This window comes from Nyctereutes procyonoides, unplaced genomic scaffold (assembly GCF_905146905.1).
Source record: "Nyctereutes procyonoides isolate TBG_1078 unplaced genomic scaffold, NYPRO_anot_genome, whole genome shotgun sequence".
Lineage (NCBI taxonomy): Eukaryota > Metazoa > Chordata > Mammalia > Carnivora > Canidae > Nyctereutes > Nyctereutes procyonoides.
In genome coordinates this window covers 59,874,602-60,875,233 of record NW_026575052.1, presented here as the reverse complement: position 1 = coordinate 60,875,233, position 1,000,632 = coordinate 59,874,602, and the positions used below count along the sequence as shown (strand labels likewise).

General features: G+C 42.5%; 1 protein-coding gene, 1 long non-coding RNA gene and 1 pseudogene across 13 annotated transcripts; 2 read left to right on the top strand and 1 right to left on the bottom strand.

The window, feature by feature from the left end:
- The first annotated feature begins 57,462 nt into the window (after positions 1–57,462).
- Positions 57,463–124,032, top strand: LOC129513510 (uncharacterized). Of its 2 annotated transcripts, XR_008665260.1 has the most exons (4): positions 57,463–57,810; positions 114,756–114,897; positions 119,488–119,569; positions 123,527–124,032. It is a non-coding gene; the product is annotated as an uncharacterized LOC129513510 (long non-coding RNA). The 2 variants fall into 2 exon arrangements; XR_008665259.1 differs by lacking the exon at positions 123,527–124,032 and having other exon boundaries at positions 119,488–121,111.
- Positions 107,824–920,366, bottom strand: CELF2 (CUGBP Elav-like family member 2). Of its 11 annotated transcripts, XM_055331578.1 has the most exons (15): positions 920,301–920,366; positions 726,936–726,974; positions 508,060–508,095; positions 268,504–268,700; positions 219,530–219,612; positions 189,013–189,061; positions 180,544–180,678; positions 172,070–172,149; positions 167,670–167,828; positions 163,912–163,975; positions 152,812–152,946; positions 127,374–127,493; positions 121,124–121,321; positions 116,638–116,781; positions 107,824–113,433 (listed from the first exon to the last, which is right to left on the bottom strand). In XM_055331578.1, exons 4-15 carry the CDS (start codon positions 268,679–268,681, stop codon positions 113,306–113,308), a joined length of 1,473 nt encoding a protein of 490 aa, XP_055187553.1. In that variant the 5' UTR covers positions 268,682–268,700; positions 508,060–508,095; positions 726,936–726,974; positions 920,301–920,366; the 3' UTR covers positions 107,824–113,305. The 11 variants fall into 11 exon arrangements, with proteins under 11 accessions (XP_055187553.1, XP_055187545.1, XP_055187544.1 ...); XM_055331570.1 differs by lacking the exons at positions 726,936–726,974; positions 920,301–920,366 and adding an exon at positions 622,682–622,807 and having other exon boundaries at positions 121,124–121,303; positions 127,362–127,493; XM_055331569.1 differs by lacking the exons at positions 726,936–726,974; positions 920,301–920,366 and adding an exon at positions 622,682–622,807.
- LOC129513559 (60S ribosomal protein L9-like) lies at positions 452,194–452,745 on the top strand (annotated as a pseudogene).
- Positions 920,367–1,000,632: the final 80,266 nt, after the last annotated feature.

Below are 1,000,632 nucleotides of genomic sequence, written 5' to 3'. Positions count from 1 at the left end.
TGCCATTATTAATAGCAATAAGGTATTTCCAGTCTCCCCCACTATAAACGTTGCTCCCTCTGTTAGTTTTGCAAGTAGGAAAATTTAATTTGAACTTATTTTGCCACCGTACAATTTTTAGACTTTTAAATTTATCTTTTAATAAAAGATAAATAATGGAATGATGATAAAAGATGAAATAATATTAGTAAAGTGAGTTAAATATAATCGTGAAACTGTATTTGGTGAGGAATCTCATGGAGCAGAGGCTGATGTGATTCTACTACACAGCTGTGCATGCTGTAAATAGTATTCACTCTCTTCTTTATAGCAGTCTTGCTTCATGCAATAAGCTCTTTGGTGTGGTTTTTGTTGTTTTAATATTTAGTTTGAAATGTTAAAAGAGACTATACCCAGGGTCTCCAAGGGAGATTTTTTTTTAAATCGAATTTAAAAAAAAAATGCTTTTGAAAGCTGAGAGAGATGTATATACATAAATATAAAGTCAGATACCAAAGTACCGTAGAAAAAAATTATTTTTCCTTCCACCCTGCTGAATTTTCCAGCCAGGCCCTGTAAACTGGTCTGACAAAAGTAGGTCAACAAGAAAAAAGCAGAAGTTTATTAACAGGTGCATCCTACATTCACATGGTACCCAGTCCTGAGCAACTCAAAGGAGGATTAGATTTAGGGTCCAAAAAAAAACAAAAACAAAAAATTAATTAATTAATTAATTAATTAATTAATTAATTAAAGATTTGGGGTCCAGATTTTGCACCTGACTTAGCAGGGAGAAGGAGGAGGAGAAAGGCACTTATGGGAGAGCAAGGGACTATTTGGAAAGATAAGCAGGGCCTTAGGAGAAGTGATGGACGGTGTCATGGTGTGTGGCAGTGTCTGGGTGTGGTGCCTGGAAAAAGTGGAGTTGCCTGGGGAGGGGATTTGTGACAGTTTTTTTTGGGGGGAAGCTCTGCTTTCAGGCAGATAAGCAATATCAGGAACTCCGATGCCTCTGGCTCAAAATCGTTCTTATGCCAAAGTGGTGTATTTTGGGGTGGCATGCCCTGATCCCCCTCAGTGGCAACGATAGAATGTTTCCTGAAAGAATTGAAAAAAGATTGAATAGGACATTTCTGGAGAAGAAAAATAGATGTTTACAGGATGTGGTGTGATTGCTTTAACTTTTTTCATTTTAAGGAGATTCTAATACTAAATTTTATGTCATGCTCAGTGTAATTTTTCAGTGAAGTTTCATATTTGTCATTTCAGATCTCTCCCTCAGGACCCATTGAAATGCAAGCACAGAAACAGTACCTCTTCAACACTTTGCTGAGATCTCTTTTCATGATTAGAGAAAAACATGCCGTGCCCACAAATAGGGATTTATTCACAGAGGACCTACAGCTCAATCTTCTGGAAATATTATTACTCTCAGTTATCTTTCAGACTCACACCTTTATTTTTAGTGTGCCTTTGATTGTGGGTTAATTAAGATACGGTTTGGGGATCTTTTTTTGTTTAAATGTTCTATAATGGATTTTAAATGTCCCTCTGTAATAAGGGATATTAAGACTTATCGATCAGGTGGTTTTAGTAAGCCAGACTTTATTTTTTCAGTGACCCAAGGTAGAATGAAAAGAAAGGACTCCACTTAACAGTTATGAATTGTACTTTCAGGAGGATTGTCAATTATCCATAAATCTAAGCATAATTGCCACCGTTTTATACATAAGAACACTGAGGCATAAAGGAACAAATTTTAGATTCCATGGGGGTGTATCTTGACCTTCACTACTCTTTAGAATTATTGGAGGAACTTAACAAAAAATTGTTCTCCTTGATTTCTGCCTTAGGCTACTTAAATCAGAATCTCTGGGGTGAAACCCAGGCATCAGTTAATTGTATTTTTTCCCCCATTCAGTCAGCAAAACTCTTAAAAAAAAAAAAAAAGCCTTCTAAATTTGATTTTTATTTGTTTTATATATCCCACTGTGAACTGTCTCAAAAATTCTTTTTTTTTTCTTTATTTATGATAGTCACAGAGAGAGAGAGAGAGAGAGAGAGAGAGGCAGAGAGAGAAGCAAGCTCCATGCACCGGGAGCCCGACGTGGGATTTGATCCCGGGTCTCCAGGATCGCTCCCTGGGCCAAAGGCAGGCGCCAAACCGCTGCGCCACCCAAGGATCCCTGTCTCAAAAATTCTTAACAGATCAGTTTCAGAGTTTAGAAACTCTGATTTTAGGTGAGTTAGGAAAAATTCCACTGGAAGAATTAATATTACCAGCTGTCTCTGTAAATTTTGATGAACCTACTGACAGTTGTGGAAGGTACAAATGGCTTCAAATGGAAGGTGGCATGACCCTGTACCTTCTCTCATTACTGCTTAGAGTAGTGCCTCAGAGTAGGTTTCCATTTTCCTGGACAACCTCTGTCATTTTCCTTAAGTGACATGCTAAAAATAGTCCTAAGCTATTTGCAAACCTAAGTGCATTTTTCCTATGTGAGGAGCAGAGAAAATGTGCATCATCTGGTTATTCACTTGGCCAGTCAACATTTTGTTGAGCACCTACAATATACTGGTTGTCCTAGGGACTGTGCTAGGCCCATGCTTGAAGGTGGGAGACATAGTTTTTAAGCTGTGTGCCTCAATCCAATACTGGGGACATGGCACAGGTGATTATTACAGGCATAGAAAGGTCATGCTCAGGAGGGTCAGTGGAGGCTGGTGGGGGAGACTCCATTGCTGAGTCTGGGGACTGGAGTAGACAGTTGAAGGGAAGGAGGTGAGGGACATTGCTGTAGGGGGGATATGGTGTGAGCACCTGCGCGGTACCTATGGGGACATTTGCCAGTGTGATGTGTGTGGGGGTGGGGATAAGTTGGAGTGTTCCGCAGAGAGATCAGATGATGGAGGCCTTCTATGCCATTGAAGAAGATCCCAGAAGCTGGTTTTCCCAAGGGGTATATTCCCATTTCCTATGTGGTCTCTAGAGGCTACTTGGGAGGAGCCAGCCTAGGAGGAAGTTAGACTACAGCAAATGTTCTACCTAAAAGGTGGTACAGAGTGTAAGGCCAGGGAAGCAGTTTCAGAAAAGGGGTGATTAATTTGAGAACTAATAACTAAGAAAAGTTGGCCCGACTAGATAATTGTTTGACTATAATCATAATAATCATAATACAAATAGTGAACATTACTGAGTGCTGCTGTGTGTCTCGCCCTATGCTGAAACATTTAACCTGCATTAACTCACTTAATTCTCACCATAACTCTGTGAAGGGTATACTGTCTAAGTCCCTGTACACACGGGGAAACGGGTGGCTGAGGTAACTTATACCCCAAACGACACAGCCAGCCCAAGTCACAGAGCCGGGACCTGAATCCATGCAGTCTGAATCAGAGCCTGTGCTTCCCCCAGCCCAACGGTTTTAAGAAGCTATAACTCACCTGCCATAAAATTCACCCCTATTAGTGAACATGTCAAGGACTTTTTAGTAAGTTTACACAGTTGTGCAACCATTACAGCAAACCAGTTGTAGAACGTTTCTATCACCTCCAAAAGATCTCTCGTATCCATTTGCAATCAGCCTCCATTCCTGCCCCCAGCCTCAGGCAACCACGAATCTACTTTCTCTGGTTTGCCTTTTCTGGGCGTTTCATATAAATGGAATCGGTCCTTGGCTTTTTGCATCTGACTTCTTTCACACATAGCATCATGATTTTGAGGTCCCTCCGTGTTGTAGCATGTGTTAGTAATTCCTTCTTACTGTTGATAGTATTCATTGCATGATATATCACAGTTTGTTCATTCACTCACCAGTTGTAGACATTTGGATCGTGTTCACATGCCGCTAGGACCATTTGTGTACAAGTCTTTGTGTGGACACATTTTCATTTCCCTAGGGCTATTGCTGCTGGCTTTTATGGTAAGTTTGACTTTTTAAGAAAGTTCCAGACTCTTTTTCCAAAGTGCACCATTTTAGATCAGTCTTGTATGAGGGTTTGAATGTCTCCACATACTTACCCACATTTGTTACTTTGTATTTTTTATTGTAGCCATTCTTGGGCTTTCATTTGCATTTCTCTAATGGCCAGTGATGGTGAACACCTCTTCATGTACTTATGGGCCATTTGTGCATCTTGTTTGGTGAAATGTCTGTTCAGATCCTTTGCTCACTTTTAAACTGGGTTATTTTCTCAGTATTGAATAGTAAGAGGTCTTAATATGTTGTGGATACAAGTCCTTTATATGACATGATTTGCAAATATTTTCTCCCAGTCTTATGGTATAAATGTTTTTAATTTTAATGAAGTTTAGTTTTTTTTTCAGTTTTCTTCCTTTATGAATCATGCTTTTAGTATTGTATCTGTGTGTCTAACCCCATGCCACAAAGGATTTTCTTCTATGTTTTATTCTTCTAAGAAGTTTTATAGTTTTAGCTCTCACATATGGGTTCCTGAGCCATTTTGAATTAATTTTTGTGTACAGTGTGAGGTAAGGACTTAAATTCATGTGGATATCGTGTGTTACAAAAAGACTATGCATTCTCCAGTTGAATTAGGGACCTTGGTACTTCTGTCAAAACTCAGTTGACCATATATATAAGTGTTTAAGTTTTGAAATCAGAAAATGTACATCCTTCACCTTTGTTCTTTTTTCAAATGGTTTTGGCTATCCTGAGCCCTTTGCTTTTCTCTACATAAGATCAACTGGTCATTGGGAAAAAAAAGAAGAAGAAAAAGAAAAAAAACTGGGATTTTTCATAGCTGTTACTTTGAATCCATGGATCCATTTGGGAAGAAATGGCATCTTATCAGTGTTGACTCTTCCAATCCATAAACATAGGTTATCTCTACATTTATTTTAACCTTCTTTAATTGCTCTCAGCAATATTTTGTATCTTTAGTATGTCTTGCATTTCTTTTGTTAAAGTTAATCCTCAGTGTTTTATTTTTCTTGCTCTTATGAATAGATTGTTTGCTTCAGGGCCTGCGTGCTTCACTGTCGTTCTCTCCTACTGATGGGAGAGCAAGTGAGAAGGTTAGTTCAGCTGTGCCCAGGCTGGATGGTGGAGTAGATTGTGGGGCCACCATCTGATAGGCAGAACTCAGAAGATGGAGCAGGCTTAGTTTTAGTGAGAAAATGACATGTTTTGATAGGAAGAATTTGAGGAATAGGGCATTGACAGATGGTGTTGTCTGACAGACAGCTGACCATTCCAGAGAGATTTGGGACTTACTTGCCAGCGCGTAGGAGGTAAAGCTGTGAGAGAGTACTTGTCTAGGGAGAAGATGAGAAAGCTAAGGATGGGGAAACGGGGAGGTGGGGTGTCGCTGACATGTAAGAGGTGCCAGCGAGAAGGGAGTGTGTGAAGGACTCGGAGGGAGCGGTCCCGGGCTGGCTCTGAAATAGGTGATTGCCTGGGGACTGACCGCTGAGCTGAGCTTTGGAGCCAGACTGGGTTTGAACTTGGCATCAGTGGTGAAATTGTGATGCAACAAAACCCCTGTCCCCCTAGAGCTGGTGTCCTGGTTCATTTCCTCATCTGTAAATGAAGACTGGGTTTTATTTCATGGAGCTGTGAGTTGGATGAGTTGCTTTGTGTAAAGTGCTCAGCACAGCATCATCACACAGTAATAATTTCGAATGTCGTCTTTGATCCTGTACCATCACCTTGCAAGGTTTAGTGACGAGAGAGCATGTGCTTTGAGGTTCTGGAGCGGAGAGTCTAGTGAGGAACACAGAGGTAGACGTGACCCAGGTGAAGACGGTCGTGGCTGGAGGAGCAAGAGTGCCCAGAAGGAGACGATCAGCACCTGCTCACAAGGCAGGAGGATGGCCCGGTGACCGGGGCTGAAGAGAATTTGGATCTGACACCTGCTGTCATTCCTTGAGTCTTAGATCACAGTGTTTGCAGGCACAAGTGGGAGGCCATGCGGCTCTCCCCAGAGGTGTCCATGACAAGGGAAGGGCAGCTGCTGGGTAGGAGCTGGAGGGACTGATGGGTAAAGGTAGGGCTGGGGTGGGGGTGGGGAGGGATATATTTACAGGGAAAAAATCATGCTAGTTGGAGATGAGTTTTGACCATTCAAACACACTCAGGTACTTCTACAAGGCAGCCCTTGGTTTTATTCCAATTTGCTACTTTATGTATTCATGAGTATTAATGTACCAATTATTAAACTTTCTGTAATTCAGAGTTTTCGCTTTAATTTGGAAGAAAATCAACACAGTCAGTATAAAGCAGGCTGTATCAAGAGAGCCCCTAAGTGCTGCCCATGAATATCTGTGACATTGTAGAGCACTTATTTATATTCTGCTGTCTCCTCATAAGAGATGTGATGCCAAAGTAGCAAATGTGCAAAAGGTGGAGAGGTTTGCTTCTCTGTAAGCTAAATATGAATCTGCAGTGAGCTGTGGCTCACCAAGAAGCTAAATCTCTTGAATGGGTTAATACACTCTGCCACAAATTCATGGTGTGACTTTGGGCAGATCACAGGGCCCTCTGGGACTCAGTTCTCTGCTCTGTGAACTCTGGAGGTGGGGAATGGGAGTTTGCAAAGGGTTCTGCCCTGAACACTAAGGGGAGCGCTCCTGAGGCCTGTTTGTCTGCTTGACGTGGGTACCATGTTAAGTGCTAGGAAAGCAGGGACCTCATGGGTCAGATAGCCTGGTGGGGAGGGAGGCCCCCATGAACTATGCGGTCACCAACACAACTGACCACCCGCATGCGTGGCAAGGACCAGGGAGGAGGAGTAGCCAGCGCACGAACTCCCGTGATTGTGGCAAGCACAAAGATGATGTACTTGAGGAGCCATGTGGCCCCAGATGGACACGTGGGGAGGCATCCCCGACGATGGGCAGAGGACGCTGGCACACTGCCCTGGACGATGCCACAGGCCTCCCAGCACACCCTGGGAGTAAGGAAAACAGAGTAACAAATACACCAACAGCTCCTAAAGTGAAGACCAGTTACTAATGTGCAGACGCTTTGAAGTTGCCAGCCACGTCTGCGCCCATGAATAATACCCTTAGCGGAGTTAGCTTTGTGAAGGAAGGACAGCCATGGCCCTGTACACTCGCAGTCTGGTAGAACTAAAGTTCCTCAAATCTGCACAGCTGGTTTGAGTTTGCCACTTAGCAGCAGTGTCATCTTGGGCAAGTCCTATTCCCCTTCTGGGCCTCACTTTCTTGAGCTGTACGGCTTGGGCATTAGCGCTAGAAAGGTTGGTGGAGGTGCTCTAGGACGGTGGATCCCATGACTGAGAGAATCCCCTGGGAGCTGCCAAAAATATTCATGCCCAGGCCCACCCACCCCTAATCAGTTAAGTCTCAACCTCCCAGGGTAGGGCCCAGGAATTAGGGTTGAGCACACCTATAGCCCAACAACGCAGTTGTGTAGGCTACACCGCAACAAAACGTGAAGTGTGGACCACAGAGCAAAAAAAAGGAGATGCCACTCTCTCCACCTGATATTTCTTTATCCCATATCATTCTACTACTATGAGGAGACTACTTGAAAATCACATTAAGGCATTTTTATTTAGAGCTTTTGAGAGGTGTGATGGAAACAAAACAAAACAAATACCTGGGGTTGAAAACAAACTTGGAGACGTCTTAGCATTTTCACTAGCCTTGCTGGACCTGTCTCATGAACAAAATAGGAAAAATGAGGCGTTCCCTACAAGGTTGTTCTGAAGATTAATTCAGATAATACATATGGCACACAGTGCCTGGAACATAGATGCTTTCTAAGTGTTCAGTGATGAATGTGTTTGTACAGGGAAAGGGCTGATGCTGCTATTTTAAGAACTATTTTTTTTCCTTTTAGACTTGTAAAGTACCCCCAAATGGAATATGAACAAAGCATATGAAAAGAACATGTCCAGATAAAGAAGTTCAAAGCTATTCTATGTCCTCAATTAAGGAAATTGAAATTGAAACAGTGATTGGCAAAGGTAGAAAAAAAGATGCCCATGTCCTGCTAGTGAGAGGAAAATTGCATCCCAAAATTGTACCGCTTTCCAGTACCCACATTTATATATGTTGTATCCTTTGGTCCAGCAGTTTCTGCTTCTGTGAACAAAAATTCAGGCGGAAAAAACACGTGTCAAAGGATATTTCTTGCACCAGTATTTGTAATTGAGAAAAATTGGAAAGAACTTGAATGTCCATCAATAAAGGATAGGTTAAATTATGGTATAGCCATATAAAAAACTACTCTTCACCCTTTAAAAATATGTACTGATATGGAGAGAGATCTCTGACGTATTGCTCGGTGAAGGAAGCTACCACCAGTATTCACGTAGCCCTTGGTTGGCTTTCCAGCTTCTGGCTTCACCTCCGACCAGCCTTGTGGTGGTGAAGGCCATGGGGGCTGCTCACTATTGTTTTAGGAACTGTGGGCTGTCTGGGAGGGCCACGGAAGTTCGGGTTACACGAAGGCTTTGGAACGTTTGAGGACAGCCAGGGAAGAAGGGTTTAGAAGCTGGGCTGTAAGAATCCGTCAAAGCAAAACAGGGAGGTGGGGAGGGACTTGTCCCAGGTAGGCAGGGGCAGGAGGCCGGAGCAAAGCAGAACATAGGGTCAACATTTAGGCTGGGCTTCGGTGGAAATGCTGGTCCTTAATGGAAAGGCGCTCGGATGGCTGTTCTTTCCCCCTTGAACTGTGTCCTTTGCTGCTGGTCTTTCAGTTGGGGGAAGAAAGAGGATCAAGAAAATCTGAGCAATTCCTGGGGGCAGCCCTGGCGGGCAGCAAGTGGTCACTGGCCAGGAGCCCTGAGACTGGAGCCGTGTCCTGACTCCCTGAGGCCGGGATGGCCTGGGGACCAAAGGGCACTCTCGGTTCCACCGCTAGAGCTGAAGGTCAATGAAGCCCAGTGGGTGAACATTAGAAAAGCAATAATAATAAATTTTTCAAAAAGCAGGAATCTCAGAAATATGAAGACCTGGAAATATGGGGAGGGGGAGTCAGGTGCCTCACACAGTCTTCCTGCTGCACGAGTCAATGCTGGATTTAAAGGCTTCCGATTAAAAGCCCGCCTGGGAAGTGAATCTTTCCATCCCTAGCCAGCCCTGATGAGAAACCACGGCAGGTGTTTGTTGATACCAGAAAGGGGTGGAGGAGGATTTAAGACCAGGCTGTCCCATATTTTAAATATCACTGGATGCTCCATTAGACCAAGGTAGCCCACTCCTTTGAATTTCATGAATCAGTAAAATATTCCCCAAGATTTGAGACACTGTCAGAGCTGCCCATTTTTATTTTTCAAATAGGTCTATTAAAAATATATTAAACAATATTGTAGCATGCAAAGGAAGCATAAGCTCAGAAAAAAAAATAGTTCTTTACCTCAAATATAGTTACCCTTTTAATGTATTGACTTTTTTTTTAACACCTCATTGCAGGCGGGTGAAAACTGTGTGCCTCAGCTCTGGTGCACACATCAGCATTTAAAGGCCACTGAATTACTGTTCGTTTCAATCCCAGATGATATGATTAGATTGTGTGGTTTGTAGAAAATTAAATTCTTTAGCCAAACCAGATGCTAAGCTTCTGCCCAGAATCAATATGCTATTAGAAGTCCCGGAAACTAATAAACATACCATAACTATTAATTTATGGATAGGTTGTTGGCGAATAACCGCAGCGAAGGAATCCAGGCTTGAAACAGCTTTTGGAACACCAGATGGAGTGTGCAAGTTTAATCAGAGTCCCGCGAAGGGATCTGTGCAATGTGTTTTAAAAATCCACTGTGATCAATGAGTTAAATCTGAGATATGCTGAGAGAAGCATAGAAAGTAGAACCTAACTGAGGCTGACACAGGAAATTATAACTCGTGCAAAGAAAAGCAGGTGTTCTTTTACAGTGTTGTATGTCGGTGAGGAGCAGGAACAGTGTACCTATCTGGAATCGGGTCACCTGGCAGCTTCACCTGAACACAAGAGGCCGAAAGGAACCTGGCCTAAGCAAGCCTATGTCCCCTGTTTCGAGCGGCAGAGCTGAAACCCTGCACCTGTCACCCTGCACCTGTCGGGGCATCTCTCGGGATGACGGACCACACCCAAGCCCAGGAGGCCTGCTTGTCTCCAGCGGGCTCAACCCCTAAAGCTCTCCCTGATTTGTGATGAGCAGTTTACAGACGAAGACACGAGCCCAGAACTGCCCAGGGACTTGACCTTGGGCAAAGCACCAGAACTCACCTTTCCCCGCTGTGGCTCCGTCCCGCGGCAGATGGAAGACCGCACATTCCAAGGTGGAAGGTAGACAGGCATGCCCTGCCTGCAGCCGGGAGCCCTCAGCCTGGTGGAGACGAGGACAGAAACCCAGTCACGTGGAGAACCAACCAACCAAACAACCAACCAACCAACCAACCAGCAAACCCAGGTGCAAATAGTCAAGAAACGGTATTTTGGCCCAGTTAGTATGGGTGAAAAGAGCTTAATGTCATTTAAGGTCTAACTGCATCACTGTGTAGATTGGTCTGGGTAATGACGTCCCTAAGTCACTCTACATGCATCCATTCAGCACAGCATTATTGAATGTCTGCTATGCGTCCCTCAGAATAAATGAGTGTCCATCAGAATAAAGTGACATTTTGTTTACTACACTCCCAATTTAAAAAAAAAAAACAAAAACAAAAACCCTGTTTGATGTCTTGAGTACACTTGACTGTATTATTGCAATGACTTTCTGCTCAACCACACGATCTCTAATTGTACCTTGGATTATGGTACATAATCCAAAGCCCCCTTGGATTATGTCCTTCAGCTTTACAAACCTTCAGAAACCCGCCTAAGACCAGCAAATCGAATGTCCTCACTCACCCTGGCTTCTGAAGTGGTCCATGACATGCCGTCAGCTTCCTTTCAGCAGGGCTTTCCTGTCTGTACCGTCTGGAACCCCAGCCACCACCCCCCCCCCCCCCGCCAAGGAAATGACTCAGACAGTGGTGGGTTTGGGAGTAGCAAAGTTGGGTGTTTGTGTGAGAAGTAAGGGGCTTCGCTGGCCTACGAAATCAGCAGAGGGCTGGACTCTTAGCCTCGTGGGTTGCTGGTTTCAATACCTTGGTCAGTGCTCCAAACTCCACGGCACCCCCCAGTGTGGGAAGAACGCCTTCCACGGTGCCCATGAGGTACATCACCCACCAGGCTCTGTAATTTGGCCAGTAGCTGTTAGTGTCCCTCACACCTTCCTGGCTAGTCTGTGAAGTTTTGCACCCCCCTCCCATATCTGAGATTCTCACCACTCGTGGCATCACTTCTCTTGCAAACTTTAACATATATTCGAACATGGATGTCAAGTCTCAGTTATGGGTATCTATCTAGTGGCTTAGATTTTTTTGAAGACCTCGCTTTTCTTACAGATTCATGTTAGAAACTTTAGGAAAGAGTCACTTTTAAGTTGGAAACCTGGACTGTATCATCTATTGTCCAAGTCTCTGATTCTCTCTCTTTTTTTTTTAAGATTTTATTTATTTGAGAGAGAGCACACGTGAGGAGAGAGGCAGAAGCAGACTCCCCCGCTGAGTGGGCAGCCAGATGCGGTGGCTCCATCCCAGGACCCAAAAATCATGACCCAAGCTGACGTCAGATGCTCAACCGACTGAGCCACCCAGGTGGCTTAAATTTTTAATTTTAATATGCATAGAAATCACTTAGGGATCTTGCTAAAATGCAGTTAGTTCTGAGGTTCTCTAGCCCTTATGAGCCCCAGGTGATGGGGAGGCAGCTAGGCGGGGGACCACACTGTGACTAGTGAGGAAGAGCCTGGTCCCAGCCCCACCAGAGGGCCAAGTGTTTTCCTGGAGCCGGGGGTGGCTGGCGTGTCCGGCTCGTGGACGCACAATAGTTTGCCTCTGCAGAGCTCGCGGACAGCAGTGAGATGGCTGATGTCTTCTCTGTGTCTCCACAGACTTCACTCATTTCACAGGCCTGCGCCCTTGGGACGCTCTAGGCTGACTGTCGGAGATGGAGCTTCTCATCTCTAGAAGCAACTCTGCAAGTTCTTGAGGAGAAAGGATAAGCCATTGCCCTTTGGGGGCACATGGAGCAGCTTCTGGCAAGTGGAGGAAGCACCTGTTGACATTTCCTCCCTATCACATAATTTTTCTCCCTTTCATACCCACAGACAGGCCAAACCATGTGAGCAACAGTTTCTGGGTGTTTGACACCCAGCCGTCATTTACTTCTATCTGTGTTTCTATGGAAAAGGAAGATGATGAAATTTAGCTGAACCAAGCTGTAGTTGGAAGTTCTAACCTACCTAATTCCTTAATTAAGCGATCAATTAAAGCTATGTCTGTGCCACCTGCTATGCCTGGGCCCCGTGCCACGTGGTAGATGCCAACTCTGACAAACCCATCCCTGCAAACCCAGAGCTCCTGACACATTTGTTTCCAGTAAATCTTTACTCATTGCTCTCCTGCATTCCCCTGTTGCTTTTTTTTTCCTAAAGTGTTTTTTTGAAGTTCACATGCAGATAGGTTCCCCAACCCCATTTGTCACGCATGTGGGATTATAGGATATCAACCTCTGCCAGCAGATTTCAGCTGGGCCTTTGAGGGCTATAACTTCTGCAACCTCTCTGTTGACCATCTGGCAAGGAACCAATCACCTTTCTTGGCATAGAGGCCCTGAGCTTCACCCCAGAGAGAGGCATGGAGTATACAGCTCTGAAAGAGAAAATGGAGACAAGGACACAGAAAATGAAGGTCCTCTGAAGGTAAGTTCCATTGCACACTTCCGTTACTAGGTGGATGTTAATAGGCATTTGTTGAAAGAACAAATGAGTGACAATAAGGAAAGCAAGAAGAAAAAAGCTGTTGTATGGGAAGCAGGGTTGTCACCACCAGATGCCTTATTTGTTCTCCTGTTTTCCCACCAGTTACATGTATGTCTTGTCTTATGCAGCTGGGGGCCTCCGAGACATCTGTGATGTCACCTCCCCACCCCCCCACCCCTGAGAAGGTGAATAACAGCTCAGTTCACAGGGTCGTGGCAGGTTCCTCAGCTGGAGGGTGGTCTCCTTGTGGATCTGGTCCATGTCAGAGTTCACGGGACCAAAACTCATAAACTGCAACCCCCTCCCCCGCCCCCCGGCTCAACACAGTTTCCTATTCCTCAGGCTGTCGACACATCCAGGAAATGTTGACTGCACTGTGAGCGAATAGGAGTAGTCCCTTAACCCAGACACCTGCCACTGACTGTGTCAAAGGGCCTCCCTAAGAACTCGCATCCCAGAAGTAAGACTTGATCCCTAGCTGCTCTATTCTTCACCTTAGGTGAGCATCTTTATCCAAAGAGTTAACTCTGTCCCCATAGGCGAATGAGGATGATGCCTAAGACCAGCAGAAGGGGGAGCCACATCACTAACGATGACTCCACTGTACCTGCACCAAGTGAAAAATGAAGGGAAAGTTACCCGAGGGGCCCCCAACTTTCCCTTCCCTACTGAAGAAGTACAAACGTTTTCTGCATTTTGGTTTAGGAACCAAGCAAGGATCCACACCTGATTAGCTTGGGTTTTTGAGCACGTGCCCTGTATTAGGCAGTGTTTCTAGGTAGTGGGGATGCAGCAGTGTACAACAGACCCCACACCCTCCTGGAGCTTACGTCCCATCCCAGGAGGGGAAACAAGCCAAGGTCAATACATAGTACGGTAGACAGTGAGGAGGACCGTGGCAAACAGGAAGGCATAGGGAGGGATAGACAGGGTGGCGAGGGGTTGCAATTGTAATTAGGCTGTTGGCAAAGACCTCCCAGAGAAGTCGACTGGAAGCTGAGGAAGCACCATTTAGATATTTGTTAAAATTCTTTTGGGCAGAAGGGATAATAAGTGCAGATGTTCTGAAGCAGGAGCAGGCCTGGTGTCCTTGAGGAGCCAAAGGAAGGCCAGTGAGGCTGAATCCAACAACGTGCCAGGGTTTGGGGGTGAGAGAAAGATGGGAGAGAGTAGTTTGGAATAGGGGCCAGATCATTAGATCCTGAGGACAGACTGAGCTTTTCTTTCCTTTTTTTTTTTTTTTTTAAGATTTTATTTATTTATTCATGAGAGACACAGAGAGGCGGAGAAGCAGGCTCCCTGCGGGGAGCCCGATGCAGGACTCAATCCCAGGACCCTGGGATCACGCCCTGAACCAAAGGCAGACACTCAACCTCTGAGCCACCCAGGCGTCCCAGGACTGAGCTTTTCATCTGAGAATGGTTAGATTTTGAGATAACACTTGATGTGACTTCTGCTTCAACATAGTTCTCCTGGCAGCTGGTCAAAAAGCCGGTCAGGGCGGAGCCGAGGGGAGATGGCAGTGGGCGGGGGAGTCCGCACATCCCGATCGTGAGCTAGGGGGAGGTGATGAGAACTTGGACGAGGTAAGAGCAGACAGTGGGGAGAAGTGGTCAGTTCTGAATCTATTTCAAACGAAGAATCAAAAACCACTGCCATTTGGCTGCATGTGGAATGTGAGAGAAGGAAAGAAGACAAGATAACTCCAGGTGTTTGAGGGTTTTTTTGGCTGAGGAAGTGGAAGGATAACATGCCATTTACCAGGATGGGGAAAGTGTGGGAGGTGTGGAGGGAATGCGAAGAGCTCAGTACGGGGCATATTAAACTTGATAATATATAACAAGAGTAAGAAAAGCCTAAGTTTATTGAGCTCTTCCGCATGTCGGGTGCGGGCTGAAGTATCTCACGTATCCAGTCCAGTGTAATCCTTGCGACAGCATTGTTACCATCTCTATTTTAGAGACGAGACAACTGGTAGTCATGCCCCTATACAGCCTTGCAAGACCTCATGCAACTACAAGAACAAAAAGATCTTTTCTGCTCAAATCTTCTGTCCCAACTGCACAACTTCCTGGTTGATAATCACTTGTCCCCCTGTTAGTGAAAATCAAAGTTCTCTTTCCTTGCTTCTACTGAACAGTGAGAAATGGTCAGCTTTGTTCAGCTCGTGGAGGCTTGTGGATGCTCCATGAACACTAGAGGCACTACAGGGAGTGAGCAAGGAAGGGTGTGGAAGTTGTAGGCACCCACCAGCCGTGCCGGGGCCTGACGGTGCTCCTCACTTGTGCGCGGGGAAGCCCAGCTCACCAGGTGCATGGGGGGTGCATGAGAGCTAAGCTTGGCAACTCAAGAGAACAGAGAGCTGGCAAAGTTAGCAACCGAGCGACCAGCTGGGCTTCCTAACTAGAAGCGTCTCAAATAGGAAGTAGGAGTCGGCACCAGGGAGGCAAGTAGCATGAAGCAAATCGTGAGCAATAGGGGTGTGGAGGGGGGCAGCTCAAGAAGTCGGTGAGCCCCAGGGTGCCTGGGGGTTCCTTCGTGTGGGAGCTCCTCTCTCTGGAGGAGTTTTCAAGAGACCGACAGTGTGTGCTGAGGAAAAGAGAAGTAGAAATGGCTCCAGCCGTGGCCTGCTCTAGGAGTGTATTGGTCATCTATGGCCGAGGAACAAATCGTCCCAAACTTCATGGCTGGAAACAACCACGAACGTTTATTATCGCACACAAACCAGGAGCAGCTGAGAGCATCTCAGAGGCTTCTTTGCTCCCATGCGTGGTACCGGGGTGGGAAGCTGGGGCTCCTTATCCTCAGGCATCTCTCTATGTGGTCTCCACTCACGGTCTTTCCAGACTGGTGCCTTCCAGGCGGTGACAGTTCCAAAACTGTATGTCCCCAGGGAGAAAGAGAGACAGCCAGGAGGAAGCTGTACCCCTTTTCTGACCTGGCCTTGGGAGACAGGCAGCCGTCTCTCCTGCTGTAGTCTGTAGGGAGCAAGTGCTCCCCCTGCCACCCCCCACTGGCCCTTAATGATAAGGAGGGAACTCAGACTCCACCTTTTCCTGGGAGGCGTATTTAAGAATTTTCTGGCATATTTCATAACCACACAGAAGCCTGTGACGTGGCCTGGGGTCCTCCTAATGACGCCTGTGTCGTTGGAAAGTCTCTTCGTGTCCTAAGTGGCTGGTGATTCACGTCAGAGGTGTGGAGGGATGATGTGACACGCGGACAAGTGGCTCAATTTTCTGGGACTAAACACTATGCCTCGGTGAGTACCAGGGAAAGTCGAGGCCTAGAAATACTGTTTTCTGTGACTCAGGATGGCTTATATCACAGTAGATCGCAAAGTAGTGATCCCACAGGGGTACAAGATAGTGTTAGGGAAGCAGGGAAGTGTGAAGAGATTGAGAGGAAACGAGAGAGGGGCCATGACTTTGGCGTGTCTTTGCTTTGTGATACGACAGCAGAGGAGAAGTCCTGTCCTTGGAGGACAGTGGTATCCTAGGTCCGCTGCAGCTGCCGCCTGTCTCCGTGACTGTTAACACCATTGGCAGTCGAGTTCTCAGCACCCCCAGACCCTCATTCTACCGACCCCAGTGTGGATGGCACTTGGGGTTCCATGTGTGAAAACTGGACCGTAGATAATTGTTGTGTTAGAGGGGAGTTGGGAGGCTTAGCACGTTCAAATCTATTTCCAAGCAGTATTCGGGAGCCTCCTGTAAGGACACTGGTGGCACCGCGCACTGTTTGCCCGATGCCAGCTAATTAGGAAAAGCCATCCTGGGTCTAGCTCGAGTGAGCCCAGGGAAGGATGAACAGTGTCGCTAGAGCTGGGGCGTCAGCACTCCGCAGTCTCCTGACACCCCATCAAGTTTACGCCATGCACGGACTTTTGCTAAAGGCCACTGTGTCCCAAGATGCCAGGCCATTGCCATGGTGTAGTGGCGCTAACAGTGCTAACAGCCGGAGTTCTTACCTGCTGCTGCCGAGCGGTGCAAGAGGAACCTGACTTTCCCCAGGAGCAATTCCTTGGGCCGTTTGGCATAGTTCACAAATGGGTCCAGACATCACCGCTGTGGGATCGATGTGGGCTGGCGAAGACCGGCTGACCCCGGGACTTTCCACTTTGGGGTCCAGCATGACACCGACTTGTCCGAGGCCGGGCTGAGGCCCATGAGGCCAGACCCCAGGCAAGCATTTCTCAGTGTGCGATTGGTGGGAGGTGGTTGGGCAAATCCTGCAAGTGTTACGCAAAAAGACGTTAATCAGTAAACAAATAAAATAGGAGAGAGAAAGAGCAAGGCAGCAAATACATTTGGAAACATGGGTTCGATGAAGGTAGGTTTTTTGCTGCTTTTGAAACAGGACCTGTCAGAGCCTTTAACATGCCACTGGGCATTGTGACTGTCCACCAGGAGGTGCGGCATTTTCCAAACCTTATTTGACCACTGGAACCACCGGCCTGTGACCACCTTGGGTGACTTAGACTTTGGGACACGCTGTCCTACACCAGAGCTGCTTGAAGGGTGGCCCCTGGCCTGGTGGTCTGCAGCGGGCTAAGTACAGAGGTTGAGAGTAGGCTTTTCGAATCTTTCGTAGCCATCGCGCAGGGTAATTTGTATTTGCTGTTGAGCCTGATAACAGTGCTATGGGGCTTATATTTTGTGTTTCTTTGTTTTATTAAATTTATGTCCCTAGTAGTTAATTTTCAGGGTACTTTGGAGAAAATACCCACCTGCAACACTTTGAAAATTTGAAAAAACAGTCATTCCCCTCCTAATCTGAGGGCATCCCCGCCAACACGTCGATCTTTCTAGCACCACGTCAAGAGCACGAAGGTTATCCCAGGTGGACTCTGGACTACCTTGTAGCATCCTTCGCCCCGAAGGGTGGCCGTCCCTGCCCGGTGTCGTTTCTTCACGCCCCCGCCCCCAACCTTGGAGTCAGAGCGCAGAGCCTCAGTGGCTGGTGCCCGGAGGGACCCTCCACCCCGTGGCCCAGAACGGGGAGCCACAGGCAGAGTTCAGGAGGAGACAGGAGACAGATGTCACCCCGCGCGACCTGCTGCGTGCAGCTCCGCTCACGTGCCTGTCGCCCTCCCACTCTGGGAATATTGCTGACAGCTCTTTGAAAACTTAAGAAAGTATGACAGGCTTTCAGGAATGGTGACTTCCCACCACGGAACGGAGGCATAGGAGGATTTAAGCAGCTCGCTTCGAACAATGCTTGGCTTTTGTTCTCACTAATCGTGCTGGTCATGTGGGTTTTTTTCCACAGCCTTCTGAAGTGTTCTCCAATAGAGGACTTCAGTCTTTTAAAAACAGTAATTTTGGTAACAATGGTAATTACTTTAATTGGAGTTCTTTAAAGGTAGATCCTTGTCGCCCACCTCCTCTTAAGACGTGAAGCATGCTGTCACCCATTGCGTCACTCCAAATCAACATGGTATTATTTCCTCTTTATAGCTATTAATGGGCCTGGTAGGAGGGAAGTCAGAAAACTTCCAGAACTCGCCATTTTTTAGTCTAGAATAATTACAAGTAATTTTTACTTGTTTCCAGGTAGCAGTAGATAATCAGCTTTGTGTGTAGGAAAACACACACCCTGTATATGACTGGGCTCCCCAGTTTGGCCTTTCATGGAGGATTAGAACTCCCACTGCCCCACTGGGCTCCATTTCATCACAAAAACCTTTGGCACAATCCGTTTGGCTGTCATGTTCCTGGGGGCCTTGTGTCGTTATTAAGTGACATTAGGTGGCCCTGCGTAGGGTCCTTTATCCCTAAATAGCCACATTCTTTAGAAGGGTTGTTTGAGCTGCTTGACATCCCCTAGGGAAGTAGGCAAAGTATCATAACCTTCCCTTTCTGTAGGAGGTTGATGAAAGGCAGCAGAGCCTTCCTAAAGGCTGTGTTAGTCTTGGGAATTGTTAACCTTGGGTCCCCTCCATTCCCAGCCAGGATCTCAGTCTTCCTGAGATCTCTCAAAGGTCCGATTAGGGGGTTGTGGTATTACATACATAGTCTGTCATTGGGCCAGGCCACCATCCTTCTCCCTTAGGCTGCTGTCCTTACCAGCGTGCTTGCTTTGGCACTTGGCACAGAGTTGTTTCAGGCACAGAACAGGATTTTCCCTTAAATTCCTATCCCAGAAACCAGACTGGGTTGATAAGCCAGGGAGAGAGAAGGGGAAAGAGGTAGAGCATAGGTAAGTGATAAGCCTACTGGATGTGGCCACCCTCAGGGGTCTCTAGGTGGGTCCGTCCTAGCATCCTTTACAGGGCTTCCCCATCTGGCTTCCAGGTGGCCTTCATGGGAAGGAGAGGGCACCTCCCTCCACTGGGAGGCTTTGTGTATGTCCCTGATTCAGGGTCCAGCCCAGTTGCTGGGAGGCCCAGAAAGAATGGCTGACTCTCCCTTCAGAGGTGGATGTCTCTGATCCTTGTTCCCTGTCTCAAGACCAGCCTGTTCCCGGGATGACTGACAACAGAAATGGCCCCTATGTCTGAGGGATACCCCTTTCGTCTCTGGAGCACTCCCTTGCCTTCTGGTCCTTGACAAAACTGGTCCATCAGAACATGACGGTCTAACACGAGCCCTCACTGGGCCTTAAAACTAAGCTTAGGGCCACAGCTTCCCCAAAGGCTAAGTGACAGGTTCCCTGCCATGGACTTTCTTCGTTCCCATGTGGGGGGAGTTCTCCAGCCCAGTCTGGCCTCCTGCAGACACATCACCCCACAGGCTGCAGGTGCAGTGCCTGCAAACCGATTCTTCAATCCCTTGCCGACCAATTAATTTTTTCTTTTCAGGTGATATTCTGGTTTTGCCATTGACTCTCCTCAGGATATGGAGCTTCTTAGCCTCAGACATCCACGTTGAGGCCAATAGACTCAACAAGCATGGTGTATATTTGCTTTATATTGAGTAATCAAAATAATGGTTTTTTGTGGGATTGTGGGGCATTGTGGAATGCAACAGTCAAAGAATTCTTGACGTGTTGTAAGGTGCCATTGAGTAAGTTTATTTAAATAGCACAGGGACAGGGCCCGTGGGCAGACAGGGCAGTACTTTTGCTGTGTGAAGCTGGTGGTTACACACTTGGTGCTCCAGCGGGAGGGGACACGCAGGGAGTGTTAGATCATCATAAATATCTTCTTCAAATTTCTACTTGTAGAATTGCTTTTGCAGGATTTCTCTGGTGCTTATCATTCAGCTGGACGTTAACTGTTGGTGAGATTTACAAGCAGTCATGAGACCCTTTAAGAACATAGCAACCAGCACATATGTGATCCTTATCGGAACTATGCAGGGTATAGGTCAGCCTTCTGGCTAAGGGTGAGCATTTTTCTGCTTTATCCCTTATCAGTTTAAGGGGGAATTCATTTAATGGTTCCTTTCAAAACAAAGAACCAATCTGCCCCAAAGCTGAATGCAAATTTCTGGTTTTTATTAGGTAAATGATGCTTGCAGGTAGCAAACAAAACCCCAAAAACCTTAGTTAGGGCCTGGGGTTCTCTTTGGGCATCCTGTTCCTTCCTTACGTTTCTATCAGCTAACAACTGATCGATCTTCTTGCCAGAGCTGCTTTGAGACAAGTCTCTACGTGGCGCCACAGGGCTTACCCATGGGAGCTCTCGGACCCCAGGTCCCCCTCCGACTGTATTTGCCCTCCTCACTCGATCATTCCTGTCATTCATTCCTGTCCCCTGTGGGCGGAGGCGAAGGAGACTGCATTGCACGTCCAGACTTCACCGGGGCAGCAGCACGGGGCCCGAACCCCCTTTCTTTGGAAGCCATCAGTTAAGTGGGAGGGAACTTCCTTTCTCAGGTCCTGGCTCACAGAACTTTGTTAAAAAGAAGTATTTCAAACTTGGAAATGAGGCCCAAAAGTGGATGGTATGTCACTTCAGTGTCAAAATGAGCATCACTGGGTAGATCTGCCCAAGGATCATTCCATTGTGTGAGACGGGGGTTCTCAACCCTGGGTCCCTCGGGGGACACTGGCAGTGTCTAGAGACAGGTTTGGTTGTCATGACCGGGGGGGGGGGAGGTGGCGTGGGAGTGGTAGTGAGAAGGAGCAGACGAAGGCCTGGATCCTGCTGAATGCGCCACAGGGTGCAAAGCGGCCTCTGACAACAAAGAATCACTCCACTCCCTGCTTTCTGTTGATTAAAGGTCTCAAAAGTTCTGATTGAACCTTAGATATTTGACTGACGGGGACGTAAAAAATTTCTGTCTGGTAGAAAAGATAACCCAAAGGTGGAGGTTCATGACTCCATAACACAGGAACCAGTTTCATACCCTGCTGAATTAACCTAGCACTCAGATTCTAACAGCACTTCATTCACTTGCCCATGAGTATCAAGTTCCTCAAATGCTCTGAGAACTATATTACTATTTTCATCATCAATTAATGAATGGAATGAAATATTCGACATTTCCAATCCTGTAATAGTTATCTGTTGCTGGGTAACAAATTATCCCACACCATAGCAGCTTAAACCAATAATAAACATTTATTATTTTTTTACATAGTAAAAACTGAGCATTCTGGTAGAGTCATGGGACCTGGGTTCTCTTCCAAGGCTGCAATAAAAAAGCTGGCCAGGGCTGCGGCCACCGAGGGAGGCCAGGGGATCTGCTCACTGGGATAGCTCACATGCACGGTTGGCAAGTCCACACTCGCTGTGGGCAGAGGCTTCATTTCTCACCAGGCAGGCCTCGGCGGGGGTCTGCTCGCGTGTCGTCATGACGTGACCACTGGCTTCTCCCAGGGCAAGTGACCCCAGAGAGAATAAGGGGGAAGCCACAGTGTTAGTGCTTCCTTGGAAGTTGCGTGCTTCTGTTCTGAAGCATGCTGTTGTTTCCAAGGGAAGGACGCCACCAGCCTGAGAATAGCAGAGGGAGGGATCACTGGGGGCCGTCTTGGAGGCTGGCTGCCACCATCACCTTGTCCCACAGCGGTTCATGGCCTTCCCACATGCACCATGTACTCAGGCTCTCCCAAGGCTCCCAGAGTCTCATCCCAGTAGAGTATCAGTTGACCCAAACTGGTCCATACTGACAAGGCTCCTTGAGCCCTCAAATCCAGTTCTCTTCAATCTGAAATGTGTGAACTAGAGACACAAGCCATCAGCCCCTTCCCACACTCAACAGCAGACAACGATGGGACAAGCAGAGAATAGTGCTGTGGACCGTCCTGCTCAGCCAGCTTATCTGGAACTTCTGTACCAAGAGATGAGGGGTCCTTCTTGGAAAACCTGCTCCCATGTGTCCCTGTAACCCCCTTCTCCTCCAACCCCTTCTTTTTATTATTTCTTTCTCTCCTTCTCCTCCTCCTCCTCCTCCTGCTCCTCCTCCTCCTCCTCCTTCTCCTCTCTCTCCCCCGCTCCGTCATGGGGTGGAGTGTGATTCGCTGGTCAGATACACTTTAGTCTTCCTGTCTTACCCAGAGATCACAGCTCTGAAACTTTCAGCTGAACACTGAAGCCATGGCGGGTCCCTGTCTGACGTGGGGGAGGTGGGGGTCCCTGACCAGGGCGGGTGCAGGAGCATTCTCGCCAGCGCACATGTCACACTGTCATTTAGAGCCCGGCCTGTGCTGTGTACCACTCCAGGTACGATTCCATTTCATTGCTTCACGGCCATCCGAAGCAGGTTTGCTGATGAGAATACAGAAAGGTCATGTAATTATCTCAAGGTCACACGGCTTGTGGCAGAGCCAAGATTTGAAAACAAGTCTTTCTCGCACACGCCCGTGACATTTCTATCACATCAAACAGCATGCTGTCTAAGGGGCACCTCGGCGTTTGATGAGTGGGTGGATGGGTTTCTCTAAGTCAGCTCCCCAGGTCCCGTGATGGAAACACCAGGTGGAGTGGGGGAGGGGGTTCAGCTAGACAGGTGTAAAGGCACACTGCTGTCCTCCGCAGGTGCTTACGATGGGGACGTTCAGCTTAACGCCAGTGACTTACTAGACCCATCTGTTGATCAGGTGTATCCTCGGAGAGGCACACAGGGGTCAAGCCAGGTGTCCTGTCTCTGTTGCCATCAGAACACGAGTCCAGGCATTTGTAAGGAACAGGTGACACCCCAAATGCAATGGCTGCTGCCACCACAGCCACCATCCCTCTGCTCCATCACATGGCCCCCTTGGAGTCCCACCAGTGGGGCCCGAGCCACCTTCATGTGTGGCAGCCAGAGGGCCCAGGTGCCGCCCATCATGGCCCTTGCTAGGAACACCTTCCTGCCCACCCTGTTGGAGGCAGGGAGCAGCACCTGCTCTCTGTCCCTGTCCCTGAGCGCAGCATCAGCCAGACAAGGGCCGACAGGGTGCTCATTCACGCCCTCTGCTCCTGCCCCCCCGTGGAAGGAGGCACGACAGCCCACTCGTGTGTGTGTGTGTGTGTTGCTAATATTCGAAGAGGCATACGTGGGCCTTGGAGTCAGCTAGACCACAGCTAGCTATGTGACTTTGGGCGGGTGACTTAACCTCTCTGAGCCTCCACGACCTCGTCCGCCAAATGGGATGCCAACCTCTTAGGAGTGTTGTAAGGGTTAAATGTCAGGCATTTGGTGCTGTGTGGGGCAAATTAAAGATGTTAAAAAATGTGTTTCTTCACTTAGGAATAATAAAAGAGGTTTTTATTTGAGAACAAATGGGGTTTATGAGTGTGAAAAAAATTAGCTTGTCTCAGCTCAATATAGAAAAAGATATTGGAGGAGCATGAACTTCTGTGCCTCCCCGCTGAAGAGCGACGGGGGTCCCTCCTGTGTAGTATCAGGTGGTCTGCAGGTCATGTCCTTGCTGGCTCCGTGGTTTACTCCCAGTGCTGTGTCCTCCCCTGGTTCGCACGTCGATGTCACTAATCCCAAGGCGGAGGCGATAGGAGGTGGGCTTTTGGGAGTCACGATGGGGTTTGTGCCCTTGTAAAGAGACCCCAGAGAGCCCCCTGGCCCCTCCAGTCACGCGAGGACAAGCATGAAGGCTGGAGCCAGGAAGCCAGGAAGAGAATCTGCCTGTGCCACCGTCTTGAACTTCCAGGTCCCGGACCTGCAAGGACTGAATGTTTTTGTTTAACTGCCAGCCCCCTCCCCAGCCTGTGGTATTTTGTTAACAGCAGCCCCAACAGACTAAGACAGTCCATGTGGCTGATTTGAACTCATAAAATCAGAGGTTTCCTGACATGATATTCCTGTGACTTAGAAGCAGTCACAGACTTCTTTTTAATTAATTAATTATTATTATTATTATTATTATTATTTGTAAAGGCTACATTTAACTTGTTCTCCCTGCGTCTTGGTTTCTTTGCCTGGAAGGTGGAGGACTGGATCTGTCTTCAAGCCGGGCCCTCTGAGGATGATGGTCCGTCCTCCCCAGGGCGAAACGGCCTTCCAGTGGCCTCTGAGTGTTCTATCCCTTGGCCCCGAATTGCTTATGTCTGTGTGGCCCACGTGGCGCAGGCATGTAATAAATGCTCCGGAAGCCTGCAGTGACTGTGATAGGTTCATTTCCTGAAAGATCTTCTCTTTTTCCACCTGCTTCCGCCACCCAACGCCACTGAGACCAAGGCACGGGTTCCTAATGTGTCAAACTCGGCCTCCTTCCTGGGGCTTTAATGTCACCTCTCTCCATCCGGCCACGTCCAAGCCCTGCTTTCCACGCACTGTTGCAGCCCTGATTAAGTGTGTATCTGGGCATGTGATAGGAAAGGTGTGCTTGCAGCTGAAACGAAGAACCCCACCGCTTTACACATGTACACACATCCCAAACCCCAACTCTAACTCAATTGCAAATCGCCCCCAAAGCTTCACCAAGTTCGCAGCCTTGACGTGCAGTCCTGGGAAAGAGCTAAGTGGATGCGCTCGGGGTTTCAAGCGGGGTTTCAAGCGTCCCTATCTGTCCCTATCTATGGAGACCCAGCCGGGGGAGTGAGTCATATGAATTCCATCCGACTGCAAGGGCCTCGTTGCAATTCTTTACCATCCTGCTCAGAGGCCCTCGCGGGGGGGGGGGGGGGGGAGGATGTTTTTAAATCGAGGACAAAACCTCGGTGCAAGCAGCTTCGGGGCCTTTGTAGCTGGCTCTCGGGGGAGGGATCCAGCATTCAGTGTCAGCCCGCGTGGGGATGCCCCTGAACGCAGAGCCCGGGCGGGTGGCCCCTGTGCCCTGAAGCACGCTATTTGGGGCCTGAGCGGGAACTTGGTAGTTCCGACCCCTGTCCCCTCTCCCCCTCCTCAGAGGACGGTGCCTGTGGGCCTCGGCGACCTGGTTATGGGGCTGGCCGACAGACGGCAGTGGTTTTGCGTTGCAGTGTGTGCACCTGTCACACTCCCCTGCCCCCCCCCCCCCGAGGGAGGGAGGCCGCACAGGGGCTGGGGCTCGGTGCGGTGCCGTGGGCCGGAGCGGCCTGCGAGTCTCCCCTCCGAGGGCCTGCTGCTCTGCGCGGCAGCTCCGGGGTTGACTTTCGCACGAGTGTTCTCAGGGCCCTGCGCCGCGGCCAGAGGCTTTACGGCCTCTTCAAGTTGCCGAGGCTCTGCTTTTATGGCCACTGTTTGTTGAAGAGAAGTGCTGTTTGGGGAAATGATCACTTTGCCTTCTGACTGGATGACGATGAAAGGTTAGCTTCTCCTGTTTTATTTAGCGCTCTAACACAGCCTGGACAGGTGCTGCCCAGTGCCACCAGCCCTCTGGGATATTCACAGATCGTGCCTTGGTGCCGCTGGCTCTCCCGCAGGATCTGCTCTCTGCCAAATTCCCTGCGAGGCATGTGCTACAGTCATGCGGTTTATCTCCCTGAATCCAGTGGGTCGGAATCCCTCAGAGAGCCCCAGAAGCCCCGACGCAGTGTGGATGCAAACACATGCGCTCTCCTTGAGGGATGGATGAGACAGGCCGTAGCCGGGCCTTCTCAAAGAAGGGTTGGACTCCACATCGGGTCTTTTTTTTTTTTTTTTAAAGATTTTATTTATTTATTCATGAGAGACACAGAGAGAGAGGCAGAGACACAGACAGAGGGAGAAGCAGGCTCCATGCAGGGAGCCCGATGTGGGACTCGATCCCGGGACTCCAGGATCATGCCCTGAGCCAAAGGTAGATGCTCAACCGCTGCGCCACCTGGATGCCCCAAGATCGAGTCCTTTGACAGCAGGTGGACTTGAGTAGCAGTGGTGAGGAATCAGGGCGACTGTCACGAGTGTTCTTAGCTGCAGGGAGCCCAGGAACGTGTGGCTCCGTCTTGGCCCGTCTCCAGGAGCCGCAGTCACAGGGAGCAGGAGCGAATGGGGACACAGGTAGCTCTTCAGCAGCAGCGGGAGTGAGTATGGGTCACAAAGCTGGGTGGATTCTGCAGGAACCCACAGCCACTGTCTTGGAAAGTAGCATTTTATCACCTTCTCCCCTGGGGCCTCAGGCAGGAGACCAAAGCACAGCTCGTACATCAGCAAGAAGGAGGAAAGGGCACAGCGGCTGGGCCGGGCCATCAGCCCTGCCCCACCAGAGTCTGACAGAGGGGCTCCTGGGCACACGTGACCGGTGACCCCAGCCACCAGCAGAGCCAGGCCCGGTCTGGGGCTGCCTGAGGCCGGCATGAATTCCTGTCCCTTCTCCCCAGCAGGAGGTGCAGAGGGCAGCCCTGTCTCCTCCTCATGCCCCTGCAATCCCTCTGGCCTTCCAGAACTAGAGCAGTGAGAACGGCCAGCTCTGGTCCCCCGAAACAGGTCAGAGGGGACATTAACCCTAGCCACAGACGCACTTCACGTCGGGCCCCCGGTCCCATGCCAGGCTGCGTGCGGAACCAGCCTTACCAGAGGGACACCGTCGTCCCTTGGTGGTATCGCCAGACACGGTGCCCCAAACAGCAGAAACCCTCCCATTTTCATCAGCCCCAAATCTGTCCTTGGCTCAGCCTGGAGCCAGGAGCTGGGCCCTGTGAGCGTTTCTCCTCCGCAGGCTGGGGTGTTGCTGCCTCCCCCCCGCCCCAGCAGCTCCTCCACCCCATGGCCCGGATTCCCCGCCGGCCCCGTGTCTCTGACCGGGTCAGGGTCCCAGCCTCAAGATGGGGGGCCTCGGTCCCGGTCCCGGTCCACGTTCCCTCTTGGACGTTCTCCCTCTGCCACGACGTAGTCCCGCTCCTGCTGCTGCCTCCTTCTGGACCCTTCCGGTCCTCGTCCGGCCTTTCCCTGCTTTCCGCTGACGGATCTTTCTGTTGGGGCATCGGGCGGCTCAAGGGGTGAGCGTCTGCCTTCGGCTCAGGTCGTGATCTCAGGTGGGGGCAGAACGGGCGGCGCCGCAGGCTGGGCTCTGAGCCCGGAGCCCTCGTGGGTCGGGGTGAAGGCCAGCCTCCCCGCCGGCCCGGTGGAGGCTGAGGCCGAGTGCGGCCGTCGCAGACACGCCTGTCACTCGGCTGGGCCCAGCTCTTCAACTTCACCGTTAGTTGCGGGAGCCAGTAAGTTCCTTCCCCCTTCCCTCCCTCCCTCCCTCCCTCCCTTCCTTCCTTCCTTCCTTCCTTCCTTCCTTCCTTCCTTCCTTCCTTCCTTCCTTCTTCCTCTTCTTTCAGTTTTTGGGATGAAATACACAGAACATAAAATTAGCGATTTTAGCGAACAACCCAGGGCACTTAGTACATTCACAGTGTTGGACCACCACAACATTGAGTGTTGAGTATTGCCATTCCAGAATGTTCTGGACCTTTTGTCTCCTCAAAAGGAAACCTCACACCCACGGAGCAGTCGCTCATTCTCCCCTGGCCCCAGCCCCTCACAACCACCAGCCCACCTCCCATGTCTGTGGATTCGCCAGTTCTGGGTACCTCGTGTGAGTGGAACTGTTCAGCACAGGATCTTTTGAGTCTCTCGATGCTTTTCACTTCAAAAGTTGATGTTTTCAGGGCTTACCTCCATTGTATCAATACTTCTTTTTTCTTTTCTGTGGCTGAATAAGATCCGCTTTTCTGGATGCCTCACACTTGGACAGACAGCTGGGTTGTTTCTACCATTTGGCGATTGTGAATAGCGCTGCCGTGAACATCTGTACACGTGTATTTACTTGAACTCCTGTTTTTAATTCTCTTGGGTATATGCCCAGGAGCAGAATTCTTGGGTCATATGGAATCTCCATGTTTAAGTTTTTGAGGAATCACCAAACTGTTTTCCATGGTGAAATTGGGTTTTCATAAGTTTAAATCAAGTCTTGACAAAACAAACAAACAAAAAAAAAACAACCAAAAAAACCCCAAACAACAACAACAACAAAAAAAAACAACGTATCAGTCTTTGGCCTTAATCTGTAAATTAGTCTGTTTGGGATCCTAAAACAAAATCCCCTAGACTGGGTGGCTTTCAAACAACAGGAATGTGTTTCTCCCGGTTGCAGAGACTGGGAGTCAGAGGTCAAGGTGCTGGCATGGTTGGGTTGGGGGGGGGCCCTCTTCTGGGTCGCAGCTTCTTGCTGTGTCCTCCCTGACAGAAGGGAATAGGGGGCTGTCTGGTGTCTCTTTTATAAGGACACGGATCCCCTCCCAAAGATCTCAGCTTGTCATTCCACCGCACTGGGCATTAGGATTTCAGATATACACTCAGACCATGGCAATCACAGCCACAGGGACATTAAAGGACTTTGAGTGTAGAAGTGACGAGGTCAGGTCTGTGCTTTCAACCCTGGCTCTGGCTACACTGTGGTGGGCAGAGAAGCAGAGCCGCAGGGAGTGGGGTACCAAGGTGGCTGTGCTGTTTAGGAGAGGGGTTCAGATCCCACAGACTTGGGGAGAACTGGTGGGTAAGAGAGGAGCCTGGCCATCCACCCCATTTCTGTGCCAGGGGGAGACGGCCCTCAGATGCCAGGACCCAAGCTGCCCTATTGCTGCGGGCACTATCGGGCGGCAGGCAGAACGGGCAGGCCCTGTACTGGGGCGGTGGGTGGGTGAGCCACAGGCTCCACCGTTTACCAGCTCTGCAGCTTTGGGTCATTCGTAATTGCTTCATGTCTCAGTTTCTGCAGCTAGGAATTGGGGACAATGGGATAACCTACCCACATACAAACGAGAAAATGAATGTCAAGTCCTTGGTACAGTGTGGAAGGAGAAGACCCTCCTCAACAAAGATGTCCATGTCCTACAACCCTGGGAAGCTGTAACTGCATTATGTTATGTGGCAAGAGAGACTTTGCAGGTATAATTAAGGTTATAGACCGTAAGGTAGGGAGATTATTCTGGGTTATTTGGGTGGGGCCAGTGCAATGACGTGAATCCCATTTGGGCTACATTGTGTCCTCCCCAAATTCGTATGTTGAAGTCCTAACCCCCTTGGACTGCAGAATGTGACTGTATTTGGAAATAGGGACTTTACAGAGGTAATTAAGGTTAAATTCAGTTATTAGGGTGGGTCCTAATCCTATGTGACTGATGTCTTTCTCTGATACCTGCTGGGATGAGAAGATAGTGAGGATTTCATCAAAACAATCCACTTTGGCCCTATTCAAATGTATTCTGCTTACACAGAGCATCTTCTGACGTGTGGCACCGCCAGGGGGATGATCCCATTTCTGGATCCTAAGCAGATGGCTCCCACCCAGGATGCAAATGTCCTGGCCTTGAATGAGCCAGTCCTTAGGCATCTTCTTTGACATAAAGTCTAAAGACTTTCTTTGGGTTTTAGTTTCACCCATTTAACCCATCAAGGACCCAAATCCCTGGATCAGATTGGAACATTGCACAATCTCCTCTACCCAGCTTGAGTTTTTATGAATTTGTCCTACAAAGGGAGGTGGTGGAGAGTGGAGGAGGGTGCATATTCCGCTCCTTCTGCTTTAGATTCCTTCAGAGGGCAGGATTAATGGAAGAATGCCAAGCATGATGTGTCTCCTTTAGAACACATTAAGCTGTAAGTAACAGAAAGCCAACTTTTTTTTTTAAGATTTTTAAAAAGATTTATTTATTCATGAGACACACACACACACACACACACAGAGAGAGAGAGAGAGAGGCAGAGACACAAGCAGAGGGAGAAGCAGGATCCACACAGGGAGCCCGACGTGGGACTCGATCCCAGGTCTCCAGGATCACACCCTGGGCTGAAGGCAGCGCTAAACCACTGAGCCCCCTGCACTGCTCCAAAAAGCCAACTTAAGTGGCTTCAACACACATGGGTTTATGGTCTCACATAACCAGAGGTTCAGAGGTAGGCATTGGCTGCCACTGGTTCTGCTAATCCGTGGTGCTTGCCCAAGGTCTTTCTTTGCCTCATGGTTGCAAGATGGATGCTGCAGCCCCGGACATCATGTCTGCGTTCAAAGCAGAAAGAGGGGAGGTAAAAAGTAGAACTAGTCATGTCTGTCCCTTTAACAGGAAAAGTAAAAGTTTTCCCAGACATGTTCTCAACCTCACTGGCTACAACGGGGTTAGAGGCCACTCTAGTTGCAAGAGAAGCTGGCGAATCGAGGACCAGGATTGTCATGATTTATTATCTGTGCCAGGCACGTGCCACGGTGGATACAGAGAAAGAGAGATGGTGTCGGCCACCGGCAGGGGGCTTTGTCTGAGCTTATTTTGGGGAGCCACGTCTCCACGCCGAGTATTTCAGAGTGGACGCGTTTACAATGCCGTCTTCACACCAGCTGTCTTATGTAGACGGAGTCGTTTCTACAAGTGACATTATTAACACCCCGGCTGGGCCGCCCGGCGATCTGACCTCAACGCTTGTGGGTTTAGAGGAAAGTGCTGAATCCTCTGTATTTACCAGCTGTTCCGCTCAAAATGTGTGAGTATTTCGAAAGGAAATAAAACAGATCGGCCTGAGGCTCGGGGAGGAGGCTGAAGGTCCGAAGGAGGAAAGTCCTTCCTGAACAGAGGAAATCTCTTCCATCCCAGCCTGGCGTCGGTTAGAGAGCAGGCGGCTGCCCGTGGTAACCAGGTGCGCTTCCTTCCCGCTGGGCGGCGGCGGCCGGAGAGGGTGCCAGGCCTCCGCGGGGACGTCTTCCTTAATGACACGGGGGAGCAAGCAAAGGAGAGAGGCGAGAGGGGACCCCTGGGTGGCTCAACAGTTTGGCGCCAGCCTTTGGCCCAGGGCGCGATCCTGGAGTCCTGGGATCGAATCCCACGTCGGGCTCCCGGTGCATGGAGCCTGCTTCTCCCTCTGCCTGTGTCTCTGCCTCTCTCTCTCTCTCTCTCTCTCTCTCTCACTCTCTCTCTATCATGAATAAATAAATAAAATCTTAAAAAAAAAAACATAGAGGCAGGAGTGCATTGCAGGGGGGCTGGTGCCAGCAGGAGCCTCCAGCTAAGTTCTGCCGAGTGTTTCTCGGGAAGGCGAGGGCGGCTTCCTCCCCTGGAGGCCCCTGGAGCGCGATCTAGAACTAGCCACTGCTGCTGCTATTTCTAATTCTTAAAAAAAAAAAATACAGAAAGATTTTTCCACCCAAGATGGTATTAGGTGGTGGCTTATGAGAGGTAGAGTTTTTATTAATCGGAGGACAAACATTATATGGTCTCATTCATTTGGGGAATATAAAAAATAGTGAAAGGGAATAAAGGGGAAAGGAGAGAAAATGTGTGGGAAATATCAGAAAGGGAGACAGAGCATGGGAGACCCCTAACTCTGGGAAATGAACTAGGGGTGGTGGAGGGGGAGGAGGGCGGGGGGGTGGGGGTGACTGGGTGACGGGCACTGAGGGGGGCACTTCACGGGATGAGCACTGGGTGTTATTCTGTATGTTGGCAAATTGAACACCAATAAAAAATAAATCTATAAAATTTTAAAAAAAAGACACTGAAAATGTGAAAGGTGATACAACTAGGAAAGTCTACATTTGTAGATAATTCAGGTTGAACTTTTTTTCATTAAGCCAATAATTATTAATCATCAACTATGCTTCAGACGTCGTGCTACGCCCTGCGAATGAACCAAAGACTAAGGTAAAGACTGTATCACCTGATGCTTAAGTAAAATCTTGAGGGCTTTGGAAAAAAAAAAAAGAAATAAAACCGACGGTAGTCTAAAGGAGCTTTTCGCCGGCTCGCAGGCTTTCGAACCTCTCAGCCTCCCTGGAGGCAGGGGGCTTTCCCTGGGCCCCCTAGGCCACCGAGCGGCCAGTACGGGCACAGCAGGGTCCACGGAGCTGCTTTGTCCCCCGGGGGTGGCTCTGTGAACTGTGTCACTTAGTGCTACGGGAGGCACCCCGAGATGACTGGCCCCTAGGATTCTGAGTTTTGTTTTCCAACGTCGTCCTCCTAACTCGACCAGATGCCGACTCGCAGCCTCGTGATTATTGCGCGGAGGCTGCAGCCTCCGTCCCTGGCAGCCGCGGAGAGGGTCCCGCAGTAGGGAACTGGCAACTCATAGCCGGTGAAGCAGGGTCCTTCCTCACCTGGGGGCTGGGGGGCTGGGGAGCTGGGGGGCTGGGGCTCAGGAAGGTAGAACACATCCCCAGGAAAAACCCCAGGAACCCCCCGGAGCTGCAGGCAGCGGTCTGTAAAATAGCCAGGGGGTTAAGGAGTCTGGTCCCCCCAGCTGGGGCGGGTGGGGGGCTAACTTCCCACTCCCTGTAAGGCCCAGGGGCAAAACCCACATTTAGGCATTTGTGAAGTCGACAGAAGCGGGTCCTGGTCCTGCCAGCAGGTCAGCTCCAGGTCGTGGTGCTGTTGTTTCAGGGACCTAATTGGATCTTTTTCTGCTACGTTCAATTCTGTACATCTTTTGGGTACACCCAGAAGGCTGTATTTCCTACCGGTTGATGTGAACCAAGGCACATTTCCTTCCTCCGACGGGGCGACCCCGGAGCGCTGGCCAGCCGGTCCCCGGGGTCCCCGTCTGCCGGTGGGTTCAGGGCTGGTGCCTCCGCACAGCTCAGCCGCAGGAGGCCGCTTAGGTAACTGTGCTTCCTGTTGCCTGCCGCCCGCCCGCCCACTGGGCAGGAAGTCTGCACGCGAGTGTGTGTGCGGAAGTACGAACCTGGGTGCCTATCTGTGGACAGATGTGGAAGTATGTGTGCGTGTGGGATTTGCTTATATTTATAAAAAAAAAATCACCATCAACTGCAAACTGTAGAGGAGCAGGGGACAGGGAGAGAAGTTGGGTTGCTCCATCAGGGCTGCCCGGTGGGGAGGGGGGGTCTGGATGAGAGTGTCCTGCTCTGGTCTGCCCCCAGCCACCTGTCCCACCCCCTCCAGGTGAGGGGTCCGCAGGGCCAGGTGCAGTGGAGCTAGCACCCTCCCTTCTAGGTCACAGGACTCAAATATCCACCCGCTTCGAGGGCCCATCCCAGGACCCTGGTCTCTATCGGCAAACAACAACTGGGAAATGCACACCCTGAGGGCTGCCCAGGGGCTGGCACACCTGCGAGCATGTGTGTGCAAGGCGGAAACACGGGGCAGGCTCTCCCCAGGCCACCCTGCTCCAGCGCAGAACTCTGAGGAGCCAAGGATTCTGAATGGGAAATTGGTCTTGGTGTCCATGGGAAGAAGCTCTTGTCTAGGTAGGTTGGGAGCACATATTCTATGTAAGAATCTGGTGGCTTGATTTATAACCCGAAATACCTGTGGGACGTGGACCTCCATCTATTACCTTGTCCCCGGGCCCGCAAATATTAAGGACAGTCTGCTAAATTCACCTTGCTCTGTGCATCTGACTTTGGAGCCGTGCAGATATTTTACATGACTATGAAGTGAAATTTTATTTATGAAATTAATTTTATTAAGAAGAAGGCAAAAGGAGAGAAGTGAGCTGAACTGAGTTTTGAACCAGTTGGCATTACCGCCCGGAGAGGAACTATTTCAAGGGACCATAAAACACAGTGATTTAACGCTACGTCCCGAGCTGGGCTGTATTCTGAGAACAAAAGAACTGCAAAACATTTTTTAAAACTCTAGTCACTGATTCTATTGCTCGTGGTAGTGCCAGGCATTTTTATCCTGAGACTGTTGTGCGCACATCATGGAGCAGAGCACACGGGTTCTTCAGTGGGTGTCACTGCGGACCGCACTCTTGGTGCGGAAGGATGGAAGGATGCGTGTACACGTAAGGAGGTAAATAAAGACCCCATAGTCCTGAATCTGAATTTGGAAGCTTTCACATGAATTCACATTCTTTATCTTTAAAAAGGGAGGTGTTTCATGGTGTTGTCCTATCACGAGGCTTGGGGACAGTGGACGCCACCACAACCCAAACGGAGTGTCGAACTATCTGAAGTGATTTCCTGCTGGCAGGAACCCGGGCTCTTCCAAGTTGGGGTGGGGTGGGTTCAAGGTGATCTCAGGTATCTCATCATTCCCAAGAGCCAGGATGTGGTCAAAGACGCTGACGTGCCCAAGCGGGCGAGAGTCACGAGCCAGATTGACGAGGCTCCCACGGCCGCTGCAGGTGGAGGATCTCTGGGTGACTTTAGGAAATGAGTGATTACACCATTGCCACCCCCCCCAAACTTACTGCCCCAAGTAGGCTTCTAGTCTCTTTGCTTCTGGTTCATTCCATGGGCACACAGTCTGCTGAAAAGTCTCCCTTGGACACAGCCTGGGAGCTCGCCCCTGGGTCCTCCTTTATGTCACGGCTTACACCCCCTCTTGCTCCCTTTAACCTGCCTTCTGAAGCCTTCGGAAACAAGAAGCCTGAGCGGAAAGCAGCACCTTTCATCTGACTGTTGCTTCCAGAGGGATCCTGGGGTCTGGCTGAGAAGGCTCCATAAGAGGCCTTTGTGGAAGGTTCTGGGCTTGCGGCAGGACACCCTGCTGTGGGGTAGGGAAGCAGCTGGCCTTTCCGGTCACTTTGGATTGCAGGCCCCAGGCAGAGTGGCCTTCGTTTGGCAGAGCTGTCCCCTTCCATCTTTGCTTGCAAACGTACCCAACACGATGTCTCTCTTGCGCCCTGCTGAATGCAGCGAGTGTGAAGACTTACTTTTCCTGGAACTGCAGGCTCCGTGGGGACCCGGGCCTACCTGCCGAGGTATTGAAGGCAACTGATTTGCCAAGCGCAGCTCTCCGGCCTGCACGGTGGCTTCCTCTCTGGCTGCTCCCAGGTGCTAACACTTCCTCCGATGGTGGGGTCGCATGGACTCAGTCCATCACATCTGGTTCCAGCCCAGACCTAGGCAGGGTAGGAAGATGGGGCGCACAGAGAATTTCCTTATGAAAATAATCTATAACCTGCACACATCATTTCTGCCCACGGTCCATCAGCCAAAATATAGCCATACAGCCACACCTGCACGCACGTGAGCCCGGGAGCTGTAACTTCTAGCTGAGATGCCATGTGCCAGCCAAACTAAGGGACTCTGTTATTAAAAGGACAAAGGGTAAAATAGATACTGGGGTGCAATGAGCTTTTTCTGCTGCACCCAGTCTGTCCTTGGGCTTAGAGCTCACCCCAGGGTATTTTTCCTTAAATCTCTGCTGTCCAGGACATAGGCCTTCTCTGTCCCTCAGAATCTCATCCCACAGCTCATAGTGTAAGTCAGATCAAGGGGAGGGAGGGGCCCGTGCTGGGGTGATGTCCTTTCTCCTGGGTGCCCGTTGCAATCCAGGTTCCCCGCTGCCCTGAGCGTGGTCATGATAGCAGAGGTAGTGGACCGCTGCCATTTATTGAACATCCATTTTGACAGGGGATATATTTTTTAAGTGGTTCACGTGCATGTTTCAATCTTCACAAACCCCACAAGGCGGGGGTTCAAAAGGTCACACTCTACACCAGGAGACTGTGCCCAAGACTGTAATGGAGGGTGCTTTCTCACCAACATTCTCAACCCAGGGCCCACCATCCCCGAGGCCTAACACAGTCTCCTAAAAGGAAATGAGCAGCTGGCCGGTCCTGACATGACAGAAACAGCTGTGAGTGTAGTAAGTCACTTGCCTTAACTTGGATTTGCTGCAGGATCAGTACATCTTAGAAACTAGTGATTTCCCATGTGGGGGTCTCTGATCTCGGGTTGGGGGTCCGGATGGCTCATTGGAATGAAGGAAGGACAAAGCCAGAAGGTTCATCTGCATTATTTTAGCCTCGTCCTCGAACCATTTCTCCGATGTGCATGCTTTCTGCCGTGCACACCATAGTCAGCACAGTAGTAAATACATTTAATTTGTGAGTAAATATACAATGTGGAAGTGCCTACTAGGCATTTGAAAAGGGTAGGGTGTTTGATCTAAAAAGCTGGGAGACCACTGCTCACCCCAGCAGCACCCAGGTGCTCCCATGCCCAGGGCGGGTGGGTGGCAGGAGGAGTGGAGGGTGGAGGGATGAGCGTTCTGTGGCAGCAATGCTTCGTACACGGGCCAGGGCACGTGGCTGTGCCCGACAGCCTGAAGAGCTGGGAAGGCGCACGGTATGGACCCATCCCAGGCAGCGCTCACTTCCCACGGCCACAAACCCATGCAGAGCCCAGAGAAGGTGCAAACCATTCCTCAGGGCTCTCCTGGGCACGTGTTGCACCTCCCCAGGGGCTCCTTTTCACTCCTTCCGTCTGTGTCCCAGAGTTTTTAGCCCCGACCTCACACTCTCCTGTGTAGACAGTGGGCAAGTCCCATTTACAGACCCCAAATTTTCCAATGAGAGCACCTGCAAGGCCAGCATACCCCCTTCTTACTGATACCGATCCCCTCATAGCATAAGTCCCTGTGTTCTGGGTAACTGGGGTGATAGGCCCACTGCTTCCCTTTTTAGGGGCTAACCTGTGTTCCCCACAGATCCATATGCAGAAGTCCTAACCCCCTAGGACCTCAGAAAGTGGTCCTATTTGGAGATAAGTTCTTATCAAGAGTTAAGGAGTCAAGGTGGTCAAGTTAAAGTGGATCATTCGGGTGGGCCCCAATCCTACGTGACCCGTGTCCTCATGAGAAAGGCGAGATTTGGAGACAGACACGCACATGGGGGGAGGCCATGTGGCCGTGCAGGTGGGGCCTACGAGCCGGGGAAGGCCAAGCATTGCCAGCAACCACCGGGGGCTGTTGGACAGCCTGGGACGGGCTTCCCTCGCTGCTCTCGGAAGGAGCCAGCCCTTGATCCTGGCCTTTGCCTTCCGGAACCGTAAGACGGTAGGTTCCATCGTGAAGCCCCTTGGTTCAGCCTTAGCCAACAAGTGCTGCTCCCCGAGGCCTCCCGCCTGTTCTGTTCAGAGCCATCGGTGAGGGAGCAAGGGCTGCCTGGTGCCCATCTGCGGGGGGCACCCCGGGGCCCGCCTGCCGCTCCGTGAGGCTTGCGAGGGTCCCGGAGCGGGTCCGTGGAGGCCGGTGCTTCCGGTCGCTGGTCTGGCCCTCGTCCCCGAGCCTCCTGCACGCCGGTCCTGTCCTGCTTCACTGCCGTGAGGGTTTTCTCTGTCCCTCCTGCAGGCCCAGCCTCAGTTTCTCCGCCGCAGCTGGGGCTGCTCTCTTGTCTGCCAGCCACTGGCCTAGTCACAGAAAACCGGACCTGCCCCCCGGGGAGACAGCAGACCGTCGTCGCTCCCAAATCCACAATGAGGACCGTACTGTGCCTGAGTCACAGGAAAGTACAAATACTAAACCATATCAACGTCATTCACTGAAAAGGGTAGAAAAAATATAAAATCGAGACAACTTCAGGAAATGAGCGTGCAGGATCCCTGTCCCGCACAGCTTGGGCTGCCCTCGGCCTCTCTCTCTGCGTCTCTTCAGGGACAGCTGCCACTCCTTCTCTGGGTAGAATCAACGCACATGGCCACAGAACTTTCCAGACTCACTGTCCTCTCATCCTTCCTCCTGGGCTCTGTTTTTAAGTTCTCTGAGATTCTCATTTTCTCTGCTCAGAATCCTCTCTTTTCTCCAATACTAGAGAACTGGAGCCCTGGAAGGCCAGTGGCTCATGGATGAAGAGTCCAAATGATCACATTTGTCCCATCTTAGAGACGCAGTGGGAGCCGTGGGCAGGGTGTGCGGCCCGGCATGATTTCCACGGGCACCGCCTCCTACCGACTGTGGGCCGCGTGTGTGCCGAGGTGCTCCCCTGCCACCTCGGGGGGCTGCTTTGACAATTAATGAGTTAGCTCTCATAACGTGGGATTAGCAAATGTCACTATTCTCTGACAGCCCATCTCGGGGCCCCGGCTGCCAGCGTAGATCTGCTCAGTAAACATTTGCTGTTTGAATAAATGCGTCCTTCGTGCCATCCTTTCCTTGTGCCCAACTTCCAAAGAAGATGCTTCAGAAATAGTGCTTACAGCAGGGTCCTTGCCAGACGCTTCAGCCTGGGTCCAACCAGGAGATGGAAAACCCACAGTGATTGCAACAAGGGAAGTTAAATATGAGGAATTACGAAGCAGTGATAGAAGAGTAGAGATGGAGTAAAGGTGGAACGAGAACTCTCGAGGGTGCCCCAGGGCAGGAGGAGGCACCCAAAGCAGGGCAGGCTTGGAAGGGGGCTCACCCTTCATTGAACAGGGTGTGGTGGGGGATCAGTGAGTACTACAGGGGGCCACTGGTAGCCTCAGTCAGAGCTGGCCCATGTCCCCATGTTGTCATCCAGGACCCTGCGGGGGGGCCTGTGGAAAGGTGATCCCTGAGCTTCACACCAGGGAATGAGGAAGAGAAGCTGACCTCTCGCCATGTCCCTCACTCACCCCCCACTGGCAACGCTTAACCTCGTGGTCACCCTGGAGGAGAAATGCTGGCATCCCACCCATGATCCCCATTATCACTGAGCAGGTATTGAGGGGTGAATCCAGAGCCGCGAGGCAATAAATCAACAACTGGCACATAGGGTCAAGACTGCGGTATTTATCCCCAAGATGAAATCATATGAAGTAATTTAAAATCATGTTTTAGAAGATTGTGTAATTCCTCGAAGAAATCTCCGTGATACACGAAGTGAAAAAAGCAAATTATGAAAGCAAATAGCGCGATGTAACCCTGATTTTGTAAAACAGAGAAAGACAAGAAGCAAAGCTCTTTGTTTCACAGAAAAAGATTCCTGGACCTCTTCTTCCTCCCACCGCCCATCAATCCCCCTTTCAGCCTCCTTGTTTTTTGGTTTAGAATGAGAAAGTGAGAAACAGGTTGGTCAGGGAGAGTCACCTAACATACAAGGGATGGAGCAGGTTTGTTTGTTTTTTTTTTAAGATTTAATTTATTTATTCATGAGAGACAGAGGGTGGGGGCAGAGACACAGGCAGAGGGAGAAGCAGGCTCCATGCGGGAAGCCCGATGCAGGACTCGATCCCAGGTCCCCAGGATCAGGCCCTGGGCCCAAGGCGGCGCTAAACCGCTGAACCACCAGGGCTGCCCAGGACGGAGCGTTTTCATTCCTTCCCTGCCAACTGCTCCATCCCTCACCCAGGAAGAGCTGGGAAGAAGGAAATTACTACCGACCCGTGTCGAATCACAACCAACAAATACGTGCCACTTTCCCCGTCCCTCTGCTTTCAGAAGTCACCCGATGGTGCCGGACTGGCCTCTCCTCCGACCCCAAAAGGGCCAGAAGGGATTCGTACGCTGGCCGCAGGAAGGCCGGAGAAGATGCGATTCTCCTGATTCCGCAGGTCAGTGGGCATCGCTGTTCTTGTGACAAAGGGCGGCCGGTGGGTGATGGCGCTGCTTAGACCCCGTTTCACGGGCTCCCCTGCCGCTGCTTCTCAGGGTCTCTGTGCTCTGGAATTCTCTCTGGGGCAGCACGTCCCAGCTTTTATTTCAATTCATGTGTTTGTTTTGTAGGACACAATTGGGAACATGCTGCAGCAGAAAAAATATGAAAAATGTCTACATTTTAAAAACTTTAAATGTCAAATTGAACACCAATAAAAATAAATTTATTATTTAAAAAATAAATAAATAAAATAAAAACTTTAAATGTTAAAGTGCATTTGATCTCATAGCCTCTTTTCTTATACTAATGATTGACTTCTGTTACGAAGCGTGCGTGAAAATCTCACTACATATACCCACATGTGTATGCATACACACATACACATCTGTACACATGTTTGTACATGTGCGTGTACACACATGCATACTTGTGCACACACACATGGACACACATGCACACACACAAAGACACAAACATCCATATACACAACATATCCATACACACATACATATGCAACACATATGCACATGCATATACACACAATATACATCTACACACATATGCACACACTTTTGTATATATGCATGTATACATATGCACACACAGGCATACATGCACACACATACACACACATGCAACATATATGCCCACATCTATACACGTGCACACACATTTGTATATATGCATATACACACATGCATGCACATGCACACAAATGGACTTACATGCACACACAAACATGCTGTGCAACATATACGCACATATATACACATATAAACATCTATACACATGTGCACACATTTGTATATATGCATGTACATACACATGCACACACACGAACACACATGCACTCCTACAAAGAGACATCCATATACACAACACATCCATGTACACATCCATGTGCAACACATACGCACACACATATATGCACAACACACATCTATACACGTATGCAAACACATTTGTATATATGTGTGTATACACATGCACACACGACATACACACATGTATACAACACATGCATAAGTCCATGCTTGTACACACATGCACACACAGATACACGTATGCACTCACATGCATGGCTGCATTTACACAGATGTAATTCATGCACATAAATACACAAGCGTTGATAAATCTTGGAGGATTCTCTGCTACGGTGGCAGCAGCTCTCCCCTTTGGGGTGAAATTCTGGATGATTAAACCCATCTGTGTGGCTTTCTCCACCATTCCTACGGCTTTCGGCTCCTTTTGTATTAAGGCAAGAATAACCGTGCGATGCCTTCTATTGTTTTCTATCGTGGCATCTGCAGCCATCCGCCGGTGCCACTCGCAAGGAGCGCTCGCGTGTGCCCCCCACCAAGGTGACTGCACAGACGATGTCCCCCAAGTCAAATTTCTTGATGAGGCAGCGTCAGCGCAAATGTCAGTGGGGAAGGTCCTCTGACCCACTAATGGGCTGTGTCCTGATTCGGCAGGACCCGCTTTCCTTTCAAGGGTCACTCTGCTGTTTTCTCAGCTGCCGCAGCCCTGACCCTCTCTGACAATTATTACTTCATGTCAAAAGGGCGCCATGCTGAGCTGTCTAAATCTGACAGGAAAAGATAGAGCAGCCCCCATCAAACTCTGGGCCATGAGGCTCCAGTGGAGGGTTAAAGGTTCTGGAATTTTCTGTGGAAAGACATAACAGCCTTTCTTGTGCTCTCCTGCTGGCCTCCTAAATAGGATCCCGCCAGCCGGCAGCGTCCCTCTGTGTTGGAGCAGAGGCCAGCAGGCCATGGCACCATCTTGGGGTCTGGGTCTGCGCTCCGGAAATGGGACAAGAAAGACGGCCCGGGGCTGCCCGCCGACCACTTTCAGGGCAAATAACCTGAGTCTTCTGGAATTTGTTCTTTTTTTTTTTTTTTTGGATCTGTTCAAAGAGAAAGTGGAGAGGGCGCTCTCTGTGGAATGACAAATGACCTGTTGAAAGCCCCAGGTGGGCTGCAGATTTCGCACAGGGGGGCCCCAACACCGTCATTTGCCACCTCCCACCATTTCATTGGCTGTTGCTTATGCAGTGCTGACCATGTGCTCTGGTGCTCAAGCAGGCCTGGGCCTGCGTGGAAGGAGTCCTGTGTCCCCGAGAAAGACGGACAGTGACACAGGGCCGCTGATGGCTGGGCTCCCACCCTGAGGGACTCCCAGAAAAGCCACCGAGGTTCAAGGGCCTGGTTCCAGGTAGCGCCTCCTCAGGCAGAAGGTGGCCAAAGTTCAGGCCATAACTTCCGAGCTCAAGAGCACCAGCGACATTCAGCTCTGTGACCTCTCTCGCTTGCTCCGACAGTGCGCCTGGGGTGGCCGTGAGGAAATACACCTGCTTCCTGGTGGCATTCAGACCTGCTCGCTTGTGTGCCGTGTGTTTACACGGATGAGATTAGAGTGCAGGTGGCTGGTCGCAACCCTGGCTTGTGCTCTTAGACGGCTTGAGACGCGCCTGAAAGAAGCGCTCTCAACGGAAAATTTGTTTAAGCCACTGTTTAAAGACTTATTCGCACCCCCCACCCCATGTGCCAGCGAGGTTCTAGATGCTGTGATATAGCAGTAGACAACAAAGGCAAGGCCCTACAGAGAAACGAAGTGTGATTTGTACACACGGTGGAATATTATTCAGCCTTAAAGAAGGAGACCCTGTCACCTGCCATGACATGGATGGATGCTGGGGACAGTACACTGAGTGAAATAAGCTGGGCACAAAGGGACAAGCGCTGTGTGATCCCACCACTCACAGTTCTGGAGATGGACGGTGGTGATGGTGGCCCAACAATGGAAATGCAGTTAATGCTACTGAGCTTCAAAATGGGTTAAAATGGCAAATTTTATGTTGTATGGTGTTTTTTTTTTTTTTAAATTTATTCCTGAGAGACACAGAGAGATTGAGAAAGAGAAAGGCAGAGACCCAGGCAGAGGGAGAAGCAGGCTTCCTGCGGGACTGGTTCCCGGGTCTCCAGGATCACGCCCTGGGCTGAAGGCGGCGCTAAACTGCTGAGCCACCCAGGCTGCCCTGTTGTATGTATTTTTAAAAAAGATTTTTATTCATTTATTTGACAGAGAGAGAGAGAGAGAGAGAGCACAAGCATGGGGAATGACAGGCAGAGGGAGCGGGAGAAGCAGACATCCACTGAGCGGGGAGCCAGACGTGGGGCTCGATCCCAGGACCTCGAGATCATGACTGAGCCGAAGGCAGAGGCTCGACAGACTGAGCCACCAGGTGCCCTTAATTTTCATTTCTTTTAACATCAGAAGAAACAAAAGAACTTTTAGGTTGAAAACAAATGTTGTCATATACACTATCAATGTATTCATCTTTGTACCAACACAGCTGTAAAATGGAATTTTCGATCTGAATTGTTGGAGGAAGCGCCCACGAGGGTCATGACGAGGCCCCGCAGACTGCTCGGCTCAGTGCAGATCCCCAGGGCCCTGACCAGGCTTCGCACCCAGTGGACACCGAGTGAAAAGGTAAGGGACCGCCACAAGGAAAATGAAATGCGTCGTGACAGTGATGTTCGTGGGAGGTTTCGTGGAACTGACTCTCTAACAGAGCCTGAAACACGTGGCGGAGATCAGCCTTAAAGACAGGAGCCGAGTGAGGGTGAAGGGAGAGCTGCCTGAGAGCCAAGGGGCGCCTGGCTCCTACTGGGGCTGAGCGAGCCTGCCCTGGGTGGAGCGGGCTGAGGGCGCCGGGAGCGCGCCGTCGGGGGGCTGAGCGCAAAGCAAGCGATGGAGGGTCCTGGCCGCGGCTCATTTAGAGACCATTGGACTCACAAAGCAAGCTGACAGAGTTTCCTGGCGCCCCGCAGGAGCGCCCCATACTGCTTGCAGTGGGCAGAGGGGCCCTGGGTCCCGCCTGCACAGCCCCCGGGAGGCCTGGCCCCGGGCACCCTGCCTCTCCTAAGTGACTCCCTTGGGGGAGCAGCCAAGGGGGGCGAGCCTGAGAGGAGAGGGCCTGCACCCACGACCTGCTCCAGAAAGATGCACAGAAGCGCATTCTGTTTATAGGTTGGGAGCAGAGAGCAGTCACGGGATCTTTAAAAGGCCCCCCGGGGGTGGGCACCTGGGGACCCCTCCCCTGCAGGGCTCGGTGCAGGAACTGGGGGGGGTGGCAGCCAGGGGACCCCTCCCCTGAGTGGTGCCCGGGGCACAGGGCCTGGTGCAGGACCTGGGGGGTGGGGAGGTGCAGCCGGGGCAGGGCCTGGCCCTCATGCCCCCAGATGCTGCTCCCCGGCGAGCCCGGAAAGAAAAGGGCGCCACGATGTCAAGCCGGTGCTGGGGTTCGAGTGCAGCCTGGTGCTCTGTGCGCCGCTATTACACGTTATTAAGCGACGGCACGTGGTGATCAGCTGCACTGTGCCCCCCGCCGGAGACTCCTCCTGCTCGAAGCCCCCACAAAGCCCTGCAAGCGCAGCTTCTGTTAGTCGATGAACACCTGTGAGCCAAGCGGTCTGCTGCCGCCGAGCCGTCCTCACGCACCCCACCAAAGTGGGGGGGATGGGGGCAACACCACTTCTGTAACACCCATGAGACCACCTGACACCCCACTGACACTCTGTTGCGGAAAGCGCACACCCCATGCCCACTCGTTCCAAAGGCCACTTTCTTCTAGAATAATTGGGGGCTCTCACTTTCTGCTCCAGCAACGGCCACGCTGCAGCCTGCTCTTCTGATGCCCCCGGGCACAGAGCTACCAGCCCAGGGACTTTGCCCACGTCCTTGGTCCCCTGGGGCATGTCACCCTGGGGGTCTTCCTGACAGCTTGGGACAGCAAGAGGTGGACTCAGAGCAGAGTCGGCAGGCGGCCACTTAAGGGGCCCCTGCCAGCCCTTGCAGAGGCCATCTCCCTATTGGGGTGCCACCCAGCCCCTCTGCATTCCAGGGCTCCCCATCTCTTCAGTCATCTGGGGAAATTCCACTTTTCTAAAAAAAAGATTTATTTATTTATTCATGGTAGACAGAGAGAGAGAGAGAGAGAGAGAGAGAGAGAGAGAGAGAGAGAGAGGAGAGGGAGAAGCAGTCTCCATGCCAGGAGCCCAACGCGGGACTCCAGGATCGCGCCCTGAGCCAAAGGCAGGCGCTAAACCACTGAGCCACCCAGGGATCCCCAGGAAATTCCACTTTTATTGCTTGCATGGCTCTCGCCATGCTGAGATTTGAGTCCTGCTTTGGCTAGATCCCCTTAATCTAGGTGATGCCTTTGGAGGGAAGGAGCAGGACTTTTAGACCCTAAAGACCCAAGAAAGCCCAAGTGGGGTTTTTCTGCCTCTCTACACAGCAGGGATTGAGATCTGCCCGTGGGCACCATCCTGAGACTGATGCCGGGGTCCAGGGAGGGAGGCGCACATCACGTCCCAGGAGCCTCCCTGAGTTTGTGGCACATTGGGGCTGTTTGTCATCACCAGCGGTGAAGGGCGGGGTGGTGGTCCTGCCTGGGGAGCAAAGCCATCTTGGGAAGTGTCCTTACTCATCACTGCCCTGTAGGATGGTTCTTCCGTGGAGAAGTTCTGTGCTGAGATCATCTTTGGTTTTGGGTCCAGCCGTCAGGTCTGGACAGGGAAGCTTTCCTTAGTCACTTGTGGCTCTTCTCCACGTTCCAGATGGGGTCACATCTGGTTTGGAAAACTGAGACCCCCGCCCCCCAAGGAGATCATCACCTGATTTCTGTGAAGATCTGGGTCCAGTTGTCCTCCCACGTCCTGGCTGAAGTCGGAGGGCGGGGCACAGCCTCAGGGGCTCTGAGTGATTCTGAGTCAGAGAGGACAGGCCAGGGCACTGGCTTCCTACTCACACGCACACACACACACACACACACACATGCATACAAACACACGCACACCCACGTACACATGTGTAAGCACACTCTCAGTGGCTTTGCTGTGGTCACGGTCAGTCACACACACAGATAATGTGCCCAGGGATCTGTGTGCAGACCACGTTGGCTTCAGAAAGAACATTTCTTGAAGTATATTCTTCCCGAGTCTGTAGGTGGTGGGTAACAATGGTTACAATAGATGTAGCCCCCCCGTCAGGCTCCTGGGGACAGGCAGGCTTTCATGGGGTGGGAAGAGTAGGAGGCTTGGAAGGGGTTAGGGAAACAGAATGATCTGAGTTGGGTCTTCACAGTTGAATAAATGGAAGGACATGGGGCATTTAAGATAAAGGAGACGGTGTCAGTGAAGGTTGAGGGTGTTAGCGTGTCTGATGAGAGCAGGCCAGTGGGATCAGAATGGCAGGTGGATGGGAAGAACAGTCATGGAAACGAGACTGGGTAGGTGGAGTAGGTCAGCCGAAGGGATCTTGAAGGTCTGCACAGTGGGGCGGACATTAGGAGCCATCGGCGTGTCTTGAAAAGAACACGAAGAAAATGAATAGATGTGGACACGCTCTTCCTGGTCACCAGATTGGATGCCAGGTGCTTCACGTTTATCAAACCTCCACCATAACCCCGTAAGGCAAGGTGTTATTACTCTTAGTTTTGCAAATGAGGCGGCTGGAGCTCAGGGAGACGGTATAACCAGCTCGGGGTGCTGCAGCCTGTCCCTGATATGGCCGATTCCCAACTTGCATCTCCCCAGTTCCAAAGCTCGTGTTTGTTTCTGGCATCACACTGCCCCCCAAGAAGAGCAACGGCGCTAAAGTTAATTTAAGGAAGGATTCATCTAGCTGCGGTGAAGACACAGACAGATTGGAGGCCGGGGCCAGGGGACTTTCTATTGAAATAGATGAGGGTGAGGTGAATGTACAGGATGAGCCTCAAGCAGCTTGTCACACCACAAAGCGAAGAAACTCTCAAAGTGGATGCGGGAGCCAAGGTGGTACCTAGTGGCCAAAGATCAGGCCATTCAAACATCAGTTAGGGTGATGACTACGAGGGCTTGACTACATCGGATTAAAGTACATCAAAGATGTCGAATGCCTTTTTTTTTTTTTTAATAAAAAAAGGCCACTCTTGGAGGACGCTAAGGAAGCAGCTCGTTCTTTGGAAAACGTGTATAAGAAGGGGAAGTCTCAAGCATTCCTTCTGTTTTTCCCTATGAAGTTCCCCCTCTTTGGAGCATATGGCTAATGAATGAATGAATGGGTCTAACGAATGAATGGATCGGGCCCCCATGCCTGCTAATATCACAACAAGAGCTAACCAGGTGGATACTGTTGCCTCTTCATGGAAAGAACACCAGCCCTTTGGATGTTTCCTGCCACAAACAAGCATACCTGAATTGGCTTAGGTCTCTCGATCTGCCTATGACCTCGTAGGAAACCCGAAGGACAGAGGAACATAGCCAGTGACACCGTCGGGGATGCAATCAGCACAATCACAATCTGTGGGATCGCTGACTGGATGTTTGACAACAATCAGAAAGTGGTATCATTTCTCAAAGGAATGATAATGGTTTTGTGGATTTGTGCTAAAAAAAACTCTGATCTTTTCAAGAAACCTTGTGGAGTATGTGCAGGTGAGATGGGGCAGAAGTTGGGGAGGTAGGGGGAGTTATGGATGAAACAAGGAGTTGGAAATCATTGAATTTAGGTGACTGCAGCGCCCGGGATTATCTTCTCTACTTTGGCATATATTTAAAATGTGCTTCAGGTGGATGATGCTGGTGCTGCAGTGACAACGGGAAAGTGGTGCAGAGCGAGGTAGTTTTAGAAGGGACAGGAGGGTGAACCAGGGCTGGATCCGGAGCCCCAGTGGGAGGGAGAGGTGTGATTATGTCTAAGCCTCTCCCCACCCCCCGCTCCCTCCCATGAGTGTGCCCCCGGTAGCACGGCCTGGCACCACCCAGGCTCCTGACTGCACACAGCTCCTCTGCCTTGGAGGAGCAGAGGACTCCTTCCAGCCCAGCTGGGAGGACTGTCTGCCAATTGCTAATGACCTCCTGCTCTCCTAGCTCTGAGGTCACCTCCCTCGTCCGGGCTCCCTGGCTCCTCATTCACACTTGCCTGGATGACAGCTCACTTGCATTTTGGTAGGTTGTGTTATGAAACGGACGGAGCCCTCGGTGCCCTGGCAGGCGAGGATAGTCAGGCGTTGACCTGAAACTGAAAGCAGAGGGTGGAGGCTGGACAAGAAGGGGCAGCCTTGCCCTTCGTGGGGTCTGACATTGGCCGGGAGATGCTCAGCTGGAAACCAGACCCTCAGCTGTTTCCCGTGGCCCCATGAGCAGCTGCCTCTGAATTCCCTCCTCAAAGTCAAGTGCGTCGGGGGTGCCTAGGACCATAATGATCCCTGAATCATGATGATCATGATGATCCATGACCATCAGGTCATGCTCTGGGCCCAGGTGCCCCACATGCCCCACACTCTGCTCTGGGAGTTCAGGAGGTGCTTTGACAGGCAGCCTGGCCCTGGGAACGTGGGGAGAGAGTCCAGTTGAGGAGGTCCTGGGGAGAGGGTCCAGTTGAGGATTAAGGGTCCAATCTGAGTGGAGAGGACTCATGTTGACCGAGAGGACCCTGGAGGGGAGCAGGAGGGAGAAGGCCTGGGACCCACGTCCCAGTCTCCACTCAGATTTCCGGGAGCCAGGCTGCCAGGGGCACCACTTCTGCTAGTGCTGCTGAGACCCCGTGGGTTCCCGGGGAGCGCTGAGCTCTTGGACCCCTTCCAGGCCCAGGAATCCCATTCTGCCTGTTAAACACCCTCCGCAGTCTCAACCGGGTGCTGTTGTCATTGCGTTTGCTTTTTCACGTCAGTTTGTGGAGTGCCGTCCGCGGACCATGCTACTAGGAGCTCCAGTCCCTGTGCCCACCGCAGGGGTGGGCCCCCTGGGGGACGGATGTTGGTGGCTGGGGTGAGGAGGTGCCGGGGCAGGCTTCCTGTCTGCTTGTCCTGTTCAGCTCACAAAGGGGCAGAGCAAGGGGGCTGGCTCTGCGGGGTGCGCCCTCTGAATGGGATATAACCCTGACACGTCTCCTGATGTTAACGTGAGCCACTCTGGAGTCTTGGAATTGTCTTAGTCTGTGCAATCAGGTCGCCTGCCTCCAGGCCAACCGTTTGGCCCACCCAGGTTCCCTTGGCTCTGTGGCAGCCAAGTGGGGGCAGAATGAGCAGAGCAGGGCCCTCCTGCAGGCACAGCACCCTGACTCCCTGGGTCAGAAGGACCAAGAGTATCCAGCCCAGTAATGGTCAGACATTCCATAGCCAAAGAACCTTCCTGAAGCCCTCGTGTAGCAGAGAGCCAAGTGGGGCGGTTTGATTCATTCCCCCTCCTGCATGCCCTCCCTCCCGCCCTTCAGGGCCTGGATCCCATGCCTGGTGCAGCTCACGGGGCCTTCTGGGCAGTGGTGCGACGAGGCTCATCCTCCTCACTGTGCATGTGGGAGCCCGCAGCTTGAGGGCGCACCCCCGCCATGGGCAGAAGCGGGGAACAGAAGGGCCTCAGCTCCTTCTGACCTGCCCCCGGTCCTCCTGCAGCAAGCCACAGCCCCTTCTGTCTCGTCTGGCCCCTCTGACTCTGTGCGCAGGGCCGTAGCGGTGCCTGTCACCCTGGGCAGTGCCCGGTGTCTCAGGCTGGGCACCCCTTGTGTGGCTCTGGAGCCGTGGGCATGAGGACCTGGAGACCAGGAGAGCTCGGGCCTCGTCTGGCTGTGTCCCATATGGCAAGAGAAAGACAGGATCCAAATGCACACACTCGATAGTGAAACAGGAGGAGCCTGCTCGGCTGGAGCAGTTCTTCAGGATGTCCCTGGCTCCCGGTGGGCGGTGGGGTCAGCATCTGGAAGTAGAACGGCTGCCTCCTGCTGACCCAGCGAGGCCTGTGGGCAGGAGGCCCGGCCGTTCATCCTCCTGGAAGGCATCCTGACGGTCCTCCCCCCCATTCTCACTGTGCAAAGGCCCCTCAGTCTCAAAGAAGATGGGAGCACCAGTCCCCAAAGGGGTAATAATGGCAAGTACTTCCTAGCACCCAGGGCCCTGGGAAAGGAGTGCGTGCAAACCACAAGAATGAAGTGGGAGGTGAGGAGTGTACCCCGCACCCTGGCCCCCCGGTGCGGGAGGTTTTGAGCAGGCGCCCACGGTCTCTTCCCATCCGGGAGCCCTGTGCAGGGTCGTCAGAGGGGTTGGGGTGGCGGGCTAAGCATTGCCTCCTCCCGGGACGTGAGATGAACGAGGCACGAGCCAAAGCTCGGGAGCTGACCGGTGGGGTTTAACATACTGGGTGGCAGCGGGCTTGGACTGCTTCACTTCTCCGAGCCTCAGTCTCCCCATCTGTAGGATGGGATGGCAGCCGTGCCTGCGTCACCGGGCTTGCTGTAGCGCAAAGTGAAGTCCTCCATGGAGGAAAGCTGAGTGCCCGGCACAGAGACGGTGCCCACCAAACGCTAGCCCTCTCCTGTGGTCTCAGGTGTGACTTACCCATCAGTGGTGTCCTCTACGATGAGCGACGGGGCCCAGGCCTGAGGAGGATGGGGCAGGAGGCCACACAGGACACCGAGAGTGGACTTGGCAGGAGAGAGCACAGGGCAGGCCATAGCTGCAGGGTTTCCCCTTTCCCTGAGCAGGGGGCTGCGGGAAGCCTGCTGGGGTGCCTCAGCAGGAGAGCTCTCGGGGTCACAGGGGCCTCCTGAATGCTAGTCGTGTTCCATCTGGCTGTCCTGGTGATGGCTCTCTCCGGCTCCCCCAACATGGGATAGAATATGGGCCAAGGCCATAGGCGGTGAAACTTTCGTGTCCCGCTTGGAACCCCGCACCCCACACATCCTCTTTCCTCAAACGGCAGGCTGTGGGATGCCCCCCTCTGCAGGTTTTATCATGTAGGGGGGATGTGGGAGGGATGAGACTTAGGTGGGTCGTTGCATTGCTCATGCCCCAAACAGGCGCCTCCAACTCAGACTGACCAGTAGCATTGCTCAGGGACTCAAGGGAAGTTTGCTCAGGGGTCCTGAGTCACCTGCAGGAGATGGGGAGATGGTCCTGGCCTAGTGGGCCAGGAAGGCCCAAAACCAGGAGTCTCTTTGCTTCCATTCATTTTAGCATGAGTGATGTTCATGGGACCAGTTAGAAACTGTCCACCATACGCGTGCAAGACCCTTGACGACACTTCTTGTTTGTGGCTCTTGTCCCGTAAGGGAAGTCTTGCTGGTCGGGCATGCAGAGAGGGACTGCTCAGAGCTTTCTTGTGCCTGGAACCCCTAGGCCGGATTCTTTTGCTTTCTGCACTTTCTTAAAGTCAGCCGATTTCTAAGAAAGTAATCATGCTTGGAGGGGGGCTCAGGGTGAGACAAGTGGACAATAAGGGACATCCCAGTTTCTTATGGCCCCTGGAAGAGGTAACAGTAGAGTCCTGGCCAGAAAATACTCCAACCCCAATGCTTCCTGCTTTTTAGCAGCTGTAGACACGTAGGAGCCAGGTTGGCACACGTGGTTGGATGCTCGGAGCATCTTGGTCAACTTTGTCTATCTGGTCCCTGTCAAATCCTTCCCTGGAGAAGGGGTCCTTGCGCAGAGGCTGTGATTCATGTGGGACTAATCAACACAAACGAGGCTGTGCCTAGCTGTCTTCCCTTATTCCTGGCAAGCAGCCCCCACAGCTTCTAAAAGCCTCTTCTGGCTCCAGTGAACTCACATGCCCCCTGCCTACCAGTGAAATTGTCCATGGAACCTTCTGGAATGATAAATTCCAGAACTCTGGCTTAGTCACTGGGCTGCACAAATGAATGTCTCTTCTGTTTATAACCACCACATCCTGGTAAACCCATTCTTCATGCTCCAGATCTCTCATGGTCAGGAGAAAGTTCTTCCCAAACACTAAAAACTTTGGGGCTATAGTCAGTCACCTTTAACTCCCCGCTTCTCCTTAGTGACGTTGTAGAGGGGTTGGTTTCTCTCCTTCGCTTCTCCTGGGCCATTAGTGGGAGGAGATGTTCCATTATCTGAGCTCTAATGAGCCCGATAACTGGAGAAGAAGTGCCTGTGGGGGTGATTTAATTTGAAACTCAATGGTCCAGCTATTCTGGTAGGTTTTATTCTGGACCCCAGAGCCCACAGAGTGGGAGTGTCCTGTCGCAATCAGATCCCGCACCTGCAGTGGTTTTGAGGGGGGCCCGAGGCAGGGAAGAGGGAAGAGGAAAGGAGGAAGGAGGAGAGAAGGGGGGAGGAAGGAGGAGGAGGAGGAGGGAGGGAGGGAGGAGAGAAGCCAAGCTCAAAGGAAGTACTTCCTGCTGTTTTTGTGAATAACAATGGCCCTTAGAATCATCCGGGCCCAGGCACCAGTCCCCGCGTGCTCTGTGGTTTGCAGTTTTCGGGGCCTAATCACACTCCTCCAGCTTTTATAGTTGATTCAAAATGTTCCAGAGAAAAAATTTGGCTTGCCCGTGGGCTGCTTGATGGCCTACTTCCATGTGGTAATGGGATGGTTCCTGTCTGCTAGTCTAGAGACCAAATGGCCATGGGTATCGGTGGCAATCTTAAGGACAAACCTTCTAAAAAAGAAAGAGTGGGCCTGATTTTTGCGTCTATCACCAAACATGTTGGGTATTCACGCGTCAAGATGGACATCCTTCGTTCATTCATGCATTCAACTTACATTCATGGTCTACCTCAAATACCCCTCTGCCACAAGCACTCCCCCTGCCTACAGGGCTTTCTGGGATTCCACCTTTGATCATACGTTACGCTTGCTCTTCTTTTCCTCCTTCATTGGTGTTAAAAATGGGAGAGTTGGACCTTCCCTTTCCCAAGGACTGTGTTCCCTCTGGCGTCCTTAGGATCCAACACCTCTTTGCTGGTTCTTTTCCAATGTTATTTAAGTGTTTGGGTGAAAAGGATTAAGGACGGTCCTTGCTATGATGAGCACGGGGTGTTGCGTGTAAGCGGTGAGGCACTGCATTCTACTCCACAAACCACTATTGCACTGCATGGTATAACTACCTACAATTTACATAAAAAAAATCCCCAACCATCTCTCTCTTCCTATACCCAGCCCAAAGTGCCAGCGTTGTCCCCTGACCTCCTCCTCCCGTGGACACTGAGCTTTCAGGCCTACACTCCCTGCAGTGCTCTCCCCCTGGGCACCGTGGCCTCAGGATAGACAAGCCCCACAGCTGCCCTCTGTCCCTGCCGGTCTGGCCATCCTGCCCTGCTGACCACTCCCTTCTAGGAGCACGCTGGTCCCCTGGCTCTGGTTGCTGTCGCCTCTCTGGGTGGTCCTTACTAACTTCTCTTCATAGTCTCTAAGTATCAGTGCTTGCCGGGACTCTGCTCTCTCCCATCTTGCTGTTTCATTTACGTTCACATCCTCACAGCTCCCCAGGCCTGGGACTGTCCTCTGCCGCCTGGACCACCAGCAGCACCCGCCCTCGTTCCTCCCCCCATCCTGAATCCAGAATGGCCTTTCTTTCTTTCTTTCTTTCTTTCTTTCTTTCTTTCTTTCTTTCTTTCTTTCTTTCTTTCCTTTCTTTTTTCCTTCTTTCTTTCTATTTCTTCTTTCTTTCTTTCTTTTTTTAATTTACTTTTTTATTGGTATTCAATTTGCTAGAATGGTCTTTCTAATGTCCACTTTGTCACACCACTTCTCTGCTTGAAACTCTTCTATGATCTCAAGGTCACCTTTAAGCTATGGTCTAAAATATTTACCCTGACCTAACTGGGTCCTTCATGATCACGCTTGCTCTCCTGCAGGTGTTTTCTTTCTGGAACACTCTTTCCAGGATTGGGTACCTGCCTAGCAAGTGGTAGAGACTGGATTGAGTGGCCTAATCTCCAGAATGTGACTGTATTTGGAGATGGGGTCTTTAAAGAGGCAATTAAATTAAAATGAGGTCATGAGGTGGCCCCCAATGCAATGTGACAGATGTTCTTATAAGAAGAGGAGAGGGCAGCCCGGGTGGCTCAGCGGTTTAGCGCCACCTCCAGCCCAGGGTGTGATCCTGGAGACCCAGAATCGAGTCCCACGTCAGGCTCCCTGCATGGAGCCTGCTTCTACCTCTGCCTGTGTCTCTGCCTCTCTCTCTCTCTCTCTGTGTCTATCATAAAAAAAAAAAAATAAGAAGAGGAGATTAGGAGACAGACACGCAGAGGGAAGACCCCGTGAAGACGTAGTGAGAAGGTGGTCATCTTTGAGCCCGGGAGAGGGGCCTCAAAAGAAAGCAACCCTGCCAACCTCCGGCCTTCAGAACCTTAGAAAAATAAATGTGTAAGCCTCCCAGGCTGTGGCACTTTGTTACTGCAGCCCTAGCGGATGGCGACATAGGCTTTAAATGTGCGCAAGTGTCACCTGGTCAGGGCGAGGCCTTCCTTGACTCACCATCATCAGTTCTTCCCCTACCCTTCATTTCCCTTTGTGACACTCATGTGTGGAGTTATTGTGCAGCGGCTGTGTTCCTGGCAAGTCCTTAGGGTTCCATGAGAGCGGAAACTTGTGTTTGTCCGGCCTATGGCTGTATCCAGTGTCTAGTGCATTATCTGGTGCCTGGAAGAGGTACCAGAAAGCGTTGGTTGCATGACTGACTGAATAAGCAAGTGGACAGATTTTTGGGTCTTGATGGAGGAGGATCCTCCGAGCCGGAAGGGCACCTGCTCCACGCAGGCCGATCTCACAGGGTGTGAGGAAGGCAGCGTGGGGCCCTGATTCCTTGGTCTCGTCTGTATCCTTTGGACTCCTTGTTTAGGAGTCAGCTAAACACCCATGACTCGTTCTCTGGTGGGGTCTCCCTGGAATAAAGAGGGGTCCCACAGGCTGCTCCTGTCTGGCAGCTGTTGAGTGAGACCGATGTGGAGGGAGGGATTCCAGAAGGCTCCATGATACACACCTTGGCATATACCTGCTTTGATCCCATTTCTCCTTGCAGTAGTTTGTCTTTTCAAACTGAGGATGGGAAAGGGACCAGGGTTCCCCAGAACAGAAGGATACAGAGGTAGCTTTGGTCTTCTTTTCTCATTTTGCACATTTGCCCTTTCTGGAGCATCTGCTCGCCCGGCCTTTCAGGTGCCTCCTCCGTCCCTGAGGAAGCCCTCGCCTCCCTGAGGTCGGTCCCCTCTCAGGTGGGCTCTGGCCCCTGTGTGCAATCGCATGAGCCCTTCCTGCTGGGGCTGGACCGAGATGGGCCACGGGCTGATGGGATTCTCACCCTGGGGGTGCAGAGGTGGCCAGTGGGGCTTCTGCACACAGCTGGGGGTGCTGGGGTGTGGGGTATTGGCCAGCCTGGCTCCTCCCTCCCTCTCCCCCTCCCCTTCCCATCACTGAGCCTAGGGGAGGGGAAGTGTTGGGGACAGAACTGGCCTGATGGGGTTATTCCCGTCAGCCTCAGCCATTTGGAGGGGGGCTTCCAGGCTCCCTTTGCTGGCCTCTCTTAACTCACCTCCCCAAATCTACATCTTGGAGCTAATAAGTATATTTCTCTTGGGCCCCCAAGTTCAGAGCCGCTACCCTAGCAATGGAAAGCAGCACTTGTTTTTATATAGTCGTATTTGGGGCCATTTTCATTTGTAGTTTTATATGCGTTGCTTTTCCCCAACAGATCCTAAAGAAGATATGAGTTCCCGGGGAGGGTCCTATTGTCCCTGTTGGGTAGGAGCGCCACAGCGTGAATGTATCTATGTTATATATAGAATAGAATCACAGCAGTGCGATTTTAATGAAAGGGGGAGGAAATAAAAACCTTTAAAACATGTCGCTTGATCAAAATTTCTCAGCCCTCTACTTTATATTTGCTTATTTTATATTTGCTCATCTTACTGGAAGAAAAGTACCACAGTAATGACCAAGGTGTGCTCGGCTTGGCCTCTCTTTATTGAAAATATTGTGGTTTTTTTTAAAGGAGTTTAATTGGAGCAGCAGCGTGGGCCAGGCAGCCTTCCCCCAGTGCAGGGAGCAGCGCGGGGCTGCAGGGAGCCACCAAGGGGGTCAGGTGTGAGCAGGGGAGGCCTGCCCCCCCGGAGGATTCCAATGCCTTTAATCAACTTAAGTTGTCCTTTTTTCAGTGAACGTACACTTAAAATATAGGGTGAACAGGTGGATTTCCAGAGTGCCGCTGGGTGTGAAAGCCTACCCTTATTTATTTTTGCCCACCACAAAACGTCCTTTGGAGCCTTTGTCCTGCTCCCCCCACCATGTCCCTGCTGGGTTGTGGGACTCAAGGACGGCCACCTGGATGGAGGGAACAGGGGGGAGGCAAACAGTGCTGGCATTGGTGTTTTCCGGGTCAGCGAGCCTTTGGATTCTACCGTGCCCCCGAGAGGGTCCACCCCTCTTTCACACCCATCACCCTTGTCCTCCGGAGGAACATCTCCAGGATCCCTTAGGCCACGTCCTGTATGCGCGAGTCCATGGTCCATCTGCTGGTGCCACACGTCAGCTGTCCCTGGTCCTCCGTTCCCAGCACATGTGGGAACAGCCTCTATTTCTATCCTGCACCAGCTTGGGGGCAGAACTCGAAAAGTATACATTCCTGCGTGCGCTCGCTGCAGCGTCTCCCCAGGCTTTACAGACGCTTTTGCAGGGGAGACGGAGAGAGGGGCTTCCATCACAGCAAGCTACTTCAAGATCCATTTAGATGTTTTGTTGCTCTAAATCTTTTCTCTGAGTGTTTTTTTAATAAAGATTTTATTTATTCATTCATGAGAGGCAGAGACACAGGCGGAGGGAGAAGCAGGCTCCCTGCGGGGAGCCCAGTGCAGGACTCGATCCCGGGACCCCCGGGGTCATGCCCTGAGTCGGAGCCCGATGCTCAATCACCGAGCCACCTGGGTGCCCCTCTTTGAGTGTTTTTATATCTCCTGTCCTCAGGAGGTACGTGACCCAGGGGGCGGCCCTCTGTTCGTTCATGCAGAGCTTGGCAGCCTTGCCCCAGCTTCTACTCCGAAACCCACACATAAACCCTGTTCCTGGATTGCAGAGTTAACTAGACCCACTTTCCATAAAAGGCATTGCACACAATCATCTGATAATTATGTCACTCTCCACAAGTGACTTACCAAAATATTCATTTCAGTGAGATTTCTCTGGTTAAGAGAAATAATTGGAAAAAAATTTCTTTTTTCATCATTGACTTTTTATTTGGTGGTTGTAAATGTTGTGTCATATTTAACACTCATTAGACGCCAACCCTTTGGATTCCCAGAAATATCACGCTGTCCATGGATGCATTCAGGAAATTCTTTTTAATAACCCTCTCTGCATTAAACACTGGTGTGGAAAGCCGGCCGGGGAAAGCTTGGGCCATAAAGGGAGAAAGGAAGAGAAACCATTTGGAGCAGTAGAGGCGGCCACCAGCACACACTGGTGCTCTAACCAGTCGGCCAGCCTCCAGCCGTGTTTCAGAGTCTTCCCACTGGTTGGCCTGGTGCGCAAGGCCCGTGGCAGTCGAGTCCCTCCCACCTCTTCTATACTTCAGCCAACCTGGGTTTTCCCACACAGTGCCATTAACTGGGTGTTCTTCATGTGGTTCCTTAAATTATCGGTCTTCTAAGTGCTTTAGGGTCTTGCAGTGAGGGGAGACGATGCCCTGCTCCCATAGCCCACAGCCCATCCATGCAGGGCAATCCCCTGGACACTGTGGGAGTCTCCACTCCCGGGCGCTGCTGCCAGAGGCCTTCCCCGCCAGTGGGGTTGAGTTGGAAACGGTGTAGCCCTGCCTCCCAAGCTCTCCGCAGGTACGCACAAGTAGCCAAGGTCAGAAGCCACAGTGTCTCTGGATAGGGATTCAGCTCTATTCTCAGGAATCATGGCTAACACCTGGGAGGGACGAGGATTTGTCCCAATGACCTGGGCCGCTTTGCCAGGCCTGAGTGTGGCACAATCTCTCTTACCCTCGGGCCACCTCTGGAATTCCTGGCTCAGCACGGTGTCCTTCACTGGGTCCCCCAGTGGAGGCTTGGACAGGACACTGCTTGGGGAGGGCTGGAAAGGAGGGGCAGCTTGGGACCTGACATCTGACATGTCCAGGCACGTCTCCCCGTCTAATTTGTACCTGCCACCCCCCCCCCCCCGTCCAGCCCCACCAGCTGGGGAACTGGGCACACGAGCTGTGGGGAAGTGTTGAGCCTCACTGATGCCTGGTCCAGCTTGTCTAACCTGTAACCCTAAATTATTTTGTGACTGACTCACATCTTCCCCCACCCAAGCCTATGTCACAGGCCGTATGCACCCTGCATATACCACCATAATACCACCCTATTCGCACTGTAGGAACCCAGGGTGGGAGGGTGATGTCCTGAGCTGGGCCTGGCTCCCTCGCTAAGGGGGGTTTGGAGCTTCCCCACCCTGTTTGCGGCAGCTGCCGTCCTCTCTCCATGTGCGACACTCCTCTTTTAGTCTCTAAGACCTGAGCTTGTAACTTTTCTCTTTCTTTTCCCATGGCCTCTACTCTCTTCCTCTGCCCAGGCTGATCATGAAGGCTTGGGAAGACCCTCAGGCAGTTCATGAAGCCCAAAGCTTTTTGTTAACACTGTGACTGTCTCCAGCAAAGTGGAGGCCGGACCCTGCTAAGACTCTCTGCCTCCACTTCACTGCGTTGTTCAGGAACCTCCCCAGTCTCACCTCGGACTCCGGGCCTCTTACCCCCTTTCTGCCAGCAGGTAAGAAATTTAGCTTGGGTTTTCCCTGAGCTCTTTTCTCCAATAGACCTGTCTCCCCTTTCTGGAAGTTATCTTTGCTTGAAAATTTTGGATCAGAAGAAGAGGCTCATGCCTACCTCCCAAGTCCATTTAGAATCAAGGTTCTAGGACCTTCTCACTCTGGGGGGCTCTTCCAATCTCCTTTCCCATACCTCTGGCCACTGTAACAGCTCTGCAGCAGGGCACGTCCTGCCTCTGGCTCTGTGGGTCCCTCGGTATGATCCAAACACAGCGGGACCTTGCATCAAAGTTCGGAGAGCCAAGATGGTGGCCTCTCCCACTTTTCTCATGTCACTCAAGATCCCTATCTCTTTCCTAGGATATAAAGTAGAGAGAGGGTAAGAAACAACCCAAAGGCTCTGTCTTGATATTTTTTCAGCCATTAACAATGGCTCATAGCCCACACTCAAGACGAGTCTCTTGCTTGGGTTGATTGGAGCTGGGACTTACTCTAGCTGTGACCCATGTGGCCACCATCCCACTAAAGCAAACATGCATGAGGACGAGAGATAACAAGCATGTTCTGATAGATCTTAAGGTCTTTGGTGAGAAATCTAAACTTCAGAGGTAGGGATAGAAGAAAAATCAGGGGTTAGATATATCCCTTCCACCTGCCTCTCCCCTACCCCTACCCTAAATCCTCCATCCTGGTCTAGAAGTCTTGTGCCCTGTACTGTCAAAGAATGAGGCCATCTTGGCTCAGACCTTTGGGATAACTCCTTATAGGCATCCCCTAGGCCACCTTTTCTGCTTTATTGGCTACTTCTTTCCTCTCCATATAATTTTTCTGCTCTTTTAACTCCTTCCTCTTTCCCCCAGACTGTTTATTCTCCTTCTCCCCTCTCTACCACCAGCCTCTAGCAGAATTTGAGGAATCTCAAATCTCTTCTGCTGTCTTGTGAGCTTTCATCATCTATGGATACAGCTGAGAGCCAGGTCCTCCATCCATTCTGCTGCTTGGTGGAACGAGGGGGGCGGGGGTGATGGTGGTCTGCTCTTGGTGACAGCTGTCTTTTCCTTTAATTTCCTTTGAGTTCCTAAAGCCAATCAGATACATCCCATACTGGATAGGGGTGGTTTCTGCCACAAGTTCCGTCACTTTCACATGTGAGATCCAGAAGCGCTGTGCCGGTGTAACACCTTATGCTGTAAAACATCCTGCCTGACACCCCCACCCCCACCCCCGTTGTGCTTCCTGACTTTGGGTTACCTCTGGGAAGGCTTCTTCCATTAATTTGGCTCTGATGGGTCGCATGCCCAGCCCCTCTCTGGCCACAGGACAGGGTGAGCTTTGGGATGGGGAGGCTCTGCCACACTTAAGATTGGAAATGACTTTGAGGTGGTCTTCTCCGAGACCTGCCATCCTACAGGCAAGAAGCCTGAGGCTCGGAGGAGGTAAGTGACCTGCCAAATCCCGCCGTCAACAGATTGTGGCAGAACTGGGAGGGGAAGCTATCCCGCCTGACTCTCCAGCCAGTGTCCTCCCCACCCCCTCACCTTGCACACGGGCACACTTTCTGGGCTGGGGCAGCCCCAGTAACTTCTAATGAGGTGGAGTCCGGCCTTCCAATGCCTCCGGCATGGGACCCGGCTTCTTGGGGGAACATGCCATCCCGCACACCTCCGATGAACATGTCTCTCCTTTACCGAATTGAAGTTTGTCTTTTTGTTGCTTCCATGGAGGCCCTGGATCTACCTGTCGGGGTCAGTAGTGAGTCACTCTGGTCCCTCCTGCAGTGGCGATGGTTTTCACAGGAAGCCTGCAACCTGTCCCCTTGTTTTCTCTTCTCCAGGTGAAACCACTCTGGTGGTTTCTACCACTCTGACGCTGATGTCAATGGGTGTGTGTGTTTCCCGAACACCCAACAGTTAGCTCAGTCCCGACACTGTCTACTTGCTTGTCACCTCCGTTCGTGCAGGTGGAGGCCTGGGTCCTACAAAACTGTCCCTGCTACATTTCAGATGCAACTGCAAGTCCTGGTGGTCACCTGTGCTTCTGACTGGCTATGGACTGGAGGTCCAGCCACCCCTGCTTTGGGCTCAATTAACTCGCTCACAGAACTCAGAGAAACATTTTCCTGACTAGGTTCTGGGCTTACAGGAAAGGATATTAATGGGTCAGCCAGATGGGAGTGGTGCTCAGGGCAAAGAATGGAGAAAAGGCGCTGAGCTTCCAGGCCCTGGCAGGGGCACCACCTCTCAGCACCTCCATGTGATCACCAACCTGAGAGCTCCCTGGACCTGTCCTTTTGAGTTTTTATGGAGGCTTCATTACATAGGTACGATTGATGAAACCGTTGGCCGTGGGTGATTGACTCAGTCTCCAGCCCGTCTCCCCAACTCTGAGATCAGTGGAGGAACTGAAAGTTCCAGCCATCCAATCCCACCCTTGGCTCTCCAGGTGACCAGCCCTGGTCCTTAGGTGACCTTGATGCTTTCCGAAAGTCACCTCATTCACATGACAACAACACCTTTATCGATTGCCACCTAGGAATTTCCAAGGGTTTTAGAAGCTCTGTGCCAGGAACGAGGACAGAGACCAAATTTCTATTTACTATAGATCACTGTATCACAGTCCTCCGTCGTGGAAAGTCTCATTCCCAGGTGGCCCCTTCCCTGCCCACGTGGGGCTGAGGGCCAGATGTTGTGTGTGGCGAGGCCCAGAGTCCTGAGGATCACCCTCTGCCTTCAGACCACCCCTCGCAGGCTGAGCAGGACAGGAGGCCACCACGTTTGGGGGGCCAGCTCTGGGAGCTTCCCAAGCTGTTCCTCTGCTCTGCATGGCCAGGAGCGGGGCCAGCGGAGGAGCAAGACATCCAGAAGCTGTGCTAGACGCAGAAGAGGAGCTGCAGCCAGGGCTTGGCATTAGGGAGGGCAGCCCGGCCAGCCTGGCTCACGGGAGGAGCGCCGGAGAGGGGCCTGCTTCTGAAGCCCACAGATAAAGAGGTCAGGCGAGGCACTCTCCACACACAATTAATGGGAGAAGGTGGCACCGAGTGGCTATTTCAGTCGCGTGGCTGGGGCACTTTGCCATCGAGGCTTGGGCTCCAGAGGGGGCAAGCAGCACGTTCCCACAAAGATGTTGAACAGTTGGCATTCCTGGTGGAAAAGCCAGTTTTTGAAGGGTGATTTCTTGGCTCCTCTAATTAATGAGAAGCAGAGATTTCAGGATGGCAAATACAACTCACTCTGGCCGGATGCACAATTTTTTGCTCTTCTGCTTCTTTGCTTTTCATGCCTTTAGGTCTTTTCAGAAGACTAAATAATAATAATAAGAAAAAAAATAATATGCCCTTAGATAGTCTCCAATGTTCAAATATAATGGGAACACACGGCTGAACAGAGGGGCTCCAAGAGGCTCCCAGGCGCCCTGCCTCGCCTTGGAAAGCACCGGGCCCCAGCTCTCTCTCTCCCCTGGTCTCCCTTGCTATGGTCATCCTTAAACACAGGCTGGATGGTTTCTGTGCGCTCAGAAATCCTGAAGAGCCCCCAGTTCCCTGTAAGGAAGGATCGAGATGCTCCACACCGGCATCCAAAGTCCTCTGTGGTTTGCCACTCTTCCAGGACAATGAACCCAGTTTCTTTCTTTTTTTGTTTTCAAAAAAGATTTTATTTATTTATTCACGAGAGCGCAAAACAGAGCATGAGCAGAGTGGGTGGGGGGCGAACACAAAAGGGTGTAGAGGGAGAGGGAGAAGCAGACTCCCTGCTGAGCAGAGAGCCCAATGTGGGGCTCGATCCCAGGACCCTGAGATCACAACCCGAGCTGAAGGGAGATGCTTAACCGACCGAGCCACTCAAGAGCCCCCGAATAAGTCCAGCTTCCAAAGGAAAATTTCCCGGGGAGGGGGATGTGCTGTTCTCATGCTAAAACCCTTTGTGGGCCGGATGAGGGGCCCTGGGTGCCCAGCTCCTTCTTGGAGGGCCCACCCCAGCAGCCGACAGCTTTGCTCTGGAGCTCCTGGCTCTCCTGCCAGGGGCCTCAGAGTCACAGAGTGTCAGGGCTTGGTTTCACCCGGTCACTTTGTAAGGGAGGTAGGCCCGGGGGGGGGGGGCCGGGGGGACGCCCCCCATCACCCAACCAGTTACTGGCCGCGCCTCCCACGGCCATGCTGGGAGCATGGAGGTCACTCTCCTAAGTGCTGCTTGGTGGAATAGTCTCCCTCTGGCTCCTTTCCACGGTCTCCGGAGGTTGCTTGTAGGGGGAAGTGAATTCAGCACGAACAAATCTTATTGGAAGAGAGACCCATGGGGAATGGGAGGCCTTTTTTGTTGTTGCTTTCCATTTCCTTGATGGCCTTTGTCCCTTTTGTTCTCACTGATTCCAGAGGCCGTCCCGTCACCACGGCTGTCCCCGGGGCTGTCCCCATGGTGGCCCAGACTGCTGGTGATCCTAGGTGATTATCCCCCGTAAGTGTGATGGACGGTCTCTTCCCAGACTGCAAATCCCAAGCTAAGCAGTGTGCTCTCGTCTGCCAATCAGCTCTCCCCTGTCCTGACTCCCAGATGGTGTGACTGTGTGATGCGCCACTGTCCCTGGGGTTCATGGCTTTAATTACACTTCTTCCGGGGGCCGAGTTTATTGTGGGGGCTGTGGGGCCAGTGGAATCCTCCTTCCCTCTCATGTGCTCACCCCACAGGAGCTCTAACAAAGAGCTGATTTTCTGGCCTCATTAGAAGCAGCACATCAGAGTGAATGGGGCCTGGGGAGAGTTGTGGAAAGCCCCAGGGCCAGGTGGGAGCCTCTAGGACTGCGCCCTGGGCCCAGACCCGTCCCCCTGCCAGCTGCGTGATCTTAGGCAAGTCCTTCGACTTCCAGTCTCAGCTCTCTCCTTTGTAAATAGTCCGCTGCCCTAGTTGGCTGTTGGGGAACTGACAAAGCTATAGGGGAGCACTTGGTCCTAACAGCCCAGCAGGCCCCTTCAGGCTCGCGGAACTCATTATTTCCCACTTAACATGTGACAATTCCAAGGCTCAGAGGGGTTCAGTGATTTCCCCAAGTTCACACGGCTGGAGAGGACAGAACCAGCAGGGAAGCCAGGTCTGTCAGTGTCCACGGCACCCTTTACCTTTGGGCTTTGCTGCCTCGTGGAGCCTAGAATGTCAGCTCCTCAGTTTCCCAGATCAGTAAAATGGGGCAATGATGTCGGTCTCTACCCTCCCTCACATGGATAGTCTGAGGCCCAGGGGACTTTAAGGATGTTAGGAGGAAAATCCCAAAGATGCTCAATTATACCAGCCCCTTGCAATGATTATTTCTGCACCAGCGGATTGCCTGGCCAGGGCGGAGCGTGCACGGAGCAAAGGTCAGTGGCCGGGGAGGCCGGCCTGGGTCGCTGGGTCATCCCTGCACGCTCTGCGCTAACGGAGGAATAGCCCTTGAAATCTCTAGCGTCGGGTCCTCATGTATGAAATCAGAAGCTTTTAGAAGGTCTCTATCCTCAGGCTCACCCCGGACCAACGCCCTCGGCCTGTGAGTGAATCAAATGTGCCCACAGCTGAGAACCACCGGCCCCAGAGCCTCCAGGGGCCCAGCCAGCTCCCGATTGCTGTGTTTCTATGATGTATTGAGTGTCTACTATCATTCCAGAGTCAGACTGATTTAACGTATGATCTACCCTGGAGCTGAATTAAAATCAGCGCGGGGAGTGGATTAGCGGGCATGGAGTAGCCGTATTATGAGGGCTGGGGCTTGGAACTGGGTGTCCCTCATTTTATTTTTATTTACTTATTCATTCTTAAAGATTTATTTATTTATTTAGAGAGAGAGAGAGAGAGAGAGAGAGAGAGCAGGGGACGGGCCCTGCATGGAGCCCGACAGGGGGGTGGACCTCACGACCCTGAGATCAGGACCTGAGCCAATCAAGAGTCGGACGCTTAACCAACTGAGTCACCCAGGGGCCCCTAGATGTCCCGAGTTTTAATCCTGGCCCTGTGCCAGCCCACTTTCTGTGAAAACAGAGACACCCGTTCCCCTTTCTCACTCCGCCCCCTCTTCTGGCAAAAGCGGGTGTCCTCTGGTCAGCAAAATTTCCGTGAATTTTGTGAATTTTGTGAATTTTCCGTGAATTCCATAAGACCCAGGTGGATCGTCTAGCTGTGCAGCCAGGACAGATTTACAAAGCCAGCTGTCTCTGCACCGAGAAACTTCCTCCACCCGCAGTTTTGCGGGCACCTTCTGGGGCTATTACTTCAGGTTGAAATGAATTTCAACTTGGCATCAGTTGCATTTTAAAAGAATTCATGACACCCCGTGAAGAAATTGAAGTCCCCCTGGAGTGTCACTGAGCCCGTCCCTTTATTTCCAGCCGAGAAGGCTGAGCCCTTGGTCACACGGCCCCCGTGGAGGCAAATATGTCCCGAGCTGGTGGAAGCAGGACACACTCAGATGCCACCCATTAGCCCTGTGACTTTGAGGGTGTGGCTTGAACTTCGGATGCTCTGTGTACTCTCTGTCAAGTGGGGATTGAGCTAATGGGAGGACTGCTGGGCCAAGCAGGATGAGAGCAGAAGTGTCCGCAGTGACGTTTGTGTGCGACGTTCATGCACCGGGCATCCCGCAGCCGTTTGCTGAGAAGCTACTTTGTGCCAGGCGCCCTCCTAAGTAGGGGTTTCTCTGTGGGGGCCACATGGCGTTTACGCGCTCTTGACCACTTTGCCACGTAACTGGGAAGCAGCCATAGCCAATGTGGGATCCAACGAACAAAGTTCAACGAAATTATGTTTATAAGAACAGACCGTGGGTGGGCCAGATTTCACTTGGGCCATCCTTTGCCTGGCTCCTGCTCTAGGGGCCTGGGCTTATCGGGGGGGAATGAGAGGGACCCGGCAACCAGACAGAAGCCCTGCCTCCCTGACGTGTACACTGGGGGCGGGGGGACAAAGAATAAACAATAAACATATCAAGAGCATTTCCCCAGTTTGCTAGAAGGAGGGGAGGCGGAGCGGGGTTGGGGCAGCATGTGCCACTGACGTGCGCATCTCCGGCCAGCTGTGCACCCGTCCTCGGGGGTGGCTGGGAACTGGCCCCGACAGGCGCATTTACACCGTGGGAATGAGCCAGTTGAGCATTTGCCGGGCGCCACTGTTGTGAGGAATGGGGAGGGCTGCGGTTCAGGGTCGCCGTGGGGCCCCGGTGAGAAAACGACGTTTGAGCCGAGGCTGGAAAGCCGTCTGGGGGGCGAGGTTTGCCACGTCGAGGGAGCAGCACTGGTGGGAACAAGGGTGGCAGGCCCAGGGCGCATGGGGCAAGCCTTTCCCTCCCTCCCTGGGCCTCCCTTTGTCCCTCGGGAAATGCAAGCAGCCACGTGTGACTCCCTCTGGAGCCCGAGGGGGGTGCCGCGCAGCACGTGGGGCTGCCAGGGGCTCCCAGTGGGGCTCCCTCGCTCCCTCATGGGGTTCCCAGACCCGTGGCCCCCGTCGAGCTCGCCCTCAAGACGAGCCCTTCACAGAAGCCTTCACGGGCCGCATCACCACAAGCGGCCTTTGGTTCTTCCAGGAACATGCGACTCAACCTCGACGTGGACCTGGACATACAGACCAGGAGCCTCAGTGCCTCATAAGTGGTGCCACCTGCTACGTGGCTTTCTTCGCTGGCCGGCCACACCGTTCCCTTTTGTCCCCAGTGGTCATTCACATGGAAAGCTCTGGCCTAGTCCCACTCTTCTGCATGGTCACTGCAGCCAAGAGGCCACCGTGCCGTGTTCCCGGTGCACTTTCGTGTCAGCCTCCCTGCCTCTTCCCCTCAAATCTCTGCATGGGTTCTTGAGGGGCAGGGTCGGTGTCTTCTACATCTTTAAACCTGTGTGCTCGGCGTGGCAACTGGGTGACGGACCTCTGTCTAAAGCTCGGAGGACCAGGTGCTTGAAACTTTCCCTGGAAACCAGGCCTGCAAAGGGTGCCTGTGTACGGCTGAACACGGCTGTGATGGGAATAAGAGCAGCTCTGAGAATGCCCTCTCCTCCCCGCAGGCCCCTACAGACCAGCAGACCTGGCCGCGCGGCCCCAGAGGAGGCCCACCCCGGGAGCCAGCTTCCCCGCCGTCGCTCCTCTCTGTTGTCGGGGTGCATGTGATCCTCGGCACTTGGGGCCACCTGCCACCCCCCCAACACAACTGGGTAGCAGATGCCAGGAAGGTCGTGGCTGCGAGTGCTCCGCAGGGCCCGGCCGTGTCCCTCCCTGTGGACCCCACGGCACAGCCGGACAAGCAAGGTCCCCCGTGGGTCCCCGGGGCGGCCTGTGCCCCCAGCCTCAGTTTCTCACTGAAAGTGGGAATAAGAACCGTGGCCCATGAGGTCGGCTGGGTAATGTGGTGACCACCCGGCACGATGCCGGCCCACGGCAGCTGTAGTGGGTTGCACAGTGGGCCCCCCAGCTTTGCATCCATCCGGAACCTCAGATCGTGACCTTTTTGGGAAGCTGGGTCTCTGCAGATGTGATTAAGGTAGGAACGGACATGAGTTCACTCTGGGTCAGGGTGGATCCTGACTCCAACGAGGGTGTCCTTAGAAGAGCCGGAATAGGACACACGGATGCAGGAGAAGGCCCTGTGAAGCCGAAGCCAAGGAATGTCAGGGGCCTCCAGATGCTGGGAGAGGCCGGAAAGGACTTTGCTCCGGAGCCTCCAGAGGGAGCATGGCCCTGGCCTCCGGAATGTGGGAGAGAAATTTCTTCTGTTTTAGGCCACTAAGCCTGTGGCAGTTTTTCTGACTGCCCTGGGAACCGAATCCAGTGTGTTCCTCATAAGGTACAGTTAGCTATGACCTTCTTCCTTTTATTTTTAAAATTTTATTTACTTATTTAAAGATTTTATTTATTCATGAGAGACACACACACACACACACAGAGAGAGAGAGAGAGAGAGAGAGAGAGAGGCAGAGACACAGGCAGAGGGAGAAGCGGGCTCCATGCAGGGAGCACGATGCAGGACTCGATCCCGGGACCCCAGGGTCACACCCTGAGCTGAAGGCAGGCGCCCAACCACTGAGCCACCCAGGCGCCCTACCTTCTTCCTTTTAAAGATAAGGCTGGATTGTGTCGGTAGGCTGCTTAGGGAGAGGAGCAGGGGTGCCCTGGAGGGAGACCCCCAGAAAGCTGGCGGGTGATTGGTGGAGGCTCCTTTGGGTGTGGGGTGGGGCATGGCGGGGATGGGGGGCGGGGATCCCGTAGACAGAGCCGACGTCTCCCAGAGACCCCAGGCCCTCCTGAGCTGGGACTGGGAGCATCTGCAGAGGTAGCTTCACCAAGCCTGGACCCGAGTGTCCCCAGGAACAGGAGAAACACGTGCAGACTAGGAGGGTGAGGCTGCGAAGGTCAAACCCCACCGCCCCAGTTACCAGGGGCAGGCGAAGTGTGCTGGGACCTCTGTCACCGTGTGCTCTGTCCTACCTGCGCCCCAGGATAGCCAGGGGATAGGGTCAGCTGGGCCCCCCGCCCTACCCCCCACCCGCCCCACCCCCGCTGCTTGGCCCTCATCCGCCACAGGCCCTCCTTGGCCCTGCCCAGCCATGCTTCCCGGGACTACAGCCCTGCTGCCCTACAGGCTGAGACATCAGGCCCACCCCCTCCTATTCGTACCCTGTCTTCCTGCCTCATTGTCTGAAGCACCACCTTTAACCCGGAGGCCCAATGAGAGGCAAGAGGCAATGAACGAGATAACCCCTGAGTCTCGGAGTGTTGCCCTGACTGTGGGCACAGTCATGACCAACCCTGCGTGGCACCAGTGCAGGGGCCCCGCAGTAGGTCACTCAGCGACTCCTTACTGAGACCCCGGGACATGATGTCCCAGGAAGAAAGCAGTGAAGAGTCCCTTGCCCATGGAGCTTCCTTCTGGTGCATGGATGGTGAGAAAGGTCCCGGTGGGGGGAGCAGGGAAAGCAAGGGGGGTGCAGAGAGGGAGGAGTCCGTCCAGGTGAGGGGAGCCGCAGAAGCTCGGAGCAGAGGGGACCGCTCAGGGCCACACAGGTGATGGCCACGCAGGGTGAGAGGGGTCAGAAGCGGGTCCTTTGAGGGCAGTGCTGAGCTCCGATGGACGGCCTGCAGAGGTGAGGTGGAGGGGGCGGCAGTGGATCCAGGGTCAGGGCTACCAGGAGCCCTGGGGGGTGCGGAGCCCCCCACTGCCTGACCCTGTCTCCCCATCCCCTCTGTGGCCATGGGGCTCTGGCCAGGCCTGCGGGGTGCTCACAGAGCAGAGCCAGGCCGTGGGCTCAGCCAGGCAGCTGGCCTGCTGGGGGGAGGGGGGTGCCTTCCAGCCCCCGCAGGCCCCACAAGGCAGCCCGGCCTTCCTAGGCTGGGTGCTGCGGGGTGTGGCCAGCCCAGCGGGTGGGTGGCCAGAGCCCCCCCATGAAGGCTGGGCAGCGGGTAGTTGCACTAAAGTGGCCTTTTTTGAAGACTGTCTGGCGGTTGTGCAGGGCACAGGTGGATGGCCTGGGCCATGGGGCGAGGCAGGAGTTGGATGAGGGCCGGGGAAGTGTGGGGAGCAGCCGAGAGCCGTCCTCAGGCCAGCCAGGCCCTTGGGTCCTCGAGGTGCCCCAGGGGAGAGGGGCGCCCACAGGCCTTGCTCACTGTGCATATGGGGCTGCATGCACCCACCTGGGGCCCTGTATCCTCCTCCAGCCCCTCGGTACCCCCCGCAGCCTCCTGCCCTGCAATCCCACCCCCCAACCCCACCCCCGGGTCTGGGGCCCACATCAGCTAGGCCCCCTCTCGGGCTTTCTCCCCCTTTGAGAACAGATGTCGCTGATGGGCCACACAAGCACTGTGACTCTCTAACTCCACCGAGTGTGTAATTATAGCAACACGAGCATCAAATTACCAAGGACAAGTAGCTGCAAAGTAATTATATGATTCTTTGTTACTCGAGGGTTGGGATTTTCCCCCCCTTTCAGAGCTGATTCCTTTAAAAGCTCCGGTTGGGTGGGTGGGCGGAGCAGGTGGTGGATGGGCAGGACCAGAGACTGCTGAGGGGGTTCAGCATCCCTGGGGCTGCAGGTTGGGGGGTGGCCAGGGTTGGGGTGAGGGAGGTCTGTGCCCCCCTCACAGGTGGTATCATGGCCCCCCTCCTCCTGGAGAGGAGAGGAGAGCAGGGTGGGGGGCAGGCCCTGGGGTGCAGAAGGGTCAGGGAGACTAGGGAGGAGTCGGAAGGAGGTGGGGGGGAGGTTATTCCTGGGGTCTCTGGAACCACCATGAAGGGGTGCAATGCATGGCGCTCACAGTGTCCTCACCCCTCGGTCTCACCCCATCATGTGCTTCCCAAGGACCCTCAGCCTCTGCAAAAGCCCCAGAGGCAGACACCAGCAGGGAACCTCGGTCACCCAGCCTCAGTGTTGGCTGCCAGGATGTGCAGTCGGGGCCCTGAGCAACCTCCCCGAGCGGACCTGCACCGCAGCCGCTGCCCGGCCTTCCCGACCCAGCTCCCGCCAGCCGCGGGTGTGCATTGCTATTTGGGGCACTGTTGTCCCTCCCCTGTTCCCCGACCTGCTGGTGACAGCCCGGTGGCCCCTGCTGGGCTCGGGGAGGCCCCCAGAAGGTGCCCAGTGGTTGGAGTGCAACTTGGCCTAAGAGGCAGGAGACGGGGTGGGAGAGGCCACGGGGAGCACCACCAGTGACATGTGCCCCTTCCACCCTCCCACAGGCTCCTGGGGATCCTAGGGATCCTAGGTGAGAACCCCTCTGCCCCCCCCCCCCGCTTCATCTGCACTCTTACTAATTTGGCTCACTTGACACCAAGCCTCGGGGGGATGGGGGGCTCCCTGCATGGGTGTGCTTGGGGCTCCAGCCATGGACCAGCTCAGGGAACTGTGTCCTGCGGATGTCCTCGGGCAGGCAGGCCAGCCACGGGCGAACATTCTCTCCATCACGCCCATTACGGTTTAGATTACAGAGCAATTATCCTTCTGAGCAGCTGTGTAATTCACAGGTCACATCCATTCAGCTGCCTGATGGCGTTCGGGGGACCCTCACTTGGGAGAGCCCGGGGAAGTCAGGAACGGGCCAAGGCCCAGCCCCAGGACACTGGCTGCTGTGGAGAAGCGTTCGAGCGTCTCCATCCGGGCTCCCAGGCCCGTGGGGAGGGTGTGGGGCTGGGGTCCAGGGGGAGGCCTCCCAGCCTCGTGGGTGCCACACTGCCTGGGCCCCGAGCTCTCAGGCTGTGGAGAGCCCCCGCCTGCAGTGGGCAGGGGCACTGGGGCTGCACTCAGGTGTCAGAAAATCAGCTCTTTGACCCAAATGCTTATCCGATTGGGGTATGTGTGTGTGTGAGTTTTTAAGATTTTATTTACTTATTCATGAGATATACAGAGAGGGAGGCAGAGGGAGAAGCAGGCTCCCTGCAGGGAGCCCGGTGCAGGACTCGATCCCAGGACCCTGGGATCACCCCCTGAGCCAAAGGCAGATGCTCAACCTCTGAGCCACCAGGCGCCCCTCGATTGGGGTGTTTCAGAACTCCATTCTCGGTCTCTAGAGGGCAGAAGCCCAGAGGTCATGCCCTCAGCATGGTAGTCCCGTAGGCTCCCTGTCCTTGTAGCCATCTGTCTCTCTCTCTCTGGTGGGGCTGACCGGGATATGTGGATTTCCAGAGCCCTCGACATCCAGAGGATGGTCTCCCAAGGCATTTAACTCTCCGTTCAGTTTAGGGAGAATTTGAATTTAATCACCCAAAGGGAAGGAAGCAAACCAGCATTACTTTTCAACTACTTTACCCCAGGAGCATGGAGTGAAGAGTGAAAGCCCCTTTCACTCCCCGGCCCAGCTCTGCTCTCTCACAACCTTAGGAGTAATCCTTGTTGGCAGTTGGTATGTGCACTTATTTATTTATACATTCACAGATAAATAATAGAAGTACACAAGCACATGTAAAAATGTTAAAAATCACATAAACAGATCGGTGGTACATATTGTTCTGTTGATTTATCTGGCAATATACTGTAAGATCCTCCCACGTCCTTACGTTCGTGTGTGTTTACACCACCCTTGTTAACCACTACGTAATATTCCGCAGTGTGGCTGGCTAATAATCTGCGTTACTACTCTCATACCAACTGTTCCCATTTTATGATAGAGTGGGTGATCCTGTAGTGCCCGGGAATGCATTTTCCTGCAAGTAATAGATTAAATATAAATATAAATATGTTTATAATGGCTTAAACAAGATCCTTCATTCCTTCTCCTTTTTTTTTTTCTTAAGTAGGTCTAAGCTGAGCCCAATGTGGGGCTTGAACTCATGACCATGAGATCAAAACCTGGACTGAGATCAAGAGCCAGACGCTTAACTGACTGGGCCACCCAGGTGTTCCTCTTCCTTTTCTTAAATGTAATGAGAAGTCCTGAGGCAGGCAGCCCAGGAGTGCTTAAGGATGTCCTTCTGTCTTCCTGTCCTGCCACCCTCGTGTATGGCTTTGGTCCTCCTGGTGGAAAAGTGGCTGCTGCAGCTCCAGGGTCGCTCCAGTATTTCAGCTAGGGTGGAAGAAAGTGAAGGTGAAACCCTAAAGCTTTCTGCTTTTGAGAATTTGTTGTGTGTGTGCATGTGTGTGTGGGTGACCCCACCCTCCTCCATGGCTCAGTTACCGCTGACCCCTCCCCTGGCCAGCTCAGTGGGCGAGTCTTCTTTTTCCCAAAAGGAGAGTCTATGCGTTTTTGTTCTCAAACCTGCTCCCCTTCCCCATCTCTCCCAGGATTCTTCCCAGGGGTCTGTTGGCCAGAGGAACTAAGCAGGAAAAAAATCAGCAGAGAAGAGAGGGTCATGCCCCCCAAGCTCCATTCTGAGTCAGGGCCTGCCAACTGGAGACAGGTGGGATCTATTTTCAAATACGGCCTTGTAGATTTGGACCCAAATTCTAGAGGATGAGGGCGTCAAGGAGAAGGTGGGGAAGCAGTTTCACCGGGTATCTGAGGGGCACCAGGAGCCCCGGTGGCCCCCGAGGTGATCCGCGACCTGTTCCTTGTGGATCGCTGCAGGAGGGCTGCACTCCTGCTCGGGCCCCGTACTTTGCATCTTTTGAGAGACGTACCTCCAACTTTTTTTTCTCGACTAACAGGACTACACGCTTGCTCTCTGGAGTGGAATTTTGGAGAGGTTTTTTTTTTTTTTTTTTTTTTTTTGCAATATATCAGATTCCAAATTATCTTCTAGGGAGAGTTGGCCTTCCTTTCCTTTTTTTTCTCTCCCTGTTAATTTTTCTTCCCTTGGCCATGCCATTGTCCTTCCACAGATGTTTATTGAGCGCACAGTCATTGAGAGGGGAGGTGTCAGACTGGAGTCACATCCTGGCTTCACCACTCAGGAAGTGGCAATGTTGCACGAATTAATTGCCCTCTGTGTCCCTCGGTTGTCTCAGCTATGAAACGGGGGGTAATGGTGGGCCGTTGCCAGGCTTAAATGGCTTGCTATGTATAAAATGCTTGGCATTAGTGGCTGGCGTATAGCAAGTGGTAAATGAGAATAGCATTAGCTACGCTTATTCAGTGCGGCAGTTGTGGGGATCGTGTTAAGTAGGCATGGTTGGCATGATCCCCACCTCCATGGAGTCCACAGTTAGCGCTACCAGGTGAGCCTTCCATTCCCCAACTCAGCAGATCGTCATTACACAACGTCCCTGTCGCACTGGCTGGTCAAATGGCTGAATCCTAGGAAATGCGACCCTAGATTGACTATCGCTCAACACCTCTCACGTGTGGCTGAGAGCCACGTCACGTTTTTAAATCAATTTTTATTTTATCTGAGTACAGCCTGCACATAGTCAAACAGGTGAAATGGTCATTAAAAATTTAAATCAGAAAAAAAGACTCCTCTGGCTCCTATTATCATCCTACCTTCTTCCTTAAAGAATACTTTTCATTCCCTTTATTGTTTCTTGTGGTATTTAATGCCACACTCCCCAATAATATACGTATCCTGTATTGTGATTCATCAGGTTTGTGGATGATGAAAAATTTTACTTCCTCACACCTGTCTCTCTTCCTACCTCCCACTCTGGTTAAATCACATTCTTTATTAGCTCTTTATTCCATATTTTCTATGGTGACTCTGTGAGCATTGTTCATTGCCGAGTCAAGTAATGTACCATGACAATACCTTATTTCTCATTCAACTTTTATTTTTCTTGGAGTTAATAATTGCATTATTCTGTCCTCTGTTTAGGTTTTTTCTTATCCAGTTGCAAATTGTATTTATAGGCAGTTTTTCCCCTAGGTTTCATTCTACTCCTTGAGATTGCTATTTCCCCCAGGTTCTGCTGTTCTCTTTGTTTTGCTACCTCTCCTTCATGATGAAGACATCCTTTCAATGCCTTGTGACCCTTTACAGTCCATTGGTATTTAAGAGTGACCTACAAGCAATTGACTGGAGCTCTGATTGCGCTTGTAGGGCCGCCTGCCTTGGGTGTCCTGGGGGTAGGGTGGGTGTGGGTGGTCAGCAGGCTCTGTCCTTGGAGATGCCCATGTGTCATTATCTGTAGGTCTTTATTTTCTTAAGGGTGTATCAGTTTCTTAAGAAAAGGTGCCTCTATTCCCTGCCTTGGAATTTCCCCCTATTTCCTAGAGTTCTGGAACCAGGAAGGAGCAAAGGGTGAATGTTCTCACCTGTCATGTGCAAACCTTCATTCAATTCCCTTACATAGGGTCTGGGTACCCTCCACTATCACCTCCTCAATACCTGGCAACCACGAGTCCCCTCTCTGGTCCAAGGTTCTAGCATTCCTGGGGGGGCAGAGGTGCATCGGTTACCAGAATGGGTGGTCTTGGGGCCTGGGAGTCTAAGTTCTCCTCCTACAAACTTCCCACTTCCACTTTTTCACTTTTTCCTGCCTTTCACTGCACCTGTGCCTCTTGTCCTTGGGGTTTTCTGGGCTTCACGGTAAATCTGCTTTCTTCTTAATCCAACTCTTTACCATGGGCTCTTAGGTATGACCTTCCTGCTCCCAGCTTGGTCATTTCCATCTGCTTTTTTTTTTTGCCTTCACTTTCACTTTGTGCCATTCTGTTACAAAAGTCCTTTCATTTCATTGAAGATGAAGTTCATATTTCTGGGTTTCTTTTTTCTTTCTTTACTATCTGGGATGAATGTAAAAAGAAAAGTTGACAGAAAAGTCTTGATGTGGTATCTTGAAGCCTGCTGGAAGCAATATTCGATAAAGAGCACTGGAAGATACAAGCCCTTCCATATATCTAAATAATCTAAAATAGTGCTTTGCATTTAGCCAGAGCCACTGAAAACTGCGCGCCTGAGGCCTAGAGCATTGTAGTTCCTGAGCAGCCGACTTTCATGTTGGTGTGAAGCTACCAGCCTATAATAAGTCCCAAGGAACTCATTACTGTGTGTCCTAGAAGGAAGCTTTTGAGGACATTGATCAGTACGTTAAATGTTCTTCTCTTGCAAGGATCCTCAGGAGAATTTCTTCATCTTCTCCTCAAATAGTCTCTAATTGTTTTTTACTGAGTGGCTGGCTTGCTTCTATTTCTTGGTCTAAGTCAGCTTCCCTTTTCCCCGCTAGCTTCTCCGTAACTGAGAGCGTGTAGAACTGAAGGTTGTGCTCTCATCTCATTTTTGCTGACGTTTTATCTCTACTCATTCGTCTTTGCCTTTGTGTCTTCTTCCTCATCCACTCCTAGTTCTTATTCTCTTGTTCTATTCATTATGACAGTTGTCATAAACTAGGACATTTGGAGGAGCAAAAAATCACCCAAGCTTCTTTGACCCACACCTAAAACCCTGATCTCTGATCTCCTAGTTTGGGAGTCAACCACTTGGAGAGAGAGAGAGAGCCCAGACTTTTCAAAGCTCTGTGATCTATGGATTTATCATATTCTAAATGTTGGCTTCCCACTTCTGACCTCCTTCCCTGGACATCAACTATTTCTAGATCCAGTCAGAGAATAAGTAGGGGATGTATACCATGGGGGGGTCCTGAGGAGGTGTGAAGAGATAGGAAGTTGGAATTCTCTCCCTATAAGACAAGCACACCTCTATCTATCCAACCTGCAGGTGTTCACGGGATGCTACTTTGTGCAGGCAACGCTAAAATACATGGTGATACCCAATGCTATTTTTGTTATGAAAGAAATAGCTTGGAATTCCATTTTCAGGGAATTCTTGGGATGGTCAGATCTCTTCTTCCCAAAGTGAGGCCCTATTCATAATCTGGAAGGCAGCCCACAAAGATGCAGGACCTTGGGCCTATCTGTCTTGGGCCGTGGGTGGAGCAGTTCATTCTGTGAGGCCAGAAAAGACAATAGTTTGCCTAATATTCCTGTGTCCAGTTGCTATTTTTCCCTCGAAGGGATGTTGCTACTGCTTCCTGTCCTCTGATGTTGATAGTGGGGCTGGGGATGGGCTTAGTCTCTGATATGTCACTCAGTTACAATTTTTAGTTCTCTTTAATTTACTTCTCATCTATCTGGCCTTCTCTTCCCCACTCAGGGATGTGGGACCCAACAGAGACTTCTAGCTCCTTCCCAAACTAGTGGTCCTACTCCCCATTGAGGATTTGTACGTTTCCTATTGCTGCTGTGATAAATAACCACAAATTTCATGGTTTAAACAACACGAATTTATTATCATGAAGCTTTGAGGTAAAAAGTCCAAAATAGGGGCACTTGGGTGGCTCGGTGGTTGAGTGTCTGCCTTTGTCTCAGGTCGTGATCCCGGGGTCCTGGAATCGAGTCTCACATCAGGCTCCTCTCAGGGAGCCTGCTTCTCCCTCTGCCTGTGTCTCTGCCTCTCTGTGTCTCTCATGAATAAATAAATAAAATCTTTTATAAAAAAAGAAGTCCAAAATAGGGCTCACTGGGCTAAAATCAAAGTGTTGGCAGAGTCGTATTCCTTTGTGAAGGCTCTAGGGGAGGATCTTTTTCTTGCCCTCTCTAATTTCTAGAAGTTGCACATTCCCTGGCATGTGGCTTCCTCCCATTCTCAAAACCAGCCATGGCAGGAATTGTCACATTGCGCTGCACTGCCACTGACTCCTCTGCCTTCCTCTTCCACGTTAAAGGACCCTTGTAATTACGTTGGGCCCATCCAGATAATCCAAGGTAATCTCCTTGTTTTAAATCAGTTGATAATCAAATTTAATTCCATCTGCAACCTTAATTCCCCTTTGCCATGTGATGTAACATATTTGCAGGTTCCAGGAATCCACGGGGCCATCCGCACAGGGATCAAGTATTCAGTGAACACTAAGTGCCAGGTGATGAGCTGACAATGCATAATCTGGAAGGCAGCTCAAAGTCCGTTTGTCCCAATTGATCTATTCACCCCCACTCACCCATATTCCCCAACTTATTCTTCTTGTTGGATTATTCTTCTAAACTGTGCAAAATAATAGTACAAGGTCATACCCAGAATACTGACACTGATAAAGTCCAGATGAAGAAGAGTCCCAGCACCCCAAGGATCCCTGCGTTGTCCTTTTAATTGATTTACCTTAATAAATTGTGGTCAGATACTTGCAGCATCGCATCTATCTACTCATAATCTATCTTTCCTCTTGTTGATGGAAAATTAGATTTCTTCGAATTTTTTTCTGCTACATACAATATTGGAATGAACAGTCTCAGACATATTTCGTTGGAGACACAAGTAAAGGTTCTATCTGCAAGGAGGGAATGCCTGGGTCACAGATCATGAGAATATTCAACTTTGCTGGATCTTGTTGAGTTCCTATCCACAGAGGTTTCTACTGGCTTCTCCTACCAGCAGTCTGACAGTTCCCTTTTCTCCACAGGGAAGACCGATTTTTAGGACTCTGGATGTAAAGTAAAGAAGCGGGTTGGGTGGGGACTGGGGTGGGGTGCCCCAGGAGCCCAGGCACATGGGAACTAAGAAAAAGCCAGGTCAGCCAAGTTTCCTTAGCTAAAAAAACAAAAACAAAAAACCAGAAAAAACCCTGTAGTGGACAACTTTCTGCAGAAGATGCTCGGCTGCCTGTTCCCATTCTCCCTTGCATCATCGGGCTGGCAAGAACAGGATGACGTGCTGCTCAAGTGTTATCCATCAGACGGCAAATTGTGTGGGCAACTAAACTTCTAATCTTTGTAGAAAATTATTATTTATTTCTTACTGAACAAAACTCAAGGCCAAGAGGGTGCCCTTCTGTGGTGTGTGTGTTTTCTCTGCTTTGGCTCGGCCCGAGCTGTTTGTTATGCATGTGTTGTATTGCAAATGTGGAACAAATGAAGCCAAGATATGAAATTAATACTGTGATGTGTTTTTCTGTTTTGTTGCCATAACAATCTGAGGCTCTTGAAGCAAAGAGAAAATTAGAATTGTATTAAAGGTGTTTACACCATGTACACTCCATCCTGCATTATTATTTATTGCTATAATAAGTGTATTTAACATTTGCTTAAGGAGGGTTAACTGCTACTGGTTTTTGCCTGGTGGTTTTCCTGCTTGCTCTTCCCACCTGGTTTTTGCTTTTGACCTTGACCTTTCCTATAGTTCTGAGCAGGAAGGAGGAGGGAGTTTGGGTGAGATGCCTAACAACATCATGACTCCTAATGCTTATGCCTCTGCTGTTCTTCCCAATCCCTAGAACAATGTTAAGTCGGGTGTCTTGGTTAGAAACAAAGCAGGACCTGGAGTATATCTTCCTTCTTTCTTTGCCCCATTCCCGCCCTCTACCTGAATAGGAGGCCTGTGTCTCTGGGAGGAGAGATGAAGAGTAATTGAAGAAAGGAGCACGAGAGGAATTTATGCCTTAGCAGAAGTGGTGTGGAAATGGGTATGACAAGTGGAGAATCAGGGGGTGCTGGTCCCCTCAGATCATCCCTCATCTTAATCTATTCCCAAAGATAAATACTCAACTGCTGAGAGCCTCCTCTGCCAGAGGTCCTTACTGGCCCAATCGGCACAGTCCACAGTCTGCTGCTCACAAGATGGTTGACATGGTGAAGCTGCCATGGTGTAAGCCCCACTCTCCCACTAACTAAATAACTCACCCACTTGGAGGCCCACTTGGGACTGTCTGGGGTTGTAAGCTCTTCAAAGGCAGGTGCTGTCTTGCTCCTTTTATCAGCCTACGATTCCTAGAAAGATGTAGGACATGCATGAGAAACCCGGGAGCCTCATTCGTTGCTTGTTTGGGTCATTGTAACGTGTCTAAAGGATATCCTGGTAGTGCAGGAAGAGTGTTTAAAAACGTACAGCTTTTGGTGAGTGGTACCCATCATCGAGCGTCTGTGGCTCCAGAGACAATAGAATGGAAAGGAATATTTCTGACCCTTCTTGGAAGGCAGTCCTCCAGATAATTTTGTTCTGTTTTTTTTTTTCTTTTTCTTTTTTAGGGTAGAATGTAGGCAGAGGGGACCACGTAGGAACCCCCCCACCTAGGGACTATATAAGAAGATCAGAGCTATAGAGGCCTGAGTTGATGACAGATCTAAAAATGTCCTCTTGTTGTCCTTCACTGTCCAGGGGACCTTGAGTCAGGCCTAAAACCCAGGGCAGAATGAAAGCCCCTTCTTGTGTGAATCTCTTTTTTGAGCACAATAGATGCAAGCCTAGAATGGGCCTTGGTTATGTCAGCAATATCGGCAAAAAAGAGCCCATTAGTTCTAAGAGAAATCAACCTCTTTCTCAAGGCTAAAGTTATCTTCCGTCTCAGATTCTTGTACCCGGGTGTCTGGACGGACACACACACACACACACACACACACTCTTAAAAAGAAAGGATAAAGAGGACGAGAATGGGTTTGGAGGTCCAGGTTAGCGCGTGAGTGGTCACAGTATTATCACACAGGAGGCAGCTGCTTGTGACTATGGCAACTTCGATCCCGAGGGAGAAGTGTGAAATGGAAGGAATATTATTAATCGGGTCGAGGGGAGGGAAGATACTAAGGGAAGGGATGGGAGTGGCAGGGGGTCCCAGACGGTGGGGTAAGGCTGACTCTGGTGCACGTTGGGGAAGAGCGGTCCTGCACTTCAGCTGTCCCTTGTCTTGCTGGGGCCCTGCTTTCTGCTGGATGCCATCCCAGGTGTGGGGCACAGGCCCCTTCAGAATGGGGGCTACTGACAAACATGAGGTGAGAAGGTGCAATCATTCCCAGGCACGGCCTCTTTGCTTTTAGGAATAACCTGTCTGAAATGTTCCATCTTTGTCACTTTGTCTCTCACTCAGGCATCTCTCACTCAGAAGGGTGAGTAACCAATTCCTTTGTCTCAGTGGAGCTCGTGTGTACGTGCTGCCAAAGTGAGCACTGTCTCAATGGATCGAAATTGCTTAGAAGTGGTCACATCCGCCAATTGTGACTACCAGCGTTCATGTCATGGGGTGGTTATTTTTGTGCCAAATCCTTCGCCGAGGTGTGGAGATGCGAAGTAATGTGGGCAGGCTCACACAAAGAGTGAATACCTCACCTCACAGCACTTTGCCATTCTGCTTGCTTAAACAAGCGCCAGCGTGTGACGAGGGACCGCTGGAGCTCTGCTGAATTTTCTTTGGTTGAATTCCCTTGTGTCTACATGGTCTGAATGTCAGTGGCTAAAACACTGTTCCAGGAGAGCAGCTTGTGGTAACTGTTCTCCCAGAAATGTGATGTGTGCTTCTTACCTTGCACGATATATGACAGTTTCATTTGTTCCAAATAAATTCCTGACAGTATCCAACTCCATAGATTGTGCAGATAAAATTCCCCTATTATGCCTCCTTTAAAAAATACTTAGGAAATGTGTACATTTTTATTTGTGTGGGAAGATGATATTGTGAAATATTAACATAATCTCCCATCTTGCAAGGACACTCAGAGTTTCGCCCTTGGCACCACCCTGCTTGAGGGAAACAGGCCTCTGCTTTCCCAGAGCAGGGCTGCCGGGACTTTGCAAATAAATATACAGGATGCTCGGTTCAATCTGAATCACAGAAATGACCTAGAATTTTTAGCATCATTAAAAAATCTTCTGCAGGGCAGCCTGGGTGGCTCAGTGGCTTAGCGCCACCTTCGGTCCAGGGTGTGATCCTGGAGACCCAGGATCGAGTCCCATGTCAGGCTCCCTGCATGGAGCCTGTTTCTCCCTCTCTGTGTCTCTGCCTCTCTCTCTCTGTGTCTCTCATGGATAAATAAATGAAATCTTAAAAAAAAAAAAATTTGCAATTTTGGGGGACCATATACTAAAATTTGTCTTTTACCTGAAATTCAAAGGTGGCTGAGTGACTCGTATTTTCTCTGGCAATCCTACCCCAAAGGAGGGTAAAATCAAAGAACAGAAGCAACAGAGGCTTGGCTTTTAAGTTCAAAAACTGTGGTTGAGCCTAAAATAAAAAAGCCAGGGAGACGACTTGCCGAGTGATTTTATTTTCTTGCATGAGAAGAAAAGAGCTCTGGCGTGGGGAAGGGGCAGAGGCTGGAGCCAGAAAAGAAAGAGGAGGGGGTGAGTGTAGGGGCTCCCCAGAGTTCTCTGTGCACGCCCGGGGGAGGGGGGGTGGGGAGCCTGGAGCAGCCTGGCCTGGGAGCAGGGGTGTGGGCGTGGCTTGTGGTGGCCCCGCCCAGTCTCCGCCCCCCGTCCCAGAGTACAGTGCGCGGGAGTTTCCCAGGGTTCCTCGCGGCTGCTCAGGTCCGCCACGTTTCAGGATGGCGTCGGCAGGTGAGTCCTTCTGCTCCTTCCTGTCCTCCCGCCCCGCAGTGTATCCACGGCCTGTTGGTTGCATTCGGCAGCCGCCTGTGCCCTGGTGGGTGCCGTGGCCGCGGGCATGAGCCAGCCTTGCGCACCTGCGTGCCAGGATGTTGTCAGGGGAGCCACGGAACGACGCATGCGCAGTTTTCCTGGCCGCGGGGTCTCCGGCGGACACCTGGGTCGCCTGTAGTACGGAAACAGTGACGCCCGCTCCCTGGGTGGCTCGGGATGCTGTGAGCTCGTGTATACAGACGGTGCTAGCAGAGTGCAGCGCCTGGCACGCAGCAGCCCGCCCTCCCGCCTCCCTGCAGGCTCCCCGGGCCGGGAAGGGCCCCCTTGGAGCTTCCAGGTGAGAACCCACTGGGGGCTCTAAGTCTTGGGGATCATTGCCTCTTGGCCTGCCCTCCAGCTGCCGAGTGCAGGGCGTCAGTGTCTGAGTCAGGCTGGCCAGCGAGGGATCTGCGGAGCCGGGAGCCCTTGCCTGCCGCGGAGACCTTAAGACGGCAGGTGCAGCCCGGCAGGTGCAGCCCCAGAGGAGGAGCAGGTCCCGGTGCCCCGCCCCGGGCTGGGCCCAGGTCCTGGCAATCGGCGACGCTCGCACGTGTCCAGCAGGCAGCCCGGCCCGCACAGCCGCTCGCTGTGACCCCGTGGACTTTCAGGGTCACACTGCAGCAGATGCCTGTCCTTGGCCGGGGCAGTTAGCCCGCAAGTGGAAAGTCGGCAGGAAGCCAACGAAGCCTTCACGTAAGGAGGGGCGTGATTGGTGCACCTGGGTGGCTCGGTTTTTCAGCCGCACGGGAGGGCAGGCAGCTTGATTGGAGGAGGAAAGACCACCTGGGGGCTTTAGCTGGGCCAGGTGGGAATAGAAGACGTCCTCGCCCCAGGTAGGAGATTGGTGGTGGTGGTTTTGCGGCAGTTACTTTGACATGGGCAGAAAGGAAAAATAATAAATAAATAAACAATAAATAAGTAAGTAAGTTAAGTAAGTTAAGTAAGTTAGTTCTTTCTTACCAAGAAGTGTGCATGTTCAGACATTCTGGCCCCGAACGCATCCTGGACCCCACTCCCGAGTGGAGCTCAGGGGTGTACTTCAGAAGGAATGGGATAAGGATGTGAAGGGCATCCGGGTTAGGGTGAGGATTTCTGAGTATAATAAGGACTGAGAATGCAAATGCACAGGCTTGTGAATTTAGCGGTGGAGGATTTTCCTGAGGCAGGTAGCCGTTTCCGACGTAGTTTCACGGGTGAGCGTGCAGCTTGGCAACCCTCCGGCCAGCGTTCGGGGAGGGAGAAGCAACTAAAAGCTTCCCACCTGGTGGAAGTCCCAGGCCTTCTGTCATCAAGTGGGGAGAGGAGGAAGGCTGAAGGAGCAAACGGGATTTTGGACGGGATGGAGCCTTGAGGTGGCACAGCCTGGCTTTCCCGGAGTCCCCACACGGATCTCCTCTTGGGAAGGGGAGAGAGAAAACCCCATCCGACATCTTTGTCAGTACAGGCCCTTCTCCCTCCTGTTGACGCTCTCAGAGCATGAGCCCAGTCATTCCTGTAACTAACCCTGACGGCTACGCATTACATCTCCCAGAGCTGTTTCTGTCCCCCGCCTCCTGAGGTCAAGTCCAGGAGAGATTTGAACCTGACACGAACCCATTTAATTACCCACATCCCCTCCCAGAATGTGCTTCTACTCTTCCTGTATCTCAAGGATACCTGCTACTGCCTTTGACCTTCTCGTCCCACATGCCTAATGTCGTCCTTTCTTCCCGTGCCTAGACTTTCTGTAAATGTCACACCTGATAGTTTGCTATATTTGAAGTATCTTTAAACCCGTTTTCCTTTTCTTTAGTGTGACTGCTCCTTTCTTCTCTGTTTAGCCAAACTATTACAATATCCTTGAGCCTAGGTGGTTTTGTTTTGTTTTGTTTCTAGGACTGATTTGTTTGTGAGGGAGGGTACGTGCTTGAGTGGAGGGAGGGGAGAGGGAGAGAACCCCAAGTGGACCCCATGCTGAGCATAGAGCCCGATGTGGGGCTTGATCCCACGACTCCGAGATCATGACCTGAGCTGAAACCAAGAGTTGAACCGTACCTGACTATGTCACCCAGGTGCCCCTAACTGTGTCATAATTACATACATCCCATCCAACTAGTCTGTAATCTTTCCTTAGAGAGACAGGAGCCCCAGAACACTGACGGGTTAGTTTCTCTACCAGTGTTTCCCAAAGTGTGTCTTAGAACATTGGCTCTGGATGTTAATCAACATTTATAAAGTGCTCATGGTGTTATAAATACTTTGCACGTAGGTAGGCATAGTTTATTACCGTGTCCATTTTGTCGATGAAGAAAATACTAGCTGCTAAATGGCAGAGCCATCCAGGGTTCAAACACAGGTGGTATTGTCTTCTCCATCAGGCTGCAGGTATATTGCCTCTAGGTTAATAGGAATTATGTGATATAAAGTTTCAAGAATGAATGCCCAATTTAATAAACACTGGGTTGAACCAAGGTAAATAGGTGGATCTTTGCTGCAGAGTACAGAGACTTCTAAGGGTTCTTTGTATGTTCATGGACATTGTGCATTGGAAATGGGAGCATAGAATTAACTGCATTCCTTACACCTTCTTGGCTACCAAACCTTATTTTTTCCCCATAGGTTATTTTGCAGGTCAATGTGGAAAATAATTTGGAAAACATTGCTTTAAGATCTGTGTTTTCAAGTTCATACCTCGTTGTAAATAAATTTGGATAATAAATTATCCAAATTTTAAACTGGTCACTTGTATATGTGTGTGTTATGTATTTATCATATTCTCTGTTCCCCCACCCTCAGTTTCATTGAGATATAATTGACATAGATCACTTACAAGTGAATAGCATCCTATTATATGTTGCAAAATAATGACCAGAGTCAGTTTAGTTAGCATCCGTCATTTCATTTATATATAATAAAAAGTTAAAAAAAATCTTTTCTTTGTAATGAGAACTCAGGATTTACTCTCTTAAGTTTCCTGTATATTATACAGCAGTGCTAGCTCTAGTCATCATTTTGTACATTACATCCTTAATATTTATTTACCTTATAAATGGAAGTTTGTATCTTTTGAGCACCTTCCTCCAATTCCCCCAGTCCCTACCCCCAACCCTCCCACCTCTGCTAACCACAAATCTAGTCTCTTTTTCTATCACTTTTTGTTTTTTTTTGATTCTACACATAAATGAGATCATGCAGTATTTGACTGACTGACTTCACTTAGCATAATGTCCTCTAGGTCACAAAGGGCAGGATTTCATAGTTTCTAAAAAATTATATATGCATACCACAACTTGCTTATCCATTCCTCTATCGATGGATGCTTGGGTTATTTCCATGTCTTACCCCTTATAAATAATGCTGCTGTGAACATAAGGATACAGCTATCTTTTTGAGTTAGTGTTTTCCTTTTCTTTGTATCTACAATTGACCTTTGAACAATGTAGGAGTTAGGGGTGCCAGTCCCCACCACAGTAAAAAGCCTGTATAAGTTTTGACTCCCCCCTGCCCCAGACTTAATTACTACTAACCTGCTTACCAGAAGCCTTGCTGATAACTGAAACAGTTGATTAACATATATTTTGCATGTTTTTTGTATTGTATACTATATTTTTATAATACAGTAAGCTAGAGAACAAATGTTAAGGAAATCATAAGAGAAAATATATTTACAATACTGTACATATACCTACTGAAAAAATTCAGATATAAGTGGACTCATGTTGTTCAAGAGGCAACTGTATTCCCAGAGGTGGAATTACTAGATCAAAGAGTAGTTTGGCTCTGGGAAATGAACAAAGGGTAGTGGAAAGGGAGGTGGACGGGGGGTTGGGGTGACCGGCCCTGAGGGGGGCACTTGACGGGATGAGCACTGGGTGATATGCTATATGTTGGCAAATTGAACTCCAATAAAAAATAAAATAAAAACATAACATAACAAAACAAAATCTCTAATGCCAGTATAAAATCTTAAAAAAAAAAAACCCACAAAAAACAAAAAACAAGAGTAGTTCGGTTTTTAATTTTTTTTTTTTTTGGATTCTCCATGCTGTTTTCTATAGTGGCTGTACTAGTTTTCAGACTCAAGTGCTCCCAAGTGCTCTGCACAAGAGTTCCCTTTGTTCCACATCCTCATTATCTGTTGTCTTTTTGATGATGGACATTCAAACAGATGTGAGGTGATATCGTAGTTTTGATTTGCGTTTCCCTAATGGTGGTGATGTTGAGCATCTTTTCATGTACTTCTTGGCCATTTGTATATCACCTTTGGGAAACCGTCTATTCTGTTGCCCATTTTTTTTTCTTTTTAAGTAATTGAAGGATAGTTGACATATAATACTAGTTCCAGGTGTACAATGTAATGATCCAGCAATTACAAACATTATGAAATGCTTGCCACTGTCACCATATGAAGTTATTATATTATTGAATATACACACTACATCTTACGCTATACTTTTAATCTCCATGATATATTTATTTTATTAGTGGAAGTTTGTACCTCTTAATCCCCTTTGTCCATTTTGCCTGTCCTCCCACCCTCTTCTCTGTGGTAACCACCAAATTGTTCGATATGTTTATGGCTCTCTATCTATATTTTTGTGGTTTGTTTTATAGATTCCACATAAAAAAGTGAAATCATATGGTATTTGCCAGTCTGACTGCCTTCACTTAGCTCAGTACCCTCTAGATCCATCTGTGTTGTTGTAAATGGCAAGATTTCATTCTTTTTTATGGCTGGGTAATATTCCTTTCATATGTATACACCACATCTTCTTTATCCATTCATTTATTCATGATCACTCGGGTTCCTTCCGTATCTTGGCAGCTAAAGAATGCTGCAGTAAACATAGGGGTGCATCTGTCTTTTCGAATTAGTTTTTACATTTTCTTTGGGTAAATACACAGAAGTGGAGTTATTGGATCCTGTGGTATTTTTAATTTTTTGAGGAACTTCTATCCTGTTTTCCATAGTGATTGCACTAGTTTATATTCCCACCAACAGTACACGAAGGTTTTCTTTGCTCCACGAACCCACCAACAATTTATTTCTTGTCGTTTTGATACTACTCATTCTTTCCTACTCATTCTTACTGGTGTCAGGAGGTATCTCATTGTTTTATATTTGCATTTCAGTTACGATGAATGATGTTGAGCATCTTTTCATGTATCTGCTGGCGATCTATGTTTTCTTTGGGAAAATGTCTGCTCAGGTCTTCTGCCCATTTTGCAGATGTTTTTTGTTTGTTTGGCCTTGAGTTGTATAAGTTCTTTTGTATATTTTGAATATTAACCCACTGTTGGACATATATCATTTACAAATACCTTCTTCCATTCAGTAGGCTACCTTTTTATTTATGGTTTCCTACACTGTGCAAAACCTTTTTATTTTGTGATAGTCCTAATAGTTTATTTTTACTTTCATTGACCTTTTCCTTAGGAGACACATATCCATAAATATGTTGCTTAGGCTGATGTCCAAGAGATGACTGGCTGTGTCTTCTTTTAGAAGTTTTATGGTTTCAGATCTCACATTTATGTCTTTAATACATTTTCAGTTTATTTTTGTGAATGGTATAAGAAAGTGGTCCATTGTTTTACATGTAGCCATCCCGTTTTCTTAACACCATTTATCAAAAAGGTGGTCTTTTGTTCTGTTGATGTATCTGCCTGTTTTCATGCCAATACTATACTGTTTGGCTTACTGCTGCTTTGTAGTATAACTTGAAACGTGGGATTGTCCTGTCTCCAGCTTTATTCTTCTTTCGCAAGATTGCTTTGGCTATTTGATGTCTTTTGTGGTTCTAAGTGAATTTTAGGATTATTTGTCCTACTTCTGTAAAAAATGCTATTGCTATTTTGATAGGGATTGCATTGAATCTGTTGATTGCTTTGGGTAGTATGGACATTTTAATGATATTAATTCCTCCAAGCCACAAACATTGTATGTCTTTCGGTTTGAGTCATCTTCAGTTTCTTTCATTAATGTCTTAAGTTTTCAGAGTATAGGTGTTTCACCTCCATGGTTAAGTTTATTCCTAGGTATTTAATTTTATTGGTGCAATTTTTTTTTTTAAGATTTAAAAAAATTATTCATGAGAGAGAGATAGAGAGAGAGGCAGAGACAGAGACACAGGCAGAGGGAGAAGCAGGCTCCATGCAGGGAGCCTAACATGGGACTCGATCTTGGGACTCCAGGATCATGCCCTTGGCCAAAGGCAGGCACTAAACCGCTGAGCCACCCAGGGATCCCCCTTATTGGTGCAATTGTAAATGGGATTGTTTTCTTAATTTCTCTTTCTGCTATTTCATTAGTAGCGTATAGGAATGCAACAATTTCTGTATATTTGGTATCCTGCAAATTTACTAAATTCATTTATTCTAATTTTTTGGTGGAGTCTTTAATGGTCTATCTAGTATGTTATCTGCAAGTAGTGACAGTTTTACTTTTTCCTCACCAATTTGGTTGCCTTTTATTTCTTGTCTGAATGCTGCAGCCAGGACTTCTAGCACTGTGTTGGATAAAAGTGGTGCGAGTGGGCATCCGTCTTGTTCCTGATCTTAGAGGAAGCACTTTTAGGGTTTCACCAATGAGTATATGCTATTAGCTGTGGGTTTATATTTAAAGATTTTATTTATTTATTCCAGAGAGACAGAGAGAGAAAGAGAGAGAGAGGCTCAGTGCAGGGAGCCTGATATGGGACTCAATCCCAGGACTCCAGGATCACGCCCTGGGCCGAAGGCAGGTGCTAAACTGCTGAGCCACCCAGGGATCCCTACTGTGGGTTTTTATATAGTGCCTTTTATTACATTGAGATATGTTCTCTCTAAACCCACTGTTGAGAGTTTTTATCAAGAATGGATATTGTAGTTTTCCAAAGGCTTTTTCTATGATTTTTATCCTTTCTCTTGTTAATGTGATATATCACATTGATTTGCAAATATTGAACCACCCTTGCATCCCTGGAATAAATCTCACTTGGTGGTGAGTGATCCTTTTAATGTACATTGTTGAATACCTCACTGTGCATCTATGTTCATCAGGGATATTGGGTTGTGGTTTTCTTTTTTTGTCATGTCTTTGTCTGGTTTTGGTATTCAGAGTAATGCTGGCCTCATAGAATAAATTTGGAAGTTTTCCTTTCCCTTTTATTTTATTTTTTGTTGTAATAGTTTGAGAAGAGTAGGTATTAATTTTCTTTCAGCATTTGGTAGAATTCACCTCTGAAGCTATCTGGTCCTGGACTTTGGTTTGTTGGAAGGTTTTTCTTTTTTTTTTAAAGATTTTATTTATTTATTCATGAGAGACACAGAGGCAGAGACACAGGCAGAGGGAGGAGCAGGCTCCTTGACGGGAGCCCATGTGGGACTTGATCCTGGATCCTAGGATCACGCCCTGAGCCAAAGACAGCTCAATCGCTGAGCCACCCAGATGTCCCTGTTGGGAGTTTTTTGATTACCTATTCAGTGTTGTTAACTAATAATTGGTCTGTTCAGATTTTGTATTTCTTCTTGATTCAGTCTTGGAAGATTGTATGTTTGTAGGAATTTAACCATTTCTTGTAGATTGTCCAATTTGTTGGCATATCCTATTTTTTTTTAGCATTATAACTCTTTCCTTTTTTGTGGTCAGTTATTTATCTTCCTTCATTTCTGATTTGAGAAATATTTGAGTACTGTCTCATTTTTTTCTTGGTAAGTCTGGGTAAAGGTTAGGTAAAAAAAAAAGTTATTTTTCAAAGAAGCAGCTCTTGGTTTCACTTATCTTTTCCATTGTCTTCTCAGTCTCTATTTCATTAATTCCTGCTCTGATCTTTATTATTTCCTTCCTTCTACTGACTTTGGGCCTTGTTTGTTCTTTTTTTAGTTCCTTTGTAAGGTTAGATTCTTTGATATTTTTCTCATTTCCTGGGGTGGGCCTGTATCACTATAAACTTCCCTCTTAGAACTATTTTCACTGTGTCTCAAAGATTGTGGATTGTTGGTGTTTTCATGTATTTTTTTTTAATTTTCTCTTGATTTTTTTTTTGTTGTTGACTCATTGGTTGTTAGTAGCATGTTGTTTAGCCTTGATGTGTTTGTGTTTCTTTCCATTTTTTTCTTGTAATTTATTTCTAGTTTCATACCTTTATGGTCAGAAAGATGCCTAATTTGGTTTCAGTCTTTTTTTTTAAGATTTTATTTATTTGAGAGAGAAAGAATACATGCAAGCAGCAGGAAGGGGCAGAGAGAGAGGGAGAGGGAGAATCCCAAGTATACACCAAAATCATGACCTGAGCCAAAACCAAGAGTTGGACACTCAACTGACTGAGCCACCCAGGTGTCTTCTTAACTGCGTTGAAACTTGTTTTGTGGCCTAACATGTGATCTGCCATGGAGAATGTTCTATGTATACTTGGAAACAATATGTGTTCTGCTGTTTTTGGATGGAATGTTTGTTTGTATCTGTTAGTACCAGCTGGTCTAATGTGTTGTTCAAAAACATTGTCTCCTTGCTGATTTTCTGTTTGAATGATCTAGCCATTGATGTAAAGTGGGGTATTAAGTCCTCTACTATTCCTATATTACTGTCAGTTTCTTTTTATGCCTTTTAATATTTGCTTTATGTATTTAGATGCTATGTTGGATGCATATTTACAATTATTATATCCTCTTCTTGGGTTGATACTTTAATCATTATTTAATACTCCTTTTTGTCTCTTGCTAGTCTTTCATCAGAGTCTATTTTGTCTAAGTGTTGCTACTCTGGCTTTTTCCTGCTTCCATTTGCATGGAATAATTTTTTTTTCCCTTTCTTTCACTTTCAATCTGCATGTGTCTTTAGGTCTGAAGTGAATCTCCTTGTAGGCAGCATACAGATGCATCTTGTTTTTTATCCATTCAGTCACCCTTTTTGGAGCATTTAGTCCATTTACATTTAAAGTAACTATTGATAGGTATACACTTATTTGCCATTCTTTAAATTGTTTTCTGGTTCTTTTTGTGGTTTTTCTCTGTTCTTCTCTTTCTCTCTTCCCTTGTCATTTGATGGCTTGCTTTAGTATTATGTGTGGATTCCTTTCTCTTTATTTTTTGTGTATCTACTGCAGGTTTTTGATTTTTGGTTGCCATTGCGTTCATATATAACATCCTATGTATATAGCAGTCTATATTAAGTTGATGGTCACTTAAGTTCAGATCCATTCTAAAAGCACTAAATTTTGCTCTCTGCTCATGTCATATTTTACATCTTTTTATTTTGTGTATCCCTCCACCAATTTTTATATATAAAATTGAGTTTACTGTTTTTGTGTTTTAATCTACATACTGGTTTTATAAGTAAATAATTCACTATGTTTACAGAATGTTTGCTTTTAGCTGTGAATTTTTTTCCTTCCTTAATCTTCTTCTAATTATGACTTTTCTACTTGAAAAAATTCCTAAATATGTCTTGTAAGTCTGGTTTGTCACTTTTATTAAATTTTATTTATCTAGAAAAACTCTGTCTTTCCAATTCGTAATGATAGTCTTTCTGGGTAGATTTTTCTTGGTTGTAGTTTTTTGTTTTTGATTTTTTTCTCTCAGCACTTTGAATGTATCATGTCATTCCCTTTTGGCTTATAAAGTTTCTGCTGAAAAAATGAGCGGATAATCTTATGGGTTTTCCTCATATGTAACTGTTTTATTTTTTCTTGCTGCTTTTAAAATTCTCTCTTTATAATTACCTTTTGCGATTTTAATTATGTGTCTTGGTATGGAACTCCTTGGGTTCATCTTGTTTGGAGCCTTTTGTGCTTCCTGGAGATGAACGTCTGTTTCCTACTCCAGGTTAGGGAAGTTTTCAGGTATTATTTCTTCAAATGAATTTTCTGCCCCCTTCTTTTTTCTTCTGGGACCCTTTTAATGTGATTGTTATTAGCTTGATATTGTCACAGAGGTCCCTTAACCTATCCTAATCTTTAAAATTCCTTTTTCTTTTTGCTGTTCAGCTTGGGTGCTTTCCACTACCCTGTCTTGCAGGTTGTTGATCTCTACTTCTGTCTCCTCTGATCTGTTGATTCTCTCTAGTATGTTTTTCATTTCAGTAATTGTATTCTTCAGCTCTGACTGGTTCTTTTTTTATATTATTTATGTCTTTGTTGAAATTTTCACAGAGTTCATCCACTCTTCTCTCAAGTATCTTTATGAACATTATTTTCAACCCTTTATCAGGTATTTTGCATATCTGCATTCTGTTCAGCCTCCCCCCCACCCCCACCCCATGGTTTTTGTCTTGTTCTTTGGTTTGGAACATATTTGTCTGTCTCCTCATTTTGTCTGACCCTATGTTTTTTCCTATTTATAGGTAGGTCAGCTCCATCTTCTGGTCTTGACAGCAGTGGCCTTATGTGGGAGGTTTCAGAGTCTTCCCAAACCGCTAAAACCAGGTGCTCCTGGGGTGTCCCCTGTGTGAGCTGCGTGTGCCCTCCTGTTGTGGCTTAGCTATGACTGCTGTGGGCCCACTGGTGGGTAGGATTTTTCCCCCTGTGTGGCTAGCTTACAAGCCCTGTCACACTTTCTGCAGGCTTGCTAGTGGGCAAGGCTGCCCCTCTGCCTGGCTGTCTGCAGTGATCTGCCCCTATTGCTGTGGGTGTGCTGTGCCTCCTCCCAGCATAGTTGTGTGAGGGATCTTGTAGCTACAGTGGGGGTGCTGATGGGCAGCATTTATTTCTGGTGCACCTGGCTGAGAGTCCTGGCTGCAGCTAATGCTGGTGTGCTTGTGTGTGGGTGAGCTACCCCACTCCTCAAGGCAGAAATGAATCAGGAGTGGCTTTGGAGGCAACATATTTATCTGGGTCTGCCCACTAGGTGTTGTAGAGTGCTTTGGGTGGAGGGTATCAGTCCTGACTGAGGCTGTCTGGTGTGCGTGGTGGTGTGGGAACCACTTTGGAGGGGCACCTGACTGGGTGATTGTGTGGCAGTCCACAGGGGAATGCTGGGGCCTGGCAAGTGGTGTTAGCAAGGTACCTGGAGAGCATGAGAACTGGCTCCTGTAAATGTCCAGCTATCTAGGATGAAGGAGGGTAAGAAAAATGGTACCTGCCAAAACTTCTGTTCTTAAAGTTTTTGCAGTTCCCTTCTCCTCTGGCATGTCCTAAAATTAGTCAGTAAATCTCCTTTATGTATATAACCTATGCACTTTCCAAATTGCTACTTCTGTGCTGGGTGTCCTGCTGAGTGAGACTATATACTTGTTCCTTAAGAGCAGAGACTTGGTTTCCTGTAGCCTTCCAGCTCTCCTGGAGTTAAGCACTATTGATTTTTAAAACTCCTGCAGTTTAAACCTACTGATTTTCAAAGTCAAATGGGGATTCAGCTTTTCAGTGTACCTCCCCAGGGTTGGGGGTGTCTGAAGGGGGGCTTGATCCCCTTGCTCTTCCATGCTTGTGATAACCCTTCCACTTGTGGGTAGCATGGCTGGTGTTTTGGTTCCCGACCATGTTTCGACTTCTCCTGTTCTATTCAAGGTGTATTTCTCTTTATGACCTTAGCTATGGAAGATCTGTTTTGCTGGTCTTCAGGTTGTTTTCAAAGTGAGTGGTAATGCATGTAGTTTTTGCCTCAGTGTGTCTGGGGAGCGACAAGCTGAGGGATCCTCCTATTCTGCAATCTTCCTTCTCTCTTGTCTTTTGCCCTCTTTTAAATTGGATTATTATTATTTTGTTACCGGATTGTATAAGTTATATATTTTGAATATTAAACCCTTATCAGATACATTGTTTGCAAGTATTTTTTCCTATTTTGTAGATTGTCTTTTTACTTTGTTGGTTATTTGTTTTTCTGTGCAGAAACTAAATTTAGAATTTGATGTAGTCTCATTTGTTTATTTTTTATTTTATGTTTGGTGTTTTGGGTGTCATATTCACAATATTACCAAGATCCATATCAGGGAGCTTTTTCCTTATGTTTTTATGTAGGAATTCTATGGTTTCAGGTTTTACATTTCAGTCTTTAATCCATTTTGAGTTAATTTTTGTGAGTGGTCTAGTTTCATTCTTTTAGACCTAAATATTCAATTTTCCCAGTACCATTTATCTATCATCTATCTATCTATCTATCTATCTATCTACTTATTTATTTTTAAATATTTTATTTATTTATTCCTGAGAAACAGAGATGTAGGCAGAGGGAGAAGCTGATGTGGGACTGAATCCCAGGACCCCAGGATCATGATCTGACACAAAGGCAGACACTCAGCCACTGAGTCACCCAGGTGGCCCAGTGAGGACTTTTAATGCTATCTTGAATAGGAGTGGTAGGATGAGCCCCCTTCTCTTGTTCCTATATTAGAGGAAATGCTTTCAACCGCTTCACCATTGAGTATGATGTTAACTGTGGGCTTATTATGTATGATGTTTATTATGTTGAATTATGTTCCTTCTGTACCTAGTTTGTTAACAGTTTTTATCATGAACAGCTGTTGAATTTTGTCAGATGCTTTTTCTGCATGTATTGAAATGATCATCTAATTTTTTTCTTTCACTCTCTTAATGTGATAAACCACATCAGTTGATTTACATATGCTGAATCATCCTCACATCTCAGGTGAAAATCCCAGTTGATCATGGTGAGTGATCCTTTTAGTGTGCTTCTGAATTCTGTTTGCTAGTATTTTATAGAGAATTTTTATATCTATATTTATCAGGGATATTGGTCTGTTGCTTTCTCTTCTGGTAGTGTCCTTTACTGGCTTTGGTATAAGAGTAATGCTGGCCTTGTAATATGCGTTTGGGAGTGTTCCCTCCTCTTATTTTTTGGAAGAGTTTGAGAAGGATTGACATCAATTCTTTACGTGTATGGGAAAATTTACCATCTGGTCCTGGACTTTCCTTTTTTTTTTTTTGGAGGGGACAGATTTTTGATTATTGATACAATCTCTTTACCTAGTACTTAATCTGTTCAGGCTCCATATTTCTTCCTGATTCTGTCTTGATACTTTGTATATTTCTCAGAATATTCAGTTTCTTGTAAATTGTCCAGCTTGTTGGTCTATAGTTATTCATAGTAGCCTCTTATGATTCTTTGTATTTCTGTGTTGTCACTTGTAATGTCTTCTTTTTCATTTCTAGTTTTGTTAATTTGGGTCCTTTCTCTTTTTTTCTTGGATAGTCTACCTGAGATATTGTCCATTTTGCTCATCTTTTCAAAGAACCAACTTTTACTTTTATTAATCTTTTCTTTTGTTTTCCTGGTGTAGAGTTAGGTTGTTTATTTGGGATCATTCTTGCTTCTTGAGGTAGGTGTTCTTAGGTATACCTTGGAGATATTACAGGTTTGATCCTAGGCTACCACAATAAAGTGTGTATCTCCATAAAGTATTCAGATTCATATTTTGATTTCCCAGAGCATATAAAAATTATGTTTACACTATGCTATAGTATATTAAGTGTGCACCAGCATTATGTTTAAAAATGCAACTAGAATTTTATCTTATTTTAATTAAAACATACTTTATTGATGACAATGCTACCCACCATCTCAGCTTTCAGCAAGTCATAATCTTTTTGCTGTTGGAGAGTTTTGCCTTGACATTGATGGTTGCTGACTGATCAGGGTGGTGGCTGCTAAAGGTTGGGTTGTCTGTGTCTTTCTTTTTTTTTTAAAGACTTTATTCATGAGACAGAGAGAGAGAGAGGCAGAGACACAGGCAGAGGGAGAAGCAGGCCTCCCACAAGGATCCTGATGTGGGACTTGATCCCAGATCCCAGGATCATGCCCTGAGCTGAAGGTAGGTGCTTAACCACTGAACCACCCAGGTGTCCCTGTATCTCTTTTTTATTTAATTTTTAAATTTTATTAAAAATTTTAATTCCAGTGTAGTTAACATACAGTGTTATATTAGCTTCAGGTGTACAATATGGTGATTGTACAATTCCATATATTACTCAGTGCTCATGAGGTAAGTGTACTATTAATCCATTTCACCTATCCTACCATCTACCTCCCTGCCAGTAACCATCTGTTTGTTTTCTGTAGTTAGGCAGTTTTCTTAAAATAAGACAACAATGAAGTCTGCTGCATTGATGGACTTTTCCTTTCACAAATGATTTCTCCATAGTGTGCACTACTGTTTGATAGTAGTTTTCCCCAGTGGAATTTCTTTCAAAACTGGAGTCAGTCCTTTCAAACCCTGCCACTGCTTTGTCAACTAAATTAATGTTATATTCTAAATTCTTTGTTGTCATTTCAACATTTTCATAGCATCTGTGCCAGGAGTAGATTCTATCTCAAAAAACTACTTTCTTTGCTCATTCATAAGAAGCCACTCCTCATCTGTTAAAATTTTTACCATGAGATTATAGCAATTCAGTCATGCCCTCAGGCTTCTAATTTTAGTTCTTCTGCTCTTTGTACCACATCTGCAGTTACTTGCTTCACTGACATCTTGGTCCCCTCAAAGTCATCCATGTGGATTAGAATCGACTGCTTCCATATTCCTGTGAATGTTGATATTTTGAACTCTTCTTATGAATCATGAATGTTCTTAATGGCATCTAGAATGGTGAACCCTTTCTAGGAGGTTTTCAACCTCCTAGATCCATCAGAGGAATAACTATAGTACATATTGCCTTATGAAATGTATTTCTCAAATGATAAGACTTGAAAGTTGAAGTGACTCCTTTGATCCATAGGCTGCAGAATGGCTGTTGTGTTAGCAGGCATGAAAACAACACTAATCTCATTGAACATCTCTATCAGAGCTCTTGGGTGACCAGGTGCATTTTCAATGAGCAGTCATGTTTTGAAAAAAAATTTTTTTTTCCCTGAGCAGTAGGTCTCAACAATGGGCTTAGAATATTCAGTAAACCATATTGTAAACAGATGTACTGTCATGCAGACTTTCTTGTTCCATTTATAGAATTTAGGCAGAGTAGATTTAACATAATTCATGAGAGCCCTATGGTTTTTGGAATGGTCAATGACCATTGGCTTCAATTTAAAGTCACAGCTGCATTAGCCTTTAATAAGAGTCAGCCTGTCCTTTAAAGCTTTCAAGCCAGACATTGACTTCTCCTCTCCAGCTATGACACTCCTAATGGCATCTTCTTCTAATAGAAACCTGTCTCATCTACACTTACAATCTATTATTTAGTGCAGCCACTTTCATTAATCATCTCAAGTAGATTTCCTGGATAACTTGCTGCAGCTTCTATATCTGCACTTGCTGCTTCACCTTGCACTTAGATTTTATGGAGATAGTGTCTTCTTTAAACTTCATGAACAAGCCTCTGGTAGCTTCATGCTTTTCTTCTGCAGCTTCCTGACCTCTCTCAGACTTCATGGAATTGAATAGAATTTGGACCTTGCTCTGGATGAGGCTTTGTCTTGAGGGAATGTTGTGTCTTATTTGATTTTCAATCCAGACCACTAAAATTTTATATCAATGATAAGAGTGTTTTGCTTTCTTATCATTTATGTGTTCATTGGAGTAGCACTTTCAATTTTCTTCAAGAACTCTTACTTTGCATTTATAACTTGGTTAACTGTTTGGCACAAGAGACCCACATTTCAATTTATCTCTACTTTTTACATGCCTTCCTCAGCAAGTAATCATTTCTAGCTTTTGTTTAAAGTGAGAGATACATGATACTTCTTTTCACTTAAACACTTAGAGGGTAGTGTAGGATTATCAGTGAGCTTTATTTCAATATTGTGCCTCAGAATAGGGAGGCCTGAGACTCAACAGGTTGGTTGAGCCTTGTTGGTGGAACCCCAGAACTCACATAACTTGTATCAGTTAAGTGTGCCACCTTGTCTGGCTGTTGTTTGTGGTGCCCCAGATCAATTACAGTAGTAACACCAAAGATTACTGATGAGCACAGCAAATATAATAATAAAGAGTTAGAGACTTTGTGAGAATTACCAAAATGCGACACAGAAACATGAAGTGAACAAATGATGTTGGAAAAATGGCACCGACAGACTTGCTTGATGCAGTGTTGCCATAACCCGTCAATTTGTAGAATACCCAGGGCAGCCCCAGTGGCTCAGTGGTTTAGCACTGCCTTCAGCCCTGGCATGATCCTGGAGATCTGGGATTGAGTCCCATGTCAGGCTCCCTGCATAGAACCTTCCTCCCTCTGCCTGTCTCTGTCTCTGTCTCTGTCTCTGTCTCTCTCTCTCTCTCTCTCTGTGTGTGTCTCTCATGAATAAAGTAAAAAGTCTTTAAAAAAAATTGTAGAATACCCAGTATCTGTGAAGCACAATAAAATGAAGTACAATAAGATGAGGTATGCCTGTATTGCTTTGAACTTCTTTGCTCCATCCAACAATTTCTGTTATGCTGTTGTTCATTTTGTTTCTCAAAATAGTTTTTTATTTCTCCTTAATTTCTTCTTTAATCCATAGTTTGTTCAGGAGAGTGTGGTTTAGTTTTTATATATTTGCGAATTTTCCAGTTTTACTCTAATTATTGAATTCCAGTTCATCTCACTGTGGTCAGAGAAGATGCTTGGTATGATCTCAGTCTTCTTGAATTTGCTTAGACTTGTATTGTAGCTAATATATGGTCTATCCTAGAAATTGGTCCAAGTGTAGTTGAGAAGAATGTGTGTTCTGCTGTTGTTGGATTGAATGTTCTGTTATGTCTGTATGACCATTTGATCTATATCATTGTTTGAATTCACAGTTTATTTATTCTCTGCCTAGGTTATCAATCCATTGTTGAGAATCCAAGTCTTATTGTAGTGCTGTTTATTTCTCCTTTAGCTCTATTAGTTTTTGCTTTATGTATATAGAAACTGATATTGGGTGCATAGATATTGAAAATTGTTATGGTTTCTTGGTGTATTGATCCCTTTATCATTATATAATGACCTTCTTTTCTCTTTTTATGCCATTTTTAGTTTAAAGTCTATGTTATCTGATATAAGTATAGCTACCCCAGTTTTTGCTTTTGTTTTTGGTTACCATTTGCTTGAAATATTTTTTTCCATGCCTTCACTCTCAGACTGTGTTTGTCTTTAAGGTGAAAATGAGTCTCTTGTAGGCAGCATATTGTTGGATCTTGTCTTTTTATCCATTCAGCCATTCTGTATCTTTTGATTGGAGAGTTTAATCCATTTACATATAGTAATTATTGATAAGTAAAGACTTACTGTTAGCATTTTGCTAATTGCTTTTTTTAAAATTGTTTTGTGCATCTATTGCTCCTTATTTCTAACTCTCCTGCCTTTTTTTGTGTGTGTTTTGATGTCTTCTGGTTATGCTTTGACTTCTCTATCATGTTCTTTGGCATAATTTCTACAGGTTTTTCCCTTGTTACCATGAGGCTTACGTAAAATATCATAGAATTCTGACACCCTATTTTAAACTACCAACAACTTCAACTTCCATATAATTCCTGTATGTTACACTTTTGTTTCTTTTCCCTTTTACATTTTAGATAATTGGTGTTACACTTTACATATTTTTTTATATTGTGTAACATAATTTTTGGGCTTATGGTTATTTTTACTACATTTAATTTTTAAACTAGAGTTGAAAGTGAATTGCATACTACCATTGTATTACAGAATCTAACTTTCATTGTATACTTACCATTACCAGTGAGTTTTACACTGCCTTGTTATGTTCTCATGATGTTATCTAACATATTTTTGTTTCCACTCGAACAACTTCCTTGGGCATTTCTTATAAGGCAAGTCTAGTGGTGATGAATTTCCTCAGCTTTTGTTTATTTAGGAAAGGCTTTATCCCACCTTAATTTCTGAAGGACAGCTTCACTAGGTTTGACATTCTTAGTTGACAGTTTTTTTTATTTTAATATTTTGAATATATATCATCCCACTTCTTTTGGCCTAAAAAGTTTCTATCTAGAAATATGTGGATAGCCTTATGGGCATTCACCAGTATGTATCTTCTCTTTTCTCTTGCTGTTTTAAAAATTCTTTCTTCCTTCTTTGTCTTTTGACCATTTAATCGTAATGTGTTTTCTTTGTAGCCCTATAGTAGTTTGCTGTATTGTGATTCACGCTTTTTGGAGTCCTTTGGGCTCCTTGGATCTGGAGGTCTTTTTCTGCCAGGTTTGGGAGGTTTTCAGTCATTATTGCTTATATTGTTTCTTTTCATTATGTACCATAAATCTCATAGGCTTTTATCACTGTTTTCATTCTTTTTAAGTTTTTGTTCCTTTGACTGAATACTTTCAAATGTCCTATTTTTCAGGTCACTGATTGTTTCTTCTGCATAGTCAAATCTCTTTTTAAAGCTTTGTATCGAATTCTTCAGTGCAGTTACTGTACTAGTTTTAGCTCTTATAGTATGGTTTCTCTTTCTTTGTGGAGTCATTTGTTCATGCATTGCTTTCCTAATATTTAGTTTTCTGTGTGTTTTTGTTGTTCATTAAGCTTCTTTAAGGTGATTATTCTGAATTTTTGACAGTTCATAGATGTCCATTTTTTTAGGGTCAATTATTAGAACTTTTCTAGTTTCTTTTGGTGGTGTCAAATTTACCAAATATATATATATATATGTGTGTGTGTGTGTGTGTGTGTGTGTGTGTGTGTGTGTGTGTGTGTATATATATATATATATATATTTTCCCCTTGTGTGATCCTTGATTCCTTCCATTGGTATCTGCACATTTGAGTAACTGGTCTCCTATAAGTGTTTTCAAGTTTGCTTTGGCAGAGGTAGTTTTCACACATTAGCTCAGTTTGGGTTTCTGGACATGTCTGCTGGTGGGATCTGCTCTTAGGATCTATTTTAGGGGGAAAGAGCTGTTTGAGTTCTGAGGTTAGAGTAGGGGTTGGACCATTTGCTAAGAATAGCTGGATAGGACTTTTGGCTTGGTTTCCTGCTGAAGTGAGGATGTAGAATGGGTTCCTTGGTTGCCTAGATTCCTTGGTCAGGTTTACTAGATGGTCTGGACTGGGTACTATACTCAGCAGAAGGTGGGACTGTGAATTAGCTTTTTGCTGTTTGGGTACCAAGAACGTGCACTGAATATCTTGGTTAGGTAAGCCTACTAGTTTTGCTCTGCAGATGGGGAAAGCCATATGCTGTGTTCTGCTCCAGAGCCACTGTAACCAGGACTTTTAGATGGGCTACATACTTCCTGGTAAGGTTCTCTTGTCAGGCAGATTGAAGGCTGTATTTGGCAATAAGCGGAACTATAAATTAGTTTTCCAGCCCAGGAGAAGCAGCTCCAAGGCCACTCAGGCTCTTTGTGGTCTTGACTCAAGCTGACCTGTGCCCCCGGTTCCTTGGCCAGATAAGACCGCTGGCTTTGTTCTGGAGGTAATTAGCTCTGCCCACCTGCCTCCTGGCTTGAGCATTGCTGAGTTATGCAGTAGCTTCAAGATGTTCTTGTGGGCTCTTTCTGTCAGGTGGGGCTGGGGGCCATACTCTGCAGCATATGATTCAGCTCTCCTGCTTGGGTGGGACTGGGAGGGCAACTCCCAAATTTTCCCTAATAGGCTTTCTGATTGGGAGGCTGCTGGGAGGCATCCTTTACAGTGTGTGAGGCTGACTCACCTCTTCTGCCTGGGCCTAGGTAGACCAGGCTCCAGGGCCAGCAGAACTCATTATTTGAGGACCTGAGTCAGGCAGACCCATACCCTGTTGAGTTCTCTGGTCAGACTGTGCCACTTAGTTCTGCAGATGCACAGATCCCCTGCTTAGGAATATTACTTGGGCTTTACAGGTAGGAACTTCATCTCCCAAGACCTGAGAACTGGTGGTTGCACATCCTTCCCTGCCTCTCTCTCACAATCAAATTCCCCATGATTGATCCCCTACAGAATCCCCTGTGTACCTCCTGGGGTAAAAACAGAGTAGGGGCTCCCATGAAAGCCCAGCGGTGTGGTTGAGATCTGTTTTCCCTGGACTCTGGTTTTCCCCCTGGAGGAACCATATACTCCGAGTAGATTTCTTGGCATGCTGCTGTGCTGGCCTGGGGGGTGTGGCAGTGTCGTCAGCATACTTCTCCAACATGGTCTCTCTTGGTGTCTGTCATGCTGGGGTCTGCTTTATCCTTGCCTCTGTGTTCTAGGATTCTCTCTGTGGTGTCTTGTCTATGAATAGCTATTAGTGGTTCTTCTTGGGAGGAGAAGTGAAGTCTAGAACAAGCTAAACAACTTGTGGCCATCTTAGAGATATTCCTGTCTTATTCTTGAACAACAGAGTCCCCAGTATTTCCTTTTTGGTTGTTCTAGCCAACTCAAGGGGGCTGCCTTTCACATCTTTCATCCCAGGAACATGGAAGTTGAATTGGAAATCCCTTTTGCTCTGAAGCCTGCTCTGCAGAGGGTGGGACACCAGGGAAGCCTGGCAGATGTCAACAATAGCTTTCTATGTCTGGGCTGAAGTTGCTACTAGGAATAGGGATAGATCTAGCCCTGTAGGAGAGCTGAATGAGGCTCTTGGATGGTGGAGCATACATTTACAGTGGGATGGGAAGGTGCACAGAGTAACAGCTTGGTGGAGAGCAAGCTCATGTGCCCTGGAACTACATGTAGATGGATGATGACTGCACTGTTGGCTCCGCGGGATGTCTTCTCATGCTGTAGCCGCCATCCCTCATTCTGGCCAAGGCTTTCTCTCCCCTACCAGTCCCCTCCCAGTCTCATTGTACTCTTTAAGGGGAAGGTTCTCATTTGTTCCAGGTCTCAGTCTTTAGAGATGAAATTAGTGGATGGAACATGTTCTGTAGACTGGTAAGGATGTGCCATAGTTGGCCAGTTTGGACCATGACTCTGGCACATAGAGCTATTTCACTCAGCTCTGCCATTGTAGAGACTTTGGTTTATTGAAGACTTTAGGGCTAGCTCCTCTGCTTCAATCACCTGTTTTATTTCATTGTCCCCCCAGAACACACCTTTAAGCTCTAGTCAGGGAGACTGTGTCTGATAGCGCTGTGCTCTACCAAGGACTAAACTGTCTGAAAGAGCTGCCATCTCTTTGTAGAATTTCAGTACATAATTTCATGTGGGCACCGTGTGTTATACTTTCTTGTTGTGCAGAGACAGGTGTTTTGTCTGGACCGTCTATTCTTTCTCACTTGAAGGGTTTCTCCTTACTTGGCACATATGCAAATGATGGCAATTTCCTGGAGGCTGGATCACCCATTACTTCTCTTTGCAGTCCCTCTCCCTCCTAGAGGGCCTCACATATGGTAGCTGCTTAATATATATCTTTTGCATACATGAATGGTTAACTGATTGTGCACTATTTCTGTGATAGCTATTGACAAGTTGGGATACGTCACTGTTACATTTCCTGGATGTCAGGAGCTAAGTGGCATCCCAGTAGCGGCATCAACTTTTTGCCTTTTCAAGGCTGTTGTAATGACTTAGTTGTATTGGCTGTGGGCCGGTCCAGGCCCCATCCTGCTCAAGGTACTAACCTGGCAGATTGAACAGTAGGTGCAAATGGGAGTTGACCTGCTACTCAGGAATGTCTTAGGATCATATACTTTTATTCATAATTTTTTGAAATCGATTTTCTCCATTCTGTAGCTTTTCTTGTCTCTTAGATGTTAAAAATCTATCTAGGAACAGTCCCTAAATATAAAATGTTTTGGAGAGTGTGCAAAATTTAGTCTAAAAAAAGATGACAGTGTACGAAGGTGGCTTGATCTCATGGTAGGAATGTCCTTTCCATTCAGGACCCAGGGGATGATTAGCCCTGTGGCAACAAGAGAGAACCTGCATATTTGGGACTCACAGGCAGAAAAGTGTTCTTCTTTCTTCTACCTATGTCCCAGACCTCCCATAGTGGCTCCTGACTTTTGCCAAGAGGCCTCTAGTTTCCACCATCCTCAACCCATACCATAATCTCTCTCTACAGTTATTTCCTGAGTTGTCTATTTAATATGGAATGTTCTTCTCTGGCCCCATTGAGGCCACCTGTTATATTGATACATCCATCTGTCTATTCACCCACCTACTCTTCTACCCTCCCTCCTCTCTTCCCTCTCTCCTTCCTTCCCACCTTCCATGCATTCATCCACAGATCCATCCATCCAACCACCCATCTCCCTCTCCATCCTTCTATCCCCCCAGCACTTTTGAGCACTATTTGCAGGTACTATGTGAGGCACTGGGAGTACAGTGATGGATGAGAGACAGGCTGCTCCATCTAGGAGCTCATGTTCTAGGTTCAGGAGACAGACATAAGCAACATGTAAACAGTGCACGAGAAATAGTGAATGTTATGATGCATCGTGGACAGAGAACTATGAGAATAGAGAAGAGAAATGAGGAAAGAAGAAAGAAGAAGAGAATGAATCCAAAGGCAGTTAATAATTGTCACAAGGCTTAGGTACAGATAAGCCTCTTATCTTAGGTACAGAGTTACCCTCTTCCAAAGCAGTGTTTTAAAAAATCTTTTGTGCATTTAGTAGAAAAATGTTTTTTTTTCTAAATAAAATTTTGTATGAAACAACCAATAAATAAAACAAGCAAAAGCAGAATGTCTTTGGTTATATTGGGGGTGGGGTGAAGATGGGGGTGGTGATCTGGAAAGATTTCTGCTTGGCTGCATCCAGACTTCTGAGCCCTGACCTCTGCTCTTCCCTAGGTGGTCAAAGTTGTTTGGATTCTGGTTGTTGTTGAGGACACAGCTTTGCCTTGGAAGTGCATAAAACCTACAGGCCTTTACAGGCAAACCTCTAGGTGATTTTGGCACCCACTTAAGACCCAAACTTGATAGCTGGGCTTTTCTTTTGGGGAAGAGAAATTTATATATAATACTTAGAGTTAGGAAGGGGTGGGTTATAGCGAGGAATCAGTTGCCACTTTTGAGAATGGAGTTAGTTCTTGGTCCTCATGGCCTAGGGTAGGACTGTGGGTACATTAGCCTATAAGGTATGGTGGGCAAGCTTCTAATGTATAGTTTCTCACAAGGAGAAAAGCCTGTTCTGGGACTTGTTAGTATAGAGGTCTCTACTTGAAAAGTTGTGTATCTGATTATGCCTTGTCCATATTTGTCCCAAGAACCCAGGGATAGCTCCGAGGCTCTCTGGGGTTGGCTGAGCCGACCATGGTAGGAGACAGTAACATACCAGGCCAGCAGAGAGGAGCTGAGCTGACTGTGTCCGTAGGTACTACCACTGCTACTAACTGGTTGACCTTACCGAGTATTTGCAAGTGTGATAGACCCTGCTCTGAGTGTTTTCTGTGTGTTGGCTTAATTAATCCTCATAATAACCCCACGTAGAAGATACTGTTTTTACCCCTATTTTGCTGATTGATATTAAGGCACAGAGAGGTTACATGGATAATTAGTGGTGGAGCTCAGCCTCAAACTGAGACAGTATGGCTCACCAGAGAAAGCTCTTAAGTGTTTTTTGTAGCTTTAACACCAGCTTCATGTTGGAAAGTTGATGCAGTCTCAAAATAGGGGATTTTAAAATGGAGCTTTAACTATAGTTGACCTAGTCTTTTAGATTTACATATTTAATATCTCTATATTTGTGTATTTGTTTATTTTTAAAAACATCCTCCAGATGTAGGCAGGTATAAGTTGGTACCAGGCTGCTTTGCTGTCCTATAGAAAAAGGTAAAAAGAAACATAGCCTTCCCTTAAAGCAGTTCCCACCTGACCATCAAGCCTCACTGTGAGCCAGGTCTCCCAGTGTGGAGCCCCTGGGTGGTGAATCAACAGCAATGGGCAACGAAGGTGGAGAACACTGAATTGGGACTGAGATGGAGAGGGCATTATACTGTTGTCCACTCTTCCTTGACTGAGCCTCAGAGCTCTCCTACCCATTATTGCCTTGGATGTGTTCTCTTAAAAAAAGGAAGATGCTTTCTAGCTATGTGACTGATGCTCAAGGCAAGACTATGAAAAAAGTACTGCCTAGGGCACCTCCCTGTAGCTGGCTTTTTAGCACTTAAGCCCAGGTCATTTAGAGCAATGGCTCTCAAAATATTATTATTTTTACTTTTGAAGCAGAACCTCTTTGTCCTAACCCCAAAGTACATGGCTCCAGCAAGCATAGACATCTAGACCCTTTGATTTAACTACTCTTGGCTATTTCTCTGATCCTTCACTTTCACTAGAAGTTGTTTTGTTTTTGTGCCAAATTGAGGAGTAGAATGTTTGGGGTGAGAGGAGGCAGAGACTGGAAGAAGAATTTCAGATTGTGGATTTTCATTAGCCATGCTCTCTCCGTTCCTCATTATCAGGGATTACTAAGATTTGTTTTATAAAGGATTAGGATGTCTGTGCCATTTTGCAAGTCGAAGTTTAGGAGTTTTTCTTAGAATCAAACATTAATCAAGAAAAACAAATCTAACATAAAACCCCAAAGCAAAAAAAAAAAAAAAAAAAAAAAAAAACCAAGAGAAAGCTCCATTCTGTTCAGACTTAGGCCTGTAGGAAAATTTTCAAAAGTATTTCTTCAAGGGGCCAAGCAGCAGGACTCCCATTTAAGCTTTGCAGCTGTTGTAGGATGTCTCCCTCACATATCGCTTTGAAATTTTACCCCTCTCATCCTGAATGATCAAAAACCCTCTCTGCTCGCTCTCATTTTGCAGGCCTGAATAGAGCCGCCATTGCGCTCCAGCAGGGTATATAGTTTTTAGTGTCACATCACTTTGGAAAACCATTGACGCAAACCAGCATTATTCTTGGATCTGCCTTTCTTTTTTGTCCCCTTTCTTCTGAACCTGAGGAGATCACATTCAGAAAGGCAGTTGGGTTTTCTAGTTCAGGGCAGATTCTAGATACTTTCCAGGGGTCTCTGGCAGTGAAGGGATTGTTTTCTTCTGCCACCCATCGTGCCCTAGGTAGAGATTTGCCATGGTCACCAGTAAGGGGATGGTTTTCCAGGTGTCTTTTGCTAAAATGTACTCGGAAGAACTTCCCCCCACTCCATTTTGTTTCCAAAGAAAATTTATTGAATATTAAATCATAAAGCCAGTGATATAATTATAATGAAAAATATCCTGTATCACTCAAGACTTAAAAGAACAGAAATACCCCTTAGAAACACTGCCTTGAAAAATAATCACATTAACTTTACACACAACAGAATCCTTTCTTAAGCTTTATTTAAGAAATCGAGTACTATATAGTTCAATATATATAAGACACATCCAGTATTGTGTTCCTGATAGCAAGTGCATAGATTTTGTTAAGATATCATTTCACTCGATATAAACGTTTTATGGTCACATGAAGATAATATTCCCAGTGATTTTGCCCAAGCATGAGAGGAGAAAACAGAACACAGCAAAAATAGTGAGCTACAACAGAGATGAGAAACAAAAACAGCGAATTAGCAGAACAGTCGATTCCTGATAAGTGAATAAGCTGATTGTTTGGTCACAATGTTTTATTCACTTATCAGGAACGATTCACAGTACATTGATGGTCACTGTGTTTCCTAGCCTGCCAGCTAAGAGGCCTGACCTGTGGACTGTTGGTAAGTGTAATGGGCTGGGCAGGCATAGCTGCCGCCAGCATAGTAAATGTTGACAGTCCTGTAATTTCCCAAGGTGTCTGTGTGTGGCAGACAGATACACCTTGCTAACTAACACTGCAGTGGTGTTTTACAGAATCAAAATGAGAAGTATGAATTTAAGCAGGGACCAACTTTACAGTCATGAGTACTTAAGGGAACTAGCATTTTGTCCCCTTCTTTGGAGAATTACTAGTTTTGTTGTTTTTCTAAAAAAAACAACAAAAAAGTGGCTTTGTCTTTCCCTTTTACTGAGCATGAGTATTTTGCCTTGTGCCAAATGGTGGAGATATATATATATATATATATATATATATATACACACACACACATATATATATATATTCACACACACACATATACTTGTATTACTTACAGATTTTAAAAATAAACACTTGCATCTTGGAAAGAATTGATCACTCTCTTTACCCCCTTCTCCCTCCCTCACACACCCCATCAAAAAAAGGAAAAGAAGAAAGAAATCACACCTTTAGCCGTCTTTCCCCACTAAGATAAGCAGTGGGTTTTCAGAGGCAATCTGATGAAGGCTATGAGATTTAAAGCAGAAGTATTGGCAGGAAGTCAGCTCCCATCTGTGCAGGTTTGGAGCTGGTGGAAGTCACTTCACTGAGGTGTTCGGCCTTTGGGGGAAAGAGCCTCCTTTCCTCCACCTCACCAGGTCCCTCTGTTGTTGAGCCGACTAGCAAAGACAATCTAGGGGGCAGAGGGGCCTCCAACACCAGAGGGTGAAGGGCTTGAGCACCTGCGGGGAAGATCTCATTGGCAGCGGGAGGAAGGCTGCCCGGTGCTGGGTGGCCTGAGTCAGACAGTTTGTACGTCTGAAAAGTCAGAAAGAGAGAAGACGGAGGGAGCAAACATCAATGGAATCTTTTAAGAGCACTTGGAGAGCAATCAGATTCCTGAGCATAAGAGATGGGCAGAGAAGGGAGGGGTGCCTGGAGCTTAGGTTTCAGAGGGCGTACAAGGAGTAGTTAGTTGTTCCTTCAGTTGTCTTTTGGTTAACTGGGGTTGGGGTGATAGTGGGGGACAAGGTGTTCATTTGGGGGGGAGTGTGTGGATGCATATGGCATTCTTGGCTTTCGTTTGGAAATGGATGATGGATACATCCTAGAGATGTGAACATAAGAACCTTTACCTCCTTCCTTCCCCTCCCACCTCACTGAGTGGAGCTTCCTTTTGAGCACTCTTGGAACTAGTTCCTTTATTTTCTGTTATTTTCAATAATTAACTGCTCCTGGGTTCAATCAGCTCTTAAAAAGAAATAATTTAAATTACTTTTCTTTAGGTAGGTCGTGATTGATAGGAATGTGTAAACTGAAGTTTAACCCTTTGACATCTTCTATTCACCAGGTCAGTGTATCATTTCTTCCCTTAGAGCTCACCTCTTTCAAAAAATGTGGTTAGTTCCTAGGAAGAGTTGGTAATGATATATGCCTTTAGACTTGTGGGGAGGTAGAAGGAACCGCAGCTCTGCTGCTGCTCCTCTTGCTTTTACATCTCAAAATGATTCAGCAAAGCAGCAGCAGTTGTGAGTGAGCCTAGGAACTGCATCCGTGCACCCATGAGAGGGAAAGAGGAGGGAAGGTGACAGGTACCAGTAGGGTCAGAAGACCGGAAGAGGTCTTGGCAAATCCAACTCTGTAGGCAGTGATTTAGGTGACCATAGAAATAAATAGCAGTCTTGGAAGCAGTGCTTAAAATGGGCTGTTGTATATAAATCAGAGGTGGCTGGTGTTTCCCCCTTTCCCCAAATCAGATATTCACTTAGGTGGAATCGACTGTATATTTTTACACAACATATAGAAAAAAAACATACGTGAAACAGTGAGGTGTGTAGATGTATCACCAACACAGAATGACTACCAACAATACAACACGCAGAGAGAGAAACAAGTATTAGGAAAATGGTTTAATATTGGAGACAGAAGCAAAAAACTGCATCACACAATAACATACGTTACAAAAATAAGTTTGACTGTTTCAACTACACGGTTATGTTCACAATGAGGACAGAAGAATCAGAAAAAACTTTGATCTAAACAGCAAAAAAGCAAACCCCTAAAGTTGTAACTAATACATTTATCCACTTAAAGTGACTGAGTACTTCTAAATCTAATTACCTTATTGTGTAACTGCACAATACAGAATAAAAAGTGAAACTTACCGCTGTATTTTAAGACAAAATTCTAATGCTAGATATAAGCAAAGGGAAAAAAGAAATCAAGCCAAAGTTTTTAATTCTCAAAAGAAAAGCAACTTTCTTTCTATCAACCAGAAATCAAACTTGAAACCAGTCATTGTCAGGGGGCCACTAGAGTAAGCCACAAAAATTTCCATTTTTTTTTAATCTCCAGTATAAAAAGTTCCACTGGTACAAAATGCGTAAGTACAATCAGTTGTAGAAATAGGAAAGCCTGCGTATTTTTTTTTTTTTTGGCTCAAATTCCATCAAACAACAAAATCCAAATGCATCAATAAAACAAACAATACTCAAATGGTCTTACAGTTTCCACTAGGTTGCATTAACTTTGGCTTTTCTCAGACAATATTTAAAAACTATTTTGTAATTCTAAACAAAATGATATTATTAATCTACAAACAACAATTCTCACAGCACAAAAAAACACAAATACATTTTTTGTATGACATTATTCAAAAAGGTAATGAAACTACAGGTTTTTTTAAAATTTTATTTCTTCTTGTTAATTAGCACTTAAGATAATAAAAACAAACAGTAAAATGAGTCCAGAGTAGCACAAGCCAAAGAACTATAACCCCTATGGTGAAAGAAAGATGAACTTGTTACGCCTTTGAGGACTGCCATTTTATCACAATTCTCTAATTTAGTGTAAAAATGACTATTCTCTACACTTGATTTTAAAAAAAGCAGTTTCCCTGTGTGTTTTTCCTTCTGGCATAGGCCCTTTGCACCCTTGCAGCTTTTTTTCCTTTTGATATTAAAAGATAAAGTGAATAAAAGGACAATTTGTCTCTGAGGAGGGTCAGCTTTTAAACAATGCAAACATGCAAAAAAAAAAAAAAAAAAAAAACAAAAACAAAAAACAAAAAAACCCAAAAAAACCAAAAACTTTCTTCCAAAATGTACTGTTTTGGTTGCCTGCAAAATAAGAAACACCCAATGTGAAGTGCCCATCCTGAGCCTCTTGTCACCAGCACTCAGGCTCCTCTTGGGGAGATGCAGGTGGGTGAAAGGAGAGGAGGACATTTTGAAATTCAGATGGTGTTCTCTTGTGTTCTTTGCGTCCGCAAACCACCCTAAGCTGTATGTGAGAGAGATGTGCGATGACTCCTGGTATTAAGCTGATTGCTGCAGGAAGTACAAAATAGCCCTCAAAGGATGAAGGAAGGCCCCAGCAGTAGTAAACACGTGTGAGGATAATACAAATCATTTCATTGTTAAGTGCATGTGCTATAAGAAGGAAACTTGTTTTGTGTTTAGTTTTTGTTTTTGTTTTTTTTGTTTTTTGTTTTTGTTTTTTTTGTTTTTTTTTTTTTGTTTTTTTTTTTTTTTTTGCATCATTAGAGGCTAGTCCTTTCCATCCCAGGGCTATCACGTCCACACACACACATTAAACCAAACAGAGTGGTGAGTGGGAAAAGGAGCAAGGAAAGGGAGCCAGCAGTTTCTGAACTCCTTTAGAGACAAAGAAGCTTCCAGGGCCTGCTTTCAAGAAGGCAGGAGTTTGTGTTGGGGTTTTCAGGGATGACACTGGGGTTTGTCAAGACAGCAAGAGATCTGTTCAACATGAAGTCAAAGTAATATGGCACTTTACAAAGTGGCAGCAGGATCTGGTGCTAGGTATTTGGTCAGTGATAAAGAACAGAGTTATATGGTCAGACCCCTTTCAATGATTTCAATTTATAAAATTAACAAAAAAGGGAAAGAAAGGACTATCAGCTTCTAACCCCAGACACCTTGCTTAAATCCGAGGTATCTACTGGGATCAGCGAATGCCCAGCACAATGGCTGATTAGAAACTAAGAAACAAAAATCCCTCAAAATACTACCCCATCACAAAGTCGCTTAACTGGAAGCTATATGAAAATATTCTGAACTAGAACATACCCCTACACCTGATCTCAAAAGCATATAGAATTTAAGGTTAATGTAGGTGCTGAATGTAACATCCCCCACAGAAGAAGGCTTACCCAATAACTGTTTTAAATGAATACCAGAGAAGGAATTTCAGCAGTACATTATTAAAAAAAAATGACCAGAAATAATCAAAAGTAAAAGAAAAAAAAATGTAGGGGAAAAAAACCCAGAGAGGATGAAAATATGTTTTTTTCTCTTCAGATTTGACTTGTGGAGGTTTTTTTTTTTTTTGGATCTCCACCAATGGGTAAAAAAGTAGGACAGACAGAAAAAAAACTCAGAAGATGTATGAGTGGGGGGGGGGAAGGAGATCCAAATTAGAAACACCCCAGAACAAACAAAAATGACAATGGTATAAAAAGTTACCAACGCTCCAGACAGCTCTGGGTAGAAAGGGTTAGAAGTTCAAAACTTTCTCACCTTAGAGGTTTCCATATATTATGAAGGAAATACATCGTGAGGTTGCCGTCACAGCATTGATGTGCAGAGCGGTTAAAAAAGTGAGACATGGGCACTTATACAATGTCTTACAAAAAACATCATAGAGAAATAACAAACAATAACAATTTCAGGCAACAAGACCACAGGATAGCAAGTTAACAAACTTTTTAACCTCTTTTTTTTTTTGTTTTTTGTTTTTTAAATATTAGGGATTTATACAAAACACATAATAAAATACCCATGTTATCAAATTACTTCTCACAAGAAACACACTGAAGCTCTAGGAAGGAAGTACCTTTGGAATTTGGCACTATATATTTTCACTTTTTTTCTTTAAAAGAAAAAAAAATCACATTTTGCTGAACACAAACACATCTAAATAGTCCACAATAATAAAAAAAAATGACATCAATGCTTTACAAGCCAACACAAAACTTATTCTGGAATAGGGTCTTTTTTTTTTTTTTTTTCCCCTCACATGAAATTTTTTTTTTAAGCAAACTTTTTTTTTTTGAAATTCTTTAAGTAAACCAATTCTAAACTTGTCTTATCAACAGAGAACATTAAGACCGTAAGACTCATGATTGAAACCACAACTTAATTCACAGAAGCACCAACATAACACAGTTTACAGTAACCTTTCTCCTGTACATTGAAACAGTATAAAATATAGGTAATTTCATGTGCATTAAACCATGGATTGTCTAACTGTGAGTCAGTTCAGCAAAAGGTGACACAAATAGGTAGCATTTGCCCCAAAACAGGGTAAATATTTTTTCTTATACTAATCTACAAAAAGTGGTTCTATATATATATCTTAATGAGAAAGTGAGCCACCTAAAATGGCCTTATCAAAAAACTTTACACTGCCTGAAAAATGTAAAAACTATTACAGACCTCTAGAGACTTAAAATCAGACAGTTTTTTTTCTCAAACTGTTTTTGGAAGTAGTCTGTTAGAAACCAACATTCTGTGTCCCTGGACACATATTGCTATTGTTACCAGTGACCGGGAAGAATGCCAATCCCTGTATAATACTTTCAAGTCTGTTTTATGAAAAGAAAAAAAAAATAAGAAAGAAACGTTTTTGCCACAGGTTTTTTTTTTTGTTTTTTTTTTTCCTATGATTAATTTGTCTAATAATAAATTTCAGTCTTGCATGAATGCAGCAATGTTTTTCACATTGACTTCCCAGAATTCATAGCTAGATGAGGTCACATGCAAATTTCAAAGGTCAAACTAGATCAAAGGTCAGTAGGAGAACCAAATGTGATGTGAGGTCAGAAAGACATCAGAAACAATGACGGGACGATGAAACTTTTTTTTTTTTTTTTTGAGACGCCACAGGGACATGCTAGGCAAACGGTGAACTAACGGGCATGAAGATGTCTAGGGAGAAAACAAGGGAGAGTAAAAAGTTACACAGAATCTACGCAGCAGCAACAAAATCACTCTTAAGGGTGCAGGAGAAAAACTAATGCAAATCTTAGGTCATCGGGGAGTCTACAGAGCCATTCCCGTAATTTGCATTTCTTACAATCTTTATCCACAGCACAATGGAACCCCAAGAGAATCCATCCAGAGGAGGAGAGGGGATGGATTCCGGGAGTTTTGGGGTGGGGCTGGCGAGGGGAGGGGGGAGGATCCAGTTTCAACGGATGTAACATATGGGGGAGAGTCAGACGGCCGAACTATAAACTAGATAGATCATGGAAGCTACGCACAAAGTCGTCAGACAGATACGAACAACAAGAGGGAAAAGCATGAACTGTAGGCCTAGGGTTCAACGGTGAAAAAAAGCCCATTCCTAGAACGATTCCTCTAGAGACTACTTCAAAAGGATCTAGCTAGCACAGAGAACTGCTCTTTAGGTACCCAATAAGTTAACAATAGGCAATAAATAACTTCCATTATTTCTGAGGCAGTAAAAATTTTGTACAAAAATAGAAATGCTTTTTTTACAAATAAAATTTACAGGCCTGTGGCTTTCTTTTTTATTTATGTATTTATGTATTATTTATTTATTATTAAATTTATCTTTCAAGAAACATCAAGTATTTTCACTCATTTTTATTTTATTTTTAAACCCTGTAGCTTTAAGAAACAGATCTCTAAATCTTTTTTTTACATTAATCCTTTCTAAAAACTAAAATAAAACAATAACAAAATAGACAACCAGTGTAATAATCTGACCGATAAATGTCATGTTTCTTTGAACCCTAAAATAAAATCCTACTTGTTAAAACAAACCAAATGTAGTGGAAAGACGTTTGTATTGTTTTTAAGTGCTTCTCCTGGCTTCTCTCTCGCGCTAGGTCACCACCTTAGCCTCTAAACGGTTGGCGCCCTCCTAGGGGCTGGGCGCCGACAGGAGGGGTGAGTTCTCCAGGCAGTGCTCTGGGGCACCAGGGGTCTCAGAGTTAGAATTGCACGTTAGCCTTTTGTTTGCCTTTTAAATTCTCAAGATGTCATTTATTTATGTGTGTTTTTCTTTAAAAAAAAAAAAAGGCAAAAAAACGAGAACAAAACAAAAAAAAAAGGTCAAAGGAGATTCAAACTGCAAAACAAAGGAGAATACAGTGGCACAAGTGGAAGAGGAGTTTTACTCGATAGAAACAAGGTAGCCCAAGTTTTAATTATGGCGAACTGGGTGGGGGGAGGGGGAGGGGACATGGAGGCCTTATTGTAAAAATAACCGTCTCTCTTGGTAAAAGTTGGCAATGTGGTCCTCCTCTGCCTTTCCTGTTGAGAACAGGCTGGCTTGTGGGACTTACCCTAAGAAAGCTAAAATAAGAGCAGGGAGCCTCTGGGGTTAGGATCAGTAAGGTTTGCTGTCGTTTTTGGAGCGCTTCAGCTGGACCTTCAAGCGTTTCATGCCAATCTGAAAGCCATTCATAGCCTGGATAGCAGCTTGTGCAGACACCGGATTGTCGTAGCTAACAAAGCCTGCAAGACACAAGGGGAAGCAGGGTGGGAATCAACATGGGAGAGGCCACAGAGGCGAGAGGAGGGGGCAGGACGTCACGGGGTGGCTGGAGAGTGTAACTGTACGTGGTGGGTAGCGTGTGCGCCTCCCGTGGGCACAGTGCAGCTCTGCGCGGCTGTGCACCTGCTGTGGGCCCACCGGGCATATCCACTGACAGGCAGTGAAGAAGGCTGGTGGGCCTGGGAATCTGCTATCCTGACCACAAGACCCGTCCTCCGTGAGAAGCTCAATCTCAGACTCCTGGCCTGTTTGCTGATTTCAGCCAAGTCTGTTTGTGTTTAAGGCCCCTTCGAACCAATCCTAAGAGAACCCCTGGTGCCAAAGTAGGCGGTGCTCATGGGCAGAGGTATAAATACTCTGGGGTCAAAGGGCCCCCAGAGGCTCACCTATCCCAACCAAGTGAGGTTTAAAGGTAGGGCTGGGAATGGTACACTGCAAAGACTGTGGCTTTCCTTCCAATGCTCCATCTGTAGCCACATAGCGCACCCTGTTCAACTGTTGGATGGGGTCAGTTAGTGAATTACCTCTAGAATACTCTGTACTTGGTTTTTTACCATTTTGGAGTTATTTCTAGTCTAGGGACCCAAGGGAAATACTGGCCCCTTCTCCTTAATATCTCAACTTCCACCTCCCAAGCTCCATTGCATTCAACAGACTGGAAATTGCTACTGTATACCCCCTAAGAAGAAAGAGTCTGCATAGCTTAGGCCTTAAGAGTCATCCTAGTGGACTTCCCAGGATCTTTCTCTGTACTAACTCTCACAACCAAAATGGCACGGAGGGCATGCTGTTGAAAGAGCCAGTGGTGCTCTGCAAAGTCCGATCACATAGTTTGTTCTAATGCTGGTGGAGGTGGGAGAGTACATGCAAAGCCTTCTTTAGGTAATGCTGATGTAAAGGTGTTGAGTTTGTACCGTCCCTACTTCTGGTGTAGAAAGGAAGCTATTATACAGGGTGAATTTTAGTTCTCAAAATCAGCTGTTCAGAAGGTGCTATATATACTAAGCTCCTTCAACTATCTACTTGCTATTGAAGTCTAAAGCTAAAGAGAAAATTCCTCTACAAGCTATAGAGGAGGAAGAAAAGGACATAAATATACCATTAGCAGAGTTCTCAGCTGATAAAAATGAGCATATGGTATAAGGCAGAAAAGCTTTTCCTAGGCAGGCTGTATTGTGAAATGGTCGTACAGATTTTTACTAAATCTAATTCCCAGTCTATGTGCTCTTGAATCCGAGACTTAGGCTCTGATTTTCTCCTTTCCTTCTGGGTCTTTATCTAGAAGCAGCAAGATGATTAAAGAATGGAAATGGCTCGAGGGTGAAATGGATCACGAAACCTGGCCAAGAAGTTAGCATGAAAGAATGGGCTACCTATGTCGAGCAAGTCTAGGACTCCCCCAAATGAGGCCAGCTGAAAAACAGGTATGTATGGGATGCTGCGGCTTTTGATAAAAATTGGAAACAGTACACAGTGCTAAATAGAATTGTCTGCTGACATTCACAGGTACAGCCTGCATTATCACACCTTGGTTAAATAGTCTATGTGGGCCAATATAGAATCTCTTTTCAAGGCAATAAGTATTTTCTCAAAATCAGACCTTGAAGCACAATTCCTTTCCAATCTCCAAATAAGCCCAGGGCATTGTTTAGTGATGAGGAGTATAAAAGCCTGGCTTAAAACCTGGGGCAGGGAAGCTCCCAGCTCTAAGTGCCTATTGAAGCACACACACCCTATATAGAACAACTCACTTTCCATTTCACCCGTTGGTGAACCATCACGAGGGGGTTTATGTACTTGTCATAGCAGCAGCGATTGTGTAATGGGTTCGGGCTGACAGCCTTTCCACTTGGGTAAAAACAGTGACTTTCAATGGTTGACATACTAATTCCCCTACCAACAGAGGCTTTAGATCTTCCTGGGTGATAGCACAGAGATTAGAGAGACGTTACGATAATGGGGTTTTGGAAGCCAAAACACTCTCTTTAGACCAGCTGCGCATGACCAGTGGGCCAAATACTACGTTTGAGTACCACTCCTACTGCCTCTGATGTTTTTCTTCATACCATATAGTTCTCTTTGCCTTTCCTCTGGTCCGGGTCTTTGTCTTGTGCTTATTACTACTGCCTACTGCCTCTGTGAATAGTAGACTGCAGGAATGGTGAAGGCAGAGGTTCAGTCTCAAACTGGGCCAGAACTTGCCAAGCAAGTAACACATATGGTGAACATTCTAGCTTCTAAACCACTTGGAGGACCAACAGGGCTTGAAAAGTAATGGATGCTATGCTCCCGTTTATAAAACATTAGGGCAAGTAGCACGCCTTACTCCCTCAGGGAGACAAGCTGCTCCCAGAACAGAGTCAGGGCTGCCTGAGGAAGGAGGGCATGACTGCACAGCCGCCGAGGACCTGGGTTTTCCAGCGTTCTCTCTGAATAGCTGCATCTCCTGGGCTCGACAGCCATCCAGGCAGGCCCTGCAGAGTCTATCATCCCCAATTCTGGCTTCTGAACATCAGCATAATGCAGCATTTCATGCATTATGTTGAAATAATGTTCTGACATCCCAGGTACCCATCCCTGCGCTTGCGGAGCTGCAGAGTGGTGGGCCGCCTGGCCACATCCCTAACTGTGAAGCCGCGTGTCTGTGGGGATGTATGAGGCCTCCCCGTACAACGTGCTACTCATATCCACAACGCCCAAATCCCACCGAACCTAGAAGGCTATGGAATTTGTGGCAAAGTGGCTGCGATGCCATTTTGTACCACGACAGCCTAAACTACGCTATAGTCTGTTAATCATATTTCCATCTGCTCAAGCTTGTGGTTCCAACTTACGGGGCTTAGAGAAACTGCTGCTGCTCTGTCGTGAAAGATTATTTAGATATATGTAGTAAGACACCGCAGCAGCACAGTATACGACACTACCTAACGTGTAAGCATTTAGTTTAATTTCCCAGGTCCTTCCTTTTTATATAGCTCCTTCTTCTGTGTTTGATTAAATGACTCTGCGCAGTCTGCTTACATGGATTCAGAATACCAGGGAACAGCACCACCCAGGGAAGGCCCTATCTGGACTTCTCAGATATTTGCCATTCACATTTTCCTTCCCATGACTCCTCCCTTGGGAATGTACTGTAAGATTCTGGCTTGGTTTCTTTTGCATACCAAAGCACTTGCTCAGATTGGTCTGTTTGTCAATGAAGACTTTAGCAGAGATAACATTTCCAAAAGGCATGAACATCTGCAGAATGTCCTGGTCTCCAAACTCCTGTGGAAGGTGGTAAATAAAGAGGTTTGCACCCTCTGGACCTAAAGAGGAAAAAAAAATCAGAGTAAGGTATTCTTCGCCTCTTAGTTCTCCAGGCCTCTTCTTAGGAAAGCTTTAACAACAGATAGGCTACGCATTGGCCTGCCTCTTTCATACCAGAAGGGAATGGAATAGATGGATAAATGTCAAGTTCTCGTAGGTCTTTCAAGACAGGAATTGTCCTTCAGATGTTCCTGATTTCCAAAGAGACACTGGTCAGGAATAGCTTTCTTTTCACTGATCGTCTTCTGTGGCTCACATTTGCTAACTGTAACATATTTTCAGTTTCCTCTTCATGGGGACGAGGGAGGCCCCCATGGGGTGGAGGTGGGGAGGAGAGTGCAGGTGTGGGATTTTCCTGGGGGGCTGTGTTTTGTTGTACGTATATACGATCTCTTGGAGTCGAGAGTGTCCTGAGTATTCTAAGCAAATTGCAGCAATTTAGAATAATGGATATAGCAGTAATGTTGCTTGGATTTCTCAATCATTTACCTAATTATCCATCCAGTTTTGATTTGCCAAATCTCTTAACACACAGTCTAATAATCATTTTTATTTAGAGATGACTGGCAGTGAGTCAAGGCAGGGAAAAATAGGTAGCTAGAGTTTCCCAGCTGTGCTAGGGACTGTCTCACTGGGGACTAGCCTCAAAAATGAATGCACGAGGTGCAGGAGCTAGTGATAGATCAAGCCTGGCCACGCTCTGTACTCTCAGCTGTCACGTTCCAGAGAAACAAGTGGCAAGGGGAGAGCAGGGGAGGTCCTCTAGCTACACTCGTGAGAGAAGTAAGCTCTCCTCTATGGCTTCCCATTTCATTCTCCCTGTCTCTCTAGCCACCTGCCTAAGAGCCATCTGAAGGTGAAAAGGAAGAGATCTGAATGACCTGATGGGAGGTAATCACCCAATTTATAACAGGCAAGGATGCTTTCCAGGTCCAGGTCTGTCTGGGTAATTACAGAACTTCCCCCAGCTGGTTCCAGAGAGGCTTGAGGGCTGGATGCCTCAGGGATGTTCTAAGTTCTGGGCCTGCTGTCTGGGAGGGGGCACATGTGTATCCTCACAAAACTGGTGAAGCAACCTTAGCAGCTGCCCCCTGGAACTGGCATCCAGTGGAAGCACCTGCCTCACTGGGATGCCCCAGGGGAGCCGTTGCAGTGGGTTCCTGCGCAGGTCGGGGGAGGATAGGGAGGGTGGTGACTATTTGGGTCTAAGAAAAGTAAAACTGGGGTAAAAATCACTTTGTAATAAAAGAGTATTTCTTTACAAACATCTTTGTAAAGAAGAGTCAAACCGAATAGTGTTCTAACGTGTGGGACTTTTCACAAGGAAGTCTTCTGGAGGCAAATTTCTGAAGCCACAGAGACGAAGCATTTCTTTGTCACCATGACCACTTTAACTTTCTATGTTGCTCACCATTCCCATGGACATATCCACATTCCAGTGCAAAGGAGGCAGTCTGTGATTCAAGGAATACAGATGCAGGGCTTAGGTCCCCAAATGTTTCCCGGTTAAAAAAAATTCTTAAAAAAATCAAAACTTAACACAAATAGGTGCAAAACCAAGACACTGGGCATGGATGTTCTGAGTGCTGCTATGCCATGCATGGCTCTGCCATGTGTGTACTGGGTAGATCTGGCACCACCCAGCTTTCATAAATGGTCCAGATGTACACAGGAGGATTTATGGGGCCCACTTTGAACTGTGAAGTCATCTCAACTCCTGAGGCCTGGGGAGGAAATGGAATTTAACGCACACTGTCAGATTACGGGCTGTGCCTGGACAGCCCTGGCATTCTAGAACCCTGTGCATTCCGACTGCATCTGTGCCACCCTTGCGGACCCAGGAAATATGAAAAAGGTAAATCTGAGGTGGCTTTGTCCTTTATTCACTATTTTCTCAGGTAGAAGTGCCACCAGCATCTCCTAGTGTAGATGTCACCCCCCCAAGTTTTTTCATTACCCAGAAATAGTTTGAGTTTGCAAAGTATGAATGCTAAAATGAGAAAAAGGTGACTCAATGTGGAAAACCTCCCCGTGAGGGTGGCTGCTGCCATAGATACCGAGGGTAGAGACATAAAAACACGTTTCTGAGGGTCCCACCTATGTGTTCACCTCACTCTTTCCTCTAGTAAAAACCTGCTGACGTATCATTCGTTCCTCACATTTCTCCCAGGACATGTTAATGTAACTTACTAGAGTTCTCTGTTGTAGTGTTGGTCCCAGTTGGCTGGGTGTTCACAATTGGTATTTCTCATAGGGCACTGGGTCTGACATAGAGCACCGGGGTATCGGTGCTAGCTGCCAGCACCTACCAGCTTCTTGTTAGGCTTCCCAAGGCTCTACCTACTTGTGTGTGCATGACGGCCCCCTGCAAATAAATCAAGGAGGCTGGGAAGGGATGACAGGGGTCAGAAGGTATTTAGGAGTGACAGGAAAGGTGGTCAGCTTTCCTGGATTTAGGTCGAGGGGGATGCCATAACCCTTCAGAAGATTTAGCTGGGGAAAACATCAAAGCCACTTTAAAAAACAACAACGAAAAACAAAGCTAGCCCTGCTTGTTTTCCTGTGGGAAAATATGTACGAGGGTACATGACTAAATGCATCAACTTGACTTTTCAGCTCTTAACTAAAGGACAAAACCGTAGAGCAGAAAAATCTAAAAATGTACTTGGTAGTGAAAGTCATCAGGTTTTTTTTTTCCTTCCCAGTATAACCGGCTTTGAAAATTAAATTTCTTGAGCACACATCAGCTGGGCGAAAAGAAGGTGAGCAGAAGAAAGGTATGAGAAGGTAAGGTGGGAGATGATTAAAAATGCTAAACGAACCAAAAATACCGCCACCAACACAAAAAGAATCCGACACTAAGCCATTCTACTGGTAGCCCCAATACCTAAAGACCAATGGCCTGGGGTTGGCAGCCATTTTTCACGTTAATCCCAGAGGGTTAGCTACCATACCGGCGATCCCGAAAAGTCAAGGCATGGAATTGGGGACAGTGGGCTGCGGTAAAGCAACAGAGAAAAATTGTTGCAGGGCCCGCACTTCATCCTTGCATCACTGCATGCTGAGTCCACTGGTGACTGGTGTTTCTCAGCGACACAGGTCACGTCGCTCGCTCCGAGGCCCTGCTGGACAACGGAGAAGTAGCCAACATTCTTTAAAAATCGTGCAGGGAACTGGCTTTCATGTTCTCTCCTGAGAACACCATTATCTCCCAGACGCCGCCTCCCACGGTCACCACGGTAGTCAGACCCCCGACAAAGGGACCTCAATGCAGGTTTTTCTTTGGGAAATCATGGTATTTATGACGTCGGCTCTCCACATGCCTAGGGAAGCACGGTTGCCCAAACAGCTGTGCAGGTTTTTTAAAAATCTATACTATCAGTCACAGCTGAGAATGAAATAATGAAAAAAAAAAAGTTTTTTTTCATATAGCTCTCATGTTTAATGATCTTTTTTCTATAAATGGAAAAAAGTATTTTCCTGTACAAGAGTATCTTCAAAGCTCTATCCTCTGTAAAGTAGAAACTTTGCAAAGTAAAAATACTCTATTATACAACATCGTATTTAAAGTCAAAGGATGCCGACAAGAACAGTTTGGAAATGTAGGGTGAGGATAAAGGAGGAGGGAAAGAGATTTTTAAAAAACGTCTCCAGCAGTACTTCCCTGGTCGAGCCTCTGGCCCCCCCTACTCTGACCAGTCAGGAAGAGAATAAATATGTTGCAGGGTTTGCTTTCAAGCGATTCCTACTAAGGAGGAATAGGGCAGAAGGAAGAAAGGAAAGGACAAACTCTCCCTCTTTGGACTAGTTCGTTAACTGTTTTCTAATTAGCTTGGATTTAGTCTCAGCAGTAGCTTCCTGATACTCATTTTGCCTCCCTGGCAGAGCCAGTCACGTACCCCGATTCACTGTGGGGTGGGTGTCATCCGGACCCTGGAGCCCGGGCCCCGGGAGGCCAGCTAACCAGCCTCAGGGCGGGGGACGTAGCCCCAAGAGCACCGGCCGAGCCCTTGGGCTCCCTCGGGGAGCTGGTGCTAGGGGGAGGGACAGGTGGTCCCCGCCCACTCAGGAGAGGGTGTCCCGCCAGGCTTTTGAGGACAGGAGCTACCGGTCACTGCGGCTGGGCTCGTGGTGGCCGAGAACTGCGGGTGAGGACCTAAGGTAGCAGGACAGGAGTCTGAAGAGGACAGGATTCAGACTCCTGTTGGGTTTCTTAAAAGGGAAAAAAAGAATAAAAAAAATCCCCCCGGAGAGCCGAGAGCGAAGAGCCGCGTCCCCCCGGGCGCCGGCCGCGCCTAGTTTCCGGAAGCCGCGCCCTGGCGGCCGGCCGGGCCCACGTACCTTCCTTCTGGCTGCCTGCGGCGCTCTGCTGCTGCAGCAGGCTCTGGCTGTACAGAGTGGGCAGGGCGGCCGCCGCGTACTGCTGGATCCCTGAGTAGGCCTGGGTGAGGGCGTCCATGGTGCCCGCCGTGCCATTCGTCAAGCCCGTGGCGCCAAGTCCTCCATTCAGAGCCGCCATACCTGAGAGCATTTGAGCAACTTTACAAAAAACCCAACAATAGAGAAGAGAAATAGCACTTTTCATTAGTGCTTTCCGAAGGAAGTTAGAGAATCATTTGACACAAGTACAACAGCAAGTGCATGCAGCCAGCACACCGATCAAACCAACGGGAAATTCACAACAGAACGATGAAGTGACACGTCATCGTAATGGTGAACGTACGACAACGCCCCCCCCCCCCCCGGCCCCCTGCGCGATGGCACCGTCGCTCCCTCAGGCTGGTGAGCAGACTTCACACAGGCACTACAGTCAGACCGGACACCTTGACGCCATGCACGGTGCTACTGGCAAGTACGGCTGTCTCTGAAACGAGGGCCGTCAGCCACACAGGCCCGTGACCTTGGTGCACTTGAGTCCCCTTCCTGGGCTGAGGAGCCGGGGGATGGCTCCGGCAGCCAGCTCTGTCCCCAGGCAGCTGGAGAGTCGTCGGGCTGCTTAGGCACGAGGGCGCAGGGGAGTGGGAGGTCCTTCCCCTCACAGCCAAGAACCCAGAGGCGCCACGCAGGACCGGGCCAGCCTCAGCGGCACGCGGACACGTGTGCACACACTCAGCAGAGCCCGTTTCGTGGGGGTCTCCGCCCACGGAAGAGTGTTTTCCAGCTGCCTGACGTGAGGGCCGTGTCTCTAAGCTGGAGCTTGGCTATTAAGGGATGTGAACTGGACGTGGGCCAGCACGCTTTGATATTTTTTTCCCTTGTATCCTGGCTGCTCTTTCGCTCTGTTATGATTGCTGACCGTGCCACATTTTCCCTGAGTACGGAGTCAAAACAAGCAACACTTTTATAGAGTGTTAACTCTCACATGAACTCAGGAAATGGAAGAGGTGACATCATAATTGCCTTTATGATTAAAACATTTAAAAAAGATCTGTTTCTGGGAAGAACTCACTGAAAACATTAATGAAACTCTTGAATGGATTACAGCTATTGATGAGGGCCATTAAAATAGCGGAAGATGACTAAAACCCCAAACTGGCAAGAAGTATAATGGGGATGGAGGTCCAGATAAAGATGCTTAGGAATCATACCGAGGAACCCAGTGCCAGAAGCGCCCCCACCCCCCCAGTGTTCTCGCGTGCCATCCAGAGGAGACGGCACAGGGGGAGGCTTCTATTTACTCTCAGCACGCTTGTTACTCTCATAACTTCAGCTCTTAGGCTAAAGGGACTGGAGAGGAGATGTGAATTGGAAGAGTGGCACAAGGTGCCAGGGCCGGCCCTCTGAGTACAAATGCCGCGTCAGGCGGCAAGGAGCAGCCGGAGGACAGAGCTCCTGCGGGCTGATCTAGCAAATACCAACCTGGCTAACAAGGGGCCGGCCGGCAGAGATCCTGTGGACTCGGCTTTGAGTTCCTTACTGTGAGGGAGTCTATTCTCTAATTTTTTTTTTTTTTTTTGGTCATTCAAATCAATGCTGTTAAAGAGCCTGGAGCCAGTGTGTCGTCCTAATTAGACAACCCCGCAGACACCAGCTAATCCCATTCACTCCACTCAGGCCTGTCTCCTCCTCTGTCCCTGGTGCTCTGAGGGCTGCTCAAGGGTGGGGAGTAACTCTGCTTTTCTCCGTTTGGGCCAATTTTATCCTCACCTCCTGATATTTGAGTGAATACACAGGAATGGCAGTGGTTCTGGTCTAGAAAGGTGAGAGGAGGGTGTGAGATGACTAGGAAGAGCTGGGCACAGTCAGGTGTTGTGTCTGTCAGGGCTGTCAGTACGTGCTGGGGACCATCACGCCCCGGGGCTCGGCCCTCTAGACAGCAGGCCTGTGAGTGGCGACCTGCCACTCTACTTAGACCCCAAGGCGTGAGGTTCTAGATGTGCAGGGCGGGCGGTCGACAGGGCTACTTGGAGCACAGCTGCAGACAGAAGCGCCCCGCTGTCTTCGGAACGCCAAAGCCCTGCATCTCCGTGGTCCTGTCGGCTACAGGCCTGGAAGTCTGCAGTCCTTGCCACATTAGGGCCATAGGAGTGTGCCTTCCCGTGGCTTGCAGCTGCCACGGCCCAGCTGCTCCGGGGGCTAGCCACACAGCTGGTGTCTCACTGTGGCAGTCACTGGGGCCCCTGACTCCCTTCCTCTCTGGTATGTGACGTTTTTTTTTTTCTTTTAATCATCCAGGTTAGGTGAATTTTCTTCTCTTTCCCCCTTTTGGCCAATTTTTTGTTGTTGTTTTCTCTTTAAACACAGAAGCAGAATGAACTTCGGTGCTCCTGAAAGACTGGGTGGGGCTTCAGGACGAGAGTTGTTGTGAGGCTTGCAGCCCTGCTGGGTCACCTTCCAGCACATCGTCACTCTGGGCCTGCCTACACTTCACAGTGGTTGACTGTATTTTTGGACTATGTCTCAGGGCAAATCTTCCTTCAAGTGATGCCAGACATGCGGGAGGCAGCTGTGACTGGCTTTACCTGCCTTCCCTTCAGTGGGGGGAAGCAAATGGTGTTGGAGGCACCAAGGGGGTGGGGGTGTTGATGCCAAAGAGCAGACTAGGGAGGGCTCTCCAGCATGGGCCTTTCCTCCTCTGTGGCATAACCGTCCTTTTGAGCAAAAAATAAGGGTGAAAATTCTGACAAGTGCACTGAGAATATTAAAAACCAAAAACTATCCTGGAGGTTCCGGGGCATGCATCTGCCAGAGCCAATGTAGAATAGGTAACTGATTACCTGGTGGAATTTGAAAGACCATCAAAGGAAGACTTCTAGTAAATAATTATTACATCAACGATAACACTTGTCAACTCAGCTGCTGGTATCTGATTACATGTACAAACTCTGGACAGTTTTTACAGGGGTTTGAAGAAAGTTAGATTGAATAAATGCCTCCTCTTAAAAGAATGGGGATTTTTTTTCCTCTAAGAAAGCCAAATGGATCAATCATTTCATCCCATTAAATCTAAATTCCCACACATGCCATTTGGAGGAGGAACAAAATGACAGCTGTGGCAACCTCGACAAGGGGAGGTCTTTGCACGCGGTCTGTCGACAGCGTCACTACATACCCCGACCACTAAATCATAAGGAAAATACACTTGTAGAACCCTACTGTATTGTTGAGGAAAAAATCCGCACATAAGTGGACCCACACTGTTCAAGCCTGTTGTTGTTCAAGGGTCGACTGCACTCCTATAAACACTTCACCAGGCACTTGCACCTGGCTCTATCCTGGCAATCCTAATTTTAAGCAGTATATGGTAAGCCATTTGCAAGAGTGATGTGATCTGAACAAGGAAACAAGTGTGTCACTTGATCTACATTTAAACACATAAAATCAGATATAGACCCTCTTGGGTAGATATACTGCAAAAAGTATTTTCTTTCTCTTAGTTCAGATCTTATGTGCAAAACATGTCTGTAGAGCCCTGAATCCAGAGGTCAAGGTTCCTCACTTCTGATCTTGGCAACTTCTGCCTTTAGCTTTAGGGTTTTTCTCTACTTTTTTTAGCCCCTCCATTCACAAATGTATAAAGGAAGAAGAGGGCTATCAAATTTGAACAGTTTAACCTAGCTACTTGTCTTCTAACTAAAACTTTATTTTCGGAGGAGGAGAGGGGCCCTCTGGCAGTGAAGGGGGTAAAACACGGAAACGAGTATGGGAATTAACTGGATTCCATCTACCTACATTCTTCCTGGCTCCTCTGTCCACGGGAAGGAGATGGCTCTCTATTCGGACAACCAGAGAATTCGTTCATTAGCAAGTCCCTGTTCCTGGGATGCAGTGAGGTAGGAAATAGCTGTGATATGGAAGCTGTGGCCAATTATTTTAGAAGATGCTTCTGCGTGGGTAACCACCTCTTGAATACCTTCTTTTGAGAACTGTCCAGTAGGACAGGTAGCACCATCATGTCTGTTTAGGCAGAGTGGTCTGAAAGAGGACACTCCACATGTTTCAGTTTCCTCTTGGTATTTGAGAAATGAAACCGATACCAGCTCCGAGCCAACGTTGGGATTGTTAATAGCTCTGTGCTAGTAACATTGACCAAATCAGTAGGAATGTAGTTTTGTTTGTTCATGATTTTTTTTTTTTTTTTTTTTTTGTCAATGAGCAATTAAACATTTTCCTGGTTCACATGGTCTGGTGGTGCCTGTTTGGAACTAGACTCCTTCTCAATTCCCTATTAACTACACACGGCTTGTATTGCTCCAAGTGCAGCAACAAATTTTAAAAACACAACAATTTAAGCCTGTTGTCCTTGCCAGAAGCAAAATTTGTGTGACGCAGACCCCCACACAAGAACTAGTCCTAGTTTCCCTGCCTTTCAACAGAGCCCCTCCACCATCCCTCATGGTACCGATGGGAAAAAACCAGCAAAGCACAAGAGACTGGGATGGAGAGAAGACAGGACCACACAGACAGGAGGACAACACACAGCAGTCATGAGCACGTGCTGAGGAGGACAGCCATTCCCACTGGCCTGTGACTTTGCAGACCAAGGACAGGACAGGCAGGCGATCAAATCATAGTCCTTGTTTTAGGGGAACTAGGTCCTGGGGCAAGAGAAGCAGCATGAAGGGATGTGTGCAAACACTTGTCTGCAACCGAGGGGAAGGAAGTGGGTTGGAGCGTCTGCAGAACAAGGTCAGAAACAGGAGTCAAGGCAATGAGGGCTTCTCCTGGGCTGCTGGAGAGTGGGGAGCTGGAGGCAGTTTTACTGGAATAAAACACTCTGTTGTCACATGATTACCACTTCATATACTGTTTGCAAATCAAGAGCTATCAGATCCGATAGGAATAATCTCTTTCTCTCTTTTTTGGGGGGGGGGGGCGAGGCTATGGTCAGTAAAACTCAAATCCCAATTTTTGTTGTTCCCAGAGCATCTGAATAAAAGCATTTAAGATAACTTGAAAATTTGCTAAGTTCTAGATTCTTTAAATATATATATATATATATACACCAAATAAGCTGCAAGGCGTTCTTTAAAGTATAGAATCATCAGGATATTTTTGCTTTAAAAAAAACAACTGTCCCGTCTGATTACCCCTTAGAGACCGTTCACTTCTTGACTCATGGCTGAAACCGACTTGCCAAGGAGCCCTTTCTCCAAGTTGAAAGTGGGCGGCGCTGGCTTGCCTGGCTGCATGGTGGGTCACGGGGCCCCCTAATCGGAGTCTCTTCGGGCTCTCCCAGGCTGGGCTACCCCCGACTCAGGACTGAACCGAGGGAACAGCAAACGAGGTGTCCCCTCAGTGAGCGGGGCATCCCCCTCCCCAGTATAGGAGCCAGTGCCAAGTACAAGGCAAAAATAGGACTTACTCTGTGTCTGGGGACCATGCCCGCCCCCCCCTTCTCCCCAGATCCAAACTGGTGGAAATGGGCGAGCTGGTGCAGAGCAGAACCTGGAGTTCTTCAGTGAGTCCCTGGGCTTTGGGCTGAACGATGCTTTCAGCCAGCTGCCTGCCTCTGCCTGCCATGGTCACGGGCGCCTCTTCACAGACGAAGATGCCGTCGAGGGACCCCGTGGGCACCTCCAGACTCCGGGCAGCACCGCGGCAAGCACGGCTCTTCACTCTGCTTTATTTCCCTTCTTTCCAAAGCCTCGTTTTTCCTTCTCTGTATAGGTCACGGACCTTTAGAGCTAGAGGGCCCCTCCCTAGAAGATCATCTCGTCCAGAACTTCTGATTTTTCAAACGGGACTCCGGAGCCTGGGGTGGGCAGGCTGGGATCTGCTTAGGAGTTTTGCAGGTTTGGAGCTGGCCCCGTGTGTCCTGATTTCTAGTCCATTTTTCTGTTAAAACACACTGCCTCTCAGAAGGAGAGACAGAAACCAAGCCCAAAGCACCCCCTGTGAAACCTGCCACTGTCCGCCAACCACAGAAACCCACGGACGGCTACACATTCTGCACATCAAGAAGAGACCGGGGGCGAGGAGGGTTGGGTATGTTTTTCAGGCGAAATGAACACAGCATGTGCTCCTCCATCCCAAGTTTTAGTTCTCCCTGTTACATCTCCTTTCAGGCCGTTACTGGCTGACCATTTTCTGGGGAGAATTTGGGGGAAGGCTGTCCACCAGAGCAGCAGATACTCACTGTTTATGGTACCTGCGAGTGCATTAATATTATTCAGTCCAACAGTGGCTCCCGCCAGTCCTTGCAGAGTCCCAAGAGAGGTCAAAGAATTCATGGCTGCACCAGCAGTGGAGTTGGGGGTTGAAGCAGCCACTGAAAAACACAACGAGACAGGAAAACAGGGAGAGAAAGCACAAGATGAGTGAAAGCCAACTGGCCCGGAAAGTCATCGTCCTCACCGCCGCAGATGGAGCCGGGGGCCGTTCCATCACCGGAGGTCTGGAGCCGCGCTGATGCTGTTGGAATGAAAGACGTATGGGACCGCACTGGTGGCAATTTGGACAATTAGGTTTCGTGATTAGAAAAAGCCATCACAGCCCTGTTTTGCCAGGCGGAGGATATGCTCACTGCTCGTTAGTAGGGGCGAATCTGTGAACAGGAGGCTGCCTTCTGGGGAGGCTCCCCCTCGCCCCCCAGTCCTCCAGGCCATGGACTTTTATCCTGGTTTATCAATGACCTGCACGCGAGGGGGTGCGGGGGGAGTAAGTGGCAGTTTGGCTTTCTCATTGTTTCTACTTCGGGCTGCTCATTTTCTTTTCTCAACAAAATAAAATAAAAAAAAAATCCTACATCTTCCTGAATTTGACAGAAGTCTTCAGGACCTGGGGTGGTGGTGGTTACAGAGTGAGGAGGGGTAGGAGATGAAACCATTTTGCTCCAAAGTCTCTCTTAACTACCCTCTCCTGCTCCCTTTTAGGTAACGGCTTTATTGGGATGTCATTCACATACCATAAGATTCATCCCTTTCAGATGTACCATTCAGTGGGTTTTAGTGTATCTACAGCAGAGTTATACAGCTAGCACCAGCATCTAACAGGATATTCTTCTCCCCCCAACGCCGCCACCCCGAAGAAACCCATCCCCATTAGCACGCATTCCCTGCTCCTCCCTCCCCCTGACACTGGCATCCACTCCCCTCCTCCTGTCTCTATGGATTTGCTTCGCCTGGATGTTGCATGTAACTGGAATCCTACAACTTGTGATCTTCTGTGACTGCCTCCTTCACTTAGCAAAGTGTTCTCAAGATCCATCCATGCGGCATGAGGAGGAGGCAGTACTTCATCCCTTTCCAATTGCTGAGTAATACTCCGCTGTATGGAAACACTGTATTCTGTTTATCCATTCATGAGTTGGGGACATTTTGACTGTGTCGACTTTTGGGCTAGTATGAATAATGATGCTGTGAACATCTCTATACAAGCCTTTGTCTAGCCATATGCTTTCATTTCTCTTGAGTGTATACACACACACACACACACACACACACACACACCCAGGAGAGGAGGATTGCAGGGTCGTATGATAAATTATGCCTAACATTTTGAGGAACTGCCAGACTGTTCTTCAGAGCAGCTGCACTCCCTGTCCCTTTTACACTTACAGTGGCTTCTGTGAATAATATTTCAAGTATCTTACATTTGTATACAGTTGTATAGTTTTACACTCTGCTGAATTTTTCCATGCACATCACTTCACTTTATCCTGGTGATGGAGGTAAAAGCTCAACCTAGGTGGTCCCTGGGTGGCTCAGAGGTTTGGCGCCTGCCTTGGGCCCAGGGTGTGATCCTGGAGACCCGGGATTGAGTCCCACATCAGGCTCCCTGCATGGAGCCTGCTTTTCCCTCCTCCTGTGTCTCTGCCTCTCTCTGTGTCTCTCATGAGTAAATAAATAAAATGTTTTTTTTTTATAAAACAAAAAAAAGCTCAACTCTAACCAGTGCTACAGGAAGCACCTGGCCCATTTTGAGTTGTAAAATGCAGGATGGCCAGGAACTTTATCCATCCTTCTAGAATGTTCATGTTCAGCTGCAGCTCATCCTTGTTCTGCCTTCAGAAATCACATATAGAGCATTGGTTGAAATGTACCCTGTCTGGGATCCCTTCTGCATGGGGCCAGATCAAATGTCTAAAAAAATGAATTCCCTCCCTTGTCATATTTCTGTTCACACATGGCATTAGCTTCTGATACCTCATAATGTGTAGATATTTTCTTTGTCTTTTCAAAAGAAAATTATACAGAATCCAATGTTTTTAGTCCTTTTGTATTAGGAAACTTTTCAAATACATACACAAGAGACAATAACATGACAGATTCCCGTAAAATTGGATCCATATTCTAGAATATATACTCTATTTTAAAGCAGATTTCACACTTTATGTCGTCTCACCCCTATATACTTCAGTGTGCAACTGAACACAACTCTAAAAATTGTGGACATTGTCTTTAAAATCTCAAAACCATTATTACACCTCACAAAAAGAACAGTGGTTCCATGGCTTTATTATGAGATAATATCTTATTTAGGATTTTTTCATTTGTGTGCATGAATAAGAGGGGCATTTGTTTTCCCTTCTTGTACTGTCTTTAGTTTTCTTTTTTTAAGATTTTATTTATTTATTCACGAGAGACACAGGGTGGGGGGCGGGGAGAGGCGCAGAGACACAGGCAGAGAGAGAAGCAGGCTCCATGCAGGGAGCCCGACATGGGACTTGATCCCGGGTCTCCAGGATCACGCCCAGGGCTAAAGGCGGCGCTAAACTGCTGAGCCACCCAGGGATCCCCTGTCTTTAGTTTTCTAATAAATTTTGCTAACCTCATAAAATGACTCAGAGGGTGCCCTTATTTTTGCATTTTCTGGAATAAATTGTATAAGTTTGAAATTACTTGTAAGTTAAAATATTTGGGAGAGTATGCCAATAAAAATGTGGATTTGATATGTCTTCATGGGATCATTTTAAAATACAGATTATATTTCTTTAATAAGTAGGATTGTTCAACTTTTTCTTTTCTAATCTGCTTTACTAAGTTAAAGCTTTTAAGTAATCTGCACATTTAAATTATCAAATTTATAGTGGCACGAAATTATTCATAATATGCTCAATAAATTTTTGAAATCAGGATTTACATTTAAGCCCCTCCCCCCTTTTTTGGCTGGCTAAGCTGTCTGTTACTGAGAGAAGTATTTGAAAAATCCTCCACTATGGTAATGTCAGTTTCTCCAGGTAAATATGGAAATTTTTTGGAATATACCTTGAAGCTATATTGCTACTTGCAGAGATGTTTGTAAATTATTCTATCTTCTGGTGCAGTAAACGTTTTGTGGTGGTCTTATTTCTACTTTTACCTTGAAATCTGTTTTTTTTTAATATTAAAAAAAAGAAAGCAACAGATTTTTTGGTTATTTGAATGGTTTCTCTTTTGCTGTTGTTCTGCTTTTTTGTATTTCAGCTGTGTCCCTTTATGATCAATTTATAAACAAGTTTTAAAAAGTACAGTCCAAAATTTAAGTCTCTTTGTAGAAACTTTTTGTGCTATATGTCCTGCCTGTATTTTTTTCCTCTTCTTGCCTTCCTTTAGGACTATTATTACTCTTTTCAATAAATTTTTGAAATCAGGATTTACATTTAAGCTCCTCCCCCCTTTTTTGGCTGGCTAAGCTGTCTGTTACTGAGAGAAGTATTTGAAAAATCCTCCACTATGGTAATGTCAGTTTCTCCAGGTAAATATGGAAATTTTTTGGAATACACCTTGAAGCTATATTGCTACTTGCAGAGATGTTTGTAAATTATTCTATCTTCTGGTGCAGTAAACGTTTTGTGGTGGTCTTATTTCTACTTTTACCTTGAAATCTGTTTTTTTTTTAATATTAAAAAAAAGAAAGCAACAGATTTTTTGGTTATTTGAATGGTTTCTCTTTTGCTGTTGTTCTGCTTTTTTGTATTTCAGCTGTGTCCCTTTATGATCAATTTATAAACAAGTTTTAAAAAGTACAGTCCAAAATTTAAGTCTCTTTGTAGAAACTTTTTGTGCTATATGTCCTGCCTGTATTTTTTTCCTCTTCTTGCCTTCCTTTAGGACTATTATTACTCTTTTCAATAAATTTTTGAAATCAGGATTTACATTTAAGCTCCTCCCCCCTTTTTTGGCTGGCTAAGCTGTCTGTTACTGAGAGAAAGTATTTGAAAAATCCTCCACTATGGTAATGTCAGTTTCTCCAGGTAAATATGGAAATTTTTTGGAATACACCTTGAAGCTATATTGCTACTTGCAGAGATGTTTGTAAATTATTCTATCTTCTGGTGCAGTAAACGTTTTGTGGTGGTCTTATTTCTACTTTTACCTTGAAATCTGTTTTTTTTTTTAATATTAAAAAAAAGAAAGCAACAGATTTTTTGGTTATTTGAATGGTTTCTCTTTTGCTGTTGTTCTGCTTTTTTGTATTTCAGCTGTGGCCCTTTATGATCAATTTATAAACAAGTTTTAAAAAGTACAGTCCAAAATTTAAGTCTCTTTGTAGAAACTTTTGTGCTATATGTCCTGCCTGTATTTTTTTCCTCTTCTTGCCTTCCTTTAGGACTATTATTACTCTTTTCACATTCCATTTTCCCCTCTACTACTTTGAAGGTAATGTATACTATTTCTTTTACATATTACCATAACAATTTTAACAGTCAAAGGTAACTTACGAAAATCAAAGGTAATCATTCCCTTTATTCCTTTGCCAGACGGCTCTCCATTTGTGTATATTTTTAGGACAGCATCTAGAGATTTTAAGTGGTTGACTTTTATAATTTTCACCACTTATGGTGGTTTTACTGGGGAAACATTTCACAGATATCCTATTACTGTTCTAGAAGTACTTCCCAGGTATCGCCGAAAATTGTGTGAAAGTTCTTCAGGCGTTTATTACTGGTTTGCAATAAGAACACACGTTAGGGATGGTTTTTACGCTTTACTCACTGGCACAGCAGTCTGGGGAGGGCGATCACATGTAGACTGACCCAGATTTTAATGTATTTGTCTAAGGGAAAGAGCCCATATAGGGGGACTTCTTTTTCCGATAGTTAGGTGGTCTAGGTTACCAGAGAGACTGTCAGGAGAAAAAACAAAAAAACAAAACCACCACCCCCAAAATCCTAAAGTGCTTAAGAAGATATTTTTAAAAATACTGTTAAGTACATCAGTAACTGGAAACTTAGTATGGAACACTTAGAAATCAAGGACTTAAGTAAAACAGGGAACCCGGAGAAGTAATAGTACATTGAAGGCAGCTTTCTCCTTAAAGGCATTTGGTGAACCAGATAAATTCTGGCTTTAGTCAAAGCATCCCAGTGCCAAAGAAATACCAGGAAGTCTAGGGCTCATCTGAACTATAGTGTCTGACAGGAAGCCACTCTCACATAAGTCTGGAGCCCCAAAGGTCTAAACAATCTAAGGATGAAAAAGGAGTACCAACCCCACCCACCCTTTGCAAACTATAGGGAAAACTGCTTGTTTCAAAACTGAGTGCTGAGTAGGACAGCGGTGGTTTCTCTGATAATGTTTAACAATAAACAAGCCCTCATGTGATTTTGTAACCCAACTTTATTTTATCTGAGTAGTCAAAAACCTACATGGCTAGAACACTTAGAGTGATTCCAGGCTTGTACTCCTAGCATCTTCACAATCAAATATAAGTCATTCTTGAGAAGGCCTATTTTCATCCCAAAGAGTTCCCAGAAATAAAGTCCAAGACAGTTAAGCTGACAGAAGAAAAAAAAAAAAGCCCACAAAATACACAAGTAAACCAAGTACCAAGAATAAAAAGCAGCAGAGACAGAGTTAGACACTATATTTAGACCTAGTAAGATTTCAGACAATTGAAGTGCATTTAATATGTCTGCAGAAATTTAAAAGGCTTTGAAAAGTGAAAAAAGCACATGATTATAAAAAATGACCAAGCATACTGATAACTGATGAAAATCCTAGAGAGGTCCCTGGGTGGCTCAGTCAAATGCATACAACTCTTGGTTTTGATCTTAGGTCATGATCTCAGGGTTGTAAGATCAAGCCCCACACTAGGCTCCATGCTCAGTGCAGAGTCTGCTTGAGATTCTCTTCCACTCCCTCTTCCTCTCCCCCTCTGCCCCTTCCTTGGCTGATACTTTCTAAAATAAATACAATCTTAAAAAAAAGAGAAAATCCTAGAAATGAAAAAATAATCAAAATCTAAAGTTCATTGGACACATAGGTTTAACAGCATATTAGATACAGTAGAAGAGAGAATTTAGGGAGCTGGAAGACAGATATGAGGAGTTATACATAACTGAGAAACTGAAGAAATATGAGATGTTAAAGTGCTGCAGAATAGATCTAGCATGGCTAGGTGAAGTTCAGGAAGAAAAGAGAATGGGAGAAGGCAATATGGGAATAGTTAATGATTAAGAATTTTCCAAAACTGCTAAGATGCTCTGCCCCCCTTCAAAACCCATATATTCAGGGATTCGAGTGAATTCCAATAAAGAAAAATAAAAATACATAAGTAATGCACCACAGCAAAAAACCAAAACAAACAAATACCGCTCCCCATACACAGAACACCGAAGACAAGGAAAAGATCTTAAAAACCACCAGAGAGAAAAAAAAAAATGCCTTTAATCACTGAGGTGACAATTAGACTTTTCAATATCTGGCATCTCAACAGTAATAATATAAGACAGATTAGTAAAAGCTACTGAGATAAACTGTCCACTTATAATATCCAACAAAAATATATTTCACAACTGACAAAATAAGTCAATGACACATAAAAGCTCAGACTTCTTTTAATCAACTAAATGAACCCTCACTAAATGAAGTTTTGTTGGATAGACTTCAATCTAAGGGAGAAACATTTGAGATGAACAAAAAAACTAAAAGAATTTGCCAGCAGTCACTGTGTTATAAGAAATACTAAAGCAGGGATCCCTGGGTGGCGCAGCGATTTAGCGCCTGCCTTTGGCCCAGGGCGCGATCCTGGAGACCCGGGATCGAATCTCACATTGGGCTCCTGGTCCATGGAGCCTGCTTCTCCCTCTGCCTATGTCTCTGCGTCTCTCTCTCTCTCTCTCTCTCTCTCTCTCTCTCTCTCTGTGACTATCATAAATAAATAAAAATTAAAAAAAAAAGAAATACTAAAGCAAGTTGTTCAGGCTGAAAGCAATACTCCAGATGATAATATGAATACCTACACATACAAAACACCACCAATAAAGGTAATTATGGAGGTTCTTATAAAAGTATAATTCCATTTTTCTTTTCTTCTCTTAATAGTTTGAAAAACCAACTGCCTTAAGCAATGCTATATAATTGTGTTGTTGGGCCTCTAACATACAGAAATATATATTTAAAAAAAAGAAATATATTTGACAATAAAAGCACAAAGGGAGTGGGTGGCAGAAGACAAAGCTGGCATCACAGCAAGGAAATTAAACCAGATCATAACCACAAAAAGAGGTGAGGAGAACCAGAAATGGTAAATAAAGAGGTTACAAACTCTCTAATTACATCCATATCTGCTTTCTTCTTTCTTTAAAATGTATAAAGTAACAAGCATATATTAGGTTTGTAATATATACAGACTAGTATGTATATAAATAGCACAAAAAGGGGAGGAGGGGATGGAGGTATAGATAGGAGGAATGTTTCTGTATCTCACTGGCATTACTTAAATTCTAAGAAGACAGGGCACATGTTGTCAACTGTAGAGCAACCACTCAGAAAATAAATTTTTATTTTTATTTATTTATTTTTTTATTTTTTAATGTATTAGTTTTTTTATTTTTATTTATTTATGATAGTCAGAGAGAGAGAGAGAGAGAGAGAGAGAGAGAGAGACAGAGACAGAGACACAGGGAGAGGGAGAAGCAGGCCCCATGCACCGCGAGCCCGACGTGGGACTCAATCCCGGGTCTCCAGGATCGCGCCGTGGGCCAAAGGCAGGCGCTAAACCGCTGCGCCACCCAGGGATCCCCAGAAAATAAATTTTTAAAACTTGGAGGAAAATCACTGAAGAAATTCAAACGTTATACCAGAAAATATTCACTTAATGCCAAATAAAGCCATAAAGGAGAAGTAAAAACAAAACAACTTGAGACACGCAGAAAATGGAAAACGAGAAGTAAAACATCACACACACAAATGCAACCTGATAAGCACGTTGAATGTGAATGAACTAAACAATCCAGTCAAGAGGCAGGGATTGTTAGACTGGATTACAAAAAGCAAAAAAAAACAAAACCTAGATCTGCTTTCGCTGTCTATAGGAGACACACTTTAGAGTCAAAGACACAAACACGTTGAAAGTAAAAGGGCGGAAAACTATATACCATGCAAACAGCAACCACAGGAGCTGGACCGGCTCTACTAAAGTGACACAGAACAGTTTTGCAGCAGTTTGAGAGAGAATGAAAATTGGGTCAATGGCTTGCATTGCGAACGACCTTGATATACTTCCATGAAAATCTGTGCCTGTCCTGATGAAATGCAGCAGAGAACAGCTCTCTGGCACCAGTGTGTATTGACCGGCAGAAACCCCTGATTCAGCACTCTGTTTTTCTTTAAGGCCTCAGATTCCTCATTCAGATCTAAGAGAAGGGGACGGGATAGCACAGGAAATGAACATGAAGCTGACCGGGATGAGGCTTGGAGGGGAGTAAACTGAGTAACTGGATCAGAATATTCTCTGAGAAACACAAGCTGTTATTGGAAAGGCCCCCAGGCTCAGGTGCCATTCACACCAGTGACGACGATGAACAGGTGCCAAAGCACTGAGGTCAGCAACCTGGAGAAGGCTGCCTATCATCTATCAGTAAGGGACACCAGCATGTTCCCAGAAAGACTTAGGACACACGTCGTCGTGCTGCTGTGGAATATTCACCGTAAGTGGGGGAGAGAAAACATAGGGCAGGGCCTTCACACCTCAATCTCTGCAATATATAGTTTTCAGCCCTTGTCTATAGCACAGACCCCATTAGTCTCGAATCCTTTCTGCCAAGGGTGACCCCCTGGGCAGTCACCCTGCATCTCCTCTGTGGTGGCAGGAGAGGGTCGTGGCAGTTGGTTAGCTTGGGCATCCCTGAGAAGGACCAGAAGGCCTTCCCAGCTTGGCCCCACAGGTACTGAAAGGTGAGGCTGTCCCTCTCAGTTGCACATCATTACAATCTCTGTACCCCCTTTTACGGACAGGAAACCAGAGGCAAAATGGGGTTGTAGCTGAGACTTAGTGATTCCTCATCTCCACAAGCTTCTGTTTCACCATTTTTAAGTGGAAAAAAAAAAACACCCAGCATAAAAGGTTGTGAAGATTGAGTGAGGTGATCTACGTAATGAACTGGGCACAGTGTCTGGTACTGTTTGGAGATTTTTAGATCATCGTCAACTACTGGGTACAGACAGCTGCGGGGACACACCTTTCAGAGGATACACGTCTCCTACAACAATGAGAAGGGAGGTCAGCTCTTCTCCACTCTCAGCTGACCCAGCTTCAGTTCCAGATGACTGGACAGCCACAGGACGACCGTCGTCTTCCTCACAGCGAGTCATGGAAGAGCTTGTGCGCAGGGCCCAAGCCCCCTCCCTCTATGGGAGCCATGCTGGGGGCTTCAGGCCATACGTGCTGCCTGCTTGCGCTCACCCATAGACACCCAGAGCAGCAGTGAGCGCGTCAGTCACCTTCTAGCTGAAGCTACACAGGGTGGAAAGTGGGGAAGGAGCAAGGCAACAGAACCGGCTCACCTCCTGCTTTGTGGGTGATGTGTCACACCCTTCACGTCTAGAAGGGCTTGAGGAAGAGGTGGGTTGGCCATTCTCTGCTTTGTGTGGATAATTCTCATTTATGATGACGAGCGGCAAGCTGGAGAGAGTGAACTGTAGACACGTGCGCGCGCGTGCGCGCGCACACACACACACACAATGCTTGTGCCCAGCGGAGGTATGGGTTGGGTGTAATGGCCAGGAGCCAGGATGGGAGCTGGGAAATTCAGCAGGCCCATTTGGTCACCGATAATACAAACAATATGCAAATTAGAGGTCTCTTTAGGTCTTGGGTTGCTATTAATTTAAAACCCCAGGAAGACAGTTGAAGTGGACCTCTTGTTATGCGTTTTGGAGCTGGTCTGAGTAGAGGGGTAGGAGAGAATGAGAGGCGTGTGGAGAGGGGACCAAGCAGGACAGTAAGACAGTGAACAAAGTAACGTGCCTTCGGATGAGAAGAGCTTTGGGCAATACTCTAAAAATTCACCCTGACAATCTCAGTTGGAAAAGAACCCTCAACTGCATACCTAGCCACCTGTAAGAATCTTTTGAACTCTAGCAAATAATCTGTTTAAAGCAAAACATCTCAACTTTGTCACATAACCAATCTCAATCATGTGCTTTAAAGCCAAATATTCAAAAAAATAAATAAAGCCAAATATTCAGCAGACACACAACAAAGGAAGAGATACCAGACATGAAAGACAGAGACACATTAAATGCCCCCCCACCCCACACCTATTTTCCTATTTCTGTGTTGGCCCACTGGCAAGGCGCTGCCTTGGCTACCTGCATGCTGCCCACCTAAAATTCCCTTTGGTCTCCACCGAGAACTCCATCCTTCAGCTTCTCAATTAAAAGGTCTATGGCCCACCAAAGAAACATTCTGGGAGAAGAGCAGTAAATACCCGTGGGCTCTTCATCATCCACAGCACCTCTTATAGGAGAAGGCTGTTCCATGTGTGACCAAGCCAAGAGGAAGGCAAGCCAGGGAAGCAAAGCCTGTCTTCCCTTGCTCACGCAGTACAGGTGTCACTTGTCACAGGTCACCTCTTCAGCCTGTTTTACTACTGGTTAGAAACTACAGATGAACCCAAAGAGGTTATGACTGGCCAGCTGGCCGGGATGTAAAATGGCCATGTGACCAAAGTCCTGTGTTTATCACCTCTCATGGCAGCACAGTTCTATGTCTTCTTATGAAAAAATGTGAGGGGGGAGAGGGGGGCGGTGAGAGGGCTAGAGGCTGGGGTTGGGGGGGATGGGGTGGGAAAGGGAGGGTGGTGAGCACGCGCCCACTTTGACCTGGTCACGGGACGGCTTTGCTCTTCTGACCAGTTAATTCATCATTGGGAAGGCGCCAGGCTCAGTAACTTCCAGACACCTGTCCCAATTGAAGGGGGAAGATGGGCTCTTCCTCCTTGGAACCGTGCTAGATCTTGGATCAAAAATATATTGGAAGAGCTTCTCTGCCCAGGGCAAACTTCAGGTCACAGAAGGAGGGCCTAGATCATTAGGTCCCTTGCTACGCCAGGGTGAAAGAAGGCAGGAGGGAAGTAGAGAAAACAATCCTAGGTGAGCTAGAATAACCACGGTCTAGGACCTCAGGGAACGCCAAACGCTGGCTTGCCCACCCAGCCCGGGGATTTCTCTTCCTTAATCCCCATCGACAGGGCTGACCGCCACACACATTCCTTCAATCCTGGCTGGATCTTCCAAGGCAACCCATGAACTAGACTGGGAGTCTCCTCTCCACTTTGCAGATATGAAGCAGAGGGTCGGGCTGAGTGGGTCTGCCCCATGCACACAGCGACAGGTGGTGCAGGATGGGCGTCTCATTTGTTTTCTTTTTATGCTTATTTGTTCCAGAGATAAATGCTTATTCTTATTTTCCTGAGCTTTCTAGAGAGAAAAGGCCTTTTGCTTCACTTCCCAGGAAGAAGTCCCCCCCCCTCTGCTATATGGATAAACTGGACCCCCACCCTTCCAGCCTCCAGCAGCCTTGATCTTCCTATTGGGAGGCAGGGTGCCCAATGTAGCTGGAGCGACGGGAGAGGAGCTGACATCCACGGGACCACGGGATTAAAACACAAGACATCAGCGGGTGCTTGATGAAGGCCTTCCTGTTCTCTGATCTCTTTCTGTTCAAATTCCTACATTACTGGAGAGGCCAGGTAAGTGTATTTGGGTCCCAGGGCTATGTCTGGAGAGAGAGACAAGAATTACTACTCTATGCTCTATGGTTCCCCTGAGAGATGTCTGTGTTCTAATTTCTGGCACTTGTGACTATGTTAGGTGACATGAGCGAGAGGGATGACAGGCTGCTACTCAGCAGACCTTGAGATGGGGAGATTGTCCTGGATTACCTGCCTGGGTTCCTGTCAGGGGGAAGAGGGGTTTGAAAGAGCCAGAGAGGCAGCAGCGTGAGATGTACTTGCTCTGGAGACACAGGAAGGGGCCATTTGTCTGCGGGACTTTCCAGAAGCTGGGAAAGCAGGGAAATGGACTCTTCCCTAGAGCTTCCAGAAAGGACTGGAACCCTGTGGTCCCCTGACCTCAGCCCAGTGAGCATGCTGAGCTTCTAGACCTACACAGGGTCAAAGATTATACATTTGTGTTGTCTTGAGCCAGTGTTTGTGGCGATTTGTCACAACAGCGATAGGAAGGAAACTCATACATTCTCTGATTCGGCTTCACCAGGAATAAAGCGAATCGTGGTGGGAGCTGGCATCTATGGAGGGCTTACACCGTGCCAGCCTTTGTTCTAAGCACTTCACGTGTAGTAGCTCCTTGAATTGTTTGCAGTTATCCTACAAGGCAAAGTCACTGGTGGAAGGTCACACACAGCTATGGGTTGGAAAGCCAGGATTTAACCCAGCTCCCTGGTTCCAGAAAGTTAACATTCTGCTGATATAACTTAAATGCCTATTTTGCATCTTGCATCTCTGTGTGGCTGCAACTGAGATCTATTTACAGAAGCAATGAACTCGCAGTCATTCAGACTCCCCGTTGGTCCTAGGGCTCCGGCCCTGCCATCTCTAAGACCTCGGGCAATCCCTAAACTTAGCTGAGCTTCAGGATGATCCTTAACACGGGAATACCATGACCCACCCTGAGAAGTGACGTGACCATCAAATGGTCAAATAAGGTGGCCCTGATGTCTGGCACACAGCAGGTGACTGAGAAACACTGATGATGATCTACACTCTGAGGCTGAGAACCTGGTCATCCTGTACTCTGATTCACGCAGATTCGACACTTCCCCATACAGAGGCAAGAGAGTACTCAGGGGACAGCTGGCCTCCTAGCCTGGAAGGCTGGTCTTGTCGTCAGGCACCTCAGCCCATGTGTACGCTCCTGAGAGCGAGGAAGAGGGTGATCAGGCCTGCCAGGCACGCTGATGAGAAAAACAGTGGACGCAGAGGTCAAACTCAGCCCAGGGAGGAGAAGACTACGGGAAGAGCTGGTGTTGGGGGCTGACATCAGAAAGATAGCCTCTGTAGCTCAGGAGACCAAAATGAGGACCCCTGGGTGAAGGCCTCAAGGGGGCGGGTACAGCCAAGGAGAAGAGTCTGCGATCGCAAGTGGCCTCAGAAGCACGTCCTCCCCGCTGTGGAACCATGAACGCCAAGGCCACCAGGCGGCCCCTGAGCCTACGCTTGATGGCTCTGGAGGTCCAGTCGTCCAACTTTGGAAAAGTCCTTACGGTTTCTACTAGTGCCAAACCCATGCTGGCTGCATCTCCTGGCAGAGAAAACCCCCAGGCCTCCAAGCAGGAAGAAGTCGGAGGCAGCACTTTGGCGAAGGTTCCCACTGGCACTGCCCACAGCGTAACTGGACGTGAAGACCCCAGGCCGGGATCCACACCCACAGGAGCCCGAGCCTGGTCAAGCCTAAGACACAACGCACCTTGTACTTCCCCACGGAGCACGGCTGGCCCGAGTCCTAAACGGCTCCACCACAGAGAAAACGACACGGGGAGAAGCCCAGACTTGGGGTGGCAAGTGTCCGCCCCGTGGCCCCGGGGCTGCTGAGCTGCTCTGCCGGCCACTTGAGGGGAGCTCAGCTGTCTGCTGGAGGCTGAGACCACACTGCTCTTTGAGGACCTGTGCCCATGCACACATTTAAAGGAGAAATTCACTTTTTAAAGATTACAGTCTAGGACCCCCTGAACCACAGTCGCCTGGACGTTACCTCAGGGCCCCTGCACCAGAATTTCTGGGTGCAGGGCCTGGGACTTGATTTAGTACACCCTCCTGGTGTGTCTCCTATTCACTAACGTGTGAGAGCCACTGGTCTCAGAGGCGCCCCAAGTGCCGTGGCACCCGACTCCACCAGGCGGGGTGTGGAAAGTCTGGGGCCGGAGAAGGTGGGAGGTTCTAGGGGAGGTAAGGTTGGGCTTGTGATAGGAAGGGAGCAGGTGCTGGGAGGCATGAAACCTGGAGTAAAAAAACAAAAACACACACAAAAAAAACCTCAGGCTACTGAGTTACGGTTCTATCTTCCATATGAAAAAAAAAAAAAAATCCCACCAGCAGGTACACTTGTTAATGAGGAGCTGTGCCTAATTTCCTAGAGCCTGACACATACCAGGCATCAAATATTTGCTGAATGAATACATGAAAGGGATCCTGAAGCCTGAGACGGGCACACTGGAGGCCGTGTCCACTTTCCCATGGGACAAGGCCAAAGGGAGCCCGTTGCACCCTACACTGTGCCTCACAGGGGGCCCCTAAGGCCACAGCAGAGCGGGGGGCTATGGATCTCCCCAAACTCCTCCTGGTTGCTCACAGACCACAGTGTGGCTATTTTAAAAAAAGAGAATGGACAAAGCCGTTGCCGCCTCATCACCAACGTAACTCCCATGTCGGAGGCGGCAGCCAAGCTGGCACCCTGGGGGCCTCCTCAGCGGCGGCAGGGCGGGCTCAGGGCCCAGGCCAAGAGCAGCCTGGCACCTCCCCTCCCCTGCAGGGACACAGGTAAACACTGCTGGAAGGTGGGAGGAAGACCGAGAGTCCCAGTCTGGGGTGACGTGGCTACTCCTCTGCCCTTTTAGATTCCAGACCCAGAGGGAGCGGTAGGAAGTGGGGCGAGGGACGAGGGGGTCTCTCCCACTTACCGCTTCCCCTCTTACAACGTCCCCCCCACCCGATTGCTGCCCCTTCCTCCTTGTCTGCTGTCCGTGTCTAGCTCACACCTACCCCAGAAACAAGCAAGCTAACTAGGATCCCGGTGCCTCAGTTTCCCCACGTTATCCACCCTCCCTCTGCCCCTGGACGGTGAGAGATTTCTCTTTGAGCCACAGCAGAACAACGTTAATGGCAGATGAACACTCGGATGGTGAAAGCACAGTGGCTTTGTGCTTTAGAAAATACCTGCGAACAGCAAACCGTCTACACTGACCAAATGTACTGAGGACCCAGAGCCCGTGGTTGCCTTTCTGTCCCAAACAAGCTCTGACTCTGTCGCAGGCACAGGGGAGGCCGCGAGGAGGCACAGTAATGGGGCCAGGATGCCAGCCCTATCATTATCAGCTGCTCACAAGCCTGGGGTGTTCCCATAACACCAGGTGTCTTGGGGGGGCAGTGACTCCATGGGAACTGGGCCTCCAATTTTAGTTGATTTCCTGCAAGGTTTTTTGGGGCGGGGGTGGGGAGAGAGGGACGACAGGGTAGGAGGAGGCTGATTATGTCAGAAGCTGGGGTTAGAGGGGTGCCTGGGTGGCTCAGCAGTTGGGCAGCTGCCTTTGGCTCAGGCCTTGACCCCAGGGTCCTGGGATTGAGTCCCGCATCAGGCTCCCCGCAGGGAGCCTGCTTCTCCCTCTGCCTTTACTTTAGTGTTCTCTTTTTTTGGTTTGTTTTTAAAAGTGACAGTGTGCATTCTATGTACATATTAACCTCAATATTTCAGTAAAAGTGAATAATTCCACTTCACAACTGAGAAAACTATTAAATAAAGATGAAATGACTTGCTCCAAAACAACTCTTGGTCAAGATGTCCACATGCCCTAGGAAAGAAAATGAAACTGTAACTTCTCTAGAACATTCTCCAGATTGCCTCCTTTTTAAACCTCTGCCCTGGGTGTGGTGTGACCTTTTTTGTTTCTAGCACTACACACTTAAATTATTATTATTATTATTATTATTATTTTAGGATTTTATTTATTCATGAGAGACAGAGAGAGAGAGAGGCAGAGACACAGGCAGAGGGAGAAGCAGCTCCCTGTGGGGAGCCTGATGCGGGACTCGATCCTGGGACCCCGGGGTGATGCCCCGAGCCGAAGGCAGACGCTCCACCGCTGAGCCACCCAGATGCCCCCATATTGAAATTCTGAACCTGCATGTGCTGTGACTACCCTTCTGCTCGCAGTTCCCTGCATGCTCGCTGATCCTGGCCTGTGCCTGCTAGTGTCTCATGGGGGAAGACAGAGTTCCCTCTTCCAAGGGTCCCCCGTCCCTGCATGCTGCGCCCCGTCACACACGCCCGTATGCACATGGCAGGGGTCCCCCTCCCAGCTGGTGACAGAGCCGCCACAGGCCACCCACTGGGAGGGTCGATTCCGGCCCTCCAACCACCTTGTGCCCAGCCCATCCGTTTCGCTTCCCGTTGGCCTCCTCTCTCTTTCATTTTGGCTCCTATTTAGCTGAGAAATACGTTTAGGTTTTCTCCGTCTTCACGCCTCCTGACCCTGGTACTTTATAGACGTCTCCTCAATCATGGAGTTGCACGAACATAGCACACCTACGTGTGGGATTCTCACCTCCGGTCCCACACTCCTCCCCTCGCACGGCCTCCAGGGCTGTGGCATCTACTCCACAGCAGGGGCCAGGCCATGCAAGGTGGGGACCCGCCTGCCCAGCTGCTAACTTCAAACAGAAGGCTCTGTGCTCTCACTGCCATCCCCTTCCCGCCTGAAACTCCTGTGGCCTGGTTCCATGCTCCCCGCGGCCACCACATGGCTCCTCCGGCCTGCCCGCACATGCCGTCCTCGGCCAGCACGCTGCACGCAGCCTCCTCCTCGGCTCTGTCTGGCGGTGGTCACTTGATGCTCTCACCCACCCCCACGCTTCAATCCGTCCCCCCACCTCTGTCGCCGACTCCCCAGCTGCCCTTCTAGCTCTGAGCTCCACGACAAACTTGGTGGCCATATGGCGGACGCTCGGTGGACATGATCACACGTGTGCCTCGGCTCAGCACGTGCAAAATCGACCCATCACCTGCCACGAGCTTTGCCTGCTCCTTCCTGCCTCCCTTCTCTATGGATCGAAATGCTGGGCCCCACATGCAACACGTGTCTTCCACCTCCAGCTCCTCGTTCCCGTCCTCACGCACATCCGCTCAGCAAGGCAAGTCCCATGGTGGACTTTCTTGTGCTCAAAGTCCTGCCTTCAAGAGAAAGTTCTGGCTCCTTACCTTCGGCGTTCAGGGCCCCTCCCTGGCCCTGATTTCCCATCCGTCTAATGCTTGCGAACAAGGAGATGAGTTTCCAGTGGCTGGCTAAATCATTTTCCAGCATTTTCTCACATTTGGGCACATTTGCCAGACCTTCGATTCTTTTTCGGCATCTCAAAATTCTATCTCGTCTTAAAGTTTGGGCTCAAACGTCAGCTGTTCTATCACAGATTTCCCCCACCCCCTCAGGACAGAACGTCTCCTGTCCCTGACACCTCGTACCTGCTTTAACTGACTTTGCGCTTCTCAACCAGATGGATCTGATGGGTGCATTCTGCTTACTTTTTGCACGTTGCCCCTACATCTAGTCCATAGCAGCTCATGGGATCCAAGCACCTAGGAACCAAATGTTCCTACATTGTTGCTTTCAAGTCTTAAAAGATACACCTTCGATCCTAAACCTCTGGGAAGCGTGACTAGCAACATTCGTTGGCAACAGTTGGCCGGAAAGGTTTTCTCACCTGTAACGTAAAAAGCAATTAAGCGACCCATGCATGCTTCTTACCAGTGTTGGCAGCGGTAACACGGCGGCAGCCCAGGTAGTCTCCCCCAGGTAGTTGGGGGAGAGGAGACTCTCCTTGTGTTGTGCAGAAAACACACCTCTGAGCTGGTACGCATATCACGAAGGCATCTGATGCCACACGACGTTGGAGGCCGTGCCACTAACACTTGGCACAGCACAGACTCCAGAGCCACTGCAAGCCAACATACAAAGAACAGGGGCCCACATCTGAAAAATCTTAAAAAGTGGCCCCAAAACAAGGCACGAACACAACACAGAGTGGCAAGTGGGTGACGGCCCTGGGAAGGCACATGGGGCCTGTCCACCCTAGGACGATGGGCACAGGAAAAGTGGGCTGGCGTCTCTGCGGAGAGGGGGTGACCCATAAATGCCTCTGCCCCCCGGCTGGGCAGCTTTATGAGGCTTTAGATGGGCTCAGGGCTGTCAAGAGACTGTAGTGTGCTCCAGGCCAGGGGCTCCCCGTCAGCCGTGTGGCTGCCCATCTGCCTCGCCATGTGTTCCAATGGCAGGAGTGGCTCTCTGGCAGATTAGGACACGGGGATGACTTAGGGAAGCGGCCATCGGTCCGCCTCTGTGGCCCAACAGGCTTCCCATTTCCTGGATGGTAAGCGAGATGTAAGGTAAAATTCCACATCAAGACGCCGGCACACGCGTGGAGCCCAGCGACACTCTCCTGGGTTGGGACATATCTGCGTGGTGGTGGTGGTTGTTGTTGTTATTTGTTTTTAAACCCTAGAAGTAGGATGATCAATGCCAAGCAAATCAAGAATCACGTACTAGAAAGACCACTAACTAATCCCCCCACCCCACACACAAGAGTAGGTCTTGAATGCCTAAGAACTTTGGAAATAACTTGGTTCTCCTGAAATGTTTCCGTTGAGAGGCCACGGAGCAGACGTGCAGGTACACCTCTCACTGTGACTCGCTTCACTCCCGTTCTCAGAACTTCGTGCTAAATGTGCAAACAGTGGCAAAGCTTACAGAAGAGGGAGAGAGCAGAGGAAGAAGATCCCTGCCCCCCCTTCCCCACTTTGGCCTCATTCACGAAATTTTGATAGAACGGAAACAAAAGCATTGGTTTGGGTTTTTTTTAAAAAGGGTGTCAAAGTTACAGTTCATAGTCCAGGGCTCACCAGATCATTTGACTTTGGTGGAGATGTGGCTTTTTGAAAAGCTACGGCTAGGATAGAAACGACACGAGGGGGGTCCTTGGGTGGCTCAGCGGTTTAGCGCCCACCTTCAGTCCAGGGTGTGATCCTGGAGACCCGGGATCGAGTCCTGTATCGGGTTTCCTGCGTGGAGCCTGCTTCTCCCTCTGCTTCTGTCTCTGCCTCTCTCTCTCTCTCTCATCAATAAATAAAAGAAAATTAAAATAAAATCTTTAAAACAAACAAAAGCAAAACAAAACAAAACAAAACTCCACGAGGGTGCGGATTTTTGTCCGCTTTGTCCACTGATGGGTTTCAAGCGCCTAGCCCAGTCCCGGGCACACAGGAGATGCTCAGCAAATACGTGCAGACTGAATGAAAAAAATACGTCCCGAAATCATAGTCACTAACTATGGTGACATTTTATTTATGGAGCTTTTACATCATGTTCAATTCCATTCACGTCAATGAAAATAAGGCGAGCCCGGTAATGTCAAGAACAAGTTAACACACGGAACCCTTCTCAAAGGAAAAAAAAATGTTGAGACTTGCAGGAAGTGAGCAAAGAATGGAACTGCCAGTTCTTTCTGTAGCAATAGGGTGTGAAGCTGTTTGATCCAACCCCACAGATAAATAGCTAATTTTAATGACCTTCCCGTTGAAACGCTTAAAAAGTGTAGCTAATGACGGGGAAAAACTGAGTGTTTTGAGACTTTTCTCTGGTAATAAGCAGTGGAAAAAGAGGAGCGTCCAGAGAAAGACGGGGGCGGGGGTGGGGGGGTCAGAGACGCAGATCAAGGCTGAGTACAGCGGAGGTGAGAGCATCCAGGCAGCAGACGGGGCCCTTGCCTTAGCTGACCGGCGCCGGCATGCGGAGGGCGCTGTGCTCCCCATGAGGCACCCAGGCTTCAGGGGTGCTCGCTGGGGAGGATCTTTCTAGAGCCCACACTGGAGTAGATGGTTCCTTTCAAAATGAAATTCCTTCATTTGACTCCAGACTCTCACATCTGTATCGTGACATCAGAATATTTTGAAAGCCAATCTTGGTAAAATGATTAAACACCTGCTTTATAGGGTTTTGTACTAACCTAAACTAGCATGACTCATCCTTCAGGAACCTGTCAGACTGGAATATGCATCCGTAAGGTGTGGCTGGTTTTTGGATTGCTGGAGCCCAGGATCCCGGGTGGAAGGTGGCTGTGAGGACCCTGTCACTCATCACCAGGGTGGAGCCAGGTCCCTTCTCGGAGATGTGCGCACTGTCCCAGGCCCAACAGAAGCTTCTAAAACACCTGTCCTAAAACACTGACACGTGGCTACTCGAGTGAATTAGAAACCATCTGAGGGCCTGTGATGTACTGTTCCAAAAGCAAGGGGCATGACTGGTAAATAAACTGTTCCTACTTCGAGCGAACTATTGAGACAGTGAGAGACAAGGCAGGTGCTCAAACCACCATCCTACAGAAGAAAAATACGTGTTCTAGTAGAAGTATGACGACTGTACCTGGGTAGCCCATCAGGGTAGATGGCATTTCTAGAAGCCTCTTCCCAGCTGGACGCTGCAGCTTGCCCTCCATTTCCACCCACAAGGAGCATCTAAGGGAGCTCAGGCTTCGAACCTGTCAAGTATTTATGCTACAACTGTAATGCGGAAGGACTTAATTCTTCCTGGGAAGCTTCCTGGTGGAGGGGGCATTTGCCATGATTCTTAAAAGTATTAGAGTATTAAAAGCAATTTTTATCAATTACTGTGAAACTTTTTTTTTTTACTGCAGCTTAATTCACATAGTATACAAACTGCACCTTTTACCATGTGCATTAAGAACGCCAGACTTAAACCCACACACATATTAATCTCCCCAAGCGCTGACGCCACAGTAAATTAGCGACACAGGAGTTTCAGAGGAGGAAACAGGCGAAGGCCCTTCAGGCCGAGAAGCCAACAGGAACAAAGGCCCACAGCCTGTTTGGAGAGGATGGAGAAGTGCCTGATGCAGCTAGAGGGGAGCTGGAGGGGGGGTGGGGTGGGGTGACGGCCAGAAGTGTAGAGGGAGCCTGGGGAGCACCCGGAACGCAGTGCCAAGCGGCCTCTTGGACTGTAGGTGGTGCCGAACTGCATGGCAAGTCTGGCCAACCTGTCTTGTTTTGCCATCAGTGTGCAAAGTGGACAGAGGGCGAGAGTGGATGTGGAGGCTGTTGTGACAGCACGGGGGAGTGTCAACTGCGAGGGCAAAGCAGGATGCTCCAGAGAAGGCACCAGAACTGCCTGGATGTGTGGTGGAGAAACACAAGCTACCTAGACCTGGTATAAAGTGGCTGAGGGAAGGTGACATGAGCCACGTGGTGGGGACAGAGGGCAGGAGGGAAGCACTGCTTTGGGGACGAAGCTGCTTTTCAGGCTTCCCTAGTTGTGGGACCAGAGGGGCAGCCTCGGGGGGTGGGGGGGTGGCCTCTCCCAGCACCTGCTGTCCATCTGTCCCTCTCCTGGCTCTATCACACTCCACCCTGGTGCTCCTGTCCCGCATGTGATGGCTTGGGTGGGGGGACTGTGGGGCCCACTCACACCTCTGCACATGACATGGGTCCCTGGAGGGCACACGTGCAGATACACATACAGGCACATGATAGCCTCTGGGGTGACCCTGAGGATGACTCCCGGCCTCCCCCTCTGCTTTTCCCCACCACTGGCTGGCTGCCCTGGTGACAGGAGCACGTGACGCTGAAGGTAACCCCTCAATGGTCCTTCCTACCTAGCGACCCCACATGAAAACAGCCCCAGGCTCCGTGAACCTCCAACAGCTCCCTAAGGAGGGGCCACCGTTTCCCTGGGACTGCACCTGTCACAGCCTTCAAGGACGCAAGCAACCTCTCCAACATGGGCAGGAAAAAATACCACTAGGATTTGAAGGGAGAAGGCTTCGAAAAGCCAACAGTGGGAATGGAAAAAATCCTCCCCAACATTTGGAAATTCCTTATGCTATCAAAAGAAATTATCTATTATCCTGAAGTGTGTACTTGATTGAGTGCACTTACAGAAGCATTTGGAGAATTTTAAAACATCTTAAAAAACAAAAACAAAAACAAAAACAGAAGGTGGTCAGTGGAATAATGTGGTACATGAACGTGGTATGGCGTTCGAGGGAGAAAATGCCGAAGACGTGCGCCCGTGCGGTGATAATCATGCTCCCCCTCCCAAGCTCTCAGGATCACGGGGAATAAACAACAAATCCACGAGCTGGGGAGAAGACAAATATTGTCATCTTTCTTTAAGACCTCACTGCACACCTTGTGGACAATTTCCTTTTTATACCAACACAGAGACACATTCCTTAAACACAGGTTCAGAATTTGGAGAAGAAATGACCCAAGAATTAATTAACTAAATAGTAGAATGAGGTAAACAAAGGAAAAATTATCATATCAAAATAAAAGACAAGAAACACGATTAAATTAGTCTTCAAAAGACCTGTGAGAAACCCATAAAAGGCATAATATGCATTTACCTGGTTTTTATTCTTTCATGATTTAATTTCTAATTTTATTCACTACCATCTGATAATTGCACGAAACACTTATTCTAACCGTGGGCAATTTAAAACTATTTTAATTTTTATTTCAAGGCCATGAGACAAAGGAACCTATTTATTGCCTAAGGGGATTTTTTTAACAAAAATTAAAGCTTAATCTTTCATGTTTTAAAGCATAGACTGTTTAAAATCGTTTCTAATAATGCTTTAGGGAGACTACGCCTGCGTATGCAAAATTGAAATGATAAATTTACAATTATTAAAAAAAATTAATGGTTTGGGGGATTGAATTGTCCCTTTCCTTTCAAGACGGACTGTTCTGAAGTGTAGGGGGCATCTTTAAAAACGGGGTAAAGCCAGGGCTTGTGGGGAGCCACGTGATGGTTCATCAGCGCATCTCACAGGTGGGCTGGACTCGCTACCGGGACCACGATGGCAGGTCCCTCTTTTTATTATTTTAAAAACAAATAATGGCATTGGCCTTGGGAACCCCTTCATAGGAAATCGCTCTGATGAAGTGAAGGGGCACAAATTCCACCAACCACATCTCCCGTGAACTTTGAACAAGTCCCCGATGGAAATTAGACAAATAATTTACTTTCACTTAAATGCCACATATATATATATATATTTTTAAGTTAATGCTTAAGAAAAATAATTGCAACGTGGATTTAGAATCGTTGCTGCACTTCAGGATTCTAATGAAATACGTTCAGCTCTTATGCAAAAGCTCAACAGAGGGGAGCAAAGCCACTTTCAGTGGTTCCTCCGCAGAATTCCTCTTTGAGAGCAGAGGTTAAGGACCTTTGCTATGGGGGCGGGGGGGAGGAAAGTAGGTCTCGGACACATTTCCCCTTCTAGGAAGAGCTCAGGAAAAACCTGGGAGTGGTTAAATGTGTCTGAAGTTCTTTCAACATGCAGGCCATCGTCATCAGCTGAGAAGCCCCTCCCCCCACCTCGGGGAAGAAGCTCACAACATATTTGAGCCGCTGACCCTACTGGACGGGATGCTCAGGGATCCAGGCCTGCAGCAGGGGCCTCCCCCGGCCATCCATGTGGCCTCCGTGTCCCTTTCCTCGCCGCCATATGGTGTCTAGTGTGTCCTCACAGCACTGCCGGGCCCATATGGGCTCTGACTCACTTACTATCTGAGACCCCCCAACCCGGTGGGAGGTGTGGGGCAGCAGGGGCATGTCTGTGCTGCCCGGGGTCCTCCCTGCTCCCCACCCCGACACGCAGGCCAGCACCTGACCCCACCTTCTCTACCAACCCCTCTGTCTACACTAACTGGCTCGCGTCCCATTTGCACTTGGCTGCTTAAACCACCAAGTCTTCTTTTAAAGAATGAGACATCCAAATATTAGTTCTGAGTCCCCAGAGCCAAGGCACATTCCAGCCCAAATATCACATATTCTAACAAAATCACACGAGCTCTCACACGCAAGCCACAGGCCACATATCATTAGCCCAAATGCCCACTTAGGATAATGGCCCGTCTCTGGAATGACAGGACAATTTTTTTATGTCGCTATGGCACTAAATATATCAAAGGCAAAGTCTTTAAGGGCTGGTGGTCCAAACTGGGCTAAATGGCCCCTTGGCCCTTAAGGAAAAGTTTTCTTTTTTGCCTCCACTTTATTGCCCATGACGTGATCAGTTTCTTCTGGTTCCTCTTAATAAAAGGAAGAGAAGGTGAAGGCCAAGGTTGGAAAAATTATAATAACTCACTTTCGCCAAATAAAGCTAACATTGTTTTTTGTTTGTTTTTTTAAACAGCTAATCCTCTTTATTTTTACGTAAGCAAATAGAAAGCATCCAGACTGTCCATGACTCACAGCTTTTTTTCTCTCCAGGTAAAAGAGAGTAAAAAATATCAGCTTCTGACGAAAGATACAGTAAAATGTGCACACGATACTTTGTGCTCCTTTAATGGAATTTCTCCATAGACCTCACAGGGGAGAGAAACATCCTTATTTAAGGAAAGACTTTCAACCTGGTTTATAAAACAGGTAAATCAGCGAGGTCAAATGTTTAATTTGCTTTTAAGAAAAGTCACTACTATTTTCGTGGGGGGGGGCGGGAGTCGATGTCAAAGATGTCTTTTTATTAAACAGGGTCACCGAAGGATTTATTTAAATAACGAGTGTATATTGTGTTAGTGTTATGACCTAATATGCTGGAAAAAAAAGAAAGGCTGAAAGTTGATTTTTTTGGAAATACCACGTAGGGCACCAAATGAGGCCCACAGATAGCGACGGTACATTTTGGAAGGTATTTTAGAGAACGAAGTTACCGCGCCTCTGTGCCGCTGCTGGGCCGGGGCGGGGGGTGCGAAGGGGGGGACGGCGCGTGGACGACGGTCCCCTGCAGCCTCCCCTGCATGTCCCTGAGGTGTGTCCCTGCAGACCGGCCTCCAAGACCGTGTGCGACACCCAGCGTGTCATCTACGAGCCATGGGCCATGGCCCTCATGAGCTCTAGGAGAGCGGCCTGCCCTGTGCCCTGCTTCCTATGGGGTTTCCTGAAAGTGAGCCCCGAGCTAACCCTCCCGAGTTTTGTGGACACCGACCACGTTCGGGGCAGAGCCTGCGGAGGCCCGGGAGCACTGGCCGTCCTCCTCCGCGCACCTGGGGTGGGCAGGGGCGCTCATCTCTCAAGGTCTAGAAAATTCAGGGAGGAAGGAAAGCCAGCAAAACAGTTTTTAAGACCCAGATCGTGGTATCCAAGCAACTACATTATGTCTGGCTGGGATGAAAAGAAAAATGGCATCTGCTTTTGAATAAGGCGGCAACATTTCTGAGGAGAAAGACTTTAAACGGCGTCGCCCAGAAGGCGACCCAGAGCCACCACGAGGACGGGCCTCCCTAGACAGTGGCTTCTGAAAGCACGCGGGCGCGCAGGCCGGGGGTGCCGTGGAGCAGGCCCGCTGCATCCCCGGGGCCCCGGGGGGTCGGCAGGGGTTCCCGAATGGCCACGACGGAGACAGCAGAACAAACGGGGCACTGGCGCCCACCGGACAGGGCGGCTGGGACGGGGTGAGCGGGGACGGCCACCAGCACGGTGGACCCCGTCTTCCTCGGAAAATCAGACACAGGCACTCAGGCCTGGTGTCCTCAAGGACCTTTACACGGACCCAGCGCCCCCCGGCCCCGACGACACCCGCTGTCCCCCCCCCCAATGTGTCCCCAGAGGGAGGACAGCAGCCCCCTTACCGGGACTGGTGAGGGCTCCCAGGGCGCTGCTCGTGGTGGACAGAGGGTTTGCATTGGTGGTGGTGGCTGAGGTCTGGGCCGCGGCTGCGGCCGCCGCCAGCGTCGCCAGGTTCTGCAGCTGCAGAGCATTCATGCCTGTGGAGGGAAGAGAGTCGCCACGTTACCAAGGGGCTGGCGCAGCCCCGCTCTAGATCCCGGGCGGGCCCGGTGCCCCCCATCTGTCCTCCCCCCGGAAGCGGCAGACAGGGAGACCGTGAGTGTGCACTGGCCACGGCAGGGCTCGGCGGGCCCCCGGCGGCCACGACCCTTACGAGCTCCTGCTCCCAACCCCAAGTGCATGGCGCCCCGGCTCGGCCCCTCACAGCTGTGCGATCGGGGCCGCTGCTCCCCGCCTTCGTTTCCTGCACGGCCGCATCCCGCCAAGGGCAGATGACACCTGAGGAAGGACGCGAGCCGCGCAGCACAACGACGGGCGCAGGGTCGAGCCCGGGGAGTCCTCGGGACACTGCCACCGCGACGGCCACCGCTGTCCTCTCCCCAGGCCTGCTGTAAATGGGAACTCTAAAACGGGCCCACGGGGGGCCCACGTAACATCCGATGAATGCAAAAAATACAAAAAAAAAAAAAAGAATGAATAAAAATGGCAATGCTGTCATATTTTTATTTGTGAAGTGCTTGTGTTTGCATTTTTGTGTTCTGGAGAAGGGCCGCGTTTAGCTGGCACGGATCTGGCTACTGAAGACTGAGAAAGGAGGCAGAAGGAAGGGAAACTGCGAGAAGGCGAGGGTGGGAGCAGCGGAGACGTGGGGGTGGCACCTGTCCAGGGGAGGGCTCGGGGGGGGGCGGCATCGCCTCCCCACCTCGGTTTCTCAACCCGAGGGGCTCTGAACACTCAGTCTTTCTCCATCATTCACCTCACACTAAAGTACATCCCAGAAGCAGGAAACCATGGTTCTCTCCCTCGACGGATAAACTTTACGCACAAAGACACTAGACTTAAGTGATCCGCTTAATTTTACCTTCTTCTCATGTCTCAAATCCAGGTACTTAAAAAATGCCTACTGAGCAAATTTAATCTGCTTTGGAGAGACTGGCGGGATCACGGCTTCCTTCTAGGCCGGGGCGGTGGGCGGAGGGGTAGAGAACGTTCTGGCTCCGCGCAGGCTATTGGGTGCCCCGGCCTGTCCCTCCGGCCAGCTGCCACGGTCACGACTTGCTCCGACTCGGAGCTCCTGATGTCTCTGCTGCAAAACGGCTCCTCATTTAGCTCCAAAAGACAACTCTGCCTTCTTCCGGAGACCCCCAGCCTTCTCGGCTCGGGATGAAACCAAACACCTGTTTCTCCAAATCCACCTGGGAAGCAAGTATTTGTGGGGTCCCGCTCACTTCTGCAAGGAAAGCGCAGACGTCAGCAGCCTCCTTTGCTCCCCTTGGTGCAAACCGGGAACCAACTCTCTCTGCCCTTCCCCATGATTGAGGGTCACACAGGGTCACGTGTGCAAGAACATGGGACTTGAGGAAACTTGGTCTTGGGTTTCTGGGGGGTCCTTGAGGCAAAGGGGCCGCCTGGGCTCAGCGTGGGCCCAACACACTTCACGTCACACCTGTGTGGGCGACAGGACCAGGCTCTGAGTGATGCTGGGGGGACTGAGGCACATTCCCTTGGACCCACATGCCCCCAATTGGCTCTCTTGTGACTAATGTCCCTCGAATTCGTTGGTGGCATGAACCACATAAGCAGACCACGTTGCCCACGCTCAGCTGTGCTGACGAGGGGGTGGCTTTGCACTGAGAGGCAGGCCCCCAGTGTGTGCCTGGCACCCGTTAGCGGGCAGTAGGGCCACCCTCCTGGTTGGGGGCCCGGGGTCCTCCAGGACATCTCCCCCAAGCTGCCCGCAGTGGGGGGGGAACCCCAGAGCTGGAAGGAACTCAGCCCACTCGCCAGGGTCGGAGACTCAGGTCCTGGGCGGAGGCCTGAGACCCTCACGTCTGGGGCAGCGCTCCTGCCACACATCACAGCTGTGCTCTGAGGAGGCTGAGTTTGCGTCCAACATGCACCCCGGTGCAGCGTCATCTGTAGGCTCACTAGCCTCGCAGTTCGGGGCCACGGTGGTCACCACGTCTTCCCTTGACTTTACGGTGTGTGTATCTCTTACCCTCAGAGCTAGACACCAAGCTCTCTGGGGACTAAGACTTTGTCTGACCTTCCTGTCCACCTACACGGACAGACACACGCACCAGAGCCGCACACGGCAGGCGATGGGTGACCTACGCAGGACGGATGGACAGGGCGTCAAACAGTAAGAAGCCTTCACGAGCTGCACTAAAGAAAACCACCCGCTGCTTGTCCTTCAGTGTTTGTGGCAGCTTTACGTACGGCCTGTTTCCCTCGATGCTCGTTAATCTGTCCTACAAATGTTTATTAGAACCGCGCGTGGTCCTCATCTCACCGCTGGCACGGCGGGAGCCCAGCTGGCAGCGCGCGGGTTTTCTCCTCCGCTGTCCTCTGCCTGTAATCCTGGAGCTGCGGCCGGCTGTGTCGCCCTCAGTGTCCCCTCTAGCCCTTCTTCCCACGCGTCTCCCCCCAAGGGGATCTGCTGTCCTCTTCCTCCTTTCCCTGCCTCCAGCCAGGAGGGCCAGGCGGTGGGACCGTGGCTCTGGGGTGCCACAGTGGGTGGGGGGCCAACTGTGTTTGATGACCACACGGCAAGGAGAGCAACAGTACGGGCCCAAGGAATCAGAGAGCAGGAGCGGAAAGGAGAGGCCGCTGTGATGGCCAGCCCCGGAGGGCCTTGGGGGGAAAGGGGGAGGGAGGTGAAGAGATGCAGTGGGCAGGAGGGCCCACGCGGGTCTGCCTTGCTCATCCATCTGTCCACCCACCCACCCACCCATCCATCTCTCCATTCATTTGGCCATCCATCCATCCGTCCGTCCGTCCATCCATCTCTCCATTTATTCATTCAGTCGGCCATCCATCCATCCATCCATCCTTCCATCTTTCCATTCATTCATTCAGCCATCCATCTATCCATCCATCATCCATCATCCATCCATCCTTCCATCTCTGCATGCATGCATGCATCCATCCATCCATCCATCTCTCCATTCATTTATTCGGTCGGTCGGCCATCCATCCATCCATCCATCCATCCATCTCTTCATTCATTCATCCATCCATCCATCCATCCATCCATCCATCCATCCATCTCTCCATTCATTCATTCAGCCATCCATCCATCTTTCCATCCATTCATTCAGCCATCCATCCATCTTTCCATTCATTCATTCAGCAATCCATCCATCCTTCCATCTCTCCATTCATTCATCCATCCATCCATCCATCTCTCCATCCATCCATCCATCCATCCATCCATCCATCTCTCCATTCATTCATTCAGCCATCCATCCATCCATCCCTCATTCGTTCATTCGGCAATCCATCCACCCACCCACCCAACCACGTGTCCATCTGTTCAGCAGCTACCGAGGGCCGCTGAAGGCCAGCCCCGGGACACCCGATTAAGGATTAAGTGGAAAACAAGACTCCATCCGCTCCAAGAAAGTTGCTGTATATGGGAGCACAGAGAAGCCAGGGACAGGAGGGTAATCCTGCTTCATCTGTTTCTGGAAATAGGCCCAGACTCCGAAGATCATTCTCACTCGTGGGGGGTGGTGGAGACACGCACAGGAAAGCATGTAGAGGAGGCAGGGGCTCCCCAGCAGAGGATCTCGCTCTCCATTCTAGAACTCTCAGGCTGCATGCGGCTCCTGGGAGGATCCCTTCTCCACCCCCCCTCCACCCCCCCCAAGCCAGTGCTCAGCGCTCCCAGGCGGTGGGGAGATGGGCAGTGGGGAGCAGCTACCAGCCTGCCCCGTCCGCGCTCCCCTCTTCTGGGGGCACAGGCATCCCTCACTGTCCTGGGCTGTGTGCAGGCCCCCCGCCCCCGCCTGCAGCAAGAGCCCCTATTTCCCAGAGGCGGGGGCGGGCTGGTGGAGGGCAGGCCATGGCCTGAGTCCCAGCTCCACCCCACCTCCCGAGCACCAGTCCCTGCCCATGTGCTTCGGATTCCTGGGATGCACAGTGGCAGCAAGACACACGGTCCTCTTGACGCCTTGGGACACGCAAAGCTCAAGGAAGACCACGGGGTGCCAAGGTAGCCAAAACAGGGTGACAGGCAGTCCCCCTCCGGTGACGCGGCCTCCCCGGTGATGACAGGCGCCAGGCACGGTTCTCGGGCTCTACAGGGGCTCTAGCTCAGTGTGCGTAAAACCCCGCGTGACCAAGTCATTGCTGACACCCACACAATACCGGCGGGGAGAGCCAAGGCCCCGAGAGGGTCAAGCCCAGGGAAGGGGGGCCCCGACTTCTCCCAGTGAGTCCGGTGTCCCCTGCGGCCTCGATCTCCCCACCTGCTCCTTCCGTCCTGCTTGTACCTGCAGTTCTTGCCTCCCTCTCCTCGTGCTGCTTGCTCTCAGCTGGCCCCACTGCACTCTGCCCCTTGAGGTTTAGGGGGAAGGGGGGGTCGGCAAGGGAGAAGGGGGTGGGTCTCAGGGTTTCCAAAGGAGACATTTGCCTGCAGGGCGGGGGCGCTTCCAGCAACAGGCTTGCGTGCAGGGAGGCTGCACAGGGTGACGGCTGGGCTGGCGTGACCGAGGGACACCCTGGGTCCGACGGGCAGCCTCCTCCGCACTCCCCGCTGGGCCTGGGGAGCAAGGCCCTGCGCACAGTCCCCGCTGGGAGTCACCCAGGAACCGTGTCGCACCCGTGCACTGCCTCTTATTCCCTAATCCACACCATCGATCTTTGACTCGCCTAACATGATTGCCTCTTCCAGTCATTACTGGGACCCCCCGGCAGCTCAGATCGCTGGTCTCGGTGTCTTTGGGGAGCACGTGGGCTGTGACCTCTTTCTAGTTAGTCCTGAGCATGTTGCACGGCAGGGTCCCTCCTGCATGTTCCTCACCTCAACTCAGGTCGCCCACCGATGGGATGCGGGGGCGGGGGAGCTGGGAATGCCCCGAAACTGCATAAAAGTGCATGTGTGGCATGTGCACCTCATTTCTGCGGACAGAACCTGGAGGTGACGAACCCCTGACCCACTGAGAGGTGAGAGGCCTGTGCTCGGGCAGCAGCTGGGATCGGGGGGTCGTGGGGGGTCAGAGGAAACTGGGGCTTGGATCCGACTGTGCAGAGGAGGGAAACCAAGGACAGACCAGCTCTAGTTCCTGTTCTGAACCCCAGGGGCACTTGCACCGAGGTGGCACCGAGCAGCCCCCTCTGCGGGGCTCGAGCTGTGGCCTGGCTGCAGGGCAACAGGCACCTGCTCCCCGCTGTGTAGCCTCCCGTCCAGCCCGAGGGGGGCCCAAGCCTCGTCCGTCCCGCAGTGTCCCTCAGGGAAGACAGCCTCCCATGAGTGGCGAGGGCCTGCTGGGTGCTGCTGGCACAGCCCCGGGTCACAGGGCCTGTCCTGGGGTACACTGGGTGCCTGAGCACTTCCCCCAGGGCCCGGGATTTGGAGCCTTCCCTGCCACCAGCCCACCAGCCCGGGGTGGCTCCTGGGCCCCCACCCGGACTCCCGCCTCCTCGGGGCCCAGCCTGCCCTGGCCGCCCTGGGTCTCCCGGGCTCTGCGCCTTCCCATTTCTGTTCTCTCCTGTTGTTTCTTGTGTTTTGGGGTGCACGAGCCACCCTGTTCCCTCCATGGAGCCACCCAGAGAGGGCCCCGGATGGGGCGGTCTCACCAGGGAGCGGCCGCGAGCTCTGTGGTCTCCAGAGAAAAGTGACCCCTTTTAACCTCGGCCCCCACTCTGCTCCCAAGGGGCACCACACAAACCAGGGGCAACAATCCGGGTGACTAGAAATCCAAAACAGTCAATACATTTTATGAAATCCCACAGCTTGCCAAGACCAAGATAGTTAAAAAAAAAAAAAAAAAAAAAGAAAAAAGAAAAATTGGGGAATATGGGCATTCAAGTTTTCATTCATGACTTGGGAAAAGAAGAATCCTTCTCCAAACGAAGAAATGATACACAAAACAGATGTGCAATATGCCTACTTGAAATTTAAGATTTAAAAAAATTATTTATAAGGAGAAGGGCATGAAAATTTAATTTAATGTTCACCTTAGGTAATTTTGTGTCTTATTGTTCATAGCAATTACCATAAATCTGCATATCAATAAGCGAGAACAGATGTCAGTTGTTACAAGTGCTTGCCAATCAGGTCTGTTAAAAAGTGACAGATGGGTGGTTATGGAATGTTCTCATAAGGCCTATTAGCACATTCTCAGGAAGCGTCTGCAGCGAGAGGGTGGGAGGCTCCGCTTGCTCCAGGAAGGCCCGTGATCTTCGAGGATCCTGGGCGCACCTCACCACTCAGGTGCCTCCAGCGCGGAGACCATCCACCCTCCCGTGCACTGGCTTCCGCAACCCCCCGGCCCTCCTGAGCACTGGCTTCTGCAAACGTCTCCTGTCTTTTCCACTTGTCGCCAACATTCCAGGACAACCTTCTCTGAGACAGGATCACAAACTGATGGGAGGGGAGCGGTTTTGTTGTTTTAAGCAAATATTTGTGCTGTATGGTTTCACTGTTACTCTTAAAACCCAGGCCAGATATTCTGGAAGAGAATTACCACCAGCTTCGCTGAATATGCAAAGCGCAGCAGTTTTGTCTCATCTGTCAACTGATAAACTCTTTTTTTGGTCACAGCTCCGTAAATCAACAGATAAACCCTTCTTCCTTGCAGCTCCAGAAAGTCTTTAACATCTTTCATGACACTTCCCAGTGCTGGGGGCGGTGGGGGGGGGGGACAATACCAAAACAACTGCCCCCACAAAACTCAGCCCACTCTTAAATACAGGTGACGTGCCTTCCAGAATGAAGGGAGGCAGCTTTTCTGTCTCCGAATTGCCTCTTTCTGCCCAGTTCTGGAGTGCTCTCTGCATAACTGATGTATGGCTCGGATTGGTTACTTGGCCCGTGAAGCCTTTGCAAAAGGAAGCCCCTGCAGCCCGTGTTTAGGGGAACATATCTGCATTTGCTGAGACACAGGGCACCGTTTTACAGGCTTCGGGGCAGCCGGAGCTCAGGGGTCGGATGTGTCTGAAATTTGGACCTGCCGCTTACTGGAGCAGGGACTTGGAGCAAGTCTGCAAACGAGCCTCCAGTCCTGGGCTGCTGCACCTGTTAAGGGGGTGCTAGAGCCTGCGCCGTCTGGGAACGCCACATCTCAGACCAACTGTGCATCTTCGGCCTGTCTGCTGCTGTGGCCTCCACAGTCATCATTTAACATGTTTCTCCCTCAGTTTCTCAACAGCAAGGGAGTAACGAAGTGCAGGTTTTGTCCCTGGCAACGCTGGGAGGATAAACTGCATGATTATTTCAAAGAGCTGCTGTGAAAAACAAAATTGTGAAACACGACCGACCCCGGTTTATCTAACCGATACTCTTTTGAGAGGATCTCTGTTATAAAGAAATTAATGACCGACAAGTCACTTTTCCCGATTCCTTCTTCTTCAGGGGGGGAAAAAACATCCAGGCTCTTAGCCCGAGTTTCGGAGATTTCAGAAATTCATGGGACAAATCTCACAGTTGAGTGAGAAATGGACACGTTTTTCTTCGAGGGTTTAAGAGGGAAAATAAAATCAATCAGCTTTAAGGATGCACAGAATGTATCCGTGAAAGCACTGAGCTGCTACAGATTTGACCCCGATCTATAGCTTCTGCTCTTAAATTCCATATTCAGTAGAGGTTTCCTTCCACAAGATCACGAAACACATGTGAAGCTATTTTTAGTTCCAAAGGAAAATGGTGAATTATTTTGGGGAAACAAGGATAGTTGACATTTCATTCCATTCTATTGAGACGAATACTTAGTGACATGTCATCGAAAATTTCTTTCTCTTTTTTGGCTTTATTTGCTACTCACACGGAACGTGTTTTACTCATTCAAATGAGACCTTTTAGACATTAGTGATGAACTTCAATCTCCTGAAGGATGGACTATTACGCCTGGAGAGTTGTTCACAAGAAATTATGGCTGGTTTCTGAAATGATGATTCTCTCTCTTTGGTGATTGTGTTCCAAGCCGGACTGCTTGAACCTTACAAGCGGAGTTTTAGTATATGGCGCCGTAAAACATACAGACTGCATTGAAATCGCGTAGGTGCCCACTGGAACTGTGCCACCCTCTCAACCGCTTGGCAAGCATTTTAGCCTCAGGCGGGATTTGGGATAAGTGGCCTCTTGGATTTCTTCGTATCGCTCCTACTGGATGTTGTGTGCCTTGCACTTGGTCATGTGTTTGATATTGTACCAACTGTTGCCAAATCCTTGACAACTCGACCGTGAAGACACTGTCATTATTTGCTTGGCTCAGATGTAAGGCTAACGTCGAATTTCTCCATTGAAAAAAAACAGGGCGTTTAACTTAAAGTCCCCTGGAAGTGTATCCAAAATATCAATCTGTGTTTGCTGACTTATAAATGCATTCACCCATCCACTCAAAAGGAGTCAGTAGCCCCGCTCACCGGAGCCAGGCTGAGTTCCTCAGCCCAGGCCATGCCCTCTTGGGGCCTTGATGGCTTAGGAGTGTTTGGGGAGGTGGGGGAGGAAAGAAAGGAAGGAAGGGCTTCAGGGTACCGCGCCTATATGTGGGGAGTCAGGGAAACCTCCTTTATTTATTATTTATTTTAAGAGAGAAAGAAAGAGAGGTGGGGGGTGGGGTGGGTAGGCAGAGGGTGAGAGAGAACCTCAAGCAGACTCTGTACTGAGCACAGAGCCCAGCACGGGGCTTGATCTCACGACCCTGAGGTCATGACTTGAGCTGAAATCAAGAAGAGTGAGACACTCAACCGACCGAGCCACCCAGATGCCCCCAGGGAAACCTCCTTTAGACAGGCAATTCTATTACCAGTCCACCAGTAGTTCACTTTAGAATACTGGTCCAGATAACTGGCAAAGGCAAGAGTCAGTCCTACTTCGGGAGAAGACAAAAGAGCAAGAGGCCACATAACTTGATTTGACGGGGGGAAAAATACACTGCAAACCACGGTGCTTCAAGTGCTCAGGAAGATGCAACCTGATTATCCCTATGAGTGAAGAAGCCACCTTTCTGGAAACTGCCAAGCAGACGGAACCCTGACATCTGCATCCTTGATACTCTCAACGTGCAAGGTGATAGTGGATAATGAACCACTCAGCATTTGATTTCACAGCCTGTGCCGACTTAGCATGCTGAATTTTATATGTTGAAGGTTCCAGAAAGGGGTATTTTGGAAGGCCCAGGGCACTTACAGAATGCCTTTAAATTAGCCATCTGCTCCGCGCACCTTCTAAGGTGACTCCTGGATACACTTAGTTTTTAAATGAGCGCGCAGAGCGTGTAAGTGCTAGCATCCTGACCTGCAGCTGGCGGGGCACAGCACACACCGTCTAATGGAAAATGACAGGGCGCTCTGTCCACCCGGGAAGACGCGCTTGGCAGTAGCCTCAGGACCCAGTGACCTTCTCTGCATAATTCAACTGCAGGAGTGGGAGAGCCGGGGGCTTCCTCTAAGGAAAGACCCTAATTTTGGATCCGGGTGGGTCCAGGCCATTAGAAGGAAAAATACATCTTGCATTGGCTGAAGGTATGACAAATCTTGGCATTTATTTTAGAGCTTGCAATCTGGAGGTTTTTCTCTTGAAGACACAGAAAACTCCCTGCATATTTTACTTAGGTCTCTCCCACTCCCTTCACAGACCTCAAAATTAACCCTTCAGTGTGATTCTCAGCTCCTAGGCTGGCTTCTCAAACTGTATTCATAGAGATATTCCTGAAAGATTTAACCACTTAACCATTTGAACATAAGTATCTTTCCCCCCCTTGTAAACCAAAAGCAGTATTTTGGTAAAACAAGCTGGCAGTGCCAGGAGTTTTGAGATAAAGCCCAATGAATAATCCTGCAGGTTTTTTTTTTTTTTTTTTTGGTTTATACTGTAGGCCAATACATCCCATCAGACAACAGGTTCCCATTAGCCTGTGGGGCCGCAGGAGAAGGCTGGGCTGAGGATCCCAGAACACACGGGAGAAGAAAGTCCTTCTAGAGCCATTCAAAGGGACACAAACGAACAAAACCAAGGATAGTTATTTGGGGGGGGGGGGGAGAAAGAAAGAGACATGAAAAAAAAAGAGTTTTCGTAGTAACAGAAAACGAAAGCTGGCTTTTACTCTGTACATTCCGGTTTCATTTCATGGAGTCCGGGTGTCCTTCATTAAAAACAAATGGTGCTTGATTCTCACGCGCCAAAAATCTGTTCCCCTTGCCCTGTCTCCCTCATCTTTCTGGAATCGAACAAGGGAAGAGCTTTCTCACCATTCCTCACGGCAGGTTAGTGGCACCTGTGTTCTGATTTATTGCGTGGGCCGCCTTCCCTGGCCCGTGTAAGTTAGGGTACGAGCCTGGAAGGTGACACAGCAGGAGTGACCTCTCACTAATCACTGCACCTCAGTTAGTCCTGACACAGCTCATTATAAAAAGAAATCCTTTATGAGCCAGCTTTCAAATCCAGCCCCACTTTGATTTTCGCGAGAACAAAGATTATACTTCCACATAAAAGCTTCTGATGCACAATTCCGTGAACCGGGGTACGAAAGTAAAAAAAAAAAAAAAGTGCACCCTGTTAATTGTCTGTGGTTGTCAAGGGACCGCAAACTGTATCAAAGATGGGCCTGCAATCTTGGCTTTCATTATGGAGGTCAGAATATTTATTGACTGCTTCTTATTAAAATTTGAGAAGGCCGTCAATCATTTTGGCTGGCCCAGATAGAGGAATCTGGTTGGAAATTCCCCAGCAATCAATCCCATTAAAAAAACAAAAACAGAAACAGCCAACAACTCTGGAGCACACTCCGGAGGGCTCCTCAGCCCCTCTGGCTCCCACCGCTGGGGGCCCCGGCGCCCAGCAGCGGGCTCCAGATGGGACCCCCGAGTCCGAAAGCAAGCAGGCCAGCTAACTGCCCTCTGCTCTTGCCCCTGCTTGTGCTCTTGGCCCTCCGAGCCACCCCGTCCACATTCAGACGACAGCATGGTCCAAAGCAAAGGCATGTGTCGGGACTTACCGGCCATCTGCTGAATGCCACTGAACGCACCCAGGTTGCTGGAGGAGGTGGCCTGCTGCAGAAGCTGTAAGGGAGGGAGAAGCAGACGGTCAGAGCTGAGCCGAGAGGGGACGCAGCAGCCTCCGGAGCAGAGGGGGCCCGGCCCTGTACATTTATGGGGTTGCTTGCTGCCTCCTACTCATGGCCTGAAGGGTCCCCGAGACGGGGCTATAAACCCATACGTATGTCTCATCTCTGTTAATAAACCCAGATGCCGGGGAAACTCGGTAAGGCTGCTGCCTTCAAACCATCAACTCAGTCCCCTGAACGACCAGGTGTTGCATCGGCTGAAACCAACGCGCGCCCGGTGGCCTAGTGGTTACAGCTCGGCTCTGTCCAGCCAGGCCCAGCCCCGGGGTCCCGGCTCGGCCGCCCTCGTCCTCCATGGGAAGCAGGGATTCACGGGCTCCTGGGCCACAGGACGTCATCACGACAGCTACGCTCGGAAACGCGCCTATGCACCGCCGCCCAGGGCCACCTGTGACCACAGGCCCCAGACAGCGGTCGCCCATCTGACGCTGGTCTTCACCTACTATTTGTCAAAACCGAGAAGTAGCCGGTGTGACGTCCCATGACACCGTGCGTTACAGACGCAGTCGGCATCTTTCCAAAAGCAAGTTAACACCCCTGTCTCTGCATTTTTCCCTGGTGCTCTCGAGGACACAGCTCGCCCCCCCCACCAAATCAGTGGGTGCCCCAGAAGGTAAAAAGGCATGTGGCTCCTGTCCTAACATGCGCCTTGGTTTGGACAGTTCAGCGGAATTAGAGGTTAACCCAGATTCACTGAAATTCTCTTCCTGATGATGTAGAGCAGTATGGACACGGTTTGTATGTAGCAGGCAGCACCCAGCTGTCTCCTGCACACGGATGTACACGGATACCAGAGAGCACACACTCCCCAAATTTATTGAGAAGTGTCAGGCTACTGTGTGCTCAGGAGGGACGAGACAAATTCGTGATTTTAAAAATAGCTTTCTGAATTTATTTGGAGCGCTGCAGAACCACATAAAGCTCCTCTGTTCCTTGGGTAAGGGTAGGTTTTTTGTTTTTGTTTTTTTTTGTCCCCCCCCCCAGTTCAATACCAAGAAAAGCCTACAAGTGGAGAAGACTCAAAAATGGGCCTCTAGCCACTGACTTAAAAGCGCCAAGTGGAATGGACTATTAGTGGCTGAGTCTCCCTTACAAGGCTATTTTGGGGATTAACAGTGACAGGTACCAGAAGGATGTCTGTGATGTTTGCTCACCCGTCCCAACTCGCTGGAATGTACTGCCTAGGGATGACCCACAGACTGACTCACACACACACACACACACACACACACACACACAAGAGTGAGGAGGAGGGAGGGGCTGGGGATTAACCATGTTGATCGAGAGAAATCCCTTATTTTGGTTTGATTTCTTGGGTGTCCCATTCTCTCAGGGTTGTAAGCCCTGACCTCCCTTTCCTATTAGGTATGTTTAGAAATGAAAGGAAGTAAAATTAAAGGAGTTTTGAAGCGATCGTGAGGAGCTAGTAATACCTACTGGGGCAGGTGGGAACACCTGGGGTAACCAGAGTCAGAATCCACCCCTCGACACACAAGTAGGGGAAGCCCTAAAGCCCAAGGGCTCTTCAAAGAAATGCACTTCCCACTGAAAGAGGCAGAACGAATGTGGCTGAGAAAGAACGGAACCCAACGGGAGGCGCAAACGTAGCTAAGATCGTACAAAATACGTTTCTATAAAGGAGGTGGAAGTTAATTCTTTTTCAGGGTCCAGAAATAATTTGCAGATGTGGTCAAAGAAGCGTGTGCCAGAGATTTTCTAGCGCCGTGGGGCCCGAGAGGTGGGCCAGAAGACTGGGGACAGGCACAGGTGTCTTGGTTTTTAGAAACGATGGAGCAGGAAGCTGGATTCTTAGAAATTATGAGAAGGCGAGCGTGACATCCGTCTCTGATCCCAGTTCTGGTTCCATAAGGAAACAGATGGGCTGTGAACCGCCGAAAGGGACAAGTTTGGGGCAAGACGAACTACTTTTACGCTCGACTCCCTGCTTGTTTCATCACGTTTTAGCCTGGGAGACCAGGACAGCGCTACGGCAAGGCACATGGAGATTTTCAGCAAGACAGCTGATGACATCTCTCAGGGCGTCTTTGTGGATGTGACCGAGGAAGGGCCAGCAGGCGGCGGGAAAGCCACTCAGGGCTTCTAATGGCTCAGAAGGCGGGAGCTGCGGGGGCCTCCCTCGTCAGGCAAACAGGTATCGCTGCTCTTCCCGCCGGGCCCCCCGGAGCCACAGCCGCACCCAGCACCCTCAGAGCTGCGGGCCCAGGACGGGCCCCCCAGGGGTGGGGATCCCACCCAACTGCCGGCAGCACCGCCCCAGTGAAGCTGGGGGACCTCCCTGGGCCTCCTTCCTCGCTGTCAAAACCAGAGGGAGGCGGTCGTGCAGAACTGCGCAGGCGCCCCACAGAGTGAGGCTAATGGATCCTGCGGTCCCGAGAGGCGCAGTTCAATACAAGGTCAGTGACAGAATTAGGACGGAACACGCAGGCGTGCATGCATGCGCACCCGCACGTGCGCACCCACACATGCACACCTACATGTGCACACCTACATGTGTGCACCCGCAAGGCACACCTACATGTGCACACTCACACATGCACACCTGCATGTGCACAGCCACACATGCACACCTACATGTGCATACCTGCTCAAGCACACCCGCATGTACACATCTGCATGTGCACAGCCGCACATGCACACCTACAAGTGCACACCTGCATGTGCACAGCTACACATGCACACCTGCGTGCGTACAGCCGCACATGCACACCTACACGTGCACACCTGCGTGTGTACAGCCGCACATGCACACTCACATGTGCACACCTGTGTACAGCCACACACGCACACCTACACGTGCACACTCATATGTGCACACCTGCATGTGCACAGGCACACACGCACACCTACACGTGCACGCTCACACATGCACACCTGCACGCACATGCACACCTGCACGCACATGCACGCCTGGAGAGGCTCCCAATATTAAACTGTATTAATCGATGTGAAGTCCGGCCTGTAAGTGGCAGGGCGGAAAGACAGAGGCAGAGCATCACGGTTCCCAGTGGTTCCCGGAAAAATCAGTAAGAACCAGCCCAGCGTGGTGGGTACAGAGGCCCCCCACAGGCTACGTGAGGTCCTGGGAGGGGTCCCCGCTCTGTGCCCTCTTTACAGGTTCCTTGGGGAACTGTTTTAAATCCCCACGTGGACGGAGAGGGCACTGCACAAGGAAGATTGAAGCTTAAGACAAGGAAACGGAAGGGACGGCTTGCCCGAACCGGGTTCTCTGCCCTGACGGAGGCTCTAACGTCCTGGCTCCGAAGAGATGGAGAAACGTGTGATCTCGTCATCGCAGGTGCACGGGGAAGGCCACGGTCACCGAATGGGGTGCCCCCGGGGTAGCGCTGGGGCCCAACAGGCCCGTGCCCCTCTACCACGGGCAGGATCTCTGGATGCCTCCAGAGCAAGGCCTAGGAGCCCAGCCTACACCAGCGCAAGCAAAGGGAGCCGTGCCCCGGGGCCGCCACGGAAGCTCGAGGAACAGGTGCATGGGCGCTCATCTCCCTCAGGTCCCGAGGTCATCTCCCTAAGGTCCTGAGGTGCAGCCTGCCCCACGGGGATGCCCTCCCCCCAGCACCGCCGCGTCCCCAGGAGGGCCCCCCACTCACCGCCAGGTACTGTGGGGTGAGGCCGCCCAGACCCGTCAGGTTCCCCCAGGTGGCAGTGTTGAGCTGTTGCATCTGCTGTGCCAGCTGCTGCTGGAGGCGCCTTTGCTCCTTGTCCTTCTGGGTGTCCGCAAACTTGACTACGATGGGCGAGGAGCAGCCCTGTGGTCAGACACAGCGGAAAGTGAAGAGGGGGTTACCGCCTGGCTGAATGGGCGCATGACACCCCGCACTGGCTCTAGCTCGCTCCACTAGCTCGGAGCACAAGGAACCATCTGGATTTTTTTTTTTTAATCAATGGTTTGATACTGCTTCTTCTTCTCTCATCAGTACCATCAACAGAAAACTCCAGACACTGCCAACTGGTTTCTCTGGGGCTCTGGTGGTGGGCGAAGCCATTTGCTTTCTTGCTCTGAGCATTAAAACTGCCTCTCCTCCTCTCTTCGCGGGTCTTCCTCCGACCTTGCCAGGACCTCCTCAGAGACAAGAGACCTTACGCACATTCTTTAATTAAGCTTCACGGTTCGCTTGTCTGCGAGACAGACTTGTCTGTGTGTCTGCCTGTTTCCGCGGGAGCAGGGGCCCCAGGAGGAGAGGCGCTGCAAGGGGAAGGAGAACAGCCCTCATTCGTGTATTTTATCTTTTCCGATAAACTCTTTCCGATTTTCCGTGATGCATTTTTTTTTTTTTTTGGTGCCCTGGAAGGCAGGAGGCCTCCCGACCCAGCACCAGCAACAACAGGGAGCAGTGGGCTGGCTTGTGGGGTGAGGATGCTGCGGGCAGGGCAGGGGCGGGGGTCCCAGGCTCAGCCCAAGGGGACTGCCCACGTTTGCAGAGAGGACCCTCGCACTCTTCCTTCTTCTCTAACGCACCTACTCTATCCCCACCCTGGGGCCCTGGGCTCGGGGCTCCTGTGCACCACCAGTCTTGGAAGCCTATTCCACGGAAACGAGGCCTGCATCTGCAACAGCTGGAGGCATCTACTTGGCTTCCTTTGTCAACGGGGCTCACCATTCGGGGGGTTCCTTTGCAGTTTTCGTTTCCATGAGAAGGCAACGAGTAGGGGCAGTGAGTGGGTGCATGGCCAAGGGTCATGTGATAGGGCGGATTCATGTCTGAGATGGATAAAATCATTGGGAGAAGAATAAGGGCCTGTGCCACCTCCAGCAGGAAGACTGCCTTCCTTCCTAGAGCCCCTCTGGAACATTCCATACTTGGTAAACCCTCAGCAGAGACACCAGCTCCTCCCTCCCTCCACCCCTCCCTCCCCCTCTCACTAAGGCTTGCCTACCCATCTCATCACCATTAAAGCTGCTAAATTTTGCTGAGGTACAAGGAAGTCCTTCTACCCATGTGATTAAAAAAAAAAAAACCCAAAAACTTTTAAGAAAGCTTAGCATGATAATAGACCCCCCTCTCTCTCTCCTCTCAGAAATTTTATATTCCTACTTAAAGGAGCTCTCTCTTTCTCTTCCCTTTGGGTCATCTTGCTTTCTCTTAAAAACAAACCTGTGTGTATTTTGTTTCTTATCACCTCGGGTAGTTACTGGGGATGTAGCTGTGAATATGTGAGGCTATGGTGTATGTTATGACCAAAAAAAAAAAAAAAGTGAGAAAAATGAGGTAGATGTTTCAGTTTGAACTTCCAGCATATCAGTCTTCAGCTCTGGTAGCCACGGCCACGGGACACAACGTTAAATGTCAGTCAACCGCATGAAAATAATATTTCCACCATTTAAAAAAAATTCTATACTTCATTTTTCTTCTTCTGCTCCAGAGTTCAGCCCTTCGTTGCTTTAAAGAGAGCAAAATACTCCGAAGATGGAAATGATACAGAGGGAAGGTTGCGTATGCAAAGGGTTGTTATCGTTGTATCAAATTTGTTCCATAACAAATCATAGCATCTCCTCCTAACAGTACGTTTACTGTTTGTTTTCTTCCTTAAATACCAAAAAAACATAAAACAATGACCAAAAAAAGATACCGAAGCAAAAAATTAGGCCCCAAAATAACTTGTTCAAACCATAAAAAAGGAAAAACAGAGTGGGCACAGATTAGAAGGAAAATGGAAAAATAGAAGGTATTATATAAAAATTCATTATTTTTAAGGAAATGTTCTTTTAAACTTTAACGTTCAAGTCATTTGGAATTCAAATTCTTTAGATAATACATCTTGGTTAAAGATGTGAGCCAGAGTCCTGAAAATAACAAAATTAGTTAAAAAAAAAAAAAAAAACAACCCAGCAAACTTTAGTTGTACAACTGTAATGTGACGGGCATGATATACAGTCTTCCATTTAAATGTCAGTATTTTTAAAAATCTAACAAGAAATTTAAGTGTCTGAGGGCCCCTCTGTCCTCATGAGCATGGGTGTCCAGATTTCAAAACAAGTGCACCAGATTTGACTTTTTAATAATAGAGATATCAATACCAAAGGATCAAGGATTTCTTAAGAATGAATATGCCTCATTCTCTATAGCGGATTCTTTTTCATCCTGAGCCTATTCTTCTTTGGTTCTGGTTCATACCCAGGTCTGCGCTATGTTCCCGAGCTCTCTCCCCGTAGGAACACAGGAGAACACAGACCAGCATCCTCTGCGGCTTTACTCAGGGGGTCCCTGATGAAGGAATGGGAGTTAGAGCTGAAAGAATTTAGGTTAAAAAAAATCATCTAAGGTACAAATCACTAAATCACAGGAAATAAAAAATGATTAAGAATGAAACACGTGTATGGAGGATAATAAATACAGGTGAAAACTTGTTTTCTTCCCTAACAGTACTTTCATTTTTTTTTTAAATCTCCACACTGAAAGGCAGCTGGGAATCAGACTGATCCCCAATAGTGGAGCAGCCGGAGAGAAGGCAGGGGACACACAGAGCATCAACGTGTGACTGCATGTTGTACAAGACTGGATCCCTAGGTATTTCAATTCCTGCTAATTATCTCCTATCGTGGCCGCTTTCCACCTGAGCTTGCCTTCAGGTAGGGGGGTGTGAGTGTCTTAAAAATGCATTGCACTGAAAGGAAAACACAGTGATTATATAAGATATGTTAGGAATATCAAAGTCAAAATGAAGCTCGAAAAAGACAATTAGGCTTTGCAATGCTGGTATCAAAACTCAGAAAAGTACAGTAAACACTTAATGACAAGGCCATGCACACTCCTTGCCCCCTTGTCCGCCCACCTTCCGGCTCACTGTAAAAAAAAAAAAAAGTCGCCCACAGAACATGACGCGGAATGATCACTTAGCTCCCAGCGTGCTTTGGGAGATGCAGCATTGCAAAAAAACAAACAAACAAATGAAAAAAAAAAAAAATCACCCTCCACCTCCCACCTCGCTCAAAAAAAAAAAAAAAAAGGAGGTAAAAAAGCGCAAACAATCCATAAAGAAATTTTTGCACATTAAATAAAATTGAGAATATTTTGCTTTTCGGAAGATGAAAACGTAACTTCAGGTAACACCACAGGGCCACTTTCCAGAAAAGATCACCCATACACAGAGGTACAGTATACAGAGTACAGCAGAACATGCACTCCCAAATGGATCTATCAGACAATACAGAGTAAGTAACAGCATATCACTCTTGGAATGCTTTTGTGCAAAATTCTGAAAGGCCAGACCCAAATCACAGACTAGAAGTACAGAGCCATCTATCTACACATGTGGGCGAACACCCACCAGTGTATAGATCTTCCCCCAAAGCCACTATCTCTCATTTAGGAGACCAAATTTGAGCCTTTATGTTTCTTTTATTGGGAGGTTTTTTTTTTTTAATGCAAAAAGATGAATCTGGTTTTTCCAGGGATTTTCATGCGTTGTAACGTTTTCACGGGTTAAACAATGTAGGAGAAGTATTAATTTTCTCCCGACATTCTTGATGCAAAAGCACAATTTTGTTTGGACTAAAGAGAACTTGACCCCACATTTAAGAAAAAAAAAAAAAAGGAAAAGGAAAAAGGGGGGGAAAAAAGAACCCTGTGATTGGCACAGGGCAGGCCGCAATTTGGAGCGAGGGCTGTGAAGGCTGACTCCATACCAACCCTGGACCAGGAACGGACTGGATCCTTTAGAGGTCGAGAATGGGTCTTGGTTTAAATTGCACCGTGACGCTACGTTGCAGGGCCTGGGCCACTACAATAAAAGGCTCAAAAAATAATGTACAGCAAGTGGAAGGTTTTACTAAATGCATTTCAAGTCATTAGGGGAAAAATTCAGAGAGAGAGAGAGAGAGAGAGTGAGAGAGTGAGAGAGAGAGAGAAGATGAATATGAATGAATGGAAGAGATGGTGAAAGTGTCAATCTGTGATTGTCATGTAAACAATCCGCACAGGAGAGAGCGGCTTTACCATTCCCCATCATTTGCACAAAGAAAACAAAGAAAGGGCAGATGATACAGTACCTCCATGGTCTGAGACTGATGCATGGCTTTGATTGCATTCTGTGCCATTGCCCTTGTAGAAAATGTGACAAACGCACAGCCTGTGGGAAACAAGGGGACAGGGAGCAGGAAAGACAAAAAACAACAAGACAAAAGGGTTGGACGCTTGTTAAACCAACACAGTCTACGAGAACTGCCACAGGACGACACCGTTCTCAGTAGTACATAAAAATCAACAACTTCTCTCTCGGTTTTTATCTTAGTTTGCTTTTTATTCACAGTGCTGACTTGCTAATCTGACCAAAGCAGAAAGATTTATTTATTGACTGGTTTATTTATTTATTTATTTTTTTTAAATGGAGACGAGGGGAAAGTAGTTGGGCACTTTTTTTTTTTTTTAAGCCACAGGGAAGGGGAGGGTGCTTTGAAATTAGCAAGATCCTTTTTTTGCATTTTCTAAAATAAAAAGTTGTAATTTTACATTTTCTCCTTGGCTGATTATCTTGACTTGTAGGGCATCCACACATTCGAGGCTTTGGATTTCAAATTTTCGAGTTGATTTCTAAGCAGCAGATAATGCAATCCTCACGCCGGAGGGCGAATTAGCAAATAAATTCCAAAGGCTCGAAATGTCAGCAAATAAATATCTCTGGTCTCTTCTGGGCCGTTAAAACATATATATGCATACGTATACACTGATGCGACTCCAATGCAAAGAAATATACCACATCCTGCAGGAACTATTTGGTTGTTATTAATCACGCACAAGAACAAATGCTCTATCACTCTGAGAATATTCAATAGTGCTTATCAGGTAAAACTTTAGAAAATCTGCATTAGATTTCTTAGCCGTCTGAAATCTCTATGACTTTTCAGAGTTGTGATTTCAGATATGCATCAGAGATCTGACCTAAAGTCTAACATACACAAGACAATGTACAGTTCTCTGAATGTTTCCTGTGAGACCCATTGAACTTTCCACGGCTCTTTATTTCTCGTGCGGTAAAATAAGCAGCGTCTACAGTGCCTGCTTCTGTTCCTTGAGGCAGTACTGGCCACCGTACAGGTCACTGCTCCAACTACATGGCTCATTGCCCTTTTCACTAATAAAAACACTGCCTTCAGAAATTTACATTTTATTCATCATGCACCCTTGGGCTTCGTAGAGAAAAAGACTGTGAAATTAATACAGATTCAGGCTGATTTTATAATAATACCACGGCACACTAAAAGCTAAAGCAATGCAGACTTATTTCACTTATGATCTCTAATGACTTTAAAAGTGCATTGATTTTCAGCTTCTTTAGCTTTGCACAGTTTGAACTTAGGTAACAGAGAATAATTTAGTGTTCCACTCAATTTCTTCAAAACATTATTATTATTACTACTTAAAAGATTTCCAAATGAAGCAGATCTAAACACTGAGAGGCAGAAGCCTGTTGTCCTCTCAGAGTGAACGCATGGAAGTGGAATTCTGGTATCCACAGTGCGAGATTATTGCCCCTGTGGCCAGTAAGCCAAATAGAATGTTCTACATCCGGGGGGGGGAAAAAAAGAAAGAAAGAAAAAGAAAGAAAGAAAAAAAAAAAAACCCAGCAGATTGTTTGGTTTCTGTAAATCAATTTGTGAGTCATAAAGTATATTTTCTTCGTTTGCTCTGCATGTGTACCTGGTGAGATTATCAAGTCAATACTGTATTAGCACCTTTTAATCAAACAGCAATAAGAGAAAGTAGCACCTGCCCATTATCCCCAAAGCACAAAAACATCCAGTCATGAAAATAAGTCAATGCATTTTTTTTTTGCATCATGCTGTAATTTTTAATACAACAAAACTCTCAGTAGGTGGGAGAGTCATCCCTCATTCACCTCCCGGGTGAGCTGGCCTTACAAAGCCTGAAGTCTAGCTTGCTATGAATGCCGAGATGTTTCATATACTTCTCTGACATTATAGCAGCTAGCGGAGCTTACTATTTAAACACACTTGTCTGTACCTCCACTGGCTGTAGCTTCTGTCATCAGTGAAAGCGATCTGGAGCCTTCTCTGAGGCATCTAGAAGATGTGTGTAATAGTGTGAAACAGATGACAGTACATCTACTGGCTTCCATATTGCGACTCAGTGCTACAATTAGAGAGCCCCAAAGTCACCATCCGTCTCAAAATGGTGCCCCTTCAAAAACACTGTGGTTATCACCGACATGATCAGCGGAGGAAGTAGCACTAAGATTTCTCTTCTTGCATTTCTTGAGACTGCAATGGAATTATCTGCTTTTGCAAATAATCTGATGGAGATCTATTTGACATCATGTGAAGCCTGGCCTAACTCTGCTTTTAATACCCGAAACTGTTTCATTCACTTTATTTGCTCTAATTATCCAGGAACATGTGCCAAACAGTTTTCCAAATGGAGGTTAAGAATGCATTAAAAAAAAAAAACACATGTAAAATGTCAACAGAAATCAATAAGGCACAGTTTATGCATTTATCACAATTTCAGAACAAGCAGAACTTTTTGAGTAACTTAGTGAGAAAGATACAGCAATTAGCAGGTCTCAGAAGTATTAGCAACAGAACAATAAAATTTCATCTCTATAAACTCGAACCATTGCTCTTTCCTCTCTGAAACCTGCAATTAAAAGCTCGACTGATGCTTCTAATTATACAACCGTTACTGCATCCAAAAAAAAAAAATGATCTGACAAATCTGATGACTCCTTTAACCTTTTTACTCTATTGGCAGTGGTGCAGTAAGAGGGAACCTGTCTCCTTAGGGGCTCTGTCAAGTTCGGGGCTATGCGCTGTGTTCAATTACCTAAGAACGAAAATTACTGCCATTTGTAAAGGGAGAGCACACGTTGAAGACCTCCCTCTCTACACCAGAACTTCTGGATGAAGTTCTGCAACTTCAGAACCAAATGGAAGCTTGTTAACCTTTGTAATTTCTGCTCTAGTCCTATGGCTAGGTTTTAAATTTCTTTCCCACGGCACTGAAAACATGGTGGTGGCTTCAGGATTAGGCCTCAAAATGCTTTTCACTAATAGAGGGTCACATAAGCTTCTTCCACCAAGACTGGCTTCCAGCTTCTTCTATAAGCCAAGGAACTGACTTTCCATTGGGCAAAAATAACTTAGGTCAATTGGCCCTTCCTACTAAAAATGAGCTTCTGGGTGCAGTGGGGTCCACTGGGTCTTGACAGGGTAACTGCTCTGACGGCCTTGTAGGTCCAGCCCTCCTCTATTCTAGATTATTGGATGTACTGTCTCAGGAGTCAGTTCTCTGACTACTGATTAAAACATAGGAGAAACCAGAATGGGGGGAAAAAGATGACATGTACCAAGAAATGAAGCTTTTCTTCTTCTTCTTCTTCTTTTTTTTTTTTTTTTTTTGGTTAGTTAAGATAGCCTGTATCTTATTGTCTTGAAACCTCTCTAAATACATAATAGCTGAAAAAAAAATAAGAAAAAATTCATCCTTGACTGTGGCCACCCTGTATTTTACCTTACAATTACTTATTGTCTCTACTTTCAGAATGTCAGAGATGGCTCACAGAAATGAAAGGGGCTGCACTCCTCCCGGTTTGGTGGGGCTGCCTTCTTGCTGCTAAAACAGATAAATGATTGACTGGGGAAAGGTTTCTCCAAGTAATTTCCTCCTACAGACGGGATCTAAGGAACGCACGTGGCCCTGTCACAGAGAAGATTCTGGAACACATCTATTACGCTTGTCATCTCAACTGAAAAGCTATCTTCACTCAGGTGTTCTACTTATTTTCTCAGTTGCAAGAGAATTTTGAGAGAACTAGATGAATTCTTGGTCTGCACCAGAGAGAGAGAGAGAGAGAGAGAGAGAGAGAGAGAGAGAAGGAAGAAAGGAAGGAGCACAGGCACTTTCAAAAGGTACAATGTCAGGGCCTCTTGCTTTTATGCTTCTTCTTTGAAAGAGAAGCAGCAGTCTGCTATATTTCAACTGAGGGAAGCGTACTTAAAATAACTTGTGTGGCACGAAGCAGCTTTTGGCCTATGGAAAACTTGTTTATAAATTCCCATTCGGCCAAAGAGAGTTCTTAATGCAGCCGATTTTCCTCCCTGTATCTTTTTAGTGGAGGCAGAGTGTATTAAACATATGCTCTCCGTAGAACACGAGAGCGTCACAACTAGTACTGGGGTGCACCACGCCCAGGGGTGGCTTCGTTTCTCTAGAACTGGTGTGGAGGGATTGCTCCTTAATGGCACCTCAGGCTGAGTGCAGAGCAGGACTTACTAGTTTGCCAAATCTCAGCCCCGAGGGGAGGTTCAGGGACTGTACGGAGAACCAGATAACAAAATGCAGTACCTGACCCAGGGGTATTTGATACGAGTTTCCGCACATGCTTAGATATCACGTGCGCGAGCCTAAGCTGTCGTGATCCAAACTGAGTCCACCGTGCGTACCTGTTTTAAAAGTCAAAAGCCCTATCCTAATATTCTGATCAGATATAATGGAAACAAATGAGGATTTAGTGGCTAAGTCCAGTCTGTGCTCGCCAACATCCCTGAGAATATTGCCAATTTCATTTGTCAAGGGTTTTGGCAGGAGAATGTTGGAACACCATAAACACAGCTGGAATATTCTTAAACAAGCAGAAAGTTACCTTACATGGCAGTAAAGATCTGACTACACTTTGTGGGAAAGAAAAATGAGATAAACTCTTTCATTGTCTCCGAGTCACAGATATTCGTTGCCATGGTGCAGAAAACCCTGTGGACTGTACCCAAACAGTCCATTCTGACGGTGGGATTATGGGTAAGTGAGAACATGTGTATTTTAGGAAATCAACAGGCTAAAGGGACACTGACGAATGCACTGGCTTGGAGGACTCCAGCTTTGATTTTGAGAGCAAACATCTCATTTGACTTCCTGTGCGTGGACGTGTGGTATGCCGCTTACTTTCTCAAAACAGGTCGGCAGGCCTGGGAGGCTGACCTGCTACTGCAGAAGATCTGAGTATTAGGGAGGGGCTTGAAAATATCTCAAACCAGGTTTTCCAAGTTAGAAAAGATGGTTACTGCCCCCCCCCCCCAAGGGAAAATGCACGTTGGGATGCGGGCATATGGTGAAAAGAGAGAGTCAGACTCCTGATATTTGCTGAGTGCTGGTTTCAACGTGCTTAGTAGATGCTAGGTGCTGTCCATGTACAGTTGTGACAACTCCTGGGCGGGGCGGGGGCAGGGGGGCGAGGTCCTGATCTGGAACCTGGCATGGATCTGGGTGCTGGGGAGTAACTGTCGGGGCTTCTTTGCAAATAGTCTTTCTTGTCAATATGGAGATGAGGATTTCTGTTTTCAAGATTCTAACCCAAAGTACAGAGCTGTGGGTCCTGGCAGCCCACTCCCCCGAATCAGTGCGGGGACCCTGATTCTAGAAGCCCGGAGAGACCTCAGCTTCGCACCTGGCAGGGAGGAAAGTGAAGCTACCGAGGTGGTCAGAGAAGAAATGACCCGAGACACCTGTGGGGGAGCCAGCGCCCCTGCCTGCCTCTTCGGTCTTCATTCTTGTAGCTGAACCGGGCAAAGGCAAAGCCAGAAAAGCGAACCACTTTTCTGTCCCTCTGCCTCATGATCACATGGTTTGGTTCAAAAACTTTTTTATTTAGACTAGTTTAGACTCGGTTTAGTAGGACAAGGGGCTTTTCATTCTCAGGGCGACCAACCTTTCCTTTCACTCGGTTTTTATGTATTTGTTTACGTCTTAAACGGCTGAGCCAGCAAGAGGCATCGGAGACCAGAAATGCTGAGCACCCTTTATCTGCACAGCCACTAATGGGAGACACTTATTAATATTTGATTGAAAACTGCAATTCTTTAATGGAAGCAAAATAGTAGCATGGGGGAGAATTGTTCTTTTAACAAATACACTGATTCAGGAGCAGTCCCCTGTACCCAGGCGTCCCTGGGTCTCACTAATTGAAAAACCTACCAGCGTCTGGCTTTATATTTCAGAACAAATGGTTATAAATGAGTATTTTTCTTTTTTTGCCATGGGGAATTCTCATCAGTTCACCAGAAATTACTTTTCTGTTAAGAAGAAAGAAGAAGAAGGAGGCAAAAAAAAAAGGGGGGGGGCAGGGAGGAGTGCAGTGTACTCCTCTTTACTGCACGTGCAGGAAGCAGGGAGGAGCGGGCTGCCCTAACTGGCGTCCTAACTGGCGTCCTAACCGGCGTCCGCGTGGAGCTCTGTGGCCCAGGCCCTGCGGCAGCGCAGGCAGGTCAGGTCGAGGCCTCTCGGCCACTACCGCATCCTGCTCTGTCCTGCGAGAAGCTGGGGGAGAAGCTGGGGCTGCTTTAAGGTCTTCTCTGTGGGAGTAACTTAGGGGCGCTCGGGGAGCACTAGGCACCGTGGGCCCCGAGGCCGCCAGAGGAAGGGCACGGAGCACCGGCCGGGTGGATGGAGAGCACGGGTGGGGGTCCCCCCAGCCGCGGGATGCTCACCCAGGAGACCTCCCACGGCAGGCGCCCCAGTAAGGGAGCGGGGCAGGCACTGTGACTGCTGCTCTTGGGGGGGGGGCGAGATGGGACAGGGATGGGACAGTGGGCTGGCGGTGGTCACAGCTCATGTCTGGAGTTCTGGGCCGGGATCTCAGGCCCACGGGGCTCTCACCACTAGAAAATCCCCCTGTGGCTAGTCGGGGGCCCTCCTCTCTGCTGGTTCTCCACGTCCTGGGCCTTGGCGACTGGGAACCTGCGAGCTTGGGGCTGTGGCTGGGAGGAAGAGGGGAGCCCGCGGGCGCTGGTCGCTGCGCTGGCAGGGACAGGGACCGCAACAGTCCCGCTCGAGGGTCCCGCACCTTTTTCTCTTCATCCAGCCACGCTGCCTCTTCCCACGGGGATCTTGCTCCCACCCCCCCCCCCACGGCTGCCCCGGGCAAGCAGAGTCAGATGACCCAGCGTGACTGGCAGTCCTCAGGGAGTGAACGAGCCGGGGTGGCACTGGGTGGGGGGGAGTGGGCGCCAGGACGGAGGTCCCAGCATCATCCTGCCCCTGGGGCCATGTGGCCTCCAGCCTGGGGGGCTGCTGTGGTTGACGCTGGTAACGGCGTGGGCCGTAAGCTACGGGTCTGCCCGAGGCCCTGGGCCTGCAGATGGGGGCCACACTCAGAGCGATCTTGGTCAGCTTTCGGGGAGGCCTGCCTGTCGGGGACCCCTCGAGCTGTCACGCCCATTCCATGCCTCCCTCCTTTTAAAACCACCTTTGGAAGAAAACACGGGGACTGCAGGCAGGAAGCTTTTTCCACCTCCTTCTACTGTTCCCCTCGATTGCCTCTGTTTCGGGGGCCCCGGAGGTGGCTGTAGGCGGAAAACCTTTGTTCTCCACGCCTTCGATTCTAGCAGCTGACAGCGTCAAGTTTCGCGTCTCAAAGTGGAAAGAACAAATGCTCTTCCTCACGTGGCACTGAGTTTAGCTAAAATGAGGGACACGGGTGTGAAGGAGTGCTTTGAGACGTAAGGCCCAACTTTTTCTTTCAGCAGGTGGTTCGAGACGGCAGTGCTGTCCCAGAACCAGAGACTGGGAATGAAGAGAAGTTTCTAATTAGCCCCGTGGAAACTGCATCGAGAAGTATCCTTGATAGAATGAGAGCCTCTCTGTGGTGCAAACATATGGGTTGCTTAGGAGAAGTGAACAGTGACGTTTTATATGTACACCCTGACTCCAGCCTGCTGGGCGGTCTCAGGAAACATGGTCTGATGAGGGGGGACACTCTGCGACAGCGCTTAGGAGTGGGTTAGCCAAGGATCTGCTGTGCAAGGAGGGCCAGACGTGGAAAGGGACGTTATTTCCAGCTGCCTTGGGTAGCTGCTTGCAGACACACTGGTCTTCCTCAGGGCTCGAAGCCCCCATCTCTGCTTCCATCACGGCGACAAAGAGGAGCCTACTATCTCCTGGACCAAGTCATCTGTCTGCCACATAATGGAATTTCCTGTGCTCAGGCCTCCCAGGAGTTTTGCTCTTGGAAATAAAACCCTCACATCCCAGGACAGGTCCAGCTACCCTGAGTCCCTAAGCTGTTCTGAGCTACGTGGGGACACTGACGTTCTTCCTTGGTTTATGTCACTGTCAAGGGGCCCATCCCCTTCCCATGGCTCTCGGGCAGAGGCAGGAAGCCAGAGACTAAGATGAAAACAACAAATATTCTCTTTCCTCCTCCACATCTCTCCTTCACCCCCAGAATGTACTTCAATTTGAGATCGAAAGGGATGTATAACGACAGGGCGGCCTGTCGGCGTTCCCGCTGGCCGGGAGAGCCTGAGCTAATATGTTGGCTCTAAGACCTTCTCGACCTGAGAAATTCAAGGTGATCACTTCAGCTACGGTGAAAAGTTCACGCTGAAAAACGTGATCACACAAGACGCATTACAGGGTGACCTCTTGCTGCGTGCGGTGGCTACATCTACCTTGATTGTGACACACAGTTCCAATTAGCACTTAAGGAAAGAGACTTTATAGACAGTACACTCACCTCGACTCAGCCCGTCGGGTCCCCGGAGGATCCGACATTCTTCTATCTGGCCAAATGGAGAAAACATCACCCTGATATCATTCTCATTACATTTCTTCGAAACCATTCCTATGAATAATTTTCGGTCTTCCACAGCTAGGAGATAAAAATAATGAATGAGCAAAGGCCATTCCCCCCCCCCCTTTTTTTTCTTGTAATTAATGCTTCATTACCACATCAAACCGGGTTCCCGGTCATGTGAGATGAAGCATGGGACTTCCCAAGGCCAGCTCTTGGGACTTCCAGGCCGCCTTCCCTGGTGCCCTTCGTCCTGCCTCCCTCCGTGAGCTGCCTCTTACCCACATAACATCTTCAGAGGACCCGAGACACCACCAAGTCCTCCCCTCCCACCCCGTCTGGAAACTCACGGTGCTCACTAACATGTTAGAGCTCTGTGTAGTCACCAAATGCTACCATTACATAGAGATCGTTTTGAACGTGCATTTTTTTTCTCCCATAGGTGTTCTTTGGACTTGAATGACAAGAGAAAGAAAAAGGTTGGGGAGAGAAAAATAGGATGAACAGATAAAGCACCACGGGAAATGAAACTCTGAATAAGGCATTCACTGGGGGGAACCTCCTCTCTCAATTTCAAATAGCTTGGCCGCGTGGATCCAGACAGTAAGGAGAGAGAAGAGAGATGCTCATCTCTCTGGAGGAACATAGATGACCTTCCGTCCATCTGTCCGTCCGTCGGTCCGTCCACTCTAACCAGGACAACATGTGGTCTGCATCTGTGGCTGAAGATCAAGGCAACTCTAGGGGCAGAGCGGGGCCGTGTCTACTTGAGAATCCCGTCGGGACGGCCCCGCGCTCGGGGTAGAACCCGAAACGGGAAAGAGCATGAAGGGAACGATGACCATTCTTTGCACCTGGATGCAGGACACTTGACAGACAGAAATGCATTTTGGGTGTCATGCCCCCCGGCCCCCCCACACCAGTGCCAACCCTGGAAACTGCTGGGAGGGTAAAAAGACTGAGGAAGGTTTGCCTCTGATGACCTGGGAGATTTTCCTCAAAATCTACAAGCCTGCGCTCAGGATAAGTGGCCTACGTTTGGCCTCAAAGGCACAATTATCACTGATTTCGGGACAGTGTTTGCAGCCTTTTTTAAGGAAAGAGCAAAAAAAAATAAAAAATAAAATTAAAAAATAAAATAAACACAAAAAAAGGAAAGGGGGAAAAAAAACCCAACTCTGTTCTAGACGTCCATGGGGAGAAGTCTTGCTTACATCCTGTGTTGCATTTTAATCCACGTCTTAGGATTTAAAGGACGGGCAGGCGGCTGTACCAGCATTTTAGACAGGCTGGCTTAGGGAAGGGCCCTGCCGTCCACGCTGTGTAGAAACCTTCGTGTCCTATCTGTGTCATAATCTCACCGCTGCTCTTTAACTGGCTCTTATCTCTGTCTCCTGGATTCGTGCCCTGGATAGCCAGTGTCTCGGTTTCATTTAACCGGCAAGAATGGATTTTGGACTTTCTAGGGCCAGGTGCTCTTGATGCCTGAGTCAAACTGGCCTGGGCCCCCCGGGGGCTGGGAGAGAGATCTGTCAGTGAAGGAGTGATGGGACACAGCGAGGCCTGCTCTGGGGGGCCGCCGCCCAGGGGGGGATCCCATCTGTCCGTGATGTCTGCTAAAGCCCCGTGTGGCTCCTGAGCACTTGAACCCTGGCTAGTGTGACTGAGAAACTGAACTGCTATTGTGATTTAATTGTAACTAATTAAAAAAAATTATAATTTAAGAAGCCCCGTGTGACATTATGGTGGACTCTGCAGCTCTGCGAGGCCTGGGTGAGGCAGGTAAGGGCTCCTGCCCCATGGAGCCCCGCACTGGAAGCAGGAGACTTGGAAGATGTTCTGTGTCAGTCTCAAAGACCCCTGGTGGGGCAGGGAAGGAACCTGCCTAGCCTGGGCCATAGCTGCTGCCCCTCTTCCGGCTCCAGCCCTGGCCCCCGTGTGAGGGCAGAGGAGGGAGAGGAGGCCTCCAGGGGAAGGCAGGGCTGGGTCAGAGACTTGCCGGGTCCCGGCACTGCCCATTGAGTTGACGGCCACCCCAAGGAGCGAGCTGACTTGCGTGGCCCTCGGCCTCGTCATCCATAAAACGAGGTTTAAACTCCTCTCTTTCCTGGCTGTCTTTCTTAAGTGACAGAGAGAGGACGGCCCAGCTATGTGCCTGGCATGACCCAAGTACCTGGGGTGGGGATGCAGAAGCCCAGGATCCCACCTGCCAGCCGTGCTCTGCACCGACACAGCTCCTGCGACGGTGCAGAGACTCTAGGGCTCTGAGCCACACGGGTGGGAACCAAACACCATGGGGCTATGAGCTATGGACTGTGCACCAAGAGCTGCAGAAAGGCTTGGTGGGCAGAGGGGGTGGCATTTCAGCTGGCCCTGGAGGGGCACGGGGAGAGGCTGCTAGAAGCGTGGGGACAACACGCGGTGGGGAAATGGAGGAAAGCAGCCAGGCTTCAGCCCCTGCTGCTTCTGTAGAGAGGGGCTCAAGGCAACACAGTCCTGTGTTGAGCCTCATCAAAGTGGCCATGGGCAATGGTGTCACTGGTTCTGAGTCACAGGGGGAAGCTGGGGAGGACCCAACTTCCCTCCAGTAGATGAACAATCTCACTTGTAAGAAGCTCTTCTCTCTCCCATCAGAGCAAGTGAGCTACCTGTGATCCACAGGGAAGTGGTGGACGTCAGTCAAGCAACTCTGCCCACCTACACTGATGACACGGTGGCCCCGAGGGGACACGACATCCCTGATGGGAAGGGACGGATCGCAGCATGGAAGAGCAGGGGCCAGCAAACTTCTAGGTGCAGTTGCAACCTCCCCACTCCCACTGCCTCCATGACTTCCACCCACAGAGGCTATGGCTGGTATCTTCTTGAGTGTAAAAAAAAAAAAAAAAAAGTCCTATTGAATGTCTTCTTATCCTGAAGAATTCGGTTTTAGTTCTTTCAAACAAAAGTGAATGATAACCCGAGTCCTCAGTTTCACCGGGAAACCGATCACTACGGCACGGAGCTAAAAGGCTTTGCAGGTTTGGAGCTTTATGGTGATGCTGGAATAAACTACATGTGCTGTTCCTGCATAAGCTGAAAAAATGATTTTCCCCCCGTAAGATGAACAGTGAGAGCAGAAAATCACCTGTTGACAAGCCCTGGCGTCCCAGGCATCAGGCCAGCCACACCTGAGGCAGGGAGATGGACGAGAACTCTCTTTCAGTAGCAGCAGCAGCTCAGGACATATAAGGGAAGCCGACACCACCCATAGGGTGTCCACCCATAGGGACGAAGTGCCCACCTCGTCCTCCGCATGTGGGTCCCAGAGGGGAAGCTGGGTGCTGGCAAGGTGGCGAGCCCTGCTCCCTCTCTGGTTCCAACAGCTGGGCCCCCTATGGGCTTCAGGGGCAAATGGGGAGACCTACTCACTCCCCCCTTTCTTCTCCCTTGAGTTTTCCTGGTGGAAATTCATTCGTCAAACTTGTTCCTGGGATTCCCAGTCCGAGGGTCCCTGAGCAGCTTTGTCAACATTCTAAATAAATACAATTATCTTGCATTCGCTTAACTTTTCCATCAACTTTTGATGCATTTCTTGGTGTTTCTTCCCCCCTCCATGTTCATGGGCGTCTTACTCGTGTTTTCAATCCACAGGAAGGCAGACTTGCTTAAACAAACCTACTGTGTTTATAGTATTATGCTAAGTGCTGAAGGGAATTAAAAAAATTAAAAAAAAGAAAAGAAAAGAAGGAAGGAAAATAAAAAAAAGAAGAAGAAGGAAAAGAAAAGGTCCTGGCCCTGCAGGGGAAAAGTCTACTTTCCTTCATGATAACTGATGAATGAGCAAGGGGCGACACCTTTTATACAGAGCGCCGTACAGGTGGGGTGACCGTCACTGCTAACTACGGAGGGACGGGAAGGCAGTCCGTGACCAGAGACCACTTTAGGTTCTCCTGTGCTACGAGAATGGGTTAATATTTTAAGTTTTTAAGTGGGGACTTTTTTTTAAGTTCGGGGGAATACAAACTTTGTTTTTGAAAAATCCCTAATTGTAAGTCTGTGCTAACACCCTGGTGTACAATCTGTCAAAGTCACACCTGGATGCAGGGCGGCCTGAATTAATTAACAACTTTTCAATGTGTTAGTGCTAACATATGGCATTTAATTACTGCCTCCAAATCCGTGAGTCTCTCCACTTTGAATTTCAAAATTATTTCTTCCTCTTCCGGGGAAGCGGAAAGTGACCGGAAGGGGACGCCCTATGAATCACTTCTTTACTAGACAACATTTGGTCACCTTGACCCCGTGAGCTCTAGACTCGATGTGTGGACACCAGGGGTGCTGGAGGTCTTGAGAAAAAGAGAAAGGGCTCCCTTGGCATGTCTCGATGTGAGGCTTTAAGGGCCCCCGACAAGTTGTGAGGTTGGAGGGTTAAAGCAGGATGAATGAATTTATGCTCTGTGTACAGAAGGGACCAAAAAAAACCCAAAACAATCCTCTCAACCAGGAGCATGACCTAAGAGTGAACACTGGCTGGTCGCTGAGACTCCAAGCACAGAACCAAAGGCAACCTCGATGCTTTTCTTATCAGTTTCTGCTACACAAACTTCAGATCCAGCAACTACTTTCCAATCTTGCACAGTGGGTACCTTTTTCTGTACCGCAAACAAAGCTAGGAAAGAGGTCCCCCCCCCCAGGGTATAGGGAATGAAAGGTAGTAAAAATGTCTGTGCTGGGGTATGCTGCGCTCTGGATTCCACACCTCCTCAAGCCTCGTCCCCTGCCATTACTCAACTGTACCCAGTGGAAGAATAAGAAGACAACGTGGATTCTGTGAGAGATCTGAGTACTTATTCACTATGTTCTTCCCAAAGATCCCAGTATTTTATTGCTGATCCAGAATGGGATTTTTTTTTTTTTGTGGGGGGGGAACACCTGGCACAGTTAGAAGCACCAGGGCAGAAGTAAGATGCTGTGAGTTTGCAGAAATATGCTAGAGGCTGCAGCTTAAATCAGAGCCAATTAAGAGGGCAGGCTCTAGGAAGCCTGGAGATCTGGAAAGCCCGTTCAGTAAAATACCAAAGGGCAGGGCAGATCCAAGAGCAGCCTAGCGGGTCTGGGCTTACCAGGACGGCTGGCTCCCTTTGTCAGAATCTCTAGATAGACAAAGGCTTCAAAGAGTGATGGCTTTCTGGAATTCATTTGTCCATCACTAATTAACCAGTGATTAGCAGCCCTTTCTTGCTCAGCAAACACAAAGTTTCTGAGAGCCGAACATCCTGATAATGAAGATGGTAACTGTCTAACCGTGATGAGTCCTTTGTGCTATCCATAAATGTCAGCAAACTCAATAAAGGTACAATTAGAGCTCGTTATCCCTCTTTCACAACTATAGGAGCTATTGAGAGCATCTGAGCCAAAGAAATCTTGGTGCACTATGAGCTTTGGAAACTGCTTACCTGTCAAAACTGCCACGTGAAATCACAAAGGGCTTGCACCTTTTATCGTTTGCTTTTAAAAACGGTACATTTCTCCTGATTCTGCAGCCAGGTCCAAGGAGAACCCTGAAGCCTGGTCAGCCCATGCAAAGTGAGGCATGGGTTTTACACCTCTATGAGGAAAAATGCTTTAAGGAGCTTTCAGCCCACTTACACTTCTTGACTTTTTTCCCTTTTTTCCTGGAAACTCAGAAAATGAAGGTCAATCTACAAAGCAAGGGAAGCGCTGGCCCAACGAGAAGGTATATGGAGGTGGCTTTTCCTTCGTGTGTCCAGAGCTATCTATGCGAAGCTGGAAGTGCCAGCTTCGGCCGCTCAGAATGCACCAAGCAGCTGCCTCGGCTAGCCACGAGTGTGCTGATGACTTAGCAGAGCGAATATTTACTATGTGCCAGGTATTATGCTAAGTTCTTTGTAGATGTAAACTTGTGTTCTCTTAGGACAACGCTGTAAGGTGGGTGTTCGAAGAAGAATTGAGACCATAGACCACTGTAGCCCCCTCTCGCAGCTGGGGATATAGGGGGTGCTGGGTGAGGTTACAGAACCTGCCCAAGGACACAGCTAACAGGTGCAGGGTCAGTGGTCAAGTCTGGGCTTCTGGAAATTGCTTCTACCTGAGTGACCCTGAGTTGCTTCCTGAACAACGGCATTCTGAAGTTATCTTCTCCTCTTAGTAAAACAGTGTCTAATCCCACGTGGCTTCTGAGATCGTGCAAAAACTGGGTTTGCTGATGGCAGTTCTGCTCTGGTGCTGTGGTTCTAGAACCAGAGCAAACAGCACTCTCAGTGTCCAGAGCTGACACCGGAAGCAAGGGCGACCAACCACCGGAGACCTCCAGGCTGCTAGCCCAAGGAACGGGGTCTCCGAGTCAGGTTTTGTGTCCGCACAGCAGCAAATACTAGGGAAGAAACCCTTTCATGGTCCAACTCCTTGGGTATTTCAGGTCAAACATTTCCGGCTGAGTTCCCTAATTCATCATGTTTTTGTAGCGCTGACCCAAAGTTCAGAAATAAACTGTCCTTCACGGCCCTTGTCCTGACACAGTTTAGAGATTCAAGAGTCTAAAGGATAGGGACCATCTCCTAGTGGCCAGAAGCTCCCACATGACCTTCACAGGCAGGGTTCATCCCTCAAATACAGCATTTCTCTCTCCTCTGGGAAACAGAACAGACCCTAAACGTGTACTTCTGGAGCAGAGAGGCTCCGGAAACAGCACGGGCACCTGGCCTTCTGTGTTAGACACTCTCTGCGCAGATTCAGAGCCGTAGGAGGCCAGAGGAACATCTGGGAGGTGACACTACCCCACATATCATAGAAGTGGTGCTCTCTTGTTCACAAAGCATTGTTGGGAGTATTTTTAAAAATTTTTTTTTATTGGAGTTCAATTTGCTAACATTTAGCATAACACCCAGTGCTCATCCCGCCAAGTGCCCCCCTCAGTGCCCATCACCCAGTCACCCCAATCCCCCGCCCACCTCCCTTTTCACTACCCCTTGTTTGTTTCCCAGAGTTAGGTGTCTCTCATGTTGTGTCTCCCTCTCTGATATTTTCACTCATTTTCTCTCCTTTCCCCTTTGTTCCCTTTCACTAATTTTTATATTCTGTTGGGAGCATCTTAACATGTGTCTAAAGAAGAAAAAAAAGCCAGCCTATGCGAGGTAGTGACCGTCATTCCCATTTCATGAACAAGGAGATCCAAGTTTGGGGTTTAAGTGACGATTAGACTGAACATCGGTAAATTCTGGGGGGTCAGGGCACTTCCTGTAGTCCTTTTCCTTGTTCTGCTTCAGATTCAGTGCTGATGACGCTAAGTCATCATGGAGTAGCTGCTTTTAGAATAAAGGGGTGGAAGTGACCTGAGGTCCTGCGGGAAAAGCTGGGTGCCAGGTGTGCAGCAGGTAGTGTGGGACGAAGGGGACAGATTCTCAGGCTGGGCCGGGGGTCGGGGGGTGACCAAGCACCCAAGTCTACTCCCTGACAGGACACATCGGGTGCTGGTGACACCACGCTACGACTTGGAACCGTACTCAAACCTTCCTCGTCCGTGAAAAAGCCAGAAAGTGGGATGCACCACAATTAGCAAAAAATACCTTGCGGAGAGATTGAGACCCCAATCATAATTTACATTTGCAGATACTCAGATCTCCGAGTGCATGGCTTCTGCCCTGATTACTAATTAATGATGTGCAGACCTGCCTGTGGGAGCAAACACTGTTGATTATGTCAGTCTTGGGGGACGGAGACGCGCCGAGGTCTGGGAAGGTAGCGGATCCCCTTTAACATACATTTTGGTGAATTCAAAGAACAAAAAGGGGACAGAAGGTGGGCGTAGATGGAGGCAGAAACTTAGGAGAGAAACGTGGCTGTCAGCCCTGCCGGGGTGGGAGAGGTAAATCTCAATTATTTCACAGACCTCATCACATGCATATTTTAGTACCGAGCGTCCCTTTATTTAATCGGTCCACTGAATTCTGAATGAATTTGGATGCAAATGCACGGGTAGGACTCCAAGAAGGGGTCCGCAGAGGAACCCACCAAAGGAGGAGGGAAGACAGCAGGATTCCAAGCAGGCGAGCCCTTTCCCGCTCTGCACCCCGCGAGGACCTTCCTCCCCATCAGGGGCCCTGGGCTGCTCTGCGTGAGGAGACCCACAAGAGACAAAGGCCACAGAGTCACCGCACAGAGCAGGCCCCGAACAGAGGGCCATGGAGAACCATCTCTTGTCTTCCCAGATCTTTACAGCAGAGGCGTACGAGGCGGGAGAGCGAATTCCATGTTTCTCCAGCTGAGCCAGCTGCGGGGCGAGATCCCTGGAGCAGCTCCCCCCGCTTTCCCAGGGAGGAGCATGGTGGGGGAGGGCTCCTCCCTCCCTCATCTGACCTCTTCATCGAAAGAAACAGACAGTATGACACGAGACAGTTGGTCACCACCTACCGTTTGACTTTTCACTATCTGCAGGTTTCATCTGAATGGGATGATGCATCTAAAAATACAAAAGTGAGAAAGTAAAGGCAGATTGAACAACTGAACGGTCTCAGAAACCCACGCGGTTACACTTGAGTACTCATACTCTTGTGAGGACACATCAAAAACAACAGGACCCCTCCCCGTGAAAATGCCAGCCTGCAGTGACATCCAGGAATAGGATCCTTTTGAGTTGCTGGGCCTTGAGGCCCAGGACGGGGCTTTGCAGTCAGACCCGCGTTTGAACCTGCTTCTGCCGCTCGGGACGGTCTGCGCCCGTATCTCATAGGCAATTCTGGCTCCGCTGTTCATCATCGCCATGTGATCCTGAGTGTCCTAACTTCTCTGAGCCTCAGTTTCTTTATCTGTGCAACCGAGGTAACACCTGCCCAGCAGGAACGAAAGGAGTCGAGGATGCAAAGGGTCGGGGGTGGGGGGCACGGGGCAGTGCTGAGAAAGATGAGCTACTGTGCTTGTGCAGTGTTGCAAATTTAAATGCAGATTGTCTTTGGGTTTTCTCCTGGCCATGCTGTCTGCTGCAGGGATTTTTTCTTAGATCTCATGGTTATGAGTAATTTGAAGGTCTAGCAGTTGATTGATTTAGGCGCGCTTATGTAATTTTTCTTAAATACAAAGTACGGCATGGGAACGCGGAGCTTAAGGAACAGACGAGCAAGGGTGGGAGGCACGGATCTCACGATCATGCTCGCTCGGCAGCTGTGCAGGCACAGCAGGAACCTGAGACACAGTGGTGCCAGGGTCCCGGACCTCCGTGCACCTGGGTGCCCTGTGGCTCTTCACACTGTGCCCATCTCACCGCTGTGCGCCATCCAGAGTTTACTCCGAGTGCAGACCGCCACCACCATTTCCAATTAAAATAAATTCCTCCAACCACTTTCAAAGGTCCTCTTGCTTCATATTTCATCCTACCCCAAGGAACCTCAGAGCCACAGTGTAGATGGAATCACTGGCCGTGCAAATGCTTTTTATTAAAATGGGTCCCGTTCTCTCTGAACCCTTAATTCCCCCAGTGGACTGCCATCACTTGCAAGCCACAGCTCTGGGTTTTATCCAATTTAAAGGGAAGGGGAATGGTACTTGGCTCTGGCACTTAAATGATGGGAAATTATCATCGGGCCGTAGGGGCCATGTGTAGCTAATGCCTGCCAGGGTCTTCAAAACACAAGGGGAACAGGAAAGAGGGAGGACTATCAGGGGACGAGAGGCTAAATAATTCAGGGCTGCTTCGTTGATTCCGAAAGGCAAGATGCTCTTATGCATAGAACATAGGCCTTGACATGTGGGGGTCTAATCGGAGTCCCACTCCATTAACATATTCAATTTGTGGAGGAGAGACTAGAAAGAGAATTGAATGTTCAGGGGTCAGTTAAGTAGACCAGTCTTTTCAAAAAAAGACTGGAATTTATTCCTAAAAAGACAGAAGCAAAGTGTCGAAAGGCCTGGTTTGGGCTAAGCAATGTGGGCTCTATCCTACAGCCAATCCTTGGGGAAGACAGGCTGGGGCCTTGCGTGGCCATCCTTCTAGCATGCCTTTATCTACCCGTTCAGCAAAGATGTGTCAAGTATCCATTGTGTCCCAGGCTCAAGGCCAAAGGAAGAAGTTCGGACCCTTTGGGTGCTCACTGTGGATGGGGTGGAGACCGACTGGTAGACAGCCCCTGGAGCAACATGGTAAGTAAGGGCTGTGGTAGACGGAAGAGCAAGGCAATGCTGGAGCACATGGGGGCAGGCACTTCATCCTGCTTGGGGAGGACAGGGAAGGCTTCTTAGCAGAGGGGATGTGTGACTTGAGTCCTAAAGGCCAAGTTTGGACTTGTTGGCAGAAGAGGGGGCGGGGAATGGCATCCGAAACCAGCAGGATATCCCACATGAGGCACAGTGGTGAGAAAAAGCATACTTCTTCCTAGCAAGGAGGCCAATATGCGTGTGGGGAAAGGCAGGAGAAGGAGGTGCAAAGGCAGTCGGCACCCTGGGCTCAGAGGATCCTGCGTCCTAAGGAACTGAAATTGTGTCTCAAAGTCAAGTGAGGCATAGAAGATTCAAGTAGCCAGGGCCACAAGATCAAATCTGGAAATCTAGAAAAGTCCTTTCTGGCTATGATGTGATGGACAGATTACAGAAGAGAGATATCGGTGGGGAGACAGCTAAGAGGCTGCCGTAAACACCCGAGTGAAACTGATGAAGGTCTAAACCTCAGAGGCCACTGGCTGGTTGTGGGGATGAGGGGGAGAGAGAAGCATCATGGGAGCCTGGCCCAAATAGGGGAAACACAAGAAGATGGTTTTGTGGGAGACTGATTAATGCAGATCTGGACACGCCACACTTGATGTGACTGCGGCTGGAGAGAAGTTGAGGGTGTGCATGTCAGGCTGTAGCGATGCCCTCAGGGTGGGGGGTCAGTGGGAGCCTCAGGCACGCACACAACTGTCCAGGAGGGAACGTAAAGTGAAAAGAGCCAAGAGCCAAGGCATGTCAAGAGAACCACAGAGAATATCAGGAAAGAGGAACCTAAGCGGGATGGGGCACGGGGCAGTCAGAGGAGCAGGAGCAGAACAAATGGTCCCATGGGAGCCTGTGGGAGAGCTTTCAGAAGAAGGTGGTGGTGAGAGCAAGCGCTGCTAGCTGCTACAATGAAAACGCCCAAGGATCCTTTGGTGATAATAAGATATTTTCCTGGGAATTGATCGAAACCAGTTTCTGTAGGGGTGGCAGGGCCAGAATGCCCAATGGTAGGAAGTGGGGAATAACAGGAAGAAAGCAGCAGGAGACATGAGAGATGGACATGATTATCTCAAGAAGATTCGCTGCCAAAGGTGGGGCTGGGAATGCAAAAAGCTCAGTGGAGTCTTGGGCAGAGGATGAGGAGGGGGAGTCTTTCTTTGCCAGAAAGCAAAGACGTACAGGTGAAACTGCTGAAAAGACTCCGATGAGAGTCACAGGTTAAGGCAAGGAGAGAGGAGGGGAGTGTGCTTACACTAAGTCCAGGGCACAAAAATGAACGAAGAGGACTCCTGCCCTCAGTGAGCCTACGATCCATCATGGTGATTGACGTGCACAAATACACAGAAGGAATGGTGGCCAACATCAGAAAAGGGGCCCAGGCAGAATGCTGTGGGCATTCAGATGGCCCTCTGACGTGCTCGGAGGTCTGAGGCAGGAGCTCTGGGAGCTGTAATTCTGCAAGAACAGAAGTCATTCTACTCTAAAGCTGTAAAGGGCCCAGGGAGCATTGGGGCCAATGCTCTTTATAGGTCTGAAGGGAACAGTGACTTCACTAAGGACACACACAGCTGGCTAATGACAGAGCTGGGATTAAAAAAAAACTAAGCTATTCTCTTAATTCAGGGCTGATTCCACCCCCAGATCACAGTGCTTCTCTACTAAATGCCCACTATGGGACTTGGACACACGAGCCTACGATGAAGGACTGCAGGCCTCACCCACTGAAGGCGCTGCTACACCCCATCAGGCAGAAGCCACCTCTCTCCTCTGACCTCCTCCAGCACTTCATCTACTCTAAGACTTGACTCCTGGTTTTCTTGCAGCTGCCGAGAGACTCAGCTCCACCGAGAGAGAGAGAGAGAGAGAAAGTCAGCTTCATGTAGTTGGATGGTCAGAGCATGGTGAATTCTGAACGGACGGTCACCTTCCTTCAGGAATGTTCGGAAGACTACTTAGATCATGTGTGTGACCTTCCTGCAGAGAGGTGTTCTGTTATTACTGGATGAAGAATGGTTCATTATCATGAACAGTTCATTTCAGGTACAAATTTACAGAATATAGGCATCAAGGAAGACAAACCAAAAAAAAAAAAATGGTTTGGAGGAGTTGTTCTTGCGATGTTGTTTCACTTCCTCAAAATCTCACGATTCCGAAGAAGCTTGGGGGATTTGTTGAGGGGAGCAGGAAAGTGACGGGAAAGGAAGTGGCATTCTAGTGGAAGGTTTCAAGGTGTAAGAAAGGGATTCCTTCCCTCGACCAGGAAGTGGTTTCAAAGACTTGGCCCAGGATGACTAGCACGACACATTCATTCACTTATTGCTTGGTTTACCAGACACCTTGTCAGTCAGATGCTGGGAACACACGGATGGAGGAGTCTGGTCCCGATGGAGCTTGTAATGTAGCGAGGGCAGCGGACACACGAGTGGCACGTGTGCGATGAGACATGCAGCGTGGGAACCCAGAGATGATAGGTTGCAGACAAAGGGAGGGCAAGTCAGAGGTGGTGTCTGAGCCCGAGTGGTGTTGGAGGTCAATCTGGAAGGGGTCCTAACAACCCCCAGGACCTGACGGAAGGATGTTTCAAAGTAGACAACACTTTCGAAGGCACGGAATAAGAGAAAATTGGCCGCAGTGCTACAAAAGAATGACATGACAACCTTCTAACTCAAACTAGGAAGCAACAGAAGTCACTAGAGAGGGTCATTCACTGAATACGAAATACCTAAAAAGCACAACGAGGCTACTAGGGAGGGATACGCTCGGGGAGTGGAGAGTTTCAAGTAAGATGAAATCAATGCAAGTCAACTGAAGCTTCAATTAAAGCTTAGAACCAGACTGGCAGCCAGCAGCCACGTCCTCACCTCGTGCTCAAGAACCAAAGGTGAAACCCAGGGTGTCCAAGCTGCTGCTTCTCTGGACCGAGGGGTCTCCTAAGGGACACACGCCACTTAAGCGGAATCTGCATCTCTAGAAGCATGCAAGGTGGGCCGTGTCTGGAAAAATCTTCAGGGGTCTGTACCGTCATGATCTGTCTATGCTGCTGGAGGAGTCTAGGGATTTTTATCAACACCAGTCTGTGACATCCACGGGGCGGTCTGCCCGAGGCTGGATGGAACAGGAGTAGCGAGTCTATGACTCGTGGTCGAGTCAGCTGCCCTCGGAGCAAACCTACACAACGGGGCTCCCTGTTGGCAGAGTGCTTGTCCTGGGGAAATGCTAAGATCAATCGTTTTGGAAAATGGATCCTGTTCGTGGCAGTAAATTTGACTTAACATATTTCATCAAGTTTGCATTCCTATGAAGAAAAGCCTTCTACGTCTATTTCCTTGAAGATCTCTTTGCACATGAATTTTTCATTCTATTGTAGAACAACATTTTGCCTCAAGTTACGCATTAAGGTACTATTTAACTTCTTGGTCTCTAGCCCTGTTTAAAAACAGATGAAAAAAAAAAAAACAAAAAAACCAGATGAAATCTAACAAAAGGGGAAATTTTAAGAGCTCCTTCCCTCCTGGTAGGGGAAGGCTGGGGGGAGTGGGCGGGGGGAACCGACTGGAGCCAAGCACGTTCCCTTAGAAATTGGTTAATTTTGGTCATATCTGCGTATTAAGCATTCCATCCCATGGACAGAAGGTGGGAACTCCCAGGAGAAGGGGACAGTTACTGTGGTTCGCTGAGGTCATCTCTTGGGGGGACCCGATCACACTTGCAGTGAGCCGGAGCTTTTTGAGGTTAAGGGCTGAGTCTTGCACCAGACCTGTGTGTGGCATCCACGAGGACATGTAGACTGCCCCCTGTGGCATGGGCACAGCTGCCACCACACACCTCCACTCTCGGGGGAGGCTGTAGGTTGGCACCGGGCCACGCCAGCCTTCCAGGACAAAGCTCCTCCCACTTTATCCCATCTCCTAATGTGTCAGGGGCACCTGGCTCTCCCTCCTCTTGTCCTTCCATATATAGATGGGGCCCCAGAACTGGGCTTTGCAACCCCTGCTCTCCAGATGGCAGATCTCTTGACAGGATCAGATGCTTCTCACTCCTGAACGCGGTGACCCTGGATTTGTCACAGCAGCACCCAGCTGTGGCTCGGGAAGAGGGAACATGGGGGCAAAGCCCAGGGAGCTGTTCTAACCCTGGCAGCAGCCGTCACCACCTGCACCTGGGTCCCATCACGTCCCGGTGACAGGTGGGCTGGGCCACCTGCCCCAGCACTCACAGGCCGCACTCCCTCGAGTGCCCACTATAGCTGGAGTCGGTCGTGACCCTGCAGACCCCGGGGCCTGCAACAGGTAAGGGGAGCCTCTGAGTTCCAGCAGCCGGTTAACACAGGCTGGGGCTTGGGGGAGGCCCGGGGCCGCCGCCCAGAGGACAAACCCATGGTGAAACTCGTTGAACCCCAGCCGGCTCCGATTGAGGAGTCAACCACCTTTAACACGAGATTCAATAAAACATGCCATTTTTAACCTGAAGTGGGTTTTTACAGAGTCACTCTTCTGCATCTCATTACTAAACCTGTCCTGACCCCTGAGGGAGCAGCCGTGATGGTACATATTATAAGCTCAGGGCCCATAAAATATTTAAAGGATGGAAGAGAGGGGGCGGGGGGAGGCGGGGGAGACGTGACTTCCCACCACACGAGAGCCGGGCCCCGAGTGAGAGAATGACAGGGCTCTGGCCCTCTGAGACAAATGACAACTTTTCCTCCCCCCCCCCATGGCGGTGCAATTGGGCTCGTGCAGAACCCCTCTTGCCTGGCTGCACCGGCCACCGCGGACACCCCAGGCACCAGCACGTCCTGCCCTTTTTCTCACCAAGGTTTTATATATGGCAAAAATAAGTTTTTTTAAAAGATTTTACTTATTCATGAGAGAGAGAGAGAGGCAGAGACACAGGCAGAGGGAGAAGCAGGCTCCATGCAGGGAGCCCAATGCCGGACTCGATCCCAGGACTCCAGGATCACCCCCTGAGCCAAAGGCAGGTACTCAACCGCTGAGCCACCCAAGTGCCTGCAGAAAGAAGTCTCAAAAGATTTCCCTCCCACTGGAGGCGTGCCCTCCCCGCAGCTGAAAGGCTGTGTGAATGGTCATGGGGTCCTCTGTTCCAGGAAGGCACCCCGAAGCCATGTAGGCTGGCCTGTCTCTCCATGTAGGTACATGGGGCGTTTTTGGTCACAGTTCTACTATGCTCCATGCAAGGGAGGGTACAGAGAAACAAAGGTAGCTTCTGGAAAGTTGACCTACCCTTACTAAGGACTTCAGTATGGTCAACTTGCTAAGATACCTTTAGCAGAATGGCACCTCTGCAAGAAACTGGAGGATGCAAATCATGTGTTGCATCAGCCACAATCAGCCCATAGCTACCCCTGGTCAGTGAAGTGGAGGATTCAGACAATTTTTGTGAGGGGTGTGTGTGTGTGTGTGTGTGTGTGTGTGTGTGTGTGTGTGTGTGTGTAAAACAGAGGAAGCCTTTCCTTCTCATTTTTTTCTGTGCCAAACATTGCTGTAGGCTCTTTGTGTGTCTTAACTGTTCCAACAAGCCCAAGCCCTTGGTGAGCCAAGGAGGGTTGGAGAGGGAGGGGGGGATACACAACCTGGTCAAGCCAGACAGCAGGTCAGTAGTGGAGCAGGGATTGACTTAGGTCTGTCCCGGCCTGGAGCTTACGTCCCCGACCACTCCTCCACCCTGCCCCTAAGCATATGTCCACATAGTTGTGCTGCAAGTGAATTTGGGGTTTCTAAGAACCAATAAAATTGCCATGATTTTCCCCTTCCATAGTAAACCCAGAGATTGTCTAATTTTCTTCCCTTTTAGAATCATATACGAGTGTACACAGATGTATATCAGTGTGTATTACACATGCACGTAAAAAACATTTTAAGTTAGTCTCAGAACAAGATTACTGTATTTTCTACAAAAAAAAAAAAAGGCAAAAGGAAAGAAAACTCAAAAGGTTGCAATGATGGAAAGGAAAAAACCCATGGCCTTATTGCCATGTCGGGAAAGTACTGCCTCAGCGAATGTGCCATTTGGTGGTGAAGGAGCTGTTCTGTCCTAATCCAGAGGTTCAGGGCTGATTCTTCCAAAATCCCTTCATCAGGTCCTTCTACACAAGACACACACAGTGGAATCGGACTCTGAGGTTTGTTTCGTGGGCCAAGCTCTCTGAAATGTTCTCCACCTAGATCGATGAGAAGTGGACTGATGAAGAGCAAGACTGGCTCTCTCTTATTCTCAGAGAGGAAAATAATTTTGAGTCCCTGACATTACCTGGTCCTACGTTTTGTGGTTTCCTCCCAAAGTGGGAGAACAAGGAAGGACACTAGAATCCATAAAAATCCATCAGTGTGGACCACTTATTGCTGGCTGAGCATCGTTCACACTAGAAAGCTGGTGCTGGAAATTGGAGAAAACCGAGCGCACAGCTGCCCTCCGAAGAGGAATTCGTTGGCGGAAGCAGAGTGCACAGGATTCATCTATACTTTGGACCCCCGTGCGACTCCAAATTGCTTTTGTGCCATGCCACGAACGGAGTCAACACAGTAGGTGCGGTTAACGTTCCACCAACATTTGCTAACCTAAATTTTTGCAAGAGTGCTCCAAGCCCAGGAAATCACCATGGCTTTGAACAGGATGACAATAAAGAAACAGAAGTCACCTTTTCTCTTCCCACGGCAAATCACAACTGGGGGAGAAGACTCCGAGTGGAAAGAATTATTTCTTCCTAGTAGTCACTGACTGATACACATGAAGCGCCACCAGCCCTGAGAGCGTCAGCGCTGACTGAAGTCATCTGAACTATCATTAGGATTTTACCCAGCATCAAAATCTGGAGTGTGGCGGGGAGCGGAAAAGAAAGGTCCCCTCAAAACCCAAGATAGCGTTAACTGGAAGGAACGGCTTTTCTGGCTCACCTGGCAGGAATGCAGCTAGTTTCATTCCACCCCCAAATCCAGGAGAAAAAACCTAGAAAACCCAAATGGTATCTCTGCTTTTGGCCTATCGGGCTACAGAGCAGCCTATTCAGCTATAATGATACGATCTATTTATTACATCTCTATTATAATCATGTGCGATAACAAGGGTGGGAGTGAGGGGGGGGGTAAAATAAACAGCACAACCGTTCAGTCCAGGGGGGAAATTTTTTTTTTAAATAAAATAAGTAAAATAAAATAAGGCAGGAAAATTAGATTACTCTGGGTGGAATTCTGTGAGGGAATTTGGAGTCTGTTATGGTGATTAAGTCATCATTTCTGACAGATTACTCTAATTGGCTGTCAAGTAACATTCCACAGCCCCATCTGTAACTCGGGTGTCCTCGTCACTCCGCCTGTGTTACCTTCTGTACGCGCAACACAGACACACAAGAGGAGGTACGGCCCGGCATTTATTACACTCATTAGCTGTGATTAGGCTCCGTGTTTTCATATCAAATAGTCACACAAGCTTCCATTTCGCTTTACTGACTCTTAAAATTACAAGAAAGAAAAATGAGTAGGCTCCAAGTAGGAGGCATGTGAATGAAACACCACTGTTACGACGAAGTGGGCGCCTATCTCTTTCAAGAGCCCGCTATTCAAGGAGAACGTCACTCCGGGCTTAGTTTGATGTTTCTGGGAACTATTAGAGTATATTACTTAGAAAGGTTAATCTATGTCTCTCTGTCACCCTCCAGTCAAATGTGGTACCTCATTAGCTGTTATTTCTGTAGAAGGGCACTGCTATTGTGTTTAGTAACATTATTGTGAGCAGAAAACCCTTTCTTTGATAACATTTCAGGCCTCCCCTCTCATCGCTGCGTCTTTGGGATATAATAAGCAATTCATCCGAGCGGTCGAGCTCCCAAATAAATCTGGAGCAAAGTAAGGCGTCACTAGTTAAAACTGTGACACTGCATCTTGCTTTGTCTCGAATCTTGAGATGTTTTAATGACATGACAAAACAAAACAAAACAAAACAAAAACCCTGGAAGGCATAAAAGCGTTCTGGAAACGAAGACAAACGGGCAGGCTCACTGTACGAGAAGGCTTGTAGGATCCCAGTGCTGCTGGGACAGGCCCCAAGTCCCGCAGAAGACCCTGCGAGGATTTGGTGTGACAGCTGGGAGACCACAATCACTCCTGATTAATGAGCCCGAATTAAGAGAAAGGTAATAATTTGCCCTTATTGCTACATGGGAAACATACAGATACCCTTTCTAATCGTGATTTCTCTTTTGATTGTGGAATTGTCTTCCAAAACCAATGATGGATGCTCCAAGAGTCATCCTTCCAGATGTTACCCAGATGCTAAATTAGACATGCTGCCTAATTGAGCCACGCAACACACACACGGAAATAATAATGCCTGGCCTGGCCATTAAGGAGTGGTTTAATGACCTGGGGAGTTCATTTATATTTCCAGCACTACGGCTCCACATGCCACAGACTTAGCATAACCTCCTGTGTGAAGACAAATGAGTCCGGTTTAAAAAGAAATTGTCCCCCCGACAGTAGGCTCCGCCTGTAATGGCCATCTTCAGGCTCCGCTCTCCCTCCGCCTTGGGCATAAGGAGACCCGGGCTTGCCAGGGCTCATGGTGGCTCCTTCCCCAACACCAGCCGTTTTCAGACTCCGGTGAAGTGGGGTGAAGTGAGCTCCGTGTGCTGGTGTGTGGATCACGGGTGCCTCCCTCGCTGGCCTTCACCCTGTGTGGGGACACCTGCCTGTGACCTGGCCCTTCGGTGCCAGGAGTCCTGGCCAGGCTGGGAGCTCGCCTCCTCCCCGGGGCTCGACCTGGTTCCTGGCCATCCCTGGTACCGTTTACTGGAATCCTCTCACCCCCCCCACCCGCAGCTGCACCCCTGCAGGAAACACCCTTTGGATGGTGCAACCCGCTGGCCTGCGTTGGGGCTTGGGTCACCTGCTGGCGCCCGCGTGCTGGATGAGACGAGACGGCTACTGGGTCCGCTTCCCTGGGTCCTACCCGGGCTGCTGCTCTGGCTTGGCCCCTCCATTTGCTGACTTTTCTTCCCTTTGGAATTCTCCATTTAGAACTCATTTCCCTTCAGTTTGTTTTCCTTCTTTTACTCCTCGTGATTGCCGTTGCTGCCACCTTGTTGTTCGCTCCCTCAGATTCCTGAAATGGCCCCCTCTCCACTTCGGGCCCTTGCCTTCCAAGCATCTCATACACCACTGCCTTTTTAATCTGCCTAAAACTCTGGTCTAGTAGTTTCTGTCTCTTGCCCAAAAACTTTCCATGATCTGCCAAATTAAATTCCAGCTCCTTGGCCTTCCAAGCAACTCCATGCTTTGACCCCAAATTACCTTTTCAGGCTTGTTTCTCGCAATTGCTCAACATTTCTCTTCAACTCTCCTCAAAGTGGACAACTCCCTCTTACTGGAACCTTATCCATAGGCTCATCCCCAGAAAGGCATGGCAACCCTGCTCCGCCATAGAAAGAGCGTGTTCCCTTTGCCAACGTAACCGCTGTGTGTTTGTCACCTAGGAATACCTACCCATCTTGTGCAATTGCCATTTTGTAGATCATAGAGTGTTGAAAGGTGACAATTTCCTAGGCCGCAACTTTGTATATCGCCTAGCAACGAGATTGCATTAGGTTCTTGTCAAGCCCCCAAAGTTTAATTCATGTAGGTGCCCTCCTTTGTAAGGTTCAGAGAAGCTTTCCAGTAATTCTTCTGCAATATTTACAAGCTGTGTGAGCTCAATTGAGTGTGAACTGGGTGACACAATGCAAAACCACTCCCTGCACCAACCGTGGGGTCTACGGGTGTTCTGCGTGCAGTGCCGAGCTCCGTTCGCCCACTCTCTGCGGCTTGAGCGCTGTTAAGATTAGCGATGCTTTATCCAGTAATCTCAGGCTCCCTTTCAACTTCAAGGCAAACTAAAGCCACCACAAGGATACCCTTCTATCAAGCAAATCTTTAAAACCTCGGGTTCAAAACTAACTTGGAATACTTAAGCCAATTGTATCTTCTCTTGAACCTTCTGACAGGGTACCGGCGTCTCATCAAATCCACAGAAAAGCCCCACTGAATTTCACATTCTACTGATCCTTCCCTAGCTTAATGTCAGAGTCCCGAGTTGTTTGAGTTGCTCCGCCAGCCACGTTTATTAATTAGTGTCTAACATTTCCATCTCTGCAAGTTGCAACCTCTCATAAAAAATGCATGGTTTGATTGGCTTAGGAATGACAACTCCATTTGCATCAGACAAATAAATGCCATACCTCACTCAGCGGCCTTTCTCCATCAGTTTATTTAGCTACCTCCCTGGCCTTTTGGATTCATACTAAGTGAATGGAAGCAGACAACTGGTGTAATATTCCTCTCTTAATCACGCTTAGGCAAAAATGATTAAGTTTTTTTTTTTAAACAAATGAGGCTGGTTTTTAAAGAATTATTCCCTACTAAAAATAGATGGCAAGTTTGAAAAAAAATGCCTTAAGGGCTATTTCATATTAGCCATGTTTAAAATGCAAATCCAATAAACATCTGAGCAAGACATCTGATATTGTTTTTAACAACTCTATTTATTCATCTCATCTTCTGCAGTAGGACTAAACTTTGGCTGGTATTTTGCCAAATGAAGATCTCCCCTCCAGTGTTGCTAATTCTTTATGAGTTCGAGTTTAATTCTACTGTCTCATTTTGATTTCTACCTTCTACTCTCATGTGTGAGATCATTTACCAACTTTGGAAATTACTTGTTGGCAGCGCTCAGGGAAATTATGACGGTTCAATTGTTCTATAAATACCCTCACCCTGGAGCTCAGTCTTCTAAAGATCAGATTCTGGTTTAGGCCTTCAAGTACACGGCACTGTAACCAAAATTCAAATGGTAGGGGAAAGCTCAGAAAGGGGATCCGTTAAGAATATGGGAGACATTTTATATGAAGGAAGCGAGGCAAGAAGCCTTTGTTGACAGCACTTGATCTCCAGTGGCTCATCTATTTTGATGGTTTCTTCTCTGAATGAGTTCTTGGAAAACTTGGGCTGCTTTATTCTGTGGTGGAAAGAATATCACAATTACAATCACAAGGTCTGGGTTGGAGTCTTGGCTTCGCCAACTCCAAGGACATACAGTCAGGCCACTTGACCTCCTGAAGCCTTGGTGAACTCCTATTTGGAGCAAGGATCATAATGGAAATCTCAATTCATTCCTACGATTGTGAGGATTGAATGAGATTATATAATCAGCTGTAGAGAAACCTAGGATTATAAAGAACTCTTGGGATTTTTTTGATGTTGAGTGAGTGTCAATGAATAAAAGCTATTCCTGAGAGTTTATTCAAGGCACTTTTTTTTTTAAAGGTTTTATTTACTCATGAGAGACGCAGAGACAGAGAGAGGCAGAGACACAGGCAGAGGGAGAAGCAGGCTCCATGCAGGGAGCCCGACGTGGGACTCGATCCCGGTTCTCCAGGATCAGGCCCTGAGCTGAAGGCGGTGCTAAACCGCTGAGGCGCCCGGGCTGCCCTCAAGGTACATTTGTTGAGTAGCATCTATGGTGTGAGGCTGGGCTCTGAGAATGTACTCTCTCCTTGAGGCATTTGGAGCTTAATACAGGAGAGATGGAGAGGTGAACAATGGGGCAGTGGGGGGGATAACATTCAGCAGTGATGCTAAGGGATGAATCACAGTATCTGCTACAGTGGATTACAAGGAAGGAATATTCGGTTCTACCTTTGTAGAAGTGAAACGACACTTGTGTGGGATCCTGTGGCTGGAGTACAGTGCATGAACAAAAGTGTCACAGAAGCTGGAGAAAAAGTAAGGGACATAGTATGGAGGTCAGATCTCTCCCTTAAGGCTCAGTAGGCGTATCCATTTTTTTCTGCCATAGACACAACACAACCATGTTCACACACTCCTGCAGCATGCTGGGGGCAATGTGCAACCCCAGTGTCCTAATTCCACCCCATTCCTCTCCCTCTCAAGGGAGCAGCTGGAAGATGAATGAGTATGGTCATTATAGGATAACTTTGCAAATCTCTTAATCCCCTCTGTGCTTCTACTAGCTGTGGTGACAACTATAGTCCCACCCGATGAAGAGGCCAGAATTCCAAAGACACTGCCAAGGGAAAACACAGGATTTCCTTGCTGATCAGAAATGGGGTACGGAGATGGGGCAGTATGGGAAGAGGAGGGGTTGAGGAGGACTTCCGGCTTCTTGCTTCAGGAGGCGTATCCATCCACTTGGATGGGTACTATGTGAAGAGGGCCTGGGTGCTGGTGGGAAGATGACTTTAGTATTGCAACAGCCTGTGGACCAATTGCATGGGACTTTCCAGTAGCAGCTACCAGATACTAGGTTTGGGGCTTGGCAGAGACATCTGATTTTCAGATCAAGATGTGGGAGGCAGCAGGGCACAGGAGGCAGAGGCAGAGGGAGCCATGTGGATGAATGATGGAAACTGGAGATTGTGCAGAGAGGGAATGAATGGGTGAAAACAGAACTCTGGGGCATAGTTCTCTCCTTGCCATCCTATGAGAAACAGCACATTTCTGTTTTTGGGGAGAAAGGTAGGTTGTCACTGACTTCTCTTCGCTGTGTCATGAAGGCACCTGGAAGGCTCACGGCTTGAGAAGTCTTTACAGGTTCTCTTTTGCACTCAGCTCTGCTCGGACCTGGTTCTTCAGTTTCAAGCGTTAGGCCAGATCCAACCCTTTCCCTTCCAATACCTAGCCTAGTCAGCCAGTGTGTTCATTCGTTATTTAGAATTTTGTTAAAGTCTAAGCTCAGGGCAGCCCGGGTGGCTTAGCGGTTTAGCGCCGCCTTCAGCCCAGGGCCTGATCCTGGAGACCCAGGATCAAGTCCCACGTCGACGTTGGGCTCCCTGCATGGAGCTTGCTTCTCCCTCTGCCTGTGTCTCTGCCTCCCTCTCTCTCTCTGTCTCTCGTGAATAAATAAATAAAATCTTAAAAAAAAAAGTCTAAGCTCAATTCTCATTTTCCCACTAAGGCCTTTCCACGTTACCACGGGAGATACGTAATATCGGAATTATCATAAAACTTGAAGGGCGTTTCATGTTTAGAGAAAAGAGTCAAAGTAAAATGCTTCTGAGCACATCTGAAGACCTCCAACTGCAACATCTGTCCAACCACATGCTGTCAAAGATATTGAAGGTCACGGTCCCTGGGATGCCATTTTGGGACCCAGGCACTGTGTACGGTTGCCTTCGAGAGAGACCTGCCTCACCAGAGGTCCGGGCCTTGTGTGCAAAGTGTTCTCCCATTTGTCTTTTCCCATCCCTGACTATGAGTGGCTAACTCCTGTGAGGCGAGTTACAGAACACAGGTGTGTCCTTCCAAACTGGCAGCTCAGCCAATGTCGTCAAAGCGCCTTGAGGAGGCCTTAGCAAACATCGCCACAAAGATCAGAATGTCCTCCCCCTTGCTCACCCCGTCCCTTTCATGCTAAGGAGATTTCATGGTTAGTTAACTGGGGGTTGAGAGTCTGGAGCTCAAGTTCACTAACGAGCTGGTGTGCTGACTGGGGCTGCTGTGTCCTGCTGCCGTGAGGGGCACCGACTCACGCTTCCTCCCAAGGCCAAGGGTGAGGGGGCTCAGCACGTGTGACTCTGAGGCACGGTGAAGACCGACGGCACAACATGGCTTGCCAATCCCCAAAAGTGCGGGGTTAGGAAGGAGAAGCTCCTCGGCAGCTCCAACCAATCAATTCAGCTCTCCTGAGAAGCCCAGAGTGGGGAGAGCAAAGCAAGAACGACGCACAGCGTGTCATGCACAGGCCTCCCTTGTATTTCAGTGTCTCCCTTACCAAGAGGTAGAGTCTCGTTCCCCTCACGGGTTGGGATGGGCCTGTCTTGGACCGGAAACCGGCAGAGGCAGCACCAGTGCTGGGGCCTGACCTCCAAGGTGACATCAGAAGGCAACGGTGATGCCAATGATGCTTCTGTCCTTGGGGTCAGAAACTCAGCTGAGGGCTCTTCTCACAAGCTGGCTGTTTGGTTGTGATAAGCAAAATAAACACAAGATGTTTGCTGGTCTGACTCTCCCCTTCTGTGTGCCTTGCCTGGGTCCCCTTTTCCGTGCGGGTCTAACACACGCCAGTAGGTATGTCACCCTGGAAGCATCCTCCTCTCGGGGTGCACTCATCTCTGGGCCCAGCCCCTCTTGGGCTTCCTTCCCTGCCTGGCTCCTGCTTCTTCTTTCGGCCGCCATTCACGCTTTGACGCTGGTCTGATGAGCAACATTGGGACTTAGGCAAATGCTGGCTGTGTTGGTTTGAGTTTTTCGGTGGCAACAAATGACTCTGTGCCTACAGACCACCACCCAGGATACCTGCTGTATTTCAAGGGCCTGTGAACCACCCGACATGTGAACCATGTCTCCAGGCCTACAAAAAGGGATGGAACACTGGCACCCACTCCAGGGAAATCCCACAACAACTACCTACAACAGGTGGATTTCCTTTGAGGCCCCCAGATACACACCCACATATATGGTTATAAAGTGCCTCTTCTCAGAAGCCAGTATGTCCCACCCCTGGCACTAACATGTAGCTGAACTGCTTTGTCAGCACAGGTCTCTCATGCTGAGGCCATCGAGAGAGATGGGACAGTGTGCTTTGCTCCCCTGGCGAGGAGTGCAGGTCCACGGATGACGAGACAGCAAGGACTTCACACGCCTGTGGTTTCTGCAAGGTGGGACCGCGCTGCCAGAGTGTTAGGGATGAACTCTGTGCGGCAGACAATTGCTCCTCTTGGCTTCTGCATTAAGCTTATTCTGGCCAGAAAACCTGTGCTTAAAATAGCACCACATCCGTTCACCCCCTTATAGATTGGGACACATGACTTCTACGTAAGTCTCACTCCAGTGAGATTTTTTTTTCCGGCAGGTCTTTGAGAGTTGATGGGAAGGAAAACACACAGTCTTCCAGCATGCGAAGATGCTGCTGGTCAACAAAAGACCTCCTCCCATGCCAGTGACCTCTTTGCCTCCTTCCTGACATGTCTCCACATGGTCAGGTCACCCAGATCACTTTGGGGACATTTGCCGGGGCGGGGGGGCGGGGAGGAGGGGAGGTGGTGTGATCTCTAGCCACAAAGGAGCTCTGCCCTCTTGTGCAGATGCATCCATGCTGCTGCACGAGGTGTGTGTGCACACACGGCAGAGCCGTCTTAGAGTGACTCGTGACACATTCCTGGGACAGCAGCCCTGGTGCGGCCTGGTCCTACGAGTGCCTGCGCGTCAAGCTTTGTGATGCATGCACAGCACCCAGGATCTAGTGCCCATGCAGGTCCAGGGTGAGGCCCGGGAGTCGGCCTACGTGACACATTCCTTGATGACTGCAGCGCTGCTGGCCCACGGAGCCCACTCTGAGGAGCAAGACTACCTGCGATTGTGGGACGGTCAGCAGCAGGTGGGAGCACTCCCACGCACCCAGATGTGCAGGAGGAAGACACAGGTTAATCACCACCATGCTCCCCCCGGGGCTGATGGTGCTCATTCTCCAACAGTGGTTCTCAAACTTGGCTGGAGGCTGGAATCACGTGGAGAGCTTCAGCAACACCAATACCAGGCTCCTCCCCCCCCCCGACCCCCCCGGGAGATTCTTACTGAATTTACCCAAGGCCCAGGCCCGGGCATCCATAATTTCAAAAACTCCCTGGTGAGTCTGTTGCACTGCCTGAGTCACTCATCACCGCCCTCGCTGTAGATGCAAGTGGACTTAACCTCAGGGCCACACTTTCCCTTTTCTTTGTCCCTTCTGTAAAAGTTCATCGCGTTCACCTGTCAGTTTAGGTGAATGGCCGGGAGGCTCATTCCTACTATCTGAGTCTTCCTCAGAGGGTGGAAGGAGAAAAGGGATCACCGTGTCCCCCTACCGCACATCGTATGGTGTAATGGCAGGGACGGATGGGTCGTCTGGGTCCTGAATTCCCGATTCTCTAAGTGACGCGTTTAGTATAACCTGGCACAGAAATTGCGTGGGGAACAGGCTCGGGGGCCGGAGACACACGATGCTCTTGCCCTCCGCCTCGCCGCCTACCTGTGTTGAGCTTTTGCGTCCTCATGTAACGTACTGGAGGACAGTACTGTCTCCAGAAAACGCTTTTAGCTTCCATAGCCCATGACCCACGATGAGATAGGGTCTACTTTCCTCCCTGAGCCCTCTCGTCCTCGGCTGACCCAGAGAACCACACTCAAGTAAACAGAAATCTACAGAAATCAGCCCCAGGGGTTCCTAGGTTTGGGCCTCTTGGCTTTCCTTACTGATGAGATTTAGTTTTGGTTAGTGACCTCCAGGGGTTGAACACCTGGGCAACACCAACTCAGGAGTGATTTGGGTGACTCGGTGATTAGGATTCTCTAATTGATGCCCCAGGGGCATCTGTGAGTTTTGGTAGGCCTTGTGATGCTAGTTAATGCCTCCATGGGCTGCAGAAATCTGAGATACGACCTGGCCAAATGTAGGCTGAAGCACCTCTATTTAAGTGCTCGTTTCCAAATATTAGTGAATCATCATCAGCTATTAGTAATGGATTAGGAATACAGGTGAAGTGAAGCTGAATTAGAGGACACTTGTCTTTCCCATCATCCTTGTATCTAGGTGGAGGTCAGCTAGCAGCCAGCAGAGACATTCACTGATTTGTTAGGAACTCTCCTCTACTAGTCAAAACTATCTTAACGCTTTTAAGTTTGGAATGACAGGCTTCTCGTGGAAAGGGCATCCAGGGGGAGAAAACAAATTATTTAATCACTGTTCTATCATCTGCCTGGTATATTATTATTTTTAAGAGCTCAGGTGCATATAAAGTCCTTGGCTTTATACAGTGCTCAAGGCATAGTAAGCGCTCAATAAATGGTAGCTATGACTATTATTTTTATTAATCAGACATTTATTCCTATTTGGTTAAAATCATCTGAATTCTGAAGGTCACTGAAAAATATCAGCCAGGGATGCTTGGGTGGCTCCGTGGTTGAGCATCTGCCTTTGGCCCAGGCCGTGATACCTAGGTCCTGGGATCGAGTCCCATGTCGGGCTCCCTGCAGGGAGCCTGCTTCTCCCTCTGCCTGTGTCTCTGCCTCTCTCTGTGTCTCTCTCATGAATAAATGAATAGGATCTTTAAAAAACACATCAGCCATGTAGACAAAACATCTATAAAACCAAAATTTGCTAAAAACGTACTTCTGGAGTTCTAGAACTACTGTTCTGAATTTATTTTTATTTTTTTTTAATTTTTTATTTTATTTTATTTTATTTATTTACGATAGTCATAGAGAGAGAGAGAGGCAGAGACACAGGCAGAGGGAGAAGCAGGCTCCATGCACCGGGAGCCTGACGTGGGATTCGATCCCAGGATTCCAGGATTGCACCCTGGGCCAAAGGCAGGCGCCAAACCGCTGTGCCACCCAGGGATCCCTACTGTTCTGAATTTACCCCCAGCTTACAGTACATATGCAATGACAACAATTAACTTTCTATTTCCTGATCCACGTGACCTGCTGACAGTCGATCCTCAGTACGCTGGACCTCATGTGCAACTTAATACAAAACATGTGGCAAGTTTCCCAGTATGTGTTTAAATATATGCTTTTCTGAAGAAATTAAATATAGCATACGTGTGGGTAGGCGCACAAAGCACAAGATCCGACCTGCAGTCACCCTGTTTAATTTTCAGGGCGGGGGTAAATTTCTAGGGAACCCATTCTTCACGTTGACTTGGTCCTTCTGGTCCCTGATAAAGGACAGATGCACAGATGTGGGGGCTCAGAGAGCCCAGAACACCCGGTCTAACCACACGTGATGTCACATGGCATCAGGCCAGCAGCAGGGAGGACACAGGCCCGAGTCTCCACGACACATCCCCGTATCTGCATGCATCTCAACAGCAATCACGGCCTGATGACCAGATGGAATTAACCATAGAACTTGCCCTGATGCCTTAGTCAGCACCCAGCCTCTGGTCCTGACTCGCCTCCTGACAACAAAGGGGGAGAACAGAGCAGGTGGCTGGATGGGCAGAGAGAGAGGAGGACACCAAGCTCTCTGGACTCGAGGGAAAGCATCCTGCTGACCATCTCCTGGCCCCTGCCTCTGTCGTGGCAGAGGGGGCGGCTACTGTCCCATGGGGCTGCATACAATCCCATCTGTGGTGCTTGCTGCTTCTTTCTTTTTTTCTTTTTTTTTTAAGATTTTATTTATTTATTCATAAGAGAGACAGAGAGAGAGGCAGAGACATAGGCAGAGGGAGAAGCAGGCTCCCCCTGGGGAGTCTGATGCAGAACTCGATCCCAGGACCTTGGGATCATGACCTGAACCAAAGGCAGATGCTCAACCGCTGAGCCACCCAGGTGCCCCTGCTGCTTATTCCTTACTGCCCTCCTCTGCAGTGGAGGGGCTGGTCCCCTGTTTTCAGAAGCAGAGGATTCCAACGCTTCGGTGGCCATGCAGACTCATGCATCAGTAAAACAGGGGTGTAGGCCCGGCTGTTCTCTAAAGGCAGCAGGTCTCCTTGGGGCAGCAAGGCGGGATGAGGCAGGGAGGCTGAACTACTTGTATGCCAGCCCTCGTGCACAGCCACGGCCTGCTAGCTGTCCTGCTGCCCCACGCTCTGGGGGGTGACGGGGTTTGTGCCGGACCCTCAGAGATGAGCCCAGCCCCCACTCGGCCCTTCCCCTATGGATGGACACAGAGCCAAGAGATGGAGGGGAGGCCAGCTGGACGGAGCAGGGCATTAGAATGCAGATTGGGGACTGGGACCCAAAGCCTGTGGATGCAGATAAAGGAAAGGACCCTAATAACATGAATGTTAATGAGATGGTGTTGGTAAAGCTACATTCCTCTGAAGAAAGGTGCTGCATTTATAATCATTTTTGCAAAGCAGCTCCTCTTACGGGAGTGACTGCCTTTGATCTGTAGCTCCCTCCTGGAGAGCCCGGTGTGAGGAACCTCATACCCAAGTCACAGCAAATGCCTCGTCGCACCCACCCGTGAGGTCGGTGGTCCCAGCCTGTGCAAGAGAGCGTGGCTTCGCATCACTGGCAGAGCTGCGCAGCTCAGTGCCCGTGCCCAGGTGGCATCAGGACCGGCTCCTGGGGGAGGGAACCAGCTGCCTTCCGGGGAGGCCTACTCAGCGAAGCACCAGGACCCGGATGCTCTGCCCCTCGGGTGAGCTCCCTGGGTGACATGGCCAGCATAGTAGTAAAGGAGCTGAGGATTTAGATTCATTTCAGGACAGCTCCAAAGGGGGCAAACGTGGGCATTCTGAGCTTATCAGTGAAGCAAGGGCACTACCAAGGGAGCATACTTTCTGCTGGAAGTCTCCAGAAATGGAGGGACCTGGAGATCTCGAGAGTGCAAGCCTCCACTCCCTGACCGGGGGCGCAAGGCCCCTTGGCCTCTAAGGTCAGAGACTCACAGTTACCAGCTGTCTCACCCTGGAAAGTCACTCTTGAGTTTTGGCTCCTCACCAGCCAACGGGGTCATATGATCCACGCCTTGTGGAGGTGCTGTGACAATTCAAAGGAATACAGTCACAGAGCCTCCGCATGGTGCCTGATATGTGGGCAACCAATAAAGAGTCACTTTTGCAGGGATTTTTGTTGTTGTGCTGTGCTGGCCTCCTGAGTCATGCTCCCTACCCCCTAAGATGTGGAGAACATCATGCCGAACCCACTACCACGCCGAACCCACTACCAGGAGACCATGCGACGGGCGAGTTTCAGCAACTGTGGCTTCTAATTCTAGTGCTGTCACTGCTTCGCTAGGGGAGGTCAGAGAAGTTAATTTAATCTCCCAGTGCCTCAGTGTCCTCAGTATAACAAGGTGAATGCTATCAATACATCACCTGAAATATTTTTAGAAGGGATAACAAACAACACCATAAAGCCATCTACAAACACAGATGACTCACTTGCCCATGTTAACTGGGGACAGGAATCAAACAGATAAGAGAAATCCACCAATAATCCTGAGGCCTCATTCGGTTAAGCGCCCCTACTTGCCAAACCAACGCTATAAGCAAGGAATCCGACTGTCTTGTTAGCTTTCATCACCTCCCCTTCCTCTATTCCTTGGTGGAAAAATTATGAGTGGTAAGCTCCCTGTTGGTTCAAAACCAGAGGGGAGTGGGCAGCAGATGTCCAGAGAACCTCAAAGTGGAAAGCCAAGCCCCGAAGGGTCCAGACGAGTCCATATAAAGTACAATTGGCCCTTGATCAATGCGAGGGTTACGGGCGCCAACCTTCAATATAGTAAAAAATCTGTGTATAACTTTCGACTCTCCAAAACCTGAACTCCTAATGAGCCTACTGTTGACCAGAAGCCTCAAGAATCACATAAACAGCCAATTCATCCATATTTTGTATGTTGTATGTATTACATATTGTGTTCTTATGGTCAAGCAAGCTGGAGGGAAAAAAAAATGCCATTGAGAAAATCGTAAGAGAAAACACATTTTACGGAACTGTATTTATATAAAGAAAAATCCACCTGCACGTGGACCCACACAGCTCACACCGGTGTTGTTCAAGGGTCAACTGTCCTCTAAAGTTACTAACCCACCACGGAAGCAAGTCAAGTCATGTCTACCTGCCTGGCTACCTCTTGAGGTGAACAGGAAGACAGTCAGGTGTCCACACAGACGTTCTTCCTTAAATAGGACATCGCTGTAGACAACGCCTGGGAGGAAAGACAGTCCTGCAACATTACAAAGGACTCCAAGAGCCACTGAGCCCGAGCACTTCATTTTGCAGATGAAGGAACGAAGCACTCTCCAGAGCTCTTCAGAGCTGCTGGGGGCGGGGCTGGCAGGACAAGGATGCACTCTGAGTACTGGTGGGAAGTGATGACAGTCAGGAACAATAACGGGTACAAAAGAGAACGTTTGTCACCTTGTCCCTTTTCTGCGATCTCCTGAAGGCAACTGTTTATTGTTGATGCTTTCATCTTGGTGACTTGTGGGCAGTGAGAGCAGTAATGATATGGTCCTGAGATACTGCTTTATTATCAAAACAACTTTAATAGCTTATGTCCCAATACTAATGAGACTTCCAGAGCACCTGTGCATGGGGACGGTCTCCAGCTCAAATGAGCGAAGGGAACGCGGAGCTTCTTTCCTCCCAACCTTCCAGAGTGCTTGCCCGGCACTCAGCACACTAGATCTGGCCCAGTTGGAGTCCAAGACTCCCTTTGATCCTGGCCTCCCGCCATGCTCCCCGATTGGGTGGGTGGGAAAGAACCCTGGGGCTCCTGGGAGACCTCTCTCCACACCCACCCCTGTCACATACTTTTTCATGGCCTGGATCTGGAGGCTGAGTACTGGCCAGCCCACGTGTACTGGACACAGTCTCCCGAGCTGTGCCCACTTCACACCTGACACATTCACGGTCTGCCCGGCATGCCGGTGACATATTCAAGGTGATGAATCCTGCTGGTGACTGCGTACTCTGGAGGCAGAACTTGAACTCTTTTCCAATTGTTTTTTTTTTTTTAACAATTCCCTTGGGGCTGTAAGTTCGAGCCCCATGCTGGGTGTAGAGCTCACCTAAAACTAAAATCTTAAAAAAAAAAAAAAAAAAGATTAAAAAAAGAATTTCTCCTTTTGTTTGGCTGTCCTAACTCCTTCCTCTGCAATTCCATCCAGACCTTTAATCAAATTGGTGGATCCTCCCCACAATCTTCTTTTGAAATCTTATTAACCTCTAATGGAACTGGGATCTAGTGGGTGAACATAGTATCCCCAGGGTAGTCTTGCGGTTGCAAAGGGAAACGAGTACCTCTGAAATCTAACTATTACTTCTTTTTTTGCCACTGTGCCATCTTACTGTGCCCTCAGGTGTTACCAAAGAGATGGCAGTCTTGCTCAACGACTTTGGGCAATTTTGCACCCCGGGCCGGGCCCCTGAGCTAGGTCCTTTGCACAGATGCTCTTGTAAGTCCTCACAGCAACAGTCCTGGTAATTAAGTATGTAGTTGAGGGACTCTGGGTGACTCAGTGGTTGAGCATCTGCCTTTGACTCAGGTCATGATCCCAGGGTCCTGGGATCGAGTCCCACATCGGGCTCCCTGCATGGAGCCTGCTTCTCCCTCTGCCCGTGTCTCTGCCTCTCTCGGTGGGCCTCTCATGAATGAATAAATAAAATCTTAAGAAACAAAATTAGCTATGTAGTTGAGATTATGCTGTTTGCAAAACCAAATAAACAAGGCCTTCCACCGAAGTTCTATTATCAAGGGTGGTGTCGCTGCTCCCTGTTTTAGCCCTGGGCTGGCTGGGCTGCTCGCTTAGTCACTTTCAACTTTTCACCACCAGTGACTCCTCATTCATTAATTTTCTCCCACAGAAAATGTGGGTCCTTGTATGGAATAGGTCCTATTTTAAGAGTGCCTAGTTTTTCATTTTAGTTCATCAAAGCCATACATCGCTAACTGCCAGTCAAAGCAATTGAACTGAATGCCTGCCAGCCTAAGGCAGAAGAAGCCTCTGCTCAAGTGGGCACGTGGTAAAACTTTATGGTGGGGGAAAGAGACTATTTCCAATGGCTTTTTGGTGGAGTATTAAAATGTGTGCTTTCCCAGATCCATTGGGATTGGCCTGCAGACTGGGAACCACTGGGCCCGGGGATTTTTGTCCTCCTCTTTCGGTCCCAGGCCTAAACCATCGGGCTGGCCAGCACCCTGCTGCACCTGAATCCCACTTGGGGTGCTGCTTCCTGCAGCTTGAGCCCATCTCCTCCCCGCTGGCTTGGCTCCAGGTGGGCAGGTGGACCCCTGAGGTGCTGCTCCCTAGGCACACCCTGACCCTGACGCTCGTTCCCCATCCCAGGCCCTTCCAAGGTCATCCTAGAAACAAAAAAGCAAACCCTACATTGTGTTTAGTTTTCATGTCTGCAGAACCCAGCATTATGCTGAAACAACACAGGCAGCAGGAGAATAGAGGCTTTGGGCAAGTCCTCTAGGCCGCCTGGTTCAGCCCAATTCAGCAGATGAAATCTGAAGAACGGACGGACACCCAACCCATGTCTCACTGTACACACTCCACGGCACACACATTCTGTATGTTGGGTTGTTACCCGAGGAGAGTTCACACCTACAGAACCTGTCAAGTAGACACTATGTCTTCTGAGCACATTTCTTCAGGGGCTCAGGAAGCTTTACATACATTATCTCATTCAGCGCCTACTCTTCTGTGAAGGAGGTAGAAGGCAGGGATTACCGCCACTAAATGGCAGCTCTGGAGTACTCTTGCGCGGGCACTGTGCGTCAGCCGTGATCCTGACTCAAAGCAAAAACCAACAAACAGACAAACCAACATAAGAATTATACAGTTCACGAAGCCTACTGTAAGGAAGGTGACTAGGAAGTGATTAACAGTATGTTGGCAGGCCAACTACAAAATGGGATTTTTAAGCTCTCTCTTCCTGGTTTTATTTATTTGGCCAAATTAATACACCGCACACGGATGGCGTGTGAGTATCTATGCAGCCATCAGCGTGTGTAGGATATAAATTACACCTCGCGCACACACACTCATAACAGCAAGTCTACGTTCATCTTCTTCTATTTTGGAGCACTTGGGAGTACTTGTGGGCACAACTGCCATTTTTTTGGGAACAGAACTTGACGCCTCTGGAAATATCTTATGAAACTAACTCATTTGGGCATTAGATGTCCAAGAGCTATTTATGAAGCGCCAAGCATGTACAGGTGTGGTGGACTTGCTTTGTTTTTGGGTGATTTGGTTATAAATAGCGTGGCTGCTACTGTGTTTCCCTAGCACCCAGAACAGTTCCAGGCAAACAATAAAAATTTGGTAAGTACTTGTTGAACAAGTGCATGAACACCCTGTGTGTTCTACATGATACACGATTCTTAGGGCTGAAACTTGCTTGGGTAGCTGTTTTGGCTGTTTCTTCCTGTTTTAAATAAATGGCATCTGAGAAGAAACTTTATCTAGCCTGGCCTAGTTAGGCTTGGATTTAAATGAGATGAGTTGGGGGGGGGAGGGCACGGAGTGGGGAGTTTCCATATGATGAGATGGAGTTTGAGGGACTTTATGACAGAAATGATGACGATGATGATGGTAATGATAAAATAATCATCATGGCTCTGAGAACAAAGGCATTAAATACATATTAATAATTAGAAGAGGTGGTTCAAAGAAAATGAGTACCTCAAAATGCATTACAATGGGCAAATTGAATTTGGTCCCAGTGAGAGCCAAGCTGTTCTGCTGAAGGAATATTAAACCCCAGCATTCTGCTCTTAAAGGACACAGGGGGACAATTCTATGGAGAGTTGTGTGGAGGGCCGCCTGGGAGGAAGCGAGCGCCTACCCGCGTAGGTAAATGATCTCTTCCAGGGCAAGCCAAGAAGGGGCTCATTCACTTCATGTGGGTGAACACACTTGTCCCAGGAGGCAGTTTTATTTACAGCCTCTTCCTACCAGATCAGACTCATTTGTTTTTATATCTTCAATCTATGTGCAGTCCTTGTTCACACTGCACGCGTTATTATAAAACACCTTTCCGTAAGCCACCACTAAAATGGAGTGCTCTAAACAAATGTTCTCTTAGGGCAGTAACTCCTTAATATAAACTGCATTTAATAAAACTGGTAGTGATTCTAAAAAAGAAAGGAAGGGGTAAGGCATAGGCAGAGGAAATGTCTGGAAGAAATTCGCAATTAATATTTTACAAGACATTTAGATTCTGATTCCTCCTTGCTGTTAAAATTTAAGAGCTTTTTCAAAACTATATTCTTCCCTGTTATTACATCCTTAATTAAATTAATTTATACAGTGAATGCTCTAATGATACTGCTGTAGATTTTCAATCAGAAAGCCTTACTGCCAGAGACAGTATGTGTTAAGACCTTGAAAAAAGAATGATATAAGGGCACAGCACGGTCACTGGTACAGGGATATGTGGCCCTGGACATCTGATTATTGAAAAGATGGTGGTGGCTTTCCTGTGCCTCAATTAAGGTCTTTAATTTTTTTTTAATTAAGCTAAATAGGGTCGGTGAAAACAAAACGAATCTCACAAGTTGCCTTTATAAAGATTTCCCTCTGGGAAATACAATGGTGGGTGATGACATTTCTATTGACTCATTCTACCAGTTAGGTTGAGTCTTCCTGAACAAAAGAAGGAGCCACCTCTTAGCCCGATCTGCTGTATTGTCAAGGCAAAGGCAACCAAATTCTGTCCAGGAACACGAATGGCTCAGCTATGGAAAAAGCCAGGCTAATAATTTTGTGGCCAACCCAATGGCTCATCAAATAGCCTGGCCTGTGCAGACATACCAAGAGTGTTCTCTTCGGGTGACGGGAGTCCTATTCACTACGCATCTCAAGGTCAGGCATGTGTGCACGCAAGAACTGCTGTAGCGTAGTGCCTGGCACACAGTGTGCACTCAGGAATCATTAGTGTTTTGTCAACCTAACAAGATGCCAGGAATAAGTGAGGCATAGTGCTGCCCCAGATGTGATCTGCTACTTAAGTGTCAAGCCTCCATTTCCAGAGGACAGCGTGGTCAAATCAGGGAAATGACCTCTAGATGCTCATTCTTTGCTCTGCCCTGTGTTGAGCTGTTGAATTGGCTCCTTTGGTTTCCAATATTGTATTTCTAGGATTTATGGTGAGCATTTCAGACGATGAAAGACCTAGTGTCTTCTCCAGTCACATGGTGTGAAAAATGCATCCTTAATGGCTGCCCTGATCCCTTACCCTATCTCCCGTCCACTATGGAAAGGGTCTCTATGACCCATGCATGGCATGAAGGAAAGGTGCCTTTAAAGAAAATTTCACTCAGTGGAATAAGACAGTGCCACCAGCACTTTTTCCCCTCTGCCATACTGAGTTCTTTGTTTCTCTCAAGATGGAAAGATGGTCCCTAAACATCAATCAAGTTTGGTTGCATGATAAAAGTTCCCTATGATACAAAACATCAGCTGCAAAAGAAAATTAAACAGGGGGGGAAAAAAACCCAGCACTATTTGATCTTGTTTTAAATGGAAAGTTTTGGACACTTTAGAAAAAAAAAAAAAAGCAGCAAGTGCCTTTTTAATGGATTTTATCCGCAGGAAAAATGATTACAACCCAGAAAAGCTTTAAAGTGTCAGCTGCTGATGCGTTTTTCTTTATCCCTTTTATTTTTATTCAGAAAGAAATTGAAGGCATATGGCAAAGTGCATCATTAATTTCTTATTAATTTCATAATATGAAGGCAACCAGTTAAAATAGTAGTGCTACAACTTTAAATTACCGAACTCACTTGGTAGTTAATGAGAGATTTAGCACAGCAGGGCTTCTGTTAAATTAAGTTGTGCCTTCACATCACAGTGGGAAAACAGGTGTATATTGGTTTAGAATTATGGAAATGTTGACTAATTCCAAGGCTTGTAATCAAACAGCACGGCACCCTGTAATATTTTTCCCCCCAAAATATGCATTAATCTTTTATGTCTGGTCCCATTTCTTCCTGTCCACCAAAAGCTCACAGCTAAAAGGAGACCGCCTTTCATGTGTTTCCTATAGCTGTTCAGGGGGGCATTTATCAGATAGGACTATCCATAAATGCAAGATGTGGAACCCTGTCACCATTTACCTAATTTGAAGTGGAAAATGCAGCAACAGTGTGTGCACTGTGTAGGCTGGGAGCCTACAAATCAGACCCGACTTCTCAAAATTTCCCTTTAAGCCACCACAGGTAAAGTTGAACTGGATAAAAAGAAAAGCAAAAATAATCCCCAAGCCATCTTTTTCCAGTCCCTGAATTCTTGCACTTACTAACGGGTCTCCAAGATCACCATTCCTGACTTCTGCATGCAGAATTTTTAAGAAGAGAAAAACAGAACATACGCAACATTATAAAAACAACAACAACAAAACACCAAACTTAAGATGCTATTTGTTTCCTAGGAAAGGGTCAGAGTAATATGTCCCAAACAGAAGCAGACTTGTCAGCCCCTTGTAGGGTTTTCAATATGGCCCACTCATCATATTGACTCTGGGCTTCTTGAGAGTGTCTTCACCTACAAGGATGACATACTGGGGAGTTGTGTGCAGGTTTTAGTGGAATGGATGAATTCAAATTACCCAAGCTTTGCATTAATTTAAAACAGAATGTGATTTGGCATTAATAAACCCTACATGCTACATAAATTCATCATCTCAGGAATTTTTTTTAAAAAATATACCTGGAAGGGATTTTGTGTGCTGATTACTATAAAGTGTTTCTTTTTAAAAGAAGGAATACCAAGTGGTCTTTGGGTTTGATTAGGAGACTGAGAAGTAAGAAAATTTTTTCCTATTGTAGGTTGAGCTTTGATTGTTTCACTTGGTAATGTGACCTAACACCGCAACCTTCTAGAATTTACATTGAAAAAATAATCCATTTATAAGGAAAACAAATACTTACATAATACTTAAAAAAAAAAGTCATTGAGCAAAAGCACTTAGATGTACCAAAAGCTGCCTTACTAAAACCACCTTAAAATTTAGAGAGAAGTAGTGAAACGGGGAGGGAGATTTCTGCTATCACACACTTGCTTTCCTGAATCTTCTGCTCTTTGATTTGCTCTAAGGAAAAGGGAGAGGCTGCAGTGGTGTGACAGAAAGACCATAGTTCATAATTTATTACTTTTGGAGGGCGAAGGAGCTAATGTTTTGAATTTTTTTTTGAGTATCTTGTCACTACAAGAAATTATGAAATTTTCAATGGATTTAAGGTGAATTAAATATCAATGGATCTAAGGTGAATTAAAAATTAAACAAATGCTTTCTTTGGGGGTGATGGGGTATAAAATGCTTATATGTGCATATGTTAACATGAACACACACACACACAACACGGGTGACCGTGTATGTCTATAGCACTAAGAGAGCAAAACGACAGCTAGAATTACACCCTGAAAGCATTAGGGACACTGCATTATCTTCCTTATATTTTGATCGACCCAGGCTTCAGTGAAATTATTATTGCACAGCTTACTACAAATTCTTCACGATAACCAATGCACATCATTAGATTATTAAATGAACTCATGGAAATTTGGGTCAGTGGGGAAAATATGCAAACGGCACAGGACACTTTATACCAGCATGCAGTATATAAAATTGCCACAAACCCCCAGAAATAACGTATTCTGATGCAGCAGTTACATACAATATCAGTTCACTTCTAGCGAATTGTACTAATCATCAAATATTACCAGGAAGGAAATGGAAAAAAAAATTGCGAGTTTTGTATTTTCTGTTCTCTATCAACATGAAGCCACAAATTAGGCATTAAAACATTGACTTTGTTAACCGCCATTGACTGTTGAGAAACCATTAGGAGGCTTAATATTATGGCTGTACAGGGTACATTTTGTCCTTTCAAAAGAAAATCTAAGACTAAATTTCAAAAGGGGCTCCTGGTGAGTAAAAGCTTTTACTTTTCCATCCGCTTTTCTTGTGTGTGTTGGGTTTTTTTCCCCCCTTTTAAAGTCTTAGCCCACCCAAAACTCTTTGGCAGCTGCTGCTGCCCAGTGGGGTCACTCTGATTTTCTAACCAGGGGACATACTATTTGAGAGCTCTGCCCATCAGCATTAATGCCAGTGCTTCTTTAGGGGCTGGCCAGCTGGTCTGGCTGCCCCAGGGGAACAGAGGGGTCAGCACATACTCCTCAAAAGACCAAAGTCATTTTTGCCACTAAGAGCCCATAACTAGAACCTTCAGTTGAAAGGACCATTTTCAAGCAATAAAGTCATTTTTGTACAAAAGTAAACCGACTCACCCCAGGTAAAGTTTTAATATTGTGCAGGGCGTTCTGGGCCTCAAGTGCAGCTTTTCTTGTATAAAATGTTACGAAACAACAACCTACAGAGAGAAATGAAAAGGTTTTAGAAATTTCTGTGAATGCTTTGCTTAGATATAATGGAGACTACGGCGAACAAACAATCTACTTAAAAGGATGCACAATTTAAAAATAATAACGTGCATGAGAACAGTAATAACATCGCAAGCTTTTACCAGTGCCTTTCAACCAGACCGTATTTATTAGCTTTGCCCACGTTGGAGATCAATTTATAACTCTATGCACCAACTACCTGGAACACAGCTCTTCAGGAATTGGGGGGGGGGGGAACGACGAGGTGGGTGACATGTTAATGGCACTTGTGTAGCGACTGCATTCCGAGAAGTGTCTAATCACAGTGACAATGGCAAAAACTTTCAGTAACTATAATTTCCTTAAAGGATATTCTAGAACATCACATCTTAAAAACACTCTCTAAACTCAATGGTTTAGACCACTGATTATAAGGTTCTGAAAAGGTGGGACACTGCTTTCTTCTTCTTCTTCTTCTTTTTTTTACCTGTACCATAGTATATAACCCAAAGTTCTGTCTATGAGATGCTCAGTATTTCTTGGCCAAATGAAGGATAATTTTAACCACTTTGGAAATTTAGTTATGGTACAGGTGGGCACACGCCCAAGCAGATGTTCGCACACACGGTCCCATGTCTTATTAGATAACGGCTACAGCACATCAACCGGCAACTCTTTGATTCCTTATTTCTAAGAGCTGATGGGAGTCCAGGTTGAATGCTCCCACCCCAGGAGAGGCCAGCAAAACCCCTCTTCCCAACCAACTTTCTCCACAAAAGAAAATGGTGTCGAAGCCTTATACCATTACTTCTGCATTCTGAAGGATGGCTGACCCCTTCTTCAGTTTGTAGCTAAAGATACTGGTTGACACAGCTGTTTAAATCCGATGGTGATACCAGCTAATGATCTCTTCATTAACATACAGCTTCTCAGCACAGCCAAGCTTGGGAAAAGGGGGTGGACAAAATCTTTAGAAATTTAAAGAAGAAAGAGGATGCCTCTGAGTTGAGTTTGTAAGTTGTGCTGAGGGAAAAAGAGGAGAGATACACTATGAAGATCATAAATATTTTACCCTGATTGTACTAGGGGATCCTAAAGCACGGAGCCAGAGAGTTGGAGGGGGGACTTTGAGAAGTACTCATATACCAGACAGAGAACACACACCAAGTAGCATGAAAAAAATGTGCAGCACTCAGGCATCAGCCTTGGTTCCATTTAGGGGAATTAAGCAAAAAAAAAAAAAACCCAGAGGAGGGGAAAAAAATGGCAGAGTTGACAAGAGGGAGTTGACATCACTAGCCATCAACGGTTGGCTAAGGCATTCTATTTTTCAAAATAAAGACTCATTGAAAAGAGTAGAGATGGGTGCCCCGGTGGCTCAGTCAGTTGAACGTCTGACTCCTGATTTTGGTTCAGGTCATGATATCAGGACTGTGGGATTGAACCCTGCACTCGGCTCTGCACTCAGCTCCAGAGTCTGCTGGAAGATTCTCTCCCTTTCTCCCTGCCCCTCCCCCCATGCAAGTGCTCACATGTGCTCTCTCTCTCTCTAAACAAATAAAATCTTTAAAGAGTAGGGGAAATTAAAGTACAATTCCATTCATCCAGCATTCCTAAATACACCTATGATGCTTCCTCATTTAGAAATTTAGAAACTTGTCATATGTCGTTCGATTTTGTTTTAGACTACCGAGATTAAATATACAAAATACACAAAACCTTTACCTTCTGGACAAAGTAGAGCACAATCATTGCTTCTTGGCACTCAAACTACAGGCATTGAAGAATTAGAAACTCCTAAAATATAGGAGTTCATTGACACAATGGAAGAAACTGAGAATCATTAAGTTTCTTGAAAGAATTACAGATGGACAGACTGACCATTTTAATTTATTTTATTTATTTTTGAGAGAGAGAAAGACTGAGAATGAAGAGGGGAGGGACAGATGTGTGTGTGTGTGGGAGAGAGAATGAATGAATCTTAGGCAGGCTCCACACCCAGTGCAGAGCCCAATGTGGGGCTCAATCTCAGGACCCTGAGATCATGACCTAAGCTGAAATCTAGATTCAGACGCCTGACTGAGCCACCCAGATACCCTAGATTGACAATGTTCAGATGAGTTTTTCACTTCAGCTATTTTGAACTCTGTGACCACAGTCCATTTGGCCTAATGGTAGATTGTTTTTACTGAACTGTTCAATTTAATGAGTGACTTCAGCTGCAGCGGCATGATGTGATCCTAAGACTAGCTAGAGGAATTGCTTCAGATCTAGGAATAAGTTTAAATAGGGAAGTCAAGTCCCAGCTTCCAGCAACTCATTGGAATCACTCTACGAAGAAGAAAAAACCACCAACTGTGTTTCACTGGGCTTCCTACAGTAAGAAGAGCAGAGAGAGATGTAACCTCTGCCTCCTGAAAGCTCCTAATGGAATCTCAGTAACTTCTCTCCCTCTCCTGGGCTTATGGTGTTGGCTGCTGGAGAAGGTAGCAGGGTGGGAGCTCCCAACTGCAACCACGATGACCAGAGCTTCTAAACAGAGGCAGAGTCTGGTACTCTCCAACAGAGAGATTTGGGGAGTGGGATACTTAGAAAAAAGAAGACTTAGGGGTGGAGCGGAAGTTACAAGGCATGTGCTTGCCTGGAAAGAAGGCAATGCTGAAGATGAAGAACAAAGGCCAGCATGGCCAGCCTCAGAGCTGAAAACAAAGCCCAGACTGGCCCATGGGAATGGTGGGAAGGCAGGTAGGGGTGCCAAAAAAGGAGAAGTCAAGACAATGATAAGATAAAAGCACCAAGGAGCAAAGATGATGCTACTGAGCGAATCCTGTGTGTGAGGCCAACGGGAAGAGCTCAGGCCAATATGCAATGGTCTCCAGAAGACAGCAAGTGCTCTTGCCTTCAACATCTAGACAAAATCCCTACCACTTCTCACTGCCTGAAATCCACCAGAAAGGTACGGTTCATTTCCTATTTAAGTATTAAGATGCTCCCTCTGGGGATGGAAACATCTAATTGTTCTTAGCTATTTACATCTTACTATAAATTTGGCTGGAGCGCTTTCCTCTTGAACAAAGTTGTTAGTGGATAGAAGGTGGCGTGTGTGTGTGTGTGTGTGAGTCTGTCTGTCTTTAGAGACAGGGCAAGTGAGCAGTGTGGGGGTGGGGAGGCAGAGAGGAAAGGAATGAGGAAAGGAGTCTCATGTCCAAAATGGCAGATGGGAAGATACCCCAAATCCCAACCTCCTTCCAGTTTTACCCGGTGTCCACTGTGCCTTTACAACTGATACAGTGAAATCAGAGTTATCTCGACAGACCCTCTTCAAATGGTGCAGAGCTCTCGTGTCCTTTACTTCATACCCATTTAAGACAAAGGCTTTTCAAGATTATGTCCCGATAAGCTCTAGGTGTATATCCCGGTGGTCCGCTTCCCAACTCTGAACCCAAGAGCTCAGCCCCTCACTGCTGTGCTTGGCAAACAGACTTTGGAAAAGGTGGGCACGGGCTCCTCACTGTGGCCTAAGGCTTGGATTTTTGCCTCTACTTGTAGCCTCGGTTGGATACCCTCAAGCACTGAACAACCTACACAAACGTGGGGTTTCTGGGGAAGACAACAGGATTGGGAATATCCCCCCAGGACTCTACTTTTGGTTTCATACATTTGGTTCCTGAGTGACTTAGACAGAAATATCTTACTTCCTCTGTACCTCAGTTACTTTGGTTTCATTACCTCTCAATCAGTGAATAAAAACCAGGGCTGCCCGAGATCCTTCTCAAACGACACGGGTAGAGACAGCCGAAGTGTTGCATTTAGAACAAACTGTTAAAACGTCAAAATTATTCTTTACTTTTCTTGGGCTATAAATAGCTTGCACTTCATTTCAGCGTGCATACTAACTCACTTAACAAAGACAGTGTTTGATTAAGCTTATCTTAAAATTTGCAGTGTAAATACAGAACTACAAATGTAAGTAGCCACCTTACATACAGAAATTTGTGGTTTTCCCCTAAAGAGGCACTGGTCTACATACAACCAGTAATCGATGGACTCTTGTTTCTGAGAGCACCCTCCCACCTAACAACCATGGTCTTTTTTTATCCATCCATCACCTGATATGCTCACTTAAAATCTTAGCTTCAGTGACCTACAGAGATGATATTTCAACAAAAGGAAGGGAGAAATATTATTTTCCCTGATGTGGTCTTTATCATGGCAAAAGGTCAGGGAGCTACTACAGATCCCAGAAAACCCATGAAGGCTTGGCTAAGTTGGGATTCTCTTTCTTGCCTACCCTAACTGGATGCACAGCTGTTAAGGGAACCACCTGTTTCTTAGATTTCCCCACGCCAGCTATAACTCAGGTCTGAAATTTACTGGATTCATTTTTCAGGTCAGCTGCAACACCAGATGGCTCAGCAATACGATTCAGGGGACAGACCTTCCCTCTCCAGCAGGTTCTTTTACAAACATCCTTGTAAGGTGGGTAGTTAAACATCTATAAGGTCCACAGGTGCTCTTTCATGGCCAATGGCTGCAGTAAACACTGGGGAGAGACACCCTCCAGTGTCAGCATCGCCCTGGAATCCCCCTCTCCCAGCTGCCCGTGCAACACCTGAAGAAGGTTCTGCTCCATGGAAGTGACCTGGAAGGGGACCCCTGGGGGCTCTGTGGAGGCTAATGCAGTCTGACCAGCCATGTGCTTTGGCAGGTCTCCACCCTCCAATTTCTGCTCCATGCGGCTGAGTTGTGCTCACAGGTTTCTAACTTGTCCATCTCACACGGCCTCACACGCAGGTGCACTGTACGGGACTTGCCACCTTTATCCACCCATTCAGGAGTCTCTTCCTATTGCAGAAACTTTGACAGGATAAACGTGATGTCCCAGCCACAGGTTATTTTATGACGTCTCACTTTTCAACAGTTTTGACAATTCATTGCATCCATAAGAGCTTTGGGTTTCAGAGCTCCTCTGCCCTAAAAATCCATCTTCCATGGGTCTATGTATCAATAACTCCCCAATACTCCTCATCAGGTCTTTTTAAATTAGTGGGTGTAACAGGTTTGGGGGCAAAACTTGGGAGGTAATTCCAGAACCAAATACCAGTGCGTTAGGCCCACATGGAGCCTAACATATCCACAGGTGAGGACTCCTCTACCGATCACCAAGAGTTGCTGGTGAGTGTGTACACACCTTGGGGAGGGGTAACACATGAAAGCTTACTGGCCATTCATATCTCCCTTGGGAATTCACTTTGCTCCTTAAGTTGGAACATCTAGCAGAGCTCCCAGGAAGGCAACGTGAGATAGGTCAACTTGGATGCTAAAGAAGGCCTAGAGAGATCTTGGGGTACAGAGCACTGTCTATGAAGGCTGGCCAGTGCAAGCCTCACAGTGAGCATCTCTGGGTGGTCGGCAAACAGCAGTGGACACTGGGCCCCGAGAGTGTGAGTCAGGGGACTGGGAACCTTTGGTCACTCCAATTCCCACAAGTTGACAAGTTTAGCAATCTGGTTGCGTTTGTTCAGCATGTGAAGTGGCGTGCAATCAACATTATAATTAACTGTGCAATATGATCAGACCATCTTGTCTCAGAAGTTGAGAATGGCAGTTCCCACAGAGGCTAAGTGCTACATACTCCAAACAGGGTAGTTGGTGTCTGACTCCCATCTCTTCACAAATAGTTTTCTGCTGTCATGAAGAGTTCCCTCAGGTATTTTGCGGGCTTAATTGCAGAATAATTTGAGACACTGTTAGGAGGTTTTTGCTGTTTCCAGAGACAAAGCCCCAAGCAAGACAGGCCAATGGTATCTATACACACACACACACACACACACACACACACACACACATCAGTAGTGTATTTAAAATCATAAAGACACTCAACTTTAGTGAAAGACTTTAATTTTAAATGATCAAGTAGATTTATCCTCAAAGAAACCATCTGGATTATCACAAATCTTTTCAAACCACAGCTGTTTCTCTTGAAAATCTTTCCTTGGAAATTTTTGGTAATAATACTCACACGGGAAAAAAAAATGCACTGCTTATGTAGAGATCACCAGTTTGTATCATGGCTTGTCTTGAGTCAAATAGCACTCTGTTTATATTCTTCAGTTGGAGGGCAGTGTAGACACAGCCCTAGAGAATGACACCAAAACCCAGATTTTAAAACTAGTTCTGCCCTTAGGAAAGTCGACACCATACTCATTAATGAAATTTCCTCCGAGGTTTCTGATCCTTACTGCCTTGGGGAGGAATGAAACTTAAGGATTAATGCTGTGGAGACATCATTTTAAAAAAACAGCTTTAAGTCTTTTACTCTAAAATATGGATGACAAGGCAGTTTTTACCATAGAACCCAGGCTTAAAGACAAGAGGTCAGTGACTTGAATGGTTTTCAATCATTGCAACAGTCACTTGTCAGCTATGGGATGGAGGTTTCAGATCCCATGCTAACAATGTGCACTCCCAATGGTACAGGAACCAGCCCTCTGCATAGCTACTCTATTTGAAGCTCTTCAGGACTCTCCTGGGGCCACCAGCTGCACTGAGGTAAATGTCCCTTAAAAGGCACTCTCATTAATAGGAGAAAGGGCCTTTCTGGAATGTTCTAGTTCTAACTTGATTTTTTTTCTTTCTTTTCTTTTTTTTTTTTTTTTTTGATGCTACTCTTTGGTAATATCTTCATATGGAGAATTGGGGAGAATTTTCTAAAATACACAATTTTCCATTATTAAGTTATCATTACCGAAGAGTAGCATCAGGATGGAGGAAAGAAGGCAAAAAAAAAAAAAAAAAAAAAAAATCTCACATTTGGAGCTCCTGGTGTTGTGCACCGGACACCTATCTCCCCATGTGACCTCTGACCATGGGGTAAAGAGTGGGAGTTGTCCACATCTTCAAGGCCATTCCACATATCAAATGTATCAGATTTACATTCCTTTCTAAATCTCGGCAAATAAACACTTGAAAACAGCCATAAAATGATCATCTGATGACTGAACACTATACTTAACTTATTTCCTTTAGAAACAAAGTAATGGTCCTGGCAGATATATTTAGCTCAAGATACATTTGAATTCAGGACATCAACGAAGCCATCATGTCGTGAATTGAGAATTCCTTTAAAGGCTGCCTTTGAATTCTGAGGGGCCGACAGATCAAGGGACGAAGGCCCTGGAAGGCTAAATTAGCGAACTCGCTATGTTTTTATTCTTTCTGTGAATGAAGCTCTCTTTTGTATGCACATTTGCAAGCAAAGCAGGTGCCTGCTTTACACAAGTCGAACTGCAATTGGGAGCTTGGCTTCTTGTCAAGTCAGTAGCACACAAACCAGTTTAAGTCAACGGAGGACATACTCCCCATACTTGATTCCCCTCGTAATCTATTTTTCTCCCTCAATCTTCACCACTATATGGAGAATTTAATACTTTTTCAGAGTCCAAAGGTTGTTGATCTAAGTGGTACATTTTGTGCTCAAGTGAATCCTTCACACACTACAGGTTTCGACTATCAATCACTGACCTCACCCTTGCCAAGACCCCCCGACTTTCAGTTTCTACAAAGCAGTTAAAGGTTCAAAAAACCCCATCAAAAATCCCCTGAATTAAATTTTTAAAGACAAGTCGGCAATGACCTTAAAAGAATGAAAACAGGAAGCAGCTTTCCCGTGGTTCTGGAAGGTGACCCCTTAGCATCTCGAGGAAAAAGACAGTGATGAGATGCCATTCTCAAACAGACGCAGACCTCTCGGGTACAGTGGAGAGGGATGGATGCACCCCTTTCTGCAGGCTGAAGCCCACCCTCCAGGAAGTGGCACTGCCAGTGAAGACCCCTAACCAGATGCCCTGTTGTCCACTCATGGCCTCCACGGTCCTAGGTGTTTATTCCTTCTCCACTGTTCCCACGACTTGCTTTAGAGGAGCGCAAGATGGGATAGAACAATTAAAGCTCTGATTTCACAAGCTGCATTTAAAACCCAGTCCCCTCGCTGAGCACGTTTATGTGGCCCTGTGTACAATTTCCTCAGTGCAGCTCCTCTGAACTAGGATGCCCCACCAGGATGGCCACGACAACAAAATGAGAGAGACGAAGGAAAGGGATTAAAAAAAAAAAAAAAAAAAAGCAGCAATCAGGCCAAACATTATTAGTTAGCTATAGGGAGGACCTGCAAGAGGATGAAAGGGTTTTTGTTCTGCACCCCACTCCTTTTTTTTTTTTTTTGCATTAAACTCAAAATTGAAGGGAAAAAAATTAGAGGAAGTTAACAGGGCATAGTTTTCCCTCAGCTTCTGTACCTCTTCCATGGAATCCTGGGATTTTCCAATGAGTTAATGCTGGTAGCCTAACTCTCCATCACCCACAGAGGGGGTCAGCGGACTACCCACAATCACACCGGTAGCTAAGAGCAAAGGCATAGCCATCCCAGTAAGCACTGATTGACAGCACCCTTCAACGTCTGTGCCTCTCACAGGAGAATATGCCATGAACCACCCAAGAGGTTTTGTCTTTCTCTCAAAGATCCCTAGAACTGCCTGCGATCTTCTTTCAAGGCACCCAAAATGCCTTTTTATAACCTATAAGCCCCTTGTTTTAAACAGTCTCGTGGGACAAACTGTTTTTTCTCCCTCTAAGAGGGAGACTTCCTGAGCTCGAATAACAGCTACCCACCACAAATGCCACATCCTGTAGAAATCAACTTTTAATGAAACCGTATCCAATTAGCTTAGTTTTATAGAGTTTGATATAATTGGCACCCTGATGTAAAAAGTATTACCATCTGGCCACTACCTAGGAAGCAGAGAAACAATGCTGCCATTCTGCTGGCAGTGCTTGAATTATGGGGACAGCACCGTGTGGATTACCAGCCGTGGTCCCAAGGGAATCCCCTGGGCATCTCGATAACAAAACAGGAGCTGTACTTCTCGTTTCTGGGCACCTGGGGCAGGGACCTAGGTTCCTCCAGGAACCCTGACTCACCTCCCCAGAAGGATTACTGCTCCACAGCAAACCTGAGGGCAACTTTTCAACCAAAGGAGAGAATATGGATCTCACCCATTCCGTGCAACCCCGCCTGTCCTCCTCACACTCTGCACCTGACCCACTGTGACCACATTCTGTTAATTGGCCCCCGGATCTAGGCTACTACCAACCTCCTGCTGCCCCTGGGGACTTCTCCTGGAGGAACCATCTCCTGATACTCCCATGGCCCTGTGAACACAGGCACACTTTCTACATCTTCTGCCAAGAAAATGGAAGTTTCTTTCTTTCTTTCTTTCTTTCTTTCTTTCTTTCTTTCTTTCTTTCTTTCTTTCTTTCTTTCTTTCTTCTTTCTTTCTTTCTTTCTTTCTTTCTTTCTTTCTTTCTTTCTTTCTTTCTCTTCTTTCTTTCTTTCTTTCTTTCTTTCTTTCTTTCTTTCTTTTTGACCTAGATTAAATCTACTGCATTTTCAAGCCTTTTTGGGAAAGCAATGAGGACGAATGTGCATAGCTTTGTGTGCACTGCAACACTTCCTCACCATTATTATGTAAATTCCAACAAGAGCACAGCACAGAGAGAAAAGACGTCAAGGGCAAAGTTGCTGGAATCTGCTCTCTCCCTGTCCCTGGGCTTCTGAAAAAACCCACTTCTGTTAAACCACTTCAAACATCTAATAGCTGTAAAGGTATCTGAGGAATTTTAATGTCACCTTTTCCCCAGATAGGACAATCACTGCCTTTAGCTGTTTCTTAACATTCCAACTCTGCTCTAAGCATGGGAAGGCAAGAGGCCTTAGGACGTGTGTTTGTCAGTGAGGCATGGGGGGTGGGGGTGGCAGGATGAAGCAAGCAAGCAGGCTCCTCTGTGGGGAACATCATTAGATCTTTGGAATGCAAGGTAATAAGCAAACCGTGGATTTGGATATGTTTTCATTTTGAAAAGACTAATTCTAGAGTTGAACGGAGGACCGTAGTTTTTCTCTGAAGGTAAGAGAACAATAACTTTAGATTGAACCTGATGAGCCAGCTGGAGGCCGAAACGAGTAGTCTCCCTAAAACCTGTGTGGCTGGCCCGGTCGGTCTCCTCAGAGTCTTGGTGGTGAGGCGGTGATGTGTACCCGTGGTACCAGCAGGACCTGCACCTTCTCCAAGGGCCCGGCCACCTGAGCAGGGCTTTGGTTCAGTTCACCGAGATAATTTCACAGAAACGAAGGAAGGCATCCCAGGGTTAAATGTGGTAGAAGGTAGTTCTACCTTGAATCCAATTAAAAAGGATTTAGGTTCTCAAGTACTGAGGGACCTCATTAAAAGGAAGTTCCTAATATAAGTTTATTTCGTAGTATGCATTCTCTTGAGGACAGGATGGCATTATAATTAGGAGCCTAGTGGCAATGAGAGTAAGTTAAAATCATATCTGTTTTCCGAGGATTCTCAAGTCAGCACACTGGGCTATGTGACGCTTTCTTGGCCAGACCAGTCTCATAAGTCTCAACTTTGTGATGCAGCTTCAATGGTGGGGCAACTTATATTCACGGGCACCTCGAATATGGGCCATGCATTGTTAGCCTGAGAAAATAAAGCTTGGCTCAGTTACTTTGGCACTGATCCATGGCATCACTGTATTCTCATGTTTTAAGGGCCTGTTCTGGCGGGCGCTGCACCGTTCTAAGGGGGTTATTTCAACCTGAAGTAGAACCAAGGTGTTTTTTGTTTTTGTTTTTGTTTTTTTTTTCTGGAATCAGAATGTGGGAAGTCATATCTAGTTCCTAACTCTGGCCTCTATGGTTACCCTAAAGTGGAGAGGCATGAAACTGCGTGCTGGCTGAGGTCAAGATTTGTACTGATTCTGGTCTTTTTCCTGTGGTGGAGGACTCTGGAGAGCTGATATTTATGGCCACGATAACGGTCTCACCCACTCCCATGATAACTGAGTCATCTTTCATGTGCATGGAGATCAGGGAAAAAGATATTTTTACAAATTGCCTGGAAGAGCGGAACTCATAGGAGAAACGCGCTTTTGTGGCCAACTATAAATTGATGTTCCGGGGATAAAAGGCAAGAATCCTCGGGCCTGGAGTTCTCATGGCAGAGACCATGACAGTTTTCAAAGCGACACTGGATATTTCTGTCCTGCTTCATTCATAAAGCTTCCCTTATCAGCATTTCAGACTGACTGGGTGTTTGACAAATTTCTTAACCTCCTGAAACCTCTTGTTTATTTATAAAACGGGGTTAGTAACAGCAATTACACCACAGGGCTATTCTATTAGATGACATAATTTATGAAAATAGATGACACAGCTCTTGACATTTACATCAAAGTGCTTGATAAATGTTCCCGATTATTGTCCACCTTAAATGGGTTATGTTCCTCCACAAAGCGCCACGCCCCAAGAGACAGGTGAGGGACAAGACAGCATCACCCCAATGTTGTACCACAGGAAACTGAGGTATGGAAAGGCCGCATGGACGAGCCTGCCACCATGTCGCATGGCTCCCCGCTGGTCTCTCGATGGAGGGAGTACCGAGGGAGCCTCTTTTGTAAGTGATGACCACTCACCCTTTAATAGGGTTTGGAATTGATTTTGTTGTCCTGCTTTCTGAAGTAATTACTTGGAACTAGCCAAGTTCACCCATTTGCATCGCCTTCGAGGACTCTGAACATCCATTTACATGGCCTCTGAAATGTCAATCAATTTTAATGGAATCATTTCGATGACTTACCTGTTCAGGGGCCAAGAAAATTTCGGCCAACTGTACACTTGGACGGCACTCCCCCAGGAGGCAAAAGTCCCTAAAACAGTTTGTGATTTTGAAATAAAACCTGTCGCCATCTAATGGGCACACCCGGGTTTCATTATTATAAAAGGAGTTTAACCACAGACTTGTCACTTCTCTTCATGCCAGCAACAACAGAGGAAGGGAAACAGGGACACTGGGCTGTGCACAAGGAGGTGGCACTCTAAGTGTCTCGGATCAGGGGAGGAAAATGTCAGAGAGAGAACTGGGGTACGTGTGCCCAAAGTGTATTTAGGCACCTCCTGAACAGAGGGGTGGTTAAGGGCTGGACTTTGAGAGTTCTCATCACCATGGAAAAGACACAAGAAGAAAATCACTGATGGTCTGATAAACTGCTGTCTTATCACAGTTTGGGTGTTGCCTAGTATCATGTCCACTTAAGGACCCCTGAAGCTCTGTATGGGCAGGGGGGCCATGTTGAAGGGCTCCTCAGTCCCCTGCACAAGACACAGCACAGTGCTGGGCATTTACTTCTTGAATGATTATCTGGGGGCCATTATCTCATCTGATGGCCTCACAGCAACATGGCTTCCTTTAGGCTTTCTGTTCCACAAGCCTTCCTCATTGGAGCGACCAGAGATAAAAACTGTCCATGCAACACTCCATTCACTTCCTGAGAAAGGACTCTGGTTTAGTTGACCAATTTCTGAGCTAAGATAGGTGCGGTCTACTGGTTGAGTGAGACAGATTTTGTTCCATCCATTTAGTAAGATCACGTACCCAGAGCACCAAACTCAGAATCTGGCACATACAACCCATGGGGAAAAGATTAACTGCCTTTCTTCCTTCTACTGTAGGATATCATTTTAGGGGTACCATGAAGCCTTCTTCTACATTTAGGGTGATTAAAGAATTCATGCCAGTGGAGACACTTTGGCAAGTAGAAGGGGGCAATGTTAGTGACTATTCTGGAACAACAGAGACGAACCAGGACTACTGCAGACAAAGCTCCACACACCCTCTCCGTCACTCTCCTGGTCCCCACTTTCCATGCTGGGGCCTGAATCCAATGATGCAGACTGTGTGTTGAAGACCACCATGCCTCATTGTTCTAAGTCTCCACCCTCATATCTACTGAGCTCGGCCTTCCATCTCTCAGGAAGCTAAGTAAGTATAACAGATTACGGACACAAGAAAAATATAATACATGGTCCATGCACTTGATGTATTTAATATTTAGCTTAGACTTAACTGCTCATTCTTTAGCAGGTAGAGGGAAGATTCATCTTCTTTGCCTACTCTCTCCCTAGAAAACCTCAGAGGAAAAAGTGAAATATTTCCTTGATTTCAAGATTACAGAAAACTCTACATGCCACACACTGATTAGCAGCCATTTGGTTTCACTCAAGAAGAACGTAGCATCATCCATCAGCCAGCCTTTCTCACGCTGCACACACGCAGAAGCGGGATTTGATCTAAAAACTTTCATTTCTCTCAATCATTGCCAATGACACTTATTCTTCTGCGAAACCTTTAGAGAGAAGAGAAAAAGGAATATCCCGCAGCCTCCCAGTCCATCCTGAGATGACTGGATGAAGATGGATTTCCAGGCTTGAAGCTCTTTTGGACTTAAGAGCTACTGCTTGTTTGGATTTTGCACACACGATTATTAAGTCGGGTGTGGGAGGCAGGGCATGTTGAAAAATCCTCTGCAGCAAACTAACGGGCTCTGGGTGCCAAAGATCAGTCCTACGGCCAAGCCTCTGCCATACTCTGGTGCTTCCTAATTGTGCAGATAATAAATGATAATGACACTCTTTGCAGCTAGCAGATATCTTCCCCCACCACGAAGGGTCTCCTGGCTAGTTCTACATTTTATTCAGTCTCAGGAAGATCAAGAACTCAGGCAATCTGTAACAACGGAGGCGACCAGTGTCTTTTTGGTTTGCCCTGGGGCATGTTTTCTGTGAGGAGGAAGGGTCATCACCTTCTTGAGTGTAATGGTCTTGGGTGAATATGAAAGTTGATGGGAATCCCCTGAGCACACTTCGATCTGCGCAGAGGGACATGGGCCGTGTGAGTGCTGGGCAGCCGAGAAAGCAGTCTGGGATTCCAACATGCTGTGAGGAGCAACAAACAGAATTCCTCCCATCTCATGTCATGCTTCTGGCATGTTTAGGAGACTGGGTGGAGAGCTTTCCGTCCTTCATGTTTGGACTGAGGTCATTGATAAATAATTCAAACACTCTTCGTCTAATATAGTTATGCTTTTAGTTCCCATGATGGTAGAGGTTTCTAAAGGATTCAACGTTATGACAGGAGGCAAAGTAAACTCCTAAGATTTCATTCCTAGTCAATCTTCCACACTGGCCTACGTGTTAAGAGCTGTCATAAGCTGATATATTCCAAGTACCTGACATAAACCATAAAATAACTCTACGTCTCAAATAAACCTTAAGAGAACTGTATGCACAGATGTACTAGTGTTTACCCGGTGGAGTCAGAGCATAACCTTGTCTATACAGCGAGGCCTCCAGCCAAATTCTAAGGCTAAAGATAGTTAAACAAGGCTGCCAGGAGTGAGATTCTGTTCATCTGGCCTGCCCCTATTCCTTACAACATATATTCCCAGCCTAAGACTGCAAAAATGCACAAAATACTGTTCTATAATCGAATGGCATCCTCTTATAATGTTGCATCTCAAACATCCCTGAAGATAATCATCACCTGGAGTGTGTGTAATAAAACAGTTCCTGGAACCAACCTAGGGTCCTACCGGATGTGGATGTCCTGGGCAAAGGCCTGGAAAATCTGTGCAAGTGTCCCCCGTGATGTTTATCCTCTAAGAAGTCTGGGAAGCACTGCAGGAAAAGACCCCCATGAGACATGGCCAGCTGCTACCCCACACCCATCCTCTCCTCCCACAGGGCCAGGACTGTCCCAGAGAACACGGTGGAAGCCAGGTGGCTCACGGCAGTCAAAGGGAATGTGAGTGCAAGTGGTATTTGCTGCTTCAGAGCCAGGGCTTTTAATAGACGAGACCAAACTCTTTCGTATTTTCCTTCCCTTTCTTCTGGATGGATCAGATAGGAGAAAGAAAGGCCTCGGGTGAAGGCAGGGCCAGCAGATGAAGAAGGCTGGATCCTTGTACCTGCAGGTGGAGGAAAGCTGTCCCCCACCAAGAACAGCCAGAAAGGATTACTGACATGAGCCAAAAAGAGACTTCTGCTGTGTCTGAAACCCCGACACATTTTTGGGTCTATCACAGGATGTTAGTCTACCCTAGTTACTGCAACACCGAGTGGTTAAAAAAAAAAAACCCAAAAAAAACAAAAACACAGCTGAAACAATGACAAACATGTCAAGATGTTCCGCCCACACCTTTGGCACATCTGCCCAACATGGCTATGATACAAACACGCTAGAAGGTCGAAGTGAATATGTCTCAGAAAGTCAGAAGGTGGTGTGGATGGCTCTCGAGAACCAAGTAGATGAAGCCTGTGTTGCATTTAAATCAGTTTCACAGTAAGAATACTCTCCTTCTCTTCTTCCTCCTCCTCTGTTTTTGAACCACTTGGAAAAATGAGCTAGACTGAGAGGCAGATGTAATACTTCTTGATAGGCAGGTCTACCATTTAAATCCTCAGTGATGAGCATATCTTAATTTCATTGGCTTATATGGTGAGATTTAGTCCACAAGCAAAAAAAATTTTTTTTGTCTTCTCCCTCACTTTTTCCTTTCTTATACTTTCCAGTAGCACTTTTTCAAAGCAAAAAAACAGGAACTTAGGCTTACTTTTGACTCCCTTCCTCTATTGCCTCACTATCCCATTAGCTTTCCCAAATGAGTGTGGGCATCAGGCATTGGGTGCCGTGCAGGTGGGCACAGAATTCTGATCTGGAGGGGTTTTGGGGGTCTGGGTGTGGCAAAGGGGAGGGGCATTCTCCTGGACAATTTTCCTGAGGTGAGATCCGAGCTAGCAAGTGGTATCTTCAGGCCCTTTCGGTACCTAGGCAGCTCTGTAATTGTCTTAAATCTCAAGAATTCATGAAAATAAGCACACACTCAAATGCAACAGAGTGTATGCTATGAATATCCAGGTAACGAGTATTTTAGAAAATTTAATAAATTTAACTCTTTTTTTTTTTATCCTCCTTGGTTGCGGTTTTGTGTAAATCTAAATGGTTGTACAGAAATGCTAAGTCGCTTTGGTCTAAGAAGAGGCTTTCAGTATTCTGAGATAGGAACAAAGAAAAATGAGTATTTCAAAAGGAGTCAAGGGTGGGGTTGAACGTGAGAGAGACACCTATATGTATAAACGTGTCCCCTGAACAAGTTTGTAGGCAACTGGAAATCTTATGGGCTCACTGGTTCTTACAAACCATTTATAAAGCTTCTTTAGTGCCTCAAAGAGTTAATATTCTCCCCCAAACCCCTCCGAGGCGGACTTCCTTAATGCCGGGAAATTGAGGTGGATGTCAACCCCATTCATTCTCTCCGACCACAATGAGAAATCTGGAAGGACCGTCCAAATCTGTCCCTGGAATATCTGACCTCAAATATATCCTCTGGAACACACCATAACTCCCATGACCCAGTTTTGTGACATCGATGCTGGGGCATCTCTGGGTGCTGGCTGCTGCCAAAAGCTCCCAGGTGAGAAATTCAGGTCATAACAATCAGGACACATCTAGGTTATCTGACGCCTCTGGACTCCGATTGGTTTTATCTCATTAGTCTTCATCGTGTCCCTTGTTCTAAGTTAAGCCTTCCTTAGTTCTGCAGTAGAGACTCAATGAATAGATTTCACAGAGAGTTAAAAAAAAAAAAATTCTAAGGTTCCAGGCAGCAAGGCTAACTTCTTGCCCGTCAGCAGCTTTTAAAATATTGATGGCTTTTTCCTCGTAACAGACAAGCTGAGTGGAGTCTGGAGGGCCAGCTCTAAACTGTGACTAGAAATGGACTCCACGTAATGAAATGTATTTTTCAAGAGAAGGCAGACTCAGAACGGAGGGGGTGCACAGCCATCAATCCCCCTCTCTAGGCCCGATGTGTCTGATCCAGACTCTAGACAGGGCAATAACGTATGGGCCTGCTCTGTTCCCAAGCCTGACACCTTCCGACACTTCTAGTCGGCAGCAGGGGCAAGTGGGGCCCGTGTTCAAGGAGTGACAGAAGCAGCACTTGGCTGGAGACAGAGGTCTGTTCGAGGGAGCCTCTTGTATATTCAAGAGGGAAAGAAAGGGGCAAAGAGGCAACTAACAACAGAATCAGAAATCCCAGCAACAAACAGAAAGCATCTCATATGTGTCCTTAACCAAATGGCTTCATGCTCACCTCCAGTGAAAGATGTTGGTGCCAGAGATAATATTCCTGGGTTCTTTTTCTTTTTGTAAAGATTTTATTTATTTATTCATGAGACACACACACACACAGAGGCAGACACACAGGCAGAGGGAGAGCATGATTCGAGACTCGATCCCAGGACCCTGGGATCATGCCTTGAGCCAAAGGCAGATGCTCAACCACTGAGCCACCCAGGCACCCCAATATTCCTGGGTTCTCATAAAACTATCATCTCTTCCTTGAGAATCTCTCATCTGTAAAAAGTAATCATGTTGCTGTGCATCAGACTCATCCCTGCTCTATAAACCCCCATCCATAAGGTATCCTTGGTTACGCACCAGACAAATGACTCTTGGTCTTTAAGATGATAAGTGGCCCCCAGAACACAATTCATTGTATTCTTTTTGCCTATAAAGAGGAAAACTTACATTCTACTTTTGCTTCAAAGACATGCCATGGGGGGATTCCTGGGTGGCTCAGCAGTTTAGCACATGCCTTCAGTCCAGGCCATGATCCTGGAGTCCTGGGATCGAGTCCCACATTAGTCTCCCTGCATGGAGCCTGCTTCTCTCTCTCTCTCTCTCTCTCTCTCTCTCTCTCTCTCATAAATAAATAAAATCTTAAAAAAAAAAGACATGTCATGTGATCTAATCAACAGATCTTTCTATAATATTTTGTGCCAACTCTTAGGTCTTTCTTGAAACCTAAGTTGTCTATGGAGTACCACTAACATCTTGGTGAAGAGGAATAAATATCCCCTGAGACTTCATAGTTTATGGGGGGGAAAAAAAGCAGCCCCAAAATGCTATGGTGCTTTTCCTTCAGATGAGCTCTGTAGAAGATGCTAGATTGCTAGATCTGAAGCAGACCAAATGACCTCTCTCTTTCAGGTCTTCTTCAATAGCTGGCTAAGAAAGTAGAATGTGAGAAAGTAGCTACTGCTCTAGAATCTTTTTTTTTTTTTTTTTTGGACTCACATAACTTCAGATGTCTTTTGACTGCTTTCAGAACAAAAGAAAGCTCTGAGCATCAGCATCCTTTTTTTCCAAGGGGCCTACCTGGGTCTAGAGGAGGGAATGAAAAGTCTAGTCTAATCAAGGGTACCTAAAAACAAAACATCAAAGGTAGAAAAAGACACATTGGCAACGGAGTACGTGTTCTGTCCCCCGGGCCTTGCCCTAAGCTTTCAGGCTCCTGGGAGGTCTGACCATGCCAACCTGTGTGTCCCCTCTAGGAAGATAAGAGAACACAACAACCCGATTCAGAAAAGGACTCGCTGGATGCCCGTTGCTTTATCAGCTTCCGCCTTCGGCTCCCATGCTTTAACTGCAGCAGAATAATTATTTCTGAGATCGTCCGCTGCCATACGGAATAAGCTGTAACCCGGAGAGATACCTGACTGATTACACAGCCATCTTTTGCACATTTCATCAGTCTCAAACAGCAGATAAAACAACTATTTCGTGTGAACCAGCAGGCTCCAGATTAACCCTGCGGAGTTAAAGACGGTGGAACCCGAGTATCAGCTGATTCCAATTTAAAGCAATAAATCACTGGCAATGTTGACATAGTTGGATGGGGTCTGCTTACCAGGTGACAGTTACTGTACATCTGAACCCAACTTTTGTATTACGGAGGAGTCTCCTGCGACCGCCTCGAAGCTGCCGCCACAACACATTTTTAAGATAGAAAGAAATATCCTTAATAAAACTGTCAACGGCATCAGGAGAGATACAGGAGGGCCCTCGTCCACACGTGACTGAACAGCAGCAGGAAAGCGGGCCCAGGAGGGAAGCCTGCAGGAACCGGGGCAGATTTTTGTCTCTGTGCGCCCTAACTATCTGGGACACCAGGTGGGAAGGAAGATTTCAGAGGTGCCTCCCCGTCCTCCTGCCCCTGACTCTGCAGCCCAGACAAGTGGGATGGGAGCCCGGCAGCCCCGAGGCCGGTCCGTGTCACCGCCACCTGTATTGTTTAACAGCAAGTGGCTCATCGAGAGTCGGTCAAGAAATGTCACTGCTGCTTTCCTTGGAGAAACGTGGACAATGGACTGTATTCTGGAGAGCACACAAGATGACTCTGGTTTTTCTTCTCTCCCCGGTGACATCTGATAAGGAACCCTTTGCTCCCCTAGCATCTGTTTATTTTATGGAAACTGAAACTGGAGATGCAAATGGTTGCTCCTGGAGCCACACAGCCTTTTTTTTTTTTTTTTTAAAGATTTTATTTATTCATGAGAGAGACACACACACACACACAGAGGCAGAGACACAGGCCAAGGGAGAAGCAGGCTCCATGCAGGAAGCCCAATGTGGGACTCGATCCCACGACCTCAGGATCACACCCTGAACCAAATACAGAAGCTCAACCACTGAGCCACGCAGGTGCCCCTATAAAGACTTTCTTATGGGTGACAATAGGTAGGAAAGGAGGTGCTGCTTCACCCTGCAAGGGAAGGACCCTGGATTTTGCAGCACCGCCTGGTGTGACAGTGAGAGCACTGGCCCAGGTCCCACAGGGGTGGCTTGAGTCCCAAGTGTCCTGATGTGGGCAGGTGGCTGACCTCCCTCATCCACAGACCCATGTGCTGTGTCAAATGCAGATGCCAACCCCACCCTGCCTACTCTCAGGGCCGCGATGGGGGGAATAAATGAGAGGATGACTGGACAGTGTTCTATGGGCAGGTGGAATCTACGCAGACAGAAGTCCTTATCCAACAGGCCAACCAAGTGCTCAAGTTTATATAAACCTGGATCGGTGGTGGCAGGGGCTGAGCGGCCTGGGGCACATAACTCTCCATCTCTTCCCTCCCTTTACAAAGAGGCTAAGGACGCCCGGTGCTCGTGTGCTGCCCCGGGTTACCGTGGAGTGACTGGTCTAAATGACTCTAAATTACATATTCACGGATTTATACGATAAAACAGCCGCTAGCCAATAAAAATAGCTCCATTATGAATCTGAGCTATATGAACATGCAAAGAAGAAAGTCATTTTCAAGGGGCTAATTTTTTCCCACGAGGTGCTCGGGCACCGCAGACAGGGACAAAAGAGGTTTAAATGAAGACTCTGTTGTGCCATGTTTAAGAAAGAGCATTAATATCTTGTGTGACTGCATCTGTGAATGAAGACATTCAAAAAGCCATTATGTTTTCAACATAGGTTAATAATAAGGCTATTTTTCCACCCACTCTTTGGCACAGCTGTAATGTTCTTGGCCTCAAGTGGGAGGCAATGTTGAACAAGGAATCAGAAGACAAATGATCTACAGCATAGCAGTGCCAGTTCCTATAAAATATTATCAGGTTGGAAATGGCTGTTCATTGTCTTCACGACTGTGACTCCTTTCCCCCTTTTCGGGGCGAGCGTAGGGTTGTGGCGACAAGGCCTGCCAACAGAGCCCGGTTTACAGTACCCGGGTCATGGCAGATTAACTTTTGTCCTAGTCCCAATCAGATGTCAGCCAAAACTTGGACATAAACTGTGTTTTATGAAACATGGTTTATCTCCTGTCTTGTTTTCTCTGGCGGGGCTGTGTTCTATAAAAGCACGGATGTCGGTTTGGAGGAGCATGGCAGGTGCATGACCCAGTCTGATGGTCGGGGAAGAGCAAGAGATAAGAAATGATTCTCCAGCATGGCTCTCAGACCCGGTGACCCAGCACAGACAAAGCATAAACACAGGCAGGGCCAGGGAGTGACGGGTCAGACCCCCGGCTGGTGGGGACCACCTACTTCGCGTGCGCTCAACCTCCTCTGGGTGCCTGGTGGGTTTCTGTTTTCTCCACTGCAGAACAATGAGCCAAATAGCAGTTAACACTCTCAGAAAGCACTCTGGGGGATATTCGAGGAGGACAGTCGAAGTGCCAATGTGACATTACTTGGTTGTAAGAGGAGGAGAAATATGATCGCTCCTAGAAGTGTGACGGGAGGTGAACGTTAAGCTCAGAGTGGAACACCGACAGTAAGTATCATATATTTCTATCGTTTCCAAAAGGGCACTTCAGAAGCTCCTTCTCAACTATGGGAGGGAAAGACATCGTCGTCTCCCCACGACACTGAGAAGGGACCTAGGACCACAGGATGCCTAAAAGGAGCCTGTCGGAAATGATCATTCAGAGCAGAGGCCACTGAGCTCAAATCTCACCTCCATTCCTTCCTGAGATTATGGCTTATCCAGCATAGAGCCACTGGTATTTATTTTTTATAACCCGTATGGTGCTATAAAATATGACAGTGTATTGTTTTCTATGAAATAGGCTGCAAATAAAAATGGAGTTGAACTCCTCCATGGCAAATAATACCTACGGGTATTCACAACCATGTTACTTTCTTCCAGATTCAGGAACTGCTACCTGACTCTGTATCTATTGAAAACTAAATGTTATATTTCTAGTAAAATAGCATAATAGGTTAACCTGTCACTCAGCTTTGCTAACAGGAACCAAAGGCGCTAAGTCACATGGTAGGGAGAGTTTACTGCAGGGATCCAGGCGGTTTCCCCTAAACCAGCCTCCTGTTATTTCTCCTCCTATGCTTCTGTGATCAGGATTATTTGGACTCGGAATGTTTCAGGGTGCCCTCTGCAGAAAACTTCATGATTCTAAAGGGGCTGGAAGGATGTCAAGGTGGGCTTACTTGAGTTAACTCTGGAGAAACCGATTGCCTCACTTTGAAATTTTCGATTTTCTCACGTTTTCATTTCAAAAGTGGAAATAGAAAAATCTTTACTTTTTAAAGGTCAAAGTAAAAAAAAAATTAATCAACAAGATCATAAGTCTGGTCTCCAGGTGACCAAATTCCCAGCCTTGTTACTGTTATTTAAACTATAAATCGCCCTCTGTTCCTCCACAAAATGGGGATGAACATACTCTTCAGCCTCCTTCCCAGGATTCTACTGAGAATGAACACTATAAGTCTGTCAACGTGAAGCACCACCCAAGCACATGTGTTCTAGCTTTTCTTAGGAAAGCTATCCCATTAACGAAGTAATACAAACATGCATAAAATGAAATAGCGCTTTATAAAGATTGGGCTCTATTAGTTAAGTCGGCACTATTTTTTTCTTTTCTCGTAGCAAAAACAATTGGACCCACAGAAGGTGTCCTGTCTTCTGTGTGTGTGTGTGAAGGTCTGACTGACCTTCCCGGTCCTCGCCCCACCTTGGGGGGCCTTAGCGGGAGCACAGATCTCAATGTTAATTCAATTACTCCCCGTGGTAGAAACCCTTCCTTCGTTAATGCAGTCTGTGGTGAAAATTTCTCTACTCTTTTAAGCATAATTGCTGTACTTATCTTGTCAAGGTGAGACTTCTGAGTGGTTTTCTTCATTCACATAAACCTGGGATTGCTTGTGGGACTGCCTTATCCATTCAAAGCACTTCCCTACCCTTGCACCATGGCCTGGTGTCACTGAAGGAGCCCATCGCTGCTGTGGCGGGGGGGGGGGGGGCTAGCCTGGCTTCTCACAGTCCATGGTGGTAACACGTCCCACCCCAGGGAAAGGCTAGTGTGACCTTCCATGGAACAGTCGCTGCAAGCTTGGCGAGAGGCTCACAAGGGGGGTGCATTTGTGTTCAGGGTAGTGAACTACCAGGCCTAATTCTCACTAAAAATGGTTTGCAGAGGGTGTTGGAAGCAATGTTGAGAAAAACAAGACCAGAAAAACAGAGCCAGGTCATGATCACGTCATCTTTACATTAGCTGAGTTGAAATCTTAGAGATCGTCAAAGTGAGCAGAAAAACATGATGACCTGGATTTATTTAGCGCCCTGCCCTTCCTCCATGCGTCCCTCTCTGTCCATCCAGGTCTTTCTCGAGTCTGATTGCACACACCTGAATCACCTGAACTTTTTTAGATGCTGCTTGGGCCTTTTTGCAGAGGAGTTAAATCAGAATTCCTGAGGGTGGCGTCCAGGCCCTGATACTTCTGTTGTTTTAGTTCTCTAGGTGATTCTAACACTGACATTCTTGCAAACCCCTGCCTCTCACTGGCATCTCTCCCCATCCTCGTGGAAAGCACCCTCAGAAGGTATAGAACTTACTCCAGGTCGCTCAGGAGGCCATTCTCAGTCTGAACCAGATAAGTTCCCAATTAACACACTTGCCTTAAACGTTATAACAGACTATCATAGGGGTGTGGTTGGGATGGGGTTGGGGAGCAGGGGTCCAAGGAACACCAGCTCTCTCTAAATCTAGTCCATTGATATGAGCAGCTGCCACAGCCTCCCTCCACTGGTCAGTCTCAGGGTGGCGGGCAGGGCAGGACTGTGGGGGCACGTTCTCCCTCCAGGCTATGAGCAGGTGAGAAATGGGAGTGCTGGTAATCAAGATGGCAGGTGCCGTCCAATGCTACCAGAATCAAGGGGGCAGCCTGGTTGGTGCTTCTAAAGAAATGTATCATTTTCTCTCACTTTAAATATTGCTGAGATGAGCGTGTGTGTGTGTGTGTCCTACCTCTGGGGGTAGGGGCATTGTGGGCACGTGCCAGAGGAGCCCCATGTGAACCACGACCAGGCTCCCACACTCTGCTCAGTGCGAGTGGGTTTGATGAGATCACAGCCCAAGGGACCACACAGCTGTGCACGTGGGACAGCTGGCTCCTTAAAACTGATGGATGGGCTTCCACGGAGGCAGGCGAGGCCAGAGAGATGAACAGATGACGATTCCTCACCACTAACTGGCTCTTCCGGGCGAACAGCAGTAGCTCAAACAATGCTGCCTCCACAGGAAAAATTTCCCTGGGTGGTCAAGTTTCCAAGAGGTGAAAGTGACACAGTGACACAGGGACTGGGAATGTGCATGTGGGGTGGGGGTGGGGACGCAGTAGAAACCGGAGAAGCAGCATGTGTGTGCACACATATCTCCTCCCTCCTCTTTTTGTTTGAGATTTTTCTACATTCAGACTATGGATAATCACTTTGCCCGGAAATCTAAACACTAATGAAATAACCATTAACTATTTTGTTATTTACAAAAGAAGTCTGGTGATTTGGAAAAGATCTAAGCTTTGAAAATGAGGATGCTTGAGGGTATCTACGCTGAGGAGTCTGCACTTAATGAAAACCCAGGGCAGGCAGAGGGTTATCTTAAACTCTTATTTCCTCCAGCCATCAGGGACTTTAGGTTTGGAGGTGGTGTCCCCATTTCGTGCCCCCTGATGAGTCACTTTCTGGAGGCTACTATAGAGGGAGCTGGTCCTATGGTGAGTCCTGGTCCAGAGGTGTCGCCCCTCTGATGATACAAGACACTGGTAGACCTGAGACAGCCTTCCTTCCCAGGGATACCGCCTGAGACTATGGTCCCAGGGTTCTTGTGGCTCAACCTCTTGTCAACACGAACACAGGCTGAGCTCAACTAAACCCTGTGCCTTCCCAAGCCACTGATCTTGCCTCATTTACTTTGTAAGTTGGAAGTACCCGGGATGGATTTTCAAAGTAAGACATTCCCTATAAAGCTGCACAGGGAAGCACACAATGAACATTTGTGAGTGCCCACTATGTTTCAGGCATTGGACCAGGCACTTCTAACTCAGGCCCACTTATAGATGAGAACACAGAGCACATAAGCAGCTTTCCCAGCCCTCATACAGCTAGCGAGGACTGGAATGGACTCTACACACAGATTTACCCATCACCTGTCCATAAACACGACCAGGATTTCAATGATTTTTCTTTTCCATTGCGGTAAAATATATATAACGTACACTTCATCTTTGTAACCATTTTTAAATGTATTGTCTCAGTGGCATCAGGCACCTTCACTTTGCTATGCAACCATCATCACCATCCATCTCCAGAACTTTTTCATCTTCTGAAACTGAAACTCTGTGCCCACTGAACAACTTTCCCTCCTCCCCTCTCCCAGCACCCATCCTTCTACTTTCCCTCTCTCAGAATTGGCCTACCCTGGGGTCCTCAAAATAAGTGGAATCATTTCAATGGATTTTTAAAAAGACACAGAAATCCCAAAGAGTCAGAGTTCAGTTTTGTGCTTTCTCCTTTCTTGAATGCTTTCAGTGTTTCAGACAGATCGAGGAAGAAAAAAAAGCTGTCCTTACCACATCCGTTGATCCAGCCTACTTTGTGTAATTTTTTTTTTTATTTTAAAGAACAATTCTATTGAGAGGACCTCCCACTGAGAGTCACCACTGTGATTAGAGGGCTATTTCTTGAACCAGGTACAGCACTGGATTGTGGGAAGACAAAGATAGCAATATAAAAATCCCCATCTTTAGACTCATTCTTTAAAGGGACAATGTCAACTCTCATTTTCAAACTGAGACCTAGAGAAGAAAGAAGGAGATACAGTAGCTCAGTCAGGAGTAGGACTAAAGCATCCTGCAGACAATCAAATCTCTCCACTTGCTTTTTAGCCTAGAATATTCTTCATCAATGGGCTAAAATTTCATCAATACATTTTAAAGGCTTATTCTAAAAGTGTGTTGAATAGACATGTAAGGTTTGCTTTACACTGTACATATCATATATTTTTCCAAAAGCATCCAAGTGAGACATGAATAAATCCTCAAAGGATTTATAGATACTTAGAGGAGCAAAGATCTGTGCATAAATAAGTTAATACACGGTGGAAGGTGATAGGGTGAAAGCAAGAGGCACATATAAGTCTTTCAAGGAGCTGGAGAAAGGAGATTATTTTCAATCTGGAGATTTAATAAAAATTTGTTGGCAAAAACAGATCCTGAAAAAAGACAGGCTATAGACATAAAGAGATGGGGTCCAGGAATTCTATTTTATAAAGAATCAATCTGTAGGAATGGAGATTCTGAGGCAAATAGGAAAAATGGGAGTGGGAGGGATTATGGAAGATCTGGAAAACATGGTCAAAGACTCTGGGCTTTACTGACTAGGCAATATGGTGCCACTAACTGCTCACGTATTCTTACAAGTACTGTGACTCCTCTAGATAAAAAGGCACTTGAGAAAAGAATCAGGAGTAAGAAAAATAATCCAGAAGAACAGACCGCTGCCTCTGGTCTAGATAGATAACCTTCCAGCCTGAGAATAGCTGACTGCTCTAAAGGGTTTCCAGGTCACAGAACAGGGAGAGGAAGCCAGGTAGAACTTGGCAGACATCCTGAGTTGAGAATTTGGAGCTGAGAGTCTGGAGAGGAGAAAAAAAACTTCAAGAATGAGAACTAGAGAGGAGAAAGCAACATAGACAGAACCCCAGGGACCTGAGGAGGGTCCCCCTGAAGGATTTAGTAGAGTACCAGTCAGTGGATGTGAGTAAAGAGACTATCAAATATGGTGGGTGTGTGTGGGGGCACCCCAAACAATTAAAAATTAAGAATAGTGCCACTCCTACCAGCCAGACTAGAAAACGACTTCATGGCCCATTGGGTAGAGAACTCAGAAAGGCCTGGCCTTAGAAGTAGGAAATAAGTGGCCCTAGGATGGGTACCTACCTAATTCATCCCATAAGCAAGATTCAAAAGAACTGAATTGCTTGCAAGTATCTTAACTGTATGCAGAACAGAGCTCAAAAATTTTCAGAAGAATACAAAAATATCCAGAACTCAGTAAGAAGAAATTCATAATGTCTGGTATCTTGGTAAAGATTTCTAGGCATGGGGCAGCCTGGGTGGCTCAGCGGTTTAGCATCGCCTTCAGCCCAGGGTGTGTGATCCTGCAGACCCAGGATCGAGTCCCATGTCGGGCTCCCTGCATGGAGCCTGCTTCTCCCTCTGCCTGTGTCTCTGCCTCTCTGTCTGTGTCTCTCATGAATAAATAAATAAAATATTAAAAAAAAGGTTTCTAGGCATGTACAAGGAGGAGGAAAACATGGTCCATGGTGAGAAAAATCAACGAACTGAAACTACCCAAAACTGATACAGATGTTAGATTAGCAGACAAGGACATTAAAATGACTTTTATCCCTGTATTTCTGCATTTCATAAGGTAAGTAGAAATTTGGAAAATATCAAAAGGACTCAAAATGGATTTCTAGAGATTAAAAACTATAATGTCTGAGATAAATGCAACAGTGGATGGGATGAAAGGCCAATTCAACATTAAAGAGAAAATTAGTGAACTGTGTTTCAAAATGAAATCTAGAGAGAAGAATGAAGAGGAGGAAGAGATTATGATGATTTCGAGTGGCCAACTATGTGAGTAATTGGAATCCCTGAAGGAATGGGGAAATGGAACAGAAAAAAAAAAGCTGAACAAAGTGAGGAATGAAAATTTCTACTTATGATAAAAATTGTAAGCACACAGATCCAAGCAGCTCAGTGAAGCCCAAGAGATCTGAAGAAAACTAAATCAAGACACTTTATAATGAAAATTTTTAAGACCAGTAATAAAGAAAAAAAATCTTAAAAGAAGACTGAGGAACAAAGTCATTAGTGGAGAAACAAAGACAAGGATGACACCAAATCTCCTATCAGAGACAATACAATAGAGAAGACTATGAATCTTTAAAAACTGAAAGAAAAACTCACAGATGCAGAGAATAGACTGTGGTTGCCAGAGGTGAGGAATGAAGGCAGGGGAATTAGGCAAAGATGATCAAAGATGCAAACTTCTGGCTGTTAGATGAGTAAGTCCTAGGGACCTAACATACAGCATGGCGATGTAAGTTAACGATACTATACCATATATCTGAAAGTTGTTAAGAAAATAAATCTTAAATATTCTCCTCACAAGAAAAAAATTTGTAACAATGTGAAGTGATGGATGGTAACTAAGGTTACTGTGGTGATCATTTTGCAATATACACAAAACTCACATCATTACATTTTACACCTAAAACTAATACAAAGGTGTATGTCAGTTCTCAATAGAACTGGAAAGAATAAAAAATAAAATACTGAAGGAAAAAACCTGTCAACCAAGAATTCTATACCCAGTGAAAATATATTTCAAAGACAAAGGTGAAATAAATGCTTTTAGACATAAAAAGTAAAAGAACTTAACCAACCAGATGATCCACTCTATCAGGAAGGTTAATTGAAGTCTTTTCATCAAAAGGAAAATGATACCAGAAGGAAATAGGAATCCACACAAAGGAATGGAAAGTATCAGAAATACTAACAGCATTGGTAAATATGTAAAATACCCTTCTTACTACTTAAATATCTTTAAAAGAAATCTGACCACCTCAACAAAAATAACTATGTACTGTGGGGTTTATAACATACATCAAAGTTGAATGTATGACAATAATAGTGTAAAGTCTGGCAGGGAGAAAATGGAGGTATATTACTCTAAGATTCTTAAACCTATATGTGAAGTTGTATACTATCATTTGAAGGTACACTGCATTGAGGTAAAGATCTATCCTACAAACTCTGAGGCAACTCCTAAAATAACAAAGTGAAGAGTTTTATAGCTAATAAAGAAGATAAAATGTAATAAAACATAATTTCAAGAGGAGGCAGAAAAAGAGGAAAGAGAATAAAGAACAGAGAGAAATACCATGAAATGGTAGACCTAGAGCCAACTTTATCAACAATCACATCAAATGTTCATGAAATAAATACTTCAATTAAAAGGCAAAAATTGTTACAAAGATTTACAAAGAAGTAAGATCCAGGTGTTGGCTGTTCACAAGAAATTCATGGTGAATATGAACGTACAAATAGGTTAAAAATGAAAGAATGGAGGAAAACCATTACAACACTTGTTAAAAGAAAACTTGAGTGGCTATATTGATACCTATTCAAAGTAGATTTCAAAGCGAAGAGTAATCAAGATTATTTCAAAATAATAAAGGAGTCAATTCATCAAGAGGACATTAAAAATGCTAAACATTTATGCGCTGAGTAAGATAATTGCCAAATACATAAAGCAAAAAAATGATAGAACTGAAAGGATAAACAGAAAAATCCACAATAATATTTAGAGATTTCAACAGCCTTTTTTTTGAATAATTGATGGAATGAGGATATAGAAAATCAGTAAGGATACAGAATATTTTTACAACACTATCAACCAAACCGACATTTGTAGAACATTCAGTCTAATAACAACATCATATCGATTTTCAATCACACATGGAACATTTACCGAGACAGACTATATCATGGGGCATCCAATAATTCTCAATAACTTTCAAAGTCTTCAAGCCATTCAAGTGATGTTATGTTCCCTGGCCACGATGAAACAGAATCAGAAATCAATAAAAAAAAACAGCCTCTGAAAACTCTTCAAATGTTTAGAAACCAAATGACATATTTGAATACCTATAGGTCAAAGAAGATATCAAAAAGGAACTTAGAAAGTATTTAGAACTGGATGAAAATGAAACCATGGCACATAAAATTTGTGAGATGTAGGTAAAGCAGTACTTAGGAGAAAAGTATTAAAAGTGGTCATCAAGAAAGGACAAAGATTTCAAATCAATGACCTCAGTTCCACCTTAAACAACCAGAAAAATGAGAGCAAATTAAACCCAAGGCAAACAAGGAATAAAAATCTAAGTGGAAATCAATAAACAAAAGCAAACAAAAAGAACCAAGAAAACCAAAGGCTAGTTCCATGAGCAGACAAGTAAAATCAAGACATTTTTAGCCAGCTGAAGGAAAAAAAGAGAGAAAGCATAATTAATCAATATCAGAAATTATAGAGGGGACATCACTATAGATTCTACAGATATTAAAGGGATAAAAGAATACTTTATGCCAATAAATTCGGCAATTTAGATGAAACAGACATATTCTCTGAAGGAGAGAAACTCAACAAGAAACATATAACCTAAACAGACTTATTGGTACATACAGGCACATATATACATACATTTAGTACAGATATGTGTACTATACTAAAGAAATTGAATATGTGCTTAAAAACCTTCTCACAAAGAAAACTTGAACCCCAGATGACCTCTGCATGAATTCTTCCAAACATTTAAGAAGATAATAACAGAACTCAACACAAACATTTCCAGGAAATTGAAAAGGAGGGAATACTTCCCAAGTCACTCATGAGGCCAGGATTACATCAAACCAAAATCAGCTGAAGAAATTAGAAGAAAATCACTTAATAATATTCCTCCTGAACACAGAAGCAAAGATTCTGAGTAAAATTGGAACAAACGTATCCCTTAAGGGCTGCACCTCATGATAAAATGGGGTTATTTCCCAGCAACGCACGGCTACTTTGACATCAAAAATCAATCTGTGTGATTCACCAAATTTATGAACTAAAAAAGAAAACCATAGGATCATCTCAACAGATGTAGTAGAAGCAACTGACAAAACTCAACATCCATTCCTGATGATAATTCTCAGTGAAACAGGAACAGAAGGAAATGTCCTCAACTTGATAAAGGGCATATATGAAATACCTACAGCTTATATCATACCAAATGGTAATAGAATGATTTTCTTCTAGGAACAAAAACATGATAATTATGTCCATTCTTAACCGCTTCTACTCAACTCTGCCCTTGAGTGTTTAGCCAGAGCAAGCAGGCAAGAAAAAAAAAAAAAGACACCTATACTGCAAAGGAAGTAAAACTGCCTTTTATGTGTGCGTATGTGACTGTGAGTTAGGTTTTCTTTGATAAAAAACCAAAAGTATCATCGGTAAGAGAACACAGTAATAAAACTTCATCAAAATTAAAATCTGCTTTTTAAAATAAGTGTTAAGAGACTGGAAAGACAAGAGGATGGGCAGTAAGCATTTACAAAACATGGGTCTGATGAGGGTCTTGTATACAGAGTAGGTAATTCTCAAAATTCAACAGTAAGGAAACCCAATTAGAAAACTGGCAAAATATCTGAACTGGCACTTCACCAGGAAGAAATGTGAGTGTCAAATAAGCACATAAAAAGATGAGTGTCTTCAGTCATATGGAAATTAAAACCACAATGACGTATACCAATAAACACCTATTTAGAATGTTTTAAATTAGAAACGCGGATTATACCAAGTGTTGGCGAAGCCACGACAAAGGGACTGGGACTTCTACGCTGCTGGTGAGAACGCAAAATGGTACTATCGTCTGAGAAAATAGTTTGGTAGTTTCTTATAAAGTCAAATATACACCTACCATACGATTCAGCCGTTCCGCCCCTAGATGTTTCCAAGAGAAACAGAAGCACACAAATATTTGTACATGAAGGGTCAAAGCCTCATTTGTGAGCAGTAAAAAAAACAAAACAAAACAAAAAACCCGGGAAACCACCCAAAGGTCCATGTACAGGAGAACTGAAAGACAGTGGTAAATCCATCTGACACAGTACTGATGGGCTTGAAGTGCTGATACTGAATCTTGAAATACTTATGCGAGTGAAAGACCTCAGGCCAGAAAATGGCATGTGCTGGAGGACTGTAGTCACACGAATTCCAGGAACTAGAAACAGTGACAGAAATCATCTCTGGCTGCCTGTCGGTGGGGGTCAGGGTAAGGAAGGGATCAAGAGAGAAAAAGAGGAAGTTGCTAGGGGTGAAGAAGATGTCACTGTCCTTGTGGCGAGGGCTCCAGAGGTGCACCCACATTAACACTTAACCAAATTTTACACTTGTAGTAGAGTCAATAGGATTTTCCATCAATGATGCTTCTGGAAGGCTGTTGGGCTACACACAAGACTCTAAGAAGGTGGTACAGATGGCAGTAGGCGGGGGGAGGAATGGAAAAAAATGGCTGGAAGAACACAACAGCCTCGAGTGCCCAAGATCTGGAGCTTGGATGACAGAAAGCGAGGTGTTCTGTTGACAGAAACCGTCAACAGAAACGGGGACAAGCAGCAGAAGAGCAGGTGCAATCAAGTTGTGGGCATGATGTGGGCCGGCGGGACAGCTCATCCCAAGGGGCAGTTTATTATTTTTATTTTTTAAAGGTTTTTTTTAATATTTATTTATTTATTTATTTATTTATTTATTTATTTATTTATATTTTTTTAAATTTTTATTTATTTATGATAGTCACACACACACACACACACAGAGAGAGAGAGAGAGAGAGAGAGAGGCAGAGACATAGGCAGAGGGAGAAGCAGGCTCCATGCACCGGGAGCCCGACATGGGATTCGATCCCGGGTCTCCAGGATCGCGCCCTGGGCCAAAGGCAGGTGCCAAACCGCTGCGCCACCCAAGGATCCCCTATTTTTTAAAGGTTTTATTTATGCATGAGAGAGGCAGAGATACAGGCAGAAGGAGAAGCAGGCTCCCTGCAGGGAGCCCAATGCAGGACTCGATACTAGGACCCTAGGATCATGCCCTGAGCCAAAGGCAGATGAGATGCTCAACCGCTGAGCCACCCAGGTGCTCCTCAAGGGTCAGTTGAAAACCTCAGGCTAGAAGTCAGGGAGGCAAGAGCCCCTGCCTTGGGATGCTCCCTCCTCTTCTTCGACTTCACACCCCTCCCTCATCCCTCTTGGGTGGGTACGTTTTCTTCTGTGTTATACTCTGGGCCCCAGAGGGAAGAAAAAAAACACCCCACCCTGGAAGAAGTCCATTCACCTAACATGTGACCTTCAGGGAATTTCTAGGCCCACAACCAGAGGCAAAACCCACCAGGTCCTCATCTCACCGAGTTCCAAAACTGCACTCAGCGACATGGAGCTTTCACAGCCTCGTACAAAGGCGCCGTGTGTGTTGGCGCTCCGTGACTCAAGGGCTGTACGAACACACGGAGGGGACAGGCCCTGTGCACCCCAGGACCGAAGAACGGGTAAGACCTATGAAGTCATTTCTCCATTTGTGGCCCCACTCCCTGTTTCGCCGGTCCCTGCCAGGATGGAATTGTTCCTGAGAACTGCAATGTGGCTCTTCGCAAAGGAGCCAAAGGAAACATCTGGAAGTCTGGCGGGGATTCAGGTGAGCGCGCGCTGCGCAGAGGGCTCGGAGCCGGTGCCGGCAGGAGACTCGAGCTACAGAGTGAACTGCTTTCCTCCTTCCTTATTGTATTTTAAATGTCAAAGCTTTTCACACTACAGTGACACCCTAAAATGATTCTCTTACTTCCGTTGCTTCGGTTGAAACAATATTTTTTCATGCTCCATAGAGTGCCCACCAGCTGATTCAAAACCAGGAGTGCAACGGGGCACTCTATTTCAACATGCCACGAAAAGGAAAAGGAGAGGGGGGCGGAAAGGTGGACTAAGCTGGTAGGAAAAAGGATCCCTTTCTCTTGAATGTTCTGCAATCACTCACTCAACCCATGTCTAGGACAGTTCTAAGGGCCTGTATTAAAGAAGTTCTACAAGGTTCTGTGAAGTGTACCAATGGACTAAAATAGCCCCCAGTTGCCAGAAGCTTCCAGTTCAGTAAGACCAGCACACAGCCAACTACAGCATGAAACAGGGAGCCTTGTGCATGGGGGGTGGGGGGGGGGAGACAGGGTGCCACAGGGATTTTCCAGAGTGGAGAGGACATTACTCCAACGGGGTGTCCAGAAGGAGCTTTTATGAATGAAATGGCATTTGCGCTAACCTTTGAAAGGCCAGCATAGACACAATCGGAATTGGGAAGAAGAAATAACACGTCTACGCAGAGGAAACGGACAGGAGTCGAAATTCCAAGGAGTGCTCAGGGATGAATTCAGTATGGGCCAACAAACATTATTAAGCACCTGTTGGTTACCTGCTGGGTCAAGTGGCAGGCATACAGAGCCGTCAAAGGCAGCTCCCACTCCAGAGGGGCATTCAAAAACGCAGCGCCTTCTGAAGTGAAATAGGTGACTTCAGTATAATAAGAAATACCAAGAATAGAGACGCACCCAGAGGGCTGTAAGGAGCCCCTGACGCGGGGCAGTCAGGAGCACGGGTTCTCAGGACAAACTACTAAGGTCCGAATTCCCCCACCTGCCACCTGACTTTTCTTGGCTGTATCACGGGCTCGCTACATGCCATCTGCGCCCCAGGACTGCTGTGAGCACGCATGGGGTCACGCTGTACTACTGTAACCCTTCGTACAGCCAGCTACTCAGCATAAATACCAAGGCGTTGTTCGGTTAGTACTACTGAGGACTGATCCTGCTTTTACTGAGAGGCCAGCTTGTTTGGGGCTGCAGGCTGTCTGCAGAGGGGTCGCTGGCGGGAGACCCAAGGGCCCACCCAACCTCTCTGAACATCAGGGCTCTAGGAGAGAGCAGGTGGGGCCTAGGAACGGCTCACTATGGGCAGGTGCTCAGCAAACCCGAGGAACCATCAGAGCCATTCTGCAGGCGAGGAAACCGAGGCACGGAGGTGCCAAAGAACCTGCTCTTAGTTACAAACCAAGTGGCCTGGAGATGTGGGTCAGAAATGAGCACTTTGTATTATATAAGACTGATGAATCGCTCAGCTCTACCTCTGAAAGTCATAATACACTGTGTTGATTAATTGAATTAAAAAAAAAAACACCACGATGGATCATGGGTTGATGGTTACAGAAGTAATTGGCCAGTGGAGGTCCTTAGACTATTCAGGCTGCTTTTGCATATGCTCAAAATTCTTCACAATAAAGTTCTTTTTAAAATATGTACAATGCATTTATGTACGGACATGGAAAATGGGGGAAAAATGATACACGCTGCCTTTCTGACTCTACCACTGTCCAATTCCAGCAGCGCTTTCTTCGAAGCTGGCATTTTATTTGGTGGGAAGCGGTGAGCAAAAGCAAAACATGGCATGGAGACGAGGTTACAGCAGGAAAAGCACACACCTAGACATCGCATCTCACACCTGTACAGTTTTACAATTTACGGTACTCTTTCACTAGCTTGTCTTTTTTTTTTTTTCCTTTTGACACCACATTACTGAGAGTCCTAAGCAGGCTAATAATGAATAGGGTCACCTCAGCCCGGTATACGTGGGGGTGCTGACAGAGGTGACTTGGGGGCAGTCATCCCCAGGGATGGAGTGAAAGGTTTCTGTTTCAGAAGAGCACACCTCCTGGACACCCCCCCTCCCCGCCGTGCCTCCCACCAGACTCTGAGCTCCCAGTAGACGTGGGCCACACCTTCCATCTCCGCATCCCCAGGACACCACATTGCACCCTGCCCGGCACATGAGGCTCTTAAAACACTTTCTAAGAATGAATAAAAGCCTCTCTGCTTCTCAGCAGTAACTCTGGGAAAAAAAAAAAAAGGTAAGTCGGTGTTGGATCGGAGAGATGGAGTATTTCCCTCACCCATTCAATCTGCAGCTAATTCTGAGTGCCCCTCTCATGCCAAGTGCTGAGCTAGACCCAGCAGTTTTAGGGATTAGAAAAGAAACAGACTTCTACCAAGTAAATGTGTGCTAGTTGCATGAAAGATACTTATGAAAATAAGCATTATAAATTCTCCAAGATTTTCAAAGTGTGCCTGGGGCTTTAATTTTTACGGTGCGGCATTATGTGCCTATTTTTATTTGAATGAATGCCAGGGAAGCAAATGGGAGACTAAATTGTCTTTTGAACTCCACATTCAATATTAAGGCTTAGATGTAAGGTCATATGGAACCCACATGGTCTAGGTGAAAGAAGTAAAAGCATTATAAAAATTATTCTGAAGGATGTGTTAGATTTTAAGGCCAGATCGGCAATCTTCCCTGGCATTATCAGCCTTGCTCAAAATATCACTTAATCTTTGTCTCAGGTTCCTCTTTTATAAAATAGGGGTGGGATCTGCTTGGGGCAGCGGTGGAAGTGGCTGGTGGTGGTGGGGGCGGTGGGCAAGAGAGGATGCGACAGGGCTTAACGGTTTCCTCCCTTTGAAGTGCTCTAAAAATAGAGCGTTTTCATCGCGAACATGTAATGGAATATGTGTCAACATGGCATTTCATGTTGCTGGGGCAGTCCGACCACCAGTTTTACAAATCCGCGCGCAGCTCTTCAGCTAAGGCAGGCAAGGAGCAAGGCACGGAGAGCAGGCCTCTCTCACGTCTTCTGGGGGCCCTGGAGAGAGGAGGCCGGCCTCCCCGACTACCCACCAGTCGGGGCTCAGCGATCAAGCTCTGCCGTCTGATGCACACTCTTCCTGAGGCCTCCTAAGCTGTCACAGTTGTATTTGCCTTGGAGTTTAATCTGTGGCGCCAAAGCCTGACATGTCCCACTTAAAAACTGTTCCTCCTAAGTACAGATTAGCCAACAATTAGGGGGTGAGGAAACCCCCCCCAAAGACCTGATTTTCAAAATGTGCCTTGAATTTATTCATTACCTTCCCTTAAGTCTTCCTTCAGGGAGATTAGAGCAAAGCCTGGGCTCTTGGAGGCACTGTCTCTGTGGGGACGCAGGCTTGGTGGCGGGACTCCCCCCCCACCCCCGGCCCCCCGATCTTCCGCCTCCGGGGTGGCACATCACCCATATTGGACTTGCAAAATAGCTAAGCCCCGCCACCATCTGGCAGCTGTACGGTGGCCTGCGTAAAATGAACCGGTGGTCACAATCCAGTTCCCATTAGACAGATGTCCACTTCACAAAGGGAGCACCACGCTCAGCAGCGTGCTTGGCAAAGAGGACGGAGGCCTGAGCCTGGAAATCGCATTCCCTGGTTCTGCCGAGCCAGGTTGCGTGTTCGGTGGCGTGGGAAGCGGGCCAGGGAGAGATGGCAGGTAGCATGAGCAGTTCCAAGAGGGCTACTTTATGTTTACCGATCCGTCTAACCCCCTTAAGGAAGCATCTCGAAATGCTTCTTAGAGGTCTTCTCACTTATCCTGCTGGGATGCAAGGCTTTCCAAAAGCAGCTTTTGGCTTATGGAGCCACTTCGAGGACCACCCCCAGGGACACAGGGAGCTCACTTGGGAATTGAGGGTGAATGCACCTGCCTGCAACCCCCTCTCTGGCTGCTGGCCCGGCCCCAGCCCCGGGGAGAATGTGAGGGGCAGGGCCAGTGGCGAAAGGGCCCTCTTCCACCTTTCCTGGCTAATGATTCGCCGTCTTGCCCCAAATGCACTAGTTATCATTCAATCCCAAAGAGAAAGGGCAAACACAGTGGTCCTTTACCTCAAAGTCAAAGTGTCCTATCTGCCCGGACAACTCATGAACCTCTTACAGGCCACTTATGAAACGAAAACGCTGCTTGTTGTCTTGTCGTTGACGTTTTTGATTTAATCTAGGGAGTGAAACTAAGTTGATCTGTCTCCCCCCAGCCTTAAGGAAGTGGGAGGTGCAAAGGAGAGGTACGTTTCCTGCATGGCAAGGGATGTATAAATTAGGCAAGGCTTCCCACTGATTTTTTTTTTTTTAACCCATACAAACAGTTGGGTTCAGGTCCCCTTTTGAGCAACTGAAAATTCTTTACCAACAATTCATGCACACAAACGTGAACAAACAAAAACCAGACACTCAGCTATACAAACACCAACTAACTTGACTTAAAGGGGAATCTAAGCGGCAGCCCAGAAAGTGAAAAAATAGGAACGTCACCACTTTATTGGGTTGCAGACTCTGTACTATGCTGGTGTCAATTACTACAATGTGTCTCAATATTAAACACAGTCCAATGTGCCGAGCAATATGACGTAAGGCCTACAGTTATTATCCAGAGTCCATGGAAATTTGGGCCAAAGCAAGATAATCAGACACAATTATTCTGAAAGAGCCCGTTGTCCTCGAGGCCAGGACATGAGGATCAAGAATTCTGAATAATTACTTAGGCTTGGAATCTATAGGAGGCCCTCTATAGAGTTCCAAATATTTGTTTTGCCAACATTCATACTCTTTCCCCAGAGATCCTGGGTTTTTACTGAAGACCCCTCCCCTTGCCCCCTCTACCATGCCCTTTTCTTTCCCCATAAAATGTTGATTTAAATCATGTATGATATTTCCTAGCAAACTAGCTGAGGAAGAAGCTTTAGAAGGTTTCTAGCACAATTTTTTTTTTTTAAGATTTTATTTTTCATGAGAGACACACAGAGAAAGGCAGAGATACAGGCAGAGGGAGAAGCAGGTTTCCTGCGGGGAGCCTGATGGAGGACTCGATCCCAGGACCCCAGGATCATGCCCTGAGCCGAAGGCAGATGCTCAACCACTGAGCCACCCAGGTGCCCCCGTTCACAAAACATTTTGAAAAGCCTTCCTAAAGCACATAGTTTACAAAGTCTGGATGCCATGACCATCTTTTCATCCCTGTCTTCTTGTACTCTAGCTACTATATGCTACTCACTCTTCTTTATCCACTTGCCACCATATGCCAGGCACTGCACGAGGCCCTTTACATTCAATATTCTATGAATAATTTATTCCTCAGTGGCCTACCACGTAGGCAGTAACACATCCACCTGAAGAAATGGGGTTTGAAGAAATTAGCTTTGTGTCACCATGAAGTTCAAAACAAATGTAGGTGTGTCGTCCAAGTGTACAAACACAAGTATACACACACACATACCTCCTACAAAGAATAAGACTATTTGTGACTCGTTAGCATCAACTAGATGCAGATCCATCAGGTAGGGGCCAGACATCCTTCCAAAGGACCCTGTGTCGAAGACGTTACGCGGAAAGAGGGTACTGAGGGCCAGCTGACACATCATCCGTGTCTGGGCTCTGCTACAGGAAGGCAGAAAACTGCTTATCTTTGCATTTTATGTAGAACCACCCAGAAGGATCATTTAGTGGCAACTTTAGCCTCTTCTTGTCCTCAACTGCCAACAGGGAAAAGAAAGGAGGAGGAGAATGAAAGATGAAGAAAAAGGGAAAGAGGACATAGGCGTACGCTGTTGAGAAGATAAACGTTGGACTCCTTCTAGCACATGACCTTGGGTTCCCCTAACTCTCTCTCTCTCTTCATCTTTATCATACAAACAGCACAGGATTTTCTGCACATGGAGCCACCTGAGTGTACTTCCCGTGAGAGACAATGCTCCCACGCACAAAATGGACACTGCTGAATCCAAAGTTGAGTCTACACTTCCAAAGAACTTATGGCCATCTTGCCTTTAATACTATTCATTTCCTTCTCTCCTTCTGGGGCAAAGAACATGCCCTACTCGTCTTTCTATTCCCGGCATTGAGTACAATGTCTCGCACACGGTAGGCGCCAATAAATAATGGTGCTTTGGTAAACACTTTGTTAGCTCTCTGGGCCACATCGTTCATCTCTTCTGGTCTACATGAAATGGGATCCAGGGATTTTGAGGCCCCGGATCCCTGCTACAAAAGGGCCAGGCGCGAGGCCTCATGACAGCGCCGGCCAGAGGTCCACTCCTGGGGCTGTGAGTTAGCGGGCTCGCCATCTCTGTAACTTTCATCATGTTCTAAGTTCACCACCTCTTCTGTGTCCAAGTTTGGCTCAAACTCTACACTTTGCTGCCGTGCCAACATTTTAAGTCTGAGCAGCAGAATCCAGGGGTTTAGCATTAATTGAAAGAGCTTATCTATATATAGCCTCACTCTGCACTTCAGCATCTTCAAAACTTCAATCATATTCTCTTTCTCTCTTTTTTGAGAGCACAATCCCTCTCTTTTTATGTTTTGCTACAGCCTTCCTCCCTTTTCATTCTTGTGACTCAATGCTCTCAGGCCTTTTAAGTTAACCTCCTGGACCTTTCCATATGGGTTCACCTTCTTAGACCTCCGCGATTCACGCTGCTCTCCTCTGGAAGGCCTCCATCTCCTTGATGCATCTTCAATACCATTTCCTGCTATTGGGCACAGTGGTCTATAGAGGAGCGAAAAAGTTCTTTGTGCCAGGTGGTGGATTACCTGTTCCTTATCACTTGGTAAGGTTTAGCATTCGGGGGCCATTTTGACGTTGAACTTGCCAGAGGCATTGTTTTTTGTGCCCTCCACCCTATGATTATGTCCCGCTAGTGTTTGTGATGCAGTTCCCCTTAAACTATAGGAGTTTAAAAAAAAATTTTTTTTTCCCTACCCGAAACTAGAAAGGCAGCAACAAAAGAATAGCAATTCACAGGCTGAGCTGGCAAGAGACTCTGTACACTGCAGATGACCCTCAAGGATCACTATGGTGTCCAGCCACATATGTGTTTGGTTGCAGGACTCACCCTCCCTAGACTTAAGGCCTAACATACCCCAAAATACTTTATAATGATCAGATTCTGGGTTAATCAAGGAGTGTGATAAGTGGATACTCCCTTTTCAATCCTTTAATTCATCTCTGATTCCAATTTATGATCCTCCTAATGGAAATAGAGAAATTACATTTCTTTATTCTTCCAACTGATCACTGTCCAAAGTATATTTCTCCGATCGGGTTTCTCCAATTTGAATTAATGCCCAAATGTGGAAACTGGATTAGGGGCATCTTTCTCAGTAATTTACATAGAGAGTGAAAAAATATTGATCCTAATACCTATTCCTGTGGTGTCTCAATTGCTGTCCCCAGTCTCCCAGACCCATTAGTTTTTACCATTACAACCTGGCCCTGTTCAGCTAACTAGCTCTTTTCCATCTGCAGCGAAATCTGCTTCTGTGCTGCTACCTATGTGTCTGCCGACCTGCCTTGAGAAATCCATGTTCTCATAATTCATCATGCCACGGATGCCTTTATTCTGTGTTCCCTTCCCCATCACATGTGCTCGCCAAAGTAGATTGGAAAATACCCTCACACACTGGAAGGCCCTAATTCTTTAATACATATAATTGGTCTAGTTCACTGCAAGTTTCTCTAGTGTGACACCTAATGTATCGCTGAGATACCTAATGTCCAATTTTCCACTGAATTTCACAGTAGGGGTCAGAACATTTCCAATTCTCTTGACCAAGTGTCCTAAAAGCCAACATACTATCATCTGTCATTTTTGTTACCACACTATGAAAACCCACATCAGTCTGTTGCTAAATCATATTATCTTAGCCCACCTTCTATGTTTTCCCATTTGGCCAATTCTCTTTTCATCTTTTTTTTAGTTTCCAATGGTTGGAAGGTCATATGATTGTTGTACATTTATTCATAGTGGCACATCCTGGGACATTTATGTCTGGAGGGAGAGCGGGTCTCATAAGGGGTTTGGGCAAGCCAATATTTGAAGAGAAAGCATGTGAACGGATGATCTCAGGATCAGTGAAGTTTGGACTAGGAACAAAGAATCGGGGACCTCGTTCCTAAATCTTGTTAGCATCTGGGGCCATATGTCCAAGAAGAAGATTCAGTCCTTAAAAGAATCCACGGACACAGGAAAAAGGGTTGTAGCTCTACTACCAGCATTGTACATTTCACCATGGTTGGAATTATGAAAGACAATACATTTTTTCACATGGCATGTAATGACTTTATATTTTTCATGCCAGCATTCTAAACACTTCTAAACAATAGCCTAACTATGGTTAACGATAAATTCTGATTAGAAGCAAAGCTTGAAGAAGAAAGCAAGCCAATCTTTCAACCCGATTGCCTGATCATCTGGGGTCTTTGGAGTGGAAGCGAGTAAGGGAGGGTAGGTCATGCGACACCAACTCTCAGGCCCACGCACATGTGTTTCAGAGAAACTCACAGCACCACCCTAAGAAAGTACTCTCTTTCTGGCTGGGAAACTGGACCTCTCATTTCCAAAGACCGGTTTCATAATGACCCACAGTATGGTAAGCCAGGGTGGTTCACTTGTGTAACTGATGAGAGAGCACGTCTAATGTGGAGAAATCTCATTGGGGGCACATAAAAAGGCAGATAAGACCTCTATGCAGGCAAACTGCACATGCACTCACTGGGAAATGCAAATTGTGAGATCATCTAGATTTAGCTGTTTTAGTCAACCTGTGACACGAGTTGGAGGGATCCCAACAGATGTAAGCCATGGAGCTCTGGGCTGACTTTTCATGCAAATTTCTACCAAAAAAAAATGCATTCCCCTTTCATCCAGAGCCTGTTTTCTTTATTCTTTGGCTACGTTAATTCCAGAAAGGCAAATCTCCTAGGGACAAGATGACTGGGGACCAGCTGATTCCCAAACAGAGGAGAAGAAAACAAAACGATTAGAAGCCACCTTAAGTAATTTCTTTTCTTCTTTGATATTGGCTGTGTGTGTCCCCTGTGTCTCCCCCCTTCCTTTTCTTCCTCTTTTTCTCTCCAGGGATGTAAGGATCAAAATATGCCCAGGACAGACATTATCTGTCCTTTGATATAAGTGACAGAACTTCAGAGCTGGGCTAGGACAGGCATGGTCCAGTCTCAGCATCAGAGTAGGGGGTATTGAAAGGGATTCCTTCTCACTATAACTCAAAGGAGGCTAATTTAACATTTAAAAAAATTCATCTCAATTAGTGCTGTGGGTGTAGTCAGAATTATTTACAACTCCATGTAAAAAAAAATGAATTGTTAAGTCCTTCATACAGCCATATGATAAAACTACTGACCCCCCCTCTCACAGGGAGGTGATAAGGATCCCTGCCTGCATGAATATAAAAATTCTGACTGCATTTTACATTTATCCTGTAGGATCTCAGTCAGCCAACAATGGAAAGATGTCACAGGAAGTTACACAGTGATTTCTGTTAACGTAAAATTAATTCAGGATGAAAGATCCTTCCTGTGGGCCGTTGAGACAGCACTACCAAAACTGGGGCTGGCCCAGAAAATCTAGGGCAGCAACCCTAGTTTCCGAGAGATTTAGGGCAGAAATCCTATCCTGACTTGTATGTGCTGAAATGTAAAATTGATTCTTCGTCTTCCTGCATTTCGAATTCTTTCTCAATTACGGATTTTGAGATGACCTCGCTTAAATATTGCAGGTGCCAAGTCCATTTCCGGTACTTATAGGAAGTTTCTGACATGAGTAAGGAGAAAGGAGAGGGATGCAACATGGTAATGCTCCCACTGCAGCTCTCCCATGGGATTCCTTCCATTAAAAAGGTCAAAGGTGTTCTCTGCAAGCCTTTCACATTTTAAAGGTTAAAGTTCAGTAAGAGAGCACCTCTCTTCAGACTACACCACCAGCATGCCCACCTGTCCTCTGACTGAATATGCGATCTGTAGGCAGGTGTAACACTGCCCCGTGAGGATGAAGGAAAGTGAGACGCATTCTCTGAACGAGCTTGAGACAATAAATAGTTCTAAGTCTCTTACAGGTTCTGGGGCTGGGTCTCATGCTACCCTAACACAGGAGAACCTTCTGGACTGGGGGCGGTCCTCCTGTCAAATTCTGAAATGAAGAAAACGAGAGCAAACTTCGATTTTATTAAGGAAGGCCTGCAGGCTGAAGTAGAGACTTTTGGAAGGGAAGTAGTGACTCCCAGTCTGTCCTGGTGGACGGGCAGTGAGGAAGGGGCTCAGGGTCCAGGTTCCAGGGGACCGGGGTGAGCTGCTGTCTACCTGGCCAACTGCAGTCTGACCAGCAAGAAGATGCAATGGCACCTGCCCCACCACCACCACGACGCTGCTCTTGTGAAACTGCAGAACTCTTCCCAGAGGAGCCCTGAGTTTCATTTTTGTTCCACCCAGAACACTCTGGGCTCTAGGCACTGCAAGAACCACAGCTGCACAGCTCTTATGCCATGACCTCCGAGCACATTTCAAGAAAAAAGGAAGTTTTGTTCTTCAGGCCTGTGGCACGTAGTGATAGTCGACACAAACCACTTCCCGTTTCTAGCTCTCTTTTGGGTGAGAAGCTGCAGAGAGAGAGGGAAGGAAGGAGGGGGAGAGAGAGTGAGAGAAAGAGGGAGAGAGAAACAGGGAGGGAGGAAGGCAGGGAGGGAGGAGGAGAGGTGATCAATGAAGCCTTAAGTCAGGACCCAGGACCTGAGGCCATCCTCCAATTTCAAATGTTAAGTGATTTCATTCTATTACTGAGCACAGAGCCCTCAGTTTTCCTTCCTGTAAAATCCAAATAACAGTGAACTCAATGATGCTAAATGATAATATTTAACATTTGAGCTTAGCAGAATGGAACTAGCGTTCATTACAGAACATGCTTTCTCAGGGTGCTGTGATCCTGGGTTATAGTTATGATTAGAAGAGAGATATCAAGAGAGCCATGATCCAAGGAACACCACGTACCAACACGTAGAGGCCCAGAGTCTGGGCTCAATGAACACAACCTTCTGTACCTGCCACCTCCTGGCCTGGACCTCGTTCGTGATTGCCAACCCTAGACCAAGAGTCACCCCTCCTGTGCCTTGATCAGCTTCCCTACCTAAGGTCGCAGAGAACATTCCAACACACTGACCACCCTTCCTGACCTCCCCCCCACACCTGTCCAGGTCCTCTCCGGCAACAGGTGATCCCGTTTCTGTGCTCACTCACAGAACCACAACCACCAGGGAGGGCCCTCCCGGCTCTCAACCCATGCCATCCAAGGTAATGGGGCCTCTGATGGGAGAAGTACTGGGTTTTCCAGAACAGTTGTTTTAAGTCTTTTCCATTCTCCTTATGTCTTCCGTTCCACCAGCCTTCTCAGGAGTGAGCTGTCTACTGAGAAGACAAGGGCATCTGTATTGTCTACTTCCCTCCATTAGACTGAAATTTGCTTGTCGTTACTTCCTTCTAAGTGTTCTGCTGGATTAAATGGGGCCTCCTTTTATCCTTTCCCATGGTTCTTCAGCCACTCTTTTTATCTCCTCAAAGACCCTGATTCCTGTCTTCTTGGTGCTTTGAGTAGACAAAGCTTCACCTTATTATTTGCATAAAAAAATAAATAAAAAGGCCAGACCATTAGAAAGGGCCATCTCTACTCACAGACCCGTATGTAAACCTGCACGATGGCAACTTCCACCCTTCTGAAATGCTCTCAACGTCCTCCCAACCACAAAAGTCAGTGCCTTTCCGTGACCCACATCCTTCCTGACTCTACTGTGGCACCTCAGACTCAATGGGATCAAAGCTGAATTTAATACTCTTCTCCCTGTCGTCCCCTCCACTGCTGACTGCTCTCCTACCCCTCCCAGGGAAGGCAAAGGATGACATCCTGCTCATCCCCGCCTCAACTTAGTTACCAAGTCCCCCTTCTTTCCACCACCATCATGTCTGTGTTGCTCAGGACACCCCTTTCTCCACGGCCACAGCCACAGCCACCAGGATCTCTGTTCAGGCCCCATGTGGTTCAGCCAATACACCACACTGGTCTCCCTCCCAGAGCCTCCACCGTCTAGCCAATACAATTCTAATATTTTAGCCTGAGAACGAAGGTCTTCTTAGAAGTGGCTCTAGCCTCTATTTCCAGATGCCATGACCTTCCCCCTTCCATGTCGTTTCATGGATTTCACATTTCCTTCGAACTCTGGCAGGATTCATAGTTCCCAGAACCTGCCCTGCACTTCCTCACCTCCCTGCCTGCAATCAGGCCAGTCCACCCACTTGTAAGGTTCAACACTGTCTTTCCTTATCAAAATCCTATTTTTCTCTTTGAGACTCGGTAAAGATGCCACATCTTCCTGTCTCCACAGCTGCTAAATCTTCATTCTGTCCCTGAACTTCCAGAGTTCAGATATGCTCTTCTCTCTCTTATCCTTATCCCACGGTCTTCAATAGTGTTGTTACCCGTAGCACTGGCCTCATTGTCCCTATTAGATTTCAAGTTCTTGGGGACAGTGATAATAATAGCAACTACAATAGTAACCATCACCACACAAGCTCCTATCACCTTCCAGGTCTGGGCAAAGCATATAACTTCATCTCTGCGACCCTATGAGGATGGTCTCCATCCTTAGATGAGATTAAGTAGCAGGCCCAAGGCAGGCACCCAAGAAGTGGAAAAGCCAGAAATTGAATTTAGTCTTGTCTGACTTCAAAACCAATGCTCTTAACTACTAGGTCGTATTCCTCACCACCCATAGACTCGACCAATAACCACTCAATAAAACATCCTCTCCATGAGTCCCAGTGGATGGGACAGTTCACTGAGCGGGGTTCCCCAGAGCTGCAGAATCTGCCCTTGTCAACACGTATGTGAATAGGGAAAAGGCATGAACTTTTACAGGATGCTCTAAAAATACAGAACAAAGTTTTTTTATGCCTCAAGACTTAACATCAACTGCAAAACTAGAGAAAAACCTAATTCACCTGGATTAGGTAATAACCTGATTTTGTCCTTTTCCTTGGAACCACTGATGTCAGTGAGGCAATGAATCAAGGCCACTCCAAAAGCCCGACTTAGATCATTTAGACCGTGTTTAGCTGGAACCTCCAAATTCTGCTTTCTGAGACTTTGCCATCAGCCCTGGGAAAACACGATGACTGTATTCTGTGTAAATGTGGGGTCCTACTGCACGTGTGCACGAGAAAAGACCACATGGCACACTCAGGTAGAGGGTAAAGACAAGCTGTGGCTGTTGCTCTCTCTATACAAGTGGCTAAGGGCTATAATCCTCTGAAGGGAATGTCATTATACAGCTCAAATCCCATCACAACAAATACCAGTTACAACAGAGATATCTGTATAACAAAAATCCTTTCAAGCTTTGGCTGACAGCCCACGTACTTCCAAGCAATATTTGATGTGAGATTTGGAGTTCACAGTAATGGGAATTGACCTATATTTCCAAAGGTAAGATTTGAATGATTTCATCTGTAACTTCTATCCCATGATACCATGAGTTGGAATGATGTACAATCTAAACCCATGAGCATCAAAACCAAACACAAAGGCAGGTAGCAAAGCAACCTTGCTCGTGAAGGACAGAACTCCTTCCTTTCGTTTGGGGAGCCCTTGGGTAAAGGAGAAAGCCTCTTACCCCCACCCTGAAATGGAGCAGAACAAAGGTGGTTTGTGGCCTCATCGCACTGGTGAGGTGAGCACATGTTGGCAGAGCGCATGAAGGCAGAAGGAATGTGTTCAAATTCCCACTGTGGTACTTACTAGCTGGGTCCCCTGGGCTGTTTCTTAACTTATGCACAGCCTCCATTTCCTTCCTCATCTGCAAAATGGGACAACCAGCACCCACTTTCAGGGTTTCAGCAAGAACTAAAGGAACGGACCCCTAAAAGTGGGCCTGGTGCATGGCATGCGTGCTCCAAGAAGTTCATTCCCCTGTTGGGCCTCCTCGTCCCTCCAAGACTCTGGGCTTATTAGTGAATGAGGCTAACACAATGTAGAGTCTCGAACACAGTGTGGTAAGGACAGTGCTCTGAGGAACACTGGGGAAAAGAGAAAATGGTAGAACCAGACTGTGCACAGCCTCTCAGATAAGGCAAGGTACGTGTAAAATAAAATACAAGTCATCGGGCCAAAAAAATAAATGAGTTTTGAGCCACTATGTCAGAGGACATCCTGAATGAACTGAGATCAGGACGCATGTTTTCCTAGGCTGGGGTGAACTATGGCTGCTGCCCCCAAACACCAGTTTACTGCCCCTGGCCTAGTTCTCTGTGGGTGTCATCCTAGACGGCGGGATGGCCTTTATTACATGACTCTTTAGCTCCGGTTGAGCTCATGGTAGTGTCTTTCCTCAGTGAAAGACATCCTATACCACAAAAATTAAGTATTAAAACAAATTCTAGTCTTCTCCATTGGAGACACGTGTAGGTAAATGATTTAGGGACACCATCAACACACATCTCAACGTCGCCCCCAATTTGTGACATTTTAAGTCCTACTGAATTTTAGATAGGTGATTTTTTTTTTTTCAAATTACGGGACAATCAATTTTTTGGTGACAAAATTCTAGCCAGCTATTTTGAAAACACTCTCGGTGTTACACATTTTGAGACAGAGAATGGGAGTCCTCACCTTTATAAAGTGAGCCCTGGCTTAAAAATCTCCAAAGGTCCCCCCACTAAGTACTATCAGACCGCAGCAACTCTAGAGGGCACGAGGTGGCCCACCATTTCTCAGAGTCAAGGAGCATCGGTCTCAAAGATGCTTTACTCCTCTCCCCTCACCTTGACAGTGAGAAAGAGGCTCAGAGAAAAGTATGTGCTGATGCTCATGTGCTCAACTACCGTATATGTGCAAACCAAACAATGAGTTTGCAGGACCCCTCGTGAGAGGCAACAGAGAAATAAAATATCGGGGCAACCCAAATGCCAAGGTGCAGAGAAAAAGAAAGTGTGAGATCCACTGAAAGACAGGATAGCTCCCCACATCCCCCCATCCCCAGGGCGACAGCCCAAGAAATCAAGAACAGAGAAAGAACAAAAATACTCAAGCAAGGTTGAAACAGTGACAGAGACCAAATGGTAGGCAGCCGAGAGGATATTTTAAATTTAGTTCGCACAAAGGCCGGTTCCAATACACAGAAGCTTCCACCCGGTAAAGAGGTTTCCGGTCTCTATTTTAATAACTGAAACCCCCTCTCCCCATCACCCTTGCCGTAAAATGGAGGCAGCAAAAACCACCAGATTGTACACTTGAATCTCCCCACTGCTAAGGGCGTAAACCACAAGCATTTCTGAAGGTGCGCTAACTACCTCGGGCCACTAGGGTGCTTGCTGCTTCCCGCCCGAAGAGGCACATTTCACTTAACAATCCCCATCGAAACCCCCAAGAATTAACGTCCCTCTTCAAAGTGTCCCCTTTATTCCTTACCCCGGGGATATCACACCACGCATTGGGGAGGCATCTCAGGGGCCCCCCCCAGGCCCCCGCGGGCTACAGAAGAGTGAGATGCCCGTTGTAATCGCACAGCGATGATGGGGAGGCAGGGGTAGGAAGAGTTGGCTTCGAACCGCCAGGCTGAGCAGCTGGGGTGCTCGGAGAGGCACCCACTGCACCTGCGGGGCGCCGAGTTAGTGACCTGGGGGCGCGGCCTCCGCTGCTCCCCCCTCCCCACTGTGTCCCGGCCGGCGCCGTCCACCTGTCCGTCCACCTGTCCCCGGGCGGGTGGGCGGGCGGGCAAGTGCGCGGGGAGGAGCCGGGCAGCTGGGCTGCTCAGGGCTGGGCTCCCCGGGCGGTCCTCCCTCCCGCGGGCACGGGGCAGCCCCCCCTACACCCCCCCGCTGGCGCCCCCGACCCGACCCGGCCGCTCGCCCCCTCCACTGCTTCCGAGCATCCATCCACGCCGCTGCCGCCGAGCATCCATCCCCACCGCCGCTGAGCATCCCTCGGCCCGCGGTCCCTACCTTTACTCTGGGGAGGGTTCTGACTCCGGTCCCGGAGGACGTTGATCTGATAGACGGCTCCGTAAGGCTCAAAAAGTTCTTTCAGCTCCTTTTCCGACCAGGACCGGGGGATCTGTCCGACAAACATCTTAATGGCATCTGGGTCTGGTTGGTCTGAGTGATCCAAAGCGCCGTTCATCTTGTTGGCTGTGCCGTTACTGTCAAAAAGGGAACCGGGAGCCAGAGTTAGGGCTGCACGGTGGAGGGACAGGAAGGAAAGAAAAGGAGGGTGGGGGTGGGGGCGGGGAGGCGGAAGGAGGAGGAAGAGGAGCACGGGGCAAAGTGCCTAATGAGTCGGAGAAATTTGATGAACTAAAACAAAGCGCAGGCACCATGAGGTTGCTCGGCGGCAGCGGCGGCTGCGGGCTCTCACTGCAGGCTGCGGTTCAGCATCGCCGCCCGAGCCCAGGGCAGCGCCCCGCCGGCTGTCACCTGGGGCGTGGACATCTTGAAGCCCCGCTCGGGAGGCAGCTGCAAGTTAAGTGCAGGTCTCGCTCTGCAAGGCGGCCACCAACGCATCCGCAGCGTTATCAGCCCCACACTGGCTCTCGTGTGCAAAGCAGGGCAGGGCTGGATTTCTGCTGGGTTCTCCCCTGCTGCCGCTGCTGCCGCCACCCCCCCACCCACCCCACCCTACCCTACACCCCCACCCACCCCACCCACCCCCGCCTTTTGGAGGTTTTTTGGAAGAGAGGAGAGAGGTGGTAATAATAAAGTCACATGAAAAGAAAATGAAACACTTGGCAGTCCGTCAGATGACTAATGCAAGATGCTGGTGATGAATTTGCAGAGTGCGCGAGGCATCCATGTGTGCATCAAATTAGTACGTTGTTGCTGCTCAGAATGGAAAGTGCTCCAGCAATGCGGCTCGGCGCAGCCGATTGGCTGCCCACGCTGGAGAAAAGGGCCAGGGCGGGGAGGGGGCTCCCGTTTAAAAAGCGCATTGTTTATGGGATCCAGGCACAAAGGGTTTAATTCAGGGAGGCAAAGGCGATCTCAGAAATGCCTGCTTTGTGCCGGGGGGAAAAAAATGCAGCCCCAGAAAGTTGAGTTCCCACTAAAGGACACTGAATATTTCAAATCTTTCACACTCCATAAATTGCTCTCTGTATATCTGACTTCCAGATGTTGTACTTGAGTTCTAAACAATCACACGTTTGGGAGAGAAAAGAGGAAAGTCTGTCTTTTCTTCTCCTAGCTTCAGTAAATATTTGGGGCTGATACAGAGAGCAAGACCATAAGCTTTTACATATCAATCTTCTTTAATGCTGTTTCCCAAAAACCCTCATTTGGAAGAGAGAACGCTCTCGTTTACAATTCTGCAATTCTTGTCAACATCATGCACTATGATGGTGAAGGCATTTTTTTTTTAATTTGGATCCCTCTTATTTGAGCTGCAGTCAACATTAAAGCAAAATCCCCAACCTCTTCATCTCCCCTCCCACACCCAAACGCACTCCTTAAGGCCCCCAAACCCACCCACTCTGCCAAGCCACAAGGCTGAATGCCCTGAGCAGCGTTCATTTGCAGTATGGTGCTTTGGGTTTAGCATCTCGTCCAGCGACAATAAAATGCACCTAAGCAAGTGCAAACCCGACACAGGACTTGCAGAGCCCACTCCCGTGACCATCGGCCAGCCCCCAGCTCAGGAGGCGGAAAGGTCAAACAGGGGGCCACGTGCACTAAAACTTCTCTGCAAATGGCAGGTGTTATGTCACGGCAGCCTGGGGATAATAATTAGAAGATGCTCAAAGATCTTAAGGAGGGCTCCTTATTATGTGAAAACAAACCATCAAGGACCACCAGAGCACCTGCAGTCTGCTGTGGACCTAGGGTCATCCTGAGCCCCAGATTAAAAAAAAAAAAAAAAGACCCTGCCTGATGGCTAAAAGACAAACGAAATGCCTGTGGGAAGGAGAAATCCTGAATTCACTTTAATCCTGAGAGGAAAATGATGGCAAATACTCTTCACTAGTTCCCTGCTCCAATTTCCACTTTTTTCTTATTTCCCCCTATTTTACCACTTAATATATTTTTTTTAGCCTTGAGATAAACAATCAGACTGTCTAACTTGAAGCACTTTCAGAGCTTTCTCTAATCAACCTTATTGTTATAAAAAAATGTTCTGCTGAATAAAATATTGAGTGCAAGATCTACTTTCAACAATTTAGGTGCCATGTAATGCTTGTTTATATCAGAGGTTGATCGTTTATCGTGTTCCTGTGCACCTGTACTTTACACGTCCCCCTCCAAGGAGTGGGTGAGCACTGGAACCCCTTGGAGCGGACTCCGGGGGTGGGGCTGCGGGCCGAACAGAATGCAGGGCTCACAGCTCCCTGAGAGCAGAGAGTGTGGCAAGATGTATTTCTGGGGCAGGAAGGACTGTGGTTACTGCTGCTGACAATCAGCTAGGACGAAACGAGGAAGGCATTGCCACAGGTCTCAGCTAACAGGGAACGGAAGTTCCAAAAATGGGGTGTTGCATCTTGTCTGTGCAGAGCCCAGTTAATACAATGGAGGAGTCAGGGACGGGACACTAGTCCTAATGTCTGAGCTCAGAATACAGCAAGCATCCCATCATTGTCTTGCCCACCCCTCCTGGGGGTCGGGGGAGGGCTTTTTCGTTTCCTCAAAAAGTACTCATGGAGGCACCCAAAGGAAGGGAAGCTGACAACAGGGTTTGTGCCTCTAGCCTGTGCTCTTTATGTTGGGAAGTGCATATTCATAACCCTTCCCCATCAGCCATCCTGCAGGGATGCCTGCAGACCTCCGATCATCCTGAGGCGGTGGGCTGTCACGGCTGGGGGCATGGGCTCTCAATTCCGGCACCACCACTTCCCAACCGTGCCACCCTGAGCCTTAAACTCTTCATCTGGTAAGTGGGAGCAACAGTTGCCATGTCACAGAGTCGGGTGCTTATTCCAGAGCACAGCCCAGAATAAGTGTCTAAGGAGTGTTAGCTTTTTCCGCTGTTAAATCTCTCCGTTGTACTTGTGATGTCCTCGACATGAGTGACCATTACAAATCTTCCTTTCAATCCAAAATTTTTCATAGTGGAGACTCAAACACAGTTCATATACTAAATAATCATGCCTATCTTTCAGCGAGGGCTTACATGCCAGATACCGGGTGTGGTGCTTTTACACTCATTATTTCTAATCCTTGTAACAACGCTATGAGAAAGTATTATTTTCCAGATGCAAACATCTAAGAATTAAGCTCCTCTCTTAAGATCACTGGCTTACACATTGTAGAAGTAGAATCCAAACCCTAGGCCCAATGGTCTCCAAAGCACAAAATATTCCTAATCCGTCACGTGGTCGAACAAAACACTGTGTCAGGCCTCCCTTGGGCTGAGAGTGAGCAAGTGCATCTAAGAAAAGAGAGGTGAAGAGCAAATCCTACTGGATCCCTAGAATCACGCTGCCAAAGAAAAGGAGCACTAAAACACACACACACGTGCGCACGCTCGCACACACACGCACCCTTCTACTATCTAAAGAAAGGAGAGGGCCAAGGGCTGAACTTGAAACTCCATTAAGACTATGTTAAAATGCACATTTTTCTCCCTAATCACACAACAGCATCTCCATCTCCACAGATCCCCTTCCTCCCTCTCCCACAGGGTGACATCAACGAGCACCTCTCATCCACATCTACGCATCATTTCCCATCTACTTGCCATTCTGCAAACAACTGTTCCAAAGATTATCATCAAATGCTAAGGGCATGACAATCCCTTACGTAAATCCAACAATGTCTGGTTGACACAAACTCCCACAGCAGCACATCTCAATCAAAAGCTGCTGTGCAGGACAGGTGGCCCTAACCCCACCGACCGACCCCACAGGGCTGAATCCCACGCCTAGATCCTAACAGTACCGTGGCAGACTGGTTAACTTCGCTCTAATGCAGGCAAGCCCCTCCTCCTTTGGCCTCCCAGCTTTCTTCCTGGCTGATGCCTGTTTTTAGCAGAGACTTACTGACTTCTTTTGTCCTCATGAGGCTGTACGCGCTGACACTTCTAAGGAAGCCAGAAATTATGGGTCCAACAGTTAAACCTTCGGGGGTACTTGCCAGAGGCCACAGAGAGCCAATGTGCTCTTCACAGAGGGTAATTATGGGAACAGATAACCCGAATCTCAGTAAGATCATCTATTTACTAGAATCTGACCTCAGGCTTAGAAAATTAGACTAGCTCACTTCTCTGTATTCCCTAGCCACCTTTAGCACCCAGTGCAGTGCAGGAATTAGATTCAAATTCAGATATTTATTGAGAGCCTACACTTTGCCAGAAAATGTTGCCAGCTACTTGACATACAATAATGCAAGAGCCCCACAAAGTTGACACTACCGTTCCCGTGTTGGAAACGACGCCACTGCGAGTCTTGGAGGTGAAGTGATGTTTCCAACATCACACCCCTAAGAAGAGGCGTCTGCGGAGTCTGGACCCATTAAGATGTAAAGGCCAATTGTCAGGGCTTAGAATCCCATACACTGGGTTTCTCGAGGGTGAGGTTTCCTGGAGACTCAGTGGCCACTTGCAGGCACCCGACAAAAGCACATACGTCTCTGCTGGCACCTCACCTACAAACTACAAGATGCTGAGCGCCAATTCTGCTTTTGCTCTTGGCGGGGAGCCAAATGTAAGGCTCCTCTAGGACAGATGCCATATGGAATCGGACCACAAGTTAGAGAGCACCAAGCCAGCGGGCAATGGTGGTATCAGCCTCAGAGCCAAGACGAAAATATAATGATGTTTGGGGAAAAAAAATGAGTGCACTTACTTTTTGCTTTTAGCACAGGCACTGACCTACTTCCCTACTCTATTTTTGTGTAAAGAAAACTAGATCAACAGAGGATATGCAAAATCTTCTGCGCTTCCTCTAAGCAGTCAAATATTACAAAAATTGCAATAATTGATTCAACATATTATTGTTATTAATTCCACGACAATAAGCTTTTCTAAGGCCCAGTGAATTGCAGGTTTCTCTTTTGGGGAGTGATGAGGAAAGAACTGAGAGTTCTCTTCTTTCATACTGTTGCTCGGAAAACAACTTTCTGCATTCCATGTCCATTCATCTAGAGGAAAAGAGGAATAACAAACTACAAAATGGGTATAAGAAATATGTGGCCATAAGTAACTGTACTAATGTTAAAAAAAAAAAGACCTAAAATGCCCCTTCAGAAGATATGACAAAACAACACAAAAGGATGGCTTGTCTTAGAAAAATTTTGTATAAAGATAGCTAATCTCCCTGATGGTTTATCAACAATCGTACTGTTCCTATCCCTTTCATCCACCTTATCTTTGTTTTCTAGAATATCTTGTATCCATGTTGCCCAACCCTGGCCAGTAATAGAAATGTTCTGTAACTGCATAACCCAACACGGTAGCCAATAGTTACAAGTGGCTACTAAACACTTGAAACAGGCTTAGTGCAACTGAAAAACAATTTTTAATTTTAACTTGAATTAAAATCCTCTAGCTGCAAATATACTTTTTAAGAAACAAAACTAGTGGGAGTTGAGATTCACTAGAATATTATTTCATCAGGGATTTTTGGGAAAACAAGAATAATGACACCAAATGCTGGAGGCACTTGACAGCAAGTCTGTGAGATAATGGGCTGGATGACCTGGGTTCTCATCTTGGCACAGCGATAAATTAGCCGTGGGGTCCCAGGTAAACCAGGAAACCACTCTGTACCTCGATTTCCTTGCAGAACAAAAAGATACAACAGTTCTCATCTGACTCTTCCGTAAGCCTGCGACTCTGCTTTGGGTCCAGATGATGATGTATGGATAAGATAATTTAGGTAATATGACCAGCTGCCTGCAGCCTGGGGGTGATTCCCTGTCTGTGCCTGATGCAGTCCCCTGGGGCTCACAGGTGACTAAGGCAGAGGCTAGGGAGCTGACAAGGTGTCACCTACACCGAGCAGCACAGCCTGCAGGCTCAGACCGAGCTGCTGGATGGCTGATGACTCGGTGCTGCTACCAGAGCATCATCTCTCTCAATTTGTGCCAATTCTTCCTAATATCCCAAATGCAGTCCCATCATTTCAGTCAGAGGACAGGACACTCTTTCAAAGGGCCTGGGAATCATTTTTTTTTTAAATATCACTCGTACTTAAGTAATAGCACATGGAGAAACAGGCTTTGTTTGGTGATTGCAGGAAATTGTCCAAGACTGAGCCGCATCGAGCAAAGGCAGAGGGAAGCTGGCGATGAGCCTGGTACCTTCCGGCGGGCATGGGCAACACCGGGAAGGCCAGGAAGCTCAGTAGTGTTACAATCACCTACATTGTCCAGGTTGCTGTTGCTTATTATTTTAAAACAGAATTCGCTCCTCCACCGACTGGCAATGGGGCACCCAGGGTCCAGCACCAGCTACTTCCTGCCCTGCTACACGGACAACCCGGCAGAGACGTGGACAGAAGTCACAAGCCTCTACTTCTAAACCTTCCATGGCCTCTCACTTGGGAGAAAAGAATCACTTGTCATCTAACCTCAAGCTCTGGGAATTGCACATCATTTGGAAAATGTACTGTTTCGGGGTCATCACAAGGGAAATGTCCATCTTCTGTGGCCGCCTTTCCAGAGAGCACCTTTGCCACTGGACTGACATGGCTACATCTTAATTGCAGTGGGATGATTCTGAGCTGCTGAATGGTCTTGGGAAATGTGAAAAAAACTCTCTGGAGGTCTGCTGTCTCGCCAACAAGATGACAAAACCACTGGCATTTCCTCTATTTACCTGGAAGGTACTGTTACCGCTGGTCACCAAAGCTTTGGGAGCCCAGGCCACACCGGTTCCCAAATCCCTGGGGGTGAGACATCTGGAGGTCAGCTGGTGAACTCACAGAAGATTAACTGGAACAAATCATACCCTAAGTCACTGAAGGAGACAAAGCCTTTCTCCAAATGGCCCAATTGCAAATAAATTTGTGCTCCACTGAAGCCAAGTTCAAGCTTCCTATAAGTACACAAACATGGAATAGGTTCATCTCTGTGCTTTGACAAAGTGGGAGGAAAAAAACAGATAATTTATTAGGAATGCACGGGACGTATCGATTTCATTCACAGATGACTAGGAAAGAGCACACTTGTGATGGGCATCCCGCTGGATCGCCGGAGTTGGTGTTGGATTGTATTTGGAGGGAGGTCTAAAAGCTCCATGTTTGTTTACCAGGGCGAAATGTAACCCTGACTCGTAGGAAGTGACTCCCGCAGAAAAGGCCACACAACACACGCGTGTGGACTCACCAAGGGAAAGGGAAACCTTATTACCGTATCTCTACTTGACTGCTAGTAAAAAGCAGATAGCTGGAAAACCCCCACAAAGAAGCAAATGTGGAGGCATCCAGGGGGGTACCTGGAGTCTGAACATGTAATAACCCTCGCTGGGAAGGCAGTGAGGCGTCGGCTGCGGATGGCCCCTGCCCAGGGAACTCATTTCGCTCAGTGATTTATCAGAAATAGTTCAGTGGACTTCAGAGCAGAGCAGAGCAGAAGGCATTTGCATAGGGAGAGGGTTTTTCAGATGAACTTTTAGAAATGGCAACAGGGAAATAATAGTCACAGGTAAGATTTATATCGGGCTTCACATTCACAAAGTCCTCCAGGAGCTCACATTGATTAATCCTCACCCCCCAAAGGCTGAGGTCAGTACCACTGCCCCCACTTTGTGGATGGGAAGATGGATCGGGGCGAGGGGGGGTTTGGGCACACGGCCCTTCCAGGTCCCTCTCTGTCCCATCTACCTGCCCACAGCCCGGTGCTGCAGAATTCACCTGTCTGCTTGGGCAAGTAACTGTAAATGGTCCTCCTGGACGACGGGGGAGATACTGCTTTGGTCCCATCAAGGAAGTGAAATGTGAATCAGTATGAAACAGAAATAAGAGTGGGGGGCTCTCCCCATACTGAAGGGGGATCTTCACCTAAAAGGTCTCCTGTATTCACCTGCTGGCAGCAAATGGTGCAAATAAGAGACACCCACCTTGAGGGGAGCAAACAGCACTGACACTCTGTCCCGTGCCCCGTCCCTAGGTTCCAGCCACCGTGCTGCTGGAGGTGCGTGACTCCTGCTTCCACCTCTGGCTACACTGTTTGGCCAGGAGTTATTTATGCAAGACGAAGCCATCGGGGTGGCTGACAACAGTCTCTACTCCCCAAAGACACACTGCTGGTGAAAGCGGACGCCTCTCCTTTGCTGGTTTCTGTTAAACCCCCTTGAAGCTTATTCTTGTGCAGAACCTCTCATTTTTCCTTGCCTTCCGATTACCCAGTTATGGGAGACTTGCTTTATGTCAGGCACGGTGCTAGATTTGAAGGAAGGGTTGCAAAATAGGTCACTGATGCCCCGAAGCCACTCGCAGCCAAGGAAAAGAGGGTGCACAACGTGAAACCAAAACACAAAGCGACGAGGCCCAGAATAGAGTGATGCACAAGGGGCCGCAGGAAGCCGGCAGCAAGGGGCTGACTTGGCCACGGGGACCCACACGCGACGTCCCACACACGCTTCATCCGGGTTGTCAAAGCTTTACATGGGATATGAGAAAATCAGAGGCAAAGGAGGAGGAGGAGCTGTACCGTTGCAGTGGGTTTCAAAGAAAAAAGCTCACCCTGTGGGGCTAAAACTTGATAGAGAGCAGCCCCAGCGCCCCTCCCGCCCACAAGCTTGCACTTGACACGGGGGAACATCCCCGCTGGAGCGACCCAAGAGGGGCTGGCCGTCATTGCACTGCCCCCTGCCTCGGGCTGGGAGGCACAGCCCTGTCTGCCCATCTACACTCGCAATGCCCTAAAGTGGGGGCTTACTGGTATACACAGAAGCCCTTTTTTTAAAAAAAAAGATTTTTTAAAAATTTATTTATTCATGAGAGACACAGAGAGAAAGAGAGGCCAAGACACAGGCAGAGGGAGAAGCAGGCCCCATGCAGGGAGCCTGACACAGGACTTGATCCCAGGTCTCCAGGATCACACCCTGGGCCGAAGGCAGTGCTAAACCACTGAGCCACCAGGGCAGCCCTCCTTTTTATTTTAATTTTAATTTTAATTTATTTATTTTTTTACTCTAAGAATTTTGTTTTATTAGAGTCATGAGCTGGACTGATGGGAAGGGGTAGGTGTATGGGCAACCACTGCCCGGATTACCATCGGATGCCCATTCTGTACTCGGGCCTGCAGCACTCAGCACCAAGCCCGCTCTCATCGTTCACTACGCCATGTGGGGCAATCCCTTCCCTCCTGGTCCCATCGACCGTCCAAATCTGCTCTCCGCCACCTGCAGCCAACAGAAGGCTCTGGCCCCACCTCGAACTCCACACACCAAACAGTGATCCCTTCCTGTCTTCCTTTCCTCCGGTTTGGTCTCACGTGTGGCTTCCCTGTTTTTCTTACAGGCTCCAACTGCCTCCTCCCCTGCCCCAAATCTGAGACCAGGAGCAGTGGCTTATGCAAAGACACACATCATGCAGATTTCCTGCCAGCGCAGCCCTCTCCCCTTCTCTGACAGCTGAACCCACGGAGGCAGTAACTCACTGAGCCCCCCAGTCAGGTGCATGGTGAGATCATGAAATTCTCAATGACAGGGATGTCTTGCTCAATCATTAATTCCATGGGTATTTATAAAATGACCCCCACGACCCAGGCATTCTTCAAGGTGCGGAGAGACAGTAAAGAATAAAATGAGGTAAAACAACCTTTATGGAGCTTATTTCTATGGTGGGGCAGTGGGGGGGGGGGTGGAGCATAATATGGCCAAATGGCCAAAGAAGTGAGCTTCCCAGAGATTAGACAGAGGTCAGTCATCTCAATGGAGAAAAATGAAGCCCGGGATAGAGATGGGGAGCGTTGGGTGGGTGGAAGGGTGCGATTCTAAATAAGATGGGGAGAGAAGGCCTCATATGGAAGGTGAGCACGGTGCCTGGGGAGTCTCACTGTGTCCATAACACATATTTTCTGAATAAAGAGATTTAATATAGCAAGAAGGCTCTAAAGTTGTAAAATTTAAGTCACATGTTATGCAATTATAAAGAAGCATGATTATAAAGAACCGTGTTATCCCATCTGGCACTGTTCTATTGAATCTGAGGGTCGATACACCTATTACCAATGAGTTACTGAGTCATGCCTATTTTTCTCGAAATGCCCGCTGGGTCCACTTGCCCCAGCACTGCCACTGTCCTCATTCTGGCTATTCTGGTGATAAAACCATGGCAAAAACCATTCACTAGGAGAGTAGGGGCTCTCCTACTGCGGACGAGAGGACAAAGACTTCACTGACCTTTGCGCTTGCCCCGAATTCAGAACTCTATCTACCCTTCCGTTAAATATTGATTATGTGTCCATTCATTATTCAGTTTACCATTTATCAATGGCAAAATTGAATCTCAGGCTGGTCTCTCCTCAACCTGCAGTTGGCCTTCCCTTCCTCGGTCATAAATGGTGTGTAATCAAGGAGTACTAGTGAAAATGAATGCCAGCCGAAGGGATGCAGCCAGCAGAAGGCTAGATATAAATGTGCTGGCGATTAGCGATGCCACTGTTTCCTTCCAGTGATCTGGAAAATCTGAAGCTGACAGTAGTATCTAGAGGAACTAATTGCATCATATTAGTGACAGTTTCAGATCACAAAGCAGCATCCACTTTTGGGGGGAGGTATGTATTTCTCCGGACTCACACTTTGTTAGGTTCAGATGTATTTCTTTTTTGGGGGGTAATGCCTTCAAACTCCCACGTCTTGTGAAATGCCAGCAAGAGGATTCAGGAAGAAAAAGGATCTCAGAGCAGTCAAAACGTTTGTTGAAAAGTTCCTGCCCTGATATTTATGTTCTTCAAATTCATTGGGGGAGCTTCTCAATCCATTCCTCAAAAGATTTCTTAGGCTTTACGCTGGTTCTTCACAGGCCTTGATCATCTGCCTTTCAAACCCACAGGAGACTGCAAGTAGCAAATGAGAGGGATTGCGATAGGTGGCCCATGGAGTGACAGCCGCCAGACGCATCTGAAGGGGCACAGCAGTGGAAAGCCCACTCAGAGCCGGGGCTGACTTCTGTTCTCTGGAGTTCCCAAGGACAGCTGCACAGCGGAATAATTAATGTGTAAAATGGCAATCTTGTCTCATCGAAAGGGTCACATTATGCTCAGTAACGCTGTGTAAGAAGGCAGGGAAATATATAATTCATTGTTAAGAAGGATTCCTTCAAAATGAGACAATAAAGAACCAGTGCCTTAAAGGATAGGCTTTCAACTCTAGTGCAAACTTAGCTAATAAGGCTGACTCATCCCCCAAGGGGCTCCAGGTACCTGAGACTTTACTCTCTCATCCTAACACACCGTGTGCATCAAAATTCACGATCTAGGTACCATCTCATTTGCGGTCATGAAATGCAGCAACTGCAACCAATTCTGCTAAGACGCTTCAGCTTTGGGGGGGGGCAGGGTTTAATTTCTCTACGTTGTCTGTTCTATTTTTACCAGCTTGTTATCACGGCTCTTGTTGCATTTGGCTGGGACAAGTGAGGGAGGTGGGTGGGAATCTGGGGAGAGAGAAGTTGCTCCCTTTGGGGATTTTGTTTTTCTAAAGTAAATTATGTTTGTTCACTGATCAAGAAGTAAACTTTTAATTCTTTCTCTTTAGGACATCACAATTGGGGTCTGAAAATTGGAAATAAAGGGCCCATACTAGATGCCTGTGAAACCATTCAAGGAACTAATCATGAATTTTCTAGAAGGTTTCTGTCTCAGCATAAGAAAAGGCAACAAGAGGCTCTATCTATAGAGATTGCAGTGAGTTCCTAGATAGCAATCCAAGACGTTCGCCCCGCTGATAGTCTGCTTAAAGAAATTTGCAAAAGTAATGGAAAAACACTGCCAAGTCTGTATCATTACTCAAGGACGACTTCCAGAATTCCATGCACGTCAGCTCCTTGGGTATGTTTCCCTATGATATGAACACGCCAGTTGGTCATGCTACAAAATTACGTATCAAAAGGCAAAGTCCAGATGACATTCTACTTTGCTAGTTTTCAAATCCCGACATCATATCTTAAGATGAAATCAATACCGAATACCACATTTTGACTCAGAAATCTATAAGTCCCCTCCCCCAGCATGTCACAGATTCCATGGAGCATCTTCAATCACCAATTAAAACAGGCTTTGACGTTTAATTTGCTTATTTCTTTAAAAACACACCATCGGATCTAACCCCCTAAACAAATAAGAATAAAAATAGGATTTTGTGCTAAATTATAATAGCTGTTATTCAAGAGGCTGAATATCATTATATCAAAATTCCCCATAGTTGACTTTTTTTAAAGCCATTTCTTCATTTTTTGACACTACATCTGGCACAATGAATACAGATGATCATTTGTTTATGTATCTGTCTAACTGCCTTTCCCAAACACAGCCAGATGGAGTCTTTCAGAATCAAATTAATTTCAGATTAATTCACTCTGGACCCACTCCAGTTTCATGACTCTTTGCTTTGAGGCATCAACCAAATTGATGTGAAGTCATGATCTTAAAAGAGCACAGGTTCCTTGATATCAAGGCTGGAGAAGACAGTTCAAGTCAGGGGGCGCCCCCTGTGCCCAGAAAGGAATCCATCCTAAGGCCGGACCAACACTTCACCGTGTCAGAGTCATCCCTGAAGAATTTCCTTATGGATCCACATAGGATCATGGTTAATTTCACATCCAATATTCACAATGCCTTGGGATGATTCCAATAAGAATGAGTGACCTAATTACTAACATCAGGACCCACGACATTAATGGTAAACTTGCCACATACACAGAGTCAGGTATGACACACGTGAAGCGACAGAGTTAATTCTAAACACCCAAAGTGCACATTCCCCCTCTCCAGCTGTAGCCACTGAAGGAACCAGACACAAATGTAACCAGGCTTTGCATGCTGTCAATCTCGGTGGATGCCTTTATTACCGTACTTGTTTCAATTGCAATTTGGGTTTCCATGGAGACACAACAGTCAGCTCTAGAAAATTATAAGATAAATGTCAGGTGGTGATAACGGTGTTAATGAAGCTTCGGTGACAAGCAGCTCTGTGCTTCAAATAATAAGCTTATTTCTATTAGCATATGCATAACCTGTCAAAAAACCTGGAAGAGAGCATTAAAAATGAAATATCTATCTATCTATATTTAAGAGGAGAGGGGATAGACCCCTCTGGAGTGGCTTAAATTTGGTGGGTCAACCTGAACAAGAAAAAAAAAAAGTAATTGCAGGTTTCGAGAGAAAATTAGGCACCAGTGATGGCTCCCAATGATGCTTGCAGTGACATGAAGAAACACCTTCCTTGGCCCAGCAATGGGTGGAATTCTTTTCTTAAATGGTGGTTAATCTCTTTTGTTTCTGGAAGCTAGGAGCTCAAACACACTACGTCTGATCATGGCAGATTGCAAGCTCCAGAGAAATAAATGCCAAAGCCAGCCTCATGGTAACAGGGTTGACGTAGCTGATCTCCTGCCCTTCTCTGTAGGTTGTTGGCTAACTATAATTGGATTGCTAGAATCCGGGATCTGAAACCACCTTTGAATAGCCTATAGCCCAATGTGTGCCACTGAGATTTTCCCAGGAAGGACCTGTCAGGACCAAAAAATCTGCCAAGTGTGGATTTCTGTAAGTTTGATGCATTCGGAACACACGGGCTCATGCTGTGGACCTGTGGATGGCAGCGCGGTGCAAGGCCAGATTTCAGAAAAAGTAACTGCAGGAAAAATAAGTTTCCTTTTGTTTGGAAAAGATGATTCAGACACGGAACACATTTTTTTTATGTTCTCTTCATTAACATCCTTAAAGACCTCAAAGTATGAAACGGGTGATAATCCTGCCAGCCAAAGACAAAAGGAAGACCTGCCCACGATAACCTCTTCACAAGTACGTGCTCTCTGACCTTGCCATAGCGCCTGCTTTTCTTTCTTTGATTCCACTGTATTTTTCCTTCATTTATTTAACAACCCTATCGAGTGCCAGGCAATGTGTTTCAAAACACAATGATGAGTAAGACACAGTCACTGCCCTTATGCTTCTCACTGCTTAGTGTCTTGTGCAACCAAATATCCAAGAGTTGTTTTTTTTTTTTTTTAAGATTTTATTTATTTGAGGGAGAGACAGAGCATGAGCGGGGGGGAAGGGGACGGGCAGAGAGAGAGGGAGATGTGAACTCCTTGTTCAGCAGGGAGCTCAACCCGCGGCTCGATCCCAGGACCCTGGTATCATGACCTGAGTCGAAGGCAGACACTTAACCAGCTGAACCTCCCAGGTGCCCTCAACATCCAAGGTTTTGAACCAAGTATCACAATTTTTTTTTCCTGTCCAATGTTTGGTTTCTTTTGAAGCGACTACATGACTCTGTTTTCCTGAGGCAAAGCAGCTCTTTTTGCTACAACTCTACACTGGGAGGCAGCTGGCTGCTCAAGCCCTCCCCTCCCCACCCTATCTCTGTCTGGATTGCTCTAACAAAAATACCATCAGCTGGGTGGCTTGTAGACAACAAGCATCTATTTTTCGCAGTTCTGTTCTGGAGGCTTTAAGTCCAGGATCCATACGCTGGCAGATTTGGTGTCTGATGAGAGCTTCCTGGGTCATGGGCGGCCGTCTTCTCACCATGTCCTCATGTGACAAAAGGGGTGAAGGAATTCTCTTTTATAAGGGCACCACCATAGTAGGGTTCCACCTCCCAAAGGCCCTCCTGATACAATCACCCTGGGCATTAGATCTCAACATATGAATTTGGGGGAAACAAGGACATCCAGTCCAAAGCATGCTCACTGGTACTCTTGACTCCTTACCTCCCACTCCACCTTCCAGGAAGAAGATGGATGGGGTCAAACCCAAGTTTCATGTGCTAGGGCAAAAACTTGTGATGAAAATTTTGAAGAAGTTACAAGTTCTTGTTTCCCCATGGAGCATTTTTCTCTTGAGAAAACTCCCTTGCAACTCGGTATGGCTGGTAGACCAGGTACCAAGGCCACCCAGCCCAAGGAGTGGGTGCCTCTCCCAGCTTTGCAAGATCCAGCACGACAGAGGAGATCCAGGGGGGAGTGGAAACAGATTGAGTGGCTCAAGCCTAATGCTCTGGTTTTGAGAAGAAAGGCTACATTATTTTTCCTAACAGCCCGTCCCTACAATCTCTCCTCCTTGACTGAGATCACCATGAGGATGTGAAGACCCAAGGATCTCAAGCTAGGGTTTGGTCCACAAGAAACAGCCTCAGGCTTCCTTTTAGCATCACACAGGCTCACTTAACACATGTAGATCTTGTGGCTCTCCTGTGGCCAAGCTGGCTCTCCAGAGACCGGGGTCCCATCCACGCCACGGCTCCCCTGTGCACAAATTTGGTACATGTGCCGGTATTGTAAAATTGACAGAAGACTCCAGAGTTCAAAATCCTCTCCAACTCACTCCAGAGTAAGGAATTAATATATCCTTCCCTCAAAGCCAAATAAAACAACATAGAACAAACCAGAGACTATCAAGAACAACAAAAGCCTCTAATATCATCACACACTCCCATGCTCCTGGGTTTCTCTGCCCATTATCCCACCCATGGAAAGGGGATGGGAGAAAAAAATAGCTCGAGAGGACATATAAATCCCAAGACCCTAGCAATGGGATTCTTCAATAGGGCCAAAGTGGCCATCTGAATCCGGGGACTTCTAGAAAGGGAAAGTCATGAGGTTTACATTTAATAACTCAACTTGAACTATGGCGCTTGCTGAAAACTTTTCAGTTTGTAAGTCGAGCATCATGGTACTATGCTACTCAAAACTGGATGAAGCGGCATCAGTGTTCATGGAAGCAAATAGATCATAAACAGTGTACCTTTGACCAATCACGTATATAGTCTCAACCTTTCAAGAGCCTTTTTTTTTTTCTATTTATCACTACTCATTTTATTTTGCTCCTGTTAGGACTTTTTCACCATTTCACGTCAATCCTAAAAGGCTTTGGAGAGTCAAATCTTGAGACCGAAAAGTCACCTGCCATGATTATTGTTGGTGAAGTTACTGGAATAATTACTGTTATCTTTAATAACACCACCACAAAGCATATTACAATAGTTCTTCAATTTTAAAATGACAGCTCTGAACTGGGGCAACCAAAATTACGATCATAATTTTCCAGAACTGACAATATTTGCTAAATAGACTCCTCGAAGAGAAGGAGGTTATACGCGTGGGAAATAAATAGGAGATTACAATTTAAGTGTGGCAAGAGCTTTAACAGTGAGTTCAAAAGTGAAAGCAGAGAACAAATCGCTGCCTGAGTTTTTGGGGGTTTGTTTGTTTTTTTTCCTTCTCGCTGTTGCTCAATGGTGAGAGGTTTGATGATATGGTGACAGGTGCCCACTGTGACCAGCATTGCCCCGCCCTCCCTTCGAAAGGGTATTACAATCAGCTTTCCAATTCTTTGTGCTTGTTGTTATAGACAATGTTATGAGGACAATCTGATCAAACACATTGGAGAGGTATTCCCATAATCATCCACGTCAGTAGAAACTATCAGGAAAGAAGCCTTTCTAAGATACTGTGGAAGAGATCATAAGCTCCTCCGGGACTTGGGGTGACAGGGGTCATGGTTCTATGAGAACAGGACATACTAGGGAAACAGCATCACAGTCGGTAATGCTTAAATGCTTAAAACGTCCACGATGTTAAGCCATGGACAGTGTGATACCTATGATCTTGCCTTTTGCTGCAGGTCTACTTTGCAAATAGTCATGATCTGTTTTTCTAGAAGATGGACGGAGGGAAAGCAAAACCCTCTGCAAAGAGTTGTGTCTTCTGTTACTGAAAACAACAGTGAAACAGAAACAGGACTGATGCTGAAACCCAAAAACCTGTCAAGGACAGGATGATACCAAAATTTTAAAAACAACAACCCGAGTCACTATGAAAACGATTTTAATTCCCCTCCCAAGGTCATATGGCATCAATTTTGGAAACCACATTTCCCCTGGGAAATATAACTGTGTGAGGTTTTCTGTGAGGTTTTCCACGGTATCATGAATATATTTAACAGCACAAAGGCACTGGGATTTGGGGGATCAGCTGACTAGAGAGAGGACACCTGAACGCATGAATCCCTGAGGACAGAGTGCATTCCCATGGAGGGAGAATCTGAGATGATAATTACGTACGTGTAACTACACATATGCTTTGCGATCAATTTATTTTTCAGGCTTGCATAGAGGTTTCATTAGCGACCCAAAGCATTGTGACCTCTGTGGACACCTTGGCAACCTTCCACCTCAGCACAGAGGGATCACAGTGCAAAGCACAGAAAGATCTAGAAGTAAGAGGAACACCAGATGTGTCCTGAAGCTATGCTCAGAGAGAGCAAACCCTCCATGTTTACTTCAGACACTGCTTCTGGAAATCCCGCAACCCACCCCCCGCCCCTAGGCCATGAGGCTTATAGTCATGTGTACTGCATTTATATAAAAAAGGATTTGTTCCTTTAGGGATTTTCACCTAGAGGACATAAAACCCAAAGATCTGTGGCTTCAGCTGTGTGGGAAAGTCAAAACGCGTTGGCTGATGAAGGCAGGGGATCTCCTTAATATGCACATTAATAATTCAGGTGTGGGAGGGAGGCATTGGGCGTAAATCAGTAGAAGGTTCCCCTGGTAAATGGGTTACTCGTGATAAATGGGTTCTAGCTAGGAGGCAGTTCACCTGTGAACCTGGGATGATGAGATTTACTGAGGCAATTTTTAATTCACTAACTGGACATTATTGACAGGCTACCAGGGTTGTTTGGGGTTTGTTTTTAAGACAACAATTGATAACGAGGGCAACTTGCCTGGCTGACTGGAGGGAGATACTGGTCTTTTTTTTTTTTTCCCCTCCCTTAATTAACAATAACATTCAAGACCCTGACAGAGAATAATGGTGAAATAAATTATGGAACCACTTATGTATGAAACCATACATTATTAAAACTACTCTAAATGGGTCCTTAATCTAAATAAAGATGGTCATTTTAGGAAGCCAAGCATCTCAGGAATTAGAAAGGACACAATGTTATTCTGACCCAAAATATAAAAGGTGTGTCACTTTGCCAGGCAGCCAAAGTATCAACCGTCCTTGACTTGTATTATGAATCACGTATGTCTCTGCCGCTGAGTCTCAGCTTCAATTAGTTACAGCCCCGTCTTTTTGTTGGCTAAAGACAGGGGAAAGAAGCAATCAGGCAAAATTCACTTCCAATATTTACACTTGGCGTATCCCAACCAGTCAGCAAAAGCAATTCCATCCATTCTCTACAGTGTGAGTGAATGCAAGGACCGCCTGTGGCAAAGCATGAACGATGATGCACGATGGGTCACGGCATAGGATTCTCTTCATTGCTAAAAATACCAATTTTAGGATGGTTAGGATGCCTTTCACTCTGTTAGTTTTAAGACCAGGCATCTTAATGAACACAGTAAGAAAAAGCACAGGAACCCCTATTAAACCAAGTCCTTGCCATACAGGTTCCACTTTTATGGCTGCTTATTAACTTCACGCAAATAACGCAAATAAACAAGAAAGTGGGGACTCTGGGGGCAGCTCCGGTGGTGCAAAGCTCTGGAACTCCTTTAATGTCAATTTTATGTCAACCAAACGTATGTGGAGTATCTCCAACACCATCAGGGCAACCGTCATTCTGATGTGTGGCTCTCTATGCAGGAGGGGGGGGGACCTTCTTTGCGGCCACCGTGATCCCTGCTCCTGCTGGGAGGCAGCAAGTCTCCCCACGTGGGGAGCCTGGGCATGGCTCTGCTTGGCCATTTTACACACTTGTTGTCAGGTGTTCATAAAAATGAATTTTCAAGTGACACAGTAGCTTGCCATTTTGCCATCTCCAGTCCACACCATGGAGATAATTATGATCAGAGCCATTTCCTCCCCAATGAAAGCAACCAACAGTGATGATATACACTCCTGTCACTTACAGGCCACGTTCAATGCAAGAGAGATCCACTCGCCTCACATCTCTTGCCATGTGATTATGAAACACTGAGCTCAATCGTTTTAACAGGCTTACCCTACTTAACAAAGACATCCTGGTTTGTATGCATGGGGGCCACGCTCAAAAAGGCTTATGGGGACAAGCTTTGCACAAGCATTTTATTTTTTAATGACTACAGAAGCTCTGGGGGCTCATCATATTAAAAGAAACAAAAAGGGAGGGAAATAGCATTGGTTTTTAATTACTGCTACCTCTGAAGCTAACAGTGTTAAAGCAAGAATTCTTTAAACATTCAGAAACCAACCCAAGTGCAGACTCGTGGACCTGGCCAGCCATCACCATCTGCCCCATACCACCGCGGCAGGCATGAGGATTTCTCATGGATGGGACGAGGTAGAAACTATCAAAAGTTGAAATTCCTCTCTCCAGGGAATCACGTTTGCAAAAACAAAATCCTGAAAATCTCAGGGAGTAGTGTCCCTTCAGTGCATCGCCTCTTGCACTTCTGTGTCGTCATTCTAAAGCATCTGTGCGTCTTTAGGCAGAGAGCATGGCACGTACGAGGAATGGGTGGGTGGATGGATGGATAGATAAGATAAAGAATCCACCTCAGGTCCCGATCTAAAATTCTAATGACCCCTTGCAACGTTTATTAAGGCAACATCCAATCTAAATCCAAATTTGTAAAAACATATTTGCCATTTTGCCTCTATCCTTTTCTTTTCAATAAACATCCAATCTGATGTAGTTCTGGCTTCATGAGCTACGGCCTTGGGCCGATTGCTAAACTGCCTGATTTTCTCACCTAGGAGACATGGGAGAGATCAGGCCAAGATAAGACTACTCGGATAAACGTGTTTAGGCAGGTGGCTGCGGGTTGTAAATGGAAGAGAGCTGTCCAGTGACGTGGAGAGTCAAGGTGCCTCTGGACTCAGAGAAAAGAACCCTGAAAAGACTTCCCAGATCATAGGAAAGATTCCACATTTAATCGTGACTGGCAACGATTCATATATGGAGCACACCTAAGCAAGGGGCCATCAGGGCATGTGGTTCAGTGACCCAACAATACACTTCTCCTATCCACTTTGTGCGTAATCTTCCTTAGCCAGACCACCGTGAGCAGACACACAGGACACACAAGGGATAATAGCTATAAAGCGAAAAGGGAAAACAAAGTTTCTTGTTTGCATTGTAACAAGTGTTTCCTCCCTTTATGATAAAAGTTGTATGCCTTAAACTTTTTTTTTTTTAAAGATTTTATTTATTCATGAGAGACACACAGAGAGAGGTAGAGACACAGGCAGAGGGAGAAGCAGGCTCCATGCACAGAGCCCGATGTGAGTCTCGATCCCGGGACTCCAGGATCACGCCCTGGGCCGAAGGCAGATAGATGCTCAACCACCGAGCCACCTAGGCATCCCTGTGTGCTTTTAAACGTACACAATGTTGTAAGCCCAGTATATGCTAATAAAGCCAGAAAAAATAAAATTCAAATAAGTCTGATTATTGAGGTTGAAACATAGCTACATTTATTATTATTATTATTATTATTATTTTACAATATGTGTAGAGATAGACACATTTGTTACATTAAAAAAAAGATACCCTGGGATCCCTGGGTGGCTCAGTGGTTGAGCGCCTTCCTTTGGCCCAGGTCATGATCGTGGAGTCCCGGGATCGAGTCCCACATAGGGCTCCCGGCATGGAGCCTGCTTCTCTCTCTGCCAGTGTGTCTGCCTCCCTCTCTCTCTATGTCTATCATGAATAAATAAATAAAATCTTAAAAAAAAAAAGATACCCTAATGAGAAGCTTGATCATGTTGAGCCCTTCTGGAAAAATTCATATGATTGCATGTAAAATACTAATAAGATATCATTATTTGAATCACTCATTCATTCAGTATTTACTGAGTACTACAAATTGTTTCTAGAAGTGCGATGAATGGAAAAGAGGGAGGGTGTTGATGCCAGCCAGACCCTAGTTGAAATCCCAGCTCTGCAGCATTCTTGCTACATAACCATGAGCTAGTTACCCTGAGTCCCAAAACCTTGTTCTAGAGAATGGGTTTGCGAGGACACCTAACTCTGTGCTGTGGTGGGGATTAAATATGGTATGGCACTTGCCTAAGGGCCTTGGAAAGAGTAAAGGAGCTCTCACAGTTTTTTTTTTCTTAGTAAACTAAACTCGAATATGGAAAAAATGCACAAATGAGTAAGGACTAATTGTTTCTGATGCAGGGTAAAGAGCAGAACATAAAAGCCGCATTTTATTTTAAGATTTTATTTATTTATTCATAAGAGACACAGAGAGACAGAGGCAGAGACACAGGCAGGAGGAGAAGCAGGCTCCCTGCAGGGAGCCCAATGTGGGACTTGATCTTGGGACTCCAGGAGCACACGCTGGGCAGAAGGCAGGCACTAAACCATGGAGCCACCCAGGGATCCCCTAAAAGCCACATTTTAAATGGAAGTCACATGGCCTAACATGATCCTAAGCACCCAAGATACTAAATGAAGCCTAGCCCATGCGAAGATGACGCTACAGCAAGAAGCATGAAGGCCCTTTGTCTCTAGGAGAGAGGCCTGGCTGGATCCTCTGCACACTACTTGGTTCACACTCGGGTGGAAGGGAGCTCACCACCCCTGCTCTCTCCGAGCAGTCACCCTGCATCTACCCCGGTGCTCACTTCCCCTCTGCTTCCCCCCCTCAACATCGCCCCCCTTCTGGGGCGGCTGATTTGAGAATATAAATTTCCCAAGAGCAATTCCACCCTTTAGTATCTCCACCCCACCAAACGGTTCTGTGTGAACACTCTTACCTGCTTCTCACATTAAATGTAATCACTCACCAGGCAATCGGGTTTCCGAACGTGGGAGTCCCACACACAACCTGCTGTAATTTGCTTGGTCAGCACAAACCGCATCTCAGAGCTGCTTCTGAATCCCGATGCCCCTGGAAACCTATCTGAAGCACAGCCAGCTCTTTCGGTGACACATAAAAGTATCTCTGCCACACAGATGCCTGAGACTCATTTGTAGACCAATTACAGGGCTGGAGCGGCAGCAATGTTTTACATTCGTTCTGTTTTGTATTTTTAGCCCTGGCTTTTTCCTTTCGTGGATTATGGTAAATACAACATTTGCTTCCAGAATGTGGGACTTGCTAGGATCATAAAGGAAAGTGCCTAACAAGCAGATTACCTTTGGCTATTGCATTATAGGGATGCAGACAGTTACACTAAGTGGCTGGCTATAGTCATATTCCAATTCTATTAAGCTGCCTTGCTTAGAAACCCAGAAATAAACAAGGGAGCCTCGGTACATAGTTGTGTTTTCAACTTCTGGCCCCCAATCAGCACGTCCCTGGGAGGGCTTCACTGTGGAGGCTCCAGGAGGGGGAAGGCTCTTAAAAAAAAAAAAAAAAGAAAAAAAGTCTAAGTTTCTGTAACTTTGTTCCTGAAATTTCTTTCTTCCTTTACCATCATGTCATCTGCTCTCTCAACATCCAGCTAACAAAGGAGTCTGGAGAACAAAGTAAAATAAGCACCGTAATTCTATTGGCGGCCACGCGCTGCCCATCTAGTAGAGCCAAATGCTAACCACTGCGCGTGCAGCACTGTGCTTTGTCCTGAGCGGATGACATTCCCTGTGACTTCAACTCCCGTGGCTAAATCTGTTAATTCCACATCAAATTACAATTTGTGTGTTTTGCCTAATCGCCCAACTACACAAATCCTGGCGAGGGGAGCGGGACAGATTTTCTTCTCCTCTTCCCCACCAGCCTGCTGCCATCCTGACCTTGCCATACATGAGCAAGACACCAAGTTGTCAACGTAGAATGCCTTTCAGAGGCAATTACAGTGAAACTTGGTTCCAAACATCATGACGTGTGGCATTTTCACTAGATAATGTCCATATTAGACACACCAACCGGTGGCCTAGAGGGCGAACCTGGAGATGAGAGGCAAACGTGCTGTGTGGCCAAGCATGGACCGTGGAAATGCGGCAAGGAGCTGGTGGTCCGGGCCGTGATGTCAAGGACACCTGGCGGTACTGTATGTTACTCTTGGACAGCTGTCACCTGCGAGTCTGTGCATTTCACAGTCCCCCCCCGCCCCCCCCCTTTTTTTTGAGGAATAAGGTAAAGACAATTCAGCGATCTGGAAACAAAAGTCAGGGGTAAGCCTTTGAAGAGCAATGTACTTTAATAAAAGATGACAATAAATGCAAAGAGGGTTCCAATTGTAAAGAGATGCTCCAAAGAGCACTGAAAAGGTTGACGTGGGGTCTGGAGAAGACTGATGTCTTGGGTAAGGATTTGGAACTGGGGGATACATGGTGTAACATATTACAGGGCACACTGAACTGTGTGTGGCGTAGAGGCCACGGATGTCAGGTGTGCAAGATTAGAGATTAGAAAAATGGGATGAGGAGGGGACAAAATGACATGCATGTTAGAAGACAATCCACCTGCAGTGAAAACCGCTCCAAACGTAGGCATCCTAAATGCTGACGAAGGGAAGTAGATAGTAACAGCAAGAAATATGTGGTGTGAAGGCAAGCCAGCTAGGCCAAAGGGTTGCATCATCTGAATGGGAAAGCAAGCATGAAACCTCGAGCTGTGCTGAGAGAGTCCCCGGGACCTGGAAAGAGGTACATGTGGGGTTTTCTGAACCTCTCCAGCATTTCAAGAGGTTGAAGATTTTTTTTTTTCAAATACAGCAGAATCATGATTGTTAAACACCGAGCAAAGTATTTGATTGACCTGGGTGTCAGGATCAAGAGAAAGGAACAGGAGAAAGACCCTTAGGAACTGGTGGACTGAGGACACCATTGACCTCTCAAGTATCTAAGTGACATGGAATCTAGAATCTAAGAGTGACAGGTGGTGACACTCCAAAGACAACAGGAAGAAGTGCAGGAGGCAGCATGGAGGAAGTCCTCCTGGGGAGGAGGGCACACCTTGGCTTCCCTGTAATCTGACCTAGCTGACCTGACCTTAAATCCCTCGCCCGTTCATGCTGCACACGATCACGGAGTTCTTTTTTCTGAGCGTGTACTTCTAAGCTCCTGTCATCACCAGTCTCTTCAGGATAAGCCTCTACATACGCTTAATCTTGACATACAAATTATTCACCCTTGGATCCGACTGGCAATTCCCATTCTTTCCCGATTTCCCCTCCCAGAACCCTCGGGCACAAGCTTTCATATCCTGTTGTCTGCCTCTGCACATTTCTTCCTTCCATTTCTGTACCCTAGAATTAGCTTCCTACTCCATCAAGAAGCAAATTACCATTCAAGGTACAGAGAGTGATTAATTCTTCTCCAAACCAACCATACAGTTCTTGTCCATATAAGCCGTCTGATGAATAATCACATTTTATGTAATCCCGTATATTTTCATCTTATACATTTACCCGATTATTATATTATTCAACAAATGGGGACCATGTGGTATGTTAAGATCTCTAGCCTCCTTGGAGTCCAAAGACCTTGGTTGGAGCTGCAACCCCCCTGTTCATAAACAGAGCTATGGAACATGGATACATATCTGGGGGATGGTCTTTCATTAGTAAAATGTTGCCTGTAATAATCTGATACATCACAGCTGCTTAAAGGATTGTAAAAGATACTGTATGTGAAAGTCCTCTGGAAACTACAACAATATTATGCAGCTGACCCTTGAACAACATAGGTTTGAATTTGCGTGGGTCATTTTATCCACACATTTTTTTCCCCACGAATACAATACAGTACTGTCTATGTCAGGATTTTTCTTGGTAACATTTTCTTTTCCCTAACTTGCTTTATTGTAAGAATACGGAAAATAAAACACAGAACACATACAAAGTATGCATTAATCAATGGTATGTTATTGGCAAGGCTTCCAGTCAATAGTAGATTATTAGTAGTAAAGTTTTGGGGGAAGTCTATTAAAGTTGTATGTAGGATTTCTGAGTGTATGTAGGGTTGGTGCTCCAAATCTGCATATTGTTCCAGGACAAACTGTATACTACAACCTGTCTTCATCTGTCTCTCTACGTAGACTCTCAGTGTCTCGAGGGCAGGGACCAGGTCTAACAGTCCTTGGGATTCCCAGCTTCATCTATCGAGGCATATCAAGATCTAAGCAAATGCATCAGGAATTAAATAAATATGCAGTGGCTCATTATTTTGCACTTCAAAGTCAACAACAAAGGGCCTGAGGAACCAAAGCCTGTATTTCTTGTATCCCCTGCATTCCCGGGCTGCCTGGTTTACACCACGCTAACTCATTTTCTTCTTGGCTCCCAGAGGGATCTTTTGACGATGCAAACCTGTCTCTGTTGCTCTAGCTCCTTTAGATAATTTTCAAACTCTTCAGAAGGCTCAAAACTTTTTAGGAGTGGGTCAGTGGCTAATTCCACAGCCTCTCTTTTATTACCACTTCACCTGCCTCTCAAAGTCTGCTTGGGATCCACTGGTTTCCAACAGACAGAATTCACTCTTCCACTGTCCTACAGTGTGGGGCTGCCTCAGCTCCATTCCCTTGGCCAAATCCTATTTGACCTTGAAATGTTCTTTAGGGAACTCTTCTCTATCACTCCAGTCCCTGACTCCAGAGTAGGTTAGGGGGCACTGCACTTAGTATATACAAGATATAGGACGTAGGTGGTAGGCTCCCTGACAGAGGGGGCATGCCTTCAGATATTCATTCTCAGAGCTCTGGCCAGTGCCTGGCACAGGGTGAGTGGTTAAAATTTATACTGAATGAATGGCTCTATGCCTGAATCTTAAAAAATTAAGACTGTGACTCTATTTTTAATGCAAACAAGTGATGGGCATGGTTTCAGAGAATTATAATCTGACAAATAGGAAGACATTACATCTCAAAGAGATGCAAATTTACATGAAAAGCAGAATTCAGTACTTTTTACATTTCTTCAACATGTCAAAATATTTTTTTCATGATTAAAGATACGTTCCTTTAAGATGTGGTATATATAGAAAATGGAATATTAGTCAAGAAAGAATGCAATCTTGCTGTTGGCCACGACGTGGATGGATCTAGAGAGAATTATGCTAAGTGAAATAAGTCAGTCAGAGAAAGACAAATACCATATGATTTCACTCATATGTGGAATTTAGGAAACAATACAGATGAACATATGGGAGGGGGTAAAAAGAGAGAAAGAGAGTGAGCGAGCCAAACCATATGAGACTCTTAATGATGGAGAACAAATGGAGGGTTGATGGAGCAGAGGTGGGTGGGGGATGGGTGAGATGCATGGGGATTAGGGCGGGTACTTGTGATGAGCAATGGGTGTTGTATGCAAATGATGAATCACGGAATTCTACTCCTGAAACCAATATTGTACTGTATGTTAACTAATTAGACTTTAAACAAAAATTTGAAGAAAAAAAAAAACAAACATGTTCTCATAAGAAGAAATCAGTCTTGTCAAAGCAAACACAACCACTGAAGAAGAGAGTTGCTTGAGGCTAAAAGGTAGACCAAGGAAGAGTGGAAAATGATTCTAATATCCACAGGGTTTCACCAAAAAGCACACTAGATAGATAAAATGGGCCACTTAAATATACACCAAAGGATGAAGTCTAAAATATAATTCCTGTTCTTTTGGATACTTAGAAATGGAGAAACATAAAAAATCTACCAACCAGATTTCTTTTAAGGCAAGCTTAATTATGGCTCAGTGTTTCTGATTATCTGATTAAGTGGTGAGGCTGTTTTCCAAGACAGAATGTTGAGCTCACCATCCCATAAAAATTAGAAGCGGGCATTTTTACTTTAAGTGAAATCCCAGGGATCCCTGGGTGGCGCAGCGGTTTGGCACCTGCCTTTGGCCCAGGGCGCGATCCTGGAGACCCAGGATCGAATCCCACATCGGGCTCCCGGTGCATGGAGCCTGCTTCTCCCTCTGCCTGTGTCTCTGCCTCTCTCTATCATAAATAAAAATTAAAAAAAATTTAAAAAAAAAGATAAGTGAAATCCCAAGGAACGATTTCTGGCTTAAACTCCTAGAAAATAATACTGATGTGAAACTGAAGATGGTTTAGTCTAGAGGTGTAATAGCGGGGGTAAAGAGAAGGGGGTCTAATTTAGGGTGCTGGGAATGGAAAGAGGTGGGGGTAAAGGATAGGTATGTATACAACTAGAATTTACAGGATAAGGCAAGTAACCAGATGTGGGGGGTGGAAGGGAGAGAGAAGAGGAAAGTAATCAAGATTTGACAGGTTTGTTTGTTTGTTTATTTATTTATTTATTTATTTATTTATTTATTTAATTCATGAGAGACACAGAGAGAGAGGCAGAGACACAGGCTGAGGGAGAAGGAGGCACCCTGTGGGGAGCCCAATGCGGGACTCGATCCCAGAACCCCAGGGTCATGCCCTGAACCAAAGGCGTCCCAATAGGGTTTATAGCCTAGAAGACTCGAGAGGATTCTTTTTGGCTGACAGTCATATCCCCTTAGAGGAGGGACCAGAATAATAATGGAAAAACGTATACACTAACTGCACTGAAATAACTCACAAAAATTGTTGATAGTAACTTTTCCCCTGTAGGTCTCGCTTTAACATGAAAATTACGTAATCTGCATGAAAGTTTCATCCCGAAAAGTAACTGAAATATTTATAAGGAAACACTAATATGGCCTCTTTTAGCACATAATACCATTAATATTCATGTGAGGTTTTTTTTTAGTTATTTAAAAATGGTTCAAAAAATAATCCTGAATTTAACAGGACTTCCTCTCTCATTCTTTTAAAACTATTTTCAACTCTATTTTGCAAAGATAAGCCTTCCTGAAATGCAATTTTTATAACTTAAAAATTTACAGTTACAACTGAAGTCTGAAGATTCATAAAACATATGAAAGGATTTAAAGGTACTGGCAAGCTCCAAAATCCCGGTAATTTTTTCCCATTGTTTAAAATTGTACTGATTTCCATATAAACGCAGCATTTGCTCGTTCTGGTTTCTTTACAAGTAATATTCTCAGAAGCAGTATCGTTTCTGTAGATACTCTCTATACGAGCTGGTTGCGAAATTCTCAACGTGATGATGGTAATTCATTTTCATGACTTAAGTAATTGAGCCTATCTTTAGAGTTATTAATTATAATTACATTATACTGTATTTCCAAAGGAAAATAGAATAAATAAAATGTAATCACTCCAACCATACTGTAAAAAAACAGTAATTACATATTAACTCCCATCAGTTCAGACACAAACCACTGCACTGATTTCCTCCCATGCATTCGAGGCTCAAGTTACAAGATAAGTGTGGACTTTCTCTCCCTTTCGATGGATAATTTACAGACTTTCCCAATCACCAGGGTTCCATCTGAAATCATGAGCAGTTGCTGAGAAGGGAACATGGCTCTGTTCAACACACACAAGAGATGGTTTCCTACCGCACACATGCCCTTCACTTTACCATCCCAGCTCCCTGCAAAAGAATGGGGTTTGACATACGTTCAACAACAGCAGTTGGTGACACCTGCCCAAATCCTTTTACAATAGAAATCTGGCAGCGTCTACCCGGGCTAATCTCTTCTCTGTTAGATTATACATTCTTGGAGGGTTAGCTTCAGTTTTGGTAACCGCCATGGCCCTTGGCACCATCCTGCACATTCTGCACCCTTGGACTGTGTGTCTGCAGAGTGAATAAAAGAAAATCGCCAAAGGAACAGATATAGGGAGGCACGTAAGCATTGTGTTGCTTTGGACACCCCTGGTGCTTGCAAGTTTCCTGTGCTTCGGCTGGAAGCTGGGCCTAGTGGTTGAGAGCTGTGGGTGGGATACCTCACAAGTGTCACCCAGCCTGGGCCCCCTGGGGCCTTATGCCTCAGTCTCAGGGCAAAGGCAATTCTATTTTGTATCTCCGTTCATTTTTTAAGAAACATGCTAATATTTAATAGGTACACAGCTTCAAGAAACAACTGCTGCTGGGAAGTGAAAAATCTCACAATTATTACTGTCAATATTTCAATGCCTCTTTTATGGGAATTGCCACATTCTGCTGCAGCACAGCTTCATAAAGTGCTAACTTTGTTCAGATTATTGTTACTGTCCTACAATGAGCATTTACTGGTAGGTAGATCCACTGGTAAATAATGCATTTGTAAATTCCTATCATCCTTCGGGTGTACAGTACAAAGGGGCACATTTGAAGGTTCCAAGGTTACAGATCAATGAAAGAATATGGATAATTCTATTAAGAAAAGTTTATATGTTTGTTGAAATGCAGGTAGCAATGGTTGTTGAAAAAGGTTGATAAATTATTTTGTGGAACTTCATTTGCCTTACTTTTTTGGGGAAAGCCAAATAAATACATATATCCTGGGTGCTTCTAACTAACAATAAGTAATGATGATGCTAATCAGAGCTAATCCTTACCGAGAGCTTATTTATGCCAGGCCTCTGGGCAAGCATTTAACATCTATTAACTTGTTTAATATAGTCTATATCCCTATTAAGTTAAGTACTATTATCGAGGTCATTTTATACAGGAGAAAATGAGTCTAAAATGAAGTCCCACAGCCACAGAATGAAGTGAGAGAGTTGTGATGTGAACACAGAACTGTGCAACCCTAAAAACAAGGCACTGCACTGTACTTAACACACAGCGCTGTGCGGATGTGGTGGCCTCTACCCTCTGGGGTTTATAAGCATCCAGCTCCTGAAGAATGTACCTTACATTCAGAGTCCCGGAATCACAGAAGGGCAATCCCAGGAGACCTACTGAGGAAGATCACATAGGACATTTCTAACTCACTCTAATCTACTGACTTCTTTAAAATTCCCAAGGGAGGATATTCCGGCATTGTCAGCAACAGGAACCTGTAGCAGTCTCTAATATCTCAAATGATAAAAGAAAAAGTTCCTGTATCATAACTTTTATTTGAATTAATGTACTCTGGAATCATGTATTTTCCAAGTGTACCTTCCATTTCCTTGGGTTTTTCTTATGTGCATCCGTATAATACATGTGTACATGTGCGTAATACACGCATTCATTCCAATTAGGTAGCATTTTGAGAACAAAACTGCTAATTTTATCTGAATACACCTCTACATAATTAGGTAATTAACCCTTACTTTATGGCTGGTTGACAGCAAAGCAGCAGAATGATATGCTATCTGAAGCAGAGGGGGCTTTTGCTTCAAAAATTCCAAATATTCTGTAGCGTAATAGGGGATATTTTAAGTGCTATTTAATACTACCCATTAAATTTTTTTTTAATTCATGAAGTCGGATGGGCTCAGCATGGGGAAAAATCCAGGTGGAAGGAGAAGTATAGAATAACACCCGAAGTACTGATAATTACTGTTAGTACCACTCAGCAATTAACCACGTACCTGACTGTGGTCTCTTTGTTATAGGACTGAATTATTTTATTATTAACTTTCATACATGCTGTTTTCCCAACCAGACTGTAAAGTTCTTAGAGCCCAAAACCATATTATACTTGTCTATCAGCTCGAGAACTTGGCACAGCGCCTTACTCTTAGGAACAGAATAAACATTGGTGAACTGGCTGATAAGTTGAAAAAATGTCAGCTCCAGGTTTTCAGGCATCTCCCTGAACCTTACCATCCAAAGCTGAGTCACATTTCTAAACAAGTGTAGAACATGCTCCACATCTGCTTCTGTACATTTCTCTATTCCCAGCATCTAGTGAAGTGCCTGGTACATTAGAGACCATGATAAATATTTACTCAGTGGATGCAACTATTCTCAAAGAGCTGAGAATTGCCTGGAAGCTCAGAAGTCCAAGATCACAGGCTTTAGCCCCAGAGAGTCTGATTCTGGGGGTTTAGGGAGAAATCTTAGAACCTGCACCAATGCCCCCAGTGATGCTGGTATTTACAGACCTCAGACAAGCACCGACCTTATCCATCTGCTGCCAAGACTCCCATGAAAAGTCGGGTCAGGGCAGCCCATGCTATTTGGGCAAAATGCAGGGGAGCGGTATTGGCCAATTTTATAAAGGGAAGACCAATATTGGAAATGCACAGCAGCTGAGAGCACCCCTTGCTCTGTGACCTCATTTTGTTCTCTCTTGAGAACAAAAAAGCAAAAAAAAAAAAGACAGAAAGAAGAAAAATAACTATAGATATTTAGAATACTTCTTAGAAAGGCAAGAGTCTTCCTAATAATGTAAATCATAGGCATTGGTACAATTATTTTAATTTTCAGGAAATGTTTGATAAGTCATGAACTACAGTGGAGACAAGTTCGAAGAAATGCATTTTTCATCGGTGAAAGCTCAAAGCTCATTTTTTTTTTTTGACAAACCAAAAGAAACGTAATGTACAAGCCATGTAGTTGGTCCGGGGTTCTCACTTTCGCCATGTCATACACACAAAGCCACAAAAAGACAAGTCAGGGAAAGGAGAAATTGCTAAAAAGAGGTGTGCAGGTTAATAGAGAAACTGCGTATAAATTCTTTTAAGACAAGCACCGAGATATTGATGGTACTGTGGGGGGGAAATTAGGTGGTACTTTTAGGTAATCTGGCATAAAATGTCACAGCACATTGTACTAGAACTGGGGGGTGCAGGTCATGTGACTTCTTGGAATAAGAGTCAGGACCAGGGACCCAGTCTTCCTCTAGGGGTCACTGGCCTCAAAACATCAGTCAATATGAAAGCCTACCCTTCAAGAACTCTGGGGAGCTGCAGAAATTGCATTTGAGGATCACAAGAGAACCTCAGATCTCCAACAGCACTGATGGTGGGCACTGTGATTTGGGTCATTTATCCTCTCAAGCCAGTGGCCAGAGTGCTTTCAAATTTTTAAAAGGAAAGTATTTTGGGGCATGTGGGTGGTTCAGTAGTTGAGCATCTGCCTTCAGCTCAGGTCGTGATCACAGGGTCCCAGGATTGAGTCCCATGTCAGGCTCCCCACAGGGAGCCTGCTTCTTCCTTTGCCTGTGTCTCTGCCTCTCTCTCTGTCTCATGAATAAATAAATAAAATCTTGAAAAGATAAGTAAAAGGAAAGTGTTTCAATTCAAATTTATAGACACACGCACGTCCCCCCTCCCCCCCCCGTTCTCTGTGCATGGTGGAGGTTGTAGGCAAGGCACCCAAGGGTTCTCGGTTCTCTCCGCTTGCCCTACTTTTTTTGGCTCCCACTGCCAATGGAAGCACTAACGCTTACAAACAAGCTTTCACACCAAAGGTCTGTGACACAGCAGGCACCCTCCTGAGGGTGCCAGGATGGTGGTGACATGGAGGCACATGGTCCCTGCCTTCACAGCACATGCTTCGCATGGAGGACCGGCTCACCCACAGGTAACCACAAGAGAGGGGAGGGCAGAAAGGAATAGCCCATGATGCTAGACACTAACAGGGATGCCTGAACGAACCCAAGTCCCACGCCTTTGACCAGGTGAGAGCTGGTTCTATTTGGATCCTTCCCTGTGGCTCTCTCAAGCTCCCAAGGGCAAGCATCTTCTCAGGTGACATGTGATGACCCGCTCTGTCATCACGGGGGCTTTCAGAGCACCCACGAGCAAGTCCACTGTACCATTTTACTATGAATAAGCAGAAGCATGAGATGTAAACACGAGTCTCTGAACAGTTAACTGTAGACTCACAGGGGAGTGGGATTGGGGCAAGTTCTCCTTCCTTGGGAACAATGTTCAGCTTTACTGTAACGTGTCCTTCCTTCAGGCAGGAGATGGGGAGGGGAGAGATAGTCAGCTCCTTAAGGGGATGTGATGACATCCTTAGGAAACCACACGCAAATACCATTACGCCTGCAACTGTAAACAGCCAATCACATAAAATACTAACAACAAAAAAAAAATACACAAGAACCTACGTGTGATGGAAGAAAGCCAACCGTGAAACTGTGACAAACTTTGCTGTGCAAGTACGATGCCTTTCGGCCTCCGCTGAGCTCGTGCTAACATCTGTAAGGATCTCGAACTGCTTTGTAGGTTTGGTCCTAAAGAGTGACTCCTCCTTTTCTGTGAGGCAGCGGTGTCTTCCCTTAGGAGGAGGCCGGGTCAGGGAAGGCCAGAGAGGTAGGCAGGAAGCTCCAGGATGGGGAGGGCTGTGCATCACGGGGTGTGCTGAGGTTCAGATCTCCTCTACAAAGCACGGACTGCTCCACTGAGCATCATCTCCAATAAGGACACTCATGAGATTAAATACGGTGATAGAAATGCGTCTTGGAAGTAGCCTAATATACATTATTTTCCTCTTGTTTTTAAGAAACATGAGGTTTCTCTTAAGAAATATTGGCTCTTCTGTCCAGGGGCGGGCACATTCCTATCTTCACGTGTACGTATGAGACCTCCCTCCCTTTCACAATGATCATTATCGTGGTCACCATAAATTGCATAATCACCGTGCAAGCCTCTAAGCTGTGACCTGTGAAGAGCTCTGTGCTTTGACCGTTGTTCTTGGTACAGCCCGAGAGCAGATGCTGTTGGAGCAAAGAACCAGAATTTCGATGGAGATAAAGGTCAACATTTGGAGAAAGGAATCAACATGTCATCGGGGGAAGAATTAGTATTTGAATAAGGGGATCAATATTTAAACGGGGTACACTTGATAGCTCTAGCTTTCTAGATTCTAACTGTTTAAAGAATTCTGATGATCTAAGGTAAGAAATCCAAGTTATTGACATCTGTTGATTCAGGGCTCTAAAATACTATTATTTTACTGGCTGCTCTCTCTCTTAAAGATTTTCTTTCTTTATTCATGAGAGACACAGAGAGGTAGAGACACAGGCAGAGGGAGAAGCAAGCTCCCTGTGGGGAGCCTGATGTGGGACTCGATCCCAGGACCCCCAGGATCATGCCCTGAGCCAAAGGCAGACACTCAACCACTCTACTGGCTGCTCTCTTCCTGAATGGTTCCTTATGCACCCAACAATCTCTTGAGGAGAAATAAGATGTATCTTCTTTCCTTTCTAGACTTTCCTATTCAACGACAGAAAGTTCGCTGGAATTCTAGGGTAGAGCACACATGTAGCTTCGCTGTGTTCTTCTAGCTCCTTACAGTTTTATGGCTTCCAATACAACAGCACTAATTTAATGGCCTTTCCATCCCTCACATGTGGCCCAACATTTCTGCCATTCCTTTCAGTAATACTGTAGGGTGTATAGCCAACCCCCAGTCCCCGAATCCTTAGGTTTTCAGAATCCATATTTGTCCTGTTCTGAGGCGGAGAAACTTAGCCGGTGCCTGAACAAAGCAAATTTCCCTGCACAAATGACCATCTTTTGGAGGCATGCTTCGCAGAGGCCCCCAGGTCCACTTGGTGGCCCTGTTCTTCTGTGTTCTAGGACACCTTTTGGACATGGGATTAGTTAACACTGGGTCCATTTTTTTTTTTCTCCTAGGCAGGCATTTAGCATTGCTTTTCATTTAAGTCTTTTGCCGCTGGAGTGATTTTGCTGCCGTCAGACTGTATTATGGATATTAGGTCTTGAATGAGCTGTAACTTTCTGCAATTGAAAATTTATAACACAGAGACAATTTCATTGGGCTCTGTCGCTGTTTAACACACAGTCCCCCGAGTACTCAGGATCCTGTGGGTTTCTAGGACATTGCCTCTACTGCCCACATTTGCTGAATTACGAAGGGGTTTTATTTTCATTCCTTGGCTGTTCTCTTGAGCCAATCTGGCTTCGCTGTGATAAAAATATGTCTGTATTTCCTTTCCTTGATATTCTACTCCCAGGCATACCAGGCTTTTGCCCTCGTGAAACTATAATCTACTTGCAGAGACTGGCCCAAATGGACAAATAAGATAATGATTAAGATTGGCCTAGAAGCTTGTTTTGGATATTAGATCTTTAGTAAGAAGCCAATCTTTTGCAAGAATATGGATGATTTTCCTCTTCCTTGCTATGGACTACATCCTGGTGGACATGTGAATTGGCAGTGAGATTCGTAAAAACAAAGCAGGAGGGAATGAAGCAGGATATAGCAGGACAACCTGAGGAAAACTCAATGGAACCACACATTTACACACAGATATAAATCGTACTTTCTGTTTAAAAAGGAAGTCTGGGGGCAGAATGGGTGGCTCAGCGGTTTAGCACCACCTCCAGCCCAGGGCCTGATCCTGGAGACCCGGGATCGAGTCCCACGTTGGGCTCCCTGCATGAAGCCTGCTTCTCCCTCTGTCTGTGTCTCTGCCCGTCTCTCTGTGTGTCTCTCATGAATTTAAAAAAAAAAAAATCTTAAAAAAAAGGAAGTCTGAGTAATCATATTTTCTGCTTTTTTAAAAAATAGAGTTTTTCATTAACACAAGATTTAAAAGTCAATATCCATCCAAATTATTATTCAAAATCTGTCATGATTTTTTTTTCTGTGAATTAGTGTTAGAAAACCATTTCTTTCATTAAGAGCTGTAATTCAGGAGTGCTGGCTTTTATGTCTCACCAGCTGCAAAACTAGATTCTTGAGCCAACCGTTTAAATGGTTGCTCTTTTTCACCATACAATCTTCTCTTTCCCTGAAGAAATCACCAAGGCCTACTGGCTCCTGAGCTGCAACTAGCTGCAGCTAGTCTAACATTTTGCTTTTCCCAGTCATTACAAGGTAGCAACCACAACATAGCTGAGAACACCTTATGGTGGTTCATGGTTCCATCTTCACAAAGTACACAGACAATGCTGGGAAAGTAGTGGGCGATTGAAGAACAGTAGAAGATGCTTTAATCCACAAAATTCGTGGTGGTTATTTGTTGTCTTGGAACTTTATGAACAGTTACAAAGACTGGTATCCAAGTCAGCTTTCATTTTTTTTTTCATTTTTTTAAATTTATTTTTTATTGGAGTTCAATTTGCCAACATATAGCATAACACCCCGTGCTCATCCCATTCAAGTGCCCCTCTCAGTGCCCGTCACCCAGTCACCTCCACCCCCACCCACCTCCCTTTCCACCACCCTTTGTTCGTTTCCTAGAATTAGGAATCTCCCATGTTCTGTCTCCCTCTCTGATATTTCCCATTCATTTTCTCTCCTTTCCCCTTTATTCCCTTTCACTATTTTTTTTATATTCCTCAAATGAATGAGACCATATAATGTTTGTCCTTCTTATTTCACTCAGCATCATACCCTCCAGTTCCATCCACATCAAAGCAAATGGTGGGTATTTGTCATTTCTAATGGCTGAGGAATATTCCATTGTATACCAAGTCAGCTTTCAGAAGAGATCTATAAAGTCCAAGATAACCACTGGCAGCTAACTGGAACCTTTTCTCAGATAGGAGGATGAATTTCAGGGCTTAATTTTTTTTTTTGGGGGATTAAAATTTAGCAACCTAATTAAAAAATAAAATTTAGCAACCTAAGCCCTGTAAATATGTCATGGCAGTTTTTGCTTAGTGATCAAGCCTACAATGCCCATAATGAACCCCAGAGGTTTCATGCCTCTTGGTATAGTGCATGCTCCATGAGACCAAACATATGAGGGCTGGCTTCCTTTAGGACATATCTACAAGCTCTGAGATCTTTGAAATTGTCTTCTTGTCCTCAGGCTTCTAAGGCATCATGACTCCAACTCCATCCTCATTAGCCTGCCAAATTTTTGAAGAAGTCAAATAGTGAAACTCTCAAGCTGTTTTACTGTGAACTATTTTCGATGGAATTGCAATTTGATTCAAGTTATTTTGTTTTACAGTACTTTTTCGTTAAAAAACCCACAACTCACATGTAACAATGGCTGAGCTTGTCTTGGACGTTCAGTGAGTATCTCTTTGTTAGAAGTCAGTGCACTAAACTGCTACCTTAGGGGTTTCTCATTTCTAACACTGGATGGATCACCTTTCTCTGAGTTTCAACATCTAGTTGTAAAAGAAGCCAATAGTGAAAAGGTGCAGGAGAAAAGAGAAAGAAACTGCCCTAGTAACAGACTAGGCTTCATTAATACTTATTCCCCCAACAATTATTTTAGTTTTTAGCATTTATAAATACAAATATACATACACAAGCACGTATACAAGTACACAAATACGCACAGACATACACAAGTACCTGCATATAAAGACGCATATACAGGTGCACATCCATATACAAATTTACACGTACAATGCATCTACGCATACAAATGTTAAAGATTATGCTAGTGGGCCTATGGGGAATAAAAAAAATACACTGTACTCTCAAAAATATGTAATCTGGTTGGAAATATGAAAAGCAGTTACACTTCAGAACTCAGGGCCGTTAATAAAAATATATATTACCTGTACGTATATACGTATACACACCTATACAGAAGAATATATGCACATGCATGCACACTTCAGATCTCAGTACTTTTAACACAAAGTAGCGATAAATGTCTAAGAAGAAAATGCTATGAGGTATCAGAGAAAACAAAACTACATCATGGCAAGTAAGGAGGGAAGAGCAGATAGTCTGTGAAGACAAAAACCGTAGACATGGCTCCTACCTCCTCTTTAGGGATCTCATGAGATAGCTCGTAGCCCAAATGGTTTCATATTAGGGACACTGTGAGCTGTGGCAATGCTGGCATAGAGTACGTGTTTGCTGAGTGAATGGCTGAATGTATGAGCACAGATGACTGCAGAGTGAGAATGTTCCCTGGGGTCTGCGATGAACTATGAGGGCAAACACTCAGAGTATTACAAGGCTGTGGGAAATATAAAATGCCAGCCACTAATAATGTGTACATCATAAAACTGGCCAGACCTCTAAGACTCACTTGGCATCCACAGATGCGACGGTTTCCTTCTACTCTCTTGCTATTATGCTGCATTTTGTGACTCAACATTGATTTAGACACAGCTCCCTGAACCGTATTAATGAGCTGCAACCAGAGGTAACCAAGGGAAAGGCGATTTTTTTTAAATGCACATCATCAGTGTTTCAACGTTTTCTTTTTTCAGAAAATAGTTGAAAAGATGATCCCTGTCCTCTGTTCTGACTACAAATGCGCGCGCGCACACACACACACACACGTACATGTATCTACTTGTACGTATAATACTATCCTGGAAATTTCTGGAGATAGGTCAGACTCCTCGCTCACTCCTAGTTTGCTTAATATTAGAATCTACTCTGCAAGGGCTATATTGATCTTCGTGTAAGTGTACTGGTCCCTTGTTGGCATCTTGAAACATCAGAGCAGTCACGTGTGAGCAAGTGCTTCACAGATGCAGGGGTGACATGGGAATTCAAGATTCCTTGGTTATTATACAAGAAGCTGTGAAAGGTGATGGAAATAAATACAGGACACAGAATTACAAACTCAGGTATTGGTTCAGCTGTCTTCTAAGACACTGGTCATCATCAATGAATTCTTGTGACCAGTCATGGTTTTCTAGACAGCGCACTCTGGTTACTCAAAGGAGGTGTAACATGGCTCTAGCTGCTAGAGTCATACCTGAAATATTTAATATATATATATATATATATATATATATATATATATATTTGTCAAGTGGAGAGAAAGATCTTACTCTGAGAGTGATGGCAAGAAGATTTGAGGAAATGTACTGAAAATTATAAGCGGGTGTTGACAGAAGAATGAGATGAACGGCTTAAGGTGGCAAAAGCCACACAAACCCAAAGGCTGCGATTTAAAAAAACAAAACAGGAAATTCAAGTAAGCACAGAGCATTACTCTGTTTGAAAGATAGCAGACGTATAAATTAAGTTGCCAAGGAAGACATCAAAAACAAACAGTATAAATGAGTTTTAGGAGACAAGTAGACACTTTAATGGGGGCAGCAGGGATTTAAGGCTATAGTGACAAAGGAAGGAGGTGGGATAGAGACACTGAGAGGTGACAGGCAGTGTGACAAAACGCCACCATCACTATTTTAATAGCATCAACTCTGGACCACTGTGCCATTTCAGAGTAACTGAAAATGAAGAAGCCACGTTATTAGATAATAGATCATCGGTTTATTAAAAACAGGAGTGAAAGGAGGAACTCCATCCCTCACAGGAGGAGTATTTTCAGAATTTAGTTGTGAAGGGTGAGTTATCCTTTCTGAGTGATTTGGCTGCCGGTGTGAAACTCTCATTTTTTACCGAATTACCCGTCCCACACCTGCCTCTCCGTATCAATGCATCACACCCAGAGGCTCTTTCCCTGTGGCCACATCACAAATAATACAAGTCTCTGAATAATCTCAATTCCTGGTTGACAAAAGTTTAGATTTAGGCCCAAGCAAGTTAATTTTACAGCCCACAAGAGAAACGATTCTTCTTCCCAAGCCAAGGGTATGACGCTCAGGAGTCCGATGTACACAGCATCTGTGGTCTAATGATCTGCGCCCGACAGGGCACAGAGGTCCCCATGCCGCATCTGCCCAGCGCCTGGCCATTTTCACCACTCATCAGGTCAGTTTCAAGAGATCCTGTGGACCCTGAAACCATCACCCTTAAAATGGTCCATCCAAGTGGGTCCCATTAGAAAGGGAGTCATTTAGATCAAAGTAACTTATAAAACAATGTCCTGTGGTCAGCAGGCATATTCTATCGCACGGCACCTGTTTGTGAAAATTGGAATCTGTGGTTCCAAGAGAGAATTTCAGTTCAAGGTTTCCTCCTCCATCCTGGTCTACAAGAAACCACCTTGCGTTTTTCTTTAAAATGAGCACATGTGAATCAGAGGGAAGTATTATGTTGTCCACAAGCTACAGAAAGTAATTGTTAGAATTATGAATATGTATCAAAGGGATTTCTGAATCCGTGGAACATCTTTTGCGGTTTCATGTGTGATGACGGGCTGCAAGCTCCACGAGAGGAACCAAAAATGTTGCACAAACTTCTCGCAGTGCTGGGCACAGAACAGGCATCACCTAATAGGTGTTGAATCAATGAATACATTGGGCGATAACACTTTACTAAATCCCCTCTTTGCCTGAAATAAATGGTCACTGAGTTTTAGAAAATTTTCAGGAGTCACTCAATATTACATTTTAAAATGCTGAATCAGTTTCTGTTTTAGATATGAAAACATCAAGTGAATTACATGCATATTTGTGTTGCAATTTATTTTCAACTGAGCAACATTTATCCCAACCTGTTTCCATCTTTATTAGGTATAAAGAAGCTAAGTGATATTATCCTCTCCCAAACAGGCACGAAGACAGTTGGAGCCAATCTCATTTCACAGGGAAGTCATTAAGAATAACAAGCAGGGCCAGATTAAGTGTGTGTAGGTATGGATATACAGATAAATCTAATCTTTCGGTGTTGAGAGACAAGGTGGGGCAGGGAGGGGAGGTGTGAGAAAGAGAGAGGAGGGGAGGGAGAGAGAAAGAGAAAGAAGAAGGGAGGTGAGAGAAATGGAGAGAAGGGGGCTGGGGGAGGAAGGGAGGGAGGGAGAGAGAGGAGGAGAGAGAGGAGGAACATACACATCCTCACATTCCTGCTTCTATTAGCTTTAAATGACCCCATGTCTCGCAGCTTCATTAGAGGCCCTCCACCAGAGGTCATGGTTTGGCGAAGTACTTCCAAGACTGGGACCTGTCAATATCCTCATCACTGCACAAGGCTGGCATGTCCGCATGACAAGAATTGCCAGTCCTTCTCCAGGAAGAGCAAGTCTTGCACAACACTAAGGAACTGCCCCAGTGAAGTTCTCAGCAGCAGAAGCCTTGCTAACATTACAGAGTATCATCACCTAATGCTTCTCCCTGTCCCTCCGCCTCCCATGATGTCTCAGCCTCGGGTTTCCCCCGCCCCCACACTCCAAGGCAGTTTCTAGGGTGGTGCCTGACAGTTCTTGGGCCTGTTATTTGCAAACTCCTTTTTCGATTTGTTTGTTTCTGTCTTCTCTAGTGGCTAGGTGACAGGAATAGGAAGAGGGTCAGAAATGGTAACCATGAAGGGCTCATCAGAAGATAGAAACCATGGTTCCCAAGCCTTGGCAACACATACAGTGGTGTGTGGCTTCAGAAATTGCCCTGTCATGGCCCTGATGGTGGCCTTTCAGAAGGTCCCCGAGGATAAGAACACGTTAGCGACGACGGATCTCCTTCGTTGTGGAAGACACCTCCTCCTTCACATCTGTGGTTTTCACCCCACAAATCCTCAACTGGAGACTAAGAGACTGGAAATTGTGGGCAACTCTGAAGGTCAAGTTTATCTTCCCTTACTTTTCTTCTTTTTCTCAGCTGCCTGAGAAAGACTGATACCTAAATTTGCACATTTTGGCACCAGACATTCCAACTCTATTCCAAGGACACACAGGTGCTTTCTTTCCTCCTCCTCCTCCTCCTCCTCCTCCTCCTCTGGGGACCTTCCCCCCGCCCTTCCAATCTCCCCTGGGTCAGGACCCCTGCTCTGGCTCCCATGCACAAATTATTTCAGAGCAGTTCCACACTCTACACCAGCTTCATGTATTTGTATCCAAGACCGTAAGTTTCCTGAGGCGAAGAGTCCTATCTTGCTAGGCAATGAGCTTGGCTATCATCAACACCTGATATGCATACATAAAGCTTGAATAGATCTGCCTAAGTCCATTTTTCTCATGACTTATTGGTTTGAAGATACCCATTCCTGCTGGTTTTAAATGACCAAATGTAAGAGAAGGGGGAAAAGCTCCACTCCCTAATGATCAAATTAGGAAGGTTTGGGAATACTACCTATGAAGGGATTACATTCTGAGGACTTTTCTTTTTTTAAAGATTTATTTACTCTAGAGAGAGCACAAGCAAACAAGCGAGCACAAGCGGGGAGAGAAGCAGAGAAAGGGAGAGAGAATCCTCAAGCAGACTCCCTGCTGAGCACGGAGCCCAATGCAAGGCTCTATCCCAAGACCCTGAGGTCATGACTTGAGCCAAAATCAAGAGCTGGATGGATGCTAAACTGACTGAGGCCCCCAGATGCCCCGGTAGACATTCTGAATGAGCACTCATTGGTGACTTTCTGCAGTCACAGTTTGAAGGGTACAGCTGGTTGGAAACAGGCACAAAAAGTCAATTGATTTTATCATTAGGTTTTTTGACTTTGTCTAACAGGCAATTTCTGAACATCATAAAAGCCTTCTTAATTTGGCTCTGTATTGTGTAAAGCAGATGTCCTTGGTTACTAAACTGATTAGTAAGTGGTTTATATTATTCTAATGGTTACCATCGTTATTGCAAAAGAAAAAAAAAACAGTTGAGCAAGGCTGCGAAGCAAGAATGTTCTGCACAGTAATGGGGCTGACAGGATGTCATATTCAGAAAGGATCCAGGTATGCAGCCAAGGCCTGGCTATAGAGATCCATTTTCAGGAAAACACTGCCTCAAATGCTGAACAGTGCTATGCACTTTAAAAAAAAAAAAAAAAAAAAAAAAAAAAAAAGAATGTTCCATTCAGTGGCTGCTTAAAAACTATGACGGAAGGCAGGATAGAAACCAAAGGTAGCTCCCAGAGATGTCTTAGCCACCTGGAGCATCTCACCTGGATCTGAAGCACACCAGACCTTTTAAAATGGGTTCACGTCCTGCCATGAATTCTAGGCTATATGGTTATCTGGCAAATGCAGATAAAATCATGTCCGCATGACACCTGCCCCCGTCCCCATCATCTGTATGAGCCTCTCCTTGAGAAGCCAATCTCCTCAGAAGGCATAATGATTTCCATGAAAGACATAAAAATCTCTATTCTCTCCTGTTTCAGACCATTTCTCTCAGCACAAGAGGCTCTATGGACCCAGAACAAGACCTCCCAAAAGACTATGTCTGCAAAAAGCCCTGTGTGGGGGAGCCCTGCATTCAGAAACAAAGAGCTGATTTACATCCTTTGCTCCAGGTCAAAGACAGGAAGGAAAGACTTGAACCTCTCAGCAGTGGGCATGATTTTTTCATTCTAATCAGAGCTTGTAATTTATGCTTATTTTTGTGATTGTTTGGCTAACACCTGTCTCCTCTGACCATTAGCTCCATGAGAGCACAGACCAGCTTTGTTTCTGTTGGTTACAGTTTCCCCAGCAAAACATGGGAGTCTGGCACTTAGTAGGGTCTCAAATATTTGTCAGGGAAAGGAGGAGAGAGGGAGAACAAGAGAGAGGAAGGAGAAAGGGGTATTGCAGAAGAGAAAATGCTGCTTAGTTGGTGTGGTGTGAGAAAAATCTGCCTGCTTGATTTCATGCAAAGAGTCCAGACCTACAAATTCTCAAATATCTCACATGCGCTGTATCTTCTTCACAAGCCCACAGAGAGTGGCTAGTCTCAGCAAACACTAAGACAGGTCTTAAAATTTTATACCAACCATGTAATTGGATGCATCGAAGGAGAAATTGGTTGGCTATGCCTGGAAATTGGTGGGAATTTCATTATTTCTGAATTTGCAAAACAGCATTTGGTTGAAAGGTCCAATTGTGTAGACTTCTCAACTTCGAGGGCCAGACCTGGGTCTAAGTTGGTGATGCCTGTACCTGACAGGAACACGCCTTGGGGTCTATGTCACAGAAACCGTAGACACTGAGCTCATTTACAGGCTGCACATCTACCTGCAAGCTCTCAGTGCCTCCGTAAATGGACACGCTAAAAGCTGTCGGTTTGAGAGCACCGATTGGCTAATACATGCTCTGTTTGATCCGCACCTGCAGTCTCTTTGCACCTCACGGACTGCAGGATTCAGATAGGAGTGCTGGTGAAGTATCCGTAAGAGCCTGAGTGCTTTCTCTAGTGCTACTCCTGCAGGTCTCGCTATGACCCTTCTCCAGACAGTAATCGAGGAAATCAAGAGCCCATACCACCAGAGCAGATGGAGGGGATAGAAGGGTTGGAGGCTGGGATGGGGCTGGTGAATGAATCAAGAGGCCCCAGATGCAGGAAAGGTAGAAGCACAGGCTCTTCTGGAGTCTCACGGCTGGATGGAGTGTTCCCATTTTCCTTGGGTTTTTGAAGAGCAAGAGTGCTCCCCGAGTGGAAGCTGGCACTTGGAGGTAGGTCTTTGGAGATGCTTGAATATTTACAGGAATCTCAGCTTCAAAGATGGTGGGGGTTAGTATGTCTTCAAATAATAGAAGGTAAGCTTAAAGTCTGATTTCTCTCTTCATAAATTTCCTCTTTTTCAACAATAGAAATGGAATTCCATTAGAACATTAGGAACCTAGGAACCATTAAAAACCGGCAAAATTCTTCTTTTTGCTTCTTGAAGGCAGGAGGCACAGGGTATGTGGACAGCTTTGCCATTTGATACATCAACTACGGAAATACTTGCTCCCCAGCACTAGAAGTGAGCAACCTGTTTTTTCTTCAGTGTGTAAATTAGCAGCTAAATGTGCATCCTTTCTGTCTGCGACTGTCTGCCCTTCCTCATACAGAAATGCACTGAACTCAGTATTCCCTGGACCTACTGAAGGTTCTGGACACAGGGCAGGGGCTCCAGGAACGTTCGCTGGCTTGGAGGAACTCCTTCCTTCCCCTGTAGAATTGGCGCTGTACCTGCCTCCAATCAAATTCTGCTTATGTCTGGAAAATTAACTGTTGGGACATTCAAGGATGGAGAAGAGACAAAGTGGACCCTGGTAGTGCTACAGCATCATATACAATTACCAGAACGTATCAGCTATACACTCTAAGAGTGAATTCCACTGTATGTAACTAATACTTTAGCAAACAAAAGGCTAAGGGAGATCCAACATCCACATACGTGGCGCAGGATGATGGGGATGGGGATGCAACCAACCTCTTGACCACGAAGTGTTCCAGCCCCTTTAATCAATTACAGAGCAAGGCTGGAGGTACTTGCCTGTGCCTGTGAGCAATTGGTATGTCTTCTCTGAAAAGCCTATCTGTATCCCTGACCTATTTCTTTATTGGGGTTTTGAATTCTAAAATATAATTTAGAAAAGATGTTTAAATATTAAAATATTAACTTTGGCAACAAAAAGAAACTGAAGATCTATAGTGCAAACATGACATTTCTGAGGATGGTATTTCCTCCCGAAATTGATAGAATAATTAATAGACTATGTTAGAGGGAACCATAAATTTGATTTATGTTACAATAGAAAATTTTTCTATTATTGTTAATGCTAGGGAAAGGTCCCTGAGAGTGCTTGTCGCATGCTTTCACAAGAAGTTATGTCTGCTATCCTGAGTCACAAGAATTTTCCTAGCTTTTGCCGAGGTAGGTGGTTGACATTGACGGTTCCTCGAGAAGGATGGATGACAGGAAGGTAAAATCTGAATTTTAGGAAGCACATTGACTGAATTTCACCAACCCAATTTATTGCTCTATTTTATCAAATCCTCTTAAATTGATCTGTTCCGGTTTACTCAAGAAATCTAAAGTTTTAGTGGGAAAAAAATCATGCCTCTGGACCATCACACGTTTGTTGTTAATACAGGGCGACAGAGGTGTCAAGGTTATACCGTCTTTCTGGTACATCTTCTTATTGAAAAATCATTAGTCCCCAGCTAGCTTTGGCTCTGTTTATGTATCTGGTCAACCGGATGGTGGCTCGAGAACGTGCCTTCAGCAGCCCGCTCTGCCCCGAGACTCCACTCACCTTTCTTTATGGAGTCACCCTCTGAGATGGGCAGGAGACCAGAGCGCCTCCATCCTCATTTCACAGACAGTGACAGAGGAGTTAAGTGACTTGAGAAAGGTCAAACCACCAGTCACTGGTCAGGACCAAAATAGAATCAGGGTTTGCTGACCTCCTTGTCTCCTGCTCAAATGTTTCAAGGACAAGAGAAGTGACTTCTGAGCTGTAAAATAACACTACAGGCTTTTGATTTTTCTCTCCCTTCAAGAGGATGAGCTGAGGCGCTTCCTTAACTTTTCTCTTGGATGTCTAAATGAGAGGTTGTTGAATTAGCGGGGAAACCAAAGGCCAAGAATCCAAAAATTGGTGACTTCGGCTTCTCCACTAGGAGACTAGCTATAACCTCAGGCAAAAATGAGAGGCTGCTGTGCCTTGATTTTTCTCCCTATGAAATGGGGACAGTCTGGACCACGTACTGAATACATAAACCTTTTAGCCTAAGTAACATATCTTTGAGTACTGCTACTCGAAGCTGTGGAAGTGCAAAATTTCTGAGCAGGCCACTTACGATGGAAATAAGAGCCAAGACGAGCAGACATCCCGAAAGCACTGCATTGCACATTGTCTTAGGACAACTGAGAACAGGGGTGAAGAATAAACACACTTAACTAGGGTTTACTTAATGTGCAGTTGGGCGAGGAGCCCTGAATTCTGGGACTACTAAAATAGATCACCTTTGCTGTGTAAATCAGGCCTGACACAGGGCCTTATTTAATTCACAGACATGCTTATACTTCTGCGAAACTGGAAAAAAAATAGCTTTTAATTACTATTTGTAGAGCATCTAAGACAATTAAATGCTTCTGATTATCCTTTTGTTTTTTAAAAACATAGACTCAGAGAGTAAACATTTCTACACAGCCATTAGAGCAAAATGCGTTTTGAGGGAGGATGCTTTGAATACATTCTGCCTTATATATATATATATATATATATATATATATATATATATATATATATATATATATATATAAAAACACCACCATAGAAAAGGACAGCACAGAAAAAAAGGCTGTGAGGCATGACATGGCCTATCATGTTGTGCATGCATGAGTTAGCTCGTACAAGATCAGAACCAGGAGCTCAGATGAATGCTATTCATCCTAAGCCTGATGCTTTGGAAGTTCAGTGTCACATCACCTGGGGTCAGTGACAGGACCACTCAAAGGTGGATCTTCTCTGGAGAGTCAGGTATTTTTAAAAATATCTGCACAAATGTGTTATTTATCACCTAGAGTGGAGACTGTTGTTCTAAGAATCATGCTCAGGCCTTGGTTTCATATTTGTTGTCTTTGTTTCTGTCATAAATGTTGAACAAACATGAATAAACATAAACCCCCCAATAGGTTGTCCAGCATGACCTCAAGTGAGACCCAGGTCTAGAGGGGAATTCCAGAGCACCTACAGAGGGTAACCCACACAGGATAACCAAAGGAAGACAGCAAGGCCCCTTTGGGCATTTTCAACATCGGAGGAACGCTGGTCCTTCTGAATGATGCCCAACCCATTCCTATAGTGTTTACATTTTACAGAATACGGACTCTGTGATAGTGATAGAGTTTATATCATTCTAAGCATCTGACAATGAAAGCGACTCGGGATGGTGATTCTCCTAAATCCACACAGGTAATAAATGTCTGAATTCAAACACAGGACTTCTAAACCAGCACACCCATTCCCCAATATCTCTTAATGGTCTTTGTAAAAGATGCAAGAGATATGATATAAAGGAGTAAACTACATTATGTTAGAGAAAATATCACAGATTGTCAGTGTGATACACAAATCATGTCTTAAATTGCTGGGAGGAAGACACTGCATGTCTTCAATTGCAGTGGTTTGAGCATGGAGTCACCAGTCACACTACCAGATTCAAATCCAAGTTCTGCTGTTACTAGCTATGTGATCCTGGATAGATTATTCAACTCTCTGTGGCTGAGTTGCCTTATTGTTTTTCTGTGTTTTTTTTTTTTTGGTACAAAATAGTGATTCAACATTCTATACATGACTCAATGCTCACCATGATTAAGTGTAGTTCTCATTGGTCACCATACCTTATTTCAATATTATTGACTATATTCTCCACGCTGCACTTTTCATCTCTTTGTCTTACTTTAAAACTGGAGGTTTGTTTCTCTTAATCCCCTATTTCACCCATTCCTCTCCCCTTTCCCCCTCTGGCAACCATGAGTTTCTTCTCTGCACTTAAGAGTTTATTATTTCAGAAATGCATCCATTTCTTCTGAAATAATAAACTTATTTCATTTTGGTTTTTTTTTTTGGATTCCCCATATAAGTGAAATCATATGGTATTTGTCTTTCTCTGTCTGACTTCTTTCACTTATCTAGGCCCATCCATGTTGTCACAAATGGCAAAATATCTCATTCTTTTTTATGGCTGAGTAATGTTCCAGTACATATATAGCATTTCTATTTTTAATTTTTTGAGGAGCCTCCATACTGTTTTCCATAGTGGTTCCACCAACTTACATTCTTAACAACAGTGCATAAGGGTTCCCTATTCTCCACATCCCCATCAACACCTATTTCTTATCTTTTTGATACCATCCATTCTGACTGGTGGGAGACGGTATCTCAACTGTGGTTTTGATTTATATTTCCCCAATGATTAGTGATGCTGAGCATCTTTTCATGTGTCTGTTGGCCATCTGGATGTCTTCCTTATAAAGACGTCTATTCACAGTACCGTACTGGCACAAAAACAGACACATAGGTCAATGGAACACAGGTGAAGATGGTGAAAATTAACAAGACAGGAAACAACAAATGTTGGAGAGGATGTGGAGAAAGGGGAACCCTCTTGCACTGTTGGTGGGAATGTGAACTGGTGCAGTCACTCTGGAAAACTGTGTGGAGGTTCTGCAAAGAGTTAAATATAGAGCTACCCTATGACCCAGCAATTGCACTGCTGGGGATTTACCCCAAAGATACAGATGCAGTGAAATGCTGGGACACCTGCACCCCAATGTTTATAGCAGCAGTGTTCACAATAGCCAAACTGTGGAAGGAACCTCAGCATCCATCGAAAGATGAATGGATAAAGAGGCTGTGGTCTATGTATACAATGGAATATTACTCAGCCATCAGAAATGATGAATACCCACCATTTGCTTCAACATGGATGGAACTGGAGGGTATTATGTTGAGTGAAGTAAGTCAATCGGAGAAGGTCAAACATTATATGGGTCTCAATCATTTGGGGAATATAAAAAATAGTGAAAGGGAATAAAGGGGAAAGGAGAGAAAATGAGTGGGAAATATCAGAGAGGGAGACAGAACATGGGAGATTCCTAACTCTGGGAAACAAACAAGGGGTAGTGAAGGGAGGTGGGCGGGGGGATGGGATGACTGGGTGATGGGCATTGAGGGGGGCACTTGATGGGATGAGCACTGGGTGTTATATGTTGGCAAATCGAACTCCAATAAAAAAAATATACAAAAAAAGAGAAAGATGTCTATTCAGGTATTCTGTTCTTTAATTGGATTATTGGGATTTTTTGGTGTTGAGTTGTATAAGGTCTTTATATATTTGGGATATTAACACCCCTGCCTGATATACCATCTACCCCTATTTTCTCCCATTTAGTAGGTTGCCTTGTCATTTTGTTGTCATTTCCTTCACTGTGTGCAAGCTTTTTATTTTTGTCTAGTCCCAATAGTTTATTTTTGCTTTTGTTTTCCTTGCCTGAGGAAACTTATCTAAGCCTGACATCCAAGAGATTATGGCCTATGTTTTCTTTTAGGAGTTTTATTGTTTCAGGTTTCATATTTAGGTCTTTAATCCATTTTGAGTTTATTTTTCTATCTAGTGTAAGAAAGTAGGTCCGGTTTTCCCAGCACCATTTACTGAATAGATGATTCTCCCCCTGCCCAATTGTATATTCTTGCTTCCTTTGTCATAAATTAATTGACCATGTAAGTGTGGGTTTTTTTTCTGGACTCTCTATTCTGTTCCACTGATCTGTGTATCAATTTTTGTGCCAGTAATGTACTATTTTTGATTACTATGGCTTTGTAGTATTTCTCGAAATCTGGGATTTGATACCTCCAGTTTTGTTCTTTCTTGAGATTGCACTGGCTGTTTGGGGTCTTTGTGGCACCATACAAATTTTAAGATTTGCTGTTTTAGTTTTTTAGTTCTTTGAAAAATGCCATTGGTATTTTGATGGCAATTGCACTGGGTGTGTGGATTGCTCTGGGTGGTGTGGATATTTTATAACAATATTGATTCTACCAATCCATGAGCATGGTGTATTTTTCCACTTGTTTGTGTCACCCTCAATTTCTTTCATCAATGTCTTATAATTTTCAGAGTACATATCTTTCACTTCCTTGGTTAAATTTATTCCTAGGCATTTATTCTTTTTGGTATAAATGGGATTGTTCTCTTAATTTCTCTTCTGGCTACTTCATTATTAGTGTACAGAAGCACAACAGATTTCTGTATATTAATTTTGTAATCTGCGAGTTTACTGAATTCATTACTAGTTCAAATAGTAGGGTTTTCTATATGTAGTATCATGTCATCTGTAAATAGTGACAATTTTACTTCCTCCTTACGAATCTGGATGCCTTTTGTCTCTTTTTCTTATCTGACTGCTGCAGGCAGGACTTCTAATACTATGTTGAAAAAAATGGTGAATGTGAACATTTTTGTGTTGTTTCTGATCTTACAGGACAGCTTTTAGTTTTTCACCATCAAGTATGTGAGTTTGTTTTTAAAAGGAGAATGATAATAGAACCTATACTATAGGAACAGAGGGGCTCTTTCCTCACTGACTTTTTAAATTTTTTTATAGGTAGAACTTTATTTTTTAAGAGCAGTGCTTATTTTTTTAAGTTTTTATTTAAATTCCAGTTAGTTGGGCAGCCTGGGAGGCTCAGCGGTTTAGCACCACCTTCAGCCCAGGACCTGATCCTGGAGACCCAGGATCAGGTCCTGCATCGGGCTCCCTGCATGGAGCCTGTGTCTCTGCCTCTCTCTCTCTCTCTCTCATGGATAAATAAATAAAATCTTAAATTTTTTTTAAAATTTCAGTTAGTTAACATACAGTGTAATATTAGTTTCAGAATATAGTGATTCAACACTTCCATACCTAATCTGCTGCTCATCACAAGTGCACTCCTTCATCCCCATCACTTATTTCACCCATCCTCCTACCCACCTCCCCTCTGGTGACCAGGAGTTTGTCCTCACTACTTGAGATCCCACCTATTCCCTAGGCTCATAAGGATCACTCTTCTCTCAAGAGCTGAAAAACTATGGACTGATTTTACCAAATAATGACATGGGTTGATCCAAGCAAGAAACCTATTCAGCCAAAGTGATGACCACTGCTACCTCGAGCACTAGTACATCATGGCCTCGGGCCTGCAGTCCTGCCCTGTCAGTATGGTTAAGCCCCCGAGGCCTTACGTGTACAGCATATATATTAATAAACAGACTTCGCATGGAATAAGCCTATCAGACCCATCAGAGAAATCTCTGCATCTTAAAAATCATTCAGTCTCAAAAACTATGTCTAAAGGATAGAGTGCTGAAAATGATTTATTTGGATAAGACCTGGCCATGTACTGCTAGTTAAAACTACATGTGGCTTGGTCTTTTGATCTTCTAAAGGATTACCTATAACTTTCTGTGGTCTAGAGTTCCTGCAGAGAAGCAATTCAAATGCATTAATTTACAGTATTGAAAGGATTTTATCTTAGAAATGACTAATACCATCCCCCCAGGATTATGGCTTTTTTAAAAAAAATCATTTACTTTTCTCCTGCCTTTATCATTTGAAAACCAGGATATCCTAGCACCATGCTGGCTGCTATAAGGAGAATGGTCCTTCATGCTTTGTCTTCGCATAACACTTGTCAAAGCATAAATGTCAGGTTTTGAAGGAGAATGGTAGAAGATGTGAAGTATCAACCGATTTTTCACTCCATGATAGGGTCAAGAGACCTTCATGAAATCAATTCCTATGAAAATTCTATTTTTCATACCACTGACAACTAGCAGCACCAAACCTGCTTATCAATGGTGATAAGTAACTTGCATCTACGTATATTTTCATCACACATTTCAGTATTTTGTTTCTTAGGGCTATTGTTTTTCCTCTGAAGCTCAGTCAAGTGTCAGCAATGACTCTTTGAGTAGCTTTGAGTAATGGGATCAGCTAATGTTCTGTACATGAAGAAATTCCATATCATTTGCTTCTCTAAAAATACTGCTGCCTGCCATCGGAGCCAATCAACAGTGATGAATAGCTAAAGGGACAAGTAGGTCTCTAAATTTACTTCATATCTGACAGCCCTTCAGCAGATATGGATAATGGGTCCCTATGACTCACAAATGCAATTCCCTCCTACTACAAGCAAGCCCTTTCTTTTCCAGATGAGAAAGGGCAAGGATTCTCAATGACCCGATACGTTCTTCCCTTCCCCTTTTCAACAACCCAACAAAAATTTGTTAAGCGCCTGTAGTATTAGGTTCTATGCAGCTTCTGGGCTAGATATAAAAAGCTGAAAAAGATACACATCCTTTTAACCATTAAAAGCCTATTAGTATATGGCTTATGACTCTATCTGAATTAATGTTACTAATCAAAATTCAGCTGAGAAAGAATAAATTTGTGTGCATACACATCTCCCTGTTGTAACCCACTGACCTCCAGATACTAATTTGTGTGGCTAATCTATATGTTGGAAAATCTGCAATATGCTTATCTCTACACATTTATGTAGGGCCACTTTGATTCTCTTGGTATTTAATTTGGACTCATCCATTCAAAAACGTGTATTAAGCCCCTAATATGTGCCAGACACCATGCGCTGGTGTCTCACTGGGGATACGAAACAGAGACACATAGTTATTTACCCACTGGACTGATGAACTTACAAAAACATGTAATTTTGAGGTGTTGGTTGTATGTTTTGGCTGAGCAGAGCTTATAATTATATGCTTCTTACTAAGATTATTGCATTTTCTGCTATGGGTGCTTAGACAAGGTAACATTCTTTCCGGAGTATAAACATTTTTGTGAGGTCCAAGATGTTAGGATACATTTAAATTTCTCAGGTCAAAAGAATGCAAGGGCCTTTGCCAGCCCATTACAACTAGACAATCACTTAGTAAGAACCTTTTCTCTTCAAAATCCACCACCACCATCCACTCACTTAAGCTCTCGCACAGAGAGCAGTGTACAATTGCAATGAAATTCCACTCCTGTGTTTTAACCTCAAGTCCTCCCTGGATTAGGAGTCTATGAGAGTGGAGCTAAGAGACAGTGTTAGCTAGTTTTAAATAGCCACGAGTGACTTATGATGATTCCAAATTTGGCCTTATCAAAAGTTTTGACATTTATTTACAATGGTCAAGTTTTCTTCAACATGCTATATATTTATGGATAGTGTCAGTTCTTCCCATCAACAGCCCCCTTCATATCTGTTTTATCCTGGTATTTTATATAAATACTATTGGCTTCTAATGCTGTGGATATTAAGGAATTATTATTTTTGTGCTCAAAACCTTTTTTAGGGGTCTTTCTGGTCATTACTTACCCTCATTTGATGTATTGTTTTTACTCTCGGTATGTTCTGTGCAACAGGCCCTTTGCTAGGCACCAGGACTAGGAAGACAAATGAGACACGGAGAATCCTTAATTGAGCTATTATATCATGCTAAAAAAAATTAAGCAGGAGAAATAGGGAGGAACATAATAATCAAAGCGTAGAAGCATTTCCCAGAATTGGATTTGTTATGAGCTGTTTTTGCCCAATTACTACTTTAATTGAACCATCTATAATTCCTTTCACTTATATTTTTAGTCTAGAAGAAGCCAGACACAAGATGTTACACATGAAGCCAGAAGCCAGCACGTTTTTTTGACAGCAGAAACTCCCTCAAGTCTATTAAAATCACCGAAGAAAGAAGAAATCAACAAGTGAGGGTCCTAGAAAATGACATCTGCTAAGTCCAGAACCGTGATTGTGTTTCTTATGTTCCTGGGCTGGCTGCATGGGAAGGGGGGAACTGGGGCCAAGGCACAGCCCTAACTCAGGTGTTTCTGCACACAGGGACCTAGGTCAAGACAGATTGCTACGTGTCATAAGGATTCTCAAGAATCCAGCCCTCCCAGGACACCAGAGGCCCTTCCCAACTTGGATTTAAACAACACTTGCTTCTGATCCAGGACATTTACGACACATAAACATCGTCTCCCTACTTGAGTATGCTGTGTGTATGCACAGGTGCACATATGGAAGACCGCCTCTCCTGCCACTGCCTATCCCCACTACTCTGTCTTTAGCATAATTTTAATTAATGAGAAAAGTCCATCGAATGCTATCATCCCCCTCTTCTACCTTTGGATACATTGCTCTATTCCCTTACCAGCCAATTAGTGATAGCATGCAGGAGAATGAATCCTATAATATTCAGTGCCCCCAATTCCCCATGCACCATCTAGTGGTGATGATAATTATATTAACGGTAATGATGATGCTGATGATGATACTGGATGATGATAGTCAATGAATTTCAAATACCTAAAAAGGCCATTTTATCAGTGAGTGGAAGAGAATCTTGATTTTCCTTTGGAAACACTTCCTAAGAAATGAAGCACTCGTATTACCTTGACAAGACTCGCCAAGGTCTCCGGGTTAGAATGCAAGGTAAAGCCATCTATATTTTACAATAAGAAGGTATTGATTCTCCGAGCAATTGAAAATTGCATTTCCCTGTTCACTGGCTTTCCAAATACTGGTAGTAAGACAATAAGGTGCTTTTGAAGTTGGGGCACAAGCTTCAGGTATGGGCTACATGTGTGAAAACGCAATGCTTTTACTAAGTCTCAGTTCCAAAACTACCCTCCATCATTATTTCCTTTCACTTGCCACGTCTTAGTAAATCATTTTTGCTGACCAAACCTCTCTTGCCTCCCAGATGCCTATGTTAGAATTGATGATTATAAGTGCTTTCCCCTAAATAAGTCTTGTTGTCCAGCTTATTGGCACTTCTTTTCCTCCTCCTTATAAACATAAAGGTGTTTCTCTGGCTATCTACCACGTCCCCTTCTTCCTTTGTTATTAAAAATGTAAAAAGCAGCAACAACAAAAAGCCATGCGTACAGTCCACTTTGAACACACTTCTATCACCAGTCGGAAAATCGATGAACCAGTTGGAACTCAACCAACAGCTCTAGTCCTTCCAATTAAATGTGTGTGTGTGTGTGTGTGTGTGTGTGTGTACAAAATCAGAGTTAGAGATACACATGTGCACCTATGTAATACACACACACGCCAATAGAAATACCAATCCGGCCTCATCTTTCCTCAACTTCTGTAGTTTCTGATTCTCTTTCTAAAACTAAATAACTCATAACCTCAAGTTTCATATGTGTCCCAAGTTGCTGATCTCTGGAGAAATGCTTTCCACTTCCCATATTAGACCTTGAAGAAACTAAAAGGCTTACGATCCCCATGGCTGAGACGAACAGCAGCATGGAGGAGCCAAGAAATCAAGATTCTCTTGAAAAGACATTAATGTCTAATCAAAACATGCTGTGCGGAGGAGTGTCAGCTCAGAACCTGCACTGATGCAGGACATTTCCAAAATTCTGTTGTATTTTGCATATATTTGAAGGTGCAAATATGGAAAGTCCCCTTGAAAGCCAAGAATGCATATAAGAAATACATAAAAGATCTAAAAAAAAAAAAAACCCTATCCTGAGGTGTCCTCCAAATATTTCATGTGTTTGCTTTACAAAAACCAAGTCTACCACACAGGTTGCACTGACTCTTGTTGGAGAACTGGCCTCTCCTCCTCAAAATATTTGATTATTATACATCAACCAAATTCATAGATGCGACTTCTGCTTTATGTGATAAAAGTCTCTTTCTAAAATGCATTACTGTCTGAGGTATTGATTTGTTCTCAAATTGCTTGTGGAAACACACTGAGTTTCAATGTATCCACCATAAACTCAGGGCATTTTGCCTGTACTACAGACACAGCAGAGGAAGATTCATTCATATGATTTCAATCATTTTTCATCTATAACCTCTATGACATAAGGGCAAGTTGCTTAGTGAAAGAAGAGAATGCTTTCCCATCAGACAGACGAGCATTTACAATCCTCTGCAATCCAGAAACCAAGAACAGTTTCCCATTTAAAGAAAAAGAAAAATAAATCCTCTTTCTAATTGAAAATAGCCGTCCTCTACAACTCTGTTAGGCTTTGCTGGGAAAAGAAACATTTCTTAGTTTATGAGGCAGACTGAATGCGGATCACAGGAAAACTCAGCTCATTCTTCTTATGAGTCAATCTTTTTTTTTTAAAGATTTTATTTATTTATTTATGAGACATGGGGGTTGGGGGGGGGCAGAGACACAGGCAGAGGGAGAAGCAGGGAGCCCGATGTGAGACTTCATCCCGGGACTCCAGGATCACGCCCTGGGCCGAGGGCAGGTGCTAAACCGCTGAGCCACCCAGGGATCCCCTGAATCAATCTTAACTACACTGACAAATGTTCATCATTTACAAAAGCATCAAAACGTGCCTCTCATCTCTGTGGCGACCTTCTTTCTAGATTATCACTAGAAGACCTACCTGGCAGATAGGTGAGTGCTTCAATATCATGCCCATCTTTAACAGAGAAAGTTAAGAAATAAAAATGTCCAACAGCAAGATGAAGAGTACCACTAGGAGCCCCAGAATAAAAAAAATACCGGGGATCCCTGGGTTGCTCAGCAGTTTAGCACCTGCCTTTGGCCCAGGGTGCGATCCTGGAGTCCCGGGATCGAGTCCCACATCAGGCTCCCGGCATGGAGCCTGCTTCTTCCTCCTCCTGTGTCTCTGCTTCTCTCTCTCTCTCTCTCTCTCTCTCTCTCTCATAAATCAATCAATCAACTAATCAATCTTTAAAAAAAATACCATTCCACTAATGCCACATACTAGTATCTCATCAAAGGATTTCAAATCACTTCCAAATGTCAGATCCCACCGTAGAGACAGACAAGAGTGGAAACCGGAGAACTCATACTAAAGGTTCCACGGTGTGGTTATCTTCTGATCCGCCTGGCCCTCTCCCAACACGCTTGCTACAAATCCATGTCGTTGTGCCATTTTGAACAGGGAGATATGCTCCCCAAGGTGCTTGGGCCTTATTACTCTTGGCCATGGGGCCAAACTCAGGGCTACAGGATGAGGTGCTGTCGGTCAGGCTGGCACACCAGATAAGACTCTTCCTTTGGCCTGTTTGACTCTGCTATTCTACAAGTGGCCTTTGTGGGGGCACTGTTGAGGATGGAGAATGACCTTGGAGAACACCATAAAGATCACACACACTGGCTGCTGCTTTACGGCCTTCCTCCCTTGGCAAAGAGCAGACTCAAGAGACCAAGCCTCCCTCCTTCTCTCTGGTCTCTGATGCTCCGCCTCAGGATGCCACCTCCAATGGAAGTTCTTCTACTTCTACTTCATGAATTAACATATTTACAAACCCAGCAGTGTCCAGACAGACCAAGGAAAGCCATCACAACGTAGGTGCCTGGACAGGGTCTGGATCACGTTTAGGCAAAAGATGGGGCAAAGCACAAGGGAAAGAGTGGCTGAAAACATAATTCTTTCTGTTCCACAACATTTTTTTTCTGTTCCATTCAGAGACAGAAAGCGCCTCTCACACAGAGAAATATATTTTTGTAACGTCTCTAAAAACAATGCATCAGCAAAGAAATAACATTAATTTTTCTTTTTTTTTTAAGATTTCATTTATTTGAGAGAGAGTGCAAGGCACACAAACAGGGGGTGGGGCAGAGGGAGAAGCAGACTCCCCACTGAGCAGGGAGCCAGACGCAGGGCTGGATCCCAGGACCCTGAGATCATGACCTGAGCTAAAGGCAGACGTTTAACCGACTGAGCCACCCAGGGGCCCTGATTTTTCTGAGACATATATCAAAATACAAAAGCATCAAGATGACAATCTAAGTAGTTTTAGATTGGCTGGATTTCCATGTACTTCCTAGACTCATACCAATAATTCACCTTTGCCAGGAAGGAAGGGAGGGAGGGAGGGAGGGGCAGTGAGGAAGGAGGAAGAGAGAGAGGGGGGAAAAAGAACAGCAGAAAAATACAAAACATCTGCACCCAGTAGTTATGAAAAATAGCAAGCCTGAAGAGCAAAAATTTTGATCACTAAATGAAATCACTAGAAACTCATAAAACTGACAAACCAAAGGAGAAAGTGAGTCTGAAAACCAACCTCCTCTAACCCCAAAGAGGGAGGCAGCCGGTGGTAATGTTGAGAACATGGGCTGCTCTGGAGCACACCTGGGTCACAGCCCTGCGGCTGCCACGTGCCCGCAGGGGACTCTGATCACACTAAATTTCAGACTCTTCATGTAAAAATGAGAGTAGGAAGCAAGTTATATTTAAAGGTGCCTTCAGCTTTAAAGTTCTAGATAGAAACTCGAGCCCATATGCTAGGTGTGTGAGGGCTTAGGGGTTCCTGGTACCTCGGACGCCCAGGTGTGTCAGCTGTTCAAGAAACTTCGGAATCAGGGTCCTATCAACAGATCCATGTGTATGTGGCAATTCGTCATACGACTGAGCAACACCAATTAGTGGGAAATAGATGGATTATTTAGGAGACGGTGTTGGAAAAACTAGCTTTCTATAGAGAAAAGATGTTGGATCGATATGTCCCCGCCATAAAAACAAAACAAATACCCACAAAGCTCCCCTCCAAATGCCGTCAAGGTGTAGAGGTGAAGTACAACCATAAACCCAACACGAAGAGCAACGGGAAAGTATTCTTGATAACTGGAGATGAAGGAGGATTTCTTAAGCATGATGTTTTTCTAAGTCACAAAGGAATATTGTGATGGGCCTGACCTCAACCAAAAATCCCAGACAACACTGATAGAAGATAGCTGACACTTCTAAAAATGGACCAAAGATGAACATCTAGACTATAGAGGAGATCCACAAGAAAAAAAAGAGAAAAATTTGCATAAAATATGAACAAGTGGTGAAGTGTATAAAGAGAAGTTCGAGCTCACGAGCATTCAGAGAAATGCTCATTTAAACGGACAAGGATGCAGCCAGTGTCGGCTGTGCAAGGGCAAATCCAAGGGAGCCGCGTGATGGGAGGACGGGCTGGCTCGGGCACTCCCGTGAGCAGTCCTCTGTGTTTGCGGAGGTGAAGGGTGCTCGTGGCCCATGGTCCCGAGAGCACGACCCCCACAGGCCCGCCCGCAAAGCCAGACGAGGACACGCATGTGCATGCCAGCACCACGGCAGGGTTTCTGTGGACGGCACAGCACGCGGTAGCCACGAGGAAGGAAGAAGATGCACACTCAGTAACATGAGCAGCCCTAAAACCGGAGCTGACTGGAAGGAAATAAAAAAAGGAACCAGAATCTAGATCATCGCTTGTGTAGATTGCAAAATTCACCCGTGCAAGTGTGTGTTTCCCAAGGACACACATGCATCCAGAGCCACATTCACTGTGGGAAGCCGGTGACCTCTGAAGGGCATGGGAATGGGGCCAGGAGCTGGGTGGGGAGAGAGATGCAGGGCCTGATGGTGGTGACATGCCCTGCCCCGGCTCTGGACACCTGACCGGGTAGGGGGCGGGGGAGCCGGCTGGAGGCCCATGCACTCGGCTCGCCCCAAGACTGGAGTGTGGATAGGATTAGGGACTGGGAAGCCAAAGCGCTGGACTGCAAGACGTTAGAAGAGAGTTCATCAGAGGGCTTGAGATACTTGAACTTCTAGAAACACACACGTTTGCTAAAAATCACAGCCTGGTGTCCCATCAGTAAGGTCGGGGGGTGGGGGTGAATGGGTGACGGGAACTGAGGGGGGGCACTTGACGGGATGAGCACTGGGTGTTATTCTGTATGTTGGCAAATTGAACACCAATAAAAAATAAGTTTATTATTAAAAAATAAAATAAACTTATTGGCAATCTCATAAAAAAAAAAGTACGGATCAAACATTGATACATATTCATCAGGGACTTGGGATTGTCGTAGGCGCAGATTCAAACTTGCTCCCGACGGGCCGCAACTCCCACCGTCCTGACAGCCCCACTCCCTAAGCTCCCAAATCTGTAGGATTTACTGTAGGAGTCACATGAGGACCTAGAACACTTCCCTTGGGGGTGAAACAGGGATAAAGAGGAAAGGCTTATTTTCAAGAACAAAGGTCACCGGCCGGTGGACCGTGGGTCAAATCCTGCTTAGATGATGCTACCGAATTAGCTACCAACATTTACATTTTGCATTAAGAACAGATTCCTGGTTTGTGCAGAGAACTGGAGAAATCCAGGACAATGGGCCCACGAGCAGGTGTGCGCCCCCAGGTGTGCAACAGCCCCCCCCACCTGCCTGCAGTGCCCTCAGGGCTGCACGGGTGGCGGTGCTGGTGATGCTGCTGCTGCCAGTTACTCAGCACTGGACATGACAGGTGGCCACGCAGCCTGGAGCCACAGAGGAAGCTGGTTGTTGGAGCGGAGCGGGTCACTAATGAAAACGATGTAAGTCTTAGCTTCAAACAAGCGCAGGCCCGTTTCAAGTGGGACATCTGGAAGGGCTTTACTCCCTCCGGAATGCACCAGAATTAGCAGAGGAAATGGGGCAGGGAAAGGAAAGCAGTCTGGTTCTCCTGTGTTTGGAAGATATTCAAGCAGATGGGGTTCCATAAAGACCTCTTGGCAGGGAGGTGAGAGCAAGCCTGGACGGAGCAGATGCCTGCGTGCCAGCTATCCTGGTCCCCAGAGGGCCAGTACCCCCTTCACTGTAAATGTCACTACAAACCCTGGTTCCCTGCTTGGCTATTAGCACTGTCCATCAAGAGGACGAAAGCACCAGCAGTGACTGCTTTGCCCCATGTACAGCGCTCATGGCTTAATTTATATATTAATTTTCTCACTCTTGCTTAACACACCTCCTTCAGACATCCTGTGGATGCTGGATCCTCGTCCCTGTTACAGAAGTTGTATGGAAATGAAGGGTGGGGGGAAAAAAAAAGAAATGAAGGGTGGGTTACGTTCTAAGATTAATAATACAAGTGTCGAGATGAATTTAAATGTCCTTTTTTTTGCTTCATTCTGTCTTTAAAGTGGCTAGTAACTGCCTCAAATGACCAGGGCATACGTGGTATGGTGCACATAGGCATGGACAAGGACGTAATGTCAATTCTTTGCAATGGAAAGCCCTGGTACCAGTAGCAAATGTTCTATCAGAAGACTGGAAGCACTACTCATATATGTTTTGTTCTGATTTGTGTTCCATCAGAGACCATGGTTAAGTGAACACACTTTAGTCAGGGAATAGTGAGAGCTGTGAAGAAATCTTAAAGGTAGAAGCTAGCATGTCACTGGAGTGTGATGCTACCCTGAGTAGTCTACGGGTAAGTGGAGGCAGGCAGGTGCTCCAACCTGGGTGGCAACTGGGCAGGGGTAGGTACTTGGCCTCAGGGCAGAGGTGTTCACAAGGCGCTTGAAGAGGAGGCCAGTGCGAGGAGTAGGAGTGGGAAACAGACGTCCTGACACAGGTAATGAGAGAGGAAGAGGAGGTTTAGTGGGAGCTGGGACAATGAACAGAACATCAATGAGGTTATGGACTCATCCAGGTACGCGGGTGTCCCGAAAGGAAACAAAGAGTTGACCCGTAGCAGGTAGCTGAAAAACACAACTGGATGCCAGAAAAGGCCAGGGGCTGAGGAGGCATTCAGGGGTCACCGGTGTTCTGGAAATCAATGGAGTCATGGCTGACTCACCCCAGCAGCAGCTCACACTTGTTCTCTGCGCCAGCAACTGCTGCAGATGTACCATCACACAACCTCCGTGACACCCCCTTGGAGAAGGGACCTCATCATTCCACTCCACTGACGAGGACGGCAGACTTCAAGAAGCAAAACAGCTGATGCAAGGTCATGCCTAGGAAGCTGCAAAGCCAGATACCAACCCAGAGAGCCGGGCTCTGGAATCCCTGCCCTTAATCGCTAAAGAGGACCATAAAAAAGATGACTTAATTTTTCACCCAGTGAAACTGTGGAAGATGTCTTGATCTATTTGCCATCACATAACCCAGCTGGATGTGTGTTTGGATCACTGTTTTAATTCTGCCAATTATGAAATCAGAAGATTGGAAAGAAGATACGGGGCCCACTGCTTTTAGGCGACCAGGGTGTTCATTCTTTCACTGTGGATCTTCAGAAAAGGTGATCACGCACCTGTAAGGAGCAGTCTGCCCCAGGGTCTCATGTCCCACATTCCTCACCAGGTCTCCTGTGTCTGCCACATGTCACGGCTCCAGGCTACACACCAAGTGCATACGCTGGCGTGAAAGCTCGGAACATCCCATGGTTGCCCCTGATTCCTGTACCTACCAACTCCACAGAGCATTATGAGAAAATGAACTATAGCTTGTTCCTAATGATTTTTTCTCCTTATTGCATTTAGTGGACTCTCTTTCTTTCTTAGTTCAAGGGTGCTTTGGTTTTTTGTTCCAGAGTATTTCTTCTCTCTCACTATTCCTGGGAAATACATTCAGTTCACAAAATAAACCTCACCAGAACATTCTGTATGTGTTTCTTGAAAGTTGAAGCTCAGGTCTGTTTATTTATTTATTTATTTATTTATTTATTTATTTATATTTTATTTATTTATTTATTTATTTATTTATTTATTTATTTATTATGTGAAGGTTATAGAACTTGTGGAGTATAATAGTTTATAGCACATGGCAAAATACAAGCATGTAAGTTAGAAACAGTAGTAGAAAAAGACTCTAAAAATCCCTTTCCTCCAAGTGCATGGAATTAATTGTTTATCATGATGCAACTTATGGTACATTAATTGTAGCATGATGGGAAAACAGTCAACACTAGTGACAATCAGATTAGTGCTGGAGATAAAAGGTGAAGAGCAACGTCCCGGTGTCAGTTCATATTTCCTTGTCTAAGTATTTCTTGTGCTTTGCTGAGTGAAAACAGAAAGACCCACCATAAACAGCATTACTAGGACTTCTCACATTTCAGAATAGGATAAACGTAGGAGTTATTCAATTTTGCTTCATCTAATTTTAAAATATCCAATAATTTATCCTTCTGATCTTAATAGCACTGTATCTTGGTATGGTTTTTACATTGATCTCTGCAACTGTCAAACTACATGCATGTGTGAATTTACCCACTGGTTATCCATTTATTGGATGTTTATTGGGTTTCTACTAAGGACCAGTTACTGGAACCTACAATTTTGAATACAAATAAATACATACCAGGACAAGGTTTACTTTAATGAGTCAAGTGCTTTGCAAAGTTTATAGAGGTAATTATGAAGGCCCTCTGAGAGTTACATGCTATGATCCCCATTTTACAGACAAGAAAAATGAGGTTCAGGGAGGTCAAATAAACTGTCACTGTTTCTGTTGAAATTAGGGTTTCAAGCTCAGGTTTTGGTAGTTTAAAATCCTGTGCCCTAAAAAAAAGCACTAGGCTCTATTGTCTCTTGTCAAAGACTAAAATGAATAAAAAATGTATTCAACTATATACTTATGGAAAATAGATAAGAGGAAAAAAACGTAGCCCTGAATGTATAGGAAGCCATCACACAAATGTTACACCTGAGTTGAGTCTTAAAAGACGAGAAACTCAAAGATGGAAGCACACTGTGGGCTTGGCTGCCAGAGGGCAGACCATTCCTCAAATACCAGTAAGTGGTCTTGGGCAGTTGGGCGATGAGCGTATACAAGCTGCTAACTAAAAAGCTGGAACAAAGCAAGTTGGAACCAAATGGTCTGGAAATGCTAAGCAGTTGAGATTTCAGCCAGGGGCCAAGGGAGGTGCTAAAGAAATTCAAATAGGGAATGATGTGCCTGGGTTCTAGAAAAATCAGTGACTTGAATATCGAGGCAGGGAGGGTGACCCCAAAGAGAATAATCTTCCAGGGGGTGGGGTGAGGGTCTGTTCATGCATAGTGAAGAAAAGGTGACTAGGTTTTAAAAATGCATTTAGTAAGAAAACCCAGGATTGAGAGTTCTGTGAGCTGTGGTCGAGGAAGGGAGAAGATGTTAAGCAGGATTTTGATGCGCTGTTTGGGTGAGTTTTTTAAGGCTTCTGCAGACAAATTAGAGGAGGAGTTAGGGATTCCATTTTACATGGAATGAGGCTGCCTGTGGGACATACGGAGGTTTCCAGCAGAAAATTTTGCAAAATTCAAGAAAAAAAAAAGTGGGGCTTGAGATAAGGATTTGGAAGTCGGTGTAGTATGGGCGATGTTTAAAGCCACAAGCATGGCTGAACTTGGCACTTGTAGGACAGCTGGGCTCAGAGTTTCAGGGACAAACACCACATCCCCACCCTCCAAGTTAGAGCCACATCTGCTTCTGATGCCAGAACAGAAGCCCATGTCTTTTAAAATCTGAAAACTCTTTCATGTAATTAAGCCTCAGTAAGACAGAGTTTAACTTCCAAAAGAATCGATAGCACGGACGTTTGTTCCATATTTAGCTAGGGCAGAAACTGTTTACATAGGGAAAGTAAAGTTACTTTGTGAACTGAGAATTGCTTAGATATTTTAATTTTCTTTCTTACCTCATGCCCCAAAAAACAACCAGTTAATGCCTTTTTCTTTCAATCGATGATTTTAAAACCGGCATATTAGGGAAAGTATCTTGCCATCTATTGAAGATCTATTTTTACCATGGACTGAGAAGCTTAAGTAAACAACAATGGCTATTTTTGTAAAATTATTTCTGCTTATGCAATGGATTCACTGGATTATAGTCTAATGACGAGTGTCAAACTCTGCAACTTTGCAACCTCAGTGTGGTAAAGAAAAGGGAGAGGGGATGTTCTCGCCCTACACCGTCGCTCAATCAAGAGCTCTGCCATTATAATTAGTTTAATAAAGGGCCCCACTGCTTCTATATGGAGGAAAATACACTTTTAAAAATACATTTATTATATCTGGACTATAACTTTATTATGGGAGTTCAATGTGTTCTCCCAGGAAACAGTTTTAAACCAGGATACGTCAGCAAATAATGATATTTTCCCGTCATTACCCAAATTGTCAACAAAAGGAAAGATCATTATGATCCCATATAAAAGAGAAAGAATGGAGCAATAAACTAGATACATTTCCCACAGGATGATATTAAAGCAGAATCATTCCAGGCAAGGGACAGACGATGCTGGGTAGGTAGAGGTTGGAAGTTTTTCTGTTGTCAGAGAGGTGAAAATATATGCCCGTCAGCCAGTCAGAAAGGGCAAATCCTTGCTGCTTAGAAAGCACAGATGATTTTCTGTGAGGAAATTTAGGCTATGCTCCAGTTCAGAGAGAAAGCCACATGTGTGATTGTCTAGTTTTTCAGCTTCTCTGACTTTGAAATGCCCTCCTGCCTTGGGTTCTAGGACGTACACCGTCCTGAGACTTTCCCTTCTCAGGCTGCTCCTCCTCTGTCTCCGGTGCTGGCTTATCTTCTAGCAGCTGAGAAGTTAAGCTGTTAAGTTCCATCAGTCACACACGTGGCTGAAATCGTTCCTGTCTACACAACCACACTTTGTATCTCCACCTTGGCTCGTCCCTTGTAGTCCAGAGCTGTGCATCCAATTCCCTATTGGACATGTCCACTTGGGTGTCTCAAAGTCCTGCGGCTCATTCCACAAAGCTAACATGCAGCACTCCTGAGCATTCTCTCTCAACCCTGGCTCCCTCCCAGGGACTAGCTTTCCACTCGACCACCACAGTGTCTCCTCTAGGACTTGAGAAGCACTGGGCCATCACTTATGCCTCTCTCCCTCTCTCACCCTCCAAATATAATCCATCACAATGTCCCATTGATTTCCCCTCTCCATATCTCCCAAGGTTCAGAAACAAAGTGCTTTAGAAACAATCAAGGTCTCAAAATCTAGATGGCACCAAAGGTATTTATTTAGTGGAAAAAGTAACTTCTTGGCAAGCTCTTTTGACATTTTGTCATCTGCATTTTAATGTAGGTTTTGTTTCACCGCATCAAATCTTTCATTCCATAAATGAGAAGAAAACCAGGCAGCTGGTATATGAGATCTCTCAGTATTATAAACACAGAAGGAGAGGTAGCTTTTCCTGCCTCTTCCGACCTATCTGTTCACTGAGTTTGAACATACCTGAATGCTAGCCACTTCTCTGCTTTGAAAATGTCTCATAATACAAAAAATGCTATGAATCCTCTTTCTGGACAGGAACACGTACATTATTATATTCATGAACTTAGATGTAATAATGTTCAGCTGGTGGTTGGGGGAGGTGAAGAACGGAAGATGGGGTGTCATTTTTTGTTTCAGGTGCAAGAATGAATTTCATGAACTTCCAAGGGTTCCTTTTCCATTTCCTAGAGAATACAATCCACCTATATTTATTAGGAATGCTTAGAAGGCCCTGCACAAAGAAGGCCCCGTGTCACTTGTAAAGAATGTGTTCACTTTCTAGGACTGGAAAAGGAGAGAGAAGCATTTTGACAATTAATGGCATCCTCAGCTGATAATCCCCAGCACCACCCTGTTGGCCCTGAGTGATTACTCATGATAAGTATAAATTGCGTTTCTGATCATCAGGGATGGTTATGTAATACATACTGAAATCAGAATTCTATCATTTAAAATGGTAGCAACCTCCCACTTTATAAGAAAGACGGTAATTTACACAGCAGTGAACAGAAATAAGATATTCCATGAAGAAAAGCCAAATACATGGGGGTAATAACATAGGAATGTGTTGAGCTGAGAAATAATTTTACGTGATCATGAGTCACAGTGACCATAAAACTTTAGTCAAATTTAACGGATTACATTGGTGTTAATGCCATCACTACTCAACCAAAAGCAGAAATAGAAGAAAGACCTAGAACTCCATGTGCAGGCGCTAGTCTTTTTAATCCGGCTCTGAAATGTGTTTGTCTTAGGCAGAAACCTAGTAAAACGCCAATGAAGAGGAAAAAAAAAAAATCGACCCCAAGATAATTTTAAATGAGAAATAAAATCTGGAAGGAAGCCATGCCAGAATTTATTGAAAAACAGATTTTTCTCCTTCAAAAATGTTATTAAAAAAATACGAATGTTTTTGTGACTTATTGCCAAGTTTATTTTATAGGCTCTCTGCTACTCCGATGTACCATACTGTACAATGTGATGGATGGGGGCTATTAATCATTTTTACTGAAGAGCAGAACAGCCCATGCTACGCACTACTATTAAAAAGGTGAGGTATTCTGAGAGTACATTCATTTCCTCATAAAGTCACACGTCACATATCCCCTGGATTTTCAAATAGTTCCTTCCGACGGACTCGCATACTCCGCCGGTCCTGAAAGATGGGCTGGCTGGTGGGAAAGAGCTGTCGGGTTGCCCCAGGAGGACAGTCCTAATTCTCTGGCCAAATCTCTACCTGAAGGTCTCCCTGTGCTTTGGGCAGTACAACCTTATTTGTATTTCTGTCTGTTATCTGCATTTTAAGCCAAACACGGTTTTACATATTTTCTTACATTGCTTCCCAGCTTGGGGAAGGCCTGGAGTGTGCGTGGGCGCCTGTCCACTCTCAGCCCTGGCCGGTTGCCCAGGGGGTGTTACCCCTGCATGCAGAGTCCAGGGTTGGTCCAAGCAGCTTCCCCACTGTGGTCAGCCCCGCAGCTAGTCACACTGAAGAAGGACTGGGAGAGGCCCGTCCACAGATAGGAGATCGGAGACACTACTGAGTGGGGTCTTAATTATTGTTGCAGAGAAAAATAATACACTCATTACACATATCTGTACATATCACAGGTTCTCTGTCTTAGAGTTTCAAAAAATGAGAGCAAGCCCATGATAACTGCTTCCTCTCTCCGGGGACAGTCTACGATTTCACGGGCTACCATCTCTTTTCCCACAATTGCTTACTTCCCCCCCCCCTCCCCTTCCCACTAAGTCCTCCTTTTTTGAAGCTAGCATCTTCATCTCTCTCCAGCACACCAGGGTCTGAGCTGACATCCAGGTTCTGCTGCCCTGGGGGGTGAATGTGCAGAGCAAAAGGGAGAAGCAAGCACCTCTCTCCACCTGCTAAGGCTTGTACACCTGAGTCTACTGCTCTGGGCTGAACCAGAGCCAAAGGCACACTGGATCCTGACCCTTCACTTCCAGAAAGAAGAAGAAATGGCTCCTGAGGGCCTGTCTCTGTCCACAGCAAAGAGCATTCTATTGACCAGTATCTTTATCCCAGTCCTGCCTGGTCCATTCAATACAACATGTCTGGGTACATAAAAACCACCACCACCAACAACAACAACAAAAACAACAAAAACCAGTTCACTATTCAAAAAAACAAAACTCTCAATCTTTAAATCTTTACTCACTGTCTGGCTTTCTTTGAATAATCATCCTGAATCTGCTTTTCTGGTTAGTGTCAGGGAACAACATGTCATTTACTGGTGAGGCCTCATCACCTCTGATGAGTGGTCACTGCCTGTCAGATTTTAACACCTGAAGCACAATCACAGAAGTGCAACACCCAGCCTTACGTGACTTATCATGTTAGAATTTCATGTGGTTGGGGGCATTCCAGAAGGCCAGCACTTGGAGACGATACCGACCTAGGACCAATCCGGGAAGGCCCTGATTACATTATAGGGGACCGTAATGGCAGAGTTTATCAGTTGATGAGAGAGACCCAGCAGTTGGGGGTGTTCCTAGCAGGTTAGCATAGAATTAGAAATAGAAAACCCCAGAGAAACTCAGGTCCCAGCAGGATCCTAAAAACAGGAATGGAAGAACAGGTCATGGTACGTGCAGGCGTTGGTCACAAGGAAACGATGCAAAGATTCAGATTCTAGGACCAAGGCAGAAGATCTAAAGCATATAGTAAAGGTGGCTTGCGACTGATCTCCTGAATGCTGGACTCCTTCAAATCCCCTGGTCCTAGAGTTTAGGGTAGAGTGCAAGCCTATTATATTGGGAGGCAAGTGTTTTTCGGTTAAAGAATAGAACCAAGCAGGCCATTTTATTGGGTATTTTAATCTTCCCAGGCCAGATTTCCATCTCCCAGCCATCTCTCTTACCCTACACTCCCCTATTCATAAATTGACTTTAAAACCTTTCTGATCTTTCTTCACATAGATCAAGAGTAGGCAAAGGGCTTTGAAAAGCAAATGGAATGACTTTATGGATACATAGCCAAAGGGAAGAGCTATAAGCATTTTTAAAGGTAAGTTTCTTGTATTAACAGTTCAATGAAATAATTCTATCTTTGCTCTCGTGATTTTTATTATAATACCCGCAGACCGCAAAAAAAAAAAAAAAAAAAAAAAAAAAGAATGGGAAGGTCAGCCCAACCTTTTGTTGGGATACTAATGGGAAATGTTATAAAATCACTAAATGGCACGAAGATACAAAAATATGGAAATCGTCAAGATAAAACACGGTCAGGAGAATTTTGTGAGGAACAATAGTATTCCTCAGACCACATTTTTTGAACCAGTGATTAAAAACTTCATTTCCTTGTTGGCTTTAACATCTAGCAGATTGGCATGCATTTGAAAGCATAAGGAACTAGTACTAAAGAAATGCAAGAAGGAGAAGGATTTGGTTAGTAATAAGCTTATTTCAGACCTCTTCAGATTAAGGTCAAGTATAAAATTCTCATTAGTTTCCAGTTTATTTAAATCAGGGCTGCTGTGATTTGAAAGTCACCTCCATCATCCCGAGCTGAGAAGTGCCTGAGTAGGTCCACAGGGCCCAAGTGGAAAAGTTACCTGTGGTTTCCTCTTTTACAAAAGATACTTAGAATCCTGGGACCTAAGATTTTTTTCAGATTTATTTTGAGAGAGAGCGAGAGCACAAGGAGGACCAGCAGGGCAAAGGGCACAGGGAGAGAATCTCAAGCAGACTCCACTCTGAGTGCTATGCACAGAGCCTGGATCATGACCCTGAGACCAGGACCTAAGCCAAGATCAAGAGTCAGATGTTTAACCTACTGAGTCGCCCAGGTGCCCTGATTTTTTTTTTCTTTTAAATCATTTTGGTTGAATTCTCTGAAAAGGGGTTCGGTGGAGAAAAGCTTTGCCAAGCCCCCCACTCTGGCCAGCTCTCCAAACCTGGGCTGCCTTCAATTAGTGCAGGAAACAGACTGGAGAGACAGCCGCCTTCTCCCTCTTTGATTGTTAACTGCTTTCATATTCCATTTTATTTAAGATACTTAATTTGTTTTTAGTGATTTACTCTTCTTTGTAATTAGATGTAGCGATTAGCAAGCATCTTTTCTTTGGCAATGCAGTTTCCCTGCAACGGAAATGAGCTTAAGTCAACATTACACTTACCGCTACTCAGTGTAAGGATTTGTAAAGGCGAAAACCACCAACTAGACTCCCTCTCTTACGATTAAGTAAATGCAAATGAGAGGTAAGACAAAGAAAGAAGTAATTAGTAGGAGGGAGGAACAAAATGGAGATTTTTAAATGCAGAATCCATTCATAACACTTCTCGAGAGAGCTGTTCTAATAGATTACCTTGCTGAAATGCATTATTTAAGTCTTGGCTGTTTGGAGCGGGAGGTAAATGCATCCTCTCCGCACCGGGGCGCATAATGCCTTTCGAATAAATGCAGGTCAACGTGAGGCTACTTACTTGTCTTTGCAAAATCAGATCTGATGTCAGCACAAAGGCAGGAGGAGATAAAAGGGGTTATTAATACCTAAGAATGTGACACAGATGCCCAAGCATATTGCGTGACAATATAGAATAAGTAAGGCAAAATGTTAAATTGTCAAGATCAGGGGCTCTGGCTCTTTCTCTCTTTCTCTCTCTCTCTCTCTTTCTCTCAATAGTTTTACTGTAAAAATCAGCTAAAAAGAAATGGATTCTCTTTCACAAAAGAGTCTCACAAACTGTTTCATCCCTTTTGTCCTAAGTGCTGGTCTTATATTTTGTAAGAATTTCATCTCAATGTCTCCTGTCATCATGATGAATGCTGGAGCCTGGCTTCTCCTACTGGGGAGAGTATCGCATGTCTGCCTCTGTCACTCTTTTTTTTAATTTTTTTCTGGTCTCCAAACAAAAATTCCACCACCGCCTTTTTCAAGTTGAAAGGCAATAGGGCCTTTTCCCAAGCTGAGAGGCCGTTTCCAAGTGACAACTCCTTGTCACAGTTAAAATGTGAGCAGAGGACCCTGAGATTTACATGCCTCCGGTAAATGGGAGCTGTCCTGGCCCTCTGTGGGTCACGGATTAAAACGTCCCTTGTCCCTCGGCTGCATCCTGGCTACAGGTAAACCATCACAAGTGAATGGAGAAAATAAGCCAACCCTGGAGAGCTGAAGCAGGAGCAACATGCAATCACAGACGGCACTCGACATTTCAGTCCAAGTGACATATTCTGGAATTAGGCAGCAGACAACCAGTTTGCTGCTAAAAAAAAAAAAAAAAAAAAAGCAAGGATTCTCCTTTTAATTAAATCACAAATTCCGGTGCATACTTGGGCATGTGTGAGTTTACCTGTGTGCATGCGCATGCCTCTTCCACAGTGGGGAATCTCAAAATATTTTGCTCACAAGCAGAGGAAGAAACTCCATTTTGTAAATCCCCTGCACAAAGTATCACAGGGCAATGTGTCAGGGCCTCTGCTGACGGCGGTGCGTAATTAAAAATATCCACGCACACACACACAAATGAACATAGATACAGCTAAAAAGGATGGATGATTGGTAAGAATCATAAATAACTTCCGAGATCAAAAGCAAATCGAATCCAGTTATTACTCTACCAAAAATATCAAAATGTAATTATACTGTTTTCACACATCATTATTTGCCATTCTGGGGAATTAGAACGGACACATTAATTAATGGACAAAATGATATTCAATTAAAACAAGTGCAGTGCATCCTTCAAGGGTTTGCACTAGAATTCTCGCCCACGTCCCCCACTCTAGGAGTTTCCACCAAGAAATCTTGCACATGTTTGTGAGATGCTTAAGGTTTATCGCCAGGGACGTATTCTTGTGGAGATTCAGAAACCAAATGACAGACACTCTGGCAGGGACACATAGCAGGCAGGCCTTTCCCACAGCTCTTGTAAACACTCCTTTTTTTTTTTACCTTCAAAAATAAATCAGCAAATGTATTTAACATGGAGGCATCGCTCTTGCTTCCATTTGCTTTTTTTTTTTCCCCCTTCCAGAGAAAATGTTTTCAGGAAAAGGCTGGTTGCTATGGAAGCTTTATTGTGGGCCACTTCAGTATTAGAAGGTTGGAAAACATTCAACCATTTCAAGTCACCTGATCTACTAAACATTCCCAAGTTCATTATAATAAGAATGAGGAAGAGGCGGACAAGGTGATTTAAAAAAAAAAAAAAAAACAACAATGCAGCGCTTTGCCCATAAATGGACAATGCAGAGCCTAGTAACTAGGATCTCTGTAATCACTACTGCTTCCTTCCGACACACTTTTCTTTCCAAAGCTACTCTTCTAAATGATGGTATTTTAGGAAAATAACACAGATTCTGAGATTTCTAAGACAGCACGCTGTCCCTGTCACTGTTATGTACTTAGTATAAAGTTAATGCCCCACAGTTCAATTCATTCAGGCAACTCGGTCTCCAGCAAGTTAATTTGCCATAGAGACACGTTTTCATAAACATGAGTACAAATAAAGCTCTGGAATCCACCAAAAGTAGTTTTCCAAACTGGCGTGAAAAATGGAATGGCTTCCAACCTACCATTTGGACGTCTGGTCTCTGAGAACTCATGTGGGCTGTCATGTGGTCGATAGGATCTCATCCCAATACCATTAGCAGAAATGAACTGTAACCAATTGTAAGTGGCTACTAATTGCCCATGACAATGATGGAAAATACCGGCTCAACCTCAGAAGAGTTCATTTAGTCTGTGTGGTAGAGGTACAGTCTGAAGCTATCATGATTCTATCACAAGCTGACCTTATTAATTAGCCATTCTGGAGTTCTAGCTGTAAAACAGAGATCAAGAAAGCAGTGGTAGGCTGGGATCGCATTGACAACTTGGGTTGAGTTCATGAAACTCATTGGCTGATTGAGCTGGAAAAAAAGGGGGGGGGGCGGCTGGATAAACAGAAGTAAAAAAGAAGTTGTTCCTTGGTGAATTCAAAATTGCTCAAATTGTTCTATGTGTGCAGATTATCATGAGCATCAAGTTTGCTGGGCCCATCAGAACAATTTCACCGAGAAGCCCCATTTTACGGCTTATCTCTCATACTCTTCCTAGTTTATATGGTGCAGATTTTCTTAAATACCAAAATAAATTAAAACTGATCCTAGTTTGAATTTCACAGTACCCTTTGTGAGGGCAGAGATACCCTGAGGTGAAAACAATGTTGCCTGTCAGGACTTTTAAGGCTCAACTCCAACCTTGGGAATAGTCAGTTGGAATTTGCACATTAACGAATCCCCAAACACCAAACTGTTGCCATATGATAAGCACCCTCTGAAAAGGGAATAGGCCAAGTGTCCCACAAGATGATTGACAGCAGCATTAACTCCTTCTTCTGTCAAGAAAATCAACAGACTACAGATGAAAAAAAAAAAAAAGGCTGGAGGAGACCATTATAAGTGACCACATCATTCTGCAGCTATTGGCATGCTAATTCCCCAATAGAATGGGAAATTAAGACTGATGCCAATCACGATGCACAGCCTCCTGTCACACCCTGGAAGGGACTGCAGTGGGCAGCATCCAAAATGCCAGGAAGCGCATCTCCTCTTTAATTGAGAAGTGTGCAAAGGAAAGTGAAGCTGCAAATTCAAACATGGCTCAAATTAAGCTCTCTGGATCCCGTGTGTGGACGGCTCTTCACGCAACTGTGCGGGTGGGTATGCATTTATCAGTCTGTGATGCCATGGCTCGAAATCAAGGAGCAAGAGGATGGAGTGGTCTTCACAAGACCCTCTGGCAGGAGCCTGGCTCTGTCTTGGTCACGACCATTCCAATGAAGGGCACTGGAATTTGTATTAAACTTCTCCAGACGTTTTGAAAAGTAGAGAGGAAGAAGCCTTGACCATTGTGTGGTGATAAGAAAAATGACCTGACATGTGCAGGTTAAGACGGGTGGGGGTGGTGTATTGGGGCACTGTTACTTCTGTCCTTCGATTATTCTAATTCTCTGGAATGTACCTGTGTCAGATTTTGCAAGATAGGTAATTCATCTGATAGTCCAAATGAACTTCTGGGTACACGTCTGGTTCAAAAGAGAACCCCCAAAATGTGGTTTATTACTTTCTAGGACATCAATCAGTTCTATGTTCAATCAAGAAATTTTATTCTAATATCCGTTTCTAAATGTCCATAAATACCCGGTTACTCAAATGCTCTGCAAATCTGTGTTAACCACCTTCCTGGCTTCCTCACTGATGAGTCCAATAAGTCTCTGGCACTTGTTCATTCTTTCCTTGACTGAGAGCTATTTGACAGTTTTCGAGACAATTCTGACAGGAAGGTCACTTTTAGTCATTGGGGAGAATGCTTACCTTTCTCCTCCATTTTTCTATGGGTTAAATTCTTCCACAGGTTAAATTTTACAAAATGAGTTCAGAAACTACTATATATATAAAGAAAACCAACCACTTTTCCCCCTCCATCTTTGATTTAACTTTTCCTTGTATTGCTCTCCTATCAGCAGAGAACATGCTCATTTAACTGCAGGAACCTACATTTTAATATTTCCTCACAAGTAGAGTTTAGCTACTTAAAAAAAGCTAGGAAAGGCATTAAAAGAGAAGTCAGAGCACATTAATTTTCTCTGAGGGGCTGTCTCACGTGTTCATGGCCTCTTTTCTTGTAGGTCCTGGCCATGTGGGTCAGTATTCTCTCCAGGCCGAAAGAGGTTGATTAACTTCTATAAAAGAGGCCATGTTTCTCACAAAAGTCTCCATTCTTTTGCTGCAGGGCCCCCAGGGGCCTCACCCACATCTCCTGAGAGACCCACAATTTCACATTGTGACCTCAAATGCAGCGACACCACAGTGGTTTGCTACCATTGTGAGGGGACCTGTGTCTGTGGGGTGGGGGAGGCCAGCTGTCCTCCAGCATGAGCCCATTACCTCAGGAAGCTAGTAGGACAAGAGTTGCATCAAACATACTGCTCTATACCTTTTCCTTGAAATTGTCCTTTTCGGTAGGAATTTCAGAAGGTAACTCAGTTAATTGATACTTAAAAGTCTACACATGACTGTATGTGAATTAAAGGTGATAAAGGAACGATGGCGAATGTAACAGTTCCATGTCTTTTTAGAAAATAGGACCACATAACGGAAGCTTTCGGCAACAGAAGAAAACATCCAGTCTAAGATAACCACCGTTAGCGTCCGGATATATTTCAATCCTGTATTTTTAAGTTTTTTGTATACACACACGTACAATTTTTCATTTAAACGACATCCATTTCACCTATAAATTGGTGAGGGGAAAGTCTAGCCATCATAGAAATGCTTGTGAAATTCTACTGGATTACTTATGTCCATCCTAGTCGAGTTCTGACAAATAGAAAAAGTAGATATTAGCCATTTTTCCTGATTACTCTAATTATAAATGGCTGCAAGGTATTCCATTAAGTGGAAATGGCATAATTTTTTTTTTAGGTATTCCCTTATTGCTGGATATTTAAATTGCTCCTAATTTCTCATTGGCATAAATAATGCTCTGACTTCATTACCTATGTTCCCAAATTACAAATCTATCTTCTGGTGATTTCTAGGTGAGTCTGTTAAAACATCTGAACATTGTATAGAAACCTACGTTTCTTTTTTTTTTTTTTTTTTTAACTATGAGGTAGAAGAAACACGCAAATTCTTTAGATTTCTAATTGGGAAGAGGGAAGGGAAGTTTCTTAAAAAGAGAAATATCCAGGATTGGACATGATTTACTCTGTAGTCTCCAATTCGCTCTGGAAGGAAAATGCTACTTATGTTCTTATAAACATACACATATATAGAAATCTTCCCTTCAACTTGCCAGGTCTCTGACCTGCCTTTTGCTCCTGACTCCATCAGAGTTAAAATGCTCCAACCGACCCCTGACTGCTCCTCCTTTTTTTGCTAACTGCTTACTCCATAAACCTTTTGCTGTCTGGCTTATGCCTCCACCAGCCACTGAAGGGACTCTTCTCAACATCACATGGTCCCACTCCTCTTTAAAACTCGTGCTTCCTTCACCTTCCATGACCGTGTTCCTGAGTCTGCTGTCCCCTCCGCAGGGGGCCCCTCAGCCTGCCCTTCTCAAGGTTGGGCCGTAGGAGCTCTGACTATCCTTGACCTCCTTCTAGCACATACCCTCTCCTTGCCATGTTGCACTATCTCTAGACTGGAGCCTAACTCCAATGCTTTCGGTTACCATACCCTTTGCACCTCCCGAGTCCTACAGGTACCTTGAGCTAAGTGAGTGTAAAACTGAATCTGTCATCTCTGCAGAGGTGGTGCTGTTTGACTCGTGAGGCTAGGTCAGAGAAGGCCATGCGGCTCTTGCCTGGTGCCACTGGAACCCTCCCCCCACAGAAGCGTCCTCTCTGCAAACCCAGGAGCCATGCTGCAAGAAGCCAAACAAGCATGGCAAGGCACAGATGTGCACGAGCCACCAGTTCCAGCTGAGCCCGGCTTTTTGGTGAACCAATCCTACACATCAGAGGGCAAAGATTCTCTCCTCTGAGTCCTTTGTCCGCTAGGCCTTACCCTGGCTGTAAAGATTTACCACAAACAGGAACATAGTTTCTAACAGCTTCATCCCTGAGATGACTCTAGCTCTCCCTTAAAGTATCTGCTAAGAAAAACTCAAAGCTGCCAAAACCATTTACCATTTGTTCCAGTATCTGTAGATGGATTTTGTCTCCTAGCCTCCGTGGAAGGCAGGAGCCTAACTTCCATTAAGCACCAGTTAACAAACCCAGGTGGGTGTCACATGAACCAATCCCCTCCTCCTTCTAGCTTTCTCGACATTTTTTGCTTGCCTGACTCTGAGCCCCAACCACCCACTCCCCGTTCTGTCATTCGCCCTTTAAAAACTCCAGTGACCTCCGTACAAATCAAAGTTGAGCTCAGCTCATGCTGGACTCTCCCACTGCAGTACTATACTACTGATTAAAATCTGTGCCGACCACTTTAACTGGTGTGGGCACTGGTTATCTTTGACACACACGTGTAAGTGAAGAAGATGCCAATGATTCCAGTCCTCAGCCCACTGAGACCCTCGCAGTCATCTGAACCTTGCCGACTGAGGCCCCAGACGTGATCTCTGACCCGTCCACATTCCTGACCCACAGATTGCACAGTGATAGGGTCACTGTTTTACGCCACAAAGTTCGGGATTATCTGTTACACAGCAAAGGTACCTGCTACGCCCAACAATCCCACCAGTTTGCCTGGCTCCCCCTGCCACCTGAGGCCTAGGTCTTAGCAGGTTCATTCACACTCTTGCAGAGTCTAGGTGAGCAGCAGTATCTCACACTGACTCTGCTCCTGTGTTTGGTCTCCTCTGCATCCTGGTCTCCTATCCATTCTGCATATTACTGAATTAATCTTTTTAAACCATAGGCCTAACCCTGTCACTCCCCTGTTACAAAGCCTTTAGAAGACCTCCAACGTCTACATGGAAAAGTCCAAACTCTTTAGCGCAGCATACCGTCCTCTGAAATGTGGCCCAAATTTGCACTCCCTGCCTCAGTTCCCATTTTACACTGCCCGTTTCAACCCAACTGGATTAGTCACTCTTCTCCAGAGATGTCCAAAACTCTTCCATGGCTTCGCCTTGCTTTGCCTCCAATGTCTCTTCTCACGGCCACGAGGCTACGTTCACGCTTCCTTTCATGCCCACCTCTCCCTCACCGAACGTCCTCAGCACTTAATCGCCTTCATTCTGCTCTGTCCGCCTTTCATCTTGTAAGGATATTCGGTTTTGCATTTCTCTATCCCCTGTGCCTAATACACTTCCTTGCACCTCAAGGACATTCAGTATTTCTGTCATTGCTCAGAACGTGTCATTGGAAGGAGAAAAAAAAAAGTGTCATCGTCTGGTCTGGAAATTGTTTCACCTTAACATTTAACAAACATGAATAAAGTGCAAGGCCATCGGAATGTTCACTTTCAGTTCGTCCTTTGGAAGCTCTAGGCCACCTAACTCTAGGTTAAAAAAAGAATAAAGGATAAAGAAGCTTCGAGCGCGGTTTGGGTTTTTAGGTGCCTAGAGAAGAGGTCTGTAAAGGGACGTACTTTTGCTAGTGCTGTGTGGTGACACAGATGGTTTAAAATGCATGCGTCATGAACCCATTTCTGGGGAGTATGTATTGTTGCGATAGGCCAGTTACTCCTACTGATCGGATAATAGGGAGTCGGATCCAATCATAAATGGGATGCATCTCATTCCAGGCCCTGCTGGGAGGCGCTGGCATTTGATAATGAAATGATGGACAGGTGTGACTTGTTGTGCAATAACAAGGCCATTTCCCATGTCACTTGCAAATGCCTTCGGACAGGTGTAATTTCGGAGGGGAAGCCAGGTGCTAATTTCCTTCACCTGCGCAACTCTGGCTCACTCCTTCCAGTGTGCGATGACATACGTGTTCCCGCCTCTTGCATCAAAACTGGGAGTTTTGAGGTTTAAAATTAAAGTGTTTTTCTTCACAGGGGATGCTAGATTATCCTCCAGACACTATCTAAATATGTAAGAAACACATCTCTCATCACCTACGAACACTTTTTTTTTGTTGTTCGTTCTGTTTGGGAGCTGGGATCCCGGGTAACCCATATGCTGCATGAAGATGAACAATTTCACCAAACTTAGCAAAAATTCTGAAATCCAAGGACTAACTTTAAAGATACAAGACAGCCCTGACATTCTTGTGATTTCTATTTGTTCTTGGGGTATTCTGATTCAGTTCCTTTTAGAGACTGGAATTGTACAGTTCTGTTGTCTCTTATGGCCCAAAGTCTCTCAAAACCACCTCACTGCAGCACAGTGCCACACAAGTCAGCCAACACCTCCGAGAAAATCAAACGTCTAATCCTTTTTAAAAACCCAATCCTTGTGGATCAATTTCTCTTCCGCTGGTTGCTCCCTCACATCCTCCTGCCCCTTCAAGAAGGCCTGAGAACACTTTTCCCTGGAATTTGAAGAAATATATTTTTAAATGAAATTTTATTTTGGTCTCACCATGCAGGAAGCTATTACCCGTCCGTTATCTTTATGTGCGTGATTAGGAATAATAGCTGATTTGTGAAGTTATCTATTACGGGAAATAATCAAGATTAATGAGCCCTGTGGCACTTGCTGAATGCCTCGGGAGATTTATTGCTCAGGCTGTGCATTTCTCTTGTTGTGTTGTTGGTGCTGTCAGGAGTTGGGTTTTTTTTTTTTTACAAATGCAAATGGAGACATGGATTAATTGTGGAGAGGAAAAGTGTGGAGATACTCAGGGCCATCTCTCTCAATGACATGGTTTTATTTTATATGATGATGTTGGAGTCTAGTCCCCATCCAGCTTTACACTCAGGTCGGGAATGTTTAGCTCACACTCTCCATGGCTCAGGGACTGTCTGTCCACATGGGGAGAGAAAAATATGTGGCCACTGCTGACAGTGCCCAGGCAGTTTCAATCACTTGCTCAAATAGGCAGTGGTCATCTCCCCTACCCTCCCATGGGACTGCCCCATAGCTCTGGGCCGCCGTAGATGGCAAAACCAGTGCCATGGTGCAGCCGCACCTTTGTTCTGAATGTTCTATGCATCTCTGGAAATGGAACAGGGATCCTGGATTCAAATGAAACGTCAGCAGGATTGCCTCTGAACTGTACCAACTGTGTAGTTAACATAAAATTGCAAAGACTGTTTGTGACACAAGGCAGATGGGAGGTAGAAACAAAAAGCTCCAGTGACCAGATCCCATTTGGGAGATGCCAAGTAAGGGCAAAGGTGTCTTTGCTTGCCTGTGTTTGAACTGCTCTCAGAACACGTACCCTCGCCATATGTAAAGTCTTTGAGCCACAGTGGCTCGTCTGTAAACTGGGGGAAAAAACAGTACTGGTATCACAAGGTTGCTGGGATGGCTCAAACGAATTAATACATGTAGCAGTACTCAGAAGAACTTCATAAATGTTAGCCAGTGTCATTGTTTTAAATAAGTTTGTCAAAATGTACTTGGAATTCCCTAGACCTCCCATCCATGGTGTTCTAAAATACTGGTTCAAATCCATAAGTACCCAGTTCCCCCACCCACGCCCCCAACAGTGGACAGAATGAGGGTAATAAGGGATGAACTCCAAAAAGGAGTTAAAAGGTCTAGCTTCTAAAGCCAGCTCAGTCACTAACCAGCAGTATGATGTTGGTCAAGGCACTTCCTGTCTTTGGGTCTAGTTTTCCTATAAAATACAGAATTGGAAAATGATCTCAAGTATCCTCAGTGATGGTATCACATAAACCCATAGGTTGTACTTGTTCTTTTTGTTAGGGGGAGGAACAGCACCGGGAGCGAATGTAAAATCAGTGCAACACACCTGAAATTTTATATGAATGGAAGGCAACCCTATCAAAGGTGTATCTGAGTATTTAGAAGATCACTACGCTTACCAACTAATAAAGCCACAGGGTGTTTATCTGCAGACATTTTAGTAAGTCAAAGCCTCTAAAAACTTACTTTGCAAAATACAGGAATAGCAAAGTCAAGTCTCCCTATAGGATACATTTAATGTGCTCGAGCTTGCATTTCCATAATGATATTAAAAGGGCCATTGGATTTATTTAAAAGCATATATACTGATGACCTTAGCAGTTAGACAATAATGCCCTTTGTGTTGAAGGGGTTTATAATCTAGACCATAATTTTCACGTTCTCTTGGCAGAACTTAGAATATTGGTTTTTTTTCCATGTTTTTCCCAGACACTGGTTAATTACCAGGTACAGCCTGAGGTTTCAACACCAATAGAAAATTGGCTAGTTTGTTCGGCAATATATTTATTTTCAATTTGAAAGCTGAAATTGCTGCTTGTGGATTATACCACTTATAAAGTCAAGAGTATGATTTCTTCATTTCTGTCTCCCATCCCTACCCTTGAGGATGCCTGCTAACCTACTATCTTTTTAAGGCCCTAATCAAATGCCAAGATGTCATCATCAGCCTTTCCAAATGATACTCATTTCTCCCTTCACAGAGCAACCCCCACCAAACCTTCACACCTCGAGTGTAATATTCTGCACGCCACACTTAATTGTGTGCTACTATGTGCTGTCATTCGGCCCAAGGATACTCTAAGCATAGGGACCATTTCTAGCCCATATTTACTCAAAGATACAGTCAACTCTGAGTCTGCATATTCCTCTATCTGTCCAATTCGATTTAAAAAAAAATACAAGGACTAAGTCTTCATTGCTCTTTCCATGGTACCTAACACATCCCATCCCTAAAGGTGCTGCTCAGTATAAATTGTAGGATTATGTAATTTCACTTGTTGGGGTAATCCCCAACTAGAGAAGAAGACAGTAGATTCTTCTGGAAGGAAACAGATTATCCAAGTGGTAGTTTTTGTCTTTGCTGAAAAGTTATTTGCTCAGATCACTGACAATCAGCATGCACTGGCTCTTCACAGTGGGCTGTTAAGTTCTCTGAACTCCATTGCGGGGTGCATCCCTACTGGATTAAGAGAGTGATAAAGCCTAAAACTGAGTGGCTCAGTGGTTGACTGTCTGTCTGCCTTCTGCTCAGGTCATGATCCCAAGGTCCTGGGATCGAGTCCCATATCAGGCTCCCCGCAGGGAGCCTGCTTCTCCCTCTGCCTATGTCTCTGCCTCTCTGTGTCTCTCATGAATAAATAAATAAAATCTTTTTTAAAAAACAAAGCTAAAAAAGCCCATATTTTGGTTGTTGTGATTGGTAGCAATTGGCAACAGGAAGCACGAAGACGTGGTTATCACTCATCAGGCTCCGTTTCAAAGCCCTCTCCATGCCTTCCCTAATTTTCTCCTCCCTATCACCAAATGGGAAAAGCATAATTCACTCCCCCACCTTTTAAAGACAAAGGAACTGAGGTATAAAGAAGCTAAGTGGCTTGCCCAACTAAGCCACTAGAACCAAGACTCCAACTGGAGCAGAAAGCAGAGTCCTTGCTCTTAACTGCTCAACTTTGCTGAAACAGTCCAAGACAAATGCATTTCTCACCTGCTGCAGGTAAAGAGGAACTGGGATTATGGAAAAGACAAAAAAGCAGAGGGTTGAGTTGAGGTTTTAGAGGGAGGGTACATGACACCACCTCAGTGAAAGCTTTCAGGTAAAACCCAAGGAGCTTTTTACCATCCACAGGCTGGTTGTTGGGCACATTCCCACTCGTGTCGACGTCAGAATCACATACATAGCACAGACCCTGAACTGCCCTAAAGCACCAGTTCCCACTGGCTTCTCCACCTCTCTGTTATTTAAATTCAATTACATTTAAGTTCAGGGGCTCCTATAAGCCATTCACAGAGTGAGCCAAGAAACCGAAGTACACATTTGCTTCCTATTATTAGGAATCTGCCAGTTGGCATAGCCCCCAATAATGGGCATCTGTCAAAATGATAACAGTGCTTTCACCAGCTCGTTTTTATTCTCCCAACAGAGGTGTCAGCTGTCAACAGATTCTGGGATATGAACAGAAGGGTCATTATGACCTTTGACCTCACTGCCAGTCAGGATAGAATAAAAAGCACAGCCAAAGGAAATGATACATATTGGGATGGGACCTAGGGTTAGGATCCATCCTCATAGGTGACAAGTTACTGTGAGGGGAGAAGAGGAACATTTTTTTTTTCTGGAATAAATGGAATTCTTTCTTTTTTCTTCTTTTTTTTTTTAATAAATGGAATTCTTTATCTGGCATCTATTTGGAGACATCAGGATAAAGTGAACTGCATCCCATTCTAAGTATTAGGACACTAGTGATTTCGTAAGGGTTAGTTTCTAGATGCAAAGGAGCTATCTGAAGGACAGCCAAGCTCTGGTGTATGTGCTTGGAGGTCTGGCTTCTTTTGTCAGTTACAATAAGCATCTTAGAGTTGGCAGGCTGATTCTACCATGGAGGAGAAAACCCTATCACAAACTATGGGATTACCCAAAGATCGCCATGTGCTTCATACCAAGAGTAGAAAGAATTTATGTTTCAGTTTCCATTTGGAAACGTGAAAACCTGGCCATAGAGATTTGTAACCAGGAAATCACAGCATTTTAGGTGTAGAAGGGGCCTCAGAGCTCATTTCAGTAACCCCTTCGTTTTACAGATTGAGAGTGGAGAAAGCCAGGTGGGAGGAGTGAATTCCTACACAGTCACTCAGCTGCTCACAGCAGCTGAAGTGAAGGCTGGAACCCAAGTTCTAGGATTCCCAGGCCACCACGTTTTTCTGCCCTGCAGGAACACTGAGCACACTGCCTTGCATGTGTATCAGCCACCAGTACTGTGTCGCTCAATAAATAGCTGGGTGATCAGGAAATCTAGAAAGCCTGGACAAAAGAGGGTTTGGAGAGACGTATCACCACCTGGGGCCTCTGGGGCTCATTTCTCCCAATATTTCAATGAAAGATATGAGCTTGCCCACTGGCTGCAACTGGACAGATTTTGGTAAGAGTCCCACTATAGTAAAGACTTATAGGTTGCTTATCATTTCAGGGGTGTGGTTTTTGGGAAGTAATTAGAGTTCTCAACTCAGAGATCCCTTGGGGGTTAAATAGGGGTGGCAGTGGGTAAGGGAACAGGGAGGGCTGGATCTAAAAATTGTTTAACTTCCCTTCCTTCTCTCTTCCACGGGACCCCCCCCCCCCCGCTTCAACCAGAAGGAATCCTGAGCCCCACCCCCAGTCCATTAGAATATTGACCATTCTCTGATAAACTAGCCAAAGTTGCAGGAAAATTCTAAAAGTTCCAGGGGAAAAAAAGCAGGCCTGGATAGTGGGATACTGACCTCAGTTTAAAAAAATAAAAATTATGAGTTACAAATTATGGAAGAAAGCACCAATATAATGGAGGAATCAGAGTTCAATGACCATGCATCCATTCAAAGTCCAATAGACCCTGAACATCTTTATTTCCCAAGAAAGGATATCGAAAATTCCCAGGTGATAGCCCACAAGAAACCCGATAGCAATACTTATTTACAAGATTGGTCCAAGAGACTGTGAGAAGTATACTTCAGAGAAAAATAAACCAATCAAAATACCCAAGTCCCAACTACCATCTATTTTTACATGGATCCCTCATGAGAACCTTTACATAGAGGCTCCAGTGTGTCTGTTTAATGAATTCTCTTTCTCTTTTCCCTAGATCAACCCTTCCAGATTCTGGCTGGCATGTGAATCCAGAATTTGCCATCACGGCAAAAAGAGTGAAGGAAGGTTCTGATGCAGGGTCCTTCCCAGGAACAAAGCCTATTGTGAATGTCAATGCTCTTGTCCTCGCACTCGCTAGCCAGTTTTCAAAACTCAGATCATCCCAGGTATAACTTAGCTTGATGTAAATCCGAACAGTGAACTTGAATTTTCCAGAGATATTCTTTCAATTGTGACGCTGAGATTGAGACATCTATCAACATCAAAATTTCTTCATCCTTTCACTGCCAGTCTTTTTGCCAGCTTAGTAAACAGGAAATCACTTGGTAAAGCTAGCTTCTTCAAACCAGCTTCCTTTCTAACTGATGCTATTACCATGAGCCCAGACGCTGCTATATGAAAAACCTTACTCTGATACGAAAAGGTAAATTGATAATTCTTCACTTGACTACAGATTTTATGAAAAGGTTCAGGTGGCCCTCTCCCCCTAAATAAGCACTTTTTAATTTAAAAAAACATTTTTGCTCACTTGATTGCGACAAAACAGATGCTCAAGCAACATTTCAGAAACTCCAGTTTTTTTCACATCAATACCAAACTAACTCATCTAACAAAGCCAACTTGGAAGCAGAAAAGAGAGGCACACATGCCTCTAAAAACTGGCAGCTGGTTAGACCTAATTCAAATGACAACAGACGTGGGTCAAATCACAATTCATACGATTTCTTTTCTGTAGAGTATAAAGGCTTTCAAATCCAACACTGTCCCAGCAAAGGTTGTCCACCATTCTCCTTCACCTCAGCGCAGTGCCTTCTCCTTACCATGTAAGCTGTAAAAGCACATAGTGAGGATCTCTTGACAGTATGCGTTGAAAAGGCCCTTCAGTGTCTGACTCAGTGTCACGCACAAAGTATATGCTCACGGTGTCTGAGAGGAAGGTAATGATCAACACATACAGAAACTTCCTAGTCTAATACTGCTGCTGCCTGAAATTTATGAGGTCACCCACTTCTCTAGATGCCCCGGTGGGCCAAGAACCCTCCTCCTGGGTGATCTTGGGCAAACTTTAAACTCTATGTTCCTTGTCTAGTAGAGGAAATAGAATAGTCACATCCCAGTAAATACAATAATAATTTGCTCATTCATTCTATGAATATTTACTAAGCCATCCAAATGGGCTAGGAACTGGGCACTTACCCAGAAATAATTCATTAAAGATGGTAAAAGACTAACAAGTAGACACATTTATTTAAACAAAGATCCAGAAAGGAAAGGCAACATTAACGGAGTCTCTACTTGGAGCTTTTGTACATTACTTAATTCTCATGATGCGTCTGTATCATTTCCATTTTTTAGGTGAAAGCATTAGAGTCTGTGAAAAGTTAAATGACCTGCTCACGGTGACTGTGGCATAGCCAGCGTTTGAACTATTATTATCTGCCCAGTGCAAAACTCTTTCCATTCTGTTGCTTGTGCTCCCCAATATGGAGAAAACGTTTCCAAACCAGGGAGCAAATGAATGACTTTTACAATTGTGATTATTCAGCCAGATTCTTTTTTTTTTTTTTAGTGCTATGAGTCACACAAATGGCTAGCAACTAACAGATTCCCAAAGTAGTATTTTTTATTACTAAATGGTATTGCTGTTTGCACTGTACTGTGGTCATTCTGATCACACACAAGGATACAGCCAGGTGATAGCAAAAGCCAACCCAGGAGATAAGGCTGAGTGACAGCTTCTCTTTCTATTTTGAATAGCTAAATTCCACTGATCTGCATTTTCCCGTATTTTTGTTGAGGTGATAGCTGTACATCAACCCAAAAGCTAAGATATATGCTAAAGCCAAGGTGTAGTGATAAAGCATGAAGAAATTATAGAACAAGAAGTCCTTTAGGTCATAGGACTTTATTTCAAGTAGATTCTAAACAAAAAACTTATGAAATTTACATTTTTCTAATGCCCTCCTCCTCCCCTCTACCCCGGCCCCTCTGAACAAACTTAAGAATGTTTTCGTTTTTGCTTCAAGGCCAATCAATCGGAGAGGATCCTTAAAATCACAGAGAGGGCAGGGAGGTTAAAAAGAGAGAAAGGGTAGTTTTATACATTCAGGGCATGAGGGGCATACACTGCTATCACACCTCAGCTGTACTCGCGGAATACAAACAACAGTTGAAAGGAGGAGGTAATCTGCCCAAGTGAATTAATCAATTGTAAAACAAATCTCTTTTGGTCCAAAGCGTTTGCTTACCTAATTCTTTAACTATATCACATTTCTACTAAAGATGGGAGCAGTAGGATTCCCTGAAAGAAAGAAATGAACATGGCCAAGAGCACCATCACTCCCAGATCAGGCCGTGGAGCATCCAAAGCTTTAGAATCTTTCCTCCCTAGGTCAGGGTCACAATATGGGGGAGAAAATACAGAACTGCTGCCTGGGATTCTTTTTATGATTTCTGTAGGCAGCGCATGAAGACACAAGAGCTGTCCACACTTCTGTGATCTGATACAATTACCCATTCATCAAGCTTTTAATGGGTGTTATGTTTCTACTTAGCCTTTCTGAGTAGTAAGTTCGTAGGGGGTATAGACAGATTATGGAAGATGGAGGAATCTGAGAAAAGATCTGAGATAAACTGCCAACTCTAGAAATGGGTCCAGCACGAATGTGAAGCCAGAGAAAAATACAGTTAGGAAATCTGTCTCTTCCAGGACTTAGTGTATCTACACTTTTAATATGGGCAGAACTTGTTCGGCTCTGGGAAAGCAATGAATTCATTCCCATTGCAATCATTTTCTCTGAGCAGAGCATACATTTATGAAAGGTGAAATCTGTAGCACCCACGGGAGGAAATGTTGTTGAACTCGGTTTCCCACTGCATACATTCCCCCATAAACTGCTTTTAGGGTAATACAAGAAAGACCAATTACACAGCAACTAGAAGAGGAAATTAGAAGAAAATTTAGGCTGAACCTCTTCAAGAAACTCTCGATACTTTTATCAGTTTGTGGACTGCCCTCCAAGGGAATGCATCCAAAACTTAGATGGATGAGACATAAACTCTTGTAAACACGACCCTGAACTTGCAGCAAATGGTCTGTTCTAGTCTACCTACACTGGTCACTTCCCAACGCTTATCTGTAACTTTCATTCCCTGCCGTGTGCTTTTCTTAAGTATTATTTTGGGCTTTAGCTGCAAGGCTCCTGACATGTTTCCTTGTTTTTTTTGTTTTGTTTTGTTTTTTGTTTTGTTTTTTAAGCATTATTTATGTCTACATCCTGATGTAACAGTTTGAAAATCAGGCTCCTACAAATTTTGCTTCTACTCGCACGACAATTTCTATGGGAACTGGAATCCATAAAAGTGAAATTAATTTTATGTTTATGTGTACTGTACAGTTAAGATTATGGGCGAGTCGTTCATAATTCATCTGTCAGGAGGCTCACCCTATACTTCAATATATCTCAGAGGGCATGAGAATGTTTAACATGCTTGGCCATAAATAACTAACTTTGGAAGTAATGAATTTCCAGTTTCAACTTTAAATTTTACTCAGAACTAACAACGCATAGTTTTATATGGCTCAGAAGACTTGCATCACTTTCTGGGATACAGAAGACTACAAATACAAGACTGCTTATTTGGAAGATAGAAGTTTCTAATGCCAACAAATTGACCTAATTACTTTTGATATTTTGCTCATTTCTGGTGTCAAGTCCCTAGTTAGAAAAGCATTATAGAACACCTAAAAAGCTGGACAAATCAGGATGAGCCCACTAGGAATTATTCTAGAATTTTTTTCCAGTGTAATATTCTCTACTTCACCTGATTTGCCTTTAAGAGAGGGGAAAAAAAAGAAAATATGAGCAATTATAGTCACAATAAAAACTTCTATCAAAATAAAAGAAGCCAGGCACCCAGTTACCCCATGATGGGCATTGAGGAGGGCACTTGATGGAATGAGCACTGGGTGTTATATTCAACTGATGACTCACTACATTCTACCCCTGAAACTTAAGTGTATGAAATTCAATTTAAACTAAACAAAAAAAAAAAGAGGAAGCAAATGAGAAGTCTTCTGCTCTGGCATTGTTCTGGTATTGGCACATATTCCCCGTCTTTTCACACACTGTTCCTACGACCATTCTTTACACTGAAAATCTGGTATCTATAAACGGGCACTGTATGAACCATAACCACCACAGAGACATTAACCTGCCTAGAGTTATTGGTTTTTAAAACTGCAAAGAACCCATGCAATTGCCACTTTATAGGTGAAGAAATTGAGGCCCAGAAACATGAAGTCGTTTGCCTAAGGTCCCTGAGCATTAAGTGACAGAGCAAGAATTCCAAGCCAGATCTTACCTACAAGCCCAACCGTGCTCCCATACCTTTCTCCTTTACTCTCACCTGTTTTCTGCAAAGCCACAGGCTATCGATAACTCCGTTAAATTTACAAGGCAAGTTCCCCTTACGCTTGAAATTCTGCCATTGACTACCAATGCCTTGATTTGTGGAGCTCAACCGGGTCATTTAAGTTTTCCTCAGGCTTAGGAAGCTGAAAATAGATAATGTCCACAATCCAAGCGATGCCTGTCATCCCATCAGGTTTCACTTAATGAATGCACATCATCTAAGAGTCCACGCGAGAGGCTCCATGCACCATTTCAGCTAGAGCTGGCGCGCGTGCCAGTGAATGCGAGGTGCGACGCGCTCCACTGCTAGCTCTGGCTTCCCTTGTTATCAGTCACTGCTTAATTCCTGATTGTAAAACATCCTTAGAAGGTCCACTTACGAAACACCCAAGCAGGGAAAGGCAGCCGTGGTTCCAGATCTTTCCACGGATATTAAAACAAGCACACACACTAAAGCCCTCGGGCCATGTTTACCCACCTCCTGCTGTGCATGCATCAAGCAGAGCTCCTGGCAGTGCAGATGCACCCTCACGGTGGCTGCCCTGCCTTTACACTGTCCTAAGGACACCGTCCGTCCCCTTGTGCTGCTCCTTGCTAAATCCAGTCTCCCTGTCCATCACTTAGGAGTCCCAGCACCCTTCCTCCATCAGCACACAGGTGTACTTTAAGTTCACCGTGGCCTTGTCCACCTGGCAATATTGTTAACAAGCTTCCTCGAAACTGTGACGATAAACATCCCATCTACTCTTTAAAAAACCTAAAAAGCTTTTTTTTTATGTCGACTAGAAACCTAACTGGACTTTAAAATTTAAAAAAAAAAAAAGAAATCATAACTTTTATTTCTGAATAATTCAAAATTAAAAAAAATCACAGCCTTAGTCTTCTGAAATAATCAGGTTTTTCCCCCCACACTAAAAAAAAAAAATGATGCAGCATTCTGAAGCTTTTGGGCAAAAACAGGAAGGAAAGTTTTCTTGATTTGCTCATTTGGAGACTGTTAATGTTAGCAGTAAATTAAAGACTGCAGTTAATTGAGATGGTGCTCTAATATTAGTCTTTTTTTTTTTAATTTTTGCTGTTGTTGCATAGAGAATTTCCAACCATTATTTCCTAGTATCTGCTTGGAGGCGGGGCAAGATGGCAAAAGAGTAGGGTCCCCAAGTCACTTGTCCCCACCAAATTACCTAGATAATCCTATATCTGCTTGCCTGGCTCCTTGGTCATTACTGCTCTTTGCTCCTAAGAATTCTTAGAGTTTCTCACTCCCCATTTCATCCTTGCTTGATGGATGAATGTCAAGGGCTTTGCTGTATGTAGTTTATTCCCCCAAGACAGGTCTCTAGTAAAATGCTAACCCAAACGGAAGCAAAGGAGACACAACATACATTCTGTTTTAGACTCTGGACACCTGAATTCACCTACTCTATTTACCCAGCAGCCTCCCTTTAAACTGAGAGTGGGTGTTTCTAGAGCAGAACCCCTCCCACGGGCTGGTGTTGAGGCTCACACACATGACAGTCTCTCACAAACTTTCCTGATCACATCTGTCAGGTGTCTATACGCTGAGGCTCCACACACTCACTGAATCTGTGATGCTTTATGAAGGGTTGTGTCAAAGATCATCATCTTCTTATTGGGCAGTTCTCACACTAACCTCCACTCTTTTCTGTTTTAAATTTGTACGTGTGTGTGCGCGTGCACGTGTTCGATGAGCCGGGGGATGCTGGAAGGTGGGCATGGAGCGGGCCCTATGCTTTCTCTATTTTATAAAATATAACCATGTCTTCAGATGACTTATGAATGCCCCTTACAAATGGAGAGCCACACAGGGGGCTTGTTCGCATCTCTGCCACCCAGAAGTAGTCGCAAAGGAAGAAGGGGACACTCAGGGGGGACCTAGCAAAGGGAAAGATCACTCACTCATGGGGCCAAAACATGAGGACAGAGGAGCACCCCCACTCCTTACAGCAGCATACTAGAAGAGTACCGTTAAAAACATCTTTCACAGGAGCCTGGGTCAGTTGGTTAAGGGGACCGACTCCTGATTTCAGCTCAGGTCATGATCTCAGGGTCATGGGATCCAGTCCCGCTGAGGATCGGCGCTGGGTGAAGCCTGCTTGGAATTCTCGCTCTCCCTCTGACCCTCCCTGACCTTCTATCTAAGAACAAAACAAAACAAGGGACCATAAGGGAAAGGAAGGAAACTAAGTGGGGAATAGCTGGAGAGGAAGACAAACCATGAGAGACTCCTGACTCTGGGAAACACACAAAGGGCTGCAGAAGGGGAGCTGGGTGGGAGCAGGGGGTAAGTGGGTGGCAGGCATTAAGGAGGGCACTTGATGAGATGAGCACTGGGTGTTACACTATACACTATAAACTGAACTTAAATGAAAAAAATAAAAACAAAAACTAAACTAAAACAGTTTCCTTCGGAGACAAGAAGGGTTTTTTTTTTATTATTTTTTATTTTTGGAAACCTACATGTAAACCACTTTTGGGAGAAAATAAATTCCAAAATTCAAATACGTGACTTAAAGTGAACTTTCGACTAACCTGCCACTTAGAGGCCATCCAATTGTCTCGCTTTAGATAACCGAACATATAACAACGCACAGCTCCTCTGTCTGGGCAAGGTAACCAGTGAGTATTCACTGAAGAAACAGAGGTTCTCCTAGGCAGAGGTTCAAACAGAACTTTGCCCATTTGATCACTCAGATTTGTAATGCATGATTTATACCCTTTGTGGCATCCGAACTGCCACTGCTCCCTCCACCGCATTTGATGTGTTTCTGTACCACATGCTTTGTCTCTGCTTGCACAAATGTTGCCAGTAACACCGGCTCACAGAGTGACCGCAGGGAACGAAGGGCATCTTTTAGTACGTTTCAAAGAATAGCATGTTATTTATTTCACGCTGAATATTAATTAGGGAAGCCACAGAACAGCAACCAGGCTTGGGCTAGAAATCTTTCCCTTTGATTCCAAGTGGCTTCTGAGGCAGTGCTAGAGATTTTGAAAATGAAGGTATCCAGTGATGAAATTTTACTTTAGGATAAGTGGACATACTCTGCCAGAATGCAGAACTAGGCTGAAAGCCAAAATCACTAAGTAATTTCCAGTGTTTGGCTGTTTTTTAAAAACTTCCTTGAACAGTAATACCCACTCCTTTTGAGCCTGCTTTGAAAAAGTTTTAGACTGTTTGGGTGATAATAGTTGAACTTTTGGTATTTGATGACTGAGAATATACAAGAAGATAGAAAGCTATGTTGAGGCTAGTGACACATCAATGTTTTACTGATCAAAATAGCAATTATCCTGGACAAACGTAAGAATACTGACACACTCACATATACTTCACATGGGAGGCTACAGCCAATGCCTGATGTGTTCAGAGATTTCAGAACATTTGATTATATTTGCAGTCCCCTCAGGGGCCTGGGGCATAGAGACTAGAAATAATTTCTCTAAAATGGGTCTTTTTAAGTCCCAAGACTCCCAAGTTCTAGGACTTTTCGGAAAATATCCCCACTTTCTTTACATTTAGTTATGTTGTGAAAATGTTTATTTTAAAATTAATTGCTTAAAAAATGAATGTAAAGAAATTCTGAACTAAATTTTAACTCTGCTTCACAAAACTATGTCAAGTGCAAAAGTGCATTTGTGGGCTTTCATGCCAGCATTCTGGGACCATCACCTTCTCTTACCTGCACCCAGGGGAGATTCCCTCCTCTTCTGCAAGGTGGGTGTTAGTAAGATTAAGATGCTGCAAGGCTCAAGGCTATTGTCATGCCATGCTAACCCCTAACCACTGAACCACAGCTGACTCAAATATAAAAACCACTCAGCTCAAAACCACACAGTCAGCGTATCCAGTGTTGAGGCACAGTGCCCGATATACAGAAGGCGTCAGCAAATATGGCTAGTCCTGTAATTGTCCCAAGCTAGTAACTCATGAAACTTAAACACTATTGAAAAAGACAAGGGGGGATCCCTGGTTGGCTTAGCGGTTTGGCGCCTGCCTTTGGCCCAGGGTGTGATCCTGAAGTCCCGGGATCGAGTCCCGCGTCAGGCTCCGAGCGTGGAGCCTGCTTCTCCCTCTGCCGGTGTCTCTGCCTCTGTCTATCATGAATGAATGAATGAATGAATGAGTGAATGAATGAATGAATGAATGAATAAATCTTCAAAAAAAAAAAAAAAGAAAAGAAAAGAAAAAGAAGACAAGTCCAAAATGGAGTTGCTTATGCTAAGCCCCATGTCACCAAACCAAGGCCCAACTTAGTTTCGACCCTTCCAAAAAATGTAATCTTAAACCAGCCCATCAGGAACTGCTTGATCAGCCCAAGCTAGGTCATCTGCCCTACAGACACCTGCTATCCCCTAAAGGCAAGTGACTGCGCAATAACCAACCTGCTTCCTTGCCTAGAATAACTTCCTTGTTTCTGCTCCCCTCTGCCTATAGAAATCTTTCATTTTCCATGGTTCCATAGAATGACTTTCTCTTTGCTAGATGAGATGCTGCCCAATTCATGCATCTTTGAATAAATCCAGGAAGCTCTTAAAAATTTACTCAGTTGAATTTTGTTTTTATCAATATATACTAAATGCTAGGAAACTTCTTGCCATTGTTGTATATTGCAGGGACTTCTACAAGTTCACCACACTATTTCAAGTTCCTTGCTGCTAGTGCCATCCTTTTATTTTAAAATAAATGGATCAATATTCCTAGAAAAAGTTATCTGGAAAGACAAAATCATGAGAATGAGGTGAGGGGAAAGTTCCCGCCCCCCCCACCCCCCGCCCCGAGAAAGCCTCCCTTACAGGAAAATGCTGCAGTACGTTGAGATCAAATGGTCAAAGCTTCAGAGAGTTCCATTCACAGTAAGAGCAATCTTTGAGGCCAACGGAGTCTCACTGAGGGTGAGCATTATACTTCTAGCTTTCGAGATGTTCTGATGATTTATGATTAAAGTATTATGGCTATGATTTGGTGTATTTTAGTTTATGCATGTTAATATTCACTATGTTATAGAATATATTTATAGAACTTGTATAATATTTTGTATAACACAAAATTTATAATTCATACTATTATATATGTGTGCAATATATTCCTACAAGAGCATAATTTGTAAAATACATAACACAATTATATTAAGATATGAAGTAGTATAGCACTTTAATAGTTATTCAAAATATGCTCTTTTCATTTTTTTCCTCCGTTTTAAATTACACCCTGTATTTCAGGGACATTTGCTTTCACCTCCAGTTAATGCATCTCTGATTTACAATGAGAAAACAGAATTCACCTAAAAGGGCAGCACCCAGATGGATATTTCAAAATGACAGTAATACTTGCTCAGCCTTGTGTCTTTTTTTTTTTTAGTGGACAATGTTACATTAGTCATTTTTTTAAGTATAGTGGACACACAATGTTACATAGTTACAGCAGTGATTCCACAGGTTCATAAATTATGCTGTGTTCACAAGTGTAGTTACCATTTTTCCTGATACATGGCTATTACAGTGTTATTGATAATACTCCTTACACTGTGTCTTTTATTCCCATGATTCACTTACTCATTCCATCACTGGAAGCCTGTATCTCCCACTCCCCTTCACCCATTTTGCTCATCCCCCTACACCACCTCCCGTCTGGCAACCACTCATTTGTTTTCTGTATGTACAGGTATGATGTGCCTTTTGTTTTTTCATTTGTTATTGTTTTGTTTTTATTTTTAAAGACTTTATTTGACAGAGATCATGATAGAGAGAGAGATATCACAAATAGGGAGGAAGGGCAGAGGTAGAGGGAGAAGCAGACTCCCCGTTAAGCAGAGGGCCCAATGTGGGGCTCCATCCCATGACCTGAGCTGAAGACAGGTGCTTAAACCTACTGAGCCACCCAGGTACCCTTATTGTTAAGATTCTGCTTATGAGTGAAATCACATGGTGTTTGTCTTTCTCAGTCTGATTTATATCACTTAGCATAATCCTCTCTAGGTCCATCTATGTTGTCCCAAACTGCAGGATCTCATCCCTGTTTGTGGGTGTGTAATGTTCCACCTTATACACACACACACACACATGCACACACACACACAACCACATGTCTTCCTTATCCATTCATCCACTGATGGACACTTAGGTTGTTTCCATATCTTGACTATTGTAAATAATGCTGCAATAAACATAGGAGTTCATGTATCTTTTCAAATTAGTGTTTTTGTTCTTCTTTGGGTAAAATGGATCATATAGTATTTCTATTTTTAATTTTTTGAGGACCCTCCATATTTTTTTCCACAGGGGCTGCACCAATGTGCATTCCCACCAACAGTGCAGGAGTTTCCATTTTGACCACATCCTCACCAACACTTGTTATTTCCCGTCCTTTTTATTTTGGCCGTTTGAACCCAAAATGTCTTTCAAACTTAATGATCATATTCTGCTAATAACTTCAAGTGGGTAGTAAACTACTCTTGTGTATCTATCTGTGGCAGGGGCTACCTCTTTATAGATGTTTAAGACCCAGAGGGAGGGAAGATCAGGCTCAGGAAATGACATCAGCATCATTTTTCCCCCAGCCCCTAATGTGAAATGCCACCCAGAGTTGGAGTGGTCAATGCTCAGATGTGAGGCTGCCGTAGCTTTGCAGAGGCCAGTGGTCATCTAGCCTCACAGGCTGAGCACAGACATTAGCTTACATGCAGAAAACAGATGCTCAAGTCCTTAACACCATTTACTGTGATCGTGGCACCAAAATCTTCCCCTCAAGGCAAAGAAACACCTTGTCATGTGCACTTAAAAGAGGTTCTATAAGTTTCCCTTAGGGGCACCTGGGTGGCTCAGTGGTTGAGTGTCTGCCTTCTACTCAGGTCAGGATCCTGGGGTCCTGGGATCGAGTCCCACATTGGGCTCCTCGCAGGGAGCCTGCTTCTCCCTCTGCCTACATCTCTGCCTTTCTCCATGTGTCTCTCATGAAAAAATAAAATCTTAAAAAAAAATTTTCCCTTAGATGCAGAAAATGAATAGAACTCTAGGAAAGCAAAATGGGCACTTCTTGCAAGTGCATGTTAAACAGACACTTTGATCCTGAAGAAAAGTGGCCGAAAGAAGATATGAACATGCTTTACTCTACTTTGTCCCCATCAATTCTTTCTTCTCTTTTACTTGGAAGTGTGCAAGCCAGCTCTACATGCTTGGTCAGCTTGATCCTCTGTGGAATCAGACCAATATGACATGCGGGGCCATCGCTGAGCCATGGCTGTCACCAGACCCTCTATCTGGCTGTCACTGATGGTTTTCTTTGTACAGATGTCAAAACCTGTTACTAACATGACCCCACTTACTCAGGACTTAACAGGAACAGGGATGCAGGGATTTCAGATCAGATTTCTTCCTGCCTCGGGCTCCTGGATAAAGTGCTGAGGGGATAGTGTCTGGGGTGTGAGGGAGTGGAAACAAATCCCATGCCTTTCCATGTTCCCAGAGCCTCTGGGAAGCAAACTCCTGTTACTTTTGTCATTCTGCAGAAGGGCTCATTTCAGCACGAAGGCAGTTGAAAGAAAAATCACATGAGGCTACAGTGGAAGGAAGGAAGGACAGCTGCCTGGTCTTCAGTGGGTCTCGTACCGACAGACTGTATGAAAAGATGATGAAGAACAGCAATGAACCCCAAGAATCTGGGTTTTGATTTGAAAAATCTCTCGGGAGAAATAGCCTGTTATTTTAATTGAGATGTTATTGTGAGTAGGAGACAAATCAGGGACTGGCTGGGCTGCTCTGCATCCTCCCAGATGTTTGACTGGTGGGGAAGTCACCACTGAGCCCTAGGTTTGTCATTGGCAAAATGCAGGTAATGAACTTGCCTGCGGGGCTGTGCAGATGATCAAAACTAACACCCAGGAAGCCGGCTGGGCACCTTGAGGATGAGAATCGGTGTCTGACCTAGCTTGGGGCACGATCGTAAACAAAACCCTCCAAATCCAGATGGAACTTGAGAAAATTCTTGATGGTTTGGGTGAAAGGAAAACGTTTTGATTTAAATTAAAGCAGAATGAGTTTCAATAAATAAAAACATAAACGAGATTAAAGAAATTCTCTGTTGAATTTATGTGGCTTCGTGACATTACCAGGTTTTCTCCTCACAGCCATATTTCTCAACTTATCTACACACCTTTCCTCACCTCCTGTCCCAGAGATAACCAGAAACTGGCCTGTAACCTCATCATCGCCATACTGCTTGGTGAATTTGAAAGCAGTTTTTTGAAAAGTGTCACTTTTCTGAATGGTCAGCAACAATGCTGTGGACCCCTCGCTTAGGGGACATCCATCCCTCCATCCTCCTTCACACAACACCCCCATGTCTTCCATGGTATGAGTCCCCTTCCTCTGTCTCCTTCAGGCCCCGATCTTCCACTTAAGAACCAAAATTATTGGTCATCCCAGAGGCCGGGGAGCAGATTTCCTCTCACTTTCTACTTTCCCCTGGCTGATTTCCCACTCGTGTGAGATTTTAATAGCTAGAGATCTTACACCCAACTAAATGTAAATGAATTGCAATGTTAAATTTCCAGCCCAGAAATCTCTTTGAGGTCCAGTCCCACATTCCTGACGGCCTACTTGAGACCTCATCTTGGACACTTAAAAAATCACCTCCAATGCAGCAATCTTCCTTTGAAATGCAAGTGTGATAAGGTCAGTCCTGCATTTAAACCTTGTATTGGCTTCCCTTGCTCTTCAGATCAAGACAAAAATCCTCAACGGGCCCACAAACCACATGTCAGGTGCTCTGACTACTGTCTCCAGGCTCATTTCAATTTGCTCCTCCTGCCCTCTGTACTGCGGTCCTACAAGCCTGCATTTAGTTCCCGAAATAAAACACACTTCCCCTGCCTCAGGGCTTTGGTATGTGCTGTTCCCTCTTAATTTCCCTTCCCTCGCATTTTGCCTGCTGAACCCTCTATATTCCAAGAAAGTGGTCATCACCATTTACCATCTGTTTGCAATAAGCCCTTTAATTTTTTAAAAACTTTTTTTGGAGTGAACTTATTGAATAACTTGCAAACGAATAAAGGGAGAGCGGGAAAGCTTTATTAGAAATGTTAGTAAGAATTTAGGGGCACCTGGGTGGCTCAGTCAGTTAAGCATCTGATTCTTGATTTTGGCTCAGATCGTAATCTCAGGGTGCTGAGATTGAGCCCTGTATTGGGCTCTTTGCTGAGCATGGAGCCTGCTTGAGATTCTCTCCCTCTCTACCACTCTGTGCTCTCTTTCTCTCTAAATAAATAAATAAATAAATAAATAAATAAATAAATAAATAAATAAATAAATAAATAAATAATAAAAATATTTTATTTTTTAAAAAAATTTTAAAAGATTTTATTTATTCATGAGAGACACACAGAGAGAAGCAGAGACATAGACAGAGGGAGAAGCAGGCTCCACACAGGAAGCCCTATGTGGGACTCGATGAAGGGACCCCGGGATCACGCCCTGAGCCAAAGTCCGACGCTCAACTGCTGAGCCACCCAGATGCCCCAAAATAAAACTATTTTAAAAAAGGAAATGTAAGAATTTAAAAAGCAAACTCAAAGTTCTATTCTCTTTTCCTGACTGTGAAGGTCCAGACATCCTAATTGCCTAAAGGCAGCTTCCTTTGAATGCAACTGGCTTCCCATCCATAGTCTTCAGTGAGCCTGGAACATTGCAATGTTAAATTTCCAGCCCACAAACATTGATTGCAGTTTCTAGTATGCATCTCTAGTGAGTTCTACTTTGTTATTACTTCTGATTCTTCTTACACTTGGCTTCAAACACAGTATCGCTGAACATTTTGAAGGCTCATAATTCTGCTGATAAGAGCACATTTTCTTGACTTAACTACACGACATTTTCCTTTTTAGATTTAGTCACACCACCACTACTGAGAATGACAGGCTAATGGTCTCATTTTCCATTTCTACACCATCTGTTTCTTCTAACCACCTTTGCGTACATGCCACATTTATCTACTCATGAAGCATATGAAGAAAATTTTTGGTGCATAAATATCTTCAAAGCTGAAAGAAGAATATGGTCACACAACATTTTAGCAAAGCGGGATGGTCTAGGTTTTTGTTGCAAAATGCAGGACAAAGTACTGCCTATTGGATGATTAACGTGATAAGAAAACCGTATTTCCTATTTGTCCTTTGAAATGTGTCATTGGCTCACTGATTCCTGAGTTGGGGAAAATTCCCCTAGGACAGATATCTCTGTCTGAAGAATCAGTCTGAGATTTCATCAACATAGTCGAGAGAGCTTCTATAGGTCTTTTACATTTACCTCTGAATCATGTAATCATCATGAGACGACTTCCCCCCAGCAATTTTCTTTGCCATCATTGGGTAAAACATAAAATTCTGAAAATTCATTTATGTTCAATTAAATACATATTTTAAAAAATAGGTACAAAGATGAAGTCTCTCAACTTCTTTTATACTTTCTTGAAAGATGATGCAAAACTGCAGTAATGCAGTAAGAAACTCAAGAACAATAATGAACATTTATTTCATTCAAAGAATCCCATCATTTTTTGCATTTCCTACTATGTCAGTGTGGGTTTTTTGTTTTTGTTTTGCATGGTTGGGAACTGACGAGTAAGGATGCACTCAGATGCAAAATGCTTCAAGATATACGAAAGAGAAGATCACTATGATCCTACAACGTATCTGAGATTTGTAAGAGTCCAGAAGAATCATAGAGTAAGACAGAATCCTGTTTTCTGCTTTGGAAGAAATAAGTAGATTTTTCTCTTAGTTCCTTGAAAGACCTCTACGGAGAGCTAAAACTTTATAAAACATCAATCTGTAAAAACAGTTAAGAATCCTGGAAAAAGAAATTCCAAAACCAATTATGGGATGAAATGGACTGAGGGTAAACTGACGGTTAAAGGCCCTACTCATATTTAAAATCAGTATTGGTGCTGTTATCTGCAGGGAAGGTTTTCTGGATCTCCCTAACTACGTCAACCTTCCGTGCTGAGTATTTCCCTATCAGTTTCCTCTTTCAGAGCACTAAGCGCAGCTCCGATTTGACATTTATTGGTCAGACCAGTGTATTTATTCAGTGCTTGCTCTTTCACAAAACCGCCAAGATTAGGAAGGCAGAGACTCTGTGATCTTGCTCTCCGGTGTGATCTCAGCACCTGCCGCCAAGCACGGCACATAGTAGGTTCTCAATAGGTATCTTAGGGAAGAGAGTCCAAACTCAGTTCTGTTTTTACCTTTTACCCTTGTGAAATAACTGTAATTGCCCATTATTGTTTCAAAATTCCTCTCTTTAAGATTATTTTCTTTCTCCCTTCATTCCACCCCCAACTGCATGATCATTGACAACAAGAAAGGAAATGAGCCCTAAGTCCCTACTGGGGTCAAGTGATTTACATTTATTGGTTTTTAAAGTCTCAAGATCTTGCAGAGTGAACATCATGCTATTCTCATTGTTCGGATGGGAAACTGGTGTCCAGAAGGTTAAGTCACTTGCCCAGGGTCCCAGAACCAATGGACAGGAAAAGAGAGATTCAAATTCCTGCCTGATGGGACTCCAATCTGTGTTCTCTCCATTCCATCCACTGAAACATACACTCGGAAAGTGTGTTCCATCTCTTCCATGGGGATCCACGTCATGGAGTTTCTGGCTTGGGAGACAACTGGTACTAGGAGGTATTGTCTTGAGAGCTAGGACTCAATTTAAATCAGTATTTGGATTCAGTTTAGCCGCGTGGGTTGTTTTAAAATTTTCTGCAAGGCTCGTCCTCTCCTTGTCTTCTGTGTGGGATCTTATTTAAAAGTGGAATACATGCCACACAAGCACTGAGCATCTTTATCCTTCTTGGAAAACAGAAAGTCAGCTCCAATGTATTCGGAATGGCAATGCACTATGGAGACATTACATATCTGTGTGAGTTTTCCCCAGCAAATTTAGGAAGTTCCCCAATGAGGGATTTGCTTTTTACCGGCACCTCAAAAAATATATTTCCACTGGCTATCATAATACTTGTTTCCATAAACATAATGGCTTAAAGTAAGCCCCATGTTTTTAAATCTGTCAAGAGACGTGCACATTTACGCACCTGTGTAAGAGGTTCTAATAGCTCCCTCCTTAGAACTGACTTCACCCCATACATTTCTATTAGATGCTTAGGTTCCTCCTTTCAAAACGAAAAGGCAAATTCATGAGATGACATCCTTAATAGCCATAAAAAGGTTAGAGTGACATTAAGTGACTAATAACTGGATGTAGAAGGGAATTGGGAATGAAGTGAAGTCGCAAATTCCACTCCCTTGCTATAATCTCTACCTGTGGGCAGGAGTATCTATCACACCATATGACGGGTACTGCACACCCCAGGGGATTGTCACCCTGACTGTGCTATTTATTACCCAGCAACACACACACCTGTGGTCTCGATGGGGAGAGGTCCTAGCATTAGCTCGAGTTCTTTGTTCACTACACATATGCATATCCCCCCCACCTTGGGCACACAGGACACTAGGTTATAATTGGGAGATTACAATCTGATATGACCCCACAGATGACTCTAAACTGTGCCCCTTCCTCACCCCTGGAAGACACATGTTGATTCATAAGGTATAGCCCAGGTACACCTCCTCCCCAGGCTGACCTTCAATCTTGCTCGAGTCAGCCAGGTCCGGGGAAGGTAAGGGCGAGGTGAAAACACCAGTTGCTCCTCAAGAGGTCTGTGGATGACCTAGGGCAGGGAGGGCATGAGTGTTTTTACCCCTGGGGTCAAGTGCCAGGAATCTACAGACACACTTCCTGGGGGCAAATAGTCCATCTGCCACTCATGCGGCCCAAGGTCCTTGGGTAAGTCCTTTGTACCCACCAGGTCTCAGTTTCCTTACCTGTGATATGGAAATGACCATATCTGTTGCTTACACTTGTAAGGATCATCGGGCTTCATCCACATATGGTGGAACAGCAGCCCGCGCAATGCAGCAAGCATTAGCTGTCATTGTTATACTTGTCATGGACATGAAAATGAAGATGGAGCCCATGTTCCCAGAAAAGAAATGAAATTTAAGATAAAAAAAAAAGTAGTTCCCAAACATCTGATGGGTGTGGAGACACAGAGTGAGGCCAGATTGGTCATCCTCTGCTCAAACACTTCAGGCTTTCTGCGTCACTTGGAGTAAAGCTGGAGTCCTTCCAAGGCCATCCAGGCCCTCTGGAGTCTCGACTATCTTCACCTCTGGGACCTCATCTATTACTAGCTCTCCCCCACCCCTTACTCTCCCTCCAACCTTCCAGGCACAGTCCCAGCATTTCCGCTCCATTGCTTGCCCCACCTGACCACCTGGTGAAAACCCCTCATCCCTTTCCTGTTTGAGTCCCCTTACCTCCCCTCTGATGAGGCCCACCCTGACATCTGTTTGAGACCGTGAGCCTTCCCCCAGCATAACTGGCACCCCCAATTTCCCCTACTCTGCTCTATGTTCCCCTATAGCACCTGCCACTTCCTCATTCAAGTTACTGGTTGTATCTATTGCTGCCTGTCTGCTATCTCCCCACTGGACTGCAAGCTCCAAAAGGGACAGGGCCTTTGTTTGTTTTGCTCACTGAGGCTCCATAAATATTTGGGGAACTTGATATTTTAGATGGCCTTTGAAGTTTTTCTCTACTGATTTGAAGAAGAAAACCTCACCCCTGTCCTCTTCCCATCTTGGATCAAATGATCCAGGAGATCCCTAACCATCACAACAGATCCTGTGCTGGGAAGGAAAGGAACTAGCATCAAATTTATTTCTACCCATCTCTTCCCAAAAGAAATCTGAGGTAGCTTCAGTAAGGAAGCGCCCTTCGGCAATAAAGGAATTTACAGTCAGATTTCCCGGAAGACACCTGAAGGGAACACAATGATAATTGTGTGTGTGTGTGTGTGTCCTGCAAAAGCAATCACTGATGAAGAAATACACAGTAGAGTATCCACTTCCAAGACAGGTACAGATGCTCTGGTAATAGGAATGGCTGTCAAATTCATGACTCCCCCCATATCCCAGCACACGCTGGCTGTCTCCAAAGAGCCTTCTTGAACAGAAGGTGTGGTTTCTAAGGGAGGAACAGAAAACCAACCTGAAACTATAGAAACTGTTCAAACTTGTCCATTTTTTTTTTTTACTACCAACGTGCTTCGTGCTAATAAAGATGAGCTTGAAAGGATTACCAGGGATATTCCGGGTGACAAATTACACACACATCTTGAGGGAGAAATATTCCTGGAACTGACACCAGGACTGCAAAGCTTTTGCAGTATTTTCCTGCCTGGTCTAAGTTTAGATGATCCTCTGGCCACCGGAGGGACAGTTTGCACCGCGCCAGGTTCAGCCCAGCTCACGCGACAGATTTTCATCTCTATGACTTCAGGTCACATTATCACACGAATGAACTGCTATTTAGGTCAGCTAAGAGTCTCTGCCTAATTGAATGTGCATTTTATCCTTGGTGTTCATGCTCTATATATCAGGATTTTAGATATTTATTGGGGAATGGGGAAGCGAGAAAACACTGGCTCCAAGATGCAGAAGGGACTGTGATAATCACACTCAGTTTGACACAGAACAACTCCAAATGCCTGAAGAGTTTAAAGTCTTTCATTCTTGAATGTTGCGTTTACTTTTAAACTGGATCGCTACCATTTAAATTGATATTAGTTGTTTATGTACAGTCCTTCTTCCACAGTGTCAAACATATTTTTTAAATTAAGAAGCATTGCTTCACTTTAACTCAGAAGTTTAGGGCTCTGGGAAGAAAGACGACAGTGTATTATTTGCTCCATTCTAACAGGCAAACAGAAAGGACTCTGGCTAAATGACCACAGAGGACCATGAGGGGTGCACGGTAGAGATAAACTTTGATAAAATTAGCGAATTAATCCACATCTGACATGTGGTTGAAGAGAAACGAAATCCCAGAGTCAGAAAAAAACATCAAGTACCATGAAGGGATTGACCACCTAACCCGGACTCAAGAGTTATATCAAATCTATCCGTGCAAGGAGATGGTCTTGTTAGTGGTACGTTCAGACTTTGAGAAGGTTCAAGAAATAATCTTTTATCAAAACCAAGATATATAAATTCCAGGAGGAGAGAATCAAGACTCTCCCCAGCAGGTGCTGGAATAGGGCCTGATACACAGTAGACCCTTAAAATATTTGTGAAACAGACTCCTGAATGAGGTTTCCTGTAGTGCAGTTGAGTGAATACAACTCCACTGGATGAACACTTCTTCAGGAGCGACATTAAATACCTATATAAAATGTAAAAGGCACAAATCTCCCCTCCTGCCTGCAAAGTACACAAAATGAAGATATTCAGACTCTACCTTTTAGTAAGACAGAAAACTAGTTGAGATGGGACCGAAACATCAGTGTTTTTAAAGAATTACCCAGTTGATTCTAATGCATAGCCCAAAATAAAAACCACTGATCTATACAACACTGACTTCTTAAACCTAAACATTTTTTATATAATAATGTTTTATCTATATTGACAAGCAACAAGCACATTCCAAGGACATTTCACATCAAAGTCAAGAAATAAACTTCCTGCCTAGGATGCTTTACCTTAAAACGTGATTCCCAAATTACTCCAAAATAGAAATGCCATGCACAGTGCCTCATGCAGTGGTGCTTTCAAATAAAAATTGGTAAATAAAATCCTACAGTTTTAACTGTTGATGTGTACGGGTTTCTGGGCCTACATTTTACAGATAAATCACAAGGGCTTCCTTGCCCATCTCAAACCAACATTTCTCGTCTAATGATTTCAAATCACTTCATCTATCTCTGGGGTGGGGAGGGAGATGTAGCCCCCTCTTTCCACATAGTGTGTCCCTACCCAGTCGGTCTCAAAACCCATCAGACAAGGATGGTACTTAGAGCACCCGAGGAGAAAAGTTAAAGGGGGCAGATTTGGGGCCCTGAAATGCAGAGAACACTGTAACATTAGGAAACTCCATGGTACAAAATACTTCAAATTATACACTTGTAATTATTTGACTGTACGGACCAGATCTGGTGTGGGGATATGTCATGCCACAGGAGGTGTGAATCGTGGTGGGGAAGTGGCTCCAAGGCCACCCTATCCTGGGAGAGCTGTGCTTGAGAGTCACTCAGGCAGAAGCCAGGACCCGGATCCCATTACAAGGTGCACCCATGTTCTCTGAGGTATTGGAAGAAAGTGACACTCCCTTGGCACCTGCGAGACCCCAGGACAATTCAGGGACCCTATGAGACAAATGGCAATCTGACTACCCTGCTCTCTGGGCACAGACGGTCCACGGCCTCCACTCCCCCCCTTGGCTGGACGGCTCTTCTCTTCCATTTGGAGCACAAGCTTCTAATTAATCACAAAGATGAGTGTTTCTGATTGGAGGAAGAGAACCCGACACAGAGAACTGTGGCCAAGTTAGCTGCTGTCCCTGCAAAGCACCTGAAGCCTGAAGCCTGTGGTTCATCACATCAAGTCAGATCGGTGAAAGGGAAGGGGTCTCAGTCCTCACGGAGGCCCAGTGGCAGCATGCAGAAACCCTGCACGTTTGAGGGATTCCAGACATTCAGCAAGACGGGTTTGGGAGGCCTTAGGGGTCCTTAGGTAAAAGCACCACTTTCCTGAGCACTTGCTTACCCGGCGCCCTGAATCTGCCTTCCACTTTGTACCTGCATCCCACCCCCACCAATCCCACGGGGCAGGCCAAGCTGATCTAGCCCACTGTAAAGACAAACGGAAGCCCAGGATCACCATCCCAAGAGGGCCCTTTAGATTCAAATCAAATCAAAAAGTCAGGGATGGGGGATCTGAACAAAGATTATTTTGGCTGACTCATTAAAGCCACTTCATCACATGGAGAAGCCATGTGATTCAGCAGCCAGAGCGGGGGGGGGGGGGTCAGAGCACCTGTATTGTAGGGGTGGTTGCTTCCATTCACAGGTGTCAGACTCCAAAGGAGGTCCTCAGGTGTCTGCAGCACCACCCTCACGGCCCTCTCATGGGGGTGGCCGAAAAATAACACTTTATGCTTTACTGCAATGCATTTTCACTGAGCTACTAAAGCCAGCAGGAGTGAGGTGGAAAGCAAAGATGGTGCAATTCATTGCAAGGAATCCTTTAAAAGTTTTTGTCAAGGAAGCCTATGGGAGAACAGTGGTAGCTGGATGCAGTCCATTCACGGGACAACGTGCAGCCGCTACTTACACGTTATCCTGGGCCTCAGCTCAGGCCAACAGGGTCTGTCTTATTTACCCTCTTTTTCTCTTTTGCACTGCATTGAAACCCTGCAATCTAAGTGGGGAAAGCCGGGGTCGGGGGCGGGGGGGAGACTGACTTCTCCCCAGGCTCCAGGGGAGGGCGTTTTAATATTAGATTTAGATGAGGTTTTTCTTCCTTCATATAACATATTCCCATTTGGTTGGGAAGGTTTTTGTTTTTGTTTTGTTTTTTTTCATTTTGCGTAGGTTCCTCTTTATATCTGTCCAGCTAACAGTAAGAAGTAGAATTAGTCTTACTGAGTTGTTTTTTGTTGTTGTTGTTGTTGTTTTTTTTGTTTGTTTGTTTTTTGGTCTTGCTTCTTGCAATTGTTCTTTGTGGTGGACTGCTAGCATATGCCAGAATCTTGCTGGATGAAAATGCATCACTCTGATAAGACAGAGGAAAAGGTTTGGGGAAACAGGCCCAGCAGAAACATATTGTGGCTCTTGTAGCCCCCGAGCCAATACCCCAACAGTTGTCATCCCTTGTTGGGTCCTCAGAAAAAAAAAAAAAAAAAAAGAATGTTTCAATGGCTTTGCGTGTATAATTAGTGTTCGTATCCAAAAAGGCCAGACATTCTTGGATTAACACTTATTCAAATGAAGTCCTCCCCTATGAGACCTTGTCTGGGGCTTCTTTTTAAGAGTTCCATGGTGAGTTGTTGTTTATCATGCCATTAACTTGTTTTTCTTTTTTTCCCTTGTTCTCTCTATAGATTAGCATTTACCAAAATGAAAATTTGCTCCAGGTAATTACCTGGCTGCATTTCAAGGCATTCATAAAAACTACTGTTCCCTCCCAGGGGGGAATCTACTCACAGGGGCACAAGAATTAGGGCAGTGGGTTTGGGAGCTCGCTGTGCTTCGCCAGACTGGGCGGCGGCGCCCTCCCCAATCCCGGCCTGAGATGCCCTCAAGGTCCAGGGCTCATTAGCTCTGGTGGTGGCTCGCTAAAAGTCTGGTCTGGGGCTGTATCTGCTGCCTCTCCCGAGATGGATTTTTCATCAGGGCAGACAGCTTCCCTATTACCCAGATGGTACCAGAGTCTCTGGCTCAGCTGCCTGCTGATCCTCCTTGCACAGCCTCCCCTGGGCTGGCTGCTTCACCTCGGTTGAGAGCAGGTGACTGGATATGCCCTTTCAGCTGCTCCTGACACTCTTCTTTTCCTGGGGCGGTGGGTGTTTGACCTACTGGAGAGTTGGGGGTGGGGTGGAGGGAGGCCCCTCCTCAGTGCCTGGTTAGGAGCCTGGCCTTGGCTCTAGATTTTCCTCCTAGGAGCCTCGCCTTTTACTGTATATAAAAGTCCCCTAGTCCTAGGACCTCCAGGTTTGGGGATTTTTGGGGGGTGGGGGGTGGGGCTTAAGTTTCTAGAATCACTTCCAATGTGTGTGCCCTTTCAGAATTCAGATTTAATTCTTTGAAGGGAATGTCCTGATTGATCACAAGGATTTATGTCTAGCACTAGCTCTTACTTAGCACCTTTGTCACCTCTTCTGAGAGTCATGGTCCTCTATTTTAATGAAAATCCTCCAACTTTGATTCCTCTTACGTGTTCTCTGAGTTGTCTATCAAAATCCCACATTCTTGGTAAACATTTCATTCTTATTCGTAAAAGTTATAATCCTTATAATCCCTTCCTTTCCAAGTCAGATGCATTCCCTTCCTGCATCAGGGCTTCTTAGGAACCAACTACATCCCTCCCTCCCTTCTTTCTTCGCTCCCTTCCTCTCTCATTTTTGCATCATGAGTGTGTTTTATGGAATGTGTGCTTACAATTGCATTTTACACTTGTGTTTATCTTGTACACAGATGGTCACAGTATTGACAATCATGTATGAGAGTTACCTGATGGAGTACAAACTACAGAGCATGCTGGGAGCCATGTATTCCAAGCTATGCATTTTAGAAAAGGAAGAAGATCTAACCACTCATTCTAAACATTCCTATCCTAGAGGGATGACAAGGCCCCATTTATGGAATAACCCTAAAAATACCATGGAGTGTGAAAGGGCATATCTATACACAATGAATTATTACAATAATGTTTTATAATAATATAAAACATAGCAATGATTATAAACTACATCTTAAATAGTTTTATAGAGTAATGGAACTTAAAAGACGATGGTGCACATCCACTTCTACCTGTAACAAAAAATCTCCAATTTCCCTCAGAGATTTTTTTTATCTACATGGGAGCTCAGTATTCTCCATTTTCAATGGACAAACACACTGAAAGCAATTCTGCTGAAAACAAACAAAAACTCTTTCTAAATGCATTTCTTGGATTTAGGCCATTGTCACAAAATCACTACTCTTCTGTGTGGCTCCCTTGGCTGCTTTTAAAGCTTTGTTTTCAAATACAAAAGCAGATTTGAGCATTGCTTGTAGTGAGTGCTGTAGATGGGATTTAAATAATACAGCAGTCGGGACTGAAAAGGAACCTTTAGAAATGGCTAGACAGGGGATAGACCAGATGGGGAGAGGAAGGCCAGAAGACCTTCACTTGTAAGTCTTTTCAAGATGGTGGCTAGCATTGGCACTGGGTTTATAGACTATGCCATGTCTTCTCAATGCTGTCAAGAGTTTGAGTGAACAATTGGGATTAAAATCAGGTGTTTAGCAATAAATAAATAAATAAATAAATGAAGAAGTTTTGTTTTTCCTCTTTGGAACCCATTCTACAGAGTACCAGGGTTAGAATAGTTCCTAAGGACCATCTAGGACCAGCATATCTACTCATAAGCTCAGAAGGCATGAGGGCATGTGGATAAGAAGGAAATTGCTCAAAGGAGGAAATGCACTTACGTGAGCTTAAATTATCTGTACACTCTGTTAAAACTATCCTATATAAAATGATTGTATTTTGTCAGGACAACAATTCACTTTATCGTTCTTTCAGTTATTTCAATTCAGAAACCTGGCAGAAACAGGAATTTGCCCTACTTATAAAGTGCTCTGATTATGATGAAATTGTAGTACTAACTGCAGAGTAAGAATGGATCTCAATCGGACTTTAAAAGGCATCCTATAGATGGATAGTCCTACTTGTTTTGTGTGAATGCGTGTATATAAGTCACCTGTTCTTACTCTGTGCTACTGAAGGATGTAGAGAGGATAGACAGATGAAGCATGAGTTAACAGCTTTCCCATCAACATTTTTTTCCCACGGTTTTTCTGGGCAACTAGAAATTTGTATAAATGATACATATGATACATGGAGTAAAGATTATGACCATTATGGCAGTATCCACATTTCAATCCATTTTTTCACCATCTCCTGTTCAGACCTTTATTTGTTTGACCATCACATTTCACCTAAGCAGTGTCTATGCAGAGTCTTCTCTGGTCCATTTTGAAATAAGGTCAATAAGGACAATGTAGTTGATGTTTCATAAACTGAAATTATTTAAAAGATAGTCCTATTAATATTCACTGAGATTATCTCCATATTTTTTTAAAATGACGAAAGCTGATGTTAGATTGTTTAAAATGCCTTTCCTTGTCGAAATAGAAGCTTAGCACCTTATGCATATCCCTCCCTGTGTAAGAGCCTCAGCCCTAAATATCAACCACATCTTCCTAATGATACTGCAGTAACTACAGGATGGTAAGATAACCCAAAGATGAAAGATCAAATCACTGGTGCACGAGAGGCACATGGAATGAGAGGCATGGATGGATCCCATGATCACTGCCATATAAGTATGCACCAGCTTTATAGGCATCATCAAGACACTTACTACGCACAACCCCTGTGCAGGCTTGTTAAGCACATTATCTCATTAGTTCTCAACCTGAGGATTTGAGTTCAGAATCTGTTGCTTTCTAAACATATTAGCCATTGTACATCAAAATTAACTGTGGCTCTGGGCAGTACCAAAATGGGCTATTTGTTTTTCTATATTTTCCAAATGATCCAAATGTAGTTACTACTTACAATAGTATCATCAATAACTATAAACAAACTGCCAAAAGAACATTCAAGATGAGCTAATAGAAAAATCAGCATACATCTATGAATGTTCAAACAAACTGGTTCAGTCTCTTTTAAACATGTGTTTCTTGGGACACAAAAAAAGGAAATTTACTGATACAAAAGAAGAAAATCTTTAGCCTACAAATGGGAGAAAAAAAGAAAGAAACGATAATACAAGGTATCTCCTACTGATCCAGCCACAGCACATAGCTGAAATTCATTGTGAATGTATTTGAATAGTTTTATTTTCTTGGAAATCTCTTAGGTGGAAGAGCAGACCAACTGCCATTTTCAGGGATGGATCCATGTACTAGGAAGCCCTGAACTAGACAGAGCATCCATCCACTTAACCAAAGAGAGACTCTGTTGAGGAAAAACTAATTAATAGTTGATTTAAGGAACAAAAGAATGCTCTTGTGTGACATTTTGTTAACAAATTGGCTGTAATAATAATAATAATAAATGTCCAGAGAATATGTCACATAATTATAGTGTTTATGGCTGATAATTTAAAGGTATAAATGAATTGGATTCTTCTAAAGGACTCCTCCAACCTATGAGAATACAACTTCCTATGTTTTGACCTTGATTTTCCATTAAAAAAAAATCTTTGAAATAACGGACCCTCTACTACAAAATTATATTGAAGGGGGCTTTTTTTTATCTTTTTTTTTTCTTAATAACTCAGGCTTCAGGCAAGAGGAAAGTAGGATAACATGGGATTTCATTCTCAGGACAGCAATAAGCTCTGAGGCATTCATATGGAAGTCTGTTACTGAGACTAAATAAATAAATAAATAAATGATTTTGACACTGGAAGATCTCTACTGTCTGACAGGCTGGCTGTTGCACACCTGAGTCCACCCACTTCATCTTCTTGAGCTGTACTCTCCTTCTGCATTCCACTGGAATAACAGGTCCTTCTAATTCACGGACTTATTGTTTGGATCAGACAGAAATACAGGTTGTGCAACAGCTTTGGTTTTAAAGGATCCTACCCTGTATCAGAGAAATTTATAAGGACCCAGAGAAGTGCAACTAACAAGACCATTACATTATAAAAACCAAAGTCTATTTTATCTATTTGCAGTTAGTTTTTCACTTTTAAATATGGCACTGCTTGGTTCTGAACAGGGCAAAAGTCCATTTGCTAAAGCCACAGGACAGCACCCCATGCTCCTGTGACAATGATCATCTCCTAAGGAAACGTGTACCAGCACATTCCAGCCTGGTGGTTTCTAAGGCCGAACAACGCAGATTAGTAGTCATATCAAGAAACATCTATCTCAGGTGTCTGCGTCAACCAAGGTCGGATCACAGCAACTATGAACTAGATTTTCTCAACTACGTTTGGCAATGTCTTTGAAAAAAAGGTTATGATCTCCAATGGTTTAAGTCTTCTCAGAGTTCCCCTGAATGGTCCACAGACCCAATTTCGCAAAGCAGGGAGTAGGAACAACAAATGCAGACAACAGACATGAGAATAGAAATCTTGAAAGCCTAGGAAGTAGTTTGGGTCATTAAATTGTATGGCAATCCTACACAGTAGACAACAGGAAGACCTTGGACATAAAGCTTGACCATTCCATCCTCAGTGAAGCCATGACCAGCTCCATCCCGAATTAAATCAAATCTCTTGCTTATACATCTTAAACTAGCTTATAATTGTGTATCTGTGTGATTACTTGATGGATCTCTCTCTTCCTCTGAAATACAAGCTCCATGAAGGCAGTCATCATATCTGTTCTGAAACTCTACCTAGCCCACAGCGTGATGCCTGTCACTTAGCAGGTGTTCAATGTGCACTGAACAAATAAATCAAATGCGGTATTTTCTTAGGGGAGGCACTGGGTTGGGTTTCATAAACATGCACTGCTTAGTTAGGTTATCATGTTTTACCTAAGCCTGCTGAGCTGGAGAACCAAGCCCCAAAGAATACAGGCTGGGCTACTGACCCTGCTGGATTTAAAGATTTTCCATAAATAATGAATGGATAATTGAAAGAATACTATGTGTCCATTGTTTTCAATATCCAAAATGTAAGTTAGCATCCCTAGTGGAGGGTGGCAGAAAGGATATTTTCAGTAGAGCAGCCATATCATCATTATATGGCCCCCATTCAATGTAATACAAGCTCTTTTTCAAGAAGGATCTAAAAGGCTAACCCTTTCTTTTTTTTATTTTTTTTAATTTTTTTAAATTTTTTAAGATTTTTTATTTATTTATTCATGATAGTCACACACAGAGAGAGAGAGAGAGAGAGAGAGAGAGAGAGGCAGAGACACAGGCAGAGGGATAAGCAGGCTCCATGCACCAGGAGCCCGACGTGGGATTCGATCCCAGGTCTCCAGGATCGTGCCCTGGGCCAAAGGCAGGCGCCAAACCGCTGTGCCACCCAGGGATCCCCAAAGGCTAACCTTTTCAAGCAGAGTTGCCTTTTTAAGAAAAACTAGAGACCAAAAACTATGGAGATATAGCTTGAAGTCCTTACCTCTCGCAGACCTGGGCATCTTCCACCTTTAAGGATGTCCCTGAACTTGAAGAAGATACGCTGATCACACAACACACCTATCCAGCTTTCATGTGCTGAGAACAGACCTGCTCCCGGGCAGCAGGTGGATTCTGTTGGGTGTGGGTTTGGTGCACTCTCCTTCCCTCACAAATGGGAGTTTTATGCAGAGGGAGGCAGGACACAGATAAGGAGGCTGGCAAGTGAGGGATGTGATCACCAGGCTAGGGGATGAAGGGTATGGATGAAGAGGGGGAACAGGTAAGACACATCTGACAATCTGCAGAGTTCTGAGGGCCAGAGTGGTAAAGGGGACCACAGGTGTCCTGAGAAGAGGCGAGGTGCCACTGGATGGCTGTAGCACCATGACTAGGCCATGTGGGGTGGGAGGGATTAGACAGGGGCACAACAGTTGGGGGACAGAGTAACCATGTAGGGTGGGAGAGAAGATTACCACCAAATACAGGCTCTAAGAACCAACTGCTCACCCAACACAAGAGAAAACTTGAACAATGGAGGAGAATGCATATGGTGCCTGCACAGAGCTGTGGGTCAGGGTCAACAGCCTCACGGCAGTGGACCCAGCCCAGCAGAACCAAGGGAGACCCACACCCCACCTTGTGAAAGGCCATGCTCTGACAATAATACAACGTCCCCTCCTCACCCCTCTCCAGCCCTCTGTAGTGTCGAGCATCTCCCACATGTCCCAGAAGTATGTGAAACCCCAAGCTATCAAGATGCCCCAACAACGAGCCATCATGATCGTTAAACACTGCACTTTCTTTGACCATTCAAAAGACATCAACATGAACCGGATGTTTTCAAGCCTCTTACACGGGATTTCTCTCTCGGAACCGCAGGGCCAGAGTCTGGGACACATGATGCTCTGTTCTCAAAGAGGCACACTTTCTGTGGCTCATTAATTGGTCCTGTTGCCACAGGGTTCCTCGCCCTTAGCAGGAGGCCAGTGGGTCAGGAAACCCAGAGGGAGCTGAGAGCCCCAGGAGCCCAAATGGGCCACAGACCCTCCTGCCTGTCTCTGCAGACCCCCAGCCTCCCCAACCCGTGGCGGCATGTGGGACCAGAAACCTGTATCACCCCACCACGGGTGGCACATCTCCAAGGCATGACCTGTGCTCCATGTTGCTCTCATTCCCCCGAGTTCCATTCATAAAATATTCTATTCTTCCCCCAACTGTGGCAAGAGAGTTGGTGAAGGCTGTCACACAGAGCATTTTCCTCCCTGGGACACCTGGAGTGCAAACACAACCTGTTCCAAGAGAAACACCCAACCACCTGAAGGAGGTGGGCAAGACCTTCCAGTCAACAGTTTCTCGGTGGACCTCCCTACCCTCAGCTCTCTGCGTCCAAGACCACTCTGGAAGCAGGGCATGGTGCTTAAAAGGAGAAGGACACGCACAAAATGATAAAGCAAGTTTGACTCTTTGGGACAAGAAAAAAGAACAAAGAGACCTGAACCCAAGCAAAGGACAGGAGAGACAAAAAAAAAAAAAAAAAAAAAGAAAAGAAAAGAAAGAAATTATCAAGTTGGAAGGAGAAAGGGAATGGAAAGTACCAAATAAAGGCAGTTTTTGAGTGGCTCGGGCTAAGGTAAAAATCAAAAAAATCAAAGGCCCAGGCCTGCAGCATTGTTATTGTTTTTCTGTAGACCGTGTCCTTAACCTCCCCCCATGTTGTACTTCTGCCATAAAACAAGCAGGGCATTCACACTCACATAATCCTGTTGACATCAGAAGGCAGCAGCAGAGCCATGATGCGATCCAGCCCACTTGAACACACTGTTATCTTCCAAATAATTAAAATATTGCTAAAAGTCAAGTTGTCTGGACTCTCACAGTCCAGGCTCACATCTGCAATCCAACACTTGGGAAGTTTGGGGGTGGGGGGTGGGGAGGTGGGATGTGGTTTCAAAAAAATAAAAAAGGCACACAAACGAGTACAGCTATCAAAAACAAGGCTGAAGTTTGTTGTTTTTTCTTTCCCTCCCCCAGCAAGAAAAAAGTAAAAAGACAGAACAGTTTGTTCAAGGTTACATAAGAACATGCAGAAAACAAGAAATGATTTCCTTCTTGCCAATGTTTCAGGGTAATAGGTTACACCCCAGATCCCACTCAATTCTGTACACATTTTGCAGCTCCTCCAGCTTCTGATACATGAAGGCAGTGTGAAGGGACAAAGAGGTGGCTGCAAAAATACCTAATTTCTATTTTCCCTGTCAACTTCAATGCTGTTCTGCTCCCTGCCACTCATTTAAATGAAGTATTTTGTGCTCAGAACATTTACATGCGACACCTTGATGTGGGTGCACGTTGTGGAGTTTCTAACCAACTAATTCATATACCTGCACCGATAATTAGAGCTGGTGAATGAGAACCAGATTGGCTGAAAGGGAAAATGACAGTGCTCTGTAATTTATCACGTTAAAAAGTTTGTATTGCCCCTCGAGAAGAGGGAAGAAGACGACTGTGTTCTTAAATTCTACCTTCTATGTTTTATGGATGTGTTTTCACAGCTCGGTGGATCTTAACGAGCATAATATTGCTGTCAAGTGGGGGTGATCTAACCCTTTCCAGACGCCAATATTCCTCACGTGGTGGTGCCACAGAAGACAAGGATTGGTGGTGCAGGGACACATCCCGAACGGACACCCTGCCACGAGGAGTGAAGTTGTGCAGAGACTGAGAATGCACTGCGTCCAGAGAGCTAACCATTGCTTTCTAAAGGGCACATCTGGTTTCATCTTTCACCATATTCACGCAGGTACTACGAAACACCTAGAAATGCATACCCTGCTCATGGCCAATTTTTTAAAAAGCAGCAATCGCTCCAATGCAAAGTATAAAAAGAAAGTCCACTTTTCTACTGTCAGTAGTGTTAATAGCCTGCAGCTATAAAACTCCACTCTTTCCTCTGATGGTGCCTCGGAGATTAACAGCCTCCCCAGCTCAAACTATACTTCCTGGCACTTTCTAGTGACTCAGAAAAGCAACAGGACACACAGAATATTGCTAACTGGGATATGGCCTTGTGGGGGAGGAGTGTTGGGGGGGGAGGGACCAGGGGGCGAATAATGAATAGAAAGAATACAAACTGGCAAGCCGTAATTCTGACATCTGGAGATGTGGCTTCATGGGCTTGCTTAAATTATGAATGACTGAGTACAAATGAGTATGAGCTTGAATTTTCCCTCAATTTGAAAATTGACATCTCAGAGGAAAAAAACAAAACGAAAACAACAAACCCAAACCCATGACCTTCCTGCAGGATTTCAACCCTGTAGCCACAGGATGCCAGGTGGATTAGGCAGTGAAATTTTGTCTAAATATGAACAGCGGAGAATGGGAATTTCTGTGTTCCAGAAAAATTTAAGCAGAAACCAGCATTCAGTCCAGGCAGCCACTGAAGGCTTAAGTAGTAATGGAATCACTGAGGAACAGGGTTTCCCGGTTTGGAAAGGAAACCAAAATTATGCCTCTCTCATCTGACTACATAGGAAAGGGGAGCTTCCTACACCCTTTGTCTCTGAGGCTTCTTGAGGAATCACAGATGATGGTACCACCAAGGGTTTTCCCACAGTTTCCCAAGGTCTGCTCTGGGGAGATACCACCGGATGCTCCACCAAAAGTTTCCATGGCCACTGAGAGCCTAGAAATGCTCCTGTTCTGACAGTCCCTGAATTAAAGAATTAGACACTTTTAGCCTGCATTTGAAAGCTTGCTGGATTTCTGCTCCAGAGTCCTTTTGATCCAGCAAACACCCTCCTAGTGTTCCATGGAACCCTCTTTGGAAAACACTAATGTAAGAACAACTTAGGTGCTGGCTGAGAGCAAAGAGTGAATATCGGGGTGAGAAAACTCAGTGAAAGATATACTTAAAAGTCTTCAATGTCTTCACAGAGAAGGCTCCCTTGCCAGCAGCCACAGGTCAGTGGAAACTGAAACTCAGTTTTTTTTTTCTATTTTAATGAAGAAAAATTTCACTATCCTCTATAATCTGTTGATGCTCAAATAGGAAGTTGAAAGGATGTACAAAACAACCCACACAAGCCCCCCCCCCCCCCCCGCCCCGCAGAATTCTTTTCTGGTGAAGATACAGCCAAGGGCTCACAACCCAGAAAAACAGAAGGGAAATAAACAATGAGTTTGGCAACGCCATAATTCCAAACAATCCTTCCCCGGCAAGTCCAATTTGTTTTGTATCATTTCTCTATAAATCTATTCTGCTCCCCCAGTGACTTAATCAAGTGTTAGCTTTAGCAGAGGCAATTTCCATCAAATTTCAAATTTTTAGAAAAGGAAGCAACAAGCCAAAAGCTCTGGCTGTCAATGGGGGTGGAGACACCAAGCGAAATGAGATTAACGATCAGGGACTTTTAAAAAACTCTTGGGGAGGTGTAAGGATTCTCACGCACGTATTAGTCCTGAGGGTTCTGTTGGCTGTTATTAGCAATCTCTCTAAAACGAGTCAAGAAAAGAAAGGGTAAAGGAGGAGGACCTTGGAGGAGATGAAAATGACAGCACGTGAGGGACACAAAAGCCATGAAAATTAGCACGGAGCCCACATGCCCAAGACATAAAAGAAATCAGGACAGTCTTAATGAGAATCAGGCAGTGCACTTAATGAGAACCTTAATATACTTTATCTTCCCTTTATGTTTCATTTCGGTGTCATTAGACAAGTATTTATTGAGTGCATACTCTGTGCCCGACCCCAGGGCCCAGCACTCTGGGGAGGCCTCAAAACGCGAGCAGCAGTGGCGTGGGAGGTCGGGGGACAGGGAGGGGGGTTGGTGTCCCAACCGATGGCAGCAGAACCACCTGGGAGCTCATCAGAAATGCCAACTGTCAGCCCCACCTCGGGGGCCCAGTGCATCAGAGAGTCCGGCCACCGCCTGCCCCGCGTTCAGGGCTCTCCGCGCCCCGTGGCCCACGGGTGCCGATGTGCAGTGATGTTTGGGAACCGCTGGCCTACAGGCTGGTGGGGAGGCACAGTAGCAGGTGACAAGATGGAGCTGACAAGTTCAGAGAGCTCAGTGTCCCCGAATGCACACTCTTCAGGGGCAAACTGTTGCCTCGTTGCCTTTAAGAACCAACCCTGGGCATCCTTCCTTTCTCTTCCCTCCAGCTTTGTGCAAAACGCAGGAAGAGTGTGGGCTCCCAGGAGCACAGCTAGATGAGCACGCCTGCTAATGGGTATGCTGAGCATCTCGGCCAGACTCAGTGCTACAGAAAGATCAATTCTTATTCTTTAAATAGGCTATAAACATATATGGTACCTTAAGGGGGTCTCTATCTGGGTTATATTTGTTATTTTCAATGAGTTGGATGAGATACAGTACGGCATTCCGGGGGAAATACATTTGCATTTTATTGCCCTTTTTTAAAGCCCTTTTACTACGCTTTACCTGACAGCCATCCCGGCATCGCTTTGCTAAAGAATAGGTCTTCAGAGCACGCAAATATTTTAAAATGATAATAGTAATAATAATTGCAGTTAACGTTTATTGAGCATTTTATTACGTGCCATGGGCTACATATAAATCAGCTCTCAGAATGCTCAAACTCACGGGGTAGCTTTTATTCATCCCATTGTACAGGTGAGGAAATTGAAGATTGCAGAGATCAAGCCTCTCCGGTACACAGGGCGCTCAAGAGTGAAGGTAAGGTTCAAAGTCAGGTGAACCGGACTATAGGGAGTGAGTCTTTAACCATTGCATCATATTCTCCTGAATTATTTAGTGTACTGGAAGGCACGGGTACATTATCTTCACCAAAGTTAATATTAGCCTCACTTATTTTTGGCAATCGCATGGAATGGAATAAACAGACAAGGGGAAGGCTGGAAGGTGCTTGAACAATCTGGAATCTTGGGCCATCATGTGAGACACCACAAGAAGAAACAAATTAAAATACAGCAATATATGGATACGCTTTGTCAACATCCCTTTTGGTACCGTGGTATATGACATGTTTTAGATAAGATTCTCCACGGCAGATTCTCTCCTCGGATATTTATTACTAAACTCTAAGAGCTGAGCTCTGTGTGTAAGTGAGGTCCTTATTAGTGGAACCGCAGAAATAAGATATTTCTACAATATTACATCCTAGGGTATTGTAATACAAGGCTATTATCACGTACTTGGCTAATAGGGTCCATACTGCTACAATGTATTAAGGCCAGATTGAATAATAAAAATGACAATAACATAATCATCATCTTTGGTACTTGGGGGAAAAAAATAGTTTTCAGATGAGGCCTCCAAAGCACCTGCCTGGCATTACGGCAAATTTATATGTGAAGAAACCGTGCTATAGAGAGGCTTCACAAAATTTATGCATAAATGCTTGGAACTCTTTTGCAAAATGCAGGAAAGATTAAAAGCTTGCCCGATATAGGCTGGCAGCAAAAAGATTCTGAGTGATGTCAAGAAGAATGAAATAACCTGCTCGCTCAACAGTAATTTATTGAGTGCCCGGCACAGGCTCAGTACTATTCCAGGCGAAAGGATGGAGCAGCAGACCAAAGACAAGGGCCTTACATCCCCCAGAAGATGAGGTGGAAAACGAGCGAGTTAAGTATATACCGTAAGGTCAGTGGGAAACGTCATTCGGGGAGATGAAAGTAGGGGGGAGAGCAGAGAAAGGGATGGGGCTGCTGGTTTTGGCAAGGGGGCCTCAGGGACAGTCTTCTGATGAGGCAACCTTTCAAGCAGGCACTTAAGAGAAGTGCGAGCCTATGCACAACATCTGGGGACAGAGGGCTTGAGACCCAGAGGGGATGGCAGGAGCAGGGCAGCTCGTCTCAGTGGGGAGTGGGAGCAGGGGCTTCGGGGCACTGGCAGGACACTGGGCCTTCCGGCAGGTGTGAAAGGAAGCCACTGGGCGGGGGACCCGTGTGATCCACAGCCCAGGGCCCGGGGAGGACGCAGGAGCCCAAAGGTAAGGGACGCCGTGATGCGCACAGGGCCCACGGGCTTGTCCATGAGCCGCCCACAGACACTGACAGAGACCGCAGAGCTGAGGCCTCGGGCCAGGGTGGCTGGGCACCCGCTAGGGAGATGGGGACCGGAGGCGGGAGGGGATCAAGAGTTTGGTCTGGGACACGCCTGGGGTGCCGGGGACACACCGTCGCTGGGACCGGTGAGGAGGCAGCTGGCCATTCGAGCTGCTGCTGGGAGAGAAGGCTGAGGGGGTGACACGACGGATGTGATCACGGGGGAGGGACACAAACCATCTCTTCTGACACGGGGCAAATGAAAACAGGTGACTCCAGTACAATGAAATCTCAGGTGCTTCGCCGAGATGGTGCGGCAGAGAGGATGGAGCGTGTTACCGGAGACGCGCGTTCCATCCGGGCCCTGCCTGTGACCCTGGGCTTTACGTCCCGCCTCCTACCCTCCTTAGCCACAAAGTAAGTATCACTAGAAATGTCACTGCGACAGATGGTGACAGGTGTCGGTGAGGATGTGGAGAAACGGGAAACTCCTACCATGCTTCTGGGGGGAACGTAAAATGGTGCGATTGCTCTGGAGAGAGCTCAGCACTTCCTCCAAAGGCTGAACACCAAAACACCCCGTGACCCGGCCACGCAGTCCTAAGCAGACACCCCACTGGAACATCCTCGAACCAGCATCTGCGCGTGGACGGTCAGGGCAGCGTTATTCCTAAGAGCCCAGGCCACCCAGGAATGCCCATCAGCTGATGACTCGGGCGGGCCCACCCAGACCCTGGAACAAGGCTCTGCCCTAAACCGAGGGATGGAGTACGGACACCCCTCCACCCCCTCCACCCCCGTAGCAGGTGCACTTGAAAACATTGGCCAGGGATTCCCGGGTGGCTCAGTGGTTCAGCACCTGCCCTCAGCCCAGGGTGTGATCCTGGAGTCCTGGGATCGAGTCCGACATCAGGCTCCCTGCAGGGAGCCTGCTTCTCTCTCTCTCTCTCTCTCTCTCTCATAAATAAAATCTTAAAATAAAATAAGATAAACATCGGCCACGTGAAAGCAGCCAGACACAAAGGTCCACAAAGTGCAATGACTGCATTTATGTGAAATGTCCAGAACAGGCCACCCGCAGATGCACAGTGTAGACAGTGCTTGCCTAGGGGGCCAGGAGGTGGGCTGCAAGGGGACAAAAGGGGGGGTACGTGGGGCTTCTTTGCAGTGGGGGAGTCATGAAAATACTCTGAAAATATACTTTTGGGGCAATGATGGTCGCTCCGCTTTGTGAATACACTCAGGCCACTGTACACTTCAGAGGGGTGACTATTATGGTATGTGAATAATATTTCATATAAAAACAAACTAGACTAACACTGGGGAAGGCTGCCAGTTTCTCAGAGCGAAGGCAAAGGAAATCAGGCGGAAATCTGCTGTAGGAGAACCATCGAGGTGACCCTTTCAAGTCGAGAGGGAGTGGTGAAGTCACTTGGGAGCTGGGATGGCCATGACACCTGCCAATCCTGTGCTCACGTCCACCTCAATCACCAGCCCAGCCTTCAAACAACTTGAGCCTTTGAGTGCCCCACGTAAAGTCATTTAACGTACAGCAATGTTGTCGGGCCCTAAAAAGCTCTGAATTAAACCGAGGGCTTCCGATGGAATACTAACAGAAACACAAACAGAAAGGCAGTAAATATAAAACGCCCTTTCTTTTCCCCCAAAGAGAAAACCAACTTCTTGGTAATTTCCTGATGTTTCAACCCAATGCTAATAAGCCCCCAACTTTCCTGTTCTTCTTATTGAGATTCTAATCATGCAAAAAAAAAAAAAAAGTTCTCCAGAAACATTCCAGGCTATTCTGTTCTAACCATTGCTGACCATGTACCTACAACTGTATCTTGATGATTAGATCGTAATATAATTTTCGTGAAATCCAGATACAGGATGATGAGACGGAGCGCAGGACGCTGGAGCTAGGTAAGCGCCAAAGACATAAAAATCAAAATAATCCTGACAGGACTCTTTTTACATATGCTAACCAGAGTGGGAACGTCCAAGCAGATCAGCTTACACACTTTAAAACCTCCAGGATCCATTCAACTCCAAGGGGATTCCTGTTAACGTCCGGATGGAGGCTTACAGAGATCCTACTGCGTAAACATCGGGGAACAGGATCCAGAGAGATCTCTTTACACAGAGCCAACTTTCTTAAGAAAATGGTCTGGAAAAACCAGATGTGAAAAGTTTGTGTAACTTGATGGCACAGAAGAGACTGGACATGTGTTGAACTAAGAAATAGGAGTTACATTTTTCATATGAAGTCCTGGAATCTCGACAGCGTCTCTATGTGCGATTTTCACGTTCCTTCCTAATCAGCCTCGTGAAGTGAGAGGGCTTGGGGACTTTCTCCGGGATGGCTCCAAGCTTTAAGGGGAAATCCCAGGGAATGTGTGTTTATAATAAACCACTCTTCACAGTTGGTGGGTCTTGAGGTCACATGGTCACCTTCCTACCCCGTGCGCCCTGCTTAGGAGTGGAGACTATGGTTCCTCTCCTCTCTCTTGGGATCTGCTTCTAGGTCTTTGTAGTATCACTCCCCGTTATGGGTGGCGTACCTGTGTCTCCCTCTCTCCAAACCCATATGTTGAAGCCCTAACTCCCCCAGAATGATGCTAATTTGAAGATGGGCTTTGGGGGGCGGGTAATTAGGTTGAGATGAGCTCATGAGGGTGGGGCCCCTCTGATGGAATTCGTGCCCTTCTAAAAAGAGGAAGCGACCACAGCCCTCACTCTGTCTCTGTGACGGAAAGACACAGCAAGAAGGTGGCCAACCACAAGTGGGAAGAGGAGCTTCCGCAGACACCAGATCTGCTGGCACCTTGGTGTCCGACTTCCCAGTCTCCCTAGTGTCAGAAGTAAAGGCTGTGTGGGCCGCCCAGCCTGTGGGCCGTTGTCACAGCCTCCTGAATGGAGTGAAGGCCCCGCTAGTGCCAGGAGGCCAGAAGAAGAGCCACTAATGCAACCTAGCACAGAGATGGCGTGAAACAGCAGGTGTAACACAGCTGATCATGGAAGAGAGACTGAAAAGTAGAAGATGAGGTGGTGGCAGATGAGCTCACCAAACAGGAGGCTAGTAAAGAATTACCCATTCTGTGAACGGGGATACAATGCTGAGGACGCCAGGGGAGGGGGGGGCAGCAGTAAAGCAGTGACCGGCACAGGAGCAGGTGTTTAATAAATATTTGTTGAGCCACAAAGTAACAACTAAAAATCATTATACAGGGGGATCCCTGAGTGGCGCAGCGGTTTGGCGCCTGCCTTTGGCCCAGGGCGCGATCGTGGAGACCCGGGATTGAGTCCCATATCGGGCTCCTGGTGCATGGAGCCTGCTTCTCCCTCTGCCTGTGTCTCTGCCTCTCTCTCTCTCTATCGTAAATAAATAAATTGGAAAAAAAATTTTAAAAATCATTATACAGGGAACGGGGAGAAGACCAGCCAGGCGAGAGTGACAAAAAGCAGAAACCAAATAAATGACTACATAGGAAATACAGCATAAAACAGGGCTTTCCTGGGGGCTCGGAGTTCTACGGTGCCATAATTAAAATTCCTTAGAAATTATACCTTTAAAGTTTCTATAAACGATCGTTACTTTCGTCCTATGATGCAATTTATTAGATGTGAAAAATGTTATTATGGCAGATTAAGATTTTATCAAGTACTCAACACAGGTCGGTGTGTTTACACGACAGAGAACCTATTTTATCTCTTCTCCAAAGCGGTGTCTCCGTCTTGTGAACACTTGTTCTGGATTATCTCCGTGTCGTTGGAGGAGATTCACACAGAGAACAGCCAGTGGAGACACGGCCAGATGCACAAATACCACTCTCTCCTTCCCGCCTTGCCTGGCCTTGGACTTCCTCCTGTCCCGCGTTCCCATAGAATCACCCGGGCCCGTTGTCCATGAGACAGAAATCATGTTATTTTTCTAGATCTGCCACTTTTTTCTAAGAGACATGGAAGTCTGAAAATGGGAGATCTTCAGTTAAAAACCCGCCACAGCCCCAAGACAGGCCACCCACCCATCCCGTTCTTCTTGATCCCTGGAGTGTTTCTGAAATCCTCTTGGTAGAATGACGTGAGCTTGATGGAAGCGGAACAGAGGAGACATCACTTCTGTCCTCCCCACCCCAGCCACTCAACATAGATGACACATCCCAAAGTCACTAGGAATTTTTTTTTAATCTGCATATTTGAACTTCCTTGGCTTCTGGTCTCCTTCAGGAGCACGGGCATAAAAGTGTAAAACATAACAGATACACAATCATTCCTCATCTTGCAATGAAACTAGCCTGAAAAACTGATATAGAAGTTCGCACTTCAATGACGAAAGTTATGAGGCACATTTAACACTGATCATCCATTGAGTGGCTTTAAATAAAGTTTCAAAAATAAACTCGTGACTCAAAATGTTTTGTTTTTTTTTTTTTCTTCCACGCTGTGTATCGAGAAGCTTACGAAGCTGATGCAAGGACTAAAACGTGCATGTGGGCAAATACGGAATAAACAAAGTCGTGGCTCTTGGGGCAAACAATTAAGCCCACAATGGAGGCTCTTGAGTCATGGTTTGGGGGCCCTGGCAGCGCTCCCCATGACGACAGGGCTCCTGCCTCCAGAGGCGGGATGCAAAGATCTCAGGAAGTACTGGCAGGAGCGCCGATGACATGCTTCCTTGCCTTCCCGGCCCACATCCTGGCAGATGGTGGGAGCTCCGTGAGCATTTGCTCAGTTCAATTCCATACTCAAAATAGGCACGCGCGACTTTTCTTCCGTTTTCCTTGGATTTGATGTGCTTGCACCTACTCGGCACCATATGGAGTGGGAGGTGGTAGGTGCTGCGGTCGGGAAGCTCACTGCAGCTTGCTGTCTGCGCTCAGAGCCCCACAGCCTAATGGCTCAAGGTGCTGCAGGACCCCGGAGAATGCCACAGGTGAGCGCAGGACCCGGGGGCAGCAGGGGCGCACTCAGCTTGGCATGGGGGGAAGGGGAGGGTGAGGAATGACACCGTGATGCAGTCAGCTTCCCAGACAAAGGCCCACCCCCTCCCTCCTCCGGCGCGAAGACTTTGTAAAGCCTTCCATTTTTAATCCCAAAAATCACATTTAATAAATGAGTTTCATCACTGCCAGAAACGTTTTAATAAAAACGAACCCAACATCATTTAAAATAATTGTCGTGATTTCAAGTTCATGGATGGGGTTCCAAATGCTAAAATGGTTTCATGTATCTATACAAAGGCTACGGCACATTTTTAAACCAGAATCCTCAAGAAATAGCGTTTCATCCCCCCTCCATCTGTAATTTACACATGATACATAAGTGTATATAGGTGCAATATGTACAAAATCAGTGCTACAAATGGATAGCCTAAGTTTCACTCTAGAATTCCTTTTTGGGCCCGTGTAGTGCCTAATATTTGCTTGATCACAGAAGTCCCGTCAGAATTCCTACTGTCCCTGCACCATAACCACCGCTCTCCCTAATGCGTTTCGGTAGAGGAGTAATCATCTCCTAATAGGATTTTCTTCACACCTTGCCTAAGTCGACAACCATCCCGTATCAATAACTTAATAAGCACTACTGTCGGAAAGACCATTCAATTTCACACACCACGTACCTCTACCGGCACAACTTGGCGACGTAACACAGTGCAAACCACCTCTGATGCAGTCTTTCCAAGAGGAGAAGCATTCTCCTCTTTAAAATGTAGGTCAGAGGCTTTGCCAGAGGACTCCTCGAATACAGGCCCAGGCACGGGTGGGGAGGACAGAAGGGAGAAGTCATGTCTCCAATGAGGCTGAAGTGTACCCCCGGAACACTGACCTATGACATCCTTGTAGGTAAGGCTCGGTCCCCCCAGGGGCAGCCACCTCCAAGGACAGAGGGACACAGACCTGCCTGTACCTGCTGTGGCTCCTCTGTGTATCATGACTGTTATAATTTAACGTGGCTACCTACCTGTAGGTACAGCACTCTTCGTGCTGTAGGGTTTTTACAACATCCAATAAAAACCACAAACTAAAATCACTTTGGTTTTGTCATAAGCCTAATAAGGAGGAATCTAAAGATTTTTTTTTTCACCTCACCACGCCCATGAATTCAACTTGTATCTTGGTTCTTTCTCACCCTCTACCTTCATGATTTTTTTTTTTTAAACTCAAAGTTCTAGGGCTGTGGACCAGAGCACATGATGACACGAAAGCCAAGTATTACAGCCGATCCATTTCAAAGAGAGGACTAAAATGTCATAAGAGAAGAAAGAGCCCAAGCTGGGTTGGGAAGGAATTTCATCTCGTGGAGCACTGAGTCGAATAAACGAAGAAACAACTCTTGATGTCCTTTCAGCAAATGACAAAACCCTTTCTGGGATTCATAATGCTCTTAATAAATTGTGGAAATGGGATCGTGGCCAACCCGAGAACACCCAGGAAGCAGCCACTGCCGAGCTCACAGGCGCCGTCCACCCCCTCCTGGACTGACACCAAGCACAGGCTATTGAGGCAGAAACACAGCTCACCAAACACCCCCACATAAAATTAACAGATCAAACCGTGAGACTCAGTTCCCCCACCCCCACCCCGACGCCCCAACCTCCATCGGTCTGGGCAGTGTGATTGTGGAGACAAGCTTTCTAAGAAAGAGAAGGTTGAAATAACAGGCAGAGGGCCAAGGAGCGAGTGAGGCAAGATGCCCACGGTCAGGAGGCAAGAAGAACTGGGTGTGGGGAGTTGGGAGGTGAGAGACAGGAAGAATCAGAAAAGCAAAAAGAACCACCATGTGCCACGGAGGTCGAGAGAGGAATTTTAGGAGGATGGTCATTTGGCCGAAAAAGCTAGAAGATAGGCCACGAGCACTTGGTGGCATACAAGAAACACCGAGCTAGACTGATGCCTCCCGCAGCCACCGGTTGAGGAATGACGTTCATTTTAACCCCCCAGAGAGGATGCGGGGTCCAACTAGCAAAGGAACAGACCCAAGGGGGGCCACCTTCCCATCAGGAATTGGCCGTGGGGCTAAGAGAGATCGAGACACCACCAGATGGCAGCACAGAGCCAAATACGATGCCCATTTATTCCTCCAGGATATATAACAACACTGCATCACAGGAATGGCTAATCTGTCACTAGACTGTCTACTTTTATGTTTAATAAAAGATAAGATTAGAGAACTAAAACTCGCTCCCCATAGAAAGGTAAATATTGAGGCTGAGAAGCCTCTTGTCATTGCACAGGACAGACCCTCAATTAGTAAATGTACCTTCGCTGTGTAAATGGCAGGGGAGAGTAATTAACAATTAATAGAAGCTGCCCTCAATTTAAAGCCTCGAAGGGAAGTAATTAAATTTAGTAGAACCGGTAGCCTCTAAACAAAGATACGTAACACGAACACAAAAGGCAACACGGATCTCAATAATAAATGCAAATTGGAAACAAGGTTTGACGCTAAGACTGGAGAGAAATGATCCTAAAATCCAAAGTCCCTCCGTTCAAAAGACTAGTTTATGAACCTGTTTTGATCCAGGCCAAGGTGTGACTTGAATCCTTGCTGATGTTTCTTAAGCACAACCTCGTTTCCCGGGTATTTATGCATGCGCGTCAGACAGCTCCCCGCCGTTGGAATTAGCCGTACAAGTACCTTTCATATCGACGCAGAGATACTTGATATATACCGTGTCAACATCACTACCAGGCATGGAGATCGCAAACACTGCGCTGCTTGTTGGTCATGAAACAAAATTGCCAGGCAGAGTTTGTGTAGCTCCAGAGGGTAAATTAATGCAGGCAACGGGGTTATCAGCAGTCTTTAGCCTGCCTCTCGAAGCTTCTAACAGAAACAGTTAGGGAGCAGAAGCATTACATCTGGCTACAGCTGCACATTACATGGTCCATTGAGACTCGGATGCTGATGGCTGCCCTGAATAACAAACAGCTGGGTATAAATGTAAAAATCGGGAAATCGATCTTAAACACACATGTTCCACGAATCCTCTGAAATCCCCAGCACTGAATGAGAAAGAGCAATTAGCACTGAAGAGTGCCCAAGTGTCTCGGAGATTAGAATTCGAAAAATGTACCTGGGCACCCCGGTGTCATTGTACTGGGGCCGCGCTCTCCGGTTCCTCTGTCACAGAGGACAGTGGGGATGCAAAGGCGGTGCGGTCAGGTCATTTTCTCCCCCTGGTCGTGCTCCGGTTGAAAGCAGAAGCACCCAAGCTTCTGATACGAGCTTCCAGAATGAGGTGCCCTTGTCTCAGGAGCTGAAGCTGGAGGGAAGGGAAAGGTCGCCCTGCTGGAGGCTGGTCCCCGGGGTCCTCCGGCGCCAAGCCCAGGTGCGGCAGGAGGGGCGCATCCACCAGATTCAGGCCGGGAAGAAGCCCGAGCTACTGAGACAGCACATCCCGAAGTGCCCAGCAGGGTGCAGACACGTTAGGGACGCAGAAGGAGCTCTTGCTACATTGGTTAAATTTTCTATTATGGAAGATTCATGAGAATGGGTCAGAGAAAGAGAGCGAGGCTAGAAATGGCTTTTTCTGAATGTTTAAAAGCACGGAAAACCCCTTCCATGGGAGGGTTTGGGTTAGTCCTCTGTGCAGCCTTACAAAAGCTGGCAACCACGCTTGTGCTGTCTTTAAGGAAGCTAGCGCCACGGGATCAGATGCGAGAATTTATCATCCAAACTTGGACACTTTTCAGGTTGACAGAGGGACACTGATAATGATAGTGCCAGGCCAGCTGGCATAAACTGGGAGGATCCCAGCTAACCAGGACACCCACTCCCTGTACCCTGAGCGCCGGGGGCATGAAAAGGAGCTTGAAGTCCTGTCCCGAGTGCCAGGGAAGTGGCTGCTATCCCATTGGTTTCTTTTCACTCTCCATGCCCACTTGTCCTCAAGATTCCAGCTCTAGTGTAAATTAAAGAGCATGTCTAAAGGAGGTTCAGGCGGCTAAAGGGCAGACGGGAGGGAATCCAGATTTCTTTGCTTGCACGATTAATCCTGTGGATCACTCCAGATCCAATCTGACCTAACGGACTAGGACACTAGGACATTCTGGCTGCTGTTTCAGATGAGAAAAAACTGCAATATTAGAGGTTTTAAGAATTAATGCTGATCCCAACACCCCCCACACACACATACACACCCACCCCCACGATCTCTCAAACTGCCTGGATTCTGCAACCTAAGCAGCCAACATCATAAAAGTGCTAATGTACATGAGCATTTCCACCGAGGCACTGTTTTTTCTACTGGGTTCTTAAAGAACACATGAAATGTGATTTTTAAGAACTCTAGGAAGGGTCCAGATAAAGGGCGGGGGGGAGTGATGAGGCAGTATTATTTACCCAATGAGATTCTGCAAGATGAAGAACAAAGGTCTTCAGAAAGCTAGAAAACAGTTCTATTCTCAGGTCCCAACAAGGAAATCCTTTAGGAGCCCCAAACAACACAACAGTGCAGATCCTTCTCCTTTTAAACCAGCGTTTCTCCAAAGAAGAAACCAAGTCAACAGAAGAAGAAACCAAGTCAACCGTAGTGACTAAAGCTCAGAGTAACCAAATGTTTCACTTAGAGTAGAAATTACGATTAACATTTTGTAAAATTTGTAACACCTGCAACAGGCAGCTAACCAGTACATCATGAGACTTTTTTTTTTTTTTGAGAATGATGATTAAGAAAAGTTACAACTCTTGTTCACAGGGAGGCAGTTTAGAGTAAAAAAAAAAAAAAACCACAATGGAATTTTCAGTACAGAAAATGTTTAGGTGGTTTCCACAGGACAACAAATGAACTGATCGATTCAGCCAAATAACAGGTCAGCTGTGACTCATAAATCCTAAACTCCTCAGCTGTCCGACTTAATTTTAACTATTGAATCTGTGGTTTAAACTGAAAAACTACCATGTACTTTTGGACTTGAGTTGAATTTACCAGGCCGCCGTGGAGTCAATCTGCTACTGTAGGGGCAAACAGGAAACCTCGAGAATCAGACAACTTTATTTTTTTTTTTAATTTTTATTTATTTATGATAGTCACAGAGAGAGAGAGAGGCAGAGACACAGGCAGAGGGAGAAGCAGGCTCCATGCACCGGGAGCCCGATGTGGGATTCGATCCCGGGTCTCCAGGATCGCGCCCTGGGCCAAAGGCAGGCGCCAAACCGCTGCGCCACCCAGGGATCCCAATCAGACAACTTTAAAAGCTAATTTACTTTGGTTCTGGGCTAATTACATTTCTTCAAGGAAGTTTTGCTGATTGATTGGTTAGCAATGCAAGCTACCAAAAGCCCAGGCACTTAGAGACATAAACACATAACCAGTGTAAAAAAAACAAAAACAAAAAACAAAAAACAAAAAACAAGGGCCCTGAACAAGAGAAGGGTATTTGTTAACTCACAAAAGGAGTTTATGGAGTACACAAATTGAGTTGCTCTCATTTATACCTTGAAACTGGCCAATTATATTATGGAGACCATATCTTGTTTTCATGGCAGAGGCCCTGCCTCAAAAGCTATAGCAATCCATTTACATTAAAATATATATATATATATATATACAATAAATAAAAATGTGCAACTTGTTGACGTGTTTTATTACACAGAAGGCGTTTTACCTGGACACCAGTTAATTTCCATTCCAGGAACGTTAAAAATCCTGAATACGGTTGATTATTTTTATGGTCTGTGTAAAGTAGTCTGTCCCAAACCCAACATACCTGAGAGGCTGTAATTTATTTATTTTTTTAAAAGATTTTTAAAATTTATTCGTGAGAGACACAGAATGAGAGACAGAGAGAAAGAGGCAGAGACATGGGCAGAGGGAGAAGCAGGCTCCCTGCGGAGAGCCCGATGTAGGACTTGACCCCAGGACCCCAAGATCATGACCTGAGCCAAAGGCAGACACTCAACCACTGAGCCACTCAAGTGCCTCTGTAATTTATGTTAGAAGGTATAACCCATTAGGTATATATGGAGAAACATCCAATTCACCGGGTATACAGAGGACCTAAACAGATTTCAACAGTTTGCAATTTAATTATCACCTAATAAACACCTGTGTGAATGCATGTCTGTCCTCCCTGTCAGGGCAGGGCTCCACAGAATCAGGAACAGTCTGTGGGTTTTCTGAACCACCTGTCAAATGTTTGCTCCTATTTTGGATTCGAGCATCAACCATGATTTTTCTTCAGTTGCCCGAGAATTTAAACTCTACTAGGGTCTGGAGAGTGAGCTGTGACATTCTGAACCACCACATAAATGATAAATCAGGTACCTGAAAAACAGCAACGATAGAATAACAATGTTATTGTAACCTCTTCCTCCTGTTTACCTCCAACACCAAGGAACATTTTTCTATTTCATTGCTTATTTTCATCCTAAAGCCAGGGAACCGATGAGTGAACTACTAAGGTATAACTTGTCACATTCTTTTTTTTTATTTTTTTTAATTCCAAGTGGTGTAAGTTCTCACTAAAATTAGAAAGAGGATCTCATCCTGTGTCTAAAAAAAGCTAAATTTGGGGCGCCTGGGTGGCTTAGTGGTTGAGTGTCTGCCTTTGGTACAGGTCATGATCCCGGGATCCTGGAGTAGAGTTCCCCTTCGGGTTTCCCACAGGGAGCCTGCTTCTCCCTCTGCCTATGTCTCTGCCTCTCGTCTCTCTCACATGAATAAATAAAATCTTTAAAAAAAAGATTGAGAGAGAGAGGCAGAGACACAGGCAGAGGGAGAAGCAGGCTCCATGCAGTGAGCCTGACGTGGGATTTGATCCTGGGTCTCCAGGATCACGCCCTGGGCTGAAGGCAGGCACTTAACCGCTGAGCCACCCAGGAATCCCTTGTTTTATTTTTAAATCACATCCTAGGTAGGAGGGGGTGCAGCAGGAAAACACCCCATATCGTAGAGATATAATTGGATCTGCCCCAGGAAGGCAATAGTGTCTGTATCTCAACAACTCTCTCAAACTGGCCCATCACACTTGGATCTAAATCCAATCATGGTTTCTCGTTTTCCATCCTGGAAAGAGGATTCGTGAGAGGACATGCCACAGTGACTGAGACTATGGAGGGAACCAAGTGCTAAAACAGTAATAGCATTTTCTTCCCATTGTATGATCGTCATTGGGAACCCAGCATTTTGACAAAGTGTTCAAACATCAGAGAAGGGAGCTGGTGTCATGTAGTTGAGAGCCATGGTCTTGGGCCCTCTAGGCTGATTTCTGAAAGCCTTATAATGAGGGTGGAGTGGGTATACATTCCATTCTTTGGCTGCATTTTTGTTCAACAAAGCCTACAATTTTCAGTCACTTGAAAATGTAATTATAGATAATGTTTGCATCAGTAGCAAGAATACAATAAGCACACGGGGCATGGAAACTCCACTCAAATCACATCCTCTTCGGTCGCGACGCTTCTCTCCTGCCAAAAGTGGAGGCATTTCGACAAGCTAATACTCCATATGAAATGGTTGGAGGGTTAGACCAACCCATGCGTGGATTCTACTCCAACTTGTCCATGATCCCTTCCTCTACGTTGGGTATCTAGCCATGAAAGAGAAATCTATGGTTTGCTGAAGATTCAGAATCCCATCAAATGTTTACGCACTTGAGCCAAAAGCTATGGGGGGACGTGCCAAGTTTGTAGAAATGGATGGGATACCATACCCAAGTTGACACAACTGTCAATCATCTAAAATCCACTGGTTTGGAGACTTGCTTATGCTATTGTCTCCTTAGCTGGTCCACGTATGAAGGAAGTGGTGAAACTGCATGTAACAGGATGCTGCATGAAGTCACTGAGGCAGATGGTGGAGACAGAACGTCACCCGAAAGCCTTTTTCTAATTCACAAGGTGGCGTGCTCTGGCTCAAGGTGCCCCTGAGAAGGGCCAAGGGTTCATTTAAATCAGATGTAGAAATTAAGAAGTTGGAAAAAAAAAAAAAGAAGTTGGAAGTAAATGAGGGGGAAGGCCAGGTGCCTAGTGAAGTCCTCACAAGAAGCCTCTTCATGAAAATATAAGGTTATAATTATATATTATAACCAGATGAAGAATAAGGATCCACCTTAACATTCAATGTTAACCGTTACTTTATCTGTGCAATAAGGGAACACAGGCATTAAGAGATCTTGACGCTGCTATGGCGCCCCTTTCTACTGACATTGGTCACAACACTCTTGCCTTCTAGACTCAGAAATTGGTCTGCCTATGAAATAAAAAAGAACAAGCAATTTACATGAAAGAACATGTAAAAAGTAGATTTTCAGGTCACAGCTAAGAAACCGTATTTCATACTCAGAATCCACATCGTCAGCTGCCAACTCACCAACATATGCAGAAATTTAATCTGCTCATGGTCACAGAAGGGTCTAAGAGTCCCTCAAAAGACCAAAGCAGCCTCTTGGACCAGAATGTGAAGTAGCACAAGAGGAAGACCTTGGGCTTTGGAAATGGGCACTGGGGTACTTCCATCTTCTAGAACCTTCTTTTCACTTGCAAAATAGGAATGAAACAAATTACCTCGTAAAGTTGTTCTGAAGATTATCGATAATTTATATGAATTCCTTAGCCTGATGGCTAGCCCCTATCCCCAGCTAATACCATAAAATACTTTGGAAGGTATACCCCACAGGAAGGTGGCATCCTTTAAAGCATCAATAATCAGGAGAAAAATGTTTAACAAGGAGTATTTAGTTGTCAGAGAATTATAGCTTTGTTGACATGAGAAAACATTGTTTTTGGCTTCTGGGTAGACATCATTATTTTATTGAACAGACGACTAGAAATCAATTTGAATAAAAGGATCACGTTCTGAGAAGACCTGAAAAACAAGACACAGTTAGGGGCAAGATAAAGCCCACCACGCGGCTTCCCTCGCTGACATTAGTCCAATTCTGGTCACTTTTTATAACAACTGGATACAAAATCTTGGTCCGACTGCAAGGCTGCCTATAAAGTTAATTAGACTTCTTTGACCCTGAGAAGATAGAATGTGCTCACTGCAAAGTACCAATCAATTTGCCCAGGAACATTTGGAGTATCTGGGCGGCAGGGCCCTTCTCCAAGGGTTTGGCCAGCTTTGGGCCGCAGATTGAGTTTTTCCTTCCCACCAAGCTTGGGATCCGCCGTCATCTCTGATGGCGACGACGCTCCCACTGCCTGCTTCACCCTCATGCAAAGTGGTCTATTCCCAGGAGGCAGGGCTCACTTAGCTTGGGCGGTCACACGAGTGACCCGGTGATTCGCAGTCAACATCACGCTCTTAGCCAGAGCAAGTGCTAACTGTTCCCCTGGCCCATCACCCTGAGAACATCTTTCAACCAATGGACTCAGGCTGCTGGGTTCCCCACTGAATCTGAACAGGTGTGATCTTATTAATCAGTTGAATGACTTATCAACATTAGGAGCGAATCTCCACACTAGTTAAGGCAGCTCTGGTGTCTTAGGACCTCAAGGACCCTAGCAGCTCCGTTGGGAGAAGTGCCTGTTTATTAAAGCAGAGACCAGAGCAACTATGATGTATCCTGCAGCTGGGACCACCAGGATACACCCCATACCCACTGTGCCGCCCTAAACATCACTGACTCCTTATCCAGGTCATTTTCCCCTTTGGAGACTCTCCTTCTCTGATCTCTAGGCATTCTGTGGCCTGAGCACCTCATGAGCGGGTTAGGTGCCAAGATCGACAATAGTCCTTTTCCATATTCACCTCCCACATTCCCGATGGCTGGGTTTTGGCGAGCGTTGGGAGTCCCATTATTGGGAACCAGCCTGCACATTGTGTGGCTGATTCTCTCCCCATAAGAAAATCAAAATCTATTTCAGCTGGTGTAGAGATGGGCTTTTTTTTTTCCTTCAGAACACGCAGATGGGGATATTGGATAAAGATATTGCTTTTTGCCTCAACCCTATCCCAGAATGGAAGGTCTGACCACAAGTTCACAATTGGAAGATGAACCGCATTTTATTTCTCAATCATCATGCAGAAAAGGGAGAGAGAGAGAGAAAAAAAAATCAGTCTTTACAATGTTGTCCTGGGGACTGAGCATTTTCTGGAAGTTTATATGGGAGCAATACTGCTTTATGGGTCTTTGGCTGAGACTTTAAAGCACAAATGTTCTGAGGGAGAACACATTAACTGGTCAGCTGTAATGAGGTTTCACCGTACTTGACTCTCCCAGGAAATGCAGGTGAACTTGTGGTCAGTTTTAAGTACCGTGAAGCTATAAAATATTTAGGCTATCATTCTTTTCCCAGCATTAGCCTCACAACAATTCCGTGGCACAGGTAAGGAGTGTATCTTAATAGCCTTATTTTCTAGATGAGGAATCTTGACAAGTCACCTGAGACCAGAAATGGCCACAGAACGAACCAGAAGACAAGCCCAGGAACACCTGAGACTGTTGCTGAGTGAGTGATGGGGGTCTCGTCTTGAAGGACCTGCACGTCGCTGCTGGAGACACCCTAGAGCAACATCCCTAGTGATTTCAGCCGACTTCACCCAAGCAGACCCCAACACAGGGCAAGGGACCCCGATGAGCAGAAACAATCCAAGAGGAAGTGATTTCTAACTAAAACTATAACCCCCCCCCCCAACGGCTAGTGGAATTAAAACATTTCTGAAGCAATTCCTTGGAGAAAAGGGAATTCTGTGGCCGGTGTTTACTGAAAAGAGGGGAGCGCTTGGCCTCAGTGTCCACGCCAACACAGGGTTTTGTAAAGCACCTCTCAGGACCAGAAGTGAACCAACGCCAGCAGGTGTGCTCTAGTGAGTACAGGTAAAGGCAGGCATGAAGCACCTGTTGGATGCGACCCTCTGACATCTCAGGGTAAAAGGAAGAAGAAAAAGAGAAAGAGGAGACAGAGAGACCAGAAAATATGGCTTTTGATGAAAAGGAAGAAGAATCCCAACAGGTAACAGCATCACGCAAGACGGACATGACTCGGTATTAAGGGACTGCGTTGGGATGGAGGCGCCAGGCGTGTCAACCAGCGCCCAGGCTTTTCGGGGACTGCTGGGTCGCCTTTCAATCCTGACACCAAGGAGAGATGGGCTGCGTGGACGACGGGAGTCACGAGGAAGGATGTCACCGGCGTGGACCGAAGGGACTGATTGCAATTGGAGGACTCCTGGTGACAATTTTGAGAAAGCAAACACAGCTGCAGTGGAGCCAAATATAGCCGCCCGAGACAATGGCCTCCATAAAGTTAATCATTCTGAAATATGCTCCCCCTCTGCTCAAGCAGAAAACTCAACACCCCTTCCCTAATGCAGGAAGGCAAAATACAGTTTTGTGCAGAGAAACACGCAGCTGCTCCGTGGAACTGGCCGCGCGGCGGTGGCCGAGGGGTTTCCACGCTGCCCTCCCGGCTCCGAGGGCACAGGTGCAGGTGCACGCCCCTCGGCGAGCAGGGCTGGAGGAGACGGGCTTAGAGAAGGGTAAAACAAGAGGAGGAAAGATAGCATCAGGAAAGCCCGAGCAAGGCGGAAAGCAAATTCCAGAAGCCGCTGCGCCTGCAGGACGGAGAGCAAGCCCGTGCACGGAATCAGAAGCGCAGAGTCCATGGAGCAGCCTGGCTCCCTAAATATGCATTAGTTCCTCTCCCAGAGCCCGCCTCCCTCATGCTCCTCCACGACGTCTGGGTCTTTATTATTCCCCGAAGGTTTCTCACGGAGCAAATGAAATGTCATGTTTCAACCTTTGTTTGCTTCACCTGCGCGACACCCAACGTCTTACCCCGGAGATGCACGAGGAAAATCGCCGGGTGGGTGGGGAGTGTTGATGCACCTGTAGGATGGTTTCCACCACTTCTCTCTACCCCCACTCCACACACACACACGTCCCGACATCTCCTGTAATGTTAGCCTTTTCCAGATGCTCTGTTAGTCTGCTGAACTCTCATTGGCCACAATCAGAATTTCAGGGGCTCTTTGCAACAGGGACGGGGAAGCCATGGGATCATGATATGCATCCAGAAGAGGGTGGCAGCGGTCAAGAGGCACAAAGTGAGGAGTGTGGTCCAGCCACAGCAGCTCCAGCTACCCAAGAAAATATCCATTTAGGGTCAACTGTCCAGGTGGCTCTGCAAAGAGTCTTTCCTCCTGCTCCAAACCTAAAAGATCCTGATGGTAGCAACAGAAGCCCCTGCTCCGGGTCTGAGGACTTTGCGGCAAGTCTAGAAAAGGCCCTCAACTCTCAGCTATTTCCCCTATAAGGTGTGACAACTCTATCAGAGGGGACTTTTGTCCTCACCTTTGACAGAAGCTACTCAGAGGCTCTGGGCCAAAGAGAGCATCATCCTGAGACCTATTTCTAGTGGGATCACTGATCTGAATACACTTTTGGTCAAGATGCTAAACCTTTCTAAACCCTAAAATGATCAGTTATGAAGATAGTAATCTGTAAACACAGGCCATGTTGTAGCAATTTCATAGCTTCTATAGCCAAAGATCACTAAGGGGAAGGTATTTTAAGGAAGAATTATGCCCAATAAAATAGCTTCTGTATATATATTTCCATACATATATACATGCAAATATATGTATACATATGTGTACACACACACAGCCACATGAAGAGCACTGTTTGGCTTTTTTTCAAAGATGTTATTTATTTATTCATGAGAGAGACAGAGAGAGAAAGACAGAGGCAAAGGGATAAGCAGAGACAGAGAAAGAGGCAGAGACACAGGCAGAGGGGGAAGCAGGCTCCCTGCAGAGAGCCCGATGTGGGACTCGATCCCAGGACCCCAGGATCATGACCTGAGCCAAAGGCAGATGCTCAACCGCTGAGCCACCCAGGCATCCCTGGTTTGGCTCTTTTAACTCATCAAAGGACCAGCTGTTTTTATTTTTGGCAGATAAATGTGGTTCAAGTTTCCTGCGACAGGGGGAGACCAGGAGAAGCAGAAGACAGACTTTATGATAAAGGATATAAAATACCACCTCGCAATTTAATGAGCTTGAGTCAAACTATGAACTTTCTTTACAAAAAAGCATGCAAGTTAAGCATTTCAGCATCAAATCACAGAACTTGAGATCCTAGTATGAAAGCTGAAGAACTAGTCACTCTCCCATGAACTCAAAAAAAAAAAACTGTTATACTGTCCAAAAGTTATGTCAAAATGTCAGATCAATCAGCTGAAGTTAATTGCCTTCTAAGGAGTGAGTCACCACCATCATCTGTGCAACTAGGGGATCTTCAGGCCCTACTGGAGCCTATAAATGTCAGACAAAACAGCTGATGGGCTGGTGGGTACTGATGTCTGTGGTTATGACAGAGGCATAGAATCAAAACATCCCCAAAACCCAGTTTTTAAGGCAATGTTACTATTAAAGGAATCTCGTGACCCGGTCATCTCTCTGTAGGACTGACTCTTAACCATTCTGCTGACCAAACGGGAGCACAGATCATTTAAACAGAGACCTCCTCAGAATAGATTTATTTAAAATCTGACCTTAAGTAAAAGGCCATCGGAGTCTGGTAGAGAAGTTCGGAATAACAAACCCAAATGATATTTTAGTCTAAATACAGCCTAAACTTAATTTACATAAATCTTCAGGAGGAAAAAAAATGGGTCTAATAATTTGCTGGCAAGTTGGCTCTGAGGCATTCATTCAAATGGAGTAATTAAAATTTAACCAAAAACGGAATTTGTACTCATCTGTCATTTTGAGAGCCGTAGGATTACATATTTATTAGCATTCCATTTTAAAGGATCAGCTGATTTTAAAGTATCACTCTCCGTATCTGAACATAATATACAATCTGCAGTTCATAAAACAGGCCGTTCATAAAACTCCGAGTGTAGCTCTGTGAACGTGTAAATCTCAAATATGCTCACCACGCATTTCCACCACATAACTGGAATTGTATTTCTATAAAACCAGTTGGAGTAATCACTTTCTGTCGTGATTTAGGACAAATGGGAAGGGCGAACCGGTTCAAAATCTCCCTGTTGCCCCTTTCTTTAAGAGTCCTTTTTAGGAGGAGTCTAACACTCACAGTAAAATGAAAAAGAAATCCCCAGGAGGAGGAGGAGGAGGAGGGGGTGGTGGTGGTTTCCATCCCTTCAGATCTAGATTCAGAGCATGAGACTATTGGATGACACAATTAAACAGTGATGATGCTAAAGGGGAATAATTATTTTACAATTACCTGAGAGCATCACATTTGTGGCGCTAATTAGTTTTTGTTTCCCGCAAAGGTTTTTCCAGGAATGTGCAGCTCCATTTCTCTTAGCTTTAGCAAGAGCTCTCTTAAGAAAAAATAAAAATGCATTTTCTGCACTGCTACACAAGTGGCACACCAGTGACGCCGGCCCGGTTGTATTAGAGGTCCCTCCCTGGTGGGGGAAACAGACACGGGGGCAGGGGAACTTATTGGTGCTAATGAACTGGAAACCATTAGTACTTTCCAGACCCTCCCTTCTGCGGTGCTGTGGCACACATATTGCACGGACAAATAGCTGACTCTTGGTGGTGTCCTAATCTGCAAACCAAAAGCAAAACTGTGAGCCTCCCCTGGAAAAAAAAAAAAAAGAAAGAAAGAAAAAGAAAAACCACCGAACCACAATCCTCCAGAATGAACAGTCTAAATTGGAAATAAAGACTTAGAGTTTGGACGAAGTTCAGCACAGGAAGTGCCACAACATCGGTGCCTTATATGTGTGGCTCCCTGAAACATGTTGAAAATACCAGATTTTCCAGTGGAATGCCAATCAGATAAAAGGATGCTGACAGCATGGTTTAGCAGTTGCGGGGTGCGTTTTTAAAATGTGTTACGATGACATCAGTGACCATGCAGAAGTCTCCATGTAAGCCTTAACAAACAAGTGTTACCCCAAATTCTGGCACAGTAGCTAGATCACGTCATGTGCTGGTTGGAGGACACTCAAGTTTATCCGATGATTTTGCATGCCAAAGTCATACCTGTCATTAATTGGAAGCTCAGCATTTAATCTGTAAGCAACGAAACCACAAGGAAGGGGTAAGGAGAAATGAAAAATTTGTAAATTTCTGTGGAAAAAAAAAGAGAGAGGCAGGGGAAGTAGTTTTCAGTCTTTTATCAAAGACCACATATACTGTTGTTACAGCTGTCGCAGTTTGGGAGGGGGAGACTGCTCGGAGGTAGAAAACATTCTAAATGATCCCATGAAATCTTAATTACCAGCTTTGTATCTGAAAATCTTATCTCCTTTTTTATCTTGTCTTGCAAGGTTCCTATTGCCCCCGTTTCACAGCATCTGATCAACAGAATCCTCGAGTAATCTCAATCCAGGAAATCCCAATTAAACAGCAACACCCGACAATTCACAACACACCTCTAACCCAGATCAAAGATAACATCAGTGTTTCAAAACGCCAACATGGGATGAGTTTTTGGTTTCGGGAAGCAGCTAATGCTAAAATACGTGTTGCTTACTGAGAAATCCTACCTGAAAGCACATGTTTAAAATTTTTCCTTAAAAACCCATATCCTAACTCTTCGAGTGTCTCTCTTTAATCCCTCATGCGGTCATCAAAGAATCAGGTGACAAGTCTCAGTTATCACTCTGTTTTATTACTGGCATTTTCCAAATATAGTTCAAATGCCATCTGGGGGGAAAGAAAAGCAAAAGGGACCCTCATGCTTTGGACCTTCATTTTGCTGGTACCTTGTAAGCCAGAAAATCTTTTTCATCAAAATACATTCTCTTTAATTAACATATGGAATAAGAGTATGGGCTTGAAGCAAATTAGAAAGGCAATTCTGAACAAGTGATGTGTATTTCCTATAATGCTCAACCACTCTCGTGTGGCACAATTTGGGTTTCCTGATAAAACTCTACGTCGAATATTTAATTCACAGTTCTCTCCTGTCTCCCCAACATGTGAACTGGCATTTATATAACACACACACAAGCCAACCAGAGCTTTGCTGTTGACTGCCTATGCGGCATGGGGGAGCACAGAACCTCTTTAACCATGAGCTGTAAAATGGGTATAATATGCCACCTGCACATCTATCGTCAAGGTCAGAGACAGGTAAGTCAAGTGCCCTGGCACACAGTAGGCGTTCAATGAACGACTCATGTTTTTGTCCATTTAAGGAGGGAAGGGGAGAAAGCTAGTAATTGCACTGCCTCCTGGAGGGGTCACATTGCCCCTACAATAGCTTCTCAATCTATAAAATGAGGAAGTTCGACCAGATGGTCTCTAAAGCCCCTTTCAACTTGAACAGTGAAAGTCCCTAGAACCACCTTTCAGTTTAACTGGACACTGACAGACATTTTTCCAGTTTTCCTCACTTGGGAGGACCTAATGAACAAAGATGATGAATTCGCCAAGTTGATAAATTTATATTCAGGACAACTTTTCTTGTTTCCAACAAGGTTAACTTACTGAAGGTGAAAAAAAAAAAAAAAGAAAAAGATTTCATGTTAATTTATTGCTAGCTTCTGGGTGTCTTACTCTAACATCACAAATCTGAATAATTTTAAAGCTGCATCTGTAGATATTTTTCCACCTGAGATTTCTCATTTCCAAGACATCATTTCTTAGATTTTTAAAAATTCTAAAGCAGCTAAAACCCCTAAATACATATGTGATCATTAAAAAGGTTAAACAAAGGGGATCCCTGGGTGGCGCAGCGGTTTGGCGCCTGCCTTTGGCCCAGGGCGCGATCCTGGAGACCCGGGATCGAATCCCACGTCGGGCTCCCGGTGCATGGAGCTTGCTTCTCCCTCTGCCTGTGTCTCTACCTCTCTCTCTCTCTCTGTATGACTATCGTAAATAAATAAATAAAAAAAAATTAAAAAAAAAAAAGGTTAAACAAAGGAAACCCACATCCCCACCCCCACCCCAGACTGTCCCAGTTTAAAATTTCTGAAATCAGTTCCTATTTCTGTTTTCATTATGCTTTGTAGCAAGCGATATTCTATAGCAACACAAGGACAACAAAACATTAGTAGTTAAGGTTATTTAAAAGGTCTATTTCCATTTATAGTTTCAACACTGAACGCTTAAAACGCCAAGACTTTGAAGCATATGTCCTAACAATTCAGACCCATTGCAAAGCCTTATATGATCTGGGCTCTTTAAACACAGGATGGCTCGTGGGGCCATCAAGCATAATAATTCATCTCAAAAGCTATTTGTTCATCTGCCTTGAGGACTCAAACATATTACATCTTGCAAACTTATGTAATATATTCTTGTGGGAAAACGCCATTGAAACTATGTCCTACTGCTTTAGAAAAATCAACACCAGAAAAGCCCCTTTGCTTTATTTAAGTTCCTTTTAGGAATAGGCCAACATCTAGGCGACTGCAATTTAGTCCAAATGGAAATATACCATATGTGACAACCAGTCCCCAAAACAATAAATCTGCACAGCTATCTTCCCAACTGCATGCATATGGCAATAAGATACACTGCTAGGTGGGTTTCAAGCATTTGCAGCTTGTCATATGCCCTCCCACACACCTCTGCTCCCCAAAGATAGTCTGCAATGTGAGTTAATTGCAAACTATTTTGGAAAGCATGCTACAGTACTTTCAGGGCTAAGAAGACGGAATAGCTATCTGGAAACAGATTATTTACAAATCCTCTATTTTTCGGTTTTTTTTGTTTGTTTTGTTTTTTAAAGTTCAATCAAGCAATAGTTGACAAGCACTGAAAAACAATGGGAGTTTGATTCCAAAGGATATCATTTGGAAAGAACTAGCATCTGGGAAGAGAAGTAGGGTAGAAGTTACATATTAGGGTTTGTACAGAAGACGTCGGGGCAGAGATACAAAGGCTCTATTCAGAGCAAACAGTTTGAAAAAGCCACATTCAGCCACCAAAGGAAAAGGACACATTAAACTTTCATAATTCATAATTTGACTGACAAGAGACAGCATCTTTCGGAGACCATTAACACATTAAATTCACAGAGCATTCATTAGCCATATCATGGTCACCTAAGTAGCAAGGTGACCATAAATTCACTATCACGATCAAGCCAATTCTCTCTCCCAACACTCCTCTAGAGAGCAGAAAGCACAAAACTTTCCAGAGCAAAGGTGCAAACGAGCATTATGTATCTATACAGATACTTATTTCAAGGGGGACAGGACAGAGATCTTGTAAAACAAGTATCATGGGAACGTTACTAATCAAGATTAATTTCCCGGAGAAACTGCCAAAAGGAAATTCAATATTTTAAGTTACGTTATCTGATTATCTTAGTTGGGACAACGAACCCGATCGTGTGTACAGGCAAGTTAACATTCTTCATATCGACTGGAAGGACAACTGCACTTAACTGATTCTATCCTCTCCCTCCCCCCTCCCACCTTTTTATTATTATTATTATTATTATTATTATTATTATTATTATTTGAAAACCTAGGGACTCAAATAGTTGGCCACTGAGAGTTTCTCAAAAATCTCTCAAACTCGTAACATTTAACATGCTAGAAAATGAATCCAGCACCGTAGGGGAAAGTTGCCAGAGAGATGGATCATAAAGCTCTGAATGGCCTACAAATTGCAAAGTGTAGGGTAAGGTGCCGGAAAGAATATGGATGTGAAGTCCCATAGCGGGTGGAATCAGGAAACATTTTATAGGAACTCTTACCAAGGATAACAGTCTTTTTTTTTTTTTCCTTTTTCCACTAGATTAACTGCAGCCCAGATTCACTGGCAGTTTTCGTGCCTGGTAAGAGAGAATTTTCTGCATTCCAAGTCTAAAATGGACACAGACCTTTCAGACTCGCCCTGGCAAGCCTTCTAGGTTTCTTTTTCACAACACGACTGAATACAAGTGGGTGCCACGGACTCCACAGCGCCTGAGCTGAGGGGAGAAACTTCCCTGTCGACACTAACGAGCCAGAGAAAAATCAGATAGACTTTCCCTTTCTCAAGATCCCAGCTCTCTACTTCTCCCGATAAACTTTCCACCCTAGTTTGGCGACACGTAAAACAACCAGAATCACATTAATTATTAAATTAGAGACCGCATCTCAGACCAACCACCATGATTACGTAAAAATTACCTCTAATTTCTGCAACAGAGTACACCGGGGGCTATTTTAATGCTTTATAATTATCCATCCTCCTCCTCCCGCCCCCCCCCCACCTTCCCCCCCACCCCCCACCCCTTCTCTCCCTGCACTCTTCCACCACCGGAAAGGGATCTTTGCAAATGCAAGTCGGAGGAGCGGGGGATTCGGTAAGAAGGGATCTTTAAATGGGCCACCAGGGCTCCGTCAGACCCGCATTTCAAATGACACGAGCGTGCACGCGCGCACCCCGCCCCGGGACGCCGCGCCCCGCTCGCCGGTCCCCGCCGGTCCCCGCGCCCCTTGCACCCCGGCGCCCCGCTCGCCGGTCCTCGCACCCCCCCCCTGCACCCCTGCGCCCCGCTCGCCGGTCCCCACACCTCCTGCACCCCTGCGCCCCGCTCGCCGGTCCCCGCGCCCCTTGCACCCCCGCGCCCCGCTCGCGGGTCCTCACCTGGTCCCCCCTCCCTGGCACCCGCACCTGCGCCCTCTGCACCCTGCGCCCCCCTCACCAGTCCCCGCACCCGCTGCACCCCCGCGCCCCGCTCACGGGTCCTCACCCGGTCCCCCCGCTCCCTGGCACCCGCACCCCCTTCACCTTGCGCCCCGCTCGCCAGCACCCGCACCCCCTGCACCCTCTGCACCTTGCACCCCGCCCGCCGGTTCCCGCACCCCCTGCACCTTGCACCCCGCCCGCCGGCACCCGTACCCCCTGCACCTTGCACCCCGCCCGCCGGCACCCGCACCCCCTGCACCCCCGCACCCCGCGCCCCGCTCGCCGGTCCTGACCTGGTCCCCCCGCTCGCGCGTGTCCGCCTGGAGCCCACGCCCAGCCTGCCGGCCCCCGCCCCGCCCGGCCCCGGCCCCCGCGCCCCGCGCCCCGCCGCGGCCCAGGACCCCAGGGAGGCGCCCGCCCGGGGCCCGCCGCCCGCTCCCGCCGTCCTCGGGGCTCCGGGGAGGCGCCCCGGCGGCAGCCGCCCGGCCACGCGTGCCCGGGCCCCCACTCACATTCTGTCGGGAACTAGCAGGCGGCCCTCGACCATCATGTCCGGGAGGAAATCCAGCTTGAAGGCAGAAGTCATGGTCTCGGCGCGCGGAGGCTCCGCGCCGGGGGCGGCGGGGCGGGGCGGGGCGGGGGGCGCGCGTCCGAGCGGCCGCGGCGGCGAGACGGGCAGGGGCAGGTGCGCGCGGCCTCCCGGCGGCCGCCCGAGCGGCACTTGTCACATTCTCTCGCTCCCGCCCTCCGCCAATCCCCGCCGGAGCCCCGCGGCCGGCGCCGGGGCTGCGGAGCGCCAGGTGCGGCGAGCGGAGGCGGAGGCGGAGCTCCGCGCCCGCCGCGCCGCCGCTTAACCCCTGCGGGCCCGCGCGGCCCCCGGAGGGGGGGGAGGGGGAGGGGGAGGGGAGCGGAGGGGAGGGGACGGGGGGGAGGGGGAGGGCGGCCGGCTGGGCTCACCAGCTGCAAAACTAGCCCGACTTTCCTGGGGTCCCCAGCCTCGGGCCGGTTGCGCTCAGTTCCCCGTTCGCACGGCGCCCGGCGCGAGGCCCGAACCGCCGCCCTAGCGGATCCGGTGCCACCGTAGCGCCCGAGCCCGGGTCACCCGGCGGCCGAACCCCAGCAGCTGCCGGGCCGGCCGGCCAGAAGCGGGCCCCTCCCGAGGGCTTGCTGGGCCCGGGCCTCCCGCCTGTGCGATGTGCTTGCCACCGGCAGGAACAATGATAACTGATAACAGCATCCGTGGGTTAGCCCAGGGAAAGACCCGATAAACGGCCCAGGTGACACTTGGGGACTTAGCTCAAGGCTTTCAGGACAAAGAGGACTCGCGTCTGCACGCGATTGCATTTCCCTTGTATCCTCTATGCAAACGGAGAAGTTCGGAGAAGGCTCTGAATATGGGAGTCACGGGAATCACGTTTTCTTAAAAAAAAAAAAAAAAAAAGAAAGAAAGAAAAAGAAATCAGATCTGTCATTTTCCAGTATTGAAGGAAATGACCGAGAACCAGCGGCGACTCTGCTAGAAGGAAGGCTGGGAGATCTCTAATGTGGTGGCCATGAAGCTTAAACACCCACTCGAGATTTGGATTTGTGGCTATTTACTAACAGGGATGCAGACGAGGGGCCAAGAGCTCACACGTGAAGAGAAAGAAGCAGGGAGTTTAATTTTCCCAAGTGATTTGCAACCTTCTGGAAGGGTAAAGTACATGGTGGCGGTCTGTCATTGTTTTGTCCTTTGGGCATAAGGATGCAACCGGACTTTTCACCAACCATGTCACAAGTACGGGAAACTTCTTTGTATCTCTGGCGCTGGAGCAGCAATCATAAATTGCACGCCAGAAGTTCACAGCCGGCGCCTTTGGGTAATCACTTTTATTTTGCAATGACATCACACCTGGTGATGTAATCACAGTAGCCCGGAGGGTTAAGCAAGTCGGTCACGTGTGGTTAAAATACATCAGGTGTGAGATGTATCAGACACCATAATCTGGAGAAAGGATCTTTTCTCCCCAACTTCTTGTGTGATAGGAAAACTGACCATCTCTTTGAGATTATGAAGGAGAAGAAGTATTTACATACCAATTTTAAGCCCACATTTCAATTTTAAAACCAGGTTTGATGGACTGAGCAGTATAAAGTAACAGGCCTGGAGTATGCAGTTAAGCCTATACATACCGAATGGACTTGAGTACCTTCTTCTTCAGCTGCACAATATATCTGGCTTTGACCAACACAGTTCCAATTCCAAGACAAAGGTAGGGCTAGGACCACCCTTCCTTTGAAAATACTGCCTTTCTGAGGAACGAGGTCTAGGTTCATAAGGAATCGAAAAACAGAGGCAGGAAAATGAATTCTTAGCTCCAAAATACCCAAAACTTTTCCTGATAGGACTGAGTCCCATTTATTCCCCATCCCTGCTACTACAGGCTGCCTTTGAAATTATAAGAATTTTGTTGGTCTTTCAATAATCTTAATAAAGTAATTAACTGGATAAATGAGACCAACCTTGTCAGTTCTTGGTTTTTCATATATCATTTATATAAATCCCAAATGTACGTAATGAGCTGACTGTGTAACAAATTTATTTTAAGAATGAACAGAGCTGGCCTCCAGAACAGAAGCAGAACACAGCCGCATTAATCAAAAAAGAGAAATATTTTCAGATCAGCTGTGGAATAAAGCTACATATCTACATTCTATAAGTTAGAAAAAAAGCTTCATTAACATGTACACTTCTGAAATATTTATTTTCTCCTTAATTGCATGTGAATTAGTTGGGAGAAGCTGTAGGGAAGCCCTCTTACTGACTTAAGCCTTCTCAGCAGTTTGTTAAATTCTAGCCTCAAATCCCTTGAGGCAATAGTGGATTCAAAGCAGCTTTTAATCATACTATAAGGAGGGTGAAGTAGTATGTAAGTAGGTCATAGAGAAAGAATTACAAGTGCATAGGTTATTGCCTTCTTCAGCAACTACCGTGTACCCGAGTTTTCAAAGCACGTTTGCTTTTGGCATGTAAAGTTAGAAGCAAAACCAGAGTCAAATGCAAGAAGAAAACTTGCTCTTACATGGGATATCGGGACAATGTGAATCCAAGGAACGCTTATGGAGTGAAGCCGTGTTTAAATAGTTTGGCTGCCAAATACATAAATAACACGATGATTGTACAGGTATTGATGTAGGTGCCAAAGAGAAACAAAATACACACATACACACACCCCATAGGGTGTTGTTTCCATGATCATAGCACACGCACAATAGCCCTTTTAAAAAATACAAATTTCAAAAGCTCTCTAGTCTAAAAACGAAAACAAAACAAAAACACCCAACCAAATACCACCTGATGAAAAGCGTAAATCTCTCGTTTTCACTGCTTTGGCAGAAGGAAAAAACAAAATCTAAAAACAACTCAATGGGGCCCCTTTTTTAATTTTCATGCAGTAATGAGCCATCAGGTATCATGTTTTGGCAGTTGGTGTTATTTGGCAGACAGCTCCACTGGGCCGCTGTTGAACACTTGGGTTCAATGGAGCTATTTTCTAGCCAAGGATCTTATCAACAGCACTGAAAAGGGATGAGGCCATCAGCGGGCCCCTCTCGTGGACATGACCTGGTTGGTGACACCACTGCGTGCTGACATAACTGGGGACGGGCCTCTTGTGGACAATGAAGGTTCCTCATAGTTTTAGCTTCATTGTGGAAAAACCTTAAGCTCTTCCCTAGGCCCATCCCCCTACCTTCCCTAATTGTCTATTTTTTTTTTTTTAATCAACTTGCTATTCATTTCCCAAACAAAAGGCAATTCAAGAATTGGAAGCACTTCAAGGGAAAGTTTCTGAATGACCTCATTTTATATGAGGCCTTCCAAGGCGATCGGGTGCACTGTGCTGTTTCAGCAAGCCGCTTCCCCCCTCATGCCTCATCTCAAACGGAGTTTTCTGCAATGGTCATTGTTTGAGCGCTGAATTATCACTGGCATTAAAAAAAGCCCACAAACCTCTCAATAGAAACGGCGTGCTAATAAAATGCATTTGTGCACAGAGTACACACTGAGGGAACACTGAGGACTCTATCCCTGCCACCCCATTCCATCAATGAGCCAGAATATAGTCCCTTGGTTATACAGCTTTCAACATGTTTGCACCAAGTTTATACCATAACTTAGAGACTGAGTGCCTGATACATGGTGATTTGTGTTCATAAGCAAACAATTTTTCTTCCGTGCAGACCTTGTATATTTAATGACAAATTTCCATTTTTTAATTGTTTCTATACACGTCACACATGGCAATCTGCTTAAAAGCAGACTATCAGCTATGTTATTGCAGATGTATCACTACTGTTCCATCTACTCAAAAAGCCTCCTTCACAAAAGGGTCGTTCCCCACCTTACCCCCCCCCCCCCCCCACACACACACCTCACTTCTGGCTCACCATTACGAACTGGAATCCAAAACATCTTTCCCCTATCACATTTTCAAATTCAAATTTTATTAACATAGCTGTTCCGGCTTTTTAAAAAAAAAATAATGTGTTCAGAGCCATTTGGAGCAAGAAATACAGGCCCTATAAGGGGATTTCCCATCATTTCTAGCCAATAAATTTGAAATCCACATGAATTTTAAGTACCTGAGAGAGTATCTGACTTTGTGGCCATGTGTTTGCTCTTGGCTTCCTCTAGTTTCATTAGCAACTTGCAAAAATAAACAATGGTGTTCTGTATGTGCTTGAAAAAAGCCAGACAGATCCTTAAATGATACATTTAAATTATATCTTTTCTTCATTCCATAAAGGTATCCCTTAAAAAATACTTATGTCGCTAATCAGAAATTTAAAATGATCACTTTATCATCCACCAACGCCCTCTGCCACCAGCCCCACCCCACCCCACCCCGCCCCTATTTTCAATTGAAAGCTTCTGGAACGGTGACTTTGTCACATTCCTAAAATGACTTAAGTAAAATTAAATGCCAATAAAGATGAAGTAGTTATTAAAGTCTTATTTTACATTTTTACGGGAATTTTAAGTAGTCACTCTCCCTTGAGAACAGCTGCTACTGGCTTTTTGCAATCTTGTGTTTTTCTGAATCTGTTTTTAATAGAGCTAAAAGACATAATGGTGAATTTATCTTCCTTCTGAAGAGGCCCTCACCAATGAAGATGGTTCTTTGTGTACATACCTTCGTGCTCCGAAATGAGATGCCCCTCTAGAGTTTCCAGAAGCTTCCATTCCCAGGGGATGAAATGCTAACACTGCGGGTCGGTCAGACCCAGAGCCCAACCAGCTCATCACTTCCCTCTCTAACTTGCCCTTGCCCTTGCCTTTCTCCATGGTACCGCTGCCACCTTCTTCGCTTCCCCCTCTTTAGCTTTCTCAGATGGCAGCCAGACAATGCCAGAAGCTTCCCTCTACAGCTGCGTGTCTGAGGAGGCAGGTGACTACCAAAGTGAAGAGAGTTGTGGTTGGTTGCTTATGTGCAAGAGAAATCAAGTTTGCCTCGCCTTGACCAGAGCTGGTTTCTGAACTAGGAACAGCTGTCTGTGGAGTGAGCCATGGGATTCCTTTCCAGACGTTACCAGAGGGCGGGAGGGGGGAGGATGCAAGTCTGTGTCCCATGAAGGAAGGTCGCAGGAGATGAACCCGGGGAAAGTGGCAAAAACGGAAAACAGAGCCAAAAGGGCTGGTGTGGTGATTTGCACCCCAAGGCACCCTGTGAAGACCTCTGAAGGAATGTTCCATTGGCCTCTTGATGATCCCGAGATGGGTCAGGCGACACCAGGTACCCTTATCTGGTGCCAGCCTGGCGGCAGGAAAAGAATTCATACTGATCAGAAGGAGGCGGTTAATTCCCTGGCAGTCTGCCCTCCGGCACCCCCCCCTCCCCCAGGCCCACAAAAGGTTTTCCCGGATTGGCCACAAGTTCTCATCTTACTGTCACGTGTGGTTGGATTAAAAAAAGGAGACACTTCTGCTTGATGAAATTCACCAGCTGAGCAGCAACAGCTGGGTGGGTACAGCGTGGGGTGGACATGAGGTCGGGGGGGGGCAACAGGTGGGGGGGTGTGGAGAAGGAAACGGGGGGCCGGGAGCTTCAAGCCTTGGGGTGGGGCTGTCGGGGACAGATCTGGGCAACTATCAGAACCTCAACTGGGGAGGCAATCTCAGTGTGTTTGTTTTTTTCTAAAATCTTGGAGTGAAGATTCAGAGAGCAAAATCTGGGAGTTCCGTAAAACCAAGCACACGAACCCACTCTACCCGCGATGCTGGAGGATCGCCCGCAGAGGGCTGGGGTCCCCAGGTCAGGGCCCACCTGACAGCGCGCACACAGGCCAGACTCTTCCAGGCAAATGCTACCTTCAAGCTGAGTGGAAAAGACCAGATGATCTAAGAACCAAACCTGTTTGATTCTGCATCTGATTCCGTCAAAGACGGACTGACACCGGCCACGGGACATTTACTTTACCGCTTGGTCAGCCAGACCTTTGTCACACGTGTGGCCATCATTTCCTCGTAGGGACAAATGGCTGAAAGATCAAAATCTACCGTGATCCTCAAGTAAGGAAGTGCGATGTGTTAACCTAATTATTACTACAGCCATTACATAACACAGCTATTAAAACGACATGTAGGTTGAAGATACATTAAGGTTTTGAGTACAGGAAATTTATTTTTTCCCCTATAATATGGTTCAAATCTCTAAGCCATTTTTAGCTCCTGGTAGAGGTTTTTGAAAATCCCAAATGGCTTTTTATTTAAATTTGCTTTTGATTCTAATTCCCCTGAAGTCCATGAGGGCCAAAAAAATAAAAAATAAATAATAGTGTTTTTTTTCTTCCTCTTTAAAAGAACTACCCAAGATCTTCGCGGAAACGTGGCGTAGCTATCTTCCCAAGCTAAGTGGATGTGTTCTATGTTATCTCCACTGCTGAGTGTGAGCCTTGATGTCAACCCGTAGCTCAGTCTCAATACTCTCTGGAGGCTAATAGGTACGTTTGCCCTGTTTCCCAGGAATATAGCGAGAGAGGTGTGAAAGACTTTGGGTCTGGGGTAGAAAGGAGAAGCAGCTAGGGATTTTGTTGTGCTTCATTTTAATAACAGAGATCACTCCAGGGTGTCCTTAGGACACCCACTTTCTCCTCCTCACTCACCCTGCTTTAGGTTCCCCATCCTCTGCACCCCGTTCAACTCCCCATCCTGCATCACACCCCTGATACCTTTCTACCTGCTGTTCTCTCTCCATTTCCTGACTGTTGCGAGTTTCTGGACTGCTGAGACTATGTCTCGTATCCTGCACAAGATATATTTGTGCCTTGATTGGTTACGGTTGCAATAGGACATCTTTTGGCCCCTCTTACAGAAAGTTACCTTTCAACGTCATAGTGCTTTAAAATTCCCTCTTTTGTCTGCCCACTCCTATTCCCATTGTGCAGCTTAAAGCCTGAGAAAAGTGAGGCACAGGATGCTTTAGCTCAAAGACCTCATGAACTGGAAGGCGGATGAGTGAGGATGGAGGCGGAGGTGTTACAAGTCAGAAGCAAATGCCACTGTGATTTTTCCTTTCATATTCATTATTTTTCTTTTCTTACTGTACAGCTTCCTTAGTGGCAAAATTCTGAGGTGTCTACAAATCAAAGACCGTGGTGGAAATGCAGCACCGAGGAAGAGATGGCTTTTAAAGTGTCAGGTATTCATTAGTTATGCTTTCAGGTAGGCAGGGAAGGCATCTGGCCGAGTCCTGAGTTTGAATCCCTCCCACCATATGAGCTGTGTGTCCCCAGGCCTATTACTTAACTTTTCTCTGTCTCAGTTATCCACCTTTAAAATGGTGATAACATAACTACCTCCAACTCTTGGATGCCAGTGAGGATTAAATTATACAAAATTTTAAAAACCCGCCTAATGTAGTGCCAGGCATAGACTGTTCATAAATTTTGGTTTTATTCCTTACTTCCAATCATAATCCACTCTCCCCATACACCCCCAGTGCCCCCCACCCAAATCTCTGTTTAAACCTGGAACTGGCAGGTGGAAAGGAAAAGAGAAAGCCAGTTCTAATCCTATTGTTCTTGTAGCGTTAAAGTTTCACGGACACTTCCACTTCTAAGGCCACCAGCCTGACCCAGAGGGAAGAAGAAGGCTGCGGTTTACAGAGAGAAGCCACTGAGCAGCCTGGGGATTGGGGTGAGGTCTCCATCCCTTTTCATCAGGTCAGTTTCCAAAGAGAGGGTCCAAACAAGTCCTATTTGCTGCCACCAGGAACTTAGGCCTCTTACCGCCAACCCCGAGAGTTCCCATTTTCAGAGATGCTTCCTGAGTCATCTCTGAATGAATGGGTAAGCCATCCACTTCACAGAGCCCGAAAGAGAGCAGGGGTTCCCGACCAAGCTATACAGGAAGCAAGAAATGATAAAGATCAGGATATAGTGGGGCCTGCAGCCCTGGTGATACCGAGATCAGCTTTACAAGAGGGTGAGCAGCATCGGAGCCATGTCTACAGAAGGTACAACTGTGCCCATTCTAGTTAGTTCCCACACCAGCCAGCAGTGCCATCCAGAAGTTCAACATGGACTTTTTTTTTTTTTTTAACCAATTGCAGTCACAGCCTTTCTCAAGACAGGGATGAAAAAAGCCACCATGTCGTAGATGTACGTGTCATCGTTATGACTATAAACCTCAAGCTCTCCTTGACCAAGACAACAAAGTTTGTTGAGCTGAATACTTTCACGGGGAAAATTCTAGTTTTCCTTTTTTTCTCTGAGGGCATGCTGGCAAGCTCTGCTTTATAAACTCCAGTGATTCATCAGGTTCCCAAGCAGCCAATCATGGGCGGGTCAACTTGGAATGGGCTGAGGTGGCAGCTTTGAGCCGCCCTGGTAATACATGTCACTCTGGGCTGGTGTCATCTCCCCACGGACGCCATTTCCTGTTAACCGTGATGGTCTTGACATAGGAGAAAATGTGCTGAGATCAGTCACGGTCAGAAAAAAAGCTACAGAGCTGATGAGCATACCTGTGCATGATAATCCCTAATGACACTGCATGAAGCAAAAGGCTGTGCTGGGGAGGGAAAGGGTATCTCATCCCAAATCAGGGTTTCCCAGCACATTTCTGAGTTGAGTGGAGGTGCACGTGTGTGTGCACTCTCTCTCTCTCTCCTCCCCCCTCCCCCCATGTACATCTAGCTTCTGTGTCACTCCCATCTCTGTAGACTGCGACCATGTGATTGGAAAGGTGCTTCAGCTCCAGGACACTTCATTTCAGTCCCTAATGGGCGACAACATTAAAGCCTCACATATGCTCTCCTTCCTCTGACACCGTCTTCCCAGTGTCAGTTAAGTAAAATGCCACAAATTTCAGTTCTCTCCAAACCACTGCCTTGTCTTTCCTACACAAGGGAAGTCACTGTGAGTTCAGAAAAGCTCCCAACGCCAAGAACCATCAGGGAGGCAATAGGCTTGGGAAGGGGGGCACCCGTCCCTCTCAACCACCCCTCCAGGAATGACCGGAGTGTAGAAAGAAATTCAGTGAAGGCTGAGAGAGGTGAACCGAGGCATTGCTGCAACTGAATGGACCCTCCTGTCCTTGCTCTTACTCCTTCTGGAAGAGCGTGCAGATGAATGCTATGGAGCTGGGGAGATGCCGATGAACGAAGCACGTTCTGTTAATGACTCTACAGAAATCTCCATACGGGAAATGAAGGGTATGCTTTGCATCTATAAATTCTGGCCCCTTAAATTCAGAACCACCATTCCCACCCACATCACCCTCCTCCCTCTGCATGTTACCTATCCAGGGTGTTTCCAGGGCTGAGCGGCAATGAACTTTCCATCAGCCACCTTTTCACCTAATTAACCACCACCCCCCCATGACAATAATTGGTATTGAGTCACCCTTTGAATGACTTCCTAGGAATTCAAGCACAATCTGCACTTGCCATAAAGTTCTAGATCTGAATATTAATCAAATGCTCTCCTTTGTTTTTCAGCCCCAAAGGGGTATTTTGCAACTGCACACACTCCTATTTTAAGAAAGAAAAAAATGTGAGGTTTCATTTTTGACAAATAAAAGAGTACTAATACACTGAGCTTATAGATCTCAGTCTGTGGTCTGCTGAACACATCTATGTGAGTCTTTCCAAGGCTCGGGTGCGAAGGGACTCTGGATGCAATCGTTACTCTATTAAAAGAAGCCATTTTCCCCATTTGAATCTTTTGCTGTTCCTTTTCTGCAAGTCTCGGCTTCGAATTAAAATTTACTTTGACATTTGTTTAGGTCACTATGGAGGGGCATCATCGCACATGGAGGCTAATGGCAGGGTGCAGATTACATTTCTTCTATACTGCTGCGGAATTAGATGCAGACAAGTTTGCCAACTTCAGGCAACCTCACACCATCCCCATCAGGCTAAAGGAAAGGATATCTTCGTGCTGGACCCTGGAGTAGGGGGTCCCCAAGTTCAGAAAGCTGATGGTGGATCAAACCACAGGAGAAGCAAAATAAGAAAGGATTTCCCTTGTTCTTGGACCTAATTATGACCACCCAGGGATTAAAGTGAATGGATCACAAGTAAATAATTGCAATATAGTCAAAAATTCAACATGGAGGCTTCCAAGTTACTTCTTTATTTCAGCGTGCTACTGACAAGCAGCTAGGGAGCACAGAGGACCACTTTTCTCCCAAACTGCAAAAAAAAAAAAAAAAAATTGCTTTGCAGCCTTTGTTTGGAATAAAAATTTCCCATGAAAGCAGAATCTAGGTGTGCTGGTAACAGTGGGCTTCAGATATAAAGCTTCGTCAATTACCTTTTATGAGCTCATCCTAAAAGCAATTATTGGCATACCCGATGGAATGAGCAGTTCAGATCCCATTGGAAATAAGAGAACATAATAAGTATGCATTTAAAATCCACTCTATTCACAATGGATAACTTTTGAAATATTATTATACTACAGATACATTTTGGGTCCACCCAGGCTCTGAATACAGTCAACAGAAAATTGATACTTGAGAATGCAATTTATTTACCCCAAAACATTAATTTGAATGGTTTGGAATTAGATATTTCATAACACTTCACCTTGAGTTAAAAAAAAAATAAAATGCATTGTCCAAACTCTAAAAAATGGTTAATGTTCCATAACTGTGTTTTTGTAAGGAATGCATTTTGTTCCTCATGTACTGAGAGCATCACTAATTTGAACCACAATACAATCCAAGAGGAAATATATGTAACTAAATATCTAAAAAAAAAAAAATTTTTTTTTGTCCTTTCAAATGATCTCCCTTTTGTGTTTAAAAATTAGGTCCTTAATCTTCCTTTATAAATTTACTAGTATTTTTTTTAATATATTGCTGTGGCAGGAACAACTAATTAAACCAAACACTAAAGTGTTAGATAAGATAAATTCTTTAAAGAAACCAACCTTAGTAAGATGATTTTCATGTAAATCAATGACCACCGAATATTCGAGGACCCTTTCTTTCACATTAAGCATGAGAATAAGAATGGTTTCAATATTTGAGAAGTTTGAAACAGATTTTCTCTTTTTTTTCTTTTTGAACTCTGTTTTCACCTTAGAAACCAATGCTTATGCTACAAAATGAAAGATTTTCGAAGACATGAGAAACGTTTGCCCTGCATAAAAATGCATTTTATGAGCACATAACCATATATCAAAAATCAATATATTCCATGGAGACCTTTAACTTGATAACTTAAATAGGCTATGGAACAATAGTTTGTGACCAAAATTCTCAGGGCAAAAGTTCTCACGTGTCCTTGAATTTCGAAACTGTTTATCTACCTGGATGCCAAAAGAAGAAGTAGAGGCTAGAAATAACAATTTACTTAAATATTAGAAATATTCCCCTTAACTTCTATTTCATCCTTATGTTCCGTGAGTCCACCAAAATAGGCAAATTTAACCGCCCCCCCCAGCATTAAACACTGTAGAGGCATGTCTGATAACAAGGTATTTGCCAGAATGATAATGGTATTACAAGCAGTCTCACTCAATACATTTCTTTCTGTAGTTAACAGAGAGGTAAGCAATAAATCTCTAACTTAATCCAACCAACATAGCTGCAAAATGCAAAAAGCTTTATGAATGATAGATATTAAATTTTTTTAAAAGCACAAAACCACAAACAAGCAGTTCTAAAAGCCCTTCATTCTGTAGTCTATACAAACAAGATTGAAGCAGATAAAAAGGGTGTTGAGAAAGAAAAAAAAAAAAAGCCCCAGACATGCATTAAGCTAGTTTGACAGCTCCATTGTTCAACCGGTCCCATTGTCAGACCCAAAGATGTATTCAGTGCTACAATGTCTGCTAGCAAATAAACAAAAGACTACATTTTTCAAAGCAGGATGCCAATTCTATCATAATTCTTTCTCTGCTTCCCGAAAGGTCAGTGGTGGCTCATTCTTGGTATGTGATCGAACCCTAACACAGATGCAAGAAACAAATATTTGCTTTCAATACAGAGGGACCCAGGACCCCATGCATGAACAGAGGTCTTTAAACAGGTACACATTTTGGCAAACAGGATAAAGTGATCCAAACCTGGTAACACAGAAGGACTATTTAGGTAGGCTAAGTCCAGATTAGAGCGGTATTTGGAACGCAAGTCTAATATGGAGTCTCCTTAGCTCCTTTTTCGGTGATTATTCCATGCAGAGTGCATGATAATGAGAGGCTGAGACATTGCAAAGGAAAAGACAAACCAAGAGCCAGATTCCGAGCCTTTAAAATTATCCACTGGCCACTCACAAATAGCAGGGAACAAATACATGATATGCTTTCAAAAGGCAACGGGTGCAAATATAACTCGCGCTGGGCAGTCCTTTCCTTTCTCTCGCTGGCTCCCTTTCTCCCAGTCCCTGGTCTTGATTTTGTTTCTCTCTCTCTCTCTCTCCCTCTCTCTGTCTTGATTCTTTTTCCCCCCCCTCTAAGATAAGGAAGCTACTTGATGCTGAGCATGATTATTGTCTCCGGCAGCTCTAGAAACTAGAAAAAGCACACATTAAAAACAAAGGACACAACAACATACCTTAAAAGCAGCTCCTCATTTCTCATAGTAACAGCGGATTTGGGACAGCGCATGCTTTCTACACTGATACACTGGTAGTCTCCACAAAAGCCAGTTCAGAAGTGCGCTCAAACATCAATGCCACAGTAGCTGTTCACTAATGCGCTCTCTCTCTCTCTCTCTTTCACTCTCTCTCTTCCTCTCTCCCTCTCTCTCTCTCTCTCTTTCCCCACTCTCTTCTCTAGTCAAATTCTGAATGGTGGAGCAAAGAGGTTCCTGCAGATTCACTAAGTAGAAATAATCCTCTCTGACAAGTTATGTTGTCTGGGCATATTTTTACATTAATACACTGTGCTGCCTATAGGGGTCTTGTTTGCATTCACTCAAGCCTGCCTGGTGTGAGTTCTCCTAATTACCATCTTAAAAAATTGGAAAGAAAAAGAAGGAACTCATTTACCTTTTTCTTAGACATAGAATAGCCAAGCCAATGCCACATTTTCTTTTTTGCTATATCAACTATCAGCAGGCATCGCAGATGACTACCAGAGGATTTGGATAGGTCAGTGTGCTAAAAAGGATTTTTGCTTCTCTTTTCTGGGACACTGAATTCACAGTTGGATTCATCTATTCCTTTCCTCTTGTCCTCGGGAAGAGTGACAAGGTCAAGACCCTTAGCCCCACCCTGGGTCATGGATGCAGAAGATAGAGATTGGGGGACTTGGAAATATTTTAACTCTGTGCACACCAGAGCTCTTGCAATCAGAGCAGGATTCACCTGAAGCAGGACATCCAAAGGAGGCAGGCAATGCAAAGATTGTTTGGTCATATTGAAGTCCTAGTTGACACCGGAGCATCATCCTCAAAAGACCAATTAGATATTCTTTTCCAAAATCGGAAAAATCAGCTGCCCCTACTTCATTATACTCAACGGGCTTATTAGATACAGTCAGCCAGGGAAATACGCATTCTACTTCTGTTTATCAGAACTAGAAGAATTCCATACAGATTAGCCAAGTAGAACAGCAGGTTAAACACACAGAGAAAAGACGAGATGCTACGGACGGAACAGTCAGTTGTCCAAAAGTGCAAACTAAGGCATCATTCTGTGTGCTCGCAGGAAGCCAAGAATGCTCGCGGTGGGTATGGAACAATGCAGGGCAGAGCCCGAAAAAGAGCTGGATCACTGAATCCTGGATTCTTCACCCCCGGCTCAAAGCATGTCCTTGTCCTTCACTAGCACCCGCCATGAACCTCAGTAATAATCTGGGGTTACAACAGCTGTGGGAATAATAGTGGGGTGGGGAAAATCACGGTGAGCTCTGTATCTCTCTTATTTGAGGAGCTGGAATATAACCCAATATCTTGCTAAGACCTCTGACCTCTGAGCCTAGTCTTGGCCCAGAGCTAGGCAAGTGGAGATGGTCTGGAGGGTGCTGAGGGTTCTTCAATCTACTGCACAGAAATCTCACTTAGTTTTTCAATGGCGCTGAGGACAATAAAAAGCGGCGATTGAGAGCAGTCACCATCCCTATTTCTGGATGACAGGGAGGCAATATGATGGATAACTCGACAAAGGTCAAACGATGAAATAATGCTTGTCCCTAAAACAATCACATTTTTACATTCCCCTCCTTCCTTAGGATTAGGACACATGGAAGTTATAGAGTGAGTATATAAAAATGATTTACCTTGCCAAAGAATGATAGTACTTAAAACCTAAGATGTTCTTTAGAAGCAAGATAAACATCACATACATGAACATGAGACCAGAGAGATCTTGGAGGGAGGGAAAGAGTTGGAGCCATTCCGCTAGTGACCTAGCCTCTCCGTGGCTCTCTTTGACTCCCATTCTTCAATGGGGGGAGAGGGCAACAAATGCTAATTTGTTTAAAGCACCTGAAGATCCTATAATGAAACTGGGGGGGTCCTGTTATTTTAATTTTTATTATTATTTTTTTTGAGGGGAGAGAGAGAGAGAGCGTGAGTGGCAGAAAGAGCAGAGGGAGGAGAGAGAGAATCTCAAGCAGGTTCTACGCCCAGTGCGGAGCCCAAATCTGGATGGATCTCAGGATCCCGAGATCATGATCTGAGCCAAAGTCAAGAGCCTGATACTTAACCCACTGAGCCACCCAGGCACCCCCTATTGATACAAATATTTATAAAAAGTGAAATAAGTGGCCTGACATAGGCCACAGTTGTGTCTCTTAGAGAACGGTAAAACTGTGCTGCTCAGACAAAAAGCTCTTTCCTTAATATTTTCATAAAATTCCTTAAAAATTTTTTAAAATGATTTTTATTGGGATAAAACTGACATACGGTATTAGTTACAGGTATACAACATAATGATTTAATATTTATCTCTACCGCAAAAGGATCATCACAGTGAGTCTCGCTAACATCCATCACCACGCACAATTTCTTTTCAGTGATGAGAATTTTTAAGATTTGTTCTCTTAGCAACTTTTAAATACGCAATGCAGTATCATTAACTGCATTCACCATGCTGTACATTAAATCGACATGGTTTATTTGATAACTGGAAGTTTATTTTGGCCACCTTTCCCACTGTTCTCTGTACTTATGAGTTGAGATTATTTAAATTCCACGCATGACTGAAATCATATGGTATTAGTCTTTTCCACACGTAGCATAATGCCCCTAAGGTCCATCCACGCTGCTGCAAATGGCAAAATTTCATTCTTTTTAATGGCTGAATAATATTCCAATGTGTGCACGTGCACATGGTTGTGTATGTGTACATGTTCCTTACCCTTCATCCACTGATGGACACTAAGGTCATTTCCTTATCTTGGATATTGTACATAATGCTGCAATGAACAGGGGGATACATACATCTTTTTGAGTTCATGTTTTCATTTTCTTCAGATAAATACGCCGAAGTGGAATTGCTGGATCGTATGGTAGTTCTTTTTTTTTTTCTTTATTTTTTTGAGAAACCTCTATACTGTTTCCCTCAGTGGCTGTACCAATTTACTTCCCCACCAACAGCGCACAAGGGCTCCCTTTTCTCTACATCATCTCCAACACTTATTTATTATCTTTTGGATAATAGCCAATCTGACAGGTATGAAATGATATTTCATTATGGTTTTGATTTGCATTTCTCTGGTGATTTGTGATACTGAGCATCCTTTCACGTACCTGCTTCCCTTCTGTGTACCTTCTTTGGAAAAATGTCTATTCAGATTGTTTGTTTGCTATTGAGTTGTAAGAGTTCTATTTGTATTTTGAATATTGACGCCTTATCAGATAGATGATTTGCAAATATTTCCTCCTATTTGGTACTCTGCTTTTTCATTTTGTTGATGGTTCCTTTGCTGTAGAGAAACTTTTTAGTTTGATGAAGTTCTACTTACTGACTTTTGCTTTTCTTTGGCTTTGCTTTTGGTATCAGATCCAAAAAAAAATCATCACCAAGACTAATGTCAAGGAACCTACTGCCTATGTTTTTTTCTTCTAGGAGTTTTATGGTTTCAGGTCTTATATTCAAATCGTTAGTCCATTTAGAGTTAGTTTTTGGGTATGGTATAAAGTAGGGGTCCAGTTTCATTCTTTTGCATGTTGCAGTCCAGTTTTCCCAGCACTATATATTGAAGAGACTCTTCCTCCTTGTATATGCTTGGTTCCTTTGTCATCAGTTAATGAACTCTGTATGTGTGGGTTTATTTCTGGACTCTCTATCCTGTTCCATTTATCTATGTGCCTGTTTTGAGGACACTATCATATTGTTTTCATTGCTATAGTGTTGTAATATAGTTTGAAATCAGGAAGTATGATGGCACCAGCTATGTTCTTCTTTCTCAAAATTGCTTTGTTTATTTGGTGTCTTCTGTGGTTCCATGTAAATTTTAGGACTGTTTGTTCTGCTCCTGTGAAAAATGCCACTGAACTTTTTGGTAGGGATTTCATTGAATCTGTAAATTGTTTAGGGTAGTTTGGGCATTTTACATAATAATTCTCCCAATCCATGATTGTGTCATATCTTTCCATTTATTCGTGTCTTCTTCAACTTCTTTCATCATTGTCTTACATATAGCTCTTTCACTTCCTTGGTTAAATTTATTCCTGGTATTTTATTCTTTTTGATGCAATTTCAAAGAAAATTATTTTCTTAATTTCTCTTCCAGATAGTTCATTATCAGTGTATAAAAACAACAGATTCCTGTATATTGATTTTGTATCCCACGACTTTACTGAATTCATTCGTTAGTTCTAAGAGAACTTTTTTTTAAAGATAGATTTATTTATTTATTTATTTACTTACTTACTTACTTACTTATTTATGAGAGAGAGAGAGAGAGAGAGAGAGAGAGAGAGAGAGAGAGAGAGAAAGAGAGAGGCAGAGACACAGGCAGAGGGAGAAGCAGGCTCCGTGCTGGGAGGCCGATGTGGTACTCGATCCCGGGACTCCAGGATCGCGCCCTGGGCCAAAGGCAGGCACCAAACCGCTGAGCCACCCAGGGATCCCCAAGTTCTTAGAGGAACTTTTGGTGGACTTTTGTGCTTTCTTTATATGAGATCATGTCCTTTACAAATAGTGACAGTCCTACTTCCTTTCCATTTTGGATGCCTTTTATTTTTCTTGCCTAATTGCTCTGGCTAGGACTTCCCATACTATGTTGAACGGAAGTGGTGAGAGTGGATATCCTTGTCTTGTTCTTGATCTTAGTGGAAAAGCTTTTAGCTTTTCAGGATCGAGTATGATGTTAGCTATGGGCTTGTCCTGTATGGTCTTTCTGCTGCTGGAGTATGTTCCTTCTATACCCACCTTGTTGAATACTTGTATACAATTTCTAATCAGGGCTAAACTATGAGGCAAGTACTAATGTATAACTATAATGCATTTGCTTATCCATAAATAGATTCTTAGCATCAGAAGCCAGTGCTGCAGTACATGCAGCTACTCCTATAGGGAAATGAATTACAGATCCACAGATGTAAGGAATGGAAGTGAATCAAACCATTAAATATTTCTATTTTCCCCACTCCCTTTTTAGTCTAGGGACCTAAATAATGAGAAAGCTATTGAGGTAAGACCTTAGAACTTGTCCAAACTCCACTAAGATTAACAGATTGAGGGTCTTACACTTGCTTGTTGTGTGTGCTGAAGTTGGGTTATAAAGGTGAGTGACTAGAAAGAAGATGTCTTATTTCTAACACTTACATATTGTGTGATAAATCTTTGACTCTAAATCCATGGGGATTAATCTCTGCACTTCTTAATCCACCCAAAAGAATAACTTCCCCATAGCTAGTACTTAATAAATGTTAAGTAAAGGAATAAATTTATTTTTCAACTATTGGAACTTTGGGGGAAAGGACCAGTTCATTCTCACAATTCCTTTACGTAGTTTCCTTAACAAATATATGGAAAAGAGCCCACAACAACTCACTTTTAATTCTAATTCACACATTCAGTTGGTATAGCTGACATCACTGATAATTCCTTACATGTTGCTTGCATTCTAAATTTCAGGACCTTTTCACATTTAGCAGTTCATGCAATCCCCATAACAACACTGTGGGGCAGGAGGAACTGGTGCCATTGCCTTCTCAGTTGAAAAAGTTCACACGCAGAAAGTCCGAGCAGCTTGCCCACAGAAAGTGCAATAATGACCGATGTGGGGATTCAGTCTACACCAACCCCTGGGCCCACATTCTTTCCACTGCTCCACAGTGTGATCCAGTGCTTTCACTGTGGCCAGTGGTTCACAGCACACCCAGGCAAGGCATGAGTTGTAAGGAGTATTTAGTGCAATGAACCTTATGCTTTTCTTTTTCTTTTTTTTAAGATTTTATTGATTGATTAATTGATTGATTGAGCATGAACTAGAGGAGGGGCAGAGGGAGAGAGAATCTCAAGCAGAATCTGTGCTGAGTGCAGAGCCCAACATGGGGCTTGATCCCATGACTCTTAGATCATGACCTGAGCCAAAATCAAGAGTTGGATGCTTAACCAACCTAGCCACCCCAGTGCCCTAAACCTTACCTCTTTCTCATGCAATAATAATAAACATAGAAAATAGAGAGCAAATTAATGAAAAACTGACTAAAAGGTTATATTTTGGCAACCAGTATTTACTAATTCCTTTCAAAACTTTATTTCAAATGAAGATTGAGCTGAAACTAGACAGTCTAAGCATTTTGGGGAATGATTTTTTTTGAGGTAATCTACAACAAGAGTTGATTTTTAGCAACCCTGATTATTACTGAATTTGGTTTGCAGGGAAATTTTCTTCAAAAAGATTGTAGCAGTAATTGGCAAAGATTGGCAACAAAAACTTAGTTTACCTCAATATCCTTATATTCCTCCATATATGTTTTTAACTATTTAAATTGAATTTTTAGCTAATTATGAAAACTTGGGGAGAGAAAGCTGAAAAATTCCTGCAATGTGGGAATACAGGAGTGAGCTGAGACTGAGCCAGGTATCTTGACCTTTCTAGATATGAGCCTCCCAAAAATGTTTTCAAGGGTAAATTATGTGTGCCCTTACTTATGTTTCAGGTAATTTCTAGAATTAAAAGCTGAATTTCTATAAATTTTATTTATTTATTTATTTATTTATTTATTTATTTATTTATTTATTTATTTATTGAGACAGAGAGAGAGAGGCAGAGACACAGGCAGAGGGAGAAGCAGGCTCCATGCAGGGAGCCTGATGTGGGATTCGATCCCAGATCTCCGGGATCACGCCCTGGACCGGAGATGGTGCTAAACCGCTGAGCCACCTGGGCTACCCTAAAAGCTGAATTTCTAAATGCAACATTAAAAATGCCAACTTTTTTTTCTGACTTCTATACCTTATCTTTGCACTTTGACATTTATGTTGCAAAGGTAAGTAGAAGAGAGTGTTTCAATGGAAGTGTACAATATGAAGTGTGCTAGAGATGTAGGGCCAGGCAATACAGATTCCTTCTATGATGAAGGATGGGATACTACCAAATTCTATCCTGCTTCTTAGAGTCCCATCCAAAAAGAACAATCTTGGAATATAGAGGCCGCGAGGACATTAAATCTCTTTAGCTGATAGTTTTAGATATTGTCTTAATCCACTTGGGCTGCTAAAACAGAATACTACAGACTGGGCGATTTATAAATAATGGAAATTGATTTCTCACAGTTCTAGACGCTGGCAAGTCAAGGTGCCAGCATGGCCCTTATAGTGAGACCCCTCTTTCTGTTTCATAGCTGGCACCTTCTTGCTATATCCTTAGATGGTGAAAGGAGCAGAGGATCTCTTGGGGGAGGGGGTGTATTTTATAAGAACACTAACCTTATGCCTGAAGGCTCTAGTCTCATGACCTCATCACTTTCCAAAGACCCCATCCCCTAATACTATCACATTGGGCATTAGGATTTCAATAAATGAATTTTGGGGGACACAAACATTCAAGCCATAGCAGATACAAAGAACTGCCAGGTTTAAATAAGAAATCACATTGTAGGGCACCTGGGTGGCTCAGTGGTTGAGTGTCTGCCTTTGGCTCAATTCATGATCCTAGGGTCCTGGGATTGAGTTCCACATCGGGCTCCCTTAGGAAGCCTGCTTCTCCCCCTGCCTGTGTCTCTGCCTCTCTCTCTGTGTGTCTCTCATAGATAAAGAAAATCTAAAAAAAAAAAAAAAAATCACATTGCTACAAAAGACAAAAAGAACATAGAACACATGAATGAGGTAAATATAAAGCAATGGCCGAGATCTATAAGAGATGGATTCCTAGTATACTCAGTGAGTGGCACACAGTAAGTGCTCAATAAAGTTGGCACATCTGTGTGCAAATGGATACATTTCTCTCCAGAGCTGATATCAAGCTGAAGGCACAGAGTTTCTCTGAGCAGCCTCATCAGCCTCCCAGGAAAGGTCTCTATGGGCAAAATGGAGGCAAAGTAGTGAAGTAGGCCCACAGGGGTGAGCCCAGAGCAGCATTCCAGAAAGGAGCCTGGATGAGTGGACTATGGAACAATCCTCTTCTCTCAGACTCCAGGGCTCTCTTTTGCCTCGAGGGGAAAACCCTCCAAAGCCAAAAGGACATAGGTATCACAAATCACTACCTGAAACATAAAACTGACAGTTGGTTTAAATTAAAACCTGGCAGCGTTAGTCAAGGAAGGGTTTGATGGTGATCCGAGGATCCACGTAACATGAGTTCTTGTCACTGGAGCACTCAAATGTTACCTCTAAGTCAGACTTGAGAAGCAGGAGGCCACTATCCCTAGCAAGCCCGAGGCCCCTAAGTTCTAAACAAACATTCCTTCTATCAGCTATGGGACTCCTTATTCGCTTCAAAATGGAGACGTTTACTGGGATGAGTGGGGCATGGGGATGAGTAATTAGAGAGAAAATTGGAAAGCCCCTTAAAATTATAAAGTGTGATATTTATCAATAAGTAGATATAAATAATAAACCATAAAGTACTTAGGGCTCCAAGAAGCCACTTGAAAATATGCACTAGATAAATTTAAGAGGTATTATAAAGAGTAATAATGACTGCTTGTTATAAAGGAAAGAGGCTATAAAGACAGACACCAGGAAGCAGGTCTCAAGAACTATCTCTGTGTAGGTAGCAAAAGGTCTGTTGAAGACAAGCCTGAGAAAATAAAGGAATTCCCATGGAAAACATGGGCTACTTAGTTGATAAAATAACTAACTTTGGTTCATGAACTCTTATGACTTAGCAAACAACATGTTTACAACTGAGCAGTGATTTTCAGCTGAATGTTTTGTCAAGGACCACTCTTGGGCAGATGGGAAATCTTGAGAAGGCCACAGGTGACTACACATAAGTTAGGCATTAACATTTGCATGGAAAACGGGCCCAGTTTATTGCTATTTTTAAGACACACAGCACACACAGCTGCCTTTCTGCTTGTTCAAACGGCCGTGTCGGAGAGGTTGTGTAACTTGACCCTTGTCGATGAGCCCTCAATGGACATGTAGAATCTGGTGCATTTGGGGATCCCTCCTGCTTGGTAGTTTTGATCCTAGAGAAACCGAAGGAAAAAAATGGCACAAGTATATGGAAGGCTGTTGGGGGAGCAGACAAGGCCTCCTCACAGGAAGGTGAGGCCAAGGTGGGGATTCACGTGGCCCTACCACACAGTTGAAAGAGAAACTCAGATGGTCCAGGAAAGTGGTCCTGAAACCCCCACAACACATTCACAGCTCTTACAGAATATGCAGGTGCTTTAAATGTTACATTTCTTTATATATAACTCTGAAATTAAACCATATGCTTGTTTACTTGTTTATTATCTGTTTCCTGCATGTGCACCTAAGTCACATGAAAGAGGAACTTACCCCATTTTTATCACCACTTCAGAACAATGTGTGGCATATGGTAGACACTTAATAAACATTTGTTCAATGGCTGGATTTCTCTGTGAGGCACATTCTTCTTGTTAAGTGACCTGATCTCAGTAGCTCACAGCTACGTGACACAATTTGTGAAGCACTTTCCGTGCTCAACTATGGAAACTGTGGCTCGAATCTCTGAGGACACAAAGATTAGGAAGGTCGGTTCCTGGCTTTAAGTATGGTGTAGACTCACTGAGATGGAATGATAAGCTTGCTGTTTTAATCATTTTTTTTGAACTTAATCATCTATATGGGTTCATAGAAAATAAAGTGATAAACAGGGACACCTGCGGGGCTCAGTGGTTGAGCGTCTGCCTTCGGCTCAGGGAATGATCCTGGAGTCCCGGGATTGAGTCCAACATCGGGCTCCCCTCAGGAAGCCTGCCCCTCTCTCTGCCTATGTCTCTGCCTCTCTCTGTGTCTTTCATGAATAAATATATAAAATCTTTAAAAAAATAAAATGAAGTGATAAACAGATATATTTTCCCCTTTACTTTCCATAATGCTGAAGTTTGGGAGTTGGTAAGCTGCAAGCAGGTAGGACTGGGCATTGACGATGAGATGCATGGACAAAACTTACAGAATTGAGAGCAATGAGAATTACAGAATTTTTTTTTTTTTTTTTGTGATGCCCTGGAAAGAGTAAGGAATAAGAATCAGAGGCCAGCCAACCTTTGGTTTCATTCAGTTTCAGGAGGAGATCTACAGCGTGTACTTAACTCTCTAGTTAACTGCGCCATAGCGCCAGGAGTTGGCGAATGCTCCTTTGTGCCAGAGAAGTCCTGCACCACATGGCTGTCAGTCACTGGGGTCCCCGAGGTCTACAGCAACTTACCCTCCTATCACTTCCACCCTCCACCTGCTATTAGAAACAAAACAAAACACACATTTCCTTAAGTCAGTTCCTCAGGAGATGTATCCTCACTTTTAAAAGTGCATTAATTTGATTTTGATTTATGTGGCAGGGCCTGACATGAAACATTACTTTGACTTTCCTGTACATATATATTCCTGTGTACACATATCACATTATATATATGCACATCACATTAAATATAGTTACCTATTTTAATCATATTAATATTATATATAACTTGTATATATCATGTATATTAATGTTGTTATGCTACCTATAGTAAATGTTCTAAGAACATGACTGAGTCATGGTCTTCAAAGGGAAGTTGTTCTTTTTTTTTTTTTTTTAGAGATTTTATTTATTTATTCATGAGAGACACAGAAAGGGAGAAGTAGAGACACAGGCAGAGGGAGAAGCAGGCTCCCTGAGGGGAGCCCGACGCAGGACTCTATCCTGGGACTCCTGGATCATGCCCTGGGCTGAAGGTAGATGCGCCTAACCACTGAACCACCCAGGCGTCCCCAGAGGGAAGTTTCTAGAGGCCAAAGGGATGATAGGGCTGAGAGAGAAGTAGCCTGCAGCTGAGGAAAGAAGGAAGGACACTGCATTCCCTATTGGAAACTGGCAGTAGGAAGCCACGAAAGATTTTACAGCATCTCTGGCCCTAGACGGTGACTGTTGGGGAATGGAGACTAAAGCAGGAATGCAGACAAGCCTGAAGTCGGGGAGCGCAGTAGGGAAGCCACCGTACAGGTAAGCAACAAGGTAGGCCTGGGTGCGGGCATCGGGGACCCCAAGTCAGAGTAGCTCACTCCCCTAGTAGGGGCTGCAGCTCATGGGCCTCAGCAGCCGCACACACCACCTGGGGTAGGGGAAGGGGGCAGGGGGCCGACAGATGGGGGCCCGGCAGGTCCCCCCGCCACGGTGTCTAGAAGGGGCTGAAAGATAGTCTATGGGTAGAACCACTACCTGGACAACTGTAGGGGCGCGAGGGAAAAAACGGAGGGGGGGAGAGAGTCCTGAGGGTGCTAACCCGTGGGTTTGGCAGGTGATCACTCTGCTGGCCTGGGGGGATCCCCGGAAAGGCGGGGGCCAGTGGGGTTGCCAGGAAGGCTGGGGGGCCACGGAGGAAGCCGCTGAGCTTGAGATGCCTGCAACGGGGTTAGAACTACCTGCGGCCGAGGGTGATATCAGCCAGGAGGGGCACTCTGGGGCCAAAACAAGGAGGGGGACACCCAAAGCCCGGGGCCAGTGAAAGACAAAGGAGGAGGAGGCACAGCCCGAGGCCCCAGCGAAAGAGAAGAGCGGCCACGGGGCTCAAGGCCTCCAGCTTCACTGGGGGGGCACAGGTGCTCTGGGCTCTGCAGGCACCTTGCTGCCCCTGAGGTCACGAGTTTTGTGTGGGTACCACAGGAAAGGGCTGGACAGTCCACATGAGGGGCGGAACGTGTTGGAAGCTTCGAGAATCAGCTGGGAATTCTGGTGAGAGGTCTAGTTTGAAAAGGAGGGCAGCCTGGGTGGCTCAGTGGTTTAGCACCGGCTTCGGCCCAGGGCCTGATCCTGGGGTCCCGGGGTCGAGTCCCATGTCTGGCTCCCACAGGTGGGAGCCTGCTTCTCCCTCTGCCTGTGTCTCTGCCTCTCTGTGTCTCTCATGAATAAATAAATAAAATCTTAAAAAAAAAAAAAAAGAAAAGAAAAGGAGGCAGGCCACGTCCACGCCCATGTGAGACAGGGAGCCAAGGCCAAGCTGTCTGAGATCCCAGGAAAGCCCTGCTCACTCGGGCCTGACTCTGGACCTTCAGCTGTGCCCCTGATGCCTGGGCCAGAATCAAGGGGTGCCCCCGTGCTATTCTTCACCACCTGCTTTAAGGCCCCAACTGCCCAAACAGGGAGGCTGGGGGCCCGGGGCTGCATCCGGCTTACGGAACAGGACAGCACCAGGGGCAGATCGCGGTCGTCCCCTTCCAATGGGCCAGCTGGGACCAGTAGCTGGAAAAGACCAACAGCAGAAGTCGTTCTTGGAAGGTGTCTATGAAACTTCGCCAGGTAAGGATGCCAAAAGTTAGAAGGAACTATAAAACTAGACTTGGATGACATATCTGAGGTCAATCATTTGACACTTTTTTTTTAAGATTTTATTTATTCATGAGAGAGAGAGAGAGAGAGAGAGAGAGAGAGAGAGAGAGAGAGAGAGGCAGAGACACAGGCAGAGGGAGAAGCAGGCTCCATGCAGGGAGCCTGACGTGGGACTCGATCCTGGGTCTCCAGGATCCCGCCCCGGGCTGAAGGTGGTGCTAAACCGCTGGGCTGCCTCATTTTGAGCGAAGCATCATATTCTTAGAGAAACGTCGCCCTGAGCATTCAGCTCCCTGATGTTGACAGAGTGAGGACAGCCGTATAACCGGCACCCGGGGCAACCAGTAAACACCTCTCCAACCCCCCCCCTTTTTTTTTAATCTAGAACTTGCTTTTAATTCCATAACCAAAGTAGGGTTTGGTGAATATAAATACCTAGGAACTGGTAATGGTTGAAAGTAAAAATTGCCTGAGACAGTGACAGTCCGTTGAACAGAACTTTCTCAAGAACTCACCTACTTTTCACCATCTGCATGACCCGAATTCAGAATTCAGGCTACCAGTTTCTTTTCTTTCCTTTTTTTTTTTTTTGAAAGGTTTTATGTATTTATTCATGAGCGATACAGCGAGAGAGGCAGAGACACAGGCAGAGGGAGAAGCAGGCTCCCTGCTGGAAGCCTGATGTGGGACTCGATCCCAGGACCCCGGGATCTGACTTGAGCCAAAGGTGGATGCTCAGCCACTGAGCCACCGGGTGCCCCAGGCTACCAGTTTCTAGGGAGCCTCTCTCCCTCCAGTCTCACTGGCTCTGAACCACACCACACGTATCAGCTGTTATGTCTCTGCTCCTGCAAAGTGGTCCCTGTTGCCCCCCACCCCCCCCCAGCACTCATCAGAGGCTCCCTGCTTTCTCCACCCTGACAATGAAGTCCAGGCCACGCGACACGAGAGTCACAAGACCCACCCCCATCTCCAGGCTCACGTCGAGGTCTTCTGGGCTGGGGCATCACACCCTTCACACTGGCCACTTGTTTTAGGCCATCACACACAGGTTTCGTGGCCTCCGCGCTAGGCTTCGTGGCTGCCCACATGCACAAAACTCTCCAGGGCTCCCACCCCCTCACCAGGTTTATTTCTGCGTATCCTTCAGGACTTGGCTTAAACATCATGTGCTGGGCACAAAAATAGTCCCTCAAAAATACTTGCCGGCTGGCTGGCTGGCGGACGACAGGAGTTAAGTCAAGGACACCATCCCGGCAGCAAAGGAGATGTGACGATGTCATAATATGGTCCCAGTTTACAAAGGAAACAAAACTATCATGTAATAAGCCAACCACACCTCTTGGTATCTGGAGGACTATGATGTAATTACCTACAACTGAATTCAAAAGAGCTTCTAGAAAGGGCCCCTGCCCTCGGGGATTGGACAGTGCTGTTAGAGACACAGGGGAGCAAAGCACAATACAGGGCCTACTGCTGTGATGTCTCCTAGGCGTTCGAAGGAAGGAGACATGGCAAGACGTGGCTAGAGTAATGGGAGAGTCCTTCCTGGAGGATCTGGGGAGGTATGTTGGCTCTGGGGGAGGATGTGCTGGGGAAAGTGTGGGGACACCCGCAGCAGGGGAGACCAGTGTGAGGACAGTCTGTGGGTGCAGGCGAAGGGAAAGTCTGGGGAGAACAGCACAAGTGTTGGGGAACGTGAGGGAAGAACAGAAACTCGGAAGCGCGAGGCCAGGCTGGGAATCTGGGGAAACCAAGCAAAGGCATCTGGATTCAACAAAATAAGCACTGGAGGCTCCGTGTAATTTCTGGATCAGTGAGTGAGACCGCTCTCCGCATATGCCAATGGGAAGGCGGAGATCGGCTCCGGCAGCTGGTAGCTGACAGGTAGGCCGTGATGTTCCCAACTAAACACAAACAACTCTCACAGGATATAAAAATATCCAGACTTGGAGACCACGTGGAACAAGAGAAAGACAAAGACATTGCAACTGCAAAAAATAATGACATACCCCTTCTTCCAACTGCTTTACTAGCTCTGCTCTCATGTTCCTGTTTTCTAGATGAAAGCTCCCGGGGTAGCTGTATTAGTCTGTGGGAGCTGCTGTAACAAAATACCACAGACTGGGGGGGGCTTTCACAGCACAAATCTGTTTTCTTCCAGTTCTTCCAGATGTTGGAAGTCCAAGACCAAGGTGTTGGTAGGCTTGGTTTCTCCAGACACCCATCTCCTTAGCTTGTAGCCACCTTCCCTCAGTGCCCTCAAGTGGCTTTCCATCCCTGGTGTTGCTTTCTCTTCTTCTGACACCAGTTCTACTGGATCTAACCCTTAGGACCTTGTTAACCTCTGTCACCTACTCTAAAGCCCTATCTTCAAATGCAGTCACGTTCTGACGTCCTGGGTGTTAGGACTTCAGCATGTGGATGGGGGGTGGGGGTGCGTGCAGAATGATTCAGTCTGTAACAATGCTAACATGTCTCAAAAACAGCCAATGAGAACTGACTCCTTCGTCCCTAAACCTCCTTGGCATGTGCACAACTTCTATTTTTTTTTTATAACCAGCCACTTTCAGCTCTTTCCCTGAGACGTGCCATCACACCCCTGGTGTGCATTCTCCTTTGCTGCTGCAAGGGAAACCCAACTTTGGCTACGACGTGTTCTTGCAGGAATTGGCTACCGTGCTTTCATGCCAGGACCTTCCATATTCTTGAGTCTCAGCCTCTCTCATGCACTGTACCTGCCTAAATGGTCATTCCTCCTTCCTGGTTAACGCCGGCTCAACCCTTAAAGATTTGGTTCAAATATCACCTTCCCAGGAAGCATTTTCTAATTTACTCTTTCTAGTAGTTGGATTAGATTTCCCTTGTGTTGGCTGTGTAATGTATCGACTAGGCTATGCTCAGCTACATGTCCCAGGTTTTCAATTTTCCTCCTCCTCCTCCACCTCCTTTTATTTCTTATTCTTTTAATGTTTCTGGTTAGGGTGAGCCATAGGAAGATTCTTGGGAGATGTGAAGGACAGAAGGGAAGCAAGAGTCATTCTGTAGCTCGCACACATTGTTGCTGATATGCTGACCTGCCTCCTTGGTGTGAAGTGGCAGCTGAGCCCGCACCTGCTCTGCCTTCTCCAGATCCTCCCTGAGCTCTGGGCCAGGTGTACGTTTACCTCTATCATCAAGGTCCCCAATGCAAATGGGACGAGAACTGACACACGTCTCAGTCCATCTTTGCACACAAACATTCAGTGTCTGTGGCTTCTAATCTGCTCTTGATCTCCCTTACTTTGCATCCATTTTTCCTTCTTGACTATTTGGTCTTTGAAGGTCAAGTTCCATCATCAGATGCAGAAAAATCCTAGAGAGTGCTTCCCCATGCTGTGTAAAGTCAACCCCCCTTCCCCCCGTAACAACTATGTATGCATCTACCTTTTATCTATCTATCTATCTATCTATCTATCTATCTATCTATCTATCATCTATCATCTACTACCATTTATCTATCATCAATCTATCCATCCATTATCTGTCTGTATATCTGCTATTTTTCATCTATCCATCAATCATTTATCTACTACTGATCTTTTTTCTATCCATTATCATCCATCCATCCATCCATCCCTCCATTTATCACCTACCTATCCATCCTATTGGCTTTGCTTGCCTGGTCAATTCTTGATTCATATATCCCTCCTTTAAGATATTTTTCTGTGCTTCCTTGAAACCTTGGATATACTTATCTTATACCATTTATCATACTTGATTGTGGGAGATTATTTTGCCAAGTCTTCCTGCCCTCCCTCTACCATGTTGCCTTGTGACACACTAGAGTAGATGGGATCTATTTCCCTACTCCGTTGACATTGGGCTTAACAATGTGACTTGCTTCAGTTGTCAAGATGTTAGCAGACCTATATTAAATGTCCTTATGTGGTTTAGTTTGGGTCTTTATACTGTGACCTGTCATGAGAAAAGCATGCCTGGGAGAATCTGCTGCCCCTTCCAACTGGGCCTCAGAACAAACACAAATGAAGAAGATCTGAGCCCCACCCACAGCCTGGAGCCAAACACAGCTGACTCACAACCTGAAAGGGAGCTACCCAACCTAGACCTGCTAGACTGCCGTTGACTTGCAGACCCTTAAGTATGAGAAGAAATGTGTATTGTTGAAGCCACCATACTGTGTAATCATTTATATGCAGCTTTTTGTAGCAACTGACTAGTGATTTAGTTTTCTTTTCTGTGCCTCAATTAGAGAGTGTTGGCTCCTTGAGACTAGAGGCCATGATGATAATTTCTGTATCTCTGATGCCTACTAAAATGCCTGATACATGGTGGATGTTCAATACATGCTTATTGCATACTAAAATAAATTTAAAAAATGACCAAATGTTCAAAGAACTATAATGGAGAGAGGCATGGAGGAGGGGTGTTAGGAAGTAGAAACTAGCAGAGGTGGAAACGGGGAGAGGAGTCTAGAAGCAAGTGGAAGCATAATATGGTCCATGAACAATTATATGATCAAAAGTTATCTGCCTTTTATTTTCAGATGATCAAAGGCTCAAAAGGCCACAGAGGTTCCATGTGACTCAAGTCATCTTTAAAAAGCATTTTCTTTTCTTTTTCTTTCTTTCTTTTTTTTTTTTCCTACTGTAAGCCCTCATAAATCTTTGGGGGCAGGTTGCAACCAAAGCTGCTGTGCCCATCTGTAGCCACTAGCCACCGTAGTACTACTGGGGAAATCGACAATGATAAAAAGCCCGAACCTCCTCCAAAAACAATCAGAAAACAAAATTACTAGAAAGAACAACTTTCCTACTTCTCCTTCAGGTAACCTTGTCTCTGTGTAATGATCTAATCCGATGTGGGCAGTGTATGGTCACCTTGATCCATGGATCATTTTTGTTGTTATTGGAAGGCCTGTGTGATGCCATCTCTGAAGCTCTCAGCCTGGTCACCAGAGGCCTATTCAGCCTCCTCTCCCCAGGGCAGAGCTTGGGAGCTGAAAGCAGGTCTCCGTAGCAGCAGTCCTCTCAATTGGGACTGTTGTCACATTCCCTTAGAGCATGTGTCACAGGCCTGTCATTAGAATTGCTCCTTACGAGACACATCTTGAAGGATGCCAAATTCATTAGTGTCTGCAGTTGAACTTTTCAAACCTTTTTCCTACATTAAACAACACACACACACACACGCACGCACACTTGCACAGCCACCATCACCGATACACACACGCATTCCTCTGTGTTTTGGAGAACAAAGGGAGTCTGCATTTTGCTTGGTGTCAATCATAACTTGAGATTAAAGTTGCTGTTTTAAGCATTTGAAAGTTATACCCGCCAAACTCAGGCTTTCTCTGCCTAAGCTCTGAACTTCAAAAGGAATACTGCATAGGAAAACACACACACACTACACCAAACCAACACATACACACACACACTCACACACACTCACATCAAAAAATGGTGTAAGGACCTGAATGTGTTTCACTCCCATTTCTATAAATGAAGCCTTGATCCAGAACTTCTGCAAAGCCATTACGGTTGTACAAAGCTATGGATAATACAAACTCTTGGTACCCAAGTCATGTTGACATACACAGAAAAACAGGTGGGTCGATGTGATGCAAGCACTGTACTGAATCCTGCTTCCAGGTTGTTTCAGGCTGAAATAAAACTTGTAACAATTACTTATCCTGAAATCTCTGGAAAATAATTTCCTTTTTGTAGTCTATATTTAGCATCTTGCTATAAATGAAACTTATCAATATAATATACTGAATTCCCACTGAGCATATAAAATTATACTATTAAAACTTTATCATTAAAATGTTCTTAATTTAGATGCCATTAACTCAGATTTAGTGATAATTTGGACATACAATGTAATTCTTGTAAAAAATAGCATTTATTATTTTTAATGATTATAAGAGCAATTCGTGTTCACAATGTTGCTCAGAAACATATATAAGCATAAAGAGGAAAATTATCATCACCTAAATCTGACAAGAAAAAAGAATTGTTTGACTTTTGGGACATTTCTTTTTAGTAATTTTCAATGCATATACTTCATCGTTCCACATAAAATTTGGGTTGTATTGATCATATTATTTTTCATCCTTTTTTTTTCACAATATGAGCAGCTTTTCTCCTCTAAGTAATGATTTTTGAAAATATGTTCCAGGACTGCACATCATTTCATTTTACTGATTTCCTATAATTTAACTATTTTCCTAAGGTTAGATATTTATAAAATCTAATAATTTCTCAATGTTTACTTTCACATATAACATTGAAATGAGAATTCTTTTTTGTTTTGTTTTTGTTTTTTTTCAAGAATTCTTAATATAAATGTTTATGAGCATCTCTGATTTTCTTTTGAGGGAAGGGAAATGGGTATTCTTAACATATATTATCAAATTGCTTTGCAGATTTGCAAGTTGACACTCCCTCACAGGACAAGAGTACACGATTCAGCATTCTCCCAAACACACTAATATTTATTTTTAAATTTGCAAATATGAGTGAAATGTGTTACTTCACTGTTTTACTTGCATTTCTTTCTACTGATGATAAATACTTTTCCTAATATTGTCATTTGTCTTCTTTTATGCTCGGTCAGTTCATGTGCCTCTGTCATAAACTAGTGATTTTTCAATGAGTTGTACCATTTCTACATATATTTCTGTACTTCAATTCTCTTTTAAAAAAGAATTTTTTTCCTGGTACTAAGTTTTAATATTTTTATATAACTGAATATTTCAATAATTTCCTTATAATTTTATTTTTTACATCAAAAGTCTTGCTCACCCTAAAAGTAGATTAATCTTTGCCTTTTGTTCATTTTTATTTTTACTATTTGGTTCATCTGGAATCATTTTAGAGAGTAAGTTTCAACCTGAATTTTCTGTCTTTCACAAACAGGCAATGAGGCAGTTTTGCCCTCATTGATTATGTGATCCCTTCTTTTCCCAATGGTTTTTAGGGTATGATGAGTGTGTTTATGTGTTAGATTCAGGGCTACTGAGTTTCTCTGTCATTTCTTATGTTGGTACCTCATTCCTTTAAGCGGAAAACTTGGTAGCTGTGTTTTATATCATCCAGCATCGCAAATACCCTCATTATTACTCTTTCTGTGCAAAGGAAACTTTAAGTTGAAGTTTGGAACAAACATGTCCATTTGAAAAATTTCCACTGAGATTTTAATTGTTATTTAATTGGTATTTGAAAACTTAGATATATTTGGGAAAGTTGAACATCTTTATAATATTTGCTCTCTTCACCTGGAAATATGGGTTAATTCTTAAATTTACTAAAATCTTCATTTATTTCTCTCTCAGGGAGGACTTGATATTTTCTTCAAAAAGTTTCCTCATCTGTTACTACTGATTTTTAGTGAAGTTGCTGATTTAAAACATTTTTTATTACACTCCTTAAATTCTTAGAGGTTTTCACTGACCACCTTGTTTTTTCATGTTTATATTCAAGCCATGTGCAAAATGATACATTTTTCATCTTTGTTTCTAATTAGCATATCAGTATTTCAGTTCCATAGGTTATTGCTATGACCGGAACTTCCAGAACGTCATTTAATGAATGATGATAATTTGCAAACTTGCTCATTTCTCACCCAATAATTGGCTTAAAATACTTGCCTTTTATTACGTTTTAAAAGTTCCTAGTTTTCTGAGAGGCCCCACCCCCTTATGAATTAGGGTTTAATTTTATTGTGTGTCTTCTTAAATTTTTTTTTAAGATTTTATTTATTCATGAGAGACAGAAAGGGAGAGAGAGGCAGAGGCACAGGCAGAGGGAGAAGCAGGCTCCACGCAGGGAGCCCGATATGGGACACGATCCCAGGACCCCAGGATCACGCCCTGGGCCGAAGGCAGGCGCTAAACCGCTGAGCCACCCAGGGATCCCCTTAAAATATTTTTTAATTTAAATTCAATTACTGTGTAAGATTATTTTCTTTCTTATTGACCTGCTGAGGTGATGTATTATATTAATGGATTTTCTAAAACAAAAACATCTCTTTATTCTTGGCACAAACACAATCGGTTGTGGAAGATTATTCTTTTAATGTAGTCTACCTTTGAATTATGTCAGGGGGCATATGTCAAAGCACCACTGTAACGAGAAATCCCACCAAATATGTAATTCTTTTTGGGTGAAATTTTTAAAGTAATTCTTTAAAAGATATTATTTATTTATTTGTGAGAGACACAGAGAGGCAGAGACACAGGCAGAGGGAGAAGCAGCCACTGAGCCACCCAGGTGCCCCAAATTTAAAATATTTTAATGACATAACTTACCATTTTAAAGTTTAGAAAGTACATTTAATATAGCCCTGTTGTGACATATTTATTTTCATTTAACATACTTCATTTAGCTAAGTAGTATATGTGTGCCTTAGTTTAGTACAATATTTATTTATTTAAAGATTTTATTTATTTATTCATGAGAGAAACAGAGAGAGAGGCAGAGACACAGGCAGAGGGAGAAGCAGGCTCCATGCAGGGAGCTCGATGGGGGACTCAATCCTGGGACCCTGGGATCACACCCTGGGCCAAGGCAGATGCTCAACCACGGAGCCACCCAGGCCTCCCTAGTACAATATTTATAATTATAGTTTACATTTGGGAAATTCTCCAATTTTCGGAGACTGTTTTGAATTAGTGAGGTTTCAGGGCGCCTGGGTGGCTCAGTGGTTGAGTGTCCTGTATTGGGCTGCCTGCAGGGAGCCTGCTTCTCCCTCTGCCTGTGTCTCTGCCTGTCTCCCCGTGTCTCTCATGAACACACAAATAAAATCTTAAAAAAAAAATTAGTGAGGTTTGAGGCACTACTAGGTGTGTTAGCATCTTTTCACTGCCGACTGACCAGATGCATTAAAGTTACCGGCCACCCTGCTGCCTGGTTTCTGCAGTCAGGAGTCTCCATAGTCTTGTCAATCTTAATTTCTTTCATTAATACCATGAAATGTGTTTCAAGTAGTAGAATAAAATTGAGATGGCGGGATTGGAAAATTAAAGATCACCTTTGCCAAGAAGTCTGTCCATGGCCGACGTTCAGAAAATCAGTGACTTTCAGCTTCTTCCCATAAAATAAGCAATTTATACAGTTCCACAGCATTCTCTTGACATATTCATCAGTTATCCCTTGGATTTGTGCCTTCCTACTACTGCTGAAAGTCCTCAGGGCAGGGGCCCTTCTGTGAGGACAGTGCCTCTCTTTAATAATCTCATATGGACCCTTCATATATGGCACCAGGAATGCATGGCCCCTGGGGTTCTGGCTGCGAACCTATCTCACACGTTCCTTCCAGCCAGACTGGCCAGGCTGCAGTGAGGTAGGAATGGAGAGTTCAGCTGAATCGCCCAGTACAGCTGTGCCCTAGTCACGTTAAGTGTGGTTTAAACTCCTTGAATTCATTAATTCAACTTAATTTTTAAAAAATCACCCAGAAGTTGTCATGTGCATAGAACTATACTACAGCATAAAGAAACTCACTCTGATTATAGGAGACTCCTTTCTCCTTCCTAGGTAAATTAAAATATTAATTTCTGCTAATTGGGTATCAATATGTAACTAATCTCAATATTTTTAAAACTACTTAAAAATCACCCATCATGCTTTTTCACTTTTAATGTGATACATTTATTTCACATAAAATCCCATAAAACCCATAAATTAAATAATAGTAGGAATATGTAGTAAAGCAGATAAATCTTTCCAAGATTAATCAGACTCACATTAAACTTGACTATGTCCAGATTATGAAATACCTAAATAAGATAGTGGGGGGGAGGGGTGTGTGGAACTGTATCGGTACGTTAACCTATCTCAGAGTCTGGCAAATTAGATGGAAATTAATCTTTTGAATTTGTTCCCTTCTTCATAGCTTGAAATACAGAGAATGTATTCTATATTTTTTCAAGTTGACACTAAATTAATTCCATTGTTGCTATAGGTATAAGGAAATGAAGAAAAGTGGGACTTAATCAATTAAAGTTTTTAGAAGGCTCACCTGGGGAAAAATATGGGAATGATTAGAATTCCCTCTCGAATGCAGTTATGTGTTTATATTTCGATCTCAGTGTAGAAACTGTGTTAACCAGAATTTCTGGATGGTACGTCCACATATTTCCTGGGGGTGGTGTGGGTGGTAGAGTCCTAATTTCCCAAACATGGCCCACATGCTTCTTCTATGGCTTGATAGGATAAGGTCAATGTCCGTTGGCTGCCCAGAAAGAGGGGCACACATCATCAGTGTGGCCATCATTTAGTAGCACCGGGACCCAGCCTCATGACCACACATTTATGCCTTCAGAGGGGTGAAGGAATGTTGAAGGAAAGAGAATGGGGATGCTGGGCTTTCAGAGTGGAAAGAAAGCTCCAACTATTTTACATATTATGATAACAAAAGAGTCAGGGTTAGAGGTGGCTGCTGCTAATTCCAAATCTTGCCAAGAACACTATTTCTAGCATGAACCCAGCTCCCACACACTGCATCAAAATCCTCACAAAAGCAAACTTGTATAAAGATGATTACCGAGCACATACATACATGTACCAAGAACACAATGTATTCTTTGTGATCAGTTAAAGAGCAAGAATAGTCTGTAGTGGGGTGTCTTACAAAGGGCCCTTTCTTCTAGGTACTTTAGAAAAGGCAGATCTATCAAACTTATGATAATGCATTGCCATGCTGATTTAATTGTCAATTACATATTACTTAAGTGTACTTTAATGATCTATATAAAGCCTTATTTTTTTTTTACCTCTAATAGCTATTAATGGTTGTTAAAGAAAATGAAACCACTTTACTGAAATGTAATGTGGGGGTCTATTAAGAATAAGTCTTCAAAATGATAAAATACTATCACAAAAATGTGAACCCCTGTACATTTTAATATTCCTGAGTAGGTCAATCTTCGTTCCGCTGGAAGAACATTTCCTTCAAATCGCAATTACAGTTTAAACATCTTCATATGTGTTATATATAGAATAAATTTTACCTAATTCCAAAATGCTTCTTTGGGAGATGGGGAAGGAGTGGGGGCAACATATTACTACATTTCCTCCCAAAGTTTCATAAGGTTTGCAATGTTGGTCGTTGGAATAAACTTGGGTGAAGACACTCACACCCCTGGCTCTCTTCATCTCTGCATTTGTCCCTGTTTGCCGTGAAAATTATTACAAGAATGAATGAGATCACATGAAAAGAGTATCTTGTGCTCTACCTTAGGACAAACATTTGATCAATTCTAGGGACAGACGTGCCCCACTTAACACAACAGAAATATTTCTTAAAAGAAGTATCATCGACATTCATTTATTAAAATACTATATTAAATATACTAGAGAGTCTGACTGATTAAACAAAATTTGTGGTGAATCCCTTTAAGAGAGAAGAGTTGTTTTGTGAGCAAATCATTTCCTAATGTATCTGTAAGCCTGACTTTTCTGAATGGAGTGTCTTTAGAGGAGGACACATGTCCTGTTCTAAGGATTACTGAACATACACAACCGAGGACAAGCTGAAAATATACCTTTCCCTATCCTCTAGGACACCCGTTAGACAAGAGCTATTAGGAATATGAAATTAAATATAATTAGAGTCAGAATAAAACAGCATCAGGCTTATGTCCACATAACCTAAAGTAATTTAGAGACTTTACAATTATCCCTTTAACTTGTAACTGTAAGACGGTTAAATAAGCCAAATTAGTCAAAGCAAAATACCTATTTTAGATTCTAGTTTATTTTATTTGGCCACCTACATTGATCATATTAAGCAGTTATCCAAACTTTATTTAATTTTATATTTTATGGTCAGATGTCAAGTGTGCTTTAAAGAAGATGGATTTTAGAGTAAGACAGAGCCAAGAGTCCAATTCCGACTCAATGACTCTCTGTGGTTCCTTGAGCAAGCTTCCCACCTCCCCATCTGTAAGGCAGGGTTGATGCAAACCTTACTTGCACATTGCAAAGATAAAATAATTGAAGAGATGTCAAGGGCCCGTCATGTAATAGACACTTCATAAGTGTTATTATTCCTTATCATGATCTCTCGATCCCTGAGGTCTTAAAAAAAATCAGTCAACTCCCATAGAGGAGACTTCCATGCTCCACTCTCAGTAACTGAACACAGAGGTTACATGCAAATTGAAAGCCTGGTTTTTAAATCACTGAGGGCAAGGTTCAAAGCCTACATTAAAAAATATGTATCTTCAATAGCACCTAGCAGAGCACTGGGCATTTCTAGACAATAAAAATTGTAGATTGGGTTTCCGAGTGCAGGGGAACGGTTGTGCTATATATGTGTTCGCTCCTCAAGTTCGCTGTTAGGTCAGGGAGGAAGTGTCAACTTAGGTACATATCACTTATGAAGACCCTCCCCCCCAAACACCCTTAGTTGATTTCACTATGACGTGTGCATATGTGGGAATGGGTGGTAGTAAAGTAAAAAATGTGTAAAGTACATCATTCAAGTGTATCGCTAATTTTATTGAATATTCTCATCTTGTATGAGCCTGTATGTCTGAATTTATCTTCTGAAAACCTGGAGATAATCAGTACCTCAGCCAACCTGTCGGGTTAAGATGCAGCCTTCGGGTCAGTGAGGGGTTAATAACCCTGTTCCTACAGCAGAACTGCTGGGGTAAGGGACTTCTTCAGCCTATAACTCCGGCAACATACTTTTTGACCATTTAAATGCGTAAATGGAGAAGCACAGTATTCCCATAAAATTTCCACCATGGAAAAAAAAATTGAGGAAAGCTCTGGTAGGCCCAAAGAAATGAAAGTAACTTCAAAAGCAAAACCGTTTTAGAAATTGAAGATTTGGGGGTAGTTACGAACAAGAATGGGAAAACTGGAAAGTGCTTGATACATTAATTAGCTTTAAAATAGCTGCGGGGAAAATGTAATACTCCAGCTGCCTGAATGAATATGCCTCAGGTCATAAAATGAATCTGGTCTGGAGACGGAACCAACTTCTTCCCTTCAGATCAAAGCTGAAAGTACAAGGTAATAAGAAGGTGTTAGGTATACTTTCTTAACATCCTCTGATCCGAGGAGGAGCACTTTCCTGGACCTCACTGCTACATACTCTGGCCTCCCTCCCTTTCTTTGAGGCTGTCAGCCTGGCAGGACTGGGTTCTATTTTGCCATTTCTTCCAGCAACCCAGATGTTGCTAGATTAACCTCAAGTCTGCACCCTCCCTCCCCCCCGAGACAGTCAGGTTCATATATTTCCTATTAGTTTGGGAGCTGGTTTTGTCACTTGAGAAATTTAACATTAGGGGCATGCATTTGGAGGGTTCTGGGTCATCCTACCCCTCTTTCGATGATTTCTGTGTGATCCAAGTGCATAAAATTTTGAGGGCCAGCATGCCAGTAAGTGGAAGAGATGGTCCACAAAGCAGTCAGGAGCAGGGGCTTGGAAATGTGACAGGCCAAGGTTTAAATCCTGAGGAACTGTGTGGCTGCTGTTAAGTCTCAGTTTTCTCAGTCCTAAAATGAGAATAATATAATTTTACCTGCTTAATAGAGTAGAGAGGATTAAATGAGGAAATGCATGAGTAGGGCTTGGCGCAATGCCTCGCACATAGAAAGTGCACAAAAACGTTAGCTATTATTATTTCTATGCTATCTCAGCAGGAAAAGGTGAGTGCAAAATGCAATAAAATCAGTGAAGCCTTAAAAAGGGGGAGTAGCTGTGGCCAGCGCTGTTCAAAATACTTATACGTTTTCTAAGAGTCTCAGTGAAAATAATGCACCCATGGACAATAGACTATGATGCATATATATTTTTTTTTGTTTATAAAGCAGGAGTAGAAACTCAGTGTTCTAAAAATAGAGATGCCAACCTATGGAGTACTTACTAACTTGTGCAAATTACTGTAGACACTGACTGCCCAACTATCAGACTACACGTATCCTTCTTCTTCTGGCTATTATTTTTTAGTACTCTCAAAATGCAGCAAGAGAGTACTGCTAAGTGGATGGTAAAAGCCAATAAATGCTTTGACAGGTGAGCCCAGTGTAGTGAGTTCATACCCCATTCAGCTTTTCAACAAATCAGATCATTCTAATATCTGCACTGACTAAAGAGAAAGTATCATTTATTACAGATTTTTATAGAAGTCTATATAATGAAGTGGAAACCAAATGAGAAGAAAGGTTTGAGAGAATTAGGAAACATTCATTCATTTATTTATTTAATAATATTTATTGAGCAGCTGATATACACCAGCTCTGGGAATTCAGTTGACTTGTCAGGAAGCATGAGGACCCTGATGGGCCACTAACCCATAGCCCCCATGGGCTAGTAGTTCAGGATTTTGTGACAATCTTCATTATAAAAACCTATGTGTAGATATGCACAAAGTAACATGTGATCCCAAGACAAGTAGTGAGTAGTGGAATTAAAATTTTAAAAAAAGAAAAAAGAGGGATCCCTGGGTGGTGCAGCGGTTTAGCGCCTGCCTTTGGCCCAGGGCGCGATCCTGGAGTCCCGGGATCGAATCCCACGTTGGGTTCCCGGTGCATGGAGCCTGCTTCTCCCTCTGCCTATGTCTCTGCCTCTCTCTCCTCTGTGTGTGTGTGACTATCATAAATAAATAAAAAAAATAAAGAAAAAAGAAGTGCAAAGGTGATGAGAGGGGATTGGGTGAATTAAGGGATACTTTATATATGTTGATAAAGAAGGCCTTTCTGCTTTTTGCCGTATCTACTGCAAGAAGGAGGATGATTCTCAGCAATCAGACCATCAACATTCCAGAAAATTTCAACATCACTCTGAAGGGATGCATTGTTATTGTGAAAGGCCCCCGGGAAACCCTGCAGAGTGACTTCAATCACATCAGTGTAGAACTCAGTATCCTTGGAAAGAAAAAGAAGAGGCTCTGAGTTGAGAAATGGTGGAGAGACAGTGCAAACAGTAGCCAGTTCTTTTCTATCTGTAGTCCCGTACAGAACATAGTCAAGGGCATTACCCTGGGCTTCCATTACGGGATGAGGTCTGTGTATGCTCACTTTCCCATCAACGTTGTTATTAGGGAGAATGGTTCTCTTGTTGAAACCCAGGATTTCTTGCTTGAAAAATACATCCGCAGGGTTCGGATCAGGCCAGGTGTTGCTTCCTCAGTATCTCAAGCCCAGAAAGAGGAGTTAATTCTTGAAGGAAATGACATTGAACTTGTATCAAGCTCAGCTGCTTTGACTCAGCAAGCCACAAGAGTTAAAAACAAGGGTATCAGAAAAATTGGGGGTGGTATCTATGTTTCTGAACAGGAATAGTTCAGCAGGGCTGATGAATAAGATCTAACTTGTCCAGCTACAGAAACAGCAAGATGCCAGATGATTTTTCAGATTTATTTGTGACATCTTAAAGATGCAATAAATGCTGTGTTGACTGGGGGGAGGAGGGGAAAGAAGGCCTTTTTGAGCAGGTGATATCAGACCAGACTTGAATAACAAGTGTCTAAGAGAGAGAGGGAGAAGGGAGAGCACATGAGCCATCAGAAAAGCATCCCAGTCACGGAAAGAGCAAGCGCTGGCTCCTGAGGCAGGATCCAGTTGGTGGTGTTGAGAACCAGCAAGACGGCCAGCACAACTGAGCAGATTTGCTGAGTACGGCGTGGTAAACGAGAGGGCTAGGCTGCAGAGAATGCGGGCTTTGTAACACACAGCGAAAATAGAGATGTACCAGTGTCTCAGATCCAAGAAGGTCTTTGAAGATAATATTCTCTGTAAAATAAGATGGATACCATTTGGGGAGAGAAGAGAGAAAAAGACACAGCTTCTTTTAAATAAACAGGCCCATCTGTAAAGATAAAACTCTATGATTTGGGAAGAGAAACCTAATGCACAACAAAACAGAGCACCAGCACAAACATTGGGAATGGTAGAAAATAAAACCGAACCAAAACTTGACATCGTCTCACATGTCTGTTCTTGTGTTTGTTGCCTGTACTTTTGGTGTCAAATCTGTGAAATCATTGCTAAGGCTGATGTCACACAACCCCCCCACCCATTTTCTTCTAGGAGTTTCACCATTTAAGGTCCTAAGTTTGTCTTTAATTCATTTTGAATTATTGACTCGTGTGTGGTGTAAGACAAAAGTCCAAAAATTTCTGCGTAGCCAAGGAAACCACAGAGTGAAAAAGCAACCTATGGAATGGGAGGAGATATTTGCAAATCATATATCTGATAAGGAGCTAATTTCCAAAATACAAAAAAAACCTTCTACAACTCAGGGTGCCTGAGTGGCTCAGTTGGTTAAATGTCCGACCCTTGTTTTGGGCTCAGGTCACGATCTCAGGGCCGTGAAATCGAGCCCCATGCCAGATTCCTCATTAGGTGATAAGTTATCACCTCACACTTTTTCGGGTGGCTGTTACATATTTTAAAAAGACAGCAAATGATGGCAAGGATGTGGAAAAACTGGAAGCCTTCTATACAACAGGTGAGAAGACAAAAAGGCATGGCTGCTATGGAAAGCAGTAAGGAGGTTCCTCAAAAGATGAAAAATAAAACTAGCATACGATCCAGCAATCCCCCTCCTGTGTACTCATTCTGAATCTTAAAACATGTGCCCCTTCATATTCACTGCAGCATTATTCACAACAGCCAAGATGTGGAAATAACCAAATTGTCCACTGACAGATGAGTGGAAAAAGAAAATGTGTATACACACACACACACATACACACACACACAAACACACACGGTGGGACATTATTCACCCTCAAAAGAAGAACCCTGCAGTATTCGACAACATAGATGAACTTTGAGGCCGCTATGCTAAGGGAGATAAACCAGCCACAGAAGGATGGATACTGCGTAACTCCATTTACACGAGGTCTCTAAAATAGTTAAACACATACAAGGAGAGTGAAATGGTGGTTGCCAGGGATGAGGGGAGGAGGAAATGGCTAATTGCTAATCAAAGGGCATAAAGTTTCAGTGATGCAAGAAGAGAAACTTCTAGAGATCTGCTGTACAACACTGTGCCCGCAGTTAACAATCCTGCATTGTACTCTTAGACCTCGGTCAGCTGTAATCTGTGATTGCCCCTCTGTTGCTACTGTTCTCTGACATTTGAGGCTACCGCTATTTCTCTTTCTTACTCTCCTTGCATTTTGCTCTCTTTCTTCTGTTTTTGAGCAATTTATCAGGAAAAATAAGAGTCCGGTATCTTTTCACTGCATTATGGGGCCTAGAATCCCGGTTTACCTCATGTTGACCGACCACTGCCTTCTTTACCACCTTTCATTTTGCCTCTACAAGTGCTGTCAACATTCCCTCTAAAAACAAGGTGCATTGGCTTTCCTAAAACCACCATGGTAACAACAACAAAATCTCTTTTTATCAAAAAGGACCTGGAGACAGTTACTAAAACCCTTGCAATTATAGAATGTGCCTCCTTCACTTTATCATTGTCGATTCTCTATTTCCCCCCGATTCCCAAGTTTCGCCAAATATGTTCCCATGTCGCGCTGCTCTTACAAGCATCATAAAGTTTGATTTGCTCTTTAGCGGCAGCACTCTGCAAATTGTAAAGTTATAATCTGATGTGATTTTTATTATAATTGTCATTATCATTACTGATTATTTACGCGATGCCCACAATGCCCTGCCATCATGCTTTCTTGGATTTACAATCTGAAGTCTGCTGATCAGTGACTTTCTGGGCCTCACCTTATCTGGCCAGTTGGGAGGCTCGTGCCTGGAACCGAGAGAATAAAGGAGGGTACGTGGGAGGGACCCCCGGCACATCCCACCTCAGACTTCCCTTGCTCTCAGGCTTCTGTGTCTCAATCGTGTTTTCTCCTGGAAAACGCTGGCCACACCTGGGGCCAGAGAGTGAATAGAAGAACTTCAAGTGCAGAGAACTGACTAGACCTTGAAAGTTGGAATACAGTTTCTAGGGTTTTTGTAACAAGAAGCCTGGAATCCTAGAAATGGGCTATGAGGTCCTGCCAAGGAGCCAAAACTGGTTCCCAACTTCTCAAAAGGCACACGATATGCTTATATAAGATCCTCCTTGCTCATGAATATTTTTGTTAATTTTCTCATACGCATTAGTATGACTGATATTGCTTGGACACCAGGCTTTACAACTGTCTCTTCCTATTTTAATAACTTGTTCTCCTCTCTTCATATTCCGTTTGCAGGCTCAGGGTAATAGCCTACAACATAAACAGTAGCTGTTGAGTCTGGCCAATTGCTTCCTGCCCCCTGCTTCCTAGACAATTGGTAGATGTGGCTCTGATACCCCATTCATAAGCTACTATAATATTCCAAATTGTTGCTATTGCATTCTTGGCACGTATGGTACAATTTTGAGTTCTAATTCAGTCAATTATTCTGGACGCTGGTCAACTTGTAGCTGCCATTCTCCTATGCCTTTATGTCTTGAAAACACACAAACCACATCAGAGACCCAAGGGTTACACGGAACGCTTCCGGTCTTGCCTTCTTAATTTGCCCACTGATCGAGGTCATTGACAAAAACATAAATATAAACAGGAAAATCTTGAGCGAACATACTTTTTAACACAGCTTTTTAAAAAGAAGCAGATCATGTCTGATTAACATTTGATTGTTTTTCCCCAGAGACTCAAATGATCAGAACCGCGAGGCGGTAGTGAAATCGTTAAAGGACGACAGAGAAGGGTTTTTGCCAAGCATTAGGCTAAAATTAGATATTCGGTTTCTGAATAACTGAACAGTGGTGTAAAACCAGTGTCTTGGGAAGTCTGGAAATGTTTTGAGAGCAGTTGTTTTGTTTTGATTTTTGAGTCATGTAATTTCGATATGAGTCAAGTATGGTGATTTCACAGAAACGTTTTTGTAAATCTATGATCAACTTCAAGAAAAGAATCTTCTAATGTACCACCTTTCTCTGAAAGAACCCTTCCACCTTCTTTAGTACTTTCACTTCCATGTAATAGCAAAAATAGCAGCTAAAATAGCAACATTTATTGAGTGCATTCTCCGTACTGGGCACTGGCTTTAACTCTTTGTAGGGAAGACACTTATTCTTGACAATAATCCTGGGAGTCAGGGACCACCGACAGCCCCGTTTTATGGAGCAAGAACCCAAGCCCTGAGGAGTCAGCCGCTGTGCTCACGGCCATGTAGCTATGAAGTGGTGGAGGTGGGATTTGAGCTGAGTCCAATTCCAGGGAACACAGCAGTGAACTGCCAAGTAGACAACGATGTACCTGAATAATAAGCCCAGTGAAGACAATACAATGTACAAAATTCTTCTGTTTCCCTTTAAAAAAAAAAACCTGCAAAATCTCCCCCCACCCCATAATTTCGCAAGGGGATGACATTCAGAAAAATGCTTTCTTTCCATTTCTGTGCTTCAGAGTCTCTAAAGCGACTCACTCCTAATCTTTAAAATTTGTACATTTCACACCAGGAAAGACAGTCGGAGAAGGGAACATTTTATTCCCAAGTGACATTCTGGGTTTAACTATCCTTTGCAACAGTTTTGTTTTGAAAGATCTCCGTGGCTGCATATGAACCAGCCAGATGTCAACGATGAGTCTACCATGTACAATATTCCCCAGAGACTAAAAATACTCCTTGCTGATAGAGTATCTGGAAATACCACGCGAACACCATCGGACCTGATGCATCACTAAGTGTCTGTGTAAACGCCTCTGAAACAACAGATGTTCTGGGCTCCTGCTGTTCCCTCTGAATAACAAAATGACTTGTGGGGAGCTGAAGCTCCCCTCACTTCTCCACAACAGTTTGGGGAAGAACCAATGAGTTTCTGTCCTCACTTCGACTTCGGAAAGGAGCGTCAGACACTGCGCAGGGCCCAGAATCCACCTGTGGCTACCGGCAGGTTTCTGCAGGTGTTTGCCCGTGGGAGGCTGTCAAGAGTTGGCCCAAATCAGGGCAATGCTCCTGACAGAAGAAAATTAACCAGCAGGAACTTTCTAGGTGCCGGAATATCTTTCCGGGACACAGATATGTAGGTGGAATCTGCACTTAAAAATAACTCAGTGATGGGAACAGCAGAGAAGACTACGGCTGAGCAGTGCAGATAGAGGAACAGTTACCTGGAAGATGCGCAGTGAATGATGAGGCCTGACATACAGGATGGGGCCCAGAGAGGGACCCAGGGTTGTAAACGAGAAGCATTTTGAGTTCCCTCAAGGGAAGATAGGGAAAATCTCAAACATTCAGATCATAAAAGGCAGGAGGGAATGTGACAGTCAATGGAAATGGATATGCAACTGTGGTTGGAACTGAAAGGTTAGCCATCATGCTGATGATCACCAATCCTCGTAGCCACAGGTGCTCTGCAATCTCCAAAGCCCTGCCAGGGGCGCCGTGTCATCTGACCAATCAGGAACCTGACACTAGAAAGTGGAACCAGGTCCTGAGCCCAGAAAAGGAGATAAAAGTCAAAGGGAACTAAATTAAAGGTGATTTCAAGTTCTCCTCCCTGAAACTAAAGACGTGAGAAGGGTGCAGGGTAAAACAGCTCCAAGCAAGAAGACTCACCAAGCCTGACGTGAGCTAAGACACTAAGTTCACTTCACAAAGATAAACGCAGATACAAACTGAGTCTGCAGCACAGCCTGTGATGCTCAGAAGAGTCAGAAGACCCATGTCCCAGACTGGGCTCAGTGACTTACCAGCTGTGTCACCGGACGGCAATACCCAAGCCCACTCTTTTTTATCTGCAAAACAACAGTGAAAGGGCCTGCTTCCCATGATCTATGCAAAATGTACGTTTGGTATTGTTGAGTGTTTAGGAGGCCTGCGAAAATGTCACTTTATTTATTTTTATAATAAATTTATTTTTATTGGTGTTCAATTTACCAACATACAGAATAACACCCAGTGCTCATCCCATCAAGTGCCCCCCTCAGTGTCCATCACCCAGTCACCCCCACCCCCCACCCTCCTCCCCTTCCACCACCCCTAGTTCATTTCCCAGAGTTAGGAGTCTTCATGTTCTCCCTTTCTGATATTTCCTACCCATTTCTTCTCCCTTCCCTTCTATTCCCTTTCACTATTATTTATATTCCCCAAATGAATGAGACCATATAATGTTTGTCCTCCAATTGACTCATTTCATTCAGCGTAATACCCTCCAGTTCCATCCACGTTGAAGCAAATGGTGGGTATTTGTCGTTTCTAATGGCTGAGGAATATTCCATTGTATACATAAACCACATCTTCTTTATTCATTCATCTTTCGATGGACAACGAGGCTCCTTCCACAGTTTGGCTATTGTGGACATGGCTACTAGAAACATCGGGGTGCAGGTGTCCCGGAGTTTCATTGCATCTGTATCTTTGGGATAAATCTCCAGCAATGAAATTGCTGAAAATGTCACTTTAAAATGATAATCAGATTGGTCTTTGTCAATCACTTACAAACGTTTCTCAGGAAAACAGAGTCACATCTAAGATCTCTATCGTCTAAGATCTCTCATCTAAGATGTTGTTCCCATCCTACAACTAAGTAACACTGGAACTGAATGGTCAATTTGTGGACCCGGCTTTAGAAACTAAGGACCTCTGGATCTTTTCATTGGGGAAAATAAACCATTTAAATAAAAAGTACCCCAAGTCACACAGGGAGAAGAGAGGAGAGCGTCAACTTAGTGCTCCATGTTTTACTACTCGTGAGCACTAGAAACTGCTGGCTTTCTTCTCTACCCTCCACCCACTGTTAATTGCATCAAGTGGCCAACCCTCATTTTCAGATAAAGATCTGAACGGTGTGTTGCCAATATGGGAAGATATATTTTTGAGGCGGAAACTGAAGAATCACTCTGTGCTTTGCCTTTGAGGTAAAAACAGAAGCTCAACTCTACATCGTGAACTGAAAATTAATTTCAGTCTCGGTCCATGAGAATTTGACCAGGTGGGACCAAGGTTTCTTTAAGATGGTCTACTCAACTTACGTACACCATAGTCGAGAGGTGGGACCAGGGAAAAGAGAAATACAGCAGGCAGTTCTTCTCCTTTCACTAATAGTAAATTGCTGTATATAATCCCATAGCCAGCGGGCATAGCTTAATGCACTAAGCTTCAGGTTTGCTATGCGTAGGCTGTTTAAAACCTTAAGTTCAAATCCCAGAAGGGTCTGTATGACTCCTCATCTCCTTGAGTTTGATCAATTATATTTCATAGATTTTTATTATGTGAGAGACTCAAATAAGGCTTTATAACCCAAATCCGGTTTATCTTATGGAGACTCTAAATACCTTGTACTTTTTATTTATCTAAATATTGAGTTTCAGGCTTTACTGTCTCTTAACACCTTCCTAGCACTTAGGGAGGAAATTGTGTGAAAACTTTTAATTGGGATGAAAATCCTCTGGCAGAATTGTGAGCTACATAATTTATATATGTAGGCTTCCAGTATTGGTGAAAGGATGGATGTAGGAGACCCAGTCCATGAGGCAAAGATGAATCCAACGTGGTATGTGATAGTAACTGCCATTTATTGAATGGCCACCATGTGCTTGGCACTTGATGTGAATTATCTCATTCAATCCTCATGGCTCCTCTGTGAGGTAGATATTTTTATACCCAGTTTACAGAGACTTCCAACAGCTCTGTCCAAAGCCATAGGAGCCGAAAAAGGAGAATAGGATTTAAACACAGGTGTAGCTGATCCTACGTCCACGATGTTCCATTTACGGACACTGCCCTACAATCACTGCATGTCTAAATAGAAGGTAATAACAACAACGTATATGGAAGGCACCAAGAATGCAGTTGTCCAGTGAAAGCCCAAACGAGAAAGGGAATGGGATCCAGGGACTCAAGAAGGGAACCTGGGTCAATCTGCCATAAATTTTCTATCAAGATTGTCTTTAAAGAGCCAGTGACTGATCTTCCCACTCAAGCCATGCCTCATCCACATGGTGAGTGGGCAGGCTTACGGGCAAGGTCTCTAGAAGAGCCCAGCGTGGGTGGGTGCCAGGGTGTAATGCCCTTTCAAAATGTCACAGGCGAAAGTTCTTAGACTCAGTGGAATGTGGACTCTGCTGAGATGGCGTGGTACGGAGACCTGGGGCCCCCAGAAGTCATACCCCATCTGGGAGCATATTCTGTTATCTTTTGCTTTGTCTAGTCATCTCCCTAGGTTCCGGTTCCTGTATTCCTTGCTACTAAAGAAACTCTCCATCCTCCGTTCATAGCCTTCCATCACATGACCATCCTGTTGTGACTGAATCTGGAGTGAAGCCACAGGCAAAATCAACTGTGCTCCATGTTAAGGGTGATTCAATGGGTGCCACTAGTTTTTACGTGTAGTCAGAAACAAAAACAGGGCAAAACGAGGGGTGGGTGGGAGTGGAAATAATCACATCAATTGGAGACATGTTAGATCGGAATTGCTTGAGGATCATCCAGGGGAGATGTATGGTAGAAAACTGGATATAGAGTCTCAAGTAAATGGGAAGTTCAGAAGTGGAGACCTAGGCAGGGAATCGTGGATAGTCAGGAGATACGCTGAACCACAGAGGATGAGCTCGCCCAAAGAGAGAATATATAAAAAGAAGATTAGTGGGTTAAAGCAGAACCCTGGGAAATACAAAAGAGAGAAAGAGACAGAGAGAGACAGAAAGAGAGGAGAATTAGGAGAACAGCCAGAGAAATCAGAGAATCAGGAGAGAACAGTGATGGGGAATATGGTTTAAAGGGCAGCATTTCTCAGAGGATATTCCTAGTTTTATCTAAGATAAGCTTTACAGATTAAAGTAAAAATGCCTTGCTAATTTGTAGCATGAATCTTTAAAGAGGATTATATAGAGAGAGGCTTCTGAAAATATCTGACCACAGAACTCTTCATTTTACATAAAACCTATTCACATATCTCATAACCAAGTTTCCTCAGAACACATTTTGGGAAAACCTAGAGTCCGTTTCCCTAAACAAGAAACTGTTTTTTGTTGTTGTTGTTGTTGTTGTTGGTTTTTAAAGATTTTATTTATTTATTCATGAGAGACACAGAGAGAGGCAGAGATATAGACAGAGGGAGAAGCAGGCTCCCTGTGGGGAGCCTGATGCGGGACTTGATCCAAGGACCCCGGGATCACGCCTTGAGCCAAAGGCAGACGCTCAACCACTGAGCCACCCAGGGGCTCCCCTAAACAAGAAATCGTGATCTCAGTACACAGAGAGAGCCAATATATAAGTATTCAATAGGGGGCCCATTTTGACAATTAGTAAGTCATTGATTACCTTTACCAGAGCAGTTTTAGGGGAGCACGAAGGGCAGAGGCAAGGCAGCAGAGGACCGAGTAATAGGAAGGTAGGATGTGAAAACAGTGCATATTCATTTCTCTTTCAAGAGACCTGGGTTTGGAAGGCCATACACACAGGCTAGGAACCAGAGGGGAGGTAGCTCCAATAGGACATTTCAGGATGGAAGAGCTCTGTGCAAATTTAGGGTGGAGGAAAAACCAGAGATAGAGAGGAGCCGAAAATATGTGGGTGGGTTGAGAGAGTGGGTTGAAGGGGTAGGTGCGGGGACAAGGCACCGGAGATGCAGATAGGAACCAGATGGATGAGGGATTACGGAGTGTGCACATGCAAATAAAGTAGCCAGCCACGAGAATACAGAGAAAGAGGAGCTCAGGGCTGATGGAAAGGACTGGGCAGGTCTCCTCACAAGAGGTGGCCCTTGACCTGGGCCTGGAATGAGCAGGAGAGAAGCAGAGAAGATAGGCATGCCAGAAATGCAAGCCATTCCAAAGGGACAGGAGCCAGAAGACAAGGTGTGGAGGTGCTTGAGAACATAGTGTGCCCAAGAAAGGACGTCTGGGATTGGAATCCCAGGCCTCTTCATTCTTAGCTAGTTCCCTTTGCATCCGATGTCACTGATTCCATGGAATAGGATGTCTGATTGACTCCAGGATCCTTCACAGTGACACGCTCATCCATCTGTTGATTTGTACTTTGGGGCCCTATTTTATTATCTGCTTCCCCATACCTAAAGTTGCACAACCCAACTTTTCTACTGAAAGGAAAAGGAGGGTAAAGAAACACGCAGTCTCCTCTTGGTGGACTGAAGAGTATCAACAAACAAACCTGGCCAAAACAACCCAAAATCTTGGGAGTAAAAAAATTACACATCCAATCTGGAACTTAGAGTTCAGGCAAGAGATTTATGCAAGACCAGAACCTGGAAAGAGAGGTGTATAATAGATCTATACGAGACGGTATTTTCCACCTTCCTGGAACTACATCTTTTTCTAGACAACAAGATGGGAGTTGGTTTTCGATGATCACTGTTTACCACTTACAGGGATGAAATAATCAGTATTTTTGGTAATCGTTTTTAAAAACAATTATTTTAAAAGGTTTTCTTGCCTGGGCAATTCAAAGCAAGGACTCCGTAAGTTATCTCTTGCTTTCAGAGGAAGTGTGAGTACGGGGGCTCAGGCGTATTCAGGAGACATTTCTCCAAAACATGTTTGCTCTGCGCAGACTGCAGAAGCAGAAGCTTCTCAGCTGTTTTCCTCTAGAACATTTCCACTCTCTAGCTAACGTCATGTTAAAAAATAATAACAGAAATGGAAATTATTCCGTTCTAAAGATGTCATTCTAATCAGAAGGCTGTCCCACTCAGTTCCTTGATGAGGCCTCTTTGTTAGTCCACGCAGCAGCTGGGGGAGGTTGCTCTCCACCCCAAACAAATATTTAAGCAACAATTATTAAGTGGCAAATTGGTAACCTCAGACACCAGCATCACCAACAGCCTGTTGAAAACAGGACCATTAGACGTACATATCTTTAATTGCCACAGACCATTGAGCTTTGCTGAGGACAAATATCTCCACTCCTGTGGGGAGGCTTATATAAACAGACCTCAAGTAGCTGCCCGTTACTTCAGATGTGTAGGGGATGCATCTGTATTCAATATGTATTCCGAGGCAAGGAACTATGGAGACCATTTCTTCCTTTTTGTGTAATGGGTTAGTGAATACATGAATGTGCCTATGAGTGTGTATGTGTGTGCACGTGTGTAAGGGACAGAGAGGGAGACAAGGAGCCCATGCGATATTGAATGTGCTTCTGTATGTGCAGCAAAATAGGAATGTTTGTAGTTTGCTTATTATTATGTAAACCAAGGGGACAGACTGGTTGATCCACAGGCAATTATTTGCTGTACTTAATGGCTAAGTCTCCATTTCGATTAAGAAAACGCACCTTCAAATCCTGGAAGCCCCCGTGAGTCACAGTCCTTAGAGACACCTCATTGTTTCTGCTTCCCCATTAGGCCCACCCTCGCCTGCAACTTGGTGGAATTCAATCCACACCTTTTGGGGTTTGCGCAAATCCCGCATTTTGAAACAGTCCCTGGATACTTTTGTTAGAATCATACTCCCAACCTCAGCTGTTCTTCCTCCCAGAAGAAAATCAAAGTCTTTGTTAATCCCATTTCTGTATTATTAGAGTCAGTTAAAAGTATTCTCATTCCTAACAAGAAAAAAAAAAGGTCTTTCAGACCTTGGAGTCATTTCCTTATTATTCATTTTAACTCCAATCATTAGAAGTGTATCTCTTTAACTATCACAAAAAAGAAATTTTATCAGTAATCATAATGGTCGGACCTTCAGAGTGGATTCTTTACCAAGAAAATATTGCACTTTAGGAAACTGTCCCACTCTGATGACTGAAAGTCTTTTACTACTAGTATCTTAAGCAAAATGCGCTGATATGGTGTCATTTTTGTTACACATTATTTTCAGCCTAAAAGAACAGAGTGAAGAATGATACAATCAGAACACAATGCACAGGCAGCAGCAAGTTATCTAAAAGAATCCTGCCCCCACCCCGCACACCCCCACCTCCTACAAACAGCATAAAGTATACAGTACTCCTTGAGTTTTGGAAACCGTAACTCCTCATTTCTCCATTTCGACATCAGAAGAGACACAAAGCAAACTATTTACATAGTTTAAAATACAGCATGATATATGTATAGATGTATATTTAACTTTGGGAACATCGCTAGGTGGCAGCTGGTATTCTAAACATCATTATGCATTCCACCCCGTGCAATGGAATACAGATTATTTATAAAATGAAAAATTAGGTGCTCCACATTTAAAGGCCAAGATTTTTTTTTTCTAGGTCAAAAGAATGAAAGTTTTAGCGATCTTAAAAAAAAAAAAAGATGCACTGCCAGTTCTTGCTTATTAAGCAGCAATGATTAAGTTGGTGCTCTCCCCAGTACCTCCCGCTCCGCCCTCCCTGAGGCTGACGGCTCTGAGAGAAGACGGAGGCCGAGGCAGTTCATTTTGCTCCTCTTACCACCTCTGAATATCAGTCTGGAGGGACAGAGAGGCTGAACCCGTAGGCTTAAGGCAAAATTTTCAGATCATGGTAGATTTTAATGACTGATGCTCTCTACTTTCTTTCTTTTTTTTTTCTTTTTTTTTTTTTTTTTAAAGATTTTTCTTTATCTGAGACGGAGAAGGAGAGCATGCATGAACAGTGCGGAGGGGCAGAGGCAGAGGGAGAAGCAGACTCCTCGCTGAGCAGGGAGCCTAACCAACCATGGGACTCGACCCCAGGACCCTGCGATGATGACCTGAGCCGAAGGCAGACGCTTAACTGACTGAGCCACCCAGGCACCTCTGCTCTCCACTTTCTAAGGACTAAAGATAATGAAGCATTTTTCTTTTTCTTTTATTTTCTCTTCTTGACTTTAATAGCCAATATCATCATGCCATGCCCCCTGCAAAGCACAATTTTTAGATTTTCCTGAGATGCTTTGCCTATTGGTCTATGTGGAAGCACACCCACCTTCCAGAACATTCCAATTACATGAGGCATAACTGACCAAGGACCACAGCTGCTGTGTTCTGAATCCACCAGCACACTGGCTCCGGGTCACGCTTCCAAAGAGCTGCTCCCAGCCACTGATTGGGCACAGAAGGGATAGTAAGACAAGCCCGTTCCTGGAAGACCCAGGATAGCTCTCACTCAAGGACCCCCAAGCCTTGTGGAATCTTTGTCGGATTTGGGTTTGGTAACTTCTACCCAGCCTTCCTCTCCCTCAGGGTCAGCCGTGCACTGCAGTCTGGCCACTCTCCCAGCCTCTTCCAGCTCCTTCTCCATTTTCTCTCACAGATACTTCTAATAAAATCCTTTCATGGGTATTTCCTTCTTGGTGGCACCTCCTTCTCAAAGTACCCAAACTCGAACAGACTAAAATTCTATGTGCAATCAGGTGTAGGAAAGAATGAATCAATAATCAATGAAGTCAGCATCACAGAGTGTCTGTGTATGTGTGTGTGTGTACTTGGGAATTTCCTGGCCACAAATGGCCAGCTCGGAACAGCTGCTCTGGTTCACCCCAAACAATACCCATCAGATAGCTGGAGGAATTTCTTTTTCTTTCTGATTTGCCAATGGTGATGACTTTCTTCTATTCCTTTAGCCCCAAATGATACAGAACTTGCTGGTACCTGGGATCTGGGGTGGGTTCTGAGGCAGTCCATGCAGTGAGTGATACAGGGCTACAGGGGCTGATGGCAACTCATGATGCCTTGCAGCTATCCTGGTCCTGACTCTGGCCACCCGGTCCTGTCTACCGATTTCCTTAATTCCCTATTCCCAGACATGCTTCCCTTCCTCAATGGAGAAGACCTGCTCAGCATCAAGTACTTTGGGATTTCTCCTGAAAAGTAAGTGAATGGATGTTCCAAAAAACACCTCCATCAGCTGTTAGTTCTTTGTAAATCTGAAGAAGGAAAGGGAAGGGTTGTGGGCATAGTAGGAAGCCTATGGGAGTAAAGCTACAGTGATGGTGCCTGAAATATCTAAGTAGGCTTGTCCACTGCTGGCCCTTGAGAAGAAAGATGGGAATTATGAAAAAGAAGACCAGGAGTATCCCCAGTGGTTTATGCCACGTAAACCACATAAATATGGGGAGTACGTGCAGTTCTCCCCGAACTGTGCTTTGTCATGACCCAGCCATGGAAGGAAGACACATCCTTCTCCCTCATCACTGTCTGGCTGACAAAAAGGGAAGGGCAAATGGAATCTGAGTGAACTTCAGTGGAGGTGGGCATAGCCCCATAATACTGCATGGTGGATAGCTCCCCAGTGTGCCAAAGAAACTCAATGTGTCCAAAACAGAACTTCCATCTCCTTCCTCTCTGTCCCTCTATCTGGCAACCCTGTTGGTTGGTGGTGATTTGTATCACCGTAAATCCCAAGGGTTTCCCTTAGCAACCCAGTATTAGGATCCGCAGTATTATTAGAACTATCTTTGGGTGAATTATGAGTTAGAGAGACATTTGCTATGATTGCTTATTGCAGTTCTTCTGTGGCAAAAAACATTTTGAGTTTTCAAACAACAGATACTAAATAAACTAGAATATGATCCATTCATAAGTTGGGTAGTAGCTGTGCTAATGATGTGGAATACATCCTCACTTAGAAAATGATTATTATCATTAATCAGTTAGAGCTATTCATTCATAGTCTGATATATTTGGAGCTCAGCTTGATCTCTTTTAAGTCTTTTAACTTCTGCGTTTAGCAGCTAGTTACTTGACAACATTTGTTTCTATGAGTAATGTTGCTTTGTGCTCCTAAACTCCAATTAAAAACTGGTAGAGATCTGATATATCAGCAAATAAAATTTGAAGGAGACTTTAAATATTAATCGGATGCAATGATTCTCAGGATATGGCCTCAGGATCAGTAGTATCAGCATGACCTGGGCATCATCAGAAATGCAAATTATCAGCCCCACTCCACACCTCCTAAATCAGAATCTCAGGGGGTGGGGCCCAGAGTTGCATTTTAACAAGCTCCCCAGTTGATTCTGATCCATACTCAAGTTTGGGAACCACTGGCCTCATGAATCTACCATCTTTAGGCTAGGATTATATAAATCATGGGTCGTGTAAATGGTTTTAAGTGTGCTATAGGTAATAATCCCTGTAGAAAGCATGAAAATAGCTCCAAGAATGAATCTTACCTTTTATTTTAAAAGATTTTATTTATTTGAGAGAGAAAGCATGAGCAGGGGGAGGAGCAGAGGGAGAGGGACATGTAGATTCTGCACTCAGTGTGGAGCCCAGGGTTGGGCTCCATCTCACAACCCTAGGATCATGACCTGAGCCGAAATCAAGAGTCAGATGCTCAATGGACTGAACCACCCAGGCGCCCTGTCTTGACTTTTAAAAGAGTTTTCAAGCCAGCTGGGGAATCTCAGACACATGAAATTATAACAGAAAGCTGATAGGACAATAAATCATTAAATTTGTGTAAAATCGAACTGTAACTACAGGATATTCAAGAGAGGATACTATATTATTATAATATAGCCCAATATTATATTATTGGGCTATATCTCTTTGGATATGATTCAACATTTGCCTCACAAATATATAATTAATTTTGATGGCAAGATATTCTTCTAGTAAATGAGGAAAAAAGAGGCTAAAGCCTTATTTTCTGGACCCCAAGAATTGGGTTAGGGTTAAATTTCATCTTGTTTCTAAATGCACTTTGTTTTCATCTTCAAAGACAGTGACTCCGCAGCCTTTCTGAGCAAATCATGGCAGTATTTTACCACTGTGAGAGCTGAGAGAGGTTTTCATGCCCAGCTGAGAGCTTTTCTTGTTGACCAGAAAAAAGCTCTTCATAGCTAATTCATAATTGCCACTGTGAGACAGTGGGATGTGAAAACATTCTGTAAAGTTTAAAAGTTATGCACAAGTTAGATATGTGCTACCGTCATTATTACTATTGTTTGATTTAAACAGTGGCACTGCTTCTGCATGAGAGGGCTTAATGATGTTGTTGACTCTAAAATGATGACATGAGAAAGGAAGGGTCACGTGCGGTTTAAAATTAAAAAAAAAAAAAACAAAACAACACAACCTATTTCCTCATTCCTTCTGTAGATGTGTCTGAAAACGTACAGCAGACAAAAGCCCCAGGCTTTCTGTTGCTCTCAAGATATTTTTTTTAAGTTGCTGCAATGACATAAAATCAAATCCCTTTGAAAGGTGGATGGTCTCAGATATAATTCTATAAACCTGATCCTAAAACTAAAAAAGGCAATAATTTGCTCACTTTTGGTGGTCATTAATTCTTTGAAGTTACAAAAGTACTTATTTAGGAAATTACCTTTTCCAGGGCACTAAATGACATCTTAAAAGTCTGAAAGTGTTAAATCGCCTTCCAAGAGTGGTCAGTTTACTCCTTAATCACTGATCACATCCATCTAAATAGCTTCAATTTCCTTAGTGCTAGATTCTGATAAATATAAAGCACCTTTATAGGCATTATCAAATCATCCTTTCCCATAAAGTTAGGGTGGGGGAAAGGGAGCCCCTGAAAATGATTTTAGAGCTTCCCCAGTAAAGGAATACCATGGCTTTCAGAGATTTTAACTATAAATTTGTCCAGTAGTTGCGAAATAATATCCAAATGTTGTGCTTTCTTTTTTATTGGTCATGCTCTGTGATACCAAGGAAGACATCTAGTCTAATATCTTCTTGATTCCAATTTATCCTTTCAGGCTGAACGGGAGCATATAATATTAGAATTTAGGTTTTGGCTAGGAGTAAAGCTTTCTGAAGTTTTTTTCAATAACTGTGAATATGGTGGGAACTCAACAGCCTTGTTCATGAGGAATCGCCACGGGCAGGTAGGCATTTCCGGGCTAGAGTGGAAATGGCTGAAGACTCATTGCTGCCTTTGCACTGAAATCAACACAGTCAAATGACAAGTTCAGGAGGGGACCCCTTCCTTCACCTAAATGGACACATTTACCTATTCATGTGACTTGCACTCTGACTTAAGTTTGCTACCCTTACCCACAAGTCATAAATTAAGTCTAGTTCATGGGCTACCTCATTATTTTCCAATAAACCCAGGGACTAAAAAGAGCTTCCTTCAAAGTAGAAATTCATTATGACAAACATATTGGGCGGGGGTGGTCAGTGGACCTGTCATTAGATGTGAACACACACAGGAACTATGGAGGGATTTCAATCCGTCAGGCAAGGTAACCCAGTATGTTCTTATCCCATTTTTCACCTAAGTCTCTCTAGGTTTTAGCTTCATGGGTTGCTTGTGTGCATACTTCTAAGAAATTTTGAGGGAAAGCTCTAACCCTCGATGCTGAGGAGTGTGAAAGACCCCATTAAGTAGCCAAGGTTAAAGACGGCAACCTTAAGTGTGGAATAGAAGAGCAATAATTTTTCAGTGTTGACTAAAAAGAATTTATTTAGAGAGAAGGTTAATCCATTTGACTTACCAAGATGGTATTTAACATTAAAATATGACACTTGGAATGCAGGGAACCAAAGGCCATGCAACAGAGCAGAACCTACCTCAGCACTAGCCCATGGTTTGGATGACCTTAGGAGATCTTTTAAGAAATATTAAATTTTTCTCCTACTTTTTTCCTATCATCTCACCTCTTCCCTCTATTTCCTCACTAGAGTTGTTGAGAGACTTCTTGTTATACTATATTTTCTCTGTTACTTCAAGCACAAAAACCTCTTATGGTAGAATGATGGTCTTATCCTAGAACAAGTGGGGGTTCCAAGGGCTCTTCGAGGTCTGTGGGTTGCTGTAGAAAAAGCCAAAGGAGACAGGGCAGGGCTCCCGGACTAGCACTTGGAGCCCCATTTCATTTCTTCTGAAATCTCCACCAGGTGCTCCCGTGGGACTTGTGGGTTAGAAGTGGGAGAGAAGATACAGCCTTTTCTAACTTTAGATTCGATTTTTGCCTTTCATCTATACTTGGATTAGGAAAAAAAAAATCAGAGGAAGAAAAAAAGAGGAAAAAGTATACCCAGGAAGACAATAAAAGATTAATTTAAAAATTAAATAATGTGGAAAAAATTTCAAACATCTTTTCTTTTTTTTAAAAACTAAATCTTCAGTGCCACTGGCACTACTGTTTAATTAGTCAAATGAAGAAATTTACCTGGATGAGAATGTCACGCACTCCTTCTTCAACACGGTAATATTTCACGATATACTTTTGGTTTTTATCCTCAGGAAGTCAATATCCCAAACTATAAATACACAGTTTAATCTTCTGCCAATAAAATGAGGTCAGCTTTCCTTTGGGTCTCCTTTAGAACTTGAGATCATTATCCCCTACTCCAAATCCCCTCACCTACTTAAAGACCTTACCTCTTCTCTCTTTTTTTTTTTTTTTTTTTTTTTTTTTAGGGAAAAGAACAGAAGCCTTTTAATTCCCAATTAACTCTTTGGCCTTCCTTAGGCCTCAAAAAAAAAAAAAAAAGTCTTGTAAAAGGATCATATTGGAATTCAAAGTCCATCGAGCAGCTGGAGGCTGTGCTAAAGAAATAGGTAGAGATATCAGAGCAATGAAAGAGATTGCCATCGTTGTTATGTTCTCTTTAATCCCATTAGCCAAAGAGAATGCTGTACTTTGAGAAATTTAGGAGCAGCGAGTTGTCTGGCTAGAGGCACAACTAGTTACAATACCTCCCTCTAAAATGTGCCTAGCGAATTTAAATCTATAAAGCTAATGCCCAATTAAGAAGAAAAAGGAGGCAGATTCTCATACCTATTAGGTTCGCTGTAAAAAATAAGAATGACCTAACTCTGCCTTGAGCAGAACAACCAGCCAGATGTAACACGGAGTCTCTGCTACCCTGCTCTGGTAGGAAATGGGATGTTGTGTCAAATCAAACACTGTTTAATTGACTATTATCAAAAATACTAGGTATGCATTACCAATCTGCTAGATATGGAATACAGTAAAATACCTCACACTAAAAAAACATGGAACATATTTTAGTCTTTCTCTGATGATTCAAGACATTTCAGAACATTCCACTGCCTCTAGGTCACCAAGACGAACCTCAATTTTCACTATGCCCAGTGAAGCATGGTTATATCAATTAATAGAGGTTTCCATTTGACAGAATGTTCTAACAACTAGCTTTAACAGTATATTGTTTCTACGGGGTGGGTACTAGACACAACATGAATACCAATTAGTTGGATTTTTTGCACAGGAAGGCAGGCCATTGGCTCAGCACCTATGTGAGTACTGGCTTTGTGTGCTTTGAATAGCCAAGATTTTGGGGAAAGAAGAGTCTCTGCCATTAACAATGGGTAGGGATGAGGAGAGAAGTACAAGTTGCTTCAATTCCTCCCCCGTTATCCTTAGAGCACACGTAACAGAAAGCTTTCCAGTTGTAAAAATCTCAGGCTTCTAAGGGCCCCTGGGTGGCTCAGTGGTTGAGTGTCTGCCTTTGGCTCAGGTTGTGATCCCGGGGTCCTGGGATCGAGTCCTGTATTGGGCTCCCCGCAGGGAGCCTGCTTCTCCCTCTGCCTGTGTCTCTGCCTCTCTCTCATGAATAAATAAATAAAATCTTTTAAAAAATAAAATAAAATAAAATCTCAAGCTTCTAGAGCTCCAGTGTCCTCAAGGAAGAGTGCACCATGGGCTGGAAGGTCTGGTAGGAAGTATACTCTCTGGCCATAAAATCCAAACCGCAGTTCAAAGCCATCCTGAGTGGTGGGAGAGTTTCAGAGCCTGAAGCAGGAATCCTGACAGCTTCATGTGTATGCTGATAACCACTGTGCTGGAATAAAAGTATGCTGGTGCTAATCTTTTTTTCAGTCTGGGTCACACAAGGTGACAGCTACTGGTGCTAATTGAAAAGGAAAACGATAATTCAATGCTATAACACTTTTCACCTGCTTCATGCTTTTTCATCCAGAAGACTAAAAATACACTGGGTTTTTTTGTTGTTGTTTTTTCTTACAAAGGAAAGTCAGGTAACTTCCCCTAGTATGGGTCATTCCCTGTCTTTGAAAAGTCCAGACAATACTTATGTGATGACAGCGCCTTCTGCAGATGGGCCAGGAAGACCTGAGGAGGAAAAATGTAATATTCAATCTTCAAACTGCTCTGAATAGCACAGGCTGGAGATTCAAAAACATTCTTGCAAACCCATGTCGGTCAAAGCACCCAACAGGAGCCTTATCAGCCTCTCTTGTAAAATGCATGTAACAATGTTCTTTTTAAGCATTTTTTTTTCTGAGCAGAACTCAAAGTGTTTTAAATGCTCAGTAAATATTTATGGATGATAATCACGGTCTCCCATCTCCCATTAAGAGTACAATGCCTCAAAGAAACAATGATGGGCCATAATGAAAATGTACCTCTGTTGATGACTGATATGCAGAAGGTCATAATTGTAAAGTGCCACAAAAAGACATTTGGCTTAGTCTGTTCCGGCTGCTGTAACAAAACTACTGGAGACCAGGTGGCGTAAACAACAAATGTTTATTTCTCCTGGTTCCGGAGACAGAAAGTCTGAGATTAAGGTGCCCGCAGGTTCAGGACCCTCTTCCTGGTTTGCAGACGGCCGCCTTCTTGCTCAATCTTCACATGGCTGAGAGGCATGATCTCTCTTATATCTCCTCTGCTAAGGACACCAATCCTGTTCGTGGGGGCTTTACTCTCATGATGTAATTACCTCCAAAAGTCCCCAACGCCTAATACCATCCCACTGCGAAATAGGACTTCAACATACGAATTTGGGCCAGACACAGACATGCAGCCCATGGCAGTATTAAACTGGTTCTGGAACTTCTTCGGATTGCAAAAATGAGTTGGCCTAGTCTGTGACATGCCAACCGAGCACAGTACATGCATACACAGGTGGTGATTCGTGGCCCTTTTCTCTGTGTGTTTTCTAACATATCGGGAAGGCAGAGCCATGAGAACACACTTCAGAATGGAGGGCAGGGCAGCCAGCTTTCCCAACCAGAGGGCTTCAATCACAGCTTTGCCAGGACGCTCTGTGTTCCATGCACGTACCCTGTGGAACCTCAGGCTGGGGCAAAATATCTCAGGCAGATGGCTGGGTTTCTCACTTCCGTCTCCCTGGCTCCGCAGTTTGTTCTATCTTCCCCTTTTAAAATGTGGTTCATTCTAGAGACAGATGAATTGGTACACATAGTACTTCTGAGGATAGATCCACGGGAAGTCAGCCGCGAAGCTTGGGAGAAGCACTATCTCTGGGAAGAAGCCAAGCACAGATTTCAGTGGAACACCTCCCTCAAGCTCAAACAAGTTTTTCTTTCTTCGTTGAAACCTGTTCAATTCCCTCCATACACCCCACTCTCTAGACAGATGGACAAAGAGACAGATACACACTTATTTTGGTCTAAACATTTCTTTGACGAAGTTTAGCGTTCAGTCAAGCTCGGTTACCTACTGCTCAAGAATCATTCACATGCAATCTGTCGACCTCACCCCAGTCGGGGAACACTTCATAAACATTCCCCAAGTCCCAACAGTCCTCAGGGAGAGACCACAGAAACAGCACCACTCACAGTACTGCTCAGAACGATCTCCTCCCGAACAACGGGAAGCGTTTCTAACGTCATCTCATGTAATGTCACCATGGCCTGGCGCGAAGATGTAGTAGACTGTGTGGTCCCACTGAGGGAAATGGGGACACTAAGGAAATCTCGGTCAGTCTGAGAGTAAAGGACTTGTGGGTCTGCTCTGGGCTTCAGACTGGTTCCTACCCACCAGCTAGCAGCTCTTTTGAAGACTCATAATGCTGAGACCGGTGGAAAGATGGAGAGCTCTATTAGCGATGGGTCATTTTACTAGGAGGCAGGGAGAACAGAAGTTGTCATGTAAAGTCTTCTCACTGACCTTAACCTGTCTGCTTTATTTCTAGGAAGAGACACACACACACACACACACAGAGAGAGAGAGAGAGAGAGAGAGAGAGAGAGAGAGAGAGAGAAGGAGGGAGGAAGGGAGGATCTACTCAACAGTCCACCAGGCAAACTCTGGAACAGCTGTTTAAAGCAGAACCTGGTTAATTCCAGTGCTTTCCTTTGGCCTTAACTCACACTGTCTCACAGGTGAATCAATTCATCCTTTTACATTCAAACAAAAGGCGTTCTGGGATAATCTTTCAGAGAGGGAATGACTCCCTCAGGATGCATACACACAAAAAGAACGCTAATTCTATCATAGCGCTAATGTACCATGACTAGTAATATACTGCTCTCAATAAATTAACCAGTACCTTCGGTCATAGCTAAATGCATTAAATCAGTTTGAGTGAATTGGTGGGAAAACTGGTTTTACAGGATAAAGAGATAATGAATTATCACAGGTGGGAAAGTCAGGAGCTCCAGAGTGCCGCAGCAAAGAAAGGACTTGGGAGGGAAGATGGCGGCTGCTTTGACTTAGTCTGAGGGTTGTCCTGTGGAAGATTCTACGTATGTTCCCGAGTGCCTGGAACACAGAGCTGGGACCGGCCAGTGATGATACAGGGAGGCAGAGTTTGTTATATTATAAAAGGATCTAAGATGTAAGGGGCACCTACTAGGCATGAGTCACTTTGGGGGGTGGTTTTACAAATGGCGGCTCAGAGAACTGCCTGCCCCCTATGCTGTACAGTAGATATTACTTAACACCACGGTATTGGGCACCTGGTTGGCTCAGTCGGTTAAGCTTCTGCCTTTGGCTCAGGTCATGATCCCAGGGTCCTGGTGTGGAGCCCCATGTAGGCCTCCCTGCTCAGAAAGGAGTCTGCTCCCCCCCTCCCCAACCCCCAGCTCGGGCTCACTCTTTCTCTGTCAAACAAATAAATACAATCTTAAAAAAAATAATAATAATAACACCGTGGTAGAGAAGTTAGCACCTGAGGATCAGAGAAGTTGAGACACTTGCTTGAGGTCAAAGTGCTTATAAGAGACAGAGACAGGATTCGATCCAAGTCTAGGCCACTCCCAAGATAATGCCCATTCAACGGCTGCCTCCCCCAGGAAAATGCTACTGGAAAGGGTCAGGAACATGCAAGTGAACACGGCCCTGGGAACAGCTTCCATTCGTGACAGGAAAGCAGTTTCTCTAAACCGAATCTTAAAATCCTAAAACGTTGATTACGGGCTTCTCTGGAAGAAATAGAGTGGAGAGACCGTAAGCTTTCATTCGTCTTTCCTTCACTTCTTATTAAGGGCAGTTTTGTGGCAGCAATAAAGTAAAATAACTCAGTATCGATGTTCGGTAAACTCCCCATCCAACACAGAGGAAAAAGGGAAGAAGGATGTTGCTATAAAAATATCCGTAAACTGATCCATCCACGTAAGACCACTTTAAAAGCCAGGGCAGATGGATTCTCAGTTGCCCTTTCCTTCCCATTTCTGTCTAACAAGTGCAATCTTTCCTAACGTCTGTCTGAACCATTCCAAATGACGCCTTGATTTGCAGTGATGGGCCTAGGAGGAAGCCCCGAGCTCTGCTAAGCGTTTCACGGCTCGTCCTCCTTTGCCTCTCTGAGCTTCGGATTCCTTGTGAGTAGCATGAAGGGACCCCTGTGGTCTCTTTCTCCTCCGCCTACACAAACACCAGCACATCCCTATGACAACATCCCCTCGTCTTGGCTTATGACTGAAATTACTGTGTGTGAGCACAGTAGGTGGCTAAGAATATCGCACAATGGATGACAGCCGGGAGCCAGAGGACTCGGCCTGAAATCTCAGCCCCCACCCCATGGCTGGCTGTGAGACCTGGCAAAGCATTTACCCTCTCTCTTCCTCTGACCCTGAGTGAGTTTCCACATCCGTGAAATGGGGCTATGGACAGCACCTGCATCACGTGGTTGTCTGACCATTCAATGAGTGAATGAGTGTGCGCTGTCACTACTATTACGTGGTGGCAGTGGCCTCTGGGTCTCAGGCTCATCCGTGGGGCTTTGAGAAAACCCCATGTAAAGGCTCTACTCTAGATGGTGGGAGCAGCAGATTTGGGGGTGCAGTCTAGGAAGCTGCCAAGTCCTGATGCACATTAGAGGCAAGAGCGTGTGGCCCTCAAAGCTGCCTTGCTCAGTATGGTCGAGTGAGAGGCACCCACGCTTTACACCCAGGCAGCCTTGGGTTCGAACACTGGTTTGGCCATTTCTCAGCCATGTAGCCTGGAGCTGGTCACTGATTTCCTGTGAGTCACAGTTTTCTCATCTGTAAAATGGAGATGGTACTACCTTTCTGAGATTGTGGTGTTGAGGTTGAAAGATCTGTGAAAGCTGCAGCAGGCAATCAACTGGTGATGCTTTTAAAAATGTATACTTCTCTTTACACAGATTGCTCAAACAGAAGGAAAGACAACAGAAATGGGAGAAGTGCTGGCTACTTGGGGCCTGTGGAAGGCAGTTAATCTTCTAAGAACTATGAATTATCACTTGTCTTTTTTTAAGATAACAGATACACCTGTATGTTACTTTTTTTCCCCTTCTGAACAAAACAAATTTATGTATTCCTTGCTACCTATCTTTTTTTTTTCTTTTTACTTAACAATATATCTTGGGGATTTTCCCAAATCAGTATATACAGAAGATCCTCATTTTTATTCTACAGAAACATGGTATTCTGCTCAAGTGAGGTCTCATAATTTAACTGGTCTCTCATTGAAGAGCAGTTGGGTGGTTTTCTAGCATTTTCTTGTACAAACAATGCAGAAATGAAGAACTCTTAGATAAATCTTTTCACACAAATACATCTGTAGGATAAATTCCTAGTGAAGTCGTTGGATCAGAAGGTTTGTACATCTGTCATCTTGTTAGAAATCACCGACTCACCCTCTACAGACTTTGCACCAATCTGTACCCCCATCAGCAATGAGAGGGGGCCTGTTTCTCACACCCCCATCAACACACTCTCCTGTCAAACGTTCTCATCTGTGCCGATCCAAAGGTCAAAAGGCAAATCTCTAATTTGCCTTTCGAGTACACTTGGGCCTACTTTAGTATGTTTTAGGACACTCCGAATACTCTTTTCTGGGCAATGATTATTCCTATCCTTTGCCTATTTCTCTGTTGATTCGTTGGGCTTTGTCATTTTGATTTATAGCAGCTCTTTACATATTTGAGTTGGCAGGCCTTGGTCTGTGATATGAATTGCAAATATTTTTTTCTAGCTTGTCATTTATTTTTTGACTTTGCCTATTGCTATTCACCCCCAGTCCCGTATTTGTTACGTTGCCATGCAGTTTTTGTTGTTGTTGTTGCTTTTTAGGGAGTTAAATTTATCTACTATTTCTCTTATGGATTTTAGGGTTTGTATTGAGGTTTCAAAAAAGGCTTCCCCACTGTGATGTTATCAGAGAATTCTCTCATGGTTTCTTCTGATACATGTATTGTTTTGCATTCTGAACTGAAATCTTTGATCCATTTGAAATGCATGCTGGTGGAAGGTACATATATAATATTTTTTTAATTGACTGAATTCCATTACTTGTATTTAAAGAAGAACTATTTTTAAAAAATATTTTATTTATGTATTCATGAGAGACCCAGAGAAAGGGGCAGAGACACAGGCAGAGGGAGAAGCAGGCTCCATGCAGGGAGCCTGACGTGGGACTCGATTCCAGAACCCCAGATCACGCCTGGAGCTGAAGGTAGAAGCTCAACCACTGAGCCACCCCGGTGTCCCCAGAGAAGAATAATTTATAAGAAATTATATGTATGGTAAGAAAAAAAAAAGCAGCCTTGAAGATTTCAAGCAAAGAGAAAATGAACAGTTAATTTTTCGTGTTAGGTAACTCCAACAGCTGACTTTCTTTCCGTTTTCCTGGTGTGAAAGCGCATTTGATATTCTTCTTTTCAACAGTTGTCACTCATTTACTAAAAATATTAATCTTCACAGTGAATCAAATTAAAAGTTACAGATGGTAACAGTGAGTGAAAATTTCTGAAGATGGCATCATTGCCCCCTTTCAAATGATCCTTTCTTTCGTGTGGGCAATCCTATCTCCTTTATCTCCAATGCTTTAAATGCCTCAGTGCAATAACAATATAATCATAAAAGCTAATTAGTAAAGATTTTGTGTCTTGTTAATGATGCACAATTGATTATGGCTTGAGGACAGAATGAGACTAACCATTCATCCGTGAGGAGCATTGCATTTTATCTTCCTACAATATGTAGGTGATGGCATTTTTATTACTGTTTTTTCTATTATGTAGACATCGGAACCAACTCGCCAGTCTGCTTTTCTCTAGCATCATCTTTTACTACCACCAAACCTGAACCCCTTAAAATGTACAGATCATTCTGGACGCCTGATTACAGGAAGAACGAGGAAAATTAATTACACATGGACCAAATGGTGAACGACAATCCAGGCATCACTACCCCACTCTATCTTTGCTTGATTTTTTTAAACTATGCTTCTTCCCATAGAGCCATAGGTCATAATTATGTTACACAAGTGCCTGAATAAAAATCACTTTAAAGTAGTCACTTAAGTAGCTGTAATCTTTTTTTCTGGACCATCTCAGAGTCACTAATTCTTTATTAATAAATAGATGTAACTAGACACGGATAGAGATAAATGTTAAAATATTTATGTAGAGAAAGGGACACTATAATAGAGACTCTGGGACTCCCCAGCAATTGTCACTCCCCCAGGGTTTATGATCCACCACGTTTCTCCCCTGAGTCCAATGCCTGTCTTCCTTCTTCCCTGTCTTCCTTCTCTGTGAAAGGTTTTCTTCTCCACCTGAAGAGTCTCCAGCTCCAAAGCTCTGTGCAACTGTAGCTGCTCTCCTTGGGGGTATGTTGCAGTATGCAGCTTTTCTTCTTTCTTTTTTAAAGATTTTATTTATTTATTCATAAGAGACAGAGAGAGGCAGAGACACAGGTAGAGGGAGGAGTGGGCTCCCTGCAGGGAGCCCAATGTGGGACTCGATCCCAGGACCCTGGAATCACGCCTTGAACCGAAGGTAGATGCTCAACCATGGAGCCATCCAGGTGCCCCAGTACCCAGCTTTTCAAAGGGATCAGAGTTTGGCTCTCGGCTGAGCTGGTATGGCTCGCACAACCATGATGAGGAAAGTACATAAGAGGCGCAGAATTTCCACACATAGAGATTAAGAGTTTGTTATGACATGGATCTTCCCTCAGAATGTGCAACTAAGACAGTAATTCTAGCATAGTGATACCCTGTTACTATTACCTGACATTTGAAACTGTCCAAAGATATCCTCCTTGGATGCCTGCAGGGAAGCTCTGGGGCCTTCACTCTCATGACTGAGGGCAGCCCCCCATTCCCTGCCTGTCCCCGAGGCATTGCTCTGGCTCGATGCCATCCTGTTTCAATTTGTCCTCCATTCCCTTTCCTCACCCCGGATGTTGGGGCTGAAGCTGCCCCATGGGTGGTGGGCCAGCTTCAGAAGTTCAACATATGGAAGACTTAGAGACAATCTCTCATTGGAAGAAGCATTTGGCTCTTCGGAGAAGAGACCTAGACATCTCTTGGTGGAGAATGCCTTTCCTCTCTTGTGTCCATCTGTTTGCTCCACCATGGCTTTATCGCATCTGGGCTGCTGGGCCAAAACAGGAAGAGGCAGCATTGCAGGGGGCGGGTGGGGGGGGGAACCAGAGTGTGATTTCTTTTCTTTTCTTTTTTTCTTTAAATTCATGAGACACAGAGACAGAGACAGAGACAGAGAGAGAGGCAGAGACACAGGCAGAGGGAGAAGCAGGCTCCCTGTGGGGACCCCAATGCGAGACTCAATCCCAGGACCCCGGGATCACAACCTGAGCCAAAGGCAGACGCTTAACCATTGAGCCACCCAGGTGCCAGAATGGCATGTCAATGGAAAAGTGTGAGCCGCCTTCCTTCCTCTTTGTCCAAGAGTAAACGAGCTGACTTTAGAGGGGAGATGCTTCCTCAAGACACTTGAGGAAGACAATGCTTCCTCAACTAGCATTGAGGAAGGACTCCAATTTTCACCCTCAAAACTAATGTCTTTGTTGGAGTGAAACAACCTGGAGCCATGCCTACCCACCAGTCACCCTTCCACTAGCTGGTGGCCTTTCACTCACCAAAATCAGGGCTTAAATACTTGGAACCACCAAAGCAGAAAGAGGTGCTGAAGATGAGTTCCTGGGAGGCTTGAAGAATACGTCCTGATGGCTCTGGGAAGTGACTTTGATAGACACGCACAGAATACGGAGGGTCACACCCATGGGACACAAGCCATGTTCCCTTGTTACCGCAAGGCTATCTCCAGAGAATTCCTGCTGCCATGTACCATCCCACAGAGTTCAAGCCTGACTGTTCTGAAACTTGACTCACAAGGGTGTGTCTCATGGAAATTCTACTTTGGTTTGGTGCATGACCGGCCTTCGTAGCAGCCATTTAACAGAAGACATCTTCATACGTGATGGCTGCTGCTGTTCTGTGTCCTATACTTTAACTGAACTTTTCTGTTTTATACCTGTGGCCTGAGGCAACTTCATCACAAAAGTTGCAGTTTGATATGCTAAAAATGATAAGTAAGTAAATGGTGTTCCGTTTCCAAAAGAGGGTGGCAGCGGTGGGAAATCGAAGAAATAGTCACAGTTCCCACCTCCCTAATGCAATCCTTGTTCTTCCTCCATCCTTCCCTGAAAAGGGCAGTTCCTGGGAACGGAGGGGAAGAGCATACCCCCTCTCCCCACCCCCACAATAAAATCAACAGGCTATTAAAGACCATACCCATCTCCCCCTGTGGTTGCTATATGTACAAGAACATGGCACACTTCCTTTGCCCTTTGTCCAGACCTCCATCTGAAGCCCTGACTGGTTGAAGCCTTTTGCCCTCCTGGCTCAGACCCAGTGTTTGCTGGGGCCACAGACAGAAGCAGAGGGTTCTAAAGAGCTGTGAAGCACGTACTCTCAATTGCAACATCCTTCCTCTGCATTCCCTCTAGGTAATTTTGTCTGGCTCTCCAGCAACCCAAGGCTATGGAACACTCTCAGAAATACCCTACAGATCATGGTCCTTCCCCACTCAAGCTTTCTGCTCTGTTCAAGAGCACACAGCAAAGGGAGAGGCGCATGGGACCTGCAAACCTGTTAGGATGCACAAGCAAGGCCAGCTCCCCACCCAAACTTCCCCCAGGGGATAAACTTGAATGAAGATCAGCCTGATGAGGGATGGCTCCCTGTCCCCACAATCATCCGAAAAGACCCCTCAGGCAACCCAGGATCTGAAAGGGCACAAATAGTCCACATATGAGTGAAACCATATAATGTTTGTCCTTCTCCGATTGACTTACTTCACACAGCATCATACCCTCCAGCTCCATCCACATCGAAGCAATTGGTGGGTATTTGTCCTTTCTGAGGGCTGAGTAATATTCCCTAGTGTATATATACCACCTCTTCTTTATCCATTCATCTGTTGAAGGACATCAAGGCTCTTTCCACAGCTTGGCTATTGTGGACATTGCCGCTAGGCACATTGGGGTACAAGTAAGGCCCATCCCCAGTTTAATTGAGAAAAGTGAGCATCACAGTGGTAGTGGGCCAGGATCCTGGATCCAGACCAACCCTAATCCCTTCTGAGCATTAGCGTCTGTGAATCAGTAACCGGCATCTGTAATTTCTACTGCATATCCTGTGTGCCTTCATGTTGAGTCAGATGAAGACTGGGACCAAAGAGAAGCTTCTTCTGGCTCACCTGAGCTGGTGAGGCCCAGAGCATTGCACAGTTAGTTTGTGTTAGATGGCTTCGTGCAAGGTCAGGGGTCTGCAGCCTTACCCTAAGGGGTGGCCAAAGAAGAATAAGGAGAGGCTAGTGCTCTGCACAGGGAATCCTTCTAGTTGGAGAGGATGCCTCACTGTACCCTCAGTTTTGTGCCACCTCTCAGCATCTCATGGAGAAGGTAGTTGGCTAAAACAAATGGGAGGGGCTGGTGTTCTCTGCAAAATATTACGTTTAGAGGGGCTTTAGAGGGTAAAGGTTTAGGAGTAATGGTAATGGTTGAGGAGTAATGATTCTGTAACCAGGCTGGATTGTCCCACAGGGGTGTCCTTGAAACTACCCTTTGATATGTGTTGGCTGTATGGCACTTCAGTCAATGATGTAGGACAAGTATGTACCAACCAAGGGAAGCACAGACCTAAGTTCTACTTCTGCCCTGAACACAGGCCTGTCCCCCCTAACCATGGAGAGCTAATCGAGGTATGAGGGCTCAGTAGTATTGTAAGGATGGTTGCTGGCCCACTCAGTGGCTTGACCTACGGCCTGAGGCAGCCCACAAATGGATGAATGAACTATTTCCCTGAAACACTGGGGAGCATTGGGAAGTCAGTGGACCAGATCATCAAAGTGCCGGAACGGACCTAGACCAAAGGGCTGTTTGTATCACACATAGAAACATGCTGTGCGAAGTGGGAGGCAGGTCAATGTTCAGAGGACCCTCAGAGAAGGAACCGCATTGCCATGGCTAGAGTCGGAAAACAAAATCCAATGCCTTACTAGTCTAAACTACTGTTCTCGTGGCAAAGGATAAGGATTACATGTGTGGAGATCTTTCCAAGGTTGCATGGATACTAATGTTCTTACCTAGGTACTGGCTGGGGTGAAACTGGATGTGGCCTTGGGATGTGTTGGGAGGGGACAATTTCAGCCTCCAGTGTTTGCATGGGCTCAGAAGTAGAGGTGCTGACACCATGGCAGACGCCCAGGCTGGGGCCATCATCCCATTGAGAGACAAGTCCTATGGGGTGGCTCTCTACCACGGGACCCTGCGGGTCCCTCTGGGGCTCTCCCTTTGCAGTCCTCTTATGGGACTAGAACAGAGGATGGAGGGAAGGAGATCCAGAGCTGTGGGGATGGCTGAGGGGAAGGGCTGGTACAGCAGATGAAGGTTTCTTCCACAGGGAACTCTGGGAACTCTGACACTGGCAGTAATAGCCACACCCAGGATTGCAGAGTCCTGACTCAGAAGCAACTGATATTGTCAACTTCTGAATTCTGCTCTTCTTAATGCCTGAAGCAAACCAGACACACAAAAGTAGGAAGAACCAGGAACAGCAGCCAAGTTTATTTGTCTGATAAATATTTATGGAGCAGTTACTCGATGTCAGGTCCCATTCTAGGCCCTGGGGATATGGTAGTGAACAGGAGACACACACACAAATCCCTGCCTCAGTGGCACTAACTAGACTAGTGGGAAGAGACAGACCAAGACATAAATAAACCAGTAAATACACAGTATGCCCAGGGGTGGTCAATGCTGTGGAATAACGATTGCTAACTCTCACAGAGAACTTCTCTTGGTCAGTGTTCTAAGTCCTTTACATCTGTGAACCTACTCAGCTCTCAACCTTGTTTTACCTCCATTTGATGGATGAGAAAACTGAGGCCTCACGAGGTTGACAAAACCACCCAAGGTCATGCAGGCGGGGGTAGGGTTGGGCTGGGAGTGGAGATTTTGAATAGGGACATCCTGGGAAGCTTCATAGGGAAGATGACAACTGAGCAAAACCCCACCCAGAGGTGAGGACGGGAGACTATCCCAGGGAAGATCATTCAGTTGCAAAGCCCTCCAGGCCCGAGGGCGAGGAATAAGGCCAGAGGCCTGTGGCTTTCCATCCCGTGAATCTGAGGGGAGGTGGGGCATGGCCTGCTTTTCCTATTCAAGTTCTTATTGCTGGGCTGGGAATACACAAAGGATTTTGGGGACAGAGCCCGGGAAACCAGTCAGAGGTTGTTGACCTCCAACAACCCAACAAAGGCCCCTGTGGTCAGGAGGCAGGAGGGGGCAGCAGGCCTGAGGCCCCACCGGGCTTGTTCTGAGGTCTGTGTGGACGTGCCCCTGGGCTGTGCACCATCCACACCAATCCACCGACTTGCAGAGCAGGGTCGGGATACTGTGGACACCAGAGAAAATACGAGTTTCCATTCTTGGCTGCCTCATGCTCCCCCAAATATTACCGACTGACATTCTTGTCGACTTGCCTACAAGCCAGTCTCGCTTACCCCACCTCACTGTACCCCGGGGCCCTGATTCCTCCACCTTCCTTCAGCTGGTCCTTCTGCGGGGATACGCTTGACCTCCACACCGCAGCCCTCATGTCTCTAACTTGAACGAGCGCATCTACGATTCCCTATTTCCTCTCCCGCAGCCCCCACTGGTCCCTAGGGTGGGATTTGTAGTTGCACCTCAATCCTCCTTTGTTTTTCCCTTTTTTCCCAAAGACTTCAATCCCTAAAAATTATTCTGAGACGTCTTCTCTTTCTGTTCCAGCTGCCATGCCCACCATCCCTCCTGCTTCCCTCTCTCTGGATGATTTTCATAGTCTCACAACTAGTTGCTCTTCTCGCAGACCCAGCCCTCACTACGGACACTTGGGACCTCAACCTGGCCAACGATGAGCTGTGACCCTTGCTTCAAAACCCTCAGCTGCTGCTTGCTGCCTGGTGTCTAGGCACACGTGCCCCAGCGGGCAGTCAACAACCCCCAAATACATCACAATCTGTCTCCGGTGTCATCGTCCCCTGTGTAACCTCTGCACACCTACTCCTGTGCAGGATGGGGCTTGTGAGTCTTCTGCACGTTCCTGCCACGGGTTCTTGGAGTCCCTCCCTGTCGTCTACAAGCTTTCTCTGATACCCTCCTCATGAGGACCTTCTTATTCCCCCGAAGCAAAAGCATTTGCTCTCTCTTCTAGAATGACACTTCTCTCATGCATTTGTGGTACCAATGAGGACTTTGTGTCCTATTACACTATTTGTGACCTTGGACGCAGAGATTTGAAGGCATCATTGAACGTCTGCAAGTGTCTAGCAGGGAGGACTCTAGATGCTAGAGACCTAGGTGCTAATAAGTACCTGGGCATAGATCTTAGGCACCTAGGTGCCAGGTACTCACTGGGCATAGATCTTAGGCACCTAGGTGCCAGGTACTCACTTATTCATTGATCTCTTTATTCCACCAATACCGAAAGCTAAGCATCAAGGACACAGAGGTAGTAAGATACTGTTCCCCTCTTCAATATGCTTGTTAGGTATTTAACATAACATGAAATAATTTACAAATTATGGGAGCGGTAATCCGACCATCCTCACTTCACAATTATGTTTCATGCTACCTTCTACTCCTGCCCTCATAAATCAAGGTAATTACCTGGCAATCTGGCTGGGCCTTGTAAGGCAAAAGAGCCGTTCATGTCTTGTGTCAACTGGTGAACAGAGAGGAGACAAAAAGGGTAAATTACCCTGCTTCCCATCTGTGCCCAATTCGCTCTAAATCTCCAGGAAAACTGTGCCCAGGATCGCCCAAGACCGATCCTTCCAACTGTGCGTGGAAAAGCAGGGTTTTGTGCAGTAGGTAAGGGGCGGCCTACAGTAGGTGTGTAAGCATCTCTGAAACTTCGTGTCGATCTTTTGTTTGAGGGCGAGCCTGTGCACTTCTGAGGGACTTAAATGGTTACCTTCTCTCCCCCCACTGTACACACAGCGCGTGGAGTGGGGCTCTGAAGGTCTGGCTGTGACATGAGCCGCGCATTTTAGAGATGCTCCGTGAAATGGAAAACACTACTGTTCACTCAAGCTCGAGCGTGATTCTGGTACCTTCCCGACCTGTTATACAACCACATTTAACATGCTGAGATTTGGGACGCCCGGGTGGCTCAGTGGTGGAGCGTCTGCCTTCAGCACAGGTCATGATTCTGGGGTCCTGGGATCGAGTCCTGCATCGGGCTCCCTGCAGGGACCCAGCTTCTCCCTCTGCCTGTGTCTCTGTATCTCTCTGTGTGTCTCTCATGAAGAAATAAAATCTTTAAAAAAAATAACAACATGCTGGGATTTAAAAAAAAAATGTGTTCTCATTGGACAGGAGACTCCACAATGAGGCACGAATAGTTGAAATGTCCCCCTAAAACTGAAAACAAAGACCATGTGTATGGTCAGTGTACTGTGCCGACTAGGAGCCTCTGCCGTGACTCTGCTTGGGGTGAAACCCCAACTCCAACGCTTACAAGCTGTGTGACCTCAGATGAGTCACCTAACTTCTATGTGCTCCCTCCCTAAGTGGAGATAGTAATAGTCCCTAGAAGTGTTGCTGTATTAAATGGGTTAATATTCAAAAGATGCTTAGAACAGTGCCTGGCAAGCATTAGCACCATATAAGTGTTCATTAAAAAAAAAAAATTGGTGGGGAGTGTCCGGGTGGCTCAGTCGGTTAAGCATCTGCCTTTGGCTCAGGTTGTGACCCCAGGGTGCTGTGATCGAGCCCCACATCAGGCTCTGCTCAGCGGGGAGTCTGCTTCTCGCTCTCCCTCTACCACCCCCTCTGTTTATTCTATCTCAGATAAATAAATAAAATCTTAAAAAAAATTTTTTTAGACTTTACCTTTTTTTTTTTTTAAACTTCATCCTTTTTAAGAAAAGCAGCATAGGACCCCTGTGCCCCTCAGTAACGCCACAGAGCACAGGGACCCCCTCACAACCTCAACATTATTGGTAGAATGACTCTCCATTCTCGATGGTCCAGGGGGGCAGCCAACATTATTTATAGGAAAAGGAGAGGAATGAGTTCTGTTGTACACAGTACATTTTTATGCTTACTACTCTCTTAAATGGAAGGAAGACATCCAAAGAGGGAGAAAAAAAAAAAGAATCTCTTCCAAACGATACTTGAATAAACCTGAACAAATGAAAGCTCGGTAGGTGCTGCAACCCTGTGCATGGGTGACACACACGCTACAGCATTAATGAGTGTCACGTGCAGCCCTGTGGGGCCAGACATTCCCCAAATTGGCCCTCTTTATGCCTTGTTTCCTCCTTTATGTGCAATTTCATCTTTCTGGGGCCTGCATAAATCTCTCTCAGCCAGTATTATCTTCCCATTAGGAGTGAGCGGCCATAATGACAGCCACCTGTTTTAATGACAGAGCCAGGATGTCATCCTTTTCAGCAGAGTGTTGTTAATCTAAGTAACCTTTCCCTTCAGGAATGCCATCCCCACCCTCACGCAGTGACAAGCCATTTCCAGAGCACCTGTTCCCCCTGTAGTTTTAAAAGGTAAACTCCTCCCCAAGGGGCCCCCTGCCGCTCCCCCCAGCCCAGCCCTGCTGCGCTGCTTGTGTGAGCCTTGGCTGTGCCAGCTATGGGGCGGGGAGTGGGGGTGAGGAGGAGAGCGGGACAGGGAGACTGCGGCCCAGCCAGCATGTTGACATGCCCTAGTGGCCCAGGCAGGAATTTGTCCCCAGAGTTAACCACCACCCTCCCTGGCTTCTGTCCCCGATCGGCTGCGATCACCGCCGGGCCCTCGGGCCCCCCGCCCTCCTGGAGGTCAGGTGTGAGGCAGCAGCGGCCCCCTGGGGTCTAGCACCAGGGACCCCACGATCAGCCCTTGCCACTCATCCCCGTGGGGCCCCTGAGAACTCTCAGCACCCGCAGCCACTCCCGGGTCACCACCGCTGGTTTGGCACCAGGCACAGACGCTGCCACCATCAGAACTGTCCCGGCCGCCCAGCTACTGCAGGTGCACGTGCCCTCCACTTGCCCATGGCCTCGACCCGCAGCACGTATGACACTGGCCCCTCGTCCCGCCAGCCCAGGAATGCAGGTAAGCTTTGGCACCGCTCTGCCCAAAGGCCATGGTGACACTGGGGAGCGTGTGCCAGGGCCTGGCAGGGAGCGGGTTCGGATCCTGCCTTACCTGCTCTCCTCGCTCCCTTGAACGCCTAGGTCCTGACCCTCCTCCCAGGCCCAGGCTGAGTCGCACCTCCTCCATGAAGCCTTCCCAGACTGCTTGCCCTGCTCCCTTCCCTGCCATGCTGGGAACACTTCCCCTCTTCCCATTCCTCTTCTCTTGTCTGGACGGCTGAGCACGCCTCCTCCTCCCACTGCCCAGAGGCAGGTGGCAAGGCAGGAAGGAAGGCGAATGCAGTGAGTTGTCTCTACCCGCCATCTCTAACCTCCTCCTTCCTGCCCTGCGTCAAGCTCGTCAACAGCACCCCTGCTCCTGGGCCACTGGCCTCCCGACCCAGGCTACTCTTGGGTGGAATGTCTAGGAGACGCACCGATGCCACCAGTCACACACTGCGCTGAATCCACAGGTACCGTTGCTGTCTTCCATCCTGCTTAGATGGAAGTGTTGGCTCTTTTCTCTCAGGCTGACCCCTCTACCTGCGCTCTGGGTGCCGCACCCTCCTGCCTTCCCAAGGACTACTCCCCTTTCGCCCACCATCTCTGCTGATTCCTTCTATGCATTTAGACATGTGTACACCTCTCCTGACTTTAACAACCCTCCAACCTCAAAGACCCTCATGTCCCACCAGCCTCTCTCTTGGCCCCTTTGATGCTGAGCTTCTTGAATGAATTTTCTAGACTTGCTCATTTTCGACTCCCTTTTAAATCCACTCCAATGGGGCTACCTTCTTGGCTCTTGGTCAAAACTTGTGCTGGAAACCCCAACACCCCTGTTCCCGAGTGCAGGTAATTACCGAGGGGCTAGCCCAGGCTCTCTGCCCTTCACGTGCAAAATACCTACCCTGGGTCAAATATGCTCCCAAGCTTCAAAGGTCATCAATTTGCTCATGACTTCTGAAATTATATTTATATCCACACTGAGGGAAGAAGTATTTCAAGAAGAAGGAAATGGCCCACGATATCAAATACTGCCAAGAGGCTCAACAATATGCATGCTGAAGTGTCACTGCACAGGATTGGATTGAGCTACACACGAGTCACTGGCAAACTCTGTAAGGTTCCGTTGGTGGGAACAGGAGCAGAGCTCTCACTTTGCAGATCGACTACCTAAACCCAGTGAGGTGACGTGGCTGAGGAGGCTCGAGGTCAGACATCTAGACAGATCCAGGACTAGGACAGACTCTTGACCCTCAGTTCAATATGTGCCCAAGACATACTGGCTGAATCATTTCATTGGGAATATAGTCTGGGCTTTATTACTCTAGTGTCAGCAGAACCCTCCCCTTTGGGCCATGGCCAGGCCACCCTGAGATGGTCAAGTTACAGAGTCAACCCATTCAGGAACCGTCTGGGGTAGGTGACAGAACTAGTTTTTTGAGAACAGTGTTTTGCCTAAAGCTCTAGAGTTCAAGAGCATCCCTCCCTATTTCCCCCTAAAATCCGTCCTATATTAGGTACCCTATTGTTACCTACTGGAATCTGCTCATTCTAGTAAGAAGAATATACTTCTCTCTCTCTCTCTCTCTCTCTCTCTCTCTCTCTCTCTCTCTCTCTCTCTCCCTCCCTCTATCTCTTTTTTTTAAAGATTTTACTTATTTACTCATGAGAGATATACAGAGAGAGGCAGAGACATAGGCAGAGATGTGGAACTTGATCTCAGGACCCTGGGATGATGATCTGAGCTGAAGGCAGAAGCTCAATCACTAAGGCACTCAATCACTGAGGCAGGGGCCCCAAGAAGTTCATACTTATGTTCCTGTTATCTATCTAGATCCCAAATCTACAGGTCTTTTTCCTTTCAGAGCTCAACCAACTCTTTCTTCAGTGCCATGTGGGAGTTCTGTCTCTCGCAAGGGAATCCTTCCTAGCGATACATAACTCATCATTCCCTAGAGCAGACACAGAGTCCTGTCCTGAGCCTATACTTGCCTTCAACTTTGGTTCCTCCTTAGCCCTGGTGGGACAATTTTCAACTATTAGAGAAATAATTGACAGTCATATTTTTCTTGGACCTATGATTTCTTTCTTCTTCAGCACCAAGGTATTATGAATTTGTCTTAGAAAACAACATTTATTTTTTTTATTTTTTTAGAGAACATTTAAACTACAGCAAAAATAAATAAATAAATAAATAAATAAATAAATAAATAAATAGCCCACTCTCCATCAGATTGCAATTTGGTATCATATTTGTGTAGGCAGCTTCTATAATGGCCCCCAGTGATCCTTACCTCCTCATATTTGTGTCCTTATACAATCCCTCTTTTTAGTATAAGCTAGATCTTGTAATTCATTTATAATGAGAAGAATACGGTAACAGCGATAGGATGTCACTGATGAGATTAGGTCACAAGACTGTGACTTCCATACTGCTGGCCATATCTCATATCCGACTACAGTGGAAGCCACCTTACCTATGGAGAGGCCCACATAGCCAGGAAGTGGTGGAGGCCCCAGTCAACAGAAAACTGGGCAGTGGAGCCTCATTGTAATTGCCCATAAGGTACTGAATCCTTCCGACAGCCACGTGAACTACCTTAAAAGTCTTTCCCCAGTTGAGTTTTCAGATGAGATCATGACCCCAGCAAAAAACCTCACTTGCAGCTTTGTGAGAGATCTTGAAACACATGCCCTCAGCTAAGCCATGCCCAGATTCCTGACCAGAGAAACTGAGATAACACATGTATGTTGCTTGAAGCTGCTAAGTTTTGGGGTAATTTGTTACACAAAAACAGGTTTGAGCATAAGGAAGACACACATCCAAGACATTTCCCGCCACCTCTAAATCCTAAGTCAAAATGGAGATAGAGAAATGCATTGCTGAAATTTGAACAGGATGACAAGTGTGGTGTTAGTGAAGGTCATTTGACTTTTGATTTCCAAGGTTAAAACTATTAAGAAGAAAATATCGTTCAGTTCCCACCATCCCAACAGAATAAATGGAGGAGATAATTAGTTGTCACTTGCCTGGTGTCACTTGCTTGTTTTATGTAGCTGTTCTGGGCAGATGGAAAGTGAGTCTAGCATCCAAGTGCAGCGTTAGCATTAATGAATTCCCAAAATATTCTTTTTTTTTTTTTCTGGGGTAAATTTACTTTCTAACTACCACCATTGCCAACCAAAAAATTAAATCAATAAATCAGTATGAGGAAATTGTCAGGGGCTAGGAGTCCTGCTAGAAGAAAGCAAGTGTTTATGGGTTGAATTCCCGGAGCACTCTGTAACCGGCCTGCCACCCAATTCTCAGAGGCCCAGAGAGAGAGGGAGCCGCAGGCCCGGCGGCACGAAAACAATTCAGTACTCTAGGTTCATGTGGGCCTTAGGGTCTTTGTGGCACATTTCTCCGCTACTCAGGGAAAACAAAAAACAAAAAACCAAAAATAATCACTGCCAAACTCTTTTTGCTTGTGTTTCTGTTTCTGGCAAGGAGTAAGTATTTCTAACTTATTAACTCTTTGTGAACACAAACTCTGCCCGTTTGATACTGCTTTCTGGCGTGCCCCTTTGTCTTCTGATGTGGTCTGTCTACAGCAACATCACTCATGCCCCAGAAAAAGAGACAAAAGAGCATGCATGCGTGGACTCGAAGTTACGAAGTTAACACAGTCATCATAGTGAGAGAGGGTTGTATGGTAGACAAATGGCCCTTTGAGGTTTTTTACACATTCACTGAGTCAAGGAATAATCATGAGTGCTTCAAGAGTTACACATGATCAAAACCAGCAAATAAGCCAAAAAAATAAAAAATAAAAACCCACACAAAACAGAAAACAACAACAAAACCACTTATTTTGGGAAGGAGGTCCTCCCTCCAACCCTCCTCCCAGCATACATAGATACCCCCCCCACACACACACACACTTATATCCATGCTTGGTTAAAGAGAAACACTCTCAGGTGGTAACTACCCACATAATGAGAACTATCAAAATAATAATTGCAAGCAATAAATGCTATTTCTAGATATTCCTATGCTTAGCGCCATGTATTTGAAACATCTGTGTGATTTACTGAATACTGCACTCTTTAAATACGTCAGCAGGATGGAAAACAAGCCGTTGGTGTTGTACTGAACATCCTGCTATCTGCAAACATCCAGGTAACCAAAGCAATGTCTCCATTGTTGTCTAGATGCTAGACATTTGCTGTCCCCGCCCCTCTTCCCGCCTCCAAGAAGTCTGTCATTTCCCATTTCCCTGTTTTCTAGTCCAGAACTTAGCACGGATGAGCCACACAGTGAGCTCCTCAATGATTCACTAATCACTAGAAATTGACTGGAATGTTCGAAATTCGTATATACTAAATGATCAAAGACAAACAGACTGTCCACCTTTTTAAAAATTAAGGGATAGAATGTAATGGTTGATGTTCTAAGTGGAAGCCCCCAGCGCACCCGCCTTTAGAGTTGAGGTAGTTGATACACGGAGCTATTGGCTCTGGTGCTTACCCTGTCTTTCCTTTGTGCATCTCCACATGTATAATAAATCCGGCTAGCCTAAAATTTAGGTATTAGCTTGGGTACCTAAATTAGAAGTAAAGCACCATGTGAAAAAATCTCTTTGGGGTGCCTGGGTGGCTCAATCAGTTAAGCATCTGACTCTTGGTTTCTGCTCAGCTCATGATCTCAGGGTCGTGGGATGGAGCCCCATATCAGGGTCTGCTCAGCATGGAGTCTGCTTGGGATTATCTCCCTCTGCCCTTCCCCACTACACTCACTCACTCACTCACTCTAAATAAATAAATAAATAAATAAATAAATAAATAAATAAAATAAATAAATAAATAAATAAAATCTTTAAAAAAATCCTTCTCTCTAATCTTTGATGTATGGATGTTGTAGTTGATAACCTATAGCCTATGCTGGCTTTTCCAAACCTATGTGAGTCAAGTATTTTTCTCCCTCCCCTTCTTTCCTTCCTTCTTTTACTCACTGAATAAATATTTATTAAACATCTGCTAGGTTCCAAGCATTATAACAAGTGCTGGGAATATAAGAGTGATGAGCTGATAAGGTACTGTCCATGCTCTGCTTTAATGCCCTCAGTTTGTCCCCAGGGTCACCTGCAGATGCTTCCCTAGAAGCCTGTGAATTTCTGCCTCATTCTGTCTTTCAGGGAGTGAAAGAGCTATTTTTCTGGCCTTTTGGAGAGCTTGGCCTGAGCATGGGGAAGATGAAGTACCCAAGAATAATGCTCGCAGAGTAACATAAACCATGGAAGGATAAGGCATTATGGACAACAGCCCAGCTGGCTCACCTCTCACTGGGACAGTGTCCCACAGGTGCCCGGTGTGCATGGGTCACTGCCAGGCAGTAACCCACCTATGAGCATATGCTTACTGGCTGTCCTCCTTCCCTGCATCACTTCCCCTCTCCCTCATGTCCTTGGATTCCTCTCTTTGGATTATTAGCTTTGGGGGAAACTCATTGAACGTACAAACTCCCTGGGGAGACACAGAAAAGTTACCAAATTGTCGCAAAACTCCATTTTTTTTTTTCCAAGTAGGAAAACAGCCGAATGCTAAACTCATTCAGATCGAAGATCATCTAAACCTAAGCTGCCTGGTATGTCTGCAATGGTATTTTTAACACATCCCTAAGTGTCACGAAAATCCATAAAGTATTCATTCTAGTGAAATTTGAAGGACGTAGAAAACACAGGATATTCTCTGAAAGAATTATCGTGTGATGCCTCAAATAGAATGCACTTGCATTTTTCATTCTCTAAATTTAAAGATAATCCTTTGGCATTTGGGTCTTTGGACTGGCTGTGCTGCTCTGCTTTTTGTGAAAGCTAAATAATATTTCCTATTCTGCAAAACAATATGAGACCCTGAATCAAACCAATTCTACTTCGTAAACTTTACTTGAATGCTATTTTTTTTATCAACATCACAAGTCTATTAGAAATCAAAGAACAGCTGGCTTTTCACTAAAGTGATTATTTTTTCATTATTGAATTCTGAATATTCAGTGTTACCTGTCTCTCTCTCGCTCCCTCTCTCCCTCTTGAGTCTTTGCAAATTAGATTGCTATATCCAAGACACCTCACTTTTCTTCAGTAAAGGGGACAGGATGAATAGGAATAGAAGTAGAAAGAGAGAGACAATATTACTTCTATAATACTTTTCAGCTTCACACGGAATGAATAAAACAAAGACAATTTTAACATCTGCGCAGTCAATAAATGTCAGTTTCCAGAAATCAGTTCCATGGCCCGTGAATTGACTGTAGTGCTGAAGCTGATTCCTGAATATGAATATGAATATACATATATTCATACTGTCATACTACCTAGACTTACACGGTCTACAGTCACTGTGCAGAATGGGAATATCTGGAAACTCAATTACTTGACATAAATAAGACTTCATATTTGCGAAATAAAAACTTTCTAATAGCCAAACTTCTGGTCTCTCCTTCGATGATAGCTACTCGTCATAAACTCAGAATTGAAAGTCAGATCTTGATTGATATTATATCCTAAACTCGTACAGGCTTGATAATAGAACACTGCCTTTATTTAGTTCTTTTCAATCTGCAGGCTTCTACAGTGGTTTTATAGTTACTCAGAGTTTGAAAAGAAATTACTCCTGCAGTGACAGTTTCCAAAATGCTTTTGTGGCGTCTTCTCAAAAAAGTAAATAGTGACAAGCCAACCAGAGATAAGGTGGGACAGTAGGAATAAAAGCATCAACTTCTGAAGGCATGGATTAGAATTTGGTAAGTGACTGTTACTTCTTCCAAACAAGATGTGGCTGGTGGTTCTGTGGTCCGAGGACTGGAAGCCTTAGGACTCCTCTGGGAACTCATTAGAAATGCAGAAGGTCAGGTCTCACCATGAGCCAACTGAATCAGAATATGCATTTCAACAAAACCCTCCGATGATTTACATGTACCCGAAGACTGGAGGAGCTCTACCATACAACATGACATCATGTGGTATAAATGGAAACACTGAAAATGACGTTTTTGTTCTCAAGGCCAGGTAGGGGAATGGGAAAGAAGTTACCAGAGAGGTGCTGGAGAGGGGGGATGTACAGACAACCAGAAAGTAAAGGGGTTTCTAGGCCTATGCCTCTCCCCCACTCTCAAACAAGCCCTGAAATGATAACTGGACTCCATCCACACCAAGCAAATACCAGCTTGCCCAGCAAGCCCAAATTGTGAGGTCATGAGGACTCTCTAACGCTCAGTCTATTATTCATCTGATAAACAAGGAGATGACACAAAATAAACTCCATCTAGCTCTAAAGTCCTCTCATTCAACATACAAAAAAGTAACAAGCTGGGGTACATAGTGGGGGCGAGAACATTCACATAGCACAAGGCGATTTTCACAATTTGGGTGCACATTACTTTGTGATCCTGGGAGATTTTTACATTAAAATGGGATTATTGTTTCACTGAGTAACTTTTTTTTAAGGCTTAAAAAAAAACCCATTTATTTGTAGAAAATTTATTTTTGTAGTGAGTGAGAGTAACCATGTCTTTATCCTTGCTCCTTCTAAAGGTCTTATTGCTTCTTTCTACTTTCTGAGAGTCAACCACACTGTACCCATGGACCAAAGAAGGGAGAGAATCCAGCCAGAGGTGGAGAAGAAAAGAAAAGAAAGAAGTATGCAAGCACTTGCTGCATCACTGGGCGGAGAAGTCATGGTGCCCGCTCTGACTTCCTCTTGCACTCCAGACCTCGGTTCTTTCACGGGGTGTCACTTCTCCATTCTAAAGTAATGCAGTCATCCCCCCCTTATCCACCAGAGGCACATTCCAAGATCCCCAGAGGATGTTTGAATACTGGATAATACTGATACTTGATACTTGGATAATACTGAACCCTATATACACTGTGCTTTTTCTACATGAACTCACCTGTGATGAAATTTAATTCATAAATCAGGCACAGTGGGCACCTGGGTGGCTCACTGGTTGAATGTCTTCCTTTGTGACTCAGGGTGTGATCCCAGGATCCTGGGATCGAGCCTCACATTGGGCTCCACGCAGGGAGCCTGCTTCTCCCTCTGCCTATGTCTCTGCCTCTCTCTCTCTTTGTCTCTCATGAATAAATAAATAAAATCTTTAACAAATCAATCAATCAATCAGGCACAGTAAGAGATGAACAACACTAATGAACAATAAGATAGAAGAGTTAAAACAAGATACCGTAATACAAGTTACATGACTGTGGTCTCTGAAAATATTGTATTGTACTGTACTCACCCTCTTTTTGTGAGGATGTTGAGATGATAAAATACCTGTGTGATGAGCTGAAGCGAGCTGAATGATGTGGACATTATGACAGTGTGAGGCCACGGCTGCCCTTCTGACCATATGTCAGAAGGAAGATCATCTGCTTCTGGATGTGGTTGCCTGCGAGTATCTGAAACCATGGGGAGTGAAACCACAGATAAGGGGAACTACTGTCCCATCCTTTACTGTGGCTAGAATGGGAACAGAATGCTTTAATCGACACAAGCATCTCTGTATGATGTTTGAATGGCCACACACATTGATAGAGAAAATCTAAAATCCACGTGGTTCCACAAGCCCTGGGCTGTGAGCTACTAGGGACCTCCTCTGGGACCGATTTTCCCTTAACTGTTAGACCTAAAGTGACCCCGTAGCCTCCCCAAACGAATCTCTGCTCTTCCATAGGAAATTTTACTTTATAATATCTAGGCAATGCCCACAGTCAGGTTACAAAATAAACAGCTAAAATGTTGCACCAGTGTTGGGTTTCAATTCACCATGATAGTAAAGAGAAACTCTTGCATCATGGAAGTTGAACTCAGATCGAACTTTCTCAACTGAGCACTGTCGGCTGCCAGGGGCTCCAGGCGAGCACCCAGAAAAGATAAAACTCCAGTCCTGATGGAATTAGCCAAGCAGCACCAGGCCAAGGCCAGATGAGAGCAGGCGGTTTACACAACTCTGTTGCCAACAGAACCCGTACCAAATTTTCACACTGAATGTTGGGACAAGATGGCCATTGAGGTGGGTGTTTAAAAGGAAAGTGTGGTCGAATATGTGAAACACCCTAGAGAACTCTACTTTATTTCCCTGAGACATTGCCAGGATGACTTAGAAACTATTTAAATATTACGCTTATCTCTGCTTCAACATTCCTCATCTTCGAGGCCTCCCTATCAAACTTGCATCTTGCTTAACTTGGCGAGGGATGTCACTAGGAAAGACAATGGCGAAGCCCATTTGTGGATATGAAAGGACAACAGAATTTTCATGCAAACAACTCCCAAGACCACCAGGAACATTCATCTGGATATCTGGCCTGATCCCAAACTCAGTATAAAACAACCCTCTTTGTCGCCCCAGCAAACTCTTCCTCTAGACCTCTCTGGGTTTTGTGGGTGATACAATGACATTCCCAAGCTGGAAACTGGATAATCCTTTGGGCTGCCCTCTCCTCCATTGTCTGGGTTTGAGCAAGTCATGCTGATTTGTTTCTCCCAATAGTTTCTGTCATCAACTGTTTTTTTTTTTCGTTCTACAGAGCCCAGTCTCATTCATGCACTTATGATCCCCATTTGAGCGATTTAGAAAGCTCACTTCCCATTTACTCATTAATTCATTCGGTGCATAGCTGAGCACCTAATATGTGCTGTAGGCATCGTACTAGGTGTTTGAGGATGAAAAGGTGCAAAATGAGGAGCAAAATGGATGTGGCTCGAGTCCTCAGGGAGTTCACAGGCTGGTACAGCTCTTCCCATAGGATATATTTTACAGGACACCATCAGGTCACCTGACAAACACACTCTTTGAATCCTGTATTTGTCCGGCTCAAATGCCTCCGATAGCCAACTGAAAACAAAGCAAACCAAAAGGAAAACTCTTCCTACCATTTTAAAGCATTGCATGCTAGCTCCTACCTGCTTCTCTAATCGCCTATTTTACTATTTTCTCAGCAACCATCTGATTGAAACCAGCTGGCTGCATCCCCATTTCAGGACACTCCGTATTTGTGACTCTTTGCTTGTTACTGCTGTTTCTTTTCCCAGAAGATCTGTATCCTCCCTCATGATATTTTTCAATTGTCATATAAAAAAGGTTCTTTATCCCTTCTGAACTGAAATATTTGGCCAATTTACATAATACGTAACATATTCAATAAAAATGTTTCCAACTTCTCATGTGATAGACTCTGTGCTAGGCACTGCAAACTAAGGAAGGGCATACTTTCTCCTATTATAATTCACATTTCCACCTTCAGAATCCTTTTGGTTCTTAAAGGCAGGGATCGTAGAACCCTGTAACCTCCTCCTTATATATTTATATATAAAGGACCTTATATATTTCCTTGTTCATATGGGTAGTCAGTGACACAGCCAGTAATAATGATATTGTCAATACCAACAGAGTCATTTAAAAATTTTACTATTATGCCAGTAATCATCTTCATTGTTCATTAAATATATTTGTTTAAATTGTGAACTATCTGCAGAAACCTGTTTCACTTAAAGCCTAATTTGGGAATGGTGTCCCTTTACCTTGGAAGGGGAACTGGATGCACTATAATGAATTATGAGCCACCAGATGTCACTCTTGTAGATGCTAGTTCCATTGGTCTGACTCTGGATGAGGAAGGGTCTCAAATGTTGCATTACAGTGGTAAAGTAGAATTTCCACGTATTCACTGGATACTCATGCTCCCGATATGGAGTTCTCTTTAGAATTCCTTATGTAGCTCAGCATTGCTCCTTAAAGTTATGTCCTCCTTCCCCCTCACCCCCTCCAAAAAAAAAAAAAAATCATCACGACAAGCAGAGGGTTGAGGATGAATAGTCAGGCTAAATGGTGAATTTATTTTCTCTGTTGGCTTGTGTCACTGCCCTAGTTTGGTTTTATATAGTGTTATGTGAGTTTAATGTTGCTTATTTGAAAAATGAAAACAACACAGGATGCTTGAGTGGTTTGGGCCCAAAAGGAAATCTGTATTTTTGCCAGGAAGAAGGAAAACAGAAATACATAACAGAAACATTTACAAAACCTAATCCAAAAAGAAAGGTTTGTGAGGTTTAAAAATACGTATGTATACATAAAATTGAATTGTATTAATTTCTATGTTGGTAGCTTGTAAGTTCCAAACATTGGAGGAGGCAAATGTTTCCAAAGGTGTAAAAACCAAACCAGCCCTGGACGGGGAGAGAAACCCTCCCACCTGGTGTTTTGTCAAAGCTCAGTGGATGGCAAAACCCGAAGCCCTCCAGGGAAGCTGGAACAGCTTTTTCTCCCCATGGGTCTGCTTTCTACAACAAGTTGTATTAAGCAAATATGAGAAAATTATATTTAACACATAATTTTATCTTGGCAGTGTCCCTTTAAGTAGAAAAGAAAAAGAACGACGGAAAATTAGGAGACAATATTATTTATCTAAGAGGCTGCATTGGCTCTTTGAATGCTGGAGCCAGAAATTATCCTTATTCTGTCCTGGCTCTCTTTACTGCGAGCTGAGTGTGCGTGTGTGTGTGTGCACGCGTGTTTTCCCTTCAATCTTCTCAAGAAGTGCAACTCTGACATTGCAAATAAGGAATTCTAATTGCAAAATTATACCTTCCATGGAAACCATTTTCTACTCCTTTGCTCTAGAAGCTCTGAAGATATGAATGCTTCCACAAACAGAATGAATGAAGCCCCAATTCTCTATGGTGACAAATTCAGGAAATGGCAGGTTTTATCTTAAAGGAGTTCAACCGATACACAAAAGCTCTCGTGTGCAAATAATGGAATTCTCAAATTGGGATAAATGCGCTTTTAAGAATTTTTATTTTGATCATTTATTTCAGGTAACACTTGTGGATAATATAACATAGCTTTGAATTACAGAGCAGATAAGGAAAATCTAAAAGGAAAAAAATTAGGGCAGGCCTTTATTAAATTTTAAAGTATGCCTTTGCTATACTCTTATAAAGAGCCAAATAGGGTATCAAAATCTCTGGAGATCACCAGTATAATTTCTTTATCATGTTCCATTTAAAATTTAATTATGCAGTCTACAACAAGAAGAATCTCAGCTGTTTAAATAGGTCATGCAGTGAGTAACTTAACAATATTCTAAAGTTTTCCTTGTAAAGATCGTTCCTTTGATAGTCTGCTACACATCAGAACACTATATTATAAAACAAGTGCAATTTAATTCAGTCATTACAGACTCTTATATACATCTATAAAGAATGAAATGTTTTGATTTAGGTAATTTAGAGAAGTAATGAAAATCATGTTTCCGAGAGAGCTGCACATGTTAGATGGGCAGTATCTGCATATATACTTTCTTTGGGTAATCATTATTTTCATGCTTGATAGCAAGGTCAAGGGAATTTTTTAGTTAATGTTTGGGGCATTTTGCTTTATTATTTTTCAATAATCATTTATGGTAAGTAAAAAAGAAAAATCTGGCCACTGAATAATGAATATGTGAATCAGGGGCTTGCTACACCTTCATTCCCCACCACAAGTTTCAGTCAGCTTGCAACTCTAATTTCTTTATAATAAAATAACAAAGTAAACACTGCTTTGGGCACTTTACATGTATCGCATCATTTTATTATCAGAACAATTGGCTTATTATTGCCCCCATTTTACAGAGAACACGAGGCACCACAGAGGTAAAGACATTCATCCAAGATCACAGAACTAGTAAATGGCTGAATTGTGATTTGAACACATGCTAGAGTTTGGCTCCAGAGCATATGTGCTGAACCATTTCGCTAGGCTGCTTCTTACAATACCAAAGGTACCTTGTCTTAGATATGGACAGTGCTAAAGTGTTGTTAAAACAATTAGCATCAACCCATCTTTGAATGGACCACTATAATACCAACCGTGTATTGATTGTTTATTGTGTGCCTGACACTGAGCTCAACGTATTATATGGTTTATCTTCTCACACTGACACTTTGAGACAGGTATCATAATTTTTCCAAATTTAGCAATGAAACACAGAGACAGACATTAACTAACCTGCTCAAGGTCACACAATGAAGAAACAGCAGACACAAGATTCTCCTAACCTCTGTGCTAACACATAGTCAACAGCAACAGCTCCAAACAGCCTAGTAATAGTCAAATTAACGGTCAAATTTAGGTTAATAACTTTCCAACCAATAAGATGAATGCTTCTGGATGCCATGTGTACAAAGCAGTGAGCAGCATGGGAGGAAGTAGTGTAGGCAGAAGTCATACATTTGGTTTACCACTGGTTCTCTGGGAGAAGGCTTCTTCAGTGCTCCTTCCCTTCCTTCCTACTATAGACTGAAAGTTTGCACCCCCAATGTCCCCAAATCCATGTGTTGAAGCCCTAGCCCCTAATGTAATGGACTTAGGAGGTAGGGCCTTTGGGAGAGGTAATCAGATTTAGATGAGGTCATGAGGGTGGGGTCGGTATGATGGGATTAGGAGTGTTAGATGACACACTTAGAGTGTGTCATATCCACAAGAGGATATGGGAAGAAGGCAGCCATCGGCAAACCAGGACTCAGGTCCCCATCCAGACATTGAGTACTGAATTGGCCAGCACCTTGGTCTTGGACCTCCCAGCTTCCAGAACCTTAAAAAATAAATGTTGTTTAAGCCAACAGTCTGTAGTATGGTGTTTTGTTATAGTTGACTAAGATACTTTCCAATTCAAACTTTTATGCATTCATTCAAACATCTCTTCTCTCAGATGGTCAAAGATTGATATAAGTATTTTTTTTTTCTGGGCCTAACATGTTCAGGCACTGCTGGGCACTGAGGATAAATAATGAATAATAATGGGATCTCAATGTGGTTTCTACTTAGTGGGGAAGGTGTAGAAGTCCTCCATTAAACTGCAGCATCAGTAATACAAATGCTAGGACAGGAGTCAGCACCCGGGGCTTTGTACATTAACAGAAGGAGCATAAAACCCTTCAGGGCAAAGAAGCCTTCACAGAAAAAATGGCATCTAAGATGTGTGGCTTGTTTTTTTATTGCTAGCAAGGTAGTGAATCTGAGAGGGAGGGTTCTGCAGATTGTAAGGTCTAGGGGTATAATGGTGTCCTATGTGGAGAATTTTAACTGCTTTTCTTTCCCCAGATCTATTAATTTGCCCAGATTTCTCTTTAAAAACAGTTTAGGACATTCCCTGGATGAACAGTCTCAAAGAGAATAACAGCTCTGCAGACTGGTGTCTAAACCCTCACATCAACCAACCAGTCATCCCCTAAGCTCCTCTTCCCACCTCTGCACACTATCCAACAATATGGTACCACTTCCTGCTGACGTACCACCCCCGGGCCTCTGTGATGACTTTCCCTCTGTGTGGAGTGCACAACCCTCTCCACTGCTACATGCTCCATCCTGACCCATCTTTTCAAGTCATGCTCAGAAGGTTGATTCACGAGGCTGTCCTTGCTTCCTCATCCTGCTGCTGGAATTCCTTAGTGCCTATTACTTGTTTAGATGTCTTTCTATCTTATGGCATTAAACACTTTCCCCAGCACTCTGATGAGCTGTGCCTGCTACACCAGCCTAAACTACTCCAGGGAAGAGACAATGTTCCATTTGTTTTCTACCAAAGACCCTACAACTATCCTTGGCATATAGTAGTACTTGATGTGCCTTTGTTGAATTAATGAATAAATGATAGATTTTGTAAATGTTAAACTGGGTCAGACTTGGGTCCCAGGAAAGTTGGGGGAATTATTCTTTCTTAGGGATTATAACAAAGACAGGATATGCTCATCAGTTCTAGATTACTTGGTAAGAGGTTGGCCTGGAAATACCAACATTTTTTTTTTCCTACTTTCTTCACTCCCCAGCCCCTGGAAAAACATTTTTTTACTCTATGTTTCTATGAATTTGATTGTTTCATTTATTTGTTTTGTGTTTTTTTTTTTAGAGCCCACACATAAGAGATACCATGCAGTATTTGTCTTTGTCTGGCCTATTTCACTTAACATAATGTCCTCCATATTCATTCATGTTGCCAATGCCAGAACCCCTTTGTCATGGATGAATAATATTCTAGAGTATGTATGTATGTGTGTACATATGTATGTATATACACATATCTTCTTTATCTATTCATCTGTTGACATTTAGGTTGTTTCCATATTTTGCCTATTTTGAATAAAGCTACACTGAATGTTGGAGTGTAGACATATTTCTGAGATCCTGTTTTCCTTTACTTTGGATATTTACTCAGAAATGAGATCGCTGAATCATGTGGTAGCTCCATTTTTAATTTTGGGGGGGAACTCCATACTGTTTTCCACAATGGCTACATCAATTTACATCCCCACCTACAGTTCAAAAGGGTCTCTTTCCTCCACATGCTCACCAACATTTGTTATCTCCGGCCTTTTTCATGGTAGCCATTCCAACAGGTGTGAAGTGATACCTCATTGTGGTTTTGATTTGTATTTCCCTGATGATTAGTGATGCCAATCATCTTTTTATGTATCTGTCAGCCATTTGTAAGTCTACTTTGAAAAAATGTCTACTCAGGTCCTTTGCCCAGATTTTAATTGGGTTATTTGTACTTTTGCTATTGATTTCTGTAAGTTCTTTTTTTTTTAGGATTTTATTTATTTATTCATGAGAGAGAGAGAGAGAGAGAGAGAGAGAGAGAGGCAGAGACAAAGGCAGAGGGAGAAGCAGGCTCCATGCAAGGAGCCTGATGTGGGACTCGATCCCAGGACTCCAGGATCACACCCTGGGCTGAAGGCAGGCGCTAAACCACTGAGCCACCCAGAGATCCCCCCACCCTTTTTAAAAAGATTTTATTTATTTATTCATGAGACACACACACACACACACACACACACAGGCAGAGACACAGGCAGAGGGAGAAGCAGTATAAGTTCTTTATATTTGTTGGATATTAATCCCTTATTAGGTTATATATATGATTTGTAAACATTTGCTCCTGTTCCACAGGTTGCCTTTTCATTTTGTTGATAGTTTCCTTTGCTGTGCAGAAGCTTTTTAATTTGATATATGGTCCACTTGTTAATTTTTGCTTTTGTTGCATTTGCTTTGGGTGCCACCAACATTTTTAATCTTCTAATTTCTTTCTTTTTAAAGGCTTTATTTATTCATTCATGAGAGACACACACAGAGAGGCAGAGACACAGGCAGAGAGAGAAGCAGGATCCCCATGATGGGGAGCTTTTTGTAGGACTCAATCCCTGGACCCCAGGATCATGACCTGAGCCAAAGGCAGATGCTCAACCACTGAGCTACCCAGGTGTCCCTATCTTCCAATTTCTTTTTTTTTTCTTCCTATCTTCCAATTTCTAAAGAAGATAGCATTTTGTATTGAAGACAACAAGAAATATTAGGTTCTTTTACTTACCAAAGCTCTCTACGGGGCACAGGCATCTAATTTAAAACCCAGTGCCCATGACTGAGAGATATGGCCAATCAGAAAGTTTATTCTTGTTCTTCCACTACAAGGAATCTATTCAGTTCAAATTCCAAATAACAAAGATCAATAATCGAAGACCCAAATTCCATATGTGAAACAGTAGTATAGTGACTTTTATCTCTGATAGTCACATAAACAAGCAGTTCTACTTTCCTGGCAGAGGATCTCAAATAGCAACCCTATGGCCTGTGCTGGTGCTTTAGGACTCAGGAGCTCTGTTACAGTATATTTAATACTTATGTTCCCTAATCCCCTCAAAGAAGGCACAGATAAAAGATCAAGTTGTTGGATTAAAATATAAGAAAAAAGTCCAAGTTTTTCTTTCTTTACTTTCACCTTTGGCCCCTGCCTCCAATAGCTAACATCTTGTACAGCGTGGCCTCTGAGTTACATACTTAATTATCTTAAGCTTCATTAACTAATACCTCATGATTCTCAAAGAGCATCCTGACCTCTGGGTGTTGTGCTATAAGAACCAGCTCGCGAATCTTCATTGTAGTACTTCAACTACTTCTACTGAGGTCTAGTACACTACTTTATTTCCCAAAGTATTCAGTTTATATTAGAAGAGTGGATTATGTTAGCAAAGAATTAAAATGCCCTCACCTTTTCAAAAATAGCCAATAATAGTACACGATTATCCTAAAGCCTCTGTTAATATAAACCATGTTTATACCTTTACTCGGCTATCCAGTATCAAGTGCTAGCTCTAGATAAGCATCATTTATATTAAAACCCCAGCTTACCATAACTAATTTAGCACCTCTTTCCCATTTAAATAGTTGGGGATTTTACCATAATTTAATTAAAACACATCCACCCAAACCAAACACCCTTCACCATTAAAAAAAAGATCTTGAAAGACGTGCTTGTAATGGAAAAATTTACATCCCTACCTACAGTTCACAAGGTACAGTTCACAACAACCAATTGTTCAGATTGCTAACCTGCCCTTTGCTACAGCAAAATAAAAGTGGGGAGTCACCTGTGAGATTGAAAATGATCATTTTCACAGCTCAAGAAATAAGAAACATACATTCCATTTCCAGGACACTTCGAGACAAAGAGGGGTAGCATGAGTAGTACGTGTAGCCAGTTTAAATATTTGTTTTAATCCCAACAAGATCGTTGTTTTTAATATTTATAATATAATTACAATGCTTAGTGCATGTTGCTCATATAATCTAATTTTTTTTTCTGGTGACATATTATTACCGGGCTTTAATTTCAGCAATGGCAAGAATTCAAAAACACATTTTGGTTATCATTAGTAATGAAAAACAAACCTGGTACCTGTTCAAGTACCTTTCGCACATATCTCATTTCAACTTCAAAGCATTTTTAACTACCAAGACACAATCCACTGCTACATGATTTGTACATTTTCACAGAATATTATCAGCCAGTGGCCAGCTACTTTAAATTAATGCCATGTAAAGCAATTAAAGTTGAAATACTCCACCCCCGTGCAATATTTGTAAATGGCCTTTCAGAAAATTTCAAGACAGTCAAAGCCAATGAAAACCAAACCCCAAAACTGCTTTCAAATGCCACCGTCTTCCTTTCCAGCCATATATCACTAGTTAGCAGTTGCCTGAATTTTCCATTTTTCCCTAGATATTATAGCATAAGCACGTTTTTATGACTAAAAGCATAAAAAACACAAAATGTCATGTTCCACTCATCATTAGCTGACAAACAAACAAAATAACTACAGGTGCCTTGTTCTAAATAGCACCAAGGTTTCCCAGGGCTCATTTGCACTTTGCCAGTGACAGGCTGGAGAAATCTCTAAAAGGGCTGAAAGCTGGACAACTGATTGAATTCTACAAGATCACACAAACCAACGACTGCTTGCAAAAAGTCTGCTGCCAACAGAAGGATTCCTCACCGACATTATTAACATTATCTCATGTTAATAAGAGGAAGAGAAATAATTGTCAATTGGATATGTCCTGAGCTGCTCTAAAGAAAGTAAAAAGATACCTGAGACCACATCAGAAGAAGCATAATTGAGAAAGACCTAACCTACTATTTCTCATGCCCTAATTGTAGTACGTTACAATGACTATGTATCATGGTTAGGATGGGATTGTCGTCATATTTATTTTCAACATGGTGCAACATTAGAATAGCAAAATCCCATGGAAAAAAAAATAGGTAGGCTCACTGCCAAAATAACCTCCCACCAAACTGCAGGAGAGATCAGATCCTCCCTCAAGTAATAAACCAGCTACAACAGAAGATGGTTCGCAGGGAATATGGGCATTGCCTCTTGGTATTCCCGATATGACACTACTTAATAGGACCCAAGGTGCACACCAGGTCTCTCAGACATCTGAGCAATTTCTATCCATGTGATTATAGCTCCACGTGGGTTTCATCTGACAATACCAGGGTGGTCTGCTCCTTAGCTGTTCTAGAAAAGTTTGCAAGTCATTCTGCATTCCATTATTTCGGGATTAACTTCCTCACCACAAACACGGGCAGATCCACATCTCTTTCTCTCTCTGAAAATGACAAATGCTTAGGTCTTCACAGCGAACTTTCTCTGGAGCAGAAGCACAATGACAAACAAACTCAGTGTGGATACACACACACCAGAACACACGTCCGCATCTAACCTTGTAAGCCGGCATGGAGTTGAAAAGTTTCTTTGGGATGATACCCAAAGAAATAAGACATATAGTAATTTAAATATTTGGATCACAGTAAACAGTTTTATTTTTTGGCAATATTAATCACGATCCTATAAGCAAAGATTTTCTTTACATAAAAAAAAAAAGCAACCAAATGTGCTTATCTCCTGTAACAGATGGTGACGATATGTACTTTCTCCCTATTCCCTACTGCCGTTCATTATCACATTCTTCTGGCTCTTCTTTTTCTTGTTCTTGAGATTCTCATCATTTTCATTTCCAACAGTTCCCAGGAAATACCCTGTGCCCTATTCACTCATTCACAAGCGGTTATGGAGCACCTTCAAAGACCAAGGCAAGATGCTAGGTTCTGCATATGGTGCCCACTAAAATATTTCTTAAAATACTGTTGTTCTTTTTTTCTTTCATCTAATAAATAGCGATAATCATTTTTGACAGCTAGTTGTCTATAATACGCATCCTGTTCATCATATCTTATTTCATATAGTGACAAAAATATCAAAAATATATAAAGCACACTGATCAATTTATATATCGATTTCTTTTCCGAGACGATATTACTAAATATTTATTTCAGCAATAATAAGAAATACAAAAGTATTGATATTATCATCAAAACTATGATGTAAGTTCTTTAATGGAAAATAGAATTCTTTCATAACTCTCGAAGTCCTTGAATGCAATCACAATAGTAGTATACTGAAGAAAAATACAATTCATTGTGCTAATTCCCATGAATGTAATAAAGGAAGCAACATGTTTATGATTTCTGCAGAGAATATAGCTTACACATACGTCTCCAAACGCATGATATAACTAAAAAAAAAATAAGGATGCTTTTTCTAAGTCATACATGGACATTTCTCTCATTACTTTTTGGCTACATATCTTATATGTGACTCATACACAATTTTTGGCATTTACATCATGAAATACGAGGTCTTAGAATCTGATGTGAGGAAGAGAAAGTTACAAAGGCCTCTCTAAGAAGATACAGCATTTCCTTTGAGGTGCATCAGAAATCACACACAGAATAATCAAAGCCAGCCTGCTCACCTTGGTAGACTTCCCGCTAACTCGGTGGTTGTCTCTCTGAAGGAGAAAAAGAAGATACATACGATTAGCTTATTTTGGTAAATTATAAAAATCTGTTTAATGAAACCATAACATGCCAAGGCATTATAATCACATGTATCAAGAAGATACTGTATATGCACCTGTTTAGAAATTTATAATTGACTCATTACATTTCTCATTAATTCCCATAAATATTTCATTGGTCACTTTCAAAGCAATTTCACACACATGCAAAATATCTGCCTCTGCTTTCTGTTCAAAATATTAACATGTGAAAATGTACAACATACAGAAAGAAAATAGGAAGGAAAAAAAATCCCAAACCACCTTTTAGGTATTTTCCAGTTAAATAAAGCACATGTATTCATTTTCCCAAGAATCATTTAGTAACAAATTCCTTGAAGAATGTGTCTTTGTGTTGCTGATCTCTGTCACCTGAGGTTTATGAAAGAACACGTACAGCACAAATCCAACTCTTTTAGTAGCAAATTGCTGTTTTTTATTTCTTCATTATAGCATCCTACCAGGTGGGATTTTTGAAGGCACATGCTAGGATAATTCAAGTGGCACAAAAGACAAGTCACTAACTGAAAGCTTTACAGTGTGCTAATAAGAAGGATAAGAGACAAATTTCAAAACTAACTTTTTTCCTAATTGCAATATCCTATCTTTCAATCAGAAATGTGTTCTTCGAAGTTGAGAGAAGCAAGGAGTAAGAGGTAGAGATAGAGGCTTAATGATGAGATATTTTAAAAGTGGAGGTAGGTTCAACTTTGCTTTGGGGGATTAAAGGTGGAATTCTTAGGAACAGTAGTACATAATCTTCCTCAGGTCATATAATCCCTTTAAAAATCTTGTTAAAGACACAAACACTTTACATGGGGTAAAATAACAATATACCCATACAGATGCAACAAAATATGGCACACAACTGTAGATGATCCGTGGACCTTCTATAACTACTGTGTCAACCTTGGGTTAGGAATCTCAGCTTTAGGTTCCCAAGGTCTTTACTCATCCTGACCATCCAAATAAAGGGCTTCCTTCTGCAGGACTTTTCTCTGGCCCTCCCAGCCTCTAGAACTCTCTCCTACCTATTGTCTGTGACAGTACCCAGGCGCCGCAGGGACTCGCTGGTTCCTGCAGAGCCATACCACTTTCAATTAACAAAAGATTTGTCAATGAGTGAATTTGAGCTCTTATAGATATATTCTCTCCTAAATAACCAGATAATATATTTTTTAAAGATTTATGTATTTATTTTAGAGGGTGTGAGCACAAGTGGGGAGAGAGACAGCAGGTGGAGAAAGAATCTTAAGCAGACATGGGGCTCGATCCCACGGCCCATGAGATCATGACCTGAACCAAAATCACGAGTCAGATGCTTAACCGGTAGAGCCACCCAGGGGCCCCAAAGGCCAGATAATATTAAACCTCCAGATTGTATTGCCTCAGAAACCAACTTTTGAGAGAAAGCTTCCATTTCTTTAGCAAAACCACAGTGCAAAGTTTTGTCTGCTACACTGTTGAAGGCTTTACATGTATTTGTCTCTTGTATGAATTCCCTGCCTGCACTAGAAATTTCTCTTTCCAAACAGAATGAGAACTGTGGGTACCCTAGCTAAGAGGCACCCCTCCCTTCAGTCTTCCTTTGTAACACTGATCACAACAGGTATCTTTTAAATTCTATTTTAGTATTTATTATTTTGTAACTTGAGGCCGACATATGGGAGGTCTCCATAAATATTTGTTTGCAAGGAATGAATTAATGAACTTTTCTGACCTTCTTGTTGGCGCTGGAGGGTTAGATCTAAGTTTAGAGCTTGATCACAGTAATAGCAGCATGCCAGGGTCAAGGTACACTACCTTTCCTTCTTTGTAATCTTTTAACTCTTTATTTTTGCTTTCCAGATTATAGGTACTTTCATATTGAGTCCCCCGGTATCTTTTTAAAAAAAATGTTGGACATACATTATAATAAATTCACTTAAATCACATAGTAGAGCAGCATTTCTCAACCTCACACAATATTGACATTTGGGGCCAGATACTGCTTTGTCATAAAGGCTGTTTTGTGCACTGTAGGATGCTTAGCAGCAGCCTTGGCCTCTACCCACTAGATGCCAGTAGTACATACCGCTCTCACCCTCCACTTTGTGACAATTAAAATGTCTCTAGACATTGCTAAATGTCCCCTGGGGCAAAACTGCCCTCAGTGGAGAAGCTCTGCAGTAGAACAACAGAACTGAAGCAACCATAATTGACTTCTGTTTCAAAACCTTACTGGAGTGAGCAATACTCTCCACTTCCCTCGGAAAAACATGGTGGCTGAGGCCTGGCAAGAATGCCCATCTCCCTCTGGCTTCTGGCACCCAAGTGTGAATGCAGACTGAGGGTATGTCGTGTTTGCTCCTCGACAAATTTATGTTAGTGAGACTCTTATTTTCAAATTTAATGAAACAAGATATAAAACCAATGAAAACTGACTGTGGAACAGTTCTCATTTCTCTGAAATCTGTTATCTTCTTGGGAATGAGCAAAAAGTGACAAGTAGCTTAAGAAAAACTGATCTCAAATTAGGACTAGGGGCCGGACAACCATAAATACTGGGTGACGAAAGATGTGATTTTCTCAAGTGTCTTTAAGTACCTGTCCCTCTTAAAAAATAAACTAGAAATAGGTGGTGAGTTGTAGGTGTGATTTGTGCATGAAAGACAATGCAGGATTCCACCCAGTCGGGTCTACACGCTCAAAGTGTTGGCTTTACTTTCAGAGCAAAAATGCTGTGGAAGAAAATTATGCTGTCCACATAGGAAGGAGGAGTGGGGGAAATTTATGTTTTACACAACTGTGTACCCAAAAATTTACATTAGAATCACAGACATTACTTCATAGGAAAAGTAATTTTGAGTGAACATGCATGAGTGGATGAACACAGTTTAAATTATCAGATGTTACCTAAAAACCTGATGATTCCATTGGAGCATGTAGCTCCATGGCTTCAAGAAAGAACACGGAGAGAGGAAGAACCAAGCATATCTGACTGCAGTAATGGAGCCAGGACCCACCAACCCAATACCGTTTTCAAGATAAGCAAAAACACTAGAGCTTTTAAAATAACTTGTTCATTTTTACCCATTTTCTATTGTTAATAATCTGAATCATTTGTGTTTTCATGAATTTGTACGCTTGTAAAAAAAACTTTGAGGAAAATAAATTTAGCATAATATGCTATGCTTCCCCTAGGTAACGCTCTATCAAAACCCACTTGAGAGAACTTAAAGTATTACACAGAACATTTTTAGGGCAGTGAAACTACTCCGTATATGATATCATAAATGTGGATACACGTTGTTAAACATTTTGTCCAAGCTCACAGAACACACAGGGCCAAGTGTGAGCCTTAATGCAAACTATGGACTCTGGGTGATACTAAGGTGTCAGTGTAGGTTCATCGATGATAACAAACACACCATCCTGGTGGGGGATGTTGATAGTTGGGGAGGGGAGGCTGTGCATTTGCAAGGGCAAGGGAGATAAGAGAAATCTCTGTACCTCCCTGTCAATTTTGCGGTGAACCTAAAAACTGCTCTAAAAAAATAAAGACAAGCCTTTTTTTTTTTTTCAATGAACTTGTATGGGTTGCAATGTCCACATGACCTTCTAAGCATAATTCATTTTCAGCACTAATACTTATTCATCCAACATACTCACTGAACACTTAGCATATGTTTGGCACACACCATGCTGGGTGCTTTCAGAGGCACCAAGGTGAATTAGATCCTGATCCTTCTCTCCAAGTGTTTATACTCCAGTAAAGGTTATTATATAAGGCATGAAGTGGTGGATACTGTTCAATCTTATACTACTGAAAGCTCCTTTAAATACTGTGACTTATCTGTTATTTTGAATACTCCATCCCCAGCAAAACCCAGACACTCAGTACATATGAATGGAATAGAACCAAGAAACGTTTCTACTTTGCAGGTAATTCCCATCCATTTCTTAAAATGCCTTCTGGAATTATCGCAATTGCCCTAATTTCCTTTCTTTAGTTACCATTACTAAGATAATCTGATTTCATGAAAAGAGTAGAATGCTAAAAACTAAGTGAAAACAATGATGAGAAAAACAACAAAGCAGAATTCTGTGGTCCAAGAAATCGAGCTGTCCCAGGGGCTAAGAAGTAGACTGAAATGATGGAGGGCGTGCGACAGGTTGCATATCCTTGGGCAATTTCTTCTGCCTCCTGGCTCTCTAAATCCCAGAATGTAATAACAATGCTGCCCTTTGATCTGGAGTTGTTGGATCAATCACCAATGTGAACAAACAAGAAAGCTCCCTGCAAATCTGAAGTTGTGCTATAAATTCAATTTTATCAAAGAAAAAAAAAACAGAATAGACACTTTTCAAAAGCTGATGAGTGTCCCGTGGGTATTATACAGTCTTCCTTTCTTTCTTTCCTTTTTTTTTTTTTTGTAGATTATTTAGCATCCCTTAAAAAAAAAAAAACTTTAGTTTTAAATGTGTAGAACATTCGCCGGTGCACAGTGATGCCAGCTTTTATCATCTGTCTGAAATAGCGTTCTTCTTCATCATGTCCCATCCCTTTCCATTCCTGAACTATGCAAACAGTTCTTTTTTTAGGAAGTGTTGAAGCAAGAGCATACCATCTATTTCTGTGCAGCTTGCCAGTTTCCAAAATTAACTGACAACTATAAAACAGAGGACGAGAGCCCCCATGCTAATTGTGCGGCGGCATGATAAATATTTTTAAGACCTGGAATGTTCCTCTCCAATGGTAGGTACCTTTGATTCTTCCAAAAGTATGAAGACTTTTAAAATATTAAAATGCAGTTTATTCCTATTGCATGTCCTGCAAATGATTTAATGTTTCAGTCATAGAAGAGGTGAGGTTTTCTTTAATTAAGAGTAAAAGGATGAGAGGGAAGCAGATTTTTTTTTTTTTTTGTCACCTGGCTTGGGGCAAAGTGTGGGCAGTTAAAGTTGGATCTATTTCCCAATATTACACACACAAGAAGACTCACTTAGAAGCACCATTACAAATGCGTACATTAATTTAAGCCCGTTAACTTTTTTCTTCCATGGTGAACCTTAGCTCCAGGAAATCTAAAACACCTTAGAGATTTCTTCTCTGATGAAGAAAGCCCAGAAACATCGCTCATTCTTCCTAACCCAACGTTGTTCTCCCCTATTGTTTGTCTTTATGTTCTCTTTATTTTGTCCCTTATATCTTCCCTCCTAAATTTCTGCTCACATGATTAAAATATCATCGTGTGTGCTGCCATGCGTGAGTGCATGTCTGTATATAGACACAAGCAATTATTCCCATGTGGTGCAAACTATACACACACACACACACACACACACCACACACACACAAGCTCACACTGTTCGGACTGTCATTTAATACCAGCCACTATTCTGGGCCATTTATGTGAGTTTACTCACTTAACCCTTACAAGAGCTCATCACTGGGATTAAAACAAAACAGAAATGAGAAAAATGAAGCAGAAAAATGTAAGTAGACACATGGCTAGTGCCAGGGCCGGGAATCCAGGCACTCTGGCCTCAGAATCCACGCTTTTGATCAGGAGGTTATATTCCTACACAGTATTGACCAGCTACAAATTGTGTGTGTGTGTGTGCACATATTATACATGCATTTTTCTTCTTCTTTCTTTCCTTTTTCTTTTTGCAGGACAGGACCCCAGCACAAAGGCAGGAGTGGGGGCAGATCTACAGATTCAGTTGGAAGGGCAGTGGCCGGGCTAGAGGGAAGTGGGATGGGTCAGAAAGCCAGCCAAGATGCCCTGGAGATGGACACCCTCAGCCCCCCATGCTAGCAGAATGAGGCGGAGGGGAGTGGGGTCTCAGGGCTGAAAGGTGCCAGGTTTGGGGCAGGGCGAGGGTGGGTCCAGGCTCATCTGAGACCTGCAGGCTCTCCGGGCCTGTTCTGTAGCACAGTGCAGGCTGAGGTCTCAGCAAAGTGCCTTGTGGTCCGCACAAGAGGGAGAAGCCTAGAAGGGCAGGCCTGGAAAGGGGAGGGGGGCTCCTGGGCAGTGTTCTCAGGGTAACACGGCTGCTGCCTGGGAGACTCCCTAGAGGTAATAAAATAGGGCACACACATTTTATATCTATATAATTATATAGATATAAAACATATAATATATATAATATGCATATAAATATAATACTCATGTATGTATGTGTATATGATACAGTTACTGATTCCCTTTGGCTTGTGTGCTACAGCAGGTAACAAAGAAAGGGCCCCCTCTCTGGAACTTTACAGTGTGGAAGGGGGAGGCAGGCCAAAGACAAATGAGCAAATGGATATTTTTTACTGCCTTTCACAGGATAGGTGCAGAAGAAGAGAGGACGGTCAGGAGGGGCCCCCTGGAAGGAGACTCCAGGGAGTGTTAAAGCGTGAAACAGAACCACTTCCTCCCTGTCCCCACCCCTGCACCCCCCCGCAAAACACACACCCCAACTTCTCTGCCGGTTGCTTTCCTCGCCACTATTGCATTTCACACTTGCCTTCAGCAAATATTCACCTAGGACCCACTGCACGAAGCAGACAATTCGAGGTGTTGCTTTGGTGTAAAACAATGCTGGGCAGGCTGGATCTGTAGACTCAGCACGCTGGCAGACGAAGAGGGGTACCAGGCTCTCGGATACACAGGGGCGTCACTCAGAAAGCGTCAGGTTTGGACAAGAGCTGCCCCATGCTGCTGTGGAGGCCCCTGGAGCCCAGAGTCCCCCGCCAGCAGCACCCACAGGCCTGGGCCCGTGGGGGCTGGAACTTCCCTCCCCTGGGTCACCAGAAGACTGGCTGCACTAAGGTTAATGCATTCCCATGGCTGAGCCACCCAGCCTCCTAAGGAACAGGCACGGCCTACTCAGAATCCCCGCTGAGATGTTTTGGGGCCTCAGAATTTCTTCGGATCAGTCAAGTATTGTTTACATAAAGCAGCCACAACTGCGTGCCTTTGGCTGTGTTCCTGTGTCCCAGGTCCCCGAAAACAAAATTGCCAAAGGTTACCCCCCATCAGTTCTGCAACATCGGCCCCCCGGCCCGACGGCCACCTACAAGGGGCTGCCGCTCGAACAGCCCTGCTGCCCCTTCGGTCATCCTGAGATGGTGTTCAGGGCTTGTGTTTTCTTTTCTTTCAAGAGTGTCATCTGGACACTTAGCTCAGGAATGTTCCTGGGAAGGGGAGGCCTGTCCTCGACATCGCGGGTGGCCTTCCAGAGGGAACCACATCTGCACACACCCCTGGGTATACCAGTTAGTCTTCCTCCTCGATGCTCCTGAGTCCACCTTGGTTAAATAATGTACCCAGGAAGGACCCAATCGGCCATGGGTGACAAGACCTGCTCCTTAAAACGTGCTTATTTAGACTTTAGCAATAGCAAGTGTAACCAGCCCTGGAGGATGGTCGCAGAGCCTACAAATGGCACATTATGTTTCACTTACCAACTTGTACTCTCAGAGGCAGAAAGGAAAAGCAAAAACAAAACAAAACGCAAAACCAGACAACGTACATGCAAGGCTGTGTGCACGTGTGTGTGTTTAAAAGCTTTGTTAACAAAATGACATCCCTCCAAAACAAAACCAAAAAAAAAAAAAAAAAAAAAAAAAACCCAAAACCCAACCAATGACAAAAAAAAAAAAAGAGGTATATTTTCTTCAAATTCTATGCTTCTGGCAGGGGTGAAGGGGTATCAGATTACTAAAAGGTCTCTGCATTTAATACTGCTAGATTTTTGGGTTCTAAGCTTTACTGCAATTCATAAGTGGGCTTAAGGGAAAATATGCCAAAAAATTGTTAATCAAAAATAATTTTCTTCTTTGATAAATCAGTCTGAAAGGAGGCCCATTTTGCAATGATGCCTAATTTTTCTATTAGCTCCTAGGGATGTAATATGACCAATAAGTCCTCTTAATGAGAGAAAATCATCCCCACTCCTGATAATTTCTGGATCAAAGAGGGATTTGCAAATACCAGCCTGCATTGTAATGTTTGACTAATGGCCTAATCCATCAACTGACAAGTATGGTACCAAGTTCTTTACCATATACTATTAGCACATATTTATTAATTTGTTCAACCAATACATGTCTACAGCTCCTACTGTGTGCTGGTTTCTACGTATAGGGATTGAGCAGGGAATAAATACACATAGACCCCCTTCCCCCAGAGGGTTGAGCGTGTCATGTGGAAGGCTCCCTGCAAAGGCTTCCACAAAGCAACGCCTGCTTGTAAGTGGCAGGATGAGATTTTATGTGCTCCCATCCCCTGATGATCCCCTTCAGAGAGGTGTCTGGGAATAACAAATTCAGAGAGACTTCATCAGCATAGCACCCTAGAGTCTGGACTGATGAACCAGACTTTGGCAAGAGGAAGGATATTTTGTCTTACAGAAGCTGCCCTTTCGAAGAATTGAAAATGCAAGAGCCACCGCCCAGTTGAAATGGATGTGAGGACCTGCAGGACACCGCGCACCTTCCAGACACAGGCTCTGGCCTGGGGGAAGGGGGCAGAGAGCCGGAGACACATGGGGGACACGGGGCAGGAAGGAAGAGGGAGAAGGGGGTGGCTTGTGACAGCCACAGTCAAACTCTATGTGGGATGAGGCGATGGAGTGAAAAAGTGGAGAGATGGTTGCATCACCTCCTGAGGCCTGGTCTGTTTGAATCTGGCGAAGAATCCGATTACCTCCTGCCCCCCTTGTGCTACCACCTGCAGACCCCCAGACCCCACCAGGCTGGCTCCTGGGGCGGAGGAGGGGGGCTCGGAGGAACACAAGCTGGACTCAGGACTCGTGGCCTTGTTGGTTTCCGCCTCATGTCCCCAGGTAAGAGACAGAGACACTCCTATTTGGCGTGTAACACAACCATGACCTCTAACCAGCGAACATGCCTTCAAAGGGCTTCCAGGTCGATGGATCGGGCCTCCACCCTGCAGTTGGCAATGGGGCTCAGGCCACTGCATTGAGCTCCTTCCTCCTCCTTTTTTTAATGAAAAAAGAAAAAAAGACAAAACCCAGAAATTCTGTCAAAGCTGACTCTGGCTATAGGGTTAAAAAAAAAAAAAAAACTCATAAGAGGCATCCATGGAAATTGGAAAATAATAAATATTGCGTTGATGTGATTTGGGGAAATCTTTTTTTTTTTGTTTTTGTTTTTTCACTGTCCAGTACAGTGGCCATAAACACATAATAAAATGCTGAAGCTAAAGACCTCACTTCTCTCCAACAGTGTATTTATTTGTTTTTAATCCACCCATTTATACAGTCCTCAGTGAGGAACAGGATCGCACTATTACCCCTCACCTAGTAGACGAGTCAAGTGGGGATCCAAGGGGTTCCAGAGTTTGTGATAAAACAGCCAAGTCAGGGAGCCCAGCCCTTCTCACTATAAAAGGTTGGCACGGACATCGGAGGTCTGGGCAGAAACACAGAATTCAATCTGCGCTCTGGGCACAGAGAGGGAGGGGCGAGATGAAGGTTCTCATCCAAAGGACCCTTTCACCTTCTTAAATTTACCCATCCAAAACAACATGACTCCAGCACTATCCGCAGAGGGGCAGTTAATGCTACTTTAGATCCTTCTTACTTTCCTGGTTGCATCTTGGGCTCTGCTGGGTAAATTCAATGTGGTTTTCATCACTACCTCTGAAAATTCAAATCTATTCAGCCACAGTGGGGCATGTCCAAATCTCTCCTTTAACAATCGCCAATGTGCCTTTTTCGTGGCAATAAGGATTTTGAAAAAAAAAAAAGAAAAAAAAATAAGGATTTTGAACCAATCCCAGATGAAATCTCCAACCTTCAACACACTCACAGATGACAATTATATCTCTACAATCACTAAAAATAAAATAAAATAAAATAAACCCAACAGAAATGGAATCAACAGCAAAAGAGCTAAATTATAGATAACAGAATATTCATAAAACTATACCTCATCTCATGAATGTGGGTGCACTGTCTGTATGCCAGGATTTCTTTAGCCACTGGTGATATTCAGCATATTGCAATTGAGTGCAATTACAGTTAGCTATAATTAAGAACAATTACAGCTTTTATTTCTACTTGTTCTTTAAAAGCACATTTGTAATAAAACTTTTTTTTAAAAAGGTGAAGAATATAATTATACATCCTTATAACGTCTCAAATAATTAGTTTGACTAAAGTTTCTTCTGGAACAATTTTCATTTTAACTGTCAGATCTGCCATTTATAGTCAATGGAACATACTTTTAAAAAAATTCCATCATTAACCTTTTTCACCCCATATAGCTGTATATGAATTATTGGTACAAATTGGAGGTTTCAGTATTTAAATCTCTGGGGCCTGCTGCAAGCCGTAAAAGAATTTTCCTTTTTAGTTGTCTCTGTGTGTGTGGATGCTCATGCATGCACACATGCGCATGCGCACATGTGTGTGTCCTTTAAGAAAAAAATGCTACATTTTTAGTGTGTGTTTTTTGGCTCAAGATTTTTGGAAAAAAATTGCTTGTGTTAGAGGTATTTTCTAGTTCTATATTGCAGAACGCTGTCTCTTATTTACTGCATATTTATGCAGTGTCAAAATGAAGTCCCTGGATTGTGACAGACCTGTCCCTTGGTTTAGTAACTCACAAAGCACATGGTCGGCATCAGTGGAATGGGATCAGGGTCTCATCAGGATCAGTGAAATGCTACCTTTTCATAAATTTGGACTCCAATTCATCTCTACCAGGTCACCGTCCCCCCCTGCTAGACTGGAAGGTCCATGAGGGCAAGGATGATCTCTTGTCCTTCTCTGTCACCAGCACTCGAATCAGAGAGAGGCCACAAAGAAAGTGCTCACTAATATGATGGATCAATGGAGAGGGCTTTTTTTTTTTTCAGGTCTTTCCCATTTATGTTGGGGATAATTGAAAATTAATCACCTGAATGACTTTGTAGATAGAAGAAAATTAGGTAATACAACTCTGGAAATTAAGGATATTTTCACCGCTTATCTGGTTGAATTAGCAGTCCTGGGAAAGTCACTATTAGACAAAGTCTGCACACCTGGAAATGGGGGATTGGCATGGAAGATCTTTTAAGGTTCTTTTCACTGGAACATAGAATTTTTTTTAAAATATTTTATTTGAGACAGAGAGAGAGGCAGAGACACAGGCAGAAAGAGAAGCAGGTGCCTTGCGAGAAGCCCGATGTGGGACTTCGTCCCAGGACCTTGGGATCATGACCTGAGCCAAAGCAAACACTCAACCACTGAGCCACCCAGGTGCTCCACATAGACAGAATCTTAAAAATCTTAAAGGCAATTAATATAAGCCTAAAACAAGCACGTGGAGTAGTGTGTGGGGTGGGTGAGTATAATCACATGCGGAAGACAGACCATTAGTATCCAAGATGCTGAGAATTGCTCCTGTTAAAGATACTCTCAATATTCAAAATACTGAAATAGATTTGGATGCAATTTATATCATGAAGCTTATAATTTATTCCTTAACAGCCAGCAATTACTACATACGTACTATGCTTTGAGTGCTTTGCTTAGCACTTCACATAACGCTCTCTCATTCTCCACAACTGTTTGTTATTAATATGCCCATTTTTTTTAGATAAGGAAACTGAGTCTCAGAGAAGTCAAGTAAATTTGAACCCAGGCCTGTCCCACTCTAAAATAAACAGTTAAAACAAGAAAACAAAAGCACACACGGTAAATTACAGTCAAAAGACACCAAAAGTAGGATGATAACCTGAGAGTGTGGGGTGAGGGGGTGAAGAATCCATATAGCAACCTAATGGCCCCCATGAGAGAAACAGGGATCTAAGAAAAAGGGTTTAATCCCAACTTTACTTATACATCTATAGGCTTTTATCTTAGTGGTTCTCAGACGTACTTTCTATGAAAAGGGTCTATATGTACCAGGCACCATGAAAGGGGTATCCAATGGGTCAGGTCTCGGGTTAAGGGTTAACTTCGCCTACTTCTGGATATCCATCCTTGCCCAAAATGCAGACGAAGGCATCAACATGGCCATTCATTATAGCTCTGTCTGTAGCTGATATTGTCTAAATGCTCACAAATAAGGTACTGGCCACACCGTGCGATATCCCCACTGTGGAATATGCACGGAGCGGTTAGAGAGAATGAAATAGCTTTCTGTGTTCTGAAATGGATAGAATTCCAAGGCATGCTCAATTATAAAAAAGATTAAGTTGCAGAACATAGGTGGGTTTTATGCTATTGATGTAAAAAACAAACACAGAACAAAAGTTCCATGAGTATATGTGAGTATGGAAATGCATAGAAATGGGCCTGGAGGAGATCTGATAAGTGGTAGTCTCTGCAGAAAGGAGAGCAGTGGGCATAGTTCAGTCTTACAAATGCAATTTTTTTTTTTTAAAGGGCTGCCCTGCTGGCCTGAGGGCCCGGTGAATGAGGTGGCATTTCCAGGGCCGCAGCAGGGCTTTCAGCTCTCTGGAGAGAGGTGTGTACCATGGCAGTGCACAGGCTGATTGCAGCATCTGCTGAGAGGTGGCAAAAGCTGGACGCTGGCCCTCTGTCCCTGCTCCCTGGGAAGGCCACAGGCTGGGGTCTGAGGTGGACCTGTGGGTACACATCATGCTCCGTGTGTGCTACCTGCCTCCCACTTGTGACACCTGCTTGCTGTGGAAGGGAGACTTCCCGTACCCATGGCTGGGCCAAGGCCGGCCCCACTCTCAGCAGGGTGCTCACGGTGCCCAGGTGTGCACAGATCTGGGATCTACAGCACGGCTGCACAGCGGGCCTCCCATCTGCTAGAGGCGCTAGAAGGCCCTCTGCAAGAAGGCTCAGCAGCTCATGAGGCCTAGTTCTCTGTCACCTTCCGCGTTCCACCAAAGGCTGCCGGGAGGGGGTTGGGGGGCTACAGGGTGGACATACACGTCCAGAGAAGCCCATCCAAAGAAAGAGCTGCCTTTTAACAAACTCATTCATGTGCTCAGCCTGGTTTAAGAGTATGAAGACAGATTCCTGAAATGTGTGCAAAAGCCAATTTTTAACGTATTGAATCAAGTGTAGATGCCCTCAAGAAACTTTGCTATTTCAAGGGGCCCTCTGGGGACTCTATTTTGGTAAGGAATGTGATCAATCTCTCAGCTTGTTTTAAAATTAGTATTTTCATAAATCATTTTGCTTATTGGAAAGTTTTATGATTAAGAGAATTCTCTGCGGTAAGGGTTAAGGAAGGAGGTATTTCTGCTAATAATAATTCAAAAAAATGAGTCTTAACACCTCAACTGTGGTCTACGTTCTATATGTAGTCCTTCACTTTTTCATCTAACATCCTGGGAGTAGGAAGGTAGGATTTCTCGGAGATGGTGGACTGGTGGGACCCTGACGTTCCAAAAATATCACAAAGTGGCTGCAAAAAGTAAATGTGACTAGAAGCACCTGAGCAAACATTCCAGTGCAAAATGTCACTTAGCTTCACGTGCATAGTCGGGGCCAGCCTTACTCAGATTAGGAAATGGTATTTGGGGAGCCTTAAGGAAATCTTCACTTTCCTTTCACTAACCTAACCTCCCAGAGCACTTCTCTGAAAGTTGAAATGTCCTTCCTTCCTTGACTTTCCCTCCCTCCTTCCCTTCCCTCTTTTCTTCTTTCCCTTTCTGCTCCTCTTCCTTCCTTAGGAAGAGTTCCTCTTCAGGACGCCTGGGTGGCTCAGTGGTTGAGCATCTGCCTCTGGCCCAGGGAGTGACCCGGGAGTCCCAGGATCGAGTCCCACATTGGGCTCCCTGCAGGGAGCCTGCTTCTCCCTCTGCCTGTGTCTCTGCCTCTCTTTCTGTGTCTCTCATGAATAAATACATAAAATAAAAAGGAAGAGTTCTTCTTTGTTTTCCTAAGGTATAACAAATATACAGGAAGCAATATACTTAAAATATAGGATTTGATAAAATTCAACAGACGTAAACACTCATGGAATTATTGCCACAATCAAGTTAGGGAACATACTCATCCACCACAAGTGTTTTTCTGCCCCACTGTAATCCCTTCCTCCCATCCCCCCCATTCCCAAATCACCAATGCTCTGCTTTCTCTCACTCCACATTCATTTGCATTTCTTAGACTTTTATATAAATAGAATCACACAGCATTCCTTTCTTTGGGTCTGGCTGCTTTTACATAATCATTTTGAGATTCACGCATGTTGTATCCTGTATGGATAGTTCACTCTTTGGATTGCTAAGTGCCATTCCATTGTACGAACACTCCATGGATTGTTTATCCATTCTCTTCTAGGTGGTCATGTGGGTTGTTTCCATCTTTTGACTATTGCAAATAAAGCTGCTATAAACATTCACGCACGCATCTTTGTATAGACGTTGTGTGGTTTCCCTTCTCTTGGGTAAATACCTAGGAGTAGAATGGCTACATCATATGGTAGGTGTATATTTAACTTTTAAGGAAATCACCCAACTTTTTCTGCAGTGACTGGAGTATTTGACATTCTCACCATTAGGGTACAAGAGCATATGACAGGTCCAGTATTTTTCCTCTCACCATGATCTGGCATGATCAGTCTTTTGAAACACATTTATTTTAGGGGTGCCTGGATGGCTCAGTCAATCACCTGCCTCTAGCTCGGGTCATGATCCCAGGGTCCTGGAAACGAGCCCTGTGGGGGGCTCCTTGCTCAGTGAGGAGTCTGCTTCTCCCTCTCCCTTTGCCCCTCTTCCTCACTTGTGCTTTCTCTCAAATAATATTTTTTAAAAACTTATTCTAATAGGTGTTTGCTGGTAGTTCACTGTAGATTTAATTTAGATTTCCCTAATAACTAATAATGTCGACACTCTTTTCATGTGCTTACTTGACATCTACACATCTTCTCTGGAGACACGCCTGTTCAAATCTTTTACCCAATATTTAAAATACTGGATTTTTTTCTTATTGTTGAGCTTCCAGAGTTATCATATCTATAATTTACAAATTTTTCTCCTTGTCTGTGACTTGTCTTTTTATTCTCTCAATGGTTTCTCTCAAAAAAAGAAGACTTTCTACAAAATGAAGTCCAATTTACCAACTTTAGGATTATTCTTTTTAGAGATGTAGCTAAGCATCTTTGCCTATCCAAAGTCACAAAGAGTTTCTCCAATGTTTCCTCCTAGAAGTTTTTAGTTTTAAGTTTTGTATGTAGTCCTGTGACATTTGGGGTTCATTTTTTTATATGGCACAAAGTCTGTTTATTGTGTGTGGATGTCTAGTTGGTATAGCACCACATGTTGAACAACCTATCATTTCCCCTTTGCACCCTCGTTATAAATCAGGTGTCCATGTATGTGTAGGTCTCTTTCTTGGTTCTCTATTCTCTGCTTGTCTAATTCTGTATCTGAACCACACTGGTTTGATTACTGCAGCTTGCTAATAGTGTTAGACTTCCAACTTTTTTCTTCCTTTTCAAACCTATTTTTTAGGCCCTTTGCATTTCCCCCTGAATTTTTGCCAATTTCTACAAGAAAAGCCTCCTGGGATATTGATGGATATTATATTAAATCTATAGATCCATTCGGGGAGGATTGACATCTTTAACAACCGTGAGTCTTCCGAACCATGAATCCGTGTCCTCTCCATTTATTTAGGTCTTCTCTAATTTCCCCCAATTTTGTGGTTTTCAGTGCACAGATTTTTGTCTGTTGTCAGATTTCTTCCGAAGCACTTAACATTTTTGATGGTGTCATAAATGGTAGTAAATAGAAATACAATTTTCTATTATATATAGATCTTATATCCTGCCAATTTGCTGAGCTTATTTATTGGTGATAAGAGTTTTTTGTAAATTCTGTAGAATTTTTAAAATAGGCTATCATGTTGGTTTTGACTAGACGTCCCACTTCTTTTGCAGTACTGATGTCTTTCACTTTGCACCTTGCTAGTGTGATCTTGCTGCTTCCACTGGCTAGAACCAGGATAATGCTGAATGAAAGTGGAGAGGCAGACGCTGTCTTGTCCTTGATCTCAGATGCAAACTGTTAAGTCTTTTACTATGAAGTTGACAACAGCAGTGAATTTTTCATATGAGATTGAGGAAGTCCCGTCTGTTCCCATTTTGCTGAGATTTTTTTTTTTTCAGGAATGGATGTTCATTTCTGTCAAATCCTTTTCTGCATCTATTAGATGATCCCATGGTTGTTCTCTTTCAGTTTGTTAATGCGGTGAATTAATAGTAATTGATTTTCAAATGTTGCATTCCTTCCATAAAACCTCCACGGCCATCACGAATTTTCCTTTTCATGTGTTGTGGATTCATTTTGCTAAAATGTTGTGTAGGATTTTTGCACCTATACTCACATAGATACTGATCTGTAATTTTCTTGTAGCATCTTTGTCTGATTTGGGGAACAGGGTAATGTTGTTCTCATAGATTGAATTGGGAAGAATCCCTTTTTCGATTTTCTGGAAGAGTCTGTGTAGAATTGTATTATTTTTACCTGAAATATTTGGTAGAATTTACCAATAAACCTCTCTGGGTCTGGGGTTTTCTCTGTGAGAATGTGTATAACTACAGATTCAATTTCTTATTAGATACAGGGCTATTCAGGTATTTTATTTCTTCTTGAGTAATTTGTCTTTCAAGGAAGGCATTCACTTTATCTAAGTCAGCAGTTGGTCCATAGCCTATAACCTAAGAGTGTGTTTTTTTAAAAAAATTGTTTTAATTGAAAAAAAAGTATGTGACATAGGCCAGATGTGGTCTTCAAAGCCTAAAATTTTTACTTTCTGGCCCTTTACAGAAAAAGCGTAATGACCCCTAATCTAAGTTTTGAATGTATTGGTATAAAGTTGTTCATATTATCTCTTACTATCCTTGTAAATAGTTGAATAATCTTTAATGATGTCACATGGTTCATATTTTTTTTCTATTAATAAGTGATGTTCTCCACCCTAATTGGTCTGGCTGGAGGTTTTAGCCATTTTATCAATCTTCTCAAAGAACTGGCACTTGGTTTCATTAACTTTCTCTGTTGTTTTTCTGTTTTCTATTCCACTCTTATCTTTATTGTTTCCTTTCTTCTATATCTTTTGTGCTAATTAGCTTTTCTTTTTGTAGTTTCTTAACGTGGAAATTGAAGTGACCGATTTGCGACTTTTCTTTATTTCTAATATAGGGGTTTAAAAGTCCCCCATAAAACTGCTTTAGTGACATCGCACACAGATACAGTGTGTTTCTGTGTTTAGTCAGCTCAAAATATTTACTAATTTTCCACGTGATTTACTTGATACATGGATTCTTTACAAGTACGTTGTTTTAGCTTCAAATCTTTAGAGATTTTTCTGTTATCGATTTCTAATTCAATTCTGTTGTGTCAAAGTGTGTACTCTGCGCCATTTGAATACTCTTAGACTCAATGAGACTTGTTTCATGGGCCAGAATGTGGTCTATTTTGTTAAATGTTCCATATGCTCTCGAAACGAATATGAATTCTGTTGTTGTGTGTAATGTTCTATAAATGTCGATTAGGTCAATTTAGTTCAAGTGTTGTTCAAATCTTTTACGCTCTTACTGATTGCCTGTCTACGTGTTCCATCAATGATTGAGAGAGGAGTGTTAAAATCTCTGACTATTGTGGGATTGTTTGCTCCTCTATCAGTTTGTGCTTCATGTGTTTTGAATCTTTGCTGTTAAATGGATAGAAGTCTAGGACTTCTATATCCTCTGGATACACTGATGAACTGACCCCTTTATTATTACCAGATGACCCTCTTTATCCCTGGTAATATTCTTTGCTCTGAAATCTACTTTATCACTACTAACAGAGCCATTCCAGCTTTCTTTTGATTAATGTTACCATGATGTGCTCATTTCTTAGGGGTGCTGTGACAAAATACCAGGAAATGAGGAGCTCGAAACAACAGAAATGTGCTCTCTAGCACTTCTGGAGGCTAACTTTCAAAATCAAGATGTCAGCAGGGCCATGCTGTCTTTGAAGACTCCAGGAAAGAACACTCCTTGCCTTTTCCAGCTTCTATTAGCTGCCAACAATCTTTGGTGTACCTCTGCCTCTACTGTCACATGCCCATCTCCCCTCCATGTGTCTATGGTCTATGTCTCTTTGTCTCCTCTTTTCTTTTTACAAGACAACTGCCATATTGGATTTAGGGCTCACATTAATCTAGAATGTTTTCTAACCTCGTTATATCTGCGAAGACCTTATTTCCACATCCTGAGAATCTGAGTAGACATGATTTTGGACTCAACCCAGTCCAGTCTGCTGTCTAGACCCCCCAAATTCACATTCATACAACATGCAAAACATATTCACTTCATCTCAACATTTGCCAAGGTTTTAACCCATTCTAGTCTTAACTTTTTATTTGTTTCAAGTTTTTACTTAAATTCTAGTTAAAATATAGTGTAATATTAGTTTCAGGAATAGAACTTAGTGATTCATCACTTACATATCACGCTCAGTACTCATCACAAGTGCCCGCCTTAATCCCCATCTCCCATTTAGCCCCCCCCCCACAGCGTCAACTTTAAATGCAAGATCTCATCTAAATATCGTCACTTCAAAAAAGGTCCAACTATTATTGCATCAAATATTCAAATTAGGGATGGGTGAGATTGTGGGTATGGTACATCCTGGAAAAATCCCTGTCCATGTGTGGACAGATGATGCTTGAAAAAAGTCATCTGCTTCCAAAGTACAATTGTGGGCAGACATAAGATAGACACTTCCATTCCCGAGGGGGGGGGCAGGGAAGAGGAGCAGAGGGGGATAGGAGGAGTGAGAGAAGGAGGGAGGGAAGGAGAGAGAGAGAAAATGAAAGAATAAAGGAGCCATTGGTCTTAATAGGTTTACAACCCAGCAGGGCAAGTTCCACTAGGTTTCAGAGCCTGAGATTACTTCTTTGAGGCTCTATCCATCTTCTGGGTTCACCACAGCGGAGCCAGCTCCTGGTCTCTGGGTCGGCAGAGTTCCCATCAAGCCCTGCCTCTGAGATCACAGAAGACCCTAGAGCCCCTCCCCTGGGGTGGCCTCTCTGCCCTCTCCATCTGCAGCTCCGACCTCAGAGCCTTTCTTCCATTTTATTGAAAAGTAGAGCATGTTTGTAGCTGAGTGGTTCCATCAGCCCTTTCCTGCTCCTAGAATCCCCCAAGTTGGACAGCCTTCTGCCTTTTCACCCTTTGTCTCGTTCTGTCCAAACTAGAAGTGTTTTTGCATATATAATGCTCTCAAAAACCTTGCTGGTCTTCTGGGTGTGTCCTGGGGATCCACACGTTACACAGGAGGGTTTTTTACAGATCCTTCCCGCATAGCCCTACTCTATTCCTGGCTTCCACTGAGGGGATTGCTTGAACCCATGAGTCACATGGCTGATCTCTCCAGCAAAGGTCTGTGCGGCCACACCCCTGGCGTTGTTTCCAGAGCACACTCTGGATAGCCTGATAATTTCCCAAAGCATCAAGTTCTGCTTCTTTTTGTCTAACAGTTTCTTTCCCAATTTATTTTTTCCTTCTCTCATTTCAATATAAGCCACAGGGAGAAGCCAGGCCACACTTTCCACAATTTGCTGGAAGTCTCCTCAGCTAAACACCCAGGTTCCTTGCTTCTAAGTTCTACTTTCTACTAAGCATGATGATGCAATTCAACCAAGCTTTCTGTCACTTCATGATAAGGATTGCTTTCCCCCGGGCATCCGAGAACATGTCTGTCCTGAGGCCTCACAGGGAGTGCCTGAATGTTCATGGCGACGACCCTACATGCGCTCTCTGTGACAGAAGCTTTCTCCACCATGGCCTCGTAAGCCTTCACCAGAAGCACCTTTACTGTCCAGATATCTACCAACAGTCTCTTTCAGGCAATCTAAACTTTGTTTTTTTTTTTTTTTTTTAAATCAGGCACCTCCAAATTCTTCCAGCTTCTACTCATTATCTAATTCCAAAGCCACTTCCACACATTATTAGTTATAATAGCACTCCACTTCCCGGTACCAAAATATCTATTACTTTCTTAGGACTGCCGTAACTAATTACCAGAGACTGGGTGGGATGAAAGCAATGGAAACGTGTTTCCTCACGGTTCTGGAGGCCAGAAGTCTGAGGTCAAGGTGTTGGCAGGGCTGTGCTCCCTCTGACGGCTCTAGGGGAGAACCTCTTGCCTCCTCCTAGCTGCTGGCTGTTGTCGCCAATCTTTGGCATTCCTTGACTCACAGCAACATCATTCCAGTCTCTGTCATCGTATGTCTTCTTCCTGTGTCTCCATTTCCCTGTCTCCTCTCTCTTCTTATTAGGACACCAGTCAGATTGGATTTAGGAGCCACCCTCTCCCAGTATGCTCTCATCTTCCCCAATGACATTTGCAGAGACCCTATTCTCACATTAGATACAGAAGATTCTGGGTGGATGTGAATTTGGGGGAGGTGAGCACTGTTCACAACCCAGTATACATGGTGTACCCTTCTCATCCTTTTACTTTTAGCCTCTTTATATACTGACATTGGCAGCTCATTTCTTACAGGCAGGGTCTTGCTCGATTCATGGCTTATCATGCCCCTTTATTAAGACAAGATCTTTCCATGTCCTGGACCCACTACCCTGCAAATCTTGAGGTCTTCCTCAAGAGAAAGGTCTTCCTCTAGAGGCTGATGGCAACAGGCACTATTCTCAACCCTTGGTGAGTGCCAGACACTGTAACTTCTGATCCTTGAAGATGGCTCTTCCCCCAGCCTCTAGTAGTTTCTTCACATTCGTAAGCTGACCAGGACTCAGCTGAGTACTCCCGAGGGACCTTCCGGAGACGTCTGGAATTTTTTCCCTATGTAGCTAGCTCTCTGTTGTCCAGGACTCATGTGAACCCTGGCCATGTCAGTCTGCTGAGACTCTCAGCTTTGTGTTCTCAACTCGACGAGTCCACCAGCTCTGCTCTCCTTCCCCCATGCTCTGGTCATGGCCTGGAAATTCTTTCAAGACAGAAAGCTGGGGCAACTTAGAGCTCATCTCATCTGTCTCTCGTTTCTTAAGGATCACTATCCTTCATCATTTGGTGTCCAGCGTCTTGCAAACTGTTGTGTGTGGTTTTTTTTTTTTTCAGAAATATATTGAATTTTTAACTCTAACTTATAAAATATATTGTGTTCCTTTTTCTTATTGTTTCATCAGACAAGAATGCAAATCCGGTGCCTGTTACTCCACCTTGGTCAGGAGAAATCCCCCAGCTGCCTTTTTCTTGAGTTGGAAAGTAAACTTCCAATTTTGTAACTATAGTTAAGATTAAAATTTGTCAGGTAGGTAATACTGTCAAATTCATATCGAGATGACTGATACTCTTCCTTCAGAAAACAGCTTTGCAGGGTAAGTCCATGAAGGACATCGGAGGCGGCACAATAATAATGAAGTCTGAACACCTGGGTTCAAATCTTGGTTCTGTCCCCTGTAAGCACGTGACCTTGAACAGGTTTCCTCCCTTGTGTACCTGTGTCCTTGTCTATAAAACGTGGCTAAATCTAGACTCCTGTGAGGATTTAATGTCCTATCAGACATCAGCACACCCAGCACAGCGCCAGGCGTGTAGCAACTAGCATTCGATTCTCAATTAGATGTTAGCTATTATTAGGTACTTCTACTTCACAATATTGCCGAGACTACAGGTGTGAGCAATGTAGGGGAAATTTTTTTTTAAAGGTTTTATTTACTTATTCATGAGAGACACACACGGAGAAAAAGGCAGAGACATAGGCAGAGGGAGAAGCAGGCTCCTTGTGGGGAGCCTGATGTGGTACTCGATCCCAGGACCCCGGGATCACGCCCTGAGCCAAAGGCAGGTGCTCAACCACTGAGCCACCCAGGTATCTGGGTTTTTTGTTTTTGTTTTTGTTTAATACAGCTTTGGGTTTCTCAATGGACATTTTTCAGTTTATAAAGAGAGTATGAGATCATATTAGATTTCCAGACGACCCATCATCAGAGTGGATTCACCAGAGAGTCAGATAAGAGGATTCGCCACGGGGTACCATGCAGAATGAGTTTGGGAACCGATGTAGTGCCATTTAAAAACATTGTGCCTGATAGGCTGCCTGTCTTTACTACTGATTCATTTTTTCAGGCAGCACATTTTATAATCACAGTAAATTACTCTTTCTAGTTAACCCTGGCTTTCCTAAATTCAGACAGGCTTTCATAACGAACTGCCTATAACCCAGACCCGTTGGTATGATTGATTGTCAATGATACAAACCAGTAGCTGTGAGGTCTCTATGCTAGAGGAATTTTCACATTCTCTCTCAAACTGCCTCATGTATCTGTGGCTTTGATAAAGAGGATTCACTTTAGAACAATACCAGCAAAATCAAGTTACTCTTAGAATCTCCCCGTGTGGTCAGGCTACTTACAATATCAAAGCTTAGCAATTTTACACATTACATTAAAGCCATCATGTTGGTGCTACTGAACTGGTCAGATGATTCATCTCAGGAAATCCAGTAACATGTTACCGACTCTTATACTCAGACCCCAATTTTATTCTATTTGGCTTTTTATAATCCACTTTAAAGCTCACATTATACGTCCTCTTTGAGCTGCAAGTTTTGGCCTCTGGCCCAAAGACGTAAACTTCTGAGATTACCTCCAATTCTTTTTGGCCCCAAACGAAAAAAAATCTATCACTAGGACTTTCTTTGCCCTATGAGAATCAGGTCAAAAACATTTTTTTGTTGTTGTTGTTAAAATTATCTTTATGGTTCTGACTCACATTCATCAATCACCTTTACCATTAACATGGTCATTCCAGTCCAAGACCTTCGATTCTAGAAAGCATAAATAGCACTCAGTGCTTACCTTCCTAGACTCAGTTTGCTCTGGGATCCCTCTGAAATAGAGCCAGGCCACGTTTTTAGGTCCTGCAGCCTTGTTATAAGGATGTAGTGGCGGCTTTCTACTCTTAAAAATCTTGCATTCTGCTCCAGCCCGACTCTGGGGCTTAAGCTGGTTGCTCCCGACCTCATGGCAGTTGATATGGCAACCATTTGGACTGCAGAGTAACTGTTGGATACCTCAGATATCATGACACTTCTATCATCTTAGGGCTTAAATAATTAAGATCTTTCTATATGTGTAATTGCTTCCAAGCCATTCAGTAACTTGCTGTGTGGCCTTGAGCAAGTAATTTACCCTCTCTTGTGTCTCTGTGTGAAATGCCCTGCATCTGTGAAATAAGAAGAATTTTACTGACCTCTCTCATTGGGATTTGGGCTGGATTAATTTGTTGCTGTATTTAAAGGGCAGTTAATTCTAATCCTCGCTTCAAAGCAAAAATGTGTGAATGTTCCATTCTCATGCTGTCCAGGATGCCCTCAGGAGCCAATGTTAGGAGTAGAACAATCAAGAAGAAACAATCAGGAGGAAAGGAGGACCACGGAATGTGGTGTCCACGTTTGGCTTTTTGGCCCCTCCTCTGTTCTCTCAAGCACTACAACCTCCACCAGAAAGTAATGACTAGACCTACCCCTTGTTGACAAACGTATTTGCCTGGACACCTTGGACAAAACACCTTAGACAAAAACAATAAAAATCATCTTTGTGTGCTTCTCAACCTCTCTAGTGCCGCATGCTGCCTCCCCCATGACGGAAGACGAAACTTAGGAGGACCGTTGGCTGTCTTCCAGTGAACTGGGGACAATATGAAGAGGGTGACTGTGGGTCAGAGGGATGACTAGTTCAAGTTCAGTATGTGCCCCAGAGAGTTCAGGTCACCCTGAAAACTGATTTTCCCATTACTCTATAAGGCAAATAACACTGAGGGGGGGGGAACCCCACCCATTCATGAGATGATTCAGGAAATGGATCATGTTGATAACTCGTAATTTCTATTTCGAGCCTTTGTGGCTAAAAGTCTTTTTAAAAAGGAGTCATTTCCTTGAGCGTAAGCACAGCCTACAGGAACAGACAGCAGCGCCTCCCCATGTGGATGGAGAAGATGCGGGGAGCTCACACTCTGAACGTGAGTGGGCCCCACATCAGGCCAAGGAGTGAGGAGGTGAGGAGAGCAACCCGGGGGAGGTGTGATAGAAAGAGGACCTGGGCCGCAGGCTTCTCGTTAGGTAAGTGACTTGGGACCAGTGACTTGATGTCTGTGTCCCTACAGAAACTTTCTGCTCTAACAGTCTCTGGTTGTGACCCAAGAACAATCTTAGAAGCTGTTTGGGATTTTTAGCAAATCCAGGCTTTTCACTTAGTTTCTGATGTAATTATTTCTCGCCCTCAAAAGCAGGGTTCAAGAAAACAACAAAAACAACATAGCTGGGCAGCCCGGGTGGCTCAGTGGTTTAGCGCTGCCTTCGGCCCAGGGCGTGATCCTGGAGACCAGGGATCGAGTCCTACATCAGGCTCCCTGCATGGAGCCTGCTTCTCCCTCTGCCTGTGTCTCTGCCTCTCTCTCTTTCTGTCTCTCATTAATAAATAAATAAATCTAAAAAAAAAAAAAACATAGCTAATTAAGAGTTTCTGTTTATTTGGGCTCTCATTAAATGAAGGATTTTATAGCATCTCATTACTTGTACTCCTTGATAAATGCCCATGTCTGAAAGTAATACAAAACCTTTAAGACAGAAGTATTTTTGAAGGATAAGCCTTGCAAGCCATGCCAAGAAGGAAGGGTCAGAAGGAGACTTTGCATCTGTCTAGCACTCAGTATGCATTATGTCATTCTGTTCTCCCAGCGATCCTGTGAGGATTGAAGGCCCAATATTAACAACACTTTACAGATGAAACAACAGGCTTAGAGTGATTAACAGACTCTTCCAAGACCACAGAGGTAATAAGTGACAGAATTGAGATGCGAAGCCAGGGGTTATTTGACCTTAAGGCCTGGAGCCCTGTAAATCCACCATCCATCCAGCTCATCTAGCTAATAAACATCGAAGGAGTCGCACAGAGTAGTGGTGTGAAGTGAGGCCTGAGGTCGGATGTGTGTTGAAGGCCCAGCTCTGCCTCTTAAAAGCTGTCCAAGTTACGTCAAGGATCTGAGCTGCTGTTTATTCATTTGACAAACGGGAAGTATGATCCATACCTCCCAAAGTTGGTGTAAGAGTGAAATTACATGAGCTGATGTATTTCGGAGCTTGGTGCCACATCTGGCACACAGAAGGGAATCGGTACAATCATTACTATTATTGCCTATTATTATTATTATTATTGCTATTATAGATGATGAAAGATAAAGCTTTGGGATTTTGTCATTTCCAGCTTTCAATCCCCAGCACTAACAGCTCCTCTCTCCAACGACCTCTTTTAGAAGAAGGAATAGCAATTATTCCACTGCGTTTGACTATGAAGGCTATTGGGTAAATACTGTTTGCTCCTCACCCAAGTGATCTGCTTTGGCTAAGGATTTCTATCAGAGAGGGTTGGCAACACAGCCAATCCCCAAATGCTCACACTAATCTGTAGGGAAATCAATATGAATAATCCTACACAGGTAATCCAAAAGTTATTTACATTTGCTCTGATATAAAAGTATGGCCGCTGAATCTTCTGGAAGTAATTTTAAACACAATTTTAAATCACTCTGAACACTGAGCTGCCCTATTTCTCTTCTGTAATCACTGTCCTCTCTTTCCTGCTGTGGATTCCGCCCACAACCTGAGTTCACCTCTCCCAGGACACGTCCTCCTTCCCAAGGCAGAGAGGAACTTAGTGCTTCAGAACAAACGCTTTCAGCGCTTTCACCCAATGGACAAACAGTAAATAAAATCACATTCATGTTAATCAGATTGGACTTAAAATCAGAAAAATTATAAAGCAATATTTTCAAGGATTAGCTGTAATTATGAACAACTGAAAGCTGTATTACACTTTTTAGTTTCCAAAGCAGTTTTTTTCCATGACATCCTATGGAGCTCAGCCAGTCTCATAAGTTGGCCTAGTATAATGCATCTGGGCAGTGACAGAGGGATGTGTGGTTCTGTGTCCTCAAACTCCAAATTTGTGCTCCTTCTTCCATAGCTCATTCTGTGTGATTTGGACCACTCAGCTCTAAGCAGTCTAGATGTAGATATGAAGATCTATGGAAACACCACCGATTTCCAGAGATTTGGACAGCAGTTGATCAGATCCTCTTCCATCTGGGTATGTCATTATCTCCTTTCCTTAGGTTATTATCTGTACTCTCATTTTGAAATGGGAGAGTAGATAGTCACGAGAATTAATGACATCCATAAGTCACTAAAATTCTGTTCTTTGGGATTTAGAAAAAAAAAAAAAACCTCTCCTCTTCATTATTCTGACCTCATAAGGTCAAAAAAGAAAGATTCTTTTTTTTTAATATTTTATTTATTTATTTTATTTCAGTGGGAGAGGCAGAGAGAGTGGAGTCAGGGAGGGACAGAGGGAGAGAGAATCTCAAGCAGACTCCTCTCCATGAAGGGCTTGATCTCGCAATCCTGAGATCATGACATGAGCCAAAATCAAAAGTCAGCTCAATCTAAGTAACTGAGCCACACAGGCACCTTAACCTCATTCTTTACATCTCAGGAATCTGCATACTTTTGATTTTAGGCCAGAAGTCTAAGTTAAAAGTTGACCGACCATTGTGTAGGACTCTCCTACTGTAACTTCCCCAAATTTATCATACACAAGAAGGACTCTACACTCGACAAGCAATTACTATGGAGTCCAGATGGGCTATTCACTTTTCTCAGAATCAGAACCATGGTGTGAGTCTTGTGACTCTGGGGAACTCTGTGTTACACCGTTCAGCTGCAAATCCAGAGGGGCAGGGTGCTGTGTGCTTTCTTGGCCAGCAGATAGATGGTTGGAGGTGGCGGGAATAAGTTCTTCATATCTGTATTCAAACGCAGGGCTAGATCTGGACATTGCCCATTACTTTTATGAGAAAGCAAAGGTAAGAATGACATGGGCCAGAGACCACAGGAGTTCTTTTGAAATAAAACTTGTCACCCAGATCTTGCACGTCTCTGGTTCTTGAGTTCTGCGGGCCTATGTGCAAAACCTCTGGTCTTAATGAAGAATCTACTCACAGTAATACACACTTGCTTTGGGGATAGTTAAAAAAAAAAAAAGTATTACCTACAGTGATAAACATCAGCTTATTTATCACTATTTTGTACCATGCTGCCTTAAAAAAGAAAAACCCCAGGGCTCTGTGAGTAGAGTACAGTATATGATTTCTTTGAAACTTCATTACGTGTAGATTAACCCCTGCAAAATGCTTCTATCACATGGAATTACTGGAAAGAGGTGAAAACAACAAGAAAGCAAATCCATGGATTTCAGAGCGAAAATCCCCTAGGCTTACTTTCTTCTCTGTTGGATCTGCCCACATGAACATTTTATATTAGAGGATTTTAAATTCTACAACCTTTTCCTGCTTTCTTCATCAGAGAAGATTTTACATTAAGAGTTTTACATTCTTGGACCAGATAAGAAATACAAAAGAGGGTGATGGGCTGTGCCTTTGACCGGCTGGTGCTTCTTCTCTCTGGGCACAGAGTCATTCAATCACTGAATAAGCGCTCACCGGGAGTCTATGATCTGCTTGGGCAAGGCAGGAATACAAAGGTGAAAGTCACTGGGGTGGGGGGTGCTCGAAGGGGGTCCACTGCCCCAAGAAGCCCATGATCTATGGGGGAGGGGGAGGGACAGACCGTGGTGGAGATAAATAGCAACGAATTTGTCATAAAAGGACTGTGTGTTTCAGCAGATTTCAGAAAAGAGATCCCCACTAGCTTTGAGGAGAGGTGGCAATGACTCTTTGTTCCAGCCCTAAAAGGAGAAGTAGGAGGTCACCAGAAGAAAAACAGTGTTTCAGGCGCAGGAGACAGCTCAAGCAAAGGTGGGTAGGCATGAAAAAATCCACGTCTGGGGAACGTAGGCTTGTCGGTGTGGCTCGAATCACACGTTCATGACACACACATGACAGCTGAGAGAAGAGGCCTTTAAAGTACAAGACCCCACTCTCGGCATGTTATATTCATAAGCATCGGGATTCGTTTATCTAACGGGTCCTTACGGTCGCATGCTGCTCTGTATAACCAAGTGCTAATTTTTAGCTGTGCTTAAAAGTGATGCTTTGACATGAAACTGCTCCCCCAACTTTTTTCCCAACAGACTTCAATTCACTGGAAAGCCTCCTCCATGCCCCTTAATACCCTGTGTGCACAATTAAATTTCCTTCGGAATGCTTCCAGTAAGCAAGTCATGCCTTGAAGGAATGTTCTTTATGCTCCCATCAAACCTGGGGTAGCTTTTTGCACCATTTAAATCTCTTGTCATTTAGAAATTTAGTAACCCAAGTAATGTGTCATTTCATCCATAAATCTCACACACACGTTCAGCTTGACATGCTAAACAGTCCCCCGCATGCCCAGCTGGAGCGTCACAAGTTGAAACAGAGCAATTGTGCTCCCGAGACTCCGCTCCAAGGACCTTGCGAGACGATTTTTAATTTCTCAACTTCGTGTTCTACCTGGAGCTGTGCTATATTAATTGCTAAGACATAAAATAAAAGGACACCTATAAAAAAAATCCTTTTCGAAGTGCATATGCTATTCTGGGAGTGGTTTGAAACAATATACACAAGCAGCCACATGGTCTAATCTCTATTATGTGCACATGGGTTTCTGTACTCAAAGTACTTGTTATTCTCACTCCACAGAAGCCTAGAAAATCAATGGAACAAGAGGCTTCGTCGATTCAATTGAACTTTGCAAACTACCACACTGTCATAATAATATGCACCGCAATGCCTGCCCAAACTGCTTACATAACGCAGCTCTTATCACATGAGATTTATCAGCAGCCACATTTTTCTTAGTAGGCTGGAGCCCAGTGAAGTCAATGGTGAGAGAGACCTATTAATCACAGCTGAACTTAGTGTGCTATCTGTGATCCCTTGTAAAAGGGAGGGTGATAAAAAAGATGCATAGTGACACTCACTGTCAAAAATGCTTACGGGATGATGTGCTCATATCAGATGGCTTTGCAAGTTGGATTGGCATTAAATATTCCACAAGTGGAGTTTAGAAAAAAAATAACAATGCTACAAATCTGGGAAGGAATAGCTCTAGGCTCCTGCCAATCCCCAGTTATTTTAGACCTGGCGACAGGGAGTGGAAGGCTTAAGAGAGGCTGCCGAGGCACCTGTTCTAAACGGCAAACTCAGAAGTTGTGACACCCAGACAAAAATCTGTACCCCCCACCCCCAATCCCACCCTGTCTAGAAATGCAACTCCTGTGACAGCTCCTTGCTTGGCATGCTGCAAACAGCTTATAAATAACGTCAACATGTTACTCATCGACTTTTTGAATGTACAGAAATGTTCGGAGCTTGTTGCTTCCAGTTGTCAGGCCCTTCTTTGTGGATCTCTCTGCAACAGTCTTATCTGTCAGGAAGTGTAAGTACCAGGAGGGCAGCCCCTCTGTCAGCACTTTGCCAGCATTCTGGGTTTTGAGACGTTCGAGGAGTGTTTTGCCATAGTGGTGCTCAAACTTGCTTATGGAAGGCCCATGTAAGGAGTACCAGGTTGGGGGACAGCTGAACTCCAACAGCTTTATCTCAAAGGAATAGTCAAAAGTGAGATGGATGGTCAAGTGTCTTCCACTGGTACTGCTCACCTGGGCTCAAACCAGTGCCTGACACTCAGCAGGGTCCCACTCACTGAACACCTGCAGGAAGAGGGGAAGTAAGGAAAACAATCCTGGATAGAACACGGATATAAAAAATATAAAAGACCCTCTGTCCAGACCCCTGGAATACCTGAGAAGACTGAGCCCTTCCGGGTCCCATGAGGTACGGTAGGCAGAGTAATGACCTTCCAAAGAGATCTCTGTCCTGATCTCTGGACCCTGTGAATATGTTACTTCACATGGCAAAAGGGACTTTGCAGATGTGACTAAATGAAGGATTTTGAGTTGGGAGGATTGCCTGGATTATCTAGATGGGCCCAATGTCATCACAAGGGTCCTTATAAAGGACAGAGGGAGCCGGAGATTCAGAGTCAAGGAAAGAGGGGAGAGGGCAGAAGCAGCGGTGAGGGAGGAGGATGGTTGTGGGTGCAGCACCCCTGGCCCTGAAGATGGAGGAGGGGCCACAGGCTCAAAGGTGGGGGTGGCCCCTAGACACTGGGAAAGGCAACAGGACACTTCTCCCCTAGAGCCTCCAGAAGGAGTTGTGACCTCCAGAACGGTAAGGGAATACCTTTGTGTTACGGAAGCCACTAAGTGTATGTTCATTTGTTAGAGCAACAATAGGAAGGGGATTTCTATCTTGCCTGTCAGGGGCCTCTGAAGCCATTTTTGTGATTTTATAAAACTGTTTTTTGACTTCATTGTCTTCTCCAATGTAACTGTTTTTATAAATATCAGGTTAGTTGAGGTTCATTATACAGCTCATCACAATCAAATTCCTGTCTTCTGCTTGTTTCTGGCCGATCCGAAGCCTAGATTCTAGATTCAGACAACTACTTGTGACATTTCTTATATAATGTTGCACAACCATCCATCATTGACAGCTTTGTTTCAAGTTCATTTTTTAGCACACCTAGAAAGCATTTTTCCTTTAATATGTACACCTTTGTATGAAGCAGGTAGCTCCATATCAACTGTAAAGACCTATTACTTAATGTTAAAAACCACTCGCTTAGCACTAACCACGTGCCAGACGCTGCCCTGAAGGGCAGAAAATGCAACAATTAATAAACTATAGATACACGCATTTACACAGAGAAATGCTGGATATAAAAAAGACCAAGGGGTCCAAAGAAATACACCTGGGTACCCCGAATAAATGCAGAGATATGGAAGGTTAGCTTTTATTGGGAAGGCTTTCAAAAAAAAAAAAGATAAAACTTCACCTGGGTTCTCATTTATACAGATTTTTCTCAAGTTCAGAAAAACATGATGAGTAGTTGTGGTCCTTCAAGTACAAGGTATTGTGTTTTAGCAATGACATGGGGTTACGAGATGGTTAAAACACTGGGTGTGTATGTGTACGCATGCTCATGTTGAGAATGGGAGTAGGCAAAAAGGTACAACAGATGAAACACATAAGAAATGAGAGGATAAATTCTGTTCTTAGTCTTTTAAAAAAAAACATTTTATTTATTTATTCATGAGACACACACACAGAGAGGCAGAGACATAGGTAGAGGGAAAAGCAGGCTCCCTGGGGGGAGCCGGGTGCAGGACTAGATCCCAGGACCCCAGGATCATGCTCTGAGCCAAAGGCAGGCACTCAACTGCTGAGCCACCCAGGCATCCCCTGTTCTTAGTCTTAAAAGTCCTAGTAAATAATGTAGACTCCACTTTACACAAAATGAAATTAAAAATTAGGGGATGGGGGCACCTGGGTAGCTCAGTGGTTCAGCATCTGTTCAAGTGCCTATCTTCGGCTCAGGTCATGATCCCGGAGTCCTGGGATTGAGTCCTGCATCAGGCTCCCGGTGAGGAGCCTGTTTCTCCCTCTGCCTATATCTCTGCCTCTCTCTCTCTCTCATGAATAAATAAACCTAAAATCTTTAAAAATAAAAATAAAAATTAGGGAATGCTGAGAGCACACTGTCTTTCAGATTTGCATGAACTGAGTCCCTGACCTTTGAGGTTTCAAACTCCTGCTGTGTTAGCAGGGGACATCAGTTCAGAATTGAGATGAGAAGCATCGGTCACCTTCTGTATCACCAAAATCTCTCCCGCCAGTGGCAGGCATGCACAGGTCCAACTCTCCCAAAGCCAGTGAAATCCAATGTAGCTATAGTTCTTCACAGAGTCACTGTTAGCGAGTTGCAAAACTGGAAGATGACCTTTGAGATGACTGTTTACTCAGCCTTGGCTGCTTTTTCAATGTCTGTTTTGTTTGTTTTCAAATATAATGGAAAGAAAAATGAGAAGTTCCTTGGGGTTCCTTGGGATTCCTTGCTAATCCTTTTTTTTTTCTTCTAAGATTTTATTTATTTGAGAGAGTATGAGCAGGGAAGGGGCAAAGGGAGAGGTTGACTCCCTGCTGAGCCGGGAGCCTGATGTGGGGCTCCATTCCAGGACCCGGAGATCATGATCTGAGCCAAAGATAGACACTTAACCAATTGAGCCATCCAGGCACCCCTCCTTGTTAATTCCTAAATCATATTGCCAAAAAGCTTCTGATGAAGAGCAGAGGAGGCAAAGAAGAAAGAGGAGGGAAATCTCAGTGAGAGCATCTTACTTCTTTAAAAAAAAAAATGTATTTGGGACGCCTCGGTGGCTGAGTGGTTGAGCATCTGCCTTTGGCTCAGAGTGCAATCCCAGGGTCTTGGGATCGAGTCCCTGCATTGGGCTCCCTGCATGGAGCCTGCTTCTCCCTCTGCCTTTCTCTGTCTCTCATGAATAAATAAAATCTTAAAAAAATAAAATAAAAAAACTTAAAATGTATTTATTTACATATAAATTTAAATTTTAGGTAGTTAACACAGTGTAATATTGGGTTCTGCGGTAGAATTCAGTGATTCATCACTTACATACAATACCCAGTGCTTACGACGACGGCAGGTGTCCTCCTTCATGCCCATCCCCCACCCACTGCCCCTCTATCAACCGTCCATTTGTTCTCTATCCTTAAGAGTCTCTTATAGCTTGTTTCCCACTCTCCCTTCTAACTTTCCATGTCAGCTCTTTAACACTCAGCTGCAGGAGGGGAATGTGCTAGGTTAACCACCTGAAATCATCATTTTTGTAAGTCGAAATGGTCAAATATCAGCAGTTTGATCTGATTTAACTTATCCTTCTCCACTCTCCCAGTCCCCCTTGAGATGAGCCTCCCCTGGACACATCCAGGCTCAGTGTCATCTCAGCTGCAACAGAGGTAGAGCGACAGCACCCACAGCGTAGGCAGCATGAGGCGATGTGGTCCGCGCACAGGCCCACCCCAGGGGCTCTCGTGGGTGCAGCGTGAGCAGCATACAGTTCACTTCAGTTGCAGCTAAAAATGCTCTTCTCAGCAACAGCGCCCACGATGACTAATGGCAGCAAACAGGAAAGAACAAAGAGTGCCAGTTTATGTACAGGACACATTTCAAAAAAGAACGCTCTCAGAGATGTGGGGGCAATCTCAACACCATCAGGTGAATAAAACATTTTTTTCCTTATTATGCAGGAAATGAAATTTTGGAGCATGAAAAATGCTATACTTCTCAAATTTTAAATCTTAAATGTCCAATTTCTATGGGGAATTTTAAAGCTGGAATTAAACACAGTGAAGCTTGGTTAACATACAGATTCATTTATTGTTCTGCAGTCTTATTTATATACGTGTGTATATATATATATATACACACACGTGTGCATGTGTGTATATATATATACACACACACATAATATATTTTATATATATGTATATATTTGCTCCCCTAGTCAGCATTTAAATTTGCAAAGCTTTCCAAAGTCATTGCTCTTAGAAAATGGCATAGATATGCATGCTACCCACTGAAAGGATGAATGTGTCTGTTACTAAGTTAGCAAAATTGACAGAGTATTGGTGGGTAGCTTATGAGGGCCTGTTAAAATATAATAAAAATGAAAGTAAACTATTTTTTACTCCCAGTGCTGTCTTATCTTAATTAAAAAGTGTGGAACTAACATTTGAAGAAACAGGCAGAATGACAAGAAGCACTTTTGTCATCCTCCAATATGCAGAGCTTAGAAACCAGGGGGGTGGAAATGAGCTCTGCTAGATGGTCATGACAAGACCACCTGTCAGGGCATCCTCAGCCCAAGACAGCATCGAGGGGGCAAGCGAGCGGTCCACAGCTTAGTGTTGTACCCACAACATGATGGTGTATACTTAATGTTTTAAATTTTGGAAGAATAGAATAATAACACAACAAGAGCAGAATAATAAAAGGCATTTTTTTTTTAATCAAGGGCCCAAATTGCAAGAAAACCTCCAGGGAGGAAATTCAGATGGGGCATATCCTTGTCATTGAGTATACTCTTTTTCCTCTCTTAGTACATTACAGAGTTTCTCTCATCGATGAAGGAATTGCTTTTTAGAGCAATAAAACCCAATGGAATAATTCAATTTGTTCATGTTAGCCATGGGATTTTCCAATAATGAATTGAATTTCATAAGAAAAAAGAGGGCCCATTTTCATAGCTGTGAATGAGGATTAAACCAATATAAACTTTCTTCCCTGTTCAGGCAAGTAATTTAGTGACAACAGAGCACTTTCCCTTTGCGGTCAAGTAATGAGGGTAGAAATGAATGTCGGAAACCCCAAGGGAAGTCACAACTCAACTCTGCTCTTCCACGGCGATGTGAGCAGTACCGAGGCCATTCCAGGGAGTCCATGATTTTTTTGTTTGTTTTTTCTTCTTTTTTTTACTTCCCTTCCTCACCGAGTTTTTCAACTTCTCTCTTCTTGCTAATGGTTTTAGGAGACAACACTAAAAGTAAGTAATAAGATACCAGTCTGTAGCATTCTAAATGATGTGTTCTTCAGAATTATGACAATTATCTGCTAACTGTGCCATGTTCACTTGCTACTTTTTTTTTCCTGCAGTGTCCTTCAAAATACATCCAAAGATACAAAAGTGCAGTAACACTACCAAAGGAAACTACTAGTGAAAATGTCACTGATCTTTGGCAGAAATGGCCCCAACTGCAAAACAGGTGGATCATATGGAAGAAGGTGTAATATGCAGGCATGCCTAAACTTTGGAAACTCAATACAGTAGAGTCATACTGGATACAGGACAGCTGGGCAGCAGAAATGTTTCAGGGCAGACACCCACCCATCTGCTCACAAGCTTCAGATCTGAGAAAAAGGCATTCTAGAAGCGCCAGGTAGACAGGCAGAGGACATGAACTTCGCACAGACCAACACTGGGTATAGAAAATCTTTGTTCAAAAATCAGTAAAAAGAAATTTTTAGATAGATCAAATATAGATATTTGATGTAGGGGTCTATGAGGAGAAGCACTAGCATAAAACAAAGGATCCACTGTCCTGTAGATGCACTGGGAATATACCCTACAAAGGAGGACACTCATAGTATAATTTTGTCATTAAGAGCAGGGGTGGAGGAGGTTGGAAGTCAAATTTCTGGACTAAAATCTTAAGTTGTCCATGTATTGGTTATTTGCCTGTTGGGACTCCAATTCCTCATGTATGAAATGAAGAGGATAACAGCACCACGTGTTATGAAGATTAAATACGTTAATATACATCATGCCCTGGATAAGGTAAGGGCACACTGCTTGCTGTCACTGTCACCATGATCACCATTACATGAAGCTCTGTAGCTAAGGAAGCCCACGTTCTCTTAGAATGTCAAGGAAGCGTGGAATTTATAAAATAAGAGATTACAAAATTAGAGGAGCAGGGATCTGGCCACGGTGTGAAAAGGCAGCTGACAGAGAAGAAATTCATATAAGAAAATAAACACGAATATCTGAGTAAATGAAAATGTGCATTTAAGTCAATGACAACACAGAACGGACAGTGTGTAACAAAAGCTGGTGCTGAGGAAAAGCCGCAGATCATTTATAAGAGAACAACAAGCAGTAAAATAGATCAGATTGATCAAACTGATAATGCTATATCTAACAAATCCACTCGTCCCAAGAAACCAGAAAGGAACACAAAACAAAGCAAAAATAGATATGTAATAGCACATCTCTGCGATGCTAGAACAGTTTTCTCTCAATATAGACTTTTTAATAGTTGTGAAAACAGAAGGCCACCTTCTTGTTGATGTAGGTGTATATACACACACATACATAAACCCCCATGTGCATATGTATATACACAACTACATGAATATTACAAATAGTGGGATCTTAAAATAGAAAAAAAAAGTTCAGTAAACACTTTCTTGAACTAAGAAAAACCAGCCAATAGAAAAGATTCACCTGTGTTCCAGAAAAGAATATGAAGCATAAAGAGACACATAACTACACACATTCCAAGATTTTTTAAATGTCAAGACTAAAGCAAAATAGTCTCATCAAACACAAGACTGGGAATATCGCTAGCTCTTAACACTTTACTTCTGTAAAAAGGGAAGAGATCTGAGGGACAGGTGAAAAAAACCTACTTTATTACAATTGGATGATGGGTTTCCTTTTGTCAAAATTTACTAATCTTTGGGCATAGATTTGAAATATTTTACATTTAATGAAAGCAGGTCTCCCTTGCTCAGACTCTTCTTTCTCAACTTGTAAACTCCAGGAAAAAAAACGAAGTCAAACTTTTTTCTGAAGGAAATAGTTGGTTTCTCAAGAATTCTGTACACAGCCAGATGGCTTTCAGATTTTAAGGCAACAGTAAGTCTTGCCTAGATATGCAAGGTCTCTGAAAATATATCACCCATGTACTAGTTTTAAAATTTTATGCAAATCGATTCCAGTTATAAGCGAGATGAATCAAAGGCAAAACCTGAAGCCTGGGAATGTCAAGGTGTAAAAGGGCTGTGATAGGCAATTAAACAAACTAACCCCATAGAATTACATTCAAATCACAGCTGTAAATAAAGTTGCAAAACCAAACGTGAATGTTAAAAAAAATTTCTGAAAGAAAATCTTTCTGTAGCAAGTAACAATTTAGTGATAAAAATTATGAAGCAGTAATAACTAGGGTCTGGAATTCTCTACCATAAAAGGATTAGCCAGGAAGTTAATTTCTCATCATACAGGAGGGTGGAATGAAAATAATGATTCTTCACTTGTGTCATTAGAGTGAATAAAGCTTTTCTACACTCCAGAAATGTACCTTCCTCATCACTGGGAAGAATAAAAGCATGCATGCATGCGTGCATGCATGAATGAATGAATAAATAAATACATACACATGTACAAACAAAATTAAGCAAACAGGTACATAAATATGAAATGTATAAAATAATATGACAGAAGTTTGCCCACACATTTTGGCTAAGACAGACAATCGATGTGTGAACAAGGTTTAAAGCCCCCTTTAAAAATGAAGACTCAATGATCTGGTTTCAAAAATTCAACTATAAACTTGTAAAGGGAAGCAAGAGGACAGAAAAATGTTAAAAATCACAAAAATACAAAAGCTAATATTTACCAGGAAGCCACACATAAAAAGAAAGCAGAGGTGGCAATGATAATTGAAAGTTGATTTGAACTAATGAGAAATGTCAAATGAGAAAGAGCATCACTTTCATTACGAAAAGTTAAAATCCTTCAAGAAATTATCCAACACATAGGTGACAATTCTGGTAGCATTTCACTAAATCAAACATTTAGAAATAAAGAAATGGGAAAAAAACCAAAATTCTCTGAAATTAAAACTTGCTCAGTCTTTGACAGATGAAGAATTTTTTTCAAGGAGATTCCAAGATTGGAATACCATAAAATGGGTAAATTGAATAAATATAGATTTCATTTTATAGGGTACAAGGCAGCTATCATGGAATTGGTACAAGGCCCTGGATGTCAAAGGATTTTTTTTTAATCCCTCAAAAAGAAAGAGTCATGAATGTCATGGACACAAATCAAACATGATGCAATAAAACTGGGAATTCATAATGCAAATGTAAGCAAAATTACCCAGTCACTTGGAAATCTGAACAAAACAAAGCAAAATAAAAAATAATTTTGTGCTAAATAACCCTTACACAGAAAATTTTTAAAAATTCCAGACTATTAGAAAACAATTTTTTAAAAGATTTTCTTTATTAGAGACACACAGGAAGAGGCAGAAACATAGGCAGAGGGAGAGGCAGGCTCCCTGTGGGGAGCACAATGCAGGACCCAATCCCAGGACCCCAGAATCATGACCTCAGCCAAAGGCAGACACTCAACAGCTGAGCCACCCATGTGCCCAAAACTATTGGAAAAAATTTAAAGCCTTTACTAACTAGTTTGGACTAAAAATGTTAAAACACAATATATGAAAGTTTACAAATGGTAAATTTATTAAACAATGAATAAACATAAACATATTTAGAGAGTAAGAAAAAGATGAGTAAACACAAAGACTTATAAGATGATAGCAGAAATTAGAGAAAGAGAAAACACAAATTCAGAAATTAATTAGTGAACTCATTACTTGGGGGGGGGTAGAAAAATCAAATCAAGACAATGAAAACCACAAAGGCAACACAAGCAAAAATGAACAAGTGGGATGACATCAAACTTAAAAGTTTCTGTCCAGCAAAGAAAACCCTTCAACAGAATGAAAAGGCAGCCTAACGAAGGGAAGAAAAATGTTTGCAAGCCACATACCCAGTGAGGGGTTAATGTCCAAAATACATGAGGAACACATACAACTCAATAGCAAAAAAGCAACACACAATTAAAAACTGGGCAAAGGATCTAAAGAGACATTTTTCAAATAAAACAAAACAAAACATACAAATGGCCAACAGGTATATGAGAAGGGGTGCTCAACATCATTAATCATTAGGGAGATGCAAATCAAAACCACAATGAGATACCATCTCACATCTGTCAGAAGGGCTGTTATGAAAAAGACGAGACACGACAAGTACTGACAAGGTTGTGCAGACAAGGGAACCCTTGTGCACTGCTGGCGGGAATGTAAATTGGTGCAGCCACTATGGGAAACAGTATGGAGGCTACCAAAGATATTTAAAAAACATATTTAAACTAGAGCTACCATGTATCTGGCACTCCCACTTCTGGGCATATATTCAAAGAAAACAAATCACTCTCTCAAGGAGATGTCTGCATCCCTGTGTTCATAGCAGGATTACTCACAACAACCAAGCTCCGGAAATAAGTCTAAGTGTCTATGGATGGATGAATGGATAAAGAAGATGTGCATTATATATATATATATATATATATATATATATATATATATATAATATATTATACATATAATAGGATATTATTCCATTATATATATCCATTGGAAATATATTCCATTTTATATATATGTATCCCATAATATCCAATAATATCCCATTATATATATATATATATATATATATATATATATATATATATTATTCAGCCTTAAGATAAAAGGAAATCCTATCGTTTGCAACAACACTGATGAACCTGGCGAGGGCATTATGCTAAGTGAAATAAGTCAGAGAAATACAAATGCTGCATGGTTTCACTTATACAGAAGCTGAATGCGAAAAAAAAAAAAGAAGCTGAATGCGTAGGAACAGAAAAGAGACTAGTGGTTGTGAGGGGCTGCTGGGTGGGTGAAACAGGGAGGTTGGTAATAGGGTGCAAAATTTCAGCTACAAGGGGGCACCTGGGTGGCTCAGTGGGTTAAGTGTCTGCCTCTTGACACTTGATCTCAGGGTTGTGAGATCGAGTCCCACACCTTGGGCTCCGTGAGAGACATGGAGCCTGCTAAGAGTCTCTCTCCCTCTGCCCTCCTGTTCCCCTTAAAAAAAAAAAATTCAGCTACAGGTTGAATAAGGTCTGAGGATCTAATGTAGAATATGGTGACTGTAGCTGATAACACCATATTGTATAAGTGAAATTTGCTAAGAGTAGAATGTCAATATTTTTACCCGCCCCCCCCAAAAAAAGGCAACTATGTGAGGTGATAGGTGGTATAATTAACTCGATGGGGGAATCCCTTCACAGTGTATATGTAAATCAAATCATCACCTTGTACATTTTCCCTTACAGTTTTATTTATCAATTATACCTCAGTAAGGGAAAAAAAAAGAAAAGAAAACTGAAACCAAAAAATAGTAGGAAAAATGTCCTCCTTAATAGGCTCTCATTATCAGTTTTACAGGTGAGGTTTTTCTTTTTTCCTTAAATCCTCCGCACTTGAACAACAAAACAACAAACTTTTAGGCACTGATCAGTCCCTACTCTATGATTTCTGAGTATAAAATGCAAGGCTAGCCAGTGTATTTGGCGAAAGGAGCAAAGCTCTAGTATCAAAACCCGAAAGAAAAGGAAAAAAAAATCAAAGACAGTTTTCCTTATGGCAATCGATGTGAAAATATTTTAGGTAAAACCTCAAGAAATTACATTTAACCGATATTAAAAGAATCACAAGTCAAGAACTCTCAGGGTTTGGCATCAAGACGTAAGGATGTTTTTATATTTGGTAATCTACGAATTAGCAGATTACTTGAACAGATGTAAAACAAAGAAACACAGAAGTTTTGGATAAAATGGGATCCGAAGTAATCTTCCTTCACGGGATGAAAAACATCTACCTATATGGTCATCATTCGGTTTACGGAAACACATGAGAAGCACGGTGATCATAACCAGTGACTGTGTCACAATCCTCTCTTCATCCCGGACAGGCACGCAACTCTCAGGACCCCAGGATATGCCGCTCTGCCCACAATCCCTCCCTGGCACTCACCCCTTGGACAGCAGGTGTTTTTAAGATCTGGGTTTGGGGGTCAGAGAGACTCATTTCCTTGTCTTCCAAGGCAACTTTGACCTCATCCCCTCATGGAACACAGACCTAGTTCCACTTCAGCTGGCTCTGGCCTGGTTGCAGTGCCTCTAAAGAGGGGCAATGTCCAAGGGCATATGATACACCTCCCCCCCCCCGCCCCAGCCTGCCCTTCACGCTTCAGAGACTGGGTCCTCCTCTACCATCCATACACCCCACAGATTTTTGCAGCAGAGGATACAGCCTCTGTCTCTATAACCCAAGTCTCATTTGAAGAACCCTTCAGGTTAGAGTTGCAGTTTCCTAAAAGGCTTTGATGTGCTTTTCTGCATTCTTCATCAGACCATGATAAGAAATGAGGCCTGAGAACTTTTAGAGTAGGCTTATTACCCTATTGTCTCTCTGCTGTGAATATTCAGGCCTAACACGTGAGTGCACTTCATTTTTTGGCCACTTGTAAGTTAAAAGATGGCAAAAACTACAAATAGGCCCATTAACAGTAGGCATGGAGGAAGGGCTAACTCTTCCCAAACTCAAATCCCATGCATGTCCTCCCTGGTAAAGCCCAACCACTTAGAGTCCCCGTAGAATGTGTAGGAACCAATGCTTCCTTGGGGCAGCAAGGAACCCCCTTTTCTTGTGTTACACTGACTCACTGCTATGTTCTTTCATTTAGCTATTCACAGACTTAAGATTTACAGCCCTTGAAGATAGGAACCTTATCTTACTCTTCCTGACACCCATTAGATTGAGCACATTTTCTTCTACTTAGCGTGAATAAATATTTGCTAAATGGATTTAAAAATGAAAATTGAGCTGCTGGAGTTCACCCCGTGTCAGACTTCTCAGGAGGTTAGATGTCAGGTTTTCTAATTAGGAAGATGGTCAGCTCTATGATGCCATTTCTGTCGGACTAGACGAGAGTGTCTGCAAAATGTGTGCATGGTGAGGGGGTGGGTGGGTGGGTAGGGACAGGGCGACAACCAAAATACCCGAGTTACTGGACTTGGTCAAAAGGGGACTGAGGAAAAGGAGAAAAGGATTTCAGGCTATGAAGAAGAGTTACAGAGAGGCAGCATTTATTTCTGCGTAAAGGCCTAATGGACATGAGTTAATGGGATTATGTTCGATTGGGAAGAATTTACGAGATTCCTGAACCAAGTGTCAAAGGATTTAGATGGTTGCCCTGTAGATTCTTTCCCTAGAAAGCTTTTTAAATAGAACTGTCATCTATCCATTCAGAATGGCTTCAACACAGGCCTTCCTGGGACAGTACTGGTAAGTTCAACACCATACTTGACTTGCAATTCTGAGAATCTAGGATATAAACAACGTCAAGAATGTGTTTTGCAACAACTTGGCTCTAATCAATTTAGTTCTCTTTTTGAAACGCCTAGCCAACGTGACGTTGTAAATCCAGTTACTGGTCTGTACCTAAGTTGCATTTAAAACTATTAGCCAGAGTGTGGCACTGCTTCTTCTATACATTAGAGAAGTGTCAAGGGTGGGTGCCTGCAGAGAGCCAGGCCGTTTTCCATCCTGGCTACCTGCATGGGGGTGGGTTCTCCAGGCCTCTTCTATAAGTGTCCAGCTGCATTGGAAGAGTGATGGGGTTCACTTTCCATAATGAGGGAGTCCAGTGTTGTGTAGACTTGGAGTTAACCGTTTTCATTTGGTTACCTAAAGGATGGCTACCTGTGAGTATAACCATCCTGGGTATTTCCCTGGACACGAAGAGACAAGGAATTAATAGCTCCATGGGCCTCCTTACAAAACCAAAAGGAGGGACACCTGGGTGGCCCAGTGGCTGAGCATCTGCCTTTGGCTCGGGGTGTGATCCCAGGGTCCTGGGATCGAGTCCAGCATTGGGCTCCCTGGGGGAAGCCTGCTTCTCCCTCTGCTTCTGTCTCTGTTTGTCTCTCATGAATAAATAAAATATTAAAAAAAAAAACCTAAAAGGTTGTGCAATAGCCCTGGGAGCGAGGCATGTGATAAATCCATGATCAAAACTTTGTTTCTTCAGACAACGCATTCGACGGTGGTGGGAGGGACTCAAGTGGCAAGCCGGCCAGAGCTCTTCACTTTCCCTGACCTTCACCCAGAGCATGACAGAGACAAGGATGTGCTGGGACAAGGCCATGATAGGTACAGCTGCTCTCATCTGTGCATCTCAGGGAAAGAAAGCCATGTTTTCCACCATAAGCAATTACATGGTCTCAATTCTAATGAGAAACACTCTCCGCCACAAGTAGATACTATTGTTCCTCAGAAAACCTTCCACTCACCCAAGATGAGGAGAGTGTGGTCAGCATGCACCACAGCTTGAGAGACCTCAGGCCAAAGCTGAGGGTGTTTGTGCCATTGTGGGAGGTGCTTACCAGTAACTCTTAGTTCTCAGAGATTCACACAAAGGTCCCCAGTTTCCATCTCCAACCCTCAATGTAGCAGAGGGCAGGGAAGCTCCCAGACCCATGCTGATTGACGTTGACATTGTAATCAATATTCTGGGATTGGGATATCCCAATCAACTGGGATAAAGAATCCCAATACAGTCACTGTGTGTGTGTGTGTGTGTGTGTGTGTGTGTGTGTGTAAGGGGAGCTTCTGGACTTCTCACACTGGATGGGGTAGGGGTTGTAGTCATTCTGTGTATAGCTGGGAAAGCCCTGCCGGCAGGCCACTAGTCTCAAGCTTTTGGATTACCTGAGCTTCTTGTTAAGGCAGGGAGGCCCAGGGACCCAGTGTTGCTCTTTCTCTATCAGCCATCCCCCTTGGTCTATCAACCCTCCATCTTGGAAGGGCGCATCTTCATTGGCATGCTCTGGTTCAGGCTGCTGCAAAATCAGGTCTTTTCTAGTTGAATGACTAAAAGAGACACATGCTATCAATGAAGGAAGCTGGAGGCTATGCCAGGCCTGTTGAACACCACAGGCACAGCGTAGGATTGACGGATGGGTGGAGAACTCATCCAACTAAGGATGAGAGTGGACTGGCTCTCTCCTATCCAACCCTTCCACTTCACTCATTCCCCCACCCCAGCCCTACTAGCTCTCCTTCCCCAAATTCCAGGCAGCTGACTCTCCCATCCAAACAAATTTTAATCACAATACCTTGAAGGCTGGGATGAAGGAAGGTTGAATCCTTGTCTGCCTACATCACTGAAGTACTTCCCCTTTGGCCTACTCATAGTTTGCATCAGGAGCTCGCCGACAGGGAGCCATACCGGAGAGTTTTTAGACCTACAGTGGATTAGGACTCTTCCAAAAGGAATGATGTAAAGCTGCTAATAGAAAAGAGGAGTGGAAATAAACTTTCCTGATGCCATTCAGCTAAAGGAACACAAGTTCAGGAATTTCAAGGAAGGATTGATCTCCACACACACACACACAGTGCACGGTACAAATACGGACTGAATACCACTGTGCTTGAAGAAAAGCATCTCCTAATTTATATCTGAAATTTCACCTTCATACAAAGGAATGTGTGATGATGATTCTTTCCTGACAGCAAGCTTTAGTAGGAAGAAGGAAACAGAGGAAAACACAGGAGAAGTAATCCTTTAAGGGGAGGAACATTCCATGGAGTGGGAAACCTGGCCTAAGTACGAGGGCTGTGGCCAGTGAAGAGCCATTTCCCTATTTCATGAGTTTGTCCTGGAGCCATCAGAAAATCTAAGTGGTCAAACTGCATTGAATCTGATAGGTTTTATAAAATGCAGCACTTTGGGGCCACATCTCATTTGTGGTAGGACATACTCGCCCAAATGTGTGAGTCTCCACTCGGTGAGGAGGGAGAGAGAGTACATATTGTGCACCTACATTCTTGTCAGTGGCGAGTCTCTTTTGGACAAGCTGGGGACTCTGTCTCTGAGCATATTAACTGTAGGGTTGAATGAAATCTCAGCAGGCTGGCCCATCATGACAGCTTCCTCCAAAGCATCACCCTGCTTCTTGCCACTTGGCATTCTTCCCACCATATTAGAGAAGAAGGCATTTCTTCAGTTGGTATTCAAATGGAAACTGTCATCTGGTTCACGTCTAAGACACTCTGATGGATGTGGGGCTTATTTTATATGGCCCTTTGCTCTAACCCAGAGATTAAAATGAGCCTCAATATAAACCAGAGGGATGAGGCATAAAAATGATTCTAAATCTCACCTATGCTCAGCTGACACCTGTAAAGCATGATTGTGTTTTAACGATAACACTTTGGAATGGCTCAGGTAAATATAGTGCCATATGCAAAGCTTTCAGATCCCACAAATGCCACCAGTACTTATGATCCCTGTGGGTAGGTTTTCTCTTGCTGTGTTCAAGTCTGAATGGAATATAAATGCACCATTAAATCTGCCCTAGAAGTACAGAGAGCGGCCGTTGCATAGTTAAGTGAAAAAGGCAGCATTTTATGTCTGATAGAGCAGTCATCTTGTAAAGAACAAATTGGTAGAGAGAGACAGGGAAAAGTCATGTATGGAGAGAGGCCTCAACAGGATAGGCAGATGGAAGTCTAAATTCTCTTATAAATTCCTTTTAAATAACATATTTTATTGAGCTGTTAGAAGAAAAATGCAGATTCTTTCTGAAGCTTAGAAAGAAGAGGCCTAACCCCAGCCTCCCACTCCAACACACACACACCCAGGCCACTATGATCCCCATCACCATTGTTAGTAAGAAGGGGCAAAGAATAGAAACAAGAGTAAAAGTCATCTTTCACTACGGCAAACAAAGCAAGTCTAGCTTGTCACAGGGAATGATGAATGGCTACCCATCACTTTCCCAAAGAGAGAGAAACCAAAGATTGTGTATCAATTTTTATAATTTTAAAGCTGAAAGATAATAACTCTGCAGAAATGGAGCAGACCACATAAAAATCCCCTCTGAAAATGTGATTACACATAAAAATCCATAAAAACGTACAAAGTGATAGATGAACCAAAACTACACAAATGCAGTTTTTTATCCTTTTGGAACGGAGCAGAATGGCATATGTAGAGAGAAGATTTTATTTTGTATTTTTAAAAGAAATATTTGGAGCTTAATTGAATTATACTTCTGGTGGGAACTGAGATATTTAGCTGGAATATTGGGTTTTATTCTAAACTGAATTCTATATTGAAGAGATGAAGAAAGAACCACTGTGAAGTATTAGCAGTAAGGTTGACCCGTTTCAATAAGCTAAGAAAGCCATGCATAACAGAAGGTAGTATACTTTATTCCTACACTCTCCTAACCCCCAAAGGGTCTGTATTCAGTATTCTTGATAACTCTGATAGGGAAATCATCTTTGATCTATTCTAATTAAATTGAGTTTACATCTGATATTTATTTCTTGAGGTTCTTAAAATTAACTTTTTGTGTGTGGCTACCCTGCTAAATCTGTGTCATCTCCCCCCCGCCCCAACTTTCAATTTCATTTCAGTGAATCTGGAACATATATTGAAATGCACGTCTCATTTTGCTTATTCTATAGAAGTTATCAAGTTAATCCCAAATTCTACATACCACACTTTACCTATATATATTATGTTTTAATTTATTTTAGTTATTTTGTTTGCATTGGCCCTTCAGGGATTTCATGATGTTCCCATAGGTAAACTGAATCAATAGCATTGCATAACAAAACGTGCTTAATTTTTTTGCATTTAGAAATCATACCAATAATTTTTATTTCTTTAAAGGTTATGGTTAATGTGGGAAAAAATTCCCTTTTCTCTTGAAAATCCCAAAAAGCTTGTGTCAGAAGTCCTTAGAGGTCTGCTTATATTGTCCCAATTATGATTAGCAAGTAGTGTAGATGCTGTTATATAACACAGGTGAGTTTTTTTTTTTTTTTTAATGCCGCACTCTGGGTAAAGTATATCGTGAATACAGTGGTACGGCTTTTACTATGTAATTTCAATGTATTATTTATATCAACTAGGTTTAGGGAATATACAGAAGCTAGGTTAACATCATGCCCATCAAACACATATTTTAAAAGGCCATAAGGAAAAAGAATGCATCCCACAGGTCAACTTTGCTTCCAGCAAACCGTTTCCTCCACACTGGCAGAAAGGTGGTTGGACAAAGAGCAAGGTTCTGAAAATAAACCACAAGGATCAGGAGAAGAAATGGACAAGACTACATGGTAGGAAGATGAATTCCAGAGGAAGGTGGGGGTGAAGATTAACAAGCCGATGGCTTACTGCTAATTTCTTTAACATACAACAACTTGGTGAAAGCCCCACATGTGTTGTATAAACTTCCAGCCCTCGGCTGCCCTGATTCTTATTAGAAGAGACCTGGTGAGACAAATAATATGCTAGGAGCATGGGGGTACCTGTTATAAACAGTCTGAACTGCAATTCATCTTACTAAAACATCTTGGACACCAGCCAGCTCGAGAATCATAAAACACCTTGGAATACGAGATGCTGTCACTGAAGAAACCCTGTTTGCTTATCAAAGAAAAGGCAACCAATTAATAGTTTTATTACTAATACCATTACCCCAAGGGCTAAAATTAGGTTTATTTATTTATTTTAAGTTCAACCCACTAAATTCCATGCTAACACACAACAAGGTACAGCTCGTATTACAAATGAATAACTTAATTAAAAAACATTGATTTTGCTCATTGACTGCTGCAAATTTTATTAAATATTAATGATAACATTTTGTATTTTTTATACTAGTCATGAAAGTTTTATGTGCTCTCTCCCCTACAGCAGCCTTAGATTTTATGACAAAATCTTAGGCAGCTCAAAGTACAAACATAAATATTGCATTGGCCAGCTTGGTACAATATATGTGTGTACATAAGCCAATGAGTGGATATGTGTACATTTACCCAAATATGCACCGAGTTAGGAGCGCTGACTCAACGAAGTGAGGGAGGAACTTGGATGTTTTAAGTTTGTGTTATATTCCAACTGCCAAGAAGAGTCACCCAGAAACTACTGGAGAAAGCACCCCAGGAAGTGGGACCTCAGAATCATATTAACCAAGTGCGTTCTCTCCCCAAATCCTATGGGTCATACAAAGTGCAAACATCACTCTGGAAATGATGTCATTTTATGTTACAAGTCGCCTATGAGCAGAGGTTTCCCCCAAAGGACATTGTCGTATTTCCTTACCTAGTAGGGCCCAAAAAACTAAAAGCTCACCAGCCTAAGGAAGAGATTTCACAATTTTTTGATGTTGTTTCCATGGGCTTACTTTACATGTTTATAGTGGAGCTGGTACAGCTTCGGACTTTTATCAGTAGCCTAGATGGACCAGAAGGAACCTTTATCTTGTTCCTCCGAGCTCTCGATGAAAACCATAAATGTTTGGAGTCAGCTGACAGCTGTGTCAAGTGAATCAGATGACACATTATTTAGGAAGTTTTTTTTCCATTCTTTGGAAACTTTTAACTTAAAATTCTGTTAAATGTTAGCAGAACATCACTACTCTGAACTCCTGCAGCGAATTTCTTCTCTCTGTGCCTCAAGGTCATTCCAACAATTGAGAATTTAAGTCACTTCCTCAAATCACCTCAGAGGTCAGAGGGACAGGTCAGCCCTCTCTGAGTTATACAAGTCTTTCCAAAACTTAACAAACTTCCTGAGGAATACAGTCATAGCAACCCAGACTTGAAAAACAAAGTTTGAGCATTATGAAGTATTTGTTAAAAAAAAAAAAAAAAGAATCCAGCCATACTCTACATAGTTTACAAATGCCCTCACAGCGAAAGGTGAGGGAGGGACGCAGGGTAGGAGTGTTTTCCAAAGGGAAAGGCTTCACGTGAAAAAACATTAAGCATTTTCTAGATACGAGGAATTAAAAGGCAGACCAGAAGATCTTTAAAATACATGTTTTTGAAATGCAAAATATGTTTTTGTAAAACATCGATGGAATGTAATATGTGGGAAGCAACATATTCAATTTTGTAGTTGCTGGTGACCTATGTGTGCTTGGGTGCTTCAGCTCTGGATCCATTAATCTTTGTGTAGCCCCCTCTTCTATGCCCCCACCCCCATCCCAACCACCCCTCAGGGCTCTGGGAAACTGAGCCCTAGGACTGCATCTCCCAGCCCTTGGCAGCTGGCTCCTGTGGGCTTGGGCCAAGAAGAGAGGCTGGAGGTACAAGGGCAGAAGGAGAGACAGAGAGAGAGGGGAGGAGAGAGAGAGAGAGAGAGACAGAGAGAGAGAGAGAGACAGACAGACGGGGGTATTTCTGCTCTGCTGCTCCTTACATTTGCCTGTTTGGAAAAACTATACCCCCCCTTGCTCCTGGGTCCTCCCTCTGCTCAAGGTCTCTGGGCTCCCCCACCACCTCCTGCATGCTACCCATCCAGCAGTCCTTCATTAGAAGACTCTCGAGCTGTGTGAATTCGAATTTCTTTCTGTCGTTTCCTGCCAGGACCATGAATGACATGAGCGAAGTAACCATCGCTCCTACTAGGTGTCCTTTCCAGGTTGTGTTAGGGAAAACAACAACACCGGATAACAGGTCACAGGTGGCTTTTTAGTAGAGGAGCCTTGGAAAGAAAGTCACAAGGAGAAGAAAGATGAAATCTTTCAACATTCGAATCAACATTCAATCGATGCCTACATTTTTTTCTGTGAACTTAGAGATGCACAAAACGCCACATAGTTACATCCCATATTCTCTCCCTTTCTGCTGTGGAGTCAAGTTTCTCTCCTTGATGATGAGGACCGGGGAAAAAACAAAACAACCGCCCCCCCCCCCCCACCACTCCTTGCAAAGGTGTCTGCTGCTAGGCCCGAGGGCACGCGCTCCAGGGGCCTGACACACAGTGAAAGGAACGAGTGTCCCCAACTCAGCTTGACTGTGAACCAGGTCTACAGAGCCACGTTTGGTCCTCCCAGGGAATAAATTAAATCTGCATCTTGACTGTGTTGCCTGGAAGAGATTTTTAAATTATTTATGGTGCCATAGCAGGGAGCTGGTCTTCTTGGGGGGCTGGGGGTGGGGCGGACGGTTCCTCCTGTTGTCTACTCCAGGCCACTGCATTCCTAAGTCCAGTAACGTCTAGAGAAAAATCACAGGGCTGGAGGCAACTAAGACATATTAACAATAAAAGAGGCAGTGAATACTGTGCACTGTTTGGAGACTGCTTCCCACCTGCTAGGGCTGCCAGTTTGCTCTGGTTCTGGCTGGGACATGGCAGCTGTGTGCAGGTGTCCTGGCTGGGCCGGGGGGCAGGTGATGGGCTAAGGCCCACGTGGGTTGAAGGGTCAACTCTTAACAATGGAAATAAGAAGAACCTCGAGAATTTGCAGAAGGGATTTTGCTAATTTGGAATCTCCTGCTTCCCAGTTTTGACCCTGGTTCGTGTGTCTACTCAGTGTCCAAACAGCTTTACACTGAGCATCAGAGGACCTGACTGTTTACAACAGGGCTGGTTCAAGGATGGATTTCTTAAAGCTTCTCGGTGATTTCCTGGCATTTTGGAAATCGCTGCAGTACACAGTGGCATGGAGAGCCTCAGTGGTCTTTTCCATTAGGGTGGACCTTTCCTGTGGACATGTATCCCTTTGCCCTGATGCCCAAATTGACCAATGCTACTGTTTAATTAGAGAGAAGGTTTAAATGCACACACCCTGTGCTAACACATTTACGCGTCCAGGTAAAATTATATCAATGACTAATCGCTGATTTTTTTTCAGAGATCCATTACGTAATGAGGCATTGTGAAAGCACACAATGTGGAGGAGGCCTGCAGAAAAAGTGGACATAGCACAGCAGGAAGGAGAGAGCACGTGAAGACTGCCTGGTTTGTATTTCTTCCTAAAACCAGAGCCTAGGAAACATTTTGTCCTACTTGCTTGGACAGAGAGAAACTATCCTAAGATGTAAGTGCAGGACCATCTTTATTTTAACTTGTAAGGGATATTATTTTACCTACCTTCCTCGGAACTATAATAGAAATCAAATATGCTATATTTGCACGAATATGCTCTCTTCATAGACCTCAAAACCTTTTCCACACCTTGTCGAATCCCACCATATCCGAGTTAAGAGGCCAGTTTCTTACCTCATTTTGCTATTAAAGGAAGTAAGGCATGGAAAATTGAAAATTGCTTTCCGAGATAGATAGATAGTAGATGGATAGATGGGTGAAAGAGAAATAGAAATAGAGATATTTGTAGCAGTTTTATTTATCCTAATGTAAGCATGTGTTACTGTAACATTTTGACTATTATATTTGTGGTAAACGTTGATTATATCTAGGAAGAAGATGCTAAGTCTGGGGTACTACTAGCATTGAAGTTAGTACTCAAAATGCATATTATAAAGACCCACATGTTTAATTCTTCCCTTTTTCTACTATGTTTAAACTTTTTGGAAACTTTTTATTTTAGAGAGAGAGAGAGAGTGCACAAGACCCGGGCATGGGGATGGGAAGGGAAAGGAGAGAGGAAACCCAAGCAGACTCTAAACTGAGCACGTAGCCTGATGAGGTGCTTGATCTCAAGACTCTGAGATCACTGGGCTGAAACAAAGAGTTAGATGCTTAACCAATTGTGTGTACCTAGGCACCTCTAAATTCTGAAGCATAACACACAGAGAAAAGTATACATAAGTAATGAATTCATTGATCTCAATCTTTTTTTTTTTTTTAAGCAACACAGAGATAAGAACTGCTTATGGGCTAAGGCAGGAGAGGAGCCAGTATGAAGAAAGCAGACAAAAACTAGGAGATTTTCAATACTGGAAGATTGTAGGGCCCCAAGGTGGATGCAATAATACCTCCCCCCTCCCATATGTCCTTCTGCAGTGTGACCTTGCTGCTCCTTCATCAGGAGGTAGAGTTTATTTCTCCACTCATATCAGGGTGGGCCCTGTGCCTGCTTTGACTAATACAGTAGACAGAACACTGTGTCCTTTTTGGGCACAACTTTTAAACTGTTTTAGTAGTTTCAACTTCTGCCATTTGGAATATGTGCTTTTGGCATGCTCTCTCTCAGAACCCAGTGTTGGGCTGTAAGTAGCCCAAACCACATGGAGGGGCCATGTGTAGGTGCTTCAGTCATACTCCAGAACTCCCAGCCAACAGTTTGCATCAACTGCCAGCCACCCAAATGTGCCATCTTGGATATCTTGCTCGGTCAAGACCTCAGATGACTGTGGCTCCAGCCAACATCTGACTTCAATTGAATGAGAGAGAAATGCCCAGCTGAGCCCAATCAACCCACAGACCCATGACACATAATAATAAATAGTTTTAAATACACTAATTGGTGGGGGTAGAATGTCAACTAGATGCAGATAACTGGAACAGGTACCATGACACTGATGGAGGAATTTCACTTTCACAGAAGGAAAGCAGAAAAGGGACAAGAATAAACAGGATTATAGAACACTCACAGATTGAATGGTTGAGAAATGAGAGGTGAGAATTTAGAAGCAATGGTATTTGGTAAGAAAGTAAGAAAGATGGGGTATCAGGTTTAAGAAAGGGATCGATATTTGGACTATCATATATGTGCAACTGGGGACAGTCCAGCAAAAGTTTACTGACACATTTGAAGACAAGGCTGATGTTGTAAACGATCATTCTGAAGAACAACATCTGCCTGGGGCTGGGATTTTCTCCATCTGTGTTTGGCTGTGCGGGTTAAGAGAAGAGAAATCATATGACTCGATTGATCTTGGATTACAATTTTAAAGGGCAGGTGAGGAAGGAAGGTAGAACAGTGCAGCTGTGGGTTCTGGTAGGTATTAGTTGAAGCAATGGACCATGGCTCTTGGCCTGTGTAGGGAAAGGAAATGAAACTGGGAGAGACCCGATTTTGCACGTGGAAGAAAAGAAGATGCAGAAAGTGGACGCATAAAAGGTTACCTATGTGAAGGCAAGAAATGAGAAAGCTGGAGAGAGAAGTTTTGATCCAAAATAGAATATTACTGAATTCTTTGATGTATTTGCATTTTTTATGACCTCGTTAGTACTTAAGAGTTTTACCTATAAAATATTTAAAGGCTAAAAGATTAAAAAATCCAAACAGTGAATATTTCCACCTGTCATGAATTTGCGAACAACCCTGGATAGGAAGACGATTCACGATGAAGGGTTGGACGGTGGCTTTATCTGCCAATATCCAGTGGTGCCCTGGAGTTGGCCCATACTCAAGACTTGTGAGAGCTGACTGTGTGCAGCTTTCCATATTTGTGCTCAGTGACATCACAGTGGTAGGTTGAAATTGGCCGTGGTGGAATATTTACATTACAGAAATTTGCAGACACTACAATTCAGGGCTTTTCTCTGCCAGAGGGTGGGTTGTTAAACATTTATCAGCACACCACTACTCATTCCCTCCATATACCCTGTTTACCACAAGAAAGAGGTTTTAATTTTGCACATTTCTTACAAATGCACATCACCTAACTTATGCCTTCTTCTTCAAAGGATGTGAGTGGAGGATTATTTCAACACAAATGTTGAATTTAAGATAAGTAATTTATTACATGTGAAGACACACTTCTCCCTCTTTCCTATGCCAGAACATTCCAAGACAGAAGGAAAAAGTCAACAGAACAAGCTGAAGTAAGCAAAGTTCAGCCATGTGAAGATGTAGGTCCTCTAACAGCTATGGAATTGAAAAAAGGATTAACTCTGAAAAGATTATTTTAGGGGGGGGGCACTGGCGTACTTTGTTCTCTCTTCTCAGTAAGCTTGTGGCAAAAAGGAATTGAAGTCAGGATAAGCCTTCTCCTTGGTCTGTGCAAATACACCCGCCCATGCTACTTGAAAGTCACGGGACCAGAAATACACCCCAAAATGACTGTGTTCCTTCCACATTTAGTTTGCAAACACTATAACACTGGCACTGAAAAGAATGCTAATAAACCAACCACTCAAATTTTTAAGCTCTCCAATGTGCCCCATAGTGTAGCTGGTGTATTAGAATCTACAGTAAAACAGGCTCATTTTCTCACTTCATCTTTTTGGGGGGCTGTGGGGTTTTTTTTTTTTTAGTTCAGTTTTCAAATGCTGTCTGCATTTTCCTTTTCTCCTCATTTTGCTTTAGGATAGTAACAAAAATTAATGAATTAGCACAATAAAAAGGAAAGGTTACTGGGAATATGAAAACATAATCCTGAGAGGATCCTCAGCCTGATAAATCTGAAGGAAGACGCAAAAATATTATCTGTTGGCAAAGGAAATCTGGGAATTTTGAGCTGCCCCTTAGTATACTAAACTATATTAATATTTTTTCCATTCATGCAATAAAAACTTATTGAGAATGACTTAGATGTGAATATAAGGGTAATAAAGCTCTTTGTGATTCACTCTCAGAATTGCAATACAGACTTGAAAGGTTTCATTAAAATTAGAAGCATTTTAGCTTCTGTTTCTATTAAATGGGAAGGCATTAATGTATTTTATTTGGGGGGAGGATTAGAAGAGATGAATATGTAATAACCGGTGTTGAAATGCAGGGTGATAGTTTTGAGACGGAAGAAAAGCACTAAGAAAACCTCCACACCACTTGAACTCTGTTTTCTGACATCCTTTATCCAGGTGGCTTCAACGATAATCTCATTAGGCATTTGCAGGTGTTACGTGAGTCCCTGGAAGACTTCCTTACATATTTCCCCTTCAATACAGTAGGAAAAAGACCATGTCTCCTACTGAGAACAGATGAAGAGTGAGGCACAGGGTGCATTCTGTGTAATGGTGATTCTGTTTCGTGAATGAAAATTATCTAACAGGGAAAAATAATTTTCCTCATTTTTCCTTCCAAGGGCAGTTATTAAAATGGATTTTTTAAATGAATATGCAATGATACAGCAAATTAAACTTGCTATATCAAAACAACAACACACCATGAGGTTTTGAAAATATCCAAGGTTCTTTTATTACAGAAGGAGAAACTACTATATTGTGGATATTTCCATTACCACGCTTTAAGATGATGGAAGACGAGAAGATTTGGAGATGAGAAGGGGCTTTAATACTTCAACAACCTTTTCCTGAGGGAAAAATGGCAATGTAAAGGACTGTGGACATGGAGATTAAAGCTAGTTCGTGATGGACTGAATATCTGTTTCCTCCCCAAATCCTTATGTTGAGGTTCCAACTTCAATGTGATGCTATTTGGAGGTGGAGCCTTGGAGAAGTGATCAGGGTTAGAGGAGGTCACGAGGATGGGGTCCTCGTGATAGGATTAGTGCCCTTATGGGAAAGAACAGTACAGAGCTAGCTCACTCTCCTTCTGTCCACCATGTGAGGTGCAGTGAGAAGAGGCGATCTGCAAAATCAGAAGGGAGCCCCTTACCAGGAACTGACACCTTGATTGAGGACTTCCCAGCTTCCAGGATGGTGAGAAAACAATTATCTATAGTTTATACCATCCAGTCTATATTTTGTTATGGCAGCCTGAACTAATTAATACATAGTCTCTGCCTTCAACAGGCCCAATCTAGAGGGGGAAGGTGTACACACGATTTCAATAAGAATTGTGGCAGGAGTATGCATGAGGTGCTAATAATGCAAGGCACTACTGAAGATTTACCCACTTAGCTGAGATCTAATATACGAGGAGGTGAAGAAACTGTGCTTATGTATGTTCAAGTGATTTGCTCAGGGTCAAAAATGGTGGTAGAGCCAGAGTACCATCCAAGATATCGTGTGTGTATATGTGCGTGTGTGTGTTTATATAAATAAATACATTTTTCACCCATTCGCTCAATTTTAATTAAGCCCTCACCTTGTGTTAACTATTACCATAAACATTGATATGCATATCTAATTGTGTCCTCAAAACGACCCTGGCTCCATTTGACAGATGAGAAAACTTAGGTTTAGAAATTTACTAACTCGCCCCAAGCCACATAGCTAGTACGATTGACTGGAGCTGGGCTTTGAACCCAGATACTGGAATATCAACGTTTTAAGGAAGGTAAGAAATATAAAATGACTTGGAGGAAATTAAAAGGTAAACAAGTGCTGATCAGTAGTTCCCTAGCATCTGCTTACACACTATTAACACATATGAAAATACATAAGTATAATTTTTTCATCAGTAAAATTTGGGTAATATCTTCCTCAGAGGGTCAACATGAGGATGAATGCTATTCTAGAGAGAACATTTCTGTCTTAGGCCACATGGCCCAGCTGGGAGGAGGGATGACAGTCCTCCCTGCTCATAGTCTTTTTTGCACCACTGCAAAACCTCTGCAACTTGGAGGCTCACAGCATCTGGCTGCACTAGCTTCTCACCACAACTGATGCCATCCTTCCTAAGTTCCCTCAATTTAAGTTGCCATCATTTGAAGGATCTCTAAAATCCATGCAGGTGACACATCTAACACTCTGGCTCTCAGATCTTGTCTGATCACTTCCTTTGCTGCCCCTCTGCCAACCCAGCAGCACGCCCTTGACTTTGCCATCACATCTGCAATCACAAGTTCATGCAACTCATTCCCTGTCACAGCCTCCTCTCCTTCCAACCTCTTGCTTACATGGCCCCACTGAGATGGCCCTTCAAGTGGATGGAGAACTACTTCCCAACACAGAGATGCATTTGCTTTCAGCATCTTTACTTCCTAGTTTACTCAGTTCAGACTCCATGGTCCCTCCACCAGCGCCATTCTCTTTGTCCTTCCCTCTCATCCATACAGCCTAAAGGGAACATTTCCTCCTTACTAGAGTCCTTGCCTAGAGATATTAAAATGGATTATCGTGTTCTATCACAACTCGTACTAGCAGCTGAAGCTGAACACAAATTCTGAGGGACTCCGAACACCAGACTTTACTGGACCTACTAGAAATCTCTTTCCTAAGAAGTAATGAAACTTTTAAAAAATTAACCCTGTTAATTTGGGCTTATCCCATCCTACCTACAGTGCTAGGTTTTAATCTTTAATTAGCATGATCACTGTGAACCATCCCACTCCCAATACTTAATGACGTCTGATTTTTTTCTTCCAGCTAACTATTCAGAATATTCCCTCACTGGTGTAGGTTTTCTCATCTGGACTATTAATAAAATTGGCTTTGCATCCTTTTAAAGCTCTGCTGTGATTTGTTTTGTTCTTTGTCAATGGAAAATCCCAACTCTAGATGAGTCTCCTTCTTTGGGTCTTACTCTGAACAGCTGAAAACTGATTAAGAAAATGAACATGGACTCACTTATTGTTATCATTATAATACATATATAGCACATCAACTGGGTGGTTTCAGTAGGTGGCTCTACTGAAATGGTTGTCTCAAACTCTTTGGGTAACTTTTCAGCCGCATAATTACCAGGTCAATGTTCTACACTTAACCCTTTCCAATTTAAGCACTTAAAAACTTGACATTGTTGCGGGTCACTACTACTTCTTAAAATTTTACATTTCTTTGGCTGCCATGTTTCTTTCCTCATTTCTTCTGAACTTTCCTTTTATTATTTTTTTATACTTACCCCTTTAAACTAGAACTCTAAGGTTTCACCCTTACTTTTTTTCTGTAATGATGTCCCTCTCTTGATGGATCTCTACTTTTTTGAAAGCAATTCTCACAACTTCCAACTCTAGATGTCCACACAAGAACATTCCTTTAATTTCTAGACCTAACTTATCTGTTAAACAAACCCTTGAAGCCATTCCCAGAAGGAAAGAAAGAAAAGAGTGAGCCATGGGGTGCCTGGGTGGCTCAGTTAAGCATCTGCTTTCGGCTCAGGTCATGATCTTGGGGTCCTGGGATCAGGTCCCACTTCGGGCTCCCTGCCCAACAAGGAACCTGTCTCTCCTCTGTATTCCCCTCCTCTGCTCGTGCTCTCTCTTGCTTTCTCACTCTCTCCAATAAATGAATAAAATTTTGAAAGGAAGAAAAAAGGAAAGGAAAAGAAAAGTAAGCCATTATTACCTTGAAGGGAAGGGAATGAGAAGGTGAGTAAACTGGACAAAAAGGCAAATAGTGGGAGAGGATCATGTAGGGCTGCCTGGGTCACTGCAAGGCCTTTGCTTTTTGCCTGAAAAATTCTGAGAGTAACTTTGGCTTTGAAAGAATAATTTTGCTTCCAAGGGTAAAAGCATGGAGTATAGTTAGGAGGTAATAGCAATAATCCAGGCAAAATGTAAAGGGGAACTTACATCTGAAATTCATATGGGGTTTTGTTTTCAAAATACTTATGACTTATCATAACATTTTTGCATCTAAAATAAAGTATCATCTTGTCTCCACAAATTACTATATCAATTTAATTTAAATTTATTCTAATTCTCAGTCCTAAATTAGAATGTTTCATCTTGATACACCCTAACTTCTGCCTTGGTGGGTAATCTGTCCTGGATCTGGTTCAGCTCTTGGACATTAGGCCAACCCAGAGTCCAGAGCCCTTACAGGTTCTTTCAGCTTATAATTAATAGACATTTTTAGCTTTGGGAATCAGGCGTATAGCTTCCCTCATTTACTGCCCACTGTTGAAGTGCTTATAAATCTGCAGAATTTTTTTTAAGATTACTTATTTTTAAAAGATTCTATTTATTTATCCATGAGACACAGAGAGAGACAGAGGCAGAGACACACAGGCAGAAGGAGAAGCAGGCTCCATGCAGGGATCCCAATATGGGACTCTATCCCAGGATTTCAGGGTCATACCCTGCGCTGAAGGCAGGTGCTAAACCACTGAGCCACCAGGAATCCCCCTATCATTATTTTTTTATTTTTATAAGAACAAATATTTGTGTTTTTTTTTTATTTATTTATGATAGTCACACAGAGAGAGAGGCAGAGACACAGGCAGAGAGAGAAGCAGGCTCCATGCACCGGGAGCCCGACATGGGATTCGATCCCGGGTCTCCAGGATCGCGCCCTGGGCCAAAGGCAGGCGCCAAACCGCTGTGCCACCCAGGGATCCCTCATTATTTATTTTTAAGTAACTTCTACACCCAACGTGTGGCTCAAACTAATGACCCCATGATCGAGCTGCATGCTCTTCTGACTGAGCCAGCTGGGCTCCCCTACAGAGGAATTTCTTTTTAGTTTTCTTCTCTGTCCATTTTTACTTCCACATAGAAAATGAGGTTATATGAGTCAACCCTTTGTTGAGAATATACAGCATTTCCCTTTATGTTCATGTTTTCACCAATCAAAAGGGTAAAACAATTCTTCTCTCAATAGTTTTCTCAGAACTTACCTGAAAAGTTTTTAATACAGTACTATTTACTTGAACAGTAACTCTATGGCTTAGCAACCTGCAGCTTTTAACAAATTAACTTTAGAATAAGATGATTCTTTAGAATTTGTTTTCCGAAAAAAGTTGCTTCCTTTACACAGACTATAACACTTCTAACAGAGTCAGAATAAGAATTCTGAATGTAAACTATTTCCAAGTGATCATGAATATTTTAAATTACAATAAAGACACAGTGAATTTTACTGACATTACGTTGTCTCCACAGGAAATATTTGAAAATATTAAAGCAACCACTCTACGCTTTGCATGGAGTGTCAAATTTGAAGCATGTCTGCAAACTACTGAATATTCCTCCTATTGAAAGGTAGGGTCCATGCGCCCTCCTCTTGAATCTAGGCTGACTTTAATGATTTTCTTGCAGCCAAAAGAATACAATGGAAATGATGCCAAGTGAGCTCTGAAGCTGCACCAGAAAAGGCTGAGATGTTTCTGCCTCGTCCTCGTAAGATGCTTGTTCTGGGGTAAGGCAGCCAGGTGCTACATAAGAAGTCTGAAATTGTCACACTGGAAGCTGTCACACTGGAAAGTCCACATATTAGCATCCTGATTGACAGTCCAATTAACAACCTACATCCAGATCCGGGCAGATGAGTGAGCCAACATGGACGCATATGCCCCAGTTGAAACTTCAGATCATGTTGCAGCCCTGCCAACACAAGAGACCCTAAGTGAAAGCTGCACAGTCACATCTTTCTTGAATTTCTGACCCACAAAATCATGAGCAAAACAAATTGACTGTTTTAAGCTAAGTTCAGTGATAATTTATTCACAGCTAGTAACCAGAACACATGGATATTACAATGATTACATGCTTAAATGTCTTCTATTCATCTGGTCTAACTTACAGCCTCGCAAACTATATGTTAATATTTCCAAGATCATCCCTCCACAGATCAAGTCATGTGTTAATTTGAGGAGCTAGCTTTGTTTTCATTAAAATGTCCCAAGAACCTTGACGTAAGCATTTTGGAGAGCTGAACACCAGGAGAATTTTAAAAAATAGGTTCACTCTGCCAATTCCTTTTATTAGACCTGTTGTGTTTTAAAGATTATTTCTAATTATATAATGATTAGGGAGTCAAGAGCCTTTGTCTACCTCTGAACATATTAATTATCTTCTGTCTTAGTTTCACAAACTCAAGGATATAATTTTTATCTGCCTTGATCGTGTCTTCTAGGAGAATTGGAATTTTTAAGAGATAAACTTTGAACAGTTTCCGCTTTGAAAGAAAACATTTTTAATAATATCTGAAGTAGGAATTTCCAATTCTTGCAAGATATTAGGGATTTACAGGTAACAAGGGGGATTGGGAAAGCACAGTATTGCTGACTGGTTGGTCAAGTGGCTGGAGGCTAACTCTTTTGATGGACTTTCCTACCACACCTTTCAAAGCTGAGAAACATTCTAAGGATCCTCTACTTTTACAGAACCATGCAAATATATTTTTCTTTTATAAAAATGTACCAAAATTTATCAACTGAATTAAAATTGAGTTTTGCCATAGAATAAAAGGAATAAGGGGCACCTGGGTGGTTCAGTAAGTTGAGCATCCAACTCTTGATTTTGGCTCAGGTCATGATCTCAGGGCCCCTGAGTCAGCCCCATATGGGCTGCCTGCTGGGCATGGAGCCTGCTTAGGATTCTCTTTCCTTTTCTTTTTCTGCCCCTCTCCCAGCATATATGCTCTTTTTTTCTCTCACTCTTTCTCTAAATAAATAAAATCTTTTAAAAAAAAGAATCACAAGGAATAAAATTTACTTTATCTCATACTTTTGATAACTTGTCATTCCTTTCCTACATGTCATACAATTGCCATCATCTCTAGTCAGAGATAGAAGTTCTTTGAGCTGATTAGGACAAACATTCTCAAAGTGTGGCCAGAACACCTGTAGGTCTCAAAAAATATTTTTAGGAGGTCTGTGAAGTCAAATTATTTTCCAAATAATGTTAAGACTCTATTTTCTATTTTTGATCTTATTCATTCTGAGTGCACTGTGGCATTTTCTAGAGCCTGCATGGTGTGTGATATTGCGACAGATTGAATGCAGAACTATACATGAAAACCCAGTTGTATTATGTAAGACACTAAACAGGCCCACAAAAATGTAAAATAATGTGACTTATCACCAATTTTGGTAAAATAAAACTTTTATAAAATTGTTAACAAATTATATTTTCTTAAAAACCATAAACATGTAACGAATTTACTAGTAAACGGATTAATATTTTTAATTTTCTCAGTTTAAATTTCTAAATATTGATAGATGTAACACATATAAAAGAATACCCTTTGAGAATCCTTAATTTTTTTTTTTAATGTAAAGAAGGACTGAGACCAAAACATTTGAGAACTCCTGGGTCAGAAATTTATCTGAGGAAATAAACATCATTTAGCTGATAATAACTAGTAACATCTATACTTCTAGGTAAATCAAAACCTTAAGCTTCTAAATCTGTGTTATGCTGCAACACTAACAAAATCTAGTAAGAATGAGAAACATCATTGTGTCACATGTGGGCTAATTGATATGGACCATATAATTGATAGACCACAACTGTAGGCCAGACGGCTTTTTGGAACTTTGAACCAAAGATCCCAGCTAGCATAAAAAGATGTATGTATGTGTGTGTGTGTGTGTCCATGTGTGATTTGTGTGGACTTTTTTTTTTTTACGTGTGATTATTTGATAGGATGGCAGAAAACCAGCAAAAAATGTTCTGTGTGAAATACTATTAAATGAAGGATTAGGTTATCTTCTCTCTAAATCTCTCTCCTCTTCTAAGACTAGATAAGAGAGTCAGGCTGTTGTGACTATTCATTTCCTTGCTTGCTCAGCAAAGTAGGTAATATGAAAAATGGTCAGATCCTCCTGTTCCAAAGTGTTAATATTCACTTCATTTAGCCTTTTGCCTCTTAACCAATAAAATGAAAATACCAAATCGCTTTTGATTAAGAAATCCTGAAATTATATTCTAATCAAGGTAATAAAAATTAATGACCCTGACCAACCTGAGCCTTCAACCAAGCCTTGATCTGATTATTTAGTTTTTAAGGAAATGTGCAATTTTTGTATATGACTTGCTTTCAGACCTTTAAAATCATGTTATTTGGGTGTCTGGATGGCTCAATGGTTGAGTATCTGCCTTTAGCTCAGGTCGTGATCCCAGGGTCCTGGGATTGAGTCCTGCATCAGGCTCCCCACAGGAAGCCTGCTTTTCCCTCTGCCTGTGTCTCTGCCTGTTTCTCATGAATAAGTACAATCTTTTAAAAAAAGTAAATAAAATCACATTTTTCTTTAAAATCAAGTGAAAAGTGACTAAGTGTGGTTTAAAAAAAAAAAGGAGGGGGGAAAATCCCACATAATCTACATAAGACTTCTTGAAAAAGTCCAGTTCTTATGGTACCTACACATGATAGTCTGAAAGTCAGTTCTTCAAAGAAAAAGATTTATTATGTGTTAGTTATTAATTACCTTGTGGGAATATAAAAATTATACAAATGATAGAGACCACTTGTCCTAACTTAATATCAAATTATACCTGTATGCATAGTGCCTTATCAAAAGCTGTGAGATAAACCTAAATTGTTTTATAAACTTTTTAGCTTTCTCCATCTTTTGAGTTTAAAAGGAATATATAGATAGATAAATATAGATACAGATACAGATATAGATATATCCTAAAGAGGTAGAGAAAGAGAGGAAAGGGGGCAGATGGAGAGGGAGAGAGCGAGAATCTCTTCCTTAGGCAGGATCCATACTGGTATGGAGCCTGACATGGTGCTCCATCTCACAAACCTGAGATCACGAGCTGAGATGAAATCAAGAGTCAGACACTCAATGATTTGAGCCACCAGGTACCCCAGGATAATATTATTTAAATGTCCTACTGTAAAATAAAGACTCTACACCCTATGAGCTTTTCTGAAAATGCACCTATCTGTACTTTTAAAATTAATTCAACAACTATTTATTGATCAAGCACTATGTGGTTTGCTGGAAATAAGGCACTGGAAAAGAACAAACATCATGGATAATGGGGTAAATTAATATTAAATATGATTTTGTGATGTGTACCCCATCACAAATGGGGTAAATATTAAATATAATTTTGATTACTTATAAATGTGAGGCAGAATAATAAAACAAGAATATAGAGAGTGATAGGATGTGGAATGGGATATATTTAGATAGGATGGTCAGAAAGGTTTCTCTGATGGAGTGACTAAGTAGATTACAAATGGCCCCATATTCTATTTCAATGTGCCCAACTTTTTTTTTTTTATTTTTTTTTTTACTTATTTATGATAGTCACAGAGAGAGAGAGAGGCAGAGACACAGGCAGAAGGAGGAGCAGGCTCCATGCACCGGGAGCCCGACGTGGGATTCGATCCTGGGTCTCCAGGATCGCGCCCTGGGCCAAAGGCAGGCGCCAAACCGCTGCGCCACACAGGGATCCCTGTGCCCAACTTTTTGAAATGTGACTTTGCTGTTTCTCTCACCAAAAGATTACAGTTTATGTCTCCAGTGTTTGAAATTGGCCCAGGTCATGTGACTTGCTATGCCAAATGGACATAAGAAAATGGAACATAAGCAGAGTTTTTAAAAGTAGTCAGGTGATGGGATTTCCTCTCCCTTGCCATGCTTTCTGCCATATAAATAAGCCAGCACCAGACTACTGAATGATGACATCCCTACTTGGTATCTGTAAAATTACTGAATTTTGGTGTTTATAGTTTTCAACGCATGTTTAAATATATCAGTTAAGGTCAGTTAAAATTGGTTCATGGCTCAATGGAACTCTGTCCATTTTTTTCCAGCATTTATTCTGAGTTTCTAACTTCAGATAATTTCTATTGCTATGTCCTTAAGTTCAGTGATACTTTCTTCTGTACTTTCTAATATGCTTTTAAGTCCATTTAGTGACTTTTAAAATTTTTAGAAACTATTTACTAATTCCAGAAATTCTTTGCTGCTTTAGATTATTTAATTTCTTTGTCGCATTCATGTTTTCCTTTAAATCCTTCAGCATATTTACAACCGCTGTTTTAAAATACTTTCCTGCTAATTTTATCATCACAGTCATTCTTGGGTCTTTGTCTATTGACTTATTTTTCTTTTTCTATGCATTACATATTTCTGCCTCTTTGTACATCTAACAGTTTTTGATGGGATATTGGACATTTTATTTTTTAAATATTTTATTTATTCATGAGACACACACACACACACAGAGAGAGAGAGAGAGAGAGAGAGAGAGGTAAAGACAGAGGGAGAAGCAGGCTCCATGCAGGGAGCCTGACGTGGGACTCGATCCTGGGTCTCCAGGATCACACCCTGGGCTGAACATGGTGCTAAACCGCTGAGCCACCCAGGCTTCCCGGGATGTTGGACATTTTAATTATACCACTGTCTTCCTTTAAAGTATGTTTTGGTAGGCAGTTAAGTTCTTGTGGGGTAACTTCATCCTTCTGAGACTTGTTTTTTTTTTTGTTTTTTTTGTTTTTTGTTTTAGATTTAATAGGGTGAGTCTACAGTATTCTTTACTACAGGGCTAATTTAGTCCTATCACTAATAAGTAATATTTTTGGGTCTTTTCTGAATAATTTGGGTGTTCAACAAGGTCTCTCCCTCTATCTGATTAGAATTCAAACATCCCCACCCCTCTGAATACTTGGTAAAGTTTGTAATTTACATGATGTTTGGTACTTCTTTACCCAAACTTGTGGAGATTCACCCAATCCATGAGAAGCTTATAATTCAGCCAAAGACTTGAGGTAATCTTGTGGATTTTTAAAGTATTTCTCTCTATAAAGTTTCTTTTCTGGTTCTTGTCCCTAAAAATTCCACATGCCCAAGCCTCTGACTTCAAATCTTAGTCTGCTCGATTCACTGAGATTGCTGTTCCCTCCTTGGCTTCACCCTTCCTGTACTGAACTTCTGAAAAAGGCTCTGGGCAGAAATCTGGGGTGATCATGGGGCTTACCTCACTTGTTTCCCTTCTCTAAGGGATTCGAATCCTGTGGTGCCTGCTCCCCAATAGCCAAACAAATTTGACTTATATATTATATTCAATTTTCTGTTTATGAATAGAAAGCAAGTCCAATACTGATTTCCCCATCTAGGATGGAGGTGGAAGTTCAGAAGACTATCCGTTTGTATAGGAAAGTCACAGCAATGTTATAGGCCAGTGGGAATGATCCAATTAAGAAGAAAAATCTGGTGATATTTGAGAGAAGTATTTCAGAAGCAATTTCTTTAAGAAACTGAGGATGGATGTAAACCAGTGCATGAGTGGAAGAGTTGACTTTAATAAGGAAATGAGAATGTTATTTTTTTTTTAGAGATTTGACAGGGAGATAGAAACAGAGAGCACAAGTGGGGGGAATGGCAGGAGGAGGAGAAGCATGCTCCCCACTGAGTTGGTAGCCCAATATGGCACTCAATCCCAGAACCCTGGGATCATGACCTGAGCCGAAGGCAGACATGTAACTGACTGAGCCACACAGGTGCCCCGAGAATTTTATTTATTAACTCTAAGTTAAAGTAAGATGCTAACAAAGTCAGAATAATAAAGTAAAACTTGGTATGTAATATAGAAATACTATATCCATTATATTTTTTTATCAAATTATTGAGTGAATAGCAAATATAACGAATCATTTGTTCTTTATCTTTGGCCAAAACAGAGTTATATTTTCTTCCCAAACTACGAGCCTTTAAATATTTAGTCCATCTGTTTCACTATGCAACTATTTTCTTTTGAGGATTTCTTTATCTAGAAGGATCAAATAAAAGATATTAAAAAATACTATGTGTGCATGAATTGTTGCAGATAAATTCTGGGTTTGGGTGCTGGTCAATTGGTGATTTTTAAAAAACTAGCTCTCTACTGTTGTCTAGTTAGGAAAACCAATATAACTTTGCATTGAGATTAATAAGCACATAATAGAGTTAGTGTTAGGATTAAAACAACATATAATCAAGGTGTCAACCATAGTTGTCCCTGAATATCAATTTCTATCTTTTCTCCTCCTTAGGTAGCAGAAGTTCTGGCTCATAAAGTTTTGTCTTCCATTTAGAAATTTTAAGTTCTCTGGAAAGATTAACTAGGAAGACAATATTAGATGCCATCCACCAAATAGGTCTACTGAATTTAGTTTTTTTTCCATCTAAATTCCCTTTCTAGTATTATTCATAGATCCATCTTCTCCAAACTGAGATCTCCTTACTATCTTTCCTGACTTTTATCTCTTTTGTTCACTGATGGATCTTCAGGTCCTAGAAGCATACCTAGCACACAGTAGGAAGTCAGTAAATATTAAGTTGGAATTAATCCTGAATAGTAATGCCTGTTAACACCTCCAAGGACCTTTGTATTCCATGGAACGAATTTTGGAAACTGCTGTTCAGTTAACCAACCTGATTTTTTTCTCTATGCTGAGACCTTCTGTAGCACAATGAATAGGAAGCTTTCTTTCTTTGTGTATGTCAGAAAGAGGCTACATCCTAAGTCTGGTAGCTGAACCTTTTAAAGTCACAATCTGTGTAGGATTTATGTGCCAGGGATATTGAAAGGATTAAATCTTTCTATGCTCTGCTAGTCTTTGGTGACAGGGCACTATATTTCCTGTTATCAGAGCCCCTGTCCTTGGCTCTCACCCTGGTGCCAATGGATTTAGATGAGCAGGCTGTGCATTGCTGTGGTGTGTACACGTGTCAGCTGCATGAAGTCCATCCTAGGTGACAGCAGTGTCACTTTGGTATCACATCCCCTTTTACACCTGATCACACTTGCAGATGGAATGCCAAAAGCACCCCTGAGTTACAAGGCTGGAGGGAGTGATTGGGAGAATAGATGCCAAATGGACATCTTGACACGCAGAGGGGGCCTGAAGACCCTCAGGGTGAGTGCTGTGACGAGATATAAAGCTTGTGCATCATGCACAGATTCTCGCTGCGACTGGAATGCAAGGCACAAGGTGGTAACAATTCAGGAACCAAGGAGACGTGGGTAGACCTACATTTATGACCCAGAGATGAAGTTTCCTAGCAGGTGAAGGTGCACTTTGATGGACTTCTGTGTCTGCTCGGCCCAGTTGTATCTATTCTCATGGTGTTAGTGATGCGAACTTACTCCTCCATGCTTGGAAGGAGGGCTCTGTCCCTAATTTTCCTCACCTGGAGGAAACTTGTGCCCACTGATGTATGATTAAATCCCTATGTAACAGAGCCCAACATTATCATGAGTGAAAGGGTCTTTATTCTACTTGTCCCCCAAGTGCTCTAGGCCCCTTAAGCAGATCAAGGAAATCAACTAGGAGCCTGGGGTGAAGAGAAGAGAGGAGTGGGGACATCGGATTTGCATTCAGATATTTTAATACTTCTATATGAAAGATGAGTCGTGAGAATGGGTTTGGATTGAGAGCTGAAGGTTAGGGGAAGAAAGAATCCTCAGGTTTGTGGTGTAGTGAGGTAGAGAGAAAATAAAGAAAGGGTTTTGGGAAATGTGGTTTAGATATTGGATTCAATTCATTTAAACCTTTTGGAAGAAATGCAGATAAAAGTGGGATCATCTTTGCTAATAATTATTTTTGGTTCTTGGACTGTGTTCCTTTGAATGAGTTACTGTGCCAGGAATAAGCCCCATATAGCCTGGGGTTTACTGGATTATGTCAGACCAGAAGCAATTTCTTACCTGTGGCCTTTTTGCTGACTGGTCCCTGTATGCTCCTTTCTGGGGTAAATGGCCATTCAGAAGGAGCTATTTGCAGGTTTGGCACAACACCTTGTGAGTAGTAACAGCACATACATAACTTGACTCCTCATTCTACCTTGCTCCGCAGTTTTTCAAAGCCTTGGGCTAACAACATCTAAAATAGGTGCAACTGCCCCTAAATTGTTCCTCTGGCTGAGCCAGCTCCGGACAAAGCTAAAGTAGGTACAGCCTTGTTCTTAAGTTCCACATTCTGGAACCTGTTCTCATGTTGACACAGAGCCCTCCTAATGTTCCCCAAATTTAATAGTAATATTTATGTATTCTTGACTTGGTATTTTGCCAGTACCAGTAGAATGCATATTTTAAGTTGATTATTAAATGAGGGTTAATTCTTAATAGAAAAATATTCCCAAATGATAGAATTTTAGAAACTGTACAAAGAAGGAATTTGGAGGTAGAAAGCTTGCCTTCTCATTACTCTTTAAATACAACATTCCTTGGGGATCCCTGGGTGTCTCAGAGGTTTGGCACCTGCCCTCGGCCCAGGGCATGATGCTGGAGACCCAGGATAGAGTCCCATGTCAGGCTCCCTGAATGGAGCCTGCTTCTCCCTCTGCCTGTGTCTCTGCCTCTATCTCTGTGTCTATCATGAATAGATAAAATCTTGAAAAAAATACAACATTCCTTGACTTTTGTATATGTGTAAGTCTTTTTCTCCCTTTGACATCCTTGCTGAGGCAGACATTCATCATCGCCTGGCCAGCCAGCATTCACTTCTCTGTTCTGATGGCTTCCCAGTTTTTTCTAGGGGAGCCACACCTTCTAAATCATGGGAAATTTAGTGCAGTGTTAAATTCTGGTGGCTGGCCCTCACTGAGAAAACCGAGAAGGCCAAATCCTTGCTCTCTATGGGCAGGAGTGAGGCACATGACATAAGTCTTGTGATGGGAGGCCTTTTCTGCTAGACTCTGGCCCATGAGTAAGCGATGTTATGACCAAAGAATGCTTGGAGTACGTTCTTTCCATGCCTCTCTCCCCAGCCACTTGTTCCTACAGGGACACCATTCTATTTATGTGGTTTTTTTCTAGACCTGGAGAGCTGCTTTGGTTTCCACTCATTTCCAAAATTGGTTCTGTAGGAAATTGGTTCTGTAGCCTTCCAGTGGATTTTCTGAGCTCCCCAGATCCTTTTACTAAATAGCTCTTTTTCTTTATAGTAGCCTGATAAGTAAGCCCATTCTTAACTGCAACCAAGGATCTAGGTCTGATAAGCTCGAAAAATACCAAGTTAAAATAATGATTAATAGTTGTATCATATTGGCACAAATCATCCTGTGTCCAAGGAAAATTAAAGTGTTAATTCTGTGTTCTGAAAAGGATACCCCAAAATAAATTATATATTTCTGGTCCTGCCTCCAACAAGAGCTTTTGAAAATTAAGAGACCCAAATGAGGGCATTTATTTCATCTCATCCTATTGTTTTTGTGTGTGTGCACATGCATGCGTGTAAACTTCATTTTGAAATAACTGTAGATTCATATATAGTTATAAGATCAAATACAGAGATCCTTTATTCTTTAGCCATTTTTCCCTACTGTTAACATCTTGTAAAACTTGTACGTATGATATCACAAGCATGTTATTGACGTTGATACTATCCTTGGATCTTACTTAGGTTTCCCCAGTTTTTCATGAACCTATTTATGTGTGTATATTTCATGCAATTTTATCACATGTGTAGTGCTGTGTATCCATCACCATAGTCAAGATACAGAACCGTTCCATCACTGTGAAGTTTCATCATGCTGTCCTTCTACAACCACATACCTCTCTTGTTTCCCCTCTGTCCCTAACTCTGGCAACCACTCATCTGTTCTCCCACTGCTATAATTTTGTCATCTCGAGAGTTTTATATTGATGGAATCACAGAAGCATGTAACCTTTTGGAATTAGCTCTTTTTCACTGAGCACAATTCCCTTCCAATCCATCCAATTTGTGGTGTAAATCAATAGTTCGTTTCTCTTTGTTGCTAAGTAGTATTCCTACATGTATATATACCACTAAACATTCACCTGTTGAAAGACATCCAGGTTGTTTCCAGTTTGAGCTGTTACAGGTAAAGCTGCTCTAAACATTCATGTACACATTTTTGAATGGAAACATGAATTCCTTTCTCTTGAGTAAACACCTAAGGGTAGAATGGTTGCTTCAGATGGCAGCCATATATTTAACTTAAAAAAAAAAAAACCCACCAAACTGATTTCTAAAGTAACTATCATTTTGCATTCCTACCAGCCCATATAAAAGCATTTAGGTTCTTCCCATCCTAACATCTGATAGTCAGTTTAATTGTAGCCATTCTAACGGGTGTGCAGAAGTAGCTCATTATAGTTTTAATTTGCATTTCTCTAATGACTAACAATGTTGGGAATCTTTTCTGTGTTTATTGGTCCACATACCTTCCTTGGGGATGTGCCTGTTCAAATCTTTTGCCTACTTTAAAAACTGAGATATTTGTGTTCCTATTGTTGAGTTTTGAGAGTTCTTTATATATTCTGGATATAATTCACTTACCAAAGATATGCTTTGTAAATATCTCCTGGCAGTCTGTGGCTTGTCTTTTTATTTTCTTAAAAAGATCTTTCAAAGAGAAGACTTTGTTATGTTTTTATTTCAGTGAAGTCCAATTTACCAACTTTTGGGTCAGGTTTTAGAGTCCTATCTAAGAAATCTTTGCCTACACAAAGTCACAAAGATGTTCTCCAAAGCCTTGTCTAGAAGTTTTAAAGTTTTATATTTAGGTCTGTGATAATTCTGAGTTAATTTTTTGAATGTGCTGTGAGGATCAAAATTTATTTTTGCATATGGAGATCTAATTGTTCCATCATCCTTTGTCATTTGGGGTGGGAGGGCAAGTCTGGGACCAAAAAGCTGCTATGAATGCACCTGGGTGGCTCAGTTAAGTGTCAGCCTTCATCTCAGGTCATGATCCCAGGGTCCTGGGACTGAGTCCTGCTTTGGGCTCCCTGCTTAGCAGGGAGTTTGCTTCTCTCTCTGCCCCTCCCCCTGGTTTCCACTCATTCTCTCCCACCCACCCCCATTCCTGTAGCAAAAATAAATAAAATCTTTAAAATAAAAGCTGCTATGAACATTTGTTGCGTGAACTTAAGTTACTTTTCATTTCTCTGAAATGGATGCCCAAGAATGCAGTTGCCGAATTTTAATAAAAACTGCCAATTTTTTAGTATGTGTTGAAAAAAGAAGACTTAGGGATTAAGAACTTGTATGAATTCAGCTTTTGCTTCTTCCATCTTAAGAATTTGGGGCAACTTGCTAAATATCTTTGTGCCCTTGTTTCCTTATTTATAAGCTATGGGAATAGTATTATCCACCTCACTGGGGGTTGCTATGAGGATTCAATATATTAAAAATAAAAGTATTTAAAAGAATGCCTAGCACATAAGGCATGGTCAGGAATCTTAGCTGGTCTTGTTTGCAACTGGCATTGCCACGATTAGCTTTTGTGACTGTTCATCATCTTTCAACACCCTTTCTATATTTTATATATACATATATTACATCTTGAGATCTTAGGAAGAAGCCAGGAAACTTGCAGTTCCATCTTTCCTAGCAGTTGGGGTAGAAGCATGACTTGGTTCTACCAATCAGGCATAGCTTTTCAGAAGTGAGCAATAAAAGCAGATGGCAAAAGATTTAAACAGGCACATCCCCAACTTCCCCAAGGAAGATATATGGATGACCAATAAGCACAGAATAAAGTAAAAATAAAAGTGAGCAATTCACGGTTTCAAAGAACTTGTAGGGACAGCTGTAGCAGTGTTCTAGAATTCAGTGCCAAGTGGCATAGGTATGAGCAGAGAAGCACTGGTTTCTCTTCCTGGAGAGAGCCTTATCTTTTGTTTGGGCTTTTTATTCCCTAGCTGTGTAGCTTCAGAGTGTGGTTGTCAGGCCTTTTTGGAGATTACCCAACTAACCGTAATATTAATATTGATAAAATTATTTAATAACTTAATATTATTTAATAATTTCCCTTGGCTAATAACTTATTATTTAATAATTTCCCTTGCCATTTAAATTAGCCAAGTTTAAAAGGTCATGTGTGTGTGTGTGCGGTTTAAATAAATTTTTTAGACATATATACACAATACAGAAATATTTTAGACATATATAAAAAGATAAAATACTTATTCACATGTATACAGGACATTTAGGGGACAGGTGAAGAACTCTCAGTGAGGTGGATTTTATCGTACATAGTACTGTTTCACACTAATTTTCTGGTCTTGATAATTTTACTATGATTATTTAACAGAATATTCTTGGTTTTAGGAAACATACATGGAAAAACTTACAAGGAAAGGACATTATCTATAAGTTATTCTCAAATGATTCAGAAAGAAATATGTACAAAAGGAAGCTCAAGCAAATGTGGCCAGTTGTTAAGAAATAGGAAATGTGGGAGAAGGCTATATGGTATTTTTTCCTAACCTTGCAATTTTTCTGCAAGTTTAAAATCACTATAAAAATTAAGTAAATACAAAAATTAAAGAGTAAAATGATTAGTCAAAGTGGATTTTGTTGCTTGTAATTAAGAACTCTACTAATACATAAGAATAATGAGGAGTCAAGGATCAAGACTGTGTTTGTCAGCTCAGGCTGCAACAAACAGACTGGATGGCTTGCTTATAAACATCAGAAATTTACTTCTCAAGTGCTGGAGGCTGGAAGTCCAAGATCAAGACACTGGCAGTCAGTGAGTGGTGAGAGCCACTTCCTCTCACAGCTCCCCCCTTGCTGTGTCCTCACACAGTGGGAAGAGAGACAGCATGCTCTGGTCTTCTCCTTTCCTTATAAGGACACTAATCCCATCATGGGGGCTCCACCCTCATGACCCCATTGAAACCTAATCACATCCCAAAAGCTTCACCTCCAAATATCATCCCATTGGAGATTAGGGCTTCAACATGTGAATTTGGTGGGTTTGGGGAGAGGACACAGCAGAGGGGGAGGCTGTCCTTATGATTTTCCCCTTCACCCCCAGAGCTGGACAAGCTCTCCTAGAGACTATGAAGGGCAGTCAACAGTCATTGACTGGAGAAGAGAGGGATTTCTCCTTAAACACGGAACTCAGATGCTGCCTAAAACATGGCGGTATCTCCTCCTATCAGACTCCCCACCACCACTGTGTGTGATACTCACCATCTTCTACATGGCTGAAGAAACCTAACGGAGACAAAAGGGCTTTTTCTATTTACATGGTTGACAGAGCTAGGCATAGGAACCTCTGATGTTCCTTCTCTGGCTCCCCCACAGGCCTGGGAGGATGTCAGAAGCCACAGAGAAGGCCAAAACTAACACTCCCCCACTTACTCTGAATGGAAGACACCAGAAATTCCTCCACCACCATGGGAGCCTTCCAGAGAGGGAGACAAAATAGAACTCTTGCCTCAGCGAGCCTTCTGTTTTGTGTGGCTTGGAACTGCTTTAATTAAAGACTGCTGCCTTCACCCCATTCATAAGCTTAAATCAAACTTGAATTTCTCATGACGTGTCTTTGGGTGAAGAGCAACATCCCAAATCTTCAACCGTTCTTAAGCATGCTTCACAAGAGGGTGATACATAAGATGACCCCACTGCAATATTCAGGGCACCATTGCTAATTTTATGGAGTGCAGTCCTCCAAGGGGGAGGTGTCAGCATGAACATGAGATTCACAACATGGTTTCACTCCCTAACTCAAGACCCTTCAAACTTATTCAGGTCCATACTCTTTTTATCGCAACAAAGAGGAACTGAACACATCAAATAGAAAAGCTTTTTACCTAAAATGCACTTGTTTAAAAGGGCAATTTCATATAGGAATAGGAAATGAAATTTCCTCTAAAGGATTTAATCTGAACTGATATGCACAATAGAGCAGGAAATTGTCATCTCCAGTTATCTGATGGACTTGTATACCTGGAGGGTAAGAGAAAGGAGAGAGAGAAAGGTAGGCGGAGGTGGGGGGGTGGGGGTTAGATCATTCTATATATAGGTGCTGTGATAGTCTCCCGGTTAAAATTCAATGCTTGCAAGCTTTACTTGAATGTAGTCATTGCAGTGTACTCACTTTACCTGGATGTGTATTAAATACTGTATTTTCAAATTCATAGAGAACACTGTAAGATCTGGCTGCCCATTAGCATCCCAGAGGAGCTTCAAACTACATAATGCCTGAGTCCCAGCTGAGACCCAGTGAATCAGAGTCTCTGCGGGTGGAGCCCAGGTGATCTGCTGAACAAGGAGGGGCCGAGAACCACCCCCTTAAAATATGCATTCTCCTTTCTACATTAACCATGCTCCTGAAAATGGAAAACCTTTTAAAAATTCACAACAACTTGATATTGAAAGTCCCTCTATAATGATGCTGTTTCAACAGGAGAGCCATCCTCCCTTTAGGAAACATGAATCTGATTTCTTTTTTACATTGTATTTGCTGCAGATCAGGTGAGTATTTACAGAGAGAGGTGCCTGTAGTAAAATGAATGTGCTTTCTTCATACACGTGCAACATGGGGATACCACCTGGACTTCACATTTACATTTTTTTCCCCCGAGAACATTTTCTCATCTGAGCCTATAAAGCAAGTAGGTCAGATGGTATCATCCCTGTTTTGCAGATTCATGAGGAATCAGAAAGGACTGAAGTGACTTTTTTGAATTATCTTTGTGACAGGACTAACACATTTTCCTTACCCCTAATGCAGTGCTTCCCCCATATATAAATTGATATATAGAAATTACTTACATATATAATATACACTTCTATATAAAAATATATAATCGTGTTTATATATAACATTATTGCATATGACTGTATCTTACCCTTTTATTTCTATATATATTTGTTTATACATATAATATATACACATCTCCTGTCAATAAAAATATTAGGGTACTGTTTAGGTTTTTTAGACTGCCTCCTTCAAGGTTAATAACAGACTTAAGCTATCAAAATTGTACATCAAATATGTAGGTAATAAAAGAAATCACATCAGCTATATCTTTCTTAACCCTAGGCAAGCAGGTATGGGGAATTGCAAGAGGGAATTACAAACAGAAAATCAAAACCTGCAATCACTTGAAAGTGCCCAAATCTTATTTAAACAGCATGTACAAAATCTGGTGCCTGAACTCAATTTTTATTTTAGGAAAACATAACTTTTCCTTAGATTGTTTTCAAACCTCATTTTGGCAAAACAGACCTTTATCTCAAGATTCATATGTACTGCACTCGGCTTGCAGGCATACCTATAAGGGTGTCTTTCTGCTTTGTGTTAAATGTAAACTCAAGGTATGAAGCATCCATTACAGACCTGGACCATTCAGGGATTCACACTGGCTTTGCATGTTGCACTCCACTCAGAAGGCAATTACTACTTTCTCCCACAATTTATGGATCCCTTCTAAATCTTTATCCCCGATGATAAAAACATCAAACTGAAGACAAGTTCCTGAAAAGAAAGGGACAGGGAAACTATCACATAGGTAGATTCTTCTGGAACTTTTGGAAAGTTATTTGCTTATCTGAACGATATTTGCCAAGATGAAAAGCCACCAGCAGATTCCTTTAGACTCTCGCTGACCAGGCAGCAGCTGCTGCTCTGTTGATACAGAGAACATCTGTGAAAGATTCTGGGCAGTGAGTAGAGTGATTTCATTGTCAGCAAAAAATAAATAAATAAATAAATAAAATAAAATAAAATAAAATAAAAAAAAGCTCTAGGAATCACCAGGTCCTGGAAAGCACAAAGATGCTAGGAAACAACACCGCAACCTTGGGATGCGAGAAGACCATACTACACAGATTCAAGCATGAAAATGCTGGGTCTGAGCAGAAGAGGAGGAAACAGATTTCTTGCTATAAATAGTCCCAAAGATGATAGAAGGAAATGTCTGCTCCTATTTGAACTCAGGGAGCATGGAAGGATCTGTTCAAATTATAAATGTCGAAAATAAAAGGGACCTAGTGGGTCAATGAACCATTTCACAGATGGGGAAAGTCAGATAAATAGAAACACATACATTTTGACTTACTCTGTTGAGGATTTGCTCATCACTGAGCCAAACGGTTACATAATCTCCACTTTCATCTTCTGCTTTTAGAATCGCTCTTTGACACCTCTTCCTAAGGCACTTTCTCTTGGAAAAAAATAACTCAGAGACAGATGGCAGGATTTAGCTACAACTCTGTGTGTGTGTGTGTGTGTGTGTGTGTGCATGCGTGTGGTTTTATTATTTAGTTTTAAAATTTTAGGGAGTTTCCATAGATATCATCATCATACCAGAGGGCTACTTATAAAAACAACTCCCATTATCTTTTTTTTTTTAAGATTGTATTTATTTATTCATGAGAGACACAGAGAGAAGCAGAGACACAAGCAAGGGAGAAGCAGGCTCCCTGCGGGGAGCCCAATGCGGGATTGGATCCCAGGTCGCCAGGAACAAGACCTGAGCCAAAGATAGACGCTCAACCACTGAGCCACTCAGACGTCTCAGAACTCCCATTTTCTTTGGAGCAAAAGACTGAAGGCTGATAAATGGACAACTGGGACTTCTCTTTCTTTTTCCCTTTAAGTAATTTGCACTTGGAAACATGTTTAAAACAAATTTCTCATCTGAGACCCTCAAAGAATAAGCCTACCCTCTCAGAGACTCCAGTTATTCAAGCAAGAAAATTGGTCACACCTATTTCCCATTCACAATGGCAAAAGCCACTCATCATTAAATAAAACATTTAAGCAGTCATAAATATTACAGGCTATGAAACTGCTCCAGCAGTGAACAGGAACTGGAATTAGAAGACCAGTCCTGTCCTTGAGCAAATAATTAAAACCTCACTGTTTCTCACTCTTGTCTACAACAATGGAATGAAAATTCTGGTCATCCATCCAACATGAAGCTCTGAGAACTAATGACTGGTTACAAGGCTCTTTCTCAAAAGAGAGTCCTAGTGGAAGAGAAGAGCAAAAAATAGCAGCTGCACTTTTCCTAGTTTCTAAGACAATTCTGATTGCACATTTTCTGTCCCTTTGTCAGGTCGTATGTCAGGCTCCGTGCCAGATTTTTCTCCTAACTTTAATGGAACTCCCCTTTGTTATGGACCTAAAACATAGTTACAATTTCCTAAAGTAAGAGAATCCCAAAAAAATTTAACAAAGAGTACCTAGAGGAGAAAGGTTTAGGAAACCTCCTTAGTGTCGGGCATAAGACATATGCTGATTTGCACGACTGATTTATAGACATCATCAAAGATTCACTTGCTAGCACTTCCCTGGGCTCCTCATTTTTCTGGGGATAAAAGTACAAACAGCAATAGAGTAAATCCTCCCTGGACTATCTGTTTCTACTTAGCAGAATCTCCTGTACTATCCAAGTTCAAATGTCTTAGATACAGAGTTATTTTTCTTTCTCTGTCTGTGTCTCTCTCTTTTTACAATTTTATTCCAGGAGAAGGCAACAAGAGAATCACTGCTTTGACCAGATGTTTTGATAAAGACTCCTTATTTTCTTCAACTTTTTCAGACCCAGCCCTTTGGCTCACAGTGGGGTATGGATGGCTTTCCCCTGGGGTTGAATGTTTTAAGACAGGCACTTCATATTAAAGGATGATCTAGGGAAAGGCTAGGAAGATATCTGACCCTCCCAGGCCTCCCATAAGTATACTCTTGTGTATTGGTCAGAGGTCACAGTTTATTTAGGTTTTACTGAACAGATAACTTCTAGTACCGAGGACAAAATTAGCAGGACTATGAGGCAGAAACCAGAGTGGGAGCAAAGAAGAGTCAAGTAAAAAATATCACTAAGAGAATACAGGATTCCAAAATTGGAAGACCCTAGAAATCAACAATTTCAATTTTGTCCTGATTCATGATTCTCTTCCAAAATATCCTCCACAGGTGCCCAGCCTAATTTTTTTATACCTCTACTGCCAAGGAATTCACGATCATCACTTTCAAGGATACTCATTTTCATAGTTCATGGAAAGACAACTGAGCAGACCCAGAGAGAAGGTACATCCGCAGTGCTGGGATGTGATTTTGTTCCAAAGATCAAAACGTGGTCAGTGCTTCACACCCCTCTGTCAGTAACTGATAGATCAGGCAGGCAGAAAGTCAGTAAGGATAGAGGCAATTTGAGCAGCATTTAGCAATCAACTTGATCTAATTGACATTTATAGAATACTTCATCCAACAACAGCAGAATACATTTTCTTCTCAAGTTCTCAGGCAACATCTACCAAGATATGGCACATTCTGAGTCATAAAACACACTTTAACAAATTTAAACGAATAGAATTCATACAAAGTATTCTCTCAGTCTACAATATATAATTAAATCAATAACTGAAAAATGGGGAAGCCTGGGTGGCTCAGTCGTTGAGCATCTGCCTTTGGCTCAAGGTGTGATCCTGGGGTCCTGGGATCAAGTCCTGCATCGGGCTCCCTGCATGGAGCCTGTGTCTCCCTCTGCCTGTGTCTCTGCCTCTCTCTGTTTCTCATGAATAAATAAACAAAATCTTAAAAAAATAAATAACTGAAAGATGAGGCATAAAACTTCTACATATTTGGAAATTAAATAACCCCTTCTAAATAATCCATGTGTTGGATAAGAAATCTCAAGAGTACTTTAAAATAATTTGACCCAAATAAAAATAAAAACATAATCTAAGAAACTCTATAGTACATAGCAAAGAGCATTGCTTACAGGGAGATTTATGGCATTAAATGCATATATTAGAAAGAAGAATGATCTAAAATCAATAACTGCTTTCTACTTTGTGAAACTAATGAAAGAAGAGTAATTTAAGCTGAAAGCAAAGAGAAGGAAGGGAATTTAAAAAATTGGAAATAATGATTGAAAATAGGAAAACCATAATCAATGAGACCAAAAGCTGTTTTTTTGTTAAGATCAATAAAATTAATAAATTTCTAGGCACGTAAGAACAAAAGAGAGGACACAAATTGCCAATACCAGAAATAAAAGACAGGTCATCATCATTGATCCTATGGACATTTAAAGGATAATAAAGTAATTTTATAAACATCGCTATGGCTACAAATCAGGTGCTTAGCTTAAATGGACCAATTCCTTGAAAGATCCGAGCTTGTGAAACTCATGGCACAGACAAGCTAAAGAGTCTTGTATCTATTAAAGAAATTTAATCAATAATTAATCTTCAAATGAAAGGATCAGGTCCAGGCGGCACCATAGGTAAATTCTACCAAGCACTTTTGAAAGAAATATCAATTTTCTACACTATTTTCCAGAAAACAGAAGCAGAGGGAGCACTTGCTGACTCATTCTAGGAGATCAGCATTATCCTAGTATCAAAGTCAGATAAACACATTGTAAGAAAACTGCAGATCAGTATCTCTCATGAATATAAATACAAAAGTTCTCAACAAATGTTGGCAAATCACATCTAACAATCTGTTAAAAAAAATCATCTATCATGACCAAGGGGATTTATTCCAGGTATGTAAGGCTAGTTCAACATTACGCAATCAATCAATATATCCTACTGTCTCAACAGGCCAAAGCAGAAAACCTTTATGATCATATCAATTGAGGCAGGAAAAAAATTTCAAAATTCTAACACCCATTCACGATTTAAAAGATGCTCAGAGGGGATCCCTGGGTAGCTCAGTGGTTTGGCGCCTGCCTTTGGCCCAGGGCGTGATCCTGGAGTCCTGGGATCGAGTCCCACATCGGGCTCCCTACATGGAGCCTGCCTCTCCCTGTGCCTGTGTCTCTGCCTCTCTCCCTCTCTGTGTCTCTCATGAATAAATAAAATCTTTAAAAAAATAAAAATAAAAGACGTTCAGAAATGTTGGAATGTAGGGAAATTTCCTCAATTTGATAAAGAACATCTAAAAAAACCCCTGTCATTCTCAACAGTGAAATACTAGACACCTTTCCCCTAAGATAGGGAACAAGGCACAGATATTATCTCCCACTATTTTAATTTAATGTCATACTGGTAGTCTTAGCTAAGGGAAAAAGGCAATGAAAAGAAAGAAAAAGGTATACAGATTGGAAAGGATGAAATAAAATTGTCTTTAATTGCAGATGACATGTCTATGTAGAAAATTGCAAAGCATCTACAAAAATATCCTGGAACTAATTGACAAGTAAAACAAGATTGCAGGATACAAGGTCAATATACAAAGGTCAGTTTTTTCCCCACACACCAGCAATAAACAATTGAAATCTTAAATTGAAGAAAAATAACATGTTTAATATCACCAAAGTAAAGGGAAAATACTAAGAGTAAATCTGACCAAACATATATAGGACCTGTATACTGAAAACTACAAGAACACTGATGATAAAAACCAAAAGTTTAAATAAATGGAGAAACAATCTGTGTCCATGGTTTGAAAATCTCAGTATTATTAAGATGTCAACTGTTTCCAACTTGATCTATAGATTCAATGTGCTCAAAATCCTAGCAAGTTATTTTGAACACATTAGCAAACTGATTCTAAAATTTATATGGAAAGAAAAAGGACCTAGAATAGTCAAAACAAAACTGAAGAAGAAAAACAAAACTGGAGGATTCACACTATCCAATTTTAAGACTTATTAAGCTACAGTAATCAAGACAGTACGGTGTTGGTGAAAGAATAGACCTAGATCAAAGAAACAGAATAGAAAGTCAAGACATAGATTCACACAAATATAGTCAACAGGTTTTGTTTTTTAAAGGTTCAAGGTAATTCAGTGGAGAAAGGAAGGCATTTTCAACAAATGGTGCTGGAATATCATGGGGATATCTATATACACAAAAGTGAACCTAGACACAAATCTATGCCTTCCACAAAAATTAACTAAAATACAAGGCTATGCAACTTCTAGAAGAAAGCATAGGAAAAATTTATATGTCTCTGGGTTTGGTGATGAGGATTTCTTTTGATACTAAAGGAAAATTATAATCTGTTTAAGAAAAAATGATAATTTAGGCTTTATTAGAATTAAATCTAGTTTGAGAAAGATACTGTTAAGAGAATGAAAAGACAAGCCACAGATTAGGAAAAATATTTGCAAAACATTTTGCAAACATGATAGAGGACTTGTATGTAAAATACACAAAGATTTCTTATAATAAAACAGGCAGTCTGATTTAAAAGCAGGCAAAAGATATGAATAGAGACCTCATCAAGTAATATATACACGGTACATAAGTACATGAAAAGATGCCCAATAACATTTGTCAATTAGAAAATGCTGAATAAAATAATATGAGACAGCACTACACACATGTTTTAGAATGACCCAAATCTGAAGAATTGACAGTTTCAATTGCTGGTGAGGATGTGCTGCAACAGAACTCTCATTCATTGCTGGTGAGAGTGCAAAATGGTACAGCCATGTTGGAACACAGTTTGGCAGTTTCTTACAAAGCTACACATAGTCTTAGCTTATAATCCATCAATCATCTTCCTAGGTATTTACCCAACTGATCCAAAGACTTATGCCCATGTATGGCATTCTAATGCCAAGAATCTACACAAGAATATTTATAGCAGCTTTATTCAGAATTGACAAAAGCTGGAAGCTCCAAGATGTTCTTTGATAGGTGAATGGATAAACTGTGGCACCTCTATATACTGGAATACTACTCAGTGATAGAAAGAAATGAGCTACCAAGTTGCCAGGCAAAAACATGGATGTATCTCAAATGTATATTGCAAAGTAAAAGCTAGTCTGAAAAGGCTACATACTGTATGAGTCTATGTCTAGGACGATCTGGAAAAGCCAAAATTAAAGAGATCCTAAACATCTGGGTAGTTGTCCAGGAGTTGGGGTGAGAGCTTGAATAAGTGTGGCATAGGGGAGAGTCTAGGGTAGTAAAACTATTTTGTTATGGTAATGGTGGATACATGACATGGCATTTGCCAAAACCCTTAGAACCTTACAGCACAAAGAGCGAACCTTAATTTACACACATTAAAAAAAAAAAAACATTTAGGAGCTCAGGGGATCTCAGGATGCAATTCAGAATGGACCAAAAGAATCTAAGAATATTCACACATATGAAACAATCTTACAAAAGGGGAAAGATTCTGGCCTAAGTAACTTTGGTAATGAGTGGAGTCTGTAAGACTAAAGACTAAGAGAACCATCCATAAGCACTGTACTCTAGTTGATAGTATTTTTTCCCAATGGAGTATAAATATGGGTTAAGATTCTGAAACCATTATGACAAGAGAAATTGAATACTTAAGTAAATAGATGGTATAGTTGAGATCTAGGTGTCTTGCTGTGACAGTGGGAGTCTGCAGATAAAAAGGGGGAAGATAACGGATTAGAGTTGGAGAAATCTTTAGCTTAATATTTAGCATAATATTGCTATGGAGTGTTATATGCAGAAATATTTAGAGATATGTGTGTATGCATGCATTATTACAAGTGCCCATATTTCTGAGCCCTGCCAGCTGCATGGGCCTATTTGTAATAACAATCCAGTAGCAGTGAGCGTATCTACTGCCCTGATCTTCGTTCTAATACCATTCTCCAATAAACAGAAATAGGGCCCCTTAGAGAAATGGCTGATACTAGCCCTAGGGTGAGCACGGAAGTGCTCAAAATATAACAAAATAGAACAAAAATCTCACAAGGGCAGGGTTATTTCAGAGAGACTAATGAGATAACTGAAAGAGTTCCTAATAGCAAATGCTAGAACAATTTGAGCAACAAAATGACTAGTGTTAGATTATAAAAATATAAATATCCACCTGTTCATCATGATATAAATAAATGATTTAATAAGTAATTAAATGGAGAGCAAGAGGCAAATTTCCCACGCAGAACTCCAAATAATTTTTGTAGATACTCCACCCTCAGGTAGGTAGAACATAACGCCCTACTTCTTAAGTGTAGGTTTCACATTGTGACTTCTTTCCAAAGAGTGGGAAAGAGAACAACCTTATAGTGGAGACACATGGAAGACACCAAGTGATCAAGTTAACATCAACAGAGACAAGCCACGTTAATAGAACACACTCCTGATAGGATGTGATGAAAATAGGGGCACTCAGGTAACTCTGTGGACTTCCTCCCCCAAACCCATCACCCAGTCTAATCATGAGACAAATATCAGACAAATCCAAACTGAGAGACACTCTACAGGATATCTGGGCCAGCACATCTCAAAACTGTCAAGGTCATCAAACACAAGGAAATCTAAGAAACTTCTACAGTTAAGAGGAGACTCAGGAGGCACAAAGACAAAATGTGATACATGGGACCTCGGAAGAGAAAAAGACATGTACAAAGTTAGAAATGTGAACAAAGTATGGACATTAAATAATAATAATTAATAATAAATGTATCAATACTGGATCGATCATTAATTGTAACATGTGTGCCATGCCACTTACTAGAAGATGTTAATCATCACGGAAAGTGAATGTGAGGTATACGGGAACTGTGTACTGTCTTTGTGATTTTCCTGTAAATCAACAAATGTTCTAAATTTTTGAAAAAAAGATATTAAAAGCAAAACAAAACTTGGTTACTGAGTCAGAATCTTATTATCCTGCTACTATTTTACCTCAGGAGGACATCTACAGAGGTGTACGGGTAGGTCTTGACACCAACCCCTAAATTAGGAATAAATGAGTGCAAATGTCACTACCTGTCAGGCAATTAATCCTGTGTACTAATATGTGTAAGATTACATGTTGGGAAAACGTTAAATGCAATGCCCATCACAGTCTCTAATCTTTGGAAAGATAAAACATAAAAGGTAACACGAATAAAAACAGTCTTTGATAAATGCCACAACAGGGGTTATAGACAGAATGGGCTATAACATTCAAAGGGTGAAAAAATCAGGGTGCTCATGAAAGCCTCCATTGGGGACAGTGGGAGTAGTGAAGTACGTAGGGAGCCCTCCACAGTCTCCTACTAAAGGAGGAACAGAATCAGCTGAGGATTTCGGGTGGTGGTTCACCTGCATGCATGGTCTCCCCTTTCCTTCTCTCCCACTCCAGAATGGCTCCCACCCAGCCGCCACTGGTCATCATCTACCTTGATGTTAGTAGTAGGGATCATTCCCCGCCTTGAATTGAGCTTCTGTAACACCATCAGCTTCCTGATTTCCTCCTTATCTCCCTGTTACTGTTCTTTGCTGGTTCTTCCTTCTCTCTCCAACCTCTAAGTAGATGGTGTTCTTGCAGCCCCCACCTGTTCCCTTTTCTTCTTCCTCTATATTCTCTCCTCAGTTGACTGCATTCATTTTCATGGTTTGGTTCATTTCCATCTGTTTGATTTTATCCCACAATTTGTACTTGTAGCAGAGAATTCTTCTGAGTTCCATTCATCCAGATACAACTATCTCTCCCAGCTTCTCATGGATGCCAAAGAGTCATGCCAGAGCTCCCCCAAATTCAAGATGTCTGAAGTTGCTCTCATGATCTCCCCTTCCTCCTTCTTATATTGTGCTCTGATGTCTCACATTTCCATAAATGGGACTACCCTCCTCCTCGTTCTGCACAGAAACATGAGAGATGCTGATTCTGACCATGGTCCCACTGTCACATCCAATCCCTCAGCTAGTCCTATCACATCTACATTTGAAAAATTACCTGAGGGGCGCCTGGGTGGCTTAGTCATTTGAGCATCTGACTCTTGATTTTGCCTGGGGTCATGATCTCAGGGTTGTATATATGTAGTGGGGTATTATTCAGCCATTAGAAAGAAGGAAATCCTCCCATTCGTGTTGACATGTATGGACTAGAGGGCATTTTGCTAAATGAAATAAGCCAAATGCAGAAGGACACACACCGCATGATCCCACTTACATGAGGAATCTAAAATAGTGAATCTCCTAGAACCAGAGAGTCGAATGGTGGTCAGCAGAGGCTGAGGGTAGGGGAATGGGGAGCTGTCATTCAAAGTTTCACTTACACAAGATGAATCATTTCTGGACATCTATCGTACAACACAGGATCTATACTTAACCCTACCGTATCCTATAATTAAAAATTTGCTAGAAGGGTAGATACTATCTTAAGTGATAACACAAAAACAGAAACATTAAAAAAATAATAATTTTCCAATTACCTTAAACGTGTCTATTCTCTCCACTCCCTAGTCCAAGCCATTGTTTCTTGCATGAGGCCCGGAAGCTGCCTCCTAACTGGTTTTCCTGCTTCCTCTCTTATCTGCCTCAATCCTTTTTCTCGGCCATACAAATGTCAACACCATGTGGCTTCCTGTGGCTCTTAGGATAAAAGTGAAAATACTTAATGCACCTTGCCTTGGCTTGTCCCACCTTCACTCCTGGCCTCATCTTGCTCACGTTTTCCTTGCTCTGTACACTTCAACCACACCAGCTTTGTCTCAGAACCTAAGATACACATCTCATCACACAACAATCCTTAGAGTCAGTGTCCCCTGTCCATACAGAACAAAACCCAAACTTTTTGATGTGGACTACAGGGCCTTGTGTGATTAGACACATGCTCGCTTATCCGGTCTCATGTCAGGTCAGGCTCCATCCCTCCCTCACTCATCATGACCCAGCGGGACAAGGTCCTGGTGTCCTGGTGCTTTTCACGTGCTGCTGGCTTTGCCTGGCAATCTCCCTTCTGATTTTTCACAAAATGAGCTCCTTCTCAGCTTTAACGTCACCTCCTAAGAGAGGCCATCTGATTTAAATAAGTTCCTAACTGTGCTCTATCCCACTACCCTACTTATCTCCTTTAGAGCTCCATGGTCTTAAAATTAAGCATTTGCTTACATGTCTTGGTCTATTTTCTCTACTAGGTCACAAGCTCAAAAAAGGGCAACACCTGTTCTGCCTACGATGGCGTTCAAGGTTAGGGTCTGATGCATGGTAAGGACTCAAACATTTACAAGCTAATATGATCACGAGTTGCATGATACGAAGCAAAGTTAGGAGGAAATCCAACCATCAGGGTATCACATTGCTGACTTATCCCCCAGCCTCCTGTATCAGGGAAAACAGGGAGAAGGGGGAGGCTCGGGTGTGAGAGACATGAAGAGGGCTAAGACAGTAAGCATTGTGCTACTAATTTGACAAGGCTGGAGAGAAGAGAAGAAAGCAACAGAGATGATCCTGAAGTGGGGAGCCTGGGCGGACACCCTGGCTAATCACCCATACAAGTGCTCTGGAGAGGAGGTAGGATAAAAGCACCTGAACTGCTTTGACTACTGAGAAACTGTACCTTAATATAACAGGTTTCCTTCTGTGCTGTTCATGAATTCTGTAATTTTATTATATATCACAAAAAACACAAATTTTCATCTTAAGCATGATATTGAATATACCTAGCAAACTTTCCGGTTCTTCTGCAAAGAGGAAAGGCTTTGAGATCAAGTAAAAAAAAAAAATTGCATATTACTCCCAGTCTTCTGCTCCCTGGTGTGTGTCCTTGGCATGTTAATTAACCTCTCTGATTCTTGGAATCTTCTGTAAAATGAGAACAGCAACTTCGTGTTGTTCTAACAATTAAAATTAGGTCGCACTCAGGGCCTGGATTGGGTGTGGCACCTGCCGTGTGGTCTTGGGTGCTCCAACCCACCCCTCACCCATTCCAATTCAGGTCTGTTCCCATCCTCTCCTGGATCTTCACAATTCAAAATCTTTGCTTATATTCCTACCTAGTTTCCAGAGACAGTGTGAGAATAAATGGGATAATACTGTTTGCTCCTAAATACCCACTTTGGAGCTTATTTACAGCAAGTTTCTACCCTTGGTTTAGTCTCATCCTGGCCTTAGGAGATATGTTGGCAGCTTCTTTATACCATCAGTTGTTATGCACTATGAGAAAGGGGGTCAAATGGAATATCAGTCTAATAAACACAGTTGGTAAGGAAAAAAATGCCACCTACATCCCAAAATCAAGCATAAATGCCTTTTAAAATTATTCGTGGTTTTGAATTATGTCTGGAATTGCTTCATTTACATTAACCAGGTTGATTATAATGGGCTACATGCCATATTTCTGAAAAGACTTAATGCTTTTTGGAGAGAAGACAAACCATAAACATAAGGCATTATCACAGAAGTTTTATGCATGAGAAATGATCCTCAAAAATATGAAGGGTAAAAAGTGGCTATACTTTTCCTCTTTACTAAAATTTTTGCTTCCCAGAACTCACATTTTAAAAATACCACGCACTCCTTCTGTGTGTGTATTCATCTCAAAAACTGCTAACATTGCCAGGTGATGCACCTGGCATGGAGAACTCTAAAATGGTGTAGTATGGTGGCTCCTGGAGGGCTGAGGAAGGGGTCTCATTCAGGACTGCTCTTAGTAACACGCTGAATTTGTATTGCATCTTCTCTCTCCCAGAATTCTAGTGCAGTGGATGCGCTTTCTGGGTGGTTGTTTTGTTTGATTGGATGGATGGTATTTAACACTCTAAAAACAGAGCACTGAGAGGGAGAAAGTAAGTTTGAGACTATTCTCAAGGTCCCTAGGGAGAAGATCCTGCAATCAGGATGGGTCTTTGTCTCTGATTCATGGCTTATGTAGTCAACTGATTCCTCATCAATGCTTTTCGAAATTGATTTCACCTACACACCCACAAAAGAGCTCCAACTGCTCCTAGAAAGGGTTACTCGTTCCTTCGATCTACTGTTAGAATGGCAGTCATCAAGAAGTTGAGTTCCAGTGCGAAACTGCAAAAGATGAACCTGTTTGTGCTATGGGTAATGGTGATCCCATCTATTTTCACCTCTGGGGTCTTAGGAGAGGCCCCAGGGACATTCTACTGTATCTATGGCTCCAGAATCTCTGTGCTGTATGCCTTTCACCCAGTTCCCTACAGTGTTGTTCACTCAGCAGATACTTATTAAATGCCTACCGTGTGTCAGACTGTACTGGTTTTTCTTGAGGGGACACTGACACATGACAGGTTGCCTAGGTGGAAGGCAGGCAAGATATTCAAGAATATCCTCAGGGGTCCCAAAAGTGCCTGTGAGAGTCAGTGATTTCCTTGTATATGGTGAAATAAAGAACCATCTCATACGCCTATCTTGTGCACAGGGTAAGTCCAAGAAAACTTCGTTTGTTATCACATTCTCTTGCTTCTTCCAACATCTTCTTTTAGGACTTACTGAATCACTTCTATGGGCAGAGGGCCTGGTAGGAAGCTGGCACATATCAGCCTGTGCCAACGTCATGGTACAGGGAAGACAGAAGTGCCTCTGTGAGCCATGAGAAGTGCCTTTGCTACCCTTTGTCTCAGCCGTGACCCTCAGCCAACCCCGAGGAGGTAAACACCAGGGAATCTGGGATCGTATTCAAGTATCTCAGAATACTCATTACACCATGAGAAGTCAACACTGGAGCAATTTGTTCTAGAATAATGCTAACATACTTGAAATTTGCGATTGGGAATTTAATTCATCTCAGTGTATAAGAACATTTCTGTCTTCGTTCTGCTGGTTTCAGGAAAAAAAAAATTTAGACCACAACTACCTATTTCCAGCATTTTTGGTTTATTTTAGGCAATTCTCTCCTGCCGCCTTGGACAGCCCGACACTTAAGCTAGATCAGGGATCGAACATAGAGTTAAGCGAATGTGGAGTGATCAGAAATTTGGAATATGACATGGTGACGTCTTGTTTTTCACACATTACAAAACAAGTTAGGGGAGTCAATTCATTGACAGATGTGTAGGACTGTGATGAAAAAATAGTTTTGCAATATATTTGTGTTTTGCAGCTAGGCAACCAAAAATGACTAACACACAGGAAGTATGTACTTGTGTGCTTCTTCCAGCCAAATTATGGGAATTACAAATCTCTTATGCTCTTTATGTGAATATTCTCTATGTAATATAAATAAAGAAATCAATAAATAAAAGAAATAAAGCCCCTTGGGTTTAGAGGGCTTGTTTTGGACAGACCTCTCTCCCACAGTCCTTTTTATTTTCCTTCCTTAGTTCTTCCCACAGGGCATCAGGAGTGGGAAGATCTCTAAAAAGAAAAAGAAGAGAGTGGATTGTAAACTACTAATTAAAAAAAAAAAAAAACAAAAGAACAAAAAACAAAAAACTCCTTCAAGGACCCAAGGAAGAATATCGTAAAATGAGGAGTCAATCTTGGCTTCATTATGGAGTGACATATTATATGAACTATGTTATATTTTTTTTAAGCTTTCAGGAAATAGACTGGCATGGAAGTAAACACTATTGCCATAAAATAGCTATGATTACATTGTAACTCAGACTCCAACAATTTGCCATAAATACGGTTTGTATTATTACTGTAATTCTACAATATCTTCCTGTTGATCTTTTTTTTTTTTTTAATCCATGGCACTTAATAGCCTACAATTTGTCCTGCCCTATGGAAATCTTTTCACATGCTAGGCTACATGATTGCTTTTATGTATCCAAGTGGAGGGACTTCTATTCGGGATATCACCCGTGCATTTTAAAGAAAGGAATCTTATAAAACTTCTCAACAGAAATTGCTGCATCTTGACCCTCGACTGGCTATGTAGTTTAATAGCCTTTCCATACTGATGCCAGGCAGGCAAAAAGGTAAATATGATAGAATGCCAAATAAATGGTAGTAAGAGAAACAAACAACTGACCAATGGGTTACAGGTTGCACCTGTTGGATTTTAGAAAAATGCAGTTGTATGTTGAAAATGATATTATATAAGCTCCAAACATGAAATGACTACTTGGAATGTTAAGGGACTCCATTAGTACACATGCATCACATTTATAGAAGTCAGCCTCTGCAGGGCCGACAACAAACCATTTCAGCTCCGTCAGGGCAACTGTCTGCAGCTCACCTCTGTCCCAAGCACCTTAGTGTTCTCCCTTTGTTCCTTCCTCTCAGGAGGTTGGCTGCCCAAAAGCCTAGAAGCAAGGTGTATTTTAAAAGCTTTTAATAGAAAGTTACCCAGAAGAAATCCGTGTACCTTCCATCCCAAAGCCTGCTGTACCTACAAATCTAACAAAGCAATTCCCCTAGATTAACTGCTGGTAAGGAATGAAGATATTTAAATCCAAATTACATGAAATTATGAAGAATTTTTAGAAACTATCTATTATAGACAAATAAATCAGAATCAATCAAAATTTCAAATTCATAAATCCATAGAAGGCATCCCTGGAAAGGACCTTACCCAGAAGTCTAAAGATGTTATAGCTCTTAAAATGAGTCTCAAAGAGAATGTGATCTATCCAATCAAGGTCTATAGTTTAATGATTAGATAGGGACAAAGATACAGCTTTGCTCACTCTTGGATTAGGGACTGATTTCCAATTAAAAGTATTTTTAAACAATTCCATGTTTAATAAGCAAACATTTCTAACATTGTATAACATCATTCTTTGTTGGTTTACTTAGCCTTCATCCAAAAATGAATCAAAAGTGGACAGCATGAGTAAGATTTGAAAGTCAATATTCAAGATAAACGTTAGTCCATATCACACTGATAAAATAGCATATGCAGAAGAGGATACTGATAATAATTAACCATCCCTCAACACAGGAGACCACCTTTACGGGTCTATTCTGTAATCTGTAAATTCACATTAGAAGCTTTTCTTTCCATGTGTACTCTTTTATGCTCTTGTGAGACTTTTTTTATTTTTGGAGAGAAAGAATGCACATGCACGCGAGAGGCAGAGAGGGAGAGAGAGAATCCCAAGCAAGCTCCACGTTCAGTGAGGAGCTCGACATGGGGCTCGATCTTACAACCCTGGGGTCATGACCTGAGCTGAAATCAAGAGTTGGACACTTAACTTGCTGAGCCACCTAGAAACTCCTAGAGGTTGAATTTCTTAAAGGCACATGGCATCTTTCATTTTGTGACTCAGTGAGTGGTCAAAAAAGGCAGATAAGTAGTAAGTGCCACTAGCTATTCAACCTCCCCTGCTCATGCCCATGATAAATATTACTGATAAGGCTCAGCATCATTTCCAGTGAGTCTATATATTTGTTACTTAATGCATTCATTTCATTCCATAAATATTTACTGAATACCCACTAATGTATCTCAGAATATCAGTCTTAGCTCTGGACATCCTTGGTCTCACATATTGTTTGGAACATAACAGATGTTCAGTAAACACTGCTTTTATAAATGAGCAAATGACCAAATTATTTTTATTAGTTATTTTTAGTTATGGCAAAATATACATATAATTTACCATCTTAACCACTTTTAAGGGTACAGTTCGGCAGCATGAAATATATTCATACTGCTGTGCAACTAATCTCAAGAACTCTTAGATCTTACAAAACTGAAACTCTAGTCATTAAACTACAACTCTGCATTCTCCTTTTCCTGCAGTACCTGGAGACCACCATTCTACTCTCATGAATCTTATTACTATAAATACACTATATAAATGGACTCAAACTCCTTTTGTCTTTGTGACTGGTTTATTTCACTTAGCATAGTGCCCTCAAGGTTCCTTCATGGTATAGTCCATGTCAGCATTTCCTTTCTCTTTTAGGCAGAATAACGTTCCGTTGTGTTTCCAAAACACTATATTTCGTTTATCCATTCAGTTGCTGATGGACACTTGGGTTGCTTTCAACTTTTGGCTGTTGTGAATAGTGCTGCCATGAACATATATAGAAATATCTTTTTCATACTCTGCTTTCAATTCTTTTGGTTATATAGCCAGAAATGAAATTGCTGGATATGATATTTTTATTTTTTTTTTATTTTTTGAAGAACCACTGTACTGGATTCCATAGTGGCTGAACCTTTTTTACATTCCCAGTAACGGTGTACCAGGATTCCAATTTCTCCATGTCCTTGACAATACTTGTTACATACTTTCCTTTGATAGTGTCATCCTAATGAGTTGATGTGTTATCTTGTGACTTTGTGCTCCTAATTCTATTTTTTGTAAGTGTGAGAATGAGATTTATAACACACGCTTTTCCACTCATGATTTGCATTATTTCATCTTTGTAATAAATGTATACACATGCATTCACAGATGCACACATTCTTTTGTATATTTTCTATATATAGGAATATAAAATCAATGCCAAATATGACACGAGTATTTTTTAAGAAGTATTTTAAGGAATAACTATGCTTCCCAAACATAATCCAGTTCCACTGTGATACACAAGGGAACATGAATAATTTCCATGTCTAGAGGAAGGGCTACTACAATCCACAGTCTACTCTAGATCATCTTCGGTAACTAGGGTCAAGGGTGTGATGAATTAGTAAAATCTATGGATAAGCCCTATTTAGTCATTTCCTTAAAACTTTTGCTTCCTTAATGCTTTTTCGAGAGTGGTTTGTCACAAAGATAAATGATTTGTTTTGTTATCCTTTTTCTATTGTATATCTTCAGAAGGAGACATCATTGAGAGGTCAGAGTGTTAGTTGTGAAATAATTCTTAGCAAGTTAGTAAAATGAAGGATAAACAGAAAAAAATAGCCATGTAACCTACAGTTTAGATATTTAGCTTTGAACACTTATGAGTGAATAGTAGCATCTGTTCATGTGAACATAAAATATTTGTAAAATGGAGAAGACTATACCCCTTGGTGGCCTGGGGATCTGGGTCAAGATAGTAAAAATCCCTATATAGCTACCTACAAAAACCATTTGATTGCAATAAGATTTCCAGGAAGCCAGAGGATTATTTAGCCCTATGTAATTAGTGCTACACCACCTGGAACATTCCTTCACCTCTCATTCCCTAAAAGGTCCTTGAGAAAGGGAGTTAAGTCATTCCATTTTAAATCCAAGGAGCTTTGACTCTGTGCATAGTTTGTACCCTCATCTCCAACAAGCATGGAGGTTGTATTTATTGTTTCAGTTTTGTCCTCCGGATTTCAAACTTCGCAGAGATAGGGCCTCCTGATTATCCTCAATGCATCTACCAAAGGACAGAGATCCAGATTCTATCACAGAACGCTCTCACGGACAGGGGTCCCTAATAAAAATACAAGACGCCCAATTAAATCTGAACTTCAGATGAATGACACATTTTTTTTAAGTATGAGTATGTCCTGTGCAATGTCTGAAACATACTCATACTAAAAAAAAAAAATAAAGTGTATGTTGCTTATCTGATATTCAAATTTCACTGCAGAGTTTCTATCTTTATTCGCTAAATCTTGCAACCTTAAGAGCATGAGACCGGTTGGGTGTGAAGCCCATTTTGGTCACATGTGGATGAGTAACTGAGTAGGTTACACAACCTCCAGGCTTCTTGGTTTCCTCACCCACTGAATGTAAATAATAATCATCTTCCTCAAGGGAGGGCCAACTCAAGATAAATGGAACCCTGGAAAGATTAATGATTCTCTTTCATCCAATTAATACTCATCAAACACTTGCATGAAAATTTTTTTTTAGTAAAAGTAGGAATAAGCTGTTTTATTTTAATAATAAATTAATGCTCAAATGAGAGGTTTTAATTTGTCAGAAACTAAGCCTCTTATGGCTTGATTACTCTGGCATCTGTTTGGTTATGTAGCCCTTTAATCTGAATCTGTTAAGGATTAATAGTAGAGATTGTATTTCAAGTTCCTAGTATGGCTCCTGGCACAGAGTCCATGCTCATCAGAGGTAGACAGTATTATTATTCTTAAAACATCTCTGCATGAACAACCTGCCTCATAACCTGGAGATGTATTTACAAGCCTCCTGTAATGAGAGCTTCAGATCTGAGAGATGATTTGGCCCAAATTTGTCATTTTACACCAAGGAAACTGAGGCCTCAGGGAAATTAAGTGATTTACTTCATCTCCTGGCAGGTCAGTGCGGAGCCTGATGTCCTCTGCACTCTTCCTTGTTACATTATAAGACTTTGTGGAGATGTACGCTAACGCTCTAGATACCTAGATAGCTAAAATAATTCATGATGGATTTACCCCTACAAAGCAAAAATAAGAGGCATATTTAAACATGTGTGCAAATATTAACTGTACAATTATGACAGTGTACAGGAACACAGAGATTCCACTACCACCACTGGAAGCTTAAACCTTTGGCATCTTTCCCAAGAAAGACCCACTGAAATCATACAGGAGAACACCAGGGAGGTTGGAGCTAATGATCCTACTAGAGCCATCTCCAAACAAATGCCAATTTCCAATTGTGAAACAGCTCAAATGAGTATCCAAGTCTCTTTGGAAACTATTAAGATGCTTGTGCAGATTATTACAAATGCTTATTAAAACAGCATGCCCAAGAAAGCAGAGAGGCCAAATGACAACACACAGAAAGGTCACCGCCTGATGAAATATTTCCATTAGGCAGCCCAGCGCCATGGTCTTCCCCTAGTTTTCCCTCCTCATCAGAGGCTAAAGAGGTGTGAGTGAGTGCTGGACTTAACTTTCCATGAGAATTGAAGCCTTCAACTTACAATTCATTGTTCTAAACATTCTCTTATGTTGTTTGGCAGCTTGAATGTGCAGGCACATATCTGAGCTGACCTCCTTTGGCAGAGGTCCCCTCGCAGTCTGCTCAGCAACAGAGACTAAATATTTCTGACATTGCTTAAGAAAGGAGTCATCCTAAGTGGGTTTACACTTTGCATTGTTATTGAAGGTATGGCTTAACAGCAATAGCGTTAAATGCTCCAGTTGGGAGACCATGCGTAATTCTTATCCCAAAGTCACGTGGAGAAGGAAATAGGAACGCCCGACCTGTGTGCCGAGGGCTGGTCAGACACAGAGCTTGCATACCCTCATGTTCGGCTCACTTTGATTCCTTTCAGAGTTTTGGTGGACTGCCTCAGGTTCCAGATATGCATTTGAACTTTGGGGGGTTGGTGGGTAAAACTGAGGGGTGAGAAATATTGTGAAAGAAATGGAAAATTCTAAGAAACTGTCTCTGTTAGCCAAATAAATAGCAATAGCACTTAATAGCATTCCTTAGTGCAGCTGACCCATATAGCACAGCTCATTATTTAGATGATAAAACAAAGGGTTTTCACAAAGTTCTTACATAGATTTGAATATGCGAGACTTCCTAATTTTAAGCTTTAATAACTGAGATTATTCGTTTAATCAGAACAAATTCTAAATGGTCTATAAGGTGAAAATGAACTTTGATCTCTTGGTTGTAGTGAGCTCCAAATCAATCAACCATAAAAACCCTCTTTCTCTCTCTGTCCCTATATGTATACAATTTATATATTTTATAAATTATGTACATTAATAAAGCATAAAGCAAAATTTATATGTAAATATGTACATGTCTTTTTTGGTTTAATGGAGTTACTGTTCATTGGTCAAAGGAGCTGAAAGAAGCAAACATGCTAATGGTAGTTTGGGCAAATTTTGTGCCTTGTTTTTCGCATCCATATAACGGGGATGATGGTACCTGTTTCATTGGGTCGTTGTAAAGATGGAGAGAAGAAGTGTAAATGTTTAGAACAGGGCTTGGCAGATGATTATTATTCAAATAGCAGCTAATACTATACTTAAAAGGGATTTGATACTACTATCTCTGTTTAGTTTAATTTAGTTTAATATTTATAAATGACTAAGATTGTTTTGATGGTTTTCTCATACATTTGACACAACTCAGTCACTCTGCTTTTTTATCTGTAGGAAAACACATGTGCACACACACACATTCAGTTTTTCAAACCAAAAAGCATACGCACAGCTCAGTTTGCAGACCCCCTTACATGATTTCTCCTGCCTGTAGTTTAAAAGCATTATGTGCAGAGAGAGGGAGATCTAAATCTGACAGGTCATAGCATGAGATGAATCAAGACTCCCCATTCCCAGAACCAGATGGGGTGATAGTCCTAGAACCAATTTCCATCCCTGCAAGGGTCCTGATCTCCTCACTTCTCCCTTCGTCATGTAAGACTGTGCTAGAAAGGTCTGTAAATGCAGTATTTGTGCAACTAAAATCGTTGAGACAGTGCTCAGATACTGGATTTTCACTTAATAGTATGTAAGTTCAACTATAGGCTCATAATACACTTATTTTTAACTAGAACTCAAGAGACTACAGGCCATGCCTATATATATTTTTCTGTTTATACATACCAAAAATATGCTATAAAAAGTGCCTCTGTGATTTTTTTTCTTCAAGGAAACAGAAGAATAGAATTTTTAAGGGCCTTTTTGCTCCATGTCAAGAAAATATCTTATGTTCAAGAGCCAATATTCATGGAGGTTCCGACCAAAATAAGTAAATAAATCCAAAAGGGAATTTTTAGAAATTATCTGCCTCCATCATAGCCCCTCACAAGTGAAAATCCTAGAAATTTGCAGAAATTGTCTTTATAAATGGATTCTTGGGAAATGCATAAATTTTAGGCACCCTATTAGGACCAACCAGTCTCTTTCTGATCAGGGTGAAAAAAAAATTGTAATAAATGGTTTAATTTTCTTTACTTCAAACTACTTCGTTTCAAATTTATCAAAAACATGTTCTTTCTCCTTCTTCCCTTCCTCTGTCATTCTCTTTCCCTCCTTCTCCCTCTTCCATATGAAAAGACAGTAGGCAAAACACCAAAATTGGAAAAAGAACAGTAAAACAGGAAGTCGGGTCTACATACAAGACGCATGGATAGTTAATTGCTTAAAAAAGACACCTTTTGGGATCCCTGGGTGGCGCAGCGGTTTGGCTCCTGCCTTTGGCCTAGGGCGCGATCCTGGAGACCCGGGATCGAATCCCACGTCAGGCTCCCGGTGCATGGAGCCTGCTTCTCGCTCTGCCTGTGTCTCTGCCTCTCTCTCTCTCTCTCTCTGTGACTATCATAAATAAATAAAAATTAAAAAAAAAAGTTTAAAAAAAGACACCTTTTCCCCTGAGGTTCTTCAATTGCAGTTTGAACTTTTTTTTTTTTTCGCTGAACACATGTAATTAAGCTGTGGAACTTAGCCCGATGGGGTTTTGAGGGGGTTTTATTTTGAGTAAATATAATGTCCTGCCCAAACCAGCGAAGCAGCCGTGACTATTGCCTTAAAACCACGTGATTGTGTTTGTGTCACTATTTTTTTTTTAAGCATCATGTATATAATGCCCCTCGTTTAGGCAAGGAGATTCCTTTCATGTACAGCCAAAGTGCCTCTGAGGTGGGGAAGAGGCAAATGGGCTACATCTGCATTTGCACAGAGGAAAAGGAAGGTCAGTGGGCAGCAGCGTTCACATCGGGGCCCACTCCTAAGATGCCAGATGCCATTGCTGTTCCAGGCTTTGGAGATGCCAAGGTGGGTGAGGTCTAGCCCCCCAATCAGAGAGCTTATTGCCTTCCAGCCAGGGAGGAAACAGAGACCCTGGAATCAGTAACTACAGTACAGGGTGACTCTTGCTGGGAGGACATAAAAACGGGGTGCAGGAAAACAGGAAGACCCACAGGCTTGCAAGGAGGAGAGAAACGAACACACTTGTCTTTTAAGACGCTAGTGACAGCAGCATAGTGGGGGGCTCTGGGGTCATGAAGAGAAGTGGCAGTAAGCCCTGTTAGACTCTAAGAGCACTGGAGAGAGACACTGAAGACCTCCGTCATGGCAGGAGCAATAAGGAAGATGAGAAGGACCTCAGCTCAGGAGGTGCTTCCAGGAGACCATGGAAGTGTCTCACGACAATGAAATACATGTGGGAGGGACAGGAGCTAAGCCATGGACCATGGCGCTTTTCAAGCCTCCATCCTAGGTCTGGTTTTCCTCCCGTGCCAATGTCACAATTAGGCGTTTGACAGCCACATACACACCCGATGATCTTCCCTACACAAAAGAATCACAGATTTCTCCAGCTATCTCCCTGGAATTCCGGATGCACAGGGTCAACTCACTGCCTGAGAGGTCTTCTTAGTTGGATTGGAGGCACCCTGGACACCAGTTGCCTGAAATCACCCCCCTATCTGGCTCTCAGAGGCTTCGATCTTAGCAAATAGCACCCCCATCGTGCCAGGAACTCACAAGTCATGGTTGAAAAATATGACTGGTTTCCATTGCTCTGAGGCTGAATGAACAAAATCCTTACTGTGGCCCCAACTGTACCTTAATGCCTTTCCCTGCCCTCTCCACTAGTTACACTCTACATACGTTCCGATGTCAGCTCAACTCTTCCACAGGAGCACCTTCCCTGACATCCCTAACCAGGTCAGAGACCCATATGTAATTCTCATGGCTCGACACACCTCTTGATCTACCCCGTAGTGTGGGTCCTGTTGTGTATTTGTGTTCTCTCATTAATGTGTTTCACTCTGACCAAACAGTAAAATCCACAAGGCAGGGGCCAGGCCTGTTTATGCTCACCCCTTAATTCTCCTCTTTTAGCCCCAAACTGGTACACCTCAGGGACCCAATAACCTCTGCATGAAAACCGACCCAGTGGAAAAGTCCATGGTTTCTAATGAGGAAGAGGTAGATGGATGAAGTCATCTCAGAGCTGAGAAGAGAGCTGGACTGTGGATTCAGTCTGGGACAACTTACAGACCTCCGGGGATCCCCAGGAGGGTGGTAGGATACACAAAATACTCTCGAGAGAAGTTTCTTTCATTTTTTTTTTAAGATTTATTTATTCATGAGAGATACACAGAGAGAGGCAGAGACACGGCAGAGGGAGAAACAGGCTCCCTGTGGGAAGCGTGATGCGGGACTCAATCCCAGGACCTCGGGATCATGACCTGAGCCGAAGGCAGACACTCAACCAGTGAGCCACCCAAGTGCCCTTGAGAGAAGTTTCGAGAGAAGCTGAAGAGCCAATATGTGTGGGTACCTGAAACTCTGATGTGCTAAGGATACAGATACAGAGAAGAGCAAGCTCGAATGCTCCCCAGGGGCCCCCAGGAGGGGCTTGTGTATGAGCCAGGTAGGGCAGGGCATGAGGGGGGCGGGGGTCCATGGGTATGAGCCAGAGGATGCATGCTCTGTCGTAAGCCATGCAAAATTGGATCAAAACCAAACATCTTTTCAGCAAAAACACTTCTGTAAGTTCTGCCCAGCCCTTCTGGAGGGCTGCTTGGTATCTTGGGGGGTGGGGGGAAGGTCACAGATAAAGACCTAGGAATGCAGAGAAGCAGCCAGCCAAGGGGAGAAGAAAAACACCGATTACAGACAACAGAACCAGCGGAGGGTGGTCTCTTGGAAGCTGAAAGAGGAAAGGTCTGGAAGAGAAAGGGGAAGTCAACAATATTAACAGCTCTAAGGGCTCAAGTGCAGTGAGGGTTACGGGAAGGCCACTGGAGTTGGCATCAGTAACCTTAGCAGGGGCAGTTTCATGCGAAACTTGGGCTAAAAGTCGTGGTTTCCAGCCCCGGAGCCAGGCTGATTTCAATGCCTTCTCTACAAGTGGGGTGACCACAGAGCCCTGTTCTGCCTGTGGTTAACTCGGCCTTCCCCTTGCTAAGCCTATGAATCTCACATGCTCCTGCAAGGTTAGTCTACAACTTCACCTAGAACTTAGACTGGAAGTACAACAAAACCAAAGCAAGGGTAATTGGGAAAATGCTTCGCATTATCATGACAACCTGCAGAGGTACTGGGACTGGAGTCGTCTCCATTTGCTAGATAAGAATACACAGCAGCTCAGAGCAAGGGAGGGCTTCCCAGGGGCCACACAACCAGGTACACGTGCCCCCATCACAATTAGCCCCAATCTGGACTCCTCCCTTGTTGCCACCCTGGATGCTTCCCGGTTAGTCTACCCAGGGATGTGCTATTAGAAGTACCAGCCAAGCACATCCCTCCCTAGACACACACACACACACACACACACACACACACACACACACAGTAAGCCAGTGGACCCACTCTCTACATGGAAGAAGCCAGGCCCCTTGCTGGAGCTGTGGAGGCTGGGACCGACTTCGGATCCCAGAATGTAGGCTGCCTGGGTTTTTCTCATCTGCCTCTATGATCACGTCTTTGATGGAAGCTGAGCCTCATCTCGAGAGGAAGCATTTCTTCTGGATGAACTATATTAGCGGCTCGGAAGCTGGATTTGCTGGAGTCCTCAGCTCTTGGCACCTGTACATATAATCGACATGCCCGATGCCAGTGACATGATTGTCTCATCCAGGCCGAACAGATGTCAGGGTCACTGACCATGTGCCTACAGGTCTCAAGAACACTCCATGGCATTGGATCGCCTCATAACATGTTGCCTGAGAGCCTCAGAATGTAGCTCCTAAATAGATACTGCCAAAAGAATTTTATTTACCTCCAAGGAAATCCAAGAAAGTGTGTGGTTTTATGCACAAGAAATAATAGCAATGGTAGGTCGTTGAGTAAGAACTATGGAACAAGAAATTCTGAGGAAGGCAACAGGTTCACTAACATCATCTGACTCCATTAGAATGCTATTGCCCAAAATTCAGAGTGTAATATAGAGAGATGCGCTTACTGCCTGTCTTCTGACTCACATGAAACATCGATTCTCTTCATTCAACCTCTGCCCCCCATGCCCCACCCCGCCGGCCTGTTGTGTTTGCTGTGTACCATCTGGAATCTTCCGGAACCACTTTCCAAGTCACCTGTCTGCATTGCTGACACCACATAACTCTGACCTGCAGACTTGCAATTTCCTATTCCAACTCCCAATTTTCATTCTTCAGGAAGAGTCAGGATAGTGCATATTAACATATTTTATCTTTCCCGTACTAGAGGTTTTCATGTTGAAAACTCTAGTTACAACCTCTGGTTACATGCTGTCTTTTTAAAAGAATATCTGCTTAACTTTAATCCATTACCTGAATCTGGAATATACTAAAACTCAGTTGTTATATGGAGTCACCTGCGGAGAGTTTAATGGAAAAGCAAGGCAGCAAATTAGTGCCATATGATCAGCTTGAGTAATACTAAGTTTGTTTATCCAAGGCCCCTCTGAAGAATGGACTGTATTTTTAAGATAGGACTCGTTTTCCATATCTGCACAGAGGCTTGTCGTTACTTAGCTGGACATTTAATGTTCCACGTATTCATTTTCCTCCTTACAGACAGCTCTTTGGCTATTCAGTATGTGCATAATGCAGAGAAAAATAATTATAGGAAAAGGGACACAGAGACTGTCATAATTAAACTGTGCATTTGCAAAATACATTCAGTATACCTGAAACATCGTGATTGCTATAATCAGGTAGGTTAGGTTTTCAGCAAATAACTTTTTTAAACAGAGGTTTATCTAAAGCCAGAAGCAGAGAGGCAGCTCTCAGAATCACCTTACAACACAAAATTAACCAAATTTGCTTCCAATTATTTTTTAAAATCAGATATAAAGAGAAATCAAAATGCAAATCAGTGGATCTGTGAAACGTTGGGGTATTTTCCATGACCTTCGAAAACAGGATTGTTTTTCCCTCATCTGAACTCACATTAACAGAAGTCTCTGCGTGTACCAATGGCAAATGCAGAAACTTAGCGCCTCGAGATGTGGTTTAAACTTTTATTTCACACTCTGGAGATTAAAGTTCAGAGCAAATACAGTCGCAGGGGTCAAAGAAAGTAAAAGATCTATGTGAGAGAACAGGGTTACCACAAGTTAAAAAACCAGTCATGGTTTTTATGAAGAAAAAAACCACTGTGTGCCCAAAAAAAAAAAAAAATATGAAACGATGATCAAAAGGGATTTAAGCCAATTACTGGGGCGAAAAACCCAAGCTATGAAATAGAGTCAAGGACTGCAAATCCTCTTATTCTCTCTTTTTCTACGCTATGGTTTATATGCAAAATATTTCTCTCTGATCCCCATCTAACTAATGGGCTCGTTGAGAGTGCGGGTGATTCTGCTGATTTGCTGAATGGTGACCTGCAGAGAATAAGTAAAAGACAAGGGAACCAATTTTATGGAAACAAAAAAAATTAACTAGAGAATTAAAGCTTAATATAGCTTTATCCTCTAGAGAGCTCTGCTTGATTGCAGACAGAGCTTAAAACCAGGATTCGGAAGCACAACACACTAGTTCCCTTATGAGAGCTCTGCCCAAGATATGTTCAATAAGTGGAAAACCACCTTCGCCGCCTGCCTCCTGTAATGAGAGAAGACAGGAAGGCAAATCTAGTCTGGGAGCCAGGGAAACGGGTTCTTACTCTCCAGCTCAGTTACTGGTTTTTAATGAAACCAAATCCAAGTTCTCAGGATCTGTTTGCCTCAAACACACTCACCCCCTCTTTCAAAGATGAAAACAATGACCCTTTCCTTCCTTTCCTGCAGAAATATGAATTGAGCAAATTAAGCTGTTCCTTCCTGCCACTTTCTGCCCGTCATCAGCAATGCCAGGTGCCCAGAAATGAAACCTGCCCCTGTTCTGCGGGGTCAGCAGGGAAGGAGGAGGTGACGGGCAGCCAGCAGGGAGGGGACCTGAGCAGAATCCGGGGTGGCCCAGGTGTCAAGAAGAAGTCATAAATGAAATTAAAGCCTTTAAGAGATTGTACCTGAAAAATAAATAAATTAATTAATTAATTAATTAATTAAAAAAAAAAAGAGATTGTGCCTCAAACCACTCTCCTCTCCAGTGGTCTCCTCTATGCCCCATGCTCTCGTGCAATTCTACTCCTTTGACAAGGGAAACTGACACTTTTGATCTGGTAATTTAATGGCAATTTATTGTGAAGTGGTAATTTATTAAGTAAGAGTCAAGAGTGGAGAGAGCTCTCATAACCAAGGAGTGTTCCTGACTCAGGTCTTTCTAGACAGAACCTACGGGGCTGGATTTCAGTGATACCAAGAGCCTCACCAGACTTCTAATTCCTGGATTCTTCTGTTCCCACCCCCAACCCCCCACTCCATGCAGCCTAATTGGAAGTCTTCGAATACAAATTCTCTGAGGTCATATTACATAGATTTAAATTCATAGTGAGCTTTAACTGATTGATCTCTCTCTGAAGAGCCCTACAACACAACAGGAAGTAGGAAAAGCCCTATTATTTGGCCCCAGGGCCAGGTCTTAATCCTAAATTTCTGCAAAGATACTCTTCTTATTCTGCAATGACTGTGATGAATGACCCATCATGGTGGAGGCAGAGTTACCTATCTGTAAGCAGGAAATATGGGCTTCCAGGAGATGCTAAATCTCTGCTTCCTATGATCATGCAAGTATTCAATCTAGCATTCATTCCATACATGAGATTTATTTTTGTTTAATACTAAATTGCATGGCCACATTCTAAAGAATAGGTCAATTCTATGGTGATGAAGACAGCAATAGTGGGTACAGACCAAAGGCATCAAGAATCAAATGCTATTTCTTTACGAGTCATTTTCTATCTCTCTTGGGCATCAGGCAATGAGTTAACCCATCTGCCTTTTGTCCACAGAGTCCTGTAATCCTTGTAGAGCAGGTTTTGCAAAGATCCTCTTTTCTTTTTTCTTCCCTTCCTCCGTCTCATCTCCCGACCTGTCCTCTTCCCCATAGGGATGCGTTCATGTTATGGACTGATGGGATCCCAGGTCACTATCAAGGACAGGTGGGGAGAGTGTAGGGTCTTGACTTTAAAGGCAAAATGTGCTGTTTCTTGCCTCAGGATGGCCAAAGTGAAAAGTGACCCTGGGTCTGAGATGGTCCAGCCATCCCTCCCTCACTCCTTATATACTCTCCTTTCCAGGGGCCAAAACTCAGTACAGCTTTGGCCAGCTCAGCACACAGCATCTAGAGAAACCTATTCTCTCTTGTTACTCCCTCTCCAGTTCAGTTTCCCTACTGCTGTCCAGGCTGCCTTGGCTCCGAAAGGTCTAAAACTCAGTGGAGCATAGTCCTTCGGCTAACCCAGGAGTCAGCAAACTATGGCCCGTGTGCCAAGTCCAGCCCACTGCCTGTTTCTGTAGAGTTTTACTGGAATACTGCCATCCACATTCATTTATATATTGTCTCTGGCTGCTGCTACAATGGCAGAGTGGAGTAGTTGTGACGGAGACCATATGGTTTGTCAGCAAAGCCAAAAATAGTTACTAACTGGCCCTTTATGGAAAAAGTTGGCCAACCCTTGGTTTAGGCCAATGTAAAATCGAGCTGAAATATTCAGTTTTTGGTTACCTGTGGCTGAAACATTCCTTACTAACAGAGTGAGGTTTCAATATGGAATAGAGCAGGAGTTATTTGGGACAATTTAGATTATATTTGGGGGTTAAAATGGATCTTCTACATAGTCCAGCCCAGCTCACTGGATTGATACATATTGGGGTATTGAGGCAAAGCTACATTTAATTATAAGCTATTACCTTGCTTCAATTTGTCCTTGTTTCTTTCAGGCCATGAGGGTCTGGGTTTGGCAGAACTAGCAATATGGGAGGCTAACTATCATAGAATTCTCCAGCCTCTCCCCACGAAGAAACTGCTAAACAAATGGTTTTCAGGATCCTCAACTGAGAAAAATGATGGGCTCCATCTTGGTCTATCTTCAGTCCCACTGGAAACCTATACATGAAGGGCAGCTGAGGTCAATATCAGGACCCAAACATTCTTGGGTTCCCTGACCATGATACCTTTGAATGGTACCCAATCTTACTTTCCATCTATGTAACAGAACTACATTTTTTATGTCACTCAAATGTGCACATTGACATGATTTCTGCTTTCATGGAAGTTACTCTATAATCCAAAGGAAAAGATAAGAAAATTAAAAAAGCACATTCCATTCTGCACAGCAAAGGAAACCACTGACAAAATAAAAGGCAACTTACCAAAAGGGAGAAAATATCAGCAAATAATATGTCTGATAAAGGGTTTATATCCAACATATACAAAGAACTCATACAACTTAATAGCAACCCCCCCCCCGATATCCCAATTTAAAAATGGGCAGAGTATCTGAACAGATATTTTTTCCAAAGAAGACACACACGTGGCCAACAAGTACATGAAGAGGTGTTTAACATCACTAACCATCAGGGAAATGTAAGTCAAAACCATAATGAGGTATCACCTCATGGCTGCCAGAATGGCTATTATCAAAAGGAGAAGCAAAAACAAGAGTTCACGAGGATGTGGAGCAAAGAAAACCCTTGCGCATGGCTGGTGGGAATGTAAATTGATACAACCATCATGGAAAACACTATGGAGGTTCCTTAGAAACTTAAACTGAAAGTAAAAATAGAAAAATAAAAAAATACAACCTAGCAATTCTACTTCACAGTCACTAGCCTCATGAGAGCTTCCTCGACATTTAGTTATGACTCTACAGGGATGTGGTTGAAATGACTCCTTGGAAGGTAGGGGTTTTTCCAGGTGTCATTAATACAGAATATTTTTCATGAATAAAATATTTAAAAAAAAATACAGACTATAACCTTAGACGAATGGATAAAGAAGTTGTGTGGTATATATATGGTGTGTGGGTGCACGCATCATACAGATACAGAATGGAAACAGAATGGAATACTCTACAGCCATAACAAAGACTGAAATCTTGCCACTTGTGACAACAGGGATGGATCCCTGAGGGCCTTATGCTTAAGTGAATTAAGTCAGACAAAGACCATATGATCTCACTTATATGTAGATTAAAAAAAAAAAAAAAACACCAAAACCCAACTCATAAATAGAATGGATTGGTGGTTGTCGGAGGTGGGGGAGAGGGTGGTTACGGGGATGGGAGTGGGCCAAAGGGGTGAAGGGCTCTAAAGGTACAAACTTCTGGTTATAAGATAAGTAAGCCCGGGGATGGAATGTGCAGCATGGAGACTCCAGCTAATAACGCTGTACTGCGTATCCGAACGTTGCTAAGAGAGTAGACCTTCCAAGTTGTCATCACAGGGACAAACGGTCCCTAACTCTGTGTTGGATGTGAAGTAGTCTTACTGTGCTGATCACAACCTGATCAAACCTGTTATACAGCTGAAGCTAAGGTAGTGTTCTGTATTAAGGACACGTGGAGTCAAGGAGTCATTTCAACCACATCCCTGTAGAGTCATAACTAAATGTTGAGGAAGCTCTCACGAGGCAAGAGGCCAATTCGAACAGGGTTATCAGGCAAAGTTACGCTCAGGAGCTCTAGGCAGAAGAAACCTTCTCGGCACCTGTGTTTCCTGGGGAAGGCGGCAAGGGCCTTCCAGCTTTGGGGCACTCGATAACGGTTGTGATGGTCAATAATGATGCCAATGACGGTGGAAAAGAAAGGTCACGTGTGATGTCTCAGAAGAAGCACTAGGTTCCATGTGTAAATACCAAACCTAAATGAGGGCAGCATTTTTCCAGTTTACAAAAATCTTTCACTTACCCACCAGAAAACATGATAAAATATATAAAGCTGCCTTTTCCATGGGCCTCTGACAATTCTTTCTGGCTGAGACATTTGTGTCTCTATAAGAATGAAAAACTAGTGCAATGAAAAATGAAAACAGAGTTCCAAAGCCGTGGCTACCTGAAGCACCTGCAACCAGGATAGATGGCAATATCCGGCCCCACGGGACCCGTCATATGATTGCTAATGTCTGTACGTGTCAGCAACGCTCATCCCTGGAACAGCTGATTTACATTATAGCCCTGGTTCAGAGACAGAACATCTGAAAACAGGTTTGCAGTTTAGGCCATCAACTCTACAGAAGGACTGGGAATAAAAGAGCCTTGAAAGAAAATGAGGATCAATATAAAGAGAATTGCTTTGCCGCAAGAAAAACTCGACAGGGTAGGAGAAGGATTCATGGTATGGCTTGGAGGTGGATCCTGTGGGAGGAGGCCTCTTTGTTCTACTTCACATTGATCGTATAATTTTATAGATGGGGATCCTGAGCTATAATCTGGCTCAGTCTCTCATTTTACAAATGAGGAATGTATGGATGTCTGTGCAAATACTGGCTCGGCACAATGCCTTGTCCTGTGATAGAAAGGATGCAAGTGGATGCCAAGATGAATCGGACGTGGACCTCCCTCCATCTTCAGGGAGTTCTCAGCCTGCTAATGGAACGGAGATGTACATAAATGTCATGGACTAGAGAAAAATGTGCACTTGCATTTGAGGATCTAAGGTTTTGATTCAGTGCTATGATCATTGAGGAGAAGGAAAATCGTTCTTGCTGTTGAGAAGCGGGTGGGATATGGTGGGAAGGCACAGGGGGGGAGGGGGGAGAATTCTCAGCTGAAATTAGGAAGTGTCACACTGAAGTCAGGACTAGGCTTTGCTGGAGACAGTGGTAAAAAAGACAGATAGTCCATGTCTGTGAATAATATGGTGCTTGGGGTGAGGGCAGATTTTCTTTTTTTTTTTTTTTTTTTTTTTTAAGCAGACTTGAAGAGAGTGATCAGTCCCTCTCTCATTGCACTAAAGTGGAGAGAGGAGGTGAAGCAAGGGTCTGCATGAGAACAGACAGGACACCTGTACCCCAGACCTCTCCTTAAGCATTCTTTACAGCATGTGATTCTAGTAATCTGACACTCTGAGCCTGAGCACTGTGTGGGAGTGTCGGCAGGTAAGTGGCAAATTCGGCTTTCTACTCCCAAATGATGGAATAAAAGTGCCATGTGATTCTTCTCCACTTTGGGAAAACAGTTTCACTGTGGTCTCCTACCTTTGGGAGATGTTATCTGATTACAGGAGGAATTTTTTCCTGTTTCTATTTTTTTTTTTAAGATTTATTTTAGTCCAGGGAGGGGCAGAGGGAGAAGGAGAAAGAATCTCAAGCAGATTCCACGCTGAGTGAGTAGCCTTAGGCAGGGCTCGATCTCACAACCCTGAGATCACAATCTGAGCCAAAACCAAGAGTCTGATGCTCAGCTGACTGTACCACCCAGGCACCCCTATGTTTCAAATGACCTGGACTTGTTGGTTTTCTACTGGATACTTTGCTAGTTCAGCCCACAAGTGAAACAGATGCGTCCAGGGTTTTTTTTGTGTGTGGTTTTTTTTTGTTGTTCTTTTTTTTTTTTTGGCGGGGGGGGGCATACCAAGTATTTCTTTACTGATTATTTGTGTCAATGGAGTGGAAACAACTCACCAGGGTTTTTTGGGTTTTGTTTCAATGCTGAAATGAGAAAATAATGTGATGGCAGTAGCATCCACCCAACAGATAACAGGATTTCTCTACTTTACATTTTTATGTGATTTTTATAATAACCTTTGTCATTATTAGTTAGGTCATGGGCTACGTTAGTCATGATTTGTGAAAGATAGATTATTCTCCAATATAATAAATTATTTAAAAGGCCTGGGTCTTGTATTCACTTTTCATAAACACATAATTCATTCCACCTAGAGAATTATTACTGGATGTTGTATTTTCATAGCCTACTTCCCCCCTGCTCTGCAATTTTTTTTTTTTAAGTACCCAGCAGTAACTGGGTCAGAATTCTTCAGACTTCCCTAAGGGAAAAGGAAGAATGATGTGGTGCACATTTTTTCCCATCTGAGACATAGTTAAGGCAACATGCTTCATCAAGTTACCAATGTACCAAAGAAAGGTGCTAGGTCAGGACAGTATATGACATCATCTTGTAAGTGCTCTGGCTCTTCAAAGTTGAGTTAGCAAAACCCAAGTCCACTTTGGCAAATGGAGCAGCCATTAAACCACCTACTTCATAGGGCTGTTGCACAGATTAAATGAGCTATTAAGTATAAAGCACTTAGCATAAAGCCTGGCACATGGAAAGTGTGAATAATTCTTATGTCACCCTGTAAGGGGACTAATCCCTCATCTGCAGATGGCCAGCCAACCCTCAGTGGACACCAACAGAGCTTCCACATAACCTCTCCCCTCTCCATGCATCTCCAAGATGTCATGTCATGTGAGCTGAGGAATATGTACACATGGCATTCATTCAAAATTACAGAGCATGTTTTCCTCTGTGAATTTGGAATTCATCTTGGGAGATTTATCAGGCATGTGAAAGGGGAAGGTCTCCTAAATGAGCTCAAGAAAGCAATGAAAAAAGAAACGAGGCCAAGCAGTTACTTAAAACATGTCAGGATCTGATCTATTTTTTTCCATCAACATGTGCTGTTCTCATTAATGGGAGTTTCTCACACACTCTGTAAGGGAACAGGCAAAAGTGTATCTTGTTCTAGTTTAAGACTCATCCAAACATTTAAGAGATATGGCAATCCATAAACTTCTCCAGACCATAATCGCATCTTTGTGAGGTCACTTGCTCATGACCTAAAACATATCTGACCTTTGAAATATCACTAAGACTCCTTTAAATTTCTTTCCCAATCATGAGGCAAGTTTATAATATGCACTTTGTCATGTGAGGTTTGAAAACATCAGTCAAAACCACTTCTATTTTCTTGTTAGTCAAATCATTAGTCTAGATAACAAAGGAGAGATAGACTATGGCCAATGGGCCAAATCCAGCCCACGGCCTGTTTGTGTAAATAAAGTTTTATCCCATCACATCCAAGCTCCAGTCATTTACATATTGCCTATGGCTACTTTCACCCTACCTTGCCAGAGTTGAGTAGTTACATCAGAGGTTGTGGGGCCCCCAAAACCTAATATCTACTATCTCAGCCAACCCCTGATATAGATCATTCTCTTGTGTAGAAAAAATAAATTCTGCTTCAATACTAGGTACCTGAATTAAAAATGTTTCATGCTATCAAATCCAGATTAGAACAGGAATGAGAACCTGAAGATTATTCAACTTGGAGTTAGGAATCATTTGTTCAAATTCACTAATTCATCCCACATGACCTATCACTAGCATTATGGAAAATACTGGCATTTGAGTGTGAACAAAATACACAAAGCCTTTGGCCTCATGGAGTGTAAAGTTGATAACGGGGAGGGGGGGGCAAACATTGACTATTCATTCTTCATTCATTATCTATTACATGCCAGGAAATATCTTAGGTCCTGGGTATACACCATTATCCCACAAACCATATATTCTAATGGGGAAGAGAGGGAATAAATAAGTTGATGTGAAAATAGCAGGTATGGATGTTACCATGAGAATATTAACTGAACTACATAAAATTAAGATTTTTATAGGCTAAAATGGCTGAATGCTGGCAACTTTATATGGTTCAGCCTACTGGAGAGATATGCCAGAGAATTACTTTTGGGTGACTTCACAGGGGTCAGGGAAAGCTTCGCTGAGGATATGACATTTGAGCTAAGACTTGAATAAGAAGCAGCATCCTGCCCTGCAAACAGCTAAGGAGAAGATTTCCAGGCCAGGAAAGGGAGTAGTTTATGCAAATATCCTACAGCCAATTTAAACTTGGCTTGTTTGAGGAAGAGAAAGCAGACCAGAGAGGTTGGAGGAAGAGGAGCTGTGGGAAAGAGAGAGGAGGTAGGCTGCAGGGGCAGTTGAAGGCTAGGTCAGATGGGGTCTTGCAGGTCAGGATAAGGACACTGGCTTTTATTTGAAGAATATAAGGGAGGCTTTTAAATAGGAAGGTCATATAATCTGATTGATGGCCTTCCACGTGTTCTCATTCCTCTGGTGTAGAAAAGAGACTACAAGAGCAAGAATGATAGCAGAGAAATGTGTTAGGAGGAGATGGTGTGGAGGTCTGAGCCAAATAAAACGACCTCATAAGGAGGTAATTAAGAGAGGGAAATGAGAGATTTGGGAGGATGCGCAGCTTTCTGACTTGACTACCTGGCTGGAGAGCCATGTGATTCATAAGCCTGTGAGCACGGGAGAGGAGCCTGGTCTTGGGGGGAGATTATAGGCACAGTTTGCAACCTTGAGTCATCTTTGGGACACAAACTGGCAATGCTGAGGAGACATCTGGGAGCTCTGAGGACAGGTCTGGGTTTAGCATCTTAAATCAGGGGAGGAGGGATGGAAATGGAATTCAAGGTAGTGAACACACCCCTCAGCACGGATGATGGGGGGGTGGAGACGTGTCCCACTGATGAGTTCTATGACCTCATTTATCACTTCATCTTCTGGGCTCAATAAACTAGATTGGGGGTTTTCTAGACTCTTCCGCAACAGTGACACAGGGACTGGGCAAGAGCACAGAGCTCCACCCTGTTCATTCTCCCTCAACTGCCAACTCGTTTTCCTTAAGTATCAGTGAATATTAAATCCCACATTAATCATATCACCAGGCTTGTCCCTTTCATTGTCACTTCCTTTTCCTCTTCTGTGTGCTAAGAGAATTTTTTTGATTTAGAGGATTTTGATTTTTTGAGTGAAGCTTTTATGTTTGCACTTTCTCAATGGTCAAAAGGGGAGTCTCTTACTGTTGAGAATGGTTGCCGTGTATTTTGGTAGAAGTTATGCCCCTTGATGTTGACAGTAGAACAGCCAACAGCTCTATTCCTGGATTTTTTCCATTTGACAAAATGGACCTAGGATGGAATGACATCAACCAGGCTGTTTTTGAGAAAGGCTTACAACTTGACCTCGGGTCCCACCATTAGGTCTGAGGTTGAAACACTACAATGTGATGTAAGCAGTTTTAAAAATTGTGTCTTAATCACTATTCAGGAGCAAGAGGCGTGGCAGGATTCCAGGCCGCATTAGTGGAACAAATGCCTGAAAATACTCCAGATTATGCGGGTTTGAAAGCCTTTCTGCCAGTATATACCAAGCATTCTGTTCATTTTTTAGACAAGGGCAGCAATGGTGCTCCTTTTCTGTACTATAATAGGTTCTCTCACATGTGGGTTCCTAAAGCATGTTATTGGCATACCACACATGACCCTGTATGGCATTAGCATATACATCTTCATTCTCCTGCTACATTATACCATTTATAAGGTCATGTTCTATCTTTGCTCCTCCCCCATAGGCTAGGCAGCCACTTACTGCTGGTGAGTGAATGGTTCAACAAATCAGATTTAGCCTCATTGTACACAATTATGGAAGTCAAGATGCTGTTCATAAACACTAGCTCCTTTATAATTCCTTCCCAAAGAAGGGATCAAACACAATTAAAAACTGATGGAATGACGCTTGCCAAGAAGAGGTGTGGACAGAATGAACCTGGGGCACCCAAAGTGGTCAACGTACAAATGTTTCTCTTTCTCAGGACTTGTCAGTCCAAGCGTGTGGAGCTTTACTTATTCTAGGCATAAAATCAACTTCCGTTATGTTAGGCACACATTTGTGGGGGGGAAGACAACATTACATTATCACTGAGTTTTAAATGGATTAAGACCCGGATCCTTGTCTCAAAAGGCCTTTGGACAGCTGCACTGCCAAAATTTGTAATCCTGGTCAAACACATTCCTGGAGCTAGGGCCCACCTTACCACTTGCGCAATTTCGTTAATAAGTTGATCACCCAAAACAATGTTTTTTAAAAGCACTCTTAAATATTTCAACTTTTAAAGAAGGTCACTACATCCAGTTAAAGAAAAAAGGACAATAAAATTTATTCTAATAGCCGCATCAAAGGAACATTTACAGAAGTACTTTACCATCACTTGATTAAAAATAACATTTAAACCTACAAACAGAAGAAAATATCACAGACCCATAAAAAATGTTTGTGCCCTTTCAGCTAGAAATCTTGGGGGGCTATTGAATGAAAGCAAAAACTTATGTGGGCGGATCCTTCAGTAACCTTTCTCAAATGTCACCCACTTCAGGAACCTTTTCCTGATGCTCTGGATGGACACTCTACCTCTCCTGAACCCCAGTAACCGCTAGATCTTTCCCGCAGCACTCCAGTGCATTTCACCTGGTCTCACCAGCTCCTGAACAACGAACTTCCTGCAGCCACCATCTGCATGATAAAGACCTTTCTAATTGTTCTTAACACCCAGAACCTTGCATCACCACCACTGCTAACACTGAGCCTCCAGTTCTTGGGAGAGTTGTTTCAGTTGTATTGTAGGCCCTCAGAAGTCCTTTAAGGAATCTAAATACCATGACAAGTATGTGAAATACTACATCCCGTTAATGTGGTCTTTCAGTAAGAAAATTTAAAAAAAAAAAAAAAACAACTTTCTGCCCTTTCCTTACTCTTCCAAAAAGTTAAGTACTACCAACACATTACTAATAGCTTAAGCATATCTTTTCAAGACAGTGGTTTCCAAATAAATTGAGTTAAAGAGTATTTAAAACACACTTTTTTTTTTAAAGTTATAAACACAAAGATGTTCACTGTTGTTCATACAAATCAAGGGCTGGAAACAATCTAAATTTTCAAGAAAAAGAGCAATTTAGTAAAATAAGGTACACCAACACCACGTTGCTTTAGTCATTGAAATTATGGTTCTGAAGGGCAGGCAAAATCATGGAAATATGTTTGGTATTTAAAGAAAGGGCATATTATAAAATGGCAGGTACTATATGATGTCCATGTATAGTGGGAAGCTCTAGAAAACAAGATGTAAGAATCTTAAATAAGGAAAATAAAGATTGGCCATTTTTCCTTTTACTTGTTCTTTTCTATTATGTCTAATATTATTTTTCAAGGCAACAAACACTAAGGGAGAAATCTTAAGAAGGAAATAGCTAATTAATACAAGATAAAAATCAGGAAAAAGATGTCCCAGTAAGGTACACACTTCTATTCCTTCTTTGGGTCTTGGTTTGGTTCTAGTGGAACCATGTCTGGGGGCCGAAGGGAGAAGTATTTGGGACAACATGACATTGTGTGGAATGCCTTTTATTTATTTGTTAAGATTTTATTTATTCATGAGAGACACTGAAAGGCACAGACCTTAGGCAGAGGGAGAAGGCGGCTCCCTGTGGGAAGCCCGATGTGGGACTCAGTCCCAGAACCCCAGGATCCCTCCCTGAGCCCTAGGCAGATGTCTGCACAACCACTGAGCCAAACCAGGCGACCCACAGTACGACCTTTAATAAAAATTTCTCAACTCAACACTTTTACATTTTAAAAATCGCCCAAAGTGGATATATTTTTTTTTGGCTGGGAAATAGCATTTGGTGTGAAGTTAAACCTAAAATTCATTGTGAACTCTACCAAAGGGGTCGGCGCACACCCAAGTGGGGGCGATGCGCGAACTCGGCCATTTGGCGCTCCTTGGGTTCTAATTTTCCTGGGCCTCTGAGAGATGGAGAGGTCAGAGTTCACCTTTTTAGGGGCAGTCGGAGAGGACCTGAGCACATCATTTGTACTCATTCGGTTATTAGGGTCAGCTGAGATCTTCCTAAGACTGGCTTTTCTCAATTAGACCTGGGAAGGGGAGGAGAGGAGGCACCAACATGTGCGTTTGCCCAGACTCTCACCAGAGTTTTCTGGAAGAAATCTGCCTTCTCCAGCTGAAGTCCCAGAGGGTCCGGCTCCCCCACCGAGCGCCCTCCGGGGATGCCGGCCCCTTCCTGCGCCCCGCACCGCCTCCCGCGGCGGAGGCCTCCCCGCGCCTCCCGCCTCCCTGGGCTGGGCGCACCCGGTCTCAGGTCCACCCGGATCCTGCCGCCCTGGGCTGGGCGCACGGGGCCCAAGGTCCGCCCGGGTCCCCGCTCCCCTGGGCTGGCTGCACGGGGTCTCAGGTCAGCCCGGGTCTCCGCGCACTGGGCTGGGCGCACGGGGTCTCGGGTTCCGCCCTGCTCCCCGCGCCCTGGGCTGGGCGCACTGGGCTGGGCGCACGGGGTCTCAGGTCAGCCCGGGTCCCGCGCCCTGGGCTCGGTGGGCGCACGGGGTCTCGGGTCCGGCCGGGTCCCAGCGCCCAGGGCTGGCGGGGGGCGCACGGGGTCTCGGGTCCGCCCTGCTCCCCGCGCCCTGGGCTCGGTGGGCGCACGGGGTCTCGGGTCCGCCCGGGTCCCCGCGCCCTGGGCTCGGTAGGCGCACGGGGTCTCGGGTCCGCCCTGCTCCCCGCGCCCTGGGCTCGGTGGGCGCACGGGGTCTCGGGTCCGCCCGGGTCCCCGCGCCCTGGGCTCGGTGGGCGCACGGGGTCTCGGGTCCGCCCTGCTCCCCGCGCCCTGGGCTGGGCGCACGGGGTCTCGGGTCCGGCCGGGTCCCCGCGCCCAGGGCTGGCGGGGGGCGCACGGGGTCTCGGGTCCGCCCTGCTCCCCGCGCCCAGGGCTGGGTGGACGCACGGGTCTCGGGTCCGCCCGGGTCCCCGCGCCCTGGGCTCGGTGGGCGCACGGGGTCTCGGGTCCGCCCGGGTCCCCGCGCCCTGGGCTCTGTGGGCGCACGGGGTCTCGGGTCCGCCCGGGTCCCCGCGCCCTGGGCTCGGTGGGCGCACGGGGTCTCGGGTCCGCCCTGCTCCCCGCGCCCTGGGCTGGGCGCACGGGGTCTCGGGTCCGGCCGGGTCCCGCGCCCAGGGCTGGCGGGGGGCGCACGGGGTCTCGGGTCCGCCCTGCTCCCCGCGCCCAGGGCTGGGTGGGCGCACGGGTCTCGGGTCCGCCCGGGTCCCCGCGCCCTGGGCTCGGTGGGCGCACGGGGTCTCGGGTCCGCCCGGGTCCCCGCGCCCTGCGCTGCGCGGCCCCGACGACACCCGCTGCCCCGCGGGCGGGGCGCAACTTGGCGGCGAGCGGGGCCAGCCCGCGGAGAGAAAGAGAAGCAGGCCTACCTTAAAACTTTCCAGTCTCTGAGAGGCTCGGAGTCGGAGGTTAGGGACACCATGGTCCGGGGGCGGGAGCGCGCGCAGGCCGGGCGGGGAGCGGGGCGCGGGGCGCGGGGGAGCCGGCCGGGGCGGCGGGGCTGCGGGGCGCCGGCTCTGCCCCCCTCCTGGCCCGGGAGCGAGGAGCCCGCGCGGCCCGGCCCGGCCGCCCTCCGCCCCCACCGCGGTCCTGCGCTAGGTTACTTCCCCGCCCGGCTCATTTCTCCACACCACCTTTTAAAGCCCCTGTAATCTGCTCCAACTGATCAAATTTGACCTTTTTGTAGCCCACTTTATTCCAAGCACAGCTCTCGGTTAAATCTCTCTTTATTAACACCGTCCTCCTTGGCTTTCTTTTGGAACAAACACAGATCAAGCCTGAAGCCTCCAGACTTTAGCAGCAATCATTTACAGATTACGGCGAGCTGCATGCAGCCTCCTCCTCTGGGGCACCCCTCCTGGCTCGCAGATTTTGCTTTCAAATTCCTGTCGGAAGACTGGTTAAGGTTTCTTTCTTCCTTTTTTTTTTTTTGGTGGCTTGGGTTCTGGGACGCTAGCATCCGGCTCAGAGCTTCCCTCAGACGCTGTAACTACATGACTGTTAGGATTTGTTTTTTTAATTTTTTTAATTTTTTAATTTTTTAAATTTTTTAGGATTTGTTTTTTTAAAAAAGTAATTTGGGATCGGGCTGCTAACAAGCTCGAATGTACTGTGTGTTTTCTGGCAGTGATTTTACTGCACCGCTTTTTTTTTTTCCTTCTTTCTTTCTTCTGTTTGTAAATAGCACGAAGGCAGGGATGTAGAATTTCTCTGAACAAGGGGGAAGGGTGTGGGCTTTTCTCCCTCAACTTGTATATCTTCTGTCCTTTCTTTAAAGCTGAGCATCCTTTCCATAATCATCTGAGACTGTGCAGAGCAGATGTTAAATATACATACATATATATCAAGAGCAGGATTATTCTCCTCTAGCATCTCCTGTTCTCCTCTCTGCTGATGGAGTTTCTTTGTGAGTGTACAGATTTCTTATTTTCCTAAGCACTGCCTCTTAAGCAACGGTTTTCTGCTCCCTTCCCCCCTTTTCCCACACCCTCCCCCCCTTCTAGCTAAGACTCTACAGCTGAAGCTCTTCCTCCTGTCCTGGCAGGACTCTGGAGATAAAGGACCTTGAAATCATCTAGTTTACGCAGGCTCCTGAGCCCCATCTCTCAGGTCACCCAAGATTTTCCTCCTAGCTGCGTGCCACATGAGCTTTACTGGACATTCTCTATCAAATTTCTTTTTCTTACATTTATTTTAAAAGGAATTTTTAAGAGCATTACCATAAATGGAGAATCAGCTTCACTGGCCTAATAAAACAATTTACCCAGACACATAAGCCAGCTGGAGGCACTGATCTAGGGCTTTTGGTCTCTTGGTTGAAAAAAGATTTTAACTGGTGTTAGGGGGGTGTTAAGGACACACTTGCACCAACCAGGGACTTGCCCAACAAGGAAGAATAAAGATTTAAGGATTGATTTTTTTTGGGGGGGGGGCAGGGGAGAGAGAGAATTTCCAGCAGACTCCCCCCTTGAGCATGGAACCCAGGGCGGGGCTCTATCCCAAGACTCTGAGATCATGACTTGAAGCGAAACCGAGAGTCAGATGCTTAACCCACTGAGCCACCCACCCGCCCCAGGAAAAGTAAAGATGTAAAGGGAACAAGATACGATTCCAATTTTGTGATGACGTTACTACCCATAATCTTTGTCAGCCAGGAGGAAGGGCTCCTGTCTCTTGCCTTGAGGCTGAACCTTCCAAGAGATCTCTGTTCTTTCCTGAATCTCCATAGGGAAAGATGTGGAAGTTCTAGTCAACTCCAAATGCCCCTCAGAGCATTTTAAATCCGTTCCCCATCCTCCTTTTCTCTAAGGGCCCCATCCTTAAAATTTGCAGCACTCAGCCGACCTATACTTGTTCTTCTACAGTCAAATACACTTTCCTTAATGGCTGTAAATGACTCTCTTTAGAAGTACAATCATCTTTATGCTGAAATTAAAAAGAAGGTCATACCCTTTACCAAAACCATCGCCTCTTTGGGGCTTCACGTTTCTTCCTGGGCTGTGTTGCTGTCCCTCTGCGGATCTTGGGCCACAGCATAATAATGTGTAAACATGTACATAACACTTCTAATCCCCAGGACTTCACCAAATGTGGGTGATAATAATAGCATTTATGCAGAGTGTACCTCCAAAGGGCTTCGAATGCTTAGATAATTAGTAAAATGTTTCTCCCTTTAGGAAGTTAGCAAAGGAAAAAACAAAAGGTTATAATGGAATAGTTTCTGTGACTGTAATGACATCATCCTTATATCATTAACCCACCACACCCCTGAATTCAGAACTGGGAAAAGAAAGGGAAAGAGTCCTTAACTCTTGGAGTTCAGGGTTAATGGGTGAAAGGGAGAGGGACCTGGCTTCCAGTCAAAGGACAAAAGCATGCTCATTAACTAGAAATAACATTTTAAGGCATAAGTTCTTCCAAAAACTTTTTAAAGGTGGTAGAAACTTTCCTTTGAAAAAAAAAATCTGCACCAAATTCCAGTACAGAAAGATTACGAGTGAAAGTTTATTACTAGGTAGAAGGAACTGCTCTAATTTCTTTAGGAATATTCATCATTCAGACCTCACGACTAACTTATTAATGAGGTAAATTGCCAGAAGCACCCCCAGTTTGTGAATGCAGCTGAGGGCATTTGGGCAGGCAGAGAGTAAACAGATGGCCTGAGCTGACAGGGCTAGTCACCCTTTGGGGGAGGTGTGGGACCCAGAAGGTGTGCCTATGGGACCCCAGGGCCCCCGGGACCAGCACTGTAGGTGCGCCCTCCCTCCAGCAGAGAGGAGTGTTCAAGCAGAAAGCATCTGTTGGGAGGTAGGACTGGGGCTGGGATCAGGTTAGGGATGGGTAAGAGGGGTTGCTTCAACCTCATGCGTTTATTTCTAGGGCTCTCTAGAGAGACCCTCGCATTCAGGACACACTTGCAAATCCACTTCCTGGAAGTACTTGGTGATGAGGGAGAGGAATGATCTGTTAAAGGTTGTATGGAGTCCAAAACAAGCTGAATATTTTGGCTTTTGCTTTCTTAATGTTGAGGACCAAGTGTTTTCTCACATACCCTCTAGAGCAATTCCACATTGCCTGTGTATCACGGATTCCTTTTCCCCTTCCTCCAAGCACTCTGTTCCTGATTCTGAACAGCTTCGTATCAGGTGGATCCTTCCTACTAAGAGAAAGCCCATCAGAATGATTTGCCCACCTTCACCTGTGAGGGTGTTCACTAAAAATAAACCAAAATACTGCCCTGTTCAAAACTGGGCCAACTGTTCATCTATAACTCAGGAAAAACTATAATAAAATGTCTGTATATAAAACACAAAGGTTAAGCTTAGCCTTGTGAAAACTTTGGCCAAAAAAATATAATCTTCCTCCGTGTCATTGTATGAGTTTTAGTTTGATTTGTGTTGTTCTCCTATTTTGATAAATGTATGCCTTTAAAAACTCAGATTATTTTGTCGTGGCTTATAATGGCTCTTCAATGGTTGGCTCTTGGGAATGGCCCGTATGTGTTAAAGAAGAATCCAATCCGTATAAAGCAATACTCATGAATTGTCCTGCTACTACCAGCCCAAGAGTCAACATTCTCCCTTTCACACAACTGAAGGTCCCAGTGCTACCCCTTCCTCTTTCCAAGTACAGAAACCCAAGCCCAAATCCAAACAAAAAGCAACCCCACTGTCTGTACCTTTTCCATCCAAACAAAGGAAAGCGCCAAGCCCCATGAGCCCGTGCTTTCCACAGATACTGAGTTTCAAGTCACCCGGAAAAGCAGATTGAAAGGCAAAATGTCAGGAAAGAGACAACAGCAGGAGCCCAGGAGTCTGCATTTCACACTGGACCCAGGCCCTTCCAGAAGACCTTGAAAAATGCTGAGAGAGAGTCAGCAAGCATGAAGCTACCCAGGTTTTACAGCATCTCACATGGGCGTGGTCAATGTCATTGGAGCCAAAGCTGGAGATCTGTGGAAGCTCATCTTCTATGTTAGAGAAGCAGGAAGCACCTGGAGGTGTGAATTAGCCAAAGAACAAAAGAAAACAGGCCTTCTCCATCCGCTGGCAAATAAGAAATATTAGACGGACTATTGAACAGAGGTTTGGAAAGCAGGTATGATGTCTCAGAAAATTTCTCTCCCACAAAATGTCTAACTTCCCAAGAGTCAAGAACTTAATAAATTAAAAATAAAGAAAAATAAAAAAATATATTTTAAAATGTTTCCCTTTAGGGAAAAATTACACATTTTATATCCTCTTTCTCATTCTCTGTCTCTGGATTCCTAGGAATATGATTATCCTAAATAATTGTTCTCTTTTAGAAAGTTTTCCTTTACACTTATTCCTAATTCTGTAACTTCCTGATAAAGATTCTTTCCCCTTCTGCTTGTCCCAGATTTTTCCTTTTCTTATTTGCCAGCTCTTAACTTCTCCTCAAGTGGGGAAGGTCCCTCTCTCCCTATAAGAAACTGAAATGACTAATTGGAAATGCATTCTGCTTCTGTTAAAGAAGCTTTCCTGGTCTTGTTGATATGCCAGAGTTTTTAAAGTTGGCAGATGGAGGGAGCTCAGAAACTCCAGCACTTGTTCTTGACCCTGGAAATAGGATCCAGCTTTGCATGCTTTTCATAGCAAACCATAGTGTGGCAATGATGATAGACGAGGGTTGCCAGATAAAATATAGCACCCTCTCTTAAAATTGGATTTCAGAGAAACGACGAGTAAATTTTTAGTGTTATACACCCCCCCCAATATTACATGGGACATACTTACTAATAAACAATTACTTGCTTCCCCCCTCCACCGCCCCGAATGTCAACTTTACGTACCCTGTGGTTTTATTTGCTGAATCCGGTAGCTCTAGGCTAGATGGACTTTTAAATAAAAATAGCAAGATCACTGTGATTATTATTTTTCATTTGTGGTGGTCTGTAAAGGCACCCTGATATCATCAAGTAGGCATCAAAATGTGTTTATTTAAATGTTCTTAAAGCTTTTCTCGTGTATTAGTTACAAGCCAAACATAAAAAGCCACATTGGGATTGCTTTTTCAGCAAAGCAGGGATATGATTAAAGTATGCTTGTATCTTATTAGATATTGGATATCAATATTGGGAATTAGGAAATGCCACCCAGGCTTCTTGTCTTAAGCCTGGCTAGTTGAATGCATTTTTAACTTTTGGTAGCACTGATATGCTCAGATGGACTGAAGCTGACGTTTTGTAAATTGGGCAGCGTCTCTGTATTATATTTATTTTATACAGAGAGACTTGGCAGTTAACACAGCTGCTGTGTTTTGTTCTTGCACCACACATCAGCTCCTGCTGTAAGGAATTCTGTACCTGAATAGTTAACCATTAATCTTCAGTTACATAAAATGTGTATTGTACATATCTTCACTTTAATGATGTCTGTAGAGACAAACTTCCAAAGATGGTCGTTTTTTCTTCTGTCTTTAAATAAATGAATATAACTTGAATGGAATTTCAAGTGCTTCCATGTTTGGCTCACAACACCTGATGCAATGAAAAGCCTGCGAACAGAGATGTGTGTTTTGATGCTACGTCAATGACTTGAGAATTGCTATTATGGGACACACACACACACACACACACACACAAACCTGCTATTTATTTTTTAAAAATTCTAAAGGGTCTCTAAAGAGACAGCTACAAAACCTGCTAAGTATAGGGAAAGGCCAAACATGTTACTGGGGGTCTAACATATATACTGAATATTTTCTACTGATGCGAAGCCCTTCTAGCAATTGGGAAGGAATGCTTTTTTCATCTGGAGCCTTAGTCAGCTGAACAGGAGGGCAAAATGGATTAAAGCTGGGGGAGGGGAATGTGGGGTCTTTGCCAGGCATATTTTACAAGTGAGAAAGGGAGAGGAGACTCACACCCAGCCGGCTGCTTTTCATGCCATGCAAAGGAATCACAGGCCAAATTTGATACATACAGTGGGAAAAAAAAAAAAAGAAAATTCAAGCTTTAACTCCTGTACTGCCATGGAAGATGAGATTTTCAAAGCTGTGTAATGCCCTTCTTTGAATTTCCAGTCTGCTTTTGTTAGGATTCACGGCTTACACCAACAGGGACAAAGGAATGCCCAGAAGAAGGTTGTATTGTTCAGATAGTCCCTGGGGTCCCAGGCCAGGGAATAAAACCTGCAACGTTGATCTTATCATCTTGTTTTGTTTTTCTTTAAATGGCAGTTTCAGATTGCTCTGGCGTTTGTGTGCTTAAAGACAGGACTCCTCATTGGTTTTTGAAAGGGATATCTGAGTTGCAGAGAAAAGTCAAGCACAATTGCCAAGTTTCCAGTCAATGAAGCAGTGTCAGCATCTGCTCCTGGAGAGGGATTGCCTGACCAGGGATATCGCCCTTGAATCACTAAGAGGCAACGATAAGCCTTCCATCATTCTCCCTGAATCAAAACCCAGCAGACTTAGGTGGAATTGAGGTGTACAGAAAAGTCACTTGAAGATACAGATTTAAAAACTTCATAACTTGGCAATTTAATGTAAAGTGGTAACCACCACAACAAACACATATTGCATAATATTTGATTGTATAAAGGGTTTATTTGGCAATCAAATGATCCGTCAGGATGCCAAAGCAGGTTCCCATTAGTCTACTAGGCAAGTCTGTGCTTCCCTCCATGGTGAAGAACCATGTTTCTTTTTCTTTCTTTTTTTTTTCTTTTTTGTTTCCAATATATTGTGGTCCAATACTTCAGTCCAATTATATCATATTTAATTAAATTACTAGGAAAAACAAACAAAGCATACAAAGTACAAATCCCATTTTTAAATTATTGAATTAATAGGCATAAAGTTATAGAACTGCTATGCATGTTTGAACTCTTACCTCTAATTATAAACTTTGTTTGCAATTGGTTACAATCTACAGACCTGCACCACTCTGAGTGCAGTACTGAGAAGTACTGATGCAAAGTACGCTACAATTCTAAAAACAATTATTGTAGATACTTTTAAGGAATAGTTTTAGAGTCTGCATTGAACGAAGCCCTGTAGGATCTGGGGTGAATAGAAACTATAACTATTTATATTGTTCATGAAACAAAAATACACTAAACTCTTCTAAAAGGTTAAAAATTAAAATCAATTAACCTAATAGGCAACCGATGTCAGAGATTCCGTAAGTCACCACTTGATGAGAAATTTTAAAATCACTTATAATTACATTAATGCTGTAAAAACTGGGACTCGAGCTCACCGAAAATAATTCTTTGTTGACTGGCAAGTTTGGAAATTACTAACTGCCTGTGACACAGCTCCAACTGGTTCCTCTAATTCCTATTTTATTCTTCATTAGAGAGAGGAAAACAAAACACAGCTGCCAGTTTGCCACAATTTAAGATATCTCAGTATACGAAAATCCAAGGGTACTCCCCAAAGATTACATTTAGATTACAAAATATTGTGAAGGGTTCCCTAATATACTTAATTTCTTCTAATGTACTTAAGCATTTCTTTAGATCACTAAACAATTGAGACACAGTTATAAGTAGAAGGGCCAGAAGGGAAATTTAGAGGAATATTGCATTGATTTAACAATCCTATAGCACTTACTATGTACCTGATACTGTTCTAAAGTCTTTACAAAAAATAACTCACTAAATCCTCATAACAACCTATAAGGCAGACTATTTTTGTCCTCATTTTTGCAGGCAAGGAAACTAAGGTACACAAAGAGGTAAATGATGGCTGAAGTGAGTCGGTGGCAGGGACAAGATTTGAAACCCACCAAACTCTTTAGAGTTACTCTTGTTCAATATATGGTGGGTGACAATCAGAAACAAGGGTAAAGAATTTTAAGGTCAAAATGTCATTCAAATGGATGATTAAGTTAATGAGCATGGTGATTTCACTAAGACTTTCCCATGAACATATCTAATTCATAGGTCAAGGTAGAAGCAGAAACCATAGATTTATTCTTAGATCTCCAAAGATTCCCCAATCATCCATTCACCTCCCTTTATTTATTTTTTTTAAATTTTTATTTATTTATGATAGTCACAGAGAGAGAGAGAGAGAGAGAGAGAGAGAGGCAGAGACACAAGCAGGCTCCGTGCACCGGGAGCCCGACGTGGGATTCGATCCTGGGTCTCCAGGATCGCGCCCTGGGCCAAAGGCAGGCGCCAAACCACTGCGCCACCCAGGGATCCCTCATCTCCCTTTAAAAACCACTTTTCTCAGCCACCTTTCTGAGACAACTATCGTAATCTAATGACCACCTGGTTGCCTTCATACTTTCCTTTGTAGACATCCATCCCTAATTGGTCCTATATAGGAGGCAACAACCCCTGCCTCAACCCTCATACACGTCATTCATACATACTCTCTCAAAGCAAAAATGTGAACATAAAATCTCTGTAAGAATCAAGAAGTATAAGTTAAATTCAACGAGATACAGTGTTTTACGCATCAAATTGGTAAACATCTTTAAGTGATTATACCTAATGGCAGAATGAGGTACAATTAAACGGACCCACCCATATATGGCTGGTGAATGTTTAAACTAGTTGTTGAGAAAGGCATTTAGTAATGAATGCCAAAAATTTTTGAAAAATATTCTTACTGTTTGACCCAGAAATTTCACTTCCAAAGGCTTTTAAGATTTATGTAGAAGGATATTCATTGTAATACTAATGATATTAATGAGCCATTAGAGGCCACCTAAATGTCCAACAATTTAAGGTACATTAAAAATATCTACGCCTACAAAGTTATAACTATAAAATGGGATATTATGAAGCTATTAAAACCATGCTTTAAAAAAAACATGTTTTGGTGCAATATCTTTGAAAGACTTTTTAAATAAGCAAAAAATGCAGGGCATAGTATGTTATATATAACATATTATCAATATTTTGTATTCCTACCAGGGACTGTAAACTCAACTGCCAAGAGTCCACAGAAGTATCATAGTGAGTGAAGCTGGCAAGGAAGATGTTCATTAAAATGCAACAATCTTCCTTTCTCCAGTTTTTCTGGAATATTCAGTCTTCATTCTTGTTTACAATTATGTTTCCTCCCTCTACCACCAGTCTTTCCTGTTTCCCACTCTTACTGAAGGCCTGTTTCACTCTTACTGAAAAAAATCTATCTATACTGTAAAAATGTGTAATTACTGGCAATGGAAATTCAGCAATATTAAGGAACAGCATGCAGAGGCGGGAGTGCTGCTGGCTAGAGAGATGAGCCTCTGGGGGCAGGAGTCCTACCCAATCTATTCTTGCCATAATGGGTGGAACCCATAACTATACCAGATCTTGCCCTTCATTCAAGGATGACAGAAATCCTTCTTTTTTTAGGTGAAGACTTAAGATTTTACACACACACACACACACACACACACACACACTCTTGAGGACCAAACAACATATTGACAGACTTCACATTTGTGACTTCCAATATCCACATTTATGTGCAAAACAAATACAAAAACAACTGGAAGGAAACATACACAAATACAATGACTAGCATAATTTCGGACAAGATTGGGCGCATCCAGAGTGGTATGGCTGTAGACAATTAGCATAATTTCAATCTTTTTTTTTTTGCGCCTTTGCTAGTTACTAAGTTCTCTCCATCGTATTTCTTTTATAATTGGAGATGTATGACCTCCTTTCATATTATTTTATCTATTTAGTAATCCTTTTAGGAGATACAGAGTAGTTTAAAAGAAATGGATGGTTCTATTTTGAAGTCTGTCTCTGATCTTATATTTCTCGATATGTCCACACAACGACATGGTTATAGATCATGTTCGCATACATGAAATCATTCCTTCTAATCCCTCAGAAGCTTCTTTGAAAAACAGGGGTCTAAAAACTTGTCTCATTTTTGTACTCCTTTATGGCTTACTTACTCCCAACATTTTCTGCCTAAATTCAGCTCCATTTTTCTTTTCTCCTTCAAATCACATCCAACCTTTTCAATGATGTAGCTGGGTGATGTCCAGCAATATTCTAACCTAGTGGTAGAGACCACTGATGGTCTGATTTGGGCAGTTCCTCCGCCAAAGATCCTTTTATTATTTAAATGTTAGGGCATTCCATAGCTGTTTGGAGAGGCGTGGCTTTGGGAACAGAAAAGAAAGCTTTAAGGTTGTGTTGGCACTGCCACCCCCCTGACGTATGCTTGTCTGGATAGTCACCTTAATAAAAGAGGATTAAAAACAAGAAAACGGAATGTAGCCAATAAGTACAGTATTCAGTCTAGGAAAAAAGAATGTAACAGGCTCAGGCGATTGAGAGTTAGGATAAAATAACTGGTGAAAACGACAAAGCCCTCTCTTTCTGTCAGCATGCTTTTCACAAAGCTCAAAACAAATTAATTACAGAATTACGGCTGCACACATACGGTAATCTTTATTCACATCCCCCTCTGGGTGTCTTCTGCTTAAAGGGTGAGGCTTCTTGGAAACCAGCTTGTTTGACCCTTTCTCTTGTTTATAGAGCATACGTTTTATGAAAATGGGGAAAACAAAGAGAAAGATCTGGATTTCATTTTTAACCAGCCATTGTTTTTCTAATTTCTCTATTTTACTGAAAGCATCTTGTGTTTTTACAAGTATGAAATAAAAAGAGAAAATGAAAATTGTTCACATTATTACAGAATAAAAACAAGTGTATCCTAGCCATTAGGCTGCATTATTGGATCAGGAAATAGAGTAATTCATTTTCAAAGAAAGGCTTGATAGAATCTTTAAAATGAGGTGTGTGTGTGTGTGTGTGTGTGTGTGTGTGTGTGTGATGTCAAACCTTAAGGGCTTTCTTTCCACTGAAGCATTAAAAAGTGAGAATTCTGACTTCTTGTTGACAATGTTTAAATGAATGTGTCAGTTTATAATTACAAATGCAAAGGGAAACTTTTTATAACTGAATATTTAACATATATTAAAGTTATAACAGAAACTCCATAATGTGATTCTTGCTCCGTTTTGGCCATGCTTTCTCTCTACAAAGGAGGCATCTCAAATCACTCGCCTTGAAACATGAAAATAGTTTTCGGAGATGATGAGTTCTCTGTGAAAATGGGGGTGGATTATTCTACGGCCTTTCCTTTAATGTCTATGTGTGTGTTTTAATAACATAATCCTTACAGGCAAATAAAGATCAAAACGAGTAGAAGGTGAATATGTCCTGTGGGGGCAGAGGGTGCAGAGGGGTTATTACATTCACTATGTCTATGATTTTCACTTTGCATAATTGTAAAGTCCTTCTCGTTCCTATAGCACCTTTGACCTCCCGTGACCTCTTGAACATAAGGCTAGACCATTTATTTTTTGTTAACTTGCTTTCTGTTCTTTGAGTTGAATTACAGAATATAGAAAACTTGTCAGAGGAGATTGAGAAATATAGAAATATTTCAAGGGTTTCTGCTCTATAACTTCCTTTTAAAAGAATTAACCTTTTACAGGATTGTTCTTTTTTTTTCTTTTTCCAGATGAATCACAAGCTGTGACTAAAGACTTCTTATCATCTAGATCTAAGTTTTATGATAAGCCAACTATATAACCTTGTGATGTGGTAGCTAGGGTCACTTTCAATATCTTTTCTAAATACCCAACATGACCAGAAATCCGTAAGTCGTCAAAGGAAATACTTATTCTTGATAACACTTAATATGGGCCAAACACTTTATATGCATTATCTCTTTTAATGCTCACATAAATACTATGAGGTTTGGGGTGCTGGGTGGCTCAGTTGGTTAAACTCTTGATTTTGGTTGAGGTCATGGCCTCTGGGTCCTGAGACTGAGCCGTAGGTCAGGTTCCACTCTTAGTAGGGAGTCTGCTTCTCTCCCTCTTCCTTTCCCCCCACTCACGTGTGCTCTCTCTAAAAATAAATAAATAAACTATTTTTTATTTATTTTTTTAATTTTTATTTATTTATGATAGTCACAGAGAGAGAGAGGCAGAGACACAGGCAGAGGGAGAAGCAGGCTCCATGCACTGGCAGCCCACGTGGGATTTGATCCCGGGTCTCCAGGATCGCGCCCTGGGCCAAAGGCAGGTGCTAAACCGCTGTGCCACCCAGGGATCCCAATAAAATATTTTTTAAAAAGACTATGAGATATATCTCTGTATCACAAATGAGGAAGCAGAAGCGGAGGCAAGTCCAAAGTAGCACAGACATTAAATGGTGGACCATAATCCCAACTCACTTGTGGCTGACTCCAGAACCTATGCTTTCGCACAGAGCTTCTCAATCTTGGCTTGGAGCTTTAAAATCTCAATGTCTAGGACATCCTCCAGATGAAATGGAATCTCAGAGGGTAGTATTACCCCAGCATCAGTATTTCTAAAAACTTCCAAGTGATGCTAATATGCACGATGGGTTGATATCATTGCACTAAGGCACTCCCTCTTTTTCTCCTCTTTCTTTCTTTCTTTCTTTCTTTCTTTCTTTCTTTCTTTCTTTCTTTCTTTCTTTCTTTCTTTCTTCTTCTTTCTTTCTTCTTCTTTCTTTCTTCATTTCCTTTCTTTCCTTTCTTTCTTTTCTTCTCTCGAGAGAAACCACAAGAGCAAAGCAATGGAGGAGGGGCAGAGGAAGAGGATGAGAGAGAATCTCAAGCAGGTTCCATGACACCCAGTATGTAGCCAGACTCAGGGCTCGATCTCATGACTCTTGAGATCATGACCTGAAGCAAAGTTGAGAGTCAGATACTTTACCGAGCAAGCCACCCAGGGATCCCTAGGGACTTCTTTATTGATCATCACAAGAAACAAGAGTTGGCTGTAATGCAAACTTGAGCCAAGTACATAGGGAAGTTTTGTGAATATTCCTTTTTATATTTGAAAGTAACCCTTCATAATAGTTTTGGTCACAACATGAGAAAATGCTCCGCATCACTGGCCATCAGGGAAATACAAATCAAAACCACAATGAGATACCACCTCACACCAGTGAGAATGGTGAAAATTAACAAGGCAGGAAACAACAAATGTTGGAGAGGATGTGGAGAAAGGGGAACCCTCTTACACTGTTGGTGGGAACGTGAACTGGTGCAGCTGCTCTGGAAAACTGTGTGGAGGCTCCTCAAAGAGTTAAAAATAGATCTGCCCTACGACCCAGCAATTGCACTGCTGGGGATTTACCCCAAAGATACAGTGCAATGAAACACCAGGACACCTGCACCCCGATGTTTCTAGCAGCCATGTCCACAATAGCCAAACTGTGGAAGGAGCCTCGGTGCCCATCGAAAGATGAATGGATAAAGAAGATGTGGTCTATGGATACAATGGAATATTCCTCAGCCATTAGAAACGACAAATACCCACCATTTGCTTCGACGTGGATGGAACTGGAGGGTATTATGCTGAGTGAAGTAAGTCAATCGGAGAAGGACAAACATTATATGGTCTCATTCATTTGGGGAATATAAAAAATAGTGAAAGGGAATAAAGGGGAAAGGAGACAAAATGAGTGGGAAATATCAGAGAGGGAGACACAACATGAGAGACTCCTAACTCTGGGAAACGAACTAGGGGTGGTGAAAGGGGAGGTGGGCGGGGGGTGGGGGTGACTGGGTGACGGGGGCACTTGATAGATGAGCACTGGGTGTTATGCTATATGTTGGCAAACTGAACTCTAATAAAAAATAAAATAAAATAGATTTGGCACAGAAATACAGAATTTGATTTGAAAAGTCAAAATTATATAATTAAGCATTTTCAATTTCCATTGTAAATATTCATGGATCAGAGCCTGCGACATGAAATCACACAGTGGAGGTAAGGGTACATGGAGGACAGGTACCCACACACCAGACTCCCAAACAGGTGATGTGGGGCCGCATGTGTCTAGCTAAATATCTCAAGCCATCTAATCCCCAGAAACATTTTCAAAGGCAGCAAGTTTGAGATCATAACCTCGCATTCTTATTTTGCTTGAGAACAGCCCCTGCTGGAGACAGAAAAGATTCTTGCTCAGAACTTCAGCTGCAGGGCATTTCAGGTCTTCCGGAAATAATAATGTATTAGTTTCCTGGGGCTGCCATAACAAAATACCACAAACTGAGTAGCTTAAACAACAGACACTTATTGTCTCACAATTCTAGAGGCTAGAGTCTGAGATCAAAGTGTCGGCAAAGCTGGTTCCTCCTGAGGTCTGCAAGGGAGTAGCTGTTTCAGGCCTCTCCCCAGCTTCTGGTAGCCTCAGGCATCCCTTGGCTTCTAGATGACTGTCTTCTTTCTTTAGGTGTCTCTACCTCTGTGTGCAAATTCCCCCTTTCCATAAGGACATAATCATGTGGGATTAGGGGCCCACCCCAATGACCTCATCTTAACTTGATCACCTACAAAGACTCTATTTGCCCAGGTCCTGGGTGTTAGGACCTCAATATCTTTCTGAAGGACACCATTCAGTCTGCAAAAATACTAGCTGCCAACAGAAAGAAGTTATTACTAACTATAAAATTGTGAAAATCCCCAATGAGAAGGAATTTCTTATTTTTTCTGAAAGAAGATAAGAACTATACCTTAAATGTGGATAAAATTTTGAAGCTAGAAAACACATTCTTAGACACTAACTCATTATCTTCACAGAGGCCCTCCAGATTTACTAAATAAATGAAAATTGGAGAGTTCAATTAAACACTTTGAGGCCACACAAGTAATAAATGCGGTGGGAAGGAGGGGGTCTATGGTTGAAGCTCAGTTATCCCACCTCACAATCCACTACTTTCCCCAAATAAATTGGGGGTCCAGACAGACTCATTACGGACCATGAAGCATGATGGCTGAGAAATGTCACATTGACTTAATTGATGTCACAAAGAATTTGAATGTTCTGACCGAAAGAAGGCAAAAGGTGAATATATTCTCCCTCATGGAGAAGAATAATCAAGGTGACACACTGAGGGTAGAAAAGGAAACTCAATGCTACTACTTTATGGGCTTCCCATAAATACTAGTTATTCACATGAGAAGACGGACACTTAAGACTCTCTCAGTGAGTGGGTTCATTTTCACAAAATGCTTTTTTTTTTATGAAATGGCTTGATTTCTTAGTGTTTTTGTGATGACTCGGAAGAGAAGACTGTTCTATCAACGAGGCATATTGGTTCTTGAAATATACTAAGCCCCCAATGGAACAGTTACTCGAAGTCTATACCAACCCCAACTTAACACCCATTGACAGATTAATCAGAGTTGTGCCGATGTGTAGGATTCTAGATAATGGTGTCATGCACAGAAACCCTTGCATATCCTAGAGGCCACAGATGTTTGAGCTCCTTGGCTTTCTAAGTATTTCCTTTGTCAGCAACTCACTTCTTAAATAGGGAAGGGAAGAGGTCTCTAGAGTAATTGATCTGTACTACCAATTTGGTCACACGGAGAAACACTGGGTGTCTCTCCTCTTGTTAAAAATGTCCAGATTGGGGCACCTGGGTGGCTAAGTGGTTGAGTGTCTGCCTTCGGCTCAGGTCGTGATCCTGGAGTCCTGAGATGGAGTCCTGCATCAGCTCCCTGCGGGGAGCCTGCTTCTCCCTCTGCCTGTGTCTTTGCCTCTCTCTCTCTCTCTCTCTCTCTCTCTTTCTCTCTCTGTGTGTGTGTGTGTGTGTGCCTCTCATGAATGAATAAATAAAATCTTTCAAAAAAAATTTCCAGAGTAAGTGCCTTTAAGAATCTTTTATTATTCTTATTCATATGTACAGAATTGGGGTGGGACTGGAAAGCTCTGCAAAATGGCTATTTGGCTGTAGACTCTGAATTAAAACAAAACAAAACAAAACAACAAAAGAGCCAGAGTATTTAAATAATATTAGTATATGTCCAAAGGTGTGATTTAAAGGCACTTTCCTCAAAGATAGTGTGCTTATCTCTCTTAAGAAAACAAAACAAAGCCAAGCAAAACACAAAACCCTCTACTATCAGAAATACCAGGACTAACCAGGTACAGAAGTGTCAGAGTCCCACCTCTCTCTCTGTCTTTTCACATCTTATCTGCAACCAGCTTCACTCTCTCTTCCTGTAACTCCCAATGCTCACCAAACTTTTCTCCCAGGGATCCACCATTATGGGCCTTTGAGCGGGACATCAGAGACTAGTAAATTGCTAGCTTTCCTAAATATTGTTCAAGCCAATGACCATTTTATAGAAACAAACAAACAAACAAACAAAAAGCAAAACCTAATATGGAGGGAGAGCTTAGATCAGTGATTCTTAATCCTGACTCTACTTTAGAATCTTTTGGGGAGACATTTAGAAACACCTGTGTCTAGACCTCACCCCAGAATATTTTCAAAGATCTTGAAATGAGGCCATGAGTACTGGCTTAAAAAAAAAAATCTCAGATGAAACTGATGAAGACTGAAGGGTTGAACCACTGGGCTAGATGGCCTTGATTGTTCAATTTGTAGCAACAGAGGTGGGACCAGTGCTTGCTAACAGAAAGCTTTACACTGCCACGCTCCATGCTGGAGCAAGAGTTCAGAGTCTAGAGAAAGAAACAAGAGGAAAAGGAAAAAAAGAGCAAATCAGAAGGAGAGACTGGAGGTTTTGTAAAGGTGGAACGGAAGGGGCCAAAGAACAGAGGAGCCTACTTCTCCTTAGGTCAGGCCCTGGGTTGAATAAGGATTTGATATTTGCAAAGTACTTGGCCCCATTCAAGTCTTCCTCCATACTGACCATATATTGTATCCACTTAGTTGACTGTGTAGGAAAAGATTAGGGAGAAAATGGGGCAAAGCTAGACCCAAAATTTCCTGAGTTTCAAACCTACTTTTTAACCTTAAACCATAGCACTATTCTATGACATGGGAGAGTCAACACACAGAACACTGTTTTTGAACATGCAATACAAATGTAAGTTGCAGAGATTATACAAGTGTAGGTAGGTGAAAAAGAAGTGAAGGAAGAATGAGCAACTCACACGCAAACACACACTCTACTGTTATCTTTCCAAATGACTCTTCCCAGGTTCTGCACTCAGTGTGCTCCTTGATGCATCTTTGCACTTTTCGTGTTGACCTTCAGTGGAAGTAGTGTGTATTCAAATTTTAAATGGGTGAAATCATTATCTAGGCCTGATGCTGGATCCCACAGGTTATCATGATCTGTTGTCTATCTTCACATCTAAGTGAAAATGTCATCTCCTCCATGAAGCCTTTCTAGACTACCAGCAAGAATTTTAGTTGTTCATGCCAGTGTTCCCATTGCCCCATTGCCCCCAGTGGGTTCTCCACTGGAACCCACTGCTCCACAGTTACTTGCATCCTTGTCTCTCTCCCCAGAAGACTGAGATTCTCAGAGTTCTTAATTGTGACTCATTTTTGGTTCTAAAACATGTATTCATCTATTTATTCTTCTCACATGTATTTATTGATCACCATGATTAGCCAGACTTTATGTTATGGGCAAGGCATGCCATATTCTAATTAGGGAGATAGATAAATAGGTGATTACTCTTCAGAATAAATAGAACAATACAAATCTCAGTTCATAACTCAGGTGTGGAAGAAATATGTCTTAACTTTTTATTTAACTTGGCTTCATCTTTTTGAGTTCCCATGTCACCAGGGCAGTTCAGTTCTCAGTTAATGTATAATTTTTTCTCCCTTTTCCTAGCTTTGGTCTCAGTTTTGGGAGATTACAATTTACTAAGGTTTTGGAGGAAGGAGGGTCATCTGAGGCTTAAGCCTCTGAGGCATGTGCTTGTTTGGACATCCAGGTAGAAAAGCAATGAGACATCTTACATTCTTATCATTCAGGTTGGATGGCTTCCTCTCTCAGGTCATTGTATTTGCTTAAGATTCCTGTTGAATCTTCCCTGGGAACTTGACCTCACCAGGCATTATGCCAAAGAATGCAGGATAGGTCCTTCATGCCCCAACATATTTGTCCCCTCTCTAGTCTCATAAACTCAATTATAGTTTTGCTGCTACTATTCTGGGCTCTTTCCAAAAAAAATGGGGTCCACGGTCCCTTTCTCCTGGACCCACCTGTGCCAACATCTGCTCTCATCAGGAAGCAGACATTTTAGTGGTGGTCTAAATAGGGAGAGGGATGCTTTCTTTCCTATTTCACTCAAAAACATGGTAGATGGTGCTACAACAGAAGTATATGAGAAGGGAAAACTGGGCTTGCAGGTGGAGCATGAGTTTGGTGAATTCTTGTAGGATCTAATTCTAGGCTAAGACCTGAAGTTGTCAAAGAGAAAAGGGGCATAAACCAAAGACTGATGTGCAGGCAGACAGGAGAGCTTTGAGGGAAGTGAGAGGAGTGGTGACCAAGGGACTGCCAATAGTGTGTTATGATCAGGGCAGGGACTGATAATCAATTTGGCACAGGATAGGCAACAGCTAAATCATGGTTGTTTCTGAAGCCATGCTTAGTCATTCTGATTCAACCTCAAGGAAAAGAGGCCTGGAGTGGAGGGCCAATCACAGATTTTAAGTAGGAGATTGTGTGATCGGTTTGCACTTTAGAAATATCACCCTGAGTGCAATTGAGAGAAACAGGACCTAAGGACATGAGACTAGTTAGGGAATGTGGCATTGAGATAGGGAAGGGATGAGAGAGGGTTAAATAAGGACAGTTGTGTTGGGGGTAGAGGAGAGTGGGCATAATAGAAAGATGCTATGAAGAAAGAATCAGATTGAACTGAGCCAGTCATCAGATGTTGAAGGTGATAGAGAGAGAGGTCTGGTATAACATCTCTGATTCTGGCTTGACCAAATTGTTAGATGTTTATGTTAGTTGGGGTGGTATTCTTTAAGATAGGAAATGTAGAGGGAGGCACTTCTTTGGAGAGATGCTTATGAATTTAGTTTAGGATACAGTGAATATGTAGTACCTGGGGACATGTATGTGAGGATGTGAAGGAGCCAGTTAGACACAGTTTCCCAGAGCCTGGAAAAGAGATCTGGGCTAAAGCCAAAATAGGCATCATCATCACAGATATGTATTTGAAGCATATACAACAGAAGATGTTCTCCTGGTTGGGTGTGTAAAGTAAGGAGGAATTAGGGCCTGGAACACAATACTAAAGGATAGCAACCATTAAGAGTAAATGGAAAAGAGAATCCCACAAAAGAGACTGAGGAGTCAGGAATGGGCAGAGACTAGGAATGAAATTCTAGAGAGAGGGTGTGTGGAACTCAAGGGAAGAGAGGATTTTAAGGAAGAAGAGACGGGATGATTGGTCTAAGTGCCATGGAGAAGAAACAAAGAGAATGGTGACCTTCATCAGACTACTGTCAGAAGAATGATGGAAATAGAGCCAGAGGCCAAGGAGCAAGTGGGACAAAAAGAAGCCTTCATCATATCATGGGGAGCCCCTGCTTAAAACCCCTCATTGGTCTCCTATCACATTTAAGACAAAGCCTGAAATCCTCTGCAGGACCTTAAAGGCCCTATGCTCTGTTCCTTGCCCATCTCTACGACTGTATTGTCCCTTTCTCCCTTGACTAGTCCTAGAGGCCCTGGGCCTCCTTTCTGCCTGTCAAACATACTAAGGTCATTCCTGTTCCAGGGCTTTTGTATTTGCTGCTACTTTGATCTAATGCTCTCCCCCAGATATTTTCAGGCTTGTCTGCTTATATTTTAGGTCTCAAGTCAAAAGCCACCTCACCAGAAGAGCCCTTCTCTGAGCAATCTAGAAAGCACGTCCTCACTACTCCATCCACTGCCCTCCTTTACCACACCATCCTATTTTTGCTTCTTTATATTATGTATCAGTTCTCCACATTTGCATATCCATTTATTTGTCTATATTTACTTTGTGTTTCCTTCCATGAAATGTAATTCCTTGAAGTCAGGGACTCCATCTACTATGTTTGAAATTATATTTCCAGCAACTAAAACAGTGCTAAGTAAATGTTCAATGACTATTTCTTGGTTGATTGGAAGTGTTAGTGACACATTAAGAACATTCTTTTAAAAAGTTACCAGGTAGGGGCTTGGAACACGGTGAAGTAGGAGGACCCTGAGCTCACCCCATCCCACATTTATAACTAGATAGCACCCGCATACAAGCCAATATGCTGGAGAGCCATCCAAAGGCCAGCAGAGCAAACTCCACAACTAAATATAGAGAAGAAGCTGCAGCTGAAGGTTAGGAAGCTCAGAAACTAGAGGGGCTGGATTCTGTAAGTTTGTAAAATCAAGGGGACTTGGAGCCTAGAGCTCTAAAAGTCAGCTGACTCAGCACTCTGTGAGCTGAGAAGGCAAGTGATACTGGGTTGCTGCACTTAAAGAGACAGCAGCCTGTACAGAGGCAACATAGAAAGGGCAGTTTACATGATGCCAGAACAAAGGGCAGACAGACCTATTCATACTGATCTCAGAATGTGTTGAGGGACTTCTCTGAAAACAAGTAAGCTGGCAGGTGTCATTTTTCAAAGCACAAGACAAACACAGAGCTACCCAAGGAAGCAGGGCTGCACAAATACTTGCAAGCTGACCTGTTAACAGTGCCCCCCATGCACAAGTTTTACCCAGGACTTACCCACTCTATGCCTGCTAGCCTCAGCCCTGGGCTCAGGCACATTCTGTTAAAGCCACTCACAGACCCCATTCAGCCACCGGGTACACAGCTGCCACCATGCACTGGGCCCAGCCTCATTGCCCAGGCCACCCTGGTATACAGCCCCCAGCTGCTCTGGCACCTCTGGAAACCTGGCATAGGTAGGACTCATGGCCTAGTACAAATTTTGTTACTACCACCACCCAGCTCCTAAGTTTCCTAGTGGGTACACCCCTTCACAGCAGGCCTGCCTGCATTCCACTAACACACTAGAAAGCAAGCAAAGCCCCCCAAAGCCAGAGTCACTGAAGATGTTTACATTGAAAGGACAAGCAACTCAGACTCAACACCCATAGGATACTCTCAATCGCCAGGTTCAGGCGAACAGGAGATGCTGCACTGTAGAGCACCTCTCCTGCATGAAGTCACTACTTTCAAGAGCAAATGACACAGGTGAGTTTCTTAACCCCCAGAAACAGACACAGAGAGGCAGACAAGATGAAGAGAGAAAGACATTTATGCCAAATGAAAGAACAGGGCAAGGCCACAGCCAGAGGACTAAGCAAAACAAATGTAAGTAACATGCCTGATAGGAGGGAATTTAAACAATGACCCATAAGGTTACTCACCAGACTTGAGAACACAGTGGAAGAAATGAGTGAGGCTCTTAACACAGAGATGGGGAATAACCTAGCAGAGATAAAGGGCTCCATAAACAAAATGAAAGCAGGATGGAGGAAGCACGGGAGTGAATTAGTGACCTAAAAGCCAGATCAATGAAATTAATCAAGCTAAACAAAAGAAAGAGAGAAAGAATTATGCAAAATAAGAACAGACTTAGGAAACTCAGTGACTCTGTTAAATGTAATTGCTTTCATAGTATAGTTGCCCCAGAAGAAGAGAGAAAAAAAGAAGGCAGAAAACTTACTTGAAGAATTAACAACTGAAAAATTCCCCAATCTGAGGAAGGAACAGACATCCAGAGAACTCCCAAGAAAATCAACAAAAGGAGACCCACACCAAGACATATTATGATTAAATTTGAAAAATAGAGTGCTAAAGAGAAGAATTTTTAAAGCACAAGACAAAAAAGTTACTAGCTTACAAGGGAAAACGTATAACGCTAGCAGGAGATTTTTCAACAGAAACTTTGCAGGAAGAAAAAAAAAAAAGAAAAGGAAAGAAAGAAACTTTGCAGGCCAGAGGAGAGTGGCATATTTTCAAAGGGGCTGACTGAGAACACTCTACTGCTAAGAATAGTCTATCTAGCTAAGTGATCATTCAGAATAGGAGAGAGATACTTTCCCAGACGAAGAAAAAACTAAAGAAGTTCATGACCACTAAACCAGCTCAGTAAGAAATATTAAAAGGAACTCTTGGAGTGGAAAGGAGAGACTCAAAGTAATAGTACAGAGGTAGGAAACACAAAAGCAGTAAAAAAAAATTTTTTTTTTGTAAAAAAAAACAGTCAAGGAACTCTGAAAAACAGGATATAAAATATAATAACATACACCTAAAATGTGGGGAGGAGATAAGAATGAATTCAAACTTAAATGACCATTCACTTAATATAGACTGCTATATATAGAAGGGTAGTTATATACAAGCACAGTGGCTTTGAATGACACACTGGACCAGATGAACTTAATAGATACATTCAGAACATTCTACCCAAGAACAGCAGAATACACATTCTTTTCAAGTGCACATGGAACATTCTCCAGAATTGATCACATATTAGCCCATAAAACAAACCTCAACAAATTGAATAAGATCAAAATCATACTATGCATATTTTCTGACCACAACACTATGAAACTAAAAGTCAACCACAAGATAAAATCTGGAAAGACCACAAATATGTAGAGGTTGAAGAACATGCTACTAAACAATGAATGGGTCAACCAGTAAATAAAAGATGATGTAAAAAAGAACATGGAAATAAATGAAAATGAAAACACAAAGATTCAGAACCTCTGGATTATAGCAAAAGTGGTTCTAAGAGGGAAGTTTATAGCAATACCTCAATACCCTCTTGCTACCTTAAGAAGTAAGAACAACCTCAAACAACCTAACCTAGAACCCAAAGAAGCTAGAATAAGAACAACAAATAAAACCTAAAACCAGCAGAAGGAGGGAAATAATAAAGATTAGGACAGAAATAAATGATACAGAAACAAACAAACTCCAAACTCCAAAAAACAAAACCAAAAAACAATAGAACAGATCAATGAAACCAGGAGCTGGTTCTTTTTTTTTTTTTTCCAGGAGTTGGTTCTTTGAAAAAAAAAATCAGTAAAATTGATAAACCTCTAGTCAGATTTACCAAGAAAAAAAGAGAAAGGGCTCAAATAACCACATTATAAATGAGACAGGAGAAATAACAACCAACACCACAGAACTACAAATAATCATAACAGAATAATATAAAAAAAAAACTATATGACAACAGATTGGACAATCTATAAAACATGGATAAATTTCTAGAAACATAAACTACCAAAACTGAAACAGGAAGAAATAGAAAATTTGAACAGACTAGTAACCAGCAAAGAAATTAAGTCAGTAATCAACAAACTCCCAATAAACAAAAGTCCGGGACTAAAGGGCTTCACAGGTGAATTTAGCAAACATTTAAAGAAGTGTTAATGCCTATTCTTCTTTAAACTATTCCAAGAAATAGAAAAGGAGGAAAACTTCCAAATTCATTCTATGAGGATGGCATTACTGTGAAACCAAAACTACATAAAGACACCAGGCCAGTATCACTAATGAACACAGATGCTAAAATTCTCAATCAAATACTAGCAAACTGAATTTAACAATACATTAAACATTCCTTCATCACAATCAAATGGGATTTATTCCTGAGTCTCAAGGGTGGTCCAATATTTGTAAATCACTCAATATGATACATTATATTAATAAAAGAAAGTATAAGTACAATATGATTTCAATAGATGCAGAAAAAGCATTTGACAAAGTATAGCATGTATTTATGATAAAAACCCTCAAGGTTTAGAAGAAACATACCACAATGTAATAAAGGCCATCTATAAAAAACTCACAGTGAACACCACATCCTAAATGGGGAAAAACTGAGAGCTTTTCCCATAAGGTCAGGAACAAGACAAGAATGTCCTTTTTTACTACTTTTATTCAACATAGTACAAGAATGTAGTCCTAGTCACAGCAATCAGACAAGAAAAAAATAAATGGCATCCAATTGGTGAGAAAGAAGCAAAACTTTCACTATTTGCAGATGACAGGATACTGCATATTGAAATCTGGAAAGACTCCACCAAAAACTGCTAGAACTAATAAACATGAGGTGCCTGGATGGCTCAGTCAGTTGGGTGTTCAACTTTTGGTTTTGGCTCAGGTCATGATCTCACAGCTATGGGATTGAGCCCTGCATTGGGCTCTGAACTCAATGTGGAGTCTGCTTCATATTCTCTCCCTCCCTATCCTTCTGCCGCTCAATTCACATATGCACATGCTCTCTCTCTCAAATAAATAAAAAAATCTTAAAATCCAATAAAGAAGTTCAGTAAAATCACAGGACACAAAATCAATGTACAGAAATCTGTTGTATTTCTATACACTGATAATGAAACAGCAGAAAGAGAAATTAAGAAAACAATCCCATTTATAAATGCACCAAAAATAATAAGATACCTAAGAGTAAACCTAACCAAAGACATGAAAGACCTGTACTCTGAAAACTATAAAACACTGATGAAAGAAATGGAAAAACAATCCACACTCATGAATTGGAAGAACAAACATTGTTAAAATGTCTACACTACCCAAAGAAATCTATACGCTTATTGTGATCCCTATCAAAATACCTATAGTATTTTTTTACAGAGCTAAGCAAATCATCCTAAAATTTGTGAGGAGCCTGAATATAGAAAGCAACCTTGGGAGGGGGGAAAAAAAGCAGGCATCAGAATTCTAGACTTTAAGTTATATAACAAAGCTGTAGTAATGGTACTGGCACAACAATAGACACATAGGTCAAAGAACAGAATAGAAAATACAGGAATAGACACACAATTTTATGGTCACCTAATCTTTGAGAAGGAGGCAAGAATATTCAATGGGAAAAAGACAGCCTATTCAACCAGTGGTATTGGGAAAACTAGACAGCAACATGCAAGTCAATGAAACTGGACCACTTTCTTATTCCACACACAAAAATAAATTCAAAATGGATTAATGACATAAATGTGAGACCGGAAACCATAAAAATTCTAGAAGAGAACACAGGAAGTAATTTCTTCAGAGAAATTGATTATTTCCTTCCATATAGCTAATGTCAGCGTTAGCTATAGCAACTTCTTTCTAGATATATCTCCTGAGGCATAGGAAACAAAAGAAAAATAAACTACTAGGACTACATCAAAATAAAAAGCTTCTTCATGGAAGGAAATAATCAATAAAGCTAAAAGGCAACCTATGGCATTTGAGAAGATATTTGCAAATGACATATCAGATAAAGGGCTAGCATCCAAAATATATAAAAAACTTATACAACTCAACACTTAAAAAGCAAATAACCAAATTAATAAATGGGCAGAAGACATGAGCAGATATTTCTTCAAAGAAGACATACAAATGTCCAACAGACACATGAAAAGATGCTAATCATCACTAATCAGGCAAATGCAAATCATAACTACAATGAGGTACCACCTCGCACCTGTCAGAATGGCTAAAATCAACAACACAGGAACAACAGATGTTGGCAAGGATGTGGAGAAAAAGGAGCACTCATGCACCGTTGGTGGGAAGTAATGTGGAAAACAGTATGGAGGTTCCTCAAAAAGTTGAAGATATAATTACCATAAGATCCAGCAATTGATCACACTACTGGATATTTACCCAAAGAATACAAAAGCACTAATTCAAATGGATACATGGACCCCTATATGTATAGCAGCATTATTTACAATAGCCAAAATATGGAAGCAGCCATTGATACACACACACACGAATATTATTCAGCCATAAAAAAGATTGAAATCTTGCCATTTGCAATGATGTGTATGGAGCTAGACAGTATAATGTGAAGTGAAATAAGTCAGAGAAGGACAAGTACCATATGATTCCACTCATATGGATTTAAGAAACAAAACAAACAAAGGGGAAAATAAAGAGAGAGAGAGAGAGAGAGAGAGAGAGAGAGAGAAACCATGAAATAGACTCTTAACTATAGAGAACAAACCACTGGTTACCAGAGGAGAGGTGAGCAGGGGTGGAGGCGATGAGGGGGGATAGGTGAAATGGGGGATTGAGGAATGCACTTAGTGTGATGTGCACAAGGTGTTGTATGGAATGGTTGATATATTACACAGCTGAAACTAATGTAGGTATATTAACTAATTGGAATTAAAATGAAAACTTCAAAAAAAAAGTTACCAGGCAGTACTAAAGACCTGGCTTAGCCTGAGGACTTTGAGTCTCTAGTAGCCCCAGTCTTGGCTAATTCTCTCCATGAGGGTAGAAAGTGGTGAGTATGGTAGTCACCTGCAGTCAGTTTTACTGTGACTCTTGGGAGGGAAGTGATGGAACAGACCGGTGGTGTGGTGTGGGCCGCACAGGGAAGGAAGTAAAGAGAGAAGGGCACTTCTTGACCCGGGAGAGGTCAAGGCCAGGGAGGGTCACAGAATGGGGGGGGGGTCGGGGCTGGACTTTAAAACACATAGTGATGTCTGTGCCCCACTCAGTTCTAATAAGCAGCCACGGTCGAAAACCACTGAAGCCAGAGGACAAAGGTATCTGATTGATCAAGGTAATGATCACGCTGCTCAAATAGTGAGCTTATGTTGTTCCAATGACTTATTTTCCTGATGCAACAGGCTAAGCTTTCAGTGAAAAGAAGAGGCTTCTATACGTATAAATGCCTAAAAGAATCTTCAATGTCATAATTAAACCAAACCACCCAAAACAATGCTGGAGCCGGAACTACAAGATGAAGCAAAAGGCTTTCAGTGAAATGTTTCAGTTTTAAAAGCTATAAGAAGATTTCTCATTTTCAGTTTTTATACCTCTGTTTTGTGTGTTTTAATGCCCACAGCGACGGGCTGCTGGGGAGACTTGCTCAGACACACACAACACAACGAGCCCCTTGACCAAGAATAGTCTTAGAAGGTGGGTGACTATAAAAAATGGGAGTTATTTTTTTCCCTCCCTTGTTCCATATTCCTTTGAAATCTATCTACACCCTATTTGGGTTGATAGAGATGTTCTATATATTTTTCAGTAAGTGGTAGATCCTGTTTACTGAATAAATGCTAAATCAGCATGTGTCATTTTAAATGCCTTATGCTGTCTCCCTGATTCAAATTTGATAATACAGATCTTTAAAGATATACCTTTTAATGAAGTGTTATCATGCTGCTAAATTTTCTTCTACCATATAGAAATTAAAAGCAACATTTCTCTGGCCTAGAGCTAACTTTTTATGACTCCCTTGGTACTCTCTTTTTTATCTTGATTTTTTAAGATGTTCAAATAAGTGAGTTTTCTTTTTGCTTGACACATTTTCACATATGTTGCCTTGATCTTTCACATCTTTTACCCATATGGGAGACTGCCTAAGAAATAAAGGATCTGTGTTTAATTATCTCATGGGGACAATTTAAAGGGAAATTCAGAGCTTCTCCTCTCTAGCTCTGCCTTAAAGAGGAATAAGAAGCAATGGTGAGTTTATAGCTTTTGGCTGATGATAGAGATTTCTCAGAGTTCCCTCTGTGAGAGTACTAATCCCACCTGTTCACTTGGGTACATCCCAAGATCACTGATTCAGACCCTAATTTGTGAACATTCAGATTGGGGCTGGGCTGACTTGTATGGCGTGCATTTCACAAAGGTTTGCTTGGCAAATTCATATAATACAAAAAAGATAAGAGATAGAATATGAATCAAGACCAAACTAATTTTATGCAACTTTCACCTTTAAAAATTATTTAATGTTTATATAGTTTATCTTTAACAATTTTAAAGTTGATTTTTAGGGACGCCTGGGTGGCTCAGTGATTGAGCATCTGCCTTTGGCTCAAGTCGTGATCCCAGGGTCCTGGGATTGAGTCCCGCACCAGGCTCCCCGCAGGGAGCCTGCTTCTTCCTCTGCCTATGTCTCTGCCTCTCTCATGAATAAATAAATAAAATCTAAAAAGAAATAAAAATAATTTGATTTTTAAAAATTCTAAACTCATATCATTGACGTTTTACAGTTAAAACTGGAGAAATGGTTTACCTAAGATCATGTGTCTGGATGGTGCCAAAACCAAGGTTAGAAGGCGAGTTTGCAGACTCACAAATATGTTGCCTTCACATTTATTCACCAAAAACAGGTCCTCAGGAAGCATCTACACTAGTTCCAGTTGTTTTTGTTCTTGAATGTAATAATGCTTCTCATAAAATACATTCTACCTTCTAGAACTTTTCCCCTAACTTCCCGTCCTGTTGGCCAGTCACGCTGATGAGGGTCTGCTCTATTCTGCTCTAGTGTCAGTCGTGTAACTGTAAAAGGCTTTCCTATCCATGCAGATGAGTGAATCCAGAGAAATGAATAATAGGTTGATGTTCTTAGGAAAAATTCGCCTTCCATGCATATATCTTAATCAGGCCTTTTTCTGTTGTAAGTGACTGAAATTGATGTTTTTGGCTCCAATAACTGGGAAGGATACTGGGGCAGCACACAGGATTGAAGGAAGAATTCCAGGAACCAGGGACAGGAATAGGTACTCATATCTCATTTCTGCTTACCTTTACTTTGCTTCATTCTGTGGACAGACTCCTACCGATATCTGGGAAGATGGCCACTAGTGGCTGGAGATTTATACTGAATTAGCAATACCACTGTAAACCATGGCTTCCAAGTCTATTTCTGAATCTCAGAAAGAGGTCTCTGGTGACTTTCTCTTAGGTCATAAATCTCATTGTGTCCAGAGGAAAATGGCACCAAAGTTGTCTAGAGTATTGCAAGTTGGATCAGGAGCAAATACAAAAGTGAAAGATGGGGCACAGAAAAGCTTCATAGAGAGACAGACAACCACCACCACCACCACCAAAGTCAATCACATATAGAAGGAGTTATTGACTTGAGGGGCTGGATGAAGGCTCATCTATTCCCCAGCCATTATTCCATCGACCTACCTCTTTTATGGAGATATTCGCAAAAATTCAGAAGCTCAGTTCCCATCCCGGAGCAACTGAATCAGAATTTTTTTTTAAGTTGGAGCCCAGGGGGAGCTTATTCTTGAAATAGCACGGCAGGGGACTCTGATACATCCTTAGTTAAGAACCACTGTTTTAAGTCATTATCATCAGGAGTCTATTTTCCGGGATGGATAACATATCAAGCATTCAGCAGCCATCAATATCTTATCATGATTAGTTCAACAGATTAGCCTAATTCATTTAGGTGGATTTCAAAAGCATGAGATGCAGGATGAATACAATTTGATGAGGCAGGAAAGAGGAACTGGGGTTGGCACTAATGGGGTTTGGCCTGGGGTGCAGAGAGGTGGGCTGTGGCATTGCAGGTGGGCCCTGCATAGTCAAGAATGATCTTAAGCTCATACTCCATTTTCTGTCCAGTCTATCATTCTAACTCTCTCACATCCTCATTCTTTGCAACTTTTCTTCAGTCTTAAACTTCCAGTTGGTGATTTTTCAGTTTTTTTTTTCCCTAAATTCATACTGGCCTCATTCTACTCTGCCACCAGCCTGGAGTATAGAGCTGCTTCACCTCCTTTGTAACTTCCTGCTCTAGGACTCCCCATTCCACCAGACCTCAGCCCTTGATTGGTGCCACATTTTGCTTTATTCCCTCCTTCTTGCCAGGTGCCGCTCACTGTTGAAGAAGTTGTACAGTGACACTCCAAAGTTTTATTATGCTACCTCTTTGTCCTATTATCATTAGGGACTAGGCCACATCTGTCTCATTCTTATCAAGCCACCCACTCAACCCTCAGGTCCATCGTATTCCTCTTCTCCTACTTCACTGAGAAAATTGGGACCATCTAGACCACCAACTTGACTATCAAATTTCTCTAAATCTAGACATGGTTCCTTACTTATCTCTTTCTCTCTGTTCTCAGAGAATGAAGCATTCTTCTTTTTGAGCACCTCTACATGCTCATGACCAATGGAACACTTCCATGGGTCATATTTTCTCTCTCCACATTCCTTCTCTTTCTCTTTGTGGGGGTACTTGTTGTCTGCCTCCTGCTTACGCATTGGACCTAGTTAAGGATATATTTATGGTCCACTTATCTCCCTTTAGAAAATTACTTTGGGTGATCTCATATATTCTTATATTTTTAACCACCAATTTCAGAAACTGGTGATGATTCACAAATATTTCCAGCCTGAGCTTCCTTATAGATAGTCCTTGGATGTTCCATGGGCATGTAAATCTTAACATATCCAGAACTGACTATATCATCTTTTCTGCCAAAGCTGTTTCTCTTTTTATATTCTCAGTCCCAGCTAATTGTACCACGTCCTCTCAGGAATTCAAGTTCAGACACCTTCAAGTTACCCAATATACCTCTGTGCACCTCAACGACCTCTGCTCACCTCAATCTTTACATCTAATTGGTTATGAAGTCTTACTGATATCACCACTTAAATATATCTCTAACTTCTCTCCTTCTCTCTGACCCTCTGTAACCATATTACTGGTTCAGACCTTCACTGCCCTTTGCTTGGACAACTGCAGTAACATTACAATTAGTCTCCCTGCTGTTATATATTGATCCTTTATTCTTCAGTCAAAGTAATGTATCTAAGAGGTAATTCTGATTTTTAATCTTTCTGTTTAGAATTTTATAGTGGATTGATATTACCTACTGAATCACCCACCATCTGGTTCCTTATTGTGACATAAAAGATCTCCCATGATGTACTAGTCCCTAGCCAGGCACTATATCACATTTTATGCACAAGTAACATAGAACTGATTGCAGTTCTCTCTGTATCCTGAGCTAGTCTCTCTGCCTTGATCAGGTGATTCTCTCCTCCTGGGATTCCTTTCCCATTATTTGCTGGATCAATTCCTACTCATCCTTTAAGACTTAGTTCAGGAAAACTTGGTTAGTCCTCCAGGTTGGGAGAAGTGCCCCCGCTTTTTTGATATCTCCTGTTAGGTTGTAATCTTATCAGGATAAGGGCCACTTCTTTCATCTTTTTCTACATTTTTATTCTGTAGCACAGATGCCAAGCTATTATCTGTTATACTGAGCTCAGGATAGCTTGGTGAGAATCCCAAAAGGAAGTGCTAAGAAGTAAGAAGACAAAAACTCCCTGTGCTTATTCTATAATTTTGTTTATTGTAGAGCATTTATTTGGTGAGTGGAAGGAAGGATGGAGAGGAGAGGGCATTATTATCACTGCAGATGGTAGCTGTTGGTATAGATACAGGCTCTAGTAGAAAATAAAAATTAGAAAAGAAAAATCAAGATCTGGAGAAGGAAGAATGTCAGAGGTAGGAAGCTTATATCAGACAGTCGCCTTCTTCAAATCCTCTTGACTTTACTGGTTTCTGGGGCCTTTGGCCACTTGTTCCTACCCAGTAGTTGTTTCAGCAAACTCTTAACAGCTCCAACCTGCCAGCACGTTGCATCATGTTCCTACCACATTACTTCTTATCCCCTACCCTCAGGCTTTGCTTTTGATGCTGAGGTGTGAGATGCCCCGATGCATCTAGGATTCATGATTGTCCCATGGGTAATCACATTGCCCCATGCCCCACACAGGTGTAGCCCTGGAAGATTGGGGGCAACTGCTACACGGAGCAAATCTTTGACCAACTGGTTACGGGAGCTGATACATTTTTACCCTCTACTTCCCACAGATGGATTGTTTGAAGATGAAACTATTCATACAGCCCTTTCAAAGTCACCCCCAGGAGACTGAATAATCAATTATGCTGAATACTAAGCAGAAGTCTGCTTACTAACACACTCTAGATGGGCTCTCTTTTTCGCTGGCTCACTCCCTCTTTCCCTCATCTTGTTTCCCTTGCATTGTACTCCCTCATATAGTAATATATATTTTTAAAAATTTATATTATTATTATTGTTATAATCCTAGTCTCTGCTCTCTAGGAGACCCAGGATAAGCCGGTTTGGTATCAGGTATGGCTTTTGAAAACATTAACGATAGCGTTTTGGAAATTCTTGATTTGGAATTAGCCCTAATGAGATCCAGAAGATACAAATAAATTACACGAACAAGTGATCTACTTGTCAACTACTTCTAAAGTGCTAATACTTGTCCTTCAACTCACACCTATAGCATCATGGTGGTGGTGGTAGGGTTTCATATGATCATTTGAATGTGAATTGATTGGTCAGCATGATATATTGATATTAGTATAAATTAGACTAGTGCTACATTTTCGCTTTAACCAGACATAACCCTAAAAGCCAATGATGAAGGGAAATAGGCTCATTGAGCAGGACTTCTGGCAGTATATTTAGTCATGCCTATCGGATTGATGGAGAAGTGGTCTGAGGTATGGATATATATGGACCCTTGGGAACAGTAAGTGAATTGATTGGTTGCTCAGGGGCTTGGAAGAAAACGTATTGGACGATAAGGGACAAAAAAAGTCTGGGGAAGACACCTGCAGGTGGGCATCTGTTGATTGGCATGCAGCATGCAGATATTTGGGTCTCATGGTAATGCCCAAGGGAGAACATCCACTGAATTAGGGGTTCTCAAAAACTAGGGGATAGGATGACTCACTCTGTGTGCGTCACTCAGCCTTTCCATCTTTGGCAGCCCCAGTACAGATGTAATGGACCCATGAACAGAGTGACCACGGTGGCAGGAATGGAAGTTAAACATGAGCCAAACAGCGTGGTCTCTCTCATCAAGATGCATCTAGCTACCGCTATTGCTGACTACCCAGTCTCCCAGAAGCAGTGCTTGATGCGGGCCTTCCTATGCATCATTTCTTGAGGAGCCTGCTCAGATACTAGTGGAGGTCACTTACACCAGAGCCTGCCATCCTGATAGAGATAGCAGTTTGTGGTTCACCTTCCTTCTTGTCAAGGCCTCAACCTATTTACCTATCCCATTTAAGAACATCTTAGATGGCTTTTCTGGCAAAGGAAATGCAACAGTGAGCACACAGCAAGAGAATTCTCTCTTTATTCTATATGAATCATTACCCAGAAAGAGCTGGCCCTATAGAGCAAGGACTGGCCTGTTAAAGGCTCAGCCAAGGCACCAGCTCAGGGAAAACATCCTACAGGTCAGTGTGTAATCATATATATATATATATATATATATATATTAGTATACATGCAGTTCTTACTAAGCATTGTCTGATATATTATGTTCTTAGTAGGTAGAATATATGAGCCTGGGAACCAAAAGGACAGAAATAGGATTGGCCCCTCTGGCCATCACTCACAGCCCAAATTATCGCATCTAGGGTTCCTGCCTCTGCAATCTTAGTTTCTACTAGGTTGGAGGTTCTGGTCTCCAGGACTGATGGCTGAGACACATCCACAGGGGTCCTTGGTTTCTCAGGTCAGTGGGTCAAAAGCCAATAAAGTAGTTCTTGAAAATTGGTAGCTCAATCATATCATGTGGTGCTAGGAGGGGCAGGGAGAGTATGTCTGGAATCCAGGGATAAACAGTAGTATCTCCTGGTGCTTTAGTGTTGAGTGGGGGTGGGAAATGGACAATTATAGCAACTACAGCCCAAGAAGGGAAAGACCATCTCTCAGCCATGAAGCTCTGGTCAGCCCTCCACGTAAACAACACAGATAAGCCACTGTGCTGGTTGAGCATAAGGGAAATCCAGAATGAAGGGAGGGGAATGATCTATTAGGGCTTCAAGACAAACTGTAGGAATGGGGTTGTTGTTGCTTCTGACTGACTCATCTATCTCCAGGGCCCTAGGCCCCTGGCTCTGGCCTAGTCACTGTTGTATAACCAGCCCTGCTTGGGTTCTGCAGGCACCACCCCAGAGCAGCTTTGGTCATTACAGCAAGCATCTCTGCCATCATGCCCTGGGCCTTCTATTTTTAGAAGAACTGAAGCAAGAGGGGCCTTAAGTATGGCTCATTGCCATACTGGCACAACTCAGATGTATGGGACAGTTATCTCATGAAGTGGAACTTGACTGGTGAGAGGTAGGACCTAGCAGATGTCTTCCTTTCTCCTTCCCCAGACACATGGTCTAAAGTTAGACTTGTTCACGTGGCTCCTTGGATGACAGTCCTATGAGATCAAGCAACCAGTGACACTCAGTCCCAAAGTGGCCAGCTTGGTAGGCCTAACCTGCCCTATATTGGTCTCACGTCCCCCGCTTAGGCCCCTTTTCTCTTAATCCCACTCTCCTGGGACTGTACTCTCTAACAAAATACTACACACAAGCCTTTGCCTCAGGCTTTGCTTTCTGGGACACCTAGCCAAGGCTGAATTGAAATAAGAATGCAGAGATTCGAGGTAGAGTGAGTTTGAACAGAGGATCTAGAAACAGATGTTTAGCAGGGCAGTGGGGGACAGGGAGATGTGCCTGGAAAGCGGAGGAGGGGTCTTTTTTCTTCTTGACTGTTTTCCAGGTCAAGACATTTTGAAATATTGGCATGAGGATTTATAATATTATTAAAAAGACATTAGGAAGAGTAGAAAGTAAGATTATGAGACATGTAAAGAAGGGGACCATTTCATTTGTCCTTTTTCTGACATTAACACCTGGCCTGGTGCCTACCTCTCCAGAGACTCGTCTCTGGGCTTATTGTTCTTCTTGTAAAACTTGGCCTTGACTCTGCTCAGAAGACACTTGGCAGAGCCCACACGTGCAGTACCATGTAGTGCCATTCTATTGTTTGACTAGGGTTTATTTATTTTTATTTTTGTTTTTTTAAAGGTTTTATTTATTTGAGAGAGAAAGAGAGCACAGGGGAGGGGCAGGGGCAGAAGGGCAAGCCAGCTCCCCGATGAACAGAAGTCAAAGGCTTAACCAACTGAGCCACCCAGGAGCCTCTTTGATTAGGTTTTAATGAGCAATTGTGTTGGACCCTTGAAACATTCTTCCATCTGCCTGTTTTTCCCTCTTCTGTATGTGGAAGCCCAGGTTAGATGGGTAGAAATGGCAACGTGTGAAGGCATGGTGCGGGGTCTGTGGCCATTGGCCAAATGGATTTCCTCTGGGAAGTATGCCTTTTCAAAAATTCCCGTTTGAAAGCAGGTTTGATTTGGAATTTTTAAAGGACATAGGATTTCACTTTCAAATGTGAACTATTGGGGTTTTATTGTCAATGCACACAATACAGTGTATCATAAACAGCCTCACAGCAAAACATGTTAATCTTCCCGAAGTGTCCCACTGACATCTACTTTTCTTTTCTTCCCTTTTGAATTTTTACATGACCCCAGAGTGGCTCTGTTACTAATAGGAACAAATGGCTGAATGCACACTGAAAGCATGGGGCGCTGCTAGTCTGTGGGTTACCATTTAAAACTCTTTCAGATAGTAGCACAGCGTGAAATACTAATTCATTACATCTACAATACCAGATCCATTAGTGCTTTCTCATCCTGGAATTTAAATAGTCCAAAGCTCAGAGAGTCACTAAAGAGAGTAATTAATACAATAGCACAATTCTCCATGGTTCAGGGGATATGATGGACTGACTTACCTGTCACAAATAAATATTATAGGAGACCGTCTTCCTCTGTTTTGCATTTTTAATCGTCCTTCTCCTTCCCCATGTTCCACCATTCTTTTTCCAGCTGGGTTTTATATTTTCCCTGAGTGAGGATACACTGACTCTCTGTTCCCATGCTCATGCCTCTCTGCTATTTAAAATAGCTCCCCAGTTTGAATGGCCGCACCGTTTCAAAAAACTATGCACAGAAGGGACATGGTTTACTTGTTTTGGTTTCACCAGCCATTATCTACCTTTCTTTTTTTTTTAAGATTTTATTTATTTATTCATGAGAGACACAGAGAGAGAGGCAGAGACATAGGCAGAGGGAGAAGCAGGCTCCCTGCAGGGATCCCGATGTGGGACTCGATCCCAGGACTCCAGGATCACAACCTGGGTAGAAGGCAGGTGCTAGACCGCTAAGCCACCCAGGTGACCCCATTATCTACCTTTCTGCCCATTCTTCCCTGAAAGGGAGCAGAATCTGTCACCCCAAAAATTCCTGATTGGCATAAGGATTATTTTGGGTTGATTATTTTTAAGGAGCAGCAGACATAGGGAAAGCTCTGAAAACCGAGTATGTTAGCCTTTTGCAAAGGCATTTAGCTTTATAAGGGAAATCTCCATTTGTCAGGCTGTCTGTATGAGGAAGGGAAGGATGACAAAGTCTCTAGAAACTTCTCAATGGACAAGGCAATGGTTTCAGATCTCTGTAAAAACCTTACTCTTGTTACTTGTCATTTCTTGGTAACCCCCTGGTAACAGGCCTTGCCCACTGGCAACATCTGTCTTTTTTTAGTACCTGAAGCTGGCATTAGGTGATGGATTGGACCATTCTGGGGAGTTCCTTAGTTTCCCTGGGTCTCTCCCAGGTACACGGGAGGTATGCATGTTATTAAAGTTCTGTTTGTTTTTCTCCAGTTCATCTGTCTTTTTATTACAGAGGAATCTCAGCCACCTAGAAGGGTGGAGGGAAAATTATTTTTCCTCCTCTACCAAACTTCTCCATCTTCTTTTATATTCAGGGTACAGGTTCCTTAGAAAAGAGCTATGCAATCCTAAGATGCTTTGGAGATAGTTTTCTTGACCAAGGAAGCAGGCCAGATTGTGTGAGCTGCAGGGCCTCCATTTCATACTCACAGACTTGGACTCTTTTGGATCTAATTTTGATATCCCTTGTCAAATGTATTTCATAAACAACTTTATAGGGTTCACTACAAGGGATATGGTTGCTTTTGTGCAAAATAAGTCAGAGGTTAAAAATCCTTTGGAAATGGTTGGAACTGCTCAAATAACTTATTTGCATTAGAGAAAAAACAGGTGCCCCATAAATACAAGTTTGGCCAGTAATTTAAACTTAGTAACATATCTTCCCATGCATTAGCTCATTTGATTCCTACAACTCTTCTCTGAGTTCAACAGGGCAAGTATCATTCAGGTATATTTTTTAACAGAGAAACCGAAGCTCAGAGACATTAAGAGGTTGTGTATAGAATCTTGGAGTAAATCTAGGACTTCTAACATGAAATTCTAATTTCTAATCTGAAGGTCTAATACTAACTAGAAATGACAGCTCTAAAAACATGGCTGTTTTTCAAATCTTTGCTTTATCGTTCTGAAATTGTTGGTTGGAAAGGGTAGGTGGTTGTACTCATTAAAAGCCCATTGGCTTAGGGTGCGTATCTTATATAGGATGTGAATCCATTATGAGATCTTCTCCCAAAAGCTAGAGGTTGGGCTCTCCAAGAACATTTTGGGATGTTGTCTTCATTCCTGAGGGTTCCTGTCTCTCTCCAACTGAAATAGAGTTGTTTGAATTCTATTGACATGTAAATATCTAGCCTTGGTGACTCCTCTTCCAGGACTCCAAGTGTCTCTGTAGCTACCATCTATTCTCTCCTTTTTTCCTCTTACACCTGTGTTCTCAGATGAATTTCCTACTCAATATCTCTATCTCTGCACTTCTAAGTCATGCTTCATATTACTTCCATTTGTTTTATGTGAGCATAATTCATAATTAGATGCCATTAAAGCACTGATTTTTGTATTGCTCAACTCAACCAACACTGCCCAGTCACTCCTTAAATATACCACAGGGTACACCCGTTTACTTCTTCTTGAAGCATTCTCTTCTTATTTCCATAGTGCCTCAGTCTTCCACTTTGCTCCCTACCTCTCTGGTCAATCCTTCTCTGTCCCTTGTTGGATCGCCATCCTTCTCTACCCAATCTCTAATGTTGAAATGCCTCAGAGCCCAGTTTTAGAATGTCTCATATCATTCCAATTTTAGGCTATCTCATCAGTTCCAATGGTTCCATTTATCATCTATATGTTCAGAATCCTTAATTTATATCACACACTCAGATAGCTTTTGTATTAGAGTTCTCCAGAGAAACAGAACTCAAAGGATATATATGTACACACATACACACACACGAAGAAATTTATTATAAGGAATGGACTCATGTGGTTATGGAGGCTGAGAAGCCCGCATCTGCCATTGGGAAGCTGGAGACCTGAAAGAACCAATGACATAGATCCAGAAAGGAAGGAAGACCTGAAAACCATCAGAGTCAATGGTATAAGTTCTAGTCTGAAAGCCAACAGGCTCCAGAGCCAAGATGATCTGATGTTTTGGTTCAAAAATGCAAAATCATGAAAAAGACTGAAATCTAGTTCAAACCCTCAGGCAGGAGGAGGTACTCTTCTTTCTTACAGGAGGTGTCATCCTTGTTCTATTCAGACCATCCAGGGACTAGATGAGGCCAGTTCACTTTTGGGAAGGAAATCTGCTTGACTTACTCTTAATCTCAACCAGAAAACATCCCTACAATACACACTCAGACTAATGGAGTGCTTGAACAGATATCTGGGTGCTTGAAGGCCCAGTCACATCACAACTAACCATCACAACTTTTCAGAAACTTCTACCTAATTACCAGCTACTTTGATTTCACACAGTAACTGAAATTTAATCTGTTAAAAATTAATGTATTAGCTTTTTCCTCAAGTTTATTCCCCTTCAAATATTCCAAAAAACTGTAAAATGACACTATCAGCCATTCAGCTGCTTCTGTTAGAATCCAAGAGCCACCTTTCACACCCTTTTCCCCATATTTCCCTGAATCATCAATTTCAGCCAATTCCAAGTCTCAGGTATTTGTTGAAGCTCTCTACTTTTTTCCATGTCTATTGTTACTTAATTAAGGTATCATAATATATTGTAAGAATTATTGACCAAAATGATGATCTGCAGTCTTTGAAATTTCCACCACCCAAATCCACACTCCCTAAAGCGCCAAGAGATTGCTTAAAATACTTATTAAATCATGTTACCACCCAGCTTAAATTTCTTCTATAGCTTCCCATTGCCCGTATGATAAATCCAAACTCCTTAACAAGCCCTACAAAGCCTTGCATGATGTGACCTTTGCCAACATCATTAGCCTTATCTTGTCGATCTTTTTCATTCACTATGCCCTGCTAGGAGTTTTTTCACTTCCTCCCACACAGAGCGTTCTTTTCCTCCTCGACAATATTATAGATACTGTTCTTTCTGCCAGAAACACTCTTGGCCTTTTACTGCCTTTGCCTGGACAAGTTCTGTACAGCCTTCAGGACTCAGCTTGCATGTCACTTCCCCTGGGAAATCTTCTTGAGTCCCCTGATTAGGTGTACCTGTGCTTAAAGCACCTTGTGCTTCTCCATTACAGCTCTAATCATAGGTATCCTTAATTCACTGCTTTTGTAATTATATTTAATGTCCATCTTCCCTGTCAGACTATAAGTTTTATCCATCTGAATTATTTGCATCTTGTTAGTTATGCAGGGCTCATACAAGGTATGAGTCATATAATGAATAACTGAATAATGATTTTGTGAGTAAATGAATGGATGAACCAATGAAATGACTGGCTCTTCTAACACAATCAGATACCAAATCAAGCAACAGTAGCAGAACTTCCTCCCCATCCAAGTGTCAGTCTGGAACATGTGAAGAATCTAAAGGGCAGTAGCAGGTAATTCCAACTCTCCCACATCATCAGAAATAGAGAGGACTATGAAAGTAAAATAAAAAGGACTTCTGGATATACCAGGGCAGAAAGAGGAAGAATTAGGAAAATAATGAAAAATTATAAAAACCTGGATATTTTAGCTACACTTCTATTAGGAATTGCAGTCTTGGAGTGCCTGGTGGCTCAGTTGGTTGAACATCTGACTCTTGATTTTGGCTCCGGGTTGTGGGATTGAGCTCCATGCCAGGCTCTGAGCTTATTAGAGAGTCTGCTTCTCTCTCTTTCTCAAATAAATAAATCTTTGCCCCTCCTTGCCCTTGTACCCTCTCTCTTTCACTCTCTAAAAATAAATGAATAAATATTAAAAAAAAAAGAAATAGCACTCTCTTTTCAAGAATATAATTTATCTTCCCTGAGGTTTCCCAAAGGTATACATATCCAGGAAAGACATGGCATCCAATATTGATACTCATTTTTTGGTGAGAAGGGGAAGAGAAAAATTCAGATTTATAAAATCACTTGAAGGACCTTCTATGACATTGGTGATTCTCCTGTCAGCTGGAAGGACCACATGGCTCAACTTGTGGATGACGCCTTGTGTGAGCTGTGGTTGGCTGCTGAGTGAGATCACTGAGTTCAGCTAATATTCCCTACCTTATGGAGGGTGAATGTGTTAGACTTGGCTTCTCCATCTATTTGTTCCTATTTCATCTTGATTTTGTAGAGTATTACGCCTTGAGATTTGGCTTCAGTGATGAATTTGTATGTTATGCTCAGGCTCAGAGAATGGATGGCAAGAAGAGTGTTATGAAGCCATCAAGGATTAGATGTCTCCTATCACTATGAAGCAAAGATCCATGTCAAGTAAGGTGAACTCCAGCTTTTTGACAAGGTTAAAAACATCCAGAGGAGTGTCTGACAGGCAATAGAGAAAGCTATCCAAGTAGCTTTGTTCAACAAAGGCAGTTTTAATCAAAAGACAAATGAAGTTAGAGGACACATTGCATTGATCTTAGGGAAACTGAGAGTTGTCTATGTTGGGGGAACAAGAAATGTCTAAAATAAAGGAAGGAAAAGGAAAGGCACTTATTTTGGATCAGGTGGCTTATTTCATTCCACCTTATTAAAACACACTCAAGTCTGACAATTATGCAGTGGATGCTGCATTTTAATTTTTTGCTTACCACCATGCAACGTCTGAACTATCTTTTCCCATTAAGCCACCAAGGTCAATGATACAGATAATTAACCAACTGATTTAGTGCATTAATTTTCCTTGAAGTTCTAGCAAGAGTCTCACTATGTAGCCTTGAGATTCCTTCTCTACATAGACACTGGGACAAGGGCTGGCTCCATATGGAACACTGAGGCAATCTACAGCTAACGCGCTGTCTAGCAGCATTGTGTGTCTACTTAGATGATGATGAATGCTATCTTTGTTCCAGGCAGGAAGATGTCATTACACTGGCTCACACTGCTGACCTCCCAGGGCTTCCCACTAAGTGTTGCCAAAGGGTTGTGATGCTGATAATTCCTTACAGAGCTCTGAAGAGAATAAAGCAGAGAGGTAAACCTGATGAAAATTGGATAAAGAACCCAAGGTGAATTGAAGCTTAAGATACCAAACAGCACAGAGCGTGGCTGGTTTCTTTTCCTACCTCTTGTTTTCCCTTCCACAATTGTAGGCAGCACTCCAGCTGTTATTTCTGCCCTCTCAAAGTATTCTTCAGTCACTCCTATCCAGTCTTGCACTTCACCTATCAATAAAAGGAACTTGAAATCTTTCAACACAGAGATATTATTTCTGCTTCAACTGATTCCAGGATGCCACAGTTCACAATGAAAATCTGCAGATTGCTGATAGCTCTGTCAATATCATTCAACTGCTAACAACACTTTATTTGTGGTACCTGTAGATAGAGTGTAGGCATCTGAACCCATCAATAAACGGAAAGAAAGTCCTGGGGCTCAAAACAATTTGGTTTTATGAGGGGCCTGGTTTACAAATGTTGCTTCTTCATTATAGAAGAATTCTTTACAAGTTTTAAAGGACACAAAATGTAATCATAACAACCTTAATGGTAGGATAATAAGGGCAAGAACTATATGATTCTATTTTTCTCTACACTGCTTTCATATTATGCTAAGAAAGAGGAGTATTTGGTATAATGTATTATGGTTTTGTAGCACAGGTGTATAACTGATCCCTTCAAATTATATATTTAACAATAAAATTATTCTATGGTTTTAGGAAATACTTCATAGTTGATCTCATTGGTAGTTTTATTTTTAGGCTACTGAGTATCTTTTCTTATGTTTCTTGTTCATTTCATTTTCTTTTTCAGCTATTTGCCTCTTTGGTTTTATGGCTTTCATATACATAAATACTTACATACATATATGCATGTGTATTCATTGCCATTGTTGAATTCAGTGATTTCATAGAAGTTTTATTTTTATTTCAGATACTGACCTTTCATTTAGTGATAAACAAAACTAAACTATTGATTCTTTTTAAGTCAATCTGATTTATAGGGTCTTGATATTCACATTGTTCTAAGATGATAGTTCTTAGAAAATTAGTAATCATAAATGAATTTTAATGGTGTTACTACAAGAAAAGAAACATGAAAGAATCAATAAAAATATCATTTTTATCACCAGTTAATGTAACTGAATCAATATCACTGACCATTGAAAGTCAACATATCAGAGAGATATAGTCAATAGAAATCTACTTCCTTTGAGGTGTCTCTGATGGTCATTGAAAAATGACTAAATGAATATAAAATAAACCTATTGGATACATTATGGATTTTATATATCAAGATTTAATATAATAGTCCTTTAGGAGAAGCCAAAATAAATTCTCTAGCTGAAAACCATGAAGGCACTATTATTTTCAGGAGAAAGAAAAAAAAAAACCTCTACCTCAAACATAATTACTCCCTCCCAAATATCTCATGATGGGTCTATTAAATAATAGAGACCAATAGTTATAAGCAGAGATATTTTCTTATTGTATTCCGTATGAATGAAATGATGAAGATAAAATGTTCTTACTACCAAATGCCCTCATGGCAAAAGTGACCTAACTACCATTATTAGTAATCGGTGAGTTAAATATTCTTAAATATTTTTAAATATAGACTGAGCACCTTTAAACGAGCTGCATCAGAATATTAAGTGACCTGAGAGGTATAGCTTTTTTCCTAAAGAAACAACATAGAAATGGAAAGAAACAGCACCTATTTGAATCACCATGGTCCTGGCATGATTTTAGGTACAGAGTTTACAGAGAAAAAAAAATTATTCTTGATGTTCTATGAAATGGACTCTTCCCAAATAAGTATTTACTTGTTTTCCCCAATAACGTTATCTGTAAAATTGTTGTGGGAAATAGGCTTTTTGCCCAGGGAGCATTTTATACTTGCTCTGTTAAGTGTAATGCTCTGTTCATTAATACTGAACACCGGAGAGATGATCATTAGAATGGTAGCCTTTGGTTCTCCCGGGGAAGAAAGGTTTCTTTGAAAAGCTGTAGTAGTGGTTGTTGTTAATTGCCTACCTAGCATTTTTTCTCTCATTTCTTTTTCCCAAAGAACTCCAAAGTTTTGTTAAAGTATCTTCTTCCTTTCCAGTCACCTCAGGGGGTGTCTCGGGTGAGTCTAATTACACCTAGAGGTGCTCCAAGAGGGAGCATGACTAGTTTGGTGGAGTTTGTAGAAGGGCTCATGTGATGGAATTTGACAACAATGGCTCATGGATGTCATTTGCAGGATCACCTTAGGAAAGCTCTTCCCTGCTGTCCTGGAGAAGGTTACAAAGATGACCCATTCTCTTTTCCCTTTGGACAGTTTGCCCTGTGCAAACATTGGGTGTGAAACTATTGCTCCATTTCAAGACCAGTTGGAAGAGAAAGCTAGTAGACACAAGAAGGCAGAACCAAATGAATTGCAGGAAAATGAAGCAGGACCAGAAGGCAAATCTTGAAGCCTGTCCTATCCTTGAATTTCCATTTTTTTAGGCCAACAAATGTCATTATTGTTGAAGCCAATTTGAACTGGATTTTCTGTTACTTTCAACCAGAGTCATCCTAGAAAATACCTAAATAACTGGAATACTAGTAACTGTGAAGAAGAGGCAATAGAAGATAAATACCAGTATGCAAGAAATGCACGCCCAAAGTCCAAGTATCTGGTGAAACTGATCAACAATTTTATTAATTTTCTGCTAATTGCCTACTAATTCTTCATATATCCTAATATGAATATTTTTATATTTTGAGATCTTATGCTTATCTGTTTGTCATTCCTTATTTTCTCTTCATTTCTCTTCTGAGTTTTTATCTCAGTATTGGTCTTTTGTAGACATGACCTTGGAATAAATTTGGAATGACTGATTAGTGTCATTTCTGAACCCAGAGAAGATGGTCTCTGTTCACAGGAAGGAAATAATCTATTTAAGGATAGAAACCATCTAAATTTTAAAATGCAATTATTGCTAACATGATACACAAAATACATTCTTATTGTCTATTGATTGAAGCAGATAGTTTGTGCCTCAGGAACTTGGGATGGCATAATTTAAGGCTTTAGAGAGGAGAAGGATACACAGGGGCTTGGGACTGGCAGAGAGACTTGTTTGGGGCCTCATAGAACAAGCAGTAATTCAAATCTGCAAATGTAGCAATAGACTATATTTGGCAAGATGGTAGAAGCCTAAGAAAAGAGGCCTAAAGAATCTGGACTTCTTTTTTTTTTAAGATTTTATTAATTTATTCATGAGAGACAGACAGAGAGAGAGAGAGAGAGAGGCAGAGACATAGGCAGAGGGAGAAGCAGGCTCCATGCAGGAAGCCCGAAGTGGGACTCTGGGATCACACCCTGAGCCGAAGGCAGAAGCTCAACTGCTGATCCACCCAGGCGTCCCAAGAATCTGGACTTAAACCCATAAACAACAGAAATAGACCTGGGACCAGGCACCTTTATATCATCAAATTCTGAGATAGCAGAGTTTGCTCTGAAGCCATTTCTTTATGATTATGTGCACTCATATTTATCACTTGAAGCTGGTCAAGGTTCCTCATGTCTCCTCTAGGACTTTAAAGAAAATGAATGAGTACTTCTGCCTCATGGCTGAAATGGTTAATCAAAGATGTTTTTTCAAGTCAAATGTCAAAAAAAGCACGCAGAAATCTCCAAACAACCTTTATTTATATTTACTTCTAATAAGAGCTACAAAACATGTCTCAACAAGCAGCAATTTAATTACATCCATGCATTTGATCTGCAGAACATCCTGTTCATAATAAACCCTTACCTATAAATATACGTTGAAAATACAAATGAAGCATCCACGTTAAGCCATGTGGTCTGTTTTCTAAGATGTCCTAAGTTTTCCTATGGAATTGTTTGTATAACTCAGGGAGGCCCTGTGTTCTTTGAACGGTCCATTGCATAAACTTTAGTTTTAATTTGGGAAGTTAGGGGTATGTGACTATGTCCCCAAGGTAGGAATATCACAGAGAATTTTATAGTTTCCAGTCAATGGGTCATCCTAGGAGTTTTTCCAAAAGAATTGTGAATTTCTTTTTATAAGAAACGCTCCTTTTGTTAGTTGCCCAGGCATAAGAGCTATAATTAATCACATGACGTGCTTCCCAATCATTGACCATATTTCATGAGAGTGGGTTCACTTTTCATAAGATGATATTTGTTAGCACACTTCCACAACGTTGCCAGTGAGCAAGAGAAGAGGGTGTTCTACTACTTCTAAGTGGACAGGATAGGGAGCAATGGTGGAGACAGCTGGAACTCTGCAGTAAAATGTGTATTGATTTTCTTGTGAACTGCGCTTTCTGTTGTTGAATCACACATGCACACACATATATACCCACAGAAGGTTAAAAATCCACACACTCTCTTGTCCTTTGCACGTTTGCACATTCACACACACAGAGCTTTGAAAATTGGAATTCATTTTTAGTAAGGAATTTGAAAAAAGTGTGACCCTCTATTACCAAAGGGACATAAACTTCCTATGCTATTGGTTTTAAATTTTATTCCACATTGTGACATAATATACAAACCCACTAAAAACACACAAAGTAAAACAGACATTTCACTAAGCCATATTTGCCTTTTTAGTATGAAATGCACTCAGATAATTTTTTATCTTATAGTATCTTTCACTGAAAAATAAACAAGGGAAGGTTACAACCCATAACACCCATGGGTCACATCAGTTGAAAAACGCTGTCTTTAGGTACGTTATATGATGTTTATGGACAATTACAAAGCATGTTAACATATTTACATATTGCTTTGTTAATATGTTAACTAGATTCTCCTGAGTCAGGGATTACCGCTAGAATAATTCTGAGACTCAGTATTTCATTTCTAATGCCATCATGGTAGAAATATTTTTGCTTCCAGCACTTTTTCCCCCCTGGGTAGTATCAGTAAATTATACAGCCTAAATTCTTTTAGATCTCCAGAAATCTCTTGAAACATAAAGAAACTCCAAAGCAGCTCACTCCTGCCCTGTCATATTTCTAGAACCAACTTTATTTAAGAGCTCCAGCCATTCACCTGTTCCTACTAGCATTTTCCAGTGCAAAGAAGATTCCACAATGTGATGAATAGATTAGCAATTGTTGATAGTGACAGAAAACCTCCAGGGAGTGTCCATGCACAGGATTATAGGACAGACTCTCTCCCCTGAGGAGTACAAGTCTAGTGGAACCAGGATTTTGATTTGGCACATGCCTTATTGTTGTAAATGCTGAAAAGAAACACTTCTCTGCATCCACTTGCGGGTTTTCTGTAGGTTGGGTAAGACTTACCTCACCTTCATCAATTCAATGACCTGAGCAGGTCATAATTTGTTGTTATATGCACATCTTTTGCAGAAAAGATATTGGTCTACTTGACTTGGGAATGCATTTTAAACTTTAATCAGACAAGAGGAGGTCAAGAGTGCTTGGCAACAAATGAATACATTAGTGCTGGAAACCACACTGGAGTATTTAACTTCTCATTCGATTTTTAAAAAATTTCCATCTCACAAATTGGAGATGTGATCTCTATATATCCAATGATATATAAGTCAAATTCATTAAAGCATGATATTAAGCTATGTTTCCAAAACCGGTACAAGATCTGTGCTGATCCTTCTCTGTTTTCACCTTGCTCCTTCGTGAGCATGGGATAATAACTAATAAAGCTTAGTTACGAAATCTTCAGACCCAAGAGGTAATTTGATCGATATTAAGATCGTATACAATGCTTTGCCTCATCAGCATGAAGCTCTAGTCAAAGGAACATGGAAGAGAAAGGCAAAAGGTGCCATCTGGATGGAATTCCAAAGTGGCTGATACATGGAATGACTTTGTTGACGGTGGTCTATTTTGCCCCGAAGGAGTTACATTATAATTCTGTTCCTTTTAGAGGCAAACTTCATTCTGCCTCAGACGTGGGTCTCTATCTGAATTGGAATTTTGTTCTTTTACTTTTCAGAATGTTCACTCCTCTACCTCCAAACTCGAGTCTGCTGACCCTGCTTTAAAGCAAACGTCCTCACAGGACACAGTGGACAGTCACTCCATTTGATGCAAATATTTGTAAAGGCAGTGATACTTCTTTTTTTTTTTTTTGTAGGGAGAGGGGTGGAAGGGGGTGGGGGGAGAGAGAGAGAGAGAGAGAGAGAGAGAGAGAGAGAATCCCAAACAGGCTCCATGCCCAATGTGTGAGCCTGACTCAGGGCTGGATCCCACAACCCTGAGATCACAACCTGAGCCAAAATCAAGAGTTGAATGCTTAACCAACTGAGCCACCCAGGCGCCCCAACAGGGATACTTATTTTTAAACAAAAGGGGAGTGGGCGGGGCTACCAGTAAATCGGCTTTATAAACAGACTCCCAAACCAAGATTACAGAAAGATTTGCCACAAGCCCAACACTCCCATATTTCTCAGAGAAGGAGATATTGTTAGCACAATGGAATTTTAAGCCTACTGGATTCTATTAAGAACATAAGGAATATGCAGGGATTTCCTGACATCATTGAAACATTTTGAAATCCTGAAACAATTATTTTGAGCAGTGAGATTTGTTATTTTCATCGGTCTTTATATCTGCCTTACCAAAGGGATTTGAATTTTACAGATGCTAGTGTCGAAGTTGGAATAAGAATGGACTGGATTTGGTGACTCTGGGGACCTCACTCTCTGCACCCATGGCAACTACGTTGGAGCCAGGTCTCACCACTTCAATTTCAAGGACACCTTTACCAGCTGAGCTTTAATTAATGATAAATCAACAGACAGGTGACAACCATTATATTCCTTCACCTTATCGCTGCAGCTAGAATTAGTGACAAAAGTTTTAATTAAATTTTAACTTTATCAAACTGAATTGACTTTATATGAAGATGGAACATGCATCACACACACATATATTTGCATGTATGTATTTGTTTATCTAGTAATTATAGTTTTCAAATTTCTTATTTTATATCAGAGCATTTAAGGGGAAAGGGTTAGTACTTAACCCAGATTAATCCAGTATCAATTTAACATTCTGCAAGTTTCATTCTCAAACATAAAATACTTATGAGTGCCTGGCACATAGTAAGTGTGCAATTAAGTGTTAGTTGACAATAGCAATTATTCTTGTTGGGCAGCCCAGGTGGCTCAGCGGTCTAGCACCTGCCCAGGGCCTTTTCCTGGAGACCGGGGATCGAGTCCCACATCAGGCTCCCTGCATGGAGCCTGCTTCTCCCTCTGCCTGTGTCTCTGCCTCTCTCTCTCTCTCTCTCTCTCTCTCTCTCTCTGTCTCTCAAGAATAAATAAATAAATGAAATCTTAAAAAACAAAACAAAAACAATTGTACTTGTTGCCTTACTTGCCTGCCTTCATTCAGACTATCTCTCCACTGTTCTGCACATTTTCCCCATGAGCCTGTCCATGAGACACATTGGCTATAAATAATAAAAGTATTGATCTTTTCAGTGAGTTAAGAGAAAGTAATGGCCCTGTTTTTCATAGATCCATTCTATTCACTTAACTTAGGGGCAGGGGTCCCTGTTCCTCCTAGTTCCCCAACACTCCTATCATGGTCCCCTTTTCCTATAGGGAATTACTGCCACCTTTAATTTAGAACTGTGGGGGAGGCTCATTATAAAACATTTAAAAACACTTAGAAGCACCGAGAAAATACGGAAGTCCCTTTAAATCTTATCACCTATTGATAGCCATAATTGACATATTGACTAATTTCCTTCATCTTTTTTAAATGCCTCTATTACCTTCAGACTTTAAAGAATGCTAGGATCATCCTACCAATGTGCCCTACTGGCCTACGTTTCACCTTGACATTTTAAATACTATTTCACATCATTAAATATTTTTCAAAATTATTCTTTGCAATGACCTCTTAACATGCTTTTCTATGAATATATCCTACTCAACATTTTCTTCTGTGTTAGGTAGATTGGATTAATATTTTGCTATTATAAATAAGTGGTAATCTTCTTTGCACGCTGATTATTAGTAAACATTGTTGACTGATTCCTGTCACTCAGGTGACATCTACAATTTGATGGATAGGGTACAAAGCTATAACTTATTTCCTTCCTTAGGAGCACCGAGTCAGCTTGTCGTGATGTGTCTCATGACACAGCTTAGTGGAGGGCAGCCGAAGGCAACATGCCTTCTGTAATGAAACCAACCCTCGGAGCAGCTCCTAGCTGATTTTATATCCAGCCCAAACTTCCCCTAGATTCAGAATCACTCATCTTCTATCATAACAGAACAGTGCCTGGCAGAGAATGGGCAGTCAATCAATCTTGTTCACTGAATATCCACACATCTGTTGGACGTTTCACTTGATTGTCTTACAGGCATTTCAAACTTCACACGCCCACATGCTAAACTCTTAATAACTGCCACAAATCTCCCATAAAACAAACAAAAACACCACCTGTATCTCTCTCCCTCCTCCCCATCTCAGCAAATCAGTCCACAATTCACACATCCTATCAAACCAGAAGATGGAGAATTATCCTTCACATGCTTGTCTCCCCCTGTGCAGCACAAGTCCTGTTGTTTCCTGTACAGAACCAGCACTTCCAACCTGTCTTCTCTCCAGTGCGGCAGCTTACCACCCTGGTCCAAATCACCATTTGCTCAGGGTGAGCCCTACTTTCTGGTCCTCCCACTTTCACTCTTGACCTCTTTCACACAGACATGTTTTAAAATGTATTTGTGGCCCTTTGCACTGAGGGTTTTCTTAACATACAAATTCAGAATCTGCTACCAGGGCTTACAAGGCACTACCTGATTTGCTCCCTGCCACAGGGACCTTTTGTAGGTTATGATTACAACGTTTTTCATCCTCAAAGTCTCCACCTACACCATCCCTTCTTGTTCTGTATCTGTCTCCCTCTTCCCTGTTGCCCTTCACAAAGATGGATTTTTTAAAAAGATTTTATTTATTCAGAGAGACAGTGAGAGAGAGAAAGGAGAGAGAGAGAGAGAAAGAGAGGCAGAGACAGAGGGAAAAGCAGGCTCCATGCAGGGAGCCCTACGTGGGACTCGATCCCGGGTCTGCAGGATCACGCCTTGGGCTGAAGGCAGGCGCTAAACCACTGAGCCACGGGGGCACCCAAAGGAAGATGAATTTTTATCACACTTCAGGTCTGAGCATTTCCCACCTCCTCCTACACTCATCACCTTCCGTCATTGTGCCTTTTTTATTGCCTTCACGGCACTTACCATAATTTACAAGTACATTTATTTTTATTTTTCCTTTGTCTCTCTCACTCGATGAAAACTGCAGGAAAGCAAGGGCCATACTATCTATTTCATTGATAGTGTTTTACTCACTGCCTAGCACAGTGTGTGGCAGATAGTAGACCCTTCAGGGATATTTGAAGAGAGAGACATGACCTTAGGATCCATCGTTCTGGGGTGATTTAGGGATAGCTTAGAACAGTCTTCATCTATAGGTCCACCAGCTTACAGGCAACCCCAGAACCACTGTAGTGTTTTTTCAAAGCACCCTGAAAGAATTCTATCCCTAAAAGAGTATTGACGAGTGTTTAGTAAGTTCAGCAAATGGTTTCTAAGCTCCTTCTTCAAGGTAGCTTATCCTGTGGCCATGCTATATCTGACACCATCCAGCTCCCCCTTAGACATGAACAAAACTGTTGACTTCCCTCATACTTCTTATCACACACCCAGCCATACAGTAGAGCCAAGGCTCTGCTCATAATGCTGCCGAGGAATGTGGTTCAGTGGTGACAGCGTGGTTATCTACTTTGCTGTCCTTGAGATATTTAACTTGTTATTGTCATCATTTAATAATATAATTACTTTATTTTATTAATTTTCATTAAGAATAGCAACTGCAGGGGTGCCTGTGTGACTCCATTGGTTAAAGTGTCTGCTTTTGGCTCAGGTCATGATCCTGGAGTCCTGGGATCAGCCCCACATCTGGCTCACTGCTCAGTGGGGAGCCTGCTTCTCCCTCTCCCTCTGTCCCTCCCTCTGCCTTGTTCTCTCTCTCTCTCTCTCTCTTTTTTTCTGTCAAATAAATAAAATCTTTAAAAAAAGAAAATCAAGAAACTGACTTATAGTGATTGCTGGTTTCTGTTCCATTTCCAGCAGAGACGTAAGAAAAATAGGATTCTCTCTTACAACATGCATTGGAACTTATTTCTTGAATTTAGCCTCATTCAGAAGCTAAAGCTAAAATAAGTCACTTAAACCTCTAAAATTTTTGATTTAGGACTCTATCAGATGGCTATCAATCTCAAATCGAGGTATCTCTCTCTTGTTTTTTTTTTTTGGGGGGGGGCTGAGCCTATTTGACACAACCTCTTTCCAAGAGGCTGCTAGCACTAGCGAAATTCTTAAATTCTCCATATGCAGAGAGAGTGATTATAGCACATTTTGCCAAATAAATGCATAATTGAACATTAAACATCTGGTTTTTAAAGTCTGTGTCAATATTGTCCACGTTCTCTGTTATCCTGATTTTCTGCAGATTTACTTGCTGCCCTCATAGAACACAGACTATTCAGTTTTCATAATAACAAATCCTGCTGCAGGATTTAAAAGTAAGACACGAGTGAAAGCAGTGAAAGGCAGGGCAGCTGATTTGCCTTAGATGAATGGTGAAGATTTAGGCGACGCAAGGATTCATGCCCTGGACTGGCCATCTAATTAAAATGAGAAATGACACAGGCAGCAGCTAAGCAGTTTGGGGAATTACTAATCAGGCAAAAATGCAAAATAGGGACACTATCTTTTAGAATGTTTGCATGTCTATGTCACCCCATCCAAATGACAGACAGGAAATAATATCAACAAGATGCAGACAATATTAAGAAAAAATGTTTAACCCTCCTGTAGCACAAAATAGTTGGGAAGAACAGGTTATCAGGCTCATTCAGTATGGGAGTATTGAGAAGTTACAAAGGAGTATGCAACTTACCCAACGATACCTACATCAAGGTGGACGAGAGGGAGTATTGATGAGCAGCTAGTTCCATGGTCTTTCTAGAGGGATTGTCCTCCATGAGACAGACACAAGCAGAAAAAAAAAATCCACAAGTATTGAAGCAGAACGAAGGGAGGTGGTCTTTCTGGGGATAGATATACCCACTGAAGGGAAATGGAACTGGTTTCCAATTATACTAACTATTGGCAAGCAGGCCAGTTAGGAGGAGGTTAAACACAACACACAACTCAGACCCCCAGGAGGAAGCATGCTGCTTTGCTGGGAAGGATCTGCCAAGTTCTCCACTTCAAAGAGAGCTCAGTAGGGGTGCGGACGAAGGCAAGAATTTGGATGAACATGTGAAAATGTTTACATGGATCTAGGAGAAGAGATTGAACAAATTCACATGGACTAGAAAATTGCCTTGAAAACTATACAAAGAGATATGAGTCAAGAAAGGAAAATAATTTAGTGAGAAATCCAGGTGCTGAAGCAGCAGTTTTGACCAATAGAATGTTATTGTACACGAGTTCTAACTCCAGTTCTCTAACTTCTTGCTTGCTGAGTGATGATGGAAAAAAGAATCACAAGTAGGCCAGGTCCGTAAAACAGGCCTCTTTGCAAATGTCTCTTCAGTTTTTATCAGAGGTTGTTTTTCTCCCTATAGCTTTACATGGCATAGTTTTGACGGATTTGACAGCAAGCAGATTCTGCATATCTTTTAAGGAAGGAGATTTTCCCACAGGAATAAGCTAATATTCATGTCTCTGAGTTGGCTTTTCTGAGCCTTGATGCTCTGGCTATGTCCAGGAAGTCTGACTATGCATGGGCTGTTTTGAAAACCTCCTGTATGAACCCCAGGTGTCAGGAAAGGTTGGTAAAATGGAAACATGTAGGTTGCTAACTGGCTTTCAATTTAGGGAGAGGGTGGATTTAGGTAGGAAAAGATCCCTCCTCTTCACACAGAGCTTCTCTGTGACGTAACAGATCTTGATCTTATAGCCAGAACATGAGGGAGAAAAAAATTAATGGCAGTATTGGCCAATTTAATGTCAGATTGGAAAGGGCCCAACTCATATTAGATACTCAATAAATGTTTGCTGAAAAATGTAGGAGAATCATTCTTCTAGTATAATAGGTACAGATATAAATATATATTTTGAAGTAAAAAATGCAATGTCTTTTCATTGCAGAGGCTGTTGGTAATTGACATGGAGGGTGGGACATGTTGGTTGGATGGGATGAGGTGTGTGTGCCACCCACAGTGGTGTTCAGTTGCTGGAGATGTCTGGTGTGGCATAGAATCAATGTAATCACTTCTGTCAACTTTTCCTTAATTGGGAACAAGAAGATATCATAGGGAATTGCTTTGTAAAAGTACTTGTTAAACACTTTAGAAATACACTAATATAAATAAGTACTAAATTGCATGTACTATTACTGCTAATTTATGACCAAAAGATTTCTCCTTGTTTTTGCAAATGTGAATAATTACACCTAACATCTCCAGGCACTGAAATTATATGCATTTGAATGATTTAGGATGCAAAATAACACTGATCTTTTAAAAACTCAATGGGAGAGAAAATTTGTGTTTAGAAGAGATTGTGACTTCTAATGCTATTCTCACGATACAGGTGGTAGAGTGAGCTAATAATATTTGCGCTTCTTTATATGGATTTGATGTTTTAGAGTTCCTTCGAGCAGTTTTGGATCATTTTCACTGCTTCAGATATTTGCAAAACAGTCTTATCAAATTATTTGGAAAAATTCCACTTATGAACAAATAGATTTAAAAATCTCTGTAGCACACAGTGAGTGTGAGGAAGGAACAAGGATAATAAGAAAAATTTTACCTCTGTATTTCACATGTTGGAACTATCAAGGATGACCAAGGATGCTCAACTAGAGTCATTTCACTTCCACTAGACCCTTTTATTCTCTGTTTTGCTTTCCATGTTTTCAGTTATCCCTGGTCAATGATGGTCCTGAAGCAGATGACCCTCCTGATGGATGGTCAGAAAATCAATAGTAGCCTAACGGTGTTATCACAAAGCCTGCATCTTTCACCTTACTTCATCTCATCATGCAGACATTTTATCATCATGCGTTTTCACAAGAAGGGTGAGTACAGTAGAACTATATACTGTGAGTGAGAGAGAGAGTCCATGTAACTTGTATTACAGTATACTGTAATATACTGCATAATCAGTTATTGGTTAACTTACTATTAGTTATTAGTTTAACCTCTTACTGTGCCTAGTTCATAAATTAAACTCTATCATAGGTATGTATTATGTATGAAAAAACATAGTATATATAGGGCTTGGTATTATTTGTTATTTCAGGCATCCCTGGGGGTCTTGGAATGTATCCCTCACAGATAAGGGAGGGACTACTATATATCTACATATTTATGCTTCCAGAAAGATATCTTTTTCCTAGTTTCTCACTGGAACATTTGCATTAAATAGTGTCTTCAAGAGTTTATATGATCTGAATGGTACCCAACCAAAGGTAATTATCCTTTGTGTGTGACATTCTAATCATTTCCATAGCAACCACTTATGGGTTAAGATGTCACAAAGAGGATTAATACTTAATTTGTGGAATAAACAACAGGAATGAAACATCACTAAGATATAGATGCTGCTTTTGTGCTAAATAAATGAGTGGGAAACAGACAAAATGGAATAGCAGTATTTTTCAATTAAAAAATTCATTGTACTTATAAGTTGTCTGTCAGTGAGGGAATCCTCAAATGTGGGTTTGGGCAGATGGCGTCTTCTCATCAGGGGTGATAAAGACCCAACTATATGTAGCCATTTAGAGATTAGAGCCATTCTCAGTTTCTCAAAGTGCAGTCCTTTATCTAGCTGCATAGCATGAAACACTTCGCAGAAAAAGTGTATTATTGTGTATAACCTATAACTTGTCACTTTAGTTTTTCACCGAAAATGCTCCAATTTCTCCCAGTCCAAAGAAGCTAGCTTTGTTTCTAAAGACCACCCCTCATTCCAATGGAGACAGCCAGCTGCACTCACACAATAAATCACCGAGAGTGTCCTTGGGTACTTTCCAAGTTTGGAAGAAATGTTTTTGGGTAAAGATTAAGGCTATTATGGGATCACAGGGATCTATAGACTGTGGAAATATTTTCTGAAGTAGGAGGTAAACTCCATGAAAACCAAGACCATTTTCTTCATCATTTACCCAGAAATGGAAGCAATCTTGGGCACATAGTAGGTGCTCAAAAATTACTAAGTTGAGGAATAAATGAAATTAGCAATGGCTACCAAGAGAGCAAAGACAGAAATGCCTATGATGTAACTTTTAGAATGCTTTACCATGAAGTTAAGATTCCAACTTCAAAGAATACAAACTTGAATTTTCCCTTTGCAGTAAGTTTCCACACTCCATTTTTTTCTAAACCATCATAAATCCTGTCTTAATGTACATTTGCAGTGAGGTACAAGATCCTGGTTAGGGGAAAGAATGTTGCCCTGGTTGTGGAGCGATGAAACTATAGCATCAGGTAGAGACCAAGTCATACTATAAGTCATGACAAGCACTGGCTGTGCCTCTGGCCATTTCAAGTAAAAGCTTTTCTCTCTCTCCATGTATAACTTAATACTGCATCTTTCCTTTAACCTGATTTATTCCAAGCTGACTTCATCTGAGTGAAAATGTTCTTATAAAGAGATGGTGGAGAGAAGGGGCTGTGTCATAAGCAAGAATAAATGTTAACGTAATTAAGAACCTAATTGTAAGAATGAAACCATACAAGCGTTAGAAGAAAATAAGGGTGACTTCCTCCCTAACCTTAGGGCAAGGAAAAGCTTTTCCACTATGTCTTAAAATCCAGAGGTAATAAGAGATTGCAGCATCTGACTAGATAACAATGAAAATATTTTACATTGTAGAACGTAGTCTTATAAATAATGTCAAAAGGCAACAGATAAACCAGGAGACAGTATTTGTAACATATATCATAGACAAAGGGCCAATATCCCTAATATTTAAAGAACTTTTAAAAACTTGAGAGACAAAGTTTCAAAAATTCAGTAGAAAAATGGGGAAAGATTCAGAAAATTCATGAAATATATAGGAAAAGTTTCTTAAACATATGGAAAACATTAATATCTTTAGAGTATAATCTTAAATTTTAATGAGAAATGTATCTCTCACCTATCAAATTAGCAAAGATTAAAAAATATAACTCAGCTTGTTGTCACATTACTATAAGGAATGCAAACCAATAAAAAAATTCTACATGGGATTTGGCAATGTCTATCAAAGCTATATATGCACTTATCTTTTGACCCAGGGGTTTCACTTTCTAGGCAGCTACATCTAAAACAATAGGAAAACAGATATAGGCATACTAATATGTCTTATAGCATTGCATGTAGTTGCAAAATATTGAAAAAAACTTAAATACATACACGCTGGAGAATTATTGAATAAACTACTGTAGAGCTGCACAATGGAGAAAATGAGGGGGATTTCCATGAACTGACATGAGGAAATTTCCAGAATATATTGTTGAGTGAAAATAACAGAATGCAAAATAGAATCTCTAGTATGCCACCTCCATGTAAGGAAACACATGTATATTTGGTTACTTGTGCACAAGAAATACAGGAAAGATAAACAGAAACTGGAGACTGGTTTCCCAACAGAGGGTGGGTGGGAAAGGGTAAGACTGAACAGAAATGGGGCAGTTTGATAAAAAGGGATTGACACTCTTAGAACTGCAGTTGTTAAAAACAAAACAAAACAAAACAAAACAAAACAAAACAAAACAAAAAAGAACTGCAGTTGTTTCACATAGCCAAGAAAATCAAGAATAAGAAAACAAGGTGTGTGGAAAATTCAAAATTAAATGTTAACAAAACCAAATGAACCAAAAAATGTATTATGAATTGGAGACAGAACCACACTGAAGGGGGTGGGGAAGAAAAAAACTAACCAAAATAACTTTGGGAAATAATATTATGAATAAATGTTGTAAATCCAAAGACAACACACACACACATACACACACACACACCTGTATACAAATTCAATTATTAAATTCGGTACAGAGGTATTCTGAAACTACTTTATAGGTATATTAGGATTGAAAAAGTAAGTGAATACAATGTCAATAATGAAGACTAGGCTATTCACTGTTAGAAATTATAAACAAGGAAGGTGAAAATGAACCTGTGGTGTTGGATTGGAATCTCTCTCTACAGATGGATTTAGAAGTACAACTGTTAGCGTGTACATGTGGGTTGGTATACATACATATATTTACTAGCTCTTTCTGCTCAGAGGTCCTAGAAACAATGATTTTTCAGTAGTAATTGCATGCCTTGATCTAGATTTTGGCTTCTAAGCAGTATTTTCCGAAAAAGGGACCAGGGTTCCTTGGAGATGTGGTTGGTTCCAGGGTTGGAATAGAGGGATATGACAAGAATCTGAAATATCTTGTGGTGCCATAACTCACAATTGCTCCAAAGCAGATGGGGTCATGTTTGGAGGACTAACGATCAATCCCAAGAAGTTCCTTATGGCAAAGTCTGGAACAATTTGATATATTTATACTTTCTATATATTTTATTTAAAAATAAATAATGATAGTATTGGATAGAATGGTGTAAGTTCATATTGATAGAAATACATAAATAAGGAAGAAGGAAGATCTTTTTCTTAAGAATTCCAACTAATTAATATTGAAAGAATGAAATAGGAAAACCACTATCGGACAAACAACATGGTAATAAATGTTACAGACAAGAGCCACAAAGTGGATGCTAAACTTAGGAGACAAAGGCTTGAGGAGGAATCAGGATATTTGCATAGTTTCGAAGTCCTACTAAAGATAAAGAATTTCAAGAGAAAGCTACTAACTTCATAAGTGGAAATATCTCATAGAGCCTAACCAAGTGGTCAAAGTCAACTTCCCCAGTAATAAGGCATATCAGCCTCATGAACACCCAGAGGTGAGGCACTGAGAAGGGCAACGTCATTTCTGTGTCAAATGAGTGACTTCTGTTAATGAGGAGGAAACATCAGACAAACATCAGGGGTATGCTACAAAATAACTGACAAGTGATCCTCAAAAATGTCAATTTCACAGATGACAAGGGAAGACTAAGGAACCTTCACAAATTGGAGGAAACTAAGAGATAAAGGGCAACAGTGGAAAAGCTGGTGAGATCTGAATAATGGTCTATAGTTTTGTTAATAGTCCTCCCTCAGTTTAATTTCCCAGCCGTGATCATTTTATAGGGATTATGTAAAATGTCAACATTAGGGAAAGCTGGATGATGAGGATTCAAGAATTCTTCTATTTTTACAACTTTTATGTAAGTCTAAGATTATTTCAAAATAACAAAGTGAAAAGGGGCACCTGAGTGGCTCACTCAGTGAAGCATCCGACTCATGATTTCAGCTCAGGTCATGATCTCATGGGTTGTGGGGTCCAACTCTGCACAGGGTTCTGTGCTTAGTGGGAAGTCTGCTTGAGATTCTTTCCCTCTACTCCTCCCTCCGCTCTCTCACTCTATTTCTTTCTCAAATAAATAAATAAATCTTAAAAATAAAAATAAAAAGGTAAAAAATGGAATACAAGGTGCAATAAAATTTGTTCCCATTTCTGTGTCCTCATATGGTACAGGAGCTTGCATTGATCATTGGTTAGCATTGGTATAGCTAAACATTTGGAAGGTCTGAATAAAAGAACAAATAAAAACCAAATCCACGATGTTTTAAATACTTAAATAAAAATTGTGAAAAAATAGAAAATAAGCAAAAAGAAAAAAAAAACCTGTCACACCACTGTTAATCTGGTAATGCCCAGATTTTCCTATGGACATATGTATGTATTAAAACATGAATATGTATGTAATTTTTGTTATAATCAGATTCTGTTTGATAATTTGCTGTTTTCATTTAAAATTAAACTAGTCACATATTTTGCGTAAATACATATACACCTATAGCTTCACTTTTTTTCTTTCAAATAGACTGTAAATTTAGAAGAGTTTTAGATTTATAGAAAACTGGAGAATATTAACAGATAATTTCCATATACTTCACACTCAGTTTTTCCTACTGTTAACATGTTATATGAGTATGATACATGTGTCATAGCTAATGAGCCAATACTGATACATTACATTATTAAGTAAAGTGCATATTATATTCAGAATTTTTAAAAAGTTTTTCCCTAAATTTCCTTTTTTCTGTTCCAAGATCCCATTCAGGATACCAAAATTGCATTTGCTTGTCTTGTCTCCTTAGGCTTCTCTAGACTGTGAGAGTTTCTCAGACTTTGCTTACTTTTGATGACCTTGACAGTTTTGAGAAGTACCAGTCAGGTATTTTGTAGGATGCACTTCTATAGGAATTTGATGTTTTTCTCAAGATCAGATTGGGGTGATAGAATTTTTGGAGGAAGACCACAGAGCCAAAGTGTTATTCTTAAAATGTATTGAGGGTCTATGCCATCAATATGATTTATATTAATTTATATTAACATGCGATATCAGTGTTGATCACCTGTCAGAGGATTATTTATCATAAAATTACTCTATTCCCCATTTTCCATACTATACTCCTTATTTTTTAATTTATTTATTTTTAAAGACTTTATTTATTCATGAGAGACAGAGAAAGGCAGAGACAAAGGCAGAGGGAGAAGCAGGTGATGCGGGACTCCATGCCCAGGCCCGGGATCACGCCCTGAGCCAAAGGCAGACGCTTAACCACTGAGCCCCCCAGGCATCCCCATACTATACTCTTTAAAAAGAACTCAAAATATACATCCTACCTTTAAAGATATAATCTAATTTTAATGGCTTCAGAAATATGAATGTCTTGCAGTCTATTTAACCAATTTATTTTTCGATGGACATAGAGAGGGTTTTCAACTTTTGATTACTATAAAGAACCTTTGCAATGCTTCCACCAGGAACACTTATCTGTTCATATAATCACTGATTATTTCTTTAGGATAAAAACTCAGAAGTGAAATCGCTGGATCAAAATATGTACAGCGAGGCATTTGACACATAGTGCAAAGTAAATTACAGAATATCTGTGGCAATAGTCCCACTAGCACGCATCAGCAAGAGCATGCCATTTCTTTATACCTCCTGTGTACAGTTGGTGTGAGTGAGTGTGATATGAGAAGATGCTGGAGCGGTGGGCAGAGGCCCAATTGTGTAGGATGTACAGAGTTGGCCTTTTATTCTCAGTGTAATGGGAGGCCATTAGTAGCAGGGGAGAGACCTGATCTCCTTGATGTGATGTATGCCATGCCTTCGTTTCTTAAAATGGTCAATTAGATAATGGCTGGGTGTTTCTCTTTGACCTTGGATCAAGGTCATAAAAAAAAGGCCATGTGATAGACGACCTGCCATGCTTTCCTATACCGATCTAACTTGCCATTGAGTGGGGGGAACACAGAATATAGGGCCGGAAAGAGAAAAGGGAGTGACAAGAGGATTTATTCAGAGAGAGGGGCTCCGGGTGGCAGGGTGGGATGGGGTAAGAATGGGGTGAGTCTTCCCACTGCTGAAGGCCTTCTGAATGACTGCTAATGAATTCCACCTTTCCTGCTGCACATCGTGTACTGCATTGGAATGAAGAGCAATGGGGAGATGAGAGAAACAACTCTCAGACAGCTGACAGTTTTCTGCTAATTTTGAATCCTGGCAGCAAACACATTACCCAGGATGAGAACATAAGGTAGCATCAGAAAGAGCTGTTCAGGGATAATTCTGCGTGAGACACTAGATCTATCCTTTGGTGTGACTTAGTAATTCCTCATGCAAAGATGTTTATCACACTTGGGATGACAAAGGGCTGATATAAAGCACTAGAATCTCCTAAATCTTCATAGCTTTTAAAAAATGAGGATTAAAGAGAATGATAGGAACAGTATATGAGCCATTAAACAGAACCATCTGAAAACTTTTTAAACATGTAGGGAATAGTTAGACAGGACCAATAAATATATTAAAGAAAAAAATGCTAAAACTCCTCACACATTTTCTCTCTAAAAGGTCCTGCCATTGATTGGGATGTATAAGTACCAAGGTTTTTTAAACATCTCAGGAACAACCAGATGGCACATCCATCATAGGGCCTACTGAGATTTAGAATTAATCTTTAATTACTTATTTATAATTTATAATTACCCAAATAGGGGCAGCTCATCCTACTTGAGTAATTTTCTCTGTGGGATTAAGTTGTGCCATTTGGAAGGCAGGTTGACTCTTCCGATCCCTAGAGTTCTAGAAACATGTATGTCAGGGCACCACATCATCACGAGCAAGATTATCAGTCAATATGCATATAAAACTACTGAACAAATTGGTCTTAGTCACTGACTTTTTTTAAAAAAATGATGAAATCATTTTATTGACTGAATCCTGAAAAATTGCTGGTCAGCACATTTGGGCCACTAAGAAGGCTGAAGAGATGGTACTTGAACTTTTTTTTTTCCTTTTTCTTTTCAGTCCTAACTCAATCATCTCACCCTACGAGTATGGCTTTGTGAGCCAAGACAAGCAAAGAAGCAAACAAAAATAAAGACCTAATCTATTTCTCTTAGATTGCATTATTTTAAACTTTGAGTGTTTTATCAAGTGCTTATCTACATATATTCAAATTTTGCCAGTTTAATATGCTTGATACATCTCTGGAACCAGGTATGCAAAAACAGGAGAAGGGCAAAAAAATGAATAGAAATTATCTTAGCAGCAAGAAATTCTGAGATAGAGAGTGGGCTACACTCCTAGCACCTTTATTTTCAAAGTAAGCAGGCTATCATGGCCATTTATAGGAAAATAACAAAAGACGCAAGGAGAAAGCCCTGCCAGTATTTTGGGCCAGATCCTCTGTTAGGTTTTGTGTCTTGTTTTGGATAGGCACAAAGAATCGAAGATAAAGAATGAAAAAATAGATTCCAAGATGGCAGAGTTTCAAGACTGGACTGGGTGCTCAAGAAAATCTAGTCTAATTTCCTTATTTTAAAGATGAGAATGATTAAGGCCATGGAGGTTTGGTGAGGGATCCAAATTCATACATTGAGTTGTTGGCAGGCTTACGCATTTAGCAGGTGTTTGTTGGCTGTGTATCGACTGTATTGAGTATTATTGAATTTTAGGCACAGAAAAGGGAGTGGTAAGTAAGCTGTCATTCAGTTTACCTTCCTACCACCACACTGCTTCTCTCAAAATTGATGAGAGGACACAGTACTGTTTAACTTAACCTAGGAAAGACTATAAGCCACCATAATTGTCTGCAAGTTTATGAGACACTCTGAGGATGAGGCTGACCATTTATTATCACCATAGGGATGCAAACAAGACAAATAAATGGCTTCATACTGCAGTGGAATAGAATTCAGTTAAAAACAAGGATCCGGGAGCACCTGGGTGGCTCAGTCGGTTGGGTACCTGCCTTTGGCTCAGGTCATGATCTCAAGATCCTGGGATCAAGCCCCACATCGGGCTCCCTGCAAAGCAGGGAGTCTGCTTCTCCCTCTCCCTCTGTACTTGGTCTCTACTCTCTCTCTCTTGCCCTCACTCTCTCTCTACTCTCTCTCTCTTGCCCTCACTCTCTCTCAAATAAATAAATAATAAAACAAAACAAAACAAGGAGCCACTTCTTGGATGTCATGGTGATTAAGCATTGAAATTACTGAGGGAATTTGTTGATAATATAAACTGAAAGAGATACTCATGTGTTCGACTCTAGTTTTCTTGCAAATTACTCACTTTGTTTCTCATGAGGTCCAGTTTCAAATGACTAATTCCATGGGTTTTAGTTACAAAGTTGTTTTTTGATATCAAGAATATCATTGTTGCTCTCTCCGAGATGTTAGAATTCATAGAGACAGTTTAGCTATTGTGCTACTGTATTTATGCTGACTTTTTTTCCCCACAGCATCCTGCTACATAGAAATAGCCCATGAAATATGACAAGGATGGGATTCTGAAAAGTCAACTGTAAAGTTAAATTCCAAATTTAACTTTTTAATTTTTTTATCACTGACTTCACCCAAAAATATGAAAGCCCTGCAGCCATGGAAATCTTTTGGTTCTTTTTTTTTAAAAAGATTTTATTTATTTACTCATGAGAGATACCGAGGCAAAGACACAGGCAGAGGGAGAAGCAGGCTCCACACAGGGAGCCTAGCCTGATGTGGGACTTGATCCTGGATCTCCAGGATCAGGCCCTGGACTGAAGGTGGCGCTAGACCACTGAGCCACCCATGCTGTCCTCTTTTGGTTCTTGATCTCAATAATAGTCTGTAATAATTATTCCCAAAGGTCTAATTCCCACCTTGTGCCAGACACTTTATCCTTATAAATTCATATAATTCTCTCAAGCAACCCTCTTTTTATTCCTGTTAAAAGAGAAGGAAGCTCAGAAGATGAAGTATATTGCCCAATGTCTCACTGTAATGGCTGGTGGGACAAGGTTTGGAACCATAGGTTGACCATGAGGGTAGTGAAGTCTGAGTTATGGGATCCCTCATTCACATTGGCCCCTCCAGGCTCTGGGAGGTGCCTCAGAAATGTGTTTACAAGACAGGGTGGCCAACTTCCTAGTTTGCCTGGGACTGACATGTTTATTGGGGTACAGGGTTTTCAGTGCTAACACTGGGACTGTCCTTGCAAACTGGGATAGTTAGCCATCCTATGATAAAAGGTCATATATTTTTTTAAATCTGAGATATCCAGGGGCACCTGGGGGACTCAGTGGTTGAGGTCTGCCTTTGGCTCAGGGGATGATCCCAGGGTCCTGGGATGGAGTCTTGCATCAGGCTCCCTGCAGGGAACCTGCTTCTCCCTCTGCCTGTGTCTCTGCCTCTCTCTCTCTCTCTCTCTCTCTCTCTCTCTCTGTGTCTCATGAATAAATAAATAAAATCTTAAAAAAAAGACTGTTGCCATATCAAAAGGTAATCAAAGACTATATGGCCAAAGATATAGGAAAAATAGTATTACTGAGATATATTAAACAGTTATTAATATATGTATGTTATTTTTCTGGATTTTTTTTATGTTTCCCACATTTGCAATTTCCTGTAATTTCTCATCCTAAATAGATACTTCTATGTTCCTTTTGTTTTTGTAACTTTCTATCATTCTTAAGGAAGCTCTACCAAATTCACATCTTAGGTCCCACAAAACTTGGAACCATCCCTCGATGGTCCTAAGGTCTCAGGTGCCCTGTATTCAGCTGGATGCTCCCTCCTTGCTGCCTCCCCTGGGCACACTTTCCAGTTCTTTACATGCTCAAAGTCTGTTTCTCTGATAACTGTGGTTGGAATGTTTATCTCTATTGATAGACAAAGGGAAAGTTTGAAGAAAAAATATAAATTATGGATGTGATTATGAGAAATGAGAAAAACAAATCTCTTAGAGAAACAGGTGGACTAGACCCAGGCATAGACTCTACTTGTGCGCATGTATAATGCAGGCATTGAAATATGCAGTAGGCACTCTGTTTCTCCCTGCGGAGTGGTCTCCATCGTTTGATTGATTGTTAGTAGATTGCACTCCGATGCTCCTTTTATGATAAGCTCTTTATGTGCATGCCATATACAGGTGAGCCACCCTTTTTTTCTTTTTTCTTTCTTTTTTTTTTTTTTGGCATGACTGGGAAATTAGACATCTAGCTAACCTATATTCGGGAATAATAAAATAAGTTATTTGAGGCTACAAAATTTAAAAATTGAAATTAATGGACACCTGGGTGGCTCAGTGGTTGTCTGTCTGTCTTTGGTTCAGTTCATGATCCCGGGCTTCTGGGATCCAATCCCACATCGGGGTCCCTGCATGGAGCCTGCTTCTCCAGCTCTGCCTGTGTCTCTGTCTCTCTCTCTCTGTGTCTCTCTCTCTCATGAATAAATAAATAAAATCTTAAAAAAAAGAATTGAAATTAACTTCAGGAATCATGGAACTCTACTCCCTTATTTCATGGAACATGGCTATGGAGGCAAGGAAAGCAAATGTTCTGAGAGGCAGATGGGCCTAACCACTGATCTGAGTTGCAGACCAAACTCATCAAATATATGTGCAATATTAATACTATTGGTATCAATGTTAGTGACTATTTATTGACTATGTACAATGTACTGGTCATGAAGCTTATGTGATTTACTCACTGCAGACAACAACCAGATAAATGCCATTAATTAAAAAATGAGGGGGCGCTTGGGTGACACATCAGTGAAGCATCTGACTCTTGATCTCAGCTCAGGTCTTGATCTCAGGATCATGAGTTCAAGCCCTGTGTTGTGCTCCTTGCTGGGTGTGGAGCCTACGTGAAAAAAAAATGTAAAAAATGAGTAAGAGCAAATGACTTGCCCTGAATACATAGCTGAGAAGTAATCCAGATGGGGCTTCAACTCATATCTTTCTGTGTTGACCCTGTCTGATGCTCCTTTCTAAGCTAAAGAAAATTGTCTTATGGTTAACTTCCAGAAGATAACTGTTCTATGTTCCACCATTGCTTGATGTTTCCTTTGTAATTTCCATTATTTGACTAATGATCCTCATCATAATTTTCTCATTGTGCGGAATTTGGGGGTAGGTTCTCCAATCCCAACCTACCTCCTGAAATACGGCTCCTTTCACACCTCCAAGAGGTTACCTATTTATACAGGTACATTCCTTCTTCTGTTCCTTCTGAGTCATGTTGGGGTCATAGGTTTGTGGTGTTGAATGTTGTATGAATATACTAAATAAACCACAAATTGAAAGCAGGACTGTTGGTGGCAGTATTCTGAAGGTAATCTTTCTAAATAATTTTCTCTCTGGAAGTGTTGTTTTGACAAGCAAAGATCCTCAAATATGGACTAACCACATTTTATCTCTTATTTTACATTTCACACTGCATTTAAAAATACCAGTTTCCATATTTCCATAACAGATGCTGGAGAAGTTTTCTATCCACAACTTTCAGAAGGGAATGTCATTTATGTTAGGTCCTCATTTCTTCCTCCTTTATCTAATTATGTCATTTTTTTTCTATTAATTACGTGTGCACAATATAATGGAACTATCAGTTCAATAACATTAGTCGTGGGAAATCAGGAAGATAATATCTACCTGCATGACCATGGCAATCCAGCTATTTATGTCAAATCTGTTCTGTATTGGTCAAGAAGATAGTGAAGTTACTTAGGTGTGTGTGTGTGTGTGTGTAATCTTCTGCACCCATCCTTGTCTCTTTAGTATTTAAACCCATTTTGGAAAGAGATTTCCCACTGGAAGAAAACCTTCAGGTGTGGATTACTACAATATTTATGTTCAGTCAAACTTGCCCCTTGGGGAATGGGATAGAGATTGGGAGCAAGGTTAAGGTAAATTTAAAGATATATGCTATGTGGCATTTTAGTAGGAGAAGCAATATTTCTTGTGAGATATTAGTAGTTACTCTATCTCTGCCTATTGTACTATCCAGGATGATCTGAGGGATTTAGGACAACAAAAGATTGTTTTCACTATGAGTTATGCCCACAGGTTAACTGGGGAGTCTGCTCCTTATAAGTAACCTGGGATTCAGGTGGCTAAAGCAGCTGGCATGAACACTGAGACAGGAGGAAAAACACTCTGGTGCGTATCACACAGGCAACTAGTTGTTCCAGTCTGGAAATGACCCAGATTGCTTCCCTTTACAACTCATACGTAGAAGCACTACTCACGTGGCCCCTCTGATCTTTGTGGGGGCCAAGATTCCGACCCTCCCAAGTATCTGGAATACACAGAGGCAAAATTATTTTATAAACAGGATTAATGGTTTTCATGTGGGGTATATTTTAACCATTCTTCTTTGATCTCTGCATCGAGAGATCATAATGTATCTGTACATTATTTCAACATGTGTTTATTTGGTCACTAGTATGTGTAAGTTACGTGCTAAGTGTTAGGGCACAGAATGATGAACCCATTTTTGGTTCCCGAGATTGGTGGGTGTAGTGGAGGAAGAAAGCAGAAGATTTATAAAATATTGAAAAATAAAAAGTTCATTGTGGGACACCTGGGTGCCCTAGCAGTTGAGCGTCTGCCTTCAGCCCAGGGCGTGATCCTGGAATCCAGGATCAAGTCCCATGTCGGGCTCCCTGCATGGAGCCTACTTCTCCCTCTGCCTGTGTCTCTGCCTCTCTCTGTATGTCTCTCATGAATAAATAAATGAAACCTTTGAAAAAAGTTAATTGATGTTGAAATGCTTCAATATTTCTATAATTGCAGGATGTGTCACTTTTCCTATCCTAACTTATAGGTGATGGTGAAGATTTATAAATCATCAAGTGTTTTCTATTGCTTATAATCCATTTCTTGTCCCTGGCATCAATGTTAAAAAAGTTTGGTTCTATCTACTTTTCCAGCTATGGAAATTGTAACCCTGAGACCCACCAGAAATAACCAATGCAGTTGAAGTATAAAAGAAGATTAATTTTAATTCATTTTACTATCCAAGTAGTAATACACAGCTTTTGTGGTAATAACAATAAGCTTATCATCACGAATTGTGTTGATTATTTTCATACTTCTCTTTAAGACTCTTACATAATTCTACAAATGCTGTTACTTTTTGGAAGAATTAACTACAACTAGAAATATGTTGGAACCTGTGGGTTTTTGGCATGTTGCTTTCTAAGAAGAGACACACAAGATAAATCTCACTCGAAGAAGCCCTGGTGAGGAAGAAGATGGCTTTACCAGTCCAAACTAATGTATACACCTTCAAATCAGAGACATGAATTAAATATTCGATTGGCTTTATTTTATCATCACTAGTCTAGTTAATTTGGATTTGAAAGAGTTAGGAACTTGTCAGTATACTCACCTGTTAAATAGAGGGCACAGCTAAGGTCTTAGAACATCTGGTCAAAAGATTGGATCTTCCCCTCCTGTGAAGACTGGTATTTTTATCTGGTATCCTCAGTTTGTCTGCATAATTTTTTTCCCCACAAATTGGTATTTAAACCTCAAAACCTTTAGCTAACTACATCTGTCATTGATATTTTATTGTTTAATTTTCTTTTTATGGAGCCAAATTACATCTCTCCCACATACAGCCGGCACTTTACATGTCTAATTTGTCGACATGTTCTATAATGATAATTTCATTGATTTAGAAAGTGACATTATGAGCAACATATGTTCAGTTTAGCAGTAGACCTTGTTATGGCAATCAATTTTTTTCCCCTCCAGAACTCAACTATATTCCACATTTAGAGGCGGCAAAATAATTTAACCAGTTCATGTTCCTAGGGTTTAAAAAAAGAGAAAGAAACCTGCTTTCCTAAGAGAATAAATTTTCACTTTGTGCAGTTTGCAATGTGCATATATTATCACTAGATACCAGAGGCAGGTGAAGGAACTAAAGCAATGAAGGCATTTAATAAGATAGAGAATGACATAGAAGAAATGTTTCACTAAATTCCTTTGACTGTCTCCTACCCTCTGCTGTTCACCACACAACCTTAATCAACAGTTCTGCAAATATCTGCTGGGACCCTCCAGAGCAGCAGGCACGACGCCAAGCACTGGGCTTCCCTGGACGCTTTCCTGCCTCTGTGCTCTTGCATGAATTTTCTTCCTTATCCCTATATTCAACAGACAGACACACACGAAATCTCATATTTCAAGATCCAGCTCAAAGGTCGCCTCTGCTCAGAGGCTTTCCCCAACCTCCGTCTCCCAACCCAAGTCAGCATGAATCATGTCATCCCTACCTGTCGTTTGTGTATGTGACCTCCTCCTCACTCTCCTGTAAGCGACTTGGGGGACGATCTTATTCATCTTTGTGTCCCTAGCAGCTCAGTGCCTGGCTTATTGTAGTGCTCAATAAAAAATGAATTTGATTAAATAGAAAATATTTTCTATCTGACAAAGTTATCGTATACCATAAAGGAATCTTTAAGATGGCATCCTGTTTTTCTTTATCACGCAATCAAGGGCAGGTGTTCTGTGTTGTTGCTGATGGCGATTTATAAAGCCAGCTAGGGCTTCAGTTCAATATCAATACAGAGTGGCGTAGTTTAGAAATGATGTGGGAAATATCTGAAAGGAGGTATAAAAGCCTTTAATAATGCTAGGAGAGGTGGCTACATAGAAAAGGAAAAGTGGCATTAAAAAAATGGAAGCCCATAGACTTACTTAGCTATTATACAGACCTTAGTTTTATCTGAAAATTATTTTCAGGATTTAACTTATGGTAGGGCTAATCACCTACAGCATCTTGATCTACTGTACTATGTGATTATGACAGCCAATATGGCATTCTTCTTAATTATAAAAGATTAAATTATGTCTTGTACAGGATGCTTATAAAAGTAGGAAACTGGGCAAATACTTTAGAAATGTTTCTCAAAAACAAATGTTAAAACAGAAAATCTCTCTTCCAAGTTCATGACCCAGGTTGAATAAACATGACCAATTTCTCCTCTTAAGTATAGGTAAACACTTGGGACAGTATGTGTGTCTGAACCACACATGAAAAGATTGGGGAAGGTGATGAGACAAAGGCAGCCCAGCTAGGCTCCTTGGGATCTGGTTAACAAACAGCAGGGTGGTGAAGTCCCTGGATTTTCTTTGTGCCTCAAGCATCCCCAGCTAGGGACCATAGAAGGTGACAACCTAGACACTTCGATGAGTATAGACAAAAGATGTCAGAAGGAAAGTCTGCTCTCTACCAGGAACGGGGTGTGACAGGACCCCTACGGACAAAAACCAGCCAAACACAATGGAAAAACCCCACAATCCCACTCTCAGTTCTGGATTCCGATTCTATATTTTCTTCCCCAAGGAATTACCACATCTGGTGTATCAAAGCATACACCAGGCAGCCTGAATAGTGTACGTCACTTAATGGTGATAACATCCCACCAAGAGAACCATCATCACATCCTGGTTTACCACATGGGGACAGTGCTACTCGCAAAGGTTGTATCTTCGGCCCAAGCTGGCAAGCTCGTAAGTGGAAGAAATAGAAAAGGAGACGGGTCCATCTGGCTCTAAGCCCATACTTGTCTCATTTCAACACAATGGCTTAAAACTTCATCCAAGGTGAGAACACAAGTTACAAGGGGTGATATTTATTATAAGCAAGTTGGGATTTTCTCTGGCATTCCAAGGAGGACCACCAGCAGTGGTCCTCCATAAGGCCATAAAGAAAGAAATCCTTTCTGTTCTTTCCCCTTCAATCCTGTACTGTTACGGACTATTTAATAGCTACTACATTCCACCCCAGGTGATTGAATCAGTCACTTTGACTGAGTTTGTTTATCACCCTGTCAAACAGGAGAAGTACTCCATCTTCGTTTGATAAAAAAAGAAAAAATCCTATATAAATGTAAACACTTACCAGTGGAGTTATTATTATTATTCCTGTTAGTGGCAGCTAATTAGAGTCACTTTTCAATTCAGATCCAAAAACAAAAAATTGATTTTTCAGTAATACAGAAAGAAAGCTACCCTTAGGGAAATTACAGTCGATAATTGAGCTACGAATTGGAATTCTGGTAAAAGCAAAAGTAAATCCAGGAATAATTCACAAAAGTTAATGCTGAAATTGAGCATGTTTTCAAAACAACATAAAATCTAGGGTTGAAAAGTAATTATACTAATCAGGATGAAACATTTAAAGTAGAGCTTCCATCTTTGTTTGTTATTTTTAAGTAGGCCTGATGCCCAGCATGGAGCCCAATGCAGCATTTGAACTCACGACTGGGAGATCAAGGCCTAAGTTGAGATCAAGAGTCAGATGGTTAACCTATTGAGCCACCCAAGCACCCTTTGTACATTTTAGAATTGAGCTAAAAATCATACTCCTTTTGGAGCTTTCTGAATGTATATAAAAATTACTGTCACTTCTAAACATTCCAATAGACAGAAACTAAGTCAATTCCATTGGGCCATTTGGAGTCATTTATATAGAAATTCATGGGCCAGGAACATTTAGAGGCAAGGATTTGAGAGAGAGATGAATGGTTAGTACCTTTTTGCTATGAATGCCATGCTAAAGGGTAGAACCCACAACATCCACTTCACTGCAGTTTCAATGTCTCAGTGTACCTTGCACTTTAAGTCACAAAGGAGTCCAACAATCCATGATTAAACTCTAAGTTCAATTTTTAGTTGAAAAACTGAAGCCAAGAGAGGGAAATTGATCCAGATTTGTACAACCTAGCAGACATGGCCCTGGGATTAAAAACGTGTCATGATTACTACATGGCTGTTATTGGCTTGGGTTTTGATTGGTTTCTAAAAACAAAAAGAACAGAACTTTTATTAAAAACGCATAGAGGTGACTTACCATGGTGTGTCCAAGGAAGGGGTCTCAACTTCTCTGCAGCTCTATGTCAGCCATCACAGGGCTGGGCTTGGGATACAAATGGGAGGAACTCAAATTTTTATTTACTGAATATATCAATCACTGATTCTAGATTGCTCTGATGGAACACATCCATATGTAATGCTATTGGCCCTTTAAAGATTAAATAATCTGATGTTTGCTTTCAAAAAAAAAAGAAAGAAAGAAAGAAAGGAAAAAAGAAAAGAAAAAAGAAGCTGTAGTCCTTCCCTTACAACGATATTTAAAGAAATTATTCAACCAAGATGTACAGAATATAGCCAATGGGATGTGATTTTTAATAAGTATAACAAATCATTTTCAAAAGCATTGGCTGTTCTTGGGATCTTTACAGCCACTTTTAATTATCATCTTCTCCAGAATTGTCTTTTCTTCCCCAGGATGGCACACAGGTGCGTCCAGGAATTCTCTACTTTATTCTTTCATCCTCTCTCACATCAATTCTCTCATCCATGTGAGTAGTGTGGTTTTGTGCTTAAAAAAAATGAGGGACTACGTAGCAGTTTAGATGGTTTCAATGCGCTTCAAAAAACTGGCTCACACCTCAAGGTAAATGCTAATTGGTGAACTCTTTGGAATTTCTGGAAGAATTTCCAGCAACTCAAATGATATTCAAATGATAATTAACTAAGAACTGAAAATGTATTCACAATTGCCAAACACGGAGGAGTCTTTACCAGTCTTTGATACAGCTCCACTTTTACTGGATCTCTTTGAGTAGCTGCTGAGAATTTCCTTTCAGGAATGTTGGGGGTCACTGCTTAGAAAACCTTTTAGACCCAAATCTCTGGTATGTCAGCTTACCCAAAGCCAGGATATATTTTACCTTTTTTTGAGAGAGCAACACTCACTTTTACACACTCATGCAATGCTTCCCATTGCAACAACAACAAAAGTGGCCATCATCAAGAAAGCACAGATCCAGGCACATAGTCCCATAATCAAAAGATGAATTTAGGGGGTATTCTAATTGACTACAACTGGTTCAAAATTCCTGTTCCTCATAGATACCACTGAATTAAAATTCAGAGAAAAGACCAAACACAAGAATATCATAGTGCACACAGATTCATAACAAATCAACTTTGTAGTGAAGACTTTAGCATTTCCTTTTAGAAGAATCAAAGTAAGATTAATATCAACATCTGAAATTGAGGAAGAGATAATTTCCTTGTCAAAACAGGAAGGGTCTTGCTTCATGATCTTTAACTTGTCCAGTCTCTAACTCTCACTTGAGGTCACCTTGCCCAAGATAGCCAAGATGGTGTTATAAAAGGAAATGCGAAAGTATGCTTCTGGATATACAGTGAGGACTTCCAATTCACTCATATGAGTTATTCTCAATTTCTCTGGTCCTCGTTGGGAGGCTAGTCATAGCAGTTCAGGTGTCATTTATGGTTCATACACAGCAGAATTTTTTCCCTGTTGAACGTCACATGTTGATGCCTTTTACAGATTATGTTACACAATTCTGTTCTTGAATTTATTTTTTTAAGATTTATTTACCTGTTTGAGAGAGCAAGAGAGTAAGCAAGAGCTCAAGAGGGGTGTGGGGCAGAGGGCAGAGAGAGAGAGAGAGAATCTCAAGCCAACTCCCTGCTCAGCATGGAGCCTGATGGGGGTCTCAATCCCACAGCCCTGAGATCATGATCTGAGTGTCAATCAAAAGTTTGATGCATGAGCCATCCAAGTGCCCCAACAAAATTCTATTCTTGAAAAAAAAAAAAAAAAGAAAAACCTTTTAATTACAAAAACAATTTTGTTATGAGAGGTTGGCTCTGAGTCAGAGTTGAGAGGAGGAAGGAAAAGGGCATAGCTTTGTTTTCAATTTTTTAATTCAGGCTTTAAGGGACTGTGCTAACTCATTTAATTTATTTTAGGGAACAAAGTCATTTAAGCTATGCAAATTTTTAGGAGCCTACAGGTATGTCCTACCCTTCAACTTCTTTCAAATATTTCTTACCATGCACTTTTCAAAGGCCTGCAATTTTAACAAGACTGCACATATACACATCATTTTATTATTTTAAAAATGTTTCCCTAAACTTTGTCTTGTTTAATCACTGAAACAGCTCACTCAATGGGCAAGGTGGACTCCATTATCCTTAGTAAGCATGGGAAGATGCTCATTAATTCATTCATGGAACCCTGAGCCCAGAGCACATGCTAGGACTGTGCTGCCCCCAGAGATTACAGCATTCACCTGAAGTAATGCATGAGGAAGGACCCAGGGCAGGATGGATGCTGCTCTTTGCTATAACTGACCATGGTTAGTGATTACTGAAAAGCAGGCAAATACGTGGTGAGAGGTGAATACTATTAGCTTATCTAGAGTGAATTTTGAAAAGGTGATAGATATATCTGTTGTCCATGAGAAATGCAGATTCTTAACAGAAATTAAAATTTAATTCAAGAAAATATTCATTGAGCTCCATTTTCAAAGGACGATGCCAAGAAGGATCAGGAGACAGGGTACTGATGAGCTGAAGAAGCATCAGTAAGTGCGGAGCACTGATGTATTATTTTGCTCCAAAACTTTCACTTGGTAAACATTAATCAAACAGAACAAATAGTAGCTTTGAGTTCTACCGATTACTTTTCCTAAACAGACACTAAATATTTGATGGTTGGGTATAGATTGCTGTTAAATTCAGAGTGAGATTTCCGTGTAGATTAACAGGGGTAAAATGCATTAAGAGTGGGTAAACAAATGATTAATATTTCAAGCTAGATCCACTTGGCTACTTTTAAAGATTGACCTTACCCTACTTCAAGACCTCTGCCCAAGCCAAGTATTTGGCTTTTCATTCCAAATGGTGCCTGAATAACTTTTCATCAAATGCGGTTGTATGTGACATTAAGGATTTGAATTTAAAATCAGATATGCTTTTAAAAACTCATAAAATGCAAATGTTTATAGTTCTCTGAGTAGAGTTGCAATCTGTGTGAGAGTACTTTACTAAATTGACTAGCACATTACCTGTCTAACATGGCTTAATTATTTTATTAATCTGTGTTACCAGCAGAACATTTTGTTTTACATCCGGGGGGGTTTAAATTATAGTTTTAGGATGTGCATTTAGGATTTTGTCCCAATGGGCTCACTTGAGATGTTATTTCTAGTCACCTTATTGGGCACAGGTTGCTGAACTCAGTTGCTGAATTCAGTTCCTACCTGTAGGTTTGGAACCTCATGTCAGGCAAGAACCCAACCAGGTTACATGCAACAGTTGTTTATGAGTATTACTTGGGTCTGACACCAGCTGTTTCACAGTGGAGGCTCTATGGCATAGGGGAAGAGGGTACATTTCTGCACCAAAGGTGTGAATCCAGACTGCTACTTATCACCTGTGTGAGCTGGGGCAGGCTACTGAACCTCTCCAAGCCCATGTCCTTCTCTATAGGCCAGGGACAGTATGCAACCCCAAGTACAATTGTGAGGATGAGAAACAATATATGCGAAGAGTCTTGTGTGGTATCCTGCTCATGGTAGGTTTTCAATAAATTGTAACCAGTAAAAAAAAAAAAATCACTTGAGTCTTGACCAATGACTAGACTCATGATTAAAAAGTTGTGTTGGGCAGGGGTGCCTGGGTAGCTCAGTTGATTAAGCTTCCAACACTTGATCTCAGCTGAGGTCTTGATCTCAGGGTAGTGAGTTCAAGCTCACACCCAGTGTGGAGCCTACTAAAAAAAAAAAAAAAAAGTTATGTTGGATAAAGAAGTTTAGATAGGCAGACCTCAATGGAACCCTTAAGCTTCTCAAATTATCTCCACATTTCTCTATTTTTTTTTAACAAGGAACATCCAGTCAACATTTACTACATACATACTACTTACATTTACTACTTTCTTACATACATAATGTACATATGGAAAATATCCTTTCCTCCATCCTACATACATAATGTAGGATTGTCTAATCCTTGGCATTGCCCCTTTCTTCTCAAAATCCTCATGCCTCAGATTCTGTACCATTGTTTCTCTTTCTGTAGGGGAGCAGGTGCAGGTAGAGAAATGAATTAGGGAAGGGAAGTACTACCTGAAGAAACTGTCCTACTGGTTGTTACCTAGGATCATTATGCAAAGCATAATTTCTACTATTAATTTGTGGGCTTTCCAGGAGAGAGTGCTGGCAGCAAGGACTATCTCAAAGTATTGGGTATTGGTGGTAGCATCAAAACAGCGAGGAAGAAGCAGGGAAATTAATTGCTGGTAGGGATCAGGCCAGCGAGGAGGATAACAGTCCTTTATGTTTGCCTGGCATTCTAGAGTTAACTTAATCATGTTTTCAAATTTGTTTATTTTGCTAAACCTATGAGATAAGTAGTGTCATTATTTATAAATGAGTTACCTGCCCGATGCCTTACCCAGCGATAAGCCAGAGCCAGAGCCTACAGGGCCTCTGGGTTGTAGTCCTGCCTTGCTTCATGAAAAGAAGCCCATCTTGAGTCACTCCATTGTATTAAGCTGTAGCCTTTTAGGACTGAATGAGAAATCATGATATTTAGGCACACAGAAGGGGCTGGTAACAAGGGGGCCCCTGTGACTAACTGGATGGCTGTCACTAGCCTGAAAACAACTGCTTTTGTCCTTTTCACATTTGGTTATGTGTTGCTGTGATCCCCATCACTGAAATTGGAATCGATAGCTAACATTTATTGGTGCTTGCTATGTGCGGCATGCTATGCTATTTTACCTCTATCAATCTTTATTATCACTCTATGGGATAGGTACGATTTTAATTCCTCCTTTACAGATTAGATGAGGCACAGAAAGGGTAAGGTCACACAACTAAGTCAAGGTCGGGAAAGAAGCCCCGGTAATTTGTTTCTAGTGCTATTATGCAGTTCATGGAGTTGAAGGGAGCACTTGACCACTGTCATGCAACATATGGAAGCAATATAATGCTTCCAATAATTAATTATCCTGGAGAGTAGTCGGGCTTCCTCAGAATCAATGGGGACATTTAAATAATTACTTTTCTTCACTTCTTAAAGTGCTCGGGCTAACGAAGTCTAGGGTGTTGGTAGAGAGGACAACCGGGTTGACTATCCTGGTTGACAAGTTCACTGCCACGGATGGGAATCCTGCTGGCCTGACTCTTTCCCTGGGTGTGAGTAGTGCCACAGGGTATGGTGTTTGGTGGCCTAACTTTGGTCGGCTTGCTGGAGGAGACCTCCTTCAGCCAAACCGTTCAGCAGCAGGATGGCGAATCTCCCACCTAGCTGTTTGTTCATTAAGTGAATTGAGGGAAGGAAAACAAACCTATTTCCCCTGAGCAAGGAGCCATCGAGTTCTTGCGTGACAATGATTGTGTTTGCTGCAGCATGTTGTCAGCACTCCAGCTCTGTTTGCACATCCAACATCGTGTTAATTGTGCAAACACAGTGAGGCAGAGCTGTTCCTACCCTACCTCTGAGGGCCCTGCAAACACTTCCAGCTGGTGTGTGCGGGTTTCCATGTTTGCACCCCCTTGGCATGGCGGGGTCTGACTGGTGACACTCATGCTGGAACTAGCCCGGTGAAAGAGGGAGAAATGCCAACAGGAGAGGACATGAGAGAAGCACAACAATTTGCCAGCAGTGTGGCGTTGGCTAGCACCACACAGTACGGTGCAGTGTGAGGGGGGCATCTTCATGATCTGTGCTGCTGCGCACTTAAAGCTTTTCCAGCCCATGAAAACTGGCAAAAAGTCTTAGACTTGCAGGTAGTGAAGTCACCAGAAGGACAAAAGAATAAACAGAATAATGTGCCTTTGGTTCAGCTTTACTAGTGTGCTTTGGCTTCCCATTCAGAATAAGACAGCACCCACGTTTTCAAATCTGGCTCCCAGATGTGTTTATTTGAAACCTAAGAAATTTAAAGCAACTTGGATTGGTTTGGGAGGCAAAAAGGCATTTGTAAAGGGTTCCTTCTCCCTTTGAGATTTCATTTCTCATATCCTAGAGATAAAAATGATCTCTCCCTGTCTCTAATACCAAATACAATGTCATATAATTTAAGTATATGCATCTGGTCACTGGAAGAGAATAATCATAGTTCAGGAATTTGATGGTATGGTCTCACTAGCAACTAGGATTCTGCTGTTATTTTAATTATTTATAATAATTAGGAACCCTGGGGGTAAGGTGAGGGAGGTGATGAAAGTTTTCCTAGTAAACCAATATCCACAAAGATGCTTCTCCAATTCCCTTTGGAGAAGACTGGGGATGAAGCTCAAAGGGCAAAAAAGTTCTCTGACGGATCAAATAGAACATATCACCTCTGCTCTTTCCCCTAAATGCCCATGGTTCCTTTTTCTCTGCTTTTTCTTCATTTTAACTTAAATCATCACATAAAATGATGATTCATTCTTTTCAGTCGTTTTGCATTTTACTTCCTATAGGTCAACATATGACTTAAGAGGTAGTGAAAACTCTCAATTTGGAGGGCATGAGGTTAACTATTTCATACATAAAATGGTTCATTCCCATTTACATGAAAGGAGAGAACCAAATATAAATTTATTCTTCACATAATGGGCTGAAATTTTCTTTCATGAATAAAAGTAATGGCCTATAAAATAGTTTAAAAAGCCATTGAAGAGGCTGTTTTGATTAGGTGTCTGTATTTGACTAAGATACATTATTTTCTTAATAAGTTTCATTGCCTTTGGTGACTCCTCTCTCAAAGGGGGAAAAAAAATCCAGTAAATTAAAGGTACATGCTAGCACATTAAAAAAAGTTCCAAAGGCAGGACACAAATTATTTTATTACCACACCAACTGAGCCACTGATACTTCACAATTCATGAACAAATTTTCCATTACTATAGAGTCACGCTTTTATTGACTGTTATAAAATCGTCATTTGTATCTTTTTTATCCTGCTGTGTTTCTATTTTATTGGAAAAGTCCTATAACAGGTATAACATCAGCTCAGATTACCAAGAAATCTATAAAATAGCTTCCTGCTACTACCTTTGGTACGGATTGAAAGAATACATTATGATCCCACTGAGTCTCTGATAAAAACTGTGATTCACATGCCCACATGATTTATCCTTATCTGTTAGACATCCAGGCTTTATCTGCTCTATTAAATTATGGGGGCATTTCACTGGTATTGATTAGCTATGTTAGGCATAATTATAGCATCTGGGTCATGAAATGTAGGTACAAACTTCGGGCATGGTAATAAAAACAAAACAAAACAAAAGCCAAAAATGCTGCAGTGAATAGGAGAGTTGCAGAGGCAGCTGATTCTTGCCCGTACTTTGGTTAAAACTGTCCACATTGGTCTCTGATACTCAGATATGCTGACAACTTGGGGTTAAAATAAAAACAAGGAGCAGGACTTGACAATAAACTAAAAGTAGCTCTAATTGGCCCATTTTTTTTAAATTGCAAGATTAAAGAGAAGATAACAAAGGAATTCATTTTTAAAGATCAATGTCAATAATTTTTACAAATAGTGTGGATAATATGATAGAACTTTCATAAATGATTTGACCTGTATCTTTTGAATATTAATAGAAGAGCATCATTGATCAAATTGCTCTTGAATGCTAATGGTGATAGAATTTCTATCCATGATTATATCTATGGGCCAGCTAGGAAAATCAGCTGGATACATTCTCATTTCCTTTCACATGGTTGCACTTGATGTTCACAGAGAACTTCTCTTAACGAATGGGGAGTGAAGTTTGTTTTTAAAGTAGAGAACATACCATATCTGGACTGTATCAACTTCAGCTGACTTCAAAAGAACAGGTCACACGGCAGAGGTAGTGATCCTTCATGACAAATGAGGACACGCCAGGAAGTTCAATCTTTCCTGGATATCATGGGAAGACTTTCTAATCATTTGGTGCTCATAAATGCAAATGGCACACTAGGGTTAAATAGCACTATTTCCAACAGCTTTGTGTGTAGCTATACATGCATCTCAAATAGATTTCGAACAGCTCAGCCAATCTTGTCCTAACAGCAACCCTATAGGGCAAGCCGATAATAGAGGGGTTATTTCACCGGTGAAGAAAATGCTGGTTATGTAATGGAATCAAAACTCGGTCCCACCACCAACTCTTCTGGAGTTTTTGGCTCATGTGTCAGGAATGTCTGGCTTTCTAGAGCAATGCTGTGGTAATTTGTTCCCACTATCTGAACCCACAATGTGATGTAGCATAGATTAATAAAGGGAACTGATTTGAACTTTTTCTTTTCCTTATAAAGGTAGTAAACAGTAAATACTGTAAACAATACTTTCATAAAAGAATAGAAATTCTCTTTTGGCCAAGATCAATGTTTAATGACTTGAAAGTAAAAGGCGGTTACTAAACACTATGCGTCAGAGTCTTGGTATATGAAAACTTATTTCACATATGCAATTTGATTGTCTAGCTTACGGGTTGAGGCTGAACTGTTGAAAATTCTATGGAGATAGTGTGGAACAAGGATATTTTTGTTCCAGTTACCAAAAAAGCAAAGGGTCTATTTTCTCTCTTTCATGCCTTTTGATTAACTACCAATGTCCTGTTTTATATTGTGTTTTTGTTCTTTAAAATGATCCATGAAGTCCTTAAAATGTTAACTTACTTTCCTATCGACACATTTAATGATTTCAAACTTGCTTTATTTTTATTTCTGATGGCTCTTGAATTGGTTATGGCTCCTAGAATGTGAACTTTAAATTTCCTTCTTTCTGTCATTCTTGGTCCAATAATAATCTCTAAGCAAACACTTAAAAACACAGGAGAGCTCTCTATGAAGTCATCCAGTGATGAATCTTTCAAATGGTAGAGATAAAATGCCTTTGTAATATAAACTATTTCCAAAAAGTCAGATTTTTTTTTTGGCTATATGGCCAAAATGTTTTAAATGTTTATATCTGTATGGTGCAGGGATAAGAAGAGGAAGAGCACATTGTAGAACTGAACTAGTACAATTATTTGTCAATTAAAATATAAGCATGTGGATGCAAAAGGAAACATCTCAATATGTCCGCTTTTATATTTTGGAGAAGTCATTTTCCCTATGATTAAAAGATATCCCTTGTAAGGAACTCATCAAAAATTCCCCGTCCTTCCAGCACTGAAATGATTGTAATTCTGTCAACATGTCGTAGGGGCATATATAACCTTCTTTTATTGTGTCAGCCTACAGGCATCCTTGATCTCAATTGGTGTGAATTTCATTTAATTGCCAAACTGTGGGATGATGCAAGGTAGATTCTATGATTTTTATCCTTAGTTCACACTTTCTCTTCCTCTTGAAGCTGAACATGTCTAACTAGCAGAGCTCCCTAATTCTGATGGCCAGCCTCTAATTAGTTATAATTCAGCCACCATCCTGCTTTAAATTTCAGGTCAATATTGGTAATTGTACCACATGCTTTCTTTATTTTTCCAAATGGAAATTTCTTTTACCAGTGATAGTACTGATAATGTCGGCAATAACAAAGCAATTATAGACAAAACAGTTGTATCAATGCAAAAAAAAAAAAAAGCCTCAGAAAGTTGCCTCAATCTAAAGGCCACTCGGAGGAAATTTCATACTTTCTAGTGGCCAAAAAACTGTTTGATATACTGGGGGGGGGGGGCATTTACATTTTCAATGCCATCTAAACATTTCTTGAAAGTAGAGTCTTCTATTGATCTCATTGCTCTAAAAGCATGGATAGCCGTATTTTCCTTTGGTGCTAGTTCAATTCATTCTCAATGACTCATTCATTCTGTCCTTGATGAAAGAGAATAAGAAGAATACTGGCCTCACTGGACCTCAGCAGTAAGCAAAAATATGAAAGCAGAATTTCATGACATACTAGGATTTGAAGCAAGCTATTTGGGATCAGGAGTTCACCTGATTAGTTCATATATGGGCCTTGCCTTATAATCACTGAAGGTCGATTTGGGATTATCTACAAATGTCAAGATGGATAAATGTACTCTGGTGGTAGATGGGTACTGGATCAAGCAGTTAGCTTATTAGGCAGCATTTAACTTAACATGCCCCCCCCCCCAACACACACACACACACACATACACTGTTTGGATTATATCTAGATATCCCACAAATGTTTATTTAGCTCTTCTATGTATCATGTATTGTTCTAGGCTCCAGGGATACAGCAATAAACCAAATGGAATAATTTCCTGCAAGGGGCAAATATTCTAGCCATGAGGACAGAAAATAGACATGTAGTGAAGAAATACTTTCAGAAACACACACTGTGATTCAGATCAAAGAGGTGAATGCTTCGCATGAGGGACAGGGTGGGGCTGCTTCATCAGGTAACAAGGGTCTCTTCAGGAGTCACCACTAGAGTTGGAATCTAAATGAAAAGAAAGTACTTTGCAAGGATCTGGGGAGTGCATCTTGCCAACATAAGGAACAGCTGGCAAAAAAGGTCCTTGCAATCAAAGCCAACCAGATATGCTATGTGCCAGAAGGAAGGTCAACGTGACATCTGTGTTGCAAGTGAGGGGAGGATAGTGGGGAGCAAGGGCCAGGTTTTGGAGGCCTTGTAGATATTAATAAGGGTTGTATTTCAGCCCAAGTATAAGAGGAAGCAGAAGATTTAAAGCTTTAGAAACACTTTGTTGACAGAGTAATGATTTAAAGACTATTTCATTGGTTCTAGGGAGAGATGCCAGTGGTCTGCACTAGGGTAGAAGAGTGAAGATGGTGAGTGGCAGTTGGATTTGAGATATGTTTTGAAGGGCTAGATGTGAATGTGAAGCAAAGCCAGGATGACTCATAGGCTTGGGAAGGAGTTGGGTCTGTGAGTGGACTAATAGGTAGAAGTGACTATGGAAATCAATAGTTGTACCTTGGCCGGGTTCAGTGTAAGATGCCCTGCAGATATCCACGTGAAGATGCCCAGTAGGAGCTGGATAAAAGAAGATAGAACTCGGTGGAGTGGTCCACGCTGTGGAAATAGATCATTGATACATGGATTCCATTTGAAACAGTGGGAGTGGGTGAGATCACACCAGAGGAGGGGTATAGGGAGAGGATGGCTGAGGACAGGGCCCTGTAAACACTGAAATATTTTACAGATTTTCTAGAAGGATCTAGGAAAGGAGCTTAGAAAAAAAATTGTGATGTAGAAGGAAAACAAGACATATGTAGATCATAGGAGTCAAGAGAATAAAATGACGAGAGAAGAAGTGTACTCAGTCATGATAAGTGCTACTGAATGTTAACTCAGCACTGTCCACTCTGGAAATTCCTCCCCCTTGTGAGGATACAGACCTTCTCTGGTGGATTCACTGGAGTGGTGAGCTGTAACATAGGCCTGAGCTGCCCTGCCAGCAGGGGACCAACGTACTCTCCCTGATCAGATAGATTCCAGTTATTGGTCTTTAAAGCCTACCAATCTCCATGGAACTTCATCAAAGTACAGAGACATGCTAAAATCTTTTGATGGGAGAAAAGTCAGGGGGAGAAAGGTTTCTAAACTAGTTTATAAACAGGAAAACGAAGGCCTTGAAAAGCTGAGGATTGCTTGAGCTCAATGCTGCTATCATGGTCTCCTCATTGCAAATCCAGAGGCAAACAGTTTGCCATCCTCCTGTGAGGAAAACAGGTAGGGATAAGTGCATTCATATTTCTATTTTCTCTCTCTCTCTCTCCTTTTTAAAGGATTTTATTTATTTATTGGCATAGAGAGAGAGAGATTGAGAACAGCAGGGGGAACAGCAGGCAGAGGGAGAGGGAGAAACAGGCTCCCTGTGGAGTAGGGAACCCAATGTGGGACTCCATTACCAGACCCCGGGATCATAACCAACTGAGCCACCCACATACCCCTCTATTCTCATAGCACACATGGTTAGTCATTATAATTAAGTCTGAAGTGTGCAAATTAGAGGAAATGCTAGTGGGTGTCTCTGCTCAGTGGCATTGAGGAATAGACTCTGGACACCGGGCAGCCGGTGCTACACTGTGACTCAGCAAGGCAACTCTGAGAACAGGACATCACAACGTCTTTCATCTTTTTCTTAAGAAAGGAAAACCAAAAAAAAAAAAAAAAAGAAAAAAAGAAAAAGAAAAAGAAAGAAAAGAAAGGAAAACCACAAGTCACACAATAAAGTTGTACGTTCCATAGTGTCATCGCTCCTAGCCTATGTGATTTCTTGGTCTAACTTAGAGCAACTGTGAGTCTTGATGGAGAGAATACGGAAAGGCTTCTGAGATACTCAATTTTAAAGATAACTCGTGTTGTCCAAGCTCCTCTCTATCCTAGGGGAGGTGAGCTGGTTCCTTTTGTCCTATCTGATCAGTGTTTAATAGGAAAGGGGTAAGACTATGGCTGAACATCCTATGTCTGAAGGAAACCAATTCACTCGGTTACACCCATCAAGAAATAAATAATTAAAAGAATTTAAAAAAATCAAGCACTCAGGTTTTCTTAAAAATTCCCGAGAGTTGGGATCAGTTTGTTATCTCTTACTCCTTTTACTGGCTCAGAATGCTATTACTTGGTATGTGTTGGAGGTCCTCAGTTTCCCCTGTAAGTCAGACTGGTCTAGAAGAAAGATGTCTCCACAAGGGAAGCTGATGGTTTGGTGCTTGGGTGGATAACACGGCTAATAATATTTGCTTTGTGCATTCTTTCCCTCACGGCTTCTGGCTCTGTGCTGGATTCCTTGACCCCATAATGATGTTTTGACTGAGGATTCCGCACAATACAGTCAGGAAAATTCACAGAGCCCTGCCTGCCACTTTGCAAGGACTCAACTCTTCTCACACTAAATGAATGCTCTAAACAGCAAACGCAAAGAGTTTTCCTGGGAGGGTATGGGGCCCAGAGGCAGTGCATTTGCGACAGAATTCAGGAGGGAAATGTGTTTCTCAAAGTACAAGTTTCAGGCGGGTTAAAGATGTTGCAATCATAAAGTGGGGTGAAGAAGTGGATTTGAAATCAGAGACTCCATCATCTGAAGATAACTAGTGTCCCAGGCAAAAGTTTCCGAAGAGCAGGATTTCACATCTCGAAGTAGGAATAAGTGCATAGAAGCAAGAGGCACCGTTGAACGGGTGGGCGTTGCTTCCTCAGGAAGCAGAAACGAGCACACGCAGCATGTATCACACTGTCTTATAAGCATAACTGAGTCCAGCAGAAGTAGGTTTTTGGTCTGATAATATGATTAGGGGAAAAAAATCATTTGGTTGAAAATCAATTGGATTGGCTACCCACTACCCGGTGAGCCCAAAATCTGAAAAGTAATTAAAAAAAAATGTTCTGTTCTTGTCTTGGATTGCCTTTAAATGTCACATTTTGTCTCAAGAGCAGTGGGGGGTTTCATCCGCAGTCTCAATGACACAAAAACGTCACAGATGATGCTAAAATGCATTCCTGAAATCAGTAGAACACTGTGGGCATGTTTGGGTACTCCTAATGGAATGCCTTTCTCATTCTCTCTCTCTCTCTCTCTCTCTCTCTTTCCAGAAGTGAAACAAATGGCATAAAACCGAGACATTGATAAAACAGTCTGGAGAAGGAATGGACAAGACTGTACTCTCGGTCTGTTTTGAAATCAAGTCTCACGCTGAGAGTTGACTATGGTTTTTGGAATTTTCTTTGTATCTGACTTTTTCAACCTCGACACCACTGACATATAAGGTCAGACAATTCTGTGTTGTGGGGACAGTCCTGTGGGTTGCAGGGTGTTCAGCAGAGCCTCTGGCCTCCCCCCACCAGGGGCAGGAGCCACCCTCCGGCACAAGCCAAAGTGTCCTAATGTCCCCGGGGGCACCACCCTTCCCACTCTCCAGTCCCCTTGGAGAACCTCTGCTGTGTGTTGATGCCTGACAGTGAATCCTGTGTGTCCCTACCGGCCTTAAGAGCCAATTTCATTTGGGAAATATAAAAAATAGTGAAAGGGAATAAAGGGGAAAGTAAAAAAAAATGAGTGGGAAATATCAGAAAGGGAGACAGAACATGGGAGACTCCTAACTCTGGGAAACGAATAAGGGGTGGTAGAAAGGGAGGTGGGTGGGGGGTGGGGGTGACTGGGTGATGGGCACTGAAGGGGGCACTTGATGGGATGAGCACTGGGTGTTATTCTATATGTTGGCAAATTGAACACCAATAAAAAATAAATTTATAAAGAAAAACCTTAAAAAAATAAAAAAATAAAGGTACGTGTTCCATGAAATACCTACAGGATAAATTTCCAAAATTAAAAATATTCATGTGATAAAAAAAAATATTCATGTGATTGCTAAAAAAAAAAAGAGCCAATTTCGAGTTCAATACACCACGGTTGCCTAAAGGTCAAACCAAGAAGTCACATAGCCTGGGAATGATGACACTATGGAATTTACGGATTTATTGTGTGACTCCTGCATTTCTTTACTTCAGGTGGGGCAGTTACTTCCTATTTCCTAACTTTTTGAGGCAAAGGAGGAGCGTTCCTTAACACAGGAATTTTGCTAGCTTCAAAATCAGGGGCAAGGATTAAATGTGAAAGGAGGGGGAGGGATGAAAACCAGCAAAAATGGAGAGAAAAGAGTGCTAAGAAATTAGAAATTAGAAAGAGATTTGGAGAAGGGACAGAAGAAACTGGAGATTTCTTTTCAAAGGAGTCCCCACACTCCCGGAGTACATTCCTTCTGAATGTTAATTATAGTCTTTACCTTGGCATTTTGCTCTCATATCAGGGAAGCAATTACTGGCCTAATTCAAATTCATAGCAGCCATTAACAATGAACAAACAGATACATTATTTTAATTCCATTTGCTGCTTCCTTTCTGCTGATGTATTGACCCATGAAGCTTTGACTGGATGTCCTGTAATTGGCATTTGGCAAAGGCTGCTATCATCATCATCCTTTTCATATATGAGTATTTATTAAGCACATATTGCATATATAATACCTTGCAAGGGCAGGCAGCTTAAAGACCACAGGCCAGAAATAGCCTTTGCTTTTATAAATTTATATAATTATGCCTTCATTTTTTTAGAGAAAAACTTTGTGTGTGTGTGTGTGTTTGCAACAGTCAAGGGAATACCAGTATGCTCACGGGATTGTTATTTTTTAACTTAAATATCATTTCCCACCATTTTCAGTATATTATTTCAATCATACATGACTGTATTCTGGGCTCAATAATAATATTTATATCAGAATCCAAGGCAAGATCTTACAATGAGATATAGTCAATAAAAAGAGAAGCAAACAAGAAAAATAGCTCTCAAGTGGAATAATCTGGAATGCTTTTCTTATAATTTCCTATTCTTTCTTGAGTCAATGACTTTTCTTATCATTGTGCTCTATAATATTCTCTTCTTTCCCCTTAGTTTTGCACACTGACATGAGTTTTATGTTTTAATTTGGAAGTATTTTATATGTGCCCAGTCATTTGTTTGTGTTTCCTTCTTCGGGGCCATTTAATATCATTGTCCTGTGTCCCAAGACATCAGCCCTTATACAGATTAATTGGTTTGGCTAGAAACAGTGCCCAAAGCCTTCACCACTCTGTTAATCCCATGAGCTGTGGGCAGTCATTCGCCTTCTTGGATCTCAAAGTCTTCATCCGCAGAGCAGGTTGATGGGATTCTAGAGAATCTTCTGGCTTCGAGATTTTATTTCTATATTTGTTTAAACTTACACATTCATTATAGAAACATGATCCTTGTGTTTCTGGTTTGTGGACTTAGTCAGTGCTATGAAATACTGTGCAACAGGAAAATTTCCAGTGATTTCTAGTAACAGACCAAACATTATTGAAATAAATTTATAGAGGCTAAATCGTACAAAGCCGGATTTTAGAAAAAAAATATTGAAAAGGAGATCATCTTGTTCAACTGTCCCACTCATGCAGAAATCCCACTTACATCACCTTTGACAGATGGTCATCAGTCTGCTTCTGCCTCAACAGTGTCCAGTTGCTTACCCATTCTTGTGACAAGTCATTTATATTGTCAATCAGCTCTGAATGGGGAGGGATTCTTTTCTTTATGTGAAACAAAAATCTGCCTCCCTGTACTTTACCCAATTTTTCTAATTTTGTCTCTAGATTAACAAGGAATGCATCTCACATTGTCATTGTTCAAGTGTTTAAAGATAACTATCATTTCACCGTTATCTGACATGAACTTCATTCAATTGACATATTTTTCCTATCTTAAATAAAGGAAAGAAATCTATTTTCACCCTGCCTGACATAAGCAAAAGCCCCTAATAGTATCAGATGGCGAGGCTTTTGCTGACATTTAATAAAGTGTCTGGAGATTGAGGGTACACACTCCAATGGAGAATTTCTAGATCAAATTGTACACTGATTATAGAGTCTGGCTTCTGTAATTAGTACCCTAAAATTCAGTTATTATTTATATTGCCACCAGAGCATTGTACTCAAAGAGCTGGCATTTCAAGTGAAGTTGAATATCTAACTGGGGTTGACAGAGAAGGGGAAAGCCCCATCACCCCCCAACGTCAGAGCTCACAATTTTAACATTTATCTCAAGGATTGAGGTTCTATTGAAAAACTGACCTGATTTTGGAAGATAAAAGTCTGAGTTCTAGGCCAGTCTGGAATAGTCACTTATAAAATTAAAGGCTTTCTGGGTTTTCTTTGGTGTTTTCATTGGCTCTATCTCCTCTCTTTCAATTCACTAGAAGATACATAAGTTATCTTTGGTTAGCTGACCAATATACCTACTTAATGTTTTGGTAAAAGGTTAAAGTTGTAAAATCTAGGTTAAAAAAGGTCACTGAGCTACGTATCTGGAAACTTGAGTATTATTCTTGACTCTGCCACTAACTACTATAATCTTTGACAGTACACTTAAATTCTTTAGATTTTAAGTTTCTTAATACTTAATCTGAGAGGATCGAGTTGAGACTCTTTAAGACTCAAATATCCATTCCTTTTCAACAGTAATATTCTTAAGGAAGGATTTTGAACTACTTGAGAATTTTAATACAGTGCCCTCTTGCTTCCTATTATTAGGAATAACTAAAGGTTGGTTGCATTTGGTCAGGCACCTGCTAATATGACTTAGGCACCTTCTTTGTATACCATGTTGAGGCCCGTGGGTTTTATTACTGTGAAGACAGAACCTGAGAAATGCAGTGGTGTTCCAAATGCTGTGAGTCCAATATGAGGCTGGTGGGTTGAAGCTGATGATGGAATGACAATTTCTTTGAGATCTTGGTTATGTGATTAATCCTAGCTAAGTCTGGGTTCCATTACTCTAAAATACCTGGTTGGGGATGGAGACTTGAAAGGGGTGTTCTCTCTAGTATATCTACAATTGGTTACATGGAAGGCACTCACTCAATTTTGGCTGAATTTAATTCAAATGAATTAATGGTAAGTCCAAACAGAAAAGTTTTGTCACTTGTTACTATTACCTTATTCCTAATGGGGTGATCGATTAAGATAAAGTCAATTTCAGTATTTGAAAACATTTAATGACTTACACAATTCAACAAATGCATATATAGGGACGCCTGGGTGGCTCAGCGGTTGAGCGTCTGCCTTTGGCTCAGGGCATGATCCTGGAGTCCCAGGATCAAGTTCCACATCAGGCTCCCCGCAGGGAGCTTGCTTCTTCTTCTGCCTGTGTCTCTGCTTCTCTCTGTGTGTCTCTCATGAATAAATAAAGAAAATAAAATCTTTAAAAAAACAAATGCATATATAGTCACAGAGTTCTCTCTTGATTTTAAAGCTGTGAGAGTTGACTGAGCTCCATACATAGATAATGTCTCTATGAGATATATGTCTATGATATATGAGATATATGAGATGTATGAGATATATGTCTATGAGATATATGAGAGATAGTGTCTCTGCTTCTCTCTGTGTGTCTCTCATGAATAAAGAAAATAAAATCTTAAAAAAAAACAAAATGCATATATAGTCACAGAGTTCTCTCTTGATTTTAAAGCTGTGAGAGTTGACTGAGCTACATACATAGATAATTGAAAAAAAGAAAAAAAATGTGTGTGTTGGGTTTGCCACTCTAAGGGAAGACTCACCACTGGAGAGACATTGACAGGTGTCTTGTGATAGATAATGTTGTTCTTTTCTGCACCATGTTTAAGCAAAATTTATGAGCAACTCATGTAAATGAATGCAGTTTATATTACATCCACATAGCCAATCCAAGCATTTAATAATCAGTGCCAGTGTTGCTAATTTTTCTTGATTTCCTAATTTCATGGGCTAGCTCCCCTTCTTTTTCTTTCACCTCAATATCATTTCCATCATTTGATACATCTGCCTTTGGAAAACCTGAGGTCTTGTTTATTTTATAGTATAAGGGCTCATGCACACTTTCCTTTCCCATCCTTGAGTGCTCTGAAGGTGGGAGGGTCCAGATATTGTAAAGTGGAGGGCACGGATGGAGGACGTGAAGCTGGTTGAGATGCGCTGGAGGGATACCCGGATAGGGTCGTGGAATGAACAGAGAGAGGGAAGACGCAAGATTCCCCTGCGTCACAGACATCATCCACCCATTCATTCACCCACTCTTCCACTGAACAAAAATTTGTCGAGTGTCTACTTTGTGCCAGGTGCTAGGTAATAGGAATAAAGATGCATAAGCAGATGTGATCCTGCATTCATGGAGTCTATGGTCTACATGGAGGAGACCATGAAAGCAACATGATTTATTGAGTACTATCGGGAAAAGTGGACATAGAAGGGACCCCAGCCCTGGCTTGGCTTCTTGGAGGAAGAGTCATCTGCTCTGAAACCTGAAAGATGAGGCTGAAATAGCCAGGGACAAGTGGGGAGGGATACAGGAGAGAGACCCTGCAGACTAAGAGGACACTTTGAGTAACTGGCAAATTAAGGACATTTAAAATAGTTTATTTCAGCAGGGGAGTGATGGAAAATCCAGGAAGCTTTGGGGGGGGGGAGAGGATATAAGCACCGACTTTTTTTCTGATCTTCTAAGTGCTAAGTAAGTGAGAGGTTTGAGACTCCACTTTAGATTTTTGTGTATAATTTCAGGTGGAGTGTCTTTACTCTGCACTGCCATCACTCCCGCAGCCCCACCTGGACACTGAAACACAGCCTTTCATTAATTACATAGCAGGGATTGAATGTTTTCAATGCAAATGCTTCAGAGGGTTTCCAAACTGCTAAGGAAAAGTCTCACTATGAGTCTTTCCAGTTTCTCAAAGGGAAGGGGGCAGACTTCAGTGCTTCAGTGAGTTCAGGGATCTCTCAGTCATAGGAGAAAGGGGGAAATGGGTCTCACACATTCGCATGGTTTCAGAGTTTCACAAATGTCTTCTGTGACTTGATGCTCATTTGTGGAAGAATCTGGAAGGAAGTAGGGCCGGAGGGAAGTGAGGTTGGGGAAAGAGAAGAGAAAAGAATTCTTATACAGGCTTTCTCATCTCTGCTGGGATGGGCTGAGGAGGGAGCACTTCAATGGGAATGCTGATAACTCTTTTACCATCAAATACTATGACCACCATTAAAAGTTCTACGGTTAAGAGCCTGTGCCTGGACCCAGTCAGCAAGATGCGCTGGTCATCAGTGTTGACAGCAAGACAAGGGAGAAAGCAGGGTGCCTGCCTGAGAGTTCACTAAGCTCCAACTTTCCAGCAAAACCGTCTCACAGAGAAACCAGAGACTGTACTCCATTGCCATAGATGACGATCAGCCTTTTAATTTTGTAGTTTGAGATAAAGTACCCCTTGATGTATATTTGATTATTAATTATTATATTATTGTTCATTATTTCTGAAAAGTAATAACATGTTTAATAAAAATCTGAGCTACAATAATGAAAATCATTTAGATAATTTCAAGCATTTCAACCTCCTGAGGACTTCAATTTGATTTCTAAAATACAGTAGAAACTTACTAATTCAGACTAATGACAGAGAGCCCCATTGTGAATTACTGAATTTTGCAGATGAATGGGTATGCAAACAGAAAAAAAAATCAAGGAAAGTAAATCACACAATATGCTTTATCCATTTGTTTTGACAATGGCAGTTCAGACTTAACAGTCTATGATAAAACTGTGCTGCGTATCAGGAAATGTATTGTCGCTTGTTTCATAAAGATGATGAAGTCTTGGTGATCAGAAATCTCACTATAGAACTCAGACATTAAATCCTTGCTCAGAGATAGCTTTGGGACTGCAGGGGTTTCAAATAATTATCTGGCTTACAAAGTACTGAAGTGAGAACCATGGAGTTCTACTGTAAATGCAAAGCGAGGAACAGAGGTAAAAAAAAGATAGTTTAATCCATCTTATGCTTGCCATTTCGTGTTGCTATAATATTTTTTTCTCTGCAATCATGGGTCTTTTGAGGCAGAAGTGACCTCCTATGCATTCTCTTGCCCAACCTCCAAGTCTACTACACTGCTGTATCGATTACGGTTTTACGATTTTTCCTTCAAGAAAGGGTGAGATCCAACCTAATTACATGCCATCCTCCCCTCATCTGAGAAAGGGCTGCACATTTTGTTATGTGTGGAATAAGACCCAGGCCCAGGGGTAATGTTGGGATTCGGAATCCAACGCACCTCAATTTTTATGACCCATCGTTTTGTGCGACCTCCTTCTCTTCTCCTTTCTATTAAGCTTGATGAATGGTTCTCAACCCTGGCTGTCCACTGAACCACTGGGGAATGATTCAAACACACCATTCCCCACGTGTAGACTTTCTGCCTTGATTGATGATTGAGAGCTGCTTAGAGACCGTACTTAAGAGGGACCCATGTAGAGCTGTCTTTATCTTCAGTTTTCTACTCTGTCCTTCCTAGGGCCGCAGCAGCGAGGATCAGGGTAAATGGCAGGGCAGGGTAGGGGCAGGCTGGCTGTCAGGTGGAAGAAGGGAGTAGAAGCCCGAGCCCGGCCTCAGCAGGCCAGGTTTGAATTCTCAGCCCATTACTCACTCTCTGGGCCACTAGCTAAAACTACTTAACATCCCTCTGCTCAGGTTTCCTCACCTGTGAAATGCAGATAATAAAACCATCACCTCTAGAGAGTTGTGATGAAATGAGTTAACTTACACCAAGGGTTCAGAACAGTTCTCAGCACGTGGCAAAAACTGTAAGCTTGGCAGTTGTCATTCAAAGGGACCCAGAGGGCAAGGACATCGCTATGTAAGGCCTGCAGGTTCTGAAAAAATTAGGCTGCCCCCCCCCCCCGGCCCAGGAGACAGCAGAATTGCTGAGGGCTGTCAGGAAGCCAGGATGGCCCTTTGGGTAGGCACCAGACATGCTCTGAAACGGAGACCGTTCTATAGGATCTTCTACTAGAGACGCAAGCTTATATGAGAAAAGGGCCAAGGGACTAAAATCACTTAGAGTGAAAGATGGGTATACCCAAGCTCTGATAAATTCCATTCATCGCCAAACCCAGATCTGGAACAGCTGTTTTAGAAGGAAGACTGGTTCTTAAAACACTTGCTTCTCTGTGGAAGGAGCCGTTGTGCACACGTGACGAGCCTGGTTGAGATGTCCCAAACACTGACACAACCATAGTGACTCCTTGGGGTCAGTGGGGTTGGGGTGGGGTGGGGTGGGGTGGGGACACCTCGGCAAGGTGAAATCCCAAAGACTGGCAGGTGAGAGACACTGTCGAGGAGAGAGTCAAATAAAGAGGAAAATTCTGGCAAGAGCAAAAAGTTAAGCATACCTCCAGCATTCTTTTCTCGAAAGTAAAACCCAGACTTATTGAGGATTTGTAAATTGTTCATTTTGTGGTGAATATTTCCCTTTTTAGTGGCAAAATTTACATTTTTTGGGGGGGTCTCTCCTTCCTGTTCTGTGTCTTTTTGTTTCAAGCCAGGCAAGGCTCGGGGAATAGAATACAAATTTAATACCGGCCTAAGCCAAAACTAATTAGGGAAGCAAACTCGCTGCTCCCCTCAAAAATCAAACATTGCATTCCAGAATCAAGTCAAAATGACTTTTAGATTGTCTGTTATTTGGGAATATCTGTACAGTGGCTCCTTCAATTACCGAGTCTAATTTGGAGTTGACTGCAAATTTAAGTACTTTTAGCAGGAGAAGTTCATGAGTCATTCAGACTAAATCTAATTCATTTGTACAGTATTTCTTGGGCAAAGGTGGGTAGCTAGGGATTCACCTAAGTCTAGAGGAGGGAAAAGCTGCGGTGTGAGGGACTTTCTAAGGGTCCCTAAGTGAGGAGGCAGCTGAGATGGAAAATCGGATGTGCTTTCCACATCTGCACACTGTCCTGCCTCCTGCTTTTGCCTTAACTTGCTTGCTGGCACCTCGGACTGCTCCCGGCCCCCACTCCCTCTCTCTCTCTTTGCACAAACACACAGAGGCTATCTGGGGGGAAAACAGCCTGGTTATAGCATTGTTCACACATGTGATGTCTACATGCATCTCCGCATGGTGCACATCCTGTGAAAGCCCGGAGACCGTGGTATTTGGATATAATTGAAAGGGCGCATGCTAATTTGGACACTGTGACAGCACCGTAACCAAGATTCACAGTTGCAAATGCTTGACAACTCAGCTATTGGGTGAAAAGAGGGTGATGGGAATCTGATTTGATGGGATGACCCTTTCTGACATGTGAACAAAGAAACCTGCGTATCTATTTTTAACCAGGCTCTGGAGACTTCCAGTAATTGACATTCGGAGCTGAGACTCCTACTTGTCCCAGTTCCTGGAGAGATTTGCATCTTTTTCCGTGTTTGGGTTTTGTCTGTCTCATCCCTCGGAGCAGGTGGGAAGCAGCATTCGTCTCTGCAGCGGCAGAAGGCTTTTCAACCCGGAGTCTAGGGTCTTCTACTCCAGGCAAGCTGCGAACATGGTTCCGAGTATTTCTGAGCTGTTCTAGCTGAGGGCCCCTGATAAGCTAAGTCTTGGCATCATGGTTGTGGTTTATCGGTGTAGGGAAAAGGGAGGCATCAAGCCTGCATCCTTGAGTTGAGGTGCAACAGAAGGAATAATGAAGCCAGAACTTGGTAGCCAGGGCTCCTGCGAAGTTTTCTCAAACGAGGTAGTGATCAGATTGCAAAATTGTAAAGTCTGTGGATTTGGTTTCCGGGGCTTTCCCTTGTCTTACTATCCCTTCTCCATGGTGTTCCTCATTTTGCCCTGTCCGTCTTCCCATATTTGTGTCTTATTCTATCTTTTCCTAAATAAAACCACTCCCTATAGCAGGGAATGATTGACCCATACTGAGCCATGGGTGCATGGGGTTCATGCACTACTTCTCAGAGCGTGTGCTTTTTATTTTATTTTATTTTATTTTATTTTATTTTATTTTATTTATTTTTATTTTATTAGTTTATTTTAGCATTTTAATAGAAATGAAGCCTTTATGCCAAAGACGTAAAACTTTTGCTTAGGGATTTCAAATATCTAGCAGGGGCCGTATTTTCAGTTGAGGGTGGAGATTGGAGTTTTGTTCTTGTTTTTTCCTGGAATTTTTATGATGTCATTTAACTACTGAGATACAACTTCTCTCTATTTAAGACCAGCCTCCCCTAAGATGAAGGTAGGAAGAGTGTGAAATCTGGGAAATATTTTGATGGTGCCATTCTATTCTTCACCATCATCAGAAGGGTTACTGGTGATTTTCTAAGTAAAATGCAAATCTCTTCACTCCAACTGACAGCCAGAAGTAGTTAATAATGGCTTGTAGAGACCGAAATCCTTCGGGAGGCCAGCAAGGTCCCCGGAGGTTGCAGCCTTTTCTGGCTTCTTCCTACACTTTCCCCACCCCACCCTTGATAGGGCTTTCTCCAGCTCCTCAGCTATAAAATCCAGTTTGCCTCAGGGGACCACCTCCTCCACACCAGGACATCTGATCCTCCCTTATCTCTCTGCCTGAAAGGTGCACCCTCACTTCTCCCGTCCTCTCCATCCCCCACCCCACCTGTCTATCTATTTGACTACAAATCACCCTGCAGATATTGGAGCAAATGTCACTTCCTCAGGGAATATTTTGATGATTAGGTCTCATCTCCTTGTTATTTGTTCTATTCTTATCCATTACAGTGCTGAGACAATTTGCAATTATACCTCTATTTGTGCCATTATTTACTGAGTGCCCAAGTATCCATTTCCATAAGGATGAGGGCTGCATGAGAAGCATTTACCACTGATGTTCCCATCTGTAGCACACTGCCTGGCTCACGGGGTGCAATGAGTAGCAGCTATGACATCAAGCAGTTTACGTACATAACTGACAAATTATATCAAAGCCCTGAAGTTTCATAGAAATTTTCTCCCATCCTGACTGAATGATCATCATGATGGTAGGTTTAGTGACCAGAAGAGACCTTAAATAGAGTTGTCTTCAAAACATGTATTATTTTCTTGGCGTTTGATATGTATGGCTCCATGTTTAGACACACATACACATGCAGTGTAATTGGGATAATATTTAATTTTTCAAAGGATCCTTTTCATCTTCTAACACATTTTCTTATCAAAAAAATCTCTGTGAGTAAAGTAAGGCATTTTACTCTGAAAAAATTAAGATACATGTCTATATATACATACATATCTTATAGCAAGATGTATATCTTACTACAGTGTGTAGTAGTAGTAGTTGCCTACTATAGTATATAGTGTATATATATATATATATATATATATAGTGTTGGTATATAGTAAATATATATATAAAAATATACATATTACCTTAGTGTATATAGCACATAATATATATACACACTATAGTTTGTATCTCCTATGCTACATAGCATGTATATAGCATATATACTGTATAAGTACCAATTTACTAGTGTATAATTATATATATAATGGATATACAAGCTTACTACCACCATATTACATATATTTACAAAGAACCACACTGTAGGCTAATTGCAAAGATAGACTTCATTACTGACTTGTGTAATCAAGAGTGACGGTTAAGATAGTGTTGACTCTGTGTGGGTGTTGTTGAGAAGCTTGGCTCTAGACAGCCCTTCCTTCCGTGTTGGCGTGTGTGAAAATGGCTCTTCTGCTGTTTGCTTATGCTAATAAATGGATGCTTTGAGAAGTCTTTCATTGCTGACTTTTCTATAAACTGAAAGAGAATAAAACAGTAGTCAGTCAGGAAGCAGTTCAGCCGAAAATGTGTTTGCTGCACAAGCACATTATTGGACCAGAGCCTCCGACCTACAGTTCATTGAGGATGCTGTTCCGCTATTTGGATGATAATCCTGAAAACTAATGGATGTATGATTTTAAGAAAGTATGTGGTTTCTCTTTTTTAGGTACATGGGGTTAGGAAGCACAACAACAACAAAAAGAAAGCTACACCTATGTTTCATGTACTTTGCATCAAGGACTCTGCTCAGTACTTCTGGTTTTTAAAAAGATTTATCTATTTATTTAAGAGAGAGAGAGAGAGAGAGAGAGAGAGAGCATGAGTGGGAGGGGCAGAGGGAGAGGGAGAGAGAATCTCAAGCAGAGTGCAGAGCCCGACGAGGGGGCGGGGGGGCTCCATCTCAGGACCCTGAGATCATGACCTGAACTGAAACCAAGAGTCAGGTAGTCAGGTGCTTAAACCAAGTGTGCCACCAGACACCCCAGCACTTCTGTATGTCTTATCTCTTATTTAACTCTCCCCATATGCTGAGAGACATAGGTATAGTTAGTGACATCTTGCAGCAGAAAACTCAGTTAACTTGCATAATCAGTAGCCTGATTTGTGGAACTGTTCTACCGCTCTGAGCACCAGGAGTCAATTCCATTGGCTTAGGATCCTCTCCTGAAGCCCCTTTTCCAGTTAACCTGAATACTCCACCAGAGATGTACTGTCCTATTAAATGAGTTTCTAGGATCTATGAAGTGAAATGGCTGGTGTCATGTCAGAGCTTGTGGGTTAAGATCCCAGCCCTCATGATTGCCTACAGAGCTGGTCTGTATACCGTTCCCAGGTCTCAAACCTTGCCCTAAGCACTGCTTCGGAGCATTCTTAATGAGATGGATTTCCTGTGGTGCTCTTTCTTTGTAATGGACAGCGATCATCCAAGAGCTGCCCTGGTAATCTATCATCACTTCCCTACATCTCTCTCCCATTGGAAACATCCTGCAAACAACCACTACCATATTGGTAATTCCCAGGCATTGTTGGTGCCCTGTCTTGCTATTTATTAAGCCCTGTAGTCATTTGTTATACTCGACTTCCTCCAAACCCCACATTGGATGCTTGTTCTAGGTAGACTGCTACTTCTTTTGCCTTGCTCTAAGTCAGGTTGTCATAATAACATGTCCTAGTCATGATACCAAGCATCTTAAATATATTTTATTAGCTAATCCATAACACCACACTGTGAGATAGGAAATATGGTAATCCTCCTTTTTCTTTTTTTTTTTTGAAAAAGAAATTGATGTTCAAATTGAACACCAATAAAAATTAATTTATTAAAAAAAATAAAAAATAAATAAAAAATAAAAAATAACCACTACAAAAAAAAAAAAAAGAAAAAGAAAAAGAAATTGAGACAGCAACAACAAAAGTGTTCCTTAGGACATACTGCTTGTAGGAGGTTGAGCTGAGATTTTTGCCTCCAGGTGTTCCGTCTTTACCCTGAACTATGGCCAACCAGTACATACTGATGGGAACCTGATGAGGGCAGCTGGGCATTCTTGACTTAGTTTACTACTTTTGGCAAGTCAGAATATCATACGTAGTGTACTGCTTTAGCACAGATGTGAGTAACTCTTGTTAAATGAGACACATAGATCATTTTAATAACACAGAATTGAAAGACAGGAAACATACTTGTCTTATATAACTCAAGCCTCAGACATAAGGGAATTTCAGACTGGAGTACCTCATACCCTGGAGGTGACACCTGCAACTCAGACATGGTAATGAGCCAGTCAAGTCAAGTTACAAAATTACAAGGTTCTGGAATTTTCAGGTGTGAGGTCAGAGAATCTTCTGTCATGGAGGAAATCTGTAGAGTCTCAGACAGTAATGAAGAAGAGGAGAGAATTTGGAATTTGGAGGAATGATAGAAAGATGAAGTATAGTTGTGACCAGAGACCATAGGTCCTAACAACAGTGAGTGCATATCCCACCCCTTGTTCCACAGAGCTAGTCACTATTTAAACCTCATTCTTAATCCTATCTACTCTGACTTCTGCCTGTGGAACTCCATCTGGTGTTTGGATTATTATCAGCCTGGGAAATATTTTCTGTGGGATTTCATATTTGATTTCAATTACGTTTGATGGGATTGGATTTTAAATTTAGTAGAAAAATGTTATGTGTATGTATATGGAGACAATTTTTTTAAAAATATACGTATTTCAAAATGAATCTACAGCATGATGCGGAAATACTTTCACTTCTGTTTAAAACCTTTGGTGAATATAAGGTTTTCTTTGCAGATGTTGGGAAAAATAGTCATTTGTTAATCCGGGGTCTTTGGCAAATCTGTCTTGTGCTGCGGTGATATCCATACCTTTTCTGGGTGTTGGCTTAGGAGCAAATGCATTGGCATAAAACCATCCTTCAGCAACTTTTGTTAACACCTTTAGCCTCCATGTCAAAAAACATTTCACAGTACTACGAAATACATTCAAATACTAGTTTTAATTTTTCATGTTATGATTTTATTAAATATACTTTTTTGACCCAATATGTAGCAACAGTGATAAAAGATTATGGCACTCCAAAAGGAAACCATTCATTTTCTTACAACCAATTATATTGTCATGGATTAGTCTTAAGGTATTGATTCTATTTTTAAGGAAGCCAGATGCTATAAATCTTGTAAAGGTGCTATGAATACTTAGTTGTCAGAGAGCAATGCACCCTGGATTTTCTCTGTCCTGAACATGCAGCAAGTATCCTATTGGCTTAGTTCATTGTGGTATAAAGTCATCAGTAAATTTGGGAAAGCCACAAACAGAAAGAGTCCGGGCAGGAACTGGGCAGCATAGGAGAACAGTGATGATAATCTATTGGCCTCGTTCTTTCCGAGTGTGGTCATGGGGATGGCATCTTTGAAATTTCATAGCATTGCTTCAGTGTTCCCTATGTGGAAAAGCAGTGCAGATCTGTTCATAAATAAGCATTCTATCTCCTACCTCACAGGGTTCTGCAGCGTAGAGTTACCTGATAAGTCCATGCTACAGTTACAGGACCTACAGTTCTTATGTCGATCATAGAACAATTAGTGCATCTGCTGCAATGTTGAAAGGAAAGAAATGCAGGTAAAATGTCCCCCCCCCCAAAAAAAAAACACAACTCTGGAGTGACCATAACAAAGCAAATTCTCACAACTCAAGGGGTTTTGATAAATGTGTTTAGGAGTGTTAGAAATGTGGCAGCCACAGGGGAACGTGTAGCTTAGAAAGAACAACTGTAAAAGTTTTAGATGCCAGAATCACAAGTTGGAATGGAAGAAATGATTTTGCTATTTGGTCCTTTGAGAAGGCCCATTGCTCCTTTTGGCAGAAATTCCCAGACATTCAGGCTGTTCTGATCATTTATTTCCCTCCTGCTTCAGGTAGTGAAGTGCCAGTGGATTGGGGAGTAAAGATGTGGGGGTAAGAGAAATTATGTAAATGTTGTGTGCCGGCAAGACAAATTTCAATCCCTTGAGGTCTTTTAAATGGTATTAATTCTAGAAATAAGACACAAAATTTAACCTTTTCATGCTAATAATGATTTCATAAAGAAAAACTCGTTAGTAAAGGTGACAAATATGAAGTTCTAGCGAACATTTAAATTCCAGAATCTCAGTGAATGCCCCAGGGAGATATTTACCCAGCCAATGACTTTCTGATGTTATTAAGAAGTAATTTATTCAAGAAAGTCTCCATTCATGAGTTTACATAAGAACAATATCTACTTTACAAAAGCTTGTGTTCTCAATATAGCACATACCTAATTTACAATGACTTTTGGTTAAAATTTTCATTAGGTTGGTTCAATAGTATTTGATAATTTTAATTTAGTTTTATGAGATCCCAGGTTCCCATTTATAGGAAGAGAAAATGAATGCAGAGGAAATAAATTTTTAAAGAGCAAATTTATCTCTCAAATGAGCTCTGCTAATTTCAGCAGTAAATCTCAGGTGGAGGAAAGTTAACCTTTAGTATTTCTATGGCAGTCCTTTTGGGCATAGACTATGGGCATCCATTAAAAAACAGCTCAGACTCATAGCATCAGTGCTTTGCAACTATGCCGATATGCATAGAGATTCTACGACTCTCTTCTGTGAAATGCTGAAATGGAAAAGGAGCCCCAGGGTTTAAGCATAGGATGTTTTCATGAGTCCAAGCACAGGAAAGGAACAGTTGTCCTCAAGCATAAATCAGGCCCATGAAAGCATAACCAAAATAGATGAAAAGTGAATGCTACAGGTTTCTGAAACAAAGGTTAAGGAGTAAACAATTACGAGAGGTCAGGAATTTAGGTAGGACAGCCATGATTCAAGGTTTAGTCAAGAAAGTGAAATCAGGGCAGACTCAGAGTCCCAAATAGAGGATGAGAAAGCCACGTCATTGAGCCTGCCTGTCATCGGAGGTGGACCAGCCCTAACAATGTGATGCAGAATTTGCCCTGCTTGATTGGAGAAGGGATGAGTTAGCAAGAGGTTGTGGTATGTGTGTACAAGTGTGTGCACGCATGCTTGGGCTTACACACACACACACACACACACACACACACACACACACACATAGAAAGTTAAGGTTTTTTAGCAACTAAGTTTTCAGTTAAAGCTATCTGATACAGACTTCATGGGGATAACTCCAAACTCTTTTCCAGTTAATCTGCAAATAGTTTAGGGCAATGCAAAGTGAAACACCCCCCACCCCCATCTTATCAACAAATTGAATGAATATACTATTTGCCACCAAGGAAGCAAGTCTAACCTCTCACAATATTGTCCCATGTTGACAGATGGATTGTAGATAAAATTCTCTGTCATATCACTCAGCAGGGTACTGAAAATGTAGCTATGGGTCTTTTGTGGGTGCCAAAGACCACAGAAGGCAATCTAGTCCCTGCCCCACACTACCATTCTGAACTGGCATCTTTCCTCCCTCTCTTCAGTAAGGAAGAGGACAGCTAAGCAATTATTCAATGAGTTTGATCAACATAGAAAACCAACCTAGACCATTCATTCACCTTCTGCATGTCAGCTTCTGTTTACTGAAGGCTCACTTGTGCAAATGTCTGTGGTCTATTAGGATATTTCCTAGCCATATTTGGAACAGCCTTCTGGTTTCATCAGTAGGCATCCTGGGCTATAAAATCAACCTCAGATCAAGTAAAGATTCAAATGAACATCAACTAGTTTTTTTAGGTCTTGATCCTTGAGGCAGCATATAAAACCACTGAAACCAAAGTCAAGAGCCCTATGTGATAGTTGTATATGGACTATCCAATCTGTCTAAAATACATTCTGCTAGAGTTAGCAGTGAATATACAGAATATATTGTGTGTGATTGTCATTGTCATTATAAGTTACAACTCTGTATTTTATGGTATATAATGAAATGAGATGATAAAAGTGACATCAAGCTTTGGATTCCAGTGTCTAAATCACCCATTTTATTCATCGTTTGGCAGCTAAATGTCTTTTAAATACTGTGCAACGTTTTATGATTTAATGTTTGCCTAAAGAATGGAAAGCTGCATTACTAAGTAGAATCAGACCGTACCACATAAAACCACCAGAAGACAGGTGTTTAATCTAGTTTCTTTTGGCCTCTGAGAAGAGGAGTACAGGATCCATCTATCTCCAGACACCCCATTCTCCAAGGTTCATCAAGTTCATGCTCTTCACCAAGCAAATTAAGAGTTTACCTCCTTTCCACTACTACATTTAACTTGTTCTAAAAATCCCTTCAAGTTCTTCTTTTCTACTAAGAAATTGATATTTTGGTCTCTGGTGGTCATTTGTGTTTAGCCTTCTGTCTTTGTTGGCTTTGCTGTGACCAAAGAGAATTCATCATTAGGTAAGAATCTTAATTCCCAGTGGTTAAGAGTTTAGTGAAGTAGCTTCCAGTGCTATGAATATTAGGTGCCTGCTAGTTTTCTTGAAGACTCCAAAGCCTATGCGCCTTGTGTCTCTGATTTAGGAGCTTCAAATCAGGACATTCTATTCCTGTGATGGGAGGTGGCCTAATTTGACAAGGCACTCATGATTTGTGATTTTTATTTTATTGAACCCTCTGTCAATAGAAAGAGCTCTCCATCCCTCCCCCCCCATCATTCATATTCCTGATAAGAATGGTAAGAAACAGCTGTAGCCATTCCAAACTCACTTTGTTTTGACTCTAAATCCAATAAATAATCATGGTCAACCCTCACATTAACAGAGGAGCAACCCACTTTGTATTGAGACCTCCATGAAGTGAGGGGATCTATGACAGTCCTATTACTCCCTAGAATGTCCACCCATCTGTTGGCTCATATTAAAATGATCCCAATTCTCTATTATCAATGCTTCCTCCCTTCATCCCAAGGCATGAATTCCAGGTAATATGTGAAAATTGTAACACAGATAAGTCCCCAAGATGTTATTAATCATTCCTCTAGGTGCAGGAATTTTGCAAGTTTTTTATTCTTTTTTTGTAGAATAGGAGGCCATGACAGTAGAAATTTTAAAGAGAGGTGGAGAAAGGGGATCAAGAAAGAGGGAGACGGATAAGAAACTGAAAATTCAGGGACTCGGGAGACACTCTTGCCTAATGGCCTTTGCCTTTGACTCTCTTAACAAAACTCTAGGGTTTGACAGGCTCTAAATTGTTTTTTGTCACCCTCTCAATTAGAGAGGCTAATCCTAATATTAATGAACACTGCTGAGCAATAAAATGTGTAAAATATCTTTCCTCTCAAAACCAAGAAATCATATATGATCCAGATCACAACTACAATCCATGCAATGCATATGTATTTTAAGATTAAGTAACTTTTCCTTTTCCATCTGTGCTCTAAATCTGTGCCATATGTCACCTAACAAGGTATTTTCCATTATTCTTTTATTCAGTTCACTGCATTTTGTTCCTCTTGTCCCTTGAAAATTAGCCTGTCTGTAATCAGAAATCACTTCCATTCACAGTTCAGTGCATCTACTGTAGATGTGGCAAATGCTTGTTTACAGAGCTGGTAATTGGATTAAAACATTGAAAAGAAACAGAAAAATGGAATGTATTGAAAAAATAAAAAACACGAGCATAAAATCAACAAAACCAAAACAAATTAAAAAGCTCTAATGAATAAAATTGCTATTAATGGAAATCATTTATCAGTACAATGTTCCTGAGTTTGCAGTCCTCAATATTCAATTGAAATGATATTTAAAAACCTATAAGAGAAAAAGGAAAAGGATTCTGAATAGCTTTTCTGCGAGCATGACTTGAAATTGTTGATTAGTTTCTGTGTATCTTCTGGGCTGTTGTGAGAAATGGTCAGTCCAAAAATCTTTACCAGGTCTCGATACAGAAATACCACAGTCAGGAAAGCACTGCTGTGTTAAGTTATTTAAGGAAAATTAATTATTCTTTCAAATTTGGTATTATTATTTTGATACTTAAAAACACAGAAAAGAGAAAGTATGTATGACGCCTTTCCACATGGACTTGCTGAGTGGTATAAACAGGTGATTGTGACGCTGACAGCATTGGGCATAGTGTGCCATTTTGTCAATTCAAGAGTGATGGGGTTGGTATATAGTTGACAATTTGCAACCTAAAAACTAAACCCATAGGCCTAATTTTCTGAACATCCTTCCAATAACCTTATTCAAAATATTTTTTTAAAGAAGCCAATGTTTTAGGAAAACAAAACAACTTGCAATCAAATAAACCAAGAGTAGTATAGGAATGTGAAATCAATTAGTCATACAGGAATGCCAATATCCAACAACAGGTAGACTTTGATATAAATGGGATCCAAAGAGACACAGGATCAGATTCAACAGTAAACAAAACCCAGAAGAGAAAAATCCAAAGAGATACAACAGAACCATTCACATATCAGAAAGCATAAAGCAAAACTCAAATAATTAAATCCATGTGATTAAAGTACCACCACTACCTTTAGTAGGTGTCTTCAGGTAGTTCATCTTAAGCCTACAGAAGAGAAGAGCTCTTACCTGCTTGGCTGGATCACTTCTTTCTTTAGTTCTGTAGACCTAAAGATAAAAAAAAAAAAAGAAATGATTAAGTTCAGTTCTTGAATTTGAGAAAGATATTCTAGGCTAACATATTTCTAAAAAAATTGCTCACTTTTTTTTTTTGTTAAAAGTGTTGCCATAAAAGCGATGTATAACAAGTAAGCCAATGAGATGACTTTTGTGCTATTTGCTATCACTCATTGCTCATTGCATTCACTGGGGGGACCCCTTCATTCTCAGGGTAAAATGATAGTGCTGCATTAACTGATTTCTGATTTCTGCCACACCTCTGTTGATAAAATGTTTACTAGAGTTTGTCTATGTTGCTTTGGGGATTTTGATGTCTGATGTTTACCTTTAACTTGATCCATGTCAATTGAATTGGGGGGTAGGAAGAAATTAATACCCTTCTTCTGCCACTGAAATTCTAAGGACTTAATATCAGAGATGACTGTAGGAATCAGCTTGGTCTATTTTCTTATGCTAGAAAATCTAGAACATCAACTAGTTGTTCTGGTCCAACGCTTTAAAAAAAAACCTATTTACTATGTGTAACATTGTTATTTTTTTTGGCCAAGCAATACAAAGGGGGTTCTAAAATGTTTTAGATGAGTTATATTTCGCTTTTGTGATTGTCAGTGGTATAAGATTGATGAATTAGTGAGAAATGAGGAGTATTCTATTATAAATGGAAAATGTGAACCTAATGCTAGAAACCACGAATCCTTTAGCCTAGACCTAGAATACGGGTAAACGTGGGCCAAATCCAGCCTGCTACCTGTTTCAATAGGATTAATGAGCTATAAATGTTTTTTACCTTATTAAATGGTTGAAAAAATCAAAATAATATCTCATGGCATGTGAAAATTGCACAAAATTCAAATTTCAGTTTCCATTAATAAAGTTTTATTGGAACATGGCCACACACATTTGTTTATATGCTGTCGATGGCTGCCTTCATTCTACAACAGCAGAGATGAATAGTTGGAACAGAGAGGATATGGACTACAAATTTTATTTTTATTTTTTCCAAAGATTTTATTTATTTATTTGACAGAGAGAGAGAGAGAGAGAGAGAGAGAGAGAGAGCGAGAGCGCACCAGCAGGGGGAGAAGGAGAAGCAGATTTCCTGCTGAGCTGGGAGCCCTATGAGGGATCCCAGGACCCTGGGATCATGACCTAAGCTGAAGACAGGTGCCCCTGGCCTACAAATTTTAAAATATTTACTACCTGGTCTTTTAAGAAAAAATGTATTGACCCCTGGCTTATGCTATGATTGAGCTCATCTTTGTTGACCTTAAAAATTAAGGTTAATCCCTATAGAGAGGTGAGTGATAGCTTTTATTAAAATAAATATGACTGTATTTCATTCTGGCATCATCTAGGTCACTCATCGTCAACCATGAAGGGCATACTCATGGTCCTTAAAAGGAGTCCTTAACTATTTGTGCATGAAGTTCTAGGTTGGCTTCATTGCTGTACTATAGTTATTTATCAAATCTACTTTTTATCTTATAACAAGACTTCAACACTCTCTATTTGATAAAAATATCTAGAACATTAAAACAGTATGGAATAAATAGAAAATAAAGAAGCAAAACACAATATATAAGTATACATATAGGGGATCCCTGGGTGGCGCAGCGGTTTGGCGCCTGCCTTTGGCCCAGGGCGCGATCCTGGAGACCCGGGATCGAATCCCATATCGGGCTCCCAGTGCATGGAGCCTGCTTCTCCCTCTGCCTGTGTCTCTGCCTCTCTCTCTCTCTCTCTGTGACTATCATAAATAAATAAATCTAAAAAAAAAACAAAACAAAACAAAAAAAATAAGTATACATATAATGATTTATATGAAGCATTTGTATGATGTTCAAAGACAGAAACACTATATTTTTCATGACAATTATATAAGATATATATACGTACATATATATAATATGTATATTCATATATGTGTAGAAAAGGATTGACCTAGCTCCAAGAGAGGTCTGGCCTTTGCCCTTTGCTTTGCTCTTGGGAAGTAATTCATAAGCCTTTGGAATATCCTGCCTGATAAGAGTGCCATTGTTTATCTCAGGGCCAATGTGATTTACATGATTTATGGCATCAAGGGGGGCCTTGGATCATGCTCTATCACCTCAAGTTCTGGAAGAGCTGGAGGCAAAGGTCAGCCCAGCAGATAATCCCATGTTTATGTGACAAAGTCCCCCCAAAAAAAACTGGACACTGAGGCTTGGATGGGCTTGTATGGTTGGCTATACTGTGTACATATTGTCACATGTCTTCTCTAGGAGAAGAAGCACTATTCATACAACTTCCCAGGGAGGAGACAACCAAATGCTGTGCTCTGGGAGTCTTCCTGCCCCTTGTGCTGCTTTCCTTGGCTGTTATTCTGTCTTTCACTGTAATAAACCATAATCGTGAGTATAGCAGTTTTAGTGAGTTCTGTGTATCCTTCCAGCAAATTATGGAACCTGAGATTGGTTTTGGGGACCTGCTAGCTTAGGGCTGGCATTAGAAGTGAGGGTAGTTTTGGGGACCCCTGAAGACTGTAGTATATATGTATGTGTGTATATATCACAAAAAAATCACCATTAATAATCATTAATGTTTATCAGGGTTCGATAGTGAGCATGACATGGGGTTTCTAGGAGCTAGCATCCTAGGGTATGATGATGGTTAAATGGATACTAACATATAATTATTCTTTAAGCCTTACATATACATTTTATAAACTCTTCTGTTATTATGATATCTCATTTTTTTAAAAAAAAGAGGTAAAAAACTCCCTGTAGAGCATGTTACTATAAACACATACAGGCATACATACACATAGGGTCCACTGAAGGACTGAAAGCATTCAGCTTTGGGAAAGGTTGCCATTCTGTCCTTAGTCTTATTACTCAAAGACTATTACCTATTTTTCACAAAAAAGTCACTTTGTTGTTCAAGGATCAAAATCATAATTCCCATGGTCATGTGCTAGAACATTGGTTTTAGTTTGTTTCATTCACTATTTGCTGGAGTCTTAGAAATTCTGTCCCACTTACATGTGTATTTCTCTTGTTTTGACTTAATTGTAGTAGAATGAACAACTTTTGTATAGGTTAGATGATGAAATGGCTAATATCTTAGCTACCCACATTATCATAATAATCAACTGTAACTTCCTCTGCGAACAAGAACTGAGATTTCTCTCTCCCTTTCACCATCTACCCCAGTTCTGGGACTACTGTGTGCTTGGGTAAATAACTTTAAACTGATTGACCACAAGGAGGGTATAATCCCATCAAAGCTTGGTCCCCTGTGTCCACAGAGATCCATTTACATCCAGTTTCTACACTCTTTGCAACCATTGCATGTCTACACAGCACAGGTACTACTGTCATATGGAAAGATGACCAACATCTTCCATGCAGGGAAGAGGAGCTTGAAAAAAAGCACATGATTCCTCAGAAATCAGTTCACTGAACTTCTTTAGTAGTTGCCAAGTAAGTGTTTAGTGTCTGACAAATCTGATGATAGCCCCACAATAGGGATGTTTTAATATGGTAATAGGTAAAGCAATTCTAAGTATTCATTTAACTTCTTAAGGTATCAGATATAATTTATTGACCTTTAAAAATAACCTAAAAATCCACAGTTTGGAAATATTTTTGCTAAATGTTTGGGGTATGAATCTCTCTTATGAAATAATAAAATTATAGGTAACAAAGGCAGAAGGATGATAAAGATTGGTGGTAACTAGTTGCATCGAATTGTCAGAGTAGGCCAAAGTAGAGTTTTGCTACAGACCTTTATCAGTGGTCTGCTCAGACAGAGGGATACATGTATACTAAAGCCAGAAACTTACCAGGTCATCTTATAAAGTTACTGTCTTTCTGAAGTCACTCAGATCCATGGTCAGAAAGTCAATTCCTGGTAATTGCATTACCTGGACTTCATCTGATTCTATTGTTCACGTGGCCCCAAATAATCAGGCCACTCTCATTGATTAGTGGCTTATTCTGGCCAACTGAACAATTCAATCAAATTGACCCTATGGCAACTTGTTTCATTGTTTAGCAGATAGCAGTTAGGATTCCCCCAAAGCCTGAGTCAGCCATATTTGAATCACTGAAAGCACTAAACACAAAGCTACTTCCAAGGAAAGAATGTGGTGGAGAGCAAACCACGGAGTAGCACCACCACGTGTTGTTGAAAGTGGAACTCAGACACCCTAAGGAAGGTTCTCCCATTTTATTGTGTGTGACAATCACAAGGTAGTGGAACTTTTGTAAAAATGCTGATTTCTAAGCCCCATTCCAGAGACACTGATTCAGTATGTTGTATTGGGGCCCCAAGGATATGCATTCTCAAGAGCTTCCCAAGTCATTCTGATATTGATGATTAGAAAAACACTAGCCCGAAAATCTCAGAACTGCTTCTAAGCTTCAAAAATGTCACCACAGAATTCATGCGCTGAAGGCCAGGACCTTGCAGTGGCCTCACATTCTATGACCTAGTAGGAAAGGTTATATCCAATGGTCCTGTTCACAAGCCATAAGATTCATTTGGCCATTATATAAATGGTACTTACTTGGCTTCCATATAATTTTGAGAATGTAAAGGATGTGACCCTCTGAAAGCATCTTATTAACATCATGTAAATGTATACTCTAATGTCCCCAGGGAATACTCTTGGCAGATTTCCTTCCCTAGACTACACATTGCTAGCGGTCATCATTACCTTACAGCTGTCAAATAAAACCATGAGCAGCTGGCTTGAATTGGTCTGCCTTTTTTTTTTTTGGACTATATTAAAAGATTTTATATTGTTAATAAATGGAGACAATTAAAGGTTAAGTATTTAGCTCATCCAGCCCTTAGAATAATGACTAATTATAAAGACAGTTTCAATTTAATTCCCCAAATTTAAATTTGGCATTCACAGTTATTAAAAGTGTAAGAGCTAAACCATAAACAACCTGTTTTATTTTTTGTCAAATTTTAATCAGAATTCTGTTATTTGGAAAGTGACCTGTTTTGTCTAATGGTCACAGCTGGGCTGGCCTATCAGTTAGGGTATTATTACTCTCATTGGAAACTCAAACTGAAAATCTACTTAATTTAGTTCAACAATTGTATGCCAAGTATGTGCTATGTTTAAAGCATGTATGAGACTCAGCCCTTGCCTGCAAGAGAATGAAATCTTAAGTAGCAATGATATGAAAAATGTGTAAGATCTCTAAGAAAAGTTCAAGTGCCTAAGGTTCAGAGGGAAATGAAATTGTATCTTGTGAGGATAAATGAACTTGTCATAAAAGGGGGGTATTAGTAACGGCAGTTAAGCATGGGCTGTGTTGAGGAAATACCTACTCCAATCTGAGTGGCCTGCCGATTGCATTTTGGGAGTGATAGTAGATGATAGACCTGTTATCTTTCCATGTGTTTGGGCCCTGGCTCCTAGCAAGGCAATGCTAATTTCGAGATTAGGATCAAGATTTGCACAACCCCTTCAGAAAAAAAAAATCTGTCGTGAATAGTTTGGAAATAAAATCATGTTATTTAGCTTTCCACACTGTAGCCTGGTGGGAGCCAACAAGATGATCTGTTCCCTAGCTGTGTGAGCTCACTCGTTCTCTCTGGGTCTTCATTTCTTCACTTGCGCAATACAATTCTTAGGACTCCTCCTGATTTCTCAGGAACATCAACATAATAAAAACTTCTATTTGATTGGATGCCTGGGTGGCTCAGTGGTTGAGCTTCTGACTTGGGCTCAGGGAGTGATCCCAGTGTCCTGGGATCGAGTCCCGCATCAGGCTCCCCAAGGGGAGCCTGCTTCTCCCTCTGCCTGTGTCTCTGCCTCTCTCTCTCTCTCTCTCTCTCTCTCTCTCTCTGTATCTTTCATGAATAAATAAATAAAATCTTTTTTAAAAAAGCAACAAAAAAACCCTTCTATTTGATTAAGATTTTACTCTTCTCAAAACAACCCATATGTTATCTCTGTTGATTTCTATAACCAACCTTGCATGGAATTTGGGCTGATGTTTTAATCTTCAATTTTGCAGGTGAGGGAAGAAGTAAACCAAGAGAAGAAGAAAAGTATATTGTCTGAGACCACGCTGCTTTCGGTGAGAGGGCCACAGTTCAAACCCACGTCTACTGCCACTAAAAACCGCCATTAAGCTGCCTCTCTTCACAGTGAGGAGTGAATAGGGTGGATATACAAACATTGTGTAATAGAGACAATGTCAAAACTCCGTGAACTATAGCCCAAGTAATATTCTTGTTCAAATCTCTAGATTTTTTATATATAACTTTTAAGGAAAAAAGAAACCATTAAAAGTGAAGAATCATACAATGACAATAAATAAAAGTTTATTTCAGAGAAAGCAAAATAGAAATAACCGGGTCAAGCAGATATAGTAAGTGTCTCTGATACAATGCAACACTTTATCCAAAGTGCAACACTCAATCCATTTTTTTGGCCAAAAAACACTTAACACAAACTTATCAGGCCTCTAAATTGCACCTTCCACTTTATAAGAAACATAACAGATAGGAGAATAAGCTGAATGGCAACCAAGAGGAAGCAACCAGTCAAATCCGGAAGGTGGGGCACCCTGGTGGGACAACTTTCTTGGCCTCCTTAACAGATGAAGGTCACGAACTGGAGGATGGCATTGAGCAATGTAGGGAGTGGTGGGAGGGGAGGATTGAAAGAGACCTGAGGAGAATCTGGGGTACTATCCTAACTGCAGTGATGATCTCACGGATGACTACATACGGTAAAACCAAATTGTATGTTTTTAAGTATGTGCAGTTTATTGTATGTCAACTATGCTGCAATAAAACCTAAACTTTTCTGTGCCAAAAGCTAACAGTAATCTTCTCGAATATGATGGTCATTTCCTTATTTAAAATCTTCAAGTTAAAATAAAATAAAAATTCCTCAGCACCACCAAAAAATGCCCTTAAAATAAAAGTCTAGGGGTGCCTGGGTGGCTCAGTTGGTTAAGCATCCCAACTCTTGATTTTGGCTTAGGTCGTGATCTCAGGGTCACAAGACTGAGCCCTCTGTGGGGCTCTGCACTCCACTTTTTCTCTCTCAAATAAATAAACAAATCTTTAAAAAAATTTAAAAAATAAAGTCCTATGATATAAAATAAAATCAAGTCTTAATGCTATAAAATAGTATAGTTGATGGTATTGTAATTGTGTTGTGTGGTGACAGATGGTAGCCACATTTTGGGGGAACATAGCATAACACACAGACTTATCCAACTACATTAATTGGGTGTCAACTATATTTCAATTAAAAACATGTTTAAAAAAAACCCCAAAACCTGTTAAAAATGTTAATGGTGGAAGGGATTCACAGAACTATAGAGATGTTCATTCTAAGTTGTGGACATCTCAGTCTCTCCTTCTAGGCTGGTGTTTTTGCCTGGCTTGTCCATTTTATCCCTTTGAACAGTAGAGAAAGCTTAAGGACTGGCTCAGCTGATTTCAAGAATCTGTGCCTCTTTGGGGCATGTAAGTTGAGCAGTTAATGTAGTCAAAAGGACTAACAGAGACTCATGGGGTTAGGTTTCAGGGTAGAAAGCTAAAATGAGCGATCATTCTGAGATGCCCAGCAAAATCCCGACTGGAAAATGGTATGGGATAGGCCCCTGGAGAGCTGAAAGGCTCAATTTTATTTCAATCTGAGCTCCTTCTCATTCTGCCTCATGCACTCATCCCAAGTGTTCCAGTGGATTGGGACTAATGCATGTGCACTCACAGAGGCACCTTTGAAAAATCAAATTTGCATAAGCCCACACACTGTGGAGCGTTGAAAAGATCCATCAATAAGTATGATATTGCTCCTGCAGATAAAAATAAAAAGACTCCTTGAAATTTAGGGAACATATTCAAAAACTTCAATAATGCCTTTTAGGTTATAGGAACTATTTCAACACCAATTTAGTTGTGACTAGCTTGGCAACTATGCCCGTGGCCTCTCATGCTTAAAAACACCTCCATTTCACTGTGCCAATGCCTGAGAACACTAGCCCAAAGTCACAAATACACATGCTTTCATTTACTTGGAAGATGCATTTTGAATGCATTATTTTTTCCTAAAACATATGCTTGTTCGATTTTCACAACATCCACCGACATAGGCAGTCACTAAAATAGAAAGCTGACCCTGGACACTTTCCCTGATTCTGTTGCATAATTCTTTTTAAGTTACCTGTTTGAGCCATAATAGCTAACTGCCATGGCCATAATGCCCATGGATTGATTCATTTATTCAAATAGCACGGTACCATTCAACCTGATATCTTTAAACATTTTCAAATGAAACAGGGACCCTCTGGATTGCCCAGAATGCATATTCATTTTCCTTTCTAGTCTGTGCTACTCCGTCAGGTTCCCATGTGATTTACTTTGGAGAGCCTTTGGCTTAATAAATGTAGGCTGAGGTGTGTGTGAGAACACGCATGTGCAAGAAGCCATCCTCAGAATAGGCTATGAGGTGAACCAGCCTCTTTCTTGGGGCCACACAACCTGTGCCCTCAGATAGGAACCTTGCCTGCTTCTGAGACAAGTCATTTTGAGGCTCTCCTTCTCTTGCCCTCTCTGCTATTCCCGTTACCACATGAGATCTCTTTCTTGGTTTCTTCTACTTCACTCTAGGGGCAGATGTGATGTGGGATGCTGGAGGTGACACATAGGTTAGAGGCAGAGCTGTAACCAGTATGGGGCTGCCCCGGGCTATGCAGGGTATTGACCAGTGCACTTCCTTCCCCCAACCTATGTCACCTGGGGCCACACCGAGCCCATGCAGGCTCTTCGACCTGGACCTGATTTTGACTGGTGGGGGTCTACAAATCTACTCAGTCACTGGTGCCTGGCTGAGGCTTTTCTCCCAGAATAGGGAAAGGGTAAAGTTTTGAGAGCCCTGAATAAAAAGAATGGATTTGCACTGCCAGGTTGATGAGTGTATTTGGAAACCCCGGAAATGAGCAGGAAAGAGAGGAAAGCTAGATGCTCAGAAGCCTACCCAGGATGGTGACAATGCCAGTGGAAGGAAATTCTCCCCTTCATGGCCCTGGAGAAGGATGAAGGCTTCATCCTTCAGCTTGGCCTGGAAGGAGGCGTGGAGCCCCGTGATAGGTTTTAAGACTTTAGCTCCATTCCTGGACCATGAGTAGCTGGTAATCATGCGGGATAAACTTGCACAAATAATGTTTCTGGAGCTTTTTCTTTTCTTTTTCCCTAGAATTTTACAAACTTTTCTACCATATGAGCTGTCTGTGTGCCTTAACACTTAGGAATAATCTGCAAGATGTTGATATATCCAACCTTACCTCCCTGGGCAATCCTAAATCCTAGCATTTATTGATAAGTGATTTGCGAAAACAGAGCATCAGTCTCCTTTTAAAACTAATTTGCTATGCACTGAAATTGAAATTAAATAATAAAACTGTATTTTCTTTGTTATATCAGTATTATATTCATTTTTAACTACAAAGCAAGTGCTCATTAGATATCAGACTTTTAATGCCTGTTGGTAAGTTTATACATCAGGTTCGACATGGGTCTTCTGAGGGAGCCTGCTCCTATCTTCTTGAGAACAGATAATTAAAGAGATAATTCAAGATATTTGGATTCCAAGAAAAAGTAGACATTTATTTCTTGCTTATACATATGTCTATGTATATTCATAATATATTCCTGTGCATATTGTGCGTTTGTAGTGCACAGCCATTGGAAAGCCGATTTGCAGACAATTTTGCTAGTTCCACAAATTTATGGGCATACGCTCTGTATTTAATTTTGATTGCTGTGGTCTTTTCCACAGGCAGGCATATTCCTTGGCCCTAGGAACAGGTTTTGACCTTTTCAGCTCTTTTATTCAGTTTGACATTAATTTTTCTTCTTTATTCTTAACAGGTTTTCATTGTACTTACTGAACAATACAGGGGCTCTGGGGGCCAGAATAAACCCGTAAAGTGCCCATGAATTTTAACCAAAGACTTCCAGCCCTACATGATTAAAAGCTTTAAATTCTCAAAGAGCAACATGATTAATCCAGTACCACAGTGCTGAGTGGCTTCACACTGGCTTCATTTGTTGGTATTGTTATTTTCCTTGGTTCTATTTGATTTGTTGGAATGATGATGATTTTCGTTTGCACAGTTAATATGAATCTCCCTCAGTAATTGCAAAAATGTCTTAACTATTTCAATATTTTTTTTTGAACTACTTGTCTCTGACTTTGTGAGGCAAAGAATGCAAGCCCAAGAGATGCCTATGAAGATGGATTCACACACCTGCGGCGGCTACTGGGACGGCGGACATAAACACTCCTTTTAGTTCATTTTATGTTTAGTAGAAATGAAGGCAGATGGTGTAGATGGGTTTCTATTCTGGTTTGTTTCCTAACCTGGCTATTTTTAACAATTTCTAGGACCCTAAAGTTTTTCTTGATGGGTCATCCCAGCGCTAAAAACTAAACAGTACCTGCAATAGCTTCTAGCCCAACTCCAAAGTGGAGAAAATCCATTTTGTGTCTTCTGTTTGACATGGCTTCAGGTACCCAAGGGTTGCTATGAGGGTCATATGTTTGCTTAACTTTTCCCGGTTAAAACAGTCCTGTTATCCATTAATCTTTCATCACATAGCCTGTTTAATATCACATTGTGTGGGTATTTCTATATTCATTGTAAAAACTTGAGCTCCAAACTGGTTGCACCAAAAAGCATTACAATGGATATTTGAACTGAGTGGTGGTTTCACTTCCTGCCTCATCTCATTATTCCAAAAAGAGAGAACTGTAGTGGTTCCCATCATTATGTCACTAAGTCTACCACTTTTGATTGTTCAAAATTTATTGTCAGCTTGCAATCTGCTAGGACTATCAAAACTGTGTCTTCTGCTTTTGTCTCCCTATCTTTTACCCCGATTTGGAATGGATTCATAATTTTTTGACTCTAAAGATGTTAATATGCATCTGTCTTCAGTGTTTTTTTTTTATCCTTAACCTAATTTGCTTTGAGAGTTCAAAGTTCTTTGAGATAAAGCTCCAGAAGGCTAACTAAATGTAAATTTTCAAAGTCAGTATCTCTTTCAAAATGTCACTTATAACTCAATGGATTTCTTTTGTTCTAATAGGTGAACTACTGGTAGAAAACTAAAGATGACATGCTGAACAATCTATTTGTGCTCTAATTCTATAACATGTCTCTACTACAGAGTTAGAAATATAATAATATTTCTGCTACGTGCTGTGATTCATCTCTGAGGGAAAAGAGAGATAGGGCCACTGACATGTGTCTCTGATATCAGTGCTAAGTCATTTCAAACATAAAGTGGGCTTCAAGGTATTCTTGAATGGGTCAGCCAATTGAGGCTTTGCTTATCACCTTAACATGTAATTTCCTGTATCCTAACAATGGGGAAATCACATGAGAAATAATGAACTTAAGGTATTTCTTCCTATCCCCCCCACCGTCCCCATGGTTCAGCTGCAGACATTGAAGTTCTGTGGGCCACAGTTATCCAACGGCACAGCTTTCAAAGCTGAAATTCATGTCATAGGACTTTGAGAATGACCAAAACTTCAAAATGAAAGATCACTTCCTCTTCATCAGTGTGTAAATACCCTACATCTTTCATGTGTTTTTATTCTTTGGTGGGAACTGGGGATGAGCTGCAACTTTTAAGACTATTTCACTTGAACAGCCTTAAATATTAACTTGTGGCTGCTCGCTATTGAACAACCACGGAGAAATAACCAAAGATTAATAAACGTTGCTCAATTTCATGGTTGTTGTTCTTGGGCAAGTCCTTCCTCACAGTATTTGGAGTGTACACAGCAGCTGCAAGCTTAAAATGAAAGGTTTTTCAACTTCACCTCTTAGCCTCTGTAATATTTCAGCTAAGCCTGCCTGAGGACTTCCTCCCTTTCTTTGATGGAAATAATAAACTACGATGAGTTTGCAATAACAGCTCTCATTCCCACCACCGTCTTCTTTCTAAAAAGTAGAACAATAGCTCCTTATATTGCTGAGAACAAGACCCTCCAGAACAGTGGAGTTCAGAATGCGGAGCTGGAATGGAGCTTTCTTCACACAAAGTGCCACAAAGGTCACGGAAACACATCTTCACATTGAGTTGCCATGGATGCATTATGATGCTGTAGTGACACTCCTCTCTTTCAGCGAGTGGTGATGTGCACTCTAATTAACATGTCAGAAAGCAAAGCCACTGGGCCACAAGATCATCCGGTGCCTTCGAAGTCCCCTGTGCCCACTGATCCCTCCACACTTGATTATTCAACTGGAAAAAAAGATAATATTCATTTTTTGCCTTTTCTGTTTCATTTTTATACCTACTCTATCAATTTAGAATGAAAATATCTCTGAAGGAAAGATACCACTTGCTCCAAAACCAGGTCCAGGGAGGAGGGGTCAGTTTTTAGTGCAAAAATGAGACTTCTTAGGCACATGAATTTCACAAGTCACTTCCTTCCTCATATGCCTGCCCAGGCCAGAGAGGCCTACAAATCTGTGCTATGAAGTGGCAACTGGACCACCAGGATACAGGTGTAAACAGCCATCACTGGGAGCTACGTCAGGGCTGAAAGGTCTCAGTAGGCAGTCACATCATCCCCGAAGTGCAAGGTCGCTAAGCAGAAGTTCAGGGTTGATGGCCATTATTGGCTTTTTACTTACTGATAAATGATGCAAGTTGTCAAGTATAAACCAAGCCTGGGCAGAAAAATGTCACCTAGAGTCATCAGTTCTGGGCTACAGAGGTGAGCCTTTCAAAGTAATGTCTAAGTGCCTTTCTTTGTATGGATTGTCCTGTCCTGAGCCAAGGCAGGTACCCTGTGGTGTGGAAATATTTGTATTCTAGTGACTGACTTGGTAGAATGGATGCTGTCTGAACCCTGCCCAGATGTTCTTGACCCAGTCGATGCTCCCATCCCCCCGGCTCCCATCCTTGAGCAGTCAATGTTCCCATCTCACATACCCCTCCCATCCCCCAGCTCTTATCCTTCCACAAGTATTGGCTGTTCATGGCTAACAGTTGGCTTTCTTCTCTAATAAATTACTCTTGGTTCCCACAAGAGCCATCAATCCGAAGAGATACCTGGGAGTTTCCTCCTACATGCGAACTCCAGTGCCATGGAGATGGAGGAGTGCTATCTTCAGCCAATGACTCTGCAGTGTCCAGCTCTCCTCCTTGAAGGTGAGATGCTCCAGAGCTTTTGGTAGTATAAGGGTGAAGCTGAGTTTCAGCTGAAACCACCTCTTTTCTCAGCTTCTTCCCTGCCTCCTGACTGTTTCCTCCTAGAGGCACCATCTCAATATATCACCTCCACAAGAATTCCTGTCTCAGCCTCTACTGCAAGGGAACGTGACCCAAAGCACATGATAACTAAGTCTATTGTTGCAACACACTAACCTTCATGGGACAATTAAAATAATTTACTTCTTGTATATTCTAAAATTTATGTGTATATAATCCATCTGGTAAAATGCAGATCCATGTTTATAATGTGAACCAGTAATTCCACTCCTAGGTATTTATCCCAGAGAAATGAAAACATATGTCCACAAAAACCCTTCGACAAGAACATTCACAGCAGATTTATGCATAAAAACCAAAACCTGGAAATCCAGATGTCAATCAATATAAAAAGGGAAATGTAACCTGTGGTGTGTTCCTAAAATGGAATCCAACTTGACAACAAAGAGAATCAAGTACTGGTGTAGACAACAACCAGTTTTGAGAGGTGAATCTCAAAAACACTAATGAATGAAAGAAGCCAGACGCAAGAAAGTACATGCCATGTGATTCCATCTAAATGAAAGTCTGTAGTAGACAAGACTAATCCAGAGTGACACAAATCAGATCAGTGATTACTTTGGAAGAGAATGTGGAAGCAACTGGAAAGGGGCAGGAAGAAATTTCTGAGGTGATAGAAATGTTTTTTCCTTGATTTGCATTCATCAGAACTGATTGAAGAACACACTGAAGATCTGAGCATTTCACTGTGTGTAAATTATGTCTCAATTAAAAAAAAAGCAGATGTGAGAAACGCATCTTTTTCTGAGTTTTGCTTATTTTGATCATAAACTGTGTTGAACAGGGACTGTGGTGAAGGTAGCTCAGAGTGAATCATCAGAATGATTGGTTACATGGCCCCCTATGCATCTGTTCTACATAGTGTTCTCCATTTGGGTTCAATTTACTTCAGGTTTCCTTTGGATGAAAAGACAGAGAGAAAGACAAGAGGCAGGAAGAGAAAGAGAAACGTAGCTGATTCTCTTGATTGCTTAAAAAAATGAATGTGATCTAAGTAAATCTTTTTGATGATGATTTATTTGCAAAAGCATAAAAAGTTTCATCACTCACTCATTTTCTCCTATCATTTGTAGTTTACCTATGGCATTGCAGGTACTGAATTAGATGCTAGGAATATAAAGATAAATAAGTCATTTTCTCAGCTTAAGAATGTGCTGAAGGAGTTGACTGTAGCTACTGTGGTCATAGAATCCTGGATGGACCAGGATGGAACTAAGTCCTTTCCTGGGCACGGCAGATGTTGAATGGACAGGGATGGAGAAACCCATCTGGGGGTACTAGGACAAGCCTCTGAAAGGAGGTGATACTTGAAGTAAAACACCCCAGGCCTTAGTAGACCACAAGAGACAGTGCGGTCCTGCTAAAGCAGGACAAGTCTGGATTTAGGCAAACATAGCTAAGAGGTTTGCTCCAACACATTCTATCACTTTGGGCAATTGGGCTATCCTTCTTGAGCCTCCACCTCATTATTTCTAATTTGGGATAATAATAACACTTGCAGTGTTGCTACAACATCATATCTAATTGTTGTTGTTGTTATTTTAATATTTTATTTAAATTCAATCTGCCAACATATAACACCCAGTGCTCATCCCACCAAATGCCCTCCTTATTGCTCGTCACCCAGTTACCCCATCTTCCCACTCCCTCCCCTTCTCCAACCCTTTGTTTGTTTCCCAGAGTTAGGAGTCTCTCATGGTTTGTCTTCCTCTCTAATTTTTCCCCACTCAGTTTCCCTTTTTTCCCTTAGAGTCCCTTTCATTATTTCTTATTAGTTATTATCTTTAATATCCAGGGAAGATGATTAAATAACGATCATCTATTAACACTTTGCTTTATCAGATTAGCAACCCAGTCTGATAGAAGCATAAATCACTGGGGAACTTTGATTTGGGGGCCAAAGATCAAATTCCTTTCCTTGTCTTTTCCAGCTTCCCGAGGCCACCAACTTTCCTTGGCCCATAGCTGCTTCCTTCATCTTCATAGCAGTAAAGCATTTTCAAACGTCTCCCTCTCTCATCTCTGCTTTCCCTTCCAGATCTCCTACTTTCTCTCTGCTTTGTCATCATATCACCTTCTCTACCTCTGACCCTTCTGCCTCCCTTTTAAAAGATGGTCCTCATAGGACCTTTGTGATAACACGAAGGACATTCAGATGATGCAAGAAAATCTCCCCATCTCAAGATCCTTAACTCACTCATCCCTGTAAAGCACCCCCCTTAACATACAAAGTAATATATTTCAGGGTCTGGGGATTCGATGTGGACATCTTTGTGGAGAGGATGTCATGCAGCCTCTTCTGGAATATAGGAGAGTTGTTCTGAGAACTTTTTGAGGAATCTGAGTGTCAACATTGGTGGGACTGAATGAATGAGAGGCTGCCTGAGGCCAGAGAAAGGTCATTGAGAAGGAACTGGAGCTGAGGGCATGAGGAAGCCCTTGATGACAAGCTCAGATCTGTGCTTAGGTTACAGGATGGCTTGTATGGGTCTGGAAACTGGAGATGAGGCTATAACTTTGGAAGTCACTGCAGTGGGCCAGGCACTATATGAACTAGATATTTCCTCAGTTTCTTAATCTTGCCCAAGATAAATTCCAACCTTACCATAATGAGGGGGGAGATATAAAGAGAAGAATATGAAGAAAGAAAGGAGAATGGGAGGGAGAAACATGGGTTTCTTGTTTTCAGAGCTTTAATAACGGGTAATCACAAAGGAAAATAACTTTCATGGGACTTATTTTTTTTGTAATTACTGACTTTGAAATTCCTTTAAATATTACAACACTGAGGGCATTTTAGACTTGGAAACATAAATATTTTATTAAAGAGCAAACAGTTCAGCAACTAACCTGATAGGAAGAAGATCCCCTCATTATGAAAACACTGGCAAGTTATTTGTATACAGGGCATGATCGCCTTGATATGCTCCCGTTTTCTTTATGAATTGAGGGATTAGATGGGTCAAGAAAGTCTTAAAGAACAAAACCCTTATTATCAAGCTCTGGAGGTCATTTTATATTCAATAAAATAATTTGAACAGCATTTTTACAAGAGGCAAAGTAGCTTATGCTTGCTTTTTCTAATAATCAGAAGTCAAACATAAATTTTATGCATTCTTCTGGTGAACATTCATTACTTTAAGCACCTCAAACAGTAATGCGGATTGATTTATGAGCTCAACATCACCTGTAGATAAAATGCTACAAATGCTTCTCAAACCACAGAAAATGCTCCCTCTTGTCACTTGAAGATTCTACAGTTCTCAAAAAAGACTTGGCATTTTCTCTGAGTTACCTAGGCAAGAAGTACAAAGTCCTAGACAATGTCAAGTTCTGGATAATGACCATCTAGACTCTATGAGGAGCAAATTCTATCTGGCCAATTAACATGTAAAATACCTGACTTGGAAAAGAACCAAAATAAATTTATACAGAATATACTCTTATATTCAGAAATTTGTAACAATGTAGGATACATTTTATAAGGTCAAATTTACTGAGTTTAAGTCTTTCTCTACTATAGAATTAAACAAAAATGCAGAAGAATAGGCCTGAAATACTTTGACGACAAAAACATTTATTAAAATTGCCAAACAGGGTAAGATCCTGGCATCCTGTTAAATGGATACATACATAAACGTGCTTAGTCTGTAGGAGATCTGGTCCTAGATCCAGCATGCATATAGATTTGTATTGATTTTATTAATAAAAACAAAGCATTCTCATTAAATAGCTTAAAAGATGATAGCACTTATAAAATTGCCAATATTATCTTGGCTTCCAGGTTTGGAATTTAAGATAATATCAAAAAGTGAAGATATGATCAAAAGAGAAAATGATTAAGCAGTTATTTGACAATCTGTGATAGAACATATACATCAGCACTCTTAAGGCCCCAAGCAGCAGAAGATTGGAAAAAGTAAATGAGCAAAAAAGACCATGATGATCCTAGTAGCCCATAGAAGACAACTATGTTGTTTCTTTGTTTGTTTGTTTGTTTTAAAGACTCAATATTTAGATTTTAGAAAAACATCATCAGATAGGAATTAACAATTCTCAACAGGGGAATAGTGATGATAACTTAAAGACTTAATATTTCTATGGGGCAAGTGCGGGAATACATTGCTAATTTCCTCCAAATTTTATAGTGGGATGTTAAGATTGCAACCAAAACTCATAGAGAGTTTAACTTCTCTTTGATCTTACAACTCAGTATAAGCCTAATTAATGAGAGCAGAAAGTTACTTAATAGGGTAAAGCACATTCTGATAAAATTCAGCTGATCCCTCTGGATGAATGGGCTTGTTGGTAATTATTATTTTTGTCTCAAAATTGCTCAAAATATTAAAAAGACATAAAGGATTTTATACTGAATATCTTGTATCCTCAACCACAGTTAAGAAATAAAATATTCTAAGTAGAGTTGGAAACCTTGTACAAATCTTCCAGAGCATATTTTCCCTTCCCATCCTCTTATCTCTCCTTAATTACTTGAGTACATATATCCTTAATATAAATGTAGTATTGTTTGGCATAATATTTAGACCTTATATAATTGGAATTATATTACATGCATCCTTTTCTTTTTCTCACTTAACATTATGTTGTGGGAATTAATCATGTTGATAACTTTGCTTCTATTTCACTTTTTCCTCGTAACTTTTTTAAAAAATAACTTTGTTGAGATATAATTAACATGCCATAAAATTTAACCACTGAAAGCATACAATTCCACTTTTTGGTAGTATATTCACAGGGTATGCAACTATCACCACAATCTAATTTTAGAACATTCTCATTCCTTCCCCCAAAGCCCCTTAGCAGTTGTTCCAATCCTCACCATGAAGCCAAACACAACCTGACCTACCTTTTGTCAATATAGATTTATGTGTTCTGGACATTTCTAAAATATGGACTCATATATTATTTGGCCCTTGTGTCCAGCTTCTTTCACTTAACATAATGCTTTCAAGCTTCATGCATGCTGTCTCATGCATCAGTACTTGATTCCTTTTTATGGCTGAATAACATTCCATTGCATGGATATACCACTTCTCATTTATCCATTCATCAGTTGGATGGTATCCATTTTTTTGGCTATTATGAATAATGCTGCTATAAACATTCATGTATAAACCCTTTGTGGGAAATATGTTCCTTTTTTTAAAAAGATTTATTTATTCATGAGAGACACAGAAAGAGGCAGAGACATAGACAAAGGGAGAAGTAGGCTCCCTACCAGGAGCCCTATGAGGGACTCAATCCCAGGCCCCCAGGATCATGACCTGAGCTGAAGGCAGATGCTCAACTATTAAGCTACTCAGGCGTCCCAACATATGTTTCATTTGTGTTAGGTAGATACTTAGGAGTGGAATTGTTGGGCCATTTGGTAACCCCATGTGAGACGTTTTCAAGGAATTCCCAAACCGCTTTCCAAGGTGGCTGTACTATTTTACACTCCTATCTGCAATGTATGAGGGTTTCAGTTCCTCTACAACCTTGCTGACATTTATTATTTTCTGTCTTTTTGTAGCCATGAATGTGAAGTGGTATCTTGTGGTGCTGTTTCATTTTTGAATGCTGTATAGTATTCCATTTTGTTAAAAAATATTCATTTTCCTGTTAATAGATACTAGATTGTTTCTTCTCTTTTTTCTTCCTCTTACAAATAATACCATGTGTATGTTTTTACATGAACCTTTTTGTGCACCTTTAGGAATATATATTTAGGATTGGAATTTTGGGGTCATAAGTACACATACCTTAACTTTATGAAAAATTACAGTAGTTATTTTTTAAGTGAGAGAAAAATGAACAGATTTAATACTTTCACACAGTAAGATGGATCGCAGAAGTTTGGATGTGCTCGATGAAAATAATTTCGCTTTTCTTGCTAAGACATCTTGCTCTTTGTCTATTCCCGCCCAAGCGATTGCTTTAACTGAAAGCTCACAATGCTCTCAAAAGGGGGTTTTTGTTTTGCTTTGTTTTATTTTGGTTTTCAATTTTCTCTTATTGCCTCAAATTGAGGCTTTAATAAAACACCATTAAGGGACAAGGCTGTACTTTGCATTGTTCTTTATCATTCCTTGGATTCAGCAACAGTATTTGCAGAGCGTTAAACAGTCTGAAAGTTTTCCGGCAGATTGCAATGCAACTGGAGTTCTTGGAGCTAAGCCCACGTCTACCCATACAGAATGAGCAGATTATGGTGGGGTGGATATCTTTGTTGAGCTGTCTTAGGAATCGATCTAATCGGCACTTAAATCATTCCCCCCGCAGAGATCGATGTGGAGGTGGCAGGAGTGAGCAGATGGACTGCCGTGGTCCGGGGGAATCTGGATGTAAACTCTTCAGGCGTTGGAGTATTCCTGTGAGCAAGTGGGCACGCTCAGTTTATCTACACTGTCTGCTGGGTCTTCACAGTGCTGGGAAGCGAGCTGTCAGGACTCAGTGTTTTGGGGAACTCTGGAGAAATTGGGGTTAGGGGAACCTGCTTACTTCTTGTAGAAGTGCCAATCACTGCATCTCTCGATGCCTTGAATCTACTCTGCAAGCCCATTATTATACAGAGGTTATGTCTGTGAATTCAGGTTGTCATCCAAGATAAGCTGTGTAGCTTTTGGTGCTACATTCCTCTCTATAGAATGTATCTATATGTAAAACATACAGCAAAAATCTTAGGGATGGTCTAGCTCCTTTTTTTTTCCAGAGAAAACAGCTAATAATATTGATCTGAATAAATGTAAAAGAGAAGACACATCCTACTAAGTACTTATAATTCCCAACCTCCCCAAAAGATAAATGGACCTGCTTTTTTTTATTCTGAGACCGTGAAGGCATGTATATTCAGAAAAGGTAGTTACCTTTTATTTATTAGGTCATTTAGAAAAACAAAAGCCTCACCATTCTTGCTATGAAGAGGGTGTGAGTGTGTATAGGATTATCTATGAAGAGCCGTGGCTTCAGCAGGGTGAAAATATCAGGAGATAATGGTTTCTTTAGACATAGTACCTCTTTCAAAGAGAAATGGATGGGAAATCAGTTATAGCCTAGCTGCTGAAAATCCAGGATTGAAATCTCAAGCCTTGAGAGGTTATAATATATCATAAGGAAAGGTGAGGTACATGTAACATTTCAATCCTTGGCTCTCGGGGCAGGATAGGGGAAGAGAAATGGGAAAGAGCTTGCCCATCCCACTGCCTTATTTCAATCACTGAATCAAATGGGAAGGAGTTACAGGAATGTTTCTGAGAAGACCAAATTTCAAATATGATTGTGCTAATATTTTGGGATAAATAATCATGACATTTAAGAATGTCTTCCTTCCAGCTGCTGGGTAGTATGGTCAATCATCTTGGATATTAAGAAACAAAATTACAACACTGTAAAATATTTTTTCAACAGGCAATAAGAGGAAATCAGAATACACACCTGGCCCATTTAAGCCACAGACCATTACTTCCAGAACCCTATATATCATCACATAGAGAAGAAAAGCTGTAGACTGGCCTGCCTCAACACTGCTATGTATTCATTGTTGCAATTATGCTACAGCTTTGGCTCTGGGGTAAAGGTGCATTTTTTTTTTTTAAACTCGCTCTAACCCTTCCTGCTCGGTTCCAGAAAACTAGGGAGCTAGTTCATTCATTTGATAAATATGTACAGAAGAGCATGTAGGATGGGTCAGACATTGAGTGGATTAAGGAGATGCCTAAGATGCAGACAGGTGATCCCTATGTCCAAGGACTTGATAGTCTAGTAGGAAAGGGCAGCTGTCTGACAATAATGAGGGCCGTGAAGTACCTCAGCAGGCTATGATCCATGGACAGAGAGGGAGACCGAGGAGGGCGCCCTGGTCTCTAGATTGGCTGCTGAGGGCGGCTGCAGAAGGGCTCAGAGCTGAGAGCTGGACTCAAGGTTCCCAGGGGAGTAAGTTCACAAGGCCTTGGGGCCTGCAGTGCTGGGGGCAGTAGATACAAGGCAGGACCTCATCTATCATTAGGCCAGTGCAGCTGGAAGCTTCTTGAGGAGCAAAGAAATTTTCACATGAGGTTTGGGCTTAACGCATTTGGGTTTGAGCGCTGGCCTGTCACTAATTTGTGACCGAGGGAAGTGAATCAAGCTGAGGATCAGTTTTCTCTCCTATCACAATGAATTAAAAAGAAATGTCTCACCTCTTTCACAGAGCAGTGAAAAGGATCAAGTTCAACGACATTCCTGTGTTTTTCAAACTAGTATCATAGACTCATCGGATCACTGTGGACTAGTATTTTTACTCCATGGTGAGTAATGTATAACACTTTGAAATAGAAAATGAGTAGGTTTATCATGGGAGATAACAACATTCAGTGAAATTTTAAAATAAAGCAAGATACTTAAAATATTTTATGCCTGCCTGCCTTTTGGAGCTGTGTCCTCATGCCCTAGGGGATCCACATCCAGGGTATCAGGAAGGAAAAATCTGAAAAGTGCTGTTTATGGAGGCACTGGGCAAAATGTAGGGCAGGGTCCAAATGGTGGTCTTAATGATCTGCTGTCATCATTTATTGGCAGGTCATCCTCACCATGCAAGAGCTACGTTTTGGCTCTAGAAATGTGGGTTCGGAATTGGTGGCAAAATTTTACCCACATTTAAGCTCGCAATTACAAATAGTTCTTAATTTGTCAAAAACATGCGGAAGAGTTGAGATCGAACTGAAAGCAGCTTTTAGGTAAAGGCAGTGATGATGCGCATATCTCACAAATGGGGTGGGATCTGGGGTGGGATGTACCCACCCCCTTATTGGGGGAGCTCCAATCTGAGAGGCCAGGAGAATGAATGCCATGCAGGACAGTAACTGAGGCCTGCTTCTGGCTTTGGGCCTTGCTGGCTGGAAAATGACATCCACACACCAGCTTCCCGGAGTCTCAGTTTACTCTCCTGTGTGTGTGTGTGTGTGTGTGTGTGTGGTGGGGAGTGTGTGTGCACTCAGACCTTTCCAGATGTTCCAGTCCTAGTCCCTTGGGGTGGGATCCTGGGGCGCTTGACCTCTTATTCCCCCTTTGAATGTGCAAATTCCCCGATGAGGAATTGGCTAATAATATAGTAAGGCTTGTGTTGGTCCTGTTTTTTCCTATGAGACGTGGCATCTGAGGCCCCCTAAGTTTTCTGAGCACCTAGAAAGAATAGGGGTATTGATGGGGGACAGAGAGGGAGGGAGAACCAACCAAAGCAAGGATTCGCCTACTTCACAATTTCCCCCTTTGGCCAGTGGGGAAACACCCACAAATAAAAGCAGAGGATGTTTCTAGAAACGATGAAAATGAACAGCTCCATGCAGATGAAGGCCACATGGAATTGATGCCAATCCCCCAGTTTTCCCATAAAACACGGAGCTGCCACCTGCCACCCGCACGAAGAGAGCTGGGTTCTGGCGCCGTGTCCCTCGGCCCCTTCCCCAGCCCCTCGCTCTGTACCCCATCTCCCCCACGCTACAACATAGGCTAGTGGTAAACACTGGAGCAGTCACATCCATCTTCATGCATAATTAAGAAATGGATTAGATGCTTTGAAAATGAAGATCGCTGCTGCCGCGCCTTCCGAGACTAGAAAAATTACCCAAATCCAGTATTACTTCCTGAGTTTTGTTTCATGGAATATTTATGACGAGCTGTGATAAAATATTGAACCAGGATGTTCTGACTAGAAACAGGTGCCATCGAGGTGCCGCATCCTTATGTGGCGCTTGTGTGGCACCTGCTTGCCAGGAGCTGTGCATGGGCCTTGGGTGGCACCGCTGGGTCCGCTGGGCCATGGCAGGTGCAGGAGGTGGAGGCCAGGGGGCAGCCCGTGAGCCCGGTGGCCTGAAGGACACGGGGGGTGGGGGGTGCCTGCCTTGTGATGTCTCTGACTGTGCAATCAGGACCACAGACAGCGCCTGCCTCTCCTGTCCCTCTTGGATTCAGCCCCGATTTCTAGGTCGGACAACTGGCCCTCCTCACAGCCCGGCTTTGGCCCTTTGCCCCCCTTCTCACCCCATTTCACCTCCAGTTGAAACCCTAAGTCTCCCTCAGGGCCTGGCTGTGTGGTCTCTTTGCTGGAAGATTTTCTGGCTGACCCTGCTCCCTGACATTTCCTGTCCTTTGAACCCACCGGCTTTGGTAGATTCTCCCTCCCTCTCTGTCCCCCGTCAATAACCCTATTCTTTCTAGGTGCTCAGAACACTTCGGGGGCCTCAGATGCCGCGTCTCATAGGAAAAAAAACAGGGTCAACACAAGCCTTACTATATTATTAGCCAATTCCTCATCGGGGAATTTGCACATTCAAAGGGGGAATAAGAGGTCAAGCGCCCCAGGATCCCACCCCAAGGGACTAGGACTGGAACATCTGGAGAGGTCTGAGTGCACACCCCCTCCCCCCACCACCACCACACACACATGAGAGTAAACAGACTCTGGGAAGCTGGTGTGTGGACATGAGTCCCAGCCAGCAAGGCCCAAAGCCAGAAACAGGCCTCAGTTACTGTCCTGCATGGCATTCATTCTCCTGGCCTCTCAGATTGGAGCTCCCCCAATAAGGGAAAGCAAGTTTTATTTTATTATTTTTTTAAAATTTTTATATTATTTTCCATTAAGCCATTCTTCCACTTAGAAAGAAATGTGCTGAGTGCCTGTTGTGGGCCAGGCATCTGCAAGACACAGGAGATACACAGTGAATAAGCAAGTCATTTCTTAATCACGATTATGGTGAGTGAGGATCGCGAGTGGTGACTGTATTCTGCAGAGAGTAGAGTAAATCATCTGCTCAATGAAAGGGGATTCGGGTCGCCTGGGTCGCTCAGGGGCTGAGCGTCTGTCTATGGTCCAGGGCGTGATCCTGGGGTCCCGGGATCGAGTCCTGCATCGGGCTCCCTGCAGGGAGCCTGCTTCTCCCTCTGCCTGTGTCTCTGCCTCTCTCTCTGTGTCTCTCATGAATAAATAAATAAAATCTTAAAAAACACACACACAAGAGGGGATTGTTGCTAGGAAGAAGAACCTAGAAACGTGAACAGCAAGGAAAGTGAATGGAGGGAGTAGGTGCTGGTAGACAGAGTAACACGGAAGGAGTGAGCTTGGCGATGACCCAGAGTGGCAAGGCCGCCTCCAGCTCACCCATGATACTTAACACCCAGATGTAGCCGTCACTACAGCAGCATCCAGCAAGAGGGGATTCAATCTTGCAAGCCAATGACATCCCATCCCCACTTAACAAGTCAGCTACACGGCATCCTACTGCTCTGAGAGAATCACTGTGCTTTCGAAAGAGGCCAGCATCCTGGGGAGGTTATTCGCAGCCCTGGCGGGGTATTTGGGGTATTTTCCTTTTTGCTTTGTTTCCACAGCTGCTGGAGGAGGAGGAGGAGAGGAGCTCCTTCTTAGCGGATGGGCTACGTTGACCGAACTTCGCCGTGAAGCACAGTTGTCCCATTTCATCTGCCTGTCACTAGGATTTTTGAGATGATGTGAAAAAGTCGAATTCCATCGGACACATTCAAAATCCTTGCTGATTTGTTGACATTCTCCCAGTTGTCCAGGTGGCAACAGCGACATATTCCAAGGCACAATTGTCACAAGAGCTCGCCGCATGAGGGCCGAGCAAACGGAGGGGGACCCTGGGCAGCTTGTGGGGCCAAAAAAAGGGCTTTTGCGGTTTTGAAATAAAGCAACTCAGCAATCTACAAATATCCCTTGATAGGCAGGTGGCTTTGGCGTCCCCTACCTTGCTCAGGTTGGCGCTACCTCTTAAGAAACTGAGGGACCAGGTGAGGACGAGTTGAGCAGACTTCTTCCTGCAGGTGGGCCCTGGGTCCTGGAGTGTGGCACCTGGTGACGGGCTCCTGCCTCCAACCGCGGTGAACACTGAATCCGTAAGACTCCAGCTGACCCTGCTCTGTCTCCAAGCAGATGCTCCGAAGTGCACACACACACACACACACACACACGCACAATGCCGTTTCCTAATTGAATCTAAAATGTAAGTGCTTTGCTGTTTAAAAGGACCTTGCTATCTTGATAAGAAAAACTAATGAGATGCCCTTTCCAGAGCCGGTCACACAATAGCCCTAGTGACAAGGACCCCTATCAAGAAATAAAGCAGAAGATAAATGAGATTTTTCTAATATCCATTTCACCCATTGTTCACAAGTGTCAGGCAGTACGGATTCTATTTATCATGGGGTAGGAGAGAGGAGACGTGCTTTTGTAAAGCAAGCCTAAATTGCGGCATCGTATTTTCCGCCATGGGTAAACCTCTTTTGTCACCTGGTAGAAAACAAAAGCAAGGCTTGGGATTGCAGGGCAGAGACTGGAAGGCGTCCACATTTCTGCATTTTTTACCTCAGGGCTGCCAATGCACAGGAAGTGATCATTTGGAAGACAGGGGAGAAAGAGATTATTTCTGACTCTGGACTATAGGAGTCTACTACTTGTAACCCATTAAATTGTCACTGTGTCAAATGTTCAAAATGCAAATGGAGACTAGGAAGTTGTCCCTTAAGACAGATGCAACTTAGATTGTTCAGAAGCTACATTAAGACAAAAAGGTAGATACAGAAGTTCAATTTCAGGTCTAGGAGAAGGTTGGGTATGTTTATAGGAGCTCCCGGTGCTCTTCTCTCTAGAATAGGGACTCCACAGGGTTCAATACCTATGTTGTTCCATAAGATGCATGATTAATAAACGAGAGCCCTGGACAAAATTATCTGGTAGGAACCAAGGAAAGATTTAAATCTCTGTGGTCCTACTTTGCACAAATTTGCATTTATAAGAATGACATAACTGTCAGTAATCTGACCCTGCAAAGGGCCCACACAAGTGAGATGCTGAAAGGCTCATATGTCCTCTCCTGTTCAGCATTACAGTGAAGGAAGCCCTGTGATGGTTAAAACATTTTTTAATATTTTACATTTCAAGAGAGAATTTCCTAATCTGCAGACTCAGAGGGCTGTGGCGGCTCCAATTCTCACAACTGCTGTTTACTGCGGATGCAGATGAGGAATGTCCTTGTTCTTTGAGAGGGGGAGCGGCAGCCGGGCTGGCTGAGAGGCAATCCACGTGGAGTGACAGGCCTGCTGGGGGTCTGGGGATCTCAACACGCACCCCTTCCCTGGTTTCCGGGGTCTAAGCAGAGAGGGCGGGCCTCCACCTGCTGGACCCACTGGGAAAAAGGATGATTTTGAGCCAATGTTAATTTACTCTTCTGGGAACTTTTACTCTTCCCTTTGCTATTTTTAGAGGAAGTCTGCGTTTTTAAAATAAGCATTTCTTCTCCAAGATTCTCACATATTTTCATATTATGAGTGCCCTCTAACACTGTAGAGATAAGCATAGGGGGAGGGGGACAACACAAATGCTATCTTCTAACAGATTTTCCTTTTCAAAAGAGCTAAAGAAAATGCACAAAGGATTCATTTGCATTTCAATAAACACTTTCTCTCTCTAGTTGTTTCTGTGCTAGAAAGACATCCTCAGTCTGGCTGTGACATCATTATTTAAAGCAGGCAACCATGCCACACTCTCCATCCGCTCAGTAGTGTACATTTTAAGGTAATCTGAGTTTGACTTTGGGACTTTGCTGGAGAAAAGATTGATAGAGTGGTATGGACGGTATGACCTGTTTGAAGTCCCTCTTGCTCCAACACTATAGTGACAAAATAACTGGGCAATACTGGTGAAGGAGAGAAACTTGCCTCAGATGATAAATAGGAAAATCAACAATCTCGGGGCTTGTAAATATCCTTGCCAAGGCAAGAGGAATCCCTTCTTTCCGCTCTTCCATCTGTGTCTAGCAGGCTTCCTGTTGTCTTTTCTTATTCCAGGATGGTCTTGGTGACTACTGAATAAATGAATGAAGAATCAATCATTTGCTGACCACCTACTGATAGGTCTTTACTAGGCACTCAGAATCAGAAATAAAAGCAGTGTCCTTCCTCTCAAGGGGTTTATGATCTCGTTTGAAAGCTTATTAAAACAAACAGCATGAAAAATTATGATAGCAGATAACATAGAATGCCTCGGGAGAACAAGGAGGGAGACCTACTACAGCCTGAGGGATTCTGAGTTGAGTTTTGATATCTGTTTTAACTCGCTTTTATCCGAAAATGATAATGGGGGTAGGGGTGACGGATGTGGGAGAACTAACTGAGATAAATAGAAATTTGTTTAAAATCTCTTTCGTACTTCACCTACGGAAAGAAGGAAAAGAATTCTTAGTGTGTTTCTAGACACTGCCAAGTTAAGCATATTATTATGAAGTTTATGTGAAGCATATATTAGGAAGTTTACTTCCTAGGAACAACATGATAAAGTGCTGTATTACTGCCACTTTTACAGACGAGGAAACTGAGACTAAGTCACTTGTCTAAGGTCACTCTAGAAGTGGAGTTACCTATTTAAATCTTGGTCTATCTGTATACAAGGTCTATCTTTTTTTTTTTTTCATGAACGCATGGTGCCTCCTAAATAAAAATACTATTGTTGATCAGGTAAGACTATGGAAAGTTGGTGAAATTTCAGATTTTTCTTACTGGAATGTCCAGTAAGGCATGACTATGACTGGTGTACCACAAATTCTCAGTGGTAGTTTATATTCTATGCAGAGAGATTCTGAAACTTTTCTTTTTCCCTAAAGAAGGTACATCATACTCATGTAAGTCATTCTGACTTATCACCAGTCAGAATGTCTTTGCTTCTCATAGCTAAGTAGATGGGACTGGGTGGCAGTGGGTAGAGTGCAGAAGAAAATGAAGAGGGCTGAGGGGTGGAGCCATCCATTGCCATAATTGGGCCAACGGACTTATGCAATGAATAGTGAAAGTAGAAGGAAAGTGAAGCCAAAGATTTTGTAATATGTTTAGGCAATTAAATTTCTTTGTTTCTCTGTTTCATGGTTTAGGAAATAATACAAGAATGATAGCAAGATGCATTGATTTATCCACCAACTTGCATTCTGACATCCATTCATTCATTCGTCAAATATTTATTGAGTGCCTATTATACTAGTCTTAGAAATTCAGAGATACAAGAAATGATTCCTGTCTTCAAGGAACCCATAGAACTGTTAAGACCACCATGTAAATAAGCCACTATATAATCATGCGATCCTTGCCATGATACAGGAAGAAGGAGATTTCTATGGAAGTGTGCAGGACAGACCCAAATCTCTCCTGGCTGTATGTGGAGAGGAAGGGGATAATGGAAGAAGGCTTACTACAGGGGCATGACAACTGGGGAAGTTCTGATGTATGAGTAAAAGATTTGGGTAGCAAAATGGGTAGGATGTGGGAGAAAGTATCCCAGCCAAAGGGAACCAACAGTAAGGACAAAGGTGAGAAAGGCAATGATATCTTCATAGAATTGCAAAAATGATTGAAGCCAAGAATTTATTGAACATCTACTAAGGTCAAAATACTGTTAGGGCACTAAGATTGTATATTAGGGCACTAAGATACAATGAAATTTTCACTCTCAACATGTTTAATATCTTATTGGAGAGACAGAGTTATACATAACGGCATAAATAAAATAAAATAAAATAAAATAAAATAAAATAAAATAAAATAAAATAAAATAAAAAAGACATAATAAAAATAGTGTTAAAAAGGGGGTGAAAGCAACATGCTCTCAGTACAGGAGAAGCAGTGATTAGTTAAGGGATCTTGAAAGAGTTTTTGGAAGAGATGACATTTGAAATAGGGCTTGAACGAACGATGAACAAGCTTTTAACAGACAGTATCAGAAGAAGATATTCCCAGTAGCAAGGAGAGGGTGCACAAAGACAGGAAGGTGGGACCCTTTCCAGGAATGGAAGCTATTCCTGTGGAATAGAGGACAACACACGCAGGATGGGTAGTGACAGATGAACCTGGCCATGTTGACTCCATCCCCTCTCATTGAAAGTCTCACTCTCATTGTCCCTAGGAATCTCATTTGCTTGGTCTAGACAATAGGGGAAGTCCTCATAATTGGAAGTTGACTCTTGGAAAAATCAGTTACCAAAGTAAAATAAATTTATATTTTAATTTGGTAACTATGAGAAACTGTACAAGAAAAAAAAACATTATCAAATGTTTACCAGGGACTGCCTAGAGCCCTTTCATCATTGCAATAATATTTTTCAATGATTTTTTTATATATACATATATCAGGGCGATTAAAATCTATTTGCCATAAACATTGTTTGAACAAAGTTGAAGGGAAAGTGGTAAAAAGAAAAAGAGTGAACTTATCATTTGCATCAATGCTTTGTGGAAATAATGATCTCTAACAGTTATAAAACTCTCTAAATGTTCATTTTATATTTAGTTTCTTAAAAGGTAGGAATATTTTCAAAAAGACACAAGTCCTATAAGTTGCGACCACTATTTCAATACCCAAAGAGGGGAATCTCAAGAGGTATGGTAAGTTTGTGGTACAGCCCAGACCAGAAAATATTCCACAGTATGCCTATGCCACAAGCTGACAATAGTACTAGCTATTAAAAACACTCAAAATGCGTAGGCTATTCAATTGCTTAGAAAGAATTTCATAATGTCTGTGCTAATCACACAATCCAGAGCAACTGCACATATATCTAGGATTTATCTTAGTCTGTTTTCTCATGATCATAAAGCCAGAGTCTGGTATTACAAGGTCTCTTTTGGATTTCTCCAGGAGTAAAACCAAGAACCAAAGAGAATCTTTCCATCCACACATGAACCAGCTCTTCAGGCCTTAAAGAGAATTCTATGCTTAAAGAAAGAATTTGGTCCAGAAAGCATAGGGGATTTTGTCCTTTGCCAGTAGGTCCTGACTTGCTCTGAGGCAGATGCTGTAATCAGGCACCTATTTTCACTGTATACTCCTAATAGCAACTTCTTAGTGAGCACCTACTTCCAGAACCTTATGTATCCTAATAGCAATGGATACCCTCCAACATGAGTTAGATGCAATGAGAATTGGCCTCTAGATGGGTATTTCTCTAAAATGTTTCTTTTCTATTAATGTCTCAAGTAGAGAATCTGGAACTGATCTCATTCATGGCATTTATGATCTTCCAGTAGATATTGCACAAATTATTCTACAATTCCACACTCTATTATTGTATCACAACATGACCATTTACCACTCACTTATAAATGAACGAATGGATGGATGAGTGAGTGAATACATGCATTTACATAGGAATTCTTTAATGCAAGAAGTCTTCAGTGGTGAGATTAACTATAGGCTTGGAGTAGAGGATACTTGCAATGAACTTCAGACACACAAGCCAAGAGGATCCATGGGTTTATAGAAGCCTGGGCCCTTCAGTAATCAAGAGTGTCAATGATGCTCCTCCAGTTGCATTAACTTGCATAAACGAAAGAAAACAGTATGGTGGGCATTTTATTCTATGTACCAGGACAATGATGGCAACATTTTTTACAATATTTAAAACATATTCCACTCTACCCATGTCAGTGCCCTTAATTAAACTGAGTATTTCTCCAGATTCTCTTTTTGATGAACTATTCATAAATTGATCCAGAGGACAGACCACACATAATAACCTTATGATTTTTCTTTTCTTTTTTTAAAGAAGTACAATTTCTAACTATTATTGAACTTTGTAAATATGATGCTTATTTTTAAGACCTCAGAAATTCTACTTACCCTCTCTATTCAGGGTGTGGAATTTAGTGTAGCTACAATAAAGAGGCTTCTGATGTAAGAGACCAAAATGGGCCAGAGTTTTCTATTCAGAGATCTCATGGCAAGTTCAACTCATTTGAGACTCTGTGATAAATTTAAAGGTGGAATCAGATTTTTCATATAACCATTGTGATCACGACCCACTGAGGAAGAGCATGTTTCCCAGTTATATTTGCCAGGCATTCCCTGGGTTGAGGTAGTGAAGCAATGACATATCAGAGTCTGGAAAGCCTTGGGTTCTCTAACTTTTGAGTTGAAGGCTCCCAAGTTCTTCTCTAACCACCTGTTACAAGAGCCAGGGCTAATCTGGATGTTTCTCCCCTGCTTTGAGGAAAATGAAAGGTCAAAGGCAATGCCCACAAGATGCATTATTCTTTCTGTGATGGTCAGGGAGGAAGTATGGTGCTGGGAAAATTGCACTGGTCTGGGATCTAAGAAGATCAGGTGGGGTTCTAGTCCCAGTCTTCAATGAATAAATATGTTATCTTCTGCTGAATGTCTCTGCCTGGGATTCTGGGACAATACAGCACATTTTGAGGGGTTATGGTGAATTCCTATGGGATGCAGACTATAATTCAACATTTATAGCTTTCCCTTACTAATTTACCAGAGGCGGGTCATTCATGTGATACAATGGAGAAAAGTGGATCCTACGGGGGCCAGGACACTGGGTTCCAATGCAAATGCAATTGGCTACAAGCTCTGTGTTTATTGGAACTCTCTGAGGCCCGGTTCCCTCATGTACACAACTATCATGATATCTACCACACTTTCCATCCAGAAAGTCTTTCAATTTGTAGATATTGTTGATGTGTTCCACCTAAATCTCTTCCCTAGAAAGAGGTACATTTTAAAACTCATATCCTAATACGAAAATAACACTTGCTTCTCTTTATCCCAATAATTTCATCGCCACATGTGCAAATGTCTCACAAGTCTGAGTTTCCAGAATTTGGTGAACCACACCCCATCATCATCTTGCTTACAGATTATCTTCACAGGTAAGGTCTTTTTGACAATAGATATACTTATATTATTGACTCTATGATGTTAGGGTAAGGAATATTAAGCAATGAGGATTTCCATTTTCTCAGAAATTGGTAAGAAACTGGCTATTGGGCACCTAATGGGTTATTGCTAGTAAGTATGGATACGACTTCCATGTTTGTCCTTGGTGATGGTAGAGGAGATTGAGGGTGCCATATTTCCATAGCATATTTTTTTCAACTTAAATTGCTCAATGGAGTAAACACACAATTATTGTGATGCAGCTCACTGACTTTCTCTGAAATGATATACTCTGCTGTAGCATGGTGCTATTAACATAATAGAAATGTGAATCTGATTTTAGTGCTGAACTCAAGGCTACTTTAGAATGTAGAAAGAAAAATGTTAATATATGCAGCAGAAGGTATTTTAAATAAATATCTGTCATATATAGTTAAACTTGTGCTTCTCTGGTGTTAATTATGGCACAATCAGAAGAGAATAGAGAGGAAGATATTTATTGCAGGTTGAAAAGCCAAATATTATCTCTGTGACAAAGTAAGTCAAGTGAAGTAGCAATTATATATTGTTTTGATCATGGAGGGAATTCTTTAAAACAGATATTTTCTTGTGTATATGTTATTGATCAGAAAGGAATAATTCAAATAAAAACTTTCACTAATTGGCCATTAAGATGTAGTTTTGAAGTGTTAAAACTCCATTCTTTTAGGTTCTTTGCTGTATTTCTTATGTGAAAAATATTCCCACTCGATAATCATTCCTTCAGGATACTTGTCATATATATTTCTGTTTCAATGGACCCAAAGAGGCCCAAGGAAAAAGGAAAATATTTTTCAAATAAATAATAGGCATTCTTAAAACATGAGTTTTCAGAAACTATATTACCATAGTCACCACACTGACCCCTAAGAAGGAAGGACCTAGAGGTCACATGGATGGTATCTGTTAACCAACTAAGTAACTACCTTGTTGTGGGCAGATTCTGAAGAAAATAACATCTAAAAATCTTTTCATAGGCATGTAGAATCTCTCCTACATAACCATTTTTTATTTTGCTAATTATTTAGAGAGAACTTGGACGTGTTTATTTCTCATGTTGTGACTTCTGAGGAGAACAGATGGAGAGGTAAAACTAAATGTATGTATACACATACATTCATTCCCCCTCTACACATATCTCTCTTTTTTAAAAAAAAGATTTTATTTATTTATTCATTAGAGACACAGAGACAGAGAGAGAGCAGCAGATACAGAGGCAGAGGGAGAAGCAGGCTCCATACAGGGAGCCTGATGTGGGACTCGATCCTGGGACTCCGGGATCATGCCCTGGGCCAAAGGCAGGTGCTCAGCCACTGAGCCACCCGGGCTTCCCTCTACACATATCTCTTAAAAACAAAGATTTTATATAACTCACAGTGCATAAAGGAAGAACGTCTGTCTCCTTCCCTAAGATGTACAGAGTTAATCTAGAATTAAAGGAATAAAACACCAAAGAAAAATTCAAAGAGATAAACCTTGCCGTGGGATAAGATTAGAATGTGGAGTGGCCCCCTGGAAGAAACATTGATGAACCAGTACATGGGACCTCCCACAGAGGAAGGGAAATGGGCTTGGAATGATTCTTCTGATATGTTTGAGAACTGGACTTTAATAAGGATTCCTTGTAGCAAGATCTGGAATGAGTTTTTGAATCATTCACATGTAATTTTTTTTTTTACTTGCAGGATGAGAAATAAATGAAGGAGCTACTTCCACTCGGGGCAACTGGACAATTTGCAAAGTTGGTCAAAGGAATCAAGGGATCAAGGGAGAAGTCACATTGCATTGCACCTGAATGATCTCCACTTCCAGGGATACAGTAGGATTGCTCTGCTTTGCCTCTTGGATCAGAGTGGGGTGTGTCACTTGCTTTGAACAATGGAATGTAAGCAGAGGGAAACATGTGCCTACTAGTTTAATTGCTGACACACAGGTCTTTGTTCATCCATTCTGCTATGTGGTGCTTCAGGGAAGCACGTGCTAATACGAAGGTGCTGTAAGGGTTACCTGGAATGCTCACCTGACACATGGAGGGTCACTGTCCTGGAGGATCACCTGGATCCACAGAAGACTTTGGCTGGGCAAGAAATGTACTTTGGTTGTGCTAAATGTCTACGAATTTGAAGATGTTTACTACCGCAGCTTAACCTAGCTTATCCTAATAGAAGCTAAAACCTAAATTAAGAAGGGATATTTGCAGTTGGGATGTTATTTACTTGCAAAATACAGAAAAATCAGTTGACAAAGTACTACAAGCAGTATAATAATTCAGTAAACTGTCTATTGAGAAATTGATATGCAGAATGAAGAGACTTCATACATACGGCCAACCATAAATATAAAAGTTTGGTAGAAGAAAAATCTCTATTTCCAATCACAGCCCCAAATTGAAAACATACCTATGAATATAATTAATGAGGCATGCGTATAATATATACAAAGAAAAATTTAAAACATTTCTAAAGAACTCAAAAGAAAACTTGAATGAATATAAAAACACGTCAAGTTCTTGGCTAGGAAGACATGGCATCATAAATATCTAAGAATCTTCTTAGGTTAATTTGTAAATTCTCTGTGATGCAATTGAAATGGCAAGATAAGCTTATTTCAGAGTACATAATGTAAAATAAAAAGCAAGAAATCCGGGGAAATTTGAGGAAAGCAGAGAAACAAAGTATGCTGGCTAGGACTTACTAAAATGTATTACAAAGCTATGATAACTAAAAACTGGTGATTCTCATAATTGAATAGGAAGACGGAGAGTTGGAACAGAGTTTAGAAATTTAGAAATAAGCCCAAATACATATAAAGTTTTAATATATGATAAAATGGTGTTTGAAATCGGTGGGAAAAGAGGTAATAGTTAAGCAACAGATGGAGAGGTGTATCATGCAAATATCACATCTTTACCTCACTACTTACACAAATACACACGGTAGAGAAGTCTAACTGTTGGAGGTTAAACAAATCTAAAGTCATTAAGATACTAGAAAAACCAATAATCTCCGAGTTAGAAAATTCTTTCTAATGTAACACAAAGCCTAGAAGATCTAAAAGGTTGAAATGAAAAATCTAGTTACATAAAAATAAAAACATTTTCTATGTGACCAAAAAAAAAAACCCCACCAACCCAAATACAAAGGTACATGAGAAACTATATAGAAGGTTTATAACCCATAAGATAGTTAATGTCCTTTTATTATTATTATTTTTATTTTTTTAATTTTTGATGATTTTTTATTTATTTATTCACAGAGACACAGAGAGAATGAGAGGCAGAGACACAGGCAGAGGGAGAAGCAGGCTCCATGCAGAGAGCCTGACATGGGACTCGATCCAGGGTCTCCAGGATCACACCCTTGGCTACAGGCGGCACTAAACCGCCTGCACCACCGGGGCTGCCCATAGTTAATGTCCTTAATATAAAAAGATACCAATTAATATAAACAATTCAGTAGAAACATGAGCAATGGATATGAAATAAAGCACATATGAGGGAACAGAAACATACAAAAAGATACCAGGCCAGAGAAAAGTAAGCAAACACTACATTGAAAGATCATTATCACAGATGAGCAAAGATTGAAGCAGCCTATGAATGGTGTGGATGAAGATGCAAGGAGAGAGGAACTCATCCGTATTTCTGGTGGTGTAACTATTAAAATGTCTGAGAATAATTTAGCAGTGTCTATCTACTCTTAAAAAAAAATCCCCAGAGTTTTTGAACTATTATTTTACCTTCCTTAAATTTGTCTTATACACTCATGCAAGTATGAAATGAATAGGACTCAAGCATAAGCTCCCAAAATAGGTTCTGTAATAATGAATAATAATAATGATAATAATAAAGACTGAAGAATGATTTCAAGATCATAAGAGAGAATGAATTTAAAAGAAAAGCATGGGACCCCCATACACTAGACTATTATGTAGCTTTTATAAAGAATGAGGCTTCTCTTCACGACTCACACGGAGTGAGCTACAAGCTATATTGGGAAGTGAAAAATGCAGCACTCAGGTACAGAACCCAATATTGGTATATATTTGTCCCTTTGAATGTGCACAGTATAATTCCAGAAAAATATTCTAGAGCCCTGGCAGTCATGCTTGCCTTTCGAGACAGGAACTGGAATACATGGTTCAGAGTTAGGAAGAAGGTTTCCTTTCTACCTTATGAATTCCATACTTAGGACTTCCTTTCTACCTTATGAATTTCATCACATCTTCGTTACCTTCTAAAATATTTGGAATAATCAGACACATCTAAACCAAAAGGAGGTTTAGAGATTTTAGAGAGAGTGCAGATTTATGACAGATTAGCAATTCTAACAGAGCTGCAAGAGACAGATTGTACCTGAGGGCTGACTATTCTCAGTGATCCAACTGCCAGATGGCCCGGCATGTTCACTGTATTCACCTTTCACCTTTCCTAGAAGACCCAGATGATCTACCCTTCCATAGAATAGAAGCTAATACCTTTTTTTTTTTAATTTTTAGGGAGAATTTAGAAATGGAGTTGTGCCTGCAGAATCTATAACATGAGGCTTCTAGAACTACCTGGGAACATCAAAGAAATCACTGGATGGGCCAAGTGATTACTTACAAGGTTAGGGAATATAAAACCCATTTCATTCCTCACTGCACCCCCCGCTTTGTGCCTGTGTCTCTGAGAAAGAAGAAGCCACCATCTGCCTTGTTCCTGTGTGTGGAAGGTATGGATCAGATTCATGTCTTCAAAAAAAAAATAACCAAAACACAAAAATGATAACTCCGCTTTGTTTTTAGTTATGAGAAGATAGCTTAAAACACTTTGGCATTTGAAAATAAAGCAGAAGGGGAGAGCTGGAATGGGGATGGGTTGGGATGTGGGAGCAAAGAACTAATGGGAACATGGGAACACCTGCCGTGTGGTGGGCACTGTGCTAAGTACTTCCCGTGGATTTTTCACGTATTCCTTATGATGCTAAGAGGTATGTGCTAGTGATATCATTTTATGTGTGAAGACAAGTGCAGCCTTGCAGCTGGTAAGAGGCGAACCAGGTTCCCAACCCCAGAGCATTATTGGGTACCTTCGTTCAATGCCTTCTCATTTTCTGATCTCACATTTTGGGGAACATCGTCCTTCCTTCATGAGTAGAATTTCCCCTGTGCCAGGGAAAATTCTGATGGGAAGAATTGAGAAGAAGAGGAGCTGAACGTCCAATGTGGATGCTCTTCCAAAAAAGAAAAAGTCTGGTGATTCACTAAAATCTCAACACATTCACATTCCAGGAATTTGCAGCTTCCCTCCTCTTTTCTTCAAATAAAGTAAGGTCTTAACGTTTTTTAGTTTTAAGCAAGTTAAGTAATTTTATGGTCAGATTCGAAGTCATTTCTCAATGCAACGGTTGACGCGGGGATGACTTCTTTATCCCTGCTTTGAGACAGCTTCTGGAAATTTCTACAGCTAACATTTTCCAGACTGGCATGACTCATAGAGACAAACTTGAGGTGTCTATCTGGCCTGGCGCTAATCTTAGCCCCGAGCCTTTCGGGTTCCCTCTGTGTGCACCCAGAAGAGTCTCAGGTCCAAGTTACAATTTCCAAAGATATGTCCCATGCTTCTGAACTAGATTTTTTCTTTATCCCTAGTCTAGTTTGTTCAAACTCACTGTGAGTCTGGCTTTGTCTCTAATGAGGAAAGGTGTCTTTGTTACTTCTAAAGACTTGTATTTAGAAACAAAGATCCAAATGTCAGGCTGAATCTGGAAGTGATTACTCATAGGAATAAAACATGGTAAGTACATATTTGAATGAACGCTCACAGCTGTGTTTTTTATTAGGGAAATTCAGTGAGAGGAGTTTTAAGGCTGTGTGATAGTTGAGAATCCTAAGGTGTGCAACACTGGCGATTCCAAATCAGAGCTCCCCTGGCAACTGTCAGTGACATCACATTTTATGTAGTGAGGAGACATAAAAATGTACACTTTGCACACCCCACAGCAAATCCGTGGGCAGGGGGCAGGGGCCTTAAGGGGGGTGTGGGAGCTACCTCTGAAATCTGAGTTACTGTGTTTCAGCTCTTCAGTTTCTTTGTTTGCTGCTCTATTTTTGCAGTTCCTGCGATTTAGTGACTCTCACACATTGCATATGCTTCGAGTGTTAGGGAGAAAACACTCAGTCCCTTTTCCTATTCCATTTATCGTACTCTCATTAATTTCCCTTCCAATCCCTGAGATCTTGTGGAGCTATTAACAGGTTCTATGTTTACGCTTGTCCAAATCTCACTCATTTTATGGGCTGTTGGTTTAATGCCTACAAAATGTTTCATAGCATCTAGTGACGATCCCTGCCGAGTGGATCTACTTTCGCCTAGCCACCAGAGTCCTGATTTTGGCTTCTGTCTTTCTAACAGCTAGGGGACCAGTCACTATTCAATACAGATCTGAGGGGCTTCGGATCCAGATGGCGGGTGTAGGGATGATCTCTCTTCCCAGAGGAGACAAAGTTCCTTGCCTGATATTTGGCACAACCCCTGCTGAGCACAAGGAAAAGTTGGTGAGCGCCGAGCACCCTAGCAGGGCCTTCATGACTGCCAACTTTGAGTTTCAGAGGGCACTTTGTGCTTGCGGATGCCCTTACGTTCAAAATGCGGATTGAACAAGCGTTAATTCCTCAGTCCTTTTCCCCAGACGGAGCCACACAGATGGGCTGATTAAAATCATAGGTCTGTGTTAAAGGAAAATTATTGCGTTAGAGGAAGCATTTGGGGAAAGTGGGTGATGGGTTGGGGAAAAAGATAACAAACAAAAGCAGATGGAGCGTCTTGCTTGGCAAGAGATTATTCCATTATTCTTTTATTATCTAACTTCTGAAATGGGAGAACATAGAATAATGGAAGATACAGATTTGCCAGTAATAAAACATCAGGTTAAACTCCTTCAGGGCGATAACAACTAATGGGCTATTGTTCAGTAGTTTTGCAAAAGCTTGATCCTCTTTGTCTTCATTTGTATTTTGCAGTGGTTTGCTCAGGCAAGGAGCTACCATGACATCATGTGCAACGTGTCCAGATCCCTAAAATAAACCCCTCCAATTAGTACTTTGAAATGGAGGACACTGGCCACTCCAGCATTCTCCCTAGAAAACATTTCACTGGGAGGGCTCTGCTATCTTTAAGCACACTGGTTCTTTTGTTGGAGAGACTGTTATTCCCAAAGTATCTGGGTTTATGTAATCCGAAAAGAATGTAGCTCAAGTAACAATGATTTTGAAGTTTATGTTGCAGAAAGCATGATAGTCAGGCATTTGTCGGAGATGATGTAAAGAGAGCTTTAATTAAACTTAAGGAAATCAATTTTTAAAAAGGAGGTTAAAAACAGCTTGTGGATCTTCTAGGGAATATAAGGACCCTACCATTAAAAAGCAAATGAACCCACTAGTCCAATGAATTATAAACTGGACTCCAGGAATACGAGTGCCTTTTGCGAGCACAGTTTTCTTCTAAAACCATGGGGCAAAATTACTGACTTCGGCGGCTTTCAAAGAATGGGAAAATGAACCAGGGTAAGAGAGCAAAGACGATCAGCACCAAGGTGTGTTTGGGGCAAAGGTCTAAGGTCAGGGTGCTGAAGAAATTTGGGGTAATTATCCACGAGAGTCCAGTACCTGGGAGATTCATCATTACACAAGCTCCAGAGGGAATGGAGTATCTGGCTTCACATCACAATCTGTTAATCCACTGGATTAAAAATGTGGATCCTCTCGACTCTTTAGAAGCTTTGGGGTTTTAAGAGGTGATCTGTTACTTTTAGCCTGGTGGCTTGGGTAAGCTGCTTCACATCTCTGAGGCTTGATTGATACATCTTCCAAATGGAGATTGTACTCCCCACCTCGTACATTTTTTTGGGAGGATTGGTAACAAACACAGAGAAAGGATCTAGCAGAGGGAGTGGCATATGGTAGATGCTCCATAGATGGGATCTTATCCCTCCCTTCCTTCTGTTCCCTGTTCTGGAATGGGAACAGCTTAGTCTACATGATAATAAAATATCTGGTTCCATAGACACAAGGACCCTGATAAAAGTATTGGCCATGCCGTGTGGCATTTACTGTTTTTAAGAGGGTTAGGTAAGAATTAGGTATCCATAAGGTCCCAAATACTATGTTAAGAACTAGAATGTAGTGATAAAGACATTATAAGCACATGATTCTACTGTTCTGGGGCTTACAGTCTGGCAGGCAGTGGAAAGAAATCCGATTTTAAGTGGTTATGTAGAAAGTTTCCTTCAAAGGGTAGAGGCTGAAGTGTTCTGAGCCCTTAGAGGACCAGGGGGTTTGGGGGAGGGTGGGTCTGCTGGGTTTAGGGTATGATCTCAGCAGCATCAGACACATCCCTCTACCTCAGGCCACACAGCGCCCTTGAGCAGGCCACCCCAAATGCCACCATCCCCTGAGATCACTGATGGCCTGGAAGCAGGTGGTGAGGCTCAAATGAGAAAACATCTGTGAAAGAGTTTTGGAATATATAAGGCGCTAGACAGAGACAGGGCCCTTTTGTCACCTTGGGCTCTCTGCAGGCCTGCACCCTGGGGAGGTCTGACCTCCTGCAGCTGGCTCTGCTCTCTGAGGTACACTCCTGGGGTGGGGGTGGGGGTGGGGGAGGCTCCAGGAGGCCATTCTGAGACCACTCACATATTTCATAGCAGCCCACAAGCAGACAAAACTGTCAGAAATACTGAAATATTACTACTTAAATTCTAATCATCCCTATAGAGCCCCCCACCTTCCTCCCAATCTATACTCCCCTCTGAAGGTATTTATACTTACTCAGAGGTTTTATTGGCAAGCATGAGACCCTGAGATGTGGGGTCCAAAGACCTCACAGCAATTCTTGCAACAAAAGCAAGTTTGTCCTCCTCCTTTCAGTGTGTAAAATGAGACTCTTCTAGGGGCTGTGGAGGTCCCAACGTATATCTTCAGGGGATGGTCCTGGGACTTGGATTTCTCTGCCAAATTCTTTGTTTAGTTACAACAGCCACTTACTACTTAGCAGTGGCTTCTTCTTCTCCTCCTTTTATTTTTTTAAAATATTTTAGTTATTTATTCAAGAAAAAAGAGTATGCATGAGGGGTGGGGAGCAGGGAGGAGCAGGGGAGAGATGGGGGGTAGCGAGGAGGAAGGGGCAGAGACAAAGGGAGAAGCAAACTCCCCATGGAGCAGGGATTCCCCTGACATGGGATCATGACCTGAGCTGAAGGCAGATGCTTAACCCACTGAGCCACCCAGGGGCCCCAGCAGTGGCTTCTTACATGCCAGAGACCTAGAGTTTGGGATCAGAGAAACCCTCCAACAAACAACTTGCGCTGACTTCACAAAGTCCCATCTACAGTTTAGGGAATGCTAAAATAATAATAATAATAATAATAATAATAATAATAAATAATTTAAAAATAAATAAAATAATAATAAAAAAAAATAATAAACTCCTCTGAGCCCTGTAACACTTGGTATGACATCGGTACATCAGCGGTGTTGACAGAGAAAAATACTCAACATCTTAATATTGTATTGTAAACAGGTGATTAAGGACAGCTTTTTCAGGATTTGAGGACTCCAGAATTAATATACAAGAGACAGCGCATTTTAATAAGCTGTCAATGAAGTACACCCAATAAAAACTACACTGCTGCCTGCTATCAGAGCTAGCCAGCTGAAGAATCACTCTGCTTCAACTCAATAATATAGGAACCCTTAAAAGCATTAAATAATAAGTCCTAAAATAAGAAAAGAAAGTGGAAAGAGTAAAAATCTATAGCAAACAAGACAAAACTCTAGAGGGAGAATTCTAGACAGTCTGTTTATTTGTGATCCCCCCCACCCCCATGAAAGCTTTGTCAGTAGTTGACGGGTCTCACATGCGTGACGCTGTTAATCACATTTAGGAAATTTACATGCTGTTAACTGCATATGAGACTCACTTAAGTCAGGCAGATTTACTCCCCTAGATGAGTCTTATTTCATTTACTCTACTCCTATTGCTAATACAAATTCACTCTAACATGAATATGGAGCGTTGACTTGACAATCGCCTTTTCTGTTCATCTGAGGGAGGCCGGGATGCAGTTCCTGGCCGGTCGGGGGGAGGTGAGGTTCAGAGGCTCCCAAACCAGAGGTGACTGTAAACCAAGAAAGCAGCTGACATGCTTCAAATGATGGGGTGCAGGCACAGGAGCACACCCGCCTAATGGAAGTGTCCTCGAGATGGGAGAAAAAGTCTACATTGGCTTTTAATTTTGCTGCAAGTTGGGAGCAAATGCCAAAATGTTCTTCTTCTTTGCAGGTGAAAGCCGGATGCCAATGGCAGGTGAAAGCCGGATGCCAATGGCAGGTGAAAGCCGGATGCCAATGGCAGGTGAGGCGGATATCAAGTGCACTGTTCCATCCTTGAGACTTGCTGGCAGACAACTTGGTATTTTCAGAGACAGAAGAGAAAAAAAGTCTCATGAAATAGATCCAGTGGCTACAGCTTTCAAAGACATGAACAAAGCAAATGAGGACAACCGTGCTGGCTCAGAGACACCCGGACACTTAGATCCATCCTGTCCCCTCTGGGGTTCAGGACGATGCTGAGTGTAACTTGTTCCTTTTGCACTTCTTCAATAAAGGGTGGATTAGAAGTCCAAGGAGGGCGCGCAGGCTGAGGATTGCAGGGAAGGATGCATGAAGAAAGGAGGAGCTGAAGGCAGCCGGTCCTACAAGGACGCTTCCTAAAGCTTGAGTTACAAATGATCAAGTAAGGAGTTTTCACTTTGGCCCTGAGGCGATATCATTATGGGGAAAACCTTGCTTCTCAGAGCTTCAGGATTTGAAGTTTTGAAACTTAACTACATTCCCAGCTGATCCAGCAAAGCGTGATGATGCTCTTTGTTCTATGAAAACACAGGACATTATTACTGTGCTTATCACACATGCAATGTAGCCTCATGTGTAAAATGGGATTAATATCAGTACCCACCCAAGCGCCTTACAAAAGGTTGCCAGGAGCAGTAAATGAGTTAATTCACATTGGCACCCTCACAGGGTACGAGGGCAATGAAACCTAGCTGCTGTCGCTCTTGTCGTGACTGTGGCCATATTTCCATGGTAAGAATCGTGCTCTGTCAGAAGGCAGGTAAATGATAGCACAGTAAGTGGATTAAAGACCGACGGCGACAGATTCTAACCTGGTCTCTTCCATCAGTTCTATACCTACAGGATTAGGGAAATGTGACCGACCTCTCTACATGTGTACTGAGTGGCCGTCTAAGTCTAATGGAACTGAAGACTAATCATGAAAAAGTGTAAGGGCAAAGGAAGGTCACAAGAGGGCAGGCAGCCCAAAGTTTGAAATTTTCAGTTGTTTATCTATTTACTTATTCATTTATTTTTAAAATATTATTTTTTTCTTAGAGAGAGAGCGTGCAAACGAAGGGGAGGTGCAGAGGGAGGGGGAGAAAGAGGACCTCAAGCAGGCTCCACGCCCAGCACAGAGCCCAACGCGGGGCTCAGTCTCACGACCCTGAGATCATGACCTGAGCCAAAATCAAGAATCAGATGCTTAACCAACGCCCTGAAATCAGCGCCCTGATTTTATTTTATATTATATTTTTTGAGGGGCAAATTTGAAGAAACATCCTTACCCACATAGACTTGGCCATGGTGCTATTGCTCATGGACATGAGCGGAGGGGTTATAGGTGTCTCCGTGGCATCTTATTTTATTCCGAACAACAAAAGTTTCAGAACCAAGACCTTTCCTTCTGCCACCTGCCTCTTTCTGTGCCTGAATCTGCTCTTTCTCCTCTTGTTCCCTGGAGGAAGACGATTACCCTCTAGTTATTTCAGCAGTGCAAAATTCCTCTCAAAAATCTCCGTAGCCAGGATTACTACCTTAATTCGTCAAATTCCAGGAATACATCAGTATGGTATGTTATTCAGAGGTTTCTAGATCTAGTGGGATTTGAGACTGGCCCCCAGGGTTTTCTGCAGTCAACATATGTAATAGCGCCAGGACTAGGTTTATACGCTGAAAACATGGAGCAGCATTAATTTGGGTCATTTTTACAAGCCATTATGTATCGATTGACCAAATTAGCTGAATGTGATGTGAATTGATTAAGGTAGCTAGATTTACTAATTGATCGTACTGAAACAAAAATCGTTTTGATTATATAGATGCAGACCGGATCTTCTAAGAGACTAGAATAATGCACTGCGTGATGGAGTTATTACCCGTGTGCTGTGACTCCCTATGGTTCACAGGTGCTGGGAACAAAGGTGAGAGGTTAAAGGTGCTAAGTGGCCTAATGGCTTGGGAATTGACAGGGAGCAGATTTCCAGTTTGGATCGCAGAAATCCGTGTACACAAGCTCCGCTATGAGCCATGTCAACTGTCACTAAAGCAGAGGGGATGACAGTAATGAAGCAAAGGACATGGAGAAAGCTATCTGTTGCTAGGAATATTCTTCCGAGGGCACACTGCCTCCTGTATACTGTTCTTTCTCATTCCAAGTCACAGGGATGATTAAAAAAAGGGGGGGGGGAGCAAAATAAAACACTGACTAGTTAATGGAGCTGGAACAGGAGCACAACCCAGAACTACTTGCTGAGTCCAGTTTTCATCAGTCTTATCAGATGGGCACTCCCCCTTCTTGGGTGTGGGGTGAAGCACGTCGCTCCACAGTCACACTCCGTGGGTTCTGGGCCACGCTTGCCAATTTGACCCATTGGCTGACACTTCTCTGCATCTCAACTCTCTGATCAGGAAATTGGCTACAATCCATCTCATCTTGTAGAACTGTGTTAAGTATCCAATGAGATAAACTCACAGAAGGCACTTAGTCCAGCGTCTTGCACCTTATATGTCCTCAATAAATACGAGCCCTTTTTACACCCATCCTCATTATTATATCCGTCCGTCTTCCCCCTTCACCATCGCTGATTTGTCTTGGCTCATCCTGCTTCTTAATGCTCAGGCTCAGGTATGCTTCCTCCGAGGTCCAGAAGCCGCTGGTTCTGGCACGCTGCTTCCAAGGAGTTTCCTGTTGCACTGGCTTTGGGTTGGATCGGCGGCCAGGGAAAATGAAGTGATAGCTAACGCTGCCTAAGGGAAAGAGGCCTGGTGCCATAAAACACTGCCAGCATGACATAATTTCCCACTGCTAAGATTAGCATCTCTTGCAGAATCAGAATACAGTAGTAGAGATAACTCAGAGTAAATTAAATGATTACTCTGCAATCAACTTGCAAACTGCCCTTTTACTTTCAGTAAAATATGCAGCTCTTTTCTGACGCATGTTTATGACACACATTACCCACATTTGCTGCCCTCTGGAGAATAAAGAGGAGCCCTCCTCTAGATTCCCTCTGCAGAGAGGTTTCAAATCCTGGCAGATAGAGACAGCAATGCTATTATTCACAGGAACGGATTCCACAGGCTGTGTGTCTCCCATGTGAGCAAAAGCATTTCATCAAATTGTCGTATTGTTTAAAGCAAGGCTGCTTATGGCCGTAAAGAGGGCTCCAGCCACCTACTTCGAATCCAGGTACACCAACACCAACACACATCCTGTCTGCAGTCCACTCCTTCGCCTTCTTACTTACTAACCTTTATCTCAACCATGAAACCTTCAATTCTTTTCCCAATCCATAGCCTTAACCTTGGCATTTTTCAAGAACCAGTCCGTCCTTTGAAGATGCTTATCCTTCACAGAGTTACGTTAAAAGTAGGTCTCAAAACCGATAATGGATTCATTGGAACTCTGCTTCTAAACGATCTCAATCAGAGAGTGCCCTGTCCTGGTGGTGGTTAATCCTGGCTGTGCCTCCGAATCCCCTCTGGTGATTTGACGGGGATGTGAGGGCCTCAGCCCTAGAGACCGTCAAGGGGGATATGAGGCTTCAGAATGAGAACTTCTACAAACTTCCACACGGCCTACAGTGTGCAGCCAGCCTGTGAACCACTTTGCTTTTCATTTTGCCACTCCGAGTACCCTCAAGGTCCTACATGAGAAACTCCTTTTAGGATTCGAAGCCGAGGAAATTTTTTTCTAATAAAGACACAGCTTTCTCTCTTTTCCTAAATAGAGAGATTTATTATAATTCACTTTACTTCTTATTATACCTGATAGAAGGAAACTTAGAGTAAATTTAAGGTTCAATCATAGAAGCCATCTGACCTCTCCTGGCAAGTATATTCAAGCCCTTATATTTTGATGTAATTTTAATATCTCTCATAAATATGTTTGTTATATATTTTACTGTGAGTTTCTTTATATTCTTGAGGGAGTTGTGTCTTGTTTTGGCTCTTCAATTTTCTCAACTATCCAAGAGTGAAAATGGGCTAAATAATAATAATTACCACTAGTGCTCCTCCTCCTCTTTCTACTACTACTGCTGATATTTCTTGCTGTTTCTTGAATGTTCTATGTACCAGATCCTGTGACAGGGGACTCATGTATGCAACCCATGTCAATTGCCCTTCTTTATCTACATAGGGGGCTAAATTTGGATTCAGCGCCCAACCGTCTATAGCTTGCTCAGTTCCTGATCAAGAAATCCTTCTCGGGGATTTTTGTTCGTTCTGAGCAGGAATCCCAGCTCTCACAGCTGCCTCAACTTTTCTCCGTTTATAAGACTATGCATGTTTGTCCCAGATGCGAAACTCAACTTTTCTTCAAACTTGTCATTGGAAGTCCTTTCATAAAAAGCTTCACCAAGAGACTAAGTCTTCCCAAAGAATCAAGGGGACTGAGGATGTTTACACTACAATTTAACTGCATATTAGACCTTTTTTTATCTAAAAAGTTCTGTTTTGCTACTCTAATAAATGAAAGGTTTGCCCATTGGTTATTTCCCTAGATTAGGGATCAGCAAACCTCTTCTGTGCAGGATGGGAGGGTAACTACTTTAGGCTTCGTGGGCCATATGGTCTTTGTCACAACTACTCAACTCTGCCCTGGTCCTGTGAAAGCTGCCGCAGACGGTATGTAAACAAATGAGTCCTGACTCTATTCAATACAACTTTATTCAAAAAACAGGTGGCAGGCTGAATTTGGCCTGTAGGTCACAAATTGTCAATCTTGCCCTAGAGTATTCCTTTGGATATTTTGCGGGTTCTTTCTCCCTTCTCTGTTCACCTCTTTGTCAATCCTGTTCCCCATCTCTGTCATCACCAATAGTCCCAAATGACCTTTTCTTCCCAAGTAGAGTGATTCTATTCTTTTCTCCAGAACCTTGACATCAGATGGTACCTAAGCCCCTGGGGTCTCTACTTCTGTAAATTCTTATGAAGATGTTTTTATAAGCAAAGACAATTCTCCCATTGAAAGGGAGTCTGGCCCTAAGTGATTAGTTAGAGTAGATCACAGTGTTCTCTGCCTCATTCAATCCTATCATCTCAACAATCCTGTAAATCAGTTGTCAAAAACACTAATGCCTTCAGTATCAGTCAGTGACCAGGTAGGTGAGACCACAGGGAGTGGGAAAATAAGAGCTGAATTGGAAAGGCATGCGATGCCTGAAGAATTCACATCAATCTTTAGAAACGGTGGTGTGTTCATCGACAAAACATACCTATGACCTAACGTGAGCCCAAAGACCACCAGTGTGCAAGCTGTTCTATTAGGTTTTTAGGTATTATTTCTACACATTTGAAACTGAGTCTCAAAGTCCAAGTGCTTTTTCCACAGCTTGGCAGAACACTTTAGAAAATATTAATTGAAATTCTGCTTACTATATATCAAGCCCTGTGATTGGCCTTGGAAATACTGTGACAGACTAGGGGCAGTTCCTGTCCTCAGGGAACTTGCAGTTTGATGGGGTGAAAGGCCAATAGAGTGCACCCCGACATGCCCAATGGGGACTGGTTAGAGTGCTTTGCACTTGCATGATACAGTGTATCATGCCATCCCATCATATGTGGGGGTGGCTTCCTGGGTGATGCAATAGATCACTTGATATGCAAAAGATGCATGAGATTTTATGAGACAAATTTTATACTAATCCAGAAGGCAAGGGTCCAGAGAGTGCAAAAGCCCTGAGCTTAAAAGGAACATGTTCCTTTCAAAGGAAAACATGGAACATTGAGCCACAGTAAGAGAGTTGCAGAAGAGACTGGCTAGAGAGACCCAGATCATCATGCAACTTGAAATGGAATTACTCCTAAGGACACAGGGAGCCCTATAAAATGGTTTTATGTATCAGATATACACTTTGAAAAGATCCTTCAAGCTAGATTATAAAAAATGGGTTGGAAAGACACAAGTCTAGAAACCAGAGGGGGCTTGGTAATCCAAATAGGAAGTGGTGGTGGGCTAAATGAAAGTGTGAAGGTTGAGAGAGCTGGTGAAAATCTGAAGTATTAGGCAGTGAATTGGTGACTTCCAGATTATTTTGCTTTATGGAAGACATCAGGGAAAGGAAGTAGTTGAGAGTCATGTCGGGGGTCCTTTCTGAGCCTTGTGTTGCCTGATTCTAGCAAAGGGATTTAGTGCAATTAGAAAAGAAGGGGAGAGGGGTATAGAATTGGAATATTAATGAAAATTAGATGTGTGTCCTTTTTGGCAATGCTACTACACTTTGGCTTACAGTGACTTAGTCCTGAGACAGTGTTGCATTGTGCTTTGGTTCTCTCTCTGATTTCCCTTCTTGTATTTTCTTTCCTCTTCTAGACCTACTTTTCCTCTTCTCTGAGCCCAAAACACTTATGAGTTTCTGGATTTTCATATTTCCTAAGAGGATATTTGGGGGGCTGCTGTAGTTAGCTGCTAAAGCCAAGAATCTACAATCAGAAGACCCAAGTTCAAAACCCGGTTTAGCCACTGAATAGCTGTGCAACCTTTAGCAAGTTACTTAGCTTTTTGTGCCTCACCTTAAAATGGGCTTGACAACAGTCTGCCCCTCATAGTGCTATTGAGGGTATACCATGAGCTCTCACTTACAAGAGTGCCCAGCACAGAGCAAGCGATCAATACATGTTAGCTATTATTTTGGCATTCTGTGCAATCCTGACTTTCCCTCATCCCCATTTTGTAAACCCAAACTCCCAAAGTTATTATTCCAAACTATCACCGCCAAAACTCTCATTCTTTTAGGAGATAGAGCTCCAGGACATCTGAGAAACTATCTGATGCATGTGAATTGATGTTGGCCAATCTAGGGTTTTTCCAATTTAAAAGAGAATGTTAGAGAGGAGGAAGTGATATTATTGGTCTTGTTCTCCCGGAGGGCACGAGGTAGATAGCCTCGTTCTGCCTGAAGGGAGCTTGGCTGCTTCATGACCCGACCATTATAGCATAATTTCTCATGTTAGGATCACTATAGAATCCCATTTATTCATTCAGCAAATGTTTATTAAGCCTTTCTGCCTTTCTGTAGAACCTGACATCTGGAAGCAACCTTCATGTAACCCCTTTATTTTATAAACCAAGGTATGCCTGGAAAGATAGAGAGGCTTACTAAAGACCAATATCTATTTAATGGCAAAGTCATTGCTAAGACAGAAGGCAATAGAATCCTCCCATTTCCTCTGAGCAATAGGTTCTGAATTTGCTTTGTAGAAGAACTTTTAGATAATGGGAAAAATGTTTTGAGTCTATATAGTACTTTTTTACTTTCCAAAATATAGCCGATGCTTATTTGTGGTAGTTGTGTTCTATAAAATCCTTGCAAACACTAAATTAGTGAATACTGAGCCACTGCTCCTAGGGGGATATATAAGGTTAGGTTTCTCTGAGATTCTGGTCATAACATTTCTCCAACCAACTAATATACAGCTTTGTTTTATGTGTTTCAAGTGTAAAGACACCAGCATTTCTATTTAAAGACACTTCATATGTCCACAATAGCCAAACTGTGGAAGGAGCCTTGGTGTCCATCGAAAGATGAATGGATAAAGAAGATGTGGTCTATGGATACAATGGAATATTCCTCAGCCATTAGAAACGACAAATACCCACCATTTGCCTCGATGTGGATGGAACTGGAGGGTATTATGCTGAGTGAAATAAGTCAATTGGGGAAGGACAAACATTATATGGTTTCATTCATTTGGGGAATATAAAAAATAGTGAGAGGGAATAAAGGGGAAAGGAGAAAAAATGAGTGGGAAATATCAGAAAGGGAGACAGAACATGAGAGACTCCTAACTCTGGGAAATGAACTAGGGGTGGTGGAAGGGGAGGTGGGCTGGGGCTGGGGGTGACGGGGTAACAGGCACTGAGGGGGGCACTTGATGGGATGAGCACTGGGTGTTATTCTATATGTTGGCAAATTGAACACCAATAAAAAATAAATTCATAAAAAAAATAAAGACACTTCATTTAATATATACTGTTGACTCATTAACATTGAACTCAGGAACAACAGCACCACAGCTTACGTCTGAACGAAGCTGATCTAGCGCAATGTATTTTCTCCATAAGTAATAGGACAGCCTTCTTGCCCTGGAACCCTAGATGGCACTTTAGCACTGTGCTTGGGGGGGGGGGCATGATAAACAGTGAAATCGTCAACGAAAAGCACAAAAATGTGAAAACTATGGCACAAAATAAACAATGTTTACAGCATGGGAGCTAAAGCAAGCAGAACTTGTCGGACCACAGCTGGGAACATGCACATCTACTGACTCAAGCATTTTTGGCTGCTTTTTTGCATGCCCACACATGGTTGCAAAAGTGCTGCAGGTATTGATTTGGGTGTTACAAATAAATTTTAGTGAGCAGACCAATTGACAGATTTGGAATCAGTGAATAATGAGGATGGACTGTATGGACTGTACTTTGATATAAATCTTCCAAACAATTGCATGAAATATTTTTTATCTCCACTTCTATAAATTTCAACAGAGAACAGTGAATAAGTCACACAATCACATAGCAAGGACTCGAACCTAGTAAACCTCACTTACTAATGGGAAGATGGCTCCTGAGCTGGGAGATAGGAGCCAGACTGGACAAATTAAACATTGTTTAGTTGAGCCTATAGCTCTTCAGAGATTCACCATCCAGCACTTCTCCACACATGATCACTTCTCACCATTCTATAGGAAAAGCTCTGTCTGGCTGCATAAGCCTTGTGGTTCGCTTATATGTCTGTTTCCTAGACAGTGGATTTTTCATTTACCAACTCACCTTTGTCTGGGGCCTGGCCAATACCGGCAGAGCAAAAAAATCCTGAATTCACTATCCAACTTCCAATCGGTGGCTTATAAACCCAGGTGGCTGGCTTCTTCTTAATCTGTGATAGAAACTGGCAAAGGCACCAACATGAAGATAAGGCTGGACTCCTATCTCTCCTTGCCAACAGGCCTGGCACCCTGCTCATTTTTATTCTTGAATAAGTGTCTCAATCAATTCTCCCTTGCGGAATTCCTTGTGGCAGCCTCTGTGAAGTTGTGGGGAATGTTAATCACTCACAATCAGTTTTGGAGACAGTGGGATTTTATAACTTTTGTTTTGTTTTGTTTAAATGGGGCCATTTGCCATAAGATAAATCTGCCTTTACAATCAGGAAAACAACTTCTGCAGAGACTGCCTTATGAAATTTGCTGCTGACGGAGAGACATATTTCACATTGGCTTCATGGTGGAGGCCTGTGCCCCAGGGATGGGGAAGATCACTTATTTGGAGGGAAATGGGTGGGAGGTGGTCATTCTTCTACTGCTCCACTAGAGTAGAAATGCTAACAGACATCTAACAGGTGTTAAATCCAAGGGCATAATAAGAACTATTAAAATTACTAAAGGGGCAATGGGGGAGAAAGGAGACATCTGGTCAACCTATTCAACCCTAGAGATCAGTTAGCCCAGATTCTGAAATCCAAATTATTCTAGAAACACAAGCTCAGTCTCCCTTCTACAAACATTACTATGGGTACAGCCCATGGTCATGAATTCTATATTAGTTGGGGATAGGGCCAAGGCATTTGTTTATTCCCTCATTCTGACTTACTCTCCATTACACATTTGCTAGCACAAATAATGACATTTAAAAATTATACACATTGAGTGCAATAAAAAAAAATGCAGTCCTCATTTCTAAAAGAGCTGATCACCTTATGCAGGAAGGAGCAATAAATCTAAGGGACATCAGCAAGATGAATAACCATTTTGGGCAGGATATAGTACTCCAAAGCATCATTTCTATTTTGCACTGTGATTATCTCGCCATAATCATACCCTTGTGTTACATTATTGCTCATAATAAAAGTCCACATATTGGAGAGGAATAGTGTTTTTTTTTTAAAGCATTTTCAGGGAGGATTAAAAATTATTTGAAATCAGAGCAATAGCAAATCTAACAAGAGCCTAACTTATATACTTCCTAATAGTAATTAAGGGGGAAAAGTCAGGAATCTGCTACATTCTGTTATCTCCATAATTAAACAATAAAACTACTATATCATTTCACACAGATATTGTAAATACTAAATTAAGAAGCTCTGATAAAATGTCAGAAGCATTTCCTTATGAGTTTATATCAGCCATGTGACTATCATATTGATTCTGCATGCCAATGAGATAACTTTCCACTGTGTTTATTTTTCTCCCAATTGCCTTCCAGAAAGTAATAAAATTAAATCCAATATGATATTAAATGTAAATATGCATGGATATTATATGTAAATACCCATTTTAAACTCTCTTTGCTTTTTGATATTTTCTGAGCATAATGTTGTCAAGTAGCAGTAATATTCCTCTCCCTCACACAGCCCACCCTCATTTCCAGTGCTAAGAAAGAGAACGCCCTTTGTAATTCCACTTGACATTTATTTCATGATTTCTGGACAATACGAAAAAAAAATCTGCTTTTAAAAGTTACTGAGCTAAGAATTTAAAGTTTATAAGCTAAGAAAGTTTGATTGCCAACACTGATACCTTGAATGAGTGTTTGCTGTAAGCTTCATTATACATTGCTTTACCTTTTTTTTTACGTTACTTTTTTTGATCCATTTATTTACTTTAGAGAGAGAGGTTAGGGAGGGGTAGAGGAAGAGGAAGAGAGAATCTCAAGCAGGCTCTGTGCTGAGCACAGAGGCCTAGGTGGGGCTTGATCTCACCACCCTGAGATCACAACCTGAGCCAAAACCAAGAGTCAGACGCTTAACCAACTGAACCATCCAAGCGCCCCTAAGTTAATTTTATTTTTATTTTCCTCTAAATCTGTCACTTCATGTTAACTGGATAGTTAAAACAATTTCACTCATCTGACTGTTGATTGAGATGTCCAGCTGGAACTCTCTCCTTGCAACTCCAACATCAACAAGTCTTTACTATTTGTAGAAAAGATGGACTTTTATCAGGCTGAAGTGGTCATCTTTGCTAAGGCACGAGGACACAATTCAAGAATCTGGCTCTGGAAGTACATGTGAATTGGTCAGATGTGGTAGCCCCAAATGAGAATAACAAAGGGTATCAAAGGGTTAGCCGAAGGTGGGCATCCAGTGCAAATCGATTACTTTTAAGTTGTTGTAACTGAGTTCGGGAGGAATTAAGAGGTTTGCTGGCCATGGCTCAACTTCCTTCTATCATCCTAGTAAGGATCTTCTGTTGCAGAACCTTTATAACTTTGCACATGTTGTCCCTCTGTCCAAAAAAAGGAAAGTTACTTGCTTCTATCAGAGATACGTCTCTTATTCAGAATGATTTGTTTGCCCTTTCTTCTCTGGCTTGTATGTCCTTGCATCTAGCAGGATTCTTGGCACATAAAATTCTTGATAATTGTTTGGTGATAGGATGCTTAAGGTTACACGGCTAATTAGCTACAGATCTGAGATTAAAACTCCTATTTGTTTATGTGTGTGTGTGCTTCCCCCTATTACTTGTGCTTCCTTCTCTTCACACAATCTATAGAAAAGCTCACCATTTCATTATTTCCTGGACAAAGCAACCAACAAGTGGAAGATGAAATATATGACTGCATTTGATTTACCCTTAAAGCAGATGAGTATTTTTTTTAAAAAAAAATTTTTTGCCAATGGGGACTTTAAAAAAAAGGCTGTATTTTTCAGAGAAGTTTTAGGTTCATAGCCAAATTTAGCAGAAGGTATAGATGTTTCCCAAATACCCCTGGTGCTCTGCCCTGTGCCGCCTACCAGCCTCCTCCATCATCAACATCCCCTATCAGAGTGGGATGCTTGTTACCCTTGATGAATCTGCAATGGCACATCATTATCAACTAAAGCCCATGGTTTACACTAAGGTTCACTCTTGGTGTTGTATACTCTATGGGTTTGGACAAATATATAACAACATGGATTGAACTTTATGGTATGGCACAGAGTAGTTTCACTGTTTCCCAGATTCTCCAAGCTACACCTAGATATCCCTCCCCTGGAAACCACTGACTTTTTTTTTTTTTAACTATCTCCATAGTTTTGTCTTTTCAGAATGTCATATAGTTGGAATCATATACAGTACATATAACGGGGCCTCTTTGCTGTTGTTTCTTTTATGGAAACACCACTGGCTATACTTTGTATAAAAGCCACTGCCACGTTTTTATGGGTGGGACCTAATATTGAAATAACTAGTCATGACGAGAGAGTTTTACTTTTCCAACTGATTGTTTCTGCTACACAATACTGTAAGAAGTAGATAGGGTGTTTCTTTTTCTCTTTTCCTCGAATTAAGAACTGAAATAATAGACTCTGTGGAGTCATGTTTAATGGTTAGATAACGCTATGAATGAATACAGAATCCCTGCTTCCTCCCTCTGCCCAATCATGATGGGCTATGCTAAATTTCGTGCCTGTTCTGCCTTCTGACAAATAGCTTGCCTTTACTAGAAAATTGGTTAGTCATAAAAGGGAAATATAAAAGGGTATTATATAGACATATTAAATGTTATATACATATATATTTATGTGTGTGTGTGTACAGACAGAGGGAGTTGGAGAGATACGGATATGTGTATATGCCTATGTGTGTACTTGAGTGTTTGTATAAAATTACAGGGCCTCATGCATCTCTGGCCTCATTATCATTAATCTCTAACTTACGTAGGAAATAAAATCAGACATGGACAGAGATGACACTGATTTTCAGGGTCGTTTTAGGGAAAGGGCTTTGCAATCATGTTGGACTTTTTTTTAGGGGCAATAATTTGAAGTGATCCCAGTTATGTTTTGTTATAAATATGGCTCATTACAACTGTGTCTTCATTTCAAGCATTTGTGACATTGGAGTTCTAGAAGGCATTACTAGTACAACACTGGTGTCACTTTTTCAGGTGTCTTGCCAAGGTAAATTCATCGGAGGTGGCATCCTTAGAAGTCAAAGAGGAAAAGCCAAGTGAGATAATGCAGATGCATGCAAAGTTTCCTTAAAGTAACTCAGTAAAGAAAGTTAGGATGAGTAAATGTGCTTGGGCCTCCATGTCTGACTTCAGGATCATCCCCCTAGAAGGACTATATGTTACAGAGATTTTCTACTAGTAACTCTATGCAGCAGAGCAGGGTGCACAGGCTTCCAGCTGCCTTCTTCTGGCCATGCCTGCATGAGGCCAGCAGTGTCTTCCTCCCATACAAAGTAATTCAGGGGGTATAGAGTAATATTCTTCACTTGGCTCCATTACAGGGTATTTCCAACTCTCCCGTCCAACTCACATCATAGTTGGATCATAGTAAAACACAGAGGGCATCCAGAAGAATGTCTTCCAAACTCCTCACTCTTATCTCTACTCTCCCATTCCTGATAGACAGAAAGTAATATAGCCCTAAGGCGCCTCTGATCATTTTGCTTCTTCTGTCTTTATTTGGACCAATACTAACTTACAAAGCTATGTTTGTTGGCTCTACTGTCCAACTGTATCTCTTTGATTTCTCAACCCAGAATTCTCCCAATTTACTCTACCCCAACCACCATAACTAGTCTAACAGTGAGACACTGAGCCAGTTAACTTGTTTTCCTTATACCTATCAAAGTATGAGTTTCACTATTTTTTATTGACTTTTCTGAATCCACTGTTGGCTTTTCTGGCAGCATATAGACAAAAACATGTATTGGCATGAAAGAACAGTTTCCTGTACATTAAACAGAGTTCAATCAAAGAAAAAGTCCTTTCTTCAAACTTCTAAGTTCCATCTTGAAGAACATGCAAGTTGGTCTTAAGATAAATTTAAGATTTTAAAGTTATCTCACATTACTGAAAACAACTTGGAGCAATAAAAACTTTAAATGAACTGTCAAAAAATGTCAACTCCAAAAAAATATTACCAGCCACTCACAGAATAAAGTCACATTCACACATGTTCTAAAATTTAGAATGAAAAATTTTCTTTGGCACCATTTTAAGGAAGCATTGAGGGAGACGGAATGTGAAGATGGATCTTTACTTGTGTAGGAAGAATATTTTTACAGTTTTGAACCATGAATATCATAAAGATACGGCTCTAATTAGTAATGCTGGGTGCTGTGGCACATTCAATCAGGCTCATAGCATATTCATTTTGATAGATCTTGTTTAACTGAAGAAAAGCAAGGTTCATATTGTTGCAGCCTTTTAGTTTTGATCAAAATATCAAAGGTATTTCAGCCTCAACTAGTTATCTTAATTGATATGATGCACAGCAGAATATATTGATCCACATGACTAGGTCTCAGATCAATTGTCCTTTTGAAAATAATATTTACATTTAGAAAGGACCTCAGAAACTCATTGAATTCAAAGGTTAAAATTAATTTCTCCTTAACAACAGTGATTAGCTGGGTTCCTTATACCTTGGATAGTTTTAAATTAATCCAAAATCTCCGAGAAGCTTTGTAATGTTGTTCCTCAAAGCATATCAGAGAGGCGAGTAGGTGCGGAAGATGGTGCGGCCCATTATTTTAGCACATTAGCAGATGGAGAGAACAGAGTCACAAGCCAGTTGGGTGATTTGGCCAAAACCACAGTATCTACAGCGATTACTGCAATCCCAGAATAGAGTTCTCAACTCCTACCTCCCATCTGTTCTTTCAAGTGACTTCGGGAGCCAATTATCTGTTCTTTTGTAAGAAGAATCTATTGATTCCATTAGTAGGGATGGAGCTGGCCCCGGGAAAGTTTGCTTAGACTTCCCCACTCCTGCACTTCTTGCTCCTACTGCATCCCACCTTCCTTACCCACTCCCTTCCTTACCACTCTCCAACCACAACATTCTCATCAGCTAGTCAAGCCTTCTGCCGTGATGCTCCAGGGGAGGGGTATGTGTACTCAGGTGGTAAAAGGAGCTCCTCCACAAGGGAAACATTTGTTAACCATTTTCTCTGTTGCAAACACAGATCTGGGTAGTTTGTACCATTCTCTCCTCCCAGCTTCATTAGCGCTTATTAGGAGAGGACCGTATTTAATCACGTACATGAGAGATGCTATATAAATAAATTAAAGATGGTGGTACTGGTGGTGGTAAGGCAGAAGGTTTACTGAACCTGAAAAAAAAAAAAAAAAAAAAAAAAAAAAAAAAAAAACCTAGTTCCTGGCTTTGGTTGTTGCCACTAAACCTGTGTGACTTTGGTTAATGCATTTTCTTTTTTTTCTCTCTGGACTTAATTCTCTCACCAAGAATACAGACAGGAGCAATAGACTAGATGAACCCTCAGACTGTACTGACTCTAGAATTATAGGAGAACGTGATTGAAGTTGTTCGGTCAATGTGAGGGAGACCACTGGTTCTCTCAAGGGAGATCACGTTTGCAAGAAGGCTGCTTTTCAATTTTGGTTTCATTTCAGCCATAACCCTGCCCATAAATCACAGTCACCCCCAATCCTCAGGGCATTTGAAATTTCTTATATGAAGTCTGTTCATTTGAGGGGGAGGGGGTCTCTGGGGCATCTATCCATGTGTTTTTAAAGGGAACCACGGGTGTTTCTGATGGGTGGTTCTAGTGAGGAGTCACTGCTTTTATCAAGGAATTCCAGAAAAAACAGGGAAGATACTTGGCAGAGAATCGAGGGTCTCATGAGACTCGGCCACTCACGCTATCTGGTCTCTCTGTGAGTCTAGACCCACCCATGAGGCAGGCTTCCGGGCTAGGGAGAGTTTGGGAAAGCTGGAAAGGTATTGATTGTAAGACCCAAGTCGAATGCTGTCTGAGAGGTCAGGTCTCATTTGCTTTTATCTCATGCTGGTCTTTTCCTCTGCTGCCAATTCAAGCCGGATAGTGTTTTAGATCTTCCCTTAAAGAACACCCATTAAAGATGATGAAATAGTCTGGCTTTCAGATCCATTCAGCCCCTCAAGCTTTAAGATGACATAACAGAGGCATCAGCACTGTCTAATTTTGTCTTTGGAGCTAATTAAGTATCCTGTGGGATGCACTGAGTCCAGGATGTTATTTTGTGGAGAGTAATGGACAGTCACTAAGGATGAATGATTTTAGGTCCCCAGGCCAGTATTAATCTGGTTGTCTCAAGGTAAACACATACGGTGTTCAAAAATGCTCTTTCATTTACCTCAAACAGCTATGTTAATCTGAAAAAAATCCCCAAACCAAGTATCTTTTGGGTAATTTCATGGACTTCCAGGATGTAACTAAGCTTATAACAAACGCTTTTCCTTTTTCAAGTGATATTTAGATCTTTCCTTTATTGCTGTCCAAGAAAACGGGAGTCTTGTGTCGCTTTGAAATGCCTGGCCTCTTACTCTCAACGATCTGGGACAAGCAGTCATCCCTAATTGAAGAGGAGTCGTCACTAGTTTTAAAGCATTCCAGCTTTTTTCACCTCTTGCCTAGTGTCTCACATCCGAAGAAGAAAAGTTACCTAATGGTCTTATTCTGCAATTAACGGACAAGCAATTATTAATCCCACCCTGTTTCTTCACAATGTTTTCCTTTTGATACCTCTCATGTTTCGGGGGCTTCGATTCAGGACGAATGGAAAACACCTGCTGCTTTTCAGAACAGGATCCCACCTGTGCTGGGCTTCCAGATCTATCAAAGAGTAAGCCTGTAATTTCAATACTTGTAGTTTGAACCTACGAGTTACAAATGGAAGTCACAATTCCTTTGGCAGGCGTTTTGTTAGGCTGTCAGGTAGCTCATTTTGCTGCTGTTTCCTATTTTTAACATTCCCTTTACATAAATAAAATGTAACACTGTGAAAAATGAAACACCTGAACAAAACACACGATGAGGTGTACCAGAGAGCACTCGCAGCATTAGTCATTTCAAGCAGTGGGTTGACGCATGATCTTCGCTGAATATTTCAGTGTTAGAAGCATTACTAAGGTTATAAACTGAGTAAGGAAATAAAATTGCTCTTGGTCAAGGATCACCTTTTAGCATTAAATAGCTTTTGAATATTTATGGGGAGCATGTAATACCATACTGGTGTTTAAAGATGATCTCAGTAATTTTTCTTTGGTTTCTCCTTTGATTAGAACTGTTGGATTTGAGGTTGGCTGGCTGGCTCAGTCGGTAGAGCATGCAACTCTCGATAGAGGGGTCACGAGTTCAAGCCCCGCGCTGAGCATAGAGCTTACTTAAAAAACAAAAAAACAAACACGGAATTTCAGGTCTAGAAAGAACTTTGGAATAAGGTGCGGATAGCCATCCCCTAGTTTATACAGTTGATTCTTAACAGACCCCCCTCTAAAACCCTGATCTGTTTTCTTCTGGTCTTGACATCCTTCTACGAAGCTGTGCGTCTCCAGATACCTGAAGAACCAGACTTTTCTAGTCAGTATCATAGTTAACCCATCCCAATTTTATCAAATAAATTCTGATTTGAGTGTTCTAATTTTACTCTAGTGAATTCAGAAAGCTTCAAGGTACAGCTCAAAAAGGACTCAATAGAATTTACCTCACAAAATCTCAGTTGATTGGAACATGTTACAGGGAACCAAGTTTGTGGATTTGAACGCCACAAAATGCTGGCTAATTTTCTCTTGTGTGACCATAACAGATACCTCTAACTTGTGAAAACATGTGCCCTCAGCCGGGAGAGTGACCCTGGTGCCTGCTTCTGCTCAATTTATCATCAGTAAATCACGTCCAATCCAAAGCTCATTCTCAACTCACCATGGGTCAGTCGCACAGTGGTGAACATTCATGCTCAAAAAAAATTGCCTGTAGTTTCAGGACTGGGACTAAAACTTAGAACTTTTATTCTCCGTCCAGTGGATTTTCCATCACAGTCTAACTCCTTCCAAGGACTCCTAAAGTAGTGAAACTAGCCAAGTCCCCTCAGTCACATTTCTCTCAAACACAGATATCTCAGGGCCGCAGATCTATCATTGGTTGTCCCTTCACTTACAGAATCCAGCACCACCAGTGGATGCACAAAGCCCCTTTATTTACCTCTGAAACCAAGGCCCTGTCTGCTTAGCTTAAAAGGGAGACAAGGGTTGGGACAAAGAGGAATGGGAGGGGAACGGGAAGTAGCGCTGAGCACAACAAAACACCAGTGCTCTCCAGCTCTGAGTCACATGCTGGGTTGTAAAATGACTTATAGCCCTGAAAATGTTGGCGGAACACTCAGCATAGATCATGCATTTCAGGCACATGATACAAATGCTTTTTGGCTCATGATTACAGGCTAGCAATTTCCAAGGCGCTAGTGCTGTTCCAAATAATTCGTTGTATTCACTTTCTGTACGAAGTCCCTTGGACTGATTAAAGGACCTTCCAAAAGCATGCTCACACTTGCTCTATGACTTTGCTATTTCTCACATGGCCGAGGTGACCCCGTGCTCTCTGTACACGGTTTTATAGAACATTTGTGTGAACACACACACTCTCCCCTTTCCTGGACACTTCTCAGAGGAAGCATGCTTGCACAATGTGGTCAAATTGGCCAGGGCGCCAATGCTTGAAGCTGATTTCATGTTGGACAATGTGGTAAACCACAGGATCAACCATGCATTCTGATTTAACCAACAAACCAGCCAAAAGAATAATCACATTAGGGGCGATTCAGCTCTAAAAGCAAGAGCTTTTTCTCAAATTTGTGGAAAACCTAAAGTTTCGTTCTGTAGTTGGAATTCTGTGTTTCTACTTGTAATAATATTTTTAGGAAGACAGTAATGGAATAGTGATGTAAAATATACATACACAAAGGACAGACATCAAGAATGATTCCATTTTGGGGGTGCCTGTGTGGCTCAGTTGGTTCAACGTCTGCCTTAGGCTCAGGTTATGATCTCAGGGTCCAGGGATCAAGCCCCGCTCTGGGCTCCCCGCTCAGCAGGGGTGTACTTCCCTCTCTCCATTTCCATCTCCCTTTTCCCTCCCCACTCGAGTACATGCACTCGCTCTCTCTCACTCTCTCAAATGAAGTCTTAAAAAAAAAGAATATTTCCATTTTTACTTAGTATTTTCACTGGTACTTACTAATTTGAACAAAATACTTGTACTAACCATGAAGACATTAGACATGTTTTTTTGACTGTTTTATCCATTATCTGTGCTCATACCTGATAGGCTGCTGGCTAGAACAGGTGGGTAATTTTAGCCAAATATCCTGGAGTGGCTCTTTGTAGAAAGAACAGCAGACTAATGTCAATACATCTTTTTCCCTATGCACTTATGTTTGTTCTTCAGCCTACTCACCATAATTTATATAATGATGCAGTGAATTATTATTTCTGCTATCACTGCCATTATGAAGAATCTTAGAGGTCATTTTACACTGTCTATTGGAGGTAAACCTACTGAAGCTAATAATTTCAACAGTTTTTATCTTTAGCCTTTGTGGCCATCAAACTTCTTTTTGACCAGAACAATCGATTCATTAATTCCTAGTGAACCACAGCCAAAACACTAAATATACAGGGTCTTAAGTGAATTTGTTTTACGTATGAGAGTTAGCTCTTCTTTGTGGATTTTCTAAACAGCGTTTCAATCATATTCTTTTCTGAAGCCCTCCCATTTTTATCATTTATATCATGAAAAATTTATTCACCTTGTAAGTTAAAGGGTTTTTCTTTTTTTTTTTTTCCCAAAGGGTGACTTTCTTCTTTCCTTTTCTTTTTTTGGAGAAAGTATCCCAGACATTACTTCCTTCCTTTGTGTGCCTTTAGGTCGTTAGAGATCTGACCACTTTCTGTAGTAGCACTAAGGACATAGAGGTTTCTTAGCAGACTAATAGACAAGAGTCATTTATTTTATTCAGAGAATGGATTTGTTTACAGTAAAATATTCCAAGTTTTCATTAAAGTTAGTGGTTCCGTTCTAGTGATAAGATGAATGATGCAGTCTACTTTTGTGATAATTGGCTCCCTCTCCTCCCCACTCTCCCAAAATAAGAAGAGTTTAGATGGAAATGGTTCCCAGGAGGCAGAAGACAGTGGCCCCAAGGTAAAAGCAATTTAAGCTTTCATCTCAGGCTCGCTCCCTTAGCTGTTCATTCATTTTGTGGCTTGAATGGAGAATGCGTTGCCTGGATTTGCAAAATATATGGAAAATAATTCTACCTCCAGTTCATTGTCCTCTTGGCTATTTTTCTCATTTTGAAGCTGCATGGAACTATTCTGGGCCTTCCCACTACACTTAACATTGCTTTAAAACAGATTTAAGTCTCCCTACAAGACTGAATTTCCAATTCTCCATCCAACAGAGCAGCACGCTATTAAAGATCTACCAGGTGTTTCAATATGCACACATTTATCTGACTCTTCCTTTAGTTAGAAATAATAGAAAATGAAATCAGAGATTTATGGGTACAGCGTGAGTTGATGAAAATACTGGTATGAAGGAAAGTTTTATGACTACTTGGGCAAAGATACAAATGAGATCCAAAATATTTTTAAATGTAAATGTATATTCCCTCTTTGGATACCTTTTTGATATGCATGGTTTCGTATTTTGGAGACAACTGCAGATCCCCCAAAACCACATCAGTTAGGAAAATACAGGAAGAGTGATCTGTGAGTTACTGTTTATGGTTTGTTAATTTTGTGGCTCATGTGTGGCAAGTTGTTGAAAGCAAAAAACCAGGTCCCTGTTGCCATCACTGATACTGTTGTGATGCCTGCCTAGTTTTTATAAATAGATGTGTGCTCACCAAGTGTCAATGAATCAAAAAAATAGCTGAAAATCATGGTGGGAAATAAAATTCTCTTATCTCCCTCCAGCTTTGGGGGACCTTATGGCCCAAATAAAATGGATTAGTTTTTTTGAAATCTCATCATCAAACCTAAAGTTTGGTATACAGTAGACCCTCAGCAAAAATTTGCAAAATGGACATGAATTTACTTAATTATAAAGGATTTTCAAGTCATAGTATATCTGCTGCTTTTGGTTTATCCAGATAATTAGTAGTTAGGTGCAACCATGTGCCTAAACATGTGATTGTTTTGTTTTGGGGCAGGGGTCAGCAGACATAAGTAAGACGGTGTACCGTATTTAAGGAGCCCAGACTTGAGGCCAGGGTCCAGAGGTTTTGTAAAACTGTATAAGGTCAGCAAAGCCTGGAGAAGTTCAGGGAAAACCCAAGCACAAAACCCATCACGGTGGATGCAGTGCCACTCCCAGGAATCCAGAAATCCATTGCTTAAATCACACTGCTATCGAGGGAGCACAAATCTAGGAGCTAAGTTTGTTTTTTGTTTGTGAGAGGGAATAGAGCACAGATGGGCCATTCTGTAGATTTACGATGCAGCCAATTAGACATTTAAAAGGTTAGAGACAGAATGTTTTGAAGAGAAATCAACTGTGGTTTAAATGTGCCTCATTTCGGTACGGGCTCTCCTGGCTCGAAGCTCAGGGAGCAGTCTGTTTCTCACTTACCCAGGTATCTGTTTTTGTGCAGTGCAGATTGGGGCTATCGCAAGATCTTTATGAGTCCTGATGAAGTCCTCTCACCTCGACTGGAGATGCATCACAATTCTTACACCATTTAACTCTTCCTCTCCTCTGCTTTGCAGGGGGGATCCCCAACCCTGCTCTCCCTGACAATGCAACAATGACTTGGGTGATTTTCTCTCTGTTCTCCTTCATTCCCCCTTGGAACATCATTTTTGAGATTTGAGTGGAAGCATTATGGAAGGTCTGGGACTATCTTTCATAGGATTTCAGCAGGGAAATCCAAACCCCATCTGGTTGTGAAGAATAGAGAGGAAAGGGAGTTCTAAAAGCTAGGTTGTTGGCTGAACATTTTGTAGCCAACAGATCATTTGCTGTCCTTCCCCATTTCTCATCATCCGGCTGCTGCTCTGGCCTCTTTAAGACCTATTCCTCCTCCCCGACAACATCTTCCCGGACCTGTCTAATCCTGGAGCCAGCCTTTCTGGATCTGAACCCTCGGACCTACCCGTTCCTGGCTGTGTGATCTTGGGCAGTTACTTCACCTCTCTGTGCTTCTGTTTGCTTATCTGTAAAATAAGCAAATATAAGGGAGTAATAATAGTACCTATTTCTCAGGGTTGTGCAAGATTGAAATGAGTGACTGTATACAGAGTGCTTAAAAATGCCACATAGTGCATCCCACCAGTTTGCTCTTGCTAGTTTATTCACCGGACCATGATTTTCAGCTATTTATTGAACTTCCCATCAAATCCTTTGAGAAGAAGAATCGACGTCTAAAATCTCTGTTCAGGTTTTTCTCCCTCCCTTGTTTTATGTGTCAAATAAATACATTGGTTCTTCTCCCTCTCAGACTATTAGGATTGTCTCCTTTTTCACTATCCATCATCTGAACGACGGCTTTTCTCACAGGTCTGCACCCAGATTTCATGCCTCCTCCTCAACTTGGGGATTTTATTTGTTTCCATGGCTACAAATATCACCATCATGCCAGCAACTTCCACGTCTCGGTTTTTATCCAAATTATCTCTTTTAGAAATATTATAAGCAAAAAAAAAATATCCTTTCAATTAAAAGAACACAAAGTGGAATGGCAATTGCACATGTTAGGAACAGTGCCCGGGTCTTCGGAACGACTTCAGAGATACACCAGGCTCCCAGGAAGAAGCGTTAAAAATAGATTTTGGTAATTGACTCCCTATGAATGCCAATTGAGAACATAACTTTTAAATGAAGGCTTACTATGCAAAATCCTGTATCTTCACATCATAAGCCAGTTTCCCCTGCCCTCACAACCCCCTCCTGGGCTGAAAGACTTAGTCTGCATTTTCCTGATGATAGAGTTGCCAGTGTTCATGAGCCCCCACCACATTAGCTGGTAAAAACTGTTTAGGATTTAATAGCGTGTTTAGGCAGGAGGTCAGCATTAAGGTATTCAAGTAAGAGGGACAGAAAATAAACAATAAAGACAGCAGAAAAAAAAATTAAAAAACATGCCACAGGTGGGTTTGGGAGCAAAGGGCATATTGATAATCTTGTCACCCTTTCCAGGCATGTTTTCCATCCTCCCCCCCCTTCGCATGCCTTACCAGCCTCAAAGCTAATGCTTCTCCTGCTGTCAACATCCTATAGTTGTATAGACTTGATGGGCACACTTCGTATCAACCAGGATTCAGAAACAGAATAAATCCTTTACAGTCTATTGCTGATAAACCTAAAGATGGATTGCTAATAGTTATTGAGGACATATTCTGAAGCTGAGCATGGTACTAAGTGCTTTTAATGTATCTTCCTCATTTAATCTCAGTAATGCCGGAGGATAGACTACTTTTATCTCCATTTTATAGGTAAGGAACTTGAATCTCAGGGAAGTTAAGAGCCTGTGACAAGCTCTGGTCACAGTTTATAAGAGGTGGAGCCAAAACTCAAGTCTTCGTCAAAAGCCATTGTTCTGAATGACTTCTTTACGTTGTTGCCTCAGTCTGTTGGGCTGCTGTGGCAAAAATACCATAGACCGAGCATCTTATGAACAACAGATTTTTTTTTTGCTAGTAGTTCTGGAGGCTAGAAGTTCAAGATTAGGGTACTGGCATAGTCAGGTTCTGCTGAGAGTCCCCTTCTGGACTGCAGATGGCCAATTTCTCTGTAAGCTCACACGGAAGGGTTGAGTTAGCTCTCTGGGGCCTCTATCATAAGGACACTAAGCCCACCAGTAAGTAGGGCTGTTCTCTCAGGACCTACTCCCTTCTCAACGGCGGTCCCTGCTCATACACTGGGGGTTAGGATTTCAACATAATGCATTCTAGGGTTACACAAATATTCAGACCATAGCAACTTTATTCCAATTTATATTAGTTAATGGTTTTCATCAATACCTTGCAAACCAGGCCCCAAAAATGAGCATAAGTAGGGAAGAGAAGCAAAATGCTGAATTCTGCACAAATTAGCCCCCCAGACCTTGATTTTCAAAAATTGCCAAAAGTTGTCAAGATCCCACAGATTACTCAGAATGCCTATGTTCTTCAGGGTCAGTGAATTCTTCATCTAAACAGTGTGCTCTGAATATCCATATGCATTTACGATAGTTTACCAGGTAGGGACACCCCCACCACAGTATGCATGTAACTGGAACGAGGTGGCCTCTGAGCTGCATGCCATCAAGTCGGAGACCAGGGTCCCCTTCTCTACACCCCAACAACATGAGTGAGGCATTTGCTGCAGTACTTCCATTTCACATTTTGATATTAATTATCACAGCTGTCCAACAAGAGTCATTGTCTTTATGCATAACCCATTGTCAAGTCCCTGAAAAACTATGGGAAAAGTAAAAAATAAAATAAAATAAATAAAAATAAAAAGCTCCTTGAAAGAATGATGACTGACATAAATCTATAAAGGACCTTTTCTGAGGAAGGGCTGAGGCTACATGTCATAAATGTGTTCATATTTTATTCATGCCTATCTGAGGTTCCAGAACACAATCTTTGGCCACATCAATATCTCATACTAAATACTCAGGTGGAATATATGATTCAAAATTAAGTGCTCTGGAAGTGTTCCATTCATTAGGATCCCTACTCTCTCTGGACTCATGGTTTCTATCAGCTTAAGAGAAAGTATTATTTGAAATGCTTTTTTAGTCCAGGCACCAAGGGGTTCCCTCTTAACTAGAAAGCACTATTTTGATAAATGATATCCCCTCTGCACAAAAAAGGTAGTCTCCCTAGACTAGATTCATTAGAATTAAGGGCTCACGCGTGGATTTTATTGAGAAGTAATATTTATGTGTTAATCTTGGACACCATTTTCCTCTGGAACGCACTGGGGAATATTTAAAAGAAGATGTTTAATTGGACAAATGTGTTGCTTTATCTATAGTCAAGTGTCAGGGTCATTAGAACAAGCACTTGAAAAAGATTGGAAAATGTTGCACATTGTGGTAGAAGAGGCCTAAGGATCAGGGCACTTGAAATGTGATTTTTGCTAATGTTGCTGCACTTCATTGCATTCATTTATCCAATCTTACCATTAACTTGGAATCAACTACAAGGATTTTTTAGAGGACTGTGTATCACACACTGGTCCTTTAAAGTTAATTATAATTACTATGTAATATCAAAAGGTTATTACACAGAATGTTCTCTTGGTTGTTAGAGTTGATTTGGTCTATGTCACATTTGTGCCCGCCTGGGAAGGATTTAGAAATGTGGTTTATCATCATTAGTTAACAAGCCCAAAGCTCTGAGTACTCATTGTGCAGCTAGTGGTGTTTACTTTCTACCATATTTTGGCATATGAGAAAAAAGAAGTGACCTTGCTGAGGCTTATTTTAAAACATCCCCATCGTTCAGAATGGTATTTCCAAATGTACCACCATTCAGAGCTCGATGTGGATGATTACAAGTCGCTGAATTTAGGCAAATTCTCTGACTCATTGGGTCCCTCATGGTCTTAGATCAAAACATCTATCTCCTTCTCAAATTTAAATTACTAGAGACATGTCTCTTTCTATCTTGGATTAACAAGTAACTCAAGTAACTCAGAGTTGATTTGTGGGTGGGAAGGGGCTTAAGTTGTACTGATGTCTGAGAAGAGTCGGTCTGGTGTATGAACTTGGAGGAACAGTTGTATTTTCTCGTGGGCTGAGGAGGAGGGGACACCAGTGGGAGGGATCCAAGAGAAGTTAGGGAGCTGGGATCACAGTGAGGCCAAAACCCCTCATCTCCGAGTCCCTGGCCCCCTCCACACCTTTCAGTGCTGAATTTCATCTCAGAGAGGAAAAAAGATGGGGAATCCTCAAGGGGAGGAATTTGAAAGGACAACGGAGACCATGGCTTTTCTGTCCTCTGAGAACCGGAGCTAATGGAAGGCACGTAAGTGGAGGTGCTGAGCAGGAGCCTGGACCTGGGCACATCAATCAAGCTATTTGAAGCAAGAATTGGTGAAGTGGCTGATGGGACTTAAGCCCCATCCTCTATGTTTCTATTTGCACCATAATACAGAACTGTCTGATGCCAGGGGGACACCTACGCTTTTTGCAGTAGCAACTAGGTCTCCTGCACAGATTGCCCACCCACCACAGTGAAGCAGACCCAAGCCTCACACACACAATGTTCCCTGAAAGGACACTGAGCCACATGTACAAATCGAAGACAAAGGCAGAGAGTGGGTGGGCTGCCCTGGAACGATAATCTAAACCCAGGAAAGTGAAAACTAAGTTTCTTAAATGCATGTTTCAAAGCAAACTTTACATGAAGACTTAAATTTAGTCGTTTTAGGGGTTTTATTTATATTTTAATTTTTTTAGCAGGTAGAAGTCAGAATTCCTTTCCATATTCCCAAATTCCTTGCTTCTTCACTCAGCTTGATCCTTTTAGCCTCAGTACCTATCCCACCAAAATGGAGCAATACAATGGTTTTTCACAAACTACTTTGAGCAAGTCATTATCAAATCTCTCGATCATTCCAGCTAACATCATGGTGGAATTGTGCATTCCTTGTATACCCTTGTCTTGACCTGGTTCCTGCACCACTCTTGAGAATGAGGACTCAGTTACCTGCTGATTTTTACGCCCCCTTCTATTCCCTTTCTATGTCTATGGTGTTAGCTTTGGGTCCTCAGATCTTTAGACTTTCCATGGATAGTCTTTAAAAGGCTTATGCAAGTCCCAAGGTCTTATGGATAATTGTGTGTAAATGTGAATTTTCATGGTAAGATAGTTTATGGTTTTCATCCATTCAAGAACTAATAACCTAGTAGTTAAGTACTTTAGGACCCCTTGTCCTAAACTAGCATGTTTGGGAACTCTCCTGTCTGCACTAAGTGCAAGGGTAGAGGCTCCAGCTACTTCCACTATGCTGCTTGGGGGGCAGTCCTCCATCTGTCCAAGCAGGGACAAGCACCCAGCTCACCTTCCCTGGCCTGAAAGACTTTATGGCAGAGGAGAGATGGACTGGCCCCAGAGTTCTGAGAATTAAGGGTTGAGAGAATTCCTAAAAGAACTGAGTCGGTACCTTATATTCTTCCAGTAGAAATTCTGCAGTTCTTATTAAGCAAATCTATGTCTTTCTTTCCTTCTTGCCTGGTGATCCTCGATCCTCATCATTTAATTGGGGATCTGCAGTACCTTTGTTTAGACCAGTCTTGCATTGCTGTCCCTAGCTAGAGGAGGCAAAGTCCTGTCCCTTTCCCCCCAGGTTTTTGTTTTCCTCTCTGGTTGGCCATTTTTGTTCTCTGCTTCCAGGCATTTCTCTCAGCTCAGCCCCTTCCAATGGAGACCCTTGATGGGATGACAAGGTGAGAACTGATTTGTCTTCCAGGGAAAGGGCAATTAAATTGACCAAGACAGGGACTTTTAGCCACTTATATTTGTTTACTAGAGTCTGGATTTTATGGAGGAATAAGGGTCTATTAACCTTAAAAAATACAATCCTTTGAAATTCTCATGCACGGTTGGTGGGATTTTGAATTAATGCGGCCACTACAGAAAACAGTATGGAGGTTCCTCAAAAAATTAAAAATAGAGCTACCCTATGATTCAGCAATTTCACTTATGGGAATACACCTGAAAGAAATTAAAAGACTTTGCCAAAGAAATATTAGCACCCCCATGTTCACTGCAGCATTAATCACAATAGTCAAGGCATGGAAACAAGCTAAGGTCCACTCAGACAAATGGATATATATATATATATATATATATATATATATATATATGCAGTAGAATATTATTTAGCCATAAAAAGAAGGAAATCCTGCCATTTGTGGCAACATGGATGGACCTTGAGGGCATTATGCTAAGGGGCATAAATCAGAGAAAGACAAATACTCTATCACCTCACTTACATGTGGAATTCAATATCAACAACAATAACCAAACTCATAGAAAAAAGAGATCAGATCTGAGGTTACCAGAGGCGGGAGGTGGGAGCAGGGGAATTGGAGGAAGGTGGTCAAAAGATACGAACTTTCAGTTATAAGATCCATAGGTGGGGATGGAATGTACAACATCATCAGTAAGGCTAGCACTGCTATATTGCTATATTTAAAAATCATCAAAAGGGTAGATCCTAAGTGTTCTCTTCACAAGAAAGAAACCAAATTCTCTTTCTTTCTTTATGAGATGATGGATGTTCACCAAACTGGCTGTGGAAATTATTTTACAGTATATGTAAGTCAAGTCATGATGCTCCACAGCTTAAACTTACAGTGTTGTGGGGCACCTGGGTTCTAAGTGGTTGAGCATCTGCCTTTGGCTCAGGGTGTGATCCCGGGGTCCTGGGATCCAGTCCTGCATCGGGAATCCCTACAGGGAGCCTGCTTGTCCCTCTGTGTCTCTTCCTCCCTCTCTGTGTCTCTCATGAATAAACAAACAAACAAACAAAAGTTTACAGTCTTATATATCAATTATATTTCAATAAAACTAAGGGAAAAAATGAAACCTTTTGCCTGAAAGTGTAATTAAATTTACAGTTAAGACCTTTTTTCCACATAATATAATCTCATGGCCAGGCACAGTTAGGCTTGAACTTCAACTCGCAGTCTGTCTGATGGGTGCCTATAAGCCTAGATCCTCATTGGTATCTCAAACTGCCCTCAAAAAACTCATTATTTTTCCTTTAAATAAGTTTTTCCTCCTATCACAACTGTGTCAGAAGCAAACAGTTTACCCAGTAACCTAAGCAAGAAAATCTAGAAATTTCTCTTGAGTTTTTCTTTTCCTTAGAGTTCCACATGCAATCAGTTTCCTTCATCCTCCAACGTTAACCCCCAAATACTTCTCAAACCTCTCTTCTCTGCCACAGCTACTAGTGCTCATTGCAGGCTTTTATCATCTCTCTCCTGAACGTCTATATCTGAGTCCTAATTTCTCTCTCAGATCCATAATAACAATAAAGTAATCATGGCTAATGCTTAACGGGTGCTTATCACAAGCTCTAGGCTATTTTGAAGAGCTTTAGATGTTTTAGCTCATGTTAATCCTCACCGTAACCTTATGCGCTAGGCATCTGGTGTTACCTCCACTTGACAGATGGGAAAACTGAGGATTCTAGAGGTCAAGCAACTTGCACCAAGAAATATATTTAGAATGTGGTATGGTCAATATGCGAATCCAAGTCCTCCTGTCTTTAGAGAGTGAGTTTTTATCACTAAGTCACTAATTTCTCTGAACTCATGGTTGCCTGGATAGTTCTCTTAAAATACAAACTTTAATTTATTGTTTAAATGCCTTAAATAGTCACTCGTTTCTTTAGCATGTTATTCAAGGTCCTCTATTATCTGTAGCTCTTGTGGCAGATTGTTAAGAATCCCAGCCTGCAACATATCCCACTTCCCTCTACCCATGCCCTTGGTGGACCTCTCCCACACTGACTATGGGCCTGGCCAGTGGGACACGAGCAAGTGTAAATGCAAGTGAAGTCCTGAAAAATGCTTTCACATGGTGCTTACATTCTGAGAAGCTCCTAACTCTGGGAATGCTTTGGCCTCCATGGAAAGAATCCAAAGCTAACTGCCTCCAAGATGAGAGACCACATGAAGTCATCTCAGTCATTCGAGGTGAGGCCTCAGGTGTGTAAGCAAGTCTGTATTAGAATATCCATCTCTGACCAAGTTGGCCCAGACTGAAAAGAAACTCCCAGATGACCCAAAGGGTCATGAGTAAATAAAATGGTGGTTACGTTAAGCCAGCTTTTGGGGTGGTTTGCTTGGGGGTGATTTGGAGTCATGAATAAATAAAATGGTGGTTACGTTAAGCTAGCTTTTGGCGTGGTTTGTTTGGGGGTGGTTTGTTACCCAGCAAAAGCCAGCTGACACAGCTGCCTAATTTTCCATCTTTGTTTCTCATTTCTTGGCTGCCATTCATTATCCAACAATGGCATTCTTCTTGTTGGCCTGTGATTCTCGCCTCTTGCCTTTGCTCATGGTGAGCACTCAATTGGGAATTCACGTCTTCTCAGCTTGGTTAACTTTGACTCATCCTTTACTACTTAGTTTAGATTTCATCTCCTTGTTCCTTCCTTGATGCTTCTCTTCCCACCCTTCCCTGTGGGTTAGGTAGGTACCTCTTCCCACTATTTTCAAAACTCCCTATCACCACACTTTCAAACAATTTTACAATGGCCTGTTTATGGATCTATTCCCCTGCTAGAGCTGGAGTCTTTGAAGACATAGTCTTGCTTTGTTCTCTCTTCTCCATCCCCTCAACATCTAGCGGAGTGGCTGACACTCAGTAGCAGCCAATAAAACCTGTTGAATGAATGAATGGAATGACAGAAGGAATAAAGAAAGCCAGGAGGTAGTCTATAGCTAGCTGGGGAAAGACTCCAAGTCAAAGGTGTTGTTTGTGTTGACTCTCTTTAATTCCACTATTATGTATCTTCATCCTATCTCAAGAAAGCATGAACTTGGCAAAACAACCAAGATGAACTTTAGGCAAAGAGGGTTGTGAGTGGCCAGTAGAACAGATACCTCAAAGACGTCAACTGTGCAGTTTGGATGATGGTGCAGAAGAGTGGAAGGTAGCTAAATGAAACGCACAGAAAGTAGGTCTGAGGTAGATTATTGAACTTGTTCAAGTGTTCAGAATGGAAATCTGACTCCATTTTCTAATAGGTTTCCTTTAACTAGATAGAGAAGAGAAAGAGATTTTTTTTTCTTTCCTTTATCCCAAACTGCCTAGCGCCATCATAAAACTCACCCTGAGACAGAGTTGATAAACTGACAGATAGTATCAAATGTCAGCCAGAGCTTCGTCTCCATCCCGAGGCTCTTGGGAACAGCATTTGAACAGATTGTTCCTGCCAGAGTATCTCATTATTTTAAGCAAATTGAATTTCTCATTGACTATGTTGAAAGGTTGTACGCTAGTTATAATTACCGGTTTTACTTAATTTCCTTTTATAAATAGGTCAGTACTCTGTACTTGAAAGTAGTATGTTGATTACTGATTTTTTTTTCTTTTGGCCTCAGGGACTGTTTAGAGCAGAAACTGCTGACTGAGTGAATTTAATGAAACAAATACATGTCCAATTACAAGAGGGTGTATGTGTGAGAGCACACGCAGGCATACAGGTAGCAAACACACACTAAGGCAAAATCATAAGGGTGACAATTGAGTGCAGAGGAGGCTTTGTGTTCAAGTGCTGGCTTAGGTGCTTTGGAATTGCTGGTGAGGGAAGCTGCCCAGGGAGGGGGAGCTGAGAGGCTGGAAAAGGCACCCTCACTCCCCCATAGCTTTATCTTCTCTACTTGAATTGCCTCTGATTTCTACTCACATCACCCCTGCATCCTGATGAAAGTCAGCTTCCTAAAAATGTACAAACATGTTGTCTGTAAAGGGGATGATCAAACGGTCAGTTCATTAAAAATACATTTTTTTTTTTGGTTTTCCTTAATTATGAAAGTGATGCATTTTGGGGGGGGTGGGGACAGAACATTCAGAAAATGAAATCTACAGGAGAAAAACAATAAAAATTACCTGTAATCTCACCACCTGGAGACAACCACTCAGAGTTTCAAATTTTTTTCTTCAAATTTCTATTTCTATGTACATATGTAAGTACTCACGCACAACTTTGTGTCTTTTTTTCACTAATATTAATATCTTGAAAGCATATCCTCATGTTCTATGCCTTTGTAAATGTAAATTTTAATGATTACATATTGTTCCATAGTGTGGATAGACTGTGATATCTCTAACCATTCCATTATTATTATTAAATGTTTCATTTATTTATAATCCCTGACATTATAAATAGCACACTATTGAACACTTTGCATATCTTTCACTATTTTCTTTAGGTAACTTAAAGAAATAAAATTTATGTATTAGGGAGTTTGAGCTGCTGAATGTCTTTTTTTTTTGAGAAAGAGAGAGAGGAAGAGAGAGAGAGTATGCACACATACATGAGAAGAGGAGGGGCAGAGGGAGAGAGAGAGAAAGAGAGAGAATCCTCAAGCAGACACACTGCTGAGCAAAGAGCGTGATGTAGGGCTTGACCTCACAATCCTGAGATCATGACCGGAGCCAAAATCAAGAGTCAAACACTTAACCACTTAACCAGCTGAGTCACCCAGGCAACCTCAAGCTCTTCCACCTCTTAATATAAAAGCTAATATTGCTTCTTAAGGAATCTTGTATCAGTTTATATTAAATGGTACATAAGGCTGCATGTTTCACCATACTCTTGAACACAAGGAATTAAATATTCTAAAATATAACCAATGTGATATGAAAAGGTTTATCTTATTGTTTTAATGTGCATTTAAAAATTTTTTGAGAAAGATTTTATATATTTATTCACAAGAGACACACAGAGAAAGCAGAGACATAGGCAGAGGGACATTCCGCAGGGAGCCTGATGTGGGACTCGATCCCAGGACCCTGGGATCACGACCTGAGCCAAAGGCAGATGTTCAACTGCTGAGTGGCCAGGTGCCCCTAATGTGCATTTCTTTTGCTCTTAGTAGGGACAAACAATTTTATTTGTCTACTATAGCAATTTAACTTGCATTTTGCTCTGGAAGGGAATAGGGTTTGAATGAATGGGACACAGACAAACAAGGCAAGAAAAGAAAGAGATGTCCAGAGCCTAGATGCAGGTGCATGATGGAATCGGCTAAGGAACCTATGAAGATTCTGACCTACCTGCTTATAAAGAGGCCAGGTACTGGCACTTTCTAAAAGCTGTGCAGGGAGCTTGAACATGGAACTAGGGGTGAGACAGGGCTTTATCAGGAAGAGTGAGCCTGTGTGGGTGGCCAGGGTGGACTCTAAGGGAGGGTGACGGTGGGACATGAAGGCACCAGGCTCCTTCCTGAAGGGCTGCTGGTGGTAACAGGCCAAGGAAATTGCCAAACAAGAATCCGAGATAAAACAGGTTACCACATTGTACCTTTCCTTGTACCACTGAGTCTCAATTTGGGGCTGATAAAGCTGCCTTTTATTGTGTAACTTTCTCTCCACTTGGAGCTGATAATTCAGTTTGTGAATTGTTCTGGTCCCTGGTTTCTTCTCGCTCCAGGGTGAGTTTAGACACTTCTTTGCTCATAAGCACCTCTGTGAAGTGCTACAAGTAATGGCTAGCATGAGGGTTGGAGATTATCTGCGGATCCCAAATAACCAATTTTTTTCTCAACCCCTTTTGCCACAAAAAATAACAAATTAACTTTTAGAAGCTTTTTCTCCACTTTCCCCTGCCTCAAATTGAGATGGCTTATAGGAAGGTGTGTGTGTGTGTGTGTGTGCGCGTGTGTCTCTGGTGTGTCTCATTTTGAGTCAAAGAGTGGCTTTATGGTCCTGGAGGACTACCAACATCCAGTAGGGCAGCCTCACATCTCTGTGGGGACGGGGGAAAGCTTCCCAGGCTGCCCGTGAAGACATTACACTCAGCTGCCTCTGACTTCCTGAAAGCTGCCCGGTCACAGGTTGGCCACCTCAATCATAGCACTTTTAAGATCCTAAGGACACTGCTCCTGGCATCTGAGGGAGCTCTAGAACCTTAGCCAGTGTTTTAGAGGTGGCCTGATGCACAAAGAGAATATAAACTCCGAGTCAGGAAAGCTGGTTTGTAGTCCTGCCTTCTGCCACCGATAGGCCAAATAACCTTTGAGGAGTCACCTCATCTCTCTGGGTCTAATGTTTTTCTCACGTGAACAATGAAGACAGTGACTCTCATCCTCTAGTGTGCTGGAAAGGACACATTCTGACCCTCAGCTGGGCTGGGCACTAGCTCATGGCCTGGAGTGGTCACTGGTCCTCAAGGAGCCTTACTTTCTCATATTCTATTATATGGGCTGGCACCCACCAAGCACAAATGGTAGAAAGGTGTAGGGATCCCGTAAGTGAATGTCGGTAAAGGCATGAGGGAAGTGTGAATTAAGGAATGTCATACTACCAGGGAGAGTAAATTGGCATTTCAGTGTAAATTGGCATTTCTTCTAATATGAGAATCCACACTTCTAATATGAGGTGGCGGGGGGTGGGGTGTGTGTGTGTGCTGCAGAATCAGGTGAGCAAAGCCTGGAATACTTTGAAGACAGCCAGAGGGTTCGAGGTTCCATCAATGGGTTTTGAAGTAAGATTGTTCTCCTTTTAAACTCATGACCTCTTGATAAAAATACATCTCCTGTGCTTCTTTAATGCTGTTTGAAATGTCAAAAGATATGTACCATCAAGACTAAACTGAAATCATCTTCAACCCCTCAAAGAGCTGCCCCTTGTTATCTCACCTTCCCCACGGCTTTATTGGGCATCACTGCTCCAAGGTAAGCTCTAGGATGACAGCAATAGTTTCCCTCCACACTTTCGGGTATCCCAGGATGGTGTGGTGGTGCATCTGGACCAAGCTTAAAGTCACAGAAAGCCAGAGCTGTGAGGTTCATTTGAGGTTTGGAGCAGTTAGTGGCAAGGCACAGGGTCCCCATGTCTGCCAGGCCGTTAGGGACCAGATTGGAGCCAGGGTCATTTATCTCACTGTCCTGCCCTTTCCTTTGGATGAAAAGCTCTCAACATTGAGGCAATATCCCTCCTGTGACTCAAAGTTCCAGTAGCAATCCTCAGGAGACTCCAGGGGGTCTCAAGGCTCCCCTGGATTTGGAGGAATGAATGAGTCACTGGGGCAGCCACCAACCCACAAAGAGACTGCCAGTTGTAAAACACTCACAATTTCAGGCCTGCTGGCCCACTTGGTAGAAATATTTGTATGCTTCCTTAACACGTAATCTGTTAGAAAGGGGCCACGTCTTTATCTCTGACAATTAACATTTTCTATTAGGGAAAAAATAGGAGTGGAATCTGCACTGTTCTTTCCCTTTCTTCCTCCTCAGGCTGAGTGAGGGTTGGTTCACATGTGCTTGGGGTGGGACATCTTGTAAACTTTCTCATACCTGCAAATATCTATTTATAAGCTGCCCAGGGGTCTTCCCCAGCAAGCCCAGGAAGCCAGAAGCTAGTTTCCCATATCAGCTAAGCCCTCATTTCTTCTCTTGAATTTAGCTAAGTTGGGTTCTTCTGTAGAAAAATCTCGAGGAGGGAAGGGTAACAAAAGAGGACAAGGCAAGAACTGAGCTAGAAATCTTAGCAAGGCAATACTGTCTCTAAACTGTAGAATTCTTATGCTTTAAGCTCCCTGGAACTTAACTTGAAAAGAGACAAGAAAACATAACCCTAGAATCTACTTACTTTTTCGCTCATTTTTACTTTATTTTGGAATTTACAAAATGATCTCTTTTGCACATAAATCAAAATAATTTGGAAGGTTTTCTAAATCTCTAATTGAGTAACCAGGACTCACTGTCCACCATTCAGGTGCTTTTTTTTTTGTCTGGTAAGGGTTCCATGGACTCTGCTTCATTGTCCTAAGAGTGATCCCAAATTCAAACACTTTTCAGGTTAGGCAGGGACAAACATAACTGAAATGAGTGAAGCAAGTTGATTATAAGACAATAAGATGGTGAGGCCGGAGCAAAGATAGTGTGCATGTCCTGTTTATATGTATCACAGTGAATTTTTAATCCAACCCATGCAGGCCAGGCCACACAAAACAAGCACTTTGCCCAAAGTGGGGCCTGTTGCCTTCTCATTCTCGTCGGTGATGTGAACTCCCTTTCCTTCCCCTTTCCCTTCCTCCCTCTAAGCAGCATGATGACAAAGTGGTTATGAGCACGGATGCTAGAACACCAACTATTAACCTCTTTGTGCCATGGTTTTATTCATCCCTTAAAGGCAGATGGGAAGAATTAACAAGGCTATTGAGTGCCTAGATCACTTCCAGGTACACATAAAACATTATATAGCTGTTTTCTTTTATTATTCATTGAATATCCATTTGTAATTATTCAGGCACCTCTTATGGCCCTGGTGTTGTACTGTCCAGACTGGAAGCTATATCAATGGATCAGATAGGAATCCTTTGCTTAATGGAAGGAGGGGCATGAAGAATTAATATGTTTTGCCTTTTAAGTGCTAAGTATGTTATGAGCTTTTCAAACATTATCAGTTTAGTCTTCAAAGGAGTTTATGAGATACGTTTCATTACCCCTAATTTTTAGTGAGGCAGGGGAACAGACCTCCTCAAGGTGACATGGCTATGAATGGTGGGGCTCATGTTTGAATCCTCCCCTCCAAAGTTTCTGGGTTTCAGAGCTCTTACAGGGTCTAAAAGCAGAGTAAGTGATGCTCATGTGGCCACACTTGTGTTAACCATTCATCCTGGTGCCCTTCCTCATCTAGCCTTAGACTCGGCCTTGCTATTCTTCTTACAAGGTTCCAGGCTCCACCACTGGTCACCTATAGTTGTCATGAGAGCAGGAAACTATTTCCCATTCTGGCAATGTTCTAGGCTGCCTCAAGGGAAAATTTTGACCAGTCTTACAACATAAAGAAATGGCCTTGAGTGAATAGGAAAGGCCGCAGCCCATCTCTGGTTCTGCTTACATTTTGTATTTTATCTGCATGATCCAGAATAGAAACCTGTTTCTTCCTGAGGTCTCCTGCTTATACCCTGCATTGGTATATTTCAATCATAGACATTTAGAACAGGAAGGGACGATAAAAACACTTGAGTTCACTAGCTGCCATATATAATCCACTGGGTTCCTTTGGGTATAATGAAAACCACTATAGAGGAACTTTGTATTATGTGTGCATATATGTATATATTATACTATCCAAATGGCATATCTGATAAAGGGTTAGTATCCAAAATCTATAAAGAACTCATCAGGCTAAAAAAAAAAAAAAAAAAAAAAAGAACTCATCAGGCTCAACACCCAAACTCCCAAATAATCCAGTTAAGAAATGGGCAGGGGTGCCTGGGTGGCTCAGTTGGTTAAGCATCTGACTCTTGATTTCAACTTAGGTCATGATCCCAGGGTCATGAAATCAAGCCCTGCATTGGGCTCCATGATGGGCATGGAGTCAGTTTAAGATTCTCTCTCTCTCTCTCTCTCCCCCCTTCCTTCTAAGAAAGAAAGAAAAGAAAGAGAAAAGAGCAGAAGACATGAATAGATATTTTTTCAAAGAAGTCGTACAGATGACTAACAGCTACATAAAAAGAAGTTCAGCATCACTCAATATCAGGGAAATACAAATCAAAACTACAATGAGATATCACCTCACACCTATCAGAATGGCTCAAATTAACAACACAGACCATAGCAGGTGTTGGGAAGATGCAGAGAAAGGGGAAACCTACTTATACTGTTGGTGGACATGCAAACTGGTATAGCCACTCTGGAGAACAGTATGGAGGTTCTTCAAAAAGTTAAAAATAGAACCACTCTATAATCCAGCAATTGCACTACTAGGTATTTACCCAAAGGATACAAAAACACTGATTTGAAGGGACACATGCACACTGATGTTTACAGTAGCATTATCAACAATAGCCAAACTATGGAAAGAGCCCAAATGCCCATAGACGGATGAATGGATAAAGAAAAGAGGTACACACACACACACACAGGAATATTACTCAGCTATAAAAAAAAATGAAATCTTGCTATTTGCCATGATGTGAATGGAGCTACAGTATATTATGCTAAGAGAAGTAAATCGGTCAGAGAAAGACAAATACCATATGATTTCACTCATATGTGGAATTTAAGAAATGAAATAGGTGAACATGGGGGAACAAAAGACAGAGGAATCATAAAACAGACCCTTAACTATAAAGAACAAACTGAGGGCTGCTGGAGGGGAGGTGATGGGGGGATGGGGGATGGGTATTAAGGAGGATACTTGCGATGAGCACTGGATGTTGTATGTGAGTGATGAATCACAAAATTCTACTTCTGAAACATAATACATTATATGTTAGCTAACTAGAATTTAAATAAGAACATAAAGTATGTATGTATGAGTATATATTATATAGATTCATGGGCTTCACTCTTTGCAAATTCTGACTTAGTAGTGCTGGAGTGAGGCCCAGGAATCTGTATTTTAATAAATTCTAATGCATAGACAGATTAGGAATCCCTGATTAAGCTGGACCTCTTAATTTCAAAGAAAAAGAAATTATGTTATTTTCTCAAGTTTACACAGCTAGTTAATATCAATTAGATTAGGATTCAACATTGCTGACTTCCAATTGAATAGGTTTCCAGCTACATTGTGTAGTTTCTTTTTTTTTTTTTTTTAAAGTTTTTTTTTACTTATTTATTTTTATTTTTTTATGATAGTCACACACACATAGAGAGAGAGAGAGAGAGAGAGAGAGAGAGAGGCAGAGACACAGGCAGAGGGAGAAGCAGGCTCCATGCACCGGGAGCCCGACGTGGGATTCGATCCCGGGTCTCCAGGATCGCGCCCTGGGCCAAAGGCAGGCGCCAAACCGCTGCGCCACCCAGGGATCCCACATTGTGTAGTTTCTAAAAGAGGGTATTGACCAGGTCTTTGGGACGAATAACTTCCTAATTTTCGACTGACGTTAAATTGTAGGATTTGACTGTTAGTTTAAGGGCTGGGAGCATTGCTTAAAATCAATACATGCAGAAGAACACAAACACAAACATGTTGATGTCACCTGGGCAACACACTTATGTAGATTTCCCTTGGCCTGAATTGGAGCAATCTCAGAGGGAGTGAACCATGGCCTTTTGTTATCCCAGGATATTTCAGAGAAAAAAGAAATAAAAAAGATTTTAAAAATAGATGGTAACTAGATTTTAAGAATAGAAAACCTATTTTCCCTGTTACAAGGTTATGGTCCCAAGGGAGAGATGGAATAAGTGTAAAGCATGCCTATTTCAAGAAAAGATTAAACACAGACAGACCTGCCTCAGAGTTGTTAGAGGAAAAACATTTGCAGTGGAAAAGCTTAAAAGCACGTCTTATTTTTATTAGCATCCACTTCTTTTCTGAAAGGCTAATTGTAAAATTTATAGAGCTAATTATCTCTCTAGATTAATATTTATGAACACACAATAGCAAATGTGAGTTCCAAGTGTTGTATTAAGCATTGGCTTTTCTCCCTTCACACATACAAGCAAACAGCAGATAGCTCAAGGTGATGTTAATATTCTCTCTACAATGTATGTAAACAGTCATGCCAAATTTTTCTTCCCAATTGCTGCAAATTGGTATTTACCCAGCAACTGCAAACTATTTTTAACAGTTAATACTCCTGAAATGTATGGGGACCTTTCTGCAATATGACGGAGAGCTTGCAAAATCAATTGCATAAAGGCTCCCCTAATCAAACACCAAGGAGCAAGACTCCTCTTTATTGACTCCTTTTAACCACATTTTATTCTTATAAGAGACAGGAAAGATAATCAAAAGCACTTTGTTGTTCTTCCTGCACTTGGAATATGGAACTAATGGTTCCTTCATTTTCGGAAATGGGAGAACAAGGTTAAACATTGCCAAAAAAAAAAAAAAAAAAAAAAAAAAAACAACACCCCACACTGCACTTTCAAATAAATCCAAGTGTGCTTACTCCAGCACACCTAGCTGAACTCCCAATTTTTATGAGTAAATCTAAGCTAGTTCTACTATCCATATAAAATGTGAAATTTACATGACCCAGGGTAAAGAAAGATGTAGAGAGGATAGGACAGGGACACAATGAAAGCCAAGCTTGATGACAAATGAGTGGCTTTGGGCCAATTCTGAAAGTCTGTGCTTTATTGTTTCTGTCTATAGACTGAGAGGTGTTTTGCTGTATCAGGAATTCCCAATCAGGGATTTGTGGCTTGGAAAGGGGGCAGTGGATGAGCTTTAGGGATTTTCTAACTCTCCTACCCAAAACCTCATAGAAATGTATCATATAAATCAGTATATGCCTATTACTGGCTGTGAATACCCACTGCTTTCAATAATTCTCAAAGGACTCCAGAAACTCAGAAAGGTTATGAGCTATTGCACAAGATGACGTCCAAGATCCCTTCCTATTATAATTTTCTTCAATTTTTGCTGCATCTTTGCTCTAGTCTCCAGTGGCTTCAATTGCACAGTCTTACTCTTAATGCAAACTCATTTCTCTCTAAGCTTCCTTCTTCTAAGACTTTAAAACTGTGCTGTTCAACATGGCAGCCTCTAGCCACACATGGCTATTGAAATTTAAATTAGTTAAAGTGAACTAAACTTAAAAATTCAGCCACTTAGTCACATCAGTCACATTTGAAATGCTCAATAGGCTCACGTGGCTTGTGGTTTCTGTACTGGACAACACGGATATGGAACATCTCCATCATTGCAGAAAGTTCTGTTTAATAGTGCTTCTTTAAGACAGTGATTTCTAAGCTGTCATTCTTAGAATCTACATTTTTAATGAGCTCCCTGGGTGATTCTGATGCAGTCTCTGCACATCATGCTTGGAGAAACAGCACTAAGGCTAACACACAGAAGAGGACTGGAAGACATATTGATCTTTTGTTTCTGGGTCTGTGATGACTGCCCCACTGATCAGTCTCTATTACCAACATCCTACTTCAGGGCCTAAGGTGAGTCAGTAGCGTTAGACTCCTACAGTCTCAGAGTTGGATGGAATCTTTAAGCTTGTCTAGTCCAAACACCCATTTGTTGTTTGAATCCTCTCTAGATGACCTTCCATCAGGCACTCGTGGGATATGTACTCGAATAAGAACAGTGATAGAGGAACACATTTCAAGGTGGTACATCTGACCTGATCAAAACCCCAACGACTTACTAGTCTGCCTTTACATGGAATTATGTCCTAGTAGCTTCCCCTCATTGGTCAGAGCTGTCTCTGGTCAGAGCTCAATCTTGACTTTGGCATTTAAAGCTGATGCCAGTCCATCCCTCTTCCTCGGGTGTCTTGCTCTATGAATATATTTTATAGAAGGAAGGGGCTTTTGGAAAACAGAAATTTTGGGTGATCTGCCTTGGGTGTGTTAGGAGAGAATCTTGTCTCTGGTTTTTCCCCAGCAGCCAGGTCTTGGACTTTATTGGGAGAAGGAATGGCTTCATTTAGAGCAATAGGGAAGCAACTTTAGGCCTCAAGAACCCACAAATTTTTGCATCTGAATGATTTTGAAGTTTTGGGGCACACAAGGATCATATCTTTGGCAGAGAAAGAGTTTCCACCAACAATGGTGGTCCTGAAGTACACCTCTCATGTGGCTCATAAGCAATGGAGAGAGAGCAGGAAACTACAGAAGGGAACAAATAGTATTTAGAAAATAGCCTGAGGACATACAGGCATAAACAGGGATGAGTCTGAGGGGTGGGGCCAAACCTTGCAGTTATAAAAGTGGGAAGGGGTAGATAAATAAAATCACTTACACCCTCAGCCTGGTGTTTTAGAGACACTCAGGTTATGTATATCTATAAGATCATTATGCTCTTTCACACAATTGTACTACAAGACCTCATATTTGAAGACAGCTTTCATTATCCCCCTAAATCCTCTCTTCTTTAGGTTAAGGTCTGTATTATTCTTCAGTCTTTCTTTATTCTATGTGGTCTTGGGATTTTTCATTATCCTCTGAACATATAGCTTGTCTAACTCCTCTTAAATTGAGAATCCAGGACTGACTGTTGGATTCCAGATATGGCTTGATCACGCTTGCATAAGAATGAAACGATCACCTCCTTCTTTCCAAATCCTATGCTTCTATTAACACAAATCACCACCACTTTTTGTTGAAGGCCAAAGATTACAGAATATAGAAGCTCATGACCTGCTGGTCCATGATATTTTTATTTATTTTACCTTGTTTTCTAAGATTTTAATGACCTTGGGGAAATATCATGATATACACAGTTCTGCCCTATCATCTAGATTAGCTAGCAGAGTTAGGAGTGTGATTAAGGGTTCAAAGCCTATTGATTGTTTGAAAGTCTAAGAGAGAATATGCACAATGAGGAAATCAAAAAATAAATACAATAACATGGTTATTACCTGGGGAAAGGATTAGGAGAGCTGGTTGTTAAAACAATTCTAGAGAATGAAGTTTGTCATTCTATAAAGTGAGAAGCCTGGACTCTATAATCACTTAGTTTCCTCTTCATCTCAATTTATACATTCTATTTATTTTATTTTATTTTATTTTATTTATTTATTTATTTATTTTAAGATTTTGTTTATTTATTCACGAGACACACACACACACACACACACACAAAGGCAGAGATGTACACAGAGGGAGAAGCAGGCTCCATGCAGGGAGCCCGACATGGGACTTGATCCCTGGACTCCAGGATCATGGCCTGGGCTGAAGACGACGCTAAACTGCTGAGCCACCCAGGGATCCCTAAACATTCCATTAAAAAAAAAAAAAATATATATATATATATATATATATATATATATATATATATATATATATGAAAGCATTAGAAAGAGAGAGAGAGAGAGCACGAGCAGGGTGGAGGGGTAGAGGGAAAAGCAGACTTCCCGCTGAGCAGGGAGCCCAATATGGGACTCAATCCCAGGACCCTGGGATCATGACCTCAGCCCAGGGCAGATGCTCAACCAACTAAACCACCCAGGTGCCTTCGATTTATACACATTTCCATGAAAACACATATTGGATCCCAAGAAGTGAACTCAGTCATTAGCAAAAAATACTATCAGCCTTTGTAATATCCTGGTAATCTAGGAGTGATTAAAAGCCTCACCAAAGACACATAGCCAAAAGCTATCTAATAATGAGTTCTGTCAATATATTTAAATTTTGAGAAAATATTTAAAATCTTGTAAATGTAACTAGTTGTAATATCTTTAGACCCAAGCTGAGATTCAGATGCTCAGGGTAGTGTGTGCAAGAAAACTGTGTCAAGTGGAAAAGAAATTTTATTGGAAAGGACCTTTCTAGAGTTGTATAAAGAATTAGGGAAATGTTCACGGGAATCAGTTAATCTTGCTTCTGCTGCTTGAAACGTGGGATCTTTTACCCTTAACATGAGTGGTAGGTATGTGAGGGTATCTTAGGAATTGTCAAATCTTCAAGTTAGATATTTTCTTGATTTTCAAATGGACTCCAAGATGGCCATGTAGCATTGGTCTCCAGGGTGCCCATGGCAGCTGTTGCCAACTTTCTGTCTTCATTCTATTCCTTGTCTTTGAAGCCTTGCGTGACCGAAATACTCATTTTCCTGAATGTGGGAGGAAGACAGAGTGGTCTTTTTTGTTACTGGTGTCAGCATGTCAGCTTTTCTGAGTACTACTGATGCAATTTCCACTCCTGCCAAAGTCTTCTCATCATCTCTCATCTTGACTGTCACCTCATATTTGCAATGGTCAATCCAAGTTCCAGTGCTTTGGGCTTCTCCATCAACACACCCTTTTGACAGTCAATGGATCAAAATTTGCACTATTTCCAACTTAGCTTTCATATTGTTCCTTGACTCAAATAACTGGCTACTTCTAAAAGTACTTTGTATTTTTAAATTTTAATTCTTCTTTAGAGAGAGAGAGAGAATCTCAAGAAGGCTCTATGCTCAGTGTGGAGCCTGACATGGAGCTCAATCTCACGACCCTGAGATCATGACCGAAGCTGAAATCAAGAGTTGGACGCTTAACCAACTGAGCCACGCAGGTGCCCCATTATAAAAGTATTCTAAATACACAAGTTACAGCTAAAGTTACTACTGAAAGTAGTATTTTGGGAGCAACTATTAGCAAATCGAATGAATAAGACCCCCTCCTTTGTTCAGTCTGTGAATAGTACCCATTTGTTTGCTTGTAAACACCATATATCTTCCACAATAATCATTATGTGCAAGTACTGACATCTTACACTTGGCAGGAGATTCAAATATGGGTAATTCAGCAGCACTTAAAAAATAAAAACACATTATCTCTGACATATGAGCAGTAATGACCATACTAAGCTAAAAGGATCAACAAAGAGTTGTCATAATAGTAGCATAATTGTGACCTGAAAAAATCTGTTTCTCTAAAATTGTGACCTTCCCATGGACAGTAGCACAAGGAAGTAAAATTTATAAATGAAAATCATTTCCTACAACTTGCACTATATTTTCAGATAATTCTATTGACTTCTACAGAGTTTATGCAGTCACTATGAGATCTCTTCACCCGTTGACTCAATCATACAGTAAATATTTACCAACCCGACAGAATAGAGTTTGTTAAGCCATTTCTATTACCTTGTCTCTGACTCCAAGAGGAGAATTTCCAAGAGGAAAAAGCTTGAAGCTGGAAAGTACGTTCATTTGGGTTCTATTTTCTCATATGTATTATGATCTGTGCCAAGTACTAATTCCTTAAAATCAAAGTTGTGGCACTCTCAGGGACTTTGGAATTTGTTAGTTTTGATCATTCTATTTTAAATATGGGTAAATTTAGGCCCAAGGGAATTAAGGAGCTTTCTCAGGATCATATAGTTGGTTAGTGGCAGGGCCAGAAGAGTCTTCTTAGTAAGCCATACTACCATCTATGTATTCAAAATGCAATTTTTTTTTTCTTGAGAACAGGTCATGAGGTTTGAAGATTAGAAAAAGGATTTCCTAAAGTCATTCCTGAGTGAATTCATGGAAGAAATAGGACCTGGAGTCTTTTTGTCAAGGTGGGGATAGTTAGTTAAGAGAGTAAAAGGAAAATTAAATAAACTAACCCTTGCAGAGTGCTTGGGTGAATCTGAGAAAGGAGTAGACACTGCTCCATCTCTCCTTTCCTCTGCATAAAGCTGATCCCATATCATTAATCCAAAAATGATTATAGGTTTCTCAAATGGCTTGAATTTGTAAACTCATTCTCTCATTTTAAAGTTCATATGAAAACATATTTTTGTGATGTGGCATTTTAAGTTTCAAAAATATTTAAATATGTTTTCCTTGTGTGGCAGCTATTACTGCTATGTAGAAGGAGAACATAATGTATGGTAACCTTTTTTGACATGTTGTTGAATCCCCAGATGTCAATCCACATCTTACATTCTTTGTTATCTATTCCTGTAATTCAAATCTCTCCTCCACCCCATCAGTATTCTATTTATAAATCATTTCCATCAATACTTCATTGTGTTTTGGGCATATCTTTTTTTGCTTTGTAGGTCTCACTCAAAAACAATTTTGTTTTTTTCCCAGATATATGGAACTTCTAAGTATTCTAGGGTAGCAGATAGTTAATGTCTCCCAGAGGAGATTAAAAATTCCTTTAATGTATTCTGAGGGGGAATCTATGGCACTAAAAGATAAATATTCTTATTATTATGGGTCAGCATTGTTTCTGTTGAGAGACTGCCTGTTCACGCTCTCTTAAAGATGCCACCTCTTCAAGGTGGGAGAAAGTTTATTCTAAGTTGTATGTCTTCCTTTGATCCCAATCCCAAAGCCATGCAACAGCCAGAGTTTCTAAGGCTAAAAACAAACGCAGCACAATGAAAAAGTCATCTTACATAACCACCTAATAACCTATACTGATTCTTGAGGATCTACTCAGACCATGCTGAAATGAGGCTTCTGTTTCATCTTTACCAGAGAGCCTCCACTCAACAGAGAAGGGCAAAGATATAAAGAGTGCTGAAAGACATGAACACAGCTGTAACGTGGATGTTTCCTCATGAGTTTAAATCACACATTTGCAGCCTTCTTGAACCTAAAACCTCAAATCCATAACATTCCTTGATGCATTTATTGAATTTTGAATTTTCCTAGGGGTCCAGTTGGAAATTCCAAGAAATTAGAACCTAGAAGAAACTTTTTATTCTCTTACAACAATGTATTCATTTCTTCAAGCACTTATTAAAATGAAATATTTCTTCTACTGTGTATACAGAAGTAGCAGGCATTTTGAAATTTTCCAAAGAAGGAAATATAGTTCCCATATCCTAAACCTGGAGATATAATGTTGAAAAGCTAAGACATGCATAAGGTAAACAGCTAATGGATATAAACATTGCTAGCCTTAAAAGCATATAAAACTATAGAGTCTTGGAATGATCAGTATAGAATGAAATTATTAGTTTTTTAGGGGAAGAGTTAACATAAAGATTTAAATGCTTAAAGAGTCTCAGGATCCATGGAAGAACCAAATATGCTCATGAAACATGAGCAACTTAAGTCATTTTAGTGAAAGCTTTAAATGCAATGAAGGAATATCCAAAGAGAAGCATATCTGGTTAAGATGATTATATTTTAGGTGTGAAGTATGCTCAATTGGTACTTTCTCCGCTTTGTAAATCAACACTCTACTTGAAATTGTCTTGTAGGGCAAACCCTGGATATACATTTACACTGAGTTATTTCTCTGATATGTGAAAACTGAAGACCTCATGAAAACTGAGAAAGTGATTTGTTGAGAACAACTGAACCCAAATTTCACAAAGAGCCACATTCAGATTTTTACTCCTACCAAAAACATCTGAAGAATTGACCAAGTGATGTCTCCAATTCCAGTTCTTCTCTACCGAGGAAAAACTAACCCATGGCCACAGAGGCTTGGCGAATAGATCTAGGCTGGTCTACATATTCTTCTGGGTGTCCTTCGATATTCTCATCACTCACTTTTGGCCTGAGGCAGTTTGCTTCTAGCTTCAGGGCCCTAGTTTAGTATTTGCTGATGCACTTGCTCAAAGTACAGTATTCTGACTCTGAGTTTCTCTCTGCTGTGATATGAGACCTCTGCTTTGATGGCTCCCTTCTCCTTGTGTGATTAGTGTTTTCCTTCTTGCTTTGGTAATGGGAATGGATTGGTAAGCCCCTTTGGGGATAGCATAACCTTTTCCTGTTTGATTTCTAAAATGAAACCAAGTCTCTCACTTACCTATGCATAAGAAACACTCTATTTCCTGTACAACACAATTAAATATTCCACTGGTAAGAGTAACTCCAGTGTTGGTTTATTTACTTTACATACATTCTTCAGGATCACACGACATACATAAATGAGTGACCATGAAGTGCACGAGGAATGAGAGAAAGGACCGGAGTGGTGAGAATGGAGCGAGATGGAGAAAACATCCTGAATGAGATGAATTTATGTCGAGTTTTATAGTGTAGTGAAGGATGGTTGATGGATATTCCAAACAAGGGGAACGGCATAAGTAAAGGCACAATGATGGGAATATGTAAGTCATCCCCCCAAAATGAAAGCAATTGTTCAAATGCAGGAAATTATCATATGTGATCAAGTTTTCATTGTGAGCTGAAGTAGGGTCACAGGGTAACCACAGGACAGCTGACATGTACCAAGCAGTTGGGAGGAGAGAATCCCCAAGCCAAGTGCCCTATACATATTACCTTAGCACTTTCACTGCTTGGAGGAGGCACTATTTTCCTTTACCCAAGTGAGGAACCAAGGCCTATCGTGTTTAAACGACCAGAAGTGGCATTCATAAATAGCAGACCCAGGACTCAAACCTAGGTAGTTTGGCTCAAAGGAAGCCATACACTTGTATGAAGACTCCCTTATGTATCCACGGATGACTTCATGGTTAATAATGCATTGACTAGCTACCTAAGCACATCAGAAGCCTGTTCCGGGGTCAATTTCTTCTTTCCTGGGTGCATATTAAGTCAAAACATGGGCCGAGAAAGCAAACACTTGAGCTCATTGTGATCTTGCTAAAGAAAAGAACCTAAAAATTAATCCAGGCCAGTCTCTTATGATTATGTTAACTTTAGAGAAAGGGCAACAGAGAGGAAGCTTTCAGTTGGCTATACCCAGTCATCTGAGCCTTCCAAGTCCTTTAACTTCTCATACCGCCTAAAGCCCCTGATTTGGTCTCTACCTACAGGGATGAGACAGGTCTCTTGGAGTTCTGGTCACATGAAAAACAGAAAAACTCTGGGGCTAATGGTCTATAGGACAAAGAAGCCGGTAAATGTCTATATATGTTGTATTTGCAGTTTTTGCAAAAGATTCAAAATGCAGAACTTTTCCTATCAGTCCATGAGACTGATAAAATATCCACTCTGATTTGATTCAAAATTGACTTTGATATGATTTACTTTTCCAAGACTGGAGATAATACCTGTTCATGATTCTTGACCTTGCTATAGGTCATGGGATTCCTTTGATGCTACCTTGAAAACATGTTTTTTGAGTGGTTGAATCTTACCTAAAGTACCCAACACTCCCAGCACAAACCAACATGAAACTTTCATTTTCCCCCTTAATTATGTAACTTCAGATGAGTGAATATCTTGTCCCTTGTAAGGCTTCCACCTTTTATCGTCTATTCTGAACCAAATCTGTTTTAATTGGATATGTTTACCTAAAAAATTAAACACATGACCTTAGTAGCCAGAGGAAAGCTAGGCTTTCAATTCTGGTAATAGACAGTAGCTATTTGATGCAAGGTCAGACAGAGAAATTCCATAGTGAGAGTGTATTTCTTTTGTATGGTGGTAGAATGGATCCTGCATTAGGAAAAAAAAAAAAAAACCCGGCATGGTACATAAAACACTCAACTGAAGAAAGGCCTGTCTAGATCAGATATTCTGAGAATGAAAATTTCTTTACATTTCCATAAAAATGAACTTCAACATGAAGCAAGTTTGGTCAGTAATCTATGAAGTTTGTTTAATCTATGTGAAACACTAATAAATCAAGGCCAATAACTTTTGCTAATAAAGCAAAATAAGCAAAGGATGATCCAAACTCAAAGCATGGATTTGCTAAGATTTCTTCCATGTTCTGTTCCTTATTCTATATCAGGCTTTTATATATTCTCTTTACTCAGTGTCTAATGCCCATCAGGAATGAGTTACTGAGTCATGTGTACTTGTGTTTGTTTATTCACATTTGTGTTGCCATTATTAGGAGCAACTGGCTCAGCGAAACACAGTATGCCTCGCACAGTGATCAACTGTGGTTCTATTTACTCTATCACTGTTAAAGCTGTTTTTAAAAGTTATTAAATGTACTTAGCATTTCTAATAAGAAAAGCAAAATAAAAAGTCATCTGCTTGAAATAAAACATAACATACACACTGTCATCTCCTAATTTGTGGGTTGCTTGTGCATGTTATGCTTCACAAACACAAGAATACTGAGTTTGGGCTAAAGCAGTTTTCCCCCCATTTTCTAGACTGTTCATGAGAAATACCGTAATTTCCTTAACTAAATTGAACTCCTGTTGGACCTTTTGAATCCCTGATTTATTTCTGCTGACATCTGACTGCTGATGATTAGTAGTCTATTGGTTGACCATAACGTCTTTCTCATTCAGCCCTATATTTTTTCTTTCTCTCCTACCCCTGGAGTATGCTTATGTCTCTTCAAGTCTAGCACTGAACTTTTTTTTTAATAAAGATTTTATTCATTTATTCATGAGAGACAGAGAGAGAAAGAGGCAGAGACACAGATAGAGGAAGAAGCAGACTCCATGTAGGGAGCCCGACGTGGGACTTGATCCCAGGACTCCAGGATCACACCCTGGGCTGAAGGCAGGTGCCAAACCACTGAGCCACCCAAGGATCCCCTAGCACTGAACTTCTAACAGAGTTCTCTGCCTCTAATGTCTCACTTATACAATCTTTCTTGCATCCTGTCATAAGTCAGTCCTAAACTGCTGACTTCACACTATCATTTCTCGGCCCCCAAACTTTCTCCCTTGGCCCAAAGTACCTGTGGGTTAATGTCCTTGCCACTCAAAGCCTTTCAACTCTGTAATCTGTGTTTTCCATTATTACCATCCAAATACCCTTTATTTAGGAAAGCTAGTTCTATGAAATAAGTCTTCTGCAATGCTATTTCTAAATTTGTATTCAAGCCATTTTTAACTTTCTATTTCTCTTTAAAATATAGAATCTCTCTGAGGTTCTCCTTGAGCAAATCAGACCACATAGTCCCTTTTTGACTCTGAATATCCAGAGCAATTTTACAATAATCTGGGTAATTCTTCTTTTAACACTTAATATGAATCAGCTTTTATAAAATATTAGATACATTTTTTTTAAATATTTAACTGAAATTCTGGAAAGTAGGAACATTGTCTTATGCTCCTTTGTTTCATCTGTGACACAGAAATTATCACCTAAAATGTTCGAGGATGGGACGCCTGGGTGGCTCAGTGGTTGGGCGTCTGCCTTCTGGCCTAGGGCATGATCCTGGAGTCCTGGGATCAAGCTCTGCATCTGGCTCCCTGAATGGAGCCTGTTTCTCCCTCTGCCTGTATCTCTGCCTGTGTGTGTGTGTGTGTGTGTGTGTGTGTGTGTGTGTGTCATAGTAAATAAATATTTAAAAAAATAAAAAATAAAATATTCGAGGAGCTCAATATTTTTGTTTGATTATTTTCAAATCACATTAAATCTAAAATACTTGATTAATAATGTTCTATTCTTTATATGATCTAAGAATTATTAATATATTTGAATATATATTACAGATAGATTTTATCTATATACTGCAAGATGTTTACATATTTTATTTACAACCAATAAAATCAATATAAGCAATAAAACATACAACTGTCTATTCCCTGATCTTTTTTCATTGGACTATAGATTCCTTGATAAATAGATTTCTGAATCTTTTTAGTATAGATTACTTCCTCAAAGAATAACATATAGTTCCATACAACCCTCAGACACTCGTGAAATTATAAGACAATGCAAACAAGGCATAAAAGAACTCTTCCAAGAATCCTGAAATTAAGTCAGATGATCTAATCTTGAGACATCCAGAAAGAACAAGGGAACTCTATAGACCCTAAACTGCCTTTAGTGATAAAAAACTATTTTCTAGTTTTCCTTTACGTCTAATTTAAGTCTTGCGAGTAGGAACTCTTAAAAGACTCATTCTGCAGTGTGGTTCATTGGCCCCGACGCTTTCCTGAGAACCCACACTATACAGGTTGTCCTCATTTGGATGTAAAACAGAAGATCACAATGTCAAGAGCTGCTCCTCATGGTCACACCCAAGACATCCCACTCCATTCCCTCCCTATCACCTTCATTCACAGATCACGCCATCACTCCCAGCTTATTGAATCCTTGGATTTCTGCCTCTCAGCCTTCCCCTCCATTCTCACTCCCATCTCATTCTGAAGAATGGGAGAATCATGTCATTTCCTTGATTTCACTTCTAAATTATTTTCTCTGCCTCATCTCATGACTCATACCCATGGTCATCCCATCAGAGCAATACCTCAGAAATCTAGGGCAAGGATGAGGTCTTTGACACAGCTTTATATCCTATCCCACCAGGGGCCTGAGTGTAACTATCCTTTGACCTCATTGAGACCTCCTAATGATCCTACCATTTTTGCACTAGTTACCATTGCTAAGTTTCCTTTACTTTCTTTATAATTCCAATTACAGCCCATGGTCCAGCATTGTTTTCATTTCCAGATACATGATCACCAACTTGGTCTCTCTCACCTGCTTTTAAATTGGTGTGGTAAAAGCTCAGCTATTTACATTCTTTATGCCAAGACTTGAGCTGCTTATATGTCTAGATTTTGGAGAAAAAAATATATTATTTGGGTGATTGGCTTTACTTTTTTTATTGTTAACAATGAATAATATTTACCAACATTTTCATCAATGTCTTACTTGCAGTTTCTTCTTTTATCCCACGCCAACTGAATATGTTCACTTATTATTCTTTCTGAAGTACATTGTTTAATAATAGTTTCCCTAAAGGTCTGTGGGTGGTAAGCACTCTATGTCTTTGAATGTCTGAATATTTTGTTTTGCTGTCACTTAAAAAAAATCTAGTCAATCTAGGCATAGAGTTGTTGTTGCCATTTATGTTTTTCAGTCCTCTGAAACTAGCATGACATTTACTTCTGAAAACATTATATTATTGCTGATGAGAATTCTGATGGTAGTGTACTTGTCTGGTTCTCTTAAGTCATCTTTTTTTCTCTAGAAGCTCTTAAGATTTTAACATTATCCTTGAAGTGCTTTTATTTAATTATAACTCATCTCAGTGTGGGTTTATTTTTATTTGAGCTGCTTAGTATTCACAGTATACTTGCAATCTAAGAAAAACTACCCTTTTTCCTTTTGCAAAAATCTCAGAAATACATCTCAAAGTATTATTTGTGCATTATTTTTTGCATTCTTTTTTTTTCAAACTCCCTTTAGATATAAAAGCACATAAAATGATCTTCCACACCTCCTGATTTCTTGTTTATGTTTTTAATGTCTCTAGTGGTGATCCAGTTGACTTTGTTAGTACTGTGTTTCAATTTTCTAATTCTTTATGCTAATTCTGTATTTATGGCATCTATGGATTTTTTTTTAAATTTGGTAACTCCATTTAAATTCATAGACTTTAAATTTCTCTTTCATAGCCACTTATTTTTAGCCAGTTTTTCTTTCACAAGTTATTATTCTTTTGAAATTGATATTAATCTTTTGTTTATCTCTTTGAACACCCTACACAACTTGTATAGCAATTTCACCTGGAGTGAACTTGTATTCTGATTACTGATTTCATTCTTTTCTTAGAATAAATTTAAATTGTTAGGTTCGTTTTGAGTTGACATTTTCTGTTTTCTTTGTCTTTCACTTTTTGTTCACTAGTTCTAACCTAGGAGTTGCCTCCATCTTGCTTCCTGGTTACAAAACTTAGCACTAAATCTCAGACTCTAAATGGTGTTTCAGCGCTCATCCAGTCCATTCACTGACCCAGGAGGTGATCTGACTCAGTTTCTGGCCTTCAGGCTTTATCCTGCCCCTAACTATCTCAAAAGACCCACAGTTCTCTGTAACTTAAGACCCCAGGTCTCAGGCAGCAGCCCTTTCATGTTATGGTACCTCGTTGTGGTGGATACTAGATTAGTTTCTGCCAATTCTTTTTCCTTTTATCTGGAGAAGTTAGAAAGTATAAACTTTCTCAGATGTGAAATAAGTACATTCATGCTAGATTTGGAAAGCGTTAAGTGAGGTAGAGGCAATCTTCCTAAAGCCTCTGCCTCTGTTGGGATGCAAGCTTTCCCGAGGCAGTTTCTGTTGAACGTTCTCCTGGTGTCCAGGGACTGGTGGAGTTGCCAGCCTGGGAAGCTACCAGGGCAACTGAGGTTGCACCTGACTCCATGGTTTTCTCCCATTATTGTAGGACATCCAGCCTCAAATGGTATTCTTCAGCCCTCCCTATGATTTGTAAGCATCTGATTCTCTGTATTAAATACATCTATGTTTCAAATATCTAGACTGCTTTATATTTTTTCTTTTTTAAAAGTTTTTAAAATGTATTTAAAAGAGAGGGGGGGACACAAGCAGGGGGAGGGGCAGAAGGAGAAGCGGGCTCCCCATTGAGCAGAGAGCCCAACAATGGGCTTAATCCTAGGACTCTGGGATCATGACCTGAACTGAAGGCAGACTCTTAAACAACTGAGCTACCCAGGTGCATTTTTATTTATAGTACTGATCCCTGGTAATTATTTCATTTGTTTGTTTCTTTTTTGTAAAACCCCTTCCTCATCCTCCAGAGTGAATGTCCCAAGAGGGTGATGACCTGGTCTGCTTTGTTTATCACTTGATGATGGGCACCGTAATTCTAAGAGTTCCATAAACATCCATTGGATGAATACATGTATGAGTACAGTGTACTATTTCAGACACTAACATGCTATTCGAGTTCCCTTTTCCAGATTTTATTTCCTCAGATTCTGAGAGTGCTACTGGCAGACAGCTTTTTGCTAGCTGGTGCCATTGCTAAAGGGAACCACATTGCTCAAAGTCATGGCATTCCTGGGGAGGCCTATCCAATGAGTATTCAGTGTGGTAGTTACAAGGGCCTGGTCCCTCCTGGACCCAGGACCATCCTGAAGGGTTAACCTAGCTTTGGAGCTCCTTGTAGGGCAAGTGGAAACCTCTGTTGAGACTGAAGAGAAGCTCAACTTCTCTCTACCTAATCCTGCTTCAATTTCTTCTCTTTTCTCTCTTTCCTTGGGTGTTCATTCCATGTGCATCCCCAGATAAGTCTCCTATTTGAGAGTTTTTAGGGAACTTGTAACACTTGCTGAAGTTTAATTGATCTGGAAATGGCAACTTGGGATTCAAACAAATTCCTACTGAATTTTAAAGTCAATGCACTTTTCTTCATCTGTTTGTTGGAAGACTCACGTGATTCTTTAGTTTTAAGATAAACCCCTTTCCCTTCTTTTCCTTTTACGGTTCTCTTTACCATTAAAACTAACTTAGAGCAATAGAGTGAATGTTTATTTTATTCATCAAATCTATATAATAGATGCATATCTATTATAAATCTACCCAGAAGTTTTAGTCTTTCATATATTATTAGGATATCTTTTCTTAAATGCCCACCATCTTTTTATTTGCAATGATCCTTCTCACTGTCAGTAGCAGATGTGACCAATATTTAAATATGTATAACTATGCATATGTATATTTAAGTCTTTATGTCTCTGAAAGCCAAAATGCAATGTGTGTTCTTTGGCTTCAGCTTGTATAATCTGAGAAAACCTAAAAAAAAAATTTTTTTTAAGATTTATTTATTTTTTTTGAGAGAGAGAGAGCCAGAGCATAGCAGAGAGGGGCTGAAGGAGAGGGAGAGGGAGTCTTGAGCAGATTCCCAGCTGAGCACAGAGCCTGATGTAGGGCCCAACACAGGGCTGGATCTCACAACTCTGAGATCATGCTCCTGAGATCATCACCCTGAAATCAAGACCTAAGCCAAAACAAGAGTCAGATGCTTAACAGACCATACCACCCAGGCACCCTAAGAAAATGTAAAGATTTAAGGAGAGATATCTGGAAGAAACACATTCTAGAAGAGTTATTTATTTCCAAGAAGCTAAATCAATTTCCAGGGTATCTTTTTAAAACATCCCAAAATAATAACCTTGGAAAATCTAAAGCCTTTTGGACTCAACCTAGAATTCAGATATAATTTATTTATATAAGTGATGGACAAAAATGATCAACCTGAAAGTTTACAAAATGCTATTGCTTAATCTTCTTTTTCTGAAAGTTAATTTTTTGTTTTTGTTTTTGTTTTTGTTATACAGCCATGGAAGATCCTTAAAAGAGCTTGGTGCAATTATTGACAATTGAGACACTTTTTTTTTCTATATGTTTTAATATAAGAGAATGAGAAGCCCTCTAAAATCCTCAAGTCTTTGGACCTCAGTTTGATCACATCTACATAGATTATAGTTCCTATTTTCTCTGGAGCCCTCTTTTTAAATGATGTCTGTGAAAGTCTTGTATGGTGATGCCTAGACTCTGAGGTCCTTCAGCAAAGGGACCATGTGGGGTTCTGTTGTGTGTCGTCAGGTGCTGAATAAATGCTTGTCCCTTAAATATATGAATATGTGATGGGACACAGTTCTGTGTTATTTCCAAGGTTCTCCTTTACATAGCTCCTCAAGTGCAGGGAAAGGGGGAAATGATGCAAAATTACAACCATGTTTAATTTCTGTTAACTAAAACATAATGTCAAGCATGGTAACCTCAACTGCCTCATTGATTGCCAAACTTTATTGTATGCCTAATTAAGAACTGAGCCTAAGTAAATGCAAAATTAGATAAGCAAAGCTATTACCTTCATATGTAGCTAATATAGCTCCTTATTTAATGATTACACAAATTGGAGCCCATAATGAAGGTAAGTGATATTTGCATTACTACCATGCTTGTTAAAAGGAAATCTTGAAGTCCGAAATTCTTCCTGCAGAAAAATTAATGAGCGTGCATACAGTCTTCCACGGTCTTATATATTCTTGGGCCAGAAACAACCAGGAAAGACACAGATAGTCTTCTCAGGGGGGCCTTTTACACCTCTAGAGCCAGGTCTCACAGAAGTTAGAATCAGGAGCTACATTTCTCATCCAACACATCTGCTTAGGGCTTGACAGAATGAGGGTAATTGGATTATACCATTCATTCTCTCTGGGCAAGCCCCTCTCCCTATTCATTTTAAAGTATTCTTGTTATGTTTGTTTCCCCTCTGTCTATCCCTGTGGGTTTATGATCACCACCATTACTGCTTAGCATTTCAAAATTCTTACCTATTGTTTATTTCAGTCTCTTGTTACATAACTCAAGGAAGCAGGTCAACATTGCTATTAACATTTCCCAGAAAAAAAGGAAGGAGTGAAGATGCAGAGACTTGTTTAGAAGGGTCCCAGACAGTGCACAAGGACCCCAAGAGCTCAGATAATTGCCTGGACCTTTTGACTACACACCTCTCCCCATGTACCTTTTCTCAGACCTGAGTGAGAAAATCAGTCCCTTTATCAATTAACATAAGAGCATGGGTTCTGGAGCCAGGCCAAGTTGGGTTACAAATCCAATTCTGACACATATGACTGCATGATCTTAGGCAAATTTCTTTATCTCTCTGAGCATGCATTTCTTAATTTGTGTAACAGAAAATACTGATTGAGTATCGTGATGAAATGATTAATGCAAAGCTCTTACCGTGGTACCTGCACATTGCTGTGCTCAATAAAAAGGATGTCCCTGCTTTGTGTATTCATTTGGCTTGTTATTTCTTGTGGATGTATTTTAACTGCACCTGCTGTTTGTGTTTCTTGGCGGGAGAGAGAAAGGGCAGACAGTGAGATAGTGTGGTGTGTGATTCTCTTCTCTGTCTGGGATTCCACTTTGGCACTCTACTTATTCTTTCAGAATTTATGTCTCTCTTAGAAGGGGAAAGGGCAAATGCTAATGACTAAAAGAGTCAGGAACAGATGAAAGAGGTAAAGGGGTGACAAAAATTATGGTAAGCACTTTGTCTTCATCCCCAGCCACTTTCACACAAATGCAATTCAAATGATTTGCTACAAGAAATTATATCTTCACAGGTGTGAAGTGTTGAAATAAAAAGAGGAAAAAATCAATATAGCACCAAGAAATCAAAATGATTGTCTTTTAAAAATTATTATTATTAATTTCTTACACCCAGTGCCCCCAAGAAGGAGACCTGCTCAGCCTCGCTTTTCCTGATGAATGTGTTGATGTGTAGCCATTTCTGCTGGTGCATTTTTAAGCAGAGCTGCAGGGGATGTCATGTGTTGCAGTAATTGCCATGGAAACCATTGTTGTGGAATGAATAGGAGAGGTTTTAAATCCTTGGTAATGAGCCTGAGAAACTAAGTAGGTCTTCAAGTTTAACTTGTTTGGAAGTGGTTCATATTTCACACAGAGATATTGGAGGCAAAATGTGGGGGGCAAAGGATGAGAGAGGGGAAGTTTTTTTAAATGCAAATAAACTAACCTAATATCATGTTATACTTCTACTAGGACATTTTAATAAAAAAACAAAAACAAAAAAAAATACCAAAGATGCATAGCATCAGGCCCCAAGCATTGAGCACCACTCTTCTTTATTGAGCAAAGTGTAATTTTTAGATATTTCCACTGAAATCAACACTTTCAATTCCCCTCACACAAACCTCAGCAAGTGAGAATGTTAAATATTTTTAAGGAAATTAATTATCAAGTTTGTCTGGATTGCAAAATCCTTGAAAAGGAGGGGCTCAACTTTGTCACCTCTGTATGAACCCAAGTTGTAGAACGTACCGTCACAGAATAGACAGTCTTGATATGTGTCTCATATTCGAATGGTGATCAAGGAATGCCCAGTGACTAAGGTCTTCCTGCCTTGGCCATCAACCATTTCTGAGGATCTCTCTTCTTCCTTTCCCCTTCATGGTTCGATAATCCTGGCACCTTCTCTTTCACCCTCTAGGCAGGCTAGGTTCTATCTAGCTAGGACTGGTTGTAGAAGCATCACAAGAGACAAAGAACAATGGATAAAGGGCCAGAAGGATAAGCCTTTCTCTTTCCCAGTGTCAAGGAGATCCCCATCCAGCTCTTCTCCCCCTGCCAGAGACATGGTGGCCTATAAATGTGGGTTTGGGGATAGAAACTGCTTCCTGAATATTTACATGGTGAAGGGGGTCAGGACACACCACCCCAAAATATGCCACTTTGGTGTAAAACCATTTTGATCTGAAGGCATTTGAGTTTTGGAAATCTCTGATCTGCTTGAAAGTGAAGCCTCCCCAAAATACTCAACTGTCATAAATTCTGTCCCTGGGCAACTCTAATTTCTACAGGGACCACACCCAGACACTACCACACACTATCACATCACCCATCACTTTTCCTAAGGTCCCACTTGTCTTTCCAAACAGTCTCTTGCTTTCCCATATGTGTCTTTTACCTCCTTCTCCCTGCTAAGGGGTGCACAGACCCCAAGTCCAACCCTCCTTTGAATTACTGAGAACCGGGTACCATGTGAATATAGGAGGCATCTGTTAATAAATTTGTTTTTCTCTTGTTGATCTGCTTTTGTCAGACCAATTTATAGGGCCTGGCTGGACAACCCAGGAGGGTGGAATGAAAGTAATTTATCCTCCCTCCCCTACAATGGTAATTTTGTTATTCTCTGCAGGATTTAAAAGAGAAAAGAAGGTGGTGACACAGAAAGGCCCTAGGAAGAAGTCTTCACATTCTGTCTCTTTATCTTTGTTACTAGTGTTTAGAGCGTTGAAAGGCTTCCCAGAGGTTCTGTGCTAGAGAGTAAGATGGAGAGAGCATCCTTGGCTGGAAGAACCATGATGGCAGTGGCGGGCAAAGATGTGAAGTCAACATCTGACTCAGACACTAAAAGAAAGGAAATGGGAAAGGAAGAGAAGGGAAAGGAAGAAAGGAGCAATACCATGAGAAGCTTGAGTGATCAAAGCTTGTAGCTCCTGTGACTAACTTAACCAATGAGGATCTTTCCTTTCAAATCACCATCTTCCAGTATTCCATAGAAACACTGCATAGTCTCTAAAAATGAATGCTCTAGAGACAGACAGACCCACCCCTGTGTGTGGGTCTTAGATCTGCCATCGTTTGCTGTAAATTACTTTATGCTTCGTCCTCCTTAAACACAGGTGGATAATTATCCACATACACAACAAAATTATTGTGACAACTACATACGATGACATATGTACATTTTCAGGAAAGTGCTAGAACATAGGAGTTTCAATAAAAAGTAAGTGATTAATAAAAGTAAGGGAGTATGATTATTCATCTCTAATTAGGCAGACCTGCTCCCTTTTAGTCTTCACTGAACTAGAAACCCAGACCTGACTGCAGATGTCATCATTCACAGTTTCATATTGGGAATCTGCTCTCCCTTCCTACTCCAAAGAGGTTGGGGTGGGGGGGGGGGTTGGAGAAAAGCGAGATGCCAGAGGGTAAAAGCGCTGTTTTAGTGCTATTTTAGAACTATTACAGCTGGAAATACAGCAATTTGAAAATCCTGTCCTGCTAATAACTTCTATATCTCGGGAAATTCTCAAGGGAATTCTAGGCAATGAATAGCAGAGTTGATTGGTCATGTTGGTAGGTTTAGAGCCCTCTGGTTAATGCTGGAATTGGAGCACACAGCTTAGATTTTTCTCTGCAGAATTTAATCTTGAGATTGTTCCACTCTCTCTAGCTAAGCTTATAAAGAAATGAAGTCAAGAAGAAGGGGGGAGAAAGATGGCTGCATCTGTAGCCAGATTTTAGGCCATATTGCCACCTTCTCAGTAAAGCTGACCTCATCTTTCCTGTCTTAAAATATCACATCAACAACCCCCTATATTTCCTGGCTTTATTTTTTCCCTTAGAACTTATTACCTGAGATACTCAAAGCTTTCCTTATTCATCTTGTGGATAAGAACTACTCACACCTAAAATGTAAGTTCCATTAAGAAAGGGATTTTGGTCTATTTTATTCACTGCTTTATCTCAGCAACTACAAGACTGTCTGGGATAGAGAAGGCAACTCCTCGCATATTTATTGAATGAATGAAGTGTAAGAAAGGGTATGAAGCCTGTCTTAAAAAAGAATTGCCCATGCCACTAGGAAGCCCCAGCCTGATAAATGACCTGGGATGCTAACCAGTCAGGTCAGTAAGTCTTCTACTGGGGTCAGGTGGTGGTGTGGCTGGGAAGGGGGGAGAGCAAACAGACATGGTTCTGTTGGAGAGAGAGGAGGCTGAGAATGTCTTTGTAATGGAGGGAACAAGTGAGAGAATCAAAAGAGGGTGTGACAGATGACAGAGCACCATCCCTAATCCCATCAGGAAAGAAAAGAGTACATGCTGGACTACAGTTAGGTTCTGGACTCATTTTTCCATGGGTCTCATTACGTGGTTAGTCTCTTTGTCAGTAATCGTTCAATGTGTTTCAGAGACATACACAGTATGGTAGCCATGTGGGAGTATAAATTCTAATTTCAACATAAATAAGCATGTGTGTTTTAAGTATGCCTGTATTTGATTTATGCCTACTCATCACTCTTTTGAGGAAAAAGTAAGGACATGGAGCTTACACACTTTGGAAGGTATAGATTCAGAATAAAATGTCTTTGGTTGGGCTGTGGGCTGATAGTAAGTAACAGCTATTCTTGGAAAGTTGACCTGAGTTTTGGGAAGTCTGTCCAGAATCATAACAGAGAAAAATAAGATTGAGGATTTCATGACATTGAGACTTCATTCAAGATTTCCTCTTTTATTTGGTTAATTGGTTGGAAAGTCAACCTAAAGCAATGTGAAGTTGGCTTTGTAGTATATTTTTCAGAAGTGCAGAGAGCTATCAGAGACTTCTAAAGCTTCATCAAACAGCAAATTTGCATTCAATAACTATTTCGGTACACATTTTTATACTCCTAGAGCTCTTTACCACACATCATAGCTAAGGTTGTGGAGGTCTTAGTGACAAGAAGAGAATATGGCTGGTGGTAGAGAGTGGTCCATAACTGAGCAAAGGAAAACATGCCTCGCTCCTGTGTCTTATGCCATCAGCATAAATCCTTACCTTGGAATTCCCAGGGCATTTAAATGGGTTAGAGATTTAGATGGTTTGTAATTAATAAAGAGTTAAAAGAGCCTTTACCGAATAACACTTTGCTAGTGGTGCCCTTTCTTCAATTTGCATGAGTGTATTAACTGATCACCAATGCTGCTTCAGTTGACATGGTGACTTTGATGCAAAGTCAGTCCTATATTACCCACCTGTTACCAGGCACACTTGATGTAAAAACAAACACACAAAATATTGGTATTATTTTTCAGCAGCTACTAAATTCAAACACTGAGCTAGGCACTTTACATTCATTACCCTTAATCCTTCCAATGTCCTGTGGGGTGTCTAACTGATGAGGAGATTAAGACTCAGAAAGTTTAATAACTCGCTCAAGGCCACACAGCTACTGAATACTAGATTCAAAGCCAGATTTCTCTAGCTACCAATCTCATTATATTTTGCTATACTTCAGGCCTCCCAGAGGAAACACTGCATTCCCCAAATCACCAATGAAGTGGTCAGACATGCGTAATGGTGGTGGAAGGGAATTTGAATTTTGTGGTACTTACTACAATTTGTCTTTAGATGGGTGATTATTTAAACTGCCCTCAGTGGGATCTCTGGGTGGCTCAGTGGTTTAGCACCTGCCTTCGGCCCAGAGCGTGATCCTGGGAGTCCCGGGATCGAGTCCCACGTCAGGCTCCCTGCATGGAGCCTGCTTCTCCTCCCTCTGCCTCTCTCTCTCTGTGTGTGTCTCTCATGAATAAATAAAATCTTAAAAAATAAAATAAAATAAACTGCCCTCAGCAACATACGTATTTTTAAATTTTCTAGTAGCCACACTAAAAAAAGTAATAAGAAATAATTAAAATTAATTTTAGAAATATATGTAATTTGGGGCACCTGGGTGGCTCAGTTCGTTAAGCTTTCAATTTTTGATTTTGGCTCAAATCATAATCTTAGGGTCATGAGATTGAGCCCCACATTGGGCTTTGTGCTGGGTGTGAAGCCTGCTTAAGATTCTCTCCTCCCTCTCCTTCTACCCCTCACTACCTTCCCCACCGGCTTTTGTTTTCATGCTTTCTCTCTCAAAAAAGTATATGGAATTTAATGTCTAAAATCTTATTATTTCAACATATAATCAACATAAAAATATGAATGCAGATTACCACTTTTAAAGTGCTCAGTAGCCATTAGGCGGCCAGTGACTACCATCTCAGACAGCAATTGTGGAGAATGAAGTGAGGTTGTCATCTTGGTTCATGATATATTTGTTGCTGTAGTTTACTGAACTTTACTTTAAAATCTTCAATTAACAGTGTTTGCAAGATAGATGAGTTAATGTGCATGTGCGTGTACGTTTGTGTGTGTGTGTGTGTGTGTGTGTGTGTATACACTCACACAGGGGGCGGAGAGGTTGCAAAGTTTAAATTGTTTAATGTACTAAATGGTGTAGGGTATACCATATACCAAACAATGTGGGCTATTTATAAAAGCCACAATCTGGGTCATTCCCAGCACAAATTGCTAATACATAGGTTATATTTACAACTGAGAAAATCCAATTTTGTATGACACTAGAATCATCCTCATGAGTATAAAAAGGTCCCAGCTCTGAACAAATATAACTTGGGTTCAAGTTATATTGCTTCCTGCCCTAGTATATTAGGCATGTATTTACCAATGATACATAGACTATACAGACACGATTTTTCTTTCTTTCTAGTAAATGACGATCAATAAAGAATGGAGACTGAACAGCTATCATAGCTTGGTGTGGACTCCAGGTGGAAATTATTTTAACTGTATCACAGATAACATAAAAAACAGAATCGACTTTTTGGTGTCCTATATTTCTATATTTTGCTGATATAGCTTTCTAATTATTCCTCCTGAGATCCTACTCTTAGTTGCCTAATTGTTAATGACTCTTTGCTATAACTTACCTAACCTTTGGGAGGTATCACTTCATATATCTGTTTGGCAATGGTGTCACCCTATGGCTTGCCCTTGGCAACTTTGGAAGCAAGTCAATCTTGGCATGTTTCACTTTCTTCTTCTAGCCCCTTCATTCTCTGACCTTCTACTTGTGATTCTGTTTAGTGCTCCTCTACCCCCACCCCACTGCATCCTGTTCTCTTATACCAAATACATACATTGTGCCGACTGTGGGCAAAACCATGTCCTATGTATAATTCAATTTGTAAAGTCTCCTAGGGTTATTTGAATCTTAAGCTTTCTATTTCATGGTGGAGGAGAACTAATGAGTTTCAGACATTGGGAAGTGGTTGGAAGGGATGCATTTCTGGACTTAGTGATGTAACAGCCACATGAAACAAGGTCAAAACAGGCAATCAGAGAGAACTTAATTCAGAGAAATAGTTACACAGATGATGGAAGGGCTGAGAAGCCAAACAGGGGTTAGTGAGATAACCCAGAGACTGGTAACTACAAAACTGGATGGCATTCAGTGTGGGGGACCATGGAAGAAGCAGTGTGTTTGGAGCCCAGGGCCAGGGCCATCTCGCCTGGAAGCAAAGCAGACCTGTCTGGCAGCAACTGGAACTCTAAGACATACTGCCTAAGGCAGAGAAGCACCCTGGCTTGTCTTCCTGCCCTCTACTCTACATAGCCTCCCAATGGCCAAGTGCAGCCAAAAGTGGTCTATAAACCAAATATTGAAGAGGCCAGTCTCTTGGTAATTAGAGCAGAGCAGGGGAAGGGTAAGGAGGAGGGCTGAGAGCAAACAGGTTGAGACCCACCAAAGCTATGGGGAATATGGGTTGTCTTGATTTAGGAGATGTATGCTGAGTGCCCAACATGAAGACTGGTGGGTATGAGATCTGAAATGTGCTGTGCACACACATCTGGGACAGAGCCTTTTGTCAGATGGCAAGGATAATGAGATTCACTAATTTCCTCTCCTTTGTCCCCAGGATCTAGTCTACTGCCAAATCCTGTTGCCTCTATCTCCTCAGTGACACCTGCATCAGTCCTGCTTCCCCTTTCCTACCATTGCCACTCCAGTCCAAGCCACTGTTGTCTCCTGCTTGGATTACTGCAATTACAGCCTACCATCTAACAGTATCCATTCAGATTTGAGCCACTTTTTAGTCTGTTCTTTATACTGGAAGCAGGGCAATCTTCTCAAGCTGTGAAAATGATCATGCTGCCACCTTGTGTAAACTCCTTTAGAGGATACACTTCATACTGTGTAGGCAAGGACCTGCCTGGTCTGGCACCCACCAACCTCTCCAACCACACCCTGCCCATTATGCTTCCCTGAGCTCTTTCTCCTCCAGATACAGTGAGGACTTTCTTTAGGCTCTGTACTTGTCATATTGCTTCTGCTATGGGGCCTCTGCTCGTACTGCCCACTTGCCCCAAATGTTCTTTCCTGGTTGACCTCTGTTCATCTATCAGATCCTGGTTTAGTCATAGGAAGTCTTCTTGACTTCCCTAACTAGGTTTTGTCTCTTTCATCCCAATCTTTGAAAGTGGAGACCATATCCCCCCCCCCTTCTTTCTATGGCATAGATCCCCTTCTTTCTGTGTGATGGATGGAAAAATATTCCCCAACATATTCACATTCATATTCATATTAACATATTGAGTTCTCTTGAGATTTAAGATGCAATGGGATTTGCCTTGCTGGGTTTTGGCTTGCTTGGGACCCATCACCCCTTAATTCTTTTCGATTTTTCCCCATTGTGATGGGAATGCCAATGCTCTATCTGTCCCACCGCTGCATTTTGGATGCGCACAACTTGTCTCATTCCACAGGGTCACATCTCATGGGGAGTTCTGCCTTAGGATGAATTATACCTCAAGACTCCTTCACATCTGATATCACTGATATTTAGCTCAGATTTTGGACTTCGGAATAATTTAAGATTTGTAGGGTTTTTTTGGATGGAAGGACAGTAATTTGTAAGTGAGAAGAACATGAATTTTGGGGTCAAGGGGCAGAATGCTGGGGATTGAGTTGTATTTCCTCAAAATGAAAATGTCAAAACTCCCATGTGAATGCATTTGGAGGTGGGGCCCTTGGGGAAGTAATTAGTTTTAAATGAGGTCATGAGGGTGGGGCCCCATGATGGGATTAGTGCCCTTATAAGAAGATGGCCAGAGGGCTTGCTCCCTTCCTCTCTGCCATGTGAGGACACCATGAGAAGGTGGCCATCTGTAAGCCAGAAAAAGAACGCTCTCCAGGGAATCAAATCTGCTGGCAGCTTGATCTTGGACTCCTAGTCTCTGGAACTGTGAGAAATAAATGTTTGTTATTTAAGCAGCGCAGACTATGTAGTATTTTGTTAAGGGAGCCTGAGAAGACTAAGACAGAGGGTGCCCCATAAATGGAGAATTAATGAATAAGCAAGGCTAACAGGGAAGTGGCAGCCCAACAAGCCAAAGCTTCCCGTAGGACCCGTCCCTGATCCCTGATTCACATATCATGAAATAGCCTTTTCTCCTCTTCATCCATTATGCAGGGCGTGAATCTGTTTTACCACACCCCACAAAACACTTAGAGGCTCCTTTGAGGTCAGAGCAAACTGTTTCATTTCACAGCCTGAAGCATTCTGCTTCTTTATCCTTCCTTACATGGTGGGTGTGAGTTTACACCTGGAAATAGGATCCACCTCCAGGAGGTATTGAAGGACAGGCCACATGAGGTTTTGTCCTTGGAAGAACAAATATATCGGGCAAATCTCCATTTATTTTCTGCTAGTCTCCATTAGGAAAAGCTGCAGGCAAGAAGGATACTATGTACTTCTTTCACTCCCACACAGTGCCTTTCTTTACTTAAAATTCTTTATTTCTTCCCATCCATTCATTGCTAGGTTACATTTTCCGGAACAATAGGCTGCCATTTAGCTTCTCTCTCTAAGCCTAACTGTGCCTCAACCCAAGGACTCACCGCCATGAAGTATTATTGCACAGTTTGGAGAGGCACGTGGCTCTCCCAAATGGACTTTCATTTGCACTGATCAACAGCAACAACAAAAGCCTTGTGTCAGAGATACAAGGCAACCTCTTTGTCTGAAACCACCCCCTCCTCTTTTGTTTTCTTCCAGAGCTCACTGAGCATTATTTTCCACATGCTCTTCTCCGTGCCTCTGCAGATGTGAAACTTTAAATGCAGGGTATTTAAAAATAATAAGGAAAAAAAAAACCCACCCTGAAAATTACAGAGCTTTGTAGTCAAGCGGCATGCGGCTCCCTAAAGAGCTCCATATATCAAGAGTTCAGATGGTTTATGGATTGTTGATTTGAGCTACCTGGATGACAGAAGGAAGGGGGTCGTAGGGGAGAGGACTTTAAATATCAACACTGGAAAGTACCTGAAAACCAGCTCTCCTGGACCCCATTCCTATTCTGCAGAAATGCATTAAATAGGTTTGTGGGAGGCCAGGAATCTCCACAGCTTGAGGATCTTGCTGTCAACAAAGGGCCTTGTGGACATGCCCTAGATGGGGCCATGGAAGAGGAATCATTTTCCAGTTCCCACTATGTTCCAGGGACTAAATATTAGTACCTATGCCTGTCTTAGTCAGTTCTCATCCAAATGTTGTAAAATGGTGAAGTTGACATTTACCTCTCCAGTGGAAGTTGGGGGCATCACCCTGCACCCCACCTTCAGGACCAAGGCACTCTATACCCCCAGCTGCCAAGCTGAAGGTTCATACGAATGACCTTCAATGGCCAGGAGCCTCCTGGCACAAGGATTTGCCCCCTTCCCTTCCCTGGGGGCATTCCTTTCCTGGAGGTACCTGGTAACCCAGCCCTCTGACCTCAATTTGGGGCAACTCTAAAGGGCCATCCTAGTTCCAGAGCTCTCTGTGGAATCATCTGAGGCCTCTGTTATGACTCTATCGTGGTTCAACTTCTCCCACTGTCCGATGCCACTTCCTTGACTTCTTTCCTGAGTTTGTTCTGAGAATTTGCCGACCCCCCTGCCCCCCTGCCCCTCCACCAGTAAATTGGCTGCATGCAGACAGCCATCTCAGGGATTGCTGCCCAGGGAACCTACCTGTTGTGAGTTGTGTCCCTCTAAAATTCATATGTTGAAGTCCTTACCCCTAGAATGTGACTATATTTGGAGATAAGGTCTTTAAGAGTGATCAAGTTAACAGAAAGTCTTTAGGATGGACCATAACCAAAAATGACTGGTGTCATTATTTCCTCTTCCTTATAGGAGATGGAAAGTTGGACACACAGAGAGAGACACCAGACACTTGTAAACATGATGATAGAAAGGAGGAACCCAAGGAGAGAGGCCTCTGAAGGAACTCACCCTGCCCACACCTGTCTCCAGAACTGAGTGAAACATCTTTTGAAGCTTAACCACTCGGTCTGTGATATTTTGTCATTGCAACACTAGTAAATTAATTCAGCACCTAAGACACCTTCTCTAGTTCCTCCATCTGTCCATTTACGAATGAGAATTTGAGAGTTGGAGAGATTCAATAACCACCTAAGGTAACCGAGCTAGAAAGTGAGAGTCCTGAACCTAAGACCACATCCTTCTGCTAATGGAGATGAAATCTGAACTTCCTATTGCCATCTGACTATCCTTCTGTAACCAATATTAACCCTCACTACAGACACTAAGAACTAAATTACACCGAGTATCATTTAACCCCTGCCCAGAAGGAAGGCTCCTTCTAACCGGGGTTGATCAAGAGGAACAAACCACAGATTGCTGTTTATTTGCTTTACTAATCATTTAAAAAAGCATGTTCCCCGAACCCCAAACACACTTACAAGATTCAAGGTGATATACAACTTGAAAAATAATTATGGGAAGTAAAATGGATACTTATTTATGAAAACCGTAATAACTTTAAACCAATATCAAAAGAGATTAAGAAAACCTTGATGAATTTTCTCAGAAATGAGAAATCATGATCTATTCTTAGCCAAGGGAACATTATTGATCCACTGAGGAAATAAAAAAGCTACTTATATTTCGGGGCGCCTGGGTAGTCAGGTGGTTAAGCTCCAGCTCTTGATTTTGCTTCAGGTCATGATCTCAGGGTCATGGGATCAAGCCCCGCATTGGGCTTCACTTGTCCCTCTCCCTCTGCTCTTCTGTCTCTCTCTCTCTCTCGTAAATACATTGGAAAATCTAAAAATAAAAACTCCTACTTATTTTTAATTTTGCAAAACACTGTGATCCTCATAATCATAAAATATGTTCAGTTCAAGCTTTCAATGTTTGAACATGTCAGACATACCAAATTATTTGTACCATTAGGATATTTACTAGAATATATATTCATAATTAAAACTAAAACCTTATTAGAATGGCTTGAAGGCTCATCTCTTCAATTCTCTCTACTCCCTGTACTCAGAAAGAAAGGCTGGTAGTTATCCTAGTGTTCAGGGAGTATGAGGCTGAAACCTGGGGCTGAGACTGTGACAAATCCCCTTCTGGAGGAAACAATGACCAGCACATGCATGCTTGCAGGGGTAATTATAAATAGGGGGGTTGACAGTGAAGGATTTCAGATTGTATGTTAGGCTGGGAGGGACCTTAGAGACGCTCTAGTCCACTTAATAGATGAGGGAACAGTCCCAGAAAGATGAAATGATGTGTCCGCAGTCACACACTCATTAGTGTGGGAGCTAGGGCTGGAACCAAAGGCCCCCGGCTGCTTATCTGGGGATGTCTCTTCTGTGATTACTGCCTTTTCTTTCCATAGAAACTGAACTTAAAAATGTAACCAAATTAAATGAAAACCAAAAATAATCTTTAGAACAGATTTTTTTTTTTGTGAACAGTGCTCATCTCTGTGTGTTGTAAATGGGATTAGTTTATGCACTACACTTGCATTCTATGTCATATCATATAATATTAGCTCTTTGAGGGCAGGATGATGGATGTTTTATACAGATCAAAACTCACCCAACAATGAAGGCTAGGGAACAAAGGGCCTAAGATTTTCACCTGTCTGATGAGTTAGGTTCCCCAAAAAATGGACATTCAAAGAACTTATTGCTGAGGTGGCAAAAAAATCATTGCACTAAGGCTACTTGCACTCTTTGCTGTCCTAAGAACAAAGCAGTACTATGTCGTGGGAGAGGGGACCAGCAGTGGTGAGATATTCATGAGACTGAGTGGCTCACATGGGTCTATGAGTGACTCCTGGTGACATAAGAGGCAAAGGCTCTAGATGCTTGAAGAATAGATCACGTATTGAACAGAATCTGAAATATAAGGCATATGCATATTAGGCATAATATAAAGCAGAAACAGGCATGATATAAGGCCTGTTTCTGTGCTTTGCTCTTGAATATCCTGTGGTATTCACGAGGCAAGCTGACATTTATCTCTTATTAGCTGTTTTGCTAGAAAAATAAGTGGGTATAAAATCTCCTGCTGTCCAAAACATATTTCCGACAATTGTAGAATCAATTGAGGTGATTACTGGGTGGTGTGGTTACCCGGTCTACAGGCTGGCAGGCCAGATAGGCTCAGGTGGGGCTGCAGTTTTGGTAAAACAAGGACAAGGGGGCGATGGAAATTTGTTGACAGGCAAGTATTTGGGCAAGGGTCAGGATTCAAAACACTGACCTCTCCAAGATTCCTCCTCCCTGCCCACATACAGACAAAATCATTTTAATTCATAGGTGCTTCCTTAAAAATCAAGTTTCAAGGAACCGTTAAGGAAAACAAAATGTCTACAAAGTACTTGCCTCCTCCCCCTCACTTTTTTGGGGAGGATTGTATCGTGTTCTTTCCTGACAGAAGCCAGGAGATTAATTTACCTACAACATATAAATCCATTCTAATGTAGCCTGTTCTTGACTAGAGAGTAATTATGGTGTGTTATTGGCTGGATGAGCTGGCTCATTACCCTATGGAACGTGTCCATGTGGAGAAGATGCTCCCACTTTGACCCACGCAAACACGGACAACCAGTGTATTTGTAATGTGGTCAGCTTGCCACGAAAGAGATAGGGTTCATCCACCCAAGTGTCCTGGATGTAAACTCACTAATGATCATGAAAAGCCTCTCTCCCCACAGTCTGTGTCAACTGGTCCAAATTGACCAAAATCAGGATGAACTCTTGAAAAAAATATCTACCTGAACACCGTGAACAAAGGTGTCTGTTATGCTATTTATAGATACCTTATCCAAACTCAGTGGGTACAACTAGCAATACAGGGATCAGTGGGTGATGACTGCCATGTTACCCCCCCGCACTGGGAGAATTTGCATAACACCCACCTCATGACAATCTGCGAGAATGGCTTTATTGTTTAGTGGCAATTGTGTAGACAACTGCCATTGGATATACAGCCCCAGCGCTTCGAAAGCTGTTTTGAATGGGTTATTGGTGCCAGGTACCTTAGGTAGGAATAATTTTTTAAAAGTGCTTGTCAACTTTCTTTCCCTGATCGTTATCAGTGTCATCCTATATCTTGAGGGGTTTTTAGCACAAGGCCTGTGCTCTGAACCTCTCACCAGATTGTTACCTTTCTCCATGAGCGTGGCCAAAATTACACACCTCCTCTGCGGCCGTATTCCCACTTGTCTCGGTGCTTTTAACCACTGAGTTGGCCCTATTTTGATATGCTCTTCATTTAAAGGCTGCTTCTGCCAGAAATCACGCATGTGCTGCTATTATTCCTCAGTGTGCTGCAAAATGTCTCTTAGAGGGGCTTTGCTACCTCACTCATCTGAAAAGTATGAACTCTCTTTTTTTCATTGTCTTCTACCTGATGATTTACTCCCTCTTAATATGAGAAGATTATATATATATATATATAATTTTATTCTGAGAGTAAGATCAATGTCACAAAAGTATCACTTTAACTTGTGGCTTTGTGTTTTATTCCTTCTGACTCACAGTCAAGGATAACACAGTGGATGACCAACTCATTCTTCATATGATAGGAATCTTTGTCCTTAATTAAAACTTCCCATTTAGAGAAGCACACTTGGTGTCATTTCTTTATAGCGGGACTTGTTTGGGTACTTTGGATTGTAGGCAGAAATACAGTTTTTTTAAAAAAGATTTTATTTACCCATTCATGAGAGACACAGAGAGAGAATGGCAGAGACACAGGCAGAGGGAGAAGCAGGCTCCATGCAGGGAGCCCGACGTGGGACTCCATCCCAGGACTCCAGGATCACACCCAGAGCCAGAAGACAGATGCCCAACCGCCAAGCCACCCAAGAGTCCCGAAATACAGCTAATCCAGTTATAGGATGACTAGCCATAGTAGATTAAGTGGAAGGTTTATATCTAAGAATATCTGCTATGACCTGAGTGAGGATATGTAATTGAATTTCTTTCCACACACACACACACACACATACACACACACGGGTGCATGCATGCACATACATGCATATACACCTGCCTACACACATCTCCATAGATCATCTCTGGCTTTCAAAATAAATCACAAAAGAATAGTTTAAGGTAGAAATGGGCATCCTCATGTAAAAAAAAAATAGAAAGCATCATCTTTCAGGTTTTATTGCAGTCTCTCATTTTATTCATCAAGTGTTCAAGGAGAGCTGAGGAGTTGCGTGGGCTGATTGCTTAGTTCTATGTGTGTATTGAAGAGAAACAGAAAACCCATTGAGATGTGTGCATTACGGTGATTAAGAATCCAGGTGCTTCAGGTTTAAGAATTTTAAAGATGACTTTGGACAAAATATTTTCTTTTAGGTGTAGAGCTAGATACTCATTCAAGGGTCCCGGAAAGACAACGGAGTTTGTTTTGCCACTTTTTGCCAATAGAATATCAAATTAAGGAATTGTTTTACATGTATTATTGGAAGGGATGTTCGGATTTGTTTCAGTCCTGGTTGGTGAGCAGTCTCTTACAATTCCTGTTTAATTCCATGTGTGGCTTCTTAAAGGAAAATGCTCGTCTCTCTCCTTTCTGTCTGCACAGTTAATGATGAGAAGGGTTTGCCAAATTTTGGGCTTGTCTTTCCTTCTTTCAGTCTTCCACTTGTTTTTCTTCTATGCAGCTCTCATTTTGGTTTAAATACTAGAGGTGTTATAATAGTCTTCTATGTGAAATATTTTTGTTTTACTTTAAAATACTTCATAAGTCTATACACAGATCTATACAAAAAGTATCACACATATATTACCTATGTAGCACTGTCAGGTATAATGTCCACGGAAGCTCAGAGAGGGAGGTGATTTGCCCAGTCACTTCTTGCTCTGGGGAAGTGTCATTCCTCTGATAACTGAGTCAGGTTAGACTCAGTTTACCAAGCTGCACTCTATTCTTGCTGTGCTGTAACAGGATATTCTTCACATCCACTCTCCTGTGACCCTTTTCCTGGTCCCAAATTGTTCCTTTCCAGGAAGAGTGAGTAAGATTACAGCCTTGGCGAGACATTGTCAGCATTTTACTGACATTACCAATGAATAATGTGCAATAATGTGCTTCTGGGTTTGTGCTTACCTGATAGCCGGCAGGAGTCATTGTTTTATTTTACACTAGATTCCAATTTTAACACTGGGCACTGGCACTTGTTACATCAGGACTTTCATAGGTAGGATGCTGGCATCCTTTTAATCGTGTTCTCCTCCTTTAACATCTTTAGAACATATATCTGTACTTGTTGTGGGTACATAATTGATTCAGGTCTCCAAATGCAAGCACTTGTGTTAGCTTTCATATTAACTTTGTGTTAGAAATAGTCAATAAAATCACAGCTAGAGCCATATCTCATTAGGGGCTCATGTATTTCTCAAGGCAAAACTCACTGGATGCTTAGTGTTGAATTTGTTTGTCATTCGCTCAAGTCATTGAAAAATGGTATCTCACACAAAAGACTATAGGACTCTGTGAAGGGAGGGGCATTACATTTTACTTCTTTTATCATAATGAACAAAGCAGGTTCTCAGAAAAAAGAAAAGATATTGACCAGCTGTGTTGTTTATATTTGAGTTTCTCTGGGATATGCTTGCTTCTCTTGAAAACAGAACCATCTATTAACATAATGAAATGCTATAAGCCTATTGCATAGGTCACCAGCTGCTGAAAAGGACCTCAGTCTTTGGGACCAAGCAAGTTGAACAGGTTGGTTATCCTCCAGTTCATTGTGCAATAATTTTGAGATCTGCATTTTAGTTTGAAAATGGAAAGAGAAATTCTCCCCTCCTTCTTTATCAGCTAAGACCTTAGCTAACCTTTGCCAAGTACTCTGTTGGCATGATTAGAGATAAGACCAACAGCTTTTCCACCTCTTGGCTCCTCACCACCAGGAAAATATTAAGTAGTAAAAGAAAGATCAGCACCAGGAAACTCAGCAGACATTTATCTGCCAGAAATCAAGACTTCGACCTAATTCACAAACTTGCTTTAGTGAAAGAATCTGCTGATAGCTGGAAGACTCCTTTCCAGAGGGAGGCCGCCTTCCATGCTGGGAGAAAATGAATGATTCTAGGAGATTCTCCTGCCTGAGAGATTAAATACACAAGCTGACAATGGCCAGACAATATATAAAAATAGGACTGTGACCTACTATCTGCAGCCACCAGTCGAGGAAACCAATCCTCTGTTACTAGTAACCAGTTCTGGAAGCCAGCTAGCAGACTTATAAAAAGTCATATCCACATTTCTAGAAAACAGTCTAGGGAACCACCAAACAATCGCCCTTTTTACGATTGGCCTAAAGTGACCAGGACTTGATCAATAACTGACAGTGTTCCTAATTTTTGTCTCTGCTTCTGACTTAGGACCAGCCAGAGAAAGCCAAATGTGCACCTCTAAACAAACGTGGGATGACCCACTTCCTGTTAGCCTGCCCACAGCCTCCCATGTCCACAGCCACCAGTCAGGACACATCAGAAGCTTTCTCTGACTCCCTGACTGAGTCTCGGCCACAACACGAGAGAGAGTGGCTGACTCTTTTCCTGTAGCAAATTCTGAATCAATAACCTGTGTCTATTCTCATTTGCTTGGTCTTCATTTATACCCTCATGCCCCAATGTTTCTTTTCCCATCTTGTTGTATAGTAGTTAAGTTTGGGGCTCTGGAAACACACCAGTTACCTGTGTTTGAACACAGGCATCAATACTTGCCAGCTGTGTGGCCCTGGGTAGGTTACTTTTAACCCCTGTGTATCAGTTTCCTCATTGTAAATGGGGTTGATGACTGCATTGCTCCATAAGGTATGTGAGTTAGATGACTCGATGCCCATTAAGGCATCTAGAACTATCTATTCTAAGTGCTACTGCTGGCCATTTTATCAGCCCTATTACAAGTAAGCTCATTGTTTCATTACGCATGTCTTTGACCTGCATTATCAGGCATAAATCCTGATAAGATATAAATCTAATCTGGAAGAGGCAGGACTTGAAGCTGTTGACATTTATTCACAAATTAACCTGAATTAGTATAGAAGATTTATTAACCTAGGAAGAATCCTGAAATTTGATATCATCAGGCCTTGAGACAGGCTGTACACGTGTGGGTCTCTGGGGACTTCAGTGGGCATCAAATGAACACCGGAGTGAGAGGACACTGGAGTTTTTAGGATGCGGTTGTGGTTGTGATTGTGGGGGGGGAGGAGGTTTGAGAATGGACACCAGTGCTGTGAAATCCATCCACTTAATGAGGCCGGGATTTTCACGGTGGACACAGTCCTGGTTGCCTCATATGTTTTAATAATTGGTGGAAGTAGACGGACCTCCTTCTCCAGGAGGAATCCAGGGCTCCCTGTACAGGTTTTCTATTTCTGTCCACCAGGAAGCTATCTCAAGAATTTCTCATTTGTAACATTCACCAATTTGGACTGAGAAGATCGGCTTCTCCCACCCTGCTGCTCTGCAACCTCCTGTAGAGTCATGAATCACTGTGTGGGTAGACAGGTCTCCTAGAGTTAAAGAATTAAAAAAAATAAAAAAATAAATAAAATAAAAAATAAAAAACACCTTTGCTTGGTCAAAAGGCAAACTCAGTTTAGGTATTTTTCTAGAAAATAGGCAGGGCATGAGATTTCTCTTGCTGGCAATTGTGAACGGCCCCCTTAAGCAAAAAGTTCCTGAGTGGATGTCAGTTCAAGCCCTGGGGTCCAGACCTGTGTGGGCAGATAAGGAGAGCCCAAGTGTGAAAGGCCGGAGCAGCAGCCCTTTGTCTCACATTAAACTGAACCCTGCGTTCGGTGTGGGGTAGATGGATTTATGCTGTGTGCTGACATGCCTGCTTCCAGAGTCTCTGATGAAACAGCTTGGGTTTGATCTCGAAGCATTAAAACTTCACCTTGAAGTCCTCCTTCACCTAACTGAGGAAGGGCCGCCTGCAGCAAAAGAAGTTACAGGGTTCTTCATATCCACTCTGCTGCTCAAAACTGAGACATGGGAGCAACAGGAATTATTTCTGCCTCAGTCTCTTTTGGAAAGAGCTGGAGTATAAGCATGTCAAAGACAAACCAAGAACAAACAAAAATGAAAGCCACAAAAAAAAAAAAAAAAAAACCCACAAACAAACAAAACCCCCAATGGAGCCAGAGAAGTTCAGTTCTCCCTTTACCTCTGCTGAAATACTCTGTTTTTTAAAATTGGTTAGAACTACACCTGGCCGTTTTCCCTGACTACCCGAGGGGAAAGAAATAAAAATCTAGGAAAGATTCCCTTACTGAGGCCTGGCTTATTTTCTTACTTTCTGCGTCAAGTAGTCAAGTTATTTACTTTGAAAGCTTCTGTAACTGAACATGTATATTTGCTGAGCTATTTCGAATGGGCTCTATTATGCCTCAGCCTTTTCAGTGATGGACTTTGCAAGTAGTTCTAAAGCCTGGTGGTGCAATTTCTAACCGGGAGGCGTTCTCAAGGCAGGCTGAGTAAAAGCAGTAGCATGGTTTAGGAATAAACATAATCTCTTAAGAGTTGGTTTTGCAGAGTTTTTTGTTGAGCTCCAGAAGCCGAGAGCATGCAGCCTGGTTCAGGGAGTGTGCCCTTCTGGGGGTCACCTTTGCCACCCGTGTAGTGGGAGTGAACCACCCGTCCTTACTTCTCCTGCTGCAGTTGTGATGAGAGAAATCCTAATGGGTCAGTCAACCCCCGAAGTTGAAGCACAGAGAGGGAGGGTCCTGGTTCTTTGGAAGCCCCAGAGTCCCCCCTCAAGTTAGCCAAGCAAAGGCTCACCTGAGTTGGCCAACCCCATAGAGACCCAGGGCAAAACTGAAACACAGGTCCCTAGTGTGGTGATCAATGGGGATTGTGCTAAGTCCTCATATATATATTATCACCTCTTTTGGTATTTACAAAAACAGAATAGGTACTGTTCCTTTTTTTTTTTTTGTTCTGAGAGAGGGAGAGAGAAAGAGAGAGCGAGCAAGCAAAGCATGAAGAGAAAAGGGGCAGAGGGAGAGGGAGAGAGAGAATCTTAAGCAGGCTCCGCGCCCATTGCAGAGTTTGATGTGGGGCTCCATCTCATGACCTTGAGATCATGACCTGAGCTGAAGTCAAGAGTCAGATGCTTAATCAACTGAGCCACCCAGGCACCACTACTTTTTCTTTTATAGATGAGAAAAGGCTCAGAGAGGTTAAGAAACCTTCCCTAAATCTCATAGCGACACTAAAACTCTAGGATCACTACTCTTAACCACTTCAATGATGACTTTAAGGGAAACTCCCAGGAATCTGGAATGTGGACCAGATACTGGTATTTATAAAGCATCTAGATGATTCTATTATGAACCAGTGGTCTTCAGACCACTGAGAAACATTGAACTATATTACTATTCACTGTCCTGCCACTATTTATTATACACATTTATACCCTACTTGTTTCTTTAAAGAATTGGGAATGATTTAAAAAAAGAGGTCACACAAACAAAAAGGTTAAAAAAATACTAGGGGACGTTAATAAGGAGACCAAGAGACAAAAAAAAAAATGCTTTCTTCCAGTTAATAAGAAGAGAGAACAGTGGTGTATGTTCAACATGATCTTTTTCCCCCAACATTTTTTCTTTCATTCAGTAATTCCTATATGCTTAGCATAGATGGCTGTTTTGAAGTTATCCAATCTCGATACCAAACTGTTACTCATCTCTCTTCTCTTCTGTAGAATGTTCTGGGCTGGCATTTGATTCCTGACTATACCATGACTATACTATGCACTTCCCTGGTGGCAGATGATGAGTGAAAGCCAGGAAGGCAGATGGAGAGATGTAAAGGTTGAGCCACACACACGTGGGACCAAGCATGGCATGAAAGAAAAGCTGGAGGGACTGGTGTACAGGTGTGTGCTATTGCCTCTGCTTGCCCCTCCAGACCCATCCTCCTCCCCTCTTCTCCATCTCCCCTGTGCCCAGGAGGTTGAGCTCTGTGGGCTGTGTCATCTGGATTCTCTCACACAATGGCTTCTGGTTGGGCTCAGCCAATGGGGAATAATGGCAGGAAAACAGAGGCAGGGAAAGGGGGTATTTACATTCTGCTTATCTCCCTGAGGCAAAGGGGCAGTTGGCAGCAGTGCTCCTCTGCTGAAGGCCATGCCGTCTGTCAGATAACCCTCTCCTACATTTACAGTTGACCCTGGAACAAGGGGGGTGGGTAGGAGTGCCCACCCTCTGCATGGTTGAAAATCCACGTATACCTTTTGATTCCTCAGAAACCTAACTATTAATAGCCTACTGTTGACTGGAAGCATTACTGATCAAAGTTGATTAACACATATTTTGCATGTTATATGTATTCTATACTGTATTCTTATAATAAGCAAGCTAGAGAAAAATTATAAAAATCATTAGAGAAAATACATTTACAATACTCTATATATATAAAAATATCTGCGTATAAATGGATGTGTGGAGTTCAAAGCCATGTTGTTCAAGGGTCAATGGGACTCTCTTATTTTCTGGTGCCCACTCTCTTTCCTTGCCCCTTCACACCTACAGGTCATAGCGGGTCCTGCACTACAGGTCATAGCGGGTCCTGCATTGCCCTTAGGGCTTGTATGGGTTCTGCTTTGCAACTCTGGCCATAACCCTCTTCATTCCATGAACAGTCTTCAGGACAAGGTGCCATGCCACTTGAAGGACAAGCACTGCCCCTTCTAAATCAGGCTCTAGGCACTAGGGACACCATATTCTCTGTACAGATGGCTCCAAGCCTAGTTGTGGGTTCAACCAGGACTTTTTTCTTGGCGGATCATGCACCTATAGCCACAGGCTCTGAGGGGTAGGGGCAGTTAAGACTCAGTTGCTTGTGTGGGAGAGTGAAGTGAGTTGGGACATGTGGGCTGGGTTGCCCAGGCTCGTGCATGTGAGACCCCTTCCTGGGACAGTACAGCCAGAGGTGGGAAGAAAAGTGAGGGTACAGGCTGAATGGCTCTCCTTACACCACAGATTTGCAGAACTCCAAGGAGTCCCAGAATTGTTCATTCAAGCCAGCTCCCAGGCTATCAGAAAATGATATTTGGTTAGGTAAGTGGGCAAGATACATTGTATTTCACAGTTTGTTTGCTTACTTTACAGCTTTAAAATGTATAGACCTATGGGAGGCAGGCATCCATTTGTGCTCTTGCCCTGGGCTTCACACATGTTAGAGACAAGTCTTCTAACTTCCCCTACTCTGCCGGCCCTGGGATTCCCCACATGCCTTGGTGGTTTCCCTTAATGCTGCCCCACCTTTTGGGATGTTCCTGTACTAGTGTTAAAGCTATTGACCCTCAGCTTCGAAACTCTCCTCCCCTATACATTTCTTTGTGATATGCACCTGGTTTACAACTGCACGAGGTCAACTAGCTTTTGTTAGGTTCTTCATGCCAGAGGGAAACTGCAAGCCTGGAGGAAGAAGGGATTTCTCCTTCTTGTTTGCCTCTTGCTCTATCAGAACAAGAACTTCTCTGTTCTTATCATGGCAGCTTCACCTTATACTCTGTTGGTGGTGTTTTGTTTTTTTCCACAGGAGCAGCAACTGAATCCCATTGGACTAATTTGCCATTTGTTCTTCAAAAATCACAGAATCAGCCTCATCACGGTCACTCAGGAACCATCAACACCTGCCGTTGAAGCCTCCTCTTCTGAGGTTTGGTTCCCATCCATGAGGGCCTTTCTTTAGAAAAATCTTTAATAATTCCAGTTGCTGCCCATAATTTCTCTGGTTCAAGCTCATCTACTATCTGTGATTATTTAGTGTTTTCTTTTTACCCTTTCAAGTACCCAATAGACATGTCCTTATATTAAATTCTCTGTATTAAAATAACTGGTGCAAAAAAAAATAACCGGTGCATTTTTCTGCCTCTGATGACATCCACCATCAAACTCTTCTGAATGGCCCTTCTTGATTGAGCTGTGTGTTACCTGCTGGGACCCAGAATGATACTCCTGGCCAAGAGTTAAACCTGGAATCCTGTTTCTGGAGTCACAGTTAGGGCAAATGATGATTGTTGCAATCCACAAAACTGACTTGATATTAAATCAGTGGCTTGGGATTCCTTAAATTCTCCTCAGTGAAGAACACTTTGCTTAGAGAAAGGACGTACGCTTCCATAGCAGATGCCATTGCAAAATAGACCAGAAGCATTAGGAAGTATTTATGTGAGCAATTCTTTTCATGGTGCTTTCAAACCGTGTATGTGGAAAGCACATAAAGTATCATTCACACAAATCACTCCAGTAAGACTCCAAACCTTTCCTGAAACCCCACCCCTCCCTGGGCAAAATGTGCTGTTATCTCAAATTCTAACACCATCCTGTTATAACTTGACTATTTATTATGTGGAGTTGCTTATGTTGTGGGTGTGATATAAAGCATAAAAGTAAGGCTCAGTATTGTGTGCTGGTTTGACATTTGGTACAATCAGAAGGGCCTTGGATGGCCTAACTGCAAGTTTCCCTCCCTATTCTGCTCCTGTGGGTAAGGTTCTCCTTATTAAAGGGGTGAGGTACAATTCCTGGTTACCCCCTGAGTAGTATGTTTTGGTTCCCTGTGGGCTTGCAGATTTATTCAAACATGCCAGTCACATTCTCCCATGGGAACTAGGGACCCCTCACCATTTCGATACTGTAAGGCCTACCTCCCAGAGGCCCTGATTGCTCTTTCTTTTTTTTCTTTCCTGCAAACTTTTCTTAGTAAGGAGTTTTGCAGTAATACACGGACTAGTTTCTTATCTGTGCATATACAGTCACAGATTTGTCTTAACATTGCACTGCTGATAAAGAAGATTCTTAAAGATCTCTTTAAGTATGAACTGTCCTACATTATGCCCAACCCTACTCAGGGAAAGAATTAAGTTGCCCCTCTTTCAAAGTGCATCAATTCTTTTAGACCATAATGATGTATCAGGATTACCTCCTGATTTCTAAGTGACCTGAAGTTAACCATTGCTTAAAAATGAACACATTCTTTTCTTCACAAAGACAGAATTTTGCTTTCTATCTGGTAAGAGGGGGTGGCAGGCACAGAGCAAGAGATAGGTGAGAAAAGAGAAACCGAATTGGAGCATACGTTCATATTTTCAGTTTAGTGAACCCTCATAAGCTCTATCTGTATTTCCTTTTACCCTTCTCTCTCTGGTTCGATGAAAAAGACTCTCCTTTTCCAAGGTTAGCCTAACTTTGTGTCCTTCACCTTGTTTCCTCCTTGGTTCATTGGACTCTGCTTGATGTATTTCTCTTTCTCTCTGAGCTCTTTGCCCCATCAACAAACATACTCTGGTCTCTTAACTTTAAAAGAACTTCTCTGGATTGCCTCAAATCATTGTGCTATTTTTCACCTCTCCTTTTACCCTCAACTTCTTAAAAGTGTGTCTGTATTTAGTGCCTTCCTTTCCTTACTACGTGTACTTCTAACCTCTTGCCTTTTATTTTTCCAGCCCTGATCTTTTTTGACGACTTTAGAGCATTTGATCTTGTGGTCTACTTTCTCCTACTCAAACACTGTGAAATGGAAGTTGGTTTTCATGGTTGTCTTCCAATTTTCAGCTGATCCTTTCTTGGTATCTTTAAGTGCCATGGATCTTTCGATTTTCCAAGCATATCCTTAGAGTTATTCTTTTTTCTTTCTACTCTTTCCTGTTCTAGTTCTCTCCTGGACCCTGATGCCCCACTTCCTATCATAGGTTTTGTCCCACATGGTCCACCGGCATCTCAGAGTCAACAAATGAACACCTTAACTATATATTTATTTCCTCAAAGAGATCTCCCTGTCTGCGCATAGTCTTTGTCCCATTACTCTGATTCTATTTCTCCTTCATTTGTGAATCTTACCTCTCAGAATCCTACCTCTTAAACCATTTACCAAGGTCACACAGCTAGCCAGCTGTGAAATAAGAGTCACACCAGAGTATGTCTGACTCCACTACACTGTGATCTTTCCTTTATTAGCCACTCAGAGGCGAAGAGATTAATAAAACCTAGTTTCAGCTCCTGAAGGACCTATAACAAAGTTCAGGGAATAGTATTCTAAAAAAATAATGACCCTTAGTAGGTTCTTAAATATTGTTAGTGTACCTCCCTCCTCTCCATAATAATCATTAAAGGTTTGTGTCACGATTATAGAAAAAATGTTCTGGTTCTTCCAAAATTTGTATAGTCTTAATATTGGACAGTAGCCCCTTCCCACTATTTTTATTAAAGATAAAACAAGTCTGTTTGATCAACATTTATGGTTAAAATAATAAATGATAGCCTGAAATCAAAACACGTCCTCATATTTAAGCCTGTACTGTAAATCATACTCTCCACATTCAGATGTACTCTCCCTAATTAATTTCAGGTGTTTAAAGCTATATTATGGTAAGTTGTCATGGTTTCGAACAAGTGAAGATAATTTAGCCATCTGCACTATTTCTTCTCAGTTACAAACCCAGCATTCTGAAATAAGATGGATTTAAATCTGCAGAGACAGCATTCAGAGAAAGAACAAAGCCAAAAATGCTAAGTTCATGAAAATTCCCATCAGCCCAAATCTCCCGCCAATATTTGGAGTGTGTCTGATTGAGCATGGCTGCTCGACATTTATGTTATATTTTGACTGATTTCTTTCTTCAAGAAAATGATATCTCCATTTAATTTTTTTTTCCTCTTGTATCACTGCAGTATCTCATCTCCCTATGATATACCAAGATAGCTCAGAAAGCTCCTAGAGATCTAGTGACTAAACATTTTTCTTTTTTTCTTCTTCATTTTTTTTTGGCAATAGAAATATATGATACCTAAAGGAGATATAAAATTCACTAACAGGCAGAGACTCACATTTCACAAGTGATATCTAAGACTAACCTTCACGTTGGCTGTATCCTATTTAGAGATGAGGACTACAGCAAATGGAACAATGATGTGATATTATTTAACTAGTGTTGTGCTGTTTACAATATTAGGTTGTGTAATCACAGAAGCCTTTACCACAGGAGAGGACCCCTCTCTCCCTTAACTTGTGACTTCCATTTAAACTGTGAGGATTCCAACTGTGCAAATAAAAGTGTTGTTTTGGTAACAGCTTGTTGAGAGAACTCCATGTTGCCCCAGAATGTACTTGAAGAAGATTAATGAGTCCTACATGTATGCCAAGTCAATCTGTTCCTCCCTGTCAATCACCATCCCAAGAACAAGCTTCGCTATCTCTGCCTATATGTTTTCAAATTAGTGTATGGCTTAAATTTTAACTGAATCATGGAACAAATGATTATTAAAGACTTTCCAAACGCATGGCCAAGGAGTTTTGCAGTAGTATCCAATGAACGTTATTGAGAAGACCTGTCCACTCCTGCAGTTCTCAACCAAGCAGTGACAGTAAGGTTTGAAAAGATGTTGCCTGCCTGTCCTTTGAGGAAGTTGAATAACTTTTACTGTACTAGTTATTCAAATGCTGAAGACTTAAAATATTGTGTTTCTCCTTCTTTCTTAGCCATCTTCCTCTAGGGATCTCTAAACACTCAGTCAACTCCCCACTAGCCTGCTTTCCTCATAGAGTAATGGGTACATCTATAGTCATTAATATGACTGCGATACCATGAGAGGGATTGGAACACCATGCCATGCTGGAGCCTCCTGAGAACACCAGCTGTTCCTGGCTGGCTATAGGACCCAAGGGTGCTAACAATCACCACAGTTGATAAAACTCATGTTCTTTCTACAAGAGTGAATTTCCAGTTAAACAACGTCTAAGAGGAAACTTTCAGTCAATACGGACTTAAATACTAGGCTTCTCCTGGAGAATTCATAGATAATCACATCTCAGCCCTAAGTGAAGACTGTGCCACCCAGTACCTCATGGACTGGGGAGAGAGGGCTCAGCGCAAAAGATTCGGCAGTGGCCAATGTCCAAATCCAGAATTGTATAAAGAAGTACCAGAAAGAGTGATTCAGAAGAGGAACTGAGGTCAGGATCCGGGGCATGTGGTCAGGTATCAGAGGCTGGCAAACAGTATTTTCCTTTTATAGGACTATTTGTGTTGGTTGTTTCATCATCATAAAGACACTACGAGACTTTAGTCAATTATACTATTTTGTTTTAGAAAATGATTCTTAAACATGGTGTCCATCAAAACCATGTAGGACACTAAAATGCAGATTCCTGGAGCTTAACCCAGTAGATCAGAGCGAGGTCAAGGGATCTGTATCTTAAAAAGTGTCCCCAGTGGATTGTGATGTATGTGCTCCTCACATCCTACTTTGAGATACCTTGAGAGTCTGTGGCTTAAGGAATACCAGTTTAGACTGAGGCACTGTGTGATCATAGGTGAATGCCAAGTCAAATGCATTTCTATTTTTTAAAATATTTATTTATTTTAGAGAGACAGTGTGTGTGCATGTGCAGGGGGAGGGGCAGGAGGCAGAGGGGAGAGGAGACAGAGGGGAGGGAGAGGGACAAGCAGACTCTGCACTGAGCTCAGAGCTCAACTCAGGATTCAATATCATGACAGAGCTCAATTCAGGGCTTGATCTCAGGACTCTGAGATCACAACCTGAGCTGAAATGAAGTCAGATCCTTAACTGACTGCATGACCCAGGTGCCCCTGAAATATATTCCTTTCTTTTTTAAAAGATTTTATTTATTTATTTGAGAGAGAGAGAGAGCAACAGAGATAGCAAGAGAGAGCACGAGTGAGGAGAACAGGGAAAAGCAGGCTCCCCACTAAGCAGGCTCCCCACTAAGGTGATGCAGGGCTCCACCCCAGGACTCCGCAATCATGACCTGAGCCGAAGGCAGACACTTAACTGACTGAGCCACCCAGGTGTCCCAAATGCATTTCTTTAGAAGACGTGGCTAGCTTATTTTTGAAAGATCTGGTATTGAATTAACCATTAGTTTCTAGCTTGCGAATACTGTACAGGGTAAAAGCACAAAGAGACACAACCATGATTTTCTGTGCTAATATCAGCAGAAAACTATCACTTGACCATCATCTTAATTAGCTATTTTGTATTATAAATACTCTGAGCAATCATCAGCTGCAGGTGTAGGTCCACCCTCTAGTTTACTCCTATGTAATTTGAAGACACAACATTAAAGAGACTATTCTATTCTGTATCTGGGATAAAAGAACAGTACCAATTCAACCCTGAAAATAGTTTTTAATAAGAATTAGTGAATAGCATGCTGTATTTATTCACTGCTTCAGAAACCTCTCTTCATTCAATACACTCAGCCCATCTCTGCACTCACTGTTTCCAAACAACTTTGTAGGTAACCAGGCATCAATATATGATAGTCATATAGCAAGTGAGAAGAGTCTCCACCCTATCTACCCTAACCATCCCTGCATTATCAACTTGAAGGGCAGAGAGGGCTCCTAGACACCCCTTGTATATAATTATACGTGGGTGTTGGAGGAGGATGGCACGTAGGAGAAAGACTTAAACGTCCCTCTGATTTCCCATTAAGACAGCAGAGCAGCTCTAGAAATTGTTCAGCTCCTACACAGCTTGGACATTGTCTTGAGGATAAAGATATATGTTAAGTCATAGCCTGGAATACTAGTTAAATATTAGTTAAGCCACAGTTTGGAAATGTTAGCACTGCCTTGATTCCATGCAGAGCTGATGAGAAAGACCCTGGGACAGAGTGCCGAGTGCCTTCGTTGTCCTTACAAGGGATTCTTTGGTGTTCTGACTGAGGCAGGGGTAGATTTCATTTACTCTCGCTGTGCAACAAGGAACCAGATATGAAGGTGGCTGGAAGACACATTCATAAATGCAAGTGGTCTCCAAAATCTGGCTGACAAATGCTTGACTAATCTTTAAGACTACTGTGTAAAAAGGGCAGGACAGCTGTTTAACATTTTATGAACCAGGCTCTGATGTGGAAGGCTTACAGACTCTCCACTCATGAGAAAGAATACACCCACCACACTGCACATGCCTCCTCTGAGTGTGGCAGGGCAGAAATAAATGGCATGTCTACTAAATATCATTCAGCAGCAGCATTAGGCTCTGTTCAGGAGGGTGAAATTGATTGAATTTGCTATAATGCTAATTTACACTGCCTTTAATGAACGTACATGTTTAACTCACAGAAGGAGAAGTGCTGTTGTACACCCAACTTCATTCTACCCCACTCAGGCTGATAAGACATTCTCCAGACAATTATAATTATGGGCAATTTGTAATAATAATAATAGTTGCTTTCTATTAGATGCAGTAAAAATCAATTCTACATTCAATTACCATTCTTGGCTGTGCTATGATAGTCCAAAGTAAATGCTAGTGTCAAAACAAAACTAACTATAATGACAATAATAAAGTTTTAAAGGACAAAATCCTCCTTTTAAGATCAAAGTGTACCCCCCTTTTTAAAGTCCCTCCCATACCACTGAGTCATGAATGAATTATCTGCATTCTTGTTTCACTTGTTTGACGATAAAGATCTTAAATATTGCCACATGTAATAGCACACATCTTTCCAAGAATGTGACACCATAGTAATTATCACCACTCATTAAATAACAGGACTGGATAGTGAGTATGGGCTGAACATCAGTTCAGCATTGACACAGGCCAACATTGCAGACGGACTCCTCATGGGGTTATATAGATGGGATTCCTTCTCCCAAAGTTGTTAATTTAGAGGGAGTAGAGTAGCATATTCATTTCTAAGGTTCAAGAGTCAGGTTTTTAAGCTTGGGACTTTCCTCTTATTATATAGATAGTGTTCGTTTCATAGGAAACCTCCCATATTAATACTAAATGCTAATATCACCTAGCTGCCCACATGATAGTGAGGAAGGCCAAAGGTGTCTGCTGTCCCAGAATCACCTTTCTAATCCTTCATACCTGCCTTCATTTTGGCCACCAGGTAATCTGTGCCTTTTGTTCTTTATGTCTTCCATCTTAGTATTATCTTCTTCCAGAGAGTTTGGTGAATTCACTTACCCCTTCCTGGTGCCTTTGCTTTGTGACCACAACACAACACAACAAAACAAAACACAAGTATATTTCAAGTTGTGAAAATTCAAGCACCTGTGGATTGAAATAAAATCCAGTAAGGTGGTTTGGTTAGCAATATTTCATGATGAACTAGACCTGCAGAGGTTCTGGGTTCTAATATGAGACCCTCCACTAGCTATGTGATCTTGGGTAAGTCATTTAACATCCCGGGGGACTGAATGAGACAATGTATGGGAAAGTCCTGGCAACACTGAATGAAATACCATATACATGTCATAGAGTCAATTGGCTGGCTTTCCTGAAATGAGCTTTTCTTGAGTGAGGATTATGACAGCCAGGTCAAAGAAGTATGACCTCTTAGGACTCTTTACAGTGATTCCTTCATGATAGTTTGTCCCTGTCCATGCACTTACTCCTGGGGTCATCAAAGCCCCAGAAAAGTGATGTAAGCAACAGCACTCTTCTTCCTGTAAAGGATTATTGTCAGCCACTAGACATAATAATTTGTTCTTCAATTGCCATTTGGGATTTCCTTGGACATTAGCCAGAAATTCCTCCGGGGTCCCAGCCATGTAAAAAGTTAAAGACTCAGAAAAGAAATATAAGCACCATTTAGAAGACCTCAAGTATTGGAGTCACCTAAGAAGAGTCAAATGAATTCCACGTACTCTATGGCATATATCATCTTTAAAAGGAACATTCATGCATTAATACATTATTCTCTCTGTAGTTTAGCTAATTAAAAATAGGCCATATTCACAGCCTCACAGGTTTATCACTGGAGTGTGACATCACTGAGTACTGTAGTCCTGGGAGATGGTTAGCCAAATATTAACTGACTTGGTCTCCTTTTATGTAAATGTGTGAGCAAAGAAACACATCTGGATCTTTTTCTGCTTGTAATGAAATCATAATATTTTGCCTGAATGGGTCAAAATAAAGTGCTACAGATGATTTATAAACTATGGTACAAGTTCAATAACATATCCTTGTCTGGTCCTTGTCTAGAATATGCTTCTTTGCTCAGATGACCAGACGTCCAGCTCCCCAGCGCTCCTCTAGCCTGTGATTTCCAACCCTATTTATAAAGGATTCATCCAATTTAAAAGGAATCCATCCATCCACCTCATTATATAGAAAAATGAATGCTTGCCTTCCATATGACATTTGTTTAGCAATTACTGAAGATAATTCATTCGTTTATCCAACAAACATTTATTGAGTAAAAGAAGAATAGGAAGTGGCAAGGTGTAGGGTTGGTAGGGGATGAGCTCTGAGCTGATCTGTGGAATCTGAGATGTCTGTGGGCCATCTGGATGGAAATGCCCAGAAGTCAGTTGGATAGACATGCTTGAACCTAAGGGCGGGTTTAGAAACTATCAGTATCTGCTTTGTATGAAGTCACTCTGAAATTAAGTGGGTGGCAAATAATGATGGCAGAGGGAAGCCTATCAAATGGCACTAATTAAAGATGTACAGAAGAAGTTTACTAAGAATTTATCAGACAGGTGAGAAGGCGAGTCCCATTTGCTCCTTTGTAACATTACTGTGACATTTCTCCAAAAAAAACTTCATTTGAAGTGTTGATTCCAGATAAAATATCTTCAGAGAAACCTTCATGCATTGAGTTACAGTGGTTTTTTATTAGAATATTGGGTACATGTGACAGCCTATTATTTTTTATTTTATAATGTTTTTGCAGTGATAGTTGGAAGAGAAAGGGGTATATACTTGGCTAATAAACAGATTAAAAACCTCACAAGTTCGGTAGGCAAATCTTTAAAAGCTTTATTATTTTTTAAAGGAACTGAGGAACTTAGAAATATGGCCCCATTTCAGAACCTTCTATTGTTAGGGCTAGCATGATGATTTTATCAGAAACATATGCATATGTTCTTACAAAGACTTAACATTCACTGCCCACATGACATATTTGTAGGCTTCCAGGCACTAAATAAGCAGTAGATGCTGACCCTTTCCTCGAAAAATACACAACCAATTCTTCTAAACAAAGCTTAAGTTTAATTCCAAGTTTCAAAACTACTTTGGTAATTTATTAGCTCAAAAAGGAAGTCTTCACATCCTCACTGTGAGGCATTCTTTGAATACTATAGTAGAAATAGATGACAGTGCTTGAAATCTCTTTAAAAAGCCAAGTACACATTTCCTGGAAGTATCAGTGAGAGAAATTCTATCACTTCTAATTATCTCTTCTAATGCCTGTCTCCTAAGTCACTATTTCTGAAAGCAAAATCTCCTTTGAACAAGCAACATAAAATTAAGGTCATGGATCGCCTTTGTTGTGATAGGCATTTTATGGGGTAATGGTATACAAATGGCCATAGATCCCCTATCTCAATCCTATGGAAATAATGATTGAACATCTATTCAAAACTTTGTCCAGCTTGTGTTCATACTAAGCAGGAAGTGATTTTAGCCTTAAGATCTCTGAATCTCCTAGGACAAGTTTATTTTTATTTTAGACTTGTGTATACACATATAGAGAAAGAGGCACACATACATCCACACACACACCCAGAAGGAACATACTCTTTCAAACTTCTATCATGAAATTTTCCCTCTAAAACATATTTAGCTCAAGAGCAAAATGCCTCATGAGGGTCCCATATACTTTGTCCTTCTAGTTCTTTCTTATTCCTTCTACTTTCATTTTATCTTTCCGCATTTCTTATGATTTAAGTTACCAACTGTCTAAAGAAGACCTCCTTCATTAAAAGACTTTCCTGCCAAACAGGAACATACAGATTATAATATCTCTGTATGACTTCTATTTGTGCAAAATTTAAATCAAATCTGCCGTAGTCATTAATGCATACAGTTTATCTATTGAATTTTGACATCGTAGAATTTTACTGGCTGAAGAATTTGGAATGGAAGCTGGATGGAGCCATTCACAGATGTAAGATGCTCTTGTTTTGTGTGGCCAGCCAGACTGAGGTATGAAGTCTTTCATTTGCTGAATGGAAATTGTGGGTAATTCCTGGGCTGCGGGGTTGGAGGTGCAAACTTGCTCTCACACAACCCTACTCTGGAGATTGCACCTATATCATCAGCCCTGGGAGGGCGGGGACTGTGCTGTGTCTCTTTTTATTGTTGCATCCCCAGTGTTAAGAATAAAGTATTGTGTTCAATGAACATTTGATAAGTGAATGAATGTTGAATGGAGGTTGAGTGGATGCCTTGATGTTCCTAGCCCCCCTCCAAGCATCGACTTTTTATTTTGATTCCAGGAAATGGCAGCTTTTGTAGTAGAGGCTAAGGGGGTCTTCTAGGCTGGTTTCATATTAAGTTAACAAAATTTCACTAGCTTGTCAGCAACATAGTGAAGTGTACACAGCACTGTAGTAAGATGGCTCCAAATTCTGGGGATGATTCACCTTCTGACTGCTAATCAATAAAAGTTGAAGTACAATGGATGTGAGTGGCCATCTTCACACTAACCCACTCTTAGACATGCTTTAAATGCATGTAGCTAAAGTACCTAAAATGTTTTCAGATGTTCGTTGAAAGATATATGTATAGTCAAGCCTTGAGTGTTACTGAAGAATGTTGTAACCTAATAAATTGCATTGCAACTTAATGGGCTGGAGGAACTGCATGGTGCACATAAAAAAATGAAATTTGACAATGAGAATCTGTCAGTGTTTATCTGTCAGGTCCCTGTTGTCTGCTAGTTCCTCCCTGCCTCATCTACCAGAGGCAGACTCCTGTGGCTCTTCCCAAGGAGGCACCGTTCTGCACAAGACTCTAGAATCGACCCCTTCCTCTCAGCAGGGGAGACTGAAAGAGTTCCAACCCTCTGTATCTCAACAGCCAGCATCTTTTCTGTTTGCCTGTCTCCATCCTAAACTTCATCCCAGTCTATTGTGCTAATGTCATCCAAGGAAGAAATATGTTGAATATGATTAACAAAAACCTTTGTTTCCCTGATAGGAATATGCTATTGACCTTTCAAAAATAAGGGGTGCTCTATAGGATGTTACATGTTCCGTGGGAAGATGGTTCCAATGATCCTCCAACCTTGGGAAATGCTGTATACTATATCCTATTTACACAGACTTAACAATTCAAATTGGCATGTCCAAGATTAAGAAGTGGTATAGTAAAGAAATCGATTTTGCTTATTTGAGCCCAACAATTCCCAACGTTTGTTGAATGAACTTCCCCAAACAGGGATTTCTACTTCTTGGGTCCATGTTCGCCAAGCATCTTACTGATAGTTAATCTGCTGCCCCAGACACCCTGGTACCAAGAAGTACTGCACAAAGTACTTGCAAGCATTTTGGGAAAAACAGAATCTTGTATTATGTGTGAAGGAGGCTGCTTGGGGCTCAAAGATTACTGGGATTAGTTAGCAGTATTTGCCAAGGCTGCAGCAAGTATGAGGGACTCATTCATTTTTGCCATCCTTGCCCCAGATAAAAGTGACCTCACCAAGATGCCGCTACCTTGTGAGACCCTGGCTGGGCTGTAGCCATTCTCTTTCATTAACAACCAAGTTTGGGACACTACTCAATGCCAGTTACCCTTATTCATTCCTTCTTCGTTAGCTGAGAGTTAGAGAAAAATGTGATAAGTCTGTAGAGCTTGATATTTTTTCTTTTTTAAAATAATACATCTGCTTATGGCTTTTTTTTTTAAGTAGTATGGATATCTTGGTAGAACCCTGGAAGTTCCATTTAGATGACAAAACCATGTAATGAATTAAATTTCATGTACTTTACTTTAGCTAACAAATCAAAGGGGTTCTACAGATTTTGTGTAGTATGAGCAAACAAACAAACAAACAAAAAAAAAAACAGAAATAGACCCAGTAATTCAGAGAACAAATTAATGGTTGCCAGAGGGGAGGAGAGTAGGAAGATGGGCAAAGTGAGTGAAGGGGACAGGGAGGGGTAGGCTTCCAGTTACGATGTGAATAAATCACAGGGGTAAAAGATAAAAGATACAGCACAGGGAATATAGTCAATGGTAGTGTAGTAGCATCGTTTGGTGACAGATGGTAGCTACACTTGTGATGAGCGCAGTGTAACGTATAGCTTTGTCCAATTACTATGTCGTACACCCAAAACCAATGTAACATTGTGTGTCAACTATACTTCAGTAAAAAAACAAAACAAAACAAATAACAGATAAATGCAGCTGCTTCCCCTTTTTCCACCATTCTAGGTCCACCTTTTTGGATCATTTATACGATGAATCTAAGGCCCAGGGAAGTTAAGAGTTTATAAAAGGTAGCTGATAAGAGGATCTATCTTATCAGGCTATTGAGAATAACAAATTAAAGACTCACACAAAGTACTTAGCACAGTGCATGACACTGATTAGTAATGCAAACTCTTTCAGCTGTTATTAATCTGAAAACCAAAACCACAGAACCTTAATTCAGCTTCTTAGGCCTCTACCTCCCCTGTCATATCCACATCCACCCCGGGCTCCCTCACTCTGCCTTCTTTGGTCAAGTGCCTGACATTTTTATGGAGACATGGCAGCTCTATTTTGGAATGTGATACTTGCATGGCTTGTGTCCAAGCTCTTGTCCACCACTGGCCCCCTTCGCAGTTGTGCTTGGTCTTACTTTTATGCTTGGTCTGGGACTGATGACTCTTCTCTAGCTCATTTTGACCATCCCATGGTGAGGAAACCTCCTCCTGGGACTCTCTCCCAGGGTCAATGCTCTTGTTTCCGGGCACTTACTTCCTTCCTGCACGGTGCCGACCCTGCATTTGCCTCAGACTCAGCCACCCGAAATCTTCTTGTTCCTTCAACTGAATTTTTGACAGAAACTTGCATTTCAAAAACTGGTTTCATTACCATAGCACTATGGCTCTTGTCAGGACCTGATGTGAAACCATCTAGCTTGACTAAGTAGTTACTAATCTGTTTGGTTTCCATTTAAACTTCCTTTTCCCCCACCATGTGCTCATTACTGTGGTTTATATTCAGCTTCTGATGATAGCTAACCATTTTTGTGAAGCCTAGAGCATAATAGGTATTAAAAGCTCAAGCCTTCTGATGCATCTGCTATTTGTTTTCCCTCCCTACTAATTAGCGGGTCTACATTCTCCTTTGTCTTGTTCCTAATGTATTTGTGAAATATTGTCTGGCTGCCCGTTGTTTCTCTTGCTAGTTGCATCTCACATTGTGCTTTGGCTTTCCGGCTGCTGTTCCCATATTATACATGCCCTATTCTCTTACCCTTGCCTTTAGCAGCGTGCCCTCATTTTCCCTTTGCATGTCATTTTATCCTGGCAGCTTAAAACTCAGCGTGGGTTTTGCTTTCCATAGAATCACTAGCTGGGTGAAAGCTTGAGGACAAGCTCTTAAGCACTGGAGAATAGAAATATTTGGCTCTACGGTATCTAGTGCTTAGCACAAAATGTAAAATATTCCAGTATGTTCTAGAAAGTTGACCTATGCGAACCCAGCAGGCTGGACAGTTAGCCATGGTGTTAGGTCAAGATCTAGATACTCTAAGGTAGCCTTTGTCGATGGTAGTGAAAATTGGACAAGGCATCAGGTAGGAAAGGGGCTTTCATACCAATTCCTCTTGCCCTCTTCTGCTCCCATGAGCACTGGTAGAAATTTCAGATTTCTCTATAGGTCATTAGATAAATGCTTATGAATTGTTGAGGGCCATCTAATGTTGTCATGCCATTTTTGAAATGTGAAGCAGGCTCACATTTTTTGTCCCTTACCTGGCTCGATGCACTGAAAGATTTAATAGACCCAATTGTGAAGCAAAAAGTAAGACAATGAAGTCAAGAACCGTGGCATGGACTTCCTCAGCTGGTAATAAGTTGGCAGGCCCACAAGGACATCCGTGACCCCTCTTCTGCTTAACCTTCTGACATTCAGTCAGTGGCCAGAGGGTCTGGGCTCATCTAGATGGAAGCAGTCCTTACCTTCCATAGGCTGTGAAGATCACTTCCAGCATCTGGAGGAACCAGGGCAGCAACTCACGCACGTCTCATGGGTGGATCCCAGTATCTGCTGGTTGCACGGTAAACACAAGGGAAAGCAACCTAGCCATCCAACTCAAGATTCTCACTAGTCTTTGAAGCTGGGATGGACCTTGTGGTCTGGCCTAGCTCAGCATCTGGGAGGTGTTTGTAAACAGAACAACCTGAAATTGTTCACCGACGAGAAGGCTTTCTTGGGGAGAATGGGATCTGGCAGGAGCACTGTGAGCATTTCTTTCATTTTTAGCACTCTGCTTTCATGGGCTGCATCTGTCAGGACCATTTTCCTTTCCTTTTTCTACCACTAGAAAGTTGAATTAGCTGTTGATTTGTGAAGTTACAAAGCTTCTCTAATGTTGTACCATAACATAAATTGTCAAAAGTAATGGCGTGGGTCATTTCATTTATTAAAATTCTGATCCATCCACTGATGATCTGAATTCTTTTTTTTTTGATTTAGCCTAACATCAGGCTATATTAATTTGCTTAGAAGATTTATCCAAGGTATTCACACATCCCTATTTTAATAGGCCTTCCGAAGCCCAACCCTTTAAAAGACAATTGTTTCCAGAGACGAATAGAGGCTGTGCTTCATAAACACATGGAACCTGCCCACAAAATAGCCAAATAGTTTAGTGTTTTGCTAAATTCTGCTCCTGGCTTGCTGCATGGCCTATCTCGCCAAAAATCAACGCTAGGCTGTCCTCAGATTGGTATTCATGTTCAGCCTCAGATCATCCTAGTTAATGTTACTTTGTTTTATGATTAAATTCCTAGAATTCTGCTTATTTTTCTTAAAACTTGGTTCTTATTCATCCCCTTTCTGACTCTTTTTGGATTGAACTTCTGACAAGTTTTTGGCCAATTGGGAAGCTCTGTTGGGCTCACCTCAGGTGCCCAGCTCCCAGCACTATGCCTTCCCATCCCTATGGAGAAATTTATATCCTTCAGAGATGGCCCCTCAGCCAACCTGTCCTCTCCTGCACCTTTGGAGCTTGGGTCACCAATAGGATGGTCCTTAAAAAAGGCTACTTCTGTGTATGGAGCTGTTTGTCTCTCATAATTTGTGATATGCTGCATCTATTCTGATGTCCACCAGATAAAAGTACATGCCAACACTGGGTGCAAACATTGCACCTTATCAGATTCTGTGCATCGTTACCTACTATTAAGAATTTCACTGGACTTTAGTTAATAATTTGCAACCCAAGATAATAAGACAAATTCCTACTGTTGTGGTGTTTGGAATTATGGAATCATTATACCGGGGCACCTGGGCAACTCAGTGGTTGAGCATCTCCCTTTGGCTCAGGGCATGATCCCAGGGTCCTGGGATCGAGTCTCACATCAGGCTCCCCGCAGGGAGCCTGCTTCTCCTTCTGACTGTGTCTCTGTCTCTCTCTCCTCTCTCTGTGTCTCTCTTGAATAAATAAAATCTTAAAAAAAAATCATTATACTGAGAGCCCATAGACATTCTCTAGTACAATCCTTTCTCAATATCTATGAGGATCCCAGAGCCCAGAGCAGTTCCATAACTTCTCTGAGGTCACAGAGCAGCAGACTAAGACATGAAAATATAATCTCCTGCCTTTTATTGTATTTTTTTTCTTTATCACAGTTTCAGTTTCGGTCTGATATAAATAATGCACATACTTGTTGGTGAGAAAACACACTTTTTGTCTTAGGGCCATTCTAAGAATAGCACTGAGCCCAGGAAAATAATCATAGTCTGACAACTGCTCACAACAGCTCCCACTGGAGAGAAAGACAAGGCTCCAACCACGAGGAGGGGCATCAGCTGTGGGGTGCTGGGAGAAGCTGGGCTGGGCGCTATTGAGGGGCCCCCTGTCTAGTGGTGACATGAAGCAGATAGACACCAAGTGTGACCGGGCTGTCTGCAGAGCTGGGGTGGGTGGGGGGGGGTTTCGAGGTGGTTAGTGGGTTGTTATGACACGGTTTGTCACCTCTTGGACAGAAATGAAATGCGCCGCGCCAGTGAGGCCATTGTCCTTATGTGAGAGACTGGCCCACCCCAGGTGCAGGCGGCTGCAAGGCCGGAAAGGGAAATGCCATTTTATAAAGGATTTTCTAGCACATTAACTGCATAATTCCTCAGCAGGATCGTGAGCTCGGTGCAAAGTGCAGCCTTCTCCCCCATAATTGCCATGGTGGGATTGCTTTCGGAAAGCCTTCAAAGCCCTTGCGAGAGGCACGGCCCATCTCAGCACCCAGTGAGACGACGCCCTCGCGGCTCCTCTCTTCACCTTTCTTTTTAAGGCTGCCAATCAAAATCGTTTCCCAAAACTGGGCTAATTTCACGAGACAATCTGGCATTAGCCCTTGCTGATGTCTTCAATGCACTTGACTAAGGGATCCAGGCTTCAAATGTCAAATACGGACTCTGAGTGTCAGCCCACACTCCAGGAGAGAGTCACATGTCAAAATATATTTCTTATTATGGGAGCCGAGCTGACCAAGGTCAGGATTATGAAGGTTTGACAGCCTTCCCATTTTTCTTACTACGATGCTTGCCTTTCCTCCTTCCCGGTCAGAATTCTCATACCAGGAAGGCAAAAAAAAAAAAAAAAAAAAAAAAAAAAAGAGTAAAATGGCTAAAAGTGTCAACTTGAGGGTAAAAACAGCCTGGGTCTGGATGGAACCAGGCTCCACCTCCTACTCCTCCAGGCCCAGTTTCCCCTCAGCCTGGGAGGACCGGGTCTCAGCCCAATTTGCCTCCAGCTGTAGCACAATCCAGTCGCTGACTTAAGAATGCCTACCTACCAATAAAAAATAAATTAAAAAAAAAAAAAAAAGAATGCCTACCCTACCATTGACCACAGTGGTGGTGAGCCTCGGCCAAGACAAATGACCCAGGCTTAATCCTCTGTACATGTTAGATATTGTTAGGTTAGGCACCTGGGGGGCTTAGGTCACCTAGGTTATGATCCCGGGGTCCTGGGACCGAGTCCCCGCATTGGGCTCCTTGCACAGTGGGGAGCCTGCTTCTCTCTCTCCCTCTGCCTCTCCCCCCTGCTCATGCTCTCTCTCAAATAAATAAATAAAATAATTTTTAAAAAAAGGATATTGTTGTGTTGCTGGCAGTTGCTTCATAGGATTAGTGCATGAATGTTTCCATGCACCCCTCCTGCAGTTTTAGCGTTAAACTATGAGTGAGGGTAACGTAGGAGACTGTGGGGGCCCCTCGGGGCGCACCTGTTGGCTCGGTGGCAAGGGAACCAGGAGGTAAATGGAGCCTTCTAGGGACAGGCGTGTATGGTGGTGGTGAATGAAGATGCCAGGCCGAGAGACATTTCACGGAGATGAGTAGGGTGTGTCGGAACAAATGCTTTCTGCAGGACCGGGGAGGGGAGCTGTCCCCCTTCAAACTTCAGAGGAGTCGGGGGAGAGAACGCAAACATAGCAGAGGTGAAGTTTGCATTTTTTTATGCTGCTGAATATTTATTTTCTGCCATCTTTTCTCTCCAGATCTATGGACATAATTTACACAGGACCCCGAGGGTAATTAAGCCAGCAATTCCTTTGCCAGTAAAATGAGAGAAGCCAGTTCTCAGTAAATTCTGAATTCCACTATGGATGTTGTAGAAACAGAACTAAAAACAGCTGCAGTTTATCTGTGCTGCAGAATTGACTATAATTTGCTGCCACTCTTACCCTTACCACAGAGCAATCAGTGTACAGAAGTACAGAATTTTAAGATGATGAATGTTTTATTTCTTAAAATAAACAGTAGCAATTTAGAAACACATTTATGTATTTTACATTTTTTTTATATAGTAAAAGTATATTGGAAACTTCCTTAGTGTCAAAATCCTTACATGCACTTGTCAAAAATACCAAGATGACAAGCTAATATGGAATTCAGATTTAAATAATAGACTTTTCAGGTATATTCCATGAAACTTCTGATTGTTTCGTTTGCACTGACCGAGCAATGCCTATTACCTCCCTCGTGGTCAGGTGTCTTAAGTGTTTCAGACCGAATAGCCATATTTTCCACATGTTAGTACTGGACCAATGTGTGAGGTTTTCTTTTCTTTCTTATTGTTTTTTTCCAAGTTAACTTTCGTCCATCTAGACAATTCCAGTCACTGAATAAGTTCGTTGGTTGGCGTGACTCTCCCAGTTTAATAAACTGCGTGCATATACTTGCCACATTTGTAGCTCTCTCACATAATCTCATCAGAACTGGTTATTACTGTCTTTTATCAAATCTAAGATGCATGGATTTTTTTTGAGACCTACCGTTATTTCATGTACCACTAAACAAACAACAACAAAAATGTGGTGCCCACAAAAATGTGCCACAATATAGGTTGTTAAGATGTTTCCCCGTTTCAGTGATGCTCAATGAGAAAAAAAAAATGTTCTTAGAATTCATGAAATATGACATGTCCACTTTTCAGAGCAGAAAACTAGCACAGTGACTGATCAAAGTTCACATCGCTACTAAGTGACCAAAACAGGAGACAAAAGTGTTTCTGAAGCCAGAGATCTTTCCAACTTAGCTTGTCTAACATTGCGACCTTGAGCAGTCACGGTTCTCTCTACGCTACATTTCTTTTCTTCTTTGTTTCAAGGGAAGTTAACAGCGATAATAACAGTGTTAGTGAGGCACAGTAGGATCCTAGGCTATCAAAGATTCTCTGAATTCAAGTGATCCTCTACTCCCTTCAAGGTCACTTGATTTCTCTTTTACCAGGTTGAATGATGCTCATTTTTTTCCTAATTATTGAATATAAATGTTCAAGTACTATATGTTAGTGTTCGAAGTTTGTGTGGTAGTGAAAGAGAATTTAGCTCAAATGAATGACCTTTGGCCAAGACAGTTGAGGATTTGGGAAGATCACATTGCATGAACGTGGCTGGTTTTAGTACCTATCATTGTTGGTTGATTTCATGAGTTTATACAGCTCGTGGATGCCAGATTCATTACATATATCAAATGGATTGTGAGAGCTGGGTATGTGTATAAAACATGCTCAGATGCCATTGAGGAGCTCAGTGTCACTACAATAGCTCAGAGGGCATTTCATGTGCTCAGTACCCTCTGTCCTTAGTCGTTCTCCTCAAACTCGGTGTTTTTTTTTTGTCTTTTTTTTTTTTTTTTTTCAGATTTCCCTTCAAGTCAAAATGCCATAGGCAATGCATTTGGGTGCTTGCTGCTATCACACATTTACATAACCTGTTACATAACTTCACTTTGTCATAAATGCTAATTAGCAGGGCTTTGCAAGTCTTCCAGAGGTTATCCTGATTTTGCTGATGAGGAATTGGAAGCTGAGATTTATTTGGGAACAGGAGTTTGAATCACACCAAATGGTGACACAATGGTGGTCTCGGGAATTAGCACTACGCGTTCTGAATTTGTTAGTTCTGTTTGAGCTGTGGATTTAAAGTCTGGCTACTTGTTTTCTTTGGAAAGGGATCCAGAGCTGTCTGGCAGAGACAGCTCCCCTGGACCCTCTACTACTCTGTCCAGACCAGCTGGTCTCCTTACCACATGGTGAACCCAAAGCAATCCCATCTGCTTTCACCCCATGGGGCCCCTGCTAGGTTTCTGCTCTTAGCCAGGACTCAAGGCACTGCCCTCAGGAGGCTTTCTGAGCCATGAAGTTCCCTGCACTTAACCATCCTCTTCGCCTCGTGCTTGTTACTAACTGTAGTACTGTTCTTCAAATACATTCCTGAGGAGTAGGGACTGACTGTGTCTTTTGCTTTTCTGTACCCTCTGCCTCACCTGGAGCTTGCTGAACATAGTTCCCCAACAACAGTTCATAACAAAAGCCATATTTGATCCAGCTGCTCATCATCCCTCAGTTGGCCAGTTATGTCCTTGCCCGACCATCTGAAAATCAACTCCATGAATGGATCAGTCTACAGCTGCAGTCCCAAGCGAACTCCTTCTATAAACTTCTCCAATTCCACTCTTCCAAACTGAGTTTTACCATCTCTCATTCGAGGATATCTGAAATCAAGAACTTTATATTTGCGTACATCCCCCGAGGATGTAGGGATAACATCTTCTAAAGCCCTCAGGGGTTCTGTGTGCTTGGCAAAGAATATGAATGAGCCTGTCAGGATGGCAACCATCAGGAGTGGATGGCTTTAGGGTGTTTGAGTAGGTGATAGAAAGTGGGAGGTCTGCTAGCAGGAGAAAGAATCTAGGCTTTGTTTATATAAAAAACCTAGGCTTTGCTTACATACATTACTTTCGCCCCTTCTTTGGAGCTGACTTAGAAAGTGACAGCGGCTGTAGCAAAGTGGAACCTGAATGTATTTTTCAAAATTAGGTCTTTGAAGAAAGTACATGCTTTATGACTTAGATTTATGATACATCTTTTTAGATTAAAAGATACTATCATCTTGGCTATTTTGCTGTAATTTGAACTTTCTACTATATACAGGTGGCTCTGCTAAAACAATATTAGAACTGTAGGATAAATTGAGGTTTTTGTATTTCTCATATTTGGGAGGTTCCATGTTTTTTTTCTCTCTTCCACTTTATACTGAATGAAGGAGGATTTCACTTAATCGGACAAAAGTATTTGCTCTTATGGATTGAGGAACTTTGTCTTTCTCTTAAAAAAACTTTGAAATAGAAAGTAGAAGAGAGGGATCCCTGGGTGGCGCAGCGGTTTGGCGCCTGCCTTTGGCCTGGGGCGTGATCCTGGAGACCCGGGATCGAATCCCACGTCGGGCTCCCGGTGCGTGGAGCCTGCTTCTCCCTCTGCCTGTGTCTCTGCCTCTCTCTCTCCCTGTGTGCCTATCATAAATAAATGAAAATTAAAAAAAAAAAAAGAAAGTAGAAGAGGGAAATCTTCTGACCCTAATAAACGGGTCATGCCAGGATAAAGGAAATACTGCTTTTTCAACACATTAGGACGAGTGGGACAAGTTGTGAAGATGATCTGGTTGCGATGTTATCATCCTTTGATAACCAGAATCCATAGGGTGATGGAAATTCTTGAATGAGTCATAGAAAATTCACGTGAAAAACAAAAACAAAAAAAGGACAAAAATCTACAGTGCTCCACGAATTGCTAAGATACGTGACATTTGGTCCATTATTAATGCTTAACTTAAATCTTTTAATAGACACTGATTATTATCATTGTGCCATACTCAGAAAGGACAGAAAATGAGAGAGTGAGCTTCCCAGATGACCTTATGGATCTGCAGAAAACAGATCGTTGTGTCAAATGAATCACTGAACTGCTGGACCTCAGCTTTAAGCAACAGGCAGCTTCTTAAAAAGTAGAATGCTAAAATAATCAGAAAACTACTTTATTTTAGAGAGAGAGCAGGTGAGAGAGAGCATGTGTATGCATGTGGTGGGAGGGGCAGAGAGAGACAGAGAACCACCACCCCTGCCCCCCCAAGCAGACTCTCTGCTGAGCCAGGAGCTCAAGCCTAGACTCCATCTCAGGACCCTGAGATCATGACCCACACTAACCCGACGGAGCCATTCAGCTGCCCCACAATGACTGTGTTTTAAGAGGAGAATAGGAACTACCAAACAGCAGAAACCAAAATGACTTTAATTGATCCTGTGAAGAGTTCCCAGAGCTGCCTGCCTACGCTGGACCTTTCTGAGAAAGGAAGGTCTCATGTTAAATGTTTGCTGGTAGTAGAGAAACCATTCTTTTCTGTTGTCAGGGTTGGGGATTCTTGACACTCTTGACTTTTGGAGGCATTCCAAATCCTGTCACTCCAGATGCTGCCACCAGAAGCACAATTATCTACAGAGTTCCTACTACAGGAGTAGAGGAAGAGGTGTCCTCTGATCACAAAGGGCTTGCTTCACTTATAGCCTGGATCGGTTTGCTTATTAATTTATTTTTTAAAAATGAATCACCAGAAAGAAAACTGAGGATAACTTTGCCAGATTCCCATGGTCCTTTAGGAATGTGCCCATTTTGACATCCTCATGTTTTGGTGTCCTGGGGTTAAAATCACTGGATTCAACACGTTCTATCTATGGACAGTCTAACATTTGTGATCTCTTGTTGACTCTACCAAAACCAGTCAGACAAAAAAGAGATGGTTCTCACATCACAAAATATTTTATTCGTTTTGAAAAGAGAAACTATGAGTGCAAACTATTAGCCTCCATAATAGCGAGCCTTTATACGATTCTTACTGTATGCTGTGGCCTGTTCGAAGTGGTTTACTGATATTTGCTCATTTGATTCTTATAGCAAACCTTGAACAAGGTGACAGTATTATTTATGTTTGATAGATAAGGGAACTGAAGCATGGATAGGTTGAAAGACTGAAATAACTTATCCAAGCTTTCATGATAGAATCAGGGTCCCAGGTACACGCATAAACATACATATATATATATATGTGTGTGTGTGTATAAATATATATATATATATATATATATATATATATATATATATATATATTTAAGTGAAACCAATCATATGAGACTCTGGTTCAAAACCCTTGCTTTGCTTCCACTTTCATACAGAACCCAATTCAACCCTCCACACAGGCTTGCTGGGTCTCCAAGTTTGCTGCTGTCCACCTCCCTGAGCTCATCATCCATCCCCTCCTCTCCCTATCCATCTCCTCTCAGTGTCCCTGGCCTTTCTAGTCTGGGAATGCCGCATGCTCATTATCTCTTCAAGCCTTTGCACTTGCTCTTCTACCTGGGAGGCTCAAACCCCAACTCTGTGCACGACTTACTTTTAAAAATTCACATCTCTGCCCAGATATCACCTCCTTGGACCCAATCTACAATGGTCATCCCAGTGCTCATACCCTTATGGCCTTATTCTTTTAAAACTATGCTTATTGGTGTCTGAAAATTCATAATTTGTGTGTTTGTTTATTGTCTGTCACTGCCATTAGACTACAAGCCCCAACAGGGTAGGGATTACATCCATTTTGTCCGTCGCTGCCATCCCCAGTGACAAGAACACAGGCGAGCACATTATCAGTGCCAACAAGTATTTGGTAAATGAATAAATGAGCAAAGTGATGGAATATCACCTCAGGGAAGATAAACATTTTGTCAAGGTAAAAATAAGTTTTAAAAGATGTCGATATGTTTATCTCTTTCCCCTCATGCTTATGTTTTTCAGTACAATTTTTAAAAGCACTGCTGGGAATCCCCGGGTGGCTCAGCGGTTTAGCACCTGCCATCAGCCCAGGGTGTGATCCTGGAGTCCTAGGATCGAGTCCCACGTTGGGCTCCCTGCATGGAGCCTGCTTCTCCCTCTGCCTGTGTCTTTGCCTCTCTCTCTGTCTCTGTCTCTCTCTCTCTCTGTGTCTCACATGAATAAATAAATAAAATCTTTTAAAAAAACAAAACACACTGCTAAGGGCTTATTTTACTAGATAGTTGCATGAAGACTAGAAGCCACTGCCTTTCTGAATCAAGAATTAAAGGATGACTTTTCATCAGTGAAAATGTCTAATTTTCATTCAGGATAATAGCCCTCAGAGGTGTATGAATAGGAAGCACATATGATGATGAAATGTATATCCAGAGGGATCCTCACTAAAATGAAGTCTCAACCAAGAAAGATCTAATGAATAAATATTGAAGGTAACTGGCTCAGATAAGTTTACCTTCTTTTCTAGAACAAGGGCAACAACATCCAGGAGTGTAATGCATGGGAAAGGACAGAGTTCGGATGCCTGGTTCTCCTTTGTTTAGACAGAAATTCCCATGCAGATGCTAGACCTCGGTTGTAGAAATAACACAAGTTCATCTGCAAGGGTGACAGGAGGTTTCTGGCTTGCCTTCACCTACTAGCTCACTGTTACCCATGCTGATGAGGAAACTGAGAACAATATTCTTTGAGTCTTCTAGAAATGTGCTCTTAAGGTATCATGAGGATTATCTCCATTGGACCTGCAGTGGTCATTGTCCCACTGTTCCAACACTGAACCAAAGCTGAAATAGTGGCTTGTCAGTACATGCAGTGACTCTCAAAGGAACTCTGCCAAAGAATGGCAGGGACCCTCAGAGATTATTCTCTCAAATGAACCTTTTCTCCTGGGACAGGCTGGGTTTTTTTCTGGGGTGGAATGTCAGAAGCAGACATGATGGAATCAGAGCAGTTCACTCCAACAAGAGGGGGTGAACCCATCCCTTTCCAGTCTCACTACAAGCACCTCCTGATTCTCCCAGTGCCTGAAGTTATTCATGAAAACAAAAAAAAACAAAACAACAAGAACAAAAACAAATGTGCTGGCAAAACAGTAGAAAATAAAGTTAAACAGGATCTCTCATCCTGACGTGTGTCTAATTCTGAGGAACCACATATTTACCATTGAAAAAATATTCTAGGCTTACCCAACCATGTAGCCACCTTAGGATGCAAGTCATTTGATCATTATTATTTCATTAATTGACAATATGTTTCTCTTACTTTTGAGAAATCTGGGTGAAGGCTGCATTGAAATCTAAGCAATTAGACCCAAACACAGCCAGTATCCCAAACTGACATTCCTTCCTGTGGAATATTGGGAAATCTTTCTGAATAATTCCTAATGGGAGCCATGGCTCAGATAAATCTGACAGTGCATTAAAAATGGCTGGGGCAGCTCAAGAGCATGCTGAGGCTCTCTGATCTCGGTTGTTTGGCTTAAGGATTTGAGGGAGCAAATAGAAGCAGCTGCACTAAGGATTTTCTGCAATTAGGTTCATGCAGATTCTGGAAGTTGCTTATTAGGTCTGTCACTTTCAATCCATCTGGTATTTTCATGTTCAAGTAGTATTGCGAGTTGCTCAGTGGGGTCAGTGGTTTTCCTTTTACCTGCTAGACAGCATTGCACAACCGTAAAGGCTTATCTGCTGGAGGCAGGATGCACAATTTGGCTGCCTATTGCAAAGCACATGAATTTTTGATTTGTCTGTGTGAGACAGCACAGATACCTCCTAGGAGTTCCAGTTTGGACCAGTTCAAAGATTTAGGTAACATTCCCAAATTGTTCTGGGCTTATTTATTTTTACTTATATTATTATTATTTTTTTGCAAGCATATTTTCCCCTGGGGGCTTATGTAACACAGAAACCAAAGGTAAATGCGATGGAAAGCTAGCTACTTCCATTTTATCACCTGTCTGGTATTGATTCAGAAAGTTACAGGCTAAATTAAGTGGTATCCCTGGAACAGGGCTTGACTCAAACTATTGCCATATTGGAGGGCTCTCTGTAATAAAAGAGATTATTCCTTAGAATCTGATAATTTTTAAAATTCTTCTCTCTTCTACTTTTCTCCCCAAAGTGCTTTTAGAACATCAGCCTTCATTTGGGTGAAGGAAAATTAAATTCAAATACATTCAGAAAAATTTCACATTGATAGTGCACATCCTTCTCTTCCCACAACTTCCTTTCTTTCACACCCTAATATCTCACTTTGTCATAAATTTCCAATGAAGTTTTGGGGATGCACTTATTTGGAAATTCTTGATCTCTCCTTCCTCACTACTCACTCAGTAACTACATGTGATTATGCCACTTCATACCCTATCCTCTGGATTATGCAGTCATGAGACCTTCCAACTCCCAGGCCTAATTCTTAATATTTTATGTACTTTTTGTTTTTGCACTTGCATCTGATTTCTTGAGACTTTGAAAACAATTTTTTCCAATTAGGAGTAGAAGGGGCCTGGACAAGAGTTTATTGATTTCCCAGTGCTTGTTTTATTTATGTTATCTCACTTATACTCAGAGTTTAAACCTGCCAAAAGATGATAACCAGAAATGCCCTGCATTTCTTATAACATATACTTAAACTAGTGTTATAGCAGGGAGAGGGGTTGATTTCAGAAAATGAAGTGGCTGCTTATTCTCTTTTATCTTGGCAGTTGTGAAGTGGGTCCTGCAAAACATACACCGTCTGGCTCATGCATTTTGCCAGATGGTTTCCATGCTCTCCTTCCCAACAGGGGTGGGGATACATGGGGTAGGGAACTGGAGTGCAGGAAAAGTGACTCCTTTACTTATCACAGTGCTGCTTGGAAAGAAAACAAAACAAAACAAAACAAATAAGCATGCACCATTGGTGGTGATTTAAGTGAGACATTGGTGGCTATTTTGCTTCTCAAAATTGTGGTTCCCTTGAAGTATTTTTGGATGTTAGTATGATACATGCTTAGATGGGGCCCCTCATGTTTTTGACCCACAGGGCTACAGAATCAGGACATAACTGTAGCCATGTTACTGGTGAAAGAAAAAGGAAAGAAAATAGCTCATTTTAATGTAATGTTGAAGTCCTCGAAACTTGAGGTTGGAGCAGCTGAAGTGGTGGACTGAAGCCTTTTGGCCAATCCTATGAACTAAATCCTGAATATCCCCAAATCTCCATTATCCAATCTACAAAGCCTATCCCTCATCTGGATCTCCACCATGGAATGTGATTTTAATCAGAACAGGACATGCAGTGGTGTGGTGAATGACAGTTGCACCATGTATGCACTCTTCCAGAGTTCAGGATGAGAACTCGTGCCTCCCAAGGATAAGTTCCATCAAGTTCTGCAGCCTCCTCTCTACCTTAATGGAAACGAGGGTAGGGTAGAGAATGGGGATAAGCATGATGGCTCTCTCAGGCAGTCAAGCTCTACCAAGTGATTTCTGGCAACCAATTTGATATTATTTGAAAAGCATCAAATATTTGAAGAGCATTTGGTTATTATTTGATTAGGCTTTTAGGGACTCACACTTATTGAAAAGTTTGTTGGTGGTGGACATTCAGTATGGGTTTAAATTATTTATCATCATACAGACACACATATATGTGCACCCATGAATTCACTCACTCAACATGAGCATCCTGAGGATTTGATAAGAGTGAAAAGCCAAATAAATAAATAAATAAATAAGCATGAGACTCAATGGTAGAGAACTGATGATTTCCTACTAAAATGGACAACCTAAGGCATTTTCTCCCCTTGATTTTACTGTTGCAAGAGGTACGACAATTGACTCATAAGTAAAATATTTTTTTAAAAATTAGTAAATACTAATTTCTGCTTCTGGAAAGACAGAGTAGATGTACTTTTTCTTATTCCTCCTGTTGGAATCCCTAACATTATGTATATAACAAACAGAAGAAGACTGTGATAGAATAATTAGAAAGTCAGCAAGGATAAAGAAGAACTCAACAATACCATCAACCAACACATTTCTTATAGAACATTCCATTCAATAACAAAAAAATACACATTCTTTTCAAGCATCTTGGAACATATATGAAGATAGTTTATATCTTGTGACTTAAATGAATCTTAATAAATTTATTTTTAAAAAAATTATTTATTTATTCATGAGAGACACACACAAAGAGACAAAGAAAGGCAGAGACACAGGCAGAGGGAGAAGCAGGCTCCATGCAGGGAGCCCAACGCGGGATTCATCCTGGGTCTCCAGGATCACGCCCCGGGCCGAAGGTGGTGCTAAACTGCTGAGCCATCTAGGCTGCCCGAATCATAATAAATTTAAAGGATTAAAATTATACAATGTGTGTTTGCCAGTCACAACGCAATCAAATTAAAATCAGTATCAGACAGGTAACAAGAAATATCCAAACATATTGAAACTAAATAGCCCAGTTCTAAATAACTTATAGATCATGAAGAAGACTTGAAGGAAATAAAAAAAATATTGAACTGAATAAAAATTAATATACCATATATCAAAATTTGTTGGCCACAGATAAAGTAGTTTAGAGATGGACATTTATAGCACTAAGTGGATACATTAGAGGAAAAGTCTCAAATCAATAATCTAGCTTCTCACCTCGAGAACATAGGAATAGCGGAACAAAATAAATCCAAAGCAAGCAAAAGGGGGAAAAAAGGTAAAGCATGGAAAACATTGAAATAAAATCAGAAAGATAACAGAGCTTTAAAAAACAATCAGTAAAAGTGCTAGATGTCTAGCAAGACTGATAAAGAAAAAAAGAGTACACAAATAACCAATATTAGAAATAAAATAGGGGACATCACTACAAAGGGGATATCAAAAGGGCAGTAAGAAAATACTACCAATGATGTTACACACATGTATTTGACAACTTGGATGAAATTGACCACCTTCCTCAAAAAAGCATCAACTAGCACAATTCACCCACATGAAATAGTTTGAAAAGCCCTATACCTATGAAGGAAATGAATGCATAATTTTAAAACTCACAGAAGAGAAACCTCTAGGCCAAGAGAATTTCACTGGAGAAATTTGGAACCCTGATATCAAAATCAAATATGAAAAAAAAAGAATACCAATTCTACAAAGTCTCTTCCAAAATATAGGAGAAAAAACTCCTCAATTCTTTTCATATAGTGCTATCATTATACCAAAATTGAACAAAAGATAGTTAATAAAGAAAAAACTGCAAACCAATATCCCTCCTGAATATAGACATAAAAAATCCTTAATAAAATATTAGCAAATGGAATTCAGCAATATCTAAAGAGAATTATACACCAAGACTAAGCAGAGTTCATTCCAGGGATGCCAACCTGATTCAATATTTGAAAATCAATTAATGGAATCTAACATATTAGCATACAGAGAAGAAAAAATGATATTACCTACTGATGTAGAAAAACCATTTGTCAATCATTTTTGATAGAAACTTACAAAAACAGGAATAGAGGAAACTTCATTACTTGACAAAGAGGATTACAAAAAATGTGCAGCATACATTATACTTTTTTCTTTCTTTTTTTAAAATTTAAATTCAGGCAGTTAACAAACAGTATATTATTAGTTTCAGGGTAGAGATTAGTGATTCACCAGTTGCGTATAACACCCAGTGCTCATTATTACATCAAGCACCATCCTTAATGCCCTTTACCCAATTATCCCACCCTCCCACCCACATTATGCCTAATCTTTAACGACTAAATACTTTCCTCCAAAGGTCAGTAGCAAGGCAAAGACGTCTTCTCCCCATTCTTCTTCAGCATGGAGCTGGAAATTTTAGTCAGTTCATTAAGGCAAGAAAGGGAAATATAAAACACGCAGATCAAAATGGAAGAAATAAAAGTGTCCTATTTGCAGATGACATGATTAGCTACATAGAAAACTCTGAAGAATCTACAAAACCACCTAGAACCACTGAGCTCAGCAAGGTTGCAGAATACAAGAGAAAAATATAAAAATTGGGGCACCTGGATGACTCGGTTAAGCATTTGCCTTTTGCTTAGGTCATGATCCAGGTCCTGGGATCAAAACCCACATTGGGTTCCCTACTCAGCGGAGAGTTTGCTTCTCCTTCTCCTTCTCACTCATCCTCTCTCTCTTACTATCTCTGTTGCTCTCTCTGTCTCTCTCTCAAATAATTAAATGAAATCTTTAAAAAGATTTTTAAAAATATAAATAATATTTGTATGAACACAGGGGAACGAAAATTAAGAATACATTTGTAATTGCTAAAAAACAAACAAAAAAACATCTAAAACTTTCAAATACTTAGATGCAGGTCGAACAAAACACTTAAAGAACTTTATGCTGACAACTGCATAACATTAATGAAAGAATTTCAAGGAAGATCTAAATAAATAGAGAGACATACTGTGTTCAAGGACTGGATGATGAAAAATAGTAAAGATGTCAATTCTCCCCAGTTGAATGCAATTGCTATCAAAACCTACTGTGGTGTGTGTGTGTGTGTAAAGGTAATATTATTCTAAAACTTACGTGGAAAAGTAAAGGAACTAGAATACATAAAAACAAATCTGAGGGATCCCTGGGTGGCGCAGTGGTTTAGCGCCTGCCTTTGGCCCAGGGCGCGATCCTGGAGACCCGGGATCGAATCCCACGTCAGGCTCCCAGTGCATGGAGCCTGCTTCTCCCTCTGCCTGTGTCTCTGCCTCTCTCTCTCTGTGTGTGTGACTATCATAAATAAATAAAAAAAATAAAAAAAAATAAAAAAAATAAATCTGAAAAAGAATTCAGTGGGAAGAATCAGTTTGATTACAAGGTTTATTACATAGACTAAGTCATATGGGAGGAATAGACACATGGATCAATGGAAAAAATAAAGAAGCCAGAAAAAGACCATATACATATGCCTAATTGATTTTGATAAAGATGCAAAAGCATTCAATGGAAGAAAGAGATATTTTTCAACAAATTGTGGTAGGGTGATTAGACATGTATAGTAAAAAAAAAAAAAAAAAAAAAAAACCTTGATCTAAAAAATAAGCCTTGCATGTGGTATAAAAATTAACTCAAAATCGATCATGTTTAAATGTAATACTATATAAAACTATAAAACTTTCAGAAATAAATACAAGAGAAAATCTTCAGGATCTAGGGCTAGACAAAGATTTCTTTTTAATTTTTATTATTTTTTGTTTTTGTTTTTAGGTGAATAATTCATAAGACTTGACACCAAAAGCAAAACCCATACGCTGTAATTTATCAAAATTTAAAATTTTGTTTTGTAAAAGACCTGTTAAGAAGATTAAATGACAAGCTTTAGGGTGGGAGAAAATCTTTGCAAACCACATATCCAACAAAGAGCTACTATCCAGGATGTATAAAGAACTCTCAAGACTCAACAGTTAGAGAAAAAAAGAGAAAAAAAAAATCCCAAGATTTTAAAGTGAGCAAAAACATTAGGAGACATTTCATGAAAGAGGATGTACAGATGCCAGATAAACACATGAAAATGTGTTTATCATTAGCCAATAGGAAAATTCAAATTAAAATCACAAGAGAGGGATGCCTGGGTGGCTCAGCAGATAGGCGGCTGCCTTTGGCTCAGGTTGTGATCCCGGTATTCCAGGATTGAGTCCCACATCAGGCTCCTACAAGGAGCCTGTTTCTCCCTCCCTGTGTCTCTGCCTCTCTCTCTCTCTGTGTCTCTCATGAATAAATAAATAAATCTGAAAAACAACAACAAAAACCCCACAAGAGAATATCACTACCAACCTATCAGAATAATTGAAATTTAAAAAATAGTGATAAAACCAAATGTTGGCAAGGATGCAAAGAAATTGGACCACTCACACATTGCTGATGGAAGTGCAAAATGGTACAGCCAATCTGGAAAAGGTAGGCTGTTTCTTAAACAAAAAAAGACACCCCCAAAACTCCCCCAAAATAAAACATAAGTACCATATAACCCTGCAACTGGACTCCCAGATATTTATCATGGAGAAATGAAAACTGAATTCACACAAAACCTGTACAGAAATGTTTATGGAAGCTTCATTCATAAGAGCCCCAAACTGGAAACAATCCAGATGTTTTTTCAGGGGGTAGATGGTTAAACTGTGGCATAGGGTGGTACACAGCATGGAGTACCACTCCGCAATAAACAGGAAGAAACTATTGATAAATGCAAAGCCTGGAAGACTCTCCAGAGAATTCTGCTTAGTAAAACAAGCCAATCCTCAAAGGTTACATACTGTGTGATTCCATTTATACACTATTACTCGAAATGACAAAATCATAAAAATGGAGAACAGATTAATGGTTGTCTGGGGTTAAGGAAAGGACAGAGGGAAGCATGTGTGGATATAAAGGCACCTTGAGAGATCCTGGTTGTGATACTGTACTCCAGTTTTGCAAGATGTTACCCTTGGGGGAACCTGGGTATAGGATACTTGGAATCTCTCTGTGCTATTTTTCATAATTATATGTGAATCTACAACAGTCTCAATTAAAAGATCAGGTAACTCATTTAAAGTTTAATTAAACTATTAAAAAAACTAAATGAAGAGGGTAAGAATGCTTCAGACAAGAGTAAAATAGATCCCACCCCAAAATGCCACATTGTTTTTATGTAGTGACCTAATGAGACTTGGGATGGTCAAGAAGCTACAGTGTCCAGGGTCTAGTTCCCATGACCTAGTGTAACTAAGACACTGTTTCCCATTCTAGTTTGCACAATGAAGTTGTATCTCACCCTCCTGTTTCATGGAGCCTACGCTGAGCTGACTTGGCCTTCCCTGCATACATGGTTCTCTCTTGCTCCTACGTCATGGTTCCTGGTACTGCCCTTAATGGTGCAGGAATGTCTGTTTCTGCACAGCATCGTCCCAGCGTGCTGGCCTTTAAAAGACCCACAATATGATTCTTTCCCTCCCATCCCACCCACCGTTACTCGATGTAAACTGCCCATCCAAGCTCCAAAGCAAACTCATCACAGCCTTATACAATCAGGTGCAAATTATCAGCTTAGCCCTCCTTCTGGATGTCTTGTGTCTTAAAAGAAACAACAATGATTTAGATGACCCTCCTACTGGTAGGATGCTTGAGGGACATCCGGTTGTCCTTCCTGGGGTGGTGGCTGTAAAGGAGCAGGAAGCCTTCCTTGGACTTCTCCCCTCTGGATTTTAGGGAATGAGGAGAATGGGGCAGGGCTGGGAAAGTAACAAAGCGTAGGCTCAGACTGCCCTTTCTTCTCCTCCAACTCTCTCCCATCTCCCTGTGGTCCTTCTCTAATTTGTGAGTAAATATTTTAATGAGACCATTAATTGTGTTACACTATTTTGTTTGTAAATGTCCTTTGTAATGAAATGAGTTAATCAAATTTTAGCTGCAAATCCCTACCTCCTAATTTTTCATGGATTTAATGCCCTCGCTTGCACCGCTTGTTGTAACACGGTGTTTTCCACCAGTGGGCCTCCGTGTTAGCCGTTAGCTCCGTGATGAGAAAGAGGGCAGAGGAAGGTAAAGCATGACTATACTTTGCAAATTAACTCTTGCCAAAAAGGCACATCTTGTGACCTCAGAAGGCATTATGTGCTAGATTTATCTAGTTCCTTCTACCCAACTGCCATCTTCTTTGTGCCATGCTTTCCTCCCTTTTACTCTTTCCTCAACCACTGGCTATCAGAGCTCTGTCTCCACAGGCCAAGCTCAATAGTTTTCTCGGTCAGAGCCAAAAGATTTGGCCTAGTCTTAGCTCAGTTAGCCCATTTACGATTTTGGCCTGACCACCCACCTCCTTACTTTTGACACCTTCTTTTCCTGGTTTCATGAATGCTGCCTCCCTCATTCTCCTTACGACAGAGCTATAAAATGTCGAGTCATAATCTGCCTTTGGGTGGGTCACTGGCACCTCAAACCTAACATGTCCATCAGTGACACAAATCTGCTTTCCCATTTCAGTTCATGGCTACTCCAATCTTCCACTTGTTCAGGCCAGAAACCTAGAGTACACCTTGATCCCCTCTTCTTCCCCCTCGTTACATCTGGTCCGTAAACAAACCCTCCTTGCTTTTCCTCAACATATTTCTAGAATTTGAGTACTTCTTCCCACTTCTATCATCACCACCCTCATGTATGCCACCTTCACCACTTGCTTGGATCACTGCAATTGTTTCTGCCCTTGTGCTTCATCTCTTAATTCTTAACAGAAAAGCCAGCATGTTTATGTTAAATGGTAGCGGCCAAGTCTCTACTATAAACGTCTAACAGTTTCCTATCTCACTTAGAGACAGTCCTTAGGATAGTTTGCACCACTGGCTCATTCTCACCTTATTACATCATCCTTCACTCTGATCTATCCCCACCGGCCTCCTTTGTCCTCTTGGTCATGCCAAGCAGACTCCCGCTTCAAAGCCTCATGCTTGTGTTTGGTTTTCTCTGTCTAAATGCTCTTTCAAGGGAGTAGCATGGCTGATTTCCTCATGTCAGACTTCGGAGAGTTACCTGAGGTCCTTCCCTACCACCTGTGGAGAAGCTGAAAGCTCTCATCTTCAAACACTTCATCTCTCCCATTCCTATTTTATTTGTTGTCAGCAGTACTTATTTCACATTTGACTTAATCTTACTTAGTGCCTTTTGCTTCTACTAGGCTGTGAGTTCAGTGGGCAGATATCTCTGTCCTTTCATTGCTCTGTTTATAGCACCAAGACTAGTCCCCAGAATACAGACTCACAATAAATGTTTCTATGTGGACTGAATGATTATTTTCTTTATCTTTGTGTCTCTCCATCTCTCTCTCTCTCTCTCTCTCTCTCTCTCTCTCTCTCTCTCTCTCCCCCTTTGTTGTGTCTTCTCCATTCCTGGCTATTCTTTCCTTCCTCTGTTTCATGTATGTCCCAGGAATTTCTCCTGGGTGCTCTTATCTTTTCTTTATTATGTTCCTTTCCTTTTTCCTTCCACCTGCTTCCCTTCATCACTGATCCCTGACTCCAAGGTACTGTCATCTTTCCTTCCATCTTATACTTCTAATGGGCCCCTGACTATTGTTAGGGGTGCTACACACTTAGATCCTGCAGGGCAAGAGATGATTTCAGTACTGTTTATCATAAACGTCTTGAGTTTCCTTCCTAGAAACAAGTTTATGTGTTCTCTTTCCTTTTTGTCTGATAACCTTCTATGGGGCAAGAATCGTACACTGTTCATATTTGTATTCATCTATCCTTTCCTCCCTCCCTCCATCCATCCATGCATTCACCAACAGATATGTGTTGGGCACCCACTATATGTCAGGCCTTTTTCTAAGGTGCTGAGATCGCAAAGTTTAGGTAAAAACTGAGATGGCATTAAGGGCAATCAGAAGAGCTCAAAGGTTTCAGGTTATGAAGATCAGGGGCACAGTGAAGAAGAAACCATTGAGGAGGCTACTATTGTACCATAGGCAAGAAATTAAGGTAGTTTCTTTCTTTCTTTCTTTCTTTTTTTCTTTCTTTCTTTCTTCTTTCTTTCTTTTCTTTCTTTCCTTTTCTTTTCTTTTTTTTTTTTTGATTCTATTTATTTATTCTTGAGAGAGAGAAAAAGAGAGAGAGAGAGAGAGAGAGAGAGAGAGAGAGAGAGGCAGAGACCCAGGCAGAGGGAGAAGCAGGCTCCATGCAGGGAGCCCTACATGGGACTCGATCCCGGGTGTCCAGGATCAGGCCCTGGGCTAAAGGCGGCGCTAAACCACTGAGCCACCCGGGCTGCCCTATGGTAGTTTCTAAAGGAGGAAAAGCATGGGTGGAAATAAGTAGCCAGATGTGAGAGATATCCAATAACTGACTTACCAAGAATAGCCTTTCAATAGTATTTACTGAATGAATGAAGCAACTTGATTTGTCATAGAAGGAAAGAGTGGCTTCTAAGAATTTAGGACTTGAAGTTGCATAGATATGAGTTTAAATCCCCGCGCCCCCCTGCCCCCCCTCCCCGAAGATCATCTGTTTGTTAGCTGTATGACTGTGGGCAAATTATTTAATCTCTCCAAGTCTCAATTTCCTTAGCTGGAGATAAGGGAAAAACCCACCTCATAGGGTTTTTTCAAGGATTAAATGAGGTAATACGTGTAAAGTGAACAGTATGGGGTCTGGCACAAACTAAGTGCTATTTACATTATAATAAACATTTAATACTATTGTTTAAAGAGTGACAAATGGATTCTCCTAACAGTTGGAAATATCTCCCACTCAAATAGAAATAAATAAAAACATTTATTTCAATTATATACCTTCTCATTTTTCCGGGTATGTGAGGATACAAGGAGACAACGCCTACAGTCCACAGAAAGTGGATCAAGTTTAACTAGTGAGTTTGCTCTGCTGGGATAGAAGGGATCACTGTAGAACACAGAAACAGAAGTGCCCGAGTCTGTCTGTCGCCTGTCTCTCTCTCTCATTGTCCATGTTGCTTTAAACATTAAACAAAAAGGGTCATGTAGAGTCATTTCAATTATGGTATTGCCAGAGAGCAGTGGATAACTATTTCTTGTGCCAGAAACTTTCATTTGTTTTTTTAAAGGAAGGGGAGAAAGCGGGAGATTCTCAGGGGAGAAGTTCTGGTCGCCCATGGACCCTGCTGCCTGATTGAATACAGGGAACATTCATTAAAATATGGATGGTTTTCTAACCACCTTTGAGGTCCTCAATAGACAATATCTACTTTAGTAACCTTATGTTCTATACCAGTGCTTAGTTATTTTGAGATACGAGTGGAAAGGGTAATTTTATTTTCAAGGCCACACAGCAATTTGCTAACATGACCCATAACTATCTAATGTTCCATAATAATATGAAATTTTCTATTTTTCTTATTTACAAAGAGATACATCTTTTAATGGGGCAAGGTAGATTTTGAATGCAATCCTTGATTGCTTGTGGACTAATATTAACTTAAAATAATTCAAGAAGATGTTATCCTAATCTTCCCTAGTTTTGATTTTCTCTATTGTTCTCTCTCTATATAAATCCATAATTTTTTTGTATAGATAGATCCATTTAGTGTTTGTCTAGGATATCAAAAGCCCGGAGTTTAATCTTGCTGTGCCTTTCATAGATGTGTTTGATAGTGATTGTAATGTTTAGGTGATAAACTCTGAGAACATGGACTGGGCCTTTTACATATTTTATGTACCCCTCTCTTCTCTCCCCAAGGTCAATTATAGTTCAGAACATGTAATAGATGCTCAACAAACCCTCACTGATGGGTTTAGTGTTTATGAGAACTCTACTGTAGAATATCATGGGAAGGAAGTTTGATAGATGTATAAAGAAGAAATTGTCAAATATCCCACTCATGTATCTATTGCTTTCTTTTTATGATGACTGGAATAAATCCATCAGCTTTTCTATGTAATGTTTTGATACTCCTACTTGTAAGATAATATATTAGAAAGTGATTGTCTCTAATATTAAGAGAACTTGGAATGTATGGTGGTATCTCACAATGCTCATTTCCTTGGGAATGGTCAAAGACAATGGGTTACTCTTAATGCTTTACTGATCAGTAACAAAATCTACCAAAAGCTAGGTGTTAGGAAAATAAGTATTTATACCAACTCAACTTTAAAGGAAAACATTTTTAATTCCAATATTTCAAAATCCTTCTCCATTTAACTTGTGACAACTACACCTTTTTATCCTTTCCCTTTTTTTTAAGATTTTATTTATTTATTAGAGAGAGAGAGAGAGAAAGAGGCAGAGACACAGGCAGAGGGAGAAGCAGGCTCCATGCAGGGAGCCTGATGTGGGACTCAGATCCTGGGTCTCCAGGATCATGCTCTGGGCTGAAGGTGGCGCTAAACCGTTGAGCCACCTGGGCTGCCCTATCCTTTCTTTTTAAAGGAAAAACAGTAAACTGGACATATGGTAATTCTTACAGATGTTCTACATGGTACAAGACTGACCATTCATTCATTCATTACTTCGATGTTTATGAAGCAACCCTTGCTCTGTGCCACACAAAAACTGTTCTGTATTTGATAAGTTAATCCTCTCTTGGGGGAGATATTAGAATAGGCCTCTCAGGATTTTATGGTACTGATGCTGTAGGGGTCCTAATAACAAAGACCCATTGCATCTCCATGAGACAGCAATATATATTCTGCTCTGGGCTGTCAAGGAAAGCTCAGAGGTAGGCTGGCACAGTGGTATTTTCTAGCCAGAAGAAACATCATGAGCAGGGCTTGGAGGAATTAGCCTATGGCTTGGTAAGGAATTCATAATTTTGCTAAAGGCAGTGAGGTTTAATTTATTTTGTCATAAAATATACATAACATACGATTGATAATTTTAATCATTTTTAAGTGCATGGTTTAGTGGCATTAAGTATATCCACACTGTGTGCAAATATCACCACCATCCATCTCCAGAATTTTTTCATCTTATAAAGTCAAAACTCTGTACCCAGTAAATAATAACTCTTTATACTTCCTTTACCAAGCCCCTGGCAACCATCGCTCTACTTTGTGTCTCTATAAACTTGACTAAAATAGGTTCCTCATATAAGCAGAATGATACAATATTTGTCCTTTCTTTTGTAATTGGCTTCTCTCACTTAGCACAATGTCTTTAAGATTTATCCATGTTGCAGGATGTGCCATGATTTCCTTCCTTTTTAATGGTGACTAATATTCCATTGTGTATATAGATCATTATTTATTTATGTATTCTTCTGTTGCCAGACACTTGGGTTGCTTCCAACTTATGGATGTAGTGAATAATGCTGCAATGAACATGGGAAGTACATATATGTCTTTGAAACAGTGATCTCATTTCCTTTGGATATATACTCAGAAGTGCAATTGCTGGATGATATGGTAATTCTATGTTTAATTTTTTGAGGAACTGCCTTACTGTTTTCCACAGCAGCTGCACAATTTTAACATGCCTAAATGAGGTTTGATTTGTAAAGGATTTTAAAGCTAGTGAGAGACTGATCATTTGGTGTAGAAAGCTCACTGCCTGCTGTGCAGACGATGGACGAAAGGCAGGAGAGCTGGCATTAGGATGCTGGTAACCAGCTTAGCGATGAGGAAGATGTCAACTAAGGCTGGCCCTATGTGGATGAGGACAGATGATGAGTTGCAAAGATTCTTAGAGAAGTACAATCAAGTGCTTAATGAAGCATTGTTTTAATGGCATCACCAATAATGGTGCTCCAGCCCAGCCACGGCAGAAAATTTAGGAAAGAATAAACCCTAAACCATTAAAGGAGTTGCCTGGGAAGGGGTGGGGAATAGAATAGCAAAAGAAGTAGTGAGATGAAAGGAGAGAGGAAGGGATATGAAGAGGAGGAGACAATAGAACAGGGAAATCCAAGGAAAAAAAGGAAAAAAGACCAGAAGAAACTGATCCTATGAAGAGGTTGATGAAAAGATGATCGTGTAGTCATACATGCCACAGAACTTTTTAAAAAGCTGACAAAGATGTACTTGAGAAGTGGTGGACAAAGCAAGAGCCAAGAGAAGTATATGCACTTCTCAAATAAGAATTGGATAGTTATAGGGCAGCCCAGCTAGTCAACTGGATCACCTATTCAGCTGAGCAGAAAAATCACACTGGTTTGTGTGTGAATGTAAAATGCACTTTCATTTTAGAGATGAGAATAGGAATTCACATTCTGTAAGGATTCACAAGTCACAAAAGTAAGAACACCAACATAAACAGTTTGGGAAATGGATTTCTTGCAGTTGAGCTGAGAAAAATCCTAAGATTAGAAATACAGTCCAGTTACCACCCATATTCAGGGATACACAGGGTGATCAACTTATAAGTGTGATTAGAATGGAAATTATCTTCCTGAAGATACTGAAGAGTAAGGAGAAAAAGAGTACCAAATGAATTTGAGACTATTCCTAGTGCAGACGCTGCTGGAAACCTCATTTAGCCATATTTTCAAATGGATATGCTATGCAAACAAGTATAATTTCTGTGCAAGACAATCCTGCATTTATTGAATGTGTCTGGATGAAGTTTTTGAAACACACTGAATAAAATATATTGAATAGATTGTAATGTTAGTGAAATGGGCTGGATTGAAGTATCTAGACGCATTTGTTTGCTCTGCTGGGGAAGCCTGGTTGCCAAGCAAGTGCCTCTAACCTTGACCTTGGAAGACAAACTGCCTCAGAGAAGGAGGAATCAAGTGGTTTTCTAGCTGTGATGATATTTAAGTTTTCTTTAGTCTGTCCCCCTATAGACATTTAAATAGTATTGATTTTCTTACAATAGTCACTGGGGAGCAAATAATGACTAATTTTATGAAAACTTCATATCATCTGCCCAACTACAGCTGTATTTTTATGTGACCTTTTCATTTTTCAGTTTGGGAGGTCATCTTTTGGAGGTGAAACATCTCAGGTCCTAAGATGCTTCCATTTGAATTAAAGCTTATTTTCACTTCCAAGTAGTCTTTCTTTATTAATTCCCTTGGGCGAATTTTGTCAATTTCTATTTCTTGGTTTCCGCCTGCTGACAAGCCTATTTACCTTTCAGGATTCAGAGATGGGAAAGAGATGACCATTCTCAGCCCAGAGCCTTGCCCTAATTTTTAACCTACTCACATATTCCTACTAGCTTCCATTCCTCCTCTTCCTCTTCTGTACTCTTTGTAGTGCATGGTTTTGGGGTTGTTGTTTTTTTCTACATTAATGTGTGCGTGTGTGTGTGTGTGTGTGTGAATAATTTCCAATTTATTGTGTATATGTTCTTTCCATGGCCAGATAGACTATAGGTTATACTCTCTGGAATAATGGAAGGCATTTTCGTTTTTTAGGGTTTTTTTTTCTTCAAAATCATCAAAGACAGGTTTATCTGCACAGAGAATACCCATTAATGTTTTCTATTGAATGAAGTCCAAAAGAACAATCATAGTAAAACTTTCTGCTGCAGACAAGGGCATCTTCCAGAGAACAGTCATGTTAGAATAACTGGTAGATGTCATATGATAATAGAGAAAAATGATTTCTACTTACGGTAATTTAGCAAGTCTTAAAACTAAAATTTCTAATCACATCCTCCCCCCTATATCTTTTAATGACAGAATTATTTCCAATTTAGGCAAAACTGACCTACTCTTTGGTAATTAGGCAAGCCAAAAGATTCACATTATCCATGTCTTAATATCAAATGGACATATCCTAAGAAATGGTGAACAATTCATTTAAATTCAGGTGTTTTAATAGTTTTTATTTTTTTGATAAGATGATAGAAGTTATTTTCCCCATGACATGTCAGAGAATTTTATTGGAAGAATCATCAAATGTGATTTTTTAGGTAAAAAAGGTTTATAAGATTCAATAATGTTATAAAATACTACATCCCTTCTAACATCTGAGTCTCTTTGCCAAATAGTTACAAAAAAGGAGTGTTCCTTCTAAATATTGGCAAGAGTTATTTATTTGTGATACATAAATAACCCCAAACCTAGGATATACTCATGTAAATTAAAATTTTTAAATTAAGGGAAATGGATGGGGAAAAAAGTTATTTTCCAGGATCCCTGGGTGGCGCAGCAGTTTGGCGCCTGCTTTTGGCCCAGGGCGCGATCCTGGAGACCCGGGATTGAATCCCACGTCAGGCTCCCGGTGCATGGAGCCTGCTTCTCCCTCTACCTGTGTCTCTGCCTCTCTCTCTCTCTCTCTCTCTCTGTGTGACAATCATTAAAAAAAAAAAAAAAGTTATTTTCCTGAGATTCTAGAGCTCACAAGCTTACTTAATTAAAATTCTGTTCCTGAAATCCTGCCATTTTACTAATTTCCCCCATATTTTGTTTTTATGGACAAGCCACAGGAAACATGCTAGCACAAATTGCTCTCAAGTAATTCATGGCCTACTTTATGACAAATTTCTTCAGAATATCAAAAAGCCCAAACATTGCCAAAAAATTAGCAGAAAATTTTGGTCTCTCATGCCTTGTTGACAGTCTTCACCTAGAATTGTTAGTTTTACATGACTGGCTTGTATAAAAATCAAAACAGTGAAATCCAGCATTTCTAATACATGTTGTATATTCACTCAGTGATATGAACAGTTAAGGGGCCCTAAGTGAAATTATTAAATAATGTAAATGAACAAATTAGTGAAGAAACATGAAAACTACAATATGATTGGACATTGTCAAAACAATAAATTCTAGACTAAGCTGACATTGAAAAATCTGTCCCATTTTTAAATGGTCAGTGATGAGATAAGTATAAGTATACCTAGGATGTTCTAATTAAAATTCAAAAATCCTAGGGGTTTCAACCGCCTGGTTGGTGCAGTCAGTTAAGCATCTGGCTCTTGGTTTGGGCTCAGGTACTCATCTCAGGGTCATAAGATGGAGTCCCGAGTTGGGCTCTGTGCTCACCAAGGAGTCTACTTAAGACCCTCTCCCTCTCTCTCTCTCTCTCTCTCTCTCTCTTCCTCTGCCCCTCCTTCCCATTCTCTCTCTCTCTCTCTCTCTCTCTCTCTCTCTCTAGTAAAATCTTAAAAAATAATTCTGAAATCCTAGGGTCATTTGTCACTCTACATAAGGAATTTTACAGAATTAACACATCTGGCCTATTTGTAAGAAAGATGCTTTATAGCACTGAGGTGCCATTCATATTAAGTTGAATTATTTTCGACCTTCAGTGTTTACATTCCACAGCGTATGAGTTAGGTGAAGTGGATTTTTGGTGAAAAAATTGGTTTGAAAATAAGTTATTCATTAATGAGATGTTATAAACAGCTGGAAGCTGTTTTACAGGGCTGAAGGTTTGGAATACATACCAGAACCCTGTCCTGATAATTCAATGAAGGAAGATTTAACAGGTCTTCCACAGCTTTGTTTGGAAGTGGGTTACCATTACCATTCCCTACTCTCAACTTTGCCACTTATAGTAGGGAAGGAGATTCAGATGTATTATCTCTATGTCTTTGTTGGGTACTTTGACCTCTCCTCTCTCTTATGTGGGTTTTCCAAGCTTTGAAGAGGAATAATTGAAAGATGTGGTATTAAATGCAATCCTAGTTCAACAGCTGCATTTTTTACTGATTCAGAATCATGTTACCTTGGTCAATTATCTTTGATCAAAATGGCAAGAATACACTATGGAAAAAAGTGTCTTTCTCAAATGGTGCTGGGAAAACTGGCAGCTACATGCAAAAGAATGAAACTGGACCACTTTCTCACACCATATACAAAGATGAACTCAAAATGGATTAAAAACCTAAATGTGAAACCTGAAACTATAAAAATCCTAAAAGAAATCACAGGCAGTAATATCTCTGACATTGGCCATAGCAACATCTTTCTAGATATGTCTTCTGAGCCAAGGGAAACAAAAGCAAAAATAAACTAGTGGGAGTATATTAAAGTAAAAAGTTTCTACCCAGGAAAGAAAATAATCAATAAAACTAGAAGACTACAAAATGGGAGAAGATATATATATATATATATATATATATATATATATATATATATATATATATAAAATAAACTGATGTATATATATATATATATGTATATATATATATATATATTAGTTTATTTCCACTTGGGGGATTTTTGTCTCACCATAAATTGTTCACTGGAATTTGCTTATTTAATTAATAATATACTGGCTTGCATTGTTATATAAGAGATACCATGCAATGAAAAATGGTTAAACAACAATAGAGCCCTAAAAATATCACAAATAAAAGTTTGTGATCTTTATATTACAAATGCAACTTAACTGGGGCACCTGGGCAGCTCAGTGGGTCTGCCTTCAGTTCAGGTCACGATCTCAGGGTCTTAGGATCAAGCCCCTTGTCCGACGCCCTACTCAGTGAGGAGCCTGCTTCTTCCTCTGCCTTGCTTGTGCTCGATCTCTCTCTGTCACTCAAATCAATAAATAAAATCTTAAAAAAATGCAACTTAACTTCAATTTCTTATTCTTATGTTGAATTATTTGCTACAAATAATTTATAATTTAAAGGGTTAATTTAAAGGGTTATGAATAAAGACCATCATTACTAACTCATTTGGCATTCATTAGAAGACCTTTAATCATGATGTATTAATTGGGTAGAAATGTGAATATAATATATAATTTCTAAGTGATTCCATTATAATTTATCAGTTAAGTAGTCTATTGTAATAAAAAATAGTCTATTGTTATTTCAATATCTTCTCAAGTATCATCAAAGTATAATGTTTTGTTTCTTAATGAAACAGCCAAAGTTAAGGAAATAACCAAAGCATATTCCTCTCTCCAGAGGATACAGTAGAAGAATCTTCAGTAGGAGGTTAATATTATGAAAATCATGAAAAGCCCATCTAAACCACCCACGGTTAATAACATAAACAAATGTATTGTGGTGTGTTTGATTTGAAGTTTCTGGAGGTTAATGCACAAACCTTCAGAACCACTCCAATCCATGAAAGACCAAACCAATCAGGCTGCAGTTTGGCTTCTTAAGTAGCTGAGACATAAGGGGGGATGTTTTTTTTTTTTAATTTTTATTTATTTATGATAGTGAGAGAGAGAGAGAGAGAGAGAGGCAGAGACACAGGCAGAGGGAGAAGCAGGCTCCATGCACTGGGAGCCCAATGTGGGATTCGATCCCGGGTCTCCAGGACTGCGCCCTGGGCCAAAGGCAGGTGCCAAACTGCTGCGCCACCCAGGGATCCCAAGGGGGGATGTTTTGACTACAGATAGCCACCCAGCCTTATGTGGCACCAGCTCCTGACATGGTCACTTGACCCTTCTATAATATAGATTCTATATCTGTGCTGTAAGCGAGACACTGGTAACTTGTGTATAACGATAATGAAAGAAATTGAAAATGAAAACCAAGAAGGGGTGTCTGGAAAGAACATGTACTCTACATGTTGTTCTCTGAGAGCCATTCCAGAAACTGTAAGAAAAATCATCTTATTTCTGAAACAGACTCACCCTTATGTCTCCAACTGGAAAATGCTTGCACATTCTCTAGTCAAATGAAAAACATCCCTAGACATACACTAGAAGAGGATATTTCATTTTATACTAGGGGGAGTGAAGAGAGGGTGGAGAAAAACACAGTTGATCTATTTATCAACTTGTTGCTTTGCGTTTTTGTAATCATTCCTCTCTGTTCCTTCTGGTATTTACTGGCCTTTGGCTGACTAATTCTTCCCCGACACTGTTGGATCTTTCTGCTTTTAACCTCCTGGCAACAACTTCCTAAATTAATATGTGAACAGCAGGACAACAAACCGGGGGATGTTTACCTAGACTACTTTGAAAAAATACAGCAGTGTAATGATAGTAGACAATAAATAAAATGATACGTACGTAATGGTGTGAAATGTGTAAGTTACTTTTGAGTAGAAGACAAAAAAATACAACTTATTATGAAAGACTCGTTTGAGGTCTGAGGGTTAGCAGTTTCTGTCTCTAAATCACAAATAACTAAATCATTAATAGATTTAATAGATATTTATATTAGATATTAGATATATTTAATAGATATTCTTAATAGATATTTAATAGATATAGGTATTAATAGATCATCAGAGGGGCCGGTATCTAAACTTTTCTGTGTGTGTGTCTGTGTCTGTGGATAGTTAATCAGCAACAAAAGGGTAACGCCTGGGCTCCTTGCTTCTGTGTTCATAGTGCCTGTTCATTGTCTTTCTTATTGCTTTGTCTAGCCCAAATTCAGCAGCTAGATGATGAGGGCCCTCAATTCCTCCCTACCGGCTCTTCCACACACTCTTAGAGTCTCTCTGACCTTTCCAGGAGAATAAAGAGGATGATCCTGCAGAAGCTCTAAGGTTTCTTCATTTTCCAGATGCTGTTATTCTACATTTCTATGATTCTAATTCTACTCCATGCTCTAATGGATGCAATTAACTCATTTTAAAATGGTGTCTTTCTTCACATGACTGCCAAGTATAGAATCTAAAAGTTTCTGATCACAAACACTGATGATTATGTGGGTGATTTCACTTGCTCTCTTGTATTTCTCTACATTGGGATCCTCGGATTTCATTTATTTATTTTTTACACAAACGACCTTTCTATTCATCCTGATTATGCTGAGGTTCTGAAATCTGGCTTTGCACTCGTATGCCTCGCTTGGAGATGGACAGGATGGGTGCCGTTAACTTCAGTGACAACGGCTGCAGCCCTTCTGGGAGCATTCTGGGAAAAGGTGCTATATAAACACAAAGCACTCTGCAAAGATGGTCTTATTCATCCTCCTAACATCTCATGAGGTGGGTGCACTGTGAACACTGTTAATACAAAGCTGCCAGTGCCACAAATAGAACAGAGATGATTTTCTCTCACCGCGTGAGGAATGACAACTTTTTCCTCACATTTCTTAAGGGGAATTATCCATTGGATGGCTTTGTGAATGCCAGTCTGTATGTATCTGTTGGATAGCCCACAAATGTGACCTAAAGACTTGTTTGCAAGAAAAGCAATATCCCGAGCTTAAAAGTTTATACGTATGCAGGTGCCTCTCACTGCAGACCAAATTGAAAAAAGGTTAATGTGGTATCCAGAAATAAAAATGTAGAACTGCTTATAGGGAAGAGCATCTGTTGAATAAGGAAATGAATACATGTTACCTCTGGACATTCATACCTTACAAATGCAGGTCCTTGGTATTACTCATCATTGCTTTTAACATTTTAATAAAGATTATGCTGTAACAACATGAATTTTATCATAGCAATAAGACTCAGAAATGGCAATGTAATTAAATCTATTATCAAAGACTGAGTAAGGAGTTAACTCTTAGGTGAAGCCAATCCCCTTAGCAGACCACGTAAAAATTATTGCTCAAATGCCCCAGTGAAATGTCATAGTGTCCCTAGAGGGCAATTCCTGGCAGCATCAGAAAGAGTACATAAAGAGATATAAAGTACAGGCTGCCCATAAAGCATTACCAAGAAGCTATCTAAAAGAAAAATTCAACAAAAGGGATCATACTTTCAGTGGAAAATACCCTTTTCCTTGTGGGAGATTTGGAATGCAGGATTTTAAAATAAAACCCATACCCAGAAAAGCAGATATACTGCTTGCCTAATTATGAGGTGTACTTATTAAGAATGGCATTTTACAATTTATGACAGTATTTTATTTGGTATATTTCATTTTTAGACTCTTCACCTGTTGGAAGTTGAGTCAAACTTTGGTCATTAAAATGCATAAACGTGGCTAGCTGCATATAGATCTGAGCATGGCTTATCTCCCTAACCAACCAAAAGGTCATAAGTACATTAGTTGAAATCCATCTTCAGAGGAATAAAATTTTATTACTTATGGAGTTAAGAAGAAAATGTTTTCTTTATACAATACTTTGAATTGTTTAATTTGCTGCATTGTGGGGTCCTCCTTTCAGTGAACAAACACAGGTGGAGGGACTCGCTTAGTTGGTAGAATGTATAAAAAATAGAATTGATCTTAAAAAGACTTGACTTCTATTTCATTCCACTACCAAACTAAGCAAAACCAAAGACATAGATAGCAATCTTAAAATTGTCTTTAAAAAACAGGTTGATTTTATTTAAGGGCAAATAAATGTGACTTTTCCATATCTTGAGGATGATCAACGGCTCATAGAAAACTTTACTAGGGACACCTGGGTGGCTCAGAGGTTGAGTGCCTGCCTTCGGCCCAGGGTGTGATCTAGGAGTCCGGGACCGAGTCCCACATGGGCTCCCTGCATGGAGCCTGCTTCTCCCTCTGCCTGTGTCTGCCTCTCTCTCTCTCTCTCTCTCTCTCTCTGTGTGTGTGTGTGTGTCTCTCAAGAATAAATAAAATCTTCAAAAAAAAAAAACTTTACTCACTCTTTGGTTTGTGCATTTCTCTATTTACATACTGGATTTATGTACATACTTAGACATTGAACTCCTAGCTTTCCCAGAAACGATGTTCTTTCTACATAGCCTATCTAATTCGGTTTTCAGAGTGCTTTCTGAGAGCTTCTTGCTATCTTTTCCATCCTACAAATGAGGGAATAGATGCTTAGGGAAGTTAACTCATGATATCTTAGATTGTAAGAAGCAGGGTTTACTTTGAACCCCAGTTGACTCCAAAGTTTATGCTCCTTTTTACTCTACCAGTGTTGACCAAACTGTTTTTAAAGATTTTATTTATTCATTTATGATAGACATAGAGAGAGAGAGAGAGAGAGAGGCAGAGACACAGGCAGAGGGAGAAGCAGGCTCCATGCAGGCAGCCCGATGCGGGACTCGATCCCGGGACTCCAGGATTGCACCCTGGGCCAAAGGCAGGGGCCAAACCACTGCGCCACCCAGGGATCCCCCAAACTGTTTTTAACAAATGATTTATCCTAATTGTACTTCTGAGATTTCAACTTACAGGGGCAAATGAGTGATGACTTACAGTGGTCAAGGCCACTGGAGGGGGTTTTTATTACTTAGGGTGTCCGAGAGAAGGGGGCCCACTGGGTCATGCAGGACTACATAGGGAAACATGGCTTTGGCCAAGAGCAAGAGAGGAATGCATGGCCCAGAGCCTTCATTGTATTTTCCAGAGGAAGGAGGATATAAGGCAGGTTAAGCACAGCACAGCCTTAGGATTGGATAGTTTGAATAATTTCAGCAGGCTCAGGCTATAGAGATGGTCCGTAGTTGCCCTGGAGTGATGTGGGGCATGGAAAACACTGGTCCGGTGTGTGAGTCAGAAAAAGCAGGTAGCTGGGATGTAGACAAGGGATATATTTGTATGTGACAGATATGTTTGCAGGTATTACAGTCTGAATGTGTTCCCTCCAAATTAGTATGTTGAAGTCCTAACCCCCAATATGATGATATTGGGAAGTGAAGTCTTTGGGAGATGGTTAGGTCATGTGAGTGGAGCCCTCATTGAATGGGATTCGTGTTCTTACAAAAGAGACCCCAGAGAGGTCCTTCTTCCCTTCTATGACATGAGAACACAGGGAGAAGTTGCCAGCCATGAACCAGGAATAAGGTCCTCACTAGAACAAGACCATGCTGGTGCCTTGATCTTGGACTTCCCAGACTCCAGAACTATGAGCAATAAATCGCTATTGATTAGAAGCAATCTGATCTGAGGTACTTTTAACAGCAGTCCAAACAGGCATCTGGAAAGTTTACTGCCTTTAGGAATTAGCTAAGCCCAGGGGGGAGTAGTTAGTCAAAAATTAGCAAGGCCCCTCAGGTGTCAAACCATCAAAAAATACAGGAAAAAAAAATCCCATCATTGATTAAAGAAGAAAATTGTCTTTGGTATGAATTTGGTAAATCATGCGAACTTTATACTTGGTTTGAATATTCACAATGCCTATTAGCATATTTAAGTTTGCATGAAGTCCTACAGTAAAGTAACCTTTTAACACTGTTTAACCCAGAGTTCCTTAAATTGATTTGACCCAACACCTATTAACATTTAGCAGAACATTAATTTTATGAACTACAACTTTTTAACCAACTTTTTTCATATTTTATACTGGGTGGTTTTATAAATCTGTCATTGAGCATTAATTATACATTTCATACACATTGTGTATTGGTGATAATTTCTAATGTTAAAAAAACACAATGTGCATTGAGGTATTTTGAAATAATTATTCTTCTAAACAGGATTTTCTCCCATGTGATGAAAGGTTTGAATATAACCAATCATTTCCAAAATGGGATCATCTCCTCAAAGATATTTACTATGTAAACCCCTTGCAATTCTTTTTCAGAGACAGTGAATATATGTGCACATCAATACTGTTCACCTACTTCTAGCAATTCCTGTAATGCTAACTCCTATATCCTCTTTAAAAGATGGGAAAATGATTCTTAACATTAATAAATTTAAGAACATCCAAAACCTGGCCATTGAGGATTCAGAATCATGCATTGCCAGAAATAACTTTTGCCTAAATTGGACCTTCTACATATGCAATGAGACCTGATTCTGTATTATTTCATGTACTGCTAAGCCTGTGTTTCTGTCAGTGAATAATTATTTTGAGTTATTAGAAGGAAAATGAAGCATAACATTTGCATGATTTACCCCATACTACAGAATTAAGTCAACAATTAAAGGGGAGAAAAAATCAGCACACAAAATCTTGTGCTCTGAAAACAAAGGAACAATCTTGTTCCCCTTCCTCCTCATCTTCCCAAGTCTTACTGACCCAATTATAAATTTTCCAATAGTACCATATATAACCCAAGTGGCAAAGGCCCTGGCTAAACTTTTAGTCCTTTCGGAGCATCTATGACTGGGATGATAGCCTCCATTCTTAAATGACCAAACTCAAAATGGGGAAATGAAGAGTGGGGAATCTGGTTACTTCAGGTTTGGACTTAAGTTGCTCTTGAGAGAATTTTTCTTTTGCCACACTTTTCTCACCCCAAAGAGTTATCTTTATGGTAGTTTAAAGTGAGGGCTCACTTAATGAGCTCATCATTCCTTCTTCCTTCAATAAATATTTATTACAGGCCAAAATGGTCAGCCCCTTGATGGAAGACAAAGTCCCTGCACTCATGAAGCAAATTCTGTAAATGGGAAGAACTAATAAGCACATAAATGATTTAAGTTCAGAAATAACTGAACATGAAAATACATAGAAATAAGTGATATAAAGAAAATTAACTGTTTGAAGTAAAAGGGAATGATTTGTTCACTACTCTGAATTCGGTGGTCAAGGGAGGACTCCCTAAGGAGTCAAGTATTTAAACTGAACAAAAGAAGGAGCCAGGGGAAAAGCATCCCATTCAAACCTTCCTCTTTTCAACATACACTGAGCAAGAGTCCCATCATCTGAATAATATCAAGGTACAAACAACAGCAACAAAAACCACACGAATTGTGTTTGAGATGAAAAAGAAATAATGGAGTGTTTAGAAAACAGTTCTCAAAAGCATGGTTTACTGGAATGTAGATGACTCTTTTTTCACTTTGAGCTTTCTTTAAAAAGTGTAGATTTTAGTTATTCTTTCTGATTCTCATTTTTCAAAAGCAGTTGTTAAACAACCATCTTCAAATGCTCAAGTTAGAGAGTGACTTTGTTCCCTTCAATTTGGGAGTTAGGAAATCTGTGACCATTTTGTCCTTGACAGTGATTCTCAAGTAAGGCAACGGCTCTCTCACTTGGGAAGCTTGTTAAAATATGAATACCTCATCTGAACCTTTAGTGATCCCAATAAAAACTACATCCTAAAATTGTTCTGACTTTACCTCCAACTGAGAGAGCAAAAGGCTGGGCTAGCGGAGAGCTTGGGTTGTTGCTCTCTGTGGGTAGGGATAGGAGTTGAGTTACACAATGGGAGAGCTGGTTCTCCAGTAACACTGGACACGAGGCTAAGTTCTCGAAGATCCACTACACTAGTGGTTTTCCTAAGGGGTTGGAAGGCTGGGCTCCTCAGATATTATTCAGAGGCCTGTAAAGTGAATTTTGGGCCCTACTTCTGTGTAAACTAGAGTAGCTTTTCCTTCAACTGGATTTTATATTGAGGTTACATATATGATTTCACTTGGAAAAGTTCTCTTTCTAAATAGATTAAACACCACTGAACTATGTAGTGGAGAAAGAGCTGGGAGCTGTATTTCCATAGAGCAGGCAAGGTCTAGAGTCCAAAAGATTCTTGGCACCAGAAATAAGAGGTGAGCTTTTGGAACTGGGGTAAACTTATAGGTCAAGCTTGATAATGCTTGGTTAAGATGTTTAATGCACAGTTATGCTTTCTTTGCACAGAAAAAGGTGAACAGGGTTAAATTGTGAATAATAATAATAAATACTTTATTAAGGAACCACTAAATTACAAGATTGCATACTTTGTGTCATTTATTGCACACAGTGAGTCACTGAGGAAGGTGTGAATATTCCCATTTTCCAAGGGAATAAATTTCAGCTCAGAGATGTAAATACCTTCCGCAAGGTCCCCCAGCAGATCTAGAGCTTTAACCTAGGATCTGTCTGGTTTCAAAGATCATGTTCTTAATCACAACTTCCAAGTAGATCATACCTTAGAACAATAGTGCTTTGCCTTTTTAGTGATGAGATTTACAGACGATTTGATAACGTTATTGTAATACTTATTTCATTCCCACTATAAGTTTATGAAGTTCAGAAATCAATCCAGATGAACCATCTCTAATAAAAACTGAGAGAAAAGTAGGAGAGGGCATCTCTTTACTTCTCCATCCATTTCAGAATGTGAGAGGCAGTCCTCATGTGAAAAGAAAGAAAACTATGTAAAAATTCAGGACCGCACAAGTGCTTTGCCAATGAGAAAACGGAGTGGCAGGGGCTGCAGGGCTGGGAGCATGAACAAATAAAAGATTAAGAAATCCTTCCAGTTTTACCAAACCACACCAAACAAAAACAATTACTTTAACCCATTCTTTGTGCTTTTACCCTCTTACTGCTCCCAAACCAGATAAAATATTCAGTGACTGCCAGTAATTGACTATGAGTGCTTTCAAAGCTGAAATTGTTCTGGCCAGAAATAATGGAGGTCTGTTTCCAGAAATGTCTGGGGCTAAAGAAAGGCATGGCCAATTGTGCCCATGAGTTACTGACTTCATATGGCCATAGTCCCTGAATGGCAGCCACTTCTGTCATTCTGATTTAATAATTTATTTAGAATTCTCTCTCGTGGACTATATTCATGGTGAGTCCAAACAGAACTGAAAAACCATTTTCCTCTAATGACTATATAATTCTGTTTTTAGATTTGGGCAATTTTAGAAAGGACTTTATCTTCTATAACTGATCGTTTTTTTTCTGATCTAGAATTAAATGTAGTAACACTGCCCCAACTGCTAAAAGAGAAATGTATACATCAGGCTCTTCCTTCTAAACTGGGCATTTTCTAGAAAGTGCTTGAATCTTAGTACAAATCAAATGTGCAAAATGTATAATATGTTTTATGATGAAGAAGTACAACTGGGGTTGGAAGCTTCAATAAATCAGAACAGCCTCATGTTGGTCAGATTTCAGCTTTTAGTGGGTGGAAACTCATAAGATAATTGAGAAGTAAAACAGCACTGTGGTCTACAGGTTTTCCCATCAAAGGTTTGGCTCACCTGCTGACAAAAGCAATTTACGTGCTGTGGAACATGATCTTTTATCAAACAAAAGATAGAAAAGCTGATGGTCATCTTTTTCCTTAAAGGGTATGTAAGAAAATTGCTCATCTGTAAACTGGTATCTAAGTGATATTTTAATTAATATTTGTCAGTGACTCAACCACAAGAAGATCAAAACAACTCTGAAAGGATCTTGTCTATAGCATTAAACTGTATTATTGATACCATCAGAGCAGAAATAAATAACCTGCCACAGTATATGCAGGATCTATTTTTCCCTGGGGAGCAATTATTGATATTCTTACTAAAATAATATGAGGGAGGCGCCTGGGTGGCTCAGTGGTTGAGAGTCTGCCTTTGGCTCAGGTCATCATCCTGGAGTCCCGGGATCGAGTCACGCATAGGGCTTCCTGCGGGGAGCCTGCTTCACTCTCTGTCTATGTCTCCCCACCCCCTCTCTGTGTCTCTCATGAATAAATAAAATCTTTAAAAAATAAAATAACATGAGGAATGTAAAGATTCTATGTATAAATAAAATCTTCGAAAAATAAAATAATATGAGGAATGTAAAGATTCTATGTTATGGAGTTTAAAATATTGTAAATCCTATAGTTTAGGGGTTGGCAATTTTTTTTTCTATCAAAAGCCAGTCAGTCTATAACTATTTTAGGTGTTGCAGTTTACACACGGTTTCCATCTCCTATTTCTCTCTCTCTCTCTCTCTCTCCCTTCCCTTCCTCCTTTCCTCCCTTCCTCCCTCCTTTCCCCTTCCTTCCCTTTCTTTCTTTCATTTTTTTTAAACCCTTAAAATTGCAAAAACATTCTTAGCTCATGGGCTATACAAAAACAGGCTATGGGTCTGTTAATCACATTTAATTTTTAGGGATATTATATAATGATAACCTCTGCCTAGAAACTGGCTGAGTCAAGGAAATAAGAAGGACAGGGTGAGGATATGCAATATGATTGACAATGTTTTTAATTAAGAGAAGATTACCTTCAAAATTCTAGATGTCCGAATGCCCACCAGATATTTCCATTTTCTCTACCTACTTAGCTATGAATAGGACTTGGGCAGACCAGAGAGATGGAACATTTTGGAACCCACCCACTGTATTTCAGAAGCCATGCAAAAAACTCTTTCAGTCAAAGGCAGCACCAAAACAGAGTGGACATAATTGTAATTTTTGTTGTCTATGATCTATAGCAACTTATTTTTTTAAAAGTTGCTCCTTTTTTTCTCTTTTTTTAAAGAGTGATTTTAGGTTCATCACAAAGTTGAAAGGAAGAAAGAGCAATTTCCCATATAACCCCTCTAATCACCTCCCTATACACATGCACATAACCTCAGCCATTATTAACATTAATGCTCTGATGAAGAATGTATTTATATTTTCCCACCAGGAAACTGGTTATCTTTTAGGGTATTTGATCCTTTTCTTTTTTAACACTTGCATGCTATCAAACATATTTAAATGAAAGATTTTACTTACTGCAAAATCTTTAGAGTTCAGACATTTAAAAGTAGGACAAGCACACAGATACCTGTTCAAATATTGATGTTAGAATACCAGCAAAATGGGATTACTTAGATATTCCCTCTTTCTGGTTTCTGGAGCGAATTCCCTTTTGTGCAAAAAGAGGTTTACAGATACTATAACTCTGTTAATGTTCTCAACTTGGTAATAAGTGACTGCTTTTACATTCAAGCCCTTGGTCTCAGCATCACACTTACTTTTCAAATATCTTCTTGATAGTAACCCCAAGGTTGAATAATTCCTGCCATTATTGACTTGTAGGGACTCAACATCTTCTCTGAGTGACCTACATGGGGTGGGGTGAGGCAGCGGGGTAGGGATGTATGATTAAAGTTAGATCAGAAAGTAGAGCTATTGGGCGGAAAAAAAACAACCTTCCTTTATAAACATGAACGGCATGACATTGAAACAAGTTGAAATCATAGGATTTTGCCAAGAGCATTCTAGAGTTTGAGAAAAATTTCCCAAGTTAGTTTTCAATCGCTTCTTACTGAACTCTGCTAACCAATTCTCTGCCTTGGAATAGCATTCAAGAGAGCATGAAAACCCAGCAGTGTCGATATTGGAAAGCCTCAAACTGTAGTGGGACCAGTTGCCAGAGACTCAGAAGCAATAGTTTACAAAAGAAAAAAGGAATTGTCATCAACCACTACAAAAGAAAGAGCTAAACAGCTTAAAAGTAGAATATACAAGAGAAGAAAAGGAAGAAAATATGTGCCTACTTGAAGAAAAATACACTCCCTGATCTTAATTGCTCAAAATTGGGAGTTTAAGGGTTCATTATTTAAATGTTAAGCCTTTCTATGCATTAAAAAATACTGACAAGGTCTAAACAAATTGTTAACAAGTAATCAGGAGCATTCTTTGCTAGCCTTAAATTACCTATGTGAACAGTGTATATTGAGCATCTAAATTAGGGGCAAAATATTCTAGTTATGGCAAATGGGTTCTTTGTCCTTTTTCCACTGAAAGATTGAATTATACTAGTTCCCCAGAAAGAGGCCCCCCAAAATTATATAACTGAATATTTGTTTCTTCCTAAATAATGATGCTATCTTAAAAACTTGATCTAGAAGCAGAAAAATGCATTACTTTTCTATTGTTTTGAGTGGCACGATTATATTGTGCTCTGAGTGGCCAAGCACAAGGTCTTGAATAACTCTGCCAATAATTGCCTTGCAACATTGATGACTCAGTGCCATTGCCTTGTTTGTACATCCTCATACATCTGAATGAGACAGAGGCAGATGGGTATGGTGGAAGGAGTCCTGGTCAAGGTGTCAGAGAACATGGGACCAACCTATAGGAATATATCACCAGGCACCCAATGCATCCTTCTGAGCAAGTTCTGTAATCCCTTGTGTCCTGCTGCTTCATTTTTAGAGGGGGCATGACAATACCTCCCTCCCTAAACCAGAGAGATGTGTAAGGTAGTCATGATATGTGTTCACAGAAAAGTGCTCAAGAAATATAGGGAGTTGTTCAAAATGTAGCTCATGGGTATCCTTCCCAATATGAAAGCTTCTGAACCTTTTTTTTTTTTTTTGAATACTGCTTTGGACATTCTGACCCTGAATCTTAGTCTTCCTTTTCACCATCTTCCCTATTGACCTCTGTGTTGAGGATGTCATTCCTAATTCACTGGCGAAACCTTTCAGATCTGCTTTTGAGTAAATCCTAAGACTGCTCCCTTCTTAGCAGATCCAGAGCTCGCATCGTGGTGCTGGCCTCATCATCTCTCACAGGATGAACCTAACTGTTCTCCTTGCTTCCACATGTCCTCCCCCAACAGTTTGCTCTCCCCAGAGCAGCCACAGCAATATTTTAAAAATAAAATTTGGATCTGGTCACTTCTTGATTCAAAACCCTCCTGATGAGTGCTTCTCACACAGAGAATTTCATCAGAAGTCCTCATTCCTTCCTGCAGTGTCAGTAGGGGTGGCACACTACCAGTTTTGTGCAGTCCAAGAGCTAAGGATGGTTTTTACATTGTTGAATGATTGTCACATGAACATACTACATAATTCAGTGTCCATAAAGTATTAGAACATAGCCATGTTTAGTCATTTACAAACTATCTATGGTGCTTTCATTCATCCACAGAGTTTGGTTGTTCCTAGACACACATCATGGCCTGCAAAGCCTAAAATGTTCACTAGCTAGCTCTTAATAGAAAAAGTTTGCAACCTCTGCTCACAGGGTATAATCCTTCCTCATTCTTCTCATTGTTATTCTGCTTCAATCATGCTGATAGCTTATTCTTTTATGCTTGTTCTTGCTACAGTGCTATTTTATATGCTGCTTCCTTTTGCCCTTGGATATTTTCCTGGATGTTCTATGACTTCCTCTTTCATATCACTCTAGAATATGGTACTTTTCCCAAAAAGGTCTTGACAATCCTACAGAAAATAGCACTGTTATAAAATTTAAAATAGTACGTGTGAATTTTTTAAGCTCTAATCATGGTTTGTCAGATTCAAACTCTGACTCTTTTATATATTAAAATCTGGAACTGTTAAAAATCAGTGTCAAATATCACATACTTGATATTGAATGGCTCAGTTTAGAGAACAACCTGGGAGTGAAAAATTATATGCTTCTTTTTCTTTTTTTTCAGCTCTTCCAAGAGCTTACTATGTGACTCTGGACAAATAATTTAGCATAAAGGAATCTCAGTTTTCCTTTCAATGATTTAATGATATTCCTTATGAGCTACATTATAAATATGATGGATAAACATAGGCATATAACGATTACATTTTTAAGAAGATCAAGAACAGCAAGAACAATCAAATATCTATTCAGCATATTATGGCATATGCCATCCTTACCAGGATTTCATTCTCAAGACTTCTCTTTAGAAAAGTGACTACCTTTGCCAAATGACTATCTTTACTTACATCTGCAAAGTACATATATAGCAATGGCACCTTTATTGGCTTCTTAGGGCTGTCATAAAAAGTACCACAAACTGGGTAGCTTAAAGCAACAGAAATGTATTGTCTCACAGTTTGGGAGGCTAGAAGTTCAAAATCAAGGTATTGGCAAGGCCATGTTTCTCTGAAATCTGTAAGGGAATCCTTCCTTGCCTTTCCACCTTTTGGTGGTTTGCCAGCAATCTTCAATGTTCTTTGGCTTGCAACTGCACAACTATAACATTTGCTTTCTTGTCATAACGTGTTCTCCCTGTGTCTCTGCCTTTACATGGTTACCTTCTTAAGCACACCAGTCATACTAGATTAGGAGCTTACCCTATACCTGGACGATCTCTCAAATTTTACCTATTCCATCTGCAATGATTCTATTTTCACTAAGATCATATAGTGAGGTACTGGGGATGAAGACCTCAATATATCTTTTTTGGGGGAGTGGGATACAGTATAACCCACATAGTACCCAAAAGTGCAATTGCAAGGATCTTTAATACTTATCTTTGTGAATACAGGAGAAGTGCTTACTCTATGATGGATATTCTTTCATGACATTTGCTCATTGTCATTGTAAACAGCATTTTTTGAGGAGATTGGGGGGAGAAAATCAACAATTGGTACTGTGATTGTCCAGGTTCTTTCAGTGATATATGATAGTTACTGCTTGAGGCTCTAGTTGAAAAAGAAGAATGACCATCTGATGATTTCACTGTCGGCCTCAGATGTGACCCTAACATACTTATGATCACCCCTGGAGTCCCAGAGTCAGCTACAATGAGACCTTTAGATTAGTGGACTGGAGTTTTGTCAGTTTGTTCAAAACTAGAAGCATATCTCATGAAATGCTGCTCTTTCACAGACCTTTTTATAAAATTCAATGTTTTCAATTCTTAGAGCAAGAGAGTTGTGAATATATTAACCATTTAATAAGAGATTGTAATGACCACAGGGCAGGTTTAAATTGACAGACATGAAAAAGTCAAAGAGTTTCCTCATTGGATTAGTTTATTTCTTACCTTTTAAACAGTTCCTGTGACATATCAGATACAGAAAATACACTAATATGCCTTATAAAGGAACTTACAGTTATGCCAGTGGAGTTAAGTGGTTGTGCCAACCCTTCCACAGATAATAACTATTAAAATTGGATAAAATATTTAAAAACCCAATAATTTAAAGACACTGGATGTGTCCAATACTGTACAGAAGCTGGAAAGAGTGTATTCTTGAAAAAGAAAAAGAAAAACATAGTTATAAGGCATAAGAATTGGGGGTAATTTCCAATCCCCATGGCTACAGCAGAGTAAAATGGTGGTAGAAAAACAAAGCCTTGTCAAATGTTCGCAGAAATCAGAGTTTAGGCCTGGAATAGACTTAGAAATGTAAAGATGAAGCTCTGAGAGCAAGATAATTGCAGAGGAAGGAAACCAAAAACCCAGAGCATCTGGCTGACAGGTAAGCTATGCATGGTGAGGGAAAATTCTATAGGGCCCTGCAACAAAGCAGGAAGAGGTCAGAGAGGAATCTACTCTTGAAAGATAAAAGATGCATAGGGCAAGATACATAATTTTGCTGCTTTTTAAGCTGAATACATTTTCCAGTTGCATGAAACATAGCAAGCAGAAGGCTGAAGCCTCAGGGATTTGAAGTGTCAGAAGTGAGATCCTAAGGATATGCCACAGAAGCTAGATTTAGAAGGAAATTCCTAGAAGCAAAAAAAAAAAAAAATGCAATAGAAAGGATAGCCCCAAAATATGAATAAAATCTTGGCCCAAATCCCTCATTGCTGAATTACACAGGCACAGGGAAGAAATCCAAGAGGTTAGACTAATAAAAGCATTTGGAATTCATAAAAACAGTCCAGAGATATCAGTAGCTACATGCTAAAAGAAAAGATAAACGTTGCATTTCACATTCAGGAAGATTAACTGAATATCGGAATAAAAGAGGACAACTCTCAGGACATTAAAAAATCCACTGTCACAACAATGTATTATCTTTAATGTCCAGTTTACAACCAAAAATTACTAGACATGCAAAGCTACAGAAACTTTGACCCATAAAAAGGAACAAAGACAGTCAATAGAAACTGACTTCCTACAGTCCCAGATATTGGATTTTGCAGATAAAAACTTTGAAGGAGTGATTATAAATATGCTCAAATAATTAAAGAAAGTATGATGCCAGTGAGTAAAAAGATAAGAAAATAAAGAAATAAATCTATAGAAAAAAATACAACTGAAAAATTCAAGAAACTTTAAAAATTAACTCATAGACCCAACAGTATATTGGACATAGAATAAAGTATCATTAAATTTGGAGGCTAATCATACAAATTACTCAATTTGAAGAATAGAGGGAAAACAAAACAAAACAAAAACCAAACAATTGTAGAGTCTAAGACGCTTATGTGAGAATATCACCTAGGCTATTATATATGTAGCTGGAGTTATCGAGAGAGAAAGAGAGAGACAGATGACCTGGAAACATTTTTCTGAATAAAAAAAAATAGAATCTTTCCAAAATTCGATCGAAATCATTAAATTCAGATACAAGTGACTTAATAAACTTCAAACAGGATTAAAATAGTGACTTAATAAACTTCAAACAGGATTAAAATAAAGAAAAACATTATTCCTAAATAATATTCCTAAATATTCCTAAACATTCCTAAATACATTGAGTTAAACTGCTTATACCCAAAAAATAACAAATAAAATCTTGAACTCAGCCAGAGAAAACATACACATTAATAATAGGTGAATAATGCTACAATTTCCTGACTCCTCTTGAGAAACTATGGAGGCCAGAAGATACTGAAATAACACAATAAAATTGCTAAAAGAAAAAAGAAGCTGTAAATAATAAATTCTATGTTTAATAAAGCTATCCTAAAAATAAAAATGAAATTAGAATATTTTCAGATAATTAAAAGTGATAAAATTTATTACCAGAACTGCATTACAGATAATGTAAAGGAAAGTATTCAGGTTATATAAACATATTTCCTTTTCTTAATTTCTTTCTTTCTTTTTAAAAAGATTTTATTTTTTTATTTATTCGAGAGAGAGAGAGAGAGAGCGAGCACAAACAGAAGGAGCAGCAGAGGGAGAGAGAGACGAAGCAAGCTCCCTGCTCAGCAGAGAGCCCAATGCAGGGCTTGATCCCAGGACCTGGGATCATGACCTGAGCCAAAGGCAGACACATAATTGACTGAGCTATCCAGGAACCCCTTCTTAATTTCTTTAAAAGAGAAATTATTTTTTAAGCAAAAACAAAAAACAAAAAAAAAACCCTTCAAACCTCCCTCTAAAACAAGCGAAACCCAATAAACAAAAACCAAAAAAAAACAATTTACTGATGAATTTATAATGTATGTAAATATATTTATATAACAATAGTTAAAAAAGAGAAGGTAAATGGAAATATACTGTTGTAATATTACAATTAACTTTAGAATATATATTTTAATTTCTAAGAAATCATGAGAAAATAATGTAGAAAAATATAACTAGAAAACCAAAACATAAGTTAAAATAAAATTTTAAAAAACATCTGATTAACACAAAAGAAGGGAAGAATGGAAAAATTAATCAAAATAGAGTTAATTTCTAGACACACAAAAATACAGAAAGTATGTATGCATAATGTATAAAACACTATGTATATACATTTAGAATATATTATGATGCATGTATATTATATATTTATATGTATATACATATTATATGTGTATATAAGCCTAATAATAACACCTGGATAAAAATCCAAGACGAACTAAGGGGGAGAAATAGGCAAATCTAAAATCATAGATGGAGATCTACTTAAACTACTACCAGTAATTGATAAGACAAATAGACAAAAAAGAAAATAAAAGATCAGAAGGACATTACCAGACTAATTGGCAATTATAGAACAGCTCACCAAATAACAGCAGAATACACATTCTTTCTATGAACATTTCCAATTCTCACCCTGGTGAGCCATATATCAGGACATAAATTTAAAAATTTTGACATTATAGAGTAAGTTCTCAGACTAGAATGGAATTAAAATAGAAATCAGCAACAACAATATATGTAGAAAAAGTCGAAGTATCTAGAAATTAAGTAACACACTTCTTAAAAAACCACGAGAGAATCAAGCAACCACAAAATAAAATTATTCTGAATGGAATAATATTTATCTAACCACCACATCAGCTATATCCCACAAATTTTAGTTTATTCTCTAAAATTAGTTTATTATCTAAAATTTGTGGAATATAGCTGATGTGGTGTTTGGATAAATATTATAGCTTTAAATGCATACATGAGAAAAAAAAAGAGTAAAGTCAATATGTAAGCTTCCAGCATAGAAAGCAGAAAAATGGACTCCCAAAAGATGTCTATGCTCTAATCCCTGCAACCTATAAATATGTGACCCTAGATGATGAGAAAAACTTTGTAGATGTGATTAATGGTATAGCCTGGAGATAGGGAGATTATCCTGGAATATCTAGATGGGCCCAATTCCATCAAATGGATCTCTACAAGTAGAGAATCTTTCTCACTTGGGTTAAAGAAATAAGATGGAAGAAGGAAGGAAGGTTTGAAGTGTGAAATGGACTCGACCCCACCATTGCCACTTCAAAGATGGCAGGGGACCACAAGTCAAGAGATGACTTTCAGAGGATGAGACTGATCCTCAGCTGATATCCAACAAAGGAATGGGGATCTCAGTCTACAACTGCAAGGTGCTGAATTTTGCCAAAAATGCAAAAGAGTGAGGAAATAGATCCCCCTCCAGAGCTTCCTGAATGGAATGCGGCTCTGCTGATGCTTTTAGTTTTGGCCTAGTGAGATTTGTCAGACTTTAGATGAACAGACCTATAATGTAATAAACTTATAATGCTAAAGTTACTACATTTGTGGTAATTTGCTATAGCAGAAGTAGAAAACTAATGAACTGATTAAAAAAAAAAACAAACAGAAAACACAAACTACTAATATTAAGAAAGAGGAGATCTTACTACTGATCCTACAATACTCAGAGGATGTGAGAATTTGATGAGCATTTTATGGTAATAATTATGATAACTCAGATAAAATATATAAATTTCTTAACTAACACAAATGACCAAAGCTAACATAAAAGGAAATAGAAAATTTAAATAACTCTATCTATGAATAAAATTGAATTTGTCATTAAAAGTCTTCCCACAAAGAAAACTCTAGACCCAGACAGCTTATTGATAAGCTCTTTCAAACATCTAGGGAAGAAAAAAAAAAATCCTAAACCTACACAAAATGTTTCAGAAAATAAAGAAGGAAGGTAGGTGTATTTTCCAACATATCTTACAAGATTAATCTTACTCTGAGAGCATACCAGACAAATACATTCCAAGAGAAGAAAGGTGCCAACCAGTACCTTAATGAACAGAGACACAAAAATCCTTAATAAAAATATTAGCAAATAGGGACACCTGGGTGGCTCAGCGGTTGAGCATCTGCCTTTGGCCTAGGGCGTGAACCTGGAGACCTGGGATCGAGTCCCACATCGGGCTCCTGCATGGAGTCTGCTCTGCTTCTCCCTCTGCCTGTATCTGCCTGTGTCTCTGCCTCTCTCTCTCTCTCTGCCTCTGTCTTTCATGAATGAATAAATAAAATATTTAAAAAAATATTAGCAAATCATGGACACCTAGTGGCTGAGATGGTTAGGCATCTGCCTTCAGCTCAGGTCTTGATCTTGGGGTCCTGGGATTGTCAGGCTTCCTGCTTAGTGGGAAGTCTGATTCTCTCTCTCCCTCTGCCCCCCATCCTCTCACCCCCAGGTCCCGATTGTGCTCTTTCTAAACAAACAAATAAACAAACAAACACACAAATAAAATCTTTACAAAAAATATTAGCAAATCAAATCCTTGGTATATAAAAAGACAATACACTTTCATTATTAAGACACTTGGCAAACAATGAATAGAAGAAGACTTCCTTTTGTGGTAAAGGGTCCACACGAAACACCTTCTATGGATATAATATTCTGTGGTGAAAGACAATGTTTCCCCTTAAGTTTGAGAACAAGGAAAGGACATTCATTCTCACTATTTATATTCAGTGTTTTACTGCCTAGCTATTTCAGGCAGTTAAAAGGGAAAAAGGAAAAATAGATAGGAAAGGATGAAGTGTTTTGATCAAAAGTAGATGTTGTATTTGGAAAATCCTAAGAAATACATATGCTCAAAATACTCACTAGAATAAGTAAACGTGTCAGGATAGCAGTATAGGAAGTCAGTATATAAAAACCAAAATTTTCTATATATAACAGCAACAAAAGTTGCAAACTGAAATTAAAAAATACTATTCTACTTCAATAACATCCAAAAACATTGTGTATTTAATTTATAAATTTTAACAAAAATTGTAAAATACTTGTTTACTCAAAACTACAATTCATCACTGAAACTAAAGAATAACTAAATAAATGTTTATGGATGGAAGACTCAAAGTAGTTAAAATGTCAGTTCTACAAATTGAACTATATATTAAATACAACTCTAATAAAAATTTCAGTAGGCTTTTTGAGGGGAAAATTTATAAGCTAATTCTAAATTTATATAAAAATGAAAACAACTTAGAATAGCCAAAGGAATATGGAAAAAGAAAAAACAAAGTTGGAGAACTTATACTACCTGTTTTCAAGATTTACTACAAAGCTAGAGCAATCTCTACAGTGGTGGAATTAGTGAAAACATAGATTATATCCCTCAATAGGGACTCTAGAAGACAACCAACATGTATATGGTTGATTGAATTTTGGCAAATGATTCAGGATAATTAAATGGGAGAGTTTTTCAATAATAATGCTGGAGTATTTGGATATCCATATAAAAACCTGAACCTTGATTTTACATTGTATCAAAGATAAAAATTAAAATGGATCATATATCTACATGTGAAAATTAACATTATAAAACTTGTAGGGAAAAACAAAAAAATATGTTGCCTTCTAATAGATGAAGATGTCTTAGAACTCAAAAAGTATGAACTATGGAGGAAAAAATTCATATATCAGTTATATGGTATGTTTTGGATTAATCCAAATTAAAAAAAAAGTTACTCCTTGAAAGATACAATTTAAAAAAAATAGAAAAAAGTCATATGCTGGGAGGAAATATTTTCCATATAGATATTTGAAAACAAAGTCTCTCCAAAATCTGAAAAGAACTTCTACAACTAAATTTTAAGAGAAGAGATGGACAAGAGATTTGAACAGACACTTCACAAGAGACCAATGAGCATATAAAAAGATGTTACATCCTTACTTCTTAGGGGATGCTGATTAAACCCACAGTAAGGTACCACCGCATACCTGGTAGAAGGACTAAAATTGAAGAGTTGGCACTATCAACCATTGGCAAAGATGTCTAGCAACTAGAACTCTCATATATTGCAGGTGAAAGTAAAAAAATTTACAATGCTTTGGGAAACTGCTTGGTCTTCCTTATAAAGTTAAACATACACCTATCATAAGACCAAGCATTTTCATCTTTAGCTATTTACCTGAGAGAAAAGAACTCCTATGGCCATATAAAGACCTGTACGTGAATGTTCATACAGCTGTGTTCATAACAGCTGCAAAATGGAAATTACCCAAATGTCCATCAACAGGTGAATGGATAAACAAAATGTGTTATAGTCATACAATGGAATGCCCTTCAGCAATAAAAAACCCTAGTGATGCACATAAAAGTATGTATAAATCTCAAAGGCATTATGCTGAATGAAATGAGCCAGACACAAAAGAGTACACACTGTATGGTGTCATTTACATAAAATTTTATAAAATGTAAATTAATGTGTAGTGATAGAAAGCAGATCAGTGGTAGCCTACCTAAAGGCTAGGTGTGGAGAATAGGATTGACTACAAATGGACTTAAGGAAATTTTTGTATGAATGGAAATGTTCTGCACTATCTTGATTGCTGTGCTGGTTTCACAGGTGTACACGTTGGTGAAAACTCTTCAAATTGTACACTTAACACGGCTTCAATTTATTTTATGTAAATTACATATCAATTTAGTTGATTAAAATACTATCAAGTATCTGTCAAAATACGGGCAGAATTTTGGGGATTTATCCCCAAACCCTCAATTAAATAGGGGTCAGCTGTATAATAAATAAGCCTAGTATAATAGAAATACTCAGAAAATAGTACATCTTCAGAGCATGCCCTTCTTCCCAGGAGAGCATGCCATTACATCTTTATCATAACAACCTTTAAGAAGGTGAATATTCAGAGAGCATTATCTCCCTATAATATCATCCCTAGAATAAAGGGCTGTTTTAATATGCAAGCATGGTGGATTTCAACATGAACAGAAGAGCTTGTTCTGTCCATTTCTCTGTGGCCTGCTGACATCACCCTGTAACCAGTAGATTCTGAGGGATGCTATTTGTACTTCTCGAGTGCTACTTTAAAGAGCACACAGAAAATTTCAGACTCTATGATGTGGATGTAAAAACAACCGTAGTAAAATGTTGCCCAATTCCCTTGAACTTTGCTTTCCTTTGGACGATCATCAATCATTAGATCAGCTCATTATTACTCAGGTTAACTACAGTTCCCTAAATTCTTCTAGAGATCCCAGCATTTACTGTGTAAGAAAGAACTACCTTATTTTAGATGATCCAGCCCACATTCCAATAGATTCTGCACATAATCAGAACACCAGAAAACTCTCTACTACCCCTACTTGCTGTCTAACCTATTGGTTGTGTCTCATCATCTCCAATTATGGCTTACGTGTCCACTTCTTTTGGCGTCTTTGTCTGAGTCCTTGAAATGATACCTAATTGGATATTCTATTGTAGTTTTTGGTTCTCTCTGTTTCCGTATCTATATTTCTGAGCCTCCCTGATTCCATTCCCCACATTTTTGAGCCAGTCTCTTCTACTTCTGTACTCAGACAAAGCTTCTGGACCCTACCCCAGAACATAGACCTCAGTCTACTGATTTGGATGACAGTGACACCCAATATTCATTAACAAGTACTTAATGAGCACCTGCTATGTGCTAGGTGTATCTGGATGCTTGGGATTCAGCAGTGAACAAAACAGACCAAAATGTCTGCACTTGTGAAACATCTAGTTTAATGGAGAGAGTTCAACAATAAACAAATTACAAAGTATATGATACATTATGCTAGAAATGATAAGTTCTTTGGAAAGAAGGCAGTGAAGGAAGATAAAGAGGGTTAGAGTGGATTGTACTTATAAAAAAGTGGTCAGAGAAGGCGATACTTGGGGAAAACATGAAGGAGGTGAGCAAGCAATGGATTTGGAGCTCAAGAAGAAGAATGTTCCAGGCTTAGAGAAGATCAGGTGCAAAGATCCTGAGATGGGAGCAGACCTGGTGTGCTCTATGTGTATATAAGTACACGAATGTGCCTAGAATGTTAGGGCAACAGGAGTAAGGAGCGAGAGTCAAGGTTTGGTAATCCTTGTTGACCCTGGACAGCTCCCTTTTATGTCATTGTCTCATGGTGACTATTAATATTATCACCTGTCATTCTCAAAAGTGTCCAGGTTTATTTTATTTATTTTATTTTAAAGATTTTATTTATTTATTCATGAGAGACACAGAGAGGGAGAGAGAGAGGCAGAGGCACAGGCAGAGGAAGAAGCAGGCTCCACACAGGGAGCCCAACGTGGGACTCGATCCCAGGACTCCAGGATCACACCCTAGGCTGAAGGCAGGCGCTAAACCGCTGAGCCACCCAGGGATCCTGTGTCCAGGTTTAAATGAAAAATTGTACACTCCACCTATTTAGTCAAATTTGCAATACATGAATATGACAGAAAAATTCAAAAGGTACAAAAGAGTATATAGTAAATGCAAGCCTTCCTCTCATCCCTGTGCCCCAGGCATCCAGTTTCCATTCTCAGAAACTACTGTTACCAGTTTTGAAGGCATCTTTATAGCAGTGTTAGGAGCAGAGGAGTAACACCCTCTGCCTTCCTTTTTTTTTTTTTTTTGCCTTACATTTCTAATGGAACTCTCAGGCTATGCATGAAGAAGAGACTGCAGTAGAAGCACGGGGTCAGTTAGGAAGTTATCACAAAAATCCAGGTAAGCAAAGAACTTCCTTAACTCAATTACCCAAAGATGTGAGAAAATAGAATCATGTTTTTTTTTTTTTTTTAACTTTAGAAAGAGTTGCCATCTGTATCTTTGGCTTAGAACAGCTTTCTCTGAGCCCATCAGTCTCAACTAGTCTCCCCCATAGTTTCTATCAGAGCACTTGAACTTTTCCTTCACAGCACTTAACACAACTTGTAATGATACACTTTGTGTTCCTTTGTCTAAAAATGTCTTACATTTTTAGCTTTTTTTTTTTACAGTTTCTTTTATTGAAGTATAGGTGACATACAATGTTACATTAGTTTCAGGTGCGAAGCATAGTGACTGGACAACTCTATGCATTATGCTATGCTCTCTGTGATTGTAGCCATCATCTCTTACCAGACGGTGCTAGTACAATACCATTGGCTATATTCCTTGTGGTGTACCTTTCATCCCTGTAATGTATACATTCCATAAGTGGAAGATTATGTCCCCTCTCCCCTTCACCCATTTTACCCACCCCCGACCCCATCCCATCCAGAAACCACCAGTTTATTCTATGTGTTAATGGGTCTCTTTCTGCTTTGTTTTTTTTTTTCAATTCCACATGTAAGTGAAATCATATGGTATTTGTTGTTCTCTGTCTAACTTAATTTCACTTAGTATAATACTCTCAAGGTCTATCCATACATTTTTCCAAAGAAGACATAGAGATGGCCAATAGACACATGAAAAGATGCTCAATATCAGTAATCATCAGGGAAGTGCAAATCAAAACCACAAGGAGATATCACCTTACCCCGGTCAGAATGGCTAGTATAAAAAAAAGAAATAAGTGTGGGTAAGGATATGAAGAAAAGGGAAACTTCTGCACTGTTGGTGGGAATGTAGATTGGTGCAGCCACTGTGGAAAGCAGTATGGAGTTTCCTCAAAAAATTAAAAAAAGAACCACCATGAGATCTGGTAATTCCACTATTGGACATTAACTCAAAGACAATGAACACATTAATTTCAAAAATATATGCACCCGCTACTTTTATTGCAGCATTATTTACAATAGCCAAGAAATGGAAGCAGTCCAAGTGTCCCTTTATCTAAAAATAGATAAAAATGCTGTGGTGTACGTATATAATGGAGTATTACTCAGCCACAAAAAAAGAACAAGATCTTGCCATTTACAACAGTTTAGGCATTTAGAGGAGCGGAACCATATCTTTTGTCAGGTAGTCTAGGCCTTTTATAAAATAGACACAAAAACAAATTTTGAATGAATGAATAAATGGATTAATGAAGAAATCACAAGTCCTCTCTTGCTACTCCTCCTACAAAAATAATCTAAGAACGGCTAACCTTATCTCTACCTCTGTCCATCCACCTGAGTTTCTAAATTATTAACATTTGGATCAGAATAAAAGAGCAAAAAATAAGCTAGTTTCTCTATTTCTATTGCATGTATGTCTCTATCTTCATTCTTATAAAAACAGCAGAAAACCAGGGAGGCAGGAAGAAAGCATAAGGGTTATAAGATTTAGTATAAATCAGCATTTATATATTTACTGAGGAAATATAAGTATATTATTTTGACAGTTTGACAGTGTGAGTAATAGGCAGTAGAGAATATTCTAATTTTACACTTATATTTTAAATTACTAACATATAGGTTATAAAGTGACATTTTTGAATCATTTCATTACTCTAAAGTGTTAGGGATAGGTATACACAAGAATGTTTTTACGTGTTTAAGAACGCTTGCCATACATTTCAGTCTCGAGGAGAGAGATGTTCTCTTTATTCTCTTGGGTCACATGTGGAAACATCTCAACAGATAGTAGAACAGCATTCTTTATATACACTTACTGTTCTGGTGCAATGATTCTCTCGAGTCCTGAGGGTATTACTACATCAGTGAAGTGAGAAGAGGGTATGGAATCAAGGGATTGGCCAACCCACACATTGATTCGGCGTAAATGCACAGGCTGCGACATAGAGCTTATTAACTGATTATCCTCTTGTATTTCGTTTAAACCGCTTGACCCCAGCACCTGCCCAAACTGACACTCCCCTTCCTCTTCTTTGGAAGTTACTCATCTTCAGTTAGGAAGAATAAGAACAACAACAACAACAACAATAACAATTTGGCTATTTGATGGGGCCACTTCCTCTTTGTAAAGATGAGGAGACAGAGGCCCAAGAAGATTAATTAACAAAGTCATTGGTAATTAAGGACTAGGATTGATATTTCCTGTTATCCAGCTTGGTATTTCTTGCTTCTTTTCTTATTATAGTGAAAAAATACAATATGACAACTGTAACAGTAATAACAATGATTTTTTAAAACCCAGAAGGAAGAGAAAACACACACATGGCTATACAAATATTACTGAAGCAAACATGAGGACTGAAGAATATGCCAGTTCCAAGAGGTCAGAAACAAGACACCATAATTTTTTTTTTTTTTTTTTTGATTCTGAGAGCTTCACACTATGCTAAGTTTGCCACAGGCTGATTAATCAAATTACACTTTTTAGTGTGTCAGTTACAACTTCTACTACATTGTAAGTTCCTAGATGACCAAGATATGGCTTTTTCACTTTTCAATTTCCCACAGATCTCAACATAGCCGATACTTAGTAAACAGTTACAATGAATTGAGCAAATGACACAATTTCAAAAAGCATTATGTATATTTTTACATTGCCTTTGTGCTTCCATTCCAGCATCATATATAATTTTGTCTGTTTGTATGTCTATGTGTAAAATAACAATGCTCATTCTCTCGATGAGGTATTTTCTACTTCACTATCTATGCAATTATAAGGTGAAAACTATTCCAAACGCCACAAGAGCTAAATGGCAAGTGTAGAACTACTGTTAAAGAATTTTGCTCTTGAAATTGTAATGTCATAGCACTTCAGCAAGGGAAGAAGAAAAGCCATTCTGATATTATGCATACTTAGGTATTGGGATGTGGGGTTATTACTGGTTCTTTTTCTATTGAAAAAATGGATAGGGTAAAATCTAAAGTAATTTCAGTGTTATTCAATATTTTATTAATGGGGGAAGCATCATTTTAACTGCAGCCATCTATAGAATTATGGACTGATTACTAGTTCAAATGACAGAGTCCTACAGTGAAACCCATAATTTTGCATTACGTTCTGCAAGAGATGATAGCAGTTCTTCACATATAATGGTATTGCTACCCAGAATCTTGTTAACACTCATAGTCTGAGAGGTTGTGCTTATCTTCTCTCTCATTCTTATTTTGAATCAGAAAGAATTTTTTTTCAGAGGTCTACTGGCCTTTTTCCTTTATATATGGGACTTTGGTCAATTAGACATTTTCATAGACGAGACACCGTGGGTAACAAATTTAATAATTTAAGTAGAAGGGTAAAATTACAAAGAAGTGAATCTTTAAAAAAAAAAATTAAGAAATGCCCGTACTGTGGTTTGACTTGTATTTAGCTCTTTGTAGCTATTTCTAGTCACTGATTCTATGGAAAGCACTTTCAGTTTAGTTGCTTGTTACTGGGCAACAATTTATTCCAATTATAACTGAAATGTTCCTAATAGACAGTTACTGGCGGATAAAAACAGATTTTAAAAATGAACTATTAAATCCATAGTATTTTCTCTTGATGCAAGAGGCAGAAATTATTCTAACAATTGACATTTTCTAATGTTCCCAGGTCTTTCTAGACATTTCAAGTGATTTGGGGGGCATTGGTGAGGACCCAAGGGGCGGCATGGTTCAGAGCTGTTAAATGTAGAAATGACACAATTAGATAGAACAGCTACTGAGACTGGGGACCAAATGTTACCAGCGTATGGAATGCCACATTCTCTATCAGATGCAAATGGCATGCAATCTTCAAACTTTCATAGGAGAGTTTTTCTTTAGAAAAAGGTCTTAATGGACATTTGGTAACTACATTCTCTTCCTGACAATCACCCTATTATTTTTTTACTTACCTATTAAAAAAAAAAAAAGAAAAAAAAAACACAGCTAACAAGTGACAATGGAGGATAAGCAGAGCATATCCCTTGATACTTTATATGTATTTTTTAAGGCAAAAAAAAGAGAAAAAAAATCTTTGTTCCTAAGTTTCTCAACCCAAATCCAACCAGACTCACTGACAAGCCTAAACCTTTTCATGTATATTCCAGCCTCTGAGGCTAGAATCTGTATAAGCTCAAATGAAGTTTGCCACACGGATATATTTTCAAATGAGACGTGTGGTGTGCAAGAACGATTTCTTTGTTTTCTTTCTTCTTTATAATATTAAAATGCAGTAAAAAATGGACTGACCGTAGTCGCCAATTGACATAAAATTACACGCATGGAAGGAAAAGAAGTACATCAGTTGTAGATTTAACCTTAGGAACTTTATCTCATAGTCAATAGTTTTGTGTTTTGAAATGTGTCTTAAATGACCTGATCAGTTCTAATGGTAGTAAGAAGAGACAGTTGCTGAGAATTTATTCCACTTAGCTCTAGCTTCTCCCCGTAACAGAATAACAGGCAAGAACAATTGCAGCACCAGTTCCAGGCACAGGATCTAGAAATACTTGTTGAATTTAATTGGGTTGAATTAAAATTTGTCCTTTTAAAGAATAAAGTTGGCATCTCCAGTCCAAGGTCCCCAAATGATCTAGGCTCTCCACAGTTGACTGTCTAATGAACTCCTGACTAGTTACATATCAAAGGGATTAAAATAACTTTACTCAGCACTCACTTTACTCTGTTTCATTATCTGAATAGGGAAGTCTAAGATAATTACCGTGCTACCTAAAAAAAAAAAAAAAAAAGTTTCATCATCATACTTCCTGCTTGGTGAGTAAACAGGAGAACAGTTATGGTCTGTAACGGACCTATTAAAACCCTAACATCCCTGCAAGCAAGTAAGTTGGAGAACTCAAGAATGCTCCCTGACAGGACACTGAAACACCAACCCTGAACGATCAACAACTCATTGCCATAGTGCGACAATCTTAACCCTGTTGCAACTGGGTGACCAGTCAATTTGCAGGGAGAAGCATCATCAGAGCACATAGGAATGCTGTTATTACCCATTATAAGTATGACGCGAAGGTCACATATCAGGCAATTACACCTTTTCATTACATGCTAACCCCTCACGGCAGGGAAGCCACGCTTATGACTGCATTAGACAGACAAAGCCTTCAGCTCTTAAAAAAAAAAAAAAAAAAAAAAAAAAAGCCAAAAAGGGGGGGGGGGCAAAAAAAAAGAGAAAAGATAAAAAAATTAAATTCGTTTTCTTACCAGCACGTTGCAGCACCAACTCGCTCACAGGAATGTTGCCTTTACAGGTTTCTCTTTTAATTATCCTGGAAGCAGGGAGACAAAAAAAAAAAAAAAGAAAAAAAGAAAAAAAAAAAGAAAAAGGCAAAGAAGAAGAAGCAGGGTGGTTAAATTAGCGTGCTGGAATCTTTTCAGTTTGTCGCAGAGTAGAAAAATAAAAAAGGGGGGAAAAAAGGCTCAGTAATTTAAATTTGCTCTCAGTTCAGGCTGCATCGTTGGGTCCCGCCCCTTCTTCCCGCTGGGTTCCACTACCTGCAAGGCTGGAATTGACAGCTACTGTGCAAACAAAAAAGGCAACAAGCATGCTGGTACCGTTCTCACTGCTGTTTGGGTCTCACTTGTCCTGACAACTAAAAATCATCGGTGGAAAGGTATCCTACATTTTCTATCTGAAGCATTTGCATGTAATTCCCTTCCATTTTAATGATACACCATAGCTCATGATGATGGAGTTTGATTCCTGTTTGGGTTTTTTTTTTTTCCCTCTTTCATTTTTTCCCCTAAATATGCATAATAATTCTAGTTACTATTTTTATTTATATTTTTACTCTTATCATTGTTCAGCACCATCTTTTGGCATTCTTTCTGCCCTCTCCTCTCCAAGACACGTTCTCTCCTGTCTTTCCCTTTTACTCCTAACCATTGACATTTCTAGGGATGATAGAAATACCCAGATTATCAGAGTTTCCACTTCTTAGGCGATTCTTTTTTTTTTTTTTTTTTTTTTTGAGCATTTAGTATTGAGAATAACTCAAGGGACAGAAGGGCCTAGGAAGAACCAGAAACTTCTAAAAAGGATGCAATGCTAATAAAAAAGTCTCCACAACCAAATCCAAAAAGTTCATTTTCATATTTATGAAAGGGGCAGATAGCTACAAATCATACAGAGAGATGTGCTATACATTGCAAATTTAACATAAGGCATCCCCTATGGAAAACCACTTTAATTTTAGCAACAAAAATAAAATGGCTACTTAATGTGTAGCATGTCTTGTCAGTTTGTAGCAGAGGAATTGTGAAAGGTAATAATGCCTATCCTTCTTTTGTCAGAATGTAAATAGCTTATTGAAAATTTACAAGGTTTTTTGTTGTTGTTTGCTCGACTTGCTTTCCAGATGATGCTGCTATAGCCTATTTTGGTATGGAAGCTACCTGCATGTACTGTGGATTATCTAGAAGTTTGCCTTTTAATCTGAAGCACTGCTTCTATAATGGTATATAGCATTGGATCTCCTATTAAAATATGAATTTTCTTAGATAGGCCTACTACTCTAACATAAGAGTACCATGCTGATTGGCATGTCATGTCACATAGTCAGGGTGGGCGGTTAAGGAGTAAATGATAAAATGCACATGGTTCTTTGCTAGTGGTTGCAAACATGAAGGAAAGTTATTTGTATATAGGAGAGTTATTCATATATGACAGAATTTAGTTTATTTTTGCTTGTTGGTTTTTGAATTTTTTAAAACATTTTTCCCTTATCCCTACCTCAAGCCATTTAAATGCATTTCACTATTTCTGCACAATTTGTACAATCCCTGAAAAGTCAAGAACAAGCTTGACTTAATGGACTTCAGTGCACTTCACTTTTTAAAGTGAGATTTTCAAAAGAGAAGTGATCAGCAATATAACTTAAATAAACATAATTTAGCTTTCTTACTTCATAAAAATTTAGCTGAATACCAGATATTCATACTGCTATTTGAAGTTTCATTATAAAGGCAAACCAATCAAAAATGGAAAAAGCCAAGGAAGCAGAGAGAAAAGCTATATATTTGCCTTGTATTATAAAGGCCAAATATAAGAATGGCTGGGTGGCTCAGCAGTTGAGTATCTACCTTCGGCTCAGGGCGTGATCCCAGATCAAGGGGCCGAGTCCTGCATAGGGGCCCCCTGTGGGGAGCCTGCTTCTCCCTCTGCCTATGTCTCTGCCTCTCTCTCTATGTCTCTCATGAATAAAAAAATAAAATATTTTAAAAAATAAAAGGAAATATAATAAATTATGTTCATCAGGATTATTTTTCTGTCAGCAATGAATGCCTTCACCAGATTCCCATGAACAACTATAGCATAGAAAAATAAGGCAAGTCAAGTGCTCAAGAAGCCATGTTAACTTCCCAGGTAGTTAGGTAATCAGCTTTAATGAAACAGTGGTAAATTACACCAATGTGCTAATTATGGTACTTTGTCACAGCATAAAATGCAATAAAACCAACCCATGTCTTGGCTTGGAAAGTGTTATGCATAGATTTTTTTTTTCCAAAAGATTTAACTGAAGAGAGATTTTATTTTCCTGAAGCATTCCATAATTTCAAGTGGCTTTTCCTCAATCCTTTCTTTTTTAAAGCCTTCTAGAAAGATATGTAGAGTTGAAAATATGTAGAAGAAAACATTTATGTAGAAGAAAAAATGTGTAGAGCTAGAAAAAAAGCAATGATAATGGCTTTTCAAATTGTTGTCTTACCTGATAATTGTATATTTTATATGATTAATATGCCAATAGTAAATACTCTGGTTTTACTGTGAATAGCATAACACACTTAGAACATGTTAGGGTATATACAAATATACACAGCAGCACACGTTGGTTTATATTCTGAACATTTCTGTTTTAAATGAAGAAGAATATTTTTATGGTTGTCAATCCTGACTGAGTACAATTTGCAGAATATTAGTCTAGAGCAAACAAAAAATCCTGACATTGAACTTTAGAAAAGGAATAGGCTTTAGGAAATGTGTGAACCTCATGAAAATTACTATTGTGTTGGGAGACCAAATACCATCTTATTGCATATCTCATAGCCAACCTGAGGAAAAAAGCACTTCAAAAATATCGTACTGAATTGTTAGGAATTCTGTGTAAGGTTAGACATTTATATGGTTTTCAAATCATGGAAACAGGTCTTAAATACTGTGAACAAGTTTATTAGAAATGTATTTTGAGAAATTCCATCAATAGCTTTAATGTTATGCATCATTTAAATCTTCATGCTCAGAGAAACTCAATGTCAGGATGAGAAATGCTAGTTGATTTTTTTAAGTTTATCAAATTAATACAAATTAATACATTTTTATCTTCTCAGTTATAGTTGATAATTTTTTCAGACCTATCTGAATAAGACTTATCTTAAATATTTGCATATTTAAAAATTATTTTATTACCTTTTGATAAATGTCTCCCTCATTCTGAATCAACTCTCTTCACTGTGATTTTACTGTTTTGTGAAATACTGCCTAATGAACAGTATTTTGTGACCTTGATTTCTTACTGACTACAAGAGCCAATGAATAATGTTTTTTCTTTACTTCAATAGAGTTCTGAGAAATTTCTCATATTTATTATATCATTTAACTATCATAGTATGTCCCTTTAAAACTGAATAACCAAAAAATATCTCACTGCTATCATAAAATGGTCTGCTACTCTTGGGTTGTCTTTTGAAACATATTTCCATTATGAAATCAATTTTATCAAATTTATGAAAAGTAGGCTTAATTTGACTTCTTAAACATACACACACACAGACATAGACTTCTGGATTTTTAAAAATATTTTATACACTTATTCATGATAGACACACACAGAGAGAGAGAGAGAGAAGTAGAGGGAGAAGCAGGCAGAGGGAGAAGCAGACTCCATGGAGGGAGCCTGACACGGGACTTGATCCCGGGACCCCAGAATCACACCCTGGGCCAAAGGCAGGCACTAAACCGCTGAGCCACCCAGGGATCCCCTAGATTTACGGATTTTAAGAAGATTTTCATTATCTTTTTTTAGGATCAAGTACACAGAAAGTTATGGACAGTTCAGACCGGGTATTCAGATTACAAAAGTATTGACTTAGAAGCTGACACTTGGCCTAGGATTGAACAAAGACTTAAACCTCTAACATTCTCACACAGACATATGGCAAATGAACTATTCTGAAGGGTAAGGTAGCCCATATGAGTTGGAACTCAAATGGCTAAACAAAATGTCACTTTACTAGTGGTGCTGGGAACAGGTGATACATGGAGTATAATGGTGGTTTATAATGGGAATCAACATTAAATTCTATCTCTACACGGAAGTAGCTAGAATTTTGTAGAGCATATTGGAAAGAAGCAAAACTTCCTTAAAAATCAGTTGGAGAGTGTATTTTGAGGTTTTAGCAAAGACGAAAGTCCAGGAAATTCAAGTCTCTATACTGTCCAAGGTGACATAGAGCTTATTGAATAGGATCAGTAGAATATATTCAGTGCTTCAAAGGAAAGGTGACATCTCACCTAGATAAAGAGGTAGATAATAGCACAGTTCATCCTGTGGGGGCTGCAAGGACATGGAAGTTCTGCATGACGTTAGTTTGAAACACATCCATTAAAGAATTCAGTTGGACAAAGTACAGAAGATGGCCAGTATCTGGGTCTAGCTCCCAGAAGAGTGATCAGAGGAGAAATGATAGTGATGAAGGTTGTGATCATATAACAGAACCCAAAGAATGATGAGCAAGCACCTCACAAAAATGCCAAGAAGTAAGAAGAATTTCAGGAATGGCAAAGGAGGAGCTCAAGTGACAAATGAAGTGGCATGAAGGGTGAGAGGGAATGTGGAATATGATGGGGTCAAAGGATTCAAGTGATATGATTTGTGCTACTCTAGAGCATCAAATATTGCAAAGATTTCAAATATATATAATTTGGACAGGAATAGACTAGAAAATATTAATAAGAAACACAGACAGCTAAAGGCTACTGGCAAAACAATTTCATTGTAGTGGTGAGGTCAGTTGCCAGATAGCACTAGTGATAAAAGAAAGTTGCCAAAGCCATAATTTCATGGAGTTAACGATAACACAATTAAATTTAATTAGAATTTATTAACCATCTTACAGCAGTTCTATCTGGCAATGTAGTTTAGGCTTTAGATAGTAAGAGATACAAAAGAACAAGAGTTCAAGGTTCCTGTTCTCAATCTATTTAGAATATATGACAATCTATTTTGAATACAGCTGATACTTGAACAACATGGGTTTGAACTGGGCAGGTCCACTTATTGGCAGATTTTTTCGATAAATAGTCAAGTACTGTAAATATATTTTCTCTTCCTTAGGATTTTCTTAATACCATTTTCTTTTTTCTTGCTTACTTTTTTGTAAGAATAAGTATATACTATGCATAATATAGAAATATGTTAATTGACAATTTGTGTAATCAGTAAGGCTTCCTGTCAACAACAGGTTATTAGTAGTTAAGTTTTTGGGGAGCCAAAAGTTATACACAGATTTTTATGTGGGGGTTGGTGTCCCTAACCCCTATATTGTTCAAGGATCAATTGTTTATACAACTGCACTTAAAGCTTTATTTTAGAACTCTTTCTCATGTAGAGAAAATTGTGACATGATCGAAGGACAACATATGTGAATGCATATATGAATCTCTTTTACTAATATATAGCATTCAACTTGGCAGAAGCTATGTTTGTACATAATTTTAAATATGATTTATGTAACACCTAATAAGCCAAGGAGATATCTGTGGAAATATTAGTCTATAAATATAAATATGAAGTACACCATAATGTACCTTATATTAAACAAACATCCCAGAACATCACACAAGTATAAATGTATAACGTCACTTCAAATAGTGCATTATTCAATTGTTCATTCTGGGCTGAACTGGAATCATTCCATCCTTGTTTCCAGTACTTCACTTCAGTCACTGCCTAGGAGTTTTCTCAAATTAGACACTTTGTCAATTGATTTATAAAGAAGTTTAACCCTCTTGTCTTACAGATGTTCTGCAAAATGCTCTTCAACATACTTCTATTATCTGATACTGTTAGGAAAGCAGAATTAAATGACTCGCTATTTTGGCACTTTAGCAAAGGAACATAGAATTTCATTACAAAACCCATTTCTTCCAAAGCCAGTGGTGAGAAAGTCTTTGTGAAAGTAGAGTTATTTTTCCCAAATCATGATTATCTATATCTATCAGAACTGACATTCTTTTTCTTTTTTAGATGTAGGGAGAAAAAAACAAAGAGGATAATACAGTGGAGAATATAGGATTTGAATCCTGAATATCTAATTTTTTTTCTAAACTAATTTCCCTCTGTTACATAATTTAAAGCTGCTTCAAAGTTGAGGACTGTAGGTATGATTTTCCTGGACTCTGAGTTAACTTATATGTATAACAGTTTGCCTCATAGTGCATAACATGTTAAGGTTTTATTATTGATTTATTTAGACAGCAGTCGAACAATTCATAGTTATATTTTTATGCTCTGTCTTGAACTCTATCCATTTTCTGCAACATGACATAAATCTAGAATTTCCATTACTTGCCAAATATAGTCCAATATTTATCATTGTGGAAAAAATCAAAACAAAACAAAATAAAACAAATGACAATTAAACTAACTATCCCTAAGCTCACTACTGTGAAAAGGAAATGTCTTGCTTTATAATTTTGATGAAAAGGTAAGCCAGTCCATTTTCATAGAAATATATTTGTATATTTTATTTTCCAAATGGTTTCGTCAAATGCAGATGTGATGTGCTTAAATGATCTATGTCAAGATTACACCTGAGTAAAGGTGTCCTAAAGGCCTATGAACAACTTTATATGAAGTTTGTGTAGCATCCTAGACGCAATGGGAAGTCACTGGAGTATTTTAAACAGGAGTGAGACATAATTATATATGTATTGTTGAAAAACAAATCTGCTAGCAGCATTTACAATAGGTTGAGGTGGTGAGAATTCCTTCAATGATATATTACCCTGATAATATTTTATCTTACTTGATTAAAAAATGATTTAAGGTAGTTTACAGGGAAACATATAATCCAACAATATAAAATAATGATCTCAAGGAGAGAGAAAATAAAAGTACAAAGACAAAGAAAATAAAAAATTAATGAAGAAAATGATACTCTAATATTAGAGAAGTAGGAGGTAATTTGGCTCTAATATTCCCAAACAATGTGAAATAAAACAACACAATCAGCTTCACGTGTCACAGTATCCATAAGATAAAAACAAACCAGTTGTATAGGAGAAATATAGATATTTGAGATGAAAAATTAGAAAGATATTTCTCTCACAGGTTCTCATAGAGACATCCCAGACTGGTATATTAAACAACTTCCTCAACACAAACATTTGTATCTTATATACTATGGGACTGGTTTTGGTTATAAATGGGCCAAACTTCTTATAAAAAAAAGCTAAAAATAATTAAAATTTTAGTCTGAAAAGCAATGAAATGCTCTACTACAACCCTAAAATAAACCAAGAAAACATAGTAAGCAATTAACTGATCAATTAAACCAACATTAAGCACTTAATTTGTGCCAGGCACTGTCCTAGTCATTAGAGATACAATTGGAACCAACAACCAATATTTCCTCGCAGACAAGAGAGGATACAGACAAAGTAATAGCACGCTGAAATTGTGAATAATGAGTAGAAGGATGGGGAAGTATAGTATGATATGGGAGGACAGGGATCCCTGGGTGGCGCAGCGGTTTGGCGCCTGCCTTTGGCCCAGGGCGCAATCCTGGAGACCCGGGATCGAATCCCACATCGGGCTCCCAGTGCATGGAGCCTGCTTCTCCCTCTGCCTATGTCTCTGCCTCTCTCTCTCTCTCTCTCTGTGTGTGTGTGTGACTATCATAAATAAATAAAAAATTAAAAATTAAAAAAAAAAGATATGGGAGGACAAAGAAAGGATAGTGCCTGCTGATACTGAAAGAATTCTAGATGGCTTCCAAGGGGAAGTGACATCTATGCAGCATCCTGAAGGAGAAGAAAAAGACTAGGTAAAGAATGTACTAGGAAAATGGAAATAGGTAAAACTGTCACACTCAGAGGGAACAAAGAAGTGGACAATTTTCCTCAAATGAATTAGTATCTCTAGTGCCTAGAACAGAGCAATTGAAACAAATTCTAATTCAATTCCTAAGTAAGAATCATCTCTTAACAAAAGTTGATAGAATGACACTTGCTGAAAATAGTTAATGACATTTACCTAAAACTTGTGACAAACATTGTGTTGTTTTAGAAATCAAAATCATTTCCATTAAAATCAGAAAGATGAGAGTGACTTCCATTTTCCTTGTTATTCACTATTTTCTGAAAGATTTTAATCAATAAAAGTGAAAAGATAAGCAGTGTATATATTGAGAAGGAAGAAACAAACTATAATTTGTCTTTTTTCTTTTCAGATGACATACTTATCTATAGAGAAAATGCAATATATGTATACATATATAAGTAAATGGTTATATACTTATATAACCGTTATATATTTATAACTAACAGGAAATCATCAAGGTTACTGATGAAAAATGCATATATAAAACTTAAGAATACTCCTATATTTCAGCAATAACCATAAAATTTAGTGGAAAACACAACTCTTTATATACTAGGAACAAAACTGTGAAGCCTTAAGGAATAGACATAACAAAAGATATGCAAGATCTTCTTGGACACAATCATAAAATATTATTGAAATATATAAGGTAGGATATGAATATCTGAGTTACACAAGGTTATAGAGATCTAATATTCCTCAAATTAATATATAAATGCAAGGCAATTTTAGTCAAAATCTGATACATTAGAACTCAGGGAAGATCCAAAATATATTGCTTGAACCATGCAAGCAATCTCTTCTATAAAATATGGATTTCAATTTCAGAATTTTTAAATAATTTTATTACATTTACATGAATTAAAGGAGAACAAAATGGGCATGTGTTAACAGATGAAGTAAAATTATCAGTACTGACAGGTTTAAACTGTCAAAATGTATGTAAAAATAGAGTCCTAAAAGAAATATAGTAAACTTTTAAATAAATATATTTGAAACTATAGAGTAGAATTAGAAAACATGAGGCCATCCCTCACAATAACCAAAATCTCTGTGTATTTCCCCTTCCCCAGGAGTAGTGCTCCAACTGGGCCAACACCAGATTCTTAATATTTATCATATGTTTAGGACAGGTAAGCCTAGGTCCTCATTTCACCCCTGACAGTTTGTCTCCTCTTTAGAGTTTGACTCTCTTTCGTCGTCATTGCTTCTATAACTCTATGGTACATTTAAATATTTTAATTTTATAATATCTCTAGCACTTCACATTCTTCTCATTGGGAGGGTTGGCATGCTGTGAACACCTCCGTCCTATCCTTCCCAAAATATAATGTTATTTCTGCTTATTTTTAAGATTTATATAAATGCTATCATGCTGTATTTGGTTTTCTGAAATTTGTTGTTTCACTTAGATTCCTACTAAGCCTATAGATGTTGTAGCTGTAGATAATCAATAGTCATTCAAGTAGAATATTCTATTCTTAATTTATTTTTTTACTCTTCCACTGACAGATACTTGGATTCTTTGTGGATTTTTATTTGGTTGGTTTGGGTTATTATAAACAGTGCACATATTATACATCATCTGTTGAACATGTCTAGTTATTTTGCTGTTATGAAAAGTGCACACTGTCAGTACATATTTTAGTTTTTAAGCACTATATGGCCAAGATTATATTGTTGGTTTATAGGATACAAATCTCCTAAGATGTGCTTCCAAGCCTATAGTGGAGTACAATTGTGGACAATTTCTGTAGCAAGACAATGAGAGCAAGGCAACAAAAGCCCCAGATCTTTCAGAGATGAAAGGATTGGTATCCCTCACTCAGCAAGCACCCTAGATCAGCTGAAATATTAGATAATAGGAAATCTTAAGTTATATAGGAGTTCCAGAAAGTTAAGAATAGAGAGAATCAGTGAGGGGGGCAATATTTGGAGGGATAATACATGAAAATTTCCCAGCTATTTCATGATAAAAAAAATAGGAAAATACAGCCTCAAGAAGCATCCAAAGACAATGAATAAAAAAGAGATCTACCATGATACACAATGAAGACAAAAAGGTAAAACACTATTAAAGAGGCTTTGACTTCTAGCCATGATATGAGAACTAACTGTTGGACTTACCTTCCTGCTATGAACAACTAGAAACCTGGGTAGAGTATATGAAACTGCATACCAATGTTAAACCATAGGCAGCTCAGGTCTGTCATCTCCACGACAAAAGAAACCTGAGATGAGCACCATATTCACCCCAGCTCTCTGCCTAGGAAGGGACTCCTAACTGCAGCAGAAGAAAGTAGAGCTAAAGTAGAGTATCACAGGGTCACTGACACGAGGAGGCTGAGAACAGATTTCAAGGCTATTGAAGCAGCTGAGATGTGCAGAATAGCTGCCAGAAAGGAGGAGGCAATGGAGAGAGGGAATCCTTAGTATACGTTCCTTGCTTAAGGTGAGGTTAAGCATTGCCTAGGACAGAGTGGCTGTTTCAAGGTTGGCAGTGAAACCAAAAGACTGCACATTTCCAGGAAATGTTGGGGTTTTGACTCTCTCATAATGGAAGGATCTTGTTAATACTATGGACATTCAGCTGATATATCAGCACAGTTATACCTTAGGGATAGCAATCATGCCCCAAAATAACCATAGTTTTTCTTAACAAAACCTAAAACTAAGTTTAACAAAATCATTTAAGATGTCAGTAACTTAACTTTGTTTTGTTTTGTTTGCTTTTCCGTTTGTTTAACGAAACAGAACATTCTTTAAAAGGAGACATTAACCCATACTTATTATAACTGATCATCCTTCTCAACTGGCATTCTTGCATGCATTCTAGACTATGGAATAGGCCATAGATATATAGGCTATATATAATATATATTATATTATTATATTATCATATATTATTATTATATATTATTTGATTATATATTATATAATCAAAAAGAAGACATGAAAAAAGAAGTAACAGGACAACAATAGACGGAGTAGATAGAAAAGAAGTAGAAAAATGACAGAATTAAACCCAACTATGTCAATAACTACATTAAATGTAAATGAATCAAATGCTTTCATTAAAAAGCAGAGATTAGCAGACTGTATAAAAAACTTAGAACCAGCAAAATGGATTCTATGTGATTCACTTTAAATTATAAGCTACCACTAGGTCTAAAGTAAAAGGATGACAAAGTTATACCTTGTAAACATTAAAAGAGTGAAAAACAATGAAACATATGAAAGTATATAAAGGCTAAATTTGTATAAAACTAGGTAGATTTCCAGATAAGTAGTATTAGCAGAGATAAAGGGGGAATTTTATACAGTAAAGGGATTAAACTCAACAGGAAAGCATATAATCTTAAATGCACATGTGTCTAGTAACGGAACTTCAAAAAATATGAAGGATAACTGACAGAACTAAAGAGAGAAATGGACCAATTCAAAGTTATAGTTAGCAATTTTGACTCTTCTCTCAGAAATGGTTTAAACAAGTAGACAAGAAATCAATAAGGATATAGAAGATTTGACCTCAGAACATCATATGCAGTAACTGAAGTATATACTTTCCTTTGAAGCGTACATGAGGCAGTCACAGATATACCATATTTGGGGCCATAAAACAGGTGTTAATAAATTTCAAAATAAGTGAGAAAAATAACCAATAACAGGAATGATAGAGCAGACATCATATATTTTCCAGGCCCTATAAGAATAAGAGACCACTATCTAAAACTCCACATAACGTATCAGATAAAATGCATAAATCTGTTGAAAACCTCTACTTACAAGAAGAAATAGAAAACCTGAAAGTTATTTATTAAAATAATTAGACCTAATTATAAAATAATTAGACCTAATTATATAATAATTAGATATAATTTTTATAACTTTTTGCAAAGAAAAGTCCAGACCCAGGTATACTGGTGAATCCTATCTAATGAATAATGTTCATTTTTATACAAAGTGTTTTGAAAATGGAGAGTAGAACACTACTCCAATTAATTTATATGCTATAACTGTAGTAACAAACACAACATGGATATTACAAGAAAATAAATGCACAATCCAAAAATATCTCATGATTTAAAAATATACCAATCCAGTTGTTCTGTAATGTAAATCCCAGGAGTTTGACCAAGAAAAATGAAAACATATATCCCCAAAAGAATTAAACTTGATGTTAATAACTGATTTACTCACAATAACCAGGAACTAGAAATAAGAATATTATTAACAGGGGCACCTGGATGGCTCAGTGGTTGAGCATCTGCCTTTGGCTCAGGTCAAGATCCCGGGGTCCTGGGATTGAGTCTTGCATCAGGCTCCCCAAAGAGAGCCTGCTTCTCCCTCTGCCTATATCTCTGCCTTTCCTGAATAAATAAATAAATCTTAAAAAAAAAAAAAAGAATATGCTTCAGATGGTGGGTAAACAATGTTTGTACAGTGGAATATTCCTTAGTAGTAAAAATAAACTGAAAGAGACACTCAAACTAAAGATATACTCAAGAAAATAAATGTCTCTTATAGGTATTATATTTAGTAAAAGAAGTCATATATAAAATAACCCATAGAGTTGAATTCTGTTAATATCAGGTTCTAAAGAGCCAAAATTAATCAATGCTGATAGGAACCAGGCCAGTGATTTTGTGGGGTGAGGGTTAGGGAGATGGAATGTAGAGATGTGAAGAAATCTTTCTGAGGAGAAGGAAATTTTGAGGGTGGTTGTTACATCAACATATATATTTGTCAACATTGAACTGTACACTTATATCTATGCACATTATCATATGTTTTGTATATAGTTTGTTTACAGTAAAAGTTGTGGAAAACAGAGAAAATAGGTGGAAGAGTAACAAAACAAGGACAATTGAAATAACTGCACATATTTTAAATATAACAATATAAGTCTGAAGAAAATGGAATATTAATTTTGAGGCACAGAAAGATTATCCTAAACAAATATGTAAATTTAAAATTTCTGTATAAAGTATTATTAATGTCCATTAATATTGAGATTTTATTGAGATTTTCATCAAAAGTGACAATTTAAATATTGGAAAAAATTTGTATGTTTGGAGAAAGGTGAGTAGAGTTAAAATCCTAGAATCTTATTTTCTGAAAACAAATCTTGTTTTCTAGAAAAGCTTTATTTTGGCTTTTAACTTTATTAAGTTAAATATTCATGAAAAATAATTCAACAGCAATCACCCATAACAAAAAATCATACCAAAAGAAAGAAAAAATAGGGAACTTAAGTTTCAAATCATAGAGGAAAAATATGAAAAATAAAATTGGCAAACAAACAAAATGAAAAGGTCATAAGCAAGAAAGAATTGTAATTGTAACGGATACTCATATAGCGATTCCTACAACCCAGGCTGGTTTAAGCACTGTATATATATTAACTAACTAAACCCTTGCCACATCTTTATGGCTTTATGACTATCCTCATTTTACAGAGTAGGAGAGTGTGACACAGAATTTCATGAAGCTACTAAATGGCAGATTCAAAACTACACAGGTTGGTTACAAAACCAACTCTTGAAACCATATCTTATTCTTCCCCAAAAAGTGGAGCAGAGAAAATTAAAAGGAGATAGAATGAAAGTAATTCCAAAATAGTGGCAATTATAATAAATGTATAATTGTTTATGACAATGACACCTAAAGTTACTGGTAAAATTACAGATTTTTCAAGGGATTTTCAAAAGTTACCTCTCTATCCCATTGTGAGTGGTATATACAATATGAAAACGGTAATAGCACAATGAAGGAATAAGATACGTAAAGAAAACAGAAACCAAAACAAATAGCACGTAGCTATATTTATATAAAAATGTACTTTAAGACGAAACATATTGAGGATAGAAAGGATCACTACATAATAATAGAGAGGTTCTATTCACCTGGAGCTTATAGGTTTGCAAGCTTGTATGTGTCTTATGAAGTAGGCCACCCATAAATCTAACACAAAAATTAATAAAACTGCTTTTGAGGTTCAGCTCATGCTAGTGGTGAATAGATTTTGATGAAGTGATTCAGATAGAATTTTGAGCCCCACCTTAAGGAAATTTATGCTGTCCAATATTTTAATATATTTTAATATTAATTGTATATAGAAATTCCCATCTTATTTTTAAATATGGTGATGGACATTTGCCAATAAGATATTTCCTCAATATCATTATTTCTGCCTTCAGTTATATTTATAAGGATGGATTACTGATTTGGGAGTTGAGAACACAGTTCTCAAGTTTCTGATTTATATCATTGATATTCCTAAATTTGCCTCCTGAAAAGTCAAACTAATTTATTAACATTCAAATATTGACATATGAGAATTCTTTAGGTATTTTAATTTTTTAAAGGCTTTAATAATTTCATAAATAAAATGGAATGAATGTATATTATTTTAATTTTAATTTGATTTCTAGGTCATTTACATAACATTTTTTCTTACTTGTCATTATATATCTTGTTTGGATTCTGTTTTCATGTTTTGCCCAATTTTCTGTTAGGATGTTTATATTCTCTTTGAGTTGTAAGAGCTTTCATGTATTAAAAGATATTAAAATTTATATTTTGTATATGTTAAATTTTCTGATAATTTGTCTTTTTAATAGACAAAGTTCTTTGTTATTAAGACATTTAGAAGTTTGATGTACTCAAATCTATCAGTTTTTTTCTTTTAGGATTTTTTTTTTACTTTGTCATGTGGAAAATAATCCTTTACTATTGAAAGATTATACAATGATTTCCATGTATTTCTATGCATATAAAGTAAATATATGCCTAAGTAACTCATATTTCTGTAAAAGAAATCACAACAAAAATTATAATTAGAATTGAGTGAAATAAAATTATAACTGAGTAAAAGAGTAACTGAGTAAAAGTATAAGTCAAAACGTGTTGAATGCTATAATAATAAATTGAGGGAAGTTGAGAGTCATGAATATTTATTCTAGGAAATAAATAAATCAAAAGAAAGTATAAAAAGGGCAATAAATAAGCAAAAGATTAGAAACCAATGGATTAGAACATAAAGATACCACAGATATTTAAAAATTCAAGTTGTTTTCTTCAAAAGAATAATAAAATAGACAAACCTCTTATAAATGAACAAGTAGCAACAAAGGGGACATAATTAGAGATAAATTTAAAATATAATTAGAATACTACAAGCAACTCCATGCCATTAAATTAGAAAACTTAGATGAAATAGACAAATTCTTAGAAAAATACAAATTTTTATAGCATGCTCAAGAAGAAAGAGCAAGCTCATCATAACCAAAGAAATGTAATTAGTATTAAAAATAATCTCCTGAAAAAGTCACCAAGCTCAAATGATTTTTGCCAGTGACTTCTACAAAACTTTGAAGAAAAAGATCATTCTTCTTTAATTCTAGCTTTTCCAGAAAACAGTAAAAAATGAAAATACCCTTCAACTCATTCCATGCGACCAGTATATTCTTGAAGCCAATCTCAATTGTGATCCCGTATCCAAAACTCCTTAAAACAATCTAATGCAATATTATGTTAAAAAAGACAGAGTTACAAACTCCCCTCTGGATATGTCTATATTTACTTGAAGCATCACTGAATTTTGCAATCAACTGACCACTGCAGGTGGCCAAACTCTGCACCTGCATTTCCAGGATTCCTACATCTGTTGGCTTCTGTCTGGGTTCAACCAGTGTGAAACACTGGAGGGGAGATATGAGGGTAGAAGGAAGGGAAAAGCCAGGACATTTTTCCCTAGCTTTATCTTGGATGGAATTTCTAGTAGTAAGTGACTCTTCTGTGGCTCTGGCCAACACTGGCTGACTCCGCTTTCACTGGGTTTTCCCCAGCACAGGTGTCTCACTGTCCCTGTCCTGCTTGGCTTCTGCCTTTCTATCACCTTTGTAACCAATTCCCTGAATTAAACTGTCTCTCTTATGACACATACACACACTAAAGAACCAGGTAACATTTAGATGAGGAATGTAATCACTGGAATGTACTCACCATATTGGCAGATTTTAAAAGACATCTATATAATCCTAATAAATGTACAAATTAATTTCACCCCTGATTCCTGTTTAAAATCCTTAGAAAACTAAAGCACTTCTGTCTAATAAATGATAGCCTACAAAAATATCATTTTTTCATGGTGAAACCTTAAAAAAAATCCCTAGGGGATGTCTATTATCACCATATCTTTTTAGCCTTGTATTAGATGCACTAGATCCTAAAACCTGAAAAGAAAGTAGATGTAGAGGTATAAGAATGAGAAATAAACAAATTCTCTAATTCACAGAATATATAATTATCTATAAAGAAAATAGACACTAATCTTAATTATTATCAATAATAAGGATGTTTGGAAATGAGGCTGGCTAAAGAAGTAAGTCAAACAAAATTTGTGCAAGACAGGAATGGAAAAATAAGATAATTTTATTAAGAGATGTGATAAAACAATCTAAATAAAGATATATATATATATATATATATATAAACACACACACATATATATATATATATTCATTACTTAAAAGCCTCAGTATTATATTTAAGTCTTCCTCAAATTGATCTATAGATTTAATTTGATACAAATTTCAAAAGAACATCATATGGGACTTTAAAAGTTGATTCTTAAATTTATACACAGCACTCCAAGGCCAAAATCAGCCAAGAAATTTCTAACAAAGAAAAAGATGTGTATATGTGTGTAGGGTTACCAGGTATCAAGATCTGGTATTAAGTAGTAGACAGTGTGGTATTGGCTCAAAGGAGCAACATAGGGAACTTAGAAATAGATCCATCTATCCATGAAAACGGGTGTCTCTTTTCACACTGACTTTGCAATAAAACAGGTCATTTAGTTCAAGCTTATATTCTGTGGGATTCTGTGCCAGTAAATGGGCATATTCTAAACTCTGTCAGGATAATTCTTGCAGGATAAGGAAAATCCATATCCTGCTTAAGTGTCAGTTGTAGTAAGAATGAATTACTGGCCCTCTAGAATACAAGAAGTCCAATGTAACAGATTTTACCCCAAGTGGCTGGCTAATCTCTTGCATTAAGATACCATATTGAGAGCTCAGGTTTGGTCTCTGCTGCTGGCAGGGCTGGATATTCAACAGCAAAAGGGAGCTAAGCCTGAATGAGGAAGAGCCTTGGTGAAGAAGAGTCACTGGGCTCATGTATAGCCTCATCTATATCATCTTTTCTTCTCTATTTATGAACCAATTGTGCAAGGACAGAAGATGGCTAAGGACAGAGCCTACCTGATATTTATCTACAAACTCAAGCTATTTAGCTATTGAATTCTTCCTTTTCTGGTAGGTTTTGATCTCATAGGTCCTTCACATGTCTCTTTTCCTCTTCTTTGTTTCCAATTTTTCTGTGTGGTTCCTTACCAATCAATCAAGTCATTGCTATAGATCATTTATTCATACATCTTCTCACTCCAGTTCACTCTTCTCTTTACCAAAGTGATGACGAAGTCTACTGCTTGTAGCTCTGCAAATAGATTTTCCACCATGGCTCTTGGAGGTCATCCCTGATTAGGGCTGTAGTACATCCATCCTTTGTACCAACATATTGAACTAAGTCATTTTTGAAGTAAGGTTTCTCCTCTCTCCTCTCTCCTTTCTTCTCTTCTCTTCTTTCTTCTTGTAGGGAATGCTCCAGGAGGTCCATGGTCATGCGCTGGGGGAAAGCCATCAATGCAACAGATCTTGGTGGTATGAGCATTTGATGAATCATTTCTTTTTTCATTTTGGGGGCCATCAGGACCTGCTGATGACAAATTCTGAAAGTATAATTTTTATTTTATGATGGATTATGGTGGCATTTCTGAATATATAACTTGGTGAACCTGAGCATACCCAGCTTATCATGTACACTAAGGTATTTTTAGTCAATTGATATCTACTATTTAGGCATTCACTGTCTACTAGGGCCATAGAGCATGCCAGAAGCTGCTTCTCAAACATAGGTGATATCATGCTTTATAACCCTAGTGTTCTCTACAGTGACTTACCTATTAGAGTTAGCCAGGGGCTATACTTAGTACTCTATCTACCATAAATACTTCTAGCACCACTGAATCTGTCAGGTCATATCAACTGAACCTGTGGCAAAGTTCTCTCTTACTCTGTACAATTAAAACTAGCAGTATCTTGAGTCACTCAATACATAGGCCCAACTACTAGGTACAAATATGTTATATGCTGCCTCCAAAATCCAAAGAAAACCATCAAGCCTGTGGTAGTATTTCTCCCTCTGTGATAAAGGGTAAAAGGTTCTAGCTAGCCCTTTTCCTTACATGGGTATCAGAGCACGTCCTGTATTATTAGAATATGTTTTTTTAATTTTATTTATTTATTCATGAGAGACACTGAGAGAGAGAGAGAGAGAGAGAGAGAGAGGCAGAGTCACAGGCAGAGGGAGCAGCAGGCTCCATGCAGGGAGCCCGACATGGAACTTGATCCGGGGCCTCCAGGATCATGCCCTGGGCTGAAGGCAGTGCTAAACTGCTGAGCCACCCGGGCTGCCCAAGAATCTTATGAAGATTATGAAAATGGAAAGTATCTGATTCTTGTAGGGTGTGCCCTCTGGCATATTATCTACCTTTACAGGGCATCCAGATTCTGATGATATGCTCACAGGGCATTCTAATATCACATGAGCAATACAGGGGTCAAGAAGATATTTTATCAAAATTTCTAATCAAAATTTCTAGAGTGTATCGTGACAGCAGAAGAGCTGACAAAGCCTTGGTATAAGACACTGAATTGGGGACACCTGGGTGGCTCAGCGGTTGAGCATTGGCCTTTGGCTCAGGGCATGATCCTGGGATCTGGGATCAAGTCCCACATTAGGCTCCCCACAGGGAGCCTGCTTCTCCCTCTGCCTGTGTCTCTGCCTCTCTCTCTCTCTGTGTATGTCTCTCATGAATAAATAAATAAATATTTTTTAAAAAGACATTGAATGTGTACTGTTATTCTAACCATGTGAAAACAAATAGCTTTGATCCTCTTTACCTATGGATATTGAAAAGAATTCACCTTATCAAATGATATTCACTGTATCAAGAGCCAAAATTCCAAAGCATCAAAATCTGTGATGATCTGTCACATTAGCAGAGATTAGAGCTACAACTTGGTTAGATTTACAGTAATCCACCATCACCAGACATAATGCATATATAATTTTTTATACAGGCCATAAAAATCACTAGAATAAGAGCATAATGGAGGCCCTTTGACTGGCAAGTGATCCATTCTCGAATTCCATCTTGAATGTAGGCTTTCCAATTTGCTTAGTTTCTGTTCTCATGAAAGCAAAACATAACACAATTGCTTGAGTATATGCAGAGAATCTGAGAAGAGTTCCCAGGAGCAGAAATAAGAAGTGGAAAAATAAAGAAGGGAAAGAATTTGATGAAAGAAGTTGCATTAAATCACTGTCTATAGTCATGGGTAACTGGGGTTCAAGCCATCTAGTAACTCTCTGAGGGTCCATGTGCAACACACATTAGAATTGTACCATGGGGGTTCCCGAGAGTGTTTATATCCCACATTTTGGGGTCTTGGTTCTGCACAGTTGAGAAGAGTCAGTGGCTTTGGAGGAGGTCTACAGGTTACAAAGCAGACACGTCAGCAAGGTCTTCATGCTGGAGACTGGCAACATGCAGCGCTATAATGAAACAGGCAAAACTGTGTGGAGATCATGTTGACTGGATGGCAGTGACATGGTAAGTTACAATCACTTGCAATACTCAGAAATGTATACACATGTTTTTTCCACAGGGTCCTAGTCTGCCATATTGCACAGATACACTGAAGACGATTCTATTTCCCTGCCCTTTCTGAAGTGAGTCAAAGGTATTTGAACTGCTTTGGCCAGTGAAATGTGATTGAAAGCTATGGGCATCCCTTCTGAATGGTAACTTTGAGCCACTGTGCTAGTAGCCAGGTTTGGTTCCCATTGCGCTGGTGATAGTTTGAGTGTCGATGTGCAGTCTGGGTCTGTCCCTGAGCACACTTCCTGTTCCAGCTAATCTGTGTTGGTCATGTTCCTGTGAGAAGAAATGAAACTTTGGTTTTGTTAAGCCACTGAAATGTTGAGGTTATGTGAAATCCTAATGTACCTTAAGATTCACAAACTATGGCCTGCAGGCTAAATCTGGTCCACTACCTATTTTGATTAATAAAGTTTTATTGAAACTCAGCCATATCTATTTACATATGTGTTATCTCTTGTTGCTTTAATGTTACAATGGCAGAATTGAGAATGTCCCTTATGGTTCCCAAAACCCAAAATATTTACTATCTGGTCCTTGACCAAAAAAGTTTATTGACCCTGGTATAACTATTCTATCATCCTACAAAATGAACAAAAAGATGTCTGAAATCCAATCTAGCCCCAAGTCAATTAATAATGAGAATAATTATTTGGTTTTCTAAGTCACTTAGTTTTGGGATGATTCATCATGCAGCATTATTGTTGCAATAGCTAATGGATACACTGTATGGTTTTAGTTTTATAAAGTTCAAACACTCAAACACGGACCCATGCCATGGAGTATTTGACGTCACGGTAGCAGTAACCCCTTTGGGGGTTGTGACTGGGAGAGACCACAAAGAAGGTTTCTTGACTGTTATTAAGTTCCGGGTTTCTGATTTATGTGCAAGTTCCATGGGAGTGTTCAGTTTTTGAAAATTCAAGTTGTTATCGGATGACTTTTTAGTTTTTCTTATGCATGTTATACTTCAAAAAAGTTAAAAGAGGGATGAGTAACATTTACATGTATTTATACTGAATGACTTTGAAGATACTTTGTTAAGAGGAAAAAAGCAGTCTATAGAATAGTCAGTATGAATGGTTTGCAAACATTTGTATAAAAAACAAAAGGTAGATATGTATATATAACTTTGGTATATAAATAAAATATATATGGAATATAAGTGTAGTTCCCCTGGAGAAGCTAATTGGAAGAATGAAAATAAAATTAACTTTTCCCTGTGTAACCACCCCTCTCTTTCTTTTTACTGTTTAAATTTTTTTTTACCATGTACATAAAGTGACTTTTAAAAGCTTAAAAATATTAAAACTAAAGTTACTTTATATGTATATTCATATACACATATAATGCTATTACATATTCCCTTCTCTTGTCCAATGATTTCTTATCTTCATTATTACTATTACTTAAATAACAATGCAATTAACATCCTTGTTTATAAATCTTTACTTGGATGATTTCTTAAACATAAATTTCTAAAATGGAAGATGACTGGGTCCAGCAATGAATGACAGCTAGATACTCCTAAAACTTTAATGACTTGATTACTGTTATCTTTTTCCCATATACAGGTGAAAATAATACTTAGTATTTTAAGTAAATGTTTAAAGTTTGGATAAAAACTTAGAAAGATTTTAGGGCCATATTTTATAAAAAAAATCAGAGTTCTTTGGATGATTAATAATAATTTTGATTTTTATCAGTAATTAATATTATTTTGTCATTTTTCATTGGTCTCTCATCTTGCTATTTAAAGTTAGGAGCGTGATTTCATATGTGTGAACCTGAAAGGTGATTCTCCAGATGGGAGAATGAATGGGGGTTATTATCTAACCACTTTTTAGCCCAAGAATCACTACATGCAATCATACATGGACACATGAAGAGCTGTACAAGTTTTTGGTGCGATGTGGTTTTATCTAGTCTGAATTATATGTCTCAGGGCTTATATTTTTCTCTTGAGTAACTCAACTTTCACAATAGGTAATGTGAATATATATATATATATATATATATATAAAATATCTAAATATGATCTTCATTTCTTTATTTGTATAGAGGGAAAAAAAAGATCTGATTGTATCTTGTATAATTGCCATTGCTGGGAGTTTCTTTTCTGTCAGCTTCTCCTCCCTTTACACAATTTTTCTTCGCAGAGAATGATACTGCTGTTATTTTACTGATCAATAATTGAGATTATAAATCTTTATTATTTTCTAGTGTTTTGCCAATGGAGTAATTTATTGCTGTCTTGCATGTGGTCATGCCCTAAGGGGTGTCATGCAATGTCTATACAATCAAAATATCTAGTATAAAATTCACTGCAGATTTTTTTTCCTTGGGAAACAAAAATTCTCCAGATTTTAATGCATTAGCACTGTGGTTATCTTTGTTTAATCTTTTTAAAGAATGATTGGAAAACCAATTAGGATGAAGAAAGTACGGCTCTTCCTGTGATCATGTTGTTAAGAACTTGATATCTTTCACTTTAGAAGTAAAATGGAATTGAGTATTTTCTTCTCTACAACTAATTATAAGCCTTCAATGCAAAGGTGATATTACTGATTCTCTAACACACTCCATTTAATGAAAAGCTTCCTGCATGATATGGTTGGTATATGAGTAGCCGGTGTCCTTTTAACTTGAGAAACTGAATATAAGATGTAGAATCAAGCATTCTAGGTGTCAGAATCAATCGCCCCACTGGGAAGTTCTGTGCAAATCACCCATCTCTCATAGAGTGTGCTTTAGATGAAACTTGCAGGAGTGCCTCCAACAGTCTTGTGTTACCATTAAATTTTTTCTTGTTTAGAATGTAGAAAGTGATGCTTTTACATTATTCACAGGGATATTTGGCAGCAAAGAAAGTTAATACTTCCGTAGAAGGGTTTTGAAGACTCAAAGAAGTAAACACTGCTATAGAAAGCTTAGATCCTCAGAGAAAATCTCAATGTTGGGTGTGAACAAGTCCCCTGTATACATAAATCAGAAGAAGAAAACAGTCTAGGACTCAAAGGAAAGAAGAGATAACTAAAAGAAACTATGAACTCATGATGGGTTCTAGTTTTCTAGAGTTCTGCAAGAGAAGTCAGGGATCTCAGAATTTTTAAGGCATTTGTTTGCTCAGTGACATTAAAAAGAAAAGCCAGTCTTCTCCTATGAGAAATGAAGAAATTGGACAAGATGACTCTTAGGGTCCTTTCCTGATATTCCATGTATCTTCTACTAATTAGCGTCCCTTATGGTGGTGCTTCATTTGCTGGGATATTTAAGTGCCTCAGTCATCTCTGAGATTGACTGTTGGCACAAACAAATCAGGCTGCTTGGGTCCAAAGGAGATGAATGACTCGGAGAAGCATGTTAGAAATTGCGGCCTGTGTAATTCCCAGTAGGTCTGTGAAAATCTCACTGTAACAATATTCTTTGACTCAAGCTGTAGCATCAAATTATAAGTGATTATTTTAGCATAAAACTTTATCTTCTGTTATACAGAGACAGATCATCTTGGAAACTCTAAAAGAAATGCTAGTGGTGTTAAAAAGATGCTCAGGCCTGTAATTCTAGCACATTATGCATTGCTAATAGACCTACTTCACGCAGTTATATACCTTTAGGAACACAGCCTATTATCATGCATTTTCAGATGTATCCAATATGGCATCCACATAAGGAGACAGTCTATTATATTAGTTGGGGTAATTTCAGCTGTTTTAACAAATAATCCCCAAACTTTCAGTGGTTCAACCCTGCCAAGGTTAATTTCTTGTTCAAATAACAGTGGGATGTGGATATTATGGATTATGGAAAACTTTCCTCTGCTGTGATGGGGGGACCTATACTCCTTGCAGTATACTACTTGCAGTCCTCTACTGTCCTTCATGGCAAGAGAGTCCTCTCTGCTTCCTGCCAATAGACAAGGGAAAAGAGTATAGAGGAAGCACAATGTCTCTTAAGCCCCTGGGCTGGAGGCAGCACGCACACATCATTTCTGCTCCTTTTCTGGTCATAATGCAAGGGCAGCTGGGAAATGCAGCCCCTGGCTGGGCGGTTACTTTCCAGAGTGACTCTATGCTATGGAGGGGAAGCATGAATGTCAACAGCTATCTTCATCTTGTCCGATATATCAATTAATATTAGGAGGCTTTTGTCAAGTCTGTCCTTTAATGTTCAGGTCACTGTGTTTCTTTATTAAGTGACTACCCACACGTTAGTTTCTATCAACTTCATTAAACCATAAATGGAATTTTTGGCTGAGGCCTGTCCCAGGATTGACAACAGAGCTCCTCCATTTATGACTTGAATGACTTTCATTACATTCATTACGAAAATAGGAAGGCATGCCAGAAGCAAAGTGGTTATTAGACCAAGCAGTCCTGGATGAATTTATATGAAGATAGTCTTTCTAAGCAGATTATTTCTCTTTTTGATTATTAACTCAAAGTTTCTGTTCAATAATGGACAGAAGAGCACTACCTGTGTCATTAGGAGACCTGGTACTAAACTCTTCCATCTCTTGACCTCCATTTCCTTACCTGCAAATAGAGTTTCCAAGTTTTCTTTATACTCTAAAATCTCTATCGAGTTCGATGGAAACCTATCATATTGCTTGCATACCTTAGGCCTTAGAAATTCTGCTCTTGTCTTGTGGTCATTCACACTGATGTTTTTATTCACGCTGGCTCTTCTCACGTCCGACTCTCTTTGCCAGTGTGATCTGTCAACCACTTCCTAGCCCCCAGCAGCTCTGTTGCAGAGTTTTTGATCATGAAACATCCTTTCCTGCCACTATTTCAGTATCTGGAATCTGGCCTATATGCTCAAATTCATAATCAGTTTCTTGAAGCTTTATGTTCGAGCTTATGATAACTGAGCTACTTAACCCTTTAAAATATATTCCCCAGGTAAATATCACTCTTTTCTCTTCGAATCTAATTTAATGCCCATGAACGTGATCCATTTGATGGGACCATCTGTTTTTTTCTTCTGCCAAAGACACTCTGCCCATTTTGGCAGCTTCCCTATGTGTACTCAATTACTCATGCCAAGTACAGTTGGAATGCTTCATGAGTCCAAACTCTGAAAACAACTGAACCCAGCAGTGTTCATCTGAAACTGATTGTTGATTTGTGGTGAGTCAAGTAGCACTGGCCTGTACATCATAAGGTCGGGAAGAGCAGAAAAGATAAATTAATGTGGTAACTATCTCTGGATGACAATGTAGAAGTTTTTTAAATTTATGAATAGTGACATTTATGAGATTTTAGTCCCACAGGTCTATGCCTCAATTTGGGGATTTACAACTTCTATCCACATAAGCACCACTGTGATCTCTTTTGTACACATAACCCTGTGCACACCAAGACACAGCTGTTTGGTTCAGAAGAGGGTGTCTGGCTCACTCTGGCTGAAACTCAGCCCTTCCAGGAGGTAGGTGTATTGAGAACCCAGATGGTGCCTATAAGAAAAACAGCTTGGATGTTACACGTCATCATAAGTCTTGTCATATACACTAGACAAAGATAGGTAGCCTCTCTTTAACAAGAGGTAAAGGGAAGGAGGGAGACAAGGAAAAATAGAAGAGAACAGAAATGCAGATAAGAAGACAGAGTTCAATATCATTTGTATTTCTGTTTTTTCCTGAGTGCAACCATATTCCTCTGCTTAAATTCCATGAAATATTGGGCTATCTTTAAAGATAATCCTCCTTTTTTTGCATAAGCAAGTCATGTCACTGGCAAACTAAATATTAATGTATATCTATAGAAAAAAATAAAATTTAGTGTCCTTCCAGTCAACATGAGGCTTGAATCATATATTAATTATTGCCAAAGAATCCAGATTAAAAAATAAAATTTGAGTCATCTGGAGGTTTGTTTTTTTTTTTAGGATTATTCCAATTATGGCAGTTTTCATAATTTACTTGTTATCTAAACAGTCTATATTTCCCATATGTCCAGATTCTGGAGGATTAATCATGGAAAATAGTTGTATCTTTAAGCTGAAATTTAATATTTCATTGGGTAAAATATTGGGATACAATTGGTTTTTCCATGTTTTAACATTAAGCTTTCTTAACAGAATCTTACAAGTTATTCTTATTCAGTACATTCATTACAGTTCTCATTTGTATAAGAGGAAAAATCAGCCACAAAAATCAGCATGAAATACAAAAAATGTTTTGAGAAATAAGCTTACGATCAATCTTATTTTTAATGCTTGTATTCAATTTCTTCAGAATGTAGAAAAGAGTTAGCCAAAGAGGCAAGCATTATTCCTGATTTCTGTCATCAAAAATTCACATCATATCAGTGACAAAGTCTTTTAAAACTTTATTAGTTACATATATAATCTTTAAAAAAATTAAATTACTACCAGGATCTTGGTCCTTAGCATCTATGAAGAGTAATTATGCATTTGATTAATTCTTGATAGTGATTTTATAAACATTGATATATATATATATACATATATGTTCAATTTTAGTGAATCTGCTAATATTATATTTTTCTTCTGCTTTTTGTTCCATTAAATTTGCCTTTTATAATGTTGTAGAGCCCTTCTAGGGAACTATCCTGTTCCAGGTGAATTAGCCAAGAATCCATCCAATGAGGTGGCAGTGTGATGCAATGAAGGGTCTTTAGCTCTGTGTTAGAGCTCCAGCTTAAGAAGTTACTAAGTATTTGTCTTTGAGACAAATGGGATATTTTACCTCTCCAAATCTTATTTTGTTCATCTCTAGTATGATGGTAATAAAATTTGACTTGAGATGTGATTGCAGAATTAAAAGCAAGAGCAAACAACATGAGATATGCAGTCAGCAATAAATAAACCGTTGCAATTATTGTTTACTGGTGTCCTCAACCAGAATAGGAATTCTTTTTTGGCCCCCACAAAAACTTTCATAAATGAATTAGTTCATTCCATTCCTGACATCTAAGAGGATTACTCCTTCAGGGCAAATGGAAGAAAAGTTTTTCTACTTTTCCAAATATTTCCACGGAATCAGTGATTTGCACATGAGCCGAGATTTTGTTATGGATACCATCCACTGTGAGAGCAGAGGATGCAGACATGGAGCCATTCTTACAGCAGTGCCATTACAGAAAGTTTAATCAAAAAAGCTCTCATCCTCTGGTTTCCTTTAGAGACTTGCTGAAAAACTGCCAAAATACTTGGTTTTCTTTTAATAACAGACTGTCAGCAGGATTGAATTCTTCAATTTATTATCTGTTTTGACCTTCTATTAGTACATATATAGTAATGAGAAAATGTCTTAGACCATTCAGGCTTCTATAACAGAGTACCATAGACTGGGTGGCTCATAAGCAACAGAAATTTATTTCTCACAGTTCTGGAGCTGAAAGGTCCAAGATTAGGCTCTGGAAGATTCGTGTGTGATGAGAACCCATTTCCTGGATCATAGATGGTAGTCTTTTCATTGTGTCCTCACATGGTGGAAAGAGTAAGGGAGCTCTGTGGAGCCTCTTTCATAATGCCACTAACCCCATTCAGGAGGGCTCTGTTCTCCTAATATCCCCCAAAGGCCCCATCTCCTACTACCATCACCTTGGAGTTTAGAATTTTAACATACGAACTTTAAGGGGACACAAACATTCAGTCTAGTTCATAGGAATAGAACAAGATAGAACTTTCCCGGCCCCCTACCCTCACACAAACAATGATATTAAAAAAAAAAAACAACTATATTTCTATTTGGTCTAACAATCATAAAGTAAAAAAACACATATGCAATTTTAAAGGAGATTTTCCTATTCTCTCCTCTTTCTTACCAAAAAAGTGATGTTAAAAAGAAAAGTACATTCCAAGTTGATGAATGAAAATAGCCTTTGAATGATGGATTAGAAAATGTATTGCATTTGTTCTGTAAAAAAGTCTCATGGTAGAAAATAAATTTGCTCAATACCAAGGTTTTCAATTATTATCAAATAAAACATTTGAGTCATGTCTTTCACTATGAAACTCAAGAAAGGCATGAGTGTCCTGTTTGTTGTGATTCATGGAGAGTTTAGCAGATTCACCATGGCTGGCTTTATTCAAATTTAAAATTGAGCATTCAAAAACAATTTTGAAAACAAATTTCCTATTTCTTGCTATACAAATCAGTATAAAAAAACCATCATGATTTTTAAAAGCTCAAACATTCATTATAAATATCTATTCTGGCTATGTTTTTAATTTACTATTCCTTAGAGAGTTGACCCTTATTTTGCTGACTAAGAGCATGTCAGCCTAGAACAGTGACTGGCACATAGTAGTCACTCAAAACTATTTGAGTTAAATGTATTTGTATGCTATAAATGTATATTTCTACCTTCAGTATTTGAAAACATAGGTTTTATATTTACAGAATTTATCAATTAGTTTATTTACTTGGTTTCACTAGGTTCTGCCCTAGTGCACAAAGTTAGATGTAACTAAGAGAGAGACCATAATATACACCAGTGTAAAAAGTTATCAAGTAATATACACCAGTGTAAAACACCATTAAAATTTATTTTCTCTATTAATTTATGAAATTTTATATTAGGTGAATTATTTACTGGACTTTTAAAAAATTCACCTTTACCAAGCTATGCAATTGTAGGATGTATATACCACTCACTTCTTCCTCATATATCCTACCAACTACTTTCCTACTTTGCTGTACTCGTCTTTTCCTTATTTCTTTTTTACTTGTTTTACTTATACAACACTAGGTCAAATTTCATTTAGTTTAAAAAAGCCTCCTCTCCTTCAAAAATTTAAAGATCTTGAAGATATCAACATGCTCCATTAAAACTTCCCATAGTTGACTTATTTCCCACTAGTAATTCAGTGGTGTGTCGTTATAACAATGTGGAGGCATGAAACAAAATATATAAAAGACATTTTTTTTTCACGATGAGAGCTCTTCAAATGCATATTCACACGGTCATTTTGGTCTTTGTCCCATTGCATGGAGGTTTGAGGCATTGAAAAAAATAGCAATAAGAAGCAGAGATAAGTGTATGTGATTTCCAGGTGCAGAGATAAATGTATGTGGTTTCCAGGTAAAAGGCATTTTGTAGAGGCACTGTTTTGGAAGTTCTTCATTCTTATTAAAAGGATAGGGTAGAGTAAATTGTTCCTTCTAGTATATGACAATAGAGGTACAAATGAAATTGCAGGATGTGACCGTCATGGTAAAGAAGATAGGCAGTCTAGTGAAACCTCGTTGCTCACTGACCAGAAACTGGTTCTTAAGTTTTACGAGTCTTATATCAACCAATATCAAAGAATCTTAGTGCCACTACAATAGAAACCTAAATTTTTGCTTTTTTAAAAGTTTAGTACATTTATTTATGTGATTTTTGTTAATTTCCTCAATAATGGCTGCTGTATCTGGTTTACTAGATGGTTCATGTTTCACAATTAGAGAATCACTGTCAAGAGACATACCAGGTCTTAAGGCCCATCATCTACTTTGATGATGTCAACTGATCAAACAGAAGCAAAACCTTGACAAAGATTTAAATGGGATCACAGGAAGCATTAATTCAATGTGGGGAGATAGGGGCCACCACAAATTAATGCAGTGTACCAAAAGCAAAGTGTGAAAGATTAAAAGAATATTTTTAGGTTACCCTAACTGGGGACAATTGTGTCCTCATAGGCAGTCTAAATATCAAGAGATAGATGGATGAAATAGGCACATTAATAGTAATTACCAGCAGTAATTATACCAGCAGTGATTGTGAAAGCAAGAGACGCTAGGCATGAGGAATCTGATTCTGAGAACATTCTAGAGTTGGGATCTTTCTGGAAACCCTGTGGGAATAAGACAGGTGATGGGATGGTGGCAGGTGGGGACCTGAGGAGACAGGGACAAAGACTGTCTCTCCCGCTTACCGTGACAGAATTTTATGAACCTACAGAATGTGTCTGTCACAGGCAGTTCAGTGAGAGTCACATCTATAAATTTGAGTTCAAATTTAGTTCTTAGTAAGATTATACAGGCACCACAGTGTTGATTTTTTTTCTTCTCTATGTCTTTACCAAGTAATACCTTTTAAAATATCCATCTAGAAGTTAGAATATAAATGACTGAACTCAGGTGGTTTCAACTGGTTACATGGTAATGACCTAGAAACCTGAGCAACTCTGCTTTAGTTGATTCTTCAGGCTACATGACAGAGCTGGAATGGGAGTGTTTGGGATAGAGACCTTAATATGTCACCTGTTTTGTGCTGCTAGAGATACATGCACATAAAGTGGCTTTGTTGGATGATGATGATGATGATGATGATGATCACGATGTGTTACTTCATAGAAGAACCACAACCCGTGCGCGCGCGCACACGCACACACACACACACAAACTTGTCTATATCAGTACCCACTGAAAACATTTATTCTCCCTCTTTCTGTATGTTCCTCTTCATAGAAGAAAAAAAAAACAGTCAAACAGAAGCAAAAGGATAAAAGAACATCGTTTGTCAGTCTCTTCCTAAATTTGGAATCAGTCCAGAAAATCCATGAAGAAGTTCAACTCAGCCACAATTAATCTGCAAAAAATCCACCCCATGTGACTCCCCCACTCTCATCACTGCTGATCTCTTCATGTATTCTTTCTAATGAATCTATTGAACTTTAATTAATATGAAAAATTCAGGTTTTCATCTGATTTAAATGTGACTGACATTGTGCTGCTACTAAAAGCTAAACAAAGTACAAGCAGGGTGAAAATAAAGCCTGAAACCTGGTGCCTGCAAGAGTTCTCTTTCCCCATTACCAAGTCATGGCTAGCATTTCTATGATGCAGGATGCAGGACATACATATCAATAGCATTTTCCAGGAATCTTAATGTCCATACCTATAAACAGGGACACCCTTGGAAAATGTCTATACTCAGGAAAAGCCTAATTCATTATGTCTTTAGTTTCAAATGCCCATGCTAAAAATGAAGGAAGTTGCACAGTTATAGGTGTACAACTCCAAAAGGGTCAATGGTGTGAAAGGGAAAGAAAGTCTCTAGAAGTGAAAATACACACACATCTACATCCATCTGCCATCTGTATCCACATACCTTTCTCCTCATATTCAGCAAACTGTTCAGAGAAGGCATAAATGTATTCTTGGAGGGAGAGCTGTGTGACACAGGTCACCTTCCTCCCAGATCCTAGCCACTAGAATTCTGCTTGCCATGGACTAGCCTGGTGTCATGTTCATGTATTCTGCTTACACACGTATATGGTACATGTGCCCTGGTGTTGCCCAGCACCTGAGCAGGGCTTCCCATAGTCCTATATCCTGCTTCCTCCACAGAAACTAGTATGCTGACAGAGCAATATACGAAGACCTAAAACATTGACAGCAAGAGCAACATTAACACATATTTTTACTTCAATAAAATACCTTGGGCTTTGCATTTCAGAAACCTCCAATCATCTGTTAAAAAAATGATTGACCGTCTCCCCCTTCTCCCACCATCACGGTGTGTGCAATTGACCCCTTCCTTGCCGAGCCTTCACAGACAACTTTCAGGATCAGCAACTCCAGGCCAAGAAACAGAAGCAGAATAATCTTATTTCCTCATGGATATGAATGAAACCTACTGATAAAATCAAGTACAACAGAGAAGGAGACATTGAAGAACCAAGGTGAGTCTATAAGGAATCTCATGTGATGGCTCATGTATTTAAGCTGTGTCAAGGTCACTACAATCTTACTGTATCAAATGGAAAAAGTCACCACTATCTGGACAGTTAGGCATGTTTTATTGGGGAAATAATGATTTTTTGTTTTTATACATCTTTGCTAACAGGTTGGTTCAGTAATAAATATGTGAGATCTGTTGGTAAAAAAAAAAAAAGATTTAAAAATTAGGCTTTTATTCCAATTCCATCTATCAGCCTTGGTCAAATAGTTCTATGCACACCTACCTCTATCTCCCAGTACCACAGATGAGGAATAGCATAGATCATCTCTTACTGTATAAATGTGATTATAGAACATTTAAATTCTTAGAGACTCTAATTAAAGTTTAAAAATTCTGAAGGGGCGAATCTGATTTAAAAAAAAAGTAAAATTCTGATCAGTTCATCTAAAATCTGAAGCATCTCAACTTATTTTCATTTTAGTATCAGTTTTTTTCTTTTCCCTGTAACCTCTGATAAGTAATGATACTTTTCTATAGATGTGTACACATATGCAAACATACACATACATGTATAAAACTTTTAAAAATCATAGTATAAACAAATAGCTTGGAAATAGTGTGATTTTAATGGAATCTTGTTTAAAGAAATATAATCCCAGGGATGATGTTGAAAGAGAGCTGATGTCCATCTTTGTTGTTGATTAGCTGACATCTTGAACTACCAAGGTTCAGAGTGCTTCTGCCTATTTCTTAGATTTTGTTTTATATTTATTTTGTTAAATTCTGTGGACATTTAAGTGTGTTTGGTTTAACCTTTTATTTCTACCAAAGCATTCAAGATCTACAAGAACATGGGGATGGTTTGGGAGGTTGAGGTTGGTAGATAGCTCTGTCTGAGTCTCCAGCACTTTTGCACATCTTACAGCTAGAGGCACTATCTGCTTTTGTTCTGGATTATCTATTAAGGATGTTTGTATGGTGAACAGCCTTGGAAAATACAGATGGTATCTCTCTCTAGAGCAAAGGGCAGGCATAGTTACTGTCTACTATAATAAAGTTAATGTCTCTCTCTGGGGCAAATGTCAGGCAGGCTTATTGCCCATTATAAAAGATTCATGTTCCCTAAACTCTGAGTGGTTCTTTTTCCCTATAATGCAATGCACTATGTGCGCAGTTATTACCTGTTTTTTTTTGTGTGTGTGTGTGTGTGTGTGTGTGTTGGCTTATTGAAATTAGGAATTGGAAAACTGGCACAAGAAATGTAGATGTTTTGACTCTACTATTACGATGAGTAGTAAATTTCCCTTTGTTTCTGACCCAGGAGTCTTGTGTCTCATGCCAACACCTTTGAAACTGTGTCAGGCTAACTTACTCACTTGGAAGTAAGATCCCAGATTCTATGCTATTCCTAACAGCTGGGTATTTGGCCTAATAGGAATGCCAATTCCCTATTTGTTACAGTACCACTCCTATGAGTATCAAATAACAGGACTACTTTCCTTGGGATGATATATCAGTGAGCCTATATTATAGACCAGAGATTGATAAATTGCTGCCCACCTGTAGGCCAAATCTGGCCTGCCACCTGTTTTTGTAAACAAAGTTTTATTTGGACATAGCCATGCATGTCCTTTACATGATGTCTATGGTTACTTTCACCTGCAATAGCAGAAGTGACGACTTGAAACAGATGCCCTATGGCCTTTGAAGACTAAAGTATTTACTATCTGGATTTTTTAGAGAGGAAGTTTGGTGACATTTGTTATAGAGCAAAAAAGGCAAAGATTCAGGCTAACATAAGTTGATTAGGAATATTTGGGGTAAAGAGATGAAAATAAAATAGATACTGCATGACAGAATGAAAGGGAGCTTAATAGTTAACTACAGATAAACTCACTGACTGTACATACTTTACTTTTACAACGTAGTCAACAATTACCCAAGCCACAACCACATATCCAAATCCTTTAAGACTCATCTCATCTTGTCTCTAAGAAGCTGATCCTGATTCAGTATTAGGAAATTTATTTTTTCCTCTTTTGAGCTCCCACAGAACTTTATCTAAACATCTTCTATAACCAATTTTCTACCTTATGTAATATTTACATACACATGATTTCTTAGGGTAAAATCCATATCTGTAAACAGATTAACAAACTTATTTCCATGATCCAACTTTTAGGGTATGACCCACCTTTAGGGACCTAGAAATTGATTTGAGCAAACCCTTTTTTAAAAGTAACAATCATTAAAGTAGGATTTTTTTTCTCCTGTAAGTCAAAATAGCAAATTATGCTCTCAAATTAAAAACTTAAATATGTTTTAATGCAGTATCTTTGTAGAAGATTTCCTTTTGCATTTACACTTGCTAAAGTCAAATTGCATTTTTCTCTGTTGATTTCAAAGTCAATAAGGGAGGAAGGTGACATGGAATAGAATCATTTTGGCTGGCAGGGGAAAGCATGTATACATATCAATTCTTGAGAAGGTGATGTTGGACAAGATACAAAAAGAGATGTTGCTCTGAGATTGACATAGCCATCTCTTGGAAACAGAGAAAGAAGGTGAGTCCATCAGTTCATCACCAATTACATGTTACCCAGTCATGTGTATGATTCTGATTCAGGTATGTCAGGATTCATGTAGGTATAAATGGAGAGCCATGGGACTGTTGGAGCAACACACAGAAGCAGATTCTTAGAGAAGGAAGAACATGTTGGGAGTTACTGACCTGAGTCACTTGGGGAAACATTCATGAAGAAATGGCTGAGTATCCTACTAGAAATTTAGGACATACAATAACAATAGCAACAGCATTACTGAGTGCTTGTTAAGAGCCAGGTTAAGCCACTAATGTGTATTATCTCATTTAATCATCACAAATAGTTTATAAAGTAAGGCTGATTGTCACCATCATTTTATAGATGAGAACAATGGCTCAAACAGATTATGAAATGCTTAAGGTCACACCAGTAAGTGACAAGTGAAGTTTGATTCCAGTTCAAACCACTTCACGCCATAGCACTGACTTTTTTTAGTAATTCTATTCCACTGTCTTCAGATGGGCAAAGCTGCTTCTCCACAGGCCTCCTAAGAAGGAAAACCTTAAGCATTCGTGCTCTACTGGAGAAAACTTATGAAGATGGGGTGCTGGAATAAAGGGACTGCTCTACCCAGCTTCAGGTATGATTTACTTCTGAAGCTCCGTTAGTCCCCTGGGACGTGTTTCTCTCTTCTCAGTTTAACGACCAGGGAGTGGTTGGACCCACTCCCCAACCACCTCCATTTGCTGATAATGCCACTGCATATATTCACAATTCAGGTGCTCTTACTTCTCGCAATCTACTTCTGTGCCATTCACACTTACACACTTACAGGCAGAGCATTCTATTCCGATCCCAGGCTACACCATTAACATATTTAACACTTCAGAATAAGGAGAGAGGCAAACCTTGGTCCAAACCTTTAAGATGTGCAAATAATAATTTTTCAGGCAAATCTCATTATTTCTTGATGCTCACAGAATAATACAACTCTAAGGTAATTATGACAGACACCAGCTGCTGGTCCAGAGCTCCAGGGTTTCAAAGACTCTTCAGAGAAACCAGCGTCTTGAGAGAGGAGAAAGGCACGGTGGCAGGAGAGTTCTTAGCAACTGGCACTCATCCTGGTTTTATCTTTTCATTTTGAATCATTTAGCTTCACTCTGACTTTAAAAAAAATCTAACTAAAAGAAAAGTAAAACTTTTATAGCCAACAGGATAGGAAGGTGAGAAAGTTTGAGTGAACAAGAGAGACAACTTAGAGATTCAAGAAGAGTAAAGAATGCCATTTGTGTGCAACAGAAATTAGAGAGTTTAAGGTGGAGTGAACTTGTCAAGTCTTACGGGTTTTCACAGACACAGACCTAAGAATAGTCAGATGCTGCAACAGTCCACATCGTATTATTGCTGCAACTCAGAATATATACCCACGGGCTGAAATTCGGTTTTTGACCCTGGCAGCCACGACTACTGTCAGCTTCATAAAGAACAACTGCAAAGCTGAGGGAACAAGCTTGCGTGTGTTTCTTCACATCCTATAGTGACAAAGTTTGTTTTTGTCTCTTTAGCTGATCTCTACCAGCTTCCAATTCCAATAGAGTAAAACTATTTTCAAGGGAAGAGCAAAAGGGATATGCATATTTGACAAGGCTTCTAGCATTTATGTTTAGACAAACATTTTAGTGTCAATGGAAAAATCAATGATTGTATTTATTTCTGAAAACCCTTACTAAAAAAGTACTAAAAAATTTACGGTTTGGGACTATGTCCTATTTCTCTTTTGCATACACCGCCTACATTTTAAAAAAATCTGTATAATCACTAGTATATCCTAGAAGCTCACTAAATACCTATTACATTGAGTTAATAGCATGATTTTTATAAGCTATATGGATTGATGCAGTTATGATAATAAATATTCACTAACCTATGGGCAGGATAAAAATTATTCTGGTTTTTCCTATATCTACTATTCTATGTAATGGTGGTAAGATAAACTCAGTTAACTGTATTTTTGTTACTTTCACATGGCATGTATACCCCACTAGGAATGTCAGCTGAAACGGATGTCAGCTCTGACCATGAAATTGTCATTGGGTTGATGCCAATTCTCTTCCAAAAACTAACTGTGGAGCTGTAAATTTTGTTGGGAAGTTGGCATAACTTATTTATTAAACAAACCATTCTTTTCCCACACCAAATATCACCTTTCTCCTGAAACTGGTTTTCCCTGTGTGTTACATATTTCAGTAGTGTTTCCCAGTTTACAGGAGCGAAGTAGAGAGTCATTGTAGACATCTCCTCTCCATCCTTGCTCACATCTATGTCATTGTAAACTCTTAAAAAATTTTAATCCTTTTTTGTTATGTCAATTTATGAAATATAAATTAGCTTATGTTCTCTACAAACTTAGAAACATTAGCTATTATCATCACTTGACATTTTTGAGAGGTTAGTTTTTATGCCTCTAAAAACAAGACTTTACATTGATTCCTACTAAATGTTCTCCTTTTAGTTTTTTTTTTTTTCTTCAAACCCCAACTCAGTCATTCATTAGCTTTTAGAGATTAGGTAAATTATTACAATTCTTTTTATCATTTTATATTTTTTTCATCATGGTTAGTGTACTCCTTAATCCCCATCGCCTATTAAAACCCATCCACATCTCCTCTGGTAACCATTACTTTGTTCTCTAGAATTAAGAGTCTGTTTCTTAATTTGTCTCTATCTTTTTTTTTCCATTGCTTGTTTTAATTATTAAATTCCATGTATGATTTGAGATCATATGGTACTTGTCTTTCTCTGACTTACTTCATTTAGTGTTATACTCTCTAGCTCCATCCATGTTGTTGCAAATGGCAAGATTATATTCCTTTTTATGGCTGAGTGATATTCCATTGTGTGTGTATTATATATATAATATGATATATTAATATGATAATATAATATATGATAATATATATGATAATATGATAATATGATAATATGATATATATATATATAATATATATATATTCCACATCTTCTTTATCCATTTACCTATCCGTGAACACTTAGGTTGATTCCACAGTTTGGCTATTGTAAGTAATGCTGCAATAGACAGAATGCATGTATCCCTTTGAATTAGTGTTTTTGTATTTTTGGGGTAAATACTTGGTAGTATGATTCATGGATCATATAGTAGCTCTATTTTAATTTTTTGAGGAACCTTCATACAGCTTTCCACAGTGGCTGCACCAATTTGTATTCCCACCAACAGTGCACAAGGGTTCCTTTTTCTCCACATCCTTGACAATACTCATTGTTTCTTATGTTTTTGATTTTAGCCATTATGACAGGTGTAAGGTGATCTCTCATTGTAGTTTTGCTTTGTATTTCCCTGATGATAGGTGATGATGAGCATGTTTTCACGTGTCTGTTGGTCATCTAGATGTCTTCTTTGGGGAAATGTCTGTTCATATCTGCTACCCATTTTTAAAAGATTTTATTGATTTGAGAGTGAGAGAGAGGGAGCATGAGTTGGCGGTGGGGGGAGGGAGACAAAGGGAGAGGGAGAAGCAGGCTCCTCACTGAGCAGGGAGCCTGACTCAGGGCTCAATACCAGAACCTTGGGATCATGATCCAAGCTGAAGGCAGATGCTTATTTTCTGCCAATTTTTTATTGGATTATTTGTTTTTTGGGTACTGAATTGTATACATTCTTTATATATTTTGGATATTGATCGTTTACTGGATATGGCATTTGCAAATATCTTCCTTCATTCAGTAGGTTGCCTTTTAGCTTTGTTGATTGCTGTGCAGAGCCTTTTTATTTTGATGTAGTCCCAATAGTTTATTTTTTCTTTTATTTCCACTGCCTGAGGAGACATATCTAGAAAAATGTTTCTAGGGATACCTGGGTGGCTCAGCGGTTGAGCGTCTGACTTCAGCTCAGGGAGAGATTCCAGGATCTAGGATCAAGTCCCACATTAGTCTCCCTGCGTGGAGCCTGCTTCTCCTTCTACCTGTGTCTCTGCCTCTCTCTGTGTCTCTCGTGAATAAATAAATAAAATCTTTTAAAAAAAGAACAACCATTTTTAGTTCTGATTCGAGCCACTGCAATAAATTTCCAATTGGCTTTTAGATTTTGCCCTCTCCGATACAACTAACAGTTCTGGCAGACACATCTTCTATATATGCTCTTTGCCCAGAAACAATTTAATGACTCTCAATTGCCTGGTAAAGTCCATTCTTCACATATTTTTAAGAAAGTCTTCCTGGACATTAGCCTTACCTCTACCCAGTAGAAAGCCCAGTGATAATGATCAAGACCCATCAGCTTGCAGAGTTCCATTATTTTGATTAAAAATCAAGGGAGTGAACTTTTTTTTTTTTTTTTAGCTTACTGTTCATAGGGTAACACGTATAGTTCTCATTAAACACCTCCAATTTCCTGCTATTCTCAGAACATGATCTACCCCTAAACATCTTTAGGACATGGACCTCTTATGAGATTCTGATAAAATCTGGGGATTTTACCCACAGAAGAATAACATATAGAGTTTCATGGCATGAGTGTGTGGACCCATAGACCCATTAAGTCTATGGAATTACTTTGTACTTTCCTCATATAGCATCTTTTTTTCACAACACTGCATGGATCTACACTTTCCAACATATCCCAGGAAAATTTTTGAGATCTAATTCAAATGTGACATCTTCTATTATCTTTAATTTCATTAATTGGACATGAATGACCTAGTCTCTTAACCTGCATAGAATTTTGTGTGCATTTTCCTCATACATTCTTCGGCATGTTTTAATTCATTGTGTTCTACTCTACTTCTCTCCACTATTGTAAGACCCTTGCAAGTAGGACTGGTGTCCTAGTGCTATTGCTTCTTCTTATACCCTTCATCCCACTCCCTCCATCCTAATATAGACCTTAAACATTGGATCTATTCAGTGCACATTTATCATGTGCATTATCATTTATCACATTTATCATATCCAGACTATTTTGAGCTCTTTAATTTAGCTTGTCCATATGTCTGTGACCTTAGGAATCCGACATTCCACAGTAAGTAGGAGTCTTAGCTAACACCCCTACTCTCACCTGGCCTTTAACAAATAAGTGAAGAGTTAGGTGGCAGTTTCAAAAGTTCTAATCTAACTTTAATTTACTTCTGTATTTATTTGTTCTTTAATAAAAGTAACTTATGAAATACCCTAACAATAAATAACTGAAAATAAAAGGTAAAATTGGGCCATTGGGCAGCCATAGAATTTCATGGAATATTTCTAAGAAAGAATAGATTTTATCCAGATTTTATGGTAAAGCAATGTTACTCCCTATGATACTAAGGTCAGCTTTCACAATCATGAGTTCCATGTTATATTTGCAATTCAAAATGTTCAACTTTGAAGAACCTTTTTTTTTTTTAACTTGAAGAAAACAAAACACTCTTAGTTCCTCAAAGTGATCCTTTTCAGATGAGAAAGTATTCATAGAGTACTTTGCAAAAGCACCATTTTCTTACCAAGGTAGTGGCTTATGTCCTGGTGAGTAAGTAAATAACCCTTTTTTACTGTGCATTTGTACCTCCAAGGGAAATAATCCTAACACATTCCCTCCTATTAGATTACACTTATTCCCATGATAGTCACGTGAGAGCTGAATTCTCTGATTAAATGACAATAACATCCCTAATTTCCGATGTACAGACCACCAGTCTCCTGGGGAAATGCATACATCCCACCTTACAGAGACTATTTTGAGCTCTTTAATTTAGCTTGCCCATATGTCTGTGACCTTAGGAATCGACATTCCACAGTAAGTAGGAGTCCTAGCTAACACCCCCACTCTCACCTGGCCTTTAACAAGATGAAAACTGTGTTCATTACATGATTCATGCATGCAATCTCAAATATATTCACTTACTGAATATATTCATTAGACATACTCAGAGAAATTTTTAAAAATATAGTTTTGTAGTAAATTGACATGAAGGTATAATCTAGACACTTCTTTTTAATTGAGGGTAGGGTGGGAATGCAGGTGAGCTATATTTATAATAAAAACATAATCTAATCTAAGCTCATACTTCTAATCCTGATGTCAAGGAAAAAGCCATTGCCTGTGATGTGGTGGTTCTTTCAATAAAGACAGGCCCAGAAAAGAATGAATGCTCATTAAAGCAAGACTGTTTTATAGGGGCTGGAGTCATGCTAATGGGAGAAATAGACTTGTCTCAAGTGAGACCACACTGTGCTGAGTCTGGGGGAATATATCACTGGCCTTGTTGAGAGGTACTGCATCCCTAGGTCAATTAATGAGTTAATCAGCACCAACCCTGCTGCAGTAGAACCTGAACTGGATTTGGAGGGCACAATGGAGAAGTCTGAACTCCATAAACAGTAGACTGCACAGGTTGAAGGGAGAAAGGGTCTTGGTGCAGAGAACGAACATTTATGAACACCCTTCTTTGAGAATTAACTTTCTTTGAAAGCCTAACTTTGTATGACCCTCTTCTGATTCTCAGCATAAAGGAATAAAGAAGTTAAATATAGCTTCTTTAGATAGAAAGTAATAATAATTATTTTTATGGACTTATTGTGTTTCCCCAATATTCATGTGTTGAAACCTTATCTCCAAAGGGTATTAGCAGGTGGGGACTTTGGGGGGGGGTAATTAAGTCATGAGGGTAGAGCCCTCATGAAAGAGAATAGTGCCCTTATAAAAAAGACACCACAGAGCTCTCTCACTCCCTTTCTACAATGAAAGGCAACTATCTGGAATCCCGAAGAATGTCCTCAGCAGACCTGACCATGATAGCATCTTGATTTCAGACTTCCAGGCTCTAGAACACTGAGAAATAAATTTCTGTTATTTATAAGCTAGGCAGTCTATAGTATTTTGCTTCAGTGGCCTAAACTGACTATATATATAAAATAATACCTATATGCATCAATATCATATAAATTGTATATACTCTTCAGAGACATACTTAAGTGTGGACTAGAAAATTCTATGTCCTTCTACTGAATTTGCTTTATGTTTTGTCTGAGCAACACTAGAACAGTAGAATCTATTTGGGTGCAGGATGGTGATCATTTCTTATCTCCATCATTTTACTCAGCCCAGAGAGAAATGAAAATACACTGCTTCCATGCCCAGTGAATAAAAATTACTAAGCAGAGTCACTGCAGGTGGTGGCAACGGTAAGAAGACTCAGTCTCCCCAGGTGAGGACTGCAAGAACCAAATTACCTGGCAGAAAAGGGAAGGGCTTCTCATGGCTGAGTCGCACTGGTAGCTTTTTGGAATGATGCAATATGGTCTCTCAGATAGGAGGAAATATCCCTAATGAAACTGTTCACACAGTCTGTGACTGTTATTAATTTAACTTCCATACAACTCCCCACTTCATATAATAGATACTGGCATTCCTATGCCACATCTTTCTTTTACAGAATTTAATGATTAGGCCTCACAAAAGAATGAACATTTCAGGCTTTCTAACAGAGCTCCATGTGACAGAAGTTCTTTCTGAGAGGAAAGTCTGAGCTTCAGTCAAGATGGCACAGGCTTTTTGTTTTGTTTTGTTTTGTTTTGTTTTTACCAGGGTGAACCCTGGTGCTGGGGGCTCCAGGGGGACAAAGTGGGGACATGGTCAAGTCTTTATTCTCCTCTCCTGAAAGGATGAAAGCCCTAAGGGTGAGGGTCTGGAGTTGGCTTAATCACAAGTGCTTGTGTTATGGCATTTCCTTATGGTCAGAGGCAACTTTCCCTCTTTGCAAAATGCTCAAACCCTCCTACCTTCTCTCCTGGCCACAGTGGAGCACAGCCCTGAGTTGGAGGAAGAAATCGTTTGGGGACCTTTACTCAGGCAGCCACATGCTTGTCTATTCAATAGGATTGAGGGAGTTTGGCCATATGGCCTTGGGCCACTATTGAGTAATTATGACTAAGACCTTTCTCTTGCTAATATTCCAGGAACTAGTATGCTCCTTTGGGCAAGTATAAACACTAGATATGTGAGGGGTAGGAAGGGCAGTGGATCTGTGCAAGGTGTTCAGAACCCCCAGTTTCCCGGGATACCTAGGAGCAGCCTCCTGGCCTGGGTAACATCTATGACATTTTTATTTAGCTGAAGGGTTATCTGGGTTTAAAGAGAGGTAGTGCCTGAATGAACCTTTGTTATAGGTTGACAGGTATTGAACTTTGCACGAGTTCATTCAGTATATATGTCTCTGACTAAAAAATAAATATATAAAATAAATCAGAGATGCACACATTTTTTTTTTCCTTTTGCCATTTAAAATTCTTTATTTTGCAGTAGGATTCACTAAAATTGGAACTCAGTATTACTGAAAACCTGAAGGCTGGAAAAAGAGACAAAATGTTTTCCAAAACTGCCAAAAAGTATGTATCAATGCTCTATGGAACAGAAGCGGCCACCCAGATAACAGGCTGACAAGTTACTTTGGTAGACCCTCATGGTTAAACAATGCAAGATGAATACTTATTTTCCTAATCATTTTCCTTAGGTTAACTCTGGATACTGGCAAAGTAATCTAAAGGAAGGTACTTCAATCTGAGAGATTATTTGTTTATTCTTGTAAAAGTATGCTCCATGATACAGATGGAGCAGTGGTTACCACGACAGAAGAAAAATTAATGTGAAGAGCATTCTAGTTTTCTGCCATTGTGGGAATGAAGTTACTTCTCCCCTCCTCACAGAAGCGTACCCAAAGACCTCAACTGTAGGACTTTCCAAGTAATTTAAGGAACACATCGTATGCCAGAAGAGGGGTCTGCTGATACTATCAGTGATACGGTCACTTCCACATTTACTGTATCTCTGTGAAGGCTGCAATGGGCCTGAGTCCATGAAATATAACACTCACATTAATGAATGCTCTGCCTCACCCAACTCTCCCTCAGAAGAACTGCTCTCTCCCTCTCTAAACCCTCATTTGGCACTTTGTATCTGAATCTTATTTTTTTAAGATTTTTGGATTTATTTCAGAGAAAGAAAGCAGGAGTGGGAGGGGCAGAGGGAGAGGGAGAGAGAGTCTCAGATTCCCTGCTGATCACAGGGTCAGATGCGGGGACTGGTCTCAAAAGGGTGAGAACACAACCTGAACCGAAACCAAGAGTCCTGATGCTTAACCGACTATATCACCCAGGCACCCCTGCATCTGAATCTTTTTATTTGCATGTACCCCCCTGAGCAACAGATTATACTTCAGCTCAACCCAATCCCATTCTGTTTAAAATATTTATTCTGTACCTATTACTTGTCAGGGACTATGTGAGGTGCTGGTGAGAAATACCTAAGGCATGATCCCTGGTTTCTAAGAAATAGTTTAATATATAGATAAGGGGGGCTGGCCCATGATCCAAGCTTAGTGGGATAAATACAACCACAGAATTATGAGACCAAAATAATAGGTAGCAGGGCAGAAAGTTACAGGGCTGAAGGCAGAGGTGTCGGGAAACGGTCCTTAGAAATATGATATTTGTGATAGGCTTTGGGATAAGTTGATGTCCCTCAGGCAAGGGTAGGGGAAGGAGAATTTTATTTCAGGCAGAAAGGAACCATGTGCAAAGGACTGGAACATGTAATATCCGACCCATTTGGGGAAATGAAAGTAGTGCAGCACCAATAGAGCATAAAATTTAAAATAGTGGAGATCAGCAGGAGATGATACTTGGACTCAGATGATTAAGGGTTTTGTATATTATGCTAAAAACTTGGATTTTATCCTAAGGTCAAAGAAAGTTATGCAATGATTCATACAGATTAGCAACAGATATTACTATTAATTTTTGGTAAAGTGTGGAGAATGTTTTAGAGGAGGTGTATGTTGTGGAATGAATGCTTGTGTCCCTTTCAAAATTTGTATGTCAACCCTGATACCCAGTGGAGCACCTGCCTGGCTCAGATGGTAGAACATGTGACTCTTGATCTCAAGGTCATGAGTTTGAGCCCCACTTGGGAGGTAGAAATTACTTAAAACAAAAACCTAATCCCCTAGTGGGAGGTGGTTATTTGGAGAGTTGATTAGATCATGATGGGGATTGGGGTAGGGTGGTGGGAATGGCCTCATGAATGAGATTAATGACTTTATAAAAGAGACCCCAGAGAATTCTCTCTCTCTGCCATGTGAAGACACAAGAAGGTGTCAGGAAGTGAGTATTGAACAAACACAGAAGCTGCTGGTACCTTGATCTTGGACTTCCTGGCCTCTAGAATTGTGAGAAATAAATGTTTGTTATTTCATATATTCAACCAATGATATTTTTGTTACAGCAAGCTGAATGGGTGAAGATGATGTCTATCGGCAGTAAATACAATCAGAAATGACTAAGGAGGAAGCAACTGGGCACAAAGAACTATTTAGTTGACATGACATAAAGAACTTGGTAAATGAGAAGGGTGGGAACGGGGAGGCATCTGGAATCATCCCCAAGTTTCTGCCCTGGATACTTTGGTGAATGCTGGTGCCATTAACAAAGAAAGGAATGAATTAGGAGACAGAGGAGCTTTGTGAAGGGAAAATGAGAAGTTTGTTTTGGGTCTTTTAAAGTTTTGACCATTCTTACTTGTGGGACAACCTGAGACAACTGCCCAGCAGGTAATCACAAGCATAGATGTGAAACACCAGGGAGAAGCATGGGTGTGTACCTTATTCTCTGTGTGTCCCCTGAGCCCACCACCTGGCCCTGGCACTGTGGCTATTCATTTCAGGTCTTTGATAATGGTAGTAATTATGGTGCCATGAGGATGCATCTTTAATCAGAGTTTACTTTATTAGCATATGACACAGTTTAGGTAAGAAGTGTTTGTTTTTTTTTTTTTCCTGAAGATGGGCTTAAAACATTTTCGTCTAAAATGAGTCTCTTGTAGACAGCAAATAGATGGGTCCTGTTTTTTTATCCAGTCTGAAACTCTGCGCCTACAACCTGAAAATAAAAGGTTGGAGAACCATTTACCATTCAAATGGTTCTCAAAATATACCCTAAAAACTACAGAACACTTCTGAAAGAAATTGAGGAAGACACAAAGAGATGGAAAAATATTCCATGCTCATGGATTGGCAGAATTAATATTGTGAAAATGTCAATGTTACCCAGGGCAATTTACACGTTTAATGCAATCCCTATCAAAATACCATGGACTTTCTTCAGAGACTTAGAACAAATTATTTTAAGATTTGTGTGGAATCAGAAAGACCCCAAACAGCCAGGGGAATTTTAAAAAAAGAAAACCATATCTGGGGGCATCACAATGCCAGATTTCAGGTTGTACTACAAAGCTGTGTTCATCAAGACAGTGTGGTACTGGCACAAAAACAGACACATAGATCAATGGAACAGAACAGAGAACCCAGAAGTGGACCCTGAACTTTATGCTCAACTAATATACGATAAAGGAGGAAAGACGATCCACTAGAAGAAAGACAGTCTCTTCAATAAATGGTGCTGGGAAAATTGGACATCCACATGCAGAAGAATGAAACTGGACCACTCTCTTGCACCATACACAAAGATAAACTCAAAATAGATGAAAGATCTAAATGTGAGACAAGATTCCATCAAAATCCCAGAGAAGAACTCAGGCAACACCCTTTTTGAACTTGGCCACAGTAACCGGAGAAGGACAAACAGTGTATGTTCTCATTCATTTGGGGAATATGAATAATAGCGAAAGGGAATATAAGGGAAGGGAGAAGAAATGTGTGAGAAATATCAGAAAGGGAGACAGAACATAAAGACTTCTAACTCTGGGAAATGAACTAGGGGTGGTGGAGGGGGAGGAGGGCGGGGGGTGGGGGTGAATGGGTGACGGGCACTGAGGGGGACACTTGATGGGATGAGCACTGGGTGTTATTCTGTATGTTGGTAAAGTGAACACAAATAAAAATTAATTTATAAAAAAAAAAAAAAACATTTTCGATGGCTCCATGTTTCACCCTCTCTGTTGTGTCATTTCCTTTGATGTGTTCTTTGCATGCAGTGGGAGACTCTAACTAGGCTCTCCTGGGAAACACAGGACCCATAAGGTAGTCTGATGCTGCCCACAGGGTACCACAGTCCAGCTGTTGCCACGAGAAAAACAGCTGTCTCCAGAGCATTAGGATTCAAGACTGGGGGAAAAGAAAATATTGCTTTAAACATCATCATCCACTAACATTAATCATCCTTTGCCTCAGGCATTCTATCAGGTGTTGGGTTATTTATTTATTTATCTCTATTCCAGCAGACCAGTGACCTATCCAGGAGTATTATAATTTAAGCTATTACCTATCATGAGTACTTTTTTTTTTTTTTGCAAATCATAAAATTGTCTATGTAAAAAACACAAAGATGTGCAAATAAAATATCAAGATTAGTAAGCGACATTGGAAAGGTTATTGGACGTAATACCCGTATGTAAAATAAAGTAATGGCAGAATGAAAGACTGAAGTCAAACAAGGAAAGCCAGAAAACACAGGAGAGACAGGAAGAGCTAGAGAAGGAAAAGATGTAACCAAAAGGAACTTAGTTGAAGGAACTGATCATACCTTGTCCTTGACTGCTGTTGTCAGCTCTCCTAGTCTTATTTTCTTTTGTTGAAGTTTTTGTTTGTTTATGTCCTCCCTATTGCCTACATTCTTTTGGTTATTTTTCGTTTTCTAGAAAAGGATGATTAAAACGTATTTTATTGAGTAAGTAAATTTTAGCTTAAGTATTTATTGAATGAATCTCAAGTTTTAAGTCTCTGTGTGAGATCAGTATAATGGAGATTCAAATAGGTGGTGTGTATTGCCTCTCCCCTGGACGGGATTTATAATCTAGTGTGGAAAGTAGAATATGCATGTAAATGACTACTTTGCCAACAGAATGGAAATTGCTAAATGTCTGAAAACTACAGTGGAAGATCAAAAGCAGAAAGAATTACTCCTAGTTGAGAAACCAGAAAAGGACAGAGCGGCAACATGTTTAGCTGGCTAGTGGGTTATGTTTAGTATTGTAGTAGGCACAGGGGTACAGGGAAATGCATGAGGGGAGACCAGAGGTGGCAAAAGAAAATAGATTAAAAGAGAGTCTGACAAAATTGGGTAAAATTTGAAAATCTTAAAATATTTTGGTTTATAGATATATATTGTTTAGGTAGGTAGGTAGATAAATATATAGTTTTATTTTTTAAGATTTTATTTATTTATTCATGAGCAACATACAGAGAGAGGTAGAGACAAACAGAGGGAGAAGCAGGCCCCGTGTAGGGAGCCCGATGTGGGACTCGATCCTGGGACTCCAGGATCACACCCTGAGTCAAAGGCAGATGCTCAACCACTGAGCCACCCAGGCGCCCTAGAGATATATTTTTTGTGCATGAGTTTAATTTTATCATTCCCATTATTTTGTCAGAAAATACAAAGATCCTCAATTAAAACATTATACATTTAGTTATTTTATGAATCCCAGCGAACATTACTTTCAAACATTTTTAAAGCTCTGTAAATAAAATATAGGCTTAAGTGAAATTTGATTATTTTTCGTGTTTTGCTAATACATAAAAATATAATTAATTTTTACATATGGGCATTATATCCAATAACCTTTCTAATGTCACTTATTAACCTTGATATTTTATTTGAAGATATTTGTGTTTTTTACAAAGACAACTTTATGATTTGCAAAAAAAAGCAAAAAACAGTATCCATTCCTTTCCCCATCCTCATGTTTTTTTTATTTCTCTGTGTTGCCTATGGCACTTGCTAGGACTGCTAGGACCTAAAATATAATGATAAATAAAACTGGTGATAAAGGCCATCTTTGTCTCATTCCCAACCACAGGAAAATCATTATAATATTTTGCTATTAATCATATGTTTGCTATAGGATTTTTCTAGATTTTCTCGATCGGATTAAGAAACCCTGCTTCTATGACTGTTTGCTAAGAGGCTTTTGGCCTAAATAAATGTTGAATTTTACCAAAGGCTTTTTCTTCATCTATTGAAAGACATGACTTTTCTCCTTCTTCTCTCCTGACAATGTAGTGAATCACATTGATTTTTTTCAAATGTTAAATAACAAACTGTGAATTCCTGAAATAAACTCAACTTGGTCAAGATGTGTCATCCCTATTATATATTGCCAGAATCTATTTTATTAAATTTTATTTAAGATTTTTGCACCTAGGGGCACCTGGGCAACTCAGTTAAGCACCTGCCTTCAGCTCAGGTCATGATCACAGGGTCCTGGAATTGAGCCCAGTGTCAAGCTTCTTGCTCAGAGGAGAGTCTGTTTGTCCCTCTCCCTCTGCCATTCCCCCGGCTTGTACTGTCTCTCTCTCTCTCTCTCTCTGTCAAATAAATAAAATCTTTTTAAAAAAAGATTTTTGCACCTATACTCATGATAGGTTATAGCTTATAATATTCCTCTTATATATCACTTGTAATTTTTGATATCAAGATTATTGTTTCAGATTGTATTCCTAGAAAAAAAGATTGTGAGATACAGGAGTCTGCAGATGAACTCCTATAAGTTCCTTTCCATGTTTGAAGGAAATCACTGGTTAATAGATGTGAATGTGGGAAGAATTTAAATTACAGATTTAATATCTTTAATACAGGTACAAGTCTACTCGGATTTTCTATTTTTGTGCCAATTTCATGACTTGATTTTTCTAGAAATTGGGACATCTCATTTACATTTTCCTATGTATTTGGGTTAATAAAATACTTTAAGATTTATTTTACTTTCCCCACTACTTGCTTGTTCATTTTACATTCTTCTACAGTTCTTTTATTGATGAAATAGTACTGCCTGGTTGCTATATTATATGTTAAGGAATGACAGGAGGCCCCTAGATGCTGACTCCTCAGTCCTACAAATACAAGGGACTGAATTCTTCCAAAAACAGGGCCTTGAGACACAGTCCTGAGCCTCAGATCTTGAGCCCTGGCCAATACTGATTTCAGCCTGAGCAGAGAACCCAGGTAACACCTGCTGGACTCCTGGCCCCCCTCCAAAAAAATGTAAAATAATCTGTTGTTGTTACAAGGTCCTAAATTTGTGCTAATCTGCAGATAGAAAATATTTTTGTGATTACATCAGAATATTTAAACACATTTCTTTTCTCATATTTTAAGATTAATGAACATATTTACTCCTAACCAGTAATGTAACCAGATAATGTAACTTTAATACCAAACTTTTAATAAAGTTTGTCTATTTTGTTATATTTGTAGTGCTGTAAGACACTGTGATTTTCATGGTTTATACTTCCAATGCTCATTTGGATTTACTCACACATACACCATTTTCTTTGCTCTTTATTCCTCCTTACATTTCATACTATTCACCTAAAATATGTCACTTCTGACTAGTATATATACTTCAGAATTTTCTTTCAGTGACTTCATCTAATGAAAAACTCACTTTTTGCTAGCCTGAAAAATCTCTTTTCTTTATCATTCTTTCATTTTGAAAAGCATTTTTGTCTTGTATAGAATTCTAGATAGACTTTTTTTTTCTAGCACAATGAAGATAGGAATCCAGTAACTTCTGATTTTCATTGTTGTTTTTGTGAAGTCAGCTAGTAATCTGCCTTTTAAATCCTTTTTTTATTAATGTATGTTCTTTTTCTTTGTTGCTGCTTCTTTTCTCTTTTAAGGGCTCACCTCATTATGTCAGTACCCCCTTCCCCCAAGATAATCTCTCTTCTGAGCAATTCAAAGTCAAATGATTAGAGACCTCCATTACATCTGCAAAATCCCTTTTGCCATAAGAGGTAATATAATCATGAGAATGAGATTCCATCACATTCACAAATTCTGCACATACCCAAGAGGGAGGGAGTTTACAAAAGCATGAGTCATTGGGGTCATCTTAGAACCCTGCCTATAACACTAAACGACCCGAAAAAAAGTTGGTGCTTTAAAAAGAAAGTGTAAATTCCACTGTAGTGATGATAAAACAGAAAGAAAAAGAAAGAGAACAGGCTCAATATATTAAAAAGGCAAAAACGGAAAAAGTAAATATTGAACATGGGAGAGAGGGGAAATGAAATACAATAAATGCAATATCATTGATTATATTAAATGGAAATGGATTGAATGCTCTAATTAAAGAAAACCAAAGATTCTTCAGGCTGGAAAACAAAACAACAATAATCTGACGACATGCTCCTTATTAGAGACATCTAAAATATATAGCAAGTTTAAATGAAAAGGATGGAGAAGGACAGTCTAGATTAATTCTTTGCAAAAGAAACTTGGAGGCAAATGCATTATTAGGCATCAAAGGATTATTTCGTAGTAAAAAAAAAACCCTCCAATTTATCAGAAAACTTTGAATTTGTAGGCATCTAATACATGAACTCTAAGTACATGAAACAAAAATAGACAGGACTGCAAGAATAAAAAGAGAAATCCACAGTCCCAACTGGAGATTTTAATACAACTCTCTTAGTAATTGACAGAACAAGTAGATAATAAATAAGCAAGAACACAGAAAATTTGGATATTATAATTGTCAAACTTGATCTAGTGCTTTATATAGAGATCTGAACCCTAAAACTGCAGAATACACATTCCTTTCAAGTTCGCATAAAAGAAGTATGGAATTTGATCATATGCTGAGTTATAAAGCAAGTCTCAACAAATTTCAAAGGAATTAAATAAGATAGAGCATATTTTCTGACCTCAATGCAATTAAGTAGACATCTAAAGGATAAGAGAAAAACCTTATGTTTGGAAATTGAGAGATAAATGTCTAAGTAAGTCCTGAGTCCTAAAAAAAAAAAAAATCATATTAAAAGTTAGAAAATATTTTGAAATTATTGGTAATAAAATGCCATATATAAAACTTAAATATAAAGATTTTAACAAGAAATAGTTTAAAAATGACTGATCTGGGAGTACACCTCAATGGTATAGCTGGGTTAAGCATTCAACTCTGGTTTCAGCTCACATCATGACCTCAGGTCATGAGATCAAGCCTCGAGTCGCCTCACTCAGCTCAGAATCTGCTTAAGACTCTCCCTCTGGAAAAAAAAAAAAAAAAGACTCTCCCTCTGCCCCTCTCCTGACCCCACTCTCTCTCTAAATAAATAAATATTTAAAAAATAAACAAAACAAAACAAAACAATTACTGGTCTGGAATGCCTGGCTGGCTCAGTGGCTAGAGCATGCAACTCTTGATCTCAGGTTTTTAGTTCAAGCCCTGTGTTGGGCATGGAGTCTACTTAAAAAAGACTGATCTAGGTCTCAGTTCCAAGAAGGTCAGGAAAAAAAGTAGCAAAATGAATCTAAAGAAAGTAAAATGAAACAAACAAAATACTGAACACAGCAACAGATACTGATTTAAAGATGAAAAAGTAAAACATTCTTTGAAAAGAAAGGAGAAAAAAACAGAAGAAATAAAAAGAAAAGGCAAAATCACTGTCTACAGATGTTGGAAACATTAAAGAGATTATAAGATTATGTATATAACTAATACATCAATACATTTGGAAATTAGGCAAATCAGACCATTTTCTAGAAAAACAGAAATCCAATTGCATGCAGCAAGGTGGAGGTCATTGGTTATATTGGAAAGTACAGTCTTAGTGAAGTGGTAAGAAATCCTGACTCAAAGGAGTTTAAGGAAGATTAGCAGATTTGGAGTTAAAATAATGCTTTTGAATTATTTTGTGGCATGGGGAAATAGGGAACTTTGGTGGTACCTGGACAGAACAATGAGGTCAAGAGAAGTATTTAAGATGGCAGAAATAGCATATTCATATAATGATGGGAATAATCTGGTAGAGTTGTAAGAGGAAAAGGACACAATTGCTTGAGAGATATGCTTGATAAGGCAAAAGAGAGTGCAAAAGGAGCAGGATTGGTTGCAGGTGGGAACATGGGTTATTCATCTACAGGAACATTTATTTTTTTATTTTTTTATTATTTTTTTAGGGACATTTATAACATACACAATGTTGGTGGAGTGGATGCATAGTTTGGTATCTATGGAAATCCTCCTCTGATCATGTATTAACAGTCAGGAAAACTAAATAGTGTATATATGTTACTCATCCTAAATTATTCCAGAATTTAAATATAATTTAAGCTAAACTAACTACAGAATTTTAGAAAAATTAGACCATCTGATCCTAAGTTTACTAGACAAAACAAATATCAACCAATTTTGAAAAAGAGGAAAGGGTGTGTGTGTGTGGGGGGGTTACTACCATATATCAAAATTTATTGTAAAGCTATAGCAATTAAGATCATTTGGTATTAGCATAGGAGTAGAAAATAGACAAATGACATAGCCCAGAAATGAACCCAAAAATATATAGGACCTTCATATGAAAGAAATACAGTTTTACATTACTGAGAAAAGGAAGTTGCTTAATAAGTGATTTGGGATACATGGTTGCCTACATAAAATTTTTAAAATAAATTCCTATGCCACAGTGCACTCAAGAATAAATAAATACAAAAAGAATAAATGCAACCTGGATGAAAGACCCAAATGTGAAAAATTAAAATGCAAGACTTAAAGAAGAAATAGAAATATACATAGTCTCCAAAGTCTTCATATGAATGCATTTTTTTTTCCCCTAGCAAACCTCTCACTCTCTGAGCTTTTATTAGCTCAGGCCCTAAATCGACTTGAATAATGTGATATCTTTCACTATGGTCTCACTGATGAAATATAATCACTAGTTAATTGGTAAGAAAGAACACTAGGATTTATGGTGACATTCTCTAATATCCTTACTGCTCCTATTCAAGATTCCCTTGGGTTAAATTTTACTGAAAAAAAAAATTAGTTTATTTATTCTGCATATGCTACATAATCAAGTGTATCAGTATCTTATATAGCATATGGTTTCTATTATAAACATGGATGGATGCTTAGATCAGCTGTATCAGCACTCATGTGGGTCAGAAGAAAGGGACACTCTTTTGCACTAAAATCCATCCATAGAACTTTCCCCCTGTTCAGTCTTTCTTTCTTCCTGTCTTTGGTCCATTCCTCGCCTGGGTCCATGCCCCACAGAGCTGATCCAAGCCTGGCAAATCTTTGGAATCAATGGAAGCTCTGCAGGGGACCAGGGGAGGCTGAGAAACGGGACCTTTGTAATTCTTACCTCTGCACCTTGCAGCATTTGTCAAAATTTTTCGAATAGAGATCCAAACACTTTGCTTTGAATTTTGTGAGCTCCTTAGATCTCTGCCACATACATTCTTCTTCAAGTACTTCTGGCCAGATAATGATCCCCTGAGACACTCACCTGCTTCAGGGCCACCCATGCCTCAATGGGACTTGCTGTAATGTGCCATATGCTTGATCTTTATTTCTGAGACTTGAAGTTTCTGCTAAAAAATGTTAAGGGCATCAAATTAGCATGAGAAGCACAGAGCATCTTCCACATACACTACTCTTTTCTTCTACATAATTCCAATCCAAAATTGGCTCACTTAAGGAGAAAAGTGGTAAGTTTAAAGGAAGCAGGTTGAGTGAGCTCTCTATTAACAATCACTTGTCTGTAGCCATGGTTCATATGGCTAGTGTGTTGATTTACTCTATCTATCCTTCCCCTATGTCATCCTCAAAATCCTCACTGAATGTTTCTTTAAGGTTTCTCTCCATTTGTAAATCATTAATAAAGGAGGTCAGCAAAAAGCCTCAAGTCTTTCATGCAGAATGGAAGAGTTGGTTCAATCAAAACCAGAGTACATTATAGTGTCAAGAAAACTCAAATAAGAGGAATCCAAAAAGAGGTCATGCCACTATACTGATGACAAGAATTTGGGGTAAGGCAATTCAGTTATTATGAATAATAGTGGCAAACAACAGTTGAGTGTTTAGGGACAAGAACATAGGGACTTAGAGGCTGGAAGTATAGAACTTTGAAATAGGATGAAAACGGCAGTGTCAGTTTTGATACTTAGGGGCAATTGTTGGTGCCTTGTTTTTCTGAATAAGACACATGGGGTACTAGGGATCCCTGGGTGGCGCAGCGGTTTGGCGCCTGCCTTTGGCCCAGGGCGCGATCCTGAGACCCGGGATTGAATCCCACATCGGGGTCCCAGTGCATGGAGCCTGCTTCTCCCTCTGCCTATGTCTCTGCCTCTCTCTCTCTCTCTCTGTGACTATCATAAATAAAAAAAAAAGACACATAGGGTACCTTTGTTTATATAATCTATGTCCTCTAATAAAATTTACCCTCCCTGTAAAAGGAATTGATAAAAAATTCTGTCAATACTACCAGTTCTTTTATTTCTACTATAAGAGTGAATTGCCAAGAAATATGCTGAACTATGAACATTTAAATGCTGGAGGATTATCTAAAATCTGGAATGGTCAGACCATTCCATACCATAAAATGTACAGCATCATCAGGCAATGAAGTGGTTATCAGTAAGAGGAAACTGAATAGCCAATTACCAGTGATTTTTTGCATTGGCTGAAAAGTTGAGCCAGATACTATCAGTTATCATTTCTATGAGCCAACTGTGTATGAAATATTATTATAGTTGCTAAAATGATCAGAGTGGAACTGTTTTCCAAATCTACCAGTTCAACTAGTTGCTAATTAAGCATCCTGTGCTGACCTGAAATTCATATAAAATGAACCTAACACCTCTGGATGCTAGAGGGGAACAAACTCTAACACAGAATATAACTGTAATTAATATCATGTAAACTGGATTTCTAAACACATATAATACTTCAATCAGAATATATAACAATTTTGCATTTTAGCTTATAATTCTCCTGTTATCTGAAATAAAGCAATGCAGAGGTTAACAGTAAATTATAATCCAAATTACATATACACTTTAAACAAAATATCAGCACAGTGCTGATATATGAATAAATGTGGGGGTAGCAAGAAGAGAATATGCTATGGGGATAACATCAAAGCTTTTATTTTCTGAAACTAGTGCTCTTATATATTATTCACTGGTCTGGTAATAAAGAATTTTACTTCTAAGCTTTTCCTCAGATCTTAAGTTCATTCACATAAAATGATTTAATATTATGGGAAGACTGTTACTGAAAAAATCCTATGCTTAAAACAACCATTTACTCTAGAATTTCTGATATAAGCTTCAATTCAAATATCCTCTTTTATTAATCTATTACAAACTGGAATATAAAAAGAAAACTCTCCAACATGTTAGCATACTCGTTGTCTTTTCTAGACTACCTATAGGCACCCTTCAAGGAAAAAAAATATGATATAAGGCACATGATTTGGCAGCTTATAAAATATGATCTTACAATAGCCATTTATGATAAAAACAAACTATACAATGAGCACTCAGAGGGAACATATCTCAATATAATAAAGGCCATATATGACAATCCCACAGCTAACATTATATTCAGGAGTTAAAAATTAAACGTTTTTCCTCTAGGATCAATAATAAGCCAAGAATGTCCATTCTAGCCACTTTTACTTAAATTAGTATTATAAGTCCTAGACAGAGCAATTAAGCAAGAAAAATAAATAAAAGCACCCAAATTGGAGAAAAATAAGGAAAACTGTTCTGTTCTTATGGCATATAGCATGATATATAGAGAAAACCCTAAGATTCTAACAAAACACTGTAAACAAATTCAGTGAGGTTGTAGACTACAAACTCAATATGCAAATTTCAGTTGCATTTCAGTAGACTAATAATAAACTATTAGAGAGATCAAGAAAACAATCTCCTTTACACTTTCATCAAAAAGAATAAAATATTTGGGAATAAATGTAACCAAGGACTAGAAAGACCTGTACACTGAAGCTGTAAGACGTTCGTGAAGGAAATTCTCAAGTCACAAATAAATGGAAAAATATTCTATCCTCATGGATTAGAAGGATTACTACTGTTAAAATAATCAAAACAACCTATAGATTTAATGCAATACTTAACAAAATTTAAATGGTACTTTTCACAGAAATAAAATCAAATTATTTTAAAATTTTTATGGAACCACAAAAGATCCAAAACAACCAAAGACATCTTAAGAAAGAACAGCAAAGCTAGAGGCAACATTCTTCCTGATAGCAAACTATATTATAAAGTTATAATCAAAACAGTGTAGGCTCGCATGGGTGGTTTAGTCAGTTGAGCATCTAGCTCTTGATTTTGGCTCAGGTTTTGATCCCAGGGTCCTGGGATTGAACCCCCCATCAGGCTTAGCACTGCTGAGTATGGAGATTGCTTGAGATTCTCTCTCTCCCTTACCCTCAGCTCCTCCCCAACTCTCTCACACTCTCTTTCTTTCTCAAAACAAACACAAAAACAAAAAATTAGTATGGTATTGGCATAAAACAGATACATAGGTCAGTGCAGCAGAATGAAGAACCCAGAAATGAACCTACGCAAATCCAGTCAATTAATTTATGGAGAAGAAGCCAAAAATATACACTGAGAAAAGTATAATTTCTTCACTAAATAGTGTTGGCAAGACTGGATAGCTACATCAAAAAGAATGAAATTGGACCACTGTTTTAGGCCATACACAAAAATTAACTCAAATTAGATTGAAGACTTGAATATGTTCTGAAAGCATAAAATTTCGAGAAGAAAACATAGGTGATAAGCTCCTTGACACTAGTCTTGGCAATAATTCTTTTTGATTAACAAAATGAAAAGGCAACCTACCAAATGGGAGCAAATACTTGCAAATCATGTATCTTTTTTTTAAATTTTTATTTATTTATGATAGTCACACACAGAGAGAGAGAGAGAGAGAGAGAGAGAGAGAGAGGCAGAGACATAGGCAGAGGGAGAAGCAGGCTCCATGCACCAGCAGCCCGACGTGGGATTCGATCCCGGGTCTCCAGGATTGCGCCCTGGGCCAAAGGCAGGCGCTAAACCACTGTGCCACCCAGGGATCCCCGCAAATCATGTATCTGATAAGGAGTGAATATCCAAAATATTTAAAGAACTCATAAAATTCAATACAAAAAAACACAAAAACAAAAAACAAAATTCAATTTAATAATGGGCAGAGGATATGAATAGACATTTTTTTCCAAGGAAGACAAATAGGTACATGAAAAGGTGCTCTACACATTAGTAAGCATCAGGAAAATGCAAATCAAAACGACAATGAGAGAATACCTCAGACCTGTCAGAGTAGTCATTATAAAAAAGACAAGAAATAGCAAGTGAAAATGTGGAGAAAAGGGAGTCCTTGAGCCCTGTTAGCAGGAATGTAACCTACTATAAACTATGGAAAACAGTATAGAAGTTCCTCAAATTTTTTATAATAGAACCACCATATAATTCAGCAATTCCACTATGTATGTATCTAAAGGAAAGAAATACTCTAACTCAAAAAGATATCAGCATTTCCTTGCCAAGGAAGATGATGGAGTAGGAGGATCATAGGCTCACCTCGTCTTATGGATACACCTATGTATGGGCCACATCAGTGTAAATAACCCAGAAAATGGCCCAAAGACCAGCAGAACAGGCTCTATATACCTAAATGAGAGAAGAGGTCACATCAAAGAGGGGGGAAAGGGAAGAGATACTACAGGGAATCAAGTAGGCCCACATGATTGTTTATGGGAAGCAGGGATGCTCTGTGTATGGAGACATGAGAGGAGTAGATCCCCACATCAGGCATCCCAGAATGGGGGAGCCTGCATTGGGAAAATAAACTCTGGCTTTGAAAAGCAGAGGGGCCTAATTTCACTAGTTCTCACAATCAGTGGGGCTTAACACTGGGAACTTTAAAACTCAGCAGGCTTGGCTCTGGGAAAGTAGAAACTGAGTCAGTATCTACAGTACTACAAACTGAGACAGTCTAACAAACAGCCCCCCTGAGATACAGCATAACAGCAGCAGTTTGAGAAATGCCTGGGATATACGGGAGAGATATTTGCTTACTAATCTCAGAGAATGTGGATCTGGAAGGGCAGGGATCATTGGGAGACTTCTCAAAGAACAAAAGAGCTGATGGCTTCATTTCCCTACTGTGCCCCCCATTCTAGATACATAGACACCTGCAGGAACCAGTGCAGCATGGACACACCACCTAGCTTGCTAACAGAATGCCTCATCTCCTGTGGTTTTCAGCAGACTTGCCCCTTAATCAAATTATTTGTGGGATTTTTAGAAAGCAGTTACAGTCCCCTTCCATGGGCAGACCTTGCACACCTTGCTAACACAAAATGCCATGCTCCCATTTTCTCTAGCAAACTCACTTCTCCAAGGCATCTGAGCAGGAATATATCCAGAGCTGTGTCACAAGTGTGGTGGTGTGCAAGGAGTCTCAGTAGGACTGAGCACCACCATAAAAGAGTTCCTGCTTTGGGGAAAATGGAAGAGAATCACATATACACCTTCAACTGTGGTGCCAGCAGTGGGCTGGGGGCAGACATCCAGTCTGATTAAAGACCCTGCCCACCAATGAAAGCTTCTCAGGGAACAACACAGGAATAGTGTCTTGCAGTTCATATGCGACCACAGCTCTGACAATCACCTGCGCTGACCCAACTCAAGCCCAAGGTGGCCTCAGATTGGCCCATTGACAATACAGGGACCAAGCCCTGGCCACAATAGGCAAAGAGGACTACTGCAGACCACTGAACTGAAGGCAACCATGGCTCAGCCACAATAATAGGACACACACAAAACACATATAAGAGACACTTCTTAAGCACCAGATTCTAATAAATAGGAAACATTGGATGACAGGACATCCGGAGCCTCTTCTTCACAAGATCATTATATTCAAGAATAGGAGACATATTTGAGTTTCCTAAAACACAGAAACAGGCACAGAGAGTTAGGCAAAATGAGGAAACAGAGGAATATGTCCCAGATGAAAGACAGGGAAGAAAAATCACAGCAAGAGAACAAAATAAAATGGAGATAAGTACATGCCTAATAGGCAATTTAAAATAATTGTCATAAGAATACTCAGTAGACTTGAGAAAAGAATGGGGGGCCTCAGTGAGATCCTCAACAAAGAGATAGAAACATAAAAAAGAGCCAATCAGAGATGAAGAACTTAATAACTGAAACTACAAATATACTAGAGGAAATGAATAGTAGCCTAAAGGAAGCAGAAGAACAGATCAACAACTTGGAGGACAGAGTAGTGGAAAGCAATCATGCTGAGAAGGAGAAGGAAAAAGACTAATAAAAATGCCAATAGATTAAGGGAATTCAGTAACACCATCAAGTGTAAAAACAATGGCATGATAGGGATCCCAGAAGGAGAGGAGGAAGAAAAGGCAGCAGAAAAGTCATTTGAAGAAATAATAGCTGACAACTTCCTGAATCTGGGGAAGGAAACAGAAATCTAGGTCCAACTTGCAAAGAGAGTGCCTCACAAAATCAACCCAAGGAGGTCTGCACCAAAACACATAGTAATTAAAATGGCAAAAAGTAGTGATAAAGAGAGAATTTTAAAAGCAGCAAGAAAAAAAAAAAAGAAAGAAAGAAAACAGTTACATAAAAGGGAAACTCCATAAGGCTACGAACTAAGTTTTCAGTAGATACTTTGTAAGCCAGAAGAGATTGGCATGATGTATTCAAAGTGGTGGAAGAAAAACAAAAATAAAAACAAAAACCCACAACCTGGCAACCAAGAATACTCTATCCAGCAATGTTACCATTCAGAATAGAAAAAGAGATAAAAGTTTCCCAAACAAACAAAAGTTAAAGGAATTCATCACCACTAAACCAGTCTTATAAAAAATGTTAAAATACAAAGGGAAGACTGTAAGCAGAAGTAAAGTAGGTGTCACAAAAACAGAAACATTATATATATATATCTATAAAAATCAGTTAAGGGATTCACAAAATAAAAGGATATAAGGTAAGGAACTATAGATACAAGACATGGTGGAGAGAGGAGTGAAATTTTACTACTTTCAAAATAGATTCAAACATAAGTGACCAAAGACTTAATATAGGCTGCTATATGTCATATATAAACCTAATAGTAACCACAAATCAAAACCAGTAATCTATATACACAAACAACAAAGAGAAAAGAACCCAAATATATCACTAAAAAAGGCAGAAAAATGTGAGAGAAGAGAGCAAGAGAAGGAAAAAAAAAAACAAAGAAAAACTACAACAACCATAAAACAAATGACAAAATGGCAATAAGCATATATGTATCAATAATTGCTTTGTTGATTTTGTTTCAAATCATGATTCCAGGGTCAAGAGATCAAGTCCCATGCTCAGAGGAGAGTCTGCTTGAGATACTCTCTCTCTCCCTCTCCTTCTGCCCCTTTCCCCCACTCTCCCTCTCTGTCTCTAAATAAATAACATCTTTAAAAATTAATTACTTTGATTGTAAATGGACTATATGCTCCAGTCGAAATACTTAAGATGACAAGGGGATAAAAAAGCAAGATCCATCTATATGCTGCCTACAAAAGACTCATTTCAGACCTAAACACACATGCACATTGAAAGTGAAGGGATGGAAAAGCATCCATCATGCAAATAGAAGTGGAAAGAAGTGAAACGTAAGAAAAACTTACATTTGACAAAATAGATTTTAAAGCAAAGACTGCAACAACACAAAGAAGAACACTACATAATCATAAAGAAGACAATCCGTCAAAAAGATATAGCAATTATAAATATCTATATACCCAGCATGGGAACATCCAAATACATAAAGCAGCTAATAAAAACATAAAGGAAATGACTGACAATAATAAAGCAATAGTAGAGGACTTTAACACCTCACTTACATCAACAAATAGATTATCCAAACAAAAATCACAAGGGAACAGTAGCTTTAAGTGACACATTGGACCTGATGGATTTAACAGAGATATTCAGAACATTCCAACCTAAAAGAAGTGGAATACACATACTTTTCAAGTGCACATGGGACATTCTCCAAAATAGATCACATGTTAGGCCCCAAACAAGTCTCAACAAATTAAAAATATGTATATTGATAGTCACACCGAACATCTTTTCTAACCATAACACTGAAAACTAGAAATTGATCACATAAAAATATCTGGAAAGAACACAAATACATGGGGGATAGGGATAAATTACGTATTACTAAAACAATGAATGAGTCAACTGAGAAAGAGGAAATAAAAAAATATATGGAGACAAATAAAAATGAAAATGCAATGGTCCAAAATCTGTGATGCAGCAAAAGCTGTTCTAAGAGGAAGGCTTAAAGCAATACAGGCCTACCTCAAGAAGCAAGAAAAATCTCAAATAAACACTCTAACCTGAAACCTAAAGGATCTAGAAAAAGAAAAACAAACCTAAAGCCCATTGAAGAAAGGAAGTAATAAAAATTAGAGCAGAAAAAATTAAATAGAAACTTAAAAAAAAAACACAATAAAACAGATCAATAAAACCAGGAGGTGGTTCTTTGAAAAGATCAACAAAATTGATAAACTCTTAGCCAGACTCACAAGAAAAAAAAAAAAAAAAGAGAGAGAGAGAGACAGATAGTACTCAACCTAGAAATGAAAGGAGAAATGTGGCTCAGTCCATTGTGTCTGCCATTGGTTCAGATCATGATCTCAGGGTCCTCGGATCAAACCCCACTTTGGGCTCCATACTCAGCAAGGAGTCTACTTCTTCCTCACCCTCTTCCCCTCCCCCTGCCCATGTTCTCTTACAGATAAATAAAATAAATAATAATATAAAATAAATATATAATTATATATAACAAATAATAAATAAAATCTTTAAAAATATAAAAGAAATGAGGGCAGCCGGGGTGGCTCAGCAGTTTAGCACTGCCTCCAGCCCAGGGCCTAAACCTGGAAACCCAGGATCCAGTCCCACATCGGGCTCTCTGCATGGAGCCTGCTTCTCCCTCTGCCTGTGTCTCTGCCTCTCTCGCTCTCTCTCTCTCTCTCTCTCTCCTGTGTCTCTCATGAATAAATAAATAAATAAATAAATAAATAAATAAATAAATAAATAAATAAATAAAATCTTTAAAATCTATATATATAAAAGAATGAAAGATAGGAAATAAAAACTGCTACCACAGAAATACAAAGGATTATAAGAGAATATTATGAAAAATTATATGCCAACTAATTGGACAACCTAGAATAAATAGATAATTTGCTAGAAACATTCAACCTCCCAAAACTGAATCAGGAAGAAATAGAAAATTTGAACAGACCAATTACCAGCAATGGAATTGAATCAGTAATCAAAAAACTCACAACAAACAAAAGTTTAGGACAAATAGCTTCACAGGTGAATTTTACCAAACATTTAAAAAAGAGTTAATACCTATTCTTCTCAAACAATTCCAAAAAATAGAAGACAAGCTTCTTAATTCATTCTTTGAAGCTAGCACTACCAAAAAAGAGAACCAAATATCTGATGAAGATAAATGTGAAAGTCCTCAAGAAAATATTTAGCAAATTAGGTCCAACAATACATTTGAAAGAAAATAACTTACATGATCAAGTGGGATTTATTCTTGGGGTGCACAGGTAGTTCAATATTTGCAAATCAATCAGTGTGATACATCATGACAATAAAGATTTAAAAAGACATGATAAATTCAACAGAGGCATAAAGAGCATTTGAGAAAATACAACATTGATTCATGATTAAAACCCTCAATAAAGTAGGTTTAGAAGGAACATATCTCAACATGATAAAGACAATATGTGAAAAATGCACAGCTAACATTATATTCAATAGTGAAAAACTAAAAGCTTTTCCCCTAAGATCAAGAAAAAGATATGTCCATTCTCATGTTTTCTTTTTTTTTTCATTCCCTGTATAATATTTTATTTATTTATTTATTTTTTTTATAAATTAATTTTTATTGGTGTTCAATTTACCAACATACAGAATAACACCCAGTGCTCATCCCGTCAAGTGTCCCCCTCCGTGCCCGTCACCCATTCACCCCCACCTCCCGCCCTCCTCCCCTTCCACCACCCCTAGTTCATTTCCCAGAGTTAGAAGTCTTTATGTTCTGTGTCCCTTTCTGATATCTCCCACACATTTCTTCTCCCTTCCCTTATATTCCCCTTCACTATTATTCATATTCCCCAAATGAATGAGAACATACCCTGTTTGTCCTTCTCCGATTGACTTACTTCACTCAGCATCATACCCTCCAGTTCCATCCACGTTGAAGCAAATGGTGGGTATTTGTCGTTTCTAATGGCTGAGTAATATACCATTGTATACAAAAACCACATCTTCTTTATCCATTCATCTTTCGATGGGCACCGAGGCTCCTTCCACAGTTTGGCTATTGTGGACATGGCTGCTAGAAACATCGGGGTGCAGGTGCCCCGGCGTTTCATTGCATCTGAATCTTTGGGGTAAATCCCTAACAGTGCAATTGCTGGGCCGTAGGGCAGGTCTATTTTTAATTCTTTGAGGAACCTCCACACAGTTTTCCAGAGTGGCTGCACCAGTTCACATTCCCACCAACAGTGTAAGAGGGTTCCCTTTTCTCCGCATCCTCTCCAACATTTGTTGTTTCCTGCCTTATTAATTTTCCCCATTCTCACTGGTGTGAGGTGGTATCTCATTGTGGTTTTGATTTGTATTTCCCTGATGGCAAGTGATGCAGAGCATTTTCTCATGTGCATGTTGGCCATGTCTATGTCTTCCTCTGTGAGATTTCTCTTCATGTCTTTTGCCCATTTCATGATTGGATTGTTTGTTTCTTTGCTGTTGAGTTTAATAAGTTCTTTGTAGATTTTGGAAACTAGCCCTTTATCTGATATGTTATTTGCAAATATCTTCTCCCATTCTGTAGGTTGTCTTTGAGTTTTGTTGACTGTATCCTTTGCTGTGCAAAAGCTTCTTATCTTGATGAAGTCCCAATAGTTCATTTTTGCTTTTGTTTCTTTTGTTTTCGTGGATGTATCTTGCAAGAAGTTACTGTGGCCAAGTTCAAAAAGGGTGTTGCCTGTGTTCTCCTCTAGGATTTTGATGGAGTCTTGTCTCACATTTAAATCTTCCCCTGATGAACATGGATGCAAAAATTCTCAACAAGATACTAGCCAATAGGATCCAACAACACATTAAGAAAATTATTCACCATGACCAAGTAGGATTTATCCCCGGGACACAAGGCTGGTTCAACACTCGTAAAACAATCAATGTGATTCATCATATCAGCAAGAGAAAAACCAAGAACCATATGATCCTCTCATTAGATGCAGAGAAAGCATTTGACAAAATACAGCATCCATTCCTGATCAAAACTCTTCAGAGTGTAGGGATAGAGGGAACTTTCCTCGATATCTTAAAAGCCATCTACGAAAAGCCCACAGCAAATATCATTCTCAATGGGGAAGCACTGGGAGCCTTTCCCCTAAGATCAGGAACCAGACAGGGATGTCCACTCTCACCACTGCTATTCAACATAGTATTGGAAGTCCTAGCCTCAGCAATCAGACAACAAAAAGACATTAAAGGCATTCAAATTGGCAAAGAAGAAGTCAAACTCTCCCTCTTCGCCGATGACATGATACTCTACATAGAAAACCCAAAAGCCTCCACCCCAAGATTGCTAGAACTCATACAGCAATTTGGTAGCGTGGCAGGATACAAAATCAATGCCCAGAAATCAATGGCATTCCTATACACTAACAATGAGACTGAAGAAAGAGAAATTAAGGAGTCAATCCCATTTACCATTGCACCCAAAAGCATAAGATACCTAGGAATAAACCTAACCAAAGAGATAAAGGATCTATACCCTAAAAACTATAGAACACTTCTGAAAGAAATTGAGGAAGACACAAAGAGATGGAAAAATATTCCATGCTCATGGATTGGCAGAATTAATATTGTGAAAATGTCAATGTTACCCAGGGCAATTTACACGTATAACGCAATCCCTATCAAAATACCATGGACTTTCTTCAGAGACTTAGAACAAATTATTTTAAGATTTGTGTGGAATCAGAAAATACCCCGAATAGCCAGGGGAATTTTAAAAAAGAAAACCATAGCTGGGGGCATCACAATGCCAGATTTCAGGTTGTACTACAAAGCTGTGGTCATCAATACAGTGTGGTACTGGCACAAAAACAGACACATAGACCAATGGAACAGAATAGAGAACCCAGAAATGGACCCTGAACTTTATGGTCAACTAATATTCGACAAAGGAGGAAAGACGATCCACTGGAAGAAAGACAGTCTCTTCAATAAATGGTGCTGGGAAAATTGGTCATCCACATGCAGAAGAATGAAACTAGACCACTCTCTTGCACCATACACAAAGATAAACTCAAAATGGATGAAACATTCTCATGTTTTCTATTCAACATAATACCAGAAGTCCTAGCCACAGCAATCAGACAAGAAACAGAAATAAAAGGCATCCAAATTGGTAAAGCAGGAGTAAAACTTTCATTATTTGCAGATGACATGATCAATATACAGAAACCTGTTAACACACTACCAAAAAACCTACTACAACTGATAAATGAATTCAGTAAGGTTGCAGAATATGTGTTTATTTTTTTTAAGACTGATTGATCAATTTATGAGAGAAAGAGAGAGAGAGATTGTGCACGTATCAGCAGGGGGAGAAGCAAAGTGAGATGGACAAGCAGACTCTGTGCTGAGCAGGTAGCCCAGCACAGGACTTGATCCATGACCCTTGAAGTCATGACCTGAACCAAAATCAAGAGTTGGATGGTCAACCGACTGAATCACCCAGGCATCCCATTCATTGCATTTCTATACACTAATAATGAAGAAGCAGAAGGAGTAATTAAGGAAATAATCCCCTTTACAATTGCTCCAAAAATAATAAAATACCTATGAATAAATGTAACCAATGGGGTAAAAGACCTGTACTTTATAAACTACAAAACACCAATAAAATAAATTGAAGAAAACACAAATGGAAAGATATTTCATTTTCATGGATTGGGAGAACACATATCACTAAAATGTCCATACTACCCAATCCATATATAGATTTAATAAAATATCTATCAAAATACCAATAGCATTTTTCACAGAACTAGAGTAAATAATCCTAAAATTTGTATGGAACCACAAAAGACATCTACTAGCCAAAACAATTTCAAAAAAGAAGAACAAAACTGGAGGTATCACAATCCCAGATTTCATGATATACTACACAGCTGTAGTAATCAAAACAGTATGGTACTGACACAAAAAATAGACACAGAGATCGTTAGAGCAGAATAGAAAGCATATAAATAAACCCAAAATTATATAGTCAGTTAATCTTCAACAAATGAGGGAAGAATATGCAGTGGGAAAAATCTCTTCAGCAAATGGACAGCTACATGCAGAAGAATTAAACTGGACCACTTTCTTATACCATACAGAAAAATAAACTCAAAATGGATTAAAGACCTAGATGTGAAACCTGAGACCATAAAAATCCTAGAAGAGAACACAGGCTATAATTTCTCTGGTACTGGCTATAGTAACTTATTTTTGGATATGTCTCCCCAGGCAAGGGAAACAAAAGCAAAAATAAACGATTGGAATTACATCAAATAAAAATCTTCACAGCAAAGGAGATAATCAACAAAACTAAAAGACAGTCTACTGAATGGGAGAACATTTCTGCAAATAACTATCTGATACTGGGTTAGTACTCAAAACATATAAAGAACTTATACAACTCAACACACACACAAAAACCCACAAATAATCCAATTAAAATTGGAAGAACACATGAATCCACATTCCTTCAAAGAAGACATACAGGTGGCAAAAAGACACATGAAAAAATGCTCAACATCACTCGTTATCAGGGAAATACAAAGCAAAACCTCATACATATCACTATGAGATATCCTCTCACACCTGTCAGAATAGTTAAAATCGAAAACACAAAAAAACAACAAGTGTTGGCAAGGATGTGGAGAAAAAGGAATCCTCATGCCTTGTTGTTGGGAATGCAAACTGGTGGAGCCACTGTGAAAAACAGTATGGAGTTTCCTCAAAAAAGTTAAAAGTAGAACTACCCTAAGATCTGGTACTGAAATTACTGGGTCTTTACCCAAAATATACAAAAGCAGTAATTCAAAGGGACGCATGCACCCCTATGTTTATAGCAGCATTATTTACAATAGCCAAATTACAGAAACAGCCAAATTCTCCTTCAATAGATGAGTGGATAAAAAAGGAGGTGATATATATAAATGTACAATGAATATTATTTAGCCATAAAAAGAATGAAATCTTGCCATCTACAACGACATGACTGAAGCTAAAGAGTATTACGCTAAACAAATTAACTCAGAGAAAGACAAATGCCATCTGATTTCACTCACTTGTGGAATTTAAGAAAAAAGAATGAGCAAAGTAAAAAAAAAAAAAAGAGCGAGAGAGAGAGAGAGAGAGAGAGAGAGAGACAAACCAAGAGACAGACTCTTAACTCCAGAGAACAAACTGATGGTTATCAGAGGGGAAGGGGGTGGGAGGATGGGTTAAACAGGTAATGAGGATTAAGGAGTGCACTTATGATGAGCACAGGGTAATGTATGTAACTGTTAAATCACTATATTATATATCTGAAACTAATATTACACTGTATGTTACTTACACTGGAATTTAAAATAATAGCATCTTCCTGTTTATTATAGCATTATTTAAAATAGCCAAGACTTAGAAGCACCCTTAGTTTTCACTGATGGATGAATGAATAAAGAAAATGAGATACACACACATACACTCAATGGAATATTATTCAGCCATAAGAAAAGAAGAAAATTCTGACAATTGCAACAACATGGATGGGCCTTGGGGGCATTAAATCAGATAAATACGAATACCATATAAGCTCCCATACATGTGGAAAGTAAAAATAAACAACAACAAAAAACAAAGTCATAGATATGGAGAAAAGATTGGCGATGACCAGAACTGAGGGCAGAGGGACAAAATGAGTGAAAGTGGTCAAAAGTTATAAATTTCTAATTATGAGATAAATGCATCCTGGGAATATAATATAAAGAATGGTGACTAAAGTTAATAATGCTCGTATAATTAAAAGTTAGTAAGACAATAAATCTTAAAAGTTCTCATCACAAGGAAAAACAATTTGTAACTATGTGTGTTGATGGATTCATAATATATCCATATATCAAATTATATTATACATCTGAAACTAATATGTCAATTATGTCTCAATTTAAAAATGAAAATATGATATCGATATCTCAGTGATTAGATTGGATTTTCAAGAGAAGGACAAAGAGGCAAATGCATAAGCCTTCTTGGCCTCCTAATATAGGACCCAGAATAAACATTAACTTCTTATAAATGGTGCTAATTTGGAAAAATGCTCAGATACAGTTCAGTTAATTAATTGTGACAGAAATACAAGCATATAGGTAAAAGTAGTGTGTAGTTGAGCTGACAGTGATTTGCTCGTTCCACAAGAATGTTACCACTAATCTACTAAAAAAATACAATTTTATATTTCCTTTGAGGTCTAAGATTACTGATGGAGGGTCTGGCATGGGTGACTAAAGTTTCCATGGCATTTGAGAGGGGGCTGATTGATTTGACAAGAATGCTGCTAGAAAGAGGCGGGGGCGGGGGTGGATTTAGCACCTTGCCTCTTTTCTTGCTATGAATTCCAGAAAACCAGAAGAAGGTATGATAAAGAGTGGCTTGGAATTAAATCAGGTAAGACTTTGACCTTAACGAGACAATTTTTGAATTTAGGCTATCATGTCAATGGAATTTAGAAATACTTATTTGTGTTTTCACTTTCATTCCATTAGATGTCTTGACAAGCATATTTATTACATGTGGACTATGAAAAGTAATCCTGGTAGGCACTGTGGAGGATAAAAGGCATGTAGTAGTATGTTAAAAAAAAAAAAAAAGCTTCAGGCCAGGTTAGTCATCTGTTTTCTCAATCTTTATAGAAATCCTATGAGGTTATTAGTACTCTTTTGATCCCATTTTATAATTAAAAAAAACAAACACTGAGGCACAAAAATGTTTACATTTTGAAATGTGTACAGCAGAGTGGAAAAGCCTCTGCTATGACACGATTCTATTACTGAAGACATGTGTGTGCATGAGACAATAGAATCACAAAGATTCATCACAACTTCTCAAATTAATTGTAGAATTGTAGCACTATGGCATTCTAGAGGCGGATCTTCACTAATCAATTAGAGCTGGTGAGCAACATGCTTACAACTGCAAGATATGCATAAGCCTTCTCTGAGCCCTATGCAGTTACTTTGGGGCCAAACTATTGCTGGTCCCACAGGAATCTTAATTTCACCATCTCCAAAACCTACCACCTGCTCCAGACCTGCTCCTTCTGTAACTATGTTTCAGTGAACTGAAGTGTCATCCAAACTCAAATCCTGAGTTGTCTTTGAATCATCCTCCTGACTTACTTTACGTCCCATCAATAAATGCTCCTGTCAGTTCTGTCTTCTAATTATTTCTCAAAAACCCTGTGGCAATCACATTTTCCTGGAAATAAATGCTGAGATGGAGACATGAGCAAAAGCAGTTTATTCAGAGTTTTTTTTTTTTTTTCCCTGTGAAATATACAGAGAGAAAGAAGAAGAATTGGATAGTAAGAGCCATCAGGTTGTGTGGCAAACCTGACAGGGCAGGGAGTTTCAGACAATAAGGCAGATCTTTCAAAATCAACCCAGTAGGGAGCTCAGAACTATAAACTGGCCATTATATGAGTCCCATATTGGGAAGAAATGGCCAGATTCCAGTGCTGTGTCATGTCAGCCACTGGCTGGGGCTCGCCAGGATAAGCATGATCTCAATTCAAATGCTTCGGTGCATTTTGAAGACTACAGCTGGAAGGGGTTGGCTAACTGCACTTCTTGAAGCTGGATATCAAGTTCTTTCTTGAAAACAAACCCTAGTGACACCTCAATGGTTGCCACATACCCCTCTTCTTTCTATTCTTGCAGTAATGGATTCGATCCAGATCTTCACTGAGATGACTACAATGGTTTCCTAGCTGGTCCTCTTGACTCTGTTCTTGCCCATCTCCAATCCATACTGCACAATGCCACCACATCTTTCCAAAGATCAAACGTGAAAAACTAACTCCTCTCTCAAAACATGTCAAAGATAGTGTTTCACAAGATGATGTATAAGGTCCTTCATGATAGATTAGCTGCTTGGCTTTAACCACACTCCTCCCCCCACCATATACACACAAGACATCATTCTGACACCATCTCTTTCCAAGAAATGTTCCCTGACTGCGTCAGCCTGTGTTGTGTCTCTTGCTTCTGTATTTGTTTTCCTCGTTAGATTACAGGTGCATCCAAGGCAGGAAATAGGTCTTACCTCCCTTAACTCTCATACTAAGCTCACTGCCTGGAACTTATACTCTAATATACATTTATTTTTCAATAAATGATGGGCAAAAGTGATATTTCATTGAATAGAAGCCTCAAGAGGATTGATATATACATATATATGTGTCATATATATAATTATACATATATGTGCTCATGCATTTCATATTATGTATAATTATACATATAATTTTAGTGTTATAATTAAAAAAGAAAAATTACTGAATCTACTCCATCATCAATAATCATAATTTTTAAAAATCAGCACTATGATAAAAACATAAAATATATTTGCTTATATTTAAAGTGGGCAATATATTTGGGAATTTAAAAATGCCACGCTTAGTTATGTTTTTTGATGGGAATGCACGGTAACTCATGTAGACTTGATTCTGTAAGTTCCATTCAATTTTATTTTAGTAACCTAAACAATGGGCATGTCTGAGAGAAAGTCTACACCATCAGATTTCTAAGGAGATGGCACATTTTGTAAGATGCAATAAAAAAAATTCTATTTAATTAATGTGCTTACAAACCTCTGGTTATTATGTGGAGAAAAATTTAAGATTTTTCCTATATTATTTCTTTACCTATATTATTTTCCTTTTCCTATATTATTTCTATGCATAACCTTATATGTGTTCTCACTATGAGATATATGAAATTCTTCACATTTAGATTTTCACCCAAACTTTGTCTTTTATAGGAAGAAAATAATATATTTTCTTTCTTTCTCTCCCCTTTCCTTCTCTCCCTTGTTTCTTTGCTCCTTTGTTTCTTTGTTTCTTCTTTTTTTGTTCATTCTCTTGCCTTCTCTCCTTCCTTCCTCCCTCCCTGTCCGTCTTCCTTTCCTTTCTTTTCCTTTCCTTTTTTCCTTTCCCTTTTCCCTTTTTTCCTTTCCTTTCCCTGTTCCTTTCCTCCTTTTTCCTTTCCTTTCCTCATTCCAGTTTCCTCTCCTCTCCTCTCCCTTTCCCTCCCCTCCCTTTCCTTCCCTTCTCTTTCTTTTCCTTTCCTTTCTTTCCTTTCCCTTTTCCTTTCCCTTCCCTTTCAACAAGAGTACTACCTACAGGAAGAGAATGTATTGTTTCACAGGTGAATAAACTGCATCTCGACTTCCACTTTCATCTGACTAATGACCTGTGAGTGAGTCTGGGGTCTTAGGGTGATAAATACAGTAGAAAAAGTATCAGAGGAAATGAATGACAGTGGCCAAGACATGTAAAATTCTCAGAATACATAAGAATGTTACTGGATGGTCAGTGGAGAAACTGAACTGTGGAGAGGCCAGCCCCAGAGTGTGGCTAAGCCTTAGAGGAACCAGTGGGGAGAAGTTGTAATCTTCCTATGACCTCTACCTGACCTACAGGTCTGTTGTAAAATCTTGGCAGTTCATTTTGTTTTGTTTTGTTTTGTTTTGTTTTGTTTTGTTTTGTAATGCAAGGATCTGACTTAAGCTTTGTTTGCCTAGCATCCATTTCAATGAGGCTATCCCCAGTAATCACATTCCCAGTCACACCCCCAGATGAACACCTGGGCCACTTCCCCCATCTGAACCTCCTTCATTTTAAAGATCTTCATATAATTGACCATTTGGGCCACTTTTTTTTTTTTTCTCTACCTGTGCTTCAAACTCCTGCTCTTATATTTCAAATTCACCAATAAAGAGTGAGCCCACAAAGTCCAAGACCCCCACCTTTGACCCCAATAAAAGCAGAACCTCTGGCCTGTTCTCTCTCCCGCTCCCCTCCCCCCCACCTTGCTGTGTGGCCTCAGATGTGCTGTGCCATTTGCAGTCTTGTAAGTAATATACCTTTACTCTTTTTCAAAGTTTCAAAGTTTCCTGCTGGTTAGTGCTGAAGGGCATCTTGCAGTCATAAGAACCACAAGGGTTAGTCCAGTCATTGCATTGGTTTGGGAAGGGGAGATATTTGTGAGAAGTTCACAAGGGCCCAGGTGAGTGCCCTCAGGCATTTCTAGATGACAGCATCACAATGGATGGATACCTCCTAATATTGGTCCACTTGGCAACCCTTCTGCTTCATGATTTTCTATCCAAAGCCCATTACCACAATCCCTCCACCATCATTCTCATATTCAGCTGGTGACTTTGACCTTGTAACCCTATCAGATTTTTCTCTTTTCTACTAAATGGCTTTGGCATTTGGGCTTGTGCTCAAACTTAATGGAATTCTGCTCATTCAACAAATATTTATGAACATCTATTAAATAAATACTTAGATCTGCTTGGATACAAAGATGAATAGGATGTATTCCCGCCCTAAAAAGCTCCAGCCTAGAGGCAAATATGGAAAACATGCTTAGACCAAATTTAAATAATAGCACATTTTAAAACAACATATCACCAAGAGTGCATTTTAGATAACATTAAATTTCATTAAGAATCTCTCATACTACATTCAAATACAAGTAGAGAAAATTAAATCCATATAGGTATAAATATATTTTTGCTCCTAGGAAACGTAGTTTATAAGTCCACAATATGCCCCTCTTGGCATTAAAAAGCCAAAGAGAGGTGGAGAAATGTTATTGTTTGTAAAATGAATGTGCATTAAACATCTGCTTTATGTAAACAAATAAGAAAAGACCCAATAAACACTAGTGTCTCCCCTGTGTAGGCCTTAGAAATAAACTTATTTTGATGATGTTTGACTACAGCTATAGCAGTTTTGATATCCAACTAAGCTTAGTAAAGTGGGAATTTTACCTTAAATGGATTTCAAACTAATATGCCTATTATGCCATGTGTAATATGGCATGTTCTTCTCTTATATGAAATACAATAAGACAGGGTTATTTTCGCAGAAGTCAAGTAATATGCTTATGTTCTGTAATACTTTTTGTGATTACAGAAACATACAAGTGCACGTCTTAAGGACTACTAATTTATTTTTACATAAAGCTGGTGGTATCTCAATGACATAAAAGAAGCAAAATTGTAATGTGGAAAACAAGAATTGGGTTAAAATATGTGATGGGGGATCCCTGGGTGGCTCAGCAGTTTAGCGCCTGCCTTTGGCCCAGGGCGCGATCCTGGAGTCACGGGATCGAGTCCCGCCTCTGGCTCCCTGCGTGGAGCCTGCTCTCCCTCCTCCTGTGTCTCTGCCTCTCTCTCTCTGTCTATCATGAATGAATGAATGAATGAATGAATGAATGAATGAATAAATAAATAAATAAATCTTTAAAAAAATATGTGATGGGCTTCTTTAATATAGTATAGGGTTTCTCTGTGGGCACCTGGTGGCTCAATGGTTGACCATCTGCCTTTGGCTCAGGGGCATGATCTTGGGGTCCTGGGATCGAGTCCTACATCAGGCTCCCCATGGGGAGCCTGTTTCTTCCTTTGATGATGTCTCTGCCTCTCTCCGTGTGTCTCTTATGAATAAATAAATAAAACCTTTTTAAAAACGGCTTGCCTAAAAAATAATTTTTAAAAATTAAAAAAAGAGGATTGCTCTAGATTTCTTATATCTTTTTTTTTTTTAGATTTCTTATATCTGACATTAGAAATGCTATTACTATTTATGTCAGGGACATAAATATACATTATAATAAAAGCCATAGAAATCACATATGTTGCTAATTTGAAGCTTAATAATTTTTTAATATAATGAATGGTGGCAAGCCTGGAGGGGCCGCTCTGTCACTGACTCATTGAATGGCATCACTGGCAGCTGGGCAATGCAGCAACTTTGTAGTATCCATTGGCTTTTTTGAATGTCTGATTTAACTACTCTCCAAATAGTATAGAATTCTTAAATCATAGTCTGGGATGAGCAATATGGGAGATATGAAGATAATAGTAACATTGCTTTGGTTTCTAGGAATCATGCAACAAATAGGTAGACACAGACTATATTTTTTGTTTTCAAGGTCTACTCATTTTTCTTTTTCTGGTCTTTCATTTTTGCTTATCTGTAGGCTTGGGTTGCCTTTGTCTGTAATGGTTCCTGTTTTAGTAGGAAGCATAGTAGAAGTGCTTTCCTGAGTCAGAATCTTATCTCCATTTTGAGGCCACCTATGGACTCCTGGGGGCTGATGTTCATGTGAATTCATCCACTTTCTGCTATACCTTCCTTCTTCTGTTTTACCCTGGCACCTACTACCACCCAATATCTTAACTCCTGCTGTGTCCATCAAGGTCTCTAATAGACCATTGTATCATAGTTTCTGATAATGAAGTGGTCCTTATCCTTGCTCATTCATGTGGCAAACATCAGAAATATTAATTTACCAAATAGCTCTGGGATTCCTCTTAGACTGAGAACCATCTGAATATATATATATATATATATATATAGATATAGATATATAGATATAGATAGATATAGATATTTCTTTTTTAATGCTATGATAAATTTCTTTAGATGTGAAAGTTTGAGACTTGTGGGGCATGACTTGAAAGGTAACTGGAGGCAGAATGCTAACAAATATACCTCATACAATAAATGGGATTTTTTTTTCACTCAGAAATAAATAGGAGAAAAAAGAGGAAAGTGGTCCATGAACCAATGAGAAGAAAAGTAAAAGCTTTTGGAAATAGGTCAAGAGAGAAATTCCAGAGGTCAGGGAGTCCACATAACTTTTAAGAATAAAGATAGTCTAGAATTCAGTTTTTAGTTACATAGAGTGTTCTAATACAAAAAGCCTATCATCTGAAAATATCCATAAACAGCTATAATTCACATAGCATTAAATCAATCATATTTTAGAGAATGAAGAATTGAAGTAGTATTCAGAATGAGGGTTGAGTGGGGCTACAAAGTATGAAGTGGTGAACTCATCTCTGAATTGTTTTCAATTAGGAATTCAAAGCACAGATGATTAGGAACACACATTCTACCTCCAGTGGGTGCAGGAGCCAGCTTGTATTAGCCCATGAAAGTCAATTGTTAAATTTTCATAAAAGTTGTGAGCTCCTCATTAAGTAGAGTCACTATAAAAAGTTAAATATATAATAATAAATAAATTATATTTAAAAACAGGCATAAAAAATACCCAAAACATCACTTCCTAATGATTTTATTACTTTTTTAAATTTTATTACTTTTTAATATTAGTTACAGGCTTCATTTATGTCTATTGTATCTCTATGGTGGATATACAATATAACTGTGCAGTTGTGCATCTCTACTCCAGATTCAGTAATAGCTTGAATTTTGTACCTTAAAATGGGTTATGGTAGGGATTTTTACACCATGGACACTGGCAATGTTACAAATCAGACATTTTTCGTGGAAAGCCAGGTTGTTAAATATTTACCAGTAATCATTGCCACAACTCAGCTCACATACAAGAATTTCAAGAGATTAGCAATAAGTGGTGGTCCAGGGCATGATGGGAAAGAAATTAGAGGGAAAAAAATCTCTAGGGACTGAGTAACCGCCAAAAGATTTGAGTCACGTGAGTTTCATGACTTCACCTTGAACTTCAGTCCCTAGTTCTTGAATCTTGAATTCAGAGCTTAAAATCTGTGCTCTTACTGCCCCATAAATGTGAGCTCCACCATTTTAGTTCTACTGAAATATCTCATTTCTAATCTATTTTGGAACTAAGATGACATAGGCATTTTTATCCTTTTTTTTGAATCAATTCAGTAATGTTAAGAAACTGTACTTCTGACAAAGAGGGTGATAAATCTTCATGACTACCTATTTTATGGTATTAAAAAAGCCTCTACTAGATTTATATATTTTATCATTTTCTGGCTTTATATTACATTCCTAAAATCATGCTTATTGGATTTATCTTTACTGATTAGTCAGAAAGGATAATACAAGAACATCCAACAGGTGTTTGATTATTGGAGCATTTGTGTACTTCCTACATAATTTCCTCATCCCCTATTTTCAGTATCCTATAGTTGAAGTCCCCTATAGTTGAAGTTGAAAGCTCCAGCCTTTACACTGTTTTATAACATTTTAATTTTTTTTATTTTACTTTTTATTTTTAATTTGTATTTATTTATTCATGAGAGACACAGAAAGGGGCAGAGACATAGGCAGAGAGAGAAGCAGGTTCCATGCAAGGAGCCCATGTGGGACTCGATTCTAGAACCCCAGGATTACATCCTGAGCTGAAGGCAGATGCTCAACCACTGAGGCACCCAGTCATCCCTGTTTTATAACATTTTTTTAAAAAGATTGAGTGATTGACTTGAGGTGGGGGGAAGCAGACAGAGAGGGAGAGAGAATCTCCAGCAGACTCCCTGCTGAGGAGCCAGAAGCAAGCCTGGATCCTATGACCCTAAGATCATAACCTGAGCCAAAGTCAAGAGTCAGATGTTTAACAGGCTGAACTACTCAGATGCCCCTGTTTTCTGACCTTGATGGAAGCAAGAGAGCAGCTCCAGCTTCCTGAGGATTATGTGTAAATCTCATGGTTTTGTGAATCAGTGATGTGGTATAGGGATGAGGTTATGGGCTCTGGAGCAAAAATGATTCCAATCCTTACCCTTTTACTTGATATCTAGGTGACCTTGGTCATCTCTCTCAAACTTTCTGAGAGGAACTTTCTAAGAGGAAGCTTAGCTTAAGCTTAGCTTAGCTTCCTCATCTATAAAATATGGACAAATGGTATTATCTATTTCGTGGGTATATTAGTTTACAATGGTTGCTATAAAAAATCACCACAAACTTGGTGGCTTAAGAAATTTAATTGCTCATGTTTCTGAAGTCCGGAAATTCAAAATCCAGGTACTGTAATGGACAAACTCCTTCAGATTCTCTAGGGGAGATTCTGTTCCTTGACTCTTCCAGCATCTGGTGGTTACTGTTTTTCCTTGGCTTGTGGTTGCATCACTCTATTCTCTGTCTCCATTGCTTCTTTGCTACATCGCCTCCTTCTGTCTCCCTCCTCTATATGTCCCTTGAAAGGACACTTGCTATTGGATTTAGGGCCCACTGGATTATCAAGGATGGTCTCATCTCAAGATCTTTAACTTAATTATATCTGCAAAGGCCTTTGTTTCACCAAATAAGGTAGCTCTTACAGGTTCTGGACTTTAGGACTTGAAATATATTTTAGGGAACTACTATTTGACCCACTAGAAGGGGGGTAAGAATTCAGTGAGTGAATGCAGACAAAATGCTTAGAACAGTTATGCACAGAATAAAGGAACATTAAATATTTCTCCTTTTCTTTCCGCTCTGTCCCTTCTCCCTCTTCTGTTTTCTTCATTTTTTTTTTTAATCAAAACCACTAAGTTTCCATATTTAGTTCTAAGTCTCAGGATTCAGTTTTCAGTGAATTTCTTCATTGCTTCCTAGCCAAACCTAACCTTAATTTTGATGTTGGAGATTTTGGAGTAGAACCATTTGAGTTCAAATGAAATATCTGTCCTTGTCTTTGTTACAGAATATTTTTATCTGAGCGCCTGCCTAAGAACACCTATCTCCTATGGCTTGGTTGTCTTGTTCTTTCCAATCTGCCTTTCAGGCCTGGATAACGATGCTTGGCCCTCAAACACACAAGCCACACTTCTGAATGCTTCCAGCAATGATTATGATTTGAAATAACTGCACATTTTGTATTACGCACACTTACGCTTCTGGCTTTCTTTGCCAGAACCAGCTTCCAGATGTCCCTGCTTGCCTGACTTAGAGATACCAATGATGATCATGCCCTGAGACAACTGTATGCCATGCATTATGTATTTTGCCTTCTCACTTCTCTGTTGTCAGTTCCCAAAGAAGGAAGAGCTAACTTAGTTCTTGACTCATCCTCATAGGGAAGTCTCAGGAACCCTGTCTTCTGTGCCCCACTTTATGTCTTGAGACACAAATGCAAAGTGGCTCTGGACAAACCTAAGATAAAATGGACTATTAGTAGTGAGGCTAAATTCCAAAAAGTTGAGTAGTTTGAATGGCTTAATAGTTTCTTAACATTTGGGGGGAGCTGTATTGAAGCAAGAAGTAAATGGTTTATAAATTGAGAAATTTAGATGTCCAGTTATACAGAGAGTCATCCATGAGTCAGTCACCCATGAGTCACACAAGCAAGTATGCTGATATTAGAGACAAGTAAAATTTGACTATTCCCAAATTCAAAAAATAAAAATAGTGTTTCCCTCAAAATTTAAGAGAACTCTTTTTCAAATAAATATATGTATATATTATTATTTATATTTATAGCTATACTTCAGCACTGTGTAACCTGTTTACTACTCTGGAAAGAACCCTGGTATATTTATTATTTTATGCTTTCATTAATTCTTAATTTTATCCCACAGATTTTACTGTGAATGAGTCTTGACTTTTTAGGGGTTATCTAGATACTTTACCTGACATTCATTTTACTTAGGGAAAAATAAAAAAGAATTTGAGTTCAAGCTTCCTCAAGGGAATACTCCCTGCTGTACAGAAATGACTTTAAAACAAAAGCTACATTATCTGAGGACTGCAATGCATTAAAAGGGATTGTAGTAACAAGAAAAAATCTGGTAGGATTAGCTCACTGTAAGACCATATTGCACAATATTTTTCAAGTTTGGTCATATTATACTACATTGAACTTTTCAGTTTATTGATTTTCTGTACATTTTTGTTAAGATAGTGTAATGGCTGTTCAGAAAAGCTCTAAATTGAAAAAAACTAAACCTCGGAAAGTAACTTTTAAAGTTCTGCTAATTAAATGTTTTCACTGGATGGTAGTTTCATCCATTTGGTTATTAATTTTCTGGTCTTTTAGGAAGTTTATGCAACTTGTTTAATGAACAGAGAGGTGTGATTTGCTTCCTGCATCTGGAACACAGCTTCAAAAGGAGTCTAACTTACCCTCTCATGACATCAGCAGGGATTATCTTTTTTGTTTTGTTTTAGTTTTTTTTTTTTCTTTTTTCCTCTTCCCTGTAAATAGTAATAGAATCCTCAATGTCCTACCAGGACTTTAGAAATTACCATAGAATGTTTATCCTCTCCTGCTGAATCTATACCCTAGTTGTGATAACCTTACTTCCTCCTGGAAACCAAGATTTGAAATATAGACTTTATTTCTCATCATTGTTACATTTAGAATATGCTTCAGATCCAAGAGACTCAAAATCTCCAAAAACAGTGGCTAAACCAATTAAAATTCCTTTTTTTCCCTTATGTTCAAGAAGTCCGGATTCAGGAAATACTAGACTTGAATGGCATGCCACAGTACTAGAAATCAAGGCTCCTTCTATCTTTTATACCTCAGACATCCTCAGCATGTGGCTTTCCCTTCACAGTCTCAGTTAGCTACTCATGCTCTAACCATCCAATCAATCCTCATTCCTGGAAGGAGTAAAGGACAGAGAAAGACAGAGAAATACCTCCATTTCCAGTTCTTCATGTAAGCAGCTTGGAAGTCACCACTCTGTCCTGCCAATAAGTAAAAAGTTGAACTGACTGAAAATCAACTATGCTTCTTGAATCTATAGGACAGGGGAGGAAACAGAGCAAGTCACTACCCCCAGAATTGTAGACACAGACAGGGAATTGTGGTTTACTCAGGCAGAAACAAAGGAGCAGAAAGTGCTGTGGGGACTAGTGTTGGGGGTAAGAAAAACTGAACTGTAAGATTACTGAAGATTCAGTGTGGACAAGTATGAGAATTAAAAAAAAAAAAAAAAAAAAAAAAGAGGATCGTATCTCCCCTTCCCCCAACCTGCCAGTAGTTTTGTGAAGTCTACCTCAGGAGTTTTACCAAGGTTATCAGGAAAAAAAACAAAAATCCTTATGTTTACAACATGGGGAGGAGAAAGGGACAATTGTAGAATACACAAGAGGATCTATTCTCCTTAACAAGGTCTGCTCTTAGGAGAAACTAGTTAACCAGAGCCTAACCTGCTGGGACATTATCAGAGCCTAATGGACCGAGAAACCTAGCCCATGCCAGTTATCCTGTTCCAACTAAGAGGAGAGAAAAAATCTGAGACTCATGTGTGAAGTTCTCAGTCCAGAGTTATAGGCTCACTCCAAGACTGAGACCTAATCATAACCTATAGAACACTTCCCTCCACCCATACCTGACCATCACTAAAGGTCTACTTATATCAGCAAATTTTACTTGGTCCATCATGTTTAACTATCAAGAAAAAAATAAAAGTTATACCAAAGGCAAAAAAAGCACAAATTGAAGAGAGAGTGCAAGCATCATAACTAGATGTGGCAGGAAGGCTAATACAACTATGACT

Bases quoted from the DNA above. Each gene is read 5' to 3' on its own strand.
- CELF2 (XM_055331569.1), bottom strand. From the start codon at position 622,734: ATGGTGTCCCTAACCTCCGACTCCGAGCCTCTCAGAGACTGGAAAGTT. The intron at 508,096-622,681 runs GTAGGCCTGCTT...TTTCTCCTTCAG, and splicing joins AGAGACTGGAAAGTTTTAAG to AGAGACAACCACCGAGTTAG. The intron at 113,434-116,637 runs GTATGCAAAAGA...TGTGTCTTGCAG, and splicing joins CAATCTGAGCAAGTGCTTTG to GCTTTGTTAGCTACGACAAT.